The 1,137,766-nt window shown below is 52.7% G+C and overlaps 5 protein-coding genes and 1 long non-coding RNA gene across 25 annotated transcripts; 3 read left to right on the top strand and 3 right to left on the bottom strand.

Moving 5' to 3' along the window:
• The first annotated feature begins 32,802 nt into the window (after positions 1-32,802).
• Positions 32,803-102,655, top strand: SH3BP4 (SH3 domain binding protein 4). Of its 4 annotated transcripts, XM_079132272.1 has the most exons (6): positions 32,803-32,977; positions 50,879-51,053; positions 86,441-86,685; positions 91,633-93,992; positions 100,311-100,499; positions 100,835-102,655. In XM_079132272.1, exons 3-6 carry the CDS (start codon positions 86,568-86,570, stop codon positions 101,057-101,059), a joined length of 2,892 nt encoding a protein of 963 aa, XP_078988398.1. In that variant the 5' UTR covers positions 32,803-32,977; positions 50,879-51,053; positions 86,441-86,567; the 3' UTR covers positions 101,060-102,655. The 4 variants fall into 4 exon arrangements, with proteins under 4 accessions (XP_078988398.1, XP_078988396.1, XP_078988397.1 ...); XM_079132270.1 differs by lacking the exon at positions 50,879-51,053; XM_079132271.1 differs by lacking the exons at positions 32,803-32,977; positions 50,879-51,053 and adding an exon at positions 55,490-55,838.
• A 113,913-nt stretch (positions 102,656-216,568) lies between these two features.
• LOC306656740 lies at positions 216,569-221,964 on the top strand. The gene is made up of 3 exons (XR_013762625.1): positions 216,569-216,634; positions 216,704-218,424; positions 221,813-221,964. It is a non-coding gene; the product is annotated as an uncharacterized lncRNA (long non-coding RNA).
• Positions 221,965-416,427: 194,463 nt separating this feature from the next.
• AGAP1 (ArfGAP with GTPase domain, ankyrin repeat and PH domain 1) lies at positions 416,428-895,561 on the top strand. Of its 11 annotated transcripts, none has more exons than XM_079132265.1 (20): positions 416,428-417,207; positions 572,882-572,940; positions 577,750-577,837; positions 578,513-578,524; positions 601,963-602,048; positions 605,749-605,890; positions 611,243-611,377; positions 644,184-644,311; positions 645,676-645,831; positions 652,701-652,793; positions 710,482-710,586; positions 730,552-730,720; positions 751,170-751,328; positions 779,226-779,387; positions 817,533-817,610; positions 831,914-832,068; positions 835,103-835,193; positions 841,806-842,028; positions 892,004-892,259; positions 894,242-895,561. In XM_079132265.1, exons 1-20 carry the CDS (start codon positions 417,045-417,047, stop codon positions 894,443-894,445), a joined length of 2,664 nt encoding a protein of 887 aa, XP_078988391.1. In that variant the 5' UTR covers positions 416,428-417,044; the 3' UTR covers positions 894,446-895,561. The 11 variants fall into 11 exon arrangements, with proteins under 11 accessions (XP_078988391.1, XP_078988392.1, XP_078988385.1 ...); XM_079132258.1 differs by lacking the exon at positions 416,428-417,207 and adding an exon at positions 547,669-549,140; XM_079132266.1 differs by lacking the exon at positions 578,513-578,524 and having other exon boundaries at positions 577,750-577,856; positions 601,970-602,048.
• Positions 895,562-925,624: 30,063 nt separating this feature from the next.
• On the bottom strand, positions 925,625-928,850 carry GBX2 (gastrulation brain homeobox 2). Its single transcript, XM_079130741.1, has 2 exons — positions 927,873-928,850; positions 925,625-926,839 (listed from the first exon to the last, which is right to left on the bottom strand). The coding sequence occupies exons 1-2, from the start codon at positions 928,393-928,395 to the stop codon at positions 926,316-926,318; spliced, it is 1,047 nt and encodes a 348-aa protein (XP_078986867.1). The 5' UTR covers positions 928,396-928,850; the 3' UTR covers positions 925,625-926,315.
• An 11,560-nt stretch (positions 928,851-940,410) lies between these two features.
• ASB18 (ankyrin repeat and SOCS box containing 18) lies at positions 940,411-1,005,861 on the bottom strand. Of its 2 annotated transcripts, XM_079132288.1 has the most exons (6): positions 1,005,586-1,005,861; positions 987,096-987,218; positions 983,242-983,509; positions 961,592-962,096; positions 949,352-949,465; positions 940,411-947,915 (listed from the first exon to the last, which is right to left on the bottom strand). In XM_079132288.1, the coding sequence occupies exons 1-6, from the start codon at positions 1,005,788-1,005,790 to the stop codon at positions 947,730-947,732; spliced, it is 1,401 nt and encodes a 466-aa protein (XP_078988414.1). In that variant the 5' UTR covers positions 1,005,791-1,005,861; the 3' UTR covers positions 940,411-947,729. The 2 variants fall into 2 exon arrangements, with proteins under 2 accessions (XP_078988414.1, XP_078988413.1); XM_079132287.1 differs by lacking the exon at positions 987,096-987,218 and having other exon boundaries at positions 940,414-947,915.
• Positions 1,005,862-1,057,594: 51,733 nt separating this feature from the next.
• LOC306656725 (dynein regulatory complex protein 11-like) lies at positions 1,057,595-1,126,529 on the bottom strand. 6 transcript variants are annotated; one of them, XM_079132281.1, is made up of 13 exons: positions 1,126,022-1,126,514; positions 1,120,673-1,120,789; positions 1,111,572-1,111,647; positions 1,106,088-1,106,194; positions 1,105,838-1,105,933; positions 1,101,207-1,101,274; positions 1,098,043-1,098,125; positions 1,089,867-1,089,974; positions 1,085,729-1,085,928; positions 1,075,251-1,075,337; positions 1,069,595-1,069,772; positions 1,063,715-1,063,953; positions 1,057,595-1,058,121 (listed from the first exon to the last, which is right to left on the bottom strand). In XM_079132281.1, the coding sequence occupies exons 3-13, from the start codon at positions 1,111,624-1,111,626 to the stop codon at positions 1,058,002-1,058,004; spliced, it is 1,341 nt and encodes a 446-aa protein (XP_078988407.1). In that variant the 5' UTR covers positions 1,111,627-1,111,647; positions 1,120,673-1,120,789; positions 1,126,022-1,126,514; the 3' UTR covers positions 1,057,595-1,058,001. The 6 variants fall into 6 exon arrangements, with proteins under 6 accessions (XP_078988407.1, XP_078988408.1, XP_078988410.1 ...); XM_079132282.1 differs by having other exon boundaries at positions 1,111,572-1,111,650; XM_079132284.1 differs by lacking the exon at positions 1,111,572-1,111,647 and having other exon boundaries at positions 1,126,022-1,126,515.
• Positions 1,126,530-1,137,766: the final 11,237 nt, after the last annotated feature.

The raw sequence follows: 1,137,766 nt of genomic DNA on the forward strand, positions 1-1,137,766 counted from the left end.
GTGCCCCTGGGGTACCAGGCACCCTCAGCAGCACCTGTTCCAAACCAGAGTTAAGCCCACCTCGACCAGCACGGAAACCAAGTGACCAGCATTTGCTTCAATGGAGTGAACTCCACATCTAAAATGCCACCTCTTCTTTTATAAAACACATAACTAAAACTTTCCCGTTACCATTATTAACTTCAACTAGCAATAAACATTGAATCGGAGTTTCAGGACAAGCAGACAGTGAGTCTAAATATAACTTGATTGTATTTGCCATTAACACCTTTCTACTTAACAAAAGTCTTTATAAGTCATTATTAAAAGGAAATATTTCAAGAGGCGAGCTTTGGAAACCATCCATACCTTAATGTGAATTTACTGTTACCCTCAGTGTCCTCTGGGGCTTGGTTCCTGGACGCCTCTCAGATACCAAACTCCAGGATGCTCAAGTCCCTCATATAAAAAACAGTTTTCGCACCTGCTGCCAAGAGCTTCCCATCATCTCCAGATTACTTACAACACCTAAGGCAACATAAATGTTGTCTATGTAGTTGTTGTAACAACAGGAGACAATCCTGTATGTGTTCAGCACAGACTTTTTTTCTGAATATTCATGGCTGGTTGAACCTGAGGATAGGAAACCCACAGATATGGTGGACCAACTGCATGTGTTGAATACCAGAAGCTCAGGTCAAAGTCAACCTTTCCTGAGTCACTCTTCTCACATGAGAGAAGACAAGGATGTAGTAAGCGGCCCTCGTTTTATCCTAGATTTAACTAAACAAATAATTACAATGCTTCATTTTGGTTTTTTTTTGTTTTTTTTTTTTTTAAGACCCTTCCCCACTGATCCAGTGGATTGTTGCCTCTGCAACTATCCTGGGCCTCCTACCTGCAAAGAACTCTCAGCAGGTGTGAATATTCTCCCACGGTTGCAGGTGGTCTCTAAAGCAGAATTTCTGAATTATATCTGAAATTATACCTGATTTTGCCAAATAAGCAAATCTATACTCTTCCAGAGTCTGGTAGAGCAGAACCCAGAAGGAGTTCAAAGGTCCCTCACAGAGCAATTGGTTCTGGCCAAGGTCATTTCCTCTGCCATTCTAAGGCATGCAGATTCCAAGGCCTGTTTCACCTCTCCACTGAGCTTCTGGAAGCCTATCTCTAGGTTTCATGACTGCTATTGGTGGTGCCCTATCCTGTTCTGCTCCCGAGACAAAAAGGCTAAAGCGTTTTCATGAAGAGTTGATATGGTATACAAGGCCAGAGCACAAATACACATAAACACATCAATCATTTTACCTTTATAAATGCTACTCAGACACTTTTGTAAAGCACACAAAGATGCTACTTCACTGTGGGTCACACTGTTGGTGTCCATGTGTGGCTGTCCTCATGTGATTCTAAATTCACAACACACCCAAAGCTTCTTGCTCCAACAGTGAAGGTCGCTGATCTGCAGAGAGCAGGTTATTGTAGGTGCTTGTCAGATCTCTGCTTCATGAATCTTGGATTCACCTGGACCACTGGGTTTTTGTGACTGTGCCTGAGGCATAGCACAACACGTTTGTAAGATCTTGAGTTCCTAACAGCTTCTGCATGGTCACGTGATTCACTCCCAGCCACAGCCTCTGGCAGGAGCTGGCTGACCATGCGGGAAGAAGAGTCCTGGGCTTCAGCACTACCTTCTGCTCTGTGGGAACGTCAAGTGATGCTCAGTCCAGTGGACCTACTGTGTTCAAGGGATACAAAGATACCCAGACTCTGCTCAGGAAGCCAAAGGCAGAACTGGAGATAGGGACTTGTTGACATGGTGTGGGAAGTGGTCAGACATCAGAGAAGTCCAAGTTGGCTGCCTGGGATGGAATCACCAGCCCCAGCAAGGCAAGGCTTGGAGTGGGATGCACTCTGGTCCCACTGGAACAAAAACAAGGACCAAGGCTGAAGTCCCGACGGGGTTATGTGGACCTGCAGTGGATAAAAAGACTTGGGGCTCAGATATAAGGCAGGATTCAGAGATGGGCTGGTTGCAAAAAGGAGACACCTGGCTGTCTCTCCGGGTCAGGCTGGACAAGTTTAAATGTCTGCCCAAGAAAGAAAAGGGAAGAAGGAATGTCACTCTGGCCTCTGAGTCTGAGCTGCAGAGAGGAGGGAGCCGACACATAATTACCATTGGTCTGAAGTCATTCCAGCAGCATTGGGAAACTATTGACCCTGACCCAGGAAGATTGGGAAATCGACAGTTGTAAGAACAGTGAGGAAAGGGGGGCTTCAAGTAGCAAACCTGATTGCTTTTTAAATGAGGTTTCTGGTAGACAGGAGAACAGAGCAGTTCCAAGAGAGAATAAGCACAAGGAAACTTTGGTTTTGCAACTTGTTACTTCAGATTCTTACTTAATAAATCACACTTATCAGTTCCTACTACTGTTAGGAAAATTGTGAAAGACTTTGAAATTTAAAAAAAAAAAAAAAAAGATTACTATGTGTCCTTCACGGAATTTCCACTCAAAGGTTTTGAGCCATTTTATAACTCTGCAAGTAGAAAATTGATATTGATATAAATCATTTCTGCCCATAGAAATCTAAGTTATTTGTAGCTACTGCATCCATTATGCAATCATATTTGCTCACCTCTTCTGCCTCTACCTTGTGGCATTTCAAATTCTCCTTTGAACAAATTGTAACATCTTCTCTTATTCCTTAATGACTTTAATAAAATCTTTTTTTTTTTTTTTTTTTGATACTGGGGATTGAACTCAGGGGCACTCGACTGAGCCACATCCCCAGCTCTATTTTGTATTTTATTTAGAGGCAGGGTCTCACTGAGTTGCTTAGCACCTGGCTTTTGCTGAGGCTGGCTTTGAACTCGTGATTCTCCTGCCTCAGCCTCTCGAGCTGCTGGGATTACAGGCGTGCACCACTGCACCCAGCTTTTTAATAAAATCTTTGACATGTGTTCATTTTAAATCAGTATGGGAATCATGATCAAACCCTCTTTTAAAGATTCTTGCATTAGATTTAAAGATTCTTGTAGAAGTGTTGAAAATAGTCAGGATGGAAGGATAGAAGGTTGTACATCTGTGAACTAGAACAAGAAGAAATGAAGTTGAAGGGCAGCATTTGTGACAGAAGAACCATGAACCAGTCATTGGAAGACTGGGCTCCCGTCCAGCTCTGGCATTTCCTGTGTGGCCGTGGACAGATTCATGTCCGTCTCTGGAACTCAGTTCCCACTCCACCCGATCCCCAGCAATGAAGGTGGACTACGACAATTCCAATTCCAAATTCAACTAGATCTGTCTTTGAATATGTGGCTTATAATTAAACATGAATGCAAAATCATTTCCCGTCCTAAAGCATGGAGACACAGGTCAAAAATCGAGTTAAAATACAGTCTCCAAAACAAAATGTAAGCGCCTCATCGCGGGTGCAGGGTGCTCCTGACAGCCAGACCCCAGTCTTGGATTTCTGGGGAAAGAGTTACTACGCAGCTCATGACTGCTGGAAAGACAACAGAACTTTGGCCTCTTGGAGGGGGCCCATGGGCAGGAGGGGTGTGGCTGGCAGCTCGCACTGGCAGCGCCCTCAAGCTTAGGCCTGACTTCAACCACTGGCAGGTACAATGTGGTCCCCAGAGAGGTTTCCATGAAATTATCCTACAGCAGAGGCAACCTCCCAACCCCAGGGGTATAACTCATCAATCAAATATTGTAATTGACAGGTATGACAACCCTTGAAAATTGCAATTTGAAAAGAAATAACTGAATTGACAAACTGAAGTCCATTAGTTTCAAGTATATACATATGTACATGTATATATATATATATATATTCGGAATATATGCATATACGTTTGTGTATACACACATATACGTTCTCTTTTCTCCTGCTGACAGGGAAAATGTTCCAACACTCAGGAACTTTGGAGAAGCTGTCAATGGCAAGCCCCTGCTGAGTATGTGTAGGCCTAGATTTTACTGAGCTATAGGGGGAGTGGGCAAGGGCTTCACTGGCCAGCCACAGCTTCGGCACCATTTGGTTCCTGTGTCACAGGATGGCTTTAGAGAGACTCCTCAAGAGGTCTTCAGTTCCAAACCATCCAGTAGGGAGGGGAGAAGGATGGGTGACCCAGCTGCCAGCCCGAGGCCAACGCTTACGCACCAGAGCCTCCCTGAGCTTTGGGGGTGGGCATGCACAGGCCTGGAGGGCCCACAGGGTCTCTCCTCAGTGACAACAGGGTGTCCAAGGGCAGGAGAGAGACCCGCAGTGGGGGGTGGGGGGGAAGGTGGGAGAGAGGGTGGGCAGGCACTGTAGAGTCCAGCTCACTGAGAGGTCCCTCAGGACGGTCGCATAGCAGCGACCCGGCTCCTCACTGTAAGAGCCACACTGGTCGGAAGGCCAGGCAGGTGCACAGGTGTGAGAGTCAATGCGTCCCAAAGCCACCATGAAGTTCCTTCGACCTTCATGTGCCATTCCACCTTGGCTTCGTGTTCTCGCTTCCTGTTTGTTTCCCATGAGAGGGATGCTGCATCGTTTGCATATTCACAGTTCAAATAAGATGACGAGTTTTGATATTCCTTTCGCTTTGCTTCATGAATCAAGATGAAATACTGCTTGAAATGACTCCTTAAGGAAAGTCACATTCCCGGCATATTCGCTAGCCTGAAAAAATCACATTTTATCTAGGAAAGCTCACTGGCAGAAGTTTAAATTGTCCCCAGAGCCATTAAAATCCTGGTCCTAGAACCTGTCCATATTTCATGCCCGGTTCCTGTTAACCGGCCCTAAATCTTCTGCCGTTCACTGGAGGGAGCTCTCCCAGGCAGGTGGGCCTCGTTTCCGAGCATCGGGGCTCGCACTCGCGCTAGGGCTGCCTTGGGGCGCTCCCTCTTCTGCGTGAGTCTCCAGCGTGTCCAGCGGCAGCCTGCCCTTGGCTTCAGCTACTCTCCTTCAGCAGTGTTTCACTGTTTCTTTTGATTTGTCTCTGATTTTAGGTGTCACCCTTAATAATCATCTTCTGGACTCAAAACATGTTAGAGAGCAAGCGTTAGCGCTCAGGCCGTGCTGGTCCCATCTGGCGGGAGATGGCAGGCAGCAGCACCCCCTCCGCTGCGCACCTACCTGCAGGAAAGGCACCATGCCCGCAGAGGCGTCTGCACGCCTGTGTGTGGCCACAGCCAGACTCTGCTACGCCTTGACACACCAATAATTTTAACTTTGTAAAGTTTACTAAAAAAAAAATCTTAAAGCCCCCAGAGATGCTGCTTCACCTTGGGTCACACTATTGGCATCCACTTGGGTGATTTTAAGTGCACATCTCACCCAAAGCTTCTACGCCCCAAGGGTGAAGGACGCTGAGTGGAAGGTGCTTGTCAAATGTGTCCTTAATGAGGGTTCTTCTCATCTATATAATGGAATACTTACTGTCTCACCTTAAAACAAGTAGCTCCTGCGTACATTACGGACGGAGCAGTAAACCTGATGCCTAAAACATACTTAGAGAGTGACATGGTCGCTATGGCAGGGCAGGTGAATAGCGGGAGGAGCTGGAGAGGTGATGGGTAGAGGGGACTAAGTTGCAGATCCGTGGGACGAACTGGTTCAGGAATCTAAGGTTCAACGTGAGGACAACTGTAACAATATTATTTAGTATTCTGGACGTCATCCAAAGTTTCTACAATACAAACTAGGTCACTATGCAAGGTGATGGATATGTCAATTTGCTGGACTACAGTAACTTTCTCACTATGTGTGACAAACATCATGTTGTACACTTGTATTTACACAACAGAAAATATTAATAGTAAAAAGAAAAGTATTTTGTTACGTTTGAAGGGCTATATAAGGATATGGTCCAGGTAACGCCACTCTGGAAGTCAAATTATGAGCACAATGTGGTCTTTCTAGGTCTCTTTGTTTTGCTTTGACCACCACCTCTCCCAAGCCTTCCTCCCACCCTCCCCAGCCTCCTCACCGCCCTCACCCCCAGGCCTTGCTGAGAATTTCCCAGGGAACCCTGATGGGGAGCCGTTCAGATTCCTGTATCCCATGATAATCCATGACTAAGTGTCCAAACATGGGTGAACGAAGCTCAGATTCCAGATCAGCCTCCTTGTGCCCCTCCCAGGTAAAATTTGGTAGTCCTTGCAAACTTTTACTTTTCTTACGCCCAATCCTTATCTGCATGCAACAAGTGAGAGCAAGCAGTCTTTACGGTGGAGTCTCAGTTGATCTGCTAGCTGCACTGGCTCCTGAACAAGGTTGGGGTGAACGGGTGATTCATTTGAGAAACATCTCAGGAAGTCCTGAGCTCCCTTCAGAAGCATGGCCCACACAGAAGGCTGGATCTTTGTCCTAGGACTCAGCTCCACCCAGTCGTGAAGGACTCAAGCCTTGGAGGGGGTGGCATACCACAGTGGTCAACAGGTCTGAGCCTCCCCAGGAGGACGCTGAGCCTCAGGAGAATGAGGAGGGCCCGCCTAGCCTGTGCCTGCACCTACAGTGACCAACTCGTCCTGATCTGAGATGTGTCCAAGAAGCAATTTAGACACAAAGCAATGAAGACAACACTGTGTGTCCTTCTTCTCCTGCCTTAAAGGTCTCTGGGTTGAGGCAGAAAGCTTTATGACCTTTTCACCCAAAGACATTATTTATTCCCAGGGTAAAATATTTCCTTCTTAGACAAGCCTCACTTCCCCATTCAAAATCCCTATGGGACCAAGGGAGTCACTGAGTGGCAGATGCAGCAGGAGCTTAGCATGCTTAGCAAGGTCCTGGGTTGGATCCTCAGCCCCCCAAAAAGAGGGAAAGTCTGTATGGACACCCATGAGGAAAGGACTCCATTTCTATCCCTCTTATACTGATGGGACTGCTGGCAGTGTCATGAGGTGCTCCACAAGCAAACCATGACTTCCTTGGTCTGAGGCTTGTTGGCTTCAGCCAAGATGATATATGCCCCCCAGAGGGACTCTAATCGAGGCCCATGGGGAAGGCAGATCTTGCCCAAGCATCATAAGAGACCAAATTCAGACACATCTGCTTACTCCGCTTGACTCCGCTTGACTCCGCTTGACTCCGCTTGACGGAACAAGCTCCCGACCAGCCCTGGCACCAACTGTTCAGCAGAAACACTAGAAATAGTTTCTCCCCCGTGGAATCTTGGCAGTGCTTTACATTGTTCATGTCTGCACTTCCTTCTGAGCTCTGAGAGCGTGCCTTCCCTTGGGGGGCTGGGGACAACTGGCATGTCTGGGGTTCGCCTCCATGCTACCCTCCACTGTGCTCTGCCTCTCTGTCCCGAGAGCTGGGTTACTACCTGTCCCTTAACTGTCTGTTTAGCCGCATAGTGCCTCTCCTCCACTGAGCTCTGCTCTGTATTAGAAAGTGACTGCTTGGCTGGTTTTGTGTGTCAGCTTGCCGGAAGTGATGCCCAGGCAGCGGTTAAACCCTGCCTCTGGGTGTGTCTGCGAGGTTGTTTCCAGAAGAGATCAGGGTTGGAACCAGCAGGCCGAGTGAAGACCTGCCCTCACCAGTGTGGGCAGCCCTCACCCAACGCACTGAGGGTCTGACTGAGACCAAAAGGCAGGGGAAGGGCACATTTGCTGCTCTCCATTCTTGAGCTGAGACACCCGCCTTCTGCTCTCTTAGACATGGTGCTCCTGGTTCTTAGGCCTTCCGACTTGGGCTGGGCTTATGCCGGCACCTCCACTCAGTCTCGGGCCTTTGGGTTTGGACTGGAACTTCTTCACTGTATGAATGTGTGCTGGCTGACACTGGGTGGAGGGTTCTCCAGTGTCAATCACATCATGGTGGCTTACAGTGCTGTTCATAGGGAAATTCCAAAGGTTCCAATTGCAAAGCTGCTAGAACTTCCAAGTGAATGAAGCAAGATCATGTGATATATGTTAACCCAAAAGGCTGAGCTGGACACATACTTCACAGATCTTCCCAGCCTTTTATTCAGGAGCAAAGTTTCATGCAGGAATGGGGTGACACACCTCTGAGGAACCCACGTTCCTGGTGGAAAATGAGCCACTGGCCAAAGGGGGAGTTTTCTGTTTATCTAGGTTACGCTGAGAGGTGGTTTAGTGAGCGCGTCCGTTCAGGCATTTGGGAATTGGGGTTTTTGGGTTGAGGGGGTCTGAGGCCAGCACCTGGAGAGGATTTGTCTCAGAAGAGAATAATGTTTCCCAGAGACTCTCATCCTTGGTTTGATGAGACACTTTCTCCCCACCTGTGGCCAGCATCTGCAAAGGATTTATCTTGAAAGAGATGAAAGCGATCAACGTGCAGCTTTCTTTCTCACTTCCTTTTCTCAAGCCACACTCTCTTGGGATCTTTCATTTTCCATATCTAACAATATACAAGCTGATCCTAGGATTCATTTGGGTTCAAAGAGCACACAAACGCCAAGACAGCATTGAAAAGAGAAGCAACTGGGGGCTGGCCCACCTGATTTCAAGATGAGAAGGCGTGTTCATCCGGAATATGGCATTGGCACAAAGGAGACGTCTAGAGAGACGGAAAGGAACAGAGAACCAGACCAGGGGCGTGGCAGACTCACTTTCAACAAAAGCACTGAGGAACTCAGTGGAGAAAAGACAGTCTTTTCAGCAAATGGCACTTCAACAACTAGAGTATCCTCCTGGAAAAATACAGAACCTCAACTCAGGCTACACAAGACTCAGGATTGGGAAACACATATACCAGAAAATAAATATTAATAAACTAGACCTCATCAAAATTAAAATCTGCTCTGAAGATTTAGGAAAAGTAAGGGACAAGTTGCAGACTGAGAGAAAAATACCACAATTCTCTGGTGAAGGATTTGTACCAAGTATATATAAAGAGCTCTTACAACTAAAAAATGAGACCAAACCCATTTTTTAAAAAATGAACACAATATTTGGATAGACTCTTTTTTAAAAATTTATCTTTATTGTAAACAAATGGGATACCTCTTGTTTCTCTGTACATGAAGTAGAGGCATACCATTTGTGTAATCATACACTTACACGGAGTAATGGATGGACTCTTCACAGAAGACACAAGGATGGAAAAAGAAAAGTTTATGAGAAGTTGCTCGTTATCTTTATCCACCAGGGAATGTGAATGAATGGCATCATGAAAGCCACTTCGCACCCACTGAAAGGACTGATATCAAAATGACTGACAGTGCCCATCTTGGGGAGGAGGTAGGTGACTGTGGAGTCAGAAGGAGGCCCCCTCGTTGGCAGACCACTTGGCAGGTTCTGATGGAGTCGAACACAGACCTGCCCTATGCCACCGTTCTGTCCCTGGGCATCTCTCCAAGGTGAGCAGCCTGGGCTCGCTGTCCCGGGACATTCTCGCTCTCCACCTGGGCAGGGTTGCTGACTTCATCGTTATTTATTAAACACGTGTTCATGTTTTGTGCTGTTTTCTGAATGCATGTTATCTTCCAACATTTAAAAGTAGTTCCTAAAATATGATGCAACATTCCAGTTCCTAGACACCTGGCCTCCATTTCCGCATCACAGACACACATGGCTCCTCACCCCGCGACCCGTGCTGCTCTCTCCTACTCTCCTGTACATTTCTCTAAAACGCGCAGATTAGCTCTCTTTTTGTCCTTTTGTACTTTCCATCCAACAACCTTAGGGTTTTAAAAAAAATACTGTGATAAGATAGCTTATCTCTTAAATTTATAATTTCTTATTTATATAGAGGAAGATTTGATAGATAAATTAGATAGATAGATAAACAGATAGATAGATAGATAGATAGATAGATAGATAGATAGATAGATAGATAGATAGATAGATAGATAGATAGATGATATATACAGCTGTTCCTTAAGAACACTGGATTTCCAGGATTCTAGAAGAATAGGATCCTAATTATTCTACTTTCCGAGAGTTAGAAGCTTCCAGTTTCTGTGGTGATGTAAACACCTCCAACCATACCTAACTTACTCTGAGATCCATCCTAATCAGGCTGTGACATTTGATTTCAAATCCCCAATACCCAGCCAAGTGAATGGCCCATCATTTGGACAATGCAGTTTTGCTGTGGAACTGGAAAGCCTGTGCGTTCAGATTGCACATCAATCACATTTGGGGGTTTAGATGTTAGAGAGTGGGAATGCAGGGCCAGCACTCTGCAGAGCTCTCCCAGAGCTGGCCACGGCCGAGAGGGGGCAGGGATGGGCAGCATCCACCTGAGTCCACTTCAGAGGGACGATTCTGGGAGCATCAGAGGACCCTCATTTAAAATTTGCTTCCAAACATAATCTCAGCTCATAAGCCTGTAGCCAGAGCAGCAAGACTGCAATATGCAGAGTTGTATTTTCAGCCTATTTTAAGAAACAGAGAATGAGGAATCACGAGCATTTTGCAATTTGCTCCTGATTCACCTTCCATTTCTCAATAAAAAAATGTGCTCATCTGCATGACTTTTGTCATCAGGGGATTAAAAAGAAGAAAGGGAACTGGCAAAGCCACACAGGTCTCAGGCAACCTCCCAGTTCTCTGGCTAGTGTTCCAGCGCTGAGCTGGGACCACTGGGAATGTGCTCAAGAGCCCCTGCCAGATTTGGGAGATCATTTTGGTGCGAAAAACAGCCCAGTGTTATCTGCTGTTCTCAGGACCCCAGGGGAAGTCCCACGGAGACCCACTCAGCAGAAACCGACTTCTCCAGTGGCATGTGGGGCTGACAGCTGTCCTGTGTGCCTGGCCTGTGCCTCCCAAGTCCTAGAGACTCAGCCCAGTGAACAGCACCTCCTTCCTGTGAGCACTGGGCAAGGGAACTCCACGGCTGCCCAAGTTCAGAGCCCCGCCGACACAGAAGACCCGTGCTGCTGCTGCGCTCGTCCTCTGGAGGGGGATCACGCTCCAGAGCCAAGGGAAGGCGGCAGCTTGACCTGCCAGCCTCCCCATCTCGCATCCAGGCCCTTTGGCAATGCCAGCAGGGTGACGGGCCATAGGACGATGATGACACCACATCACATGTCCATCTGCCAAGCACAGCCCTGCAGCATTCTCCAGCCATGAGATGGAGTTTCCAAAGCCCAGGCCAGGGACCCACCCTGTCTACCCCAGGGGAATAGTGGTGTGATGTGGACCAAACGTTTCCAGCGGGTCGGACGCCAGGCATTCTCCGCACTTGGGATGACATTTATTGCGGGAAAAATTCTTGTCCCCTCAAACTTCCTGACCCCCCCATCCCTCTGAATAGCACTCTGTGCGGAGACAGCAACTTTGGGATCACTATGTTAACATGAGGTCAGCCATGGTCCCAGTACCATCTATTGTCCTCATAACAAGAGGGGATTAAGATAGAGCTACCTGGAGGAGACCAGGTGAAGCCACAGAACAAGAGGCCATCTGTGATGAAGGAGGACAGCTAGAGGAACAACCCTCCCCACCTATCTCACTCTCCCAGGCTCCAGAACCGTGAGCAAATACATGTCTGATATGGAGTCCAGCCAGTCTGTGGTCCTGTGTTACAGCAGCCCAAGCAAACCAACATGATACATAATTACATAACGGACTTATTTAATTATTCAATGGCAAATCCTTGAAACCAGGATTACTATCATTACCTCATTCTCCATAGGAGGTGGTTGATACCTGAGGTTGCATAGGTGGGGCACCAGGTGATGGGGAGCTAAAACTCAGCTTCACACCAGGACTCTCAGGCATTGACCAGTGCTGCATACAATAGGTCAAGATTCTGGGCTAGAAACTGACTGACTGATTTAAGCAGAAAAATCATTTACAGTATAATGTTGAGTGTCATGCAGAAATACTGGATGAGCTGGAAAAGAAGGGGGCAGGAACAGAGCAGGGACTGATGGCCCAAGAAGGACTGGTAGGACAGCCCGCCACCACCACTGAGCCCAGGCACCACCCTCACTGCCTGGGAAGAGCATCCTGCTGGCCCTTCTGTGGCTCTCGACTCAAAGCCCAGACTGGTCCCTGTGGTGGGAGGAGCCTCCATCACTTGCCAGGCAGTCAGAAAGCAAGGGTGGCCCTAGCTGGCTGGGAGCCACCTGTTCTGGACTAAGCTGCTGTAGTGAGGGTGGGCTGTCCTCCCTATTGTGTTCAAAAGATGATTTTTTAGTCAGATACTCAGAGAAGATCCCAGTCCTGGGCAACATGAGGAAAACCTCCAGGGGCCATGGTTAGAGAGAAAATGGACTTGGAATGATTTCAAACAGGGTGGGAAGAAATTGTGGTCTTTGGGAGCTCAGGTCAGAGAGGACTTCACGGAGGAACAAGGGCTCCCCTTGAACCTAAAAAGGGCTTTCATCAGAAGAGGAAGGTGGCAATCATGTGTATGCCCAGGGGCCAGGCACAGCACCAAAACTGGAAGTCTCAGACAGGTGGGTTTCCATTCAGACCTGCCAAAAGCTCTGATGTACCCAGGCCACTAGCAATGAGGAACCTCATGCATCTGTAATGCAGAAACAGGCTGGTCCAGGAGGTAGGAAAAGAGACTCAGCATTGGATAGCATTGACCTTCAAGAGTTTCATGGACAAGTGATCTTAAGATCTATTCTGTGGCTTTTTCTGAGAGAAGAGCAGCAAATTGGACTCTACTCTGCATACTCTGTTCTTGGGGCACCAGAGAGTTCCAGTAGTAAAAGACACAGTCCCTGCTGTAGTTCGGATATATGGTGTCCCACAAAAGATCTTGTGTGGCACAATGCAAGGACATTCAGAGGCGGAATGATTAGATTATGAGAATCGTAACCTAATAGGTGACTTGATCCACCTGAACGGATGACCTGGGTGGTAACTGAGCGAGTAAGGAGTGGCTGGAGGAGGTAGGTCACTGGAGTATGCCTCTGGGGTTTCTATTTTGCTTCTGGTGAGCGAGGCTCTCTTTCCAAGGCCTGGCTGACATGTTCTGAGCTTGCTTCCTCCTCTACTCTTCCACCATGATGTTCTGCCTCACTTCAGGCCCAGAGTTACAGAGTCAGCCTACTAAGGACTGAACCTCTGAAACCATGAATCAAAATAAACTTTTCCCCCTCTATGTTCTTACCAGGTCTTTGGTCACAGCAACAAACAAACAAAAAACTGACTGAAACAGACCCTATAACTGAAAAGATGAGGAAATACATAAGCCAAAATTTGAGCAATTAAATTTTTCGGTAACAGTTAAAGGTAAAAATTTGTGGGTACCAGATGGCAATTGAAGAGTAACTGCTAGGTGAATTTTAGTGGTAAACATTGTTATTCAAAGAATACTTAATTTTAGACAAACTCCCACAGACATCTCGGAACATTTTCCAGCAGGATGAGTAATGAACCAGTTCATTAGGTGGTCAGTTCACAAAACAGTGCGGCCTCTCTCTGTTGGTACCTTGATAAACTCTTGCATTTCTGTTTACTTGGATACGGTGTTGGTTTTGTTTGTTTGCTTGTTTGTTTTTAACCAACACCCAACAAAGGGAATGTAGGTTATCCACTTTGTGTACTTTGTCAAGAAATATTAAATTCCAGGTTTTCTTTTTAGGCATCTGGGAGACGTTTCCTGGGAGGAGCTGGTGCTCACTCAGCACAGATGGAAACCTCCTTGTGGTACTGTCCCAGGAAAATGGAGCTTGGTATGACAAGGGGCTGGAGCCACACAGAGACTCAAAAACTAAAAATAAAGACCATTAGACTTTGTGTCCATTTTGCATTATCTTCTCATTACCTCGTCCATCAGCACAAATAATTTAGTTTTATAAAGTACATGGACCCATTACCAAATATGAATCTTATAATAAGCCACTTCTTGTAGCTCTGCTTACAGGTCTCCATGCCCAACCCAGATGTTGAGCGCCTTTCCCAGAACTGCATCTTTCACCTCACAGAGAAGGGAGAGCTGGAAGCCCTTTTGGAAAACAGGTGACACAATACAGGAGTGACTCCCAGAGTCACATAGGACCAGGTGACTTTCAAGGTGTGGTAGTCCCGTGGGTTTGCCTGGGCACGGGAGCAAGCCCCTGCCCGCTGGGTGTCCCTCCAACCTCCTCCCCACCCAGCAGAGTCAAACAAGGCAGGAGAGGGAGTAGAATGACACTGAGGAGGTGACACGTCTGACTTGATTCAAAGTAGACCGTGTGCCGACTTTGGTACTTTGCATGTTGCCAATGACAAGTTACTCGAGTAAATACCAGCCCCATAGAAGCCCCTACGCACTGCCGCACCTTGACCGAGAAGAGCCGACTAAAGCGTGTAATCAAATGACCCACCTCATTCCAAGTAACACGCTTATCTCCTCCCCAAAAAGGTGGCGTTGATTGTGTACACTAACTGCATTCTCAAAACCCAAGTGTAGACTCTCCTAGGAGACGCGTGTGTGAGCTCGCTCGAGCAAACCCATTCTCTCCTACAAGTCAAGTGCTGATCCAGTTACGTTGGATCACCAGCCAAAGACTGGTCAGAACCAACTGCGTGCAGGCAGAAAGCTGCCTAAATATTTAAATCCAACGTGGCCATCCTGGTACTCAGAGGCTGTGCTGTTCTGCCAAAATGGGGACCCAAGTGGACAACCAGGAAGAGAAAAAGTTGTCAGAAGGAAGCGAGGAACGCAAAGCTTGCCTAACCTGTGAGTGGCACGTGCATGTGTGTGTGCTGGCCCAGGCCCGGAGCCCGGGAGGCCGGCGTTGGGTGGGACAGCAGGGAGAGCCCGACGCCCTCACCAAGGTGTCCTGCCTCACACAAGCTGCTTTCGAGAATCCGAAACCAATGACGGTGGTTCAGGAGCTGTGGCTTCCCCAAGCTTCCCTGCAACCTCAGCCTGTGCTACATACCTGAACTTGACCCACATGTGACTCCCGGGGGAGGTGGTAGCGAGCCCCTCCGCGACCTTCTGCAAGCAGACAAGGTGGACCAGCCCACATGCAGATCGCTGCACCAAGTGCAAACCAGGTGCCAAGAGCAAGGCTCCGATGGTGCAGAAATCCTGATCAGGAGCGGAGCTGACTGTGCGCCTGCTGGAGCCCCTTCACCTGCGTAAGCTTTGCCTGTGGCCCTCAACCAGCAGTCCAGGGCCCCGGTCCGGGCACTGCCTCCACTGTGCCCCAGCAGAGCCCCAGTAAAGCCTCCTGGGAAGCTGTCACTTTGCCTCTTGGCGATCTCTATGGGTGAGCTGTTAACATGGGAGCCAGGACCTGAAACACGAGGAGCTGGGAGCTCCAGAGTGGGCACAGATGTGGACAGGCACCGAGTGGGCCTCCCCACGATGTCCATCCCAGACTGAGAGCCGGGTCGTGTCCGTCAGCCTTCACGGGCAGTGAGCCAAACCAGGGATCCCGCCTCTTTCTCTGCTTTCACGCAACTGTTACCGCCAGATGCCTTCGAGCAGGTATCACATGCACCTACTCTCGGCTGAGCATTGTAAACATTAGAACCACACAGAACATGACAGAACCAGACCCGTCATTTTGCAACACGGCCAATAACCAAACAGCCTCTCGCTGCTGTTGTTAAAATCCCCCCAGCGCCGAGTGATTCTAGTCAAAGTTGCTCACACTCTCCCCTAGCAGTTTTATAAACAGAGCTTTGCAAGAGGACCCCTTTGAAGTAAATATGTAGAAGGCATGTTTGGCAATAAAAATATTTCATTAATAAATATTTAGGGAAGAGAAAGTGTTTCTACAAATGGTTCCATGAGCAGCAATGCCTCGATCAAGAGGGAACACCAGGGCTGGAGTGTGGCTCAGTGGTAGGGCACTTGGAGCCCAGGAATCCATCCCAGCACTGCAAGAAAGAAAGAAAAAAGAAAGAGAAAAGCATCTTTCCTTAGTAATAATGGAGAATCTCTAGGGGATCCAAAGTTATTCAAAGTGGAACAAATGCCAAATTCTTGGGAAACTAAAATGCATTGTAAGAGTTAAACCCTTGTGAATTCAAGTAAATAGAAGGCTGTGGCAGAGTTGTTAGGAGCGGAGGGTTCAAGATTTCCGTAGAGAATGGCCTCACGGAAGGCTGCACACAGGGGTGCTCGCGTGTGCACACACACGAAAATGGATTTTGTTTTGTTTTATAATTAAAAAAAAAATTTCAAGGAGTAAGTTATTTGGAAGCTGTCTTACATGTTCTGGAGAAGGATCTTGACTATAGGGCCAGTGCTCACTTATTCTCTCCTTCCATCCACAGACACAGAGGCAAGCAGACCCTGGCACAGCCTTGGCCCTCCTTGAACTTCCAGGTAAAGGAGACAGAAATGAGCCTGGGATTCCCATCTGTGCATCACAGAGCAAAGCAACAGGTGTCCCTGGGACAGAGGGACTTGCTATGACCAACTATCTTAGTTTTCCTGGGATTGTCCCAGTTGTGTTGAAAACCCCACGTCCCAGGAGAGCCCTCGGTCCTGGGCAAACAGAGCAGCTCGCCACTCTTGCTGGAACTTGCATCTGTTAGGGATGGCCTGGCCTGGTAGGGGTGGCTAACAGACAACTGAAATTGGGGTGTGGAAGTGACAGACTGGATCTGGCCTGAGATGTAAACTGGGGTTCATTAGCATGGAGATGATAATTAACCTGGGAGTGAGATGAGATCCCCCGGGGAGAGCGTTGATTGCCTCTTCTCAATCAGAGCAAGCCGCAGCCACCTTCCCAGGCGGGCTTCACTTTGAACTGAGTGATGCTAAGGCTTCCTCCCTGGCTTCCTCCGTGGTTCTCAGTTGCCTGATGCATACCCGCCTTTTCTGACCCCGGCTTTTGTTTTCATGGTGTAGTCATACTTGTAAGCAGCAGATCCCTGAAATTTATTAGTTCAATTTTCCCCTTTTTCTTAAGAAGAACTGACCCGTGAGTGCACATGATGGCGGTTTGTGTCTGGTCCTGCTCGGTTGCCTGCTTCCTGGATGCTTCCTCTCCATCCCATTTCATCGTACTTGAGAGGTGTGCTCCACCCCTGCCATTTTCCTTTACTGTGTGGACTTCAGTGGAGGTCTGTAAAGCAAGCGTTCTAATAATGACTGCATGACAGATTTAAAAACACATTTCTAGAGTTAATGGAAACTAGCCATCAAAGTTAAGAGAAAATGAGCCGTATTTATCCTTCTATAGGAAAACAGTGGATTTGTTATGAGATTTCTTCCTCCCCACCCCACCAATGATACTTTAATCTGGACCCATAATCACCATCACTGTTCTTGGCCTGTGTAGGGGTTGGCTTTCATCAGGTGACAAAATACCTAAGACGAATCACTGAAAGGAGGGGTTTCAGACCTTGGCCACTTGGCCCTGTTGCTTTGGCGGGAGCACGTGGCAGAGGAGGCCTGTTCACCTCCCAGCATCCCTCCTTCATTTCCCTGGGCTGACATGGACTCCTCTGTGTTCCACACACAACTTGGCAGCAGATGGGAATGTGGGACGGTGGCTCCTGTGCACATCTTGTGCACCATCTTGTCTGGAAGTTCTCAGGAGGAAAGAGATGGGAAGTACCATCTTTTTCTCTCCAACTGATTCTCTAACTTGGGATGACTGCGTTTTCCTGACAGGCAGGCTTTGGGGCAGGAAAACGAAGGGACCTCAGTGGTCTGCATCTGTGACAGACAGCCAGACTCACAAGGGAGGAAAGGCGACACTCAGGTGAACTGGCCAATGTGAGGACTCCAACCTGACAAGTCAGGACTAGAGGCCCCCTCACTCCACCTCAAACTTGGTCGAACCTGCAAATGCGACTTGGAGCACATGAGAACGGATGCGTGTGGAGGCCAGTTTTGTCAGAACAGCACTTAAGGGCTCTCGGGAGCAGCAGAGGGGTGGGGCGGGGAGGAGTCCGACCCAGATCACTCCTCAGACTGGTAAATGGCTGAAAATGAGAGGGGGAGGCAGAGCCTCTGTCCCAGCTGCATGGCCACATCTCAGCGCCCGCCTTTGAAAGGACAGCCTCCCTGCTCCCGTTCGGTCTGCCCCCTCCCATTTCTTCATCTGTTGACCCCTAAACCTGTAAGGGATCCCACAGAAACCACGCCGGACATGGGAAATCACCTAAGGGAGTTTATGAAGCAAGCAGAGTGTCTCCCTGCAGGGTAAGAGAGAAAATGAGAGGAAGAGAAAGGGAACGAGAAAGGGTGTGCGCAGGAGAGCGTGAAAGCCAGGAGGATGGAGGAAGTGAGGAGGAGAGAGAAGGATGAGAAAAGATGGCGGGGAAGCTACAGTAAAGCCGCTGAATCCCGCCGGGCTAACAGGGGACCAATATCGGAGAAGGACACTTGCAAGCTGACTGATGAACCAGCAGCTAGCTAGGATGTTCGCAGACTGACAAGTGGTCGGGAGGCGGAGAAATGGCTGCAACAGAAAGGGCGGGGGAGCAGCTTTGTACCTTACAAAACCAACAAACAACTTGGAAAACAAAATCGAGAAGATTGGTCACCCCTAGCTACTCGAAGCCAGTCTCTTGTCCACTCCTTGCCCCACCCACGGTCCCTCCAACATGGCCCTGCTAACTGGCCCAGGACCTTCCTGCCGCGTGTCCACTAGGTGCTGTGCCACCTTGCCATCGCTGCTCCTCACTGCCCTGATGCAGCCCACACTTCCTCTACTTGAAATCCTTCCTCCACTGGCCCTCAGGGCCTGTCTACTCTGACTTCCTCTGTCTCTCCGACTGCACCTCCTCAGCCGCGTCTCAGTTCCTCTTTGGTTGCTCTTCTGTTCACTGTACAAATGTCTCTGGAGCACCGTCTACTTGCAGGGAGAGTCATGGAGCCTGTGAATGGGACACAGGACAGTAGTTTCCCCATGGACCTTACCTCCTAGTGCAGGGGACAGAGGACCAGGACCAAGCACTAGACAGATTAATGAATGACTGATGCCATGAAGTCACACAATAATAATGGCAGGACTTGATAAAGCAGGCAAAGCCAGTGGGTAACTGTTGGGGAGGCTCCAGTGGAGACAGGTGATCAGAGAGAGATGCTTCCAGAGATGGAAAGAGGTGGGAAACTGACTGTCAAGAAGACCCAGGGAGCCACCTGTCAACTTGTCCATAGATGCCTGGGGCAGGGGGTCCCTGCCAGATGTGCTCAGGGAGGTGGGGGTGGCAGGAGAGGGGAAGCCTAGAGAGAGAGGGAGAGCCAAGGCTTTTGTAGGTAATGACTTTTTTCAAGTCCCTATGAACCCAAATCTACCACTTCAGCCCACACCTCCCAATTAGGAATCAGCCCCCTCCAGATAAAGCACTTCAATGTGGATGTACCATAAATACGTCAGACTCAACGGGTCCAGCCTGACCCCACCATTGCCCCTGGACTACTCCTCCTGTGGGTTCCTTCACCCTATGAGGACCAGGTGGGACCTGATGCATCATGGTGGACCTATCCTTGTTCCCTGTTCCTTCACAGCCACGGCACTGGACAGCTCCCTGCTCCATGGTGTCTAAAACCACCACCTGAGTCCTCTGCTCTATTCCCGGTCATGGTGTTAACAATTCCAGGTTTAGAGGCTCTTTCCATGGAAATTCCATTGTCAGAGAGATGGGTATTGGGGGAAGGAAAGACTTCACTTGGTGGCCAAAGATCAGAGAAGAGGTAACTCTGCTCACAAAGCAGCTCCTCAGCTCCAGGGGTTGAAGGTAACAGAGGGTGGGACTAAGGAGGAGAGGGACAGGCTACTAAGGACAAATACTCATGTTTTTCCTGGGAATAGATGGAGGTCTTTCAGGAAGTTGGGGCCACCTCTTTTCACGCTCTCATGGTCTGGTGTTTCCAGTTATGGTGGGTGGTAGAGAAGGTGGAGGAGAGAGGTCTAGGCAAGTACAGGTCATGTTAACCTTACGTCACAGTGTTGGACAGAACACTTCTCCAGGGTTCAACAGGTCTGAGGAGGGCTGAGTAGAATCTGACCCAAAGGTTAAGGCGGCCAAGGGGACAGACACATGAGGACAGAGGCCACGCCTTTCATCCAGGTCCAGTCCCCCTGAGGCATCCTCAGGCCCAAGTGAAGGGTCAGTGTTTGCAGCGAAAACTGCCTCGGGTCCCTGAAGAGTGACCTAGGCACCGTTATCCAATAACCCACAGTCAGAGGTGCGACCTGCAGCAGAGCAGGAGGGAGACCAGCAATGCCCAGCTGGCTGACCTCCAAAACCAGAGGTTAAGTCAACCAGGAGCAGGTGAGGCGGGAGGGTTCGTGGGGTTTCTCTCATCCCAACGCTCATCACTTCTGGATCTGAAGTCTGAAACAAGCATTTAACTGCCTCCCCGACCTGGGTTTTTTCCCCTTCTGGGCTATCCTACATCCTGGACCCTTCTGAAGGACAGATGTCACCATGTTCCTCCTCGACCTTGAGTCTGGAGCTTTGGGGTAAAAGCTCTTGGAAAAGCAATCCATGCTTCCTTTGACTCTGAGGTCACGATCTTCCCAGCGCACTGACACCCTGCTTCCTGGCCTGAGCTGCCGATTCTTACCTTGCAATGTCCTTGCTTTTCCATACCCCATGCTTCCCCCTCTGTTAGCAATGAACCACAATCAGTTCACACCGTTCTGCTTCAGAGCAACACGTGCCCTGAGGTGTAGCACTGCCCTCTACTTAGGAGAAGGCTGCACACAGTGACCGGTTCTGGACCTTCTCCAGGACGTTCTGTTTATACAAAAAGGAAGGTGCAGAGCAGGCGTATGAATGCCGTCACCCGGGCACAGGGGCCGAATAATAGAAATACACTCACAGAAATTTAAACATTCAGTGGAAGAGGCAGAGCAGCCAGGCACACCAGCACATGCCTATAATCCCAGCTACGAGGGAGACTGAGGCAGCAAGATCCCACGTTCAAAACCAGCCTCAGCAACTTAGCGAGACTCTGTCTCAAAATAAAAAATAAAGAATGCTGGAGGTGTAGCTCAGTGGTAGGGCACCCTGGGTTCAGTTCCCAGGACCTCCCCTGGGAAAAAAAAAAAAAAAAGAATAAAAGGACAAAGAAATAGAAAATAAGTAAGAAAAAATTAAGGAAGATGGGTCTGTGGCCCAGGAGATCAAATATCTAAATACCAGGAAGTCTGGCAAGAGAAAATGAAAAAAATGGAGGCACTCAATTTATTAAAGACAAAATTTCAGGAAAATGTACCATAATTTGAAGACATGCGTTTCAAGACTGAAGGACCGTTAAGTTGACCACCACAAATCATGATAGATGAAAGACAGCACAAGGAAATTCCACTACCCCAGGAACAAAGATATCTAACAAATATCTAAGAACATTAAGAGAGAGAAATGTAGCTCCACAAGCTGGACTCTGCACAGTAGACGTGAGCAAAGCTGGTAGAGTAGGTAATAAAATTATTCAGAACTTATGACATTACCCCTTTTCTTGAGTTACCTAGAAGCTTAGAGTTAAAATCCCTGCTCAGATGCATGTGATCTCAGCCAAACTCTGCTGGGATGAAAATCTTAATTCATATTGCAAGTCTCTTAAACATTCGTTTTCTTTTCAGTGGCTTTACAGTCTTGGCAGTATTTATCATGCACTGTCAGAATCCTCTTGGAGAGACATGACGTGAAAACCAGCAGGAGGAGTCTCCCCTTATTCTGTCACACCTGCCCCCGTCACTGCTATGCATGCCACTCAGGCAGTCGCAGGTCTTGGATGAACAGCCCCCTCCCGGGAAGCAGCCGAAGGCTCCAGAGTTGAAAAGCCCTGTGGTGTGGGGGAGATCCAGGTTAGCATCTCCGAGATACCACCTCCTAGCTATGTGTCTTCTTGGGCAAAAGTATGCCACCTCTGAGAATGATTTCTGGAATGGAAATAACCTGAGACACGTGCCACATAGTGTCTGGCTCAAGAGCACGCGGGAACCATGAGTTAAACTGGACACTCTGCTTTCCTGGGAAGGTGGTGCTGGAGGCACAGGTGAGCCGAAGGTGATGCAGACAGTCTGGACCATGCCCGAGAAGCCAGACCCGAAGCTCGGGGCCAGAGAGTCTCCATGCTCAGGCTGGGTGGTCCATCTGCAAGGGGCCAAGCAGAATGAACATCAGGAAGAGCCTCCCACGAGCACAATGGGTAAAGGTTGGAATTTGAAGATTCTGTGCATTTTTGAGCAAGCTCATAAACAGAGCGCCAATCACCAGGGCCCGGGAGTCTTCATCAGAGAGATGTGGGTCGTGGGGTCCTTGGGCAAATGAAATAAATCAGGTGCATCAAGGGCAGGGAAGAAGACCAGAAACCAGTGTCCCACAGCCTCCACCAGGAGGAACTGCAGATTGAAACCAGACACGGGGGGTGAATTGATATCAGAAATATTCACCTTTCTTAAAAAAAATAAATAAATTTTATTTGTTCTAATTAGTGGAAATATTCACCTTTTAATATGCAATGTATAACTATACATTGATGTGTTACAGTCTTGGTCCATACCTCGAGAACGAGCCCTTTACGGCCGTCTAGAAGATACTCAAGTGTTAACTCCTCCTGTCTAAGTTTAGTGCCGATGTTCAGAAGGCGAACCAGGAAGCCCCATCCCTCTCTTTCAAATCCTAGCTGGTTACTGCCCATGGTGCCCTCTCTGAACATGCCCACTCTGGAGAGGGAGCGGGTTATCTCCTCAGGCCAACTGCCACCTGCCCTCTGCCCTCCCAGAACCTCTGGGGACAGTGGCTGGAGTCTCTCAAGCTGACACGGAAATCCATCACTCATCAGGACCTCTGGAGAGATCTCCACAAAGCCAAGCTCACAGCAGGCCACCTCCTGGCCCGGCCTTCTCTCCTCCAGCTGGCACTCTGCTGGCCAGAGGAGAGGGCTGCCTGACAGTGTCAGGGTTCATCACCAGGACTGGGCTGCCTGTTTCTGACAACAGGGAGGTCTCTTGCCAGCTGGGAAGAAGGAAAGAGGAGGCCAAGACTGAGTGTCCCAGCAAGCGTGCATGGGCTGGAGAGATGGGCTTCCAGGCAAACAAGCGCGTCCCCAGCACCTGCTCTTCCCTCCCTCCCTCCCTCCTTCCTTCCTCTCCTCCCTCCTTCCTTCCTCTCCTCCCTCCTTCCCCCCCTCCTTCCTTCCTCCCTTTCTCCCTCCTTCCCTCCCTCCCTCCTTCTCTCTTTCCCTCCTTCCTCCTTCCTCCCTTCCCTCCTTCCTTCCTTTCTATTGAGCCCGGGCATCCAGCACACTGACCACGTGCTCCACCACCAAGTTACATCCAGTCTTTTCCTCACTGTTCTCAACTTCCTTCCCAACCACACCTGATGCACAGGTGGACACACTGAGTGATCTGTGCTCCTCAGATGCGCTTACCCCTACCTTTTATAACCAGACCTTAGGAAGGTACCCCTACCTTTTATAACCAGAGGCAATGGGCCTCTGATGCCATGCGCTCTGAGCGGCAGCTAGAGGCTTGGGCATGGCAGTGGGCAGGCCCGGGGGCAGCTGTCTCAGCAGGGCTCTAGCAGTGACCGCAGCCTAGTCATACAACTTCCCCAAGCCTCAGTTTCCTGTCTTCAAAGTGGGGGTGATGGGACGGTGGCTATCTAAAGTGGTCACTGTGGGGAGGAGAATCCCCTTCTTCACAAGGTCCCTGCTGGTGATTCGCTGCCATGGTCACCTGCACCTCCTATATTCAGAGCTTCACGTGGTGCTTCCAGAACTTACCTCTTTCCTGCTCAGCCTCCTTCTGACCTTCTGTGGGTTCAGGTACTCGACCCCCAACCCTAATGACAAAAGGCCACGAAGCACCAGCAGCATCTCTCCCAGTTCCCTTCAGAAACACAGTCTCACACTTCTGTCCACTTGTCCCAACTTGGGTAGCTTGGCTGTCCTGCAGGTCTGGAGGCTCTGGCTGACTAGGTCTGCAGCTGGGTGCCCTAAGCCCGCAGAGCGCACAAGACTGTAATTCTCTAATGGAACCGAATGGATCCGGTGGCAGGTGAGGCACCCAGGAGGCCAGAGCCAGGGATGGAAGGTGTCCTGGTCAACTTCCTAGGTGCTAAAAACCGCGTGCTGACCAGAATCACCTCCCCAGGGAGAAGCAGCCTATTTAACACTAATCTCAGGTCTGTTCTCTCCACCCCACGAAAGGGAGATGGAAACAGAAGCTTGGCGAAGGTGGGTGAGAGATGAAGCAAGGAAAGAGGTGAAAGGAAAAGAGGAAGAAAGGAGAGAGGAGAAGGGAAGGAGGAGAGAGGAACAAGGCCCTCCCGACATCTTCTCTGTACAGTCGATGCAGCAGCAAAACAGAAGAAAAACTTTCGGATGTTCTAAGAACCTGTGTCTACACCCTACTGACACACTTGAAAACAAGAATCTATTTTTTTCCATCATACCTAATTATAATTTTATTATAAGTTGAAAACTATAATTACATATACTTATGGGATACAAAGTGATTTATGAATATAATGTGGAATAATTGAATCAAGCTAATTAACATGTCCACCTCAAATACTTGTCCTTCTTGTGGGAAGAACATTTGAAATCTGTTCTAAGTGATTTCAAAATGAACAGCCCACTACCATTTACAATATTTACCATGATGTGCAATGCATCTAAAAACAACAACATCAAAAAGCCCTGCCTCACCCCTCTGGTCGGAGGCTTTGGACCCTCTGCCCACCCCCTCTCACCCTCAGCTCACCTCTGAAGCCACCATTCTCCTCTCTGCTTCCATGAGTCCCATGGTTTCACATTCCACAGATAAGTGAGAACATGTGCTTTGTCTTTCTGTGCCTGGTTCATTTCACTTAGCATAATTGTTCTCCAATTCCATCCGTTTTGTACAAAATGACAGAATGTCCTTCTTTTTTTAAAGACTGAGTAGTAACCCACTGTGGATTTGCCCCGTGTTTTCCTTACCTCTTCCCTTGATGGACGTTTGGATGGATCACAGAACTTAGCTGCAGTGAGCCCCAGAGCACAGGCATCCCTGGACATACTGATTTCAAACCCTTCAGGGAAATGCCCAGGGGTGCGATTGCTGAATCCTATAATAGTTCCATTTTTAGTTTTATGAGGCATCTCCATGCTGTTTTCCATACTGGCTGTACATAGTTCCATTTCCACCAGCAGCGTACAAAGGTTCCATTTTCTCCCCATCCCTGACGCAATTGTTATCGTTCGTTCTATTGGGATAATAATCATTATGATGGGTGTGGTTTGCATTTGCCTAATGTCAAGTGATGTTGATCATTTTTTCATACATCTGTTGACTGTATGTCCTAGTTTAAGAAATATATATTCAGGTCCCCGACACATTTCTTAATTGGATTATTTGCTTTCCTCCTATAGAGTTGTTTGAGTTCCTTATGTATTCTGGATATTAACTCCTGATCACCTCTATGGCCTGCAAGTATTTTCTCCCAATGTATAGGCTGTCTCCTTTGCTTTGCAGGAGCTTTTTAGTTTGACATAACCCCACTGTCTCATTTTGATTTTATTGCCCATGCTTTTGAGTCAAATCTAAAAAATGGTTTCCCAGATTCATGTCATAGAACTTCCCTCAAGGCCCTTGTTCTCCTAGTAGCTTTATAGTTTCGGAGCTTATGTTTAAATCTTTAATCCATTTTAGTTAATTCTTTATATGGTGTGAGATAAGAGTCCAATTTCATTCTTCTGCATGATGGTATCATTTGTCCCAGCACTGTTTATTAAAGACACTGTCCTTTTCTCATTGTGTACTCTTGTCACCAATGTCAAGAATCAATTGCCCATAGGCACATGAGTTCATTTCTGGGTTCTCCTTTCTGTTCCATTGCCCAATGTGTCTGTTGCTATGTGAACACCACACTTTTCTAAATATTATTGCTTTGTAGCATAGTTTGAACTCAGTATGATGCCTCTAGCTTTTCTCTTTTGCTCACAAGTGTCTTTTCTGTTAGGGCTTTTTTGGAGTTTTACATAAATCTTAAGATTATTTTTATCTATTTCTATTAAAAACAACATTGGAATTTTGATAGAGATTGCATAGAATCTGTAGATCACTTTGGGCAGTTTGGACATTTTTAATAATATTAATTCTTCCAATCCATGAACACAGGATGTTTTTTCATGCATTTGTGTTTTCTTCAATTTTTTTTTTCAATTTTTCTTTTAGTTTTCAGTCTTTGGTCTCCTTGGATAGATCTCTTAAGTATTTTATTTTATTGAAGCAATTATAAATGAGATTGTTCTTTTGGCTTCCTTTTCAGAAAGTTTGTTATCAGTGTAGAGAAACACTACTGATGTTTGTGTACTGATTTTGAACCCTGAAACTTTACTATATTCTTTTATTAGTTCCAACAGTTAGGGGATGGAATTTTAGGGGTTTCTATATAAAGATCATGTTGTCAGCAAACAGTGACAATTTCACTTGGTTCATTCCTATTTAGATGACTTTCATTTTTCTCTTGCCTAATTGTTCTGGCAAGGACTGCCAGTACTGCAGTAAGAATGGGCTTCTTTATCTTGTTCTCAATTTTGGAGAAAGCCTTTTAATTTTTCACCACGGAGTATTGTAGGTTTATCACATAAAAGATATTTAGGTTGCAGTAAAAATTGTACCTAATTTTTATCAAATGTATGCTTTTTGATCAAAAAGGATGTTAACTTTTGTCAAAAGTTTTTCTATATTTAATAAACTGGTCATGTGGTTTTTGTCCTTTGTTCTGTTGAGGTGATGGATCACATTGAATGAATCATGTAGAGTGAACCATCCTTGCATTCCAGGAATAAGCCCCACTTGATCATGGCAAATGATCCTTTTCAATGAATTCAGTTTTCCAGTATTTTGTTGAAGATTTTTGCATTGATGCTCATCAAAAGTATTGGCCCATAGTTTCCTTTTCTTGGGACATCCTTTTCTGGCTTTAGTATATGGGTAATGATACTCTCAAAAACTGAGTTTGGAAGTATTCTCTCCTTTTTAGGTTTTTGGAGGAGGATGTGAAAAACCGGTACTAGCTCTTTAAATATTTGATAGACTTCAACAGTGAAGTACCTGTCACCCACCCAATTACTTATTATTCTTTAGGGTAATTGTTGATTCCCACAGATAAGGTATTCCTTAGATAGAAGGATCTAGATACACATATCTCCTTTTCCTAGTACACTGCCTAGCACACAGTAAGCACTTCAGGCACATTTGTTGAATGCGTAAGTGAATAAAAGAGCAAAGTAATGAATGTTTATTTAAAGGTAGTTATGGTTTGGATATAAGGTGTCCCCCCAGAGACCTCCTATGTCAATGCAGGAATGTTCAAAGGTGAAATGCAGGTGGGTCAGTAGAGGCATGTCTGGAAGTGTTTATCTTTCCTGTACCTCCTTCCCCTTTCTCTCTCTGCTTCCTGGATTTTTCTTTTTCTTTTCTTTTCTTTTCTTTTCTTTTCTTTTCTTTTCTTTTCTTTTCTTTTCTGACATTAATGGAGCAGTATTTTTCCACCATGCCCTTTTGCAAGGATGTTCTGCCTTACCTTGGGCAAGAGCAATGAACTTGGCCAACCAAGGGCTGAACTTCCAAAACCACAAGCCAAAATAAAACTATCATCCCCTAAGTTGTTCTTTTCAGGTATTTTGGTCACAACAATGCAATACTGACCAACACAGAGGTATTTCCAGAATTTCTTTAAAGTCAACCGTCTTGTCTCTGGACCCCTCTGTATTCTGCATAGCCCTTCTGAACCATGCAGACAGCACAATCCTCCTGTGATGCCCTAGTTATACCTCTGTGGGTACAAGTTCATGAAGGATGGCCAGCAGGATGGAGGGACACAGCGGTTAGAACTTTGAGGACAGAGGCTTCCCAGAATGGCCAACAGATCACTTAACATTTTCTGGCTAAAATGGAGATTCTCCTATAGCTAGTATCTTTTTAAATTCTTGCAAAGCAGCATTGTGAGCTGCTGCGGAAGTACAGGGGATGTGGCGGTGTCTGAAGCCCGTGACCCTTGGTTCCTACAGTTCCCGTAGGGTCCCTCCGTCTCCATCTCACCCTTTTCTCGGCAACTTCACTGGCAATCACTTCAGGTCCCTAAGAGTGCAACGCTCTTGGGACCTCAGGGTCCACACCCTCGCGTTACCTCTGCCTGACACAAGCCTCCCCGCTGCTTTCCTTCTCCTGGCCTCTTGCCCAGAGCCGGTCTCCCTCCCTTCCCAGCCCCCGTGTTTTCTAGAACCTACCCTTCGCCACCTGCAGGCTTTGTGACTCCTGTCTCCCCACCAGACTCTCAGCAGCTCCAGGGCAGGTCTCCGTGTCTCACTAGGGATCACACTTGCAGAGCCATGCATAGGGGCTGGCAAGGATTAGATGTTGGGATCTTGCCATTCCTTAGGCCTGGGAATTAAGGAAGGAGCGCCTTCTTCCTTGACATAAACCCATGGAGGGTATCTACCTAGCTAGGTGGGTTTGGGTTTTTTTTTTGGGGGGGGGGGAGGGGAGCATATTTTCTTTATACTGCAGTATGTAAAAATTATTTCTCCATATCTGGAATCCAAGGAAAAGCATGAGATATCATGTTTCATTATTTAATAAGAAAGCAACGTACAAATTTTGTGCATCAGTATCTCAATATTTAAGCTTACAGATGCATTTAAAAAGAAAGATTTCTGGGCTGGGGTTGTAGCTCAATGGTAAGGTAATTGCCTAGCATGTGGAGACCCTGAATTTGATTCTCAGCACATGTGCACAGAAATATTTAAAAAGATGTATATGGTTATAGTTGTTTAAAAATAAATAGTAGTCTTTACCACAAACAGCATGTCCTGTGACAATAAAATACATATGATTTTAATTGAATTTTGAATTGAATTCTTGCTTAAAATATTTATAGAATTGTTTTTCAAATCGAGGAAGATAAGGTGTGTGGGGCGGTACTATTTCATTTCCCAGCTCCCGGAATCCAAATTCATGACTTGGATTTGACTTTCATAATTAACGGAAACTGCTAGGATTTTGTTTTTTTAGAATCACAGCTGACTCTTTAATAGCAACTAACAAATGATAAGAGACAACTTCCAATAGGCTCTACAAATGTAACTTTATACTCAAAACATTGTAAGGATCATGTGAATATGTTTTCAGATCAAAACAAACAACCCCCCCGCAAAATGGGTAGATTTTCAGTCCATCCACTCAGTGGGAAATCTCTCCACTGTGCGGCTTAGGCAGGAGCCCCTTGGTCCCAGGCAGAAAACCCAGGATCTCTGGTTTTTAAGCTTCCTGTCCACTCTCTCTGCCTCATGCTGAGGAATGGACCTGTTACATGTAGCAGAGCAGTGGGTTCTGAGCAGGAAGACCAGGTTTCTGACCACAGGTGGTTGCTTCACACTCTGAGTGGGAGACAACAGATTTGAAGTTCCATTTACCCACGCGTAGGATTCCATTTCTGTTACAGATTTTGTTAGAAAAATATCAAACATTGTGTGCCTTAAGCTTTTCTTTGCCCATTAACTGTATTTTGTATATTTTTATCCTATTTCCCCCTGGTCTTGGGTGTTGGGGCCATTGTTGATATCTTTCCACCAAAGGGACATGATTCTTTTGATTTCGTGGCTGAGAAAGCTCTTGTATATAGGGAGATGTTTTTGTGATGGGCTCACATGTGATTCTGAGTTGCTCTCTCCTAGTGCGAACTGTGTCCATTGGACCAGCATGATATGCGGGAGAACATCTAAAGAGCCCAGGGTTGTGTGTGCCGCCTGGGTGCTGTCCTTGTCTGAGCTGATGTTTCTGGGAGCATTTCATCTGTTTTGAGAAGCCCCTCAGATGAATCTCTGATGGCCATAGTTGGAGTGAACAGCCCCATTGTTGGTTGTAAGAGTAGATGTCTGTCTGCCCCATGCGTCAGACTCTCCTAGACACGGGAGACTTCCAGAACGGCACCTTCACTGAGCACACACCCACGTGGAGCTGGTGCCCATGGAAAGATTTGCAGGGTAGCATCCCGTCCTGAAGTCTGAAGTTCACCGTCTTAGACTTACTCTACAACACTTTTCCTGAAAGCAATATGGACACCCTCTTGACAAAGACATTTCTATTTGGAGTTTATTTAAAAGTTAGACTCATTTATTTGGGTTTTATGCGAACAGAAAAAAAAAAAACTTGTCAGTCTAATGTGTGTCTAAGTCATAATAACAACCACTTGTGTTTATAAATGATATACTGTGCGCCCAGCACTAAACTAAGCAATCTCCCGGTGTTACCTTGATTAATCCTTGCAAGCATTGCATGTATTTTAAATTGAAACAGCAGACACAATGTAGCCTTGCCTTGTTACCCACCATTAAGTAGTGGAGCTGGTGTTTGAACCTAGGTAGCCTGATTTCAGAATCCACTACATTGTTTTTCACCATATATATGAGTGTATATACATACACATGTACATCACATGTGTATATATTATGTATGCATGTATGTCCTCATTAATGCATTTGCAAATGCTTAGGAAAAAACCTTCTAGAAGGACATGTCATTCACCTCAGCCAGGGCATCTTGAGAGAGGGTATGAAATTAGATGGATGCTTGCATTCATTCCACACGTCTCTAATCAGTTTAATCCCTGAAACAAACATGCATTTTTCTTATACTTAAAAAAATTACTGATTTTTCTGTTATATTTTCCCACTGGAAATGCTTGCTGAATAACTGAATGTTATGGATGTTAGGAATAGTCCATATCTTTTCTTTTGTCCTAGAGACACTTAGAAGAACAAGTCACAAAAACGGGTACAAAAAGACAGCATCCATTGATTAGGAAGCAGGTCTAGAGACCTCCCTGCCTTCCAGAATCCCAGACAATTTGCACATGACTCAACCTCAACGTGACCTTCCATCCCAGTTTATCCAGAAGCTCGATCCAGTGACTGGGGGGAAAGCGTAGGGCGCTGTTCTGCCATTTCTGTAGCTTCCTTTAAGGATTCTGGCCTCTAAACTCCTCTTCTGGGAGATGATGTGGCACGGCTGTGCCTGTCTCTGCGGGTGCCAGAGCCATGATCTTTGCTCCCCCAGATGAAACGTGCAGACCCTGTCTCCTTCGTTCGTGTGCATCCTGCATCTCCACGGTTCTTTGTTCTTTGTGATGTTTAGTGCATCTTCCTGCTTCACTGCTCAGTGGACTGAGCTTTGCCTGGGCTGGGCTCTGGCTTTCTCCTTTGACTGCTTCTTTGTGTTTCGCCTGAGTTCCCTCATTAGCCTGTCGAAGGAGCTTTTCATGTATTGGGCCATTTGTGGCCTTTCAGGAATTGTCTTTTTAAACCTTTTGATCATTTTCTACTGACTTTTTTTTTTTTTTTTCAATGCTTTATAGGCTTTAAAAAAAAAAAAAAAAAAAAAAACCAGTACAGATGCTAGTCATTTGGGGTAGCAGTACTGATGGTAGCTAAACTTAGTGAGAGCTACAATGTGCCAGACATTCTTCTGAGTATGTGCTGTGTTTAATTTTCATACTCATGTAGGAAACTGAGTCACAGAGAGGCAAAATAACTTGCCAGAGATTCAAGCATGACAGGCAGTTTATTCAGTGACCCACACTATCTGGACTCTCTTACCCTCCATAGGCCAGAATCTCTCCTCCACAGAGGAGGCTCTGCTTCCTTCATCTGCCCTGCAGACCACACCTCCTTCCAAAATCTGCAGCATACATCTTATGGGGAATTGTATCCATTTTCAGGAATCCAGTCTACATGCAGAAGACACCAAGATCATGACAGGCCTTCATCCTTCTTCTAAGCCCTAGGTTTCTGTCTACCTGTCTCTAATTCCAAAAATTCAACATGGACTTCACACCCAGTGTTTAAAAAGTCGGGTTCCTTAGATAAAGGGAGGTCTCCAAGACAGAAGGTGGGGCAAGGGCTTGGGAGACTGAAAAATCCCAGGTTTGAATTCAGACTGGACACGCCCCATGTGATCATGATGTAGACCTTAGTGCACTAACATCTAAAGTCACCTATAAAATGAGAATAATAATATCTGCCGCATGAGGAAATGGGGAGGACAATTCAGTCTGTGTCTTTGAACCTGGAAAAAGTTAGCTTCTTTCTCCTCTAAAGAAGGGCGCTCTGAATTGTACAGGGGCTCCCTTCCTGCAGCGCCGCCCCTGGCAGTGGACACATGGTTCTAGTCCACTTCTGGAGTTGGTTGAAATAAAGCTTCTACTTCTCTACCTGTCGCAAACCAACCTTCCAAGCTTCCAAAACGCGAAATGAACTAGAGGGTAGCCAAGTGTGAGATTTTTTGCCACACGGCTAAGCGATGCGTTCTTTCACGGAACATTTATTGAGCTACATGCCAGGTGGTCGATGCACAGGTCAGAGCAAGTGTAAATAATTCGAAGGAGACGTATTCCGTTTGCATTCCACTTAGCAGGAAGCTTTTCTCCCTAATTGTCTATGCAGTGACTTTCTTTATTTCTACTTTTTAACTTCTGAGCTTGCTCCCACAGCCTGGCACCCTACCTTCTTCCCAGAGCCCTGGATAACGTTGACCCTTCGCGGCCTGGCCAATGCCCTCTCGCGCGTCCGAGGGGTCTTCCCAGGGGTTCCCGGAGAAGGGGTGAAGGTGCGGGGTTGCGGGGGACAAGGAGCGCGGCCAGGTGGTTGCGATCAGAGTCACATTCAGATCCGCTCGCTACCGGGGACCAAGATACGGGTCAGCCACGACCCCGCCACCTTTGCAGGAGGGCGAACGCGAAGGCCGAGGAGCAGAAACAGGAACACAGCAGCCAGCGCAGCAGGCGCGGCGCGGACCCGGCAAGTCCGCCAGGGAGGCCGCGGCCCCGCCCACATCCCGCGCTCGCCCCGCCCCGAGCGCGCAGGCCCCGCCCCGAGCGCGCAGGCCCCGCCCCTCCTCGGCCACACCCCGTGTTCGCCCCACCCCCGCCGGGACCACCCCTCTCCCGCGTCCGCGCGCAGCTCCGCCCCGCCCGCAGCCCCGCCCCGCTCGGGCCACCCCTTCGCCCGCGGGGCGGGGACCGAGCGCTCCGGGCTCTCGCGGCGGTCCGGGCCCCTCGCCGCCTCTCCGCCGCCGCGGTGCTTCCCGGAGCCGCGCGCGCCCCCGGCCGGGTGAGCGGCTGGACGACCAGAGCGCCGCAGGAGCCCGCGGGGACGCCATGCGAGCCAGGTAGGCGCACGGCGGCGGGGCGCTTCGGGGCGGGGACCGGGGGGGCTGCGCGCCGGGTCGCCGGGGGCCTCGCTCCGCCGCGCGGGGCGTCTGGAAGAGATCGTACTGCCCCGCGGGCACCGACCGCTCCCCGCCGCCTGAGTTTGGGGCTCCTGGATTCCGGCGCGGGGCTGTTCCGGGGCGGCCTCGCTCGCCCTGCCGCTGCGGGGCGCAGGCGGGCGGGGCCCGGGACCCCCAGGCGCGCTCGCGTTCCCAGTGCAGCGGCGACCCCCTCCCGGGTGCTGGCGCCTGCAGGACGCGCGGCCCTGGGGCGGCCCCGCGGCGACCGGACGCGTGCTCTGGGCGCGAGTCCAGGGCACGCGCGGCTCGCGGGGGCCGAGGGGCGCCGGGAGGGTACGGAAAGGTCGGAGCGACCCCTTGTTCGACTCTGGGGAGGAGGGAAGAGCGCATGGTTCCGCTTAAACTTGGTGACGATGCACATTTCAACTTCTTCGGAGAGCCTTGTTGAGGATTGAATTGAAAACTCCGGTTTCTGGTTTGGCGGGCGGTGACCCAGCAACCGCGAGGTGACAGCGCTCGAGGCCGGCGGGCTAGACTGGCGTGGATAGAGGCGCGTTGTTCTCCAAGTGGTGTCTGCCGCGAAGCCCGCTCGGCTGCAGCTGGTGTCTGTTGGGGTTCCAGCCTTAAGTGCCGCGAATCCTGGCCCGGGGCAGGCCGAGCATCCCGGGGAGCTGCCGTGCAGACTGGGGCACAGGCCGTGCAGATCGGGGCACAAGCCAAGCAGATCCGTGGTTGGTCGGTCTGCTTGGCCCTTCTCAAGAGTGCGGCGGCTGGAGATGCGGCGCGGGAGGAGTAGCTCTGGTTGGGGAGCCCCAGGAAGCGTTGAGATTTGAAAAGGAGTACTGTGCCGGATTTTATTCGTTCATTCTTTCCAAGTGCAAGTAGATTGGTACCATGTGGTATGTCAGTCATGATAAAGTTCTGGTAACTTTTGTCCTTATTACAAAAGCGGTGTATTCTGGAGCAGAAAATATTGAAATGAACAGAACCATCCTGATCCCACAGCGCCTACCAGCCTTTAATATGTACATTCTTGGGGTCACAGCCTTGTCGATTTAACCAAGTTACAACAGAGGCCTTTCTTGTCTAAAGAAATTCGTTAAGCCCTCCCCTCCTTTCTAAATGTAAGTGTCTCCGAGCTCCAAAGATTGGATTTTTGGCCTAGCACTTCATGCTGGCTGTGAGTCTCCTTCCATTGGGCTGGGATTCTGTGTGAGACCCTAGGCCCAGATGGAAAGAAGGGTATACCTGGTGCCTCCTGGCCCTCCCTGTGGTGGTTTTGGTTCCTTGTCTTGTAAAAATGATGGTAATGATTCTCAATCTGCTTCTCAGGCCACCATAAAAATTAATGGGTGGTTTGCAGAGCGTTTTGACATACTTGGATGGACAGCAGCTGTACTTCAAGGTGCTGGGGAGCATTTTGCTGTTCTATATTGTCATCCAATAAAACACGCTGCCTCCCCCACCTGCACTTCCTGCCCAGGAAACAGACTCCAGGCATGTCCACTGGACCCTGGAGGACATTCCTGGTTCCCTGTTCAGCACAGGCCAAATCCCTCAAAAGTGGGGAGTTTGGAGGGAGCTGGGGCCCTTGACCTCCCTCCCCCACCACAGCCTCTGCACCTGGGTGGATTTCTTGTAGCGGGGGACACTGATATTAAGGGCCCCCGTGGCATGTTCCTGGTGGGCTTTGGCCGTGGAATGCTGCGAGGCTGCTGGTGGGAGAGGGAATGGCCAGTCCTGGGAGGAGCACCAGTGAGCGAACCACCTGGCTCCCCAGGGTTTGTTGAACAGCTCACTTGTTTACTGAATGAACAATGAGCGGCTGGAGCCGCCGCAGGGAAGCCTGAGCCGCTTCTGTGGGCTTTCATTTTCCCCCTCTGGTCCCGAGGTTCAGGCACCATGCTTTAATTTTAATGTCCTTAAAAACAGTCATGCTGTTTGTGCATTCCAAGTGCCAACAGCCCAAGCCCCCAGCCCCGAGCTGCGGGCGGAGGCTCCCGCCTGCCTTTGTCCTCACTTTCTCCCCCCAGGAAGCAGCGGGGAAGGTCCTCCTCCTAGGTCCTCCTGGATAGTTTCATTTTTCATTGTCACTCAACACTTTGATCTGGCCTGGGTGTATTCCAGTTCCCAGCTCACACAGGGGTTTGGAAGGACCCAGAAGGTGGGCTGGGTGTGTTGCTTTAAGGTGTCCCAGCAGGGCCCATTGTCTGTTAATTTTCCCATTGTGCTGTTCATTTTCGGGGGTGGGGAGGGAAGAAGGGGGTGCCTTCCTGGAATTTCTCTTTGCCTTTTAATCGGCAGCCTGGAATTATTTCCCTCTGGTCTGTTTGCATACATTTTCTTTAATGTTGGTTTCTAGTCGGATAATGTCTGCGGTGGTAAATTGGGTTTACTTCCTTGGGTTCTGGGAGGTCCCTGGGTTTGAATCCTCCAATCCCAGAGAGTTGGGAGCCCCTGGGCAGTCTCCTCCTCCTGGGGCACAGGCCAGGTCTTCCCTCAGCAAACGCTCCCCCAGACTAGGTTAGGAGCCACGGAGTTCTGCTTGCTGACCTCACCCCTGGCTTGGCACCCTCTGTGGCGCCCTCTTTGAGGTACTGAGTGGAAGCCACTGTTTGGCTAGCAGCCAGCGCTCTGGGTTTCCTGTCACATAGTGATTTTCAAATTCATCTGCCACCTGAGTTGGACTGTGTTGTGATTTTTCTTCTGAGAATTGCAGGCAAACCCCGGAGACATTTCCCAAGGCCCTGGAGACAGACACCAGGACTTCTTTTCCTGAGGTTGCAGCCGGAAACCAGGGATTGAGAAAGGTTACCCAACAGCCAGACTTCACAGGGACGCGCTGCTCCCTGAGCCCTCCCAGGCAGCCTGGGAGAGCCCAGCTGGGGCTCCTCAGCTTCTGGCACAATGGAAGCCCCACATTCAGCCACCACCCTTTGGTAGGGGTGACCGAAAACAATTAATCAAGCCCCAAGGCACCCAGAGAACAATTCAGCTGCTAATTCAGTGTCCTCCAGGAAGCCTCAGCCAGCCACTCAGTGGGCCCGAGGGCATCCGAGTGTTGTGCAACCCACACTGAGGTAGAGGGACCAGCTCTGCAGGGAAAGGGTGTTGGTAGTCAGCCTCACAGGGCAGGGAGTGCAGGGTGTGTTTCAGCAAGGAAGGGCCGAGATCCCAGCTGCCCTCCAGTCCTGTCTGCCAGATGGAGACACCTTAAGCTGTCAGTAAGCAGCTGGGGCTTCCAGGGAGCGGAGTGGTGCCCCGGTTCCCTAACTCAGGATCGGGGTGTTTTAAGGGTAGAGGCCAGTGTCACTCCTTGGGGACTCCCTGCTCTAGGCCCTGGGTGCGCTCTTCCCCGTTCTCACAGATACCTGGAGGGGTTTCGTTTTATAGGGAAGCTGGGAGAATTTGGGTGACCCTTGCAATTTGATAGTTCAGCGCCTGACTGAACCCAGATCTGCGTGGATCCAGAGCCCTCAGCCACACCTCCTGGGTGCTGAGATACGCAAATGTCCTCAGTCATGCCTGTGGGAGCATTAAGACGGGCATGGAAATGGCCAGGTGGCTCTTCCTGTACGCAGTTAGAGACCAGCTTCTGCTTGAAGGTGAGGCCATCTGTAATGTCCCCGGAACTCCTCAGCTTGTCTGCAGCACCGAGGGAATCGACGCGGAAGATCCTCCTTTGACGTTGGGAAGTTGGGTAACTCAGAATCTGCTAGGCAGCCCTCCTGTACCTTGAGGAGGCGCCCTGGGCAGACCTGGACAGACTGGTCACTAGGAGGAGATTATAGGAAGGCTTTCAAGTAGATGTAAGATAAGGGTTCCACCTCTTCGCAATCAAATAAATGACACACTAATGAGATTATCCTTATCTGCTCAATAGAGGCTTATCTCGGGAGCTCTGCTGATGCCTGTTAGCCAACTCTTCTGCACAGATTGAAAAGAATCCTTTCTTTGAAAGGGACTTATGTCTCCAACTTCTTCTTAAGTCTTCTCTCCCAGCCCACTCTTGGGAACGTGGGAGCCAACTAAAGCCTGCAGGCCTGAATCAAGCTTTTCTAGCTTCCAGTGAAGCGGTCCTGGAGCCAGGTGTGTGCCAGGAACCTGTTCTGGAAGAGACCGAGGGCCTGATGGCACACCTGCTGCTTTCTGGGGTGTAAACACTCCAGCCGAAGCTATTGCAAGCCAGGTGTGGGCTGGTGGCATCTCTAAATATTGAATACCCTGTGGGCCGTGGGGACCGGCCCCAGCTCAGCTCTCCACCAGCCCCCTCCTGTGCCCATGACACAGTGGTCCCCTTGTGCTTGGGCCAGGTCTGCTGAGGAGCTATAAAGGATGTGGGTGTCGCCAAGAACCTATCTGGCATGTTCCCCAGGTGACGCTCTTGAGTTCAGGATGAGAACCAGTGAGGAAGGGGTGAGGTTGTAGGTGAAGGCCGGAGAACAGCCAAGGTCAGAGCCCATGTTTGAGGCAAGGAGTCCAGACTTTGCCTTGAGCAGAAGTTCTGTGTGAGGAGGAGCTGGCTTCCTGGAGGTGCAGGCAGGGCCCTCCGCCCAGCTGCCTGATGCCTGCCTTACTGCAGTGCCCTTGTTTTGCTTGGTTTGCCTCTGCTGGTCCAGAAGAAGAGGGGTGGATGAAGCCTGGAGGAGGAGATCTCAGGGGAGGCTTCCTGGGGCCATCCGCTGGAGAAAGGGGCATTCCCGGCTCGAGGGCCATGGCTGAGAACTTCATAGGTCCTTGAGCTTAGTTGTACACATAAGTGGATTACTTTTTCTCTGTCATAATTAGCAGTAAAATTGTCTTAAAATACGAGTGCTTTCTTGGGAGGCGGTAAGCACAGGGCAGGGAAGTGCCCTTTGACCTCAGGGCCAGTCGTGGTCATCAAGATGGGCCCTAGAAGGGGCCAGCAAGATCCCTGGGTGCAGAATTTAGGGAGGCTCCAGGTCTCGGGGTTGTCGTGTGCAGGGCAGAGAAGGACCCTTGGAGAGAGGACTGGAGCCCCCAGTGGAGGAGCTCAGTGCGGGAGTCTTAGTGGGAAAAGTAGGATCTGGCGCCCACCATGAGGGTGGGCAGGAAGGCTTAGGGGGCGTCACAGTAGATGCAGCTGGGGGACCAGGTGCTTTGTCCCTGAAGCCCACCAGAAGCTAGGGATGAGAGCCCCATGCGAATAGGACAGTTCTGGGTAACGGGGGCCTAGGTTTGGCTTGTAAGAACTGTGTAATTGTGGTAGTGGGGAAGCTTCTAGAAGAAAGAAGGGAAGACACAATGCAGGTCACTCAGAAGATGTTAGTGGTAAAGGAAAGGGGACCATCACTCAAGGTGTGCAGATGGGACAGCAGGAGTGACCAGAGTCTGGGGGCTGACTTGGCATGGGAGGTGGGAGTGAGGGGCCCAAGGGAAGACCCGGCGCGCACCTATTGGTGCTGAGAGGGTCATCAGCCGGCTGGCCGAAAGAACGTCCCCAAAGACCTGTTAAGGTTGCACATCTGCAGCTCGTTTTCACCACCCTTGTCCTGGGGACTCAGTGCAGGGGACCCTTTTGCCTTCCAGGTCCCCCTGAGCCTCTCCCAGGCAGGCAGAGCTCCCTGACGCCCCAGTGCAGGAGCCGCCCCTCCTGCTGGGTTGTGGGTGGCAAAGGCTGCCTTTCACTTCTGAGATCCCCTGTGCACAGTAGGATCTCAGAGGCAGGACCCTGGGCTGGAGGAACTGGCAGAGCTGGAGTCCTGCCAAGAGAAAACAGGGTGGTGACTTCATCAGGCCGTGTAGTGACAACTCCAATATTCTCTTCATAGGCCTCTTGACATTTTAAAACTTACAGTATATGACCAGAGTAATTTCTGACTTTGAGAATTTTGGCTTATGAGCAGTAATCTTGCTTGTAAATGCCAGCAAGGGGCGTCTCCAGAGTTGCAAGCAGTCTAATTTTAAATTCAGGCAGGCAGGCTTATCCTGCCTTTGTTTACCCATTTTACACTTAATGCCCTTTGTAAAAGGATTTGAATTTCTAATAGCTTTCGGATACAAAGAGGTAAATGGAGTAGTCTAAAATGCATTTGCATTTAAGCACTTCAGAATCACCTGAGAATGGTAGCTTTGATAGACAGTGCCATTGAGCATTTGTATGTGTCCTGGGCATAAACGGAACATGCACTTCTAAGTGGAAATACTCGGAGCTGCTGTGGTACACATAAACAATCCACGTGGCGCGCTGGGCCGGGGCTGTGCCCCTGGCGGCGCAGAGGCTGGTGGGGGCACTGGTGACAGGCGCAGCTCTCTTCCTGCTCGGTTCTTGCCCACCTTATCTGCTCTCCTAGGTCCCTTCCCCAGAGTCCTGTTTTCTTTTTTCTTATGTTTTCAGAAATTTGTGTTCAAGGTGTTTCCAAGAAGAACGCTGTACTCCTGTGGGGTCCTGGCAGTTGCTGATGGTTCACCTTCACGATGTGGGGCAGCATTTGAACCTGGACCCCCTTGAGCCCACAGCGCGGCTGTGGCTACAGGTGGCAGAGGGAGACCGGTCACCAGCCCTGGCATCTCTGTGGTTCACCTAGTATGCACTGGCACTCAGGTTCCATTAAGCCTCCTGGTCTCATCAGGGACATGCTGTTTGGGGTTTTTTGTGGCTTCAGAGTCTCCCTGCATCGTTGGGCTTGGACCGCGTCTATAGGTGGCTCTTTGTGCTCAGTCAGCTTTGAGGGGCTGGCGTGCATGAGGGAGAGACCCCAGGAGAGCCTCCCAGAGGATTAGGAGCCTGGCCTCCATCCTTCTGTCCCGCTGGCTGGACAAGCGCCTCTTCCTCGGCCTCTCCAGGGGTCCTTTTCGGGGATGCTGCAGTGACAGAGTGCCAGGTCCCTCACCTGCCTGACTCTTGGCTTCTCGCTTTGACTCTGGGGCTGGGCTTTGGGCCTGCACAGTGGTGATCCTGGTGCTGACCTGCAGATGGGAGAGTCAGGTGGGATCACATGATGTCCCCACATTGTCCCCCATGGAATTGACTATGTCCATGTCCCCCTTTGGGCTCCCACTTATCAGCCGATAGCTCTTTGTGACCTGTGGCATGAGTCTTGTGTATGTCCCATAGTTCATTCCCGAGTATTGAGTAAACAGGTTTTATGGGCAGAATGGTGCCCTGGTCAGTGGGCAGCCTGACTAGAGAGGTCTCAGCATTAGACCTGAACAGCGTTGGGTTTGACATTAGGTGTCCAGTCTGACCTTTAATGGTGACCTTTAATGGTTACTTGGTTACTCAAGTTCCTTGGGGAGACCTGTGAGCGACAGAGCCAGCAGGTGGCTCTCCAGCCCCCAGACCTGGGGCGAGGGTGCTTTGGAGGCAGCAGTGGAAGGACCAGCAGGTCGCTGGGGGCCTCTGAGCCCCGGGAAGAGTCCTTCCTGCCTGGGCATCTGGGGGAGAGCGGGGGACGTGCCTGTGTCCAGTGGGAGTTTGGGGAATAGTTTCTTTTAATTTTTTTTTTCTTTAAAAAAACCCTTTTCGCTTTAGGCTTTTTTCCCTCAAATACTTACACGTTCCTTTTGGAAACATTGGGAACTCTTTTGGAGAAGTTCGCAGGGATGGAAGTCTGCCGCCCAGACAGCAGCGCGGTGGGTGACGTGCCTTCGTTCTCACGTGTGAGCACAGACCCCGCAGACAGGTGGCTGGTGCCGCAGGGACCGACGCAGCCTTCCTGGCGCACAGTGCTTCCCGAGCAAGTGTGGTACTTGTGGAATGAGTCCTGTGCCTTTAAAAACGGCTTTCATCTAAAATGGTTGATGTTTTGGATTAACACGTGGATTTGCACCTTCACGCCCAGCGTCAGAGTGTGTGGGTGTTTCCTCTGCTGGGCACATCCTTGTGAACAGGGCCCCCAGGTTTGTGAGATCAGCGTGGTTGGGGTCCCCCGGCCCGTGCGGAACTTGCCCTGTGTAGTGGGTGGTGGATGGGGACTGTGCAGAGGAGCCCAGAGGCAGGGTGGGTTCCTCATTGGCGTAAACCTGGCCGCCCCAGGAACAGCCCACCCTGCGGGACCCTCTTGGGGGGCTTGTGTCTCTGGATCCAAGGGGCTCTGTGCTGCAGCTGGTTCTGCTGGAGCTCTGCAGGGCCACTCGCTCAGCAAGGGGAGGGTGAGAGTCCCGGCTGTCCATCTGAAGAGCCTGGCCAGAGCCTCTGCAGGGTCTTGCTGGGGGTCAGCAGGGCTTGGAGGGCATGGGGCTTGATTGGCTTGGACACGGCGGGCTGCAGTCCGTCGGCACTGGGGATGGCAGAGGCTTGGTTTCAGACTCGGGGTTCATTAGGAGGAGAGGTTCTTACTGCTTTCTGCTGATGGCGGGCCGTGATTTTGAATTCTGTCTCTGGTCTGGTGTCACAGGCCTTTCTGACAAGAGAGGAAAACTAATTTATGGGTGGAATATTTTTTGGCCTATCTGCTGAGCGTGGCTTTGGCACCCACTGTGTCCATGAGTCATGCACCTATTGGTGACATGAGGCAGCACTTTGGGGCCTCATGAAACCCCAGCAAGGGTAAGGGAGTGCCTGGCATTTCCTTTACCCAGTGGGGCTCATTAATATTGTGGGCTCTGATCCCGGCTGCACCTCACCGGGCTGGGAGGGCTGAGGCCCGGGGCCGACCCCTCGTAACTGGCTGGGGTGCAGTCCTGGCTCTCTGCCCCTTCTTTTAGCTCATGTCTAACTTGAACTCTTTCATTGCTTGGCTCTGGACAGAGTGGTTGGGGACCACCAGACAGCCTCTGCCTTACGGGCACTGGCCACAGCTCGGGAGGGCCTCCGGTACCCAAGGAGGGAAAGATGGAGTTCACAGGGCGGTCCTGGGGTCAGGGCAGGCTCCCCGGAGAACCCCGCTCAGTAAAGGGACGAGAGGCTAAGGAGTGTGAAGCGGGGAGGGTCGCGGGGTGTTGGGAAGGGTGGCTTGGTGAGTCCAAGAAGCCAGAAAACAAACAGTGGTGACAGCTTTCCGAGAGCACCTGGGAGGGACGCCAGAGGCAGGTGGCTGGATCAGACGGGCCCTCTGAGCCTTGATCAGCTTTGAGCTTTTATCTGAGGACACCAGGAAGACTTGATTAGATGTGTGAGCATGACCTGAGCGGCCAGGGGGTGATCTGTCCAGGGAGGCGATTTGCCTGGGAGTGAACTGCCCAGGGGGTGACCCGGCCAGGGGGTGACCCAGCAGACCACTTGTCTCCCCAGGTCCCTTCCTCATAGCCTGGCACCCCCTGCAGCCGAGTTGGCCCTTCCCAGGGCTCCTGTGGTGAGTGACCCACACATGGAACTTGTCCCCCTGGGCCTGTCATGAGATTTCATCAGGTCATCCCAGTTAAATGTCCTCTCTGCACAGTCCTTCAGAGTTCCATTTGTTACCCAAAGCGACACTCGGGAAACGACAAACCTGCAGTCGGATGTTTACAGGAGTCACGGTATTTATATTTTATATCCCGGGCAGAAGGCGGCTTTGGTGACGAATGGGTGGCCTTCTAGCCAAAACCACGCTGGAGAGGCCTGGCTGTCCCCATGGCGGCCTGTGGTCCTGGCGTGACTCGCCTGGGCCCGTGTGAAGTGCCGAGGAGCTGGGGCTTACTGGCCACGAAGAGATTCTGCGTTTAACCCACATTCACCCGGCTAATCCCATCCCTCGTGGGAAGACCTCACAGCCTCCGCTCCGGAGGAAAGGCAGCCATCCTGAGCATGCCCAGCGCAAAGCCATCCAATTTTCCGGGGAAGGAAGAGGTGGCCAGAGCTGGAAAGTGGTGTCATAAACATTGATTTTTGTTTTTGTTTTGTCATTAGTGAAATTTTCTGTAAATTGGCTGCTTGCTAAGTTGGGAGTCTGGTTGTTGTCCTGGAAGAAGAGTTATTTTGCTGAGCAGGAAAGTGGAGAGAGCAACTGTGCCTCGGGGTGAACGCTCCGCAGGGCGTCCGGGCAGCAGGTGAGCAGCCCTCGGAACGTGTTGCTGGGGTGCCGCCCGCCGTGCGTGACTGTCAACGTGGGCTTGTTGTGGGCCTCCTGTGCCTTCGGGCCGTGCTGCCCATGTCCAGCCCCTGCAGCTCTCAGACAGGGCAAGAGTGGACGGAAGAGCAGTTGCTGTGGGCATGCAAGCTGGGCATGGAGAGGGTCCCCTTGGTCCTCTGCCCACCCGCCCCTCCCTCTGTCTCGCAGGAAACGGAGCAAACCGCGACGTTTGGAGTGATCGGCAGGGAGGATGGGGGATGCAGTAGCTAGGAAGGGCTGCAGGCAGTCACTGTGCCAGGGTCTTAGAGCCTGCAGAACGTGGTGGTGGTCACTGTCGCTGAAGCAGAGCTGAAGCCCAGAGGACGGTGAGGGTGCCCGGGGGCCCAGCAGGAGTCCAAAGGGTTGTCATGTGTGGCACGCAGGCCCAGGTGGTAACCGAGGGGGCTGAGGAGAGAGGCACTGGTGTCCGAGTTGTTTCTTGTGACTCTGGCTGTGCATCTGGATGCGTGAGCCCTGGACGCCATTCGGACCCTCTCAGTGCTCTTGAATTACAAGAGTCCTTGGAGACTTTAGAAGTAAGTCCTTTTCATTGATGGCAGATGGCCCTGGTGCCAGGCAGAGGACGTCAAAGCTCCGCTTCATTAAGCTGACCCTGGACTTGGTGGTAGAGGCGTCTCTGTGCCATCCCTGGCTCCCGGGCAGCACGCGCCTCTCAGCTCCTGGCGGCAGTAGCAGTGGGCCCTCTGTGCCTGTGACAGGCCACCCATCTTCAGCATTTTGTCTGGAAACGCCTGGCTTTTACCACGTGCAGGTGGTGGGGGCTGCCACCATCCCGTGGCAGAGGATCGAGGGGTGTCTGGGCTGGGAAGTGGGGGGGCCGGGTTCAGCCCCACACTGGGCGCCTTGTCTCTAGATTTCATGGTGAAGGAGGAGCCACCAAGCCACGTCGTGGTGGATGAAGCCGGGACTGCCCACCCACCGGGGCGCGCTTGCTCCCAGGTTTGGTAGCTCGCCCTCCTGCAGAAGCGGTTTGCCCTGCCCACCCTCTTCTGAGTGCGGGTTCGATTCCTTGTGCACCTCGGTGCTTCTAACACGCCAGCCCGGCACTTGGCCGGACGGTCAAGGCAGAGCTTCCCCACCCTGCGTGGCAGGTGTTTTAGAGGTCACTGCAGCCAGGGCACCTGCCCTGGGACATCTGCATGGTGCTCCGTGACCAGAGCTTCCCAGCCTGGGCCAGTTCCCTTACTCAGGGGAGGGCGGCTGTCTGCTGGGCCACTTGGCTCCCCATGGGTTCACAGCCGATTGAGCAAAGGGGTGGAACCGTGGGCTGTGATCCTCCAGGCTGTGATCCTCCAGGCTGTGGAGTCAGCCCTGTGATTAACGGTGATGACTGATGTATGTTCTAGACGTTTCCTCTCTAGACCTTGGAACTCCGGGGATACTTGGCGGGTCTTGAGAACCGTGAGGCGGGAGGGTCGTGGGTTGATGGTGCTGCAGAGGTGTTCTCCTGGAGGCACCTCCTCCCTGGGAGCTTCTGCTCCTTGTCCTTGTGCCCTCTTCAACTGTCCCTCCTCCCTGGTTCACTTCTAGGACTCTCGCGCTGGGGCCAGGTGGGGTCCTGCCCTGCTTTGGGGTTTTGTGCGTGTGGGCCCCCTGTGGCTGATGGTTCTTGTGTTCTCGGGGCGGGGAGAGGTGCCCTGGCTGGGGTAACGCCTTGAGCTGGGCTTCACCTTGCCTGCCCTGCGTCCTGTCAGCTGTCCCGCGAGGCTGCTGTGAGCCAGCACTGTTTTCCTCTCTTTGGGTTCTTTCCACATGATGTTTGCATATTTTTGTCACTTCACAGTTTTGTCCGTGTAAAAATTCTGTGCATGTGTTTAATGTTTTCAGTCCTGAATTTTACTTTTTTCAGTACCCCTTTAATTGTCCCTGTCCTCAATCAGTTTGATTTAGTTTCATTTCACGTGGACCGGATCTACCAAATAGGTCCAGCCTGGAAAAGAGGGCTCTGACCCCGAGCCGTTGGCTGGTTTGCTTCTATTTATTTATTTACCTTTGCTGCTGAGGATCCAACGCAGGGGAGCTCTGCTGCTGAGCCACACTCCCGCAGTCCTTTTTTATTTCGTGATAGGGTCTCTCTGAGTAGCTGAGGCTGGACTCAACTTGCAACCCTCCTGCGTTAGCCTCCGGAGCCGCTGGGATCACAGGTGTGCACCGTGGTGCCCGGCTCGTCATTGGCTTTATTTAGGAGGACATGCAAGCTCTCTTCCCCGTGACCTCGAGGGGAGCCTTCCTTGAAAAGTTTCCATTTTCTGTTATTGAACATGCTGTCTTGAGAGGTTTTTGCTCAGGATGTCTGATTTGCAGTATTGTGTGGCTGGTTTTGATTTTGTGCATTCAGCCTTGGTCTGTGGACAGCCCTGGGGCGAGAGCCAGCCTCCACCCCCGTGCCTAGAGCACCCCGAGAGCCCTGCCTTTCTGAGCTTGGATTGTTGCTGTCACCACGGGCTCTGGGGCTCAGCAGTCCTGCCGTGACCCCGAGTGTGTGCAGCACCTGAGTCGCGTGGCTTGGAGGCCCCTTTTCTTCACTCACTGGTTCATTGATTCACCTGGCTCGTGTGCAGAGTGCCTGAGTGTGCTGCACAGCCATCTCGGCCTTTGACCTTTGCCCACCACTGGAAACCTGAATCTCTGGGCTGCAGACTTCGGGAGCTTCCTAGTGTCACAGATAAGCCACCTCCTTGGGTGGTGCACAGGTTCTGGCAAGCTAGCCTGACGCATTCTATTTCTAGCCTGCACGCTCGCGCAGCCGCGGGCTGGTCTCTGGGAGCCACCTGAATCCTCTCCATGAACCTCGTGTGTGACCCTGGGCCTTCCTGCCCCTCAGCTTCCCGGCTTACTGTCACTCACACGTACCTGGTCCCACCAGCAGCTCCCTTGTTTCCCAGGTCCCACTGACGTGGTCAGAACACACAGCACTCGCTGGCATTGTTGGCCCTGGCGGCTCCTTCCTTCGCTCTTGAATTTAAGGAGGGCCCAGCCCTTCTGTAAACCTTGGCTGAGCCCAGTCTGTGTCTCAGAATCACCTGGGAGGTTGAAAATATAGCTCAGGCCCCTTTCCAGGGATTCGTGGGCTGGCTGGGGCGCGTCTTTTGCATTTTGAGAGTGTCTTTGGAGGATGCTTGGGCCTCCTCCCACCCCACCTTGTGATATGTCTTGAGCGTATCATTTCTGGGATGATGGTTTCTTAGAACTTTAGTGCACATAAATCCTTTTAGCCAAGGAATGACAAATGCCTTCGTAACATTCCAGATACCACAGGCATGCAGAAAGTGAGGGATGAGCGGCCTCTGCCCTGCTCATCCTGACAGTCAGCATGTCCTGTGGCTTGGGCTCCCTGTCTGTGGGACCCATTTGTGTCTTATTAGCTCTGGGGACTGGGCTCACTTTTGCCCCCTGGAGTGACAGCTTGAAGCTGCTTTTGAGTGGCACGCACATCTCCTCAGGAGCCATGGGAAGAGAACAGGATGGGCTCGCTACGTGGCTTCTGCTTTATTATCAGCCTTTAATTCTTAATTTAGGCAAAAGACAGTGTGTTCTGCTTGTCACCACATTGAGGTGTGCAGTTCAGTAGCTAGAACAACGCTGGAGCTGTGTGGCCCTCTCCGGCCCCCTTTGGCCCCCTTCTGCAGGGACCTCATTGAAGTGGAATCATCTAACGTCCTGTGTGACTGGCTTCCTCACCGAGCCTTGTGTCCTCCAGGGTCACCTGTGTGGTGGCATATGTACCATCTGTGGCTGGTGGTGTTCACGGTGTATTTGTTGACCCATTCATTGTCCCTGGACGCATGGTTCTCTCTTGACTGGGTGGATGCTGCTGTGAACCTGGGTGTGCAGAAATACCCTGGAGGCCCCTCTCTCCATCCCCCTGGGCCTGTGCCCAGAGGTGGATTGCAGATCATGTGCACATCTGTTCCCAGTTTTCCTAGGAGCTTCCAAAGCGTTTTCCAGGGCAGCCCATCATCTCCCATCCCTCCAGTGCACGAGGGCCCGTTTCTCACGCCCTTGCTGCCGTTGGCTATTTATTATGTCTTTATTTTTTATAACAGCCTGCTAATGGGTGTGAGCCGTCCCATTGTGATCTTGAGTTCCTCTGAGATGACGTTGTTCAGCACGTTCTTTGGCCTCCTTTAAAACAGATTTTCGGTGAAGTTTTTTGGGGAGTAGGCCTTTTTCTTTACAGGTACAAGAAAGACTGGCAGAAAAATGAAAACTTAGGTGAATTGTTTCAGATTTTTTCTCCCAGCGCATGTTTTCCCCCAGTGCCTGAGAGCACCGGGGGAGCAGACTTCTGTGCCAGCACATCAGGGGGGCCCTCGTGCAGAGGCGGACACTGGCCTCACCCAGCACTGCTCCTGAGGCCTCCTGCAGCCTCGCAGGTGCTGGAAGGTTGACGTAGCGCATATTAACGGAAAGCCTTCGTGTGCAGCCTGCAGTCTGAGAACACAAGTCTGGTGACCCTGAAGGGTGGCCAGGTGGCCACAGAAGATTCAGGAGGAACAGCCAGTGAAGGGGTCTCACCACACAATTACCTTACTGTGAGATGAATCATGTGGACGCTGTCCTTTAAGCTGGGGTCCTCTGTGCTCAGGTTTGCAACCTTTTGGCCACTGACTGGACACAGGGACAGCATTCACAGGCAGTGCTGAAGTCATCTGCAGGCCACCGGCCATGCGGCCATCCTGAGCAGGAGGTGGATGCCATTGGGGGAACAGTGTTCAGTGCCCCTTGGGGGCCCCACAGTGGCCCTCAGGAGAGCCCCCCAGGTGTGCACCCTGCTGTAACACACATTGGGAACGCGGTGGCCTCCCTCATTGGATCACAGCCTCACTTTGAGAAATGGCTGCAGCGCTCTGCCTTGAAGTCAGGTGCAGAGGAGGGGCTGACCACCTGGCAGGGTAGCGGCACCAGACCTGGATGGACAGGACTCTCGCCCTCCTGGTCAGATGGGACTGGTCCACTGGCCCGGCTGAGCTGTGGCTCCCAGAAGCCCGGCTCTCTTTTGAAGCCTGGGCTGGGGCTGTGAGCCACACTGCCCGGTCAGTGTTCATCAGTCCCCGTGCTCTTGTGGGTCAGCTGGGGCTTCAGCTCAGCAGCTCCTCTGTGACGCTGGGGACGGGGCCGTGTCGAGGGTCATGAAGGCCACTTCCCTGACGCCTTTTTGCACCTGGTGTGTGGACATGCAGCCCTGGGCTCTGTGTCCACCTCTAGCATGCTGGGCCCGCTCAGAAGCCCAGGGAGGCTGTGGAACGTGTGGCCCTTAGATTCACCTTGGGATGGGCTGGCGAGGCCCTTACAGCCCTGCGTTTTCAGGGATAGCTCTGTGCTGCCCGTGCCCAGGGCTTCTTAGCACAAAGCTGGGGAGTCCTTGCTGGCCCAGCCCCTCCTCCCTGGCTGTTCCCTGGCGGACTCTGGGAGGAGGGCAGGAATCTAAGCTGGTCCCGGTGTTTGCGCCGGGTGTTGCTGTTGGATTTCAACCGCAGCCGGCCCTGCCCATCCCTGACGGGTGGCGATTTGTAACGGGGATCATAATAACACACCCCAATTAGAGGCCCCGCGGAGTGCTCCTGGCACACGCAGCTGCCCTGGCTTTGGAGCCCGCCCAGCACGGCCCTGCAAGCAGCTGCCCTTTGTGGGGCTCCCGGGCTAGGACAGGGGACTTTTGGAGTGCGACAAGGGCTTCTGCAACCTTTCCGTGCAGGGGCCCCACCTGCCTGGTGGACCAGCTTGCTGTGGGGATCTCCTGGAGGCTGGTGTTCCGCCGCGGTGACTTTCCTGCCCGAGACATGGGGCGACCTCAGCAGCAGCGCCAGCCCCGAGCAGCACGTGGGAAGCCGGTGTTCCACCTGGCACTGCTGCCCTGCTGTCTCTGCAGGTGGGCATGCCAGTCTCAGGAGGTCCAGGGCCCTGTGCCGAGGTCACAGCAGTGGGACTCAAGCCCGGAAACCTGGCCGCACCTGAGTGTGCTGTCCCTTACCTCCCAGTGCCGCGGCCCCATTGCTCATCCTGGGACCCGTGTAGTCTGGAATTTGACCCGGGAGGCGGGCAGTGTGGCTGCCTTCAACCCTTGTTTGGAGAAGCTGAGGTAGCAAGTCGGTCACTGGAGCTGTGAGGGACAGTCTTGTACAGAGTCGTTGGTCCTCGCTCCATCTTGACTCCCCTTCCCAGCACTTCCCTGCCCGACTGCTTGAAAGAACTCATGTGACTTTGCTGCCTGGTCCGGTTTCCAGGACCCAACAGAAACGGGTCCCCACACGCCAGGCTGTGACTCCAGATGGCGGGCCTTGCCCGAACTGTGTGCCTGGGGTGCTGTGTGTGTGGCTGTGCCTTCCAGGGTCGGGTCCTGGCTTTCATTCAGCAGCCCCTATGAGGGACACCGCAGACTTGGGAACCTCTCTCCAGTAACCTGTTCATCTGAACAGTGATCGCTTCAGGGGCCCAGAGTCACCCTGGTGCCACCACCTCGCCGGGATCATGTACAGGGCCAGCTGGGCAGTGCAGGTGGTGTCTGGGCCCTTGTAAAAAATGCTTCGTTATGAATGCAGACTGAAGTGTCACCTTTATCCAGCCACTCACGTTTGAGGTGGCTCACCGTCCACTGCCAGTTCTGCATAGTGGACTTCAGTGCGGGGGCGGGCGGGACAGGTGTGCAGGAGGCTGCACGATCTCCCACGTTCTCCACAGGGCTGCCTGTGGCCGAGCCGGGCACTGTCCTTGGCCTTGTGCTTCTTGACTCATGAACACAGGAGCTTGTGTTTTCACCCTGTGGCTGGCAGTGGGCACAGGAGGCTCTGAGCAGAGAGGGAGCAGGTGGCCTGGGGAAGGCTGGATGGTGACCACGGTCAACACCGCCAAGCCACACGAGAACAGCACCCGCTTCCTCCCAACACCACGAGCCCTGTCGGATGGCGAGGAGAGCTCAGATGGCTCTCAGATGAGGGACAGCTTCAAGCACCTGACCGGACCCCACCAGGCTGTCACGGTCATCGACACAGGGATGTCTGGGGCAGTGGCCCAGCCAAGAGGGGCCTAAAGGGACGTGACAGTGGAATGTGTGTGGTAGCCTGGGTGGGATCCTGGAACAGAAGAGGCTGGGAGGGGAAGGCCCGTCTGCAGGACCTTGGCCGCCAGCCCGTCCTCTGGAGCAGGCCTCTGCCCGTCTTCCCGTCGGCTTTCTTTGTTCTCGTGGCCCAGTCTTTAGAGGTGAGCGGCTCTCCCGCGGCGGCCAGGGAGCTTCTGAGCTCTGATGTGATTATCTTTTCAGAGTGAACCTGAGGCGGGGAGAGAAGCGGCGGCCACAATGCCTGCCTCACTCAGCTGCTCCGAGACCCAGAGCCCTGGCGCAGGCCTTAGAGCCAGTTATCAGGTGTGGCGGACCCTGCCTGGGGCCGCGTCAAGCTGTTAGCAGATCAGGGTGGACGGCTGGTAAAACTCCAGGGTGACTGACGGCTGCCTTGAGGCACCTGCTCCACGAGGTGCCCTGGTGCTTGTGCGGTGAGCACAGGTGGTACGGGAGGTGGGTGAGCCTGTGCAGTGCTCGTGTGCGTGGGACTTGGCACTTGAGTGCTTGACCTTAAGCCATCACCCACTGCACCCCCTCCTTGCTCAGGTGCATAGGAATCACCTAGAGATCCCACCACCAGGCTGATGCCAGTGCAGTGGGCCTGGGGTGGTGCATGTGTCACCAGCTCCCTGGGGACTGGATGGGACAGCTGCAGGCACTTACATGGCACTGGCTGGGGACCTGACGTGGGCCTTGGTGCCCTGAGGGCACTCACTGTCCTATCCACAGCAGCCTTTTGAGATGAGCCCCATTTTGCCTTTCCAGAGCTGAAGAAGAGGAGCTGGCGGGCAGCTCTGTGGCTTGTGCAGGCTCTGCAGGATGGGGACCTGGGCTCCCGCCCCAGCCAGCCAGAGCCTGCTCTGCCCGCTGCTCCTATGGCCACGGGTGGGACAGGAGGTAGTTCCGGCTGCCTGTTCACCTGAACCTTCCCCTGTGCTGGGTGAGTAGGGATGGCCCATTTGGACCACACAGGGGGTTGGCCAGCTGGCCTGCTTCCCTGAGGACGCTGGGCAGTGACCAGCAGGTGGGCGTTTTAGAGGCCTTCTTCAGAGCCATACGTGCACATTCTGGAGCCTCCTGGTGAGCTCAGAACCACAGGAGCTGTGAAAAGGAAAACCACACAATTGGGACCCTGGTCAGCTGGGAGGGCAGCAGGCCAGTGCCAGGGAGGCCCTCAGGAACACATGGAAGAGCTGCGTTGGAGGGACGCGTCCTTTCCTCGCTCCTCAGCGCTTGTACCGACAGGCCTGGGGGTTGTGGAGGCCTCCTCCAGAGAGGTGCAGGGTGCTGGGCTTCCAGAGCATCTTGACCCCTGCATCCCTCCTCCCTGAACCAGGGCCAGTCAGCTGTTCCTGGTGTCCCTGGGCTTCGCTACTCCTTTGGCTGCCTGTGGTGGCCCCCCTTACTTGGGATATGTTCGTCCCGTCACTTCTCGCCGTCTGGAGAAAGGCTTCTCCTTGGCTTCGCAGGTCTCTGCTGCTGGGTGGGGGGACAGGTAAAAATGTAAGGCCCAGGGGCTGCTCTCCCTGCAGGGCCAGCCTCCGTCCTTGTGCCCACACGGCCGGCCCGGAGCTGGCAGTCCGTCCACATTGTGCTCCCTGGCCGGGGTTCACCCCCCAGCAGGCTCCTTCCTCCTCCAGCCTCACATCCCTGCCTAAGCTGCTCCCAGAGTCCTTTTGTTGCCGTGCAGCATTGGCGTGGTGGATGGATCCAAGCGGGGCCAAACAGGATGTGGTTGTGGGCGACTCCCAGCTCCAGCAACCCATTGTTGTTTCAGTCGCCTCGAGAGGCCCAGGCCCACCCCCAGCAGTGGGTGCTGTGGGTCCTGGAGGGAGCCCAGGCCCAGCGGAGAGAGGTGGGCTCTGTGGCCTTCGTGACCTGAGTGTTGGACTGGAGAACAAGAGCTGGGCAAGCGGGTGTGCTGACCACCGGAGCTCAGTCCCGACCCCAAGCAGCGCTGTGTCCAGGTAGAGCTGGACCCTCTTGGATGTTTTGACGGAGGAAGAGGAGGACTTCTGGGTGGTGGCTGTGCTTTGGGGTTGGAGCTGGCCCTTTCTTTGCTGGGCAAGGTGAACAGGAGGCAGGGATGCTGCCCAGAAGTTGGGCAAGTTTTCTGAGCCCCGCTGGGTGCAGAGCCCCTGTCCTCACCCAGGTGTGAGGGGCCAAGCCACGTGGTTCCTAAATGTTGGAGACACAGATACTCTTTTAAGACACTTGGGATGGTCAGGGAATCCTGGAAACGAGGAATGCTTGCAGCAATTTGTGGCCACTACCCAGGCCAAGAAGTGGCACTTCAGCCTTGCTCTGGCCTGGCTCTCTCAGGTCCCGCCCCTCCCCAGGCCCTGCCCTTCCCCAGGCCCCGCCCCTCTACAGACCCCGCCCCTCCCCTCCCCCACATGTTGTCTAAGGGAGCACCTGTCCTGGCCCTTCTGAGGCCTCCCCCTGCTCGATTCTGTTCTTCTGGGTTCTGTCCCAAGCCCTGTCGCACTGCCCTCCTGTTCTTTCAGTCTGCCGCTCTTCCCCTCCTTTGGGTCTGGGCTGACCTAGCATTCTGCCTCTGACAGAATTCCTCACAGAGGTGATGTCCCTTCCTTGATTAGGTTACTTGAGATGATAGCTTCTTGCTTGGTGACACTGTGGCTTTGGGGACACAGGGACTCAGGTGGCAAGGGCTGAAGGTGGCCTGGACCAGCAACAGCCAGGAGCCCAGGCTGAGGTCCCATACCCACAAGGCACTGTGGCCTGGATGAGCCAGGAGCAGACCCCTCCCCGTCAGCCTTGAGAGACCAGAGAAGAAGGTGTCTGCATTCAGCTCGGCCACACCCTGATTCCTGAGCTAGGGGAGCTGAGGTATGATAAGTACCTGTCCCGTGGCCATTTCTGCAGCCCTGGGTACCTAAGGCCTTATCTTGCAGGAGCTCCTTTTGGCTCGAGGCCATACCTTGTGCTTGAGGCTCTTCTGTGCTGATGTGCGGCTGCAGCTCAGCCTCACTGGCTGGTTTCCCATCACAGGAAGTTGTGAGTGCCCTTGAAGCCTACCTGAAAGGGACCCAGCCTGCAGTTGAGCATGACACTGGCAGTGGGAATCGGCTCCCAGTCCAGGGACTCTTCCCGCAAGCGGGCCTCGGCATTCCTTGCCTGTGTGAATTCCTTGCCTGGTGGGGCCAGCAAGACGGTGTCTGCTTTATTTCAGGTTCTCCTGCTGCTTAGTGAATGCTCATGGGCTCCCCTGTTCTCTTCCTGTAGGAAGAGTCTTTTCATGGCTTGTGCCCATTTTTCTTTGCATTGTGGGAGCTCTTTGAACTTCTGGGAAGATCAGCTTTTCTTATTCTTAAGTGTTGCAAATACTTCCTCTCTGCCCCTGGCCTCCCGTCTCTTTAAAGTGCGTTGAGGCAGTCTGAGTCCCCTCCCAAGAGTGACATGCAGACTTGTTCCAAGGCTTCCCGTGGTGGGCTGGGTGGGCCGTCAGGGTCACTGTGCAGGAGGGCTCCAGCCGTCCTTCTGAGTTGGTGCAGCCCGTGTCCCGTCTGTGGTTGCCCTTGCCTGGGAGGCTTTCCCCTCCCAGTGGCTCGTCGCAGTCCTGGTCACCCTGGAGAGCATCACCATGAGTCAGCCTGGGACTGGGCGGGACCCCTCGCAGCCGGCGTGGGAGGTCTGCGTTCGACTCTCCCTGGACTCTCCCGAGGTGGGGGCTCCACTGGAAGGAATGTGGGCGTGGGTGAGTCTGGGGAGCATTTGCCCATCAAGTTCAGCTCACATGCATTCCTGGAGGAAGTTAAAATTAGAAAAAGCTGCTCCGTTTCCTGCCATTCAGTCACAGTCCCTGGTGTTTGTCTGCACAAGGGTTCTTTGGGTTTCTGGCAGAATGTGGAGTGAAGTCATGATTTTCAGGATGGAGGTGAGCAGTTTCCATGGTGATCTTTGTTGTGGGTGTTGCTGCTTTGTTTCTGAGTCCTTGCAGAATGATACGGGAGTGGAACGTGTTATTGAACAACTCTTTTTGATAGTTAGCAAGATGATTTTCATTTTGTTAATTTTTAGAAAACAGCTCTTTAGTGGGAAGTAAATGTCACGAAGCACTTCTCTTTGGGAGTGTCCCCTGTAGGTTTGGCTGCTGACCCCGCCCCTCACTTCTGCCCACTCTCTGGGGCTAGCTTGTTGTGCATGTGAGGCGGACTTCTTGGGTGCCAAATTAAGTGTAGGATGTCCAAGTGCATTTGGATGTTTGGGTTGTAGTTACGCTAAGAAATTTTTGTTATCCTTAGTTCAGGTTTAACTGGGTGCCCTGGATTTTGCTGGGGACTGTAGTCCCTGGGCTGCAGTTGCTGTTCTGTGGCTTGGTCCTGGGTGGCCAGCCTCTCCTGCTGCTGGCTGGCTGGCTGGGTCGCTCTCTCTCAGATTGGCGTTTCTTGTGCTGGGCCGAGTCCACAGCATGCCACAGCTGAGGGCGGCACTGCCCGTTTGATGGGTGAGGAGTGGAGGGGCAGCAGGGTCCAGCAGCTGGTAAGCCAGGCTCTGGTAACTCTTGGGCCATGAGACTCAAAGCCCAGGAGCTGGAGGGTGTGGGATGGTGAGCCATGGCCTTCCCTGGAACTCTCCCAGGGGAGGAAGTGCCATGCTTGAGTGTAGGCGGCAGGCCCTGTGGGGCGCCGTCCCGCTGGGCCTGGAGGAAGAGGTGCTGTTTGCACTGGTGAGGGGGCAGGACCTGGCTGGAGTGGAGGATCGGCAGACTGCTGTGGGAGATTCACGGAGGCCCCCTAAAGGCCCCACTAAAGCATCACCACACTGGAGACTAAGCTTCCCCCTCAGACAGACCACATCCAAAGCATGGCACCTGGTGGCCTGCATCTGCCCCCAGTGTGATCAGGACCAACTCTGTGGGAAAGAGCAGAGGAAGAGCTGATCGCAGAGCAGGGGCCCAGCGTGCGTGCGTGGTGGAGAAACAGACCAGAGCAGGTGTGCCAGGTGCAGAGGGAGGCCAGGAGTGGGCGTGCCACACCAGAAGCTGGAGGTCAGGAGCCCCTTTCCAGTCCCCTCGGGGCTGCCAGATGGGCCAGCTCTGCCCACACCTTGACTTTAGCCCAGTGAGACCGGCCTCACATTTCCGGCCTCCAGAACTGTAAGGAGTGAACTTGAATTCTAAGCCCCAGTTTGTGATGATGTCTCAGCAGGTAGGGGAAGTAATGGACTGAGGTCCCAGGGGTCTGCAGGGCAGGGCGTGGAGCAGCTGGCGCTCATTCCCGGGAGCTTCCCACTGCCACATGGCTGCCACGGCACCCCACCCCCCCCAACCTGTGGGCGTGACCTCTGCCAGGCCTCAGCCTGGAAGGAGCTGCCGTGGTTCATAGAGATATAATGCTGAAATGGCCCCTGGGGCGTGAATACCCTTTCCTTCCCCCAGATTTAGCTGAGATAAATGTATCTATTAATAGAACCTAATATTTGCTTGGCTTTCCAAATCGGGACTTTCTAACAATAGGAGTAGCCCACTGGCTTTGGCCAGCACTGAGCAGGAGTGAGTGCCCATTTCTGTCGCTCAGTTGTGTGCTTCAGGCTTGGCCCGAAACCTGTGCGACAGGGCCGGCCCTGCGTTTGTCATCTGCTCTGATTTGTGACCTCCAAAACAGCCTGCAATGAGGACTTGGATGCGAGTGTTTGGGAAACTGATTCCACTCCGCAGGAGTGGGGGTACCGAGGGGGCCGGAAAGAGGAGCCGCTGTGAAGGGTGAGTGTTGGGGGTGGACGGCCACCAGGGGCTGCACCATGTGGAACCAGAGACAGCGCCTCAGACTGTCCCTCTAGAGAATGGGAGGTCAGCCGGGCAGCGGGCTGCACCTGTCTGAGGTTTGGAGATTGTCTCCACAGGGTCCCTCCGTCGTGGGTGGCCTTCCACACAAGTCTCCTTGGTGACGGTCCCCCGTGGGTTTGAAGAAGGGCAAGTGTTTTGGCAGCTTCTGACCACCGCTGGGCTCTGCCTTCGTGGCCACGGGGCGTCAGAGTGGTGGAGCTGTTGAGAAAGCGAGGGGGAGGGCGGGGAGCGCAGGGTCCCTGGCCCTGTGCTGCATCCTCCGTTCCGCGGGCATCCACGTCCAGGCTGGGGCCTTGTGCACGACCAGAAGCTTTGCTCCTCGGAGGAGCCGCCCTCTGTCTCCACAGCTGTCCTCCGTTGTGTCCTTCTGTGACTTCCAGCTCCTGGCCTGCAGCATGCTGGCATTTCAGACCTCCCTGAGTGGAGGGGAGGACTCGGCGAGGACGGTGAGGTGGCCCAGCGATGGGTGAACGTTCTTGACCCTCACGTACCGGGCGCCGCTGGGAGGGCAGAGCTGGTGTTCATTCATGTCTGACTTCCAGATTCTTGGGGCAGAGGTCAGAGTGAATAGCCTGGGACAGCCCAGCGTGGAGGGGCCACCCCCACGGCTCCTGAGCTCTGCTGGGGTGAGGGGCAGTGGACAGAGCTACCCTCCTGCTGTGCTGGGTCACTGCCTGGGCCACGTGTGCTGCCCAGGTGCTGCTCCAACCTCTCCACGTGACTCAAGCCAGGGGTTGGGTGGCCAAAGGAAGTGCTCCATGCCTTCTGGCCTGCCTTGTGGTGGTGGGCGTCACCAAACCCCATGTCACCGAGTTGACACTCTCCTCCTGGAATGCACCACGTCCAACAGAGAGTGGACATTCGATTGACTCTTTTCAAATTTGCATTTTTAAAACATACTTTTAAAAAATTTTGTGGTTTTTAAACATGTATTGTTTTAAAGTAAGGTATTTCCTGAGACAGGGACTGCCCTGCATTTCTGGATAACATCGTGGTCATCCCAGCAGGACTCAGGCACTGGGGAGCCATTTGGGGGACATTTTAAAGTGCAGTGTGGTCTTACGACTTCCTCCAGGGTCTGGGCTTCAGCGGGTGCTCTCTCCAGAGACTCCCTTTCTGACTCCTTTCCACATCTGCCTCGAGGGTGTGACCCGCCGTCTGAAGCAGGTGGAATGTGATCTGTCATCCAGGAATGAGTTGCAGACCATAAGTGCTCCTGTAGGGCAGTCCCACCCTGCTCTACTGGACGGGCTTCCCCTGCCCCCAGGGAGGGGCGGCCAACAGCAAGGCCACTCTGCTGCTCCCGGGAAGGAGTTGGCTGGGCGGGGTTCTGGAAGAAAGGCACCAGCCCTCATGAGCACTGGGTTCGGGGACCCCTGTGTGGGTACACAGAGGTGCATCTAGGCCCATCCCACCGCCTCGGGGTAGGTGGGAAGGACCAGCTGTGGGCACAGTGTCCAGTGGCAGAGCCAGGATTGGAGCCACACTCTGACAGCCGGAGTCCTCAGCAAGCTGTCTGAACACTGCCAGCCTCCCCAGCATCTGTCGGAGCAGACACGCATCAGGCCTTGGTGACGCTCCCTTCGTCTGCTTCAGCAGGATGTCTAGTTGAGCCTCCCGCAGCTTCTCCACTGGGGTGCTCCGGGGTCTGTCGGAAGGGGGACAGGAAGGAGTTGCTGAAACCCAGCCTGGCGTTGGGCCCTCGAGCACATGCACAGCCATCTCTGCAGCCTGCTGCCGAGGGCACGGTGCTGGCCTGGCAGCACTTCGGGTCAGGCACGTCCCTGAAGCTGGTGCTGAAGTTGGTTCCTCATCTGCGAGGTAAGCCTGGGGACACATGTCTCTTGCCTCACGTGCTCGTTGAGAAGAGTAGCGAAGTGGAGAAGCACACTGGCCGAGGGGGTCGTCCCTGCAGCACGTGGGTTCTGAGTGTCACCCGGGAGGTCTAAGGAAAGCGTCTTCTGGAGCTGAGCGTGCAGGCGGTTTGACGCGTGCTCCTGTGACAGCCCCTGCCTTCACCGATGGAGGCGGCCGAGCCCTCAGCCTGTTCGCTGTGTTTCTTGCGCTCGGTGCTATTTTATGGTTCCTACAAGGAAAGGGCCAAGTGCCCTCCCTCAGGGCCCCTGGGCTCGTAGCCAAGGGAAAGGAAGAAAACCCACGTCAGGCGCGCGTCCTCGTGACGCAGAGAGCTTCTTGACAGTAGGAAGCCTAGAGCAGGGACGTCCGGTCCTTGCGCGGAGGTCACTAGTCAGGGGGCACTTCTGGCTCTTGGCACTCAGGAGTCCTCCGCTAGCCACTGTGCCCAGCAGGTGCGCAGCCCATGTGCAGGGGGCCTGGTGGGAGAAGGTCCCTGGGCAGTGCCAGAGCGCTGGCCCCTTCTCTCCTGGAGGCACCTGTCCTCTGGCTGTCAGGTGGCCATGCCAAACCCCTCGGCCCTTCCGGCCAGGCTGGAGCTGTGAGCATGCTCCAGCGATTATCCAGCTTTTATCCAGCCTTTCTAGAACTTGAATTGTCGTGCAGGTTACTCTCTCATAACCATTAATGCATGAAGTAATTAAATTTGTATATACTTCCATAACTATGGCCCACCAGTCCCAGCCAGTGGGAGCAGACGCCCGAAAGGAAGGAGGAGAGCCCTTCGGGCTAGGGAAGGGCAGGCCCATCCTACACTAGGAGCGCAGGACGGGGCGCAGACCCACAGCCAACTGTCCGCAGAGAAGGGTCTCACAAAGAGAAGGAGGCTGTGAAGATCAGCCACGCCACCCAGGTGACCCTGCCAGGCTCCAGGTGGGACTTCCTGCAGTCGAATGAGTCGACCCTGATGACTTGGTGGCTGCTTGGTGGCCGTTTCTCCTTTCCAGGCCCGCTTTGTGCCGAATACTCATGTTGGTGCAACGCAGGGCAAAGAAAGGCGGATCTGTTCTCATCATGCTCTCGGTAGCATTTAAAATCGCGTGTGGCAGGGAAGGCCAAGCACTGCGCTCTGCGTGAGGAAGTTTACCGGCCATGCCACTGGGCTCCCGTTTGCCTGCCTCTTGCTTTGCTGTGCTGGGCATGGAACCCAGAGGCTGTTGAACAGCCTCTGGGTGGGCAGGGCCTTGAGAGTTCCTCTCCCATTTTGCAGACAGAGAACATGAGTGTGACACCCTAGCGAGATCGTCACAAAGAACCACAACTGCTGGGCTTGAGCGGCAGACTGTCCTGCCTCCTGGCTCTGCAGCCCGTAGGTCCGCAGCCAAGGCGTGTTCAGGGCTGGCTCCTGAGCTGCGTGGGGAATCTGCCCCAGGCCTCCCAGCGCTTGGTGATCGCTGGTGTTCCCTGGCTTGTGGAAGCCTTGCCACCCTCCCTCTGAATGTTTGCAAGGCCTGGGCTTGCATGGGTGCGCCTGTCTCCAAATTTCCTTTTTTTATCAAGTCACTTAGTCACGTTGGGTCCTGATCTGCTCTTAGCTTCATATCCCTTAAAGATTCTGTCCATGAATATGGTCACATTCATGAGAAGCAGGGGGACTGTCCTGGACCCAGGATTCAGGACAGTGGCCACCTCCACGTGTGTAGCTTCATCCAAGTCAGATAGAATGAGGACCACGAGCCTGCTGTCGTCGTCCCTCCTGACTTCCAGCCCACGGAGGAGGAGAAGCTGCAGTTTGTGTCTCCAAGGCCATAGCTGTGTAGGTCAGCACTGTCAATCAACGGGGTGATGCAAGGCCATCTCACTGAGCTGCCGGAGAAGACACTGGTGTCTTCAGACTCCTGAGGCAGGGCAGTGTGTGGAGAGTCCCCAGGTTCTAGCTAGCAGTGACACTGATGCTTCTTGGAAGAACAAGTCAACAGAACTCCTCATGTGCCAGGCTCGACCGGCTCCATCCACCCACATTAAATTGTGTGGTTTTCTGACTTTTGAGGCCACAAGGACTTAGGAGCCCGACTGTGTGGTGGCTCCTTGGTTGTGCTCAAGGGAGAGGCAGCCCTTGTCCAGAGATCTTGTGCTTCTGCTTCAGGTGGAGCAGGAGTGGGCGAGGGGTGGGCAGGGGAAGCCAGTCCAGTCAACCCGCCGGCCCAGCGGGACCTCCACAGCCAGGAGTCCCGCTTCTCCCTCCCAGCACCAAGCTGCCCCTGTGCTTGCTGAGCCCAGCAGGGATGCCCTGGCCCCACAGGAGGACACACAGTTCAGCTTCAGGAGTTCAGGCCCTTAGGTAAAGGCTGCTGCCTAGAGAGCACTCAGACGTGCAGAGTGGACCCCTGGAAAGCCCAGGGAGCTGGCCAGCCCCATCTGAGCATGCAGTGTAGTCAGAGCATGGAGCAGCAGTGCAGAGGATGTATGAGCCCAGCTGTGGAGGGGAGCGACTTCCCTCTGCACAAAGCAGCCTGGTGCCTCGTTGGAGCCGATGCTGGGTGGCAGTGGGTTGTCCAGCCAACCGTTATTTTGCACCTCAGACGGCAGCTGGGAATGGGTGGGTGAGCCCAGCACAGATGCAGGGACCCTGCAGAGGCCGGCCGTGCGGAAGTTGTTTTGCTGGGGACCTCCAGGCTCATCCGCCCCTGTGACTCCTGGCTTCTTGCCCTGCGTAATGGAGAGTTGGGGGGGGGGTCTCATAAACTAAGGCGTGGTGGTCTCTTGCAGGGACAGGCTCCAGGCATGGACCTGGCATGCACAGCCTGGGACAGCCAGGGGCTTCATTTGAAGGACATGGGTCTCGGGAAGCTCCAGGCACCTGCCAGTGACCCCCGTGGGCTTGTCTGGGAGCTGCCCTGCGTGGAGGAGGGAGGCTGGTTCCAGCCCCAGCTGGTGATTTCTTGAGGTCCCTGTCATGGGTGATATTCATCCCTGTGGGAGCGCATATTCCCTCAGAGGTCCACTCCTGTTCATGGACATGCTGTCCCTGATGTCCTTGTTGGTCCAGTTAAGGTGGCACTTCAGGTAGGACCCGTATGCTCACTTCCTGTGTCCCTCACAAAGGATCTGCAGACTGATGAGTGCAGATGAAGAGTCCTGGTGTGGCACCTCGTCCAAGTGGACCTAGGTCCAAGGGGTTGGGTGTCAGGAAAGGAGGGGCCCCAGGTCCTTAGGTGTGCTGGTCTGGTTGGGTTTTTTGGGGGGAAGCAGACAGAAGCACCCCCAGGCTGTGGATATTTTCACTCCTCAGCCTGCTGCGGTATTTCCTCCTCCTTTCCTTCAGTGCACGAAGCTCTCGGCCCGCCTGCTGGGTGGACAGTACCTGCTGTCTGTGGCGCAGCCCTCCTGCCTCGCCCGGCCTTCCTTGGAGGTGGAAGCCTCCATTGTACTGGGGATGTGTGTCACGCTTGGCCTCCTGGGGTGTCCATCAGCCTGAGTGTGATCACCCGTGCCTTGTGAGCACACGGTGCTGGGCGTCAGGAAGGCCGTCGTCATCGAGATGTACGTCCCTAGTGGACTTCCTGTGTCCTGATGGGCACTCCCTCTGCTCCTTCCACACCTGTGCACACCCAGAATTCATTTTCCCATGGGAGGCGCGTCAGTTAAGTCCTAAAGAGGGACCGTGTCCTAAAACTAAGACACTGCCTGGGTCCCCCAGGGGGAGGGACCCTGCCTCCCCCTGGGCTGTGATGCTCTTCAGTGCGCAGCAGACGTGGGCTGTGTCCGGAATGAAACCTTCCCTCTCTTTCCCAACAGTGAGGTCCCAGCTTCCTCTAAAAGCCCAGAGCCTCTGTTACTCCTTTCTGGAAAGTGGGCCTGAGTGCAGGTGGCTCTGGGTGGCTCATGGTGGCCCCCTTCAATCCCACCGTGCCTTGCCGTTGGGGGTCAGGTGTGCTCTGGCTGGGGTGGGCTCTGCAGGTCTGGCTCCCCCTGCCTGGTCCAGGGAACTGCGCTGCAGCTTTGTCTGCAAACCCATCTGCGGAGGTTGTCAGTGGGCAGGTGTCAGGAGGTCAGCGAGACAGTGTGGGGGGAAGTAGGCAGAGGAAGCAGTGCCCAAGCCTGCGCTCCCTGGGCGGGGGCTGAAAGTCCTCTGGGGCGGCCGTGGGGGCCAAGGGAGCAGACGCCATGGTGCTGTGGTCTTAGTGAGGGTTCCACAGCAAGGCGACCCACAGCAATTCTGGTGTGGGTGACCCCTGGGAGTCTGCTGAGCAGGGCATGGAGTGGGACAGGCTTTGTGGCCACTGCCTTGGTCACTGGATGCAGGGTAACTGAGATGGAGCCTCTGTGACCTTGGTTGTGGCTCCTTCCAGCGAGGCAGTCCCAGGAGGCTGGTGGCCAAGGTCCCGCTGCCGGCTACACTCCAGGAGCTGGGCACCACATCACAGGCCTGCCTGTCCTTCCCCTCACCTCTGAATGGCTTCTGAACTTGGCCTTCTGAGTTTGCAGCCACCGTCCACAGTGGCTCCCTTCCAGACCTCTTCCTCTGCCATCAAAGCCACTGTCCCCCTACGGGGTGGATTATGCCGATGTGCCCAGGTGAGCTGGTGTCTGGCCTGCTCCCTGGCCGTATCTTTCGTGCCCAAGGTGTGCAGACCTGTGGGGAGACAGGCCTCGTGTGTGGAGCGGCTGCCAGAGGGAGAAGTTCTTCCAGAAGCTTCTGTTGACGTACCTGCCTTCTGCAGCCGCCTGAGGCACCCCCCTCGCAGCTCTCTTCCCACATCCTTGGCAGCCCGCAGTGTCCCCGGCATGGAAAGGTCAGCTGTCTTCCGTGTGGCGGCACCGACGCTGGCACCTGTGCATTCCCAGAATGGCCCTTTGTCTCTGCGCCCGTGAGTTCCTGCTCTCCTGCTGCCGAGAAACCAGACCTGCAGCTTGTCGTCTCCCGGCAGCCAAGGGACAGGGCCCAGGTGGACTGTCCTCTGTGTTTGCACAAAGGGGTCATTATTCTCTTACTGTAAGAGGTTGAGTGTTTCCCGAATGGTGGCACCCAGTGATGCGCGAGCTCCGTGTGCCCCACAGTGACAAGGTCACTCTCGCTGTCCCCGTCCCAAGTGGGGTGCTTCGGGAGAGCATTTGTCCTTGAAACACGTGGCAGGATCTGTTAGGAGGGAGCAGCGCTGGTGTGGAGGAGGAGGAGCTGGGTCACGGGGCTGTTCACCACAGGCTGTTCTGTGTTCTCCTGACCTGGCAGCAGGAGCGCGGTGCCCCCAGGAATCCCTCGGCAGGGTTGTCCTGGTGACGGGAGTAACAGGGAGGCCACTCACCAGGTGGGGGAGGTTGGACTCCACTGGGCGCACCATGTGGGCACTGAGGCCGAGGGCCGGGGAGTTGAGAAGCGACGGGTGGACTGCCGGCTTCCTTTTTGGGCACTTATGGACTTAAAAGTCCTTCCAAATCAAGTGGACAGCTAGATGAATTGTTTTGGGTTTCCCTTTGAATCCTGGGCGTACTGTTAAACCGAGGGAGCCTGGAAGTTTCCAGCTTCTCTCCCCATCTTCTATGTCACGTTCTCAGGGTTCACTTGTTCACGGGTGTGGAAGGATGTTGGGGTGTCCAGGGGTTCCATGCAGGCTTTAGCGGGGAGCTGAGGGATTCAGGGCTCTGAGGCAGGCCCCAGGCTTTGCCCTGCAGGCGGGGCTGTTTGGGTCATGGGAAGCCTCCAGGGAGAACCCTCGTTCCCAGCATTCCTCTGGCCTGGCATTACTGGCCGGAGAGCGGGGTCTCTCCAGTGGGTGCTGAGCTGGCCTCTCTCTGGAGAGCGCAGTGGACCATGCAGTGACCCCCCATCAGCCCCCGTGTGCCTCACCTCTGCACTTGGCACGGGGCGCATCTTGGCCCAGTGGGCCTGCCCCACGCGGTGCAGGAGCGGCTGGCGGAGGGAGGCCCCTCTCTGGCTCCAGCATTCCCTGGGTGGCATTTGTGCGGTTTGCTTTCTCTGGCGTTCTGCCAGCATGGTGTCTGAGAGGAGGAGACTGGAGGAGGGGCCTGAGCTTTGCCACCTTGAAAGTGAGCCAGGGCGGTGCCTGCAGCTCTGTCCTGGGCAGGGGGCTTCCTGAGAGGCTTGCCTTTGCTGGCCCGAGGACAGTGGGTGGACCAAAGGTGGCCTGAGAGAAGTCCAGGAGGTGGGTGCAGGGTATTCACGGGGTCTTAAAAGACCATCCACTGCTGTGACACTTGGGCCTGGTTTTGCACTGCCCCAGCAAAAATCCAGTGTCTGCTTGGTGCTAATTGGCACTCACGCCCTGGTTTGCCTCAAGGTCACTGCTGGCAGCTCCCCAGGTCTGCTCTGGGCCTGCTTCTGCAGCGCCTGGCTGTGGTCGTGCGTCCTCCCTGAGTGAGGGTCCTGGCGCTTCACCAGGTTCTGATCCTGCTGTGCCCACCTAGGTCCTAGGACACCCGAATGTTGCTGCTGAGGTGCTGCCTCTGAGGGAGTGGAGTGCTGCCTGGCAGCTCTGTCCCTGAGGCAGTGAGGGCACAGCCAGTAGGGGACCAGCCACTGGGCAGGGGCAGCAGGCGGGAAGCTGAGGCTCTGGAAGACTGACCTCCCCGATAACCTGGGGACAAACTCGGACCCCCAGCAGCTTCAGTGACCGCCCATTGCTCAGGCCTGGACCACCCTGCATGCCCTACCCATGTTAGAGATAGACAGGAGCCTCTGGTACCTCCTGGCGCCTGCGGCCCACCAAGTTGCCCCCAAGCACCCTGTCTGCTCCCTTAACTGGTGCCCGGGAGGGCACACGAGCTACTCTGTGCCCCAGACTCCCATGCCAGCCAGTGAAAATAGCCACAGACATGGACCACACAGATGAGAGAAAGCAGGTCAAGTGTTTGTTGTTTTTGTTTTTAATGGAACGGTAGATTTATTTGAAAGTCAAATGTACCATTAAGAAGTGAGGTGGGTGGTCTTAAAGGAGCCCATGGCAGCTGGGCTCATCTGTTTTCCCCGGCCAGACACCTCCTGCCTGGACCTTGTGGAGCATCACTGACAAATTCGTAGTCTGCATTGTAGTTTGGATCTTGAATGTCCCCTGCGGGCCCCAGTGCTGAAGGCTTGGTCCCCGGCCCTGGTGCTGTTGAGGTGGGAGGGCCTAGTTAGTGGGAGGCGATTAGATCCCTGGAGACACGCCCTGGAATCAGTACAGGGACCCCAGCCCCTCACTGTCTCCTGCCATGACCTGCTGTACTGCTGCGGGTCCAGAGCAACAGAGCCAGCAAACCGAAGCCTGAGACTGGAAGCCGAAGTAAACCTTTTCCTTATTAATTGATGGTCTTGGGTGTTTTGCCACAGTGCTGGAAGGTGACCACGTGTTCTGGATTAGGGGCCAGTCTTCAGTGGGGGTCTCCACACTTTTCTAGAGCTTGTTTACTGGTTTTGAGCTGCGTTCATATCATCCACTTAACTGTAGAGGGTGCAGATCGGCCATACGTAGAGGTCTCCAGTCCTGTGCCTCCCGCTGGCGTGTCAGAACCTTCGTCACCCTGGAAGAACACTCCTGTCCCCCCCGTCTCCGGCAGGTGACCTGCAGGTGTCTGTTCTGTGCCTGTGGATGCTGCATGGGCTCCTCTGATCAGGCCTGCCCTGCTGGTTACCAGCAGATGACCCAAGAGCAGGGCTGTGCAGCGGCAGTGGCGGAGCCTAAGGTGGGGCCCGGCTCCTTTCAAGACCTCTGCACTGAGATGGCAGCGGACTCTACCCTGGCTCAGCGAGTGAAGGCAGTAGCTGTGGGCGTGAGGTCAGCGGGCAGCCGAGGGACGGAGGCCTGAGCCCGCCACGTATTGGACAAAAACTGGCCTCTGTTCTTCAGAGGTTGCACTTCAGTGCTGCTGCCAGCCGCCTTCTCGCCTCCGAGGGGCATGTGTGAGGACAGACACACGCTCGACGTGCTTAAGGCTTTGGGAATAAAAGTGAGTGGAAGAAGGATCCCCTCTTGCTTATTTCGAGAGCCTTGGGCTGTCTTGCCGTAGCTGCCTGGCCCTCCAAGACCTCTCCTGCCTAATCCAGAAGCTTCCTGCTCCCTGTGGCCCAGAGTCTTCCCGCTGTGCTGGTGCATTGCTTAGGGTGGGCTGAGCAGACCGCCTTTTCAGAAGAGCTCATGGGCACGTGGTGGTTGGAGCCCGGACTCTGCACTTCGGGTCCTGTCTGTGTTGCCTGCAAGACCTGGTGCATATCCGTGCTATGTGATCGGTCATCACTCTGGATTCTTTAGGGAATAATGACCGGGAAAAGGCCCACACATGAACTGGACAGGGCAGGTTTTTTCGAAATATTTTTGAGCTGAGGTTGGTTGAACCCATGGGTATAGAGGGTATTCTTGGGTCAGAAAAGTATCAGTGGAGAGAACTTACAATTTTGGCCATAGTCGCCTTTTGCATCAGTCGGTTTCCTTGGACCTTGGTTTCCCTGTCTGTAAGCATGGAGCTGGTGTCTCTGAACGTTCTCAGATACGGAAAGGGTATCAAATAATGAGCTCCAACTTGCTCGAGAAGAGGGGGTGGGGCACTTATTGGAAAGATTCTGGGCCCAAGCATGGCAGGTCCTGGGAACCAGAGTTTGAGAGATGAAACTGCCTTGCAGGAGCTTCCTGTTCCCTCGCCTGTGCATCCGGGATGGCCGCCAGCCACTGATGCGCAGGCCTTTGCAGGGCTTGCCCGGGAGCTGCTGTGGAGTTTCTAGTTCTCCCGAGGAGCTGGGTTGGTCTACCTGTGTGCGGCACCTGTTGCTACACACAGGAGAGGGACGGGTCCGCAGGGGCCTCCAGACCAGGGTAGGCCTGGAGAGGTGCGTCTGGGTCAGGTGCCCCTTTGGTGCCCCCAGGGAATCAAGAAGGTGGCATGTGTCTGTCCTCACCTGTGCTTGTGTGTGAGCTTCCTGTCCCCTTTCCCTGTTCCCTGCTGTCCTTCAGCTTGCCCCCTTCGCAGTTCCTAGAGGAAGTTCTTTATCCTCTCTGGGCCTCGTGGCACGCCTTCTCTGTGAGCAGGTGCCCATGGGCTGAGGGCATGGGTGGTCCTGGCCCTGACCCCTCGATCCGTGCTTTCCCAGGCCGCTGCCTTTCTGTTCCCGACTGTCGCCAGGGTCAGAAGAGAGATGAACATGGTTCATTGGCCAGAGTCTGTACCTTGGGGCTCCTCTTTCCAAGAGGTACACGGCTGTCCTCTGATTAGCAGGAGCGAGCAAAGGAGGATCGTGGGGTCATGTCGGGATGGTTTTGTCTGAGGCCCTGGCACAGGGCACCTGACTGCAGAGCTCATGCCCCCAGGGTAGAGGCAGGTTCTGGGGCCCCACATTTGGTGTGCCAGAAAGGACTCCAGAGGCCACCAGGCCTGCGTTGGTCAGAGGAAAAGCCAAGACACAAGGCCAGTGGCTCACAGAGGTCTCACTGTGCCTTCCCAGCACTGCCCCTGAGCCAGTCACTTGCTGCCGCCACCCAGCACGGGGTAGTCTGGTTCTTGCACTTGGGTTTATGCCCTGCCACCTTTTGTGGGTAGGGGTCACCTGGTTTTGGCCCCGGGCCCTGTGACACGCTGCTCCTTTCTGTGTGAGCCTCTTGCTGCTCCAGCCGCCAGTGAAATATAAAAAGCACCAGCAGAGGCTCTGGGTTGACCAAGGGTCTTGATGGAGCCCACTGAACCCTGGACCAGGCTTTGGTCATTGACCATCGTTTTTATAAGCAACAGAACAGGTGTGGGTATCCTGGGCTCTTGACCCGCAGCACAGTCCTTCCTGAGGGTCCGTGAAGCCCCTGAAGTTACACATCAACCTTTATGGGTGCTACATTTTCTACACAGCTGGCCAGAGCCTCTGTCAGATCCTTCCAGGATTTGTGCCCTCCAAGTTCATAGCCGCTGCCTTGGAAGAGGGCCCAAGACAAGCCCATCCAACTTGGAGATAAGATAAACTGGGGAGGTCTCCAGGAGGCACGCTGACTCCCCTGGCTGCAGTGCCCAGGAGAGGCCCCAGGGCCCAGGCGAGAGTCCCACTCTCCTGTGTGATTCCATCGCTCTGGCTTCTGTTACCTCCGGGTAGTGTTTGCGTGCTTAGAGAATGGAGAAGAACTGGCTTAGGAAGATTACCTGTGGAGTTGGACTTGGGCTTACTCCGAACAACACCTGGAAGTTGAAGGGGCTTTGCAGATGCTTAATAGAAATCAAGGCAGGTCCAGGTTGCTACAAGGTGGTCAGTGGACAGGTGGCTGGAGAGGGGTGTCCTCTGAGTTGTTTAGGCCTCTGGGTGCTCAGAAGAGGGTGGATTTGAAGAGGAGTTATGTACCAACTCCCAAAGGAAGGGTGGGCTTTACATGATGTGGTTTGGGGGCCGTTGGCAGATCTGGTGCAGTGGAAGCTTGAGAGAGCCTGGTACTGTGGAGTGTTTGAAGAACTCTTCTGCATGCCCATTTTAATTTTAATTCACACTGTGATTAGCAGTTTGCAAAACTCTCCTGGATTATCTGACTAGATCTTCTCAAGGACAGGGGGTGGAGCTAAGTATTCATTAAAGGCCTTGTTTTACAGATGAAGTGTGCCTCCGGGAAGCTGCACAATCCAAGGTGGCATGCTGGCTGGGAATGGCCCAGTTGGAGTCATCTGATTTCAGCATCCAAGTCCCCAGGCTACCCATGGTCTCAGATGATGGAAGGCCAGGGAAGGGTCTGGCACTGCCCAGCAGAGGAAGGAGTAGCCTGGTAGTACAGAATCAGGGAGGGCCTGCAGAGCCTCCCACAGGAATGCTGGACTCCAGATTCCCAGCTGGCTTTGATCTCTTGGTTTCAAAAGACTTAATGTAACTTGAGCTGGGGCATAGATATTTGCCGGTAGGCGTCTGCATGCAAGGTGCTGTAAAATAGTTTGCATAGCAGCTTGGGGTGCCGAGTTTTTGCACAAATTCTTAGATACCTCACACAAATGAGCTTCATACCGAGTGGGCCTAGGCTCCCCGCTAAAGGGCCATTTCCTTGTGTGGTGGGTTTACCCTGCCTTCAGGTCTTCCCTGAAGTTGGTCAAGGATACCCCAGCTGCTAGGTCCAGCCCAGCTGGGGGAACTATCCTCTTGCTGAGCTCTGGCCCTCAAATACCAGATCCCGGGGTGGACTTGTATCCTACACACCTGGGCATTGGAGGCCAGGGACCCGTTTATTAACTGAACAGCATCCTTGGTGGGCAGATGGAGTGGGCAGCATGGGAGCAGAAAGGGTCATCAGCAGGGTGGACAATGCTTGTCCTTGCTGAGCAAAAGAACCCTTTCTTTGGAGACTTCTCTCCTCTTCGCCTGTGCGGTTCTTGGGGGTGAAGCCTGGACTCTGGACTAAGCTGGGTGGGTCTGGGTTTAAATCTTGGTGACAGACTAACTTGAGTTCTGCTTTGCCTTTGTTTGCTCATCTGTAAAATGGGAATGGGAAATGTTATTGTTGGGGTATCCACTTGGGGTCCAGGTCCTTGGTGCCCCAAACAAACAGCTGAGCAGAAGTAACAGTGTGTTGAAGGGGGATGTGAAGGTAGCAGTCCGTAAGGTAGAGCGGAATGGGCCAAGCAAGAGACAGGCTCAGGGCCCTGACGCCTGGAAATCAGTGTTGCCGAGTCCAGAGCCGGTTGGTCTCTTTCCCAGACAGAACGGATTGAAGACCTTACCCGTTTACTCTGATGGTTTGCTAGGGACACCTGATTAGCACGCTGTCTGGTCCCCTCCTGGCTCATTTTAGAGTGCAGAACCTGTGGAAGGGTTGTCACGGGCAGAGTGGCAGTTGTCATGGTAACGGGACTCGACGTCATCGGGGCCGTGATGACTCCTCTGCCTGTCTCATCCTCCAGTGGCATTTCTCCTGTACCCTGCTGTCACCATCTTGGTGTCCCTGAGCTCCTACCTGACAAACACATCTCTGGACTGGAGCCTCCACAGTGGGTTCACGAGGACCCCCGTGGTACTAAACCCGCAGTGACAGTGACAAGCTGCCAGCTGCAGGTGCCGCCTGTCTGCTCCTAGGTGCCTCTGTGGTTTAGGCACCCCAGCCTGGTAAGGGCTTGAGCTGGCGTAAGTCCTGACAGGCCCACGAAGGCTGGGCATCTACCCCTACCTGGGATGCTGGTGCCCGAGGGCCCCCAGCTCTGAGACTCCGTCAACACCTCTGACCCGTGACAGCTTCCTGGTGGTGACGTGAAGTTTGGCTCCAGTCTGGCGGTGGCTGCTCCTCACTGCACAGGGTTCTTTCTGTCCATAGGTGGTTGTTCAGGTGTTCAGCATGTGTGCGGCCTGTTCCACCCCTGGCACCGCAGAAGACAGACTAAAGCAGCAGCGTCAGTGTGGCCAAGAGGCACAGTGCCACCGAGGCTGGGACAGGCAGCGACATGCTACCTTGGGAATGTGCCCGTCAGGAACGTCTGGGGCTAACGCGTGACGTATGTGCAGGGAGGACGGCCAGTCTGGAAAGCAGTGTGCATCAGAGTGGGCCTTGTGACCCAGAGCACAGACTCCCCCTCTCCCCTGCTGTCACTTCTGCAGGGTGTCCTGTACCTACCCGACACCCTTGTAAGTTCTTCCTTTCCCTTTGGGACACTGAGTGACATTGAGCATCCACAGTGAGCCCAGGAACCTGCATTCGAGAGCTGGCTGGCCTGATGCGAGCCCCCTGGTGTCGGGAGCCCCCTGGCTGCCCAGTGCTGTCTCTCTGCCTTTCTGGGATTCGGGCTCGGAGGTGGGCGCATTCCTTACAAAGAGCTGTAAGGCGGGAGGGGCAGAGCATGCTGCTTTGCCTCGGACCCGCCATCAAAGGGCAGCCGGCGCCAGCCCCTGCCGCCAGGCACGGAGCTGCTGTTGAGCTCCCGAAGTTGGAATCCCACTGTCCTGTCACTGTACTGGCGTGAAGGCGTCTTGGTGGCGGCTTAGACCCCTGGGAGGGCCAGGACAGGCTTGTCCCCTGCAGCTGTTGCTCTGCCCTCGGCTCCACCACTAATCCCGGGCCGCAGCCATCTGTCCTGGCCCTGGAGCTGGGCGGGTCAGGACGTGGGGCCACCCGAGAGTGGAGCCACTGAGCACTGGCCGCCAGCCTCCTGTCCATGGTGCCAGGCAGAGGGACAGCAGTGGAGAGGGGAGCCCTGTCCTGTCTGCCTGGCCCAGCAGTTTGTCGCTTTCCCTTTGCTGGGGGATGGCTGTGGCCAGAAAGTCTCAGAGGGCTGCTGGCTGCAGGCAGCCATTCTGGGGTGGTGTGACCGGGCCTTGGGCCTCAAGGAGAATGTCCTGGGAGGGGACAGGCAGGCACAGGCGGGTGCCAGGCTGTGCACACCCCCAACAGGCAGAAGAGAGGAGCTTCCAAGGAAGATGGGGAGGACACACCCCGGTGCTGGGGACACACCTGCGAGATGGCACCCTCAAAGCCAGCTGCAGAGAACGGGGCGAGGACACCTGCATGAGCAGGAGGCTCTGAGCCCGGAGGCTCACCCAGGACAGCACCCTTGGGGCGGGGCACTCTCTGGCCCTCAGCGAGTCCTGAACTGGGCACTGTTCCAGGGCAGGTGGGAGGGAGGACAGCCACCTGCCGCAGCAGGCGTTTACACCCTGGAAGGAAGGCGGCTCCCACCAGCTGGCCCGGCCCCCTGCTGCTGCAGGGACTGTCGGCTTTAAGCACTGGATTCTGCCGGAGGCCTGAGAGAAGATTCCAGGAAGAGGAGGCCAGAGTGTGGTGTGAACCAAGAGGAGGCCGAGTCGGAGCCTGTGCCACCAGAACCCGTGCCTCCCGGCTCCTTTCTCACCTGCTGCATGGAATCGTGGTCCTTAGGTGCTCCGAGGTGGAGACCACGGGGCTCCTCCAGACTGCCCTGGGCTGGCTGTGCCCTCTGGCTCCCGTGGCACAGGGCCTCCCCTCCTGTAAGAACTGTGAGGAAAACCGGCATGGGGTACCCAGCCACAGGTCCCAAGCCCTTCTCCTGGGGAAACCCAGCCAGGTTACCATCTGTCCGTCTCCGCTGCACAGACGTGTCCCAGAGGCCCCGCTGAAAGACCGGTGATCCTCCCGGGGTTTGTGGTGATGCTCGACTCTGAGGTGAAGAGTCGGGCCTGGCTGTCCTGTTCACCCCTGCATGTGCACAGCACCGGACCCCATAGACCCTGCCCAGGCGGCAGGTTGGAGGGATTTGCATGAGGTTTCTCCATACCTGAGGACTCGTCTTTGCGCCTTGGGTAGGGTTTGTAAAATGTAGCCACCTCCTGGCCCTGTGGGGCCTGTTACTAAGGCGAGGACTTCTGTGGGGTGACTGGTCCCAGAGGTCCTGCAGAGGATATCCAGCCCCCACAAGCTCCCACGCCCCTGCTGGATACTCAGAGCCCACTGCCTAAGAGTCTCTCAGCCTCCAGCTAGCAGCCTCCTCACACCCAGCACAGATACCTTCGTAACCCCCTCTCAGGGCCTCTCAGGTAGGTGAGATGTGGGGGTGCAGTCTAAGGTCCAGACAGTAGGCCCTGGAGCAGCCTGGTCCTGCCACACTGTGGCTGGAAGCCCACAGACAAGTGGCTGGCTTCGCCACACCTCAGTGAAGACACTGGAAGGTGGAGGTCACAATCTCCGGAGGAGAGCTGGGGTGTTTGAAGTGAGTCAACACCCGACCACACCCAGTACCCAAAACAGTTTCCTAGGGTTGCTTACCAGAGTTGACTGTGTCAGGCTGACAACCTCGGGATTCATTCGGCCACAGACAATATTAAAAATACCTGTGTGCACTGAACTTCTGCAGACCTTTTTTCTTGGCCATATCTTGAACAGTACAGTGTGACCATGTGCAGCATTTACGTTGTGAGTCACATGGAGTGGGTCGAGGTGCGGGGAAGGTGTGCATAGGTCGCATGCAGGTTCCATCCTCTGTATGACGCAAGGTGATGTACCGTAGGACACCGGGACCCCCGGAACCCCTATCCAGGGACCACTGGGCCACAGAATGGGTGATTCCAGGCGGCAGCCAGGTCTTCTTGTCTGGAGACTCCAGGACTGAAATGGGGATGTCTGCAGGGCCCTGCTCCCTCTAAGGCCTCCGGGACAGGGTGCTTCTCACCCCTTCCTCCCTGCTGAGGTGGGGTGGGTGGCCCTGGCCTTCCTGGACTTCAACTATGTCACAGCAGTTACACCAGTTTTTGTCTCCACGGTCAGTGGCCGTCTTGTCTCTGTATCTAAATTTTCCTCCTAAAAGCACACCAGCGATTGGATTTAGGGCCTGCCCTAATCCATTATTCCTCTTAACATGACCACAGCTGCAGACCATTTCCAGACACCGCCACGTTCACCTCACGTGAGGACTTGGAGGTAGCTTTGGGGAGCACAGTCCTGCCCACGGAGCAGCCATGGTGGCTTGTCACCTGTGTTCCGGTTCCTCTCAGCTCAGGCCTGTGCCTTCAGTGTGTCTGGGAGCTGCTCAGAGCAGCTGTGGTCTGTCTGACCTCTGTTCTGGTGCGTGCTGGGTACCCGTGTCCTGAAACTCAGGGAGCCCCCCGGTAGCCTGTGTTCCCAGCAGCCTGCAGCCCTTTGCACACCAGCTCCTGTGCAGGGAGCACTGGCCACCGTGTCGCAGGCCTGGAGGTGGGGCCAGGGAGCGGGAGGGCCGACTCAGTCCCTGCAGACCCAGAGCTGTGAGTGGCCAGAGAAACCAGTAAATCAGCAGTTACACTGAAGTGATCAGACCTGTTACGTGGGGAGCCCAGGACATCAGAGCTGTGACCGCAGACCTGGTGTTGCCCTGGCAACATCCCTTCTGCAACACGCATGTCTCAGGGCACTGGCCACTGCTCAGAGCACCCCGTGGACGGCCGACTGGGTGGAGATAGGTCCTGGGGTCCCTCCTGCGTTCAGCACAAGTCTGTGATTGACAGCCACGGAGAGGGACCCAGAGTCCTCACCAGACAGCGGGAGCGTGCTGCCTAGGCTCCGTGTAGACAGTGATGGCAGTGACGGCCGGGAGCTTGTTCCTTGAGATTCTTCAGGGGGCTGGGGGAGTCCCTGGGCACGGCGCTCTCCCTCCCTGTTCTGTTCCCACGCCCTTTGCCCTTCTCCTGGAGAACGCGGGGCTGAGCAGGGACTCGCTAGCCAGCTGCGTTGTGGGGAGGCTCTCCCTTTGACTGCCTGTGGCCAGGGGACCCCAGGCCCAGCCCAGCCACTCTCACAGATCCCTGCTGGCCGCGTGACCCACCCTGACCTCCCACCCCTGCCGCTTCCCTGGGCACCTCCTTGTCCCCCTGACTCCTGTGTGCCTTGCCATCTGCCCAGCCAGTCCCCACCACAGTCTGAGAACCAGAAGGACCCTGAGGTCAGGCGGGAGCCAGGGCCCACGCCAGGAGGCCACACAGGACTCGGGCGGCTGGGCCTCGGTGCCGGGCTGTGGGGCCGGAGGCAGGAACGTGGGTAGCCCAGCGCCTTTGTCTGGCTTAGCCCAGGCTGCGGGGTGTCAGCCCACGGGAAAGACAGCGTGCGTCTGCTTATGATAGACGTTCCCAGACAGCTTTCCCCTTCCTTGTCTTTTTCCAGAATTGCTGTCTCTTGACGATTCAGTGAAGATGAGATTCCGTTTGTTCTGGAAGACGGGGTAAGACCCTAGCAGGGCGTGTTGGCCGCTGCAGTCAGGGATGGGGTCTTCCGCCCCCCCGGCCCCTGCGCCTCCCCTTGTGGGTCTGAGTTGGGTAGTAGCGCAGGGACTGGGCGTGCATGTTCGTTGGTACTGCCAGTTATGGTCTCGGTTGGTGCACATGCTGCTGTGGACTGGCCGGCCCACAGCACAACCTTGGTTTTCTGGCAGGATGCTGGAAGAACAGCTTCCCTGCTGTGCCCAGGGTGCCTAAGGGGGCTCTGCCGCCTGGTCTTGTTCCTCGCCTGCCCTGTGGGTTTCTGAAGGTGTGAGCCAGCCCTGGGTGCAGGGGTCTTAGAGACCCTAGTTATGGGCTACCTTTAAGAGATGGCTTTGCGTGGCTCTCAAGGTGGCTTAGCAAGCGTTTTTAACTCGCGCTCTGCGTCCCGAGGAGTAATCACCAGTTGCCTGGCAGTGGACTCACCGGTCAGGAATGCACGGTGAGCAGGACTGGGCCCAGGCCCGCGGCTTCGGGTCTGAGGAGAGTGTTTAGGAAGTGTGGGGCAGGGCCAAGTCTGCTCGGGTTTAGAGTCTCACTTCGTGCACTTCTTAGAGTCTCAGTCCTATTAGATGTGACAAGGAGGGACAGGGAGGTGCGTGCTGGGAGCAGGGGCCACCCAGCCAGGAGCGGGGCTGTGTCCAAACCCAGCATTCGGCAGGGCAAGCTGGCCTCCCGGCTGCCAGTTCCCAGTCTCACCTTGGTCCTTGGTGGTGAGAGCTGAGAGGGTCCTGGGGTGATGGGAGCTCACAGAGCGCACTGACACAGGCCGGGGTGGCCACTGTGTGGCCCGCCAGCCCCTGCTGGCCAAACCCCGTGCAGCCTGTGGTAGCCCCGCAGACTGGGCAGCTCGACCAGCAGGGCTCTGCTGTCCCCCAGCCACGAGGCCTGAGGTCCAAAACCCAGCAGTGTTGACCCGGGAGGCTGGAGGCAGAAGCCTGTCCTCTCCCCAGCTGCCTTCTGACACACGGACAGTGGAGGAGCAGAACGCAAGGCTCTGGTGACCGACTCACAAGATCAATGCCTGGCGGTCAGGCACAGCCCTGGGCTGTCCCGATGGCATTTTATCGCCTGGTGTGCAAAACTCCGACGCCCCCAGGAGTGGAAGTGGGCACCCCTGTTCTGCTTCTGAGTCTGGAAGGCCGGGGACTCCCTCGGGTTGCTCGCACATCGGTTCCGGCTGCTGTGAAGCATCTGCCGTGCTGGGAGGGGCGTTTTGGGATACAAGCAGGGCAGGCCTGGCTGTCCTCCCCACCTTCAGCATCACCGTGGCCAGCACTGAGGGTGCAGGCAGACATCCTCCCCAAACTGACGTGCACCGATCTCAGAAGAGCTGGGGAACACAGGATTCAATGTGACAGGAGAATCACCCGGACACCTGGAGCTCGCCTCCCGTGGCTGTTCGTTCACCCCCTTTTTTTGGGGGGGTGTATATCCTCAAGTAGTTCAAAAGGACAATCCAGTCCTGCTGTGGTCCTGTTGGCTGAAGTGCCTTGACTGAATTGTTCACCCTCTCGTGTTCCTGAACACCTCTGTTGGCCTTCGGTGGCCTCTCATCCTCGTGGGGTCTCTCAAACCTCATGAGATCATCCTCTTGGGGTGTCCACGCACCCACTGGACACCATGACCGTCGATGTGCGACCTCTTTCTTAAACTGGGCGGCCAGATAACAGCTGCCTTCTCCATGCGGGTCCAGGGTGCTGGGGTCAGCCCCTCCCCTGCCTTTCCCCAGGTGGACTCTTGTCTGGCCGCGGCACACCCCTGAGAGGTTGGCAGCGGATTGCTTTAGACCATGAGTTTCAGGGGGAGCCATGCCAGGGTGCCCACATTAGGCCAGGTTTTCTGAAATGCAGCAGCGATGCTCCTTGGGGTTCAGAAAGCCCCTGCATGTTGGACCCGCCCACCCACAGAGACACTGTCCTGTGCAGGGGCAGGCCAGAGCCTGCAGGGTCTGGTGTCTGGGGTGGTTACATCATCAGCAGACCCTCGGGATGTGCAAGAGGCTGAATGAGGCTTCCGGTAACTCACCGGCTCTGTCTGCAAGTTCATTCTACAAGAATGGAGCTTTTTGTGAGTAAGGTGCCCTTCTAGGTTTGGGGGTGGGGATGCGGTCCAGTGGGGACAGGACCTTGGCCCCTGTGCTCCTCCTGGGGTGGGTGCTACCGCTGGCTGGGGTCAGATTTAGGAGGTCCCTGCTCACCCCTCCACGATCTCGGCCAAGGTTTGAGCAAAGGAGACGTGGGTGTGAGTGGCGGTGGCTTTGAAGCCTCCCTCAGTGAAGAGCTCCCGGGAGAAAGGGGCAGAGGAGGGGCCGCAGACCCGGCGCGGGGCACGCCCTCAGTTCCCCTGCTTTCTTTAACCCAGTTTCTTGGTGACGGGAGTGCTGCACCGTGTGGAGTCACACCCAGCTGGGACAGGAAGAATTTGCTCATGAGTTCACCCTCCAGAGGAGCCAGAAAACAGACAAGACCAAAAGATGGCCGTGGGGCCTGGCTGACTGGTGGTCACGTGGACCCCCTGGGCTGAGGCAGTGAGGTCGGGGCCACTTGCCTGCCAGTGGGAACAGCCAGTGCTGTTCCTGGGGCAGAAATGAGTTAAACTGCGTCCATGGGGAGACAAGGTTGAGGCAGGTGGGGTCCAAGTGCAGTGCTGTCTGAGGAGAGTGGCCTGGTTGTGTGGGAGTCGGGGTGTAGACAGGAGTCAGGTGGGAGGCTGCCGTGGTGCCTGGTGGGAGCAGGTAAAGATGAGGCCAGGCTGACCCAGCTGGTGAACTTGGGGCAGGGACAGGGAGCAGTCTGGAGAACTCCCCTGTGTGTGTGGTGGTGTCTGGCAGAAGGATGGACCGACTGTCCCCGCTGTGTCTCTGGTGCTGCTTCCCTCTCAAACCAGAAGCTCTGCTCCGGAGCTTCTCGGGGGTCGTGTTGCTCGCCCCTCATTTTCCATGTGAGGGAACTGCAGTCCAGAGTTCCCAGGCGCTGCTAGAGCTCGAGACTTATTCTGTTAAAGAATGGAAATTTTAAAAGAACAGGAAGTTAAATTTTCTAGTTGGAAAGATTATGTGATATTTTAAATTGATAATTGACCAGAACATGGGAAGGAGATGGAAGGTGCGATCTGTGGCCGCGAGCAGGAAGATGGAGCCGGCCAGAGACAGCGCAGGGCGGGCAGAGGTCTTCCTCGAGGGGCTGGCGCTCCTCGGGGTTTCCTCAGGGCAGGATCGTAGTTGCTGCATTTAAAATGCCAGATAGAGAAGTCAGTGACTTCTTTTTGCAGCAGTGATCCCCTAAGAATACGAAAAAGCGCTGGCACCCTGTGGCAACTACATCAAAACCCGAACCTAGTGTACATGCTCTGGAGATGTTGTCTGTTATTTTTGCCCTGAGTCTCCCAGCCAGGAGCTGGAGGCTGCTGGTGGGTGCCACGCTCTAAGTCCATAAAAGCCACACACATCACACAAGCTCTTAGCCTTGACATCAGGGAGGGGTAGTCTGTGGCCCACCACTTCAGTTTATAAATAAAATTTTATTGAAACATGGTCACAGACATTTGCCTCTTGTTCTTGTTGGACCGCAACAGCAGAACTAAGTCTTTGCTGTGGAGGTTGTTAAAATGGAGACCACCATATTTCTTGAAGAAAAGACGAAATAGCATGAAGATGTTAGAGTTCTTACCAGTGGGATTCCCCCCACCCTCAAAAAATAATTCCAGTAGGATTACTTTAAATGGTGGGAAAACATTCAATGACATTATCCTAAAGTTCATTGGGAAGAAAAAATTCGGCAAAAACAACTGACAGGACTTTGAAGGAGAATGGCCCCTGCAAATAGTTCTCCCACATTGGGTGACCATCGTGACCTGGCAAGAGTGGACGATGCTGTTGGCAGGCAGTGACACAGGGCAGCCCCGCTCATCTGCACGCACCAACACGCGTGCGGTCAGGGACTCTGTGCAGGAGCAATGGCCCAGCTGTTCGCTTATTAGTTTTGTGAAGTCCAGACTGAGAACAGAATGAACTCTGCACACTCACGTCAGCACACAGACCTGTTTTGAGTAAAGGGAGATGCATAGCTGTGAGCGGCAGCGTTGCGCCCAGCGAGCCCTGGTGTCGGGTGGGGGCGATCGACGTCTGCCTCGCCGGCACTTTGTCAGGTGAGCAGGCGGGAGCGCAGGCGGCGCGCGGGGGTTGTGGCCGTGCGGAGAGGAAGTCTAAAACAACAGAGCAGGGGACGCGGCCGCAGTGGACGGCAGGAAGTTAGTGGCAGGCCCACCACCCCAGGGGGCGGGTTCCGAGAAGGGCGTCCTTGGGCGACCTTAGTGTCCTTTGGCAGCACAGCGAGTGCTCACATACCAGGGCGGCAGCCACCGTTGGTGTGCGTGTGCATCCGTGGCGGGATACCGCGTGGCATGGGACTGTGTGAACCGGGTCTGAACGGCAGTCACAGGAAGGTGAGCTGTTCTGTCCCCACTTGGGAGATTGGCAAGGTTTTCTTGAGCCGCGGTTGAGGGTGAGTGGCCACGACCTTCCAGGAGCGTTTGGCAAGGCCTCGGGAAAGTGTCCTGAGAAGGTGACCCAGAGTGCTGCACACCGTCAGGTGTGACGAAGGCCACTGCTGGCCGTTGCAGTCACGGGCACTGCGGAGCTGCCCAGGGGAGCAGGTGGCGAGCTGCAGGGGAGGGTGAGTCTGGGTTGGCCTGGCTGGCTTTGGAGACTTTCCTCTCTCGACGTCAGTGTGTCCCTCCTGGATCTGCCTCCTCTCAGGCAGCCCGCGGCCCCTGGTGGGGGGATCCCAGGGCGCAGAGGAAGAGGCCGAGCAGAAGCAGGGTCCTCGCCCGGGCACGCTGCACTGGGAGGCTCGGGCTCTCGGCGTGAGAGCGGCCCCTGCACCGAGCACGCCTCTGCTCGCGGGGAGCGGCGCCGCTGGGCCAGGTGTGCCGCGCCCGTGAGATTGGGAGCCCTTCTTATAAGGTGCGCTTTTTAATTATGCAAAGGAAGAAAACTTAGGGAGACGAAGGCAAGCCCGCCTGCCTGCCGGCAGTGTGAGTGTGGAGTCGCGCTTCCCAGCAGACGTCTAGTACACTTCTTGAAGCGGCGTAGGTTTCGTCGTAGCATCTGGCTGTTTCCCAGCGGCGGTGTATGGATTTCCCCATTCTATCAAACATTCCAGGATGAGCGCCACCTCGGGAGAGGTGCAGGGCCCCCAGCTGGCCCGCCAGTGCCCCGGGGCAACTGGCCGCCTCCGTGTCTACGTCCCTGAACACTTTACACCCTCACTTTCCTGGGGGCAGTGGGATGGGAGGAGGGACAGGAATTCTGTCCTCCTCCATCCCTGAATGAATCCTGCTGAGGCTGGCTTGTGATTGGTCATTGCTGTAGCTAACCGGTTAGGAGCTCGGGGCCAGCAGCACTTCAGGAGCAAAAGTCCTCCCGAGTGCTTGCTTTGCTGGCTGCTGGACTCTCATAGGCTGGTGAATGGCATTGGAACTGCTCCTTTCCATCTTAGCCTGTCCACCCGGGAGGAGGCCGTGGGACCCTCGTCCCTGCACTGCCATCTCTGCCTGGCAGTGCCCCACAGACTTCATGCAGTCAAGATGTCTGCTCACCTTGAGCCATTTTGCTTGGTGGGGTGGGTTAGTCTCGGCTCGGCTCGGCTCTACTCTGCCCAGGAAAGACCCTCAGGAACCCCCCCCCCTTTCCTTTGTTTACAGTGCTGAGGGTTGAACCCAGTGCCTCGCACGTGCTAGGCAAGTGCGCCACCACTGAGCCACATCCCCGGCCCAGGACGCCCCTTTCAATACAGCTAAGTTCCCGCACCTGGGTGGGAGCGGGGCCTGCCCGATGTGCGCTTCCCAGAGGGGAGTCCAGGATCGGCTTTGAATGTCATCTAAGTGTGTCCTAGGACAGCTGCCAGTCTCTTGGAGGTGGAGGTAGAAAACAGTGGTCAAACGTGCGTGAACTTAAAGCACAGTATTAATTTTTGAGGAACTTGGCACATGAGTGAATAATGCTGGAAACAAGTCCTCCTTGTGCCCCGGTGCAGTCTTGAGCAGCACGTCCCTTGGAGCCAGGAGTCCCAGGCCAGCCCTGGCACGTGAAGGTCCCTCTCGCACAATTTCAGAGATAATTGTGCTTTTTCTTCCTGGTTGGCCGGGGACCAGAGCTGGGAAGAGTTCTGGTCTGGACTGATCATGCGACCCTCCAGCCGGGCTGTGGGCCGTGGGCTGCATCACATGGTGGGTCAGCCTTCATGTGACTCCCTGGGCAGGCCGCAGGCTACCACTGTGGTGAGCAGCCTCTGAATACCACACTTTGACGGGCACTCAGTGGGCCACGTGTGCCTTAGTCCCTGGACTCTGGCTTTCACTCAGAAGAAAGATGATGGGGACAGAAGGGGACAGTGCAGAGTGCCCTCCATGGGACACGTGATGTGACCAGCAGCCGCCGTGGCTGTGGTCTCACGAGTGCCCTGAAGATGCGGTAGAACGCTGCCCTTGCTGCCCGTCCCGTGGGAGCCCCCTTCTCTGCTCTCCCGTGGGTGTCCGACTCTGGTGTGGGCTTCCCAGCTGGTGGTAGTGAGGAAAGGGACAGGGCTGCACTCCCCTGCAGCCTCTGTGGCCCCTAAAGCATGAGAAGGAAGGACACCTTCGTCCATCCACAGAGGGCCCCGGGCAGCACAGTGTGGCGCTGCTCCAGCTGGGAGGGATGGAGAGCAGCCAGGTGACCAGCTTTCACGCCATCAGGGGAGCTGGGAACTACGAGGCGGCAGCAGCAGACCAGCAGCTGTGGTGCCCGGGTGGGGGCAGTTCCCACGTGGAGGCCGCAGTGAACCCAAGGGCACGCAGGTCAGAGGAGGGCTTCCGTTTGCAAGGGCACTGGACAGGGAAGGGGTCGGTGTCAGGCGGGAAGGTCACAGAGCAGCTGAAACCGGGAGCCTACCGTGTCTTCAGAGGGCGAGTGGGGAGACAGGCACAGCTGGAGGCCAGTGCTGAAGACAGCAGTGTGGGCGCTGGGGCACCCCGGGTGTGACGGAGGTGCAGCCGGGGCAGGTTCGCAGCGGTCCCCGAGGGTCCACAAGGGCTTCAAGCACGGTGTGCTGGCAGTCGCAGCCCCTCAGCTGGTGGACGGAAGGGGCCGTGCTGTGGAGGGACAGTGCCCTCCCTCCTCCTCTCCCTGACCCCGTTGGACTTCTTACTGTGCCACCATCCCCGCCCTCCAGCTTCCTCTCTTTCCACGGCAGAGAGAGCGAGTGGGGGCAAGTGCCTGCCCTGCATGTGGGTGGGTCACGGGCGGTCACTGCTGGCCTGGCCGAGCCCACGTTCTCTGTGTTTCTCAGATAAGGGCCCCTCAAAACTAGGTATGCCTGATTCCCACACCTAGCACTGGCTGTGGAGCCTGTTCCTAGAAGTTGGAGCTAAGGGACCTTGAGGTGACCTTGCACTACAGCCAAGGTGGATGTGGCCCCCGGGAGCTGGAGTGCCCGGTTCTGCTGTGAGGCTCACACGTTCACCCAGGGGCAGGGCACAGGGCTGACTCTCGCCAGATGGGCAGTGGTACCCATTCTGTCCCCAGAGCCTGTGGTGCCAGTGGGTCCGGCCTTGCTTCCCAGAAGGCGCAAAGTCCAGTGTGCTGGGTGGGTCCCTCTGCCACAGGAGCCGAGGAGTGCCCTCTCCTGTGGCCTCTCCACTTGAAGCATTGCCCAGGTCGCTTGGGTCCAGACTTGGAGGCCAGTCCATGGCTTCACCGTTGTTGTGAGGGAGGTAGCTGGGGTACTGACCCGTGGTGGTGGCCCCTGTGCTCCTGTAGCATGTGACTTCTGGAAACAGGTGCCCCTGGAACACCTCTTTTGGGCAGTAGGGAGGTGAGCACGTGAGGGTCCTGGGGGCAGAGGCTGGAGCCCTAGGAGCTGGAGAGGCCCAGGCTGTGCTGCTAACCTGGGGGAAGTCTGATCAAATCACATGGCGCCCCCAAGCCGTGGGGACCCGGTCATCCCAGCGCATGGCGGGGTGGGGCCCCTGGAGCAGTGTCCCCACACTCTCCAGCACAGCGGCAGGACACGGGACCTGCCCTGGGCACGCGGAGGCACGCGAGGACTTCGCGGCATGCCCACGTCTGGCGCCTCTTGTGGGCCGGCTTTGCCGAGTGCTTCTCGGGCAGCACCTGTGCAGAAGGGCCAGCTGGGTTCCTCTGTGGGTCTGTGAGTGGGTCTGCTTTCTCAGGCGGGACAGCTGCTCAGAGACCTCCTTCTTAGGGTCTGCCTTTTCTCTGAATGCATAGACCTTGACACAGGAAAAGTCACTGGTGTTAAGCAGGACCCAGGAGGGCCAGCGGCTGCCTGCTGTCCTCCAAGCCTTGAGACTCACGCTGGCGGTGCCGACCAGGGTGGGCTGCGTGATGCCGTCTTCAGAAGTGATCGCCGGGCCTGTTGAGCCACAGCATCCAGGGATGTGAGGGTGCCCACCCAGGAACCCTGTTGGTGTTTTAGAAATCCACACCTGGATTTCAGAACAGGAGCGTTCCTGGGTTCTGTCTGCTGTGTGATCAACTTGCGGCGGCCACTGAGTGCCTGAAGATCGCCCAGACACCCACCCAGAACCTCTGAGCCGCCGATCTCCGGTCATAGAATTCCTTCCTTCGTTCCTGTCTGGGCACCAGCTCACAGCACGCAGGAACCAAGGCACAGGCCTGGGTCTCATAGGCTTATGTTCTTAGGGGAAGTCGGCCACAGACAAGGACCTCCAGGGGTGGTAAGCAGGGACAGAGGGCAGGTGAGGGATGCTCCTGTGCCCCCACATTTCAGGCAGAGACCTGTATGAATAGGTGGTTGTTTGGTGACTGTCTAGGCAGGGCTTCCCAGGTGCAGGAACAGCCTGTGAGAGGCCTGTGGTGGATGGGCTTGGGAGCTGGGACCTTCAGGGAGAGCCCCGAGCCCGCAGGAGCAGCCACACGGGTCTGGAGTCCTGGCCAGCACGCCCGAGGCTCAGGAGTCTTGGGGTGGGGAGGGCCTGGCGGAGACTACTAATTGAAGGGAGCACAGAGCTGGGTGCAGCCCCGGCGGGAAGGAGCTGATGACGGTAATGGAGTCAGCGTGCAGGTGCCCAGCGGGTTCAGACAGAGGTTGTGCTGAAGGTAGGGCTGCCGGGGTGTGTGCGGCCAGGGAGGGGTCTCTGGCTTCTGGGCTGGCTGAAGGAGTTGCCAGTGACAGGTGGCAGGCTGCGGGAGGAGCTTTGGGACCAGTCCCAGGGTTGGGTTTGTGCCCTGGAAACTCAAGACGCCCTTAGTGCTCAAGCAGACCCCTCCCCACAGGCAGGCCGCGGGAGTGTGGGGTTCAACCTGTCGGAGCCCAGCGGGTCTGCCGTGCTTCCAGGGGCCCAGGCTGCCCGGCCTCGGGGCTCACGGCTCCGCGGGGTTGCTGCAGTCACCCCTGCTGGCCCGCGTCTCAGAGGGCAGGTGCTGAGCGTCTCGTGTTACCTTCCTGACTCCTGAAAACGCTGTATTGCACACATCACACCCATGTCCACATGCGGGGGAGGCAGCGTCATGAGCCTTCACGTGTCTAACTGAAGCGGAGTGAGCACGGCAGCCGTCACCCTGCTAGAGCCACAGCGGCTCAGGGCGTGGCGCTTCTCCGCTCCCAGTCTCCAGGGGATCCCGTATGTTGCCTTTGCTCCTGGGCCAGCGCCGTGAGTCACGGGACTCGGGGAGCCGGGAGGAGAGGGAGAGGCAGGCCCAGGGCTTCCTGGGAGCCCAGCAGGGGCTAGGCCAGTCCAGTTGCAGACGCTGCCACGCGGGCCCATCCTGGGAAACGGCAAGGCCATGTGTGGAGGAAGCCAGCGACCAACCTGGAAGGGCAGGTGGGAGCACGCAGGCCCGCAGCAGAGCTTGGCTTTCGTCAGGGCATGAGGAACTGCGGCAGGGTTTTGCGCAGGGGGTGGCCATGACCTCAGAGGACGGCTTGAGCAAACCGGAGGCTAAATCAGAGGTGGGAAGGGTAGGTGAGCCCTGGCTGGGGAGAAGTGGTCAGCAGGCGGGAGCCGAGGAGCCTGAGGAGCAGAGGAGCAGAGGAGGCTCAAGTATCTCACCGCCGGGAGGGCCGGGGCACCTTGGTGGGGCCCTCTCCACCTGCACCGCTTCACCTGCCACCCCACCCTGCCATGTCCGGTTAGGGAAGGCCTCTGGAGGAGGCAGCCATCCAGGCCTGGTCCACACTGGGGCTGGCTGCCTCTTTCTTTGCTGTTAAAAAAAATAGTCCCCCAAGGTCAGGGGTGAGTGTCCCTGTTTGCACTCGCTCTGAAGCATCGATGGTGTCAGGACCCTGTTCCAGGGCTGCCTGTCACCAGCCCTGGAGAAAAAGCTGACATTCTGGGGACTTCTCTGGGCACTGAAGACCACAGGACAAACGTGCCCACAGGGTGGAGAGGGTCTGTGTGAATGAGCACATTGAAGCCAGTGGGAATGTGGCATGGGCAGCCTCCACGTGCATCCTCAGCTATTACGGGAACACAGCCCGCACCACAGCCCAGCAGAGCTGGCTCGCCCCTGGCCACACTCACCCTGCCTGGATAAGTCTGGCCCACCCAGATGTGCCCCACTTCTCCGGGTGAGGCTGCCCCCATCCAGGACCTGGAGGGAAGTGGGGTCACCCAGTAGTTCTCTTGGACCCTCCTTCACTGTGGGTCTCTGAGAGAAAACAGCACATTTCTAACTCAGAGCAAAGTCACCTTTCTAAGCAACACCAGTGATTTCCGAGAGTCCCAGGGGAAGAGCCCAGTGCTCTCAGGCCTGACCCAGCAGATGCCAGCTCTCCATCACGCCCTCTGGGCAGCCCCTGGCCCCACCAGGCAGCTGCCCTTGCGACAGCGCTAAGTGGGGGTCCTCATAGGCTGGGTAGCCTGGAGCTCCAGCAGCGAGCTTGGGAGCTGCGTGCAGTTCACAGCACGGCCCTCTCCCAGAGCCTTTGGTACAGGAGTGGGGCCTTCTGGGTCTTGAGGTGGGAGGGAAGCCTTGCTGGAGCTGCTGCAGGCTGGCCTTCCAGCCTCAGGGCCGGCCGTGGTGGTGGAGGCCACGTTTGGGGAAACGATGCTTTGTGTTCCACGCCCAGCTCAGTGGATTGCCCTGCTCATTCTCCACCCAGACCAAACCAGTCACCTGTCACCCACCAGGTCACAGACAGGGAGCAGAACTTATCAGGGTCCGTGCTGAACACGGGGCGTGCCTGAGCCGCGAGCTGGGGGTGCAAAGCCTCTCTGCCTACTTTAGAGCAGTGGTAGGGCCTCAGGTGCCGCCAGAGCACGCCCGGGTCGTTCAGGGGCTCCTGAGTGGTCACCTTGGCCTAGGGAACCTGGGGTCATGTCCAGATGAGAGTCGCCTGTTCTCAACTCCCAGTGCCGCAAGCCAGCCAGCCACTTGGTTGTCCCAGACCCCTCCCAGCGCGTGATTCTTACGTTCCCGCCTCAGGAGGGCGGATGCCTCCCACAGAGCCCACCTGCCCCTGCCCAGGGCTCAGGAAACGCGCCCTGGTTTCACAGGCAGATGCCATGCTGCGATCCTGATGGCCACTGTGCTTACCACTTTGGTTGGGCCTGGGGCTGGGATGTGGCAGGGAGCACCCCTCCAGGCCTGGAGAGCGGCAGTGCTGCCCACTTGCTGCTGCCCAGGTGCCAGGTCACCCATGCGGCTCCTCCCAGGGGACCAGCTGCTCTCTGGACAGACGAGGCTATTTCTGCTTTCCTGAGCCCTGGGCCTGGCAGCGTGGACTGCGTTGTCCTGTGTCGTCCTCTTTGCAGAATGGGCTGACCAGGTGCTGGGACCCATCTCACAAGCGCCATTGTGCCCTGGGAGGAGTGGCCGCATGCCCAGCAGGCTGGGGAGATGGCACAAAGTGGGTACAGTGCAACCCTCCCTGCCTCTGGGCCAGCGGGAGAGAAACGGGCCTCTCATGGACCGGCCTGGAAGGAGGAGAATGCCCTCCTCCCCTGAAAGGACTCTGGAGGCCACGTTGCACTTGCTCAGGGAACTTTCTTCCTCCTGCTCTTTCAGGAAGAAGCACACTGCCGAGCCGCCGCTGCCGCGCAGCGTGGTTGCTTAAAACAGAAGCATCGCTGCTGCTCCAAGAAGCAGAGGAAGAGACATGCGCCCTTAGTGGCCCCCTGGCCAGGGTTTCCAGATGGCAGCCCAGCGGATCCGAGCGGCCAACTCCAGCGGCCTCCCTCGGTGCAAGTCAGAGGGGACCCTGATCGACCTGAGCGAGGGGTTCTCAGAGACCAGCTTTAATGATGTCAAAGGTGAGCCCCAGCCAGCCACGGAGGGGAGGCCTGGGGCTCCTCGTGCCTCAGCCTCAAGGGGCCCACTCCCCAACAGGCCACTGGCTTCCATTCAGAAAACTGAACTACAGCTCTGTGTCCTGTTACACACTCGGCCCTGGGTCAGCGGCCCCTGGCCTGGGTGTTAGGTGTGTGGGGAGGGGGCTTCGATGGAACCCTCCATCCACACGTCTGTTCTCTCTTGAGGAGATTTGGTGACAGGAAGTAGCTTGGTGGTCCTGGAATCTAGGGAAAGGAGGGTGTCCGCAGTAGACGAGATATCGGGAAACACCCGAGGACAAAGCAGCGGCCTGGGACGGGAGGCGGACCTGTCCCCGCGGGTCTGCTCTTTATTTTATCCTGTTCTGGCCTTGAGATCTCTGTCACGGTTGGTTAGCGCGGCCCTTGTGGCGTGAACGCACAGTGACGTGGTTGTGAGCCAGTACAGGTGTACAAAACCAGCCGGACAGCCACATTGGCCCCTGTGACCCCTGCAGGTCTAGGAGGCGGCCCCAGGGCCTCTTCACCCGGGCTCGCTGGCGGGTGGCCTGGTAGAATTGGGTTGAGGAGGATCATTCAGACACTTCCTCAGCAACCACCTTGCCCTCACCAGCCGCTTCCAGGCTTGTGTTCCCTGGTGCCCTGGGAGCTGCAGCGGGAGCCACATGGTTGGTATCGCGGGCTTTGGCCATCTGAGCAGTTGCTGCAGTTGATCACCCAGGTCCTCCGGGAGCACAGCTGAGCAGGAGGGACTTTCCCATGGTCCTAAGCCCTTGGTACAAACCTGGAACTAAGAAATGTTTTTCCCCAGATGCATGTGTGACCCCCACCCTGTATCCCCAACAGGCTGACTACTTCCTCGTTGATTGGCAGCTCCCTTCCATCTTATCCCTAGCATCTTCCTCCTGCCCCTGGTTTATTTACCCTTGTAGCCCTGAACATCGCTTTTATTAAGACAGGCATGTGGAACCTTGAGGTTTTATAAGATGGCAGCAGGGTTCTTGGGTGTTACTATAAATCTCTTTGCCATTTATTTCTCCTAGTCTGATAATGGGCGTTGCTTTCTCACTTTATAGTCCAGCGGGTCGGGTTTGAAACTAGAGAGTGAGCGCCTAACTTGGGTGGTATGGGCCATGGTCTCAGAGTAAGGGGTGAAGAAAGCTCAGTTTTTAAAAATAATGATAATCTTGAGTATGAGCAGGGCCAGTTCAGTGATGGAGAAGGCAGCAGGTCAGGTTGGACCTCGGGGCCTCTGGAGTCTGTCTGCGAGGGCCAGCCGGCAGCTTCCCAGGACCGTTGGGGTACAGGCTTGCAGGGTACACGCTTCAGCCAGAATTCCTGCTGCGCAGTCTTCTCCCCTGATGGGGTTTCACTGGGCAGAGGATAGAAAATGTGCCGGTCAGTTCACTGAGTTTGCAACACTCAGGGAGCTTTTTGTATTAAAATCAAGGTACCTGTGAATGTGGGCACCACTCCCCAGAATTCAGTAAGATGGGATTCGATAGTGATTTCCTGCACTTGATGAGATGGCAGCCTCCATTCTCTGTCCCAGGTTCTCTGTGGCAGTGACTGATGAAGGCCAGGTACAGAGAGTCACAGCACAGCCCACCTCTGTGCGGTCCCGATGGGAGGCCCCTTCCCCTTGGATGCACCCAATCCTTGGGTAAAATGTATTATTGCTTCTCTTCCAAGGAGAGTGCTTGGAATTTTAAGTGAAGCCATTCTCATTCAGTCTGGTAAAACTAAAATGATAATTTGCATTGAAACATGTTAGGCTATGCTCAAAGCATGCCTAATTGCTATGGGGATTTTTTAAATATTGGAGATATTACTGTAGGGGAATTAATTACTCTGGAGGAGCAATAATAAGGATATAACTTTGGAGGGATTCTAACAGGATTTTAATGGCTGGCAAGCTTTATGCAAGTCTCATTTGATTTTCATTTTTATTTCTAGTAGATGTGTCAAGGAAACCAAATGATCTACGTTGCTAGACCAGGACTAGCCACAGAAAAGAGAGAGGGGGGCTTGTGTGCCACTGGCCTCAGCTTGACCCAATTCCCTTTACCCTCAAAGCCGTTCATGGGGCTCAGGAAATGGTACCTCACAATGAAGGCCTCAGAAGCAGACTCCCTGACCTCCTCCCGCCCTCCCGTCGGGCCCCTCTTCCTCTCAAGGCAAGTGGGAGAAGCTCGGATTCCTCTTCCCTGGGTGGTTGAGGACCTAGAGCCCTCCAGCCAGCCATAGCCTGAAGGCGCCACGCTGACCTTCCTGGGTGGAAGGCATGGGTACCCTCACTCCAGAGGGGTAAGGAAGAGCTACAGCGGGGGCCATGAGGGGCCTGGGGGACAGGGGCATGCCCCGCTGGCCCTCCGTGCTCCCACCAACCCTCACCCTGGTGCAGTTGCTTCGCTGCCCGGCTCTGGCTGTGTGCTCACCCGCTGTTCACCGGGTCTTCAGGCCTTGATCTGAAGACTCGTGGGCCTCGCAGAACCGCACTGTCGTGGGACTCGGTTGTGCTTCTCTGCTGCTCATCTGCTTCAGCAGACTCGGGCAGCAGGCCTTCAGGGACAAAGCCGGAGGGACTTCCCTGCGCCCTCCTCCGCTGTCTTTCCTTCATTCCCAGCCCTTGCCCGGTGCAGGATTTGCTCTGCTGAGATCCTATAGCGGAAGGGCGCAGCCGGGGGCAATGCTGACTTTGCCTTAGGCCAATACCTTGATCCGGGAGCATGGGTTTGGCCCCACCCCAAGCCAGGCCCAGGGACACCCCCCAAACAAACAAAATATGTCAGTGTGGGGGAGGTGTCTTCTTTCTTCCCTTCCCAGCGGGGGCCTCTGTGACAGGAGACAGATCACCGGCACAAAGCATAAGGTGTCTGGTTGACACAGGAGCCATTTCCCTAGAGAAAAAGACCCAAGTGGAAGGGTTTCTGTGAGGGCCTCCCTGGAGTGTGGGGGATGTGATTGGCAGGAAGGTGCAGGCTCAGGGTGGAGAGGCGGCCACCGCAAGGGCCGAGGGAGCAGGAAGGCCCCGCAGGGTGCTCCCGGCCTTGCTGTGGCAGAGGCTCCACGTCCTGCCCCTGCTGCTCCAGGATCCTACAGCTTTATGAACTCCCGGTGCCATGCTTTGGGGAGCTGTGTGCTGAACCCCAGTGGTTACATGGTGCAGTGGTTGGTGAAGGAGGCCAGGACAGGTGCCCAGAGGACTGTAAGCTGAGGGCAGCTCTGAAGCCACAGGCCCTCCTTGGACGCTGCGCCTCATGGCTCCCCTGTCCGCACGGGACAGGCCTTGGCCACACTGTTGTCCTGCTTCAGTCCCACAGGGAACGTGGGCAGCGTTGCCATGCCACGGAGCCCTGCATTGTCCCAGGCCGCTGTCTGTTGCCCAGCCCCGTCGACTTTCCCTAAAAGCCATCTGCTGTTTCCCCTAAACGCCTCCATCCCCCTTTCCGTGCTGCGGAGAAAGGGGTGCAGAGGGTCTGCATGCTCTGGGCGTGGGCTTCTCCCCTGTGCACATTACTTACTTCTCTTACTTACGCTTTCTTCACTCCGTCGAACCTTCTGGTGAGGGGGACTCCCTCTGGCCCTCCAGTAGGTGCTTTAGAGGAAAACAGGATTGGGAAGGAGGGAGAGGGCCCTTTTCCTGGCTACGCACCACTGTGCCAAGCACCTGAATAGATCGGAAGTGTTTCCTTTCCTCTCCTCCTCGCCCTGGCCACCTAGAAAAGAGGCCAGTTAGCCCATCGGGGGAATCCTGGCTCGCAGTCACTGCTCCCAAGGCCTTGATCAAGCCCAGCCAGCAGCCAGCACCCTGATCGGGCTCACACAGCTTCCCTGGAGGATGGGAGGAGAGGCTTCAGAGCCTGCATTGCCAAGGAATTAGAGTGTAATTTTCATTATTCCCTTTCATGGAAAAAGGAAACGGGCACATAATTTTTTCTGGACAGCCAGTTTGGTAGCGTAGGTTGACTGTTGACCTACTAGAACAGATACAGATGTAGTTCAGTTAAAAATCCAGTCCTTTCCATAAGCTACGGAGAAAGTTGCAGGTGTCTGTCACAGGGAGCAGGTATACCTGCAGGGCGGACAGGTCACTCCCTGAGAGTAGCGTAAGGGCCGTTTCCATCAGAGAGAGCTCAGTCCTCTGGAGACTTTCACACTTGGGGAGGGAGAGCAAGCCCACGCACAGGTCTTCAGCCCGTTTATCATTTCTTAAAATGGGCACCTGTGCAGATGACTTTTTTGCCTGCCATGTGCTATGAATGTTGATAACAAAGGTAGTTTAATGTCAAGAACCGTAAAGTAGCTTGGTTCCCTTTTAAAGTGTTGGAATTCTCAGACTCTTAACAGCGGTTCAATGGTGATGTCCACGGCCAGACCCAAGCCTCCAGCTGTCAGGTGTGTGGGCCCGTCCCTTCAACGCGGTAACTTTGAACCCTGTGTGCGTTTGAAAGATACTGGCCTTAAAAACAGTTTTCCACAATCGTATTCGCTTTGAGAAGGAGTGGGTTAAACCAGGCCTGATTTTCAGGGGCCTCTCCATTCATGAGGCCGTCCTGAAGGGGAACAGGAATTTGGCTCGTGTGCCTCCTTAGGGGATCTGAAGTCCCTCGTTCTGAGGCACCAGGCCTGCAGTGGGCCACCTGCCACCCAATGCACCAGGCTTCCTAAGCACCTGCCTTCAGCCTCTTTCCACACGGAGGCAGTTGGATCATGAAAATCTGGGCAAAGTGAGATGTTCAGATCTCCCTTTCTGCATGTGGTCCTGGAACTCTCCAGTCCGGTGGCCAGGTGACGGTCACACTGAGTTTCACTTAGGTTTGTTTCTGTTGGCTGCTTGCTGGGCTGGTGGCCAGTCTCGGTGCCGCCTGTCCTCAGCCCACCTCCCCCTGCACCCTGCTGCCTCACCGTCTCTCTCCTGTCTTCCAGTGCCTTCTCCCAGTGCCTTGCTGGTTGATACCCCCACACCTTTTGGAAACGCAAAGGAAGTGATCGCCATCAGGGACTACTGCCCCACCAACTTCACCACCTTGAAGTTCTCCAAGGGCGACCACCTCTATGTCCTGGACACGTCGGGCGGGGAGTGGTGGTACGCACACAACACCACCGAGATGGGCTACATCCCCTCGTCCTACGTGCAGCCCTTAAACTACCGCAACTCCACCCTGAGCGACAGCGGCATGATCGACAATCTCCCCGACAGCCCAGACGAGGTAGCCAAGGAGCTAGATCTGCTCGGGGGGTGGACGGATGACCAGAAAGGTTCCAGCAAGGCGCACAGTAATAACCCTTTCTGGAGCGGGGTCCAGACAAACCCGTTTCTGAACGGGAACACGCCAGCGATGCCCAGCCTGGATGAGCTGAATCCCAGAAGCACCGTGGACCTGCTGCTTTTTGATACTGGCACGTCCTCGTTCACTGAGTCCAGCTCAGCAACCACAAACAGCACCGGCAACATCTTTGACGAGCTCCCGACGACCAATGGACTCCACGCGGAGCAGCCGGCCAAACGGGACAACCCCTTCTTCAGAAGCAAGCGTTCTTACAGCCTGTCGGAGCTCTCCGTCCTGCAGGCCAAGTCGGACGCGCCCACCACCTCGAGTTTTTTCACAGGTTTGAAATCACCCGCTCCCGAGCAATTTCAGAGCCGGGAAGATTTTCGAACTGCCTGGCTGAACCACCGGAAGCTGGCCCGGTCTTGCCACGACTTGGATCTGCTCGGCCAGAGCCCAGGCTGGGGCCAGACCCAGGCGGTGGAGACGAACATCGTGTGCAAGCTGGATAGTTCCGGGGGTGCCGTGCAGCTCCCAGACACCAGCATCAGCATCCACGTGCCCCAGGGCCACGTCGCCCCCGGGGAGACGCAGCAGATCTCCATGAAAGCCCTGCTGGATCCCCCGCTGGAGCTCAACAGCGACAGGTCCAGCAGCGTCAGCCCCGTGCTGGAGGTCAAGCTCAGCAACCTGGAAGTGAACACCTTCCTCATCCTGGAGATGAAGGTTTCTGCCGAGGTGAAGAACGACATTTTTAGCAAAAGCACGGTGGGCCTCCAGTGTCTGAGGAGCGACTTGAAGGAAGGGCCGTACCTGCCCATCCCACTCACCTACAGCTACGGGGACACCGTCCAGGTGCAGCTAGACAACCTGGAGCCCTGCATGTACCTGGCCATTGTGGCCCACGGCCCGAACATTCTCTACCCTTCCACCGTGTGGGACTTCATCAACAAGAAGGTCACCGTGGGTCTCTACGGTCCCAAACACATCCACCCCTCCTTCAAGACAGTGGTGACCATTTTCGGGCATGACTGCGCTCCCAAGACGCTCCTGGTGAGCGAGGTCACACGACAGGCACCTGGCCCAGCCCCCGTGGCCCTGCACCTGTGGGGGAAGCACCAGTTCCTCCTGTCCAGGCCCCAGGATCTCCAGGTCTGTATGTTTTCCAACATGACCAACTACGAGGTCAAGGCCAGCGAGCAGGCCAGGGTGGTGAGAGGGTTCCAGGTGAAGCTGGGCAAAGTGAGCCGCCTCGTCTTCCCCATCACCTGCCAGAGCCCCAGCGAGCTCTCGGACTTCACTCTGCGGGTGCAGGTGAAGGATGACCAGGAGGCCATCCTGACCCAGTTCTGCATCCAGACGCCGCAGCCGCCCCCCAAGAGTGCCATCAAGCCTTCCGGGCAGAGGAGATTCCTCAAGAAGAACGAGGTTGGGAAGATCATCCTGTCCCCATTTGCCACCACCACCAAGTACCCGACGTTTCAGGACCGGCCGGTGTCCAGCCTCAAGCTCGGCAAGCTACTCAAGACGGTGGTGCGTCAGAACAAGAATCACTACCTGCTGGAGTACAAGAAGGGGGACACGGTGGCTCTGCTGAGCGAGGAGCGCATCCGCCTGAAGGGGCAGCTGTGGACCAAGGAGTGGTACATCGGCTACTACCAGGGCAAGGTGGGCCTGGTGCACGCCAGGAACGTGCTGGTGGTCGGGAGGGCCAGGCCCGGCCTGCTGCCGGGCCCCGAGCTGAGCACCTCAGTGCTGCTGGAGCAGATCCTCCGGCCCTGCAAGTTCCTCACCTACATCTACGCCTCGGTGCGGACGCTGCTCATGGAGAACATCAGCAGCTGGCGCTCCTTCGCGGACGCCCTGGGCTACGGCAGCCTGCCTCTCTCCTCCTTCTGCCGGGCGGAGCTGGACAGCGAGCCCGAGCGCGTGGCTTGTGTGCTGGAAAAGCTGAAGGAGGACTGTAACAACCCTGAGAACAAGGACCGGAAGTCCTTCCAGAAGGAGCTGGTGATGGTGAGTGTGTGGCGGGCGTGGCACCGGGGGCTCCTTTCTGCCCCGCAGCCACCCTAACGGCGTCCGTCCCCGGGACGGAGCTGTGGCTGGGCTGGGGGTATGCCTGCAGCGTCCCTGGGAGGCCAAGGAGGGGGCCCTTGGTCTGTTTCCCCACTGCCTTCGTCAGCTCCTCCGTGGGCTCGAGTGGAGCCTGTTCTCTGTGCCTGGACCTCTGGGGATTCCCTGGGACTGTGACTCAGGGGTGGGAAGGACTCTTCCCGCAGCCCGGCTTGATGCGGGGAGCTCTCGCCCGCTCTCACCTCCAGCCTCCCCCTCTGCTGCTTTCCCTCCTCCCTTTCCTGGGGTGCCTTTGAGTTGGGGTGGGCACAGCCTTTGCTTGGCTAGTACACCTGCGAGCTGGAGTTCTGAAGAGTAAGTGGGGGACAGTGTCACACTACAGGACCTGCACTGACCGCAGGCCAACCGGAAGCATTTCCAAAACCGCCAGTCCTCCAGTGGCCAGGGCTCCCTGCTTCCACTCCCCAGCCCCCACCCATGACTCTGCTAGTCCCCCTTGTCTCCCTGGATGTCCCTGGGGCAGACTTGTCCCCTCAGCACTCTGTGTGGGAGAAGTAGATTCAGCCACCTCCTCCAGACAGGGACCTGTCCTTCCCGTGGGAAGCCTGTGTCACAGGGCAGTCCTGCCTGGTTCCACTGGGCGCCCAGCCTGGCTGCCACCCTCCTGCCCTCTGCCTCCGCCCTGTACCTGCCGTCCTGCAGGAACGCATCCCCACAGAGATAGCCAGGTAGGCACCCGAGGGTGGCGCTCCCCACACACCCAGCTGTCCCTTCGTGGCCAGGGAGGCAGGGGGTGGGTCCACTGCACCCACCTCTGCTTGCAGAGCACGTTCGTGGCAGCCTGGTGGGGCGGCATGTGAAGAGACCATTGATGGTGACCCACGGCACTACGGGGGGGGCCAGAGTGTGGAGACCCACGGAGGCTGCCAGGAGGGAGACAGCAGAAGGGGCGCTAGGGGGCACCCTGGGCACCAGGAGGACCCACAGGAGGAAGCCAAGGCTGGTTAGTGAGTGGGGCAGCAGCGGGACCTCTGTGGGACCCTGCGTGTGGCTCCCACGGGGTGACACAGGTCCCTCTCCTGCAGCCGCCCTGTGCCCTCAGGACTCACCCCCGGACCACACGTAAAGCAGATTCCTGGAGCTGGTGCACACCAGCCAGCCAGGTCTCCACTGCTGGACCTGGCTCCACAGTGCAGACGGGAGGACATGTCCCCCGTGAGAGTCCTTGGGCCATGGTCCCTGCTGCTGCTTGTGGAATTAGGTGCTTTCATGGAACGTAAGCGATATTGATTGTTCCCTTGCCGCAGCTGAGAGGCGTGAGAGGCAGAGGGGAACCAGCGCACAGCTCCTCCCGCAGAGGACAGTGGCGAGGGGTGGCTTTCGTACCCATTCCACTTGTTTAAATGATCAGAGTCATTTTGTTACACCTGGCAACTTTGGAGAGGATTTTTCTGTCTTCTTGGGTCATTCTGGAGGGTTGAGGGACCTCTGTGCCTCTGACCACCCCTCCATCCTCCTCTGCCCAAGGACAAGGAAAGGAACTTGACCTTGTCTGTACCTTCGCCCAAGGCACAGCGAGTCTCCTGCCAGTCAAGTGAAACTGGCTTTGCAGGGTCCTCCCTGCCCCTGCCCAGCCTGGCCTCCGTCCTGGGAGCAGGTGAATCTTGACGGTTGGCCACAAGTCTAGAAGCCACGGCTGGTGTATCTGGGCACTGGCAGCGTGTTTCCTTGCCCTGGCTTCTCACCACTGGACAGTCAGGGTGCCTCCATCCGTAGCCCTGCTCCCGGGGGCTCCAGCCAGACCCCCGCCCATTTCCCATCTTCAAGATGCTTTCTGTGTGGTCGTTGGAGTCCCTCGCTCTGTAGGTGGCGTCTGAGCAACTTAGGAAAGCAGAGGCTGCCCTGTGGGGTGAGAAGGGTCACCAGCTCCTTCCTGCCCCCAGGCCCTGTGAGTCCTGTCCCCCCAGGACCACCAGCCGCACCCAGGGCCATCTCACAGGGAGACTGTTCCTGGGCCAGGGTGGCCGCGCGCCCAGCTCCACACACTTGTCCCCACACGCCTGCCCGCGGAGGACTGTGCTTCTTGTTCCTGTGGTCACCTTCTCAAGCAAGGGCTCCGTGGAGTAAGGACTAGGGAGCAAGGGAGCAAACGGATGAGTCGTGGGGGCTGGCGGGTCCAGGTCAGCCTGGAACCCGAGCCTGTCTGTTCCCGTCCCTCACGCTTGTTCCCTCCCCATCGTTTGGTTTAGTCCTGGGGCAGCTCCTGGAACCCGAGGCCTCTGCCCACTCACCACACTTGTGCCCTCCGAGGACGCGCCTCCATCCTGGCTACCCAGCTGCCCAGCAGGGGCCCTGCTTGTCCAGAATGGCAAAGGATGGGACCCAACCCTGAGGACAGCCCAGACCTTGCTGACTGTGGGAGGGGGACTGATGCTGGGTGGGGTAGCACCAGGGTGGACAGCCCCGGAGCCCGTGGGGCAGAGAGGCCTGAGAGGGCTGCTGGGGCCTCTGCTGAGGGTCTTGGGCTGGGAAGGCGCTGGCGTGGGCACTGTGAGTCTGAAGAGCTGTGCAGGCAGTCTGCTTGAGGCAGGTGGGGCCGCCTGGAGGTGGTGAGGGGTCTTGGCCACAGCTTGACCAGAACCAGGAAGAACAGCCAGGAGGGTGCTGGACTCTGGGCCCAGTAATCACGCTGCCTGCTGCCTGCTGGCTGGGCTGTGGGAGAGCCTGGGCCTTCCGCACAAGAAAAACGGTGGTGTAAACTCCTGCGGGAGCCAGGGACAGGGGAAGGTCCCTGGGAAGGTGAGATGAGAGAGGCCGGTGGGCTGGAGACGGGGTGGCATGGGGAAGGCGGCCAGCTTGCAGGCGCAGCCTTGGTAGAGGCCCGGCAGGTCCAGGGCCGTGGAGCGGGGCTGAGGTCCAGTGGCTTGGCGGGGGGATCTGGGGTCATGGACTCTGGGGCAGTGGGACCGGGTGTGAGTGGTCTCCCTGTCTTCTGTGGGCCTGGGAGGGGTTCTGTGTTGAAGGGAAGCAGTGGGGATCTGATGAGATTTGCTCCAGGTCCCCCGACTTCTGAGTCCAGGAGTGTCCCTGCCCCTTGACCCCTGGCAGACCTGTGCAGGGGTGCCTGTGCCGGTTTTCCTCGACTTCACACCTGGCCTGCCCAGCGCCGCGCCGGGACTGGAAAGCTCTGTCCTGGTGCTGAGCGCGACATTGCTGTCGGCCTTGCGGACTCCGTCTCGGGCCGTCCCGGGCGGGGTGTTTTCCAGAGACAGAGCCGTCCTAGATGCTCTTCCTCTTTGCGAAGGCATCGTGCTTGCTTTTTGGACACTTGGCAATGCTGTCCCCGCGAGCAGAGGGCAGGGTGTCCTCCAGGCCCACAGTGGAGTGCGGGGCCTCTCCCGCGGCTGCTCCTCCCTCTGCTCTCGTGTGGCGTTGGTGTCTGGTCAGAACAGACTTCTGCAAGGTCCTTCCTTGCACTTCTGTCCCCGAAGGCCGCGTTTCCTCTCCAGGGACTTGAGAAGGGGTAGGGTCGGGGCCTCTCCGCCAGCCCCACTCTCACAGGGGCAGCCCCCTCCCCCTTGGGTGGGCCAAAGCCACCACTGCGTACATGGGTAGCAGTGTCACCGGGGAGAGTCCGGCCTCCGAACCAGGAAGCACTTAGCCGTTGTGCGGGGAGGGCCGAAGCGCTGGTGCACACGCGCTCTTCGCCTTGAGGAGCCTCAGGTTTTGACGTCAGGTCTTGGCCTTATTCTACGAAGGGGAAACAAGGCATGTTCTGTTTTTAAGGCGCTGAAATCCGGTGGTGCCTCATCTGATACCCCTTGCGGGTCTTGGAAGGGGAGTCCCGAGCGTTCGAAGGTCCACAGGAAAACAGTAGTGCGTATTTCTTCTCTGGATTTTGGAAACACTGAGTCAGGAGAGGATTTGGCCCGAGCCGTGTGTGCAGCTGTCGGGCTTGGGTGATGGTCCTCTCAGGGAGAGCGTGTGTGTGGAGGGTGCGGGGGAAGAGCAGGCAGGGCAGCCCCGGGGAGCCAGCTCTCTGAGAACCGGAAGTTTTCATTCAGGAGCTTCTGGCGGAGAGCTCCTGGTTCTCACGGTCCCCTCGGGACAGAGCCCAGCCTCTCCTAGTGGCTGGAGGCAAGGCGGGTCAGCTGGAGATGGAGACGAGACGGCAGAAACGATCCACAGTGGCCCCCAAACCCAGTGAGGCGTTTGCTGAAGGGGCCTGAGCCAGGTCCGAGAGCTGGCCCTGGAGGGGCCCAGGAATGGAGGCCAGCGGTGCAGCCCAGGAGCCGCTGGCGGCTGTGCCGAGGCTGACTCAGTCCAGACGTGGTAGATAAGGAAACAGGTGTCATGGACTCCCTGGAGACAGGTCCGTGAGAAGGAAGGGGACACGGTCACCGTGGGTTGCACATCAAGGGAGGCCGTGTTCTCAGGAGTGGAGTGGGGCCTGCGGTGACCCAGAGAGGCCAGAAAGTCAGTGAGAGTGAGGGGCTAGAGGGGGTGGGGGCCTGTGAATTGGGAGAAACCCACCTCATCCTTCAGAGGAGGAGGCTGTTACCCAATGGCTTAGCCAGGGGGCCCTTTCAGGAGGCCCCAGAGTGCACTGCGGACCATGTGGTTAGTCCAGGAGGGCCGGCCCATCAGCCACAGTGGTGGGCGCAGGGGGCCTCTCCCTCCCAGAGCTTGGACTTCTTGAGGACAGAAGCAGGTGGAGCAAATGTACAGCAAACCCAAATGGTACCTTACCGTGTTTCCTAAGGCCTCTTAAAATAGGCTGGTAGCCTAGGCCTGTGGGCCACCTGTTCTTGGGAGTGACTTCCTACCAGAACCCTTTGCCTGCCTGTCATCTAGGGCAGCCTTTAGGCCCTGTCTGCAGAGTAGTTGCAGTGGAGACTGTGTGACCCATAAAGTCACATGGATTTATGATCTGTCCCTTTAGAGGTGAAGTTTGCTCACCCCGACTTAAATCATCGTTTATTCAAACTAACAGAGTTTCAGGTGAAGTCAGCCTGGTGCTCGAGTATCCGTGTCTCTGAAAATGAAGAGGAAGTCGCGGGGCGGGGTCCCGGAGCTGGAGCCTCCTGCAGTAAAGCGCTCCCGTTGCTCAGACATGACGGGCACCTGGCATGTGCCCGTAAGGCAATGCGTGAATGGCCTCCAGTGATGCGGGCAGCCTTGTAACCAGCGAAGCCAGCGCTGCACTAGTGGCCTAAGTGGAGGCCAGGGAGATGGCACCGACCTCCTCACTCATCTGGGACTTGGGCTGCCTCCAGGTGGGGCCAGACGCCCTCCTTTGGAGTGAGGGCCAGAGAGTGGACTGGCTGGGGACACAGCTTAGTGCGCCCGTGCCAGGAGTAGCTGGAGTCGTAAGCAGGTGTCTTTGGAACAGGCAGCTGAGCACAGAGACCCACGTTTGGTGTGGTGGCAGCTGCAAGCAGAGCTGAGTGGGAGCGTCCAGGGACTCGGCGTCACCAGCCATCCTCGGATCCTCTACCCCCACTCACTAAACACGTATACTTAGTTCTTTTCTGAAGCCCAGTAAACATTTTATTTTTAAAAAACAATTTATGTCTAATGTATCAAAGTTCAAATTGAAATCGACTACTTTCTGAAATTCGCTGGTAGCTGAAATGAAGCATGACCCATGCAGACTAGGATTTTACTGGTTCAATTTCTGATGTCACCTAGTGTCACAGAGCTGGAAGGGCCAGAGCCCTGGACCTGCCTCCACCCTGCACCTCCAGCTGTGGGGCCTGGACAAGACATGCGGGGTCAGCAGGCATGTCTTGCTTGTCTGTAAAACAGACCCCAGTGACTGGGCCCACCCCCGGGGTAGCGTGGGACCGGCTGCTGAAGGCCAGTCTGGCTCTGACCTTCCTGCTGTGGAAGCCTCACTCACGTCCCTCCACGTGAGCTGCAAAATGGGGCACCTGCTTCAGAGGGTGCTTCTCTTCTCCTAAGGGCGTAGTTGTTGGTGGCCCCCAGTCCAGTATATGACGTCATCTTAACTGTAAAGTCCTGCTTCCCAGTAAGGTCCCATCCTGAGGTTCGGGGACATGAACCTTGGAGGGAAACGGTCTCTAGCCCTGGCCACCCTGCAGACTGTCTCTTCCCTGCCGTGAGCCCAGCAGTGCTCGTGGGGACCAGGGGACATTCCATGGCCTCAGGCTGCCAGGTGACAGCGCCGTCCCGCGTGGACCGTCCCCCTGAAGCCGGGGCCTGGCTCTGTCCCTCCTCACACTGCTTCTCACTCCTCAGGCCTTACTGAAAATGGACTGCCAGGGCCTGGTGGTCAGGCTCATCCAGGACTTCGTGCTCCTGACCACAGCCGTGGAGGTGGCACAGCGCTGGCGGGAGCTGGCTGAGAAGCTGGCCAAGGTCTCCAGGCAGCAGATGGACGCGTACGAGTCTCCGCACCGCGACAGGAACGGGGTGGTGGACAGCGAGGTGAGCAGGGCCAGCTACTCGGTGACTTAGCTTCTCTGTGTCGTGGCCCAGGGTGCAGTAGTGGCAGGCGTGTGAGGGGAAGGCCCGCCCAGCCCGGTCTGAGCCTGGCGTGCGGCGCCCCCAGCCGGGGGTGGGGCAGGCGCGTGGGTTCCGGGTCGCCTGTGAGGAGGCCTCCAGCAGAGGCGGGCCAGGCGGGTGCTGCCTCCTCGGCGCCGTTTCTGGGTGGGCTCGTCTGGCCCCTGTGGGGGTCTGGTGGCTGAGGCTGCCGCACCACCTCCCACGTCCACCTGACCTCGTTCCCCTTTGCTTTGGTTCTTTGGGGCTCCATCTCCCAGGCCATGTGGAAACCTGCCTACGACTTCTTGCTCACCTGGAGCCACCAGATCGGGGACAGCTACCGGGACGTCATCCAGGAACTGCACATAGGCCTGGACAAGATGAAAAACCCCATCACCAAGCGCTGGAAGCACCTCACAGGGACTCTGATCCTGGTGAACTCACTGGACATCCTGCGGGCAGCCGCCTTCAGCCCCGCCGACCACGACGACCTGGTGATCTGAACAGGTGCTGTGAGCACGATCCCCGTGCTGTCACCAGGACTGCGGGAGATTGGGGAGGCCGCCCCACGAAGGGGTCGCCATCCAGCCGCACGCCGGGGGCCACAGTGTGTGAGGTGGGAACAGCCGGGGGCTGTCTACTGCAGGATGTTGCCAATCAAATAGCTTTCTATTTGTTTAAGTATAAGTTAAATTTAAAATCACTTTTTTAAAAACAGTGTCCCGGGGGAGGCTGGGACATGAGAAAGTTGGTATCTAATTTTTTAATGGACTATAAAGATTTTAAAAATCATAGTAGGGGCAGAGGCCGTTGAGGTTTTTACGTTGTTGAAACACTTTTTAAATTATGTCACAGATGTACATAGTATTTAAAGGCCGTGGGTGCTTCTGCTTCCCAGCCTGCATTTCACACCCAGCAGGGAAGGAAGGCTGTGTCGGGTGTGGCACCTTCTCAGCCCTGCACACAGACGGGCGAATCGGGGGAGGCTGGGTCTCCATCTGTGCCCACCCGCCTGCAGCCACTCCGCCCACCTGCCTCCTGCCTCCTGCCCTCTGCCTTGGCCTCCTGCTGGACTCGGCAACCGTCCACAGAGCACGTGAGTCTTCCGTGAGCTTCCATGGGCACTTCAGCCCCACGGTAGCTGCAGGTGCCTGGCGGTGTGTCTGCCAGAGGTTAGTCTACCTGGAAGGCGGCGTTCCCGTGGCCGCTGCCTGTGTGCAGCTAGTCATGTGAAAGGAAGGTGCCACTCGGGTGAGGAGGTCCTGCAGTTCTTGTCCATCGCCGGGTGTCTCCCTTGGGCACAGGGGTGCTCTGTAGCCCCTGGGTAGAGAGAAAACCTCACCCCCACCGGAGCCGGGAGGCCCCCGACTTCCTGCACCCACTGCAGAGATTTGGGTCACCTCCCAAGCGATGCTGCACCCATGGGTGCAGAGGTGACAGCCGCCAGACTCTGCATTTCATTGTGTCTAAGTCGAACACTTCTCTCCCGCCGGTGCCCCGCCCGGCTGAGGTGAACTGTGTAGGTAAACAGTTGGGCACAAGGTGAAGACCCATCCGAGCAGGCGGAGCGTTTCCCACCTGCAGCCAGGAGCTTGGCTGCCGAGCTCGGGTCGCGCTGGGTTGAATCCCACTGTCGCCCAGTAGCTGCAGCCTCCTGGAAGGGGCGAGAGACGGGACTGCTGCTGGGGGGGTTGTGGAGGGAGGGCCCCAGAGAGGAGCTGTGTCTGCTGCAGGGCGTCGGCATTCGGTGCCGAGCTCCCGGTTTCCTGAAACACGAAAATGACTTAGTTGACCAGCGTGTAGTCCCTGTCCTGCTGGGGCCTCGTCATGCAGCCACCGATCGAGGCACTGAAGACCAACCGACAGAAACAAGCAGGACATCAGCCCCCCATCGCTCACAGTGACCTGACGCTCTGCCTCTCCCTCCTCTCCTTCATGCGCCCAGAGATCACCTCACCTTTTCCCCAAAGAAGAACCAGTTGCACCTTAAACCATGGATGTTTCTCCTCAGGGGCTTGAAATAGTTTCCTATGCAACGTGTCTTGTAGCACAAGTTAAATTCTACAAAAGTTGCAGTAAATTTTATCTGGATATTTTAACCCGTTAGTGTGTGCGTTTTTTCTGTACCCAGTCGAACTTCAAATAAAACAGAAGCAAAACCTAGTGTACGCATGTGTGCACAGACATGGCTCCCTCCCCTGAGCCCCCGTGGCGAGGACTGCGGGGCGGGAGGTCCTCGGGCCCCACTGTTAATTTACTGCTCCTGAAACTGACCACACTGACAGAAGAGAATCGGTGTCACCGGAGGGAGGGAGCCAAGCTGGAGTCTTGCCTTGTTATTGGCTGACTGTTTCCGTGTGTGCCAGGCATCGTCCTGGGGGTGCAGGCTCGGGGCCCCTACCCCAGGAATGCTGTGCTGTGGGGGAGAAGGAGCACTAGCAGGGGCTGCTCCTGGAGGCTGGGGGAGGGTGGCTGAGTGGTGTGGACAGCCTGCTTGAGAGAGACTTCAGCCCAGGGTCCAAAGGCAGGGTGGTGCCAAGACGCAGCCTTGGCAGGGAATGCCTGGGGCAGCAAGAGAGGCCAGAGCGCCCCGTGGCAGGGGTCACCAGAGCAGAAGCCTGTGAGCACAGCTCTCTCCTCTGTGTGTCTGTTCACTTCAGCCGCTGAGGTCTGATCTGCCATGGCCCCCAGGGCCCAGGTGGGAAAGGCTGGGTCCTCCCCCGCGAGGGCAGTACTGGGAGGAGGGAGAGCCTTCACAAGGTGGGGCCCAGCCAGAGGAAGCGGGGTCAGTGGGCGTGCCCTGGAAGGGGATTGCGGACGTGGGTTATACCTGGGCTTTTCATGCCCTGGCCACCAGTGAACGGGCCTCCTTTGCCCTGTGCTCCCTGGCGTGGTGCTGTGCTTCCAGTCATGAACTCAAACTGCCCCAAACGGGGGCAGAATAGACCTTCTCTCTGTAAGTGATCATTTCAGGGTCTTTGTTAGAAACAGGAAGCTCTCACCAGATGCTCAGCCCCTGCAGGTCCTCAAACCCCTTTTGCAGTCAGGACACGTTCATTGTGGTCTCATCACTTGCACGTAGCTAGTGAGAGAGGGAGCTTAGGACCTCCAGAAATACATTCCCACAGCTCTGGAGGCCAGAAGTCCAGAACCCGGCCGTCACGAGCCCATCTGTGTCGGTCCAGCTTTCCTAAGGACACCCTGCTCCAGGACGACTCATCGTCACTCGACCGCACCCCAACAGACCTGGTTCCTGAGTAGAGACAGGTACAGCCGCAGGACTCAGGGTTCGGGCTTCTGTGTCTGGGTCGCAGTTCAGTTCACCACCCCGTCTCCCCGTGGCCCAAGACACTCGGTCACACTCTGCTGTCTGCTGGTGCCCATCTTGACACCAATAATCATAAGTAAGGTGATGGAATTTGTAGGGTTTATTTAGAACCAAATATTCAGGGGAAAAGACTCGGTTGAAAAAATGTGTGTTCTGGTTTCTGGAGGAAAGATTGTGTCCCTAAAAGACTGGCATCCTGTGAAATCAGGTGGAGCGTGTGCAAGTCATTTATTTTGCAGTCTTCTCGCACCCGCTGAGCTTTGTCACCTGCAGTGGCAACGAGGCAGTCCGTTCCTGAGACCCCTCTCCAGGGGCCACCAGGCCCTGCAGCCACTCCTAAGACCTGTCCTTTCTCCCTTTGCCCTCTCCGCTTTTCTTTATCGGCCACACTGTTCCAGCACCCCTCTCCGGTTCCCCAGTCTGTGACCCTCTCCTTCACCTGGCAGCATCACACGTGAGCCCTTTGATGACAGCTCATCTCTGAATTCCGGGAGCACGTGCTGCAGGAGAAAATTGGTCTTCGCTGCAATAGAAATGAGTTTCGAGCGTGAGACGGCTGGGGCCGCGGGCGCAGATAGGATGGGCTTTGCGCTCTGTTTACCACCAGTGGGAAAAGTAAGTGCGGACGTGCCTGCCGGTGACCGAACCAGCCTGGGTTTTAGGGGGTCAGAGGGCCAGTGCAGGACGGAGCGCCGTGAAGTGCACGCACCAGCAATTGCAGCCCTTCGTGGTTCATTTTCTGGCACAAGGGAACGTTTTCAGTTTAGTCCGTGATTTATGGTGCTTTTATTTGGTTTTATGTGAAATAGATTGAAATGAAGCTGCCTGACTCTGAGCCTCGGACCCCTTTGGCAATTTCATGAAGGCTACAACGCCTCAGAATTATGTAGGCGCATAAAATAAAACCTGGGAGAACAAAGGAAAGCTGTCCTACTTGCAGCTGCCAGAGGTTTCTTAAAATCGTGCTGCGGTAACAATGTGTGCTTCCTCGTGCGTCGGCAGCGGGCCAGCCGGGGTCCCGCCTCCCGGGAAGAGCCTCTGCCCGAGTAGAAACGCCCTGGGAGCTGGCGGTGTCCCAGAGCACGGGCCGTAATGTCGTTCCCCGCTCTCGAAGGAAACGGCAGTGTTCAGTTAGAGGCGAAGGAGAATAAAGATGTCACCGTCACCCTGGTTCTCAGGAAAAGAGAGGTCTGGTCCCAGGACACAGCCGCCCAGATTGGCTGTCCTCGTTGTTTTCCCGGAGCTGGGATTCCTACCTTCTGCTCCTCGCAGGTGGTGTTCCTGAAGCTTCCCTTCTCTGCTCTCATTCTCTTCCTAACGGGGGAACCAGGTCACTGGCTGTGGATGGCTTTTTAAGCATCTTAAGCCATTTTGCTTAATTTCCATTCCAGTTTGTTTACTTTCTTCAGAATACCTGTACGGCTCACGGTCGTATATAAATGGCAGGCGTGGACGTATTCTTCGCTTTGAGGGGCAGGGAACACCCGCCCACGTCACACTGCAAGGAGACACGGGCAGTCGCGGGGCCGGGCACTGCTCATCGGCCTGTGTTAACCCATGCCCTCCTGGGCACGTGGGGAGTCCCAGGGGCGTCCAGGGAAGCGAGGGCCAGTTCCTGGGCTGCCAGGAGTTCATGCAGTTGAGAAGGTCAGGCCCGGGTGTGAACAGGGCAGTTCAGATTGACTGCGGTCAGCAGGTGGGCCGAGCTGGGGGAGAGCGCCTGTGGGTGGGCTTCACAGTGTCACGCTGGGCTGGATGATCTGAAAGGGAGGGAGAGGTGCTTGCTGTGTGACAGTGACAGTGTTCATTGAACATTTCTTATTTTCCAGACTCTTCTAGGCCTGGGGACATAGCCCCTGTCCCTGTAGGACTCACATGCCTGAGGGGAAACAGCATTATAAATCAGATCCACAGTAGGTGTCAGATCAGCGAAAGGTGTGTGCTCTGGGGAAAGAGGTGGTTTACAGCGACCCCAGGGCCAGGGGAGCCGGGTAGCCCTGAAGGCCTTTGACCTGCAGGTCCCAAGTCCACAGGTTCAACTAACCACATAATAGAAGTACTTGGAAGGGTTGGGTTGTGGTCAGTGCTGGAGCACTTGACTGGCAAGCTCAGGGTTCAGTACCCAGCACCGAAAAAAACAAAAAACAGTTATATGGAGAAAAAGTCGTGTCTGTTCTGAGGAAGTACACGGTTACTTCTTGTCATTGTTCTCTGTAACAATACAGTATAAAAACTACTTATTTACATGATGCACATCGTATCCTGGGTAATCGAGAGATGGTTCAAGGTGACCCAAGGGAAATCTAGAGATGTGCCTAGGTTATATGCAAACACATGCCATTTTATAGATGGGACTCGAGCACCGAGTCTTGGAATCCTCGGGGGTCCTGGACCCAATCCCCGTGCATATCCCTCCGATCCCTCTACTGAAGAGTATCTGGAAAATCCCCCAGTACTTGGAAATCACACACTTTAAAACACTAGTCTGAAGATCACAAGGGAGGTCAGAAAGGAAAGCCGGATGCTGGGCCGTGCAGGGAGCTGTGGACATGGCGCTTCAGCAGAGCTGTGGTGTGAAGTGGTCTGCGTGCACGCGTACTTGCTAAGAGAGGGGCCCAGCACCAACCCCCCAGGGCAGCTGTTGGAGTTCGAGGTGCTTGAAAAGAGCAAGTGGGGGATGAGGGAGCTGTTGGAGCTTCGTGGCTAGTGCGGTGGTATTAAGAGGTGGTAGGCCATGCGGGGCCCCGGCCCATGAGTGGGACTAAGGGCCTCGCAGGAAGCTTCACATAGCGTTGGCTTCACCCGGCATTCACCCTTCTGGGGTAGACAGCAGCAAGGCACTGTCCTGAGAGCAGAGAGGGGCCCTCACCAGACCCCGAACCCTCTGCTGCCTCAGCTTGAACTTCCCAGCCCCCAGAACATGAGAAGTTTCTGTTCTTAATAAATTTCCCTGTCTCTAGCATTTTGTCATAGCCACCTAAACAGACTGAAGCAGATGGGAAGCTGGGCCGGTGGTGGACAGCCTTCAGTGTCAGACTCAGGTTCCCAGAGTCTGCTCTGAGGGAGGGAGGCTTTGGGGTCTCAGAGGAAGGCCTGAGTTGGTCTGAAGAGGTCCAGGAAGAGAAAGAGAAGGGCAGGAGATGGGAGGAGAGTCAACACTGCATTGGGCAGGAGAGGGGTGGCCAGCTGGGCAGGTAGCTGGTGGCCTCTGAGAACACGGACACTCAGCAAGGGACTTTGCCTGACACTGGGGAGAAGAGGGTTAGCGGCTGTCGATGGCGAGGAGAGCCGAGTAAGATGTGGATATAGGGGAGGGTGGAGGGGCGAATGGTTCTAGGATTCTAAAAAGGACTGCAGGGAGCTGAGATTTCAGACCTGAGGGTAAGGGCCTCAGGGACGGCAGTGAGAGGCGGAGAGCTATGTCTGGAGCCCCTAAGGCACAAACCCAGAGCTTCCCCCAGCTAAGCATGAGTGGGACCAGCCTCCCCCTGGGAGGCAGCAGCCTGCAGGAGGAGGTGAGTTGGCAGAAGCATCCAGCTTGCAGGGCCACAGTGGTCTTGGGGGCAAACTCCTGACCCAGCCATGGTGTCTGTGGGACATGTGGCTGTGGCAGTTTGTCCTCGGGCCACAGAACATTTCTCATAAGGACAATTGGCATAGCACTGGGCGAGGGGCTTGGCAAACTGCCTAGTTAACCTTTCCTAAGCCCCTTTTGTGGAGAATCAGCCCTCGCCAACTGCTGCTGCCTGTAGTAAACACCTTGACCTTGACCATGTTGACCTCTTCAGGATTCAGCTCCGAAAGCCAGGTTCCTCTGGGGATCTCCCCCATCCCGGCTGAAAACCCCATCCTTTGATTTCCCATAACCTTGGCCCTTACCACTTACAGAATCTGGGTCTGTCTGACCACAGTGTGCTTGCTCATGAGACGTGGGCACGGGGCCTCACTGAGTAGATGCAGACCCTCACACAGCCTTTGGGTGGACGCCTGAATCCACAGCAGAGCGCTTTCTTTGGGGGAAATGGAGGCCTGCTGTTAGTATCTACGTGGCTTTTTGTGAACCTGGTGCTACTCTTTATTTTCTTCAACAAATATGAGTTCTGTGTTGAAGACTAGGAAGTTTTCTAGAAAGGTCTGTGTCTGCTGGTTTCGGCTCACTGGTCTTCCCCCATAATATCACACGTTTGGCTCAGCTGAACTCACACTTCAGGATGACAAGTTCTTGCTCTGTTTCTCACACACCCACACTTTTTCTGCACTCCAAGTGCAAAATCAGCTCACACCCAAAGTGTAGATCACCCCACTTAGGTGTGATCAGCAGCCGTGGGTGCACTGTGAACATCCACAGCCTCAAGTGGGCTGTTGTCCAGGTCCTTCCTGGACAGTTGCCCTGACACCTGAGCCCAGCTCAGGGTGGAAGCAGGGGTGGATGGTTGCCTGGCAACTGTGGAGCTCAGGCCCGCCTTCCTGGGAGAGGAAAGACCTAGAGAATTGACTCCCTTTCATTTTTGACTGAGCCTGGTTGGAACCTTTGAGCTCAGAGTTTATAGTAGAATCCACAGTGACATCAGTCTGGCAGCTACAATCCTGAACTACATCAACAGCCCTGTGCTCACGTATGTAGAGGTTGGTGTTTTGGGGGCGTTGGGTCGGTTCTTCACGTGGCCAGCGAGTTCCTCAGAATATGACTGTGCGTGAAAAACCTTCGGAAAGTCAGCCTGTGGCTCTCCGAGGCGTTCTGAACACCGTCTTTATTCCTAATGATTACGTTTTCCACAGGTGATGAGTAAGGAAATCAGGAAAGGTGGTGCCTGCGTGCTGAGAGGCTCCCGCACGTGACCTGGACACGGTCCTCCCAGGCCCTGGCGGTTTGTGTGCGTCCAGGACCCAGAGCTGGCCATCACCTTCCAAGCATTAGGTGTGTGCAGACTACACACTGTGACTGATGCATTGTGCTGTGCACGGGTATCAAGCTGTCCAGACGAGTGCCTGTCTCTGGCTCAAGACTCATACCCATGTTCATGACATGTATGTGACATTCAAAATTCTGCCCAAAAGGTCACTGCAGTCCCTTGGTGTGGTCAGCAGATCTCTCTCCCTCAAAGAAAGGGCTCTGCTCTGGATTGAGCCCACATTTCCCTCCAAAGAAGGCAGTTTGCTGGTGTCGTTTCCTTGGGGCCCAAGTCTGCAGTGCTCCATCTTACGTGGGTGTTTTGCAGTCAGATCTGAACAGCTCTGGCTGAAACAGGGTCGTCATCTTGGGCTTCCGTGGAATTCCACTCGCAGCTCTGGGAGGAGCTGCCCTGGACGCCAGCCCAGGACTCTGAAGGAAACACGGGCTCGCCTGTCTCCGTGCAGTCCCTGGACCACCTGAAGAAGAGGCACCAGGAGGAGCCTCGGATAACAAGGCTCTCCAGCCTGCTGCCGGGGCGCCTCGGCTGGGGAACCTGCCGGTTAGCCAGATGCGGCGGAGCCCAGCGTGTGAGGACACGCTCAGTTGTAGACTTCCACTCCTGCACAGGTGGGCTGTGGGTCTGGAGCGTGGCCCCTGCGTCAGCCGCAGCCACAGCGGACGCTCTCCTCCCGCCTCTCCTCCCGCCTTGCCTTCCGTCTCCTCCTGTTGGCAGTCACTTCCCGCTGAACTTTCTTCAGATCCAGGCCATTGTTTTCAGGGGTTCTTCTTCCATAAGACAGTGTCCCCGGGACTCCTGGGCTGCCCAGCCAGGGGCATAAGTGGGCCCCCAGCACCGAGCAATAGACCTGCCTCCCACCACCCGGCTCTGCTTTGCCAGTCAACCGAGAGACTCCTTGGCTGGAACTCCCAGCGGCACAGCCTGTGCCCAGCCAGGGGGCGCTTTGCTGCTCACCTGGGGTTGTGAATTCAAGGACGCATGCCCACAGCTGTTGGGTGTACGAGGCTGCTGCCTCCGTGGACGGCACGGCCTGGGCAGCGGCCTGGTTCTTTGTGGCTCATGCTGTTCTCCCCCTGGGCTGTGCAGAGGGCTGGCCTGCACAATCGCGCAGGTGCAAAGGCCTCTGAACTCCCAGGGGAGGTGTGTTGCCCTGCGTCTGCACCCTGGGTCAGGGGGGTTCTGGGATAGGCCTGGCTCTTCACCTGGGGCAGCTCCCCACCTGAACTTTATTCCTAGGCACCAGACTAAAAATACTTCCAGATACTTCCTTGGCACTTACTCTGTGCCCAACAGAGTCCTGGCACTTTAGAGATTTTTAACTCATTTGATCCTGACAATGTAGTATGAAGTAGGCACATTTACTGCCCTCATTTTACAGATCAGAAAGGAAGGCACAAAGAGGCTAAGAACTTTCCCAAACTCACACAGCCAGCAAGTGTGAAGCTGAGATCCACACTTGGGCAGCCTGGCTCCCAGGTCCCTGCTGTGCCCCTTTCCTGCCATACCCAGGTGATGCTTTCTGTGAGTCAGAAACCTCAGGATGAGAAGGAAACAGTGACTTGCAGGATTAAAAAGAGTAAATATCAAGAAATGTATTATCTGACTTTGGATGCTTTACATGAAGATAGGTAGAACGGAGTTTACCAAAGTTGTGGTTTTGATTGGCTTTGGTCAAGCAGAGGCCATTGGTTTGCATTCTCTCTGCATGCCCCAGGGCTGGCATGAAGTTGGCATGGAGTTCTGGGGAGCAACAGTGTATTTTAAATTTGCCTGGACATAAACATCTATCAATCACAGGGCGATCACCATGTGCAGGGGTCTCGAAGACAGCAAGGGAAGAGAGCACAGTGAATACGAGAGTGTAGAACCTGTCCTTTCTCTTCAAGACAATGGACCACAAGAGGCACTTGTAGGCTGAGAAGCTTGGTCCCGAGGCCTAGAGATCAGCATTTTGAGGGACTCCGTTTCCGCTGTGCTGTTTAGTATCTTATTCTGAACCAATATTATTTTCATCATTACATATTTTTTGCTACAGATCATAATTTATGAAATGAGAGCAATTTGGAACTGGCTGTAAGTACCCAAGGAACAGAATGAATACCCCAATTTGCAAAATTAAAAATCAAGTACCTAATTCACATGCTGTTAATCAACGAAGTGGGCATATATAGTCAGATAATCAAAATTGATTGTGTCTGTTTAGAGCAAGATTGTTTTTCCAGCCAGGGCCCATGTGGGTTTTAGGGACCTATGAAACCCTCAGAATGGCACACAGATATTTTGTTAATTTTGGTCTGTGTCTTGGAGGAGGCTATTCAAGGCTTTTAGTCAGTTCTCACACAGGTTCATGATGCATAAAAGCTTAACACCTGCCCAGGTGCTGGGGAAATGACCTGGATAGAAAAGACTAGCATTCCAAGCTGCAGTGAGCTCTAGGGGAGCCGGCAGCACCAAGCCCAGTCGGGTGGCAGGCCACTGGTCCCCAGGTCCATGCTGGCCCCATGGCTCATGTGCAGGTCTTATCTGTGACATATCGTTGTCTGCAGGACTCCATTGGCCGGGTGCACCAGGGGCCGCACCAAGAGTGGCTGTGGCAGAAGGGGCTTATTCTTCACACCTGTCCCAGGTGGACGAGTCGTCTGGGTTAGAGAACCAGCTTCCTCTCTCCCCAGACCCAGCCGTAGGGGCTGGCTATGTTCCATAGTTGAGATGGCTACAGCACCTCTGGGCTTTGGGTTCACTTACCAGGTCAGAAGAAAAGCAAAGGTGCCTGACACAGACTTGTAATCCCAGCAGATCAGGAGGCTGAGTCTGGAGGATCATGGGTTCAAAGCCAGCCTAAGCAAGATCGTGTCTCTAAATAAAATATCAAAAAAAAAAAAAAAAAAAAAAAAGAACTGGGGATGTGGCTCAGTGGTTGAGCTCACCTGGGGACCTGCCATCTGAGTCCCTCTTTACAAGGGAAGCAGGAACTTTGCCCAACAGCACTCCCCAGAATCCCATGGCAGGGTCAGGCGGGAGCACAGCACGTGGCTGCCCTGGTTATAGAGAGAGAGCCTGGGCTGGGGTGGGGTTGTCCACTCCTTGGCTGAAATGTTACCGTAAACCACAGGGGCTCCTGTAGTATGGAAGGACCAGGCCCAGTCGGGATGGTGGGCTCCAGGTTGGGTCTGCCGTGCTCAGGCGAATGCGTTCCTGAAGCTCCCTCCCCCCACCCCAGCTGGGGAACGTGGATTAGAGGATCAATTGGGCCTAAAAGCTGGCCTAATACCTGCATTGTGAAAGTGCAGCTGGAGTCACCCCTTCTCCCACCGCACCCATGCGCCTGGAATCCAGAATGAGCGTGATGACTTGATTTTTAGCTCTTCAGGTCTCATTCTGACAAAAGCCAGTGACAGCTGGGACTTCATAAAGGGTTCCTCATGAAAGCAAAATGCACTTTAATAAAACTGAGATGCAAGAAAAGAAGTAAAATAACTGAGTGTGCTCGAATCACTTGTGCACAGCCCGAGTTTCGATTCTGGCACAGACTGTCACAGCCCACCTCCACCACCAAGTCCCCAGCCGGCCCCAAGGCAGACCTCTGCTCACTGTCCTCCAAGAAAACAGGGTGTCTTTTCTCTGAGCCCTTCCGCTGGAGACACCAGGACACCAGAAAAACAGGGATGCATTTCCCTGCTCAGGACCCGGGGCCTGGTGCCATGGCAGGGTAGACGCGGGCTCACCAGCCAGGATATCTGACGGAAGCCGTGCAGGGCAGTCCGGGAGGGTCTGGAGTCAGGCGCCACACAGGCCTGCAAGGTACACGGAGTGCCTCCATCTCAGCAGCAGCCTCCAGTGCACAGAGCTGAAGCCTGACCTCTTATTCCTGCCATGCTGGCAGCCGCCGGGCCCTGGGGTCACCCGCTCCTGTCGCTCCCATGCAAACGGCCCAGAGACTGGGCTGCAGGAACTGGAACCCATGAACCCACAGCCCCGACCGCCTCTCCTGCGGAAGGCCTGGGGCTCTCTTGCTAGGGTATTTGTACAATGTGATGTTTCTCCAAAGACCAAGGACGCGCTCATTCATAGTGATGTCCCAACAGAAACTATCTTGAGTATAAAGGTAAAGGCTCTCTCTCCCTTGAAAATCTTCTGCAATCTTTACGTTAACTCCAGAAATCTTAATTTCAAAACCTTGTATTTTAAAGAGATGCTACCGGAAGGGACAGCCTTCCCACGTCGCCCTCTTCTTTCCACAACAGAATGGCCATCCTGAACGTGGTGGGGATTGTCCAGGCCACGGTGTAGTGCATGAAGAAAGAAGTTATTCACCGTATCCTTCAGAAGTGCCTACAGTCCAAGAAAAGTAAAATTTCCTTAGTTTCCAAAAGGAGAAAGTTCCAAACCTACCACACGCACTCAGCTTCTGTTAGAAATTATTCCAGAATGGTTTTGGATCACGGCCTCTCTTTCATGGTTACACAGATGGCATTTTTTTACATCATCCGAAGTACCTTTGATTTATGTTTTCTATACACCCAAAGGAAACACCATGAGATAATTCGGAAGGTGTAATTTGGGGAATTATAAGTCCTTTCTTTAAAGTTCTGAGGAAAAATTGAAATCCAGGTCTCCTTAAGATAAACATCCTTTGTTATCACAGCTCTGAAATATCTTAAAAGCAGCCTGTTCCATGTAGTTCAAGTCTTCAGACTACACTGAAGCATCCTATGAACAGCCTGTGAATCTTTAAGATGTCCCTGTGGGAGCTGCATCAAATATTAAAGAGATGTCCAATAAAAAAGGTAAGGAGCCCTGAAGTCAGCAGCAGGCCTTTCCTGGAGGGCTGACCCGGCCCCAGCCTCTCCAGAAGAGGAGGCCAGCGTGTTACCAGAATGTCTCAGGAGGACTCAGGACCGTCTGTCAGCCTGGGTCCCAGCAAGGCCTCTGCGAGGCACGATGAATGGAAGGTCACCTCTGAGAGCTGGGACAACACCCTAGGAGCTGCTCTCTGCTCCCTGAGCCCACCCAGAGGTGCAAGGTGGGGGTTCCCCAGGAAATGGCCCTCCCGCGGGCCTCCTCCTCCAGCACCTCCCTCGGGGATGCTCCCCATCCCGGACCTTGGGCAGCTCCATTGGTGGCGCCCTTGCAGGCCCCTGGCTCCTTCCTCCCCAGAACTTACTCACCTAATGTCACCACCTTGGCTACAGCTGCTTCCCTGGTGCCAGCTCCCCTGAGGCTCCGGTAGGGCCCAGTCTGGCTGGCCTACCATGGCATCCCTGGTGGCCAGCAGAGGGTCAGGGGTCCAGGCTAAGCCCAGCGGGAGGAGGGAGGCTCTCGGGGCTGGCCCGTTGCGTCCGCGCCTCTCTGAGAGTGCGGGACCTGGGCCTTGGCCAGAGCACTGTGTGTTTTGTCTTTGTTTTTCTGATTGGATCCAAATGCAAACAGCCAGCCATGGCCAGTGCTGGGCTGAAGGTGTCCTCCTTCAGAGAACTCAGTTGGCTCCTCACTGCCCATTCACCCTTCTTAATGTCCCTCTTAAGTAGCATCCTCACCTGTGCTTAGAGCTGCTTGAAGGAACAAAACTGCCGCCATGTTTTATAAAACCGTTTCATCCCCGAGACCTGAATGCTTGGTGGGGTCCTGAAAATCACCACAGGTGTCTGGCTCTGATGTCGTCACCTGTGGCTTTACGGCCCAATTTGGTCAAAATGAAAGGCTGCCGTGGACAGCAGGGGCTCAGAACAAGTTTCTTTTAGTCTCCCAGGAGAACTTACAGCCTTAACTGCATTTCCTGTGTTGGCTACCGACAAACATGGTCCCCTGCCACTTATTCTTCCTGAGTCATATATACATATCCAGAGTTGGATGAAGAGAGAAGAGACAATATCCAACCTGAGGAGAGGGGCTGAGACTCACACAAGGAGGCCGATCCTCCAAGTTGCCCTGGAGATCAGTGGACGCACTGATCCAGGACGCACCCTGTTCCCACCTGGAAGATGGATGTGGCCCCAGCCAAGCCGGCCACTCCCCCAGCACCCAGGGAAGCTGCTCCGTGCTGGTCCCACGGCTGAGGGAGCAAGCAGGGCAGGCGGTTTCCTTTGGGGGAAACGTCTGGGGACTTGACTGTCCCCTTCTGCCTCCTTGTCCCCTGCCCTTGAACAGGCTCATTTGTTTTGAATTAACACTCTTCATAAAAGTGGTTTATACCAACACCTATCCAGTCAAGTACCTATTCAAAATTCAAAGCTCTCTGCCTGTTAAGGCATCAGTCCCAAATTTCCAAGTAATCCTCCAGGTCCTTTGAAGGTGAAGACAAAAGCTTCATGTTCTGGCCAGGGCCAAGAGCACAGAGAAGCGAGCAGCTCTCTATGCCCTCCACCCTGACTGGGGGTAGCAACCAGCTTATAAGGAATTAAAGCCCCAAAGTGGGGTGGGCAGGAGAGACAGTTATAATCACAAGATACATTTCATAAAGTGGAAAAGTACCAAGTGATATTTTCTCAGAAAAACAGTTTTGCATTAGTCCCACAGAGCAAGGCTATTATGGTCAGGGTCCAAGGAGGCGCGGGTGGAGTTGCTAGCTTCTACGCCAGTGTCACAGGTGAGGTGTCTGAACACAATGGAGTGAGTCTGGGCTGATTTTCAGAGCAGCCCATAGCGCGCACGTCCCAAGGCAGGTCGCATAGATGCGGGTGGACACGCTGTGGGCGGCAGAGCGTGCCTTCTGCCCTGGCTACTCCGCTCCTCCAAGGACCCCTCTGGCAGCCCCCGCGCGTGGCTCTCGCTGGCCCACGTTCCCTCAGCAGTCCTCCAGGCCTGTGTGAGCACAGCCCCCTCCTTGGTTCACTGTAGCTCGGTTTTCTTCTGGTTCTCCTTCCTGCGGAGATGACCAGCACGGTATGACGGGTGGTCGTCATGCCTCCTTAGTGTCCCTCCTGCTGGCTGAAAACACAGATCAGGTTGTCAGGACCTCATTTCTTCTTTGGCTCATTTAGTGGAAGCTTTTGAACTGGCCAGATGTTATCCCCCCACTTCTTTGGGGGAACGTTGGCCTCCTGCTCCCAGCTGCCAGGTGTGGTCAGTGCTGAACTTGCCTGCCTGGCGGAGCAGTGGGAAGCTGGGGAGAGCCTGTGCGACAGCTTTCAGACGCTGGGGCTGCTGGCGAAGGCCTCGAGGGAGGGCAGACCGTGGGGGAGTGAGGGCTGCCCGGCTTCCGCGTGGAGACACGTTCCAAAGCACAGCACAGAGATGGAGTCAGGCGGACCACAGAGACTGGGGTTCCAGGAGCGGAGGAAACTGAAGTTACAGAGCAGAGTTGTCAAGTGGGATGAGCTAGAAGGGAAATTGCTCCTCACAAGGTGCCCTTGAGCCAGACTTGATGGTACACTTCTGTAATTCCACCCAGTCAGGAGGCCGAGGCAGGAGGATTGCAAGTTTGAGGCCAGTCTGGGCAACTCAGCAAGCCTGTCTCAAAATTTAATTTAAAAAGGGCTGGAATGTGGCCCAGTGGTAGAGCACTTGCCTATCCTGTGCAAAGTGCCCTTGAATTTGCTCAAGATTGGGGTCACATTGTGCTATGCAGCCCAGGAGCAGAGAAGAACTGGGGATCTGTCAGCTGGATAATTTCTAGAGCTCACACAGTTCCAACCAGTCAAGTGGAGGGACCTCACTGAGTACATGGGGCATTCAGAAAGGAACTCGGGAAGGTCTTGCCTCAGTCGCAGGACAAGCCAGGCCAACAGCAAGGTCTGCTCTACTCCTGCCCCAGAACCCAGAAACAAGCCTCAACAAGATCAACCTGACTCAAAAATTCTTTAACTGCCTGCCACGGAAAGCTGAATCACTCCCTAAAGGAAGACAGAATCGAGACACTCAGCAATGTGATGATATTCACTATGTCCAACGTCCAATCAAAGTGAACTGGACGCAGGAGGCTGTGAGAAACAGCGACATGGAATCCAGGAAAAAGCAACCAGAAAATCAGACACAGGGATGCAGAAACGATGGACTTACCAAAGACAGGCTTCAGAATTCTTATTATGATGTACTTGGCAGAGACTAAATGTGTATGTCCCCCTCAAACTAACATGTTGAGCCCGGACCCCCCAAAGAGATGGAATCTGTAGACTTGGGAGGTGAACGGTCACGAGGGCAACACTCATGAACAGGCTTGGTTTAGAAGAGGCCAGAGAACCCCCAGCCCCTCTGCCGTGTGAGGTCACGGCAAGAAGACAGCCATCTGTGAGCAGGACCCAGGCCCTCCTGACTCCATCGGCCAGTCCTTGACCCTTGACCCCCCAGAACGGCATGAAGTAAATGTCTGCTGTTTGAAGCCACCAGTGTGTTTGTCATAGCAGCCAAAAAAACTGTGACCATGCTTAAGAATTCCAAGGGAAACAAGAACACGGGGAAAAGAAGAAAGAAACAGAAGGTAGAACTGAAGGGAAGCACTAGAACTGAAAAATCAGTATCTGAAATTTAAAAATTCATGGGATGGGTTTCCAAGCAGTTAGACATTAGGGAAGGAAAGATCAGTGAACCTAAGGATAGAGCAGTAGTAACTTCCCAATTGAGACCAGACAGAAAAAAGACTGGGTACGGGGAGGGGGCAGTTTTAGTGATCTATAGGACAATACCACGTGGTCTAATGTACACGCAGAGTCCTAGCAAAGGTAGGGGAGGTGGGACAGGAAAGTGTTTGAAGAAATAATGGCTGAAATATTCTCAGATTTGCTGAAGCTCTCAGATCCGAGAAACTCAGTGAGTCCCAATCATAAGAAACAATGAAAATCACACCAGGTCCACAGGTCTAAGTCTGCATATCTACATCTGCATCTATATCTGTAACTCTCTCTCTCCCTCTTTTTCTACACATATATAACTATCTGTGGATAGATAGATAGATATCTACAAAATTTCTGAACACTGGTGATAAGAAACTCTAAAAAGCTGTCTGAGAAATTAGCTGCAGTAGAACCAAGGTAAGAAGACCACCAGTCAAGTGAAAATAATTTCAAGAATACAACATTGCTTTAACATTTGGAAATCTCTCAATATAATTCACCTTGTTTACAAAATAAGGAATAATTTTAAAAAATACAAAAAAGTATTTGATAAATTTAATGTTCATTCATGGTAAAAGTCTCAGAAAAGTAGGAATAGTAGGAAGTTCCTCAAGTCAATGCAAAGCATCTGTGAAAGCTCACAACTAACATACTAAGTAATGAAAGACTGAATTGTTCCCTGAAATTGAGAATGAAGCAAGGATGCATGCTTCTGCCTCTTATATTTAACATCCAACTGGAAATTCTAGCCTTTGCAATAAGGCAAGAAAGATAAACAAAATGCATAAAAGTCAGAAAGAAAAAAATGAAACTGCTCCTATTTGCAGATGATATAGTTCTCAACATGGAAAATCCCAGGGAACCTATAAATCAAGTATTAGAACTAATAGTTCGGCTCATCAAGGTCACGAGATACTAGCTTAATTTATAAAATAAGCTAGCATCTTATAAATAGCAGCAAACAATTGAAAAATTAAAAACTAATCCTATTTACAGTAGCACAAAGAACATCAAGTATTCAGGGATAAATCTGATAAAAGAAGTTTATATGTAAAACTAAGTATTTACACATAAGAAATAAAAACACAACTCAATCCAAAGAACTCAAACATATCCTAAGAATTTTTATAGCGTGCGTAATGATTTTGTCATTTCCTCTTTTCTTACTAAATTAACTTCATTGAAGGATAATTTCATGGATCCATTTAAGAATACAGTCTTTTTCAACAAATATGTATGCCATGTAAATTGCCAAATATTCAAGAAACCAAATAGTTTCATTGCTCCCTAAAGGGCTCTCTGGGCCACTTACAATTGATCTTATTCCCCTACTGCAAACCCAGACGCCCATGATCAGCTTCTGGTGATACAGCTTAGTATCAGCTTTCTAAAATTGTGTGTAAAAAGATCATTTTTCCCAGCACCAAGTTTCTGTTTCATCCACATCGTTGTATGAATCGGTACCTTTTCTCTCTGTTCGCCAGTCGAACGCTACAGTGTGCTGGTTGGTTTGTCTGCTTACCGGCTGGTTGGCGTTTGGAGGTCACCGTGCATGGAGCTGTGATAATAGCGCCACTGTGATCACTCAGGCAAAAGTCTTTGTGTGGACAAGTGCTTTCATTCCTCTACAAGGACACCTGGCAATGGGGCTGCTGGCCCAGGTGGCCCCGTCTGTGCCCTTTCGTTCTCGCCCTCTTCTCTTAGGTGTCCCGAATGTGGCTTGTGGACCAAATATCGTCTGCTTGAAATGTCGCCAGCTACGCAATCAGCACCTCGTTGTCAACCGTAAGTCGCTTGGATATGGGGGAAAAAGACAGTTTCTCCTACTATCTCCTCACTAACACAATAAACACAGAATATATTTGTGACCCCCGGGCTCTAAAATGTAGGGACTTCTCCCCACGGCAGCCAGTTCTCTAGTGAGCACCAGCCCAGTGTCCTCAAACGAAACTCAGTTCCACTACTGTCTACCTGGGGTAGAGTCATTCCCCAGAGGCCGAGGCGCCAGTCCCACCTCAGGTGCCATCACGAATGTGGTTTGTGGCCTGTGTTTCTGACCTACTACCTATAAGTTGGGGCTCCCATGACCCTCAGGTTCAATTTATTTTTTAGGGTGACTCTCAGAACTCAGTTTACTTGTTTACATTACAAAGGACGCAGTGGAGAGATGCACGGGACAACACCAGGTAGGAAGAGGCTCAGAGACCCCACGGCTTCTCAGGGCTCACCACCCTCCAGAGCCGCCAGGTGCCAGCCACCCGAGAACGCCACGCGCCCTGTCCTTGGGATCCCAACGTGAGCTTCATTTTGCGGGCATTTTTATTAGATCACTGTCCATTGATGATCACCTCGATCTTCCGTCTTTCTCCCTCCAGGGAGGTTTGGGGTGGGCTGGAAGTCCCAGCTCTCTCATCCCGCCTTGATCTCTCTTGTGGCCGGTTCCCACCTGCACCTACAGAGGGGCCAGCCAGTAGTCAGCCCATCAGTCCGCAAGAGGCACGCCCGCTGCTCCAGAGATCCGAGGGTCTTGGAGCTACAGCAGGAACTGAGGACAAAGACAAAGCATATAATTTACAGTATCCTACTGGGTTTTGAGAGAGGAGCCCATTTAAGTGCTTTGTCAAGAGAAGTTCACCACCAGGCACTATGGCACATGCCTGTAATCCCAGCAACTCAGGAGGCTGAGGCAGGAAGACCACAAGTTCAAGGTCAGCCTCAGCAAGTTAGCAAGGCCCTAAACAACTGAGTCAAACCCTGTCTCAAAATTTAACAATAAAGTAAAAAGGGCTGGGGATGTAACTAAGTAGTAAAGCACCCCTGAGTTCAATCCCTAGCACCAAAAAATAAATAAAACACAGAGAGAGAGAGAGAGGTTTATAATATTCCTGGACAAGGCATCTTATATCTGAATTGCTTTCGTTTGTTGGTTTGTTATTTCCGCAACCTAACAGTGCTGGGGACTCAAACCCGGGTCTCGAGCTTGCGAGGCAGGCACTCTACATGATGGGCTATATCGCCAGCATGGCACCTTATATCTTATGCAGCCTAAATGCAAGTTTACCATCAGGACTCTGGAAAGCCACCAGGAACCAAGGCAGCTGTGACTCCACTGTGGCCCACTGGCCAATTGTATTTGCTGCCCCTTGTTGGTCTTTCCTACTGCAGAACCCACACTGTCCCCTGCTCATGTGCACACCTTCCAGTGGGGGCCCAGCCCCCAAGTCAACAGAATGTTCCTGACCCACCTCAGGTTGATAATTTTAGACTTTGTCGCCACAAATTTTGGGAGAGAGAATCTGATGGTCGCAGCTTCCCTCCGCTATCGTCCGTTAACTCTGTTACCTCGTGTGTGTGCATGCACACGCGTGCACGTGTGTCGGGGAAGAGCAGATGTTTGTGGCACAGAGGGTGGTTTCTCTAAAAGGTGTGGTGGGCAGAATGTGGGAGGGTGGACACTTCTGTTGAACCCTGTGCCTGTAGGTCACCAGTGGCTGGCCACCAGCAGCCCTAACAGCAATTTGAGTCATTAATAATGTAATTGAGGCTGCACATAATGAATTATGGAAACTGTGAGCAATTAACATGTAAGTTCACTAAAATGCATCAGAAAGCATGCACACATTTAGAAAGACTTCTGTCTCCAAAGAGGTAGACAGGCGTGAATAAAGCCTGCATGTCCTGGACTAACATCCGGATCCTGCTCAGTCCAATCCTGAATCTCCGTGACTTCCTGAGAGACTCATGGATGTCTCGGGTATATTAATTTTATGTATTTTAATGGTTTTTTTAGTTCACTTGTTCACCATGGAAAGTGTAAACCCAGTGGGAAAAATTCTCAAATATGTGCAAGTCTCTGAACCATCAATTTTAGAACAACTATATCGACCACACTCTACTATCCCACCCTCTGCTCCACCCTAACCCACCAGAATCCACTTTCCATGTCCCCAGCAACACGCCCTGGACTCCACAAGTCAGCGATTGAAGTCTAAGCTTGCGAATGCCACCGCTTCACCCAGCAATCAGCCGCAGCTCCTTAGAGTTATCTGATGACCGCTCTGTCTTGGTTTTCCCCTGATAGTCTCCACAGAGTCATGGACGGCTCCTTACCTGTCCCCTGCTTTCGGCTCCCTTGTCTCTTGTTCTGTGATCTTCCTTAGAAGTTCGTCCCTCTGGGTTTCGATTTAGAAACAGTGAGGCATTCCCAGTCGTTGGCCTCACGTCTGCATTTGGCGGGTTGAGTGGTCAGGGTCCTGTGAGGTTGCTCTGTCCCTGGTGTTCCCTGGTGGGCAGACAGACCTGGAGTCTATGGACAGCACTGCCCCACAGGGGTGCTGTGAACGTCCCACAGGGGTGACAGGGACATGATTACCTGCCCCTGGCAACCGTGACAGTCACCATGATGGGCCTCTCTAGCTCGTAGATTTAGAGGCTCAGAATCCAAGATTGGACAGCCCATTGGCTGTCCCCAGCTGAGGGCAGCAGATGTCAGCACTACTTGGACCGAGTGGATGGAGAAGCAGTGGTCACATCCCAGCAGGTGCAGAGAAAGGAAAGATGAACAGTCGCACGTGGTCCCTTTATAATGACCCTCATGAGGACCACCCAAGAGGTCACGCTATAAACCCCTCATGCTCCAGTTCACCTGGAAGGCTCAGGCCCCTCCAGCCATGCCGCCCTGGGACCAGGCCACCCTGGGACCAGGTCTTCCACCACAGTAGACTGTCCAGGGACACACCACATTTAAACCACAGCAAGACGTTCAGATGGGGTGGGGGCTGGTGGCCGTCAGCCTGGCCTTCCACCAGGGGTCTTCCAAGGAACCCTCCCTGGGGGTTTAGCTTTCTTAGAATTAGAATTCTAAAACATCTTGGACACCTGGGGGCTGAACAGCAAGACCTAGTTTGGGTTTTTATTTGGTGGGTGGAGGTTTATGGCTGCTGCTGTCCCCGGGGACTTCTCCATGGCTCCCGTCAGGCTCTGGTCTCTGGCCTGCTGCTTGGCTTCTCTTCCCTCCAGCCTTTGTTTGATGTAGAAACCCAGGCGCAGCTCCAGGAATTGTCCCCAGAGGCCGGGCTGTAGGGAGGCACAAGAGGCCTGGCCCTTTCTGGTTCCCTGCTGGGGGATCTGCCACCCAGTTCAACATCTTTGAAGCCACCAGGGCTACAGGAGAGCCACCACGGTCCCCATGAAACCTCCGTGAACCTGCTGCAGGGCCACAGACCGAGCACCCCGCACCGTGGTCAGGGAAGGAGGGCGAGGGCAGGAAGCGGTTCTGACTCACCTGTGGTTCCAGACTCTTCCTGGGACACGGGTATGTTCCCGAGGGCAGGCTGTGGACAGACCCCACCCTGACTCGGGGCAGCCTCCCCTCCAAGCCGCCTCACTCGCCTGGGTCCTCTGCTCCTCTTGCTCTTGGGGTGGGTTATCTCCTAGGAAGCCCCGAAGCCTTGCAGCAAATGTATCCTTGGTGGGGTCCGTGGGTGGGCCGTGTAGACTGTATAGAGACATGTCCCCATCTGTCTGAAGTAGGGTGGACTCAGGGAAGTCCAGCCAGCTATAGCCCTGGCCCTGCCATAAGAGCAGCATAGAGCAATGAGGTTGATACTTTCAGAGAGCGGAAAATGGTGAGCCACCAAAGGGACAGTTTTTCCAACAGACTTGAAAAGAAAAGAATAGGCCACGCATGGTGGCACATACCTCTAATCCCAGCGACTCAGGGGAGGCTGAGGCGGGAGGATCACAAGTTCAAAGCCAGCTCAGCAACTTAGAGAGACCCTAAAGAACTCGGGGAGACCCTGTCTAAAAATAAAATATATAAAAGGTCTGGGAATGTGGCTCAGTGGTTAAGCACCATTGGGTTCAATCTTCAGTACCAGAATAAATAAATAAATGGCATAGTTAAAAAGGAAAGCAATAGGCCTGTGTTCCATCCCCAGCACTGCCAAAGGAAGAAAGGAAGAAAGAAGAAGGGGGGGGGGAAGGGAGGGAGGGAGGGAAGGAGAGAAAGAAAGAAAACATCAAAAGAGTGCTTCAGGAAGCTGCTATCTCTCCTCTGAGGAACTTGGCCCCAGGCACCCTGCAGGAAGGACAGATGGCAGCTCCGCCCCAGGGCTGGGAGGACGCTTGACAGGCAGGTGTCCTGCTCGCCTCCCAGAGACACTCCCTGGAGGCCATGATGGAGGATGGGCTGGAGCTTGGCAAGCCTTTGACGGGCTTTATCGCCTGCTGACTTGAAGAGACTTTCCTCGCTGTCTGGTGCTGGGCGACCCAGGAGGCAGCCTCCCTTGGTCCAGGACCACAGAGGCAGTCGTGTGTGACCTTCCACGCCTGGAACACCAGAAATGACGAAAGACCAGGTGCTGGGAAGGAGCGATGCTGTCCCAGACTCCAGCCTAGGTCCCCAGAGCCTCTCTCAGAAAGACCCCCAAAGGAAGACTACACGCCTTAGAGGCAGGCAAATGAAGAAGGCAGCAAACTGTACTCATTTTTCAGAGGACATTTTAATTTTATTTTCAGTAGTATTGTAGTGGTATATGTGCCTATTTTCACAATTAAGAGACCGCCAACTCCTGCTCTGCTCCTGGCCCCAGCTGCCTCCTCCCTCCCTCCAGCATGCCCCCGCCAGCTCCCCAGGCTGTGTTTAGCCAGAGAGAGGGGCATCTTTGCCAATGATGGTAAAATAGTGTTCGGGTGCTATTTTAACATCACTGGCAAAGATACTTTTCTTCTTATGGGTTCGTACCATCCCAGGGAGGGGTTTCCATGCCCAAGGGACAAAAATTAGTGAGGACATTTGAGAATGAGCCAGGGGTCACTTAACAACTTTGTATCTGGATAATATGCAAGGAGTAGCTCATTTTCTGTTGCTGTAACAAAATACCTGAAACTGGGTACTTTATTTTTAAAAAGGGCTTACTTAGTTCATAAGGTTGAAAGCAGAAGTTCAAGTGGGGATCTGTTTGGCCTCTAATGAGGGCCCCTCCGACTGTGTCACAGCATGGCACAGAAGCAGGAAGAGACATGGCATTCTCGACCTCTGTACACAGCCACGCTGGGGACCAAGCTTCCAGCACACGAGCCTCTGGAGGATTTGAACTTACCCACTCCAGAGCAACACGCTTCTCCACGTGTAGATTAGAGTGCTGGGTCCAGCTGTCCTGTCCTGTGGAACTTGACTACAGGCACCAGATCCTCAGCGTTCTGCAAGGTGGACCACCATGAGCCCCGCCTCCCTTCCACTGCGCTCTCTCCAGACTCCAGAGTCCCTTCCCTTGCAATGTGGACCTTTAAAATTGCCATTATTTGACAATCAGCCTCTCCTCCCGCCCAGGTGTGCGTTCTATGCACCTTCTCCTTGAATCTGGAAGGACTGACAGCTCCACAGTGGAGTCCAGCCAACAGGGTGCTGCTATGTGACTCTGAAGCCAGGACAAGACACCCTGCATTTGTGCCTCGTTCACTGGGACATCGCTCCTGAAGCCCTGACTGCCACATGAGCATCTAGTTCCTCGGAGGCCGCCAGGCTCCCAGGAAGCCCAAGCCATGTGTGGAGGCCACGTGGAGTGCCCCAGTCAGCAGCCCAGCAGATCTCAGCCTTGAGGCAGCCCAGCCCAGGCACTAGACGTGAGAGAAGCTTCCAGAAGTTTCCAGAAGTTTCCATTATTTAATCCTTTTACACTGTGGAACAGACAAGCCACCCCAGGGGTTCCCTGCTCAAACTCCTGGCCCACAAAGCCCGTGACCATAATGAGATGGTCTTGGTTTCGACCTCTGTGTTTTGAGGAAGTCTGCTCTGCAGCAGTAAGTAGCTGGAACACAGCTCTCTCCACAGGGCGAGAGGGGTGTACAGAGCAGGTGGGATCGGCTTTTCCAAGAAGCTGAGCTGGCCAGGGGAGAAGGGAGGGACGCAGCAGCCGGGGAAGTAACCAGGGGCCAAAGGTGTGGTGTTCGGTTCTGTTTTCAGCGTATTCGCTGATGGGAATAGTATAACAGCCACAGAGAACCTGGTGACTCAGAGAGAGTTTCAGGTCTGCTGTGCGGACGCAAGCGGGAACCTGACCTGTGTCCGACCCGCTGCCGCCTTTGGGCACCCCTCTCCGTCCCCCTGCCCGGAGGGAAGCTGTCCACTGAGGGCGCGTATCCCTGCCGGCCCCGCCTCGCAGGGCGTCCCCTCACGTAAGGGAACGTGGGTCCCGGCTGGTGAGGAGACGCCTGCGGCCCCCACGCAGCTCACCTTCCGAACCCCGACCCCGGCACGGAGGCATCTCCGGCTTGAGGGGATCCGGGAAGCCCCAGCCCAGGTCCGCCCCCCGGCCTCCTGCGTTTCTTCAGATTCCTGCTTCGTCCCTTGGCTCCTGGGGGCAGGAAGGACCTTGCTTTTTCCCAGAAGGCACTTGAGCAGCCACGAGCTGCCCCTGGGGTTCTGGGCTCCCCCGCCTGTCAGCAGGGGCGTAGGCGCACCTGGCTGGACCCCGGCAGCTCCCCTCAAACCCTGAGCTGCAGGCCCAGGGCAGTCACCCCTCGCTCGCGGCTCCTGGGGGCAGGGGGGCCGCTCCTCCTTCTCGTTTTAAAAAGCTGTAGATATTATTTCAGGCTTTGTTCAAAGCGCCCCGCTCACCGTGTCCCCATCCCCGCCCACTGCCCGCCCTTCTTGGGGCCCCACCTGCCCTTTCTGAGGGCTCCTCCTGCTGCCCCACCTCTCCGGCCTGGGCTGGCGGCTCCTGTCCACCTCCCGTGCCCACTGGTGCCCAGGCTCCCAGAGGCCTCTTTTGCCCTCCCAGGCAGTGAGGGTCCTGTGCTCCCCCGCCCCTCTGCCACTTGGAGGGAGGCTGGAGGAAGCAGGAAGCAGGCCGACGCCGTCCAACTCGCTCGGCCTGAGCTGGGCCTGCAGTTGACCATCCTCGGAACCTTCGTCCTCTCCTTAAGAAGCGGAGCTTCCACTTGTGCAGAGGAACTCACCCTGGCCTACACACGGAAGCCCCCAGCGCCTTCCAGAACACTCCCAGCCCGTCCCTGGAGCACCCTCCTTGACACCTCCTCTCCCTGGGGCCTCCACCCTGGGGGCTGACTCCTCTAGGCCTCCCTGTGCCCACCCTGCACACACGGCCAGGAGGCCCTACGCGGTTCTTCCCTGCATCCCCACCCCCGCCCAGACCCCGGCCCTGGCCCTGGGACAGCCCTTCAGGTCCTGCCCCCCTGCAGCTCTAGGAGACACCACCTCCAGAGCCGAACCTGCTTCCACCCTGCGGAGGCGGAGAGCAGGCTGGGGGCCTGGGGGGCTGGGGGGCTTCAATCTGGAGGCTCTGTGGAAGCCGCCCTCCCCACTGTGGCAACAAAGGCCCCTTGCCTCCGTTCACGCCCTTCCCCAGCCAGGATGGGGGGCAGGAACACAAGGGGAGGGTAGGACCAGAGCTGCACGCCAGGTTGGCACCAGTTATCTGGATAACAGCAAGACATGGAGGAGAGACAGAGAGGGAGCGAGGGAGACCCGGGGCTGTCCTGCCTGCGGCCCAGCCTTGTCCAGGAGTCTGCATTGCTGGAGGAAGTCGGGGCGCGGGTGCGGGCAGAGCTCTCTGCACTCCGTCCTGAGCAGTGCACAACGGGCGGTGGGCAAGATCCAGCGGAGGAGCAGGGGCAGCGGGCCCTCCTGCCAGGCAGGCTGGGCACACAGCTGGGCGACCTCCTTCCCTCCCTTCCGCAGCCCAGAGAGAGACGGTTTCCTCGGCAACCCTGGAAACATCCCCAGCAATGGCCACATTGTTTTGAAGGGTTTTGAAATCTTATCAATGGTCTCCAGGGAAACACAGGAGGATGAGTAGGTGACGGAAGGCCCGCAGGGAACCTGGTGCCGCTCACAGGCCACCGCGCGGCTGGCCACAGGGGCACAGAGGTCTCTCACTCAGGCGGAGGTCTCTCACTCAGGCGGAGGTCTCTCACTGGCTTAGAGGTCTCTCACTGGCACAGAGGTCTCTCCCTGGCACCTGACGTGCTATTGCCTGCGCAGCTTCATGTGCAGTGACTCCGGGGCTCAGCCTTATTTGAATCACAGTTAAAGAAATTGCACGATGTTAAAAACATGGGATTTGTGAGTCACAGAAGAATCCAAATGCTGACTACCACCAAGTACCGGGGAGTCGAAATTCAAGGCCACAGCTGAGCTGCCAGGCCTGTCGGAGCCCCCGTAAACCAAAGAGCAGCATGTCTCAGGAGAAGTGGTGCAGGGCCAGCTGGGCCCACAGGAGGACAAACCCCGCCGCCCAGCAGGCTGCCCTGGCTGCGGCCTCTTGCCAGTCACTCCTACCTTACCCACCAGTTGGAAAATGCCTGGCAAGTTGGAGTGTCCAGTGGGTACTGGGTGGTCATGATCTGCATGTGGTGGATCCCCCTAAGGCCCGTGCGGTGCGAGCTGGGTCCCTAGCCTGGTGTGCTGAGGTGGTGGGCCTTGAAGAGGTGGGCCTAGTGGTCATGGGGTCTCTACCCTCATGAATGGATGGATTCTGTCTCTGGGGATGGGGTCAGGTCTCCTGGACTGGGTTAGTTTAGAGTCCATCAGATGCTGGCACCATGCTCCTGAGTCTCCTGAACTATAAGCCAAATAAATCTCTTTGTGATATAAAGTATCCAGCTCTGGGTATTTAGTTATAGCAACACAAATTGGACTAAGACAGGAATTTATTTTATTTTAATCTAGTGAGATCACCAGGTGCTTTTGTGTTCATCACGCAAGTTTCCTTTCCCATCCTGGGACTCATCATTGCCTTTATTTATTGTGTGAACATTTGAAGAAGTTTCTTTAGTTTCCTGAAGATTGCTCAAAACAACAGTGACAGAAAATCAAAGTGCTAACATCCTCTAAGTCCATCCAATTTTGTGTCACCTACATCTTGGAGCAAACAGCTCTTTGATTGAAATAAAATTTGCATTTTAATTTTCTAAGTCATATTTCCCATTGTCATGGAGTTCTGCACATGCTTCCTACAGAGCAAACCTTCTATTTATTTTTTTTACCTTTTGACATTTATTTATTTGCTTTATTTTGACTATGAGCAGAAATGGATAATCTAACAATACATCAGATTGACAGCATAACCACACAGAAACATAGCAATTCTAGTACCTTTGGAAAAGTTCACTCTACTGTGATGTGTTTGGGGTTTTTTGTTGTTGTTTGTTTGTTTTTTTGTGGTGCTGGGTTTTAAGACAAAGTCGTGTTGAGATTTACTTAATAGCTTTGTTTCAGTAGTGTAGTAATTATAAAACTACTTTATATCTGTAGTAGAATTGGGCAAATGAATAAATGCATGGACATCAGGAGTGCCAGTTCTGGCCAGGGGAGAATGTAGATGTTCAGAGACGGGGTTCACTGAGGCTGAGGACAAACAACGCCTACCTTGCCTACCTTACCCAGCGCACTTACCCAGGCATCAGAGATCGAGCTCTGAAGGCAGGGATCTAATTTTATTTAGGGTTGCACAGGACATACACAGATACATCATCCAATCAGGTTAACACGCTCCTTAAAGTATAACAGAGTCAGCCTATAGGTGAACTATACATCGAGGGTCCAGGTAGTGTAAACACACCACGCATGCCTAAGCAATTCTGCCCAGCGTCAGGTCTGAGACAAAGGACGGGGCAATGGCAAGCTCCTGCACACAGCATGAGGCAAGGCAGCGGGGCGAGCTCACATCACAGCTTGCTGGGATGCGTGTCAGAACGAGGCCTCCCCTCAATTCAAACTCAGCCTCAACAGCTACAAAGACCTTCATAACATGGCGAGTCTTTACCATGACCTCAGTTTCTCTGTCCAGACTGTTTGGCTTACTTAGACCATGGTGTCAGTGAGTGCTGTCAGATAAGTTGAGGAATGTTCCCTACAGGAGAAGAGAGTGAACCTCTCTGTGGTGTGGGGCTGTGAGAAGAACCTGCTGACGCTGGACTGAGGGTCAAGCCGTCATCATGTAACTTCATGGTGGTTGTTTTTCTCGGTACTGGGACTGATCCCAGGGGCTTGTGCACACTGGCAGGTGCTCCCCCACTGGCCAGCCGAACTCGTGACTTTGTTTCTTTAGTGTGTTGTCTACCTCTGCCTGTTGAAAAGATATGGAAGGAAGGATGCCCCACAGCAATGAGCACACCCGCACCCAGATTTTGGTTTCTAAATACCAATCTCCACCAGAGGGAAAGGATTCCAGGCCCAGCACAGGGGGACGGCAGGATCAGCCTGAAGCACCTCACAGTCTCAGAAAGAAGGACAAGCCAAGGATGTGGAGGCACGAGAGGAAGGCTGCCTCCGAGGAGCCTCCTGCTGGCCATATCTGATGATGTGAGTGTATTCACAGCTCCGAATACCACTGAAAATCTGGTGGGGGTCTTCTTTATAGGACAGTGCCAGCCACGAATAGAGAAGAAACAGAAAGACTGCCGTTTGGGGTCCCCAGTACAATGGTCCATTCAGGTAAGGGCCACAGTGATGCCACAGCATCGGGACGAAGGCCGCAGGAACAGGATGTCCTGCAGCCACAGGACGTCGCCCTGCAGGGAACTTCCTGGGGAATGTGTATTTATAAGAGGTAGCTTAATGCCACCAGCAATGGGGCAAACCCAGGCTGTCTTTGTGCCTCTGGTTGGCATGTGCCGATCCACACGAGGCTCACCACGTGGAACTCCTGCTGGAAACGTCTACCCTCAAGACTGGCTGGAGGAAACAGTGAGACAGCTCCACCAAATCATGGGGCGTGAAGGGCAATCAGAGCCCAGCCTGGACTCCCGGGAAACACCAGCTGTGAAAGGGCAGGAACTGGGAGCAGTGCACACACCTGTGATCCCTGCGGCCCCAGAGGCTGAGGCAGGAGGATCCAGGGTTCAAAGCCAGCCTCGGCAACTTAGTGAGGCCCTGAGCAACTTGGCTCAGTGGTTAAGCACCCCTTAGCCTTAACTGGGTTCAATCCCCCAAAACAAAACACTCACACACACACACAAAAAAAAAAAAAAAAAAAAAAGAAAGAAAGAAAGAAAGAAAGAAGAAAAAGGAAAAAAAAAGAGCAGAGCAAGAGGGCAGCCTCCAATTGGAGAGGGTGACGGAGCCCAGCCACTGACTCGGTTCATGATCCTGGTTGGGTCCTGGAGTTTAAGAACCCATGAGTGATGTGGTGGGCCTTGAACACGGACCAAATACCAAATAATAGTATTACGCTGAAGGTGAATTTCTTGGGTGGACATGATGAGTATATTAAAAATGTTCTCATTTGTGACATTTAAAAGCCATGTTAGGATACCTGCAACTTCCGAATTGTTTCGACATTCACACTGCTCAGGAGAGTGTGCATATACACTCAGGTAAATAAGGCAAAACAAATGCTAGATACATGCATATAGGTAAAGCTCATTATATACACATAATGTACACGTATGCATACAATCCATGTAAGCACACATGTATACATGAATATAATGTGTATTAATTTTATATAATCATGTTATGATGTATTTGTACTTTGTAAATGTGACATGTACTATAAAACATGTAAACATGCGTGCATTCATGCATGTGTACCATATGTGCATGTTATAATAATATGGGGATAGAATAGCCGATATTAACAAAATAGTTCATGTACTAAGTGGACATTGCCTATGCATGCCATGTATCATGAGGGACTTCAGAGGGACAGAGAATGAGGCAGCTTGTGACGAGACCACAGTTGTTGTTTCAACTTTCCTACACATTTCAGAAGTTCAGCGTGGACATTCAGAGCTGTGGAGAACTTGTCCCTCCCTTCCTGACTTGGTCTCCCCGGGGGGCGCCAGGAGCTTCTGTGTACTGGGGTTCTGTCCCACTGCCTCCCTGGGCACTGAGGACAGAAGGTCCAGGCTGGCCTGAGCAGCCCTGGCCCCCTCCCTCCCTCCCCTGGTCCTGTCCTGGGAGCCCAGGGCACATGCTCAGAAGTGCCCTGGCCAAGGAGGCACGTGGGCGAGGGCCAAGACCCAGCGTGCGCTTCTCACTGGCCAGAAAGAACGCTCGGACTTCCAGGGCGTCTCTGAGCCGGGAACTTGGTCTTGCATGTAATGCCTCCAGCTTTTAAGTCTAACTGCCCAACTGTGGAATGGTTTCTTCTCGAAATCCTTTCCTGCCATGGAAGCTGGGCAGCCTGGTGGGTCAGTGACCAGGGCGTTGGGCCGGTGTTAAGTGATGACTTCCAGGGCGTGTGCTGGGGACAGCCGTAGCACTCCCGCCAGGACCCGGAGGGCCTGCAGGCCGCGAATGCCGGCTCCAGGGGCCACCGCCCATTCTCCACGCGGTGGGCGCCGGTGACCCCCAGGTCCTCCGAAGTCCTGGCACCGTTGGTTTTCACTTTCTTAGGACTCCCAGGGGGCACAAGAGGGTCACCTGAGCATGGATCTGCCGCAGGCCCAGCAGACCACAGGTCGGCACGGTCTGCTGTTCAGAGGCCCTGTCCCCAGCCCTGCCTGCTCCCCTCGCGGCCAACAGCAGGGCCTCAAGACACACTCATGGTTTGCACCAAGGTTGCTTCCCTGCCTCAAGGTCAGGGATGGTCGTATGGAGCCGCCCCACCCCAAGGGGGCTGACCCTGGAGTCAGAAGGTCGGCCTGGCTCCAGAGCCACCCTGGCGGCCTTTTCTAAAGCCCCGGTGCCCTGGTGTCTCACCCGGATGGACATGGCTCCCTACACTTTGAGGTGACCATGAGCTCTGAGTGAAGTTCAAGCTTGTAAAAGAGTTGAAGCCGCTTCCTTCTCTAAGGTACCAGGCTGGAGCAGGGCTGCCCTTGGCAGAAAGTGACTGTCATCAAATCTGCATTCTGGCAGCATAAAGCCCTCCAAGATCTGCTGGGATTTGGGGGTGACTGCAGGTCACCTGCCCAACTCCAGCATGCGGGTCTGCTGCCCGACTCCAGCGTGACCTGACATCAGCAAGGAAAGGTCCCCTGAGGGCTGGCCTGCTGCTTTGTCAGGGCCCTGGCCTGGTATCAGCCTAGCTCCTCTTTTTGCTGAGGAGCTCAGGATGAAGTATTGGATGAATCACTTTCATTTTAGCAATAAAAAAACCAAAATACTTTTATTAAAAAGAAATCCACCTTTCTCCCTCCAAAGCCGAGATTTTTCATTTCAGAAAGCCTCTGCCGACATTGACAGGACCCGGTGCCACCGTCCACAGCCAGTCTGCGGGCTGCGCCGACAGGGATCTCCAAGAACCTGGAGGTCGAGGCAGTGAATCCACACCCTGTGCTTCAGCTGCTGAGGCAGCCACCCCGGGGCCCCAAAGACGTGGGGGAAGAGCTCGGGGCCCATCAGATGCCAGCTGGCGGGGGGGAGGGGAGCAGGGTAGAATGGGATCATAAAGCCCTGAGCACAAAGTCAATCGTATCAGGCCAGTGGGGACAGGAAGGATGTGGGCAGGTGTGGAACCTAGGTGTGCAGCTCTGTGGGGTGCAGACGCTTGCCCAAGAGGCTCCCTCAGGCAGGTGCCCAGGCACAGGCCCCAAGCGTGGAGGAGAGTGCTGGCTGGTCCCCGAGCTCAGGGGAGCGCCCAGTCGGCCTTCTGCAATTACAGCTGTTTGGGCATCGGCTGCTCCGGAAGCGTCTTCATAAGGAGAACGTGCCCCAGTCCCTGTCACACCGTCCCGTCCCTTCAGCAATCACATCTCCCATTAAGGAGAACCAAAGCGGCCTCAGGTTCATACCTCGGTCACTATGAAGCTAGTTAACTTGTGTCTGTCCTTAGAAGACAGAACCCCTGTTAGGGTGATAAAAACAGGTCTTTGGAAAGCAGACTTGAGCTGGGAGGATTCACCCAGGTCAGGCCCCAAGGGGCACTTGCTTGCTTGGCGACCCAGCTGCCTCCCTGGAGCTCACCTGAAGCTCGGGGTCTGTGGTCACGAAGCATTACTGATACAGGAATTTTCAAAATTATTGATAAAGACAGATCTCGTTTCCAGTTATTTTTGCTTCTGTTTTATTTTGCTACCAGGGTCTTCTCACTTTTATTTTCACTTTAAATGTAAGTAAAATGTTCCATGAATACTGATTTATTTGACAAATGGATGGCGAACAGCCTCCATGCTTGTTTTATAAAGATGGTAAATTCCTATGCCGGGAAGGCAGGCCGCAAGGCAGACCAAAAGCCCTTCAGGAACCTCGTGCCTCATGGGTGCCGGGACTCGGTAGCCACCCTGCGGGGCCTGCTCCGCTGCTCCCAGGGTGTGGGATGGCTTGTCTCCACAGCCACCCATGCCTCTCAGGGCCCTTCTGGTTACAGAGCAGTTCCTGGGACACGCCTTCACCCTGTCCCACAGCACTGGCCACGGCTGCCCAGCGGTGATGGTGGAATGCTGAGTTGGATATTTGATCCCAGAATGCCTAGGCCCTGATCAGCCCACCCAGCCCACCCCAGGAACAGGACTCCTGGGGAAGCGAAATACAAAATCAAGACCCATCACAGACTGGAATCAATTATTCAGAGTCTGCAGGGAAATTGTGGGCATCCACAGAACAAAAATCCTGACCTTTGACCTAGACCTCACAACACATGCGATTGACTCACCTAGATCGTGGATCCGAGTGTAGGACTGTAAACGTTTAAAGAGGAGAAAACTTAGGGGCCTAGGACTAGTCAGAGGGCTTAGACCTGATGCTCAAAGCAAGATCTGAAAAGGGAAGATTCACCAACCGGATCTCATCAAAAGCAAACACTTTGGCTGGGTGCAGTGGCACATGCCTCTTATCCCAGAGACTCAGGAGGCTGAGGCAGGGGGATGGCAAGTTCAAGGCCAGCCTCTGCATTTAATGAGGTCCTAAGCAACTGAGAGAGACTCTGTCTCAAAAAATAAGACTGGGGATGTGGCTCAGTGGTTAAGTGCCCCTGGGTTCAATCTCTGTACCAAAAAAAAAAAAAAAAAAAGGAAAGAAAAAAGAAAAAATCAAAATTTTCTCTATGAAAGGCTCCATTAGGAGATTGAAAGACACACTGGGAGAGAAGACTTGCAAACCCTGACGAAGGACCTGCCTCTCCAATGTAAGAACTCTCAAAACTTGTTAGTTAAAAAACAAACAATCCAACCTGTAAATGCACAAAAGACGGAAGAGGCATTTCACAGTGGAGAATGTGCAGGTGGGAAAGAAACACATGAAAGACCTAAGAAACCAGAAGCTGCCACGAGAGAGAAGCCACAGCCTGTCAGGGTGCCTGCAATAAGGAGGATGACCAGCCCAAGGGCCACCCCAGGGGACAAGGACCCGAAAGGCTCCTGCACAGCTGGTGGGCTCGAGAAAGGCACAGTCACCTTGGGAAAGCCCAGGGGTCGTTTCTTACAGAACCAAACTTGCTCAGCACAGGACCCAGCAAGGGCCCTCCTGGTCACCTGTGCCAGAAAAATGAAACTTCTTTTCACACAAAAATGTTGCCACAAATGTCCTTTGTAGGTTTATTTGTAGTAGTCAAAAACTGGGGACAACCAGAATACCCTCCCAGCCGAATGGTCAAAACCTGTGAAGCTCCACACTGGGGAAGGAAAACAGCAAGCTGCACATCCACACTTGGATCTCGAGGGATCGAGCTGTGCAGAGAGCCCGCCTCGAAGGCCACCTGCTGTGGTGGCACTCAGGTGGCATTCCTGGGGTGACAGAGAGGAGGTGAGTGGCCGGCAGAACTTGGAAGTGGAGGAAGAGAAGTGGCTGTGGCCCTAGAGGAGGTGCCCGCGATCTTTGTGACAGGTCACACACATCTGCAGTGTGACGAAATCGTACAGGACTAAACACCCAGAGAGTCATTTCACAGATGCTGACAGCATCTGGATAAGGTGAGCCCCATTTCCTGGGACTTCCAAAACCGCTGAGCCACGACCTGGATCGTGTGAAGCAGCAGGAATTTATCCTCAGACAGCCTGGGGCCAGAAGTCGGAAATCAGGTGGCGGCAGGTCCTGCTCCCCGGGAAGCTGTGGCCTTTCCCAGCTCCTCGCGGCTCCTGCTGCCTGGCTTGCGGTGGCCCCGGTCTCTGCCTGGTCTTCACAAGGCTCCCTTCCCATATCAGTGTCAGCGTTTCAAGCTGAAAGGTCGCTTTTTGAAGAATAAGTTGGCATGAGGTGAGGGGGAGGGAGGAGGGACTCACATGTCCTGCCATCCAACCGGTTGCGGGGTAGAGGGACACATTTCATGCCAGGCGCAGAACACTCCAGGACAGGAGAGAGGGAGCGCCTCCGGCCAAGCCAGGGGGCTGCCGGTCAGGTGATGGCCTCCGCCAGGAGGCGTGCATTTCTCTGGCATGCAGGTAGCATCCGGCGGCTGGAGCTAGCGTCCTCAGCAATGGGGAGCCCAGTGAGGCCCCACGGCGACCTGCTGACGTAGTGGCAGAAATGCACCTGGGCCCAGCGGGGCTGGGGCTGGCCGGGCCGTGGGCATCTGAGGCAGCACAGTCCCCATCTTTCACCTTTACTTGGGTCTCGCTCCTGTCCACTAGAATGAAATCAACCCAGTTGAGAACAAAGAACTGTACTGGGGGCTAATTAGGACTGTAATCTGAGAAAATGCAGATTCCAGCAATCTTGAAAATGTGCTCCAAGATTTCCAAAACAACAGCTGTCTCAGGTGGTTCCTTGGAAGAAGAGCTGTCTGTGTGTAGGCGCTGGGTGCTGTCAGTCTCTGGGGAGGGCACAGAAGTTCAACGAGGCTAACGTTCCAGCAGTCAGTTTGCGTCCAGTGGGCCCGGCTGCAGCCCAGCTCAAAGGCTCAGCTGCTGCATGTCCGACGTCTCAGGAATGCTAGGGCCCCTGAACCAGTGCTTCTCCATTTTGATTTCTCTTTCCTCCACACCCCCCAAGACAAGGTCCCTTAGTCCACATGGTGTGTAGAAAGTTCTGCCCCCAGCTCCCAAGTTCAAGTGTTGTCATTCCAGCCACCAGAGAAACTGGCCTTTTACTTTTTGCCCAGGGAAACATCCCCACTTTGGTAGCTCTCATGGGGCCAGGTGTTGTCTCTGCTGCAGACCGAGGACAGGGCAGGTTTACCCAAGTGAGACCGGAACTGCCCCGCATGCAAAAGGCACCTTAAAGAGCTCATTTTGAGCTGGGCAGTCATCCCGAAATGGGTCACCAAGGCCTTGAAGTTCTCACATTCAGTAGGAAAAAACTTCTTCCAGCAGCGGAATTGACCACATTTTCCTTTTTAAAAACAGAATCTCTGTTTTCCAGACATCACATTTTACAATGATCTTCAACAACGGGAGCTGAAATAAACATTTGGATTAACTTTCATGTGCCCAGAAAATTAAATTAACCAAAGCATCAAATCCCTAAGCATGCGGAGAATCGGAGTTTCATTTTATTACAAATCCGGATCTCTGCAAACAAAAAGCGTGCTCTTATGGATTGATTTCAGTTGTTCCCTTCAATCCCTTAAGCTGTCTAAAATCTTTATTTATTAGGCTGATAAAAATATCTGGAGATTGTTCCTGGTAGAATAACAACGCGCGCAGAGCCGTTTCCTCCAGTGGGGAGCTGCCCCTTCTTCCTAGGGACACAAAGGTCGATGCGGACAGCAGATTCAGGTCACAGGTCACCTGAATTCTCTCTGGATACTTCCAGGTCCTCCGCTAAAGGTCGGATGATGGAAACTTAAGCAGCAGAGGAACTAGAGTCAGAATTAAGCCTCAAATTAAAGCCAGGAGCAGGGCAAGGAAAGGGGGCATTCCTTCCCTTCTGTGTGCGACACTCTGGGAGAAGGCTGTCCCCTCTGCAGGAGCCTGTCACAATGCCACTTGTGCTTGTGCTGAGTAAACAAGCGGGCCTGAGCATCTGCTTCCTAGACCTAGAGTTTGTTGACTTAGTCCCACAATTTGGCCTCCTGGTGATGTGTCATTAATTAAGAGCTATAGAAACAAAAGAACTTTATATTCTTTAATCATGGAATTTTCCAAACATCAAAGTGGACAAAGAAACTTCTAGAAACTCTTTGATTCTAAGCCATCCCTCACCTCCCCAGGGCACCCACCACTGAAAGAGGCCAAAGGTCAGTCAGCAGGAGGGGTCTGAGAAGCAAGTGGGTGAATGCTGAACTGACCACATTCCCTGGACTGCAGTACAGGCAAATGTGGTTGGAAGAGGGATTTTGAAAATAACAGATTTGAGCAACCTGGAGTCATATCCCTGGCAGTACTTGGGCAGCTGGAGAGGTGGATGATATAAACTGAATTCACATGCCAAGCATGCCACTCCGGGTGGAGAGTAAATATGTTCAGTAAAGCCAGGTTCAAAGAGGAACCTGCGTCATGCCTGGATGAAATATTGTTAAGTAGCTGTGAAATATCTAAAGGTCAACTTGGAGGCCTTTACGTGTGCAAACATCTTCCCAGAAATCACAGAAGGATTGAGCTAAAAAGAATTCCAATGAAATGCCCCTGAAAATGAATGGAGCCGCAGGAAGAATTCCAAGGTGCCCTGAAGATCCTGCCCCCGGGGGGGACACATGGCATCCAGCCCCCTCCCTGCACATGACCAGGAAGGGAGGAGGCAGTCACACCTGCGACTATGCTATGACACAAGATGCCCAGACCAGCTCACTGGTCTGGAAAATCAACCCAAGGGCTGTCACTGAGCCACAGTATTCTAAGAAGCTGTGTGGGTGGGACGGAAGGTCCTCTAGGTCCTCTAGGAACTGAGAGTGGCCCCAGCGGACAGGCAGAACACAGGAGCTCAGCACAGCCACAGGTGCGGGATTCTGCCTTTGGCCTCGTGAGCTTGGAGGAGAACCTTGACCTGTGGACCTGGTGAGACCCTGAGTAGAGGCCTGCTGGCCTGTCTAGGACTCCTGACTCACAGAACAGGGAGATGATAAATTCATATGAATTTTAGCCACTGAGTTTGTGCTGATTAGTTACACAACCTTAGAAAACAAACATAGATAGCAGAAAAATCAGTATAATTTAGTTCAGTAAGAGCTCTACAAAATTGGATGCATCTTTTGTAGAACAGAACATCACTGCTATTGGATTAAAACTTAAGAAACCCGAGTGAATCGCTTAACAAAAGGAGCACTAGCATCCTCATGCTAGGGGCCTGGGACCAGTTACCTCCCTCTCCTCAGCTCTCTTCCCATCTCTAAAATGCAGGGGATGGTCCTGCCCTGTCTTCCTTATGTGCTTGGAAATGTTCAGTAACATTTCATCTAGGCAGTAGGTGTCAGAACACAGCGAAGAACAAATCACGGGCAAGCCCCCGCCCGCTGAGCCTATATTCTATATAAGGTGGTCCCTAAAGCTCTCTTCCACAGGGTAAATCTGCTACGTGGCCTGCATGAAGTGGTCCTGCAGACCCCAGGGCAAGAGCTACCAGAACAGGAAGTTAAGCGCCAAGGCCTGGTGTGCAAACTGGCTTAGCTCTGGGGACAGCAGCTTAGAGCAGGCAGCCCGAGCCCTGCAGGACAGTGCTTGAGGACAGAAGTCTGTAAGGGACTTACTCTGTCAAGAGATGTTAAACAGTTCCGAATCAGAGGACCAGAGAGTTTTGCCCACTAAAGGATGCAGTTGCACGGAGCTGTGTGTGTCCCTGTAGTCACTCTCTCAGGAGCACATAACCAATGCTGCCTGCTTGCTCTGCAACTCTGAGGAAGTCACTCTCCCGTGTCTGTAGGGAGCAGCTGTATTTATCAGTGATCCCCAGCCCGGTGACTTGCACATCTAGAGGCTCCGTAAAGGAAGCTGTGGGCGCAAAGCTCCTGTCATCAGTGCTGAAAAGAGCCACTGTGTCTCCCAGGTGTGTCCCAGCTCCAGGGAAAGAACAGGCCCTGTGTTCAAAGCTGCCCCAGGCCTGGTGTAGCTGAGAGGTTGAGTGGGAAGGGGCTGTGGTCAGCTGGGCAGGGCACTGACCTCATGCTGCAGACCTGTAGGTCTGACCATGAAGCAAAGAAAGGTAGATGCACACAGTGGTGTAGTGATGCAGCCTGGGAAGAACCTTCCAGACTGTCTCTGAGAGGTGCTGCCCTTCTGCGGAGGGCGTGAGTGCCGTCATGTGTGCACATGCGTGTGAGAACCTGTATGCGACTGTGTTGTGGATGTGTGTGGATCTGTGTGTGTGTTTGTGTAAACATGTGTGTACAAGTGTGATTGTGTGCATGCATGTGTGTGTACCTGTGTGTTGGCAGGTGTGTGGTGAGCACAGATGTGTTCAAGCATGTGCATATGTGCGCGTGTAGTGTATGTGTACAGGTGTGGAGGCGTGTATCTGTGTGTGTTCCTGTAGTCACTCAGGAGCACACAGAAACGAGAGGGTCCCCAGGGTGGTGACCAGGAGTGGCTCTGCCGTGGGAGATCAGCCAGGTGCTCCGTAGGTGCACAGCTCACACTCGGGGAGGCAGGTACTGGGGCCCGCGCTGCTGTGGGAGGGTGCTTTCCTAAAGAAGCCTTTCTGTACCTGGAGAGGGAGCCCAGGCCTCGAGCACGCTGGGCAAGCCTCTGCCGCTACGCCACGGCCCAGCGCAGGGGCCGGCTTAGGAGGAGAAAAGGAGAGCCCATCAACAACTCCACCACGGAGAGACTCGTGTTTCTTTTTTCTTGGTTTGCGGGAAGAGTCATGTTTAGAATCCAGGGCGGAGGGTGTTTCCATACTGAACAGCGTCTCCAAACAGTCAGGCTGGCGCCCAAGTGGAGCCGGCGTCCCCGGTGAGGTGGGCAGGGAGCAGGGGCGCTGCCTTCCGAGCGTCGCTCATGGGGCTCATCCTGCTGAGAGCTGGAGCCCTGTGCTCTTCTCCAGGCCGGGTGGCGTGTCACTCCAGGGGGCTGTCCTGGAGGCCCGGGCAGCAGGCAGGAGTGGCTAGGCCAGTGACAGGGAGGAGAGGACCACAGAGGGCAGAGGAGACCCCGCGGGGCTCGCACACACAGAAGGTGAGGGCCCGGGCAGCGCGGGTCCCACGGGACACGACGAAGATGGCTTTGCCGCTGTGTTCGGCTGGGATCCGTCCACTCCGTCCTGAGGCTGGCTAAGCATGACCTTAGCCTGCAGTCAATCATGGAAACGCAGTTATTGCTCGAGAAGAACGTGCTGCAATGGAGGTTCTTTTTGAATAGGTGGCCGTGGTCACGGATCCCTCCGTGAAGGCAACACGGGGACGACAGGGCTAGTGAGTCCTGAGGCCTCCAGCCCCTGGGGGCTCTCACGGCCCAGGGTCAGGAAAGTGTCTTTCTTTTCCCTCCCCATCTTCCTGAGGCCACGAGGGCACGGCTTTTGCACCAAGGGACTTCATTCAGCACTAGAAACACGTGACTGCTGTGAAGTGTCACCCTCCCGGGAGACCCGGGCAGGAGCCATCTGCGGGTGAGAAATTGCTGTCCGGCCTTTTAAGTCCTGATTTCTGCAGCTCTGGAGGCTGTGAAGGAAAAGGAGAGAAGTTGCTTCTCAGCCTCCCTAGACTGTCTCTCACCTACCTGGAGAGACCGAGGGTCCTCTAAGAAGGGGCCACAGAACGCAGGGTGTTGGAACCCCCCGGGCCAGGTGGGCTGCTCTGTCAGGAGCCAGGGGGAGTCCTCGGGGACGTTGCCACGTGCACTCACACCCTGGAGGGTGCTGAAGGTGGAATCCTCTTTGTGACACGATGCTTCATCCAGAGATTTCCTGGAGCCCTTTCTCTTGAACAGGAAGCTACTGAACCTGAGCCTTTGCCCTGAGCCAGTCTTCTCTGCCCCACCCCCACTATTTTTCTTTCTTTATTTCTTCCTTTTTTACACTGGACTGACAGACAAGAGAACATCTCATCAGGGCATTTTGAGTTGCTCTCAACAGAGCCACATACACATGGGGCCTGGCTTCAGCTGCCTCTTTGGCCCTCGGTGGCAGACAGAGCTGGTGGCGGGGCACGTCACGTGGACCAGTGTTTCTAATTAAGGGTGGGGTGTGGGTGATGCCGGCAACATGAGAAGGGAACGCTGCATACCAGGCAACTCCACTCCGAGGAAGCAGCCTGCGTCCGTGGCCAGCCTGTCCCTCTAGATACAAGTTCAGCCCACCTGCTGGACCTGGGGACTACAGAATATCTACCATGCTTCTGGGGAGTGGCGAGGGTCAGGAGTGGGCAGGGTTAGAAGGGCGGAGGGTGACTCCACCACGCTGGGCCTGCAGAGCAAATGTTATTTCTGGCTGTCCCTAGTTCACACTGGACTTTATTTAAGGAGGGGAGGCCGGGGGGAGAATGGGGCGGTTCTCCCAACACAGCGTTTGCACACACGGGCTGGGCCTCGTCTGTCCCTGCTGGTTTGTGGCCCTTTTCCAGGCTTTCCCACCCAGGTTCAGGAGAATCATTAGGTTGTTAAGAGGATGAGATTTGGGTTTGAGTTCCAATTCTGCCCTGGCCATTTAACCAAATCCTTAAGCCTGAGTGACTCATGTACAATGGGGTGATAATACAGTAGCTCCCCCTCCCCTATCCAAGGTTTTGCTTTCTGAAGGTTTTAATTACCCTTGGAAAACCGAGATCTGAAAATATGAAATTCCAGAAATGAACAATTCATAAGTTTTACCGGTTGCCCACTGTTCTGAACAGTGTTCTGAAATCTTACGCCACATCCTGTCAGAGCTGAGGCTCATCCCTGTGTCCAGTGTGTCCTGCTGCAAACACTACCTGGCTGTTAGCTACCTAGTGCCATCTCAGTCATAAGACCAACTGTCAAGGCACCACGGTGCATAAGCTCGAGTAACTTTTACTTGATAAGGGCCTCAACTATCAAGAGTGAAGTGAGCTTTTCATCACTTGGATGAAATACCTGAGAAAATCATCTGATATGAAAATTTCAGTTCAGGTTTGGGGATTTAGTCTATGATTGGCTGACTCCGTTGCTTTGGGTCTACATCATGGTGGAAGGGCATGAGGTAGCAAAGCTGCTCACCTGCTGGCAGCCAGAAAGCAGAGAGAGCAAGAGACAGGGGCCAGGGACAGGATATAGTTCTAGGGGCGCAACTCCAAAGGCTCTGTGCCTCCAACTAGGTTTGACACTCTACAGCTACCACTCCCTCCCAGTAATCCACTCGGCTATGGATCCTCACATGGATTGCTCCAATGATGAGATTGCTCCCTCACGATCCGATCATTTCCCCAAACCTCACCTGAAGATCAACCTTCAACACACAAGACTTGGGAGGACATCCCAGCTCCAAACCATAACAAGCATCACCACTGCTGGCAGTTTGGACGTAAAGAAGAGGACTCGTGCGGATCATCCTTTCAGAAGAGGCCCCCTTTCTGACCTAGACTTGAAACTCTAAATCTAGCCCAAGTCCTGTAGGCAGCACTGACTTCCAATTAAAATGGAAGTTGTAAGACTTTCTGTCTCTCAAAGGGCCACAGAGGGAAACCCTCCCCCGGGTACTGGGATCACGCTGGGGCTCTCCCACGGGATCCCCATCTCTGAGCAACTCCTCGTAGGCCCCTGGAGTTTGACAGGGCTCTGGTGCCCCCCTCTTGGGATAACTGTTCAGCGTTTCGTGGGGAACTGATGCAGCTTCTCAGAGTCGAGGTCTGTGGGATTCACACGAGTGGATCACGGGCACGGCAGCCCCGCTTCTCCACCCCGAGCCCCCCTCGGATCACTGCCCCAGTCCCCTCATGTCTGGGCCCTCTCAGAAGTTACCAGGGCCTCTGTGGTCAGACAGCCAGCGCCACCTGCTGGCCTAAGGCCCAGTGCCTTGCTGGGTCTCTGTGCGGGGGCAGAAGGCCAACTTCCCACCTCCCAGGTCCCAGGTCGCATTACCACTTGGTTGTCTTTGATGTAGGAACCCGTCCGGGGACCCCGACTCCAGAGGCTTGAAATTATAATAACAGCCCTCCAATAAATACACCCAAGCTCGCGCGGCCCTTCCTGCTTGGCTCTGGCACTGAGCCCGCCCCACACCCAACATCTGCTCCAGTAAACGCAACCATGCCCGTCCGGAGACATGCTTCTCCCAGAGTCTGTGTTCCCGGGGCCTCCGGTGGCATTGTCCCAGAGCCATCTGATGCACCTGTGTCCACTAGAGAAGCCTGCTCTGTGAGCACTTCAAGAAGACGAAAGGATTCCCTCTGGGGTTCCTCCTCGCAGGCCGCGCAGAGGCCATGGGCTCTCACATGGAGTAGTACTGCCCAGGATGGCCCAGCATCCTCTTCCTGCCTGTGTTTCTGGAAACGTTCGCCAATGAACAGAAAGCTCAGAACCCTGGCCTGGGGTCTCCGGAGCATCTCCAGTGTTGGATCTCGTGTGCTGTGTTTACGCGAGAGGATACGACAGCCTAGGAAGGCCACCGTGAGGCGGGAGTCAGTGCTTCATGTGTTTCTATGAATCTTGATATTGCTTGAAGGGATAGTGAAAATCATGTGAGCATTTATAATTTAAATAGTAAAATTAAAATACTTGTATTATTTTATGCTACGTTCAAAATCTCTTTATCGTAGCCCTATTACAATGTTTGAATGAGCTATGCAAATTCCTGGTACATTCCTGCAGTGAAGCGTTCCTCTAACGATTCCAATGGCTATGCTTCGGCAGATGAGTTTTTAATGAAAACAGGCTGAGAACCTCAATGTCTCAAGAAGCTCCTATTTGTCAGTGCTATCAACAGAATGCAAATTTTATAAAAATAAGAATTGTAACACTTAAGTATTTTTTGTTTGTTTATTTTGCTAAAATAAAGAAAAGACTATGGGTAATGTATGACATGAATTGTACTTGTTGTTATTTAATAATTTAGTCAAACAGGATAACTCTCCACAGGGCTCTTGGGCATATACAATAATAGTTAGCTTATGTGTCCACAGCCATCAGTCACCTAAAACAACGGCTCTATGTTTATTGCTCAATTTTTGTTGCTCTGAAGGTGATTTTCAGGATGGAATGATAAAACCTGTTTACCACCTGTTAACTTGATTTATGTCTTTCAGTATACTGCATCTGTGTCACACATGCACATGTGCCATGTGCGTCTCCCTTTGAACCCTGTTCCAAGCCCCTGAGGATTAGGGGGACCTGCTGTCACTGATTTTTTTGATAGTTTACCTTACATAAGGTGACTTTACTAGATGACACTCAGGTTTGTAGAAATGCTGGGTTAAATGTTCCAATTTATTGAAGTGTTAGGTTACAGACTGACTTAGGGACGAAGAGGCCAAGAAAGGCCAGGAAGACACTCCGGACACTGAGATAGAGGGGTCCAGGGCTCGAAGTGTCCTGGAGAGGAGGGTAGCATGAGCTTTTCAGAGGAGAACTCCGCATTCTGGAATTCTGCAGGCAGCGTCTGAGAGGCTCCTCCCCTTCCTTTAGCAGAAACGGGAATCTGTAGTTGATACCCGTGGCATTTCACGTTCCAAGAGATGGGGACCTGGTCCTGCCTCCAAGGACTCAGGGACTAGCCTTGAGGAGGGGCACCCCATCATGAAAAAGTGATAGTTCAGAATCACTTGCTACTAACTGGTAGGGGCTCCTCAAAACCCTGACAATGGAACCCACACAGTGCAGTCACCCCCTTTCAGCCAATACACAAAAGAACCAAAGGGGAGAATCCTGCAGGAGTTTGGACACCCAGGTTCACAGTGGCATCGTTCACAGCAGCCAAAAGACGCCACCCAAGTGGCAGCCCAGGTGATCAGGTAAGCAGGATGTGGTACGCGCACCACGGGACGTTAAGTAGCCTTAGGAAGGAGGGAAACCCCAGCACAGGCCGCCACCCAGATGGACCTGGAACTTAATCACTCGTACCCGTCGTGAAGACTGTGAGTCAAACCTGCTGATGGAAACACCTGATTTTATTTATTGGTATTTTAATTTCACCTTGGCATTTTCTTTAAATGTAAATTTATTTTACACTAAGTAAAATTTGGTGAATTTGCTATTTCATCAGGGCTGTCCCAGGAGCTCAGATCTCTCTGATCTTTACAAAGGGAATGTGCTTCATGACCCCAAACTGTGGGCTAAAAAGTGGTAACTTTTATTTTATGTGCATTTAAGGACAATTTGAATAACGCCGCTAGCCACTAATTCTCACACATTTGCTCTCTTATTTATCAGAAGGTGTTTTTAATGAGGCCCAGCCGTGGCGCGAGGGGCAGGGCGGTGCCGAGAAGAGCGAGGGTCTTGCTTTAGCAAGACAAAACGCTGGGAGGAACAGTGGCCTAGCCAGGAGGGCAGGTCCCAAAGCAGAAGGTCCCCAGTGGAACGACTCTTCTCCAGGAAAAATAACCTCGAGGAAAGCTCGTCCTGAGAGTTTGGGCTGGTTTAATTTAAAATCAGGGGACTGTGGGGTCTGAGGTCCAGCGAGGACAGGGCAGTGTGAGGAAGGCAACCTCCTCCAGCTGTGCACACTGGGACAGCGTCTGTGGCCTGCTCAGGCCCACGTGACAGTGGGACGTTCCTGTGCCACGCAGCTGGTGGCTTTCATGTCCCCCACAGCTTTCCCTACATTGCACTGGACACATTCCAAAGTGGGGAGTAGGCCTCATCCTGGGGACTGTCCCGTGAATCCAGGCCCCAGCAGCAGGAGTAAGACAGAGGCAAAGGATCACCCACAGCCTCAGGCCCACAGCGAGTGCCACCTGCGGAGACTGTGCCCATCTGGGCAGCCTCCGGCCCAGAAAGCGAGTCCGGGGCTTCTCTGTGGAAGCCCCTCAGGGCGAGCCAGCATGCCAGCCAGGCCTCTGGCATGGATTTGTGATCCTAATAAAACCGAGAATGGCTTTTTATTCCCCAGAGGAGGCAGAGATTCTGTGGTGTGCAGGATAAAAATGCAAAAGGATCTTTATCTCTTGAACTAGGAACCTGAGAGCCAGGCTGAGGCTGTGCAGTGAAGAAGCGTGCCCACCGCGCCCAGCCCGCCTGGGCCTCTCAGGCCTTCCTTCCCCCCAGGTCCATGAGTGTGGACCTTCAGGCGGAGGAGGCAGGATGCATTGGATTAAGTCAGCAGACACGGCTCGCTCTGCGTGGGGTGAGCGTCGTGTCAGCTTGGCAGCGTGCCCAGTTGTTCTGTCAAACACCACCTTGACATGCCTCTGAAGGTGATCTTCAGACGTGGCAACGTTGAGATAGTTGACTTTGAGTAGAGCCCATGACCTCCCACGAGCAAGCGGGCCTCGTTCACGCAGTTGGAGTCTTAAGGGCAAGGACCGAGGCCCAGGTGGAGGCAGAATTCTGCCCGCTGCCACACAGCTCTGGCACTACAGCGGTCCACGGAGTCCGCAGGAACTTCCAGAGTGCAGGCCACCCTGCCTATGGTAGACCCCCCAGTGGGAACCAACGCCTCAAAACATACCCTCTCTCTCTATGCAATATGTCTACATTATGTATACAGTTGTCCCTCAGTATTCATGGGAACGGTCTAGGACCCCCATGGGTACAAAAGTCCAGGGATACTGCCATCCGTTGTATAAATTAGAGGTGTTTGTACATAACTGCACATACTGTACACTTTAAATCATCTCTAGATGATTTATAACACCCAGTGCAATGTGAATACTGTGCAAATAGCTGTGTACAGAAGATGGCTGGGTTGCTTAGGGAATAATAACAAGAAAATAAATTCTGACAGCGTTCAGGACAGATGCAATTTTGTTTTCATATATTTTCAGATATAATTAGTAGGCGCTGCAGATGCAGAGGGCCAGCTTTACGTGTGTGTGCACGTTCCATACCCATGAACGTTGTATGACTTTGTGTGGTGTAACATCTCCTCTTGGTTCTGGTTTCTTGGAGAACCTTGACTAACACATTTGGAAATTAATCCATGGTACTGGTGAAAATTATGGGTCTCACTTGTAGACAAAAATGCTTGATTTTGTTTATTGATACTTTGTATTTTGGCAATTTTTGGACTTTTTTTTTTTTTTTGGCAGAACGTGCTTAGCATAAATGTGAATTTGGGCCTTCCTCATGGCCCCCCCAGGACTCTAGGGTCCTAACCCTTCGAGAGCCCTTGGGCGGCCTGCCTGGCTCTGTGGCCCCCAGGGTCCTCCTTCCCGGATTCTGCCCTCCCTCCCTCTCTCTGGCTCCTTCCCAGGGTCCTTTCCCCACCCTTTAGCTCAGTCCTTCTCTCTCTTGAGGGCTCTTTCTCCCCTGTGAAGCAGGCCTTTCAGCCCACACCTGCTCCCTGCCCCTCTGAAGTCTCATCTCGAAGGCCCCTCCCGTGGAGGTGACCTGGCCAGGTGGGCTCTGCTGTTATGGCAAGCGAGGACAGAGGCTCAGGGCTCTCCTGGCGAATTCACGACCCTTGCAATGTGACGGGAGAACAGGGCCCTCGGCTGCCCACAGTGTCTCCCCGTGCCCTGCCCCCGGGCCCCAGGGCCACCTCTGTTTGGTGGCTGTAACTGGTGTGGTAAGTACGAAAGTCAGCCCTTGGTCAGTGACAGCCCCCGGTGAGCCAGGTTCCCACCTGCAGGCTAGGGAGCTGATGGAGGCTGCACCACGGCCGCCCCTCCGCAGGGAGAGGAATGGTGGAGACACACCCAGTGCCGAGGTACAGGGTCGTTGTGGGGACCAGATTCCAGACTTCTGGGGCTGTCTTCAGCACAGCCCCCTGGCTCCCACCTCCTCCATGCCTGACGGGCAAGGCTTCCCCCGCAGCGTCCTCCTACAGGTCCGAATTATGTAAACGCAGAGCAATGAACATCTACTCCAAACGGGAGGGTCCTCTGCAGCCTGAGGACAAGTCCTCCCCAAGAATTGCTTGCTGAGCGGCTTCTCGGTGGTCTTCATGCTACTCTCCGATGGTGGGGACCGCTTGACTCTCACCAGAAATCCCCGTTCATTCCTTTGAAACCTTACTCGAAGCAATGGCTGTTCATGTGCGTCCAAATCCCTGCGAACAAACCCGTGCTGTAATCTGTTGTTATTGCTGTCATCCAAGCCATCAAGAAGTGGTCTTAGCGGGGCCCCAAACCATACGGGACAATCTGTCCTTCAAACAGAAGTCGGTGGGGCGAAGGGCTGTGGAGGCCAGAGCAGCCGCGTCCTCTGCCGGGCCTTGTTTTGGGAGGGGATGGTTCTGAACCCAAGCCGCACTGGGCTGTTAGAGCGGAACGTGAGGCAGGCGCTGGGGAGAGGCCCGGGGGAGGCGTGGGGGCGGAGGCCGCTTGGGGAGGAGGGAGGACAGCTGGGTAGGTCCAGAGGGCCGGGGTCTGCAGAGAGGACCGGGGAGGAGTGGAGGAGAAGCAGGGCTTACAACGGGCCATGCCCAGGTGAACCTGGGAGCTGTCTTCTTCCTTTCTTCCTTCCCCTTGGGGTCTTTTCCTTGTGGCTCAGGACTTGGCGTGTCTGAAATTGTTTGAAAGCTGTGTAAAATCCACGGTCGTTACTCAGTGCTTACACCAGTCAATGGGCCTTGATAAAAGTTTTGGTTGATTTCAGCCAAAAGCAGCCTGTGCCTTTGAACAGGCTATACGGAGGCGGGAATTATCCAATAAGTATTTTATTTTAAAAAATCGTGATATGAATTTTTTTTCTGAAAAAGCAGATAGAGGGTGCTGCACCCCTTATAGGGTGTCTCTTCTCTGTCACGTGGTGCAGGGGTGAGTCAGAGTCTCCATCATTCCTTCCCCACACTCACTCAGCAAAAAGCCGGTTTTGAGGAACAGCCGTGTCCTCGCCCTGCCTATTGAATTGTCTTGCTTTATTTGCAATGCTGTGCTGCTGCAGATACTATTTGCAATACTATACTTCCCCCTGGTGGAAACAGGCAATGACGATCAGAATCCTCCTCTTCCGGAGGGCCCGGCAGCAGACCCTGAGGACAGGAAGGAGAATTTGGCCTGCTTACTCCCAGGCTTCCGCCCAAACTCCCGATTTCCCCTCCATTGGCCCTGTGTCTGAACTGTGTTATCATTCTTTAATGACCTTGAGATTTAAGTCCTTTCATAGTGGTATTTAAATGAAAAGGTACCTGACCTTCTTGGCTTTCATCAATTAATAATGCTCCTGGCTGGCACGGTGGCACACACGGAGCAGAAGCAACTTGGCAATAGAAATACATATATAGTCACGGTCGATGGCCGGGGCTGCTCTGGGGACACTCATCAGGGCACTTACACTGACCTGGATGGTGTGTCTGCTGCCCTGTGCACCACCAGGCCATGCAGTGGGGACCCACTGGTTGCTCCTTGTCCCACATCCCTGCCCAACGTAGATATTGATCTACTTTGTCACAGAGGTGAGAGCCAAATGGCATCTTACTGTGGTTTAATCTTACGTTCTCTAATTAGGGCTGGAGAACAGGCTCAGCGATAGAACATGCTCTTAGCATGCGTGAGACCCAGGGTTCGTTCCTCAGCACAAAACAACGATGATGATGGTGATGGTGATGATGGGGATGATGGTGATGATGATGGCGATGATGATGATGGCGATGATGATGGTGATGGTGATGATGATGATGGTGATGGTGATGATGATGATGATAATGATGATGAATGTAGTAGTAACACAAAGCATGTGGGGGCTGGGGAAGGCTGGGCCGTCTGTCCTGGTCACCTGGACTTATCAGAGTGCACCTCCTGACCTCCCAGAGACCCTGGGGGCAGAGGCCCTGCTGTGGCTTGAAGTGTCCTCCAAACTCCATGTATTGGAGACTTCATGCCCAGAGTCCTATGTTTGTGGTCTGTGGCGGTGACGGCTTTGAGAGGTGAGCATCGTGGGCTTTGTCCTGGTGGATGGTTGGTGTGTGGATTCATGTGTTGGGCGGCGGCGGCTGTGTTTTAAAGCAGTTCTCTGCGGCATGTTCCTGTCTCACCACGCGGTGCCTCTACTGCGTCATGACCCAGATGCGGGCCCGGTGCTGGTGGACTTTGAGCCTCCAGAACTGCAAACTGGATAATCTAGTCTTCACAAATCAGTCAGGCTCGGGTGTTCTGCTGCAGCAGCGGAAAACACACGGCAGCCCTCTGGCTCCTGACGGTTGCGTGTTACAGGGGTGATCGCGGGTCCTTGAGAAAGACAGGCCCGGGTTGCAGAAGATGCATCTCCCAGGGGCAGAGGGAGGGTTTATAATCGTGAGTCTTTACGGAAGTACTGCAAGAAGAGGGAGGTGAGCTGCATTCCAGTTCCACTGGAACGATGCCTTCCTTCGGCAAGGCTGAGCTTCCCCAGGCAGGGACTGAAGGGCTGGAGCTGGCATCCTGGGGGCACCGGATGGAAACCCATGTTTGCCCACGTCCCAGTGAGGAGGTGGGCAAAACCTCTGTGACGGCAGGTTGCGGCTCTTATAGACCAAGGTTGAGGCCTCAGGCAGAGGAGGGCGCAGGGGCCTGACCGGAGTGTGTCCAGGTTGAGTCTTGGTCTGTGGGGTCACGTTGTGCCGCCCACGCAGCCAGGCGCTCTCATGCCACCTGGTTTTATGTTGTCTTATGTGTCAGGACCACCAATATTTGTCCAGACTGTGCACCCTCGCTCTGTCTAGATTTTATATACTTCTTTATTTTTGCTGTCCTGGGGATTGAACCCGGGTGCTCTATTACTGGGCCACATTCCCAGCCCTGTTTTACTTTTATTTAGAGACAGGGCCTCGCTTAGTTGCTTAGGGCCTTGCTAAGTTGCCGAGGCTGGCCTTGAACTTTCAATCCTTCTGCCTCAGCCTCCAGAGTCGCTGGGCTAACAGGTTGGTCTGTATTAGTTAGTGTGTCTAAAATTTTTCTATGAAGTAAGATGTTTCCTACAGGTTGTGGAGTTTATATTTCCCAGTTTATCTAATTTTTATTTTTTGTGCTACCAACTTCTCATATTGTTAATCTCTGTTTGTTGGTTTGTGGCATTATCTTTGCTGTTCCTCTCCTTTTGATTTATGCATATTCATTGCTCTTTTTCTAACTTTCTAGTCACAGAATATTTAACTCATTTGTTTTTGGTTTTTCCTTGTTTCTTAGTGAATATAATTTTACATTTTCCCACAAATACTGATTTCTGGTTTTCCACATGCTGAACCAGTTTTCATTATGATCTAGTGCTAATATTTCATTAAATTAAAGATATTTACCTTTTAAGTCCAATCTTTACCCAGAAATATATTGTTTAGCTTGCAGACATGGGATTTTTTTTTTTTAGGTTTTCTTTTTGTTAGTTCAAAATATATTCCATTTTGAAAATCATTATGATCTTTTGTTTGTTTGTTTGTTTAAAACAAGGCTGCTGTTTTTAATGGATATTTTATGAGTGCTTGAAAATAATGAGCCTTGCTAGTGTTGAGGACAGATTTCAAGCTTGGTGATTGTGTTGTTCAGCTCTTCTAATTACATTTGACTAATGCATTTTATTTGTTCCCAAATCTGTTTTGGTTTGTTGCTCGTGTTATTGTAATCAAGCAATTTACATAGAAAGTACACAAGTGAAATATTAGTATTGAAATAGTTTTCCTGTGAAATCAAAGATGATTCCTTTAGAAAGACAAACAGAAGTGTATGGAATTCAGCAACAAGGGTTAGTACAGTGATTACAAACCTGGAAACCTGTGAAATGTGAACGGATTCTGCACGTGAATTTGTAGGGTCTCCGTAAGGACTGGCTTTGCTTTGCAGACAGCAGAAGGATGCGTCACACAGACTGCATCCTGCGTGTGTTTTACAGTCAACAATGACAGATGCAGTCAGTGGCAAGGTGCTGCATTAAACACTTGTCTATTTTAATTTATTATAGTCTTCAAATTAAAATAAAATATTCAAACTGTGTATCTATGTATTTTTTAATTTCCTGCTTCTGTTTTTGATTAGTTGACCAGTCAGTCATTATAACTGCTCGGACAGGAAGACATCCACCACCTATCTGGGACTATTAGTACATCTACCAGAGAGACAGATGGTAAATATTCTAAAATGTCCACGGCACTCCAGCTCAGGGGTTTACAGATCATTACAATATCTTGGTGCAGCTTTTGTCAATTTGACAAATTTTATGGCAAATGTGTATTATTCTTGTAATCAGAAAGGAATTTTTCTAAATAGAAGAAAATCAGAAATACTGACACCATTGGAGTGGGGACAGGAAGCGCTGGCGAGGACGCGGCTGACACCTGGCGGGACTTCACAGGTCCTGAAGCACCATGGCGCCTCCTCACCTGAGCCGTGGGGGCGGGTCCTGTGGACGGCTCTCTCTCTTTAACAGAAGCAAAAGCAGGACAGAGCACCTGAGGGGTCTCCCCAAGGTCACTACTGAGGTTACCCTTGCTCCATAGGAAGCCACCTCCAAACCTGCAGCTTAAAAACACATTGTATCATTATCATTATTATTGCTCGTGGCTGTGTGATTGGTGGGGCTCACTGGCAGCTGTCATGTGGGGTCTTTTTTTGTTTTTTTTGAAGTGACATCCCTGCAGATGTGGCTTATGATCTTTCCTTCGTCACATATCCAGGATGGTTAGCCCCAGGGAGTGCTCCGTGTCCTTCCGGCACAGGCTCCACAGTGTAGCAGAAGGAACAGCACATTCATCGAGTTGCAAAAAGCACCTGTCCAGTAACTGCCCTTGCTTCCGTGTGCTCCCGGGAAAGCAAAAGAGAAACTGAGGAAGCAACAGAACCTTCTGCAACCAGCTGGTGCCTGTCCTCCCAGGACACTGTCAGAGGGACCGCTGCTGGGCCTGGCCCTGCCCTGCCACCTCAGGAGACAGAGGCCGCCGGCCCGGGGTCATCTGCACTGAGTGGAAGGAGAAACCAAACAGTCTGGTCACGAGTGGCTTCGGGCACATTTTCAGGTGAGGTGTGCAGGGAGGTGATGCCTGAGGCAGAACGGAGGGACTGACCCTCCGGGGAGGAGCTCCCTGTGGAAAGGACAGGAGCCAGGGCGCCTCCGGGAGGTCTTGGTTGGGAAGATGAGGAGACGATCTTCCCAGCGGCACTCGTGGGCTGGACTCCGGGAGGCACCCGAGCCCTGGAGGGCGGAGGATGGAGGGGCCGCCCAGGGAGGTGCTTCAGAGACATGCAGGACGGGCCTCTGGACACTCGCCTCTGGCGGGGTCTGGTGTCCGTCCCTTCAGCCGCTGCCACTCTGAGCTCTGCGCGTCACTGCGCCTGACAAGTTTTGCTGGGGACTTGCCCTTGGTTTCTGTGGGTCTCGCGGTCAGTTCCTCCTCCTCTTCCTTCCTAAGTGGTCCCAGCCTCGTGCAGATGACCTCCGCGTCCCTCCGCTGCTTCTCTTGGTTGCTCTTCTATCAGTTTCTGCTGCTGAGACACCTCGTCAAGGAAGTTGGCCCCACCTCTGTCGCCGCCTCTTACCATGTTTTGAATCTGAACTGCTCCTCAGCCCCTGCTTCCTGTCTTTCTGTTCCTGTAGCCTTTCACATAGAGACTGAGGGCCACAAGTCTCCTCTGGACACCCTTCCGCATCTTCAGGTTCTGGAACTTTCTCCCATTCCTTGCGCCTCCTTTTGCACCTTTCATCTAGTTCCTCCTCAGACACTAACTTCTTCCTAATGACAAGGTTACCATCATTCCTTCGTCCTTAAAGGGACAATCAGTCTGCTCTTGCTTCCAAGAAATTCAGGAGGAGAATCTCAGGTACCCAAGGGGCTTTAGTGATGGAGTCTGGTCTGTCCAGCAGGGAAGTGACAGGCCATCTCATCGAAGGAGTCCAGGTTTCACCGCCTGGCCAGGACCCCAGCTGCACTCATCTGCAGCACGCAGCAGGTTGCGAGACAAGACTCCCTCTCCTCGGTGGCGCCCACCCCAAACTGCCACTTCAAAAAAGTTACTTGCTTTTTTAAAAAAATGAAGAAGAAGAGAAAAAAAGAGAGAGAGAGAAGAAAGAAAGCAGGCTCATGTGGGGTCCTGTGTATGGTTGCAGACAGATGTTGGCTGGGGCCCTGGCCATCTGCAGGCCCCAGGCTGGCCCCCAAGGTGGCGCACTCATGTTCCTGGGAGCTGGTGCTGCCTGTGCCCTGGAGCCCGACGGTAGTGCTCCCAGAGGCCCCTCCCAGCTGCGGGCAGGGTTCTGAGCGGGAAACTGCCAAGGCTGAGCCACCAAGTCCTGAGCAGAAGCTCCGCGCCGTCCAGCAGGGCCCCACACCTCCAGAGTACCTTTCCACCTCATTCTGTTGGCAGAGTGGTCACGAAGACCAGCCTGAATTCCAGGGGAGGGGCTGAGACCCTTCCTCTTGTGGAGCATAGCAACATCACAGCACAGAGGAGTGCGCGGATGAGACCTGGCTGGGGCCATCGTTGGAAAGGAGGGTTTGCCACAGTCACATGGCTGCAGATCACCCAGGACAGGATGACACCAGTGTTTCTTTACTGCAAAACATCATGTCCCAGTGAGATTTGTAGATATTGCATTATAATGTTTGGCAATTTTTCTTCAACAAAAAATATTTGAGAGGAGTTGCATTTTTGAATTTTAGTATCAGGACTGCCATTTAGAAAGTTCTAAAGCCAGCCGGAGTTTCCTGACGCTCTGGTTTGCCTGTAACTTAGCAAAGGGCTGGGAAGGGACTATTAATTCACAGCTCATCTATTTTCTTAGATGAACATTAGCGTGTTTGGGTTGCTGATTGGTTATTGGTGATAAAGCTGTTTTCCTAGGCATAAAAATAAGACTTAGTAACTGCTTTCTAAATTAAAGTCATGAATTGCTCAAAGCACCTTCCTGTCCCCAGGACATCTGAAACAAAGCTTTGAGTGATTTTTACAGCCTCCTTCACTTCTCCCAGAGTCCACATGAATTATTTTCTTTCCCTCTGTCTCTTTTCTTTCTCTAGAACATAATTTCCCATGGAGGGAGGATATAGGGAGCCCAGTTCATTGGAAGATTCTGGAAGGCTGGGAGGAGGGATGGGGAAGCACAATGTCAAAGTCACCACGTTCACCCAGCCAGGCACATGTCTCGGGACTGAGTTTACTTTAAGGAGATATACTCGATTTGGTTCTGTACCCTGGGCCTTAACATGATTGAAGAGCAGGCTTGACAGACAGGGCCAGAATCTTTCTACAGAGTATGCCAATAAGAAATGTCCCCAGCTGTCCGTCACATCCATTAGGTTTCAGGTGGGACTCAGTATTTGCTTCATTCATTAATGTTCCTCATGGCTCCTGGACACCCGCTTGGCTCATTGCTGTCATTAATTGTCATTAGAATTTGGTGGTGGCCTACATTCAAATCAGGCCTGGCAGGTCGCTGGCAGACTTGCATCCCCACCCATGGCTCTGCAGAGCTGCTCTGAAGGGCCTTGGCTGGCCTACCGAGCACGGCCCTGCTCCGCACAAGACCCACGGAGAGCCCAGAGGTGTCCAGGAATGAGCGGGAAGAGCCGGGAAGCAGGGTGCCCTGTCTGCTGGGAGAGAGGGCCTCATGGCTGAGGAAGTTGAGATAAGTAGGTTTCCTTTTTTGGTTGCAGAGGGAGTCAATGCAAAGAGGATCAGAGTCTGAGACCAGCAGGGGCTGTGGGAGCCACAGGGGTCATAGAGCGAGGGAGGGACTGTTGCTGGGACCCGATGACACCACAGCAGACTGGCCTTCCTGGCCAGCACTGTCCTAGCAACTCAGGGACACAGTTAAGCCGGTTGTGGCCTGTGCTCCTTATAGCCATCGACCTCTGCTCCTTCCTGTCCCTGAGCTTCCCCAGCTCACGTTGCCCCCAGGTCTCCTTTACTGTTTTTTTTAATCTCCTACATTTCTGATCTCTCAAAAAACTGCCATCAGAGATGTCTTTCTGCTGACATTTTTCTGGTTGCAGTCTGCATCTAGTGATCGTAAAGGTTTGTAAAAGCCAGCTGCTTACAACATAAGTAGCCCAGTGCCTGGACAGACAGTTTTCTGTAGAAGTGCATCTCAAGTGGCAGCTCAGTCCTGTGTAGATAATGTTATTGGGGTTCCACTGCTTTGGGGCTGGCTTTGTCTTTTGTGACCTGGACTTGACTTTGCTACAGGGAGACAGATGAGGCCACCTTGACATTCATGCCCAATGGCACTTCTGAATGGATCCAAACCTTTATCTATATAAGTGATTGCCCAGTAACCAACTAGTGACTTAATAAAACTTGATCATCTACAGAAGATATAGTTTAGATAACTACTGAACCACACCATTTTGGTAAACTTTATTTTCTTGATTCACTTTAATTTTAAATAATTAAAGACAGGGAAATACGTTTCATCTTCAAGCTCCTGTTCGAATTCAGTCAGCAGGTGGTAAATGAACTGAAATGAGCATTCACTAAGCAAAACTACATCTGGAAGGTGCATTGTGTCGCTGTTATAAATGTTAAACAAACACTGGGCACACAGCTGGAGGGAGGCAGCGCCACCCCAGCCCTGGTCCTTGGTTTTTGTTCTTTCTCTTCCCATGGTTCCTGGCAAATCTCTTCTTCAGGGTTAAAGGAGCTGGAAGCCCGAGCTGCACCCAGTGTCCTCCAGGTAACTGGGCATGCTCCAAATTACCCTCTGTGCACAGCAGGAGCGCAGAAGGGTGAGCAGTGGTCAGTGGCTCATGTGAAGCTCCATAAATATTATTAAAACATAGACCACAACAATTGTTTTCAACTTAGATCAAAACAGTTCCTTTCTCATGCGAAGTATTTTTATCACGGGCATTGTTTGGAATTGCTGGCACGCGGAGAGCATGAAAGCAGCTGAACTTTGAGTTGTTTTCCTTGTTCTTTTGCAACTTCTTTCAGACAATGGCCATTCTGCACCATGGCAGAGCCTCCCAGCCTTGGGCCTTGAGAACGTGCCCCCAGCTTTGTAGAAAGAGCTCCACCAGCATGCATCCTTGCAGGATCTGGCAGGAGGAGGGTCCCTTCCTGAGCCCTGCCTCAAGGAGACCTTCTCTTCTGAACATCAGGTCTGACCACTCCTTCCCAACCTCCCAGGAGTAAGGCTTCGGGCTGCTGGGTCATGGTGGCTTCAGCTCCTGGAACCCGTCCAGGAATGGGGAGCGGAAGGGAACCTTGGGACAAGCCTTCAGAAGGGACTTGGGGACACTGAGGTTGTGAGTTCCCTGCAGAATTTCTGGGGCTGCACTGAAATGCTCCCCCGCCCCCCAGACGACTGTTGTTCACGCTCCCCTCTTTCCAACTCCCCTAAATTCCAAGTGAAAAATAAACCTAATAACCAGTATTTGTAAGAGTTGCATATTGAACTTCTTTGAGAAAAAAGCTAAACCTAAACTAGAATAAATCTTCCTAATTTTCAATAGGGAAAGTTATTGTTTTCCAAAAATAGCATGAAAGTCCTATGGCCAGTGGAATATAGGGTGAAGATACTTAGTCCAACAATCCCAAATCCAAAATGCTCTAGAATCTGAAGTTTTGGGGGCATCGGCATAACACTACAAGTGGAAGATTTCGTGTCACAAAACTTTGTTTTATGCACAAAGTTATTAAAAGTATTGTACAAAGTGACCTTTGGGCTATGCATATAAATTCAGGAAAACCCAGTGTGTGAGAAACAGTCACTAAAGGCAGAAGGCACAGTGAGACCATAGGGAGAGGGCAGGTCTAATGACACAGAGCACGATTATTAGGGACTGTGGACAGAAGTACCCTTAGGCAGCACTTACATACTGAGCTAGACCAACGGGGCCTCAGCCAACTGGGATGTTGAACTTTCTAAAAAATTATTGACAAACAGTCAGTCAAGGCAACATCATCTGGCACAAAGTGCTTGCTAGCTACCTTAACGACTAGGTCCCACAGAGTGTGGAAGGCATGGCAGGGTCACCTGGTAGGCAACATGGTGGGTTTGACCAGGGTGGTTGTAGTCGTGTTAAGCTGGATCCCTACCAAGGAAGATATGAAGCAAATGAAGTTTGTGCTTACACTTGAGTCTCCCCACATGATGTCTATGCAAATATTCTAAAACATGAAGTAGGAGACGCTTCCGGTCCCAAGAGTTTCTGGTCTCAAGTGTTTCAGATAAGAGCTGCTCAGCCTGCAATAGCACCCACCCCGCCGTCTGCCCAAGACGTCCACATCTTAACCCCCAGAACCCGTGAACCTGGCCAAGAGCTGAGCGGCACTCTGCAAGAAGCACCCAACTCCAGGAGCTTACCACCTGTCGGCCACGGATAGGGAGGAAGCTCCTAGGAGTAGGAGGCCCAGCCACAGAAAGGTCTAGACCAAAAGGACCTCAACTGCAGCTCCTCAGGGGCCCGGGGACCCTCCGACATCCCAGTACAGTGAGTGAGCTGGACCCAGGGCCTCAGCTGAAGCCGCTGTGACTGGCTTTGGTGGTGTGGAATGTTCTCCTGGGTTGGCAGTGTGCGTGGTGCCCCAGTGACTGGGTCAGAGAGGACGCCTGATCTACAGGAAGTGCCAGGATCAGTTCAGAGACCATCGCTTTCCTCGGTCAACCTTTCATGCTGACACACGGACTCACACCAATCCACTCTTTCATTTTAAAACAATTAACAACCACAAGAAAATACATTTTGTTTCTGCCATAGCAAACTGCCAGAGGCTTCGAGCACACAAGCCTACCATCCCGGAGGCCTGGAGGGCAAAGTCTGATGTGGATCTTCAAGGCTACATTCCAAGGGTCAGCAGCACTGTGTTTCCTCTGATGGCTCCAGGGGACACTGTTCCTTGCCCTCCCTGGTCCTCTCGGCGGCCTGCCTTCCCTGGTTCACCACTGCCTCCTCCACCTTCCCGCGCCTCCCTCTTCATACGTGGCCTCCTCTGAGGTTGGCCTCCCTCTTCATACGTGGCCTCCTCTGAGGTTGGCCTCCCTCTTATAAAACACGGTGATGCTTCGTGCCTCCCAGGTATCCCAGGTGCTCTCTCCTTCCAACACTCTCAGTCACATCTGCCAAGTTCAAGGTGTAGGTAAAACGGTCAGGGATCAGGACTCTGGGATTGGGATGTGGACATTTGCCGGGAGGGATGCCAATGTCCTGCTGAGAATGGGCTCTTACCCCCACTTTGGGATTGAACCCAGGGGTGTTTTGCCACGGAGCCACGTCCCCAGCTCTTTTTATTTTTTATTCTCAGACAGGGACTCACCAAATTGCTGAGTCTGGCCTTGAACTTTAAACCCTCTTGCCTCCTGACTCACTGGGACAGCAGGTGTGAGACTCAGGGCCTGGCACACTCACCATTTTTGAAAAATATTTTTAAAAGGATATTAAATTTGGATGCTCATTTCTCTGTCCTCTAAATTGGAACAATATGTTTTAGTTCATGTTTAAATTCCCAAAGAAATTCAACATGTAACTAATAATCGCTGGTTATTAGGCTAATTTGTCATTTGGGACCAGGCTGGACTTGTTTATTGCACTGAGTGGGGTGGTGAATTGGTTTCTTATTTTGACTCAGGCCCTGCACAGCCCTTTAAAAATAATTTGAGGTGCTTTACAAACTTAAAATAGAATGAATAGAACCAAAACACAAGTGAGACTCTAGGAGCCGCCCAGATTCTCAAGAGTGGGCTGTGGGCGTGGCTGCGGGCGGCTGTGGGCGTGGCTGCGGGCGGCTGTGGGCGTGGCTGCGGGCGGCTGTGGGCGTGGCTGCGGGCGGCTCGCTTAGCTACTTGATGCAGATGGGGTTCACGCTCTCTGGGCTCTCTGGTCGTGCTGTCCGACCAGCAAGGCGTGCCCAGAGCTGGACGGTCGTGTGCTGGGTTCCAGGAGACCTGCCCCTCCTGGTCCTCTTCCTCCCTACCTGGGCCAGTCTGTGAGAGACCTGCTGCCAGACACCCACCAGGTCTTGTCCCATCTCCCTCCCACTGTTCCCAAGTGGGTCCTCAACTCCTGTTCCCCTCGACTCTCCTCTGATGGGCCCCTAGCTCCCTGCGGAGTGTCCAGCCTCCCTCCACTGACCCTGCAGCCCCAGACCAGCATGACAAAGGCCCAGTGCAAGCATGGTCTCCTTGTCCCCCCGCCTGGACAGACCCTCCCAGGTAGGTGCAGCAGCCCTGCCCTCCCATGTGGAGCTCCGTCCCCCACAGGCCCCTGGAGTTGGAGGTGGCATGGGGAGAGCAGCATCCTCCTGGCTAAGCAGATCCAGACTTGGCCCCTCTGACCCCAGGCAGCTCACCCCAGGGTGAGCCCTGGCCCCTTTCCCTGCCCTGATGCCCCCGCTGACCACACTTGCTCTCAGCCCTGCTCCAGCCCAGCACCCCAGGACCTTGAGCCTTGGCCCTGCTGTGTCCCAGCCAGCTAGGTCTGTCACAGGAGCTCTGGCTTGCCAGCACCGTCTTCAGTTTGCTCAGCCAGCTCATGCCAGCCTCATGCCCTTCCCCATGTTGGCACAAGGTGGGGTGCAGAACCTCACCACGCACAAGTACGCAGGGTCCCCAGCTCCTCCTGACACTTGGGCTTCTCAGCAGTTCACATGCCAGCATCGCCCCCGCACCCTACTCCCCTCGCCTGGGCTCTTCCAAGCCTTTACCCCTCTCCCCAAATCCCACAGGCACAGCTTCCAGAGACCCTGCAGCCAGCTCTGCAAGGCAACCCAGCAGGTGAAGAGCCGCCTTCCTCCCTGGAGACCAGAGCTCAGTTCTGCTCGTCGCCTGGCACTGCGAGAACCGCTTCCTCTGACTGGCTTTCTGCAGGGGTCTGAATGCCCGGGGCAGGCGAGCGCACGCACACGGCGTTCTTACGCTGCACGTCACTCCTCTCTGTTCCCAGAGTGTGCTGTTCACTGGGGACTGAACACATGCTCACCCACCTGCGTCTGGACGTTCCTTTCAGAGGTCGCCTTCCTGGGAAGCAGATGAAGAGAAAGACCCCATACAGTGCTGATTGTGCAGTCATTCAGAAGGCACCTGCTGTCTGTCAGACTGCTCCTAGGCCTGGAGATGCCAAAATGATCAGGATGCCACCAGACTTTGCTGGGGTGTTAGGACAGTGCAGTATCCATGAGCTTAAACCTAACTCTAATAGGAAGTGTTGAGAAACAACGATCAACCTGACGCAAGCTATCCACGAGCTTTAGTGGAAAGTATCTCCTGGATCAAGGGTAGGCCCTGGGGCTCACGGTGAATTCAGAGGAGACCCAGTCTTGAGTCCCTGTAGGAAGTCAGGGCCTTTCCTGGACTCAATTGGGTGTGGCTTCGAAAGGGGCAGGAGACTCGTGGCGGGATGACCCTTCGTTTGACCAGGAACCCCACCTGGACTTGCAGTGAACATTTCCTGAGACACCTGACAGGCCCTGGCAGCTGGTGTGAGTCAGCCACCTCACCCTAGGAACTGGGAGTTTCCTGGGGCGCTGCTCGGAGTGGAGTCTGGGAGCACACACAGGGAGGAGCAAGGCCTCCACTCCGCGGAGACCCTCTCAGCAGCAGAAAGCCAGGCGGGACTAATCAGAGGATTCCTAGCAAGATCCCAGGTCAGCTGCCAGCTCCGATCTTCCGTTCAGCTATTGGGTTATCGCAGTGTCCCGCACTCAGCGTTTGAAAGGTAAGGACTTCTACGAAGCTTATTACAGAGACTGCAATTCCCAGACCCCCTTCCTTCCCAGAAGCAGCCACCTTCACCTCCTCAGCTGGTCTGTGGTGTCCACCTGCACATGAGAAATCACATGGCACCCTGGCTCCATCCATGTGGTCGCCGTCTGTGGCTTTCGGACAGTGACTGAGGGCGTCGCTGGACTTCGTCCACTTCCCTGAGCAGCATGCGTGTGCCACAGCCGCCTGCGCCTCCAGATGAAGAGGTACGGCAGCCTTGGTGAGGCCGAGTGGGTGTTCAGGTCACTCTAAAAGTGCCACTCGCTCCCCAGCTGTGATGGCCAGTTTCCCTAGGCCAGGCAAGAGTACCCTGTTTTTAGTTCAGACCAACCTAGGGGTTGCTGTCGAGTGTTTTGCAGATGTGACTGATGCCCACAGTCACTGGTTTTAGGCGAAGGAGACTGTCCTCAATAACATGGGTGGTCCTCCTCCAATCAGTTCAAAGACGGTAAGTGCAGGACTGAGGTTTCCAGAGGGGCAGAAATTCCTCCTCAAGACCAGCACCCACTCCTGCTCCGGCCTGACTTACAATCATACACACACACACACACACACACACGCACACACAGCCTACAGCGTTCCTTCCAGGTCCCTGGAGAGCCCTGGCTGGCAGCTGGTCTGCGGCACAGAAGCTTCCGTTTTTCTTGGGATTAAAGCGGCCCCAGTTTCTGCTCACCTACCTCTCCACGTGGTTAACCCTGATGGCCCCACCTGCCCCCAGCTACCTGTCTCCCCTCTGGGTGCCCTTTGCCCTTCCAGGACCCTTCTACTCCTTTCTGGAGCCATGGCTGTTGGAGCGAGCAGGGCTCTGCAGGGCTGGCCCCAGGCTCTACCCCCTCAGGTCTGTGCGACACATCTTCACTGGTGTCCCCACCAAGGGTGACTGGAAAGCGATTTTTCTGAGCTCGTCAGCCTCTGAAAGTGCCTTCCTCTCCTCCCAGAAAGTGTGGGGTCCTGGGCTGGAACTGCGCTGGTGTCTGCCAGCCCCCAGGTGGCTCTGGACAAGTCCACAGAGCGGACTGAACCCGGAGCCCTTGGAGAAGGCTGCTCACCCCAGAGCAGAGAGGCGTGGGCGGCTCCTGGTGTTCTGGGCTCTTTTTCGACTTTAGTTTTAGAACATTTATTGTGTTCACTTTCTCCTTTTTTGAAATTCCAAGAAAGTTGTTCTCTTACATTAATTGTGTTTCTACGATTCATCTTAAAGCCTCGTCTTCCTGTGTCGTGGAAGACACAGCTTGCTAATCCTTCTGAATTTTGGTATTTTACTTTATTTGTCTGCCTGCATACACTAAGAAGCCAACCTGCGTGGTTGGGTGGGGAGTTAGGCATGGGCTGTGGGTGACCCGCCCAAGCGGGACTCCTGAGAGTTGCTGTCTGACTGGAGGTCCTGGCAGAAGCAGGTGGTGTCCTCTTATCCTCTGGGTGCCTTCAGGGTGGCGCTCCTGACCCCAGAGGTACCGTTTCCCCCATCCCAAGCCTGTTGGTGTCCTTGCTACCGAGGCCAGCTCTGCTCTGCCAGGACGGAGGCCTGGTCACCCATCAGAGGGGCGTGGGGCCAGAAGATGGTGGTCTCTATACTTCATCCGTCGTCAGCTGCCCTCGCGCCTCCCCAGTGCTGCGTCCTGCCGCTCCCTGAGCCTCCTGCTCTCTGGCCCGGTCCCCTGCGGCCAGTCTAGGCGCCCTGCTCTCCTTTTGGCTGCTTCCCTTGCCGTTGGCTCCTCTGCCCTTCGGCTTGCAGAGCTCTTGCTGCTGCCTCGTCTTCTGCTCCGTTTGCTCTTGGAGGTTTATAACTAAAGAGGAGATGGAAGGAAGACAAAGGCAGGGGCCCTTGGCCGTATCTGGGGTTCCAGGAGGAGCGCGAGGGTGGGAGCCATGACTCTCACAGGCGCCTCTGGCGGCCTCCCTTGCTTCTTGCGCATCCCCTGCTGCCGAGACTCCCGTGGGTGCTGCACCTGGCAGGAGAGGACTCGGGGAAGTGACTCCGGCAGCACGAGGTTCCCCACCTGCTTTTTGATGCCGGTTGCTGGTGCCTGGAGTGAGCCTCTGGCTGTGGTGAGCCATCATCCTGGTGACCCTTCATTATCGTCAGCTCACTGCTGGGAGAGGCTCCTGGGAGCACTTGGTTCCTGGCATCTTTACTGTGAACTTCAGCGCTTTTATTGCCCCTCTGCTGATAACGCAGAATTACAGGCGTGCGCCCTGCACCTGGCTACAGATTGAGTGTTTTTCTGACCATGGCCGATGGGGTTTGTCTCACCCGGCTTCTCCGCGTGCAGTTCTGATTTCCTGGCAGCTGGGCTGTGGCTGAGGACTCTGGACCCTGCGCAGCTGGGGCATTGACTGGGGGAGTGGCTGTTTCCTGGTGTGTCTTTCTCCAGCAGGGAAGGGACATCTCATCAGAAGCGCTTTTTGTTGCCCTGGGCAATGTTGCAGTTTGTGAAAGAAAGTATTTTAACCACTAGTTTGAACAAGGCTGGCAAAACAACACGCCCTCTTGTGGTCTCAGTCATTAATCTTCCTTTATGCAGAGGAGCCAGATGCCTTGGCACTGTCCTGGTGGGACTGGGGAGGAGCCTGGAAGGAAAGGACACATTGTTCCCCACAGGGTGACTGAGGAGGAAGCAGTGCTTGCTCTTTCTATTCCAGGGAGAAGAGGGCACATCTGCAGCCCACCACCAGGAACCATGGCCGGAATCTTAACACGGGAGGAACTGCTGAGCTGCTTTGTGGACAGGATTCCACATTTCCAAAGAGACTCCCCATCTGTCATCTGCTTTCTTTTCATCCCCAAATAAAAAGAGCTCAGTGTTTTAAATGGTGAGCCCAGCGGATGCCCCCCATTTGCTCCATGGCTCTTTCCCTCTTCCCTTTGGTAGGAAAGCCATTTAGAGCAATAAAGCCATAAAGCTATCCCAAGAGGTGGTCAGAACGAGCCAGGGAAGCGTGCGTTGACCCTCTGCACCAGAAGCTGGGTGCATGACGAGCCTGTGACAGGACAGTGGGGTGCTGGAGTCTCCCCAGTGTAAGGGATCCCACGGAACCACGCCAGACACGGGAAATCATATAAGGGAGTTTATTAAGCAAACAGAGTATCTCCCTGCAGAGTAAGAGAGAAAATGAGAGGAAAAGAAAGGGAAAGAGAAAGGGTGTGCGCAGGAGAGCGTGAAAAGCAAGGAGGATGGAGGAAGTGAGGAGGAGAGAGAGGATGAGGAAAGATGGCGGGGAAGCTACAGTAAAGCAGTTGAATCCCGCCAGGCTAACAGGGGACCAATAACGGAGAAGGACACTTGCAAGCTGACTGATGAACCAGCAGCTAGCTAGGATGTTCACAGACTGACAAGTGGTTGGGAGGTGGGGAAATGGCTGCACCGGGATGGGCGGTGGAGCAGCTTTGTACCTTACACCCAGCCTTCTGAGAAAGAGGTCCTTGGGACAGGAGTGAGAAAGAGAAGACAGATTGAGGTAGAAAAAGGGAGGAACCCTGGACCAGGCAGAGAGGGGACTTGGCTCCCATCAAGATTTACTTCTAAGCACCAAAAACTACTTCGATGGCAGAATGGCAGTTTTCAACCAAGTGACCACCGCATTCCCCGTTCCACACACACGCAGGGAGTATGGGCAGCCGAGGGGCACGCAGTCGGCCTTCAGGAGACCAATTGCCACAGTGGACCCAAGTTTCTACCCAATTTGTTGTCAAAAGCTCGGTCCTTGTCCCCGATGCCAATCCAACAACGAGGACGCAGTTTTGAGAAAAAGGAAAAATAAGTTTTATTGCTTTGCTAGTAAAGGAGAAACACAGAGGACTCCTGTCCCGGAGGCTGGGATTCTGCAGGAACAGGGGGCTTTCAAAGAGGTGACTCAAAGGCCCCATTCCACACAGTCTCTGTTGGAGTTGCAATTCACTGGTTCATTTGGGAGACAGGCATTTCTGAGATCTTCTGGTGCCATCCCCAAAGTCTAGAGGGTGGTGTACTCAGGGACAGATGTCTCTGCCTAGGAGGGGGAAGGAAAGGGAATCCTGTTTCCCCTGAGGTTAGGGAGGAGCAGGGAGAGAGGAGGAGAAACAAATGTGTCCATTTTAAAAATCAGCTGCAGAGGCTAAGCAGCAAGGGCTGCATTCAAAGCATAAAGTGGACACGGTTGCACTTTCCTTAGGCCCTTTCACATTGTGACTTTGTACTCTTTGCTCCACGAGTTGGAAGGTATCGCCTCGTCCCCTGGACGCAGACTGTCCTGGGAACTCGCTTTAGCCAGCAGGAGCTGGTTGGGAGCCCCGGCTTCAAGGTGTGTGTGCTTCTGCTCTTGCGCTTGGAGCCTTCTCCACTGTGAGAGCTCCGCCAAGTGGCTCGAGTGGAACAGAGAGAGCTGGGTCTTCTGGGCTGAGAGTGCGGATCGGTCAGGTTCGGCCAGCTTGCCCACGGAACCTGTCTGGGCAAGCTGCAGGCTCAGGAGCATCCGCGAATGATTGTTATTTCATGTCACTAGGTTTGGGGTTGGATTGTTACACAGCAATAACTAACTGATCATTCTTCACAAACATCATTGAGGGTGAAGAGATTTCAGGTGACATAAAAATCATAATAAAAGCAAACTGCAATCAGCACTGGCCTGGGCATGAACCTGGGTTCCCTGAGCAAAGCCTGCCAAGACTTTCTCCCAGGTTCGCTAACTAGAAGTGAAGGTTGATCGTGGCCCCCTCAAAGCTGGAAAAGGAGAGGGCCTTGACCCTGCAATGTGACAGTGACCAAGGGAAACCAAGCTGGCAGGGGACTTTGAAAGGAACACCTTCTCTAGATCCTTGGCTCAACCGATTCCCATCTCAAAAGTCAGCACATGGCACCCAGCACCCAACACCCAGTCCCTTCCAAGTGAGCCACTCCCGGTTCCCTGGTGTCATATAGCCATTAAGAATGCAAACCAGTCATCATCCTGGGCAACTGTTAGTCAGCTCTTTTGCCTCTGTGACCAAAAGGCCTGGTCAAGAATAATTAGAGGAGCAAGTTTATTTGGGGCTCATGGTTTCAGAAGTCTCAGTCCATAGATGACTGACTCCATTACTCATTGTCTAAGGTGAGGCAGAACACCATGGAGAAAGAGCATGGTGGAGGAAAGTGACTCAGAACATGGCACCAGGAGAGAGAGAGAGAGAGAGAGAGAGAGAGAGAGAGAGAGAGAGCTCTCCACACCAGGACAAAATATAGACCCCAAAAGCACACCCCAATGACTCACCTCCTCCAGCCACACCCTGCCTCCTACAGTCAATCCATATCAGTGGATTAATGTGCTGATTAGGTTAAGGTTATCATACGCCAGCCAGTCCACCTCTGAAATTTCTTCCTTTGTCTCATACATGAGCTTTTGGGGGACACTTTATATCTAACCATAACATTCTGCCCCTGGCCCCCAAAAGCTCAGGCCCATCTCACAATACAGAATACATCTAGTCCATTTTTAGAAGTCCCCGTAGCCTTAGTAGTTCAAGATTGCCTAAAAATCCAGTCCAAAGTCTCCCGTGAGAACCAGAGCACTCAGTGTGAGACCCTGTAAAAATCAAAAGCCATTTACATATAGCTAATATAAAAGGCACAGGGTAAACATTTCCAGTCCAACAGGGAGAAATAGGGGCATAGAAAGAAGGAATGGGACCAAGCAAGACCGAAATCCAGCTGGGCAAACAAGTCCTGTGCCGACATCCCGCGCCTGGGCACAAGGCGTGGTGACGTGCTCTCCACAGGACCTGTGTAGATCTGCCCTGTTGCAGTCTGCCTGGCCTCTTCGCTGGCTTGTCTCTACTCAGCTCCTGCCCTTTCCTCAGCCACTGTTCCAGGATCTGGCTTTTCTTGATCTTAGGGGTCTTCACTGCAGCCGCAGCCTCCTCCTCACATCTCCATGCATTGCCGTCTCAGGAGGTGCCCCGGGGGCTCCAACCCTGATGCCCTTTGCCTGGCCTCCCATCTCCATGGGAGCCTCCGTGAGCCCCTAATTCCAGCATTCTGCATTCCTGCAGAACCAGTACCACGTGGGTGCTGCCAAGGTCTGCCACCATCTTGAGCAGTAGCCAAGCCTCCAGGGCCCTGGCTGAGCATGGTGAAACACCCTCCTAGGCCCCTCTGTGTGAGCAGGGCCCCACGGGCCTCTTACCAGAGGCATTTTTGCTTTGTCCCCTGGAGCCTGAGATGGGTGTGGTCTTGCCAATTCCTGAGACACCCTCAAGTCACTTTTCCTCTTGTTTCTGAGTGGTGTTTTTAGCAGTGTCTCTTTAGTGGCTATAATGTCTTCAACAGCCACACCTTCCTTAGCCCCAGTGTTACTTGCAGTTTTCCGGCCAAACTGCAAGTATGTTTTGCTTTCTGCTCCCAATTTGCACAATAAACTTGCCTAAAAGCTGCCAGCATTATTTATGCCACTGCCTGAACACTAGGCTGCCTACAAGGTTCTTTCATCAGATTAAGAAGCGCATCACCTTTAAATTTAACCACCCAGAAAGTCTCGGGACATAGGCAAAATGCAGACAACTTCTTTGCCGGAACACAGCATGAGTGGCCTCAGATACAGCCCTTCTTCTCCTCTGAAACCTCAAGAGCCCTGTCTTTACTGGCCGAGTCCTTTTAGCATTCTGGTCTTCTGAGCTCCCACCAGAATTGCCCATTAAGCTCCACGTACAACAGTCTAGAACTTTTCCAGCGTTGTCTCTACGCCTTTTAAAATCCTCCCACAAATTCCAAAAGGTTCCTCAAGCTTCTGAACCACATGGTCAGGTTAGTCACAGCGATGACCCCACTTCTTGGTACCAATTTCGGTTTTAGTCAGGTTTTTCATTGCTGCAACCAAAGACCTGAGAGGAACAATTAGAGGAGGAAAAGTGTACTTGGGGCTCATGGTTTCAGAAGTCTCAGTTCATAGATGGCTGACTCCATTGCTTGCTGCTCAAAGAGAGGCAGAGCATCGTGGCGGAAGAGGGTGGTGGGGGAAAGTTGCTGGGAGTACGGCACCAGGAAGCAGAGAGAGAAGGAGTTCCCACCAAGAAGAAATATACGCCCCAAAGGCACGGCCCCTGACCACCTCCTCCAGCCCCACCCCACCTGCAGTGAGAAACAAGCCCACCTGTCCAAACCCAAAGAATGGACCGAGAGTCCAAGGCACAGAGAAAGCCAGGCATTCATGTTGGTCCTGCAAGATGGGGTGCCTGGGGATCAGGCACGCTCGGGGTGCCATCAGCAGCGTTGTATCTCCTCCCGCGCCAGGTCCCTCCGCTGGTTCCTTATTGGCTGAGTACTCTGGAGCGCAGTCTTCCTGAATGTCGCCTGGGTTTTACTGCCTTCTACTGGGTCATTTGAAGAAATGCCCCTTTAGCTGTTTCCACCTCCCTTTGTCCCTTTGTGGTGGGAAATTCTTCCATTCGGACGTGCACACAGACAGGTCTTCCTTCTTTGCCTCAGTTACTATCTCTTTCTTTTTTAAAAGTTTATTTTTAGTTATACACGACAGTAGGATGTATTTTGGCAGAATATTCCTCCATAAGTGCAGTTCGTTCTATTTGGCTCCCACTCCTGTGGTCATACCTAATGTGGAGTTACCCTGGTCCGCACGCAAATACAAGGCTGGAAAAGCATGACCAATTAATTCTACTGTCCTTCCTGTTCCTCTCCCTGCCCACTCCATTACCCCCTGTCCAGTCCAATCTATTTCTTTATTCCCCTCCCCAGTCTCCCCTGTTTTGGGTTAGCATTCACAAATCAGAGAGAACATTTGGCCTTTGGTTTTGGGGATTGGCTTATTTCACTTATTTCACAATATTCTCCAGTTCCATATATTTACCACCAAATACCATAATTTCATTCTTCTTTAAGGCTGAGTAATAGTCCATTGTGAATATATACACCACATTTTCTTCATCCATTCATCCTTTGAAGGATACCTGGGATGTTTCCATAGCTTGGCTATTGTGAGTTGAGCTGCTATAAACGTGGATGTGACTGTGTCACTGTAATATGCTGTTTTTAAGTCCTTTCGGTGTAGACCGAGGAGTGGGATAACTCAAATGGTGGTTCCATTCCAAGTTTTCAAGGAATCTCCATACTGCTTTCCATAGTGGTTGCACCAATTTGAAGTCCCACCAACAATGTATGAGAGTACCTTTCTCCCCCCATCCTCGCCAACATTTATTGTTACTTGCATTCTTTATAACTGCCATTCTGACTGGATTAAGTTACTATTTCTTAACAGAGAGTTTTCTGTCTCCAGTATCAGGCCACCCTTACCCCACTTCCTGTGTGTCAAAGGCTTTGGGCACATGGATTTTGCATCTGCTGCATCCCTAATGCAAATCTCTAGAGCTATTGTGTAAATTAACTAAGCAGCTAACTTTCCATTCTGCTCTATTTCCCCTTCAGCTGCCTTTCTAACATCATACTTTTACATTTAAGGCTAATTACTGTATTCTGAAAACGGACCACTGAATTATTTTCCACACCTGCTAGTTAATTCCTATCAGTGGATTCGAGCACTGATTAGGTCAAAGTTCTCATAATAATCAGTTCACTTTTGAAATTTCTTGCATTGTCTCATACATGAGCTTTTGGGGGGATACCTCATATCTAATCATAATAGCAGCTTAGAGTTTTCTGTAAGAACAAAGCCTGCTTACTGAAGCAAAGCAGTTTATCAGATTCCACCACCTAGAGAAAAGAGCTGTTGACATGTTGGTGAACATCTGATACACTCCAATGGTGCTCAAACAGAGCCTTCTCGGGGGAACCTAGGATTCATATTCATGCTTAGTACTTTTATAAAATTACAAAATATCACATGCTCACTGTAGACAATTCAAACAATAGTCTAAAAATAAAAGTCTCCCCTTCCCACTAAGTGTGAATTTCTTCCAGATCATTTATTGCAACATTGTCTCCTTTGTAATTTTGTTTTATGTTCTGTGTTCTAAACTGCTGATTTGTTTTCAGCTACATCGTTTTACCCTCCAGCTCTTCCATGAGTCCTTTTGTATAGATTATCATCACTACTGTTTGTTTTATTGTCTTTAATTTCCAAGAACTGCTTATTATCCTCTCATTGATCATTTTCATAGCAGCCTCTTCTTGTTTAATGAGTGCAGTACTGATTCTTAAAATTCTCTGTGGATATTAATTAGACCTTTGAAAACTGACTTTTTTTCTGGCATTGACCATATCTCCTTGCAAGCTATTTACTAGGCTGCTTGCTGCAGGAAGTTGGTTTTCCTCCAGGGCCTTATGATGTTTTTGAGGGGTGCTGGGATTGAACCCAGGGTCTTGTATATGCCAGGTAAATGCTCCAACACCTAGCTGCATCCCCAGCCTGTCTTGAGATTCTTGTGAAACCAGATCTATTGATGAAGATCTAGATGCAATCAATAATAGTAACCATTGTGAGCATCTTTGAAAATGTGAAGGCCTCTGCTTCCATCCTCCGGTGCAGACCCCTGGGGGGCAAACCTGGCTGGGTGTACTGGGGATTGGCTTGTCCCCAGCTGCAAGGAGGTGAATGTTCACTCACCCGAGGGGACTTCTCTTCAGCTCCTGTGGATGGGGAAGTGGTGTGGGCTGGACAGTGTCTTCAGTGGAGGAAGGGAGATGCAGGGAACCCAGAGGCAGGGGGGTTAGTGAGTGTGGCATCGCTTGGAGGGCGAGCCACACCAGCACCCACCCACCCACCGAGCTTCTCCTTCAGAGGGCCTGATGAGGCCTGTGAGTCTGAGCCACCAGTGCCCTCTGGTCCCCTGCAAGGACCATCCATGGAGAAGTGCAGAATTCGGGACTTTCCCTGCCATGTAGGAATTCACCCTATGGAGCTAGGATTGGTGGCAGGACAGTCCTCGTCCCACCATGGACCGATGCTTTCGTGAGAACCTCAGAGCTGCAGCAGGCCCGCCCGGGGACCTGCTAGAAGCTGGTCTCAGCCCAGGCTGCTCTGCTTTTGAGCTCAGGACGCTCCCAAGGCCGCACCCTGCTGGGCCGAGAATCATCGTGGCCTCCTGACTGCACTCTCTCACCCCGTTCCTCGGCCTCCCATGCTCGTAGATTTTGAAATTCTCCTTGTGTTATTGGTGCCCTGATCTCCAGGATTGCGATCGTCTCCTCCTTTCTCTCCTTTTCTTTCTTGTTAGTTTTTAATACGATCATTTCTAAACATACATGAAAAAAGAGAAAATAACATAACACCACTCTGGGATCCCACCAGTAAATTCGAAGGCTTTGTACTTTAAATATTTCTTCTGTCCTTTAACTAGGATTTGGAGAGTAAGATGGGATATTGAGGGTTCAGCTATGGCAGCCAGATTGTGCTTTCTAGAAGCTACTGCCCAGGAAGCATTCACCCTCATTTGGTGAACCAGCCATAAGCCAGCCAGGTGCACATGACAGTGGAGCCCACAGGCTCGTTGTAGACCCATGAACCTTCAGACCTCGACCCAAGTGAGGCCAGAGTACTCCGTCTCTGAAGGGCAGTCCTTCACTCGGGTGTGGGCGAGTGTCCTCTTGTGTCACACCTGCGTGTTCTTCCACCTGTCTCAAGACAGATCTGCAGAGGTTCGTGTGCGAGAACTCCAGGCACCTGTGACTGACACAGCTGAGAGGGCCTGTGCTGATCCCTGAGGGTGAGAAGTGTCAGCTGGAATCAGAGGAAGGGAACTCGGAACAGAGGTTTCCCACCTCCCCGCAGATGGTCCCGGGCAGATTACCTGAGCTCCCTGTTCTTCGTTCCCTCCTGGTTAAAAGGGAGCTCGTGGGAGGGTCAGTTCTGGTAACCTCACGGGGTGCTGCCTGGCTCAGGGCAGGCACCCCACAAGAGACAAGGAAGACAGCGCCCTGGAACGTGGGACTCACATGCTGGCTGGAGCCCTGGGAGGAGCCGGAATCGTCTCCTCCTCATGAGGCCAACCGAGGACAGGGGACACTTCCCAAGGTGTCCCCTGGGTATGGGGATAGCCAGGACACTTTCCCTGGTAACCAGCAAAGCCCCAGCTTGAAGGGATAAAGCAGAAAAGGGATGGGTCTTGTGACCCAAGGGCCCAGAGGTGTGGCTGGCTCCGGGGCTCTCAGGGAGCCCACTCTGCATCTCTGTTACTCAGCCCTGTGAACCACATCCTGAGGAAGACCCCTGTCCCTCACTCCCTCAGTCCCCTCTATCTGCATAGTCCCCTGTTAGGCACACCAGCTAAATCTCTCTGCCTCCGTCGGTCGGCTTCAAGCGGATCTTACCAAAACCTCCGACTGCGGTCCCACAGCGCCTCCGAGCCCCACAGGGGGTGCGTGTCCTCACCACTTAAGAGATAAGAGCAAGGAATTCTTAAGTCCTTAGGGTACCTAGGTTCCTCGAGGTGTTAAGGATGTTCTTCTTGGATTTTTTTTTCTTCTTTTCTTGAGGCCGAGGTGGGGTGATCCACCACCCTGAAAACTGCATTGGGGACCAGGTCACTGGAACTTCCAATGATTTACAGACAATTTGGGACAGAATTAAAAGTCTGATCCCTCTGGGGACTCGCAGAGTACCCTGGAGGCTGCCTTATGGGACAGACATAAGAGGTGGGATTCTGATGGGGGCATGGAGTGTCCCAAAGATACAATATGGGACAGACTTAAAGTCCAATTCCAGGTGGAGATTAGGAGAGTACCTTTAGGCCTGTTGTTGTTGATGATGTTATTTTCAGAAAATCACTGAAGATTATGGGTAATTCCATGTATATCCCCAAGAATTCACCTCTTTGGTGCATATTCAATAATTGGAATTGTTTTAAGGCAGAACAATTTTAAAAGAAAAAAGGAAATTTATTTTTTTCTGTAACATGGCTTGATCCTAATATAAATTAGAGAATGAAGGCTTTTTCTGTAAATGGGAAAAAATGCACAGAGATCTGACCATCTGGGTTTTTCTCAATCCTGTCTTTAAAAAAAAAAAAAAAAACTCTGATTACTCAAGGGTTTGCTCTCTTAATCAGTTATCCAAGGGCTAACTCTCAAACTCACTTGGGATAAAGGAAAGAGAAAAAGCTCTTCCCCTTCAAAAGGTCCTAAGGAGGAAAATAAACAGTGGTGACACCTGACATGGATCTGCCTCAAGAGTGCACAAGTGGCCGCCTGAACCATCGACGCAGTGGCAGACATAATGGGTGGACCCTGCCCCGCCATCCCAGCTGCACTGGCCTTCCCGGTCTGTGCCCTCTGCTGTGGCCTCTTGCTCCTCACAGCACACTAAGGACATCTGTGGCAGACTGTTTTGGCTTCCAGGATTCTGGATCTGGCCTGCACTCTATTCAGGGAGCAGCAAATCTTAAAAGAGGCTGTTCTTCACTTCTTTTCCTTTGCCTGTCTCAAGAGACACTTTCTTTTCTGCTTCTTGGTTAAAGTGGATACCTGGACCATGGGTAACAGAGAAAAAAATAAATAAAAACACCCTGGCCGATGCTACGCCTAGACGAAAGCTGTAGAACCTTCGTCTGCTTATATTTTTGTTTGTGTACATGTGTGTATTGTGTGGCGTTTGCATGGTACCAAACTGGTTTACGGAAAAATGAGTGCTCGTAAATTTTTTTTTAAAAAGGATTCAAGCGTGTTTTAGTTCACGTGACTTAAATCTTGGACAAATAATTTAAATGCATTGATAAAATAAGAGTAAAGCTGTCTTTAAAACTACTAACCCACATATTTTTCTGGGTTGTCAATCAATCAAAGTTGGCATCTGTAAAATGTTTAAAGTTTAATGTACATTGCTTTAGAATTTTTTCTTGACGAAAAAGATGGGCTTAAGAAGTTAACTAGGCTTATCTTACATTTTGTTTTCCATGGTAGCCTAGAATTAACCATTGAAAATGAGTAAATTAGATTTAACATTAAAGGGATATTTATAAATGTTTTGTTAGAGACGACATCTGATTTGTTTATAAGTCAAAATACTAAAACATCAGTTGCTAAATATACATTCAAATGCTCTTGACTTCTTAAACTATAATTTGGGTCTATTAATAAATGTGTTTGTATAAATTGATGGTGATTGGAAAAACATTTTGCGATTGCTTCACTTCTGGGCTTAAACTAAAAGCAAAGTTGCTAAGAATTAAAAGACTAATTAACAGAAGAGGTCTGCTGTATTCCTGTTCACCCTTGTCGTTTGGCCACCTGGTGGTGAACTTAGCTACGCTGGGTCGATACTTCCTGAGGCCAGAACACTATTGCCAACCTGCTTGGATTTATAATTAAACTTACACATAATTACTAAGCTAGAAATTTGCATTTCTGAGGACCATCAGTCTCTGAACAGGCCCCAAACAGGCACGATTGTGAGATGGTGGTGTCCGTTCATGCCCGGCAGCTTCCCTTTGTTCCCGGCTTCACTGGGTGAACTTGCAGTCATTCTGGTCGAAGCCACTGAGGAGAGTGGACAGGATTGCTAAGCAACAAATCTGGGGTCCTGGTCAAGGAGGCAGTGAGTTAGCCGAGCCTCACTCTCTGACCTCTCTGGGCTGCCCACTGCAGCCAGAGGGTCTCACCAGAGGTGGTGGGCTGGAAAATGACCCCACAGGTGTCCAGGCCCCAATCCTCTGAACCTGTGAATGTGACCTTGGATGGCAATGGGAACTTTGAGGATGTGTGAGACTGAGATGAGAGATGACCTTGGGTAATCACTGGGCCCTGGAAAGAAAGAAGAGGCAGAGAAGCCAAGTACAAGAGGGACTCCGCCTGTCACTGCCAGCTTTGAGGACAGAGGAAGGAGGCCATGAGCCAAGGCCTGTGTGGCTTCGAGGAGAGAGGGTGAGGGCCAGAGGCCAGGGCCTCCAGTGATATGCACAAGCTGGAGACAGCCTCAGCTGACAGACAGACAGCACTTGGAACCTCAGCCCCAACTGCAGGGACCTGGTCCTTCCACAACCTGAAGGAGCCTGGAGGCGGTTCTTCCTGCAGCCTCCAGTGGATATGGCTGGCCAGTACCTTGGCTCTGCCCTGTGAGATTCTAAGCAGAGGCTCAGCCAAATTGGCTAGCCTGCTGACCTGTGGGCATCGTAGGACAATGAATTTGGGTTGGTTTCAGCCTCTACATTTGTGTTAATTTTTACAACAGTGAGAGGAAGCGGTATACCCAGGATTCTACAGGAGGGCTCTCAGGACAGTGGACACCAGTACTGCCCCCAGCCAACTGACATGGCTGAGCAATTCCTACTGGGAGTCAGCTCCTCATAGTCTCCACTTGATGGCTCCAGGCCCCCACTGGGCCTGCTCCAGAACTTTCCAAGCACAGGCAATACCACCCACGGCCACAAACCTGCAGTGACCGAGCAGGATGCACAGATGTCCCTCCAACCACTTCTGGTGGGTTTGTCTCCTCAAGCTAGTAGTTGTACCATGTCCTTTTTAAAAATCTACTTTAAACTTCTTGGGGCTGTAGGTGGAGCAGGCTTTAAAAGACGGAGAAGGTGCCGTGGGGCAGGATGAGTCTCCATCGCATCGTTCATCCTTGGGATCTCCCAGTCAGGGCGGTGACCAGCTCAGAGCCTGGGAGTCTGTACAGAGGAAACAGGAGGGGCAGAGGGCAAGCACCGGCTCCTGACCTGAACACCCTGCACAGGCACCTGGCCTGGGAGAGACTGTGAATGAGTGAATGGACTCAACTGTCATTTTATGCTCCTCGACATTTTTGAAAGCAAAGACCATGATGCACAATACATGAATGTGTCCTTCCCAGTCTTAAATCCCAAAGACAGCTGCGGGTACCAGCTTACAACTGTCCATTCCAGAATCTTCTGTGCATGTAGGCACACCAGCTCTCCAGCTCTCCCTGCCCCTCCTGTGCTCTTGGATTCTGGGAAGAACGTGTCCTGAGCCTTCCTGTGGGGGAAGCTGGGCCCCGATTCTCCTTTGGGCAGATGTGGACATCAGGGCTGTGTCCACATCTCTGGAGCACCTGAGTGGAGAGCTAGTCATGGGTGCTTTTGCAAAAGAAGACTAAGAGCAGGTCTCCCTGATCCAGGAGTGAACAGAAGCCAGGACAAAGTTCCACAGCCAGAGAGGAAGTGGCGAAGATCCTGAAGGGATCTGCGGAGGTTTTATTTTCTTACCTGAACTCTCTATTTTCAACTTTCAATTAAAGAACTAGATGATTAGAAATTCAAATCTGGCCCTTGGGTTAAATTCAATCGACCAACCTAAGTCTCTGAATTAGTGAGATTCGTAAATCATCAACAGCAGCCAAAAGAAGTCCACAGCCGCTCTGCCCTCGCCGGAGCCTCGCGCCCTGCCCGCCTCTGTCTGCTCTGCAGGATGTGGTGCTGGCTCACTGGACCCACTCCGGTCCCCACGCCACCCGTCTCCCCGAGGCTGTCGGGACCCTGTCGGTGCGGCTCTCCCTGGAGCAGCTGTCGTGCAGGGCAGGAAGCAAGCGTGTTGTCCTAGCATTGCTAAAACACAGGCACACGAACACGCCACTACACACACACGCGCACACACACACGCACGCACACACACACCACGCACACACACACGCACGCGCACACACACGCACGCACACACACGCACGCACATACACGCACGCACACACACACGCACACACACACACATGCACACATACAGCTTGGAGTCTTTTTAGGAAAACTTTGGCTCCCGTTTCTCGCCTTTCTCCCCTGCTTTCGTTCCCGTGTGGGCTCAGTCAGGGAGGGTCTCCTAGTCCCGGTGCCCAGATGGTGTCCATCGAGCTAGGGACAGTCACTCCCGCACCACAGGTGGATGCGCTCAGGGAGCTCACCAGAGCCGTCATCAGAGAGCTGCTGCCGCTGCTGTGGACGGGCTCAGAGGCGGCGATGGCCACGCGTCTTCTGGCTCTTGGAGGGATCAGAGTGTGAGGACACGGAGGGTCCCAGGGGGGAGGGAGGCCGGCCAGCTGGCAGAAGGCTGTGTGGCGCTCTGTGGGCAGCCCCGTCGCGCCTGGGTCCTCAGCGCTGTCACCAAATCCACAGCATGCTGGGGTGTTCCTCATCACAGGAAGGAGCAGAGCACAGACGGAGCTTCGGTGGCACACTGACAGGCGGGACAGGAACCTGAGTGCGTGAAACCATGGGGGAGAAGGCGAGGTGACTAGCAGGTGTCCCGGGACACAGGGCGGCCTGGGTTGCACCTGCCTGTTCCACAAGTCCAGGCAGCGTCCGTCAAGTCCATCAGCTTTCACATAAATCCCCTGACGAACCCAGATGCAAGTGACTTGAATTTCATGGATTGGCAATTTTTAAAAAGATGGACATTTTCCAAAGATTTCGAAACTCGCTCTTCCTACAAACGCTCCCTGTTCCAGGAAGGCGGCCTGCCCCGCCCTTTCTCACGTGCCAGCCCATTTACAATCCTCCTTGTGCTTCCTGGAGCTCCCTGTGTTCAGGTGATTTGTGATCTGAGGCGTCAGTCATCAGTCTTGTTATGATCTGACATTTACTGAGCAGCTGCTCTATGGAAGGGGCGTTGCTCGCGTGAACGCAATTAAAACAACAACCCTTCAAAGCCATTTAGACAGATGAGGCCTCAGGCTCAGCCAGACTGACAGGGCCTCTCTGTGCTCCCTCTTGCTGGGAGGTCTGTTCTGAGGGGCCTCAGCAGGAAGTTGGTGCACCTTCAGAGCTGGCCATGGCCCTGGAGGGAAGGGGCTGCTCCTCTCAGCCTCTGGCTGTCCTCTGTTCTACCAGGTTCTGGAGGCGGCCCCTTCCCTCATCTCACAGGCCCTAGGGGTGCTCTGTGGTCCTGGCTCCTCTCAGTTTCGCCATTTCCCTACACTCTGTCCAAACGTTTACGAACGACTCCTCCATTATATTGCTGCTGCATGAGTTACCACAATCTCAGTAGCTTGAGAAAGTCCCAGAAGCCAGTATCCCTGGGCTTATCCCTGGGTGGCAATCAAGGTTCAGCAGGGCCACTGTCTCTCCAGAGGCAGGAGCTCAGACTCCATCCCTTGCCTCCTCCAGCCCCTGAGGCCTCCCCTGGCACAGACACAGACACATCCCTCCAGTCTGTCTCCAGGTCGACCCACCTTCTCTTCTGTCTTGGTCAAAACTCACTACTCCTCTCTCGTAAGGACATTTGTGCTTGGATTTAGGACCCACCAGGGTAATCTAGGACAATGTCCCCACCTCAAGATCTTTAATCACATCTGAAAAGTCTTTGCTGGACAAGGGAACACTTACACCCTCGGACCTGTATCTTTGGGGGCCATTAGTCAGCCTAGCGCTTACATCCCACTCTGAGCATGCAATCTCTTTGCTGCTGGGACCCGGTGAATACCTCCTGGTTCCATCATGAGGAGCGGGCAGTGGAGCCACAATGGAGAACCAGCACATGGCTTTAAATGCATTAGAATGCTAATGACTCACGAATTTATGTCTCCTATCCATGCCTTTCCTCTGAGTTTCAAGATGGCACATCCAGTTGACCACTGGATGTGCCATCTGGAAGTGTCATAGGCACCTCCAGCGAGGCATGGCAGAGCCAATCGTCTCTTTCCTGCTCCCAGCTAGCTCCCTTCCTACCCTTTGCCATCTCAGCAAATTTCACCTTAACTGTCTCCGGTGTGCTGGAGATCAACCCTGCGGCCTCCACACCTCAACAGCCTCCCCACGGCACCCACCAGCATTTTGTGCTCCACCTCTGTTGGTCCCACTCCCGGCGCACTGCCGTCCCTGTGGGAGCTGCCTCTGCAATATATCCGAATCTCCTCTGTTGTCCCCACCCCTGCCCACACCAATCTACTCTGAGGTGCCATCTCACCTGGGTGGTGACCATGACCTCCTGCTCCCTTGCCTCCCCTCTAGTCTTAGGTCACTCTACGGAGTAGCCAGACAGGTACCACAGCCTCCATTTATCTGCAGGGGACACCATCCAAGACCCTCAGTGGATGCCCAAAAGGTGATAGTATTGAACACTAAATGAATTTTTTTTCCTATAATGACAGTCCTATGATAAAGTTTAATTTATAAATTAGACACAGTAAGAAATTCACAATAATAGTAAAATAGAACAATGTTAACAAAATACTATAATAAGAGTTTGCATTTGGAGGGAATTATTAAGTAAGAAAAAAGTTATTTGAACATAAGCAATGTGGCCAAGGTCAATCCACTACTGGAGATGCTAACAGGGGACTAACAGGCAGGTAGTATACACAGTACGGATACGCTGCACAAATGGCGGCCCTGCCCAGGCGGGACCGCATGAGATTCCATCACTCACACAATGGAAACGATTTGTTTCCAGAAATTTTTATTTAATATTGTTGGGCCTCAGGTGACCTCCAGTGACTGAAGCCATGGATAACGGGGCTGCTGTATTTCACACCTCACCCCCCACACACTCAAATCCTCCTGAGCTTCTCAGTTGCCTTCTTGCCTTCACACAAGAGCCAGGAAGCACTGTGGCCACCGGAGAACCTGCCACGGGGTCTATGATGGCGGGAACCAGCTCCCCCGAGCAATGGGCCCCTTTTCCTCCCGGCAGCGTGAGAACCCGAGAGACCAGCCAGCTGCTGACCCGTTGTCTCCCCATCCAGGTCCTCTTGAGAAAGGACGGGGCTGCTCCTCCTGGGCCTGCACTGCCCTGGAGAGTTCTCTCCACGTCATTTCCTGGCTGTCCCCGCCGAGGTCACTGGAGGGGTCTGGTTGACAAAGGCTGGCATTGCAGACATTTTGTTAGAAAGCGTGGCCACTTGTCCCAGTGTCCTTGGTTGGATGTCCAGATGCATCTGAGCATGGTCATCTGCATCTCCTTCGGCAGCGCGTGACAGTGACAGCAGGAAGCAGAGGGACAGATTCCTGCTGGGCGTCCGGACAGGCCAGCCTCTGGCCTGGGATGAGCATGAAGGCTGCCAACTTGGGCAACAGAGGCGTGGGCGCCACACAGATGCTGCTGTGACCGGAGGATGGCCAGGCACAGCTGAGCCTGCTTGTTAGAATGGCTGGGGTGTCCCTGGGGCTGGGGACAGGAATGGTGGCTCCAGCCAGGGCTGCACGCCTTCCTACGCTCAAGGCCAGGCATAAATCATAGGGTTTTCCTGTGGTCGGTCACTAGATGTCACTGCAGGAGAAAATCTGACCAGAAAACAAACACTGAGGGGGAGAGACATTACTGTTTGGGATCCTGAGGAGTGGTTGCCCTGGCAACGGGGCACACGTGAAAGAGCTTCCTCCTTGCAGTCATCTGGCGGCCTAAGCAGTCATAGCGTCTTTTTAAAAGATTTGCATTGGTGCCTCATGATCACGCGTAATAGTGGCTTCACTGTGACACGCCACACGCGTGTGCAGAGCGCGGACCGGTCTATCTCGTTCCTCAGACGGGCGTTTCCCCTTCCCTTCCTCCACTCTCCTGGTCTCTCGAGTCCCCTTCCCCTCTCTAGTTTCTGTAGGTGAGAAAAGACAGTTCGACCTTGACCTTCTGAGTCTGGCTTATCTCACTCAGCATCAAGATCTCTGTCCATTTTCCTACAGATGACATGATTTTGTATTTCTTTATGGCTAAGTCAACTCCAGTGTGTATATACACCACCTCTTCTTTACCCATTCATCTGCCGGTGGCCACCCAGGCTGGTTCCATAGTTGGGCTGCTGTAAACGCGGTGTGCATGTCACTGTACTATGCTGACTTTAATTTTTTCAGATAAATGTCAAGGAGTGGGATAGCTGGTCACATGGAGGTTCCAATCCTGGTCTTTGAGGAGCCTTCATACTGCTCTCCGTGGTGGTGGTACTAATTTGCAATCCCATAACAGTATGAAAATATTCCTGAAGAGCTCAGGGACCTGAACCCAAAACCCCAAATAAACCCATCAATAAATGAACATATGAACTAAACAGCCACTTCTCAAAAGAAGAAATATGACAAATATAGGAAAAAAATGTTCAACATCTTTAGCAACCAGGGAAATGCAAATCAAAACTACCCTGAGATTCCATCTCGCTCCGGTCAGAATGGCAATTAGTGAGAATACAAAAAATAACAAACGCTATGGATCACTTTTCAAGTGACATTCAGGTCAGTGCCCAGAGGAGGAGACGCTGACTGGAACTGCAGCCCAGGAGGGGACAGAAGGAACGGCAGGAGAGAAGGACAGAGAGGGCTTGGGAAGGCAGAGAGGCACAGAGAGAGACAGAAGGCAGAGACACAGAGAGGAAGGGAGGGCGGACAAAGAGACACAGAGGTGGAGACAAAGACAGAGAAAGAGACAGAGAGATGGCAGAGAGATAGAGAGAGACCCACAGAGAAACAGACAGAGGTAGGGACACGCACAGAGAAACAGAGAAAAGAGACAGAAACAGACAGAGGCTGGGACAGAACCGTGGGGCGGGGGGATGGAGAGCCCTGGGCAGCGAGGCCCTGGGAGAGTCGAGTCGGTTCCCAAGGCCACCTGGAGAGACGGTCTCCACTGGCCACTGCAGCCATAGCCTCAGAGACACCAGACACAGGGAGCCTAGATGGGCAGCGTTCACCGGTGCCATGTTCTCCAGAACTGGAGACCCTCAGACACTAAACGGGGAGGGGTGGGAGGCAGGAGCCCTAGTACCGACCTCTCCTGCTTCTTTCTGGGCTTTCCCATTTTCTCTTAAGGAAAGGACACAGTCCTACCTCAGCAACTGGACCTGGGACGGGGAGCTGAGCACTCTGGCACTCAAAGCCACATTTCTGGACTGGCCCTGCCGGTCGGAGGGAAGGCAACCAGCTGAGTCTCACTTCCTGTGGCTGCCACAGCCCTCGTGAGGGGGCAGAGTGGAGGCTGCGTCCTCCCACGCTAAGCTCCAGCTCCTCCTTCCTTCTCTGTGCTCCCAACCTGCCAATGTCCTAGAATTGCCCCCTGTCTTTCCGAGATGTCCCCCCACACGTGCCTCCTTCCCATCAGAGCTGATGCCTGGAGCCGCTGACCTTTGGGCACTGGACAAAATCTCAGGAGGCCAGGGGTGTGCCCCTTCTGGGGACACTGGCCTGTTGGAGGCCAGCCTCCCATCCAGATGCTTCTCCAACTGCGAGAGTGCTTATGACGGAGACCAGAGAGGTATGGGACTGGCTGCCACCCGGGGCCATCGGAACCAGGCCCCACCCGAGACCTCAGGCAGCCCTCGGGGAGGAAGTGCAGCAGGAGGGCTGGAGCAGAGGCTGACCCTGATCCCCAGCCAGCCTCAGGAGGTGAAGGCAGCACAGAGGAAGGCTGGTATTGCTCAGAAGAAACTGTACCCCTGGGAGATCAGGACAAGTCACAAAAAGACAAGTAGAATGTGTCCCAATTCCAATGACCAAGGTCTAAACAAAGCGGGAGTCCAGACGATCCATCATGTGAGTTGCTCATTCTGAGGCCACTCAGTGGTGCACAGTGGTGTCCACAGGGAAGGAGGGGGCGCGGCAGCCATGGGCTCTTCACGGCAACACCAGGTCCCCGGGCAGCACGCCCCAGGGCTTGGGACCTGGGGACGGGTCCGCAGGATGAGCTGCCTGGCTCCTCTTTCTTGCTTATCTGTGTTTTTATTCTTCTTCGGGAAACATTCATTATTACTTTTGAAGTAGAAAAGTGTGATTTGGTCACGTCTGGCACGTAGCAACAAGCTGGTTTCCAGGCATTTCAAGCATTTGCTTGATCTCGTGCCTTAATTATTAGTAAATGGATATTAATTAAATTGAACCAAATTAGACATATTTGCTGTTTCTATTGAGACAAGACATTTAGGTTTTTTCTAGACACACATATGTGCACGCAGATGCAGGGCACACACAGGAGGGGCCTCTGGTGGCCATCAAATCCCGTTTGCCATCTGTCTCTCTCCAGGGCCCTTGGAAGAGTAAGCAAAGGTTAGCCCGTGGCCTTCGGCTTCATGGCCGCCCTTGGCCCCAGCAGGCTCCCTCCATCCCCAAGTCACTGGTTGGGAGCTGCCCTCTCCTGAGGAGAGTGGAGACACGGGCCCTGAGGGTGCATTTTCTTCTGGGTTTGCTATGCAGAGGGGGTGGCTCTTTGGTACTTAGTCCAGTCCCATCCTTGTGACAGTAACACACAGAAATCAGGAAAAGAGCCCCCGTGTGGGTCATCGGCAAACACCAACACATTCGGCCACACCTGCCTGGAAGTGCCACTGTTGTGGCCACTGCCCACCCAGAGCCAGACCCCCTACGGCTCCCACGGTAGGCCCATCTCGTATCTACTCCTTCCGACACGTTGGGCTCTGAATTCCAACCACAGTACAACTCGATGACCCCACAGGCCTACTCAACCACATCTGTGGCACTGTCCACACCACGGCCACTGTGCACACCACAGCCACTGTCCGCAGCACATCCAGCGTGCTCAAGGTGTGGTCTGTGGATTAGCCAACAGGGATACCTGAGAGTGTGAATGTGGATCCCGGGTCTGGACCAGAAGGCCCACACCAGAACGCGCCTCCTGACGGTACAGGTGAGGACAGGTACACCAGCGGGCATCCGACTGTGCCTGTGGGCCCATCTGGTGACCCTATGTCATCCAGTCCATTGCTAAGCATGAATGATCTTGAAAAACTCAGAAGAACAATAACATTTTGTGAAATGTGAGAATCATATACAGTTCCAGTTTCAGTCCATCATATGCTTGCTTGTAATGTGTTCCTTTAGGCCTCCTGAAGCTGTATCTGTGTTGACAGTTCAGTAGGACCTTCCTGGGTCCCTGCTGATAATCCTGATGTATAACAAAATGACTCTGAAATGTGTCATCAAAACAATTCTCTCATGTGATCAAAATGTCTGTCTCTACAGGATCTTTCTGACCTACATGTGCCTCAATTGTTCTTGTGGTTTTGTGGTTCTTCCTTTATAAACTCTGTACTTCCAAATTCAGGTGCTGGGAGTTCTTCGAGGTGTTAGCCTGCTGCCAGCCGCTGCTCACCTGGCACGCACATTAAAGAACACTTTCTCCCTATCAGTTTGGCTCAGTACGCGTGGTGGTTTGCTGGCGCACCGCGTGACAACTAGCTGTAGAGAGGGAAGCCGCGCAGCAGGTAGCCCGGTGTTGGCTCCTTTCTGCTTGTGCAGGGTCTCTCCCCCTCAAGCATCTCAGGGTCCAGCCGAGGTCTTGCTCGCCCTAGGCTGCAAGCAGGGCAGGTGTGAGGTCCTGAACAGCTCCGTGGTCTGCTGTTCCTGGCGCCCAGGCCCCTGCTGAGGCTCAAGCCAGCCTTCGGGACTCCACGAGCGTGAGGCTCTGCTGGGGGCCGCCTGGGCCCAGGGTGCCTGGGCCTGGGGACATAGAGGGGTGTGCAGTAGGGCTTCCTCGCAGCGGTGCCCAAGCAGCTGTGCTGGGTCCCAGTGGGTCCCAGTGTACAGGTTCTGACTGTTGTGGACTGAGTAGTGCTCTTTCCCCAGCCTGCCCCATGTGGCTGCCCCTTGGAAAATGGCAGTGGAGTGGACAAGTCAGACTGAAAGTCACTGATTACAAAGAACGAAGAGCATTCAGGAGCGGATGCACAGGGAGTGCGTGGTACCGAGGAGCAACCTCAGCGGTGACCCTCCGGGAGGAAGGGGTGTGCACAGCGATACGGGAGCAGTGGGGCCCAGGTGCAGGAGGCGGGAGCAGGGGGCAGCGGCTTTAAGGAAGGGGTCGCTGAGCACTAAGGGTGGGGAAGAGGAGGAAGGGTCGCATGGGCCGTGCTAAGGTTAGGGACCCCACCCCATTCTCTGGAAATGAAGACCATGACAGGGCTGAGCCGACGCCTCAGGGTCATGTGTACTTCAGAAGAGCAGCCGGCAGAAGCAGCGGTGATTGAAATCTCGCGGCGTCAGCTCCTGCTCTTGGCCTCGTCCCTCTGCCTGGAATGCGCTCGCCCTCCTGTGCTCGCCTGCTGGAAGTACTTCCTGAGGTTGGGTGAAGAGTCACATGTTGGGACACCCCCCTTGAAGTTCGTATTGAGCAGGGCCCGTGCCTTCACCTCGCTGAGTTTCAGTCCCCCTCCTGTCGAGTGGCCAATTGTCCCTGCTGTGTTGTCTCCAGAGCTGTTATCGGTATGGAATTAGATTAGGATATTGAATGATATTGAATAATATTGAATGTCCCATTCGACATGAAAGTAAGGGATATCAGTAAGGACAGTGACGTTGGTGAAGATGGTGATGATAGTATGATGGTGATGGTTTCAGTAAGAGTGGTGATGAGGGTGAGGATAGTGATGGTGGTAATGGTGATGGTGATGTGGGGGACTGTACTGATGGTGAAGATGGTGACAGTGAGTGATGACGAGGATGGTGGCGAAGACAGTGATGGTGGTGAGGCTGAGATGGTGGTGACGGTGATTAATGATGCTGATGGTGGATGGTGATGATGGCGATGGTGGTGATGATGGCGTTGGTGGTGATGATGGCGATGGTGGTGATGATGGTGACGGTGGTGATGATGGTGACGGTGGTGAGGATGGAGATGGTGATGATGGTGATTAATGATGCTGATGGTGGATGGTGATGATGCTGATGGTGGTGATGGTGATGGTGGTGATGATGGTGATGGTGGTGATGATGGTGATGGTGATGATGGTGATTAATGATGCTGATGGTGGATGGTGATGATGCTGATGGTGGATGGTGATGATGGTGATGGTGGTGGTGATCTTAGAGACGGTGGTGAGGATGGAGTTGGTGGTGATGGTGATGATAATGGTGTTGATGGCGGGGAGTACTTGATGAAGATGGTGGTGGGGTGAGATAACCATGAAGCAGAGGCCCAGTCAGGGAGTGCCTCCTTCCTGCGAGGTGGTTTAAGCTTGTTCCCATTATTTCTTTCTTGCTTCATCTCTTGGGTGACCACATAATTTATCATCCAAACTGGGACACTTGGGGAGTGCCATTTATTTACACTGGGCCAACAGTGCATGAATGGCCCTCAGTGGCATTGTATGCTTCCCGCTAATGAAACAAACTAGAGGAGCAGACTTTCGAAGACTCTGGAGACAGCAAGCACACTCTGTTCTAGTACTCAACATTTCAGCCCGGCTTTAAATTTGGGCGTCAGTACTCAAAAAGGAACTTGGTCAGGAATGCAAAGAGCAGCTTATTTTGCCTTCCAGGCTCTCAGACCCTTTACCACAGCCACGAGGGGACTGGCCAGCAACGCAGAAAGAGCAGCACTGTTCCCTGGATATTTGTGTCCATCAGAGCCCCGAGACCCCACTGCCCACAGACCCTCTGTCTTCCAATTGGGAGCGTGTGCTTCGCACTCAGGAAGAGAGAGTGCTTCTAGGTCACCTTCCACCTGCTAGCCCTTTGAGCTTCTAAAGGAGGTCCTTTACTGGGTGGAACTGGGGACTTCTGTCTTGGTAGACAAGACCAAATTAAGCTGCTTCTTGCAGCCCCAAGCAAGCTTCAGGTATGATCCCCAGGGCGAACTCGACTTTGCCAATGGAATTGGGAACTCTGCTCATTCTTGTGAATATAAAAGGAGACGAGCTGTCCTCTGCCTTGGTCATCTCACTTTACCTCTGTCCTAGAAATCTGAGGCTTGTGACCAGGAAAACGCTGTCACTCAATCTGCAGGGGTTTCTTGAGGAAAATTCTGAAAGCCTCTGGGCATGAATCAGCAACTTTATTTTCACAAGGGCATTCAGTATTTTGAAGGTCATCATTTACAGACGGAATATTATTGTTTTATTGGAACAAAAGGAAACTTCTGGAATATTCCACATAATCTGTTTTCTAGAACAGGTCCAATCCAAGAAGGAGAATTAAACACAAATGCCCAATGGCCCGAGGTGAGCCATTAGTGAGGACAAACAAACATCTCGCAAAGACGGCAGATGGGAAGGGGAGAGCGGATTCCTTCCATCTGTGCTGGTGCTCCTGAACCGTGCAGGGTACTCAACGCAAAAAAATCCCTGCTTGAGACAAGCCCTCGGGCTCCCTGTCAGAAATCCCACTAATCACTTCCCCAGTGCCCCACCCTGTAGCTAAAGCCTGGTGCACAGCGTTTACAGCTAAGGATGTTATTAAAAGTCAAACCGAGCAATCCTTGCCAGCCCCAGGGGACCGTTGCAGGGAATGACTGACCCTGAAGGTCCTGGCGTTGAGAGCCAGGACCCAGCCACAGTGGCCGGGAGCACAGCAGGGGAGTGGGCACGGGACTCGCACCCATGGTGCTGGCTCTCTCCTGGTCAGCCCTTCGGAGGTGCCCAGCCCTAGTCCCCACCCGCAGCCAGCCTGGGGGAGCGGTTTCTCTTCTTTTGATCCCTGGAAGGAACAAGCCCACTCCTTGCCTGCAGTTCCACCAGGAGGCTGCAGCTGTCCCTGCCCGGGGCTGCTCTAAGGCCCCACAGCCCCCCAGGAGGCTGAGGCGGTGAGCAGACTGCAGCAGCTGCGGAAGGTCTGCCTGCGGCGCAGCGGAGCAGAGCCGCAGTGTTATCCACAGTGCCATCCACCTCCGGACTCCAAGGACCAAAATGTACCAAGGAGGTTCCGTCACTGCCCCACCTGCCTCTCACCTTACACCCTCCAGTGGCCGTCAGCCTTCCCAGGGCCGCCATCTTGAGGGTGTCAGCACGTCCTTGTGACATTGATGGCCGCCTACCGGATCTGAACCGCGGTTATCTCTCTGTCAAACGGAAATCACCCTCTTCTGGTTCTAAGAACGGAGACTCACTTAGGTTACGTCAGAAGAGGTAAGAGACCCTTGGAAATGAGGACGGCAAGGACACTGAACACGGGCTTGGTTCCAGCCCAGAGCAGGGCCCGTGGCGAACGGGGATTGAGAATTATTTGCCCTGAGCCTCGGTTCTAGTCCAACGGCCCAGCTGCTGGCTGGCCGAGAGCTCGGGGCGCCGGCAGCACCTGGAGAGCCAGAGACGCCCGCTGCCAGGTCCCCCGGGTCTGGTCTGGTAGACCGGGAGTGGCGCCAGGCCTGCGCTTCCACTCCAGGTGAGCCTGGCTCCCAGCGAGGGCTTGGGTCCCGACACTGATGGTTCCGATCCTCCGCAGAGGCTCGCGCCCTGTGGCGTGTGTAGGGGCGCCGTATTTATGCTCGCTGCGTGCGTTTCCCCTCGGCCTACCTTTCTCCATCAGAGCGCACGGGCGGACCTTGCCTCTCCACAGCTGTGGGCCATGCCGCTTCCAACAACAGGGTACAAGCAACTCTCGTGACCTGGCCTGGGGGGCGGTTTCAGGCCCGAGGCCAAGGAAGACTCCTTCTAGGAGCAGAGTCCGTGGGGAGGCTGGACACGCCGGGAGAGCTCTGTGGGTGAAGGATTGGGAGGAGCAGAGGCAAGCACTAGTGTGAAGTCCCCAAAGGAAGGCGGGCTGTGTCTGAGGACAGGGGAGCCGCTGAGGGGGCGCTGGGGTGGGGGCAGTGCTGTGGCCCCTTCAGGCCCAGCAGAAGGCTTCAGCGCTTGCTGGACCAGACAGGACATATGAAGGGCTCCACACAACGCCTAGTGGTAGGTGCTTAATAATTCTTAGCAATTGCTACTGCCTGCCTATTCCCCTCATCAAACAGAAAATGTCTTGCTAGTTCAGTTTTACTTGTTTTTTGGTAGTGGGGATCAAATCCAGAGGTGCTTAACACCGATCTGTGGCCCCAGGGCGTTTTATTTTTCATTTTAAAACAGGATCTCCCTGAGTTGCCGAGGCTGGCTTCCAACTTGCGATCCTCCTGCCTCAGCCTTCAGAGCCCCTGGGGTTATTGGAGTGCACCATTGCACCTGACTTGACTAGTTTGATTTTACAGGTAATTTAAAGACAGAGTCTCAGAAGAAAAATGTATTTAAAATTCACTTTTCCATGCAGGAGCAGGGAGTTAGAGGCCCCAGAAGTGGCTCTCTAGTCCTTTTGAGGTTGCTGACCCAAGTTTGTTCTGCATCTCAGTGATTTGGCAGCTTGCTGGAATTCTTCAAACTCTTAAGGAATTCTAGGGACCTGGCAACTGTTCCACAGGGCACATTCCGAGGAGATGGGGAGGGAGGGAGGGAGGGAGTATGACATGTGAGGTTTTATTGGACACTTCAGCTTTTACTCGTATCCACAGCCCCACCATAAATAGGTTCAGCTTGGCTCTTAGGCAGAGGTCTTTGAAGGTCTGGGGACTTGAGAATCACGCAGGCAGGTTGGTATCGCGCCCAGCACAGGGACGGCCTTCAGACGCAGGGCTGGCACTCCTGGGAGCAGACAGGGGCCTTTCCATGGGAGAGCACAGTTCTTCCAAGATGAGCCACTCCCTGACCCCTCCGAGGTCTCCACGCAGCCCCCCTGGCCCTGAGACACCCACTTCCGGGGCACTCGTGGGTGCTGGGCCCTTGTGGGGAAAGGACTAGGCTGGCACTGGAAAGATTCTGCTGACTCAGGGAAGAGAGGTGGGGAGGGGTGGGCGCCGGGGGCCGGGCCTTCTTAAGTGTTCTTCAGGGCCAGCCCCGTGTTGAGAAATCGTCCTCCACTAGCTGAGAGCAGGAAGGGCCGTTGTCTCAACTGAGCAGGAACAAGTGCAGGGCTCCTGAGGCTGAGGCAGGAAGACCACCGCCAGCCCTGCTGGAAGCAAGGTGGAGCCACAGGGCACAGGCCAGCCAAAGGTAGGTCCGTGCTCTGTGTGACCAGGGTCATCAACACCCACCAGGTGCTGGGTGCCAGGTGGACTCTGTAGGGTCAGAAAGACAGTGGAACCAGTCTCCTCTCAGCCAGAGACTCTGAAGGGGAGAGAGGCCAGGTGGGCTGTGGCGAGAGGACCCCAAGCACCCCATCAGCCACCTGAGTTTAGGACCCTGGAAGCTTCCACTTAGGAACTTTCTAGAGGGAATCGTACTGCTTAGGAGAGGTGGTTTGGTTTCCCCGCAGAGCAGAGGAAGCGGGTGAGGGAGGGAGGGGGGAGGGGTGGCACAGGCAGAAACAAGCAGACTCGCCCTGATGTCAACCCACTGCTGTGCTAGTGGCTGACTGAAAACACTCGGTGTCTGTGCAACACAACGAAAAGTGTATTTCTGTAAAAAACCAAGTGAAAAAAATTCATATTTACAAAATCATATGCTATATGTTTGTCAACTTTATTAAATTCATTCTAGAATAGTACTAGTTTTAAACAAATTCTCTCATTAAGTTAGTACGGGAAGTGGCGCATAATGGTGTTTCAGTCAATGCTGAACCACACGTAAGACAGCCATCCCTAGAATCACATGCCTTGTGACACGGCGTGTGTCACTCTACAGCTCAGACATGACAAAACTGCCTAAAGACGAATTTTTCAGGATGCACCCATCATGAGGACATGAGCCCATACCTCAGGGAACTTCCGGGACGTTCAGGAAAATACAAAGGAAGCACTGAGTCCACCACCCACTATGTCCACCCTTCACTTTTCATAAAAATATATGTAAGAGAAAATACGATTGGGCCAGAACGTGGATATAACACGATTTTTTGTTATGTTAACACATGAACATTTTTCATGTCCTTAAAAAATTTGAACGTGACTTTAAATGACTATAAGATGCCCCGTCCTACGGCTAAGCTGTGAGTTATTCAACTACTCCTCTGCTGCGGGACTTTTACATAGATTTAAATGTGCTACTACTAGCGTGGTGCTGAAGTGAATGTTCTCGTACACAGCTCCTTCTGCACTGGAGTCACACCACACGCATTACCCTGGTGATGATCCAGCAGGGAATGGGACAAACCCCACACCTTCATGCAGCTGACGCTCCGGCAGGGGGACAGTACAAGTGAACACACTGCTCTCAGACATTATTCCGGCATGTGCCGGTGTGACTGCATGACCCATGTGATCCTACACGTACAATCAGAAAAACGAGAGGTGACTCCACTTACGCAGAGCTATCCAAACGTATAAATGCATTCTACTGCCATGGACAACTAATTAGAACAAACTTCTAAAAATTTTAAAAGATGCCATCTGATCCTAACGTGCTTCACAATGAGGCAGAGGAGTGGGGTGAGGGGCGGCCGTGGGGCAGAGGCTGTTCTCGGCCGTCTGCGTGGGAGGCCTTCATGGAGGCGATGGCCGGCCAGAGACCTGCCCTGGGGTAAGGAGCCAGCCCTGGCAGAGGGAATGGGGAAAAGGAAGCAGCTTGGCAGACGGGAAGGTCTTCAAAGGGCCAGTGCAACTGCAAGAAAGGGAGCGGGACAGGTGGCCCGAGACGAAGCGGAGGGCGGCCAGTGGGGAGCTGGGGAGTCTCACGGTGGGTGCCAGGGCAGCGCCGGGACGGTTCTCATCCAGCGCATTGCTCCAGCTACCGGGTTTAAAGTAGGCTGCGGGAAGCAGGCCCCACTACTGTCTAGAAGGCTGCATGACCCCAACACCAAAACCCAAGGCATCACACGAGAGGAAACCACAGACCATGTCCCTCACAACACGGGTGCCAACTTCCTCAACAGAATGCCACCAAACCAGACCCAGCAGCTCACGGGAGGGCTGTGCCCTGTGACCGAGGGGCGCGTGTCAGGAGCACAGGCTGGCTTACACCCACACACTAAAAGGCTCCACAAGTCCTGGGCAGAGCCACTGTGCTCTGCTAAATAAACCCCAAGACAAGATCAAAGGGTCAGAGCCCCCTGGTGTAGGGGCAAGGCGAGTTGGGAAACCACACCCAGCTGTGGACTCTGTAGGGTCGGGAGAAAACAGTCGAGAGTAATGGGCAAGCTGGCTTGACTGGCCAGAAGTAGGTTTCTTTCGAAACATAACATCAACAAAGACAAGCCAAGCAAAAGCCTCTGCCACCCCTCATCTGCATCTCCCAAGGGACTGTGGCAGGAAGTGCCCTGCTCTCAGGGGGACTGCTATTCTTGGTCTCAAATCTCAAGTCCAAATTGTGAAATGGTCTCTGACATTTGGCCTCCACATTTGGTTTTGAGCCCAATGAGCTGAAAACCATAAGTTAAAAAAAGGATCTGTTAGAACGGACTCAGATTCCATGAGCTCAATTAGCTACTTGAGGTTTCCATTCTGTCCAAGGATTCCAGAACATTCCAAGTGCTACAAAGCAAAGGCCAGCTGTGAAGCTGAGGCAGCCATGGCAGTCCTGGGTCCCCAGATCTTGTGATCATGCTGAAAAGATTTCAGACATGTTGCTCAGAGTAGCAGGCATGAGTTTATTAGGCGAGGTAGGAAAATGGGGAGAGGTGTCTGTCTTAGGGAGAGAGTAGGTTCTCTCAGAGAGGAGAGGGCCAGCATGCCCCTCCTGCCCTCCAGTTTTACTGGGGGTCCCAGGGAAGTTTCCAAAGAGCCCCACCCAGGTCCACCTCTTGACTTTCGACTGACAGCAGGATTGCATCAAACTTCCAAGTCCTCATGGCACATGGTAAACGTTCAGGGCAATTCTAGGTCACTTTGGCCTGTGTTGACCTGTTCTAATTAGAACTCGTTCTTACGGATATTGTGGTCAAGAGGAATTTTCTTTATTTCCCTGAGATCTGGAATTCGGTCTCTGAAAAGGTCACGGCCCCTGCCCTGCCTCTTCAGGGTACCTGTGTTCTCCTTATCACAGGAATGAGCCCTCCGGGCCTGCATTTCCCTGGCAGATAACAGGTCGTCTACGGAGAATTGTAGCATATCCTATTGACTTAATCCAGGCAGGCAGGGCTGTGGGTAAATTGCTTTTTAAAGGAAAGTATGTGGGGGTCAGCACAGTGGGCCCAGTTTACAGAATGACCCCCTGGACCTCCTGTTCCCTCTGCTTGTGTCTCTGTCCTACCAGGAGCTTCCTGAGCTGAATCCGCATTGCACCGTTTCCTGTGTCCACAAGGCGGTGAGGTCACCTCTGTGGACCTCTACCCTTTCCCTGTCCTGGCAAAGAGAGTTGTTCCTCTTTGAAACTCACCTAAGGAAAGAGATCACAAAAGAGGTAGAGCGGGTTCCGGGTGCCACAGTGTCCTTCCTGCAGACATACAAAGTCTTTCACTCTGACTCAGCCTGTCCCCACTTATTCCAGGGCTGGACATATTTTTGTTTCAAACTTTCCTTCCAGAGCAACTTGGCCAAAACATGCTACAACTTTCTAGCAGTATCTGCAGCCACTGCGAACGCTTGCTATAAAGATTTACCTCCCTGGTATGAAGAAGGTCCCCCAGGAGGGACGGCTGTGGGCAGGTGGTTGGACAGGCTTCCTGTGCTGTCTCCCCAGGAGATGGGGACTATGTAAACTTGTATTAACGTCCATTACCTGAGTTCTCTCCAGATCCCCGGGAGAGGATGGAAGCACGGAGGGCAGAGGAATGTCAGGCAGAAATGACTGTAGCTGGAGAGAAGGATGAAGGGTCGGAAGGGGGGGGACAAGGGAAACCAAGCAGAACCTCCACCAAACACAAAAGCAGCTTTGCCCGCATGTGCATGGATGGCGGGGGCTCAGCAATGCCCGGGTCAGCGGCCTTTAGTGGTGAAGGCACCTCTGACAGGCTCACTCGGACCCCTCGCCCATGATATCAGCTTGAGATTCCCCGAATCCTATGGCAGACGCTGCCTTGCAGGAAGGCACGTCCTAAGGTCCAGGTGGTCTGCACGTAGCTTTCGGCCTACTGGTGCAGAGGCAGCCTGGCTTGATGGCCGCAGGTACGCAAGAAGGCACAGCCTGGAAAGCCCCTGGGAAACCGCATGGTGCCGTTCCATGTCAGACGCTGCTGTTTTCAGTCATCACATAAAATCCAATTTGTGTAAAAATATTTATCAAGGTCCAACTTGCATGCCAGGTACTTTAAATTTGTGATCTAATTTAGTCATTCAAGGCAAGTAGTGGTCACATGGATTTGTTTTTTAAAGATGACTTATAGCTGTAGACAGAAGACATGCTGCTAAGTGCTGAGTGCTGGGCGCTGTTTCCATGCATACGAAGTAGCTCTAAATGCAGTTCTGGAACGCCATGAGAAGAACAAGAATTTGGGGTCTGGATCTAGGCCTGGAGTGGGGTGCTGGACACAGAGGCACCTGACCCTGGTGGCAGCAGGGCATGGCTGCTCAGCAGATGCTCACTCCTGAGAAGAAAACCACAGAGAAGTGAGAGGGCACGCTGCTCAGAGTACCTGCTGCCGCTGCACCTTGCTGGTGGGCATTGAGAGGGAATCAGCTCAGCTCGCTGTGGTGCCCTCCACCCCTAGAAGAGCAGCCCGCCGGGGGCAGGGGGCGTGAGAAGGTCTGCACAGAAAAGGGTGTGGGCGGCCCAGGCTCTTCAGAGGAGCCGCAGAGTGCCCTGCTAGCATCGGGGGTTCACAAGCCCTGGGCCCGAGGAGGACACGAGCAGGAGGAGGAAGCCTGCAGAGCTGGAAAGGGCGGAACGCCGTCTCGGGAGGGAGGCCATGGTCTGGACTATGTGTAGACGCACTTTTCCAGAGCGGAGCCTACTTCCTGCGTGGCACTGTGGCCACCGGTGCTGGGCAACATGGCACCCCAGTGAGATCTGCTTTTTGACTGTGGGTTGGGCCAGATTCTACTGTAGGACCCAGGGCTTCCCCACCTTGTCCCTGACCCCGAGTCAGGCAGGAGCAGAGATCATGGCACCCGAAGACAGCACTCCAAGGAGGAGCCGGGCCCTGAGCAGCCTACACAAACCCTGCCGTGGAGCAGCCTCAGCCTCTGGGAGGTGACGGGGGTCCTGCCGCTGCCCTCCAGGAGCCCTCCGGGATCAGCCCACTCCTGGTTTAGAAGCAGAAGGGGGCCAAGAAGCCTCACGATGCACAACATGCGTGTGAAGAGATGCTGGATGTCGGCCACCTCTAGGGAGATGCAAATGGAACCCGCAGTGAGGGCTGGTTGTGGCTCGGTGGCCGAGCGCTCGCCCAGCACGCGTGAGGCACTGGGTTCCGTGCTCAGCACCGTGTGAAAACAAGTGAATCAAATAAGGCACGGTGTCCACCTACAACAAAAAATATTTTTAAAAAACCCACAGTGAGAGGCCACCCTGCACCATTATGACAGCTACTGTCAAAACAAACATAAAATAAAATCAGAGAAGAACCAGCAGGATGGGAACAGGAGAGATTTGGACCTCGGTGCATGGTTGGTGAGAATCCAAAATAGCACAGTGGTTGTGGGAAAGTGCAGCAGCCCCCCAAAAGCTGAAGAGAGAATCGACGTGGATGCGGCCACCAGCCCCCGCGTGTGCATCCGAAGGCCCCAGGTGGGGCCCGGCGGGCTGCTGGGCTCCCTCGTCCACAGCAGCGCTGCTCACGCGCCGTCGGCGGACAGGACGCCAGCAGAGGTGCGTTCAGCACAACAATCTCCACTTCCTGCGAAGGAGCCTGTCACATGCCGCGGCAGGACGAGCCAGGGAACGTGGCGCGGGCAGCCCGAGGACCGCGCTGTGAGTCCATCACGCCAGGGAGGGGCTGGTGAGCGAGTGTCCAGCGGGGACAGAGCTTCGCTTTGGCCGGGTGAAATGAGTTCTGGAGCTGGGTGGTGGTGGCGGTGGCTTTCGATGCCACCGACCCTCCCACTTGCAAATGGCTCCCTGGTAAATTTCACCTTATCACACACACGCGTGTGGGGAGCGGACATGGTTTCTCCCCCACCCCACGCGTGGGTTTGTTTGTCCCCCCCTGACGTCTGGGGACCGACTCTGGGGACTGCTGCCGAGGCAGTCCTCATTTTCCACGGGGAGGAACACGGGACACTCGGCAACTTAGCAGCCTGGTGCCGTCAGCCCAAACCTACCCAGGAGGCAGGTCTGCGCTCCTAGGCCCTCTGGGTGCGGGGCAGCCGCAGTCACTGGGGTGAGGAGAGGTGACCTGTGCTGAGGGATCACACAGCGGGGTCCCCTCCGCCACCCCTGCTCTTTGGCAGCTGGATCACGAGGCTTTCACTACTCAGAGTAGCGGGAGTCCTGTGTCCGCCGCAGCCCTTGCCAGAGCCTCGTGGTGGAGTGCAGCGCCATCAGACACGAAGAAAGGCCACTCAGCTTCTGGGTTAGAGGCGGGCATAAGGATTAGGAATTATTTCTCACACCACAATCACCAGTCTAATCAGGCAGCTGAGCCTACTGAGCAACCGCACACAAAATTCCCAATTCTGCAGAAGAGCCAGGTCCGTGTGGGAATCGGATCCCAGGACCTGGTGCTACTGTGTGCACTTTCCAGAGTGCAGGGGAGACTCAGCCACGGGGACATCCTCGCTCTTGACACTTCATGCCAGCATCCTGTCAAGGACCCCTCTCTGAACACGGCAGCTGCACACCAGCACCATGGTGATACTTATCACTCAGGGTCCTCACACAGGTGTTTGAAAAATCTTTAATGGATATTTCAAATTACTCTTTAAACCAAACTCCCCTCTAATAGCTGAAACGAAGTCACAATGAAATCCATCCTTTCTTAAGGAGGACACGCAGAGGGGGCGGGAGCCTCTCATTTGGAAGAAGCCTGTTTGTAAGGATCCCGTTCTGGCCGAGGTCCCCAGCATTCCGTTTCTCTAGGGGAGGGGCATCTCACGTGGGCTGGACTTGGTCCCAGCACACGAATTTGGCTTGTTATCCATCTGGAACTTTGCACACCCTTATGGAGTTGTCCACTCTCAAAGGAGGATACAATGCTATGTCCCAACACATGGTCTCCACCTGTCTCCAGTCTGTGTTTAGCAGCTGACTGGGATAAAACAGATGCACGCTGCACCTTTGGGTGCAAACACCTTCCCCACTGCACAGCTCTGCAGGTCTGTTTCTCCCAGGTGGCTATCCAGGAGGTATTTCTAGGCAAACAGCACCCTTGAAGTGCTAGTCTGTCCATAGGCACCTGTCCCCAGGAAGAAGATGGGATGCTGATGGGCAGCTGCCAGGTTGCACAGACCACGTTGGCATCTTTGGAGAAAGTAGGCTTGGAGACTTGGGTGTCAGGCAGCCTCTGAGTCCCGTCCAAAGTCTAAACCTGCTGTGGGAGGCCAGCATTGCCTTGGGAAGAGGTGACTTTCAGCATTGATCATAGAGAGTGGCAAGGTACGACTGAGCATTTTCAGGCAGAAAGGCCCTCATTTGGCCTTAGAAAATTCTGAGCACTGTAATAGTATGAACATTATTAAGCAACTGTCTTCTTCTCTACGAGGCAGAGGTCTGTCTCTGGATACAAATTCCTTTCTAGCCCGTTGGCCATCGTAGGTCACTGTGGACGGTACAGACAGAAGCAGTGGCACTAGCATCCCAACCTATGAACTCATCCCCTCTTCTCTTTCCTTCTGTGACATGTGCCCATGCTGCAGAGCTAAACCCTAGACCATAAGCAAACATGGCAGGGAGCAGCTCTAATCTCATCTAACATGCATGCTTCTCCAGGACTAAGATGGAGCTCACCCGTCTTCCCCTTGTCTGGTGGGGATTTGATCTGCCCTGGCCTCAGGGGAGCTGCTTTCCTATTGTGCTGAATGACTTGCAAGATGAATCTTGTGCAAGTGTGACCACACAGGTGCACAAAGCACCAAGGTTAGAAGACCCACACTTGGTGCTAAGTTGTGTGCCGCCATCTTGGAGAAAGCCAAAGTCATCTCAGGATGCTCGTTCCTTGTCTGAAGCGAGGCACACCTCCCCATTTCTGCTCATGTTCCCTTTGCCTCTTTCTCCTCCTCTCCTTTCCTGGAGAATCTGACCTCCCTCCTGGCTGCTTCTCTCCTAGTCTCCCCATCTCCGTCTACCTGATCCAGGCACCCTGATGGCTGGTTGCAGCAATTTTTCCCCTGGGCCTTCCAGTGGGGTCTCCATGAGCTCCACTTGCTGCACAGACCCCTGAGAGTTCTTCCCATCACACACACAACCAGACCAAACTCCCGCTCTGGCCCAGATCCCTTGCACGCTGGCCTCTGCCTGCTCTGGGCCACCTGCAATGGCTTCCCCGCTCTGACTGCGCAGGACCTCTCTGTCCAAGCTCACTCCATCCCCAGCTCCCACGGCCCAGCCGCCACCAGAGACTGTTGCATGGCCCAGCCTCTCCTTTATTGTGCACATGTCACCTTTCCCAGCCACTCTGCAAGCCAGCCTCAGACACGTGCGAGTGAGTATACGTAACCACAAGTTTTTAAAATTAGTAACGTAATATTCCAAAAGCATGGACTCCTCTGTTTCAAACGGGTGAAGTGCGTGGTATGCTAATTATACCTCAATGAAGCTGCTTTAAAAACACCAACAAAGTGAGTACTCTCTTTCCTCTGTGGGCCGCGTCAGCTCCCTGAGAATGTGTGTCCCTGGCTTGTCCTTTTAAGGGGAAAATAGAGAAAAGAAGGGCTCCCTGCATCCGGAGCAGCTGGAGGCAGCGGCCCCTCTGCTGCCAGGGTGGCTCAGCTCTGCCCGACCCAGAGCAAGTGCACTCTCAGATGGGATGCAGCACAGCCCCGCTGGGATACCCATGCACCCACCCAGACTCCCGAGGGACCCGGGCAAGCACCGCCATCGTTCGCTGTGCACTGGGACAGCAGCCTGCACGGGCAGGGCTGTTTTATAAACATGATTTCTTTTCAGCTTTAATCCAGTGGATTAGACGCAGCTGTGTTCGTTCTGTCTGCTTCTTTCATTTCAAAGCTGCTCCATGCACTTTGATCCGCACAAGTCCAGTCTGTTGAGGTGGAAGTTGTTCGTTTTAATTAATGAATTGCTACTTCATTGTGATTTGTTCCAGATTTGTTCACTTTCAAGAAGCCACTTGGGAATTTTCTCTATCTGAAAGAGTGATGAAAGAAAGGCACAGGACCACAGCACAGCTCCCAGGCGTGTGACCGGCGCCTCCCGACATGCACCCTCCGCTTTCCGGGGAGTCAGTGGACACGTGCACATGACAGAAGGGAAGAAGTGGACACAGAGGACACAGAGGGGGCCCTGGGGCCCAGCACCAGTCAAGGCCAGCTTGGTCCCATAGGGAAACCTCACGCTTCCAGCAGGGATGACCCACAGCTCCACTCGCCTGCCCATCCCCTGGAGTCATTAACACAAGCTGAGCCACTGGGATCTGTCCACTTGGGGAGAGATCCGTACCTCTCCCAGGACACACACTCCAGGGAAAAACAGCCACTTGTGGAGAACTTCCATTTCTGGATGACCCAGTACATCCCCAACACAGGAGCCTAAGCACACAAGCGCTGTGTGGGTGTGCACACACACGGACTCTGCTTCCTCTTTAGTGCTTCCAAGACGCTCTGATCCCACAGCCAGACCTCTATCATGAAGCGACCATGGCCCACGGAAGAGTCTCCACCACCCGCTCGGATCTCAAATCCTCACAGCCCACACTGTAAAGCAGTGCATGAGCTTTGAGGTGCATCGACTGTGAGGACGCTGATGCTCAAGAAGGATGAGGAATTTGCTCAAGGCCACCAGGCCATCGGGTGGTGGAGCTCTGGTCCACAAACGAACCCTGAGGCACTTGTCTTTCCTTGAAGACAAAATGCTCTTCCAGGGGCCCAGGGAAGGAGACCATGCAAGCCCTGCCTTCTTGGGTTTCCAACCTTCAGCTCCTCAGAGACACCAAGTCTCTTCTTACACATGCAGAGCAGACACCGGGTCACCTGGAAAGCTTGGCAGCACTTGGGCACAACACCTTTGCCAACATGGACCATGGTCTCATCATGGGAAAGAGACACAAACACAGATGCCAGTCATGGGGAGCAAAGCATCATGCTCTGGGCTCAAGAGACCCTCCTTGGCCACTGACATGCTGTCTGTTGTCACACAGGCTATTATGCAACACTCTGCTCACAAGCGTGTGTGCACATGCTGTGCAGCTACTGATCGTGACACTTCTCTGTCTGATCCCACGTTATCTGCTGGTTCTTTGGCAACCAAGCCCCGCTGCCCCACAATGAGCCGTTTTTGAGGGCATCCCTCATAGCTGTCAGTACTCCCCTACTAGGACATCTTCGTAACGACATGGACAATGCGCAGAATCCACCTCCTCCCAGCCGGCGCGTGCGCACGCAGACCCCCGCCCAGCACTCGGCGCCTGTCCTGGGTTCAGGGTGGAGGACGAGCCACCAGGTGCATCCTGAAACCTCATCCCGGGCAGCCAACACTGAGGTCGGGAAGTGGGGACTCTCAGGAGCTGGTTGGACCTGGAAGAGGTCCTCGTGAGGGCAAAAGGGGAGCCCGGTGGGAGTGCGAGGGAAAGGAAGGGGCAGAGCTGGTGCGGCCGCGTGGCCCTCCGTGCACTGGAGCTTGGGTGGAGCGAGCATGCGCTCCTTAAGGACGCGGATGCGTCGCGAAGGCGTCCTCAGGCAATGCTGTCGTGTGAGCTCTGCAAGGTGCATCGCGTGCGGGGATAGGAAGGCTGTGGCCCACTTTCCCAGCATAGCCTCAGAATCGTAGCCCTTTTAATTATAGCCCTTCCCCTGGCCCGCCCCAATTTTAAAATCAGCCAGTCGCCTAGGTCCTAACCCAAGCTCCTCCAACCCGGGCTGCGCGCGGGGGACACAAGCAGGCGGACTGGCCCTGCCCACCCACTCTCCTGACCGGCTTGACTTCCAGGCACCTGGGCCTTTCCAACACACGCCTGGGGTGGTGTAGCCCACTGCACGCCTTGTGACGTGCGCACAGGTAGCTGCCGTCCTAGCCCACGTCGCTGACCAAGCTGCCGGGGTGCCCTCCTGACTGCGCTGCCCTTTTTCCAACTCCCCCACTCTCTGTGACTGTCCACCAGACACCTGGGGCATCGGGACCTCTTCCTCTCCCTCAAGCTGTACATCCATCTCTCCCGCAGTACAGATTTCACACCCTCCCGGGACCCTCCAGCCTGCGGGACTTCCAGCCCGTCTCCTGGTCTTCTGCCACCCCTGGCCTTCACCTCGCTCCCTCCTCCTGACCCTGTTCAGGCTCCTCCAGTTCTGGGCTCTGTCTCACAGACAGCTCGGCTCTCTCTCCAGCAGCATCCCAGCCTCCCAGGCACCTGCCCCACCTCTGCTGTCCCACCACAGGGCTCTGCACAGCTTGTCCCTCCTGTCCGGGCTCACTTCCCTCCCTCTGCCCTCACGTACATCTTGATCATCCACCAGGCCTCGGATGGCTAAGAAGCCTTCAATGCCCCTCGTGGTGCATGTGACCCTGCGCTCCCAGGAGAAAGGAGACCACGACCACGCACCTCTGCCTATGGGCTCCAGTCAGTTCCTGTCTGCCCACCACCTCCTGCTCCGCCAGGCAGAGGCCACCCACAGCTGCGGCCCCACCTCCACGTCCCGCGCTGGGCAGTGCCTGAGACGCGCTGGCTGAGGGATGCTGTTGACTGGAGGAAGGGAGGTGTGCTGAGTTGTCAGGCCTTAGTGAACTTTGGCTCAGCCCCCCGCCTATTTTTGTAAAGCCCATGAGCTAAGAACTTTTTAAAAATTGTGTTTTAAAAGGATATTTTTAGAAAGATGGAGAATAATGACAGGAACTTCACATGGCTCAGAAAGACCAAGATACTTATGTCCAACCCTTTATAGGAAAGTTTGCAGCCCTGCACTAAATAATCACCGGAATTAGGCAGGTGCAGAGATGATGGCGAAGGTGATGCACCCCAGAAACGGAGGTTGGAAGGGGTCCAGTTCATCTGCAGCCGCTGCTGTCCTCTGCCACTCCTCCTTCTACACCCTCGTCTAGCCTCCCTGAACCTTCACTGGCCATCTGTGAAGTGGGACTAGGCACAGTGCCTGCCTCACAGGACCATGTGGGAATGAAACGAGACAGTCCCAGAAGTGTTCAAGGTAGCGCGTGGCACACAGTAGGCATTCAGTAAATGGCGGTTTGTCACTGTCAGAGGTTTGGGGCTCGGTCTTTTTTTTTTTTTTTTTGCAGTGCTGGGGGTTGAACCCAGGGCCTTGTGCATGCGAGGCGAGCACTCTACCCACTGAACTATCTCCCCAGCCCGTTCTTTTTGTTTTTTAAGGGTTCACAGGTTGCGGTTTTCCTTCCCTGTCACAACAGCTTGACAAACGCCTCACGTTCTGGAAGCATTTCCAGAGAGACCATGCTACGTGGCGTGCTGCTTCGCGGGCCCCTCTCCTCCCTGCGGTCCTTCATTCGCCCCTTGTCCCTTCCACTCCCTCGTCCACCCAACCCTCAGGAGGCAGATGCCCAGGTGGCATTAGGAGCACGGAGAAGGTTGGGAACGATGCCTGTGACCGAGGAGAGGAGTGGCCGCAGACCACGCTGCAGCTCCAACACGGTGGCGGCGACCACCTGGGAGCAGGCTCTGCGTGGGGAACGCCGCCAGGCCCCAGTGCGCTGCTGCTCTGGGTGCCTGTCTGGCCAGGCAGAGTGTGCTCTCTGCCCAGATGCTGCGGAGGAGGCTGGAGGTGCCAACAGCTGGAGGACCAGTGCTCTGCACCCTCGCAGCCCAGCCCAAGGGCAGGTTCCCTCTTGCAGGGAGTCGTGGGCTGAGTCTGGGCTGGTGGCCACAGCCCTGGCTGCTCCTGGGCTTCCTCCAAGGGAGACCTGGATGAGGGCGCTGCCCGCTGCTCGCTCTTCCTCCTGCCTGCTATTCAACAGGAGTCCCCGCCCCTCAGCCTCCACGCGGCCGGGCAGTGACAGACCCTCTTCCTGGGAGGCCAGTCCCACAGGACATCCCTCTTGGGGCTGCAGCTGCTACAGGCTGCCCATAGTCACAGTGGGGCAGAGCTCCCCAGGACATCGCTGTGCTCCACCTGTTACCAAGCCAGGCCCGTTTTGCTGCCACGGAGCGGCATTTGCAGGAGACAGAGTTCATCCATGAGGCAGCCACAGGGAGGAGACGGGGAGGCGTGTCTCCTGTTCGCCTCCCTGGGCTGGCGCAGAGTGCTTAGGGATGAGGAAGCAGGTGGTCTAGGCGTGGGAGGGCGGCGAGGAGGAGGGGAGTGACCCATCCCTGCACAATCCGGCTTAGTGACTTTATAGGACCGTGTTCAGAAAATGGTGCTTTAGTGCTCTGAGGCTGGAGTTTCTGGCCCTCTGATGTCAAAAGGTCAAGGTTGCCCAGTGACATTTGCATAGGCCCAAGTGACAGTTCATAATTTCAACCAGTTTGAGGTCTAAGCCACCTCTAATTCCTGAAAGGCAGTGAGGGCCGCCTTTACCCTGGTGACACACATCAGAGGTGACTTCTAGAGTAAAGGACTCTGCTGGGCTGGGTGACCTCTAACACTGGTGACCAAAGCAGGAACCAAGCCAAGCTAGAGCGAATTCAGGTTTCCCCTGGGCCACACCCTGCCTCTCTGGATGTTGGAGGCTCCCTCTCGCCTGCTGTCCCCTGTAGGAGCAACCCCTGTGCTCTGCAGGTGGCTGAAGCAGAACCCTCCTGTCCCCCCAGCAGCAGAGAGCCCCTGGAGAAATGGAGGTCAAGGGAGGGTGCAGAGGACAGGAGAGTGAAGCAAGTCTTCCTGCTGAGTCCTCGTGGGCCTGGGTCCTGAGAAACAGACCCTGCAGCCAGTTCAGAGTTGCAGGGCTTCAGGAGGAAGGAGGGCCCTGGAGATGTAGCTGCGCCTTTAACCAGTGGGACTGGTGAAGGAAGGACTGGGAAGGAGGTCTCAGACAGCAGCTGAGTTCCAAGAAAGGTCTGGCCACGGAGAGTTCCGGAACAGTTACCCAGGAGAAGTGTCCTCTGGAAGATAAGGGAGGAAGAAGCAGGTTGAGGAGGTAGATTGGTGATCCAACATCCTGGAAGGGCAGGCTGAGCAAGCAGCAGTAGGGGGACATGCTGAGTGGGCCCAGCTGACCTGAGAAGGATTTGGGCAGCCCAAGGAGCCCTGGCAAAGACTGCTGTGGGGCGTTGCTCTGCTCTAGGCCCAAGCCTGGGATGAGCCTGGCCTCTGCTCAAAAAGGGGTTGGCCCCCGATTGCTAGGGGCTGAAAGCTGCCAGCCCCCCAAACCCTTGAGCTGAAAGGCATGTCCCTTCTGGAATGGACCATGGCGGGGTGCCTCCAGAAAGGCCACAGTTAGGATTGCCACAGAACCGGTTTCCATGTCATTGCCAACTTGAAGTTAATGACTGCTTATTTTCCTCGTGACTAATGAAAGAATGCTGGCTATGTGGATGCCCATTATAAGCCTTCAAGTTGCTAGGCGTTTCCTCCAAGTGAAATTCCAGGGTCAAATACCATCATGTTTTAGATTCTTGATATCCAGGGCCAACTTTTCTCCACACCATCTGAACCATTTACCAGGTGATATGGGAGCATCTTCAGCCCCTTGGGAAGGACCAGCTGGGGGTGGTCCAGCCCAAAGGAAGCCAACACCAGCAAACCTTTGTATTTACTCCAACTTGAATGGTGGCTTTCAAAATTGGAAAATTAGACTCTTTACCCCTCAGTGTTGTTAAACCAGTACTAGTTTTATTAAAACTTTGTGAGTCTGCATCACTAGACAGGCAGATGCCAAGATGGGATTAGTCTTGCAAGAGAACCCTGGGGCATGGCCCAGTGAGGGAAGCAGGCCAGGAGAGCTGTCCCAACAGCATGGGAAGCTTGTCCCCAGTGGAGCATGAAGAGGAAGCAGGGTGGGGGACACCCTTGACTACAGCGTGGCCTGGCTGAGTCCAGCAGGCGGGACCAGCGTTGCCCAGCAGAGGAGTTGCACATTCCCCCAGATGGGCCTGCCTGGGTACCCCTGACACCCTGGGTCACTGGCTGGGAGTAGCCTGCTGCAGGCGTGGCCTCACCTCTAGTGAGTGAGAGAGCCTGGTGACAATCTCCCCTGCAAGTGGCCCTCTGCCAGTGATTCTCTCAGAGTAGGGGATCTGAAAGGCACATTTCCACGGTGGCCAGCAAATTCTTCACGTGTTAGTGCCCACGCACACACAGGTGCCTCAATGTTACTTCATTGACTGACGTGAGACGTTCATTTGATGACAGGACATTTGCTTGTCAATGGTGTCTCAAATATTCTCCACGATTTATGGTTATCTTTTTAGTTTTTTAGTACAGATTTTAATGTAGTAAAATTCTTCTGTTTTCCTTCCTGTTTGTTTTTACATTGCAGTGCCAAGAAATAAGTTCACTTGGTCTGGCTTTTTATTTTTATATTTATCTTAAATATTTTTATATTTAACTTTTGAGTCAGTCTAAAATTTATTTTTATTTTAATGTAGAGTTTAAAGTTAGGTACCAATTGTTGGGATTTTCTTTTTTCCTTTTTTTTTTTTTTTTTTTTTTTTCTTTTTCTTCATCTGGTCCAGGGGCCTTGTGCATGCTAGGCAAGTGCTCTGCCACTGAGCCACACCCTGGCCTGAGGTACAAATTATTTGAAATTCTAAGTCACTAGCTAATATAGTTTATTAAATAATTCTGTGCTTCTTTTTCCACTCAAAGCACTGTTTTATCAAATTATATTCTTATTTCCTTATAAATATGTTTTTCTGATATAAATGGTGTGCCCCATGTCTACTATTTTCCTAGCACTCCAGTTAATATCTGATGGCAACTCTGCCACAGCAGTGACATTAACCGCCTGCTTCACAAGTACCCGGCCCTGTACCAAGCTTTATCTGGCACCTCAGTGAACTTATGCCCATCACAGTCCCTTGTCACCTCCATCCCTAGAGGAGGAACCTGGGGCTCACGGGGCAGTGCTGCAATGCATCTAGCCAGCAGGTGCCTGCAACAGAAAGCTGGTCCAGGTGGCTGCACCCTGGTCCAGCCTGGACAACTGCGACTCTTCCATCACATCCCAGCACCTGGACAGGCGCAGGTGTGCTTGTGACCTCTCCATTCTGTGCCGTGGACTACCATCTGCCCCTGCGTGCTTTACCATTCTGCAGACCAGCTTCAGGGCACTTCTGAGTATCTAGCTGGGCAAGTCGCATCTCTCCTGCCCTCCCTCTGCCTCCTGCTCCCCTGGATTTCCCACTGCTGTCCGGAGTGGGCACGACTAAACTCCAGGGAGATGGGTTTAAGCAGCTGAAGTGTCGAGATGTTCCTGAACCAGGTCCGCCCCACAGGACACTAATCACCAAGTGACACGCTTTGCAAGGAGAGTTTGTTTATGGGGTAGTCAAGTGTGGAGACAGGAGGACGAGCTCAATCTGCCTTCCCAAGGATAGCATCCGGGGATGTTTGTGGGCTGAGACTTGGGGACAGGCAACTGGATTAACTGTCACTGTTACCATCATGACCATGTGTCATCTGGCCTCTAAAACTGATGATTTTTAAAATCGACTAAAAGTAAGTAACTAAGGGTGGGTCGAGGGGCCTGGAGGGTCTATTCCGGCTTTCCCTCGGTTTCAGAGGCAGGAGTCTTCGTTCCTGGGCTGCTGTAGCAAGTACCAGAACCTGGTGGCTTCCTTCTCAGAGTCTCCTATGAGGACACCAGGTAGGCCAGCTACTCCAGGGGATGTCCCTGGAACTCATTGCATCATCCATTACCCTGTTCTCAAGGGTCACGGTGTGAGGTCCATGAAGGACAGGATTTGGGGGGGAGAGCCCCACCCAATCCAGTACAGTAGAGAAAGTACATAAACCAAATGGACTTAGGTCAGTGTCTATTCCTCAGTCTCTGCAGTCAGGAGAGAAGCAGCCATGAGAGGCCCTTGGCCATTCTCTGAGCCACACAGACATGTGTAGCTCTTCAGAGTGACATCAGGAGGAGGAGGGAGCCTGCAGGGTGGCTAAGCCTCTTTTGAGCACCCCCTTTCCTTCCTTGTGCCTGTGGTCAAGTCTAGAGTCTTTGGTTATGTCCCTGGGTCCCTCCTTGTGCAGTGTCCTGAGCTCTGATGGAGGCTGAGGGGTTAGGAAGCCAGATTGTGGTCCCCAGTGCCAGCTCAGGGCTCCAGTTCAGCTTTGGCAGTAGAAAAGCTGATTCATTCCATCCATATGTCTGAATCCCGTGTCTGACCTCCACTGGCTTGGGATTCAGGAACAAGATGAGCTGGAGAGGTAGCTGGAAAAGATCCACAGATCATCTAGAATTCACATGTGGAGACAGAAGCCAGTGGTGTGGACAGAGAGTTGCTCTGAGATGGCCCCTGGACCCTGGTTGTGTCAGAAGGACAGCTGGGGCCAGCCAGTGACAAGCAATGACTTAAGTGAGACTCCTCCCCGAGCCTCACCTTGACCTGACTGACCCGGGTCCAACTGAGCCACAGCAGGGGCTGGAGAAGCAAGAGAGTCCCGCGGCCCCACCAAGCAGAGCTCGCACCCGGCTGCTCGGGCAGCAGCTGGCAGGCGGCGATTGTGTTGGTTCTCTGGCTTCACAGCCTGGGAGGTGTTTGCACTGGAGAGACTTTGGTGTTCTCCTCTTGATCTTCTCTGACCTTCATCTGAAGTTGAGGGGGACCAATCCAGCAGTGATATAGTTTCTCCTTCCACTCTGAGATTCAGAAACAAGTTTATTATGATTCTATGTTTTTGAAATCAGAGGGCAGCTTTACCCATGAGACGCAAAGTTTAGTAAGAAACAAATAGAACTGTGTAAAGACTCTTATGGGAGGGAAGCGGGTAGTGAAGTTGAATGACATTAGTATAAACCTCAAGGCTGAAATAATCCCTGCCGGAGACTTAACCTGGAGTGTGGACCAGGGGAAGCAGACCACCTGGGCGCTGGGAGACCTAGGTGGCAGCTAGAGCAGTTTCAGGTTGTGACAGACCACAGAGGAGACAGTTCCAGGCGGCCCTCCTGCATTGACTTCAGGCTCCGCTGAGCAGTTGGCTGGAGCGGGGTCCCCCCAGGCCAGCAGGGCCCTTCAAAACCAGCAGCAGCAGATGCTGCTCAGGAATCTGCTGAGGGTGATCCTCCTGCCAAAATAAGTGCTCAGAAGGAAAAACAACCTAACCTCTAGGAGTCAGCCTTCACTGGCAGGAGCAGCTCCACAGCAGGAGACCATGGTAGGTGCAGCGTGGCCCAAGGCACCACCTACCCCTCCACCTTCAAAGTGACACCCAGGTGCCAGGAGCATGCACCTGGTGGAGGTGGAAATTGAAAGTCTTTATATCCCTAGTGTTTGTGCAAAGACCCCAAATCTAAGACCCAGGGATTGGCACTGTGACTTCCCAAATTTTTTAAGAAAACAGATATATTTCACATGTCATTCCTAGATAGAGGAAAGGTATATTTGACTTCATCTTTTGTATCAGACAGCTATTGCTGTAATAATGCTGCTTAACAAATAAGCCCAGAGCCTTGGTTTTTATTGCCTGCTCACAGATCCATGAGATCTCAGATTGCTGAGTTACTTGGATCAGCTGGGCTTGACTCTAGCTTGTGAGGTGGCTTAGGTCTGCTTGCTGAATCCTCTTGTTTGCCTCAATATAGTGACTGGCAGGGCATGTCATCTTTTGTCAGCCAAGTCACACCATGTAGGCACATGTGAAACCTCTTTAGCACCAACAAAGCAAGTCAGTGACCACACTCTAAATCAACTAAGGTGGATCATCCTCACCTAGCTCACCAGGAAGCACCAGAGAATGCCGTGGGAAAAGGTCCAGACATATAATCTGGTCCAGAGCGGGGGTGGAGAACCAGGGTCCTCAGTCCAATCCACCACTTTGCAGTAGGGTTGTTTCTAAAGAGTATAGGGTTCGAGGCTGTGATGGACACAGGGCACCATGCTCTCATCAAAGGCGAAGCCAACAAAAGCTTTCTGTCAGATCCCATCTGTCCTATCTGCCTTCTTGTAGATCTGTGACTCTCTACAATGGCCATCTGACGTCTCTCAGATAGCTGCTAGCTTTGCATTCCTGGATTATCTTGATGAGGTCCTACTGTAGTCTTCTGATCGCACTGCAGAGCCCCTGGGGACATCAAGCTGGACATAATGTAAGATAGTTCCTGGGACAGAGTGTACTTTCAGCCGAAGGCACAGTATGCCGCGGGCAAATGTGATTAATGGGCTGTTCTGCACCACTTCAAAGCTTTCTTGGGAAGAGGCTACCTTGCTCACCAGCAGTTCCTGGAGGACACACACAGGAGCAGGGGTGCAAATTAGGAAGTGGCTTCCTGAAGTCAGGAGGGCATTGATCAATGGCTCTTCTCTCCTGAAGAGTCCAGCCACACAGCAGTGATGACGTACACTTGGCTGTTAAGCTAGCCATGCTAAGCCCACAGAATGCAACAAGAATATCTATTCTTCACTTCCCACATTTTCACAGAGGGGAGATGTTCTGGTCAGTGTGAGCTGGGTTGTGCTGCAGAAACAAACAAGTACCAAACCTTAGGGCTGTTGAAACAGTGGTTGTGTCCTGCTTTCTCCACCTGCCCATCACAGCTTGAGCAGCTGACCCTTTGCTCAGAGACCAAGGTGAGGCAGAACATCATGGTGGAAGGGCATGGTAAAGAAAAGCTGTTCGGCTCATGGCAGCCAGGGAGAAGAGAGAGAGAGACAGAAAGACAGGGGGGCGGGGGCAGTGGGGAAACACCAGGGACAAAATATAAACCCCCAAAGGCACAACCTCAGTGACCTACTTCTTCCAGTCACAGCCAACCTCCCTACAGTTATCACCCAGCACAGGAGTTCTTTCAAATTATCAACTCAATCAATGGACTCATCCACTGATTAGGTTTCGGCTCTCCTAATCTGGTCATTTCACCAGTGTCTGATGCATGAGCTATTGGGAAGACACCTCCCACACAAAGCGCAACCGCTGGGAGCAGCCCTGCTGACCCGGTGGGAAGGAACTTCCAGTTTTCTCCCTATGAGAGAAGGTCTGGAAGAACCTCCTTTCCAACTCACTCCCATCTGTCAAGGCCTCTCTGACGGCAAGACTGAAAAAGGACCAGGTCACAGTGGTTGGCCTTGGTTCTCCTCTGCTGCAAAGCACACTGGGGCCAGGTGCAGCTCAGGACATCCATCTCCCTGTACCCAGATGGAAGACAATGAGGAGGCAGCTTGTCTTCCTGCTCTGTAGATCCCAATCATCCTCCATGGGAATAGCTGGAGGGACAGAGGCTGGCAAGAGGCCCAGAGGGGCCTACACGGGAGCTGAACTCTGACACGAGGTTACCTCTCAAACAACAACCAGGAGCAAGAGCCCTTGGTGAGCCTGGAACTCGGTCCCAGCGCTCTCGGCCCGCTTATCCGCGTGCGTGTAACTCCCAGGAGATCCGGGGCTCGAGAGTGATGCGCACTCTGAGCAGCAGCAACTCCTCCTCGTTCTGGTTTCGTTTGTAATGAACTTTTCCTGAATGCTTCATCACAGTGCAGCACAGGTGCAGGGAGACGTGGGGAGCCAGCCAACCCAGGCATGAGTTTCCACCAAGCGGTCACACGGCGAGCCGACGCCAGCTCACCAGCTCAGTGACAGACGTCCCTAGGTTGGGAGGCGGGACACTCCCAGCGCCCCGTTACCCGCACGTCCCGCTCCGTTCATCAGCCCTCCTGCCGCCGGTCAGACAACACCAGAGATGAGTCTCGCCTGCTTTTGAAGGTCACCTAAGTGGGTCCCTGGGCTTGCGTCTGGTCTGGGCTTCACATGTATTTTCCTGGTGACGGTGTTCATCTGCCTGTCTCCGTCGCTGTGTGGGGCTCCATGTACTTGTCCTCCGTCCCCTGGGGGGACTTTGGCTCAGTCCAGTTTTTCCCGCGTGTGACAGCCACTGCCCTGCGCGGTCTCTGCGTCTGTCTGGGGAGCTCTCCTGTGCGTGTCTGGTGGCTCCCTTCCAGGACTGCCAGGCAGCAGCTGAGCAGGCTGCCACGGTGGGTTTCCCGAACAGTTTGGCCCGTTCACCCCCGTCGGTCGCACGCAAGCGCTTCACAGCTCCAGAGCCTCACCGTTCTTGGTCCCATCCTCTTTTCTATTTTAGCCGTTCACATTGACATAGGTGTGCTGCAAAATCTCCAGTGGGTTCACGTTGAATTTTCCTGTGAGTAGTGACCCCGAGCACCTTCTCGTGCACAGCTTGGCCATTTGGATGACCTTTTATTTCTTGAGGCTGCACAGTTGCCTCTTGCTGGCCTTCTACCGGGTTTTCTCTTTTCCTTCTTGGTGCGTAGTTCCTTATAGTTCTAACGTGAGTCCTGTGTCAGATGCAGTCCTGAGAAAGCTGCTCTCCTGCCATCCTCTGCTTTCTTGCTCAGCTGATCGTAACTCTGGCAGAGCCACCTCCTTGCTCCTTGGGCACGGCCCAGCCCAGGACTCTGTGCATTGACTGTAATTGGATGCTCTGGTCCTAAGTGTTCAGGCCACCACCCAGGACCCTGCGGAGCAGCTTGTAGCTGGGCAGATCACCCAGGCATTCCTCCTCCACCATAAATTAATGCCCACCATCCTCTCGATGCGTAACTTCTCCAGTGGACCCTACTGGGCAGTATGCTTTTGCCCGAGTATCATCCATGGTTCACAGCAACCTGCCATGACCCAGGACTCTTCAAAGGTGCTTCCACCACAATGGTCCCGTTTCTGTCACAACAGCCTGAGTCAGCCTGGATCAGTGTAAAAAGAGCGAACGTCTTTCCTTCCACTGGAATCTTCTCTGAAAGTCCTCGCTCACAGATGGGACCCCCAAGTAGCTTACATAGAAAAGCAAAAATGGGACAAGTTTTTGCTTATGAGAAAGTGACAAATGAACAAAATCATGTCCCTTTTTAGCAGGAGTCACACAGGCTCTCAGGACACAGGGTGGACACTTGGCCCTGGAGTGTTTCCCACGGAGGGGGACCTGAGGCAGTCTGAGAGCACGGGTGCCTCGTTGGTGAGGAGCCATCCAAGTGGGACGTCAGTCGGGAAGGTGAAACTGGGTCAGTGACACCGGGCACCTGGCGGGCTCATAGGGAGCAGTGGATGAGCACTCGGTGTTCCCCGCTGGGTGGGAGCGCGTTCACGGGGTACCCCAGACCCCCACCCACTCCCGCACCTCCTCCCCAGCCCGGTTTCAGAACCTCCACTCACAGGATCTCAACACATCCATGGAGATTGCTTTCTAACAAGTCCCCATCATCCGAGGATCCCAAAGGAAGGAACGCCAAGCGATGTGCTGCCTTGACCCTGGGATCTTCCAAGGCCCTTGCTTCTCTCCCAGGAAGCCAGGACCCTCAGGGCCCAGACATTCCTGAGGCAGGGTGTGCTTGCCCAGCTGGTCAGGGACAGACTGAAACAGGAGGATGCAGCTGCCGCCACCTCTCGCACTGTCCACTGAACCATGCTTGTAAACCAAGGCGGCCTGAGAGCCCTCAGGTGGCCGGTCTCCAGGCCCACAGGCGACTTCAAGGAGCATGTCTTCTGAGGGCCTCTCAAGGGCTGGGGACACGGGGCCTCCGTGCCCTGCACCCTCTCACCAGCCACAGACGGCCAGGATCCCCAGGAGTCCTCCACGTGACAAGCTCTTCAATGCAGAAGCAGCAGGAGATGGACACAGGACCACTTATATAGAATTCTCAGACCTCCGACTAAGATCCTGTCATGGGGTTACAAATTGACATTTACGAGAGTAAGAAAATAAGGAAATTCGATTGCTTCCATGGCAGGTTCTACGCTTGGTGAGAGCCAAGCGGCAGAGGAAATGCTGCATTCTACCCAAACTAAGGAGCGCCCGCCTTTGGGGACCAGCTCAACTCCTTCCGTCTCAGCTTGACGTCCCCCTCTCCTTCCTCCCCTCCAGAGGACTTGCTCAGTGTGCAGGATGCAGATGACCCTGAGGCTTTGGGCCAAGCGGAGCCCTGATGAGCGTTGTGGGGTGGTCTCTGGTGGGTGGCGGGTCTCTGGCCGGCACAGGTGGATAGTGCTCATCTGGGTGGTGGCTTAATGGCATCTGCTGCCCTGGTGCCATCTCAGCCTTCCTGGTATGCCTCCCCCTGCGAGGGATTCCTGAGGCTCTGGATCTGTATCTCCCTGCAGCATCAGGTCACCCTAACCTGCCCACTACTTTGGGAATCCCCGCTGAATTCCAGCAACCTGAGACCCCCTGCAGCATGAACAAGAGTGTCTAACTGTCTTTCATACCTGGTGGGAGCCCCGGGCATCTTAGAAGTGTTGGTGGAGGGTCTTCCTCTCTGTGACCATTCTCCCCAAGTCCTTAATAGTGAGTGACATGTTCTCCATCTCTCCATTAACACGTATCCCTACACCGGTTGATAAAAAGATTTGGGGAAAAATCAACGAAGTCATTCTGTGGGAACCAATTTGCTATAAGAAACTTATAATAATGAGTATTAAAAATATATTTATTATCATTTGTAAATATTTGCTGTGCATCCTTGGTGTCAGTCAATTTATAATAAAGTTATTTTCAGATGCACATGTTTTTATAAACAACACAGCACACCCCTGCCTATGGCAGGGGCTGTTGCAGGGAGCGAAGCACCAGCGGGCCCTGGGAGCCACTGACTGAGGAGTGTTTTCAGGAGGCTGGTCTGTTAAACGTTCAGAAGAGCCAAGTAAGATGGCTTATTCTAGAAGCACTTAGAAACAAGATCAAGAGTAAAAGGAAGCTACAATTGTGAAGGAGATTTTTTTCAATCCCCTGACCCTCTTTCACCCCTCAGCCTGGGAGACAGAGACCAAAGAGGAACCAGGATCCCTGGAATCGCACCACGTGGTGGTCTAGCTTTCATTTCCCTGATGGCTAATTTAGCCAGGCAGATTTTGTATGCTAAATGGACATTTGCATTTTCTCTTCTGTGAAGTGCCTGTCCAAGGGTTTTGACCATTTTTCCCCTGGGGTGTCTGTCTTTTATTTTCAGCAATCTGACTTGGGAAACATTTTTTTTTTTTTTTTTAATTCTATGCTATCTTTTTGGGAAAAAAAAATTCTAAAACTTAATTTTTTTTCCTTTCTATAGCTTTTCTTGGTGGGTCCTCAATAGGTGTGTCTGTCTCGGAGGATTTATTTCTATTGGTTTTAAGTGTATCCCACAATCCTTCTTAAGCACACATTCTCACTCGGGAATCTCCGTCTGACTTGGTGTCCCTAACTCCAGTTCTGTGCTGCCAGGTGTTCTGTGAAGGCCACTTGTCCGCCCCGCCACTCCGCCGTAGCTCCGTCTTTGCGTCTTGGTGGGATTTTCCTTGCATCTTTGTCCCCCAGGACCCTCCATCATCCTGTCTCCAGAGTTTGGGGAAGTGAACACAGTGTGAGGCAGGTGGCCATCGTTTCTAGTAACCTGCCACTTCTGTGCCAAGAACTCGTTCAGTAAGTGTTCACCATCTCCTTCTCAATCCTCATCTCGATTTTCCTTCCAACCTTGAAATTCAGGCTTACCTCCAGAATGCTGGAGGGGACTGCCTCGAACGTGGCAAACCATCTTCTTTCCCAGTTCGTCAGTTATACCTTTGATGACTAATTCTGGTGCCATGAAAAAAGACAGTACTTCCAGGCCTGTTCATTTCTTTTACATTTTTGTATACTCTTTAACACAGTGACACAAATAACAGATTTATTTGGCTAAAATTCCGATAATCTAGACATATATAAAGTGAACTTTTCCTTCTCCTGTCATGTGTAACGTACTCGTGGTGTTTGATTCCATGACTATAGTCACCAATGCATAGCTGGACGTTTCCCAGTGGATGGACACTTAAGTGGTTATTAGGTACATTTCTCTGCATGTATCATTTACTTCTAGGATATTTTCCTGGAAGTAGAATTATAGGGCCAAAGTGCACGTGTGTTTAATGTGTCATCTGATAATGCTGAATTGCCCTTCAAAATACTACACTGAGGTATAGGCCCCAAACTTATTTCTTACCCTCTGGTGGTCAACACTGTGTAGCACTGTGAAGAAGATGCAATGTGACCTTTTTGCACACCCTGCTTGCTCCTTAATGCGTGTGAAGTGTTTTGATATTTTCCCCCATTCCCATCTTCCATGCTGTGGCCCTAACCTGCTGAGGTGCCGTTTCTCTTTTTGGTTCCCAGCCAGTTGGCGTCTGGTTTACTGTATGCTTCCTCTCGCGTCACCTCAGATCTCTGTTAGGAGATGACACTTCTTTCCTTATCTCTGTAAGAAAAGAAAACCACCCTCTGGAAGACCTGCCTCTGTTCCATGAAGTACCTTATTCCAGGGAGAAGGCTTTCCTGTGGTCGTTACGAGGGTCCAAATTGTCCCCCAGGTCCTCTGCCGCGCTGTTGTTGGCCCTCTGTGCCTGCCTCCTCTTGAAACTTAGGTGTTTTCTGTTGTGGTGTAGAGATGTTGAAGGCCTGCTTGTTATTATTTTGAAAATCGTCAAACATCACCAAGTACCTTTCGATGACCCATGTGCCCACCCCAGACTCTAACGTCACCAGGAAACAACTACTATTCATTCCTGGCCCCTTCTCCCTTTCTCCGATATATTTTCAAGCCAATTCTGGATGACAGATCATTTCTTTCTTACCTCCTTTGATATGCATTTCTTCAGACAATGGACATTTTCTTAAATACAATGCTATTAACACCTCACATAATTAATCATTATTCCTTGATATCATCCAATATCCACTTCATATTCAAATGTCCCTAACTGCTTCAAAAATGACTTTCTTACAGCTGGGTTCAAAGGATTTATTTTATTTTTTTCCACATTTTGATTGGTGCATCACAGTTATGCATCTTGACGGGATTTGCTGCTTCTGTTCACACATGCACACACTGTAACTATATAATTTGGCCAGTGTCACTCCCCAGCTCTGCCTCCTCCCTGGTCCCTCCCTTGGGTTTTCACGAGATCCACCCCACCTTCCTTTTCCTCTTCCCCCTCTAGCTTCTGCCTATGAGAGAAAACATATGGTCCCTGAGCTTCTGAGTTTGACCTATTTCATTTGACATGATGGTCTCTAGTTCCTTCCATTTTCCTGCAAATGCCATAACTGCAGTTTTCCTTATGGTTGAATAAAACTCCGTTGAGTATATATATCAGTTTCTTCACCAAAGGATTTAGTTTGAAGTCTGTTCAGAGTTGCCCATGTGGGTTCCACGTGCTTTGTGCTCTGCTGCCCAGGCCTAGAGAAGAAAATAAGTGGAGGGAGGGACAGACCCTGTCCCCAAGTTCCAGCTAATTCAACTGGCCTATCCCGCTCACAGCTCAGGAGGTCACGGGCTGGTAAGATGAGCACAGAGAGCCTGGGAAGTGCTTCAGGGGGATGTTTGACTTACCAGCTCCGCTTGTCAGGTGGTTCCAGTCCCTTTATCTGTGCAGCTGCCCTAGGAAAGTCCCAGCCACGTGGGGGACCCGCTGCTAAGGGTGGGCCTGAGGAAGGTGACAGGTCTTCCAAGTGTAGATCAGATGCACCTCAGACATTTCTGAAACCTGGGACACTCTTCCATTTTCCAAGAGGTTAAGTGGAGAAAATTTAGGCCTGCTGCCCCTTCTCTACAGAAAATCAACTTCAGGGGCTTCTGCTGTCCGCTCAGCCCTGCATGCGGGCGCATGTGGAGGCCCAGAGCTGAGGGAGACACTCAGCTCTTCAGAAGCATCAGCTTGGTGGAGAACCAAGAGCCGAAACCAACTCCAGCAAACACTCCGCGACTGGATTCCCAGCCGCGCGGGCGCTCAGGGCTGCTTCCAGCCCTGCCCAGTCCTCACACTGGTCGCAGGAGGCGCGGATTCTCCCGGAGTCTCTCACTGTGCCTCCACTTCCCCTCCATGCTTTCCTTGGCCCTTCAGCAGGTGTGATGCCCTCACATCTGCAGAGATGAGGAAGCACCTGGCCACCACAGCACTTAAGGGGAAAGGCGAGACGTGTCAGCCTGACTTGGTGACACGCCTCTGCTTCTGGCAGGCCTGGGGGACAGGCAGGTCACAGGTTCCTGCTCACTCTTCTGAACAACGGTTGGCAGCAGCTGCCTTCCAGACTGAATACGCAGTGAAGCCACAGAGATGCTTGGTGCCTGATCCTCGCAAGCCCGGCCTCCTCATGAGCCCAGCCTCCTCGTGAGCTGGCCTCCTGGCTCCGCGCTCTTACCCTGCAGTGCTCACAGCTGCTCCTCGCTCTGCAAACGACCTCAGGAATCACGGCTTCCCCCGGCAGGTGCCGTAGCTGCCTCTGTGGTCATTTGGCAGGGGAGCTGGGCTTCCTGGGGGTATCATGGAGGGGACCGTCCACACGTCCCTGATCCGCATCACCAGCTTTGCAAAGCCAGGGCCTCTTTCAACATCCGCCTCACCTGAGTTGGGTTTTTAAAGACCTGCTGCCCTGAAGCACCGGGTGCCTTGCCCTGTGCACACGGGAGGCCGGTCCACTGGTAAGAGCTGTCTCCCCCTGGTTCTCTACTCCCAGAGGCTTCAGGTGGTGCAGCTCAGAGCAGCAGCCAGCGTGTCCCAGGCGGAGGAAAGGTTGCTCTGTCAGGGTGCCTGACCTCTTTCCCGCTGGTCTCTGCTTCCCTCAAGTTGAGTGTGGCTCCTCCCCATGGAGTTGGGTGTGGTCACAGGGTCACTGTACTAGTGCTGCCTGGGCAGAGGTGAACGTGTCCCTCTGAGAAGAGGCCTTATGGGGCTGGTGCGCTCTGCTGTCCTTCCTGCACGCTTGTCCCTCGCCAGTCAGCACCCACGGTCCTCGAACTGAAGAGTTTCCTGCCTCTGTTCAGGGGACAGTTGCCACCGACTTGATGCTTTGGCCCAGATTCACAGTGCGAGCGCGGGGCCTTCGTCATGCCCCTTGCTGAGCAGGCCTTCCGGCTACCACTCTGGAGCAGTCCGCTGCCCGGTGCCTCTGGCTGGAGTCAGGTCACCTCCCAAAGCCCCATCCCTTCCCGTCTCACCTCCGAGGCCAAGAGGGAGCTAATCGGGACGAGGCCCCGAGCGGCAGCCCTTCTCAGTCGCCCCTCATTGCACACCCGGCTCTCCTCCCGGCACGCCGCTCCTTCCCGCCCCTCTTCAAACTGCAGACAGGGCAGAGCCCGAGGCAGCTCTGGCAGGCTGAGGCTGTCCCAAAGGCTGGCGAGCAGGGAACGAGACTCTCCGGTCATCTGCGGCCACTTCCCGGGTCTGCACGAATTCCAGGTAAGGCCCCTGCTCTTTCCCACCCACTCTGTCCAGCCCCCCTGGCCACCACCCCACCGCCAGGGGCAGCCCTGACTAACAGCAGAGGCCGAGCGGGGTGAGATCTCCCCAGGGAGGTCTGAGGAGCCCTGCTGTCTCCCCTGCCTACTACTGGGAGCGCTTTAATTATCTCCTGCGTGTAAGTCCTAATTAAGGGAACTTAATTAGGTCAGTGCAGGGGTGAGTGGGCAGGAAAGCGACAGATTATTCAGGCATGAGGAGGAAGGCCTGGGGGGCCTTGAGTAGACAGAGGGGCTGGGGAATGGGAGAAAGGTGGGGAGGGTCCAGGCCACACGCAGCCTTGTGGGAAATGCCAGCAGCAACCAGTGACAGAGGAGTGGAAAGCCCCACGCCCCCATCCCTGTCTTTAGTTTGCACACTGTCGTGAAAATCGCCTGCAAGGAACTCGTATCTCAGTGTCCAGTCCCCAACTGTGAGGGGGACCAAGAGCTACAAAGGGAGGTGCTTCTTCCAGGCTCAGCCATCGTCACCGCAGGGCACGATGAGGCCAAGAATGGTGTCCTCCTGACCAACACCCTACGCCGATGCTGACCAGGCAAGGGCTTTGGGGACTGCTCATGTACGTGAGGCCCAAACTCAAGGACACAGGTGCAGCTTTGCTACCTAAAAGGGCTGGACTGGGTTTGGAGAGATGCTGTGAATCAGGACGTGGGATTTTATGCTCTATTAGGAAGATGAGCCACTGTCCCCCTGGAGGACAGGCGGTGGAGGTCAAAAACACATGCTCCAAGGTCAGACGAGGGGCCGTCTCCTTGCCATGGTTCACCAGTTAATACCGACCTGGGCGAGCAGGGCTTCTGTAACAGCGCTCTAAGGAGGAAGAGACAGGAGAGCTTGCGGACATTTTAAAATGATCTCAGTTAATAATAATACCTTCAACAGAAAGACAAAAGCTGAGAATCACATAAGAATTTAAATATCTGGGGCTGGGGTTGTGGCTCAGTGGTAGAGCGATTGCCTAGCATTTGTGAGGCACTGGGTTCGATTCTCAGCACCACATAAAAATAAATAAAATAAAGGTCCAGCCACAATAAAATGTATGTATATATTCATATATATATATACATTTATATATTTTAAATTTGTGTGTATATATATATATATATATATATACACAAATTTAAAAATCTGAGCAACATGTTAGGAAAAATGTTCAAACATAAAGGAAACCCCAAGCTGAAAGTCAGGTTGATCTGCCAAAGCAGGCACAGGGTCCCTGGATTCTTCTTTCCTCTCCTAAAATGTTTGGGTTGTTTGCATCGCTGCGGCAACAGCACGGGTGTGAACCCAAGGCCACCTTTACTCTGGGCTCCTTGAAGGGAGAGGCCCGCTCTCCAGAGAGGCAGCTGGGCAGAGGCAGGTAGTGTACAGGGTGGGCTCCTGCTGCCACAGCTGCCAGCCAAGTGCCGACCCCTGTGAGCTTGGCTCACTGGTCCCCACGCCAGCACAGGAGCCCGAAGGTGAGCCGGCGGGGCGCTGGCAGAACAGGGCCCCTCACACCTGGTCCTGCTCCTTGACTCTCTGTGTGTTAGGGGAACATGAGACTTAGGGTCTCTGTGGCTGCGGGAAAAACCTAAAATTTTCCCAAGACATGTAGAATTGGAATTGAAAACAGGCCTTCTCCAAATACGTCTATTATTGGTTAAACAGTACAGTTGTGATTTAAGTATAAGAGAAAAAGAAAAAAACATCGGATCTTGATCCTAACTTGTGGTTAATATTTTTCCGTATCCAAGAAATCCTCCTCCCTTTTGATGTTTGTCTTTCAGCATTTGATGCTCATTTTCCATGCCATTGTTTTCTATCCTGTTAAAGAAAATCAATGGGAATTGTTTTTTTCAAAAAACGTAGAAGTCTCTGCCACATGCGTTGCTGCTGCTGTAAACATTGTCTCTGTGGAGTCAGAAATGATCTGTGGCCTTGTCCTCACTTGAAGTCATTAAGGAAATATAAACTGCAAATGTGCCTCTCCCGGATCTTCTGAGCGGGGCTGGGGGACTCCCCACACGTCAGCCCAAGCCTAGGTGCTTACTGATGCTGGCAAGTGGCCCAGTCCATGGAAGAGCCCACGTAGAATGAGTTCACCAGTCCCAGGGACGCGTGGGAGACTCTACCCTCAGGACTTTGGACTGCACCTTTGGCCTCACTTCCCTCCTGTTAAAATACTCAGCCTAGCTTTCCTGAACCTGCATGGGGAGAGGAAGTCCTGGAAACCTTACACGTTGCCTCACAGCAGGGAGAAGGGTGCCCAGTCAGGGAGAGCTTCTGTATTCCAAAGTCACCCTTGCAGATGTCTTGCTTAATTCAGGGTAACCATAGCAACTACCTATGAGGGGAGATCAGTAAGAAGGGATCCCCATGAAAATTCACCTTAGGCCATTCTAGTTGAAATAGACGGAGAAGGGACACGTTAGATGCTCTTAAAAAAGGGAGGGGTGATGGCGGAAGTATGTGTGTGTGTGTGCGTGTGCGCACGTGTGATCTGTATTTCATGGGGCATAAAATTAGGAAGACTCAATATAAAAGAAAAACATTTGATGAAGACACATTTAATAACATGATAACATATTTCAAAACATTATTTAAAGGCAATTAATCTATGTACATTAACTCCAACTATGTTCTCACCTGTTTGGAGAAAAAAGTGAGATTTCCATCACGGCTAAGGATTTGATGGCTGTACAGACACTCCTGGGGGGAGGTCTGATGGGGTCGTGGATGCTTCCGGGTTCCAGGGGGTTCCAAGCCAACACGGCCAACACAGCTGCACAATCCTGGGCAAACTTCCCAACTCTGGGCCTAGGTTCCCTCCTCTGTGAAATGGTACCAACCTCACACGCTGCTGGTGGAATCAAGCAAGCTGATGAATGAAAGTGCTTGGTGCAGGATACTTAGTACTTGTAACACGTACTTGATACCTGCCAGTTATCACTAATGTCACCAGAAGTCTCAGGAATGAGGCAGGGAGATGATGGAGCTCACAAGATCAGAGGTTTGGAGACTTGGTTCAGAAACTCACAGGGAACCCCTGCCCCCTGAGGTACAGTCCCCTCACCTGCAGACGGAAGGTCCAGCAGACGTCATTTAAAATTCCTCCTCTTCCCAACCCTGTGCCTCTGCTTCCACCGTCCATCCAGGGATGCTGCCTGCCGAGGTCTCATTGACTTTTGTACAGAACCCATATTGTGGGGACGAATGAATCTGTTTGTCCCAGGAAAGGACTTAGGGGCTCACGGAGGGTGGTGGAGCTGAGTGTCCCCCGCATTGCACCGCACGCCCCCCTGGTGCCCCTGGAGTTCAGACTTGACCAAGGTGACGCACTTGCCAGCAGGGAAGCCACTCAGGCTGGCATCTGCTCCATGCTCCACCCGAGGGCCCTGCCGGGACCTTCCTCCTGCACTCCAGCATCCTGCCAGCCCTGACCGTGTCAACCAGCGGGAACTGACGGCCTGGACAGCAACGTGAGGCTGGTCCTGTCTTGAGCTGACCGAGACACGCGTGAGAGACTGATTCGCTTCAGGTATTCCAAAGAGAAAACACAGCATGAGAAGCAGCACGCACCCCTGCAACGTGGCACACGTTTACAGGGCCCGTCCCTTGGGGGATGTGTTGGGTCGGCTAAGCGGACGATTCTACTCGGTGGATAATCCTATTAAAAGAAGAGGAAAATCTATTTTGTGAAATTTCTAATTTAAATTCAGCAGTTCTGTGGTTTTTTTCCTGAGAGCTTGGAACCCACAGGGACACAGGCAAATCAAGGCCATCGGTTTCCCACCGGCAGGTAGACGGGCATCCTGTGGCCCTGTCAGGGCCGGCTTCTGTGTGGCCGAGGCAGCCCTGGCAATGGCTAGGGTGACCTCAGGGAAGACTCAGCCAGCACAGCACGTTCCACCTGGAGCAGGAGCAGGGCTTACAGGGTAAGGAAACGAGGTGACCCCTTCTCGGGAGCGACTGTCATGCCAAGGTCAGGTCTTGCTCTGTCGGGCGCGAAGGGTCAGGTTCAGGAGCCGGAGCGCGCCTCGGAGCAGACGCTGAGCCTCAGGGCAGCACAGGCTTGCTGGTGACGCCATCTGTGGTGGGGAGAGAAGAGCCAACCCTGGGTGAGGGTGCGGAGGGGGCCCTGCCCAACAAGGGCGTCCACAGAGCGAGGCCACGTGGGCGGGACCTTGACCCCTGACATGTGGCCATGGTCCAGTCCTCCCTGAGGAGGCCGTCAGCAGGACTCCACAGCCCAGGGGGGCTCTGCAGAGTGAGCTGGTGGAGGCTGCAGGTGCCCCGGAAGGCAGAGCTGAGCAGCAGCCTAGCCACAGCCTGTGCCGGCCACCCCCGAGCAGATGTGGCGGGCAGGAGGCCGAAGCTCGGCCCTTCTTCGATGGATTTGCCAACGTACTGGAAAGACATGAACCACATCGAGATCCCAGAATTTACTAGCTCGAGTTCTGTTCAGAGTGTTATCTTATTTTACTTATTTTAAATGCTGAGTAGGTAATGCAGTCACAAATTTCAAAGAACAGAAAGTACAAGTGTGTACCCTAGAAATATCCCAGCTTCCTCCGCCCCCATCTGATCAGTTCCCACCGTGTGATACGATCAAACGTATTTCCAGAGTCATCAGTTTCTGGTACATTCTTCCAGATTATTTTATTTGCAGGGGAGCAAAGAGAGCAGTGAGCCCATCCTTTTTACACAAATTGAGGCATTCTGTAAATATGGCTGTGAGTTCTTACATCAGTACACAAAGACCTGTCTTATTCTTTTAAGTGGCAGCATAGTATTCCACAGGATGAATAAAACACATTGACCTATCCTACTGATGAATATTTACTTATTTTCCTACAAAGAACACTACTGCTACAAATATGTTCTTTACCTTGAAATTTTTCGTTTATTTTATATCTACAAAGTATCTGCTTTCTAATCCCAAAATACATGTTTTCATTTCTTTCTTTACTCTCTGGTTATACCTCCTAAATATTTTCTATCTTATTAATCTATGGAAAGAGCCAGATCCTGGCTATATTATTTACTTCTACACATTTTATTTCCTCATAATTCATTCCTCTTTCGATTATTTTCATTTTTCTATAATTTCTGAGGTTTACTATTTAGCTGATTCTTAAAAATTTTTCCTCCAATTGTAAAGGTTTTTAAAGCTGCAGGTTTGAACTTGAAACTTCTATTTATATTTTCATTTGTAGGTTTGAGTTGAAGTTTCCTAATTGTTATTATTTTCTAATCATCCATAAATTTACTTTGGCAGTAGACTACTTTTTCACTCAAAACTATCTGAAAGAGTGCTTTCTGAATGCCCCGGTGTTCTTGGGATGTCGGTTTTGTTATTTGTTTCCAGCCTATTTCTAGATTTAATACACTGGTTAAATAGTGCGACCTGTGTTAATTTCTACTTGGAGGTGTGCAATCAAGTTTTCCCTTGGCCTCCATATAACCACATTTTGTAAATAGTCCATGGTTATTGTGAGAGAGAGGAAAAGTCTTGTCTCTATGCAGAATACCAAGGCAGTGTGTCTATCAAACACGTTGATGGCAATGTTGGGACTTCTCCTGACTTTGGCGGCTTCTGAACTGACGCACTGCCATCTCTGGCTGCGGCTGCGTGTGGACATTTGCAGCCGGCCTGAGGATCTGCAGCTCCTCTGCTCCAGCACGAGGCTGACTGTGCAGCAAGAGACTCGTGACTCACTCCAGGTGTTTATGGACTAGAAACCAGGCAGAAGGGCCACCCTCTCATCCTTGTTCCCAGAGCAGGCTGTGGGACATCTTCTCTGGCCAGCGGAACCTCTAGCCACCAAACTGGACCTGCTGCAGGGTGCAGCTGTCAATTCGCTGGGTGGTTTTACCAACGTGCTCACCCACTCCTCGAGGGTCTTTTCTCTAAATGTAACCCAGCCATTTTGTGGCGCTCGGTAGTTCTCCCACAGTGTTCATCTGCAATTTCTTGAAAGACGGGGTCTCCCTAACAGCATGAGCAGGGTCTAATTTGTACCCAGACATGGTTTCTGCACTTGGAAAGATTTGCCTCTTCTCTTGCCCAAAACTTTACTGTAAAAATTAAACACACCGCAGTTGTGCTGGTGTCAAAGGCAGGTCAGGTCAAACCGCAACTCATGTTTTGCCTTGCTAAATAAAGTCACCAGCCAGAATAAAGAGATGTAAATACACTACACAGTCCTGGATTCCTATCTATCCATCTCTGGGGCTTGAGATTTTATAGAGTTTGGAGAGGTAATGAAAAGAACGTTTTTCCCTACTCTCAACATCTCTTTTTAAAAAATCCTTAGATGTACCTTTGTGGCCCTGAGCTACCAGCCCATGACCGTGAAATCCTGGAAATGGAGCTCCCCTGTTAAAGGGTGAGGAGCTTAAGGCTTTGATATATAATTGGAAATTGCTCTTTGGACAGCTCCTCTCAAGCCGCATGTTCAGGTGCAATGGTGTCTGTTTCTCAGGCCTCACCATGCCAGATATTATTCAATAGCTCAGGCTTCTGATCTGGCAGGAATAAATATTTCCTTGCTTTAATGTGCATTTCTTCAATTGCTGGCAACATTTTCCTAAACTTAATAGCTATTTGTCTGTCTTTCCTTCATTGCTTATTCTTAGGTCCAATTTTCTGTCGGGTTATCTGGGGCTCTTCTACAGCGCTGTGTGTAGGGACATTAATCTTTCCCGTGCTTCTAAGTGGGATCTTAAGCACATGCCGCCTTCCACCTTCTCCAGTTGTGCCTGGGGATGTGAAGGCTCTGTAGAGCGGCTTTCTGCTGTCCCTCCCTGCTGGAGGGTGTGACAACGATGCCCACAGAGGCTGAGGGGACACAGACCAACGGGAAGGCCAGGTGCAGCATTGTTGTCCCCTGTCCCTGCAGGTGGGTGGCTCTGCTCTCTGCTGCCCCGCTACCTCTGTAGGACTGCCGCCACCTTCCGATCAACCAGAAACTTACCCATACCTCAAAAGCCTGGCTGACCCTACGCTCCAAGTGCAGGACCCACTTGGTCCAGGTCCTGGCCTCCTCAAACCCACAGTTTTGGTGTTCAGGTACAGCAGTGATGAATCGAGGGGAAATAGAGGGCTGTGCCTTGGTTTGGTCTGTTTGGGAAACCAGAGAGCAGCTCCGTGGGTTGAGTGGAGAGTCAGGGAGCAGCCTCCTGCTGGCCTCCGCTGGAGGCTGTACAGCCTCAGAGGCTTCACTGCGAATTTCGCTCCGGAGACGAGGACGCCCAGAAACACAGGTCCTGCGGTGACACGCTGGGTGGGCTGCCCAGGAACCCGCAGGGCGGAAGCACGAGGTGTCCTGTTCACTGCTGCCTCACAGAACCTGCATCTCTCTTCAGAAGCTACCACGGCCCTTTGGTGGGTGGGACGCAGGACTGGGACTGGGGGCAGCAGCCCAGCCCACCTGCAGAAGCAGTGCCAATAAGCCAGGAAGATCACCGCGTCTGTCCGCGGTGCGGAGACACAGGCCGCGGAGGGGCTGTCCAGGTGCCACGCCTGCTGCACCCGGTCCAGGCTCCACGTGGGTGCTTGGGGCTGTTCACCGTGAGCGATCTCCACCCCGCCCACCAGGTTCTCACTCGCAGCCAGTTGGTGTTATCTGGGGCCATGGGGTCTCCGTGAAGTGGTCAGGGATGGAGGAGGACACATGTAAACTCCAGAGTGGGACTCCCAGCTCCCCTCTGCCCCTCAGTTCCTGGCTGGTAACAGAACCGCCCCAGGGGGTCACTGTGAGGAGGACTCTCTTGCAGAGTTGACCATGGGGCACCTTCCACTCTGCTGGCACAGGTGCCCCCTCTGCTCACCCTGCAGGTCTGGTTTCAGGGGTTTTCAAACCACTGCTGCATTTTGCTTAAAATCCAATTAAAAGCTGTTTGTGGATCTAGATTAAGCAAATGTGAAGTAATGTGCTATTTTTAAAGTAATAGAATTGAGCCATATGCAGAGGTTCGGAAGGCTGCCTGGGTGGCTGACCTTGAGAGCGTGCGCTGGCCATTGCCTCGGGGCCGCACACGGGAGCTGGGGTCAGCCGCCTGGGTTCCTACCTCGGCTTCCCTGGGATTAGTCAATTCTCATCTCTGTGTCCCGTGGCTTCCAGGGCGTGTCCCCTCCACAAAGCCCTCTTCCCAACCTGTCCCGCCTTGGCTACTCTGACGTCACTCCTGCAGCTAGGCTTACTCCAGTTCCACAGGCTTCCACTGAATGACCAGGTTGCCCCAGTTGCCGGGGATGGAGTGAGAAATAAGACGCGCTTGATGGGAAGCTCGTGGTTTGTCGAGGACGGTCTTTCGGTAGGTGCCAAAGCACAGAGAGGAGGGTCGGCAGGAGCCCACGGTGGGTGCACAGAGCCCGGTGGGGCTTCTCGTTCTCTCCACGAGAACCCACGTTGTCCAGGACACAGGCACAGGGGAAGGCGGGAGAGGAGCAGGCTGGGAGGAAAGATTCAAGGCGGGCCTGACCGGAAAGGAAAAAAGAAAAGGCTCCTTTTCCCACACTTACACTCAACACAGAGTGCTCCCCCGCTGGCCACCTAACTGTGTGCAGGGTGTTCCCCACCCCCAGCCGAACTGCAGCAGGCACCAGCTGGCTGTCCGTCCGTTCACCTCGACTCTGACCCTCTGCGCCCAGAGGCATCATGGACCCCCCCAGGTTGAAGGCTCAGTCTCCAAAACAACCTCCCAGCCAGGTAGCAGGTGTCACCTAACTTCCAACAACTGGCAATGATGCGGGTTGCCCGCGGCCCCTCCGTGGGCTCAGTGGCTTTGCGACAGCACCTCACAGGACTGCCACGCTAGCTTCACTTGCCCATTTATTATAAAGGGTGTGACAAAGGACAGAGATGGACAGCCAGGTGGAGGCGACGCAGAGGGCAGGCCTGGGGAGAGGCGCGGCGCCTCTGAGCACTCCCTGGTGCATGGCCCTCCAGGCACCTCTGGGTGTCCCGCCGTCTGGAAGCTCTCTGAACCCAGTCTGTGGCTTTCACGGGGGACCACGGAGTAGACGTGTTTAATTCCATCACTGGCCGCTGGAGGTCAGCTCCGCCTCAGCCCCTCCCCTCTCCGGGTGTGGGGATGGGGCAGTGGCCGTGTCCCTGCAGCCAGTCCTATCCAGAGGCCAGCCGAGCGCCCACCGCAGGCCCCTCGTTAGAATGCAAGGTGCTCCTCTCACGGGAAATGCCAAGAGCCCCCTCATCTGCATGTGGGGTTTCAGGAACGTGTCAGAACTGGGAGGGGACCAGCACCTGCGTTGCTTATTCTGTCACTGCAGGAACGAGGACCTGGACCCCCAGTCCCGGGCCGCGCTCCTGCCTCAGAGCCCGTCCCCTGGCTTCCCTCCGGGCTCACTGTCAAGGGCCCTCTGCCCTGGGTCAGCCAAAGCTGCCACAGGGAGGACTCTCAGGGTCTCCGTCCAAACCTCCCTGACATATCAGCCACTCCCAGGCCTCCCTGGTCCCACTGTGCCCACCCTGTCCTCAGGGCTTTGGCGGACCATGGCCCGTGACCAGCAGGACCGAAGCCACCACCGGAAGGACCCTGAGCTTTGCAGCCAGAGGTTTCTTCTTTTGGGTGCTGGTGAAGGTCCTCGGCTTTCTGCTGTTTGCGAGGAGCTAGCTGGAGTGCCCGTGTGCCACCTCTGGGCCCATCTCCTTCACCTGTGCAGGCAGCGCTGTCCCCCAAAGCCCACGCTGCCCTGCACTCTGCTTTCTGCTTTCTCCCTGTGCACTCAGTGAACCAGGGATGTTTTCCGTTTCACCTTGCAGACACACTGCTTCCTGAGGCCAGGATTTGTCTCTGACCCCTTTGTCTGGTCTTGCCTATTACAGGTAGGGTCTTTCAGAGAAAATAGGCTTGAAAGCACAACGGGCTGCCCCGCCCCTGCCGGAGCAGCTGGGTGCCCGCCCTCCCACCCGGGCCCTGTGCTCCCGTGACCTCTCAACTTGAGTGGGGTCCGGGAGTCACTAGCCCTCCTGAATGTGGCCTTCCTCAGCTGCAAACAGAAGCTGATGCTGAAGACACCAAAGCAAGGTGACATGTAGCCAGCACTGGGCACGGAGGCTATGTGACAGACCCACGCTGAGGATACGTGACGTGTTTGTGACTTTGAAAACACACTGAATGTATTCACGCGCTCTTCCTGTTCAGAAAGCGCAGAGGAGTTTTACCAGCTTTTGAAGAGGTGTTGTACCTGCATCTCTGCGGAGCTCAGTTTCTTCACCACGAGACGCTCACTGTGGCTCGCTGTGGACATTCTTGCTCTTGTGGCATATTTTAAGTGAAAAAGGCTGTAGATGGCTTTTGGTGTTTTTATTCATGGGTCTTGCTAGATGGCCAGGCGTAGGTTTCTAGCCCCAAGTGTTCACTGTGAGCCGCCTGCAGATCCCTGCAGCAGGGTAGAGGCCACTTGTCAAGGTGGAGGCTTTGCCCAGCCTCCCTTCCCCGACACCCACTGCAGGGGACCCTGGGCTCTGTTCTCTGGAAGGCTGGGCTACACGTTCAGAATAGCAAAACAAAAGTCTCCCATTTGTTTTAAGTTATTTTTTCATAAGCAATTTCCCACATCTCTGAAATAGAACCCAATACTTCTCCTTCCCGGTGACCAAAAGGAGGGAGAGGGCCACCAGCTGGGAAGGGAGGACCAGCAAGGCAGCATCTTTGGCACTCAGAGCAGCTCCCAGCCAGGCCCTGCTCCCAAGGGAAGCGGCCCGTGCTCTCCAGCGCTCTGTGCTGAAGGTACTGGGAGGCTGTGGATTCAAGGCTCTTTCCACTTTGACACTTTAGAAAAGATGGAATTATGGGGACATAAGTCGAGGAGTGCCTGTGCGTCTTCACCCAGATCTCGTGGCCTTGTCAGATGTCCCTTGGGTGGTGGGACACATGTGGGTGTGACCACTAGGTCAGGCTGCCCGACTGCATCCACCATGCGAGGAACGAGCAGGCCAAGCACTGCCTTCCGAGAGCACAGAGGGCAGCACCCGACCCCGGGTAAGTGTCTCTCAGAGGAGGCCACCTGGGAGGACCACAGGGCAGACAAGCCAAGTCCCGCCTGGGCACACGAGGAGACGGACGCTTCGGTCACACACAAGTAGACATGCAGTCACCAGTTTTCAGATCTGTGCCAGAGATGGAGACTGAGCCTGCTGAGAGGACTTGGGGAGGAAGGGCCACTTGGTCCGGTGGGGACCAGCCCAGAGGCTGCGTCCCCAGATCTGGAGATCCCCAGGCCTGCAGGACTCGCTCATTTGACTTTCTGTACATGTTTAAAATCATCCCAAATGCCCAAACAAGAACACAAAAATGTTAGCTGTTTGATTTTGGTTTTTTTTTCAATTGATTGATAGATTTTACAGAACTGGAGAAGAATCCAGGGCCTTGCACATACGCGGCAAGCTCTCTGCCACTGAGCTACATCCCCAGTACTGATTGTCATCTAAGTAACTATGATTCCTCTTTGCTTTTCCAGGATGGCCCGCTTTATTTTAAAGCAATGCTGAAACAAAGCCATGGAGTGCCATCGCGACCTCCCGAGGTAGATCTTTCTGACATCCAAATCCTGGGGCAGGGTGCCAGGTGACAGCAGGCAAGTCCTACTCCAGGGATCAGCCTTCTGCCAAATTCTGGGCAGTGATGGCCCAGCATGGCCCTCAGACCTCGCAGCAGAATCCCCTGCATCCTGTCCCGTGGATGCCCAGCCCCAGGTCACTGCTCAGCCTGTGTCCATGCAGGTTTGGGACATGAATCAGGAGCCGCCTTTTGTGTTCTGGGGCAGGACCAGGCCCAGACCCAGGCAGCTGCCAGCATTGCCCAGTGTCATCCCTGCTCCATCAGGGCTGAGGGGGGCAAAGGCAGGAAGAGGAAGACGGATGAAGGAAGAACAGGAGATTGACGGGACACCGGAATGGAAGAAAGGAGGCAAGAGGGCAACCAAGGGACCAAAAGGAGCCTGGCGCTCAGGACCCCATGTCTGGGTCCTCCTGGGACCTCAAGAGCAAAGCTGGTCTGCTCGGCTTTCTTCTTTTCTTTTCCACTTTTTTCTGCTTCCCTCCTTGCTTCTTTCCCTCCTTCCTCCCCTGTCCTCTTCCTCCTTCCTTCTTCCCTGTCTCTCTCTCCTCCAGTCTCAAGGAAGTGTTGGTGATGCTTTATTGTAAGGAATTATGGTCAGGTTTTGAGCTCTTACAATGCACAGTGTTTCGAAAGCGCAATGAATTTATTATCTATTTTCCAAACAGTAATAATTGGATCACTCCAGATAACTAATGCCATGTTTTCAGAAGTCTCGAGCAGATGATAAGCTAATATTTGTACAGTTGACCTTAAGACTGTGACAGCTGAACGGCTCTTGGAGAGGTGCCCAGAAAAGCACCAGTTAGTCAAGGATTTAGCAAAGACACGTGGAACGGAACTTTCAGAATTCCTTTAAAAATACGTTTTCAGCTTTGCAAATCACTATGTGGGAGTAACTGTGGAATTATTCTTTGACAGTGTAATTACATTTTAATTGTGTAGCAATTATGTGTTCAGTAGTAATTACGGGCAAGTTCGGCAGCCAATCGGCTGCTCCAGGGTGAAATGTGCAGCCCGGATCACGGGGGAGACTCCACTTTCCTGGGGCCCTTCAAACCCTGCAGTGGCACCTAAGCCTCTGCAAAGATGGTGGGATGCTCTTGAAGGGACAAACACCCCGAAGAAGCAGCCATTGTCTGTCAGGAACCTAGCTAGAGGCTGTTTTACAAAATGTTCTGAAGACAATTTTAGGAAAATATTTCCTGTTGTGCAATCAGCTCCCATGGGACAATTAGCTCCATAGAGAAAAAAGGAAGCACTTTGTGGGGGGTGGGGTGGGTAAGAGCCGGTCCAAGCTTCTCCTTAGATGGTCCCATTTAGAACATTCCCCCTTTCTTTCTCCACTAAATGTTAAGTGATTCAGGCTAGAAACCACAGTCTAGCCCAAGCGCACAATGACATGGTCCCCATCCCAAAGGACCATTGTCCCCCACCCAGCCCATTTTCCACATTTCACATTCCCTTGACTCAGATCTGGTCTGGGCCCCAAGGACTGTGGAGGCCACCGACTCCTCCACTGGAAACCATTTTCCCCAGCAAAGCCTGTCTATGATTCTGAACATGTCACCTCTGTTGTGACCTTCCACCCCAAAGGATGGCCCAGGCTTGTGTCTTTGGGGAGGTCTCTGGCAGACACAGGTACAGCTGCGGAGAGAGCCCAGGTCCTCTCCTCACCCCGTGGATGAGCTCCTGGCCTGCCCCAGGTGCTGCCCAGGTGCGGGGAGCTGCTGCCAGCCTCCTCGGCAACTCCGTCCCACTAGGAGCAGTGCAGACACTATTGGGAGAGGGGGCTGTTTGTTCCCCCAGGGGACATGGCCATGCCGTCCCTGGGGTCCCCCGTTCCCTAGCCCCTGCAAGCTCTGGGAAGGCCCCACTGTGCCTGGCTTTACCCTGAGCCGTCTAAACTCTATGTGCAGGGAATGACATTTTCCTCCCCTAACACGATGGGGTTGTGCACCCCCCAAAGCCCACTCCTGTTCTCAGGGTGTCTGGACCCCAAGTAAAAGCCCCTCTCTGAGAAGCTGGCCAGACCTGAGCAGGCCGATTGCAGCCTGACATCACCCTCTGTTTGTCCTTCCCCAGAGAGGCCAGCAGCATTCACTGCCTGATTGCTAGAAGATTCTGTGATGAGAGCAGGCGTGGAGGCTTCCACGGGCCAGTGTCCAGTGGCAGAGCCGGAGCTGAACCTGCCTCCTGGCCACCCTGGCCTGAAGTCTGCCGTCTGGTCCAGGGCAGCGGAGGGTGAGTAGGGTCCTTCCTGACTCTGCAGGTCTGACCCTGGCAGGACGGGAGGAGGCGCTTTCTCGCGCACAGAGAGTGAGTAACAAACTGGGAAATGGGTTTTCTAATGGCAGATTTCAGGTAACATGCCCCATCCCTGGGAACGTGCACAACCTTTGTCTAACTGTTCCCAGGAATCTATGGGGCTTCAACAGAGCTACTGGCAAAGATTTAACTTTGAGGCTGTTTATTTCAGCTTTGACAAAGCTTCATAAAACCTGAAATTAAAAACAACCTAGGTAACTTAAAGAATGGAGATGATTGGGAAATTAACCTACTCCTTTATGTGGTCATTGAAATTCACATTTTCAATGACATGCGAAATTTCTCATGAGTAAAGTGAATGAAAAAGTGGACATAAAACTGTATTTAGTGTGTCAATTTTGTGTAAAGCAAGAAGTGTGAAGAATGATTCTCTCCGGCTAGAGAGATCATGGGTGATTTACAGCATTTCTCAACGTATCTGCAGGGTCCCACTGAGATTTTGTGGAGAATCTGAGAAATCCTCTAAGGCACATTTTAAGGTATGAAAGTAAAAACGAATGGGTACAGCCATGAATCTAAATGTCTGGGTGCCCGTATAAAGGAATGTTCTGAAGTAATTAGATCAAAAGCAACACAAAGAAAAAGGAAAAGAAAGACATCTGACAAGACCCAAACGAAATGACCAGAGATGCTGGAGAAGAAGCGGGAAAGCAGAAGACGTCGTCTGATCTGGGTAGGAGACAGGTGAAATCTACTGGTGTCTAAAGAGGGACTTCAGGTCCACAGGAGGGGACGCCTTCTGGTCAACGGAGCAGGGCCTGGACTCGGGTGTGAACTGGGGCTCCAGCCCTGGCCAGACGCAGCCAGAGGACTCAGAGGACCCGGCTATTCCCAGGGCTACTCTCTTCTCCGGAACAACAGGAAATGCCACGGACGCCCTCACAGGGTTGCTGTGGGATCAAAGGAAAGCTCTCGCACCACCATGAGTATAAATAGCGACTGGGTAGAGTTGCTTCTTTCCTGTGCTGACCAGCCTGACAACAAAACACGCAAAAGGAAAGTCACTGGACACACGAGGGACGAGGGGCGGGGGGACAGCCAGTTTTCACTTGCGATTGTGGCTCATGGTGGCCCAGATGCTGACAATGGCAGCCCCTGCAGTTGCTGCGGGGTGGGGGTGGGGGGTCGCCAGAGACATGGAAGGTTCTGGAAACCGCAAGGGGGTTTACAGGACTCAGAGTGATATTTATGGGAAATGATTATGTGTTCCTCAAGTTCACAAAGAAATGCTGAAGTAGAAATATTTCAATCCATGTTTATGACCCCAATATATGTTCTATTATTAGTCATGTTTTTAAAAGAGAAACTCCACTCCTCTCCACACCTGCAAGTACTACCCTGAATGACATTTATAAAACTGATGAAAGAAACACTTTTATAGTAAATTGTTTGGAAAATAAAATGTTATATATTGAAATAAAATTAAAATAATAAATCAGATCTTACCTAAAAAAATAGAATATTGGCATTTAGATGTAAGATTAATTTATGAGCTTTGATGTAATAGGAAAAAAAATCACAAGAGAGACATTCAAAAGATTTGGCAATAAAAATAATGTTTAAAATACATAAGTCAGGATATACTGTGGTAAAATATTCCCAGAAAACATCCAGAGTCCATAAAGAGTTCATAGAAATGGATTAGAAAAAAAAATTGAAGACTCAACAGATAAACGGACAGAGGATTTCAGCCCTCGGGGCTTTCTTCATTATTAACAATGGTAAGCAGGAATAAAATTAAACTATAAAATATAAATAAAACCGTAAAATAAATGTGATACATATATAATATAAACATGTAATATGTGACATATAATACATATTATACATATGTATTACACATGTAATATGTATTTATATTTACAAATCTAAAATCAACATATGGACATTCCCAAATGTACCTGCCCTGCTCTGAGCACCCAGCACCTTGACCAGCTCAGCCCCTTGTGCAGGTGGAGGGCTTCCTGTTCCCGTTGGACAGATGGGGACGAATCACAGACAGGTGCAGCGGCTCAGCCAGGGCTCGAGGTCAGGGTCTTCATCCTCTTGGTCATTTATTACTGGGCCACAGTGGAGGAAGCAGATGTGCCCACGGACCTGCGGATGGAGCCAGCTTTACAGAGGCCAAAACGATCAAAGCGGCCAACAATGTGGGAAGGCTGAAATAAACAAGCCGCACCGCCGCAGAACTTTGACACTGTTAATCTACAACAAAGCCAGGCTTGGGTAACTCCAAGGAGGCCCTGCCAACTGGAAAGGACCAGGGCGCACACAGCGGCTGAGCGATGGGCTCACGCATGCGTACAGACAACAGGGAAGGATGGCGGAGCAACAGCAGCAGACGTGAGGGTAAACGGCACCACAGGATGTACCCGGGTACTCAGGTTAGGAGGAAGGAGATACGGGGTTTGGGTCTGCAGTCACCCCAAGAGCACCTTTTCTCTCTTCGCAGGTTTCTGGGGACTCGGGAGGTCCCTGCCCACCCCACTCTGGAGATGGATTGTTGTTCATGTCACCTCCTTTGGAGGGACTTCCCTGACACCCACCCATGAGGAACCACAATGCACAAGACTGGGGCTGGCTCCTTTCCTTGCCCACAGCCCCCAGTGGCCCCCAGTAGCCCCTGAGAGCGGGGCCTGGCCCCTTCCCCGGCACCACCTCATCTCTTGCCAGATCCTGCCCAGCACGGAGTCCCAGATGCCTCTGTGGGAGAACGCAGACACGTAGGTCCTGCAGAAGAAGTTCAGCCATTATGAATGAGTGCCAGAAAATGCAGTTTCCTTCCCTGAAAGCTGCAAATTTTAACCAGAATTCCTATGTGACAAGCTAAGTACTCCAGGGCATCGTGCATGGGAAGCTTGTTGGCCCAGCTTTTCATGTTGAAAGGGGACGTACAGCAGCACACGCCTGTTAAAATCGAGATATCAGGTCCTTGGCTCACATTCTCAATTCCAAGAGTTCCATTGTAACAAGGTCATTTTAACAATCTGCACATCTTTGTCAGTACCAATTTCAATATGGAACGTTCTGATGGGAAGCTGTCTGCCCTGCGAAACGGCCTCGAAAGTAGCTCTTGCTGATGCTTCTGTCCCGTGAGGGTGTAGGCTGGAACCAGGGCTCACGATGCGGGTGCGCTGGACCACGGAGACCCACCCAGCCCGCAATGCGCCCGGGACTCGCCCACTTCACCTCCACGCATCCCAGGGCTCTTGTAGGTGGTGAAACTTGCCTCAGGTTGCAGCTTAAAAAACACCGCAAAAAAGACACTCGGATGGGGAAGACACTCAGACGCTTGCTGAGCAGGACTCTGAGGTTCACACCAGCCCTTCCGTGCCTGTGAGGAATCAGCGGAGGCTCACGCTCGCTGGCACTTTGCTGTTTTCAAGGCAGTGGCTTGTGTCAGCTGCGCCCTCTGAACTTTCTGGGGTTGGATCTGATCTGCCTTATTGATTGGTGTTGCAGTGAACTGGAGGCTGACAGAGACACCCCAAAATAGCAGATGATCACCCCGTGCCCAGCACAGGCGTCTCCAGGTTCCTGCTCCTGGACTCCCACCTCACACCTGCTCCTTGGTGCCATGCGGGGGATGCCAATTGTGTAGATGCGGTAACTGAAGAGGAGGGGATTTTAGTAAATCCTAAACTCTCACAGCCAGCACTTGGCAAGTGGGGCTTGCGCTCCCCAATTCTGAGTGTGAATCCTCAACCAGCACTCTCCGGCAATGAGGTAGTGATAAACAATGGCTGGTCTCTGGACAATGAGATCGCACCTCAGCTTCTGTATCAGAACTGCTGGAGGTGTGGCCCAGGAACCTGCGTGCCCTGGGGGGATTTTGATGCTCCCACCCATGTATCTTTACCTACACTGACATCTGGGTCTGTGCATCTGCATCTAGGTTCACGCATAATCCATACCAGCATCCTTATCTACCTCCATATGTGGTGGACAGGACAGAAGCCCAGATGTCTTAACTCCTAATTCCACACACTTCAATCCACTGTCTCAGCTGTTCTCAGTCCCTCCTGAACATTGAATAGCTTGGAGAGTTTAAAAACAACTCATCAACAACATAAACAAAGAACACAAAGAGACAAAACACACTGTCCAGGCCCAGCCCAGGACAATTATGCCCAAGTCTCTGGGGTGGTGCCAGGCACTGCCTTTGTTGAAAGCTTCCAGATGCCAAGCAGCTGCCTCCCTGGTGGATCACTGGCAGCAGTTGGTTTTCATCTAGAGCCAGGCCCTGGAAAGCGAACTGAAGCTCTACGCAGCATGTGGGTGGGCTGCGATGGGGAGTCACTGCAGGCCCCAGCCCCAGGTAGGGTGAGGAAGCTCCAGGTGGGCCCCAGGGCTTGAACCAAGGCATGCTCAGGGCTCATCTCTGGCTGGTTGGGCTTCCTAGAGGAGGTTCTCCTGTCCTCTCTCCTGGAGGCAGTGTGGGGGTCAGGAGAGGAGTGGGCCTGGGCCAGGGGTCTGTGCCACCTGGGGCCATCCTGGGCTCCTCTGCTTTCCCTGTGGTGCTTCACCTGCTCCTCTAGTCTCAGGGCTGTTCTTTCTGATTCCTTGTGTTCCTTGAGGGTTTGCCCTGTTTCAGGTTAAACACACACACAGGCACACACATGCACACGCACGCACACACTCATGCACACGCACGCACACACTCTTTACTACTTCAGTGGTTTGCTGCTTCTGGTCTGAAATCTGCACAGAACCTCCCACCAGCTCTGCCAGCACCTCCGCCCCTCCTCCGTTCACGCTCCCTCCCGTCTGCAGGGACGCCCCCTCCTCGACACCCTTCCCTCACAATCCAGCTTTCAGTTTCCACCATCACAGCATCCAGTGTCCCAGACCACAGAGGTATGTGGCCTGCGTTCTGTCCTTTCTCTCAGCCGTTTGTCACACTGGGAATCTCTACTGAAAGGACATGGAGTCCCTGGGTGTTGGGTGAGTTGATGTTTGTGGCAAACTTCTGGAACCTGAAGGAGCCGCAGAAGTCATGGGTGGGAAAAAATGCCACCATTCGTGGTGAGGAGCTCTGGGTGGGTGAGGCCGCCATCTGGAGTGAAGTCCCAGAACATCCAAGGCCCTGCCTGGGGGACAGTGGGCGCAGGTTCTGGCCCGTCTGCTCCCTGAATGGCTCAGCACCTCAGTATGTGGGATGTTGACTGGACACAACCCAGGACGCTTCTCTGCCTCCAGCCTTCCTCCCTCAGCCACCCTGGCCTCGCCCACCCGCCTCCCCTGGTAGGTGTCCTGGATCTAGACCTTTCCCTGCAGAAGCTTCCTGTTATCCTACTGAGCAACTGAAAGTGACCAGACAAGAATCCAGAAAACGGACCTTTTACACTAACGCCGCCAGGACTGGATCAGGCAAGGGGACGTGCGTTAGGTTTTGTTTCCCAATGATGACGCGGGACGAATTCCTTCCAGCTCCAATATTCTGTGTTTCTTTGGGAGTTCTGAACCTCGGTGTTTTTGTTTTTGTTTTTCCACGTCAAATGCCACTGTGCCTTGCTCAGTGACAAGAAGCCTGGGAGGGAGATGGCCAGGAGGGAGGGAGGGGTCTGAGATCCCAGCGATCTCAGAGAGTGACACACTGATAGAAATGGGGGATAGAACCCAACTATTTTAGGGAAGGAGAAAAAGTCTAAATCGTATTCAGAGGGAAACCAACATGTTATAAGGAACATGTTTTAGTTGTCTATTGCCGCATGACAAACTGCCCCCAAATTTAGTGTTTTAAGCCAACATGCTTCTCAGAATTCTGTTGATCAGAAATCGGTGTCATCGGAATCTTCTACTTCAAGACGGCTAGCAAGTTGTTGGTGTCTAGCAAGGAAGGCTGACCGGGAAGCTGGGTTTGGGTAGGCTGCCTGTCTCTGCACTGCCCTGCGCAGGGCCAGGGTCCCACGCACTGCCCACCCTGCCTGCCTCTGCAGTTATGGCCTCAGGACTTTTAGTGGCACGTGTCAGCATCTGTTGCCTGGAGGCCACCGTTGATTGCTGTTGGGCCTCTCCAACACAGCTGCGCATTCATGAAAGCAGGCAAGCCGCGGAGCCAGCTGTGGAGGGAACCAGTGGCTGACCACATGTTCAGGGACACAAAGAAAATCACTTTCATCCAGGTGAGGTGGTGCACACCTGTAATCCCAGTGACTCGGGCGGCTGTGGTGGAGGATCCCAAATTTGAAGCCAGCCTCAGCAACTTAGTGAGAGACACTGTCTCAAAATAAAATTAAAAAAAAAGAACTCAGGATATGGTTTAGCAATAGAGCACCCCAGATTCAATTTGTAGTAAAAAGAAGGAGGAAGAAAGAGAGAGAGGGAGGGAGAGAGAGAGAGAGAGAGAGAGAGAGAGAGAGAGAGAGAGAGAAAGAAAGAGAGAGAGAGAGAGAGAAGAAAGGAAGAGGAAGGAAGGAAGGTAGGAAGGAAGGGAGGGAGGAGGAAGATCACTTTAGCTTCTGAAAGTGACGGCACTGAACCCTCCGGGATGGGAGGTGGCAGGCACCATGGGTCCCCCTCCTTATGTCTCTTCTCATCCAGGCTGGCAGCGCACCCCACTGGCCTGTCCACCAGGCCTCTCAGCCACGGGGATGCTTCGGGTCACCCGGACGTGCTCCCGCTGGACGTCTGGGAAGAAGGGGGCAGTGAGAAGTGAGGCCAGCGGAGCAGGAGCTGCCCGGGTGCCCTGCAGGGTCAGCTGCAGAAGGAGGTTCCAGACACATTCCAGCTTTCACAACACAGGAAAGCTTTCCAAAGGCAGACTTCCCAAACGCCAGTCCATGAAGAGATAATAGAGGGTTTTAGAAAAGAGGAAACCAGTATGGCGGGACATTGCTGCTCTCCTCGAAAAACCACAGAAACCACAGCAGGAACAAATGTGACAAAAGACGGCTCTCTGCCCACCAGGGGAGGGAGGAGCAGACGTCTCTGTACAGCTGAGCAGGGGACCAGGCCAGCAGAAGGGAAGGACGCCTCCCCAGGCCAGGCTGTTCCCACGGTACGAAGCACACTCACCTTCCAGGAGACAGACAGTGACCGTCAGCCTGTGGACGATGGTGTGGTGCAGCTCAGCACGTCTGGGGCTGTGCCACAGAGGGTCATTAAGCAGGAAGCGCAGGTCAGTACACACCTGAGAACAGCACCCAGCCTCCGTGACAGACAAGTGACAACAAGCAGTCCTTTCTACTCACCCAAAAGTTCTCCTCCTCGTCGCTCTGTAGCTTTCATCCTGGGCAGGTGCAAACGACCTCAGGAGCCACAGCTGTACTTCCAGCTCCCGCCAGGTGGGCTCTGGTGGCAGGCAGGCCTCAGGAGAGGAGCGCCACGTTCAGAACTCCTGGCCGGGCGGCCCCAGGTCTCCTTCCTGCAGCTCATGAGCTCAAGGTGGGAGCTGGTGATGGTGGCCAAGGAGACCTGGAGGACCTTGGGAGAAGTGGCTCCGGAAATGTCCCATGTAAACAAGAAATAAGCACAAAGTGTCCAGGACCCACACTCTTTGGAAGCCCTGGGGGGACGAGGGAAGCGGGGCCCACACGTCGGGCGGGCCCTCCTGGTCTCATCCCGCGTCTCCTCCACACCTGTCTTCACACGCACGGGGAGGCTGAGTGCTGGACGCTCTCAGACGAGAGAGAGCGGTACGGCTTTTTAAAAATGGCAATGGTGAGGAGGATTTCAGAGCTTCCCTTCCAGACTGCCGAGCCCGCTGCCGAATGTAAGCTCAGTGTTGCGACCTGGGGGAGAAAGTGGAAGCAGGCCACGCCAGCCGACCCCATCACGCCCAGATCTTCACTAAAGGTGCGTGCTGCTGTGCGCAGCCACGTGACACAGTCCCAGAGGCAGCTGCAGGTGGTACCTCAGACCAGTCATGGAAGGAGCAGACGGAGCGAGAGGAGGAAAGGGAGGAGGAGGAGGAGGAGGAGCGTGGGACTCAGTGGGTAAAGAAAAAGTATTTAGTAATGCTTGATATGTAGTCATGAAAAATTCTCAGCAAACTGAAAGAAGAGAGTTTCTTTAACTTGTTAAAAGATTTATGCCAGACTCTTACATTCCTGATAGAAAAACTGTGAACAGTTTTCTTGTTAAGACAACAAGATAAGAATTCCCATTTTTACTAGTACTAGATAATGTCAGAGGTCCTGGGCAACAGAACATGGAAAGAAAACCAAGAATATAAGAATTAAAGAGGAGGAGATAAAACCATCAGTGAGCGATCCTCTACCTAGAAAACCCAATGGGCATTTAAAAGTATTGCCGCCCAAACCATGTACGTTTGTTACGAGGGTGTCAGTCATCACCAACTACATACACTCAATGCAAAACTTCACTCAGATGTTTTCAGAAGCTCAGTAGCTTCTTTTTAAAATATACGGAGAAATGAAAGTCCGTGAACATTCACGTCAGTCTTGCAAAGAAGAAACAGATGAGTTTCCTTAATAGATATTAAGACATATTTCGAGGTCATGGGAATGTGGCACTGAGTCTGGAATAGACAAATAGATGAGTGGGCAGAACAGAGAGCTCAGGGAAAACATGCATTGTGGGAATTTAATGTATGTTAAGACACTCAGCAGAGGAGAGGATAAATTTAGCAGATGACCTTGGGAAAACTGGCTCACTCCAGGAAAAAAATTAAATTAGATGCCTGTGCCACCCCACGTGTGAGAGCGGACTCTACTCGGATTATTTAAAAATGTGACATAAAATTATAAAGTTAAGAGAGGAAACTAGCAGAATATCGTGTGAGATGGGTGACAAATGTGCCCCTGAGACAAGACTCTAAGGGCAGAAACTAATCCACAAAATTCATCACATTAAAATGAAGGATTTGTATTCAAGGAAGGATAAAAAGAAATGGACCAAATTGTTAGAGACGAAATTGCAGTGGCTGAAACTGTCCAGGGAGGCACACTTAGAATAAGCAAGGAATGCATCTGACTCTACTTGGAAAATGCAACAATACAGGACACAGTAGCAAGGAATGTGAAGGAGCGAACCGAGGAGAAAAACCCTGAAGCTCAGAAGCATGATTGCCTCAATTATTTAGTTTGAATCAGGGAAACAAATGCAAATTCAAACAACAAAAAGAGGAAAGGTGGGTTTGGATGGGGTACCAAAGAGGGAGGACGGAGTGGACCAGCCTCTTCCCGTAATGCAGCCTGACTGGTCAAAATGGCAGTGCTACTCCGGAGGTGGAAGTTCTGCACCTGGGAGGCCAGCCCAGCGACTGAGCTGCATCTGCTCCTCTACAAAAGGCCGAGGCTCTTCTCTCCAGCAAGGCTGAGCGCTGACCATCTAAGAAGAGCTTTTAGGTGTCCCACCTGAACAGGGCACAAAAGTTAGTGCTCGAGACCCAAGGTGGAAGGGGAGCCTGTGAGCACATCAAGTTTTCAGCTGGGGTCCTGGGGACTGCGCCCTGGCAGGAAGGGTGGACGGACCCAGCTGAGGACCCATGTCCATTGATGAACCCTCAACCTGGTGACCAGCACAGGTGAGGAGCTGCCTTCCCAGAGCCACTTAGAAGCATGGCCTTCACACCACAAGTGGTGTTACTAGAGGAAAGTGGGGCTCTTTCACGATGAGGAAAGTTCAGATGGCCAGGAAAACAGAATTCTAAGTTTGACTAGAGTGTGGATTTGAAATATGAAAGCAAAACTCGACAGACTGAGAGGAGCTGTGCCCAGTCAGAGGAGAACACCTTGCTCAGCAGCCAGGAGATGATCGAGCACCACGCTGGGTCAGGAAGAGGATGGACTGGGCGATGCTAACCACGAACTGGGCCTCTGTGCTCCCAGCAACTGCAGAATTCATATTCTTTTCAAGTTCATGTGGAACTCTTCCCCAAACTGGCAATTAGACCACAAAGTAAGGTTCAAATTTTCAAATGCATGAACTCATATAGTATATTTTCTGTCCATGGTGGATTCGGGCTAGAAAATAGTAGTGAAGATTAATCCTCTATTTGAGGTGCAGGTAGCAAAGATTTTCTCCATTCTATAGGCTCTCTTTTCACATTCTTGATTGTTTCCTTTGCTGTGAAGAAGCTTTTTAGTTTGAATTCATCACAATTATTGATTCTTGATTTTACTTTCACACTTTCGGAGTCTTGTTGAAGAATTTGGTTCCTGTGCTGACATGATGAAGATTTGGGCCTACTTATTCTTCCAGTACGGGCAGGTTCTCTGGTCTAATGATGAGGTCCTTGTTCCACTTTGATTTTTGTGCAGGGTGAGAGGTAGGGGTTTAATTTAATTCTGCTGCATATGGATTTCCAGTTTTCCCAGCACCATTTGTTGAAGAGGCTCTCTTGTCTCCAATGTATGCTTATGGCACCTTTGTCTAGTATGAGATATCTGTGTTTATGTGGGTTTGTCTCTGTGTCTTCTACTCCGTGGTCTACGTGTCTGTTTTGGTGCCAGTGCCATGCTGTTTTTATTACTATAGCTCTGTATTATAGTTTGAGGTCTGGTATTATGATGCCTCCTGCTTCACTCTTCTTGCTGAGGATTGCTTTGGCTGTTCTGGATCTCTTATTTTTCTAAGTGAATTTCATGACTGTGTTTTCTATTTCCATGAGGAACATCATTGGAATTTTAAAGGAAGCACAATTAAATAGCACTTTTGATACTATGGCCATTTTGGCAATATTTATTCTGCCTCTCCAAGAACATGGGAGGTCTTTCTATCTTCCAAGGTCTTCTTCAAGTCCTTTCTTTAGTGTTCACCATAGAGGTCTTTCGCCTCCTGTTAGATTGATTCCCAATTTTTTTGAGGCCCTCGTGAATGGGATAGTTTCCCTAATTTCTCTTTCAGTTGATTCATCACTGATATACAGGAACACAATTGATTTATGGGTGTTAATTTTATATCTGCTACTTTGCTGAATTCATTCATGAGTTCTAGAAGTTTCCTGATAAAATTTTTGGGGGTCTTCTAAATATAGAATCATGTTGTCAGCCAATAGGGATAGTTTGAGTTCTTCTTTTCCTATTCACATCCCTTTAATTTCTTTCTTCTATGTAATTGTTCTGACTAGAGTTTCATCTCCAGGATATATAAAGAACTCAAAAAACTTAACACCAAAAAAGAAAAAAAGAACAAATAACCCAATCAATAAATGGGCAAAAGGAACTAAACAGACACTTCACAGAAGAAGAAATACGATTAGTCAACAAACACATGAACAAATGTTCAACATCTCTAACAATTAGAGAAATGCAAATTAAAACCACACTGAGATTTCATCTCACTCTAGTCAGAATGGCAATTATCAAGGACACAAGTAACAATAAATATTGATGAGACTGTGGGGAAAAGGTTTACTCCTACATTGCTGGTGGGACTGCAAATTGGTGAAACTACTCTGGAAAGCAGTGTGGAGATTCCTCAGAAAACTTGAAATGGAACCACCATTTTATCCAGCTATCTCACTCCTCAGTATATACCCAAAGGACTTAAAATCAGCATACTATAGTGACACAGCCATATCAATGTTCATAGCAGCTTAATTCACAACAGCCAAGCTATGGAAACATGCTAGGTGTCCTTCAACAGATGAATGGATAAAGAAAATGTGGTACATATACACAATGGAATATTACTCAGTCATAAAGAAGAATGAAATTATGGTATTTTGTTGTAAATGAATGGAACTGGAGAATATCATGCTGAGTGAAATAAGCCAATCCTCAAAAACTCAAAAGGCTGAATGTTCTCTTTGATATGTGAATGCTAACACATAGTAAGGCAGGGGAGATGGGGGGGAAGAATAGAAGTTCACTGGATTAGACAAAGGTGAATAAAGGGAAGGGGGGATGGTAACAGGAAAGACAGTAGAATGAGTTGGACAGAACTCTCCTATGTTCATATGTGAACACACAACCAGGGTGACTCCACATCACCTACAACCCCAAGAATGGGAATTGATGCTCTAGGTATGTGTGATATGTCAAAATACACTCTATTGTCATATATAACTAAAAAGAAGAAATAAAAAATAAAGTGAAAGGTTAATCCTAAAAAATATGTATATATTGTCAGGTTTGCCTTTGCCTTTGTCTTTTCTATGAAATAGCATTGTGTTACACAAGTTCATTATTAAAACATTATTTCCCCCACCAAAAAAAAAAAAAAAAGAAAAAGAAAACAGTAATGGGAAGATAACCAGACTCCTACACATTTATGACATGAGCAATACACTTCTAAATAATCCATCAGTGAAAAAAGAAGCTATAATCTAAATCAGAAAATGCTTTTAATTGAATAATACTAAAAATAACTGCATGTCAAACTTTATGGGCTATGACTTAAGATGTGTCAGTATGAGAAACTTACAGCCTTAAATGTATGTATTTAAAAAAAGAAATCTTTAAAATAAATGGTAGAGATCCATTTCAAGATGTTCTGAAAAGAATAGCAAACCAAACAAAAAATAAAAGAAGAAAGTAATGAAAAAAAAAAAAGTGCAGGAATTAGCCAAATAAAAATAAATGAAAAGAGAATTGATAAAGACAAAGTTAGTTCTTTGAAAACATCGATGAACATGATAAACCTTGGCCTTACAGCGTTCCAGAAAGAAAAGAGAGGCAAAAAGAAGGATCACATTCACAGCGTGACGTGGAGGGCAGCTCCAAAGTTCCTCTGGACGTGAAGAGCTTCTCGACAGAATGGCATGAACAGCTTTAGCCCGTGGGGTTACAACTTGAGGAAACAGCTGACAAAGTTCCAGGGGAAGAAAACATCCCCAAATCAAAAGAAAGTATTGACAGGGTAAGTATTTTTCTGGTGACTTAAGATATTTAATCCATAATTTTTAAGTTTTCTACAAAAACAAAACAAAAACAAAAAACTCAGCTCCCACATAGGATCACCTAGAAATTCTTCTAAACCTTTCAGGAAAAAAAAAAAAAATTACTGCTCTTCTGCAAATTATACCAGAAAACAGAAAGACGAGAAACACTTTGAACTCCTCTGTGGTCCAGCATAACTTGACGAGGGTGTGAGCACGAAGGAGTCACAAACCGATTCACTCAAGCACAAGCACACAAACGCCTCGTCCACGTTTAGTTGACAGACAGCACCGAGTGTTTTTATCGTGCACAACAAGCTTTGGGTGGCTGGCAGCTTCCTGGAGCGGCGTGGGCCTCACCCTCTCACAGTTCCTGCAGTCGCCTGGCTGGGCTCCGGCCCTCTCCACATCCATTCCTTCTGTCTACCAGCATCCATGGGTCCTCGGCCAGCACCCTCTCATCTCCCCAGACACCCCAGCCCGGCCACCTCCGCTCGGCTCTCGACCTCAAGGACGCCGACGGCCGATGGTTCAGGCCTGGGCGAGATCCGCGCTGTCCTTGTGCCTGGCTAATCTTGCTCAACAGAAGGCCCTCCTGGTCCACCCAGGGTGTCCATGGAAGAACTCCGCACTTTTTAGAGGCTGACCGGTATCCCCCGGTGGAGCAGATCACTTTTTCCCTCCCCAGTCACGAGCCGGTGGACACGTGGACACTTTCCGTTTCCTGGCTGAAGGGACAGGGCTGCGTGACCGGAGGGCCGCATCTCTCCAAGCCCTGATGTTGGTTCCTTTGGACACGCACAGTAGTGGGATCGCTGGGTCCTGTGCAGTTGTACTGAAAAAAAAAAAAAAAAAAAATGAAGTTAATTAAAAGATGAAGCAAGACAAAAATGGACACTCTAATACAAAATGGTCAAGAATCTTGGCAGCTTGACTTTTCCCACTTTAGGTGGATTTTTTACCTAAGGGATTGCTTGAGTTTATAAGCTTCGTCAGAGCTGTGTAATCAAGCAGGGCTGTCTTTCTGGGCCTGGCTTTACTCACTTAGCACGATGTCCTTCAGGTCCACCCACGTTGCCACAAATGACAGGATTTCCTTCTTTTTTTAAGGTTCAAGAATCTGCCGCCTTTTTTGGGCACTCACCCCAATCCAGTCCCAGCTCGTGGAATCACATCTCTTTGCTTCTTCCAGCGAGGGGGCCAGGCAATTGGACCTGGGTGAAGAGATGGCACTGGGTCACTTAGTACTGGACTTAGTACTGGGTCACTTAGTACTGGGTCACTTAGACTGTTTAGTTCCGGAGGTGAACTGCGTTTTCCAGCTCCTATTCTGAATCCAGCTGGGCCACAGCCACTCCCCTGCCTGGACTGAGAGAAGCACTGTCCCCTGAGAGAAGTCTGGGCAACCACGGCATCTCCTGACTGACCAAGCACTGCCCCATTTGCCCCCACAGCAGCATGACAAGAGGGGACAGCAGCCCTGCTTCGCACACGTGGACTGGCCCAGAACGTCAGTGATATGTGGACAGCCACACGGCCAGGGCCTGGAGACCCTGCCTCTGAACTCCAGCTGTCCGACTTCAAAGCTGATGTTCCCCAACCCTAAAGAAAGGCCCAGCTACCTTCCTGTGAGCAAGCTCGGGTTTCAAGTCTGAGGTTGACTTGAAGAGAGAGGTGTGGTCACTGGACGCTCTCAGGGCCCCGGGCCTGAGCTGCCCCCCTGCAGGTCACCTGCTGCCTCCTTCCTTCCCTGGGGGTGGAGTGCCAGCTCCATTCCGGCTCAGCCAAGGTGGACTCCAGTCCCGGATTCGAGCTCGCACTGCCTTGCCTGCTCCCTGTGCCCCTGCTGCAAGTGCCTGTCTGGAGTAGCTGGCCAGAGGACAGGGGGCACGTGGAGTAGAGTCACACTGCCCGCTCTCCCAAACCATGGCCAGCCTGGGTCAGCAGCAGCCAGGACCCCCGGATGCATCTTCAGATCCACCTGGCTGACCCCACTGGACTGGGCACACATGAGAAAAGATAGCTCTGGTCGTGTGTAGAGGTTTGTGAGTTCTTTTGTTACACAGCGTTAACGTGGCAGCTGATAACTGATGCAGGCAGAATTCATTTTCATTTCACATTGCAAGCAAAATAGTCATTTTCTCTGTCTTATTTAATTTTGCCCCGAGATTGGTACTTGAACTGAAATCTAGAGAGAACCAGCCGGGGACGAAGAGCTCCTTGGCCAGTTTGGACAGTAACCTTCAGCCAACAATTCGAGTTCCAAGACCGGCTGCAAAACACTGAGCTTTCTTCTCTCCGCAGTGTCGGCAGCTGAGGTTCTTTAGGGTTCGTTCTCAGAAACTAGCCCTAGGCCAGGTCTGAACACAAGTCAATGATTAACTTTTGCCTGGCAAGCACAAGGCCCTGGGTTCAATCCCCAGCACCGCAAATAATAATAATAATAATAATAATAATAATAAACGTTTGACTTTTATAAGGAAATTAATTACACTGAAATGAAAGACAGTTTGGTTGATGCAGGATTGGTCGTGATGACAAGCAGCAGCCAGGTTACTGGGACCTGCTCGGCTGGTCCCCCTATCAGGGAATCGCTGGGATTCCACAGGGCTGGGAGGGAGGAAGGGGACTCGTTCTTGCTACGGCTTTGGAAAATCCTCCTGCTGGGCAGGCAATCACACTGGACTGATGGGACAGTGGTGGTCAGCAGGAGAAGCTTGGAGTCTCTTCCCTTGCTGAGTCCCCAGGGACAGTACTAAAGCACACAGACAAGGATTCGCTTTGCATCTAGCAAGACCACGCTGCACACGAAACAAGTCAGCAAACTGCTGAATGCAGCGGCAGCTGGGAACGGGCGCATGTTATTATGTCGCTCTCTGTGCGTGTATATAAAAAGTAACTAATTAAAACTGGGCCAGAGCTGTAGGGCTGTGCCCTCAGGGAAGCCGCCGGACTCCACAGGCCAGGCCTGGCCCCATAGTGGAGGCGCATCGCCAGGTGGACGTACTCGTGGGACAGAGGCCTGAGGAACAGTGAGTCAAGAAGGCCTTGGTCAGAGCTCAGGATGTTCCAATTTGTTCTGAGAGACTGCCATCGCCGGCCGAGTCGTCCGGGTCAATGTCCAGGTGGGCGTCACACCTGTCTTCCCAACAGTGCTCCCAACGAAACAAGGCAGGGCTTTGGCAGCCATCCAAGGTGGCCCTGCAGGGGACAGAAAGCCAGCGCCGAGGCAGGGTGGGGCCCAGCAGTGAGCGCAGTAGGACCCTTCTTCTCAGGCTTCAGACAGGTGTCTGGCCAGGAGCCTAAGCCAACGCCCACGAGAGGGACCCGCTGGGGCGCAATCGTGGGAGAGCCCGCCTTGCTGCTGTGCATGCTGGGTTGGGTGTGGTGGGATCGGCCAGGGCAGAAGCAATGGCTCCATCACCTCAGGGCCCGGGGGAGCTCCCTCTCTTGTGTCGTGTGTAACCCACCGCGGGAAGTTCCTAAATGCGGTTCTCCAGCCGAGCGTTCGAGCAGCATGCGCGCCTGCCATCCTCCTCCCCAGTTCACTGGCCAGCTCTCCTTTGAAGTTAGCGCCCACGTTAACCCTGAAACCCTCCTGGACGGCACCTTCCCCCTTTCTCTGAACTTTTCGATGGCGAGCAAGATAGAGAATAAGAGCGTATCCAGCACATTCCCTCACCAGCCTGATTTTCCTGACCCAGTAGAAAGCTTCACGTGCTCACGAGCATCTCCCAAGTCCTGAGGCGCTTCCCCCGGAGCTCATGTGCCTTCTGGGTCTGCCCAACTTTGAGAGTAAGGCTCAGTCTCCGTGTTTAAGGCTGATGTGGACACGTCCAAAGTCCCCAGAGCCATTTGGTTTGACAGGACCAGCGTGTCCGAGATCGTCTGAGCCTGTGGGCTGCCTGCTGCACCTTCACCTCTGCCTGCTCCCCTTCTCCCTGCTTCTTTCTTCTGCCCCTTCAGTCTTTTACACATTTGCTTTGATTCTCTTCCTTATCTCTGTCCCAGATCACATATGGCAGAACAAGAATGGACTCACAGCAGGAGAACCTTGGCTTATCAAGGACCCTCAGGTGACCTAGAGGAGATTGTGGTCAATACTCCTTATTTGGGGTGTTCATGCTCTATGACGTCGTCACGAACACTGAATTAGCGAATACTGAACCAGTGAAACCTGGGTCAGTGAATACTGAACCACTGCTCCCGGGAAAACACGAGACCAGGCACCTCTGAGCCTCGGTACCACATTTTTGTCAACCAATCAACACACGGCCTTGTACTATGCATGTCTCTGTTGAGAGAAGCCTTATTTGACGTGTGTTCTTGAAGCATTAACCTCGCCCCACAGTAGACGGCACCCCGAGTCATGCCTGAACTGGCCTTATCTAACCTGCGAGTTTTCCCATAAGGCATGTCCCAGCCTTCTGGAGCTGGGGACACTAGACAGCCCTTCAACACCTGAACTTTTACCCACTGAAGGCATCAACCGAAGGACAGCAGCATGAAAAAGAGTAGGGCCTAAGGAGACCGTGTGGATGCACTTGTCAGAGTACCAGTGCTGACCCCGCTAGGAAATGTGACGGGCATCTTCGCTGCCGGGTGCGTGGCTGCCAATGGCCGCGGAGGTGCGGGAAGGACTGACTGGGGGTTACAAATACGTTCTAGAGATGGGCGAACTCACAAATGCCGAACCTGTGAATAGTGGCGTCCCCGGCGGTACTCCTGCCTCCTCCTTGACCTCAGGCTCTCCTCTTGGACTGGAGGAGTGGGTGGCAGGGAGGGGGCTGGACAGTTGGTCAACTGTGGGGGGAACAGTTGGAATAAGGGCAGGCCAGAGAGTGCCCCTCGCTCTCTCCTGGCATGGCCTTTTCCCGGGCAGACCCCCTCCACTCTAACCATCTGCTGCTGCTGGGCACAAACCACCGCGAAACCAGCCAGAGGTGGGTGTTTGACCCAGCTGGAGCCTTCTGTCCGCGAGCCGTGAGCCCAGAGGCAGGAACAGGGGAATTGGGGAGTCCTGAGCTCACGGGGCGGGGCAAGGAGGGACGGTCCCTGGTCGTCCGTGCCCAACGCGCGGGCCCAAGCCAGTCTAACTCTGCCATCCGCCTAGAAAGGGTGTCGGCAGAGGTGGGGACCCGGAAAGGAGAGGCAGGGCTGGCACAGGCTGAGGCAGGGCCGGCCTCGGGGGCGCTGGCCCTGAAGACAGCCAACCCCTCAGGCTTCTGTGTGAACACATTTAAAAGAGTATGTTCTTTTTTTTTTATTAACAAGTAGAGGTTTTATTTTGATTTGCTTTACAAACTGATAGTGTACTCTGATCTACACAAGATAAAATCGTGAATATAATTTTATTGCTGCACATGGATCACAGAGTGATGTTTCCTCGTTCGCACATATCACGTGATCTGACGGTCTCCTTCCCTCACCACCCCAGCCTCGCTCCCTGCCTCCCTGCCTCCGCCCCGGGGTCTCCCTTCTCATTTCCCAACATCCCTTTTTTCCTTCTTTCCCCCCTCTGGCTTCCACGTATGACGGAAAGCTCACGCCAGTCATCTTTCTGGGACAGACTGACCTCACGTAACACGACGCTCTCCAAATTCATCCATTTTCCTGCGAATGGCGTGATGTTTTCTTCTCCGTGGTGGAGCAGAGCTCCATCGTGTGTATGTACCGCACTTTCCTCGCCCATTCATCAGGCGACAGGCACCTGGACTGGGTCCATACCCACCTGTGAGCTGTGCGGGGATGGACCTGGCTGTGCTGCTAGCGTCTCTGTGCAGCACGCTGACGTCGCTTCTTCCCTGGTGGCTCTATTTTCGGTTTCTTGAGGAGCCTCTGTCCGGATTCCACCGTGGTTGTGCTAAGGGTGATTCTTCCGTTAGTTGGGCTCCTGTCACTTGGGGAAGAGCAGAACTCCTGGGTGTCACGGGGACGGGGCCACTCCGTGATCCTTGATCCCTTCTCTACATTTCTGCATCTCCCTCTTACCCGGCAGTCTCCCTTCTCCCCTTTACTCGCCCATAACACGAGGCTGCAGGTTTTAGTCCTCTATTTGTCATATTTTTGCAATCAAGTTTCATGCCTGTTTTTCTTATTCCATGAAACCACAGGAAACTGGTTTCTCCCTGTCAGTCATGACTGGTTTGTCTCCCCCATCGGTGACCATCCTGTAATTTCCAAATGGGTGTAAGGCATCTGTCTACCCATGATATCGAAAAGGAGAAGCGACTTGCTGACTCCCAGGGGCGGGTGGACTGGGCCTGGTGAGGGTCCCTCCCGGGCAGGATTCCAGCCCTCCTCGTCTGAGGGGCACAGGTGGCCGCCTGCCCTGGGCACCCTGACTCTTATTTCCTGCACTTGGCTCTCTGCGTCCTCGGGCTCTATCCTGGTGCAGAAGCGTGGATCTGGCCTGTGGAGCTGGCAGCTGCTGCTTCCACTCACTGCCCGGAGCCCTCAGGGACTCACCAGTGACTCATCCGTGGAGACTCATCCTCTGCAGGGCTCCGTCACTCCTGAGCCCAGGACTTCTGCTCCCCCCACCCCTGGGGAGCTGTTTCCTGTCACCTTTAGCCCTGCTAGCCCTGGAGGGTCTGCACTGGTCCTCAGAAGATACAGGAGACTGTTTCTTACCAAAGTAGGACAGTAGCTCCCACCTGCTGGGCTGCTCCTGGTGTGTGGCATGTTGGACACACGATCCCGTCAATCATCATAAGCCCCGCAAAGAGCAGGGATGCTTTTCGTACTTTGTAGACTAAGACCCTGAAACCCGGAGATGTCACGTGCCTTGCCCAGGCTCACCAGCTTAGAAATGACAGAGCCAGGACTGGGTCCAGCCCCGTCTGACTCTAAGGAATGCCAGGCCCCCACTACCCCAACCTGCTCCAGAGCGCAAGGGGAATTATCCCAAGCTTGCTCCATGGAGGACTCCTGTAGGGATGCCGAGAGCTAATTCTCTAATTGTAACTTTCCCCTCCGAGAGGGAGGGAGGGCTCTGGACCCCTCACCCTGTTCTCGCCTCGCTCTGGGCCTGGGCCCCGGTTCCCGGGCAGCCGAGGCTGTGTGCCGGGTCCTCAGCTGGGCTGGCCCGGTCTTCTCCTGTGCAGCAGGCAGGGCAGCGGCCAGAGCCCTGAGTAGCCTGGGCCAAGAGAGGACAGGAAGGCAGGAGCAGAGTCCCTACCTTGCTGGCCCTAGCCACACCACGCTGCTGGGCTCTCGACTGCGGCACACCAAAGGAGAGCCGCGCCGTCAAGGGAGCACACCTCAGGCCTCGAAGACAGCTTGAGGAAGGCCGCAAAACACCGCCAATGGCTTCTTCATATAGCTCTGTGTCGACACGTTGGGTTCACCCAGTCACTAAAATGTACCGTAAAGTTAATGGCACCTGCTTCTTTCTACATGTTTAATGTGACTTTCCCCCAAATCTTAAATTCTGCATGGCCTATGTTGGAGATTTGAAGTTGCATTTCTTTGTTAGGCACTGGGCTAGGTGGATAGAATATGGAAGCAAGTCTCCAGAACCTTCCGGGCTGAGAAGTTCAGAGGGAGAAACCCTCAGGATTTTATGAGATCCTTAAATATCCAGAAGGCGTCAGATTTGTGGTGGTGATGAAGAATCTTAGCCACCTTGAATGAAACACATGGGTAACTTTGGGAGCCACATTAGCTGTGAAGTAGTTGGGGTAGCGTGGCCTCCGCTGTCCATTCCTGGGCCTCACTGAAGCCAGCAGAGTGGGTGTGGCCTCCGTGGGCTGGGGGCGTGGCCAAAGGGAGGCACTGGCAGGACTCCAGAGGGAAGGGAGGCCCCCCTGCTGGGCCATGGGTTGCAAGGCGGGGTTCCCTCCTCAGATGACCCCATAGATAGCCACTCCTTGAGCCCCAGCCAGCCCCAAACTAGCTCCCTCGGCCAGGAGCTCCAGCTGGCCTCGAATCCTGCCCTCCCCTGGCAAGTCCCTCCCGCTCCCCTTACGGATCCCCTGAGTGCACCAACCCACCCACCAGTCCCCACCCCAACGGACTCAGAGCCCAAGACAGAGGGCACTTTTCCTCTTGGAGAGGATTCAATGATGACCCAAAGAGACAGGAGAGAAGCCAGACGAAGGCCAACCAAGAAGCAGCAAGCCACAGAGACCCCGTGTGGGGTCCGTAGTCGGGCAGGGAACGGTGTGGACAGGGAGAGGGGAGGGTGCTTCTGAGCCAGCAGATCAGGCCTCGGGCACCTGCTCCAGCCCCTGTGTGACCGTTGGCATGTTGCCCAACCCTGCTGGGCTCCTCGACCTCCTCTGTAAGAGGGAGAATGTTGTGGTTCAGGTATGTGGTGTCCTCCAAAGCCCAAGTGTGAGAATGCAAGAGGGTTGAGAGCGAGACGATTGGGTCGTGAGAGCCTTAACCAAACAGGGAATCAGTCACCTGATGGGAGTAATTGAGTGGTAATTGGAGGCAGGTGGGGTGCAGCTGGAGGAGGTGTGCAATGGGGGCATGGCTTTGGGTATATATATTGTCCTTGGTGCAGAGAGTCTCTCCTCTCTCCTTCCTGGTGGCCACGTCCTGAGCTGCTTTCCTCCATCATGCCCTTCCACCGTGATGTTCTTCCTCACCTCTGGCCCAGAGCCATGGAATTAGCCACTTATGGACTGAGACCCCGGAAACTGTAGGTACTGAATAAATTCTCCTCCTCTAAAATTGTTCTTGTCTGGTGTTTTGGTCACAGCAGTAAAACAAGAAGGTCTACCTCGCACACTGGGGAGGGTTGGCCTGTCCCCGGAAGACAGACCAACAAAATCCAGCCTGTGCCTTTTTGGTGTTGGTCAGCAGCAAAAATAACCCCAGGAGTACAGCAGCCCAGCACTGGTCACGCCCGGGCCCAGAGGTGAGGAGCAGATGGGACCCGCCTCCCTGGCCAGTCCAGCTCCACTCTGGAGCAGGGGCGTGCCGTTGGGAATCCTACTAGCCCTCCCCACGGGGGCCTGGAGCACCACAGAGTGCATGTCACATGCGCTGGCCACCCGCCCAGGGGGAGGCGGCAGCTGCAGGGACGAGTGCCCAAGGGCAGGGCCTGCCGGGTAACGCTCCCCTCCCACCTGATCTGGTTTTCGGTGCAGCTTCCCACTCACCCCCGCGAGTCTCCCACTTCCTGTCCCCATCAGTCCAGCCACACCCGATCCAGGAGCACTCGGTGATCCCTGCTCCTCACTCTACACCCGTCTTTCACGCCTCCGCCTTCATCCTCGTCCCTGGGGGGCCCTTTTACCTTGGCACAACCCTTCTCTGGGTGCAGAGCCGGCGTCTGTGCCCTTTACCTTGGCACGCCCAGCCACTGTCCCTCCTGCCGCTCCTCCCCTGCTCTTGTCAGGCGGAGGTTGGAAGGGGTGCTGCAGGGAGCGAGCTGACGGCAGAGGCTCCGCAGACCCCTCTGGCCCTTATCCTGACTCTGACCTCCATATGGCTGGTGACGCCTCGTCTCCTTGCCTCACTGGGTCTCTCCTCCAGTCGCCTCACCTCCTACTCCACAGAAGAGAGAAACCAAGAGCCAGAGTTTCTTCTGCTCCCTGCTGCCCGCACGGCCTCCAGTGCTACCCTGCCTCTGCCCCTCCTGCCTTCCCCTTCCAGAGCCACCTCCCCATGTCGGGTCCTGCCCACTGCCCTCTACAGCACACACGGACCCCACTCCTGCTCCAGTCCCACTTCCCTCCCTCCCTGCCTCTCCAGCCAGCCTCTCAGCCTCTGCCCTCACTTCCTCCCCTCTCCTGAGCTCTCTAACCTGGGCTGTTCACCTTTGCTCTGCCCTCTTCCAGAACTGCCCTTCCTGCTGTTCTTCCCAGCTGGTGCCCTTCAGGACCTGTTTTCTGGACATGCCCCTGTCCTCTGTATGAGTCCATCGGAACACACCTGGGCCGGGGGTTCTGCTCAGCTGGCCCAAGTCCTCCAGCCTTCCAGGGCTCATCCGCCCCTTGACGTCCACATGGCTCCAGTCCCAGCCCATGCACAGGAGCCCATGTGGCACAAAGCTGCCCAGGCTTTCTTGGGTCTGGGACACGGGACAGGTGAGGCAACGTGGCACCAGACCCATGGGCAGAGCAAAGTGCCCTGCCGGCCCACCCACCTGTCCCTCTGGAAACAGGGCACAGGCCATGCGCCCACACAGGAAGGCCAATACATTCCCACTCCCACCCAGCGCCCTTTCCCAGGATCCCCACACTGCCTTTCTAGAAACTTCCTGCCTCCCACCAGGCCCCTCCCTCTCACAATCGAATCTGTGCAGTCTCTTCCTCATACCATCTTTGCATGACCAAGTATCAGCTTGACAAAGACGTGTCTGTAGAATCAAATTATTCTGTCGTGGCCAACAAAATTAACTATTAAAATCGCTTCCAACCTTGCCTGAACCTGACCTCAGGGCTGCAGGGTAACCTAACTTGTTTTACACACTGGCACCCTCTGAATTGGTAGCACTTTGTAAGGAGAGGCTGTGGGAAGCTGGGAGTGGATGAGGGTAGAGAAGAGGAGCTGCAGACATGCTTGGCCCCAGGGCAGCCCCTGATCTCTGCACACCTTCTGGTAGTCTCCTGGATCACTGTCTAGTTCTAAAACGGCGAAGCCAGGTTTTCTCTATCAACAGAGACAGAGCATTAAATGAATACCTATTGATACCTTTTTCTTCAGCATTGGATATTGTATGAGTTTGCTTGGGCTGCCATAACAACAAATCCCAGGCCGAGTGGCTTAAACAACAGAAATTTATTTTCTCACAGTTCCATATACAGGAATCCAAGATCAAGGTGTTGGCAGATTCAATTCCCCTGGTGTTATGGTTTGGATGTGAAATGTCCCCCAAAAGCTCACATGTGAAACAATGCAGGAAGGTTCAGAGGAGAAATGATTGGGTTGTAAGAGTCTTAACCCAATCAGTGAATTAAGCCCTAACGGGATTAATTGAAGTGGTACAGTGTGGCTGGAGGAGATTGGAATTGGGCTGTGGTTGTAGGGTACATATTTCATATCTGGAGAGTGGAGACTCTCTTTCTTTCTGCTTCCTGATGATGTGAGCTGCTTCCCTCTGCCACGCTCTTCCACCATGATGTTCTGCATCACCTCGAGCCCCAAGGAATGGAGCCGGCCTTCTATGGACTGAGACCTCTCAAACTGTGAGCCCTCAAATGAACCTTTCCTCCTCTGTGATTGTGCTGGTCAGATACTTTAATCACAACAGAGAAAAAGCTGACTAAAACACCTGGAATCTCCTCAGCTTGCAGGCAGCTGCCTTCTTGCTGTGTGCACACACGGTCCTTCCCTGTGTGTGCTCATGCTGGCTGTCTCCAGGTGGGTCTAAACTCTCTCTTCTCATAAGGACAGCAGTCACAATGGATCAGAGCCTGCCCTACAACCTCACCCTAACTTAGCCACCTTCGTAAAGATCCATCTGCAAATAGGGTCACATTCTGAGGTCCTAGAGGATAGGGTTTCCAGGTTTGAATCTGGGCAGGGCACAGGACAGCCCAGGAAGACCTGGTGCCACTCTCCACCATGGCTTTATACACCGACTGTGCCACTTTCTCCGTGTGAGTCGCGGGGCAAATGACTGACCTGCCTGGACATGGAACCCACGTCTTCCACACAGGGAATTGTCACCATCCCACGGGGCTGGTCAGCAGCATGTCAAGGGAGTGGGCACTACGTGGCAGCAAGGGGTCCCAGGGCCCAGGCCTGCCCGGAATGGGAGGCTCCCAGGAGGTTGCTGCTCTCTAATTTGGTGGGGACCCTGTTTCCACGGTGAGACTAGACAGGAAGACACAGGCGTTATTTTATCTTTTCGTTACAGAAAGCTTGATACCAAAAACTCCTGGCTCCTCTGAAGTCGCTGGAGGGTTACAGATGTCTTCCAGGGGCTTCTCTGCTTCCCATTTCTCAGTTTCTATTTTTGAGGTGATTTTCTAGATTTTCAGTTGTTTTTCTTCTTCTCTTGGCTAAATATGGATCTGCAATTAACATATTATCACTTAGCACTTAACCATCATTATTTATGTCCAACACTATTCTGTTTTTATTAACTGAGAAATGAAATTTTCCAACTGATCAAAATTTCTTTTAAGACTCCATTTCATCCAAAAAAAATTTTTTTTACATTTTTAACCTTGTTTTCTCTAATTATTCCACTTCATTTTAGTTTGCCTTCAGTGAGTAAAGGGCTTTGACAAAATCAGAGTATCATTTTGTAAATAATAACAGTTCCGCTCTACTCTTAACCAGTGATCAGAACTGTGGATTATGGTGGTCTGCTTCTCCAATCTAATTACTCTGTTCTGTCTTTAATCTGATCTCTCCCTCCCACCCTAACTTCATTAGCTCAGCACGTTTCTTTTTAAATGCCTCTCCTGAAAGCCCTGTGACATTCCAGTTCCTGTGTGTATGAGTCACTTTGGGCCATTGCTAAGTAGAGAGTCCTGCTAAACGATCCCTGGTCTTCCCAGCAGCGCCCACCAGGTACTCACCACTGAGCTCCCCGTAAAAGGGAATGTGGACCCAGTACAATGTTGTGCTAAAGCACAATGGAGCCTCTTTTCCGATCGTGGGCTCTAGTCATTGACCAAAGGCCTCACTAACCAGATTAAACTGACTTTTCTTTGCCAGAAAGTCTGCCAATCATCCTTCTACTTCCATGGTCAAATACTGTCAACCTTTTAAGGCATGCAGCCCCTAAGTTTTCCTCCAGAAAAGGTAAGACGATGATATTCAACTAAAAATGGAAAAACTCAGCTGGGAAATAGGAAAAAATCTCTTCCTAGGACTGAGTTAATCTAGCAAGGTAAAGCAGAAAATTTTTAAAAAATACAGGTTATTAGGGTTTTGTTCAGGACGTGAGTAATTCTGCTGAAGTGGAATTAGGGGTGCTGGGTTCTTTGTCTCCATTCAGCAAAGAATTGAAGAACAGGACACAGAGGCTACAAGCAAGCAGCAGGTTTACTGCAAAAGCCACAGGGAGACAGAGATAGGCCTCTCCAAAGAGAGGGGCCCAGAGCTGGGAGTCTGGCAGGGAGTCTGACCTGTTCTTTTTATGGTCTCTGGAATGTCCTCCTCTCCTTATCTCCTCCCGTCCACGCACTCCTCACTGTTATTGATGGTGTCCCTCTCTCCACACGTCTGTTTTAGTTTTTCTATTGGCTCCCCACTTAGGAGCATTAGTACAGAAGCGTCTGTTCCTTTGGGTCCCCACTTGTGTCCCCGAGCACTTTTGTCAAATAGGCTTCACCAGCAGACCCTCTCTGTGCTCCTCTGTTCTGGCCCTGCCCGACTTCTCCTGCCATCTTGCCCTGACTGCCTGGGCCCTTCCATATCTCCTTCAGGAGGACATGTCCAGTGTACTGGCAGCCCACGCCTTGCTCCTGGGCACCGTGGAACATGCCTTCACAGCATCCAGCCTGCTGGACCTCGGTGAGTGCGTGGGTAAGTCTTGAAAACTGGTTTGAAAGTCAACGTTCACGAAGTGTCTCCCTGAGTGGGTGGGCGATGGCACGGGAGGGAAGAATCCACCTCTGCTGCCTGTGGGCCTGCAACTCCGCTCTCCACAGCTTCTTCTCAGCAACCTACTCTCTCCTTTGAGAAGGAGGGCTGTTCTAACCAGACCCTGGCCTTCTCAGTCGCTGTGTTGTTTGGGGAAAAGGATCCCAGGTGCTCGCTATTTCTCCACCTGTGTGACGGATGGAACACCTGCTGTACCAGGTGCCTCACCAACACCGAAGGCCCGTCCGCCAGCCAGACTGCGTGGAGGATTTGAAAAGCGAACCAGTGTTGAAGACCAGACTGACACTATTGTACTAGCAGTTTCTTCTCCTGTGTCAACTTAAAACTATTTAAGGCACTAGTCCTCCCTAATTTGGGTACAATTGAATATTCATTGGGAAACTTCCTCCTGGATCTCTCTGAACTCTCCGCTTCTGGTTAAAACCTTGGCCATATAAAGAATGTGACCAGTGAATATGTTCTTCCATGGGTATTGGGACATAACTTGGAATTGCCAGAGAAATTAAAAACCAAGAATACAGGCGCCCATGACACAGTCACAGCCTCATGGCCTGCAAAGCCGTAACAGGTCTTGGAGGAGGTCAGACACGGGCTGCATGGACGCACACTTGGGATCACACTTGGCTGTGAAGCGAATCATAAAATACATATCAGGAGCGTTCTCTCCAGATACACAGACCTGCGTGAGAAATCAACTAAAACAGAAAGAAAAGTCCAGGGAGGACGGAAGGCGAGTCCAGCTCCAGGGAAGCCTGGAGGCCTCACCCTACAGCCCAGCAACCCACACTCAGCCAGGAGATGCTCCACAATACGGCCAGTGAGCTGAAGGGCACCTGCTCCTGGGCCTTAACGCAGCCCCGTGATGAACCAGGGGCCCAGAGGAGCCACCCCAGGAAGTGGCTGTGAACCAGAGGTGAGATTTTCCCCAACGTGGGATTCTCTCCGCCTGAGGTCCACCGATCTTGAAGTTCATGGGGACAAAGACCATGCTGAGAAAGCCAATGCCAACTGTAAAATGCCTCCGTTAGGGGTTGTCTATGGCCCCTCAGGAGGGTCACAGGTGACAGCCACCCGTGACTCCTCCAGACGTCCACAGCATGAGGTGCCCGCCACCCACAGGGTCCCCCAGAGGTTCACGGGTGACTGCCACCCACCTCTGCTCTGGGTGGGTCTTGCTGGTACATAAGCAACCAAGCCCTCACTCCCAGGCCTGTCCCCTGACAGCCGCTGGGGCAGCCACGTGCGAGCGCACAGTGGAGGCACCCAAAGGAGCCAGAGTTGTTTCTGGGCCTTTTCTGCCCGTGAGAAAAAGACATCGGGGCTCTGCGGCAACTCGGCAGTGAAGAGCACGGTCGATCGGTGGGGTCAGCACTAAGAGGCATCTCTGGGCAGCGGCCCCTCTCCACCTGCAGGGACGGGACGCAGCTTCCCGTGTGCCTGTGTCACGGTCCTCTAGAGCGGAGGCTTCCTGCTTCAAGCTCACCTTTGACACATTTAATCCCGTTATGAAGGAAAACTTTCCAGATGACAGTTCTCATGTCAAAATAGTTATTTTTAGGAATTGGTGTTTAGGTACTTTTTATCTGCGGTATTTCATGAAAATTGTAGTGTTTACTTGGGATAAAACCACTGCGAAGGGTTTTCTGGTCACACACACCTCTCTCCCTGACTTGGATCACGAGGAGTCTGGCCTGTCCTATTTCTCCAGCTCTGCTGACACATCAAGCTCGCTGTCTCTGCACTCACCCAAGGCACGCCAGCCTGTCCTTCTTGGAGGGCCCATTGCTGAGGAGTCTGAACAGGACTTGGCTCGCCCCAGTCCCATCCTGGATTTGCTCCTGGACTCCAGGACATTTGCTGTGCACAGGTGCTCACACAGCCAGCAGCTCACTCTGCTGCACACCGAAGTGCTGCTTAGAATCAGGGCTGGGCCTCCTGCTTTTAAAGACAGAAGGAGCTGATAATCCTCCTCCAATCCGTCCCGGACCACAGGGTCTAAACGCTCATGGCCACAGGTCGACCTGGACCCTCTACTAGTCCTCCATTGCTGTGTAACAAATGGTCACAGATTTAGTAGTTTAAAGCAACATGCATTTATGAGCTCCTGGGGTCAGGAGTCTGGGGACAGCTGCATGCTGGGCTCAGGGTATCACAAGTCTGCAGCCAGGGGCTGACCTGGGCTGGGGCTTCATCAGAAGATGGGATGGTGTAGGACCCATGTTAAGCTGTCATGTTGCTGGCTGGGATTGACTCCTGGCTGATTGGGGGCCGGCCTCCATTTCTTGCTGGTTGTTGGCTGGAAGCTGCTTCAGATCCTGGTCACTTAGCTGCTTCCATATGGCTCTTCCTCAAAGCCAGCAAGGAAGATTTTAAGTGGAGCAAAATTGATAGCAAAACAAAAGTTACAATCGCTACTAACCTAGTTGCCAAAGTGATGTCCGATCACTTTAGCCAGGTTCTACCCAGGGGAACAAGTCTAGCCCATACTTCAGAGGAGGGGATCACATGATGGTGTGAATACCAGGCAGTGGGTCATGCTGGCCCACTTGGAATCTGCCCACTCTGACTTCCAAATGTGTGTGTATATACAGCTTCTCTTTATAAGGAGTCTGCAAGCTTCCAAGATCTTAAAGCCTGCCTGTGGACTGAGATGGCTCTGTCCAGAGTCAGGATGCAAGAAATAGCAAGGAGGTTCGCAGCGGCCACAGGAATGAGCCTTGAGACCTCCTGCTGCGGGAGCACAGCTGGCTTGCGGCACTGGACACCTCCTCTCTGGATCCCCCTGGAATTCTTGAAGAGGCCATGCTACCAGTCAAGGCCTGAGAAGCACTGGCAATACTAATGCAGGCCATTCCCGCAGATCTGCAACTCTTATGACAGGTCACAGATTTGGGCCCAGGGTCCATTGGCACTGGGGCCTGAGACTCCTCCTCCCCTTGCCTCCTTCCTTCCTTCCTTCTCTCCTGCCGTAGGCCAGATCTTCAGGGCTCTCCTTCCCACCTCTTGGCCTGGCCCCTATTCTTCATAGATGTTTCCTCCAGTGAACCTTTTGCATGCTAATGCCACCTTGCACTTGCCTCTTGGAGGTCCAGAACCAACACAGGAATCTGAGAGAGAGAGCAAGATCAGCATTAATACTTAGAGGCTGGGACATTTGGGACTTGATGCAGTGGTATCTGGGTATAATATCAAGGGAAGAGGAATCATCCCACACACCCTGTCCAGAAGAGCCCCGCAAGTTACATGCATCCAGAGACACATTGGCAGCTGTGGACAAGCAGACCTGAGCTCAGGAGGATTGTGTCTCTATTAGCCACAGCAGGGATAGGAGGGCCTTGGCACAGCTTCTAGGGTTTCTCTGTGAGAGTGACTTTGTTTGCACCCCTATGCCGGTGCAAACTGGATGGAATGTTCTCAGCATCATCTGTTGGCCTTGGGCTGACAGATAGAGCTCTAGGCTTAGCAATGGACTTATTCGCTTACTCATATTTATCTCAGATGATGTGCTAGAAGGTTGTACGGCCTATGTTCTTCCCTGTGACCTGCCAGTCACCCTCCAGGAGAGGAACTGTTCAGGCTGGAGCAAAGGTACCTGAGTCATAGACTGCAGCTCAGCCCCCAGCTGCCAGCTGGAACCCAAACCAGGGCTTTTGAACCAAGGGTCAGAGATGCTTCACTTGACCAACTTTCATGATTCGCTATTGGAAGTCATTTTTTCATCCCAGCCCAGAATGGAAATCAACAAAAATTTATAATAAATTTCATGTTTAAGCAACTTGAAAAATAAACGAAACTCATCCATTACAAAACAGAAGAGGAAAGAAAAACCATTCTACAAATCATGAATGAATTATCTGAGATATCAACCCTGTTATTTTGATTTTACTTACAAGGAATATATTACCTTATAAAACATGAGTAATAATCCTCATTAAATTTATTCATTCCTTCAGCAAATGTTCATTAACTCTTATTATGTATCAAGTTCTGTTCTAGGTACTGGGGACACAGTGGTAGACCAGGGAAAATAAATAAACCAAAAACATTGATGAAATCTAAGAATCACAGGAACAAAGACTTGGAGTGGCCCTGAGACAGAGGTGAAGCTATTCTGGGGCATTTGAAAGGACTTGCTAACACATATGAATATTCCCTTAAAAATGCTTTTGGATTGGCAGCGATTACATTTTGCTAAGGCAAGAGGCTTGCAAATATCATGCACAGTAGGAAGGTTTTATTTGCTTGTTCTTATTTCCTGTTAAATTCACTGTGCAAAATTAACCTTCCATCTACCCCTCAGTTGTGCCTGCGAACGGGACAAGGAAGGCACAAAACACCAGGGTGGTGTGACGCCATCTGCTCAACTGGGGCTGACGCCTGGGTCTCGAAGCCTCTGAGTTAGCGCCAGAGCCAACAAGTCCGGGGCTGGCCACACTGCTCCGTTTAGCAGCTGCGCTTCCTGCTGAAAGCTCAGGATGAAATGCTTCTCTTCCAGGCGACATGTTGGCAGAAAGCTCGGCTTGGCAGATCCGACATCTATTTCCTGTTCTCTCTCCCTCCTCAGGCTGTATTGGAGGGAAAGCTGAGCACCCAACACTGTCCAGGCTCAATCGGAAAATTCTCAACGGTGCGTACGGTGCGTTGAAATGGGACCGCGCGCCAGGGCGCAGAGCCCTGCTCACCTGCGTTCCTGCTTGCCCTCATCACCACAGGCACGCCAGCACCTTCCCACCACCTTCTCGCCCCTGCCTCCGCCACCCAGCAACCGCAACCAAGTGCCAAGACACAGGCCTGGCAAGGTTTGGACAGGCACCCCCGTGCAGTCGGGTAGAAGAGCCCAGCATCTGCATCTGCACCGACCCCACGAGCATCCCCAACTGCAAGGCAGCATGGACGACGTTGATTAGAAAATAAAAAACTCCATGGTAGGTGAGAAGGGGACCTTGCTTTTTGAGCAAGAGGTCCTGGGTTTTTCATTTGGCATCAGGTCCTGAAACTTGCACAGCCAGCCCTAGCCAGAAGCACCAAAATTCTGCATGCCATCCTCCCCTGCAAGTGAGAGGCCCCGTGTGAGGTGGAGCTGGCCGTCACAGCCTACTTGCCAAATGGAGTCCCCAAGAGCTGGCGATGTTTATGTCTCACTCCCTGTGAATTTGCCAGTATAGAACCAAGAGCAGGTGCTCAGTAGAATCTGGTAGAATTCATTAACCAAGCCCTGCGCAGCCTGTTTCTGTGTGCTTGCCGACCCTCTGTCGAGTGCTTGCGCCATTTCTTGTGCTGGACCCGGCCAGTGGTGAGAATGAGGGTCAGCGCCCTGCGTGGTGACAAGCTCTCCCGGGGTTCTTTCAGTTCCCACCGTGCTTTCTACATTGGACAGCTCTGTTCAGGATGTGAAGACCCATGCGTACAAGGCTTTTGGATTGTGCCGTCTAATAACATAAAAATACTTCTCTACCCCTTTAGAGGATTTTTGCCTTAAATTCCAAATATAATGCACACACTAATACACACAGGCACTACCAGGTATCTATTTCACTCAGACATCTTTGCCTATTCTTTATGGAAAACTTCTTTTTGCTTTGGATGGGTCTTTAAGAATAGTCTGGACAAATAGCTGAACTTTTATTTTTTGTATCCAAGATGAAAATCTTTTTCTTTCAACCAGACAACTTATCCAATTTGCATTTATTATGGATACATATTTGGGTGCTTCCCATTTGCTGTTTTTTTATCATCATTTTTTTACACTTTCTTGACTTTTAATGAATTATAGGATTTTTTTAATATATAGAGAGCTTTGCTTGTTTTTCCTATGGTTTTATGAAAAAATTCTTTGTTATGGTTAGATCCTTGTTGGACTTTCAATTGGGAATGTCTCTCCGACTCTCGTGAGCTCAGAGCCGGGGCTTTGGGGAAGTGTTTGGATTAGCAGGGCGCTGACCTGCTCAGGGTGGAATCCACTCATGGCTCAGGGGAGAGGGAGAGCTCGGAGGCAGGAGGCGGCACCAGCAGAGGGAGGAGGTCACTGGGACAGGTCCTGCAAGGGTGTAGCTGCCTCTCTCCCCACTCTCTCCCTCTCCCCTCGCTCTCCCCCCTCCCACTCCCCCTCTCCCCCTCCCTCTCCCCTCTCCATCTCTCTCTGCCTCTCCCCCTCTCCCTTCTCCCTCTCCCCCCTTCTCCTCCCCTCCCTCTCTCCCCCTCCTCCTCTCCCCCTTCCCTCTCCCCCTCTCCCCCTTCTTCTCCCCCTCTCCATCTCTCTCTGCTTCTCCCCCTCTCCTTCCTGGCTGCCATGAGCTGAAGCTTTCCTCTACCATGCCCTTCCACCGTGATGTTATGCCTCACCTTAGGCCCAGAACAATGGAGCCAGTCAACCATGGGCTTGACTCTGAAACTGTGATCCAAAATAAAATAAAATAAAAACAAACCTTTCCTTCTCTAGGTTGTTCTTGTCAGGCATTTTGGCCACAGCAATACAAAACTGATTAGCACAAGCCTTCATCTGTTTTTTGCAACTTAATTGTTAATGCATATATACACAGAGCCCATCTTTCTATTTTAGCGTCAAGCATTAAGTGCTGGTAAGCCTTCTCTTTGAAAGACAAGGTCTTTGTCGCTCTCTCACTTCCCCATGCTGCCTTGCGCTCCCAGCCTCTGTGGAGACACCTGAACTTGGCCTCAGGCCTGGCCTTTCTTATCAGGTTCCTTTGAAACTGCATTAGCACCGTCCCTGCATCATCATCGGAGGGTACTTAGCAGCTCACCTGTGCTGACACCATTCCCAGCATGCCCTGGCCCCGCTCTAGTGACACATTTACTGTGGATTGTTTCTCTCTCTGCTTTCCCACTTTCTTGAATAATCTCTTCATAACGAGAGCAACCATGGCATATTTTCTGAGCGCTTAAATGTTTGAAAACTCACTGGGCTTTCCACGTGAACAATAATTACTTAGGAAAAAAATTCCAAGGTCCCCATTTTTTCCTCAGAGCCCGATAAGAATCACGGCCTTCATGTTTGTGTTGTCACTGAGAAGCTTAACAACAAAAGTAATTGTCTGTGTCTTTCATTCTAAAAGCCCCATTTGCTGAAGCCAAGCTGGACTGTTCTGTGTGCTGGAACGGTCGTCACCAGGAGTGTCCCCAGCCCTCACTGGGGGCGTCTCCCCGGCCGGCCACCAGCTCTCCCTGCGCTATCAGTCTTTTCCTCTGTGGTTTTTGTGCTCTTATCTTTCCTATTTTAGGTGTTAGGGGGACCTCCTCTTGCTCTTGGTGTCTGCCTGGCTCTGCACACGGCCCTCCCAGCCGATGGTCGCTGTCCACCGTAGGAAGGGCTTTCTTCCAAGCTGCGGTTACACCAGCCAGCAAGCTGCACTCATCATTTTCCATCTTCCCCAGTGGGGACTGGCTCGGTGACCAGGGACACAATCTGTGGTTGTGCAGGTCAGCGTGCAGTGTGGCTGGCAGCAAGGCAGCTGGCTGCACCATCTCCCGAATGTGCCCAGAGAAAGCGCACCTTTCTCAGCACCAAGTTGGTGGCCTACTCGAGAACGTCAGAACCTGCTGCTACACAGAGGGGGGGCAGTTGGGTAACCGGGCCCCAGCTCAGCTGGACAGCTGCCTGTTGGTCGCCCTCCTTTGTTGGGCCGTGGTGCCTGAGACAGCCACGTGCATGGGAAAATCTCTCGATTCAGAGGTTTCCGCCCAAGGCCACGAGGCACCGTAGCTTTGGGTCTGTGGTGGCACAGAATGTCACTGCGTGATTGCACAGCTTGTTACCTCACGGTGGCCAGAGAGAGAGCAGAGGAAGCAGAAAGAGAGAGAGAGAGAGAGGAAGGGGCCGGAGCTCCAAGTCGCCGTCAGGGGACCGCACCTGGTGACTTGCTCCCCCCCAGCCCCACCTCCTAAAGTTCCCACCATCTGATGCCCGTGGCCTTTGGGCGCACTTGAGATCCAAACCACGGCAGCACACCTGTGTCCGCTAAGAAAATCAGAAAAGCTTCACCAGCAGTTCTTCTGCCCGGACCGTGTGGCTCCAGACTTTCCTAATTCGGGCCATGGTCCCTCCAGCTCCGCTGACGTCAGAGCCGGGTCCTCCTGGGCGGAGTCGTCACCTTGGCTGTGCCTGCTTTCTGAAATCTGGTCCATGGAGCCACCGGCCCCATTCCACACATCTCCGCAGCAGAGTCCCAGGACGGAGCCCTGCTTCCCTTCCTTCACGTGGCGTGAAGCTCCGCATGAAACCAGGATCCATGGGGCCGGGGGCCTGAGGAGCAAGAAGAGGCGCCCAGCGCCGCTGAACTCCCGGCCTCCACCACCCCGCTTGGGAGCAGGCTGGGCGCTCCCGCGCTATAGGCCCGGGGCTGGGCCCTGACCTCTCCGGCCGGTGCTTGCCCTGCCGCAGCTCTCTGGCTCTGCCCATGAAAGACATCACCAAGCAACGGCTGCTTGTTTGGTCCAAGGGCGGCCCTGGCTATATTCATTTTCTATTGCTTTAATCACCCCAAACTTAACTGCTCGACCAGCGTAAATGTATCTGCTTAGAGTTCTGCAGGTCTGAGGTGCAACATGGGCCTCGCTGGGCTGAAATCTAGGCGTCACAGCTTCATTCCTCTGGAGACCCCAGGGGAGTTGCCTCCCTTATTCTGACTGTCAGCAGAACTTGATTTGGTGCCGCTGGGAGACCAAAGTCTCCACTTCCTTGTTGGCTGTCGGTTGAGGACTGCCATCGGCAGCTGGAGGCCTCTCTCAGGCCCCTGCACGAGACCTCCCCCATCTTGGCAGCAGTGCCTAGTGTTCCGCGTGGTGCCCTTCTTCTGACTTCTTCCTTTGCCTCCTCTCCTACTTACAGGGAGTCGTGTGATCAGTTTGGGGCACCTGGATAACCCCTCCATCTCAAAGTCCTTACCCTTAATCTGTTTGCAAAGTCCCTTTTGCCATGTCAGGTCTTACAACCACAAATTCCAGGGGTGGAACTGTGGACATCTTAGGAGCTGTTCTGCTTTCCACACACCAAATCCAAATGCTTTTCAAAGTGCACTCCAGGAGGTCACAGTCAGTCAGAGGAGGCCAGCGCTGGCCATGGACTCCAGTGGATATGCTGGGAATGCATGGGGGTGTGCTCAGCTGATCAGCGCTCTCCAGCTCCAGTGAACTTCCATGTTAGTTTCTTCTGGAACACGTTGCAAGAAAATTGACATGACCAGGAAAGAAGATGTTTTTAGAGGGCCCTTGTGGCCACTGCCCAGTGTCTTTCTGGGTTACATTTGAGTCCCCTTGATTGCTGCAACCCCAGCTGGGAGCCTCTGGTTCCCACAGCACCAGCTGCTGCTGCCAAGCTCCACTGACACCGCTTGACTTCAAGCCGTTAGGGATTCTGAGACCAGAGCTACCTGCCATCAAAATGACCCTCGGGCTCAAAAAATTATAAGATGAACAATTATAAACAAAATAGCAACTGGATTTTTTATTCGTTACTTTATTTTATCCACTGACATTCTAGGAAGAGCACTGGCAAATAAAGGGTATGAGTGAAATAATGAACTTCTGTGCAGAGAACGATTCCATGGAGGAGGGTGACTGACACCTCCGCGGTCTTGGTCTGGCAAGGATGTAATTAGGGAGCCAACTGAGGTGGCCTGACAAATCCCTTCTCGCTGTGGAATACTGATGCGCAGAATGTATTTTATTCTTGGCGTTGAACCCAGCTTCCAAATTAACCGTTTCCTTCCTCTGCCCTTCTGGCAGGTGCTGGGCCTCTCTGAGATTTTCTAGGCATTATTTCCAGCAGTGCTCAGACAGGACTTGGGGGTCAACTTCCGAGCAATGGTTTCTGGACATTACTAACCTGTATAGAGATGGAGGCCTTTATCTGATTTGTCATTAGCAAAATAAATAGTTTGAAACAAATTCAAAAAGTTGTGTGAGAGTAACAAGGAAAGCCACGGACTCTGCCTCCGAGGCTTGGTCCTCCGCTCTGCTCCGGAGCAGCTGTGCATCCCCCTGACGTTTCCCATCCACCTACAAGCGAAACACACACCACACAATCGGTCACAGCTCTGTTCCCAAGCATCTTGCAAAGTCACCCTGATGTCATCTCACAGGTCTTGCCACTGCAGCACGGTCCCACTCACCCTCTCCACCCCACACTCTGCCTCCTCCTTCTACCTCAGCCTCCGCTTCCCAAGGACTCAGCTGACAGTGGGCTCAGCAGGAGCTGAGAAGCAGGCAGAGCTTTGGATAGGATGATTCTAAAAATCTCATTTCCCTTTCCCCAATTAATTTGTAAATTTAACAAAATTCCCACTAAAAAAAACAAAAGTAGTTTCAAGAAGCTAGAAAAGTTGACTGCGGAATTCATATGGGAAGTTGAATATGCTAGAAGAGCCAGGAATACACAGGGGAAAAAGAAAACGCAAGCTGCAATGAGGTCTTGCTCTTTCAGACACATGAGCACTCCCAAGACCTCTTGAGGTGATCATGTAGGGCTGGGGCAGAAACAGGCAGCCGGGCAGGCGGAACAGAATAAGCAACCTGGAAAAGACCCAAGCACAGGAGGAAATGCAGAGTTCAGTGAAGGTAGCATTTCAAATTCCCAGAGCAAAACCGAACTTCTTAATAAATGGTGCTAGGCCACAAGAGAGCCATTTGGAAGAATAGAGAATTAGGTCCACACCTCACACTATAGGCACAGATCAACACCAGATGGATCAGAGATCTGAACATGAAAGTTGAAGCCATGCACATAGCACACCTAAGCACAGGTGAATCCTTTGGCCTTTGTACAAAGAAAGTCTTTCTAACCCTGACTCCCCTGGGAAGAGTGACAGATGTCAAGAGTGATACATTGGAGTCAGTAAGTAAATGTCTTTTGCACAGCAAAGTCATAAACAAAGTCCAAATCAGGAAAATACTCTCACAATATCAGGGACAATAGATAATAGTCCTAATGTAAATAATTCCTTGAAATTGAGAGGAAAATCAATGAAAACTTGATAGAAAAATGAGCCAGAGGCATGAACAATTTATAAAAAGATATAATAATGATCCACAAATATGAGAATATTTTCATTCTCACAGTAAAAAAAATGCAAATTGAACTATACTGAGATGGTATCAAGGGTGCTTTGCACATGTCCAAATTCATTGAAAGGTATACATTCAACATGTACAGTTTTTATATCAATTATACTACAATAAGATTAGAAAAGAAAGCAAAACTTACCTGAAGTTTTAAAAATTATTTAATTAATAGAGAGATGTGTGCTGATCATACATTGGAAGCTCAACATAGAAAGAGTCTTAATTATCTTCAAATTCAGCCATGAAATGTTTAAACCATATAGAAAGGTATTTAGGAAATCATAAATAGACATGATGTTTAAGGGCTTGAAGGTTTTATGTTATATATATGTCCAATATACCTCTGTTGATCTGCAGATTCAATGCAAATACACGTGAAATAAAACAATTTAAAATGTTTGATACTGGACCCAAGCAATGACTTTTCTGGTAAATGTGAAATTCCTCAAGTTGTCTATATGGGTAAAAACACAGAAATTAAATGTTTTGGTAAAACAGTAATATTCAACTATGAAAACTAAGGTTAAATTGGAAAGCAATAAGTAATCAATTAGAGAATTAGGAGTGGTGTCCCGTGAACTTGAGTGTACAACTGAAATGAGTATCTGGGGGAAAAACACTTGATTTGGGAGAAAAACAAGTCGATTACCTGTATGATCAGGCGGGAGGCTAACAGGAGAGCTGTTGACTGCTCTCTCCAAAGCACTTAGCTAAACCCCGGGAAAGCTCCTACACAGGAGAGAAGCGGAGATTCCCAAAACACGAAGAGAAAGGATAAAAGCTCAGCGATAAGGTTCATGAAACGTGCCGAACTTGTCTGTTTCAGACTAAAAAATTTGGCTGTGAGGAAATTACAGGCTTAAATAGATGAGATATATACTTCCAAAACAAGTAAATAAATGAAACCACACTGGGGTCCCATTCCTTGCACATCAGATTGACAAAAGCGAATGATCCCGTCGCTGTCCTAATGTAACTCCCTGGAGCAGGTGCCGCGTGTCAGCTTCCCTGCCTCCGGCACCCTCCTGAGTGACACTGAGGTGAACCAAGACCTCCGACCAGACCTGACTAAACCATCTTAATCGTCTAAATCATGGGCATCCCTGCTGCTGATGCCAGCTCGGGCTCCCCAGTTCTCCAAGTCAGCCGGGTAGGGAATTCAATGAATGATCCACCCTGGCCAAGTAACTGCCTCCATCCTCACAACTGGGAACCGGGTTCGCAGCAGAGAAACAGAAATCGTGTCGAGTCTCATTACCAGGCCGGAGGTTTTGCTTTGGTTTATTTATCAAATTGAAATGTCCATTCTCTTGACAATTTGCTGGGTACCACCTGCTTGGCGATAGGACAATGGAACTCCAACCCTGGGTTTGGTTTGGAGATGCCGGTGTGTCTGCCAGAGTTCTTCTGCTTTGAGAGGCAGGCGAAGCCGATCTGCTGTGCATGTCAGCAGCACTGCTTCTCGAACAGCAGCAAGGAAAGCAATTTGACTAAAATGCCGTCTTAACCTGGATGTGGTTTAGAGGTGCCGAGGACACTCTCTTTTATCTAATGTTCTGCAATCATTTCTCTCTATTTCTGTAAACTGTCAGTTTCATAAGAATCATTTATTTCAAACAAAGCAAAAATAATTTGAGTCTTTTACATTTTTTATTTTCTAAATTCCTGTTTTGATTGCACACATGCTTGAGTAGGACCCCCAGAGAACAGGAAACAAAAACACAAACAGATCGGATCAAAAGAAGAAGCCTCTGCACAGCAAAGGGAGCGATCCACAGAGCAGAGAGACGGCTTGCGAAGGGGAAATCTTGCCAACTCTTCCTCTCTTCATGATGACGACATGTGTTTCTTTTTTTCTTTTTAACTTGTGTATCACTTTAATTCTTGTCAACCTCTTATGTGCATTTGTTCATACTTACATTTATTCCTCAGAGAAAGAAGTTAATGGCTAATATATAGCATAGTTATATTATTTGGTTAGAATAAGCCAAACTGAAAATAAAATCATTTTTTTCCTCCTGTTCCCATCCTCTCCACCCACATTTTCCCTCTTGTGAAAAGGAGTTAAGAGACTGGGGGAAGTGAAATATTAAGATAACAGCAAAGATGGTCTAAGGAAACAAAATTGCTCTCGGGGAAGAGGGCTGGGACTTTGGTGTGCTTTTATTACATAAATCTTGAGGCTGAAGTGGAACAAAGCACCTTAAAGAAACGAGACACTTCTCTAGAGTTGCTATTTATTTCCTGGTGGTAGACTTTGGTTACAGCATTGTCCTGTACTTGATTAAGAAGAATCACAGAAGCCAGGCACTAATCCAAAGTTTCAGAATGCAAAATAACAGTAGTAGTCATCCTGAGTTGAATCCAATATTCTAGTGAGTTGAGTAAGAACAGCCCATCCCCTTTCACCAAGAAACGGAAACCAAGCAGGTTCTCACGTTTGCTACAATCAACACAGGCAAAAAGTAAATTCAGTTTCTCACCTTGCCATTCTCAGGAGGATATTCTTTCAAACCGAGAGCTCCTTGTTACTGTGTGTGTTTCTGGGAGGACTCAGGCAACCACCTGAGAGAAAACCCAGAAAGCAGAAAATACCAGGCCAGCCCACTGTCCCAAAACAAGTGCTCGGTGGTTGCTACATCTGTCTGGTCTGAATCTGTGGTTCACCTTTTGATTTTTGAACTTTTTTAGATTTATGATTTTTATTGTATTTGTTCAGGTATTGCTTTTATGCATAAATTCCTCCTCTATTCCTCCTCTACACAAGTCAATTTTTAAAAAAATTTATATTTGTTCTAATTAGTTATACATAACAATAGAATGTACTTTGATACATAATATATAATCGAGTATAGTTTCTCATTCTTCTGACTATACACCATGTAGAATCCCCTGGCCATATAGTTATATATGGCATTTGCCCATAAATGGATGGAGTTGGAGAATATAATGCCTAATGAATTAAGCCAATCCCCAAAAAACAAAAACCAAATGCTTTCTCTGATATGTGGATGCTAATGCATAAGGGGGCGAAGAATAGAGTTACTTTAGATTAGGTAGAGGGGAGTCGGGGGTATGGGGATAGGAAAGGTAGTAGAATGAATCAGGCATTATTGCACAAGTCAATTTTAATTTCTTATAAACACCTTACATTTTATCTTGTTTCAAGTGTGTTTAATTTTCCATCCTTTAGAAGTTACTTGGGTGAAGGGTGCACTTTTCCCCAAAGAAGTACCAAGAGCTTCCAGGTGAGCCCCAGGGGCACGTGGGCCCTGCCTGCCTGTTGGGCAGCAGCAGCCCTGCCTCAAACCCCAGGCCAGGTACTTCTGCCAGGTGGTGACTCCTCTTGCTGACCCTGGACACAGGAGCCCAAAACACCCAAGCAGAAGGCACGCCTGTGTTGTCCCCTGGCAAGAGCATGTCCCCTCTAGGACCAGAACATCCAGTCCCACAGAGCTCCAGGTGACGGGGATGGGAATCACCTAGTCGCCCGGCAGGGTCAATGGCAGTGGGGTCAGAGAGGCCACTCCTGCTGCACCTGGGTTCCAGGGAGGGCTCCTTGCTGTCAGGGCTCAGGGTCCCCCGCTTCCTGGAGCCAGCACTGCAGGTGCAGCTCTCCTGCACCTTCCTGGGTGGCTTCTGGGCAGGGCGGGCTCACACTCACAGCGCACTCCGGCTTCCCTCGGACTGTCCCAGGCAAGTGCCACACTGCGTGGATTCCATGCTGTGGTCCAGGCACCTCGAGATAGTGGAGGTGGCGGAGGCTCTGCAGCAGGAAAGCCAAATCGCTGGCCCTTCCAGAAAGGAAGGGACCCAGTGTACCCCAACTGCTACCAAGTGGTGGCTGCTGTGCCTGAGGAAGAGGGCCATCGTGAGGGTCCGGTGCCGATCTGCGGTGCCATGGCCACGCAGAGGCAGGAGAGCCACTCCAGAGGGTCTGTGGTGTTGAAGGCTGCCCAGGCTTCCTCTCGGCCCCGTGGCCGCTCAGCTGGACACCCCCCACACGGGGTCGGGCGGTCCACAAGGAAGGCTGGCTAGGCTCACGGATGAGTCCTTTCATCTACTTGGTCACCTCTCCCTCCTTCAGCTGGCTATTCAGGACCCCTGACAGGCTTTAAAAGGAACGCTTTTGTACCCTTGGGGGTGGCCAGAGCTCTGGGCACCTGCTCACAGTTGCCTTCGCCTCTAAGACCTGCTCTTAGGCTCAGTCTTGAGTGGACCCTCATCACCCCCCACTGGACTGCTGCTGGGCCTGCCCAACTGTGTGACCCGTTGGGTCCATCAGAACCAGCGTATGATGGGAGTTTCAGAAGCATGGTCAACTCCGGGGTGACAGCTTGTCCGATGCTCACAGACCTCTTCAGCTTCGGTGCTCCATCCTGAAAACTGGACAGGCGGCTGCCCACAGTCCTCTAGGGTCAAGTGGTCCATCACCTCTGGGCCCACTAGCTGCTCTTCACAGGCATGGAGTCTGCCGCTGCTCCTTGAACCTTGCTCCTGAACCCTGAGGACCTGCTCCATGGTTGTCCCACCAGGACTTGCCACTAGGACACTAGAGCAATGCACTGTCCCATCACTGACCCCTCCAACTCCTCAGGGTCCGTCCGAGCTCTAGCCCAAGTGGCGTGGATGCTGCACCTGCTGGAGATCCTTTCATTACTGCAGTGCAGCCGCCTTCCACGTCGCCCAGCGGGTGCACCGAAGCTGGGTACCTGGCATACAACAGGGCACCTCCAGGACTGAGGTTCACCAGGCAGACGCTTCCTTCTTTGTGATAAAGGATGCAAAATGCGGCAATCTGCCTTCTCCTTTGGAGGAAAACCCTGGTGTGCTCTACATACTGGGCCCCAGCACCCCACTGTCCTCACAGGGGCCTCCAGCACACGGGCCACCTCACTTATCACTACGTGGTGTCCTTTTGTTATACAACGTCCCTCAGGATGTCCGGATGAGTCCAAAGCTCTTTAACCCACATCAGGAGAGAGGTCAGGGTGTTCCCTGGTCCCTTGGAAAGCTTGTGCATGTGCGTTGTTGTCTGTAATAGGTGATGTTGGTGGTTTCTGGGTCTTTTTCTCTGGCTGAGATAGACAAGAACACATAGGTTCTCCTCAGGGATGGCTGCAAGGCCTGTCCTGTGCTGCAGCAGCGTGCTCCAGCAACAAGGCCACATCAGTGCAGCAGCTACAGAGGGGCCGCTGTTGGTGGCAACTGCAGCCTAGAGTCATTGCCCCAGGCCCTCTGGTGGCTCCAGGAGCCAGTCTGGCAAATTAAACAGAATTACAATTGCAGCCACCATCTCTGTGTCACTTAAATCTTGATAATGGCACTCACATCCCTAGACCCCTCCCCCATAGCGTGAGATATTATTTTTATTTGTTATCTGGGGCAGGAGTGATATAGCTCTCACCCTGCAGACCAAGGAACCGGCGTGGAGGCGCTTACCACTGTGAAACGTATCAGCCCCAATTAAATAATGAGGAACTGAGGAAATAGCCACTGGGTGGATTTGCCAAGCCACTTGACACACTCTAGTTGGACTTTGGCCAGCATGTCACTCGGTACCTGGTCCCCACATGTATTAGGGTTCTCCGGTGGATCAGAATCAACAGGAAGCATAATTATAAAAGGGGATTTATTTGATTGGCTTACCTGACCAGAAGTCGGATAGTCCACAATGGCCGTCTGCTGCTGGAGAGATGGAAGAACCAGTAGCTGTGCAGTCCAAGACGCAGAAGCCCCAGAACAAGAAGGATCAACAGTGCTACTCTAGTCTGAGACCAAGGCTTCTGGAAACTCCATGGAGAATCCCTGGCAGAGTCCATTGGAAGACTGAAGAAGCAAGAGTCCAATATCCTCAGATGATAGAAGCAGCGATCAAGAACCGGTTCAAGAAGAGCCGAGCTGCATCTGCATCTGCTTCTTGTTCTTCCAGCTGTTACTCCATCCTATTGGGCGGTGCTGCCCACGCTTAGGGCGGGGATCCACTTCAGTTCTCGATCCCACCTGCCAATCATTCCTAGACACGCCCTCATGGACACACCCAGAGGTCTCTTAATCATTAGCACCTCTTAATCCAATCGCGTTGACAATTCAAATTAACCATTACACCACAGGTTCCCATTCCAACAAGGACCATGAAGACACTTTGGATCTTTGAATGTCAAGGTCAACAAACTCTTACTAATAGTATTCAAAAAGTCTGGGTACTTTCCTTTCCACGGTGAGTAGACACTTGAGTAAAAGGCTGAAAGTTCCCTTGAGGAAAGACTGGGGGAAGGGTTACAGCTTACAGTTGTGATAACATCAAAAGTCCTTACCGTGGGGAACCTGGGACCTCTTCAGTCTGTGGGTACCGACTCAGGCTCAGGAACTGGGCAAGAGACTGCCAACTCCGGGGGTAATGGCCTTCAGCCTTCTGCTTAGCCATTCTTGTTCTCTTTTGACTATGCACGTGCAGCCCAGTCTGGCGGGAGGCCCATTGTTTTCCCAGCATGCTGTGTTCTACTCAGTGTCTTTACTGGGTTGTTTTGCAGGCCATGGCCCCTGGCTGCCTCTCCAACTTTTCTGATTGTTTGATCATTGTGACAACCTGGCTTCGGGTGGTTAGGTGCAGACCCCTGGCCTCTGTTTATTTAGGGGTCCCCATACCCACTTGCTCCCAGGAGACTAGCACTGTACAGCCTCTCCTATGTTCAACCCGTCCTAGGGCAGCTCCAAGGAAAAACCAGGGACCTGATGGAACCAGATGGGAATGCCTGAGTTGGGGGGCAGATGTGAGGGAGGGATTAAAAGGCCCAGGAGAGAGAATGTGCTGCCGAGGGCAAAGCAGGAGGACTCCACCTCGGAACTTCTCTGTAGCACTGGAGACCCTCCCTGCGCCTTCCAAGGGCCTTTGGGAACCGTGTGAACCCAGCCTTTCCACGCAACGTGGAGGGAGACACTCCAGTGAGACCTGGTCTCTGCCGGCCCAACGGAGAACTCCAGAGAGGATTCCCACTCGAAGAGTCCTGAATTGGGAAGAAAAAGTCAGGTCCTGGTACGCACTCATGCGCAGTCATGGGCTGAGGACTGCCTAGGGAGGACCTGGCTCTTCTCCAGTGCACAGGCCGGTCCTGAAGGTGCTGATGCTGGAGTCCCTCGGCTATAGACCTCCATGGCAGGTTCCTCCTGACAGAGTATAAGAGCAGCATACCTCTAGGGTTGCTACGCCGCTGGTGTTAATTATACTTTTTTTCGTGTTTTCTCTAAGAATGTGTATTTCTCTTGTATACACAAAACCTAGAAATGCATTTTATAAAAATAAATTGATGGGTTTGGCACATCTTACACTCTATCTTTGAGAAGGCAAAGTTTTAAGAATTAAGTCAAGTGCTGTGGTGTATCCCTGTAATCCCAGTGGTTCAGGAGGCTGAGGCAGGAGGATCACAGATTCAAAGCCAGCCTCAGTAATTTAGCAAGGTTGTAAGCAGCCTAGTGAGACCCTTTCCCAAAATAGAAAAATTTTAAGAGGGTTGGAGATGTAGCTGGGTTCAATCCCAAAGGGTTGGTTAAGTGTCCCTGGGTTCAATCCCTGGTACAAAAAATAAAATTAAATAAATAAATGCAGATTAAGCATTGGGTATCAATTCCTTGCTCAGTAACATGGCCATAAAATTGTCCTCTCAGAGTCATCTTATGATGGCCATTTGAGATACCCTGCCTACCTTCCAGGGTCCTGACTGATACATGGTGGGTTTGTCGTGTGGGGTTCACTCTTCAAGCATCAGGACAAGTGGGGACTGGGGCACTAGCAAGGAAAATCCAAAAGGGCAGACTCACAAATAGAGCCAAGTTCAGGAGCAATGGAGATTGGCTGGGGGCACCTCAGCAGGGCCTTTGGGAAGATGGAAGCAATTTGAGCTGCTGAGAAGAATCACTATTGCCCGGGACTTCATTCCTCACCTCCTCTCGCCTCCCCAGAGGGCCTGTCTACAAGATGGTGACACTCTTCCATTCTCATCTCCCTGGGAAGAGGCACTCCTCACCACTGACCCAGACACAATCCAGTAAACCAAGGGACATATGGTAAATCAGCTCCTGTTTCTCCTGTGACTACAAGAACACAGTTCCAGTTTGTCCTGGGTCCATCATGGAAAATGAAAGCTCTTTCCTCTTTGCTTTTGCGGCTGGGAGTCTTAATGACAAACTCAACTTACTATAGCTGTAGTAAATGATTCATTCTAGATCCTTCTCCTGTTAGATACCTTTCTGATTTATTTCTAGGTATTTTGCTGTGCTATATGTTTTAACTCTTAAGATGCCTTAAACTGAATGGTAGTAGGAGAAGCAAAATTCTCAAGGGAAACAGCAATCCTGTCCGATAGAGTGAATATGAAAACTAATGAATTGATATTTACATGGAGATTTGAGAACGTGGGTGAGTGGCATTTTTTTTAACATAAAGTCACAGTCAGAAGTGTTATGACATCCTCTTCCACTCTGGGAGCTGGTGTGCTCTTACCTACTCATTAATTCCCAGTTAAGGAAAATACGGTTACAGCAGTCACACTCCACTAAGGCAAATCATGTTTCTTTGGAACCTTCCAGTAGGAGCTTTTAAAAGCACAAGCATGGGAGAAAGAGCATTCTGGGACTTGGTAGATTCCGTCCTCCATCCAGGCTTGGCTATCACCTGCCCACAGAGCCTTCCACAAGCATTCGTTCCCCAGGCCTGTGTCTCTTCCTCTTTCGTGAATGGGCCAGAGAGTGGGTTTTGACCAGTTCAAGGTTGCAAGTCCTGGGACTACCTGATCAAAGTCATGACCTTCTCTCAGGAAAAATATGGCCCACAGTGTTCATGTACCATCAAGGGGTTGGTGGAACGAGGGACCCCATCCCACAGTCCTTGCTAAATCAGCCTCTCCCAGCTTTTAAGTACCAAAATGAAGATGCCTTTTTGGAGAAAGGGAAGAAATGGAGATGCACCAGGCATATGAAGTGCCCTTTCATAATCTCCTGGGTCTCATTCAAGTACAACTTGGTGCAAAAAAGAGCAGGTTCAGTGTGGTGGGGGTGGGGCAGGGGCGTGGTCAGAGGCTGGGCATCCCGACCTTGATCTCCAGGGCACAGACAAGCCCTGTCTACAGCCCGTTCCTCTCTCCTGATGTGCGCGTGGACTCCTCTCTATAAGCCAAGCCCACCTGCTGCTGCATACTCACCCGGATTCCCCGGCAGCTCTGCTGACCTCCTCTGTGTCCGTTCCTGAGTCCTCACTGAACTCCACGACTCCGCAGGGCAGCTGCTGGAGACAAGGCTCAGTCCACTGCTCCACCCCCCTTCGCAGAGCAGGGGAACTCCTGTCAGGACTCACAGGGACCTCCACTCAGGCAGCGTGTGGGACCCAGCACTCTGGTACCACTCACTGCCGAGCTGCGCTCAGGAGGAGGTGCCCTCACTGCAGGATCCTGAGGTACCGTCTCCCCATCGCCCTCGGTGCAAGACGGCCGGCCTCCAGTGCTCCCACCCCACCCTCGGTGACTCATGTGCGCTGACGAGAAGGACTCCTTCTGAGTGGACTGGTCATGCCCGGACACATCTGATCCTGGATCTTTGGGAATTTCAACAGTGCAAACCCTTTGAGTTGCAAGCAGCAGAAGCTCAACTCAAAGAACCTAAGCAAAGAGAGGGATGTATCGAAAGAGTCCTGGGTGTCTCAAGAAGGTGGCAGCAGGAATCCAGCTAGACTTCAAAAGCCAAGTTAACTCTGGAAAACACCCTCTCAGGAGTCACTCTGTCTCTCACTTCCCACATGCCCTCACTTCCTTAGTCCACTGGCAGACACCAGGGCCACGTGTTAAAACGTGGGCATCTAAAGAACGCTGACTTCTTCTCAACCCAAGTCCCAAAGGCCAACAGAGCAGTCTTGTCTACCTTGAGCCAGGTGCCCACTGAAGACCCAGCCCCAGCAGGTGGGGTCACAAGGTACCATCATGGCATCTGGCACGAGGAGGAAGATATGGGACACAGGACAGGTGAACCAGGTTCCCGAACACAGGTGGGGAAGGCAATGGACGAGAAGATCTGCACCCTCCTCCTCTTCCTCATGTTCCGCCATCACCAAATCAGAGTAGCTTGGGAGAGTTTGGTCCCCCGAACTTCCCTAACCAGGACCTCTCTATACAGATAGCACACTAGGCACCAAGAGGAAAATCTGAGTTGATTTGCTTCTTCCAAGCCATGTCCTCATCTGTGACAGCCCCCAAATAGGGCTCTGCCACCTGAGCCCATTCCCATCCCCCAGCTCACTGCTCTCCCCTGGAAGCAGAAGTTTGGCAAATTTTATTGACATGGTAACAAAAGAATTCACAAAGTCAGTGAAGGAAACAAAATCAAAGGGACATTGAGACATTTACAGCCACAGAGCATCCTTAGCACTTCCCCATGCTCAGCAGTTCATGCCATTCATATGATCCAGTTACTGCCCCAATGCGCACGGCCCAAGTCCATCCTGCACCCCCAAACACCATGCACCCTTCTCTCTAAAGACTCGAAAGATAAAAGCATGTTCAAAGCCATGCCAACCTCTGATCTAGAAAATGAGAGAAGCTTATGACAGTCACCATTTCTCTTTGTGATTTCCTGGAGAACGCTGAGCGAAAGAGAGTTCAGTAGGTAGCTTTTCTCCCATCTTGCTGGGAAAGACCTTCTAGGGCAGTAGCTCCTAATTTGGCATCTTTAGCTCCAAGAGGCTCCAAGCCGTGCCCTGGTGAGCCATGACACAGCTGCCATTATGTCTAAAGACCCATGTGTGTTTCTCTAGGACGTTCTGAACTTTCACCGAACTCTCAGAGTGATCCGCAAGAAGAGAAAGATCCAAGTGGCTGATTTCTAGATAGAGCAAAAACATGTCCGCCTTAACTTCCTTCACATTTCATCCCGTCCACAGAGTTTACTTCATTCTACAAGCCAAGGCTAGAGGAGGAGACACACCATGCTTTTTGTCACTGTGAACAAAAGACCTGGCAGGAGCAACTTAGAAGAAGAAAGATGTATTTTAGCTCATGGCTTCAGAGGATTCAGTTCATGGTTGGTTGGCTCAAAGTCATAAATATCATGGTGGAAGGGCATGGCCAAAGAAAGTTGCCAAACTCATGGCAGCCAGGATATCAGACAGTGAGAGAGGCCAGGGACAAGACACAGCCCCCAAGGACACACTCCTGTGGCCTTCTTCCTCCAGTCACATCCTCCCGGCCTGCAGTTTGCATCCGATAGTCCATTACTAATTACAAAGTTACTTTAATTCATCAAACTAAGTTACTATTATCAATTGGATTCACCCACTGATTGTTAGAGGTCTCAAATCCAATTATTTCCTAAAAGCCCCACCTCTGAACCTTGTAGTGAGTTTTCAATGCATGAGCTTTTGAGGGGCATTCGGGATCCCAATCATAGGATGCCAACAACACAAGCTATGGAGGTGGTTCTCTGACAGGAAGTGAGGGCTCAGCTGCCTACATCACATATCAGGGAGGTGAGAAGGGGCACCATGAGACCATGGAACTCTGGAAGCTTCTCCCATCTGTACCCTCTTCTCCTAGCAGTCTCATGGATCCCATGGACTCAGGTGGGTAGACTGGCAGCCTGGACCCCTGTCCGTGCTGGGAGTCCAGGTTTCCTGCACTTCAGGGTGAGGAAGAGCTGGGACATGCCAGCTGTGGGGAGCCAGCCTGTGGGGCGACCCCAGCACTCAGCAACTGCTCAGCTGGCTGCCCACATTGTGCCGAGCCTCGGTTTCCTTCTGCAGCGGCAGGACTGACAGAGACTGCCCAGCTGGCCTGTGTGGGTGTTAAAGTCCAGCCGACACCTTGTTCAAAACCAGGCTCCTCCCTCTGACTCCACCCGTGTCCTCATTTGTAAGTCTCATCTGTCCCCGTTAATCCTTCTAAAAATATGCAGAGTGCCAGCTCTGCCCAGGCCCCAGTGGGCTGTGGATAACGAGCTGACGTGGCAGGCACGCTGTGCTTGGGTTCTAACAGGAGAGGGCCTAGGGGACGCTCTCACAGATGGCGGTCACGGGTAATCCAGGAGCCGAAGTGCTGGCGGAAGCCTGTCTCCAGGGATGACGCTCAGGCAGGGCTCTGGAGGGCAGGAAGGAGGGAGGCAGCACTGGGAGGGCAGAGAGCACCCAGAGGGAGCGGCCTGAACAGTCTGGGTGGGAAGCATAGCAGGCAAAGAACCCAGACGAGGCGAAGGCTGTGAGACGACGGTGGCAGATAGTGGGGACACCACACACAGGCTGTCCCCAAGCAAAGGGAAGGCTCCGAAGGGCACTGACTGGGTAGAGCTGATTTACAGTTCCCACTGGCTGCTGGGTGGAGAGCGGTTGGGACAGGCAGGAGAGGCAGCCAGGCCCAGAGACAGGCATACGCAGTGGCCTCAGCAACAGCAAGGGCGGCTGGCCCCGTCCTGGGCTGAGACGTGGAGAACCCAGCTTCCTCCCCTCCGTGCGCCTCCTTCCTCCTCCCTGACAGCCTTGACTCTTCCCTTAAAACCTGCTTCCCAGGCTGGGGTGCAGCTCAGGGGGTGCCATCCCAGCACCTGAAAAGAAAGAAAGGAAAGAGGAAACCTGTCTCCCAGTGACACCTGCTTCCCGCCCCCGCCCGCTGGAAGACGGAGATAACATTGTGGGGAGCAGAGTCTGCTGTCAAAGAGATCGACTCCACACCACCAGGCTCCGCTCCACAGCTGCCAGCCTGGGCGGCCACCACGGCCACCCCGTTCCCCGAAGAGCACCCCTAGGCTCTCGGAGGCCTCTGCCCGCCTTCGCGACCCACCCTCCCCTCACTTCACTCTGGTCTCTTTGGACAGAAAGCTTTGTTTTAATTGCCTGTGGCAGGTGTCGTTTGTTAGCAATAATGAAAAATTTGATAAGGCAGAATACGTGCGCAAAAGGGACAGTGTCTTCAAAAGACGTTGTACCCATTTGCAACCAAGTTCCAAACACGCCAATTTACACAACCTCCCCCAGGCTGAGTTTACTCGCCAGCCCAGCACCCGGCAACGCAGCTCCTGGGATGCCAGCGGTGGGACTTAGCTCCAGGAAGCTGGTGGGATAGGTGCCAGGAAGTTCTCGCTTACTCTTTGACTGCACATTGTTTTGTTCCAGTCTGTAAGCACGAGACTGCATCGCAGGTGAAAAACCAACAGGGGAAAACCCACTGACAAAATGGCAATCTCTCCACTCTGCAGAGGAGACATCAGGAGGCCGGGGGTGGACTACCACAGCCTCCGTCCTCAGCCTGGAGCTCTGAAGCGTCAGCAGGTTTGGCCTCTCTCCTGAAGTTCCTTTAGCATCCAAAAGAAACCCATGATACTCTAACCTGTCAATGCAAGGAGACAGGTAAACACCTCTTGTACAGAAACATTAGTTACATCCAAAACATGGGTGCATGCTGTATGCATGCGTGGAAATATCCCAGCAATATAAACACTTAACATATGCTAATGGAAAATAAAGTAATGTAATTGCAGGAAAAACCCTAGGGCGCCAATGAATAGCCACATTCTCTAATTATAAAATTTTTCAAGTGACTCTCCAAAATTAATTTTTCAAATTATTCTAAATTTGGGTATTTTTAAAATGTCTTTCAACCTAGATTTTCCTTCCCAATCTACATTTTCCTGGAGTTCCAGTGAAATATCAGTTTAGAAGAATAGTTAACTAGTATAAATATGATGAGTCAACTAGTTTAAGTAGGTTGAGCTTTTCCAGGGTTTGGAATTCCTGTCACCTTGGGCACAAAGGATCAATCCCTTGCAGATGGGCATCTGCCCTCAGCCCCACTGCCGTCCATCCAGTCAGACGAGCTCTGTCCAACGCTCAGAAGTTAGTTTGGCTTCTACTAAAAAGTGAAAGTGATACTGTCTTATTGGTGGTCGGGACCAAGTTCATGCTCCACAGACTCGAAAAATGAACACTGTGAACAGCCAGGCAAGTAAGCATAGCAAGACTTAAGAAAGGGACAGAGGACAGACTCCCCGAAGAGGGACTTTCTGGCCAAAACCCCGTGGGAGGTGCCACTTACCTTTCTATACGTCTTTCCTCTCTTTGCTACATATGTACCTGAGAGCAGGAACCCAGAAGTTTTTTTATTTTTCTTGAAAAATAACCACCAGCAACCTTTTGTTCTTTCTTAGAAAACAGTCGTCACCTTCTAGACCCTCATTATGTTGACTGCCTGACTTCAGAAACAGTCCTTAGCCAACTTCCTGGCTGCCAGACCCTCTCAGGCTTACCTACATGACGGCCTGATCTTTTCTCCTCTCGAAAGGAGATCCATGGAGGCTGGCCGCCTGAGCCCCAGGCTCGGGGGAGCTATGCCAGGGCGGTGGGCTCTGATGACCGGCCCTGGGACGTGTTGCCGGGACAGACAGAGGGACTCCCTGGAGCCCTGAGCTGGTCAGTCACGGCCATCTCTCCAGCTGCCATCCCCCACACCACCTTAGTTTGGAGCTGACGAGTGCCTGTGGAGGGGCAGCACAGGCTGTGGGTGGTGCTGGATCCTGGGCCATGGAGTGCTGGCCGGGGCAGCAGCTTGCTCCTGCAGTTGAAGCAGGACGTGCAGAGGCTTGGCTCTGGACCACGAGGTCCAGGAGAGGAGGGACCCCCGTGGTAGGGGTGCACTGGATGGAGCAGCTTATGCAACTCAGAAGAGCCGGTGATCGACAGATTTTGCAAACTAGAAACCAGCCATGGCGGGAGCATTTCTGCCTCCAAAGCCAGCTAAGAATCCGGGCTTTGGAGTTTAGGGGATTTTATTCATTCATTTGCTCGTTCACTTTTCAGGGAAATCATTATTAAGCCGTTGTTGAACGTTTGCTAGCTCATCCTGGGGCCTGGCCATCTCTTGGTTGCCGGCAGCACCTAACTGCTTTCTCAGGCTGCTGGACAGCCCGAGAAGATGGTGCTGAAGGAGCTCAGGCTCCCAGAGGCAGGGGTCTCAGAGGGAGCTCCTCCGGGTGGCTCTTGGGGACACGAGTCACTTCTGCCTTTCATGGAGTAAGATTGCATAGTGATGTCTGCGAGCACTTGAAAGATTGCATTGCTTCTCTGAGAATCTGTGGGCTGGCCTTGGAGAGAAAGGTGAGGTGGAAGTAAGTGGCTAGCGGGGCCTCTGTGTCCCATGTCCTGGGAACGAGGCACATTTCTGGGTGAGGGCTTAAATGACCACAAGGTCAGCTGCAGAACCAGAGGACGTGGAAACCTGTTATGGTGGGTGCCCCACATGGCTTCCACCTGCCGTTGCAGTAAGTGCCCACCCTACCTCCCACCCCAGCAGCTGCTCCTCTGTGCCTGGGGGTTTTCCAGTAGAAAGTCGGAGCCCTCAGGGAGCTGGAGTTGGCATGTGGTCGGAGCATCTCGGAGGCACACTCCATTCTGCTGCCCCTCAGCCATTGAAAGCACAGCATCCCACATGGTCAGGGGCTGGACTATGTACTCCTCATTGGATTTCCTCCCTCCTCCACTCTGCTAGTGTTTCCTAGGGTTACCCCAATAAATCCTGCACTGGAATCCTTACCCCACCAGAGCCGGCATCCCGAGGCAGTGGACTAAGGCAGTCCTTATTGCCTAGAAATTTGCCCACCCAGTGCCTGATCACTTGTACACCTGACTCATAAAGGCACCTGGCCTGCCCTGGGACACAACTGCATGTTCCAACCAGAGGTGCATGGGAACCTAGAGATGGGTGTTGGTTCTATCTAACGTATTATCGCATTTCTAAACCTGAGGACCGAGTGAGAATGTATGTCCATTGGTCTTTTGAAAAGTCTCGTGGGAATTTCCACATATGCACAAAATTAGAGTGAAAACTGCCATGAATTCTTGGTTTGTCTTCACCCACCTTGAAGAGTAATCAGTATAGAGACAACCCTCTTACCTCTACCTCCCCCTCTTCCTTTTTGATAAAAGTAAAATCATCAAAAGTAAATACAAGTCACACATCATTTCCCCTGTAAATAGTAGCTCTCTCCAAGATAAGTTCTCCTAAAGGTAACCATACCAAAGCATCTGTCAAAACGCACTGCTAAACATCATTCAGAATGCTGAAAGAGAAAAACTTCCCCTTACATCAGGATCAAGACAAGGGTGTCTGCTTCTGACACACCCCAAATTTTACATGTAGTGCTAGAGGATCTGGCCAAAGCAATCAGGCAAGAAAAGGAAACAGAAGTCATCCAGCTTAGACAAAAAAATAAATAAATAAATAAAAAATAAAAAAATTGTAGATGGCATGATCTTTTATATAGAAAATTCTCAGAAATTACTAAAAAATTGGAATTAATAAATGAACTCAACAAGGACATTGTATCCTAAATGATACAAGAGCAATATTAAAAGATCAATATATTTTTCTACATTAGCAATGAACAATCCGTACCTGAAATTATGTAAAACAATGTAAAACCTGGGCTGGAGTGATCCTCCTGCCTCAGCCTCCTGAGCAGCTGGGGCTGTAGACATGGGCCCACATGCCCAGCTCACGTGCACTGCTTTGAGCTGCTCTCTGTGGCAAGCTGTTGAGGAACGTGGAAAATGAACACAACCTACTCTCACACGTATTGTTTTCTCTTTTCCTTCGGTGTAGATAAGAGTTTTCAAGTCGAAGCAGATGGGCTCAAAAAAATGCAGTTCTAAGGGATTATCTAAAACATTTGCCAGTTTGAAAAAGATGTAAAAGGGCACGAGAGAGAAAGTAAGAATTAATTTTAAATGAAAATAAGAAGTTTTAGAGTCGAGAGGTAAATGGCAAGGTAGCAAAATGAGGTTTAAATGTTTAACTAGCCAATATAAAAACAATATATTATAGTATGATAAAAAACCAGTTAGAAAATAGACTAAAGAGCAACATAACAATCTAAAAGGCAATTTCTGAGACTTAAAAGTTACCAAGAATGACAATAGAAAACATAAAAGAAATTCTTGAAGTTTAAATGGAGGACCACTTTAAAAGGAAGAACAGAAACTATTAAAACTTTTTAACCCCCAGCAAAACAAACATTCAGTATAATCAAAGCCATTAAATATCAGTGAAACCATGGAAAACACCCCAGAGGCCATCAACGCTGAGGTGGTCGAAACCTGAGGTGGGAGAGGATGAGGAGGTGGAGGAAGCTGTGGGGCGGGGGAGCCTGGCCGCAGCCTGATCCCCAACCCTCGCTTGCTGACAGATGCAGCTGCAGGACCACCTCCCGGGAGCCTCAAGAGACGAAGCCCCTCCAAAGGCAGCTTTTGTGTGCGGCTGGGCTGGAGCCCAGGGATTCTGCTTCAGCTAGTGGGGAACACAAGGCCACCCCGCACAGCCAAGGGCCAGCAGGTCGCGGCTGCCTGAGGGCAGTCGCCCAGCCCTAGGGAGACCCTGGAGTCCCAGCAGGGGTATGCGTGTGGCTGCCATGCACAGACTTCATCCCGGGCAGGCATCCAGCAGGTGCCATCCCTGGTGCACGCCCTTCCTTGGTGTCAAAATTCTTCTCTAGGACCCAGGACTCCCTCGAGTGCGAGATTCCTATTACTAGACCTAACCCTGACCGCAGGGAGATCTGGACCAGGACTTCCACAGAGAGTGGAGAGAAGGATCCAGCACCCTCCTGTGACCCAGGACCCCCAAGAAGGCAGAACTTGGTCAGTTTCCAGGGTGTGAGACAGAGCAACGCAGTCGCCACACTCTTGGTCCATTGTCTCTGCAGTAGTCACTCCAGCAGGGGCTGAACGGCACAGGACCCGGGTGAAGGTGAGCATGGGCGTCCTCTCCCCATCCGGCCGGCATCCAGAGCGTCTCCAGTGGTGCCTCTGAGGGACCCTCTCTCCCTCACTCGGGTGCAGTCACTGTGGCTCCCACTCCACAGGGTCATCACTGGGAAGTAGAGGAGCCACTCTGCAGGGTCTCCAGGGTCACACTCAGAGAGGGACTGAGCTTCTCCTGCAGACAAGCTGGGCTTCTTGCCCAGAATCTATTAGAAGCAGGATGGATGGTTCAGAGGAAAGAATCTGCCTAGCTTTGCACCTCTCAAATGCCTCTGCTTCTCAGGTCACCCCCTTAGGTCCCACCAAGCCCTGAGTTGGTGGAGTAGAAAACTATGCTCCAGGGCACAGTTGGGATGAAAGAGGTACTCTTCACCGCCGAGGGCTAGGCTTCCGGTGGACACCCAGGCAATGACAGCTGGCCTTCGCTCCTTCTCCCTAGTTCTTCACACAAGTATAGCTCTGGCTCGAGGGCTCTCGGCCGACAGACATCACTGTGCCACTCTAATGTGCAAACACAGAGGGCTCCGTGCTGGCTGAGCAGCCCACCTGAGCCTGGTGTACTGGAGACCCAAGGTGGAGGTGAACGACAGGTCCAAGCATTAGTGGGGTTACCAGGCTCCCCAGTTATGGAAACCCAGGTGGCTGCATCAATCACAGCCCTGTCAGGACACCATCCAACACAGACGGTGCAAAAGCAAAATGAATGAAGTTGATGTTTACAGAGCTGAGGCAGGGTGAGCAGGTGCATGGAAAGATGGGGAGGCACCCAGAGCCCAGCCAGTGGGGAGGAGCTGGGAAGAAATGGCCCAGGCAGCGATGGCCCAGCTGGGCCCAGCTAGCCACAGAGAAGGGGCTGCCAAAGCGAGCCGCGACCTAGCAGGGATACAGATGCCATCCAAATGAGGCAGCCCAGGGGAGGCAGGGAGCAGCAGAGAAACATCCAGACCTCTCCTGCTCAGGGGTCAGATACTGCCTCCCAAACGCCTGAGCCAATGGGAAGGGGCTTTCTTCTTGTTACCGGCCTGCAGGGGAGACAGGATGCAGACCGGAGGACCTCCCAGGCTGCAGAGTAGAGGAGGGTGCAGACGGATGGCAGAGGCAGAGAACAGCCACACCTGGTGCTACCTAATGTTTGGTTACGAGCCAGTGCTGCAGGACCAGCTGCCCAGCCATGGAACCATAGACGCCGGGGCCAGGTGCTTTGTGGTGGGGGCTCTTCCGGCCATCGCAAGATGGTGCGCAGCATCCTGTGGGCTAGATGCTGTAGCAACCATGCCCCCTTACTCCTGTAAGGCACTGAAACTGTATGGCACTGCCAGGTGCCCTGGGGACAAGCCCGTCCCCAGCTGCAAAACAAGGCAACCAGGGCCTCAGAGGCCCAACCCAGAGCAATAAGAAAAGGCGCAGTTGAGTCCACGCCCTTCCTCCGCTACTGCTTCCAGAGGGGTGGAGGAGGAGAGGGCCACAGGCTGATGAGGGCAAGGTGAAACCCAACCTCTAGAAATGCAGGACACAAGCAGAAAACGGGAATGGCTGGCCACTGGCAAGGCCCTGGCCCGGTGGAGTGAGGGATGACCACAGACCCAGCGACAGAGAACACACCTCAGTGAGGCTTCAGGGAGGAGAAATGAGAGCCGAGATCCACACGAGAGGTCAGGCTCCTGATGCAGGGCTGGAAAAGGCGTGGAACCGGCCCCCCAGAAAGGGCTGACACAGGGCCGAGAGAACCTGGGCAGAGACAGACTTCCATCAGGAAGGAGGCTCGGGCCTTGCCTCCGTCTGCTTTGCAGTTAGGTTCCGGTCATGGGAAACTGTGAAGCTAATGGGGAGAACAGCCTGGCAGGCAGACACAGGGAGCAGGCGCTAGGAGAGCTGAACAGAAGCTCCTGGTTGCCAGGGGCTGCGGGTGGATGGAATGGGGAGGCGCTGGGCAAAGGGCACAAACTTCCAGTTTGGGACTCACTGTGCAGCAGGGAGACCATGGTTCCCCGGTGACCTAGTGCGTGCTTGCAGCTGCTGGAAAAGCAGAGCTTACATGGTGCGCGCTGGGGCCCCCAAGGCCGTGGTGTGTGAACCTGCTTGATGTGGGCGTCACTTCAGAGTGACCATCTGCCCAGCCATCAGGTTGTACACCTTAAAAACATACTATTTTCTTTGTTAGTTACACCTAACAAAACCAAAGGGAGGGGGCATTCAATAGGAAAAAACAAAACACCGAAAATGAGTTTGGAATCCAAAAAACATAAAGCAATCTACCGTGATGGATACTCCGTAGATGGAGTTTCAGTCTCTCGCCTCAAATCACAGAGATGATAATCAGCCAGAGAGATGGAAAGCACCGGAAAAGAACAAGACCCTGAAATAAAGAAGCACAGGTCTGAAGAAAGAAACGAACTACCAGGACTTAACCACACTGTTTTCGAAAATCAAACTCCATGAAGTTCAAAAGTTGGTTGGATCCAGCAGAAGAGGGTCACACCAGAGCCAGTTATAGCAGGTCAAAGTTCAGTGGCAACTGACTTTATCACGGAAATGATTTCATAGCACGAGAGTCTGTTGCTGTGGGACCAGTGGGCGACCACCTGGGGAAATAAAGCTGACACACTGGCTGGAGGCCTGGCTCAGGGCAGGTGCCTGGCTGGCTGGAGGTGTGGCTCAGGGCAGGTGCCTGCCTGGCAAGGCCCTAGTTCCATTCCCAGCACAGCAGGGGCGGGGCGAAGCAAGAAAAGAGCTAACACCATGCCTGAGGGACTACATTTCACACCTGCTCTGGGAGGGGCCTTCCTTTCTAGGACTCTGGATCAGTAACACGTGCAACATAGAAACCCATGGCGTGGGGCTTATCTGAGGCCCAGAGGAGGATTCCTCCCCAAGGGAATTGACAGAAATACAATTGGATCATTACCCTATGTGCATGTATGATTACATGAATGGTATGAATCTCTATCGTGCACGACCACAGAATCAAAAAGCTGTGCCCCATTTGTGTAAAATGAATCAAAATGCAGTCTGTAAAAATAAAAATAAAAACTTAAAAAAATACAATCGGATACAGTTGCATGCAACATTCTCGTAAGCTCGGACGGACAGGCTCGGTGGGCTCAAGGGCAAGACCAAATGTGAGCTCGGCTTTCTCGGCCCGCACAGTTAGCAGCCAAATAAAATGGGACAGAAAGTGGCCGAGGCAAGCTTTATTGGAATTTGGCTCTGGGGTGAAATTCTCAGACCCCCCAGGGTATAGGGACCTGGGGAAAAATCGCACATGGCCCTGGCTGCCAGGGTTTTTATAAACTAGGATGGGAGGGGGTCCTGTTGAGTGACAGGTGGGTGTGAAGGGTCAGTGGAACTTTCCATCCACCATGTTGCGAACTTTCTGGTCACCTTTGGCGGGCTGGTCTTTGTTTCAGCCACTCAGCTTTGCCCCCTACAGTAGCCTAATTTCCGACCTAACAATTCTAATGAGGATTCCTCCAAAGGATTGCCTCCTGGTATTCTTGCCTTAGCTCTTTCTGGAATAGGCCACACCTTCATGAAACTCAGACAGGAGGTAAGGGCTCCACTGCCTTTGAATCCATGTCACCCGATGGTTCCTGAGACCACCTGCAGTACCAGTGTACTTACTGAGCAATGCCACCCACTCTTCTGGGTGCTCGGGATTGATCCGTGGGGCGGGGGACCTGGCCTCAGCGCTCCCTTATCAGAAGGCAGTAACAGCAAGCAAATCACATTGCCTGTTGGAAGCAATCGGCGGAGGAGAGAAACAGGCATCTCGCGCTGCTCTGCTTGTGGTGAGACAGCTCCTGCCCAGGCCTTCTGGTGCGAATCTCTGGACACAGGCACATACTCCCTCCTGTTTTCCTTGTGGGGCTTCGGGTCCTCAAAGCTACCTATGAAGTGTTTTCTCATCATGGCGTCAATAATAACCTGGGCATAGGGTGGTCTTTCTTATTGCTGTGGAAATTACACAAGGGTCCTAGGTGGACATACAGCCTCTGACAGCACCAAGGGAGGCCGGAGAGGACCAGTTGCCCCACCGGCCAGGCAGGCTCCAAGCTGGGCACAGCCTGAAAATCGATTGACTGCCCACATGCTGCTCACAGCAAGAGAAGCCTTGGGGCACAGGAAAGTAGAACCACAGAGCTGGCTTCGGAGAAAGTGTCTGGCGATTCAGGAAGACAGGGAGTGGCATAGCAAGCCTTGGGCTGCAGGGCACTAAACAGAGATCACAAGGTTTCTGAGCTCCTCCCTTCCTCCACCCCAGGGAAAGCCTGATTGGGAGAAGTGGGGAAAGGAGGGAGAGCTGGGAGAGCCCTACTGTGTAACATAAGGAAGCCAGAATTGGGGACAGGCAGGTAGTGTAGAAACAGGGGATTGGGTCAAATCGAGGAAATGAGAGCCATCTGCCTCTGGAAGCTGGAGACTGCCCCTGGAAGAATGGAATGTATTGATTAAAAGGCCATTGATTACCAAATTTACCTGCCCTTATCAAGGAGTGCAGGCTGGGAGCTGCTAATTAATGCCCCCTGGGTCTTATCTGCCTGAATAACTGGCCCTCCCCCTGCCCATCCTTCTCACTTTATGCAAAACCGGGCCTAGTCAGTACGCAGGAAGGAGAGATAAGGGGGGAGAGAACGGGAGAACAAAAGAGACCTTAGCCTATAAAAGATGTAGGCGTGCTTGCTTCTTGGGATTCTAGAACATCAGCCATGGCCCCCTTCTCCCTCCCGGGAGAAGTCTGTATTATTACTACTTTTAAATAAAACCTGCTTAATCTGCTTGCCTTGGCTGCTTCTCTAGTGTTCAGACTTCAACATTAGAGGGAGCAGAACTGGTCACCAGTAAACGGTAGTATCACTAATGTCAAGGTGGCAAGAGAAGCAGAAGTGGGGCCCCCGTAGCTAGAAGTGGCCCTGAGGTAAGAAGACTGGCAGCCTGCAGCCACTGGAAAAGGTGAGCAGATCCCACCCTCTGCCTCCAGGAGGAACGGGGCCCTGCTCTTAAGAATTTCCATGGCTGTGACCAAAATACCTGACCAGAACAGCTTAGAGGAGGAAAAGTCCATGTGGACCTCTGGTTTCAGAGACCAGTCCATGTCCGCCCACCGTTGCTCCAGGCCCGGGGCCGGGCAGAACATCGCAGGGGAAGCGCAAGGCAGAGGAAAGCTACTTGGTTCACAGCACTTGGGAAGCAGGGGTGGGGGTTGTAAGGGATCCCACGGAACCACGCCGAACACGGGAAATCACGTAAGGGAGTTTATGAAGCAAACAGAGTGTCTCCCTGCAGAGTAAGAGAAAATGAGAGGAAGAGAAAGGGAACGAGAAAGGGTGTGCGCTAGAGAGAGTGGAAAGCCAGGAGGATAGAGGAAGTGAGGAGGAGAGAGAGAAGGAAGGAAAAAGATGGCAGGGGAAGCTACAGTAAAACAGTTGAATTCCGCGGGCTAACAGGGAACCAATATCGGAGAAGGACACTTGCAAGCTGACTGATGAACCAGCAGCTAGCTAGGATGTTCACAGACTGACAAGTGGTCGGGAGGCGGAGAAATGGCTGCAACAGAAAGGGCAGGGGAGCAGCTTTGTACATTACGGGGTGACAAGATCCAATACTCCAGGGTGCTCCCCCTCCCCCTGCCACACCCCACCTGCCTACAGCGACCACTCAGCACATCGTCCTCGCACATCATTAACCCATCGAGTGGACTGACCACTGATTAGGTCTCAGCTCGCAGAGGCTAACCACTTCACCTCCTGCGTTAACGCAGAAGCTTTGGAGGACACCTCACATCCAAACCATAGCACGGCCTTGACTTCTGATCTCCAGGTCTGTGAAGTGATTGCAGCAATAGGAAACCAACTGTCCCCTCTATGTCACTCCACTGCACAGCAGCTAGCGAGGGCACAGCCATTCTCTCACAGATGTCTATTTAGTGGGAGACACGGTGGGAAGGATGGGCAACCTCCTGCCACCAGGGAGCTTTGCACACGGGCAGCCTGACGGGAACACGAGGGCCTCAGGTTCCCTCCTGCACAGCAAGCCGCGTGCCAGCGCAGGGACCTCCAGGGCTGCTCCAGGAGCAGAGGGCAGATCTGAGTGGGTGGCATTGAGCTGAAGCCAGAAGACGGGAAGAAGCCGCGAATGGAATGACCAGAGGAACAGGTGTCCAGGCAGCATAGGCAGCAAACCAAGGGGCAGGAGGGAGGCGGATGCGGCTACAGGGGAGGCTTCCTAGATGGAGGGCGGCAGCGCGGTTAGTGAGCGGGGTGCACGAAGGCTGGCGTCCACTGGCTGGGTGAGAAGTGGCAGGGACAGACCCAGTGAGAAGCCCCGGCTTCCCTCCCCTCTGGAGTTGGCCTTGAGTAACAGCTCGTCTGGTCCCTGCAGGAGTAAAAGTCGTCACTCGTAAGGCCAATTTAAAATGCCAGGCTGCGGTGGTTGCTGAGTCAGCCACTGGGCCGCAGTTTCAATGCAGAGCCGGGTGGTGGCTGAGTGGAGTCAAGGCCGCGGGGAAGGGAAGGAGGGGGAGCTGGACGGCTCGCTGTCCTCGTCCTCGTCTTCGTGGGGGCTGGTGGGGAGAGCAGCTGGGTGAGCAGAGGAGGAGGAAATCCCGAGGGTGGAGAGGAGCTTTGCTAAGCAGGCGTGCGACAGGGACCAGAGGGACATGCGGGGCCGGTGGGGTCCAGGCAGCCAGGAAGATGATCACCTGGGGCCCGAACCCTGTGATTTAAAGCCCAGGACCTGGATGGAAGGAGTCCTGGTGGAGGGATGAGGAGAGAGCCTGGCAACTCAGGTGTGACCCAGAGACAGAAGGGGACCCTTCTCCAGCAGGTCCTCTGGCGACAGTGGGATATCACTGTCAACACAGCGTGGTTCTGATGAGTCAGTTGATGGTGACGAATGATCTTCCGTAGGCGCGTTGAGGTACCTTCGGAACACAGCACCCACTCCACCAGACCCCTCCTGCTTCATCTGGGCTGCATAAGACAGTAAAGTGCACTCCGAAAATTCCACGCCGGGGAATTCTGAGTGGAAGGCCCAAACATATTCATTATGTCATTTTTATAGTGGTGAAGAAATAGAAACACAAAGTCCATAAATGGGTACAACAATTCATAGAACATCCATACGGAGGACCATTACGCAGCCATTAAAATTTGCATTAAAAGAAAAATTATAATCGTTGAACTTATTGAAGATTGCTCTGCAAAGTCCTCAGAGAAGAACCTGCACACAGTCTGAGCGTGTTTAATCTCCACACACCCCCACGAGGTATGCACTACTACCGGTCTTTTCGGACAAGAGGCTAAGACAGAGAAATGCCAAAGGACAGACCTAAGGACACATTGCTAGTAATTCTGAGAACCGGAACTTAAATCTAGTCAATTTGATTTACCAGCTCATTCTTCCTGAGCCTTGCACTATTCAGCTATTATTCAATAGAGAATTGGAAATGACGCGGGACAATGTTCAGAATTTGTATTACAGTGAGAAAAGCCCGTGATCACGCAGTACGTTCTGCGCGATCCTAGTTGGGTTTCTAAGTATCTGCGTTCTGCAGGATCACGGTGACACATTTGGAGAGAGGCGGTGCCTTGGGCGTAGAGGAGTGGGGTGTGTCTCCCATGCCGACGGAATTCCCTTTGCAAGTCTACAGCAAAAATAAATTGTCTTATACGGTGGGATTTCCTGCACTTCTGAGAACTTAACTTCCTGCTGGTTTCACTGTCCACTCCAGGGTTGGGGCAGGGCTTCCTGTCCTATGTTCTGCGTTCTCCAACACTGTGCTCTCCTACAGAGAAGTTTGATGGACACCAGCCTTTCTTATGTTGATAGTTCACTGTAATGTCCTCATTTGGGCTTTATGTCTTTATTTTTTATTTTTAAGGGGGAAAAACTGAACCCAGCAGTGCTTAACCATTGAGCCACATCTCCGGCCCTTTTTATTTTTTATTTGGAGACAGGGTCTCGCTAAGTTGCTGAGGCTGAGGCTAGCTTTCAACTTGGGATCCTCCTGCCTCAGCCTCCTGTGCGTGGCCATACACCCTCTATTCTTTACTGGCTTTTTTTTTTTTTTTTTTTTTTGCATGAGCATTAGTTACGTGTATTCAGAAAGGTTCCAGAAAGACCGGAAGTGCGCAGCGAACTATGCAGTCATCTGCGTTCCCTCCCTGGCCTGCCTCGAGTCTGACACGGGACTTGTCTACAGTTACAAGGCCCACAGGTAGTTCTGCAAGTCTCCCTGGTGGAGAAGCCCTCTCTTAAACCTTCACCCCGGGATGCTCTTTCCAACAGAGGCTCTGTCTTCCGAAGCCTTGTGTCCTATGTCACAGAGAGAGCAATTCCCCTTGCCCCTTGTGCAGAACGGTGGGTGGGATCTGGCTTGTCTCACTATGGAATGCACCCTCCACTGACGCCCCGGGGGAGGGTGGACAGCCACGCCGGTGCGACCCGGGGTTCTTGCAGTTGTGAGGTTGGCCTGCTATGAGAATGGACGCCTACCTCTCTCCCTCAGGTGGGTGGCAGTGAGGCTGAGTCAGAAGTCCCATGAACAAGCCTCAACACCAGGAGCCACGCTGAAGCCAGAACCCCAGCTCCATCCTGAATGTGGCCAGCGCTGGGCACCACTGGACAGAGGCAGGCAGAGCCACTGCCCTCTGGCTGTCTGGATGGGGGACCGAGCAACAGGGGGGGTCGTCATTTCCACAGAGGGAGGAGGAAGCCAGGCTGCAAGAGAACAGGCCGGGAGGCTCCAGCTTCGATCTGTCCATCATGGGTGCTCCCTGCCCCCTCCCTGAAGCTGGGGGACGCCCCTGCTGTCTAAGTTAAACTGATGAATGGAATGGGGTAAATCAGGACAAGAAATGAGATGATAAAATGCCTTTTGAGGGACAACAGCCTCACTCTGAGCACACTCTGCGGTGATGGCTGCTTTCCTACGTTTTCTGCTGGTTCTTTTACTTGGAGTCACCTTGGATTTAAGCTGCTGGTTTGGAATCCAACCACTCTGCTGCAGGTGAGCTGGAAGTTGAGAGCGCTGAGATTTTGGGTGACTGAGAAAATTCACATCTTTGCTATTGGATCTGTGGCCACATCCTCTGCTCTTTGAAACAGTGTCCTGTCCACTGACAAAATGCAAGCTGAAGAGATTTCATCACCCTCTGTCCGCTGGGAGGAAGCTGTGGCTGGGGACTGCTCTGAGTGCGGGGGTCGAGGGAGGAACCCCGTCACTGGCTGGGAGCTCAGGGTGGGCCCGATTCCCATGGCTGCAAGGGAGGGGCCTCTCGCTCACTGAGCTCCACCTACCCAGCATCACCTGTTACCTTCTACCCTGTGACCTGTGTGCCCTTGCCCTGCTGCCCTCTGGGGACTCTGTTGAGCAGAGTGGGGCTTGTGGCACAGTCCTTGGATAAGGGATGTGGTCTTGGTCTCCACATCATAGAAAGGGTCCAGCCCCGCCTGCATTTGAGGCCCCATCTCCTGCCCCTAGGTGCTCTTGGAGCCTTGTTCTATAAGGTCACCCATTCTCTCACCCTTGCTCCTAGGCACACCCAGTAGGGCTGTCCAGCTGCACTGTTGCATGCCCAGGCCCTGGAGCAGCCTGAAGGCCCCGCTTCTCTGTGAGCCCTTCTCCCCTCCTTTCCTTCCACATTCAGAAAGGACAGCTCTTTCCAGATCCAATGTCACAAACTTCCTGGAGACATTCTTGCTTGCACACAATCTCTGCTTTCCTTTTAGGAGCCCATGGAGTGACTGAATCCCTTCTATTCCCCGGCCCCCGAAATCATGACCACATAGAACCTCAGCGTGGGACCTTACTTGGATACAGGGTCTTGGCAGTTGTAATTAGTTAAGATGAGTTCACACCGTAGAGTGGGGACAAAATCCAATGGCTGGTGTCCTCATAGGAGGAGAAGACTCACAAAGGTACACAAGATACAAAGGCCACCCAAGAACAGAGGCAGAGATTAGAGTGGAGCGTCTACAAGTCAGGGATGCCAAAGGTGGCTGGCAACTGCCAGACCTTGCCAGAGGCATGGAGAGGTTCTCCCTGAGAGCTGCCAGAGGATGTAGCCCTGCCAATACCTTGATTTTGGACTCTCAGCCTCCAGAACAGCATATTTTTCTGTTTGCCTTAAGCCGCTCAGTGCGCTGCACTTTGTTACAGCAGCCCTAGGAAGCTAATTCAGCATGGATCACCTCTGCAAACTGGCTACAGCGCCTGATTTGAGGCCGGCATGAAGGACCCATGGACATTTGTGAAATGATTGAGGTCAATGATTCTTCAGACTGCAGCACCTTACAAAGACCCACAGCGTCAGTGACGGCAGAAGGCGCACTCGGCGCGGCGCAAAGGGAGCTGGTGCTCTGAACCTCGCCAGGCCTCCAGCAGTGCCCTGTGCTATCCCTGTCATTGTCCAATGTCACGGGAGGCTCTGGGGAACTGGAGAGCAAAGAGAGTGTCAAAGGTACATGAGTTTCTAGAAGTTCCAGGGATTTCCTTCACGGCGATAGAATGTGGATCAAGGTCACAGAGCAGCTGCCCTCCTCTGCCCTGACCTGGCCCGGAGGGCTCCTCCTACAAACTCCTAGATGAAGGGTGGACACACGTCAGGAGAACACTGGAAGCACCTTGGAAAAGGAAGTAAGAAAGCAAGAGAAATTAATTAGCCATCTTCCAAACATGGCCCACACTTAAAAATTAACCACACCGAAAGCACCAACAATCCCACCTTCATTGTTACTTCTCATCGTCGTTGGAGAAGAAAAGTGCCCTGCGTCACAGATGCCCGCCCCATCACTCAAGGGAAAGGTGAGTGCCAGCATCTGCAAGATGCCTATGGCACCTCTCTGTGAGTTCACAGTCCCCAGGACAGGTGGCGTGGCTGACAGCACACCTCTTAGCATCAGATTCCAGAGGAGCAGCTCTAGGCAGCCAGAAGAGGAAACTTGCCACCCTTAGTGCAGGCCTCCAAGTCTTGCCCACGGGGACACCTGCAACCTTCTGCCACTGAGTGGGATCACAGGGCTTCCTCCCCGAAGGTATCATCCCAGAAGCTCAGTTCTAGGAAAAGATCTTAGGAGGACCTTGTCCAGCCCCACATCCTGTGGACATCCTAGAACAGTACTCTTCTTCCACCATGGGCTTTGTCTTCCCGGGAAGAGATGTGCCTGGACTCAACGAGTTGTATCTGTCATTTGTCAAGGTAGAAAACAGCGTCCCCCTCATCTGGATGTCTGATGGAGTGAATTTTCTGATGCTTCTCCCATACAGAAAGGGACAAAGTTAGGATCCATGGCTGCTTGACCATCAAATGTAATACAAGGACACTGCCTTGTTTCCAGACTCAGCCCTTCTGAGATTGGAAGTTTCCATTTCCTGCCTCATATAGCATCTTGCCACTGGGTTAAAGCCAGCTGGCTGTGACAAGCCTAAGGTATGTGGAGAGGCCATATATAGACACTCTGGTCAACAGCCCCAGCCGAGCTCCCAGCTGACAACCAGAACCAACTGCTAGCCATGCATGTGCGCCATTTTGGATGTCCAGTATGGTTGAGCTCTAGTCATGAAGGCTGCACCTGCATGAGAGGTCCCAAAGGAGAACCACCCAGCTGAGTTTAGGTCACCTGCAGAACCACAGTAGATAATAGGAAGTTGGTGTTAGGGAGGTTTGTCACACAGCATTAAAGAATAGAGTAAGGGCTGATACCACATCTTCCAGTCAGAGCCTCAGTACTCCAAAAAGTCTTAGCAGTCACATTCTGCATTCAACAACCAGCTATCGATCCCTCACTATGACTTGGAGATGTTTTAGGCACTCAAGATTCAGCAATGAGCAGAACAAATGAGTTCTCTGTTTCCTGGAATTTATACTCCAGCAGGAAGTAGAGGAGAAAGAAACTAAGGATTAAGATGGGGAAAAAAAGATTACCTTGGATTATAATTTTTTTCAGTATCAGCATTGCTACTTTCAAGCTACAGGCTACTAGCTTTCCTTGCATTAATGTTTATCTGCTGTATCTCTTTTTACCTCTTTACCTTCAACCCTGTGTGTCAGCTTGTGTTTTTCTCTTGTGAACATATACTTGGATTATGCATCTTTTAATAGTTGCCTTCACACATTTGTGCTTCTTGTAATTATGGATATACTTTGACCTGTTTCTTCCATGTTTTACTCCATTTCTTTCTTTTGTTATTGTTATTCTCAGTAAGTGAGTCACCTCTACAACGTCTCCAAATTTCTCCCCAAGCCTGATTTCTGTTTAAGCATGTAGGCACCACTTTCCGATGTATCTGTTACGTAATATATGGGCACTTAATCAGGCTCCCCTTAATTTCTACCCACTATTCGTCACGCTGCACCTCCACAGAACGTATCATCTACCTGGAACGTGGCGAAGGTCTGCACGTCCAGCATGCTCTTTCTCTCCTGAGTATCCTCCTGGCAGCACCCTCCGTTCCTCCAGCACTTTTCCCCCAGCACATCTTTCAGGAATCATTGCTCCATTTGCCATCAGCCCTTTAAAGTATGGTGCCCACATTTGAAGACTTAGCTCTGGAGGACACTGATCTGTCCCAAGAAAAATAAGACTCTTTCCTCCCTTGCCTTAGACAAAACCCCATCACTGCAGAGACGAAACTCACACAGGCCCGAGGGAGCCAATACTCATGTGACTCACCCGCAGACTCTCTGTCAACCAGGACTCCCCGCCACATCTCCTGCCTCTTGTGCTTTGCAGCTGACCCGTCTCAAGGCAGGCACCAGGCTGACCAATTAGCTCTGATCAGACTTGGTCTCGTTAGAGTCCAACTGCTGCCCCCAGCTGTCAAGATATTTTTGGATTCCCCCAACACATGTCACCCACGGAAGTAGATGTTTCCCTTGTTCAGATCTTTCTCTGCAATTTCCATGGCTCCAGTTTAGTAATTCTTCAATGCCTCATCTCATTTGCAAGAAGCATGGTCAAATCTGTCCGCAGTTTGTGGAGAGAGGTGGGGAGGACAGGAAGGTACCCCCAAAGAACTCGCACATGCCCCCTCTCTCCGAGCCCCACTAGCCAAATTCTCACATGGGGTGTGATCAGTCATCTGTGAGAACAAACCAAGAGCTTGCTCAAGTGTGGCAGACAAGCGGGGAACTCGGGGTACCAACTGAAACAGCACTGCAATTGGCAGGCAGTAAGCACAGATATGCTCACAGCGCGTTGAAACAAAGAAGCGGCACCGGGAGGAGGGAAAGCCCCGGATATTTTTAGAACAAAGGTGGTTGGTGTCTTGAATTTGATCCAGATGCAAGCTCACTGTGTCTCCCACGAATTCACACTCTAAAGTCCTAAGCCCTGGTGTCTCAGAATGGGACCATGTCAGGGGACAGGGCTTAAGGAGGTAAATTTAAATGAGGTTATTAAGGTGGGCTCTAGTCCAGCACAATGGATCTCCCTTGTAAGAAGGGGGCATTAAGATACAGATACCCAGGGAAACCACGTGGAGGTAGGGGAGGATGGCCACCTCCAAGCCCACGAGGGGCCTCAGAAGGAGCCAGCCCTGCCACCATCTTGATCTTGGACCTCCATTCTCCAGATCTATGAGGAAACTATTTCTGCTCTGAGTGCCCATCTGAGGAACTCACGGCGGCAGCCCGCACTGATGACCCAGACCCTTACAACCTGTCTGGCGAGGCCCCCGAGGTGGTCACGGTGACCTGAGTCACCTTCCTGTGGCCATCCAGCTCTCTGTGCAGAGAGGGCTCCAGGAAAGTCCTGCTGAATGCACTCCTGCAGGGCCCGGGAGGGGATGCCGGGCTGCCTGTGCCCACCTCAGACCCACTTCCCAGCGCTTCCACCAGTGCGTGACCGCGAACGCGCACACACATGCACCTGTGCGCACCTGAGTGCGTCTGCATCCCTGTGACCTCAGTCACCTGGAAGTGCAAGAGGATCTGCCACTAAGGAAGCCCCAACCTTTGTGCACTGATGAAACTGAGTTTCTAAAAAGCAAAGTGAGGATCAGCCTGGTCACTAGTGAAGGAGTCAAGATTCATGTGCCATTCACAGGACCTACCCAGGAGGCCAAGGCGATGCCCAAGTGCTGCCTCATCCATCACCCATGGCAAGGGGTTGCCGCCATACGAGACCAGCCTGGAGGCTTTGCTTGATTTTCAGTCTGAAAATTCAGATGGGCCTAATGGAAAAGAGGGGAGGGCCCTTGATATGTGGACCATGGGTCCATCTTGACACCTGGGCCCAGACTGAGTCCAGCCTGCAACTGGCCCAGCAGGAGCATCTCCTGGTCACATGGTGCTCTTTGCTTTCCCAGGTGGGGTCAGCACTTCCACACTTTCCCCGGCTCCTCTCAGCCTCCGGGTGCTGGCAAGGACACGTGACCAGGAGGCACGCCACCAGCACAGACCTCAATACAAGATGCCATGTAGCCACTAAATGGCAGGGTCCTGCTGGGCACGTCCTCCTGCCGGCCCTTCCTGCCTGGATGCTGGAGGCCTCCCCACAGGTACAAAACCAGTCCCCACAACCCTCTGCCCATGTCCCTGCTAACACACTCCCCAGGACCTTGAGGGTTTTAAATTCCTCACCGTGGCCTCTAGGCCCTTCATGATCTGCCCCGAGGATCCCTCGCCATGGAGCCCCAGGAGACTGTGTGGCCAGGCTCCTCAGGCACCTGCTGGGAAGGCTGATCCTCTCCAGCAGAGCTGCTGCCGGGTCTGCGTTCAAGACTCACCAGCACAGCAGGTATGTGAGTGGCTCCTTTGCTAGACAGTGAGATGGGGACAAAAGCAGAGCAGGCCCTGCAGGGTCGCCCTCCATCAGCACTGGTCAGGGGGACCATGAGGGAGCAGCCCTCAGACTGAGGGCTGGGACAGAGGAGTGAGAAGTAGCCACTTCAAACTTAGCTTAGAATCAGGTTTGCTTTCTTTCTTTAACAGCTGTGGTCAGAAGCATCAAATTACTTTAGTCCTCTGAGTCAGGACATTAGAGTCAGGCATCAGCGACAGCAGCAAGAATCAACGCAAGAGTGTGCGAGCGAGAAAGCAAATACTAAAGCAAGAAAATAAGACAATACAACTCTCCGGATGGCTCCAGACCACCCCTGGGGACCCAGCACAGACCAGGCGCTCAGGACTGCTGGCGGGGGTGGCGTGCGTCTCCACCCGAGCGCTGTGGCTGCTGTGTTTCTTTGCAAGTGCGATTCTTACCGTGTATTCTCACCTTAGAGCGAAGACCGTATCTGACCTGGTTATAACCTTCCAGCCCCCATGGAGAAGATTCCTGCCGCTGGGCTCCTCACCGACTTCGATGCCAGAGAGGCGAAGGGCCGCCTTGGCCTCAGAACCTTGGAGAGGTGCAGGGCCTCAGCTGTGCTCTCACGGGCCCCTCCTGTCCCCGTGCTCTCCGCAGCAGACTCCCCTCTGCCCTGGACCTCCTCCCCAGTCCACCTCCACAGGCCCTCTGGGGTGCGCAGGAGTCCCTGATGAGAACATCCATGCTGCAAGTCCACCCCTCCTGGAGGGCGCCCAGAGCAACCAGCAGCGCTGCAGGCAAGTCCCAGGCCTGAGCTAGAGCTCAGCTCAGCCCTTGACACCAGCTAATTACAGCCAATGTGTCCCGGAAGCTTGTTTTGCCACTTTGCTCTTAGTGTTGGCATTGACCCAGCTGAAGGAGCCTGGTGCAGAAGGGTGATGTAAGACGCTCTGCACAAGCTCTTCGTATTCACCGTGCCCAGCCCTCCGACTGGGTTTTTGTCATTTGCCTGAATAAGCCCTCCTCCCCCTCTTCTTCCTCCTCCCCCTCCTCTTCCTCCTCCTCCTCCTCCTCCTCTTCCTCCTCCTCCTCCTCTTCTTCCTCCTCCTCCTCCTCTTCTTCCTCCTCCTCCTTCTCCTCCTCCTCCTCCTCCTCCTCTTCCTCCTCCTCCTCCTTTTCTACCCTATTTTTTCCCCCTTTTTTCTTTTTTGTAGCAAGGATCAAACCCAGGGGTGCTTAACCACTGAGCCACATCCCCAGCCCTTTTAATGTTTTATTTTGAGACAGGGTCTCGCTAAGTTGCACATGGCCTTGCTAAGTTGCTGAGGCTGACTTTGAGCTTTCGATCCTCCTGCCTCAGCCTCCTGAGCTGCTGGGGTTAGAGATGAAAGCCATCACACCCAGCCTCATTTACCCTCCTTAAACTAAAAGCACCATTGACCAGCCTGAGCTTAGGTGGTTGACACCCAAGTTAATTAACCATAAATTAATTGCTATCCTAAATAGTTCTGGAAATGACTCCAGGGGCCACTAAATCAATTCTTCAGTGAGGCTCATGGAGGATTTGAGTCTGCTACAGCACAGGGACTTGGCTTGGCAGTGCCCCCCCCCCCCCCCACTTAGAGATGCAGTGAAGTGACCTGCCTTTAACAACAGAGTAAACACCACAAACAGAGAATCACGAGGAGAAGCAATTTTCTCTTCAAGAACATGAACCAAAATTTGGGATTCTGCAATAGCCAGGTCAATGAGGCCCCACTGGATTGTGATTTCCAGGTAGTTAATCTTGATCTGTTTCCTAGAATATCAAGAGTTCCAAGAGGACATCTTTATAAAATAAAAGGACTGTTTGGTCTCACATGGGCAGGGCACAGAGGAGGACAACTTCAGATATCTGTTACAGATCTTGCCATGATGAGGCAGTAAAGCAGCTCAAGCCAATAAACAGGGTTTAAAAGAAATCTGGGGCCATTCTAAGGTCCTTCACTACAAGGCCCATTGTGCCATAAATTTAAAAAATCTAAACTCAATCACCAGGGAAGCCACCAAGCCAACTGCATCAGCCCAGCCTTGGAAACAGAAACCACATCCCCTTGCTGAAAATCAAATCAGAATGAAATCAAGAAAGGTCAGGGGTTGTGAAGGACAGGGCGGAGCGCCCCCGTGGTGCAGGCCTGGAGAGAGGGCCCTACCACAGAAGCAGGAAGGACCTGTGGCCTCACCTGGACCCCACTTCACAGGAAGCAAGGCAAGGCCTGTGTCCCATAGAGAACAAGTGACCCGCTTCTTGAAGTTGAAGCCTGGCACCCCCAGGCGGAGGAGGAGAGTAGTGCTAGGCCATGGTCCTACACCAGAGTCCCCAAGACCTCTCACGAAGTCCCACTGAAGGTCCAGGGAGAGTCTGGCCACCATGAGGAGGAGCACCAACATCAATTTTAAAGTCCCAAACTAATGACGTTGGCACATGGGCCTGCCTACACTGAGGCTGGACCAGGACATGGATGCAGCTTGACCCAACTGCAGCCATCTTGAGTATAACTGCCATTGTTGCCCTTAGTGACCTCATCAGCTTCTCCTGAGCAGGCTCCAGCCTGCGACAAGTAGACAAATCCCTCACGGTGTATGTGAAGGTCATGCCCAGACCCCGGCACCAGAATGGACCTGACTCCCCAATATTAATCTGAGACAAACCCAGTACATTCTAACTCTGATGAAGTTGCTTTTGTCTGACTACATCATAAGCCCCCATCTTCTGACCCAAACTGTGGGGATCCATTGCTCTTGTTGTCACCCAGAACCATGCTTCTGTCACAAAGTACCCCATAAATTGCACCCTGTGCAATCCTGGATCTGTCTGCCTCTTTCCCCCCCAGGACTAGGACTGGGTTTTTCCAGAACACCAGTACAACAAAGAACCCAAATGCCCCAATCACCAAGCTACAAGAAGCAAGAGTCTACACTGAGAGGGAAAGAAGAACACTGAAGAAAACCATCCGTGACAGAAACACGCAGGGAGCCTACAGGGAGCCTAAACGTGAAGCAGAGATGTTGAGAAAACCCCTCCAGATGCACACGGTGACGAAAGAGGATTCCGCAAAGGTGGCCCTGCACTGAACACAGACACAGGAACAAGAAAATCCAAACCCAGGCCACCCCCTGACCTGAGCGACTCAACCCCACACCCACAGCACAGGAGGAAGCCTTTGCCCACCCCAGACACAGCTCTGTCAGGCTCCACCTTCTCCACACAATGACCAGCATTAGCACAAAAATTTCCAGACTTGAAAAAGTAAGACAAAGTAATCAATTTCCAAGAGTCAGGAAATCAACAGTATCAGACTCAGAGAAGGCCCGGACACTGTTATTATGAGATGGCAAATTTAAAATACATAGGACAGATAAGTCAGACCTTTAGTGCACGAGAATTTCAATCTAAAGTTGAAAACTATAAAACCCTAAAGAAAACACCAGAAATTAAAGAGTAAATCCATGGTATCAGAAACGAAGAATGCCTTTTCCAGGGTCATCCGTAGATCCGAAACCTCTAAAGAAAGAATCATTGAATTTCAAGATAGATCAACATGAACTGCTCAACTGACACACACGGGGGAAGGGGGAAGAAATCAAAAATAACAGAGGTTCAAAGAATTGTGAAATCACACCCGGGGACTCTCCAGATCGCTACAAACGAGAGAAAAAGAGGCGAAAGAAAGTTTGGAAGGACGTGAAACCCTGACCCAGGAATGTCAGAGGACACCGCTCGCTCCAGCGGCCCCCACACCACGAGCAACTCAGAAAGTCGGGTCTCCCCCTCATTCCCACGCGGTGCTCGAGCTGCTCGGCGCGAGGACAGAAAACAGGCCCCAGCGCAGGCAGCATGGCCGTCCAAACTGTCACTGGAATTGCTGGATGTGAAGCAGGGCCTCTGGTGAAGCGTGAAAACAGCACAAAGGAAAATTCAAGTGTGAAGACACCAGGTCTCGACTGGTGAGGCAGCCTCGCGCCAGGCAAGCTCCCACCTGCGCCACACCAAGGGCTCAGTCGTCCGCTCTTCCTGCGTCAGGTTTCATAAGTTGATTTTTCAATGATTTGTCCATTTCGTCTAAATCTGCCAAATGCAGTATTTATAAAAAACTATTACTATACGGAATCGTGATGGCTTCCCATTGTCGAGACCTGTAGTAACGCCCCTTCCATTCCTAATTCTGGTACTTACGTTGTCTTCCTCTTCATGCTCCGTGTTGCTGGAAGCATGTCCATTTATAGATATTTCCAGTAGATCCAGCCTTCGACTCCACTGTCTTCTCAACTATAAATCTGTCTTCTATTTCACTCATTTCTGCCTTTAGCTTTGTTCCCTTCCTTCACTTTCTTTTAATGTTCTAGTTTCTTGAGAAATGCTTAGAAATTTGATTTTAACTTTCTTATTTACATATATTTGAAGCTATAGACCCCTGTAAGCCCTTCTCCTCTCTCCTCCCCCTCCCCCTCCCTTCTCCTCTCCTTTCCCTTCACTTTCCTCCCTCCTCCCTCATCCTCCTCCTTCCTCCCTCTCCTCCCTCCCTCCCTCTCTTTGCTCTTTCCCCTCCCTCCCCTCTCCCTCCCCCTCCCTCTTTTCCCCCTCCCTCTCCCTCCTCCCTCATCCTCCTCCTTCCTCCCTCTCCTCCCTCCCTCCCTCTCTTTGCTCTTTCCCCTCCCTCCCCTCTCCCTCCCCCTCCCTCTTTTCCCCCTCCCTCTCCCTCCTCCCTCTTACACCTCCTTCCTGCCTCTCCTCCCCCTCCCTCTCCCCCTCTGCCTTCTGTCTCTTTCTTTTCCTTCTCAGCTTTTCCACCGTTCTGGGTACCACCATGCTCTCACAGTCCTGTGAGTGTGGAGAGTAGGTGAGGAGAGTGGTCTGAACCTGGGTCTCCCCCTCATTCCCACGCATGTGGCCACAGGGCCATGCAGATGCCCCTCGCTTCTTCCTGCCTCCACAATTGCCTGCGCTCTTCCCCAGACTTACCAATTTCCCTCAGAGCAGAACAGTATTTGCTGACCTCAATTCCCCTAAGTGATTTGTCTCTGGAATCTTGCTTCTTCAGACTTTGCAGTCTCTTCAGTGATTTTTTAAAAATAGTCTACTTTTAAAAATGCATTTAGTCGTTGCTTGTTTCTGCAGTGCAAGTGAGGGTCTGAGGGTCTACGTCTTAGCCTGAAGAAGAAGCTCCCTTCCACAAATACCTGCTGGTCAGCTGTCACAGCCCAGACCCCGCACCCATTGCTCAGGACGTAGCTGTGGATAAGAGGTGTGCTCACCACTGTAGATGGGGACACCAAGGGTCACAGCAGTGTGTCAGGACAACTGAAGAAGCAGGCAGGAAGTGCAGCTGCCAGATCCTGAGGAGCCCCCCACCTCATTCGTGTTAGAAGTGCACACTCAATGCTGTTTTTATTGTTTCTTTCCTCTTCACCTGTTTTTATGCAAACTTAATTTTCCTGTATCCTCTTTACCTTTAAAAACCCCAACGAAAGCCAACTCACTACCTGACTATTCGTTCATCACACACAGCCAGCCACTGAAAACAACAGATAAAGCACACATGTAATTCCCAACAGTAAAACCTACTTCTAGATAATTTTGCCTCTCTAAATCTATCATTTTCTTGGTTTCACCTTCTTTTGATTCATATTTACATCATATTTATCACAATTTGCAGGACTGCAGAACGCCAGGTGGCTTCCTGTTCCATAAAGCTCCGGGCAAGGCCCACAAGTGCCAGCAACCAGCGGTCAGGTGAGAACTCTAGTCTGTCCACCTGCCGAGCAAACCTGTGCAGAGTTCTGCCTGCCTCTGTGGCACCACACAGTGTCCTGCCCTGGCAGGTCACCCAGGTCCCCTTCAGGGCCACGGCGCCCACTCCACTGTCATAGTTCCCACAGAGCCAGGGCACCAAGCGCTGGATTTGGAATCACCAATTAATTTCCACCTAGGTCTGCTATTAATGAGCCATATGTGTGTCCTCATCTGGTCACTTCCCTGTCCTTGGACTCTGATTCCTCCTCTGTAAAATGAGGAGGTGGGACTAGAGAGGCCTCTGGCCACATCTTAGTTTGTGGTGATTAGCCCGTGCTGTCTTGCAGCTGTGCCTGTTCATTCCAGGTTCCTGCAATGAGGAAAGCTTGTCCCTGGCTCCCCAGCCTCCGTCTATGCTCTGCTGCTGTGTTTTGGTTTGGTTTTCTTTGTTTTTTTTTTTTTTTTTTTGTTACCAGGTATTGAATCCAGGAGCACTTACCACAGAGCCACATCCCTGGCCCTTTTCATTTTTTAATTTAAGATGGTCTCGCTAAGCTGCTGAGGCTGCCCTTGAACTCATGATCCTCCCTCCTTGGGCTCCCGAGCCACTGGGATTATAAGGATGTACCATCATGCCCTCTGGCTTGAAAGGGTTTGTCCCCCCAAAACTCATGCAGAGGCGTAATTGCCCAGCAGAGCAGCATTGCGGTGGTGGAGCCTTTAAGGGAGGTGATTAGGTCCCTGGGCACCACCCTGGGAAGAACAGCTGCCCATCTCAAAATGATGGACACCTCCCAGCACTGCAGGCCTGGCCTGGCCATGCGAGTGGCTTGTAATAAACCGAGTTCAGCTTCCTGAGCTCACTCTCCTGCACCCTCTTGAGCTCTCTTGCATGCCTTCCCGCCTCGTGATGGCATCCTGTGGCACAGCCAGGTTGTCTGCACCAGGTATGTTGCCATGCTGTTTGGGCTCTCCAGCTTGAGGCACACCTGGCCTCAGGTATTACATCAGAGCAACAGAAAGGGGAAGGCATGGGCCACCCCAGTCTGCACCTCGGAACCTCCTTCTCCCCATTCCCACCCGAACCTCTCAGGTCCCTGCATCAAGGGTAGAGCACCAGGAACAATCTAAAGCATCACCCAACCTCGGCTGAGGAGAAGAGAGGAGAGGACACCATGAGCAGTGTCGGGAGTTGGGCTCAGACGCGCCAGGGTCACACCCTGCTCCTTCCAGCCTGGCAAGTCACATAGTGCTGTGTCGACTTAATAAGGACTCCACAAACGCCAGCATTGTTATCTCCTTAGCAGACGATGATCAAAGTTCCAAGACCATGGAACCAAGTCCTATGATGGTCTGAACCTCGTTTGGAAAGTGTTCCGGCTCAGCCCGTCATGCTGCGGACGTGGCAGCTACCCTGCGGCTGAGACCGAACCCAACAGTGTGGCTTCCTTTAGTCAGTGGGTGCTGGGATGCGGGAGAAATGCAGGCAGAGGCTTTGAGGACACCACCATAATTTGGCGTGGTCTCTGGAGGCCTCTGATCCCCACCAGGGGGAGAGCTGAGGTAGCCACTACCCACACGGACCAAGGCCAGCTGCAATCTGAAGCCAAAACCCAGGCTCGCGTGGTGGGGTTGCCGTCCCCATGAGTGGACAGCGGGGCAATGTTTGCTTTAGTGGCTGATCCCGGGGGTGGCTTGTGACACAGCACTGTTGTGGCAGTGTCCACCTGAGAGGCTATTGGGAGTCCAAGTCTACACAGGGCAAAACTTCCGGCATTGGCCACGCATCCCGACTGCCTTATTTCCATGCACCTCCTTCCTCGCCAGCCTTCTGTGCCTGGGTCTGAGCACTCTCGAAAGTCTTCCCTGAGCGTTCCTGTGCCAGGCCCTGGGAATAGCTTGTGAACATGCAACATCTTTGCCCTCTTAATGTCTACTGGGAGCCGTGGATAAACTACAAGAAAAGATAATTCAATGAGTCAGGGACTGTTCTAGAAAAATGGATGCTGTTGATTTCACATAACAAACACACAAAACCACACACACGTGGTCTAGGATACCAAGCAGAAAGGACACCTGACCTGGCTTTGGGGTCAGAGAAGGTGCAAAACATACGCCGGGGCAGAAAGAAGGAGTAGGAATCGGGAGTGGTGTGGGGGAGGCCCTGGCTCTGAGGGCACAGCTGCCCTTGCAGGGCGGAGCTCCTGCCCCGCGTCCCTGTGTGCCTCCTCGTGCGCTGGGCCAACCACAGACCTCAGCATGGATTCGCTTGCCTCCCTCTCCCGAGGGGAGCTGCCAGGAAATAGCCGTGCTGGGACCGCTACGGGGAAGTCCGAGCTGGTGCATCCTGGAAAGGGCTGGCCGGCTGCCCTCCAAGCCAGCAGGCACCTGGGGACAGGCTTGCTGCCTGGGAGTCGTCTCTCTTTTCTCCCGTGCCACCTGCACAGGCAGCTCCCTGCACAACACCGGGCCAACCAGCCAGCTCCAGGGAGAAAGCACTGGGGCCGGGCTTCCCTAGGCTTCTTCACCAGCACCAAGACTCCTGCCCAGGGCAGCGGCAGCGGCCCTCTGCTCTTCCAGGGAGCACTCCCTGCAGAGACACGGGGAAGTTTCTTCACGTGCCCAAGACTGCGGGTGGCAGGGCTTTGTGACTCCCCCCCAACAGCACAGAGGCTGGACGGGGAAGGCAGGGTGTGGGAAGACCGTACGTCTGGAAAGGACATCGCGCTGCTTCTGGGTCTGCAGAGGGACAAGAACCGCAACGCTGGGTCCACCACTCCTGGAAACCAGCTTCTGCCCCTTCATCACAAGGCTGGCCGCACCCAGCTCTGTCCCCATGTCATCACTGTCTGTCCCCATCAGCCTCACATGAGCAGGCCTGGGCACATATGAACGCACTCACACAAGCACACATGCACACACACACGCACACACACAAACATGCACTCACACTCACGAGCACACTCATTCACAAGCACACACAAGCTTGTGGACTCACACTCTTGTGCATGGATTCAGTCACACACATTCACAGGCACACAGTCACACACGCGCGCACACACACACACACACACACACACACACAGGTGTGGGAACCCGAGGGGGTGAAGGTCAGGGCTGCATTGCACACAGCAAAGACGGCCTCTTTCGCTTCCTGTGGTCAGCACACACCGTCCCATCGGGCTGCAGGATGGCCCTCTGTGGCCTCCCCTCTCCAGTGCGGGAGGTCGCTGGCTGTGCGCTAATCTGGCTCCAGTCTGGGTGGAGGACCCAGGTGCAGGACGCTGGGGGTCACATGTGGTGAGCTTCTAAGGTCTGATGTGTAGGAGTGTAGGGGTGTGGGAAGTGGCACGTGTGTGTGGCTTTGTGTGTTTGTTACATGAAATCAGCAGCACCTGGAGCAGCATTCTTCTGAGAGAATTTCTTCCCAAGCTGTTTCTTCCAGGTTTTCCCATTTTTTTCAAATTTTCTGACTCTCAATTTCCCAGCTTGGCCCTAACTCAAAGGTGAGTTTCTTTTCTGGAAATAGAAATTATCTAATCAATACACTTCTGAGCAACATCAGCAAATGTAATTTAAGGGCAGATTAAAGTTCATATCTTCCCATCAACCTGTACAAACACATCAGACTGCGAAATGCAAGAGCAGCTCACACCCCGAGAGAAGCTCCTTCCCTTTGCGGAGGATGAGATTCTAGGCTGGGCCTGTTGAAGAAGGCGGTGGCCGTCGGACGCTGCTTCCTGCAGGCCGGCAGAGCCAGTCCAGAGCTTTCCTCCTCACACCAAGGTCGGCTTTCTTGCCAGGTGTGTCTCTGCAGACCCCGTGCCCACATACCTCTCAAAGGACAGTCAAAAGTGGAGTGGCTACCTTAAGTGTGCTGGCCACCAGGGAGCACCAGGCAGGTCACTGACACTGGGCAGCAGAGCTGCCTGTGCTGGATTTTCTCTCATTCCACACCAGCTCCCTGGGCAGAGTGATGGAAGGACAGGTAAACATCAGGGAGGGCCCCTCTGCAGAGGCAGAAGCCATCCTCAGAGAAGCAGGCTGTCTCCAGGCGAAATGTCCTGGGAGGAGGTACTGGGAGAGGAGGGCCAATGGTGGCTGCACTGAACAGCTCAGCGCATGGTCCCAGGCCTCCTCCCCAGTTGATGCCCAGATTGCTGTTCTGTTCCTGGAGGCTGAGGTGCGGGGATCGCCTTATGGGGGCCTTGGACCCCTGGATTCTGGAAGAGTCAGCCCAGCAGGATCCCAGGCATGGAGGGAAACAGGAAGCAGAGCAGGGTTACCTACTGCATCTGCTTCCTTGGATGGTCCCCCTGCTGGCTGGCCGCCTCCCCTGTCTGCTGACCTGAGTTCAATGGATTGGGTCAGGCTACTGGTAACAAAATATAGGTGACCCTCCACAGCATGGTCCAAAGTATGGTTTTTGACCCCGATGATGTAAAAGCAATCTGCATTCAGACTTTGAACTTGGACCTTTTTCTGGGCTAGTGCTATGCAGTCCGATCCATTCTCTGGATCTGGGACAGCCTTACAGGCACTATATGGCTGAACTAGGTTGTTTGGTTGATTATGTGTATTAAGTACATTTTTTAATTAGAATATTTTCAATTTATTTATTGAAACATAACCTGCCATAAGCCCAGGAGCGTCTGCATCACAGACTGGGAAGTTTATGAAGAATAGACATTTATTTCTCATGTCCTGGAGGCCAGAAAGACACCAAGATGCCAGTGGATTTGGTGTCTATGAGGTGTGTTCCTTATGGGTAGTGAACTCTTGCTGTTCTCATGTGCTGGAAAGACCAGTCAGCTCTCCACAGTCTCCAATCACAAGGGCTCACCTGCCAAGGCCCCACCTCGGGGTAGGACGTCAACACGAGAGTTCAGGACATAAACACGGCAAAGAGCTGGCAGCACTCTGACGCACGCGCCCTGTCCCTGCCTCGGTCTCCCACCTCTGCCAAGGGCCTTCAGCAGACTATCCTCCCGTCCCAGCCGAGCACACGCGCTGCCTCGCCAGGCCCTCGCCAAGGCAGTCGAGTGTTACAAGCACAACCTCTCTCCTCTTCTCCACCTGACATTCCCGTTCTGCCTGAGCCTCGGCGAAGGCCTGCTTATTGAAGGGATTCCTGGGAGCACAGACACAGAGCCCTTCCTTTCCCCTGGGGAACGTGTTCCAGGACTCTCAGTGGATGCCCAAAACCACTGGCAGTGTCAAACCCTGTCTATACTGGCTGTTTCTACAGCATACACACACACACACACACACACACACACACACACACACACACCTGTGGGAAAGTTTAACTTATACCTTAGGCAGTCTGCTCCTCCTCTGGGCCAATGCCACCACCACCCCAGCTGAAGCCAGCCTGGTGCCTCAATTTTCTCATCTTCTTGCCACTGCAGCCTCCTGACATGGCAATCCAGGTGGACCGTGCAGCGATTTTATCCCCTACTGGCCTCACACTATCCAGAACCTCCAATCTTTTGACCCCTTTGCTGATGCAGCTAAGGGTGACGACTTTCTCCCAGCAGGGATTGAGGGTTGCATTCATATAAGAATTCGGCAACGGAGGGCAGGAAGACCCTGACCGCAGTTCAGGGCATGCAGATGGCGATGACGGAGAGCGACCTGCCTGTAACGGTACTGTGGTTGAACATCCTGAACATGGCGAGGTTATTCAACTGCAAGGTGACCAAAGAAAAACCATTTACCAGTTTCTTTCAGAGGTTGCATTGTCAAGAAGGAGCAGCTTAAGGTTCACAGATTCTAAAATGAGCCTAAACACGTGGAGAATTTCTTGAATGACTGTGTTCTCTAAACCCAGGGTGGCTGCCTTTTGAAGTGATTCTCTGCAGTAATGGGCTTTCCATGTATTTAATCATTCAAACTTCCATTCACATCTGCATGATTTCAGAAAATCTGGGCTATGTCGGCTAGTAACACATAAAAACATTGTAGGGAGATGGTAACCGAGCCCCATATTCATCTTAACATGTTTCCAATGGAAAATATTTTGTTTTAAGTGTAAATTTGTTTATTGTTCAGTTTTAACTTGATTAAATATTTTTTGTTGTAATGAACTATGTATGTTGCAGTTTAAGAATTAAAAAATTAGGGGATGGGGGTGTGGCTCAATGGTAGAGCACTTGCCTGGCATGTGTTAGGCACTGGGTTCAACTCTCAGCACCACTTATAAATGTATAAATAAAATAAAGGCCCCTTAACAACAAAAAAAATTTTTAAATCTATGAAAATAAATAAGTAAATTAGGCACAGAAAGATTAACAACAACCTACCATAGATCTATGCCATCTCTGCATGCAATTTTTTCTTCTTATTAAGTAGAGAGCTTTTACCTTTCCACTCAAAGGAAGCACTTTACAGCTCCTCCTAGGTGTCTTGAATCCCCTGTATCACTACCCGTCTACCCTGGGCCATTAAGTGAAATATGGGTAACTTGGTCAGAAGCAGCGCAGTACCACAGCGGTTGACCTGAAGGATAAAACAGCTTCCAAGTGACTGCTGGGCGGTGAGTGTATACAAAGTGGATACGCTGGACAAAGATGATTTACGTTCTGGTGGGGCAGAGGCGACGGCGAAAGATCTGGTCACCCGCTCAGAACCGGGTGTATGATTTAAAACATGGATTCTCGATTTCTGGAATGTTCCACATAGTATTTTTAGACCATGGCTAACTGTGGGTAACTAAAACTGCAGATAAAGAAACTGGGTAAGGGGCAGTGCCACACTCCAATGGAATCATCACTCACAGCATCCCCCACTACCCCTGGCTGTGGTGAAACCGGGTGCCCCACAAGGCCCTGCTGCACTTGCAGCCCCTCCAGGGTGTGGTCTCGTCCCAGAGCTCCGGGGAGAGTGGGAGCAGATCCACTGCAGCTCCCTGACCTCTGCACTTCAGCCCCACCAGCACCCGCCCCGAGCTGCACACCTGAGGCCCAAGTCTGACGTCCCCTCCCGAAGGCCAACCCAGTGCCAGCTGTCCCCCAGCCCATGACATCACCACACTTCAGTCTGTCTAGTTTCTCTTCTTATTTCGTAGAAAACTTGCCCAAGCTGTGTTCTTGACAATACTGAGTCACCATGACCTCAATTGTCACCGGGCTCTGTGGCTCACAGCCCAACAGATAGTCCTAACATGGCCAGCTCCTGCCCTGTTTGAAGTGTCAAGTCAGGAGAAAGTGCTTCACCAGAGGACTCCAGAGGCACGGGGAGGGGATCCTGCTCAATAACGGAAGCAGATCATGCTTTAGGGTTGGGAAAGAGATTGGTCATTTCAGCTCATGGTGTTTTACCAATTCTAGAAGGCCATTATGGAGCTGATTTGAAGCAAATGCCTTTCCTTCTGTGAGAAATGATGTTGCATTCAGGAATATCTGAACATAAGATAAAGAAGCCGAAGTTTCTGGCTTCATTGGTGGGATGAGAGCCTACTGTGATTCATTGTAACACTCCTAATCAGGAATGCTGTAGCAAAGTGAGTTTTTCTCCCCTTCTACAGAAAGTTGTTGTGCAGGAAGGGAGGGCTGCCCTGTGTAAGCAGTGAAGAGGAGCAAGTCTCCAGAGCCAGCCTCAGCACCTGGCCATCTGGAGGAGGTCGCCAGGAACCGATCGGGCTGGCAGGGAGCTCAAGGCCTCATTGCATATGCTACGCAGCTCCAGCCAGAGGGCTCCAAGAGACCTGAGGGCAACCAGCCCCCTGAGCCCCTCCACTCAATTCAGATAGGCCATGGGGCTCAACACGTCAAGTGTTGTGAATTACTCTCCATCCAGGAAAGGCCTGGGAACCCTGGCATGCACACGCAGAGAGATCCTTCTAGTAAGGAACAGGAGCATCTTACTTCCGCTCATGACTATTCTCTGCTCATGACTAGATCTTGTCTCTTTTGGGTTTTCGATAGAAATAAAAGATAGTAATCATGACCATTTATTGGGCACTCACTGTAGGCCAAATCCTGTGTGATGTCCTTCTGTGCCAGCTCATAAAGACCCTATGAAAGAGTTGTTATTTTAAAGGAGCTGAGGCTCAGAGAGATTTAGTAACACTAGCAAGATCACACAGCTGGTACCTTTAGCCAAGTCTGATTAACTGCAAAACACATTTGTCACTGCAGCCCTGAGCTCTCCAAGGGGCCCCACAGCAGTTTTTCAACATCTGTTCATTCAACAGATATTTCAGAGCCCTCCACCGTATAATGCACTATGCATAAAACACAGTGAGTTGGGAAGCAGCATTTGGGCCAAAGAGGCATGAGTGTGAGTCCCTGGCACGAAGGCCGCAGAGGCAAATGTGAGGGTTAGGACTCCCAGGCTTACGGAGAGGCAGCAGAGGACGCTGCTGCTGGGTGATCAGGAAACAGAAATAGGGAGACAGATGGAGATGTGAAGAGTCAGGGGTCAGGTGACCCAGACACCAGCACATCTCACAAAATATGGAAATGTGGTGCAGGATGGAGAAGCCCAGGCGTTCACCTCTGTTCCCGTCACTCAACGTCACAGAAGAAATCCACAAACGCTGCTGGACGTGAGAAGCACCCTGCTACTCTCCCGAAACCCCATGACGTGTGCAGCCAGCAGGGCCCCTGAGAGTGGCGCGCGGAGGGGCAGGGAGGTCCTCACCCGCCCCGGCACAGCACATGTGGGGGCTCTGCAGGAGGAGCTCCTGGGCCATCCCTCTCACCCACACTGATCCTAGGAAGCCCCCCAAATCCTGAGCACCTGCATGAGGGGGATGAAGGCCCAGCAGCCTCAGCCTGCTCCCTGTGGCTCAGGAGATGGGAAGGGAGCAGAGACAAGGTCACACAGTGGGTCTGCGAGGAGTTCCAACTTCCCCTGCCTGGGAGGGCAGGGCCCCAGCACCCAGCTGCCTCCGTGCCCTACAGCTGTGTTCTGCTTTAGAAAAATATGATTTTCCGTTTAAACAATCAAGAAGAAATGCAATCAGTGTGAACACTCCCCACAGCAGTGACTTCGGCAGCTACCGCTCTCAGCCACTAATCCCCAGCAAGTACCAACAGAGAGAACACAACTAGGAACACATTCAAAGCCTGACCGGTTCCAAAGGGAAGGTCAAGTCCACCCGATGCAAGCCCAGGAAGAGCTCCTGAGAGTAGATAAGCACATTTTTAAAAACCTCTTATATTCTCAATATGATCTGAAAAGATTTTACATCCTTAAAATCAAAGCAGACTACTTTAAAGGAAAGAAAGGAGCTACCTCGAGTCAAAAAGAGGTCCACATGAAAAATAACCAGTGGCCACATGCACTTCAGAGCAGCAGTGAGCAGTACACAGCAGACCACAGACAGTGACCCTGAGAGAACAGGAGAGAACACTTCCAGAAGCAGACCAAGAAAGGAAGATGGGTATCAACACTGGAGAAATGAGAGATTCCTTCATGCAAACACACACAGGAAACAAATACTTAACCTGAGTACCTGCTGACTCCAGGCTTGTGGGTGCTGCTGCATCCGTGGACAAATGGAGACAAAGATCCCTGCCTTCCAGGGCTCCCAGTCTACATGGAGCAGACAGACCACCACAAGAGCCACAGTGTGAGATAAGACTCTGCAGCAGAGAGAGTGAAAAGGTAGGGCAGGTAAGGGGATTGAGAGTCCCAGGGTGGAGGAAGGCAGGGGGAGGCTGTCAACAGGAAGGCCAGAGTGGGTTACACTAGTCAGCTTTCCATCACCATAATACATTGCCTGAGATAATTAACTTATGAAGAGCAAAGGTTGATTCAGGTCATAGTTCCAAGGTTCCAACCACCACCAGGTAGCTGCATCACTTTGGTTCTCTGGTGAGAGCACTGGATGGCAAAGGAGGGAGCTCATGGCAGAGCAAACCACCCACCTCATGGCCAGGGAGCTAAGAAGAGGAAGGGGTTAGGGTTCCGCAGTCCTCTCTGAGTCCACATTCCCAGGGACCTAAGGGCCTTGCACTAGGCCCCCCTGCTAAAGGTTCCACTACCTCCACAGTTACACCACCCTGGGGACCAAGGCTTCAACCCAGGGACCTGGGGGGACATTCAACTTTCAAACTGTAGCCAGCCCGTTGAGAAGACGCTCTTTGCGTGGAGACTGGCTTAGCAGGGGGCTCCTGGACAAGCGCGTTCCAGGCAGAGGCCCGCAGACGCAGGGGTCCAGAGCAGGAGCACCCGGCACGATCGCGGAGCGTCAAGGGTCCCAGGGACTGGAAAGGCAGAGGGAGGCAGCGGGCCAGCCCAGGGAGTCACAGGAGGAGGAGAGACGGGGAGACTCGTGCTGGGCCACGGAAAGCCGCTGCTGCGGGTGCTTGAGCAGGGAGTGACCGGACCTGTTGGATTTTGAAAGATCCCTCTGTCTGCTGTGTTGAGGACTGAGGGAGGGGAGGAGACGGTGGGCCGGGAGGGCGGGCGGAGGCCGTCCTGGGATGGTGTAGAAAGTGCCACAGCAGGAAACGGGCCGGCAGCTGAGGAGTGAGGCCATGCGGTCCGTTTCTGGGTCTAATCTGAAGCCAGTTCCCTGCCCATGGGACTTCCTGACCGTTTTGAAGGTGGGGGGCAGAAAGAGACGTTTTTGGCAGGAGCTACCGGAAGCCTTCAGTCGCCATCGGCTGAGTGGGTGGGTGCTGGTGGGGCAGGCCTGGGAATGCAGCGGGAATCAGCGAGACAGGCAGGCTGGTGGACATCCCAGCGGGAGGTCAAGCTGCCGTCAGGGGGAGGTGGAGGGTGCAGATAGATTTGGGCCTCTCAGCCTCTGGACTAACCTCCGCAAACACCCACCTGGCCTAAGTCAAGCACTGTGAGCTGGGTTATGTGACATGCTCTGTTTAATTCCAACACAACATCACAACGCACAGCATGTGGCATTTTTGGACTTTCATCTGCAGTTTCCTTTGACCTGGGTGCTGCTGCCTACCTACAAAGACCAACTATGTGTCGTGCAAAATGTTCCAAATGCCCAGGCGTCACCTCACGGCAAGAGTGGCGGCTGCAATCCACCCTTCTAAACTCGCATCCCCAACGCACGTGCAGAGCAGCGGAACCACTAGAAAAAGCATGGAGTCGGCAACAGCTCTTCCGTCAGCCAGGGAGCCGCTTTCGGAGGCTGCAGAAGAAGCGCATCTGTGGGTTAGGGCGGAGAAGAGCAGCAGAAATAGCCACGTGGGAAAGAAGGCGGTAAAGCGGAACATTCCCATCAGCTGTAGGAAAAGACGCACCACCAGCACGTGGCCTCTGTCCTCAGCGTCGGAAGTGCTCCAGGCCCTTCTGCCGATGAACACAAATGATGCTGCTGTGAGCGGTCAGGGGGACACGGTCACTCTAGGTGATGAGGTGTCTGCACAGGCTCAGAGGATGGACCAGCTTCTGAGCAGCCTCTGTGTGCCAGAAACAGCGGGGGCTGTACAGGCACAAATGCAAACCACGGCTGGCCCACACCAGCCGCCCCGACCTGGCTGCCCTGTGACCGGATGGCAGCCTCTCCGAGGAATCCGATGCACCCTAAGTCACCCTAGGGAAGGTGGGCGGAAGGGGTCTGAGGCCGTCTTCTGTAGCTGATAACAACTCCACAGGTAAGGTGTGAAGCAAGGGGCTTATTTTGGCTCACAGTTCTGGTTCAAAGTCAACAAGGTGCATCTGGTGATGGCCTCCTTGCTGGTGGAGTCCCCAGATGGCACAGGGCCCTGCATGGGGACAGGGAGCCTGTGGGGTGTGTGTGTCTGTGTGTCTGACCTCTCTCTCCTCATGTGGCCCCCAGGATTCACATCATGGCGGGCCCCACCCTGTACCTTATGTAATGCTGATCACCACCCACAGGACTGCAGACTCCACAGTCACTGGGTCTCCACCCTCAGATGCTCCCAGGGGACAGTGCACTACAGCACCGGTTTCAGAGGGGATAAACCACATCCGCGCCAACGCGGGAGGAAAGGAGAGTCACATCCCTGACCGTCTGGGCCCTTCTTTCCCCCACTTCTCCCACCTGATCCTGAACTACAGAGCCAGCGCAGCCCTCCAGGGGAAGCCAGGGGTTCTCCAAGAGCAACGCCTCCACTTCAGCCCTGAGTTCTGAACTCGCACCCCTCCACCCACAGGGACATTGTCTCCAGAGGTCCAGAGACATGGGTGATCTCAACTGGGGCCGTGGGTGGGGGCCAGGGTGCTGCTCAACAGCCTAGTATGGGCAGGAGAGCCCCCAAAACGAAGACCAAGTGCCCATAGGGCCAAGGTGGCGGAGCCTTGGTCCAAAGAAAAAACTGGGTAATATGGCAAGATGGGGACAAATCCTTACTGCCTGGGGACACATTCACATGTATGCTAATTTGCAAACACAGAATGCGCTAATTTACTATTTCAAACAGTACTACGCATTACTAAGGCTCGCCACTCTGGTCAGAGTCCCTTCTGCCGTGACAGCTGGGGAAACAGGTTAGAGTGAAGGAAAGACGTGCAGGTAACCACCGGCGGAGTGAGTTCATCTGCAGCCTCTGGGCCTCCGTCTCCTCTCATCCCACGCGGGGGCCAGGAGTGACTTACTCCCAGAAAACAGATGCTGCCCAGGACGGGACCCTGGGGGGATGTCCAAGAGGAAAAGGGGACAGACGCTGCCGGCAACACCCAAGGGTTAGCAAGCCGGGCTCCTGTCTCGCTCAAAGCGGAGGGAGAAACGGGCTGGAACTGGAAGCAGACGCCACACTTGATTTCTCTCGGTTCTGCAATGAATGGGAGGCTGTGTTAAAAGAGGTGTAGAGTCTGAGGGGGTTTTGCACAAAAACTGCCTTACGTGACCCAGAGCAGTCGTGAATGCCTGGTGAGATGCCCGGCGGCCTCTGCGTGAAGAGCTGGCCTCGCTGCGTCCAGCGGCCTGGCCTGGGGACACCGGGAGGATTCACCACACGCCTGGCAGTGCGAAGATTTTTAGGTGTGTGGGTTGTGTGTGTTGTGCTTTGTCTTTCAGTTTTGGTAGCCACAGAAATAGCGCAAGCACAGGCTTTGCTTCGGTGCCGTTGGTGAAGCGCCCTGTCTCTAGAGCGTTACTTAGTGGGCTTATTTTCCTCGGCATGGGTGTCACCAAAGGGTAGGGTCTCTCACACCAAGAAGCTGTAGAGAGGCCCCACAAGGAGTCCCCTTTAGCCTCCCTCAGGTGTGTGTGACACCAGACAAGGTACAGGTCAGCAAAGAGACGCCCCATTGAGATAGCACTCTCAGCTACCAGAGGCCATGCATGTCACTGGACGTGCCCCTGAGCCGCAAGTGACGGATGCCTCCATGTCACCCCCAACCAGGAGGGTCTGCTGCAGGCCAAGGAAGCCAGCTGGGCGCCCAGAGGCATCACCTGGTTGCTCAGGAGACCAACATTTTGCTGTAGGAAAGGCACAAGGCTGATTTATTTTACGGTTTTTCTGTGGTGTGGCCTGCAGGTCGTGGGTGGGCTGGCGAGGGAGAGGTGGGAGAGACCCAGCACCTCTTCCTTGGCAAGTGGGGAGGAAAGACAAAGAACCTCCATGGGGCCATGGTGCAGACCCGGAGCAGGCTCCTCGCGAACTCTCCTTCCTCCCGACACCCAGCCAGCAGCTCCCATGGGGTGGGAGCTGTCACTGAATCACAACCACGAGGCTCAGAGAGGTTGGGCAGGGTGCTCAAGATGAAACCGGGACCATGGCAGAGAAGAAGGCCGAGCTGAGCTGCCCCATCAAGACCAGAGCTTTCCAGAGACGAGTACCTGTGGGGTGGGAAGGCCCGACGTGCACCGAGCGGCCCATCTCCTGTTGGTAAAGGAGTGTCCCTTCCAGCATGCCCTGGGGTCAGGTGTCGGGTGAGTGAGGGTCACGGTTTGTGCCCTCAGCCGCGGCACAGAAGCAAGAAGAAAGGCATCGTACGGCTCGGCCTGCCAGTGCTGTGAGGGACCTGCAGAACAATGCTGGCAGCAGCCCCGCCTGCAGCACAGCACGTGCCACTGCAGGGCACTGGGGTGGAGGCCACACTGGTCCAGGCCCGGCGGCCATCCTAGGAGTTCCACGTGGCCCATCATTGTCATGGCTTCATCACACATTCAGAGAGCGGCAGGAGGTTCTGCCAGCTTGTAGCCCTGCCGATTCTGGCCATGCATTAGGAAGAAGTGACCCCAGGGTGCATTTGGCACCCCAGCCACACTGGAACTGGCTCAGGTTCGGGGCCGGGCGAGGGGTGTGCTTCCCGGAGGAGCTGCGGGCAGCAGGCAGCCTTCTGCCCCTCCCCACAGCTGGCTGCTCGTTAGCTTCCCGGGGCCGCTGTATCCGATTACCACCAGGCAGGCAGCCGAAAACAGCAGGCGTCTATTCTTTCCCAGTTCTGGACACTTGAAACCCAAACTCCCGCTGCCTGCAGAGCCCGCCCTCTCCATGTCCCTGGGAAGGGTCCCTCCTGCCTCTTCCTCACAGAGGGGTCCTGGCATTGGTGGCCTGCAGCTGCAGCACCCCGCCCTGTCCCTCAGTGACACGGCCTTCTCCCCTTGAGCATCGCCCCCTGAGTCTTTGTGTCAAATCTCCCCTCCTGACAGTCACCAGTCCATGGATAGGACCCAGGGTGACTTAATCTTCACTTGGTTACCTCAGTAAAGACTTTTCAAATCAGGTCACACTCAAAGGTAGCAGGGCGCGGGCCTCTACCTACCGTTTTGGAGGACACGATTCAAGCCACAACTTTTTATCTCAGAATTCGAGCCACAGGTCTGAGTGGCTGGCTGTCCACGTCCCACACCCACGAAAACCGTTTTCTGTCTAATTATCTTGGACTGAGGGTTCCGAATCTGAGGTGCGTAGAACAAGACGTGCTTCTGATCTCTTCAAGTCGTGGAATATTTCAAAAGAAAGGTTAGTGATATACCTTGAGGATGGAGCCCATGTCTGAACTCGAATAGGTGTATTGTTTCAGATACACCTATTCACGAAGCTCAGAGTAACTTCACGCAGTTCTTTTAGTAAATTTGTGCATGGAACAAAGCCTCATGATGCAGAATTTCCCACAGGTGGAAGTGTAATGCAGAAAATTTCAGATCTCTGAGCATTTTGGATTTCAGAGTCTCACACTGGGGATGCTCAACCTGTATCAACCGCATCCCAAGGCCAAGGAGCTCTGCCTACCTGGGGGCCTGGCACCCTCGCTGAGATAATCTGCTCCTATCCCCTCTGGATAAGTGCCCCGACTCCATTCCCACCAGGGAGCCCCTTCTGCAGAGGCCTTGCTTAGTCCACCTAGCCCAGGAGGACGCCCCCACAACGCCTCAGCGGTGCCGGTGGTCCTCGCCTGTGCACTTCCTGTCGACTCAGTGAGGGAAACGTCCTCAGGCCTCTCCGAGCAGACCATACAGGCAAATGCACCCCAACACTCCTCAACGACAGGCCTAGCACCCACCATGTGGGTGGGTTCTGGCACCTTGGTGTCAACAGGGGCTTGAGGAGTGACGCAGGCAGTAGGGTAAGGTCAAGAGAGGAGGAGCTGTCAGGCCCTACTGCCTGCAGCATGAGGCCTAGGACCAGCCATCACCGCAGGTGCTTCTCACCCTTGGCGCTCGTCACAAGCCAGTGCTGGGCACACCAGCCAGAAAGGGGGCAGAAGCATGCGCATCAAGGGCTCCCAGGCTGAGCTGGACACATGTGTCCTGAGGCACTGGCTCCTCCCAACACTCTCTAAAGGGGGCCTTTTTATGGGCGAGGAGAGGAAGGCACAGTGGGGTTAAGTAACTTGTCCACGGTCACAGGCCAGAAGGCAGCTGGGCCAGGATTCAGCCTGGTTCCAGAGGAAGGAGCGAGCCTGTGGGTTCAGCACACTGCTGGGGTGGGCTTGCTTCTGCAGCTCGGACACACGGCCTGTTGGCACCCACTAGCAGAAAAGCAGAGGCGGACCCCAAAAAGCTACCAAACCCGAAGTTGGAACACACTTCTAAGCGCAGCAGCGTGCTGCACTGACACTGGCTTTCCAAGAGTGGAGAGGCCGCAGAGCTTCCTTCTGCCTCCCCAGAAGCAGCGTCTCTTGCACGTGCAGTCTTTCCACAGGCATGGGAGAACTGGCCACCAGAGGTAGCCCCCAAGGTACAGGGAACACTGGATGTGGGAGGTCCAAGCTGACAGCACTTGGCAAGTGGCCTGCATGTCCCAGGTTTTCATTTCCTTGGACATAAAGGGATTAAATAAGAAATGGTCGGAAGAGCCCTCCCATGGTACACTGGGCTGTGGGGACGGAAGTTTCATTTTGAGTTCAGTGGCTAACCCACCGAGCACCCATTCAAGTGTACCTGTGAGACTGGGTGAGACTGACACCTAAATCAGTGGACTTGGAATGCAGCGGGTTGTCCCTAATGTGGGCAGACCTCACCTAACCTCTCGAAGGCCTGAGTAGAACAAAAAGACTCCACCAAGTGAGACCCTCAGTGCCCTCGGCACAAAGGGATTTCGAGGTAAAGGGCCTCTGGACTTGGGCAGCAGCAGCTGCTCTCTGCTGGGGCTCCCGCCCCACTGCCCACCTTGCAGGTTTTGCACTAGCCAGCCTCCAAAATCACATGAGCCAATTCCTTAAAGTAAATCTCTTTACACACACACACACACACACACACACACACACACACACACGTACACACACACTGTTGGTCCCGTTTCTCTGGAGAACCCTGACTAATACATATGGCTTTAGAGAACACAAACACAGGAGACTCTCCAGTACTGCAGGCTTGGCTTAGCTGGGAAGGTCGATGCCATTACCAAGTTCACAAGAGGCAGAGTCTCAGACTTTACAGTGTGTGGTCTTCTGTTCAACTGCTTCACCCCCACTTGTTGTTTTTTCTGAAAATATGTTGCCAACCAGAAGGTTTTTTAAAAAATATATTGCAAATGGGCAGCAATCAAGAGAAAAGCGGGCTGTCCCCTGGCTGGCCTCTTACACATCCACCGAGGACTTCTGGTGGACACAGATGCTCAGCAGTTCACAGAAATGGAAAGCCTGGATTTCTTCCTTCTAAAACTTGAAGGACTTGCTCTTGAAGTCTGTGCGTCTGAAAGAGGGACTTACATAGAGACAGAAAGACCACCTGCATCATCTAGTGCTCTTCCCACACTGGGACCCCATCCATTCCCCATTTCCTAAACCACCCCTGACAATGGCTTCCAGCCTTGCCGGGCAAGTCCTTGGTTAACCTTTCTTCTCATCTAGTTAGCCCACAAAGGCAAGAAAATAAAAACACAGCACAGCACAGAAAAACAGCTCTTCTAACCTTGGAAAAGGACAACCTCTTCCCTGATTCTCACATTCCGACAACCACAGCCCTGCTTCATAGATCACCAGGGCCCTGAGCCCAGCAATGCAGGTGCACAAAACCTTTGCCCTGCGCTCCCAGGGTGCACACAGCCAGCCCGGCCATGCCTTCTCAGTGCAGAGCGGATGCAAGCCAGGCTGAAGTGCCCAGCAAAGGCTCCAGGTCCTTAGCTACCAGAACTTTCCCAGCACTTCTTATCTTACCCTCTACTTTCTTCTGCTCCCTGAGAAACCTGTTTTATAAGACTCCACACAGGGAGATGCGTGGAGCTGATAGAATGGGACTGGGAGGGAGCTTGGGCTGCCCCAAGTACCTTCTTTTTAAGTAGACTCCAAAGGCGTGATCCTGGAGAGAGAGGAGCAATTTGCATGGCAGAAGCATGACATTCGCACTTCCGTACATCCCCCTCTGGATTTGCGAGGTCCTAGGAGCATCTGCCATTGCACCAGCAGTGACAAAAGTGGATTTCTTTCCATCCTCTCTCCTTTCAGCCAAATGCTGCTCGGGTCTCATTCTTTTTAACCACGGTTTTGGGTTTTGTCCTTGCCTTGGTATTTGTTTAGTTCGGGCTTGTTTTATTTAGTTATGCAAGAGTATAATGATTAAAAAAAAAAAAAAAATACCAAAGAGTATAAAACGAAAGGTTTGCGTTCCCAGTCCACCGAGCTGGTCCTCCGCGCTTTCCTGGCCTTGGGCACGTTAACCTCTCCTGGAAATGAATCCCGGTGTGCATGAGGCTCCTCCAAACCTTGAACTTCAGGGTGGCAGTTCTCATACTTCACTGTGCATCTGACTCACCCAGAGCAACCCACTCCTGTGATCTTAAATTTTCTAGCAGTCATGTTTTTAAAAAGTAAAAACAAGCATATGAAGTTAATTTTAATAGTAAGTTTAGTTAACACAATATATTCAAAATATAATATCATTGTCTTAACATGACATCAGCATAAAAACTTAATGTGATACTGAACCCATTTTTCTTCATATTAGGTTGCAAAATTGAGACACGTCTCACCAGCCACATTTGAAGTGCTCAGTGGCCACAGTGACAGCAGCGGCCGCACAGGAAAATGAAGACCCTGAAGGCTTTGTTAAAACACAGGCTACCAGGTCCCACCCCCAGAGTCCCTGGGTCCCCAGGGTCGGAATATATAAGAAGCTCCTAGGCAATGCAGATGTTGCTGGCCCCAGGAAATACTCTGAAAACTGAATGTTTGGGGAAAAGTCAAAAGGAACACATGAGGAAAAGCAGTTATGGGCTCTCCCTTAGGTGTGCTGGGTAAACGCCTGTGTCTGGCACCAGAGTGGAGGACGTCGGCAGCCCCACTCAGTGCCCTTCAGGAGAGGTTCTTGGCCAGCACATGGAGTTAGCTCAGTCACTGTCACGCTACTCCAGTGGCAGATTTCCTCATAGAATGAGACAGATATTTCCATGCATCTTACATCAAGGACACACCAGCCTTTGAGAGCAGAGTCCCTGGTTATCGGAAGCAGAAAACCAGTCCCTACATCAGCTCCACTGCTGGGCACCTACTCCAGAAACACACGCTCGGTCGTCATTGCCGCGCTGCCTCGGACCAGGGGTCCACGAAGTGTTCCCCCTTATCAGTGAGCTTTCTGTCCCCGTGGCAGCTCTGGGTATCATGGCTCCCACGAAGGCTCCAAAGAAATCACAGGCAGGGCAATAGGTCACCAGGTCTGATCTTCCTGTCCTTTGTCTCTCTACAAGTACAGAACTGCCAATCCTACACATAAGAAGAAATGCCGGAGAGTTCTGATGGTGGGCCCAAATACTCAATGGCTTTTCTTTGCCGGGGCCTTACTCTGGCCTGCGTGCCCCAGGAGGCTGACAGGTAAAGGGGGAGAGCTGTCTCCAGCTTGGCACAGAGTCAGTCAACACAGTCGTGTGGCCCTGGGCCATTTCCTTAGCCCTCTCTGGGCCTCCATGACTTTATCCGCAACAGGGATATAACAGTGGAAGGACTAAGTGAAGTAATCCCTACTGGGTGCTCAGCTCACTTGTAAGACCATGAACAGAGACCAGCAGCACCCACAGAGGCCACCTTGGCTCAGTACACACTACAAGTGTCCTAGGGGTAAACATGGTAACCCCAGGGTCTCTGCAACCTGCTCAGAGAGGCCTCTCTGTCACTAGCCACAGTGCACCAGAGCGGACACAGAAGAGGGGAAGACTGTGTTAAGGACAGAGGCGGCACACTCTCAGGATCAGGGAAGCCCGTGAAGCCTGCAGGTGGGAGAAGGGAACAGACTTGGAAGTCTCCTTCCCTTCTCTCACCCCAGACCGCCCTCCAAGGGCAGCCCTGTGGGTTGAGCCTGGGACTCTGCAGAGTGAGCAGGAGCCCAGGCAACAGGGCCTCTGACTTAGAAGTATGGAAAGCCAGCGGGCGGAGGGAAAGCTGCAGCGGGTTGGAGCTAGGCTGGCCCAGGCTCAGGTCCTGATGACAGGGAGCATCTCTGTTGCTCTCTCCTTCTGGCTTGTCTGATACCTTCTCCAGCTAGGACAAGGGATCCGTTTCTGGGTAGAAACCTGCTATAAAACAAGAAAAACATGGTATTTGGTTCCTGTGATCTCGTGGCAGATTTCCCAGGTCTGAGTGGGGCCTCAGGCAGATGGAGGGGGTGTGCCAGAAACCAACAGTGACAGCCATGAGCCCCCATCACTGCCTCTAAAGGGTCTGGCCATGTCTGCATGGCCTCTGGTGGGGTGTCACATGGGGTGGGGCCTGCGCTCAGTCAGGATTAGATAGAACTGCACTGCCCAAGATGGCAGCCAGGAGTCCCCAATGCCTAGTGAATGTGCAGGTGACTCCGTCTGATGACTTCTCAGGAAGAAAATAATGAAAATAAAATCATGCATCGCTTAACAACAGGATACACTCTGAGGCGGGTCAGAAGTCGAGTGTCTCATTGTACCAACACCGTAGTGAGCTTAGGCTAACTGTGGGCCGTCACTGGGCAACATCACCTGATGGGATTGCTGTGCATGTGCAGTCTGTCACTGTGCATGTGCAGTCTGTCGCTGCCCAAAACGTGACCTGTGGCACAAGACCATGTTAATATTTTTATACTGATTACACTTTGATATGGAAATACTTTGGATGTAGTAATATTTGGTACTTATAATATATGCCTGAATATATTATCTAAAAATTAAAATGTATGAGGTAACTTTGTGTTATATGATATATAATAAAATAATTATTAAGGCCTATATCCAATGGACTTAAAGTCAGCATACTACAGTGACACAGCCATATCAATGTTTATAGTAGCTCAATTCACACTAGCTGGATTGTGGAACCAACTCAGATGTTCTTCAATAGATGAATGGATAAAGAAACTGTGGTATATATATACAATGGAATATTACTCAGCCTTAACGAATAAAATTATGGTATTTGAAGATAATGGATGGAGTTGGAGAATATCATGCTAAGTGAGATAAGCCAATCCCAAAAAACCAAAGGCCAAATGTTTTCTCTGATAAGTGGATGCAGATACATAATAGGGGCGGGACAGACAGGGAAGATTGGAGGAACTTTGGATTGGGCAGAGGGGAATAAGGAGAGGGGACGGGGCAGGAGAGTGGGAAAGGCCATGGAATGAGACCGATATCGTTACCCTATGTACATGCTTGATTGCATGAATGGTGTGAATCTACATTGTGTGCAACCAGAGAAATGGAAAGTTGTGCTACATTTGTGTATGAGGAATGGAAACGCATCCTGCTGTCATGTATAACTAAACAGAACAAATACAAAATTATTAAAATTAATCCCGACTGTTTTTATCGTTTTATGTGGCTACTGGAATGTTGATCACAGACGTGACTTGCACGTGTGGCTCACAGCACATTTTTGCAGATGGACCTCCAAGACCCAGTCGTTCCCTTTCTGACAGCATTGTCCACATTCCTAAGATGGCGAATGCCCCGGAGTGTTCTCCACCAGGTTTCCTCAGTCCAGAAGGTTCAGGAAGAGCCAGATCTCCCTCTTAGAAGATGCACACACCTTGGAAGGTACAGACACTTGGTCATACAGTGAGAGACCCCAGTGTCTTGTCACAAAAGCCCTGTTTCACCCAGCTTATCCCAAACAATTGTATTTTCTACCTGACCATGAACGTCCCACAGAGGCATACTTTGAGAAACACTTGGCTCACACGCCATGGGGAACGTGGTCACATAGCAATGAAGATCCTGGTGCAGAGTTGATGTGGCTCTGGGGAAGGGCCCAGGGAACACCCAAGACAGAACTAGTGACAGCAGGATTAATGGACTTGGGTCAGAGGCTCGACCTTGTGTCATCAACTAGCTCACCTCGCTATCTTCAGCAGAACCTGTTTTTCACGGGCTACAAGATTCCTTTGTGACAAGCACAGTAAGCATAAAATACCCTGTGCTGATAGCATGCAGCTCTGTGATCACCTGGTCTCAAACAGTGACTATTCCCTAATTTACCAAAGTTATGTCTGCCTTCTGAGGCCATCAGCTGCTCTACCACAAGCAGAGGGTCTGTGACACCAACGGTTTGTGAAGCCCTCAGTGCTGTCAAATTGACAGTACACACAGGAAAGCCAGCCACAGCCACTTCTGCTGCTGTTTACTTGGTGAGGACCAGCTGCGGGGAGGAACTTCAAAGTGATTGGCAGAGGACTGCCCTTAGTCACCATCTGCTTCCCTGGTCTCGGTGGATGGCAGCCTCTGCAGCCACTCTGTGCCTCGGAAAGAGGGCCATCGATCAGCCAGGGCCTTGGGGGAAGAGGTGGCTGAACTGACAGCAGGGGGAAAGGTCCTGAGACCCGCTTGCTGTCCCTCTTCTCGCTGGCACGTTGAGACGGACTCTGGTCCTGGGGCCCGAGGCACGGCCTCCTGTAGCGGCTTGATTGCTGTGAAGCAGACCTCTCTGAAAGGCCTGGACAGAAACCAGCAGGGGACTTCTCCACCTTCCACTCCCACCACACCGGGCCCGTCTCCTTCACCTCTGCTCCCACTGTTGAAGCACCTTCTTGCTTCCCCAGTCAGGAGAGCTTCCCAAGAGCCCAGCCAGAAACAGAACGGGGACGAGGGCCATTCTGTGGCTGTGGGACCCTCGGCAAGTTAGGAATGGAGGGCTCGGACCTGGCTTGGCAAATGCAGCTCACCCCAACCTGAGACCAGGACCTCTGCCCTTTCTACCTGGGAGAGGCCTTGCTGAGGGTGGGGCACATAAACCGAGTCACTGAGGGGCAGGAATGTGCTGACGAGCTGGCCAGGTGCAGGTGAGCTCTGCTGGGCTTGCAGGGCTGTTATTTAGCCTGGGGGATTGTGTCCGGATGGGTCGTATTGTTGTAATAGGATGTACGAGTGCCTCTTGCCCCAAAATGCAAACTCACGCCTTCCTAGACCATCTCGGGTCACCAGGGGCGATGAGCAGCAAGCCTGCCAGGGAGCGCCCAGACCTCAGAAACTGGCCAAACATGTGTGATGACCTCTCGACCCTGTCTACTCCTGCCGTGTCCTCACCGTTAGGACGAAACTCCTGAGCAGAGTTCTTCACACACATGTCCCACATCCTCACCCTCCGCTGCTTTCCACCCTACTGCGACCAGGTCTTCTCCCCAGCCCTCCAGAATCCAACCTGGTCACGGTCACCAAGACCTCCGTGTTGCCAAGTCCAATCTCGATTGTCCTGAAGGCATTTGGCCTGTCCAGTCTCTCCCTGGGCCTCCTCACACTCAGGCCCAAAGGCCCACTCCCCAGGTCCCCCCAAGGGCCCCTAAGCATCTCGACCTTGCCCTCTCCAAAACGCAGCTCTTATTCTAACTGCACACTGCTCCTACCTCAGCACAGACTCCTGCCTGCACCACCAGAACCAAGGCCTCCTTCTTGCCTCTTCCCTTCCCTCCCTCCCTGGAGCCAGCCCATCAGCAGATGGTGCCAATGCCACCCTTGAAAGAGATCCAGCATCTGATCGCCTCTCATCCACCACACTCCTCCGAAACACCTGGCCTCTCCAGACACCTGCCTGCTCTGCCCCCACAGTCAGTTTTCAACTTAGGTAGATGGTGCACCTTTCAGTGTCAAAAACCATCCGATTTTACTTTCCTCACCCTTTGGTCTATGTCATCTCTAAAATCTCAGAAGCTAGCCACAGCATGCCTCTGCTCTGTCCCTCTGAAAGCACCAGGTGAAGCAGCCAGCAGAGATGAAAGATGGACCAAGTGCCCCAGGTCTCAGGGTACCTGCTAGTGACAAGACTGGTCAGCATGGTGACACATGGGTATTCCTTACTTACAAAGGTCACTGAGGTGACCCTAGGCCCAGGGGAGGCCATCCTTCTATTCTCACATCTGCTGGACAAAGAGAGTGGACGCCTTGGCAACGGCTGGGGTTGTCCACCATGTATGACCGACCAAGTGGTTTGGAATAAGGAAAGCAGATCTCATTGCCTGTCAGGGGAACACCTTGCTGCAAAGAAAGGCATCTGTCAACTTCCACGCTGAACTGAAAACCCCGTTTGAATTTCTACAGCTCTGGATCAGATGCGTTTCCCAGCTCGTCATGGGTTGTAGGCTACAATTGCCACTAGGAAAGAGCCGCCCATGAAACCTGTCAGAATCCACGCAGTTGGCTGACTTAGCAAGGAAGAACACTTCAACGCAGAGCCCCAGGCCCACGGCCGAAGCACACCGCTGCTCAACCTGTGAGCTCACCGCAAAGCAAAGGGCCACACGTTTCTTCAAGAGTCCTCGCGGAGGGCCAGGAGAGGCGTGGAGACCGCAGGATGGCTGGAGCAGGAGGAGAAGCCATTGAGCCTCTCCCCGGGTCTGCAACTAAAGATGGAAAATAAAATCTAGTTGTACAGCTTTCACCCAGGCCATGCCCAGGAGCAGGCAGATGTGGAGACCCTGTCTACGGACGAGGTGAGAGTTTGGACTCTCCCAAACCTCCCTGCAGAGGCCCAGGCCTTTCCTGTCCTCGTCTGCCTTTCCTCTCTGCCTCCTCACTGACGGCAGCTCCTCCCCAGGCCAGGCCCTAGGGGGCACCTCAGAGTCCCTGCCATGCCTCAGGCAGGGTGCACCAGCCACCGTGGAAGTGACAGCAGCCCAGAGGGAAGCAAGGTGAGGTCCCTCCAGGCAGAGATCTTGCGCTAGTCCAGGAACAGTCAGGGACCACCCTGCCCCTCCTGGCAGAGAGGTGGACATGCAGCAGTTAGAACACAGGGCTTGGGAGGAAGGGGAGGTCCCTGTGACAGGGCCCCAGGAAGATAACTTCAAGGGTTGGCATTTGAACCGGGCCTTGGCTCCTGACTGCCAGAGGAGAGGAGGGCTCCCGAGGAGAGGCCAGCAGCTGCGAAGAGGGGTGGGAAACACACCTGGGGGCAGAGCTCTCTGGACGTACTGCTGGGTGTGGAGGAGTGAGCAGAGTAAGGGCTGGGCCAAGCGGAGAAGCCTCCAAGGGCGATGCTGTGGAACTTGACCACAGTGTCAGGAGCCTTACCCTGGAGACCACTCTCTGAGCTTCTCAGAACCCTCCTCCCCAGGAAGGAGACCCCCTCTGGGCTGGGTAGAATCTCCACACTTCCAGGCTCATCCTGGAGCTGTTCTTTTCAAAAAATCAACCTCTCTTCTAAAGACCAAAACCACATCATATCCTGGGAGCTCCCAAATCCTTTGACCTTTTTGTGTCTAAGTATCAGATCATATTGAAAGTCATGGACCCCTCCCCAATAATTGCACATTCACCCAGAGCTGTGGGTCTCTAGCTGTGGGCGCCCCACATCCTCCTAGTTTCCCAGGACAAGGCTGGAATCCACCCCTGGAATGGGGTGGATTCTCTTCCCTTGAATGGGAAGAGAAGCTGGGGTAAGCGATTTCTTTACCTTCCTAACAGCAGACTCGGGAACCTGCGACACTGGACCAGGTAAGTCCAGGGTAGTTGGCAGGTCTCGGGCTGCTGTGCTGCCGTCGTGGGGAATTCTGCAATTGCTGTGCTTGTGGTGGTCACTTACATGAAACCCGAGGGCAGTAGATGCTGTAGGCACCAGCGGTCACCCTGAGGCACGAGTGTGGTCCAGTGCCACCAGGCAGACCTCTTCTGCCACTCCCCCCGCCCCCACCCCACACTGAGTCCTGTTGCTTCCAGACTTCTGCTTCCTCTTGTCTCACTGGATTCCCGCAAGGGAGGCCTCCCTCCCTGGGGCCCTGAGCACAAGGGCAGGGCAGGGCAGAGCAGCCCCGCCAGAGCTCACCAGCTGCCCACCTACACCCCTGCAGCCAGGCACCCACCCCCTGCACACCCACCTCTCTGCCGGGGGGGCACTACCTCTACCCAAGTCTGTCCCAGAGGCAGCGCGTGAGCCTGAACTAGTTTGATAGCATCATTCTCAGGCTGTGGAAGGAGCACAACATGCAGATTTCCAGACGCATGAGTGGTAAGAATTGGATCCTGGGAACGTTTCCTCAAGAGCACCTCAGTTGACCCCATCTGCCCACCCTGCCCACTGGGCTCCTAGGCTCTGTGCCCTCGGGCATGGCCACAAACCTGCACTGACGCTCCATCCTCATTTCCTCAACACACATGGATGGACTGGTGTCTTCCATGGGCTGGGGAGGAGGGCTGGGCGAGGGAGGGGAGGGAATCGATGAGAAATTAGTAGACATTGAAAAAGCTCATTGTCAAAGACGAGGAGCAGAAAAGCAAATCCGTCATCACTGTACCCTGAGAACAGGGCTCCATGAACTTCCTCCCCCACATTCCCTGAGCCCTGCGCAAAGGAAGGGCAGTTGCCTGAAGGTGGGAGGCGGCTGCCCAGACAGCACCTTGAAGGAGAAGCGGCCCAACACACGAGGAGGAGCCCTCGCAGGCCACCCATCGTCTCGGGGCTGTGAGAAAATCAGGTTCCCTGTTGCTGCATACTTAGGTCGCATCTGACAACCTATTTTTCTATTCTAAATCCATCACAGTCTTTTAGAATTAAAAATATGTTGCCTGTACTCTAAGCATACAGCTGCCAGGTCAGAATACTGGATTTTAATATAGGAGCCTGTATCAATTTGAAGGGTGAATTTTTGAATATTACTTCAATTTCTATGTCCAAGAATATTAATAAAGCTATAACTGCAGAAATACTCAGTGGCAGCTTTTACTTCTTCATCTGAGAGTTTTGTTTTTGTTTTTGTTTTATCATTTCTTTGTTGCAATATTTGTCTCTTACCGATTTCAAAGAGTTTTTTAATCTTATAAAGATACTGACTCTTTATTGCACATAGGTGATTCTTTTAACTTTTAGAAATTTGCCATTTACTTTTTGTTTTTGTGTACAATATGTGCTAGAGTCTTTTCTTATGTAGTAAAATCTGCCAGTACTTCGCCTTATGATCTGCCTTGCTCGGCAGCACCTTGCTGCTGGATTACATTTTTAAACTTCTGTGCATTAAACTGCTTCTGCTATTTTGTCCCACACTTCTTCTCCTGTCGCTAACCATTGTAGTTAAATACTGATTAAACTCATCTTCACTGGGTCATTTTTGTGCATCAACTCTTGTCACTGCATGATGTTTTTCCCTGCTTGTGCGAAGGAATCAATTGTCCCCCAAGTGTGGAAACCGTGCTTCCACCTTACGCGTGGGTCTTCCTAATAGCTACGGCGACTGTCATTAAAGAAGAGACGTGTAACCAGTCGGTCTGACAGAAGCCTCCTTGTTCCTTCTGTGAGTGAGTCTTGTGGAGAGTGGTCACTACTTGTTTCAAAGCAGCCAGCAATGGAGGGACTAGAGTGAGTCAGAGTCCGTGCTTCATGCCAAAGACCCCAGCTCTGACTTCAGAGCAGGCCCACCCTCCTTGATTCCTCGCTAAGAACTAGTTCCTTCCTGTTCTCAGTCCCCAACCATTGAAATGGGTTTCTCATGGCCCAGTTCAGTCAGCAGTCTCCGACTCCGTGGCCCTCTCCCGTCGCCTGGATTCCCCTCCCTGGGCTCCTGTGGCCAGCTGTTTCTGGTTACCCAGCTCCTGCCTTGCAACTTCATCCATTTCCCTTTTATCCACAGATTCCAAGCTCAACTTCCTTTGCTCTGCCCCGGTGGTCCTCAAAATGTGGTCCCTGGGCCACCAGCAATAGAAATTTGTGAGAAATGCAAATTCTCAGGCCCCACCCAAAACTACCGAATCCAGCTGAAGCCCCAGCAGGCTCTAGCTTGGAGACCGTTCCTCCTCATTGTCTCATCAAAACCTCCAAGGCTTTTTGAACAACCTCGTGAGCGCAGACCCACACACTGAACTGCCCTCTAGGAAGTTCATTAGGAGATCTCCTTTTGTGACCTGCAGCAGGCCCCCTGCCTCTGTGGAGACGATCCCGTTTTATCCCGTCATTACCTTCTCAGTGAGTAGTACCTCTAGGAGGCTCCCTTCCCCGAGTCCTGCCCCTTCACTCTTTCCAGAACTGCGACCAGCCACCAACCACCCCTCCCCTCGTCCCCTTCGCCCCGGCTCCTGTTCCCCCTGAGGTCCTACCATCTAGGAATTCACCTCTTCTTTCCATCTGCTGTTCCTGGTCTGTCAGAACAGTAGCTCTGCGCTGGGACTTGAATTTGGTTCGTCTTCTCTCGAACTCCTGTTGGGGCTTCATCCCTGTCGTGAGACACTAGAGGACGGAAGCGTCATCCAGCCTGGTGTTTAGCGGGGACGCCTATGGGAGCTGATCCCGACCATGAAGGTCGTGGGTGGGGCCCGTGACTGAACGCTGGTGGCCTCATAAGAACAGGGAAGACCAGTGAAGTGAGCTTCCCGTGTCTCTTCCCATGTGAAGGCCTGCAGTGCCCCAGGACCCCTCCGGAAAGAAAGTTGTCACCAGATGTGACCTGCAGAACCAGGACTGAAATAAACCTCTGATCCTGAGGACTCACCCCCCAGTGGCCTTGAGCCCTTAGCAGCTCACAGTGGACTGAGATCTCTGTGAGGAAGAGATCTCTGAGCGTCTCCCTCACTCAAACACTGTTTTACACCCCAAGCAGCAGTCATCCCTGACGTCCGGGACGCCTCATTAACCACTTCATGAAGGGATGGATCTGATCCAGTCCGCTTCCACCAAGCCTTTATTCTGTGAAGTCAGTTAAGTCAGGCTTAGAAAGATGGCCAAGACGGGCGTTTCACAACACTCTGCAGGTGGAGAGGTGGGTAGCAGCGCTCTGCTCAGCGGGACATGTCATTAGCCTCATGGCACATGGAGGCTACCTGTGCACAGCCATCGGGCATCCTCTGCAAGGAGACCATTGAAACCGAGTTTTCTTAGCTGTCTCTGGGGAGCCCGCTCATGCCTCCACCTCCCGCACAGGCTGCAAACCCCACTGCCCCTGGTCACAAATGGATTCCTGCCTGCCAGACCCAGAGGAAATGTCCCACGGTCACCTCTAGGATCTCAGATGCTGGGTACTGTTTCCGCTTTCTGGAAACCCCTGGTGACCCTCTCTTCGGGGGCATGGTGCTCTTTCTTGATTCTCTCTCATCCTCTCTGGTGTTTTCGGCCCTTCCTTCCTCTTCCCTGCCCTCGCTCACCACCCACCCACCCATGGGTGCCAGCTTGGGTGCTGGTCTTTCCCAAAGCTCCAACCCATGCACACGGCTCCTGCAAAGCCAGGCTCCTCCTGGCTTGACTCCGCCTGTGTGGCCCTCCAGGGCCTCTGGACAGCAGGCTTGCGTGTCTCAATCTGGACATCCCTACCCTCCTCTCAAATCCACAGGCACTCAAGGAGGACATCACTAAGACTAAGGCACCAACTGTTCTGACAATTTGTTCTTCCCAATGACCTTTGTAATCAACTAGTCCAAGTCGGGGCAGGGGGTACTTTCACTGGAATCGTCTTACCTGCACAAATCGACAGGCAGAATTCTCACCTTTAAGCTGTTGGTTTTCCTCTGCAGGCTCCTGCACACCTGCCTGTTTACTGAAGTTCTGCCTCCATGTCTTTTCCAGGAGTGTCTTAGAGCTCTTCTCTCAGGGCCAGCATTGCTTATGTTTATTTCTGGCCGTTTTAATTCTCTCGTTTTCTGTCCTAAACTGGGTCCCTTTGCATTTTCCATCTCATCACGGGTGTGTCATATTTTAAAACCACGCAACCCCACTTCTTTCCCTTGTGTGATGTTCTTGAGGTGCATCTGAGCTGCGGCCTGCTCAGGGCTTCTGAGCTTCCTAATTGCCCCCTTAGTTCTGACCCCACTGCTGTCTGCCCTTGAGGCCTTTATCCTCCTCCCTTGCTGCAGGAGGAGCCCCCAAGTGGTCTCCCTCCTCCAGTCTTCACCTTCCCATGGTCTCTCCACTGCAGTCATCTCCTCCACAGCAGCCAAGCCACCCATGAGCCTCAGGCCTAAGGGCACCTGCATTAAAACTCCTGCCTTTGTTGCTCCTGCTTCTTCAACGTCCTTGGCCACGTCCCTTCTCCCTCTTCCAGCATACGCCATCCTCCTCGGCAGGTCAGTGCAGCTTGCTAACCAAACCCTGGGAAAAAACCAGCACCGGTCCACAGGGCAGAGCTGGAGTAATTACATGACACCCTCGGCATGGAATGCAATGGTCATGCAGTTGTTGGGGAGCACGAGGTTCAGACACTGACGTCAGGAGCCTCCTGGTGCAGGGCCCTGAACAAAACATCACTTACAGCCTTCCTGCCAAAAGCTCCATGTGACTCCAGCACCGTGGAAAAGTTCAGACAAGCTCAAACTCGGAGCATTCTACAGAACCACCAGCCTGAATGCCCCCAAAGACGACAACGTCCTAAATCACAGAGAGATGAGTATCAACAACTCCAGACAAAAGGGTCTACAGACACATGATGATCAGTCCCAATGAGCAACCCTGGACCAGATCCTGACTCAGAAAAATAAATTGCAATTGGGAGATTATTGGGACAATTGATAGGATGTGAATGTGGTTTATGTTAGATGATGATATTATGTGAATCCCTACTCTGCACATGTAAGAGAATGCCCTTGTTCTCTGGAGATACACACTGAAATATTTAATAGTAAGAGAGGAAACCATCGTTGTTTTGATTTGGATATGAAGTGTCCCCTGAAAGTTCCCATGTTAATGCAGGAGGATTCAGAGGTGAGCTGATTGGATTATGAGATCAGTCCATCCCACTTTGAATGGACTGACTGGGGAGTAGCTGTAGGTAAGTGGGGCATGGCTGGAGGAGATTGTCACTGGGGGCCCTGGAAGGGTTCATCTTCCCTATGGCTCTGCCCGTTCTCTCTCCCTGCTCCTGGCTGCCCATGCTCCTCCCCCGCCTTGCCCATCCGCCTTGATGCTCTTCCTCGCTCAGGCCCAGAGCAATGGAGTCAGTCGTCCATGGACTGAGCCTTCAAAACCATGAGCCAAAATGAACTTGGCCTCCTCTAAGTTGTCCGTGTTGGGTATTATGAATACAGCAACAGAAACCTGAGTAGCAGTCTTTAGCTTGCTCCCAAATATGTCTGGAATAGCAACTGCGGTGTGTGCATGAGAGAGCGTGAGTGAAGAGACCAAGATCTCACGGCGAAACCGTGACAAGCGTCAAGCTGGACCCAGGTGAAAGGCTCATGGAAGATCAACGTGTCGTGATTTTTCAATAAGCTGACTATTTTTCAGAATAAAAAGTGAAGAGAAATGAAGCCCATCGTTGCATGCTGACAGGGAACGATGCACCTAAAACACTGCTGTTTCAGAAACGGCTGTGATCTCAACTCGGGTGACGTCCAGGGAGATGCCACAGACCACAGCCACTGCCCCGGGTGCTGCAGCCTGCCACGCTTGCCCTGAATGGCATTGCTCTCCTCTTACAGGTGTCCCCTCGTGATGGCAGATCACACGGTCACAAACTCATATGAGGAGGACAGGGGATTTTATGTTTTACTTCATTTAAATCTGTGGGGTTTTACTTTTGTGAGTGTTCACTATTTTATGTTCAAATAGACTTTCTAAAGTCTAAATGATTCCTGTCACAAATTCCCTTTAGTCTATAATCTATAGTACCTTACTCACCAAAAAGATTATCAAAGCCCATAAAATATGCTCAATCTCCACAATTACCAATAAACCCTGAAAATTCAAACAGCAGCAAAACATCATCTCCATTAATCAGCCCTGCAAGAATGAGGCAAAGCATGCACAGCATTGGCAAAGCCTGCAGGTGGGGAGCAAATGGGCTCAGCATCTCCGAGGGCATGTCTGTACCATTTAGTATCATGGAAAATGCACGTGCTGCACAATGCAGCTGTTAACCTGCAATTCCAAGTCCTAGGGATACTGTGTGAAAGACACTGCAGAGTCGTCTGCAGTGGCTGAGGCTGGAAGCCAACTCCCATCAAAACTGGGGTGGAGAGTTCAATCCTACCTCTGTGCGGGGTGGAGATTGGGAAGGACAAACAAATACAGATCCACAAAGTTCAGGTCAACGGCATGGTGCGTAGCTGGAATGTCGAAGAGTCTTAGCAGAGCAGTACAGAGGACCTGGGAGTCCTGGAAGACCAGCCAGGACACAACCCACATGTGGGGTGACTCACATGTGCTTTTATGCCCACAGCATGTCCAGGAAAGACATCGTGGCAGCCATTCAGACACATCCCTGTAATCACCTTTGTCCTTGAGTTGGGGACGAGCGAGCAGGGAAGGGGAGACAAGTTCTCTTCTCCAACCTGAAGGTGATCTATTCCTTTCAAAATGGGGAGGTGAAGATGGGGAAATCCTTCTGGGCCTGCAGTGCAGCGGCAGCACACTAGGTGGTCTCAGAGCGCACCCACCAGAAGCCCTGGGAACCTGGTGATGAGTGCCAATCCCGGGGCGCCGAGCTGACTCGGGAGAATGGGGTGGGGCTTCACGTCCTGTGTCTTCAGCAAACACCACCCAGAAGAGTCAGGCTTATGTAGTCTGAGGAATGAGTGGAAAGAATGAGAGGGTTATTGATTATTGATTAGGTGATCAGCAACAGCTGCTGATCACTCTGGCAGTGCAGGGACAGCTGGCAGGCTGGGGGTGGGTTGTTGATTGACTAGGGTGTTTGTTTCCTCAAAACCATGACCAGGATTTTTTTCCTCTCTTCCCTCTTTGTCCCTTGTTCAGATGCTGACATAAGCTGGAGTTATCCTTGGTGGCCTCCCCAGCCCACCCCATCTTTCCCGACAGATTCAGTTCTGGCCAGGTTGACACAGGAGGACACCCTTGTGGCCTGACCTTTCCCTCGAGTTCGGCCTCAGATCCCTGTCCTGAGTTACCGGAGGGCAAGTCCTCGGCCCTCGGTTGACATTCCTCAGAATCTGACAGAGGGTGAGAGCGATTGCAGGAAGAACACTCCTCGGGCACAGGTATTGCGATGGCAGTTTTACCTGTCAACTGGAGTAGAATATGGCATGCCAGACATTTGACCAAACATCACCTGGCTGTGTCCGTGAGGGTGTTTCCCAACCAGAGCAGCCCTTGAGTCAGGGGGCTCATTCAGCCAGCCCACAGCCTAATAGACCAAAAGGCTGCCTCTCCCCGCGTGAGGTTGGGGTCCTCTCTCCCACTGCCTGTGGGCTGGGACCCTGGCTTCTCCTGCCTTTCGACTCACGATGAAGCCTCAGCTCCTCCTGGGTCTCAAGCCTACTGGCCTTTGGACTGGAACCACACCCTTCGCCCTCCTGGGGCACCAACTTGCCAGCGGCAGATCCTGGAACTCGTCGGACGCCACGGTGGCATGAGCAAGTTCCTTAAATAATAGTCTGTGCACGCCCTGTTGGTTCTCTCTCTGAAGAACCTCTCGGACACAAGCAGCAGCAGAAAACGAACACGCCCGTTTTACAGAAGAGAGATCTGTGGTCTAGAGAAGGGGGGGCAAAGCTGACGTGGCTCGTGTCGGGAACAGACCTCGGGCACAGCGTGGGCACCTCTGTGCTCTCTCACCAGGCCACGCGGCCGTCAGCCCCTCAATGGCGTGGCTAATGATTGAGTAAGCTGATCACTGGAAGTGACCCACCAAAACCAACAGCAGGCCCAGCTGGAGAATGTAGATTTCTTCAGTGGCAAAAGGTACCCCGCATCTGGACACACCCTGATGCTCCCCAGGTACTGGCAGCTGGCAGGGCCCTCGTCCCCCTGGAGGAGTCAGCCTATGTGTGTGGCTCTGGGCTCCTGGAGATCACATGCGGGTGACCTCCAGCCTCCCGCGTCTTCCTCTGCTGGCAGCCTGTGGGTCTATCGAGAGTCGCTGGCCCAGCGTCCACCAAGCACTGGTCTGCTTAGTTAAAAAGAAAAGGCCCCAAGTCCTGCTGAGGGGCTGGAATTTCTTCCATCACGTGTACCTCTGCAAAATTCAGCACGCTGATGCCCACAGGGAAGGCCAGCCACCCAGGGTGGTAGGGCCGAGCCTTCATCCTGCCACGTGCCAAGAGAAGCCCTGGAGAATCAGACTCCCGGGGTGCCCAGTGGGAAGATGCTGGTATCTGTCCTTCCTCGGAAGCTCCAGCTGCAGGAGTGACCAGGAGCTGGTTGAATTCCATGGCCAGGGCTGGCTGCCTGGCTACACGGCTGGCCAGTGCAGGAGGGTCACCAATGGACTCCCATCAGACCATCAGAGCAGTGTGGGCTATCTCAAAGAGGAGTTGGGAAAAAGGTCACTTTTCTGCCCTGAGGAGATGGGGTGAAGGAGGCCAGGCCAGGCTGGGTGTGGAGCTTGGAATGGGAAACACCTCTATGCCAGGCAGAGGCCCAATTCCCCCAGAAAGGGGCAGAATATTCAACTGGGCAAACTACTGGGACCTAGAGATGATATGGTTGATGCAGGGAAGAAACCAGTGGCCTTGGAGATAAAGGATGTCAATAACTGGGTTGGTGGGCACGTCACCTGACTGCCTGAGTTTCAACATCTTCCCCTGTAAGGTGGGCCCTTGGTGCCTACCTGCCAGTATCAGGTGAAGTAAGAGTGTTCCTTTTGTAAACTATTATTAGATCTTAGCCATTGTATTAAGGTCTAATTGTCTGGGCCAGGCTAGAGTGTTAGGGAAATGTTTGTTAAAGGGTTCCTAACTCTTCTTTTGGCCAGGACTCTATGGATTTGGTGCAACTTGATCTGCCACCCCTGGATGTGGATGTTGTGATCTCCTTTTACAGTTGGGGAGGGTCTCAGAGCGTGGGGAAATCCCAGCCAGGTTGAGGGGCCATCAGCACTGAGGCCGTGCTGGCCTGTGCTCGCCCACCCCGCACCCCTGGCTTCCCCCTCGCTGTGTGCTCAGTCCCTGCCTCTCCTGTGGGGAGGTGTGGAAGGAACCCAGTGCTGGCCACTAGGTTCCCACACAGAGGGTGCTCTGTGGCCAGCCTGGGCTCCACACGAGCGAGGTGGCAAGCGAGGCCTCTCGCCCAGGGCCTTGCTGGATCTCGCCCAGGGCCCTCTGTCTTCACTACTTTCCCAGCATTGTCCCCAGGCTGGCGGAAGAGGGGCTTCCCCAGTGCTGCCCACAGGCAGGGAATCTGTAATGAAGTCACCGGCCTGCAAAAGAAAAGGCCTCTGTCTCCCCGGGTGACAGGGCTCAGTTCCGGGATGTGCATCAGGCAGCTCTGGTCCCCCAAATAAAGTCGCAACTGTGTGGCATGTCATCTGGCCTGGCAGCTCTGAGAGGGAGCATTTCATTCCCACTGCGAGTCCCCTCGTGCCCTCTGAGTGGCTCTGGGACTGGGTGGCCACACAATGACCCGCTCCCTTTCTTCCAGGATGGCGTGAACCACTCAAAAGAAAAGTCCTGATTCGTACTTTCCCCCAAGTCATCGCAAGCCAGGTCATGGCTGGGTGTCCCCGTGGGCAGAGAGGATCCCGGTGGCTGTGTGGGTCCACGGTGGCGCTCGCTCCACACCTCGGGACCCACTCTCCCCTGCAGCGAGCCCCAGCATGCTGCCCTGTCTCGGCTCTCGGTGGCGAGGCTGTGAGCCAGTGATGGGTGCTGGCCACAGGCAGGCCAGGGAGGACAACGGTCAGGGGCTGCTGTGGCTTGACTGTGAACCCCCAGATTCATGTATCAGACTAAGTCCCCAATGTAGCAGCATTGAAAGGGGGGACTTTGAGAGGCGACTGGCTGATTAGGAATGGACACACACTGCTACCGGGAGCCAGCTAGCTGTGTCAGGGACGGGCTCCCTCCTCTCCTGGGCAGGTCCTACCTTCCACCACAGGATGACGCAGCACCAAGATGCTTGCGGATGCTGGAGCCATGCTCTCAGGCTGCCCAGCCTCCAGGCCCATGAGCCAAATAAATTTCTGTCAGCTATGAATCATTCATTTTTCTCAGCTACAGCAGTGGAACATGGGCTGAGACAGGAGCCAATGTCACATCTACCAAGCAGAGTCTGAGTGGGTATCAGGCCAGCTACCCAGTTAGAACAGGGCAGACGGCAGGTCCCCGCGGAGCAAGACAGAACAGACCGCATCCAACGGCGGTGAGGTGGAAAGGAGGGACTCAAGCTCCCTCTGAGCAGCTTCCGGGGGACTAGGACAGAGTGCCAGAGCGAGTCTGCTGGAGCACACAGTCCCGCTTGCCACCCCAGGCCTGTCGAAGCAGAAGCCTTCAAGCTCTGGCCCAAGAACCAGTTGGGAAAGAGCCCTAGGAAGACTGAGCGCATGAAATGCAAGTCTAAACAACGGAGTTGAAAGGTGACAGGGCTTCTCTGTGCCGCGGAGAGACCAAGCATACCGAGCATCTTCACCGCTCCCTCCTCTTTCACTTATTTACCTAGCCCCTTCCTGCGCTCCTGGTCAGCAGGCCGAGGGGCGGGCACGTCCTGCTTTGCTCAGATGCGTCCTTTGTTGATAAGAGCTGTGTGGTGGGGTGCCCCTCTGCTTCCTCCAGCAGGACTCCTCCCAGAGCTGCTGCTTAGTCCTGAGATGGTGCCACGTGTCCGGCCCCCCACCACTTTTAAGCCCGCCCAGTTCTCTGTGGTGCCAGTCTGCCCACCCTGAAGCGCAGATGCTCCCGTTGGGTGCCTCCCCCACCCTCAAGCGCTCACAGCCCTGGACAATGCCTCAGGGCCGGGGAGGAATGCTGGAGGTGGGGTGTGTGCCCCAGTGCTGCTGCACGCTCAGGCTTAAGCTCCACCAGGTTGTCCTCCCTGCAGACGTCTGGTCACACCCAGAGCGCTGCGCACCAGGGTCCTCACGTCCCCATCCCTGACAGCATTCCCATGATCTAGCTCTGTTTTCCTCATTTTTTCCAGTCCGATAGGTTTGAAGCAAGGTCTCATTGCAATTTTAGCTTGGGTTTCTGTTTTCACAAAAGACCTGGAGGATCTCTGATGTGATTGTTATTCTTTGAGTTTTCTTTTCTGCAAATTGAATATTCCTCCCTTTTCCTGGTTGATTTGCAGAGTTTTCTTGCATATTCTAAATATTACTTCCTTCTCAGTTACAGATACACACCTTCTCCCTCCTTGATGTATTTTTCTTTTTACTGTTACTTTTTAAGCAACTTAATTGAGATAAAATTCACGTACTGTACTATTCACATTGAGTGTACAACTCAATGATTCCTGGTATAGTCACAGAGTTGCACAACCATTTCCACAATCGATATTGAAAACATTTCCATCATCCCCCAAAGAAGCCATGTACTCACTAACAGCCACTTCCCATTACCTCTCCTCCCCGAGGACCCCAGTTCGACGTGGGTGCCAGGTGGAGTTGCTCCTTGTGGTCATTTTGAAAACATGGAATCATGCAGCTTGTGGGCCTCCGGGACTGTTTTCTTTCACTTGGCGCCACGCTCTCCAGGTTCACCGCGTCCTAGCAGCTATCGGTGCTTCCTTCTTTATCGCCGAATGATACCCCACTGAGTGGTGTACACCCGTTGATCCACTCATTCCCTGGTGGACATTGGGTCGTTCCTATCTCTTGGCTGTTAAAACTTGCTGCGAACATTCCTTGTGTGGATGGAGGTTTTTTCCTTGAGCCTTGAGTATGCCGAGGACTGGAATTGTGCAGTAGCTCCTTGTCTTCTTCAGGAACTCCCGAACTGTTTCCAAGGTGGCTGCACCCTTGTACAGTCCCACCAGCAACACCCGAGGGCTCCACTTCCTCCGGCTTCTCGCGCTCTTTGCTGCGTCCCTCTGGACCATATGCGGCCACCCAGGTGGGAGTGCAGCGGTGCCTCTCTGAGACCTGACTTCCATTTCCCAGTGGCTACGGAGGTTGAACAGCTTTTTCATGTCCCTGTCATCCATTTGCATCTCTTCCCTATCGGAATGTCTACTCAGGTCCTTTATCCATTTTTAGGTTGGATTATTTATTTTTATTAGAGTCGTAAGAATTTAGTGTTCTTTTTGAACAAAAGATCAAATTCTTAGTGTGATGTAACAGTACCCGTCTCTGCTTAGTTTTGCCTCAGTTGGCGATGCTGGAATTCTGCTTAGGCCTTCCTTTCCCTCCCCAGGTCGCAAGGACAGAGGCACACGGTTTAACTCTATAGTCGGGTGTATAGTCTGCTTTTCACCCTCAGCCTCTGTACAGCATGCTGGATGCCCTCTGGCCTCACTTTTCTGAATATGCACAGCCAGTTTTCTCAGCGCTAGTTACAAACAATCTGCCCTTCCCCGCTGATTTACAAGCCACCTTCACGCTTATCGGGTTTCCATATACATGCTTCGCTTATCTCCCTGGTCCATTCCATCCTTCCGTCTGCTCCTGCACACATCCTGCACTGTCTTGGCCAGTGAGGGGCCTCTCTCAGTCTTAAGGAGCAGTCCCCTGTCCATGGGAGGTTGCCCCCCCGGTCTGTGCCTCTGTAACTATTTGGAGTTCCTGCAGGACCTCAGTCTTTGGTGCTCTTGATCTTCCTGAGTCCCTACGTCTAGGATCAGTCGAAGAGAGGCACTATGAATTTGTGGTTGGTGCTCTTCCTTTAAAAGCCCCTGAGCTGATTACGTTAATAAACCGACCCTGTCTTCAAATAGGCTGCTGCCTGAGTCCTTTCTAAGGCACTTCTGTGAAGCACGGCTTTATAACTGTGCCTTGAGATGACGACTCTCCTACAACCTCCAAACCAGGGAGGGAACTGAGGTCTCTTAGATCAGTTTCCTAAATGGCTCAAAGGCCACCTGCATCAGAATCACTGAATGAGTCAGTGAAATCCCAGAGTTCTCTCCCTGAGGCTGGGCCCTGGGCTCCTGTGTCCCCAGGGGCTGTGTCCTCAGGGTACATGGTGTTTATTGAGATGGGTCCTCAGGAGTGACAGGGCATCTGCTGTCTTTGTAGAGGTCCCAGGGCCCTGAGAAGAACAGAGGGGCATCTCACACCTCCCTGCCTCCTGGACCTCATCGTCTCTCACTTGTGATTAAAGGAGCATTTCTTCTTATTACATGAGGCCCTCAGGACCTGCCAGGAAGCATTCAAGGGCCCACATTGCTATCTCCATTCTAAAGGAGGCAGAACCAAAGTGCAGAGGTGACGTGAGGCTGCCCGTGGCCCCACGGCCATGAGTGACAGGCAGAACTCTCCCCAGCACCCGACCCACAGGATGACTCACTGCGTAGCCCCAGTTACCACAAGAAGACATCACAGAATTTTGTTCCTCACTGATGGGAGGCTGGAGTCCCAGGTCCAAGCCCAGAGGTGCTGGTTCCTCACTTGCAGAGGGTGGCTTTGGTCTTCCCTTTGCATGTGGAGGGTGTCTCTGGGGCCTGTAAGGACACTGATTTCATTGAGTTAGGGCCCCACCCTGCGGCCTCATGGAACCTCAATTACCTCCTAAAGACCCACCTCCAAATGTGCTCAGGCCAAGGGGTAGGACTTTCTCATGTGAATTTGGGGGCAGGGGACACAATTATTCCTTAGTGCTAGTGGGAAAAAATTACCACCAACCTGGTGCATTGAAATGACACGAGGTCACCATTTCCCAGTCCTGGAGGGCCAAAGTCTAACCTCAAGGTGTCCACAGGGCTGGCCTCTCCAGGCTCCCATAGGATCCATTTCCTTGCCTCACCAGCTTCCAGTGCCACCTGCGCTCCCTGGCTCGGGGCCAGCTCCTGGCATCGCTCCAAACTCTCCCCACCACCTCCTGCTGCTCACTCTGACCTCCTGCCTCCCTGGCATGAGGGCCCTGGGGACTGCTCTGGGCCCCTGGCTAGCCCAGGGGCACGTCCACATCAGGAGCTTAGCCTGGTCCCACGCGTGGGCTGTTTTGTCCCATTGGAGGAAGTGTTTGCAGGCCCCGGGAACGAGAGGTGGGCCCCCGTGAGGTCACGACTTGGCTGCCACATGCACTCATCTCCCCTAGACCACAGATCTTCTGCAAGGTGGGGACGTGGGAGAAGATCTCTGAGGCCCTGACCGACTTCCTCTACTGCGGCTTGTGGTTAGCCGAGCTCACAGGGCAATTTCCGATTTCCACGTCACCTGCCGGCTGTGCTTCACAAATGAGCTCTGTTGGGTCGCAGTCTTTCCTGAAGTGTCTTCATACTTTCTTAGGATGCTCTGCATCCTCAACATTATTTCCCACGTTTAGAAAAACTTCAGAGTTGATGCATTTTGCTCAAATTTTAGCCCACACTCCCCACTTGGTGTTTCTAGCCTCCTCCTGCAGCATGGGGTAGAGGGTGGACCCGTCATCAACTCACTCCACAGGGCTTGCCAAGGACTGGCCGGTGTGCCAGGCACTGTGCCGGACATTGATTGCAGAGATGCCCACAAGTCAACAAAAAAATCAGGAAGAACTGAATGAGGGTTCAGGACAGCCAGCGTATCCACTAGGGACCTGGCAGGAGAAAGTTCAAATGAGGATCTCGAGACAGGATTCTGGGCAGAGGTGTGGGCAGGGCCAGAGGATCACACAGGAGACAGTGGAGCACCCAGGAGCTGGCCACCATGACAGCATTTCCATCCCTAAGGATAGGACAAGGCAAGCAGGTGACACAGGAATGCTGGAGGAGGGAGCTGTGGCCAGGAAGTGTCAGGGCTGCTGCCAGAGACAAGGCTGAGGTGCTGGGAAGAAACCCCGTCCTCACTGGCCACCCATTGGCCAAACTCAACCAGACTTCACCCAAAAAGGGAGCCCAAGAGGTGCTATTCTAGGTGTTGTTCTGTGGGTGCAGAGAGGGCAGGAAGCTGGAAGGGGAGGGACTGGCTCCTGCAGGGGAGGACAAGACCAAGAACAAGCTGCCCTCCTGCCCTCCAGCCTGGCTGTCAACTCAGCGTCACCTCTCTGTGACAAAGGAAGCTGTTAACTCTATCCTTCAGGTTTTTATTTTCCTCGCTCAAACTGCACTGTAGAACTGAAACCTATTAGTTAAAGGATGTCTTCCACCATCTATGTCGGCTTCGGTAATCTATGATTTCAGACGCAGACATAAATAGAAATATATCGCTAGAGATATGCAATACATATTCAACACCACCGAGCCATATGTCTGTTTTCCGTAAATATGAAATAGTGTGAAGGGACGGCATCCCCATGCAGAAATACTCCGACTGGGTTTCCCTGGGTACCCATGATTCAAAGCTGACTTCCACCAGGTGAGGAAACGCAGCGAAGGACAGTGCCTGCTGCCTGGGTTCCTCCCAGGGCGGGGGTGGGGTCTCAGTCACATTTCCTGGGGTTTTGCATGGACATCTTTACGTGGACATCTTTATGTGGACAACCATCATAAAAGCTGATGAAGCTCACGAAGCAAATCGCACCCTAGATGACAGGCTTCTCTCCTGAGATGCCGCAGGTTTACCGGTGGGAAAGCCAGACGCACATCTGCAGGAGGAAGAGCTCGGCAAAGAGAGACGGCCGCACCTGCTCCCAGGGAAAGGGGTTGAAGCGAAGCTGCTCGTGTCCCCGATGAAGCAGGGGACTCTGACTGTCCCCTGCACAGCAGCACCATTGTCATCCATGGGATAGTCTGACACCTTTGAACAGAAAGAGCCAGCAGCAGTAAGTAAAGATGTCATGGGCCGCTGTAGAGTGCGTGGAAGTCACTCCTGCTGCTTGGTGGCATTCGTCGTTAACCCTGTGGCCCTGGAGTTTAGAGCTGCTGCCCTTGCCAGGGTCACCTATGGACCCGAGTCACGTGAAGTCTTCTTCCCTGTCCTTGCAGCAGTGGCGTGCCCGGCTCGCCTCCTCCCACTGTGCTGTTGCCACTATGGACACAGAGGTGACCAATCCTCAGAGAGCTTTTCTCTATGAAAACGAGGCCGTCCAGCTGTGGGAGGCCAAGGCATGAATGAGTTCGCGTGGGATCCATGGAACCAAAGTAGAGAAAATCAAAAGGCAATGAATATCCAGAGGAGAGGTGCCAGGCACAGCTCGGGGAACTCGGGGCTCACAGGGGCAGCTGGTGGCCTCCCGTAAGGCCCGTCCTGCTGCCAGTCAGCTGAAAGGACCATGGACAAGGCTGTGGGTGGCATGACCTGGCCAGCGCTTCCCACTTGTGCAAGACTCTGCCGGGGTCCCTCGGGCTGCCAGGCCTTCCCACAGTCCCTCACTTTCTTCCCAGGCTTGGGGAGAGCAGAGGCGGCCCAGCGGAGGCTGCCCTGACCTGGGATTTGGCTATTGCCAGGCACTCTGTCTGCCACTTATGGCTCTGGAGTGCTACCGATGGGGACAGAATTCGTGGGTTTCAAAAGCCAGGGTTGTGGAAATGCTCCCTTCCGACCATTCGGCCTTTGAACAGAAGCCCTGGGTGACCCATGTGCTGAGGTTGCTCTTTGTTCTCTCGCAGCATCCTGACTCCATCCACCTTTCAAGCCCACAGACCCCGGGTCCTGACCTAACTCTGGCATCTGAGCACATCTTCTCTCTGGTTTGAGTTGCTACAGCTTCTTGGAGCACAAATGTAGGTCATGGTCTTCCCCCAATTCCAACATCTGGCCAAGAAAATGTGTTGGATGTGAATGAGAGATGTTAAGTAAGTGGAATGAGGGGAAACTTGGAAAGTTTTTTTTGGAAAAAATTTACATAAACCTGCTGCAAAACCCTCTTTACAGTAATGAAAATGACCAAGACTCAAAACACTGTGGTCTCGTTACTGACAAGTGTATTGTCTCAGCCAGGTGGTCCCACTGACCAATGTGCTTCCTCCAAACGGCTTCAAGGCATGATGTTTCCAGTTTTATCACCTGCTGCCTTCTCCCTCAGCCAAATCCTCACACTCTGTTGCTCTTCCATCCAGAAAACTGCCTCCCCCAAACTCCCCGGCGCATCTTCCCCACCACGGAACAGCACTGTGAAGACGTGAACCTGAATCAGGGAGAGCCCACTCTCGACAGAATCTGTGATCCATTTGGTAACCTTCACAGTCGCTTGTACCCTCTTGGCCAATGGACCCCACGCATCTCACATGAACGCAGAACCTGGAGTAGCTCCCTCCACCCCATTGTACCAGCCCTGCCTCAAGGTGGGGAAGGCACCTGAGTTCGTTCCTTGTTGTCACTTTGCCCCCTGGACTTTTCTTTTAGTCTCTTAACAAGAGCCCTATTTGAGTCCCCACAGGCTCCCTGCACCTGAGGCCCATCTTATACCTCCACTCAAAGAATCATTTACTTCTCTCATTTGGGGACTGTGACTTATCCTTCTCCTCTCCAGCTTCCCAGTTCCACAGATGGCCCCAGAGGCACCACAACTCCTGGGACACACACTCAGCATAGGCCCCAGGCACAGCAGTGTCAGCCGCCAGGACCTTCCGGAGCCCAGGCTGCCTGCCACACCACGCTGCATTTCCCACGTGCTCTTCTTCTCCCTGGCCTGTGCCTCTGTCTAGGTTTGGAATTCCTCGATGGGAATGGAAAGCTGCAGAGCAAGAAGCGGGAGGTAGAAAGCAAGACCCCTGGAGTCTGCTGTGGGCTCTCAGACACATGGTGACCTGTCACTGACAGACTGCAGTCAGGTGCACAGTCTTCACATCAGCTTCAATCAAAGACCCGTGAGGGCAAGAACCTACCTTTCTAGCCTTCACACATCCTGAGCTTTGATTCTCTATGTCCTAGGCTCAGGAATGTCCCAATTTCCGTTGCAGTTTTATCCACTGCCCTTTAGCAGACACGGTTTTTAATTAACAGTGGGTCCCTTTTACCCCTGAGTCTTTATTTCTGTGTGTGGGTGACATTACTGAAGATTCTTGCCCTCATATCTAAGACACCTGGTTGCTTAGGTGGAGGGAGGGTTGGTGGGGAGAAGGCTCTGGTGGTTCACGTGGTCAGAGGCGAGCTGATGAGCCCAAGTCAGAGTGCAGCTGAGACCACCAAGCCCAGGACTCAGAGGGCACACCTCTTCCTCACCCTCCTCTCAAGTCGGCCTCGTCTCTGCTTCCCACTGTTCCCCACAGGCTGGGCTGGCTCTCCCCTCATGGCTGGAAATAGGGAGGCAGTGCCTTGTGTTCCACCTGTCAGGCCTCCCACCACCAAACAGAGACTTCCTCAGGTGTGGGGTGAAGTCCTCAGATGACACACTGAGTGGACTGTGGGCTCAGCTTCTCAGACCAGATCTGTCTCCCTGCATCAGGGCGTGTTAGCCCTCAGCCCTGCCTCTCCCACCACCAGGACACAGGCTGGCACACACACCAGACAGGAAGTGTCATCGCCAGGAGAGCACTGCACGGCAAGTTGGTAGGTCTTGCCTCCACGAGCACACACCATCTGCAATAACAAGAGAGTGCTGGCCGATTCGGGTAACATCAATGGGCTGAGGAGGGCAGATTCCTAGTGCAGACAGCAGGGCCTGGCACTATATTGTCTGCATCAAGAATTATGTACAGAGGATCTTATATAGTAAGACAAGCAGAATTAAAGCCCCCAAAGATGTCTGCGTCCTCATCTCTAGGACCTGGAAGTGTGATCTGTTACATGGCAAGGGGATTAAAGTCACCCATGGCTGACCTTACCCTGCAGAGATCTCCTGGGCTGGTGGTCCAAGGAAACCCCAGGGTCCTTCCATGAGAACAAGAGAGGCAGGAGAGCGGGGGCTGATAAAGCTGCGATGGGACCTGATTGGCTCCGGAGACGGAAGAGGACCCCAAGGCAAGGAATGCATGTGACTTCCAGAAGCTGGAAAAGGCAAAAAAAAAAAAAAAAAAAAAAAAAAATAGAGTCTCCTTAGGACTCCAGCAGCAACACAGTGCTCCCTACAGCTTGGAGTCAGCAAGGGAGACCCACTTTGGAATAATTCTGTATAAATTCCAACCCCTAGGATGGGAAGATAATGAATTCTTGTTGTTTTAAGCGAGTTTGTGTTAATTTGTTATAGCAGCTACAGAAAACAATATAAGCCATTCCACAATGCATACATAATTTTTGTTAATTAAAAATAAATTAAAAAAGACAAACATACACAGCAGTGACTCTATAAAGGGGAAATCCTGACTTGGGTGGAGTCAAAGCAGAGAAGGAGAAGGATGGGCAAGGGGTCCTTGCCACAGCACCTGGCCCTTGAGCTATGTGAGGAACCTGTGTCTAGAGGGTTGGGACTGGCTACTGGCAGAACCACCCTTGTGGAAGAACCCTGGGAGACTCCTGGCCCCACAGAGCAGGGAGGGACCAGGGGCCACAGTGGGTATGGACCTAGGGAAGGCCCTGTTCCCTACTGCTGCTCTCAGCCCAGTTCTACTGCTGGCACCAATGGGCCGTCCACTTTGGAAACATCTGGAGAAAGTGACATTGGCATGGGCAGGTCTCTTTCCATGATGAAAACCATCAGCCAAGGAACTGAGGGACTTAACCGGCAGCAAGAACCACCAGGCAGGGACCAGAGGAGAACATGAGGCAAGTGCATAGACCCAGTGCACTGAAACCATCTCAGAAACCTCCTTTCAGGAGATTCCATGGAGTCTTTCCCTAAAGCCAGTCTGACCTCAGACTAAGAACCGTGAGGGTTCCTGCCCCTTATGTTTTCCCACTAAATCTGTGCAGGTCAATGGGATGCACACATAGCTCAAAAGAAGACTGTGGACTCCCTGGTGGGCATGTCCCTCACCCTGACTTGCTGTGCCTTTCACAACGCCAATCTCAGGCTACGCTCCTGGAGGCCACATCTTGGCACCCCCTCTCAATGTTCGTGTATGGCCTTGATTACCTGGCCACCCCTTATTTGAATCTTGGCTCTCTCCAGTGTGGCTCTACTGGGAATCTCTCCCCTTCCAATGCCATTCCCTGTGCTCAGACTGCACACTGGTGCCCCAGCAGGCAAGTCAGCTCTCCCATCAAATGGGGATTTGGGGAAACTGGCAGGCTTGAACCCAGGTGCTTGCTACTAACTTGACTCCTGATGCCATGCGAAGCAATGGAGAAAAAGTCCCCAAATTCCAAACCGTCCACAACTCTCCTTTTCCAACAAAGACAGACATAATTCAAATGTCCAATCCTACTGTGGTACATTCATAGGTATTTCCTGACTCACGTGACCTATTCCAACCCTATTATGCAGGGACAGATTAAATTCATCTTTGTAATTTACAGCAGTTAATCCCATGTTCCACAGCTAAACCTGGTTTTGCAACATCAGAACAGATTATTGGTGAAAAAAGCAGCGCTTGCTGACTGTGGGACGTCAGTCACCTCTTAGCTGCTGTCTTTGTCGGACATCATCCTCCACTGCTTCCCGTCGTCTTTCAGGGGAGGCCTTTGGGGTCAGATGGACTTGGGTTGAATCGCAGGTCTGCAATTAGGAGCTACTGGGCTTAGGGAAGTACGCTAGCATTTCCCAGCTTCCTTACTGTCCACAGGGACAGGATGACTTCCTTGTCAGGACGGTAGTAAGAGTCCAGCATGTGTGAGGTCCTGCGCTGGCCCAGGCTCTCGCCACAAGTGTTGGCACAGATCATTTCCCACCTCCCTTGGTCCTGATCTGTCTTGCTGTCTTTCCCAAAGACAAAGCAGACCCTGCCATACTCACCCCAAACTGTGCCTGGGTCATTTCCAATCCAAAGAAAGGATGCCCTCCCACCCCCTCGAGGTGCATGGTGCTGTCTTCCACCCACAAGCACCCCCAGGAGACTCCACCAGAAACCTGATGCTCCCTAGCAACGCCCTAGCAACAGAAGACACCTGGAAACATTATAAGGTTCTCCAGATATTGCTTTCTAAAAGATTCGTTCTTTCCCAACATTTTTACCCTAAGGAAATAATTTCTTTTTATTGCTTCTCCTGATCACAAAAGTAATACAAACTTGCTTTAGAAAAGTCAAGCAATAAACAGACACAGAAAGGGAATGTTCCTGGCTGACAGTTCTCTCCCAGAGCACCCACCCCACGCAAAATCTCTCAATAAAACTATTAAACAAGGTGTTTTCTTAAAAAAATAATAAATATTTTTTAGTTGTAGGTGGACACCATATCTTTATTTACTTACTTTTATGTGGTGCTGAGGACAGAACCCAGTGCCTTGCACGTGTGAGACAAGTGCTCTACCACTGAGCCACAACCCCACCCCTAAACAAGGTGTTTTGAGGGAGGAATTGTTTGCTTTTGACTTTTTAAAATAAAGTTCATTACTTTCATGAGTTATACCTACCAAAACTTTTTTAGGTGTCAAATACAGGACCAACAACTAGCCTTTCCTCCCAAGGATTTTTCTACCAGAATGCCTGGATTCTGCTTTGTTTTGTTGTGGTTATTGTTTTCCTCTCTTTCCTAGAAAATAAATGTTTCCTTTATCCTGAATTTCAACTTTCTGCGGGAAATTGTTGTTAGTGAAATAGGTCAGAAGAGACTGAAGGAAGCAGGGTCAACTCCGGAGGAGCCCAGCCTTGGTCGTCCTTCTGGTGAGCGTGCTGGAGTGTAAGGACCGCGGTGAACGCGTGTGAGGGCCAGAGGGGACGCAGAGCCTCAGCGGCCATCGTGCCAGTAAGATGAAAGTATCTGCGCCAGTCTTCCCAAACCTCCCCGCAAGCCTAAATGGGTGCGGTCAACGCTGGAGGGAAAACAAGTCCTCAGGACCCAGCGTCTCCCTGAAGCAGCCCAGCACTGTCCCTTCCTCCCCAGGAAGACTGAGCCGGGCACTTCACAAGTATGGGCACACAGGGATGGCTTCCTGTAGTGGGGTCCAGCCTCTGGGCTCCTAGGAAAGCCGAGCAGCTCTTCATGTCTGAGTGAGTCCACAGTAAGGTCTTCTGCCCAACATGGAAGGAGGCGAGGTAGGGAGCCTGCTGGATTGTCACAGAGTTCACAGAAGAGGCGAAGCTGTGTTCCTACAGCCACCCACGCACTCCACAAACGTTATTAAGAATGAATTCTTGATCAGACCCTTCACCGGACTTTGAAGAATCCAAACTTAATAAGAAGAGACAAATGTCACCAGCAGTGCAGGCTGCTATCAGTGAGCGCTCCCACGGCAGCGAGTGTCCACTAAAGGGACATGCACAGACCCCAAAAGTGTATTGGGTGCATTTCCCATTGGGAACAGCTACAAATTTCTCTCCAAATTATCCACTCATCAGCTTTTTATTTTAAAAAGGGAGAGGGAACTGAATTTGTCTATTTCTTTCTTACAGCTGCTGTAACAAATTACCATAAACAAATTACTTGAAACAAGGGTGATATATTCTCTCAAGGTTGTGAAAGATCAAAGTCCCGAATCAAGATGTGCTCCGGGCCACACTCTCCCTAGAGGCTCTGGGGAAGATTAGCCTTTGCCTCTTCTGGTTTGCGGTGGTTGCCAGCAATCCTGGATGATCCTTGGATAGGAGATTCATCTTCTAGCCTTGGTCCCCAGCTTCGCGTGGCCTCTGTCCTATTTGTCTGTCTCTGTGTCCAAATGTCCCTCTTCTTTAAAGATCAATACTCATATTGGATTTAGTCAGAACTAAACTTGATAACATCTGCAAAGACCCTATTTCTGAGTAAGGTCCCATTCACAGGCCCCAGGGACACAGATCTAGGGATTACACTACTCCCTGCAATGACGTGGACCTGTCCAGAAGGAAGTGTTTCAATGGCCATCTCCATACACAGATGGATGAGGAGATGCCTGTGGGAGCCGGGTAGGGCCGCAGCATGGCTCTCCTGGAAACCGAGCACCCAGAGGCCTGTCCCTACCCACAGACCTACCTAGTCCTACATATGGAACCTTATCATAGCTGAGGTCCCCTTCCTCTGAATCATACAGACAATTGGAGTTTGGAACCCTCCTGGGTGCAGACACCTAGGCAGGAGGCAGCCCTGCAATAGGGAACTGCAGCCTTAGAAAGGACTCTTCAGGGCTCAACTCCCAAAGGTTCTCAGGGAATGTGACAGAGGGACAGAGGGACTGAGACAGAGGTTTGGACAAAGTCTTGTAGTACAGATTCGAAAATACAGAACAGAAAGAGACCTGAAGCAAGTGAGAATTCAGAGTCCCGGGTGTGGAAGAGAATAAACAGGACCTTTGTCTCACATCCTGGTTCTGGCCCTCAATTTGGGGCAAGCCAGTTGCTTCAATCTCTTTGGGCCTCGGTTTCCTCAACTGTAAAATGAGGAAATAATGCGTGAACCCTGCACTCTAGGGGTGGATTTGAAGCGCGTCGAATGCTTGGAATCTTGGAAGCAGGGTTTGATCCTAGTGTACGGTCATGGGCAAGGACAGAGGAAACCTCTTGTGCCTCGAAGTCTGCTACAGCATGGCCAGAATGGGGTGCCAGGTCCCCGCTGCCCACCGGCACCACAGTGGGAAACGGTCAGTTCCTTCCTGGGGTGGAAATAATCCTTCTATTGCCGCCATCCTGTTGAGCTTTCCTCACAGGGTTCATGTGGAAAAAGGAGAGCCCTGCACGTGCCCCTTCTGACTTCCAGTAGGATGGACAGAGGGCAGTTGAAGCTAGGGGCATTTCCCAGTCCCTTGCCCCCGCCCCCAAAATACAATACGGTTTTTCATAACTAGATGCGGCCGCCACTGAAGTCTTCAAGCAACACATGACTTTCTCCCCTGGGGGCTGGGGACTGCTGAAAGGCCATGCTGCCCTCCCTGGTGTGACCACAGAGCTCCAGGTGAGGCCATGTGACCTCTGGTCCCTGCTGCCTCTTCTGCAGGTCCTGACAGCGCAAGATGGGGCAGGTTCCTCGGTGTGGGTGCAGGGGTCATGTGGGGGGTCACAGGCGGGGACTCCACACTCTGAGGGCAGAGCTGGGAGAGTCCTCCTTCTCCCAGTGCCTGCATGCCTGTGCCGAGACCGAGCGGAAACCTACGCTGGGCTTGCCAGCCGGCAGAGGAGCTCCAAGAAGCCTCCAGCCTCCACGCTCATTCGGCCTCCACAAGGAAAAGCAGAATCAGCACCAAGGTGAGACTGAGTCACGGCTCTCCCTGCTGAACCTGCTGACCCTGGGCCACAGGGTGGTGCCAGCACTGTCTGCATTTCTCCCTCCCTCCCTCCTTTTCCTCCTCTCTTCCTTCCTCCTTCCTTCCTCCTTCCTCTTTCCCTTCCTTTCTCCTTTCTCCTGTCCTCCCCTTCTTCCTCCCTCATTTAGGCCAGCAGACACTTCCTGCCAACGAAGTCCCACCTGGGCAGCCCACCCCTTCTCTCCTCCCAGTGCCCCTGTTGGGAAGGTGTCTTTCCCAAGAGCAGAACCCGCGTGGCCCTAACGCTCTGAGTGGAAGTCGTGCCCTGGGAGTTGGCCGGTACCGATGAGAAGGACTGTTTGCCTAGGAAATACTTCCATCTACAAAGTCTGAGGACTTGGGTTTTTTCCAGGGAGCCCGAGACCTGAAGGACCAAATGCTGATGCAGGGAGGACAGAGGGGAAAGAAGAGAAAGGGAACCCTGAGAGAGACAAAGTAGGGCACATCCAAGCTCCTGGGCCCGGCTCTGGGGCCCGTCTGGACTCCTTGGCGGAAGCCCACTCCGTGTGTGCACCGTCAGCCTGTGGTTGGATTTTTGTCTGGGTCTGAATTAACCCTAGTTGCATTTCCAGTTTAAGACGCAACCCGTAGGCTGCAAGTGAGAATTGTGAAGCTCAATGGCTCCGACACCTGGGGGCACAGCTTTCAAAAGACTGAGCTGGAGAAGGGCCTCCAGCTGCGAAGTGGCCCCATAGCCCCCCCCCCCAACCCAGAGGCCAGGGAACAGGAGAATTAGGGTGCCTTTGGGAGACCAAGTCCCTAGGACGCGGCTCTCAAGCACTCTAAGGAAGAAAGGAAGATCGAGGCCAGGTGCTTGGGGAGTGGAACTGTGACGGGGAGACTCAGGGGACCCAAGATCAGAGGAGCACGCTGTCACATGTGTGACGCGAGGAGGTGGCTGGATGTCCTCTCCCAGTCCCCCAGCCAGGAGAGACGCCCTGCAGGAGGCCCAGTTTACAGTCCCTAGAGGGACGCGGTGCCCTTTGGCAGGAAGTCAGCACTCCGAGGACAGCTCCATGTGTGCTGGACGCCTTGAACTTAGTCGGAAACATTCCCCTTTGGTTTGAAAGTGTTTCCCAGGGCTAGGAGCCAAGCCTGTCGTTCTAGAATAAAAGCTCAATGGCGCCTTTCAAAATTCTCCCGATTCGCTTCTGCATATGCTTATCTGAAGAAGGAAAAAAAAATAGAAAAACAAACAATCTCATTAAAACATGGGCCATGAACTTGAATAGACACTTGTGCAAGGAAGATTTGCAAACGGACAGCAAGCGTGCAAAAGGCCCAACGTCACCCATTTCAGGGAAGAGCAAATCAAGACTGTGAGGCACCACCTCACGGCCGGCGGAACAACAGAAGATCACAAGTGTGGACAAAAAGGTGGAGGTATTGGAACCTTGTGCGCTGTCGGTGAGAACAAAACCTGCGCAGCTCCTGTGGAAAATAGTACGCAGCTTCCCCCAAAACTAAGCAGAACCGTCCCGTGATCCGGCAATCCACTTCTGGGTCAATACCCCAAAGAACAGAGAGAAGGATCTCAAAGGGGGAGTTGTACACCCATGTTCACAGCTGCGTTGCTCACAGCAGCCAAAGGTCCAGGCAACCCTAGTGTCCACCAGGAGACAACTATCTAAGCGAAACGTGCCATGGAGGCAGATCCCCGTGCCCAGGGTCTCCAGGAACCTCAGCTCTTCCAAAGGCTGCCTATAAAATATTCTAATTTGCAATGCAGGGATTTATATATTTCTAGGAAACAAAGCATCTTTTCTTTTCTTTTTTTAGTTCTTCTTTTTTTTTTTTTTTTTTTTTTTTGTGGGGGGGGATAGAGTGACAAAGAGGTTGAATAGAATTTGGTGAATGCGAGTAAATGATCATTTACCAATATCGAGCTGTGTGAACGAGCTTAGTGGACTCCCAGGCTGGTCCATGAGGAGGTGGTGAGACCACTGCCAAGGAGGAGCCAAGAGTGCTGTCCCTGGTAGAGGACCCTCCCTTCTGAGGGCCCAGGCCTCCCCTGGTTGGTCCATCTACAAGGCCTACTGTCATACACAACGTCCCTGGGCACCGACCCAACCCAGGCCAAAGATTTTGTGTGTGGGGGGGAGAATCTCAGGACCTGTTGGCATCCTTAATTCCTGGGATCAAGGAGGATTTTTTAATCTAAAACTTGCCAAGTCAAGTCCGCCTGCCTGTGCAGGATGGAGGCGGGCCTGTCTCCGCGTCAGCGTGACTCTGGTCCTGGAAGGAGTCAACGCCGACTTGGGAGCTGTTGGGAGCACCATTTTCAATAGTGGTGACCAAATTGCAGAAGTGGCATTTCCACAGCAGAAAAAGGCTGACACAGACACGGAGGGAAGCCCAAGCCAGTCCCTAGAGGTCTCCCTGCCGTCCCTTGAGGCTCTGGGCCTGGCTCCACTCTACCCTGCAGTCAGTAGCCTCTTCCACCTCCAGTTCAGAGGCTCCCTATGACTTTAAAATGAATTTCTCTCTGGCTTAAGCAGCTTATTTGACTTTCTGTGCTTTGCAGCCCAAATCCCTAATTTGAGGAATTGTGGACCTCCACTGATCAATCAGCAATCAGAATTTTCCATCAATACTCTTGGGAACATTTACGGCCTGTCTAAGCTGTGAACAAAATAAGTTAGTATTCAGGAAGTAAATATTTATCTTCTACATAAGTTTTTATTTTTCTTACCACGCTTCCTGGGAATTGGCAGACAAATTATTAAGTTAACTCAATTTTGCTTTTGTACACAAAGCAAAATACATCATTAGCAAAGGTAAGCTGCTATTTTTAAGGTAATTGCTTTTGACATTTTTTGGCATTCTGAATTTCTAGCAGAAGCTGCCAGTTTTTCTCAGCCCGGGTTAGTGGAGCTTCCCATTTCCTGAGTTTCAAACCCAAGGACCTTTTATCAGCCTGGGAACATGCACACCCAATCACTTGCCTGAAATCCAGCAGAAGGAGGAAGCCCTAAAAGACATTTGATGAGCTCTGAGTGGCCCTTCCCGGGGACGTGTGTCCAGGAACAGTGTTAGCGTGGGTGTGTGTTCTCCACTGCTCACATGGTCCTCGCCCCTGTGTCTGCCAGGCCCTGTGCCAGCTGCCAGGTCCTCAAGATCCTGCCGGAGCCTCCCAGTCATCAGGGAGTTCGATGGGTGGCCAGGAACCTCGACACCATGTGGCAGCCCCAAGGAGCTCAGTCTGTGGGCACACAGGTAAGAGAGTGGGGCAGCCTTCCAGGTGGATCCCCTGGATCCACAAAAACACAGAAGGTCAGAGAAGATGGGCCCTGATGGTGGCCAGGGGCCTGCCAGGCAGACGGAAGTGGACAGATTCTTGAAGTTGAACAGGGTGGACAGAAAGAGAGCAGCGCGTGGACACTAGAGAAGCTGGTAGACCAGTTCCCCAAATGAACTAGATCCCCCTGCCCCATAGGGACAGGAGGTAGAGCCGTCCACCCACCTGCCGGCCTCTCTTCCCCCTCCCTTCCTTCCCTCCCTTCTTTCTTCATTGTTTTGCTTAATAGCAGCTTTGTGGAGACACAATTCACACCCCACAAAATCCCCATTTCAGTGCACAATTCATGAGTTTTCAGTACTTTCACAGTGTAGTGCGAACATCAGCACTAACTGAAAGCCCACCACCCCCAAAAGATCTTCTCCTTCTCCTCAGTCCCTGAAAATCGTTCACCTACTTCCCAAATCTCTACAGACTTGCCTATTTCAGCCATTGCATATGAATGGAATTCTGCACTATGTGGTCTTTGTGATTGGCATCTGTCACTGATGTGAACTTCTCAGAATCCTGCACCCTGTGTCCATAGTGCCACTCCTTGTCAGCTGGTGTCCACGGTGCACACAGAGCACAGCGTGCTTCTCCACTGCCTGCTGATGGAGGCCTCTCCCCCTCCTGGCTGTCATGTCTAAACCTGCCGGGGACCTGGGGACATGGGTGTGTGTGGACATATGGCTTTGTTTCTCTTGGGTACGTTCCTCGCAGTAGAACTGCTTCATCATATAATAACTCTGTATTTAACATCTCTAGAAACAGCCGGACAACTCCCCAAGGGAGTGCACCGTTTTACATTCCCACCAGCAAGGGATGAGAGTTCCGGTCTCTCCGTGTATTTGCTGACGCTTAATATATCCCTAGATGACGATGATGATGATGGTGATGGCGGTTCTCCTCCAGGGCGTGAAGTGACAGCTTATTGTGGTTTTCATTTGCATTTCCCTGATGACTAATAACTTGATGCTTCTTTTCATATGCTCTTTCTTTCTGAAAAGTCCTTCTTCATAGTTCAATAAATGCCTGACTTTTTTTTTCTTTGCAGTACAAGAGATTAAACCCAGAGCCTCACCCAAGCTAGGCAAGTGCTCTACCATTGAGCTACATCCCCAGTCCTTTGTTTCTTTGGTTTTTGATTTTAATTTTGAGACAGGATCTTGCTAAGTTGCCCAGGCTGGCCAAAAACATGCCATCCTCCTGCCTGAGCCTCCTGCCCGAGCCTTCTGAGTGGCTGGGATTATGGGCACGGGCACCCAGTTAATGCCTGACTTCTCAGCTTGAGAAGGAACATGAAGGAGCCAAAGAACATCCCTTGAGGTTGGCTAGATAAGGATTGTCACCTAGACACGACACGTGCATTGGTCACAGGTGTCAGACTACAAAAAGGTACTGCACAGCACAAAGGGGGAGTCCTGAGCACCCTCTCGCGTGTTTAATACCTGGAATTAAGGAAGGCATTTTAACTCTGAATGTACCATGATTAAATACACCTGTACACATGTCATGCCTTGGAGGGCTCTTCAACGCGCCAAGAGAACACAGCCTTCAGATGACAAGCTTGAACATCATGCTGCTTGATGATCACGTGGCTCTGGTTATATGAGATCCAAAGGGCTCAGCTTCCTCATCTGTAGGACAGAGAAAGAAGCACCTAACACACAGGTTTGCTGTGAAAATTAAATTAATGATATACTAAAAGAACCTGGCACTTGGTGGCCACTTAGTAAATTGTGGCCCTTTCTTTGAATATTTGACAGGGGGCAGTTTGTCTGTAGTATGTTGCTATGAATTTTATATTTGTTTCAGGTCTAACAACAAAATGCTCCCTGACCCAGGAAAGAGTCCCCACCGTATTTCCTTGGTAAAGGCTGACCATCTGGGGCCAAAGCCTCCTCTGAGCCTGGATCTCAGCAGCTTGGCAAGTTCTAAGGGGGCTCTGCTTGTGTTCTCTCCTGACCTCAAAAATCTGTGTTAACGACACCAGGAAATGGTGAGATGGTTCACAGGGTGCAGAGGCACATGCTGCCTGCTCAGGGGAGGGATCCCTGGAAGCCAGCTTTCCAGGAAGTGGGTGGAGAAGTTGGTTCCTGGGCCAAGGGCAGAAAGGGAGGAAGCCACAGGAAGAGCTGGGTATCACGTCCCCCAAAGAAAACAAGGTCTGGGCTTGGGGGGTTGGGAGAAGTGAGCAAAGACTTTGGTGGAGCAGAATCTACATAGAACGGAGAGGGCAGTCCAGTGGGGAGAAGCGGCCTCTCAGAATCCCTACCGTCCCACATGGGGCCTTCGTGGATGAAATATGTTCGTTGGAGCTTCCTGAGGGCTGCTATTCAGCTTCTCACTGACCACCTGGTGCCATTTACTCAAGGGCAGATGGAAGAGTGCATCTTGCCAATGCCATCTTCACCTTGCCTGCCCAGGCATGGGGTGAAGCAGAGGCCCCCAAACCTGGCCCTGCGCCCTGTGCCAGTGCAGGGGGGTAGGGAGAAGCTCCCTGCTGATGTCCCCTTATCTCTCCCCTCCTGCGTCCCTTGCACTGGCCTGGCCTTCCTGACTCTGCTGCCTGCTGGCTTTCAGGGCAAGTCTGAAAGATGTATAGCTTTTGTGTTAATATGGAAACATGGATAGTCATACAAAATGTGTTATGATCTGTGGCCTCCCAAAATTCATATGCTGAACCCTAACCTCCAGTGAGTGGTGTCTGGAGGAGATTAGGGATAGATGAGGTCAGGAGGGGGGTCTCATGGTAGGTGTTTGCCCTTATAAAAGGAAGAATCACATGCTGGGTGCACACAGAGAGGTCAGCAGGACCCTGGCTGCCCACGAGCCAAAGAGGGCCCTGCAGTGAAACCTGCCTACCAGCACCTTGTCCTTGGACTTCCCAGCCTCAAGGACTGTCAAAAATGGATTTCTTCCTTAACCACCCTGGCTATGGCACTTCCTAATGGCAGCCCCAGCTAACTGAGATGGTATCAAACGGCCCTCACTTGCCGTGGCTCCACAGGGTTTTTCAACCTGACAGTGGTGTGGAAGTGATGCGTGTTCAGTAGACACTTCTGCAAACTCTGGGTCTGGGTCTCTTCCGAGGCTAACCACAAGTAGGGCGCTCTCATGGTGTTTAGCGGCAGCAGCAGCCGGACACCACGCACAGCCAGCCACGCTGGATCAGGAAAGAGACTCTGTTGGATGGTTTTGCCCCACGGGCGTTGTGAGCACGTCCAGGTGGACGAGGCTGGGGTGGGGACACACTTTCCAGTTAGATATTTTCCAAGTTGAGGGATTTTCAGAACTTGACCCGGCGTAAGTCAAAGAGCGTTTATAGGAGAAGTGCCTGCTTCCTGGCCAACCCTCCAAGGTTTCCGGGGTAGGCGTGCAAAACGGCTCTGTCTCCTTGTAAACAGTGTATCAGCTTTTAAAGTATATTCCATCAATATAGAAACAGGTGTACCCACCACACTACAAAGGGCTTCTCCTGAGACAGAGGCATTGGAGTGTTCATTCTGTCCACCCGCCGTCATTGCACCGCTCGCTCTGGGTCTGTCCCAGGCCTTGTGCGTCCTGAAGGGCACAGACGCCTCACGGCCGCTCCTGCTCAGCTCCCACTCCGTGTGAGGTGCTGTGATCCTGCTCGTCCATGACGACGCTTCAGCGTCTAGTATTTTTCATTGTGTTATTTTTCAACTTTAAACTCAGACCCAAATGCTAATTTTATAATTTGGGGACATGCGTTTTTCCAGGTGACATAAATTTTTGAGTCTCTTGAATGTTCTCCAGGCAAGTCGGCTGCTGCCCAGAAGGTGCAGGAGAGGTTCTTGGCTCTCGACCCTTGTGGGGAACACGTGACTGGGCAGGACCAGAGGGTGGAGGAGCGAAGTGTTCCTCTCTGAAGCCATTTGTGTAAAACCATTTCCTCAGCGCTGCATATTATTTGAATGTGTGATATTTGCCTACATCTGACAAAACTCACTCTTCGGCTCTATTTGATAGCAAGCAAGACACTTTATCCTTCCGTGGGCACCTTGCTTCCCAGGATATACCTTGCTTTCCCAAGGCAGAGCTGCTCCTAGCAGGTGGACTTTGTGGAAAGGTGAGCAGAGCTGAACCTCGACTGCCCGTTGCTTCTGTAGAAAGGAGATCTTCATCAATACCTTCGAAACTGGGAACACTCGGGCTGGGCTTATAGCTCATGGCCAAGCACTTGCCTAGCATGCGCGGGGCACTGGGTTCGATCCCATAAAATAAATTAAATATAGGTATTGTGTCCACCTACAACTAAAAAACTGGAAAAACTACCCCCATTAACCACCGGATGACTTGAGAATTTTCAAGCGTGGGGGCACCAGGCTGCCCTCCATTTGCCCCTTGGCGCTGTGTCAAAGCTGCCTCACTAACGTCCGCCTGCCTGAGCCACATCAGGCTGCACAGCCTGGGCCTCAGCTTCGGAGCTGAATCTTGTCCCCTCCCTGCGCCGCCCTCTCAGCCACTGACTGAAGGGCATCCTGAACTCAGCGGGTCTGGCTGGAAGGAGCCCTGGGCAGGGGAGCGCCAGCGCCAACAGGAGAGGGGTGAACCTGTTAGGGTCAGGCATGATGTGCCCTCCAAAGCTCACCCGGGAGGCATCGCAAGGAAGCTGAGACGCGGGACTGGGAGGTTTCACCTAAGCAGCGCATTGATCCCCTGACAGAGAGGGACTTGGTGGTAATTGTAGGCATCAGGGTGTGGCTGGGGAGGTGGGTCCCTGGGGGTGTGCCTGCGGGGTTACATTGTCCTTGTTGAGCAGAGCTCTCTCTGTGCTTCCTGGTGTGATGTCCTGAGCTGCTTCTCTCTACCACACCCTTCCTCCATGAGGCCCTGCCTCACCTCGAACACACAGGAATGGAGCCAGCTGTCTAGGACTGAGACCTCTGAAACTCTGAGCTCCAAATATACTGTTCCTATTCTGAAATTGTCCTTATCAGGTCTTTTTGTCACAGAGGTGAAAACACTGACTAGAACAAAAGCAGGGTGTTATATTTATGCAGTGGAATACTATATAACAATAAAGAGAACAAACTCTGATATGTACAACACAGATGAATATCGAAAACATTTTCTTAAGCAAAAGAAACCAGATTCAAGAGACTATATTACCTAATTACTCCATATAATGTTCAGTAGTCAAAATTAGCCTGTAATATTTGACTTTAGAATAACAGTAACTAGAATGGGGGTTCTTTCTCCTAAAAAAGAGCACAAAGTCACTTTTTGGGTTTATGCAAATATCTAAATTTCAGTTTTCATGGTGATTACATAGTTGCATACATGTGTAAAAATTCACTAAATTGTACATTTATGATTTTTTACTTTATGTGAATTAAAAATAGAAAAGCAGTTAAAATTGAAATTAAAAAAAAGGGCCTCAGTGATCATCGTCCAAAGCTTAGATGGCAAAGACACTGAACCAAGTAACCTGACAAGGTCCTTCTGTGACTTGGGGCCTGAGACTCGGGGTGTCTCCTGTCTTCAGTCCACTGTCCTCTCCCCTGCCTCGAAGGGGCCTTGTGCCCACCGGCCGCTCCCCCTTCGTGGCCTGGCGCAGGCAGTGCGGCTGTCCTCGCCGGTCCAGGGTTCTGGCTCCTGTCACCTTCCGCAGCAGCTGGCCGGGGCCAGGGCATTCGCCTCATGAAGCTCATTTTGCTAATAACTGTTGCAAGTCACTTACGTGTACAGCTGCCACGCTGGCCCTTCAATTACCGTGACACATCCTGCTCCCGGTGTTTGAAGACCTCCCTCCCCTGCCCCACCCGACACCCACGCCCACCCCTCCAGCCAGGAGCACCTTACAGACTGGAGCTGCCTCCCCGTAAGGCTGCCTATGTCGGAATGAGAGGCGCAGCTACTTAAAACCTGCTTCCACTGCCTCCAAAGAGGCGAGGAGAACCCGGCAGCTCTGCAGTGATTCATGCAGCTGTCCCTGAGGCTCATGAATGAGACTTCAAAGGTGCAAGGAGCCGCCCATTGTGGGAAAGGAAGCCAGGCACTGCGCTCCCCAGTCCAATGCAGCAAATGCTTGATTAGCACCTACTGCGTTCAAGTCCCTGGCCGGGATGGGGACATAAAAGTTGAAGGAAGAAGTATTATCCCTGCCTTCAAAAGACCATGTCGTTTTGAACAGGAAGAAAATGTGTGTGGAAAGCAGGTTGTGCACTGCTGAGTGACTCCATGGTGTGCAGAACAGCAGCTCTCAGGCTGTGCCTGCCCTGGTGACTCCATGGTGTGCAGGACAGCAGCTCTCAGACTGTGTCTGCCCTGAGTGACTCCATGGCACAGATTGATAAATAATGTACATGTGCCAACTTATCAAACTGTATCAAGGAGCACCTGGACACATGGACATTCCAAATCATGTCGGGAACACCAGACATGGGATTTTAATCAACCTCACCAGACACAACCTAAGACCCATAAAGGGAGAGGCCCCCTGAGACTGGATACAACAGCACCCTGACCCCATCACCTGGTCACTCATCCTGAGCCTTCCCCAGGAAATTGCCATAGTGACAAACCTCCAATTTCCTGTCCCTTTGAGCCTCGGCAGAGTGTGACTTCTATGCATAACGACAAAGCATGGCCCACTCCAAGCTGGCACTGCAAGCTGCTACTCTGACTGAAACCGCCACAGTCTGGACCCTCTGCCTTGATAACTCTGCAGAACTCGTTCAATACCCTCATCTGACCACCTGCAGTGGCACCGGCTCTGCCTTCATCTCCTCTCTGCCTGTGCCCTTAGCTCAGTAGCCTGTGACCTTGCAGCCACCTTAAACTTTGCTTAGTCTCTCTGTGGCCTATATATCTCACTGTGTAAAGGGGTGTGTGTGACTTGAGTGCTAGAGATATTAGAAGTTAAGATTGGAATAAAAGAATTTATGATGGCACCACTTCGGATTATCAGGTGACTCATGAATATTCGGTGAGCTGCCACCGATGAAAGTGGTATAGCCTGGGAATTTATTGTTATTCAGTACATTCTGACATTCACAGATTAGTGGCATAGCTTTCTCAGGTATATATCCAAATAAATTGTGTTTAATTAATTGATTAATTAAAGCATGCTAATTATTAGCCTAAACCAAGACATCCTCTCCAGCAAGCCCAATGTGGAGACAATATTTCATCTGCAGGAAGCAGTTCCATCTCTGCACAGAGAAGACTCGTGACCCTCTAGGGCACAAAGGATCCGTGGGACATGCTGAGCCTGGGTGTGCCTCCCCAGCAACGTCACAGCTCCTGGTTTCTTACGTTCACTTCCACCGTGGTTAAGACATCGAGGCGCCAGGACCTGGGAAGCAGCGAATCCTAATTATTCTACTTGTTTGTTTTTCCAAATTGATCATTTGGGGAGAGTATGGGAATACTCTGGGACTTACCTTTGGGGTCAGATTCAGGGACACTGAGCTGTCCAAAACTCCATTTGCATAGGAAGCCCAAAAGTCCATGAAGTGGGTCTTTGAGAAGGATTTGGAGCACAATCTAGATCACCTGCATGTAGGTTGAGACCCCAGTTCTGACAGCAGCAGGAGGAGATGGCACTGCACAGAGAGTCCTGGGCAGGACCCTTGGAGAGGAAAGGGCCTCACCTTGAGCCAAGGAAAGGTCAGGGGAATCTAGCTGTAGGGAGGAAAGAGTCCAGAGGCAGCCCACGCCTGCCAGCCCACTGATCCACCAGACTCCTTCCAGCCACCCCATCTGTCCACAGCACCCTCACCAATCAGGATGGCCATGGAAGTACTACCTGAGCGCCCTGTGTGGTTCTCACCCAGTCTGGCCAGGTCCCAGGTTCAACCCTACAAACACAACCCTGGATGCCGAAGACTTCACATTCCAGTCTTGAGCCAGGCAGACCAGCAGCCACTGGAGTAGCCAGCTGGAACCGAAGGCCAGCCGTGGAGACCACCACGCCAGCCACCACGCAGAAAGAACAGAAGTGGTTGCATTCGTGGGGGCCACAGAGGTCCTGGGAACAGAAGCTGTGGTAATGGGGCATTGGGGTCTGGGTGAGGGGTGCATCCAGGATGCAAGTAATCAGAGCAGGGCAGATGCCGGCAGCCCGTCCTGAGGAGGAGGGCAATCAGGACATCCCAAGATGGGGACTCTTCCTAGGACAGCTGAAGACACCGCCACCACCCATTTCTGCAGTCAGACTGGCCTAAGCTCAAGAGGAAGAGAGCTTTGGGGGCTCTCCAGACGTGTTTCTCAAACACCATTTTTGTCCATGACTCATCATAAAAAATATAATTTACACACAAACACACACACACACACACACACACACACACAAAACCAAAGCTCTTACTTCACACAATATACTCTGATAGCTTCTCTCTTCCATTTTTTAGAATGCACATCATGACCCTCCCAGTTGATTTCATGACCCCCTAAATGTCCTGACTTACAGCACACAAGCACAGGCCGGTATAAGGTGCCTCCTGAAGAAGAAGAACCAACGGTTGACGTCCAACTGGAGGTGAAGGGAGCTGTGGGCCCAAGGCAGCTCAGGTCACACACAGCTTGCACAGTGCACAGGCTCCTGCTGGCTCAGAAAGCGACAACTCTGAAAGCAAGGTGACCGTTCTTCCACTGCCACATTCACCTGTAAGAAAGTAAGAGACAGAAGACCCAGCCGACGTCATTAACCAAGAGAAGGACATGGGCTCCCTCACATGACTTCCATTGTAAGATAATGGCCTGCAAACTAGAAATAACAGAACTTTTAGTGGGCCTACCTTATGTATTTCAAAGTATTAAAATGCCACAAACTCATGAATATTGCAGAGCAGGAATGCTGCTGTCTTGGCAACGGGAGTTGGGACAGTCACATTTACTACAATACATGCATGATCAAAACTACTGGAAAACACATGCTGAAAAGACTGACTGAGAAAGCACATAATGCCCCACAGGAGAAGAACAGCAGCCCGCAATGTCCTGAAGACGTAGGATGAGCTCAGAGTCGTAGTGGGCAGCAGAAAGCACAGGCAGCGGTAACTGTCCTGACGAGAGAGCCGTGGGCTGTGACTGGAGGCGTTTTGCAGGTGTGGTGCTGAGCCAAAGCAGTCAGGTGCTCAGAAAGACGTGCGGGTGGCTCCATGCTCATGAAATCCAGAGTAGCAACACTAACCAGAGGCGACAGAAACCAACTCACGTTATCTGTAGGGTGGGATGTCGCATAGAGGTAACTGCAAAGAAGAAAGTGAACTTTCTGGAGTGATGGGAATATCTGTAGCTCCGTTGGCACTAGAGTTATTGTGTAGGTGACATGCAGGTCAAGGTCATCGGATTATACACCAAATTTGGACACTTTTTATTGTATGTAAATCAAACCGTAATAAAGCGTTTTTTGGTAGCAAACATTTAGGAGCCACAGGGGACTTCGGGAACCTGTAAGGCTCTCGAGTGGCTTTCCCTACGTGGGCAGCCTCCTGGAGGCAGGAACTGAAGAAGCCAGGTGTGAGGGTCTCCAGGTGTGACCACCAGGACGGCTCCCTCTGACCCTAATTCATGCACCAGCCAGGTGTGTCCTCCCTGGGTGTGTGCCCACCTTGCCGTGGCTGCTGCACACTCCCCGAGGGAGGGGACCTCTTCCTGTACTGCTACGTCAATCCCAGAGTGAACTCCAGGGGACACAGAGAGGACAAGCATTCTGAGGCTTGAGGGGCTTGAGTCAATTACGTGCATTCCATTGTTTCTTTAAATATTGGCATGAACTAGGCTCTTTAAAAAAAAAAAAAAAAAAAAAAAAAAAAAAACAGCCCTGAAGGATTTTAGTGGACATTATGACTTCAGGGCTGCTCCAAGTGTTGCTTTGGGAAACAAGGAAAGCTCTCAGTAAATGCAGGGAGGTTGGCCATTCACACGCTGCTGACACAGGGACCCATCTGTCCCTGGTAAGGAAGTAGATCCTGGACAGAAAGAGGGAGCCAGACTAGGCAAGCGTCCAGCTGGACCTCGCCAGAGTGGCTGCCTCATGGCCAAAGAGGAAGCAGCGGGCGGGTGGCTGGCAGTGGGCAGAAGAGATGGCTAGTGTGCAGGAAAATGCTATTGTACAGGAAATGCTGTCAGAAACCTCCAGAGTAGGTCGTGGCACAGGGCGGTACAGGGCCCTCAAGAGGAGAGAAGTGCTGCTGGCCACAGGTGTGACCAGTGAAGACACAGGTGCACCTGGCTCTAGAGGTCTCACCTGCACTCCTGCCATCAGAGGGACAGAGCAGGAAAGGAAGGTTACATGACTCTAAGACCTAACATCATCCCCCTGCTAGGCAAAACCAGGCCTGGACCACATCCCAGTTCCTGTGAAGAGGTGAAAGATGGTAATTCAGATTGCCTCCTGGGTAAGAAATGATCTCATAAGCTCTGGACAGTTACCATGGAAAGGAGAGGATCCGGGTATACAGTCCTCGGCCCAGCAACACCATTTCTAAATAGTGTGCCTAAAGAAATAGCTATTTAAGAAGGGACTTGGGGCTGGGGTTGTAGCTCAGCGGTAGAGAGTCTGCCTGTCATGTGTGAGGCATTGGGTTCAATTCTCAGAACCACATTAAAAGTAAATAAATAAAATAAAGATCCACTAACAACTAAAAGAATACTTTAAAAAAGAGGGACTTGGTTATATGGAGGTGAGAAATGATTTCTTACACAAGATCCTGAATGACCAAACCCTAAAGGTAATATTTATGATTTACTACCAACTGAAAGATAAAGACTACAATTAGATAAGGTCAACAAGCAACTGACCAGAAGATGATCTGCAGCATGTATAACAACCACCAAAAAATTACTTGTAGAATACAGAAGATGTTAGAAAGATATGAAGAGTTTATTCAGAGATGGAGAAAAACAAATAGCTAATGAAAGCATAATGAAATGCCCTCATCAGGAAAAATAAAATCAACAAAAAAGGTCACTTTGCTCTATTAGATTAATCCAAACTTAAAATAAGAGGAAAAAGGAAAATATTGAGAAATGATATTGACCAAATTATATTGTTATATTGGGTGTGTATACAAATATGTAACCATGAATCCCACCATTGTGTATCATTATAATGCACCAGTTAAAACATGGAAAATTTTACAAGATAAAAAAAATCATAAAAATAAATAAAATGAAATAATCTTGGGGGGTGATGCACAAGAAACAAGAATCCTCAGGCCCCATTAGCAGGAATGTAAACTGGTAAAGCTCTTTTGGAGAGTAAGTTGAAAATAGTTCATTAAAATTAATCTGTACAGCTGGGCACAGTACCACACATCTGTAATTTCAGGCACTCTAGAGGCTGAGACTGGAGGATCTAAACTTTGAAGGCAGCCGTGGCAATTTAGCATGACTCTGACTCAAAATAAAAAATAAGAAGGACTGGGGATATAGCTCAGAGGTAGAGTGCCCCTGGGTTTAAACCCTAGTACTGCAAATATCACCACCACCATCATCATCATCTGACCATAAATTGCCCCAGAAACTCCACTGGGGAGAATATACCTCAGAGAGACTCTCATCCTGGGCCCCTGGCTGTGTGAGACTGTGCCTTGCAGCACTACACACAGCAACACAGGATCGAAGTAGCTAAGTCCAGCACCAGGAGCAACAGATGCAGGACACTTAGTACCTGCAGAGGCTGAATACGCCCCAGCAATGTAAAGGGAGGAATGAGCTGCATAAATCACCTTAAGAAACGCTCAGTCCATCATGCCACATGAAAACCAGGACAAATTTAAAAATGCATAAAATAATATGTTTCCTCAAATTACGTATATATGTAAATAAAGATCTCAAAAATAGAACAGAACATGTAAATCACCCAAAAACAGGATCTATGGGGAGAAATTGAGGAAGATTTGGAATGAAGAACAAGAAGAAAATAATAATGATACATTTTTACTGGATTAATGAAGACAGAGTGCCCTGAGCTGGGGATTTTACCCAGGTCAACTCTGTGAACCTCAGATACAAAACAAAAAATGTTCTGAATTTGCATGACTATTGTTGCAGGAATAATTGTGAACAATTAGAAGCAACTAAAATTATCCAAGAATTATGGGATCGGTCAAATAAAGGATGGTGTGTCTGCGTGATGAAATAATATGCAGCGATTAAAATTACACCACAGAAATAAGTTGACAATTTTGAAAGTTATTCGTAATGTATTAAATAAACCAGCAGGTTGTTAACAGCATGTCCGATTCGTCCCTAACACACTGAGCACTCAGAGGAGGGAGACCAAATCCTTAACCCGGGATCAGAGGAGTTTTTCCTGCCTTTCTCCTTCTTTGTCCATGTGAGAGATAGAAAGTCCAGGGGTCCATTTTCAGAATACAGTGTTTACCCTTCAATGTAAAAATGGGGCGAAAGATCCAAATGCAGCCATTTTGAGCTTCCCGGCCTGTACCCAGTCATAGCTTCTCTTTACCCTCCCCAATTTTAAACTTAGCCAGTCGTGTAGATGGTAGCCCCAGGCTCCTCCGGTCAGTGCTGCATTAGGGGTGAAACAGGCAGGTGCCCATCCAGGTGTCCTTGCTTGCCAGACCCGGCCAGACCCTCGGCAGAAGTAAGGCTTGCTTGCCAAGCTGCTTCTGAGCACGTGCGTGAGTCCTCGAGGCACCCCGGTTGTCTTGGGGGCTCATCCAGGACGATGACATCACCCGGAGGATGGTGGAGACCCCCTTCTGAGAGGAGACGGTCCCACGGCCTCATTGTCACGGCCCACAGTGGAGGAGAACCTGCGACTCCCGGGGCTGACCACAGACGCAGAACCAAACCTGATCCGCAAGGCGGAGGAAGGGCCAAGCAAGCCCGCGCAGACCAGGCACTCCTCCCACTGACCGGGCCAGGAAACTCTTCCCGGGCTTCCGTGGTGGTCGGGCATCCCGGAAGTTGGGTGAATATGACTGAGACCAGAGTGCAGCCTCCAGAAAGCGGGGCTGAGCCTCTATTCGAAACACAAAACCACGCCCCGGAGAGCGGGATGCAAGAAACCTCTAGTGTGTGTGGGGTGCACCTCTAAATAAAAAGACTAGTCCAGAGAAGCAGGGTGACGCAGGGGAAAGACACCCAATTCCCCCAAAGAGCTCTCTAAGCCTTCTGTCAAAATGTCGGGAAGATAGTCCTAGGACAAAAGGAAAAATGAAACCAAAGATGATACAACACTAATTTTTATTTGGACTCAGGAAGCTCTCTTAAAACCTTCAGTATTTTGTGGCCAAAGCTTGGGGCAGACGAAGATTGGCTATGTCAATTATTGATAGACTACATAAATGACAAAAGCCCTGGTAGTCAGGAAGAGGTAGATTATGTTCTTCGTTGGAAAGAGGGGCCTGTAGTTCTCTTTCCTCTAAAAATTACTAGAAAAACGAGGATAAAACAGTTAAGACTTAGAAGGAATGGTGAAGTAATATTCTTATGCTGAAGTCCAAGGTGAAAGGGAGGGACAGAGCTCAGGATGGAAACAAGCTGTAGAATGTCTGAGTAAGCTGCAGAAGGCAAATCTCAAAAAGCTCGTATGTGATTAAGTTGGCTACAATCAGCGGTCGGTTGTTATTCAGAGGTTTCTTTCCTGAGGTCAACCTTCAAGGTGCTAATTCTCTACATTTAGAAACAACAGGGCTCCTTAAAACATAGACCTGCTGTTACCTATCAAGGTAATTTCTTGTGTCTGTTAGGTTTTATTACTTAGGAAAACTAGGTCTTAAGGGAATTAGGGTGTGTACCTGTTTTTACAGACTTTTAAATTATTATTTCATAACTGGTTAAATAAACAACTATTATTTTATGTTATTACAATATAGTTGACACCCCAAATATATGTGACCAGAGATATGTATACATCTGAGAACTGTTTGAGCCTTGTCCAAATGTTACATAAAAGCTTATAAAATGAAAATTTGTGTAGTTTTATAGGCAAGGTATATGCTCTCTTTTATACATTGTATCTAACACAGAAAGGCCACGCTGACATTAAAAAAAAAAAAAAAAACTGACATATCTGTTTGCTTTAAGTCTATTTTTGATCATTAACACATTTTCCTAAACGTGTAAGAGGTTCAAGATTTAAGACTAGCTTAAGAGAGCACTTCACCAAGCTAATGTTCTCCAAACTACAATTGTTTGTAGCAGCTGAATTTGTCATTTAATGTTCTGTAACTGGATAAAGGTCACCTGTTATCAATAAGTTAAATATAGAATGTTATGTTACTTTTCACATTGGGATGGAAATTTAAATGTATTTTCCAAAGATGATAAGGGAGCCTGATTTGTTTAAAGGCTGACTCTGTGGAACATGGAAACATTTTGCCACTTTTTCCACAAAAAAAAAAAGAAAGAAAGAAAGAAACAGAAAAGAACGAAGCTCTCTTAGCTTGTTTGGTTCTGTTTCAGATGTGAGGTTGTGCTGTGTTATTTGTCAAGAGCCCCGCCTCACCTGAGATAAGGCTCTGCCTCTCACCCTGCTCCATGTTAGGTTGCCCCACAGTAGGCTGGACTTAAGCTTATTCAAGTTATGTTCTAAGGATAGAGTTTTGTTGTAAAGATCACTGTGATTTCAAAAATAAACAAAGGATATAATACAAAACTAGGTAAGGGTTTGGGTAAATTATAAAAGGTGTTTAAGTTTGTAAAAGTTTTAAAAGAAAATAAAATTTATAAAGGATCTCCTATGTGACTGAGTTGATAATGGGTCTTTGTGGAAGAAAATAGATACAAAAGATGTATAGTGTTATTATAGAAATCATGTTTCTTGGTTCATAGCTAAACTGAATGTTTTTGCTCTTGGTAACTTCATTTTGTATTCTTGTAGAACTTTATATCTCTTGCCTATTAGTGTTTTGTAGACATACTCCTTCTCATAGAACAACCTGAGTTAATTTGAGATAAGCTATCAACTAAAGGACAGACAGGATATAAAGCTAAATTCCAGCACTAATACTGACCCCAATTTAATGGAAGGGGTCACTATAAAATTATAGACATTGAAGTTAAATCCCAGTACTCCTACTTCAAGACTGACCTGCAAGATGTTTAAAACCAAAACTTGGAGACCAAAGTCAAGGACGTAGAAGGTCCAAGAGAAAAGTAGCCAGTATTTTGGCCCTTGCCCTCTAAGGCCAGCCAGGACCCAGAGAACTGCAGGACCCCTTTAAGGTCCCTACAACTCTGGTGAGTCCCGACCAGGGGAATTGAGAGACCCTAGAGAACAGGAAGACAACCAGTTCGTACGCTGCAAAGAGGAGGACCACTGGAGAGGGGATGTCCCTGATGCTGGCTCCAAGGGAAACCACGTGGTCAGCAAGACCTGACCCATCCTGGCAGATGGCACAACTGGTAGAGGAGAGCTAAAGGAGCCAAGAGGCTTCTCAGTGGTCCCGAGAATGATCCAGGACAAATCTCAGCTGACGCTTACAGACAGGAAAAAGGCCCAAGTTGACCAGCGTGGTCTTAAGCAGCTGGCAGAAGAGTGTGACCAAAACACAGCCGTGCTGGATGCCTGGACCATAAGATAATGGTTCTCTCACTCAAGGTGTGCATTTGCGTCCGTCCTCCTGAAAGTGAGTGAAACCGGGCAGGGTTTTTATATAGGAGCACCTGATAAATATCACACAAAGCTCTATCAGAGTCAGGTTTGTTCTGAGTCAGTTTGAAACATACAAACCTTCCTAACCTCCTGCACAGGCAAACTTCACCTGTGTTTTCATTTTGTTTTGATTTTGCTGTTACAATTATTATGAACCACTATCTGGGCTCCCTTACTTGGGGGAAAAAAACTGTAGAATTCCCTACCATGGGAACTAAAGGCCAATTTCTAAGAAAATACATACTGGTCATATCCTCCAGTGTGTCACTCTCAGGCTAAAGAAACTCCCTGCTTGGACCCACCTCTGGAGTTTGCAATTCATCACCTGCAGTGTGGTGACCTGATTTTAAGCAAGGCCTGGAAAGAAGACAAGCTTTAGCCAAGCTGGAAAGAACCATACCAAGTGGTTCCGATCACCAGGATGGCCATTCAAACTGCTAAAATAGGGGCAAACTCACCGCCAAGGGTGATTTCCACCTCAACAAGCTGATATGTCTAGGATGGATGGCAATACCAAAGGACACAAGAAAAATTAAAAACGAGACCAAAAGATATAAAAAGAAAAAGGGGGACCTGTGAGAAATAACAAGTCCGGGAGTTCATTTTCAGAATATTATATTTATCCTTCAATGAAAAACAGGGATGAAAGATCCAATTGTAGCCATGTAAGCTTCCCAAGCTGTATTGTCATGGCCATTCTAACCCCAGGCCTCCTCTCTGCCCTCCCCAGTGCTGCAGACGGTGACCCCGAGCTGCTCCCGTCAGAGCGAGGGGCAGGGCACCAGTAGGGCTAAACGCAGGCGGCCTGCCCCCCAGGGGTGCCTGTTTGCCAGCCTTTGTTCAGTAGCACACTCTTTGCAGAAGTGAAGCTGGCCTCACCCAGTAACTCGAGAGCATGCCTGATTCCTTAAGACACCCCAATATTTCTAACAGCCATATCCTCCGATATTTAGCAGTGAACCGGGATTAATTGTATCATAAAGAGATGCAGCACTTCCCAGTGGGCTCCGACTGGGTAAGATGGTCTAGCTCCTGTGCCAACTCTCAGGCACGACACTGTTCCCCACTAAGGGATTTCAGCGGTTGCAAGTGTCAGAGCCGTTTTGGGTCACCACAGCAGATCTACACTCCCAGATGTGTAGCTTTCTGCAGGAGAAAAGATCAGAGCCGTGTTAGTGACCCACAACTGCTTGCCTCGATGCAGGCAAACCCTGAAGCGAGAACACTCGGCTGTGAAACGAACTCACACTGCTCCACGAGGCAGCCGAGCAGCTTTCCCGCCTGGCAGTTTTTCAAGTCAGGGACGTGTGGACGGGGCTGTGTGGACGGCTGGGTAGTTTTCCACTCTGCCCAGCTTGCCACCCGTTTCTGGGTCATTTGGCACCTGCATGCCCACACTGTCCTGTTGGGAAGGGCCCAAGGGAAAGACCACAGTGGTGAGGGTACAGAAGGTGGCAAGGCCAAGAACAACATTCTGCCACTCTGGCATCACTGGATGGGACTTGACCCAAGGTCACAGGCTTTCAGAGAACAGAACTGAGAAAAGTGCCCACTGAGCCTTTCCTGGGACTTACAAAAATAGCTCCCCTCAAGTTAGAGGAGGAATTACTTCAGATTCACATCCTTCTCCCATCTGAAACTGCAAGCCCAGACTGGGACACCATTCCCAGTGTGACCTTAAGGCTTCCTTGCACATTCATACCTCGGTGCAGGTTTAAATGGTTATAGGGCAAATGATTTTGTAATTACAAAAACAAAAAAGCTTCAGTCATATAATTCAGCCTTAAACATCCCACCATGCTTTAAATAGAAAGAATTCTCTTTTCCAGAGGGAGTTGTGCCAAGCCTGTGTTGAAACTGTGGACTCCATCAAGCAGGACTCACTGCGGGCAGATGGTCAACAAAGAAAGCAGAAGCTCACCAGCAAGGGCAGGAGTCTGATTCCAGGAAGGGACGATGCCTGGGGCAAGCGCCCTGGGGGTGAGCTGGCCTTTCTCTCCACACCTGAATCACCTGGCCTCCTTCATGGCAGTCGCCTTGTCCTCCATGCCGAATCTCAGGTCTGTAATGCCTGTGTCCGCCAGCTGCCTCCTTTGGCTAACGGCAGGACCATCAGTATTTCCCGGGTGGTTTTAAGTTCCCTGCTCTGGAGATGGCCAAGGACGTCAGAAGAAAGCACTGCTGGTATCAGGCTGCCCGAGGGAGAGCTAATGAATGAGAGGAAACGATGGCTTGGTGCTCCTCATGGCCAAGAGGGGACTGCACAATTGTCCCCTGCTCACCTGAGCCGAGGAGTAGAGGCAAGGACCTGTCCCCAGTGAGGCGGGGAGTCCCAGGAGTAGGAGACCAGCCCTGATAAAAGGCTACCTGGCTCTGCACACCACAATCCCTGCACACACACCAACTTCATTGCATATCACCGCCCTGTTTTTTTAAGGTGAGGAGACAGTTCTTGGTCATAGACCCCACACCGTGGCATTATCCCCAGGCTGCTCTTAGAATTGGGACAGGAGATCCCTGAAGGCAATAAGTCGAGTCCTTAGAGCACAGCCGGACGGTCCACTCTGACCCTAGTTGTGGGGTTTTGCATCGATCTCTCTTGGAACTTGTTAGTTTCACTCTTTGTTCTGCTTCATTGCAGTAACTTTGAATCCCCAGCCATTCCACCAACCAATCCTTCTCAGATCTGGGCCCTCAGCAATGTCCAACTATGAGTTTTCAAGTTGTCTCCACAAGTACGAGAGAGATGGACATGACCTGGGGACAGCTCGAGTTGGAGGTGACCACCAGGTCAAGGACAGGGCTGCCACATCCAGATGTCCCGGTTGTGACGACTGGAGCGCCGTGTTCACTTCAAAGCAGGTAGCTGCCTCTGGTGCAGTCAGACCAGGTCCTTTCCCCTGCGCCACTTCAAGGGGACAAGTGTAGAAAGGGACAGTGAAAGCCCAGGAGTGTGTTGGGGATCTGATCTGTGATGGGTGACGTTTCATCAAATGGAAACCAACGGTGGGAACTGGAAAGACACCAGGGAAGGAGGAAGAGCTGAATCCAACCACTGGAAACAAGCGAACCAGCAGGCCCGCCCCTGCCTGCGGCCATGGCCCCCGGCCTTCTGTCCCTGGCACGGCTGTACCCTTGACAGATAACGCCTCCCTCACCTCCTTTACTCCTTTGGCCAAGGCCGCTCCTCAGCCAGGCCTCTTCTGACCGCCCCCTGCTAGCCCAGCCAGCCTCCTCCCTGCTCCAGCTCTTCCCGCACCCGCCGCCCTGCTCCGGCTTTGTGTGGGATTCTGCTTGCGGCCGCCTCTCCTGAACAGATGCCGGTCCCCGGGGGCAGGGCCCTGGCTTCTTCACCGACATTCCCCGGCATCTGCTCCTTGAGTGTGCACCAGAGGCATTCAAGGTGTCAGTATCGAATTGCTAAGAATAATCAATCGGCCAATTTTACTGTCACCCTGTCCTTTGAAGAGCCGCTTGTCTTCTAGACTGTGGCTCCTTGAGGAGCTCTGTGAGGAAGCAAATGGATGGACGAGAGAGGAATGAGCGAGCTCAGGAGCAAACCCTCAGGCGGGCAAGGCACCCAGCACCTTAGGAGAGGGACCCTGGGAAGGCTTCAGATGGAGGCTCAGAGTTTCTTCCCGCAGCAGTGACTCCGACTTCCAGCTCTGCAGCTCATAAGGAGTCGGCTCCGATTGACCTACTTTTACTTATTCATTGCAATTCAGAGTTCTTCAAATCGAACAGCAGTTCTTTCCTAGAGTCAAATAAGTTTAGGGAGCTCCAGGCTTCCTATTGTTAGGTGGACCTGTCTGTGTTGGAGCTTACGGATGCCTTTAAAACCACAGGACTCCCTGGGAATGAACTGTCAATGTTCACAAGCTTTCCTCCTTTCTTTTTTTTCCTTCACCAGAGTGCCCTCCCCCCCACCCCCAGAATAACTGTGACTACCTCCCAGGACTAGTGTTCCACAGAAGAGTGTTCTGGGAAGGTCATTCGGTTTGTAGGTTAGAAATTAGCAATAATAACTGTTTGCCTGTTGACCTTGCTAATGGGAAAACTCCAATTACCTTTTCTGTAAATATTTTTTCATTTGTAGATAGACACAATATATTTATTTTTCGGTGCTGAGGATCGCACCCAATGCCTCACGTGTGTGAGGCAAGTGCTTTACCACTGAGCTATGTCCCCAGCCCTCCAATTACCTTTTCAGTTGCAAAAGAAGTACTGTGTAAAGTAAAGGAGAAGACAGTAAGATCTAGAAGGTACCCATGTAGCTTCTGAGCCTACAAGATGAATGGGAAGGATTCAACCTGAGTTTTAAATAATAATAGCTTTTCAAAAGTTTCAAGGTAAGGAAAAAAATGAAAAGTTTAAAAGTTCAACCCAGTTGTAAATGAGCAGGAGGACAAAGAAATCTTTCTCCTTCCAATGAATCATTTTTTAAAATTTTTTATTTGTTCTAATTAGCTGTACATGAAAGTAGAATGCATTTATACATTTTGATAAATAATACATAAATGGACTATAATCTCTCATTTTTCTGATTGTACGCGTTATAGGGTCACCTCAGTCATGCAGTCACATCTGGGCATCTCCCGGATTCCTCTGAAGAGCATGCCTTTGTTTGCCTAGTGGCTTTGCCTCCGCCAGGGGCTGAGGCTGGTGCCCGCACTCTGCGTCTTCCCAGGAGTCTGAAATATCCAAGTCTGCCACCTCTACTCCTGCTGGGAAACAGAGGCTGGCTGAGCTATTCTACCAAAGCTTTCATGGAAATAGCACATTGAAGTTACGTAAGCATGTATATGTGAGAGAGTTTGGAGAAACGCAAACCCAAGGGCCGATATTTTGGTGGAAAGTCTAAAGCCTTTGCAGAAAGAGGGTCTCCTGAGGCAGAGGCACAGAGGAAAGGCACACAGGAAGCGGTCCCTCCTAATGGTGGCAGAGGTGGGACATGGAAAAGACAGCCTGACTCCAAATGGCGGGCATCAGCTAACAGGCTAAGAGGCTGCATTCTGTTGTTTTGTCCTAACTCCTTTTCATGTTTCCCACGTCTTTGACAATGTATATAGATTGTTTTGTGCATAAGAAAAGAAGTTTTAAAAAATAGGAGTCACAAACCTCTCTTTTATCTCTTTTTTTGTAAGAATAAAGTGAATTCTATTTGATTGATTGATGGCAGGACTGGGGATTCAACCCAGGGCCTCGTCTGCGCTAGGCAACTGAGCCCCATTCCCAGTCCATTAAAATGATATTTTAAAAGTAATATTTGTAAACTATTTACATTCATCAACTGTGTAACAAGCTATGGAGAATTGGTCAACTGACCTAGTTAGAGAGATCAAAAGAAATGCAATTATTACTAGTATTTAATAGATTTCTCCTGTGCACCCCCGGCTCTGACCTCTGGGCTTGCTTGTGGAGACTGACTAAAGTCCACGGTGACACTGGCCTTGTTTTCACCCGGGGAAGAAGAGAGATCTGGTAGGAGTCCACGTGCACGGAGTCTGTGCAAAGACTGGAAACTCCCCTGAGAAGCAGAGGACTGAGAAACTGAATGACATCTGGGCCAAGCGTCTTCCACCTGCAGGGGCCTGAGGAGGAGCCCCAAGAGTGTCCCCATGGAGACTGGAGACTGAGGGTGCCCAAAGAAAGGAAGGCTGACTCCCCATTTGGCCGTCTCTGGATGGAGTACACCAGGGGCCTCGCCTGTGTCTCTTAACCAAGGGAAGGAGGCGGGTGCCAGGGGCAGGATGGTAGCAGCTGTTCTCCCACCCTAGTCCTGCTTGGGACAACTGAGTTTCCTGAGAACCAGGCTGACTATCAGGCACCTTGGTTGGTGGAGAGGAGGCTCTCATAGCAGGAAGCGTGAGGGAAGAATCTGAGCTGCACAAGGGCAAGCGAGAGCCTCCAGGACTGAGCGGTGAAAGACCCCTGCAGCCAACGAGCCCCCCAGGCTCATGTGTGTGGCCCGAGACAGCATGGGCAAGTGGATACACCTGGGGGCCAGCCGCCACCTGTAGCTGCCCAGGCTGTACCACGGAGCACCAGGAGAGTACAGAGACCCAGCCCCTTTCCTCCATCCCTCCATCCCTCTTCCCACCCTCCCAAACTGGAAGACACAGGGGACCTGGGAGAGCAGGCATAGGTGAGAAGGAACTGCCCATTTCAGGTTCCTTAGACGAACTTGTGGTGGGTACTAGGGGCAAGGGGCAGGTGGAAGCTGGGACCACACTGAAGTTTTTCACATCCGAAGGACTGGAACACCTAGGCTCTTCCCAAGAGGCTGCTGAAGAGTAGGAAAGGGCAAATCCCACAGGGATACGGATACTGCAGCTGGAACTCCAACTTACCCTTGAATGACATGACACAACTTCCTGCAGAGCGAGAGCTTACGGCCGCGGAGCCCCAGCCCCTCCAGGCCTTTCCCTGTGCGTTCCACGTGCTGTGCCGCAGAGCGGGCTGCTGTTCTTGTGACCCGTCGGCTATCTTCTAGGATGACTCAGACTGGGAGAGAAAGAGGAGGGCATCTTCACTTCCATGTTTAACATTTCAACCTCCTTTATTGATTCGAGCTTCTCTCTGGTTTCATGGCCCTGCCTGAAATTTTTCTCCTGGTGCAGGCGTCTTATGAGGAATTCTCTTCATTTTTGTCTTTCTTTCCACTTGCTTCTCCCTTACAGTTTCCAGTGCTGTGCTGAAATGCCACACCTGCTTGTGAACTCTGTGAACTTTTATCTATTAACTGTACTATTTTAAGTTCCCTGTCTGAAAGACCCAATTCTGGGGTCGTTCCTAAGTCTGGTTTTACTGATCGTGACTCTCCTGACAGTCAGGTTATTTTCCTTTCCATACTTTGTGTCTTGTGATTGGGGATTGAAAGCCAAATGCCACATGCAGGCTGAAATCTCACCTGCTCCTAAATTGGCCTGATCTTCCTCCCTGCTGGGGTTCAGGTAAGCCAGACTCTTCCACAAGCCTCGGTTTTCATTTGGATTTTGGACTCTTGTTTGCCTTTTGCCCAGTGGCCTGGTGGGCTCAGCTGTGTAGAGTGTGTGGCCATCAGGACAAGAACAGTCCTGGCCCTTTCTACATCCTGAGCGGAACCTGGAAGTCCACTGCCTTTTTCTGAAAAGAACAGAACTGATCAAAAGGATTCGGCATGATCCATTTCCGCGCGTGCTCCTGGGTTATTTTGGTTTGGGTGCATCTCACAGCACTTAGAGCTGCGTGGTTCACTTTCCATGACGCCTCACGCACCTCAAACCCGCCCCAGAGTTCAGGAATAGCTGTATAACATGCCAAGTGCCTCCCTGAGCAGCTTCTCCAGTGGGGCTCACGCACTGGGCTCCAGGACCAAGGCCTGCCAGCAGCAGAGCTTGGCTATTAGCTGCTTGCTGAGGCCAGGCCTGGGATTATTCTCTCACCACGCACTTATCCTGGTGGCTGTCCTGTGAGTTACACAATCAGATGCTGGTTATCTTGTTATTTTGATAGAAAATAAGCATAGGTCTAGAGCAGTCAGGGTACTTGCTCAAGAGAGGAAGCCAGCCCTTCAGTCCAAGGCTGGCTCTTGGACCCCACTCTCTAATCGCTAGTGACGCATTGTGTCCAAGGGGCCAGCATCACTTTAGACTCAGCTTTAACATTCACAGAGGTCCAGCTCCAAGTTAGGGGGAGGGTGGGTTCTTACACTGTCAATCATTCGATTCTGAGAACAGCATAATGAGATGGAAACCGTTACCGTCAGTAAAAACACCTTTTGTTGTTTTTAACGTCTGAAGCAATACATACTCATGGCATTTTCAAAAAATCAAATTATATAATGTATAGATTATATAAGGCTCCCTTCCTCCACTCCCAGCCTCATGTTCCATCGTTAACAACAAGTAGGCTATGCATCCTACGTGGATTCTCTCCACGCCCCCCACCCCACCCAGTACTGGGGATTGAAACCAGGGGCATTCTGCATCTGAACTACATCCCCAGTCTTTTTAAAATTTTTATTTTGAAACAAGGTTGCCCAGGATGGCCTTGAACTTGCAATCTTCCTGCCTCAGCCTCAAGTAGCTGGGATTACAGCTGTGTACCACCACGTCAGACCCGACATGAGTTTCTTACATATTTTTCTAGATAATGTCTGCACAAGCAGATATTTATTTGGATACATTTAGAACATGTTAACATAGCTAAATGGGCTGATACTATTTTTTAATTTTCTTTTAGCTGTAGATGGACACAATACCTCCACTTTAATTTACTTATTTATTTTTTATGTGGTGCTGAGGATCGAACCCAGTGCCTTGCGCATGCTAGGCAGGCATTCAGCCTGGAGCTACAGACCAGCGCCATGGGCTGATACTGCTTTGTGACTGGTTTTTCCTCTGATAACGTATGTCAGACGTCTTTCCTTAGCAGGCAGTCAGCACCCATGCAGGATGTTCTTCCAAGTGGCAGTCCAGTGTCCCCCGGCTTGTCTGTCCTAAACTCTGCCTAGCCGGTTCCCTAACCAACAGCCATCTAAGTTATTTCCAGAGGTTGCAAATGTCGAAGTGCCGTGACAAATCAGCTTCATGACTTGAGGAGCACGGTTCACCCTGCTCTGCCTGGTGCTCTTATCCATGGCTCCCAGTGGACGGTTGTCATCAGGGAATGAGAAACAAGGCTGAGCACCTGTGCCTGGTGCTGAGCACCCGTGCCTGGTGCGTAGATGGCGTGGACTGCGACACTGTGCGGGGTGTCATCCTAGGCCTTTGCGTTCTGTGGCAAGGAACAATGCTTTTCTATAAGTAAAATTCACACATAAAGAAGTGCAGATATTTGGGGGTTTTGGCAAACAGAAAGACTTCCTCACACTTACTCTGAAGATGTTCAGCCTTGCTCGTCAATAAGTGCAAGTCAGAACAGCTGTGCACACGCCACTGCGTTCTGCCAACGTATCATAGAGAGCAACAGCAGTGCAGTGCCATTTACCACCTGCCCAAATGCCAATGATTAAATGGCTGGAAAATGATTGGCATTGGTGAGCACTTGGGAAAAGTCATTCCCATACTAGGCGGCGTCCATTTAAGGTGCTCCGTGGCTGATCTGGTCAGACTGATCTTGACAAAGACGATTGTGCCAAGTCGGGTTTGGCTTCAGTGATCCAGCAGCTCAGGGGGTCATGGGTAGTGTCCCTCTGGTGAGAAGTTTCCCCAAAGCACCGTGACCTGTTCCTGGACCCAGATGCTTCCCAGTAAGACGCTCACGCTGCTCGGGCCTCCTTCAGGTGGGGCTCACGTTCTCATCATGCGTACTCCAGGCGCTGTAACAGGAAGAGGTGGAATAAAGCACAGAGGCAGGGAGTGCAGACCCTGCCTTCATCTAGAGCCTCCAAGGCCGAGGGTTACCGGGGAGGGCACTGACTCCCGCCTCCACCAGCGGCGACTGGGTAAGTTTGAGCAGGTAGAATGAGGACCCTGTCTATCTTCAGGGATGGGATTTGGCCATTGGTACTTGTAGGGCAAGGGCTCTGCTGCCATTTCCTCACCATCAGGTGGCTGAGGGGTTCACACTGGTCCCCAGTGGGCTCCAGGGCCCACATGACCTCCACAGGCAGGGCCACTTTTGATCCATCAAACTGAAGTCCACACCCGGGTGAGAAATTCGAGTTCCACTCTTGCTTGTCCCATGGAGTCACTGGGACCATGCAGTGGGACAGTGAGCATGGGCCACCTGGCGCTGGGACAGGCTAGCCACCGCCGTCATCTCAGTACCTCACCCGCCTGTGTGGAACTCAGACAAGCAATGGTAGAGGGCTCATGCTAGCTTCCCTCTTTCTTCCTGGGTGCAGCGATTCTGGTTCGCCCTGACCAAGAAGGCCAAGAGTCAGGGTGCACCACACAACGGGGCAAGAAAAGAGGGTGTTGGGGACCAGGCAGAAAGCCTTGCTGGCCAGATGTCAGGAGGGTGCTAGACTGGGGGTCGCAACTGAATGCACTAGTGAGCCTTGGCTTCGGGCAGCGTCCGCCTCACTTGGGCAGCGCAAGCCAGAGGCCTGAACTCCTGCGAGGGGCCCAGTGCCATGGCGACATGCTCACACGTGCCCTTGACGTGCTTCAACAGCAGCAGGTCTTGATAGCCTCCCTCGCCCGCCTTCCCAGCTCCTCATGTCCGTGGCCAAGGGCTGAAGCAGCCGCGATCTGACGGAAGGAAGCCGCCTTGGCGATGGAGCTGGCTGGGGCGTGATGGATGTGTTTGTCTGCTTGTGGCTGCTTTTGTACATAGTGATGGTGTCTCCAGCCATCTCAGGGAAGGAGCGGCTTCCAGGTGTGATCCTCCACGCGTTCTGGGACTCACCTGGTGCTCTAAGCAGGTGATCCTGTGTGACCTGGAGGTTCTCTTCAGCCACCAGTTGTGATCACCACTGGTGATCCAGCACCACCAGTCCGCAGGCAGGGAAGTAAGCGTGAGGTTGAAGTCGCTAGTCTGTGGAGGATCCATTCGATACCTATAGCTATGAATCATAGACTGAGGACTGAGAGCTCACGGAGGAGCTAAAGTGGCCCTGGCCTCCCGTAAGGAACGTGCCCCTCACGTTGCACAAGCAGCTGTGTACTGTCTCCCTCTCTTCCCCTCTTTTTCTCCTTATTTAGTAATTGAAACTCTATCTCTCCCTTATTTGTTCGTTTATTTACTTATACCAGTATGAACTGATGATGGCCTTTTGCTTTATTCTTCATACGAGAATTCAATGCAATCATTGTGTGTCTTGTTGCTGAAACAGTAGTGCCTCTGGCTATCTATCCTCCCACTGTCAACTCCTTCTAGTTGATACTTGTAGTGGCTCTGGCTATCTTTGCTCCCACTATCAACTCCCTCCAGTTGGTGCTTGTGTTTTGTTATGTTTTGGGTACTGGGGATTGAACTCAGGGATACTTAACCACTGAGCCACATCCCCAGCCCATTTTATTTTATTTTTATTTAGAGACAGGGTCTGACTAGGTTGCTCATGGCCTTGCTAAGTTGCTGAGGCTAGCTTTGAACTCAAGATCCTCCTGCCTCAGCCTCCCAAGCCACTGGGATTACAGGATGCCTGTGCTCTTTCAGCAAGCTCCCATGTCTTTTTTTTTTTTTTTTTTTTTTTGTTTTTGTTTTTGCTTTTTAGTTGTCAATGGACTTTGTTATTTATTTATTTATATGTGGTGCTGAGAACCAAACCCAGTGCCTCACACACGCTATGCAAGTGCTCCACCACTGAGTTATAACCCAGCCCTCCCCCACGTCCTCTTGAGCAGATCCTTACTTCATGGTGTTGCAGGTCACTCTGAGCTCATCTTGCATTTCTCCTGCCCCAGCATGATGTCCCCTGCTTCCTTGAATGGTGCTTAGAGACCATGATGTGGCGACCAGGTGTGCTCGATGTTACTGGAAGGTCCTTGCTTCTAGGCTCTCTTGGCAGACACAACCAAGAAATAAATGGGCATGCACTTACCAGTAAGAACACACACATCTCTGCTTTCCTACCATTGCTCCATCATGCTCCATGAAATTGCGAGTCTACGCTGATAGCTCTGATCCAACCAACCCCGAGCGTTCACTTTAGCCTTCGCTAGGTGAGCACATGGCGGAGACTCAAGTGTCATGGAGATGCCAGCAGAGGCAAGGCTCCATACCCCACATACCCCACGCCCACCCCGTAGGCCCAGCGGCTCATGGACAGCCCTCAGGGTGCACCTCACTTGAGCTCTGCCTTAACCGACACAGCTACAGGGGCTCAGGCTCCAGCAGAAACAAATGGACCACCTTTGCCCTTCATTTGTATCCTAGAGCCAAGGACACCAACTAGAACCGAAACAATCTCATGACAAGAGCCGATTCGGCAAATATTATGACTGGCAAGGATTCAGAAAAATTAAAGACACCAGTATCATGCTGAAATTTACGTCTAGAGTGAAACTTTCTGTGAACATTGGAATTCTACCAACCTGCAGTTACTAACTGGATTTCAGGTGGAAGAGTCCTGTGTAAATTAAGTTAGCACTTGAAGAGGTGCAGAGGAAACACTAGGTTTCGATTGTTGTGTGATGTCGACCACTCACAAGCTGACACAAGACCTGTCAGTGACAACCCAAAATAGGGCTAAACTCCACAAGGCAGCCAACTCCTCCTTAGTAATATGGAAGCTTCTCCTTGATATGTTGATTTCCATGGAAAGGATTTTCCCTAAACACTCCAGTTCCTTGCTTTTCCTAAGGGAATTGGTGGTCAATGATCTGATTGAAAAGTCAGGGAAAGAGATTAAAAAAATGCTAGGTCCCATGACCCCTCCTGCCAGCAAAGAGCAGATGTCCTGGTCTGCAGCTCCTGGCCCCAAGCATCCTATGAAGCAAACAAGAGCTGCGGGGGCAGCCCTGGGATGCCAGCTGCTACATCTGACCTTGAGCCATGTCACACAGACATCTTGAGATACGCACACCAGTAGTTCAGGTAAGGCTGTGGCTTCTGAACTGTGAGGCAACCTCAGAGAGACAGTTCTAGCTTTGGGGCAAGGGGACCGAGCCTGGGGAGATGGGAAGTAATGGAGAGGTCTCCTATTCTACTTCACATTCCCGAGATCAAAGACAGAGGGACTGCCTGAATACCCCACCGTCTCAAGTCAGGCCTGGATTTGTTCAATGCAAAAACTCTGACCTTGGCTTTAGATATCAGAGATTCAAACTGACCCCATGAGGGAGTAGACTTCTAGTAATAAACACATAAAAGGAAACAGGGATGTCAGTTAGTTTTTTTAAGTGCTTCATTCGGGAGTAAGGTAGAGAAATAATTTGCTACCAACCAAAGCTATGAAGGCCTGAACCCGTTATATGTTGTCTTTAGGAATCATGTTTGATCAGAAATCAAGGAGAAATCAGAGTGACATTAAAGAAAGGCGGCGGGGGGGGGGGGGGGAAGAACTTTAAGCTTAAAGTCAAAACAGCAGCATTGGAAAAAGTAAAAATAAGGCAGACTAGGAGGATCCACCTGGAGAAAGAGAGATGTCACCAAGGAGTGGGAGGAAGGGTGGGTTCTCCACCAACACGCAGAAGAGAATAGAAGGAGGAAATGAGCTCCAGGGGAAGCCCAGGAGAGGGAATCTGAAGAAGAAGGGAGATGCAGGCAGGTCTGCTGCTTACGAGGGGAAGGGGCATGATGTGTTGGCAACAAGACCTTCACTGAAGGAGATCAGAAGCAGGGACCACGTCCCCTGGGCTCCGACCCATCTGCGTTCTCAGGCGGTATCTTGGAGGACCTCCTTTCTCAGGGGATGGGGAACCACTTCTGGCATCGGCGTCCATGGCAAGATCAACAGAAATCTGAGGGATTACAGCACATCTGCATGGATTCAAGAGAAGGCCAAAGATGAACAAGAACCACTCACAGCAGCATGCTCAGGTGACGTCAGGGTGACACGGAGGGCATGGCTGAGCGCCTCCTGTGCCCTGTGGGAACAAGCCAAGGGACAAGGACGCTGAGAGCAGGGACAGCAGTAACAGAGCAAGCCCAGGCCTGCCCCAGATCGTCAAGGGAGAACCTCACCTGGGTGATTGCCCACCTAGGAGGGAGCCTTAAGGAGCCTCGCACCTGTGAACCAACCCAGGTGACTGAAACACACCTGGATCATTTCTATTCCTCCTCCTCGCCAGGGAAGCCTCACAAGAGAGATGATGGAGAAATATGTTAGAGAAACCGAGCCAAGCGGAATAGCAGGAGGAAGGCTCTCAGCCTCGGCCAAGAGGGCCAGCCCAACACGCTGTGTTCAGCAGTCAAGAGGAAGAAGAAAAGAAAACTAAGGAAAAAGAAAAAGAAAGATCACACGCTTAACTGAGAAAGCAGCTGACGTAGGACAGCAGCAGGGAGCCCGCAGCAGCCAGGCACAGCAGGGCAGGGGACACACTCTGCGAGCACGCCCAGGCATGGCTCAAGGGGAGAGGCAAAAGCAGAGGCTCCTTAAGCACACCGGGGAAAGAGCCGTCTCCAGCGAGCCCGGGAATGGGGTGCACCACTGCGACCGGCCGCCCTGCAGAGAGCAGGCGGGTTCTCCCCAGATGGGCAGATGCAGATTCCCACCTGACTTTAACCCCCAGGTGCAGGACTGGAGCCAACTGCCATAGACCAAAGTGCATCCTCAGGTGTGAGAGAAGGACCCCACCATCCCCGCCTCCCACTCACATACCCCTGGGTGGCTGAGGCTGGCACTGGCCTGTCCTCTTACGGTGCTGCTGTGAACTGGATGCTGTTGTCCTTTCAAGTCCTGGACTCTTTAGAAAGAGGCTCACCTGAGGGACTCCCTTGCCTTCCAGAGGCCTAAGCCAGCTTTTCAGTCATGGCTACATGTCAAAATCACCTGGAGAACTCTGGGAAAGTCCTGGTGTCCTGGCTTCACCCTGCAGGTTCTGAACCACCCAGTGTGGTACAAGACCTGAGTCTGGGAGGCATGAACCCTCTCTGAAGGTTGCAGGACAAAATGCCGTGTCTGTCCGGACGGTCAGAGTGTGGCCCTATTTAGATTTATGGTCTTTCCAGATGTACCTAGTTTAGAATCAAGATGAGGGCACATGAATTTGCTTGGGTCCTAAATCCAAAGAAAGTGTCTGAGAAAGGACACAGAGAGACGCAGAGAAGGCCACGTGGAGCTGGAGGTGGAGAGTGGAGTGACGTGTCTGCAAGCCAAGGAGCACCGGCCGTCACCAGCCACCAGCGGAGGCTGCAGAGGCCTCCGGGTCCTGCCTCAGAGCTGCGGGAGCAGCCAGCCCGAGGACAGCGTGGCTTGGAACTTCTAGCCTCCATGGCTAAGAGAGAGCAAAAGGAGCTCGTTGTAACTCTCCTAATTGTGGCACCCCAGGAAGCTAACAGTCACCGCTGCCCTCTGGGGCTGAGGTGAGCAGCCCCTGCCCTTTCCAACAGAGGAGCGCTTTGCTGTAGGAGGAGCCCCCATTCCACCCGCAACTCCCATGAAGAGCACCTGGGGGGCGGCGGTGGGGTACAGCTGCGTGCTAGGGCCCTGGCCTCACCTGTGAGGGGCCTTGGGCTGATGCCCAGCCACACACACACACTCACACTCACACTCACACACACTCACAACACTCAACCACACACACACAACACTCAACTACATACACACACATTCACACTCTCACACATACACACACAAAACACTCAACTACACACACACACAACACTCAACTACACACACACACACTCACACTCACACACACTCACAACACTCAACCACACACACACAACACTCAACTACATACACACACATTCACACTCACACACACACACAACACTCAACTACACACACACTCACACTCACACACACACACAACACTCAACCACACACACACTCACACACACAACACTCAACCACATACACACACATTCACACTCTCACACACACACACACAAAACACTCAACTACACACACACAACACTCAACCACACACTCACACTCACACTCACACTCACACACACAACACTCAACCACACACACACAACACTCAACTACATACACACACATTCACACTCTCACACACACACACAAAACACTCAACTACACACACACACACACACACACACACACACACACACACACACTCAAAGTTTCTGGCTCAAATAGAGATGAACTAGAAGCCGGGGAGCCTGATGCTTGGTCTTTGATTTCTTTGACTTTTAACTCACAAGGGCAAAAATAATTTAATTCCAACTTTGGTTCCCTTGGACATTCACTTCTTTGAGGTTTAACTGTCAAGGGGGCATAATCTTCTGGTTTTATTTTGTACCCAGGAACTTCTTAATGAAGAGAGGGTTTATATTTAACTTTGAGGTGACTTCTTACTGCCCCTTAATTTTTGGAGTATTTTGAGGACAGCATCAATCCCCGGATCCCACAGCAGGAGAGCAAGCTCTCTGCTCAGCTGCAGGAAACTAACCCACAGAAAGCCTCTGCTCACGCATCAGTCTTTCCCCTTCTGCCTCCACGTACACCAGAACAAGGCAGGGCAGGGCACGGTGCATCAACCAGACACACATCCAGCTGCCCCGCTGAGTCCTGTGCCAGGTCTGTGCTGTGGACAGGAGCTAGCGGGCATTGCTTGAAACCAGGATGTCAGCAGCGAAGGTGATCTTGAGTTCTCTGTCCACTGCTTCTTCTGACTTACTATGCCATTGTTCTGAAGTCAGTTGACCCTGAAAGCCAACACTATGATCCCTTGCTGAGAGCTGGATTGGGGCCGGGCTCTGGGCCAGCGAGAGCAAGGCACTATTGTACTGAATCTCCAATCCTATGAGATCACGAGGCATTTCACAGTTGAGCAGGCTGAGGCCCAGAGACTCTAGGTTGACCATGATCAGAAAGAGCTGAGATCTGAACCCAAGTAGTCTGGGTTCAAGTTTAGGTCTTGAACCCAAGCCCTAAAGATAATGCAAGAAAAGTATATTTGGATATCATCAAAGTCAATTCTTGGTCATATATATCATATGACTCATATCTACAATATATATCATATACATGATACGTGTATATATACTCATCTTTTGATACATACGTATGTGTACACGTGTGCATATGCAGGCAGCCTCTGTATGTAGCAGTTTCTCTTACAAGAATTTATTCTAAGAAACAGAAAGCTGTATAAACAAATATGCATAAGTCTGTTCAGTGCAGTTTCATTGTAATGCAGTGAAAATGAACCAGGCTAAATATCCTAAACTGTGGTCAGTTAACTGCACCGTAACAGAGACACACAATGGTAAGGACTTTTGTAAGACACACAAGTAGGAAAAGACAAGACTAAGCAACAGCAACAAGGTTGGGAAGGTGGAGGTCAGCAGGGTTAAGAACCAGCCCAGCTGAGATCCCTCCAGCAAGCAATGAGAAGGCCAAGATCCAGGAACGGAATCCCCAGGAGGGTTAGGGTAGGGAGCCACAGGTACTCCGGAAGTGGGAGCGTGTGGGTCACAGGTACAGAACTAAACCAAGGAGTTCCCAGGAAGCCTCATTCAGCCTTCACTCAGCTGCAAAAACGCCTCTTCTCACTCCTGCAAACCCCTGAGCTGACCCTCTGGAGAGAGCAAAGCCCCTGTCAAGGTACAGCAGGCTCTGTCCAGAGCAAGTGCCCTACTGAGAGCTAGTGTGCTTGTCTCCTGGGTGCTGGGCACCGACTGCAGGACTCACTCCCAGGCAGGCCGCTAGAGGCTTCTCTGGAGAGTACCCAGGTTATCAACTCCAGACTTCCCACCACGCAGCCCTGCTGCTGGAAGAGCTGAGCTGAGGGACTGGCAATGTTGGAAGGTTGGGAATGAGCAATAGGAAAGGGAAGGAGAGATGACCCTGGAGGGAAGGCTACCCCAAGACACTGGCCACTTGGAAGTTCTCAAGCTGAACATGGAGTCAGACAGAGAGATAGGACAGATGGAATGTTCCATGCTCACTGGTGGAAATTACACCCTATCCAGGAACACAGCTCGGAGTCACACTGCCAGGGAGCAAAGATAAGAGCAAAGCCGTTGATCTGTTGGCACAGGAAACAGGATGGGCGTTGATGACAAAGGAATAGAATTAAAGGGACCAGAAGAGAAGGACGCGGCAAGTATGTGCTTTCATGGGAGAGCTCAGAAGCACAGCAGAAGATACAATTGCACCCAAGGTCGGTGGCTAGAATTTGAGATTTGTGGAGAACAGATCTTATAAGTATCTTGCTAGTTCAGTTATGATGTGATGCTGTCCATTCATCTCTCATGCAGCAGCTTGGGTTTTGTGTGGCCACCTGAAGAACCTTCATTACAATCATTGCTCCACCATTGGAATCCCAGGAATGCTTTTTCCAAGCACTGGGGAAGTCAGTGTATGGGCCAGTAGGTATGGAGGATTCCAGAAATTTACCCCCAGTGTGAATATTCAAACAGCAGAAGGTGTTGGGAGTTTAACTGTGTTCACAGGAAAATAGGTGACAGTCCTCCTCCCCACACTCCTGAACGTGGTTTTAAATGGGAACGGGGCCTTGGCAGCTGTCAGGAAGGTGTCAGGCAAGGTGGTGCTGCACCAGGATGGACCCTTAATCCAGTGTGACTGGTGTCCTCTAGGAGAAGGAGGAGACATCGGGGCAGGCACAGGGGCAGAGACTGGAGCCATGTCTCCACAAACCGAGGAACAGCACAGGTTGCAGGCAAAGCTGAGAAAGACACCGGGAACGGATTTGGCCTCCAAGCCCCAGGACGGACCCAGCCCTGCTCAGGCCTTGACATTGAGCTTGTGGCCTCTGTCACCAGAAGAGAACACACTTCTGTTGATTTAGGCCCCCGTCTGTGGCACTCTGTAACAGCAGCCTGAGGAGGCTAATGTGAAGGGCTCGAAGTCGGACTCCACGTGAGAATGAGAACCCCGTTCTCTCCCCTCCTGCCTCCACCCACTCAGGACTGGCGCCCACACTTCTCTGGGGAGGTGGGCCACAAAAAGCTCATGCCCCTCGAGGGAGTGCTGAGGCACCTGGGTTTAGAGAACTGGATACAGATGGAGCCCAGTGCGGGTGGCCCAGCAGACCCAGAGTGCTCTGGCCCCCGTTCCCAGGTTCCATTACCAGGACTTCAGTACAGACCACAAGGCCTCTAGCCCGACTTTCAAAATCCAATATTGGCACCAAGGAAAAGAATCCTTTGGGTTTCGTCCGTGAGGAAAATTTCTCTGCTTGCAAACAATAGAAAAGAAGGAATGTGGAACTGGGTGATACCTGTTTCCCACAGCCAATTCTGACTCCACTGTTTTACAATAAAGGACAATTCGGCCCATTGTGGCCATGCGGTCCCTAAATGGCCACAGGTCTGTGGCAGTTGTAAAAGGAGACTCACTGTGGAGCACAAACTGGGTCTTCTTTAGGTATCTTATTAATTAGATGCCTCTTATCTGAGCAGTGCGATTTCCGCCTGTTCCCAGGAGACCCTGTGGCCGTGCCTGGGGTGTCTCTGGCTGCGCTGCACTGCACGGATTGAGGACTGACGCCGCCCAGCAGCCGGGCCAGGCAGGAGTGCTGCTGTCCTGTGCTCCCTGCTCCCTGGAAGCTGGACCGGCGCCGCCTGCGCTCACCCTGCCGACGCCGTCAAGGGAAAGAAGGAAGCTGGCCCTGGGCCTGGGGTCCGCCGGCCGTTAGTAATTTCTCTCTTTACTTAACTAACGGCTGCCCTAGCATTTTGTTCTAAAATAATCTCAGAAGCTCTGGCGGGAGAACTAGACTGTATTACAAGGGTTATAGGAAGAACGGAAAGGAAACTAGGGAGGTTAAACAGCTTCTCTCTCGGAGTGGAAGGAGGTGCCTTCCATGTGGATCTGCTCTCTGTCGCCTGGGAATTTCAGGGATGGTCCCACTCCCGCCCTTCTCGAGGGAGGGGGTCGCACAAAGCAAGTCTCCCCTGGAGAGAGGGTGCTCAGACGCTAGATTTAGAGAAGCGGATAAACCCAAGACGGTAAGCGACCAGGAGCCCCAGGTTCTGCAGCGCAACCTAACGATGCATCCCGGACTTATTCCAAGTTGGTCAGTAGGTCCTGCAATCCCAAACCCACTACCATGAGCAGGTAGTGGGGATTACTGGAGATGGTTGGTAGAATAAGCAGACTCGTTCAGCTGCAGCTGGTGAGGATTCCAAAATGCTTTCCTGCCTCTTCCACCTCAATGTCCCAAAGCCTGCAGGAGAACCCTCCTGGGAGGGGGTTGGCACCTGTGCCTTCCTCCCACCTGAGCAGGGCCTGAGCCACAGAGACTCAGGACTGAGTAGGAGGGTCTAGAGAGCTGGGGCCTGCTCCCCAGGGACGGTTCTGGGCTGGGGACTGGCTGTGCACCAGAGATGGCAGGACCAGGGCACGGTTAGCTATATAGCCTGATGGAACCCCAACAGCAGGTGTAGTATAAACGCATGAGGTTTTGGAGGGGCCTATGTGGATGCTGAAAACATAGCCTGACTAGAATCACCATTAAGGGGACCCAGGAGAGGGCAGCCCATGAGGATATGGGGACCTCAGCTTTGAGAGACTTGGAGTGGCCCCTGGGGTGGGAATGCTACAATAAGTCAGCAGAGCACAGTCCCTCCCAGGAGCTGATCCCTCAAGCATGACAAAGGACCCACACTGGACACTTGCCATGGCTTAGAGCTTGGAGAGCCACAAGAGAACTATAAAGAACACCCACAAAGTGGCAGGACTTGGCTGTGTTCTGCTAGGACCGTCTTCCCCCGCCTGACCCTGGAAGGTGCTGACAGAAGAGGATGAGAGGAAAGAGTGGGAAGAGCAGACACACCCTCTCCCAGGGCGGCTTTGAACTGGAGGCACAGGCTTTGAGGTGGCAGTGTGGATATTGCACTGACTGGATCCCTTAATCCTGGGAAGGACTCTCCATGAAGTTGTGACGCTGGATGACCAGAAGGCTGTGGCAGTGCCCAGAGGAGTCATCCAGGGTGGCAGGAAAGGGGGCACAGCAGAGCGGGGCTGGAAATGAAAACAGCTTCTGACTGCTCCCTCTGGGGCCCACCCAAGCAACACACTGGTTACAAACATTTAAGAGTCAAGTTGCCTTGGAGACAGAGGCCGGTAGCACCTCAACCATGGCTCTCTTCTCCCATTTCAGGGTGCCAGAAATTCCAAGCAATTGGCCTTTATGGTTGCCATAAAGCCAGAGATCTTCTCTCCTTGAAAATGCAGGTCACTCTGAAGTGCCTCTTGGACTTTCTCGTGAGAAGGGGTAGATCCAGTGCTCTCCTGAAAGTGAGGCGGTGGCGGATGCAGGAGGTTCGGGACAGGGGAGAACGTGCAGCGCACGCAGGAAGGCCAAGAACAGCTGCACCTGTGGGAGCTGACCTCACCCCTTCCATTTGCCAGGGGCTGGCCTCCATGAACCTTTGGAAAGTCTGTGTGGGTCTGTCCAGTTCTTGGAAATCCCACATCACTTCTGTTTTCTATGTTCCCGCCATCACTGCTGGTTTAGGTTAGATACTAAGACCAACACTAGAATGGGAAATAGCGAGGGAAGAACGTCCACCTCCTGCGCTAGGGCTAAGGAGGGGATACTTCCTGAGGAGGCCCGAGGCTCTCGGATGCCGGGCTGGGGAAGCACCCTGAAAACTCTGCAGCTTCCCTGTAATCCATGGAGCCAAGTGGGTGTCCAAAAACAGACTCAAGTACACGTGGCAACGGAGCACGTGGTAAAGCGACATTTCAAGTCTAGGGAAAAGGTAGGTTCCATAGATACTATGAGAACAACTGGTCAGGCACTTGAATGAGACTGCCCTAGATGGTTTAGTGTTTAGATGTAAAATGGGCATGCATTTTAAAGTCTTGGATAGAAAAGTCTAAAAATGCAGGAACCTAGAAACCAGGGAAAATGCATTAAGGAAACATCTAAAATGTTTGCTGTATGAAAAATAAACTAATAAACAAAGTTCCAAATAATGAAAAACCAGGAGAAGATTTATGACCTATTTGAGCTAATCTCCTTAGTAAAATAATAAAGACAAAAACCCTTCATGGGGGCTGGGGTTGGGGCTCAGCGGAAGAGCGCTTGCCTCACATGTGTGAAGCACTGGGTTGGATCCTCAGCACCACATAAAAATAAATAAATAAAATGAAGGTATTGTGTTCATCCACAACTGAAAATAATTCTTAAAAACGCTTCAGGGACCCAAAGATATAAATGGTCAACAAATGTATTAAATGATGTTTAACCTTCCTTGCCATTAAGAAAATACAAATTAAATATGATGGAATCACCATTAAATGATGAATGAGGTCACTTTTCAACTATGAATGGCAAAATTTAAAAGTTTGCATGCATCATCAGCTAGAATCTGGAAAGTCTGGTAGGCCCACACATTGTTGGTAGAAGAATAAACTGGAGCAATCTTTGGGGAGAAGATTTGTCAGCAGAAATCAAAATTTGTAATGCATGTGACTTTTGACCCAGCATTCCATCATTTAAAAGTTACCCTACAAATATGTTTGCAAATATACACAAAAGAGTCACTTGCAGCATCACTCGTTCAGCAAAACAAGCACCAAGGAAAGTCTCTGAAAAGCCTATTAAAGGGATAATTTAAATAAATCATGCTACCGTCATGCCGTAAGATACTACACACCCACTAAAAATGCCTGATCTAATCTGTGAGATCCCCAGGCAGAAAAGTGAAAATTGGAAAGCATAGCATGATCCTAACTTGTTTTTAGATTACAGGTGATTCATATAGATTCTGAATATATGCAAATACGAGGGCTGCAGGGGTCACGAGAGCCTGCTAACAAGTTCTCCCAATGAGTGGCGCTGGTGAGTGGGAGCAAACTTTTGTTTTTCTCTTTAGAGCTTTTTGTGCTTTCTGGGTTGGGTTTCTACTATTTGCATTTATTTGTTTACATTAAAAATAAAATGGTTTCAAGATGAATAAAGATGCTGTGTAAGTAGAAAGCAGTCATCCCTTCCTGCATACGCTTAATTCAAAAAGGACCTTGTGCCCTTGAGGAACGAAGGTAAAGGCGACCCAAGCCCCAGGATCGAGAGGGCGTTCAGGCCAGCACAAGCAGAAGCCCCTGCAGCCTGAGGTCTCACGGTGACAGTGGACAGGCAGGTGGCACCTCTCTCCAGCTCCCACAGGCTTCCTGAGAAAGGATTCAGCTCTGACTCAGAGAAGGACCTGGTTCCTGGGAATTTTATCTTGAAGAGCAAATCATGTGACACCTCAATGAGAGGAACGAGAGGGAAAAACGTTTGAATTCCCCATCATCCCGCCACACCACATTCATTTAATTGCGTTTACATCTTCTCCTCCTGTCTTCCTTTACATGGGTACGGATTTTTCACATTCCTGGTTAAAATATTCCCCAAAGGTAACGTTTTCGCCTTTGTAGGCAACACAACATGAAGTACACTTTGCACATCTCCACACAACGCTCCTATCCCCAGTCTGGCGACACGGTCTTCCACCACGGCAGTACACAGCTTCCTCATGTTGTGACATGCTTCCAACTGCATCAGATGGAGATGTGACTTCAACAAGCATCGCGGCTGCATATGGTTTTTTCCCCCTGCTATTAAATTACTTCCTAAAAATGCTCAGAACTAGAATTACAAGGCCAACGGCATAAACATTTTTACACGCCACACTGCTTTCTAGCCACATGATAACGGTGATTGGTGTCTGTGAGCTGCTGGGAGGAATGGCTGAGGGGAAGAAGCAGGAAGCCAGGGGACTCTGGCAGTCAGCCAGGGCTGCTATGACACAATGCCATAGCCTGGGTGCCTTTACAAGACAGACGTTTACTTCGCTCGGCAGAAGGTTGGAAGTCAGGGTGCCAATGGTGGTCATGTTCTGGGGAGGACTCTTCCTGGTTTGCCGATGGCTGCCTTTTTACTATGTCTCCACGTGGTCTTTCCTGGGTGTATCATGCCAAGAGTGGGATCTCTTATAAAGTCGCCTATCTGATCAGATTAGGACCCTACTTAACTTTATCTACCTCCTTTAATGACCTTATTTAATCTTCATTGCCTCCTAAAAACCCTGTATCTAATTACAGGAACATTGAGGATTTGGGTCACAACATTTGAATTTGGGGAGAGACAAAATTCAGGCCAGGACAGTAACCCTGCTCCTGCAGGAAGGAGAGCCCCACACCAGCCCCTCATGTGCAGAACGGGCGGTGTGTTGTGTCAAGGGAGAACATGAGCTTGGCATGCCAAACAGAGCTGGGGAAGATGAGCCCAGCGGAGGGTGGTCAAGCCTGGGCTTCCACGCTGGGACTGAGACTGAGTGCAGCCTGCTGGGTGTGAAGCCAATGACCACTGGATGTGGGCCAGCTGCAGCACATTGGAAAAGAGGCAGTTACTCCAGACCTAAATATGCCACTCAATGTCACCTGTCAGACTACTGCAGATTCCAATTTGCTTAGATCTTAGGTTGACCCAATACTACCACCAGGACCTTGTCAGCTTCCCTGGATCCTGAGGTAAAGACAGATGTGCTTGCTTTAGAGAATCTCTCAGAGCAGTGTAACTGGCCTCCCGACGTCACCAACCCCTTGGAGACAGGTGATGTAACCGCTGAGGCTGCGCCCAGAGGAGCCAGCTGCCCAAAGTTGCTGGCATTGCATCACCCACCCCAGCTGCCTCCCACCAGTCCCCGCCCCTCCCATCACCATGACCAACCAATCCATCTCCAGAAGGGCATCTTCGAGGAAGGGGGAGTGTGCCTGTAGTCATGTCCCTGACTACACCTTGTCCTCCAAGCCCTGCACATTCCAGGGGCAACCCTGTGGTCACAAAGATTGTTCTAGACAGCCCACACGGAGGCTGCTCCAGCAAGCATGCAAGACTAGGAACACTGTGCCCACCTGGCCTACACACCTGTACCTGTGTTGCTGCTCCTTCCACCCAAAGTGAAAGTGCCATGTCTAGATTCAACACACCGGAGGCGCGTCGATTCCGCTGATCTGGGGAACATAAACAACTGCTTCAAGGATCGCACACGGAAAAGCCGAATGAATTTTGGCCAACAGTCACTTTGGCCTGACCACCCACTGCTGGCCTCTTCTTCTCTGCCTTCTCTTCATACTAAGTGAGAAACCCATCTTTTTCTCATTCAAGGCTTTTCAATTCTATTCTTCTGCAAACATGTATTCTCTGTCTTCCAAACAAACCAGCAATAGAAATAAAACCCCTGTCATCTGCCAAAATTGAACTAATTTCTGGTTCTGGAGCATGTCTCTGGAGCTTCAACTCATCATGCCTATGAAGGTCAAGGTCAAAGGGAAGTTCAAGTGCCACAAAGTAATGAATCCTTCAACCAAGGAAATGGGAAAAGGGAAATCTGGTCTAGACTTCTGGGCTGCAGATACCTAGGCCAGGGTAAAGTGTGAGTTACCTCAGTCCACTGGAAAGCACCTTTGAAGTTAGTTAATTAGTGATGAAAAAGTACTGACCTACTCTCGGTCCTCAGCTCTGAGAAGGAAGTGTTTCCATTTCTTTTACCATACACCCAGAATCTTTGGTGTCCTATCTCATGCAAACCATGTGCTCTGTGCACATCTGTTGACTGGTAGACTGCACCCATTACTTGGCTAACCCCAACCCAGTCTATGAATGTGAATGTCTTGAAAAACAATACAAGATTGCAGAGGAAGCACTTAACCTACATTGACATCGATTACTTTGAATTTGGGGACAGTGCAAGAGGACGTTGTTTAGTTAGCTTTTTCATTCCTGTGACCAAAATACCCAACAGGAATAACTTAGAGGAGGAAAAATTAACTTGGGGCTCATGGTTTCAGAGATCTCAGTCCTCAGATAGCCAACTCCATTGCTCTGGGCCCAAGGTGAAGCTGGACGTCATGGTGAAAAGGTGTGGCAGAGGGAAGTGGCCCGCATCATGGCAGCCAGGAACCAGAGGGTGGGGAACTGGTGGCAGGGGAGATGCAACCAGGCCACACACCCAGCAGCTCACCTTCTCCAGCCACGCCCTACCAGCCTATAGTTACCATGCAGTCAGTCCATTCAAAGTAAAATGGACTGATTAGGTTATGTCCTTCATAATCTAATCATTTCCCCTCTGAATATTCCCACTTTTGGGGGGACACCTCCTATCCAAACCACAACACACATTAAAACATTATGTTTGAATACACATAAATTAGAATTACTAATGTCATTGATTAGATTATGGGTGGGGTCAATTCCTGGAACATAAAAACAATGTTGTAGAAGATAGAGATTTCAGTGGCTCCATTTTACAGATGAGGAAATCATGACGTGAAAAAGAGATTGAATTCACCCCAAGTCATACAGACAATCATGCCAGAGCCAGAATTAGAAACAGGTGGGCTGGTACATGCACAGTTCTGTCTGTGGTTAGATTTAGTAGCTACGTCTCAGCCCTTTTTATTTTATTTTGAGATATGGTCTCACTAAGTTGCCCAGTGTGGTCTAGAACTTGCAACTCTCCCACCTCATCTTCCAGAGTCACTGGGACTATAGATGTGTGCCACTGATTCAGAAGTTCCCTGGAGAAGACCCGGTACTGCCTCCTCCATTGACCTTTGGTGGACTCGAGGCTGGCGACATGCCTGTTTCCCCGCCCATAAATAAGCACCGTCTGGGGTAGCTGTGCACATTCTGCCTGTGCCGGACACCACAAGCAAGATCTGCTGGCTGAACATCACCTGGGGGGAGAGAAGTTGGTGGAGATTGCTGAGGTCCAGGCTGCTGGCAATGTGGAAGGCAGGTGACCTGGCCAGGCAGCATCCCTGCCAGAGGTCAAGAACAAGGTAGAGAACTGGTTAGGACACTTGCCTCATACTAGTGAGGACATTTGATCTTACAAATCTGAGTGTGATTTTTGGCCTCCAATAACCAGTAGACACACTTTGGGGAAATGGCATAGTTGAGACCTTTGGATCCCAGGGAAATGTGTTTTTTTTGTTGTTGTTGTTTTGTTTTTTGTACTAGGAATTGAAGCCAGGGGTGTTTTGACCATTAAGTTACATCTCCAGTGCCTTCTTTTATGAGATAGGGTCTCACTCAATTGCTGAGGCTGTTCTATAACTTTCTATCCTCCTGCCTCAGTCTCCCAAGTTGCTGGGATTACAGGCATGGACCATGTGCCCAGTTCCAGAGAAATGTCTTTTAAGGGAAAGAAACAGGGACTATGTTCATTTCTAAGAAACTTCCAGGAATGGAGTTGGTTTTCGTGACATATAGTGGGCTTCCTCAAACAGGGCTATGATTTAAAGCATTTTAAAGAGGTTGTCTGTTTTGTGTTTTTGATTGTGTGTCACTGGGAATCAAAGACAGGCAATCTCATGCATGCGAGGCAAGCTGCCTAGCAGAGTTATACTCTCAGCTTTAGAGTAAAACTGAATAGCAAGAATTAGGACCCATAGAAGCCTGTCCTGGGCTAGTCATGCCTGTTCTGAGACCCCCACTCCTGAGTCATGCTTCCTGATGGGGGCTTGCATGTGGACGGGTAAGTTGCACCCTGGCTAAGCAAATGCCTCAGACTGTCAACCACCGCCTCACCTACAAGTCCTCTGGTCCAGCTGACACTTTTTAAGTGAGGACAACTGAGGCCCAGGAGAGGAAGTCCTTTACTTTAGGCGAGTGGAAGTTGCTGGGGATAGTGGCAGCTTCACACTCGTCACCTGCTCCCTGTGCTGCCTTCTCCACAGTTAAGAGACTTCTTCCTGTAGCTCCAGAGCTGGAGGGTAGGCCAGATGAGCAGACTCTAGCGCAGAGACTTGCAAGGGTCACACACACGCCTGTTAGCTGGACTTGGGGCATTCTGCACAGGGCCCAGAGGAGAGGCGCTTGGCCTGGCCAGGTGACTGCAGGGCACAAGGAGCCCCTGGTGGAGGTAGGCAGGGAGTCAAATAGAACTGGCTGGAGGAATCAAAAGAGAAGCCTCACCAGTACCTCTCTGTGCATGTCTTCCCTGGTCTCTGTCTCCTTAAATTACTGGTATAGCAAAAATGACCCAAGTGGTTGATGTCCTCTGAGAAGGAGAAGGAACTCTCATGGAGCTAGAAAATATCTAAACACGTTCTCTCTCCATATTCGTGAGTTCTACATCTGGGATTCAACTGGCGAGAAAAATTCCAGAAAGCAAAACTTGAATTTGCTGCACGCTTCGCATGACAGTACATCTGCAGGAATGAAGGCCATGTAGCCTCGTCCAGCCCTCCTTGCTTGAGCGCCGTTCTTCTGCGCATGAACTGAGTGGCAACCTATGATGGTCGTGTCTGTGCTCTTCATGTGAACTTCTCTCACAATTGTCGCCTACACTATACAGCAAAACAATATTTACAGAGCATTTGCTTTGAGTTAGTATCACAAGTAATCTAGAGATGATGTAAGGCATACAGGAGAACGCCCACGGGCCAGACCCAAACACGACGCCATCTGATATGAGGGGCCGAGCGCCAGTGGTTCTGGTATTCTTGGGGTCCGGAACCAATCGACCTTGAGCTCTGTGTGTGCAAAAAGTCAGCCAGAGTGCTTGCTGTATGATGAGTACGGGGTGCTCCAGCGGGGCACATGCTGGTTGGTGCCTGTCCTGCACAGCACAGTCTGCACGGCAGGGATTCTATCGCTAGCATGGAGGTTGAGCTGGGCAGGTCACTGACTCAGTCAAAAGCATTGCCTTGGAGGAGCTCTTACATCCACAGGGACTGCCCAGGGACTGTGCACATAGATCGAAACAAGGCATATAACAGACTCATCATCCATGTCACCAAAAATGTCTCTGGATCATGCCAATGGAATATTCGCCTGTGTTTGTAAGATTAGAGGAGACACTGTGGTCAGGGAAAAGGTACATGTCCTCACACTGGGAAAGCTGGTTTACATTCTGGGCATGTCACCTCCAGCTGTGACCATAGCAAGTCACTACCTCCTGGCCCTGGGGGGTGGTTCGTCTGTCAACAGTAGTCTCAGAATGCTGAATGAGAAAACGAGGAAAGGTGCCAGGTATAGTATTTAGTGGCAGTTCAATAATATTCACTCTAAATCTGTACTTGGAACCTATATTTGGAATCTATATTTTAAAGTGAAAATTGAAAACATACGAGCAATCCTTTTTGGTTGCTGTCAATTTGCACACACTCTATTCAGAGGGCATATGCAAACATTAAAAAGAACAGTTTACCAAACATATTAAACTCTAAAATTTAGCAAGCCCCAAAGATACTGTAGCAGATTCTATAAAAGACAAACAATGACTGAGTTGGAAGATGCTTACAAAAATATATGACAAATGCAATGAGAAAAAATAACATCAATAAACATGACAGAAACCCCCTTTTAGCTGCCTCAATAGATCCATTCTAAATCAGTTTCTTGCTTTTCACACAATCTGAGAAGACGATTATATAATTTCAAAAGTGTCTGTAAACTACTCATTTGCATCTGATTTCTCAATGTCTAATTTGTTCATCAGCCAAGCTATGTGTATAAAACCAGCTTTTTAATCAGCTCACAGAATGGTATAAGCAAATTAATCTTCCATTTTACGAGAAAAGAATTCATGCACTGAGGATTACCATGTATTTGCACTTGATGCACAGAGTAAAGGATCTGCGCCATTGTGTTAGCATGGGTCTCTGTAAATATCCACTTCAAATACTGCCAAAAATCCAAAGTGGGTGTGCACCCACAGGAGTTGGTGCCAACAGGGACCACTGCTTTCGGGACAGAGCCTTGAAGAGCTTGTCGGAAGAATAAGGCATCTTTGCCAGATGCCTCACTTGGGAATACGAAAAACAGCAGCCGGCTCCATGGAAATCCTGCTGGGAGACAGAGCCGAGTGGCCTATGCTTCTATCAGACCAGGAGCAGCATGTCCATCCTGCATAGTTTCTTCACGGCCTCCTCCTCTTCCCAACCCAAGGGGCCAGCTCCGATCTCTGTGGTCCAACACCACAGACTCCGGGTGGCAGCTGATCTCCTGAGCTGGTCCGGGGTGCTGCGGCTTCCCTGCTCAGGTCTGCTCCTGGGTCAGCTTCTCAAGCACAGTGGGAGGTTGGGTGAGTCACTTCACCTATAGGGCCTCGCTGTTCTCATCGGTGTGCGGAAAGGACCCTGTGGTCCCTTTCATGGTGTGGATTCTGTGACACTCTTTAGGTGACACGTCTACCTTTCTTAGGCACAAATCTTAACAACTGTTACCCTGGCCTGCACCTGGTCTGAACTTGGTAAAGCTGAGCTTCACTGTGATATAGCATTAATGACTTAACCACCAGTGTCTCTTCCAGATGCACACCCCAAAGCAGGACCTTGAAGTGGCCGTGACACTTCCCTGTTCCTAAGCCCCGTGTTCACAACAGCCAAATGGTGGAGTCGACCCGAGGTCCTTTGACAGATGACTGAATAAACAAAACATGGCACCTACCTACAATGGAATACCACTCAGCTTTCCAAAGAAAGGAAATTCCGACATGTGCTACAACATGAAGGAGCTGGAGTAAAGTCAGCCGGTCACAGCAAGGCCTGTGGCAGCACATGCGACCACTCACTCTCACACAAGGGGCCTGAAACGGCCTGAGTCACAGAAACAGAGCAGAATGGTGGGCGCTAGAGACTGCAGGGAGCAGGGAATGGCGTTTCGATTAGTGTGGACGGTTTCGGTCTTGTGGGGTGGAAGAGTTCTGGGCTGGATGCGCAGCAGTGCGAATGCGCTCAACACTACAGAACTGAAAACTGGTCAGAAGGCGCACTCAGCACCGTGTGCATTTAATCCCAACTTAAAAAGACCACTTGCCTTGGAGGTCCCTAGCCCCTGCCTCGGCCTGTGCCCTCTTCTCTGCCCTGGCCCCCCAGCCCTAAAGCAGGTGGTCAGTGACCTCAGTAGGGAAAGAACACTGGTTCTGATTTCACCCTCTGACCGAAACGCAGCCACTTCATCGTCAAGAGCACAGTCACGGTCCGGGGTTGTGGCTCAGTGGTGGAGCGCTAGCCGAGCACGTGTGAGGCCCTGGGTTCTTCTCAGCACCACATTAAAAAAAAGTAAAGATCTACAACTAAAAGTTGTCCATCTACAACTGAAAGTTGTTTTTTTTTTTTTTTTTTTTTTTTTTTAAAGTGCAGTCACACAGACAGAGAGCTCTCTGCAACTGTCACCAGAGAAATGGGATTTTCCATTGCATTCAAATATCACAAAAATCTTAATGTATGTTTAAATATCATCTGTAATTTAAAGTTATGGGAGTTATCAGACCTGTTGCTACATCTTGTTAATTAACATGTTAATAAAGAGGCACATATATTCCTGTAAAGTGTTAAATATCTTGATAACTACAATTTCTTAGTTGTAGATGGACATATTTATTTTTATGTGGTGCTGAGGATCGAACACAGGGCCTTACAGATGCTAGGCAAGCTCTCTACCACTGTGCTACAAATGCAGCCCTTGATAACTTCATTTTAATATAACTGTTTTTTCCTAACCCTGCATATTTCATCAAATGAATTCTTAAATGTTAAATTGTCTGCTTTGAAAGAAAATGAGGGTTGCCCATGGTGATGCACACCTGTGATCCCAGCCCCTCCGGAGGCTGAGACAGGAGGATGGCATGTTGGAGGTCAGCCTGTGCAACTAAGTAAGACCCTGTCTCAAAATAAAAAAAAAAGAGCTGGGGATGTCACTGTGGTAGAGCCCACCTGGTTCAATCCCAGCATGCCATGCGTGCGTGCGCACATACACACGCACACTCACATGGGAAAGCCCACGGAGCCCCGTGCTCCACAGACAGGCTGGCTGTTCATGAGCTCATGACTAAATATTTGTTGTTATGTCTATAAAAAAAAAAAAAAAAATCCCACAGCGTAGGTCATGTCTGTTTCCATTGCATTCTCAGCTTGAAGGGAGGCAGAATAAAAACTCCCACAGACGCCCGGGTCCTAATGCCAGCACCTGTGAAAATTCACCACGAGTGACGAAAGGGACCTTGTAGATGTCATTAAATTAAGGGTCTGGAGGGGGAGAGACAGGTTGTCTGAGGGGCTCGATGTAGTCTGCAGATGTGCAAGAGGGAGGCAGATGGGCCAGGGAGAGGTCCCAAGATGCGACGGTGCTTTAAAGATGGAGGAAGGGGCCTTAAGCCAGCACTGCAGGTCTCCAGAAGCTGGGCGAGCCAGCAGGTGCTGCCCGGCCTCCAGACAGGAGGGCAGCCTGCCTGGGTTTGAGCTCAAGGAGACTCACTTTGGACCTCTGCCTTCCAGAGCTGGAAGAGCTTAAGCACCTGCTGTTTTAAGCCACTACTTTGGCGATTTGTACAGCAGCAGCAGGAAGCCACCATGATGGAAATCTGGACTAGCAGTGCTTAGCAATGACACCCACCTGGGAGGCAGGGGGCTTTGCCTGGATGACTGTCCTCTGGGAAGTAGTACCTCTTCCCTGTCTTCGCTCAGCAATGAAAGTCTCACAGAGCACTTTCGGCCTCTGGATCGTACCGACCCTCCTACCTGCAGTGTGCTGACACCTAGCCTATGCCTTCTGTCCCACCCTGTCCCATTCCACGAAGTCATGAAACTGATTTCTCAACCTATTAAAGAATCATGACCATAGACGTCATCTCAAAGTAACCCTCTTTCATCTTAAGAAACCTTTATCAAAGGGGAAAGACTAGTGTCTTTCCACATCCTGGCTTGGGCCAGATTCCTTCTTGGTGAGCAGAGACCTGCCTCTTCACTCCGCTCCTGGAGGAAGGAGCAAAGTGAAGAGGCAGCACCTGGTCCTGAGGCAGCAGCCAGGCCCAAGATGGCCATGACAGGTGGCCAAGACTGAGGATCCTTCGAGAGTTGTGCATAAAGCAAAGTTTCTGGGTGTGAAATTTTCTACTAAGAGTTTTGTACTTTGGAGAATTTGGGTTTCGGTTTTCATGAATTAGGTGTGCTTAAATGTGTGTAGTTCATGAAACTAATTTTAAGCAAATCCAATAAGCATGGGAATCTTTTAAACCGTGACCTCAAGCCAAATAGTACAGCTGCCGGCTTTGCTCATGTCACATTTCAGGAGGATATTCCTTGTAACTCTATAAATAAGCACTGACCTAAATGTACCAAAGCAAAAGAAATAAAGATGCAGAGACTTTAAACACCCAGGATTTCCACCTGCGCTCTGTCTCCCATCACTTAGGGGTGGGACCTTGGGGCCCTGGGGTGAACAAGTTATCGGTAAGTGACCCATAGGGTTACACAAAACTCCTGAGTTGTGAATGGCTATCTGGTGTAGAGAGCTGTGGATGGGTCAAGGCTGCCTGGGGAAGCCCAGAGCTTCATTTGAATATCCTGCTGGTTCAGTATAGACATGGCTTCAAATGCAACCCCAGTTATGATCAACTAATAATTCAGTAGTAAACAGTAATCATATACTGGATAGTGTCAGAACTTTACTAATGTGTCATAGGCAGAATAATGTCCTCTCCACCAAAGATGTCCCTGTTATCATCCTGGAATCTGCAGATATGTTATCGTACATGGCAAGGAGAATCAAGGTTGCAGATGGAGCTGACTGCTAATCAGATGACCTAGAAATGGGGAGATTATCCAGGTGAGCTCCATATCATCCCTAGGGTACTGAAAAGTGGGAAAGGGAGGTCAAGGATGAGAGCAAGGGAACATTAAGGGAAGACGCAACTTCCTTTTGCCAGCTTTGAAAGACGCAGAGGCAAGGCTACAAGCCAAGGCAGGCAGGTGGCTTCTAGAAGCTGAAAGGTGAGGAAACTGATCTCACCAGAGCCGACAGAGGGGATGCAGCACGGCCAACACCCCGAGTTTAGTCTGGAAGCCTGAATCACACTTCTGACCCACAGAACTTGGGATAATGCATGTGGATGACAAAGAAAAGAACAATGCCTTCTTAGAACCATTTAGATGAACCCTATCCGCCAGATAAAGGCTGCCAGGAGAGGCCAAGCAGAGCCAGTGAGGGAGCTGGACAGCCTTGGTAGACCATGGCCCTCCTGCTGGGGCACACATGTGCCTTCACCATGCACTGTGAAGAAAGATGACACTTTTGTGAGCCTTCTCATGTACATACCACAATCCTCATATAATTCACAGGGTGCCAGGTACCTGGGAAGTGTTTAACAAGGTCAAACAAATTACTCCAGCATTTAATGTCTCAAAACAATGATCGTCACTTACGATCTGTCCGAGTCTGTGGGTGGGGGATTCAGACGCGGTGTAGAGGGGACAAGCCCGTCTCACTCCTCCACACATGGGCATAAGCTAGAGGCCTTGCAGCTTGCAAGTGGGGATGTTTGAAGGCTCTTTTGTTCATGGAGGTCCTCTCTATGTGACTTGGGCTTCCTCACAACCTGGCAGCCAAGCTCAAGTGGACAGAGGATGAGAGAGAGAGAGAGGAAGACGGAAAGAGATGGCTATGCCCTACACACTTACCATACACAAATCCTGCATCATTGCTCTTGCTGCAGTCTGTGGCTGGAGATGTTAATGTATAGAAAATACATCACCTCCCTGCTGCTTCCTGTTAAGAAGTGCAGCAGCGGATCTGGATTCAAATCCTGGCTCTGTCACTTATTAGCTGTGTGAGTTGGAAGAGTCGGAGCAGAGCTCTGCCCAGCAGCAGTGACTGACGATCTCAGGTGTTATCATCTGTCCGTTACAGATGAGACAACTGAGCTTCTTGGCTCCAAGGAGAGCTCCAGGGAGTAGAGCTGACTGCCCACAGAGCAGGCCCAGCTCAGCCGACTTCCATCCAGTCCAGAAGGGTGAGAAAACTGTGTTCAAGGTTTTGTGCTGCTGAGACTTGTGGGTGTCTGTTATGTGGCATTTCTGTGGGCAAAGCTAACCAATACAGATGGCCTTTGGTACCAAACACCGTCAGATGCCTGAACCACAAAGCTGTAGACACAGTGAGTGTGCACTGCAGACATTTCTCCAGATGGGCAAAGTGCAGAAGAGGGAAGTTTGTTCAGACATGGTGGTGCATGCCTATAATCCCAGCAACTTGAGAGACCAAGGCAGGAGGATCACAAATTAGAGGCCAGACTGGGCAGCTTAGTGAGACACAAAATAAAAAATAGCACCCCTCTATTCTATCTGCAGGAAGGAGGAGGGGGAGGGGAGGAGGGGGAGGAGGAGGACAAAATTTCCCTGAGCACTTTGTGACCCCTCCTTCCTTGTGCTCCTCTCTCTCTGTCCTCTTGCTGCCATTTGACTCCTCCCACCTTCGCCAGCTGCCTCAGCCTCTCTCAGGCACTTACAATCTTCCCACTGCAGGGCTTCCCCAAGACCTGCTGTTGTCCCCAGTCTATGAAATAACCTCGGTCATGTGACAATCTATGCACAGGGCAAATGAATTCTGCTGGGGTTCTTAAACACGTACGGAAAGGCGTCCCACGAAGCCAGGAGTCCCGTCAAGCTCAGGCAAACAGATGAAGCCTAAAGGCCCGGGGACGCACAGTTCCCTTCGTTTCTAAAGTGCTTCTTGGAGATCATCTAAGTGAACAGCCACCTGCTGCGTGAAGGGCAGCTCTGTGGCGTGAGGCTGGGAGCGTCCTGACGTTTGCAGTCGTGGCTATGAAGTCTTTCCTGTAGAGGATGCAGCTCACACTGCGCAGCTTTAGGTTGACGTGTGGCTCTGACTGGTCGCTAGCAGAACTGTCCTTCATTCACACTTTAAAGCAGACAGAGTTTTTTGTCCAATGCTAGTTGGTCTCTGAGTCCCGAGTTCATGGGGGTGAGAATCTTCTTGGCTATAAAATCACTGGAGACAGGCATCATCTTTTACCTTTGCGTCCTGGATTATAGCGCCCTACCTGGGAGAAAGTGGTAATCAATAAAGATTTGTTAAGTGAATAGATGACAGAGTGACAGACAGAGTGAAGGGGACGGTCATCCAACCTTTGACACCCTGTCTCCTTTCTGGTACTGGGGACTGCACACAGGGCCTCCCTCTTCGGGCTCTTACCACCGAGGGGCGCCCCATCTGACGATGGAAGACAGGCAGCGGCCTGGGCCTCAGCTCCGGAAGTGGGGCTTTCAACTCAGTGAAAGTGACCCCATCGAAGTGGGGCCACGGATTGGATCCGGAATGTCCTCATGTGTGGAGGGCGTGGTCCCCGGGGTGGCGATGCTCTGGGAGAGGTTGGGTCACGGGGGCTCTGACCTTGTCAGTGGACAGACCCATGCTGGGTTCGGAGCTGATGGCCTTACTGGGAGGTGGCAGGCACGTGGTGGGGTGGGGCCTCGTTAGAGGAAGTGAGCCTCTGGGATGTGCCCTGGGAGGGGTTTTCCTGTCCTGGACCCTTTCACTCTCTCACCCTGCTTCCCTGCCGCCCTGTGCTGAGCAGCCTTATTCCGCCACACCTTCTGTCCACGATGCTGTCTCACCAAAGGCCCCAAAGCAAAGGAGCCAGCTGGCCACGAACTGAAAACATGAGCCCCAAGAAGCCTCCCCCCTCTCCATCCATCGGCTCAGGTTCTTTGTCACAGGGGTGAAAAGCTGGCTGGACCATCACTTGAGGAGAGGCCACAATTCCCGACTGTACACATAGATGAACCTTTAGTCACGTCCAGGGGGACACCCCTTGGCCCCGTGCTGTTAGAAAAACCCCCACTGTAGCTCAGCTCACGTGGATGGAGCATTTGCTGTGTGTGGTGCTGAGAGAGGCCCTGCAGCAGGAGGGGTGTGTCCATTCACCCACGTGCATGGGTGAGCCAAGCCCTGCAGGGGACACGTGGCCTGTGTTCATGGCAATGGCATGAAATCCCTGCCTGACAAATGCTTCCTGGGCACCTACCGCGTGCTAAGCACTGTCATGGGGCTGGGGATGGAATGCAGAGCAAAGCGGACAAGCCCTGGCCCTCTTGGAGCTTCTGTTCTAGTAGTGGCCAGGCCAAACCCAAGACAAGGGAGTGGAGCACACGCCGAGTTAGCTGGCAGAGTGCTGGGAAAACCCAACAGGGCATTGGTTTCCTGTCACGCTGCAGAAAGCGGGCACGGCGCAGTGCTTTGAACCATGCAAGCTCATTATCTACCCGTCCTGGAGGTCAGAAGCTGCAAATGGATCCATGGGGCTAGGCTCTCTTTGGGACTTCTGGGAAAGAATTTGTCTTCCTGCCTCTCCTTCCAGAGGGACCTACATTTCTTCCTCCACCTTCAAAGCCTGCAGAGCAGCCTCTTCCAGTCTCTCTCTGCCACCCCCTCCCTGTATATGTCATCCCATCTCCTTTCCCGACTCCCTCTGCAAGGGCCCTTGTGAGGACGTCAAGCCCACCTGGGTAATCCTGGATAATCTCTCCCACTCAAGAGTCTTAGGTCAATCACAGCTGCAGAGTCCCTTTTTTCATTCCAGGTAATACATTTATGGCTTTCAGGGATTAAGTTATGGGACCATTAGGGACCATTATTTCTTCTACCATAGCAGGGAGTCTGTATTAGATAAGGTGTCAGAGAGGGTCTCGCTAGAGGGTGGCTTTGGAGTGAGTACAAGAAGGAAGTGATGGGGCTGTGAAGGCGCTGGGACAGCACTCCTGGCAGTGACGAACCCGAGGTGGAAGTGTGATCCGTGAGCAAGAGGCTCAGTGTGGCTGCAGAGGAGAGGATGGGGTGCAGCTAGAGATGCTCTGGCAATGCAGGCACTGTCACGGGCTGAACTGTGTCCCCTGGAATTCATCTGTTGAAGTCCTGACTGCTGGGAACTAAGAATGTGTCTGTATTTGGAGACAGGCTCTTTAAAGAGGGGATTAAGTTAAAATGAGGTCACTGGTGTAGGCCCCGGTGTTCTTATAAGGAGAGGATGCTGGGACACAGACATGCACAGGGGGAATCCTCTGTGAGGCCTTCGTGAGCAGATGCCGCCTAGCCAGGAGGAGAGTCCTCAGGAGAAGCAGACCCTGCCCACAGCCTGATCTGGAGTCCAGCCTCCTGAACTGTGAGAGACGCACTCCTGTCAGGTGGTGCCACCTGTGGTGCTTTGAAGCAGCCATCTGAGCTGACACACGGGTACCAGGGTGCCGTGGGCCACCATCCTTCATTGGTGTCTTGCACTTCTGCATATCTGTGAGCAGAACCAGTGGCTACTTTTGCTCTGGACTGTCCCCTCAAGGATGCTATAGAGCAGACAGCGTCCCCTGTCATGTCAAGGGCAGACAGGCCTCCTGCCCATCATCATAAAGACAGCATCTCCCTCTGGAGTGAAGGCAGACATGCTGAGCCGCTGTGGACGAGATGTCCTCTCTGAGCTCAGGGTTCCTTTCCTGTAGGGCACTGGCTACAAGCACAGGCTCACAGGGTCCCTTAGTCACCCTGTAAGACCTGAACTCAGCAATCTGGCACTCAAAAATGCAGATACCATGATGGCTGCTACAGTTATGAATACAAAAGTCCTTTGGCTCCAACCTGAGAGTTTTGTGCCTTCTGCCAGCATCTTTGAAATTGTGGCAGGCCACCTCGTTAGCTTAAACGTGGGGGGAAAGCCGAGCCCCTGCCCAGTTCTTATAGGCACTCAAGCCTAGAGGGCTTTGGAGGCCAGACGGACTGGGGATATTTGGAGGGTTTTGAGCAGAGGCATGATGTGCCCCAGCTTGGGTTTTATAAGGTTCACAGAGATACCTTCTTGAGAGCAGATAGGGATAGGGAGGAACAGGGAAAACAATTGCTTGATCAATTATTTAGCAATAACCTAGGTGTTGGACAGACCATGGCCTTAGCATGGTGGTGGGAAGTTGTGGGATTACGGATCTTTCAAAGGTGGAGCTGACAATTTGGGATATGTGTGAACAAGAGGCAAAAAGGATGTCTGCAGATTCTTAGCCTGGCAAATGCAGGCCTGAGCTGCTCATGGCTGTGGTGGAGATTTTCAGGAGGAGCAGGGCAGGGGATGGCAGGAGTTCACCAGGAGACAAGCTGGATGAAATCTGCCAGTTGGGCATTCAAGAGAAGATGAGGAAGTAGGTGGATATGGATTTATTTGGGGGGCCAAGGTCTTAGACTGAGATAAAAATCAGAGGTTCATTAGTAAATAGAACGGAGTCCCAGTGCTCTCCATATTTAGAGGTCAGGGAAGTAAAAATAAACCACAAAAAGGACTGAGAAGTCAGAAATGCAGTAGGAAGCCTGGTGTGAGATTATCCCAGCTACCTGGAGGTGGGAGCCATGGATCACTGCTAACAGTAAAATGAGGCCACCGATCTTCTCTGTTAAGTCAGAGGCATATCACAGATGGAGCCATGGCCTCTGCTGAAGGGCCAGGGGCAAGGAAGGCATGGATGCAGTCCCAGAATGCTAAAGAGTCAGCACACTGTCTGGGACATGATGGAACCCAGGAAGAGTAACCCGAGTCTGCATATCAGGGTGCTCAGGCTACTATCAGCTTGCAGGGGAACCTAGTCAGGCACAGGAGGCTTTACACAGGTTGGGTCGACAAGCTGTTTCAGAAAGACCACTGGAGGGCTGAGGCAGGACTCAGGTGCTGTGCCCAGACGAAGGGCCTGCGGAGTCACCGACCCTTCCTAGTACTTCCACAAATCTGCAACTCCCATTCGCTTTAAGTCTGCGGGACCAACCCTCTGCACGCTGGGGCTGCTACTGCAATGCGGTCCAACTCGGCGGGGTCCCGGGGCTGAGCTTACTTGGAATTGGGGTGGAGTAAACTGGGGAGCCCCTCCGAGTAGGCGGCACGCAGGAGGCTGCCGCTAGAGACCAACAGCTACAATTAAAAGGCTTTTTTAGTGGAAGAAGATGCCTAGGAAGCCTCCGGGGTATTTCGTCGCATCTTGCACGCCTGCCTACACTAAGTTCACTCGTGGAGTGTGGACCTACACGCCGAACGGGCTCAGAAGGTTTTTCGCCTTTGGGAAGAGAATTCGCTTAAGAGGAAGCGCTCCTGACGCGTTCAGAAAAGAAGGCAGAAAGTTGAACAGAGAAGGGGACTGCCAACCAAGGGAGGTCCTGGGACTCGGCGACTCGCAGAGGTTCCTTGGGCCAGTCCCTTGGAAACAAACAAAAGCGCGGGCGGGCTCTCTTACTGCCTCCAGCACCAGCAGCTTCGGCCAGCCGAGAGGGCCGGGACAGCGACTGGCCGCCCTTGTCCAGCAAGCGGGAGGATCCCGCGCCACCGCGCGCCTGCCCGTCCGCGCGCTAAGCCGTGAGCGCGGAGCGCACCCCCTGCGCGCGGTCCCGGGGGAATGGGGCGGGGGGGTGGCCGCCGACGCCGCACGGACTACAAGTCCCAGGAAGCCCAGAGGCAGCGCAGGGCGGGGCCTGGCGCAATTCCCCGGGATCCGGCGCGCTGGGAAGCGCCGCGGAGGACGCAGCGGCGGCGGCCGGAGGGCGGCGAGCGCGCGGGCGGGGCGCGGGCGGGGCGCGGGCGGGGGCGGGGCCGACGTGGGCCGGGGCCCTGCGTGCCAGGGAGGGGGCCGGCCGGGCGGGCGGCGGGCGGCGCTCGGAGCGGGCTCCGCTGCTTGCACGGCGCCTGCGGCTTGGTCCGGCTCGGCGGGCGGCGCACGGCGGGCTCGGCGCGGGGGCCCCGGCGCGCCCGGCAGCGCAGCACGCAGCGCGCGGACCCACGCAGCGGCCGGGCGCCCGGAGCGGCGCGGCCACTGCCCGGGGCCGGCCTTCGGCCCCGGCGCTCGGAGCGCGGCGGCTGCCTGGGTTTTAATGGCTGCTCGGCGGGGCAGCGCCTAGGAGTGGAAGGCGGCTGCGGCGCAGGAAGGCTCCCGAGCGAGCCTCCTCCGGGCCGGCCGCGCCTGCCGCGGCGCGCTCCATGGGGGCGCGCTCCCCCCGGACGGCCCGCTGACCGGGACGCGGGGGCCCGCTTGCTCGCCGGCTGCGCGTCCCGGTCATGAACTGAGCCCACGGGCCGACCCCGCGCCTGCTCCGCCTGCGCCTTTCTTCTCGCGCCTCCTCCGCCCGCCGCCGGCGGGCCGGGCTCCCCCGGGGCTGCGGCGCCCCGGGCTCGGCGGCCCGCGGGCCCCGGGGAGCGGGGCGGCGGCGGCGGGGGGCGCGCGGCTCCGGGCGCGGGCGCCTGCACCATGAACTACCAGCAGCAGCTGGCCAACTCGGCTGCCATCCGGGCCGAGATCCAGCGCTTCGAGTCGGTCCACCCCAACATCTACTCCATCTACGAGCTGCTGGAGCGCGTGGAGGAGCCGGTACTGCAGAATCAGATCCGGGAGCACGTCATCGCCATCGAAGGTGAGGGCCAGGCCCACCGGGGTTCTGGAAAGCACGGGGAAGCGGGCGCCCCGACTCGTCGGGGGTGTGCGCGCGAGTGTGTGCGTGCGTGTGTACACTCGCGCCGGGCTAAGGCACGCGGCTCCCCGGCCAAGGGAGCATTGCGGTGCTTCTTGCCCAGCAAGGCCGGTTGCGCCGTGAGCCTGCCAGGGAAGATGGATAGTCAACTTTAATTTGATAATGGACAATAGAATCTCTCCTGTGAGAAAGTGGCTTGGTGCCGCCGAGTCCTGGGCCGCCTGAGTGTCCCCGACTCAGCAGACGCCTGGGGGCATCTGGAGGGGTTGGCGCCACGCTGCCACAGACAGGTTACCGGGCCAGGCCTGAGCATCCTCCTGGACGTTGAAGATACGCTGCCCAGCGTGCTCCCACGCCCCCGTGTCGTCGCACGGTTTGGGATTAAGGGGAGGCAGGCCCTCAGACTTATCCCGTGCAGAATCCCAGCCCAGGCAGCATCGTGGCCATGTGCAGATCCACCTCACCTGCCCTGTGCAAATGCTGGCTTCCATAGTGTGTTTTGTACCAGAAATCCTGGGTCAAATTATAAGAGCGCTGTAGGAGGCAGGGTACTGAGGGTCTCACTTTGACACTTCTGGCACTGGAAGGGGGGCAAGTAAATGGAGGATGCTGTAGGTTGTAAGCCAGTGGAGAGGGAAGGGTCTGGACAGAATACTCTCGCTCCCCTGCCTGTCAGGCAGGCAGTATTCCTGCAAGTGAGGTCAGCAGCGGGCAGCAGTCTGCTTTTTTTTTCTGGGTTTGTTTTCTCTCTGGACTGCCAGTGGCTCTCATTTCTCTGCTACTGGGCTCCTGGATTGTTTCCTTGCCTTGTTCCTTGGGTCCTGCCAAGACAAACCTGGGGGAGCAGGTGGCATATAGGTAACGGAGCTATGTAGCAGCCACAGTCCATCAGTAGTCTGTCCTCTCACATTGCTGTTGGACACTGATGGTAAGAGGCCTACAGTGTGCTTCTTCAGCACAACAGGATGTCTTGCCCAAAGGCTTTAAGACTTCTGTTGGAGAACATGGAGAGCTTCCTGCTGGTAGGAGTGTCGGGAAGCAGGTGTGACCATTACCCAATTTCCCACCCTTGGGAGTGAGGGGGCATGGCCCTCGGGATGGCTTTGCTTTGGCATTGTGCATTCTGCACTACCAACCCCGGAGTGTTTTGGTTTGGAGCTTGGTTAGGTGGAGAAGGTGGATGTTGTGTGGCTGATCCTCTTGGAATTTGGCAGCCTCACGGACTTGAACCACATCCTGTGCTGGCTGATTTCATAGAAGGGTCCCAGCAGACGCCAGCCTTATGAGGGTCTGCTCAGTGCACCTCCTCACCCTTGGGTGCACTTGGCTGCCCTGTTGGCAACTTAAGGTGCTTCCAGACTCTTCAAGAGGCAGGACCTCCATGTGCCGCTGGGGCTTGTGGTGGGAAGTCCTGGTATCTGCACCCGTCTGCTGAATTGGGAGATGTTACAGATGGGTTCCTGTGAAACTTGAGGTCTGGGTCCATTTGCTTGTTTCAGGTGCATCTTCTCTCTGCATGCATTTGCAGGAGTCTGATGAGACACATGGAAGGCTGGGGTGAGGTATTGAGTGCACCTGGCTGCAGGGAGCAGGAGGAGCTCCAGCTGGGTGTGACTCACCGCACGTCAGTCCTCCACTCCCCAGTCCTGAAACCGCACTCGGGTTCTCAGCGCTTCCAGTGCAGCAGTTGGACTTCCTGGCAGGAGGATGTGGTTGCAGTTTTCTTTTCTCTTCCTGTCGTCCCCTTCTGTGTGATTCTGAAAGGATGGTTTTTTGATAGCTTGTTGCCTACCTTTACAACATGAGATTTAGACTTCTCCTCGACTGGAAATCTTGTCAATTAATAAGGCTCAGACTTAATGGATAGTTTCTGTTTGGGGCTTTGATAATCTTTTATTTTTCTGTTTGAGGTAGGACTGTCCATATTGTGTCATGACTATAGTTAATTTAGTGAGGCTTAAGCCACATTCAGGTGTGCCTCTGCTCTTATCCACAATGATACCACTGTTCATTTGTATAGAACTTAGCACAAATGCTCTGGCATTTGTAATCTCACTGTTGGTGCCAGCCCTGAGGGAGAGGATGGCCAGCTTCCTTATCCAGGCTTTAGAGAGGAGCATGGAGGTTCGGGGAGAGTTGACCCTTGATTGATGGGGGCTGTTCCAAGTCTGGTGTGAACCAAGGGATCATTTGGGGCCCAGGGCTCTGGCTACCCCAGACAGCACTCTTTCGGGACCTCTCCCTGACCCTTCGGATTTAATCCAGGCTTGTTGGTTATAGTGAGATGTTCTTCTCCACGTTGATTTTAGGATGTGGGAGGGACTTAAGCTTCTACTTCACTGATGTTTTGGAAGTTGAGAGGGTTGCTCAATTGTGGCAGGACAGCATTTTTTGGGCGAGAAGAGAAGTATGCAGACGCAGTTTTGTGCAGCTGGGTGCACTGCCAAAATCTGAGGGCACTGCAGTGGGGGATATAGAGGCACATAGCACATCTGCCTCTGCCTGCAGGTGAGCCCTGGAGGTGCGATGGTGCAGTAGCAAAGTGTAAATCTTTCTGAGTTTTAAAGTATAACCATTCCCAATCAGAAAAGTATATGCATACCATAAGAGAAGGTTTAAAAATGACTTGTCCCACAAAAGGAAAACTCTTCATTTTAGAAGAGATCCAGTTAGTCTTTTCTCCTAAGTGTACACAATTGAATTCTACATATAAAGCTTCTTTTTCTTCTGTACTGGGGAGTGAACCCACATCCCAGCCCCCTTTTTTATTTTTTTATTTGAGGTAGGGTCTGGCTAAGTTGCCCAGACTGGCCTTGAACTTGTGGTTCTCCTGCCTTTGCTGTGTGAGTAGCTGGGATTGCAGGTGCGTGCCACTTTACCCAGGTTGTGCGAAGCTTTTTGATTACCATAATGTGAGCCCTTTCTGAGGTTTTGAAAAACACTTGAAGATGTGATTTCTCTTATCAGTCAGCATTTGACTTTGCTGTAATTTGTTTGAATTTTCCCAGCTTTCTGGTGTCTTCAGGAATTTCTGCTGTTGGATTGCAGCACACTTCCCTGTGAAAGCGAAGACTCATTTGGCTAATGCTTGTTTCAAAGACAGTGGAAATGGGTCTGATTGGAAAACCTAACAGTGGACTGAGTTTAATACATTTTAGCAGAAAGAACCCACCAAGATGTCCAGGTAAAATGGGTCAGTGACCCTGTTGGCAGGTGTGGAGTACACGTGCTTTTACCCTCACTCTTGTTTTAAAACATTAACCTGTCAGAAGAGAAGCGTTTTCCTTAACCCTTCCTCCGACCTTGAGAATCCGTCTCCCACAGGCGCCCGGAGTTTAAGGCCACGTTGCCAATCATTTTCACATTCAGTTGATCAGATTTTGGGGTGTTCTACAGGGTGTAGCATGCTGTGAGATGTGACATGCGGCTGTCCTCTTCCAAGCCTCCCAGCCACCTTGCCCAGAAGTGTGCCTGGGGCCGCCTGACCTTGTTTCTGCCACTTGTCTAGGTCTCCCTGTCTGGGGTGGGTGGGTGGATGGGGTTGGGGAAATGAGTCAAGCATCTTTCTTGTTAAGTAAAGTTTGTTGCTGTTTTAAGCCTCTGTTGGCAGTTGCATGTCGGAACGACGGTCCAGTGGCTCATCCAACCAGGGCCCTGCACTTCCCAGGTTACCAGATGCTGCTGGGCAGCTTGGCCGTGCTCTGAAGTTGAGGGCCTGGCCAGCAGCATCGCCTCCATCTTGCCCACGTGGCCCATCAGTGACACCCAAGCACCGGCCTGGCCTGGCCCAGCCTGTGGCAGGAGAACTGCCTTTCGACCCTTGAAGAGCGTTTCACCAGGGTCAGGGCTGCTTGGTAGCGCCTGAGCCCCCACCTGCAGGGGACCTGGGCTGCTGAGGGCATAGGCTCCACCGAAGCCTGTGATGCAGTGTGGGGTCTAGCCTCTGTCCCTGCAGAGTGCTGGGTGTTCAACCTGCACCCCATCAGTCTTCCTGCGGCTGTCCCATAACTTCAGCGCTGGTGTCTGGTGTCTGCTGAGATGGGAACGGAGCGCCTGCTGTTCATAGTTCCCACAGCTGTCTGTGCATACCATCCCAAGCTCGTGTGGCCTTGACCCACGATGAAGGGTTGAGAACACCCCAAATAACCACAAGGATCATGTTCCCTGGAAGTTGCTTGTTGCAGCAAGATTTTTGTGGGAGTTTGTTCTCATATAGAAGTTTATTTGGTCTGGTTGTCGCAAGTGTTATGTTTAGGGAGACACATTTCTTCCTGCCACGGGCAAGTGTTGGTTTTCTTTGTCACTGTCTACCAGGTTGCTAGTATTTCAGGTGGAATCAGAGGCTGCAGGTTTGTACTTCTTTCATAAACATAATGCTCTGCTGGCTGTTGGTTGCTTCTGGGGAACCTCACGACTTGCTCACCACTGTGCCGAGGCCTGAGTGACCCAGGTGTCCTTCTGTGTTCAGTTTCATGCTCTCAGATGTGGCATGGGGACCTGTTCTCTGAGATGCCGCCATCTTCCTACGTGTCCTAGGAGGCCCTGTCCCCCAGCGTCACCCACAGTTGGCTTCACCTTGTTAGGGTTGAGATCCTCTTGCTGTGTGTCCCCAGTCCCCTTTGGCTCACCTCCTTATCCTATAGCTTATAGGACTGGGAGCTCTTTTAATGCAAAAATCAGGTCCTGCTCATTTTTGTGTCCTCATGGTTGAGTTAATCAGTGTTGGCTCTTGAGCAAGACCCAGGGGTTGTTCATTGACCGGCTCACTTATAGTGAGCTACCATTTCTTTGAAATGTGGGTCCTTTTGCTCCTTGGTGGTGGTATAAATAGTGTCTGTGGTCTTGTGGAGGTGAGGGCATTTTGAAGCCCATCCTCAGAACACAGAAGTTAGGGCTGGCTACCTTTTGGGTTTGGTCGGTTGGCTTGGAAGTGAAGTGTCATGTGTTTGAGGTAGAAATGAAATTTTCTTTAGTGTAGGTAGGGGAAGAAAAAGATCTGCTTGCTAAATGTTGGTAACTTTTTCAGATCCACAGTCTGCAAAAGGTTGATGTTTCGTTATGCTGGATACAAGTGGATTTCAGACAAAGAATCAGTATCACTGAGAGGGACAAATGAGTGACAGGCTGCGTTGCTGGACACAATGCAGCACTCAGCATCCTGCAGAGCAGCCGTGTTTCTCAGGAGAAAGCAAACACCATGCCCCTGCCTTCAACTTCTGTTTCTGTAGGTGTGGAGTGGGGCCCGAGAAGGTGCACTTCTCACTAGGGTCTGTGGTCCCATGCTGTGGAGGGGAGAAGTCCCCGCTGGTGGGCACCTTCCCTGGGCCAGCATGCACTTGCGTGGGGCACTCACAGTCAGGGCGAGGGTTCCCTGGCAGTCTTCCCTGTAGTTAGGGTGAAGATATCCAGGGCTCAGGGAGTTCCCTGTCAGAGAGCTGGAGTGGTCGGAGAAGGGATTCAGAGTTTCAGGTCCAGCCTGGTGGTGCTGACAGCAGAGGAGCCGAGCTCCTTGGAAGTTCCTGGGAAGTGGTCAGCTGGAACTCAGACCCTCCGTGGAGGTGGAACCAGCAGGCTTCCGGGGTCCTCGGAGTAGTTCATTGAGTCTTCTTCCTTCCTGCCTCTTGGGGAGTGTGGAGTTTTGCAGCAGTCCTGTGCATGTTTACAGGCAGTTCTTCCAGATTGCGTTATTATGATAATTTTGCAGACGATACATTTTGTTACCGCAGTTTCCAAGTGGAAGGAACCCTTGTCAGAGGGGAGCTGTGTGTTGCTGTCAGTGGAGGAGCTGAGGAGCAGCTTGCGGGAGGTCCTGGTGACTGGGGATGGAGGGGGTGGGGAGCCACTTCAGCAGCCGGGAACCTCCAGAGCAGACCCTGCCCCTGTTGCCACACTTGTTTGTGTCCACCCAGACTTCTTCTCCATTGTGACTGAGCGCCCTTGTTTTTCCTGCTCCTTTTCCCGACACCCTGCAGGTGTTTACAGTTTGTGAGTCTCACTGTGGCTTTTCCCCCCTAACTACTGCTTTGGTTTTGTCTCGTGTTTCTCAACAGTGGAACAAACCTGTGCCCCCATCCCGCTCCCTTCCCAGTGCCCCAGAATCTTTGTGTCCTTAGCTTAAGTGATTGAGTCTGGCAAAGCCGGATGAGGCTTAGTTATTTTTAAAATCCAGGGTTTGGGGTTCTGATCTGGTGCTTAGCTACATAATTCCTTCCCTTTGTTAAGTACCTTTCTCTAAGAAACAAAGTGCGCTCTACAGATGTTAATCTCTAATCTTCGCAGCATCTGTTATTTTTGTCTGGGCAAGGCTTTGTGTGCGTGCGGGGGCCCTGGTCTTCCGGTGCCTCTGAGGGGCTGCGGGGAGTTTTGGTCCTGTTCTGCAACATGGGCAGCTTGCACGTGGGCACGTGCCTTTCCTGCGAGGCAAAGGTGCCTCGTGTGGGGCAGGCTGGCCTCACGTTTTGAGTTTGATCCCTTCATCTTCCAGGGCTCTGTGCTTACAAGTGACCAGTGCCAGAAGGGGTTTCTTGGTCGTGTCTGCAGCCCGGGAGGGAAAGAGAAGAAGTACCACGTGGTGCAGAAGAGGTTGTTAATGGATCCTTTGAATAACCAGCCAAATAGCTTGTTTGTGTGCAAGGTCGGGACATTTTCCATAGAGAGCAGACTAAATATAGGCCCGAGGGTGGGGACCCGGCGAGAGGGGCTGTCGTTGCTCTGGTATTGTTTTTTCCCTTGGTGATCGGCACTCCACCAGTCCTGAACAGGTGGCCACCCTGGGCTCTCTGGGAACAGATTGGTGTTTTTGTTTAACCAGGGCTCATTTGCACATTTCACACTTCTCCCGCTGTTTGATGGGGCTTGTCTTTTTCGGGCTGCAGTGTTGGAGTATTTGTACAGTGTTTCTACACAAGCAACTGTCTCATCCCCAAAACGGTTCATGCCGGCTGGTTGTCATTAGCATCATGGTTAGAAGCTGCTGCTGCTTCTTTCTCTTTCTTTTTTTTTAGAGGGTGGGAAACACTTTTCATGGTTCTGGGAGAAGAATTCCAAATAATTACCGGCCATGTTCACAAACGATTTATGTTTGGTCTTAGAAATGTCAACATTCAACAGCCTCTAGCAAATAGAACTGTGTTCATATCCAGCTTGGGACGCTGGCCTCAGCAAACCTACTGTCACCACATTCTCAGATAATAGACATAAAGGGAGAGCAGCCCTTTAGGAGAATTTAGTTTTACTATTTGGTTTTACGTAATAGAGACATACTAACGGTGTTGATACTTGAAGTTCTTCTTTTTTTTTTTTTTTTTAATGAATACTTGAAACAAATAATAACACCTATTTTAGTTTCATGAGTGTTTTTACTTTCTTTTTTTTAAGTTGGTGCTGGGGATGGAACCCAGGGCCTCCCCTGCCACCCACAGGCTGGGAAAATACTCTGTCACTGAGCTGGGGACAAGGGGGTCGTGGTCTCTGTTGATGACCTTCGGCTCAATTTGGTATTACTGGTAACTACTTGGTACCCTTTATGATGAAAGGAAGCCGATCTGGAAAGAGCCCTGGCCCTGGACTTCCCTGTGGTAGGTGTGTTTAGCCGTGTTCTGGGGAGAAGACTGTTTTCCAGGGAGGACATCTCAGCAGGCTGTCCACCTTGCCTTGCTGAACCTGCCTGCTACTGTTCAGTGCTTGGTCTTAGTGCTCACGAGCCTAGCCTTGGGGGAGCCCTGTGCTGTTTGGAGTTTGGGTTGGGGTTGGTGGGATTGAGACCACATTCCCTCGGTTTAGAGAGCCCTTTCATGATCTGGAGCATGAAGATGTTCAAGGAAAGGATGTTTTGCAAACCCCTACCCACCTGGGTGTCACCAGCATCCAGGTCAGAAGACCAGTGTGGGTGGCACAGCGAGGCTCAGCCAAGGGTTAGAGGTTAGAGGTTGGACAGCCTTCCTTGTGGGTCTGGAGAGGGACATTCAGGCAGTTTCCCTGTTTGGACTGTTACAACCAGTGCTTCCAGGCACACTCCCGGATCTGCCACACAGAGCCCACGTCCTCATTTCTGTCAGGTCCAGTTTGGGTGGCAGCTGCCCAGTCTGGAGGCTTTTTCTCCCCTAGCTGGACCTGGTGCTTAGGATGTGGCCCGCAGGCTCCAGCCCTGTGCGGGGCACCTTCCCCTGGGCACAGGTCGTGATGTGGCTGCAGAGCAGTGGCTTCACCCTGTCTCCGCCTCGAGCTTCCGTCCTTCTGGTCATCTGCCCGCAAACAAAGCTCTAGGCCTGCCTTAGGTCCTGACCTTCAGGATTGTCTGCTGACTCTTTCTTCCTCATTGGATGGATGGCCACAGCTCTGAGTGGCGCTGTGTGAGACCCCTCCCCAGGAAGCCCTGGCCTTTAAATTATCTCCAGCCCCTTGGGCTCTGCCCAGCCCTCTCCGACATGACCAGCGCGATCCTCTGGGATGTGCTTGTCCTCTGCTAAAAGGAAACTGGCTCTGCACCCAGGGGCCCAGCTCTTTGTGGTCTTAATGGTGACACATTAGCACAGCTCAGTTTGTGTTGTTTGTACAATTACAAGAAGACACAAAAGGAGAAAATGAAAGTGTTGCCGGCTCTGATTCCTGGAGTGGTTTTCTTTGTTCGGGTTGTCGGGCTGCGTCTTGGGACCTGCCCGTCGCCCTCCTTCAGGCCAGTGCTGATCGAGGCCAAACCTGGAAGCACTGGCAGGGCCCTGGATCAGGGCTCTGCACGCCTGTGTGAATTTCTCCTGTGACTTTGCAAAGACAAATATTTATTTTGAAGGATGGTGGTAGGCGGGCCACGTTTATACTCACGGTTTGGTATGGGAAGCAGCTACCGTGAGAATCCGTAGATGAGATTTTATCCAGCCCCACAGTGGGCAGGACTCAGTCGCCAGTTGGTGGGGCAGGCGGCTGTGGGGCAGTAGCTCTTCTCTCGGGACACCTCACTGCCAGCCCAGGAGGTGATGGTAGTATGGAGCTGAGCCACCACATGGGCAGTGCAGGACAGTCTTGAGGTGGGGTTAGCCAGATGGGGTGGAGGTCAGGGAGGTCCTAGGAGCCGGGGAGGAGTCAGGCGAGGAAGGGCTTCGAGGACAGCAGGAGTCGAGCCCCCAGAACAGAGTCTCTTCTCCTGAGGAGGATTGGATGGGGCTGTGGGGACAGCCACCTGTGGATGAGCCCCCGCACCCTCTCCCCTGCAGAGGGGCATGCTGCCATGCTCATCCGGGGCTCCGCAGGACGGGAATGGCAGCAGGGGAGTTCAGACCAGAAATGGGGCTTTGTGATGGAGGTGGGAGACTAGACACGGGTGGGAAATAGCCTGGAAGATGGCAGGGAAGTCTGGGACAGTATCACAGCTGCCTCTCTGCAGATGCTTGCTGGGTATTCGTCAGTTTCTTGTGAGTGTGGCTAGTTTGGAACCATCTCCAGGGGCTGAATCAACCAGGGTAGGGGGCTCACATGATTGAGATTCTCCATGCAGACCCTGGATTACGGTGGCCCCTGAGGTCCTACTTACAGAACCGGGTACAGAGTCTCCCGGCCAGGCACACCTCTTGCCAAGCGTGCAGAACATGTGCCGCGTGGTGCTTGATTCACACATCCTTCTATCTGTGTCCTGTCGCTGTGCTTTTTCACATCATGGCTTCGTAGAATTGTAGAACCAGGTGTTTGGACCACAGAGGTGAACAGGCCTTTCGCCATGCAAGCACAGGGCAGGCAATTGCTTCTGACTGGCATGGAGTGGGCTAGGGCAGTGAAGGGTGGGCAGTGGGGAAGCCAGGGGCTCCGGGAGGTGGGGAGGGCTTGGAGGACCCCCAGCAGGCCCCGGGAGGACCTGCGCCTGCCCTGTCAGGGCGGTTTCCACCGCTGCTCAGAGTTTCAGTTCTTACCTGACTGGTCATTTTATGCTGGTGAATGAACTGCGTCTCTTTCTGCTGATAGTCTAAATCTAGAGGGTTCCCCGAACCTCCCAACTCACCCCTGGGATGGGGGATGCCCCTCCGGATAAAAGCTGTATCTGAGTGGGGCTCAGCCTGTGGCCACAGCTGCCCAGCCTCCTGAAATCTGTGTGGGATTGCCCCCAGACCTGGAGCCCGGCTCTTTCTCCAGGGCCTGAACCTCTGCTACTTCCGGTGGAAAGCAGGCTGCAGGGACACACTCAGCTTTTTAAATGTGTAGGTTGCCTGGCTGGAGGAGATCCTGGGTGGGGCACATTTGCTCATCTGGGAAGCTTGGGTACCCCTCCACTCGCTGTAGGATGTTGGGCACTCTGTGCCTTGCGGGGGTTTGCGGAGCGGGCTGCCCTCCTGAGCCAGGCAGGCCTCACCTGCCTGTGGACACCTTTCCCAGCACCCTCCTCGGTCTGCGCAGGGGAGGCATGTCCCACTCCTAAGGCTGGGGATCCGCGTGACCAGAACGGTTTCCCATTAAAAGAGATGGCATTTGCTAGTTAGGCACAAGCCCACCCAGAGGGTCCACCCACCCAGAGGGCCTTTTCCTGAGTGCTGTCTGTGGCACACGAGGTTTCCTAAGATCGACCTGGTTGTGGCCCGACGTTTGACAGGTTCTGGGGCCACTGCAATGGAGGCGGTTGCGTCAGGTTCCAGGAGTGGGGTCCCTCAGGGGCAAGTTGCTGTCCTCAGGTGTGGATGGAGTGAGAGGGTGCCTCACTCTCTAGGGGACTCAGGCTTAACTTGCACTGTGGAAGGACGATTTTTGTCACATCAACCTGTGATGCAGTTTGGAGGGCAGCCAAGGGGGATGTCTGGCTTGATTTTTGATGGCCCTGAGTGTGAGTATCTGGGAGGGCAGACTCTCACTTGGGCCTTAGTGGTTGTGGGGTGGGGTGGGCACAAAGCCCATTTCTTGTTAGTCCTTGACTGATTAATGGAAGCAGAATGACCCCATGTCCCATCCCGGCCTAGGTGGTTCAGTGTGGCTTCTAGGTGACAGAAGGGGCTGGTTGAGGGGGTCCTGGACAGGCTCCTGCCCAACTCTAGTCCCTTGGTAAAAGTGCTTGTCCCTCTGGGCTGCAATTTCAGAGGATGGACTTTGGTCTTAGGAGTCCTGCTGAAGTGACTGTCGCTGTCCCATCCACTGCTCCTTAATTCCTGAACTTGGGCCCAGACTGACCTGGTGTGGTTAAGGGAGGCCCTGTTGCCCCAGTATATTTTATTAAGTTGTTTTACCCAGAATCCTCTTCCCCTAACCAACAGTGGAATCTACTCAACAGAGTCACGTTTCGAAAGAAGGGAGGCCGGTTGTGTGTGTAACGTGCAGAGCATGTAGCTAACATGTTGCTTCTGTGTCTTGCCGTGCTGCCTCCGTGTGTGCGCTGGGTCTGTAGGAGACTCCAGGAGAGTTGCTGGCATCACCAGGAAACGTGGTCTCAGACTTCACTGGGTGGCCACTGTAATGAGCTCCTGGGAGTCCTGCACGTGGAGCCAGTGGATCTGTGTGTGCCTGTGTGATTCACCTCTGAGTCTCTTCTCTGGTTGTGAATTTTAGGGGATCAGCCTCCAAAATTGGGGCTGCCCTCTTGTGTCTCTGCAATGCTAATTATGGTGTTACTAGGGAGCAGCAGGAGACCCAGATTCCTGCTTCCCAGACCCAACCCATGCTGTGCCTGTGTGGGGCCCACTGTGGGCATGTGCTAGAGCTGGTGCTGACCTCCCAGCCGGCCAGGAGTCCTTAGCCTTGCCCCTGCTGTCCCCATCCTGCCTGGGGATTCCTACACCCGCAGCTTCCGGGGAACAGGTGGGCTTCGTTGACTGGCACTATCTGCTGTAGCTGTGCTGCTCTCTGCACATCACAGCAGGCTTCTTGGGGACCTTAGCAACGTGTCCAGGCCATACTGTCCAGTTGGACCCCATGTTTAGATGAGAAGCTGTTTAGCTTGTGGCCCAGCCTTGGTGTGGACACCACGTTTCCATGGTTGAGACTGTGAATGTGCAGTCTCCAGCCGGGGTCCAGCTTCTAATTTGCATTTTGTCACTTTATCTTTTCAGAGTCCAGCGTGGCTTTTCACTGAGGGGCATCTCTGCAAGTTGCACCTTAGCTGTCACCTCTAATCACAGTGGGGGCTTGGGCTCTGCCTGGTGGGTGCCTCGAGGGTCCCCCCACCATGCTCCTCTTGCCTTCTCCTGAGTCCCCTCCCTAGTGGCAGAGCTTAGCTTCTGAACACGTCACCTTGTGCTGCTGGCGGAATCATAGAGGCGGCTCCAGCCTCGCTCCCGCACATGTGGGAGGGTCACAGACAACTCGGGTGCTCGCGTCATCGGATGATTCCAGCAACACACGGCCACGTGCTCCCCACGCTCAGCCCTCCAAGCACGGCAGGGCTGCTCCTCTTCCCCAGACTTGGGCATGGTGACCTCCTCCCGTTCATCCCCATTCCTCTCCCCACCCCTAGGACCTGAGGTGGGGACAGTCACACTGTGCCATCTGTTAGGAAGCCCTTTCCCCTGGGGGCAGGGCATGTCCGTTTGCTCCCGGTGGCCTGCTGGGGTGGCCCTGGTAGGTCCCTGAGGGCGGTGCAGGGATAAAGGCTGCTCGGACCCCCTTGGCTAGGACCCCGCCCTCTGGGGTTAGAGGGCAGTGTCCTCCATCCCGCGGCCACCTTTTGTGGACTCAGCAGCAGCCCTGCCTAGGAGTTCAGTAGGAGGACACCCTGCAAAGCCAGTTGCGTTGAACTTTCTAGAACGAGTGTTGAGAAGGTCCGTCTTCCACAGGCATACTTGCTTGACTCTGGCTACCCATCTGAGGTTAGATTCGGGAACGGGGCTTTATAAAACTTGGGTTACAGTATGTATTTATTTATTTTTTTAAATATCATTTAAGCCACTCGGATATTGTCTTTTAGGGGAGCTTTCTGGACACAGACCCAGGAATTTTCATTAGATACTTCCGTATCTGGCCAGTCTTTCTGGGTCTGACAACATGACGTCACTGGGAACGTTCCTGGTTTGGAGCCACCAGACGCTGCGCCTGCCTGGGCGGCTGCCTAGTCTCTGACCGCAGGACTCATGTTGTGTTCTTCAGCCAGGTTCCTCTATGAACAGCTCATAGTTGTGAGGAGGATTGAGGGCTCAGGTGGGCAAGGGGGACACGGGACAACATGTACCTCAGAGCCCTCAGCCTCTGCTTATTGGGGGTCTGCTGTTCTCTCCGTCCTCGGTGCCTTGATCTCTAATTGCACTTGACCCGTTTCCCTGGGCCTGGGGGAAGCTGGAGCCAGCGGACACTTGCCGGTTGTCCCTCCCTGAAGCCTGTGGGCAGCTGATCTGTCACACAGGACAGACCCGACCTCAGGATGTGGGGGATCGTTTTGCACTCATGAATGGCTGTCTTTCTAGGTGAGCTGCAACACCTGCCATCCATAGGCTGGCAGTTACCAAGTGGTCATGTGGCCAGTGCTGGAGGTGGGCTGTGCCCGCCCTCCCCAGCAGTTCCATTCAGAATTTGGTTCTGCATCCGCGCGTAGGAAGAGAACACAGGAACAGTGAGCAGAGTCAGGGGAGGCCTGGGTGTGGGGACTGGGCCCTTCAGCGAGAGTGGTTTTGTAAATGACACCATTGCCTGCAGGCATCTCCAACAGCTGCTCCTGCTCCGGATTCCAGAAATTTCTACCATAGGCTTCATGGGCCACCCTTTTCTTTCCACGCCTTCCCCTCACTTCTTAAACCCATTGTAGCACCAGCCCTCTGTTGAGTGCTGCCTCCAGGACCCTGTGTCAGGGGTGGACACACTTGGTCACCCCAGGACAGAGGTGGTCAGCAGCCTGCAGCGCAGAGAGGTACAACCTTTTCCCAGTTCACCCCTCCTGAGGCGGCTGAGTAAGGATCTGAACTCAGCACTGGCCCACCCCAGCCACCCACAGTTTTGGTGTTTTAGAACAGCAAATAGGAGCCCGGTCAGCTCAGCCGGAGTCTGCAGGAGGACTTGGGAGTTTGCTGCTGTCCACAGCTCCTGCTGATTTCGATTTGTGATTTGAAACACACGTGCACACTCTGTCCCTGTTTGCGGAGGTTTTAAGGAAACTAGCAGCTGCTTGTTCCCTTTTCTTCCTCCATTGCTGAGGTGTGGCAGCCACCAGAGGCTGACTGCTGGTTTTGGTGGCAGGAGGGGCACAGTGACACGCTGGCTGCCTGAGAACATAGGTTCCACGGTCTGCGGGGAGGGGGGGCTTTCCAAGTCCTGTGCTTCTGAAAACTCGCCCAGATTCAGAAAGCCTGCACCACCTCTAATCCTAGTCGGTAGAAAGACAGTTCTTGAATTTAAGCCACGTGGGTTCTGTGACATTTTAATAATAAAGATGCTAGCAAGCAGTTAATTTTTCATGTGTATAAATAGAGGTTATGTTTCCCCTCAGCTATAATTAGCATAATAGAGAGAAATCGATGCCCTGAGATTCAGAATGATGTGCCTGACATCACACAAAGGAAGGTGGCAGAGCTGGAAGTGGCCAGATGCAGATAGTCCTGATGGCAGAGCTGCCTGTGGGTCCCCATGCTCCTCTGCCTTACGCGGGACTCACCTGGAAGGTGGCATGAGCCTGGGGTGTGGACAGCCGCTGCTCGATGTCTACAGAGCGCTGTGAATTCTACAGCCGCCATGCTCTTTCTGCACTTACTCCATTTGTTTTGTGTAACTTTAGCACTATGATTTACATAAGGTAAACTGCAGCTATTGAAAACCTGCAGTTTGATGAGCCCTGACAGGTATCCGTCCCCATGAAACCGCACGCACAGCACAGAGTGTGCCCATCGCCCCTGTGTCTTCTGCCGCATGCAGCCCATCCTGCCCTGTCTGCTTGCTCGGATCTGCTTTCTGTCACTGTGGATTAGTTTGCATTTTGCAGAATTAAATAAAAGTGAGATCATGCAGTACAGGACCCCTTCTCTGTCTGGCTTCACTCACCGAGCATGGAGATGCTGAGATCTATTTTGTGTATCAGTGCCTTGTTCCTTTTTATTTCCGAGTAGTGCTCCTTTTTGTGGACTCACTGGGGTTCCTTCATGCTCTTGGTGGCCATCCAGTCCTTGTAAGTTGCTGACCTCAAACTTGCAGTCCTCCTGCCTCAGCCTCCCAAGCAGCTGGGATGACAGGCATGTGCCACTGTGCCTGACTTCCTTTGTTTTCCTTTTAAGAAAACTGCTGAGTGGTTTTCTAAAACAGGGTTTGGGTTTTATACCAGCAGTGTGATGGAGTCCCCGGCTTTGGTTTGGGTTCAGCAGGCTCCTGCATTGACTGGGGGAGCCCTTGTCTCTGGGAGAGGATCGCTGGTGGGCCTCCTGGGTCACGAGGTGTCTCGCACTGCTGGGTGGGCGAGGGAGTTGCTGCAGTTTTCTAGGAGGCTTGTGTGCCTGAGGGCCCAGAGGAACTGAGCCTGTCTCTGTGAACACGAATATTTCATCCCCAGGGTCCCATCGGGCGCATGGGAGGGGAGGCCAGGGCAGCTGGAGCTCGGAGGACTCCTGGTTCCCTCTGTTTCCTAGGAAACCTCCGTGGAATGTGACCACCTCTCCTGCCTCCCCCTCCCCCAGTTGCTGGAGTCGGCAGGGTCAACCAGCTGCTCCTGGCTAGCCGTGTGGCACCCCAAGCGCAGGATAGTTCATAACAAACTCTAATTTTCAGTCTTTGCTGGGCTTGGGAATCGCTCACAGGCTCTCTGGCCAAGAGAAGCCTCCTGGGAACTTTTGTGTGTAAACTTCTTGACAGCTATTCAAGAGCATTCTTGGGGCAGTTTTCTTACCTATAGGATGGGGAGAAAATCTGTGTCATTTCCCCAAATTGTGACTTTTGTTTCTCCAAAGCTTTCCTGAGAGGTGCTTGTGTTGGGGTTTGGTGTGCATGTTTGGGAATGGTGGCCATGGTCCCCATCTACCTCGTGGCACTTTGTGGATGACAGTGAGGTGGTGTGGAGAGCTGACTTTGGTCCTGGTTGAGTTCACTGACTTTTTTTTCACTCTGGAGAAAAACCTGAGATGGAAACGCTGCTTTTGTTGACATAGAGCAAGAAAGTCACCCACGCACCTCCTCCCGATTTCTGCCTCCCTTCCCTGTTAGGAGTCGCCATGGTGTTTGCAGCTGCCTTCCGGGTTCACCTGCCTGCCAGCTCCTGCCCAGTGGCCCCCTTGTGCCTCGTAGGCAGGTGACCTTTGCACCAGCCAGAGAACCTGCCCTTTGCCTCCCTCTCCAGGAATTGAAGACACATGACTGAAAGGATCAGTCCTGTGAGCACCTTGGGTGTCGACCGCGCCGGGTTTTGTGAGAGCCAGGGCTCCTGGCCAGCTGGACCCCTCCGCCCACGAGGAGGTGGGTTCCTTGGGTGTCCTGGCCTGGTCAAGGTCATTCCTCAGGTCCTCTCATTTCAGTCCTGGTCAGTTTTCTAGTTTGTAGTTCTGTTGAACCCATTGCTGACTTTTTAGTTCAAATGTGGCTTTTCTAGTCTCTTGATACCAGATGATACCAAAGGTGTAAGACCAGGAAGTTAAAGTATGGATCGTGTTCATTTTCTTACCTCTTCACCATTGGGCTTTGGGGCTGGTGAGAGCTGTGTGTGCTGGTGTGCTGGCCTGTCAGGGCCCCCGTGTCCTGTTCGCACACGCAGTGCACAGCTGACCACCATGCCTGCAGGTTCACATCCAGGCTCAGCCAGCCGCTGAAGGAAAGTGCTCAGGGAAGAAATGGTGGTTGTACTGAACGTGTCCAGATTTGTGTCCCGTCGTTATTCCCTAAAGAATACAGTATGGCAACTCTTCACACAGGGTTTACGCTGTATTTGGTATTGTATAACCTAGAGGTGATTTACAGTACGCAGGAGGATGTGCGGAGGTTTTATGCAAATTCTGCCCATTTTATAGGAGGAACTTGAGCAGTAGCAACCCTGGTCCTGGAACCAGTGCCCGTGGATGTGGAGAGACCACTGCATGCGTTTCCATTCCCCAGCCCGAGCGTCTGACTCAGGAGGTCAGGCGGGGCCCTTGCGCTGGCCTCCGGCTATGTCAGCGGCTACTGCTGGGTTGGGTGTGCTGCTCTGGGAACCGCTGCTCTGGGGTCTCCCAGTGCAGGTGTTGGGGCTTGAGGAGCAGTAGTGAACTGGGTCCTGCGACTGAGGTGGATGCATTTCTGCTCAGTGGACAGCAGACCACAGCCTCGTGCCTGACGCTCTGGAAGGACTGATGCTGGTGTGCTGCGTGGTGACGCCTGGCGTGGGACCCTCCTTTGGCCTGCACTCCCCCTCCTGCATGAGGCGGGCTTTTCCCAGCATGGTGGCTTCGTAGCTTTCGTGGTTTGGCTCGCTGACCCAGGATCTTGTGGGGATGGGCCCCTCAGCCTTCCTAGTGGAGTGTCACAGCTCGTGTTTACAGTCGTGACCAGGCGCAGGTGAGTCGGCCAGCCGCCCCGTGGCGTGTGCCGCGGTGGGCTGCACAGATGCCCTCTCCTTGGAGGTCGAGTTGACAGCTTGCTTCACCCATAAATAGATCCCAGAGCATAAAGCTGGCCAGGCCTTGCTCTGCCCAAGCCTGCAGATGGCTCACCAGGGCTCTCAGAATGAAGTCGACATTCATCGGCCTCACCCTGAAGGTTTTTCAGAACAAGTCATGGGGTAAATAAAGAAAGGAAGATGGAGTTGCCCGGCTCAGCACCCAGGGCTTTGGATTGGGCCTGCCTTCTCTCCAGCCTGGTCTTGCCCGCCGCCTGCGGGCGCCACCGCTGCAGATGGTGTTGGCACCACCTGTTCTGGGCCCTGGCTGGCTCCTGATCTGCCTTGGGCTATGCTCTGAGCTCCATGTGGGGCTGTGGGTCATCTGTACCCTGCGCTTGGCGGGCCCGACAGTCGCTTCCTCAGCTCTGCTCAAGAGTTCCTACTTCTCTGAGGCCGTGCAGAAGGCTCCTGATGGCAGCTCCAGAGCTGGGCCTCCTGCCCCATGTGGCCTGTGCACTTTGCTGTAAGTGGGGGCACACATCTCTACCTAGCATAGGCTCAGGTGCTCAGAGGCTGTGATCATGGCCAAGCCCCAGTGTCCCGTCTGGGACCAGGCATGTCCAGTGTTCTTGGAGCTCAACTGCAGGAGGGTGGAGGGCAGCTCTGGCCTCGGAGTCCTTTTCCTGTGCATGAGTCAGTGTGTAGCAACAAGGAGCACACTGGATGCTCAGTTCAGATGTTCAAGGACTCACATTTTCCAAGAAGAGGCCACAGCCATCATGATCAATGGGTGAGACCTTGTACCCAGGCCATTCAGGTTTCTGGGGCTGCCATTTGAAGAATCTTTGCCACTAGATTTTCAGGTACTAGGAAAAAAAGTTCCTCTAATTTAGATAATCTTTGCCATAGGCATGTGGTCCTTGACTTTTAAAGCTGTCAGAATTCGTTCGCCCCTCAGCTGGGGACTATTTGTGTCCACGAATGGGCTCATTAGTTATCCCGTTCTGGATAACTCAAGCAGACGTGGCATTTATCAGAAGGATGTCAGGGTGGCTTTGAGTACAGGAGGCCCTGGGTGGACAGAACCCTGGGGCCCAGGGGACTCAGGCCCAAGTTGCTTGTGTCTTCATGGCACCCTTTGGATTTCCTGGACAGCGTCCCATTGACTTGGCCTCTGCCACTGCTTGCCTGGAGTGGATTGACAGCTATGTCAGGAAAGCAGTGGAGAGAAGAAGGGGCAGGTCCTCAAGGGAAGACTGAAAGAGAGGCGTGTGGATGCCGAGCAGGCAGGGACAGCACGGGCCCACCCAGTGGCAAGGCTCGAGGCCGTTCTGCCCACAGGGGTGCGCTCCTCGTGAGGCGGAGGTATCATCGTGTGCATCCCCCAGGTCCAGTGTTTCCGTGTATTCCTGCATGAAGACGTCTGGTTATTGCTGAGCCAGACATTCTGCTGTATTTAAAGGAGAAAGGGTGTGGGGGATGATGTGTGCACTGGCGACTTTTGACATAGAGGGTCATCTTTAAGACGTGCCAGTAGATGCAAACGAATAAGACCCTTGTTGAGTTAGCCCCTGTGAGTATGTGGGGTGAGAGTCACTGCACTGAAAGCTGGGCAGGTGCTGGGGCGTGAGGTCGGCTTCGGGGTCCTAATGGAAATGAGGTTCTTTTTCTTTCTTTTCTCATTCAATCCCAAGGGATTGAATGCCAGGGGTGTTGTTCTGCCACTGAGCTGTATCTCCAGCCCTTTTAATTAATTAATTAATTAATTTTTTGGACATGGTCTTAAGTCACCTAGGCTGACCTTGAACTTGGAGTCCTCCTGCTTCAGCCTCCCAAGTGACTGGGATCAGAGGTGTGCGCTGCTGTGCCTGGCATGAGATTATTGTCCCCGGGGGTGTAGCTACGTGACGAGAAGGACTTAAAAGGTCTGCTAGAAGCAGGCGGACTTGCTGGGCTGAGCATGGGGCCCTGAGTGCCCACTCAGGTCGTGGCAGGTGTGAGCCGCCTCTGCTCAGGCGCGGGTGCTTGCTTCTGCCTTTGGACTTGGCTGTCGCTGCCCTGGACATGCTGCTTCTATGGCTCCGCCTTGGCATGCTCCCTTCTTCTCCCAGGCATTTTGGTCACAGCCCGCTCTCCTTCCATCCCTCTGGTATGTGGCACCCTTTTCCCATGCATGCTTGGCAGTAGTCAATGCCCAATAAATGCTTGTGGATCACATGCCTTTCCTGAGCGTCCTGCACGTTCCAACCTCAGGGCTGAGCAAATGAATGCTGCCCTCTTCCCCACCCTCACACCCGGAGCCTTTGACTTGAGACTCCCTGGGTGGTGGGGTTGTGCTCCATTGTGCAGCTGCTGGTTGAGGGCTGTCGTGTCGTTTCTCACAGTGGTCTTGGAATGGAGCTTTTTCCTACCTGTGTGCCTTTGGAGAAGTGGTTCAATGCGGAGCCTCAGTTTCCAACTATCTGAATTCAGAGGAAGTGGGTGTAAGTGATTTGCACCTGTATCCCGGAGCACAGTCAGGCACAGCCTGTTGCAGGTGACGTTCCTCCATCTCGGGCCCAGCAGGGCTGAGTCTGCGTCACCTCTTGTCTTGTGCCCCTGGGCTCACATCACACCTGGGGTTGTGGGAACAGGCGCTTAACAAGTGAACAGATGGGTGGATGTGGATTCATTCAGCTCCCTTAGGAGGCCTCAGATCTTCTGAACGTTCTGGAAATCAGTGGGGTGGCTGCCTGCTGTCAAGGAGAGTATAGGCTCCTCCATCAGCCAGCTCGCTGCAGTGGAACTGAACTTTCCTATTCAGTTACCCCAAAGTGCAGAGGCTGCTGATGGACAGGGCAGGTAGCCATGTTGTTGTCCTGCAAGGTAGAGAGAGCCACATGAAGATTGGCCAGGGATACCGTGGGGTGTTGGAGGAGCTGGGGTCTTCATTAGTGGCTTGGGCTGCTGTAGCAAGGTGCCACACACTGGGAGGCTCAGACCAAAGAAGGTATTTCTCACAGTCTGAAGGCCACATGTTCCAAATCAAGGTGTGGCGGGCTTGGCTTTTCCCGAGGCCTCTCTCCTTGGTTCGAGGGTGGCATCTTCTCACTGTGTCCCCAGGTGACTTTTTCCTGGTGTGCTTTCTGGTCTCCCACAAGGACACCAGTTGCATTGGATCAGGGCCCCTCCCTGTGACCTCATTTAACCTTAGGGCCTCCTGAGGCCCTGCCTCTGACTACAGTCACCGCCAGGTTAGGCTGCATGTGGAATTTGGAAGGAGACACAGCTGGGTCTAGCAGCTCCCTTCCTCCCTGCCTCCCCTCCTCTGCGGTTTCTGAGGTTTAGCCCTGTGGCAGCATCACAGGTTTCGCTGTGACTCAGAGGGGCCTGGCCCCTGGGGCTGTGTCATGGGGCTGTTAGGTGTGGGGGGTGCCGTGCTCACTGACTTCCACAGTGCAGTTCTGAGCCCGAGTGAACTGTTTTCTCCCGAGTGTACTGTGTCCTTGACATTGATTTCTTCATGATATCTTTATTTTTTAAATACCTAAGTGTTATATCTTACATTTTATTAGAATTGAGGTTGCAGAGACTGAATTTTTACTGGGGAAAAGTAATAGATGTGAGCTTACCATTATATTAAAAAACTTAGACGTGTGTGTTTAGATCAGGGTAATACTGTTTTAAAAATATCAAATCGAATATGAAAACAGCATGGAATTTGGTTGGAGAACGGAGGCTCACATCCCAGGGCCTCACTTGGTTCTCTCACTTGGGTTGTAGCCCCAGTTCACAGAAGAGGAAGTGGAAGCTCAGCGGGCCGGGCTGTGGGAGGCATGGAGCAGGGACTCCAGCTGTGAGCTGACCTGGGCATGTCGGAGGAGAAGAGGGACCATCTTCCCTGTGCCCGAAGGTGACTCTTGTGCTGCATTCCTTTGAGTTGGTTCATTTCACTTTGAAACTCCGGTATTTACCAAGTGGACACCATGTGAATGTTCACACCCCTCGGTTGATTGATGGAATAGGATCGAGAGTCTTAGAACCAAGTTCTGGGAATCCCTGTGACTGGCTCCTCTTCACCCTGGTGGTGATCTCTGAAGGCTTTTAAAAAGTTCTTAGATAAAGACTAAGAAAGTGACGTATATAAAATGGTCTGTCCACCAAATCCCAAACCCCCTAAATTACATCTTGCAAGAGCTGTTGTGAATCTGTCTCTGCCACTACTAGCCTTGGCTTTGGGGAATTGGCTTTGATCATCTCTTCCTCTGACCCAAGAGCCTGGATGGCAGTCCCAGGTCAGCTTGTGTCAGCTGTTGTCACAGGCGGCCACAGGTGTGGCGCTGAGCTCTGAGAGGTCCCGCAGCTGGTGTTTTCTGCTGGAGTGCAGGGTGCAAGAGGAGGCTTGCGGCTTCCTGGGAAGACGACCTTCACCTACACCCAGACCAGGAAGAAAGTGCGCTGTTAACATCTGCAGTCCTCAGAGTCACCTTTGCTGTCCATGGCACGGCTGCAGAGAGAGCCGAGGCCCTGGGTAAACCCACCGCCTCCCCGGGAGGAGCCTGCCCTTTTGGGCGGGCTTCCTGACTGCCGGCCCCCCATGGTTCTGGACAGCAAAACAGGCAGAGCCAACTTTGACACACTTGAAACTGGTACTGTTAATGACATCAATTTGCGGGTTATGTGACAAGGATCATGTTAATTAGCTTATTAATTGGTTTAATCCTCACAGCGGTTCAAAGATCTGTTCCTGATTTATAGGTGTCAAAATCTGAGTCGAAGAGTACTGAGATGGTTCCTTCCCGGCCCCTCCGGGCCAGTGCAGCAGAGGAGGAGGGTTGTGTGGAGGCAGATGTTCACGTGTGTGCAGGGCCCTGTGTGTGCAGTGACGAAAGGCAGAGAAGCGTTACACTTGCCTTTTTTGAGCTGATTTCTAAAGCTCAGCAAAACTTCAAACATGAGTGTACGGAGCAGTGGGTGGGCTCCCGAGTGTCCCCCAGCCAGCTTCGGCCGTGCTCAGCCCGTGGCCAGGTCTGTACCTGCTGCACGCCCTCCACCTTCAGTATTATTTTAGAAGCGAGTCTCAGACACTCCACCATCTTGTCCATAAGTACTTCAGTGGCTTTTTCTAAAAGCTGAAAATACTCAAACAGGCACATGACCACGCTCCCGCCATCGCATTTACGCACGCTGGCAGTTCTCCAGCGTCGTCGCATGCAGCCAGGGCCTGCTTGCCACTTGCCTCGTGGACATCGGAACTGTTCTTCAGCTTGTTGTTTGCAGCAGGAACAGGTGAGGTCTGCAGTCCCAGCGGGCTGATCCTTGTCCTGTCTCCTAGCCTGCAGGTGCATAGCCTGCTCCTCCTCTTGGAGTGTGCTGCTCACAGAGCCGGCTTGCTGTCTCTGTTCCCTTGCAGGCTGGGGTTTGCTCTGGACTGGCTCCCTGTGCAGCTGGTCTGCAGGCTCTTTGGTCATCTTTTTTCCTGAGCGTGGTGGTTATTGGGGTTGGGGGAGGTCTCGGTCTGGCTCTGTTGGTTTGGTTTGGTTTGGTTTTCTCCTTGGGTGGGAGGGCTCTTTTGGGAAGAACAGACTTTGTGTTGGTCCCTGTAGAAGCGGTGATCGGGCACCAGTTAACACAACCAGGTGGCAGGATGGCTGTCCTTGTTGTTTAAGATGAGTACTCCTATAAACAGTGCCTGTCAGGGCACACAGGGAAGTCCAGGTAATTCCCTTTATCTGCTGACTTAGATCAGAATCCCACTGAAGGTGACTGAGTAGCTTTGTGCCATTATGAGCTGATGGAATGAAACAAATTCGACGCACCTCTATGAAGTCATTGTCCTCACAGCTGCTTGGAGCGTCCCATCTTCACCTGGGAAGCCCTCTCAAAAGGCTCTGAGGTTCTTTAGAGTGATGTTGGGAGGGCCCTTGCTTTCTGATGGTCCAGCTGATGTGGCCTGCTGGCCTTCTGTCTCCAGAGTCAGGGTGTTCAAGGGCAGGAAGGCTAGTGCTCCCTTGCCTTGGCTCTGCCCACAAGGAGGGTCTCAGAAGAGCGATGCCTGCAGAGCCACCAGCAGAATGACGACTGGGACAGTTAATTTTTTTCTTTTTTTAACATTCCGTTTCCTTTCATCCTTGGGGTGCACCTCACTTTGGGGCCATCAGCCCAGTTCCAGCGTTTGAGCTAACTTGAAATTGGTCCTCTCTGAGGTCTTGCTACCCCTCATTTTCATTTCTTAGTTTATTTTCAGTTTTGAGGACTGTTTTAAAAATAGCTATATAAATAGGTAAAATATTTATATGGATAGTGTCAGATCATCAAAACAAATCCTAAGAATTCTGACTCTGATTTTTCTTTTTCTTGTGCTACTGGGATTTGAACTGAGGTGTGCTCTACCACTCAGCTACAATCTCCAGCCTTTTATTATTTTTAATTTTGAGACAGGGTCTTGTTAAGTTGCCCAGACTGGCCTTGAACTTACTACCTTCCTGCCTTAACCCTGTGAGTAGCTAGAATTACAGGTGTGCACCACCACGCTCAGCCTGACTTCAGTTCTTAAAGATGAATTCAAGCTGGGTGTGGTGGTACGCATCTCTAATCCCCAGCTACTAGGCAGGCTGAAGTAGGAGGATCACAACTTAGCTAGATCCTACCTCAAAATAAAAAGATATAGGACTGGGGCTGTAACTCAGTGGGACCATTATTTTTTAAAAAAGATGAATTCAAGTAATCTTTGTTAGTCACCTTTCCACTTTAATTTTATTCTCTAGTCATTTTCTAATAACTAAATTAGTGTGTGCGTGTGCGTGCGCGCGTGTGTGCATGCATGCTTGGGGTGTGTTGAGAATTGAACCCAGGGCCTCATGCCTGCTAAGCACATGCTCTACCACAGAGCTACACCTTCAACCTAAAATTAAATATTAAAGTATTTTTGTATTTTTCTCAATATAAGCACATATACCTGGCGTGTGCTGTTCAGGTAACCTCTGGGCGAGGGCGCGTGAGCACATACTCTTCTTAGGCAGGTGCAGGTGCCCTTGTCCCATTGGCCTCCTTTACTTCAGACCACATTCTGGGCACTGCTTCTCCTGAGGTTCTAGAACCCGCCTTATGCCAGGCTTAGCCAGGCCCCTGTCGATGGGCATCTATCTTTTTCTTTCTATTTAAAAAATGCTGTAGAGTGTGCATTTATCTTTCTTATTTCTTGCTTTTTTTGGGGGCCAGATGTCTGGGAAGCAGTATTGCCAAGTCAAGAGAGTAACACACTTGTGGTTTGCTGGCCACCTTCCCACCTGTGACAAGCACCGTCCGCTGCTTCCGTGCGGGCCTTCATGCCACCTGCAGGCTGTTGTGGGACTTGTTGGCCTGTCTGAAGGTGTTTGAAAGCCCAGGCTGTGACTGGGGTGTGCCGTCTTTTCCGTTCCTGTGGTAGGCTGAGCTGCCTCTGAAGAAGTAAGGTCTGCATAGGGACGGGTGCTTTGTCACAGCCCTGTCAGCTCCTGCGCCCAACTTGTACTGGTAGGAGCTGGAGCTGGGGCTGTGAAGGTCAGGCTGGGCCAGGGTTTGAAGAGGCTTTGGTGAAAAGGCGGTCCTCTCAAGGGCCTCAACGAGGGCAGACGCCGTGGCTTTGGGGGCAGACACCATGGGTCATGGTGCAGGTTGGAGGAGTGGGACTGGAGTCCAGCCTCCTGGGCTGTGTCTGAGGTGCCCAGCTATGTGTCCTTGCCTTGGCCAGCGCAGCCTCCGTGCTGATAGACCCTTCCTGCCTGTGGCCCAGTGCATCGTGGTTGTGATGGCGGAGGTGGCGAAAGGGCAGGAGGTAGGGGCCACGGGAGCAACCCATGACAGCTGGGGAGGGAGCAGGTAGGCCGGGCTTCCGGCGGGGCTGTGAGCCAGAGGGCGCCTGGTGGACCTGGCCCTGGAGGGAGCGAGGGAGGCTGCCGAGGTGGGGTGGTGGCCGTGCGGTGCCCATGCGTGGGCCTGAGGGAGTGCGAAGGCGGCAGGGCGGGCAGTCAGGTGTGTGCAGGGGGAGGCGAAGGCACGTGTTTGTGCCCCAGCCTGTGTCCTCTGCAGAGCTGGGCCGAGGGTGCAGCCCTGGCTGGAACACCGGACTTCATGGGGATGTCTGCCAGTGCTGCCTCCCTGGCACCTGGCAGTGGGGAAGGGATGGGCATCGCTCCCGCTCTGTGGGATTTGCAAGCGGCTTGGTGGATGTGACGTGGGTGTGTTTGTCTACCTGGGCTGCCATCTAGGATACCAGAGCCTTGGGTGGCTTAACAGACATTTATTTCTCACAGCTCTGGAGGCTGGAAGGCCAAGAGCAGGGCTGGCAGATTGAGTTCCTGGCCGGGCTCTTCTTCTGGTTGCCGATGGCCTCCTGACTGTGTCCTCACAGGCAGGGCAGGGCAGGGAGAAGGAGCACCGGTCCTTCTTATGGGACACAGTCCCCTGGCAGGGCCCCATGACCTTGCCTGAAGCTCCTTCCCCCCAGAGGCCCTGCCTGACATCTTGCCCTGTGGGTTAGGGCTTCAGTGCGTGACCTGGGGGGACGCAGGGTCCAGCCCATGGCAAGGTGAGCTCGAGGTGGCCAATATCTTCTGCCTGTGCCTCGGTAGGCTCTCAGAAGATGCCTCTCTTTCCTGTGTTGTGCGGCTTGGGAACATAGTGACGTCAGGTCGGTGCGTTTCAGGAGAGGGTCGCTTTTCCCAACAGCAGGGTTTGCCAGTGCCCACCAGTGTTGATGGATGGCATCTCGCTGGAGTCTGTCCTTGGCATAGATTCCCATGCCCACTGCTGGGGCAGTTGTCCTGCAGACTCCCTGCCAGCTCCCATAAGCCCGGCGGCAATTTCTTCTTCTACTTACAGGAGTCATGGCGTCCTCCAGTTGCAAAGAAGCACCCCAGGGTTGCACTGTGTGGGTGTGAACTGGGAGGCGGTGGCCAGTGGTCAGGCAACTGGAGTGGCACGACGTACCAGCCACTGTGTGGCCATCAGCTTGTGGGTTGTGCTCTGCTCCACATCTGCGCAGTGGACTGGAGGTGCCCAATGCTGTGTGGTGAGGGCTGAAGGGGGTCGTGCTGTGACCCCTAAGCTGTGTTTCCCCTCAGGACATCACTGCTGTCCTGGTGGAGACCCCTTGTCACACAGCCTCTGCTGAACTTCTGGGTCCCTGTGGTGTATGCAGCAGACCCTGAACCCAGTGACACCCAGGGACTTTGGCTGTGATTGGGAGTCCTGCCCAGAGCCAGCGGGATCACGCTGGGGTGAGACGTGGGACGCACAGGCCCAGCGTCGCACAGATGTAACTCTCAGTGCTGTGCCGCCGTCCCGTCTGGCAGAAGTGCTGGGTGTTCTCGAGTCGCACTCCGTGGGAGTCGGAGTGCATGTTTGTATCAGCACTGCTGCGTGAGGTGGCAGAGTCTGAGCCCCAGAGCTGAGGCTCCGCGGGAACTGTGGACGCAGTGCAGCGCAGTTGTCACGGTCGCTGTAGCAGGCCAGGGCCCTGGGCACCAAGCAGTTCCCAGTGTGGCCACTCACCGTCCTCCCTATGGCCTTCCTCCTGCCCAGTGGGTGGCTCAGCTGCACTGGTCCCTGGCAGTGAGTGTTCTGCTGGCCCCAGTGGGAAGGCCGAGCACTGGCCTTGCAAAGGGAGCCCTGAGCAGTGCTCCCGTGCCCGGAGGGAGGGACCATGTGTTGCAGGCAGAGAACAGCAGGTGATGGGGGCCCCCTGCCTTGGAGGGTGTCCTGTCTTAGACCCAGAATTAACCAATAATCAACTGGAGGGACTCTTCTGTCTTCCTTGTTGTATTCTTGAGTATTATTGGCCAATGAGTTATTAAAACCTAGAGAAACTTGATTCTTTGCACAAATTCTAGTTATACGTCTCTTTTGCAAGATAGGATTTTTCATTAAAAAAAAGGAAGCTTTAAAATGCATCATGTATTCCTCCTTAGTCTGCAGAATGTGAATGCCACCTTAAAATGTCAGGGTTAAATTTCTTATGGCTTGTGTATGGGACAGGCATGAAATTTAGCAAAGAAAATTGAGATTGATTGCTTTCATTTACTTCCCCTTTAGAGGTGGTAACTGTTTCATGTTGCGTTTGTATTTTATGTCAGTGCCTCTTGTGAAAGCAGAGGACTTGATGGATCTCTGCTCTGGAGACAGACTAGCTTATATATCAGGTGGACTGGGAGGCGGTCATAGCTGGATGGCCATTTCAAAGTCAGGGCCTTTTAACTGGATGAGTGCAGAAACCTCCCAGCGTCCCTGGCTTGATGGGCACCTGTTGCGGCCATCCGTGGGGAGGATGCAGGAAGGGCTTAGGTGCCTTCTGACCGTCTGGGCCCATTCTCTGCGGGATGACTTTTGCTTTTGCTCATGACTCATCCTTGCTTACTTAGAGCCTGCAAATTAGATTTTATTTTTGAACAAGAAAATAATTTGAAAATGTGGAATATCCCTTGTACAACCCTATTACATAAAAAGATCTAACAAGCCTCCTGTGAATAACTTAGAATGACAAGGAACGAATTATATGCAGAAGGGAAAAAGAATCCTTAAAAAATTGAAAAAAAAAATTCTTATAAGCATTAGGAGCTCTACAAGATTGCTATTTATAAATTAAGGTCGGGGGACCCAGGCGAGGACTTGAGCTGCAGGGATAGTGGAGCAGGCCATGGCCGTCCTGAGTTCGGAAGCTTTTGTAGCTCCTTTCTGTAGGTGAGAAGACTTATGATTTATCCTAAGCCTAGAGGTCAGGTGCCACGTCCTTCCTCCCGAATTGTGCGTAAATGTGAGTGAGTTGTGTCCAAAAAACACACAGGCCTGCTTCTGTGGCACAGACGCAGCTCTCCTTACAGGAAGCTTTTATCTCAGCTGCTGGGTAGGGCTGCCAGCCTAGTTTTTCTTTCAAATGGAAACCTGTCAAGGTGGCCTCCCCCTCTAAACTGTAGCAAGCGAAATGCAACAGGCTCACTCTACTTCAGGTTGGGGCTTAGTTCTGGACAGCGGTCTTCTGCAGGGATGGGGTATTAGAAAATCCCTTGGCAACCCGGGTGGGGAGAGATGTGTGGGAGGAGGAGGATTCGGAGGGAGGCGGCCACCAGCCGGGCTCTCCATGTGGAGGCGAGGCTGGCTTTACGTTGAGATCGACCTAACTCACGAAATCATCAATCAGTGGGAAATATGCCTGACTGGGAGCCTGAATGACTGTGGCCTGCACGGACCGTCCTGTTATTTTAAACAGACGACTACGTAAGCACCTGGATTTGTGTGAATTGCAGAGACGGGGAGAACGTACGTGGCTGGGGCCTTGCAGTCCAAGGCTCCATGCTTTGGTGTTGGACGTAGTTCAGTGTCCTCTTTGCTTTCCGTCACATCTGTGAGCAGAGGCTGCTCAAGCCTGGCACCCCCTTTTCACACCTAGCAGTGAAAACAGCTGGTGCCCTCACCAGCGTCCGTCCAGCTGAAGGAGGGCAGTGTCATCGTGAACCACCCTCGGTGGATATTCGTCGCTTCTGAAGTTTACTGTTGCTCTGGACAGCACAGGAGAGGACATTGGCATGATGATCTCTCTGAGCAGATCTTTGTGTTGTGCTCCTCAGGGGTAACAGATTGTTCTGTCAAAGAATTTTAAATGTAAAAATAACGCGTCATTGCATTTGCTGCAGAACTTCTGCACCAGATTTCCTTCCATCCAGGAGGCAGACTCCACCCGTGGCAGGAGCATCCCATTCTGAGCAGGAGCGGGCTGAGGGGCCTGGTGTCCACGGCCTCACCAGCCTGTGGGGGCATCTTCGTTCCTTTCCCCATGAGCCCAGCTGGCCCACCTGCCACCGCACGCTCAGGCTCCTCTGCTGCCACCACCCTTTCCTTCTGCTGTTTCCCCCCTTAATATCTTAGGCTTCACATGGGTTTTGATTGTGAACTCCAGTTGATTTCAGGCCTGGAATTAGTGAGATGGAAGGAGGACATCCCAGGAGAGAGTTAAGTGCCCTGCAGGGTTGAGCACTGTGAGATGCCCAAGAGATTGTTGGTGACAGGTGGGCCTCCGTGGCTTCCCTTTGCCCCATGTTTTCGTGCGGTCACACTGGCAGGGCGGGTCTCTCCAGCCTGCTCTGTGGGCCTTGGTGTGTATGATTAAGGTTTTGATCATTGCCTTCGGATATTACTTTTGATCACCCTGTATATTTTCTTCTGTTTTCCATTGTCTGCAGTGGTGCCAGTTGCTTTGGGGGGGGGTCACATGAAACAAGCGATGAAACAGCTGAAAGGGAAATGAGGAAAACAACTCCATTTGCAATAGCCTCAAAAAAAATAAAATACTTGGGTATCAATCTAACCAAAGAGGTAAACGATCTCTACAATGAAAACTACAAAACACTGAAGAAAGAAATTAAGGAAGACCTTAGAAGATGGAAAGATCTCCCATGTTCTTGGATAGGCAGAATTAATATTGTCAAAATGGCCATACTACCAAAAGTGCTATACAGGTTCAATGCAATTCCAATTAAAATCCCAATGACGTACCTCATAGAAATAGAGCAAGCAATCATGAAATTCATCTGGAAGAATAAGAAACCCAGAATAGCTAAAGCAATCCTCAGTAGAAAGAGCGAAGCAGGGGGTATCGCAATACCAGATCTTCAACTCTACTACAAAGCAATAGTAACAAAAACAGCATGATATTGGCACCAAAATAGACAGGTAGATCAATGGTACAGAATAGAGGACACAGACACAAACCCAAATAAATACAATTTTCTAATACTAGACAAAGGTGCCAAAAATATGCAATGGAGAAAAGATAGCCTCTTCAACAAATGGTGCTAGGAAAACTGGAAATCCATATGCAACAGAATGAAACTAAACCCCTCTCACCCTGCACAAAACTCAACTCACAATGGATCAAGGACCTTGAAATCAGACCAGAGACCCTGCATCTTATAGAAGAAAAAGTAGGTCCAAATCTTCACATTGTTGGCTTAGGAGCAGACTTCCTTAACAGGACTCCCATAGCACAAGAAATAAAAGCAAGAATCAATAACTGGGATAGATTCAAACTAAATAGCTTTCTCTCAGCAAAGGAAACTATCAGTAATGTGAAGAGAGAGCCTACAGAGTGGGAGAATATCTTTGCCACTCATACTTCAGATAGAGCACTAATTTCCAGAATATATAAAGAACTCAACTCTACAAATAACCCAATCAACAAATGGGCTAAGGAAATGAACAGACACTTCACAGAAGAAGATGTACAAGCAATCAACAGATATATGAAAAAATGTTCACCATCTTTAGTAATAAGAGAAATGCAAATCAAAACTACACTAAGATTCCATCTCACCCCAATTAGAATGGCGATTATCAAGAATACAAGCAACAATAGGTGTTGGAGAGGATATGGGGAAAAAGGTACACTCATACATTGCTGGTGGGGCTGCAAATTAGTGCAGCCACTCTGGAAAGCAGTGTGGAGATTCCCCAGAAAACTTGGAATGGACCTACCATTTGACCCAGCTATCCCATTCCTTGGCCTATACCCAAAGAACTTAAAATCAGCACACTACAGAGATACAGCCACATCAATGTTCATAGTTGCTCAATTCACAATAGCCAGACTATGGAACCAACCTAGATGCCCTTTAATTGATGAATGGATAAAGAAACTGTGGTATATATATATATATATATATATATATATATATATATATATATATACACACACATATATATATATATATATATACACAATGGAATATTACTCAGCTATAAAGAATAATAAAATTATGGCATTTGCAGGCAAATGGATGAAATTGGAGAATATCATGCTAAGTGAGATAAGCTAATCTCAAAAATCCCGAAGGTGAATGATCTCATTGATAAGCAGACGATGACACATAATGGGGGGTGGGAGGGTGTCGAGAATGGAGGAAGGAGGGACTATATAGAGGGAAAAGAGGGGTGGGTGGGGGGGGAGGAAAAAATAACAGAATGAATCAAATATCATTACCCTATGTAAATGTATGAGTATGCAAATGGTATGCTGTTACTCATGTACAAACAGAAACAACATGTATCCCATTTGTTTACAATAAAAATAAATTAAAAAAAAAGGCCTTGATGTGACTTTTCAACATACATTTCAATGTTACCTTGGACTGAAATTTCACTATGTATTTTAAACCCTAACCACACTGCACTTCTTGCAGTTTTCTGAATAAACTATGCTTCCTTGTAAAAAAAAAAAAAAAAAAAAAAAAGGCCCACCTAGGAATCACCTCCTGCTCGGGGTGCGCTCTGGGCTCTGCCTTCCCTGAGGAGGGATCCCCTTTCTGCAGGGGAGCAGGGCTTCATCTTGTGGCTCATGGGCTGCTGGCCTTGCATAGCCAGCTGCTCCCTGGTTGTCTGCAGGGAGCTGTCTTGCTCTCCTGCAGCTTTCCCAGCAGGCCCTCCCCTTGCTGTGGGAACTCTCTGTCCTTCAGTGCCGCCCAGGGGCTGCTGTTTTCATCTCCTGAACTGACCCTGCCCCACTTCGCCTGTCACTCTGCCTTGAGATCCGGTAGCCATCTGTGCTCGGGTCCTCTTGATGGGAAGGGGTGTCAGGAGGACTCCTGGTTCTCTGTTAGCTTTGTCCCCTGCCCGCATGCAGGAGCCCCAACCCTAGGAGTGATTGTCTCCACCAGGTGGACAGGGCACCTGGCAGGTGCTTGTCCAAGGTTTAGAATCGTAAAAAGAATATAGGAGAAAAGGTAGAGTTGATCACAAGAAGTAGAATTTGTAGGGAATAAATCTCCCTCTTCTTGATTATTAATGAGTGTTTTATACTGATATGGAAAATACAGCTCCCCAAGAAGAAGAGGGGAATGGGCCGACCACCCTCCACCTGGACGCCTTGGCCAGGTGCTCTGTCTTCACCTTTGTGATTTAGGAGCATGGCGACAGGCCCTCTCCTATATGGCGACATGCCCAGGTGTTCCCCCACACAATCTTCGTTCAGTGACATTTTTCTGTGTCTTCACCTTTTCATCAAATCTCCCCCTTTTTTATGGCTATATAACATTTAATCATATGGTTATGTAGGGATTGACCTTCCCAAGCCAATTTAACAAAGACTTTTTGAAGGCTTTAAGTAAATACTGACGAAAGTTAATGTGTTAGAAGTGAGGAAGAGGAAACGAAGACCCCGCCTCAGCTGCCCCTTTCTTCAGTACCGCTGTGCGCAGAGCCGTGAGTCTGTGGCTGATGCTGGCCGCTTCCTCCTGGGCACTGGCCAGTGGTCAGCAAGGTCCTCCGGGTACTGCTTTTGTAAGTCAGCAGGCCCGGGGGTTTGCTTTTCTGAGCATGAGGCTGTTCCTGGTGTTTCATACTCCTTATGCTGTTGTTTGAAGAGATTAAAAAAATTGGTCAATAATTATGAAGAAGTTGCCATTGGTCTTTAGAAAGAGCAAACCCACAAACACGTCTGCCTGTTAGGTTTGGTGGGAGTGAGTTGATGAGACCGAGTCATGGCCACGCGCAGTCAGGAGCATTCAGGATGTATGGAGTTTCAGTCCTGCTGTGAGTGTTTTTAAGAAAAGCCATTTTTCCCCCCAGTCTAGTAATTGTCTGTTAAAACCCAGAAATGGTCAGGTTCACTAAAACCCACAGTCAGCCATGTTCTGATGAAAGAGGGGTTTTGACTTTCCTCTTTTTAAATTTAATGATGATCCAAATGTTTGTGGCAGGCAGGAAATCAAGCATAGTTTAATAGGAAACTGTAAGAAAGCTTAATGACTAATTTTCCTGAAGGAGACAGTAGAGGATGGTTTTAGGGACATGTGTACATCCTTTACTCATTAGTTTTCTATATTATAATTACCATCGTCTGGAAGCATGTCGGGTAATTAGAAACTGGGTGGCATTTTGTGCTAAGGATCAAAACAAAGATTTTGCTAGGAATGTGGGGTGGAATTTCTCTCCGGCTGGCATGAAGCATATGGCAAGCATGCCCCCCAGTTTGGAGAGTCTTGGCTGAGCTTCATTGAATTCCTTTGGTCTTTGCTGTAATGAAAGGGTGTGTCTCGGACATTGGCATCGGGAGCTGGCAGGGGAACTGTGCTGGGGTTTTCTCACGTGTGGAAGCTGTCACTACTCTGTGCCCTGGGGTTACTCCTCAGCCAGCTCTCAGGCCTGGCCCCTCCCTGCCTGTCCCTCTGCTGGAAGCATCCTGTTGGGCTGGGGGCGGGGCTTGGTGATGAGAGGTGGCCCGATTGGGCTGGATGAGGGCTGGTTAACTCAGTCTTAGGCACAGAACCACAGCAGTACCAGCACCTCCTGCAGAGAACTCTGGTGGGGGCGCTGGGGTGTTTGGGAGGAGCCTGACCGGGCAGCGCCTGGCCGGAGCCTGAGGCTTCTAAGAACACCTCCCAGGTGATGCCGTCACCTCCGGTGGCCTGCAGGGTGGCATGCCCTTGGTGTTCTGCCCTCTTCAGAGAAGCAGTGTGGTGTCCAGATCCCACCCTCCTGCTGGCGCCTGGGCGATTTGGGCAGAAGGCTTAGCGGCTGCTCCCTGTTGCTCTTTGCAGAATGGGGCGGGTAACACGCAGGTGCCGGCCAAGCTGAAGACGTGGGAGTGCAGTGTCTGCCATCGTGCTTCTGGTGCTGCTGTGAGGTCGCAGGGTTTCGGCAAGACATGAGTGTGCCTTGGCCAGGTGCTGGCTCGGTGCATACCTGCCCACAGTATGTCCGCCCACAGTGCCCGACCTCACTGGTGACAGTGGTGACAGTCTTAGGAGATGCGTCTGTGCAGGTTCATCGCTGGGCTGATCCAACGCCAGGGCAGCTCCGGGTGGCCTGCCCTCTTTGGAGGATGTGAGGCTTTGGCTGGCTGGAGTCTGCAGAGCACACTGCACGAGGTTGCATGACTTGGTTTGGTAGCTGGATCGTGCGTATGCCCACAGTTCACTGCATCACTGTGCCTGGGATTCACTGTGACTCGGTTTCCCCACGCGGTGGTGCAGGGACAGTGACGGCGCCTCCTCAGAGCAGCACTGTGCAACTCTCGGGCCGAAACCGTGGACATGCTGTGGGAGGAGTGCAGGCTGGCAGTTGGCGTTTTGTCCTAGCCTCACTCCGAGTCTTCAGGACCCTGGACGGGCTGTGGGTGTGGTTCTGACCCCTGCCCCGCACAGTGCGTGGGACTCTGAGGGATGGCAGCCCCAGGAAGCCCGGCACATGCCTCCTGCTGTCCGTCCTCCTAGAGTGCCTCAGAGGGCGGCTGGCAGCACGGCCGGCCGCCCTGCGGGCTCGCCCTCCGCCCTTGGGGGAGCGTGCCGCAGGGCCTGGGCCGGCCGGCTGCGTTTCATCTGCGCCGCTTTTGAACGTGTGCATGTGCGCGCGTGAACTTCCAGGGGACTGAGTAAAGACGGCGGAGTAGTGCGGAGCCGGCGAGCGCATTGAAGAGGGTGTGGAGGTCGCGGGCCTGACCCTCATTATGTCAGTCACACTAAATGAAATTAGAACTCCACTGCCCGCTTCCCCCGCCGGGGCGCAGGAGGAGCTGATCTGGGGCAGCATTTTGGATGTGAAAAACGCATGAAATGAAGTCCCGGCCTCTTTATCCTCCCTCTCTCTGTTCTGCTCGGCAGGCAGTAAGGAGTGGCGTCAAGGCGAAAGGTTCCTCAAAGACCCCGGGGCGGCGGCCGGGCGAGGCGGGGCGCCAGCCGGGCCCTTTCATGCTCTCTGCCGACAGCCGCTCACTTTCATTTCCTAGAGAAAAGCCTTTCTGCCGCCTTGAACAAAACTTGTATTTTCATGCCTAATAAGTGAGAGTGGCACACAATGGACCTGGAGAGTCTGCCTATCCCGGAAATCGCGTCTGCCTTCCAGAACCTTCTGGTCATGGGCGGCACAGGTTTGGAGTGCAGGCCTCTGGCTGAATTGGCCTCGCAGCTTCGCAGAGTGTGGCCGTGGTGGCCTTGCTGCCTCGTCTTGCAGGACACCGGCCTCCGGTTCCGCCTGTTGCTTGCTGGCCCCAGCATGCCTCTCCGGTCTCTGACTGTTGCCCTTGCCCGGACGTTTCTCCCCTCCCAGCATGATCTCTTCTGATAGTCCGGGTCCCAGTGACTGTCCCAGGGCCCATCAGTGGTCAGGTTTTTCCATGGAAATGCCTCCGGTGGTCCCTCGGGGAGGCAGGGCTTGCCGTCCTTGTGGCCGGCTGCTGCTTCCCTGGAGCTCACCTGCCTGCACCCTGGGCTGTGTGGTGGGCTGTGCAGCCCGCGGCCACCAGGCCTGCTGCGCATCCTGCTCCTCCCTCGCTGTGCACTCCTGATGCTGTTGCCTGTGGTGGGCGGGGCTGCAGGGCGGAGCGGGCTCCAGGTGGGAGCAGGGCCTTCTCCTGAGCATCCCATGCAGGCGGCTGCAGACTGGCTGGTTCCAGTGGTTTCAGTGTCCTCTTTCCTGAGCTCCCACCCAGGGGCCGTTTTCCCTCTCATCCCATCTCTTCCCTCTCCCTCCCCCCGCCATCCAGCTCCCGACTCTCTGGCCGGCAGGTGTGGGAGCCTGGGGAGTCCCTCCCTCTGTTACTCCTTCACTGGTGCTGGCTGGGCGGCTGCCGAGTGCTGGGTCCCGGCGGTGCACTGGGGACGCACAGCCTGCCTTCAGGGTCACGTATCTGGGGGTCAGGAGGAGGATACAGGCAACAAAGAAGGCTCAGCAAGCGTGTGCTGCAGTGACCAGTACAGGGGACAGGGAGCCGCCCCAGCGGGGAGGGGTGGGACTGGTCACGCTGCGCTTTGGCTCACAGGCGACGTCCGAGGGAGGCCTGGAGAAGAGGAGGCAGAGGATGGAGCTGCTCCAGGTGGGTGGCTGCAGTTTCCAGGCGGGAGGAAGAGAAGGGCAGAAGCCGGGGTGCCCGGGGAGTGGAGCGGCTCCGAGCCTGGGGCCAGGTGAGCCCCTGGGTGGTGGGGAGTGGGCTCCCTGTGACCGCAGTGCACTTGGGCTCCCCAGCACCCCCATCCCGCCACTTCAGAAGCAGGAGCCTCAGGAACGTGAAGCTCTCCTGTAAAAATCGCCACCATGACTCTCAGTGCTGCTGACACCAGCGTGACGGGCCTGAGCGGCTCTCACGCTCGCTCACGGTGTTGAAGTCCTGCCCCGTAGTCATCTCAGGCACTGAGACGCCCGGCAGTGCCGGGGTGCGTCGGGGCTGAGCGAGCGGTGGTCTGGCTGCGTCTGCCCCTCGGGTTTCTTGCTTTTCTCTTCGGCCTTCGGTTCCTGGCGTCGGGTCGTGGCCGCTCAGCCACATTTGATATTTTGTGCTCCTGTCATTGGGAACTCTGATACGCTTTCCCCTGAAGGGCAGGCTCAGGTCTTTTCTAGTATTTCGTGCCCACCACACTTGACATCATCGCCTTAGCTGTTGGTTCCTATTTTCTGTGTCTGCTGTGATGCCCAGTACAGTTGTAACCGTTGCACACTCAAGGCAAAAGCGATCTCAGTGTGTGACCTGCTGGCCCAGGATGAGTCCAGACTCACTGGCCGTCCGGTCCACGCTGTGCCGTCTGCTGCAGGGAGGCCTTGGAGTGTGTGGCGGTGCACACTGGGTGCTTCTGTCTTCCCGGGCAGTGCCCGACTCTGCAGAGCAGGGCGAGATAGCTTTGGCTGCGGCTTGTTGCATCGGCCGGGCTGTGGAAGGAGCAGGGCATCTCACTTTGTGAGCCGCGCTGCTGGACCCACGTCTTTGGGTTGAACTCCCACCGTGTGGGCGGTGGAGGGAGTGGAGGGGGACCCTCAGCCGCCCTGCTGGAGGGTGTGGCCTCTGGCAGGTCCTGTCCTCGGCAAGGTTCCCTGTTTAGGTTTCCCCGTGTCCTGCTGGGTCCTGGTTGGAGGCGTGGGGTCCTTCCCAGGTGGGAGACCTGCCTCCCCAGAATTGCCTTTCCCTGTCCAGGACCTCTGTGAAGACCGTTGTTCCAGGTCACACCGCGTGGTCTGCACCAGGCCCTGGAATCCAGGAGGGTCAGGTTATCCAAAGGAAAAATGTGAGGAAAGATGCTCTTAAGACATGGTGTTGCTTTATTATAACATTTGAAAACCATTTCTTCAGATAACTGGAGAATATTTTTGACCTATTATTACTACTTATTATTGAATCTGAAAACCTTCCCCCCCCATCCCCCCCCCCCCCCCCCCCCCCGCCCCAGTGGGAAGCAGAGAGAAAACGCTTGGTTGGGTCTCATTTGCTGCTACTTGTCTGTTTATTTTTGGTGCTGGACTTTGGATCGGGTGCTTTACCACTGAACCCTTCCCCAGTCCTTTGCATGTTTCTTTTGAGACTGGGTCTCACTATGTTGCTGAGGCCAGCCTGGACTTGAGATCCTCCTTCCTCAGCCTCCCGAGTTGCTGAGATTACAGGTGCACCCCACTTGCCCAGCTGAGTGGCTGCTCTTCACTGGGGGGTTTGGTGCCCCGTTGCTGGCAGCAGAGCCACGCTGTGTCCCGACCTTCAGCCCTGCAGATGGTCAGGAGGCGCCACCAACCAGCACCTGCCTTTTCCGAACTCCCGTGTCCATCTGTGTAGCAGCAGTTGGTGTGCAGACATCCCCAGGTCTGAGTGACTTCTTTTTGTATGACCGCTGCTGAGAAAATGTGCCCTATGATGGTGGGCTTGGGGCTGAACTGCCAGGGTGCTGGGTTGTCTCTGTGTCCGAGACGCCAGGTGCAGAGAGGTGTGTTGGGATTCTCCGGTGTGCCAGCAGCTGACCTTGCGGGGGCTTTTCTAACTCACTCTTGAGGGACGGGGATGGCCATGCACCCTCTGCCTGCCCAGGGCTGCCCTGCAGGGGCTCCTGGGCCAGCCAAGGGGGACGCCGGTGCCCTGTCTGCCTGCGGGCACGCCGTGCTGCTTGCCTCTGGCTGACTCGTCATTTCTGCATTTTGTCTGCCCTGTGAAACCTCTTCCCAGGTCCCTCCTCTGCTGTGGGAGGGGGAGACTCGGGTCCAGGAGGTGCCCGCTGCCCTGGCGTCGCCTGGTGCTGCCCTGCAGAGAGATGGTTGGCTCATCAGCTTCACGCTGCTTTTCTGCTTGCCTCTGGGGAGAGAGGATTCCATGAAAGGTGTTTCAGGAGGGGCTTCCCGTGGGGCATGTGAGTGCTGCGTGCCGGTGCTGGGGACACAGCAGCGTGAGCAGACACCAGGAGGAACTGGGACGCAGCCTTCCTCCCACTAGGGTTCTGGGCGTGGGGAGTTCAGCCCTTAGTGGCACTGTGTCAGGGCCACCCTGGTCTCAGCGTTGGCCTCAGGCCTGCAGGAGTGTGGCCCGCCATGTCCCCCGGGGAGCCCTACTCCTCCGGGGCTCCTGTGGGGAGCAGGCAGGGATGATGCTCGCAGGCGGGGCACCTCCCTCCTCCAGTCTCTTTGCTCAGTCCCTGCCTTTATTCTTGATGAGGTGTGAACGTCTTTTTTATTTATTGGGACCAGAAGGAGGTGGGCTAGCAGATATGCAGAAGATGGCACGTTTAAAAGGTGCTGGAAAGCTTTGCGCACTCGCTCTTCCCAGGGGAGACTGGAGAAGACCTTTATGGAGTCTTCCTACAGTGCAGGGAGCGGGTGGTGCGAGCGAGTCTCTGTTGAGCGGGGAGGTGGGTGCCCACAGGGGAGTGCCTTAGTCCACGCCACACCGCAGGCAGCACTGAGGAGGGAGGGGCAGGCGCCGTGCACGTCAGGAGTTTTCACATGGGACACGAAAGTCGCGGATTCTGAGGAATGTCTGGGGATTGAACCCAGGGGCCCTCGACCACTGAGCCACATCCCCAGTCCCCTTTTTATATTTCTATTAGACACAGGATCTCGCTGAGTTGCTGAGGCTGGCTTTGAACTCACGATCTTCCTGCCTCAGCTTCCCAAACCACTGGGGTCACAGGCATGGCCACTGTGCCCAGTTTGCAGCCAGTCTTGACGTGGTCAGTCAGCTTTGTGAACAGAGTTGACATAGACTTGCATATAACTTACTCATTTTTAAGTAAAAAGTAATACCGGTTGCTCATAGTGTAAAAAAAAGTGTCCATATCGACAGTAAGAGGTAGGAATTTTCTTTGGCATTTTTCAGAAATTTTCTTCCTTTCTGTTTTCTTGGGTGTATTTTGTGATGTGTTCTTGCTAAGCTGCCCAGGCCACCACACGCTCCTGAGCCTGTGCTGGGTCCCCGACCTGCGGGGACCGTAGGTGTGCGTCAGGTGCCTGGCTCCTGCCTTCTGTTTCTGTATATGTGTGCATCACCTACACTAAAGCACTTACACCTGACGCTTCTTTTTGATAACAGCTGTTGGACACAGTCCTGCATCAGAAAGCACCTGTACGTCCACCTCATGTGGACGGGAACAAGCACACTGAGCAGGTGCAGAATGAGGGCTGGTGACCATCAGCCGCCTCCTGGCACCCAGCTGAGGAGCATTTCAGGAGCCTGTCCAATGTGCCATATGCCCCCCACTCCCCTTTAAAAAATCTTTTTAGTTGTAAATGTGCCTTTATTTTATTCATTTATTTTTATATGGTGCTGAGACTCAAACCCAGTGCCTCACATGTGTGAGGCAAGCGCTCTACCACTGAGCCACAATCCCAGCCAGCCCAACCTGCCCCTTCTCAGTTTTTGTCTCCTCTCCTCCCTGATACACATTCCTAATCTTCTGTTCACTATTTCCTTTCTTAGTGTTGTCTGTTTTGTAAACTTTCCACAAATGTAATTGCCTGTGTGTGATTCTCTTCATTGATCAGCCATGATTTTGGATATTTAATTATGACCACATGTCAGCTATGATACATTTTCACAGCTATATAGTATTCCGTTTTGAATTACACAGTATGTGTGCTCACGGTGTGGTTCCATCTTCTTTCAAATGGCTACGTTGTTGTTACTAGTTTTTTCTTTTAAGGCTGGATAGTATCTGGCACTTCAGATAGAGAGGAACTTATGAATGATCACTTCTTTCCAGGAATGAAGTTGCTATTCTTTGTGCAAACAGAATGATTGCTCTTAAGGGGGGAGAGCTGTTTGTGTGCTTTGTATCTTTCTCTTTCATTTATTGTAGCAAGCTTCAGAGCAGGAGCCATGGAGCAAAATGTCGTCCAGGCAGTGTGTTCTGGTAGGGCCAGTTGTTTGGGAGCCTGGGGCTGGCGTTTGAAGCTAGCAGGCAGAGGCCCGTTCTGTGCTCGAGGGCCAGGGCTGGGGTCTTGACCGTGGCCCTCAGGGAGCCCTTCCTTGTGTGGACCTGCAGAATCGAGTCCTGAGATGAAAGGGAAGCCGCAGGCCAGCTGGCAGCCGCCTGCAGCCTCAGCAGCACCGTGTCCCGCAGATGGGAAGTCTCATCAGGCCCGGGCTGCGCCGCAGAGCCACATACGCCCTTGCTGGAGGATCGTGTTCGGTGTTGAAGAAAACAGCAACAGGACAGGGAAGACCAAACTTGGAGGTCCTCTGAGCTACCCTATATCGGCATGTGCAGATTGAAAAAAAAAATACAAAACTCCATGTAGATTCACACTCGAAGTCACGTGAGGACGTTCTGCTGCAGGTTTCCAGCGTGATCCTAAGGAGAGGGCTGGTCTCTCTGGGACGGTACAGAGCTTGCTGCATTTTCCTTGCCCCTCTGCACACGGGCGTGTTCACTGGTGTGGTCCCAGGTGCAGTGACCAGCAGCCTCAGGCACTGCTGGGCCACTCTCTCCTCCCTGGGCTTTTTACTCCCCCCGTTACCCTAGTAGTGGCCCCAGTGGTTGTGAAAGGACCCCTAACTTGATCTGGATTTCCCCCATGGGACCTGGACCGCCGGAGCAGAGTGTCGGTTTGCAGGGCGGACCCTGTCCTTCATGTTCCGGGTGTGGGGATGTTCCTGTGGAGTCCTCACTGTGCTTGGGGACTTCCTGTTGACCAAGGGCTGGGACCTGCGGGTCCAGTTGAGCTGGGCAGTACCTGGCATGGTCTGGCCCTGCCCGGGGTGCAGCGTTGGGGAGGCCGCTTGTTGTGACAGTGTGGCTCAGTGTCACAGGCAGGCTCTGGGCCGGGGAGCCCTTGCTGGAGCTCGGTGAGGGGCCCGCAGCTCAGCGCGGCTGTTCTTCAGGATGAAGGGCGTTCACCTTTGGTCCTCAAGTTTCTGCTGGCGTGAGCGAGGAACGCGCTGTTTCAGAGGAGTTAGGTCCCTGGTTGGAATTGGGCTGACGTCCTGTCACTGGGTGTGGGAAAATTCCGTGCTTCGAATCTGAGCCAGGAGACGGGGACATGCCGGAGCACCCAGATGAGGAGCGGTGGGGGCCGTTGGTCACATAGGAGGGCCCTGGGCTTGTGGGTGCGTCCTGGGCCTCACCTGGCCTGCACCTGTGCCCCCGGGGCCTGATAACAGAGAAAGCCGCAGAACCAGTGGACGGATCATCTGTGTCGGGGCCTGTGTCCTCGGGGACTTTGGTGTCCTGGAGCCCACCCTGCAGGCTGGAGGCCTGGCTTTGGGTTTGTGAAGCGCTGTGGCGTGGGAGGAAGGCTCCGTGAGCCGGCATAGGCCTCAGCGCACTGGGGAGTCTGGTGATAGATGTGCTGTCCACACGCACAGATTCACAGGGGACTCACAGGACAGTTCTGAGATGGCAGCCGACCACAGGCTTCCACAGATAGGAAGTGACGTGCTGGCTGTCCAGACCACGGCACTCGCGTGCCCATGCTGGGCTGGGCTGGGCCGGGCCTGCTCCTCCAGTGGTGGCTCTGGCAGCTGTGGACGGCTTAGTCATGTTCAGAAGCTGTGAAAGGGTCCTGCCAACACAGGACACCAGACACAGGACCCGCTGGTGCCTGGGATGGGCCACCCTCTCCCTAGTGTGATCTTCACCAGGGCTCGGGAGGGATCCGCTCCGGTCTGGCAGTCCAAGAGCGAGAAGTGGGCCAGCGGCAGGGCAGGATGGGCCAGTGGGCTCCACACGGCCTCGTGCTGTGCAGCTTGCGTGTGTGGAAAGCGCAGCAGCCAGGGAGGCGTGCCGCTGGGCCTGGAGCACAGAGTCCTGACTTCCTGGGCGGCCCTCTTCCCCAGGGGTGCCTGTGTCTGGTGTCCTGTGTTGGCAGAGAGCAAGGGCTGCTTCAGGCCGAACCTGGGCTCCTTCTATCCTAGTGCGGCCGCATCCTCTCTGCGGGCAGCCCCCCTGGCCGACCCTGGAGCCCTTCCTGTTTGTTAGCCCAGGTGCCCAGGTGCTCCCATCTGTGGCCGAGCAGAGGGCTCTGTGTGCCCTGTGCCTGGGGGAGGTGGACAGGCCTGCTGGACACCCCTCTCCTGGAGTGCAGGTGCTTGGAAACCTGACACAGCGCCTTTGTGGAAGGCCCTCCGCGGAATTGTCAAACCTGCATTTCCAGTTGGTCGAGTGGGAAAATCTGCCTTCCTCCTGGAACGTTCTTGGAGGAAACTTTGGCCTCAGATTTCAGAACTGCTTTGTTTCCTCCTGGCGGAGCCTGGTCCGGTGTCACTTTGCAGTCTTCTCAGGGGTCCAGCGCTCACTGAGTGGCAGGCTGAGTGAGGCCACGTCCTAAGGAGGCGGGCCTGCTTCCACACGGGCGTGTGCCTGGTGGTGCAGCTCCGTGTCTTCTGGACCGCACACCCTCACCCATGACTGCCAGGCTGCGGTCAGATGGGACCATCAGGGATGGGCCCGGCATCATGGCTCTGTGTGACAGTGCTCAGGTTCAGGGGCTCCTTCAGGACAGTGCCACTGGTCAACATCCTTCGGCCGTCTCTTCCTTCCCAGGCTGAAGGTGGTGTGAATGAGCAGAGGGCTGTAGGCCCAGTGCCTGCTGGTTCAGCCACACACCTGGGTGTGAGCCTGCACCTGGCTGCCAAGAGGAAGGGATCGTCGCAGGCTGGAGGGTCCCAGAGGATGGCACCTGTCCAGCTGCCACCCTCAGGCTGGGCACGGGAAGCCTCATCTGCAGGCGTCTGGCGGAAACCCCAGCTGGAGCCGGGACCTCCAGGCCCTGCAGGAAGGAAGCAGGGCGTGGTCAGTGGGGTCTGCTTCTCACACAGGGTCCGGTTCAGCCAGCTGTGGTCCCTGGGTCCTGAAGCCGTTGCTCCTTGAGAACACTGGCTGTTTGTCTGTTGAGGTGCATGTCACTGGAGGTTGGGTCCCTGCTGAGCCTGCCCCTGGCGGTTGGCCTGCTTTGGGGGTGCTCGCTGCGCCCCACGCTTGTTCCAGGCCCCAGCCCTCGCTCCCTGTCCCTGCAGGGCCGCGCTGGTCCTGTGGGAAGGGCTTCCTTGCTGATGGAGCTGCGCTGTGGGCTCCTATTTCCTGAGGCTCCAGACCACCTCATTCCGGTCAGGTCACCAAGTGCGGGTTGATGCTTGTACATGCTTGGATGGCTGATGGCCAAGCGTGAAGTGAGGGAGGACAGCAGGCAGGACCCAGAGGGAGACCCCTGGCCGGGAGGGTGGACAGGCCTCGGGAGGTGGGCACCCCCTTGACAAGCAAGCCTGCGTGTGCTGCTTCCAGTGCCTGCATCACCCTTCACAGCAGGCGTTCTTACCTGCGCCCTGTCACCCCAAGGAGGTGACGCTTGATTCTTGGTTGGGGAGGATGAAAATAATCTTAGGGGTATGTTGGTTTGTGGACGCCCTAGGCCCCAGACATGTGCAGGTGTGCCTGGTAACTGTGCTGTGGCAACAGGTCAGGAAGATGTGTGGCATGCCCCTGGGGGGATAGTGAGCAGTATTCAGGCCCTGGTTCATGGCTCCCCCGTCCAGTGGCCATGCTCTGCCCCCACCCAGAGCACTGGGTCAGGCCCTCCTTGCTCTTCAGGGTTCAGCCCAGCCTCACCTTCTGGAGGACATAAGCCAGACCCTGCCTGTGCCCCGCTCTGCCACATGCTGTGCAGGCTGACTGTAACCGCTGTCTGTGATGGAGGGATGTGGGGGCAGCACAGACCAGTCGGGTTGCCCTGGGAGAACTCGGCCGGCTTCTTCTTGCGGAACGACCCACGTCAGTGCCTGCAGGCCTCAGCCACCCTGCCTCATGCCCTTCGTTCTCTCACAAAGAAACAAGGCTTTCCAAGAGGCGGGGGATGAGCAAAGCAGAGCTTGTGGTTCGGCAGTGGCCTTAGACCGCTGGTTTGTTCCTGACGGTCCTGGCATCCTGTCGGAGGGCCTCGTGACCCCAGAGCCGGCCTGGCTCCGCACGTCGGCTCCAGCCCTTCCAAGGTGACGCTCTCCACCTAAGATTCTGGTTCCTTCGCTGAGGCCACGAGCAGGTGTGGTGTTGGTGGGTCCTGGGAGCGGTGATGGCTTGCCTCCCGCCACCACCCCTTGAGTCCAGAACCACGTGAGCAAGTGACGCAGGGCAGGTGGGGACCAGGAAGGAGCTGGCTTGCCACCGCTCAGGGTGCTCTCTCTTGGCTAGCAGGTGGCCTCCTGCGTCCTCAGCTCCTCTGACAAGACAGAAAGATGCTGTCTAGATGCTGCTCTGACTCCTGGAGCAGGTTAAACAGGGGTAAAGAAAACCAAGCCATGTGGGGAGCAGGGACAGTGGCCCTTGTGCAGTCTTCAATTCCATCCACAGGAACTGACTTCACAAAACCACATGGAGGCAAATGACTGAAGAAAGAAAAGATGCTTTGCCTCCAAGATCCTGGAGCCCTTCACTGCAGAGGGCAGCCAGTCACTTAGGGTGGTGGAGTAAGGCCTGCCGCAGAGAGCTGCCTTCTCCTTGGAGGCCCTGCTGGCTTGGCAGGTGGTACCCATTTCTAGAACCTTTTCCTTTTGTGATGTCCAAAGGCTATAAGAAATCTTGCCAGGTGTAGTGGTGCACACCTGGAATCCCAGCAGCTTAGGAGGCCAAGATAGGAGGACTACAAATTTGAGGCCAGCATCAGAAACTTAGGCCCTAATTCAAAATAAAAAGGCCTTGGGGTGTGGCTTGGTGGTAAAAGCACCCCTAGGTTCAACTCCCGGTAATCCCCCACCATCCCCAAATCTTCTTGCATGTCTTTGCCTGACGTATTTTTTTCTCTCAACACCGAAGTAAAAGCTCAGGCAGTGATGTGCTACTCACAGTGACCTTTTCAGTGTTTTTCCAGACTCTGGTATCTGGAGAGGATGTCTCTGCCCTCCCTTCTGACCTCTTGGTCCTGGTTCTCTGGACATATGTGTAAAATAAGAGAAACAGGCGTGCTCCCCTGGCGTTTCCATGCGCCATGCTAGGAGCGTTAAAGCGAGGTGACCGAGAGGGTCAAGTCTGAGCAGATCCCCTCTGCAGCCCAACCTGCAGGTGCTGCGCAGATCTCAGCCCAAGCCCGTGAGCATGCGCAACCGAGCTCCTCCGATTGGCGGAGGCCTAGGCGTCCCCGCCCCCTGCGCGCTCCTCGCCGCCTCTGTGTGAGGTCTGTGCCCGGTTCTCCACCTGTTCCTGTGCCATGCCAAGTGCCTTGGTTCTCCTGGGCTTGTGCCAGGCGATTTCATGGTAAAGGGCGGGTCCTGGATCTGCCGCCGGAAAGTCTTTCCTCCCAGGAGCCGCCTGATCCCCATGGCGCAGACCTTCCTGATCGCTTGGCCTCACCTGGGGCGAGGCCTTTCACCTGTGGGATGGCCTCGTTTCTCCTTGTTCCCATGAGAGGCTGAGTTAGTTGGTGGCCGAGGCAGCAGACAGCTGCTGGGTCTCTATCGAACGGAAGAGAACCAGCGAAACTCCACGGCCTTCCGCCTTGGGTGGCCTGTTCTTGAAGCGCTGGAGGAGGGCGCTTGTTCGGCGGGAGTGGAATGGACAGTATTTGTGTTCCAGGCTTTGGGGAGGTTGGCCTCTGCCTGGCCTTCCCGTCCCGAAGTCATGAGAAGTGGCTAAGCACAGCTCACAGCAAGAAGGCAGCGCGCGTGCTGTACCGTTATGTTGGTCCTGCCGCCCTGGGCGGAGCTCGCCCTCTGCGCCCGACTCGACTGTGAGCTGACCGACACGACGTGGAAAGGCTCTCACGGGTGCTGCCGCCTCCCAGGTGGGCCCCCTCCCCGGGTCTCCAGCGGGGTGCGCACACTGAGGCTCCTTGCACCTCATTTCCCTCAGTTTCCCTCCCCAGCTTGCTTTAAGGAACACGGGGGGTGCAGTCCATAGCCCCTTGCTGGAATCTGGAAACCCCTGTGCTGCTCAGTTTCCTGCAGGTTCTCTGACGACAAGCCTGCTGTGAGTGGCAGGGAGGCCGTCTTTGTGGTCTCACGTCTGTGCAGGTGCGTGGCTTTAGAACAGAAGCATCGGGTGTGATGAGGTGCCCTGGAGCCTGGGCAGCCAGGTGTGGCCCCTGCGGGGCCTCTTGTTACCTGTTGCTGTGGCTGCTGCCTGTTGTGCATGTGGCCCTTTGAAGGAAGAGTGCCTGGTCTCTGCCTGGAGTCCCTGTCCTGCTGGGTGGAGCACTGAGTCCAGGTGGCTCTGGGCTCTGAAGTCTCTGGGGTTTGCCTCTGTAGGGGAGCGGCCTCAGGACCCTGGGAGCTCATGCTAGTGACTGAGTGTTTTCAGGCTTTCCTTGCATTTTATGCTGCAGGTTCTCTGGGAATTGTGGGCTCCATGAATGGGATTTCCTAGCCTTGAAGGTGCATGGCTCGGGAGAGGCTGGCTCCTGTCGATGGTGATGCAGGAGGATGGGGGCCAGGATGCTCCTGGGAAAGCTCAGTGTGCAGCCTGAGTGCCGGGAGGTCCCGCCTGCCTCCCAGAAGACAGCATCTGCACACAGCAGGCACCTCCTGCCCTCGGGCGCCCTCCTGGCCACGTGGAGAGAGCTCTTCGGGTTTAGAGGGAGGCCGGTGCCACACCTCCTCATCCAGGCCCCGTCTTCAGCTCCGCCTGGTTGACCAGGTTTGGAGGCCTCTCACTGGTGGGTCGCGTGGCCGGTTAATCTGCAAACCTTGTGGGGCAGCTCTTGTTCCTTTGGGTTAGAGTGTATGCATGCTTGTGTGTGCACATATGTGTGTGAACCCCGTTGTCGCCATCTAATTTACAACAAGGGGCCTCATGCAGGGCCAGGGGAAACGTCATTGGTACGAGCATTTCCAAGTGCCCGTGAGCCGGGTTGTGAATGCCCTCTGCAGTTCCGTTCTACCAGGGGAACTGTGCAGACCATTCACAGTGTCCTCCTATATATTCTCTTGCTTTCTTATTTGGGAAGTTCTAATCCATATTTGAAGATCGTATTTAGGAGGCACTGTGTGGTTCAGTTCAGCTGGGCTTACCTTGTGTGATGTTCGAATCAGGTAAACGCGATCACTTCTTCACCGTAAAGACTTTCAGAATCCTTTCTTGGCTAATTGGAGAAACCAGGAGGGAATGTGGACAGCACCCTCGGAAGAACCCGCAGGGGCCTTGGCGCCCTGGGAGCACAGCCGAAATGTGGCCTGTGGGGTCTGAGTGACAGTGTGAGCAAGCTCTGATGTGCCGGGTGTGTGTGGTCCTCCCTAGGAGAAGGGACTCAGGGAGGAGGCAGCAGCAGCCCGCTGCTCTCTGTCACCCACAGGTGTGTCCCACCTGAGCCTCAGCCCAGCCCTCCCTGTGGGGCTTCTGGTCTGAGACCAGAGGGAGACCCTGGGCCCAGGTGTGGCGGCCCTCCTCTGTCTCTGCAGGCATTGCTGGCTGCTGTGTCCTCCCCCCTGCAGAGCCACCTGGCCCCAGATGGTCTTCTGACAGCAGGAAGTTTGCCTCTCTCCCAGAGAAAGTCCATGGCAAACCAGGCCTTGTGCTGGGGCCACTCCCCGAAGCGGAGAGTCCTCTGCGTACACGTCTGTCACCTCCACCTGCTGGTAGTGTAATGCTGCTTCTCGCCAAGCAGACTGCTGACACTCATGTGGGCGAGGCGTGCTTGGGTTTTCCTGCCACTGTCAGTGTCCGTAGGCCCCACCCCTATGTTAGCGGAAAGGGTACCAGCGTTGCTGGAGTGCAAGGGAGATTGGCACTGCCCAGGCGCAGGATGGTGAGAGACTGAGGAGGGTCTCAGATGACAGCAGGCAAGAGGTGGCCTCAGTGGTGGAGGATGCCTGGGGCTGCCCTCTGCTAGCCGGCGAAACGACGACTGTCCTTGAGTTGGTTCTTAGGATGGTGCTAAGTGATTTCTTAGTGAGGACTGGTGGGCTGCTCCTTCAGAGCTCTGGTGGCATGTCCTGCTCCAGAGCAGACCCTATGCAGGGTACCCCAGCCTGGCATGGGCACACTTTGCAAATGGAGTGCCCACCAGCCCTCCTGCCGCCCAGGGGCAGGCGCTGAGAATGCCAATGAGTGGTGTTTCTTAAAAGCTGGCCATTTGAGAAGGGGTGTGGCTCTGCTGTGAGGACAGGGAAGGAGCCTCACAGCTCCCGGACCCCTCCCAGGTCTGAACCAGTTACCCGGGATGTCATTGGCGGTGAGACCGCCAGGAAAGGTTGCGCCCTGCCCGTCCTGGGGTCTCACTCCTTCCTGTCTCTGGAGTGGGAAGTCCTGGCAGATGGAGGCCCTTCGTAAGGTGAGTCAAGCTGCTTTCTTTCCAAGGCAGGGCTGGTTGGCCTTGTATTCCCTGGAGGGTGGCGCGGCCTTATGGAGAGCAGGGTGAACCCCGGGGGGCCTTCCAGGTGTCTCTGATTCTTTGAGGAAGGACTCACCTTCACTTTCGCCTGGATTCCTGGGTCTGGGAGGTGAAGAATGGAGCTCTGTAGAACCCACATGGGCATTGCTGAACCTTGGTGCCACTTCAAGGGGCTCAGCATCCGTAAACTGCAAGGAGCAGAGGGGCGCAGGCCAGCCTTCTCTGGGCTTGTCTGACCCTCTTCTGGAGAGACGTGGGAAGTTTGCAGGGGTCCTTGAAGGGAGTCGGGAAGCATGAATTTGAGTGTCCTGTGTCCAGCTGTCCCTGACTCTGGCTGTGTCCTTCTGAATGGGTCTCCCCAGATCCACTAGTAACTGTCCGCATTCCTGGGGCGAGAAGTACAGCTGGTGATGGAAGGAGAGAAATCAGCATGAAAGAGCTCCTTCTCGGGGCATCTCGCAGGTGGAGGTGACTTGGATGCTTCCCCAGCGTTGTGACCAGGCAGGTGCCGTTTCCTCGTGTGCTGAGGCTGAGCATCGTGGGAGGCCAGGAAGACCCCCTGTGCAGAGGGGCGCCATGGGCTGTTGGGTGCAGTGGGCTTCCCAGAAAGGGTGGCTCCTGCCATCGCTCCTTCATTCACAGTCATTTGCTCACCAGAATGTCAGGCAGTGGGGCAGCAGGCTGGGGACAGCAGGGTACTGGGCACACACTTGGTGCTGAAGCAGAGGCACCATCCTGGGAGTGGAGGGGAGTTCAGAGAGGCGGGGAAGACCGAGAGCGGTGGCTGGGTGGGGAGAGTCGATTCAGGAAGGGGCTGCAGACCATGTGTGTGATGGCCTGGACCCTCTCCCCTGAGCTGCGTTCTGTGTCGAGGGTGTCCCTCGCCTGGGTGCACGGCGCTCTGCCTGGTCCTGACGACACACACGATATCGGGTGGCATGTGTGACACAGTGACGGTCATGCAGCAGCCAGGGCTGGTCTCCCTGTCCCATCAGCCCCCTGGCTCTGCAGCTCCTCCAGGCCTCTGTTTATTTTATCTGTGAGAAGCATTAATCCCTGACTTGCAGCCTTGGGCTTAGCTGAGCAGAGATGGCCTGAGGTCGCTAGTGCCTGGTGAGCGCTGCGGGAAACCTCGGTTCTGTTAGAAAGGCAGGTGGAGTCTACCCTGCCTGGTTGTTGACATTCAGGCACAGTGGCATCTCCATGTGAAGTGGAGTCTGGCCATCAGTGGCACTGGCCAGTGGTTTCCATCATCGATCAGCCAGTCTCCTCCAGGACTTTGGAGGCACTAAGGACAAGGCTGTGTGGTGGGCGTGGGCAGCGCTGCGGGCGCCTGGGCACACACTACCCTGCAGGAGGACGGCTCCCGCTGAGCTGTTGAAGTAGTGCTTCCTCTTGGTCATGACTCAGCCCAGGATCTGAGCGCCACCACCGCCTCCTCCATGTCCCATCCTTCCTGGTGGACCAAGGTCAGCCCTCTGGAGCCCCTTGCTGGGCAGACACAACCCCTTCTCTGTCACTTGAATAGAAATTCTGGGGAGCTTATTTGCACCTTGCTGAGTGGCTGCAGGAGAGACCTCAGAGGGGCTCCAGGGAAAACCTTGTGCAGAAATAGAAAAGTCTGTGGAAGGGTGCTCGGAAGAGGAAGGGGCCGGGAAGGGCACTAACGCGCGGAGAACACCTGCGCCCTGTGGGCGTTCCGGGGAGCAGGCCAGTCCTTCCTCAGGCCCTGCTGCTCCTCCCATGTATTTGTTTTTTTTATGCAGAAAGTGCGTGGAACAGGGGGACCCAGCACTTGTTTGGGGGGCCATCCCCCAGGCATGATTCAGCCCCAGGATCTTGATTGTAACCCTGGGGTGGGGCCCAACACCTCTCTAGGGTCTCCTGGGAGCACTTGGAACCTTCTTGGGACGGAAAAAAATATCACAGTTGGCCAGGCCGCATGGAGCAGCCCATTAGCCAGGAGCCCCTCCACACGCAGGCACTGCTTCCCCGCCTCTGGCGAGACCACCAGGGAGCCTGTGGTTGGATGTGCCCCATAAAACCTCGATGCCATGTGGAGCTATTTTCTGAGCGTCGGCCAGACAAAGCCTTTTCTCTTGCTGATAAAGTTGTAGAGTGGTCCTGGAGGGGTGGGCCCCATGATGGGAGCAGTTGCTGCCGTCTCGGTATTGGAAGCCACCAGGTCGGGTGGTGCATAGCCTTGAAAGGGGGACTGTGGGACCCAGGGCTGCAGCTGCCATCTGAGGTGCCCCTGGCAGAGCCACAGGACTCTGAGGTCCTCTTCTGCAGGTGGCGTTTTCTTGCCTGTAGTGCCCTTCTTGCTGTCCCTTTGTCCTCCTGTGGTAGAGAGACCCTGCTGTCCTGCCCCCTGGGCTCCCCTTTCACGCTGTGCACACCATCTCCTCATCTAGTGAGCTCCCAGCTCAGCCTCTGCAGTGGCACATGGACACATGCAGGTGGGTGGGAGGAGCCCAGGGACATCGCACGGGCTGGACTAGAGCCAGAAGGTGTGCTGACGATATGCGAAGGAAGCTTGTGCTGTGTGCCTCCACTCCAGCTGTGCAGAGAGTCCCGTGTGGAGCTGGGCTCTGCGTGGCCCACTGGGTCCTTGTGTCTTTTCATCAGGTTACTTTTGGCAAAGTATGCGAGGTGACCCAAACCAGGATTGTGAATGTCCGTGTTGCCGTTGGCAGCCTCCTTCACTGTTCATCCCATAGCAAAGCCAGGGCTCGGGGCCACCGTGAGTTTCAGAGTCACTGGAGCCCCACAGCCACGGGGCTAGGTGTGCCGCTTGAATGAGGGCCAGCACTGGCGGGATTGGGACGGAGGAGACTGCTCGGCTGCGTGGTTGTGTTACTAAGTATCTGGTTGTGTTACTAAGAATCGGGGGCCCTTCTGCGTCCTGAAAAGCAGAACCTGCTAGACCTGGCTGCTGTGTCCCAGAGTCTCTGGGGGCTGGAGCTGGAGCTGGAGCTGTGCCTCACAGGAACCATGCGGGAGAAGGGCGTGCAACACGAGAGCAGTGGGCGAGAGGCTGCATTCTGGAAGCTTCCAGGAGGAGGTGCAGGTGGATGGAGAGCCAGGGGGTGGGGGTGTGACAGGGAGGCTGCACCTGGGTACCTGCTGCTGAGCAGTTCCTTGGAGCTGCCTCTTAGTGAACTTGTCCGATCACTGGCAACTCCTTTCTGCAGACCACTGATCAGGGCCCGAGTCTGGATCCAAAAACAAGCGTGTGACCCTCTGGGTCCACATTGTGTGTGAACTGCACCTGCCTTCTGCATTTTAGGACTCGGCCACTTTACCAGTGGCCACGGAAGAGAGGAGGGATGCTGGCCCCAAGGCGATCCGTGCTTGTCCTGCTCCCTGGCCCAGCCCTCTCAGGATGGGGTGTGGTAGCCCGTTCCCCTCCCCCAGGTGAGCCTCAGGGAAACTGAGAGGCGCAGACAGAGAAGGAGGGCTTGTGAGGCCAAGCATGCCAGCTCTCTGCCTCCCCTGTTCAGCCTGGGCACCGGTTCGTGGTGGGCACTGCCTCCTGCTGCCCTCAGTGGGAGGTGGTCTTGGTGGCAGCGTTCCTGTGCCTCCCTCTGTGTGTGAGTAATGAACTGCCATATGAAAATCAATGCCAACCAGTTAAAATACAGTTTACCTTAGAGCAGTCAGCCGCATGCAGCATTTCCCTAGCAGACCGCAAAGCTTGAGTCTGGAAGTTGCATCCCACCCTGTGGCTCAGCGGTGGCCCCTCCTGCCCTTTCTGGCGAACGTGCACTCACTTGCCACAGGTGAGTGGGCCCTGGAGGTTGGTTTCAGCTTGACACAGGCTTGTGTGACCCTTGCTCCTTTTTACTGGGAATGCAGCAGTCGGGTTTAAAAAAGAGGGCTGCGTTTTTCTGGGGATCAGGGCTTGATCATTTGCCCAGAATGCTGAACTTCAAGCAGGCACCCTTATTGTTCAGGGTGAAATTGGAGGCGAATGCAGGAGGGTCTGCCTGGTCTCCCGACTAGTGCTTGACCCTGGATCGGTCTGCCTGGATCTTGGAGAGCTAGTCGCCTTGCCTGCCAGGTCTGCTGCTGCCTGCTTTCAGAGTGTAGGCTGGAGGCAGGAAGCCCACCTGTGCCTGTCCTGGAGCTGAGACCCTGCCAGCCCTGGCCCCTCCCTGTGGCCTGATCGCCTGGGCTGATTTCGTTTAGGTCTGGAGCCGCGTCCGGGTGGACTCCAGTGGGGAAGAGCACCTGCGGAGCCCTGGACATTAGGAGTGTCTGAGACGGCGGTGCTGCCCAGAGCTGGGTGGTCCGATCTGGTGGAAGGCGTGGAGGCCGAATTCACTCCAGAGACTCTGGCTTTTGAGAACTTGTTGGAGGTGGAGAGTGGGGATGGAGGAGGTGCCGGGGAGTCTCCCTGACCTGTTCTCCGGGCCAAGCGCTGCGGGCGTTTAACCTGAAGGAACTCCTCCACCCTCCCACAGCTTTCCCTGCTGTCCTGATAAGGAAACTGAGGCCCAGGGGCCCCCAGCTTGCCACGGTCACAGCAGAGGGGGCGGACCCGGGTCCCGCAGACAGCCCACCCTGGGCAAGCACATGGGCTCGGCTCCCTCATCCGTGTGAAACTCGTGATGCCAGTTGGGGTCGGGCCTTCTAAAAAGCACAGGGAGCCACATTTCAAAGCCGGGAAGTAAGGTGCTGTCATGGTGGCTAGCTGTTGGTGCTTCAGTGACACCGGCCTCTCCTCACGTGTCTGACGTGTCATGGTCTGGACAGTGCCTCCAAAGGCTCTGGATAGGTCTGGGCTGACCCCTGGGTCTTTAGAGGCCACATGCCTGGGTCACCTCATTGGTGACCCTGGGCTGGGTGTTCGGCCCGCCTGAGCCTCAGATCTAGGAGGGGAGGAGCAGTGGGCTCCCTGGCGGCGAGGGGTGGCGAGTGCTGGAGGCCTGCCTGAGGAAGGCCTTGCTGGGCCCAGCCTGTGGAGAGTGTGCGTGAGGCACGTGCTGGGCTGTCCCGGTCCTGGGGCCGTGGGCTGGCATCCTCCCACACGCCATGGCACTTGCAGGCTCAGACTGCCTCTTCCCCATTTTGTGACTGCACTGTGTGTCTTCGGGGCACCACTGTCCCCTCCTTAAACAAGAACTCTTCCGTCCCTGCCCCTGAAGGTCCTTTCTGTCTCCTCCGCCTTGCTGCCATCCTCTCTGACAGAGTTTCTGAGCTTTGTGGGTCTGTGTCCTTCTCTTGATCTTGGTCTTTCTCTACCTCCCACGCGTGTGATTGATTCAGAGAGTCAAGCAGGACCAGGGAAACCGCATGTTCTGCCATCTGACCTCCTGAGCCCTTCCTGGGTGTTTTCATGAGACGTCTTCATCCACTTCCTTTCCCTCCCCTCGTAGCCTTCAGGAGAAGTCGGAGGACCCCAGAGAGGCCAGCCCACGTTGCCTCCCATGGAGTTCCAGGAAGCGGGTCTGGCTTTCCCATGGGAGCAGCCTTGGGGTGAGATGGGGCTGCCTTCCCCAGCAAACGCGTGCCTAGCAGACTTCCTAGCAGTCTGGAAGTCAGCTGCATGAAGACCCTGGGGTGGATGTGAACATGCACTGACTTGAGCCAGTGAGGCCATGGCCAGAGCCTCCGACAGGCCCGTTTTTAATAAGGAAAAGAGAAAGTTCAGTGTCCATTTCATGAAAGCTTTTCTTACTAGCCAACGTAGGTGTCATAAGAAAATGACAGTGTGGGTGTCTGGCATCTGGGGAAGCGAGCACTGATGTCAGGTACCTCTGTGTCCTTGTGCCAAGCTACCCTGGCCTTGGTGAGGCCGGTGGGGCCGCTCCTGCCAGGGATTGGTTGCCGCAGAGCAGCATCCCTCTATGGCAAAAGCCTTGTTCGCTCAGGTTTGAGGCCAGCATTTGATCATAAGAGGAATGTGTATCCACTGGAGAAAGGAAGAGCTAGCTGGCAGAGAAGACCACACACAAGGGCACCCCTGGGATCCCTGCTCCAGGCCCCAGGCGCAACCCTGCTCCTGGTTGTGTTTGATCCTTCCAGGAATGCTCTGTGCCCTTTGGTTGGCTTTCTGTCACTGTAACCGGTGCCTGAGATAAGCAGCTTATCCAGAGAGAAGGTTTATCTTGCTGCTGTTGTGGCGGGTTCAGTCGGTGATCAGTTGGCCCCGTAGCTTCGGGTGGTGGTGTGGCAGTGTGTCATGGCAGAAGCATGCTGATGGCAGAACCCTCACCTGTGGCCGGCAGGTGAAAGACGGGGCATGCCCCCGTGACCTGTGACCTCTCTCTGGGCCCCACCTCCTAGGGGTCCCCCGCATCCGCGCCCGGCAACACCTCCTAGGCTCAGCCTTCCGGGACATTCAAGATCCAACTGTAGCACCCATGAAGCCCAGCATATAGATTTTGCTTTTTAAAACTAGCTTTGTTGAAATACAGTTAAGGAACTGTAAAATTCACCCCTTGAAGATGATTTTCAGTATGTCAGCTTGCTCTGTTAATTTTTTTCGTAGTCATATAACCATAATCACTCTTTCATTTTTTCTGTCACCCCCCCAAAGAACCTTGCTCCTCAGCAGGCACTGGGCTTGTCCCTCCTCCAGTCCTTGCAGCCTGAGGCTGTGTGTCTGGACCTGCTGGTCCTGACCTTGCCTGAACTTGGGTCACACTGCGAGTGTAGCATGATGTCCTCACGGTTCCTCTGTGCCTGGCATGTTAGAATCCTCCTCGTAAGTCTGCGTGGAATGTGTTCGGCCCCATGCCTGGTCTCATCCTGCTTGTCCACTCACCCACAGACGGGCACTGGACTGCTCTGTCCTTTGGCTGTTCTGAGTCAGCTCCTGGTGGCAGATTCCGAGGTGCCCGTTTTTCCGTGTCCTTGCCCGTGGTGGTTATATCTGTCTCTTTCCTGTATCGCCATCCAAGTGGGTGTGAAGTGGTATTTCATGTGGTTTTGATTTCTGTTTCCCTGGTGGTTAGTGGAGTTGAATGACTTTTCTTGGGTGCGTTGACCATTTGTGTATCTTCTCAGCAGAGACCCTGTTCATGTTCACCGTTTCTGAATTGAGTTATTTATCTCTCCATGGGGTCGGGAGAGCTCCCTCTGCGGGCTGGCTGTCTGACCCTCATCTGCTGCGTGGTTTGCATCTAGATTCTTCGTTCTTTGGCGTGTCCTTTCACGTTCTTGACGATGTTCTTTGATGTACCCGAGGCTCCGCTGGTAGCAGTCCACGTCATGCTGCTCCTCGGGTGGGCTTCCCTTCCGGGCGCTGCACCTCCTGAGCCAGCCTGTGCCGTGGTCCTTTTCAGTAGGACCCCGGCCTTGCCGCCCTGTGGCTGCACCACTGTAGGCTGACGCAGAGCCCTGCGCAGTGTTCCTTGGTGGTTCCTGCTTTTCTGGCCCTGAGCAGCGCTGCAGCGGTCCTGCCTGGGCAAGGTTGGCTAGCATTTGCAGTCCTGTGGTTGACCAGCTCGCTGTCTTCCCTCCCCTTCCCCTGCTGTGGTGGGCACTGGTGGCCCCCAGGGGTGTCCCCGCCCTTGTCCCCAGAACCTGTGAAATGTCACCTTATGTGGGAGAGGGACTTTGCTGAAGGGATAAGGCTGTGTTACCTTATGTGGGACAGGGACTTTGCTGAAGGGGATAAGGCTAAGAGCTTTGGGGTGGATGACCTCATGGGCCAGTGTAATCACAGGGTACGTGAAGGTAGAAGAGGGACGCAGAAAGGCAGCGGCAGAGCGGGGACTCGACCTGAGGGGTCAGATGGGTGCAGCCCTGCTGGCTTTGCTGATGAAAGGGACCGTGCACCAAATACTGCTTTAGGAAAACAGGGAAGGGCTCTCCCTGGAGACTTCAGAGACACCGTGTCTCGGCAGACATCTCATTTTCCATAGCAGTACCATGTTGGGCTTTGGACCCTACCCCTCACCCGTGGCGGAGTAGATGAATGTTTGCACCAGGGAGTTGTTCAGGTGCCACAGCGAGGGGAAGTGTGAGCCGTGACTGTCTGCACAGATCTTTAGAGCTGTTCCCTGCTGACCAATGATGCTGCAGGAAGTTTCAGGTTTCGTGTGTCCTTTTGAAAAGTAGTAAAAGACATTGACCAGACTATCACACAGACGAGACACGAAAGCATCCTTGAAAGTGTGTCCTGTGGCCCGACGCTGGCTGTTTGGAGAGGGCACGTGGAAGGAAACGGTGGCTCACGGAGGCCAGAGTGTGGCCACTGTCTCCCGGGCGGGTGCTGTGCAGGCTTCTCTGGAGCTCTCGTGTGTGGGCGGGTGGCTTTGCAGTCTCCGTGTGAACAGAGTTTGGCATGGTCGTGGGTGGCTGTGGGCAGCTTTAGCAAATGGACAGGGCAGGGGGCTTGCCGTGTTTCCAGTGTTGTGTCCTTGGGAATGTGTCTCAAAGTCTGAACCACCCCTGGAGGGATGACCTTGAGGATGTCCAGGCTTGTGCAGGTCAGGGCTTGCCCGGGTGTGCGGGAAGGGTGAGGACGGCACGAAGTCCTCTGTAGATGTGGGGGAGGTGCGTGGTGGGCGAGGTTTCCCGTGATAGAGTTGCTCTTATTCCTGCAGTTGGCTGCATGCAAACCTGGTGGCACCCTTTATCTCCTTTTGCTTCCTGTGGCTGCTTGCTGGAGGGGTGCCACCAGGAGGGCAGGGTTGGGCTGGGGTGGCGCACCTGGCTCTCCTGTGATGCTCAGACCTGCCCCACACAGCTGGCCAGGCCAGTGTCCTGGAGGCTCTCAACTGCCTGCCTACCTGAGGCGGTAGAGAGGATTAAATAGCTAATTCAGCATTTGGAAAAAGCATTTGTGAACTTAAATAAAAGGCCCATTAAATACCCTTTTTGGATTAGAACTGTAATTGACTTAATATTTAAGGCAGAAACTAAGGCCTTTGATTTAAAAACTGTTGACAGATTTGAGCCTAAGCCGCTTCTATTTGCAGAGGAAAGCCTCTGGCTTCCAGTCGGGTTGAAATACGACTTCCTCTAGCCCTCCCAAGTTTGACTCTTGTCATATTTCACAAAATGCAAGGCTTTTAATTTTAACTTAACATTTATGGCCCTTCCATGGACCAGTTGGAGGCTTTTCTCTAAAGCAAACTAGTTAAGACCTAGACATTGTAGAAATGAGCAAAAATGCTAATCTCAACAAAAGTCGTGGAACTGAGAGATCGGGGTAAGTACAGTATTAAATATTTGGATGTAAAGGATCATCTTAAGCGTCTTCTTAGAGGAAGTCAGTGTTTAATGAGCTTTTATGGCTGTTCTCCGGATTGAAAGTGATTCCTTTTACTTGTCTGTTACATCTAAGTATAATTGAAACTGTACCTCTATTTTCTCATGCCATAATAAGCAGGCAGTGTCGTCGAATCATAACACATTATGACTGTAATCAAGTGATTATAGTGGTGCCGTGGTGCTTTTTGCTGCCGAGGGGCTGAGGAGCGGGAAGGGCCCTAGGTCTTCTGTGGTGCCACTGACGCTGAGCCTGGGAGGGCTGCTCCCTGTGCGAGTTTTGGAGCAGGGAGCCTGGTTCTGGAGCAGCATAGACTGCAGGCCTGGTTGCCTCCATAGGGCAGAACCAGGGTGCCTGCGGGGCAGGACGTGCTGCCCTCCCCACGCCCCTCGGGTCCCACAGTGCTCTGGCGTGGGCGCTCCTGCCCGTTCTCCCTTGCCCCTGGTGGCAAGCCTCTGGGCTGTCTTTACCCTCCTCCCCAGCCTTCTGCGTGGAGGTGCCCTGGGCTGCAGAGTAAGACCTGCCTTCAGACTGCTTGGGCTCCGTCCTTGCTCTGCTCCTGGCAGCTGGGCAGCCCTTGCCCCCACTGTGGAGCTGGATGATAATGACTTACCTGCTTGCTGTCTCTGGGGTTGTCGTGGGCGCACCTAAATGAATGGTCTGTGCCTGGTACAGGAAGTGCCGTCTCTTCTGGAGGTGGGGTTGGTAGGCCCAGGCGTCTCCTGCCAGCTCCAGGCCTGGGCGTGCTTCCAGGCCCCAGACCTTTCTGCCCTCTCTTCTCGTCCTCTGAAGCTGCCCCTGCCCCTTTCCTGGGACATGGCTTTCTTTACACTCGCTTTGTTGCCTGACCAGTGTACCACAGGGCACCGAGGAAGTTTCTGGGGCCCTCTCAGCAACCCTGATTTCTTCCACACAGGCAGAAGCTAAGGTGCTTTGGATCCTCCTCCAGAGGAAATAAGCACATGGATTAGGTCTGGGGTCTTCAACACACACTTCCGACTCTTAGAACTAGAAGCTGTGGTTTTAGACCTGTCCTCTGTGTGGGCCCTTCCATTGATAATAAAGTGATCATTTTGCTTTTGGATGAGGTATCGGTTTCTAGGACTTTGCCATTCTTGACTTTGCTGTGGCTCTGGAAGGGGTCCTGAAGCGGGAGGCGGAGCCAGCATTTGGGGGCACCTGGCATTTGTGTTGTTGGGTTTAACCCTCGCCAGAACCTCTGTGAAGGGGGCTGCCACCCTCTCACAGATGGGGAGGCGGGGGCTCTGGAGAGCTTAGAGCCGTGCTCCAGGTTGTGTGGCTCTCGATAGGAAGCCAGGTGACGGGATGGGTCTCTGGTCCCCCAGCCCTCGCTCTCGGTGCCCCCTGGGGCCTTCCGTGTGTCAGCCATGGCACTCTCCTGGGGTGCAGGTCTCCTCTGGAGGAGGATGTCTGGACACCCCAGGGCTTCCTCGTGCACATGCCTTTTAGCCCACACAGACTTTTCAAGTCTATTTTCGATCCCTACCCTGGTCTGTATCTGCTGAATCTTAAAATGGTCCAGCTACTAATGACTGAGCTGTGACATCACGTGATGCTTCCTTGGAACTATAAGCCGGATTTAAATGACAGCCCTGAGCTTTGCTTTTGAGTGGCCCACCTCCCCAGGGATGCAGTTACTGTTACTAAGGTTGGTTTCCCACAGAAACGGATTTCACCTGACAGACAGTAGGCCAAGGAGGTGTCCAGGTGCCTCAGTGGGGGAAGACTTTTAGTCTGATTTTTTTGCTCAGGCAGATACCCAAGACCAGTTTCCAAATTCCAAAGACAAGTTTTGCAAATTCTATGCAAGTATTGATACTTCCGGGTATGCTGTCAGTGCTACCTCCTAACTTCAGCTTCGTCCACCTTGTGGTATTTAGCGGTGTCGGTGAGAGGGTGGCCGCCTGGAGCCAGCCGTGGGCCCGGACCACCACTCAGGGCCAGCTGGGAGCGTGGACCACCACCCAGGGGCCAGCACTGGTACCCTGCCATGCTAAGTAGTGTGCCCCTTGTCAGCATCTTAAGCCCAGGTAGAGGGTTCCGACTTAGCTTGTTGGTGTCTGTTTTAAGGAGACGCTTTTAAAAAAAGCTTGTCTTTTAGCACCTTTTTACAGCTTGCGTGGCAGGTCACATTTCATGCCTACCTGGCAGGTATAGAGTGGAGTTTGGATACAGGGTGGCAGGGACCACCTCCCTGTATCCTTTCTTCCTCAGAAGGGATTGTGTTTCCCGTGTGCCCGGCCTGTGGGCAGCCGTGGGCAGAGGGTGTGCACAGAGGTGGGATGTGCAGACAACCTGCTTCCCAGCCCACCTACACTGTGGGACTGTGGGCTTCCAAAGCTTTACCCCATGATCCCGGGCGGGCGGGGAGGGGCGGCGGCAAGGTGGTGGCCCAGAGGAAGGCTGCCCTGCAGGGGTGCAGGGGGGCTGTTTAAGGAGGGGTTGGTTGAGGAAGTCCAGGGGTCTGGGTGTGGAGGGGGTGGGAAGGGGAGAGGAAAGGGAAGGCTGGAGTTGCAGGAGGGAGGTTTCAAGTATGAACCGGAGGGGTGCACGCTCTCTATTCAGAGGGGCCGCTGGGCTAGAACTGAAGAAACTCTGGAATGTAGCTTTGGAGCCTGGTGTTCATGGGTCCAGGTGACGCAGGCCCCCTTTGGAACCTGTTCTGAAAGTGAACTGTGGGTGGATTTTATTTCTCAGCCCCTGCCCCTCCCCCGTCCAGAATTGTTAATCACTCACTGCAAATAGCTGCTGTCATTTATTTCAGATTCATGACCTCCTTACTTCCTTAATAACAAAAAAGCACACCTTTAAAATGTTTATAGAATTGGACTGTAGATCTAAAATCATATCTCAGAAGCCCGTGATTACAAATGTTGGGCAGGCCTGGGGTTGTGGCTCAGAGGTAGAGCACTTGCCTAGCATGTGTGAGGCACTGGGTTTGAGTCTCAGTGCCACATGTAAATAAACGAATAGAATAAAGGTCTGTCGGCATCTAAAAAAGAAGAACAAAACTGTTTGGCAAGTCTGTCTGCATCGTCTTGCCTCTTGAAGCCCCTTTCCCTCCCTTCTCGCTCTTTCCATTTTTGCTTGTTTCCATTTTTGCTCTTTGTAGAGAAGGCCAGTGAGCTGGATTTCATTTGTCCAGGTGTGATTCCATGCTTTCCTCGCATGCAGCCTTAGCTTCTCTTGCTGGACTGAGCCTGATGAGAAGAGATCGACAAGCCAGGGGTGGTGATGCACACCTGTGATGAACCAGCTATTCAGGAGGCTGAGGCAGGAGGCCCACAAGTTTGAGGCCAGCTTCAGTAAGTTAGGCAGACTGTGTCTCAAAATTAAAAGGGCTGAGCATGTAGCTCAGTGGTTGAGCACTTGCCTAGCATGCGTGAGACCCTGGGTTCTATCCTCAACATCACAAAAAGAACCAAGGGGGAAAAAAAAGAAGAACCACTGAAAAACGAAAGAAAATCGTCTTCGTTTGCCTTCATCCTGAGTGACATGGGAGGAGGGCTGCTGCCTCCAACCAGCAGCTGTCACTGCCCTGTGGCGGCATGTGTGCAGGGTGTGGTGGGGAAGGACCTGACCAGCAGCTTCCTCAGGGCTGTCCCCTCTGTGTTCACCCCAGGTCTTCCTCTTCTGTGCCTGAGAAGGAAGGTCCCTTCTTCGAGAGGGGCTAAAATTTACCCACTGACCTTCCTGCCTTGGAGGAGGACGGGGCAGTCTTGCTCACAGTTCTTTTCTTCTAGGAGAGTTTGGGAAGCGCGTGCCGAACTGGCCTCTGGCCACTGCATTAGAAAGGAGGCTTTTCAGTTTTTATTGAAGTGTCCTGCATTTCTTTTAACTGCAAAGATCACTTAGGTTCCAGTCTCACTGAGCCTTGGCTTCTACACCTGCAGGTGGAGGCAGCGGCAAGCCTCAGGTGACGGCCCATTGGGGCCAGGTGTGACCATGTGCACAGGCTGTCGAGGTGGCCTGGAGGCACCCGGGACTCTCAGGTGTCTTATTGTACATAGTAAAACATTTTAAACACAAGTAATTATGTATCTTATAGCTCTGTACCTTGTGGTGTGCTACCCTCTTGCTGCCCCTGGCCATTTACATTTAAATTAAAAATTCAGTTTCTTAGTTGCATTTGCCACATTTTTAGGGTCCAGCAGCCACGTGTTACTGGACTGCCCTTATGTTTCAGTGCAGATTTGGACCATCTCCATCTCTGGAGGACTTTCAGCCAGTGCTGGTCCAGCTGAGACTGAAGAACTAACCACCTGCATGTACCTGGTACCTAGTGCCCCTGCCTTGGCACTTCTCCAGCGCCTGCCATACCTAGACCGTTCCTTGTATTATAAGGACATGGTGAATTTTCATTTTAAAGTCAGCTCTTCTACAAGATAGATTCTCAAAGTAGTAGCACCATGCTCAGCTCTCAAGCTCGGTACCTGGTGCAGACAAGGTGGCTTCCTCCCTGTGGTGAGAGCCTGAGGGTCTGAGTTCTGTGCTGGGCTCCGTTGCTGGCTTAGTGGGGTTTAGCCTTGTTTGGGCCTGAGCTTGGTTGCATTTTGCCCAACAACTACAACAAAGAAGCAAGAACCACACAGCATCCCTGAGAGCCCCTGAGGGTGAGGGGAGCTTGTGCTGTGCCCCCCCACATCAGCTGGCCCTTCCTGACAGCCACCTCTCCCCAGCTGTGCTGCATGACCCAGGGGCTTCTGTGCTGCCTTAATTCCAGGAATGGCATTTGGCCTGTTGGGAGCTCCCGCAGGGACCCCAGCCTGGCAGCCTCCCTGTGTCCTGTGGTGGGGAGTGCTGTCTTCTGCCCCTCCCTTGTCCTGCATCTCCTGCCCTTCACCCCTTGCCCCCCATGCACCTACCACTCCTGCCCATCATCTCTGATGTCCAGCTCCATGCATGCACACAGTCCTTCCCTGGAGACTTCCTGCCCCCCTTGCACCCCACTGAACTCCAGCCTCAGCTATCAGCTAACAGCATGTCAGGATTGAACTGGGGTCTGGAACGTGCTAGGCCAGCAGTGAACTACATTCCCTGTCTTTATAATTTTATTTTAAGATAGGTTCTTGCTAAGATACGAGGCTGGCCTTGAGCTTGTGATCCTCCTGCTTCAGCCTCCTGAGTAGCTGGGATTAAAGTTTGCACCACTGTGCCTGATTCTATCCTGTCTTTAAAGTGTCTTGCCCATGTTTCCTTAAATGTTTATTTTTAAATCAGCTTGTCTTCCTTGAGTCTTTTCAAAACATTCAACTTGACTTTCATAGGTAAAAACCCTCTTATTGAAATTCTTAATCAGTGTATGTAATGTTTCATCAGATGATGTAATTACAGTAACTCTTACTAAAGCTCATTTAATCGATTTGCGTGATGCTTAATTAAATGATGTAATCTACCATTAGAAGCAAGCGGGTAGAAGGAGTTTTGGAAAGGACACGGCTGGCCTTGAGGTCCAAGTGCTGTACTGGTGGGTGTGGATGATTATGGGTGAGCGAGCCTGGGTGGGCTCGGCAGCTGTGTTTTTGGGGGACAGAGCCTCAGTTAATCTGGACTCTCAGCTCAGGGGCGGTTGGCGCCGTGGCCGTTCCTGTCTGGAATACGCATTTAGGAGTCCACGCACTGCCCTTCCCTCTTACTGACTCAGCCTGCTGAGGGGCCGAGTCCCTGCGTGCTCCCAGGGCTGGGGCCTGCTCCAGGTGGGAGCTGGTGGCCCGTTGCCATTCCATTCAGTTTCCCTGCTGCTGGCACAGCCCCCTCCCTGGCCCAACCCTTCCTGTGTTGGCGAGGGGCCCTTTAGCCTCACCAGGAGCTCACTGGGGGCTGCTCACAAGGCCAGGGCCTGGGTATCTTGGGGTTTTGGTATATGAGCTGGGGTTGACCTCTGAAAGAGGTCTGTGGCCTGCAGGGACATGCCTTTTTTTTTTTTTTTTTTGGTACTAAGGATTGAACTCAGGGGCTCTTAACCACTGAGCCATGTCTCAGCATGCCCCTCATGTATATATAAATATAATTTACATATGTATATTATTTTGAGACAAGTTCTCATTGTGTTGCTGAGGGTCTCGCTGAGTTGCTGGGGCTGGCTTTGAACCTGTGATCCTCCTGCCTCAGCCTCCCAAGCCTCTGGGATCACAGGCATGTGCCACCATGCCTGGCCCATTGCCTAACTTTATGAGTTGAACGAGCGCTTGGTTGAGTGTATCATTGACCACAACATTCACCAGTGGTCACACTGTGTGCTTAAGGCCCTTGAACCTCAGAGGCTTTAGAGTACTGCAGGTGATAAGGTGGAAATATAAAGGAGAGGGACACATTGGCCACTGGCCCTCCGAGGGAGGAGTGTCACCCAGCTGCTGGGAGCACCTTTGCCACAGCATCTTCAGGGGGAGATGCTCAGCATGGGGGCACAGCCTTCCAGGCCCTGCTCTAGCAGCTGATCCTGCCAGGGCATGAGGGGCACGAAGGTCGGGCCCTCTGGCCCGCCACGGGGCTGTTCTGTAGGCTGCTCAGGCTCCAGAGCCGCGAGGAGGTGGCGAGGCGCCTGTGCTGCCCGACTGCTCAGTCCTGCTGCCTCCCCTCCGCCCACAGACGTCATCTCCTCCTCATGCCCGAATACCAGACTCCACCTCTGCTTCGTCACCCAGGAATGAATGTATGTTGTCCTCAACTACTGGACTTTCTTCAGGTCCCCCAGCTCTGCTCCTGGGGGAGATGGAATGCAAGCCAGAGGTCGTTCTGCTTTCTACTAGCTTTATTCAAAACAGTGCAACGGGAAAGGAGCGAGATCTGAGGAGCCTTTTGATCCCATGTGGCCCCAGTGCTGTCCTTTGAGTTGCAGTTAACGGACGTGCGCGTGCTCAGGTGCCCAGAGTCCCATTCTTCCTGGACTGTGTGGATTGTGGTGTGTGAGGCGCCCTTGTGGCACATCTCCATTGGAACCAGCCCTGCTCTAAGTGCTCAGGAGCCACGGAGACTGGCAGCCACTGTCCTGGAGAATTTTGATGTAAACCTGGTGCACTGACGTTCTGCCCAGGGCTCTTGCCAGCTGAGATGCTGCCTCTCGCCAGTGCCTGCTGAGAGCAGTCCTGTGTTGGTTTAGTGCTCACCTGGAATTCCCATGTCCCGGAGCTTGCCTGGGCTGATGGTGGCTGAGAGTCCCCTGCAGCCCAGGGCATGGACGTGCAGCTGGTGGGCAGGTGGGCGATCACCGCCCCTTCCTTCCCTGGCCACTTGTGTTCCACTGCCTAACTTGGAGCATTCCGAACATTGAACAAGTGGAGGGTTGTGGCCTCATCCCCACGTGGCTTCTCTAGTTGAGCCACTGAACAAAAAGTGCATTCACTGCGCTGGTCCGTGCCCTCCTCCAGGAAAGAGAGTAGGTTTGCTATTCCTGAAATTCAATCCCTCTTCAGCAGTGCACAAAAGCCCCGTGTCTGCAGGCTGGGGACCTGATAGATTGCCTTTGTGCTGCTGAAGAAACAGAAGCAGCCTGATCTGGACGGGGTTGCTTGCAGAGTTTTCTGGTTGGGGACCACGTTGGCCAGGGCACCTGGGCTGCACCTGAGACCCGCCCAGGTGCTGGCTTCTGTGGGGACACCAGTCAGCACTGGTCTTGTGAGAATCAGGTCTTGGTCTTGACGGGAGGGCCAAGGGCTCAAGCATGACCGGAGCAGAGCAGAGAGCTCCAGAGGAAGCCTCGCTCCGCGACCTGCTCAGCTGCCTGGTCTGTGGAGCTGTAAAGGACAGATTGTCCAGCAAGGACTTTGGATGTCATTGTGGGAGCCGAGGCCCCAGTCACAAAGCTGTCACTTTCAGAGCCTGTGACATGGTGCAGCGCCCATCTCCTGCCATCTCATGCCCCATGCCTTCCTGGACACGGAGGGGACTTCTGCTTCCTGTGCTGTAGCGGGAAACAGTGATGCCTGTCGCCTGCCCTCTCCTGCCTGGGTGTTTGAGGGGAAGCAGAGCGTGATTAAGACCTCGGAATGACAGTGAACACAGCAGTGTTCACTGAGCCCCACGCCGAGCAGTGGTCAGAGTGGTGTGTTTGATTTCACACTTACGGATGTACCACTACTTAAAAACCATAGCAAGCTAGTCAAGTGAATATTCGTGTTGTAGCCCTATAGTTTTTTAGTGCTTATGATCAAAGTTACATATCTGTGACACTTATCTGCACACCTACTTGTCAGTCAGTCCCATGGATGATGGAATGACTGCTGGTTTTCTTCGATAGTCTAAGTCTTAGAGTTCAGGGTTTTTACTACTAGTGGCTAAAGTTGAAAAGGGCCCAGTTTAAGAGCTGGGGATGTAGCTCAGGGGTAGAGCACTTGCCTGGCCTGTGCGAGGCCCTGAATTCCACTCCCAGTACTGAAAAAACAAGCAAGAAGTGCCCGTTGAATCCTGGTACCACTGGTCAGTTGAGGAAGCAGTTCACCATGAAACGTCTTGTCCCAGCTCTGCGTGGTGAAGTGCCGGCTTCCAGGGAGGGCTTCTGAGATGAGCAACAACCTGTCGGTGACCAGCTGGCTCTGGCGAGAGGGCCTGAGGTCTCTCTCTGCTGCTGGGCGAGGCTGCTGTCCCGACAGCCCCCTTGGGGCTTGCAGGGGACCACGTGGTACCAGGCTTGCTGGCTGCTCCTTCCTTGGAAGGTGACTTTCGTTGCCCTTTCTGTGCTGCTGCCACTGACCTCTTTTTGATCTTAAAGATCTTCTTGGGCCTCAGCTGTTCTCATGGACTCAGTACAGATGTGTGTTGGGATCCGGGGTGGGGAAGTGGCCCTTTTGTTGTTGATGTTAAAAAAAAAACCAAATAACACATCAGGTGAAATTCACACAAAACAAAATCAGCATTTTGCTGGCTTTTAGTGCATTCGCAGCGCAGGACCACTCTTCTGTCTGGTGGTAGACGGTGTCATCAGCCCCAGAGGAGGCCTGTGCCCCCAGTCATTCCCTGGCACCCCCAGGCCCTGCACCCAGCTGCTTATGTCTCTGGGCTGGCCTGTTCTGTAGAGGGTGGCCTTCTGACTGGCTTCTGTCACGTGGTGTAATGTGTTGGATGGTGTTCCATCTCGGGCACTTAGGGGCAGGGTCCTGCATCTTGGTGGTTGTCTGTCTGCTGTTTTCCTGTCTACCTGGTCCTGGGTTGATGGGCATGTGGCCGTCTCCGACTTCTGGCCCTGTGCCTTGTGTTGGCTGTGGACCTGGGTGCACGTATTTGCTTGAGTTGACTGTCGTCTTCCAAGTGTGTCCTGAGGACCTGGATTGTGGGGTCATAGCTCTGAGGACCTGGCCAGCTGTTTTCCTCCTTGACTTTTGCCGTGGGAGAACGTAGGGTAGCTGGTGGCTGCCTGTTGCAGGGTTGATCTGCTTTTCTTGTTTTATTCATTTCCTCCGCTGTGGCCACGGCTTCCATGTTGGCGCTGGCTGGTGATGGCAGGTGGGTGGGTGCATGTCCCACTTGGGCCCTCTTAGAGTACCACCTTTTAAAAAGCAGGTACTTGCAAGCCCACGTGTCTAGGCATCCTGGAGGGCAGGAATCGTGTGGCCGAGGTGTTCCTTTGGGACTGCTTTATTTGTGGCCACTGGCCATCCTTCTGTGTGCCTGTCTCTTTGGCTTTGAGTATTTCACGGTGATACTTAGATGACCGTGAGTTGTAACAGGGGTAACACCTCGCCTGTCAGCGTCAACCATGGGAGAGCAGCCGAGACTGACTCCGGTTGAGAGGTGATTGTTCTGAGCTGTGGGCACTTTGCTGGGGACCTTGAGCAGGGCTGTGGCCCGGCTGCCTTCCAGTGGATCACAGCTGCTAGCAGCATGGTGACACCAGGAATTTCCAGTTTTGTACGTTCTGCTGCGTCATCTGATCCTGTGGTCACCCTGTGAGGTGTGGAGAGAGGGTCCTTTTAAGAGTCCATGCCCCCAGTTGGGTGGATGGTGGAGTGGCCTCCATGTGGGGTGCTGGGCCTCAGTCTTGTTCTTTGACCCCAGATGTGTGTTTGATCATGAAGAAGAAGATGGTCTGCATTGTTCTTTTTTTATATATTTTAAAATTTGTTTCCATATTTTTTCTGTTTTTTTTTTTTTTTTTTTTCTTCTGCTTTTAATAAACATAAGGAGATATATTAGTGGGGGCCACATTTAGAAAAAAGCCACAGGTGTCTTGTGGACCTGCTGGACAGCGATTGTGGACAGTGGTGGCCGGCTCCTGGAGAGGCTCACAGGAGAGTCCGTTGATCCTCAGGACTGCGTCGATGTCCTCCGCAGGCTGACTAGGGAAGCAGTCCTCGGGAGCTGTCCCTTCTGTCAAAGAGGATGTGATGGCAGCAGGCAGTCGTGAGGGCCTCTGTGAGGAGCAGAGACCCCTGGCCCTGGAGTGGCACTGGACAGGGGCCACGGTGCTTCTGGTTGTCGGGACCCGTTCTGCCTCGACTTGAGCCCGTCCTTGGCAGGCTGAGGAATGCCCGCCCTTTCCCCTCGGCTGCCCCCAGAGCCAGCCCGACGGTGCCATGTTCTGGCTGTCACTCGCCCTTGGTGCCCTCAGGCCAGGGTTGCTGGACGGGCCTGCCCAGCGTGAAATTGTCTTGCCCCAAAGGCCTCTGTGCCCCGTTGAGAAACCCGTGCCTTCTCCAGCGTCACAGCAGCTTGCTGCACCAACCTGGCCCTCCAAGGTTGGGCCCCGGGTCTGTGGTGCTCGGTCATGTGGCCAGGTTTTGGTGGGCAGCCTTAAGATGAAGGGCGTGCAAAGTAGGAGGGAAGGGCGCTCTGGGGACGACCTGAGAACCGTGTGACTTCCAGCAGGAGCCCAGGGCTGGGTTCTGGCTGTGGATGGGGCTGAGGGCACCCTGCAGGGGGAAAGGAGGCGATGTGCCACCTCGGCCTGCGTCTGCCCCTACTGCCAGTGGGAGTGGCCGCTTCCCGGGGCACAGCATCTGTTCCCATCCCACCTCCTGGACTGGCTTCCTGACCCTCAGTGGCCCTGAGGCAGCTCTGGCAAGGGTTCAGGTCACCTGTGCATGGAGCATTTCTGGAATTTGGGAAGAAACCTTTAAACAGATTTCCATTTGTGCTGAGTCACAGGTAGGATTCAGCCCTGCACCCACTGGGAGCCCTGTGTTTAAAAGTCGTACCGGTTCCCTGGTAAATGGCTGTCTGCACACACATGTGGCATTTCCCAAAATCACGCTCCTTGGTGCTTGATTCACGGAGGTGAAAGGCAAGGCCAGGGCTCTGGGCAGTTCCCAGTGCTCCAGCATGGATTCCAGATGTTGTGCTGAGTCTCACTGTCACGAGACCCTGGCCAGGGCCCCCACACCGGAGGCAAGGTGCAGGCCGGTCACCTGCCAGGAAGCATGAGGGGTGGTGTGGCGCCACCTTCTGGTCTGTGAAGGGCTGAGGTGCACAGCTGTCCCCCGCTCCCCAGGGCCTGGGCTGTGTGGACCCTCAGGACGAGTGTGCTGTGCGCCTTCCTGTCTGCTGCCCTGGCACGAGGCACCATCAGGCTGAGTCGTGCTCCTCGCAAAGGCGGGTTCAGCGCTGGTGCCGGCACCTGTGCACCTGACCTGATTAGGAAACGGACGCTTGACCGTTGTGGTTGAGGCCGTTCTAGATCAGGGTGGGTCTAACCTGGGGATTGGTGTCCCTAGGGATGAGGGATGCACAGGGGTGGCTGTGGGGGGTGAGGTGGAGACTGGACCAAGGACCAGCTGTCCCTGGAGCCAGCAAGAGTCAGGCAGGACGTCCCCGAGCCTTCCTGAGGAGCATGGTGCTGGGTCTGGGCCTTGGGGCCTGCGAGCTGCAGGAATGCATCACTGCTGCTGTCGGGCTCCTGGTTTGTGGCACCGCCCGACAGAAGCCCCCTCACCTGAGTCCGTGTTATCTGCTCTCTCCTCCCGCCCCTCCGACTTGGGCTCTGCTTTCGTGACTTTTCTCAGCGGTGACTCTGAGGTCTTGACTATCTCCTGGTCACCAGAGCCAGGCTGGCGGAGGCACGACTGTTGACTTTTTCTTTCCCTTTTAAATTCCGTGTACGCATCCCTTCCCCCGAAGCCCAGAGCTTCTCTGCCACACTCCTCCAACCCTCTTCCTGGTCCTCTGATGAGCCTTCTGTGGTGTTTTTGGCTCTTTGTTTTCCTTTAGCTCTGGTCTTCCTCTCCTTCAGCTGTGTATGAGTTTCCCATTGATGCTGTGACAAATTGTCACATTCTTAGTGGCTTAAAACAACACACACCTATTATCTTAAAGTCCTAGACGCCCGGAGTCCCAATGGGTCTCTTGGGGCTAAAATCAAAGGCTGCAGCCCGACCGGAGACTCGGGAAGAGCCTGGCACGTGCCTTTCCCAGCTTCCTGGGGCTTCCTGCACTCCCTGGCCAGGGGCCCTGTGGCACCCTGACCCTGCCTCCTCATCCACATGGCCTTCTGTGGACCTCCCTGCCTCCATCCGTCCCCCAGAGTCCACTCTGAAGCCTCCCACAGTCACATGCTCAAGACGCCTTTGCCGCGCGAGGTTGTGGATTCATGGGTTCAGGAATCGGGACGTGAGCGTCTTGGGGGCCCTGGTGCAGCCTACCTGAGCCGTGCGCAGTGGCTAGTGCTACGTGTTTCTTTTTCTTTCCCCAGATGCTTTGATCCTTAGGCCATTACCTTTACCTAGTAGGCAGGTGGTCTTCAACCTGGGGTCTAGAGGAGGAGCTTGACAAGTTTCTGCAGAACTGAGTGCGTTTTTATTGCATATGCTTTTACCTTCCTGGGAGCTGGGAGAGCACAGCAGGTGTGCTCAGGCCGTAGGCGCCGACTTCTAACGCCCGCCACTGCCTGACTTCCTGCTGCTGAGTTGGCTCACGGGTGGACCCCAAATAAGACCGCCTTGTCCTTTCCCTCTAACTGGAGGGTACCTGGAGGTCACAGGCAGGTTGTCAGGAAGCTGCAGGGCTACTGGACGCCAGGTACATTTTTGGGTGCAGGGTGGCAGCTGTCACTCAGGGGTATGTAGACAGGTTCTGAGGACAGATAGGTGTGGGGTACATGCCACAAGGAGGTTTTGGAGCTTCCTTAGTCAGCTTGGCAAGTGCAGGTTGGCTGGGTGGCCGAGGAGGGGCCTCCTGGAGAAAACGGTGCCCATAAGATTTTAGGGGACCTTTGGCTTCATGTGAATCACCTGTGGTGTGCAGGTGGCAGGTCCTCCCATCCTTAATAGGAAGGCAGGAGCAAGTGGCCAGGGATGACCCAAAGATGGCAGTTTTCTTGGGGATACAGATCGCTGGAGCATTGTTTACGTGCAACACGCAGCTCGTCTGTGGACAGCTTGAGTGAACTCCATGGGCAGGAGGCAGAGAGCAGCCAGGTTGCTGGCTTGAGTCCCACGAAGACAGGCATGTTACTCTGTTGAGTCGCGTCCTTAGTTAATCTGCATGCCGTTTAGTGTGGAAATGCTCCCCCAAATCTGTCTTTGGATGGCTGAGTCAGTGTCTTGAATGGACTCTCTCTGAGCTGTTGGTAGGAGGAGGTATTTCCCAAGAGCAAGCAGGGCCAGGGTAGTAGAGCTGCTTCCCTTTGCCTTCTAACGAGCAAGCCCCAGCTGTCTGCTCATTAGGTGCAGAGCGCTGTGAGTGGGAAGTAGTTTCCGGTGGGAGGTCTGGGGAGTCTTACCTTAAGGTGGACCGGGCCCCAGACTGCCAGAGGGGAGGGGGTTAGGAAGGGTGACTGTCCTCGAGCTGTCCTGCTTCTGCTGCGTGGTGACACAGGAGTAGGGCCGAGCTGACCTCTGTGGGGACTTGCCACGTGCTTGGAAATGTGCGATTTCCACCGAGGTCTCACTGGGTCTCGCGGCTCGTGGGTGGCTAGTGAATGAACCTGCCCAGGGCCTCGGGCAGGCGGCGGAGCCGGCCTGGACCAGGGGCCCTGGCATCTGCTCCTCCCGTCCTTATGCCGCCCTTGCGGCTCCCTGAGGCAGACCTCAGAATTCATTTCTCCCTCTGCGTCTCCCTGCCCACCCACGCCCTTTCCCACCCTTGCTGGCTCCTTCCCACTGTGGGTGCTGAGGTGCTGGTGTTTCCCCTGGATGCAGCCTCATCATCGCTGACGTGCGCCTCTGACGGGCCACCTCCGCAGTGGTAAGATCTGGATATGAAGTGTCACTGGCTTTCCCGGAGCGCCTCACAGTTCTCCGTTACCAGGGAGTTGTACGGTATTTGTTTGTGCTCCTACATTCCTGTTGGGGACAGTTTTTGGATTTCCTTAATTTGCAGAGTGATGCAAGTAGGGATTTTTCTGTTCCCTTACAAAGTCTTTTACTTGGAAGGTCGCGGTGTGAATTTCAGGCCAGGATCGCTGTGTCTCTGTCAACTGGGGTCGACAGGGTGGTCTGCACACGCGTCACGCCTCCTTCACAGCGTATGTGGGGTTGTTGTCACCACCGATGAGACTCTTCGAGAGTCTTCCAGCTGAGGAGAGGGGTTCCAAGTGGATTGTTTTCCTGGCTGGTTCCAGAACTTTAACCAGCCCCAGGCTTATCGGCAGTTGGGTTTCCTGCTGTTCTTCGTGCTCTGTGCTCAGTTATTTGTCTTGCTGTTGAAATGCGGCCGTGGCTCCTTGAACACACCCCTCCAGATTCTTGAGAGCTCTTTCTCTGGAGCACCCCCTCAGCCACAGCCTCTGGAGGTGGCTGGGAGTGCTCATCAGCTGGAAGCAGAGTGAATTGAGTCAGAAGATCTGTGACCTTGGTCTTGGGTCTAGAATCCAGCATCCCTTTGCAGGACGTGAAAGAAGCCATGTGGATTTGGGTTTAGAAAGCTAGTTGCTCTTTTTCTTGGTGTAACGTGAGTCCAGAAACGCACACATGCCCAGATGGACTCTGTTGGACCCAGCGGGTGGACTTGGTAGAGGACAGCTATTCAGTCTGCCTGTCATCCGGTGAAACGGCTCTGGTCCAGGGGTCCAGGCTCAGCAGCACAGAGCTGTTGCTGGTGAGGCTGTGGACAGGGAGGGCTAGTGGCAGTCCAGGAGCTGTGCCTAGCACCTGCTCTGGAGCAGAGGGGACCTGTCCTCTGCAGCTGGCCACTGGATATTGCACTGAACATGTATACTATGCCTTAGAGGGAAAAGGAGGAGATTCTAGGACAATCCAGAAGCCCGCACTTGGCTGAGGTTGCTCCAGGACATGATGGCTGGAGAAGCCCATGTTCGCCTGGCTGAAGGTGCTGGGTGGGCTCTGGACCTGGGGAAGAGAAATAGATGAGGTGGGTGTAGACCGGCTCAGCTACCAAGAACATCGCTATCTGTGAGGCATGTTCTGTGCCAAAACCAGGAGAGGCTCTCTGATAGCTCCTGTCGACAACGATCTGACAGACAGACCTGGGGTCTGTGGTGGGAGGGTGGTCTTGGGGCCACTGAGCTTCTAGAATAAGCCTCAGGTGACCCTGTCCTACTGCCAGCTGTTTACCTGACCTGGTGTGAAGTGGCTGGGAAGGAGTAGGGTGTACCTATGGTCCCGCGTTGATTCCAGCCAGCCTCTGCTCGCGGTGGGTGGATGTAGGAATGTCTGAGACTCCCACACTGGCATCTAGATCCACTGCTTTTCCTGAACTCTCCAGGAGACTGTCACCCAGCTGATGGGAATTGACTAGATGGATAGACGTGGGCTTTCCTTGTACACAGATGGCATCCTGCAGAGACAGATTGATGCAACCAATCGCAGCCTGACTTCAAAAGCAGTGGCTTGAAAGTTGTTTTAGAATGATTGGCTTAATGAACTTTTAGGGTGGGGAGGTGTTAATTTCATTGTTTTCGATCCTAGAAATTTTACCTGCTCGATTTCCCTGTTAAATGTTTCTAACAAACTTTGCTTAGGGAAAAAAGTTCAGGAGTTTTGCTTCATTTAAGCAAATGATGTCTGCTGTCTAACATAAATGTATTGCTGTGTATGTGGACATTCACTTAAATGTATAAAATGTACATATGCTGTATATTTTGGCTTTGAGGTTTTCCAAACCGTATTCAGATTATGTTGGAAAAAAGATAATCAAATTCGGAGGGAATTCAAGAGCATACATATGTGTATTAACATTTTTACTCTGCAGTGATCATAGACTCCCATGTAGTAAACAGGAATATTTTTTGGGTGTGAAAGAAGTGGAGCCCAAGGTTTGCCTGGGTCTTGGTCTCCCTGTCCGCACCTGGGCTCTGGCCTTGCGGTGGATTCTCACTTGGTCTTTCAGATGCTGCCCTCTGCTGGTGATGTGCAGAGTTCCACTGCAGAACCCACCATCTGTTCCAGCAGCAAATGGGTATTTGGGCTTTTCATATTTAATTTACTTTTATTTTTAAACCTGAGAAGGAAAACGAGATCAGAGGTGGTCTCTCTTCCTTCAGTCCCCGAGACACAGGGATGATGTTCTGGTTTCTCCACTTTCCTGACTTGTTAAATGGTGATATTTTCCTTTTGGTACATCTTTTCTCTGCTCTTCCTTCAGCTCTTTGGAAACAGGAGCCAGTTTGGGGTTTCTTGAGATTGCTTTTTTGTTTTAAAGAGAATTGATGGTTTTCCAGATTGCTATTTTTTAACATCATAAGAGCACCCCCCCAAAAAAAAACCATATATATATATGTTTTTTTTTTTTTTTTTTTTTTTTTTAAGAAAACTTAATTTCACCTTATCCAGAAGTGGCAGCTAGAGGCAGGACCCCGGGTCAGCACTGACAAGAAGACAGGGAGCCTGCACATCTGGGCCTCCAGGATGTAGTGGTGTGGCCTAGGTCGATGGCACTGCTGGGGAGCTGTCCGTTTCAGGCCTGGAAAGCCTGCTCTGAATCTCCTGGGAGGGGTTGGCAAACCAGGGACTTGTGACGGAGCCAGTGTGGTTCAGCCTCAGAGCTGACCCTAGGAAAGCAGGCTGCTCCAGATCCCCTGCCCCGCCAAGGGCCAGAAATGGTGAAATTACCCGCCGCAGCCCTGGCCAGACTGCGTGGAAATGCACACTTAGAAGAGAAACGTTCCCGGGTCCAGAGGTCACTTTTTCACACTCGGTCCCCTTTCTTGATGTGTCTGCTCGCGTTATTTTGATCTTGGTAGGTGAGTGGGGCACTGTAGATCGTTCTGTTACTGATGACTCGCTGAAGCCATCCCGGTGGGCCTGTCATTGCCAGGTCCGACCCGCAGCCTGGACTTTTTTGGAGGCTCCTTCTCAGGAGCGGCCAGCAGATGGAGGGAGTGAGATGTGTGAACGTCGTGACCCTCCTGCCTGCCTGGTGTTTGTGTAAATGCATCCCACTAATAAATCCCCTGCTGATGCGGCTCAAATATTTATAGCTGGTGATTTATATGAAATTAACGGAACCTAGCAGTTGATGGCAATATGAATTGGCAAACGCTGTTAAAGAAGTCTCATTGGTCCTTGAAAATCAAGGAAAATCTGCGCATTTGCTTTTCCATGAATGGTCTCAGAATAAATCAGCATCCATGGCAGGGGGGGTCTTGGACACACGTCTGGGCACAGGGTTGGCGGTCTCATCTTGGAGGGTGGCAGCTCTGCACAGCTGGCGTGCTGTCCTGTGGAGGCGCACTTCTGGGTTACCCAGGACGTTCTTGGAAGTGGTTGCATGAGACGCGGAAGTGCTGTCATAGCTTAAGTGTCACCTTGGCTTGAGCTTCACCCCAGGCACAGGTGGTACCACCCCCCCTCAGCGCTGTCAGCAAGCCAGCTCTGTCAGGCGGTTCGCCAGGGACCAGGAGACCCAGCCTCAGAGGCTGTCCACTCTTGATTGTCAGATGCTCAAACTCAGGAGCTGGGTCCATGCAGATGCAGGAGGGAGAGCCAGTGTGAGACCCAGGGGAGGGTCTGTGACTCCCACTGGAACCCTGGGCCCTTGGGGGCAGGAGCCCCACGGGCAGCTCATCCATCCAGGCTGCTCCACCTCCAGGCGTGAGTCCGTGGGACCGCGTGACGTCTAGAGTTGGTTTCAGCAGGTCCTGTGGGGCTGAGAACCTGGGCTTCTGGTGGACTCTGGCAGCACCCCTGCAGCTGGTCCCAGGCCAGGGAGACGCAGGTGGGGCTCCTGGCTCCCGGGCTTGTGGTGTCTCTATGTGGCTGTACTGAAGGGGACGGAATATGTGTGTGTTGCCGAGGCGAATTTTAGAGTGATGGAATTTTATACAGAGGAGGAACCTTAGAGATCAGTTAGGGCTGACGCTTCCCTCACTAGTCCTAGGTGAGAAAACCAGTGACGTTTCCTGAGGCCAGTGCTGTGGGCTGCCGTGCCAACCCCAGTGATGTATGGCAGGTGGGCCTTCGGCGTGTGGTGGGTCAGGAGGCTGGAGCAGGCAGCCTGGGGTTAGTGCCCTAGGTTACTGTGCTGGTGTTGTCCTGGTGCACCTGTGGTCCCAGCTACAGGAGGCTGAGCGGGGAGGATCACTCGACCCCCCAGGCTAGCCCAGGCATTGACCCCATCTTAAAAATAAAAAATACATCAGAGAAGACTGCCTTGTGAAGACAGAGCAAGGTGACGGTCCTCGGCAAGCCAGGAGGGGCTGTCACCCAGGGTGCCTCCACTGGCACCTTAACCTTCTGGCTTCCAGAGCAGCGTGTGTGAAGCCGCCTCATCTGTGGCATTTCATTACAGCAGTGCAAGCTGACTCAGACAGCCAGACTGAGGGGCTGGGGGGTGAGAGGGTCCACTCTGTCCTGGACTCCAGGCCGGGAATTCTGCCCAGGGGCTCCACTCAGAAGGACGACTCTCCAGGTCCCAGGGCCAAGGCCTGGGCCTGTTGTCATCTGTCCATCTCTGTAGCTCTGTCACCCTCCTCCAGCACAGGGTTGGGGCTATTGCCTGTGCTCCGGGGCCGTGGAGCAGAGCTGGGAATGAGCAGTGTGCATGGCCCCTCTGCAGATGCAGCTCCAGAGATGAGGAAGGGGCTGCTCATCCTGTGTGGCAGCTGGCCCCTGTGCAGGCCAGTAGGCCTTCAGCCATGTCCCTTGAGCACCCAGCCGGCACCTTGGCTTCCCTGCCTCTTCCTTGTGTTTCTTTCCTCCTGGGAGGAGAGTCCTGTGCCCCAGGATGGTGAAGGTGCAGAGCATGGTCTCCAGCTTCAGACGGTACCCACCACTTGGGGAAGCCACGTCAGGGCACTGTGCCTATGGTCGGCCTCTGCCACTCCGCTGCAGTTCCTGAAGAATGGACTACAGGAAGCTGCTTTAACTTTCTTGCATTCGGTGCTCATGGGTTATCCAGCTACAAATTTCAGATTGTCAAATTAAGTGTGGTGACCTGAAAGAAGTCACTCTATTTTAACTGTGGTGGGTACTGGTGACGGTCCAGGTTCTGGCTGTTGGATGCCTTAGTTCCACACGGTTGGACTCATGGCAAAGCCTTGCTTTTTTTTTTGTTTTTGTTTTGTTATTTTTTAAAGATTGAGTTTTAAAAGATTTTGATTAAAAGAAAAAAACATTGGAAGGCACACATAACCCCGAAGTTGATACCCAGTTTGCTGACCTCTTTGGAAATCTGCTTCAGTTTCAGGGTGGTTCCCTGGGAAGACTGATGAGGCTTCACTTTGTGTGTATCACCCTTGAAGAACAAGGCACCGCATTTAAAAATAAAGTGATAGGAAGCGTGGATTTGGTGGTCAGGGGCCTTGCATTTGAGTAGGAGGAGTCGGATGAAGCTGTTGATCAGAGGTGCCCGGGCTTGCTTCAGTAAGTATACTGCCAGGCCTCGCACAGGAGCGGCCTGGGCGGGCGTCACCCCACAGATCCGACTGGCTGTGCTGGGAGGGTCCAGGGCAGGTAAGGAACCCGGGCTTTCTCCTGGGAGAAGCCAGTGGCCATTCGCCTGCTATCAGGGAGCAGAGTCCCTAGCTGTGTGGTGCTTCAGGCAGGTGAGTCTGGTGGCCCAGGGCAGATGGAAAAGATGCCTCAGAGTCCCTCAGCATCCCCAGAGGGCTGTGTACCCTGCTGAGCCTGTGCTCCCAGGGAGAGGGGCTGCCCTGGTTGTGTCTTGCCTGGGGGCAGGGCCTTCCCCCTTGCTTGCCACACGTGCAGAGTAAAGGCATCCTTTAACAAGCACGTGAACAACTGACTCTTCGTGCCTTGGTCTAAACATTTAGGACTGTGGACAGCTCAGCTGTGGTCGGTGTTTGGCTGGGCAGGTGTGGGAGCTGTGTTCTCTTGCAGGGTATACTGGTGAGCTCCTTGTCCTGGAGCAGGTAAGAACCCTTTCCTGGAATGCCTTTGGATGCTCCAAGAATCAGTTTGAAATGCTCTTTCTGTGTTTGCTCTTACTTGAAGTCATCATGGAAACTTGTGGCTACTGTAAAGGCCATCCCTGCCGTGTGTGTGCAGGGGCCTGGGTGCATGCAGATCTCCAGTCAGGGAGGGCATGTGGCTTGACCAGGCTGGACCATGTGGAGTGGGCTCTCCTTCCTGACCCAGTTCTGCCTGGCAGGAGCGGATGGCAGAGCAGTGGGCCGTGAGGAAGTCGGGGACGCAGCCTCTGCCTTTTGCCCTGGTGCCTGTACAAGGGAGGGACTGGGGATGTGGACACCGTGGGGTGAACTGTAGTGGCCCCAGGAGGGGGCATGTGTCTGAATTGGCCAGATGTGGAGGGCATGACGTGTGATATGGAAAATGACTCCAAAGTCATGCTGCGCTTGACCTCTTGGTTGCAAAAATGAATTCAGAAAAAGTCTCTATTAAATCAGGATTCGCACAAAGTGGGCACTTGGTTTTAGGAAACTGCACATGACTGTGGATCCCTGCCATTGTTCACGTGCCTCTGGAACCTTCTAGGATGGCGCTTAGTGTCTGTTCTCCACCCTTAGAGAAGAACCGGAAGGCCACTGTGACCAGTGCCCCCGGGAGCTCCGTGGTCGAATCTTGCTGGGTTCCTTGTGGTCACTGGCTTGCTGGGCACCTCTGCTCAGAACAGTTCTGGGCACTTTGCACTTAGGCTTGATGGAGTGGAGGCCTCGAGATGAGCAGGGCCCTGAGGCAGGACGTGGGGCTGAGTCAGTCCTGGCAGGCGGCACCTGTACCTGTGGTGTGGGACCAGGGAGGGCTTGGGACTTAATTCCGTGCAGCTCTCCCAGGAATGCCCGTGTGCAGGTGTTATTGGTTGAACACAGGGGCTTCCACCGCGCAGCTTTAAGGACAGGTAGGTGCAGACTGCAACAGCTGTGGCCTCCAGGGAGCCCTTCTGCCCTCTTGCCTTGGTCGTCCAGGTGTCCATTCAGCTAAGTAGTCAAGTCCCCTTTCCAAGATCCGGAGAGCTGTGAGAGTGAGAACATCGGACCCCACAGCGAAGTCAGGACCTGGGCTTCACATCGAGGCGACTTCTGGCCTGTGTCTGCGCCCCTCCTGGAGGTGAATGCCAACACCGCCCTGCAGAGCCGACCATGCCCGTGGTGGGAGGGCCCGTGCCACCTCGCCCCAGGCCCCCTCGGGCTCCCTTGAGGTGTTCAGCGGAAGTCCCGCTGGGTGCCCTCGTCCCGCGGTCAGCGGGCAGTCGTTCTGTCTTTGGAGCGGCAGCTCAGCCCAGACCTCAGGCCCGTCCTCGTCTCCTTTCCCCTCTCCAGCTGGGCAGGGTGCTGGGAGGCTGGGCCTGCCTCTGAGTATTGGAGGCCCCACCAGTGCCGACCACCTCACCCCGCCAGCTCCAGGGGCCCCAGCAGGATGCCATAGATGGACTCGTGAGCTGGAACGTGTCCCCTAGCAGTTCTAGAAGCCAAAGGTCCAGGTCAGGGTGTCATTGCTGGTGAGACCTCCCTTCCTGGCACTCGGACCTCCTCTGTGTCCCTCTGCCTTCTGCTGTTGCGGAGGAAGGTAGGGACAGAGCTGCTGTGTCCTCTTCCCCAGAAGGACCAGGGTCTGCCCTGGTGACTCATCAATTCCTCTCAGCTGCCTCCTTAAAGGACCCAGCGTGCTTCTGCAGCATTGGGTCCCTAATAGCCGCACACCTCCCCGCCATTGCACGGGCCCCTTGGTGATCTCCCTGCTTCACTCTGTCCCCTGGTGAGCTGTTCTCAGAGGAGACTCCAGGGTGACACCAGCCCCATGTCCAGTCCAGTCGCGTTGCTCCAGGCTTTGTGCCTGTGATGGCTCTCACTAGCACCAAGTCCATGGCCTGAGGGTGAAACCTGTCCTCCCCCTGTCTGCATGCGGCTCTCCAGCAAACAACAGGTTCTGTGGTTTTTACATGGTTGGGGGCAGAACACTTTGTGGTACATGAACATTAATTGAAATTCAGATTCCATTGCCCATAAAATCAGTTCAGGTGCCTCATGCGATGCCTCTGTAGACAGCTGCTTTCCTGCTGCCTCGGCAGGGTGGGTAGTTGTGACCGAGACCTACGTGACCCCTTGCTGCTGGGCCACAGACCTGAACCGTGTCCTCCTGGCCTGGACAGCGCCAGCGTGCCAGGCCCTGCTCAGCCTCCTTGCCTACGCCAGCCCTGGCCCTGCCACCTCCCGCCCGCTGCTCCTGCCACACTCCCCTCCCTGCCAACGAGACGGAGGGACTCTGCGTGACTCTGCCTTCCTGGACCAGATCCTCCTCCTGCAGGTCTTGCGAGTCTCTGTTCCAGCTCAGCGGCTCGCTGGGGCCACTGCTAGCCCTTGTCAGCCCTGCCGCTTCTCTTGTTCTGGTTTCCATAGCAGTTCGTGATGCCTAACACGTAGATTTGTTGCTCACCTGTCTCCCGCTGCCGGGCCACGGGATGTGTGATGTGTGTGCCAGAGCCGAGGTCTTTGAGCACAACGCACTTGGGAGTGCTCAGCATGTGTCTGTTGAGAGACTTAATGTGGAATAAGTGCTTGGAGTTGTAGGTCGCTGGGTGAAACTCTTCAAAGTCGTAGCAGACACCGAAGAACACAGTTTTTGTTATGTGCACCTTCTCTCGTGCGCATAAACATGTTGTATGCCGTACGGAACTTTCGGTTCTTTTTTACTTTTTTTTTACTTGTTCTAATTAGTGATTCATGACAGCAGAGTGCACTCTGACACATCATGCATTAGTGGAGTCTGACTTCTCACTCTCGTGGTTGTAGAATCACACTGGTTGTGTAGTCGTATATGCACACAGGGTAATAACGTTGGTTTCATTCTACTCTCCTTCCTACCCCCTGCCCCTGCCCCCTTCACTTCCCTCTGCCTAATCCTCTGTTTTTCCCTATCCCCCCACCCCATTGTGAATTAGCTTCCACAATCAGAGAAAACATTGGCCTTTGTTTTTTTGGGTTTGGCTTATTTTGCTCAGCATGATATTCTCCAGCTCTATCCATTCACTGGCAAATGCCATCATTTCATTCTTTAAGGCTGAGTAATATTCCATAAAAGGTGACAAGGGCTGGGATGTGGCTCGGTGGCAGAGCACCCGGGCTCACTCCCCAGGATGCCTGTCACTTCACCCTCCATCGCCATTTCTCCTGGTAGGGAATGTTCAAGGGCATTAACACGTAGGTGGGGCAGGTGTGCATCCTCTCCACGGTCCAGGTGCTGTGCTGTTTCCTGGCCACCATTGTCACTAAATGCCATCGTTACTGTTCCCACCTTACAGACAAGGAAAGGCAGGCCCGTTGAGTCTGCAGCTGCCCCAGGTCTGCACAGTTGGACCTGCAGAGCTGAGTCTCGGGGCTCGCCGCCCACCCTTCCCGCTTCTGACCGAGCACCAGATCCCTGTGCCAGGGTGCGTTGTCTTCCTGGGAGCCTGTTGCACGTCAGGTCTTCAGGACACTCAAGAGGAAAGCAGCGTTGCAGCTGTGTAGACACACGCAGTCTGTCAAGTTCAGACTGCTCTTCATCCAGAACGGGGCGGTCTGTGAGGGTCCTGCTGATAAGTGGCCAGCTCCGCCGGCTCAGCACATGCTTGTCGTCCAACACTTCTCCTTGGCCGGTGTTAGCAAGAGATCCCAGGAGCAGAGAGGAAATGTGGACATTCCGGTTGCCCGCGTCACCATGGTAACGCAGCATCTTTCTCCTGCAGCTCTGGTTTGGTGATGGTTGACAGCCTGGTTGTTCAGTGCTGTCTGCAGACGCAAGGACCTGAGTCCTGTGGGAGCGGCTGTGGTTTTCTTCCACTTTTGAGGCTTTCCTCGACCTTACTAAGTATGTTGTCGGAAGACAGCAAGGCAAGGCCATGGGTGTCTGCAGGGAGGCTGTGGGTGCTGATGAATGTCCGTTGATTCCCACCATCGGCCACTTCCAGCGCTCGTGGGGGTGACGTGTGTGTGACATGGGGCTTCTGCCGCCTGGTGACTTGCGTGCCATTTACCCTGGTGGCATGGTCCTGTGGACGAGCTTGTGGCTGCCCAGCCAGCTGCCTGTCGTAACAGCAAGTGGATCTGAGTTGGAGGGGGCCGCTCTTTGCCCCAAGAACTGGCCAGGCAGCGGGGAGCTGGCATCGCCTGTTTTTAAGGAAAGCAGGTGTGTGTGGGTGAGGTGGTGCAGTCTACCCTGCAGCCGCCCCCTCCTGCACTCCAGAGGGTGGAGTTTGGGGTGGGCGGCAGGGGTAGCCCTCCTGACCAGCTCTCCACAGTTCATCCACCGAGACGAGCCTCACAGCCAGAGGGCTTCTGCTCTGGTTCCTGCAGTCACAACAAGCTTTTCCCAAAGGCAGTCAGGAAATGCAGAACTCTGTGCTGAGTGGCAGAAGCCACAGCACCCTGGACGTTCAGAGAAGAACCAGCCCCTCCTGCCTTCACTCATTCGTGAGCCCGTTCATCTGGCTGTGAGCCTGGCAGGTGAGAGGGTATTTTTGTTGCCATTCTGTGAACAGAGCAGGGTCACCAGGGTCACACGAGAGAGGACTGTTTCCTGGATCAGTGTGTAGCAGAGTTGGAACCAAAGTGAGTTTTCCTGTCTGAGTTCAGAGTCTTTGCTTCCTGCCTGGACCTGGGACTGTCCCCAATTCCTGCAGGGACAGACGTAGGTGGGAGATGCAGGCTTTGTAGAAAAGGGGTGCCTGCTTTTACTACTCACGCAGTCTGGCCGGAGACGTGGCTGCCGTCAAGGGTGTGCCTCTGGCCCTGTCACATGCTCCAGTAGCTCAGCGAGCACCAGAGTCCAGGGCAAGAGGACACCTGGGACCCCCAGCTGCTCCCAGCAGGGCCCTCTCACAGCCTTTGCTTCACAGTCACCTGGATGTTGGACCCCCCAGTCTTCCGAGGACCCCTTCAGTTGCCAAGCAGGTGAGGACGGTTTGAAGAGTCTGTCCCGATGCCCAGCGTGCATGGGGAGCTGCAGACTGCCCTCAGGGCTGCTTTCTGGAGGGGGGTGGGGATTGCCATGCTGCTGGGAGGCCGGTTCCGAGGTCCCTTGAACCGCACTGGGAACATTCTTCAAGGTTTTATTAGTATTCTAGACTCTCTTTTTTGAAGAATAGATAATATCTAGATGTTGTGTTCCACCAAAACAAATATTTCTCCTTTGAAAACATGTTAGGCAAAAATGCACCTGGAGCCGCTTATTTTGACTTAGAAGCGAGTCGAGTGCTGGCCACACTTTATAGGAGCCCCGTCAGCGCGTGTGCAGGCGGGTCGGGTGTCAGGGTCCTGCAGGACCTCGTGGTTCTGAGCCGTGCTCGCCTTTTGCTTAGGGTGCCACAGGCTGACTTGGCTGAAGGTCCTCTGGGAGCCTCTGTGTGCCTCCACTCCCTGGCACACACCGAGCCCCTTCTTACTTCCAGGGAAGAGTGCTTGCACACAGTGCTGGAGCCCTCGGAGCAGGCTGGTCCAGGCTGCGTTCTGTAAGATTCCATTGTGTCTTTCCCTCCTTGTCATCTGGCACTGGAAAGAGAGCTGCTGATCACAGTTGCCAGCAGGGAGGGCTTGGCAGGAATTCCATGGGTAGGGCCTCAACAAGTGGAGTTGTCCCAGGCTGGGGACCTGGGGAGGGGGCAGCCAGCTCTGGGTCCCACCACGGTGTCAGCGACTTCCCCTGTGCAGTTTGAGCTGGACCTCCTGATGCCTCTGCCCACGTGACCAGCCCTGCCTCTGGAAGGACAGAGCACTTGGAGGAGCTGATGATACTCAGAGAGGCAAGAGCCAGATGATTCATCCAGGATCCCAGACCCAAAAACACTGGAGCCAGGGCTGGAAGGGGGTCTCCTGATTCCTGAGGCCCCACTGCAACTTGACCTTCAACCAAAAAATTGTTCTTATACTTATTTTTTTAGTGGGAGGGAGAAGAGTGATTTTTCCATGACACGTAGCTGGTGGGAGGCCTTGAAGTCAGTCTGTTGAAGGCCCGGAAGAGATGGGCCAAGACAGAACTGAGATGTGAGGACAGGGTGAGCTGGCCTGTCCCACCCTCAGCAGTAAACCTTTCTCCTGTCCTTTCCTGTCCCTCCATCCCGGAATCTCTGGACTGTTTGAGAAATAGCAGTAATGATCCTAGTACAAGAAGTAGTAGCGATAACAACAGTTAAACAGAAGGGCGCATCTCAGAGGCCACAGAGGAGGGTGGCAGAGGTCACGTCCTGCCCAGGAGGAATCTGGCGCCCAGCCGGCCGTTCTGAAGGATGCTGATGGCAGGGGGCTCTTTGGTTTTCTCTCCTCTTTTCCTGGCAGCTTGCTCTCTTGCTGGGCAGGGAGTTTGTGACTGAGGCAGCTCGGAGACTTTCTCGAGATTGCTGACTGCTCGTCAGAGGAACTGTGGGACCCTAGGAGAGGCAAGAAAGCCTGGCGCTCCAGTCGGCAGCACTTGCAAGGAACACCGTGGGAAAAGCCCAGCCTGAAACGCTGGGGGTGATTAGAACTTGGGGGCAGGGGACTGAGGAGGGAGCAGGCGGAAAGGAGAGGACTTAGGGCTTAGAGGGGCTGGCGGTGGAGCAGCGGAACCTGCGGGGTGTGAGGAGGGCCAGGCTGGGCCCTCGTGACGAAATCTGGTTCTGCATGTGCACCTGCCCGGGACAGCCAAGAGCTTCTCGGCATCAGGTGCTTAGGCTGGTGAGTCGCACCGTGTTAAGCGTCCCTGATCCTGTGCTGGAGGGAAGGTCACTCTGGAGGGCTGCCTCTTTGCAGTAAGACGCTCTGCTCAGCAGTTGCACAGGTCACTGCTGCTCATTATCACTGGCCAGGATCGGAGAGTGGCCCTGCATGGCCCCCTGAGGCAGCCAGGAAGCAGCAGGGGGTCTGGAGGTGTGCACAGTGGGATTTAAGTGATCCTGGCTCCGTTCTGAGGCTGGTTAAATAGAAATTTGCTCAATAGGAGGTTAGTCACCTGGCTGGGCATGGGAACGATTGGCCACCTGACCACTTAGCACCTGGGAGCGTGTCCTACCCAGGGCATTTTTGACACTGTTGACAAGGAATTTTTTTTCCCCCCTGCGGAGGGAGTTTCTGAGGATTGAACCCAGGGTGCTTACCCACTGAGCCACAGCCCCAGCCCTGTTTTGTGTTTTATTTAGAGATAGCATCTCACTGAGTTGCTTAGTGCCTCGCTAAGTTACTGAGGCTGGCTTTGAACTCATGATCCTCCTGCCGCAGCCTCCCAAGCCACTGGGATGACAGGTGTGCAAAACTGCACGGTGCTAAGGAACTCTTAACATGGGTTTTCAGAATGCCTGGAGACCCCCTGTGCTTGGCACGTTGCCTCGGGCTCCGGAGCCCGTGCTGCCTGCACCCCAGGCTTTGACGGTGCTGGCTTCGGCAAGGTGGGTGAGTCTCATCTGGAAGCCTCAGGGTCCGTTTCCTGACCAGCGCTTTAAAGGAGGGAGCTTGCCAGGGGAGCAGAACAGACTGGAACTGCTGTGTGTCCCCAGGCAGCAGCTCCTTCGAGGCTCCCTGAACCCGTTGGCTGACAGGTTAGAATGGCTTCGCAGCTGCCGGTGGCCCTCTGGTCACCCGCTCATTCTCCAGCATTCGAGCACCCAGCCATGGTGCTGGACCCTGAGGTGTGATGGCAGCAGGACCCGCCAGCCTTGCTGCTCTCAGAGCTGACAGGCAAGGCTTGTGGACAGCGCAGGCCAGGTGGCAGAGGAGGTATGCAGATGGCGCCGTTCACTGTGACATCTCCGCGTGAGTCAAGGCCACTGCACCCGTTCGTTGGTTCTGCCGCCTTACAGTTCAGAGCCAGAGCGGAGCTCCAGAGTCAGCGGTTCTCATGATGCATTGGGAGGAGGGGAGTCAGGTGTGGAAGGGACCCTGCAGGGCCCCCATGGAAAGTCACTGGTCTGGTTTTATGTTAAACTTTGAGACTGTGCCCTGGGCCCCCCTTGCTGTGTCCTCAGATAGTCGAGTTTGTGTCTTGATCCACTTGAGCTGCTGTAATCGAGTGACATCGTAGACCGGGGACTTAGAAACAACAATTTCCTTCTCATAGTTCTGGAGGCTGCAAGTTTAAGGTCAGGGTGCCAGCAGAGACCATGTCTGGCGAGGGCCACCTTCCTGGCTCACAGGTGGCACCGCCTTGCTGTGCTCACCTGGTGGAAGGGGGTCTCCTGTGAGCACACAGCCCTTGGGCTTCCTTCCACCTCTGCTGTTGGAGGGCTGTGGCAGTGCGGCCCACCTGCCTTCCCACCGTGGGCTGGGTGGCTCTTGGTGCCCCAGCTCACCTCTTGTTACGAGAGGCCATAGTCAAAGTTGAGCTGGGCAAATGCCGCAGCCCTCCGCACAGCTGGGGGGTGATTGAGATGGCAGCCTCGTCTTTGCTGAGTCAGCCTTGCCCTCGTGAGCCTGCGGTCAGAGGGCCGTCAGTCACGGAGAGATGACAGATAGGTAGATGGGGTGCCGAGCTTGTCTCTGCCGTTGGAATAAGCTCTGACCTGGTTCCCGGCTTCTGATCCATGGAGACGAGCTTCCTGATGGAACCATGGTGACGCCACGTGCCCTGCTGGGGTCAGCACCGATTGCCCACCTAAAAGCAGGATCAGCGGTGGGTGGCCCCCACCACCTCCTCGAGCTGCTGTGTCATACCCTGCTCGGCCGCTGAAACAAAGTTCCAGACGGGGGAATCAAAGAGTAGAAACTCACCTTCCCAGTCCTGGGGGCCCAAAGTCCAAGAATGGGATGCCAACCTTGCAGAATCCTGGGGGGTCCAGCTTCCAGGCTGCTGGCCCTCCCGGGTGGTGGGGGAGGGGAGCGGGGCCAGCTAGTCTGTGCACACAGCTCTCTGGTGCGTCACAAGGGCACCATTCCATCATGGGCTCCGTCCCCGTGACCTCATCTAACCCAGTCACATCCTAGAAACCCATCCCGAGGGCTTCCGCGCCTGAGGTCAGGTGGGCTCTGTTCAGTGCACAGCCTGCCCCCGCCCCATGTTCACCCCCAGCCAGTTAACCTCAGGTGCAGCGAGCCCCTGCCCTGGCGCTGGACCTGGCTGGCACAGGCAGGCCCTCTGCAGCTACCTCTGACCCTAACCCTAACCCAGGCCAGTGCTCTCCCTCAGGTTTCCTTCCACCCTGGGGCTCGTTTCTCTTCAGCCATTTCCTGCCCAGGAACTTCCTGCTCACCCCTCAGTGGGGTGGCCCAGGGACTTCAGCAGGGATTCCCCCCAGGGACTGACTCGGGGACCGAGACCCCACATGATGCTCTGCAGCCACCCCATGACAGGTGGTCACCCCACCAGCTTGTGCACTGACCTGTCACCGCCCCCAGGGGAGGACTCCGCCCTCACCTCCACCTCCCTTCTCATGTCACTCTGCCAGCTGCAGTGTCCCAGGCCTGGCTCTGGGTCACCTCTGCTGTGGCGTCTTCTGGAACATCTCAGCAGCCTTGAGTAAGGCGGTCTTGGTTTGGTCGTGCTGGGACCTGCCTGCCACTTTGTCAGGAGTCAGACACTCGGCTGCAAGCCCTCTGCGCTCAGGCTACAGCATTGCATGTCAAGACCGGAGGAAGGGGCTATCTCAGGGTCACGGCCGGCCTCGGTGCAGCCTCAGGAGTTGGTGGTAAGGAATACTGACCTGTAAGGGGCTGAGCATGGGGTGGGGCCGTCAGCATGCCCGCTGTGATCGGCTGGCTCTGTCCTTAGCCGTGTGCCCAGACCTGCAGAGATGGACTCAGGTGTGATTAGAGACTCCTCTTTGTGTGCGTTCTCTAAGCGAGGAGGCAAGGGTGCCTGGGCCTCCGGGTTGCAGATCAAGTCAGGCCGTGTGTACCTAACAGTTAAGAGTACAAAAATACAACCTTGAGTTTCTGCTGACATCTGAGCTTGGTGTAAATGCCTTCATTTCTTTAAAGAGCATGCATGAATTATAAAGACGATTTGAATTTCATAGCCTTGTAGGAGTGCTCACGTGACCACGTTTACTGAAGTATGAGACAAGCCCGCCCCATCCGCCCCAGTTTTAGAACGTGCGGTCGGTGCTCTGTGCTCGGAAGTGTTGCCATCTCATGTGTTTTGGGTACAGCCCAGATGGGGTGATGCCATGTCTCAGGCCACTGGTCGGAAACCAGCTTCCTGAGCTCCCTGGTCGGCAGCACCTCTCCATCAAGTTGATGTGAAAACCGTGTAAAATCACTCCGTTCTCCAGCCCGTGTTCCCTGGAGAGCAGTCCCCTGCGCTTTTGCCTGGTTGTAATGAGTGCAGCTTCAGGACTTGTTTCTCGGGGAGCTCGGGGGTCCACGCCTGCTCTCTTCCCAGGGAGGCAGGTGGCAGGTGGCACCTCAGGGGCGCAGTGCTAGCTTCCCCCAGGCAGCGTCTGAGCAGGTGCTCCTCCATTGATCGCACCCCTCATGGTGCCAAGGCAGTGCCTCTGGGCCCACGTGCCCCTCCGCAGCCTGTACTGCCTGTGCATCATCGGAGGGCCAGGACCACGGCCAATGATTCATGTCAGCCGGGGCTGCTGGCTCTGGTAATGAGATCTCAGGGGCAGCCAGCGCCTTGCGTGCCTGGACCCTTCCAGATGAGGTATGGATTGGTCTTTGCCTGTGTGCTTATTCATCTTGACAAGTACGCACTGAAGAGCTCATTGTGTGCAGGTACCAAGGGAACTCGCAGGATGGTGTGGGTTTCCCTGGGACTCTACGCCCTGCGGACATGCGAGGTTCCTGTGTGGGGAGCAGTGGTCCCGGTGGGTAGGGCTCAGGAGCCAGCCTGTGCAGTCGTGGCCCTTATGAATGGCGTGCCAGACAGCTGGTGCTGGGCGTCCCTCTGGGCTTGTGTGCTGGGACACATGGGCTCTGGGTTGTCCTGCCAGCTGTCACCATGGACCTGTGGACACACAGTCCAAAATCTGGTTCCTGGTGCCCCCACCCAGGACTTTGTACAGATCATCTTTGGGACCTTCCACCTTTCCACCCTGACCTAAGGTGTCTGATTCTGGCTCGGGTGCTGTCGGGTGTGCTGTTTGCTCAGTTTCCCAGGCTGAGATGAGCCAGTAACTGCAGATGGCAATGACAGAGTTTTGCATTTAGTATTGTTCTTGCGAGGACTTGAGACCAGCCACCCTCGGGTATGAGGACCTGGCAGCGTACCTCTCTGGTGGGTCTTGTGTCTACACCACGTGCCTTGGTGCGCCTGTGGAGCCTGTGCCCGGCCTGTGCGCTGCCGTGACGAGAATCACTAGGAATCCAGACAGCCGCGTTCAGAATCCAGGGCATCCCTTTCCCCTCAAGACGTGCAGGTGGAGAATCCCCAGCTCCGTCGTAAGGCACTTTGCTCTGCACCTGCCCTGTTTCTTCATGACTTCCTAAAAATGTGTGAAAAGGGAAAAGGGGAAACGTGTATCGCAGGTAAGTAGAACCACCTGGTTACTCCCCTTCCAGGTGAGCTGATGGACTGAAGGAAGGGCTCAGCTGAGCTGGTGACTCACAGCATTGCTCTCGCGCGCCTGGTGGGCTGGCCTCCCTGCGGGCCCCTGCTTCTCCTGCAGCCGGAAAGAGAGGCTGATGAACAGTGAACTAGCAGACGGCTGGGCTGGGCTCGGCTGGGCTGTGCCCTCCGCAGTTGGCCTTGTCCGCCTGCTGAGCAGGGGGCTTGGGTGACACTTGGCTAGCAGTGGCCTACAAGAAGCCCTTGTTAATTGGGCAGGATCTGGGTGTGCTCTGTTGTGTGTGTGCCCGCGCATCCCCTGGCCAGGTGCTTAGAAGCACCTGCGTCTCCTCCATTGGCTGTTCCTTGATTCACCTGTCAAATGTTTAGTGAACATCTGTGATGTGCTCCTCAGCAGCCCCAGGCAAGGCCTTGAGCCTTGTGGTACTTGGAGTCCAGAAGGGAAGAGGCGTTGACCAGTTTCTGACCCAGGGTGCAGGAGCAGCTGGCCTGGGAGCCACAGGGGTCAGCCAGCCAGAGCTCTTCCTCAGGTCTCCTGGTGGGCCGCAGCTCCTGCAGGAGTTCCTGGAGGGACAGGTCCATGAAGGGTTTCTCACAGGGAATCTTCTGTCTGTTTTACCTGCTTCTGGAGCCCCGAGGGTCCCTGCAGCATGTGGAATGGCCTCTCTCTGGAGGGCTGCCGTGGGCTTTGGGCTTGCCAGGCTGGGGAGACACTGGGGGTCGACTCAGTGTCACCACTGGCTCTCCCGGGCGGGTGGAACGGTACCCCGTGCCCCCTTTTCTGCCTTAGGGAGCTGACTTGTCTCCATGGCCACCGATGGTGAGGGCGGAGGTTTGCTCCTAGAGCACGAGGCTCCTGTGGCACTTCCCCGCATGCGGGACCACTGGGCTTCCACGCCGCCATGCCAGGGTTGACTTCCGGAATGTGACGTCCCTAGCGTCCTGTCCCTTGTGCCCTGCCGTGAGATGGGTCCAGCGGCCAGTCTGCAGGGTGCATGCCACCCCTGCTCGCTCTGATCACCATGAGGACCCATGCAGGGGTGTTGTCACTTCCACTGGCTGCGTCCACGGTCCAGGGATGTCATGGCCTTGGTTGGGTCATCCGAGGTCACACGGCGAGGAGTCGAAAGCCCGACTTGAAAGGGCATCTGACCACAGTGTCCACCCTGTGGCCATGCAGCTGTGTACGGGCTCTTGCCGAGGAGCGTGCCAGCCCTGGTGAAGCGGGAGTGATCCGAGGTGACCCAGGGCTGGAGCGCCCCCATTCTTCACTCACAGCTGGAGATGGTTTTTCCAAGGCATTATCTCGCTAGTGTTTCTGGGCAGAGAATTTATCACATTTTGTCTAAATTTATCTGTAAACGTGGATCAAGTGTCGGTTTGGCACTGTGCTCATCTCTGAGCTGTTGTAGCCTATTTTTTATGTCAAGACAAAGTATTTTCTGGCCGTGGGGGTCACTCGTCTCCTGCTTCCTGACCTCACAGCATAGCTATGTGCCTGTCCTGGAATAGCTGGGTTATTGTGAAACTGGGTCAAATCATTGTTTTTCTCTTTTTCCCTATGGTTGCTCCAAACATAGAATCCTTTCCTCAAAACAAATACCTTGATTGTTCATGTGGTAGACTGTAACAGAGACTTGCTTTGACAATATCTGAACAATCGAACAGTTTGTGAACATCATGGACATTTTAAGCAAAATTAAGGGGCAAGTTGTACTTACAGCATATGATAAAGAATGGTCTTTTATATGTAAACAGTTCTTATGAAGCAATAAGAATAATTTCTCAGCAAAAAGAGAGGTAACAAAATTCATAAAAGAAGAGTTAAAGGAGCAGATAGATTTAACATATATTTGCTTTGTTAATTAAAAAGGAACAGTTAAAATGAAGTAACTTTTTTACCCAGTCTTCCTTAAGTGCAATATTCAAAATCCCTGTGCTATCAAAGAAAGGTACATGGAAATGGTTCCCCTTTTACTTTAAGGGAGGGAATGTAAGCCAGAATTACTGTCTGAAGAAAAATTTGGTAAACTAATAAAAACCTTAAAGATGTATGTGGCCTTTGACCTCACAACTCCATTTACCTACCTACCTTTAACCCTGTATTAATTCAGCCTAATAGAGAAAACACATATGTGGATATATAGAAAACGCCAGAGACTTATGGCTTCTAGTCCTTCTTGCAGTCTCACCCTGAGCAGCTGTGTTCAGCTTGGAGTGACTCAGTGCCTAGCACAGAGTAGGCCATTAATAAACGTTTATGCTTTAAACAGTCTTTTAAAAATTAATAGTAAAAGAATTCTGGGCATGTAATTTTTAAAGCCACTTGTGACTTAACAAAAGCTTGGGAAAGATGCCCTTGTTCTTGCATCATTGAAGTGGTGGGGGGGTGTGCCGCGCAGCTTCCAAATGCCATTTTTTACTTTCCCGGAGATGCTTGTAAAATGAACAAATGAGAATCTTTAATGTTTTTTTTTTTAAACTTCAAATGAATTGAAAAGTCAAAGTCACAGCCACTCTCGGGGGATTGGGCAGGTCTCACACTTCGTGAGTTCGCAGAGAAGGGAAACATTTGCTTTCATTTGGGCATGCCCAAGTGGCCTTACCAGGGAGTGTGATTTTAAGGATTAATGGTAATGTAGGAAAAAAAAAATCTTAGAACAAATAACTTGTGCACAGAGAAGGAACAGCCGTTGGGATAGTAATAATTTTTTAAAACTAGGTTAAAATGTCCAGAGAGTTCCATTCTCCTCCTCCCTAAGCAGAGCCAGTCACTCTCTGCAGGCATTGCTGGACTGGCCTTTTCTGAGCTGGAACCACCAATTCTGTGACCTGCGGAAAGTTTGGGGGCAAGGTGTCTTCAGCAGGGTTCTTGTTGGCTCGCTTTTGTTTCTCAAGCACTCAGAGCAGGTTCTTAGGCAAGTGTAGTAGGGACGTTCCGGGCATGCGTGCACTCACTTTTGAATTTAGACACCAAGCTGGGACTTGGGAATCAGCGTACTGGTGGTGTCCTGGGAGTGACTGACGGTAAATAAGTCTGCCCAGGGTTCCTGGCCGTCAGCGCGGAGCGTGGGACTCCTCTGCTTGAGCAGCGTCAGGCTTCGTCGTGCCCACCCCAGCTGGGCTGTGGGTGCCTGGTCTTGGCAGGGCTCTTGCTCCCTTGACCCTTACTGCAGGTGTGGCTTTTAACCCGCGGTAGCTCCCGCTTACTGTGTGATCTGGGGCTGTGCCTGGTTGGGACACGGAGCTCGCGCACAGGGGGTGCTAACTGTGGGTCTCCTTGTTCCTAGCCCAGGAGCTGGGAAAGCCAGCAGGCTTGTGTGGATGGCGTGGGAGCCTCGCGCCCACAGGCCACTGGGTCCATCCATTTGTCTTGGGGCACGTGGTCTGCTCCTGCAGTGTGGAGCCCAGGTCTGTCCGGTTCACATGGCTTCCTGCTGGCCTTTCCTATTGTCCACCTGTAGTTTCCTATAGACCCATTTTCCGTTCATGCAAAGATTTCAGGCACAAATCAGACATGAACCTTCTGGGGATTAAAAAGGCTTTAATTATTCCATCTTTTCTTTAATGTACTCCATTATGAAGCTTGCATTTAGATAATGGACCATAGAAGCTTCTTGCTTGGAGGCTTCACATTTCAGTGGAGACTCTCAATCATCGGTACTAATAGGCATGGGCAGGAACATCTGAATTGTCCGGAGTGCTCGTGTTGGGGTGTGTGTGACCTCATTTAATCTGCAGAACAGAGACAACCTGGGCAGGAGTTACGGCAGAGCGTGGCGGCCCCCAGCTCTTTCCTCGCCCTGGACCCTGAAGCTGGGAAGGGGTCATGGCACGAGGCAGGGCACTGGGCTGAGCCCCCCTGGAGTCTCCCTGGTGTCCCAGGGAGGCAGTGAGGCCTCCGTCCTGTCAGTCAGAGAAGGATGTGAGGATCCTCTTTGAGGAAGTGGAGGCTGGAGGAGTTGGGGGACAGGCCAAGGAGTGAGGGGTGGAAGGAAGTGGATCCTCCCAGGAGCCCCCCGGGAGCCAAGCCGTGGCACTCGGCCTATAGCCAGATGGAAGGGAGGAACTCGGTGAGGTGTCAGGTCACCAAGTCTGTGGCAGTTTGTTGGAGCAGCAATAGGAAACTACTAGATTAAATACTGGTAGTATCCCTTTCTGTAATAAAAGAAATCAACACTCAGAGAAGTTAAGTGACTTGCCCCATGTCACACAGCTAGTTAAGAACTAGAGCCGACCTGGGGTCTAGAGCTCACTCTTGCCCACCCTCTGCAGTAGGTGTCCTGGACGAGGCCCAGGACTCGGAGCTGGAGTAGTCCTCTCCGGTGCCCACCCTGAGCCAGGGTGTCCCAGCTGGCTGTGCAGGCTATGGATGGGCTGCAGGAGAGCAGCTGCTGGTCCTGGGACGCGGCTCAGGGTCCCCTTGTGCCCAGAGCACGGTGTGCAGATGGTTCTCTGTGCTGCGAGGAGGGCTCCTGTTCTGCCGGCTTTGTGCAGACGCTCGGCCTGAGGCCAGGCCTGGGTTTTCCTGAACCGGGTGGCTGCTGGGCTCCTCGGGCCCTGGCAGCCTCCGTGACGTGTCTCAGGGAGACCCATGGCATACTCTGCCAGGCCACTTGTGCCCCAGGACGTGCCCCTGGGCCTCTGCAGCTCCTGCCCTGTGCCCCTGGAGGGTGCTTGTCACATCGAAGCCCTTGGTGCTGGAGGCGAGTCACGCTCCCGACACGGGTGACGGGATCCCATCCAGGAAGGGGAGTCTGGCCCTGCCTTCCTGGTCTGGTCAGTGCTCGTGTCCACAGGTTCTGTTTTGGATATCGTCATGGTGACAAGCTATGGGGACGCGTCCCGGCCCTCCCTCACGCAGAGGTGGCTGGCCGTGAGTGTGTTCTGGGTTGAGATGGAAGAGGTCAAGCCAGCCTGGCGGCCTTTGCTGGAGAACGGGGGTTGGCGTTTTCCTGGAGCTGCCTGAGTTCTCCGGGCAGCCGAGACCACGAGGCTCGGAGACTCGCGGGCCTGTCCTCCGTGCGCCGTGGCAGGAGGGCTGCCCAGGGTTGGTGGAGCTCAGCAGAGGAGCCTGCAGGCGCCAGCGTGCCAATGCAGACCTGCTCTCCGTGCTGTGCCAGCAATCGCAGGGCGTATTTTGGGATGGAGACTTAGTTAATTTGGAAATGGCGGGTTGTTAGACTCCACTTGTTCTGCAGGCGGGGTGGAGATTGTGCTTCAAGTCTTCTGCTCCAGTGCGTGGTGCCCTTGTCGCCCGCAAGCTCAGCGCCTCCTGGTTCGGTCCCTGTGCTGGCTGGTCCTCCCAGGCTGGTGCGTGGCAGGGTGGGGTGCATCTCTCGACTTTGGGGTCTTGGGTCCTCCTCTTTCTGAGACATTTTCTCAGAGTGAATGACACCTCTCCGCCCATAGCCACTGTGAGTCATTAGTGGCCACGTCAGATTTTTTTTAATGTGTTACGGTGTTTACGGAACACTCAGGATTCGCAGTGGAGCAGAAAGTCATGTTTAATAAGGTATATATAGTGCCTGGTAGGGATGCTCTCTTTCCGTTCTAAGACGCTTCCTGTCTGAGCGTCTCACAGACGTGTTAGATCCCACCGCATGTGTCTGCCAGCAGCCTCGGATCTGTCGCAGCTAATCGCCCACAGAAGAGCACCCAGCGAGACCCCCCTGCTCCCAGGTAGGACCTCGGGGAGCTGGGCCAGGTGTCAGCTCTGCAGCTGCCCCAAGCAGTGGCTTGCCGACCGTCCTGATTGTTGGGCATATGACATGTTCAGACCCTGGCACCAGAGCGGAGGGCAGGGTGGTGTCTCGCACCTCCTGATTCGGCGCCCAGCGCCCTGGCGTTCTACCTGTTGTGTCTGTGTGAGGGAGGAGATGCCTCAGGGCGGGCCGGCCAGGCCCCTGCTCTGCTGAAGCTCTGCTGTTCCCCCACCCGCGTCTGCCTGGAGCGCTGTGGTACCAAGCTGAAGATGTCCTTCTGCAGTTTGGATTGAAAAAAACAGAACAGAAGCTCCTCTGCTGCATGTTGCTGATTCTTTCATTTTTCTGCTCTAGAACGTCCATTGGTAACTCCGGATGTTTACTCTTTATTTTTCTGCAGTGTGTCAGTGAGGGACAGTAGTGACATCTGTGTGTGTAATGGGGAGGATGCAGGAGAGCCAGGTCCTGGGGAGGGACCGTGGTTGCAGCCGGCGTGGTTCACGGGGGAGGACTCCTGACTTGTGCGAGTGCCTGGCTGAGATTCTGGTGCCGCTCTTCCCTCCCCGGCCTCCAAGTCTCTGAGGGTGCGGGCAGCAGTCCACAGACCCAGGCAGGCAGCTCGGCGTCCCCCGGGGTCAGGCCTTGCAGCAGGAGCAAGGTGACCTGAGTTGTGAGCAAGGTGACCTGAGTTGTGCTGTGGCCTGGGAAAGGGTGGATGTGCAGGCCTTGGGCAGGCCCCGGGCAGCCCCCTGTCCCCTGAGGGTGGCGCTGGCCCATGGACTCGGGGAGAGGTGCTGCTCCTGGAGGGAGCGCGGGTCCTGGGATCGGAATGAGAAGGGCACGCTGGGCACAGGCACCACCAGCGACCCCACGCATTGCCGGCTTCCAGATACAAGTCACCAAGTGCTAGATTGTATCAACTTTAACAGGAATTGAAGGTGGCAGCACAAAGGAGGGCAGGTGGGCGTGGAGGTCTTCCCAGGACTTTCCTAACAGAGGTGCGCGTGTAGGTCAGCGTGTGCTTCCAGAGTCACCAGGTGCTTCTTGCTGTGATCGTGGCGTAGTGAGGCTTCTCAGAGAACTTCAAGTCACTTAGCAGGTTGCTGTGTGCTGTGGCCTGTCTATCTGGAAGGCAGCTTGGCCTTCAAAATGTTCATACGTGTGCTGGGTGCAGTGGTGCATACCTGTAATCCCAGTGTCTCAGGAGGCTGAGGCAGGAGGATTGCAAGTTTGAGGCCAGCCTCAGCAGCTTAGGCCCTAAGCAACTTAGTGAGACTCTGTCTCTAAAAATTAAAAATTAAAAAAAAAATGGGGGGGTTGGAGTGTAGCTCAGTGGTTTAGCACTCCTGGGTTTGATCCCTGGTTAAAAAAAAAAAAAAAAGTTCACATGTGCAACCTCGGAGCCCATGCAGAGGAAGGTCTCCATTGTGGGATAGTAGAATCTTGACAGAGCTGTCGGGGACCCCGCAGGTATTGTGGTCGTTGTGCAAGAGTGAGGAATCAGGACAGCGACAGCCTCCCTGTGGGCCTCCTTACCGGGCAGCGGGTGGGATTTCCCAGTGTGGCCAGCACCTACGGCCCATGGCCATTGGGTGGACTGGGGGGAGACCCCGGGGGCCAAGGGGCAGCAGCAGGGTCCTGACACTGGTTAATGCTGATGCTATTTGAAAATGCATGTGTGCAGCCGTCCGGAAGGTGTCCTTGATGGAGAGTGTTGCCTATATAAATAAAGTCACTTAAAAAGAAGGAACTTGGGTGTCATTTACAGTGTCTTTTCTGAGGGGCAGAAGTGGAGTTGAAGAAAAAGATTCTAGTGCAGGACTGTTAGAAAGGCCTGTGAGATCTGAGGCCGCGCGGCGGGTACGACTTCTGGGCTGCACCGCAGCAGGTGTGCGTGGAGGGCTGCATTTAGCTCTCAGCTGTCGGTGGTTGACCTCTGATCCCCTGAGTCCCACTGTGGGCTGTAATATCTGACATTCTGCAGTAATGGGTCAGACCACCGGGTGGGCATATCCCCTGTTTCTTTATTGTTCACATGAAGCAAGTTTCCAAGCAAGCGATCTTTAAGGTAACAGGAAGAAGCCACTGGAGTGTCGTTTCCGTTCCTCACTTACTGGACACATCAGAACAGATCTGAGGCAGGCTGGCCCCACGCATGTGCCGGGCCCCATGCTGGTCACTGACGTGCCGTTCCCGTGGTCCTTCTGAAGGCGAGGGGTGGTTGAGGATGGCAGAGCTGCTGTTGGCGCAGAGGGTGCCATGCCTAATGCTGCCCCGTGGTTAGCCCGTGACTCCTGGGGAGGAGTGCAGAAGTGCCCAGGGACACCCAGTAGGGAGCCCAGACACAGCTGGGGAGGGGATAGGGGCAAAAAGGAGAGCTCTGGTGGCTTCAAGGAAGTGAAGAACAAGCAGGTGTTGGTGCCCAGGGTCCTGAAATTTCAGAGCACGGCAGCATCTTTGAGGGAAGGTGGATGCAGGGCTGGGCGGAACCTTTGCTGCTCCGGCCCATCTTTAAGGGAGAGGCACATGTGATCAGACCTGCAGGAGATGAGGGGGAGAGTGGCTGTTGGAACGCTGTGGCCTCAGCTAGGTGGTCTAGGGCACAGAAGAACAGGGCAGAGAGATACAGGTGAGCAGCTGAGGCTGTTAGCATGAGGACCAAGTGCCCATCCTGGGGACCTAGTGTCTTATCTTGGGGACCAAATATTCAGTGTGAGGACCAAGTTTCCATCCTGGGGATAAGTATTTGGCAGGAGGACCAGGTGCCCAACATAAGCACCAAGTGCCCATCCTGGGGATAAGTATTCGGCATGAGGACCTAGTGCCCAGCATGAGGACCATGTGCCCATCCTAGAGACCACGTATCTATCGTAGGTACCATGCATCCATCGTGGGAGCCAAGTGCCCATCCTGGGGACCAAGCATCTGGCATGGGGACCATGTTGGAATTTTTAAGAGTAAGGAGTGAGCATTGGGTCTGAGTGAGTGGACTCCACGGAGGGCAGGCGATGACTGCTGCTGAGGGGAGAGGGCCCTTGTGCTGCAGTGTCCCCTACAGCAGGTGTCAGCTCCTGCGTCCCTGATAGGCAGTGTCCATGGCCTGTGATTTTCCCCGCAGGATGGCCGTGCGTGACTATGAGACTTCAAAATACAGGTCCATGAGAAGATTTTTTTGCCAAATAAAACACATGTTGAAAAGAAGAGTCATTTTTTTGAGCACTTGGAGGCTCACCACACATCACTGCTGTTGTTTTGGTGGAATTCTCCTCGCGTTCTTTCTGTGCCTGTTTTTAAAGGTGTGACAGAGCTGTAGCCTTGCAGGATGAGCGTTTTCCATGCTGTGTTGCCGCAGATCCGTGCTGGTCGCAGACTGCATCTGGTGGAGGCCGAGGGGAGCGAGCGTGGGGAGGCTCTGTGCTCCTGCTTCACGCCAAGCCGTGGGCTGGTTTTGTTGTTTGTGCTCCTCTAACTGCCTGCGTAGCGCAGGCACATTCGTCCTTGGTGGAATGTGACCACCGTCCCTTGTGCCGCCATGGCAACGCTCAGCCCCGCAGCCTTCTCCTAATTATGTGAACAGAGGTCTGTGTGCTGGCCCTGCCGTTGCGGGTCTGCATAATGTATGAACGCCGAGTGACAGCCAGCCGCAGCCTGGTCAAAACAAAGAGCCTCCTCTGCACGACGGGCAGATTGCGGAAGCGTTTTGTGAACGCGCTCTCTGCTAACTGTGAATCGTGTCGTAAAACGCGCCTTCAGCCTGTCAAAAAATATTTTGACAGGTCCATAGTGGAACTCCTTCATATGCAAATGTCTCGTGATGCCCAGATGCTCCGGCAACAGGCGCAAGGAGAATCCACGGGACCCGGAGACCGACGGTATCAGGGTTTGTTATGCCTGCAAATAAACATGTTGAAAACGCTCCCGGTGTTTTCTTTCCAGTGTGTGAATAAATAGCGAACTCGATGATGATCACGCTGCCAGATCGCAGGGGCACGGCAGGCTGTCCCCTGAGGACTTGGAAGGGCTGCTAATTTAGGAGAGTTAAGCAGAAATTCACACACACAGTATGCCACAAGAAAGGGCGATGCGTTGGCCAGCCATGCATGGCCAGGCTGTGTGAAATCGCCAGGGAGAGGCCAGGTGGCCCGAGCATCCGGGAAGAGGGCGGTCTGGGCTGGCTGGCCTCTGTTGGTGAGCGGTGCCCAAGGCCTGTGGTCCTGGCTGTGCCCACTGTGACTGCTCTGTCTGCTGCAATTCTTGTGCTGAGGCCCCTCTCTGGAGGATGCCATGCCCGTGACATCCTTGCCTCTTCCCAGGACAGGTAGTCATCCCAGGCCCTTCTGCATCTGGCCTCCTGGGCGGGTCCCTTCACCTCTGTGCCGTGGCGTTCTCAGTGGAAGAGGAGGATGGTGACACTTCACGTGGTTGTCGTGAAAGTTCAGTGAGATGAGGCGTGGAAAAGCCTGGAAACAAATGCCTGTGGCCAGTGCTAATGAAATTCAGGTTGTCCCCGTGGTCCCCAGCGGGGTTGCCCAGAATGTGGCCCTTCTCTTGAAAGAATGGGAGGTGGGAGTCGGTGGCCGCTGGAAGGCTTCACGGAGAGAATGCAGTGGGTCTGTCCACAGGCCTCCCTGTGTGCTCTCCCCAGTTACCTGCATGTGTGTGTGAAGATGGTCCCGTCTCAGCCCAGGACAGCGAGGGATGTGGGTTAGTGGAACCGCCAGCCTCCTGGGAGCCCTGCCCCCAGGTTGCATTAGTGAGTGAGAAGTAACCTTCCTTTCTTATTGAAGCCGCTGTTTGGGTGTTCCTTCATGTTGCCACCCCATCCTCGTCAGGACACAGGTGAGAAGGAGGTGACTCGGGGTAATGGTGACTGGGGACTGTGTCCGCCTCCCAGCACCTGAGCAGTGTTCCAGTGCACCCCTTCCCAGCCAGCTGAAGCCAGGGCTGAGCCCAGGGCACTGGGACACAGAGTCTCCTGGGCAGAGCCCTTGGAAACCTGGGGCCTTCGCTCTCTGTGCCGTCCTATGGAGCCCCTCCCGAGCCATCTCCATGAAGTGGCAGAGGTGATCACTGTTGACCTTGGTGCGAAAATGCTCCTGTGCCCGCCTAGTGACCATCTGCTATGGCCAGTGTGATAGGGCTTCTTTTCTGAGCTAAGTGCAGTGGCCACATGCAAGCTGTGGCTATTGCTTCAGCTTTCTGAGGTCCACCTGGCTTCTCTCTGGGACACTGGTCCCTCCTGCTGTTCAGGTGGGCGTGCCTTTCTTGCAGAACAGCACCGCTGCTTTAATCCAGAGGCAGGGCAGCTGGCCTTGCCCTTCACCTGCCCCTTCCTCTGTGCAGTCTGGCGGGTATGGTTTATAAAACCTGCGCAGTTGTCCTGGTTTTCCTGCTCAGATTGACACCATTGTTTCCTAGGAAAGAGCAGGAGCTTCTGGCTGGACAAAAAGAAGCCTCCTCTTTGGGAGGCCACGGCGACCCTGAGTTTGCAAGGAGGGGTCTCAGCGTTCTTGAAACCGAGGCCTGGTGTGCAGCCCTTCAGCCCTCACCTGGTGGCCTTGTGGGCTTCTGAATTCTGCTGTGCTTGGGTCCCTGCCCCGAAAGCTTCGGCCTGGTGCCCAGAGTAGGTGGAGCCACAGGCATAAGATGGGAATGTGCAGCCCTGGCTCTGAGGCCAGCTGTAGGGCTTTTCACTTGATTTTCCCACAGTCGTTCCGTCGTCCGAATTTCTTCTTCGAGTCCCGATAATCCTTCACTCTGCAGATTCCAGAGCACATGCGTGGGTTTGTTGGTGTCTTGGTAGATGAACACCGTGCTTGGGGGAGATCTGTGTTTGGACAAGTTATCTGGGCGGCGTGTCTCATCCACACCCCCTGAGGAGGCTCCAGAGCAGACAGCAGCAGCATCACGGTGGTAATCATCCCTTCCCTGCGCTTCTGTGTCACACGGGGAGGCGGGACCCTGGAGGGTTCGCTCGGCAGCTCCTCTGCGGCTTCTCCCAGGAGCTGGATCCCAAAACTTGATCAGAATGACTTTTTGTGTCAAAACTAAGTCTCAGGCTTTGAAAAAAGCCCACCGCTAATCAATTTAGCCACCTTGGATTATGGACCTTGGAGCTGAGCCCAAGACACCGGGAGTCGGTAGAGGATGGCTGTGCCTCAGGGGCTGGGGACCCCCAAGCTCTTCTTGGCATTCCGCCTCAGAGCCAGCCTGGCTCCTGGGTCTGGTGGCTTTCTGCCGTGCCTTTTCCCCACGTCCCCACTTCAGTTGTCTAGGACAAACTGAGAATGCTGGTTTTTACTTTAGTCAAAATAGAATCATTTCAGTGTTGAAAATTTAGATTTCAGAGAGAATGGCTTATGCACCACGAAGGAGGCTTTGTTTTGTTTGAAGATACGTTTTGGCTGGCTGTCAGAGCTCAGTCGCCTGTGGGATGAACGAGCCAGGGAGCTCACGGCCTCGTGTGCCCTCCCCCGCCTCTGTGGACACTCGCCAGCTGTGCCTCATCAGACCTGTGTGGCGTTTCTGTGGCACTTCCTCAGCGGCGGGACGAGTTTTCCTAAGCTCCGGGGCTCTTCCTCCAGCCAGAGGCTCACAGTCTGCTGCAGAGGAGCAGCCAGTGGCCGGGTGCCCAGGCACACACAGGAGCAGCCTGGACGTGGAGGCCAGGGTCCTGATGTGAATGCCAGACTTGCCTCCCTTCCTTAGGGGGTGGGTGGGTCATCAGAGCGTCCCAAGCCTCACCTCCTGTCTCTAGGTGACGGTGGGATGCCTGCCCCACATGCCTCGGGAAGGAGGTGACAGGTTCATGAGGGCCGTGCATCCTGTCCGACTCCCTGGGAATCCAGCATGCATCTTCCGTTTCTCCTCTGCCTTCTGGGTGGACCTTCATCTTGCCTGGTGACAGGCCCACCTGGAAAACAATTTGCTTGGAGAACTCGTTCGTCTTAAGCTATGCCAGATGGGTGCATCCTCCTTCCGTCTGCCATTCAGATAGTCATGGTGTCCAGGAGCGTGTGGCCTGGCTTGTAGACCATGAGTCTGAGGAACAGGCAGGCAGAGGCAGGCCCTTGGGGGTTATTTTGGGAGCCTACCAGACTGACTTCTAGGGTAGCCTTAGTTACCCTTGGGCTTTCTCTGAGCTTTCCCGCCCCTTCTCCAAAGCTGTGCCTGTGGGGAACCCTGGTGCCTGAGATGTGTGATCGTGCGCGGTGGGGAAGGTCGGAGAGTGTTGGCCTTGAGGGTGACCAGCCGATGGATCTGGGCAGGGCAGGCCGTTTCCTTCCAGTGCGCCTCAGTCTCCTGCCGTGGAGCCCAGGTCTGCAGCGTGAGCGCAGCCCTGAGCTCTGCCTCTTGTCCTCAGCAGGTGTGCTGAGTCTTTCTTCCTGGGGCACCTTTCCAGGAGTCTGTCTGGCCGTGTGCAGAGAGGCAGGGTAGCATACCCACACTGCGATTTTTGGGTTGACTCTACCAAGTAATAGATATGCTCCCTCCCCAAGTTTTTGTGGGCTCACGGGACTCAAGTCATGCCAAGGGGAACGCTCTTCCATTGTGGAAGTGGTCATCTGTGGCCAGGGCAGTTGAGGGCTCTCTGGACAAGTGATGGCAGAGGATTGGGGCAGAAACCAGCCTTGCCCTTTCCAGGGTCCCCAGTGCCCATCCCTAGATGCCTGTCATCCCTGGGATCCTCCACATGGGCTGCTGGAGACATCGGCCAGACTGAGTTTTAGGACTCCCCCAGCTCGGAGGTGGGCCAGCTTGACCCAGTCCTCAGTGTGTCATTGGTAGGGTTGAACTGGCCCCTTCACAGACCACATTTTGTAGGCCTGGCTCTCCCTGCCTTAGAAGGTGACCTTGGAATGCCATTCCCTGGGTGGGAGTAGGGTTGTTGCAGAGGTAATTAGTTAGGACGGGGCTGCGTGAGCAGAGAGTGGGCCCTGTCCAATGTGGTTGGTGTCCTTACCGTGAAAGGGGAAATTTGGGCACAGACACCACCACTGGGAGAAGCCAGGTGGAGATGAAGGCAGAGCTCAGGTGACGCTTTGGCGAGGCACAGCCTCCCAGGGGCTGCCGGCAAGCCCCAGGCACTGGCCGGAGGCCCGAGGCAGCCCTCAGACCTTGGCCATGGACCTCTGGCTTCCAGAACTGTAGGACCCGGTTGTGTTTTTTAAGCCAGTTGCATTGTGGTAGCCAGGAAACACAGGTGCCCTGACTCACAGGTTCCCAGCACGCTACGTAGCGAGTACCCATGCCAGTTCCTTCACCCGTGAAATGAGAAGACCGTCCTCATAGGGTGGCTGCGACGGTTTGCCAGCACTTCATGAGAGCCCAAAATGTAACTACGGGAAACCAGATGGGGCGTTCTGGGGCTGAGGGCACAGGGTCTCACACTGGTCCCGTGGAAGAAGGGGTGCCATGTGGCACAGGAAACCGAACGTCGCTTTAGGGTTCTCCAGAGTCAGAACTTGAAGGCTGCGTGGAGGGGGCTGGAGGAACCCTGTCCAGGGGTTGTGCACGCCGGAGAGCCAAGCAAGCTGGCAGTGTGGTGCCATCTGAGTTTGGAGGCCCAGAAACCCAGAGCAGTGTGATCTAAGGGCAGGAGATGTGTCTTGGCTCCAACCGCCAGGTCACCCTCCTCCCCCTTGTGTGGGGTTAGGAGGTCTCCGTGAACTAGATGACACCCAGCTGTGTGGTTGAGGGTGGCCTTTGGTTCTCCCTGGCCCAGTCGAGTCGACAGGAGGCAGGCAGGAGGTCCAGGTTCTCACTGGTTCTGTCCCCAGGTGGCTGCACGGCCTGGGTCTGTTCCTCCCACCTCCCTGGGCTCCCGTGTCCTAGCTGGAACATGGGAAGTAGGCAGGGGCACCACAGCCATGCTGCGGGTGTGAGGGTGGGTGCCCCTGGAGGTGCCACGCCTTGGTCTCGGCGGGTCCCTGTGCGCAATGGGTGTCCCTGGACCTTGCAGCATGTGCCCAGAGAAGGCTGTGAATAGAGCCCAGCCAGGAGCAAATGTGAAAATGAAACCATTAATTCACCTCATTAAGACTAGTTACCAAATGGTAGGCCGATGTGATCTCAGAACGTATGTAGATGTTCAGAAGAAAAGACAGGAAGGAAAGCTAGCCCAGGGTTAGGGTGGCTACCACATGTCTCTGACTGCTTTCCAGGATTGGGGGGAAAATAACATGGCATCTGGGGGTCAGATGATAGTACTGGCTTCCCAGGAGAGGACAGGTGGGAAGCCGGTGGTGAGGTTGGAGAGGGATGGGCCGTGTTCCCACAGGGCTCTGGCTCTGCACCGTACTGACGTTTTGTTCCTGACAGCTCTTGTTGAGAGGCCGTCCAGCGCTTTACAGGATGTTCAGTGGCCTTCCTGGCCTCTACCAACTCCATGCCAGAAGCACCCCTTCTCATTGTGGTGACCAGATGTCTTCAGCAGGATGGACTTGAGTGTCTCTTGAGGGCCAGATGGTCCTTGGAGCGCCTCTGACCCACGGCGTGGAGCAGGGACGGAGAGCAGGGGACGGAGTCCTACGTTAGTTTTGAGAGGGAACCTCCATAGGGCTTGGTGGTCGATTGGATTGGTTAAGAGACAAAACTGGGGGGCACTTGGGGCTGGGGAACTGGAGGGGCAATGGGGTGCTCAGGTCCAGGAGGGATGAAGGGTTGGTGTGGCCTTGCCATTGTTGAATGTGAGGCTTTTGTGGGGTAGCTGGGTGGCGGTGTGGGAGGCCACGGGTGAGTGGTCCTCAGACTCAAAGGCAAGTGGGGTGTTCCTTTGAAGGTTGTGGGAAGACAGGAAGCAGCCGTGGGGGAGGACGAGCTCGCTTGGGCCCATTGTGTGAGATGCTGCTGGCCTGGGACAGCACTTAGGGAGCCCATGTTTCCAGGGTGGGCAGAGGAAGAGGCAGCTGGGAAGGGAGCATGTATCTCTGGCCAAGCCTGAAGGCGGCTCCTGGGCACTGAGCAGATGTGTCATGGTGGTGACCTCATGCTGGGTGGGGCTTGGTCCCTTCTTCACCCAGAGACCGTCCGCCTAGATTTTTCCGGTGTGTTTCTTGGGGTGCCAGAGGAGCACTTTGTCTGATGAGAACCCAGGGTGCTCTCTCTCTCCTGGAAAGTAGTGGTGCCTGGCTTGCTGCACTGGATTCTGCAAACCCAGGCCAGAGGTTCATCCCATGGGCCAGGCCGTCCCTCCTGTTCATGGAGGTGAGAATGCGTTTAGACAGGTTCAGCTGTTCTACAACTTCAGGGTTGTTGCAGGGAACCCAGGAGTTGATACTGCCATCAGGAGTAGAGACTTTTCCCCTTTGGGAATTCAGCCTCTTGATGATTGTGATTGGTCCACAAAGGGATTCAGAGACCCACAGATGCTTCAAACCCTCTTGCTTCCTGCAGTCTGTGATCTCCACTGGTATTTGGTTTTCCCTCGGAAGATGATTATCACCTCCAGGGCAGCTTAGTGACATTTCTCTTTACAGCACTTAACTTCTACTTCTCTGATGCAGACCACCCTCAGGCACTATGCTACCAGTGTGGCTGTGGAGAGCCAGGGCCCCTGGATTCCCAGGTGTTACACAGACGTGAGGCACCACAGCAGACCCTGCCCTCTGGTTCATAACTGGCTCAGCTCCCTGGGCCCTGGCTGTTCCACCCGCCAGTTAGAAGAGAAATGATTGCTAATGGCCATTATGGCCCCTGGCCAGGAGGGAAGGTGCTGTTCCTCCCCACAGAGTCCAAGGGTCCTGAGAGCCTGGCTCAGTGCATGACAGCGTGGTTGTGTTCCTGAAAAGGAATGAACTGTGCATTACCTCCCAAATCATGAGTCCCCATCTCAGAACTCAGGAACAAGGAAATCCTGAAACTCCAAGTACCATTTTCCCCACCAACAGGCTGGGCTTAATTAGAGAGCAGCGTGGAGCTGCGTTTCCTGGCTGTTTACTGCTGCCCTGTCCATAAACAGCCCAAGTCTGTAATTAAGCTGTCTGATTGGTAGTGACTGCAGGAAGGACTGTGAATGGGACCGGCTGGCTCCTTCTCTTTAACCCATTTGTCTGCTCACTGCTACTTGCTGCCATTTGTGTTCTCCTGTCATCTTTTAAGAATGTCTTTGGGGGGGCGGAGATTCTAAAGAGTAGTGAGTGGTAGGCAAACCCTTTGAACTTCATGTTGGGAAGCCTGCCTGGTAGAGCGAGTCTGGGAGGCAGATGCTTGTTCTTCCCACTTGGAGAGTGCCTGGGGTTTGACGGGTGGGGTGATTGCAGGGAGAAGTCCAGCAGCTCTGGCCTCTGGGGCTCGGTTGAGGCCAGCTACCCAGCTGTGCCGTCCACCTCTGTGTGCTTTCCCTGTGCAGCAGTGGCCGGGCACCACCTTTCCTAAGGCCTCTCCTTGAGCTTTTGCCTGTGGTAGTTCTTTCCTCTGAAAGCGTCATTCATGTTAGGATTGGAGGGTCTTTGGCATAAGTCACCGGAAGCACCTGTCCTGCCCACCACCCAGCGATGGGAATGCAGCTGGGTTTACTGCAGGTCCTCTGAGAGGATGTGTAGTGAAAGTTCAGCTCTTAAGAAGATACCCCATTCAGGCCGACAGAACTGCGCAGAAGTTCCCAACATATAGAATTCTTCTTCCTAATGTGTTTGCATTGTGTTTTAGGGAAGCTTGGGGTTGGACATGTCTCTACCCACCCCACCCCCTTTTTTGGGCCAACTGCCTTCCCTGCATTCCAGGGCATAATTCAAGCGGCACTTTGGTAAATGTCAAGAAGTTGGAGTTTCAGAGTTCTCTGTGCCCTGCCTGCTGTGCCTGCTGTACTTTTCTTCTGCTCTGTGGCAGCTCAGAAGCCTGATTCTCCTGTCTTTGTCCAAAGGCTTTACTTTGTTTTTCAAATACTTTAAGTGACAATGTCAGCACAATTAAATATGTATCTTATTTCATGCTTTTGTTCTCCTTATAGCTCTGTAGGAAAGAAGCATTGAAAAGTAAGTGATTGCCCCAGTCCGATTTCACCTATCTGGCAAATCACCTGTGTTCATTATTCCATGTCTTGCAGATGTATTTTTTGGAGTGCAGAGACAACCTGAATACAGTGCATCTTAGAAAACACCACACACGTGTTCTGTTCTGCTTCCTGGCCTTTGCAGTTGTGTTGTGACTGACTCAAGGTGCCCTGGAGCAGCAGCTTTATCTTTCTTTGAGCCCTTGTGGGGAACGGCAAGGTTGCTTACTCTTGGTGTCCATTTCTTCATGTATCTTCTTACATCTTGCTTTTTTACTCAGCATAAAACCCCCAGGTAGATTCTTGGGTCCAAAGTGATGCACATCAGTTGTCTGTTGGTTGCTTTCCAGAGAGAGGGTGCCCACCCAGGGTGCATGGCTCACCTGCTCCATGTGGCCTGCCTGATGGTAGGGATTCATCCTGTGAGTCTTGCTAGCTTGCACATGTAGGTTATCGAAGTTGGGGGCTTTTCTGGGGAAGGAATTAAAAAGATTGAGACTCAGGGCTTGCTGCACCCACCTCTTAGACCTTCAGGCTATGACCAGCGGCAGAACTGGAGGAGTTTTGCAGCCCAAGTAAGCCTGGGCAGAAGTCCTGGCAAGCCCCTTGTGTTGGTTTGGAGGGACTGTCCTGCAGCTTCAGGAGAGCCTTGCAGCAGCCGCAGGCATCTGGGTGAGGATTCAGGTTTCGCTGAGACTTGCAATGGACGGTGGGTCCCGGGTGGGTCCTCCTGTCTCCATTTGTCCTGAGAGCCCTTGATAGGCATCCACGGGGGACAGCTCTCCAGAGACAGACTTGCCCTGGAGCAGCCAGCCTGTGGAGAACCAGTGGGTACTCTGGCTGTTGCTTCCCCAGGTCCTTTTGCTTCTAGAAGTTACAATAGCAGTAAAGGACCCAGTCCCCGAGAGAAGCAAGGATGTAATTATTCAGAAGTGGGAAAACCCTGGAAGTTCTTAGAGCATTAGTTGCAGCACTGAGAATAAAATCATCTTGCTTTGCAAAGGCCAGGTGACTCCCAGGCTTCTGGGTTTGGTGGCATCTCTCGTGGCCCCAGCCATGGTGTGCACAGGACAAGACGTGGCGGTGGGGACCTGCCGAGGGTGCTGCACGTGAAAGGGAGATTGGGTATCATCCCCAGCTTTGCAGCGGGTTCTCTGGGAGGAGGTGGAGACAGGTGGACCAGACCTGAGAAAGCTGCTTCTTCCTACACAGAGCAGGAAGCAGACCCAGGAGGGCACATGCTGTGAAGGCAAGGGTTCTTTGGAAGTTCAAAGGCCACCACCGATTTCCCCACTGTGTCTTCTTGTTTGGTGCTGGGGGCTGAACACAGGTCCTCCTGCGTGAGAAGTGCATTCTGTACCACTGAGCTACAGCCCAGCCTGTGTCTTCTAAAGTGTTGTTAAGGAGAAGTTATCATAGTAGCTTTGATAAGGTGGAAGAAACTCAAAAACTCCCTTGGTGTGACATAAAGGAATAAGTCTGACTGGTCAGTGCTTCCATGTAAAACCAGGACCATCTCCATTGTGAAAGTCATTTGGAATTTGCTGTTCCATCCTCAGGGATCCCATGGGAAAAGACCATCCCACATATCCATCTAAACATGGCCCTTTCTTTGAATACGAAGCCAAACCAAGCAGCTCACTGTTGAAACTTTGCTTCTCTTTCCCATCTCGCTCTCTCTTAATAGGGTCCTTGCTATCTGAGCGTGCACACACATGGGTTCTTCTCTGTCCTCTGATCTTCCTCTGAGAGAAAACTGATTATCTAATCAAAGGAAGTAGATGACTGAGCCCATGCTGTGTGCTGCCTCGTGTGTGTGTGTGTGTGTGGTTCTGTTGTAGAGTAGGTCTGGAATGAGAGAAAGGTGGCTTCCCTGGCCATAGAGCAGGGCCCTTGCACTTCAGTGTGGCCGTCCCCATTTGGACATAGAGGCCATCTTGAGCCACACAAGGGCAGATGTGCAGAGATCACGGGATGGTTTGAGCTGCTTCCGCTGCAGGTGGTTGGAACAAACTGGACAGGATCCTTGGAGGGCAGGATGGGGGAAGAGAGTCTGGAAGAGCTGTGAGATTTCTTCCTGATTAGATAATACTGAGGCAGAGCGGGAAGGAGGGAAACGACGTTGCCAGCGCAGACTCCTTCCCTCTTCCCTGTCACGTGGCCTGTGCACGGATGCGCGTCTGTCCTTTCCGTGTTTATCCCTTTGCTTTAACACGTGGGAGTCCACACCCTGCGACCTCAGAGGAGCACCCCTGTTTATCCAAGAGCTCATCGTCATTCTGTGTTCTGGAATAAACAGTTCACTTGCAGGCTCCTTATCCTGGAATTGGAGCCTGGCGCTCAGCCATCTTCTGTCTGCTTGGAGGGCTCATTCAAATGTCCACACTGAACAGCCTGAGGAAGTGCTGAGTCCAGCCTGCAGGCCTCTGGGGGAGATCGGGGTCTGCTTGTGCAGCATCCCGGCCCCGAGGTGTGGTCTGCAGGGTGCTGCCACCTGCACTGGGTGCCTGGCCTTCTGTGTGGAGATCTCTTGGCTTTGCTTCTTGCAGAGATGGCTTGCGTACTGGAGAAACCCTGCTCTCAGGCTCACTCCTCCCATAGAGCAAGTGGAGAGGCAAGGTCGAAAGCAACTGTGCTTAAAATAACAGGGGGGCTGACGTGACAGATTCAGAGTCACTCAAGAAGACAGACCGAGCTGGTATGAAGGAGGCTGGGTGGCAGAATTCAGAAGTGAAAACTCCAGCTTCGTTTTTATCAGGGTGCTCTTGTTAGGTAGTAACGGGTAAATGGGAAATCCCAGTGCTTAACCAGATAGGTGATTCATGCCTGTCCCGTGAAGTTCAAGAGAGATGCCCCTGTGCTGCAGAGGCTCCTCCGGTGTTTGGGCTCAGCCCTGCATGGTAGTGGAGAGAGAGCTGCGAGGGCCAAGGAGGTCTGCGCCTCGCAGGGCTTGGGGATGCACCTGTGCCCCAAGGCCAGAACCCGGTCACATGGCCACCCCACTGCAGGGGGCGTTGAGAACGGGCCCGCGTGAGCACACATGGTGTGGAGCAGCTCGCCTTTCTGCTCTATGCTGTTGCTGAGCCACGTTTTGAGCCACACAGGGCAGGCTTGCAGAGGTCATGGGTTGAGCTGAGCCACCTCCTCTGCAGGTGGTTGGAACAAACGGGACAGAATCCGGAATCCGTGGAGGCTGGAGGGAAGGACGGGGGTGTGGTGTGGTATGGTGCTTGGGGTGGTGCTGGGGGCGGAGCCACACTCCTGCCTGAAGGTGACTCACTGGCTTCAAGAACTTTTGTAGTTTTTGAAGGAAGTTCTCATCTGAAAATGACAGCTCAGAAGGACATTAGAGTCTAACCAGTGTCCCTCTGGTTATGCATCCCCTAAAACACAAGTGTTGTTGAGCTTTTGGATGGACATCGGGAAGGGACTGAAGTCCAGCTTCTATTGGACAAACAAAAGGATCCACCATCAGATACTAAAGTTCTATAAGACAATTGTGACTAGACTCCATCAAGACCCAAGAGTAATCTATGATGATAACCAGAAGTTCTCATCGTACCAACTCTGTTAGCAGAACTTGAAACTCAGGTGGGAGAAGTGCACTGGACTCTAAGATGTGCCTTGGGAATAATTCTGTGGACTGCAGCCGACACCAGCTTGCACTCTGTCAGAGCTTGCTCTCCATTTTGGAACGTTGGGCACTTCAGTGAGCCAACTTTTCCTAACTGAACCTTAGCACAGTAGACCTGCTGCTCAGTCTGACCTGAGCAGCAGGGACAGATGTGTTCAGGGTCAGCTAAAACTGTGGACAGACAATTCCCTCACAAACCTGTGGCCCGTTGGGAGGGGCTGGGCTTCAGGGTGGAAGTTCATCACCACGGAAGGTTGGCCATCCTGGTAGTATTACCCAGAGAACACAAGGGCAGCTTTTTAAGGTGCCTATGAAATGTCTAGTCACAACCGCATGTAAATGGGTTTTGTAATTATCATCTGGATAACTGGGCACCGTCTGCCCTGCCATTAAGGCTTTTAAGTGGTCTGCTGAGGCATTCACCTGGCCCCTGAGCGAGTGTGTCTGGTGTCCCACCGAGGCCTTCGGACCTGCTTTGTAGAGATTTCCAGCTCGGGAATCACATTTCGGTAGCCTGATCCTGAGCTTCTAAACTCACTTTGCGGATGTTTATGTCCTGTGTGAACTTCCATGGTGGGTCTAGGTGAATCTCATTGTTATGTTGTTATTTTGTAGTGCTGGCAACAGAACCCAGGGCAGGCACTGGTCACACCCTGACCCAGGCTTGTTGTATCACCCAGACTCACAAATGTCCAGCATGCAGGAACCCAGGGGGGAATCAGGGTCCCTCAAGGTCCACCTTGGTCCTTCCCATAGACAATGACACAGCCCTCACACCCGTTCAGTCTGGATTTCAGAAAAATGTAAACCCTTAACTAATGTACCCCTCTCCCCAAATACAGCCAGAAAAGGAGGTTGGGTCACTGGAATGACTGAGAGAAGGGCACCTGACCTTATCTTGAGGTCACCCCCACCCCCGGTTTTTCTTTGGAAACTCACACAAACTGGGCAACTGTGAGCTAGTATTGAAAATTCTGTGACTTTAAATAACTCTGGTTATTTAAACCAGGGACCACTGCTGGGGCATCTGGGAGTCCATCCACTTGGGCAGTATCATGTCCATCCCTGTCCTGTTTCGGGTGACTTCCAGTTCACCCCCCACCACCTGCTCTCTGCCCCCTCTTAACCCAGAGTGGGAATTGTGAGCTGTTTGTGCCCTGCCGTTGGGTAGAGGCTTCACTCTGTGACAGCACGCCTCACCCCGCAACAGGCTCTGTGTGGGGTGGCCGTGTTCTCACGGTCCCTCCCCCATCAGTGGAGAGGTTGCTGTAAGGTCCCAGGCAGAATAGAGGTGGCAGTTCACTTGCTGAGACCGAGGTGCCTCAGTCGGAGGCCCTGAGAGCAGCAGGTGCGGTTACTCACCCCCCTGTCCTCCTTCCTGAGAGCCGATTCTGCTGTGCCCCCAGCCACAGCCAAAAAGCACATCGTCCTCTTGGGGAGGAGACTGACCAACTGCTCGTTGCAACCTAGGCCCAGGGTGTTGGAAGCAGGGCACTTCTTCTGTGTTCCCTGCCAGAGCTGCCCTGTGACACCTCCTGGTTGGATCCTGAAGGACATAGAGCCGTGGTTACCCTGAGGGTGTGACTGTCTTGAAGGTCCCACGGGAAGGATTCGACGTTCCTAGAAGGCCTGGTTAAAATCCGAGAGGGGGACTTGCATTGGAAGTTGGTCTCGGTGCTCTTCAGACAGGCGGGGGCTCCTGGGGAGCAGGAGGTGCCCTCGTGGAGCAGAGTACTGCCCGCGTGCCCTGAACTCGGGATGAGCCTGGAGAAGAAGGCCCTTTTCACACCAGGTCAGGCCTGGTCTCCTGGCCCTCCTGGCCTGCTGCCTTCTCACCCCGCCAAGCCTCACCTGCTGACAGGTGTGTCCCTTGGGCAGTGCTCTGAATGATGAACTGCTCTCCCGAAGGACAGAGGAGGAGGAAGGGGGCAGTAGAGGACGTTTTAAGACACTTGAGTAAAATGCTTATTCGAAACGTGTCTCCAGCACCTGGAAGTCAGGAGTGCAGGGACCACAGTTGTGCAGAGATGCAGAACAAGCTTCCGGGGCTTGTGAAGGCAGATTCCTGGGCCCTCCAGGAGGCTTGCAGCCATGGGTCTGTCCAGGGCCTGGAACCTGCACTTGTGGTGCTCCTGGCTGGCCCAGGTTGGGGTGTCCTGTGGGGGATGCCCCCCTGTGTGTGGTGCGGTTTCCTCTGTCCCCCAGAATGCACTGCATCAGGCACCACTCAAAGTCTGGGCTGTGTCTGTCTTGAGGTCGGCGAGCGTGAAGTCAGCTAGAAATGCCGCAGCTGTCCATCCTGGCAGTGGCTGGCTTCTCTTTTACCCCAGGCAGTGCCTTTTACATCAGAGTACTTTAATGTCCAGCTTAGGTTAGCCCAGGAATTCCTGAGGCAATAGAATGTAGTAAATCAAACCAGTTGACCATGCTGTGTGAGCCTCCAAATATTTTTCTGATTGGAAGGTGTCTTTGGGTGGAAGAGATTAAAATAAGACTTGATCAGCCCTAGGGGGTGCAGAGTCCCGGGTGCTGCTTGGAGCCAGGTTTGTTCCTGTCTCCCTTTCCTCCATCACACCTCACCCTGTGCATCACGTTAGCTGAACACACGACTACTCTCTTGCTGTGGCAGGCAGCATCTTGAAGTCCTGGGGTTTTGAGCTTGCTGTCCTCCTCACTCCTCTGAAGAATCCTTGACTAATAGGGTGCAGAACATGCAAGATGGAAAAAAAGGTACTGATTTTCAGAGTAGGAAAAAGTGTGGTTTTGCAAACTACAAACCTGCGAGCTTAACTTCCACAATGTGAAAAGTTTAGAAAGACTTAAGAAAGGCAGGTTTCATGGAAAGAGCTTGTGTGCATTGTGTGCAGAGCAGGCAGACCAACCTCTGTGCATTGGCAGGGGCTGCAGGCTGAGGGATCGAGCTGCAGGCTGATGGGACCTGAGCCCGATGGCAGACTGCGGGTCGGTGGGGGAGCTCCAGGGCCCCTGAGAGAGCTGAGCATTGCCTTTCTACTACAGCGGTTCCCTGAACGTGCTTCACTCTTCCCATTCTGCTGGGTCTCAGGGAGACCTCTTTGCAGTGAACAGACAAATGGTTGCTCTGGATGCTTTCAGTTCATTGGAATAGATTTTTAAAACATTAAGATTCCCATAGGCAAATGAACAAAAGCCAATCAATCTGAGATGCCAGCAGAGATTAAGAGCATGACATGGAAATACCCAGGCCTGTAGCCAGGGTGTGCAGGTGCTGGGGTCGTGACCAGGAGCAGCCTGTGTGCTGGAGGGTAGGATGGGGGCAGCTGACGTGGAGCCCCCAGAATGATGGCAGGAAGGCAGAACGTCTACGCTTCCTGAAGGTCAGTTTAGAAATATGAATGTCCAAAAGACTCACGTGTTTGGACCAAGGAACCGTGTTTCTAAGACAGCAGGCTAACAAGATTTTCAGTGATGGGTGTGCTTATCCGTATTTGTACCCTGTCTGGTTGCAGAAGTATTGCCTGGCCACAGAGATGGACACGCGTGTCCAGGCATCACGCCCTCTGCAGAGACCGCATCTCTTGGTGCAGAGTGGACTTACATTACAGCAGGTGTCCTCATGTAATTCTTAGTGTTGGCACGTCCCTTCTGTGTCTGGAACTCTTTTTAATGGTTTTTGATTGGGAGAGAAGCACAAAAGGTCACTCACCACAGGCCATAGTGAAGGAGGTTGGGTTACTTTCATTATAAAAGGTACCTGGACTGGGCAAGGGTCCAGCCGACCAGCTTTCCAAGTGGAGTAGGAAGTACTGGAGGAGCCTCCTGAGTGACAAGCTATAAACGTGGTCACAGGTACAGTGTCTCTCTGGGAACAGCCCACCTGGCACCACCAGGACCCCTGTGGTAGGACCCTGGCTTGTGCATTCATCAGGGGACACCACCCTGGCCATCTGGCCACTCTAGCCTTGTGCCTGTCTAGCCCTAGACCCTCTCTGTCCCTGGTCAGACCTTGAGGAATGCCCTTAACAAATCACCTGGTCACTTGTGCAGTGACAGTGCTGCTTCCCTGTCAAGAGAACAGTGCTCTCCTGGGGGTGGGTAGCCATGTCAGGCCCTCCCAAACATTCCATGGACGTCACGGGGACTTTTTTTCTGAAGAGAGCTTGCAGCTGGAGCAGAGCATAAAGGATCCCAGCAGCCATTCTCTGTGGCACTGGCAAGTGGAGGCAGCAGAGCCCAGGACGGGAGGCCTGGCTCCCATTCCTCATCAGCCCCAGGCAGCCCGGCCCTGGGCAAGTCACCTGACCTCCCCAAAGAGCCCTTTCTTCCCTGCTGTGAGCAGGCCAGCCTTGCTGAGGACGAGTGAGGCACTGTACACAGGTCGCCTGTGTGGCTCCAGCCCTCTGCCTTATCAGAAGGGTTAAGAAATGAAGGGGAAACTTTCCAAGATGGACATTTAAAAATGGCTGGTTAAGCAAACCACAGAGCTAGATGTAAAGATAGGCTTAAACAAAAAGTCATTTATATTTTGTATAAACAAAGACCATAAACAGAGTTGTTAAAAGCCAGCCCGTGTCCAGATTTGAGAATTGAAAATCGTCATTAGTCGAATCTGTATTGTTACAGGACCTGTGGATGAAGAGCCAGAGAACATTCCGAGGGCCACTCAGGGCAGGTTCAGTTCCTTCAGCTTTGTTTACGGCTCATTCCGATTCGGAGTGTGCGAAGGTGGTGGGAGGTGGAATGGTTCTGTTTGCAGCTGTCTGTTGAATGTGACATGGGTGTTTGCTTTTTCCCCTGGCCTGCCTCTAGTATGGGAGATCTTTGACAGAAGCCCCAGTTGGTTCCTCTAAGCTCAGTACTGTGTCACTGCCATGGCATTTCCTGGACAGCTGGGGTCACTTAACTGTGTAACTACAATAGCAAGATGAAGGAAATGTGTTTTCTAATTGGCTATTTTAATAAGGGATGAATTGGAAAAGGGCTCAGTATTCCATGTCATGCTTACCACTGATAATACGACGACAAGAAAAACTAACAGGTGCATTGCTGTCCCCACACAGAGCCCAGGGAAGACTCACCCACGCTGAAGGTCAGCCCCACGTGTCCCTGTGTGGGCTTCCTGGAGATAACGTGATCTAAGACAGTGACACATCCAAAGTGACATGAGCTAGATACAAGCAGTCTTCAGTAGTCACTGGTCCCCCCCGCCTCCCCTGAAGCTGACAGGCTTCAAACATGCCCACAGGGTTCATAAGACTCCTTTCTCTTCCCAAATGGCTGTGCTTGATGGTGATTCCATTGGAAAGGCCTCCATCTTGGGTCTCTGCTCTGTTTTTATGTAGGCAAAGAGTCTCAAGAAAATGAGAATAAAAATACCCAGAACAGTCCATTAGGACCTCGGAACCGCTCTGCCCCCAGGCCTGGACTAAATGAAACGGCTCTGGAGTAGGCAGCATGTTTTCATCCTGCGTTGTTGTCTTTGTGGCCACAATTTGCATTCATGTAGGAAGCCCAGCAAACTTGGGAAGAAATTGACTTTCTGATTGAGTCGTGTCATTTCAAACAAAGCTCTTTCGTGAATAAAGAATATTAATAACCATGTCCAGAGTGAGTCCTCCTGCCCCCCTTTTTGACTTGTGTGTTAATAGGAACATTTGTGCATTTGTTACAAGGTCAGCATAGATTTAAAAGCAGACATAAGCTTTGAAAATTTATCCATGCTGGAGCTGGGAACGTGGCGTTAATTAGTGTACAGAAGCTGGAGATAGACCCCCATCACTGCTTCCATTTTTGTTCTTTCAAGGACTCTTGTTTCTTCAGGAGGTCACGGGTTGGCGTCCTGGTGTACATATTCTTCAAGTTGTGTGTTGATAAACCAGGTAGGTGAAGAAAGATCATGGATTCAAAGCTGGAAGGTAGACGTATCCTCATTTTAAGATGAGGGTGCAGGGATCTGTCTCAAAATCACATTCTTACCGGGGAAACTGTGGCTCGGCCCTTAACTCTACCGTGGTCTCCTCCTCTTCCTTTTGATCCCTTTACTGTGCTTCGCTGCTATTATCTTTCCCAGCCCCAGTTTCCAAAGGGAATGTTGGTGTGTCTACCAGGCCAGGGCTGAGTGCTTTCGTCTGATCAATCAGGAGCAATTAAGGCGCTTCTCTGGCAAGGCTGCTTGTGAGTCAGATCCCACGCTCTGCCTTGGTAGCAAGATTCCTTACTCGGGAGGAAATATCCATCCGGCCTCTGTGCTTTATAAACGCTCTTCAACAAGTGTGATCAGTTCATACCTGGGTCTGTCAAGCAAAGGTTCCCAAGGCGTTCTCTTTTGTTTTAGTGGTGTGCTGTCTCTGATGCCATGGGTCGGGGTTCGGTGTTGGAACGTGATCCTGGTTTTTGATCTGCCGTTTATAGAAAAAGGGACAGGGGCTAGGCAGAGCCTTGGAGGGCAATAACTAAGTAACTAACAGGGCTGCTGAGAATCTACCAAGAAAAGATTCTGTGCAGGGAAGCAGATCATCGCAGGTCTCTCCAGCCAGGGGAGGACCCTGGGCTTGTGCTTCCCGCAGACCACAGCCCCCATTCCTGTTGCCTCCAGGGCAACACTTCTGCTTATCGCTAATGAGCCCAGCTAGGTGGAGAGTATTGCTTTCATCTGTCTCGGTGCCTTATGCCACCGCGGGGCAGTGCCTGGGTTCTGAGGAGGCAGGGCAGGCACTGGGCTTGTTTTCAGAGCCATAGGAAACACCAGGGTTCAAGCCTAAGACACAATCGATTCACGTGACCACACTGCATGAAGGAGAGGCCCCCTTGCAGCTTTGCACTGGGGATCTTCAGTTAAAGTTGCTGACCACAGCCCATGGATTGTGACTTAGTATTTAGGCAAGACGTGTGGTTTTAAGTGAGTCCAGTATCCTATTCCCTGGGAAGGTGGGCGTGAGAGCCCAGATGAGCTGTTCATTTTCCTGCCTGCCCCAACATCATGACAGGGAGATGGAGCTTCTTGGGACTTTGCTTCTTCCAGTTGGAGGAGACTGGGTTAGAGCTCAGAGATGAGAGAGCTGCCTTTCCTGACCCAGGTGGTGCCGGGAAGCCCTCTGCAGGTGCTGGGAGCCCAGGTGCTCATCTCTGTGCTACAGGCTTTGTAAGTGCCATTGTTTTCGTGAGCTTTTACTGAGAAAAGGCCTTTATGAGTCCACATGCGACTGTTGCAGATGGAATGCTTCAGTTATTCTGAGAATATTTGCAGATATCATTAGGTAACTGTGGCAGCAACTGCTGTGGGCTGTTTTGTCACCTAGAGCTCACACAGTGGCATCCTGATATCCTGTTCCTCTGAAGGTGACTGCATTTGGAGATGTCTTTGAAGAGGTAAGGAAGTTGAAATTAGGGAGGGTCCCGATAAGGGTGGCATCTAATTCAGTGGGACCCATGTCCTCAGGAGAGGAGGACATGGACACACACAGGGCTGATCCTGAGAGAGACCTCAGAAGATGCCACCGACAGGCCCAGGAGACAGGCCTCAGGAGAAGCCAGCTGGGTCCACAGCTCATCACAGGCTTCAGCCTCCAGAACCAAGAGCACGCATGTGCATTTGGAGCTGCCAGCCCCAGTACTTGGTATGGTAGCTCTAGCAAGCTAAGGAGGGGTGATTTCAAGTGTTGTTGAGGACATGCGCTGCTTCTCTCCCTGGTTGATGTCATTTAAACCTGGTTAAATATTGGTGGCAGTTTCCCCTTTCCACTTCCCTGCTGCCACCGGGGAGGGTCTGCTTTGGCAGACCTGCGAAAGGCCTGGATCTCTTGAGTCAGCGATTCCTTTTGGGTCCAGGCCTTTGCACAGGTCTAATTATATCTGGAATGCCTCTCTTGAGAAGAATTTATGGCTTTATAAGTGAGTGTTTCCACTCAGCGGAAGTTGACAATTGAAAGACTTTCCTGCCGCCTTCCACACCAGGCCAGGACTCTGGGAGGAGGTGTGTAAGGGGAAAAGCTGGGCGAGGGCCCTGTGTCCTGGGGGCAGCCGGTAGGTGGGTCCAAAGACAGACCTGGTGGCAGGCGTGGCACCCTGGTCACCCCGGGCTGCCCTGGAGTCTCCCAGGTAGAGGATGACCCCAGAGGACCAGGAGCCCAGGAGGGAAAGGGGAGGAGGGGGTGGGACTGGCCCTTGGCCTTTGAGATTCAGATGCAGCGGAGGCCTCTGATCCACTCAGCCTGGGCTCTGGGCTCTCACCCTAGTTCTGTTGAGGAGCCTCTCTTTGTTCTGCCCTTTCTGATCACCCTTGCAGCTCTTTTCCCACATTGTTCTTTTCCTTTCTCTCCCCTCCTCCTCTGCCCTTCTTCCCCTTCCTCCTTCCTCTCCCCCTTCCCTCCTGCACTTGTGGAAGCAGAGCCAGATGAATCACAGCCTGTGCCTGTGGGTCTTGCATCCAAGGATTCCACCAACTGCAGATCAGAGATGTTTGGGAAGAAAATTACATCTGCAGCAAACATGCACAGATCCTTTTTCTTATCCTCATCCCCTGAGCAGCGTACCGACTGTTCGCACAGTGTATTCGTGGCTTTATGTTTCAGAAGTCATCTCGAGAGGACGTGCCGGTGATGTGCAGAGACGATGCTGTTTGAGTGAAGGGCTGGAGCATCTTGGGTTGGGCACGGGGTGAGGTGCCTGTAGGGCCACTTGGAGGGATGACTGTACTTTCTTTTGCAAAATCCCTTCATTGTTCCCTCTCCTAACCCGACCTCCACTCCAGCCTCCCCTTGCAGAGCCCATCACATCCCTGGAGGTAGAGGCTGTACTTTCTCTGGATCTGAGGAAGGACTAGAACTATGGATCCCTGGGCTCCTGTCCAGCCCCACTGTCTGCCGTGAGATCTAGGGCACCGTTGTAACCTGTGACTGCCTTTCTATATTTGTAAAGTAGGGATAATAATAGTATCCACCTTCAGGGCTCTGGGGAATTAAATGGTATCCCTGAATTAATGTCCCTGAAGTGCCTCAGGCTGCACCTGGCCCAGTGTGTCCTCCCTGTGCACTGGACGTGGTCACCTTGGAAAGGGCAGCTGTCATCCCGGGGAGGGGAGCCTGGGCTCCTGAGGAAGGCACCACAGGGCTGACTCCTGAGACCCTGGGCAGAAGTGTGGGCAAGGGGCGGCCGTCCCACTGACCTCTCCGGTGGGCATTGGCCCCATTTCGCTGAGAAGCATTGTTTGTACAAAGCCACTCAGCTTGGCGATTTTGGCCTTGAGAGTCTTTGCTCAGTTGAAAATACCTTTTGATCTTATTCAGAATGGAACAGGGCCACCGAAAGTGTTCTGTGCACCTCTTAAAACAAATGGCCACGTGTGCTGTCGCGGACCAGTCCCTGGCCGGCTGGCGGGAGTGTGGGCCGGGCAGACCAGTGGTGCCAAGTGGGCAGGCCCGTGGCAACCCTCTTGTGTGACATTTGATGACAGCTTGTGGCAGTGGGAATGCCCAGGAGCGCAGGTCTGCGAAGCTCGTGTGCTGTGCCTGGTGGAGCGAGCTGCCCCTCCTGTCCCTGGGAGGCCGCCTGGGGATCGGAGTTCCTGGTGAGGGCTCCTGCTGGGTGCCCTGAGCAGTCTGCTGGGAAAAGCGCCCTTTGCACCAACACCGTTACCCGGTGCCAGCTTTTCACTCCCCGAAACTTCCAATGACAGCGTGCTTCCCTGGGAACCCCCGCCCACTGAGATCCTTGCCTGGGGTGCCTGCGCAGCACCCCACGGCTCCCCGAGTGTGCCCTCCTGAGGTTTCTTCAGTGCTGTTGGGTCGGCGCGCTAACTCGGTGTTCTCAGTTACCAGCCGCCTTTGATCCAGTTCCCCGTCATCCAGGTATTCTATTTCTTGTTTCTTTTTGGTACTGGGCATTGAACCCAGGGGCACTTTGCCACTCAACTACATCCCCAGCCTTTTTGGTCTTTGTTTTTTAAACCTGTGGGACAGGGCCTTGTTATGTGGCCAAGCCTGGCATCACACTTGTAGTCTTCCTGTCTCAGCCTCCCGAGTCGCTGCCCCAGGTGTTCTGTTTCTTGATGCCCCTGAGCCCCTGGATCAAGAGCACACGTGTCCTTACTTCTCAGCCAGCCAGTTCCTCTGCTCATAAACCCTTGCATGGCAAGTCTTGGTGGACCAGCCAGCCACCTCCGATCCTGGGAATGCAGGGGACTCTCCAGTGAGTCAGCACCCCCTCCTCCGCACACTGAGCCTGGCACGGGCCCCGCCAGCAGGGTGAGCAGGGGAGCAGTGGTTCCACTGCGCAGCCCCCACTGGCGGCTTTCCGGAGGCCCTAGGCCCCTTCCCTCTGACCAGCACCCCAGTCCCTGAACTGAAACAAGCCCTGGGCTCTCTGCAGGCAGCCGCGCTCCGGGCGGGGGCCCTCCCCAGCACACAGTAACCGTGTTTTCATGTTTTCCACCGAGGGAGGGACAGGCTTTCTCAGGGCGGCCACCCAAGATCAGCTGCAGCTGAGGATTTTGTGGTCAGGGGAAGAAATGAATCACCCTCTTCTCTGTCTTTCCCTAACCACTGGAGACTTCAGGGATAAACTTGTGGGCGGCGGTGGGGGCACTGCAGAGGAGGGGCATAAACAGAGCCCCCCGGGGGTATCCCATGTCAGCTGGCCTTGTGATCTGTGGCATGACCGAGGTAGGACCACTGCCTTCCAGATCAGTCTTGAAACAACTACCTGGGCTGATGAAGCCACCCACGCGTCCGGTGGCACATATTGAGTAGGCCTGTGATGAGGGCCAGGGTCCAGAGACAGTGTTGCCATCTGCTGCAGGGTTGTACAAGTGGAAGTGTCAGGGCCCGCGACAAGCACAGAGGAGGAGTGCCTAGGTGTGGCCAGATGTGGGGGAGCCGGTGAGGCCAGCTGGGAGAACGTCGGCTGGGGGACTTATGTGCCCGGCTCCAGTGAAGAGTGGCTCCAGTGAAGAGTAGGATTTAGCTCCTCCTCCTGGTCCCAGCAGGAGACGAGGTGAGACTGGGTGGAGGGAGAGCAAGCAGGCCGTGTGTCCAGTGATGACACATTACTGTTGGCGCTGCAGGGAGCGCTTTGCAGGTTGTCAATCTGATGGCACAGCCATCCTGGCGCCGTTGCCCCCTCACTGCAGAGTGAAGACCCGAGCGGGCTCGAGGTCTGTTTCCCCAGGTTACGTGGGGTCTGCATCACTTGGGCTGTGGAGCCTGGGCTCTTAGCCACGGTGGCAGCGGGGTGGCGGGGCGGCAGGCCTGGGGTCGGGAGTGGGTTTCCTTGCTGTTTGTTGCAGTACCCGGGATGGGACCCTTGCCGTGCTGGGCCAGTGCTCCACCTCCAAGCTGCACTTTACCCTGTCCCAGGAGCGGGCATTTTGTTCCTCAGGTGAAAGTTACAGGTGTCTGAGTGGAAATGTGTCCTGATGAGGGTTGAGGACGGTTTTCTGAGCGTGAGCTGATTCTGATGTGGGGCGGGGAATCCAGGAGGAGGATGGGGAGTGGAGAGGCAGCAGCCTGGGCGCTTGGTGGGAGGAGACAGGTAGGGGCTGGAGGGCTTGCGGGTGGAGGAGGGGCTTTTGTTTCTGTCCGTCATTAAATGGGACATGAGGAGGTGATTATGATTGACGGCACAGTCCACCTGCCAGTTCTGAACAGCTGGCCTGAGGTTACCCTAACAAGGGGACAGGACAGCTCGGAATAGCTGGGGTGGGAAGTGGGCAGCCAGGGCTGCAGAGAGGAGCCCCTGGATGCTGGAGCCAGCCTCTGTCCTGTGATCGTCACGTGGGGTTTGGTGACAGACTTGATGCCCCTGCATATGCCGCAGACTCTCTCAGAGATGCAGAGTCCGATGGCTGAGTGCCCAAGAGATGGCCGTGTAGTGGTTCAAGGACCATGTTTGAGGAGCCCTGGTCTAAGGCTGAGGTTCGGATGGACTGTCCCTTGAGCTTGCCCACGTGGGGTCTTAGAGGAACCAGGCAGGGGCATAGTGTCGGAAGCAGACTGTGATGTCACTTGGCCTTTGCTAGACAGAGCAGGAAGAGCCAGGAGGTGGATCTGAAGAGCTGAGGTGGAATGGAGGCTGGGACATGAGCCACCATCGCTGCAGGGGCAGTTTGGGAGAGGCTGGCCAGTGTGGGAGGTTGTAGGCAGAGGACAGGCTGTGAGGCGAAGGGGCAGGGCAGATGTTAGCCTTGGGTCAGTCACTGTGTGGCCATGGGAGATGGCCGGGGAACTCAAGGAACCGACCGGGGCAATGGAGGCACCAGGTGTGACTGGGCTCAGCTGGTTGCCCCCTCGGGGCGGAGGAGCTGTATGGGAGCCCCCAGGAATGAAAGGACCTGGGAGTCCCTTCAGCTGCTTCCTGTAACCCCTCCTTGCCCAGCCAAGCAGCAGCATCCGCGGCTGGGACAGGGCTCCCTGGTTCAGAGTGCCTCTGCCGGCTGCTTCTGACCCTCTGGCAGCACCCGGGGAGCTGAGAAGCGCCTTTTCCAGGTTCTGGAAGTTTTGTCTTGGTTGCAACCAACCAGGTCCCCATCGTCAACAGCACTTTTGGGGATGGGGTGTGGTGCTGGCAGGAAGACGCTGTGAAGATTAGGGGGTGCTGTGAATCGTGTAGACTTCCCTGTTGGGTTTTGCATGCCCCCTCTTGGTCTGGAACCGCTGCTGGTTTTGAGGGGAGGCATCAATCTGGTGAAGTGGCTTAGCGGCCGTGGAGTGGTCCTGTGCTTCTGATGGAGTTCCTGTGTCCCTAACCCCGCAACCCAAACATAGCCCTGTTCTTGCTGGATGCTGGTGGCCAGTGTGCAGCCAGTGGAGGAGAAGACCCACTTTTCTTCCCTGTTAGTGTTTCAGGGGGCCCAGTACTATCCCAAGAGCTCCAGTGCTAGTTGTAAGCACCGTGGGAGGTGGCCACTGCCACCCACAGATACAATTTGTTGTCCTCAGTGGGGACACTGAGCAGAGACCCGGTGACTGATGTAGGTAGGGAATGTCCCTGTGTCCCCCTCTGCCTGGTGCCTGGAGAACGGGGGGGTGTTGGGCTTTGAACAGGCTTCTGAGGTGTTCTGCTTCGGCATTTACAGAAAGAAATAAATTGTATCTTCAAGACCCTTGGGCATGGATAAAAGATTAACAAATGTCTCTACAATCAAACCCCAGCTGGGATGCAGAAATGGTAACCATATCAAAATGGGCTTCTCCAGAAGCTGGGCTTTGGGGACTGATAAAGACCCCAGGGCATCATTTGTGGCCTGGATTTTGATTTTCCTGTAAGTCCCGGATTTTCTAAATCTCTGGGGTCAGCAGATCTAAAAGAAATCTTGGTTCCAGATGTCATGAGATGGATTTAGGTTGTTTTTGGTCTCCGATGGCTCATGGTATTTGTTCTCCTCTGGGAGACTGTTAGGAGAATCCGAATCTGAGGCTTCCCCATGCTTTGCCTTGCTGGGAACATCTTGTGAACACAATCTGTGGATGCTGTGTTAGAAGAGTCCCCTGCAGTGAATCCTACAGAGCAAAATGTGCCAGACAGACCTGGACCCCCTGTGCATGAAGCCAAGGAAGACTGGGTCTTGCATAGGGACTTTGTGGCCTTTCTGTGCCCACTCCAGAGCTGCCTTGCATTTGTCATGGGGGCAGGTGAACAGTGGTGTGTGCACCTGGCCACTTCCTCCACATTCCCCTGCTGCACCTCCGCAGAGCTGAGGTGGAGGCTGGGAGGAAGGGACCCTCGCTCTGATCGCTGCCTATGGCGTGCCTACACCGACCTTGCCTCACGTGGGAGCTGCTGTTTGTTTCCATAAAGTAATGATTAGTAGATTTGACTTTAATGTCTTAAATCCCATGTGCCTGACACTTAGCAAGAGAAAAACACCAGGACATTTCTGACCTTCCCCATATTTGGGAGACTACTCATGATGGACACTTACTAGAATGTTATAAAGCCAGTCTTCTCATTGGCTGATGTTGGTGGATATGGACTCTCATTTGGGCTTAGATACTTGCTTTGGTCTCATTGTCCCAGGCTGTGTGGCAAAAGGACTGGGTCCAAATCCTTCAATGTTCCTTTTGCATGGGGCAGATGACAGTTTCTTCCTCTATCATATGGCAGTTCCCATTTGCAGAGGGTGACATCTGTGTGTGAGGTGTGCAGGGGAGGGGACTGAGAGCAGGCCACCAGGTCCCAGGGCTCCTCCAGGGCCAGTCAGTCCAGCTGTCCTTCCCCACTGTGTCTCAGGGGTCGGACCTTCACACACCTCGCTTAGAATATTTTTAATTAAAACCAGTGCAACATTGCTTAGATGTAGACTTTTTTTTTTTTAAAACCCTTCTGGCATTTTAATCATGTCCATGCTATCTGTGCATTTTAAATGACAAACTGATGACTTGTCTGTCTCAGGGTGAGGGCTGTCAGTGCCTCCTCTACGACCCTTGCCCTTCTTCCCGTTGGGAAACTGGAAATAGTGGATTCTCTCTTTATAGAGACCTTTTGGAGCTTTTCACTAACATATGCAGAGGGGGAAAGAATGGTTGGATTAAAAAAATAGTGAAGTGAAAGGTTGGAAAATGTCACTCATTTCCATGTGAGTGTGTCTGGCTTGTATCTTGGAGCAGAACTCACCTGCTGCCGTTTTGCCCCCGGGGCCATTTGGCAATGTCTGGAGGCATTTTTGACTGGCACAACTGGGGAGGGGCCTCCTGGCATCCAGTGAGTGGAGGCTAGGGCTGCTGCTCCACAGCCTGTGCTACCCAGGATGCCCCACAGCAAAGAATGACCCAGCCCAAACTCAGCAGAGCCCGGGGTGAGACACCCTGTCCTGGCGAAGGCCACAGACCACCTCCCTCTGAAGACATTTTTGATTGTTTAGGTCTCAACAGTTGTTTCCTGCCTCTTTCTTACCACATCTAGCCCTTTCTTCTGCTGTTGGCTTTGGATGGCACTTGTGGGTCCTCAGCCACCACCCTTCTCACCAGCTCTCCTGGTCCCTGCAGAGAGCTCTGGCAGGCCAGTGCTTCCCACCTCCATTCACCTGCCAACAGCTGCAGCTGCAGCTGCAGGGGGGTCTCAAATCCACTGCCTTGGGGGTGGAGGAGCCCGGCTTTGCCTGCAGGTGAAATTCTCTGCAGGTAGAGTGCAGACCCCACCCTCGGCGCCCTGCAGGTGTGTTTGCAGATTGTTAGCTTCCTGTGTGTTCATCTGTCATCCAGGAGTCTGGGAAGGCTGCTCAGAGAAGGCCTGTGTTGGCAGAGTACTGAGCTGGACTCACTGGGGAGGGCCCCCACCCCTGCCCTGCCCTTCCCACCTACAAGGACTCCCAGCGCAGCACCTTGCCCAGATCCACAGAGACCTTCTGACCAGAAGTGGCCTGAGGAAGCCCTTTCTTCTAAGGTCAAGCCAAATTCAGTTTTTTGATAAGTAGCCCCTGGCTGCCTCACTCATTAGTGTCGAAATTGTGGCCATGCTGTCCTTGAGGTGACATTGAGAAGCCTCCAGGTGCCATTGAAAAGATATGGAGGACAGGTGCCACCTGCCAGGTTCCATTCACACACAGCTGACATCTCTCTTGCCCTGCTGGCAGGGACTGCATGTGGGGCTGGTCTTGGGGAGCAGCTGGGGAAGGGGGAGGCAGGGAGGACTCCTGTGGCTTTTTCCTGCTGGGTGAGAAGGCCCCTGCTCGAAGGACAGCGTGCTCGTCCCTCCTGTCCCTCTTTGGTGGGCAGAGCAGAGTCAAGTCCTCATCTCTTTTACAATTCCACTTTTAACCTTCAACTTACAAAATGAGAAAACTGGGGTCCTTGAGGAGTCCACCACACGGGAAGTGTGGCAGAGGGGTCAGTCCCTGGAAGCTGAGACCATAACTCTTCCAGCCTTAATGATGTGACTCACGCCTCATGCTGGAAGGTAAAATATATAAAAGTGCCAGCAAAACGGAAATGTCTCGTTGGCTTCTTCAACTTATCTGTCAGTTATCCGGTTACCAGAAAATAGCCTTTAAGGACCCCTGCAGGAGGCTTTGTTGGCCCTGGAGTGGGCGTGCTGAGGCCTGGGCTCACTTGGTGGTTGGCTGGTTTCAGTTGCCAGCAGCGGAGGTTCTGCTAAGAGACTGTAAACGTGATTACTAGCTGTCAAGTGGTGTTATTTGGAAAGTGAGCTTGTGACGCTCACAGATGGCTCTGCTGCCGACTGCCAGAGGTTCCCTGTAAGGAAGCCTTAGCAGCTCTCCTGATGCTTGTGGGATTCTGCTCTCATCGAGGGGGTTTAATTCATAGGTGGCTAGAAACGGGCCAGGACAGAGTGGTGGAGGGCGGCCAAAGATCTGGTGAACTTGGGACCTGGAGAGGAAGGGGGTTGAAGGGGCCGTCGCCCTCTGTGGTCCTACCCTCTAGGTTGGTGGAGTCCCTGCTGCCTGGCTGCTTTATGGTTTGGGTGTAGCAGTGAGCTCAGCTACAGGACTTTTTTTTTTTTTTTTTTTTTTTAAAGCCAAATGATAGTATGCTGTTTGGCATAGAAAAATCAAGAAATGTTGACCTGGTGGAGTCCAGGAGCTGCAGGAAAATTAAGCCAGATGCCACTTGGACATAGCATGATGATTTTCTTTCTTTTTTAGAGAAGGCAGGTCTGGCTTTGTGAAAGGGGATTTAGATTTCAGAGTGACAGGCTCTGGAGCCCATGTCCTCTATGCATTGGGAGAGCCCATGTCTCCAGGGCGGTGGGGAGAGGCAGTTCTCTGCCACCAAGATTTTCAAGCCAGATGGTCAGACCTGACGTGGACACCTTGAGGCTCGTGGAAAATCAGTGCTTGCTCCTGGGAGTAATGCAGGAGGATAAGGAGCACACTGGCTGAGGAGGAGGCTCCTGCCAGGTTGGTGTTGTCTAAGGTGGCGCCAATGGATTCTTCTACTCTGCAGCCTGCATTCTACTACGGCAGAGCACAAAACCTGGGGTGGATTCCGGACAAAGGCACAGATTGGGTAACACCAACAGTCCAGTATTTGAACTTTAAAAGGAACTTTAAAGGAATGCTGTTTTATTTATTTACTTGTTTATTTTACTTCGGCTCTACTAATACCTCAGATAACAAGCAGAAGGTTAATTGTGGACCAGCTCCTTTCATATTAAAGTTCAGCTCTGTATTTGAAATTTGCCAGAGTCTTGGGTGGTGAGCCAAGGTGGAACTCTGGGTTCTGGTCCCACCATTGTCCCTACCAGTGCTCCCTCCGCAGCTGAAGCGTGGGAGCTTCAGATCCTCAGCTCACAGATCCTGGGACCCTTACGTTCCCTCACCTGCAGCTGTGATGGTTTAGACTTCCGTGTGCTGGGCACTGCAGCCGTCTCTGGGGTCGTCACTCATGTTTGTCTCTCTTTTGGTAAGATCACTGAGCACTAGTATTCTCTTGCAAGTCTATGGAGTCTTGGAGGACGGAGACCCTGCCTTGCCGCCGTGAGGCACTGCAGTAACAGCATACATTCAATGAGTGAGCAAACCCGCAGGGGGAACAGAGTGAGACCCTGGTAGGACCACCTCCTGATGTCTTGTCCAGGCATCATTTGCTGTTCGTCAGTGTCAAGTTTGCCAACACTCATGCACAGGTTTTCTGCTCTTCGTTCTCACCAGAGTAGAATGCTAATGTGTGCTAAGATCAAAGAAATTCCAGTAGCTCAGGAACGGGCACAAGCAGTGCAAACCCAAGATCTTAGGCTCCACCCTCACCGGTGGGCTGTGCACTCTGGGGGATGTACCCTCCCTCTCTGAACCTCTGCATCCCACTAGCCCAGCAGCTCTAGAAATGTTCTGAGAGATGCTTCCTGTTTGGCTACCATTCCAGCAGTTGGTGGTTCTTGGGTCTTATCAAAGGTAAGATGGATTTACTGAGGACCTCACCGTTTAGTGAGGCCATGACAGTACCACTTCCAGAAGCTGAGATCAAGTGTCAGGTGGAGCAAGCAGTGACCCTGTGATGGTGGGAATCATGTGGAGGAAGCCACTGACAGTGCTCAGATGTGGTTTCATTGTCTTCTGCAAGAATAAAGTGAATCGCCTAGCAGTCTGATTTATTTCACCAAATTTGAAAATTTCAGTGAGGCAAAAATCCAGATTTCCTAGACTTTCAAAAAAGGCCTTACCCGACTTATCCTTACGTCACTTTCAGTGTCATGAATGCACTAGATGTCACAAAATGTTACAAGGTTAAAGTAGGGAGGGCCATCTCTCCGCTGTGTCCGTGTGGGGAGCCCTGGGCAGTGCTTGGCCTCCCTGCTCCCACCTTGCCCAGGGCAGTCAGTCTCTCGGGCATTGCCAGCCTGGGGAAAACCAGGTAAGCCTCCGGCTTGATGAGTGTGCATTGCGTTTTCCTTCTGAAACTTTTAAACACAAACTCTGAAATAGTACATCTGTATACACAAAGAACTGACCTGTCCATCAGCTGTGTAAAAACACTGTGCCACAGCGGACAATTCAAGACCATCAGCAGTTGGAGCCAAGTGGGAGAGTTTGATGGGAGGGAGATTCAACTTTAAAGGTTCATGGTGGTTCAGAATGCCTGGGCCCTGGTGTTTAACCAGTTTAGTCCTCCCAAGAGTGCTCAGAGTTTGGGTGCTGTTTTCCTCACCCCCATCTCCGGGTGGAAGAACCGAGAGGCCTGACCTGCTGGCCTGCATCCTCCATCCTGTCGGCAGGGACAGCTCAGGCTTGTCTACAAGGAACCTTCCACCACACACTGGGATTTAAGATGCCCCTAAAAATTACTCAGGAGGCAAATTGTGGTCTTCCTCCCAGAAGCCAGTGGCTCATCACCCAGGGGAGCCGCTGGCCTCCTCTTTGTTCTTGTTGTCCTGGGAATACATCTGTTCCGTGTGGAGGTGGAGGGTCACAGGTATCAAGGATACTCTTTTAAACAAGTCCTCTGAGTTGCGTCCTCTTCAGGGCTGCGTGGTTGAGAGCTGCCTCAGATACATCCGCAGCCGGTGGGAGATGAGCCTTGTTTTGGTGCTGCAGACCAGGCCCTAGAGCACTGTAGGTTTCTTTAGGGTCCAGGCTTTCCTGCTGGCTGTTGCCCTAGAGGATCCGGTCCGCACAGCGTAAATCCACTCCGGCGCTTGGCCTTGGCCACCCGCCGCGCTCGCCGCCGCCGCCGCGCTCCCGGGACTCTGCCGGCTGGGCTGAGCGCGCGGCCCGCGGTCGCTGCACGTCGGCCCCCGCCCGTCCGCCCCGCCCCGGCGCGCATTTCCATTTTAAACCGCCACCCGCCCCTCGACCGCGGCCGGCGCAGCTGCCCGCGTCCTGAGCCCAGCGAGCGGCGGAGGCCGCGGAGTCCCCGAACTGTGCACGGGCGGCCGGGAGATGCGCACGGGTCCCGCGCCGTAGACAATGAAGCCGCGGGCGCCGCCGCCCGCCCTGGGCCCTGCGCGCCGCGACCGCACCTGCCGGCGAGACTGTCCCCGCGCCTGACCGCCCGCCGCTCCGCCTCATCCAGCCCGGGCGGCCCATGGCTCGGCGCTCCGGACCCGGACCCCGGCACTTGGGCCGCGCGGCGCACGGGCTGGCGGGCACCAGGGTCGCCGTCCCCGCGGCCTGAGCGCGGCCCTTGCTGCGAGCGGGGGGCGTGGGCCCCAACCCCGCCCGCCCTCCCCGCCTCACCCGGCAACTGCCTCGACTGCGCGGCCCGGCCGGCGGGCGCGCTGGACGCCGCGGGGTTCCGGAGGGTGGCGCGGCGACAGCGGCCCGGGGAGACATGTACCTGCTGGACGGCAGCGGCGAGCACGCGTCGCCGCCCGCGGACGCGATGCCGCGCGGGACGCCCCCCAGGAAGACCGTCTACCGCATCTCCGTGACCATGGTCAGAAAGGAGCAGCTACCCGAGCCGGGCACCGGTGGCCCCGACCCGCGTCCCGCTCGGCGACCCCGGCCCGCGCCTTCCCCGGACGCACCCGGGCGACTCGTGGAAGAGGCCGAGGAGGCTGCGGGCCCTGAGGACCTGGAGGGTTTTCAGTCGCGCTCCTGGGACTTCCGCACCTTCCGCACCCGGAGCACCGGGCAGCTGGAACTCGGCAGACTCCGGCCTTGCTCACGCGGCCCCGAGTCCGCGGCCCTGGAGGGCAGTCCCCCTGCTGTGGAGGGGTCCGGCTCGCCTGAACCCGGCAGCCCCGACGTGGAGGGGCCCCGGGCCGCGCCCCTGCGGCGGAGTCTCAGCTTCAGGGACTGGAGCGGGTCCGAGGCACCGCGGAGCCCGGCCCTGGGCGGCGGGAGGCGCCACAGCAGCTCTGGAAGCCTGGCATGGCCGCTGGGCGACGAGATCGAGGCCGGCCCGGAGGCCGCCCTGGAATCCGCGACCGCTGCGCAGCCAGCCTCGGAAAAACGCAACACCCTGGATGTCGGCGAGGTGCTTAGCAAGAACGACGCGCTCTCCGACCTGGAGCGCTGGGAACGCAGCAAGAGCAAGAACCGCACGCTGGACAACAGCGACCTGCAGCGGCTGGAGCGCGCGCGGGCCGCGGCTGCGGGCCCGGGAGCAGCCTCGGAGCACCGACTGCTGCGCTTCTTCAGTGGTATCTTCGCGCGTAGAGACGGCGGCCCTGGCAGCGGGCCCTCCCCTCGGAGCGGTGCCTCGCGATCTCGCGGCTACTTCAGCAGCCTGCGGCGGGCCCCAGCGGATGCACACTCGTCCAGCGCAGAGAGCATCGACGGGTCCCCGCGTAGAGGTGGGCAGCCTGGCCGGAGGGCTCCAGGGAAGAGGGGAGTGGTGGGAGCTGGTCGTCCCCCCAGCGTCTTGCTCTGGGGAGCATAGTGGGAGCAGCTTATGAATCCGCTGGCCCAGGTCACACAGACCAGCAAGCGGCTGGACCCCATGTGAACTCTGCTGTTTCCCCAGCAGTACTGCGGCAGTCTAGTTGTTGCGACTGCCCCTACTCCTAGCTCTATGTGGTCCCGCGTTTGAGGTTTATCTCCTTAAACATGGTGAACTTGACCTGGTCTGCCTCTCCTGCAGATGCTGGCTCAGCCCTTAGCAGACTGTGCTACCTGTGGGGCTGCTTCAGGGAGCCAGACTTGGCCTTGGTAACTTCACAGGAGCAACTGCCTGCCAAGAGAATCCAGCCTTCCTCCTGGTGTATTCCACACTGCTCCCTCCCAAGGGCAGTCTGCCTGCTGGGGTGTGGCCTTGACTGATTTGGCTGTCCCTGCTCCAGAACTCTTGGTAAAGATAGAGCTGGGTGGGAGATGGAGAGGCAGGGATTTAGGCCCCTCTCTCCACAGCTTTTCTGCTGAGCGGGTTCTCAATGGGGAAAGCAAGTCTGGAACAGGATTCTGTTTCCTAGTAATGTGTGTGAGGCTACAGGCAGGAAAATCGCAGGTCTTCAGTCAGCTCTGAACCTTCAGCCCTCTGTTCTCTTACACCTGCGGGTAGGGGCCCTGCAGGGATGGTTGGAGGCAGACAGGAGAATATTCCCCTGCAGGAATCAGTTAACCTGCTAGCATTTAGTGGTCAGAAACTGTGCAACACTGACCCCATCTCGGCATCCTCTGAAGGGCAAAGGCTGGGTGCAGGGTGGGGTTAGGATGTTGTCCTACTGGTGTGCAAGAGGAGGTACACCTAAGGTACCGTAGCCACAGGCGTGTGGCCATACATCTGGCTACCAAGAAATCCTTAATCTTTCTGGCACCCTGATGACCAAGCCTGCTGCTGGTCCAGGTGGAGGTAGTTGAAGCAATGAAGGGTGGCCTTTGATTAGCCAATGTCAGCTGCCGCCCAGCCAGCCCTGGAGAGAGGATTTCTCCCAAGTGTGCAGGTGTGCAAGTTGGCCCAGGGTGCATGGTAAAGACGACCAGAGCGCGGGATTCACTGCCCCAGCTGAAGTGTTGAAAGGTAAACTGAAGTCAAAATGGTCCTCAGATGTAGAGAATGCTCGGTCAACACCGAGCAGCTGTGTTGTGTTGTGTTTATATCCCTGGGTTATTGTATTAAAAAGGATATGACAGGAAGTTACCTATTGCCAGACTTGGCTGTTTGGTTTGTCATGTCTCTTAACGTGCCTCGGAGCACTTTAAGGGACACAGTGTTTGACTCCAACCATTAGTCCATTCTCCCTGTGTGCTCTTAAGATATTAGAAAATGGCTTGGTTGTAAGAGACTTGGTTTGCATGAAGTTGCTATTGCCATCTTTTGTGTTCAGAGGAGGTTCGACTCTGAAGGTCCTGTTTCTCCCTCTAATGGCAGGTCTGCTTCTTTGTTCTTGTGGACTTTGTAGAAAATAGTAATTAGCCGCTTGGGTTCCAGACACGTACCCATCTCTGTGTGAGAGGGAGAGAAAGGGAGGGAAAGAGATGTACAGACATGATTTTAGAAGGAACAAGCTTCATCATGGAACCTGTTGATACAAGTTAAAAGCATTTGAGGTTTTGGTGTTTCCTTTCTGGGACAAATGGATTGATAGTAGATTTGCAGTAGTAAAGGTGTGAAGTATATTGGAATTTCTCCCCTAGGGCAGTATAACTTAACAATGGTAATAATTACAGTAATGCTCAGTTGGTCCCTTGTGGTCACTCCTTTTCTGGATAGAATCATTTTGGTCTGAGACATAACAATGGTCTAGCATGGTGGGTTTTGCAGAAAAAATGAAGTTTTAAATGAGCTAGGTGACAATACACACATTAATTCTAGGGCCTCACTTCATTCTGAAGTTCTAGGCAAAAAAAAATTTTTTTTTTTTTTTTTTTTTTTTTTTAAACTGCAACTGGGTAAAATCTTTGCTTTTAGTGACAACATCTGGAGCCTTAGTAGCTTTTTTTTTTTGGTGAGACCACTACTGTGCCTGTTCCAGGTGAACTTTGCAGAACCTAAAGCTTTCAGGATTTCTTGTTTTATTAGACTTCTTCAGTTTTTATGCATTCATTTTCTGTGACATAAATTATTCACAATTTAGGTGGTGGTTAATGAAGTTTGGAACTTAGGAGAAAGTCCCACCCTGAGGTCATGCTCAGATGCTGTGGGGCTGTGCTCACTTTCCCTGTACGTGCCCCCAAGGGCAGACCCATAGAGTCCCGCACAAACTCTCCAGCCAGGTGCAGAACTCAGCAATTTTGGCTGTTAGTAAGGTGAATTGGTGCATGTCCTAGAATGCCACCTGGGAGGTGGGACAGCTCCTTCAAGCCACACACTGGTATTGTGTAGCAAAGCCTGAGGCTGATCACACTTCAGTGGAATAAATAGTGATCAAAAATAGCCTTATGTCAGCTCAAATCTGCTTTGCCACACACAGTTTGCCAAGCATTTATGAGCAAAAGTTCCATTCTTGGTCCTTTTTGGTTTCAAAATTACATCTACTGGTGACCTGAAACATAATGGGTATCATGAGGTACATGCCTTTAACTCTTGGCCATAATGTTAAAATTTGGGGTTCACAAAAATCAAAAGGAAATTAGAGGGGATGTCACCTGGGGTTGGAATCTTTCTAAAAAAAAAAAAAAAAAAAAATATATATATATATATATAAAGCTGGCCATAAGAAAATTAATTTTAACACACTGAGCAATTATTACATTAAGTAACTTACTTGGCTTCTTAAAATTAAACGCTCAGTCTTGGATAAGGTGTCCCTATTAGCACAGCAAGGCAAGATGGTTAGTCTCATTTTAAAGCATGCACTGACTCCTGTGTACACCACCTTTGGTTTTCCCTTCACCGAGGGCATTAGGAGGCAAGGATTGAAACACCTACCATTGTAGGATGATTCTGTGTATTTCTGACCCTGCTGAGGCTCCTCTATGAGGCCATTCCTGTTCTTTCCCCTGACATGTCACAGTGGCCCCGAGATTCCCGGTGCTGGCCCTGGTGCTGGCCCTGGTGCTCTGCAAGGCTCACAGCTACTGGCAAACTAGCAGACATTCCAGAAAGACCTGCATCTCATCGAGGGCAGTTTTGTTACACATGTATCAGAGGGCAGAGTCTGTTGACACAAGTATAATTTAATACAAGGAATGGCCAAATAATAGGTGATTAATGACATTGTAGGCTGTCACTCTGGTACACGTTCCCCGCATCCCAAAGGAAGCTGTTTGAGCTGGCCCACCAATGCTCCCTGAAACCAGCTGCCAGCCCGGAGTAGCCTTTAGGGTGTTCTTGTGTTATCTGGGAGGATTGATTACAGCAATAAAGTGATTTCATTGATAGCTGTGTCTAAGGTTAGCTTTTTAAATTAGTAATTTACAACTGATTTTTGACAGCTTATTTTATCAGTGGCTTCATTAGTTTCTGATTCCCTTGATTTGTGTCACTCAGCCCAGTAAGGTGATAGACATACAAACTCTTTAATGGAGAAAAGGAAGAAGCAACAATTACATCACTGATATAGCTTGACACATTGTTTTAAACCTGATCATATGTGTTTGTAACGAAACAACTCACAAGTTTCTCATTTGAAACCTTTGAACTGATGACATACTCAGCCTTTTATTATTAAAGCTGAGCATGCCTAGATAGAGTTCACTTGCTTTTTTGGTTCAATTGCAGTTGTAGATGGACAAAGTGCCTTTGTTTATTTTTATGTGGTGCTAGGGATTGGATCCAGATCTCACGCATGCTCAGGGAGCACTCTGCCACTGAGCTGAAGCCGTGAAGGCCCCCTGGCAGTATCGGGCCCTGTTGTTTGTGGTAGGGGCTGGGGCTGCTCCTCTGGAGATAGAGGCGGGTGCTACGCAAAGTGCCTGGAAAGTTCTCAGGGAGCCTTTGGGGCAACACTGGGGGCTGAGACTGCTTCCTCAAGTTGGAGCTGAGTGTCCTTCAGCACAGGTCACCTGCAGCCATTTCAGGTGACAACCTGGGCTGATATATCTTCAGAAAGTGCATCTGCTCCAGAGATTCTGCTCTTAACACCTTCCCTTTGCAGCAAGCTGTTGGGCGGTTTGGGTAGCAGACCCCTTTGCCAGGAAGCACTGGTCGTCGTCTTGGGTATATTAGCAGACATTCTTTGAGCTTTTCTGGTGTGCGGCATGTTCTTAGGCAGCAGGCACTAGAGTTGACTGCAGCAGAGCAGAGAAGTCCGTGACATATGGGGGGAGGTGGAGATGTTCCGATAAACCCCGACCCCTTGGGTGCTGAGGGAACTGGGTCTGTGTCTCTGTGCAGGGTGACCTCCTTTCCGTGCCTGCCAGTTCAGCAGACGGACCCTGCTGGGCATGGAGCATGCGTCATTTGTGTCTTGGAGAGTTTGCAGGAGGGATTGATGAGAGAAGACGGGTTGTGTGTAAGGAGTTCGTGCAGGCCTCAGACAGGTCAGACGAGCTGGATCTTGCAGGATCAGTAGGAGTTTGCCAGGTAGAGCAGACTCTTCATAGTGGAGTGGGCTGGGATTGCTGCAGCTGACTCCAGAGCACGCAGTACAACTCTCCCATCTCTGTGACTAATACCAACACTAAGCATACAAAAGGACGTTACTGTTTGTACACTCTTTTTTAAGAAAAACATATTTGTATTTTTGGCATGAGGTTTTCGTTTTCTGGTAGGAATTCTGTAGGCCTCCCCTCCCACCCCCTCAGCGCTGGGATTCTAACCCCAGCTTTGTACTGTTATTTTTTTCTCTGATGATTTGGGATAATGATGTTGATTTAAAATGATGTTACGATGTAAAATAATGAGGGGAAAAAAGCGGGGTGGAGGGGTTTATTAGTTGAAGGCCGTCCCATGATTGGGTAGGTAGGGTGTGTTCTGCTGCGGTGATTTCACCGCGTGGTTTAAAACAGAAGTGGTATTAAGGTCAACAGATTAGCAAAAAGAGGGGAGATTATTGTCTTTTTATTGTTTTGAGAGCAGAGCCATCTGCCCAGTCGCTGTCGCTGTGCTGGTCTTTGTGGGTGATGGCTCCTGACTGCCTGCTGCAGCAGGGACTCCCTGGGTCAGCTCTCTCCTGTTGACCTGGGACTTTACCATAGATACGCCCAGCATTTTAAAAAGACTCGGGTGCATGTCTGTATGCTCATCTGGTTGTAGTTCCAAGGTGGGTCTTGGCCTCTGTTTCCTTGTACTCTCTTCGTGTTTTCATTTTCCCAGCTGTTTTTCGATACCGACATCACTAACAGACCTCAACACTCAGCATGCTCTGCACACAGGCCGCTTCCCCAGCCCAGAAGGCAGGGGCGCCCTGGGCACTCGGGGAAGCCTCGTGGAAAGACCCTCTTAGGTGCATTCTCCTTTCCTAACAGGTGAAGGTAATTTTACTGGAGGGGAAACGGGTTCCTTCCCTGCTCTCCGTCCTTAGCTGGAAATGGTGAGGAGGAGTCGGGTCTGTTACTGTGACTCTGGGGTGCAGGATCTTACATGACGTAGCATGCCGGCTGTCCTGGTCAGCACACGGGAAGACTCCCTCTATTCCGTGGATTGACTGCCAGTGGGGACCAGGGGCTACAAGTGCACTTGTGGAAGTCCATCTGTTTGTGATGGTTGTCAAAGGGGACCTGTGTTCGCTCTTGCCCTCTGTGCCTGTCATTGCAAGGGCTTCTTTGAGCGGGTCTGCTGACTGTCAGACACTTGAGAATGGACTCTGAACAATGCCACCAGCCTCCCTGGTGCAGCCCTGCCCTCCAGCTCTCCCAGAGGAGTCACCCACCACATCTGGACGGTGGTGGCAGGGGCTGATTCATATAGTTTTTGAAAGAGCTTTAAAAAAAAAAAAAAAAAAAAAAAACAACAACAACAAAAACCGGCCGCTTGCTGTCCCGCACGGGATCCTTGCTTCCTTGGGAAGGGCACGGTTGCAGGTGGTTGCTCGCCTGCTCACGGCCCAGGCACTGCTGGCTTTTTTGCCCCAGTGCTGTGCTGCGCAGCTCATCCCTAGCTCCAGGGTGCTTGGACATCTAATTCTTCTGGTTATTTCAGTTCCCAAATCAAGACCCCCAACCTTCAGAGAGAGCCTGCTCTCTCTGTAGTTCCTAGGTTGATGCCTCTTCTGCTCTCCTGATCTGGTTCAGGAAGACTCTGGAAGCCACGTTCGTCAAGGACTCTGGGAATTTGTTATCTGAAGCTGTGAAGTCCCTCCCAGTACTGAGGGCACAGACATAAAAGTCGCAGTAGTTAGCACGCTTCGTGAACCTCGTTGGCTGTCGCAGATGCCGCCTCCCTCCTTGGACCAGGCCATGCACGTAGGTTGTCTCCATCACCGGCAGCTCCACGCACAGTCTCTGCGTCAGGTGTGCTGGGAGGGCTGCTCCTTTTGCTGTCTGGGGTCACAGTCTATGGTCCCAGAACTCTCCCAGGGTCTGGCATTCTGATGGCATTTACACCTGGTCCCCTCTGACGTGGTGGTTTCCTCCCAAACGTGAAGGAAGAGTTAGTGGTCTATTTTCTTTGAATTGTCCTCCTGCCTGTCCTCCTCCCACGCTGCCTTTGGCTGCTGGGTGGTGCTGCTGGCTCGTCTGAGAGGGTTCTGCCTGCCAGCCAGGAGGTGCCGGGCGGGAATGCCTGTACTGCCCTCCTTGCCGGCTCCCCTGCGGCTGCCCACCCCCACCTCCATGCTTCTGGCCGTCCAGGCTCAGGTTTGGCCCCGAGGCCCCTCAGGTCCTGAGCTGTTTGTCCTCTGGCATCCAGGCGGGGGGTGATGGCCCAGCATGCCTTCACCCTGATCTCTCCCAGCATGGCCTCCTGGCTGCCCGCTCTAGTCCCTGGACTTACGGCCGACCTCGGGCTTGAGCAGAGCTGCAGCAGCGCCGGGAAGGAAGCTTTGCTTCTCTCCTGTGGAGGTCGCTGGGGGGTGGGGGGGCTGAGGGTCTGGGGTGGTGGAGCGCTGTGTGGTCTAGACTGCAGGGCCATACTGGCAAGCCCCGTCCCACCCCGAGCCCTCTGCTCCAGCGTTTGGTGGGTCTTGGCTGCTGCACCCAGCAGATGTCATAAAGGCACACAAGTGGAGGTGACAGCGAGTCCGAACTGCAGCCCAGCCGGGTGTCGGTGCTTTATCTACCTGTAATATGTCTTGCAAGGTCTCACGGCAGAAAGAGCTGATTCCTGGGCACACTGGATTTCCCGCTACTGGCGATGTGTGCTGGCCTCCTGTAACTCCAGGTGTGAGCTCACCTTCTCTTGTTTCCACTGCCTTTCCTGGCATCTCTCAGGACCTTTGGGTTAACCACTACTTTTATAATTACTGTCTGTTTTTCCTTAAAGTTACAAGCAGGGAGGACAGAGCCATCTCCCCCCTTGGTTTAGTCCCCCTGTAACTAGAGGAGAACCAGTACTGTGACTTCCAGCAGAAGGATCCACTTCACTCCTGGTACAAGCCACATGTCTGTTGTTGGAGAGCTGCGCCTTCTCGTCACTTTCCCTGGTCCCTGCTGTTCTCTCCTGCAGAGACAGACGGACAGGTGGATGGCGTGCAGAAACTGGTTTCTCTTCAGATTTTATTAATATTTGTTACATTTAATATTTACAAATTATATATTTATCTGTGAAGTGCAGAAATGATAAAATAAATATTTTTTGACATTTAATTTAAAGGAACTTGTTAGAATCTAAATTTTGGGAACGTGCGGATGATTTCTGAGGAAGGCGGAGAAGCCGAGTTGGAAGGTGCACGTGCTCAGGTGCTAGAGCCCACCTGGCTGCTGCTTCCAGAAGACACCTTTCCTCAAGGCGCCAGGGACACTCGAGGCCTCTTGGCCTGGATTCACTCTCAGCTGGATCAAAATGATCACTACCCAGACTCCGCTCCCGCGGGCTTGTCCCCACCCCATGATGCTGGGGACGGAACCCAGGGCCTGGCCAGTGCTGGGCCAGTGCTCCGCACGCTGCACCCCTGCCTGCCTTGGGTTCTTGAAGGTGCCTGGCCCTGGCTCCTCCAGGCTCCCAGGCTCCCTTGGAGAGCCGGGCACCCCCCCGAGGAACCATCTGTTCTGCAGCAGCTTGCGGCTCACTCGTGGGCTCAGCCTCGGAGCCGTGCCTCAGAAACCAGGGCAGTGTGCTGATTTCTGGGAGCGTGAGGCGGGGCACGCGTTTCCTTCTCTGAAGTGTGGAAAGGAAGCTGCTGGCCAAAGAAATGGCTGCCTTTTCCTCTGACAGCAGCTGCCCTCTGCTGCTGGCTTCTGCGGGCTCCTCAGAGCCTGATGATTTTGGGGTCACTTCTCCATGGTGGAGGTGTGTAGAGCTGAATGAGGGGCTGCTGAGGTTTAGATGTGAGGTGCGCCCACACTCGAGTGAGGCAGTTTACAGTGGTTTAGAGGTGCAGTGATCAGCTATGGGACCTTCACCCAATCAGTGCACTGATGCTCTGATAGGGATTAACTGGCGCCTGTGGGCAGGTGGCGTGTGGCAGAGGAGAGGGCCCAGAGGCCTTTGGGTATGTTTTGTTTCTGCTAAGTGGAGCCGGCTCTGCTTCCTGATTGTCCGTCCTGAGCCGCTTTCCTCCTCCTCACCCTGCCCTGATGCTCTGCCTCGCCTCAGGCACAAAGCAGCAGAGTGGGCCATCTGTAGATTGAGACCTCTGCAAACATAAGCCCCAAGCAGAGGTTTTCCCCCTAAAATTGTTCTTGTCAGGTCTTTGATCACAGCAGCAAAAAGGCCGACTAAAATGGACTGTCTACCAGTCATCTAGGCAGTCCCCGGAGTGCTGGGGGTATTTGGATCCTTGGTGGTGTTTGCCCAAGTCATTGGGCCAATCTGATCGGGGTGCCTGGTGAACAGTCACGTGGCCACATGAAGCCATCACCCCTGGCATCCTGCGGCCCTGGCCCGGCTGGTCAGCGCCTGTGGCTGGCACCTCAGGGACCCCAGGGTGTGAAGTCAGGAGCTGTGCAGGTTTCCCGGCTTTGTTGAGGCTGGTGGGCCTGTCGTAGAGTCACAGTGTCCAGATGACCCCCCTTTGCCTCTTGCGGAGGGTCTGGTGCCCTTGGAGGGGGCCTCTCTGTGTTGCCCAGATGAGAAGAGCTTCTAAGAAGGAACCCGAGGTCCTCTCTGATCCACTTCAGCCCTTGCCTGCCTTGTCTTGGGATGTGTCTTGGCTCCTCCGCCCCTCGGTTCACCCCTGTGTTCCTGCAGCAGACGTTCATAGTACTTAGCAGGTGCTCAGTGGGATGGGGTTCTCCTCTCTGGGTCACCCAGCCCTGTGAACTCCTCTCCCAGGTGGCTGTCCGTCGGAAGCCCAAGATGCCTTGCACTGTCTCTCAAGGAGAAGCGCGTGGGGCCCGCGGAGGGGACGGCAGTGCTCCCCTGTAGCTGACCAGGGAGAGGGCGGTGGTGGGAGTGGGGCCTCCCTGCCTCCCCTTTAAACAAGGAGTGTGAGTCTGGACAGCCGGAGGCCACAAGCATTTTGCTTTCATTTTGAAGAAAGCATCACGCCCTGTTGTTAGCACCACTTGGTCTCATTGTGAAAATCATTTAGCTCAGATCTATTTTTAGAAATTTTAAGGATGGATGATCTGGTTTAGCAGAAGCTTCCAAGAGGTAGCTGACAGAGGTAGAGCCCCCTGCGGACTCGGCACCAGGAAGGAGGAGGCAGTGCCCAAGGTGAGCAGAAGGTCAGATGGGCGCTCATGCTCTGCCCTTGTGGCTGAGGTGAAGTGACGGAGTTTGTGCAGGAGTTCGTCTTTGTGTCTGAGGAAGGCACAGCTTGTATATTGCAAATTCTTTGCTTCTCAGAGTCAGATTTGATCATCCCCTGTCATCGTAGTGACTGTGTGGCTTTATTACTTATGAGATTGCTCCTTGGACATGCAGGTTTAAGGTCAGGTGGGAAGGGGCTGACAGCAGGTTCTTGGCCTCATTTTCTCATGTGTCCAGTGAAGAAGGGACAAACCCTGGCTCGAAAAATGAATGTCATACTTGGCAGAAGAACCTGCTACAAATTCATCTTCTTAAGGTAGTTAATTTTCTACAATGCAGGAGATTTTTCTGGCATTTTCTTTTCCTTAAAGACTAAGCCAGAGATCGATCCTTAGGAGAGGATTAAGTTCTTAGGTTGCCAGGTCTGGTGGCTTCAGCCTTTGTGCACTTAGGTGGCCAGTGTTTGCTGGTGCCTTTTGTAGTTAGCAATTTCAGCCCCACAGTCCTTTGAAACTTGACTTTTCATTTATCAGGGACTCCTGTGAGGGTGACATTCCAATTTTGAATATGATGCCTGGGGACCCAGGGAAAGGTCATCTTCCACAGCAGTTTAAAACCTGCCTTAGGTGAGTGTCCAAGCAGACTTATAGATCAGTATTGATTTAATTTGATAAAACACGAAGATAAAAACCTCACATGATAGGAGGTGGCTTTTTTCAGGACTGGCATCTGTGTGATCTGCCAGCTCTCTGTCTCGTCTGTTTCCATAGTAAACGGGAATGCTGTCTTCATTCAGATCATATTTAGCTTTACTCACTGGACATGGGCAGAAGTGCATTTTGAGCTGCTCGAAGATGCCCGGGTGACATACGCTGTTGGGTGACTCGTGAGGGAGAGCTCTCCCAGGGGCTTGTATTCTGTCTGCTGGAAGCATGCTTCCTGCACTTTTCCCGTTGACTTCTTTTCTGACCTTGGTGATCGGGTCAGGCCTTTCTGCCTGCTCCTCCTGGTCAGTAGTCTAACAGAAGTGTCAGTCTTCTAGGCGTGCAACCCTCTTTTTGCTCCTTTTGTGTCTTGGGAGCCTGCGTGTGCGTGTGCACGCCAGAGTGTATAGGAACTGTTCTGTTCCCCTCACTGTTCCTGTTCCAGCATGCACCTTCTTTATCCTCTGGAGATGGCAGGGCCCCAACAGACCACTTGCCTTTCACATTGCCAGCCCTTCTGCTTCCAGAACACTTCTGGAACTTTCTGCCTCTCCCCGAATCCACTGTCCATTTCCTACAGCATAGAGGAGATGAGCTTTGGAGTGTCGAGTGACAGGTCAGGGAGCGGAGGGGTGAAGAGCAGGCCTGGACCCCCTTGTCCTGCCCCCGTCCAGCACTCCTGCCACCAGGCTGTGCTGTTGGAGGAGTTGCACCCCTGGTGCCTGTTTTTAGCCTGGTTTGTTGCTGTGACACAGTAATGCCAGCTGCTAGATCTCTTTTGCAGTGGCCAGGCTGGACCCACTTTGAGGTGTCACTGTGCTGGCTGATCCCACCAGCAGCCTATGCAGGGGACTGCTGTCCCGTAGATCGGTAGGGTTAATTGGTCATCTGTAGAGATCTGTGTCCATGCCCACCTTAAGAAATGAGCCCAGGCTGCCTGCAGGCTGGCCACGTACTGCCTTCAGTTGGTGGCCCCACCCGGTTCACACCTCCCTGCCTGGCACCTGTAGGCTTGGGAGCTCGAGCAGAGAGATGGGAAGGTGAAGTTGCTGCATGCCCATGCCCTTGCACCGGCACCCTGGCCGAGCTCACAGCCCTTCCTGGGCCCTTCCAGCTCCCGGCACAGTGTGGGTGCCTTGGTTAACGAGCAGGAATCCGCAGACTCGGAGTGTTCCCGAGCACCGCGGCACGCAGCGTTTTCAGACTAGAAAGAGGCGAGCAGGATAGCCGAGGTGCGGGAGCAAGCGGAGGGAGGCAGGCAGCTCCTCGGGCTCGGACCACGCTGCCTTGGCGTGGACTGGGCTTTTAGTTATGGCCACAGGCGCGTGGTCGGGCCTTAGCCTCTTGGAGACTTGGAAAGAGGGCTGGGCAGCCTTACCAGGGTCCGCGCTCCAGGCAGGGTGGGCTCCCACAGGCCAGCTTCCAGCAGAGCTGCAGCCAGGGAGCTGTGCTCAGAGTGCCAAGTGCGTTGAGCCAGCTCACCCAGGAGAGCGCCAGCCTCCCAGCCACGGTGGACGCGTGCTTGCTTGGGGTGGGCGTGTTGGTCCTGAAGGCTCATTTCTCTTTCACTATCTTTGGGTGAAGCCTTCAGGTTTCTTCTTTGTGATTTTCCTTTTTTTTCCTGGTTAGTATTGGTTTCGAGAAGTCAAAATCAATGGCTTTATTTTTGGAGTTCTAAATCCAGCCATGTAAACACCCCCGGTCTGGCCCGAGGGTTTGGCAGACTCTGGACTGCTATTTTAGATATTCTAGAAGACGTCTTGCAAGTTGCTCTCCTGCCCTTCTCCAGTTAGGCTGGGAGCTGGGGAGCGGGGCGCAGGAGCCCGCAGCGTTCTCCAGGTGACCTGCCCACCCCAGTTCTGTCCTGGTGGTCGGGCAGGGCCCAGGGGAGATCTATGGCCAGGCGCTGTGGCGCCTTGGCCCCTCTCTGAGGGGGTCGCTTTCCGGGTGCTGGGCCCTTCTCCCGTGGACACCTGTAGGTAGGGCCATGCTCCGCAGCACTGTCACATCCAGGCAGAGGCTGCCCTCTCTGGTTGGTCAGGCTGGGGGAGAGGCCGCGTTCAGGTTCTGCGTGTGCTCCGAGGTGGGCGTTACCGCACATTACAGTGTGCCAAAGCAGGTGTCACACCTCTCCAGGTCTGCCGAGGACCTCACGGGAGGTGATCGTTTGAGATGTGCTCCCAGTCAGACTCCAAGGAGCAGTGGCTGGCCTCCGGTCCCCTCTCCTCCCGCCTCGCCGTAGGCATGCTGGGCCTTGGTGAACAGGTAACCAGGGTCTCGTGTGCAGTGAACACACCTGGGTCACGCGTGGCCAAGGGTGGACAGTGGATGCCGAGGGAGGACTGTGGGTCTCCTGTTGCTGTGGGTTCAGCCACATCTGCAGAGGGCTGCAGGGTCCTCGCGCTCTCCTGTCCCTCCTTCTCTGTCCTGCAGGAGACCTTAATCCTGTGGGCTCCTCCACCCTACTCCACCGGGAAGAAGCACTGGATAGGTGTGAGCTTAGGGACAGTGGCTGGACAGGCAAGGCAGGGAGACGGTCTCCTGGTGGACACGGACTTGCAGTGTGTCCTGGGGCTCTTCACGGCAGCCAGCCCCCCGTGGCAGCTCCTGCTCCCACTGCTGGTTACCTGGGGGGCTTTCAGGGGGTGGGATGGCCAGAAGTCATCAAGCTTAGAAAGGAAGTGAGTCTGGAAACAGAACCAGCTTAGGCTCGAGGGTGCGCATGGAGTTTGGGATTTTGAACGTCCACCGAGAGGCTCTTTGTTTTATGTGTTCAAAGCCCAAACCGAGGGTTCCCTGGCAGACACGCCGAGTGGCGGCCTGTCCCCAGCTGCCCAGGGTCTCCATACAGGCACACCCTCTGGCCTGCCCCTATAGCAGAACACACCCGCCCTGTGCACATGGGTGACTGGCCTCTGCCCCCTTGGTCCTGGCGCAGTTCCGTGGTGCGCCGCCTCCTGTGTCTGTCTGCACCTTCCCACTCTCCTCCTCCCAGCCCTCCGTGACCCAGGTCCGCCTTACAGCCTCTCTTGCTTGGAGAGCAGGGGTTCCTTCCACGCCAGCCAGAAGGTATGACTGTCCCACCTTTCAGAGCCACCAGGCGATCCCCACTGCCCTTCGACTAAAGCCGACTCTTCCAGTCCAGGCCCCCACTTCATCCTGCCCACCCCTCAGCTCCCTCCTGGACGGCCCTTCCCTGCCTCAGCCACCCTCTGCTGCCCGCCCGCGCCTTCCCCAGGTCCAGCTTCTAGCTGTCAGCAGCGCACTGTCCCTTGTTTCCTGCGTGGGGTTCAGTGCGTCTGGGGTCACGTAGCTCTAGCCCAGCACTGCTCAAAGCACAGTGGTTTGGTGCGGGCTTGTGCTGCTCTGGACGTCCCACTAGTGTGGGGTGCGGTGCCAGGCTCCAGAAACACTCAGGGAATGAAGGGCTGGTGGGCTGGAGCCCCAGCTGTGGCTTGGGGCGTCCGTGGAGCAGGCAGGTACTTGGAGTGGCAGAGGCTTTGGGACCTGTGGGCCCTGCATGGTCTGTGGCATGTCAGGCTCAGATGCTGACTGGGTGGGCTGCATGGGTCTCCTGGCCTAGGAGTCTTCCTGGTGGGGACTCTGGAGCACTCTGCAGCCGTTACCTCAGGGAGGGCTGCTGGGGGCTCAGCCCCGCAGGAAGCAGCTGGGAAGGAGGGCAGTGTGCAGGATGCTTCCTGAGGACTGTCCATGACCCCACATGTGGGTTAGGTCACGTAGGTTGGGCGACAGTGCAGTCCTGCAGTCCCCACCCCAGTCGCAACTCTGGGCGAGTGGGAAGGGACCCAGGAACCAGGGTGGCTTGGAGTTGTCAGTTGAGGTGAGGGGCCGAGGCCTTTTACCTGCTCTTAGCCTGCGGTCAGACCTGCTGTGCCCTCCAGGGGTCTTGTTCTCAGGCACCACCAAGTTCTGGCCAAGAGGGGGCTCAGGCTGGAGTGGAACAGCATCACCCCCTCAGACAGGCTCCAGGGGCTTCAGCCCACAGGATGGGCTGGGCCGATGGCCGCCGTGATGGCGTTGACGGAGCGTGGGAAGTTGTGGTGCTTGCCCTTCCAGTGCGAGGTGTAGATGTTAAGGAAGAGTGGACCGTGGATCGACCACCATACACCTTACTCCCTCAGGAAGCGCATTTGCCACCCATGCGCTCGATTCCTCTGGCGTGAATGCAGGTCCTATGAGGTGGCCCTAGTAGCTAGAGGATTTCCCAGTTGGAAAACATGGCAGCTTCAGGGTCCGCTGGTCTCACCAAGCCTGTCATGGATGGTGCATAAAAAGCAGCAGAGATCCCCACCTGATTTTGGAAACTGCAGGGTTAACCGCCACTTGTCCTAGGTTCAGAGAAAGGGGTGGGGCACAAGAGTACAGGAAGGGAGCTCCTCTGGGGCAGCTGCTTCCCGAGGTCACTTGCCCCTCCGTCCTGCTCAGCACCTCCCCGGGGCCTGGGGGACACCACATGCCGCCACTGGCCATCTCACCTTGACTGGGCCTAGACATGGGATGCGCCTCTTCCCCCTGGGAAGTGAGGTGTGAGAAGGGAAGCACGTCTCCTGGGGACATTGCCAGAGGTGAAGTGGACCCAGGGGCGCGGCCCACCTTCTTCTTCCCCTCTGCCCTGAGTGGCAGGAGCAGAAAGGACCTGCTGTGGCTGGCCTGATGGGCCTGGGGCACCCAGGCTGGTGGGGGCGGGGGACGGGGGTGCCTCCATGCTGCTGGGCGCGTCTGTATCGAGGAAATTCTATGTTGGTTATTTTTCAGTGAGAGTGACCTTGTAATTCTGAACAAGGTGAGAATCTTGGGCATTCGTGGTGTGGTAAACGAGGAGAGGCAACGGGGACCTTGCCCTGGCGTTCCCTCCGTAATGGCGCTTTCAGTGTCGGGTGAGGCCGCCCCCGCGGGCCCAGGGGCTTGCAGCCCTGTCACCGGGCAGGCCACCTGGCTGCTCTCCAGCTCTAGGTGCAGAAGGAGGCCGTTTCTGTCTGTGCGGTGCCTTGACTGCCTTTCGTGTTGTGAAAGTGTTAGATGCTCCTGGGTAAAGAATCAAAACAGGGAGGAACATGGTAAAGAGAGCCCCCAGCGCCCCGGCCCTCCGAGACGGCCACTGTGGCCGGTGCTGCCAGCTTCCCTGCCATTGCTTTCTGCCATCTAGTTAGTGAATCAGCACTTGCCCAATGGACAGGAGTGCAGATTCCACGTGGTCTGTGACCCAGTTTTCGTGCTCGGTGTAGTACGCTTAATTTATCAGGGAGCTCCTTCGGCAAGAGCTGGGTTTTGTTCAGGGCGTAGTACTTTGCCGGGGCGAGGTCTACACCCAGGTCGTGATTGTCACGGCAGAGCTCTTCAGGGCCTGGCAGGTGCAGCCAGGATGCCTGGCTGGGTGAGCGAGGCAAGAGGCTGCTTATAAGAGCAGCAGGTGGTACAGAGAATCGGGTGTGCACGTGTGCCTGTGTGTAGGAGCGTTGGAGCAGGGAGCTGAGCATGGTGACAGCGACTCCTCTTCCCACGGGGCAGGCGAGGCGTGTACTGCGGATTGTCAGGGCAGATGGCAGTGGTGTTTGTGATGGTGGTCAGTCCTTCTGCGGCAGAGCTCAAGTTTGATTCCTGTTCTGGTTTGGATCTGGAATGTCCCCGAGCTCACATGTTGGAGGGCTTGACAACAGAGCCGCAGTGTCCAGAGGCAGGACTTCTGGGAAGTGCCTGGATCCTGGAAGCTCTGATCTCATCATGGGCTGATCCATTGATGGATTGATCCATATAATGGATCAATAATTTGAATGGGCTACTGGGAGGCAGTGGGAACTGTCCGCAGGTGGTGCGTGGTTGGGAGAAGTAGGTCATGGGCTGGGGGTGTTGTCCCTGGCCCTCTCCTCTCTGCTTGCCTTGGCCGTGCCCTTCTGCCCGGCCTCAGCTCAGGCCCAGCAGTGGAGCCCACCAGCCATCGACTGAGACCTCTGAGACCCTGAGTCAGAAAGTGAACCTCCTGCTCCAGCTCGTTTGGTCGGGTGTCTGGTCACAGTGACTCAAAGTGGGCACTGAGACCTCTGCACTGAGACCAGTGGAAGGCCAGCGGTCCCTCTGGGCCAGCTGGCTGGGTGTGGGGATGGGCCCTGCCCTCTCAGGAGCCCACACCATGGTTTTGTTCTTGAATTTTCAGTCCATTTCTGTGACATTTAGTTGCTCAGATAATAGTAATGGGGACCCAAGAGCCACAGAGCATGGAGTGCCCTGGGGACCTTCCCCTAGGAAGGTCGCAGGTGGGTCTAGGCTTCTGCACTCACCTGTGCCTCGGGATCTTGACCATGTGGTGCTCAGCAGTTGCTGGGCGGGGCTTCCGCCTGGGAGGACAGCGGCATTTCTACCTGACAGGCAAGATGAAGCCAGTGGCCCTCTCCTGTGCCTGGGCTGCAGACTTACTGTGGGGGAAGGAGTCACTCCTGCTGGCTCTCGGTGAGCCCTTTCCCACTCCATGAAGAGGAGCATCCTGGCTTTGTTTCACTCTGATTTGGGTGACTTTAGCCCAAGGCTGGTATAGGGCACATGGAGCCTGCAGGTTCCCTGAACTCTGCCTTTGGCCAGTGCTGGCCCATAAACTCTGCAAGCTGTGACTGCCCTGCCACCAGCCACTTGGGGTGTGCAAGGAAGTGTACTCTTCACTGAAGAGTAGCTGTAGCCTGGGAGAGCTGGGAGGGACCGGAGGCGGGCCTCTGGGTTTACAAAAGAGCGATGGAGGCCCGGAGACCAACAGTGCTTGGAGTGGCCCCGGACATGTGCGTGGATTTGAGCAAGCCCCAGGAGTGCCGTTTGCCCGTTACCTGTCTCATATTGCCCTCCCCAGGGCTGCAGAAGCAGCTCCCACACTGGAGCACCTGTCCCCCCACCGCCTCCTGATGTGCCAGGTGAACTGATGTTTCCCTGTGTGTGATGGACGGCGGTGGTCACTGTGCCTGCTGCCCTGGTGCCTGACACCAGTGACCATGGGCCCCATCTGCGGTTCTGCCTCCGTCCCTTCGTCCCTGCCAGATTCTCAGTCTCTGTGCTCAATCCTGGGCAGCAGGGAACGCGTTAATTCGGATTGCTCTTTCTGTAGGAATCTTCTGGGTTCATTTTCATCTATTGTCAAGCCATCCCTTATTATTAAACATTAATCGCATCATGAATTAAGAAATCTCACTGTCTTTACGATTCTTCTTGGAACGAAAGCTGACATAGCCGGGCATACCCAGCTCATGACCGGCAGGATTCGGCCTGTGAATCTTTTTCCTCCCGCGTTTATATCGACAAGCGAACTTAACTCGGGGGAAGATACAGGCCCGTGCATCCCACCGGTATCCGGGATGCTGCTAGAAAAGACCTCCTTCCTCTCCCCAGCATTGCTGGGGGTCAAACACAGAGCGAGCTCTCTGCCCTGAGCTACAGCCCAGCCCTGCTGGGGGAAACTGCCTTTGACTTGTTCTGTTGATGTGTCAGTCCAGCACACGGCCATCCACACTGTGTGTGTGTGTGTGGCACTAGGATTGAACCCAGAGGTGCTCCACCACTGAGCTGTACCCCTAGCCTCCCCACCCCCCATTCGTGAGACAGGGTCTCATGAGTTGCTAAGGCTGGCCTTGATCTTGTGATCCTCCTGCCCCAGCCTCCCCGATCCCTGACTCTTCACTGTTCCATCTCAGGAAAACCCCTGTGAATTTAACCCATTGACTTTCTTTTCCCTGGGCCATTTCTGACCCCCAACCTTGAACCAGAGGCCCTCACGTGAACATTGTTTTCAGGACTCGGTAGTTTCACTCTAACGTGTTTTTAAAAATCCTTAAATTCTTTTAAAGTTATAAGTCTTCAAGGATTTAGGAGTCTGGCCTTGCTGTAAGGTGTCGGCGTTCCTGTGCTTGTTACCCATAACTCTCCCCAGCTGTCGCTGCTGACCCTCCAGGGGTGGGCCCTGTGCATGAGTCAGCTGGTTCAGTGGTCTTACAGTGGCTGACGTGCCCCTCAGTGTGAGAACTGTCTGTGCTCTTTCGGGTTGTCCAACTCCGGCCCCGCAAGGCCGCTCCCCAAGCCGCGCTCTCGGAGTGTAGCCTGAGAGGCAGCCCCGTGTCTTACAACCCTGTGAAGTGTTTCCCACAAGCCCCTGGAGGCAGAGGGGTGGAAGGCGAGTCCCCTGTGACTGGCCTGTAGTCCTGCTGGGTCACTGTGGGCTCCAGGAGAGGAACAGGGCAGGTGAGGGGGAGGAAGGACTCCAGCTTGGACGTCTGCCCACCCACTGCTCCTCCATGTGTTCCTGCTTGCCAGGCGTGGGAACGAGGACCTGCTCAGTGGCACCCTTGGGCTGGTGTCCAGGGGACCTCCAGCAGCCCCTCCCCTCTCTTCAAACCCCCGGAGCAGGTCCTGGCCCAGAGTTACTGTTCAGAGCTCTGTAATGCCCACAACAAAGCTATCAGCCCCAGAGGGGTCACCCCTGTTCACAGCAGCAACCGGGAAGCAGCGTCCTGGTGCTTCACCTGCATGGGCGGCACATGCCCTTCCCTTCCCGTGACTGGTTAGGTGTGGTTTGGTGGGGACCGTACACCCGCACCTTGCACTGGTGGTCTGCCTCCCATGCCATGAGGCTTGGGGATCAAGGCTGGAGGTGAGCCCGCGGGCAGTGAGGCAGCAGGAAGGTGTGCTTGGCCCGCGGTGCCCAGGGAGCAGCAGCGGGCGTTCCCGAGGCCTGCCCCACGGTTCTGGGCACCTGCGGTGGGCCACAGCCCCTGGAGTTGCCCGGTTCACCTGCACCCCTGAAGATGCTTGTGCCCTGTCTGCAGCGGTCGGGGCCACAGCACCCTGCTGCAGTCTCCCTGCCTGTGGACCACACCTGCACTGGAAGATGCCCACAGAACCGGTTCTTGCCTGGGTGGTAACAGAGGAGTGATTGGATGGAAGGAGGGTGTGGGCTCCAGGATAGAAGGGGAATCGTTTCTGAGTAGAATATTCTGAAGTGACCTCTGCTCTCAGAGCCCTCATGCTTCTGAAGGAAACGTGGAGTCAAGACAGCCCGGCGCTCCCGGGTGTCCGCGGTCCCTGCTCCCTTCCCTCAGCTGAGGCCTCTGTTCTGACATTTTAGGAAGGTGGGAAATTGCCCTCTTCCCACCCTGGCTCTTGGATCCCCATGTTTCCTGCTTTCCTTCTGCTCAGACTTGAGCCCCTGGGCCATTCTTGCCTCCAGAGGACTGTCGTTCTGCTGCGAGGGGTTTGGGGAAGCAAAGCGTGGGAAGGAGCCAGTGTTCTCTAAGAAGCTGATTCCTGTGTGCCCCAGAGCCCCCGGGCCGCAGCGTTGTGCCTCGCACCGGCAGTGTCGGGAAGGGTCCTGCGTCCCCTCAGGGCTCTGGACAGATGCTTGGGATCACAGCCATGGTGTGGCTGCCTCAGCAGGGGTGGGCACAGTGGCATGTCGGTGGCCTGGCGTTTGTCACCTTGCACTGAGAAGGCCTTGAGATGTGGGGATCGGCAACCAGTTTATTTGTGAATCTGTGGGGACCCTGAAAAGCAACCCGGGTTTCCAGGGAAGTCTGAAGCGCATCCGGTGTGCCAAGGGTCTGTGTCTTCCCCCGTTTATGGAAGACACTGAAGGATTTTCCGATCACATTAAATCATGCCATTGAACCTGTGCCGGCCAGTGTCTGGAGTCTTGCACTTGGACGTCGCCCGTGCTAGGCGCTAACAGCACTGTGAGCGGCCCTTCCCACTGCACCCTGTGGGCCCCTCGTTCTTCATGCACGTCCGTTCCTTCTTGGCACAGCTGTGATGCAGCCGGGAGCCGGCTCTCCCCCGCCTGCCCGGCTCCTGCCTATGTGGTCACGCTTGCTTTCTTCATTGTTTTCTATTTTGGGACTTACGAATGCTTTAAAGTAAAAATAAATGTTCCCTCACTTCCAGGTTACTAAAAAGAACAGGTTTTTTTTTTTTTTTTAAATTCTTGTGAAATTTAAGGTTTTCAAAGAAGAGCCCCAGTCCCCGAGATAATGTGTTCTTCTTAACAATTCACTACGATTCCAGGTCCTCTTCTTGCCGTCGTGTATGATTTCATGAGTTTTGAGTGGAACTTGTATTTGTGGTCCCTGGAGCTACACAGGACAAGTGGGTCTTGGGCTGGGGTGACAAGGCACAAGAGGACATAAAGTTGTTCTGCTGTGGCTGCGCGCTGCTCACGTTCTCGGGGAGAGGAGGGGAGCCAGCTCTGCTGGGGAGTGAGTGCCCTAGCCCAGAATGGCTGGGTAACGTAGCAGAGGCAGCGCTCCAGCCCTGTGCTGACGAGGATGCTGGTCAGCCATGAGCTGGCCCTGAGGAGTGACCCAGTGGAGCTGTGTTAAAATCTAGTCCAGTCCCTGGAACCGCTTCCTTCATGTTGCCCTCCCAGTGGGAGAATTGATGGGACACCAGAATTGGTGGTCTCTTTTGAAAACAGGGCTTCTGTGACTTTGGGGTCTGGCCAACTGGGGACGCACGCGTGGGCAGACAGTGCATGCATGCACAGGCACACCCAGGCGTGTTTCTGAAGGGTGTTTTCTGCGGCTGCTCCTTGGGGTTCAGTGAGGTAGGGCAGCTAGCCTGGTCCTGACCTGCTGCCCATCCCACGCAGTGAGTCTCTGGGTCAGGCTGCGCCTCCTGCGTCCTGGGACCCCAGCCGCAAAGTGTGCCCACAGGAGTAGGGAGAGGAAGTCTCGGTGTGCAGGGCTTCCTCCAGACCTTCTGCTCCTTCTGCTGGGGTGTGATGGAGGCCAGGCAAGTTGTTTAAAATAAGGGCATTTTACTGGAAGGTGAGTGAGGGCTTTGGGGGTGCAGTTAAGCATTCATTTTATTAATCTAGTTGCCACAAAGAAAACACTCCATTCAAGTGGGGATAAATTTGCAAGTAAAAGCTTGCCACACAATGTTCCAATATTTATATAATCACATGTCTTTGTTTAGTGGAGCCCTGCTTCATTTATAATGAATATTTAATGTTTGTTGTGATAAATTTAATCATGTGGTACATGTTTAAAAATCAGCAGTGCACTAATGGAGTGAGCTCTTTAAATTCACACTTTATCCTCTTTGTTCTGTTAAGATTCATATTTAAAATCATATACATTTTTTTCTTTTTGTAGTAGGGATTGAACCCAGGGGTGCTCTACCACTGAACTATGTCCCCAGCCCTTTTCAAAATTTTTAAGTCAGGGTCTTGCTGAGTTGCCCTGGTCAGCCTCAAACTTGAGATCCTCCTGCCTGAGCCTCCTGAGTAGCTGGGATTGCAGGCCACATCGCCTGGCTTTGGTTTAACGTCTTATGCCAAATGGTGTAAAAATCTAGATTACCAAAAGGTGATGGTGAAGGTCGCCTCGTTCCTCTGGTTCCTCAGCCACCAGTTCTCTGACCTAAATCAGCAACTGTTTTTAATCTTACCAGTAGTATTTTCAGCCACATCAGACGCGTATTGTGTGCACACACGCACACACGCATGCAGGTACTTCGTCGCTGATGAGACTGTGTCTCTGGACTGCATCCTACTCTTCCACCTGGTGGAACCTGGAGGTTATGGGGCTGCCCCCCCTCAGTATGCTGCGGCCTCAGGCTTTTTTGTCCTGCGTAGTTAGTGTTCCATCATGAGAATATGTCCAGGCTCACTGACCGTTGTTGAGGTTTTTTAGAAGCATAGCTGCAGGGTGACTCTCTGGACACTTGGTATGTGTGTGCGTTGGGTGAGTCCTTGGCATTTTTCTTCCATCTCCCTGCACCACCAGAACCGCCTTGCAGGTTTTCCGAGGCCATATTCCCGTTTCCCTGAGAGGTGATTGATGGCAGGTAGTAGGTTTTGCGGCCTACTCGGCCATGCCTGGAGTAACAGTGTTGGTCACCATCTCCCCGGGAGGCCAGGCCTGCACTGTCGTGGTCCACACTTGATGTGTCACAGGCGAGCCACCTAATAGGTGGTGGTGGCCGGCCACAGAGTGGGTGTTGGAGACAGAACTGAGCCGGCACCCTCTCCCCGTCAGCCCCCATCTGTCTCCTCCCATGGGGGAGAGTGGACTGGACATCTCGAAGGCAGTGGTGGGACAGGTCCGCCTCCCAGGCACCCCATCTCTCCTGCTTCCTCGCAGGCCTCTGCCCACCCACCACTGCCTGCTGGACAGGAGCTCCATTGCCCACATCCCACGTCTCTGCTGTTGAGCTCAGCCTTGCAGCTCAGTGACCTTGACGGTCATTGGTCTTCCCTGTCAGCCTGGTGTCTTCTCCAGGGTTCCTCCCACGAGCAGGGGTCTCCCTCCAGTGGACATCCCGCCTCCTCAGCACTGGGGGCAGTGGCATCTGGTCTGTGGTGTGGTCACCCTCCTCACTTTGCTGGCCTGCCTGGGCAGGCTGACACTGCCTTTCTCTCTCTGTCATACCTGCAATGGGACCACCAGGCCAGGTGGACCGATTGCCTCCAGCACACCACCCCCTCTGTGCATTGCGCATCTGATTGAAAGGGATGGCTTTTCTTGACCTTGAGGCATTCTGTGAGGGACTTGACTTCTTTTTGGACAGCGCAGGACAAGTCCCAGCATTAGGGAAGGCGTGTGGAGAGTGAGTCCCACTGAAAGATGGATTGTACCCTGCTGCCACCTCCCCACTGCGCATGGCCCAGGGAACCGCAGCGTGGGTGTGACCGTGGGGTCACGTTTACCATGGTACTGGTCAGTAGAGGGTGAGGGTCATCTGTATTGGGCGAGCCAGGTGAGGTTACCCGAGTGAGCTGCCAGGGTAGGGGGCAAGCACCACTGCAAAGAGCCCCCCCGGCCAGGCACCCTCGTCTTCTGACACTTGTGAACTGTCCTGTGCTGGCACAGAGTCTTCTAAGCCCCGGAGTGTCGCCTTTCTGCAGCGTTTAGGCTTTCACACTCTGACCAGCCTCCCTGAAGGGTCCCAGAAAATCGACCGTTTTAGTAGAAAGACTAAAACCCAAGTTGCCTGATGCAGGCCAGTCGCAGACGCCCCACGCTTGAGGCCCTCCGCAGCTGCGGGCTGGTGGGGCGCCCGCTGACGACTGGCCGAGCTGTGTGAGTGTGGGCAGGCCGTGGCTTCCAGGGTGGGAGTATCGTGGAGGGCTGGTCTGCAGCCCCTCACGTCCCGCTGGGGAAGCTGGCGTGCCAGGTCACCCAGGCGCACGGGAGGGAGCTGCAGCCTGACTTTGCTCTGTCCTCTCTTGCAGATGCCTTCGTGAACAGCCAGGAGTGGACACTGAGCCGGTCGGTGCCAGAGCTCAAAGTGGTGAGTGGCCCCTTCTGGCTTCAGTGGTTTATTCCCAGAAGTCCGTGGGTGTGGGAGGGCCCGAGAGGCAGGGCGTGAGCCCACTCAAACCTTGCGCAGGACCGGGACCCCTTGTGTGTTCTAACTGTCCCCAGCACAGCGTTGGTCCTACAGAGGACCTTCCAGAGACGCCTGTCCAGTGAGTGACACAGGGTGGCGATGTTGTCATGAGCAGCTTTTTGAGAAGACGTGCCAGGGCTGGGGTGCACCTCAGTGGTGGAGGGCTCACTCAACGTGCACGAGGCCCTGGCTCCGTCCTGTTTGAGACCAAAACAGGGCCAAAGGGACTGACCAGTTTCAGATCTGCCCTGTTAAAGCAGCCAGAGGTGGTGTGTCGCCGTGACGACACGTTCACTTGGCCCGTTCCCGGTGGTGTACGTGGTTGTTGCTTTCAGTTCCGAGACAACATGGGAGACCCTATTGTTCTCTCTGTCTCGCGTGTGAGGAAACCGAGGCTGGGGGTGAGCAGAGCTGGCCTGGGGGCTGCCCTGCACAAGTGGGGGAGCTGGGGTTCGCTGTGGGGATTGCTGCCTCTGCCTAGCAGTGCCCGGTGGAATCTTCTGTGCCTGCCTGTGGAGGCAGCCTCCACCCCGGGGCCTTTGAGGATGGAAACGTGGTTGAGGAGCTCGTTTAGGCTTGGCTTATTTGGTTGAAGCAGCTGTGTGTCTGTGGAGGTCGTCAGTTGGAAGGGTTTCCTGGCCCTGTCCTGATGGTTAAAGGTGGTGCAGGTTCCCGACATCGGGGATGCTTGCTACCGAAACGCCTGTCTTCTGCTGGTGTCGCCAAAGCCTGTGGTTTTGTGCAGTCCAGTGCTCGGATACAGGAGGCGACTGCACTGAAGGGCATCCAGGGGAGCTCACTCCCCAAAGGAAGTTCAGCAGGCTGGCGTGAGCTCACTGGGGGTCGTCACCATCTCACGATGAGTACAGTTCAGCGGCCTGAGGAGGGGTGCTCGCCCCTGAAGTGTGCATGGATGTGGGGACCCCGGCAGGGTTGCCAGCTCATGGTCGCAGGCCGGGCAGCTCGGCCTCTGAAGCCCCCTTTGTTGTGTGGCCACTCTGTGCCCACAGGCTGCCATTGTTTCCTGCCTGTGTGCAGTGCCCCGGGACAGGTGGCCGTTAGGTCAGTGCCTGAGGAACCCTGCTTCTCAGGCACAGCCGCGAGGTGACGTAATAGCAGGCCTCCCATGGACTATTGACGCCGTGTTTTGCAGCAAGTCTGAGAATCCGCCAGAGAACACGGTTCAGTGTCTGCTGCCTCTTCAGGGTGGTGGTACCACGCCTCAGGCTTTCTGGGGTTGTGTCCTAGTCAAATCATCCATGACTAGTTGCTTCGGGGCGGTGGCTCAGTGCCAGGCGGTGCAGGCCTCATGCCCACTGGGCGGGGCGGGGACGTCTGGCTGCAGAGGGCCTCCATGGGCAGCTTGCCATTCCTGTTTCTATTTTCCTTGAATTCCCAACGGGGACTTTTGCTAAAACTGCTGTTTCCTTTTCAGCAATTCCACGTGTAGCTGGTAAGTGTGGGGCGCTAGGCAAGCAGTTCAGAGACCCCGCGCCTCTCCTTCCTGCTGGTAGGGAGGCTGGAGCAAGACGTGCAGGGTTAGGGTCTCGGCGCTGCTGCATCCCGGGCACAGCGCTGCCATCCACGGGCACCTTGCTGTTCCCCACAAAGCCCCTTCATCCAGATGGGCTTAATCCCTCCTCCCCTTTGACATCCAGGGGCTGGGGCCATGCACCCTGTGTCCCTGACGAACATTCCGTTCACCCAGTGTATCAAATTAAAATAATGCTCACCGCAGTCTGTGAGATGCCCGCAGCCGTGAGAACCGAGGGAGGCACTGTCCCCCACACCCAGGGGTGGTGGGCGTCCCCTTCCCGGGGTGAGCGGGCTGCCCGTGAGCTCTCGGGAGGACGGGATGTTGCTGTGCAGAGAAGGCCCAGCCTGAATGACGCCTGATCTTGGAGTGTTTTCTTCCTCAGGGAAGAGAAACTAATCTTAATTAAAAATTTAATTCTGTGGCATACTGGTTTGGATTTTCTCAGCATGAGGCTGACAAGCAGCAGGTGCCCTTGAGCAAAAGAATAATTAATAGGTAGGTATTCTCAAATTACGGAGGCCCAAGGTAGAAGGGAGGCTCCGGCCAGCTGGAGGGAGGCGGCCCACGTGGGGTCTGCGCACGTGCCCAGCTCTGAGCCCTGGTGTGAAGCCTCTCCTTGGCGTTGGCCACCGTGGGCCAGTGGGCTGGGCACTGTGTTGGGGGTGGGGTGCAGGGTGCTGCCGACAGGCTTCCCTGATGCGCGGCTGGCACTCCCTCTGCTGGGGGAGCCGGAACTGTGGTGTGGACTTGGCCACGGTGTTCCGCACGGGGACCAAGGGAGCACCAGGGACCGGCTGGGGCCTAGTTCCCTCTGCTGCTGGGGCAGAACACCATCAGCTAGTGGTGTTCACACCCCGGAGGAGGAAGTCCAGGACCAAGGGCGGGTGGGTTCATGTTTGTGGGTGAGGTCATCTTGCTGTGTCCTCACATGGTGGAGCAGGCAGGCTCCCTGGGTTCTTTAATGAGGACCCCAGTCTTGTCTGGGAGGCCCAGACCCCGGTGTCTCCCATCAGCCCTGCCTCCCAGTACCAGCACCTGGAGTTCAGGGACCCAGGCTTTCAGACGATGGCAGCTTTCTCGGGGGAGGTGGGGCCCGAGCGGCCTGCCCACCAGTGAGTAGGAGCAGGACCTACCAGGCTAGGTGTGGGTGCCGAGAGGCTAGAGGGCTGTAAGGGTGGGGCAGGGCCAGGCAGGCCATGCGCTCTTGAAAGGCCACCCTGACGCGTGGGCAGAGAGCATGGACACGGGTGTCTGAGAGCTCCTGCAGCCACACATGCCAGCTCCGCTCTTTCGTCCATGTGCTGGTGTCTCTGGCCCTCAGCCAGCCTCCCCTCGGGACTGGAAGGCCGAGGCTCGGGCAGGCAGCACTGCCTGCCGCGTCCATGGTGGGTGCACACGAGGAGCTCCTGGGCTCAGTGGGCCCCCCTCCGGCGGTGGCACCGGGGCAGGAGCTGGTGGAATCGGTGTTGTAGGCAGAAGGCAGCCTGCGGTAGGTGCTGCGGTGGAGCCCTGGAGGGCATCGAATGCGGGGCAGGTGGGTGACGTCACGGTCAGCTTCCCTGTGCCATCGAGTCCATGCCCACGGTGGCTGGATGAAATGAGAAGGTGGAGCCCGACAGGGTGACGGCAGGGACCGCGCCTGGCTGCGGGAGCCCAGTGGGGCCTGTGTCAGGGTGGCGTCTCGAGGGTGTTGTCCTTAAAGAACAGGAGGTTCTTGAGGGGAGCAGGAGATTGGGGTGCAGAAGAACCAGGCTGCTGATGGGCAGCTTCTGAGGGGACAAGGTTCCAGCTCAGGTGGGGGGCAAGAAGGAGGGCTTCCTGCAAGACCCACCGAGCCCAGGCCTGCTGTGCCTACAGGGAGGCCGTTTCTGAAGGGCAGCTGCGGCTGGCCTCCCAGGTGACTGCTGGACAGTGCCCCGTGTCACCTGGCCCCAGGGAGCTCCTAGCTTATCTGGCGCACACAGCTCGCCACCTCTGCCACTGCCAGCTCTGTCCCCTCCCTCGGCGTGTGCTCCTAGAAGCGGCTCCTGCCTTTCTCCTTGGGCCCTACCTCGCCTCCCCAGTCATGCCCCCTGTGGCTCTCTTGCTCTTCATCCCTGTCCCCAAATGGTCCTAAGCTCATTCCTGCAGGATGGAGTGTGCCAGATAGACCCATCCCTGATTCTGCAGGCCACCCTGTCGCCTTTCACCTGGGTTCCCCGTGTGACTCTGCGCAGCACCCTGTCCCCTCACCCGGACCCCCGTGTGACTCTGCGCAGCACCCTGTCCCCTCACCCAGACCCCCGTGTGACTCTGCGCAGCACCCTGTCCCCTCACCTGGACCCCATGTGACCCTGCGCACCACCCTGTCCCCTCACCCGGACCCCCGAGTGACTCTGCGCAGCACCCTGTCCCCTCACCCGGACCCCCGTGTGACTCTGCGCAGCACCCTGTCCCCTCACCCGGACCCCATGTGACTCTGCGCAGCACCCTGTCCCCTCACCCGGACCCCATGTGACTCTGTGCACCACCCTGTCCCCTCACCTGGACCCCCGTGTGACTCTGCGCACCACCCTGTCCCCTCACCTGGACCCCATGTGACCCTGCGCACCACCCTGTCCCCTCACCTGGACCCCCGTGTGACTGCGCAGCACCCTGTCCCCTCACCCGGACCCCCGTGTGACTCTGCGCAGCACCCTGTCCCCTCACCCGGACCCCCGTGTGACTCTGCGCACCACCCTGTCCCCTCACCTGGACCCCATGTGACCCTGCGCAGCACCCTGTCCCCTCACCTGGACCCCATGTGACCCTGCGCACCACCACTTCCCCTCTCCCTGGGCCCCCTGGGTCTCTCCCCTCTGCCTGGGCCTCCTTGGTGTGGTGAGGCCCAGGACCTAGTGGGTGACCGGGTGGGCTGTGTCCATGTTCCTGAGGAAGGCAGCATACTTCCTGGAGGAGCACTAGGCCCAATGTTGTTCCCGCGCTGGGGACACCCGACCCCATGGAGGTGGAGCAGGCCCTGAGCATCCCTAGCAGAGCCCCAACTCCAGCAGGCAGCTGTGCCCACCACTGGCCGTGTAGCCAGCGTTGGTTGTGATTGTGTTGGGTCCCTGTGTGTTTTGACCTGTTCATAGAATGCCAAATAGAGCCGCTTAATTTAATGACCCCTAACGGTTGTCCATGTCTTGCTGCAGGGGATCGTGGGTAACCTGGCCAGCGGCAAGTCGGCCCTCGTGCACCGGTACCTGACCGGCACGTACGTCCAGGAGGAGTCTCCGGAAGGTATGCCGGTGGGCGGGTGGTCAGCTACAGGCCTTAGAGAGGCTAGGTCTTGACGTTTTTCTTTAGCATATTCTAAATCACTGCTTTGATGTCTGGTGTCAGGAAACGTAGCCAGCAGTGCAAGTCCTCCCGCGTGCTCCTCCTCCCTAGGAGTTGTAGTCCCAGTTACATTCCCTCTGGCCTTCAGAGCGGTCCAGTAGAACCACAAAGAGCTGCGGAGCGTACTTCCTGTCTAGTGGTCCTGTCCTTTGAAGCTTTGGTCCAGTGTTCCTCCTCTAAGGCAGTTGGACACTTGTCCGCTCTGGATATCGAATCGAGGCACACTTTGACCGGGATGCTGCTTAGCGCCAATGCCAGCTCTTCTAGCCGGGTTTTCCAGATCGCCCCACTGGCGTTGGAGCCCGTCTCTCCCTTTAGCCACTCAGCGGTCATTCCGCACGTGAGCCAGCTCTTTCTTGCCCTCGGACGTTTTGCTTTTTCAGTCAGCACGTCCGCGTTTTATTTTTGGCTTTAAATGACAGTGGCAGTGCAGGAGCCCGGTAGCGCCTGGCAGGGTGTAGTCTGCAGGCAGTTCCCTAGGTTATGTGTTCTCTCCCTGTAACCTTTTGACTCCAACTCTGAGACACTGAATTTCTGGTTCCTTCTTTTTCTCACTGGCTGTTCCGTTCTTTGCAGATGTGGATGCAGGTAACTGCACGTCTCCTCGCGCAGCTTGTCTTGTGGGGAGCCGGAGAGCCCGACTGTGCTGTAGCGTTCCCTGCCCCTCGTCCTGTGTGCCGTCCTGTTGGTTCCATCTCACCTTCTCTCTAGTTGGCCATTCCACCTGTTGTGTCCCTAGCTGTGTTGCGAGCAGTAGTCGTCAGTAGCGTCACATGTCCCTGTAACGCCTGTGCCAGCGTCAACTCATCCCGGGCTCCCCTGGGGCTTGGCCTGGAGCTCCGCGGCCTTGGGCAGGACTGGCCGTCCTGCTGGGAGCACCTCGTGGTGGGCACTCAGAAAGGCCTCCCTGAACCCTCCCTGCAGAGTGAGGGCCTGGGAAGGTCAGAGGCTGGGAGCGAGGGCTGGTGCGTGGCAGCACGTGAGGAGACACTTGGTAGCCAGGAGAGAGAGCAGGTGCTCGGGAGGCGCAGGCCAGGAGGTGAGAACGGGTGGTGCCCCATCCCGTCCGCTGGTTGCTGGGTGCTCCCGGGGCCCAGGGGTTTTACTTGTTGCTCTGTGTCCAGGGAGAGCTCTGCAGAGCCTTCACCTTGGCTTTCCACTTCTTGGGCCCTCGGTTGGTGCTGAGGGTCTGCAGCTGACCCCCTGGACTTGCAGGGAAGCTGCTGCAGCACCCCTTGCTCTCCAGATTCCAGTCTGGGTGGCTGGAAGTCCAGGGTTCGCCCTGGTCTTGTTGACCTCACCCTGGCCTTGCTCAGATGTCCGCAGTCGCCTGCTCTGGAGAGGGAGAGCCAGGCCATGTTGCCACAGGTGCCTGCCCCTGCCTTGATGTTGGGTCACCGTCCTTGCTCCCACCCCTCTCCTTCAGGGTACTTAGTTTGTGCCAACATACTTGGGTTCAGCTGTGATTTCTTTGCACTGCATAATGAGCCCTTGTGTTTTGAGAAACAGGAGGCATTTCTTTTGAATGTGCATCAGAAGTGAAAACTGTCCCCAGCCCATGGCTTGACGTGGTCACCAACAGCTCCCCGTTTGTTGATTTCCAGGTGGCACCTGTCACACCACTGGAACTCCCCAGTGTCACTTGTGCTTTAGAACATGTTATTTTAAAGGGTAGGAGCATGTGAGGGGATGTCCCCTTCCTCATTGGGGCCCCACACCGAGGGCTCCTGGATCCAGGGAGAGGTCGTCTGTGATCTCTGCTTACGCTCAGGAGCTTACCCTGGCCGTCTGTCCATTTACCTTTTGACCTGGGGTCTGGGGGTGGTTCTGTGGGTGCTGAGAGCAGCACCACACCCAGGTGCACCCCCATATGGAGGCATAGGGCTTCCAGATGCTGAAGGAAGTAGAAATACAGATGCCTAGCAGCCACTTAGCCCTGGTGAGTGCCTGGAGCTGGGCACATGCTCCTGTCTGGAACCAGGCAGGCAGCTACTGTCTTGGCCTCTCCTAGTAGACAGGGACACGACTTCCACTTCCTGTCTATGTGGCCTATGAGTAGTGACAGTGGGGAGCTGGAACTGGCTTTGGGGAAGGAAAAGAGTGAGACAAACTTGATTTCCCCAGTCTTGCCATACCTTCCACATCAGTAAGGAGTCTGTAGCTGGAAAGTGGTTTCAGTTCTTATCCAGGGAGTTAACGTAAGTCGATTGCCTGTGCTGACTGAAAATAAGGAATTGCATAGACAGAATGTTCTGGATTGGGGATTTGATTTGCTGTGTTGTCACCCCTTGGTGTATGGAGCGTCCTAGGGTGCTGGGAATTATCTCTGTGTGTGCAGTAACTAAGTCATCTGTTACTTACCCCAAGGTGGATGCATTATGTACCTGACTGAAGCAGTGGGTTTAGAGCAAACCATGTGACCCTTCCATTTCTTGGTGTTACTTTCTGAGTTTTCCTCTGTGTTGGTCCATTTTCCATTGCTATAACAAAGTACTTGTGGCTGGGTACTTTATAAAGAGGTTTTTTTAGCTCACTGTTAGGGAGCTCAAAGTCTTTGATCAAGTGGCCCCATTTATTTGACCTCATGGTTGGTGGCACCATGGAGGGAGTCTGTAGTGGAGGGATCACTTGGAGACGCAGGAAGATGGAGATGGGAGAGGCCAGTCTTGCTGTTTTCCAACAGCCCTCTCTTGAGTTCCACATTCTTCCCTTTGGAGGGCTGCAGACTGAGCCTCCAGGGCCTGATTACCTGTGCTAGGCCCACCTCTCAGAGGTCCCCTGCCCCCAGCCTCCTACGCGGGAACCCCATGGGGACACACTCAGACCATGTTCAGGCCGCTGAGCTGCTTCGCTCTGTGAGGCTGGAGCAGTCAGTCTGCTCTGGCCAGAGGCGCTGAGTGTTTGGTGTGGCTGGTGGCCTGCCTATCCCCATCACCCCTTGGGTTCTCCCTGCGCCTCCTGCTGGCTCACAGTTGCTCCTCTGAGGTAATGAATGTGTTGCTGTCCTTTGCTGGGATTCTGACCTGCGCCTGGGATGTCCGGGTTGCTGGGAGGGGTGAGTGGGGGACCCGGCTGTCTGGGCAGAATCATGTCCATGTCCGAGAGTGCCTTCCATCCCATCCATCGCCACTAGATCCCAGAGGGTGACATCGTGTGGACTCGCAAGATTTAGTAACTTTAGAGAGACAGTTGAAACGAGAGAAGGTGTTAAATATCACAGTTAGTACCGTTCTAGCTAGTCATGTGACGCAGCAGTGGTGTCTCAGTAGGGAGTCTGTGATTCCAAGGCAGGAGCTCAGAGCGGACAGCTTCTGTGTGGGGACTGTCCTTGGTGTGTCCCAGTGTGTGTAGCTCATGAGTGTGTCTCAGAGTCCTCGGGCCTCTGTAGCAGGCACTCGCTGTGGGGTGAAGAGCCTCTATCAGTTCTCGAGGCCAGAAATCCAGAGTCGGTGTCTTCGGGTCTGGGGATTCAAACCATGGTCCTCGCGCATGCTAGGCGAGCGCTGTCCAATAGGAGCTATCTCTCGAGCTCCCAGAATCGGTGTCTTGACAGATGATTCCTGAGGAGAGCCTGCCCCAGCCTCTCCCAGCTGCCGAAGCCCTGTGCCCCAGGTGCTCCTGGGCTTGTGGCTGCCTCCAGCTGCTGCTGTCCTGTGTCCACATTGCCCTCGTAGGAGGCAGTGGTTGCCCTAGTCCAGTACAATCTCACATCTCGGGCTACAGAGACCGATCCAAGTGCTCCATCGAGGGTTTGAGCGGGTCTCGGGGACAGTCTGTTATGCACACGTGTCAGCTGGGCAGGGACTCCGTTCTTGCTGGCTGCAGAACCTCTGAGGAGGAGGACAGGGTGCGCTTGCCTGTGACCTTCACACCTCGGAGGGGATTTCACCAACACGCTTCCTGGAAAGAGAATGGGATGAGACCTGACCTTGGCCACTGGCACCCCGTCGGTGGCCACTGCTCTGCTTGGTGCCATGGCGGCCATGCCACTCGCGGCCCCGTCCTGTGTGTGTGGCATGTCCTGTGCACTTGCCTTCCCTGGAAGACCCGTGTGACACCGCTCAGCTTTCAACTCTGCCTTCAAAACACACAAGTCCGAAGGAGGAGAAGCAGCTCTCGGGTCAGTGGGAGCTGCCAGGAGCCCGGACCTGCCCTGAGACACGTGGCTCCTTGCTGGCAGAGACAGTCTCTTGCGGAGGGCCTGAGGCCCTTTTCCCCAGGACGGCTCTCCCGGGGTCCCCATCGTCCTGCAGGCCATACAGGGCAGCCCCCGAGGAAGGACCCGGGGCTGCAGAAGCTCCCAGCCTGCAGCTGCCTGGGTGGCGTGGCGTGTGACTCGGAGAAGGCGCCCCAGTGTTCCAAGAGTAGACTGCGCCGCCAGTGGACTGCGTGGGTCAGTGGTGGCCACCTAAGAGAGGCGTAGGCCTTCCTAGAACACGTTGACTGCCTGGCCTAACGCTTCGCCAAACCTCAAGCTGTCAGTGCCAGGCCAGGTTGGAGCGGGGCCGCAGGGCTTCAGCGGTGCTGGTGCTGAGGACGCGAGCGGCTGGCACAGCCCTGCGGGGCTCCCTGCTAGCGGTAGCTCTTGTCAGAAATGCATCCATGAAGACAGGCGGGAGCCCAGCACCTCAGTGAAAAGTCGTCCAGCAAACTCTGGCATAGGAAACGAAAGGTCCCGTGTTTGTGCTGCAGCAGTCTCGGGGCTCAGTGCCAGTTCCGCTGGCACCCAGGTGCCCACGTGGGGCTGGGGAAGAAGTGCCTGGGTGCCCTGGAGTGGGGGACACTCTACTTCACGAAGGAGTCTACGTGCTAGTCCCAGCAACTCAGAGGTGGCAGTGTGGCCCCCAGACTGCCCACGGGTGCTGTGCTCTACTGGACCTCTGTCTGTGCACTTGCCAAGCCTGGGGCACCTTCAAACTGGTGGCTGTGCTGCGAAGTCCTGGTGGGGTCCTCGGGTCAGAGGCTGGAGCCCAGGTAACAGGAGAGGGTGATGGAGTCAGTGCCTCTGAGGAAGAGGTCTTTTGGACGGTGACTGCAGGAGACTGAGTGGCTGCTGGGATGCCCAGCAGACCCGATCTGGGCCTCACTGAAGCCTGTGGAGTCAAAAATCAGAAGAGTCTCCGGACAAAGCTACGCTGCTTGCCAGGCCTTCTTGTCATCCCAAGTCGAGAGTGAACCTCCTCCCGAGGGAAGGTGGCTGAGGGTGGTCAGAGGGGGCGGGGCGCACCTGCCTCAGGGCCAGCTACTGTGGCCGCACACGGGGATTGGCAGAGGGCTGCAGCCAGGCAGGACGTGGGGCAGCTGGCCTCTGCGTGGTCCTCACGAGCTTGTCCATCGAGGACCCATTCCTTCTGAAGCTTTTGTTTCTTGTTAGCTGTTACCCAGCTCAGATTCTGGGTTGTCACGGCCCTGGCACCCCAGAATCTGTGTGGGCCCACAGCCAGCGGGGGCCTGGCAAGAGCCTGTGGGGGAGACCTGCCCCTTCCCTGCAGGCTGGTCTCTGTGCAGTCCTGGTCTCCCGGCAGTGACTGCACAGGGTGACCGCCCCACACACGCAGCAGAGCCTGGATCCTTGGACCTGCTCCTCCCCTGCCCCAGAAGTGGGGAACATCCACGGATCCCTGGGGCTGGCCCTGCATCCAGCATTTTTCCAACAGAATAGACAAGGGAGCCGGAGGACTCCAGGTGACTGAATTCAAGGCAGATCCTCCAGCAGGGAACTCGGAGCTGGAATGAGGACGGCAGGGCCCCCAAGTGGAACCGGGGCCCGGTGTCCCCTGTGTAAAGAGAAGTGTCTGAAGTGACGAGAGGTGGGAGAGCCTGCATGCCTCCGGTTAGGAGAGCCTTAGGAGAAAATGAGAGAGGGTTCCCCCTCGAGGTAAGGACCAGCCTCAGTCTCCTCGGCGCCCACCCGTCCCTCAGGTGACAGATCTGTGGGCGCTCCGGCCCTTCTGGAAGATGCACGGAATCCACACGTGGCCTGCACACATTCCTCTGCGTGCTTTGAATCATCTCTGGGTTTCTCATGGAAACTAAAGCGTAAGTGCAGTGCAGACAGTGGGTGTACCATATTGTTTGTTGAGCAGTGACAAGAAAGAGTCCCCGCGTGTTCAGGACAGATGCAGTTCTCATTTTTGTTTTTTTATATTTTCGATCCCTGGCTGTTGGGGCTGCTGGAGCCGTGGCAGGGGAGGCAGCGTGTGAGGACAGAGATGAGGGAGCCTGTACCTGAGCTGGGCCTGGGCCCTGGGCCACGGGTCATCGGAGGTTCCCGTGGCCGTCTGATCTGTGCCCAGGTATCGGGAAGGTGCTTCTCCGCCTGTTTAGCTGAGACCATCCGGGGTTGGAAAAGCCGGGCTGTTCTCTGCGAGCCTTGCGAGTTCCCATCCCGGGAAGACCTGGGGTGCACAGCGTCCTCCGTACCGCCCCGTGCCAGTGACCCGGGAGGGAGCGGTGTGAAGAGAGAAGCGGGCAGGTGCTGGCCCCGACCCCACGTGCTGCCAAGACCGGGCCCGCCTGTGTGCTCCCCGCGGATTGCGGCCTGGCCGGCTCGGCCTCTTGCTGGCCCGAGTGCCAGCCACCTCCTCTCAGCCTCGGGCTGCTGTAGGGACCGAGCAGGGCAGGGGGGGCAAGGTGGCTGCGGGCTCAGCCAGTGACAGCCTTGAAAGTGCTGTGGCCCGTCACCCGCGGGTGCGCAGAGTCCTGCCTGTGTCTGTCAGGTCCTCTGCTGGCCCCTCTTGCACGGACGCCTGCCCTGCGCTCGCCTCCCTCTGCATTTGGGGGCCTGCTTCTGGGCCTCCGCCCCAGGGCCTCTGTATGCCTGTAGCCCTGCCCCTCAGCAGGGGTCCTCCCCTGCCCCCAGGAGACTTCCCATCCCTGAGCGTGGAGCCCAGGCCAGTCTCCTGTGACCTCCTTGTCCTCCAGCGTGGACAGAGTCTGAAGTGGCCGACACCCTTGGGGCCTCTCCAGACCAGGCTGCGTTCTGGGGTCCTTTGCACACCTGTGGTGTAGAGAGCTGCCGGAGCTCCCCATGCAGGCAGGGCCGGCTTCCCGGGGAAAGTCTCTGGACGCAGGGCTGGTGGGCACAGGGGAGCCAGCATGGCCTGCTCGGCTCCTTGTCAGCGTGGAGAGGCAGCTGTGTTGGTGGAGAGCGACTGTCCTGGGGACTCTGCTGCCATGTGATTCTGGGTGCTTTCTCTCAGCTGCCAGTGCCACATGCCGTAGGAGGAACGTTTTGGAGGTGGCTTGGTCCTGGCTTTGGGGCTGGTGGGCTGCTCTCAAGCCTGTGTCCCCTGTGTCAGCCCCGCCAGTTCCCTCAGGACCCTGGCGGGAATTGTTTCCTCACAGATGTGTCCAGTGTCAGGGCAGTGAACACGTTCTCAGAAGCGCACGGGTCTCAGATGTTTTGTTAATGAATGTTTACTCAGTCTCCTAGAAACAATCCTGCGGTAAACACCAGCCGGCTTTCTGGGACACGGATGCGTTTGAGCTGTCAGCTCCAAAACCCTTTCCAAATCCAATAAACTTGAAAAAAAATGTTGTCAGCTGCCTCTGCTCCACAGATGTTAGGGCTTATTTCTAAAACTGTTCTTGGGTCCTGTTTAATGTTCCAGAGCGTGTGTAGTGGGGGGTGGGTGGGGGCGTCCCATACAACGCTGACTTGTAGTTGTTTTGAAATCTGGCCATTGACATTTTTGAACATGAGTTTTACCACGTTACTTGCACCCAAGTAAGTGATTGTAAGTGCCTGGTGACTTTTTAATGAGAATTATCTGTGAGCCTTCAGATCGCCAGCTGCAGTGGGTGGGGTTGGTAGAGGCAGCGCAAGATAGTTCAGCATCTTGTGCAGTTTCTGCAGGTACGAGCCGCTCATGCCATTTGCCTCCTCATGCCCTCCTCTGCGGAGCAATCTGTAGCTCTGCCTCCCTGGCACGGAAGCCATGCGAGGGCCAGGTGATTGCCCACATCAGGCGACGGGCACTGAAGTTACTACTAGAAAAGTGGTTGAAGAGAAGCCTGTTCTGTTTCATTTTGAATAAGAGGAAAAAGCTCTAAAACCCGGAGAAGGAGGTCGTCATGTTTTTGGCATTGACTCTTCTGGCAGGACAAAGTGTGTTCTTCAGTTGGTTGTTTGGAACTCCACAACATTGTTCCATATTTTTATCATCAATTCAATGAGAAATCAAGGACTTACTGAAGTTGGAGCCCGGGGCCTGCAGTTAGCAAGTACCAGGGAGAAGAGATTTCTGGGTAAATAACCAGTGCAAGGCAGTGATTCACACCTGCTCTAACCAGAGCCCGTGAGCTCTGCAGCGTCTGCTAGGAGGAGTCTGGCTCCTCAAGGCAGCCTCAAGTGCCCTTCACGCCACTGGATGCCCAGAGCCCAGAGAGAGATGACCTGCAGTGGACACACCTGTTGGTTCCCTCGGAATCTCCCCAGCAAAAGTTCTAACAAGACATTGGTCAGCGGGAGAGAGGAGGCGGGTCTGGTTCCACACTTGCAAACACAAGTTCCTTTTCCTGAGCGCTCGCCCCCCAGGCGTTCCAGAGCTGCTCGCGCATCCCCTTGGTTTGCAGGCCAGCAGCACTGGAGTTGCCAACCTGAACTGCCCCCGGGCACTTTCACCTGGGTCAGTTGCTTGTGTCTCCTCCGGCCCTTGGCTTGACAGTGCTGTCAAGCTGGTAGCCCATCTCCAGTCCCAGGGAGCTGGATGGCCGCAGACCAGCCCACCGCTCTCCAGGCAGCAGCCTGCTCTGGTTTGGGAGCCACCCGGGCCAGTTCCCTGTAGTGGTCTGCATGATTGGGTGTAAGGGATAGGTGAACAGCTTATGGTACTGGGGCAGGAAAGGGGCAGAGGTGTGGTGGCAGACTTACCAAATTGCATATGCAGCAGCCAGGTGGTGGACCCTGGATCCAGTTAGGTTCCTGAGGAGCCTCTCTCCATTTCTTGCAACTGTTGGGCTTAATGCCCCTGGTTGGTATCCCAGCTGGTGGCACGCCTCTGTGACCATGTGATCCCTGGTGCTCACACCTGGTGGGGAGGAAGGTTGAATGTTTTTCTGAGTAGCTACTGCAGAAGATCCAGGGTCAGCTGTGATTGGCCTCAGTTGTATCCCATGCTTTTCCCTGGACCAATCAGTGTTGTTGGATCCGAGGAGGCATTCTGATTGGCCATTCCCTTAGGGTCAGTGAGGTCAGCCACCTTGAACTGACAAGTGGGGCAGGGGTATTATAGAAGAGGGTTGGAAGAAGGTGGCCCCTGTGGAAAAAGGTGGGAGGCAGATCCAGATCCTGGGTCCACATGTGGCAAGTCTCCCTTTCAAGCATTAGCTGACAGGTGTCACATGATGCAGCCTTTCCGCCGATGGACAGGTCTCAGTCGTGTTATGCTGGGTTTGCTTGGTCCTTGGACCGTTCCAGGCAGCATTTCCCACTTTGTCCTCAAGGGCAGGAAGCACTGTTGGCGGGCCGTTGGGCAGTGTCTGGATCCTTTGTGGGCCCACAAAGCTTTTCTCCTGCACCAGCCGTACATGGCTTTACCCTCCTCCCGGCCCTGCATGCTTGCTGGCCCAGCAGAGGGGAGACCAGAGGATGCCTCTGCTGATCATAACCTACACATACCCATTCCTTGTCTTGGTCAGTCTGACTCGGGGTGGAGAGGTTTCCCGTGGGAAGTAGTGTGGAGGGAGGAGATGCTGGGCTGGGACCAGCCTCAGGGCAAGCGGAAGGGTAAGAATGGGTGGAGGGCTCCCAAGCTGCAGGGCTGTGGGTCAGGTAGCGAGATTCGCATTTCACATGGGGCTAGGAATTACTTGGACTGTAGGAATGTGCATCCCAGTTCTGACGGTTAGGGGTGGAATTGCCAGGAGTTTCCTGAAGGAAGCGCTGAGTCCTGTGGGAAGCGCCTGCATGAGCAGTGAGAGCCACTTTCATCCCGGCTCAAGAACACTCCAGACAGCAGGACTCAGGGGCAGGGGTGCGAATTAGGACAGGAGCCAGAAAGAACCCCGTGGCAGAATCTGACTGTGGTGATGTGGCCCAAGCTCTCCCCTCCAGTGTGCATCTTCCCAAGGCCTCGGCTGCCCCTGGCCTGAGAGCTGAGGCTTTGATGGATACCTGCCACGGATCTGAGGAGGACTGAGCCATCTGGGTGTGTCTGGGGGCCCGGCGGGGGTGGTGGTGGTGGTTATATCGTAGTACAGATTAAACCACAGGCAGATGCCAGTAGAAGTTGACAGTTTCATATGATCCAAATACTTAAGCGTAATAAATTCATCTGATTGGCGCAGACCAGAAATGGAAAGCAGATTCAACTCAGTCTGTTCGTTTCTGCACCCTTGGCTTCCAGCACCTGCACATTAGGGAGGATGTAGAGGTAGGACGGAGGTTCTGGAGGACCACTCCTGGTGTGTCCTGCGTCTAGGACCCGGTGGTGGTCTGTTCATACAGCCCTGTGGGCAGCACGTGTGGTCAATATTTGCTCTTTTCTGAGCCCCTGTCTTATTGTTCGGATTATGGAGAAACAAAAAAGTGACCATTACCAGCAACAAGACGCAAGAAGTTGTTCCTCGAGCCAGAAGAGGGAGCCAGCTGTGCCGAAGGGGGAGTGTGTCGCATGCCCAGAGGGCCTTGGCGACGAAGCCAACTGTGATGATCTCACTTCCATAGGCCTGGAGGAAGGGGTGGGCCGAGGTGGCTCGAAGAAGTGGACTCGGGCCTGGACAGGACCCGGGATGCAGGAAGAGCGCTCTCGGCCCAGGTGTGGGGCGACTGCGTCCTCTGGAAGTGGAAGAGGCCCCCTGTGCAGGCCTTTACTGCAGCGGTGACGGAGAAGCTGGGAGGGGCAGCCCAGGAGAGGGAGTGGCACGGTAGGCGGGGGCCTGGCTGCCATCTCACTCCTGCTGGCTCTGAGACTTCAGAGGACGAGCAGGAGCAACCTCTAGACGCCCGGCCTCAGAACTGACTCAGAGGATGGTAGGGACACGCTGCTGGTGCCTGGCTCCCAGAATCCTCTGCACCCAACTCTCCTGCTCCATCAGGAGCCATCCAAGATGGTGGCTGGGGGGTGTGTTCTGTCCAGGGCCGTGTATCCTGCAGTGCACTCTGACTCAGGGAGGGGTCTCGGACTCTGGGCATGTCGGCACAGGTGGCAGATGCTGCTTGTTCCAACACATTCCCGGTGCAGGACCCCCGTCCCCGTGCGGCTGTTGCAGGGGTGTCTGGTCGGCACCAGCTCTGAGTGGCAGACCAGATGGGGTCTTGCTGCTCCCCAGCAAACAAGGCCGGTCCTATCAGGGTGTGCCCTGAAGGAAGGACAGAGGCCCCGAGACAAAACCTGTTGGGCTCCTTCTAGTAAAGTGATTACCATCTTGTCAGGATTGTAACACGATTTCCCAGAGAGCGTGGAGAAAATGGAATATGACCATCAGCAAAAGAAGTATCAAGACGAGGGCTGGGGTAGCTCCATGGTTAGGCCCTGACCTCCTTCCCCAGCACCCACAAAAAGAGAAGCCCAAGGACAGAACCCAGGAGGGAACACCTTGACTGGAGTTGTTACTGCCTGAGAGCAAGAAGGGGTTTTATAGGTTTTAAAAAGGGCTCGTAAAAACGGAACTAAAGCAGGATGCAACTTGCAGCACCTGCTGTGTTGGCCCTCTGGCCGCTTCCGGAGGTAGCTTCTAACCCTGCTTCTCAGAACAGTTGTGTGACCCTCAATGACAGACAGGACGGGGTCTGAGGAATGAAATGCCACTATGCAGTGTGTGGCTGTACAGCAACCTAGGGGGACAGTTGCTCCATGTAGCCTGATGCCTTCTTTATATTCAGAGAGTCACATGCGTACGAACTACTGTAAGCTGGTCTTTTACGTGTTCAATTCCAGAGTTGCACATTCAGACATAGGATTGATGTAACATGTTGTCTCTTAACATGAAGTCATTTTTCCATGGCAAGCACTGGCTGAGATCAGTGTGTCCCGAAGGGTAGGACCTATTGGCCCTGTTGTTGGAGCTGGGTAGCGACCCGGGTGTTGCCCCTCTGCGCCGCCCCTGGGGACACACATGCTGGCACTGTGGGACCATAATTCGGGCTTGGCACCCTTACTCAGGGAAGAGGAAGGCTGCTTCTCTGCATCCATTGTGGTCTTGGATTGACTTTCTATTTTAAAATACTTAATTGTGCAAAATAATACAAACGAAGCAACCAACCAGGAGTGCCATTTCTCCTGAAGAACCAGGGAGCAGGGTAGACACACTCAGTTGACCCTGAGAGCCCTTTACGGAGCTGTTGAGGACCCTGAGCATCAGCCTCCCTGGGAAGCGGTGGTGCTGGAAGATTTCCCATGAACAGTTTGCTTCTCCTGTTGTAAGTTAGATCTGACAGGAGGGCTCCGTCATTGATGACTGAAAGCCAGCCCAGGCCCCCTCGGCCTGCATGCCCAAGCCCAGGCTGAGCCTGCTGGCCTCCCTGTCCATCTGCCTGGTCTTCTGACCTCAAGTGTGGCCCTTTTCCTTGTCTCTGCTCCCTTGCCAAGCTGGGCCAGGCCAGAGGGCCTGCTGCAGTCTGCGCTCCCAGCCCTGACCTGGTGTCTGGTACAGTGTGGGGCTTGAGAGTTGCGCTCCAGACGCCAGAACTCCAGTGGCTGCCACAGGTGGAGGGGAGAAGCAGCCATGGACTGAAACAGGGTGGATGGAAGGAGTTGCATGGAGTTCTCTAGCCAGAGACCAGTGAGACCAAAGCGTGCTGTTGGTTGAAGACACAGCAGGTTATTCCCCTTTATCTCTTACTTGCCTGGAAGCTCTGGTCTGAGTTGGAAACATGCTCCCCACTTGGATAAGTACTGAGACTGCTGCTGGAGACTTCTAGAATCTTTTCCCGAAGCCATCTGAGAAGCACTTGTCCAGGACTTGCCAACTTCATAAGCTGTTTTGAGCTGAGGGAGAAGAGGCGTCCTGGATCTCCAGAAGGCGTGCAGTGAACACCAGTCCTGGGAAAAGGCTGGTTCGACCGTGGGAACTGGAGAGCAAAACACCTGTCTTTCATTATCCGCAACAATTCTGCAGTCTCGCTTCTTCCTTTTTGTTTTATGTCCTGGGAAACTGTGTGTGTGTGTGTGTGTGTGTGTGTGTGTGTGCGTGCATGCGTGCGTGCGTGCGTGCGTGCGCGTTTCTCTGTTTGGAAACGACCTTCTCATTGTGAAGTTGCCATGACAGGTTGATTGTCTTGAGCTACTTTTGTAGAGGTCAGGAGCCGCCAGCCCCTGTGTACTCCTCGCCGTGGCTGGACAAGGCAGCGGCTGTTACCACCTGTGCTTTCACCTCAGGAAACCGGATTCCAGAAGCCATGACAGCCACTCAGGGATCTCCCAGCTGCAGGTGTGTTCTGAGACGGACTCTTAGAAGGCAGCTTGAGGTCTGTCCTCTCACCCATTTTGAGGACCAGCAAACGGGCCCAGGGATTCAGCAGGTCCTCAGCTTGCTGTGTATTCTGGGGTGAGCCGGCCACAGCTGAATGCGGGACCCCAGATGCCCTGAGTTTGGGGCAGAAGTGTGCCTTCCGTGGAGCTTTGGGAGTTGGAGTCTCTTCCAGTGGCCGCTTTACAGGAGGGTCCCAGTGTGCAGCAGGGGCAGCTGAGTGGGCCTGGGTACCCTGAGTTAAGGAGGCCTTGCCTTATCCTCCCAGGGACCGGACACAGGCTGGACTCTAATGGGCCATAGCCCAGGTCTCCAGCCCAAGGAGGTGTGTGGTTTTGCACATCTGGGCTTTTCCCTCAGGGGCCGTTCCTCCTGTGGCCAGGGCCTCAGTTTCAAAGTGAAGTCCTGCTTTAGACTGTTGACCACCTTCCTCCCAGGGTCCCTAACGATGCCAGCTCAGTTCTTTCTCCACAGTGTCTTGATATTGTGCAGCAGGGTTGAGAGCTCCTTTTGCTGGGAGGATGTGCTGACAGCACGTTTGGATGGTGTATTTTGCGGGGTCACTGATGAAACTCGGTGCTGCCTCTGTTGACAGTTGGATGCCCTGGATATTGATGGTGGAGACCTGCAAAGATCACCCTAAACCAATTGACCAAAGTCTTCAGATTTTAGTTTTTAAAAGTTGTTATTTGGAGACAAGAGCTCTTAGTGGGTTTTGTGTGTGTTTTTACTAATTGATGTTTTAACCCAGAGCTCTTGGAAACTGAGATGTAAGGAAATTGAATTCAGCTATTGGGTGAGAAACCATCTCTGTGAACATTAGTTTTCCTGCTTCTTTTTGAGCAGCAACATCATATTTTTAAAAGACACTTAAAGTAGCTCTCTAGTACCTAAGAGTTTTCATTAATAAAAATTGAAGATTCATCTGATACATTTTTGACTCCTTGTTACTGAAGACAATACAACTCTTTTCAAGGACACAAAGTAGAACCCGAAACTCTCCACGTTTTGGTTTCCCATCTGCCTCTTTATCCAATTAATTTTAGCTTTGTTTACTTGGTGTCAAGAATTTTGAGTTCCTCAAGCAAGTGGCCCTGTTTTTCTTAAACTTATCAACTACTTGCAACTTCAAAGTACTCTTCAATTAAACAAATCCATAAGTGTTGACATGCTAGGAAGAGTGGGACTTCCAAATACCAAGTTCAATCAGGAGAAGCAACTGAGATGTTGCAGATAGAAGCCTCCCACCTGGAGGTAAGCATTAGAGCCACGCTCAGAACTCTACCTGATTTAGGTCACACCAGACAACTGGTGTGTCCCTCGTGAGAAGGCGGGCTGGCTCCCGCACACGTGCAGAGTTTTCAGGTGCACCCCAGTGAGGACAAGGGTTTTGAAAGTGCACTTTGGAGCTGTAGCTTCTGGGTGTTTGCCGCCAGCCTGTCCACATGCTGTTGACCTCGCACGGAGCGCAGCATACTGGAGAGTGGCTTGGTTGTTCCTGTAGCACAGTTTCAAAAACAATTCTGTGTGAAAACGCTCAATGCAGCCCCTTGCAGACTCCCTGGAGCCTGCCTGGAATAGTGCTCCTGCTTTGTCCATGTGGGTTTTCACTCAGGGTTCAGTTGGCACATCTTTAAAGTTGAGGGCTGGGGTCATGGTTTTCTGGGATTTTCCTGGCCCTTTGGAACTGCACATTCAGACCTTTCTGCATTTCAGGAAAATCCCATTGTCTTTCATCTTTGAAGAGTTTTCTCCTCCTTTTGCTGAGATCTGTTGTCGGAGATGCCCCTTGTCCCTCTGTGGGGTTCCTTTGTGGTCTCCTCTGAACACTTTCTAACCTGGTGGACTAAAGTGTCCGCTCGAGCCCTCCCTCCACGTCCCTCAGCTCCTGGCCTGGCTCTTCTCTCCAGTTTCTCCCATCGCTGCTGCTGCTGCCTGTCCTCCGTCCTCTCTAGACCTGGCTCTTGGTTAAGTCACGCTGGGCTGGCGTGGGAGGTGGTGAGGTTTCCTGCTGCTCTTGGGACTTTGTTGTCTCCTCCAGCGGCTCTGGCTTCTGTCTGCTCCCTCCATGCCCCCCTTTTCCTCCTGTGTGACCTTTGCACAAGGACGATGTTCTGACCTTTCCATTTCTCCTCTGCTTCCCTTGGCGTCTCTGCCCAGACATTCTCTCTGCAATACTGAGGCCGTCTTGACTTCACCAGGCCATCTGTTTTGGTCAGAGCTGCTCACTCGGGCTGGGTCCAGGCAGACCACGGTGACTGACTGCAGGAAGGTGTCCCTCTCCCATGTTCTCAGGCAGACTCGGGATGTTGGGAGCTTCCTCCTTGCTATCCTGTGATGGGAGAAACAGAGGTAGAAGAGACAGCCGTACCTTGAGTGCCCTGGACCAGAAGGGCCAGGCAGTAACCGAGTTCCCCTGTGCCTGCCTCCACCACGGGCTCTACTGTCTGGACCACAGGACCTGGGATGCTTGTCACTGCCCCTGAGGACGGTGGCGTCTCCTAGGTGGGTTGTGTTCTGCCTGCCCCTTTGAATTGCCTTCTCAAGATGGCGGCTCTCTCGGTCCCCTCACCTGTGCCGGGCCGTGGGTGTGTCTCATTCCCTGCTCACCTCCAGGGCTTCGTGAGCCCTGCTCCTCAGTGGGAGTCGGAAGAGGCAAGACCACGCTACCGTTCCTCTCCTCCCCTCCCCGCTTTGGGGTAAAGTGATCCAGGGTGTTGCTGGTTTGGGGTCGGAGTGGGACTAGAAGCCAGGCGCCCCTCCTTAGAGCCCCCTTGCTTGGTGCCCTCCTCTGGTATCTATCACTTTCAGCTGGACCCCTTTTCTCATCCTTCTGGTTTTTATTCCCCTTCCCCATTTTATTAGGAATCATTAGGAAAGGAAATTCAGTTGTGAAGTTCTGACTGCCTTCCTGACCCAGTCCTCCTTCCCTCTCAGTTTCCCTGTTGTCTTACTGGGAACTGAGTTAAACGACGTCCCTGAAGCCTCTCCTCTCAAGTCAGAGCCCCGAGTGCCCCACCCTCAGAGGTGCTCAGCAGGCCTCACCCGCACGTTAGGTCCTCACTCCCGGTGGGTACATCCTTGGACTAGCACCTTTTTATTTCCACATGTTACGTTTAAAAAAAGAAAAAATTGGCAAAGCAAGTAAAATCTGATTCAGTTGAATTTTGTAAGCTAATGTTACCAATAAACCTTTTTTCCCAGTGTAAAAATAATATGTGGTCCAAAATTCCTTTTAAATGTCACAATGCAAAACTTTTCCAAAGCCCCAATGTTAATAAGTTACTGACTGAAGTTTTTTTGTCCCAGTTTAAAAAGCCAGAGGGATGATTTTTTTTTTTTTAATTTGGCAACTGAGTGGCGCACGCCTATAATCCCGGTGATTCTGGAAGCTGAGGCAGGAGAATTGCAGGTTCAAGACCGTGTCTCAAAATAAAGGGCTGAGGCAGTGGTGCACGCCTCTAATCCCAGTGGCTCAGCAGGCTGAGGAAGGAGGATCATGAGTTCAAAGCCAGCCTGAGCAACTTGGCGAGGCCTTAAGCAAATCATTGAGACCCTGTTCCTACATAAAATATAAAAACAACGGGCTGGGGATGCGACTCAGTGCTAGAGTGCCCCTGGGTCAACCCCCAGTTCCCGGAAAGCACAAAGGCAGATTCATGATTAAATTTGTTTTATGTTCCCTTAGGGAGGGACAAGAGAGTTCGTAGTCCTGTTCAGTGTATCCTCTCAACCCCCTTTGCTTAAACATCAGGAAACAACATCTGCAGATATTTTTCCTGTTTTATCACAGCACAGAATAACGAAGGAGAAGGATTTAAGTAGATTTGCAAAACACTTTTGTGGAAGTCGCCGTCAGGCATGGCTGGAGGACCCCCTGGCTGGCTCTTGGGCTGTGCCCCACTCGTCACAGCTGAGAAAGTGCAAGCTCATCTGCAGCCCCCAGAGAGCATCTGCTGCCCAACGACCTCAGGGTCGATGCCCAAGTGCCCCCGCTCTTTCTAAAGGAAGGGGAACTGTGTGCTCTCAAGCGCAGTTTTACACTCGAGAAGAATTTCCATCCTTGGCTTGTTTGTGGAAACGTGAGGCTAGAGGCCAGCGGTGAAGAATGGAGGCTGCGGCGGGTGTCCGTCTTGTCTGTTTCCTAAGCCAGCCATGGTTCCGGAGCTGTGTTGGCTGTGAGAGGGCGAGGGAAGGCATTGGACCCCACGGCCTCAGCTGAGGGCCCTGGGCAGTGCCTGGCGGTTGCCAGGCTCCTCTCCAGATGGGACTGCGCGGTGCAAGGTCCCAGGAGGAGAGAGGGACAAGGAGCAGCTAGGCCTTCTGGGTCCGAGGCTCTCCCCTGCCGCCAGTGGTGGATCATTGGCCTCTGAACTTTCCCTGCTGGATCGGGACGTTGGCGGAGTTGGGGTCACAGGATGTCGTGAGCATTGGAGGCGTCCTGGGGAGAAAGGTGCCCCGCACGGAGTGTTGGAAGCTGGCTGTCATTGCTGTCACTCTGCCGCTTGCAGCACTGCTAATGATACGTTAATAGCTTTGAGTCCAATTAGTGGAAATGATAGAACAGAAATGTCAAACATCTGCGGCGTGTTTACTCCCAACAGAGCGCTTTTTTTTTTTTTTTTTTTTTGGAATAGGAAATTTCTGTTTGCTTCCCTCCCTTAAAGGAGAACTGGCAACACGGATGAGACACTTCCTGTGCCTCTGTGTAGACTGAGCCTGCACTTAAAGGGGACCTCAGCACAGTAGCTCTTGGCTGTGCGATTGAAGAGCCAGAAAGAACCCAGGTCTTCGACCGACTCCACCTTCCCAGGTGGTAAACTGGTTCCCACACCATGAGGCTCAAGATAGTAACCCTGAAACGGGTGGGGCCGGATGCCAAGGGACCCCTTAAGACCTCACAGCGAGACATGTAAAAGCCGGAAGAGCCCAGCTGTGCCCTTCCTTCCTGCTGTCACTCGCCAGCATGCCCGCTTCACAGCTCGGAGGGCCGGCTGTCCCACTGGTCCCTCTCTGCGCCACCGGTTGTAGGGGAAACGCAGACTGTGGCGTGTACAGCTCAGGCCCAAGGGCCACAGCAAAGGAGCGGTGGCCAGCTTCCTGGGAACTCCGGCAGCGTGCCTTTGGGCGAAGCGGAAGCCTAGTAAATCACGCGTGAGGTTGCTTCCCACAAGTAGCTGCCTCGGGGCAGAGAGTGCGGGGGTGCTGCTGGGTTGGGTGGCACTTGGTCCCCACAGCAGTGGTGCTCAGACCTGCCCGCCTGTGTGCTGAGAGCTCAGCGTGCTGTGGCCTCCCGTAGCTGGAAAGGAGCAGGTGTGGGGACCCTCTCTGCCCATCTGTGGCACTGTTGTCACAGGGGTGGGGTCTTGGCTCCACCTTGCAGAGGGACGTGAGTACAGCCTTGCCTGTTCCCCAGCCCAGAAGGCCAACTGTGGGGGCTCTGCAGCTCCAGGCTTGGCCTGCCTCCTCCGTCACCTGACCCCCAGCACCTGCTCTGGGTGTGCTGAGCCAGACTCTTGTCATCATGGTGTCCGTCATGGAAACCAGGTTTGGGGAGACTGAAGCTACTTCTGCAAATTAATTGTCCTTGATGGAATTTAGGGTTACGTAATAATAATGGGCAGGCAGAGAAGATGAAACGTCACCCATGCAGCATCTGCAGCACGGGCCTTGGGCAAGGCTGTGGTGGACAGAGGGAAAGCACAGCTGGGCGAAGCAGACCTGCAGGAGGAGAGCCGCAAGTTCAATACCAGTCAGCATTTAAAAAATCTACATTTAAAGTGAAATTGGATATAGAGTTTGGGTATGTCCTCTAAAATTCAGGTAGGAAAGAAAATATCTAATGACTAGGATGAGAAGGCAGGTTTGAATTTAAAATAGATCAAACATCCCTGATTGAAAGATCTGGAATCCAAAATGCTCCAAAATCCAAAACATTTTGCAAACTAATGTGATGTTCAAATAGTTCCAGGTTTTGGAGCATTTTAGATTTTCAGATTAGAGATGATTCACTGGAGAAGTCTGCGCAAACATTCCAAAATCCGAAAAGACTCTGATGTCTGAAGTAACTGGCTGAGGGTACTCAGCCACACCAGGCAACAGGGCCTGCTGGGACCAGCCTGCCTCCCAGGAGCTCTTGCTCCAGGGGTTAACATGGTTCAGGGAAACTGGGAAGGCAGGTGTCAAAGCGTGATTCTGTCTGCCTGTAGCCTGCCTCTCCAGGTCCCAGCGTGAACTCCAGCTGGGCCTGCTGACCGTTGGGAGCCCCCTCCTGTCACATTCTCAGCTTTCTAGTCTGGGTGCCTGAGCGTCTGCTAGAACGAAATATTAATTATGCTTCGTTTCAGGAGGGGCTCAAGTGACCTCAGGGTAGGAATGGCCTTCCTGGTGGGGGAGAGAGTCCCCTCCTTGTCTGCAGTCGTTCCCCTGGGGTTGCCAGGCCAGAGCTCTGGCAGAGTTCAGGAGGGAGCCCAGCACCTCCCTGGGAGCCTTTGCTGGCTGAGACTTGGCACCTAGCAGTGCTGCTTCTAGACAGGACTGCACAGAAACTTGTTAGAGGACGAGAAGTCGTGGAGGCGCAGAGACGCCCGTGGGAGCAGGTTCATCCTGGCACCCTGCGAGAGCTGGATGCTGGTGCCCAGGGGTCCTGCTCCCCGGGTGGTGGCTGGTGCGCCGAAGGCCTTGGGCAGAAGAGGATGCTGCCGTTGCAGGGGAACTTCAGCGTCCCAGGGACGCTCTGCCCCACCCTCTTGCTTTGGAAGCAATCCAGTGAGATGAGCGTGCGCAGCGCAGGGCAGCTGAGCCTCACGGCGGGTGGACCACGCAAGGGGCCTCTGTGTCCTGGTGCTTGGGGAGCAGCTGGGGCTGCAGCCCCGGGGTGAGGCCTGTGGGGTGGGCTCGGACAGTGCTGTGGTGGGGCCCTGTGGACGTGGGGTGTCTGGGATGGACTGGGCTGGCAGCAGGCAGGCTGAAGCTGAGAAGCTCGGGCGGTTTCTGCAGACGTGAGATGGTGGCAGAGGTTCTGGAGCAGGACAAGCGCCCGGGGCTGAGCAGGGGCGGGGAGGGTTCTGCAGGTCAGCCCTGGCTGACAGAGCCCGCTGTGTCCCCTGCGAGGTTCTGAGTGCGTTTCCTTGTTAGCATGAAGGAAAGCCTAGTTTTCAGAGGACGCGAGGCACACTCGTCAGGTGGCCCTCCAGCTCTCCCATCCACTGAGGGCAGGGCAGGGGTGGGGCTGGGCAGGAGAGTCCATCCCTGACCTCTCTAGCTGCTGGGGCGGTCTGACAGTCCTTGGTGTCCCTAGGCTTAGAGATGTCAGCGTTTGTCTTCCCGGGCACCCACTGTGCACGGACCCCCACGTATCCCCGTTTTGGACTGACCCGCCTTATCTAGTGTGCTCTCCGTCGTTACCTCTCCAAGGACCTCGTGTGCACGAAATGTCACCTGAGGTCAGGGAGTCCCAAACTTCAACGTGAACTTGGAGAGGGTGATGGTGGACGTGGCATGACATCCATGTTGCCCCTTGGGTTGGAGTGGTCAGCCCTTGGTCTTTGGAGTGCCCAGCATAGTCACCCGGGTCTTAAGCCACCTTCTGGAGCACCCAGGACAGGCCTCCCTGAGGCCTTGGGAAGCTCAGCCCTTGCCACCGGGATCCCTGGCATTCCTCAGTGTCCCAGCTGCCAGGAAGTCTGCTGTGGGAAGAATGTAGGCCAAGTGACCCAGGGGGACCCCGCAACCCCAGAGGAGTTCCAAAGTTTCACCTTGAAATCGCTGAAGTGGCTTCAAGCACAGACATCCTCCCGTGATCAGAGGACCTTGAGACTGCGTCGGATCCACCCTGTTATGGGGCGACTGAAGAACAGGCTGCTCACCACTGAGGAGTCCAAATTCCAGAGTTTTTATTAAGCCGCCAGCTCACTGTCTCACACGATGCCCCAAAAAATGGCTGTTGGGAGAACAGCCCTGACCACAGGGTTGTAGGGGTTTTTATACCAAAAATCACATCAATCATAAGTGTCTGTTGCTATGATTCAAAATTACAAACTAACATCATGAGATCACCGACAGAGGGGGAAGTGGGTCAAACTGACCCTTACCTAGGTACAAGCTAAAGAATGGTTACTAACATTCACACAGTCACTGTTCACATGGTACATTGTTTAAGAGCAATAGAGGTCAAAGGAGAGCAATTTTACTACATAGGAGTTGCCATTGTATATTATCAAACATGTCACACCAAGTAACTGAGGATGGGCACAGAGGCGGGGTGTTCCCATGGGAGAAACTTATTTCTTACATAACATGGAATCTCAGAGCAAAATGGAGTCTGTTTAGTCATTTCCCTTATAGTCTGGCCTAGCACATTCTCATGGAGCCAGATCTGTCAGCCTATCACACACCCCTCAGCAGTTGGATTGCCTCTCGGGCAGCCTTACCGTGGCCTCCGCCAGCACTCAGGGACGCAGGCGAGTCGTAGGGAAGGTGCGTGAACACTTGCGCTGACCCTGTTTGCTTCCCCGTGACCCCAGCAAGTGTGACTCACCAGGTCTCTAGAATCTCGTTGTGAAGGAAGAGGTTTTCCCAAGAGACAGACAGATGGCTTTTTCAGAGGTTATTTTTCTTAAAAGCTTGAATTGAGCCCATCTCACCAGGAAGTAGCAGGTTCCCAGGCTCTTTTCTTAAAAGAGTTAAAAATGGGGAAATGGTTTTGATGGCAGTCTGGCCTCTGCTGGAAATCCTCCGGCAAGCAGGTCTACTCATTAGGAGCTGGTTTTTGAAGAGTAAGCGGCGACCTTGGCTGGAATCGTGAATGACACTGGCTCCCCAGGGCTGCTCCTCGGGCTCCAGGGGCTTTAAAGGGGCTTTGTCTCACCGTGCCCCCTGTCTCGCCGTGCCCACCGGGATTTCGTTGTCTCCGCGGTGTCAGCCCCGAGGTGGAGCAAGGCGAAGAGAGGAGAGGAGGAAAGGCCAGGCTGCGCAGCTGGTGGGGGCAGCCCAAGGGTGCGGACAGCGTCCAGCGTTGGAGTCTGTGGGCTGGACGTCAGGTGGCTGTCGCACCTGGGCAATGTCTGCCATGTGTCCGGTGTGACACAGCCCCACCGTGGAAGGGCGTTGTCCTTCTTTTAACCCATGAAGAACCCATAAGTCAGGGATCTTAAGTCACTTGCAGGTTCTCCTGCAGCTGGGAAATGTCAGTGCAGAGTGTGGCCGTCCCCTGGCTGGTACGGTGTCCTCGCTGTTCCTACTATGCCCGCCACCCATGTGTCTCTGCCTCGCCCTCTTCTTGGACCCCACCTCTCTTTGCAGTGACAGGGACAGCAGCATGAGACTTTGTTGCCATACTGGAAGGTTTTCCTTGTGTTTTACTACAGAGCAAACTACACAGCAAGTAGTGTTCCCTGTTGGGTCTGGGTAGGCGTGGGTGCGGGTAATGACACGTGCATGCAGGTACAAGTGATCTTGAAAGCTGGCGTAGGAAGGTCAGCAAGCCCCCCGCCTCGATGGCAGCCCCCCTCTGAAGGGTTTGGGTTGGGATGGGAGCTCTTCAGTGTTCAGCCTGGTGGGTACTGAAGTGGCCCCGACCTGGCATTCTGGGTGGAAGGTCCCTGTTGTCAGGAAGGCACTGGAGGTGACTCTGGGAGGTGCAGGGCCCGCACACAGCCTCTTTGGGTGGGCAGGGAGGCTGGCAGCGTTGTCCTCTAGAGTTATCTGGAGTTCTGTGGGGTTCTGGAAGGCATCTGCACAGAGGAACTGACAGTGAGAGGCAGGAGGGGACGTACTGCTTTCTCAGGCACAAGGCTCTAGAATCCCCGGGAGGGTGACTGAGTGGACTCAGCCCGGAAGCTCGAAAGCCCGTTTGTCTCTGGGGTGGCAGAGGAAGCCAGAAGTGGCCTGCTTCCTGCTGTGGAGGCCTGTGGTCCAGCCCTGGCTGCCTGCTCCTCCCATGCCCCACGCCCGGCAGGGTCTCTGGTGGTCTTGCTAACCCAGTGTGGTCTCTAACCCTCTTGTCAGCCCGCTGCACCCTGTCTGGCTGTACGGAGGTCCCATCGGTAGTTCTGTCTAACCCGTGTGTGCTAGTCCAGCGTCCTTCCCTTGGTGTGACTCTGACCACGGACACCCCACTCGTGACGTTCTGTGTTTCCTCTCGAGCACTGGGTTTCCCTTGAGGAGAATGCAGGTTCTTAGCCCTGAACTTAGCGGTACATTGTGGACTAGGCAGCTGTCGAGCATGAAAAATTTGTCTGTCTTGTGCACCCGATAAGAGAATGACAATTTTAGTGTTCTCTGTTTCCCAGTGAGTGAGAATTACTGAATTTACATACAAAACAAAAACAAAAACAAAAACAAAATCCCATGTTTCTCAGCCAGAGTGCCTGGCCTGGCACAGAGCCTTCAAACCGAAATGTGCTCGAGTTCTTAAAGATACCTTTTAAAATCTGAGTTCGGTTCTAGAGTTCAGTGGTTGTGGGAGACCTCTGAAATCCAGTCCTAGATACTCAGAGCCAGTTGCCCCCAGGCGGCCGCCCAGGGTGTATTTTTCCACAAGCGAAGCCCACGTCCCTCTGCCCTCCTCTGGCCCTGTTTTCCTCTGTAACGTGGTGTTCTGTGTGTGGCAGGTGGCAGGTTCAAGAAAGAGATTGTCGTTGACGGACAGAGCTATCTGCTGCTGATTAGAGATGAAGGGGGCCCCCCGGAGGCGCAGGTGAGTACTGCATGCCGAAACCAGTTCTGCCTTTCTCCAGGTTCCTATTCAGCAGACTTTCAGAAATGAGACATCGAAACCCACAAAAGTCGGTCTGTGGGGCAGTTTTTTTCACATTCTGTCATTTTAGGAAGGAAGGGAAAGCAGAGTCTGCATTGATTTGTCAGTTCACTCAAGAGCAGCTGGAAGTTCCTGTAGTTTTTCTGTTTTGTTTTTTTTCCTGGTAATTGGTCGATCTCCAGGGCAGCGAGGTCGTGCAGGAAGTCATTGGGTAGACTGGGAGCCCGCCCTCTCTCTGCTGCTGGTAAACCACGGGAGTTGGTGTCTCCGGCTCTTGGCCCACACAAGTCTCCACTGAAAACTGGTCTCCAGCATATTGTGATTTCTTAGAAATCCCTAGACAGATGGAAATTCTGGAAGCACAAAAGCAAGAGCATGGAAGACCTCCTCCTCTGGTTTCCTTGTCCAGCTCATTGTTTTGCTTACCTCATACTTCGCTAGTGTTGGGAAATTGCCAAGAGCCAGTGACAGCCAGTGACCACGGTGCCCTCTACAGACTGCTCATTTCCCTGGCATTCTTTCTTGAACTCACCTTGTTGAGAAGCTGAAGCTGAAGCATATAGTTATAAGGATGGTTTTAGTGAGCAATGTTGGACGCGGGATTGTCAAATGTCTAGGACACCACTCAGGGAAGACCAGGAGGATGCTGGGAAAATGTCACGGTCACCCTGTCCCATCAACCCTAGACACCAGCGATTGTGAGCTGCACCTGTGTTTAAAGAGAAACTGCTGCCGATTAAACTATGAAACTGCAGTAACAAGGCACAATCTGACCTCAGACATTGAATGAAAAATTTGCTACCTGAGCCATCAGTGAGTGAGCTCGATGACAGGAAGGAAACATCTGCCGACCTGTCAAGAGGGCAGGCCAGTCACAGCCAGCTTGAGTGCACGTTCAGGAAACATCAGTGGCTCACCATTGAGCAGGGTGAGCTGCGGCTGCTGGCTGGGACCATCCTGAAGGTTCGATAGTCAGCTTAGCACCTGGGACCAGCACTGTGCTGTAGGAGGGGCTCTCCGTTGGAGGCCCCCTCCCAGAAGTTGGTACGTGGGAGAAAATGGCAGTCTCCTGGGTCCCGCTTTTCCCAGACCAGGAATGTCCTCCATTAAAGAACCAAACTTTACAGCATTGAAACTCCAAGGAAAGCGTAGGGAAGTCTGCAGAAGCACTGACTTAGTGGCTTCTGGGTGTGCGGGACTGTCCAGAGCAGTCAGCAGGGCCAGAGTCAGGAGCTCCCTGGCCGAACAGTGGCAGGAGTGGCGGGCTGAGCAGGGGCGCCCTGGCCCAGCGTGGAGCCAGCCACAGCACCCGAGTGTTGCTAGGGCTGCCTTGTTCCCTAAGAAGCTCTTGAGGGGTTGGGGGTGTAGCTCAGTGCAGAGCGTGCGCTTGGTGCTCCCAAGGCCCTGAGTTCAATCCCCACGCCAAAATTCAAAATGAAGAGAGAAGCCTTTTTCTGTGCTCTCATTACGAAGCCCACAGCTAGGGCTTCCGTGTCCCCCCCACACCAGCAGGTGGATCACAACATTTTGTCTCAAGTGGAATTATCCCTCAAGAGAGAACTTTGCCCTAATATCCATGGAAAGTGCACCTTTTATGTCATTTAAAGTGCCTAGGATAACAAAGTGCCGTTTGTTAAAATAACATTTCCTTCCTTTTAGTTGCTGGTCAGATAAGGAATTGCTTTACGGGAAAAGAAGTGGGGACGGTGGCACGAGCCGTTGCCTTGCCGATTTCCTCTTGGGCCTCTGCAGGCTCGCCGTGGCCGAATGCTGCCGGGTGGGCAGCGCCTGGTTTCCTGCACTACGTGTGGCGAGTCCTGCGGAACCCCTGAGGCCAGCGGTGGCACAGCACCCTAGGATCTCACCCCACGGCTGGCGGCCGGAATGTGGGGTTGGGGTGGGTCCCAGGGGCCTCCTGCCGCCTTGCCAAAGCTGTGGGTGGGGCCAGGACCCCCAGGAGGTCTCCGTGGCCTCTGATGTGATAAGGGGTTGACTCAGTTTCCCAAGGACCGACCTCTTACCCTGTGTGTGGGCATTCTGCAGAAGGTCGCAGCCCCGGAGCTTTTCCCGGTGTTAAGTAAAGACTTGCATTTGGGGAGTTTCGAGATGGAGCCTTTTGGACTCGTGAGGATTTCTTCATTGTTATGGGTCACTTCATGTCATCTGCCTGATAACAATGGCCTCTTGAAGGAAGTCGTAGGGCTTCTTATGGCTTCTGTAATCTTATGGCAGCGCAGAAACTCAGCCAGTAAACTGGCATCATCATCATCTTTCAAAATGGCAGTTTCTCATGGGGAAGCCGTTGGAGTGGGTGGTTTCTGTTGGGTACTGGGGCAGCCAGAGCACACCCTCTGGAGAAGGGGGCCGGGTGGCTTGCATTTGCTCTCCATGGAGGCTCAGCGGGGCTCAGCCTCCTGTTAGGGACAGCGAGCCCTCCTCCCATGCTGGTGCCCGGTAGACAGACCTCCAGCTGAGAGAAGGGAAGGGGCTGCCTGTGGGCTCCCTGCAGGAGGCACCCTTTCTTCTCAGCTCTGCCCACGGTGCTTTGCCTCTAGTTCTTATTTAATTTCGAGAACTAATGTTTCTAATGTCCCATTAGAACCTCTGGTTCCTAAAAGTTCTGTCATGGAACTCTTGTTCCACATGTAACTGAATACGTTTTTCAGTTGTAAGGTCAGAGTTGGACCTACAGAAAATCTGCCCACCTGTATTAGAGGCTATAACTTGGCCACAGAATCTTACCAAGGGACTATTGTTCCTCTTAGAAAGGGCAAACAGGATGTCGTAGATTTGTTTCATTTTCCCTCGGAAAGAGGAGGGCCTTTGGTGCCAGGCAGATGGGCTCTGGAAGCCACTGTGCCCTCAGTGGTGAATGTGGGGAGCTGGGGGACCGCCATGCCATGCGCTGCAGCCTCCTGAGGTGGGGGCAGCAGTAGAAGAAGTCGAAGGAGGGGCCGGCAGTGTGGCACGTCCAAGAAAGCACGTGCGTGTCAGGCCCGCTGAACGGAGGAAGAACCGGGATAAAAGGACAGTGGAGAGGTCCCTTCCCCAGCTTTTGTTAGTTCCCTACAGATGGGTAATACTTCCCCGACAGGGTGACTTCCCCGACAGGGTGCTGTCCCAGTTTGGTGGCAGCACAGCCTTTACCACCTGAGGGATGGGTGGCTGGTGGTGGGTAGGGGTGCGGGAGGGTTTCTGAGGGTCGGCTGGAAGAGGAGCTCCCTCTCAGCATGATGGCCTCACCAGGTGCCATAGAGGGACCGAAGGGGAGTCAGTGCAGGGCAGACAACCTGGGGCCACCCTGGGTGCCCATCTCCAGACCGGGAGGTGGTCTGGTCATCCGTTTGCAGGGCTGTGCTGGCTGGGCTAAGCAGAGGGTGAGCGTTCAGGCAGAGACCCTGGGAGGTGGTGCAGTCATGCCACGTGGTCCTGGTGGGAACAGGACGTGGGCCTCACTCCTGAAGGAGCAGGGAGGCTCTGAACCTGAAGGTCCCCGTGTGCCTGGTGGTGAGAGTGGCCACAGGCACCGGACGTCCTGGAGCTCCAGGCCAGCCTCCCGGCTGACCACGGCCAGCGATGTGCACCCCACCCCGCACGAGCCCCACTCTGAGCCCCTGCTCTTGCCCTGCTCTCTCTGCAGTTCGCCATGTGGGTGGACGCCGTCATATTTGTGTTCAGCTTGGAGGACGAGATCAGTTTCCAGACCGTGTACCACTACTACAGCCGGATGGCCAACTACCGGAACACCAGCGAGGTGCCGCTCGTGCTGGTGGGGACCCAGGGTGAGTGCCCCACGTGGCTCGCCAAGGTGCCCCTGGCTCACTGTCTGCATCATGGTGTGAAGGACTCTGAAAGTGGACTGAGGAGAAATGACCCTGGGACTGAGTGCATGCATATCCCATGAGATCACCTGTCACTTCTGACACACAGGCACACAACACACAGCACAGAGGTGCAACACACACACGCAAGACACATCATAGATGTACACACAGCACAGGTACAACACAGACACACAAGACACATCATAGATGTACACAGCACAGAGGTGCAACATACAGACACATAAGAAACATAGATGTACACACAACACAGATGCAACACAGACACAACACACAAGACACATCATAGATGTATACCACACACAGACAACACACATCATAAATGTACACACAGCACAGACACATAATACACATCGTAGATGTACACACAGCACAGATGTACAACACAAAGCCACATAACAGCAGATATACACATAGCACAGATACACAATACACGTTACAGATGTACACAACACAGATATACATACAGCAGATATACAACACACAGACACAAGACATCACAGATGTTCACACAGCACAGATGCAACACAGACACAACTGTCATAGATGTACACACAGACAACACATATCATAGATGTACACACAGCACAGATACAGACAACATGCCCATAATATGAATATGTATGCATATGCACAACACAGATACACAACATACCCACAATATGACTATATATGCAACATGCATATGCACAACATATGTACACATACAACGCAGACACTATACAGACATATATACAACATGCAACATAGACATACACAAAATACACAGCACACCCATGCGACAGACATGCAGCCCAGGCATAACAGTACACATGTACAGCACACACAACACAGGTATGCATACAACACAGACATAAAGCATACAACATTCACGTAGCACAGATACATACAACACACATCAGACACAACAGATACACTACGACACAGGTAAGCACACGTGCCGAGAATAGACATGCACCACAACACAGACACGTACGACACAGATACGCTCACAACACTCAACATACACACACATCCTGAGTGCTTTAGAAAACAGAAAATACATTTTAATTCTGTTGTATAAAATAATTCATCTGCAGATCTAACCTTATAAAAATAAACTTTTAGCTTTCAGTACACCTTTAAAGTGACACATGCCACAGCACATGGAGGTTTGTCCTGTTTGTCAGTGTCTCGGGGTCTACCTCTTGGCTTCCTCATATTGTGGTCCAGAAGCGTGGGGTCGCTGTGGGCCTACCGCTTATTTCCTTGTAGGTCACCAAAACTTAGTCTCTTGGAAGAGTGACTGTCGCGTGGAGCCTGATGCGGCCCTGGCTCCTGATCACAGATGCTCTGTCGTGCTGGGGTCTGCCCCTGGGGTCTAAGTGAGGCGGCACTGGGTTGATTTTGCAAATCAGACGAAGCTGACTCTAAAGCGACTTTGTCAGACGCATAGGTAATTTAAAAATACGCGTGTCAAGAAAGGCCGTGTCCCCTTCCTTTGTGCTGTGTAGCCTGCTGCTGGACTAGCAGGACCGTGCGCCCTTCATACACTGAGGCCGGGGCTGCAGTCGGGAAGCACCTGTGTGGATCGTTCAGGAACTAGGCGTGTGCTTCCTGGGCAAGTTGTGAGCAAGCTCAGCAGTGCCTTGACCTGCTCTGCGCACCAAGTCAGAGTCGTGTGCCCTAAGCCCAGGGTGCTTTTGCGTGCTGGCGAGGAGGGTTGGCACTTGTAGTGGCCAGCACTCTCATTAGTGAGACCTTCAGGGCTGGCCCATTGGACCTGAAACCTGGTAGAAGAGCTTCTTCGTGCCTGTAGCACCCTCTTGTGGTCCCCGGGAGACGAGGACACACCTGTTGGAAGCCTTGGTGAGGGTTGGTGACGGTGTCCTGGGCATCCCGTGGCCTTTTCCTATGTGCATCTAACTCAGTCAGGCCACTCTCACTGCCCAGCACCTCCCCTGCCCACTCCCCCTCCCACCCGGCCCCTTCCTTGGCCCAGTGGCCTCCCTCCTGATGTCTTGGCATCTCTTCCCCTGTGGCTTCTGCAGCTCCGAGTTCTTAGCAGTTGGCCCTCAGCCTCTGGGTTCCAGATCCACAGATTCCACCAACTGTAGATTGAAAGACTGTTTTGAAATTCGTCTTTCCTGAACACCTGCAGACTTTGATCTTGTCCCTGGCCCTGAACACTGAGGTATGGCAGCTATTCATGTGCCATTCATCCTGCCCTGGGCACCCTAAGTGCTCTGGAAGTGACCTGAGTCGTTCTGGAGGACGACCACGCTCTGCGGTGCCCTCCGGGCCTTCGCAGCTGCCGAGACACCATCCAGGGAGATCCTGGGACGCGCCCTCTGGGTACTGAGGGCGACTCTAGCAGTGCTGGGGCCTTCACAGCGGCCCAGACACCGTCCAGGGAGATCCTGGGACGCGCCCTCTGGGTACTGAGGGCGACTCTAACAGTGCTGGGGCCTTCACAGCGGCCCAGACACCGTCCAGGGAGATCCTGGGACGCGCCCTCTGGGTACTGAGGGTGGCTCTAGCAGCGCTGGCATGTTCCAGGCGCCCGTCCTGTTTGAAGTGGGCCTCATCTCAAGCAGGTTCTGCTCGAAGCTGCCCCGGAGGCGGGAGATGAGCTCCTCTCGGAGGCTTGCCAGGGTGTTTCTGAGCAGTCAGCGGAGGCTGCTCGGCTCGGGAGACTCGGGTTTAGGACTTGGGCTGCCTCCTGGCTGTGGACTCGAGGCAGTTAGGTACCGGGTGGTGCGGAAGGGTCAGACTTGACGCCGTGTTCTCTGCCTGCACCCCAGTGTTTCTGCTGGTGGCGTGAAATAGAGCGTAGTGAGACACGGACTGTGAGGGCACACGCTCAGTGTGACCTGCCGTGACCGGGTGGCCTGAGACACAGCTGTTAGGGCTTTGATAGGGCAGCAGGAATTCGGGGAAGGCACTGGGGGTGTCTGACAGTGGCTGCTTTTGTTCCTTACATTTCAGTATATGGCTGGTTTAGTGAGGACCTGCTTGGGCTGGCAGAAGCTCATCCTTCCCTGCCCCGTCCCTAGAGATTAGTCTGTCCCTTTGAGCCACCTGCCCTGGCTGAGAAGGGCACAGCTGTGCCTCCCCAGGTCATCTGGGTCCAGTGAGGCGACTGGGGCAGCCGTCATGAAGTGGGAGTCCTGCACTAACAATTACAGGTTGGAGCCACAGGTGGGCACCCGGCCAGGGAGCCCCGTGGGTGGCAGCCCTCTGGAGGGGCTTGAGCTGCATCCCACTCAAGTACTCAGGAGGCTGCGGTCACACTTCAGCTGCCCTCCTGGCCCAGCCACAGCCCAGGTGTGTAGGAAAGTTAGGGATGTGGCTCACCTGAGACCCTCTGGTCCTTCACCCACCTCACCAATGGCCAGTACCTGGGGCCTGGGTGAAGGAGGCTAGGGCGAGTGTGGGTCCCCAAGGGCATACAGGGGGTTCCCCGTGCTACGCACCCCAGTCTCTGAAGCCTGTGCAGCTGCAGAGCTGTGCGTGGCTGCTGGCACTGGAGACCAGACAGGAAAGGTGGTACGTGAGGGTCCTGCAGTGGCTTTAGAGGTGGGAAGGAACCAAGGAAGGACCCTGCTCATTGGCCCAGGCTGCATGGCCCGGGAGGTCCAGGGCATGAGGCTGGGCACTGAGCACGGGAGGTCAGGAGCTGCGTGGGCCTGACCGCGAGCTGGGGCGAGCCGGGGCTGCCTTATGCCTGCTAAGCAGGATGTGTTCTGTAGACATGCCATTAGATTGATGAGTGGGGGAAGCCAGGTCTGTTCAAAGCCGCAGGGTCGGAGTGGAATGAACAGATGAGCCAGCGTGGGACTGAGCCCGCCCGGGAGTGTGGTCGAGCAGTCACAGGTGGGCACAGTGCACCCACCCATTCAGAAAGCAGAGCTGGCCCTCCACCCAGGACAAGGTGTGACGGAATTGTTGGGCCCCAGCTTGAGATACTGGATAGGTGCCTTGTGACCTCTCTTCAAGTTATGGTTTCTAACTTTTCCACCGTTTTCCTAATATGTTGTGAAGTCCAAGTCTGATTTCCTGATCTACAAAGTCAGGGAGGTAGGTGGAGGTGTCCCACGACTCCACGCCTTACACTTTGGGAACATCATTGAGCGGGTCTCCCTTGAACAGGACTCCTACCTTGATATTTAACTACCAATATCAGTTCAAACTTATTCCACGGGCTAAGAAATAAAACAGGGGCAGAGGAGAGAGAGAGGGAAGGGTACGTGACCTGTCCCTCCACAGGCCTGTTCTTCAAGTGCACTTCCCACCCCAGCAGACAGGACAGCAGAGCGCTGTGGGGCTTGTGCTGCGGCTGCTCTGCCGGTGGAGAACCCCGGTGGCTTAGCTCAAGGGTGGTGCGTTGCTTTCTTTAGCGTAAGAGCATGCAAGCCCCCTGGAACAGTGCAGGTTAGCGAACGGTCTGAAAAGTGGTCACCTCCTGCGTGTGCACAGTGGCCCCTCCACGCTGGCCCTCTGCTGGGTGCCAGGCGTGATGGCAGGGCTGAAGAAAGTAGGTATTTCTTAGGAGAGGGGTGGCTGGGGCATCTGCTGCTAACCCCTCACCCTACGCCCCCCTGTGAGTTGATGCCACAGGTACCCTCCAAGTCTCCTGGGCCCCTGAGTGGCCCCAGTCGAGCCTTGGTGGCTCACACCACCTCACAGTGCCCCGCGGGCCCCCTGCTCTCCCTCCCTCTGCCCGCCTGCCCTCGCCCCTGCACCTCCCAGATGCCTGGGCACAGTGGGCATCTGGCCACCCCTCAGGCGCGCCTTCCCAGCGGCTTCAGTAAAGCCACAGGACCACCTGGACCACCTCATGCCCCACTTGCGGCCATTTACGTTCCTAGTCGTCCCTGTCCCTGGCCATCTAGAATGTCACTGCCGGAGAACAGACTTCTGTGTGTGGGTCGGGGCAACCTTGCGGGGAGAGCAGGACCAGGCGCCTGGCGCGTGCCCGTGGGCTCTGACCCAGTGAGGGCAGTTGCTGCACACAAGGTGACGGGCAGTGGTGGCCTGTGACTTGGCTCCTGGGTTCCCAGTGTTCCTCTGGAGCCGTACTTGCTCCTTGCTGCTGCCTCCCGCCCTTCTGGACCTCGGTTCTGTTTCGGCCTCAGCCGCTCTCCTCTAGCGACAGCCGCCCTGGAGTCTGACACTCGTACCTCGGGCTCAGCGGCTTTCCTAATGCAGATTCTTAAAGGAGCTGTGTCTCCCCCAGGTCAGGCTCTGAGCCTCGCGGGGTCCTGGGGTCACATGGTCACCCTGCTGTTACCCTCTGGTCTTCCATTTCAGATGCCATAAGTTCCACGAACCCACGGGTCATCGACGACGCCAGGGCGCGGAAGCTCTCCAACGACCTCAAGAGGTGCACCTACTACGAGACCTGTGCCACCTACGGGCTCAACGTGGAGCGGGTCTTTCAGGATGGTAAATACCACTGCTGGGATCAGCCGCTCTGCCACCCAGGCGGCACCTCGGGGACAGGTCTGTCGTGGGCTGGGCGGGTCTGCCTGGGCAGGGCTGACTCCCATTCTGTTCCGCTGCCAGGAGAGACAGGAGACCCCTGCCTTAACAGTCCTGGGGTGGACTGCGCATCGCCCTCTGCCCTCCTGGGCGGAGCCAGCGTCCTCCAGCTGTTAGCTGTCTCCAGCCCATCAGCCTGGGATGGCGCCGTTTCCCCTGTGGTTGCTGGTTGTGCGGCCAGTCCTGTCGTTAAGGAAGGGTTTAAATACTTGGTTGGGCTGTGAGGAAGGTGAACTGGGAGAAGGGTCAGGGTAGGGCCAGAGCGCGGCCCAGCCCCTAGAGCTGTGGGGTGCCACATGTTAGTTATTGGGCTCCCACTTGCAGGAGCAGCCCCGAGTCGGACGGGAGTGTCCCGGGGAGCCTCGGGTTCCACCAGGGGTCTCACCGGGATCTGCAGGCGGGTCCCAGGCGTCAGTTACGAGTGGGAGTGTGGTGTGGGGTGGTCTCCAGCGCTGGGTCAGGAAGGTCTGGGGAAGGTTCTCATGGAGTTGCAGTCTCCAGAGGGGTGACCGGGCCAGGGTTCCATTTCTGATGAGTGTCTTGGGAATTCAGTCCTGGGTGCCCCATTCCTGGTTTAAACCCTCAGAGGCAGAAACACATCTGTACCCCCTGGTGTGATGGGATTGTCAAGAGCAGAGCGGGTCAGCCCAGCGTGGACCCTTGAGGGACTCCTGTGCAGAGGTCATCAAGGCCTGCACTGACCCTGCCGGTTCACACGGGTCCCCTGGCCCCCGCGAGGGCCGCCTGAGACCGCTCAGCTCTCCAGCTCAGTCTGCAGGTGAGCCTGAAGGGAGGTGACCGCTGTGGCGAGGTTCTAGGGCTGAGCTGCACGTTCCCGCCCCCGCCTTTGCAGCCAGATCCTCCAGCTCTGCATCTCTCCTCCCTGCCTCAGGCCATTGGTCACCTCCTTTTCAGCACTGGTCCCTTTGGATCCTTCCTTGCTCACGGTTCCTTATCACCTCTCCCAGCAGAAGCTGGACTGCCCTGAGAAGCAGCTCAAAGTCCCTGGGGTCCCACTGCCCACCCCCCATGACCGGCCCTGCCAGGAGTGTGTCCTGTGGGCAGGCATGAGTCACCTAGAGGATTGTGAAGAATCACAAAGGAAGTGCTGGGCTTCCGAGGGGAGGCCACCTCAGGGCTTGGTTCCTGTCCGGGGTTGTGTGGCCCGTGCCCTGGAGCCATCTAGTGAGGCATGTCGAGAGGAAGCGCCCTAGACCAGGGTGCAAGCTGCGCCTGGCTGGCCGAGTGGCTGCAGCAGGCTTTCTGCAGGTTTGGTCCCTGGCACAGTGATCAGAGCTGACTTGTGGATAAGTGTGTTCTCCTCCATGGTGCTTTACTTCTTAAATTTATTGTGGTTATAAATGTGAATTTTCCTTTATTTCCTTAAATATCTTAAAATTAATTCCAGGGAACAGCAAGATTACAGGGCTTTCCTGCCAAACATCACATCACAGTTCATTCTAGCTGCTGTAACAAATTACCCTGGACTGAGGTCTTAAACAACAAAAATGTCCCCCAGGTCTGGAAGCTGGACATCCGAGGTGGAGGTGTGGCTAATCTGGTCCCTGGGGAGGGCTCTTCCTGGCTTGCAGGTGGCCCTCTAGTGTCCTCTCGGAGAGCAGGGAGAAGAGGCGAGCTCCCTGCCGTCCCTGCCTACGAGGGCACTGATCGTGAGGGATCCACTCTCAAGCCCTCATCACCTCGCAGAGGCCCACCTCCTGGTACCCACAAGGGGGCCAAGGTTCCTGCATGGCGGTTTGGGTGGGTGCAGACCTTAAGTCTGTACACCCCCGAATGCTGTAGATGTGCCTGGCAGTCGCCTGTGCTGGAAGCAGTTCACTGGCATCTCCAGGTGGGGTGCTGGTGAGTGGGGAGAGTTGGGTTCCAAAGGCCAGGATGTCAAGATACAAAGGCATCTCTGTCCACCCATCACTCACGGCCACCCTCCAGTCACACTGTGCCTGTGGCCCACACTGTTCTCTAGCCACACCCCCAGCCCTTTTTAATTTTTTGAGACATGATCTCCCTAAGTTGCTGAGGCTTATGATCCTCCTGCCTCAGCCTCCCAAGCTGGGAGTACAGGCGTGCGCCACCGTGCCTGGCAGCAGTGTTGTTTTATGTATGGGTTCTAGCAAGCACGCTGACGTCAGTTGTGTATAGAAGTTAATATTCTTGGATGAACATTCTGAAGATTGTAAACACTTGTTTAATCTCAATTCAGTACGTGTTACTCACACTACGCTAAGACACACTCTGCCTAGAATCTTAGCCATTCACCGTCCTAAGCTCATGTTCATAGGGTGGTGGGAAAACCTAGGTATACTCTTAGGCCAGGTCATGATCCACGTGAAAGGTGCAGGACAGATGGTCATCTGCTGCCTAATGGTCTCTGTGACCAGTCTAGTGATTTTCTACAGGAAGCCCTTCCTCCTGGGGTGCGACAGTTGCTCATGTCAGAAGAGTGTTTGGATCCAGGTCACCAGGGTGAGATGGGCTCTCTGTGCCCGTTACCAGTGCAGCCATGGCCTCCCCACTCACCAGGGCTTCCTCTGATGACGGGCAGATGCACACCTTCTGGTGCATGGCACATACCTGCAAAGGTCTGTGCTGATCTTTACCCCTTCACCCCAGCTGGTGACAATTGTATTGTGATTAACATCCTGAAAAATCACTCTCTCGGCCATTCCACTGGATCTGGTCCTTGCCTGGTGATCCACACACTGGCCAAGAGCCGGAGCTGGAGGGGCTGCAGGACACTCCTGAGACTATGGGACAAGTCGGGAGCTTGGTTTTCTCTCTGTCCTTTGATCCCAGAGGTTGAGACCCTGGTGCACAAAGGGTTCCACTTCACGCTCAACATCTGCGGCCGCTCTGTCCGGATGACAGGAGTGTCCAGCACCAAGGTGGCCGCGTTAACGAGCCTGTTTGTGCAACCTAATTGCATGAGCCAGAGCATCATTAGGGCAGCTGCCTTGGCGGGTTTCTCCTCAGCGATGCACCATCTTGCACGACGCTGATCTGCTGACGCTGCTGTCCTTTGTTTACGCTGCTGAGGGACGTGTCAATTAGGCCTGCTCCGATCTTCTCAGAACCGCCGTTCTGGCTGTGTGGTGGCCCGTTGTATCGTTCGTGTTTATTGCTATTGTTTTTCTCCTTTATTATGTGAAAATTTAAATTAGAATGTATGTGTGTTACGACTTTATTTCAAAAATAAGATTCTCTTCACCTTGGAAAACCTTCCACCCACGTGTGTACATGGCCGTCAGTGTACGGTGGAGGGTGGGCAGTGCATCCTTCATGGGCTGTTGTGTGTGTGTTTCGTCACACATGACTCACGTTGGACTGGCCGCTGATGTAGGAGAGGAGCTCTTTAATCAGGCCTGTTTTGCAGCTGGAAGCCACATTGAGGCATGCACGTCCCAAAGGCACGCGGTGTGGCCCGAGTCCAGGAGTCAGCGCTTCCAGCTTTGCCCACGCTGCTCACTGTCACCTGTGCCCATGACTGGCCATGCCTCACTGCCCAGCACGCTCACTGCGCCCTCTGGTGTTGAACAGTTGTGTCTCTGAGGCTCCCCAGGACAGGTGGGCAGGGGCTTTGCATTAGGACCAGATGATGAAGGTTCGGCGGCTTGAATCGCGCCTTGCCAGAGGCGCCCCCTACCCTCAAACTTCCTAAGAGTAGCGGCGACTGTGTGAGGCTCAGTGGTGCGTGGGTGCGGCGCCACAGCGGGAGGAAAAGGGGTGCGCTGGGTCCCTGAGCTAGCGGGCTGTCTCCCGGGTGGCGACCGTCCCGCTTCGAGGACTACTGCTGCCGTCACCTGTGAGCTGCCACCCGGCTGTCGTTGCCCAGTAGCGCCTCCTCCGATGGTGGACACCAGAGGAAGTCAGGACCTGCAGGTTGGTCCAAGACCACCCTGCCCAGGGCTCGCTGCTCCCCCCTCAGGGGGCCTTGCCTGGCGTTGGGCCTTGTTCTGCTGTAGCCCCTGGTTCCGCGCAGGTGCATAGGGCCCCGGTGACAGGAAGCGTGCTGTCGCCACTGTCCTCCTGTGGGTCTTCAGACGCAGTCGCCCTGAGGACACATTCTCAGGTACCGGGTCCAGTCACAAGCTGCGGAGGTGACGTAGCCACGCGGCTCCCTCTCGTGTGATGAACCGTGCGTTAAGAAGTTTTTCCTGTAGTATTTGAAGAAGTTCGAGCTCAGAACTCGTCCCAGTTGCCTTGCTGAGCAGGCCCTGGCAGGAGCGCAGCAAGTGCTGAACGCACAAGGGTGCAGCCGGCTCCCACGCCGCCCGAGTCTCCCGACTGCGAGTTGGAGGTGATCCTGCGTGAGCAGCTCCAGCGTTGTGAGGCATGTCCTTTGGATGATCTCACGTGGCACGTGTGAGCGCCGCCCTCTCCTTCAGGGTGGCCCCTTTCACCTCCGGTCTGTTGACTGTTCAGTGGACGCAGGCCAGGCTCTTAAGGAGGAGCTCTCTTCTCAGCTTAGAGTTGATTCGCCTAGAACTCCCATCCAAGGGAAGCAGGTCTGGGTGGGGATTTCCCCCTTGGCACTGAGGCCCATGCCCCAGCCTGCAGCTGCTGCCCTGAGAATGGTGGGGGAGCGCCTCCTTCAGGAAAGATGCTTTGACCCCATTGTTGGTCGCAGTGTGCCCCAGGTGTCCAGGGGCAAAGGCACGGCAGACCCTGGATTGTCACTCCCTGAACAAGGTGGCGCCTGGCGGGTCTTCAGGTCGGTGGAGGGGATGCTTGTCCCTCACTCACATTCTGGCCACCAGACAAGCAGCGTCCTCCGCCACCATTCCCACACCACGTGGGACCTCGCCACTTGCCCACAGCAGTGGGGCCCCTGGACTGGGCCTTCCAAGCCATGAGCCAAAATGCACCTTTTCCCTTTATCCATTGATTGCGAGGCATTCGCTGCAGGGACAGAAAGCGGATGGACACCTCCTCTCAGAAACCCTGGGTGACCACCGACACTCTCTTCCAGGTCGAGGCACTCAGCAGAACCTGGAGCGTTGAGCCCAGCACCGTCTCGGGGTGGAGCGGGGCTCTGATCTTCTCTGGTAGTTTCTGGCCCCCGTCTGGGCTTCGTCCTGCCATGCTCTTCTTGCGTGGAAGCACGGAAGGTGCCTCGCCGCTCACGTGTACACAGAAGTGCCCAAATTAACTCTCCTGCTGCCAGAGTTAGGCCATTAAGCACACCGTTAGCGAATGCTCTCTGCTTGGATTTTCTTGTTAAGTCTCCTCTTCGGCTCACAGAATTAATTTTATCAATAGGAAATGGGTATTCTAACACGCGCCCGCAGGCGCACCATGGCTGCGTTGCCCCAGGATTCTCTAATGGCTTCAGCCGGTTTGAATTAGCTTGATGTATCATTAATGCATACAAATGGCTTTTATTTTTGTTCATAATCTGTTCATAATGCCACAGCATTCTCTTTATAATGTTTTTAAAATGATTAAAAGCTGATGTACGTTTTGACCTACTTAGCCCTCCACAGAGTCTCTGATCAAAAGCTTAGCAGAGTGGGGCCTTGTCATTGCCCAGCTGTGTGGAAGTGCCCGGTTGGTAACAGGTTTTCCCGTGGAGGACGGATGTGTCCACCTTTTAGCCATGCACTGAGGAGCTACTGCAAAGGTCAAGGTTGGCAGCCTGAACTGGTCCAGTGCATGAGAGAAGCAAGCAGTCCTCCCGAGAGGTTGCCCTTGTGAGTTGTGACCTTCTCGGGCAGAATGTCTTGCGTGGTGCTCTCAGGGTGAGCCTGGCCAGAGCGCCACCTGGGGTCAGGCTGGGAGGAAGCGGTCGGCGTCCTGAGGCGGGCTCTGGCATCCAGGCCTGCTTTGCACATCCAGTCAGAGCTGCTGGAGGTGCCGCGTAGTTCCCAGCGCCCTTGTTAGCGGTCTCCCTGGTTCAGTCAAAAGCAGGCCCTGAAGAGTGGATCACACCATCAGAAAGAGAAATGCCTGATGAGGACTTGGAGAGGCCGGTCAGGTCTGGAAGCGAGGGGTTTTTAAAGGATATGAAATGGGGAGGAAGAAACCGTTCGTGGCTGCCGCCTGGCAGGGATTCCTGTTGGGGCCTGGCACGCAGGTGCTTGCCACGTGGGGAACGGGCCGCGCCCGCAGCTCCACCGCGCTCCTGCGCTGCGGTTGGTGACCTTTGCACCCGTTCCTTGAGTGGATGGGATGTTTTAGCCCAGGCCCTGTGAGGTATTTGGTTGCCATTTTCCTGATTCAGCTCCTTTGGGACGGGCGCTTCCCCGGCAGCGTCTCCCTCCTGGGCCTGTTCCTTAGGACCCCTCTGAAGTGAGATGGCTCAGGCAGTTGGGGACTTGTGCAGTTTTAAGGCGTTTGATCCGGGGTGTCGAGCAGCCACCAAGGGCTTGTCTCCCGGGCAGGTGCCCTCCCATAGCTGTCCTTCCCTGTCCCTGGCCACACTGGGTATTTTCAGTTTAAAATCTTTATTGGTTTAGAGCTGAAAAAAGTCAGACTCCATTTTACATGGTCTCCTCTTAATGCGAAAGCGAGCTCACCTCCCACAGCCAGTTGCTATGGTGAAAGACAGCAGTCCACGTCTGCAGGGGACTGGCCTGGGCCACCAAGGGGCGCACGAGAGGCCAGGCTGTCCTGCTGTGCCTGCAGAGGGGCCTTGTGGGTGCCACCGGCGGCCTACCAAGGCCAGCACAGCCGGCCCGGGCCCTGGGCTACAGACGGCACTGAGTGCGGCCCAGAGGTCCGTGCGTGGCGGGGAGCATGGGGGAGCTGCGATGCTGAAGTGCTGCCTCCACACTCCAGCTGCGGGGTCCTCGACGTGCTGCCCGCCAAGCTCCAGGTAGATAGATATCTGGGGCGAGGCCGCTCCGGGGCTCTCCCCCAGCGCTGCAGCTGCTAGCTGACGGGCTCGAACCCCCCAGAGGAGGGCCAGGGCCGCCGCGGTCACGGGGCACGTTCTGGTGGCCACAGCCTCAGCAGACTCCTGCTGCTTGTGTTCCTCCTGGTCTGCCACCCCAAACGTCCATCTGGACAGGCTTTGGGTGGGACCTGGCCCACCGGGCTGGTGGTGCCCCACCCCCGAAGCACCCCCATTTGGTGAGCATGACGTCTCACCACATTACTCTGTCTGAAGTGTCAGGACGTGGGGAGCCTCACTGGCGAGCCACTGCCGTGAGGTCTGGTTGGAAACCTGAGCAGGCCTCCCTAGTCTGCCCCGTCCTCCCTTGCCTGCCCAGAGACCCCTCCCAGGATGGGCGTGATCGGGAGCACGTGGGCGCTGCTCGGCTTCCTGGCTCAGCTCCCACAGGGCTGGACCCCTCAGTGGGCACACATGCTCAGACACATTCACAACAGTCTAGAGGAGGAGAACCTAGAACAGCATTCGCCCGGGCCTCTGGGCTTCCCACTGCCAGTCAGCCCCAGTGGGGGCACAGCAGAGCTCCGGTGCCCAGCACTGCCCTCCCAGGCAATGTGACTTCCCCCAAAGCGAGCTTCCCTCATCCATGTCTGCCTCTGCAGGGCCTGCCTGTGCTCCTGAGTATGGCCATGGCTCAAGCTGGATGTTCTGGTGCGTGAATTTCAGAACTTTCGGAAAATCCCTCATATTTAATTTTATAGGTCAACTGTAAGAAAAATGTTGACCACCAGCAGTTACCTGGATGCTAGGGAGTACTTCGTCCCTGCACCAACATTCTGCTGGTAAATGAAAAATTAGGTGGTACCTGTATTTACATTTGTTCCTTGCCTGGCCTGCAGATTGGTAGGATGTTAGAGCTGAAGGGCCTGCAGCCGTGTCTGATTCATCTCCTCTCTTCTCCCATGAGACTGGTCCCACCTGCTGTGTGGTAGCAAAGCAGTGGCCAGAATTTAGGTCTGCCTCCTGGTTGAACCGTTTTGCCTGTTTATAAGTGTTCCATGTAAAAGCCTCAGTGACAGTTTTCTTTCTGCAGTGCTGGGATCGAGCCTAGAGCCTCACGTGCTGGACAAGCTCTCTACCACTGAGTTATGCCCCCCCACCCTTGATGACATTTTAAAATCTGGTGCTGAACCGAACTGCTTTCAGTAAACGTAAGCCTTATAACACCAGCGTTCTTGGGATAAATGCAGCATTTGGCCAACATGTTAGGTTTCCCGGAGGTTCTCTAGTGAAAACTCACCCACGCAGTCACTGTTCACACATAATACTGAAGGTGGGTAGTTGAGCTTTGGGTCTGTGACAAGGTCTCCAAAAATGACAGTGCCTTCAGATGCTCCTGTAATGTGGTGTGCTGCCACTAGGGGGCATCGAAAGCACGCCTGTGGGTTACTCTCCACTGTTCCTTTCTTTTACTGTCACTGTGGAGAATACTGACATAATAAAACTAACGCTGGTTTAAGAGACCATTTAGACCTGTAATAAGATACACTTCATAAAGTGTGTGAAGTTACTGGATCAGCAGCCTACAAATGCAGAAGTAAAAAGTTTCATTCATTGGAATGAGAACAAAATAAAGATGAAATTATATGTTCTATGGTTAAAGGAACAAAATTCCTTGTTCCTTTTGACCTGAGTGCAGCTTTTCAGAAGAATCAAAATTTGGCAGAGGATATTTCTTTCTAGAGTAGAAGAGATGGATTTCTTATTTGGTCTTTTGTTCTCTTTTAATGGAACCCCTGAAGACTTCCACTGGCCGATGTGTCAGCCAGGTGGCTTGAGAAATGCCTGCATCCTTGAGTCTGAGCAGGCAGGTGGGGGAAGCCCCTCCTCCAGCCCCGTCTTCCCGCTCCCAGGGGCTGTGGACTGACTTCCTTGCAGTCTGCTGTGTGGACAGAGAGGAGACGAACAGAGTTGTTTAGTTTTTGTTTTACCCTGTATGTTCTCCCACCGTGGGAAGTCCTGTAGAAGTTCAGAAATCCTAGCACCTCAGGTCAGAAAAAGTTTACCCTTTTTAATTCGTAAAATGGGACTTGCCATGATGTCAGCCCCTCAAATAAGAAATCCATCCAATTAGGAAGTAGCAACTTTCTTTAGTTAGATTCCTTGAATCAGGATACGGACAGATGGAGTGTCTACAGTTTATAAGAAGCAAATCCATTCCTTCACTCATAAAAAGTAGCTTTCAGTCCCTGGAGTAATAGAAGTTTGCCAGAATGTCGTGAGAACACGTGAGTGGGTCATTTCACAGCGTGCAGGGTGACTCCCGCGCAGGAGGGCGGCGCGCTCAGAGTTGTGGTAGGGCCCGGGGAGAGCAGGAGACTTCGGTGCCCTGGGCTGGCAGAGCAGCGGCCCAGGTCGCCGGCATTCCAGTTGCGTTCGGTGAGAGACCACATTCGCCGCCTGAGTCGGTGCGTCCACAGCCTCTGCAGATGGCGAGCACAGCACCCTCCAGGCACAGCACTGCAAGCCTGGCCGGCGCTCCGTCCACCTGGGCTGCCACGTCCTCATCTTCCTGCTCCACGTGTCCTTTCCCCGCCTCCCCCGGGGTTGCGTCACCTCCTCCCTTTGCCTAAGACTAGGCCTGCACGGGAGAGCAGGGCGAGCTCCGCGCTTGCTTTCCGCCCTGCTCCCTCGGCGGGCTGTTTTCCCAGATGGCTCCTCAGAAACAGTGGCTGCTGCGGTTCCCGCTGCTGTGTGGGAATAGGACGGGTAGGAAGCTCTCCAAGAACTCAGGTGACACGGGAAGGCAGCCCGTGCAGCACGCTTCAGCCTGGCCGCTGCAGAGCCTCCCGGTGGGGTGAGACTGCAGGAAGGCACTCGCAGGACAGGTCCTGTGCGCCCTCACTGGGGGTGCAGGTTGAGGCTCGCCCCCACCCCGGTCCCCTGTCCCCCTCGTGTCCCAGACTTGGCTAGTCGGGTGTGCGCCACAGCAGCCGCTGTGTACGTGAGTGAGTTCTGCGCGGGGAGGCAGGGGATGCTGCCTTCAGCTGCCGGCTGGCTCTCGGACCCCGCCCGTGGGCTTCGTGTTTCAGAGTCACAGTTCACACCTAGGTCTTAAAATAGGCCTTACGTACACGTCGGGAATGATCTGTTTACATGTGTTCTTCTGGTTAACGTGTTTGGAGCAATATAGAAGCTAGTGAAAGTGACCTCCGACCCCACGTGGCTAGGGACAACTAACAGTCCCTCGCAAATCCCATTTAGTCGTTTTCAACATTCTAAGAATAGAATTGGGGCCTTGGTCTGTATCCTTTCCAGTACTTTAAAAAGACCTGGGAGTGTTCTCTGTGTTCTGTGATTCCCTCAAAACCCGTGTTTTGTGACCACAGCCTTTTCCCCTCTAGGCTGTCATCTGCCCTGCCGCCGGGCAGCAGGCCCCAGTGCGGGCAGCTGACCCTGAGACCCCTCCCCGGGTTCATTCCACGGTGTTGTGGGAGCCTGCGGTGTGGGAGGGGCCCCTCCTGGCAGCAGCTCCTGGCTTTCCGCTGTGCCCGTCGGAGGGGCCTGCGGTGCCCCCTCCTGTGTGGCCGCCTCTCCTGCATCCCCGGTCACCAGGGAGCTGTGGTTACAAGGTGGCTTCCAGGAAGACTTGACCACAGGAGGAGCCAGCAGCCAAGGACAACAGGGGTCTCGCCCTTGTTCTGTCGTTTTCTCCTTGGAAATAGTGGGATTGATGTCAATGAATGCATACACTTGACAGAATCCCAGAGGACCCGTAGGATCTATGCACAGACCCCTTGTTGCTGCCCAATCACAAAACTCAGCCAGATTTTATAAAGATCCTAAGTTCTTTGTAGATACTTACCCAAGAATAAAGTCAGGTGTTAAAAGATTTTTTTAAAAAAAGAAAAATCGCTTACATTGAAGGACATGACTGAGCACTCCCGGTGAAGGTCTCGCAGGCACCAGTGGGTTTAGAAGAAGCGCTGCCTGAGCACCTGAGCACTGTGCCATAGTGGGCCAGCCTCAGGCCCAGAGCCTCGGGTTACCTGGCCGTGCACAGGGCAGCCCGGTGGGCAGACAGCCCGACGTGATCTGTGTCGTGGTCCTGAGACCCAGGGTGGCACCTGACGTGGCTGAGCAGGGTCTCTGCGGATATACTCGGGAGGGCTCTGGGCTGGGGAGCTTGTCCAGGATCATCCGCATGGTCCTGCGTGCAGCCACGTCTCCTTGCCAGGGCAGAGGAAGCCTTGGCACAGAAGTGACGTCGGGTGAGGGGAGAGATGTGGAGACGCTGGCCCTGAGGCCTGGAGGAGGCGGCCACAGCTAAGCGGTGCTGGGAGAGGCGAGAAGCGGGCTATCCCAACCCCTGGGGCGAGCACAGCCCTGCTGACACCCTGGTTCCAGCCAGGTGGGAGAGATTTGGGGCTCAGGGCTCCAGAACATGGGAGAATAAGTGTCTATTTGTTTGGAGCCACCAGTTCTGTGGGTACCAAGAGCAGCCATGGGAAGCCAAAGAGGCAGGTGGCCAGGTGGCCTTCTGCAGGAAGGCCTGTCCCTGGGCTGCACCCCTGGCACAGCGTGAGGGGGAGACACACCTGAGGAGTCAGGAGACTGCCCTGGGCTCCCTCTGCACACCTGCAAGCTGGGAGCAGGACATACCCCCCTGAGAGCCCAGGGACCTACCTGGAGCCTGGGAGGGACGGAGGAGGTGTGAAGGCCTTTCCAGCCAGCAGTGGCCTGGAGACCAGTGGACCTCTGCCCTGTGATCTGTGTGTGGGAGGGAGGAGGGAAAAGCACACTGTGCTGGTGGGTCTTGTCCTCCTGGGGGGTGACCCCAGCCTGCGGAGGGCTAGTACCTAGGAAGCACAGGCGTGCAAAGCAACTGCGAGACTGCTGGCTTCTGGAGGTTTCCACTGTTGCTGCTGCATGTCAACAGGGCAGTTGACCTCGGCCCTTGTGGCCTCCCAACACTCTCTCTCTCCAGCCTCAGCGATAACCTGTGTCCCAGCTCCGTCCCCCCACCTCTGGCCCCACCACTGTGGTTGGTGCTGTTCCCTTGCCTTACGCCCTTGCCCTCTGGAACTCCGGACCCTCCTGCTCCTGCCTCTGCAGATCCCGGTGCACCGTTCCTCATCCTCTTCCTCTCTCTTCATGATAGAATGTCCTGGGCTGTCCATGCCCCTGTATCTTCTCCCTCAGCCATGGCCTCTGACAACCCAGATCCATTTTGTTGAGTCCATATGTATATTACCTGTGCAGGAAACTGCGTTGGTGCTTCCTCATGCAGCAGGGAGGAATGCAGTGGTCACACCAGCTCCTTGGCCCATGCTGACTAGTGCCCCTTGGGCACCCTGGTGTAGGTCGGTGCCCTCGCTGGGTGCCACCTGAACTTGCCTGCCTATCCAGTGGTGGCAAACAATTTACCCTCGGGTCCTCCTGGCACTGGCTATAAACCTGTTCTCAGTGCCCCCTGAGCAGAGCCCCCCCCATCTTTCCAAAGCAGGAACCGCTGTGGTTAAAACAGCAACTGGGGCTTAGTGATAGGGCACCACCTAGCACTGTGGGGCCTGGGTCCATCCCGGCTCTGCAGAAAAATTAAATAAAAGGCAGTGATTGATTTTGTAGACCCTGTGAAAGCCTGTGACTGTAAGAGCGGGAACGCTTCTTCCGCCAGTCTCACTAGCGTTTATGTTTCTGTCGTTGGGCTTCTCTGTGGTCGTGTGGAGCATAGTGACATCTGGTCAGTGGCAGATGTGTGGACAGTGGTGGCCTCTTGCTGTGAGCTGTATCCGATGCTGTCTTGGTTTGAGTAAGTGCACTCTGAAGTCTGCACAAGGACAAAGTTGGCCACCAGCTGGAGTCTCGTGTCCCCCAGGCAGGCCCTGCAGGACTGCTGCTTCAAACACGCTGTGCAACTTAAAACCGATTCTTCAGAGGGACCGAAAACAGCTCAGGTGGAATTAACAGTCCCGTTTGGAAAACAGTCAAGCAGAGGAAGCTTCCCAAAGCCCAGATGTTCCTACGACTTCCTCAGGTGGGACCCACTGAGAAATCCCCAGTTTCTCTTGGTACATTTTCCCCTTAGTTCTGGGAAGACAGTGTCACCGAGGAGCTGTGGGGAGGCGTGTGACTGCAGGATGCAGTGTCTTCCTGTGTCTACCTCATGTTCAGCTACCCGGGAACCAGCACTTGAGGGTGGTGCCCAGGTGGGTGGCAGGACCCCCTCCTCCATAACTCCACCTTGCCTGGCTTGTCCACCTGGCGGGGCCTGGAGGTGCCTCCTGGGCGTGCGTGTGATGACTGACGTGCGTCTGTCACTGGTTTGGAGGAGTGGTTTGGATGAAGCACCTGCCTGATTGACAGGAAAGCTGGGGAGGCATGGGGGTGGAGGAGCGAGCCAGGAGGCCGTGCCCACAGCAGAGCTCGCCTGCCACCCGCGGTCAGAACAGCAGCCTTGCCGGGATGGGAGCTGGTCCCCTCTGCCCTGGGAGGTCACTGGGACCCCACGGGCCTGTGTTCTTCACGTCCCCAGTCCTGCTGAAGGACTGTATTGGGTGCTGCTCGGACAAGCCCCCGGCCCTACATGTGTGGCCGGGGTCGGTCCCCCATGAATCTGGGCCTTTTAAATCACGACACCAGCTTGTTCATGGGACACCGGCCGTGCCCATCGAGGACCTCGAGTGGCTGACCACGTGCCCCCTGCCCTGTTGTCGATCCTGACTTGGCAGAGCCTGCTCCCTTGGCACACGTGCAGTGAATTCCTAACTGAGTGCCTTTGTCCTTTCTTGTCCCCACATGTGGAAGGAAAAATGAACTCCTGCACGAACATTCTCCCAACACTCACGGAGGTTATGCGTTTTTCTAGCTTGAAGACGACCATCCCTTTTTGTTTCCTGGCCGGTTTTTTCAGGCTTCTTAGCAAAAATAAAGGGGAGTAGTAGAGGGCAGTTGCTGATGACGTTAAGACTGCTGAAGAGATTCAGGTTTCTTATTCTCACTCGTAGCTGGTACACTGTCCTGTAATTAAATACCCAGGTCTGTGGGCAGACTATGTGAATGGAGTCTGGAAAAGAAAATTCAAATATCAGATGCCTGAAAATAGGCCCCTATTGGGGGAAGGAGGCTCCCCTCCTGTCCCATGAGGAACTCCCCAAGCCGAGTGGGTTTGGGCTTGGCAGGCAGGCTGCAGGGAAAATTGGAACCAAGAACCAAAACCTTAGCATGCAGGAGCCTAAAAATTGCTGATAGTAAAGCAATCAAGGAACAAGAAATGTAGCGTTTAAAATGGAAATGAAGCCCAGGCCCAGAAGGAGCTTGGTTCCGTGCAGTAATTAAGATAGTTGTTGGGCTGCTCCCGTTTCCCTGCACCCCAGCAGGCGCCTGGAGCTGCGGCCCTGCCAGGCTGCTGGTGAACTTGGTGTCACTGGTGGTTCTTCATCCTGCAGAAGAGAATCCAGAGAGACTCCAGCAGTGAGAGCGAAGACCCAGGAGACCAGGCGAGGGGTGGGCAGGCGCTCACGTCCTGTGTTGGACTCTGGGCAGCAGGAACGAGGCCGGGCCCCTCGGTGGGTCCGCGATGACGCGCAGGAGCATTCATCCGGGAAGACGGCTTCCCTCAGTTAAATTCATTTCTTCGGGGAAGGGATTCCCTTTTTGTAAATTCTGGGGGGAATTGAGAGAACCTTCAAATCATGATAAAAATAGATGGCCAATATCAGTGCTGGGTGCCACTGGCCACCTGCTGGACCAGCAGCCTGATGGGGACAGCAGTGAAGTGGGCAGGAGGACCAGAGGCCCCAGGTCCTGCCAGTGCCCTGGGATATGCTGGATCTGAGTCTCCTGGCATGTCCCAAACTGTAACTGAACTTTGTTTGGCACAGGATCACTGCAGGGTGGGTCGTCCCTAACAAGGAGAGATTCACACTAATGCAGCCTGTGTTTGATGCCCTGGTGGCTGAAAAAATCGTCACAGCATTTTAAGTCAACAAAAGCAAGACTGTTGTTAAGGGTAGAAGGACAGCTGTTCTCTTGGGTCATGGGCATAGAGACCTTTCCATGGGACTCCATTCCTCTGTAGTCCTTGGCAGCCCGAATCCCTCAGTTGGGAGATAAATACCCCAAGAGTTGGTGGCCACCAAGAAATGTCCTGGCCCTCCCCTGCCCTGGCGAGCTCCTGGTGGCTCTGCGCCTTGCTAACCATAATGCTTGGCTACTCCACGTCTTTGGGGACGTGGGGGATAGAGGAGCCTCCAGTCTGTTCTAAATTCTAAGTATATGCAGTGAATCCAGGCACTGCCTCCTGAGGCATTTCGGAGACTGAGCCGTGTGGGAAGGGAGTTTCAGGAATTCATGGCATGAAGTTTCTGAGGAGGTGCTGTCATGCAGGGTGAGCTGAGGTCTAATTAGGAGCAGTCTGGATTTTCTTCCTTTTTTGTTTGTTTGCAGTGCTGGGTATGGAACCCGGGGCCTCTCGCATGCCAGGCAGGTGCTTGCTCACTGGGCTGCAGCCCCAGCCCTTTTATCTTGTGACAGGGTCTTGCTACCTTGCCCTGCTTGAACTAAACCTGGGCAGCAGGGTTAAGGGGTGCGCTGCTGCACCTGGTTAAGCCTCTAGTTATCACTGTTCCGGGCTCCTGCCTGCATTTTCCTGCAGTTTCCCTGGAGAAGTGTGTTCATCGAGAGGAGCAGACCCGGCCTGCTAGATGTGGGACCCTCCACTAAAGATGGTTTTACTTAATCGGTAGAAGTTGGAAGAGGATCTGTTTGAAAATCTGGGTTACATCGTGTGACATGGTAAATTCTCTGTGAAGCTGGTGTCGTTGGGGACAAAGGAGGAGGTGGGCTACTCTGTCAGTGTCCTGCATGGGGGTCCTGCCTCCTGTCCACCAGCCTCTCCCACCCACACTGCCATTCAGAGGCCAGGCCTCCTGTCTCACCGGGACCTTTTGCTCATCTCTCACCTTCCTTGTCCATGCGGGTGTCCCCACTGCGGCTCCATTGCTCTGCTGGCCCGCAGCAGAGCTCGGCCAAGGTGGTTTCCTGTTCAGGAGCCTTCAGGGGCTCCATGACACCCCCACGGTGGTTTCCAAGCTTGTTTTTGGCCACAAGCCCCTCCTACCCTGGGGTCCCCCGTCGAAGGCCAGTGTCTTAGGTGGCAGTGAGCAGGGCCTGGGTCCCTGACTGAGGTGTCTTCCCCTTCCTAAGCAGCACCAGCCAGGGCCGCCCTGTGCCAGGTGCTGTGCCAGGTGGGAGTGAGCAGCGAACATCAGCGAGCCAACGCCGAGTCCCCCCGCCCCCCCCCGGGCTCTGCTCCTTCCCAGGCACACCTGTCCCTTGGAAGCACGGGCTGCCGTGCCCTTCCCTGGCCTAGAAAGCCCGCTCTGCTGGGCGAGGCCTGTGCACCCTCAGGATCAGCAGGGCTCGGCCCTCTCCCCAGACCTCCGTCCCCTAGTCCTGTCTCCGCTCAGGCATCTCCACTTTCTCCACTGCTGGAAATGGCTTCGGAGGAAAGACTAGGTTGACGCTCATCTCTGCTGCCCTGGGCACAGCCCACAGTCCTCGGCACTTCTTAATTCCATGCGTGCCGGCTCCCCAAGCCCAGGCGAACCTGGCTGAGCTGAGCGAGAAGAGAAAAGAGGTGTAGCCTGAGCTGACGAGGCGGGCCAGCGGATGTGGAGCACACCTGCAGGAGAAGCAGCGGGTGGGGGTCCCCGTGGGTGGCTGGCTTCCTGCCTCCCCCCTCCTTGGCTGTGGGCACCTTGCTGCCCCTTCAGGAGCAGGCGGAGGCAGGAGTTGAGATGAGAAGCCCTCAGCATCCTCGCTAGGCCTCCCCGCTCTGCACCTGCTCCCTCTGCCCTCTCAGACTCTGGCCCTTAGTTCTCCTCACCGTGTCACTGAGCATGCCCAGGCCTCTGCCACCCAAGCACTAACACACCTTCCCTGGGCATGACCAGAGACCTCAGAGCCATGCCAAAAACTTCCTCCTAGAGGTGCACGTCCAAGGCTCTAGAGCTAAACCGAAGTGGAGTCTGCAACTGAATTGGTTCCGTTAGCAAATAGCTAAAAACAGTACAGGAAGGCATTTGGATTTAGGTGCTGGGTTTACCTGGGTTCATTGCATGGGGAGGGGCTTCCTGGGTCCCAGGCTCTGCCCTCTGAGCTGGGCAGGCTGCTCTGCGGGTTTCACCAAGATTCTCGGGTTTCTGCCAGCAGAGGTGCCTGTGCTGAGCTGAGGCTTGGATGTCAGCAGTGTCCTTGACAGCCACACCTGGTGTCTTAAGCGTCCTGTGCACCTGAGCCCCCAAGGGTCCGTAGCTCTGTCCCACACTCAGGCTGGACCAACATGCCACACTGACTCCCTTTCCCTCCCAGGTCCACTTGATCACCAGGTTCTGTTGGGCTGGGTATCTTGTGTGACCCCCCCCACCAGCCCTGACCTGGGGCTCCTTTCTATCCATTCTGCTCTGTGCCCCTCCATTCCTTCTCCCAGCCCAGCCGGGGGCTTTTAAATACGACTGCTGGTGTCCCCTCGGCTTGCAGGTGTGAAGGGTGGAGCCCAGTACCCCAGGTGCCAGACTGCTTTCTGGCCCTGTGTCCACAGCACGACCTCTCTTGGTCTGAGAGGTCTCCTGCTCTGCGTTCCTCCTTTCTCTTCCTCCCAGCGGGTCTGAACTGAGCTCCAGTTTCCCGGGAAAGCATTTCTTCCCTTGGCTCCTGAGCTTCAGCTCTTAGGTGGGAAGCTCTGGCTGGGGCAAAGTTCCAAGCTCCTCATCTTGGGCATGCTGGTTACAGCAGATGCTGGCATGGGTTCATGATGCAGGGACCACACCTGGACTCACATCAGTGACCCCAGCCACATCGTCACCAGCACCAGGGTCAGGTCCTCAGTGCATGAGGCTGGCATTCTCTAAGCTTTGTGTCCATCAGCTGGTATATTCCTCACCTCTACCCCATGAGGCACATACTGCATGGACATTTTTGCAGATAAGGAGAGAGGTATGTAAAGGCCAGGTGACCTGCCAAGGATCCTTTAGCGCTGAGGTGGGGACCCAGGCAGGTAGGCTCTGGCATCCATGCCTTCCCATTGCACTGACCACCTTCCTCAGTGACCTGACAATACCGTATTCATCACAAGCTCTAGAGTCGTTGGCGGAGAACTCTCAGTAACTCCAGGTAGAACTCCAGGGCTTGATGGAGACCTTCACGGTAATCGCAGTAGACTGGAGTGCTTCGCTTTTAACAAATAGGTGTTTTTCTGAGCTGAATTCACATGTTGTCAAGCTTCCCTCACGGAGAGCCTTTGTCTTTGAGGTTTGGTTTTGACTTTACCCTCCGTTTCTCTTGGGTTACTTTGTAACCTGGAAATAAGATGTGATTGATATTGGGTGTATTCATACCATAAGAAGTGACCGTTTCCCGTCACAGCCCGCTCCCTCGAAACGCCGTGTGTTGTGTTTGGCTGTTCTAGGATATGCCGAAGCTTGGCAAACTGGTGAACAGCATCAGGCCCCGGCCCACGGAGCTCCTGGGACAAGCCGGGCAACCCCAGCAGCGGCCACGAGGTGGCAGTGCCGTCCTGGCTAGAGGCACCCTTGGGTTTGGGTCCCAGCGCCATGCCATGGATTCCTTCAGGTGTGATAATCAGTAACCTATAGGCTTTGCAGGCAGAAGGTGGTGGCACGTTAATGTGCTGCATCAATTTTAATTTGAAGGATACAATTAATTAAATTAGGCATAAAGTGGATGTGGTAGAAGCTGGAGCCTCACGGCAGAGGCCTGATGGGCGTCTGTGGCACGGCTGTGAGCTCCCTCTCCTTGCAGTTCTTGGCAACGTGCAGCAGCAACATGCTCGTCAAGCGCATTCTGAATGCGCAGTGTGAAGAGTGCACTTGCAGAAAATGCGGCTGCAGTCTGCGTCTCACTGAGGGAGAGGTCTGCCCAGGCTCCCTAGGAGGAGTCCATACAACCGTTCAGATGAGGCGGAGTGACGGCCTGGCCACAGGGGCCTGAAGGTCGTTTGGAACAGATGGCAACATTCCTTGAGGGCCTTCCCCCCGCCCACCGCCCCCCGTTTCTGCCAGCTCTCCATACTGTTGGGCTCAGTTTTATTTCAAGAAGGTAGTTTGTTGGGTTTCTGGTTTTTTTTTTTTTTTTTTTTTCCCTACAGCTTTAAAAAATAAGTAGAAATTTAGGTTTTAAAAAAATTAATAGCTACAGGTAACTGCAAGAGATATTATTGGCAGATGCAGCAAAAAATATATTTCCACAGAAAATTGGATTTTGCACATAAAACTTAGTAATACTAATAAAGACAGGTCATTACCAGTTTTAAGCCAAATAAACAAACTCAAAGAGATCTGCTGTCACTGTGATTCTCGGTGTTTTTTATTTTTTTTGAGATGTGTAAATCAGCTTTAGTATAGCAAGTGCACCAAGAGTGGCCCCGATCATTCCTGCCGTCCCGGCGCTGGGTGGAGCTGCTGGGGCCCAGTGATTTACAGTCCTGTGGCAAGGTATGTTTATATTTAAGCTGTGCAACGGGGTAGCTAATGAGAAAGATAAGAAATTTATAGTCCTTGGTGATTGATAGGATTACTGCCTAGGCTTTAATTGAAATCTGAGGGATCACAGCTGTGGGCTTAAGTTAGGGGAAAAAATTACTTCAAGTAGAGGCAAACTTTTAGATTTGCTTCTTCATGTTTTAAAGGTAGTTTTCCTGCTGACAGTGTGGTTGGTGGTGAAACGGTTTGATCCTTAGCAGGGGTTACGTAATTACACTGAGATCTTGATGGTATTTGCCCTGTAACTTCCCGTGGTGGGTGGTTTATAAGTGTGGGTGAAAGAAATTAAATACTGTGGGGTTTTAAAATGGCTTTAAAGTTTTACATGTATAATAATAAAATTCTCCACAGCTACTCTTTGCTAAATATTCTCTGGACTATTATTTAAGGCAGTAAAAAAAAAAAAAAAAAAGAAACTCAAACTAATAATGATAGAGGCAAGCCTGTGGTATTAGTCATTGCCTTAAAATGTGCACTGATTGTGTTTAATCTGGGCATGTCTAAAGTGATCTCAGACCTTTCCCTACCTGTCATTTTTTAAATGTACCATTCTTGTGAAAGCTCAGTCTTGTGAAAATGTCTAAATTTTCCCATTAAGTGCTTAAAAAGTAATAAAACTAAAGTCATTAGACTTCACTCATCAGAGCTATATCAGGAGAAATATTCTTCAGTGCAATAAATCTGACCAAGGGTTCGACATTCACATCCCTCCGATTCATTCCCTGGAAATGGACGTTTGAAGGTAAATTGCTTAAGTAGGGCAGTTTAAATTTTTAATACAATCTTATTGTAAGTGTTAGCAAATGATTAAAGTGCAAAGGGGCCTTATATGTTTTGTGAGATTTATCATAAATGCCCTGTGACGCCTTTTCCATGCTGAATTATAGATGTTATGACAGTTAAATGCTTATAAAGGCCAGAAAGGCACAAATGAAGAGTTGGGTCTTTATTGGAGGCTAAATCACCTTCTCTGGTGCAGACAGATTTCACTGGACACCTGTTTCCTGACTCAGTATCTCCCAGGCACAGAGGCCAGTATGTCATTGATCAGACGTGCAGGGTCCTGGAAGGCTGAGCCTGAGCCAGTGGACGACCTTTTGAAAAATACCCAGGTGGCAGATACCTGTCCACTCAGTGAGCGGTTTGCCTGTGCAGGACATAAACTGTCTTCTTACCAGGCGCTTTCTCTCTAATGGGGGCCGTGGGTTCATGAGGAGCCTGGTATTGCTCTCCCAGGAGACTTGAGCAGGTCACTGGTGGTGGCAGCCATGTGCCTTTCACTTTGACCCTGTGAGGCTGGGGAGTCCTTCCAGTGTCCACTGCCAGCCATGTTGATTTTGGCTTAGTGTTCTGGGCCTGTACCCGGACAGAGGGCTCAGCTGTGCACTGGGGTCAGGGCCTGCACCCCCAGGAGAGCAGGACAGGCACCTTCCAAGATGCCACAGGAAGACAGGGAGCACCATCTTCCCTTGTTGGGCCTTGATTGAAAGCACAACTGGATGGATTTTGAATTTATATTCTCTCCCATTTAAAAAAAATAGTTTTTGTCATCAAATAGAAATCTGTTTTAAAGGTACGATATCTTTATTACCTTTCCTCATCTGTTATTATTTTTTTGTGGAAAAATGGAAATATGCAGTGTGCTAAGTTCTGACAGTGCCATTTGCTACACTGAATCTCCTCCCCAACATCCAACCTGCCTTTTCCGCAGGTGTCTCATCCCCAGTGCGTTCTGAGCATCCCCAGCCAGGTGAGAATATGACTTTAAATTGCTTTCTCTAAGTCTGGAGATAAGGACTACTGGTTTGAGTTAGTCACTAGCACAAATTTGACTTCTTTTTATTCACCCACATTGCCTTCTTACCTCAGAGTGGATTTCCAGAAACTTCTCCAGAGAAGCTTGCAGGCCCATGTGTTTTCTGTTGGTGGATAAGTGGTGGTCTGGGGTTGGCACCAGTGGAAGACTTACTCCAAACCCAGGAGAAAACCCCGCTTCAGAAACACTCCCCAAGTCACAGTCAGACCCACCTGCCTTCCCTTTTCAGGCCACCCTGCATGGTGTCCAGGTTGCGGCCTCGGGGGCCTCGCTGCTGTGCTGGACGGAGGGTCAACCTGCAGCCAGGCTCAAGCCCAGGATGCCTTCAGAGGTGGGGTCAGCCCCGCCGAGGGGCAGCTCCGTCCCCGAGTGTAGTGTGTGCTGGGACTTGTTTCTAACTTTAAACCTCCAGGTACAGTTGAGTTTTCTTGGGACCTGCTGAGGTTGTGTGTGTGTGTGCAGCCTTTGATTCTTAAATTTTCAAAACGTTCATCATGGGTTCTTAATAACACTTTTCTCAGTGAGTTTGAACCTGCTATCTCCAAGGATGGTATTCCTCAGTTTGGGGTTAATGAAGGATATCTTCTTAGGGCGGATTAAGGCAAGAGTTTGGTAGAGAAGAAAGGGTTCTTCTTTGAGGGTCTGAAGAGTCCTCATCACCTCTTACCTGCAGCCAGCCATCACGTGCCCTGGTCAAGTCAACTTAGACGGAGGCTTCGCATTCCGGACCCAGGAGTTCCTGTCCTCTCTGGGCAGGACCGGAGAGGTCACTTCCTTTGTGGCAGGAGACCACCACGTTCTCCTGGAATCTTGGGAGGAGGGGTGAAGGGCTGTGTCCACTGGGAAGAGTCTCGGTCACGTCCTTGTCCTCACAGGCTTCTGACATCTTGTGGTCAGGGGTGGAGCTGCAAAACACAGCGAGTAAAAAAGAGAAAGCAGCGGCCTGTTCCAGCCAAGGCAAAAGTCCCAGGAGGTGGGAGCGAGGGCTCGAGGGGCCCTGGTAGAGGGTGGAAGCTCATTATTGGGGTGCCTTAGGCACTGGCGTTTGTAGAGACTCTGGAGTGGCACAACTGAAATTTTAACGTTCAACCTCAAGACACAAAACCAGCCTCGGATAGGTAGTGAACTCCTTGGGAGCTGTTTGGACCGAGTGGGTCCTGTGGGCCCCTGCCACAGCGGGTTGTCCTGCACGCGAACATGCAAGGACGACAGTCACAAGACCTGTGCCTGGCCCAGGTGGGTGTGTGCAGCCAGCCCCTCTCCGCTGGAAAAGTCTGCACTGTGGAGATTGTGTTTGAGGGTCTTGGTAGACATCCCACGTCACAGGGGGTCCGGGTAAACTTACGAGAGGTGCCTTCTCACAGGTGAGGCTGCTCAGTATGATCATGAGCCCTGGTCTTTCTTCTAAAGGAGACTTTCTAGAACTAAAAGGCATACATGATTCTTTGAAGGATTTCAGTAGTTTGTAGAAACTGCTGTATCTCAGGAGATGCTCGGACTTCCTCACTATTGCTAAATCACAGATTACAGATTCAAAATCAATCAGTATTCTCTGCTGAGCTCTAATTAACACTCAAACATTATTAGTCACAAACGCAGATCTTGATCGGAGATGACCTCAGGTATTCTAAATGTAAATAAAATTAGATTTAGATCCCTTTTAATTACCCGAGGTGCTGTGAGTAATTACAGTGGCAATTGATAAACTTAATTTCTTATTAAAGGAGAATAAAAAAGTTGCAGGAAGTTTCTCCCCACTCTGTGCTTAACTCCTCAGTGGCCGTTGTCTATGCAAAAGAATCGCCTGGACTTTGATGCCCATTGTATAGAATATGACATTATCTTAAGAATTGCAGGGCTGGGTTGTGGCTCAGTGGTAGAGCACTTGCCTAGCATGTGTGAGGCACTGGGTTTGATCCTCAGCACCACATATAATAAATAAAACTTCATCATTCATTCTGTAGGATGACACCTAGCGATTGTGAGGGTTAAAAAAAAAAGTATGTGGCCCTCGCCTTCATCATGTGCCTTATGACTTAAAAGGTCAAAGTCACTGAGATCCCACACAGGTACACTTCCCAGAGGCCCCTCTGCGTGGGCAGGTGGGTTCTGTCTGGGTGCTGGGTGGGCAGCAGTAACGGATGGCGTGGAAAGCTCCTCAGTGGCTTCGTGCTCAGAGCCCTTTGAAGACTGAGTGGAAATCTGTTTTGTCATCTCATCCTTCTTCCTAATTACATCACAATACATTGTATAATTCAACCTGTGTGTCACTGTCACTTCTTCCAGAGGCCTCCCGTGAGGGGCCACTGCGGCCGGCTCATTATCAGCAGAGCTGGGGAAGAGAGCAATAATCTCCTCGGGTTCCTACCAAGACGTCTTCTCTCCACTTAAAGAAGAAAATGTCTTTTTTATGGAGATCGTTGTAAGGGTAATTATTGCTGGAAATGGGAAAACAGCTTCAGTTGTGATAGATAAGTCCATTTTTCTTTAAAAGTTAAAAGATCCAAAGGAGAACCTCGTGACGGATGTGGAGGGGAGAAGTTTCCAAGCTGTTTGCTGTGTCTCAGCCTGTCATCTTTCAACAAGAAGCAAATGAGACCTGATAGGTTTGGCTTAAGCCAACAGTAAACAAAGTATATTCTTTTTTCCTTAAAACGCAACTATTTTGCTCAACTCTGTGTGTCACAGGGTCCCTGAGGTCAGCATCCACTCGTAGCCTGTACGTCCTGTGTGTTCTCTTGTTCAGGACCCTGGCCAACTCCCAGTCCTTATTGACCAGGATTTTCTTCTCTATTTTTCTTTAAATTTGGGGGACAGTTTTTTCAGTTTGGATAATTTAGCATCATCAGTTTGGTGCTCAGTCGCTTTCTGTGTGTTTTTCCTTCATATCTGGAAACCCTGAAGCAGCCATGATCTCTGTCATCTTTGGTGTATCGCATTCCTTTGGAAGCACAGCATTTCTTTGCATTTATCTTAGGGCCTTTTCTTTTTCTTTATTTTGCTGATGCACTGTTAGTGTATCTCATAACCCATACTTGGTTTGGCCTTTTAAAAACTAGTGGATTGAAAACGCATGTCCCGTAGTTGCTGCTGCGCAGAGGCATAGAGCAGCCTTGCCCTGTGGCCTGGAGAATGGCGGTGAGCCTGACTCCTGAGTGTTGGAGACATTTCTGCTCCGGAATCGTCAGCTTCCTCTGTGAGACAGTTTGATGGGTTGAGAAGAAGTGACAGGTTCATTTTTCCCCTCTTTGTTTAAGCCATTTATCTTTCAGATCCTTGCCTGCCATCTAAATTGTATTGCCAATTTATCGGGATATTCACTTGCCTCTGCTTGGAAGGTGCTGATTTGCATCCAGCTAGAGAATGAGTGAGAGAGAGAGAGAGAGTTAATCATCTCTGGGCCTTTCAAAAAGGTTTGTGCTGGGTTTAATTGTGGCATTTGAAATGTTGCGTGTTTTCTGCTCAGTGTCCCCGTGCATTCAACTCCCTGTTGACCTGGGTCACGGCCAGAGTAGAATCGTGCCTTGGGTCACAAGGCCTTGCTCTTTGGGAGATCTGTAGTCATGCTCTTTTGCATATCTTTTACATTTCACACCAACCTAAGCTTTGTTATCTGCCTTTAAACTTTGCCTGCTTATTTTAAGATTATTCTTTTAATTAAGCAGAATTATGAATAATGAATGCTAGCTGGACGCTGGGGGGCGGGATGCTCTGCCTTCTAACCTGGTACCAGATAGAAAGGAGAGGTGCCCTCTTACTCCTGAGCAGGTGAGCGGGTAAAGGAGAAGCCCATCTGGCCGTAAGGTCTAGGAGACCCACCAGAGTTCCAGCCCGTAGCAGCAGAGCACGTCCACAGGCTGTGCCTTGGGCCTCTGGCTTCAGTACCAAGCATGCCATTTGTCTTTCCAGTTTGCCCGGACATCTTTTTCCAACATACCTCTGTAGCATCTTTTGAGGACTTGTCACCGTCCCCTCCCTTCAGGGTCTCGGTACCTTTCAGAGGCCCCAGCTTCTGTCACCTTTGTGGTGTGTGGGACTGAGCTGACCTGTGGCACATGGCCCTGGCCCTATGGTCAGTGGTCAGCAGCAGTGGTTTTCTCACTTCTTCCTTTCTCTGATTACTTGTGACTCCTAGTTTAGAAGGGCCCTCAGGCTGCACCTAGGAGCTGCTCTCCCCCGTGTTGCTGTGTCCAGTCCTGCCACACCGTTTTCCGGATGGTTCGAGCCCTCCTTCACCATGAGCTCTTGCTGCTGCTCCGCGGACAGGATGCTTTCCCACATTTCTTCATCCGTCTGAGCACTTGCTACTTGAAGTGGTTCTTGGACCTTTCCCTCTCTCAATTGCTTTTATGTTTCTTGTGCCACCACCTACCGCCCCGACTCCGGAGCTGAGGATCAAAGCCAGGGCCTCATGCATGCTGGAGAGTGCTGTACCGTGGGTTGCTCCCAGCCCTGGTGCCTGTCTTAGGGCACTGTACTCCCACAGGTGTCCTGTACTGACACATTGGTTTGGGAGGGAGCCAAGGCCTGGAACATGGTGCTGAATTCTAAAACCAGGGACGAGAAAGGGGACGGTTTTGGCCCAGATTGCTGAGGATGGCTTCCTGGTGAGGTATATAGCGTCCCCTGCATCGGGCGCCTCCCAGGGCATTCTGCTTGGCCAGTGTGTTCTCAGCGATGTTGCTGATAGATTTGTCTGGGCTCCGTGGTCTCTCCCTGTCTGGCAAGTCTCTGGCACATTTTATTTGCTCAGTGTTGTAAGGAAAGAACCAGTGAACCAGTGACGGATGCCGTTAAGAAAGGGGAGCTCAGACGTGAGGGGCAAGAGCAGCCAGTTCCACGTATGTCAAATACTGGCTGGTGAGCTGCTGGCTTGGTTTCTCTCCGGCCTAACTTCACTTGAGTACAGACCAGCAGTAGGAGCATTCTGGAAACAAGAGCAAGACCAGAAGCTTTCTGAGACCAAGAGCAAGACCAGGAGCGTTCTGGGACCAAGAGCAAGACCAGGAGCATTCTGGGATTTGGAGCATGATCAGGAGCATTCTACAGTGAAGAATGTGACCAGGAGTACTCTGGAACCAGGCATGACCAAGAACACTCTGGGACTGAAAACATGACCAAGGGTATTCTGGGAGCAAGGGCAAGACCAGGAGCATTCTGGAAGCTGAGGAAGGCAGGGTGGCTGGAGGACCGACAACGTCTCCAGTGCACCTCAGTGTCTCCAGAACTGTCCATCTAGTGGGTGGTCCTGTAGGTGCAGGAAACAGCCTGGGGCCTGAGGTGGATCTCGAGGGGACGCTGGAGGCTGCCATTTGGAATGAAGCCCCTTTTCCCTCCAAACAGGAGGGAGAAGTGCTGAGTAGAGCAGGATTGTGCCCGGAAGCCCGGCTTTGGTGTGGCCGTCGAGGAGGCCAGGTGGAGGGAGTCCTGCGACGGCGTGTTGATGCTGAGTTCGCCGAGGAGCGGACGTCGGCAGCCCTTGTGAATCTGGGCCTTGACGGGCCTGTCAGCACTGGGCTTCCTGCTGCCCTGGGCCCAGTGTGTGGGGCAGCCGTGGGAATCACACCTCCTCATCTCTGGCAGCCAAACTTTGGAATTAAATTTCAAGGAACTGTTGTGCTATGGAGGTGTGTGAAAGAGGGAGGGTTGTGCATTTCTCACAGCTGATTTGATGTCACCCTTGCCACGAACAATTAAGTTATGTCAGAATTGGAGGCACATATTTAAAATGTCAAATAGACCATATTTGTTTCAGTGTTACTTTTTTTTAAAAAATATTTTATGTTCTTCGCTGAAATAAAAAGAGAAATCCAGCTGCCTTGGACATAGTAGAAATCGTTCTCATTTTAAAATTCTGAAATCAACGTCAGTGGCCTTGACTTTGCCCCGTCCTGAAGGTAACTGTTTATTACGTCGGCATTTAAATTCCCGATTAATAGGAGCAATTAAACAATAGCTTCATTTCCAGCAAATTAACAACCCTAATAGGTAATTGCGACATAAATGAAGATAAATTTGTTTTAATACAACGAGATAAAAAGAATACAGACAAGAACTGAATCTCAGATTAAGAATCCAGACTTCATCACTTCAGGACAAACTTGAGAGTTTTGCCAGAAGACATTAAAGCTTGCCTTTTTAACCGCAGTGTGTCTTGGAGCAGAGTTTGATTTTAAAAATACTTAACAGAAATACAGTTGGTGCTAGGGGTGTGGAGCGTTTGCCTAGGAGGCACCAAGCCTGGACTCCATCCTCAGCACCACTGGGAAAAGAAGGGCAAGTGTGTAAACACGCACAGATGTCGTGTTCCGTGTTTCCATGCCGGGAAGGCAGGTGGTTAAAGCCATTTTCCAAGTGCGCTGCCTGGGGTGCAGGGACCTGCAGGCTGTTGGTTCTTGCCAGAGCCTCTCGGAAGTTCTCACCGACAGGATCCCACAGAGAGCCCCTTTCTCACTGAGTGGACCGCACGGGCCATCCAGCTGCAGGAGCCTCACCGTTCCTGCGAGTGCTCGCACTGGGAACTTCCTGTGATGGCTTCAGTCTGTTTCGTTGGCACATGGATGTGAAGGCCAGGCCTGTTCTGAGAACAATGCAAGTGTCGTGCGAAGGGTGTTTTGCAGTGGGGCAGGACTAGAGTCAGGGAGAAGAATCCAGACCTGGTTTCAGATGCCTGGGGGAAGCTGGATCTTGGAGAGATCATATTTCCCCTTGGAGGTGCACCATGCCCATGGGAATATCCTAGTAATGTCGGAGAAACTGCCGGGGTTTAGCTAAAACATGACTGAGCTTCTGTCGCCTTCCAAGAACTCCTTTTGATGGCTTTGAACCATCAGATGACAGAGCAGCCAGGGGCTCAGTACCCTGCCAGACATGACTCGCTCCTGAGGGTAGAGTGGCAGCAGTTCTGGAGGTGGGTCCCAAAGAGAAACTCCTGTTGGGCTGGGGTCCAGCCCTGCTGCCCTCGCCCACGCTCCAGGTAGCTGTGGGTGAAGCCTTCCAAAGCACGGGTCTTGTCACTTGTCCTGGGATGGGTTCAGTGGCCCTGCCTTGCCTAAGGACAGTGACAATGCTGTCGCTCTGCTCTGCACACCGGACTTTGCAGGTGGGTTTCTAGTTGCCCTTATGGCGTCCTCAGCCCCTGCTGCCTCACCACCTTTCCACCTCGTCCCCACTCCTGGTTCATCCCCCTCTCGTGTCCTCGGTTGGTGTGTGCCCAGCAGTTCCACAGTAGCTCCAGGGTCCGTGGAATGGGCCCGTTGTCCTGGGTCGGGGCGGCCTGTGTGTTCCACGTGGCCGCACAGCGTGTTGGAATCCCACAGGTGTGTAGGCGCAGGGCCAGGCAGCCCGGCTCACCGACTGATTCCACGGCCGTTGCAGCCTGCCCTCCTGAGGCCTTCGGCAATGCAGCGCTGCCCTCTCTCCCTGTCTCTCCCTGGGTTTACTCTGTGCTCAGAGCTTAGGCCCCATGGAAGCCTGCCCGGAGCAGGTGCCCAGGATGGCACCTCTCACGTCCATCGACTACGAAGTTTTCTTGATGAGCAAAGTTCCACTTCAGATTCCTTCTCACTCCTGAGTCACATGCTCAGAACGACATAATTTGGTAATTAATTTCTTCTTAATTAATAAGCTGGTTTAATGACCACTCTACTGTAATTTAAAAACTGACTGGAGACATTAGGGGCCCTTCTATTTGTTTCTGGGAGGTTTGCAGTCCGCCTTGGTCTCTGTCACCTTTGGGAGCTCTTGGGTGGCCTGTGGCTCCGGGGGCCTTTCAGTGAAAGTGCGATAAATGTTGGGTGGTGGCACCACCGGTAAAGACAACGCGCGCAGTGAGTTCCAGCCTCATAAATTGTGCTCTGAGAGTATTTTTGTGGACTCCGATGTTAGTGTTCAGTCTCATGGCAGTTGTTTTTTATGAGTGAACCTGCTGTAAATACTTAAGGTGTTATTCTATTAGACTTATTTATTAGACTCATTTAATTCCGGCAAATCTGTGCTTGTTCAGAATTGTCCCTCAGCCCCAGGAACAATGGCCTTGCTGTGCTACAGTAGAAGAATCCCGCTCCTCCAATTTGGCTTGCTGGTGGCCATGTGGGTCTTGCCCTGGCCCGTCGGTCAGACCTGTGCTCTCCGTAGATGGGCCTGTAGGCCTTCCTGAGGCACTGCCCCACCTCTCTCCATGCCCAGGGGTCATCTGGTTCTGCACGAAGCTCGTGGCATGTGGGACGTCCCAAGATCTCTGTGTTCTAGAAGAGACAGTGGTGCTTTTGCGTGTGAAGTACCAGGAGTGCAGCATCCGCCCCCCCCAAGGACCCAACAGAGCCAGCTGTGAGGTTTATCTGGCCAGAGCTGCTGAAAAGCAGGTGGAACAATGTCACGAGAGGTGTGCCTTAGGAAAACCACCTGCCGTGCCTGAGGCCTGTGGGCTGCAGCCAGGGCGTCCCTGGTTTCCAGCTCTGGGTGGGCAGAGTCTTGGGTCATGACAGTAGCTTTTGATAGATGCACACATTTTCGTTCGACGTGGCTATATATACACACTCGTGTGCTGACGTAAAATACGTGACATGTCCAACTGTTGAACGGCCAGATTCAGAAACTGGTTCTGAGGGTCGCCCAGCCAGCAGAGCCTGGGGTGGTGGCCTCTTTTAAACCTACCGACTTGTACACATTCTGAATATCCTGAGTACATGGTGATCACCCTTCGTTTTAGTCGACTTTTTCACTGCTGTAACTGAAAGACCTGAAAAGAAGCATTTTAGTGGAGAAAAGTTTATTTGGGGCTCTGGGTTTTAGAGGTCTCGGTCTGTAGGTAGCTGACCCATTCCTCAGAGCCCCAGGTGAGGCAGAGCATCGTGGCCTCAGGGTGTGCCAGAGGAAGACTGGTCAGGACGCACCCAGGACGTGGAGCTGGCTCCACTCACCAGCGCCCCCTCCCCAGCCACCTCCACTGCCTCCAGCGATTGGGTTCCTGCTCATCACCGGTCCCTCCGGCCCCAGGCCGCCTCTGTTGGTTCTCACATGAGCTCCCAGGGACACCTCACCTCTAACCTGGGGCACAGTCGCACAGCAGCGCCTTCCACGCCCTGGCCTTCCTGTCCTGGGGCCGCAGGGCGTCCACATGCCCCACCGCCCTTGCCGTCCAGCTCCTGTGGACCCGCCCAGACTTGGGTCGTGGCGGGAGGCCTGGGCCACGTGTCAGTGGGTGGCAGCTGTCACATTAGCTCTTGTCCAGCCCAGCAAGACCCTTGGGGGCCTCTTTAAGCAGGGCACCCAGACGCGTGGGACACAAAGCAAGTAACAGCGCGGTCGCTGCCGTAGTAGGTTTCCATTCTCCTGATGGAAAGGCACTGAGCCTTTCACAGGGCCTTCACCTCGTCCCTGTCCTCATCCCCATCCTCGTCCTCCTCAGGCAAATCTTACAGTTCTAAAGCAGCCTCTACCTTTTAGAAGAAGGTATTTGTAGATAATTTTCTTCTCTTCATTTACATATAGGGGTAGGAAGGAATTAAAATGGGGAAATAGTCAAAAAAGAATGCTGCCAGTCATTACATGCCGTGACTTCAGAGTGGGTGTGTTTTGTTTTGTTTTGTTTTCAGTTAATGGAGGGCAGTAGTAAAGGGACAGTGGAATTTTAGTCCTCGGGATGTGGTCCATGCTCTGTACGTAGTTGTTGACAGACTTTGTTTTAAAAATGTTCTTTTGAATCATGAACATGCCTTCTTTCTAGCCTGTGAGTAGGAGGATACACACCGCTCATTTATGTTTGGAGTTCCATCAAATCAGGGTTTTAGTGAAATATTGACTTCTCTTGGAAAGTCTCCAACGTCCCCTTGGTGTGAGACGTGTGGAAAGTGTCCCTGAAGCTCTCCAGGCCCATCCTGTCCTGTTGCTGGCCCTGGGCGTCCCCCGTGTTCAGTGACCGGTGTGGTCACAGTTGAACGTAGCAGTGAGGCAGCAGAAACCCAGAAAGCAGTGCAGTTGGTCCTCAGAGCCCTTTTGACTATTTTCGAAAGGAAACGAAATCAGCTCCCACCCAGGTGGCCATGATTTCAGGTAAATTTGCTTTTGTCTTTGGAATTTCAGTGAACCTCTATGACACATGTTTTGCAGCTATTGGAAGCTGATCTCAGATTTTATTTTTCAGTTCATGCAATGATTTTTAAAATATTCTAATATATGTCTTCAAAGACCCCTAATCAATACGCCAATGGTTTTGAAATGACAGAGTGCTGCGATATTCCTCTGTAATTTAAACATGATTAGCTGATGAAGGGTATGTTCGATACACTACAGGAAGATAAATTAATTGATACCATCCTTTCAGGACGATGTGGAGCCTATTGGAGGTGGGACGTAACTAATGGAGCCGCTGCTTCATCTCCTGAACCATTTATTATTCGTTGCACTTTTACTTAATCATATTTATACTATCATTCATTCACACAAAAACCATAGGCTCTGGACAGACCAGTTCCTTATTAAAATCGTGTTCATTTGGAAAAGAAATTATCGGTGAGCATTGTCTGTGGGCAGCATGTAGGCTGCTTCCAGGACGTCACTGCAGGCCGGGAGAGGCAAGGTGTCCCTCCACATGGGCATCTTGGGGACAGAAATGACCCAGATTGAGAGATGGGTTGAGTGTCACAGCACAGTTACAGCCACTCCCCAAGACACACCCCCACTCAGATGAACACTGGGTTTCCTCCCGCAGTGACCCCGTTGGTGCAGGAAGAGCTTCCTGATCCTTGACTTCCTTTCCAGTCAGACTCAGTGTGCTTTATCAGTGAGCCTCTTTGTCAGGAGAGTCATGGCTGGTTGGATCTAGATTTGTATTGATTAAGATGAACTTTCAGTGTGTGGGGTAATATGTTTAAATAAAAAGGTCTTTGATGTGATTTCTTGTGCCTGAGTATCAGTCTCCACCCTAGCTCCTAGAGTCACAGGTGATCCCTTAGGCAATGTTAAAGAAGGATTTTGGCGTTCCCAGGGGTTTAGTTAAATCTCCCTGTTCCATTAGGATTATCAATGCTCCAAGTGACTGGAAGATGTTGTTTTAGGATAAATTTCACAAGGTGAGCTTTTGGTTGCCCAGGTGAGGTCTCTGAGGTGGTCTGCCCAGGGCTAAGGCCCCAGGTGAGTCAGAGCCCAGTGCTTGCTGTGTTCTGCCTCACCAAGGGTGGCTTCTATTTCCAGCACCACCTGATGGCCCAGGAAGGCTGCTGGGGCTACAGACATCTCTGCATTTCAGGCAGATGAGGGAAAAGGACACCAGGGAGCAATGGGCAGGGCGGCTCTCCCTTGAGGAAGGTGGCTTCCTGAGCACATTGCCCAGAACTTGCTTGTTGGGCAATAGGGAAATGGTCGGGTGCCCAGCTGCAAGTTATTGTGAAGGAGGGATTGGCGGGTCCAGGGCTCCCCAGTGCTCTCTGTTGTATTGTAAACCAGCTTCACGTTGATTTCTTTTGTCTCTATGTCCACCAGTTGCCCAGAAGATTGTTGCCACAAGAAAGAAGCAGCAGCTGTCCATAGGCCCCTGCAAGTCCCTGCCCAACTCGCCCAGCCACTCCTCGGTCTGTTCTGCACAGGTGTCCGCCGTGCACATAAGCCAGGTACGTCACGCGGCGTGAGAAGTGGGACTGAGGACCTGGAGCCAAGGAGAACATGAAGATCGATCACTGCCAGTGCAGAAGTCAGCTCTGCTCGTTTCCACTTTATAGATGACAGCAGCGTGTTTGTAATAGACTCCACGTTTCCTTCAGAAACTGCCGAGGCCAGCTGGTGTCCGGGGGTTGTTCCTGAACCTGTTCTGTCTCCTGCTGCTGAGTTATGAGCCTTGCTGGCCAGGACGGTGCCCAGAGTGTCTTTGAAAGCACCCTGCTCTGGTCCTGGTCCTGGTCTGCTTGTGGGTTGACCATTGTCGATGAATCTTAATGGGTCAGCCGCTGTGTGCATAGGCCTGGCAGCAGTGTCTGGTTACAGTCGCCCTCTCCCTGAGGCCCTCTAGAAACTGCTCTTCCCACAGCAGCGTTTTGCTTGATTATTTACTTGAAAACTAATGAACTAATCGCCACATTGAAGAACTCGACCAGAAATCTGCTAAGGACACTGTGGGCTTGGCTTTGCCTGTCCTGGTTTTATGGTCAACAATTCCTGGGTAGTGATCTCTTGGTCCTTGTTTCCAGAGGGTGCAGCGAATGGTTGGTGCCCGGGAAGAGGCTCTGTTCCTCCGTTCTCTGTTGAGGGCCATGAAGACACACTCAGCAATACCCACACTCTGCTGGGGGCATCTTTAAACATTTTCCAGCAGCACCCGATTTCCAAAGTGTCACCTGTAGAATGTTCATTGTGGTTCTGCTGGGCAAACCTGGCCCCTCTGCACCCATTCTAGAGCAGAGAAGGAACCAGGAATCGTTTAGTTAACCAGCCTCTTTGCTTTGCAGAGGAAAAGGAAATGATTACATTTTAGCTGTCAGAAACATTTGAGTTAAATGATAGAGACTTCATTTCCTCAGGCCACTTTCTATTTTTTTTTTTTTTTTTTTTTTTTTATGTACAAGGTTATTTATTGGAACATTGTTTACAATAATAAAATAGTGGAACTACTTTGTGTCGTAGAGGGCTGGTTAAATAACAATGGCCTACCCACACCGTGGAAAATATGATGAAAGTAACGCAGCTCTCCATGTGGATTTGGTACCTGGAATGCCCTATACTGCAATGCACATGGTGCATTCCACGCTACTCCTTAGGTCACTTCCTTAGACGAAACAGCTCTGGCATGATGGGATTTCTAGAAGGAGGCCAGGCGTAATTGCGGCAAACACAGCTGGCAAAGTCAGAAGCCCTCCTTCTGCCCTAGCTCACCCGCTTCTCCCCTTGTGGCCTGAGAACGGGTTGACTGTGACCCCGCTGGGGTGGTGACCCTAGGTCCCAGGCACCTGTCCTTAATAAAGCCTTGTTTTGATCACTGCAGACGAGTAATGGCGGCGGGAGTCTGAGCGACTACTCCTCCTCCGTCCCGTCGACTCCAAGCACCAGCCAGAAGGAGCTGCGGATCGATGTGCCTCCCACCGCCAACACCCCCACGCCTGTGCGGAAGCAGTCCAAGCGCCGGTCCAACCTCTTCACCGTGAGTGTCCGCCCTGGGGAGAAGCCGAGTGACACCAGGAAGCCTGGTCCCGATTAGTGTGGTGGCCATTTGGCTCAGTGGTCTTCACAGAATCCAAGCTAAGTAGTGAGAGTAGTATCGATCTCTGGAAGTCTAAGGAATGAGTGAGCAGCCAAGGTCTGGATGCTGAGCAGAGTGGGCAGTGTGCATGGAGAGCCTGGTATCCAGGTCCGTAACAGGTATTTTCAGTCTCTGGGTAGACACTCACTGCAGTAGACACAAAACAGGGCCGTGTGGGCTTCTCAGGGAGTGCACCCAACCCTTCAGATGGGAGCTGGGAGCTGGCCTGTTCTCTACATGCTGGTGCCTGAGGACTTCGCGGGTGCAGATGGGGGCCGGGGTGGCCTTGGCTCTCAGCACCACGTGCCCTCGGCTTCCAGGAGGCTCACGCACAGAGAGAGAATCAGCCAGGAGTATTTGAAAATTGGAGATGAGTTTATCTAGGCTCAGATTTAGAAACTTAGGGTCTGAATGGGGCCCTGGCCTGTGGGTGGCTCCCTGGACAAACCGAAATGAGGACATTCCTGAAATACAGAAGAGACACAGCGCTGCCACACCCCCGCGCTTCCCTTCCTGCCACACCACAGGCATTGCCAGTCACCCACTGGAGGCCTTGCCATGGAGCCCAGAACACCAGACAGAGCCGCTGTCCTGGACTTGGCAGGCACACTCCCTCCGGACCACTGTGCGTTTCAGACCTTCAAACCAGTGCAACTCGGACTCTGGGCAGCTTCTGAGGTTCAGGGGAGTGGGGTGGATGGGCCAGGTTCCACAGGCACCTGCTGAGGGTGGAGACAAGGTGCTGCTGAACTTCCTGACTCTCGCAGACCAGCCCCACCCACAAATGGTGATCGGCCCTTCCTGCTGGCACCCTGGTTACACCTGCCTCCTTCTGGTTGGTTGCTGTCGACCCAGACACAAAGTAGTTTTGTATTTCCTGTCTTGCACTAAACGAGAACACCGCCACGGGATACTGGAGGGCATTTCTGACCTGCCTCCCTTGTTTGGCCTTGGCCGTCTTGATGCTGTGGGTGCAGGCCGAGTCTGGTACACACCTCTTCCCTCTGCTGCCATCTGTACTGCCAGGGTCTGCTGACAGCACAGTACCACCTGACTGCTCCTGCTCCTTTGCTGATTGCCCTGTACCACACCACTCTGGCAGATGCTGCTGTGCAGACTGATAAGAAAGAGCAGGCCCAGGCCTCCCCCACTGCAGCTGTTTAATCTTAGACAAATTACTTAACTTCTCTGAGCTAGGAAGGGTAGCACTTGTGCAGGTGGGCGGAAGAGCCCTGTGGCATTGCTTTCCCTTCCCATCCTTACCACTGGTATTCCGGAAGGGACCTCTGATGGTGTCTAGCAAAAGTAGCTGCAGGGCAGCCTGGCAGAGGGTGAGCCATTGTGTGATCGTGGTGCAGGGGACATCTGGTGGGCCCGCAGTGCACGTGGCACACACTGAGCAGGGCGGTCGCCCCAGCAGCCCCTCCCAGCTCTCCCCACAGGACAGGCTGCACATCCACATCCCCTCTGGACTCAGCAAGCCGGTTCATGTGACTGACAAGACAGTTTCTGTGTCTGTCCCTGCTACCCGTTAGGAGCTGGGAGAGGGAACACCCAGCCTCCTGTACCGGCCGGGTCACATTAGCTGCTCATTGTCTTGGGTTACTATTCTATGAAAGAAGTAAAAATCCAGGAAATGCCTTCAGAAATAGAGCTGTTTAGCTAGGCATGGTGGTGTCACCTGTAATCCCAGCAATTCAGGAGGCTGAGGCAGGAGGATCACAAGTTCAAGGCCAGCCTCAGCAACTTAATGAGACTGTCAGCAACATAGTGGGACCTATTTCAAAATAAAATAAAATAAAATGGGCTGGGGATATAGCTCAGTGGTAAAGCATCCCTGGGTTAGATCTCCAACACCGAAAAAAAAAACCCAAAAAGGTGACAAGTAGAGCTATTTATAAGATCACTAGCATGTTCTTGTCCCGTCCTCTAAGGGGGCAGCTATGGAGTTGGATTGTGCCAGAAAATAGTATCCGGGGTTGGGTAACCGACAGTCCCTGTGGCCTAGAGGGAGCACTTCAAGGCAAGAAGAATCACAGTCATAACCCAGTTTATGACAGCTGACTCAGCAGAGCCTGGTTCTGCTCAGCCTCCAGGAGGAGTGTGTGTCGCCAGAGGCGGCTGCGTTCAGGAGGCAGTGGTCTGGAGGGCAGTGAGGGGCCCTCGCGCTGAGAGGAGGGGCGGCTGTGAGAGAGGGGCCTGCCGGGTGCTGGTGCGAGACCACCATCCAGCACGTGCGCATAGGGGAGCCAGAGCAGGCTGGGTGGGGCAGGCGGAGCCGGTGAAGACCGCCACCCTGCGCCTTGACTTGAGTCATTGGCCACGGCTCACGACGGCCTGCCCTGGGATCCGTGCAGTGACAGCCAGGGTTCGCTTCCTTTCTAGAAATGCTGGAAGACAACTTGAGGCTAAACCATTTTAGAAACCAGATCCAGCTGCCCAGCTGTTATTAAGAACAGAAATGTGAGGTTGTAAGAGGAGCTGAGGAAAAGTTGGCTGAAATCTCAGGAGGGGCCCACATGTCAGTGACTGGGTTTAATGTTGACAGATTTATGGTGGTGGTGGTGATGATGGCGATGGTGGTGGTGGTGATAGAGGTGGTAGTGTTGATGGTGGTGGTGATGGTGGTGGTGGTGATGGTGGTGATAGAGGTGGTAGTGTTGATGGTGATGGTGGTGGTGATGATGGTGGTGATGGTGGTAATAGAGGTGGTAGTGTTGATGGTGGTGATGGTGGTGTTGGTCGTGATGGTGGTGATAGAGGTGGTAGTGTTGATGGTGGTGGTGATGATGGTGGTGATGGTGGTGGTGGTGATGATGGTGGTAATAGAGGTGGTAGTGTTGATGGTGGTGGTGGTGGTGATGATGGTGGTGATGGTGGTGATGGTGATGATGGTAGTGATGGTGATGGTGGTGATGGTGATGGTGGTGGTGGTGATGGTGGTGATAGAGGTGATAGTGTTGATGGTGATGGTGGTGGTGGTGGTGGTGATGATGGTGGTGATGGTGGTGGTGGTGGTGATAGAGGTGGTAGTGTTGATGGTGGTGGTGGTGGTGGTGGTGGTGGTGGTGGTGGTGATTGCATGAAGTACTGAGTATTTTTAAGAGGAAGATCTTAGATTAACTCCACTAGATGTCAGTGTCATTCAAGGAATGAAAAGAAGGCAAATTACTTTTGAAATCTCAAGAATTAAAAAACGAAATTCTTATTGTTTCCAGTTTATTAATATAATTTGGTAGACTCTTCATCTCTGGTGATCTTTGTCAGTTATTGGCTTTAATTGTCAAAGTGTATATTTATTTAAAAGTATCTAGTAGGAGGACAGATGTGGCACATGGGAACAATCTTAGTGTCATGCATCTGGGATGATAATGTGCAAGTGAAGAGGCACCAGCTACCTTATTTATTAGTGCATCATAAAGAGGCCATAGTTAATTAAGGAGCACACACAACATTTTTCAAATACCATTCTTACATATTTTATAGAGTAGACCTGTGATATACAGGCTGGGCTAACATTTCTACTCCCAGATGTTTTTGTTTGCATATGTACATTTTTTAGAACAAATAATACATACCTTACATGAAATGGAACCAATTTAAACTCTCTGTAAAAGTAGCAAATTACATATTAGCTTTGCTGTAGGAATCATACTTTACTAATCAAAAGTGAAAAAATATATTTTGTTTTGCTCTTTTTGAAAAACCGTTGTTTTGAGAGACCATCCACTAAAAGACTGTTCACCTCTGGTTTAGTAATATGAGTTCTTAGAGTGATTAATTTAGTAACCCCAACATACATGCAGTTGAGGCATTTTATTGGAAAACGTTTCTAAATATACTGGATGAACAAACCTCGCACGCCACCATCCAGTACATCAAATGTGAAGGTTCTGCTGCTGCCCCACTGCTGCTGCTGCTGCCAATAAGCAGATCTCAGGTGAAGGCCGAAGCCCTCCAGGGCACCTCCTACATGCAGGTTCCCTGCCTCCCTTCCAGGGACAGCCCCGCTGAGTCCGTGCATGTTTCCCGGTCCCTGTGCCCTCCTCTGGTGCGTGGTGTTGCTCTGCCTGCTCTCACTCTGTAGCAGTGGTGTTGCGGATGTGCTGTTTCAAAACTTGCTGTGTAGTGTCAGTACCATTAGACAGAGCTAAGCCTGCCCGTATCCCAAGACTGTGCAAAACATTAAACAGCCCACGGAACTCACTGTGAAAACAAGACTGTGCCATTTGTATACAGGTAGAAGTTCTGAGTGGCAGGTTGTGTTTTGGTAGAGAACCTGTGTGCCCGTGACAGGTACTTCCTCAGCCCTTCCTTGCTGGGGAGAAGGGGTGGGACAGGTTTCTGTTTGATAGGAAGGGTTCTTTCAGGAGCGCTCTGTCCAGGTAGGTACACAGGTGTGGATGGCGTGTCTCTCCGGCTTCTTTTGTCACTTGGGAGAAGTTCAAGGTCTTTGTAAGGAAGCGGGTGGTCATCAGATGGCCTGCGTGAGTGCTGTGCAGTGGGCTGGACCCAGCCCCCCTGACGCACTGGTGTACCGAGGGCTGCTGCGCCTGGCGTCTGCGGAGCCATCGCAGCGTCACGGAGCACAGTCTGCAGGAAAACAGGACGGCCTCGCTGGGGATTTGCACAGGCTGCAGCGTTCCTTGGCCAGTGAATTTAGTTTTTTTATTTCAGATGAACTGATGCAGCCTCTTTAGATAGAGTAATTGTTGACCTGAGATACAGTCTGCCTTTCTGCCTACCAGCTTGCCCGGCTCTTTCTTAAAATTTAATGACTCTTTCTACCAAAGTGTTAGTTTTCAGGAAATTTTTGTTTGATTTTTGTGGCGAAGTCTCACCGAGGTTCCAGTTCACATCTGAGTGTGCGATCAGACACTGGATTTAATTCTTCACAGTTTGTATTCTGAGTCCTTCATGGCAGTACACTTGGCCATCTCCTCCCGCTTCCCGTGGTTTTTGAAATTCTGCTCTGAGAACAGAAGTGGCTGTGGGGACAGATGTGCTGCCCTGAGGAAGATATTAATTCTTTTAAATGTTTGTTTTGTTAATTATTCTGGTTAATAGAGAATAATGAAGATGGATTTCCAAATTTAGGATTTAGAATTCAAAAATTCCCCAAGTACTGTTCATGCTGTATGTCAGCTTAAGATCGTTTTACATGTTCTCTCTGCAAGCCTTAAAATTTATTTTACAACCAGAAACCTGAAGTGCCTGTCTTCCTGTGAATTAAAATGTGAAGGAAGAATGCGAGGTCATCGTGTAGCCCTTACTACACCTTATTCATTTAAGGATTAATTGAAAGAAAATCCCCAAACCATAGTGACGCTTCCTGACCAGGGACTGATGAGTGCCTCTCCTTCCCTCCCAGCCCGGAGGGTCAGACCTGTTTTCGTTCTTCTTGTCTTTTCGTTCCAGCTTTCTTCCATCCTAGAGGAAGTAAGGCACATGCTGCCAGGCACACAGTAGGTGTTCGTAGCGGCGAGGCCCTGCGACCAGACAAGAAGCGCGTTCTCTGATGGGCGCCGCGGCTCAGGGGCAACGCCCTTTGAGGAGCTGCGGCTGCCTTGACGTCTCAGGAGCCTCTCTCCCTGTCGTCTGCCTGAAATTCCAGCGGCAGCCTCTCCTGGGTTGTGAGCCCGTCCCATCGGCCTGGCTTTGGCACGTCCTGTGCCACCAGCCCTTGCGACGGGGTTTTAGAACCCTGGCTGCATCTTCCCACCCCTTTGAGACTGGGTTTCCTCAGCCGTTCAGACTGCACCGGACACACCGGGTCTATCCATTTCATATATCATTTCAGATTTGAAAAGCACATGAAAATGTTTCTCCATTTTCAATATTGCGTGAGTAATGTTCCCATTGAAAAGTAATGGAGTGAAGTTGTCACTTGTCAGCACAGTTATTAAGGAGGACGCGTCTCAGATCTTTCTCTCATAATAAAATAAATCTGTCAGAAAATCACGGCGCTCGCCCTTTCTCCTGCCATCAGTGGATGCGGACCTGGACGGTAGCGCTCTTGCGGTCTTGTCCCAGTCAAGGTGCTCCCTGGTCACCACACGTGGCCCCCTCCCCGGCCAGCGGCCCCTGGGTGGTTCTGCGGCATCCGTGGACCTTCTGAGATAATTGGCTCTGGAACGTGGCAGACAAACAGAGCTGCTCGCTGTTCCCGAGGACTGACGTCTCGCAGGGCGAGGGTTTCTGGGATGATCCCCCTTGTCTGTGGCGCGGCGCACTAGCTTAACTTTGAAATCGCTATTTTCCTAACCACGCAGAAGAGGAGAAAGCAGCACCGCTGCACCTTGGTGCGTTGGAGGGTGTTCAGCTGACTAGTTAATAGAATTTTTTAAATCATTCAGACGTTAATTAAATATATACATTTGTGTGGACTGTCTTCCCACGAAGCAGCAAGGAGCCCCTTTTCTCCTTGGCTGTGTTAACTGCAGCTCTGGAATGTGTTTTCTTGTTGGGCGTTACTTTCCTAGATGGTCCATTGGTTTCTAGTAATTGAATTTTGAACTCTTTAAAGAAGAATTAAAAGATAATTTCACAATGAAAAAGTCAGGGGGAAAGTTTAGAAAATTCTCTGGCATGATGAGTCAGTGCAGATGAGCTGCTTGCGGGTCTGCTTCTGGGACGCGCGTGTGTCCGTGTGCACACCCGTGTGCCAGACGTGGCCCCCAGGTCCCTATTGGGGGAAGCGTGCGGGCCGGGGAGGCGCGGGCGTGTGAGCGTGGCCCTCACCCAGATGCCCACTGTCCTTTGCCTTGCAGTCTCGGAAAGGGAGCGACCCAGACAAAGAGAAGAAAGGCCTGGAGAGCCGCGCGGACAGCATCGGGAGCGGCCGAGCCATCCCAATTAAACAGGTATGCGACGTCCCCCTCCCTGCCCGTCGCCGGAGACACACCCAGGTCGGCCGAGAGGACGCTGGCCCGGGGGCCAGGGTTGTTTGAAGTGCCGTGTTGATGAATGTAGAAGTCACTCACTTGACATCAATTAGGAGAGGTTCCTGTGAGTATTAAAATGGGATCATTAGAATGCAAAGAGGAAATGTGACCACAGCTGTAATGAAGTGCCGTGTGCGCCTGCATATGGAGTGGCTGTCCAGGCCGGGCTGGCTTCACAGGCTGTCTTTGTAGCGCGCCTTTGATTGGGCTGCTGGCCGCCAGGCGACACGGGTAAATCAGATCGCTGTACAAGAGCCCCTTGTGATCACAGGAATAGCCCGACGTGGCCCTAATTTGCTCTCGCAGACGGACATCTGAACACTGTTTCAGGCTGGACTGTGACAACGAGGCAATTAGTTGTGATAATCCTCGCCGGCGCGTCAGCTGCGCGGGCTTGTTTGTAATTTGCTAATGAAGGAATTGTAACTTTGATTAGGTTCAGTTTCATTTAGACCTTATTATATAAAGGAACATTTACAGCTGTAATGTGGGGCCTTAATTAAACTTCCTCATTACACAACAGGACTTGAATTCGAGCATTTGTTTTGGCCTATGCTGCTCGCCTGAAATAGGTTTCCATCAGCCCAGAAGCCGGTGCTAAATCACTTTGTCGCAACTAAAAAGCACTGGAATTCACGTGTGACGTGTTTTGCCGTTTTATTTCCAGGGAGAGTAAGACTAGAGTCCAGCCCCACGCGGTGGCTTCCGGAAGTGCCATCTTTTGGTTTGTTAAGGAAAGCCGGGTGATTCAGTGGGTTCTGCCTGAGGGAGAAGAAGAGATCTGTGGGTAGCATGGTAGCTCTGCCTCCAGTGGATGGCTTGTGACCGCTCTGGCCCTCCGGTTGATCCAGCCTGTGCCGCCGCCTCCTCCACGGGGACCCGCACGACTTTACTTCTCCTCTAGGAACAAACGCATCTGGGCACTGGCCACCTTTAAAAAGGGACAGTCTTTCCAAAAATATAGTTGGATCGTTTCAGAAATACAGTTGGACAGTTTGAGCAATGCAGGTTTCACTCATTTGAAGCAAACGGGAGCACAGCCTAGGTGGGGGCTGGGCAGTCCAGGGCGACGGTCCAGGGCATGGGAGAGGAAAGGGCAAGCTGGGCCCGGCATCTGGGATGAGACTGGAGGCCAGAGACCACAGGGCCTCCTAAGAAGCCCAGGACTGTTGCAGAGCCCCTCGCCGGCTGCAGAACAGAGCAGCCCACTGCTTCTTCCTGCACCAGGCTCTGCCCTTGCCTTGCCAGGTGGGGGCAAGGATGGTCTGGGCCTGGTGACCACGGCCATCATGCCTGTATAGAGGACACACAGTCATACATCAGATGACAAGCGTGGGTCACTTGGGGACCTTCACACCTTGCTGTGACCCTTCAGTCCATGCACGTGCCTTATTCCTTCAGCTCATTTATTTATCACCTAGCTCTACATAGTGTAATGTGCGTAGAGGTGTAATGGAATCACCAAGATCAGTGTTCTCTGTAGAACTGGCACGGGGGTACGGGCTGCAGGGAAAGATGGAGAATCTACACTGTTGCCCTGGCCCGTGTGCACTGTCGATTTTGGAGCGGGTGCACTCTAGCTGGGCAGGAGACCGTCTGCAAGCCAGCCTGACCCCCGTGAGCTTGGGCCTCGCTCAGTGTGTCCTTGTCACCTGCGGAGGGGCTCTTGCAGGCCAAGCTGCCCTTACCTGTGCAGGTTGGCCTAAACCGTCCAGCATCAGTCCGTCAAACCTGGTCCTGGGCAGCCTTTCGACTGTGAACATTCAGTCATCTCACTGAAATCTAGTGACAGTCTGGTTTCCTGGTGCCTCTGGGGCACGGGAAATCCTTGTCCCTCGTCAGTGCCCCTGACGTGTAGCCGCAGAGGAGCTGCTTCTCGGCATCCAAGCCTGCCTGGCGCGTGCCCCAGGCTTGGGACTGCTCTGTAGGATGGGAGCAGGAAGCCGTCTGGTCCTCTGGAACACTCAGGCGCGGGGACTCCAGCTCCAGCAGCCCTGGGGTTTTATGTCAGTAGTGTTCCGAGCGCCCTGGGCAGAGGCTCCCGGGCGCGGCAGGCCGTCGATGGTCCTGTGGGCCTCTCTGGCCTGCCTGCGCATGCCCAGGTTTCTGAGGAGCACGGATCACCGAGAGCCTCAGTTCTCGGCCCAGCGTGGTGGCTTCAACGTGGAAGCGAGGGACGGGGCGGCACGTGCCTGGCCTGGAGGAGCGGCTCGGCAGAGTCGCTCTTTGAGCACGTGCACAGTTGAACAGGTGCGTGTGATAGAGCCTCCTACATCCTCCAGTTCAACTCCTGGGAAGCTGGAGGCTGTGGGGAGGCCTTGTCCTGAGCTGACCCCTGAGGGCAAGTGCTCGAGACCAAACAGCTGGGAAGTGTAGGACTGGCCTTCAGACCAGGCCCCTCTGCCTAGGCCTGTGCTCTCTCCACTGCCCAAGCAATGAGGAGCCTGCAGAAAGCTCCGCAAGCAGAGATGTGTGTTAGGAATGAAATATGTGCACCCTGACCTCACACAAGATCTTCAGGGGCTTGCCTGCAGCTACCCACCCCTCTGGGGGACGCAGCCTGCTCCTCTGCTCTCGGTAGGAGGGGCCATTCCCCCAGGACTTGTTTTGTCTGCCACCTTTGCGTCCCTGCCCTTCTCACCATCAGCAGGACACCTTGTCCTCTCGTTCAGCCTGTGGTCAAAACGTGGTCCCTGCTCGCTGGCCGACAGGCCCTCTGCCTCATGGTGCCAGAGTCGCTGCGGAAGCTCAGCAGCCTGGGTGCAGTGGCAGTGGCAGGGGCATCGCCTGGCCTGGCCCTGGTTCCGAGCACTGCAGGCTCGCAGTGGCCTCTCCTCGCGGCTGAACTCGGTGTGTGCAGGGTGCACATATGTGGTGGGTAATCTTGACCCCGTTTCACTTCAGCGTTACAGCTCCTTTGCTGTGGGGCCACGTCTCCTCCCCAGTGTGGGAGCTCACCAGCCTCAGGTCCCAGGGTCGGGATGTCCCCGCCCCCGCGCCAGCTCGAGTTTCCGTCGAGAGTACGCTGGCGGTCTGGAGCTTACCGTCCTTCCCCTGGACCTGAGCCCACCTCTCACGGTTTCGCCTTTCCAGGCCTTGGAGGGGATTGGTGCAGAGAGTTGTGTTTCTTTACTTCTTAACGAGATAAGGTCTATTCGAATAGAAATCAAAAAGCAAAGCAAGAAAAATAAAAGCCAGAGGCCCAGCGCGGCGGCGAGTGGGCTTGTCACGTATTAATTTTTCATTGCTGTGGAGAGTCGTACGTACATAATCACTTGATTGCAGTGGGAGCTGGGGAGCTCCGACGGTGTCATTTGCATAAATCTTGTTAAGTCAATGGCAGTTAATGAAGTACAAATGAGCCCGGAGAAGGTGACATGCAGACCGTGGGTGGCAGATGGGAGGTCTGTTTAGGGGACGGCAGCTGTGTGCTCGCCTTTCTTTCTTTCTCTTTAGCATTTTTTAATCTCTATATTTGGGTACAGACACAGCCGAGGGCCTTGGCCTCTTCCCCCTCTGCGCGCTGCTGGCCAGAGCCCGGCCCTCTCCCACCGCTGCGGTGCACGCTGTGAACAGAGGCCACAGGCCTGCCTCGCGCTCAGTAGCGTGCACACAGCGAACCCGAATGTTGAAAGCTAATCGGTTTATCTTGTCATGCTTGTGCAGTTGGAAGTGTATTTTGGTTGGTGGGGACAAACTAAAAACCTTCTCACCGAGTCTTTCCAGGCGGCATTTGGTCTCGGGAGGTCTCCACGAGCAAAACGCTGCCTGCTCCTGATGCTTCCTGCTGGGGTTTCTGCCCCTCAGACAGGCCAGCTGCATTCGGCCTCTGTTCACACTGGCCATGGGGACCGGCAGCGCCAGGGGGTTAGTTGGCATTAAGAAGTGCAGAGGTGCCGGGAAGTGGGCCGAGCCAGGACCCTGGTCAGCTCGGGCCCCCGGCCTGTCTCGGCTTTGGCTGGCGTCCTGTGGGGGAGGCCCCAAGGCTCAGGTGCGCAGGGCTTCTGGGCGGAACCGCGCATCCTCCCGCCGCTTCTGGAAGTCTCCTGCTTGTTTGAGCTTTTGCCTGGTCTTTCGAGAGGAACCCAAGTCTCTGTCACACTGAGGAAATGTAGGCAAAGAGGGGTGTTCAGGGAGCCAGGAGCCCCAAACAACAGTGCAGGGAACACATCGCTGTTGCCGAGCTCACGAGAGCCGCCTGCACCATGTGGTTCCCGCCTGCCAAGGTGGTTGGTTTCCCAGCTCTGGGGACCACCAGGTCCTGCTGGAGACCTTGGCGCAGGCTTGCTTGCTTTTGCGATGCTCAGTGATAAACCGAAGGAACACGGTGTCTTCGTGAAGTTTCTTGCAAGTCTTGATTTTGACCTTGGACCTAGATGTCATGGCCACCTCTCAAGTGGAGAGTCACAGGTAGGAGCAGTAGTTTTTCACAGTGTGTAAAGCCGTGGGGAAGCCCTGTCCAGGGTGGCAGAGGAAGAACTGCCTGGCTGGGCATTCCTTACGCACCTAGTGCCAGGATGTGACCAGCTTCAAGCTGCACGTGGTTTTGATTCTCAGCTGTGAGTCAGTGGAAGGGGCCTCAGTATTCATCCCTTCGTCCGGCTTGTGCAGGCCACTGACCTGTGTGTATTGTCTGGTGCCTGAGTCAATACGAGGGTGTGTGTTGATAGCATGGGAAGAATATCTACAACCCGGTGACGCCCGAGAACGCCCCTGAGAGTCCAGCAGGCTACGGCATGTGGGCCCCTGGGCCCATGTGCTGCTCTCTCAGAAGAAACAAAACCGGAACTTAATAGCCACCTGAGGGGGAAGCAGGTCGCAGCAGGGCCGCCCTCCTTGCAACTGCTGCAGGGCGTTAGGATGCTGGCTGGTGTGGACGGAGCAGGACGCACCACACAGGAAGTGGGCTCTGCCTGGACGTAGGGGTGATTCACTGACCCGGCCCTGATGCCATGAAAGCTCACTTACCTCACTTGGGTGAACGACTTCCCAAGAGGCTCGCATTCAGCCTGGGTCACAACAGCTTGGACCCAATTAGGATCATTCATTTGTCACATAGACATATCACATGATTTTACTCCCACTCCTCAGATATCCCAGTGCCACTGGCAAGATAGTCCTAAGCATCCAGAGGCCCACCTATGGATCTACAGTCATCCTTCTTGGAAGGAGCAGGACATATCCTCCACCGCCGGTCCCCTGCTGTGTGGACAGTGCAAGCGGGTGGCCACGTGGTTCCTGCAGAATGCTTAACGAGATCACTTTCACCAACGTGAGGAGTCCATCATTTAAACATGAACCTTCGAAGTGAGTTCTAACTGTGCTCCCCTCGGCCACAAGGGCTCCTGAGGGCGACTTGAAGTAGGACACGCTGAGCTGCTTTATCCTCCACAGACTTCGTGCAAATACGAGGTCATCTCCAGGACCCAGAGTGAACCCTAGAGCCCCGCGTGGTCAGCGCGTGCGTGACCCGGGAGCCGGGGTAGTGCCTCGGTGTTATTTTCCTTGAAAGTTCAGTGACGATGATGAAACCGAACTCCTTACGAACTCAGAAATAAGGCAAGAAAGGAAAAAGTCACCTGGAAACCGCGGAACGTCTCTGCAAGTCAAGCTGTGGTGGACACCCGTTACCAGTTTGTTTCCGTACTGATTTATTGATGAGGTCTTCATTTCTGGTGTGATTTTTGTCAGACTCAATCAATTTCCAGCGAGCCTGTGCTCATCCTGGTGCTGATTGCCCTGGATGCTCTGCTGGGGCTGAGGGGACAGAAGATGTTTGTGGCCAGGCTGACTCAGGTGCGCCGTGAAGACCCAGCCCGAGAGCTCTGACCCTAGGGACTGAGTGCCCAAGGAGCTGCGTCTGCAGGATCGGGGGCTAGCAGCCCAGGTGGAGAGAGGGCTGGGCAAACAGGTAGGCTGTCCTGCTGGTCCTGGATGTGAGAGGGTGCGGTGGCAGGGCAGGTGGGGTTCAGGAGAAGGTGTGAGGAGGGACCTGGAAGGCCAGCTGTTGAGGTGCCCAGGGCACTGGCTACCTGCAGAGGTGCTGATTTCCCCACCTTCGTGGTGGGGCATCCTGCAGTTTCCCACAAAGTAGTCATGGGCTATGGGACTGGTGACTGCCCGGAACTCATTCCAGCTCCTGCAGAGAGGGTGCCCGGTCTGGGACCTGAGGGTGGGCCAGCATGCCCTTGCCTCTGAGTGGCCTGTCGCCTGTGCTGCATCCTTGCTGTGCCCACCCAGCATGTACCAGGGATAATTCTCTGTTGGTGAATTCGTAGTACCAGAGTCATTGACCCCATGCAAGTGCCAGACAGGCCGGGCTCCGCACTGTATACCTGTGAGGTGCCACAGTGCCGTGTCACAGATGCGGAGAGTAAGGCTCAGGTGACACTGTGACTTGCAGAGGTTGCCTGGGTTGCTGTCCTAAAATACCACAGACGGTGACCCCACACAACGTCACTTACACAGTCCTGGAGGCTGACAGTCCAGGACCAAGGCACAGGGAGGGTTCATTTCCAGGCAGGCCCCTCTGCATGGCTTGAGATGGCTGCCTCCCTGTGTGTGCGCCCTGGCATCTCTTGCTCTCTGCAAGGACATCATCCTGTTAGACTAGGGCCCCACCCTTGGGGCCTGCATGTCTACACTTACAAGCCTACGTGTCTCCTAAAGACCCTGCCTCCAGATGCCGCCGCCTTGGGGCAGGGGTCTTCATGTGTGAACTCCAGGCCACAATTCAATCCAACACAGCAGAGCTGGGCAGGAGTGCCCTCGGTGTGCCAGGGGGGCCATCTGTGACCTTCTGCCGAGACCTTCCTGTGACTACAAAGGAGGTCACTTCATTCCTGCCAACACTTCTGAGTGTCCAGAGGACCCGCCGTCGGCTGCAGTGTGGGCTGCATAGGGAGCATGTGGGACTCAGACTCTTCGACCTGAGCACTTGCACTGAAACCCTCCTGCTTGTGGCAAACTGCAGTCACACGCCACACGACATCACGGCGGTCGACAGAGTGCGGTGGTGGTCCCAGATTATATTGCCCAGTGATGTGGTTCCCACCCCTGTAAGTACACTCTGTGATGGTCCTAGAACAAAAATCCCCTAGTGCTGTTTCTCAGGACCCATCCCCGTTGTTAAGCAGATGTGTTATGAGACCACTGACAAACTGAATCCTGAGGCATGTAGGTCCTACTGTGCGCGACACTTTCTGTCCCAGTTCTAGCATTCTATCCCTGTTTAGCAGAGACTTTTGTTGTTTTGGATTTGAAAAGAAAAGAAAAGCCCCTTTCCCATGGGGGCTGCTGCTCAGGACCCAGGGCAAATGTCAGTCCTATAGCTGGAGCTATCCAGGAAAACACCTGCTAATGAGTAGGGGCCCACAATTCTAGGGTCTGTCTTAAAGGCAGCTTCCCTTCTGGCCTTCCAGAACAGTCACCTGTGCAGCAGGTTCCTATGACGCTGGCTCTGGCACCATGTTCTTCATTTATCCCAAGTGTAAAGGATGGTGCCCAATACCTACCTCCTGACTGAGGGAAAGGTGTGGCCAGAGCTTAGAGACCCCACGTCAGCCTGGAGGCCTCTCGCCCCAGCTAGAGCCCCACGTGTGACTGGCTGAGCGTGCAGAGGTCCACGGGACTCCTGAGAGGTCTGCAGTCCAGTCTGCCTTCACTCTGAATTTCTTACCATTTGCTGAGTTAGGATTTGGTTTCTCTGTGTTTAAGAATACAAAGCAGAGAGGGCTTCCCAGACTAGGTCTTCTTCTTTGTGAATGGAGTGGGACGCCCGTTAAGCACCTGTCCCAGCAGGAAGAATCACACTGGCCGGAAGTTCACACCATGCTGGAACCCCTTGGACAGCTGGTGTGGCTCTCAGATGGGACACTTTTCACGAAGACTGTTGAGGACCTGGCTGCCCGCCTCCTATGAGGTGATGCGCCCGCCCAGTCGGACCCTGCTGCCCCATCATGTTCTCTTTGTTTTGTTTTTGCTGCACTGGGGATTGAACCCAGGAAACTACCACTGAGCCACACCCCAACCTTTTTTATTTTTATTTGGAGATAGGCTCTCACTACGTTGCTGAGGCTGACCTCAAATTTGTGATCCTCCTGCCTCAGACTCCCGAGTCTCTAGGATTACAGGTGTGTACCACCATGCCTGGCTCAGCTCCCTCTCGATTGGTTTTTCTGTGGCGGGCTCCACAGCCTTCTGCTCCAGGAGTTCCACAGAGGGAGCTTGAGATGAGGTCTTGGGGCTTCAGTTAAGTGTCAGGGTTGAGTCTTGAGAGATTGCATTTCCACACTCCCAGGTATGCCAAAGCCGCTGGGCCACCAGGGCCACACTTTGAGCTCCCGACAAGACAGCTGGGGTCACTGGAGCTTCTGCTCTTGTCTTATGCAAGGGGCTCCTGTCCTCAGGTAGTGCCTCGGATCTGTGCTTGTCCATCTCGGCCTGCCCTTGAGGCCCCCATGGATGGCCTTTTGCTCTGGAAGACGAACCTCACTCACCGTGGCAAGTGGTGTTCTCTCTGCTCCTCCCGAGGCCGTGAGGGTCTGGGGTCTTCCACTTCTTGTTGCCTAGACATTCTTCAGCGACCTCTCCGGGGTGCTTCTTTGCAGGGCCCACTCCGGGCACACTCAGGACGGGGCCAGGGGCTGCAGGGTAGGGGCCGGAGACTGCGGCCATGGAGGTGGCCCTGGTAACCATAGGGAGAGGAGGTTCATGGTGTGAGATCATTTTCCTTCCCCCAAGTAAATTCTGTGCCTGTTTAAAAAAATATGTTGGAGAAGATTCACTTTTTATTGGGTTATACTTTTAGGAAAAAGTACAATTTAAAATTCATTCTTTAAATGTAAGTATCTCATGTGTATAAGATACTGTGTGTTACACACAAGTGTTCACTTTTTAATCTTTGAAGAATAAAACCTTAGCAGTTATCTACAATCATTTCAGAAAGCCCTTTTATTTTCAAACTTATACTTCTCATTATTCATGTGCAAGACATTCCATCTAAGTGAATGTCTTCGTGTTCCAATTTTGTTTAGAGGTTTTTTTTTTGTTTTTTTTTTTTTTTTAACCATTGTATGCACAAATTTTAGTGATGCCAGAGTGCTTTTATAATTGCCAAAGTTTTACCCCATGACTCGGCATGCATCAGACTCAGCCTTTGTGATGGGAACTCATGATAGAAACAGGAGTGTGTTTGTTGTCCAGAAGTTATTCTGTAGAAAAAGTGTTTTATTCTGGGCTGGGGCTGGGGCTTAGTGGTAGAGCACTGGCCTGGTCTGTGTGAGAGACACCCTGGATTCGACCCTTAGTACCACATAAAAATAAATAAGTATCGTGTCCATCTACAACTAAAAAAAAAAAAAATTAAGTGTTTCTATTCTTTTAGATAAACATAAGAGTTTTCATACATATAAATGTGTAAATGTCCTCCCAGCTGCACAGACACTGGTTAAGACGTCCTGTGTAGACCGGGGATGTCGGGCCCTGGGGCTCGTAGCTAATAGAATGGAAATTGAACATTGAGAAATCATTTTATACTGGGGTTTATCATTAACAGAGTGTCCATGGAATAGCAAGCGACGGTAAAGACAACCTGTGCACTGGTAACGGGCAGGACAGGAACATGGAGTGCCCTTGGCCTACAGTTGGATGCACAGGAGCCAAGCAGGGATCGGGGGCAGGTAGAGAACCTGGGGAGTGTCCACCATTGACTTTGAAATCATTTTAAACCCAAAGAAGTTTCAAAACAGTACAGAGTCCCTGTATCCCTTTTACCCAGTTTCCTCTGAAGTGAACCTGTTTACACAACCTCATCCAGTGATCAAAAACAGGAAATTAGCTGGGTGCAGTGGGCACCCCCGTCACCCCACAGCTCAGGAGGCTGAGGCAGGAGGACGGCAGCTTAGCAAGATCCTGTCTCATAATGAAAATAAGACTGAGAACGTAGCTCAGTGGCAAAGGCCCTAGGTTTGAGGGAGACACAGAAGGGCCCAGGCAGGCAGGGCCAGATGGCAGTGAGGAGGCCGGGCGGGGCCAGAACAGAGGAGCTCGGAGAGGTCTGCTGGTGAGGCCAGTTTCCTGCTTGATGAAAGTGCTTGTGGACACGAGTGGACAGATACTTCTGTACTTCTGCTCCTGAGCAGGGGACCCAATAGAAAAACTAAATCAGACATGTGGACAGAGGGAACACCAGTCAGTAACAGTGAGGAGCGCATGGACGGGGAGGAGATAAGGAGAGGAGGAAAGTCCAGAGACCGTAAAAAGAACAGTTCGGACTCCCCACCAGACTCCCAGCTCAGGGCCCTTCTCTTTGGAGAGGCCTGTCTCTGTATCTCTGTGGCTTTTGCAGTAAACCCGCTGCTTGCCGGCTTGCTGCCTCCGTGTCCTGTTCTTCAGTTCTCTGCTGAGTGGGGACAGTGAACCCAGCACCCCTGGATGGTGATGATTTCAGTACCTAGTATCAAAAGAAAAAGAAAGAAAGAAAAAAAGAAAACTGCTGTTGGTGCTGGTCTGGGGCTAGTGACAGATTCGGGGTCTCCTTGTCGCTGAGGAAGGAGCGACAAGACCATGCAAGACTCCAGCTTCCACTTAATTGCTGTGTGCCTCTGGTCACCTGCACTCTTGACAGTCCCTCAGGCTTCCTTCCTCCGTGCCCTGGCACTGTCGGGAGCGTGGCTCCCCGGCTTGGGGATCGCCTGTGCGTGGAGTGGGGGGAGGGCGTTCTGCAGGAGCAGGGGGTGCCTGTCCTCCCCATGCTCTGGCAGCGGTGCTGCCCCCACCCCATCCCGCTCCCTGTGACCAGCACCGTGGGCACGGGGATGAGGCAAGGTCTGCAGGGTTCTTCCTTGGAATGTGGTGTTTCTTCCCTTAGAGGAGGTCATGAGGGTGTCTCTGGGGAGGTACTTGGACACCGTGCTGATGCTCTGTAAGTAATTTTTAATGCTATAAATTGTATTATGTGATAGTTTTTCTAAAAGTGTTTATAAAATGCCCTGGCTGTGCGCACACGTATTGGCTTTGCTGGCAGAGTTTACTTCCCCCTCTTTACACGGGGAACTTCAGGAGTCTTCGGGATATATGAACTAGCCTAGGTATCAATCGGGTGCAAAAGCCCTTTAATACAGTCATGCACGCCACTCAAGCATGCCCTCTGGCCTGACTGCCTGGTGTCCTTCCTTCCGCCTGTCCTTGATTTGTCCACTCACCAGAGGACTTTCAGCTGAGCTCTGGTTGGGCCCTCCTGCAGTGGAGGGAGGCTGGGCCTGAAGGGAAGATCTAGGGAGACCCAGGTGAGGAGCAGCCAGGAGTGCTAGGCAGGAATGAGTGAGTGGTCTTCCAGGTCACACCCCACCAAGGTCGAGCAGGCAGTGCCACTAAGGTGCCCCAGCCAGGCTGGATCTGCCTCATATTGTTGCATTAAAATTGAACATTCTTGGGTCAGGATTTTGCATGTTGTTCTTAGGTGGTTCCTTCGAGGGAATCAGGAGTACACATGTGTGCACGTGTCTGTGTATGCACATTCCTGGGGCTTGTTAACTTCACTAACGCGAGCCGGGAGCATAGCACCTATCTTGCCACATAGATTAGCTGTACATTTCTTCTTTTCGTGGCCTTCCTACTTTCTGGCCAAATAACTAAGTGTTCTCTGCACTGGAATTGCCCTGTCTGACCACAGGAGCAGCTGTTTTTAAAGCTTGAAGGGGTCCTCTCCTTTGCATGTAGGGAACCTGAGTCCCAGAAAGGGCAGATGATTGGCCCAGGTCCTCTTGAGGTGGGGGTTTGCAGCCCACCCTCGCAGAGGTGTATTCCGGATGCCTGTCCCCCACCAGCACCAACATTACAACTTGTCATTTTTCCTCGTGCACTATTTAAAAAAAGAAAAGAAAAAAACAGTATTACTGTTTGAAGCTTGGTATTCTGATTGTAGTGACTGGCTGGTTTTTTCTAACTTGAATCCCCTTGAGCTTCCTAGGTTTGAGGAAGGGAATAAATAAAAAGTGCTGTGTTCTAAATGCGGTGGCCCTTTCTGGTAGGCACAGCCATTGCGTGCACGTGCACGTCTCCCGTGGCTCACAGGTTCCCCGGCAGTACACCATGTGGATGAAGAAGCTGAAGCTCTCCTTACACACATTGTAAAGCCAGTAGGACCCAAACTCGTTGAGTGGCCTCCTCTGCCACTGTAGCTGAATCGGTGACATAAAAAATTCAACATCGGCAATGCCGTGGACAGCTGCAGAATCATTTTCTAGTAGCGCCAGCCTGGAGGGGACTTGAGCTGGTGGCGGCTGTGTTTTGGAGTCCAGCTTGGCCTTCTGTGGAATCTCACTGCCTACCGCAGAAACCCTCTCGGTGGATTCAGTGCCAGTTGTTTGTCATCGGAGGAGCTGGAATTCACTGTGGTTTTAATTAGTTGATTACTAGTTCTTTAAAATGTACTGTACTCACTGTGGGTCTTGCAAATTGGTAACTGGTAGCTACCAGTATAATTAAATATTTCAGAGCACTTGGCTACAGTAGCATTGAACTGTGAAGAAATAATGTTGTATAGCCAATCAAAAAGAGATCCTTGTAAACTCATTTACAGCGTCAGTGTGTGTTAGGACCATCACAGAGATGCTTATTGCGGGAGAAATTAAAGATACAATTTTGTGCTAAGAGGCAATATAGAAATTAGTTCCTGAATTACTGGTTAATTGATTTGGCAAATCCCGCGGGTCTGCACGCTCCTTTTCCACCCTTTTGTTGTTGCGTTCAGTTAACAGTGACTATTCCCAGAGCAATAAAAGTGTTTTTTCCCACTTAGATTAGCTATGCCCTTACTTCAGACTGCCCACATGCATATCTGCAGCCCCCCAAATCCCTGCCCAGGTGCAGCTGTGGTGTTCCCGGCGCATCGTTGCTTTCTGTATTCCCACCAAGGGAGCCAGTACACGCGTGGGATTGCGTCATCTCCGCAGAAGGAGAAGGTGTGTTTGCACCTCCTGTTTACGGTTACTCCCCTGCACAATCCCCCCACTAATGGAAATGCACCTTTTTATCAACAGAGGAGGAGATGTAGTAGACTTGATTTGCGGAAGACTTTTCTTATTGTTTGCAATTCAGCAGGAAGAGCTATACAAAACACCATTTGTAGGAAATTGCAAATTGCTGCTGGAAATGGTGTCCCCGGAAAACAAGACCTGCTTACCCCATTGAAACTGAGCTGCTGCCCAGAGGAGCTGCTGGACCTGGCTTCCTGTCCTGAAAAGCTCTGCTGTCCTCATGGGGACGGGGACGACTGGAGTTCATACACATTGGCATGAAGGGGATAGAGTGATCGGCCTTTCCAACCAGCTGCCCTCGGGACAGCAGCCTAACCTGGTGAACTTGACTTCATTTTGGGGAACTGTTCTTCATATCTTGTTGGCTGTGCCTGTGGCCCAAGAGGCAGCATAAAAGGACTTTTTGAAAAATAGCATTCGCTGATTCTAGGTCAGCCCGTTCATTGCTTTCTCTTGCCCTCTACCATCACTTATATATAAATGTCATTATGCCTTTGCTTAATTAATTAGGCAGTTGGCATGCTCTTACCCGTGTCTGCTTTTTAAAATATATGACAATAGTTTATTTTCAGTTTGAATAAGTAGGAAATGTGTGCATTTAGTACTTTGTTTTAAAAAGTGTAAGGCTTGTGGCAAGAATCAATGCTTTAAAAATTTGACACAATTACATCTTTTCCAAGTAGATATGTTTGCGCATGTATGTATGCACACCCGTAAATATGTATATGTAAATATGTGTAATCATACTGGTCTGATATACAGTAAATACAGTGTCATAAAAGGTAAGCCCGAAAGCCTTTGGGCTGCAGCCGAGCGCAGGCGCAGAAGCAGCGGCAGCTCTTTGCTCCCACCACAGGCCCTGGTTAGAGCTTCCCGCGGAGGCGGGCCATGCTGGAGAAGCAGGAGCCCCTGGTGGAGAGACTGCCCTGTCCTCCTCACAGGGTCCCCATGGTGCGGCCTCCGCCACCCGAGGACGCCATCTGGTGGCAGTGGTGTGAAGACCCTCTCTCCCCCCAAGGCTGCTGGTCCCGAGCAGATTTGGCCAGTCCACTTGGGGTTTTCGGGTGACATGATAGTGACTCCACAGTTGGACAGCTGGAGAATCCAACCCCAGATCCCACCTCAGCTGCTCGTGCAGGGATGAGGGAGCTTCGCGGCCCTGGGCTGCCTGGGGCAGGGCTTGCGCATCTCCTCCAGCTGCAGAGGATGAGAAGCACACCTGCTTTAGGTGAAGCACAGCCATGGACCTTGGGGCTTCCAGGTAGACCTGACTTTTACCTTCTGCTCCATAAACACATGGAATATTGTTTATCGTGAATTTATCATGAATTACTGGTTGTCTTTCTCCCAGGGTTCAGGTGACTTTGGTTCTTCTCCCTCACGTGCTTGTGCTGTGGTTTAGGGGCTTTGACCTGAGAATTGAGACCAGAGGACACTCTGCTGCCCACGGCTGAGGACTTTGGAGCGGGAGGTGAGGGCTGCCAGTGAGCTCCAAGGTGATGAACATTCTTTCCTGATATTCTCATGGTATTTCTGTACTTTAATGACTATTTCTACTAATACTGGTACTAATAATTTTTAATGGTTCACATTGAGTAGGTGACATTTTGATACATTAATGAGCCTTATCAATGACTTTTAAAAGTTCTTTAGTGTGCCAGGACATTTGGTTGCTAGGCCCCCTGAAGGAAGTGGGGAGGGTGTGGCCATGCTCCTCCCCATGTTCCCCCTCAGCACGGCGAGTCACCATGTCATGTGGGAGAGCAGTATCGATCTCAGTCACGTCACAGGGACTGGATCATACTTGGAAGGTTCGTCCTGGGATTCCCCTCAAAGGGTTTGCCTCTGCAAGAAGGTCCGCCAGGTACCTTGCAGACAGGGTGCTTTCCGGGTAGATGGACCCCGCTGGAACACGAAGGGCCAGGGGCCCATGCTGGGACGTGTAGGAGGGGAGGCTGCTGGCTAAACATACTGGCGCTGTGCAGCACGCAGGCTGGCAGCAAGAGCCCCCGGGACCAAGGACTGCCCAGGCCACTGTGGGTCCTGGTACGGGCACACCGATACACATTGCCTCGCGCTGGTGTCTTGAGAGGCATCCCAAAGAAAGATCAGTGTGCACAGCGACCTGCATTCTGTTTTGCTGAGTGTTTTTCGGTTGTCGTCAGGCTTCTGGGAAAGAGTAGCCATTCTCGGGCCCGGGAACCAATGGAAGAGGAAGTACTTTGAGGACAGGAAGGTGCTTACCTGGTTGTGCCACTGTGTAGGCCCGGCTGCCCCTGTGTCAGCCCCTGGGGTGAATGTGTCACGAGGTCAGGGGCTGGTTAATCCTCTCGGTGGGTGACGTACCCCACACCCGTGGAACAGTTTCCAGTAGATACTTACACATGAAGACTCAGTTCTCACCACCGTCTTAGGAGCGGTAATGGTGAACTCTCCGATTGACAGATGAGTGGGTACTGAGAAAGACTGCTCGTTGTCACACGGCCTGGGATGGTGACACTGACGTGCTGTCTGGGGGCTGCCCAGGAGTCGCAGAGTTGGTGAGAAGGTTAAGGGTGGAATTGCTGGGGGCAGTCTGCTGACTGATGGTGGACCTCTGAAGTGGGAAGCTCGCAGACGGTCAGGGTGGAGTAGGCACATGTTGTCCTAGGGCGGCAGATCACACCTGGCTGGCGTGTCACTCGGCTGTCATTGGTATTCCTGGTCTACACAAAGAAAACGGCTGTCTTATAGGACTCATGGATCCCGACTGTGTGAATATTCAGGGGACCTCCCAGAGAGGATAGAGCGTGTGTCCTGCCTTAGACAAATCTCCTGGACACTGTTATCCCAACATTCTGATGCTCAGTTTTGGAGATGAGATGTTGCCTTGAGCTGTGGTTTCACAGCCTGGCAGAGGGGCTGATGCGGGGGCCAGAGCCTGTTGTGTTCCTATGCTTCCCACACTGTGTGCTGGGGAAGGGGGCGGTGCGGGGTGCCATGGCTTTCTCTGTCACCTCAGTCCACAGGCGGGAAGCAGAGCCCAAGCCTTTTCCATGGGACCAGAAGACCTCCATCTGTAGCCCGCCTGCCCAGACTTGTTGGTGATGAGGGTACATTGCATTTTCTGCGGAGAGATCTGGAGTGCCGTGGCCATTGCCAGAATCTGTTTTAGTGACCCAGGATTCCTTTACCTTCTGTCTGCTCCGTGCTGGGCAGCCCTGACTGTTTCCACCTTGCTTTCCGAAGCCAGAGGGTTTTCAGAATAGAGATCCTGTGACATACTAACCAAGTTTCAAGTGATAGGACCCTGTGAGCAGGAAAGGATGCCATGTTTGACATTGGTAGTGATGGTGACCAAAGGACATTTGGTTGCTGGTGCAGGGGTGGGGCGTTCAGTAGCATCTCTGTGAGGCCAGGTTGGTGGTTTCCATGCACCTCAGGGAGATCAGTCACTGACTTCGTTATGTTTCGTGAAAGCCTTTGTTTTAATGATAAGTACTTTTTAGTTCTTTAGGTACCACACACGTATCAGTATCACTCTCTCTGTGGGAATCCTTTGTACTCATGACAGTGTGGTGTCTCAGCATGACGGTGGAGTCTGTCGTCTCTTGGGGCAGTGTGGTGAGTAGAGCAAGTGGACAGCAGGCTCCCTGGGCCCCTGAGGCCTCCGCGGTGCAGTGAGTGTCTAAAGGAGGACCGAGAGAGCCGGAGAGGTGACCTTCCTGCAGGGATCAGAGAGAGCGGCATGAAGATCTTGCCATGGGCACTGCTGGGCGGGGCAGAGGAGCTCCCGGAAGTCAGCAGTTGGGGCAGCGGGTGCGTCTGGACTGCCAGCAGGAGGAAGGTGTGGGCAGAGGTCAGGACAGCGGTGCAGACGGCTCCTTGCCGCAGGTGGTCCCTCTCGTGTGGGCAGGGCGGCACAGCACAGCTTGGCCTAGAGTGCTTCGCGTGCCCAGAAACCCATCCTCTGCGCGAAAAGTATCATAGATCAAAGTCGTGTTAGCCCCAGCCTGTGTCACGTCCTGGCCCAGGCACGCGGCCTGCGGTGGAGCTGGCCTTGCCCTTGTGATCGTGGGACTGACCAGAAGCCGTGTGTTGCCGCTGCAGTGTCCCAGGGAGGGTGGAACCACTCACTGAGCCAGGCAGAGGTCCAAGTTCAAAACTCAAGTGCGGTTTCCACTGATTGCAGATTGCTTTTACACCATCGTGAAGTCAAAAATCCTCTGGAGCCACCGTGGGCTGGGTGAATGGGGCGGCAGCTGCAAAAGGGTCCAGGCAAACTGACGGGGAGGCCCCCAGAAGGCCGGGTGAGGGGGACCTGGCTCTGCGGATGTCTCTGGGAGAGCAGGTGGACTGGACTGGAGCCGTAGCGGGTGGGTCTGCGGGGTCAACTAGCTTTATGTTCACAGGCCAATCAGCTGCTTGCCAGACTTCCTAGAAAGGAGGCATGAAGGGACCCTGCTGCCAGAGGCCAATCGGCATTGCCCTTGGTCCCTCAGAGCCAGCCCATGAGGTTCTGAGTGCAAGTGCTAAATGGTCAGTTTCACTCATTTTTTTTCTTTCAGAACTACTATTCCATTAAACATCGATGGTTCAGAAGGCCAAGGATAAAGTGTCCTTTCCTCAGGAGGAAGCTCTTGTGTGTCGAGAGTGCTTTGTGGGACCCTGGGTCATGGGGGCTCCCTCCTCACTTTGGAGGGAAGTGATGTCAGAGGTTGAGGCAGAGCATCTTGTGTTTCCAGGCAGGTCCAGGAAGGTCACAGACCCCAGTCCTGTGTCAACACAGCACTCCAAGGTGCTGCCAGTCTTACCTTGCAGCTGGTCAGCATAGAGCAGTTGTAGGTGCCCAGGGGAGTTGAGTGGCAGGTACAGCGTCCCCCCTGCAGCTCCCGATGACCTCCACCCGCCACCCTCGTCATCATCACCTGGACTCAGCAGTTTACGTGGTGGTTCACATGGTGTTCTGTGGGTTTGGACAAGTGTGTGCTGACATGCGTGCACTATTGCAGTTGTGTTGCACAGTCGCCGTCCTGCAGGTTGGAGCCCTGTCAGATTGGCAGCTTCCATTTGCTAGGACACTTAAGGTGCTCTATGTCCCTGCCCTGGTCAGGTAGTTCCTTTTCCTGTTTGCTCTGAAAGATACTGTGGTGTAGGATGATCCACACGGCTCCTCCATTCTCCCATGGAGGGACATCTTGGATTCCTCTAGGTTTTGACAGTTATGATTAAAATTGCTATGAACATTTGTGTGTGGATTTTTATGCACACCTAAATTTGTAACTTGCTCCTGTAAACACTAAGGGACACGATCACTAGATTGCATGGTAAGAATGATTTTAGTTCTGTAAGAAACTGCTGGCTGTGGTCCACGGTGGCCATGTCACTCCACCTTCCCACCAGCAACCTGGGAGTTCCCATGGCTCCATGTCCTTGCCAGCATTTGATGATGTCAGCGTTCAACTGTAGCCATTCAGAGGTGCGTAGTGGGATTTCCTTGTTTTAATTTGCAGTTACCTAGTGATGTGCAGTGCTGAGCACCTTTTGGTATGCTGCTTTGCCCATCTGTGTCTTCTTTGGTGTGGTTTTGTTTGGATCTGCTCACTGCATAATTCAGTTTTCTTGTTGGTTTGAAGAGTGCTCTGTTCTAGATGATGTCCTTTGTTTTCTTTTTAACATTCTTTTTTTTTATAACAGACTGCACTTGGATTCATTGTATACAAATGGGGTATAACTTTTCATTTCTTTGGTTGTACACGATGTAGATTCACACCATTTGTGTAATCATACACATACATAGAGTAATGATGTCTGTCTCATTCTACCATCTTTCATAACCCTGCCACCTCCCCTTCTCATTTCCCTCTACATAATTCAAAGTTCCTCCATTCCTCTCTTACCCCCGACCCTCAGTATGTATCTTCATCCCCTTATCAGAGAAAACATTCAGTCTTTGGTTTTTGGGGTTTGGCTTATTTCATTTAGCTTGATATTCTCTGACTCCATCCATTTGCCTGCAAATGCCATAATTTCATTCTTCTTTGAAGCTGAGTAATATTCCATTGTGTATATATACCATAGTTTCTTTATCCATTCATCAGTTGAAGGGCATCTAGGTTGGTTCCACAATCTAACTATTGTGAATTGAGCTGCTGTAAATAGTGATGTGGCTGTTTAACTGTAGTATGTGTCCTTTATCAGACCTGCCTTTTTTCAGTTGTAGATGGATTCCATAGCTTGATTTATTCATATTTTTTTATGTGGTGCTGAGAATCGAACCCAGTGCCTCACACATGCGAGGCAAGCACTCTACCACTGAGCCACAGGCCCAGCCCCTCAGCCGTATCCTTTGCACATCCTTTCTCCCCTTTGTGGCCTGTCTGGTCTTGCGGTCATTCTTCACTTCTGGGGACTTGCCTCCCTCAGCATTCTCCACCATGTTTATTGAGGAGGTTGGTTTTGATCTTGGGTGTGTTTCGTTAGCGTTTTTTCTATAGTTTAGATGGATTCATTTCAGCCATTTCTATTCTTTTTAAAAGCCTTTTTAGTGAAAACATCCCCAATGCTTTTGAAGAACTCGTTGCTCAGGGGCTTAGTGTAGGTGACACATTGTGTAAGTTAAATGCTGTAGACATTTTGAGCTCCAGTCTGATGGACAAGCTTTCAGGATTGTGTGATGTTCCCATGAACAGTCATCTTCTGGCCATAGTGCTCTGCCGTGGGTGCTTCACGGGTCCACCTGCTCTCCCATGGAAGGACATCTTGGGTACGCAGCAAGCTCTGTGATAACGGCTAGGGAGTCGTTCCTGCCTCGCTACCTCTGTTAACTGGGTGGAAAGACACTGTGCAAGCCAGACCTGATGGGCCTTGGGGGAGCCCCCACCCCGTCCTGAGGGCAAGAAGACAGGTGGGCAGAAGGTCTGGATGGGAGGAGAGGCTGGGTTGCCAGAAGACCAGCCCTCCACACTGTCCTGGCCACACAGCGGGACCTGCCCACCCCAAGGCAGCGAGATTTCTTCCAGCGTCAGGACTTGTGCTTCTGAGACCCACCCACCGCACGGGCTCCCTCAACAAAGCCAAGCCTGGAGCGACTGACGGGCCAGGAGGGTGGGGAAAGAGACCAGGACACCAACTGCAGTGGCCTTGGAGGGACTGCTGCCCGGCAGCCCAGGCCGCAGCCGGGGCAGGAGTAGGGCGGAGGCTTACGGAGCTCAGTGTCACACGGGGCCAGGAGGGAGGGGAGGGGGGGCCGAGGAGGATGCCTTTGTAAACTCAGAGCAGGTAGTGCAGGTGCCTTGTACAAAGTTAGAGAACACCGGGCAGCAGGAGAGCTGTGGGTCACCCTGTTGCCATTCCCCACCTGCCTGCCCCCTTTCCGGAGCCAGCGCCCCATCCCGCTCCCCGAGGCCCTCTTGCTCCCACCTTGCTCTGGGGCCTCAGCCATGCTGGGCCTTCCTCAGCACCTCCTGCCCTTGCTTGGTGGGTCCCTTGTGCTCTGGTTTCCATGAGGGAAGGAGTTTGGCTGCAGGAACGTGAGTAATGTTTCTGGAATGAGCGAGCAGAGCAATAGTCCATCTTTAAATACTCGGAAAACAGGACCACCAGGGCAGGCATGCCGATCATGGGCATCTGCACACCTGTGTGCACACGCGTCAGAAGCAAGGGTGCTACAGAGCAGCACCGGGCACTGGGCTGGCCTCCCCCCGGCTATGTGTTACAGGTGCTGGGCAGCCCGTTGCAGGGCTGGTGCCCCCGGCAGGACGCCCGGCATCTGAAGGCCCTGGTGGGGACGTGGCTCTGCGGCTGTGTTTGCATGTTAGCGCTTATCCTGGGGGAGGTGCTGGGGCAATGCAGGGAGCACTCAGGCAGGTCCACTCTGCAGTGACTCCGTCCCCCCGGGTTGGGGAGCACGCCCTGCGCTCTGGGCGGGATCACCCTGTCCCGGGCGCAGAGGCCTGCAGGTTGTCGGCACATTTCTTCCTGTCCTTCCAACTCGGGGGAAGTGTAAGTTCTTACCTCCTGGGGGCCAGCAAGGGTCTGAGGTGATGTGGGGACAGCCTGTCAGCCTTGCAGGCTCAGAGGTGCCCTTGCTTGCCCCCGGGTTGCAGCACGGGTAACCTTGCTGAGCCTGCCCGCTGATATGCGCCGGGAGGGCAGAGTTCCCACGTCCCCTGCAGCCCAGCCTGTGATCACGACCCTCACTCGCGGTTCCAGCCTGCCTTGAGAAAATATTTTATCTGGAATGTCAATTTTTTTGGCACCTTCCTCCAGAGCTTGCATTCATTTCCCCAGTTATTCATTTAGCAGACTATTATGAAGGAGGTCCCTGTGAGAGGATAGGAAAATGCCATTTGAATAAAAGGTCACCCAAGAAGGAGAGGGCCTGAAATCAGACCGGCAGCTGGAGAGGAGGCTGCTGCGAAGGGAGGCGTCGCTTTCCAGGGAGCTGGTGGATCCCCAGGCTCCGCTGCAGGTGCTGAGGCCGCAGCTCCTGGGCGGGGGGAAGGCCCCTCTTACAAGCTGAGCAAGCACGCAGACGGGTTTAGGAAGGCCTCGGGATCATTTACATAATGTCACAGGGCACTCGGTAACTGCCAGCTGGGTTCTGCTGCCCCAAGTCTAGACTCCTCGATGGCTCCCACTGCCTACACCAAAGTGTCCCAAGCCTGTGGTGGCCAAAGGAGCCCTCAACCCCACCTAAACTCGGATAGCCTCCTCTGGTCCCAGCCTCCCCGGGACATTTCCCAGTTTCCAGACACATGGCATGTTGACGCCTTCTGCCAAGAGTGCCCTTGGCTCCTGGGTTCTCCCACCGTCATCTGCCTCTCAGGGTGCTGCTCACAGAGCCCCTCTGCTTCGAGACCTTCCATGTATACCTCAGGCATGCACCTCCTGCCCTCTCTCTCCGTGGTCCTCTGAGCACTTGTCCCTTCTCTGCCAAGTCATGAACTTCTTCCAGGGACTCATGTCTGGCTCCCTCTGTGGACAGCAGCTTTGTGGAGAACCCCGGGTCCTGGACATCCAGCCCTGTGCTGGGCCTGGTGAAATGAGATCACATCTCCATTGCAGAAAGTCTGCATTATGTTAAATGTTGTTAATATGGTTTGCTAATCAGTGTGTGTAGAAGATTAAGGTGGCAAATAATGGCTTTGATGCAGCTTCTCAGTGAAACTAAGGAGGCGGCTGAGAGCAGCCCATGGCTGGAGAGGCTCGGCTGTCACCATGATTATTAATACGTTGTAAAGACATTTTGGGGATTCCGCCATATTTTGTATGGTTGCCAACAAAATGTTGACAGTTGTATTGTGGTTAATAAATTCATTTAGATTTATAAGCATTGTTTACAGAACCTGTTCTCCTGCTGAAGCTCCAGCAGCATCTGTTCCTTCTTACTAATTAACTGCTAATTACGAATGAGCTTTGTGTGTTTGTCAGTATAACTGGCTCATGCATTTTGTAAGGAACATTAACAAATTGATTTACATAGCGGCAAAGCAATCAAAAGAGTAAACTGAACAGCAAGCATCTAAAGCCCTTTAGCCGGGTTTTGAATGAAGCAAACTTTTGGTGCTATAAATATCGTCGTAAATTTTCCATTACCTGAACTCCTCCTTGGTGAAGGTGCGGCGATGAAAAGCTACAGGAGGGGACAGCGGGAGGAGGGCACTGCCCGGGATGGAGGAGACTTGGCCTGTGGACACGCACTGGGTCCCACGTGGAAGTGCTGCTGTCTTTGGGGGAAAAAGCAAACTCATTTCTGAAGGAGATCATCACGGTAGTGACGGGGATGGCGCTAACTGTCGCTGAGATGCTGGGCCACATTTTGACGCCTGCATCAGCCGGTCCGTCAGCATGCTGCAGGGGCATGTGAAATTTGGGCTCGGTCACACTTGTTCCTCCTCTTGGGCTCTTAGATTTCAAACTCTGCTGCTTTGCATCAGGCTTTTAAATATGGGCTTTTAACAGGAACCAGTTGGGCAGTTCCAAAAGTTGGGAGCTCACTCTTCCTACCTTCTCAGGACTCACAGGGAGAGGCCGAGGCAGCTCTTAGCTCCCTGTGACCGGGGCCCATTTGCATCCAGCAGCCCCACAGGTGGAGCCCCAAGGGCGTTTTCTAAAGCTGCCCTGGCTAGAGTGAAGGGACAGAGAATGACACCTGGGACTGGACAGGAAGGGGGGAGCTGCGTGGCACGGTTCCTCGCACGTCTGCAGAGTGCCGCTCACCAAAGATTGGTAGCTCAGGGGCTGAGAATGGCGTGGGCTCGATGTGATTAGCAGTGGTTACATGAAACAAGTACTGCTGTGTTCACTGAGGTGCTTGACCCTCCTTCCAGGGTCAAGTTTACAGCCTTGGCAAGACCACTGGCACCAGCATCTAGGAAGAGCTGCTGGGCACAAAGCCTGAGCTCTGGAACAGGACTCTGTCTCCCAGCTGCAAGCCCCAGCAGGCTCTCAACCTCTCTGGACTTCAGTTAATGCCTCTGTGGGATAAGGATAATCGTGCACCCTGCTCTCCAGGGTCACTAAATAACCCGTAGCAGGTGGCACATAATAGCAGCTCAGTAAACAGCAACGACTGTCAGCCTTATCCCCGTATTCATGTAGAAGCCGCATGTAGAAGTACGTAAACACTGTTTAACTTCATTAGATCATAGCGATTACATATGGGAGACACATCTCCTTTCTCATCAATACATTTATTACTCTTAATTCCAGATAAATGTAAGAAACTAGACACACATAAAAGAGAGAATGCAGGCATAAATAAATGTTCACAGGGAACGTCAGTTGTTTTACAAGCTGTAATGTTTGTTTAACACATTTAATTGGCAGCTGAGCCATCTGAAGAATGTAATTAATTGTACCATTGGTGGATATTTTCATTCAAAAAATTTCATTTGACACCAAGAAAGCATTACTCACTCTAACATTTCCTGTAGTGGGAGAAGAATAGGTGCCACATTTTCTAAAGCAGTCATTCTGCCTTGAAAGATTTCCCAGGAGTAAGTGTTCATAAAATTCAGTGGATTCAAAATAGTTTGCTCCAGAACTTTATGAAATGATGAAACAGACCTTTTAGCCAGCCTTGCTGACCACGCATTGGGGGCCACATCATTAGGGTCCAGAAGAAACTAATCTGAAAGAGGTGCTGTCTGCCTCCCAGGCACTTCAGCCTAGAAAGTCCAGGGCTCTAGTCGGCGACAGGAAGTGCCAGCGGGGCCAGTAGTGGCGCACCCACAGCAGCTCCCACATCAGCCATGCCCAGCAGCTCCACGTTTCCGGTCGGTGGCCTTTCCCGCGAAGCCTCACTGATCAGGACCTCTTTAACGAAGCGTGAGTTAGACATGAGCACAATGTTTTGGACCTTTAGCAACAAGCCTGTTTCTAAGACTCTCTTCTGGTTTAAATTTTGCCACTCAGGAATTTAAGTTTGAAGCCACCTAAGTTGAATGCCGTGCTGTTGGAGCCAGCACGGATGAATGTGGGATGTTTTCAACAGAAAAATTGCAGAAATGGGCCTTCAGCACATTAGCCGTGGTAGATACCAGTGTGAAGAGGTCTGGGTTTCAGAAGACACACCCATGGCACGTCTGCCTCTGGGGACCTAGCCTACAGGTAGTTGGCAGCAATCTTCTATGGAAGAGTTCTCGGTTCAAAATAAGGTCTCTTTTCCATTTAAAGCCTGCACAAGGCGACTTGAAGGCCCTCACACCAGTGGCCAGGCTCCTGTGCGTGTGGGGGGCACATATGGAATCGCACCTCCCTCCACGAGGTCAGATTCATTTGCTCTGGGCGGGTCCAGGTGCCTCTCAGTGTTTCTCAAAAATGTCCACAGAACCACCCAGAGAGCCTAAGACGAGAACAGAACGTGAGACTGGGGAGCCAGACACGGAGCCCTGTGCGGCTCCTGGGGAGGGAAGGTGTCCCGGATCCGCGTTCCCGTGGGGCCCGCCTGCATCTGTCACACCACCTCTAGGCTTCCTCGGGGGCAGCTCTGGCCTCCGCCCCAGCAGGTCGGAGGAACAGAGGAGCATTTGCCTTTTCATACGGGAAATGGTTACTTATTTGCAGATTATTATCATTGAAAGACATTTTCATAGCTTGATTTCCACTCAGAAATAGATGTCACCAACCCAGGATGAGAGAAACTTAGAAAGAATTATGAACTTCTTTTAAAATGAGAAAAGTCAATGAAGGGAGGCAGCATAACCAGAAAAGGGGAAAATTAAAATCTGAAATAATTTATGGGCAAAATAATTTTCCAGCTAAGAGTATATTAGCTGTGTATTCAAAACATTTGAGAGGATGTTTGTAATCAGGTCATGTTGTGATTTGCGGGGGTGCACTGTCTCCCTGCAGCCGAGTGCTCAGTGTTGCCTTCCTGGACTCGGGATCCTGGAAGCACCACGCAGGTTCCTCCCAGCAGGGACACACCCTTGGACAGCCCAATTATCATGGTAACAGGCCACTTTCCAGTGGCAGCCATTCTGATGGCCTCAGCCTTTGCAGTGACCATTTGGGAGAAGAAACCGACACCGAGGTTGGGAGAGAAGGGGGACTGCAGTCCCTCCCCCGTATTTACACTTTGGTCTAGAAGGAGGTGGAATGTCCCCCACCCCGACCCTTCCAGCCTCCTTCTCAGCCTCCTTTTTTGGCTTCTGCAGAGGTCTGAATGTAGCGTAACGGGTCAGAACTCGGCCTCATGGCTCCATGTTCACTAGTGCTTCTGGCTGTGCTGGCCACAGTGGCCAGAGGAGCAGAGGCCCAATTAGGAGCCTGGGTAGAGCAGCAGTCTCTGCTAGAGCATGGCGACTGGGGATTGAGGGAGGAGGACACCACCGGGGGAGCCACAGGAGAGTGGACAGGCCTGGTGAGTGTGGGACATGAGGTTCCTGGCAGACAGAGCCACTCTGTCTTGACCACGTCTTCATCACCTCCGTAGATGTTGGTTCAGTGTTGAGACGAGGAGCAGAGCGGCTGGGCAGGGACCATGGGAGTGGCATGCGAGGTGGTGGGCATCCTCAGTTGGGTGAGCCTGGAAGTCTGGAATGCCCAGGGAAGGCCGGCTGGTGGATGTTTTTATGGATAAGGAAACCTGCTGAAGGTCGGTATTTGGGATCATTAATATAGAAATGGCCGCCAAAGGGCAAGACACTGCCCGAAGGACAAGGAAGAATGTGAACACCTTAGCGGTGGCAGCAGAGAAGCCCCAGGAAATGGAGAGACAGCAGTGGGGAAGCTGGAGGAAATCCGAGCTTCTGCCATCGTAGGAGAGGGGAGAAGAACTTCTCAAAGAGGAAGATAAAATGGGGACACGATGAAAAGCATCCCCTTGTTTGCAGGACAGAGAGGTCACTGGTGTCAGGAGAGGAGGGTAACAGGCTGGGAGTGGTAAGCAGAGGGTGAGGGCGGCAAGCCAGACCCCACCTCTGAGAAGCCCCACGGTGCCGGAAAACGGACGGGAGCCTAGAAGGTGCCGACTGACGGGCAGCGACAGGTCACGCAGTCACGAGCCGTCGAGAGCTCTCGTCGCACGAAAGTTGCCAGCAGTCTTCCCCGGTTAGGAAGCCCCGAGCGGACGTGCATTTATTTTAAAATTAGTAATCTCGCTTATCACTTAGCAATTAATAAAGCGTTGCCAGTATTTTTCGAGGACTTTCTACACATTAGGCGTTGCATTCCGCTTTGTGTTGAGTAGCTTTGATTCTCACCAGGGGCGATTCCCTCCAGGCAGCTCCGAGAGTCTGCCATCTTTGTGAAGGAATGAGCCATGTGCGCCCTTCTAGGCCTGCCTGCCCGTCTCCTCGCCATCTCTGGGTGCTCCCGTGTCCCCGTGCCCACTGCCCAGGGAGTCACCCCTTCCCGCCTGATGGCGTCAGGGAGACTTGAGCACCGGCTGAGGAAAGGTCTGCAGGGAGGCCAGGCCAGCGTGCACACCGTCAGCTGGCCTCAGTGTAGCAACTGCTGAGATCCAGAGCATAGAGCAGACCTCCTCGATAGGGCGACCCTCAGCAGGGGTCTGGCCGTGACCTTAGTGTGGGCTGGGGAGCCCTTCACTCTCCACCAACCTCAGCTGAAGTTCAGTGTTGCCTTCACACACGAGCATGACGGCTGTCACCACAGAAATCACAGCCATGTCCCCATCGTCCCGCCGGCTCAGCCGATCTACCAGGTTGCTTTCTCTCATCTCCGTTGGGCAGTGTGGTAGGTAGTAGATCTGCCCACGGAGCTTGATGTGTTAATGAAGAGGTGCTTTTACTACTCTACCACAGATGATGCTTGTATTTTTAGCATCGTATTTTAGTATCGTTGGCGCTTTTGTAACCCTTTGAATTTAAAGACAGTATGAGAGGGTTCTTTGGAGCAGTGCCAAGGGAGAGGTACCATGGCCAGCCTCCCTGGGGGCCGACTCTCCTCCTGTCATCCTGTCGGCTGCACAGGGTCTCACCTCGTCTATAACACATAAGGATCCAGGTCTTCAAAACGAAATAGGTGCTCACGGTCCTCTTGCCACCCCTCCTGGGTCTTCACCCCAGAGCCCTCCAAGGCCAAGCGTACCTGCACATGCACAGTTGATCCTGGGTTTCCAGAGGCCCCACACTGTTTTGAGAGCAGGCCTGGGAGGACCTGAGCATGGCATGGCTCACCGCTCTGACCTTGCTTCTGACTGGAGTCCCGTGATCTGCTTTTTGTCCCCCACTGCTCCCCATTCTATTCTCGCCGTCCTGCCCTGAGGACAGGAAGCCTTGAACTCTGCACACCTGCACTCCCTCTGCCTCCATGTGCCCTGCCTGGATCAGCAGCTGACCTGCTGGAACTGTGTTTACGGGGGTCAATGAGTGACTCCCCATTTCCAAAACCACGCCGCCTTCCTTGGTCCTCACACTGTGGTCCTTGAGCTCTGCAGCTGGTGCGGCGGGGGTGCTTCTGCAGGCTCACTCTGCCCGGGTGTGCCCTGGGTTTCCTGCGGCTTCCCTTCTGCTCTCCCTGTCTTGGGCCATCTGCACGTGGGCGCCTCTCTGCCCTGGACTTGGAGGCCTCTGTTTTCAGGCCCATGACCTCTTCCTAACCGGTAACCACTTGGGATCTGCTTGGTCACATAAGGACGGTCCCCACGGGGCCTTTCCCTCTGACCCAGACCTCGGTGGCATGGACTTGGGCTGCCAGTGGCTGTCACTGAGGATCCTTGCTGCCGTTCCTCTTTCTAGAACCCTCTTCTGGATATTCCTGAGCTGGTGCTGCTCATGGTGTGGAGCTGGCAGAGGAAAGCTGCCCTGCATTCCAGCAGGAGCTGGCCTTGTGTGGGCCATAAATGTCACTCCCTACCTTGCCCTTCAGCAGCCCTTTCTGAGCTTGAAGCTCCCCTGCCTGGAGTCTGGCAGTGGTCCCCAGGTGGCCACCCAGCCTCGTCTTGGTGCCCGCGAGTCCTTCCTCTGCGTTGCTGCGAGGCTGTCCTGTGCAGACCCTGCTGTGGCCGTCGTCGCAGTCTGCTTGTGGAAGTCCTTGGCCTGCCATGGGACCCTCTGCTCAGCTGGTTTCCTGAGGCCAGCTGCCCTGTGCCTCTCGGTGCCGAGGCCTCCCCTGAACCTTCCCCTCCCCATCCCGTACCCCCAGCCCACCTCGAATGTTCCGAAGAATGAAGACTATGTTAACATTTTAACCCAGCAGTTGCCAATGTAGCTGCATGATGGGACCAAGCAGGGACTTCAACAAGGAGGGTGAGGAGAGGCAATCATGTCCGCCAGCAGGGACACCCCACTGCGGAGGCAGCCTCCTTGTTTCCACACACCCCCTCCTCTAGGAAGGTCCTAGTTTTTAAGAAAAATTGGGAATTCTGAATTTGAAGGTGATGGATCTCATCACCTTCAAATGTTGGCAGTAGATTCTAAAGATGTCCAGCACCTGTAGGACCTGCTGAATATCCCCAGGGGTGGGTCTGTGTCAGACTGGCCTCACCCACCCCACCTCCTGCACTCTGCCCAGGGTGTGAGGCTCAGCGTGACCTGTGCCCACCTCCTTCCAGCCTCTGGCCCTTCCCTGCTTGGCACCCATGTCCCCAGGCACCTGTGCCCTGTCTGCCTTTGCACAGTGCACGCCCCTCGGCCCATGTGGCATCCACACTGCCTGCCTGGGAGCCTCCTTCCCCTCCCCTCCAGGGCCACAGTGCCTCTATTCAGTGCCCACTGCTAATCCCAGGATGGCCTGCTGCAGGCTGCGTGGAGCCCCTGCACCTGGTGATATTGACAGCCGCTTTCCATGCCCTTCACAAGGCTGTGACTTGCAGGAGCAGCAGTTTGTTCTTTGGGCCCTGAGACGAGCCAGGTCCTGGCCTAGCAGCAGGCCTCCCTGAGCTTCGTGGGACTGAGCTGACCATCAGCAAGGCACTGTCCTTGCAGGCAGGAGTCCTGCACTCCACCCAGCAGTTCCCCAACAGGAACAGACACAAACGCATGTCAGGGCTGCTGGAGCCAAAGCTGCCCGCCACCAGGATGGGGGATGCGGGGGGCACCTCCGACCCTGCACGTAGGTCTGAGGTTGCTTCTGCATCAGCCCAGACCACAGTGCTGGAGCACCAGAGCCAAGGCGGACACGCCGCCCAGTGTCTGAGAGCGCAGGTGCTTACAGACCTGTCAACCGGCCACCGCACCGGGCCAGGTGCTCCCTGATAGAACACAGGGCAGTTCAGGCATTGGCGGCCCCCACCTGGGCTTCCTGAGGCTCCTGCCTGCAGCTGTGGAGTTACCACCGCCACCTCCAGCCCAGCCAGCAAACAGTGGGTTTTCTCCCTTTTTCTCCTTTTCTGACACTTCCATCTACTTGTCCTTGCATCTCCATGACATCCACTGATTCACCCAAGTCAGGCGCCTAGAGCCATCCTCGTCACCTGTCACTTTTCCCCACCCGCTCCTGGCAATCACCGTGTCCCACCTCCTTTTCCCCCGGCCCCTGCTCCGTGCTGTACCTTCTCACCTCTCCCTGGTGTGGTGCCAGGGCTTCCACCAGGTGCCCCATCCTTGGCCCATGACCCTCACGTACCGCCTCCTCACTGAGGAGTGGTCCTTCCGCTGTTTACCTACAGTCATGGTGATACCTGCCCCAGCCCCTAGGCCAAAGCCAGAACTCCATGCCTGGCCCCTGCCCTGGTTCTCCCTCCACCTCATGTCCTGGTACTCCTGGGCATGTCCGACGTGCATCACTTGCCTGGCATACTTGCCAGTTCTCCCCCCACTGGAACACCCCTGTCTGCCACCCACCTGCCTTTCTCTTGGCCACCTGTGCAGGAAAATGTTGGCACAGCAGGTCTGAAAGCACCGTCTTTAAAGGGCTCGCCTGCACGGTGACTCCAGGTTGCCTCTTGGGAGCTTGCGTTTGGGCAGAAGGGCTCTTGCCGTTCTCTGAATTGACACACGTATCGCCATGCCCGAACTCTGCAAGCTTTTGGTGAAGGCTGGAGGCTGTCCTTCTGAGAGCCTGCAAACTGGTATGTGCCAGAAGGAGGGGCCCCGCCTGAGCAGCCCCGAGACAACCTGGGCAGCCACGAGCCGCCCTGACAGCATTGCTCACGTGCCCTGCGCTCACACGACTCTTGCTTTCACTTTTGTCCAAAAGAAAAATGGTTCGCAGTGAAAATGATGTTGTTGCACAGTGTATATACTCTATTATTAAATTCATAAGTAATGTGAACCACTTCATAAATTATTTAGCTCCAAGTTCATTTTGTATAGAAAATTACATCTTTGAAAAGATATGACAGGGTTAAAATGAATCAAGTTTATCGTAAAACTGTTCTAGCCATAGTAATTTAATCTGTGTCATTTTATCAAATAAGAAAAATTTTCAATATTTTGAATACTCATCACTCAAGTAGTACAGCGGCTGGTGCTCCTGCAGAGAGCACGCCTGCCCCCTTCGTTTCCGTTGCAGACCCTGAAACGCGTGGCTTCCTGTGGGTGTCGATCAGGACTGACTCTGTGCCTGCGCCTGGCCTGTCACATCCTATGTGAAGGTGTAGCCAGAACCGCAGCTCAGGAAGCTCATCCCCTGCTTCCTCTGCCAGGGTTGGTGGAATGCCCCGATGCAGCCTCACCCCTAGTGTACGCTTCAGCTGGTGGACTTCACCAGGTGGCCTGCAGCATGGCTTCCCATTCCAGAATTACCGTTCTTCTGTCTTTGCAGCCTCGTCAGTGCAGTGGAGAGAGGCAAAGCCTCTGGGATAAAACCATGTCTGGTCCACCCTGCAGGCACCTACCCTTCACACTCCCAGTGACCACTGCCCAGGAGCTCCTTGGTTCTGGGTGGCCTTGTCATTCTGGTATCCTACGGTCAGTTCTACAGCTGAGGCTCACTTTGGCCATGTCAAGGGCCTTGCCCGACTCCTCCCAGTGCCCCTGCACCACCCCGTCCTGGCCTTGCTTCCTCGTTTGCGTGCCTGTGAGTGCCTTCTGCAGCCTCTGTAGGGAGTGGCCGAGTTGGTGATGCCCCCCCTGCCCCACGAAGCACCTGGGGCAGGTCCGTACCTGGCCCACGAGCCAGGAATGCAGGCTGCTTCTTTCTAATGCCGAGAGCTGCTGGGCTGCTGGTCCACATCAGAATGAGATTGAGAAAAAGGCAGATCTTTATCATCCTGACGAGAATTTGGATTTAGCAGGAAGTGAGAAAAAAGTTCACCACGAAACGGATAATCCATGGATGGCGGCGTCTGTGATGGCATCCAGACTCGAGAAGACTGCCGATCACTTGGTTCACTCGGAAGGTACTGCTTCCAGGCGTTTCTCCATCTTCCAAGTCTGGCCACGTGTGGTGGAAATGTAGAGTCGTGTGCAGCGCAGAGACAAGGTGTTCCCCGTCCTCTTGACAGAAAGTCACCAAGGGCGTACTTCCACCTCGATCATGCTCTTGACGCTTTCTCCAGCCTGTGAGCGTCTGGGAGTTTTCTCTCACATGGGGTCTTCCTGCTTTGGGACCACAGGCAGGGTTTAGGAGCCAGATTTGGGGCTGCCTCCCCCTCACCCCGCTGCGTCTCAGTGCTCGGGTGGTCTGTATCCTTGGACTGACTTCCCCTTCACCGTGTGGTCTGGAGGTATCCTGGCCATGTTCCTTAGAGCTCCAAGTAAAAATGACTTTGTTCCGTGGCACTATGTTAAATTGGCTGGTTAATTCTGGTGTTATTTACCCTGTAATTCATTAGTTTCACCCCACCATTGGCAGCTGACAGGCTGTAATTTCACGCCTTGCAATAAAAGATGTCTCATAATCTGCTTCATTTAGCAGCAAGAGAATTTAATGAAATTAACTGCAGTCCTAATTATGCCAGTGAATACTAAAGACCGCCATCAAGTCTTCTCAGGAAAGGACGAGGTCCACCTCGTGAAGGATCTGGAATATAATTTGCTGGGAATAGTTGGAAACGTCTTCCTGCAGTTGACCATCGGGCGGTTGTGGCTGCCTGCGTGACGGTGCTGAACTGGCTTATTCCTGAATGTCTCTCCCAGTGCTCCCCGTTTCCAGTCAAATTGGACTCTTGAGTGATGTTGGTGACGTAAGCGGTTGGACGTGAGGTTTTCAGTGACCGCCTTCCCCGGGCTGGCCCGTGTCGCCCTCGGGTTTTCCATGTGTGGACCTGGAAGGTTTCCTCGAAGGTGGAAACTGGGTCTTGTGCTCATGCCTTCAGAACCCAGCCTCTGTGGCGGGCCCCGTCCTCGTATGTGGGGAGCTGCCTGGCTGCGGGTGGATGCCCCTGGCCTCACCTGACCCTTCCCCCAGCCCTTCTCCATCGTCCCCAGCCACTAGGCCCCACCACCTTCTCAGGACAAACCTCTGCTTCACGTTCTCCACCCCTCCCTGTTCCTGAAGGGGACGGGGACGTGGCCAGAGCACTGCCTTGCCCTCAGGCCCCCGTGTCAGGGTTGCTCTTCCTCTTTCTTCTCAGCTCCAGCCGTTGCTGCTCCTGCCCCTCTCGCTTCCCCACAGTCTCCTTCGATGCCTCTTCCAAGGGCTCGTGCCCCTTGTGAAGGTCCCAGCCAGGGCTCGCAGACAGCACCCACCCGTCCTTCTCCTGCCTACCTAGCCACCCCGGGTGTCCTGGGCCCTGAATGAGCGCCAGCATGTGCCAGCAGGTTGCTACACTCTGGCCTTGGGGGGGGGGACGCCTGCCCCCGCGAGACAGACCACTGGACCCGTCAGTCTGAAAGGTCTGTTTTACATGAGTGACAGAGTCCACAGCCACGAGTTACTAACTGCTCCCTCCCTTCCCACTCTGGCTTTACACGCGTGCCCTCACCTCCTGAGTGTCCTGAAGCAGTCACCTCCCGGGCAGTGGCGACCTGGTTTCCTGAGCCAGGGCCTGTGCGTCACATTCTGGACACAGGACATAAGCTGAAGGTGCTACGCACTTCAGCCTCTGTCACAGTGACCAGGAAGCCATTCCAAGCAACGTGGTTTGAGTCCACATGTGGAACGTGGTGGCATGACATGAGGCTGCTGTGCACAGGACTTTGTGAAGGACACAGGAGGACACTGGGAACAGCAATTGCATTCTCACAAAAGAGCTGCTTCACAAGGCCTGTTCGTGCGCTGGTCACCCTCAGTCATCACGCTGTCCCACCTGATAGGGTGGTGACTCTACAGTCACTTTAAATGCCAAAGGAAGCAGATCGTGCTGTGAAGCTGCAGTCCCAAGACCACCCTCGCCCACTCCCGCTGGTCCATTCCACGGGACTGGTGGGTTTCCAGGTCCAGCTCTATTTGGTGGGCATAACGTGCTGCCATCAGGTGCTGACTGAGCCACACTGGGGGTTAGCAGGGTACTGGCAGTGCCAGGCCTGGCTGGTGGTCTTCCCACTGTACACAGCCTCGCACAACCTGTGGAGCTGCATGTCAGATGTGCTTGCTGGCTTAGTATGCGCAGGCATCTTCCGTGGGAAGAATACTGGCCAGAAAGGAGCAGGAGATCTGGATTCTAGGCAGGTGGGGTCCTCCCAGACAGACAGCGCTGGGCCTGCCAGCCTGGCTCACCAGGCCTCCAAGCTGGTAGCTGGTGGCCCTCGGAAGCTCATGGCTGGGCTGCCATTGCTGACTTTGTGCTATGAACATCTGCCGGGCGCTGCCGCCACCCCTCTGAGCCAGCAGGCACAGTGGCTCCTCTGCAGCTCTTGATGTGGCCTGGGAGGCCATGGAGAGGGGACTTGGGCAAGGCCATACCTTGGGAGTAGCAGTGCAGCTTTTCCCAGCTCCCACGCGCTTCCCTCGGCTTTCCCTCCCCAGCTCACCCTGTGCAGGGCCAGGCCGCGGCCACCTGGCCTCAGGGGTGCTTCTGAGGGGAGGTACATCGCATGCACTTGTGCGGTGACATCGCCGCTGCATTTCTCAGTCTCCCACCTTGGAGCATTTGCAGCCAGAGCCAGGGCGGCTGAGACAGTATGTGTGTGTGGTCTCCACACGTGTGGCCCTCAGCCTGGGATGTCAGCCCTGGTGCCACAGCCCCGAGGACAAGGCCGGGAGATGGCCAGGAAACAGGGGCAAGGAGTCTGTGGACGGAAAGAAGGGGCCAGGGAGCCTTCTCCCGCGTGTTCGCCATAAAAATCACTGCACTGACATTAAATCCGGGGGCCTGGGTGGGCTCCTGCCAGGAGAGAAACAGGCCCGGTGTTTGGAGGCACAACTAGCACATCTCGTCTGCAGTGCGCCAGAGGTAATTTTGGCGACGAGCAGTAAGGAAACCTGAAGTATTTCTCTCCCAGACCCTCCCAGCTTATTAAAAGAACTTATAGACATGAAAATACATTAAAGTGGGCAAAGCGGAGAGAGGGTGAGAGAGATTAACAGCCGCCGCTGAATAGAGCCTATTGATGAAACGGGACTGCGCCGCCGCCGCCTCTGGAACCAGGTGCTGGCAGCCAACGAGGAGGTCAGGCCCGTCCAGCATCGAGGGGAGGGGAAATTTGTATTTTAAAATAATATATGCCAAGTGCTGGATTCCTCCCTCTCCTGCCGGGAAGGGGAGAAGCGCCGTGTAGCTGGGCGCCCCGTTTTAGCACCCACATTAAAAGATCCACTTAAGATGCGCAGAGACGGCTTGAAGGGCACGCGCCTGCATAATGTCTATTGTCTGGCGTCTGCTTTGCTTTTTAATGCCAGGGCCCAGCATGGGAGCGGGGCCTCCCGGTGTGCAGCAGAGGGGGCTCCCGCAGGGAGGGGAGCCCCCAAAACAGGCCGACTCTGACAGGCGCCTGGCAGGTGAGGGTGCTGGGAGGTGTTTTTAAGATCTGGGGTGCTGGTGAGCATAGACGGGAGCCAGCGCGTGGCGTGTGCATGTGTGCACGAGAAAGTTCGCCGTCACTCAAGTTTTATCTCTTAATGAATAGAGACTGCTGAAGTAAGGGTTAGGTAATTGAGTTTATAATTAATTAGCCATAACCCTCATCAGATAAAGCAGTTGTGGAGGATTTTTTTTTATCTCCTCTCTCTCCCCAGGGCCTGCCCTTCTTTGTCCTTGCGCTGACAGCCAGCACTTATCTCGGGCCGCCGGAGCCCGTGCCGCCAGCCCTCCCCCTGGCCCGGCCGAGGGGTGGTCAGCAGAGCTGGCTTTGTGCTGGGAGGCCACAATCAGCCCAGCTGTCCGGCCATGATGAATTAGCCAAGGGGCTTAACTGAGAGGGGACCGCAGATCAGCCGCGATAGTGCCGCTTGTCCTGACTTGAGTGCATCTCTGACGGACCTTTGACACCTTCCAACAAAGAGGTCAAAGGAGGGAGCACCCGAGGAGCGAGCTGAGCTGCAGCAGGAAATCGTATGAGTTACAAAAGGCCTTCATTCCTGGCGGGCCGTCCGCCCAACAAAGGCAGGAACAGGCCAGCACTTGATCCTTCCCGTCCTTCCTGCGGGACCCTGCGTTTCCGCTTTTTTGGATCCCGTTTATTGGAGTTCTGCCTTTTGCAGGGACAAACAGTGGTCAGAGGGAGGCATTAAAATCGAGATCATCAGAGGCCTTGTCCCTGGGTTCTGGCCTGGCCTACCTGCGAGCTTGAGCCCGGGGTGGGCAAGTCAGGTGAGGAGGCCATGGCCCTTGGTGCTCACGGAACCACGTTAGAACCATGCTGTGCTCAGAGCGTCAGCTTCTATGTGACCCGTATCGTGTCCTCTGGATGCACCCCGGCGGGTGCCCAGGATGTGGGAACAGGGCGTGTCAGCAGGTGTGTGTTTAGATCGCTAAGCAACTTTTTCTTTGTTGGCCTGACCAGGTGCCACTTTTCTGACCCTGTGGTGATTAACCAGGGGCTCAAAAGCCAGAGTGTTTTGCCAGACAGTGTGACCCGATAATGGTTCTGAGTGGTAATGAAGGTTTAATCCGACGAATAGCTTCTTCAGCCTCATTTAGTGAGTAAAGTATGACGAGTTTGTTCCCAAGTGCTGGAATTTACAGAGCAATCTCGCTCATTTGTTCAGAGAGTGGGATGAGGAACCAGCAGCCTGGTGTGTGGTGACAGAGGAAAGGACAGTTGTTTGTTTGGGGTGGACAAGAAGGCAGCGTGAGCTCTGCTTGGAATGAATTTGGGAAGTACCGTCGCTAGCAGAAACCTTAGAAATGCAGGCTCTCTTCTTCCGCTTCCAGTCTCCAAATCCCAGATACCGGAACTGAGCCGTCCCTAATGACTCCAGGTTTTTAATGAAGCAAATAACGGGAGATACAGCCAGGCCTCTGCACGTAGAGAGCGCCCCCACACGTGGGCTCGCAGAGCGAGCCAGGCTTCCTCGGGAACCTGGCTGGCGGGAGCTGAGGCCCGTGCCCGCCTCACAGCCTTCTCTGTCCTCCAGGGTTCATGGGGTCGCCTCCAGCAAACCCAATTTGAAAACCAGTGATCAGGCCTTGTCAACTCCTGTCACAGCTAAGAAAATTTAGGCCAGGGCCTTGTTCAAGGTCACAGAAAACATTGCTCAGGGAGACCATGCTCCGCCCCTGCTTCCGAATGAAACCTGCGCAGGTTCCATCACTGACTGCGGAGCCTGGCCTGCCCCCTCTTACTCTCAGGAGGTGTTGCCTGGGGCCACCCACAGGTTCACATCCTAGCTGGCTATTTTGCCCACCTTGGAGTCAGAGGCAGGGCCTCAGCTCTGTGGTAGCCCTCACGGAGGGCCCGCTCCACCTGGGTGGGCCCGCTCCACCCCAGCCAGCTTAGAGGGGCCGTGACTGGGTGCCCGGAGACACAGAAGGACACGGGGGGCTTTGAATCCAGGCGACCTGGGGCTTGGTCTCGCCAGCTCTTTCAGTGAACTCCCTGTGAACTAAGTTTCTTAACCTCTCTGGGCTTCACTTGCTTTATGGGTTGCACCCTGGTTGACTCCCCTGCAGAATTGTTGGAATGATGGCAGTCTCAGGTAAGATCTCAAAAATGGCTGGTTTTCCCCTTGTCTTCCTTTTTTATCTTTTTATTTTTCGGATCAGAGCTAATAGAGCAAGTTATGAGAAGCAAGCTTTCATTCAGCCTTATTTGTGGAGCTACCACTCTGTAAAACATCCTCAGAAGTTTAGCTGACTGCCAGTACCACTGCCCCCGACGCCTGGTCAGCACTTGGGATCTGTTGGAGCAGGTTGTTTGGGATCGCCTGCCATGGGGCCACTGTCTGTACTAGTTTCTTCTGGGATCTCACTGCCTGCCATTTTAAACCAGGAAGGATTGATGCACCCTAAATTTGTGAAAGAAAAGAAAAAGAGACCATGCTTACAGAAAAAAGCTTGGTAGGATTCATTTGTGATTTTCAACAAACCCGTTTTCTCCGGCCCTGTGTGGAAACTTGCCATTGCTGACACTGTGTCACCAGCTGTCCCCGGGAGGTGAGGAAGTGAGTTGAGGCAGGGTCCCCGTGTTAGGCAGCAGAAGTCTGGAAATCAACTGTGTCTGTTCCTCAGATGTATTTCAAAATCAATAGTTAATAGCTCTATTCAAAATTAAAACGTCTACTAAAATTCTCAGTTCTCTTTGTTATACCACATTTAATATCATCACTGTAATATTTTAGACATAGTTACTAACTCAGTTATGGAGTCATCATTTTTCAAACCAAATTCTAGAAATGTTTTACTTCGGGTATATTTTCAGTCGTAGAATATATTAGGTAAAAATGGGGTCACCCCTGGTTGAATGTAGGTATCAGTCCTTTTCTCCCTTTAGACTGTTGCCCTGAGATTTTGGTTTTGTGTTGCATATGCACACCCACTAGTGTCTTCTCCCTCCACAGTGCTGCAAAGACTGGGGGGCCTGAGGAGCTGCCAATCTTCCAGGGCGGCGGAGGCTTTTTTGAATTGGAGACCGGTGTTGGTAAACAGTGATATGGGACCAGGGTGGGAAGGAATCATCCCTGATTTTCAGGCCTTACAGGAAATTTCTTATATACCTTTGAGGTCCCTAGCTAGAAGCTGCCCAGAAGTACCAAGAATATTCTTAAATTTTCCTCTTAATTTACCATCGGTGAGGCTGTAGCTTCTCCCCTTAGGTTGTTCTGATATCCAGTGGTTTGCCCAGAATTATTTGGGTTTTGCCTGCAAGAAACGTGCCTTGCCCTGTGTTGAGTGCTCTGCAGCATTAGGAGGCATCTCCTGCCTCTCTGATCTGCTTGGACAGGGGCCGCTGTCAAGCCCTGCACTTTCTCATGGTGCATGTGCTTAAACATGGACGTTGAAAGTTGGTGTCCTCTCCACCTCTAAGCTCACAGCAGACTCAGACCGAAGCCCTGGGAGTGCTTCCCACTTGTGAGCGGTTCCACGTGGCCCACCTGCCTGTCCAGTCCTTGACCAGTCCCTGGGCCTGGAGACACAGTGGGTCCCTTGGCCCACACACACACTGACCCGAGATGGAAAAGGGCCAGCAGCACCCCATGCAGGCAGAGACCCACCGCTATGAGCACTGGGGGTACCTGCAGGACAGCTGCAGGAGATGTCCCCTGCCCAGTGTTGCCATGACACTTCCCAACTCCTGACCGCCTGCCTTCCGGGTGCTAAACCCTGACCTCCTTCAGCTGGGCTCCTGGGACTGCATCCAGAGCTCAGGTGTTGAAGGACACACTGGGCCCTGTGTTCGGTCTGCTCCGTCATCACTGTGAGGAGAGGGCCTGGAAGGACAGTGCTGTCCCCAGACGTGGCCATCCCACATTCCACGGGGCCACACGTTCCTCGTCAAACACCCAGGTCCTGGGGCAGCATCGCGAGCTCATGGCGTCTCAGAGGTGGTGTGTCTCAGAGAGGTGGCTCGCAGCCACCGCGAGCCTCAGGAGGCCCCCACGCGGGACCCTCGCTTTTGCTGTCCCCGCTGCTCGGGCTGCTTACGGCTCACGCGTCCCGGGGGGCATTCCGCCCTGGTGCAGCTGTTGACTTTCAGAAGAGGAGCTGGAGAAGCCCACATGCACAAGAGGGCTGCCTGCAGTCACACGCGCCGGCAGAGGTGGCTCGGCGGGCTCCTCCCGGGTTGGCCACGCAGCTTCTGGGTAGAAGCAGTTGCAAGGTCAAGTGGTGGTGAGGGAAGACTGGAAGCAGCTGTAGACACGGATCCTCTTTGTGCCCCAGAGTGGCTTCCAAGAATGCAGCACTGCCTGGGAACTGATGGTGTCCAGGAAGCCCCCCGTTAAAAGCACGGGAAGAGGAGCCCAGGCTCCCTGGAATGGGTCTTTTGCTCAGGTTGGGTGTCAGGCGCCTGTGGCGACACTCGGCACTAGTTCGGCAATACTGGCAACTCTTCATTATTGAAGGGAGAGTTCGCAAGACCCCATGACCAAGTAGAGTTTAATCTTGTATTGCTCCTTTGGGAAAATGTGTATCTTAGTAGTTATAACCTTTTACTTTGTATCAGTTAAGATCGAACATGATCCAGGCTGTAGCAGTCTTGAACAAATTCCATCCTCCGCTTCCCTGCAGAGAGGGAAGTTAAGTTGGGCATATCAAATTGTAATTCATTAAATTTTTCTTTAGTTGATAAGCAAATTACTGTTCATTGCCAAGATGCATTTTTTGGTAGCATTAGTTAAAAATGTGAAGATCATATAGAATATGACCACAACCTTGATAGAGGAATATTTCAAACTTTGTAGTCACAGAGTTCGGAAGGGCTTTTTACTGATTAAAAACATTTTTCCTTATAAAGGTTAAGGCTGATCATCTCAGAGAAAGCTTTCAATCTGGCAAGGTGATGCACAGAATGAACGCACACCCACACATACACCCATCCCTCCTGGCATTTGTTTAAATACAGTAGTAAAGGGGGGAGCGTATTTAAAACTACAGACTTTCAATGAGGGTCTTTTAAGTAGTTAATATGACTCATGTGCAGAGATGATTTTTTTTTAAATGACCAGGAATTAGTTTCCAGTGAATTATATTTTGTGTGCAGGGTGGTCTGTAGCCATTGCAGGATGCGTGCTTTCTCCTTGTGGCGAGTCGCAGTGTATCCATCTGCCGTGGAGGGTCCCCGGAACATGAAAGGTGGTTTCCCTCCATGCCTGTGAAATTGATGGGCTGATGAGCGGGGAGAGACCCACTCATATTTTAACGCCAGCAGTACCAGTGCTCACACCCAAGACAGGAGCCTCAGAGTTGGTGGTAGTGAGGAGTATTTGCCGCAGTAATTGACAAATAATACCCCTCATAAATACTGCCAGTCTTTTCAATTAGTTTTCATCTAAAATTCGGGCTACAAAATGACGGCCTGTCAACTGACAATGAATGGCAAAAATTAATAAATTGTCTTCTAAATAGAACGGACACTTAAGAAAAATTGGGCAGCCAATTTAGCACAGCATGAAGCGAGGGGAACCTTTTGTGCTGGTGCCGGGCACTAATGTTGTCTCGATCTTTATTAATGGCGCTCGGCGGCGGCTGACAGTTTTGTTGCTACTGGCAACTTTCTTCATTAAAATTAAAGCCAGCATCAAATTCCATTAGCCCTACTCTGGGCACCTTGCTTTTTTTTTTTTTTTTTTTTTAATACATATTGTTTCTTTTATTAACTCCCTCTCCACCCGTAAAGAGTTTCAAAAGAAGTGAAAAGGCAGGAATTACTTGGGAAGCCCGCGATCCACCTGGGTGGGAAATGGCTGACTGGCCCTGCCAGAGCCCTCATCCTAAAATCTGCGACCTCTCTGTGTTCCCTCCTCTCCCAACCGGTGCTCATCATCTCTAAAACCTGTGTACTATTTTGGGCCTGCCAGCTCTCGGGTAGGAGCAGCTAATTGGCGCCCGGGCCTTCTGCTTTCCTGTTTCCCAGCACTTTCTTTAAGAGTTCGGGCCTCCCGTTCCTGTTATTTCCATAGCGGACTGTCCCTGGCACAATGGCAACTTGATGCTCAGAGACACTCGCGTCTGTCAGGAAGACCTTAGAGTGATTTTCCCAAAGGCATTACTTTTATCTGTAGAACAAATTTCAACCTTTGAAGAAAAAAAAAAAAAAAACAGTCCAGCTTTGCTGGAGAAGTTCTGAACCATTGTGTGCGGCGCTGTGGCCCGCCCTCCGCCGCACTGAAGGCGCGTCAAAAGGAACCCTGGCCAGAGCGTCGCCTCTGTGGGCCGCGACAGGCAGCCACTGGCTCCGCTCCAGCCCGTGCACAGCGCCATCCACCAGTCCCAGAGCTGTGTGGCTGCTGTGGGTGCCCCCCACTCTGGCCTACCCTCCCATCCAGACCTGGCTCTTGTCAGTGCCCAGGTCTTCAGTGACACCAGGTTGAGGGACCTAAGCCTTCATCATCTCTTCCTCCTCCTTCCAGCCTGCATCTTACACTGAAAGAAACCCAATACCCACTAAAGCAATAAAAAGCTTAAGTGTCAAGCAATGAAGGAAAGAGTGGTATACCAAAACACAGGAACATGTACACTCAGAAATTTAATCTCTCTGAGCATCCTGGCAGTCGAGGCAAAAAGGGAAATACACTTGTGAGCCCTGGAGTGGTTCTGAGCAACCCTCTGTTATCTCTAGCTATCCCAAATGACTCGGACCCATGAATTGGAGATTCCTTTCTCTTTTTTGTCTGAAGGAAATAGTTCTTGGACTCACTATAGTTGCCTTTGTCTCATTGCACAAGTTTCTGCTTCCCCTTCTTTTCTCCAAACCTTCACAGAGAAGCCTTTTATTAGTAGTATCCACGAGAATGTTAAAAGGAAATCCAACAAGTGAAATGGCCTCCTTGCCATTGTAGTCTCAATTTGGAAAATATTTAACACAACAGGTGTCAGAGACCCCAAACAGTTCCTACTTAGAATTTTTAGTTTTTTGTGCTGTAAAGGCCTAATGGTAGTATAAATCCTTTTTTTCCGACGAATGTGTCTGATATTTAATAGTGAAGCAGGCTGCCGTCGTCTCCTCAGTGAATCAGACGAGGGCCCACCTCGCGGAGGCTGTGCTGCTTGCCCGTGTCGACCTGAGCCTACTTCGTGTCACGCACAGGCCCGCCTGGAGCACAGCAGCGGCCTCCCTGTGTGTGCAGCCGTGGGGCCTCCGGGGCCCCGCCCTCACCGGGGAGCCTCCGACCCAGGCAGGGAGACATGGTCACTCGGTGGCTGAACCCGCTAATACGTGACAGCAAATGGGGCGTGAAATGCGGTACTTGGTATACAGCATGCACTCGGTGATTCTCACGCCGAGAAAACAGGGCCATTTTTAACTTGCTGACACAATGTTTGCAGTGTTTCATCATGAAATTGTTCTGATTAACAATCAACGTCTAGAGAGGGGCCATCCAAGTCATTTTTTTAAATGTGATGAATCAGAGGGTTTGTTAAAGGCCACTGCATCTTCTTTTGCAAGCAGTCCTCGGCACTTGACCCAAGAGCGCGGCCCCTTACGTGGAGTCCACGTCCAGATGTGCGTCTTTGCTGCGGTTTTTGATTGGGTCTGTTGAACCCGGGAGGTGTCTCAGCCTCTGTGTCAGTTGACCTCATGGTCGGGAGGTGTGTTCTGTGTGGACGGGGGTGGTGCGTGGCTTCTGTCCGTCTCCAGGTCGGAACAGAAGAGGCTTTCGTGGGGGAGTTCGCAGACCCTCGCGTAGCCAGACCCCACCTCTGCCCGCAGGCTGCAGGGTACGTGCCGATGCCATCATCCCTCTCCCTCCTTCCAGGCAGGTGGACGCTTGAGTGGACCACGTGTCTCTGGAAGACCCACCTGTGTCCTGGTGGGAGCTGGGGACCTTGGGCGTACCTGGACTGTGGGAACGGCCCAGCCATGCTTCCTTCCGGAAGTCTGGTGGTTTTCCAGTAACCTGGCATTTCTCACATGGAAATAATGCAGAAGACGCTGGAATCCGGAGGAACAAGCTCCTTGGCGTTGTGAGCTGGTGCACTTTAGAAGCCCCATCTGGAAGGAGGTGCGCCCTGGAGGACCTGCCTCACTGCCCCCCAGCCAGGGCCGCCTACAGCCATTCTCAGGCCATGCGCAGGAGCACCTCCCTGGGCTCCACCCACCCGAGGGCTGGGCGCCCGGCAGGTGCCCGTCTCAGCGACAGTGGTCTGCAGAGCATCAGACGGCTGTCCTGGGCACTCAGCGATCGAGCCCAGGTGCACACGCCCAGGGAGCACAGCCTGACTCGGTCCCCCGCTTTGTGCCCATTTCTGCTCTGTCCTCCGTAGTGTTTAGGTTTCCAGGGAACGGACTCATGGCGGCCACAGCAGAGTGGGTCAGCATGAGCACCAACGTGGCAGGAATACTCGTGCTGCCTTCTAGAGGCCCAGGTGGAACATCCTTGGGCCAGGCGTAGGGTCCACTGTCTATCTGCTCTGGCACGTAGTGGGGCTGCCCAGAGTACTGTGTTGAGCAGGCCCCTGAGACTCAGTCATGGCCAGAGCCACCTGCCACCAGGGATGGGGACCCAGGAGGCACTTGCGGCACCTTCAGCCATCCTGGCTCGTCTGGGTACACAGCTGACCCGTGGCAGTTGGTCTGCCACAGACCTTTCTTCTCTCTTCCCTCCCTGGCCTCTGCAGCCCCTACATAGTCCATGTTCCAGGTGCCTTGGTCCACCTGTGTGCCCCAGACCTCTGGGCGGGCACTTACATGTCCACATAGGACCGCTGGGCAAGGTCTCTGTGCGGCATTTGCAGGCCAACTCCAGGTGGTGCAGTGCTGTGGGGGGTCCAGGGTGGAGCTGGGCCCACAGACAGCAGGGATTCGGCTCACCGGCCTGGTCACCTTGCCCGATCGTTTAACCTCCATTTGTGGTGACGTCCGTACTCATCCAGGTACTGATCATGAGTGCATTTTGAGTGTGTGTGACTTGCCGGGTTGTAAGTGTACAAAGTGAGCAGGATGGTGGGTCCCCACCTCGAGTGAGCTGCTCACCTGGACGTGAAGGTCACTCGGCTGGGCAGGGTGGCCTGCCCTGCAGGGAGAAGCGTGTGGACCACATTGGAAGTTCCATTTTTTGGCAGTTACCTTAGAATAAGTAAAAAGAAACTAGTGAAATTAAGTTTAGTAAGGTGTGTTGAGCCCAGGACATCCATCATTTGTCGCTTCAGCATGCACTCAGTGTGAAGCCACCTCTTTTCCTACCAAGCCTTCAGTAGTTCACATTGCTTACGTCCCAGGACAACCACATGGTATCACACGTGGCTTAGGATGGCCCTGCTGGGCAGTCTGGTCCAGGGGATGGCCTCCTCTTTGAACAGAGGTATATGAACTGAGCAGGTGGGTCAGGCAGGGAGGAGGAGCAGGCGCTGAGACCTTCCAGGAGACGAGCGTGACTTGAACAGGCACCAGCACTGAGCATGGCTGGCCCTGAAGGGCCAGGCAGTGCAGCTTCCAGAAATGAAAAAGAAAAACTGAGGGGAAGCAGGAACAGGGCGTGCACCCAGGACGTATTTGAAAGTGTGTGTTGGAAGCTGAGTGTGGTGGCTTAAGCCTGCAGTCCCACAACTTGGGAGGCTGAGGCAGGAGGATCCTGAGTTCTAGGCCAGCCTGACCAATTTAGTCAGACCCTGTCTCAAAAAAAGAATAAGATGAAAAGACCTGGGGACGTAGCTCAGTGGTAAATGCTCCTGGTTTCAATTCCTAGGGTTGCAAAAATAAATAAATAAGTCAAGGCGTGTGTTGGGACAAAGGACACATCTCCCACGCAGACTGTCCTATGCAGATAGAAAGATCGACACGTCACTTGGTCAACACTGGCTTTTGGCTCGTGATGGAGCCACCTGGGCCTGCTTTCCTATGGGGATCGATCAGAGCTGCGGTGCCTGCGTGAGGCCCGTGGGCGGCCACGTTCAGGGGTCATTGCCTGGAGAGAGAAGCAGCAGGGTTTTGTCTGGCCTGCAGGATCCCACTCTGCCAGTCCACGGCCACTGCGCAGTCATGTTCTCAAGTTGCCTGTGTCACATGAGGGGCCCTGACCCCTCCAGCTAGCTCGCTGTGTCTGGCCTGGCGTGCCTCCTGGGCGGGCAGTCGCCCGTCGGACTTCCTTTACTGAACAGTGAGTGTCCACTGGTGTGCTTGTGGTTCTGGGCCCCGGGGAGTCCAGCCAGGAGGAGAGGCGGGCAGTGAGGGGACCACGGGGCGCTTCCGCCTGCCATGGGGCCACAGAGGGGCGTCCTGCAGGGATGCAGGTTCTGTCATCCCTGGTGCTAAAAATCTTGTGGCAGGGAGAGACAGAGAGGGAGAGGAAAAATCCAATCCAGAGGCAGCGCAGGGGTAAGAGGATCAGGAAGGCGCCTCCAGGCCTGGCGGAAGGAGCGCATCTTCCTCCTCAGCGGGAGAGCGCTTGGTGTCCTTGCTGCACCCCGCGGACAGCAGCGCCCCAGCCTTTTCTCCAGGCGTTAATGTCCCTCGGGTGCCAGGAGTGCTGCGGGGCTTCACGGCACCGGTGGCCCTGGCAGGGAGCAGTCCTCTCCAGCGCTTCTCGCTTCTCGAGGTCCACATGGTTTTTAAAGATGGGGACGGGGACACAGCAAACTTGTCCCCGCCCCGTGCAGGTCTCTGCTCTTGTTACTCAGCCGGCTCAGTGTTCAACGGGATTCTCCGTCCATCATTATTAAAATGTGAAGTGTGTCGGTCACAAAGCATACATTTCGGGGCAGTTAGCTGAATAATTCTTTTCTTTATTATCCCAAATTACTGCTGAGCTCTGGAGAGGGGAGCAGTTTAGCCAATTATTGCCATTTGAGCTGGATTTGTGGGTGATTAGCTCCTGGTCGAATCCAGTCCCGGCCGGTGCTTTGAAGCCCAAGCTGTGTGATTTTCTCAGCGGTGAGGTAGGAATAGACGCGGCTAATGACAGGAAGGTCGCGCGGGTGAGCTGACCTGTGTGTGGCGCAGGTTTGGGTTTCGCAAATAGGGCATCCACAATAACCAGTGTGTCACTAACCCCGCCGTGCATAATCGGGGCTTTATAGGATTGTTGGAGATGCTGACAGCTCAATTAAAGTGTAACCCTTTGTACCCGACAACCTGGCAGAATGACAGAAATATTACTAACCAGGAAGGGGCGGGGTCACCAGGGAGCTGGTTAAAGATCCAGAGCCGGCTCCTCATCCGCACCCCTCCCCCGCTGCCCGCACTGCGAGCAGGCAGGAGAGCAGCTTGTCCCTGCAGTAATAGGCCCTCTGGAGGAGGGGCCTGGCACAGCGACGGGATTCCTGCTGTTTCTATGGAAACACTTTAAACCAGATGAGAAGTCACAATGATTTGGCATTGGGGGAGCCGTGTCCACTGATCAGGTCGGTCCATCTCCTTTCACTAAAACTTGCATCCCAGCACCACGTATGTGAATCGGCGAGAAGTTTCTATCTGAGGAGTTTCAGGGATGCCAGTTACTTGGGATTATTTTCTTGCACACAGCAGATGATTTCTCTGTTATTGATTTTGTCCAGCTAAGAGCACTTCCTGCACCCTGAATGGCACGGTGTGTCTGGGGTGTGGTCGTCCCGTCACGCTCTCCTCTGTTGAGCCCTCGCTGTGTGGGACATGGGCCACCCGTTCAGGTACTGGTGCCTCTGCAGGGGGAGCATGTCGCCCTCCCGCCGTGCTCACTTTGGCTTGAGGTGGCTACTGTGCCTCCTTGATCTGGTGTGGCTGAGCTGCATGGTGGTGGTTTCAGGGCTGACCTCACACAAGCCACCTGTGCAGCACTCAGGAGCCTGAGCCCACAGACCCTCCTGGCCTCAGAGTCCCCACTGCACGAGGGACAATCCAAGCACCTGGGGGGTGTGCTCGGCTCAGGGTTCCTGAGAGGCAGCAGGACCGGGACCAGGACTCAGTGAGTTGACCCGGGAGTGTGTCAGGCAGGGAAGGCAAATCAGCAACGTGCCACCTGCCTTGCCAGGTGCCTGTGTGTGGACAGGACACCCTCCCTGTGCCTGGAGCAGCTCAGCCGCTGGTTCCCCTGAAGTCCCGGTCGTGAAGCGCTGGAGGCTGGAAACGCAGGGCTGCTTTATCTGAGGCTTCTCTCCTTGGCCTGTCTTCTCCTGTGCTTCACCTGGTCTCTCTGTGACCATCTGTGTCTCCGTCTCCTCTCACGGGGACGCCTTCCCTGTTGGGTCAGTGCCCACCCTGAAGCCTTGTCTTCACATGATCACTGTGTAGAGGCCCTGTCTCCAGTGTGTGTGCTACGGGTTGGGTTGTCGGACCTGCACCTCTGGTGGGGCTCTGCTCACCCCTCTGGGGAACGGAGTGGCTGTTTCAGGAGACTATGGGGATGTGGGAGCCAGAGAGCAGGTGTCACAGGCTCACAGGTCGAGTGGTGGCTCCTGACCCTCACCTGCAGGCACTTGGCTGTGCTGTATAAGGCTCTGTTCACAGAGGCAGAAGATCAGAGCCAGCCACGTGGTGCGTGCGAGTGCCCGAGGCGTCGTGAGGTCTGCTGGGATGGGCAGCGTTCAGTCAAGGCTGGCGCTCCCACGGCTGATGCCCAGGGCACAGTGACTGTGGGCCAGGAGCAGAGCCCGTGCCGACCTACCCACCATGGAGGTGGGGGGGCGGGGGGCTTCCAGGCTCTGGGCCGGGTCTGTTCCTGGCAAGGTGAGGTCATTAACCACAAGGGTCATTTGTGCAGTGAGAGGGCAGCAGCTAGGTGGACATGTTCCATTCTGGGGGAGTGGGACCTGAGAGACGGAGGGTGGTACCAGGAGAGAGCACCACCTCCTGGCTTGACCTCTGCCCCCAGGATTCTCATGGTGACATTGCATCCACCCATCATCCACCCTGGGCACCTTTTGGGTTCTTTAGGTCAATTTGGCATAAGTCACCCTTAGTTTTCAGAAGCGTACCCCACAGGCCTGTGGGACTCTCAGGAGGTGGGGCAGGGAGGAGTGAGGTCACGGGAGCATGCCCCTGAAGAGGTGTCGAGACCTCTACCCCCTCCCACCTCACTGTGGCTTCTCCACCACCATGAGCTGAGCGGTCCTCTGCCACAGGCTCCTGCCCGATGTACCGTGCCCCCACTGGCCCAGAGTGACAGAGCCAAGTGGCAGTGGACTGAAACCTGAGATCGTCAGCAAGAATAGACCTTTCCTCTTTTTAAGTTGAGTCTCCTGGGTATTTTTGTCACAATGATGGAAAGCTGGCTAACATCTTAATTAGCATAAAATTATCCAAATCAAATAAGGAATTGAGTGATTGGTGGTCATAGCCTTTGGATCGTAGAGATGCAAGCTTTTCTCTGCAACCTTTTAGAAATTTGTAGATATCTTTGATTCCTATCACGAGAATCTTTTCAGAAGTATTTTGAATGTGAATCATGAAACAGTGAGCCAGTAACAGGTGTTAACTGTAGGACTGTATAAACTCAGAGGCCACTATTTTTGTTTGGTTTTGGACAGGGTCTTGCTGTGTGGCCCAGTTTGGCCCGAAACTCCTGGGCTCCCAACTTGGCCTCCGGAGGAGTTGGCCTCAGGCGTGCACCACCGCCCCAGGCGCAGCTGAGCATCAGGGTTTTGTTGTTTTAAAGTACAAACATCACACATTCCTGAACATGCAGGGTGTTTTTAAGCATGGCCAAACGTCTCTTTAAACCTGGTGACTAGAGCCTGTCGTCCCCTCCAGGCAGGATGGTCTCCGTCACTAAATCCCACTGTGCTGTTGGGGACGTCCGCCAGGGCCCAGCGGCTGATGTGCCTGGTGAGGAATGCTGCCTGGGGTCAGGGCCGGCGTGCCTGTTGATGGTCTGGCCTTACCTGGGGTGGCCCACGCAGCCCCAAGTGCTGCACTGTCACGGAGGAGCTTGGCCACCCTGGTGTGCGGTGATCCTCATATAAGCAGAGGCCTGTGCTCTAGGCTCCTCAGACTCAAAACAAAGACTGATTTGCCTGGGTGAGACCCCCAGCCCCTAATGCAGTCAATAAATCTCTGTTGGTAAATAATTGCTATTGAGCAGAGCTTTAATATAAATTTATGAGTGGTGTTTTATCACAGCTTGGGGCTGCAGCCAACACTGAGCAATGGATTTCAGATAGCACTTACATTCATTATGTTAACTTTGTAAGTTATTTAAAGCTTGTACACTTAACATTGCTTTTGGCTTTCAATGACCTCTTGGGACTAGACAAAGCATCGGCATGAATGAAGAAAGAGACTACAGCCGAGAGCCGATTCTGCACTTTGCACACCATAGAAAAGGGTCCTGGAGCAAAAAGCAAGGAGTGCCTGCCTGGGGTCCTGGTATTTTGGTGGTAGAGCATTAAAATTGTTGTCTTCCGGACTTGTCAGTCAATTAACAAGGTGGCAGAAATTAGATCAACCTGAGCCATTTCCCACTAAGATAAGAGGGATGATTGAGGTGTCATAAGGCCCCTGAATTTCTAACTTGGCAAATAAGTACAGATGTGAAAGTGCTGCTGTTGGTCTGGTGGTGACCAGCCGGGGAGGACCCTGGGCCCTGGGGCAACAAGCACAAGCCCAGGCCTCTTGCTCTGCTGCCTCCACTATTTGGGTCACCCATTGCTCGGTGATGAAATGGAATCTAAAACAGCACCTGCTCATGAGCTATCGTGACTCTGAGCTGAGAATTTGGTCTGGCCCTATGGTCATCTCTGTTCCACAAGAGACATCCAAGAGCATTCCAGAGGATCATAACTGTGACAGGAGGTCAGTGTGTGAAGGTCAGTGGCCGTCATGCACCCAGGACCTCGTTCTCCCCTTGTAGTCCCAGAGTCTTTCCCTCTTCTCTGGTCTCCCCAGCAGAACAGTCTTGGCTTCGCACAAGGCAGCTCAGGGTTCACAGGGCCTGCCAGTCTCCTTCAGGCTGTGGCCGGAACCTTAGAACTGGCTCCACGTCATTCCCGTGACATTCTACTGATGAACCAGGCTCAGGAAAGCCAGTGGGGAGGTGGGGGTGGTCATCTGTGGAGACTAGTGACTTGAGTCTACCCTCCCTTTTGCTAGGCACCCATAGCCCCAGACCCCCAGAGTTCCAAGCCATTGTGGCATCAGGCTCAGCTTGAAGTCCACAGCCTCATCACCTCACCAGGTGCGCGTGTGAATGAGGCTTCTTGGATCTGGTCCTCACCATCTGAAGACCAGGCACTTTTGGTCTGAAGGTGAAGGGAGTGTTTTATTTTCTGTGCACACGTACACACACACACGCGCACACACACATGGGCGCACACATGCACACACACACACACACACATACACACACCGTATGGCAGTCACCCAGGCACAGGAGAACTACAAGGATCCCCTCCTTATTCAACAGAGGTGGAGAGGAACAAGAGACCCGGGAGTCACTGGTCCACAGTAGTTCTGAAATCCAGACAGGCACATGTTACTGGTCCATCCTGCTCTGGGCATGGGAGATGGAAGTCCTCTCCCCAGAGAGCATGACTTGGGCCTGGACTCAGCTCTCTTCTTCTGTAAAAAAATGGCCTGTGTTTGCCTCTTTGTAGCTGTCTTGTCCTGCTTCTGTTGTGCTGAAGTGTCGAGGCCTCGCTCCGCTGTTCAGTTTGAACCTTCTCTGAGTTTTAGTTCATAGTGGTAAAATTCCTTTAAAAACCCTGTGGGTATCCTTTGTATCAACTTATAATCCATTTTATTTGACAAAAAACCAATCCACAGATCTCCATCTCTGATCTCTATCACTCTAATTGAAAGGGTCTTTGAGGCACTGCTGAAAGTTTTTCTGAATTCTCAAGAAGAGGGTCTGACTTCCACACGCTGAGGTCATGTTTACCAGCATGCCCTGCACTTGACCTTGGTTCCAATGCCCATCCTTCCTCCAGGAGTTTCTGCTGGCAGAAGTTGTCAATGAGAAGCCAGGTGGCGTTTGGACCTGGGAGTATCTTCCCTAACTCTGCAGGAGACGCTCCGGAACCCTTCCCTCTCACCTCTGCTTAGCAGAGCCAGGAGCCCTTCAGCGTTCAGCTTGGAGAGCCACGGCCAGGCGCACGGGCTCCTGGGGCTCCCTGGCTGCACGATACCCCCTGGGCAGAGGGTTTGCGGGTTCTGCCAGTGCGCGGCTTGGTCTCCAGCCTCAGGAAGTGTTCGCCTGGCCTTCATGCAGCCTCCTCTGACATCTCTAGGTCCCACCAGCCTCAGCCAGCTGCCTGGGTCCATAGCCAGTGCCACATGGCTTTGACTTTCCTTAAAGCAGCAAGGGAGACCAGTTCTGTTTTTCTCATCAATTGCTACATTAGAATCCACCTGAAACCAAATGATTTGAGAAAACAGTCATTTTATCACTTCCCATAAAATTTTGGTTGAGGACTACAAACCTTTAGGGGCACCAGTTTGCCAGAGCTGTGCCAAGCAGAGGCTGCCAGGCTTTCTTAAGGTTTAAACTAGCACAGATGGCATCCCTCCTGTGGGTTCCAGGGGTAAAAGCCATCCCCAGGCAGCCCAGAGTCAGTGTGGGGTGATTTACTTACACCAGCGGGGGTGTTGTGAAGTGCTGGTCACTGGGAGCCGTTTTTGGAAAATAGTCGCCATGCCAGCTGTGCCGAGTGGACAAGGTACACGACCTCTCTGTGCCTCAGTGTCCTCGTCTGTAAAGTGGGATGATAATGGTCACTGGGGGCAAGCTGTCCAAGGGTTAGTAATGGTACGGCACTGGGAATGCACCTGGCTCGGACGAGCCCAGTGTTGTTCGGAAATAAGAAGTGTTTTAAGATTGAGACCACACGAGAGGCGAATAAAACATTGCCTGTATTTGAGGTCTGTGCCGTGAAGGTTGGCCAGCGACAGTCTTAGGAGTCTCACATGCACGGAAGTGGCATCTGAAAGATGGACAAAGGATGCACTCTGACGGTCCACCATGTGGTTTTGCCCTGGGTTACAGCAACTCAAAGAGACTTAGAATCATAAGGGCCATTTGCACTCACTGATGGGAGCCGCCCGCCTGTGCGTCTCCAGACAGGCAGGAGCCTTCCGGCCTCTGTCATCTTCTGGCCAGCAGGCCTGTGGCTTCGTGTCCTCTAAAAGTTGAAGTGAACTATTTATAGCGCTTTCCACTTTCTCAGCACTTAGAGCTGTGTGAGAATTCAGGGTGGCAGAGCCGTGGAGAGACACAGCTCGGGCTCAGCCTGAAGCAGGAGGCACGTGGGGGCTGCTGGGACGTCAGGGGGGCTCTGGCTGCAGTGGTAAGGCTGGCCCAAGGGCGCGAGGGCTCGCTCTTCCCTCAGTTTCTGCTTAGCTGCTGGCTTTGGGGATCTGTACGTGTTCAGGGGGTTCCATGGTGGCAGAGTGACTGGAACCTTTAGCTTTGGGAGGGTCTGGGGCTAAGAAGGACCCTGGCTTGCAGACCCAGAATTCCCTGTCCTCAGGATGCTCAGTCGTGCAGAACGCCTTCATGCCACACTTAAGGCCGAGTGGTTTGATTTCTGGGGCCCTCTAGGCTCCGACACTCTGAGATTCTCACTTGCTACAAACACTTTTCAAAAATCAGTATTGAAAATTCATCAAAAAAAGGAAGGAAAAGGAAACACATTTTTCATCCCCGGAAGCTGTCCCCAAGTCTTCTCAGGCGTGGCCCAGTTGATCACACACCTCTGCCCGCCCTCTGTCGCCACAGCCACCTGCCCCACATAGCAAAGTGCTTCTTTCTGATCTGCTTTGGGGAGAAGGTCCTTTAAGTCCTTTGCACAGAGACGACGCATAGTTTTGTCCTTTCTCCAGCGTTTTGGCCAGCCTTTCCAAAGACTTACTGCACGTTCAGAAGTGGACTCTGGACATTGAATTCACAGGTGCCAGGGCCGTCCTTGGGTTGGGGTCCTTCAAGGAAGAGGCGGCCTGTGGTTGCCTGTTGCCTGTAGCAAGATGGGGTCCACTCGGCCCTCCAGGGGGAGCCAGTGCCTTGACCTGGCCCTGCTGGCCACAGCATCGGGCTCTTGACGTTGCTGAGAACCACCTGGGGGCCTGGTGGGATGGGAACAAGGTGCTTACCCACGGGCTTCAGCAGCATCCCAGACTCCGCTCGCCCGCCGCGGGAAGCCTTTCACCACTACAGTGGCCTTTCACTCCAGGTGCTTCTCTGACGCAGGGGCTTGTGTGTGCCAGCCAAGGGGGACGGGGGCTCCACACAGCAGGTGGCTTGGCGGGCAGGGTGCGCATCAGGGCCCGTGGCCTTCTCATGCCACCTGCTCCTACCCTGGACGGGATCTCTGTGGGTCTCACACTTCGTCTTAGTCTGCTCCGGAAGTTTCAGTATAGCCTTGGAAGTGTCAGCATGGAGGGGGACTGGAGCGCAGGACTTGTCCCCGAGATGACACCGCTCCCTCGCCGCCCCTGCCTGTCCGTGCCTCTTACCAATGTCCCCATCCGCCCCTGTCCCAGGTCACTCCTGATCACTTCTGTTCTTACCCGCCTCTCCCAAGTACTTGTGGGCCACTTAGAACCCTTTAGGAAACAACCACCTCGCGAGCCTGCCAGCACTGGCTTAGCTGTTTGCCGATAATGACAGACAATCATGTACACACAAAGCTTAATCATAGAACCCCAAATGATCAAGAATAATTGCAACTCACAGTTTTTTTTTAAGAACAAAGTTTAAATTAACAGTGATATTTTATCGTGAGGGATAATGAAGCACAACCACCGCCATGCCGTGAAGGTGGCCCTGGCCACTGTGCAGTGACCGCGTCTCTCACTGCATTCCAGAGCGAAGTCATTTTGTTCTGCTCAGCACGCGGTGTAGCGGCCAGCTCCACAGGCTCGCTCAGGCAGCGGAATTGGCGGCTGTTCTGGAGTCCTTTGCAGATAGCCATGACGATGAGCACTCTGCAGCTGGAGCACCCCTGGAGAAGCTGGGCCTCCTGCTCAGGTGTGAGCCTGTGCTCAGGTCACCTGGGGCCTGTTGAACTTGGGGTGCCCTGCCCTTCTGGGCTCTCAGGTGAGGCTGATCGGCCCACTGAGTGGCCCATGCAGGGTGGGAGAGCTTGACCCTGGCTTCCGTCTGGCCAGCTTAGAATCCGCCCTCGTGGCAGCCGGTAGAGGGGTCTTGGTGCACGTCAGATCAGCTCCACCATCTCCCGCCCTAACCCCACGTCCCCTGCAGCAAGGCCCGGACGCTCAGACACCTACAGGCCGGGCAGAAAGTGTGGGTGAGGAAGCCACTGGCCTCGGGGGAAGGAAGAGCTGTGAATGTGGAAACTGTGGAGACGGGCCTGTGTGCGCGGGGAATCTCTCCAGGGGCCAGGCACTGCCACTGCCGCTGCCGCTGCTCCGGATGACGAGCCCCAGGGGCGGGGCGCCCCACCAACAGCCCTGACTCTCGCCCGGAGGTCTCACGGGAGCCTGTGTACAACCAGTCTGCAGACACGTTTGGCTTAACCTGTTAGGTGCAAAAAATGTGTGATCTGTTAGCGTTTTAACCCAGGAGCCATCGCGTACAGGTCCTGTCACCCTTGCCTTGAGGATGTCGCTGGTGTGCCACCCCCCAGAGTGCAGCTGTAGTGTGCCAGTTAAGGACTCCCCTGTCTGGCAGCTCTGGCCACCCCACTCTTGGAATTTTCTGCAAGGCCAAGGTCTGCTTCCAGCAGCGCTCCTCATGTTCTCTGAGACCCCAGGGCCCTGGAGGCTGGGCTCCCGGGCTGGGCTCCAGTTAGCCCACGCAAGTCCCGCCTCAGAGCCTTGGGCAGTGGAGTGCAGGTATGTGTTTGCTTAGTTGGCACTGGGGATTGAGCCCAGGGCTCTTAACCACTGAGCCACAGCCCCAGCTCTTTTTATTTTTTATCTTGAGACAGATTCTTGCTAATTTGCTGAGGGTCTCACTAAGTTGCCCTGTGGTCCTCCTACCTCGGCCTCCCAAGTCACTGGGACTGCAGGCATGGCCACCACCCCGCGAGCATTTCTGCACTTGTTGCCTTAGAGTGGCACTCCTGTTCTCTCACTCGGGCGTGTGCGGGCCTGCCTACACCTCCCTGTGTAGCGCGCTCCTTCGCCTCAGAAGCCATGAGTTGCGCAGCATTGCCGTCCTGACCTGTCCTCACGAAGGGCGAGGGAGAGGGCGCACGACCATGCTCAGCAAGGCCATGACTGGAGGCAGAAGGAGGGCGGCCGAGGGGCTCAGTCTCTTGAGCATTCTTTGAGACGGGGTCACGTAATAAAGCCATGGAGACCAAGACCTTGGCAGAAGTACGGCTCCGAGCCTTTCTAGAGGCCTGCGACATCTCACCTGCAGCATCCGCGTAGCACACGGGATCGGGCCGTCTCCTCCACGAGAGCCACAGCACTTATCAAGATGGCCGGTGTTTGGGTTTCCTTCACTAAGACAGTGTTTGCTACCGTCGGAGCTAATTAGCCTCGTTCTGTTCTCCAGGAAGCTATGACGTCACCTCTCCATGCCTCCTAATTGGACTCTTCCCTTTTTTTCCTTTATAAATAAGTCTTGTGGCCTTCATTGGTGGAAGGATAATTACAAGTGCAGGCTTTGCCCCCAAGCCAGCCAAGCGAGTCGTGTGAGTCCATCAGCCCCAGGGGTGTGAGCTGTGGCTGCGTTTGTCAGTGGGAAGGGACAAAGCCTTCTGAAGCCCGGAGCAGCTCTAATCTTCCGGTGACACCACAGTGACCCCCAGCCCCTGGTATTGTTGGAATTCCATCTGAAATGGATGATGGAAAAATCTGAGCCCACAGGAGAACTTGGGAGAGGTTTCGTTATGCTAAGCGTAGAGATGGTGGGGTCCCCGGGGAGGGACGCGCAACGGTTTGAAGCCGTCGCTTATGTGTTACTGCATTGCTGGCAGTCACTGTCCCTCTCCCACTAATTGGTACCATGCAATGAAGCTTTTATTGCTTTGGTTTGTAGCTCGGTAACGTTTCCTCTGGGCTGGTTCGTCGGGTTGGTTGGTGCCACGCTTGGTTTGGATTGGTTTACACTCTCAGAAACCAAGGGGCACCATATTTTGCTGCATATTTTCTTGAAATAAGAAGTTACAAAGAAATGATTTTCCAAAGATTCCTTGGTACCTAGTTTCACATTTTGAAATGTTTCCCTCTGGCAACAGTGTTTAATAGTGATCAGAAGCCCAAGCTGGCTCTTCATCCTTTGGACTTGTGGAACTCGTGTTATGATCTGAGTAAATGAAACACTGTTGCTTTAATGCTGGTAGTTAGTTGACACTGGAGCCTAACTATACCCTACAGGAATGCTCACCTGGTTCTGTCTCGTGTGGCCATATTCTCAAGTGAGGCCAGTGAGAGGAGGCTCTCGGGACACCTGCTGTCCCAGGCCTCGGGTGCGACTCAGAACTTGTAACGTGCCTTCTTGCTGGGTCTGGGGGAGTCACCTGGCATTGGCCGCGTGTATTCTTCTGATCATGGTGACCGAGTGGTTTACAAACAGAGGAAGAGCAAGTAGAACCTTCCATCATCCTCAGTGTGCGGGGGCCCCAGTTAGCAGATTGTCACCTGCTCAGAGGGACAGACAGAGTCAGGATGTGAACGCTGGAGTTGAAATGGACTGAGCTAGGCAGGCAAGAAGCCCTGGCTAGAAAGGGAGAGCCCGGGGTCCCCGTGTCGGACCCGACCCTGCTCAGTGTTGGCCTTCAGCTTTCCTAACCCAGGAAAGCCTGTGAGCTGAGGGAGGCGGGAGGCATAGTTAAAACAAGAACATATTCGAGTCAGTCATTCAAGAAAGACTGGGTTAAATGTGGCTTCAAAGATGTGTCGATTTCAAATTCTGAATGGTTTTCCAGAAGCCCTCTTATGATTTCATTAAAGATGAATTTTAAAATTATACATAGTTCCTATATAAAACGGTATTGCTAAAGTCAGCAAATGGAATTTCAGTTTTTATGAGTTAAAATTCTGAAATGAAAGGAACTATGAAATGAAATGTCCTTATTTTTGTTATTTTTTTAAAAAGGAAGTTTAGGTTTCTTTCGTTAAAACATTATTCCTTTAGGTGTTTCCTGTGCGTTTATGACTGAGTTATTTGAAAGGTACAGTGTCGCCCTCCCAGGATGTTTAGTGTTTTATGTTGGGCTGATGATGGGTCTCTTTACACAGACACACAAAGAAATTTGTGAATACTCTATATGTGTTGCACATAATGAGGAAAAAGGCAAATTCAGTCCAAAATTAAGCATAATTTTCTTAAGTTGGCAAAGATTAAAAAGAAAGTTCAGAATGTTTAAAATTACCTTTGCACTGACTTATTCCATTCCCATGAGGCTGACTGGTTGGCTCCTTCTTTCCTTCCAGGGCATGCTCTTGAAGCGAAGTGGCAAGTCATTGAACAAGGAGTGGAAGAAGAAATATGTCACCCTGTGTGACAACGGCGTGCTGACCTATCATCCAAGTCTGCATGTGAGTTCAGCCCTGGGGCAGCTAGCAGGTGCAGGCTGCGGCTGAGCACAGGGTCAGGGCCCTACAGCAGGCAGCAGCTCACCTCTGACGTTTAAGTAGGAACTGGTCTCCTGGGCAGTCATGAGATGAGTAACACTGCCCCTCACACTCTGCTGGACCAGCTCTCTGTCTCTCCACTCCCTAGCCATCAGTCTGCAGTTCTCTAATTCTATAGAGAATGAAGTAAAACTTTGAGATGGAAAGGAGCAAGTAGTGAAAGAGAAGAAGAGGGTCCCTATAGGAAAATCCAGAATGAAGGAAGCAGTCACATTTGAAGCTAGAATTTAGCTCTGAATATCTAGACCAAAAAGAAGAAGTTAAATGCAATTCATGGCTCAATTTTTGTTGTCAAATAAGAACACATACCCATTTTTAAGGCAGGAGAAACTATTCTGTGTGTTAATAAAATGTATTAGATTAAAATAATAATTTATATTAGATTAAAAAACAACTGCTTTTGTCCTTGAGGGGAAATGCAGCCCTACCACCCACAGTTAGCTCTCTCCACAAACTTTGGTGAAACACGGGCTTGGCAGTGTTGATCTTGGTGCTATAACAGCACACTCCAGTTATACCACTGTGTCAAGGGTTAGTGGTTAAACTTGATACTTTTTAAGAATTGCACAGGTGTTGACAGGACATTAGTTGCGCACATGTGGGCCCTGCATCCACACGTGTGTGGGCTGTTCACAGGTAACTCTTCCCGTCCACAAATACGCTTGCACACCACTGTTTTCTGGTTGTGTGGCAGGCCCAGTACAGCTGAACCCTGAGTAATTGAACAGAACCTCAAAGGCAAATAAATGGACTTTGAATTTTTTCACTCTTACAACTCTGATTGGTATCCTCTCTGTGCCCGAGTCCTGGTTCACTCCCCTAGCATTGATTGCTGAAGAGTATGTGTATGATTATGGCTTTTGGTGTGTGTTGCCAAATTCCCGGAAACATTGTATCAGTTTATCCCCTCCAGCAAAGCGCAAGAGGCCCTTTTCCCTGGGCTGCAAGAAGGTTTACCCTAAGTCTTTCCAACATGGGTAACAGATGGTTCCTTGTTGCTTAATTTGCTGCTGGTGTGAGTTGCCCCTTCCCCCGTCTTACAGCTATGGCTTCACCTTCCAGAGCCCTGTCAACACAGCAGGTGTTCCTGAAGGCCCCCTATTGACATTACCTACATTATTAGCTAGTCAGACCCGCCTCTGTGCTTGGCTGGGAGGTAGCCCTGAGGATTAGGCAGGCAGCCTGCGGCAGAGGGTGCTCCCCGCGGGGTCTCCAGCTCAAGGCTGTTGGGAAGGTGTGTCCGTTCCACCATTCTGATCCTCACTTTCAGTTCAGTGGTCAGTAACTTACTGAGATGCTCAGCACTTGATTTTGAAATGGGCTTTCTGTTGGATGATTTTGCCCAACTCTAGGTCAGTGTGAGTGTGCCTTGCACAATTGCTTTGCACAATTAAGGTAGACCAGGCCAACCGAGGTGCTCGGCAGGTGGAGGGATTAAAGGCAGTTCCCCCCACAGAGCCTCAACTCAGCAATGGGCTTCCTGGGACATAACCCACCTAAGTCAAGGAGCATCTAAACACAGATACCAGGAGTACATTAGTGTACAAAAGATACGGATATAATCACATGGGTAGATATGCTCAGTCCGGTGGATTCCTTCGTAGACATAGGCCTCCTTTATCCTAGTGAGGAAATCTCTCTGTGCTCAGTTTACTCCTGGTTTATCTGGAGTAGGCTGGTTCACCAGGTGGCCTCTGAATCGGGCCTCTGGCGTGCTCTTGCTGGAGGCCCACCTGGGATTGGATTCACATCTTTGCCAAGGCAAAGATCGAGACCTTGCCGTCTGCAGCCTGCTGTGCGCCCTGCTCCCTCCATCAGGACGAGGCTGGGCTTGGCCCTCCTGGTGCCTCTTCCCAGAGCTGCCGTCCGCAGGGGAGCTGTGCTGTCAAGGGCTTTGTTCTCCAGAGAGCAGGGTCTGGTCATGGGCCATGGTGCGTTTTATGTGCCCTGCAGAAAGGAGTGTCTTCAACACGTGCTTCTTATAGGACTCCCTGGCCATGACTTGAGATTGACGGAGAATGTGTTTCTAGTCACTGCGCGTCACCTGCCGAGCGCAGGCTTCATCAAAGGGCTGTGTGCATCTTGCCAGGAGACACAGGTGGTGACAGCAGCAGGCTCCAGAAAGTGCCTGTAGGAGGGTGACTTTTCACCCTGACCTCTTGACTCAATGATCAAAATCAGTTCTTCAGAAATTCTCCCTTGGGCTGGGGCTGTGGCTCAGTGGTGGAGCACTTGCCTGGCATGTGCGAGGCACTGGGTTTGGTCCTCAGCACCACATATAAACAAATAGGAATAAAGGTCCATCAACAACTAAAAAAAAAATTTTTTTGGAGGGAAAAAAAAAAAGGACCGAGCTGGACTTAACTTTAAAAAAAAAAGAAAAGAAAAAGAAAGAATTCTCCTGTGCAGCAGACCTTTTCTTGTCCCTCAGTGTTGACCCGTTCCTTCCTCTCTCCCTCGGCATGCGGGAATGTTGCTGGAGGGCAGAGGAGGCACGTGTCGGGCTCTTGCTTTATGATTGGTTGGAGAACAGGTGCCACTGTCATTTGCCAAAGCTGTCGGGCTGGTGCCAGGGGACAGCCCTACATGGGGCAGCACTTACTAGTTAGTTCCCCAAGGTGGTGGCTTCACCCAGGGTGGACTTGCACTCATAGTCCAGTCAGACGGCCCAGCCTACCGCGTGACCCTTCATTGACTCGATGTCCACACTGGGCTTTGGATGAAGGTTTGGAGGGCAGCAGGTTCCAGGTTGTCCTGTTAGGTGCCTGAAATGGACCTGTTCCCTTCTGAGGTGTTGGGAGCTGCAGGCCTGTCACAGCTGAGTACACCTGGCGTTCCTGGTTCAGTGGGAAGAGGGATGGAGGAGACGCCCGGGGCAGCATCCAGACTTCCTGCAATAAGAAATCTGGGAGGGTGCAGATGTGTTTCTGGTTCGGAGGCTGAAGTTCAGTGTCAGCTGTTTCAAAAGTGGCCTGTCAGACACCAGGCACACTGTGACGCCTGTTTCTGAGGCTGTCTCTGAGATGTCAGATGGCAGAAGGGTCATGGAGATGACTGCATGAGTCGTGGGCCCCTGTGATGATGGCTAAGTGGTTGGATATCGGGAGCTCGGCCAGACGCGGTGGCTTCGGGCTTCCAGGCCATTCCTCTTGGTCCCCCTCCTCTCGCGGGCCATGCCGTGGGGTGGGCCCTCTTAGCATTGTCTGACCACTGGAAGCTGCTGCCTTTTTGATTCTCTGGGCTTAAAATCTGTGACCAGCCTCTCTAGGGGGAGAGACAGGATGGCAAGGATAGCAACCAGAACAGGGACAAACTTTCCCTAACAGAATGTGTTCAGCAGCCGTTTAATGATGGACATGGGCTGCCGGAACTGTCCCGAGGTTAGAACGTGTGTGCAGCTTTCAGGTCCGGCGCAGGTCCCTGCCACGGGCACGTAAGCCACATCCGTTCTGTGTGGCACTTCTGAAACTGGCGAGAAGGAGTCTCCTCCAGAAATCTGGAAAAAGAATTTGTTTAGCAGCTAGGAATTTTGAATAATGTATTATCATCTGGGGCACTTCAGACTCTTCGACTGTGTGACTCTGAAATTTTGACCCAAAACGCTTAATAACAGCCAACAGAGTGAGTGGGGAACCTGTTCTGAGACAGAAGTGGCCAGATGGGATCAGCTCCAGGCTGGGGCTAAGACAGGTCCAGAAAACCCTATTCGGTTCTTTTCATCTTTCTTCTCAGGATGCTGTTATTAAATTAAATGAAACCTAGAGCCCCGTTTAGATAACAGATGGCCGCAGCCAGCTAAGATGAGAATGTAGCTGCTCAGCAGGTGCTGGCAGCCCTCGGTTACACAGGACTGAGGGGTCCCAGGCCTAGGACTGCCCTTGTTCAAACTGTGGAAGTCCATGCAGTCTGGGGCTGGTGGTCGCCCCACTCCAGGACTGACCAGCTTAACTTGATCCTGTGTCTGTGCTTGGCATTCACCCATGATCGTAAGCGTCTGAATAAGACTGAAATAGTGAAGGTGGCCGGTGGGCATCTGTGGCTTGCTGCCTTGTGGGCCACATTCAGGTTTCTCTGAAAACAGTGATGGTCTCCAGCTTGTTTAAAAGCCTTATCTGTCCAGCTTTCCTGGGCAGGGACGTGTGAGCATCTCATGGCTCTAAGACCCGTGGCCGGGTCACTGGGGGCCTGTTCTGGGATCCTCAGGTTCCCTCTCTGTAGACTTAAGTGTGAGCCGTAAGGAGCACCATGATGGGAAAATAGAGGGGATAATGAGAAAGAGCTGGGACCTCGGGGCGTCACACTTCAGCACAGCCACCTATTCATCTTCCGTGTCAGGGCAGCGGCCATCGGGTGCACGGCTGAAATTCCTGCCTCAAGAGTCATGTGCGGTGTGATTCCTAAGTGGACCTGTAAGAATGAGCTCAGCAGCCACCGTCGAGCCAAGGACAGGCGGTGCCCTGTCTGAGAAAGCTCCCTTGAGTCTGGCCCTGGCTCTCAGGCCGCCCTCACGAAGACGGGAATGTTTGTGAGCAGCCCCGCCATTCAGCCCACACCTGGCTGGCATGTGTCAGGTGCTGGTTCTTGGAAGCTGCTCCTTAGACGCGTTTTCTGTCCTACCTGTCGCCCAGGTTGGAAACGGCTGTGGCTCGTCCCTTCCTCATGACACACGGGGCTGATCCTTCCCTCTGAGCAGCACGGACCTGCCACGCCGGGTGCTGGGTCCCCTGTGCTGTCGAGCTTTGGTTTTGTTTTGTTCCAGTCGATAGAATCAAACTCCCACTCTAAACCACCATCAGAATGCAGATGTCGCTATGTTCCTGATTTCTGAATCATGCAAAACTTCACTTCTTCACTGATGTAAAAACAACAACGATATCTGAGCTGATTCCTAAGTAGGTGTTCTTGAGACGCTGTTCACGGAGAGGGTGGCGTATGAGCTGCGATTCCTGCTGGGTGCGCCCATGGTGACTCTGTTCGTTTACTTAGTCAGCACTGGGGGTTGAACCCAGGAATGCTCTACTACTGAGCTACATCCCTAGCCCTTTCTAAACAATTTTTGTTTTGTTTTGCGAGAAGGTCTTGAAGTCGCCCAGGCTGGCCTTGAACTTGTGCTCCTCCCTAGGAGCTGGGATCGTGGGCCTGCACCCCCATGCCCAGGAGTCCTTGCCGTTGTAGACACACAGGGCCTTCGCATGAAATAAGGACAGCTGCCTGGAGGATGGGGGTCGCCGGTATCCACCCAGCCTCCCACATCCACCAGGACCCTTAGACTTCTTGAGGTCACGGCCGCTTGGTTCCTCTTGGAAAAGTCCTCCATTGGTCTCCCCAGAACTCAGTGGCTCCTGCCTGAACCTTCAGGTCGCAGACAGGCTGCCCACCCAGGACACACTGCACACGGCTCTGTCGCAGGAATTCCAGCTGCGCCTGTGATGGCTGCTGTCCCCCCAGGAGATGATAGGTGGCCGTGCTGAACTATGACGCCCAGGTCTGAGTCCTCATCATCCTCACCATTTCTCCATCACAGTGGCTTCAGCTCTGGGACCGTGGGACAGCTGAGCACCCCGAGGAGACAGGCCTCCTTGTCCCTAGAAGAGCATAGTGGGATGGGGCATGTGCCGTACAGAGCAGTGTCCGTCCGAGCATAAGTGACTACTTCGCCTTGCCACCGTGCCGGAGGCGGTCCTTCCTGCCCTCCCAGCCCTGCATCTTGCATTTGCACCTGTGCAACAGGTGTGCCTCCACCGCCCCCACTGCACCCGCTGGAGCCCAGGCTGTGCTGTCACCCCACCACCTGCCCTGGCCTGGTCCTTGCTCAGCTCGTAGGCGTTGCTGGGTACTGAAGGGCTCACGTTGCCACGAGCTTGACCACACGGGAGCCTCGTGATTCCACGGGGTCCTTGCCCCAAGATCGCCTGGGCTCAGACCTCACATCAGCAGTCCTGCTTCTGCTTTAAAGAGTGGCGCGATCGACCGTCACATTACTCAACATGCCCCCACCACCCGCCAGGGGCAGATCAAGTTGGAGGTGGGAAGAGAGAAAACACAGAGCATTACACAAACACGACAACGTCTGAGACCACTGAAATCCAAAAACTCGTTTCAAGGTAGATTAGGAAATTATAAAGATATCCAGGAGCACAGATTGGGAGCTCTGGCAACAAGTCACCATTTCCATTCCAGTCTGAACTGCCTGTGTTAGGCCAGTGGGTCCATGAACAATAGGTCGAACCACAGCTGGTATTTCCGCAAGGTCTAAGGGTGGCAGGAGACAGCGCCACAGAAGCAGAAAGAATTTCAAGTTTCTCTGCCATTATTGGTACTGAAGAGAGAAGTCTTGTGGGTTGGGACTCTGCCCAGGTTGCGACGGGAACTCCCACATTTGAGACTGCTCGTGGCCTCCACGCTCCCCTGCCCCCAAACAGTAAAACCGACCACTATCTGAAGTGTCCCGGCAGGTCAGTTTCTCAGGGAGACCTGGCCACTGAGCCAGCGGTACAGTGTCATTTTGAGGACCTTGATATGTAGATGCTATCTGCCTCTTTCTAAGTGCTGCCATTTACATCTTGAATGTCCCCCAAAGACCCATGTGTTAAGAAGCCTGGCCCCTAGGGTAGTGCCCCTGGGCAGTGGTGGAACCTTTAGGAGGTGGGACCTGGTGGGGAAGTTAGATTACTGGGGTGCCCTCAAAGGAGCTAATCCAACCCTGGCCCCTTTCTGTCTCTTGCTTCCCAGCTGCCGTGAGGGGAGCCGTGTCCTCTATTGCCTGTGGCCACCATGGTGTTCTGACTTGCCACAGGCCCAAAGTGGGGCCGAGCTGCCCTAGACTGACATTGCATGCCAAGATAAACCTTTCTACTTCTAGATTGATTGTCTCCGGTATTTGTCACATGATAGAAAGCTAACTCCACCAAGGCAGGATTCTAAGCAACTTCAAATATATCATGCATACACACATAGGGCCCGCTCCCACGCAGGCAGAGCTGTGGGCACGGCTTTGTTTCACTTTGTCTTTTACAGAGGATCAAGGAGAGGTGCACTGCATCCCTGTGGCTTCCAAAGCTCCTTCCCTCCTCCCCCCTGACTCTAGAGGCATTGTCTCGTTCCTCTCTGAGCCAGTACATCTGGTGTGCGGGATGGCGGTATGCTGGGCTGGCACCTCCAGTTGAGGTTCTCTGAGCCGGTACATCTGGTGTGCGGGATGGCAGCATGCTGGGCTGGCACCCCCAGTTGAGGTTCTCCGAGCCGGTACATCTGGTGTGCGGGATGGCGGCATGCTGGGCTGGCACCCCCAGTTGAGGTTTTCAATCCTGCCACTGCTCTGCTGCCTCCATGGTGGCCTCTGAAGCAACATGCGGAGCTGTGGGACTTGGTGCACATGCATGTCACCAAGCCTCTCAAGGCCAATTATGCTGTGATCGATTGCTGGCTCATTTCCCACCATCTAACGTCTTGGCCTTCTCCTTCCTTCCTTCCTGGGAATTCATCCAGGAAGACTGCAGACGTCACACTTACAGAGGTGATTCCCCAAATTGTCTTCCCACCCCTGAGCCGACCTTCCAGCTCAGTTCAGCTGGAGTTGCACCCTGCTGTGAAGTTTTCCCCGTGTAGAGGTCAGCAGTTCCTCCTGTGGCTTCTTAGTTCCTCTGTGGAGTTCTCATCCTGTTTATATTCATTTCCTTCCATTTAATGGTGGAGTAGAAAATGTGCTCACTCCTTGTCGTGCGGTTCCAGCCTGGCCTTCTCCCGTCCCTGCCTACCTCTTAAGGATTGTGTCCCGCCCTTCCTCACATGCTCTTGGATTTCTCTTAGCTCCCAACACTTACCATGCCCTCTGGCCTTCAGGTCTTCACAGTGCAGTTGTCCCTGCTGGGAGTGTTCTTTCCTGCTCTACCTCCTCGACAGACAGGTGCCTGCTCATCTTTCCAATCCATTCTGAAGTGTCCCCTCCCCTGCAAATTGTCCACCACCAGGCCTTTTCATGTGCCTGCTGGCTGTGCCATCACCTTACTCTCTGGGGACATTTCTTTGTGTTCTCTTAGCTTTTCTCAAGGCCTAATTCCATAAGAATGGGAGCCCCTTGAGGGTAGAGACCTTGTAGAGTCTGTCTCCAGTATATCCCTGAGACTGGGTAGATGCATGGATGAAAGATGAGTAGGCAGGCAAATGGAGTGATGATGAGTAGGTGGGTGGGTGGGGGGCTAGGTGGATGGATGGATGAATATGTGGGTGGGCAGAGAGATGGAGGGAGGGATAGAGGGATGAGGAGATGGTTAGAGGGATGGTTGGGCAGATGGAGGGACAGCAGAATGAGTGGATGGATGGATGGAGGGATAGAGGGATGAGGAGATGGTTAGAGGGATGGTTGGGCAGATGGAGGGACAGAGGAATGAATGGATGGATGGAGGGATAGAGGAATGAGTGGATGGAGAGGTAGATGGATAGAGGGATAGGTGGATAGATAGGTAGATGGGTGGAGGGACAGAAGGATAGGTGGATGGATGGAGGGATAGAAGAATGAGTGGATGGAGAGGTAGATGGATAGAGGGATAGGTGGATAGATAGGTAGATGGATGGAGGGACAGAGGGATGGGTGGATGGTTGGAGGAATAGAGGGATGGGTGGATGGATTGATGAGTAAATGGATGCAGTTTACCCACATACTTGGCCCGTTCTCCAATTTTTAGGCCTAGAGCCCCTGAAGCCATGGGAAAAGAATGCAGCCTGTGATTCTTAAAAGTCACAGAAAAACAAAATTTGCCACCTTAATCATTTTTAAACACCCAGTTCAACAGTGTTAAGTGTTCATGTTGTTGTACACCTAATCTCCAGATCTTCTTCATCTTGCAAAACTGAGACTTGGTACCTGGAAGACGCTGATTGCCCACCCCTCCCCTCAGCCCACTCTGCTTTCTGTCTCTCTGCATTTGACTGCCCTTGGGATGTCATATGCAGCTCCTCCTCGTGACTGGCACGGTCACTTGGCATAGTGTCCTCGGAGCCTGTCCACGTCGCGGCGTGTGTCAGAATTTTCTTCTTTTTTCAAGGCCGAATATATTCTGTTGAATGGACAGACCACGTTTTGTGGTCTGTTCATTCATGGGTGGACAGGCCAGATTGCTTCTCCCTCTTGGTTATTGGGAATATGGCTGCAGGGGATGTGTGTACAACCACCTCCTGGAGCTCGAGTCTTAATAAACACACCGTGGGAGAACTGTAGAGGATGGCTGGATTTTAAAGCCACTCAGCTCTACCCAGTGGCTGGTTGAGAGGAACCACTGGGACACTTGCTGGCCCAAGCCATGAATATAGCAAATTGTGGGGTTTAATATGAAGCACTGATCAGGAATCCGTACAGCCTGAAAATAGCCTGCTGACGACCATGTGGCCACATGGGCCTCCCGACCCGGACACTCCCAGTCCGGGCTTTGGCTGACCTGGGGAACATTTTTCTCATTCATATTCATCCAACTTGATTGAGAGAATATACAAATTTTTCTCCCGTGTGTCAGTATTTCCCAGCCTATAGAATGACTGTCCTGATATCAAAAGTATTTTCAGGGAATATATAATTTTTTTTTCTTTTCTTTTTTTTTTCTTCTTCTTCTTCTTGTTTTGGTTAGTTTGTTCATTTGTTCATTTGGCCAGGGATTAAACCCAGGGGCACTTAACCACTGAACCACGTCCCTAGCCCCTTTTTAAATTTTTTTATTTAGAGACAGGGTCTTGCTAAGTTGCTTAGGGCCTCACTAAGTTGCTGAGGCTGGCTTTGAACTAGAAATCCTCCTGCCTCAGCTTTCTGAGCTGCTGGGATTGCAGCCATGTGTAGAAGTTTGTATCCTGAAAAGCTCAATCAACTGTTGCACGGACATACCACAAGTTAGATTCTTTATCAAGTCTTCTATTGCCCACGGAAATCTTTGTTAATTTTATGTAGTCTCCAGAGTTTGGAAAGTGGAATTTTAAGAAATGGCCACAATGCGTCCTCACTGTTTCAGGCTCCCTGATGTTGATAGTGAGTGTAAGTGAGGCAAGACTGGACAGAACACCACACTTGTATCCCTATCACAGTTAAGCCACTGAACACCCAGACCCTGCCTAGGCGGTGTCTTGCGTTGAAAAACTCTGCCTTCCTGTTTTTCTGAGTAACATGAGGAAAGAGGACATACGTGTGGATGAGCACATTTCTATAAATATACTGCAGAGTCTACAGCGTGGCTGGTGGATGGAAGCCACCAACTTCAAGTGGAGTCCCAAGACGGCGTGATGGGTCACATAGAGCTGGCCATCTTTTGTACCCAATTTGTACCATTTTGTCTTCCATTTTCAGCCTTTTTAGTGTTACAAATTATGGCCAGAGATTCTTGCAAAAGGTAAATAAATCAAAACCTTCTGTTTTCCTCTGTGACAGTGAGTCACGACCAAGTTCCCTGCAGGAAAGGATGGCCGTGGGGGGTAGCGAGGAAATGTTTTTTCACTTCTCCTAAGAAATTGAATTTCATTATTGTATTTTATAAATATTTTCTCCTATGGCTCATAACCTGATTGCCGGCTTGTTGCTGGGGTCTCGCGAGGTAGGAGGGGCGGAGCTGGAGAGGCCTGTTTCTTCTCAGGTGTGCCTGTGGCCCCAAATGGAAACCAATCAAGGGGCGATTTATGTTCATTAACTGCTTGTCAAAACTGAAAAATTTTCTAATCAACAGCAATCTAGCTGCAGCCCCCTCGATGGCTGGGAGGGCCGCCTCTGCTTGGGCTATTTGCCTGTTACAACTCTAGGCTAAGAATCCGCTGATGATTACATTAGGCTAAGCTGCGAAGTAAATGAACCATGTCTTATTTAGGTGCCACTAGCTTCTGAGCAGTCCTGCCCCGCAGGGCACTTGATAGCGTTTTATGGCTTTAAAATTAGTGTAGCTTCCCATTTGCTGCAGGGTGCTGCATGTTATGCCTTTGAACTCCATAAGCAAAGGGAAGGGGCCTTTTGTTTCTACCCCTTAGTTTTTTCTCTTGCATTTTAGCAATTTTGTTTTGCATCTTTTCCAGACGGCTTTGTGCAATAAAAACGTCTGACTACTATATACATGCCTCCCCCACCAAAAAAAAAAAAAAGGAAGGGAAGAAAAAGTAGAAAATGTCACGGGTTTGCAGGGGAAGATGTTTTTTTCCCCTGTGCTGCAGAGTGAAGAATCGCTTTGAAAGTCACCCCCACTGGCTTACCAGGTCAGAATTGCTACCTCCAGTTGGGAATCACATCTTTAGCCCAGGAAATAGCCACGCAGAGTCAGGGGAAATATTTCAGTATCCCCATCACATGAGCAGTGAGAGCTAGCTTCAGCGAGGATCCTGGCACTCTTAAACTGTGTATCATCTCACTTAAACTGGCGTAGTCTCTGTTTCTAAAGACTTCGCCTTGGGGAGCCGGAATGGCAGAAGAGCATGCTTCAGGTGAGCCTCTGAGGAGGACCTGGGGCTGGGCCGGCCACCTGGCATCTCAGAGGCGTATGCCCTGACCAACCAAGCCTCTGAAGACCATCTTGGTTTACGAAGTCCAAGGATCATGGTCACCGGCGAGTGGACCACACTGCGTTGGAACTGGATCTGATGTGCGCTGCTGTGAAGTTCCTTGGGGGCCGCGGACGCGGGGAAGCAGTGACTCCCGTGAAAGCCACACAGCTGCACATCCAGGGAGGTGGCCTCGAAATGGAGCTGTGTGGAGATCTGAAAATGAGAAGCACTGAGAATTCACCATGGATGGGAAAAACTGCAGTGGGAGTTCTCAGTGCTGACGCAGGTCGCGTGGTGAGGACGAGCCATGGCGACTGCCCCCCTCCGAGGACAGATGCTTGTGCTCTGCCACCTTTGAAGTCCATGGCTTCTTTTAGTGCTGAATTTCCCAGCAGATTCGTCCCAGGAAACCTGAAGTTTTAAAGGCACACAGCCTGGTTTGGTACCACTGACGGCGAACATTTCCGTATAGCTCAGTTACCACGACCTGCCAAGGGTCCACCCTCCTCAGGCACGTTTGCATACTGAAACCCAGGGCCAGGGAGGAGTGGAAGTTCACTGTGCTGGAATCCACCCATGCCCGCTTCCTGAAGGGCTGGCCTTCCTCACACCCACCATATGCACGGGTCACGACTAGGTGATATTCAGTTCACCCTAGAATGAGAAAGGCCCTTCTCGCAGTGTGAAGCTCACCTTAGCCAGTCAGTCAGTCCAGTACAGTCCAGAGCAGAGGGTCTATCCTTCGTTGGGTCAGATTCTCTCCTATTTTGATTTGTGTTGTAATGACCTGTCTCTGGATGGGTGCTGGACTGGAGCTGGCTGGGTGTCAGCCACAGCAGCCTGGGTGCAGAGGTCTGCCCCAGCCGCGGTGGGGAGCTCACCATTGCACAGGGTGTGTGCGCCACAGGGCCCCTGATGCTTCGCCTGCCTCCCCTCTTACCACGTGACATAATCACTCGACTCAGTGAAGCACTAACAGTCTCCTAACCATTGCCTCTGCCTCGGTTCCGGGCACAGGACACCTGCTCTGCCATGGCCACAGGTAATGCTCACTGGCCCTGACGAGTCCGGGTCTTCACCAGGGCAGTTTGGAAACTGAAGCACTGAAATTCTGTTGGCCGTCTTGGGAAACAAAATTATTTCTCATAGAATTTTGTCACTTTGAAGCCACCTCCTACCTTGCTATTGTGGCCAGGATCCTTTGGAGAGAAGGAGAAATTGTCTTTTTTGAGTTATATGATCTGAAAGGATGTGGCCAGAAGATTCTTCCAGTTTTACAGTATTTTCATGGTATTTTTAGGAGTGTGACTATGTATGAGGCTATTGTTTATTATTCATACATGTGGGACTGAACATTTGCTTGATCTCTTTGAATGGATGGCACTATATATGTCTTTATGGATTAGTTTCCTTTGAAAATAATGTTAAATGGAGTTCGAGAATAGCAGTGCATCTAACAATGGTTTCTCTTACATAGGTTTTTTTTTTTTTTTTTTAGCCCAGAAGTAAGTCTTTAAAAATAGAACTTAATGAACTACTGCTTCCTTTCTGAGCCCGGACATTCATAAAGTGTAGTGAAAACAGGAAGAATTGAGTCGCTTTTCTTCATCCAGGAGAAGACAGACAAATGTGGAGCACATGTCCACCATCTGCAGTGTCCAGCTCCAGTGTTCTTCCCTGGTCACACACAGCCTCCACAGGCTTTCACACATGACCCTAGACCTGAGGTCCTCAAACTGGGCTCAGGACCTGCTCCCCTCCTTTAAAATCACGGAGAGACCCCAAAGAGCTTTGTTCATGTGCATTTTGTCTATTGATAGTTCTCATGGTAGAAATTAAACTGAGAAAATTTCAAAATATTGCATAAATCGCATAATATTATTTATTGCATAAATAAACCACACATTGCATGTTAATGTAAATAATATTCTTATAAAGAATATTTTTATCAAAAAGATCACTTGAACAGTAGTGTTGATATATACTTTTCCAAATCTCTTTGATACCTGGCTTAGGCCGAGAGCCAGATTCTCATACCTGCATCAATCAGTCTCTCTCGATGTGCTGTTCCGGTTCCCTTATGTGAAGGACATCTGTCCTTACACAGATGTGTTGTAGAAGTATTTTAATAGACACTTCAGATGATCTTGGGTACTCCCCTTGCATGCTGCTTCATGGCTCAGCAGGAGTCTTAAAACTTAGTACCACAGTGCAGGATCTGAAACCCTATCAGTAAATTTTTCCTTCTGTGCCGCTTCTTTGTCCTTTAATTTTTTGTGTGTGTTATATCCATGCATGCGACATTCTGCATTGGTCATTTCAAACAAAATTATACTTTAGAAATGAAATGTGCCTCTTTCCAGATGTTGACACTTTTCATCCTCTAATATCCAGACATAACATTCATTAATTTCACCACAAATCCTGTCAGGAAAGTGGGAAGGTGGCAAGCTCATTCTGAGAGATGCACGTTTTAGATCCTCATTTTTGCTGGAGAGTTCAGGCTTCATCACTGGCCACTAGCACTGTCAACTGTTTTCTATGAAGGGCTCACTTGGTTAGTTTTTCTAGAAAATACCTACCAGTTACAAGACTGACAAACTATAATTAGTCTGTATGGGGCAAAAATCATTCTTTCAGGTTAAAATTTTGTTCCACCACAAAAAATGGCTAGTTCAGCTGGCAACTCCAAAGGACTTCAGTGTGCTGCCCGAGAGACACCCGCCGTCTTCAGTCCCCTGGTCTTCACACACACCTCCCATGTCAGCACTCAGAGGACTAAGAACACATGTGCTCCGGGGCTGACATCTGACAAATAAGGAGCTTCTTTTTGTTCACTAGGGACATTTTTAAGTGAGAGTGTTTCTGTTTGTTTCCTTAGCAGGACAGTGAGTAGTACTGTGCCCTCCAGTACAGCGTGGGCCCCTCAATTCACGTGCAGGTACCAGAGCTCTTACACTTCTGCACCATCAGAACAGACTTCTGCACAGTGATTCAAAGGCAATGATGCCTAGGATTGTTTTGAAAATTTTACTGAACTCCCAAGTCCCCTGATAGGCCGTCAAGGGTCACATTTTAAGGATTGCTAAGCTAAGTTACGAAACAGTTCAGTTGGCTATGTTAAAAAAGATGGGTTTTAGCATGTCTGAAGAGTTATCTAACCTAAAGTATCATATGTCACCATAAAATGCTAATTTTAGCTGGATCCAGAGTGCGCACCTGTAATCCCAGCAGCTGGTGAGGCTGAGGAGGGGGAATCACAAGTTCAAGGCAGTTTCAGTAACTTAATGAAACCCCCCTCAGCAATTTAGTGAGACCCTGTCTCAAAATAAAAAATGAGAAGGAGTAAGGGTTAAGTGGTGAGGTGCCCTGGGTTCAATTCCCAGTACCAAAAAAAAAAAAGACTAAATTTATGAATACGTGTATCGTTAGAAACCAGAACATAGTGGGGAAACTTGAACCAAAATTTGCATTATTTTGTCCATCATCTTGTGATGATAAGAGTTTTAATTCTTCTAAAAAGCATACATAAAAATGGTGTATGTGGATTGCCTTGTCTGTGTTTGTAGCAGGTACAATTTAAGCGGTGAGATTTCCAGCGCCTTGTGCATTTTTCTGAAGGTCTAGTTTCAAGATGCCAGTCAGATGGTTTATGCATTTCGGTTTAGCTTCAAGATTTTGCTGACTGCTTTTGGTACCTCTATGAATACATCAGCAAACCATCCTTCTCCAGACAGCCAGAGGTAACCTCCGGATCTGAGGCAGTGAGAATCAATATACTAAGAGTATTTTTAGGGACTGTTGATGGATTGCTGTATTTTGAGCTTAACTCAAGTGCCAGATGCCCCAGAGCTGACGAAGATGAACTCCCCATTTACTGAGAACTGAATAGACCATCATGCTGGCAGGGCTCCGGGACTGCCGGTGGTGGTGGGTAGCTGGGCAGAGTCTCCTGTGTCTCTGGTGGTCTCGTTAACGCATGTCAATGAGGACCGCGCACCGCTCCGCTCGCCGGGGCACCCTGTTACCCAGTGGATAACCTCCCAGTCCTGGGAGCGCGTAACTGTGAATTTTTAGGACAACACTGTACAGCTGCAAGTCAATTAATTCTCTGTATCAGGAGTGATCTGGTACACCGGGGCGCTAATGGCTCCACATCCTTCTCCTACGGCAGCTCCGCAGAAGGCGGGAGCCACGTTAAGCTGTGCTTCTGTCAGCAAGCTGAAAGCTCCGGGTCTCTGACATGGCTCTCAATTGCTAGCAGGTTTCTCTCATTGCACCTCATTTGCATCTGGGACATCAATTAGCATGTTTGTTGAGGCTAATTGAATGAAACTCAATCATAGCTCTTAATTGCTTGACTATGTGAAAAGAAATCACATTAATGCAGCTAATTAAGTGTACGGCAATAGATGCAACATAATTAGGAGCGAAATGTAAAAAACAAGGGATGGCAAAGGTGCGGGGGCAGGGTGCAGGGGACGGCAGGCTCCATCGCGGAGCTGTTGGCACGCGCAGAACGGGTCCCTTTGCTCAGGCGCCTGCTTGGAAAAAATAATCCGCATGATGAGCATGGACAACTTGAGAAGAAAAATGCAAATAGGTTTGCAATTACTACTTTTTCAAGCTGTTGAGGGGCAGGAGATGGCACCTCTGGGGGGCCTGGCTCTTGAGTGGGCCCCAGGGACTTGTTAAGTGCTGTTTAAAAGTACTTGGCTTTGAATTACCCTCATGCCTTGTTAAAGGGATTTTTCCTCTTTTATCTTCGATCAGCATTTTCTACAACGAACAGGGTTAGTTGTACAGGGTAGTATCTATAACATTTGCATATCAAAATCAAGCTTGCTGCCTTTATTTTACCCGGCGAGGTCCCTACCCCAGACCCACGAAGGCTGTGCGCCTCCTGCTTCTGAGGATGCCACATCGTTCAGGGGCCACAGCGCCTGCTCCTCAGGTGCCAGGCTGGGGAAGGATGAAAAGGTCGAGTTCTCTCAAAAGTAGGAAACTCAGTGCAGTTTCTCTTGGGAGACTCTAGATGCCACAGACACCCGTGTCCTTGCATTCCACCTGTTTGTGAAGCACCAGGTCGGGGGATTTTGGGGGAACTGTACTTTGTAAACATCTAGCATTTTTGTAAGTGGCTTGAAATAAAGGAGTTGTCAAATTGATATTCTGAGATTCTAGAGCCAGTCCTTCTGAAGTTTCAGCGCCTAACTCAGGCAAGAAAACAGACCCCAGCCCATGCTGAGCTGAAGATGAATGTCTTCCCTTGCCACGTTCAGATCCAAAGAGCAGACACTCGGTACATTTCTATAATAATTTTAAATAAAATATCCTGGTTATTGTATGTTAAAACATGCCTATTAAAAGGACCCACGCTGAGGCTTAGTCGCTCTCTGATTAGCCTCATTTTAGAGCTCATAAGCAATAAATGCTCAATTACACTCCTGTTATTGTATTTTAATTTGTTAAGAATTGGCATTAAAGGAGAAAGTTATAGCAAGTTGGTGTTTTTAAAGGAGTAACTACGCAAGAAGGAGTTCGTCATTTACAAGCATTAACTTTGGTTTTGAAACTTGGAGTTGCACATTTTGGGCAGATATTAATGGAAGTCAGTTAAGATGCGGGGAACAACCTTTCTTTTAATGACCCACGCCAGCCAAGGCTGGCTCTCCTCCGACCTGGTTTCCTTGGCCGTCCTCCATGCTGAGCTCGGTCACGAGGGCCCTGCCTTTCTCCCAGCCTACCTCAGCTCTCAGTCTGATTGCACAGTAGTAGTTTTTCTTTCTCCCGGTCTTTCCACACCCTTTCCTGACCACATCTTCTTTCATGGTGGGTTGTTTTGGGGAGTCGGGCCTCGTGTCGTTGATGGGGGTTCTTCTCTCGGGGCCCGCACGGGAGTTCCTGGCCTGGAGACAACCTTCTGCTTCCCCTCCCCGCAGCTCACCTCTCCAGGGTGGCAGTGGCTGTCCCCTGCTGACCTGCCCTGAGGACTCAGGTGACTCAGCCAGCACCTCTGGTACTCGCCCCCCCCACCCCGGGCTGGTGTCCGGGGTGCACCCAGCACCTTCTCTCTGGGTGGCTGACCCTCTGCTGAGGAACACCCAACAGCATGGAGGTGGCTTCTGATCCCTCTCCAGTGTCCACAGTCACCGTTCATCCTCCCGTTTCTGACCTCAGTTTCGGAGCTTTTGTCCCATTCCAAGAGTTGGCCATTTGCGGTCTGTCCTTGGGAAGCCACCAGGGCCCTGCAGGTCTTCTCCTGCAGCCGGTGCCTGAGCACCTGCAGGGGTCTGAATCTCCCCTCTGCACATCTCCCCTCGCCTACCCAATTCCCACCCTCCTCCTCAGGGGGAATCCCTGCATTGTTTCCCTGGAGTCCGCTCTGGCCTCCCCAGCCAAGTGCCTGGTTTGTAGAGAGGTCTGCACTGGTGACTCCCCAGCCTCCCCTCCCGCCGTTGGGTGATGAGAGGGCAGCTCTGCTTACCTGCATCCCATGCTCACATGCCTGTCCCCAAACTGGAGTCTTGGCCTCTTGGTCCTGTCACACCATCCCTTCGATTTGCAAATGTCCTGCATGTCGACAAACTAAAGGCTCCCTCCAGCCCTCCACCTACCGATCATCAACGTCGTTCTGCGCCCAGTTAGAAGATCACCGGCCTCCTTCCCAGAAGCCAAGGAGCCTTCTTTGGGTCCCCCAACCTCGCTCTGTCTCTCCTTATTCCCTTTGACTGGCATTGCTCATCCTGCAAGCTGAGGCCTCCTCCCCGGCGCTCTGCTGGTACCTGGTTTTCCTCTGCCTAGGTCAGTCACATGGTGTGCAGTTACAGGCATCAGCTCACTTCCCAACCCGCCTGGTCCCTTGCAGCCAGCAGGCAGGATTGGCTGGCAGTTCTAAAGTCACACTGACCTGACCTCAGTCACAGATAATAAATACAAATCTCTGAGATTTAGAACCTAAAAGGAATCCTCCAAGAACCTGCCAAAGAAAAAGATATGTTTATTCCTACTTCCTGCTTATTCTTAAACACTTGAAATATCATTTATCTGAGGGTGATTTAGGCTATTATCATTTCATAATTCATGATTCAGTTAATGTGTCCAGAGTGCTTAAAATACCCTGTCTACCAAGAGATTCATTCCCATATCAAAAATAATAACAATAGTGCATAAAAGGGTCGGTAACTCCTGGCTCACCAACAGACCTGCACCCTGCCTCTCAATTTCTGTTACAGTTAGCGTTTCCTTACTTTGACAAAATATACCTGAGATGGCCGACTTACAAGAAGTGAAGGTGTATTCTGGCTCATGGCTTCAGAGGCTTGGCCCGTGGTTGCTTAACCTATTGCTTCAGGCCTGTAGCAGCCTAGCACATCATGGCCTGAACGTGTGGCAGAGGAGGCCTGCTCACCTCATGGAAGCACAGAGCAAGACAGGAAGGGTCCCACCATCCCCTCTTGAGGACACACCCCCAGTGACCTAACTGGTTCCCACTAGGCCCTGCCTCCTAAAGGTTCCCCACCTCCCAGTAGCACCACAGGCTGAGGACCAACCTTTTTGACAGGTGGGTCTTGGGGGACAGTTATCCAAACCACAGTGATTGCCTTTTTACCTTCTGCCTCCCCCCCCCCCGTTACCCAGCTCTCCAGTGCTTTGCTACAAGGTGATGTGTTAAGTGACTGTACAGAGAGCTCCCCTGCCTACCTAGGACTCTCACCTCCCCTGTACAGAGAGCAAAAACCTCTTAGAGTATGGCAGGTGAACGTCTTGGAGAAGCACAGTACGCAGGGACCAAGTGATCCACATGCTTGCGAACATCAGATTCCTTCCGCCCGTCCATGACACACCAGTCTCTTTCAACACCATGCCGCCCTCCCTTCAGACATCTCCCCGCCCTCGGCTGAGCCTTCAGCTCTGCACACAGCTTTCCTGGCTTCCCACCACACAGCCAGTCTTACCTAGAAGTTCAATGGTATTCTCAGCTGAGACAAGGATCAGGAAATACAGTCACATGCCACAGAATATTGCCTAGAATTTATAGGGTGATTCCAGGTCCCTAATGTGCCATCTAATAAGAGTTTTAAAATTAGGAGTTTGTGTGTATACTTGACCTCCAACATGAGGGAAGCGTCTCCTAGGTCACTCTGTGTTTCTGGTCCTGGGTGAGCTCAGGACACAGATGCAAACTTGGGTGGAAAGGCCGTAGTGGTGCACCTACTCCAGACAAATGAGAGCCAATGATTTTGAAGGTCTTTCCACAGGGCAAGGGTGGTGGGATTACAGCTGCTGACGTCTGATAGAACCGCGCGTCCTAGATTGTAGAGGTCCTCCTTTTAATCTCTCTTGGGTGTTTAACGTTTTGAACAGGATTACATGCAGAATGTTCACGGTAAAGAGATCGATCTTCTGAGGACCACCGTGAAAGTCCCAGGGAAGAGGCCACCCCGAGCCACGTCGGCCTGCGCACCCATCTCCAGCCCTAAAACCAACGGCCTGTCCAAGGACATGAGCAGTTTACACATCTCACCAAATTCAGGTAAGCTGACCACAGACACCCGGAGGGATCGAGTGTGGCAGCAGTGACAGATGGCGCGACTGGTGGACGGGCTCGGGCTTCCTCGGCCAGTGGAGACGTTCGGTGTGGGTAAAGGTCTGCTCCCTTCCTCTGCGCCTCTGGGCTCTCCGCTGAGCAAACCAGGCTCCCGGACCTGCCCTGGGCTGGAGGTTGAAAGCTGAGTTTTAAACAGGAAATGGCTACTTATGGGCTTTCCTTCAAAGAAACAGAACTGATTGACAAGGTATCAAGAATTAATAAGTCTGGTGACAATATGTACAAAAGTAGAAAAACTTTTTGGAGCAAAGTTGAAAGGAAACACTTGGCCTGTGGAATTCAACACCCCGGGCTTAGTTTTAACTACCATTTGTCGTCCTCTAATGCAACGTTAGTTCCCTATTCTCTTTTAAAAGGGATCATTCCTTGTTCACTCGGGATCACAGAGAGTCAGTGTTCTCTCAGAATTCAGTGTGTTCAGCTGCTCCTGGCCACGGCGAGCAGGTGCAAGCCCCTGTGTCCTCGTCCATTTCACTTAGGAATCTGTGCGAATGATCACAGGGCGGCGGTGACCTCCCATGACTGCTTATCAGAGGAGGGGCAAGGGGACACACTCAGGCTCCGTCAGCATGTGGCGTATTTCACCGTTTCCTCCAGCAAGAGTCCCTTTCTTCCCTCTGCCTTCAGCCAGTCTTCCCCGACACACTCCTCTCCGCAGCAGTTTCTAGCATGTGTTTGGCTCCATGAAGATGCTGCATCTCCCCTTCTTAAAGGCCAGGCACTTTTAGGGAGGATGGTGCTGACCACACAATGGCGCAGACGACCTTGGTGTTGAAAGGGGTGGTCGGCAAGAATCAGGCTTTGCGGGTAGCCTGCACAGTCCCAGGTGGCAATGGGCGGTCACTGAGCGGGTTCTTCACCGCCACCTTAGGCTGCTCTCGCCTGGTCTCCCAGGGGGCAGAGAGCCCTGCCAGGCAGGCAGCACCCATGGAAGGGCGGGGCAAAGGCACAGCGGGTGGATGCTGTTGCTACGCATCAGACTGAGAGCCGTCTTCCTTCCAGAAAGACCAGGAGGTGGTTCCTCGTGGCCTCCTGTGGCCTGCCGACCTTTCTCCTGAAATGTCCTTGAGAGTTCCCTTTTTGGGGTGATGTGTGACTGGGTGGAAAGCATTGTGCTGGGAACTCTGGGCCACGGGGGAATCCTGGCCCCGGTTCGCCTCTCTTCTGACCACGTCACGTCTATTTGTGCATTTATTCAAGTCAACAAATGTCAATCGAGTTTCCTATTAAAAAAAAATTATGGAAAGTTTTCTGACAAAATCCAGAATCACCTGCTAGACAAATGGGGATCTGTAATGTGTTTTGTTTATTCTTAATGAGCAAAACTTGCATGTGTTTGTGACGTGCAGAAGGTGTTTGGAAGTGTGTGTACATCGCAGGTGGCCAAATGGAGCCAGTGTGTCCCTGCCACTGTCCTACGCCCCAGGGACACAGGTCTCACCTTCCTGTGGGGGAGAGAGCCAGGAAGGACAGGGGCAGGCCCATGGGGGGCGCCCAGGGAGTGGAAGGACACCACGGAGGTGGGCTCAGGCCTCCAGCACAGGGACAGCTGTGCTGAGGGGGAAACAGGCAGGAATCTTCTGGTGTACAGGATGAGGGAGCAGCCCTGAGGAGTGGTGTGGAGCGGGTAAGATGGGGACCTCGAGCGTCTGTCTTGAGACTGAAGGTCCCTGGTGCCGAAATCCACTCGTCCTAAGGAAAATTAAGTGTTTTCATTATAAACAAAAATGTGAACGGCCACATACACCATTCCACCTCCATGGCATGGGTTACGTCATGGATTCTTCCTTTACTGGTGGGAGATGTTTCCAGAAGGCATTTCCAAGGCCCAGTCTCACTCTCAGTGAGACCCTTGGTGTCGACAAGTGAGAGGGTTTGGGCAGAGTGAAGGTGGCTTCCCCGTGGCCACACCCTCAGCTTGGGGCAGCATCAGCCCTTGGGGGAGGCAGGGACTCCATTAAAACGTTGAAGGATTTTAATTCATATCAACCTCCTAAACTGAACGTGAATCTGCAAAATGATACCTTCTTTCTTGCTGAAGAAATCAAAGCATTGACAATCTGAGTTTTCATACTTTAAATTGCTCTTGAAAAATGAGTTTCCTGTGTCTAAAATCATTCCTAACATGCTCAGATGGAACCTGGGGTACAGCTCTGCCGTGCTGAGGGGGTGCGGCTCTCCACCGAGCACAGCCTCGCTTCCCCTGGAGCCCTGGGCCACCCTGTCCCTTCGCTCTCCACTCCTGGAATGCTGCTCTTGGCTCCTTGGGAGTTCTGGGTCAGCTGGAGCAGCCGGTCGGCCTTGGTGCTTCCTGCACTTGTGGGATTCACTGTCTGATCTCAGTGTTGCTGGCCTGGGTCAGCGTCCCCTGCCTTCCCTTCTCGGGATGGCTGCCCCCCCAGGGGCCTGACATGTGCCTGGACCTGCATTTTTGTGCCTGCAGCCTGTTATTGCTGGAGAGCAAATCATGAGCCGAGTGCCGGCCAGTGGGCAGCACCGCCCAAGCGTCCACGTCTCCGGAAGGCGTGGGTTTGGGCCTGCCCGTCGTTGGGCCAGCCGATCCTCCCCACCAACTGGGTGGTGCTCCTGTGGCTTCATTCTTACTCTATGCTGATTGATCAGAGTACCTCCTGCTTTGTCTGGATTTCTTCGGTGGGAGTGAGACTGAGCCTCTCGCATGTTCCTTGGCCACCATGTCTCCTGCAGTCATTCAGATGGATCCTTTGCCATTTCTTCACTAGGCACTTGCCTTTTTCTTATTGATATGTAAGGCTTCTTCTTATACTTAGGATATTAATGTTTTATATTATATTTTTCAGAGTTTTCCAGTTTATTATCTGCTTTTTAAATCTTATGGTCTTATTTCTATATAGAAATTTTCCCTTTTTTTCATTATATAGTCAAATCATATGTCTTATACTTCTAGGGTTTCTGTTTTAAACTGTATAGAAAACTTCAGTAAATCTGAAATCATCTGTTTATATATGTGTATAACCACATTTACAGCTTTCTTATTGTTTCTTTTTCCCTTTTTACAAAATATAACTAACCTCCTATCCTCCTTTGACCCGTCTGAATCCATTGTGTGAGACAGGAAGTAGCAGCAGGCTGCCAGTTGCCCCTGCTCTCTCTGCTGAGTGTCGTCCTCCGTGAGGCTGCATGTCCTTATTGTGCAGCTGAGCTTTTCCTCATACCCACTGTTTCTGGCCCCTCAAATCCGTTCCACTGACCCACTGTGGCTGGTCCTCTTGCCTTGGCTAGACTGGCTAAATTGGCCATGTTATCTTGGTTTGGTGGCTCCGTTCCTAGCTGGCAGGGTGACAACTTTTCCTTTACCCCCTAGTTTTTCTTGGCTTCTGTTACCTGTTTGTTTATTTATTTTTTAAATGAACTTCAAAGTAACTTGACACCTCCCTCCCGCCACCACATCACCCATCCCAATCCTAGCTGGCATTGCCATTCAGCTGTCAGTTAGGTGTGAGGGACATCATCTTCACTGTGCTGTTTCTTGTTGTGGAACACAGTTCTTTCCCAGTCCATTCAGGTTTACTTTATACTCCCCAATGAAGTCTGGTGTTTTCCTTCACTTAGATCTGGTCTGGGTCTTGTTAATCCATTCACTTCTGATGCATTGTGAGGGAGGCCCATTATATCATCTAACTGGTCAGATATAAGGGAGCTGCTCGTTTTTGCATTTTGTGAATCTAGGCACTTCATTGAACTCCCATTAGTTGGAATATCTATTTGGATGCTTCTCTTAGTTTTGCAGAATAGTTACATTTCAATGAAGCATCCCCAGTTCAGATGTGACAGTGCCTGACTATATCAGTGTCGACCCCAAGTTCTACCAACCCACTTAATGATCTAGATACCGTTTTGCTTGGCCTCCTGTGCCTTTGATTTTCCATTACTATTGAGTCTGCTGCATGGCCAACCCTCATTAATGCTCTGGACATTGCAGGGAGGGGGCAGGACCAGACTGCCCCTCTGGGAGCCTATCACCCCAGCAGGGGTGGCAGAGTCAGAAGAGAAGCACATGGGTGAGATGGAGAGAGCTGGCAGTGCCGTGGCGGTTAGATAGAATGCTGCTGCCGGGGAGAGTTGTCCATTATTCCTGATACCTTGAGAAGTAGTTGGCTAGCTTTAAAATAGTGACCGCATTTCACACATTGAAATGTGGGAAAAGGGGTGCTCTTCCTTTCGGTTTTTGCCAGGGCTTGGGAAGAAGTGGGAAGAAACTCACTGTCAAAACAGCTAGCTTAGGTGCTAATACCTGAGCCTGGCGCTCTCTTTGTGGCCCAGCTGCAGTGAAGCAGGGAGTCCCTAACGCTGTGTGGCAGGAGTGGAGTACAGGACTGGGCTGTGACCCCAGAGCCTGGAGATGATCTCAGGAAGAGCCAGCCAGTGTCCCTGCCCCAGCCCCACAGAGAGAGCAGCATCTTCACTGAGAATAACCCCTGGGGAGAGTAGCATCTCTGGCCAGGGCTAGTGCTTGAAAAGCGGGGAAACAGACTTCTATACAATGGCCAAGAAAAATAGGTAACTGGCAAGGCAAGGCAGCTCTGCCCAGAGACCACACAGTTGTCTAAGCTGAAACCCACCAGCCCTGTGTGCCACACACCTGCTCGGAGCCCGCAGCCAGCCGTCACCTTCAGGAGCAAGTTGCTCGAGGCTCTAGAGAAATCTGTCGCCTCAGCTGCCTGATTTTATTCATGCATGTGAGTGGGCCATCACAACGTCCCCAGGAGGACAAGAGGAATGTGCAAGACCAAAGGACAGCTGATCCTGGAAGGCAGAAGGCGAGACCTGGGAAGTAAATATAAAAGGAAATCATCATTACTGTCATCAGAAAGATCTAAGCGGTTGGTCACGTACACGTACCCTATGTCACTGCATAATTTGTCGCAGACTTTATACCAGATATTTTTGCAACAAAGTAGGGTGCAACAATTATGTGAAGTTATTTTTTTTAATTGTGCTAGTATTACTTTAAAACCACTTATTACCAAACTGTTTTTAGTGCAAGATTAGGATGAGGCTGGAGGTATAGCTCTGTTGGTAGAGAGCTTGCCTTGCATGCACAAGGCCCTGGGTTCAATCCCAGAACCACCAAAAAAAAAAAAAAAAAAAATTAAGATGCACAGAATATATGTTAAAAATGAATAATCCAAGTCAGTGGCACATCATTTCTTCATGACAGTTTAGCGAACATTTTCCAGCCTGAAAAACCAAGTTAACACCTTGGTTGTCATTGATTTGGTCATTATAGTTGAAATGCAGCCCTTGAGAAAATTGACTGTGGTGTTGTGAAGTATGGATTTACAAAACTGAATCTTCTGGGCCCTAAGATTCTGCACCACTGTCATGGGTTTTGTTATCTGAGGTGCTATCCTGAGCCACCCTTCTCCTGACAGCACTGCAGCCCTCTGAGCAGACCCTTCGAGGTGATTTAGAAATGCAACACAGTGCGCACATGCTGAGAATCCCAGGCCGCAGCTCACAGCGGGCCAGGAGACAGATGCACACCCAGCACCTCTGACGAGCACGGTGCTGCCCTGCTTACCTTTTAAGCAGCACGCTGGGCAGAGTCACACCGTGCGAGATCAACCATGAAAGGTTATAAACCAGTTTGGGGACCGAAAAAACAGGGTGCCACAATTATGCCGTGGAGACAGTGATTCAGGTGAGATAAAGCAAACCAGGAAAGCTCAATGGAGAGACCAGAGGATGAAGAGTTCTCAGAAATTAGAGAAAAAAACAATCACAAAAAAATACTTTAAAAATCGTCCACAGGTTAGATAATATAAAGAATGGGGCTAAAGACAACATTGGCAGTTCAAGATATAGTAGAAGAAAATATGCTGGAGATGAACCAGGACATCTACAGAGACCAACATCAAGTTGGATGGGAGAGGAAGCTCTGTAAAAGTTAGAAGAAAGTCCCGCAGAACATCCAAGAGAGGAGACCAGTGTTGTCTACAAGAGCTGAGCGACTGAGACTTCCCAGAGTAACATGGGATGCTCGGAGATAACGCAGGTATTCCCTTCCAAAGACAGGTGATGCTGAACCTAGAAGTCTCTGCAAGGCCTAATCACTGCCATTCAAATGAAGGTAGAAAAGAGACCTCATTAGACAACATACAGGGGTCCAGGACTTTTTAAAAATGATTTAAGGATCTATTCCAGAACAAAAAAGAAAAAAGGATAATAGTAGAAGAATCCAAAAGATATTTCTTGTTGATGTGAGGCCTGGCTCAACTCCCCCACCGCCTTTCCCTTCCTCCAAGAGCACTCCCTGGTCAGGATGTCCTGGCTGCTCCTTTTCCATGTCTTTGGCATCTGCCCCCTTTGTCTTGGGTTACCATACTAATGGGAACTCACCAGAAGCCACACTTCAGAGAATCTCCCAACTTTTATTTCAGCTGTGCTTGCAGAGAAGGCAGTGAAGTGCCCACAATGTTTTCTGGTCTGTTTCTGACCAGGCTGGTTTGGTGGAACTGTCCACAAGTGACAGAGTACAGAGTGCCCGTAGCTGGCAGTTATGGTGACGCTGGAGTAGAGGGCAGGAAAGCACAGTCAACAAGAGTGGAGGCTTGGCAGTCAGAAGCCATACTGAAGCCAGGTTCCACCTGGGGGCCGCTTCAGGGGTCTCTGAACTGAAGCTTCCTTGTCTTTGAGCTGGGGACATCTAACTGTTCCCCTGGGAGAGCGCATCACATGCCTTCAGTATTTTGGCCCAGGGCGACTTTCCAGAATCCTGTCACTGATTCATCATAGTAGTTATGCTAAGAGGAAAGAAGATCCTTAGATTGCCTTTGAGTAGAGAGCATAGGCACGTGGGTAGGACTGAGTAGACCCTGTTCTCTGCTGGCAGGATCCCTGTGGTGGCAGTGAGGGCAGCCAAGAAACCTCTTTGGGCTTCCCTGGGTCTCAGAGGTGTCTCCACAGTTCTGTGTGATGGCCGCTGTCCTCGGTGGCTCCTGGTGGTGGCTTCCCTGGGTCTCAGGGGTGTCTCCACAGTTCTGTGTCATGGCTGCTGTCCTCAGTGGCTCCTGGTGGTGGCTTCCCTGGGTCTCAGGAGTGCCTCCACAGTTCTGTGTCATGGCCGCTGTCCTCGGTGGCTCCTGGTGGTGGCTTCCCTGGGTCTCAGGAGTGTCTCCACAGTTCTGTGTCATGGCCGCTGTCCTCAGTGGCTCCTGGGGTGGCTTCCCTGGGTCTCAGGAGTGCCTCCACAGTTCTGTGTCATGGCTGCTGTCCTCAGTGGCTCCTGGTGGTGGCTTCCCTGGGTCTCAGGAGTGCCTCCACAGTTCTGTGTCATGGCCGCTGTCCTCGGTGGCTCCTGGTGGTGGCTTCCCTGGGTCTCAGGAGTGTCTCCACAGTTCTGTGTCATGGCCGCTGTCCTCGGTGGCTCCTGGGGTGGCTTCCCTGGGTCTCAGGAGTGCTTCCACAGTTCTGTGTCATGGCTGCTGTCCTCAGTGGCTCCTGGTGGTGGCTTCCCTGGGTCTCAGGGGTGCCTCCACAGTTCTGTGTCATGGCCGCTGTCCTCAGTGGCTCCTGGTGGTGGCTTCCCTGGGTCTCAGGGGTGCCTCCACAGTTCTGTGTCATGGCCGCTGTCCTCAGTGGCTCCTGGTGGTGGCTTCCCTGGGTCTCAGGGGTGTCTCCACAGTTCTGTGTCATGGCCGCTGTCCTCAGTGGCTCCTGGTGGTGGCTTCCCTGGGTCTCAGGGGTATCTCCACAGTTCTGTGTCATGGCCGCTGTCCTCAGTGGCTCCTGGTAGTGGCTTCCCTGGGTCTCAGGGGTGTCTCCACAGTTCTGTGTCATGGCCGCTGTCCTCGGTGGCTCCTGATGGTGGCTTCCCTGGGTCTCAGGAGTGCCTCCACAGTTCTGTGTCATGGCCGCTGTCCTCGGTGGCTCCTGGTGGTGGCTTCCCTGGGTCTCAGGAGTGTCTCCACAGTTCTGTGTCATGGCCGCTGTCCTCGGTGGCTCCTGGGGTGGCTTCCCTGGGTCTCAGGGGTGTCTCCACAGTTCTGTGTCATGGCCGCTGTCCTCGGTGGCTCCTGGGGTGGCTTCCCTGGGTCTCAGGGGTGTCTCCACAGTTCTGTGTCATGGCCGCTGTCCTCGGTGGCTCCTGGGGTGGCTTCCCTGGGTCTCAGGGGTGTCTCCACAGTTCTGTGTCATGGCCGCTGTCCTCAGTGGCTCCTGGGGTGGCTTCCCTGGGTCTCAGGGGTGTCTCCACAGTTCTGTGTCATGGCCGCTGTCCTCAGTGGCTCCTGGTGGTGGCTTCCCTGGGTCTCAGGGGTGTCTCCACAGTTCTGTGTCATGGCCGCTGTCCTCAGTGACTTCAGGTGGTGGCTTCCGTGGGTCTCAAGGGTGTCTCCTTAGTTCTCTCGTGACCGCTGTTCTCCATGACTCCTGGTGGTGACGTTTGTTCTAGGACCACGGCTGTCTTCCTCTCTCCAGTGTGTGTCTTTGTTTGGTCTCTGTAATTATGGATGATCTTATCCTAACCAGATCGGTGCCTAGACCTCTGCAAAAGGAAACCTCGCCCTTTCTCCTCCGCCTCCCCCACTTTGGGCCCCAGTGGTCGGAATGGCCAGCCATCCAGAGGGTTGGCGCTGATTTTCCCGGGGGTGGGGAGGCGGGGATGGCAAATGTGTTTTGGGGATTGGACTGCCGTTGACATCTGAAGTCTCATCGTGCTGTTTTCTCCACACTCCAGCAATCAGGACATCCAGCAAGCCCATAAAAAACCAAACTAATAGCATGAATATTCAGTGACCTAGAATACTAATTATTGTCATGAATATTAATGGGTCGGACTTGCTCTCTCCTCTCCTCTTTCTCTCGTCCTCTTCCTCCCTCTCTCCCTCTCTCTTTTTTTCCACTTAGCCGGCTCTAAAGATGGGTCATAATGAGAGCATTTAAGAGGGAGCGCTCTCCGCCGTGACAGGGACCGGGGCAATAAGGAGAGCTTGATTAACGCCAGCACTTGGGGGGAGATGAGAGGCTTCACGTGGGCCTGCTCGGGGGAGGCGCGGAGCCGCCGCCGCTCTGTTGCTGCTCCCGGAGATTAATGAGGCCTAAGAGTGCATTAGGAACAGTGACAAAGGTTTGATCTAATGGGCTCAGTCATTTTTCCTTTGAGTGACAGACGCACAGAAGTAATTGGCTGTGCAGAATGGCAGCTCATTGGCGGTACTTAAGGATACATTATCCCCGTTGTGTGGCCCGCAGAGGCTGTTTATCAAAACTGCTCACACTGCAGACGCGAGTCGCTAAGCTGCTGTTACAGTGGTAATAGCTATTAAAAAAAAAAATCACGCAGCACCAAAATGAGATCCGCTGTTGTCTCAGAGAAACAAAGTTTTTCTTTGTTTAGTTTCAAACGGTCTAGAAAACATTTTAATAACTCGGGAGTGCGCTCCACGTCGAGGTGCGCCATGCCAGCCCCCGTGTGTCCCGACTGGAGCAGGGCCTTGCTGCTGAGGGGTTCCCCACACCTTGGGACTTGGTCACAGCACCTCCTCTGATGCACACACTGCGTGCTTCCGTTGAACACCCTTCCGGCCAACTGGAAGAGCCCTTGCAGGGGGAAGCCTTGTGGATTGAGAATTATTTTTCCTAAAGAAAAGAATCCAACAGTATCATGTGCCATCTGCCTCCAGAAGCCAGGTTCAATGGGAGTAGGCTCTGACAGCAATTTAATAATTCATTAATTTTACCAAAAAGTAATGTTTTTCGAGGGTTCTGTTGAACTGAAATTTCAGGCTGTTAGCTAAACCTGAATTCAAAAGGCACTAACGCTAATATTTCATTCTTTACAAGAGCCGTGGCGCCTGCAGCTCTGCTGAGTGCCTTCTGCTGCTGGTGGTTCTGCTTCGACGTGGCTGCCACCCAGCCTTGGCGAGTTTGTATTGCATTATGTCCATCATTCAGCTGTGAACTCGGGGAGTCATAGACCATTATTTCTTTCTGACTGTGATCCTCTCTCAGTTTCATCACCTACCAATTATTTTTTCGTTAAGTAAATATTACTGAGTGTCACCCATCATGTGAAATGCAAGAGGTAAATACTGGAGCTAAGTATCATCTGGTTCCTTTCATGTGACATGGCAATCCGTGGCCAAGGCCCTCAGGGTGCAGTTCAAAAAACATGAGCATCATACACCAATTTAAGGAAGTCTTCCTCAATTATTTGAACTATAAATGGAGTGTCCTTCTCTGTAAGAACTGACAAAAGCAACTGGATCCTGGATGATTTCAGTTAAAACCTAAGAGGACTGTTAGAGGCCCGGCTGTACATCACCATGGTAACCAATGGACCTATAAGTAAATAAGAGTTGCTTTAGGAACTTCTGTTCATCTCAAGAGTGTGGCGTTGGTGAGGAATCATGCTTCTGCCATGGAAATGTTGCTTTCAAGACCAGTGGGTGGTCAGCAAGGGAAGAGCAGAGGAAGACAAGGCTCTGGGAAGATCTCAGCTGTCCCTGCGGCCTTCCGGGAAGCTGGTGGCTGGCACTCGGCAGCAGGCAGCACCTTGAGAGGCAGCTAGGCCCCCCCGGGCTCGAGTCGATTCTTGATTTGCCCATTCTGGGTGCTTCTCTTTCCCACGTTGGCCTCGCTAAGCCTTCTGGCCCCATTGTTCTGTGGTCACCAGTCATGTGGAGAAATGTGTCTGGTAAGTGGGAAACCCAGAAGCATCCAAACCACAGACCAGTGGCCTATCCAGCATCCTCATTCTGAATATGATGTTCCCTGGTGCTCCGAGGGCCCTTTATTCTCACTGTGTTCAGTTATGAGAGATGTTCTTCAGGAACTGGTGAACTGGAAGAGAAGTACAGGTGAGTCTCTGAGAGCAGAGCCGTGCGGCTGCCCTGGCCTCATCTCTGGAAGGGACCATAGCCAGAGAAAGCATCCCTCAGCACATGCTGTCTGATCTAGCAGATTTCATGCACAACTCAGCTGGCGTGTTCACCACAGGAAGGAGAAAGACTGCCTTCGGGATAGAGCCCATAGAGCCTGAACTTCCATTTACTGGGAGTTGAACCAAATAAGAGCGTAGAGGACAGATCTGGGTATTTTGGACTTCCTGTTTTATTAAACTGATTATCTGACTGTTCTAACCATATTGTGTGTACACAAAAACCTCGAGTTTTTTCCTCCGTGCTTACAACATTGCCCTGCCTCTTTCAGCGGACTCTATATAAACCTGTTCACACAGCTCATGCCAAGGAGTAGATCGCACTGGGCGGGCACTGCCTTGGTTCCCCGGGACACCAGCACACCTCCACAGCAAGTGTTCCTTGGCAGATGACTGTGGGAAATGAGAAAGGCAGATGCCCTGCGCACTGACCAGTGCTGTCTTTCGAATGCACACTTAGGCTAATCTTTTATACTTAAAAGTATAATCCCTTAAATGAGAACTTACTTTCTGGTATGCTTGTACTTCCTCCCGAATGGTGCCAGATGCCATGTCGTGTCCAACCCCGGGAGAAACGGAAGCAGAGCAATGGCAAAGCCTGCAGCCTTGCTCCCCGTAGCTGGCCCCCCTCCTCAGGTGACACTCTTCATCTTCCCCTCGCTTCCCATCCCAAGCACCCAGTTCCTTTTTCTTCACCCTTAATCAGCTGTGCCTCTGCCATGCGGACATAACTGAGTGTCAGAACGTTAAAATTTTGTAGACCAGAAGTAGCACAAGTGTCCCTGAGTTGTCTTTAGCACTAAGCACCGAGCTGTTGACTGTGGATGTTCCATAAGTGGTCACTGAGTGAACCAGCGAGCCCAGGCAGGGTGTTGCCAGCCAACACTAAAGCAGAGGCAGCAGAGCCATGAGGAAGCTGGCTCCTGGGAGAAATGCAAGGAAGACCTTCAGCCTCTATAATTTAGAGACCAATTTAGCTCTGTCACCATTTTAAGTTTTTGCTAGAAAATAAACTGTAGAGAAAAGGAAAACCCACTGTTGGTGAAATTGATAGCAAATATCTGCAGAGGTTTTGTAGTTTGCTGAGCGCTTTACATAATTCGATCATTATATTAACCACATGGGGCATATTATTATCATCATCATGATTACTATTATTATTATCCATTTTGCAAATTACAGACTGAATTGTTCTAATGATGCCCAGGTTTCATTTTCTTTTAGCCACTGGTCATTAAGAAAATTAATCAGCAACATATATCATGAGTCAGAAAGATACATGCTGTTTGTCTTGGTAATAATTCTTCCAAGTACTTACCCTGAGGAAAACCTAGGCAGGGAAGATGTCCTTCTCAGTATTGTTTACAGTCATAAGAAATTGGAAACGACCAGAACTGTCTGTAAGTAGGAAGGTGGTAGTATGAATATTCCCCATTAAATCATAAGGTGGGGTTGCACATCTAAAATCGTCATGAGGATAGTGTAACAACATGGGACAGCTGTGCTTCTGTGGTATTAAAGAAGTTTGACACAAAATTACATCTTTTCAGTGGTCATAGCTAAAAAAACATACATATGTTCAATACAGAGTTGATCTTTAGAGGGGATTCTGGTGGAGATAATTTATATTATTTATACATCTTAAAAATTTTGCAAAATGAGTTTTAAGAAATCTATGCAACAAAATAGGCTACCATATTTTTTCTTTAGCATTCATAATTAAAAATAGTTAAATCAGCTGTTCTCATATTTTAGGAAATAACTGTGAACCATCTAATTCCAAGATTTGCCATTCTGAACACAGTCATATTGCTGCATTTATCTGGCATTGAATGTGTCACTGCAGCTGGTTCTGGATGCTAGGCATTCTTTTTGCTCTAATAAACATAATATGGAAACTGTAATAACCAGTGGTCTGAGGAACTCCAGATTCGTATCTCAGTAGTCAGTACATCGGACTGCACTGTCTACCAGACAAGAATCATGGAGCAGAGCCCATGCTGCCTGCATCTTTAAGAAAAGATACCAAATGTGTCCTTGGAAAAAAATCCTCTTAGCCTGAAATTCTGGTTGCCAAAAGGAGGGCAGATTTCCAATGCAAATACTGGAGCGAATGGGCCCAGCTCACAGGCACTTAAATCATTTGTATCTCACTTTTTATGGTTGTGTTGTGGATTATATTCTTTTCGGGTTTATAATTAGAGGACGCAGCAGATGGCGAAGGCCTCATTGGAAGAGATGTGACCGTTAGGATAGCCTCCTTGTCCAGCGGTGATTCCAGGAAGCGCGCCTTCCCGCGCCTGCGCACAGTGGGTGTGGTGCAGCGGGGGTTTGCAGGGTAGCTGCACACTTGTGTTTTATGACCCTTGAATCTGCCCGGGATGCAGACAGGACCAGAAGAGCAAGCTCTGGGTGTTTCCAAGCCTGAGGCCTCCAGAAGGGCGGGGAGTTCCTCCAAATTGTCTTCCTGTCATTTGGATTTTCTAAAAAGTTTTCCATTCCACAAGGGGGATAGATGTCTGTTTTCCACGTGGTGCTAGTAGGATCCTTTTGGGTGTCTTCATCCCTCTCTTGGTGTGCGTGGAAGTTCAGTCTCAACTATCTCCTGTTGCTGCTCCTGTTTTCAGGCTTATTTAACCAATAAGTGAGCCTCCTTTTCCTAGACCAGTTGGTAAAGTTGGGTCTGGTTTATGAAGACAGACCAACAGTAGAAGGTGCAGCGAGAGGAGTCTCGCATCCCAGAGGAAAAGATTGTTGATGAATCTTTTATCGACTGCCATGAAAAGCCATCATTTCAGAGGGTATTTTTAAAAATCCAAGCAGGCTATTTTTAATGTAATAAGCCTATAGCTTAAAAGAGGAACTCTGTCTTTGATGTCATTTGGTGGATGAAAACATTCTTGTTCAATAGAAAACCAGCATCTTTTTCATGCTCATTGGAGATCAGGCAACATACTGATATTCATTCAGATATAAATGCCGTATTCACTTTGAAATGCAAATTGTTTAAAGAAAAATAGCATATGGTGGAGGTAAGTACCTTTTCAAATCAACTCTTACACTTTAGGGATGTAAGTACAGCTGAAATTATTCTTTGGAGAGAATCTGGTGCTTTTGACACATGGAAACGTGCACTAATCAAGGCTGCCTGCTAGCACACACACATATCCATATCAAGGAAGTGGCGCTGGGAGGACATGGATTAGCATGGTAATGCCGCCGCCCCCCGCTAATCAGGGGAACCAGCTGATCCAGACACAGGCATGGAGGAGATGGTCTTTCTGCCTCGGAAGGGACCAGGTAGCCAGCCCTGCGTTTCATGGTAATATTGGGGGAGAAACTCCAAGCAAATGCCACCTTCTCGTGGAAGGCAGCGTCTGATGCTGTCCGGGCTGGCCCACCTTCAAGGGCTGTTACTGGTGACGCTGCTGTTTGGCCCAACCCCATTCTCACGACACTTCCCAATCTGACGCTGCATTCGCAAACCATTCAGATGACGTTTTTTTTAACTTTTTCAGTCAGTTTGAAGGTACATAATCCTAGGTTATAGCAAAGTGTGCCCGTGACCAGTGCTCACATCGAGAAGCAGCCAGCAGTCAGTCCCAAGGAAGCCCTGGCCCCTCGGCACACACCTACTACGCACACGCACACGCACGGGCAGTCGCCGTCCTACTCCTCACTCCCCAGATGGCATGTGCCTGTCATCCCTGAGCCTTCGCACAGCAGTGACTGCCAGGTTCTCCTGCTCGCCACCTTCTGCTCCCTGGTCGGGCTGCAGCTCCTCCCGGTGGCCAGCTCCTTTGCACTTGGCAGTGTGTGACGCTCCACATGTGTATGCTGAGTGGACGCTTCGGTCACTTGTGGTGAGGGACTGGGGAGTGATGCTGCCCCCCTGAGACGTGCTCTCGGGGAACATGGCTTCTGATGTGGAAGGACAGAGGAAGAGGAGCGCTTGGGGGGAGAGACGGACTGGATTTGAGACGCCGTGTGACAGCGTTGCACCTGCGGGTGCGTCAGGCTCACCTCGGGTCGTCCTGCAGAGTGGAAGGTGGTGTCTGTCTCCATTCGACCTTGACCTGGGTCCTCCCCAGACCTTCCAGCAGGGGGAGCTCCCTGCCCCCCACTTCATGGCTCCTGGGCCACCTGTGGACTTGCCTGATCCTGTCCATAGACATGGTTGCAGGTTTCCTAAGGGCAAGGACGCTCCTCCTCACATGCCCAGCACAGCAAGGCTCTGCGCAGTGAGACAGGAAGTGCAGGTCAGCCTTAGGGCAGCTGGCAGGGACTGGGAAGCATCTGATCTTGCCCCTTGCCAGCTGAAGGTCAGCCTGCCATAGGGGGTGATGCTGAGACCCGGGAGGAGCTCACCCCGTGGGGGAGAGGGGGTATCCCCTTGGCCAGGGAAGCAGAAGCTTCCTTTAAGTCCCCTTGATAGTGACTTGACTTGGGGTTGGTGAGTCAGAACCAATCATCAGTCCCACCTCCTCCGCCAGGAAAGGGGTTCTGATCAGACTCTTGGACTTGGACTCACTCCTTCTAGGAAACAGACATACTTGCAAAGAAAGCCACTTCCAACCTCTGAGCTGAGGGTCCTCCAGCACGGCTCCAGCTGCACGTCCTTTGCTGCTGGCACACACGAGCCTAGGTAGCCTCATCTGAGGGTGGGAGTGCCAGGCCACAGCTCCGCCGACGCCGCTGATGAGCCAGCAGCTCTGCCCTTGAGGGCCTGGGCCTGGGGCCCAGGGTGCACTCCAGACTGACTTGACCGAGCGGGGCCCCATGGTCACCCCCGTGTCTCGGTTGGTCTTGAGGTCAAGGTCCTTACCTCTCGGGATAGAGTGGTTGGCTTTTCTCACAAACGAGGAATTGCAGCTCTTCAGCCTTAATTAATAACTCCTTAACGTGCAACAAATTACCATTCCGTGAGCCATGTAGCCCTCAAGTGCTTGGAGAGGAGAAGACCCTCTCGAACGGATCATCCCTCGTCACGCTTAAGGTGCTCCTGGAAGCATTGAGGCCTCCGCGCATCTCGCCCAGGCCGACCCAGCTGGGTGCTCACGTGCAGAAACCGCCCAGGCAGCATCGCGTGGCCAATCAATGAATGACTTTCCCTCGAGAACAGAAATGAAGTTCCGTACTTGAGTTTGTTGGTATGTGTGTGTGTAAAAATGAGTATTACAAAATATTAAAATCAGTTTCAAATGCTTAAAATTATTAAAGATATTCAGTGAACATTTGGGGCTGATTTTTTTTGGCAAATGAGTTGGTTGAAAGTGGAGAAGTGCCCCAGAGTGTGACCACACACACCTGGCAAGGTGTGCGGCAGCTGTACTCGCTGGTGTCCTGATGAAGTCTCTGGACCCTGGGCTGCCGCACAGGGAAGCTTCCCTGTGGCGACTCGCTGTCCGTGGGGCCTCACCTTGACGTCGAGGGCAGAGACTGTTTTCTGCATTCATTTTTGTTTGTTTTCAGTTCAGCAGATACATTCTATATCATCACAGAAAACACTTGTTTCTTCAGGTCACAGTTAGTTGGTCCTTTCAGAAAAAGTTTAACCTATATTAAAATAAATGAGTATAAAAAAAATTTACTCCCTTAAAAGAAAACCAGAAATGTTTGATTTCTGAGATGAGACTATTTCTGTGCCTATTTTTGGGTGTGTTGTATGACTCACACCAGAGACCAGGAATCAGGCGGACAGGTTGCATGGGCGGAACCAGTGCACCTGGTGGCAGTGGTGTTGACCTACATCAGATTCAGAGGTGGAGGTGGTCAGCGTGTTGTTCCTGAGCAGCACGTGGCTGCTGGGCCTTCTCACTTCCCAGATGATGCCAGAAGCCACCCATGTTTAGATGGAGCCTCCCAGCATGAGACTACTTGAGAGAAAAAGAAATCATTGTTCACTAAGCAAAATCCATCCATGAGCTCAACCCAGACTCCAGGACACAAGTATACACGTTTAACTTTTAAAAGTAGTACTTTTACTTGGTGCAGTGGTGCAGGTCTGTGGTCCCCAACTTGGGAGGCTGAGGCAGGAGGGTCACAGGTTCGAGACTAGTTGCATCAACTTAGCAAGACCCGGTCTCAAAAAGTAACAAGAGCTTAGACTGTAGCTCAGTGGCAAAGCACCCCTGGATTCAACCCCCAGTCCCCAAAGAAATTTTAAATAATTATACTTTTCTAACTGTGTGTCCATATATACACATTGATTTGGCTAAAATCCAGTCACTGTGTTTCTGTTTAGACCCACAGTTGGGACTTGGTGTGGCTAGGGCAAGGGGCCATTGGCAGGCTGGTGGGTTCTAGAGAACCTGCTCTGAGGGAGCAACCCAGCTGTTCAGACTCGAGTCTGGGTGCCAGGACCACCCCACCCTCCTGCCAGGAGGTCCTTTGCCCCATAGGCCCTGAGGAGGTAGAAGGACAGCTCCCAGCCTCGCCCGCGCATTGATGTATTGGGCTCGTTCTTAAATTTCAATTCATAAACAGAAGTTTGGAAACCAGCAGACCGGCCCAGATGCCTTAGCAACAGCCGCCTGTGGTTCCCAGAGTCTCCCTTGGCCTCCAGCAGTGTGATGGCCCAGGCCCTGAGACGCAGACCAGCCCCTTCTTGGCAGCCCTGCCGCTTCCTGCTTTTCCCATCTTGCGGGCGGTCCCGCCTGCTGGCCTCGTGTGTGCGAGTGCTTCTTTCTGGGAGTTTGCTTCCATAGCCCGTGACGGATGCACTGAAATGACTTCCTCTCCTTTCCAGGAAATGGTCTTGCAAGGCCATCAGCCTGGCTGTCCTGGGAGCAGCCCTCCAGAGAGGGCGAGTGAGCGAGCACTGAGCCGACACAGCCCGGGGGTTGACTGCTGGTGTTTCAGGCGTGTGGCCCTTGTGAACCCAAAGTTGGTATTAGAGGTTCCACACTCAGTGTGACCCTTCCAGTTCCCGTGGGCCCTGCAGAGAGAAGAGGGCCGCCTCCCTGACAGTCGGGCCACGTGGCAGGACAGGCTCAGAGGTGCCTGGAGCGTGGCCAGAGTCACAGCAGAGAGGCGTCTCGCCCTGCTCTGCACAGCTTCTCTCTGTCATTTCCCACCAACGTTCCATCTTTCCCTTGAAACTTCCATAAACATGTCAGCACTGTCCTGCTGGGAAATCATGTGGTAGAGTCAGGGTGGGGTCAGGGAGCTGCTCTGCAGCAGTGCCCTTTGCCCAAGTTCAGCCCTGATGGGTGGACATGTGGGATCGCAGTCCCCCAGGGGAGAGAAGCGCAGGGCCAGTGCAGCACCAGTGTTGGCATGGATGGTCCCAGGCCACCTGTAGGCCCAGAGGGCTAAGGAGAAGGTGGACCACCCGAGCTCTTCTCTAGCAGCTCTGCACAGCAGCCCCAAGCCCTCCCAGGAGGGTAGCCCAGAATACACACTGTCTGGCTCATGTTCCTGCTCTGCTGTCCATTCGTGGAACCCAGCGAGAGGCTAAAAGGCTTGGAAACTTGACGGTGAAGCCCTTACAGGTGTCCCCCAGGAGGAGAGCAGGATTGTGGCCACACGCTGCTGGAGGTGCCCAGTGACTCACCCACTCCACAGGGATGTAGATGCTGAGTTCTGAATGCCCGGGCAGAGCGGGGATCCAACCGAGGCACACCATACCCAGAGGACAGCTCCAGGGTGGCCACAGGAGCAGCTGTGGTGTTTGCCTGGGGAAGGCAGGCCCGTCCTCGGCAGCTGGGAGGAGTGCTACAAGAACAGGGCTGGGGGCTCCCACGACACTGTCATGCACGAAGCAGGATCAAGGTTGCTCTGCGTGTCTAGGGTGCCAGAAGGTCCAAGCCATAGCACCAAACTTTCAGAACCCGAGAACTGGGGCAGCCGGCTGAAGGGCCTCCCCGGGGCAGAGGAGCCGGCCCTGCCCACTTGAGTGCCTTCCTGAGCAGGGTCTGCAGCGAGGCCCTCTGGCTGCAGGCGTTTCATAGTATGAGTTGCTTACTGGTTTGGGGTGTCCTTTTTAATTAACCTGAGCTGTGCAGCAGGTCACGCAGACTTTAATGTGTGCCTGAGTCGCTTGGGCGTCTTGCTACACCTGCCGGTGCTGGGGTAGGCCTGGGACTCTGCATTCCTGGCACATCCCAGGCCATGCTGCTGCTCGGGTCCTTGGTGGCAAGGTCCACAGCTTCCTAGGTGACACTGCTGCTTCCTTCTGGACTCAGGTCAGACCAGCTATGACTGGTTTCCTTCATGATATTCCAATGGTCCCAGTCCAGGCAGCAGCCTAGAATGGGGTCTTGAGGTGGAACTGTGTTTTTTGAAGTGAGACCCTTTGTTCTTCCTTGACCACGTGTTGTAGGGCTCCACCCTGCCCCTCAATAAATGACCCATAACTTTCCAGGCCACATGTGGTTACATGAGGCTGCTTGTTTGGGGAAGAGCCGGGTTCCTGCTCCTGGCCGCTCATCCTAAATCACCAGAGTGCTTTTGAAAATGCATATTCCCCAAGCTTATCTCCAGACCTCTGAATCAAAATCAGAAGCCTGATCTTGAAAACTCTACTTTTAAAAAGCTCCACAGGAAATTCTGGTAATTGGCCAGATTTAGGAACTGCTAATGGGCTGCGCATTTAAAACCCTGTACTGTGAAAACCCTCCACTGAAACAGTTTAGAACTTAATTGGCTCTGAACTAAAACAATTGAAGGAAAGTTTTAAAAAAAAAAAAAACCAACCCCTCTAGATCTAACGGACTGATTCAGGAGCTGCAGGTGTGATTGGCTGAGCTTTAGAGAAAAGCACTTAATTATGTTTTTGAGTCTACAATTGGTGTGACCAGATAATAATTCATTTTGATGTTGAGCAACTGATTGAAATCATTAAGTGTACAATGGAATCATTTTTCATCACAGCCCGCACGCGCTATGAAGTCGCTGAGGTTATTTTTCCTCTGCTTAGTCATTTCAAGGTTAAGAGTAAAGTTATCTGGTCTAGGAGTCTGCGTCTCCTCCATGGTCGCGTCTGGGGACTTTGATTTGTGTTGATCATAAAGTACAGTTGTACCGGGAACATCATCCTCCAGCACCAGACGCGGGACTCCCAGTGGTGAGCACCCGGCTAGTCCATGGATAGGCTCGGTGGCATGCCAGGCTCCGGTAGCCTCTCCTGCCCAGATGGCACTCTCCGGGGCTGACTGGCTCTCGTCCTAGGGCCCGTGGTAGGGCCCGTGTCTTGGGGCTTCTTTGCACGCAGCCGCTGGAGCTTCAGGTCCCTCGGCGTGGCTCCGTCCAGCAGCAGCTCAGCCGCACCGCCCTTCGTTCCTCTCCGCCCTGTGCTGAGTGGCACGTCCAGTAGCCGACATGGGCAGGATGACAGTGGCTCTCGGTGGTCAGGTACACCGAGGGCCAGCAGGAGGCCCCGTAGACGTACCTCGTGCTGCCTTCCGTGGTCTGCGTTCCGCCGTGGTGTTCACCCGACTTGTTTATTCCTAGGGAATGTCAATAGTGCGTCTGGGTCTCAGATGGCAAGCGGCATCAGCCTGGTCTCCTTCAACAGCCGACCCGACGGCATGCACCAGCGCTCCTACTCAGTCTCCAGTGCCGACCAGTGGAGTGAGGCTACGGTCATTGCAAACTCGGCCATCAGCAGTGGTAAGAGGGGGCGCAGCCCCACAGACCGCGGCCACCTCCAGGTCCTCCGTGCACACCGGGGCCAGGCACGACACCCACGCTGTCCCTGCTCCACTGGGCCCATGGCCGCAGTCCTGCCTGGCCTGTCCTCTGGAGCGCTTGCTCTTGATCAGCTCCTGCCTGCATCCTCTGCTCTGCTCCTCTCTGCTTGGGGAGTCGATGTGCACCCCATTGACAGATTGGGAAGCGGAGGTTGCAGACAGGATAAGTGGCTCGCCCCGGGTCACACGACAGGGAGATGCTGGGGTGAGGATCAGCGTTAGCTGTCATGTTGTTGGTGGCACTACCCGACATGGCCTGGCCTGCGTCCACCCTCAGCACCCGTCTTGCCTTATCAGGGTTAATGCAGTCTGCGTGTCGGTTTTCTAGGGTCTCTGGGCCCCTGTAGATTCTGAAGTGTCCCCTCTGTAAATCCTCACTCCTTCTACATTTTAAAATTTTTGACAAGTGTGGCCTGCTTCTTGGGGGACAGATGTGCACACTGGAAACACATTGCAGTTGAAAGCATGACTCATCGCACGGGGCACACGCGCTGGCTGTAGCAGGCTCTGCCTGTGGCATCTTGTCTGCGGCCTGTTCGCTGGTATTTAAGGGAATCCCCACTGTTGTGTACGATCTATCAGAAGGGGCTTTAGAATGATTTTAGCATAATTTGTTCTAATTAAAAGATGCAGCATCAGGCCTTCCCTGCAGACCCACCAGCTGCTGCAGCAGGACCCTGGCTCTGGGTAAACATCATCCTTATTTCTCGCTACTCCACACTCCCCTGGCAGGGGTGGCCACACAGAGGCCTTAAAGGGAAACATCTCCACGCAAGGGAGTTGGTGAGGTGACCAGTGGAGCTCGCTCAGGGTGGGTCTGGGAAAGCTTGCATCTGGGGCACCAAAACAGCACCCGCCCACTTCTGGTCCAGGACTCCCTGCTCCCTCCAGAAGACACCCTTGGGTGTTCTGCCCTTCACCTGCAACCCTGGTGATTCCTGAGACCCCCAGTGAAGCCCTTGGGGTCGATATAAACCAGTCCCTGCCTTCTCTCCTCTCCCCAACCAGACCCGGGTGCCTCGGCCTCCAGCGGGTACCCCTCCTCCGTTCTCTCACCTGTTGGACAAACACGCTGTCCCCTGCACTCTCCCATCCTTGGGCACGAGCCACAGCACACAGCACGTGACTTCTGGCGTCGACTACTGTTCTCGCCATGGTCACCTTCTTCAGGAGCTAGTTCACATACCGACTCGTTTCATTTGCAAGTACTTCAGAACACCTTCCGTGTTCCCATCCAGCAAGGCCCTGAGGAGGTGTGCTCACGCAGAGCGACTGGAGTGGGTGCCAGGAGCACAGCCGAGCCCCCTCGGAGCCTGGTGCTTGCACGTTGTCACCGAGGCCCTGCCTTGTCATCATGCAACAACTCAGGCTGGAGAGCAGCACTGTTGTGTGAGAATCAGTCTGAGCAGAGCTCTGCCAAAGTTCTGCTCCCCACCCACACAGGAGTTGTGTAAGGGGGGCAGGGGGGCAGGTTGAAGAACCAGCTCCTAAAAGATGACAGACGATCACCCCAAGCCTTTGCCTCCCTGTACACGGAATAGTCGTATAGAATATCTGAAGCACCTGATGAAGATGCACAAGATGGCCGTCCTTCCTACTAGCAGCTGCACATGTGGGCATTTCCACGAGGCCAGATCCTGAGGTGTCATTATTTATAGTCCTTGGTTTGGCTGGAAGTCACTTTCCATGGAAGTACAGCAATCTGTACACCTGTGTTTATACCCTGCCTGTCATGCCATGCAAGGCTGCAGTCACCTGCATGTAAGGCTGTTTCCTAAATGGCAGAGTAATTTGTGAGCACTCTGGGGTGTCTGGCAAAGACCCGTGTTCTCCCTGACCTTACAACGCTCGAGCCCCTCACAGAGGACATCAGAAATCCAAGCCTGTTTCCTGGGTGTGGGCCTGCTGAGGGACAGGGAGGCCAGCCAGGGCTAAACCTGTGCGGGTGTCGAGGATTGGCGAGTTCATCAGGGAGGACTTCCCTAGAGAATCACTCTCTGCAGGGCCTGCAGAGCCAACTGGATGTTGTAAGAGCCACAGGAAGTTGTTATAAGAACCAGGGCAATTCAGACAAAGGCAGTGGGGAGGAGAAGGGAAAGTGGAACAGCCCAGGAGCCCCCCAGAAGTGAGGGGTGTGTGTCCAGGGCCACAAAATGAGGAGAGAGGGGAGAGCAGAGTGTTGAGAGGCCAGAGTGGCTGTCAACCAGCTCTGTAGACAGCAAAGACCAGGAAGACAGCAGAGTGGTGCAGAGAAGCATGGTTCCTGCGGCTTCCCAGGGCCTTCCTCCATGCCTGTGTTTCTTGACACAATCGTTTGTCATACCTGGTGTGTTTTTGAGAAGGGAAACGATTGTAAGAGCTGGTATTCATTTAAGGCTTATGTGGTTTATCTCCTCTGTTCTCATGAAGAAGATCCTGTTGTTAGCTCCAATTTACCTATGGGGTCTGGTCCAGATCACGGCTTGTCGAAAATCCCACTCTGCTAAGGGCCAGGATTTGCACCCAGGCCTGATTTCAGGCCTTGGTCTTCATTCTCTGTCAGCTGCCCCTTGGACCTACTTGGAAATGCAGTCAGTCCCCATTCCAGGCCACAGGACCCAGTGACCCATGTGTCAGTGAGCTCTGCAAGGCACAGCGTTGCATGCTGAAGTCTGAATCCTTGCCTCTCCAAGTGTGCTCCCTGGACCCAGTGCCTCTGGCAGCTCCTGGCATCAGCTGGACATGCAGAAGTCCAGACTCCACCCACACCTACTGGACACAGCCCTGTCTGCCATGAGGGCACCATTCTGGCCACCATCTGGCCGGCACCATCCCTGCCTTCAACATATTGATTCATCAGTGGCCGGAGCCCCGCTGTTTTCCATGAGCACCGGGCACAGGGTCTGATGGGGCCCTTCAGGAAGGTGTGTTAATAAGTCAGTTTCAAGACCTTTGGTATAAACCTTCCTCAGGTGCTTGGAAACTAATAAACACAAATAAGGGCTTTCTGTCCTTCTTTGCAGTTAAAGCTGGACACACAACCCCCACCCTCCTGTTTGAAGCTGTTTTCGCCCTCACCCATCTCTGGTTTGGATTCCGGAGTCATTGGACACTGAGCCAGTGCTGGCCCAGGAGGGGTGGCTAAGCAGCCTTGGAGTGCTCCCGCCCATGCACCGGGGAGCGTGCTGCCATGGTCACCAGCATTACCATGAAACGTCACAACAGCAACAGCCTCGGGGTTCAGCTTTCCTCTGCCTGCCCCCCACCCCCACCCATCGCCCACCCGAAATTAAGACTTTGGCTCCAGAGAACTTTTCAATCTTCCCCTTTGACACCCAGTCCCCCCGGGCCTGTGTGCTCCAGCAGCTGTGAGCAACTCCTAATTAGATAGATGGCTTTGTAGTGGGCCAAACTAGGGAACAGGAGGTGCTGGCTAAATTAAGAGGAGAAGCAGAGAAGAATCCATTCTGTGAAATGGAATGCCCCACTGCTTTATGACTATTACTGTTGTAAGCCTTTACATTTAAGTACCTGAGGTTTAAAATTAAACGTCTAATATAATTTGGCATTGCTAACATGAGCCCCGCATCTGCCCTTAGAGAAAACCCAGACAGCTCCGTTCAGGGTTTCAAATTGCTGGCTGGCGAGCAGCTCGGAGGATTGGATCCCTCTTCCAACTAAGTACCACATGCTGCTTGGCGTAATTTTTTAAATGCAGAACGTATTCATCTTGAGCTTCTGCATTGAAAAAGGCTGTTCCAGTAGTACATGAAAAATTAATTTTTTTACATTTTTTCTCACTCTCCTAAGTGTTTGACAGAAGTAATTTTTGCAGCAAGAGAGAATAAAAACTGGTGGCTGTAAATTCCTGTCCTGGAACCTCTTGTGTAGATTCTTTATGGACCCAGAATTGATCTACATGTCAGATCCTGTTGTGGTTTCAACTGTTTATCACCGTAATGGCAGTAGTGAGCCTGTGAACACCAACTTATAACCCTGGGTGAAAGAAATTGGTGTTTGCAGTCAATGAAGGGGCAGCTTAGCTTTATTGATAGATTCAGAACAATTATCTCTGTGGCAACTATTGGCTGAGGGTTTTCTTGAATCTTACTGGAAGCCTGTAATTTTCTTTTTTGTTCATCATTTTCTCTGCAGGTAATTTTCTCTGGAAGTGTCAGGCAGGAGTTGGCATTGCGGTGGGGAGCAGGCACCCTGGGGTCATTTGTAGCATACCTGGTAGTCATAGCTCACTTCAAGACGAGATGTGCATTGAGATGCATCACACCTGTGCCGAGCGCCAGGGCCGTCCCAGCGGCCCCACGCATTTGTCGGCCTTCCTTCCAAGTGCATGGGCACTGCCCCCGCCGCTGTGTCCTGCCAGTGCCAGCCTTGGCAGGGCGCCTCAGCCATTGTGTCTCTGTGGCAGCCACACGCCCGGCCTCCTGACTGTGGGCTGTGCTGATAGCTCCGCCCCAACCCGATTGCTTCAGTCCAACAGTTAATCTTCTGCCCCTCTGGCTGGCATCACTGTTAACGCACATTCCTTCACGTGGTTCTCCAGTGCTGCTTCTCGGCCTTGTCCAGGCTGCCTGCACCAGGCCACCTGCAGCCTGGTCAGCACTAAGCACGGTCATCTTTCCCTTTTCTGCACAGAAACTGTGCCTGCATGTGCTCCTGTGTGAGCTTGTGTGTGCATGCATCTGTCCCTGCTTCCCTCAGACCACTTAATTGTGTCTTCCCCTAAACCCTAAGGTGACTAGGCAGTAAGCATTTCGGTTTTTGCTGACTTTTAAATACTTTTTTCCTGTTATGCTTGCATGTTTTACCCATGGTGATTACAAATAGCACGTCCCAGTCTTAGTAGCTCCTGCACTTCTGTTCTTCTCTGCCCATAGAGCCAACCCAATATGAGTCAGCAACCTGCAGAGTTTCCAGCAAACTTGCTGTACCTGGGTTCAGTGATGTGAAACTGTCCATTCAATGGTTTCAACTTTTGTAGTTTAAGTGTTTTTTCCTTTGGGTGTTGTACTGACAATTCTAGTACCTGACCAGCAGGTGGTGGTAGTGGGGTGCCCCCAGGCCCTCAAGGAGGTTTTGTTTGCAGGACTTCGAGGGGCTGGGGGTGTGTGTATCTTTGCTCTCATTCTCACGAGCATCGAGCATCGCATCTAGTGTTTGTTCCCTGAGAGTCACTGTCCCTGCCTGATAATGACTCAAAAAGACTGAGAAACTAAGATCACACGCTCTTAACGATTAGCCAGAATTCAGCCCTGCTCTTTCTAATTCCAAAGCTTATATTCTCTTCCTCTGCTGTATTTATTAAAGGAGGGATTAATGCTCAGAATCAAAAACATCGTACCATGAAAATCGCTTGTTTTTTTCACAGCACTGCCTTTTACGGAAACGCATTATCATATAGATACACGATTTCCCTTCTCTTGCTGATCTGAACTTCCCTTTATCCGTTCCTTCCCGAGCTTGGCTGGCATTCAGGAGCCATCCCCTGGGGTTCGTCACCAGCCTTCAGTGCAGGCTGGTGTTGGCGCACCCCCAGGCTCCCGCCTCTCGGAGCCGGGCACTGCTCTCCGCCGCGGGAGTCTCCTCGCTCCCCAGCCTCGTCGGCCTAATTAAAAGGATGACCCCGCTCCCTTCTCCTCAGAGCCTGTGTTCCTCTCTCTGCAGGTGGCCGGGGAGCAGCGGAAGCTTCCTAGGGTAACTGGCCACAGGGGGGAAAGGTGGATTTTTTCCCTCCTGATCAGAATGTTGTGACTTTGTACTTTGTCTCCTTAGTTCCTTCCTAGCAGCTATTTACAGCTCAAGCTGCTGACCCGGGAGAAACAGGACAGTCAGAGCTGCCCCGATTCCGGCAGCGGGAGCGGGAGCGCTGGTGTCATTGCCAGGCAGAGACCTGGGAGTGGTTTGAAACGTGGTTTAGGATGCCGGCCGTTACAGACCTGGCCCTCTCGCAGTCTCTTCATCTGGTCCAGTGGTCCTCAACCAGGGGTGTTTCTGACCCCCAGGCGACTCTTGGAGATACCTAGACCTTTTTTCTTGTCACAGTGGAGGACTGGGCCCATGCTCCTGCAGTGGAGCAGGTGGAAGCAGGGATGCTGGTGACTATCCCTGTGCACAGGACGGCCCAAGTTATGACACGGTGTGACATCGAATATGTGCCAGGCACAGGACCTGTGAGAGCAAGACCAGTGCGACCTTATCTGAGGGGGAGATGGGAGAATTGACTTGACGTGGCAGGGTGGTGGCCAGGGGGAGATGGGAGAATTGACTTGACGTGGCAGGGTGGTGGCCAGGCTGGACTTGGAGAGGCTGCGTCTCGGTCGCCACTAGGTTGAAGTGCCTGCGTTGCGATGCAGGGACAAAGAGGGTAAGGTCCTTGGACACAGGGTCGCCACACCCTGAGAGACGACATCTGGAGCCCCGAACACAGAAGCTGCAGAATGCGTCCAAGCTGACAGAGCAGCGGCCCCGGGTGGTGCTGGCGGGGCAGACCTGGGAGCAGCTTGTCTGCAGACCCTGCGAAGCCTGTCTCTGGGCCAGGGGTAGGAGGGCCTCTGGCCACCTCCTGGTGCTTGCTGTGCCCAGGCTGCTCCAGACCTGCTGGGCCCTCCTAGGGTCACGTTTAGATAAAGAGATTGGCAAACAGGGACATATCCAGGGCAGAGGACTGGGGTAGGGAAGGATCTGAAAGCAGCATCCAGAGTAACGGAAAACCAGGGGCGGGAGCCTGTAAGGAAGGGCTGTCAGCCCCTGCACCCTACGCACTCTGCATGGTTTTAAGAATGATGGTCTGGGGACCAGCAGCTAGGGACCTGGGGCCTGAGATGAAGGCCGAGCACTGGACTGTCCTGGACGTTGTCAGCAAGCGCTGGCTGAGAAGCACTCCTGTAGGCGGCACCTGTGATGGGGGGACAGCACTCAGGAACATAAAAGCCTTGCTCCAGGTCCCCTGGGCTGCCAGAGGCTCAAGCCAGGAGCAGCGGGGCAGCAATTGCAGGAAGGATGTTTTTGACACAGAGTGGCCTCCAGTGACGTGATACTTGGTAATACTTCAGAATGACTGGTCCAGCTGTGTCCTCTGGCATCTGTTTTCCCCTTACCTGATCACCCTCTTCATGCCTCATCAGAACCAGGGAAGGTGCCCACTGGTCTGCCCACTTCTACACTCACCCACTTCTGGAGCTCCCATATCTTCTCTTACCCTCATGCAAGGGGCAGGACGTCCCTTCCACCTTGGGCCCATCCTTGTTGACTTCCAAGGAACTCGCTCCTGCAGATGCCCCCGCCCTCTGAGTGTTGGCTCTGCTTGTTGCTGGGTCGCTCCCCTGGCTGGCCATGCTGCTCTGACATCTGTCCTGTGCCCTCCCTGTCTTTCCTTCTCACACTCTCATGGACACATGTCCATGCTGGCTGCCCCCAGCTCCTTGCCCACCTTGCTTGCCCCGCCCCCCCCCCCCCCAATGGCCCTGCACACCCACACTCCACGGCCTCACCCAACCCAGCTCGCCTCCTGGGCTGCTTGGCTCCCTGGCTCGTCTGCTTCTCGGCAGCGGGGAACGCTGGAGACCTGCTCAGCCGGAAGCCCTCCCCTTGGCGCTCTGGAGGTCTTCCCGCGATCCCCCACTTCCTGTCCCTCTGTCTTCTCTGCAGCAGGCCCTTGCTCCATCCTCCCTTGTGTGCTGGTCTCGGGGGAGGCCTAGCTGTCCCTCTTACTGCAGAGATGCTCATGTCCACATCCCCGGCCGTGACCACTCTCCTCCACGGAGCGCATGGGTGCCTCCAGTGACCTGCAGCTCCGGCACAGTAGATTCAGAGCAGAACCCAGACTTTATCTGCAGAGTCTGCTTTTGAGTTCCTTTTCCTGCCTCCTCCCAGTAACTCAAGACACAGTCACAAAGTCACTGAGAAATCTTTCTTGCCCCTCACCTCGCGGAAGCTACCCCACCTGGCCTCCAAGAACGTGCCAGGTCCTGCTGCTCCACCACAGCCCTGCCTCTCAGACCAGGCTCGCCTGCCAGTTTATGTTGTTGTTCCCCAAAGTTCATCCTCGCAGCAGCCAAACTCGTCTTCAAACAGAAGTCATGTGTGAGCCAGCTTGCCCGTCCCCACACAGCACCCTGGTGGCTTCCCCTGCTCATGGAACTCGCTCCTGGTCCTTGATCTCCACCCACCTGTCCCTCTCCAAGCTGCAGCTCTGCCCTGCCAGGCTCATGGCCCTGCTGAGGCGTCAGCTGCCGTGTGTCCTCCTGCCTTGGTCGTCGTCCTCTCCACATGCCTTTCCCTGGGCTCTGGCTTGGGTTTGGTGTGTTTGCTTGCTTGCGACCTGGCTTACCCTCTGCACTTTGTCCTGCCCCGCCCACAGCCGTCACCCCGCCATCTTGCAGTGTGTGGCCCTGTTTTGCTTTCTGTTTTATCTTCTCTAGTAAGCATTAGGCTCCGTGACAAGAGGGCTCCAGAGTGCTATCTCTCCATGTTCTTGAGTCCTGGGCCACACCAGCACGCTGTCACAGTATCCTTGTTCAGTGCTCCTGATGTGTCAGCAGATGAGCACCCCAGGGGTCACCAGAGCATCCCCGGTTAGGGACAGGCTGCAAGCAGTGGCAGGCATTGCTGCCTGGGCCTGCAGGAGCACCAGGGCCTCTGCCACTTAAGTGAGGTGATTCTTACAGTTTTTAAGGTGAAGTATCTTGATCTTCATGCTTTAGAAACGATGTAGTAATAGAGCTGGTGTCCCTCACGCAGTGCAAAGCATGTCGGTCACAGTGTATTCAACTCCTGGCAGAAAACATTCTCAGCAGATAGGTCAGCAACAGCAAGACACATAGAACGAGTAATAGAGTTAAACCTGTTTCCTACCTTCCATTCCTTGACCCGTGCTGCCGAGTCGTGAGTGAACGCAAAGCCACACCAAGCCCGGTCATCTCATCCGGGCGTTTCACAGCAGTCCCAACGTTTATTCCGCAAGTGTTTATTGACCACTTACTTGCCACCCACTCTCCTGGCCCTGGGGTGGAGCAGGAGCTGAACAGAGTGCTGAGTCTCCCCAGGACTGACGGGAGAGAGACAGAAAATCGATGAGCAGCCAGATTGAAATGCACTCTGTCAAGTGGGAGAAGCGGAATGGGACTCTGGTGGCCAGGCCACACGTTAACATCTGACATGGCCGGCATGGGCGCGTGGAGTTCTGCGCCTGCTCTCAGCTGACCCCAGAACAGCAGCTCATTCATCTCCTTGCTCATTCAACAGGTATGGTTGGCTGTCTGTGTTGCTCGGTTTTGCTCCCATGGATTCAAGGAACCACAGATCAAAAAAAATATTTGAGGGAAAATTGGCATCTGTACTGAGCATGTGCAGATTTTTTTTCTCGTGGTTATTCCATAAGCAGTATAGCCTAACAGGTGTGCGTAGCATTTCCTGCAGTAGGTGTCACAAGTAATCCAGCGAGGCCAAAGGAATCTGGGGGAACTGCGGAGCTTAATGCAAGTGCTACCACATTGTGTGGGAAACTCGGGCGTCTGCCGTCTTGGTATCCAAGGGGATTCTGGAAACCTTCAGATGACAAGGTGCAGTTGTATACAGTAAGCGCTTCGTCATGCACAGCAGGGCCTATGGTGGACTGGAAATGGCCCCCAAGAAGGTAGACATGTCTGTTGGCTCAGTACTGCGGGGAGCACAGCATGCCGGAGGCTCCTGGCCCGCACACGGGAGGCGAGCATGCAGCAGCGGGCCCCGCGCAGGGCCCCGTAGGCTGGAGGCGCTCCCAGGGCAGGGGGCTGGAGGGGAAGCACTGGGCCCCGGGGCCACCTGCAGGAGAGCGCCTTCCGCCTTCACAGTGGAGTGGCGTGCTCAGAGCCCATGGGATCTGCAGGAGCAAGCGGGCAGGGAGTGGGGCGTAGCCAGCCCTCCCTCCAGGGATCTGTCCCTCAGCCTCCCTTTGAGCTGCAGGCCCAGCGCTTGGTCACGTCCTTTCTCAGGTCTGACACAGCAACCTGTATTGACTTGAATTGTTCAAACTTCCTAAAATACAGAAATATAAAACTGTACAAAATCACTTGATTTTCTTTGATCCCTACATTTTCAGCCAACAATTTTTCAACTTAACTTTAAAGTGTTTTTTTTCCCCCAAGTTAGAGAAAAAGAGAACGCATTTACTACCCTAGCCTCAAAATACACATAGGTAGAACAGCATAAACATGGTCACATGCACGTGCTGGTTCTCCAGCTGGAAGGAAGACCAGTGAGCATGTGTGCTTGTAGCCTTAGCAGGTGAGACTCTGGTGGTGCGTGTCCTTCAGCAACACAGGACCCTCTTGTGGTTTGATACCACTCAGACCAGGAGATCATTCGCTTGGGATTCCTGTGCCTTGCTCAGACCCTTCGCCGCTAGATCCAGGGATTGGAGAAACTCCAGCCACACCATCTCCCTGGCGACTTTGCCAGCTGCCAGCTTAGCATCGCTTACATCTTCTCGATCCCCTTTTCCCCTTTTGCCTCCGACCGTAGTATTTATAAACATATGCCAAAAGGAAAGGACCCAAAGGACTTTTAAAAAACTAAGGTACCAAGAGGAACGGCCCAGAAGTGAGCCCTGGGAAAGAGTGGCAGGCACGTCCTTGTGAGACAGCTGGGAGGAAAAACAGATCACAGGGGACAGTTTCCTGCGCCTGAGCAGGATCGGCCTCAGACCTGTGGCACATTGTGTATCTTACCATTGTGGCTTTGCATCCTGAAATTTCTTTCAGTGAACATCTTTCGTTACATTTTTGTTTTATTATCTGACAGATACGATTATTAACAGAAAGTGATATTAATATTAATTACACAATGATACTAAAAATTTTATATCACACAGAAGCAGATGGTTATTTAAATGGCTTAAAATTTTACCCTTTTATATGAAGAGGCATTTTAAGCATATTTAGTTATAAATGCTGTTTTAATTGCTACATTATTTCTGCAGTGGGATTTTTAAAATCTTAGTACATTTGCAGGGAAGTGTTTCTGTATATATTTCAGAGTCCCTTAAAATGTGTACTTATTTGCAGAAAAACAATTACACTTAAAGTACAGAATTGGGAGCTTAATATTATCAATAAACACATCATACAATTCTCCTCCGATCTTTTCATCTAGCTACAGTGCAGGAACTCCGCTTCAGTGTGAAAACTGCCATCCCAGGCATTTGTCAAGTTAACAGTCTACCCAGTTATCTTTTTAGGTGGACACTCTATTTTTCATGGTGTTTATAAATAAATAGTCCTCTGGAGTCTGCAGTTATAACTGAGATAACTCTGCAGTTATAACTGGGCTGCTGTAGCACTATTTCTTATATACGACAGAATTAAAAGACAGGATTACTTTATGTGCTTCAGAGTTTTAAGCTTCCTTCTTCAAAACTGGAAGCTCAACTTGAAGTCCGCTGTTGACCCTTTCTTCATTTTATATCAAGCTTTTCATTAATGCAAAAGTGAATAAGCGTCTCCACACCTGCGAAGCCACCACCTGGTGCTGCCTCCTTTAATACCCAGGCATCCGGGAGCAGCCTCCGGGAGCAGCCTCCGGGAGCTCCATTTGCGCATCTCTGTGCAGGCCGCCTTTATGGTGGTGGCACCAGGGGAATTGAAGTCTGGGGGCACATCAGGGCCCCATCAATCAGAAAGCCGTGGTAGCGACGGCGAGAGGCCGTCAGGCCCCCAGATGAGATTTGTAAGGCTGTGGCATCCACTCAGGGCGGACGATCTGGAAAAATTATTGTCACACACTGCCATCGAAAGCAGCCAGAGCTTGGGCTGTCACCGAGGCCAGCGCCCGTTCTCACTGACGCCTTTCTTCTGGCAGCATCCTGGAACCAAATGGTTCCAGTCCACGTTCCTGAGCAGTTGACTTGTTTTAAAAGAAACTCTTTGTCCTTTTAACTAATCTTCCTTAAAATTGTGTGTAGCATGTACATTTTCCATTTTTTAATTCTTCTGTATTTTAGAAGCGTGGGTGATACATCTGCCGGTGTCCCGGTACACCCTGTGCCTGGCGGCTTGGTGTCATTGTGCAGATTCCTATGTGGTGGCAGCCCCTTCCTGCTGGCGAAGGGGTGACTGCTGCTGCCCTTGCTGGTCTTCACACTATCCCTGCATTTCCCCAGTAACGAAACACTGCATTTTAGAAAAATTAAAAATGAAGATAAGCTTTTTGATTAAAAAAAAATGTTGCTGGACACCATGGTGCGCACCTTTCATCTCAGCAACTTGGGAGGCTGAGACAGGAAGATCGCAGGCTCAAGGCCAGCCAGGCACCTTAGCGAGACCTGGTCAAAATTAAAAACTAAAAGGGTGGAGATGTGGCTCAGTGGTAAAGAGTTCTGGGTTGGAAGCCCTCGCTGTTCCTGTGTGTGTGTGTGTGTGTGGTTATTTATTTCCAAAACTAAGACTATATCGTAACGACCTTTTCCCACTTTCGATTAGTCCATGAAGCGTTTCCATGTCATAGAATATCATTCTCGTGTACTTAATGTTATTTCAAAGAAAATAGTGACAAGTCCATTCAGTTCCCACACTGCCTGGGACAGTTGAGAAGTGAAACAGTCTAGGTGACCAGTAGTGGGGATTGGAAGTTCCCTCCAGGGGGACGCTGTGTAGCTGTTACAATGTTGCTCCTTAGTCATACCTTGGAAGGAGGACTGTATCAGGCACTGCACGGGCATGTCCTTTGCACGAGCTTCAGCAGCACTGTCCTGAGATCCTGCACCCCGATGTGCCTGCATATGCCTCTCACCCTAGAGCCTTTTCACAGGCCGTGCTTGGGAACATCTCTATTAGTCTGCTTCCTGTCACTGTGACAAAATATCTGAGAAAACCAACTTGTGAGAAGGAAAGGTTTGTTTTGTCTTGCAGTTCATAGTCTCTTGGCCCTATCACTTGGGGCCTGTGGCAAGGCAGAACATCGTAGCAGAAGAAACTGCTTACCTCATGGCAGCCAGGAAGCAAAAAGAGAGAGGAAGGGACCAGGGACCCAATATCCAGTTCAAGGACATGCCCCCGCCCGGGGCTTACTCTAATCAGGCCCCAGCCCTAGAGGCCTCGGCTCCTCTGGGTGGAGCCGCAGGCCGTGACCCCGCCTCAGCGTGCGATCCAGAGCACAGCACTGCCTTCGCATGGCCTTGCGGCCTTCATGTTCAATCAGACAGGCCTCTCGGTGAAGCCAGGCTCGCCAACCATTTAAGCTTGGCCACAGGGCGGAGGGGGTGGCTCGGCGATGGGGCGCGCCTTGGGCCTGTCTGCCGGGATGATAGCTGAGTGATAAGGAGGGAGGCGTGCCCTCACTGGCTTCCCCGCCGCACTCCCACCACGCCAGCCACCTCTCTGATGCTGTTACCTGTCACATTTCCCCAAAATTTAAGCCTCCCACGGGATGAGGAACCTCCTGTCCGCCACCAGTCCCTGACAGGGCACAGTGCCTGTGTCAGGAGGGGCACAGTCCTATCACCGAGCAGACCTCCTAGATGTCATGAGATGGTGTGAGCGCTGGGCCGCATGCTCCTCCTGTGTCCCTTGCTGGATCTACTTCGGCTCTGAGGAGTGGTACTGCTGGCTTCATTTTTAAGTAAGAAAACAGTCCTAGAGAATTCGAATCTCTCACCAGCATCACGCAGCTGATGAGGATCTGGAAGCCGTGTGCAGACAGGGAGCCCAGCCGTGGGCCAGCCAGGCTTCCGGTGCCCACGGAGGGCACAGGGTTCTCTGGAAGTTAGCAACTGGCCATCTGGCCTGTACTCCCCTCTGTGAGCTCGGCTCTCAGCAGTGAGCACACCTGTATTGAGCAGGTTCGAGTAAGATTATTTTCAAGACTGGAGTGTGCAACTAGGACGCCGACAAGGGCTGGAGGATCTGCGCTTGCACTTCAGCCCCAGAGAGAAAACGTGTCCAACTTTGCTTTCTGAAAGCACACGCATGGTGGGCCCTCCTGCGTGGTGGTGGGCCATGGTCCCTGACTGGCGGTGGCAGACTGGGCAATGGGTGGACGCTTGGCGCTGCTCTGTGGCGCCGTGCCGCGCACAGGGAAGGAGGCGGCCTGCGGCTGAAGCAGGGTTCTCGTGAACACCAAGCCGCGGCAGTGTGGCTCACAACTTGGAGGTGCGTTGGATGGAGCTCATCCTACTCTTTCATAGCCGGCGAACGTTCCCGTCTGCCCAGACAAGAAGCTGGGCCTGAGTCCCGCTGCCCTCTGGCCCCTTGCCGGTGGTGTGCAGACCCAGGCCGGTTTCTCCGAAGCACCAGGTGTGCTCTCAAATGCAGGCAGGCCCCTGCCCGGTAGAGAACGTCACTGACCACTGGCGAGGTGTGCTGGAGAGTCCTCGTGAGAAGTGCGGCCCAGCCCGCCGGGAGAGGGGCCGGCGTCCTGTGCAGCTCCTGGCTCTGCCTCCTCGACGGCTCCTCTGGACCCTCTCCTAGCCTCCTCGTTCCCGCCCTCACGCTGGGCAAATTTCCACTCGGAGCATGCTGGCGGTTCCATTTGTGCCCACACTCTGGTCACTCAGCGCACCTCCTTTTATCCACGTCCCACTGTCCTCAGAAATCAAGAGCAGAAGGCACTTAGCTGCTCCAGCCGCGTTGACCCGGGCGGACCTGAGCGGAGCCCATCTGCCACGTCTCCCTGGCACGCGGGAGGTTCCACTTCTCCCCCGAGCGACCCGACCGTCAGTCCGTACACGACGGAAAGTTCTGCCAGGGAGGATAGAGACCTCTTGGCCTAGGAAGAAGTGTCCTGAGATGCAGAATTAGAAAACGCAGCTTGAATTTTGTGGAGGAAAATACAGCTGTCTTGTTTCTGGAGCCAGGAAAGGGCAGTCGGGGTGGACGTGAAGCACGGCGGGGGGTGAAGGAGCTGGGGAGCGAGGTACTTGCCGGCTCTGTGCTCAGGTTACGTGGAAGGCAGGTGGACAGGAGTGTCTGGCTGGATAAATCTGCAGTAGGAAGCTCCTCCCAGTCCTCGGAAAGCCCGCTCTCCTGACCTTGACTCCAGAGTCCTTCAGTCCAGCCAGGGCTCTGGAGCTGGCAAGAGATACGGCCCAAAGGCAAGCAGGAGGGCCATGCTGGAGGACATGGCAGGGGTACCAGCAGGGACAAGTGACAAGAGCAGCAGAAGAGGAAATCACAGGTGCTCAGAAACCGGCGCAGGCCTGGGCAGAAGGGGGAAGCTGTGCGTGAGGATGGGGCAGCCTTCGCAGGCAGGGAGGAGGTCCCTCGGCTGGGGAGGCTGGTGGGCAGTCGCTGCTTTTAACCTCGCCCCAGGGGATGAAAGGCGGCAGTGGGGAGAGGAATGAGAATGAGCTGCTCTTTGATGGAGAGCAGATCGCAGAGCCCACTTCTGCCGCACCCACTCCTGACCCTTCCGTCAGCCACAGGGGGCTGGGGCTTTTGCTTAAGGAAAAAGAGAAAAATGTCAGTCATTATGTTTTGGAACACAATCTTATCTTTCATTTTATTTTAAAGCAATTTTCCCCAAAGATCAACCGTAGTATCTGACTGAACCGTATTGACAAAATCTTAGCCATGATAAAGAAAATGCTTCAAACTTCAAGCAAATTCCGACCCACGATCTCTGAAAGCTTTTCTTTTTTTCACTTTTAAAATGTATTTTATTTTATTTATTTATTTATTTATTTATTTATTTATTTATTTTGGTCAGGATAAAGCCCAAACTCCAAGATGGTGTTTGAAATAATATAAACTTCAGTGGAACAAATGAAGTCAGTCCTTTTAAAAAAAAAAAAAAAAAAAAAAATCAGTGCTGAATTTTCCACTGTTTTCGGCCAGAAATGAGTTTCTCCCCATTGTTTATTGGCTTATTTATTTTTCAGGGCTGGGGGTGGAACCCAGGACCTCACGCTTACTAGGCAAGTGCTCTACCACTGAGCTGAGCTGCACCCTCAGCCTCAGTCACAGTGAAGAAGCATCATAGTTAATTCAAGACATTATATTCTGATTTCTCACTTTTTTGTGTGAATATCAGCTATTTCTAGCTAATATTATTAAACTATTTTAAAATTTTATGCTTTTAACAGCAGTTCAGAAGTTGAAGTGGCCCATGGCCCTCAGTTTCAGGTGGGGCATGTTCACAATCTCTCCATGGTGGTGTTGGTGGACACAGCCATCCCAAGTCCAGTGCTGGATAGAATTCCAGGCAAGTTAAAATTTTCCAAGCTGTTACAAACTGCCCCAGTGTTTACCAGACCCAGGTAGGTTTCCCAACAGTGCTGTAGATTATCATGAGATTCAGGGACATTCAGATACTAAGGACAGGTTGCAGGGAGCCACTTCCATGTTTTAATAGAACCTCTTACTTACCCAAAGCCGAAACTGATGAAATGAACAGACTTATTTTGAACTTTGCTCTTGTCACATTTGGAAATGATTTCAGGTAGAGTTAAGATTGTAAACCAGGTGTGGTGACGCACGCCTATAATCCCGCTGAGGCAGGAAGATTGAGGCAGGAGTTTGAGGTTGGCTTGGGCAGCTGAGACCCTGTCTTAAAATAAAAATCCAAAAAAGGGGGTTCAGGATGTATTTTAGTGGTAGAGCACCTCTGGGTTCAGTCCCCAGTACCACTAATAAAGTAAAATAAAATAGATTGCAGTGACTACATATTAATCACACGGGGAAGCAGCATCAACTGCATGGTCCCAGGCAGAAATGCAGGTCACCCTAGCGGAAGGCTCACCGAAGCACTCTTGTTTCTCAGGGATACTGTCTCCAAGAGTCACTCATCTTGCGCCAACATCAAAAGCATGTTTCCGCACCTCCTGCGTGATGGGGCTTCAGCCTCCTGTACCCTCGGGGACGAGGCAGTGCTCACACCTGCAGGTCCTGGAGCTTGACAGGTGACATCAGCCACCTTTGCGAGGCCAAGTCTTAGCTACAGGGCAGTGAAAACCAGCAGGCCGCTCCACTCTGCCCACACACTGTCTTGTTTGGGGACCTCCTGTCGTCCTGCCTGCCATATATACACGCAACCTAGTAAATTACCTTAAATATAGTCGCATAGCAGTGCAGTCAATGGGAAGAGGTGTTCACCTCATCCTTCATGAGCACCCTGCCAAGTCAGTCCCAGCCGCCAGGTGCTGCTCTATTTAGTGAAGGTGCCTCAGCAGCCCTCAGCTGCCAGAGTCAGCCCTCAGGGAGTTGATGAAGTCTGGGGTAGGCGGAGGAAGCTTGGTAGCCCCATCTCAGACCCTCGTGAAATGTGTAGCCATCCCGAGTCATTAGCAGCAGGTTAGCAAAATCTGGAACAGAGAGACATTCTCTTTTCAAGAGCCCCCAAAGACGTTATCTCACATTTTTTTAGAAAATTTTATAAAAAAAAAAAAAAAAAGCTCAAATTTGAATGTGGGGGTGTCAAATGTATTTTTAACAAAAATGTTTTTATTCTGAGGAGAATATCATGCTAAATGAAAGAAGCCAATCCCAAACAACCAAAGGTCAAATTTTTTCTCTGAGCGGAGGATGATACATAATGGGGGGTGGGAGGGAGGCAAGAATGGAGGAAGGATGGATTGTATAGAGGGAAATGAAGGCTGGAGAGGGGGTGGGGGAAGGAAAAATAACAATGTGACAAGCATCATTACCCTGTGTACATGTATGACTATGCAAATGGCGCGACTCTATTTCGTGTGCAACCAGAGAAACAACAGTTGTACCCCATTTGTGTACAATGAATCAAAATTTTTAAAAATATTGTTCTTGTTTAAAGTTTATGTATGTTCAAGCCAGGTGCCTTAAGCAGCTCTTGGTGCACATTGAGTCGGATCCGTTTTGAGCCGTCTGGGTCTAGGCCATCTTCTGATCTTCCGTAGTGTCCAGAGTGAGGGTTGGCTCAGTCTGCAGGTTTTGTGCTGTAAAGTGTTTTCCGACCTTTTAACCCTGTCATGCCATTGTCATGCCACCGTGTGTCGCACTACTACTTCCCCAGGGCCCTGAGCAGGGCCTCCACTGAGTAAGGCCAGGTTTCCACACCACACTTCTCCAGTGGGGCCTGGCGGGCGTGGGGGGTCCTCTCCACCTGCCCTTGGCTGCAGCTGGCTTGCTGCTCAGGGTCACGATAGAAGAATTCCCAGTGGAACCCAACCCCTCAAAGGGTCTCCTTGAGCCAGCAGCCTGAGGGCAGGGCAGCCTGCTCTGCAACCTCCATCCCTTTGACTGGGGCGATTGTCAGAGCCCAGGTGTGGCGGAAAGCCTCGGAGCCGCTCTTTCAAGTGGCCGGGCCTTCCGATTGAGGCACCTGACACCACGATACTATCGCTGACCCCTCGTGCTGCATGCCACCCACCCTCAGAAGAGGCTTGGGTCCCTTTTCATGATCAACCCTCCTACCCCCCAAGTCTGGAGAGGGGTGTGGAGCCACGTGGAACAGAAGTTTTTCAAATATCGTTTTAGATGTTTTCGAGTATTATTTCTGTGAGGAAAGGCAAAAAAAAAAACCCAGGGGAATGGACAATGGACTTTGCACGTGAGCATGATTTCATCCCCCCATGAAGTACCCTGGTGTCTTCTACAGTTGGCTTGAAACAGCAAAGGGTTGCACAGGATCCCCAGGGAGAGAAGATGTCATTTATCATCGTCATATGTTGATAATTTATTCTCCAAAGTGCTCAAACTATAAGGAAATGTAGGCAGATTTTCAGTGGGCAGTCTGGCAGCACTTGAAGTCCTAGGTTGAACCCGTAGGGTGAAAGGTGGACTGGACTTCTTTTTTCTCCTGCAAAGACTTGACTGGAATTTAGCCCTTTGGACTGCAGTGGTCTTCGTTGACAGATTTTCTTTTTTTGACTGACTTCTTAACGAGCGTCTGTTCTGTGCTTGGCGCCTTCTGTCCAGTGGGCTCACCTAAAGAAGTTTAAACAGGCCAGGGACGTAGCAAACAGCTGTAGAACCACATCAGCTCACAAAAGGCCAGGAAAGGGGGCACAGTGTCAGGCGGGAGCAGGGCAGGGACTGGGGAGCCCCTGTGCCCTCGTCCCTCCCTGGGTGTGCAGATCCTACCCGGCCAGGAGCTGGGTCGGATGGTTGCTTTTCCTCTCTTGCCCAACCTGACAGGTGAGCCACGGAATCTCTCTGGCTGGCCCACGGCCATCCTGCCGGCAGCACTCTGAGCACAGGGCAGAGGCCCCTGGGGCCCTGCGTCCTTCACTTGGCCGTTGCGCTGACTGAGGAGAGGAGAGCAGGTGCTCAGGCGTCTGTGTTCCGGTCCCACATGTGAAGGAACCAAGGTCAAAAGAGATGAGGGACCACAGCCAGAGGCCAAGCTGGGTGTGGAACTGGCTTCTGATTGTGCTGCGTCGCAGCTGACAGCCCAGGAGCCAGGTGTGTGATGGTCTGAACATCTTTGTGTCTTGGCGGGAGAAGTGAAGAACTTCTGGAAGGAGTTCCGTGACGGGTATCCAGAGCCCCACACATACTGCCCTGAATATTGAAAATGTGCAGAAATGTTGATTTACGGTCACAAAGTTGAAATCTATAGAAGCAGTAGGGAAATAATTATGCAAGCCAAGGCACATTCTACTCTTCATACTGCAAAGAAAGAAAAGAAAGGAAGGAAAGAGGTGACTTGCCATGACATCCAGCCCTGGATGGATGGAGTGAGTGTCTCAGACAGAGCCCCCGCTTGGCAAGTCGGCTGCTGTGTGTCAGGTTTACTTAAAGCTGAGCTCACGTAACTCTGCTTTTTCAAACCACGTAATCCTGCAGATCAAGAGCAGGGTCACCAAGAAGCAGGCGGTTTAGGCGTATTTCCATATTGTGTGCAGAGCGGATGACCCGACGTCTTCAGGACCCTGGCTCAGCCTGTCCATGCACTGGCTAAGGCCAGCCTTGTCGCCCTGGACAGGATGCCTGCTCACGCGGCAGTTGGTACTTTGACTCCATGTGACTTTTCACAAAAACAACCAAGTTTCCTAAGATGGGAAATTTATGTCAATGAGTGGTCATACCGCTAATGGGCTTTTTGATTTAATTGGATTCCCTACTGATTGTGCCCCACCCCTTCCCAGCCCGCTCAGCCCTCCGTGTGGAAAGAGCTCTGCGATTTAGCAGCTGTAAGCACCTAACCTAAGAAGGCTGTGGCTGCTATGCGAAGTGAGATGGGACTGGAGACAATCGGGGGTCTCTTGCCGTGGTTTCATTTCCCCCACAGCCCCGCACAGCCTGCGGACGTTTTTCGGAGGGCACCAGAGAAGCTTCATACAGCTCGCATTCAGCCGAAACTCAGCGGGAGACCCGTTTGGTTTTTGACCCTCGAGTGAGTGTCACGGCCTCGCTGGCGCCCCGAGTGTGTTCCTCCCTGCAGGGCCAGACCGGGCCCCTCAGCCTCTCACCCACACTCCATGTTCCTCCCAGCACCTCCTGGAGTCAGATGTGGTATTCAGTGCTAGCTGGCATTCAGGGCGTGGAGAGCCAAGGGGGCTGAGGGTGCCTCTGCGAAGCCTGGGGTGGTGGGCCCAGAAGCCAGGAGGAGTGTCACTCAGGCAGGACCACCGGGAAGCTCCGGAAGGGTGGGCTGCTCCCTTGGGTGCGTGCTTTGCTCCGCAGGAAGCAGGTGTCCTCCATGCCACTGCCAGAGCATGGGCCTCCTTGGCGTGTAGATCCAGATGCTGACAGGGCTGGGCCAGGCAGCTGCCCCCACCCCAGCTCCATGCCCCATCTCATGGTGGCCTTTGGCTGCAGTTTGAGTTCCAGGCCCCCTTCTGACACCAGCTCCGACCCTTCCCCCGGCTCCTGAGGCTTATTTTGTTGCTTTGTCGCATTTAGCACAAGGACCTTCCCTTTCTTCTCTGTAAAAGCAGCTGTGCTGGACGTAATCCACGCAGCGTGCGCCTCACTTATTTAAAAGGTGCGCGATGGTAGTCGTTAGCATACCCTCTGATCTGCGCAGCCATCGTACCCACGGTCAATTTTAGGATACTCTGTCACCTCTAAAAAAAGAAACCTTCCACCCTAGCTAGGAACCAGAATTTATGCTTTTCAACAAGACTTTATAAGCATTTTTGTGGAACCAAGGTCTTCATCTAAATGAAGACCATCAGATTTCCTGAATTCTAACTTGTTCGGCTTAATTTGTAGAGATCTCTTGGTGTGATTGAAAAATGGCCCAAGGAGGAGATTGTTCTCCTTGCTTTTCCTCGGTGGGGCCCCTCCTGTTGTACGCCTTTCCTCCCCGTTTTTATAACTCCGTCCAACACTCTGTTGTCTTTTCCTTTCCCCCAACACCTGTCATCTTCCTTGGCCCCCCGCCGTGTCCCCGCTGCCCCTTCTGACATTGTGTACCTCTGTGCAAGCGGCAAAGGAAGCTCACAATAATGCCAGTCTCTGAAACATCTTCAGAGATGGGAATGGAGTCGGCCTCCTCCCGCCGCAAGCCCCGTCAGAAGCTCCGTGAGAAGGGCAGGGTTTGAACTTCACTCCACACTCACCTTTCAGCAGGGACCCGGGATGTTGTGATTTCCTTGGATGGCAAAGGTGGCCTGTTCTTTATTTACCCGCCTACACATCTCTCTGAGCTTCAGAGAGAGCAGAGCCCTTATTAAAGATCCAAATTAGCTGCCTGTTATTGGCCTTGGATCAAAGCAAGTGTGCTTTAATTTACTAGTTTCCACAATGACTTCCTCTTGAGTTTACAGAAGGCCTCACCCCTCAGCTCACTCCCCTGCACTGACAAATGGCTCTGTCTTTTGATAATTCAGAATTCTCTTAATATCAAAAAAAAAGAAAGAAAGAAAGACTTTAGTAATGTATTGTCCCTACCACCGCCAAAGAGGTCCATGAAGGAACGTGGAAGCCAGAGAGACCAGGGCGGCGTGTACAAGCCAGCCGTTTCTTCTCCTCTCCTTTTGTCTTTCTTTTCTTCTCTCCTTCTTTTCTGTTCATGTGATGTGTGCCTCCTAGGAACGTGGTTTAAAGCATTTTGTATCTTTAATGGACACATAGAATCAGCAGCCGCCAGCCCTCGGGGAACCATGGGCAGCTCCTCCAGAGGGTGGTGGCTCCTTAGAGCAAGTTCTCAGTGTCCCCTCTCCAGGCCCAGAGGAGCCTGTCACCAGATGGGGCCAGGCATGCCTTCCCTGGGATGATGATAGCAGGGGCAGGAGTGGCTATGGCAGCGATCCATGGGGAGCACAGGGGCTCCCCAACCCTGTGCCTCCCAGCGGACACATCCACAGCCCCCAGGGAGCAGTGGGGACTTGGGAATGAAGCTCAAGCCCGGTGTGTGAATATCACCCCGGATATCAAAAACCTCTCCGCGCACCTGGCAATGGCTCTCACCAAGGCGAGCTTTCCTGTAACAGCTCATCAAAAACGGCCCAGCTAATGATCGGCTGGGCAGATAATCGGAGCGGAGTTAATTGTAAGGTTCGATATGGCATCTTGTCAGCAGAGGTAAGTTGTCACGTTTTCCACTTGAGCTGAAACTAAATGATTGTAAAATAAGTTATGAGTGTCCTTGGGCCTGTCTGCCGGAATGATAGCTGAGAATACATCCCTGGCCCATCAGTCTCAAGCAGGCCGCTTGATATTTATGCGCACGGAATGTTATTTTATTCTCCCTCTAGTCACGCTTGTCAGCTCTCCGAGTGAAAAGTGAAGCTGCTGCTTGACTCATGCTTCACGTCCGGAGCTCAGAGAGGCTGCAGGTTGCGATCATTATCGCTCATGTTATATATTTTTTGGGGTGTGCGTTGAACATTGATGCCCGATTGGGAAGAACTAATGGCCAGTGCTGAATGCACGGGATGGTCCGGCCCAGCACCCCTCTCAGGGCCCCAAGTGCCTGCGCCAAAGCCGGTCTAGATGTGGAGGGACGAGGCTTGCCCTGCTTCTGCCTCTCCCCCCGCTCCCCACATCTAACACTGCCGACTGCGGTCTGTCCTGCTGCCCAGTAGCTGACGCCCAGTGAAGTGCGTTCTCCCAGTGTAGTCAGGAGTGACGGGGGTGGGGCGCGTCCCTGGGCACAGCTGGTGCTCACTGAGTGTCTCAGGTGGGCTGAGAGGCACCTGCGGGGCTGGAGCTGCTGTAGGAGGGACGCATGCCCTGTCCAAGCTGCACACACCGCAGTGGCTTGTAGTCTAGACCCGGGGTGCTGACCGTTCCCAGGGGATCTCGCGATCTAGGAGCCAGGATGTTAACCGTCCTTTTGGCCGAGAGCACAGAGCCCAGGAAAACAGAAACCCGCAGCCGCTGCATGGGGTCTGAGCCCGGCCACACGCCCAGTCCTGCGCCCTGGACCTCCTCATGATCACACTGCCCCCTACCTTCTGCGCACCCCACGTGCAGCTGCCTCTTGCGGCGGGCTTTCCTGGGGCCTCAGCCATGCTTGCCCCGTCCCACGCCACAGCTGCCTGTGCTTGCCCAGCATCCTCTTCTGAGCATCTGTGTGGCATCTGTGGCGTGGACTGTCCAGCCTTCTGAGCCTCACCTGCTGCCTGCCCGCCCCGGCCCCAGCAGAGGGTTTGGTTCCTAGGTGCTTGTGAGCCCCACCCAGCAAGGACCCAGCGAGGATGCTGACCTCAAAGTGGTCACGACACTGGTTGTGCCCTGCCAGCAGGAAAGCTGGGACAGCACCTCCAGAGCCTGGACCCAGTGTCGGGCACTGATTCAGGGGCAGAGGTGGAAAGAGATGGTGCCCAGCCTCTCACAGCTTGTACCTGACCTGGGGCAAGGACAGCCCGCAGACCCACCTGGGGACCTCAGTCCCGGAAGCAGCAGGTCAGAGGGTGGGTTGTCAGTGCTCTGCGGGGCACAGGGACTGATTTTGCTCCTCTGGCCTGATGGTGAGTGGAAGGGGCTTACAAACCACAGTCTTGCTCTCTGGTGGGCGGGCTTGCTCCTCCCCTTGCATGGCAGCCAGGTGTCCGGGCGGCAGTACCCCTCCCCCCCGGTTGGTTAGGACCGGCTGGCGCTCTGCCCCTCTCTCCCCCCAGGTTGCTCCTGGGCATCTCCCCACCTCGCCTCCATTCCCCTGCTGCCCTTGTCTGGGCGCCAGGTACTTCCCCTAGGGACCCTGGACGCCCCAGAGGCCTACTCCTGATCTGCAAGCCAGCAGAGGGTCCTTGCTTGCTTCTTTCTGCAAGGCGTGTGTTTGCCACAGGTGGCATCCTCCAGCTGCCCCCTACTCTGGACCCAGGACAAACAGATTTTCATCAAAGGCATCAAGTAAGAAATGAGATCGGCTTTCTTTTCAGTCCTCGGAAATCGGTTCAGTGGGACAAGGGTTTTGCCTGAGCCCTGTGAGTTGGGGGGTGAGCGCCAGAAGATACTTCCTCACGGTCAGTCGCCTTCGTCCATGGCCTGCCTTTCCAAATGATTGGAAACTCAGGACGGTCGTCTGACGCTAGCGGGAGTTGCTTGTGGTTGGTTTTGAAACCAAGTTGATAATGCTTCGGTTACACACCAAAAGCAGTCGCCGCCCCATGTGGCCGCCCCCACAGAAGCCAGCTCTCCAAAGCCAGCTCAACACGTACCCCTCCCGTCATCCATCCTCAGTGTGACCCTGTTCTCACCCATGACAGGATGCCCGCATCTGACTGTAAGTCTGAGGGCAGAGTGTGAGAGGTGAAGACTGGGAGATGAGTCAGAATCCCGCAGGTTTCTCAGTGACGTTGCAGACCCGATGGTTCTTTGTGTGTGTGGTGGGGAGCACTGTCCTATCCTGTAAGGCATTTTTCATCATCTTGGGGATCAACCACTCGACACCTCTGGCACCTCCAAGCTGCTCAGTTTGATGACCAAATCTTCAGCTGCCAGGCACAGTGATGCAGTAGCCCAAGCATCTCTGAAGGCTGAGGCAGGAGGATGGCAAGTTGGAGGCCAGCCTCAACAACTTAGCAAAACTCAGCATCAGCATTTTTTTAAAGGTCTGGGGTGCAGCTTAAAGATAGAGCACTCCTTGTTCAATCTTAGTACTGTAAAAAGAGGGAGGGAGGGTTTCCATCGTTGCCAGCTGGGAGGGATTCCTAGCTGAGCACCAGTGGGTCTGGGGAACTCAGAGCCACACGGGGACAGATCTCAGGCATCACAGGGTGCCCAGGAAAAACAGGGATCTGAAGGAAGTGCTGGAGCTGGCCCTGGGAAGGGTTGGCATTGTCTCACACGCCGTCTCCTTCCTAGAAGCCACTCGCTGCCTCCCCCAAGTGTGTCTGGAGTTCCTTCCTGGGCTGAGTATCCCAGGACACCGAGAAGATCTGGAGATGCGATGGCCAGGTTCTTGTCAGTTATTTTGGAAAAGACTCTCACATCTCTGTCCCAGCAAGGCGGGCCCCAAGCCGTGCGCCAGCGAGTCAGGTCCACGCGGTGGCACCCTGACGGGGTGCTTTGCATGCATGCAGAGAAGGAAACAGTGGCTTCTCTGAATGGGGACAATTCATCAAAGAAAAAATATCAAACAGATGCCCCTTTATTGTTTTAAATTGTCAAAAATACCTATAAGCCAGGTACCCATCTAACCTTCAACAAATGTGTGTCGGGATTCCTTGGTTTCTTTGTAGGCAAGTCCAAAGGCTGAGCTGGACACAGTGTGCTTCACCTGGCCTCAGCCGTGATTCTGAGAAACTTCTGGGTCCAGCTGTGCCTCGCAGGAGTGAGGATGTCTCCACCCACCACCCTTCCCAGGGTCTTCACCACTTGGATGGAAGCGGGCTCATGCTCAGCATGGCTGAGAACAGCTAAGGCACTTGTGAAGGATGGCAGGCGCAGGCTCGGAAGAGCAGGTGCACACTGAACACAGCTAGCAAAGAGCTGCGGAGTAGAACAGCGAATCCAGGAGTGACCCTCCACGTGTGTGGGGGGTCGTGTGGCCCGACCAGCCGTGTGCGTGTGCCGGTTCTTAGGAAGGATGTCGATATGTTCTAGAAAGACAAACCTCCCCCTCCCCCTGCAGATAGTGGGGAGGGTCTGTCCTGGCGCTCTGCCGCACCCTGCAGGGAAGCCAGCCCTTGAGATAGCCCTGGCAAACAGGCACACTGGCTGCATGGCAGCCAAGTGCAGGAAGTACCAGCAGTGGGCTCAGTGTACAGTTCAGAGATGAGACTGGTGGTTTGGGAGAGCGTTGCCAGTATGTGATGACAAGGACAGCAAGAAGGAGTCGGGAGCAAACTCAGCCTGCTGAGTGGAGGGCGCCTGGCGGACGGGGTGGAACAACAGAATCGGCACCCATGGCTGCCGGGGGGCCAGTGCTGCTCCTCTGCCTCCACGGTCAGCGTGACCCCTCTAGGACATGATAGGCAGGCTGGCCATGTTCTTCAAGTCCTTGCTAGGCCTGGCACAGGGAGGATGGGTCACAGGGTGATGGCATTGAGACCACAGCCGAAAATATTTAAAATGAGCAGAACAATTCATGTGGGACTTGAGCACCGAGTAACACATGGGATCATCACCTCAGGATGAAGTAACGTCCTGAGTCTCCAGACCCAGAGCCACGGCAGCCTCGCAACACTGGGAATTGTGCACAGAAATCACACGGTCCAGCTTTGTTCCCCGTGGACGTCTGCAGCTTTCCTCTGACCCTCAGTGGAATTGAGTGTTTAAATAATTAGGGAAGAACCACCACATCAGAAAGCCTGGCTGGCTCCCACCTGGGGTGCCAGGTGGAGGCCCCTGGAAGTGGCCTTAAGGCAGGACCTGAGCCTAAGGGCCGGACGGCAGGTGTCTGTGGATCACGCAAGAGGCTGTGCACAAGAGCGAGGGTGACTGAGCTGAGGCAGGGGTTGAACCACGTCTTATGTAAAGCTGTACCCATCCCCCCAACCCGACCGTCATAGACAGCAGGATAGGGGACTCGATGCCTGCTGTCCCCTGGTACAGTCCCCCAGGTGTCGGGCAGAGTGGAGGGGGTCGGCCTTGGGCCTGGGCGCACTGGGTGACAGTGGGTGCTCAGCTACTGTGCCAGGCAGGGATCCTGACCCGGCGTACTCAGCAGGGACCCCACACCTCTAGAAAGTGGCTGGCCAGCAGTTGGTGCTCAGAGTGGCAGCTGAGGGAACATGAGGTGGGGCAGAGCCTGCTGCCCCGAGGTTACGAACCTGCTGAATCATGAATGGAGAATTCTCATGACTTGGGGGACCTACCTCCTCCACCACCTGTCCCACATCCAAGTCTGTGTTTGTTCCTGGTGGCTTAGCATCACTTTTGACCTTCTATTTGGTAAACATAAAAATAAGTAATAAACTGAGTTTCGCTTGCAATGAACAATCCTATTTGCACACTGGTTTTCCCAGACCTTCGTAAGCTGCTCCAGTGCACCAAAAGCAGGTGGAGCTACTTGATGGACTTCAAGCGCCATCGCAGGACGTTGGGGGAGGACTGGCTCACCACCGGTCACCAATCACACTGTCACATGTAGTGTTGTGAGAAGAAAGATTCAGGCACCTCGTCCTGCGTGCACAATCAGTCCCATTAAAGATGCACTCTTGTGCATTCCTGTCTTTATTTCATTTCTGGTGTTCGAGGTAATTATGGGAAAAGAAAAACATACAACTGAAAGCCCACTGCTTCCCTTTTGCAAGATCATGTATTCTGCACATGAGTTTCCAGGACTCCTGTCATGCAAAGTAGAGAATGTTAAATTCTCCTAGCATGACGGTGACGAAGAAATCAGTGCCTGTGGGTGGCTGGGGCACTGTGATCTTCTCCGGCTGGAGGCTCTGGGCCTCCAATCTGAAGCTTCACAGCTAGGCATGCTGTGCAGGCCCATGTGGTGCTGGAGGAGCTTTGCGTGAGTGTCTTCCCTGGTCTCCTTTCTCTGTGCTTACCTTTGCATTCTTTTGCCTTTTCTGATCCGGTGGCAGACACGGGACTAGGTGACTCCGTGTGCTCCAGCCCAAGTATCTCCAGCTCCACCAGCCCCAAGCTCGACCCGCCCCCCTCCCCCCACGCCAACAGAAAGAAGCACCGAAGGAAGAAAAGTACCAGCAACTTCAAAGCCGACGGGCTCTCTGGCACTGCTGAAGGTAAGGTGTCCCAGGACCCCCAGAGTGACTGCATTTCTGAAAATTCACTTCTGGTTTTCCAATTTGTGAAGTCAGATCCCCATAGAACCACAGGTGCACAGCCCCTGCGTGTGCTGTCTGTTTGCAAGGTGGCCCAGCAGGGCCTGGAGCCTTCTCACTGGCTGATTCTCTAATGACTCAAGCCACGCTGGGGTCTCAGCAGCTGCTGGTCAGTGGTAACACTGGTCTCCATTGTAGGCCTGGTCAAGTTCTGAAGCCCCTCCCCACCTGGGCCACCGGGGGCACAGCCAGCCACTCCAGGTGGGGTGGGCCGTGCTCTGCTGTCACCACCTCAGTGAGCTCTCTGGTGCTGGCTGGTCTCCGGCACCGCAGGCAGCCGTCTCGCCCCAGCCTGTCCTGACGGTACCTCTTCCTCTTCTGCTCAAGCACCTTGACTCCTTTTGCTCTGTGGGTCCCCTTGGCCCTCCAGGTGCCACGGTTGCTTGGCTCCACCTTTTACTTGCTGAGTCCTCCCATAGAGACCATGATGGCGGGTGTGATCTTTCTGACACAGATCCTTCAGATGAAGCCACGTTTTTTTATTCCACAGACGCAAGTGGAGATGGTGCATGCACGCACCTGTGTACACACACACACACACACACACACACACACACACACACACACCGTGTCACGAGAGGCAAACTAGTCCAATTGCAATAAACAAGTTACAGAAATGCTTCAGAGGAAAATTGAATTCCTAGCGGCATTGCCGTGGCACCCGTGGCTTTGTGGGAACGGCAGGTCTATCTCGGGCAAGCATCCCCCGCCAGGAATTCTTCACTACTTACGTCCTTTCTCCTTCTCCCTGTCTGCGTGCCGTTCCTGGGTACTCCACCGTCTGTGTGTTCAGAGCCACAGCCTGTAGACACTGGCCCTAGTAGGGAAGGCAGCCTGTCCCTCCTGTGCCCCGGGGTTAGTGTGAGCCCAGCACCTAGCAGGGAGGAGCAGGGGTGCTGGCAGTGTGCATGGCGCCCCCCTCAGTTGTGAGTGGGCAGGTGGATGGAGAGCCGGAGAGCTCCAGGCTCCTCATAAGGGGCCGGCCGCCCTTCTCCACGAGCCCCCGTGTGTGTCCCGTCAGCTTTCTGCTGACAAGGTTGGCCAACAAAACCCAGGTTTCTCATTTTGCGGTACACGAGGGTGGTTCCCTCATAGTAGCGATGGTGAAGAGTCATTACACGTCAACGCCCCCACCTAGACACTCGCCCACCGGAAAGAATTTGGTATAAATGCCTGAAGTTGGTGAGTCTCCTTCAACTCGCAACCCTCATGTAGGCTTGGGGTGGCACCTGCCTTGGGCCGGGACAGCAGCAGCGCTGCCACCTCCAGGCCACACCTGAGGGCACAGGGCGGAGTGCCCCTCTCCACAGATGAATGCGTGAGGGGACGTGTGGTATTTCCAGGGGGCCTGTGGCTTTGTTGACAGAGCACGGCCTGGTGAACTGGATCACCATGTCAGCTCATAACTACGGTTAATTGTCCCGGTGATGTGCCACCTGCCATGTGAGCCATGGGGACTAGATAGGGCCTCGCAGCGGTTGGGAGGTGCACTCGGCCAGCAGTGAGCTTGGAGGAGGGTCACTAAGTGACCTGCGCATGTTGGCCCTATGCCCTCTGAGGACGCTTGGCAGAAGGGCCCTGCCTGGCAAGCTGCAGGCCACTGTCGTGGAAGGTCCTGCTGCAGAGGGGGCGGCGTCAACAGAAAGACAGGTACCGTGGAAGTACCCACCCTGCAACCTCAGCAGGGCTCCCACGGGGCCAGCAAGTAGGTGGCATGCAGAGAGAAGCACAGGGCCCAGGGCAGCTGCCCTCACTTTCCAGTGACATCGTTCCAGTAGGAAATCTTTATGAAAAGAGTGACTACCCTTTCCCTGGGGTAAAAATCAGCCTGTGGGACCTCGAGTCACTTTTGTGAGCCCTTCTGAGTTCCATTATTTCTAAGGCAGAGTTTCCCCCACAGGTTAGCATTCCTGAGTCACTGCCATTGAATTCACTGTAGAGTCAGGGATGCGCGCTGTCTCTTTTCATTTATTTTGTGTTTGTGCCGTGCTGAGGCTCGAACTCAGAGCTTGGCGCGTGCTAGACGAGCACTCTACATGGAGCCACTCCCAGCCCCTTTTAGTGGTCTTCACAACTACTAATTCCTTAAAATACATCGTGGAAACCATCCAAATTAGGCATTCTGTTCTTGAAATCAAACCAGCCGTGTGTGTTTTGCCAGCGCTGTAAGTCGCTGCTGGTGGCTCCTGCATGGGCAGGTCCGTTGCCACCACTACGTTGTTGCCCATCCTATGCTGGAGACTAGAGATGGAGACACTCCGTGGAAGGCACCTGGGAGGTCGCTGACTTTAATGGTTCTGACCCACCTGCTGGGACAGATCTCTGCATCCAAACCTCCTAAGAGCATTAAAATAACCCCACAGACAACTGATTCAGTCAGAGCCCTGGAGAAGGTGCGTGGCCTCAAGCTAGTCACTGCAGAGTTACCCTGGGAAGTGTCTGCAGAGGTGTGGGAGGAGCTGGACAAGGAGGGGCGGGTCTCCAGCAGTGAGCTGCGGCCTTCAGCAGAGGGACACAGTCCCACAGGTGACCAGGGCAGCATTTTAGCCCCCTCCCTTCCTCCGTCTGCTCAGCCCTTCCTCACCAAGTCCAACCAGAAGCTGCAGATCCTGAGAGCCGAGGATGCAGACCACATGGGTCTACCTCTTGGGGCCTTTTGCATGTCCCTGGGGAGATCAGGCCAGTGACCACGGCGCAGCTTTCACAAGCACTGTAGATTGGCAGTCTCTCGAGGGAAGGAGTGTGCTGTCCCGTCTCCCTGTCGCCATTGAGGCTTCCCTCATGGACTTCAGTGCCATCCCCAGCTGTGCGGGGCGAGGAGCCTGCCACTCCAGCATCCTAGCCCCTGCAAGAGGGCAAGGCCAGCTGTCTCTTACCTTGTGGTGTGCCCAGTCAGAAAGCAAAGGCTGGGGAGCTTTGTCCCCACTGCTGCGTCCTCCCTGGAGATCCCGTCCACCTGAGGCTATATGGCCAGCAGGAACTGGGCTCCTTCCAGTGAGTGCTCACAGCTCTGGCTCTCACAGAGTCCCCGAGCGTGGATCTTATCTGCTAAAGGGCAGGACTTGAAGTCTACATCGAGTGGCAGATGAGACCTTACTGAACTCCATGTGAAACAGTTATTTCTTACGTTAAGTGGATTTGTTGAGTCTAGAAAACTCCAGGAACAGAGACAATGGCCGAAGGATTCTTCACCTTTGTAAGTACTTGGATGTCAACTTGACCAACTCAGAGCTGATGCTGAGCAGAGCGTGCCTGGTGAGCCCCTTCCCTGGGCTTTTGGGTAACCATGACGTGTAGAGCCGTATAGTGCGGAGGTAACCTGGCCCCGGGGAAGGCTCAGGGGTGAGGCGAAGCCACTTTCTGAACTGGCCACCCCGTGCCCTTTAATACGCAAGCCTCAGGGGCGTCTTGCTCAATGTTCCGCACCAAGTCCTGAGGCCTGGGCAGCGAGGGTGCAGGCACACAGGGACCACTGTGCAGTCCTCCATGGGCATGTGCCCGCCCACCTGCCGGGAGCCTCTGCGGTTTGGTTCTGTTCTTCCGGTCTCTATAAGTCTGAGGGTTTCTCAGATGCTTTCCTCTATCATAATATTGGGCACTTTTGTGATGTTTTTACTCAGGAAAACTAGACTAGAGGCTAACATTCTGTCTGTAGTTCAGCTGCCAAAATCCCAATAAGAAATAAGGTTTGGTGGTCTCACTTTTAGTGAATCTTTCACTCTTTTCCCTTTCAAAGGCAGAGAATTTTTAAATTGTGTTCATTGTGTCGGGGACAGGGCTCTTTCCCACTGATGACAAAGTGGGAAGACCCTTTGGAAGCAGCGTCCTGTGGCCTTACCACTAAACCGTGAGGGAAGAGTGGCCTTCCACTCTGCCGCTGCTCGTACCCTTCGTACGCCCGTCTCACGGGCCACGAAGAACACTGACGTCGGTGCCTCTGAGAGACTTGAAGAGGGACTGGATTTGTTGGGGATTGTTGAGTACAGCAGAGAAAACGTGCGTCCTTCAGGTCTGGTGATGGTGGGCCAGTGAAAGTGAGTTCAGATGAGCCTGGACAGGGTAGTGGTGGGACTGAGGCTGGTCCCGAGGGACCCTGCATGACTTGGAGAAGAGCGTGAGGAAGGACCAGGGACGTGGAGCCTGAGATAGGCGCAGATGACAGAAGGCCTTTCAGGCATGGGAGGTGCTGGCCTGGCTTGTCCTGGGTGGCCCAGCTGACTTGAGCGGGACCCATGGGTGGAAGCCTCAGGGAGATGGATTTGGTTTCAATAGTAAAAGAAAACTCCTGAGAGTCAGGCTGGCCGAGAGCAGCAACCCCAGCCCTGCAGTGGGTACAGCCCCGTCTGCCCACCCTGGAGGGACAGGCGACACAGAGTGCCTGTATCGCGGCACTGGGCCTGGCCAGCGCCAGGCTGAAGGGCGTGTGCTGGGGAAGGTCCTTGGATGTGGGGATTTTCCAGATCTTTAGGGGCTTGTCACCAGGCACTGTGCTTTCTGGGCATCTTCTTATTGCGGGTCCACAATGAGCCTGTCATTGCTGAGATGAAGCCACAGTCTCTGCAGTGGCCTTCTGTGGCCCCGGATCTCATGATTCTGTTAGTTTGGTAACATTCATGCAAGTTTGCATCAAGTGCTAATTTTCCTGTTTCCCCAGTGAAAAGGCTGAAGTAGAGAGAGGTTAAGTGGCTTTCTTGTCCAGGGTCAGGTTGCTGGTAGGTGACAGAACTGTCTCTTGATTCTCTGCCTCAAACTCTTTCTGCCAGGCAAAAAGCAAGTCTTTGAGGTGTGTGGAGCGGCTTTTGAATCTAGGAGTGGAGCAGACTGAATAGCTTCCTTGATATTTCTCCGATTCCATGTAAAGACACTGACTTTTATATGGATTCTAACATCTAGAAGTTGTGTAGCAAAAAGATCTTTCTTTTTAAATGCTGGGCCCATCTGATTTACCCAATCTTACAGACAAGAGGGTTATGCAGAAATCCTGATCCCCACCCCTGGGGTCACCTGGTGCCTGTGCTAAAGGTCTCAGAAGGGAATTTATTTCATCCTTCTCATCTCATTCCTTTGGTCATTTGTTCCAGTCTTTACTGAACCATCGAGTGGTTGATCCCAGATGCATAGTGAAAGATCGTCCTGGACAGGGTAAGCTACAGCAGGCCACCTGCCGTGGGAGGAAAATAATTGCTCACCGCACCTGAACTCCTAAACAGTCAGGGGAGGACCCAAGATGTTCACCAATTGCATCAAATCCAGGGGTACACAGGTCACTTTGGACTTAGTTTTCTTTCGCTATTACACAGGAGACCCTGAAATTGTGGATCATTCTGTTCTCTCATCAAATATTAAGCAACCACCACAGGGGAGTCCCCCAAGGCTCCATAGGACACTGAGAAATAAAACTCAGCCCTCTCTCCCCAGGGAATGGAGAGCCTTCACGTGGAGGTGAGGCATGTGCTAGAAACTATACCCAGGAGGCCAGGCAGAGCATTGAGGAAGGGTGGGGTATTCAGAATGCAAACATGTTGAGTTGTGAGCGTCGGGGGTGGCTTGCCTATCACAGAATCGACTTTGGGTTCTGCAGGTCTGGTGCACATCGGTTCTCCAGTTGATGGAACTCTGCAGAGTCATCAGCTCCTCACCGAGTGCTGGCTGCCTGTGCCCTAAACAGCAGTGGTGGTGGTGGTGGGATGGGTCCTGAGGTGGAGTGCTGGTCTCACTCCAGTCCTAGTTAACAGCTGTTGCTATTCTTGGCCATGTACCTTTACCTTAGGATATTTTTAAATTAATCAGTTGGTGTTTTGAAATGCACTTCGGAGGGAAGTAGAGAATTCAGCATGCGCGGTGTACCTCAAGCAGTAGTAAGCCCAGGGGGCTCGGGCCGTCTCTGACCACTGGGCCATGTCGACTGCTTTGTGCCCTCAGCCCTCATTGGGTAATTTGGGGGTTTTGCACATCACGCTGAGAGGGGCATTTTCTTTTGTTATTTAGAATACACAAGCTCCTAAGTGCCTCCTTGCCACTACATTCTCTTCTTCGCTTTCGGGGTTCAGTCGCCAGCGGGAGGCTGGACGTGATTGGCAGGTCTTCGCCAACATGTTGTCGTTTCCCTGTGTACAAGGTCTTTCTCCGTTAATTCTGTGTTATTTAGAAGTGGCTAGAAGGATGGGGATTTATAGGTGCTAGCCATACAAGTCTTCCTGTCATTTGTCACTCCTGGGTTTCCAGTTTTCATCCAGTACTGCATGTTTCTTCCTGGTCTGAGTTTTGGAAGCTCCCCTGAAAGGAAGACAATTGAGAGTCTCTGTATCAACTCCCTAAAACTCTGGGATCCACAGTGATTTTTCAAAAGGAAACTTCCTTATTATTGACCACTTGTTAGTGCATCTGAGTAGTTGGGTTGAGCAGTTAATTCGGTGCATGTGAAAAGCCAAGAATCAGAGTCTCTTCCCAAAGACAGGCTGTAGGGCATAGGAGGCCGGCCAGGCCTCGCTACCCTGGTGCTGTGGGTCATGGGGGACACATATGTCCTGATGGACTTGCCTGCTCCCCGCAAGCCAGGTCAGTTCCCCAAAGAGATTTCTCAGGTTGAAACTCCAGCTGCCCAGAGAGTGGACTTGCTGAAACTGAGTGGACCTGGGTTTACTCCAGACGTTGACATTGTAGATTGGGCACAGTTGACTCAAAAGCCATCCTGCCGGGTACAGTCTGGCCGCCACAAACACACACAAGCCATAGCGCTCTCAGATGCTTTGTGGAAGTCGGCGGGTCGGAAATAAACAAAGATGAGTCAGTCACAGTGGGGGAGCCAGAACAGAGGATTCCCATCATGACGAGCTAACGGACAAGAGAATTTTTGGATTTTTTTTTTTTTTTTTTAAGTCCACACAAACTAAACAGGTCAGCTTCAGGGCCGTGAAAGCACATTGAGCACCTACTGTGTGCCAAGTGTGCCTGATGCTGCATGTGAAGTGGCTGAGGTGGTCTCTGCCCTCGGCAGGCACATGGCAGTGAGCAAAGCATGTTTGCGGCAGGCCAGCCTGGGGATCGCCATACCCGAACATCTGGGTTGCCAGGAGACCCTCAGGAAGGCTCCACAGGGGGCCGCCATACTGGCATCCCATTCTGTAGACAGTGGGGGACAGTCTGAACATCGAATAGGGACCCATCTCAGGAGCCCTGTGGCGTCCCAGAGTCCTCTGATGCCACAGGAGAGCGCTCAGGCTCCCCGTCCACTGCCATACAGGACAAGAGTCTCACTCTCGCCACATGCAGGTGGCTTATAGGGCCCTCTAACATGCAGGCGTCGGGTGGAGTCCAGCACTTTGTCTTTCACCTGGACGCGGAGGTGCCCTTCTGCCTCTGGGCTGGTCAGCTCCAGGGTCTCCACGGAGAACGGGACCGCATGTTCTCCTCCCAGCACCTGAAGTTGGAACTCGGCACAGCTTGGGGGCCCTGGGTCTGCTGGCTTCCAGGAGAGTCAGTTCCACCTTGAATCCCTTCTCTTGATCCCAGAATGTTCTCACTCTCTGGGTCTGTGGCTGCCACTTAACCTGACAATGGAGCTGTGACCCCTGGACCAGGTCCTGCCGCAGATGAGGCAGAGCTGGTTCTGGCTGGCAGCGCCACCACCCCCAGGCCTTCCTTGCCGTCCAGAACCCTCCTAGACTTTCCATACCCGACCCCGCCCTGCATGTCTCATCGCCAAGGTGCAGGGATTCTGGCTGAAGCATGATGTTCAGAAAGTAGGTGGCGTGGTTGTCTGGATCTCGGGAGGATGCCACCTCAGCTCATGCAGCTGGGCCAGGCTCTGCACCAGGCGTGTGGCAGGCTCCCAGCCATCAGGACACCAGGCATCTGCATCCTCAGCACCTGCTCTCCTCCCAGCCCTGGCAGCAGCGAAACTTAGCAGAGCGCCAACTCAGGTGTGGCAGAGGCTGCCTCCCTTGTGTGGGGTAGAAAGCAGATGAGCTGTTGACCGAGCACCATGCCTGGCATATGAGACAGCTTGGCTGACGGGAAGGACTGAATGAAAGCACGGACACCTTTGGTCTTAGCCCCGACGCCGCGTCAGAACACCAGAGTAGCCTCGGCAGCAGGTAACTCCTCTCACTGTGGCCTGCTATTCAACTCCCATCCCATGGAGGTTTGCTGCCTGACCTGCAGGAGACCACCTCCTCTCCACGTGTCTCTGCATGGCCTCCCAAGGTGTGCACACTTTGGGGGAAGAGGGGACAAGCTCTGCCTTTTTGCATACAGCCTCCAGCCCCATCGTGGGGGCATCTAACCAGCCTAATCACCTCCCACAGACCCAGTCTCCAAGCACACCCATGGCGGGTTGGAGCTCTGACACAGATTTTTGGGAGAGACTCGGAGCCTATGAACCCGTGCAGCTCCCTGTTCCTGCGTCGGGGAGCTGGTGCTCCTGTGTCCGCCTTGCCGTTAAGGGAGCTGCTTGGCGGACTCAGTCTCTAGGGACAGAACCAAGCACAGTTCACGACTGCCCACGTCACTCCTCCTTCCAGGGTCTGGGACCCATCATTAGGATAGGCCATCAAGTGCAAAGGAAGGGAGCCATGGCCGAGCCACGCCTGCCCTTGACAGTGGTCTCGCTGCACAGCTCAGACCCTCCTCTAGTGCGTGGAGGGTCTCTTTTCCCAAATGAGGGAAGAGGCTGAATGAAGGCGAAGGTGAGCCCAAAAGCAGCAGGTAAGTGCTGGGTCTGGGGCCTCCCTCAGCTCTGGGTTCTGCATGCACCTGCACCCCCCGCTGGACACAGGAGGAGCCTGTGCAGGCCAGTGCTCTGGGCCCTGCAGCCCGCTATCTGCCCATCTCTGAGCACCTGCAGCTCTCCAGGGGCGCCCGCTCCCGCCCTCCACTCCCCACCCCAGCCCTGGAGAGAACTAAGCGGCCTCTCTTCAGCTGGTTTTGATCTCTCCTGGTCTCTCCCAGGGGAACTCCTGGCGTGGTGTTGGGGCATCACTTCTTGGCAAACAGCTTTCTTTTTTGCTCACGTGCATGCACACGTGGATACATTCAAACAGAAGTATAGCCACCGCTTCTGCCACTCTGGATCGGATAACATACAGTGTGACAGGGGACATCCCTCTTGAAGCTTTTTTGGATTTGCAGCCATTTAACTTGGAGGCATGAACCAGTTTTTATGTTCCTGCAAAGGAGGATGCGCCTTTCTTTGCTCTCTTTTAGATTAGGAGAGTGAGCATTTGCAGGGCAGTCTGAAGTTGGAGGGAAGAGAGGAGTGATGGGTAAGCCCCCTATTGTTCCTGGGACTCATTGTTGCTGATTTCCGTATTAATGAAGACTTGCTGCCTCTGGCTCCAGGTCCTCTCCTGCTTACTGCCCCCTCTGGTCTTAGTGAGATCTATTAATGCTCAGGAGAAGGCCTGGCTGGGGTGAGCTTGTTTATTTGGTAATCTTTGCTGATTCCCTCCCACCTCTCAACTCTACCCCTTTCCCATCAGATGAGTTCTTGGCTCCAGGTATCAAGGCCTGGGTGGATCACCAGTGGAACAAGTGGGTACGGTGGAAACTTTACCAGGCGTTGCCATGTACACACACAACTTCACTAGGGTTTCTTTTGTATGCGGGACATGGAGAAAATTGGCCATTTGTCTGTGGGGTAATGGGCTTTGCTGCGATATGAAAATCTATCAAACGGTTAGATTCAATGACATTCTATCAGAGTTCATGAAAAGCACCTACTGCACACAGTTTAATTCTATTTAATTTTTTTAAGGGGAAAAAACTGCGAACGGAAAATGTTTTAGTTTCTCTTAAGCTGATTTCTCTCTGCTTTTTCTTAAAAGTGCCTTTCTAGTTGCACACAGTGATGTGATCATTATCTGCCACCTCGTCGCCCTGCTGCCTCTGCATGCAGTAAAATACAAAAAAAAAAAAAAAAAAAAAAAAGAGAGAGAGAGAGAAACCAGGGGAGCTTGTGAAGTATGACTCCCCATCCCAAGACTCATTGCCTGCGATTCGTACCGCTTGACAGTAATGATCTTATTACAGTACTGTGGACCTTGAAGAGATTTCGTGAGGAGAGGGAAAGGACGAACCTCCGTGTAATCAAGTGGTGCTGAATATTCCACGCGTTTTTGATCACACACTGATTGGGCACAGTTTTGGCCCATCTTCTAGTCAATTATGCATGGCCCCTGTGCTCCTCGGATAGTCGGAGCATTGACGGCTGTTGTCTGGGCTTTGGCAGGCAGCCAGGGGTTTGAAGTGGCTTGCACACCGTCACTGGGGTAAGTGCTTTTTAGTTGGAATTGATTACCTTTCTTTGGGTTTTGCTTAATAGCAAAACTGCATCTGGAGAGGTTAGGGTGCGAAATGGACGTATGGGGCGCTTAGAGCGCGCGGACTCCCACTCGGTGTTGGGGCTTCCTTGCTTCCATCCAGTTCCTGTTGGATGACATGACGTCTGATGACGTTTAGGATGTTTCGCCGCACTTGCTGCTGCGCACACACGTTGAGCCCACGTGAAGACAGGTTCCGTTGCGTGGCTGCCACACTCAGGTTCCCGGATTCATCCAGGGAGGCTCCCAGCTTTGAGGAGAGCGGTCAGCGAGTTTCCATCTTGGCAAAAAAACACTAATTGCCTGGAGATGCTTTCATCTGCAGGAAGGTCAGGCACGAGTTCTTCCCGCCGTCGCTCTGCTGGTCTTGAGCGATCGTGGGTTTGGGCGCGTGCTGCTGCCCAACGCCCAAAGGGCCTGACCTCGCAGCTCAGCCCACTGTGTGGTCTCCGAGCCCAAGGTCATCCGGGAGGGGGCTTTTCTCCCACCAGGATGGTACGCGGTGTCATGTGCTATGTAGGTCACGCAGCTGGCCCACAGTGACGTGTGCACAAGAAGACCCGTGTGCACAGGAGCTATGCTTCTCACTTAATTCTGACTCCTGGCTTGTGGATTGTTCTGGAATCACTGGGTAGGAAAATTCCAAAGTTGTTTTTAACATAATTTGTGCAAGACTGCAGAAGAGAACATCCTGGAGTAAGTCATCAGTGCCTAAGGTTTCTGAGAACATCTTGAAATCACCAAGAACATAGTGTCCTGGGGACTGTCCCCGAGCTGAGTCCCAGACTGAGACTCCCGACATTTCTCTGGTGAATGTTCCAACAATTTGATTTGACTCTTTAATGAAATAAGTAGGCAGCTTTGTTCTTTTACTTGATTTTCGTTGGTTCTTCCATACTTCTTCCGAGTAGGAGTAATTTTCCCCTTCAGTTGGCTCCCTGTGGAGGCCGGGAAGCCTCATATCAGAACAGCACTGCCAGAAAGCTCGGGAGCACCGGACTTAATGTCACGCATGCATAGTGTTTTTGTTTTTGTTTTTGTTTTCTATTTCATGAAAATAAAATATCTGTCAACATTTAGATTTGATGATGACTCTTTAAGAGAGGAATCAGTCACCAAAGAGAAAATCTGAGTTGCTCGGCCGTGCGGTTAAACGTGTTGTGGTCCTCTCCTGACCCTCACAGGAGCCCGGGGGCAGGTGCCATTATCCCTGTTTTTATAACGGAGGAAACCGTGGGTCGTAAAGTTTAACTAACTTGCTCAAGGCCACAGCACAGAAAGCTGCGGATCGGCTGGACCCGAGCGGGATGCGCGATGTTCCGCTGCTGCCTCTGCGGTGCCTCTGCGGTGCCTCTGCTGTGACCTTCCCTCCCTGCGGAAGGTTGGGTTTGCCTTCTCTCTCCAGAACTTCCCTTCTCTGGGGCTTTTCCTGTCAATTAAGTTCATATAAATAGAAAGGACCAAAGGATGCTTGTTAATTTTAATAAGTTAATATTCAGTCCATGTAAACTTCTGTCCTTCTGTCTATGTCTGTGTGTCAACACACTGACAAATTGCATTTTTACAACACTTGGAAAATACCAAATGTAAAATTAACAAATGGTCAAAATTTTAAAGGTTGTCACTGTAGAAAGTTGGCATGTATTGTGATGATCTGTTGACAGCCAGGCAGTTTTACCTGAACCAGGTGACCCTTCTAGTAAACTACAAGATATGGTGTCAAAATGAATACAGAGTAACTCTTGTAATTAGCATGCAGTTACCCTGTACTGGCCAGTTCATCCAACAGTTTGAGATCACTGTTTCCTTGACCACGCCCCCATCACCAAACCTTGCTTTATCCCCTACTCATGGGAACATCAGTGGGAAGATCCAGCTAGGAAGTGGGAAGAAGGCAGGTGTGGTGGGTCCCGAGGACCCCTGTTCTAGTGTGCTGCTGGGGACCGTGAGTGCCCTGAACTGTCATTTGCTCAGAGGAAGGCTGGGGATGGGTGATTTCGACCTCCCCTGCTCTCCCGGGCCCAGAGCCGGGCGCACAGAGGATCCTCCTGACTTGTTTTGGAATGGCCCGGAATACCTGGGCCTTGTCCAGTGCCCTCCTAGAGGGAAGGCAGCCACCTACCTCCCATCGCCTCCCCCGCCTCCCTTGGAGTAGCCTCCCCTGCCGGTTTTCTTTGCTTCCTCACCTGGTAAGACCCCCCTGTGCTCCCTCTGATGGCCAGCTCTTGCTTTGCTCACCCAGGAGCGCTCTTTCCCGTTCCTTTTCGCTCACAGAGCTCTCAGACGGGAACTGCAGCCCTGGACCACAGGCCACGTCGAGTTCCTGCTTTCGACTTTCCCCGGCCCTCCCTGCGGTCAAGACCCATGTGGAGTACATGGAGTGGCCTGATCCATGACACTCACCACACGGACAGTCAGGGGAGCTGCGTGACTGAGAGGCAGCCTGCCTGGGGGGCCTGGTCTCCAGGACACTGGTTCTGCAGTGCCCGCCTGCACCCAGAGCAGCAGGTCGAAGCCAGAGGAAGCTCAGTCACAGAAACAGCACCTGCAGGACTCCTGCCCCGCTCCTCCTAGGGCCCAGGCACCTGGCCGTGTCCTCTGCCCACCTGAGTCTGTCCTGCCCTCTCCCCTCCTCTCTCCTCCTTTCCTCTGCCCCTCTCTTCTCACCTGTACCTACTACTTTTTATTCCTCTTTCTTGTCTTCCTTTCCTTTCTTTTTCTTTTGTTCCATTTTTAACTTTTTTACTATGGCAAAGTGTTCAACCTAAAATGTGCCATTTTGTTTTATTTTATATTTTTAGTTGTAGATGGACACAGACCTTTATTTTTGTTTGTTTGTTTTTATGTGTTGCCGAGGATCAAACCCAGTGCCTCACACGTACCAGGCAGGCGCTCTGCCACTGAGCCACAGCCACAGCCCAGAAAAGTGCCATTTTAAGCACACAGTTGTGTCAGGGTCCCTGATTCCACCCGCACATTTCCCGTGCGCCGCAGCTGTCCTCATGTTCCCGAACACCGCGCCGCCCCTCAGAAGCTCTGCGCCTCTGAGCCATGAGCCCCCGGCCCTGGGGCCCCCGACGCTCTCTGCCTCTGGTTTGCCTCATCCTGTACTTTACCTGGAAGGAAGGCAGTGCTTGTCCTGTGGTGTCTGGCTCCTCCCTCTCGGCACCCGCTCCAAGTCCCCGGTCCCTGCGGCGTGGGTGTGCCTGCCCTTCACGCTGAATCGCGTGTCCTCTGTGGGCTTTTGGCACTCGCCGGCTGGTGGAGACTTGGGTGGCTTCGGCCTGGCCATTGCACTGGCCCGCGGCCCCTGAGTGAGCCTGATGAAGGCGTGCAGGGTGACGCCCAGGAGCAGGGTTGCTCTGGCCGCCGGTAGTCCTCATTCGCTTTCTGAAGAACTGCCAGATTCTTTTTCTTGACGTCACTCTCTGGCTTCCTCTCTTCCCTCTCCGTAATATGGAATTGCAGAAGCGCTTTTAACTGAGTGAATCAATTTGTAGGCCCCCTGCTATTGACCAAAACACATGACTCGGACGTGTTACACATTTTTTTTTTTTCAAAATATAATGACAAAAACAAAAATCCTGGTATTAGTAGTTAATGCTGCATCTCCTCAGCTTTTGAGTGACAGCTGATTCCCGTCCCTGCCCTCAGGTACACCGCCTGACAGTCAGGATCCCCCAGGAGTGGCTTCTGAGCCTGGCCAGGTGCTGTGTGGAGCACAGGCTCCTTCCTGGCGTGGGCAGCTGGGGGCGTGCTGCTCTCCCTTCAGTCTGCAGAGATGAGCTTTTCCCGGCGTCTCTGAAACACCTGCATCTTTTTCTGTAACTTTCCAGTAACGAGTGGCCCAGCAGGTAAATGGGATCTTAAAGGTTAGAGGAAGTTATATATATCTTTTTTTTTCTTTTCCTTTTCTGCCAGCTCCACTCTGGCTGAGCCGAGCTTATCCCACTTCATGACAGTGCCTTGGTCCTCATCCCCTGTCCCCACCCTCTTCACTGCGGTCCCTGTGTTTTCGGGAGCAAGTGTCACTGTTGCCATCCAAACTCCCGAGGCCCAGGTGGCTTTCTGTCGGGCGGCCGGTCTCGGGCCCCTGATCCAGGGGCAGCCTCCAGGTCCTATGTGCCTTTTGCCTGCAGGTCCCCTCGGAGCCCCAGCAGTGACCAGGCCTCTGCTGTCCTCTCCCTGGCTAGCAGTCATGCCGCCTTTGCTTTTTCTGTTCTTGGGAGTTTTCCTTCAAGGTATTGAGAACAACCTGGTGACCCAGGCAATGCCAGGTCCTCAGCCTGTCGCCTCCAGGGGTTTGGGGGTTGTTTTTTGGGGGGGGCGGATTCAAGCTCAGAGCAGTGTCTCTTGGCTTCCACCACATGGAGACGCTGCCCTGTGCTGTTAGGGGTGGGTGGCCCCCCAGCTGGAGCCTGCAGTTGGGAGGGGAGCGATGTCACCTGCAGCCCCCAGGCCTTGGCCCTCCCGTCGCTTTGGGAGCTTGCCGTTCCTGATGGAAACTAGTTCCTGAAACCCACCCGGCTGTGGGTGGAAGGAGAGAGGGCGATGAGAACGTCAGGGAGGGTCCACAGCAGGGCAGCGAGGGTCTGTCCCTATGGACTGGGGGCTGCCCAGACAGAAGCGAGGACGGACGGCAGAGCTGCAGGGATGCTGGCGGGGAGGGACCGGCTTCTGGGGGCCTGTGGAAGAGTGGGGGTCAGGGGTCCACGGCCCCAGGACCTGGAGGGGACCTGGTGGTGGAAGGGTGGGGTCAGGGGTCCACGGCCCAGGCCCTGGAGGGGACCTGGTGGTGGAAGGGTGGGGTCAGGGGTCCACGGCCCAGGCCCTGGAGGGGACCTGGTGGTGGAAGAGTGGGGGTCAGGGGTCCACGGCCCCAGGACCTGGAGGGGACCTGGTGGTGGAAGGGTGGGGTCAGGGGTCCACGGCCCAGGCCCTGGAGGGGACCTGGTGGTGGAAGGGTGGGGTCAGGGGTCCACGGCCCCAGGCCCTAGAGGGGGTCTGAAGGTACTGCTGAGGCCAGGGAGTGAAGGGTGAGTCGGCTGCCCACAGGGAGAGGCAGCCAGGGAGGAGGGCTCGTGGAGGAGGGCTGGCTGCTTCCTCTTCCCCGAGGGGAGGGAGGGACTGGCCGGCCAGCCCACCAAGGGATTTCTAAATCACCGATTCCAAGGTGAGATTTGGATTCAGCTGGCCTGGAGGGCCTGGGCACAGGGGGTGAGAACTCGGGCTGGCTGGGTGAAGGCCGGTCCCACCAGGCAGACACAGGAGGACCACACCCAGCAGCCACCCCAGCGCTCCAAGGGCACTGTCCCAGCTCCCCTGCCAATGTCATCTTTATACTCTTCCTGTTTGGTTTAAATGGAATCTCAGGCACACACACAGCTCCCATCTGGTGTCACCCAAAATGCCAAGGCTGCCCATTTGTTATGGCTGCTCCATGTCACATGCCATCTTCCTGGAAGGGCACTCATCCCCTGTTGGAAGGGATACTGGGGCTTTGCTGGCCTTGGGACACGGCACCCTCAGGGGCTTCCTGCAGCCTGCAAGGGTCAGTTGGGAGGACAGGGTCAGTTTGGAAGCCTGTCAGCCTTGTATCTGGAGCCTCGGAGCTTCAGAAGCCAGGAGCTGGCAGGACCTGTGCAGGTGGCCAAGGCCCCTCCCCACGTGGTGACTGGGCCCCAGGGACAGGCGTCAGATGAGAGAAGCGTAAAGTCGCCGAAGCTGCTTCCCTCCATGCCTAGCCTCAGGGGCACGGTGTTGGCTCCACCGTGTCTGTGGCCAGCACAGGCTCAGTCCCCGTTAGGACCCAGGATAGCTGGACAGCTGTGCCCCTTGATGGGTAGTGCACGGTCCCGGAGAAGCATGGATCCGAGGTACTGCTGTGCCCGTTCTGGGAAAGCAGAATTTGCCATGGATAGTAAGTAAACATACCAGAGCATGAGCATCAAGTGGAGCAGAACAAAGCCCAAGAAGATCGGCCCGCAGGGGCGGCTGAGGTCGATAATACAGGGGGTGCCAGGACGCACTCCCCAAGGAGCCCTTGGAGTGGCCCCGTGGAGGGGGCTGCAACCAGGGCCTTCCTGCGGGGGACACGTCCCAGGGTGATGCTGCCACCTCGGGAAGCCAGCGATTGCTCGTAGCTGCTGTGCCGTGTGCAGTGTCGTGTTTAGAGCAAGCCAACTCTTACCTTCTCAGCCTCCTGACTGTCCTCTGTGATAGAACTGGGGACATATTTTTGAAGAACGTTGTACGTGTCCTGCTTCTCCATCCTCTAATTTAGAAGTGCCAGTGAAAATGTTTGCGTGTCCTCCAGCTCTTCTCCACGTGCAGTTACCCACTGCTCTTCGTCAGCTGTGTTACATCCAAGCAGTGATGAATCGGAAAACTGGTTTTAAAATGTGGTCCCAAGAACCATCAGACATAAAGTGATGCTAAAGAAGAATGGATCCGTTTTGGCATGTTATCAATTTAGCAGTTTAAAGCAGGTGAAATCAGAAAAGTCTTTAAGTGATGTATTCCGTATAGGATGACTTCGGGCGGCTGGTGAATGGCATTGGAGTTTTTCTCCAGTTGGGAAGACCTGAGCGGTAGCCCTGGGCCTGCTCCTTGTTGACTCTCAACATGAGTCAGTCACGTGCTGCTCTCTTGTTTTGTGGGTAATTAGGGCATTTCGTTCTGCAGTTCCTTATTCTAATGAAGAAGAAGGGATTTCTCTTCTGCTGAAATATTTCTTTTAGGGGTTTTATTTCTTCTCATTGCTCCACCTTTTTGCCTCTGCCTCCTGTAACGCCTTGGATCAGGAGTAGGGAAGAGAGTAATATAGGTCCTACGGGGACTCAAGCTTTTATGAAGTGCTCAGACTCTTGCCATGTGCTGAAGTGAGCCCAGAGTTCTCTGTTAGGGCTCAGGAGCCACCGGGTGTGCTCAGCAACTGTGTTCTCTCCCCATAGGACACGGCCAGCCCAGACAGGCAGGTGGCCAGGCACAGACGAAGGGCAGTGGCAGCAGTAATGATGCCAGGCAGATGCCCTGGGGCAGGTTAGGCCCCAGACCTGGGTGCCCAGCTCCACTTCTCCCTAGCAGGACGGCCAGGCAGGTCCTTGGCCTTCTCCTGTCTCAGTGCTCCGGCCCGTGAGACGGGTGCTCCTGTCCTCTGCCTCTGAGGTCCTTTGTCAGGACGCCTTGAGTTTCAGGTGCATGGACAGGCACCCAGGGCAGCAGGCCCCCCACATAGGGACAGAGCCACCACCAGTTCCTCTCTTGGGGTTCAATCTACATAGACCAAAATTTTACTCTTAGCACCAAATTGCGTGCAGTGTATTTACAGACTTTATCGACTCACCTAAGGAGGGACACCGCTGTGTTCTGACATAGGACCACCCGTCACGTCGTGCTTTTCACATGGCAGAGATAGTCGTGGGAGATCGTGCACTGGCGCAGCATTGACCCGCGTTTAGGGTGGTTCTTCATGTCACCAGAGCGTTCCAGGCACTGACATCCGCCCACCTGTGGGTGCATCAGCACAAGTGGGCCGCAGCAAGGGTGGGGGCTCCCACCGCGCAGTGGGGCGGGCAAGCCGCTCCCCAAGGCCCACACTGTCCATGGTAGGTCCCCAACCTGGGCCACGCACCGTCTCCCCTTGACCTCCTCTAGAGACTGGCACGCCCACCTGGCTGCAGAGTCATGCTGAAAAGCCTGTGGCCCCGGCAGGCCTGCGTTGACATCAGGCTCACAGGTGAAGCAGCGCAGTTGACACAGGACGAAAAGCTGCCTGGCCGAAGGTGACTTAGCAGAGACTCCACTTTGTTCCTTTCCTTGAGAATGTGTACAGGGTGTAGGGGACACCCCTGCAGGGCGGCTCTGTGACCTCTCGTCTTGGCTGTGCACGTGCCCTGGGCAGCCTGCTGTTGTGTATGTGATAGGCTTATGGAAAGCATCCCCAAAACCAGATGGAAGATCCCAGAAGACGGGAGATTAGTCTCCTCGTTCCCGGAATCCCTAGAATCTTGGCACAGTGTGTGCACATGATGTGGCCTCCTGGACTCCAGCTCTGGAGGCTAAGAAGGAGGCCCTGGAGGCCGCCTGGAGTCTGGATTTCTCGTGTATTCCGCTTCTCCAGCATGGCTTCATGTGCTATCACAAGTGTCTCCCAAAGCTTGCACTGTGGAAATGGAACCCAGCAGGACCCTCTGGAAGATAAGATCTGGAAACTATCATACCGGCTGCTCCCTCTGGGAGTTTAAGATGCACATTGCCCAGTCAAAGCCTACGTGCGGGCCTCCATCCACAAAGTGCACACACACGACCTGCCTCACTTCCTAAGCTCTTTGAGGCCAGCACTCCCCGACCATCCTTCACCTGGCACGCGTGGATCCTCGCAGGCACACTTGGGAAATGTCAGGGCCAACACAGTGCAGAGTGTCTGCTGCTTATCCAGCAGCGTCCTCCCCTCCTCCAATTCAGGGGAGTCAGTAAGCAAGTGGGATTCCAACAACGTGGAAACCCAGAACGTCCCAAGGGGTCCCCAGGTCCCAGGTGTCCTCTGTGCTTTGAAAGTTCTGCAGGCCCTCGAGGCTGTCCGAGGCACTGCTGCAGTGCACGCACCTTCCGCTGAGGCCTGACCAGACGTGCGCCAGCCTCCAGTTCCTCTAAGATGCCAGGCTTGATTTAAGGCCCTCTTTGTATGTTACCCAGAGGCACACGGTTTCCATTTGTTTTCTTTTTAACGACCATGGGGTTTCATTTTTTGATTGGCCAAGACCTTATAATCTTAGAGTCTGAACCCACTTTTGTTCAAAATCTGTCACCTTCAACATGCTGTCCCTGCCGTTGCTGCTCATTCCTGAGAGTGGCTTACGTGTTTTCAGCAGCACGTGCACGGGTCGGTCAAGGTGACACAGGGTGAGGTGCACCTCAGGGCGCCTTTCTTTTCACGTAGGCAGGTCTTCCAACACTCGCGTCAGCCTTGGATTTCCCTGCTGACCAGCAGCCACGTGGACAGAGCTTGTTCTCCCTGCTCTGGAGGGCAAGAAGTGTGTTGCTCATCAGTGTGGTCACCTACCAGACCACATCCCAGATGCGCCCCCTGCCTCTCCTCTATAATGCTGCCTCTGGGTCCTGGGGACCCAGGCCCCAAGCAGCAGGGCCGAGCCCCAAGTGCTACATGGTGTTGGTCCAGATGCTGTGTGAACCTCTCAGGGGAGCATGAACATGTTTGATGTCTTTTTTCACCAAAATTGGAATAACATACAGCATACAGTATGATAAAAATGAATGTGTCATTTGGAGTATTGCTATAAATAAATCTTTAATTTACTTAAAGCCACACTTGCCATCACCCTCCCAGACTAAAAAAAAAGAAGTCTACTCGGCACATGCTTTGTGCGTGGGGACAGAAGGCAGAATCGCCGGCCTCGGCAGCCCCACTCTGGAGAATGACAGGCCGCCTTGACAGTCTGCACAGCGTGGCAGCTCGGATTTTGCCACCCAGAGGTCTGTAAGCCAGACAGAGCTGACCAGTCGTCTGTGCAGACATCCTGCAGGCCGTTCTGTGTCTGCCTCAGATTTCTAACTGGAGCCGTGGCTGGCACGTCTTTGGGGACGTGGCTGTTTTCTTTCTCACCTCTGTCTCTTCTCCCCGGCACTCGCCCTTGCCCAACCCCCAAAGAGATCCTTTGCGCAAATTGATTTGGAGATCAGCCTTGATAAAACACCAGTCTCCTGCCCTCCCAGCCGCAGTGCCGTGTTATTAGCTAGTCCTGATTATTTGGATGTGTGTGCGGCAGCCACGGCAGCAGGCTTGAGGTGCACGGAGATTGACTGGGGGCTCTCCAACCGTTTGTCACACAAATAGCAGTGCCAGTAAACTGAGAAGCGATAGATCATTTTTCTCAAGATTGAAACCTTTTATCGGTTGTGTCAGTTTCATTATTCAATAAACGATCAGTAGCAGTCACGTCATGAAGTCACCCACCGTTAACAACCCCAGCTTCTGCGGCAGCAGGGCCACTTGCCATGGGCACCGGGGCTGGGGACTCTGGGTTGCCACCTCTCCAGCTGCACTCATCACTCAACAGACTAGGGTACCAGATAGGCATCTGATTTTTAAAGTCATGCCCTGACCACAGTTAATTCCTGCTGTAGCTGTGAGCGTAGTAAATGGGGGTCTTTCTCCTTTTACCTCTACTGAGTTTTTTGTTAAAATATTTTTGCATTTTAATTTAAAAGCCTTCAGTAGAAAGGTGTTGCTCTGGCCTGCACCTAAGTACTGGCGTCAGCAGGAGCTTTGGGGAGCCCAGGCCTGCCAGCCCTTCAGCTGCCCATTCGGGGCTTCTGTTCACCACCAAGCCCAGCTTATCTGGAGGAAGGCAGAGGACTCTGCAGTGGCTCCAGCCTGCAGGTAACAGACCTCAAGACACCAAGGGCCTTGAGCCCAAGGGTACATCTGTGCAGATGGAAGTAAGTGTGCAGAGACACTGGTCAATGGGAAATATAACGTCATTTTAGAATGTTGCTGCATTGTATTCTTCAAAGGCACCTGATGTTTCTTAAAAGTTGCAAGCCACTCAGAGATTGATCTTTGCCAACTTCTGCTTTTATAACCAAGTGTAGTTTATCAGAAAAAAATAGTATAACCTCTAGCTAAATGTAGGAAAGGAGAGGACATCACTGAACTTACCTTTGGGGCCTGGTTAGATTACCAGAGTGGGAGAGGTGTGTGTGGTTACACTAGTGGGTGTGTGTCTGCTGTATTGTATGTGCAAATAATAGTCTGGCTTTATCTGCAGTTTTACCCTCTGTTGTTTCAAAAATACTAAATGGAAAATTCCAGAAATGAACAATTCATAAGTTTTGAATTGTGTACCCTTCTGAATGGTGGGATGAAATGTGCCTCCCTCCTTCATCTTGGCATGAATCATCCCTGCGTCCAGCACATCCACACTATACGCTGCCCTCTCGTTAGTCCTTTGCTATCGGAGCAGCAGTTTTGCTGTCACAGTGCTGTGTTCCAGCAGTCCTGATTTTACTTAATAAAAACCTCAAAGGCCAAGAGTAGTGAGTGATACTGGCAATTTTATCACAGAATATTGTTACAATTGTTCTATTTTATTACTAGTCATTGCTGGTAATATCTTACTGTGCCTGATTTGTAAATTAAGCTTTATCATAGGAGAAAACATAGTACCTACTGCATTGGGTGTCATCTGGAGCTTCAGGCATGCCCTGGGGGTCTTGAAATGTGTCCCGTGTAAATAAGGGGACTAGGGTGCTTGCATGTTGCCTTTAATGAAGGCCTTTTTAAATTGAAATCATTTAGAAATCATTCCGAATTGTATTTCTAATGTTTTCAGAAACATTTCTACCCCATCTTTTTTAAATAACTTTTTAAAATATTATTTTAGATGTTGATAGACCTTTATTTTATTCATTTATTTATATGTGGTGCTGAGAATCGAACCCAATGCCTCACGCATGCTAGGCAAGCACTCACCACTAAGCCACAACCCCAGCCCCTTCTGCCCCATCTTAAGACAGTCTTCCGTGATTTCCCAGTGTGGCGGTACCTTGACCTGCGGGCCGTGTCTGTGCTTCACGCCTCCTGTTCCTCCGGCATCTACATCAAGTGCACGTTAACTGGTTTATCAGGCTGCCCCCCTAATGGTGCTTGGTTTATTGTTTAAGAAGAAACCATCTTCAGAGTGTTTAAGCCTCCAGCTTCAGCTCCCCAGTGCTGACAGGGGTCCAGGTTGACTAGGGAAACCTGTGTCTGTACTGACTAAAAATTCCAGGTCCACTCGGACAGAAAGTTCTGCTGCCCTCCAAATTGAGGAAGCCTAATCCCTTCTGTAGGAACTATACTTTTTAAGGGAACGCCCACATGCATTTGTTTATGGACATTCCCTTTAAACTGTGAGCTGCTGGCTTCTACAGGTGTCATTTCAGGGTCTCTGAGGCTGTGCTGTACGTGAGGGGCACAGCAGTTTGAGTGGGTAGTTCACTGTTGCCTGTTCCTTTACCCTGATACTGGACCCCAGATGTTTTTAATTTCAAGGATTAGCACAATCATGTTACTAAATTAGACTAACATAAGATTGGCCAACTTTTCATTTTGCCAAGCAGAAATATTCAAAACAATATCAACCATCTACCATGATGATCCTTTTGTAAGAGGAAGACTGAGCATGGAGAGGAGAGGACCCACACTCGACCTGCACGCAGTCAGTAGGTTTGCACCGCCCTGGCCAGACCCCTCTTTAATTATACTGCACATGCATGGAACTTCCTCTTGGATCAGTGCTTAGGGAGCTCTGAACTGTTGCCTCCGCCTGGAGAAGTCTAAGGGCTGAAGATCCCTCGTAGACATCTCGGGGCCCCAGGGGCAAGAGTGAGAAGGCAGGTATGTGGCAGCAAGCCCACAGACTCAGTCCGCTGTTCACCGTGCCGTCCTTTGATGCCTGTGCTGGAGATGGGAGAGTTCCTCCCTCAGGGGAAGATCCTGGGAATCAAATGGGAGAAAACTGTGCTAAGTTCTCTGCATAGTGCCTGGGTCAGCACAAGCTAGGGGTACTGGTGGTGACAATAGCGACCATACGATGTTGAGGTGGAGATGAGGTTGGCGATGGCATGGTGGTGGGTGCAGTGATGAGGGTGATGGTGATGGTGATCATGGTGTTGAAGTTGATAAGGGTGTGGTGATCACGATGATGAGGTTGATGGTGATTGTGATAAGGGTGGTGATGACGGTGGCGATGAGGCTACGGAAACAGTGGTGGTGATGGTGATGCTGGTTGTGTAATGATCATTCCAATATGGTGGTGCTGTTGGTGATTATGATATTGGTGGGGTGGTGGTAGTGGGCAGCTAAGAAGCATGAGCCCATGGAGAGCCTGCATGTTTATTCTTCCCTGAACGTTGGGGGTAGATCTGAGCTGTGTAAAAGGAGGCAGTGTTATTTCATTCATTTAAACTTGTATGTAATGATTTGAAACCATTTCTGAGTGATCTTGATGCATGTCCAAAGGAAACCTTCTACACCGGGAATTCTGTTTCATAGTCATAAATTAAGAAGTCGTACTGACAGCTGATCCTGCTTCTAATTATCGTCAGGAACAGTCCCTTAGGGCCAATCATCCTAGCCTCACCTTTGCAGATGTGTTAGTCAGGGTTCTGTAGAGGAACAGCATCAACGGGAAATATGATTATAAAAGGGGATTTATTCGATTGGCTTACACACAGAAGCTGGATTGTCCACAGTGGCCGTCTGCAGCTGGAGACCTGGAAGACCAGCAGCTGCACAGTCCAAGACGCAGAAGCCCCAGAACAAGAAGGATCAACAGTGCTACCCTAGTCTGAGAGAATCACTGGTAGAGTCCGTTTTGAAAGAGTGAGGAAGTGAGAGTCCGATATCCTCAGACAATCCAAGCAGCCATCAAGAGCCCGTTGAAGAAGAGTTGAGCTTGCATCTGCATCTGCTTCCTTGTTCTTCCAGCTTTTATTCCTCCAAGCCACCATCCTATTGGGCAGTGCCACCCACAATTAGGAGGGTCTCCAGTTCACGATCCCACATGCCAGGCATTCCTGGACACACCCAGAAGCCCCTTAATCATCAGCCTCTTAATCCAATCACGTTGACAGTTCAGATTGACCATTACAGCAGACTTGCTCCAAGCGTTTGTTAAGATCTGTGGACTTGCTGTGCCCATCAGAAGGAGACACGTCCCTCTAAGCTAGCTTTGTCTCTGTGTCATTGGAGAGCTGCCTGTCGTGTTCTTCATTGGTACAGACCACTTGTGACGGCTCGGCTGTTGTCTGGGGAACATCGTGCTGATGTCCCCGTCTGCCATCCCAAGCCCTGGGTGACAGGCATCGACATCAGGTGCACACTCCTCTGAGCCTTTTCCTAGAAGGTTCACTGAGCAGGGTCCATGTCAGCTCTGGACAGCACCTGTGGTGAGCAGCACAGGCCAGTCCAGCCTTGTCGTGCTCCGTCCCTGCAGGGGAGACAGTGAGGGAAGAGCAAAGGATGGCTTCCAATAGTGGCAAATGCCCGAGGAAATCCACCAGGTGGTATGAGGGAGTGTGGGGCCCTGGGGGTCCTGCTGGAGAAGGTGTTTGGGGAGGCAGCATCTAAATCGAACCCTAAATGGCCCCAAGGAGTCCTGCTGGTGGAAATCAGTAGGAACGGTCCTGCATGCACCCAGGAGGCGTGAGAAGAAAGGCCCTGAGGCGCTCCGCCCAGGGAGCAAAGCAGGCAGGCACAGGTCGCAGGGTCTGTTTGGCCACATATGTCCTGGGCTAAAATATGCCCCCTCCAAGGTGCTGTGTTGAAGGCCGAGCCCTAGAATCCAGAACACCATCTCATTTGGAAGTGGGGTCATTGCAGATGTGATCGGTCGCCCTGGAGGAGAAGGAACTCTTGCAGGAGAGACAGACCCACACGTGGGGTTGCGGGCAGAGGTGGCAGTGAAGCAGCTGCAAAGCAAGGACCCCAAGAACCCCCAGGACTGCAGCTGGGAGCAGGTCTTCCCCTGCAGCCGCCAGTGGCAAGCAGCCCTGGCAGTGATCAGGACCTCGGGCCCCAGAACCTCACAGCAACAACTCATGGTGCCTGGAGCCACTCGGCTTGTGGTGCTCTGTTGTGGCAGCCATGAGACACTGTTGGCCACGTGAGGTCTTCTGAGCCGTTCCCAGCACAGAGGGGAGTGACATGATCCGGCGGACGTTCCGCTACAGAGGGCCTGGTGGGACCAGCACCTGGCACTGGTGGTGGGAGTGCCAGGAGGGGAGTGGCAAGACACTGCCGAGACTCAGAAGCAGAGCGGGCAGGACTTGCTGAGGGGACGGGTGTGGGAAAAAGGAAGGGGCAGGGCAGAAGGCCAGGAGGTGAGGGCACAGAGCTGTCTGCCTGGTGGAAGAGACAGCACTGTCACTTTTTCTGTATAAACTGGGTGGCACTTACACAAAGCATGTTGAAGCTTTACTTTTCTAGTTTAATGTCCCACAGATACCTGTGTCCCCACAGCACTGTCAGCTGCTCCCAGGCTGCCTGGCACTGTGTGGAGGGGTGCTGAGTAGTAGACCGTGAGTCCCCTCTGTTGGGCATTTACTTCCTGCAGAGAGGTCCTCCAGCTCTCCCAGTTACTTCCCCAAGGAGATCCTGGCCTGATCAGAAGCTGCAAATGCACCATTAGACCAGGCTTCAGTGGCTGCTTAGTCCTAGGACTTGTGCAAGGGCTTCATGAGAAAGCCAGGCTTGTGGCCTCTGTGTGCATAGAGCCACAGGAGGGAGCAACAAGTTTCTCTCCGCCCAGGCCACAGGGTCCGTCTGTGACCAGCATGTTCATTCAGCAGACGTGTACAGAGCAGGAGTGACAGGCACAGAGACAGTGACAGCAGAGCATGACTGCCACACCAGTGTGTGAGCAGCAGGCCTGAGATCCTGTCCTGCTGTGGCCAGGTTCCCCACTAGGGCTCAGAAGTCACCAGGAGCCACAAGTGACCTCTGCTCTTGCACCCCGTCTTCCACCCTTGCTGTCCTCCTGCGCACAAGATAAGGAAAGAGGCTGTGTGTTTTCACACTGTCTCAGGCGCCAATAGGTGACAAAACGGACGTGGAAAGAGCGTGTTAGCAGGGAGTCACCCCTTCCCAAGAGGTCTTGGGCTGTCATAAGGTTTCTTGGTTGGAAGTGCACATTTCTCCTCTCTGGGGTCATTGGCCTTGGGGGTGCAATCCCCTGCATCTTCCTGTCCCTCTTAGGTGAATGCAGGACACCCGAGCATGGGATGAAGAGGGGCTAGTGGCCAGAGCTGTGGGTGCTGCCTTGAAGAGCTGGCTTTCCTAAACACCAGACTACCAAAGGCGAGGTCGTAACCCATAATGCCCTTTGGCTTCATCTGTATTATTTCTTGCCTTGCATTCAGCGTGATCTCAAATGAAGTGCATTTTCTAAGATGACTGAGCTTCCTCAGAACAGAATGTGTGCATGAATAGGAGGCGCCCGAGCAGCTGGGTCCAAGGCACAGCCCGGAGGCACCTGCTCCCCTTGCAGCTCTTCTCACTGGCAGCCCAAGCACAGACAGAGCTACTGGGACCACACTTGGGTCCAGCACCCCACCCCCACTCGCATCTTCTGTGCTGTTCAACAGGTTTGCAGGCTTTGTCTCGACCCTTGGATGGGCCCGGCCTCCCACAGTCAAGGCAGGGTGCTGGCTAGGTGCACCAGGACAAGTCAAGTGCCCCTCTCATTGTCATCTCACTGGACAGGGGGTTCTGTGCGCACACATGGGGTCCACAGTACAGAGCCCTGATCACCCACGACCACCTGTGCTGCTCTCCAGGGGACCCAAGGCTCTCCCCAAGCTCCAGCTCTCCCCATCCTACCTGGCACCAGGCGGTGCTGGGCAGAGGGTGCTGTACACCCACGACACTGCACGGATTTTAGCACGTGCCGGTCCTCAAGGCCTCTGGCATGCGTGTGTTGCTGACCTGCTGCTTTCCTGGCAGTGGGCAGGCCCTGCACTCTCTGTAAAATACAACTTCTTCTCAAAGAATTTAAAAAGAAGGAATACAAGCAAACCACCCAGTAGAATATCTGTGGTGTAGATTCATGTGTTGAAACCACCAGGCCGTGTTCTCGTGGTTCTGTGGAATAAGACAGTTTAGCACTTCTTTTTTTTTTTTTTTTTTTTTAGCAATTTGCTTGAGTTTTTGGCTGATGGAGTGAACTTTTTGAAAGTAGTCAATGGCACCTTGTATCTCAAGCCCAAGAAAAGCATTCCTGGTTTTTGTTTTGTTTGGGGGTACTGGAAATTGAACTCAGGGGCACTCAACCACTGAACCACCTCCCCAGCCCTATTTTGTATTTTATTTAAAGACAGGGTCTCACTGAGTTGCTTAGCATCTCACTTTTGCTGAGGCTGGCTTCAAACCCATGGTCCTCCTGCCTCAGCCTCCCGGGCTGCTGGGATTACAGGCGTGCCCACAGCGCCCAGCGACATTCCTGTTTTAGACAGCATTTTCGGCATGCATTAGAACTGGAACACTGCTATTTCTCACCTATGACTTTATCACCTTTGCTGTGTCTAAGGAAGGATGCTCATTGTGTCCCAACTGCAGCCATGGTGCCCTGAGGCTGTTCCCAGGGTCAGACCTTCCCAGAGGAGATGCCTCACTGCAGGTGTGTCCAGTGAACCTCATGCAGCCCACTTAGCGTGACTCGGGTGTTCACTTTTATTAGGCTCTGTCACTGTGACTGAAAAGAGAACTTCACATGCTGATTAAAAGCTGGGATCTGAATTCAGCTTAAGAACAAACACTATTTCGCAGCAGGTCGAAGCTCATTTCTAATCATTAAAAACTAATGCTGCAAGTTAGCTGGAACAGTGCTCCAAGCAGGGTGCACTGTGGTTAGACAAGCATTGTAATCTGTTAAAGGGGCAATAACCACAAGCTCAGCGGCTCCCAGTGAAATGCAAGGAGACAGCAGTGCCCAGGAGACCTTGTGCTGGTAAATCCGTGCCTCCAGAGGACGTCAGTGCCCACTCCAAGGTCCAGCTCACAACCACGAATCAGATAGCCTCTCCTACAGCCACAGGTGTGGTGGGCACAGCTTCCAAGTAGCTCAGTGGCTCAGCAGAACGTGCGGTGTGTGTGCGACAGCAAGGTCTCAGGCTCTCTCTCTCTCACGTTTTTATTTGTCCTTGTGTTATAATTGTGCTGAGATTCCTGCACCATGTGCGTCATGGACACATACCGTGAGTCTCCCATCTCATTCCCTTTCCCTCCCCCCCACCTGTCAGCCTCTCTGCTCTACTGAGGTCCCTTCTGTTGTTATTATCTTAATCAGCACATGTATGTGGGGTTCGTTGTGGTTGGTCTGTATGTGGACATAGCATAATGTGGTGGGCTTTGTTCCCCAGTACTGCTCTCTGCCTGCTGCCTGCTGCTTCTCCCCCTGTCCCCCACCTTCTCTATTCTGTTGGTCTTCCTTCTCCCTCCCTTTCTTTTATTCCTTTCTCTCTCTCTCTCTCTCTCTCTCGCTTTTCACATCGCTTATTTCACTGAGTAAGCTGTTTCCAGTTCCATCCATTTACCTATAAATGACATAATTTCATTCTGTATGACTGAGTAAAACTCGGCTGTGCGGATATGCCACATTTTCTTTATCCATTTGTCTGTCAGCGGGCACCTAGTCTGGTCCATAACTTGGCTGTTGGGAGTTGTGCTGCTATAAACGCTGATGCGCCTGCAGATCTTTTGGATAAATACAAAGGAGAAGGACGGTCGGGGCCTGTGGTGGTTCCATTCCTTGTCTTTTGAAGACTCTCCATACTGCTTTCCAGAGTGGCTGTACTAATGCACAGTCCCATCAGCAACGTGTAAGTGTGCCTCTCCCCCACACCTTGCCACCAGTTGTTTTTAGTGGTATTCTTGATGGCTGCCATGCCAACTAGAGTGAAATAAAAATCTCTGTGTAGTTTTTATTTGCATTTTACCAATTGCTAAGGATACTGAGCATGTGTTTGTTGGCCATTTGTATTTCTTCTTTTGAGAAATAGCTGTTTAGATCTTTTGCCCATTCGTTGAGTCATCTTTCCTTGGTGGGGGTAAGTTTCTTGAGTTCTTTATGTATCCTAGATATTAAGCCCATGTCAGAGCAACTGGCACAGATTTTCTCATTCTGTGGACTCTGGCTTCATGCTTCTGTTTCCTTTGCCGGACAGAAACTTTTTAGTGCAAGGCCATCCAACTTACTGATTCTCGGTTTAGTTTCTTTTTTTTTTTTTTTTTTTTTTCCTGGTGCTGGGGATTGAACCCAGGGCCTTGTGCATGCGAGGCAAGCACTCCATCAACTGAGCTATATCCCCAGCCCTTGGTTTAGTTTCTTGAGTATAGGGGTCTTCATAAGGAAGTTGGTGCTTGAGCCAACAATGTCTTGGAGTGTTGACTGTGTTTTCTCTAGCAGAGGCTGTTTCTGGCTGAATTCCTGGGTTGTGATTCACTTTGAGTTGATTTTTGTGCAGGGCAACCCCAGGACCTGGTTTCCTTCTTCTACATGTGGACATCCAGATTTCTCAGCACCGTTTGTTAAAAAGGCTGTCATTCCTCCCACACGTGTTTTTGGCACCTGTGTTAGGTTGTCAGATTACTGCATCTACATGGATTTGTGTTTTAGTCAGCTTATGGCTGCTGTGACCCAACAAAAGCCATTTTAGAGGAGGAAGAGTTCATTTGGGGCTTGTGGTTCCAGAGGTCTCAGTCCACAGGCAGCCGACCCCTTGGCGCTGTGCGGAAGGTGAGGCAGAACATCCAGGTGTAAGGGTGCGGTGGAGGGGAAACAGCTCATGACATGACACTAAGGAAGCAGAGAGTGTGCTCCGCTTATCAGAGACAAAACACGTACGCCAAAGGCACATCCCAGGAACCCGCCTCCTCCAGCCACATCCCAGTCAGTCCATATCGGTGCATTGATGCGCGGATTAGGTCAAAATCAAGAGAACAGTGTGGACAGCTCCCACGTTCATACACTCTCTCCATACCCCCAGCTCTTTCCCTTTCTGCCCTCCCCCCGTCACAGAGTTTTTAGCTACATCTTTCATGTCCATGGCAGGCTTCTTACAGTTCAGAAACCAGTGTTGGTGTGTTGTGATTGATGAAAGGTCCTTGCTGTAGCTAGGATCTCTTCAGTTTTTATCTAATGCTCTTTTTTTGCTTCACAGAAAGGTATCTATGTAAATCCAGATTCCTTCTTTCCTGTCCCTGAGGCTCCTCTTGGCTGGACATCTTCTCAGTCCTCCTTGTGTTCGTTGGCCTTGACGGCTTGCGGAGGCCAGCTGCTCAGGATCACTGTAATGGACGCCCTCTGTTGGAGTTTTCTCGATGCCTCTCTCAGGATTCGTCTTGGGTTATAAGGCTTTGGGAGGACCCCCACAGAGATGGTGCTCCATTCCCATCACACCCTGTCAGGGGGGCATGCTGTCACTGTGATGTGTGACTCTGGAAGTCCACTCTGCTCATCTGGCTTGCGGTGGTGACGTCAGCTCTCTGCCCGCCCGCATCGCTGTGCACACCCACACCGAAGGAGTGGGCAGTGACACAGTGCACAAGTTACTTAGAAGTCTCCTGCAGGGGAGACTCACCTCTGCTTTATCAGCTTGCTCAATCATTTATATCGGTATGTAAGCAAAGATATGGATCTTACGATTTAGGTTGTGATCCAGCACTACTTTATTTTGTCGCTTGGATCATTCCCGCTGTGACCACCAGGAGCCCTCCCAGTTGGCCCTGGGCCCACTGGCCTGTACCCCATCCGGGTGCGTTTTCTTTGATCCTAGCACGTTCTTACTTCCTGGCTCTACAGGATGCTCCAGGCTCATGTTGTGTCTTCCCTACTTCAATCCTAGATTCAGCCATTTCTCGAAGGAGCTCTGGTTCTTTTTATCTGAAAATGGTGTTAGAAACCAAGGTTTGGGGCTGAGTGTGCTCATTAGTACTGGGGCGTAGTTGCTTCTTGGCTCTCTCAGCAGGCAGAGCCAAGAAGTGTGTGTGTGAGTGACGCTGTGGGCACACGTAATCTACAAGTATCTCAGAGTGTGACCATCTGCGTCTATGTAAAATGATTATACTGTTTTTTTCAGAGTAAAACTGGAGGAAACTAAATGCTGTAACATGGCTGTAATTATGATGTGGTATGCCTCAGTAAAGAGGTAGTTTTCAAAACTACAATAACACATTAAAAAGTAGCACAGGTTCCTATACAGCTGTATGTAGGGTATGATAGATATGTGTGTATGGATAAGAATTTCAAAGGAAAAATGGAAATTATTGATTAGCCATAGCTTATTCTTAACAATAAGCTAATATGTAGTTAACTTTGCTTCTGCACTAATACTCAAGTAGTCTTTCAATGTGATCTTGCTTAAACATGAGGGAAATCAGTGTATTTAACTTTAAATGTATGAGATGAGTTTATTTTTATTATTTTGAGTCTCAGCACTCCAGGACTCTGACAGGTACTCCTGGGATAGTAACGACCTGTTTCATAGTTCACAATAACTGAGGAGCATGCTAACTGGTTGTGAGGTCATGGTCAAAGCCATTTAATGGAAAGCAGTCTGTTAATGTTTGAAGTAGTGCATTCTGGAGAAGGCAAGAACGGAGCAGGCCCTGAGCGCTCTTGCTGTTTGCCCACCCTGCTCTTGTGCTTGACTGACCAGATGCTGCATCTCTGACAGTTTCTGTGATTTCTCAAGCCACAAATCAGGATACTAGTGGGAATTTTTGGGGAAATTTTTAAACAGAAAATGTAAAAATGTTTCTGGTGAATGTTTTCCAATCCTCTTGGGCTCCAACAACCACATAGAGAGGGAGCATGATTGACCGAGCAGCGCCTGGGTGTATGGTTTCAGCCACTGCTGTCTCGGGACATGACCACAAAGATGGCAGATCAAATGCTTCAGGAAGGCGGTTGTTGACTGTGGCGAGCTGGTGGTCCAGTGATCACAGCCCCTCAATTACCGCCCTGCACGAGAGCGTGAGCAGCAGTCATTAAATAATTATGCCTTTGATTAGTTGCTCTAACTGGTCATTGCCTTTGAAATATGATAACACAATTCAGAGTTTTATTAAAAAACAATTTTTTTCTGGAATTGTTGAAAAAGATTTCACTTTTTTTTTTTTTTTTTTTAAAGACTTCTAATATATTCTGTTAGAGGAGATTAAGGGGAAAAAGAAGAATCTCCTGTTGGCAGAGATGGAGGGTGGGGGCAAGGGCTGTTTCCCATTATCACTCACTTCTGTCTCCCGTCCCTGCCTGCTGTCCGCTCCACAGAGCAGCGAGCGGTTGTGGGAGGGGGAGCAGCTGGGATCCTAGGGCAGGGTGCAGGGACCGCTGGCTTCTCCTAGCCCTGCTCCTGCTTCACTGTGTGACCACAAGCTGCACAGAGGTGCATTTCACATCATGCAGCTTGGAAAAACTGTTCAAGGTTGCATGCTGCATATTTAGTCCTTTATGCGAAATGGGCAGAGAACCGACAGCACTGCTTGGCTGGCACGTGCACCTTGCAAAGGTAGAGCGTTCCTCACGGTGCCGGGGCCCAGCATCGGTTTCTGTTCTCACCCCCTTAGCACACCCAAAAGAGAGTGGGGCCAAGAGGCCAAGGAGCCCCAGTTTCAATTTCCTAACAGGCCATCCTCCAAAGAGCTTTTCCTGCTCAGAATGCACAGCCGCCCCAGGGAAATAGGAAGAGGCATTTCTGCCTTTTACTGCTGTGTTTCTAATCTCCATCTGAGAATGTGCCGAACTAAAAACCTACATCATAAACGTATCACAGAGGTATATTCTACTCACTCTCGCGTCTTACTGTAATCCCTGTTCAAAGTCATACTCTTGGTGTTACACTGAGAAAAATGATCGTAGGGACAGTGAACCCTGAATCTGCAACTCAGTATAGTTCCAGGCCAAAGGAAAGCCAGCTCTCCGCCTGATCGGAACTTCGGGCCTCACAGCACACCTGGAGGTTTGCTTCGTTTGTATTTTCCTTTCTTTCCAGGGGTAATATTTTCCATTTGCATCTACATTAGCCCAGTGTGTGGAAGGAATCCTTTGGCCATTTCCAAATAGGAGTTTTGAGAAGCCACCAGTATGGAAATTGTATTTGCTGTAAAGAAAGCCATCCTGAGCTATTAGATAGCAAATTAACATGGTGTATATATTAAGGGTTGAGACTCACTTGTTTTGTGAGTTTTATTTAGTGGGGATTTTATCTTCTCTGCTTTTCCGTGGCTTCAAATTAGGAAGACAAGCAGCCTCACTGGACGCTGGTGACAGCCGAGTTCTTTTGCTTCCTGAACGTGTGTCCTGTGTATTTGCTTGGCCTCAGGTTTTGTTTAATCCTTTCAAAGGCCCTTTTGAGGGACGTTTCAACACGACTCCTTCTCTGCAAGGCAGCCTCCAGGAAGCAGCCGTTATGTCAGCCCTTCACAGCTCAAGTAGGGAGTTCACATCGCGTAAGAATCTTCTGGGTTGCATCTTATGAAAAAAAATCCCCTGCCTTTTTATAAGAGAACAGAACATTTACACAGTCTTGTTGAGCAAATGAACGTTCAAGTGGCCGGCACAAAAGCAATCCCGATCTCTGGCCTCACAATGCAGCCGCCACGGACAAAAGATCACGGGATACCAGGCGCACTCAGCGCACTCAACTGCAAGTGACACAGAACCGCAGCGGCTCCTGGGGATGGACATCATACGGAGGGCCCGGTGCCACGCTCACCTGCAGGGCCCCGGGGAGCAGAGGTGTTCCCCTCTGCACCGCGGCATTTAGACTGGCGGCATCCCCAAACAGATGGACGCAGGCCGATGTGGACGGGGAGCTGCTGCCCACCGCAGCCCTTGGCTTCCCCTAGAGGGGCGAGCTCATGCTCCCGGGGATGGGCAGGCTCTTGGTTCCAGGCAGAGGGCGGCTCTCAGGAGTGAGAGGCACAGCTGTGCGCCAGCACCCCCTCCCCGGAGGTAAGGATGTCCCTTCAGCTCTCATCACTGATCCCAGGGCCGCGGTTGCCTCATCCAGCCAGCCCTGCCCCGCCCGCCCACCGGGGTGCCATGCCTGTGACTCGGCATCCGATGTGGCCGAGCCCTGGACCCGCAGCCCAGTGCTGTGTCGTTTCTTAATCAGCTATCTGAGGGATATTTATCTCATCAACAAAGAGTGCTGTCAAGAGGAGACCGGAGATGACATTAATGAGCCTGTGGTTTCCTGGTGCAATGACGGAGGAAGAGTTTAGGATAAACCCCTGCTTACTGAGCGTGCCACCAGACAGGAATATTTTTATTCCATTTATAAAGAGCTAGTCAAGAGAGTCTCACGGGGACATCTGCTCTCCAATTGGTTTCCAGGCTTTCACGTGCTATCGTAAAATAAAATTCTGTTTTTAGAGAAACCGATTCACAGAAGTTTCCCTTAAAATTAAATTTCAAACCCCTTACGATTACACAAGCCCATGTGATAAGACCGCAGCTTCCAAAACTACAGAGATGTGTGATAATTGGGCCTCATTAACTCTGTGATTCCAGCTACTCCAGCTTTGTAGAAAGACGTGATTTGCACATTCTTTCTTTCTCTGTCTCTCTTTGGAAAGATGGTGGCTCTCTGTTAGTAATTAGGAGGAGCCGAGTGTATTTGGCTGTACCTCTTCAGTCATCCAGACCCTGAATCGGTGCTTTGCGACTGTCGGACACCTCAAAGAAATGTCCTTCGAATTAGTTTACACTGATCTTTCTTGGTGAGATGCATGATGCAGCTCAGCAATATGCACCCCACCTGCCAACCTGGTGACCCAGTCACGTAGAAAACCAGCTGCCAGGCAAGCACGGGAGCCAGCACGCTCGTCCACACTAGTATGTTGGTGCCAAAGGCGCCGTGGTGATTTTTCTGTCATTTGAGGACCACCTTATAAATTCAGCTTATCTACGCTTTCAGTGGGCTAGCTGCAGGGCTGTGTTCTTGTTAAGGAAATTAACTGTGCCACTTTTATATCCATGGAGGTTGACCTTTTTCCTTCTCAGCTTGGGAATGAGTCTGCACTCTCAACCTGAGTTCCTCAAAGTTCTGGACCTTGTAATCATCAGGAAAGACGTTCCAGGCAGCATGATGAGGAGTCTTACCTCTCCTCCACCCTGGACTTGCAGCCTGTGCCGTGCTTGCTTGCTGCCTCTGCTGTGACGCTCACGTAGCGGTCTTGTGTCCAACACCAGTTCACAGTTCGCTTTCAGCACCAGGATGGGGATGCCATCCTGCTGCGTGGCTCCCTTTCCCCCAGACGGTTCTGCCCGCCCAGATGAGAGCTCAGGAAGTCCCGTTCAATTTGCAGCCGACGTGAGCAGAGCGCATGCTCGCGGCCTGGCAGTTCGTTAGCACCAGGTCTGAAGCGATGATGTCATGGGCCTCATGCCCACCCAGATTTGCATTCGTGTTTTCAAACGTGAGCTGGTGCTGAGACATCGTGCCGTTGGCATAACTGCTTGAGACAAAGCGAAGCCCATTTATGGAAGAGGCCCTGACGTGCCCAGTGAGCGGAGTTGCAGGGTGGAAATGCCAGCAGCAGGCTCAGACCCTGTGCCTTTGTGTCCAATAACAGGTGGAATTCAGATGGTAAAATACTGTCATTGTGAGAAATGGCATTGATGACCAAATAAAACTGTTGGTTTCTGTTCAAAAAAACTAACCCTTTAATTCAAATAAAAATTACCCAGACATTTTCATCTTTTGAGCCAGTCCCCATGATGTTTCCAAGAGTTGCCACCTATTGCCAAAGCCAGAGGCCAGCAGCCGCTCCCTGGGCATGTGATGGTCAGTGGCATGTTGCACCAGGCTGGAGAGCCCCAGGGACCTTCTGACACAGTGTCTCTGTTGCCCCTGGAAGTGGAACCAGGCAGCAGCATGGGACATACCCTGAGATGTTATCGATGATGATGTGATTGTGTATTCTTGTGGAGAAGCTTCTATACAAGGCGACTTAGAGCAATCAATGCCCCAAGAGACAGATGCACATATCAGGACCTTGGTATCAGCCAGAAAACGGCCATTTGTTTAAGAGGAAGAAAGAGGCATGACATTTTACACATTAAAATTGATTATTTCATCAATAGGTTAATAGAAAACCAGACTGCAAGTTCACTTCCTGCTTATACATCCCCCCAGTAATGGGATACCAGGCTTGAAAAATGCAAGGCATAAAGAAGCCAGGGGAAAAGGTTTCTGCACTGCAGAGTCCCTCCCTTCCAGAGGGTGCTGCCTTGATTCTGCCTATTTATATGTAAATGTTCTAGAAAGAGGTGAGTTTTCCCAGGAGAAGTGCAGCCTCGTAGTGGCTGCTTCTTTCTAGAACTTGTGAAATATGGGACAAGGCCGCAGAACTTCTGTGTTGACAAATGAAGCACCTACTGAGTTCCACGTGGATAATCACAGTCACAGAACCTGGAGCCTACCTGAACACTTCCAAAGCCAGTGTTGGAAAGCTGGCCAGTTTGGTTCCCCCAGTGCTGATGCACAATATTTATATTAGAGGGAACCTGGGGTGGATTGCCTGGGACAGATACTTAGGTAGAAACTTGCAGAAAGTAGAAATAAGGGAAGCTGCTCACACGTGAGAAATTACATGCAGACCCACATACAGGGGAAGAAGGGTCCCCTCACTGTAGGTGCCTACTGCTGAGAGTGCATTTCTTATTAAATTTTTTGTTGCTCTTCAAACTACAAGGTGATTCCTAGGTGTTCGTTTATAATAAATTGTCATTTTAAATCAAGAGACAGCTAATGTCACAGCTAGCTTTGCTCTTATGATAAATACAGAATCTTCTAGTGCCGTGTTTCAGAACTCTTTGCTTCCTTGAAGGTTTAGCCTTCTCACGTGACTCTAATGTCACTACAAAGAAGTCCCCTGTGCCCAAAAGTGCTTGAACTGCACTTCGGCAGAACTCGTCACGGGGTCCTGGCATCTTCCCGGCTCACTGTCTGGCCTCAGCATGTGGCACACGCACACCTGCAACCGGGGCCCAACCCACGCTGCATGAGGTCGAGAATCCTGGGTCTGAGACTGCAGCGGGCAAGGCCAGTCACCCCATCAGGATCAGAATGCGTGGGGTCGACAGCCGCTCACCCGCCAGGCCTCGCGAGTGGAGAGGCCAGCCGGCTGCCTGCTGCGGGAGCATCCCAGGCCTGTGGAACAGGAAGGCTGCCTGCCCAGGTGAGCACGTCTCACCTCCACAGCCTGGCTTCCTCTTCTGTGGCTGTGCAGCTGGCCCTGTGGTGTCCTCCGGAGTGACCGTCACTGCAGCTGAGCCTGTGTGGCAGGCCCGGCCATCAGCCATGTGATGCGTGGCTGTCTCTCCGGGAGCACCCTTTGAACTCACCTTCACCTTGGTGCAGTGTCTCCTGAAGGGCTGAGAAGAGCCCTCAGCTGCCAGTGTGGCCATCCCTGAGTTGGGGTCAGGCGGGGTGGACAGCATGTCTCTGCCGATCCATGCACTGAGTGCAAGGTGGGCTGCTGTGCCCACACTCAGTTGGCACTGTGTCTTGCGTCTGACCCCAGTGTCCCCCTGTTGTCTCTTACTTGCTTGGAGCTGGGAGAAGCATGGAACTCCCCCCAGAGCCTGCTGCACCCCAAGCAGTAAAAGGATGCACTTGCCCTTCTATGGCTGCAAAACCACCAGGGTTTTGCTGCTGTGGTCACTGCCCAGCTAAAATCCATCTGGGAAAACTACCTCCTCCTTCAACAGCTCAGGGTTTTAAAGACCTTCCTTCTGCCATGCAGACACAAAGTGGATCATCAGGGCCTATTGATTCGATGTTGGCAAATCAAAGAGCTTAATGGCTACTGGATCTCGGCTCCCTCGAGGAGGCAGCAGCTCCCGCGGAGCAGCCAGTGTGCACCCTGCCCTGAGTCGGCACACAGTTTGCAGTGGGGGTGCTCGCACCTCCTTGCCTGGCCATTGCTTTGATCTTGGGCACACCTCCGCCCTCCCGAGCCCCTCTGTGTTGACGGCAGGGAGGGGGGCCAGGCTGGGGAGGCCCAGGGCGCACCCCTGCTTGGAGAGAGCTGACGGCTCGGAGGTGACTTCTCGTGCTACGCTGACATTTCTTTTCCCCCCTTTTCATTTGTTCTCTTTTCCTTTTTGTTTTCTCTCTCTTTCCCCCGTCTCCCCTCTCTGCTCTCGGGATGCAGCCAAACGCAAAGCGTGGAAACTAAACCGTGTTGGTAGCCTGCGAAATATATACAGCAGCAGCAGCGCCAACACCGAAGGTAACGCCTCCCCGCCCGCCCGCCCGCCCGGCGCCGACCGGAGACGCGCCCAGCAGCATGCCGCCTATTGTGTCTGCAGAGTCACTCTTGTGGTCTTCCCATCTTTTTGTTTGTGTGTTTTATTTTACCATTCATGTTCCTTTCAGCTTACTTAAATTTTGACCTTTCCCTTCAGTCGTAGAGTAGTGATGTTTAAATTACTTCAGAAACCTATTTTCTCCTCTTTTTTCTTTTCCTTTATACATGTGGGCACTCAATGTAATATTTCCCAAGTTATTACAGTTTTTAAAAGTGTTAGTATCAGGTGTAATGATCTGTAGCCAAATACAATAGTGTGCCGTGACATTTAAGTAACAGTCTTAATTTGTTTTGTGGAAGCAGTCTCCATAATGCTCTCTGCAGCTCTAATCCAGAGGCAGGCAGGCCCGGGCCATTTGCATGGGCTGCTATTGCTTGTAAATTCAGTATATTGTTGTGTTTCTAAAGGTCGTCCAGTGCCAAAGTTCACAAATTGACTTGCGTTGCTTTTTTCACTGAAGACAGCCGTCATTGCTTTTGTATAATAGCAGATTGAATTTTTCCCCCACCTTCATTTGAACAACACAATTATAAATTGCCTTTTTTTTTTATGATTACAAATGTCAGGGGTCAGGATTATTTTGATGCCAGGCAAGGGGAAACCACACCATCCGTCCAAGTACATGCAAGGGAACTGGTGTGGACTCTCTCTGATGCAAAACAGGTCACAAGCCAGCGAGCTTGGTGTAATAGGGGGGAATTTTTTTTTTCACTTAAGTGTGAGCCAAATGGGTCAAGTAATCGCGAGCTCGTGCCCTACCACTAATTGACTTATTTGGGGATGATTATTACTGTAATATTTTTCTTAATGTCACTGTTTTCTGGGCTGTTGATTTTAGCGATTGCCAAGCAGTGGCATTAAATCTCTGGTAAATTTTAAATTGCACGCTATTTCTGTAAACAAGTCCCTTCTTCACATCCCGGTCATTAACCTTTGCTGATTTATATCACCGTCCTCTTTTTCTTCCTTTCACAATTACGCTTGTCCCCCTGCTGAAAGCTCCGCTCTCCGCCAGGAAAAGAACAAGAGACTCTGGAAACAGAACTGCGCTTGCACGGTGGCGTGTTACAGAGCCAGTTTTTAATTGTTATTTTTTTTTTTCATTGCTCAAGGGGAAATGGTCCACTTGGCCTGTTGGTGTCTTCTTTCCAAGCATTCAGCACAGACAAAATGACAGAGCAGGAAGGAACAGAACTTAGGAAACAGCTGTCCCCAGCATCACTTCTGCCGCCTTTTAAAGGGGACTGACCTCAGTGTTGCCCAGGGTGTGTGCCACTTCTGGTCCCAGGGTCCTTAGCAAGCATCCGTCTTTGGTGTGCCCTGGGTTTTTCACCACGCGCTTGTTTACTGACTTCTAGACTTAAAAACCGTAAGTCGTGAGGTCTGACTTCAAATGCAATTGAATACAAAACTGGGGGGCAGTAAGGAGGCACACCCTGGGCTCCTCTGTGAGTGCAGGCATTGCCACCTGTGACCCGCTGGCACCGGGCACGAGCATGCACCTCGACTGCTCAGGTAACAGCCCCCGCGCCCAGGCAGGGGCGGGGAGGGCCCATGGACGGCGCCGGGGCGGAGGAGGCCAGCTCCTCTGTGTGCACTGGGCACCCGTGCAAACTCCAGGGTCCCTCGGGCAGCTTCCAGTGGCTCTGATAGGCAGTCCCAGGGTCTTGGGAGAAATAATGAGGGTGTAGCCATTTCTCTCTCTCCTGTTCTTCCATTCTCCTCAGTCACAGTGAGTTTCTGTTCAGTGTTCAGCTGCATTTATGAATTTTCAATTTAGCAACATAGTCATTCTCCATTTATTTGGGTTTCTCTTGAGACTAATACCTGTTTGCATACTGTCTTGTTTCACACAGCCCTTAGCAGTATGTTGTGGAATGCGCGTAACTGTAAGTAAACGGTCAGGTGCCCTCCGACTTCTCGCCCTAGGAGTATGGCATCCTTGCATGTTCACTGTGACGTCATCCTGTGTGAAAATCTGTAACCTGAGCAGTCTAACTTTTGTTTTGACCCTCTTGAGGCCTTGTGGGTGACACTAAATGGACCCATCCCAAAGTGGAGGCTTTTTTTAGGTGCACAACTTCAGGATTTATTCAGAAGTACCCCAGAGACCACCAGAATAAGGTTGACTCCAGAGTTAAGTTCCCTGTACAGGTTAGAGTAAGAGGGGAGGAGGGCAGGAGCCAGAGGGTGGCTCACATGCTCTGGGTTCTCCTGGGGACACAGGTTTGTGAGAGACAGACAGGGTCGCAACTTGAACCCCATGATCATTGAAGCCCACTTTGTTGAGCCCCTGGACTACATGATCTCCCTTAATCTTCACAGTACCCTCCAGGTAGGTATTGGGTTATAAACAGGTAGTAGAGGATCCCTGGAGGCAGGACTTGCACACCAGTCTCTCCACTTTGGGGCCCACTCACAGATTCACATGGATGTCAGGAGTGGCTAGAAACAAGTTAAATGCAAGCTTTCTCAGAAGCACAGGTACAGGGTTACAAAACTAGCAAAACCCTGTCTCGTTTATCTGCCCACATTTAATCTCTGAAAGCAAAATGGAAACTTGCTTCGGACATAATTGTACTATCCAATTTCAAAGCTTGGTGATTTTTTGATAATTAACTTATTTCTCAAGACCAGTGAAATTCAGTTGCCTCTGGCAGAAATGTGACTTTAACTTGTGAATCTCAGAAGGGTATCAGTGGAGCAGAAGGTGGATTAGTGATGAGTTTCTCCGATCAGGAGCTGCTTCCAGCCCAAGGAGGAAGAAGACCTACCTGTGAGGTGAACGAGGCTAGCCTTGAGAACATTCAACCCTATAGCACGTTTTCCTAAGACCCAAGAGCCTCGTAGGAGCAGGGAGGACACTGTGCAGAAGAGGTGAGACGGGAGACCTGCTGGGTTGTGTGGGCAGCACCCCTCCAGCTGTGTGGGCCCTGCATCCAGCACTCACCTGCCTCTGAACAACCAGCAATAGGCTGAACGGCCAGCGCGGCACGTCCAGCGAGGAGTGGAGTCACGCAGATGTCTGAGCTCCATTTTGGTGGAAGGAAAGTTCTTCCAGTGCGCGGGTGAAAGGGAGAGGTGCTGGAGCAGTGGGGCATTTCTTGGGTGCCGAGCCCACCACGTCCCCTCTCAGACAGCGGGGTATATACTCTCGGGTGTGTCACACTATGAGTGTCACTCGTTCCAGGGGTCAGCCACACTTACTGTTGACCCCAAACCAGCTTGTTATCCTGCTCCCTCTATAAAGATCCATTTCTTTGGTTCAGAACTTGCCCCAGAGACAGGCCTGGGAAGCCCCCGTGCTGGGCACATCTCCATGGCACACAGGCCTCCTAGTGGAATCAGGATCCCAGTTCCCAGTGGGCACCACCAGGGAGAAGCAGCCAACTCCTGCTGGAGGACATCTCCCTACGGCTCCACCTCAGGCCTGCGTCAGAGCACCACGGCCCCTTCCTCCACCGAACTGCAGAGCAGATCCTGCACTTCTGAGCACACGTGAGCAGGCCTGCACCAGCCAGTCTTCTGGTCATGGTCCCAAGACCCTGTAGAGTTGAGGTCAGCCATGGCAGATACACGGTCAAGTGCTCCCATCTGTGCATGCACTGCCCAGGGCTGCCAGGCAGCCTGCTTTCTACAGCGTGCACTCTGCCAGAATGTGCCATCCCCGGGTAGGGTCCCAGGGCAGGTAGAGGGGTCAGGGTGCCCCCTGGCTGCCCTCAGGCTTGTGTCAGCCAGGCCTGCTGCACAGGTGAGAGTATGGCAGGAAGAGGGAAGATGAGTCTCACCAGCAGCCCTGGGTGCTCTGGGGGCTTTGTGGAGGGTGGAACTCGTCCAAGTTGGGGATTCAGGAGGCTTCATGGCCGTGGAACTTGACACAAGCTGTGACTGACAGCAGCACTTGGCATGGAGTAGTTCCGGACATACTGCTGAGGACCTCCCCAGCAGCCCTTGAGGGAGGTCGCGTCCTTCCTGTTCTGTGAGAAGCTGAGGCTGGGAGAAGGGCGTCCTGGGTCCCAGGAACACCCTGGCACACGGGGGCAGGTCTGGGCTGTGCTCGGTGAAGGTCAAGCAGCGGCACTGGGCTGGAGGAGAGACACGAGTGCCTCTTTGGGGACCGGCAAAGGAGACCCGATGGTCCGCAGGCAGCCATCATCACCGCCAGAGGAAGAAGGCCATCCAGCAAGGCGGCGCTCAAATCTTCCTGTGATGGGTGCTGAGGGGACCCTAGAAGTCGAGGACTGTGTCAAGGCTTTCCGAGGGACTCCCTGCAACCTCAGTGGGCCCCTGGAGAAGTCCACCCTTCAGAACGCGTTCTCGTCTGTGACCGTTTCCCAGGCCCAGAAGAGGCCATTTCCCCCGAGTCCTTGCACACACGTCCGTCAAGCTTCACTGTTCATCTGGGGTTCAGCACGCCTGGTGTCTGTAACAGGGCGGACTCTGGCTCTCACCCAGGGCCATTGATGTGTCCTCGTGTGCCTCGGCTTCCCTGCCTGTGTGCTGGGGTGGTGATCCCTGCTGTTTGGGGTTTGTGGTTTGGATGTCAGTGAGGCAACACAACAGGAGACACACAGTGCCCGGGGAAACTCTCAGTGGCATGTTCACTCCTCCTTGGTCCTGCATGGTGTCGGGAACACTACTACCCAGGACCCACAAACTCTCTGCCCCTCAAAGAAAAGTCAAATGTTCAGACCTCATTTACATAGCAAGAACAGAGATGCAGCAAGAAACGCTGCCGCCGAAGATGCAAGAAGAGATTTGAGATGCAAAGGTAACTCCTTCCCCAACTTGTAAACTGGTTCCACTGACTGCCGTCCCCAGAGAAGCATCAGGTGTAGAAAGTTGGCTAGATGTAGGAGCTATGGAGTCAGACATGCCAGGATCCAGTCTCAGCGTGTGAACCTAGGGGTTCCCTGGATCTGTCTTTCCCCGTGCGCTTCTCTGACAGAAACAAGCCTACAGTTGAAGAAAGAATGAAACAGAGCCCGTGCAGCCTTCCCACTGAGCTGGCCCCAGCAGGCTGACCACAGTGGTGGCTGTTAAATCGTGATGCACACTTGTCTCCTGGAAAAACAACTCGGACGCACAGAGAACACCTGGAGACCATTTCGCAGGCCTGCGTCATGCATCATCAAGACAGGACTTGGCCACAGTGAGCCGCCCAAGCGATGGGTAGTGTAGATGCACAGCAGTCCAGGCCGGGAGGCCTCCCGAGGGAGCCAAGTCAAGACGTGACCTTGTGGGGATGAGAAGCAAGGCAGCTTTCCACCCCTGACTTTTGGGAGGAGGAAGATGTAAAGATCACCTGGGCACCCAGCACACTGGACGGACACAGACACTGCCGGGGCACTGCTGGGGTCCGCTGACACCGCACGGGCCCCACGCCGAGCACACTGCCCTGCCCTGCCTGCCGTGGCAGTGCTCACTGGTTCCTGCGATTTGGAAGCCCTGGGTGCACCCCTTGAAAGTAAGGGCCTTCCACCAAGACAGGTCAGTGCACAGAGCCCTGCCCAGTCACTAGAGAACTTCCTCTCTGAACTGGAAGCCAGCCTAGGCCATTCCCGGGGCATCTGGGGCACCGGCAAGTGCAGGAAGTGTTCCCCAGTGTCTTCTGTATCCCAGGATCTTGCCAGTTTTGTCTCGGGTTTGGTTTTTCCCAGGAGTTTGTTGTAGACACTGCCCTTAGTTGAAGAATGCCCGTTTCCCTGCAGCTCTGAGCCAGAGCTCCCAGAGGGGCTTCCTTCTCCCCTGCCCTCAGGCACTCCCCAGCGCTTCATAACGGGTCTGGAAACCTCCTTGGTGTTCAGAGGACCTCCCTGGCTGAGACTTAGCAGGAACCTCCCTGACTTTGCTTGGCTCAGGGGCCTTGCTTCATCACAATCCATGAGCCTCTTGTCCCAGGTTAAGCACGGCACACTGCCCATCAGACCCTGGGCTAAGCAACATAGGCCCAGTTCGAGGCTCCAGAGGGATTTGCCGAGCACCCCGAACTGCATGCGCGTGTGGTGACCGGGCCAATGTCCTCTTTGAAGTGAAAACTTCTCAAGCGGGGGGCGTTTCGCACGTGTCCCCACCCTGGACCAGGTTCCTGGGCTTTCTTTCATACTGATATTCTCCTAGAAAAAGGAGAAAGTTTGATAAAAGCTGACTCTTATTATGGTGGGTCTGGGCTGACATCTTAAATGTGGTTTTCATCCCGGTGGAGTAAAATATCTAAACCACGTGCCTATTTACTGTGGGCTTTTAAAGCAGAAATATTGGAACATTTTACAAAATGTGTGTCTCAGAAGATCAGCATAAAAGCCCAGGGCTCTGTATGCCTCTGCCTCACAAAATCCCCCAGGGCAAAGGCAGCGGACCCCCAGAGACACCACAGAACAACAAGCTCATCCCATCTCCGTGTCCAACTTGGATGGAGGGTGGTGGCCACCTGGAGGACTGAGTTCCGGATTCTGCAGCTGTGCTTCAGTTTGGAATGTCTTAGCTTACAGAATAAAGAAGAGGGCAGCATGTCAGTGTTGTCCTAGGCCCAGCTGGTGCCTCCCTTGCAGATAAGACTGAGGTCAAAAAGATTGGTGGCCTTGTGTGGGTGCCAGTCAGCAGATGGCAGGGTGGGAAAGAGACCCCCGCCATGGACACCCCCGTCAGGGAGAGGCTGGGGACCCATTGCTAACACTGTTACTGCAGGCATAGCCCAAGGTGGACAGCGTTCACAATTAACCAGGGGCTGCGGTGCTTTCTGGGACAGAGCCCAGCTCCCTCATGACATGACAAGGTGGGCAGGGTGCTTTCCTGTGACCATTGTGTCCAGTCACTTTTCAGGAGTGCTGTCTGGAGGCCTGCAGGTTGGCAGATCCAGGACTTGCCTTGGCCTTGTGTGCAGGGACATGTCCCTCTCCTGCTTGGACATGGTCTCTGTGCAGTTTCAGTGACACAGCTCATTTTTGTTGGGCGTTCATCATTAACTGAGCCAGGGAGATGGAGCACTTTGTGTGTCCTGGCTGCTGGGACCCGGGAGAGTAAACTCTCTCAGGACTCAGGTTCACATCCAGCCAGCAAAGACCTGAGCGTGACCTCCTTACCCCAGGGAGCCTCCCTGGTGCAGAAGAGGAGCAGGTTCGCCCTCTGTGCCCATCAGGCCTGCGCCCACAGGGGCTACAGATGCTCTGCAGTGGCCTTGGCCATGGGGAAAGCACCATGTACTTGTCCTGCTCCCTCGATCCCCACACCCAGACCTGCACGTCGGCTGCCCATCTCCCACCACCTCCCCAAAATTCCTCCTTGTCCGGTGTCCCTGTTAAAACCAACCACAGCATGGACAGCTGTTTTCAGCTGCTTGTAGCCCTTTAACCCTTTGTCTGCTAGGATTCCACGAAAATAATTGATGACTGATTGGCCCATTAACCTTTAAGGAAAAAAAGTTTGACAGCCGGGACTTGTGTAATGAGGAGGGATTCCTTGTGAAGTCGGCCTGACGGCTGAGCCGCCTGTCCCCGAGGAGGCAAAACTAGCCCCCCGGGGCCTCGTCTGCATAGAAACTGGACGCAATTAGTGTAATATCCGGTGTTATTAATGTCGTTGGGAATAATTGGGCAGGTTGGTTTCGACAGGTTCATGGTGCTAAAATACTATTATAGTGGACCTTTCCACAGACGACCGTTCAACACGGGAAACTGTTTAAGTCCCCGGGAGCCCAATCACAAGACTTTATTAAACAGCCGAGCTCTGGAATGTCGCACTGAGAAGGCACGCCAGCTGGCGTTCGGGGCTGGGCGCTGGGCGTGGGGTGTGGTGATGTTTCCATGGTTGGGGACTAACTGCCGCTTTCCACTGCTAGGGTCAGTGCCATCGGGAACACCCACGACCTGAGTTCTCATTTCAGGGAGTGAATGGGACGGAAGCCACGGTGTTTGTCACCGTGTCTGCCCCAGCCAGCAACACCAGCCACGAGACCCGGGGCCACAGGTTCCGCCATGGAAGCACCCGGGCTTCACAGTCGGCGGGGCGGCCGAGCCAGCGAAGCCAGGCTGTCCTTCTGACTGGTGGGCCTCGGGCTGCTGGTCCTCGTTGCTGCGGTTCTTTCCTCGCTGCTGGTATTGGGTATCATCACGGTGACACTGTACGAAGGGCTGTATTTCTTCCCGGCCATCGGTAAGGCGGTCAAGCTCTGTCAGCTGCTGAAACGAGTTCGAACATTAACGTCGACGTTCTGTCTTCTGGAAGAAGGGAAATATTTGGGTCCAAGAACCTGGTGGGGACAGAGTGAGCTTGGAGACGTTGGGGCGCAGACTGGGAAGACGAGCAGGGGCACCTGGGAGGCGCCCCGGCCTGGGTCCGTCTCCACTGGCCAAGTCAGCCTGGGTTTCGACGGGATGGAAAACCATTTAAAGGGTATGGCCACAAAGGGCGAATAAGTGGCCTCCGGGAACTGTGGTGCCAGTGGCAGCAGGGCCACCTGTGCCCAGACCCGGAGACCCCGGGCGTCCCACCCGCACTCTGTGCTTGTCAGCATTCCTGCCTGTCCACAGATTGGGGCCCCGTGCAGGGGACAAAGGCACCTGCACCTGAGAACCAAGTTGCCCCAACGCTGGTAGGAAACCCCAGGTGGCTGGCATCAGTGCCCCCTCTAGAACTGAGCAGAGTGACCCAGTGTATCACGCACTTTGATTGGCCAGCACAGGGAGGACTGTCCATCCTGACCTTGCTGACCAGTGGCCAAGGAGCTAGTCACCCACAAAGGTGGCAATAGGACCATCCCCAGCATGTGACCACTGCACTGTGTGCCATGTCACAGGGGCCAGAATGGCTCTGGGCACACTTCCCTGCGGCCAGTCGCGTGCGCATGCTCCAGCCCGGCCCCGTCAGATCCTCGGGGATCTCTGAGGAAACTGCTTCTAAGAGACCAAACATCTTGCTCTTCCCACGGCAGGAGGAAGAGAAAAATCACATAAAAACCACCAGGAGACCCTTCCCGGCCCCACTGGCACACCAGGGAAGGTCCTTCTGAAGGTCCATTTGATGTCTAGAGGTAGGCAGGGAACACTGCTTACCACTGGGAGGCAGGAAGGCAGCTAGGTGAGCGATGCCTGCAAGGTCCTCGCACCGTTCCCGAAGGCCCCGGGCCGGCGACGCTTCCTCCGTGAAGGTACTCCTCACTGCAGATTCGTCTCAAGGACGCAACTGATCCCCCGTGGAAGGGGTGGGCCGGCTGATGCTCGTTCCGGCTTTCTATCTTGGGAGGCAGAGAAATCACATCACGTGACCAGTATACTTCGGCTCTGAGTCCCAGACACTGGCCGTTCACACCTTACCCTCCCTGAAAATTGAACATGAAGACAGCGTCCTGGGAACCAGGAGGCCTCAGCAGGGGGGTCTGCACAGGGACGCCAGTGGCCTCATGAGGCTCGGTGCACAGGGGTTCAGCCCCTCTCAGGAAGCGGGCGCCCAGCTGGCTCCTTGATGATCTCCCAGGTGCAGGGTCACACCCTGCAGGGCCGGGCAGAGGCTTTGGTCTGCCTGGCTCTGGCTCCCCAGCAGTAGACCTGGGCCCCTGCCCAGTAGCCCAGTGCTTTACACCACAGCTCAGCCTGGGGCACCAACAGCATGGCACTGAGTCACGGGCATTGTGGCCTCTGTTTTCGGAACCTGTTGCTGGTCCCTGCGTGGACTAATCAGACATCTTCTGTCTCTCCAGGGCTAGACCAACCCAGTCGATTGAAACAAACGACATAATCCATCCGTATTTTGCTACATAGTGTGCTGCTACTCAGACTGGAAATTTGGTGGTCAGACCCTCCCGGAGCCCCAGGGGCCTTTGGTGCCTGTGCCATCCACAGCAGAGGACAGATCCCACACAGCCATCACAGTGACCGCTGGCACTCACTGCCACGATCCCTCTGCCCCAGAGGTGTTGGTGCTGTGGGTTGTGGCTGCTCTCTCTGTTTTGTTTCTTGGTCATTTCATAACCTTGTGCTTTTCCAGGTCTGGTTACCCCTCTGGGCTCAGAGGAGTCGGGTCTGGGGCCCTGCACAGTAGGTTCTTCACTGGGCCATGAACTCGGCTGTGCCTTGCAGGGGCGTCTGGGCCTTCTCTTGGGCTGCCTTTGGGAGCTCGCCTTTCCTTGCAAGCCTGCGTCCGTCAGCTGGGACTGTGGGGCATCCTGCGTGCGAGGGCCCTGGGCCTTCCTGGCCCCATCACACAGTTGTGCATCCCTTGTCTGAAGGGCTTGGGGCAGGCTGTTTCAGATCTGCAGGTGTGGGTTGTGGAATGCTTGCACGGCCTTGACTGAGCATCCCGAGGGCTCTGAGATCCAGAACTGTCCCGGCCCAAACCTGCCAGACTTCAGAGCATTTCAAATTAGGGGCACTCAGCCTTTGATGAGCTCAGATTCCCTCTGTGGGTGCTCTCGAGCGGTGTCCGTCACTGCTTCTGTCCTGGGCTCACCCCCGGAGGCAAACCTGGTGCACCCTCCCCTGCAGTGAGTCTGCAGTGAGTGTCCCGGCCTCGCACCTTCCCACTGGTGCTCATGGTCGCCACCAGGATGGCAGCCAGGACCGCACCCCGCGTGGTAGGCAGCTCACCCCTGACCGGCTTGTGCCAGCAGCCTCACACCATAGGTTAATTCACTTGGGGCCTGCTGTCCTCCCTTTCAAATTTGGACAAAATGACTCTGTGTCTTCAGCCACCGTGTTGATCAACTTGTTGGTGGTTGCAAGACAGGTAACAGCCCAGTGGTGGACCTCAGCCAGTCTACCCCACCTCCCTCCTGCCGTGGAATCCTCCAGTCAGTGGCTGAGCCCAGCCCAGCTCACCTGCCTCATCCAGGTGAGCATTCAGGGCCACCCAGCCTCCCAAAAGACCTAGGAGAGTCACCCTGGTGGTTACCACGGGCAATGCCAGACACTGCAGAGACAGGCAAGGAGACCCAGGGCTGCCGTGTGTTGGCCATGCCAGCAGAGGGACTGAGGGCTTGGTGCAGCGCTGCTCTGGTCCTTCAGGGGTGCTGGAAGCATCTCCAGAGGGTGGAGCAAGAGCGAGAAGGGCTGCCTGTAGCCTGGGTGTCCCAGGCAGGGGTCAGGACATCCACAGGAGGCCGTGAGTTGGGAATTAAGCAATATTTGCTGAATCTTGTTCCCCAAGAAGGTCCCAGGGGCTGGGTAAAGAATGCAGACAGGTAGAGCAGAGGAAGAGGACCAGGAACTGAAAGGAGAGGCACAAGTGTTCATGGACATGGAAAATGCTGGAAAGGAAATCGTGACCAGTGTAAGCAGAGGGTGCATGGTAGCGAGTGTTGGTAGGGAGTCAGACACCACCAAAGAGCTGCCACAGGGAGCACGTTTGGAATTTGCAGGAAACAGGTGGAGGTCCTGTGAACATTTCCTTGAGTAGATTTTCATGCTCAGTGAGTTTTTGTTTACATAACAAACGGAGCATAGCCAGTGTACCTTCGCAACTTCCTGTGGAAATTCTGTCTTTGCGTGGAGTACTGAGAGTGCACGTGGGGATGCTCCCGTGGCACTCTGCCACGTCCCCATGTGGTCGTGTCACTTTGTCCATCAACTGTGTATGTGTGCATGCCTGTCCCTTCCCCCCCGGGGGCATTTGCAGAGCAGGACTGCCCCACCCCTGCAGCCCTTGCACCCACTCCAAGCAGCTCTGTGCCTTTGGCTCGCAATCCTAACTGATCCTAAATCTGAACACCGACGCTCTATGGCAGGCCAGCGAAGCAAGAAGTCCTAGCTGGGAAGGATGGTCGTGATTCTTTTCCACTAGGGTGATCCCGTACGTCCCGATGGGGCTTGTGTGTGCATTTGGATCTCACAGTGCGAGCCTTCCGGGAGGTACCTCGGGTCAGCGTTGCCCTTCTGCCCACCAGGTCCCCAGTTTGCTCACGGTCGTTCTGCAGATTCTGCAGTTCCTTCCTGCCATTAGTTCTGTAGCAGTTTGCATAAAATACGTGAATTGGGGCACTGTCTTACAAGAATCTGTCCGGAAAGGTCATGATTCATATATCAGTTCATCAAAGCCCGTGGATCAGGAGGCCAGACCTTTTGAATCCACAGATGCATTGGCTTAGCCCATAATTGCAAGGTGTGATTGCAGGTCAGCCAGGGAGAAGCCTGTTGAGAGTCTTTTTTTTTTTTTTCTTTTTTTTTTTAATGAAAACCTAACAAGTCCCCCAGTGTCCAGGGCCTTCCTGGGCAGGGAGGGGCTACAGATTTCCCCTCCTCCCCTTCCTCCCCTTTCTCCCTTTCCAAGGCAGGTGGACGTTCTGCTTCTGCATAAACACAGGGGTCACTTGTTCTCCAAACCCAAGGGCAGTGGATGGGACTAGAGCTCCTGCTGGGTCTTTTACTTTCAGAGCACTTGTCACTGGCTGTCCCAAATCACTAGGAAAGTCCCCCAGAGAGACTAGGCCAGCAAGGAAACTCGCTGCCTGGAGGCTCCTGCATTTCCTGCTAGGCTCCATCCCCTCCCAGGTGGTGGTCAGCTTTAGCCAACTGGGAAGAGGGCTGACCAGCCAGAGCTCAGGGCTGTGTGTCCCAGCCTGGCCTCCCTCATCACCGTGGTGACCCAAGAACACACCTGCCCCCGTGCGGCGACTCCTGACCGTTAGGGGAATTGCGTGCCTTTTGGGAAGGCATGGGCCCTGCTGACCCAGGTCATTTTCACTCCCTGGGGCTGGGCACTCTTGTAGAAGCCAAAGGGTTTGCAAATGGGTGTGCCCACCAGACCCAGGTGCTGTCGGGTGCAAGGCCTGCAGGTCCAGGTCCAGCCTGGCAGGCAGGTGAATTCTGAGAGCGCCGTGAGGCTCTTGCACACGGGGCACCACACAGTTCTTTACAGAATATATGGAGATTCCACGTGAAAGTGGCACGGCCTGCCTTGTGGTAATGGCGGTGGAGATTTATGGGACAGTGCATTGAGAGCGTCCTCTTCCTGGACACTACCCCTGCCCCACAGAAGTGGGACTTGCCAGCATCAGTGGGATCAGGAGTCTCAGCCATAGCGGGGGACTGCATTTCTCCTGAGACTAAAGGAAACGAGGGAAGGATGGCTAGAGATGGTTACTGTGGCCCTGGCAGAGGCGAGAGGCAGGACATGGGATTAGTGTCCTTGTGTCCAAGGCTGCTGGGTGCGTGGCAAGGAAGGGTCTTGAGAGCCACCGAGGCCCAGAGTGGCAGGAGAGCCTTGGAAACTGGGCTAGAGGAGCCGGGAGCCCAGCGGGTGGGAGCTCTGTGCCCTAGACACGAGCCATCAAGTGGCCAAGTGCAGGTGACTGAGAAAGTGCCTGAACACCGTTGGCAGGTGGATTTCAGCAGTGGTTGCCGGGCGGTCATGATGTGGCTCAGTCACAGGCCACAGCTTGCAAACCGCTCATCCAGGAAGACGTCATACCTCAAGAGCTAGCTTCGTGTTTCCTGCTGGTTGTTTGTCGCTGGCCCTGCTCCTCCAGAGTGGTACCTCCTGGGCTGGCACTGGGTATAAAGGGCCAAGGTCTCTGCACTAGGCCCCGGGAGGGCACGTCAGTGCACCTGGCTTAACTAGGAGAGACGCTCCTGGGCAGCACCACTGCCCACTTCACAGGTGAGGGACGTGCTCTGAGGGTGCAGGGATTGGTCCAGAGGCCCCTCTTCCTGTCCCAGACAGGTGCCCCTCTGCAGCCTGCAAGCCTCAACTCGGCCCTTCCAAGCCACCTGGAATTCTGCCCTCTGGTCTGAGGACAGCAGGAACTAAAGCTTCTTCCATCCTGACAGGTCCTTTGCCGTGGAAGGACAGAGCCTCCCGCGTCCTCTGTGCTGTGGCGTTCCTGCATCTGTGCGCAGGCGCCGTGCAGTAATTAAAACCAGATCCCGAGATTGGCAGCGCTAACTTAATCTTCCTTCCACAGATATGATGGTCAGCAGTAAGTCACAAACTTATTCTCCTAAGTTGCTTGGTCTGTGCCTGACACAGAGACACTGACATCACACGCTGGTTTTCCTTTTTCCCTGCCCCCGAGCATCGATTGAAACCTAGCTAAGCCTGCTGGCTTTAGGAAGCGGTCTTGAGCGTTTGGAGGTGTGTGGATTCAGATCTCCGCTGCCATAGTTGTCCAGGCCTGTGTGTGCCGGCAGCCCCATGCAGGTGCGATTGAACCCAGAGGCACTTTTGTGACAGAGCTCTGGCTCGGGGGCTGCTGTCTCATGAAAGTAAACTCTTCATCCCCACCACTCTGTTTCAGAACAAGAAGAAAACTTTGAGTTTATCATTGTGTCCCTCACTGGCCAGACCTGGCACTTTGAAGCCACCACATATGAAGAACGAGACGCGTGGGTCCAAGCCATCGAGAGCCAGATCCTAGCCAGCCTACAGTCCTGCGAGAGCAGCAAGAATAAGGTAAGCCCTCAGCAGGCTGTCCCCCAAAATCAAGGCCACTGATCATTAAAGAGCAGTAAAGGCCCAGAGTGCTTGCCCAGGAGGACAAAGCATCAGGTGACGTGTGGATGACAAGACCCAGGTACTCTTTGTGAGCAAAGGACTAAATAAGTGAAAAGATGAAAACACTCTGTCCGTCTTTACCGTGCCCTGTCTTGGCGTCCTAGCTTAGCCCTGTTCCTGTGGCAGGGTGTCCAATACTCAATCTTTATTCTGTCAGCTAGCCCCAGGTGGAAGCACTGACGGGCTGTGGTAGGTGCTAGAATCTCCTGGGCTCTTATGACTTATGACTTTGGCGCAGAATAAATGAGAAAAAGAAATACAGACGTAAAAGATGTACCGTTCTGTTCTCATAAATGCCCAAAGTATGCACCCATGCCAGGTTGGGAAGGCAGGGGGTTGGTACCAGGAAAAGTTATGTTTTCTAAACAACTGATAAAGCCTGGTACATGTTTTATTCAATAATCATAGGTTTTTGTTTTGTTTTGTTTTGTTTTACAGTTGTAGAACCAGAAAAAAAAAAAGCGTTTTAACATGCGTTTTTCTCAGCTACTGCTCAGTGATATTCCTTACACTAAAATTATTTTCCCATCAAGAGTTTCTGCAGTTTTTCTATTTAACCCTTGACTGTTTGAAACCTCCTTACTGGGATATTTTAGAGCCTCAGAGTACATTTTATTTTTCCCCAACTGTGCCCCAATAGAAACCGAGGGAAGGGACGTTGCCCACCAACCTGCAAAGTCAAGTGCTTTTAAAGAAAATTCTGCTTGGGATTTGTGGTGAGCTTTGTTGATAAGGGAGTCTGCTTTTCAGAAAGACAGAGTGTCTTCTTTCTTATCCTCTTTGGCCAGGGTGAACGAGCATGGTCACTGTTATTAGTGTCACTTGCTGCCGTCTCTGAAGGTGTCTCACACCCAGGCCAGGAGAAGTATCATCTTTTCCCCTGAGCCCCCGGCCCCTGGGCCACAAGCAGATGCAGCCACGCATGGTGCTCCCTGTCAGTGGGAGCAAGGGCATTGCCTCTGCGATGCACGAGGCTCAGGCTTCAGGGCAGGAGCAGGGCAGCAGCTGCTGAGTGGACAGATGTGTCTCCAGGTTTTAAAGAAAGAATCTGAACCCTTGCACTCCACCTGACTCCAGAAGCTGTGGGCCAGCACTGATGTCTCTCATTTTACCGCCTTACCAGACTTTTCCAGCTGTCCCCCAAGAAATGGAGGGCATGGTGTCCCAGATGGCTCCAGACACCAGCCTGCCAGTGCTGCCCAGTGTGCCCACTGTCCTGCTCAGCAGGGCACCTGCTCAACAGGTGTGAACTGGTAAAGCAGACACACCACGCAGGAGGGGTGCAGGGGAAGGTACAGACAGTGAGAGAGCTGCACAGTGCTCTGGCTGCCGTGGATGATTCAGCACTGACAGACCAGCCCACCAACCAGCCATGGAAATTATACAGATATCTGTGAGCCGAGGGGCACGCCTGTGATTCCAGCGACTTGGGAGGCCGAGGCAGGAGGGTCCCAATTTCTAGGCCAGCCTCAGCAACTTAGGGAGACCATGCCTCAAAATAAAAAGGGTTGGGAATATAGCTCAGTGGTACTGTGCCCCCGGATTCAATCCCCAGTACAAGGTAAAAAGAAAAGTTAAACAGATACAGAAAGAGGCAGACCACCATGTGTGCGCCCATGTGTACATGCACACAAACACTCCCGCATGCAGACACCAATGTGAATTGTTAAATATTCTTTCAATACTTGGATATCTAACTAAGCGGAATTAAAAACCCAATCATACAAGACACTAACTAGACAAAATTAATAAATTACAACTTAATGTTATATAATAAGCAACAAATTATTTTACATCAGACAGTATGGCAGGAGATTAATTCATTCACTTATTTATTTAATTTTGGGGTACCAGGGACTGAACTTAGGGGCACTCCACCACTAAGCCACATCCCAGCCCTATTTTATTTAGAGGCAGGTCTCGCTGAGCTGCTTAGTGCCTCGCCATTGCTGAGGCTGGCTTTGAACTCGCAGTCCTCCTGCCTCAGCCTCCCAAGCCCCTGGGATTACAGGTGTGCACCACCACGCCTGGCCCACTCATCAATTTATAAAGAACTCTTACTCAAAATTCATCCCAAGTGTCCCCTGAAATCGATCAATTCTTATTCTAAACATATCATTCGATTTAAATGCATATTTAATAAAAGACTTTAAACACCACGTGTCCTTTTCCTAGCCACCCGCAGTTGTAGGGTTTCCCTTTTCAGTGGATAATTGTGAACATGTGGGTAGAGTCAGCCTCAAGCATATTCTTCATGGCATTGATCGGCTAAGGCGAAGCTGGAAGCAGCCTGAGCTGCTTGAAAGAACTAGAAAAGTGATTCATCGATAAGCGGAATACCATGCCCAGAACTGAACGTCGGAGCTCGACTCTGGATGGTCTTGTTGCAATTGTAGGTTTTACGTACTTTAGGAATAAGTGCCCCCACCCTCACTCACCTTCCTCTTTGCCCCTTAGTGACAGTTCTGCAGTGATTGAGACACCCTCAAATGCAAAGTGGGCCTCCAGCCGTGACAGGGAGTAGACGGGGTTTCCTGAGCAGCGAGCGTGAGCTAGGTCCACACTGCTGGCCGAGCCCTGAGCCTGGGCTCCTACACGGATGGGCTTCCTCCCTTCTGCGGTCTTCCTGCCAGATCACTGCGAACCCGTGGGGGAGCGCCCGCCTCAGCTCCTCCCAGTGGCTGTGGTGCTCGTGTTCACGGCACGGGGTTAGGACTTTGCTCCCTGCTCGTTTTGGCAGAGTCCGTCTCAACGGGGCCGTCCCGACGTGTGACCTTCCTCCCTGGGTCATGCTCTTTCCTGAGGAGATCGAGAGGCATCCCTGAAAACCGCCCTCGCCCTGTGCGCACCGTCTCTTTGATCTTGTTAGAAGGCGTCGAGTCTCCGCTGGCCTGCTTATGTTTTGCATTTGTCTATCTCCCTCCATGCCCAGTCTCGACTGACCAGCCAGAGTGAGGCCATGGCCCTGCAGTCCATCCGGAACATCCGCGGGAACTCCCACTGTGTGGACTGCAACACCCAGAGTAAGTGTGCCCAGCGGACGGGGTGGACTCCTGGGCGGAGGTTGAGTATGTCCGTTCAGACTTGACCTCAGCACAGTCCCGCTGACGGATGGGAGCCGTTCCCGTGACACCCGGGCACTCAGGGAGCCCTGCCTCGGCCTCCGACATTGCGCCCTGGGTACTAGACTCGGCCCCGGCCCACATCCCACGTGCCTGGGTGGGAAGCAGCCTCTGGCTCCTCAGCGATCACTGGTTTGGTTTCATCTATAAAAATAGAGTGCATTTCTGCCCAGGGATTCTGGGCTTTTTTTTTTTTTTTAATTCTTTCTATTTGTTGGTGGACCTTTATTTACATTGGTGCTGAGACTCGAGCCCAGGGCCTCCACCTGCAGGCGCGGGCTCCAGCACCGAGCCCCAGCCCCAGACCTTCTTTTCCAATTTCAAAATCATATGTGCTGGGTTTTGGCATCATGTTTTTTTTATTTTAAATTCATTACAGACTGCAGCATTTGATTGAACAAATGGAATTTGTAATGACTGCTTCATGCCTCAGAGTGACCCAGTTTTATTTTTTGCTTTCTGTGATCCAGAATGTGATATCCCCTTTGACCGAGGCATTTTGTGCCTGTGTCCTTGTGAGCAGGGACTGACTTTTCGTTCTTTTAGTCTCAGCTTGGAGAAGTTTATATTTGGTAAATTTTTTCCTTTGTTTTTGTCTCGTTTTGCTTTATTTATTTATTTATTTATTTTGTTAAGTAACATTTTGAAGAGTGGGAAACCCAGTTCAAAAGTTTAAACAAGGTCAAAGGCACTGGGACCAGGCCAGGGCTGCCTGGGGCTGTGCTGAGTGCCCTGGAGCCTGCAGTCCAGGGGTGAAGTTCCAGAACCTCAAGAAGGGCCAGCTGCCACAGGCGTTGGTGTTTCAGCAAGCCCTGGGGACAGGTCGGGTTTGTGCAGGTGGAGGTGGCTAAGCCACTGAGCAGGGATCACTGCCAAGCCGAGGGTGACCCTGGCCTCATTTCAGAAAAGAGCAGCCTCTCAGGTGGACCCACATCAAAGCTGGTGGGCTGCCGGGCCAGGGGGAGAGTTTTGTACCTTGCTCTTGAGTCATCGGCCCTGCAGAGCAGGACGAGGTGGGTCCCAAGCCACACTGGGGGAGACGGACCTGTCTACACTCTGGTGGTCCCTTTTCAGATGGCTTGGAGTAGAGGCAGAGCAAGGAGGAGGCGGGCTGGGTGGTCTGCACCGTGGGAAGGAGGTGGTCGCCCTGGTTATTCCAGGAAGGGATGAGCCACCTGAGAGGCCACTCGTCGGCAGACTGTGGAAGGGACGCAGCGAGTCGTGGGAGACGGGCTGCCGCTTTCACGCCCCTTGAGATACTTCTTTAAAGTCTCTTCTTCTGTTTGAATTTTAAGATTTTACTTTCAAAACATGAGGAAAGGTCTGTCCCTGTCCCCACCGTACATCTCGGATTTAGACCGTCCATGAGGAAAGGTCTGTCCCTGTTCCCACCTTACATCTCGGATTCCTTTAAAAGGAACTGGTCCGTGGCTTGTGGGGACCGTGGCCTGTGGCACATTGGAGGTCATGGGTGGGGCGTGGGTGTGCTCAGGGTGAGGATGCGGGAGCCGTGTGGGTGGAAGGACACCTGGGCAGCAGAGCAGGGACAGGGACGAGGCCGAGCTGGCAGCTGGGAAAGGAGGCACTGAACGTCTGTTCGTCAGGCATGCTGTCTCCCACAAGGGCTGTCTTTAATTCTTACCACCCAGAGTTGGCGCCACTGTGGGCCCGTCACAGGGGAGGAAACAAAGACCCAGGGGCTTGAATGATTCTTGCAGGGTCACCGAAATAGCGAATCACGACCCAGCATTCAAGCCCGAGCTCGGGGCTGCCTGCTCTGCTTTCTCCAGGGTCTGAGATCAAGGACACACGTAGACTGCACATTGGTCAGGACCTTTGGAGGTGAAGACATCTCGTTTGGGTGCAGGGCTGGGAAACGCACGTGCCCAGGCTGACGTTCACCACAGGGAGGATGAGCACCCACGGGACCATGGGGGTGTCCAGGAGGGGCCTTGGAGGGTGGGTGCCCTGGTCCCTGCTGTGCCACTCCAAGAGGAAAGCTGATAGAAATGGCAAGCCTGGCTCAGACCAGCTTAGGAGGGGCCCATCAGCACCGCTGCTGGCCCCACGCCAGGGCACCCAGGTGTCTGGAGAACTGAGGGGCAGTCATGGCAGCGTCTGGCCCCAGGAGATACTGCACTCCAGGGGTGGCACGTACTTCTCCCAGTGAGTCTGGCTCTGGACACCAGGAGCCCCCTCTGTCTGCACTGTTGGCACATCCCAGACCACAGCTTCCAGGGTGGGTGCTAGACTCAGCTTTGGGGGTAACCACTGAGAAAGGGAGTCTGTGATCTAATGAATTTAGGAAACTCAACAGCATCCATCATGGCCTTGGCCCATCCCTGCTCTGGGAAGTCCTGCCATAAAGGTCCCTGTTCAGCCTGGTGGAGTCCAGCTCTGCTAGGAGTCTGCCACCCACAGGAGCATGCCCAAGAAAGCCTGCCCTTGGAGCCCATAGGAATCCCAGAACCTGGGGCTCCTGACCTCACCAGCAGCTAGCCATTCAAGGACAAACCCTGAGGGGCAGTCCAGCCTTCTGCTGCCATCGTCCCCTCACCCACAAAGCCATGGCCAGCACTGCTCCACGCTGATCCTGCCACCGTGCTGTCGGAACATTGTGGGTGCTCTTCCCTCCCAGGTGACCCAGCCAAAGTTGCAGGGGGTGCCTCACCAGCTTCTCAGGCCCTCGCTAGCTCACAGGCAGAGCCATCCCTGTCCCCAGTCCTCAGAGCCTTGCTCCCATGTCACTCTCCAGAAGTCCATCCTTGACCACTGGGTGTTTCTGTTTTGTTTTTGCAGTGCTGGGGTTGAGCCCAGGACCGTGTGTGCTAGGCAAGCTCTCTACCACCAAGCCACACCCCAGCCTCTGACCACCGAGTTTAAATTGCACATGTGCATCTGTGTCCTCTTGCTCCTCCAGGGGTGCCTGGTTCTGCCCCCTCTGATGGCTCATTGGTTTTCTTGTATCTTCCCCGTTGGTGCCAGTCCTGCTTCCAGGCCAGCGTGTGCTGATAAGCTGCTCTCTGCTGGAGCAGAGGCGAGGCTGCCTTTCCTCAGGCCTGCTCGCAGGGGCTGAGCACACTCGTCCCTGCAGCCGGGACAATGGCGACTTGAGTCAGCAGGGCTCCCCGTGTGAACACCCTCCTTCAGATCTGGACTGGGGCAGTCTGGGAGCAGGCAGGGTGGCCATGACCCAAGGCCATGATCATTGGTCTGTGTCCGTGAGAACTAGCAGCGGCATGGAGCAGAGAGCGGTGGGCCCCTCCACCAAGTGAGTCTCCTGTGTCATGCAGGTGAGCACCCAGGGACACCGTGTGAATGTCCACCCTAGTTCTCAGTGATGGGCGAGTCACAGGGCACAGGGGAAAGAGAAGGTGATTCAGTGCAGGTGGGGAGCCAGCGAGGAGGGGCGGTGAGGGACACCCTTCGGCAGGACAGATTGGGTGTCCTCTGGGACTGTGTTTGTCAACAGCCTCCCAGGAATTCTTGTGTGTCAATGTCTTATGCCCAGCACAAGCCCCAGCTTGCAGCCTCCTTGGAAGATTCGCTCCCCCAGGGTGGCCCTGAGCCTTCCCAGCAGTCTCCCAGCCATCCCGGTGTGGACACACCATTGTGCATGCCAGTGTTGCCCCGTCAGATCACAGCCCGCTGTCACCTCCCTGTACACCTGGCCCTGCCCCAGCCAGCCTCGCCTCCACCACCCCAGCCCCTCAGGGGGTTCTCTGCTTCAGTCAGCCGCTCTGATTCGCCTGCAAAATGCGGGTCAGGCAGAGCCCCGAGAAGGCGGGACCAATGAAAAGAGTGTCGTGCGTGCCTGCCACCTGCCTCCCCAGCGGCCCAGAGGTTCAGCCTGGGGCAGTGCAGGCTGCCATGAGACCATCTGCCGGGGCGGTCAAGGAGGACGTCCTGGGGTGGAGGACTCCCACTGAGGCCAGAGAACGAGTACTGAACCGGCGGGGAGGGAGCACCCTGCACCACCGGGTCCAGCAGCCGAGGGTCTTGTGTAGTGGGCTCGGTTCTGATCTTGCTGGCAGGGACTGGATCTGACTTGATCCACATGGCAAACAGCAGCCCTGGGTGGTTTTGAGCCCTGCTGTGACATGACCAGATCTGTCACGTTCCACGCATGCAGGTGGGGAGTGGTCTGATGGGCAGAAGGTGAAACCACAGATCAGAGCTGCTGTCCCCACGTCATTCTGGTGGCAAGGACAAGGTTCAAGAAGAGAGAGCTGGATCTGAGAGAGCTTGGGAACTCTGTCGTTAGCTATGAAAATGACAGAAAATCTGAGGTGGGTTGCCAGGGTCCTGCCTAAGTGACAGGGAGGCCAGTGCCATTGGACGAGGTCAGGAGGAGAATATGTCTTCACAGCGAGATGGTGACCAGGAGGTCTCTACGTGACATGGACGGAAGTGGACTATGGCCGTGATGCTTGTGACTCAGGAGTGAGGAAGAGGGGAGGCTGCAGGCAGCAACTGGCACGTGGGCCGTCACTGGAGCGAGGGTCGGGCGGGTTGGGTGAGCATTTCCACCACTATGGCCAACAGATCTTACAAGAACCATTAGAGGAGGAAGTTTATTTGGGGCTCACAGTTTCAGAGGTCTCAGTCCATAGACGGCCAACTCCATTGCTCTGTGCCAAGGTGAGGCAGAACATCGTAGCAGCAGGGCATGGAGGAGGAAGGCAACTCAGGACATGAGGATCAGGAAGCAGAAGGGACCCCCGCTCACCGTGGGCAAAATAGAAACTCCATTACCTGCCTTCCATTACCACCTGTCGGGATTAACGCACTGACGAGGTTAGGGCTCTCGCCACCCGATCATTCCACCCCTAAACCTTCTTGAATTGTCTCACACGTGAGCTTTTGGAGACCCCTCACGTCTAAACTGTAACAGGTTTGCTTGGAAGAGAGTGTGGAATCCAAAGAGACAAGCCCGTGGGAGCCCCGAGGTGAGGGACGGTCCGGGAGACCACGATACAACAACCAGAACGGCAGGAGGAAAATCCAGACAGGTTGCTGACCAAGGTGGCATTAGACGTCAGCATTGCGAGGAGGGAATTGGGAAGTCTGCAGCAAGAGGTCAAGTAAATGATGGCAGCAGGGGTCCTTGGGTGTGGCTTTTGGAGGTGGCTGGCGATGTGAGCTGCCCTGTTCAGGGGACAGTAGAAGGAGAAGTCAGGTTGCAGAGGATGGGGGTGCAGAAGCAGAGGTGGCCAGGCAGAGGTAGGACTTGGAGGGGAAGGGGACAGCAGGGCGAGATGGGGCTCTGAACTCCAGCAAGGCCAGTCAGGCCAGTGTCTGCCCAGCCACCCCGGCTGCTCCTGAGATCCTGTGCCACCTCTGCATGTGTTCATTTGTCTGTGTTCAGCAGCTGTGCCTCCTTGTTCTGTTTTGTTGTTCATTTGGGGCGTGGATTTCCCCTTCCCACCCTGTCTTCTCTCTGGTCCTGGCCTCTCCTCTGGCCTCTCCCCTGGCCTCTCCCCTGGCCTCTCCTCCTGGCATCACTTCCTGAATGTGGACTAGTTGCTAAGTAAATGACTGATGGACACATCGCTTCACAGGCAGCCCTTCCTGCCATTCGCCATTTGTGGGCACCTCCACAGTGAATCATTCACACCCGACATCGGCCACCTGGTGTCCTTGTGGCTCTTCAGGTGTGCCTGGGGAATAGCGACTGTCCTGGATGGGCTGGGCCTCGCCTTCTCTGCCCGTGAAAACACCTTGGCAAATCGGCTGTGGGTTCTAGCCGAGGCCCGCGGGGCCTGAGGGTCTGGCCCCCGGTGATCCCAGCCGGCAACCGTGAGGGATGCAGCGCAGGGGTCCCAGAACCCTTCTCTGAACAGGTCCGTTGTCCTGCAGAACTGGGTCCTTGGCCCGGTATCACAGCCTGAAGCATTTGCCATCCATCCTGCAAGTCAGGGTGATGGGACTGGGTCCTAACCTACCAAGGGCCCCGGCGCCAGCCATGAGGCAGGAGCAGCGCCATTGCTGCTTGGAAGGAACACTGAGCGTGGGTTTTCTTATCCTTCTTTCCTCTCTGAAATCCTCGAACACTTCCATCGTGGGCCCATCAAAACTTTGTGCTGGTTTAGCAGAGATGGTTCTGAGGAGCGCTGTGGCTTTGGGACTGACCCAAGCCCTGTGTCACCAGCAGTCTCAGCTTGCGTCCTCCTGCCCTCCGGGCAGCTATCTGCAGTGGACGCCCAGCCCTCTCGAAGTAAGCACTGCTGAAGTGTCAGAGAGGGCGTCTCGCCAAGGGTTCTGGCCAGACCTGCCCTTGGCATCATGCATCGTGGGGGAAACTGTGGGCTTGTGCTTCAGCCAGACTTTAAACGTGTTGCATCTTTGAAGACGCCTCGAGCAGTATTGGCCAGGGGCAGAAGTCCTGTGACTCTAGGGAGGGTCCTGCCCAGTGTGGCGTTTGACCAGCTGGTCCTGAGACTCGTAAGGACGGTGGGGACAAGTAAGTGATGACGGTCTGATCGTGTCTGGCCCCTGTTCCCCTTCCCGCAGATCCTAACTGGGCCAGTTTGAACCTAGGAGCCCTCATGTGCATCGAGTGCTCAGGGATCCACCGGAATCTGGGCACACACCTCTCCCGGGTCCGATCGCTGGACCTCGACGACTGGCCCCTCGAGCTGATCAGGGTGATGTCATCCATTGGGAACGAGCTGGCCAACAGCGTCTGGGAAGAGAGCAGCCAGGGGCGGACAAAGCCCTCCGTGGACTCCACAAGGTAGGACCGGCAGGGCGGGGCACAGAGGTGGGCGCCACAGCTGGACAGCCGGGCCGGCCTGAGGCACAGCCACTCAGCGTGGCCCCAGCAACCTGCAGGAACACTGGTCAGGCCGCCCAGAAACGTCGTGTTTAAAGTTGTTCTTGAGCAGACTGGGTGATTCAAACTACTTAATTTTTTATGTTTGTTTTTAGGCCTTGGGGATTTCTCTCCCCCTCTTAGAAATGTATTAAACTTCTAACCTTATGAATGTATTACTTTAATTAATACATTTCTAATAGGCATAAAGCTGTGCTAACACTAATTATGAATTTTTGATTCTTTAATTTTGTTTATTATTCTTGGGTCTTTGGTAAGCATCTGCTCTGTTGGTAACCACCCCCGGCCCCTGCCAACAAGTGAGTTTGTGGGGAGAAAATATGTTTTACTTCCTAAAATGTATTTCTAACACATTTAATCAACCAAGTTCAGCATAATGTATGGCGACTCCTCATTAATGTTAATTGTTATCCAGTGTAAAAAACGCATTTATTTTGAGGCCATTTAGTTTCTCATTTGTCATTCACAGCTATTACAAACCGTTTTTGAGAGGACACATACATATTTAATGCCCCTCAGAGGTGGGAAATAGCACGTCTTCAGAGCAGGCGGGTTCACGGCTGCAGGGTGGGTGGCCACGGCTGCGCGTCCTCGGTGCTGCTCCCGGGCCCCAGGCGCGTGGTTTTGCTCCCACCTAGAAAGCAGGGGCTGGAGGCGCTGCCCATGCTCACTCCTCGGGGCTGGGGGAAGCAAAGGCAGGGAGGCGTCTTCGATCCTCAGCCACAGGAGAAGGCTCTGCTCTGTTCTGCTGGTGATCCGATCGAGTCAGAGTCCAGGGCGCTCAGTCCATGGCTCAGCGCAGGCTTTGGTGACCACAGTGACATGAGAGCCGGCAGGCTGCAGAGCGAGAGCGTGGTGCTGGCCTGGGTTCCTCTCCCAGTCCTGCTCTGCCGGGGCTCCTCTGGAGAGGTGCACAGGACCACAGGGCGTGCCAGGCTGACTTGGTGGAAATCCCTGGGTCCAATACGCGGGCTCTGTGTGCGCGGGTTGTATGGTGCGGTGCCGACACAGGTAACTTTGAACAAAGCCAAGGAATCACGCATCTTTTGAAGCCACCCTGATTTGTCGAACACCAAGTTAGAAACAGCTGGTTTTCAACCATAAAACTTTAAACTCTTCAAAGTTTGAATCATATTACATTTAATCATTGAAAGAATTTCAGTCTGAAAATGGAAAATAGATTGAGTTTGATGTTTGAATGAACAAAACATTGAAAAATGTCTGAAAACATTAATCTCATACACCTCATCCTTCAAGTTCCAAAGGAACACACACATTGTTTTTAGTATCATGAGTTAGAAAAGCTTGTTTTTCTGTCTATTAAAATTAGAAACTATTTAAAATGATTAGAAATGAAGTTGTGGGTTTGTTTTTAAGCTGGTAAATTTCACATTAATTTCACCTTCATAAGTGGAAACCGCGGGTATTTTATAGTTCTTCACATCTTTGAATGCAGCTCTTGGCGTTTGTAGCTCCTGATCTGTGGAACCTCAGACCCATCACATCCTTTTAGTTCAGAGACATATTTCGAAGTCTTCCCTCTCACAGACGGAGCAACTGCAGCAGAACCCCACCTTTTCTTGGGCCGCACCGGCTTCCTAAAGAGCAGTGCCGATAGCCAGGCGCGTTGGCACATTCCTATAATCCCAGCAACTCAGGAGGCTGAGGCTGGAGGATGGCAAGTTCAAGGCCAGCCTCAGCAACTTAGGGAGACCCTGTCTCGACAGAAAAAATTAAAAAGGGCTGGGCATGTAGCTCAGTGGTAGAGCACTTACCTAGCATGTGAGCAACCCTGTGTTCCTTCCCAAGTGCCACAGAAAGGGGGGCACAGTGTTAGGGTGCAGCTCCTCTCCAAGGCCATGGAGGTGTTGGTGAGGTTACGTCCACTGCTAAGATCAATGTACACAAGAACTGACTTTAATAGTTCTTTGTGCCTTTAATAATTCTCCCAGGGAATTTTGTTTTTGACTAAATTCAGCAATTGTTCATTGAGCCCTCTCTCATGGAAGAAATGGAGGATGGTGGCTGTGCCCCAGAGGCGGGAGGAGGTCCTCAGGGCCCGCAGAGGCTGCCAGGCCGGCGGGGTTTGGAGAGTGGGGGACGCTCCAGCTGATGCGCCTGGGGAGATGTCCCTGGATGGAGCTGCCCGAGCTTGTGTCCAGGGCCACGTGGGATGCAGAGGTGTGCTTGGGAGGTCAGTGGCCTGCACCAAGGCAGGAGCATGGTGGGAGGGCTCAGCCCGCACACAGGTATGCACATCAGCGCATCTGTCCCCATGGGCTGGACTCTCCTGTGAGGCCACGGCCAAGCAAAAGCCGGTGAGGGCCTTGGAGCCTGGGCAGCTGCAGCAGCAGGACTGGCACGGGCCCTGAGGCACTTTGGTCTGTTTTTGTGTCTGCTCCTCCTGGAGGATGGAAGTCAGCCAGCAGTGCCACTGGAAGGCACAGGGACAAAGCGCAAGGCCACTGGGAAGGCTGGGGTCCTGGCGGAACATAGGAAGCTTTAGATACACAGTCAAAGCAAAACAACACAGTCCGGCAGCACAGCCATGATGCCAACACTTGCCACCACCGCACCGTCCCCAAGCGGAGGTGAAAACCAGAAGGTCTGGGCTAGAGGTCCTGCAGGGCGTTCCGTAGCCTACGAGGGTAGGGGTCTGGTCCAGGTACCCCGCCTCTCCCACCTCTTCCTCCTCTCTGCAGAATCTAGGCTTGTCAGGGGACTTTTTATGTGGCCCAGAGATGATACCAGAAAGTAGGCTGGGGTGCAGCTCAGCGGTGTGTCATTTGCCTGGCAATCACAAGGCCTTGCTTCAATCCCTGGTTCCACAAAATAAATGAGTATACGTATGTACGTGTTAGGGTTCTCTAGAGGAACAGCATCATCAGGAAGTGTGATTGTAAAAGGGGATTTATTAGATTGGCTTACACCACCAGAAGCTCGATAGTCCACAATGGCCGTCTGCAGCTGGAGAGCTGGAAGAACCAGCAGCTGCATAGACCAAGAAGCAGAAGCCCCAGAACAAGAAGGATCAACAGTGCTACCCTAGTCTGAGACCAAGGCTTCTGGAAACTCCCTGGAGAATCACTGGCAGAGTCTGATATCCTCAGATGATCCAAGCAAAGATACAGTACCCGTTCGAGAAGAGCCGAGCTGCATCTGCACCTGCTTCCTTGTTCTTCCAGCTTTTATTCCGTCCTATTGGGCAGCGTTGCCAACTTAGGAGGGTCTGCTCTTAGCTCACTGTCCCACACTCCAGGCATGTCTAGACACACCCTCACGGACACACCCAGAGGCCTCTTTCTCATCGGCATCTCTTAGTCCAATCAAGTTGACCCTTCAGATTAGCCATTACAATGTATGTATCTATATTTTGAATGTGTATATGAGTGTATATTTAAATACATGTTTATCCAAAGAGAGCCAAGTCTGATTGAGTAGGTCCTGAGGCACCCTAGTCTGGGTTCCTCCTGATAGTGGGACGTAACTGGAAAGCCACCCTCCCACCCCAGGCACCCACCCATGTGGGCACAGGCACTCGGAGACTCGGGTCCGGCACGCAAGCAGACCTTTCTCCAGAGCACCCTGGGTCCCCTGAAACACAGGCCACCCAGGAGGACGGGCACTGGGCAGAGAGGCTGGCCTTGGGCCTGCTGTCCCTGTGCCCCTAGGAAAGCAGCTCTGGACTGCTTGTAATTGGTTCCATGAGTCGCAGCCACCTGAGAACTGCCTTTCAAACTTGAGCAGCGTCGTGATCAATGGAAGCTGACTGCGGCTGGAGCAGTATTGACTTCCCGTTCCTAAACAGCACAATCATTAGTCAAGGAAAGCATCTTTTAATTACTCCCAGGAAGGGAAAAAAATCTTTTTGGATGGATTCTGCAACAGCTGCCATTTTGTCCAGTACATTCGATATTAAATTTATTGTCGCAGGAGGGGGAAAGATGCCCTGGTCCCCCTCTGTAATGGGGGTTTAATTTGGAGAAGGAATCGTTTCAGAGGTGAGATCGATGCGACAACAATTAACTACATCTGGGGTAGAATCAGAATTCCCCTCTAATTGCCATTGATACCATTTAAGGACACACTTAAAACATGGGCCTTACGCGGGATGTGGACGTGGTGCTGGGGCAGTACCACGGGCAGAGGGACGGGGCCGTGCATGTTCAGCAGGCGCGCGTGCTGCCTTGGGTGCAAGCTGGGGTGCCAGACCGTGATGAGGACGTCGTGGCAGCTTGAGCAGCTGGGCCTGGGGCCCGGGCAGGCAGGTCCCTGTGTGAGGACACTGGGGACTGCACTGTGGGGAGAAGGGGCCGAGCTCCTCTTCCAAATGCAAGGGTGCCAGCCTAGGGGTAGAGTATCCCAGCTGTCAGGTGACCGCTGCTGGTGCGTGAACGGGTGAACCCAGAGGGCGCAGGAGCTTGCAGGGCAGCAGCGTGGCGGGGTCCCCTCTTGGCTTCCGCCTCGGCAGCACAGGCGCAGCCGTCCCCCGAACCCGCTTGGGGACCTCACGCAGCGATGTAACGGCGTTCTTTATTGTCGTCCCCTCTCACGCAGAAGCTCTGTGGACTGACCGCAGGGATCGAGCGGAGCCCTCTGGGCAGAGGCCGCCCTCCTCTAGGCGCTCTGGCTCTGCCTTCGCCTGCCATCTTTGTCTCTCGGTCTCAGGCATCTGGCCCGCGAGGGTCTGCAGGGACGTTGCTATTTGCATTTCAGCACAGGTAGCCTATTTACCTGTGCTCAGAGCCTGGTGCGTTGGACTCGGAATCAAAAGAACCTGGAAGTGCAGCACTGTGTTTTCAATTCCATGAAAGAGCTCTTGAGAGGAGCTCGGAGCGTGGCTGAAATCCCCCAGCACCTCTTTGATGCTACTTGGAAGGGGACGCGCTGGCTGATTCAGTGCACAGTCTCCTCCCGCCTTTGCTTTCCCTTTTCTCCCTTTTTTTTTTTTTTCATTATTTGTAAGTCACCTCCATGCCTAAACATCCTCCTTGCCTTTGACCTATAAAAAGATGTCGCCGTGGATAGGAAGATCGGTGCCCACGTAAGAAACCCGCGTGGGGGAGCCCGGCCGCGCACTCGCAGACTGAAGCGGTCTGCCCGGCGACGGAGTGCCGTCTGCTTTTGATTCCGCAACGCCACTTTCATCTTATTTATGCACATGGTGATATTGATAAAGGGGAAATGTATCCAAACTGAAAATAATTGGATCCCTGCAGCCAACTCTGAAATATTAAAAGCAGCCCCACTCGGCCATGTCTTTGTCTTGTTAGGTTTGATCATAAGATCACAATATAGTAATCTCGGGCACAGATTCCTGCCCCAAAGATGCGCGGTTCCAAATGTGGCCTCGGGGAGCGTGCCTGCCCACGCAGCCCCGGGGCTGTCTCATCTGATTATTTTTCAACAGTCCTTGGCTGCCGGGGTCAGTGTTTTGTCTCTTTTGAGTGTTCCTCTACGCTTGACACCTTTTCCTATTCTCTTTCTTTAAAAAAAAATGGGGAGGGGAAAAACTAGGAGAAGTAGAAAAAAGGACTTTGCTATGATGACCAGAGTCCATCTGCAGCTGGGTGGCATCTGCTCCCCACATGTCACTTCCCTCATTAACAAGCAATTGAATTAATTAAATGCTACTCAGAACACGCATAACAAGCTACCGGCAGTGTCCAAATTAGCACTGATAATCAAGGATGATTTCCTTTATTATCCTGCTAAGTGGTGTGCAGACTCTGAGCTCCCTGTCTGCCCTCATCTATTTACATACCCCCAGCTTCTGCCTTTGGAAGCGGAGGTTATCTTACCTAGTTAATTTGCCTCGATCACCGAGCATGGCGGATTGATGCCCTGCCCCACCGCCGCCACTGTGCACCGGCCCCCTCCCCGCCTGCCCTCCCCCAGCCCCAGCCTTTGTATCTCAAGCTCCCTGATAAATTAAAGGCCACCCCTGTGGTCTCTCAAGTGAGTAATAGAGGCAGAAATTTCATTTTGCAACTGGCTGATTTAATGATCCAAAGGGTAATTAATGGCCTGATTATCTTAATGTTAAATATGTCCGGCAGCAATTACTGTGACCTCCCGCTTGTCAAGGTCCGGGCTGTGCTCTTCTTTCAATTAAGTTCTCTGGGGCTTAATGGTATGAATAAACTCCTCTGATTCTATCATCCCGGACGCAGAGGGTTCAGGGAACTGGGGGCTCGTTTGGAGTTTTAATCAGCCTGTCTCCTACTCTGGCCATCGGAGTTAACAATTATAACAAGGACAGTTTAACTTTCTTTTCCCCCTCGCGCGCGCACGCTTTCTTGTGTGGTTTCATCTCGGTTATCTTCACGTGTTTGTTTCAGTGCTCTGAGGGAGAATTCTGTTTGTGGAAGAAGCCACTGTGCTCAGGAAGCTCGTCTCTTCCAATATAAATTATCATGTGAACGCTGTGGTTTTTCTGTTTGACAGGCTTAATTAATTGGCAGGAGCCCCCGAAAATGACAGCGCCACTAATTGCAACTCAAAGCGAATTTCTGTCACCACGGCGTGCCTGTCAGTGGGCATGCCCCCAGCCCCAGCCGCAGAGCAGGGACACCCTCCCGGTCCCTGGGTGTCCAGGCAGGGACTGTGCCCTGTGCTAGCCCCAACAGTGGCAGACTCCTCCAAGGAGCCATGGGGGTGCAGGCAGGCCGTCTGCTCGCAGGAGTGACATTTACTGCCAATAAAGTTCATATGTCCGCGGTTCTACAAACCCAACAGCTGCTCAGGGACCTCGGCGGTGACTTAAGATATCCTAGCAAGTTCCCTCAGCAGGCCGAGTCGGAATCGGGTGGAGAGCCGTAACTCACCTAGCGACCCCTCGCGACTGCAGGCGCCTCATTAGCACATCACTAAATATGCTTGCGTTTACTGGAGCTCTGGGCCCCGATCAGAAACACCCTACAATAAATATTAAGCCAATTAGGAGAACTACGGATGAGAAGTCCATTAACACTGCCTTAAAAGTAATGCCTGTGGCTTACAGTGACTGTGGGGATGGTACTCCATCCAGTGAGGTCGGTCGCTGTGGGCGCTCACTCACTGCCAAGCTGGGCCACTGGGCACTCCAGTCTTAAGAAAGGCAATTTTAAAAAGACCCTCTGTAAGGTTGAGTAGAAGGGGACCCACTTTTCCAAGGATGACTCTACTCACACTTCCCTTTGAACCAGATGGACCAGAATGGTACCTTGGGTTTATTAGGTCGCCTGCTATGCACGAACCTCCGTTATTCACTTGACCCTGCAGGAAACCAGGGTGTGCTGGGATCAGCCTTGCTACCAGAGAGCTGTCTGGGGTTGAAAACCTGAGTCGTTTGCTCTCTGAAATGTAGCCCCGGAGACCATCGAGGAGGAGTGTCCGGCTTCTGCAGATTTCCATCCCCCTGGCTGATGGGAGCTCAGGTGACCAGCACACCAGCTGTCCTCCAGGTGCCCAGCCACCTGGAGCTGGGCTCTGCTGGGAGAGTGGATGGGAAGGTGAGCCTCTTCAGGGTGAACTGCACACACGAGTCAATAGGAATAGATACTCGGCGGCAGCCGTCTATCTTCCCATCCCACTGGGGTCCAGCCTTTCCAGAGGGCCACATCTTTGAGTGCTGTTGCCCGGTTTGCATCGGCAGCTGTCTTCTATAGACACACAGTTCTAGGGAGCACTGGCGTTGGCAGTCCCCCGCTCTCTGCCAGCCAGCGCACTGGGGTTCTGCTCCTGGTCTGGGCGTGGGGATTTGAGCAGGCGCACCTGGTGCAGGTGCTGCAGGGTCCTCCCCGTAGGAAACCCAGGAGCCTCCCTCCCAGGAACTGAAAGAAGAGCAGCCAGGCACCGCGTGCTCTAGTGGATTCACCTGCAAACCTAACTGGTCTTCCTTTCCTGCAGTCAGTGCTAATCCTGCAGCCTCTTCAGGAAGGAGTGCTGAGGACTCAGGATCAGCCAACACCCGTGGATGTTCCAGCCATTAACGTGACCACCTCCCATTCCTGGCGGGGCCCCACTTCCTTGTGTCCCCAGCCTCACACTGTCATGGACTTCAACGGTGTTACAATCACCTTTTCTGTCCGCAGATGGAATATGTCACCGAACCAGAGGATTTCTAGTTTCAGTTCCAAGGCCAGAATTTTCTGTGATTTTTTTACTTTTAAAAACAACCGTTTCTTCTCATTTGTAAGTTAAAGGTAGTGCTTATTCCCACCCACTTAACCAGGTCGAGTTAATGCTAAAAGAAATTAATATTTATGAAGTCACTCCTCTCCCTTTGATCTGGAAAATAAAACCAGCTTTGCGCCTGGGTCCTGTGCTGCTGGTGGCCCGTGCCCTCTGGGGCTGGGGAGGGTGTGCCAACCTAGAGGATGTGGTCCATCCCTACTTTGTGTCTATGCAGTGATGTCTCACAGCATCGGTACCCATAAAAATGCACGTTCTCCAGTCTCCACCTGCCCAGTCAGCATCCCTGGGCGGGCCCTGGGGTGCGTTTTAATTCCTAGATGATTCTGATGCACAGTAAAGTTCTGGAAGCTTTGTTCTGCACCAGGCAGTATAAACAAAGGTCCACAACCCTGCCTGCAGACTTGCTGCCCAAACTCACGGCCCTGGACCTCGTTCCTCACCTCTTGAGACCCAAGCCACCTGCCTCTTTCCTTTACGACTCCAGTCCATCCTGGCATGTCCAGAATGCCATCACAGCAGGTGTTACAGGCAGAGAACATTTCAGTGACTCATGTAGGAGGGTTACACATTACGATCTAGTGGCATTTTCGCCAGGAATGCAAGGTTGGTTCAGACACACACCCACCCCTATCATCACTGCGTGCCATGTTCACAGGATCGAGGAAAAACTACACATCCATCTCAAGAGAGGCAGGAAATCCATCTGGCCAAGTCCAGCATGCTCTTGCAAATACTTAGCACACCAGGAATAAAAGGGAAATTTCTGAACCACATAAAGGACATTTGTGAAAACCCACAGCCAACACCATTCTTATTGGTGAAGTACCGCAAGCTCTCCCCCTAGGATCAGGAACAAGACCAGAATGTTGCTACTTTCTTCATCATGGCTGGAGGCTCAAGCCAGGCAGTTACAAAGGGGAGAAAAGAAACAGGCATCCAAAGAAGTAAAACTGACTCTGTGGATGACGTAATCTCATTCATACTAAGTCCTAGGAACCCTCGGGGACTGTTGGGAGTAACAGAGGAGCCCAGCAAGGCCGGAGCACCCAGATGAGACCGCGGAACTCGGGTGTGTTTGTGTGCAGTGCCGGGGCAGGCGAAACAGTCACGGCCACACTCCATTGACCGCAGCAGCATGAAGAATATGCTTGGGAGTAAGGTGAGCCTGTACCCAAAAGGCGTCTTTGAGAGAAATCAAGATCTCGACAGAAAGACACAGCACTTAACCTGGTCGGGACGGCGGCTCTCCCAGCCTTATGTGCAGCTTCAGCAGGTTCCTTTCCAGTCCTAACTAACTTCCGCAGCTAATCCTAAAATTCAGATGGAAATATAAGAGACCTCCATTAGACAAAGCACGCTTAAAAATTAACAAAGTTGGAGGACTCGTACCTCCTGATTTCTAAACTCGGTAGGAGACCATAGTAATCCAGGAGGCTCACAAGTGGAAGGCCAGCCTCAGTGACTCAAAATAACAAATTTGTTTAAAAAGGACTAGGGATGTAGCTCAATGACAAAGCACCCCTGGGGTCATTCCCAGTACTAAAAATAAATAAGTAACTTTATAACTATAGAAAACAGAATATAATTGAGAGTCCCAAAATAAACCCACGTGTCTGTGGTCAGTCGACTTTTCAACAAATAGTGCTGGGACAATTGAATATCCTCATGCAAAAGAATTAGGCCCTATATCATGCTACACACAGATCAACCCCCATGAATCAGAGCCCTAAGTGTAAAGAGTGGGACCATGAAATTACAGAAGAAAACAGGAGTGAATCTTTGTGACTTTGGAGCAAGCAATGTTTTTTTGTTTTGTTTTGTTTGTCGTTTTTGTTTTTTTTGTTTTTTTTTTTTTTTGCTGTATCTAAAACACCAGCAACACAAGGAAAAATAGATAAATTGGATTTCATCAAAATCTAAAAATTAGGGCTGGGGAGATAGCTCAGTTGGTAGAGTGCTTGCCTTGCAAGCACAAGGCCCTGGGTTCAATCCCCAGCACCACAAAAAAAAAAAAAAAAAATCTAAAAATTGTTTTGATAGGCATTATCAACAAAGTGAAAAGAATGGGCAGAGATACCTGAAAATCATTCAGTGGGCAAGGGCCTGGTACCTGTAGTGTACTGCGACTGCTTACACTCAGCAAGAGAAGGCAGATAATCCAGTCTTCAAGCTGGCAGACGTCAATGGACGTTTCTTCACAGAAGGTTGGTAACTCGTGGGTGAGCCCACGGTGGCGCCCGATGTCACTGCTTGGCAGGGAAGGCCGCGGCCACACCTCTTCGCTCCCTGTGGGACGGCTGTGGGCAAAGAGCCAGAGGAACCAAACCCTCAGGCTGCGCAGAGGTGCAGCGGCCCTGGAGCAGCCTGCGCTTCCTCTCCTCGTCCACATCGAAGAAATGCAAACACAGGGCTGGGCAGTGGCGTGGTGGCTCAGTGGCAGAGCACTTGCCTAGCACGTGAGGCACTGGGTTCGATCCTCAGCACCATGTGAAAATAAAGAAAATAAAGGTATTGTATCCATCTGCAACTAAAAATGAATTAAAAAAAAAAAAAAGAAAGCAAGCAAGCACAGGTCCACACAAGATGGGTACGTGCAAGAGCCCTCATGGCAGCACCACTCACGATGGCTAGAAAGTGGAAACGAACCCAGTGGTCATCAGCTGTTGGATGGGTGGAGAAAACGTGGTCCGGCCACACTGTGCAACAGTATTCAGCCCTGAAAAGGTACAGAGGACACGCGGATGCGTTTGTCACAGAGGGGGCAAACCTTGAAAACAGATAAGCAAAAAGCCATCTGCTATGTGTTTCACTTCTGTCCAGTCACCAAAGCAGGCAGACCCACAGACGGAAGGGAGATCCCTGCTTGCAGCAGGTGGGGAGCTGGAGGGTGGGCAGTGGGTGTTGGGAGTGACTCCTGAGTGTGTACAGGTTTCCTGGCTAATGAAAATGACCTGGACATCCTTGGTGGCAATGGTCACACAGCCCTGTAAATACAGTCAAGACCCCTGGATTGTACGCTTTTCAAGGGGCAGATGAGGGGGTTGAGAGCCGGGGGGGGGGGGGGTCCTTGGGTCTGGTGGCCAGGGAGTCTGGGTCAGTGATAAGCGCCACCAGGAAGCAGGGGCCTTGGGGCACCTGTCTCATGGAAGCCACATAGGCTGCCCCTGTTTCCCCTCTGACGGCCTGAGGAAGTGGCCCGAGTCGCTGCACTTTCGGATGCAGGAGCCAGGGTTTGCCGGTCCTGTAGCGCCCTCCAGGACGCCCTGGCTGGAGGGGCCGGGAGGAGAAGGGGAGGCAGACTCCCACCAACGGATTCCAGGCGACTTGGGACTGAGTGAGCTAAGCGGACCACAGGAAGTGGCGAGCATCCCAACGGGGCGCAGCTCCCTGCCCTGCACCTGGGCAGGTGGGAGGCCTTGAACTACAGGCAGAACAAGCAGCTCATTGGGCCCTAAGACCCCGACCACCGGGTCTGTGTGTCTCAGAGGTAGACGCTGTGTGTGCTGCTCAGCACAGCGAGGCAGGCCTCGAGTGTCTAGGCCGGGCCTCGTGGCGAGGGCTCTGGGCTCCAGGGACAGACCTCCACGGCCAGGTGGACAGAGCAGGCCACCCCTAGCTGCAGAGGCTGACTTCGTCTTGAACTTACCTGAGGCCCAGTGGCAGGGGCAGCAGTGGCGGCTCCATCAAAGCTGCTGCTCGGGGCTTCCATGCATCTCAGGTGGGACAAGGACCAGGCCCAAAGGGCACTTCATGGGTCCTGGAGTCCATGCGTGTGAAAACCTCTAAGGCTCGGGACAAGGACAGGTGACCCTCGGGACAAATGTGGACTGTGCTGCCACCTGGGCTCTCCAGGACTCCAGTGGAGCCCGCAGGTGCTTCCACACTGGCCTCCACCACCTTGGTGAAGTCGGGAGGCATCTGCCTGGGATCAGAGAAGACAACACCCCCAGGGAGAACGGCGGCCTGCGAGTTACTCCACGGCTTGGCCCAGGCCCAAGGCAGCACAGACCGTGCCCCAGGGTCCTCAGAGGGAGAAAGACGAAGCATTGTTTTTCAGCATTGCCAAAGTGCACCTTTCTAAACACATTAATTAAAATGAGAATAATCACATTCTGAGACATCCCAGGGAAATCATAGTAGGTGCTCAATCAATATCTGAGAAATTGTTTTAGTTTTGAGGGGGTGCTGGGGACCACACCCAGGGCCTTGTGCGTGCCAGGCAGGTGCTCCACCACTGAGCTAATCCCCGGCCCTTTTTACTTTATTTTGAGACAGGGTCTTGCTGTCTCAAAATAAGGCTGGCCTTGAACTTGCCGTCCTCCTGCTCAGCCTTCTGACTAGCTGAGGTTGCAGGCGTACATTACCATGTTCTGCTGTTAGAACTGTTTTAACTCCCCCCCCCAAACTAAAATTGGGTGATGACCCGTAATTGATGAAAAGAACAAGAAAGTGTGTGGCCCCTCACAGGCTCCACAGGGCATTGGTCCCCTCGAAGGCTTTGTGTCCGAAACACAGCACTCTCCAGGACTCGGAGGATGTGGCGTCACGTGGCCACCACCAGCCCCTCGCTTGTTTCCAAGGCCATAAGGCAGTGGACAGGGCTTCCTGAGACACTGGACAAAAACAGCATCTTCTTCCAGCAGGACTCTGACCTGCAGGACGGCCAAACCTACCTGCTGCAGAAATTGGACCACAGGTGCTCACACAGGGTGGGGTGCCGGGTCCCCAGGTCCCCTCCCAGCGTTGCCGGGGAGAGAGGCAGCAGGGACCATGGGCATTTGTAGGTGCTCAGCGCACAGTAGGCCGCATCAAGGAAAGGACAGTGACTTCCCACCTCGAGTAGCTCGTTGTTTTTAAAACTACTTGTGATTTAAATCTTTTGGTCCTGCCGTCACCCAGCGCCCGCGGGCAGCTTGATTGCGGTTCTGTTTGACTGAGTGTGTCAAGACACGGGTGCTTGGCACTTTGAACCCTCTGAAACCCACCCGGTTTCTAGAGAGCAACAGAAGCGTCCTCTGCACCATGTGGTGAAGGGCAGCTGGGCCGACCTGCCCGCGGTCCTGATGGAGGCAGCACCCTGGCCAGCGCACGAGTGGCCGTCTGGCTGGGAAGAGCTGAGCAGGGCGCCAGGCAGCAGTGGGAGGACTGTCCACAGGGGGGAGGGCCATGGTGTCCTGGAGTGCTGGGGGTCCTGCGTTTGGCAGACAGGAGACCCCAAGGTCTGGCCCATGTGTTTGGTGACGCCACGGGCTGGCAGTGACTGGAAGGCGGCTTTCACCTGACCCTGGACTTGAGAGGACTTTCCTACTAACAGGCCACCTGTGCCTGTAAGAACGTGCCCACCGGCCCCGGTCAGGTGGCCCTGCTGGCTCCGCCCTGCACATCTGCAGCAGCAGCACCTGGCAGCTCTGAATGCCCTCGGGGCCATCACCTCGCGCTGCCTGGGCCCTGGAGCCTGAGTCTCAGGAGAACCCTTTGGAAAGGTGCAGTCGGGTTCCGTGTCACGCTGGGCACTCAGCTGCCAGGCGGTGCTGTGCGGTTTGTCCTCGGGAGCCTGTCCCCACAGCCCGTGCTCCGAACCTCAGGGCCCTCCTGAGGGGTCAGTGATGGGCAAGTTCCCTGGATGACGTGCTGTGAGGGGTCAGCAGCAGGTGGGGCACCAGAAGCAGGCGTCCACGCCTGTGTGTCCTGCATGCCCTCCGGCCACGCCCACGCACACCTGGTGCACTGCCGTGTTCTTTCTGATGCTTGGTGACCAACATGCCTTGTGAGCACTCCAGGAAACCGATGTCCAAAAACGTTTTAGTCAACGTCTTCCATTTATTTGGGGGACTTACCACACACTTGGAAAGGTAACCGGTTTGTCCCCCGCGTCTCTGCCTGCTACCCGAGGTTCTACATGAGGCCTGCCACCTTCCCCCGGCAGCACCCCAAGTGGCCGGCCTTAGAAGCTCTGGGCTTCCTGGGGGAGCCTCGCTGCCGCCCCCGGCCAGGCGAGGCGCCTCTGAGCACGGGCGTGCTGAGAAGGTGGAAGGGGTGCGTTGTAGTTGTCCTAGTTCTGCATAATGGTGGGATGTGGAGTCGTGTATTTGCACATGGGCACAATGTAGTGATTTAATTCGACCGGTATCATTTCCCAGTTTCTGGAAGGGGGCATTTTGTGGCACTTACTGGAAATACCGGCATCAGGGGACCCGCGGCCCAGGCTCTGGTTTTCTTCCTGATTAGAGCTGGTCTTGGTGGCAGGGGAAGCAGAGAGCGAGCTGGCCTGACAAAGCAAGGGGCAGGCAAGTCCCCGGGCAAGAGGCGACACAGCCCCAGTGTCCCTTCAGATGCTGTGACCTAACTGTGAGTTCCTCAAGGCACTTGGCATCAGGAAAGGGGCCTCCTGAATTCTACTTTAGAGCTTAGACCAGGAAAGCGAGCGGAATGGCTCCCTCCTCGTGTGGAAGCTGTGAACAGTGACGCTGAAGAGGACAGAGGCGGCGATACGGGGACACCGCCCTGTCTGGGGCCTCGTGCTGAGTCCTCCTCTGCCCCAATGGCCCAGGCCTCTGTCTTGTCGACTATAAACAGGAGCCCCGGCCACTCGCTGTTATGCCCCTGGAGTGGGCCTGAGGGGCGGTGGGAGGCACCAAAGCTGCCCCTCTTCCTGCAGAAGGTCTCAGAACCAGGGACCAGGCTGCTCGGTCAGGACCAGGGGTCCTAGACCGGAAGTTCTCCCAGGAGGCTGCAGTACTGGAGACGTCTGAGGATGCTTTGGTTGTCATGCCGGCATCCTGTGGGAGGAGGCGGACACTGCAGGACAGGCCCCTTCCCTAGATGTCCTCCAGCTGGGGGCAGGGCGCCACAGTGGGGAAGCCATGCACAGAGCCAGCCAGCTGAGGTTGCTTGAGCTGGGGAGATGGCCCTGGGTGGGTTGGTGCCTACCAGATCTCGGTAGAGCCCCAGCTGCCTCCACCGGGCTGCTTCCTGTCAGTGTGGGCAGGGTCAGAGGGCAGCAAGGTCCAGCATGAGAGGGCACCACGCCACAGTGGCCATGGACCAGGCGACCTTGGGCAGATCTCACCCCCACCCCGCCCCACCCCACCCCGCCCTGTCTCTGCACCACTTCCTGCTTTGGGTGTGGCCTCTTGCAGGGTAGACGTCACTTCCTGCTTTTTTTCCTGGAATTCCTGGCCGGGATGGGACCCCTGAGCCTCTGATGCCCTGGCACTCCTAGGCTGCATACCTGGCATGCTGGGCAGCTTAGAGGCCCCAGATGGCGGCACGAGGGAAAGACCACATGGGCTGGCTCCTGCGAGCCCAGCTTGATGCACTACTTTTAGCTTCCCTGCGGGGCTTGAGAGGTACAGGGGCCTGTGTCAAGAGGTGCCCTGTGTCAGGAGGTGCCCACTCCCTGGTCAGCAGCTGAGCTGGAGAGGACACTGCAGCCTTGGGTGTGGATCAGAGTGTTGTCAGGCAAGGTGAAGGCCTGACAGGTCCTGACGAGGTGCCCTCCTTATAAAGCCCTCCTAGACGCCCAACCACTCTGTGAAATGAGCTATTTGCTGGGGGCCAGGAAGGTCTCCGGTCCAAGGTCCCACTCAGGCAATGGCCTTGATGCCCGTTGAGTTTCTTCAACCCCTTGCCTTTCTCTGCTAGTGCCCCACAAGCTGTGGAGAGCCTTCTGTGTTGCCCATGAGCCGTGAAGAGCCACAGTGGCCCCGGCCAGCAGGTGCCCTCTGCTCCAGTGACTTTGGGCGCCCTCTTCACTTCTCTGGTGTGGTTTGTAGTCGTAGATGGGACAGGTGTGGTCGCATTTTGTCAGCAGGAGGGACCTGACCTCTGGCCTTGTCTGCCCTCGGCTGCCAGTGCTCATTACACCGTCTTCCTGGGGGCCAGTTCCTGAGCCCTGGGCTCCCAGGAGACACTAAAGCCTTTGTTATCACCTGAAACCACTGAGCATGTCAGCCACAGGAAGGAACCACCGAGGAAACCTTCTGCGCTGATCCCAACAGGCTTCAAAGCGACCCAAGAGCCAACATAGGACATAAAGGGGGTGGCAGAGAGAGGTGGGGCTCCCCAGCCCTTCAGGCTGTGGGTGGGCACAGAGGGAAGAGCAGGGAGACGGGCGCAGCCCCAGAGGCCTGCAGGCGGCTGCTGAGACGCTGCCTGGGTTGGGCCACCTGGAAGGGTTCTGTTCCGACGTTTCCAGGAGGCTTTTGGAGTTGCCAGCAGGGAAAGGTGGACAAGTCGCCCTCACGGAAGCACGTCCAGGGCTCTGAGTGAGGGGCGGAGGGCTTCTGGCTTCCTGTGCTCCCGTCCCCTGGTTACTCCACCTTCTCGGGACGCGTTTTGTTTCTGAAATACACTCAGCCGGGCTGGTTCTCATTGGGCTGTGAAGCAGCCATCGAAGGAAACCACCCTAAATGTTCCCAGGCAGCCCAAACCCTCCGCGGACGGGTAGCCAGCGCTGTGCTGGGCGCTCGCGGACCGAGGTGGCAGCAGGGGATCATGGGAGGGGAGGCTCCGGGGCTGGAGAGCATGTGGAACAGGACTTTTAGTGTCACGTGCGTGACAGGATCCTATTTGCCAAGGCCAGGGTGCGGGGTGCACTCGGTGCTGGAATGGCCCTTTCGGACCAGGGCTCTTTTGCTGGTCACCTCCTGCAGCGTGAAAGCTCTGGGCTCCCAGTGGGACTGCAGGTCAGTGAGAGGCCAGGGCCTGTTGTGGCCCGGCCCTCCAAAGCACTCAGCGCTGTCCGTCCAGCGCTGCCTCTGCTGGGAAAGGCCTTGGCCACGGAATAGGAACTTCCAAGTCGCCACGGCCTCTCCCCTCAGCTCCTCTGCTGAGACTCCTTGCAGCGGTTCTCTGGTGGCCAGGGTGGCACTGGGGTCAGCACACAGCCTGTCAAACAAGAGCCACTGCTGGTGGCCCCATGGCATGTCCTCTTGGGGCCTCACATGGCCAGGCGTCCTGAAAAGCCCTTCTCCCTGTAGGCAGATGGGTCACTTCTTGCTCATCCCGGCCGCCCTCCCCACGCTCTACGGGGGAAAAACACGTCACATGTCCACGCACCAGGCCTGTGACCCCAGGCAGCTGCAACTGGCTGGGGTCGGTGAATGTCAAGGTCGTGACAGTGATCTGAACCCTGCATGCCGAATGTCCCCGTGGTGCCATCTTTTTGAGACTGGCGTGCCAAATGGTGAAGTACTGCAATCAGCTTTCCCAGGAGAGGTGTACCTTTTTCAGAGATTTTAAGTATTTTTATATTGAGGTGAAATTTACATGGTGCCTGTGCAGACCCTGAGCATGCAGTCGAGGCAGCTTGGCAACCGTGTAGGCCTCCGCTAGTGGGCGTCACCCCAGAGAGTCCCCTGGTGCCCCTCAGAGCAGCCACGAACCTGACCTCTCTCCGGACAGGTAACTCTCGCCTCTTGTCAAAATTCATACACGTGAAATTGGGTGGTATGTTTTTGGCTTCTGTCACTTGAAAAGTACAGCTGAAGAGCATTACGTGTCTACCAGTGGCAGTTTTCCGCCTGTTTTGTCCTTCCAGGGGAATATCTAGGACAGCCTGTCTCACCAGCCCAGCTTCCCTCCCTCAGACCCAGGAGCCCGCAGTGCAGCAGGTGTGGTCCCTGGGGGTCTAGCGCAGGGGTCATGGTGCAGAATCCCAGCGTGGGTTAGACTGGCAGGTCCCGTCCTGTCCTTCCTGAGCGGGGCTGGCTGCTGGACCTCTACTCCGCACTTCTCCCATCTACAGAGTGGGGGACACGTGCAGCACCTGCCTCGTGACAGCGCCCTTGAGAGCTAAGTGAGCCATGTTTGCACCCAGCCCCGCACTCCTCGCCTTCCAGGTCCAGGTCTCAGTGTACACAGATGACTTTAAAAAAAAGGAAAAGTCGACTTTTCAAGGGGGACGTTTGCTAAGAGTCACACTTTGAGCGAGTCCAGAAACCTCACTTAAAAATTATAATAAAGTGTCTGGGGCTGTCACACAGCAACAGGGAGCAGGCCTAGCCTGCCGGACTCCCTGGGTCCCATCCCCAGCACTGAAAAAAGAAGAAAATCGGAGCCGAAAGCTGTAGGTTGTGCGTGTCCTTTTGGCCAGCGTCTTAAATCAGGTGGCTGGCGTGTATCATCAGTGTGTACAGAAGTGCCGGAACCGAGGCACACCCTTCCGGAAGACGAGCTCTGGGAAACAGTGCGTGGCACTTGTCACCAAGTGACGCGGCCAGGGCTGGGAGTGGCATGCAGCTGAGGGGAGACTGAGATGGCGTCTCCCCTGGTTCTGGGAGGAGACGTCCCTCGAAGCAGTGACCCTGTGTGTCCTGCAGGGCGCGCCGGGCTGAAGCCGGGTGAGAGGGCAGCGTGAGTTCTTTTCACACGTGGAAGCACGGGAGGAATGTCCACGCCCAGGAAGCTGCGCTGTGTCCCAAGTCATGGCCGTGAGACTCTGAAGGCCCACTGGCGGGAAGGCAGGTCGGGTGTGTTCCCGTAACATGGAGTGGCTCTTAGTGAAATCAGATGCTTGGCTCACATCAGTGTGAAGCAGCTAATGGGAAAATTTTTTTGTTTGTTTCTTAAAACTAATAACCCTTCATGTTGGCCAGGGTTGCACGGAAATGCGCCTGTACCCACCCCCACCCCCAACTTGGCCCTCACTCTGCTGGTAAGAGCGAAGCTTAAGACCTTCCTGGAAGGAACTTGGCATTTTGAATCAACAGCCTTTAAAATGACATGGGTTTTGACCCAGCCATTCTCTACTCACATTTATCCTAAAAAATGAAGGATGTGTGCAGAGATTTGTTTGCAAAAGTATGTGACTGCATCATTGCTTATGCGGGTTGAAAGTTTTAAATAAAGCAAAAAAGTCCAAAATAAGTGACTAATCACTTTAGTGTATGAATATTGTATATACTTACATTATGTAAAAATATGTATATGGTCATAATCATATATACATTGTGTAATCATTTTGTGATGTGAATATATACCTTATTTACATATGGTTAGAATACAGAGTATTTAGTGTGACGTTTTAGGCATCGTGTGTGATGCAGCTAAGTGTCATGATAGGAGTGATGGTCACAGTAAAGTCAATTAAAAGTATATCAATTAGAATGCACCCAAAACGGTAAGCTATTTCTAGGGGCTGGAGGTCTGATCTGTTCTTATTGCTTATCTTTATTTTGTAATTTTCTACCATTTTAAATTTTTGGTTAGATTTTTCTTAAAACATCAAGGAGATGGAAACCTGAGGAACGAGGGTGTCACTAGCATGAGTGGCCTGCCTGCTCTCAGTGGCTCTCAGAGCCCTGGCATCAGCTGGCCATGGCCTGTGCTGAGAGCGCAGACCTGAGCCCTTGTGTGTGGGAGCTGCGCGGCCCGGAGCCTGCCTTCCGCAGACCTCCGTTTCCTCATTCCTAAGTCCTGGTCATTCCGAACCCTGGGCTCTGGCTACAAGCAGCTTTCAGAACCCCTCTTTCACCCACCCTTATGGATAACGGGATAATACTGAGAATGAGCCGTGCTTAAATTGTCAGGCTAATTCTGAAGGCCTCTTGACAAGTGAGGAGCGTCTATAAGATTATGAGTACCTCAAAGGGTTAAATGTAACTAGAGCGTTACTATATGACCCAGCAGCTCCACGCCTAGGTGCATACATAAGAGAAATGCAGGAAACATGTCTGCACGGAAACTCGTACCTGAGTGTTCGCAGCATCATTCTTATTAGCTAAGAAAGAAGTGGAAGCAAGCCAACGTGGCCTCAACTGATGAATTCATGAACAGAATGTGGTCTGGCCACACAGTGGAATAGTATCCAACACTGTAAAGGAATGGTGTGCTGGCACACACACAAGAATGAACTTTTGACACATCACTGAGCGGAAGAGGCCAGTCCCTATTGTATGACACTTACAGGAAATGTCCAGAATTGGCAGATCCATAAAGACAAGCGGATGGGTGGTTGCCAGGCGTGAGGGCAGGGGCAGGGAGCAGAGAAGGCGCCAGGGAAACCCAGGGTGACTGCTAATGAGTTTGTGATTGTCGTTGTCAAGATAAAAATGTTCTAAAATTGTCATGATGGTTACATGACTCTGAGAAATACTGAAACCATTGACTGTCACAGTGAGTGGCAGGTTATGTAAATTGATCTCAATAGAGGAAAGAATAAAATAGACCACATATTTTGAGTGATGTGAAAACTCAAAGACCACATGTTCTGAAGTCTTAAATGAAGCTGGAGAAAACTGTGTTTCTGGGACAAATAGGAACTTTTAAAGAAGGCCAAGGCCTCGCCAGAATGGGGGAGAAGGTGGGTTTGGATGGTGGTGCAGGCAGTGGCCTGGTCCCCACAGATCCTTTCTAGAATATCAGAGAATCACTCAAGTCAAACATACAGGGTCTGAAATGTCCAACAGATTGGGTTTGAGACACAGAAAGGCTCGACCATGTGGGACAGTCACCTGAGTCAGAGTCCACCTTGTGGACAGGGGCTTCCTGACAACGCCTGAGAGGTCCTGCCCCTCTGGGAGGGATCAGTCCCAGCAAGGACGGCTGAGGCTGCCCATGGAGTTTGAGGGCCTTGTGGGGGAGCCTGGGGCGGGTCACTTGTTCAGTAGCAGAGCCTAAGTCACAGCAGTACAGGAGAAAGGGGGGCACTGGCAGCCAGGGAGTCTCTGCTACTCAGTCCCAGACGGGGTCTCCAGAGGGTGCACACGTAGGGGCCCTCCAGCTGTGCACAGCTGGCCCACAGCTTCCTCTGTTTCAGAAAACAAGCCAGGTTTTGGACTTGCACGCCATTGTCAGGAACTGAGACTTGTCCAGATTCCAGGTGGTTCTCCTTCAAATGGCGTCACTGGCCGTCTCAGGAGAGCTAGATTCCTTACAAACTCAAGGACTGGGTTGCAGCCCCATGGCAGAGCACTTGCCTGGCACGCCCAAGGCCCTGGGTCCAGCCCCAGCCCTGCCCCGTGGTCGCTGGTCGATCAGAAATGCCTTCTGCTGCAGGACGAGGCCAGAGCCTTAGTTTCCCTCTGGTCCCCCCTGCCCTCTCCGCTGTCTGCAGCAGCGCTACCCTGCCAGGCTGGACTGTGTTATCCTCAGCTCTCTAGTACTCTCCTGTTCCAAAGCCAGAGGGCCTGGTGAAAGTGATTCCAACACTGTAACTGATTAAACCAGTATCGCTAAAATATTATCTCAGCATGGCGATCGGTATACAGAAGCACCAGGGAGAGACCGATATGCTTCTTTCGTACCAAGCTGTGGAAAGCAGATGTCATTCCACGAAGCGCGGTGGTTGGACTTGTAAGCGCAAAGGCCAGGAAGCAGACCTTAGCAGGCTCAGAGAAGCCTTTATTCATTTGCAGACTCAGGTGCTTTTGGGCTCATTCTCCAGGTGTGAAAATGGCCGTCAGTTAGAGGGGATTTGGGTTTTATAGGGTTTGGTGAGGATGAGGTAATGGTGTTCGTGCAGTTTGGACCACCAGAGGCTAGTCAAACAGGTTAAAACTTTTGTACAGTGGTTGTAAAAAGGTTGTCTGGGGAGATGAGAGTCCAGACCCTGAGGGATGAGTACTCAGCTCTTGCCCAATGATTGGTATTTGCTGTGCCTCCATTTAGGACTGATTTGCCATGGGGGAAGATCAAGGTTTAGGGCCCAGCATTTTGTACCCGCCCCTTTCCCCCAGGGCTGCTGGGAGGTTACTCCTTGGCTACTTTTCCCTCCCTCCACCCGAGACGTACCTCTCTCCATTTTTCTTTGGGAGCATCTTGCGGAATATTATTTTCCATAACCCTTCAGGACTAGCCACACTTCATGTGTCCAGTGACCATGCGTGGTGCAGACTGCCATTTGAATGTCGTGGGTCTAGACTGTGTGGGCTCGGTGGTGCTGGTCTGTCATCTTGCACAGAGCTGAGGAGCGGAGTGTCAGGTCAGGACGTCTTGGCTCTGTGTCCTGAGTTAGTCCTTCACAAGGACTTTACTGTGTTGCTCACACGTTAAGTCTCACTGGTAGCCTGGGAGGGGTTCTCACGCAGCCCAGTCTCCGTGCCAATGTCCACCACCGCAGCTTGGTGCACGGCAGCCACCGGATACTCTCTTCATGGCAAATGGAGCAGGCCAGGAGCTGGGCCTCCAGGATGGGTCTCCCTCAGTCACCTGAGGGCCTTTCTGACTAGCTCAGGGCCACTCAGCCCAGCCACACACTGGAGTGCAGGGTCCTCCACCCGGGGCCTGGCCCCTCCCCTCCCCGCAGGCATCTCCACTTTGATAGCACCTCCCACCTGGGGCTGAGCTGCCCTACCCCAGGACATTTGGCAGTGTCTGTAGGCATTCACTTGTCACAACCCTGGGCGGGGAATGGTTACTGACAGAGGCCAGGGATGCTGGTGAAGAGCTTGTAGAGCACACAGGAAAGCTTCCATGGAGCCTAGAATGTCTCCCAGGTTAAGGAACTATCCCCAGCCAGGCGATTCTCAGAATCACCTGGAGGGCTTTTCAAGACCCAAGGCCTGGCCCAGCACCAGAGGCTGTGCTTAGTAGACCTGGGGGAGGGTGGGGAATGTGTGTGTCCCAAGAACTGCCGGGCTCTGGCTGCTCTCTGGAATCCTCTGGGAGCTCCAAACAATGCCCAGCCTCTCCCAGAGCCCCACAGTCCAGAGACTGTGATTGACAGGTGAGGGTGCCTTCCAGTGCCCCAGAAGGTTCCCAGGTGCTGTGGTGAGTCAGCCTGAGATGGCTGAATTAAGGTAGGAAGGAGGTGGGGCAGAGGGTGGGATCCAGAAAGGAGCTACAGGAGCCACACCTGGCTGGGAAGCTGCACAGAAGCACCGGAACCCCTGTGGAGATGGGCCCCTGGGTCCTCAGGAAACTGCCTGCTCTGTGCAGGTGAATCAGCCCCAGTGGCTGGGGTCTTCCATGCCTGTCCCCAGGGGCCTTGCCAGGCTCCCTGCCCACAAGCCTAGACCCCACTGAGGAAGGTTGAGAGGGCTCTAGACCAACGCTCCAGCACCTGACGGCTGTGCCCAGGGAGAGCCACGAGTTACGAGTTATGGAATTGCCTCTGCAGGGCTGAGTCGAGTCAGCTTCCTCACTACTTCACGCAGGGACCTTGGTGTCCTCCGTATGGGGAGAGGAGAACCACAGCCCCCTTTGGCTGCTCTGAGCTCTAGTACTGGCAGGTACTACCCAACTCCAGACCCATGTCTAGGATGTGATGCTGTTGCCTTCCTGTGCCCCAAGTCCACTGGATTTCTACCTCCATAAAATGCCTGAGGTAAAATCCCATCTTCGTTTGCTGCTGCGTGACAAATACCTGAGACCAGGAGTTTTGTAGGAAGGTTTGTGTGGGGCTGCGGCTCAGTGGTGAAGTGCTTGCCTGGTGTGCATGAGGCCCTGGTTCAAATCCCTCAGCACCCCCCAAATGGTTTTTTGGCTCACAGTGCAGGAGGTCTGAGAGCATGGGGCCACCATCTTCTCGGCTTCTGGTGAGGGCTTCGTGCTAGGTTAGCTCTTGGTGGGAAAGAGAAGCCAGCTCCTTCAGGAGAGTAGGTGTAAGAAGGGAAGGATCCTGTTCACTTTGTCACGCCTGCTGTGCAGCAGCCGATCCAGTCCCTCAAGACCTAATTGAGAGAACCTAGTCTGTGCTCTGCAGAGACAATCCCTTCCTGAAGATGTGCCCGTGAGCCCGTGACCTCCCTCTGCCACCACCTCTTCAAGGTCCCACCACAGCTCTCCTGGGCCAGCACGGCCTTCCTCCCTCGGCCCACCGCCCCAGCTGCCCAGCACTTCCACCACATAGCCTCCTGCTCTTCACAGCAGGCCTCTAAGTCAGCCCTGGTCCTGGCAGCCCTGCCCAGACTTCCAGACCCAGCTTGGTCTGTGATGTCCTTCATACGAGAGCATGTGCGTTGACTCACTTCCGGAAGAATCTGAGCTGCCTCTGAGCAGTGTTCCAGCCTCCTGAGGAGCTCCCAGGCTGCCTGTGAGGAGGCTGTCGCCTTCCCGGGGGCAGAGAGCCTGTGCTCTCCCTTGCGGACGGCACCGTGTGGTAGGCAGCCTCCTTCTCCTTAGGGATCTGCAGTGGCAGGTGTCATTAGCGGCTGTCCTGATGCCCTTGAGACTGAGCCCATCCAGGGCGCATGTGTGTGCTGCTGGCCGAACAGAGCGTGGACCCCAGTGAGATAGCCTGATGCTCAGCCATTGAGCCCCAAGTCAGCCACCTGCCTTCTCGTGACTTCAGCATCTCTGCAGCTGAGCAGGGAGACCACTGAGGAGCCCTCTTGAGCTCAGAAGTCTGGATTTCCTCCTCTCTGGCTCCCACACACATCCACACAGGCAACTTGTCTAATCAGACATACAAAGCTTAGAAGTGGGCTTTGGCGTGTTGGCGTATAGACAAAGATGCTGCAGAAAAAATGGCATCTCTGATTCTCCCCGTAAGGACCCTAGCAGCCCCTGCAGAAGCGGCAGCCTGGTCACTGGGCTCAGGTGGACAGAAGCTGAGGTGCTGGTGTCCACTGTGCACGCCTTTCAGGTAGTGGTCATTTTTTATCTGGCCTGGCACAGGCTGTTCCTAATTTTCGTAAGTTTAAACTCAGCAACTTCAAGTCCATCCTGAGCATCAGAAGAGTTCAGTTACTCTTGAAAGTCCACACGAAGCCCAACCTCCATGCAGAAGGCATTTCTGAACCAAACCAGCAGTGTGGGAAACGTACCTCGACCTCCTCACACAGTGACCCAGAGTCCCTGGTGTACAGAGCGCTCTCAGATTGTTCTTGTATTTCAGATTCCTGTTTCCACTTACCTAGTGTGGACCACACATTAAGACTGAGTCCAGACACAAAAGACCTGCGCGTCCTTATGAGTCCCTGTGCATGGAGTGTCCCGAAAAGGCTGGTCTGTGGAGACAAAGCAGCCGGGGGGGGGGGGGGGGGGGGGGGGGGGGGGGGGGGGAGCCGGGAGTTTCCAATGGGCAGGCCAGGCCTTTTGGAATGATAGAAATGGTCTTAAAACCAGACCTACCCACGGCGGCCCAGTTCGGTGGGTTTACTGAATATCTCCCAGAACTGTCTCGCATCTCTAAACAGGAGAATTTTATGGTATGTAAATGACACCACAATAAAGCTGTTAAGGAAGAAAGGACATAGTACTGCCCGCCCCCACCCCAGGGGGGCTCTCCTTTACCAAAAAAGCCCAAGACAAAAGCAGGCAATGTAAGCCACCCAGCTTAGAGACACAGACGCTCCCGCCCACCCTCAGCATGCCCTCAAAATGGCGAGCTGGATTCCAGCAGGGGTGAGGGCAGGAGGAGTCTGGGCCCTGCTCCTTGCAGAGGTTTCAAAGCCTGCAGGTAAATACGAGCTCTACTGGGCTTCTTCACCTTCAGGGTGAGCCCTTAGTGGGAGACCCTGAGTTCAGGGAGGGCCTCCCTGGGAACCTTTCCTGGCTGCCGTGGTGGGCCTGTTCCCTTCAGGCCCTCCCCAGACCTCACAGGCCTCCCCAAGTCCCCAGCACATCCCTGGAGGAGCTGCACAATGCCAGTTAGCTGGTCAACAGTACAGCCATCAGTCCTGGGGTTGAGATCAGTGTCTGAGTAAATGGCTCATAGTCTCATGTTTATTTGGAGAAGAAAAGCATTTGGAGCAAGTCCGTTGTCAGAGCAGCCGGCCCTGGGGAGAGCCAGCGCGCGACAGGGTGGCCCCAGCAGAGTGTGGAGGTCTGCCTCCTACTCCCGGCCTGCTTCCCAACAGGATCTAGAAACTGAAAGCTGGATGCAGTTTGCAATCAGGAGGGGCTCTAAGCCTCCAGAGTGTCAGTTCCCAACTGTTCACCAGCCATCGTCACCTTCCCTGCTTGGGAGCTGGGGAGGCGGGGGAGACAGACGAGGCTCCCACCCAGGGGCAGGAGCTCAGGGACCAGGCGGTGCTTTCCCAGGAGAGACTGTCTCTCTCTAGGTCTGCAGCTGACAGTTTGGGACCTGTGGAAGTCCAGGTCAAGGGAAGTCATCTTATGGCCAAGAGGGGCTCACGCTGCTGGGGCGCGATCCTGGATGCCCAAGGCCAGCCCCTGGAGTCACCCATGGTTCACCGCCCAGCTTTTAGCCTTCTCTTCGTGGCGGTGTGAGCATGAGATCCCGCTAGCTGACCTAGCAAATGACCACACACTCAGTGATTCGAAGTCATACAGATTAATTCTCCCATCTCGGAGGAGAGAAGTCCAAATGCTGCTGCTGGCTGCGTTCCTTCCGGAGCCCAGGAGAGTGGTTTCCCAGTCTTCCCCAACTCCCAAGGCTGCCCGTTCATCTTGGCCCATGTCCTCACCTTACTCTGACTCTGACTTCATCCCCTCATCTCTGACCCGACTGTGAATGCTTGCGATCACCTTGGGCCACCCCATGACCCCGACCACCTTCGCCCTCAAGGCCTTGACTTAAACACATCTGCAGTTACGTTGCTCTGTCCGATCACGTGATAGCGGGTGCTGGGGACCAGTACCCTGCCCACCACAGTACTCTGTCCCCTCCAATGCTGTCGCCCATGTCGTCAACCCCATGGCAGGCACGACTCTGCCTGCTCATTTCTTCCCACTCTGGTCTGAGTTGCTTGTGGGTACATCTCAGTCTAAGGTGCAGATGTAGCTCTGTTGCCAGCAGAACTAGGTAGAATCAGGAGGAGGGTCAGGGCCAACCCGAAGACACTGGGCCAGGACCTGGGCCCTTTCCTGCCATGCCATGGACCACCCAGGGCCTCAGCTTTCTTATTTAATAAACCAGGGAGAGGACCAGGACCCTCCCTGGCTGCCCCTGTGGGGTTGTATCACTCCGTGGAGAGACATCGGAAGCACACCTGAATGACGGTCTTCATGCGACTCTGCAGTGCCTGCAGTGTTTCCTCCACTTGACGAGAGCTCACGTGTCAAGATGGGGGCAATTTGTTACTGACCAGCAGCAGGCAGAAGCCACAGCTCCCGCTCCGGAGCCACCAAGCCATTCCTTTCAGAGTTCCTCTGGTAGGGATGGCAGCCCTTGGCCTTGAAACAACCCGCTAGTGAAAATCTGTGGATGGTAGAAAAGGTAATGTTTCTGTCTGCAGAAAGTTCTGCAGTTTTTTGCAAGGCAATTATCTGTATAAAATACTTTTTCTCTTTAAAGTAGAATCCTATTGCTAATGAAACCACATTTTGGTCATGAAATTGTTACGAAGAAGAAAAAAATGTCATTATCCAGAGGAGCAGCAATAGTGTCCACATTTGATGGTCTAAATAGAACATTCTCCTTCTTCTCGGGGAGATGAAAGCAGTCCCCTCCTATTAGCCTATGGAATTATTTTAGAATTGGGTTTTAATCCCTGGAATGAGAGCGAGGATGGAACCCCAGCATAGGTTCTGAGCTTGGGAAGTCAAATCTGAAACGTGGAGACAGGATGTGCAAGATCGACACCTCACCGCTAATCCAAAAGAAATAGGAAAAAAGAGTTGTTTTAATGTTGGGAAAAGGCAGTATGAAAGGTAAGCTTCCTCCCGCAGCTTCCTCTGGTGCCCTTCTCCCCTGATCCCATTTGCTAGATGTCCATTTCTGTAAGTTTTCCCTCTAGAACAAACCTATCATTTTTCACCACAGGATATTTACAGCTTCAATCAGTGCCAAATTCAATTGGCTTCTGATCTCATTGCTGGAAGTTATAGATGCAGATATTATTTGCACTGCGGTTAATTATGGAGCAATCAAACTTTGGCTTTTCCACTGTAATTTCCTCTGCCAGCTAATTTAATTAATCACCCCCAGCTCGGCTCTTCCAGCTGCGACCAGCAGGGTCATTAATTAGGCATGTGGCGGGAGCTGACGACCAGGTCCTGCCACGCGGCTGCTGCCCACGGGGTTGCAGGAGGCAGAGCTGCTTCTCGGCTTCGATCCCCCCAGAAAGGAAAGCGCCTCCCCGAGGCTGCCAGGGCAGACGGCATGCCTGCGGTGGCCACTGGCGCACAGCTCTCCTGTTTGAGGTAGAGGCCTCGCCCTTCTCTTAGGCGGCTCCCGGACTTGCCCAGGCAGTGGCCGTTCTTGGTCACAGGGGCCTGGCTCTCGGGCTCTCCCGGGTGAGCCTGTGCGTCCCTGGAGCAAGGAGCCTGGTGTGCTAGAACTTGGCATATTCTACAGAAGCACCATCTTCCTTAGGGGCTCTTCGTCAACAGCTGACGGCTGATGCTTCTCTAAGGGAAGATGAAAGGCTGTGGGGCCCTGTGTCATGGGGAAGGGCCTTTTTTGTCTGAACCTGTCAAAATTGGTGCAGAAATGCTGCAAGTGATTCCTCTGTTGTTTTAGAGCCATTTATTTTTTAGATTTTTTTTTAGTTCTCGCTGGACATTATTTATTTATTTATTTACATGCAGCACTGAGAATTGAACCCAGTGCCGCACACATGCTAGGCAAGTGCTCTAACCCAGCCCACAAGAGCCTGTGTATTTTCAGCCACTGACTTTACTTTTCTGGTTGAGAATGCCCATCAGAATTCCACACGAACATGGGTGTGCGCACAGACACATACTGGGAGGCTCGTCAGCCCCCAATCTGGGAAACTTTCTTATGATCATTCTAAAGTGGAGCCTTTATTCTTTTAATAATGCCAGGGAGGTTCTACTTGACATATTACCTAGGAAGATTTTTTGGGGGGGTACCAGGGATTGAGCTCAGGGACACTCATCCACTGAGCCACATCCGCAACCCTTTTTTATATTTTCTTTAGAGACAGGGTCTCACTGAGTTGCCTGGCACCTCACCATTGCTGGGATTGGCTTTGATCCTCCTGCCTCAACCTCCTGAGCTGCTGGGATTACAGGTGTGTGCCGCTTCATCTGGCAGATTTTTTAATGCATTGAAGAAATGATGTTAAGTCTGATTTTTTTTCAAAAGAATAAATTAATGAACAGGTGTTTCCAAGTCATCCCAGAGCAAGGAATGCCTCTGCTGAGATTCTGTCCCGTGCCTCAGAGATAATGTGATGCACGTACACACACACACACCCACATATCCTGGCCGAGAGGGACCAGGGCTGTTCAGCTCAGTAATTAAGGGATGACGTGGGCGCATTGTGCGCCAGGTGGAAGAAGACGTTGAGGAGGACAGAGTGCAGGATCGTGCCTTCGCTCGGTCACAGGAAGCACCCCACCATAAAACCCAGCGGCCTGTAAACACCAGAGTCCCCTTCTCCCTTGGAGTGGGCTGGGGAGGCCCTAAGGGTGGCTCATGGGAGCTGTGCCTTGCTGAAGAGCAGGGGTCTCCATGGCCACCTTAAACTTACACACGTATACTCAGTCTTGATGCTGCCCCGTGACCTGCTGGCATATTAAAATTCACACGCAAGGCACATTCATTCATTTCACGCTTAAGGATCATTCTGGAATGAACTGTAAGTGGCGGGTTTCCCCTAACATTCCTACTCTACTAGAGATGGGGGAGGTTCCTGAGAATTGCAAAAGAGCCACAATATAAAGGGTTTCTGCATATTTCTATTCCCTCAAGAAAATGTAGAGAGAAGAAGAAAAACAAGAGAGGTTCTTTTTCAGCCATTTTAGGAAAACTTCTGTTGAGATTTAAATGACGGAAACACTTCAACAAATCTGTCATTTTGTAACACACATATCCATTGTAAGAATTGTTCATAAATTCCACTATTGACTGAACTGGCCGAGATAAGTAAAGGAAGAAAGAAAAACAAAACCCTGTAACACACATGTGAGAAAGTGCCTCAGTTTCTGCCCTACTCACCCCGCCACCCTCCCCGCTGCACACCCTCGGACTGGCCAGATCTGTTGGGAGAGGACTGCTCTCCAAGGCCAGTTTGGCTCTCACCCAGATGAGCTTGGCCTCTAGTGCTGGGCTTCCTTCCCAGGCCTCAGTTTCCCCACACAAAGGACAGCAGACAGCATCCCAGGTGCTGGGGCCCGCCCTGCCTCCCAAAGGCTCCTGAGCTTTTTGCTCCCCACCCCCATCCATTTCTCTCATTTCCAGACATCCTTTTCTTCAATAAAGAGAAATGCAGCCTCTGAGGGGCATAGGCAGGGTCCCTATGCAGAGGGTGTGATCAGACCCCTATAGTGGCCCATGGGGGCACCCTACTGATCGCTGGCAGCCTCAGCTCAGAGGAGGAGGGATCCTGGTGGAGACAATGGCTGTCTATCAGGGATAACAAATCCCAGCCTCCTGGGCCCCTGTGGGTGGGGTGATGTGATGGCAAAAACCCTGATCAGACTTGTCATTTCTCGGTGCCCTCACAGCCTGGGAGCAGGAGAGGGTCCATTCCATTTACTGCATCTTTAAAGGCTACCCTAATCTCCCCCCGCTTTTTCCTCCTCCTGCCTAGAAACAGGCTCTGACAGTCCGAATGTTGGAAATAATTGGATTCTAAATTCTAATTCATCTGTAAAGTATTCGGTGATTAAATTAGCCTAATAGATATTATTTCTTACATGGCTGCATAATTTTACCCTGATTGGATCTCAGCGGCACTAACGCGCCCCCCAATTTACTATTGACTTGGAATTCTCAGAAGGCGGGCAGGAGCTCGGCTCCTCCAGCCTGTTTTCCCAGGTTAGGAGTTAAACTGATTTATGCTTCAAGGACATCGTCTCCGACTGCTCAGGTGCAGTTGCACAGTGTACATTATTCTGAAAGAAGAGCAGTAGAAGAAAAATATTATTTTATGCAATTTCAGATCCTCTTTTTCAGTTCAGAAACCAAGAGAGATACTGATCTTTCAGACTCTTTGGGCAGTAATTTAATTATAGCTTACATGGGTTTTTAAATAGTTGGAAATTTTATCAGAGCCAGACTTCAATCGTCATCTGCATAGATCTTACAAGTGTAATGAACGTCGCCAACAAATGTTACTGCTCAGAGGAGAAGATTCCAGCAGGGGCATCTGTAGGTGCTCAAGAGGCTGGTTGAGTTGTTGGGGAGTGAGGGGCTGGGGAGGCAGGAGTGGGGCACAGCAGGGACACGAGTTGCAGACCTGGAGGGCACCTTTCGGCACCCACTTTGGGCTGGCTTGCTTGCTTTCTTCCTTTGCATTAATTTCTTCAAGTATGTGCTTTTTCCCCTCCCCCAACCCCTGCCCTGTCTCCCTCCAAAAATCTGCAAATAAAATCGCTGCTCCCTCCCTGGTTCAGTAGCTGGAAACAGCTGGCGGGTTTTGTGTGGCAACTGAACAGTGGAGGGGAAAAGTTTTGGCAAACACTGGGGAAACCCGGGACAGAGGAGGTAGGTAAACTCAGGAAACTGTTTTCATGAGCAAATGAAGGAGACAAAGGCGGCCCAGCAGGGGCAGAAGGGACACACACTCCCTCTGAATAGCTCCCTAAAAACAGAGCTGAAAAGGAAGAAGGCCCATTTGCTTCTGGGAATCCAATAAATTGTTTCAGGAAGTGAAAGTCTGTCCAGGCTAATGGAGCTGTGATTGACAGCACTTCTCATTATGAAGCCCATCAGGGGACAGGGCATTCCAGTGCTGTTTAGGGCGCGAGGTGGGAATGAGAGGAAGCCGAGCCGGTGGGGGTAGGGGTGGGGGCGCGCTGTGTTCCTTGAAAGAGTCTCATCTTTCAGGAGCATGCCCCTCTTGTTCTAGGACCATCCCTCTAGCACACCATCTGCCCAGGAGAGCCCGTCCCTGCCCCACAGTCCTTCCTGAAATGGCAGATAAAGCCTAGGACCTCAGTGGACACTTGCCCGGGAATGGTCACTTTCGCAGCTGGCTCCTAACCTGTGGCTTGGGTGACGTTCTCAACACTGACCCTTCTGTAAGGACCATGACCACCCAGTGCTTCTAGAAACTTTTTTCTGTTCACCTGTAGTGCAGTCTGTTAAGGCGTCATCTGTAGATGACAAGCGAGGTCATTCACCTTCTCTGTCCAAATCAGGGAGGGCTTCAGTCAGCACGAGGTTCTAGAAGGGACTGTGATGGAGGTGCTAGGCCAGAGGTCTTTGGGGTGGGGCCGTTCTGATCATCCTGTGTTTGAGACTTGCCGTCTGCTTGAAGGTGTGGAAAGACCTTGCAGGCTGTCTGTCCTGTTCTCAGGATGGTGGCCACACATAATCCCATTAAACAGTGGCATTCGGCGCACCAGAGGGCAGGGGAGGGGATAGAGAACGCGCCTAGTGTCCAGTCTGGTGACTTGCTTACTGAGCAAGATGCCCCTCTGGGGAAGAAAAATGGTCATTCTAAAAGATGGTCCTTTCCAGAAAAGTCGGGGACTTTCTGGTGCTCCTTTAATTTTGAACCTCACCTAGCTGGACCTCTGGACCCAGGCACGTGTCCTCTCTGGTCCCCCGCCTCAGAGCACCCCCACAAAGCCTGTGTTGTTGACAGTGGGGTCCTTTGGCCTTAGTGGGAGAGCCTGTCAGGACCGCCACTGGCGTTGGTGGCAGCAGAGTGTGCTCCTGCAGCACTCGGCCAGGGCTCCTCGCACACTGGAGGGGCAGCCCTGCCAGGTGGCAGAAAGGCCTGCTGGGGCCGAGGACCTGGCGTCTGCACTGTGGTCTCAGCTCTGCAGCCACCATGGTGGAGAGTAAGGCACCTCCCGTGGGCTCATACGTCGGCTAGCATTCCAGAAAGGTGTCTTCACTGTTGGGTTGCATCATGAGGCTGTCCGCAGATGCACAGAGACCCTGATGCCCACCGATGCCCGTGTTCTCACGTGCGGGAGGCCCTTTGAGTTCTTCAGCTGCGCCTTTATCTCTGTAAGCTAAACCCAGGGCTGTCTGAACAGTAAACCAGAGAACGTGGACTCATGAACCGCAGCGCCTAGACCACGAGCAGGGCCTTCCCGCCATCACCCATTTGTATCGCCTCCTGCCTCCGTGCGCCTGTGTCCCCAAGCCTGACCCAGCCCTTCAGAGGGCAGAGACACCCACAGGGTGTTGCTCACAGGGAGGTGATCGCTAAGGAGCCCAGCGGCAGGTCAGAGAACTCACTCCAGCTAGAGAAGGAGAAAGGGAGGCGCTGGCCTGTGTTGGAAAGCATAGCGGATAGATATCCCCATTCACCACTCGATGGGGCGGAAAGAGAAGGCCCTGAGCGCCCTATTGGGAAGTGTCCTAGGACATCCAAAAAGAAAGGGCTCAAGTCAGACGGCTCACTCAGTGGCAGTGTCCAATCCACTCTGTGCACGTCTACACGGACGGCCGTATTCCTGTGGTTTGTTTTTGCAAAACCAAGTCTTTCCCATGCATTGCTGTAACAGAGGAGCAGACCCAGCTGCTTCCTGGCGGCTGCGTGCGCCTCGTGCTCCAGACGGGCGTGCTTACCTCTGTGCCTCTCTGTCTCCCAGGTGCCACTGTGCTCTGTCTCCGAGCAGAGGTCCTTTGTGTGACTGTGTGGTGGAGACAGGGCGCCCAGGTACTAGAAGAAGACAGTGTCTGCACTGTCAATGAAGACTAAGGTCCCTGGAGGCCTGCACCCATTGGTGACACCCCAAGTCTGGAGCAAAAGTAACTCTGTGTGGATAGCTCAGCCCTCTACCATTGAGAAACAAAGAGAAGGTGACTAGAAGAGAAGGTGGTTTCACCAGAAAGGTCCTCAGCAAATTCCAGATTCCTGTACAGTCAGCATTAATATGCTGCTTTGCAAACATATAAATGAGGGATCAGACCGCCAGGGTGTAGGCAGTAAAGAGTGCGTGTGCAGAATCGTAGCCGGACTGACATCCCTGCCTCTTGAATGGCTGGCGAGGTCTAATTGGCGTATAACGCCCTATAAATTTATTAGCATGCCACACTCCTCATTGGTGGACCTTCTGCTGTTAAGCACAAGGAAATTACCAATTTTCAGGAGTTAGTCACTCAAGTCGCACTATAACTAGGTTTGGAAAAAAATCCACACTGTTCCTATTATAAATCAGACTTCTGCCCGCACGGCAGCTCTCCTGCTGCGGCTAAGTCCCTGGGATAGGAAGGTTTGGGGTGAGCAGAGCCGCACAGAGAAGACGGGGGTACCAGGAGCCCACTGCCCTCACCCTGCCTGCCCCTCTCCAGCCCTGGGGGGAGCCTCAGTGAGCAGCCCGGGGCTGCAGCTGCACCGGAGCTGGGGCTGGTGGCCCTGGCAGTGCGAGTCCAGGGCTTTGATGTCCTTATGGATGCATTCAGCCCTGGGGCACACTGTGTGAAGAGGACAGATCCAACCTCTTATTTTGAGAGCATAATAGAAATATTCAGGAGCCGGCATAATTATTTCAATTACTTCTCTCTGGTTTTTGAGACACACACTCGAGTCACAAATTAGAAAATAATATTCACATGTTTCTTCTAATTGGTAACAGATTAGAGGCATTTTATCTTCTTAAATAATTTCCAAATGTGCCCCAAAGAGACTGTGAGGCGGGGGGAGCCAGGTGTGGAAAGGTGGGAGGTGGCAGAGGTGCCCTGCGCCAGGACCTCGGGCATGACGCGGGCAGTCCCCAGCCCTGTAGTTCAGATCGTTCCTGTTTGCACGACTTCCCCAAAAGCCAGCAGAGAAGGGACTTTGTGATTTTACTCACCAACCTGTGATTCTAATCCTTGTGGACATATCTACGGGCCCATCCGCGTGGTGCCTGCACACCATCTCCTTTGTCACGGGCTTCTTACACATTTGCATGCCTGCACTTGTTTTTATGTCCCATCTACTTCCAAAAACAGATGTGCAGTCATCTCTGCCACTGTCTGGGTCCCCAAGTTCTGGAGGTGTGTGAAGGTGGTGGTTGCCCCACCCGCCAGGTCTCCGGACACAAGGTTCTTCTAAATCCCTGTTTCTTTTCATAATGGGATTTGGGTTTTTTGTGGGTTTTGTGAGTGTGTTTTTTTGTTTGTTTGTTTGTTTGTTTTTATCAGATACTGCTTTTTAAAATTGGTTGCTTCTATTCTGGAAACAAGTTTGGCGATTTTGTATAAAACTAAATGTACTATTCGCACATGACCTAGCAGCTGCACCCTTGGGCATTTTTCATAGAGCAGTAAAAACTTAAGTTTACCCAAAAGCACAGGTACAGACATTTGTAGCAGCTTTATTTGTAACAACCACACTGGAAACAATGCAGCCGACCTTCAGCGGTGACTGGTTAAACACAGTGTGGCGCACCCACATGCGGATCCTGCTTGGCAGGCAGAAGGAATATGCTGTCAGCCCACACAGCAACTCAGATGAGCCTGCAGGGACTTCTGTTGACAGAAAAAAAGTCCGCCTCTAAGGACGATGCACAGATTCCATTATTTTAGCATTCTTTTATATGTGGGCACGTGGCACTGGGACCTGAATCCAAGGGTTCCCTACCGCTGATCACATCCCCGGCTCTTTATGCATTTTATTTTGGGGCAGGGTATCACTCAGTTGCCCAGTCTGGCCTGGAACTTGCCATCCCCCTGCCTCATGGGGCTTATGGTGTGCACCCCCGTGTCTGGCTCTGCAGAGTTTCTTTAAACCACGTGTGAATCTACAGTTATATCAAAAAGTTCACCAAAAAGTTTAATTTTACAACGTTATATTTAAATAAAAGTAGAAAGGTGGCTTCAGTAAGAAGAATCAGAGGTGCCTCGGGCGGCTTATCCCAGATGCGGCCAGAGAAGGAACATACTGGCCCTGGAACATTCTTTTGAGCCAGAAAGAAGCATGGAACTGTCGGAACAAAGGGCTGACATGTCAAATAGAAAGGAGAGTCGCCCAGAGGGGCTCCCCCCAACCAGACCTGGGACAATTTAGGCATCAAAAAGAATGTCGTTGCTAACAGTTCGTGTGGCACATTTTCAAGCATCTGTGGGTCCACAGGGGGACTCCAGGAAGGCAGAGGGAAAGCTCTCCTGTGCAGCAGGAGGGGAGAACTGGGAGGGGCCACCCCGCAGCACGAAGGTAGCACGGTGTCAGGCCAGGGACCAACACTGAGGCTGCTGTTCTCAAGGTACCAGCTGTGGGTCACACACGAGTCACAGAGCACAGAAGGACCCACAGAGTTTAGGTCCCCGGCCAGTGCTTCCGTCGGGAGCTCAGACTCAGCAGTGGGAGACGGAGACTTGTGGCCCCTCCATAGTGGACTCTGACCCAAATGGAGCCAACCAAACACATTTGGGGGACAATCTATGATAGACTTTGAACTCTTCAATGCCAGTGTGACAGAGAGCAAGGAGAGGGGTCGGGTCAGCAAGGGACCCTCAGGTTCAGGGATGTAAGAGACGGAGTTCCCAGCGTAGCACAGCGTGGGTCCTGCAGGAAAGACAGGCTCAGCTCTTGGGTGTATTCTGGAACCATTTTGAGAAAGTGAATACAGATCACATATCATCAACAACATTGTTGAATTTGAATTTTAAGCTTCTTGCCATTGTAATGTGGGCCATCAAAATGTGGCATGCACCTTCAAAGAATCACATGGTAGTATCTGAGTATACGGGAGTATTCGGATTCTGGATTTTGTGAAAAGTCGTAGTAAAATGTGCATAATACAAACTCCCAGCCTTACCTGCTTTTAAGTTTACCATGCTGTGGCGGTAGGTACATTCCCACCGTGCCGCCGTCACCACGTCCCCCTCCAGGACACCCATCATCCAATACTGAAGCTCCAGCTAGTGAACACCAGCCCCGGCCTGCCCTCCACCCAGCCCCCGCAGTCGCCGCCCTACATTCTGTTTCTGGAATTGCACCTCTGTGGGGACTTCGGAATCGTACGGTGCTGGTGCTTTTGAGCCTGGCTTATTTCTCTCAGCATAAGGCCCTCCAGCTTCATCTGAGTCGCAGGCTCTTCATTTCCCTCCTTGTGCACAGGGTGAATGGTGTTCTGCTGTGCGTTCACACCTCGCTTTCTGCATCTGTGCATCTGCCAGTGGGCGCGTGGGTGCTTCCATATTTTAGCTTCTGTGAACATGGGGCCCAAGTATCTATCCAGTTCCCACCTTCGGCTCTGTGGGGCATGGGTGCAGAAGTGGGATGGCTAGGTCATAGGCTAATTCTGTGTGGAACTACTTGAAGAACTACCACATTGTTTCCCTAGATTCTGGATTTTTGACACTTTATTTGTTTTTTAATCAGGGATTGAATCCAGGGTTGCTTAACTCCTCAGCCACATCCCCAGCCCTTTTTATATTTTATTTAGAGATAGGGTCTCACCAAGTTGCTCAGGGCCTCACTAAGTTGCTGAGGCTGGGTTTGAACTTGCGATCCTCCTTCTTCAGCCTCCCAAGTAGCTGGGATTACAGGTGTGTGCCACCGTGCATGGTGATGCATTTAAGTTAATATCACCTCAGTGAAATCCCTTATTCTAGAAGCCTTTCTCAAAGGCTTTCAGACATTCTAGTGCCTAAAGGCACTAGGAAGGAACGTGGGCTCAGGATCCCTCAGCGGTGGGGCATCTTGGGCAGGGAGTCCCTGCAGGGAAAGGGAAGGGAGGTGGGTTATAAATACACTTTGGAAACCTCACTGCGTGGTTTGCTTTCAGCCGTTTCTCAGAAACTGGTGGTGACTTTACCCCAACTGATCCTGGAAAGCAACTGGCCTGTCCAGCACCAGCTTGATAATTTGTGAGCCCCTTGTACAGTAAATAACAAGGAATTTGAAGTGGTGACAGCAGAGAATTAGACCAGGTGGGGTCTGCCCTGAGCGTGGGGCCTCCCTATACCGCTGTAGGGTTGTGCCCCCACAGCATCCCTCAACCAATGGACCCCGAGGGCCTCCTTGGCCAGTCTTGGGATGCCCTCTCCACTGGGAAGCTCAGCAGACAGTAGATTTTGCATTATCAAGGCCAGTGACATTGGGCAAGTTAGCCTTGTGTCAACTGTGGAAAATAAAACATCTGACCCGCTTCTGGCTCCTGGTTCCATTGGTTAGAGGTTTGGTGATTTTAGTGAAAGACTTTTGCTTAGCTTGTTAAATAATAATGCTTCCCTTGCTCTAGAGAATTAATTTCTACTAATTAATTCTCACACAGCCCCACCCCCACAGCCACCCTTAGAAGCAGCAACCTAGGGGATATGTGGATTTGAGCCAAGAGTTTTTCACATTTAATATTAGTTGGAAAAGAAAAGCCAGCCGCTGTTTTAGTTGGGTGTTCTCTGAAAGGTGGCTGGACTTTAACAAGATTCCGGTTGTCATTAAGTAGAATGGAGTCCCTGCTGGCTGGTGGAGAGAGCTGCACCCAGGCCGTCCCCACTGAGGAATGTGCAGGTCAGCTGCAGCCCTGCCGGGACCTTCAGGCCCCAGACCACGTGTCCCGCCGGCCTCCCGCACATTCCATTTCCATATTGTGGGAAAGTTAAGATGAAATTAATATGGAGTGTTTTCCTGTCTGCATGTCCCTGGTAACTTTTTTCTCTTAGCTGTAATCCCAGAAGCTCAAGAGGCTGCGGCTGCAGGATTCTAAGTTCAAGGCCAGGCTGGGCAACTTAGCAAAGCCCCACCTCAGAAGAAAAGGGCCCTGGGTGCGCGGGATGCAGCGGTGTGGCAGCGCTCCTGGTTCCAGTCGCAGTGCCAAGACGAGCAGTTTTTCTTTCCTCATTGCTGTCGTCGCACTTAGCAGTCCTGACCAGCCCCTCCCGCTCCCGGGTTCAGTGGAAAACTGCATTAAGAAGATGCTTTGAGGTCAAGGGTCTTATGTCTTCAGAACACAGTGTAACCAAGGATCGCGGTTTGGAAAGCCAGTTGCCAGGTTTTACCAGAAACCTGCTCAGTTTTCCTTGGCTTTTCTGAACGCCCACTTGGAGAAGTCCCTGGCTGGCTCCCTGCTCTGAGGTCCTTCGGTGGTGTCCCTGCTTTGTGGGGCCGGAGGTGTTTTGGGGCCCTGGGGCACACCCGGGCTCCCATCCATCTTACAGGATCTGGAGGAGGATAGGCCCCTGCTCTCCCCTCCTGTTTATGACGCCCTGTGTTCCAGAGCCGATTCCATCAGCTACTGTTCTGGTGAAATTAATTTCCTGTGGTGGGGGCTTCGCTGCCAGGACAGCCGGGTACGGCCAGTTTCACGTCAACTTGCGCATGGTCTGGAACCACCAGGTCGCCTGGCTCCTGCCTGGCACTGACCTCTCAGGATTCATGCTTTCAAATAGCTCTTCACATTTTTTCCAAGAGTGAAGTAAGGGACAGGTACTTCACATGGGAATGACATGTATTTCAGGGAGGTCCACCACGGCCCTGGGCCTCTGCAGGACAGCTGCACAGGGCTAAGACGTCCCCGGGCGGTGCTCTTGGGCTGGACCTCGCTGCTGCAGCCTCCTCAGCTGGCTCCTCATTGGCAGGCACTGGAGCTGTCTGCCCCTCCAGCCACCTCACTGCACCTTGTCCCCTCTCTGATTCCCTGAGGGACAGGGCTGAGGGTCAGGCCCGCTGTCAGACCCCTGTCCGAAGCCACAGTAGTGGCCATCTAAAAATAGGGCTGGGGTGACAAAGAGTGCTGTGAACGAATGGGGCTACCTGACGGGTGAGAGCCGGGCAGTGGGGGCCGCCCTCACCATACCCCCACACCGGCATCCAGAGGGACAGCTCTGCAGGCTGGTGGGCATGCGTGAAGCTGGCCACCTCCGTGGGGAGACACGGCTCTCCTCCAAGGAGGCCTCAGTGGGGGCTCACCCCACAGCCCAGCAGGAGTGTGCCCTCCGCCAAGGCCACCAACAAGGAAGGCATTAGATCCGACCACAGTGAGTGGTCCGGTGGCCTGAGTGGGGAAGTATAAAACACCCTGCTTTTAAACTTAAGAACAGGGCCCCAGTATTCTTGGATCAACATCCGTTTTACATCATAGCCAGACAGGTGCAAAGTGGGTCAGGAGGGTGGCCCGGGACAGTGTGGAAGGTTCCCTGTGCTCCTCAGTGGCTGTCGCTCCTTGTCCTGGTCTGGCTTCCATAGTGCAGCCCTGGAAGTCGAGGACTGAGGTGCGGCCGGGGCATGTCCTGGTCAGGACCCTCCTCCTGGACCCCGCATGGCTGCCTCCTGCTGCACCTCACCGGGAGCAGAGAGGGGCTCTGTTGTCTCCTCTTTGGAGGGCACCAATCCCTCTCCTGGGGCTCCGCCCTGACCCAGGCCCCCCGGGCCGGCCTCATGACCCCCACCTGGGCTGGGGCTTCCTGTGGAATCCCAGGGCCTGGCCTTCAGCACACGGCACGCCTCGCCTCCGCGCACCATGTCCACCAGCAGAGCCCATTCTCCCCGTCTTTTGGCCTGCTGACTGGCAGCCTTGGGAGCTGGGCAGCAGGTGTCTGCTGCACCTGTTTTCCATTCTCAACGGACACTAGAAGTCACCCTGGCTGGAACCGAAGGAAGGACCTTAGTTCTCACAGTTCACATCAGAACCCGAAGCCTGTGTGCTTGCGGAGCGTGGCCTCAAAGCGGCCTCAATGGTCCTTTGCCAGCATTTGACCTGAAGGGCAGCTGAGCAGCCCCTGGAGTGCACCCGTGAGGTTCGGCAGCCCCTCCAGGCGGGCAGCTCCTGGCCATGCTGTGGCTCCAGGGGCCTGAGAATCCAGGAGCCAGAGCGTTCATCCTGGGACTGCCTGAGCGCAGCCTGGGAAAGCAGCTGGTGCCGTGCACGCAGGCGAGGGCGAGGTCAGAGCCGCCCGCAGGGTCTTCTCCACCTTGGCTTGGCGTGGTGTCGCCAGGAGGGTCCTGCGGGTCTTGCAGAAGCAGGCCGGGAGCCTGGCCCACGTCTGACTTCAAGCCCGGGACCCAGGAGGGGAGCCCAAGAGCCCCTGGCCGCCCCCTGCCCCTGACTGCTCATGGCAGGGTGCACACCGGGCCCCACGCGGGTGGTCATGGGTGGTCACGGACGTCGCGTGGCAGCCCGGCACATGAGACAGGTTGTAGATTTCTTGTCAAAATGGCAAGCGAGGCCAAGGTGTGCCTCTGCACAGGCCCAGTGAGGGCCAGGCCTGTGTGGCCGCCGGCCTGAGGCCCGAGCCTGGCGCTGGCAGGCAGCTCTCCCTCCCCACGAGCAGCAAGACCGTCTGCGCCATCCTACCTCCAAGGCAAGTCTTCCCAGACCTCCCGCTTCAGGCAGCAGGCCCTGGACACATCCATCCTCTTCAGAGGGAAACTGAGGCCCAGGAGAGAGCAGGGCCTGGCCCAGCGCTCCGTGGCTAGCCCTGGCTGCCCACAGGGGCCTGGGTCTCTTCCTCTGTGCTGGGAGCGCCAAGGGCACTGGCACAGGGTAGATCCCAAGAGGTCTTGGGGTCTGTTCACTCGTCAGCCTGGTGTTTCCTCGTGCCGGGGCCATTTGAGGACAGTGGCCTGGCCCGCCTTGGCACCTCCAAGTGAAGGTCCATGGGTTGCCCAGACACGCGAGACGGGGGACCTGGCATTGGCATTACCAGGCGCACCAGGAGTGTTCTTCAGTGGTTCCTGGGTGGAGGGCAGGGCCAGTGACAGCAGGGTGGCAGAGGTTCCTGATCCACACCTGAACCCAGACGAAGGCAGGGGTGAGAGCAGGCTCAACCGCAGGGAGCAACCCTCTTCTTACCTGGGACAGCACAGGCTGCACAGGGCAGCACAGAGTCACAAAGAGCTCTGTGGGTGGGACACCAGAGCACACCACCCTCGCCCTGGGCAACCCGGGCCTGCCCAGTAGTGGAACTCACAGAAGTAATAAGCCTCATATGGGTGACTTTATTTAATTAATAATGATCCTGTTCCGTTCCTCCGTGCTCATAAAACAGCCTGCAGGTTGGCAAGAACACTCTTGGTATCGATCAGAAGTCAGGCGGGATATTTATTTTTGCTTTGCCTGTTAGTGTAAATCCTCATCCTGCCTCCTGCCCTCCGCATGCGGGATTTACAGTGGCCAGTTCCTTAAAAGCTTTCAGTAATTAAGGGATAAATATCCATCGGTCTTTGTTGGCCGTCCTCAGCCCTGCGGCCTGGCCCTAGCAACGGGCCTGGGAGAAGGCATGCGTGAGGAGGGGCTGGGCACAGCCGGGCCGCTTCCCCTGCGGGAGGAAACCCGCCTCTCCAGAGCATTGTTCCGGCCCCCTCTTCCGTGCCTCCCCGCCCCGCTTCTGTTTTGCTGGAGGCAGGAAGCACTTTGGAAATTCCTTACTGCTAGCCGGTTCTTTTCTCTTCTTCCTCCGTCCTTCCTCTGGCGCCTGTCACCTCCTCAGAACCCTGCTCCTCCAGCTCCCTCCTCACCCGGGCATGCCTGCGCGACACTGCGCTCGGCTGCAGAATCTCCCAGAAGATCGCTGTTGAAAAGTCCTCTCACATCCCGTGGGGGAACAGATGCTTCCAAAAGGAGCAGTGTCCTAAGCGACAGGGGCGCACACACCAGAGTCTTGGTCTTCTGCCATCTACGGGGAAGTCACACCCGGGCGTCCTGACGGGGAGGGGCTCTTGCGAGAGGCCCAGGTGCTCCTGGCTTTAGAGAAGCAGGCGAGAAGGCAGGCGGGGACCAAAGCACTGGGCAGCACTTCTCCCGACCCAGCAAGCCTGGCCCGGCCCGAACGGTCCCCAGGGACGCGTCTCCTGGGCGGCCACAAGACAGGTCAGCCATTCGGAAGCTGTGTGATTATCCGTCAAGAACTTTCTTTCTGGGAATCCAGCCATTAACCCTGCGGCCCTTGGCAGCCTGCTGAGCCCTCCCTGCTAGAGCCAGGCACTGACAGCAGTTCCTGGTGACGGTCTTCCCAGCTCTCAGGGGCTGAGGAACAAAGAGAGGCTCCTTGTCCAGAGGGCTCCTTGTCCGGGAAGGTGGGAGAGGCCATCTGACCAGGCATGGCTCCCGCCCGCAGCCCCCAGGATGGGCTGGTCTCTGCTCATCACCAGCAGTGAGCTGCCTGTCTGGTGTGCCTGGCACCAGGCGCCTCGCACCCTGCAGTTTGGTCTGCGATACTGGAGTCTCTGCTTCCTTGACCCTCGCCTCCCCCACGCTTAGATTCCCTTTCCTTTCACCCCATAATCGTTCCGTAGGTGATCGTCACCATTCACCTCTACTCTAAATAATCCTGGTAAGGAAGAAAGTCGGGAGGGGCAAAGGGACAGCCCCGTGGGTCCTGCTCCCCAGGGCAGGCGTGGCCCAGGCCTGCGGCGATGGATGGGGTCCCGATGGGTCCAGCAGGTGCCCTAGGCCAGCAGTGAAGTCAGCATTCTAGGTCAGCCAAGGAGGAAGCATGCTGGACCCGCTCCACCCACAGGTGGCTAGGGAGCGCCAGAAGGCGTGAGCTGGGTCTGAGGGGACTGAGGCTGTTCACTGGAAGTCCAGCACCCACGCGCGTGTTGAATGGCGAGACCCGGGGTTGAGGTGGCCAGCGGCAGAGGACGGTGCTGAGCGCTGCATTCGGGCCTGCGTGTGGCTTCGGCTTTCCCGCCTTGGAGGCAGCAGAACCCCGAGGAAGGGTTCAGGCAGAGCCACAGGCTCGGCCACTCGGCTGTCACAGCTGGAAACTGAGCGGCGCCCTCCACGTCCTCCAAAATGGGGCAGCAGTGGCATCTACTCACCAGGTATTGTCAGACGTGAACCAGACAGCTGTGCAAAAGGCCCAGCCCAGTGAGCGGCGCGTCAACCAGACAGCTGTGCAAAAGGCCCAGCCCAGTAGGGGCGCATCAACCAGACAGCTGTGCAAAAGGCTCAGCCCAGTGAGCGACACGTCAGGGACTTTTTGGTGGGGGAGGGTGGTACTGAGACCTGAACCTAGGGGCACTGTACTACTGAGCCACATCCCCAGTCCTTTTCATTTTTCATTTAGAGACAGTATCTCGCTAAGTTGCCTAGGACCTCACTCAGTTACTGAGGGTCTTGCTAAGTTGGTAAGGCTGGCGTCAAACTTGCAATCCTCCTGCCTCATCCTCCCAAGTATCTGAGATCACAGGTGTGTGCCATGGCACCTGCTCTATCATAGGTACTTAATGAGCCTCAGTGGGGACCTTCCTGAACAGAGTGCAGCTGGTTTCAGTAGGTTACTAGTTACTTCCAGGTAAATTTGGAACTTGCATTCACAGATTCTTCCCCCAAAACCCACCAGCTTAGCTCGCGTAGTGGTGAGAATAGGGTGGAGAGACTGTGCGAATGGGTTGGGGTTGTTACTGCCCTGGTCCTTTGGAGCTGCTGTAACAAAGTGCCTGGGACTGAGTCACGCCTCAGCAATAGGAGTGTTTTGCTCCAGTCCTGAAGCTCAGACGCCAAGCTCGAGGCAGCAACGGGTTTGGTGTCTGGCGAGGGCTGCCTTATTCCCTGGCAAAGGTCAGAGATGGCATCCAGATGCCACCAGCTTGCCTGCTGGAAGGGGCAGGCAGGCTTCTGGGCCTCGTAGGAAACACCAATCTGCTGCCTTGTGAGTTGGCCACTGCCCTGCGGCCCTCCTCTCAGTACCATGCCCTGTGGGCGGCCAGCGTGCAGAGCCTGGCAGCTACCTGCAGCAGTGTTCCCCGTGTCCCCACTCTGTGGGATGGCTCAGCAGCCATTCTGGTGATTCACCTCAGTCACAGTCAGTGATGAAGGACCATTACAGTCAGTCATGCTGTCTCTGTGGCCTTGACAGCGTCACCCCATGGTTGGGCTCACCCTCGTGTCCTCCCCAGCACTGGGCATGGGGTAGCCCATGCCAGGACTGGACTCCATGACCCTGAGGTGGAGCCTGGTCAACCCACGCACAGGTCAGGCCCCATCTCTGTCCTTGCCTCAGAGGCTCCTGCCACACCACCCTGACCTCACATCCGCCCCCAGCCCAGTGCTGACCTCTGCTGGACCCTTGACCCTGACTCACTGCCAAGGTCGCTGCCCTGTATCTGTACAACACCTGGTGTCTGCTCACAGGCGTGCCACCCAGCTGGGAACAGACGTGTCACATCCCTACACACACTGGCCAGCCTCCGCGCTGGTCTCAGGCCTGCACATGGGTCACAAAGCCCTCCTGCTCCCCCACCCCGGCCCTGAGCTGCCCTCCTGGCAGGTTGGAGGGACCCTGGCGTCCATCTTTTTCCAAAGAAGGGAGCATCCGCCCACCTGGGCGCCCAGCCACCCTCATCACACCTGCCGCTAGTCCTTAGGACCAGGCCAGGGCTGCCGTGCGCTCCGTGTAGAACAAGTGCCCAGGGTGCACACGGCTCTCTCCATCCCCAGCACCAAACAAATGAGGTTGGACTGGGAGGCTGGCCTCAGCTGCAAGCCCCATCCCACCTGGGCGGTGTGCATTGCCTGGGCTTCCTTGGTTCAGGAGAAGAGAAGCTGTCAGCTCCAGACCCTCCCCCGGCCCCTCTCTTGAAACTGGGACTCCATTTGATCCATCTCGCTGAAGCCTCTCCTTTTTGCCATGATTTCCCAAAATGGCCACAGCTCATGTGCATGATTTGCATTTGGTACTCGATCTGTTTGTGAAGATGGGTGACATGCTCAGGTCCCTCGAGGAACCCGATGTCATCAGGAGCAACCCGTGAAGCTGGGTGCTGTCTGTCCTTGCCCACTGTTGAAGGTGGCACCTGGTCTTCACGGTGCAGCAGTCAACTTGGCGGCAGGTGGGAGGCGTTCAAGGGAGTCACCTTTGGGATGGACACGGGGGCTTGACCGAGTCACCACTGCTTACGGTCGGGGGTGGCAGAGTCACTGGGCTGTGCCAGAGCGTCCTTGTCCAAGCCCAGTGGATCCCCAGATATCCAGAGGGCCCCTGGCTCTGCAGCCCAGCCCGGCCTCCACCCTCGCCCTCGTTCAGTCCTCTGCTTGTTGCCGTCTGGACCGTGGTCCGCGCACAGGCAGTTCCCGACCACAGCCCGAGGGAGGTGGAGAGGCGCCCTTGAGGCTTCACAGGGGCAGGAAGAGAAGACCTGCCAAGGCACCTCTGAAGGTGTCTCCTGGTCACTTGGGGGATGGGGCGATGTCTCTTCTGATGAGCAGGCGCTCAGACCTCTCCCTGGCGCTTGAGTGGCTGATTTATTTAAAGGTGTGTCAGCACCAGGACCAGATGAGGAGCCAGCCCCTCCTCCCTGCTGACGGCAGCTGTGCCAATAACTCATTTTTTAGCTCATTAGCTAACAGAGGCCATGAGCAGTGGTCCTCCGGGGCACCAGAACGCCGTGAGGTGATGGACTGCCGCTCCTGCTCTTGAACTGGCCTTCCCTGGGGAAAACGGAGGGTGCCGAGAGACAGGATGGGCTCCCAGGAGAGCCGGGCGTCCCAGGGCCCACTGGCATGTCCACCTGGCAGCGTGCTCTCCCAGGGCAACGGCCTAGAGAGATGTCCTCATGCGTGTCAGTACCCACCCCTCTCACCTGTCACCTGCAGAAGCGTGGTGGGGCGTGGAGGCTGTGGCTCGGGCGCCCTGTCCAAATGCCACACACCTGCAGTTTGCCTCTTATAGTTCTGGAGGCTGGAGGTCCAACGTCGGGGGCCAGCAGGGTTGGTTTCTGGCCAAGCTCTTGCAGGTGGTGCCTTCTCTGTCCTTACCTAGCTGTCCATGGAGAGAGACAGCAAGGGAGGCCTGGCACCCCTCAGATGGACACCAGACCCAGGGCCTTAGGTCTCCACCTCACGACCTCATTTAGCCATAACCACTGCCCTAAAGACCTGAGTCCAGCTCCAGTCCTGCTGGGGTTAGGGCTTCAACGTGCACATTTGGAGCAGGGAGCACAGTTCAGTCCATAACATCCAGACACTTTAGGCTTCTCGTCTGTGGGCAAAGGCCAGTCACTCGGCACTGGCAACTCTGACAGGCACAGGGTTGTTTCAGTAACCCAGCGCCCTCTGTACCCTTGGGGCCCACAAGACACCCATGGACTTGTCAAGGCCCCCGGCCAAGAGCAGCTCACCTCACCGTGCTGAGCCGTCGCATCCGGGGCCCTTGTGAGTGTGTCTGCATGTTTGGACCCCTCCAGCAGCAGCGAGGAGCCCCAGCCCTGTGCCACCAGCACCTCGGAGGCAGGCACCACCTCACTGTGAGTGCTCTGTGCTTTAAAGAACACTAGCCACTGTCTTCAGAGGGGCCTCTGTGGCCAGGACATGGTCCAGAGTGTGATCTCAGACCCCAGATCAGCCTGCCTGGGGTAGATATTGCTGGGCCCATTTTACAGATGAGAAAACGAGGGTCCAAGTCTTAGGAAGGTGAGAGCATGCACCACTAAGAAGAAAGCAGGCCCTAGAGCCTGATGTCTCTGTGGCTGGAAACCACAGCAGAGCCCAGCATCCACAGCAGATTCTCTCCCCTCCCTGTGCTCTGGAGAAGGTGCAGTTTCCTTGCCTGGGCCACATTTGTGCTAACCAGGCTTCAACTGCTAACAGAAGTCACGTTGGACAGACAGGAAGCCACCGCCGGCTCCCTTAGCTCCCTGAAAGGCCACCTCCAGCCGTCTGGAAAGATGCTGGGATATCACAGTCCCAAGGGCCTGTGTTTGAAAGAGCCCACGACGTCTCCCGAAGGGCCGTGACCACCTGCCACAATTAGAGCCATGCGCTGAGCAGATCTGGGACGTCCTGGGCAGAGGGGGAGGGCCAGGAGGACTGAGCCCCTCTTTGTATTGAGTTCCAGGTTCAAGCAGCCGTCAGCGACAGCACCTGCTGAGCCGCCAGCCCCCGGGAGCCGGGCTCTCTTACTACGCTGCGGCCTTTCTCTTAAAGAAGGCTCCCGAACCTCGCTTCACTCTGTATCCAGAGGGCTTCGGTTTTAAGGCAGTGACAGCTCATCCCACTGTCCATTCACTGTCCATGAATGCCCTGGAGCTTCCCGTGGTGGCCGCATCGGAGGGCAGGAGGGCGGGTGGCTGCCATCCTCAGAGCATCCAGACCCCAGCAAGGGGGCCAGAGCTGGGGTATTAGAATATTAAAAAGAACATTTAATAACTGCGGTCGGGACTGGAGTTCCCCCGATAAGTTCTCCGCTCACCCTGGATGACTTGGCAATGGCTATTAAAACCAATCGGAGCAGAATAACACGGTCTGGTTTTATGCCTGGCGAAAAGATGAGAGTTAGCAAATTGGAACGTGGAGATCTGGACGTATCCCACGCCATTATCCCTTTCCATTTAACTCACGTTTTGCTCTTTCTCTTTTGTGATTTATGAAATGCATCAACAAATGTTTAACATAAGTGAGGTTTTTAAGATAATTTCAAAACCACTGGGGTTTTTTGTCTCCTCTCCATTACCGGAATTTCCGGACACAGTCTCGCTTTTGTACCTGGGTCTCTGCCCAGGTGGAGCGCAGGTCACCCTACCAGCCAGTGTTTGTCCTGGAAATCTCGGAATGAAAGAGTCAGGGGTCACCCTGGGGTCACCCGCATGTACCAGGAAGTGAAGCGGAACTAATCCAGGTTTACTCCTGGAAGCCTCTGTTTGCCTAAGTACTTACAGGCAGCCAGGGCCAGCCGACCCTCGATCGGGTGCGCAGTGTCAACAGGGCTCAAGGTGTGAGCAGGCCTTTCTTCTGGGCGTCCTGAGTGAGCCTGTGGCGGAAAGAGGGCCGGAGGGCCCTAGCGGTTCCCCATGGCCGGGGGCAGTGTTCCCTGGCGATGCCCGATGGCCGCATCCTGGGGAGCTTCCCTGGCTGTGCTCCAGGCGCTTCCATCTTCATCACCCTCATCAGGAAGCGGTGAGGACCGCGGAGCACCCTCACCGGGGCTGCTTGCAAGATGGCATGCTGCTGCGTTTAGGAGTTTTGTCCTCCCCCTTGTTTCTCACCGAGTTTTCTGTCTCTTACGTCTTTTGTTTGCCTGAGAAACCAACCCCAACCCAGACCCTTCCCTCTGGCCATGCGCTTGCCTGGCTGCCGGGTTCTCCTTGCTCTGGCTTCTCTCCCCACCCTGCCCCCCCCCCCCTTTCCTCAGCCTCCCCAGCCATTTCCCAGGCAGGGTCCCAGGCCCTCTGGACCGTGAACACCCCCTGGAGAGCTCAGTCCCACCAGGCTGCGGGGGAGCCGGGGACCCGCTACACTCCTCGTCCTCTCCCACTCAAGACCTGCCAAGCCTCCCTGGCTTCCCCTGTCTTTGCCCCTGGCTTGGCTCCGGTTGCAGGAAGCCACCTGCCTGCTTCCTAGGCCAGGCCCTGGGATACCTTCCCTCGGAAAACCCAGCTGTTCTTAGTCACATAAGGACTCCTGGACTTCCTGCCTCCTCCACCAAGCCTATCCTGAGTCTGAATGGATCACAGACCTGCACACAAGTCACCAGCTTAGTCTCTGCTTTTAAACCTCCCCATTGGCCTCTGCCCTTATGGGGAGCGGGCCCCAGGTCAGTGGCCCTCACGATGTGCCGTGTAGGAAGAACCAGCCTGCCCAGGATCAGCCCTGAGCGAGAGTGGACTCTCCGGGCCCAGTGCCGCTGTGCACAGTTGAAACTGAGTCGGGCTTGGAGGACACCTGGCCGGAGCCCAGGGAGGGACAGCAGTAGACTGCTCCTCCTGGGGCGCCCATGCTGTGTGGGCGCTCCCCAGGGCCTCTCAACACTGGAGACCCTGCAGGAGACCCATAGAGTAAGGGCACACTGGTACCTTTCAAGGTCACAGCTGCAGCACTAAAATCAAAGCGCTCAAGTGGGCGTATCCAGGCCCGACTCTCACCCCGAGGGCGGCTCAGGCCCTGCAGGCCTAGGGGGCTCAGGTGGAGCCAGGGAACTCGCGCTCCTATTAAGCTGCCAGGTGGTGGACGCACAGGTGTGGGCACCACTTTAGGAACCGTAGATAAACCCGCGCCCGCCGCTGACTGCCCCTGCCACGCTGTGCCTGACCCTTCTGCCTCCCGCCCGGCAGGGCAGGGCTTACAGGTGGTCCTGCCTGGCTGTGAGCACGCCTGTCTGTGGCTGTTGCAGGGAGGAGAAGGAACGGTGGATCCGCGCCAAGTACGAGCAGAAGCTCTTCCTGGCCCCGCTGCCCTGTACTGAGCTGTCACTGGGCCAGCACCTGCTGCGAGCCACAGCTGACGAGGACCTGCGGACAGTCATCCTGCTGCTGGCACACGGCTCCCGGGAGGAGGTGAACGAGACCTGCGGGGAGGGAGACGGCCGCACGGCGCTGCACCTGGCCTGCCGCAAGGGCAACGTGGTCCTGGCACAGCTGCTGATCTGGGTAGGTGGCTGGCACGCCCGCTCCGTGCCAGGCTCTCGGCACCCTGCTCTTCCTCCGGCCTCTGTCCGGTGTGAAAATGGGACTGAATCCTAAGAGGGAACTTGGCTGAAGTGTGGTGGCCCCTGCCCTCTGGACTCACCTGTGTGAGGGTGGGCACCAGGAGGCACCGGGTGCACGGGAGGGAGCAGCTGGCTGGGGTGGGCACATGGCGGGGTGGCGGAGCCCATGGGATACCCTCCACGGGTGACTTGGGGTAGCACCTGCCGGTTTCTGAAGGTTTGTCCCAAGGATGGCCCCTCAGTCAAGCATGGTGGCCATGGCCCCTTTTTCACTTCCATCCTGTTTGGGGACCAGGGAAGCCTACACTCCATGGCTCACGGGCCTTTCCCATTGCCAAACCCCGGGTGTTTTCATTCACAACGCAAGTGGTAGACCCCTAGCCCTGCGGCCGGAGGAGGTGGAGTTCGTCCAAGGGCTTCCTCTGGAATATTCTCTGTGCATTGTACTTGGAAATGTTTCTTCGTTCATGTGGAAGCTCGAGTGCCACGCGTGATCCTGCCCTGCCTGTGGTCCCCGCAGCTGCCAGGGCATCTGGCCGGAGTCCCTGGGGTGGGGGGAGATGGGTATGCCACAGCGGGGACACTGCCCCGAGGAGGGGCACTTGCTGGGGCTCCTCTGCCTCCACCCAGGCGGCCGTGCAGCTCAGTCCCACCGCCGAGGAGCCGGGCAGCTTTCCGCGTGGCTTTAGTTACTTTTTGATGGTCACAATTGGAGAATTAGACCAGACACTCAGATGCTAAATCAAAAATTAGTCAAATATTTAGCCTCACTCTGGCCCAGTAGTAATACCAGTGATTTAATGCAAATTAGAAAGCAATCGTTTTTAGTTTGCTTGGGCTGCAGCAGCAAAATGCCAGGGACCCAGTGGCGGACACGGCCGACACCTTTTCTTGTAGTTCTGGAGGCTGGAAGCCCAGGACCAGGTGTCCCGCAGCCTGCCGCCTAGCTGTGTCCTCACGTGGCCACTCCTCTGGGCAGGCACACCCAGCATGTCGTGCTCTTCCTAGAGGATACCAGTCACACTGGACTGGGGGGTGGGACTCCCACCCAGCAGTGACAGGCACACGCTTCAGCCCCTCCCAGCGCACGCCGCTTTCCCCCTCAAGTTGGCCAGCAGGCCTCCAGTGGCCCTGCTTCTCGCTGTTGTGACCTGGCAGAGGTGGCAGAACACCTTTCTCATGAGCAGCAGGCCTAAGAATGTTGCGTGTGAAGGCGGGACTTCCCTCCTCGCCTTCTCTCTGATGGTCACGGACCCCGTGAAGGTCGCAAAACGTGCATGCACACCACAGTTCCGTTTCCTCCACCAGCGACAGCTTTTGAGCAAAATGTGTACCAGCTATGGAATAGCGAGTGGAGTCCGCGGCACGGCGCCTTATGAGCCTGCCTGGGAGTGCTTCTTAATGATGTAAGAAAGTGAGCACACCCAGTGTCGAGTAAAAAAAGAGAAGTACGGAGTGTTCGTGTAGTCCAACCTCAGTCACGCCTGTGCACCTAGGTTCAAGGAACCCTGGAGTAAGCACACTGAAGTCTCAGCAGAGGTGACTCTGAGTGGCCAGGTCTCAGGAGACGTTTCCCTGTGTTCTTAACATGTCACTCGTGTATTTTCTGCAATGAAAATGAATTGCCTCTGAGATGTTTCTAAAGTGATTTATTTTTTTCATTTATAATTGGAAAGTCAAGGAGAGACAGCAGAATTGAAGTTTGCCCTGGCCCACTAGTGTCGTGGGAAAGGAGGGCTCTGGCTGGGAGAGGTGCTCCTCCTGCGAAGGTGCTGGCTGCAGGCCAGTGGCCGCGGACCCTGGGTCCTGCCGGCTCCCGGCCAGGTCGTCTAGCTGGTTCCCCCGTGCAGGGTTGGGAGAAGGTGTCCCTGCCCCCCCCCTCTGGTCCCGGTGGCACTGATGGGCTCTCTGTTGCCTCTGCAGTACGGGGTGGACGTCCTGGCTCGCGACGCCCACGGGAACACGGCGCTGGCCTACGCCCGGCAGGCGCCCAGCCAGGAGTGCGCGGAGGTTCTGCTGCAGTACGGCTGCCCCGACGAGCGCTGCGTGCTCATGGCCACCCCCAACCTGTCCCGGAAGAACAGCAACCGCAACAACAGCAGCGGGAGGGTGCCCAGCATCATCTGAGGGCCACGCCTGCCCCACTCCGGCCCGCCTCGCCACCCACTCTTGGAAGTCACAGCACCGTGAGTCCCTCACGTCCCCTCCCTCTTCCTGGTCACCTCCCGCCCACGTACCCCCAGCAACCTCCAAACCTGGACGTCCTCGAGGGTGGAAGAAGAGGCCAGGAGGCTGCAGAGGTGGTTCCTTTCCACGCACTCCTGAGGCAGCCCAGGAGAGACCACGGGCCTCGGCTCCCTGATGATAGCACACGGCGCAGGCCCCCTGCCCTGGTGGCCTGTGGACAGAGCGGGGCACGGGGACAAGGGCCAGGAGGGGGTGGGAGGTGAGGAGCGGGGAGAAGGGGCAACTCCCTTAACTGGCAGTTAAGCACATCAGTACATTTCACCTCTACCAAACGGAGCGCTTGGATTTCATCTCTTCTCCGAGGAGCTTGACGGCATAAATCAGGAGCAAGCCCAGAGTTTGTCAGGTCTGAAGCCCCTATGATGGTATGTGTCAAATCAGTTGTAGCTAATCTGTCCAGGGAGAATACTGGCTTCATTACGCTTGTATAGTTGAGTTCTTCCAGCATTACCGCTGTTTAATAGGACATGATTACTCATCACCGAGGAGAGAGCACATTAGCCGAGGAGGTAGGCAGCCGCACGCTCCGGTGATTGCCGCGATGTGATTGCGATACTCCGGGACGCGGCGCATTATCCCGGGCATGTTCTCTGAGTCCTCGGAGCCCTCCTTTCTAAATTCACTGTCATAATTTAGTATCTGTTTAATTTTTCAGTCCAAAGAGAGGAAATCAGTTGCTGAGTATTATTTGACTGCAGTCTCCTTGGTGCAAAAACAAAATGGAAAAAATAAATAAGAATAACTTGGAAATTCAAAAGGAAGCAGCCAGCGCGGCTGAGAGCAGCTTCTTGAGCGTTTGGTAACTAAGCAAATATACAAAAGGCTATTTTTTTTTTTCTGAAAGTGAGAGAGATTTTCTGTCCTTTGGCCAAGGTGGATGCAGTGGGCCTCGGTCACTCCCGGGCCGCGTGGCCTGCCTTACCCAGGCTTCTGTCTTAGGTCCTTAGATAAGATGTGTGAAAATCTATTTGAATAAAAGAAGTTCATAAATATGCATTGATTTTTGTACAGACAAATGGCACCTCTGTTAATTTATAAATTGAACTGGATGTGAACTAATAATGTGCAACTAGTTGAGATAAGAGGGTTACAGATCATTGTACATGGAAAATATTCCCAGCAGTAAACACTTCCATTAAAGTGATATACAGCCTTTAAAAAGGAACATATCAAAATAAGACAGTGGTACAATTTGCTTATTAAAATCGGGAAAGGGAAGAAAAAAAAGACACTGGATCGGATGGTATTAGGAAGGGTGAAGGAGCGTGACTTCTTGGAAGGCCTGACTTAGATCTGAGACCACTTTTGCCAGCCAAGAGCGGGCGAGGGATTTTCTGAACCCAGACCTGGTATGTGGCAAAGGCGCCCAGGTAGCAGCTGCCGTGGTGCCGGCGCAGCCCAGCTCCCGAGAACCGCGGTCAGCGTGGCTCCAGGCCCTCCCGGTACTGCTGGTTTGCCATCACAGGGGTGCGGGTGGCCTCGGACTCCGCCCCTTCAGCGTGGTGGTCAAGGACAGAAAAGCCAATCATGATGCACCTTACGTTACAAGGAAAGGGGCCGCTCTGCCCAGAGCCCTCGGGCCGCATGGCAGGAATCGAGGCCGTCCCGCGGAGAGCCGGGGCTCTGGGCTGACCTAGCACAGGAAGGCAAAGCCACGTTCGCCCAGCAGCCTCTGGAGAAGTTCCTTGCTCTCATATATTAAACCTTATATTTTGTAAAAGTTTTTCCTCTTCTTTCACTTTTTAAAAAAAAAAGAATTAAAGTAGCTGGGGGAGAATAAAGCTTTACACAGAATTTATATGTGGGTAAGTGTTTCACGGAGATTTCTAATGTTAATTAAGCTCAGAGGAACTGACCAGTATCCAGAACTGTCACAGGTGCAGAAAGCCACAGTTCCGAGGACCTCGACCGCTATTCTATAACCCCTCCGTTTGGCTTCTAAGTCTGTGTTTCATCACTGTGTAGTTATTTTAAATGTGAATAGAGAAAAAAATGTCATTGCCTATTTTTGCAGCTACATTAGCATCCAGTCCTGCTCTGCACATCCCCCTTGCAGACTTCTGTAGACACAGATAGGACATGACCGAAACTCCTAGGCCATCTCATTGTAGCTGATTCACTCTAGGAATGCTTTACCATAGTGGAACCTTCTTTTGAAAAAAACGGAAGTCCCCGTAAGGCTTCTCATGGGATGCACACGAGCGTGTACATACTATATGTGTTTATAGTATCATATTCTCCCAAATGACTTCTTGTCTCACTCCGCCTTCCACAGCCCGAGTGCTGGGACCTGCCACTCCCTGACATGTGTGGCTGCGATGCCCTGCTAAGGCTGCCAGCTTTCTGGAGCCCATGTTTTGGCGATAGAAGGAAAAGCCGCAGCGGGGTTTCCAGGATTTCTTTCCCTTTAAGGGGAGTGGTGGCTTCTGTTCAGGTCCCAGCGTCAGGCCCTGGTCCTTTCTTGGTTCCCATTTCAACGCTCACCAACACAGTCTGGATGAAGCAGGGGCAGGGCCAGTGTTAGAAATGAACAGGATGGAAGGGGGCTGGACCTGCATAGTTCATGCCCACCCCTGAAGTGACAGTGACATGAGTGGCCACCACTGCAGAGTCCACATGACCTTTCTGTTCCCAGTGGAACTCCCTGAGCGAGCACCAGCTGGGAGGGCCCAAGGAGCAGGCCACGCGCCTGGGGTCTAGCTGGCAGCACCACAGCGTGGCCTGGTGGTCACTACCGGGGACGTGGGAAGCACAGACCTGGCCGGAGTTCTTCAGTAGCCAGGGGAACCTGCAGGGGAAGGGGCTACAACTGACCAGGGCGAGCAGACCTCAGGTGTCAGGGAGGGGAGGGCACCTAGCACCCCAGTAAGGCCCCAGGACTGAGCAGCTCGGGAGGAAGGGAGGGACAGGTTCATGAGTCTTTGATCCCAAAAATAGGTGCAGTGTCATAGGTGCAGGGCAAATGGTGTTTATGTGGCCCTGAAAGGCAGGAGAGAGCGGGCTCTTACTGAATTTCTTTTTTTTTTTTTTTTTTTTTTGGTGCTGCGGGTGGAAGCCAGGGCCACGCGCATGGTCCACACACTCTGTCACTGAGCTTCACCACCAGCCAGTCACTCTTGCTCTGGGTACCGACATAGGCACATTCTCTGCAGGCCACCGTCCGGGCCGAGCAGCCTCTTCGGCTCAGCACGGGTCCGTGTGTGCGAGCTCCCTCTGCTGCATTCTTCCCAGCCTGATGAGGTCTGTTGGCATCTGTCCTCTGCCGCGGGGCGTGGACGTCCTCTGGCACCTACATGTGTGCACGCGTCCCCCACCTCCACACCCGGGCTGTTACTAACTTCACTGGAAGAATGTGGTCTGCTGAGAAAGAGCCCTGTCACGTCCCCAGAGGACGCGGGCAGCCTTAGGCAGGCGCCCGGCCTCCAGCTCTGTCCTCACCTGCGGAACTTGCAGGGCGTGGGGAGGTTTCCACCCAGCCTGGGAAACACCAGCTCACACTTGGCAGAGGGTGATGCTCAGGAATTGGGAGCCTTTGTCAGGAACAGAAATGAAGTCAGCACACACCTGGACACCTGCCCCCAGCTGGCATCATGTCCTCATGCCAGTGTCCTGGGAAGTGGCCATGGCACAGGGGAGAGGCAAGGTGGCTTGCCTCTGCTGAGCCCAGGTGCTCTCCCGTGGGCCCCTGAGTGTTGACAGAAGTCCCTGGACCCTGCCCACTCCCACCTCCTCACCCCCATTGGTCGGAACGTTGCTCGTTCTCTTGGTGGTGGTCTCTAGAGGAGGGGACGGAGCATCGCCCCATGCCGTCCACACGTGCCTCAGGCAAAGTCACCCTTCTCCCTCCCACGCCCTTCTGGTGGCATTGGCTGGTGCTTGCACGGTGCCCTTTCCTCCTCCCTGCCAGGATCAGTGCTCGCTGGCGGCACCCTGGGCTGGCTGAGTGTGCCCTTAGGCTCCGCCACCCCTGACCCCCAAGGTGGGCTTGTGTAAGTGGAGGGCAGGCGTCCAGCTCACTGACGTGCCCACCTTCCCTGCCAAGGCCCAAGCCAACTTGTGTCTGGACCTGGTGAAAGGGGACTCCGCAGCCCCTGCCCAAGCCGTGTCCTTGGCGCCAGGGTCCCACCCTCCCGTCCTGCAGTTAGGGTGTTCTGGGAACGAGGGGAATCTGCCTCCCTCCCGGGCAGCCCAAGCCTGGCCTCGGTGGAACTTCTCCCCAGCGGAGGTGAGACAGGGCTCGGGTAGAGAGGCTGGGAAGGCCGGGCCCTGGCCCCCCGTGGCTCCCCCACCCCATCTGCTCTGCCCTCTCAAGGTCGTGAGACTTTTCTGGAACTCCCCGAGTTGTATTTATGGCCTTCGAGCAAACAGATTGAAAAGCAGTCAGGAAGGAGTTCGGTAGAAATATGCAGGGACACATCTTTCCTTCAAAGGGAACAGAATTTATCTCCACCGTCCTCTCGGACTCGGGCTTCTCACAACCTGAAGTCACATCCGAGGTGATTCCCACCCTCCGCCCTCACCAGAAAGCTAAGCCAGGGCCTTGGCCTGGGCGTCCTTCGAGCATGTCACCTGCGTCCCTAAGCAGCCCCACAGGGCCTGGCTCACTTGCCCAGGTGTGGTGCTGGCACGCAGCATGGCAAGGGGACCCCTGGGCCCTGCTGCACCTCCAGTTGGCCCCGCTTTTGCTTTGCGCCCTGCCTGGGCGGGTACTTGTCACTCAAGCATCTAAATTAGAACTCGTTCCAGTTCTGCAGGGGCGGGGGCTGGCTACTCCAGGTAGGTGAACTGCCGAGCCGCAGCCCTCGAACTCGCTCCCACCACTGTTGGGAGGTGACCAGCTGGACCCCAGATGTCCCTGACTAGGGAAGCCAGGCATCAGGGCCCACGTCATACTACATGGGGCAAAGATGCCACTTAACAACTTAAACCTTAGTATCTTCCCTTTAGAGAAGCAGCCCTGCCTCAAAATTTTAAAAAATCTTAACAGATTCCCTGTGTAGGTTGTAAGTGCTGCTGTTTGAACGTGGGTTTGCAGCCTGTCAGAGTTGAAGTTAGAGATCATTGTTCTACATGGATTCTTCTGGAAAGGGATTCTGTAAGACAAGTCTTGGTCCGAGGGTTTTAAGAGCCGGTTTAGGAGTCTCATCGCGATGACCTGCCACCTGCCGCAGCACAGCAAAGGGTCGCTTGGCAGCCTGCCCCCCGTGGTCCATCACCAGGTCTGATTTTGGCTTGGGGTTTACCCCTGTCTGGGGACCTCCTCCCACCCAGTCCTGAGGCCTGGGGGTGGGCACCCAGCACTCAGCTGCCAGGGGTCCAAGGCAGGTGCCTCCCAAGTGAGAGCAAGGCTGGCTCGGGGCTGTCTGTCCGGGTACACTGGGGGTGTCAGATGCAGGTGGAAGAAGGGACCAAGAGGCAGAGGGTGAGGGGCAGCTGGAGTCCCTGGGCACACCAGCCGCTGGCAGCAGCACCTGGTCACGTTGCCCTGTCTCCCCAGTGCCGGGTGGCACCCACAGCAGCCCTGAGAGCACTGTCAGGGTTGACTGTGGGTCCCTCGGAGGACTCGCGCCACCACGGGCCACCACTCTGGGGCCTCCACGCGGGAACTCCAGGCCTTCCCGCCCGTGTAGCCCGGACGCGGGGATCTTGGTCGGCCTGGTGCAGACACTGACCAGGCAGCCCGCTGCCCTCCGCTCAGGAGCTGGCCAAAGGGTCTGCCCTGCTGGTGGGTCATCAGGGTGGGAACAGGGGACCAAAGTGCCGTGAGCTGGGTCCAGTTCAGGCGGCCAGTGCTCACGCCCTGCTCACCTCCGCCAGGACGCCAGCAGGATCCAGGCCGCCCGCGATGGGCAGGCAGTGGTTAGAACTGCTCCATAGTGTTGGCGGGAAAGGCCTTGATGTGGGGGAGTCCCAGAGCCGTGTCTCCCTCACTGCAGCCTCAGACCCGGCCTGCAGAGGGGACAGCCCAAAGGTGGCCACGGCCACCCAAGGGGGCGGCTCCTCTGTCCCGCCCGCCTGCCCTGGTCCTCACCTTGCCTGGAGCAGACCCAAGGTGACATGGCGGCTCGTTTCCGGGTGGGAACAGGCCAGGTGGCACCTCGGCCCCCCTTGTCGCTGGCTTCTGGTCTGTAAAGAGCCAAGCATAGCGATGGAAGGGCGGCGGGTCCCCCGAGACGGGTCGTTTGGGTTGTTTTTATATTACCTCATTCGGCAACTTCATGTTTCACAATGGCTCAACGACGCTTTATTTATATTGTTTGTACTGTAATTAAAACCATTGACAGACATTTCACTTTGCTTGTTATTTCATATGATCTCGTTTGGATTAAATATGCCAGTTTGTATTTTCCTGCCTTGGGATTTTTGTGTCAGCTGTACAGTATTCTAAGGGGAAAAGAAAAGGAAAGCTGTGCAGAGTAACGGAGAGGCGGCTGGAGTGTGGAGGCCTCTTTCTAATAAAGAAATGAAAATATGTCTACGCTGCTTCCGTGGAGAGAGAGAGAGAGTGTGTGTGTGTGTGTGTGTGTGTGTGTGTGTGCGCGCGCTTGCTGTTGGGCATTTGTCACAACTAACTGGGTTTCCGCTCCAGGGAAGGTGTGTCACAGGGAGGGCTCGGACCACCTGAGAGGGGACGGTCTGGGCCAGCCACCCCGCCTGAGGGACTTGGCCTGCGGGCTGCAGCGTGGAAGGAGAGGCCTGGTTGGTCATTTCATTCTCAGGGACAGAAGCTCCCTGAAGGCATGGTTTCTCTGGCCAGCACGTCGACTGGACCCGACAGTCCAGGAGCCTCAGCTGTGTCTTTGCACTGTCCCAGACCACCACTCAAAATGGCAGGGATGTAGCAGGCAGCTGGGAAATAGCACCAGGCCAGGCTCGATTCCCGACGCCATGAATAATCACGAGCATCATTGTAATTTCCTCACGTGACTTTAATCATATCTTTATGCCCCCAAAGTCAGAAAGATATAAGGAAGGTATAACCAAAATGCCACCAGCCCAGTGTCACCACAGTTGTGGGGTGGCAGGTGCCTTCAAGGGCTTCTGCAGGCGTCGAGGACATGCTCCCTCCTCAAGAATACTGACCTTCCTGTTAACTTTGCAGCACACAGGGAGCCCCCAGTGCAGAGTGCTCCTGACTGCCCCGGCTAGGAACGTGACCCACGCTCCGGAGAGCATATCGCCAGCATGCATGTCACACCCCAGCAGGCCAGAGTCCCCATGCACAAAGGTGGCCTTCTTCCAGGAAATGAGAAGGTCAGAGGAGGTGCTCTTCCGACGGGTCAGGGCATTCATTGTCCTGCTGGTCATTGTCTCAGGCCAAACGTTTACAAAACAGCTCAAGTAAATTAAAAGGTTACTTTTCCTCACAAAATACGAGGCTGGAGGTGGGCCAGCTGGGGCCGGCTGGACAGCTGCGGAGCACACCAGCACCCACCCCGCCCGGGCCAGCCTCCTGGGGCCATCTGGTCCACCTTGCTCCCTGGTGCTAGTTACTTCAACAGCAGCGCCTGCGTCCGGGTGAGAAGGAGAGACGGGAGGAGAGGTGACCCACTGCGCCCTCGTTACACTACTGGCCAGACCAGCCAGGGGCACTCCGGTTGCAAGGGAGCCTGGGACACATGATGTTGTGGGGTGGGGTCTGGTGACAGTCAGAGCTGGGGGGAGCAGGTGTGGAGCACGCAGCAGGGGCTCTGCCCGTGTGTCCCTTCAGTTGTCACAGCCCTGTGGGACAGAGGCTGGGCAGCCACCACACCTTGCTGCTGCTCAGGTACTCGCTGTCTGACTGCCACCCCTCCTGGCTTTGCCCCTACTCTCACTGTGGCACCGAGTCAGCCTCAGGGTGTGGGCCTCCCTCCTGGCCTCAGCTTCTTCAGGACCCACACCAGGTACATAGTGCTGCGAGAGGTTCTCTAAGGCCAGAAGAGATTCCGTAGCCACGACTTCCAGTGGACAGTGCACGGTGCTGGCCAGGCTCCCCCAGGACAGACAGGAACACGCTGCAGGGGAGGGACGTGTAAAGGCCGGGCATCTTCCTGAAACCCAGGAGTCCAGGCAGCACCTTTGTCCCGGTGGGAGCCCAGCCAGGGAGTAACAGGAACACTCCGCTTCCCATCAGAGATGCCCACATAGGGCATTTACCACAAGATGGGACGGCCAGCTCCCGGCCCAGCTCGGGGCTGCCAACTAGACGTGGCACGTCTGTGAAGGTCATCCACAGTTCCTTCATCCCTGCCAACCGTCCATCACAAGGAAATCACCTAGAATCGAGGATCCGCAAATGCACATGGGACGGATCTCCAGTAAAGATATTCTTAAATCCAGAAGAAGCAAGAGGTTAAGGGGGCCGTCTCTGGGGAACTCGAGTCGTGTTCCTGTGCGTGGTGCGGGGTCAGCTCAGCCCCACACGTGCCAGGCGAGCGCTCTGCCACCGAGCTGCGGGCCGGGGATTTGGATTTTAATTCGCACACTATACTTGTCTGTACTTCACTGTTTTCTCTGCGAGCGTGTCACAGGAGTGTTGGCACTTGTGGCTTGCCCCTGACTTGGGAGGGAGCGCTGGGGGTGTCTGTTACGTCATTCGCTTGTGCTAAAATTGGTGACACGTTGGTTAATTGAGAAACTACTTATGATTAAAAATTAGGAAACAGGTAGGGAGTGAACCTGGCCTTGCTGAACCTGAAGAAGTTCCAGCTGACCCCAGGCAGCCTCAGCACATGCAGCTGGGAACCATCCAGAAGGCCCACTCCTGCCCCTCCACCTCTGGGGCCCAGTGCCCTCCAGTTGCCTTGCCTCCCTCCCAGCCCACCTCTCCCTCCAGGAGAGCTTGGCTGGCTCCAGAAGGTTCTCCCCTTGCCCACACACCCTCCTAGGACCCTCCTCCTAGGGATCTGATCTGACTGACCCTTGCCCGAAACCCCATTCCAGCTCCCCATTATCCTGAGGATTCGGTCCAAAACCCTAGAGGAAGTCCCTCGTCCATGCTGTGCTTCCTCCCTCCCCAGCCTCCTCCTGCCCCGCCCTGGGCTCCGGGGCCCTCCCACACCTGGCCTCTGCTACTCCGACCCTACCTTCACCTTGTCCTCTCCCTGGGAAGGCCGTCTGGGTGGCCAGCTCCTCCTCAGCTTTGAGGTCTCAGATAGTAGCCCATCTCAGGGAGGCCTCCCCGTCCCCAGGTCCCCTTGGCCTCCCTGCACCTGGGCTTGGCCCTTCCTGACCTCCATGGTGTCCTGGAGATGCTCCTGCCTGTGCCATGGGAAGCTGTGCCAAGGCCAGGCTCGGGGGGTCATCAGGGAAGGAGTGAATGACAGGGGGCGTGCCCTGGCCTTCGGGACCATGGCCTTCCCTGGAGCATCTGGATGACGAGCAGCCAGCGGCAGAAACAGTTTTCCTGGGGTGGGTCCACTCTTCAGTGACCAGGCCTCATGTAGCTGATGGGGTGGAGGAGGAAAGGCACCCAGTGACCCAGGGCTCCCCAGTCGCAGCCAGGCCAGGCCTGCCCCCGGGAGGGCCCACTCTCTCCCGGGGCTCTCCGTGGGCCAGGCCCGCCGTGGCTGTGCAGGACTCAGGCCTCCCTGGATATGGATCTCCAGCCCGGGCTCCCCCTGGGTCCCTGCTGCACCCCACCCAGCCTTCACCCTGGTGTGCATGGTGACAACACAGATCCCAGCACAGTTGCCTCGGAGACAAAAGCCCTGCCATCCACGCCAGCAAGGGTGGCAGAGTTACGCTCAGCCCAGTGTCTCCAGCACGTCCAAGAAGCCGCCAAGCTACAATTTATCACCACTAAAGTCCGGTAAGGCGCCTAATTGGCCCATAAATGTGGTCCAATAACTGCAGCTGACACCCAAAGACACTGCAGGCAATTAGCACTTATTTATTTGCATATGGTATTGACCAATCTCTAGCCACTCACTCCCGAGATCTGTTTATTTTTAATGCTGGAGGGGGGAAAACAGAAAAGCCCTAATTTGCTCCACTGCCAGAGGACTACCATCACACACACACGCACACACACACACGCACACGCACACGCACACGGGCACACACACATACACGCACACGCGCGCACACACACGCACGGGCACACACACACGCACGCACACGCACACGCACGCACACACACGCACACGCGCACACACACGCACGCACACGCGCACACACTCACTCACTCACTCTGTCTCTGTCTCTGCCTCTCTTCCTCACAGTTGGACGGATGGTGGGCAGACACTATGCCATCCCATTTGAACATAAATGACAAACATCATGATTTCTCACCCTTAAATAAACCACTAAACACAGGGACTCCGTCCTCCTCCTAAGAGCAGGCGCGCCCAGGGTGACTGCTCCCGCCCACTTGCTCTCCTGTGCAGTTCGTAGTCACATTGCTTCACTGTCCCAATGGTGTTTTCATAGCTGATTCCCCTTTATCCAAGATCCAATCAATACTCACGCAGAGCCCTTGGTTGCCGTGACAACCTACTCCTTTAAACTTAAATGAACATGAACAACTTTTCATGTTAAAGAAAAAAAAATAAAATCTAACTAAACCCTCATCAGCTGGGATGGTGGCTGCCTGGTCCCCAGGACCTCAGTACCATGTGCTAATATTTGTTTTCCAAGTCAAAAGGTAAAAAATGGGCTTTCTTAGTTTATCTGCATGTTTGTCTGTTTGTTTAGGCACTGACGATTGAACCCAACACTTCACCACTGAGCTACACCCCCAGCCCTTTTAATTTTTTTTATTTTGAGCCAGAATTTTGCTTAGTTGCCAGACTGGCCTTCAACTTGGGATCCTCTAACCTCGGCCTCCTACCTCATTGAGATGACAGGTGTGTGCCACCACACCTGGCCTAGTTTACCTGCATTTTGTCATTGAGGTTGAAATTTTCTGTTTTTTAATGGTGAGACGGGTTCTTGCTAAATTGCTTATTGCCTCACTAAGTTGCTGAGTCTGGCCTCCAACTTGTGAATTCTCCTGCCTCAGCCTCCTGAGTCGCTGGGACTACAGGTGTGTGCCCCAACATGGGTGAAAATTTCTGTATTTAATGGTCACTTGTATTTTGTTGCTGATATATAACCTTTACATGTTCTTTTTTCTTTTGTCTAGTACTGGGGGTTGAACCCAGGGGTGCTCTACTACTGAGTCCTTTTTAAATTATTTCATTCTGAGATCCAGTCTCTCTAAGTTGCAGTTATTTATCACATAAAAGGCCAGAATCCTTCCCTACCATTCATGTCTTCTTGGGGACTCAGCCTCCTTGGAGGCTAGCACTAGCCATCACTAGGGTGTGGCCCAAAGCCCCGCAGACTGGAGAAGAGATGAGGGTGAAGCTGCAGATCCTCAGACACTGCCCCCCAGACCTCAGGGCCTTCTGCTGGCCAGTACCCAGTCAGGAGACCACGTCACTGCAGAGGCTGGCTCTGCCATCTCTAAGCAGCCTCCCTCTCAGCAGAACAGTTCTGGAGTTGAAGAGCAGCCATGGGAGACACTTGAGGCCTCAGCCGAGGATGGCTCACCCGTCCCCAGGCTCACGAGGCATCCTCGGCCGCCAGGCCACTCCTCATACCATGCCCCTGTGCCCGGGTCAGTCGGGAATGCTGGTTGGCTCAGTCCTTCATTCACTCAACTGGGAAAGCCAAAACCAAACCCCAAACCCAAACCCAGTGGGCCGCCCTCCCCTTGCTCCACCCGCCCCTTACCCATCTGCCACCCAGTCGTACCTCCCATTTCTCTATGGCAGCCGGGGGCGCAGGGGCCCAAGCTCTGCAGAAGCCTGCCTCGTGCCTCCCACCCGGGGCTCCACCCCACTCAGCATCTCGGGACTGGGGTCCGCAGCATCCTGAGGGGATCTGCTCTTTGGGCTCTGGGGACTGATTCTCTGGGATGCAGGGCCTCCTGGGACATGGCCTTGCTGGCACCGTGGACACCTGGCCTGTCTAGATCACGTTTTCCCTGGGCCTCCTAAGCTACACAGGAGCATGGGTCAGGTTGAAGCAGAGCTGTCCCTGTGGGTGGTGGCAGCACACCAGCTTGGTGGTGGGAAGGGGCCTCTTCCCCGTTCAGCTCACTCCAAATGGAGGGCAGCCTCCACTGAGGGCCACTGCTGGCCACTGCAATGGGCTGGGATGGCTGCCCTGCATGTGCATGGTGTCCCAGTTGAGCTTTACAGCAGTCCATGAGGCTGGCACAAGACTGGTCTGGACACCATGTCTGGGTTGGCTGCTCTGCCAACAGTCAGAATCCAAAGAGGGAGTGGATGTGACAAAGCCCCTGACCGCCTCTGAGGTCCAGTCTTGCTCCAAGATCTGAGTCTGCACCACCTCTGCCCACGCAGGGGGCCAGTGGGCCTGTCTCAGCCTTTGCCCGGGAAGGCGAGGGGCCGGAGCTCAGCAAGGGCAGCCAAGGGCTCCACAAGGCATTAACGACCAGAGAAAGTCTCCGCACAGCCTCTCTGCAGCATCTGCCATGGAAGAGCAGGCCACTGGTCCTCAGAGCCGGCCTTGGAATGTGCGCTGGGGACAGCAAGTTGTCCCCTTCAGCCCTGGCTGGCCCAGGAGAAGCCTGGGGAACACAGGAATACCCAACGGTGGGGACCTGGGCCAACAGAGCACTGTGGACCTAGATGCTGCCACAGCGGGAAAAGTGACCAAGAACTAGCAAGTGAAGATGTGCAGGCGGCCAGCGAAGGCTTCTGGTGGGAAGGCCACACCTGGGCGAACACGGCGTCCTCTCGTTCCTAAGAACGACGCCGCGGAAACACGAGGAAGCGAGCCCCCGGCCCGTGGGGGGCACAGCACGTGTCCTCACCATCCTCTCCTCGGCAGGAGAGGCTCCCTGGACTTCACTACCTGAGCAGTGACGCGCCAGGGCGGCTCTTCCTGCTCCTGAGCATCAGCTGTTCCTGGCGCTGGGTCCACGGATGCCACATGGGTAGCCTGGAATTGGTCAGGGTAGAGTCTTTACACCAAGGTAAATGGCAAACACCACGAATCAGCAGCTCCCACTCTGATTGCTGGTTGTTAAGCACTTCCTGGTAGCAATCGCAAGCCATCGCTGTGCTCTGTGGAAACCTCAGCCTTGAACAGACTTTGTGGTCACACGTGTTTGCAAAATGCTGAATATGGGACCCCACGTCTCTTTGGAGTCTCAGGCTTCAGGTGAAGTCCCCCAGAGGAGGTTGATTAAGAGAACTAGTGACATGGGGTAGCACCTTTGTCTCTGATGTTCCCAGGGACATAAGGAGGAAAACTTCCTGGAGGGAGCAACTTGAATGATCTGTTTGGCCCCGTCGATGTGTCTCGGCCCATTACAGTGACGCAATCACGTCAATGTTCACAGCAGCTCAGTTCACAATAGCTAAGCTATGAGACCAGCCGAGGTGTCCTTCAACAGATGAAAGGGTAAAGAAAACGTGGTCTATCTACACAATGGAAGGTTACTCAGCCTTCAGTAAGAATGAAATCATGGCAGTTGCAGTAAATGGAAGGAGTGGGAGAATATCGTGCTGAGCAAAATAAGCCAATCCCTAAAAACCAAAGGTTGAATATTCTCTGATATGCAGATGCTAATTCACAATGGGGGGCAGCGCCAGGGAAGAATAGAGCTGCTTTAGATTAGGTGGGGAGTGACGGGAGGGGAAGGGACATGGGGTAGGAAGGACAGTAGAGTGAAACAGACATTATTACCTCATGTACATGGACGACTGCATGACCCATGTGATTCTACAACATGTAAAATCAGAAAAAGGAGAAGTCGTACCCCATTGATATGATATATCAAAGTGCATGAATGCATTTTACTGTCATATATAACTAATTAGAACAAATAAAAAATTTTTAAAAACCGTGAACAATGACAGTGTACTCAGCAGCAGTGGGTTTGTCCAGGATTCTTCTGGCAAAAAGTGAAAGCCTTGTTATCAAGCAAGTGACCCGTGGGTCCTGAAGAACCAGACCTGTCCCAGAGCAGTGAGGACATCGTGATTACTGTTGGTGTTTGTAGATGTTCATTTCCCACGCAGGCCTCCTTTCACACAGCCTGTGAGTGCGCCGACTCCTAGGCCACTCACCCCAGGCCAGCGCACCTGTGAGAGGGAAGGGCCCTGGCAGGGGCAAGCATCCTTGCTAGTAGCCCCACAATTGCCCTCCTAGAAAGGCAGACGTCCGTGTCTCCATCTTACAAAAGAGTGGGATGAGCCCTTGAGAGGTGAGGATGGCCAAGGCTGTACAACTTTGTGCAAAGGCAAGCTAAGGTTCAAACCAAGGCCGGCACCTCCTTTGGAATGTTACTAGCTGTACCCCTGGATGAGCGCCCTAAGTCCTGACTTCGAGGCATGCATGTATGTACACATTGCTCACTTAAATCTGCCACAATAATAGATTAAAAGGCAAAGGGAAGCGTTCCTGTTTGTATGAGTCAGTTATCCGTCACTAGAACAAAACACCTGAGGCAAATAACTTACAAAGACACAGGTTATCTCACAGTTTTAGAGGTTTCAGTCCAAGATCAAGTGACCTCATGGCTTTGGGCCTCAAGTGACATAGCACATCATAACGGGAGCATATGGCGGAACAAAACTGTTCCTTATGGCCAGGAAGCAAAGAGGAAGAGGAAGCAGCGAGGGTCCCAGTGCACACCCCAGTGACTCAATGACTTCCCTTTAGGTCCCACCTCTTAGTGGTTCCACCAGCCCCTAGCTGTACCACCCTAGAGACCAAGGTTTTAACTCATGGACCTTTGGGGAACATTCCTCCAGATCACACTACCACTCCCGTCAGGAACGGATTGAAGATGCACATTATCACTACTCTGTCATTATGCTGGAGTGTCCAGCCAATGCAATAAGACAAGAATACAAAAGAGGTCTAAAAGTGGAAAGAAGTGAGACAGAGCCACAAAAACTATATTCTCTTGGCATTACCAGTAAACTGCTAGAAATTTCATAGAAAAATTTCTAATTTGTAATAACTTCTGTTTCTTAAATACCAAGGAACAAGCCTACGAAGCTACAAATGAGGTCTCTACAAAGAAAATTCTTAATCCTTACAGATGTGAAGAGCAGAAGAGGCACCGGGATGGTGTCTGACAAGACTCAGCACATAAAGATGCGGCTTCTCCAAGCAGTGCACAAATCAGTGCAGTCGGAAATCCAAATGGGCTATTCAAAATAACTCAGAGATGGTTCTAAAACTGCTTCGGAAGAGAAAATATGAAAAAATAGTTAAGAAAAATTTGAAAATGAAGAACAATTAGATAGAAGGTATCAGATATTGAAATAACCACAGAGATTAAAGTGATATGATTAGTGTGGGTGCAGAAGTGAAGGACAGATCAGAGTTACAGCCGGGCGTAGGACATGGATGGAGACACGCGAGAACTCAGGGTACTAGAAAGGGCCATTTCTTATCCATGGAAGCTGTTTTTTTCACCCTCCTGCCCCTCTATCTTAACAAATGACAAGGGACAATTGAGTAGCCATTTGGGGACAAGTATAAAACTCCACCCCATCATAGGTAGAAATAAATTCCAGATGGATTAAAGTAAAAAATTGAAAAGTACAAAAATACTAGAAAAATATGGAATATTTTTACAATTCTGGGCAGAAAAAAGGCTTGCCTCCTCAAGATATAAAAATCAAAAGCTTAGAAAAAGGGACAGATTGGATGACATAAAGAGTGTGCCATAAAACACGTCATTTGTCTCTTTTCCCCGGCGTCGCACCCCTCGGCGCTTCTGTCAAGGGGTCAAGCCTGCGGCACAGGAGGAAATGCAGAAGCTGGAGGAGAGGCCAGGCCTGGGCAGGTCTAGTCAGGAGTACCTTCTCCAAGAACCCACAGGGCGGTGGAGGCTTGCCCAGCGTGTGCGAGGTTCTGGGTTCACTCCCGGTCACACACACACGCTCATGCACACACACACACACATGCACACACACAGATAATCAGTGAAACCTTCAGCAAGTCAATGTCGTAAGAAGAGGGACGGACTTATTCTAGAACAAGAGGGACTACAATCCATGATAATCCAATGGGCAATTTATGAACCTTGATCCAATGCTGGTTTTTAAAAAAGCTACAAAATATTTAGCCAGGAGCTGTGTAGCACATCTGTAATCCTAGCTACAGGGGAGGCTGAGGCAGGAGGATGGCAAGTTTCAGGCCAGAATGAGCATCTTAGGGAGACCCTGTCTCAAAGTAAAACAAAAAGGGCTGGGGATTTAGCTAAGTTCCATTCCCAGTACTTAGAAAAACATATCTATATATGTATATGAGGCAAGCGAGGAAATCCAAATGCAGACTGAATATCTGGTGCTATTAGACCGTTCCTGTCAATTGTCTTAGCGGGCGATTGCTGCAGAGTATCAGTCTACTGTCTCCATTCTCAAGAGATGCACAAAGGATCTACAGCAAATACCAGTAAGAGTGTTAGCAAGGGGAAAGGTAGGTGCAGTGTGTTTTAGTGTCGCTTTCTCTCCTTTTAACTTGTTCTATGTGTTTGAAATTTCTCTGAGTAACTTTCGGCTGGCCTGGTGATGCACACACCTCTGCTCCCGGCCACTCAGGAGGCTGAGGCAGAAGCCCGCAAGTCGGAGGCCAGCTTGGGAGTAAGCTGAAAGGGCTGCGAGTAGCTGGGTGGTAGATCGCTTGCCTGTCACTGGGTCCAACCCCCAAATTGCAAGATAGTAATAACAATGACACATTGGGGGACACATTTAATTAGACAAGATGTAACTCTAGCACCACATCTCCGTAAGCTATGAAAGTGCATAACAGAGTAACCCACTCTCCCACTTAACAATAAGGGTAGTTTTGTGTCAATTATTCCCTTGCTTATCAAAAAAGTTTAGTCACATAACATTGGTTTTACTTGTTTCTGAACTTTGTAAAACTAGAATCATCAGTGTGTGTGCCTGAGTGTGTGTGTGTGTGTGTGTGTGTGTGTGTGTGTGTGTTGCTGGGACAGAAACAGGCCTCACGCATGCTGGGTCAGATGTACCCCTGGGCCACATCCACAACCCTGGAGTCAGAGTATTTTCAACTCGATGGGCTTTCCAAGACTTGTCCTCGTGGGTCACTGTCTATTCAGCGTGAGATTCTGGAATGTACCATGACTCACTCATTCTCTTCCCTGTGTTCAGGTCTGCCTCACCTCACCTACCAGGATGCCAGAAGAGCCCCGTACACCCTCCAGGGCACGAGAGACTCCCGAGGCCCATGCCTTCCCACGTTCCCCTCGTGGGACAGGGAAAGATCCCAATCCTCTCGCATACTTTAAAGTCAAAATCTCAGTTCCTAAAATCACAAGTTTAATAGTTGAGAAGGATATGATTTGGGCACATCGTAGATATAGTAATACTAGAAAATAAAGTAATGCTACCATCTCTTGTTTTTTTGAGATAGTCATTTTATTTCATTGTATTCCATTTGTACTAAATATTCTTCCTATTTTATAAGAAATACCAAACGATTTCATCAGACACATAAAGTATAAATAGGCCTAACCCGATGGTTATGGCTAATAAATATACACATATATGTTCAGTGTGGGGGGGGGGCGTGTGTATGTGTGTGCATGTGGGTGTTGGGGGGGAAGTGTGTGTATATGTGTGTGGCGGGTGGGTGTGTGGGTGTGTGTGGGGGGTATGGGTGTGTATATGTGTGGGTGTGTGTGTGTGTGTGTGTATGTGTGTGGGGGGGTGTGGGTATGGGTGTGTGGTACTGGGATGGAACCCAGACCTCCAGCATGCCAGGCAAGTGCACTGTCACCCTGCCCATAAACACGATCCTGCTTGCCACACGTCACAGTTAGCTCTTTCTTCTCCTCCTCCTCTTCTTTTCCTTCTCCTGGTTCTGGGGATTGAAAACAGGGGTGCTCTATCACTAAGCTACATCCCCAGTCTATTTTTATGTTTGTTTTATTTTGAGGCAGGTCTCACTAAGTAGCTGAGGCTGGCCTCAAACTTGGGATCCTCCTGCCTCAGCCTCCTGAGTCACTGGAATTACAGGTGTGCACTATGGCTCCTATTAACTCTCTCAGCTCTTCAGCTTGAACATTTTAAGGTATGCTTGATGAAACCTAAGCACCATGGCAAAGTAGTTCCCATCATGATCTCATTTGAATCCCACGAGCCAGCTCTTCAGCACTGGAATGCCTCCCATTATCCCACTTGTTTTTTAAACTGTTCTTTTGTTCCATTTGCCCCACAACATTTTATCCTGGTATTTGTTCCTTAAGAGTCATTTATTGATCACCTGTTTATACAGGGGAAGATGTACCTACGATGAGTTTTGGGTCTGTTTTAACCTCCCATGGCCTCGATCCTCTAATTTCCAAGCATTGTTGCTAAAGGAGCTGGGCTGCTAACTCCCTCGTCCCTCCTGCAGGGCGCCCCGTGGTGCATGATCTGCCGGTGATGCTCAGGTGGTTGGCTTGTCCACCCTGCTGTTGGCGTGTCTCATCCTACCTGTGTCTGACAGCCAAGAGCTTTCTACAGTCTAGAGCAAAGCACAAAAGAAGAGATTCAGGCGTGGAGAAGGGAAAGTGGGAGAATCACAACTTGTGAGAGGGAAAGTGGGAAGGAAACAGAGAGGAGGATATTTGGAAGTTTGGCCAAATAGATGCCTTGAAAGCCATCAGTTTGTCCTCACTCCTTAGAAAGTCACACGCACACTCCTGTTGGAGACCACTGCTGTAGGATGTGCGTCTAAAGTAGAGTTGCTGTGTGAGGATTTGCACATCAAATGTTGTCTCATTGTCTACCTCCCCACCAACTGCTTGTGAGGGTCCCAGGTGCATCTTTGCTGACACTTGGTATTGTCAGGTTTTCTTAATTTTTTAAAAAAATATTTTTTAGTTGTAGGAGGACACAGTATCTTTATTTTATTTCTTTATTTTCATACGGTGTTGAGACTCAAACTCAGGGCCTCACACGTGCCAGGCAAGTACTTTACCACTGAGCCATAATTCCAGCTGGTTTTCTTAATCTTTACCAACCTGCTAGATGAAAATAATCATCCCATCATGGAACTCAGTTGAATTTTCCTGATTATAAATCAAGTTGAGAATATACTCATACATTTACTTAACCATGCATGCTCCTTCCTCTATGGATGCCTGTTTGTATTCCACCCCCCACAATTTCATACCGATTAATTTGTTCCTCTGTCACTAGTAGCTGCTCTTCTATTGTTCTTAATACCAATTTCTTGCAAAAATTTTCTTCTAGTTTTTTACTTTCTTGTTTTTTGTTTGTTTGTTTTGTTTTTACTGTTTTTAGTCCCTTGCGATGGCTCATATCTGTAATTCCAGTGACTTGGGAGGCTGAGACAGAAGGATCACAAGTTTGAGGTTAGTCTCAGAAACTTAATGAGGCCCAGTTTAAAAAAAAAAAAATTTTTTTTAAAGTAAAAAGGGTTAGTGCCCCGGATTCAATTTCCAGTACTGATTAAAAAAAAAAAAAAAAAAAGCTTTCATTTGATGTATTGTGCTTTTACATCTTGTTCAAGAAATCCTTTTCCTAAGAAAATTATATTCTTTATTTTCTTCTAAAGCTTTAAAAAGTTCACCTTTATATTGATGTCTTTAATCTATTTGTAATTAATTTGTGTGTGATATGTGTGAGTTTCTTCCTTTTTCTCTCTCTCTCTCTTTCTTTCTTCCCTGGAGCAATATCCATTGCCTCAGAAATAATTTCTTTAAAGTTCTGTCATAAGTCAAATACTCACATATACCTGGGATATAAGTCCTGGGCTTTCACTTTCCCTTTGGTTTCATTGTTCAATTTGTCTATTCACATGTCAGTATTTATATCAATTTATTATTATTTTTTTTACTTATTGCATGGTATTTTTTTTCATTGTACTCACCAGAACTTCATAAGTCTTGATGTCTAGTAGAACACTTGGTCCCTTCACATTATCTTCCTCTTCATTTATGTCAAAGCTACTTTGAACCCAAATTTTTCAATTATCCTCATGGCATTTTGATTAGAAGCATTAAATCTTATAAAGCAGTTTGGGAATAATTGAAAGGTTTATGACATTGAATCTTTCTAATAAGTATGGTGTCTCACTCCACTGAATCTGATGTTCTTTAATGTCTCTTAAGGAATTTGTATAATTTTTTCTAGGTACTATATATTTTTGTTTCTAAATGCATCTTTCAAAAAGATGGAGGATATCATGCTAAGTGAGATAAGCCAATCTCAAAAAACTAAAGGACTGATCTCGCTAATAAGCGGATGAGGACATATAATGGGGGGGAGGAGGGGTTAGCGTTAGGGTTAGGGTTAGTTTTAGGGTTAGGGATAAGGAGGGTGGTAAGAATGGAGGAAGGAAGGAAGGGAAAAGAGGGATGGGAGGGGTGGGGGAAGGGAAAAAAATAACAAAATGAATCAAACAACATTGCCCTATGTAAATTTATGATTTTTAATAAAAAAAGATGCTTCCATTTTCCTATTCTCTATCCTATTCTTCTTATTTATTTTTCTTGTTTTATTGCTTTGTCATCGCTTTGTCTAGGACCTTTAATTATAATTCTGAATTAAGAGTAGTAATAGTGGTATTCCTCTTCCTGCTTTTGATTGTAAGGTTTATTGCTGCTGTTTAACAAACAGAAAATAGACTAAGAAAATATTTGCTCTGTATCCTGAATGTGGATTTTTGGTCTCTCTCATTCACTGCTGCCTCCCCAATGTCTCAGAGATGCTCTGGCTCTTGGTGGTTACTCCATGAACATCTATTAAACAGATATACTTCTTCAAGTCACTGTATCATACCGGCGTCTGGTGTTGTAAATGTTTGGTACTTTATTTTCGCTTGTGCCTCTTTGAGTCTGAACAATTTTATGTATATTAGCAAATAAATCATCTGCACTCCTCTGTTTGAACCCTTCCAGTGGCTTCCTATATTGAATGAATGACATCCAAAATTCATCCTAGATGTTCTCAGCATCTCTAAGATCAAGTGCCCAGTAGCCTCTAATCTGTGGACCTACCACTGTCCTTTTGTGCAGTGTATGCACACACTAGTTCAGGCCCAGGGCTCTGTCTGGAATGCTCTTCCCCCAGATCTGTATGTTTGTCACACCCTCACTTCTTCTGGAGGGCTACCCAGTGGGCACCTTCTCAGCAGGTGGTCCCTGGCCACCCCATCTAAAACGGTACCTCCCCTCCTTCCTCTGATTGCTTCACTCTTCTTCCTGTGGCTTCGGCGTCTTCATGACCCTTGGCCTTACTTGACTTGCCATGTGTTGAATTGTCTATGTCACCCTCGCCTCAGAGATCACAAGTTCCAGCCCAAGACTGAACAGTGTTCAGAAAATGCCGAGTGTCCATAAATCTTCACAGACCCGTGGGTTCACTTTTCATGCCCTGTGGCGGGTCCACTCTTCCCTTTTGTCCCAGCTCTTCGTACAGGGGCACATTAATGCACCTCTTGTGTTGCTGACAAGTGTTCTCCCCAGTTGCTCCTGTACATTTTCTTCACTGATGGTCTTGGTAATGAATAGCAGCTTCGTTTCCACGTAGCCAGCTTTGATAGTCTGTCCTCGCGTCCTCCCCACACAGCAGATAATGACTCAGCTAACCCTCCTACCCAGGTTTGAAGGTGTCCTTTAGCATCTTGAATTCTTTAATCCATCGGTAACGGACCTGTGGGAAGCTGGGTGGGGAAGGCCTGTTCCAGCCTTCCCCCAATTAACCAGTTTTCCCAAATGCTTTAAATGCAACTATTCTTACTTTTCCACAAACTATCATGGATTTTCACATGCTTTAGAGTCTGTTCCTGAGTAGATCAAGCTGCACTTACACAAGCACCAGTCCTGCCCTTTAAACTGGCCAACGTTTAAATCCTAGGTCTACTAAGGCCGTGCTCAAGGTCTCTGTGCCTATATTTTCTCACTGTAAAATATGAATGACAAAAAAACAGACTTTCTTAGGATTTAACGCAACACGTCTCTCCTGGGTTGAGTGAGGCTTCCACTAATGAGCATCAAGAGCTGGAAGAGCGGCTGTCGCGCCTGGGCGTCAGGTGTCTGCTGCTGTGGAGGTCACGTTAGGCGTCCCTCGCTCTGCTCAGTTGTGGGCTCTTCTGGATGCGTCTCAGACGGGTGGTGGCCGTTCGGAGGTAACTCCGGGATCCGGACTGGCGCTGCCCTCGCAAATTAACTTGGGAAGCCCCGTCATCCGCAGTCCCGGGCCTCCCACCCAGCACAGCCGACTCGCTGCAGCCTCCGCAGAGTCTCTGCTCCCGACGGTGGGAGCGGACTCGAGGGCGCACAGGTGCAGCCTGATCTGATGGGGGGTGCCGGTGGAGAGGGCCCAGCTTCTACGTCGGGGTGTCAAGACCCAGGCAGCCCAAGAACTCAGTCCAGTGAGAACACAGTCAGGGGTCGCGTGCATCCACGCGGCAGCGGAGCCACAGGGCGCCTGTGTGAGCTGTGCTAAAGCGGCGGGCGTCACGCTGGCCACGGGCCGGCCCGAAGGACTCCAAGCTAAACCAGAGCCCTCCCCTTCCCGGCTGCCAGGCGGCAGGGCGGGTAAGGAGTGGAGGGTTATTATTATTTACTAATGATTGTGATAAGGACCTCCCCTTCCTCCCCTCTCATTGATGCTTCCATCTCAGGGTCTCCCAAGGCCCAAGCGGCTGGGTGGAGAACAGGGCCAGCCAGCCCCTCAGGAGCTCTGGGCAGCTAGGTGGACCACCATGAAGGCCTTCGCCCCCTTGATTTGCCAGAGGGTCCTAACTGCAAGGGCGTGGGACCTGAACCACCTAAGAGCTCTTGCAGCCCTTTGCAGAGGGAGGGCGTCCTGGGTCGGAGAGGGTCCCTGTGGTGGGAGTGGGGCCCAGTCCTGTGGTGCTGCCCTGTGTTCACCTCCACCTCCACCAACTCTGAAGCCCCGGGGTCCAGGGGCTCTCTGAGGTCCCCCCAGCTGCCCAACCCCAGCCAGCTGTGCTCACCAAACTCACGTGGGTGAAATTGCTCCATGGTTCTGAGGTAGGAAGAGGCTGCCAGGGAGGGCATCTGAGGGGGAGATCAGTGGTGCCAGGGTGGAGGCCTGAGGCCAGGCTGAGCCCTAGGCAGCCAGTGAGGATCAGTGTGTTACCTCAGGGGCGCAGGGTCCCAGAGTGGCTTCCACTCAGGTGCTGAGATGTCAGCCCCAAGCTGGGGTTGATGCCTGCTCACCCGGCTCCCCTGCTTGGGCATGCTTCTTGCCCATGCACCTGCTGGGCCTCAGGGTACACTAGTCCCAAGCACTGGAACTCCCTATCACCCCTATCTGAGCGCTGAGAACATGAACTGCGCCCAGGCACCTGTGCGTCCCCTGCCTTGCTCGGTGCCAGCAGACGTGTGCTCAGCGGGGACGGTTCTGCCTCCTCCTCCTCCTCCGAGGTCACACGACTGTGCTGCACCTTCAGCAGGCATGGACAGTCCCATACCCGAGGACTGCTGCCCCTAGAGCCAACAGCCTTGGTGGAGAAGCTCTGTATGTGGTTGCACCGGGGTAACCAAGGAACCCCCTCCAGGGCAGCTGTGTGGCAGCCCCTGCCAGGAACCAAGCGCCCCACCATAGCCCACCCATCTTGCCCGGGGGGCCTCCCCTTGCCCTACAGATGTCTGGTGGGGGAATAGCAGTTAGAGGGAAGGAGGGAAATCTCCTCACTTTACAAATGGGACTTTGCAAAATGAGCCTGGAAGACAAATCTGTCTTCACTCCAATTCATTAAGGAAAGTCCTTTATAAATCCCAAATTAACAATTTCTCATTTAAAGATGGGTGATTATCATTCTTTTTTGGCAATTTATAGCTTTAAATTTCCTGAAATGTGAAAATTACTGGGGAGAAAATCTTAGTGTGATTATGGAAATCCGCTTCAACATTACTGATAAACATATTTAAAATGATCAATAATCTAAAGTTCAAATGTAATAATCATATACATACATATTAAATGGCTGTTTTGGTATCACAGGAAGGTGGGTATTCCAGGTCTAGGTGGCACACCTCCCCATGTTACTGGAAAAGCACACAAATCGGATGGATTTTTTCCCAGCTTGGAGATTCTTTGATAGGGATGGCGCTGAAATTCTCATTTTCATTTTCACACTGCCCTGGTCCCGCCAGCTCTTTAAATCAGACTGCTCAGCAGCAAGACCGGTGAGTCTATGCAAAGGAGGACTTGTGTGAATCCTGGGAATGACGGAGGTCTCTCTCTGAAACGAGACTCCACTGCCTTGTGCATGACCTACACACCACCGTGACCTCCTTTGCAGGACAGAGCACAGGGCCCCCAGCTCTGCATATAAGATATCAAAGCAGGTTGGAGGAGATCGGCGTGTGGGTGGTGGAAGCTGTGTGCTTTCATAGGGAGACCCTGTGCTGAGATGGTCCTGAGGGGTGCAGAGCACAGAGTCATCCTGCTGAGGCATCTCTTGGCACGGTGGTCACTGGCCCACACAGCCACTCCACCTTGACCTCAGGCTGCTTCAGGGCTGAAAGCATCAGGGACCTGAGACCTCTGGGCAAGTGAGTGAAGAGCATGTCACTAGTTGTAGGTCTCCACAAATACTGGCATGGCCTTGAAAGGGAACAAGAAGAGCTTCTGCGTTGAGCAGGTAGAAGGGCTCTCACTGGAGAACTTGAGCCACACCCCGCAGGCTCCAAACAAGAGAAAGAGCACCTGCCTTTGTGAGGTTAAGACAGAAACAGAGGCTAGTGTCAATGGGCAGTCACTCTGTGCCCAGCACCATTTGATCGCATCAGTCCAGTGGGTGCGGATGGAGAGACTAAGGCTCAGTGCCCAAGAATGGGAACGTCAGGGGGTCTAAGACCAAAATTTTGCCCCTTGCCCCCTAGCCTGCTGTTCTGGTGGCTAAGATGTTATCATGTGCTCCCTCTGTATTACACCCCCCCCCCCCCCCCCCAGGAAGCAGGGCTCCTGGAGCCAGGTTGGACCGCTGCGCATGCTGGTCTGGGGATGCTGGGCAGAAGACGCTGAGAAAAAGGAAAGCTGAACCCAGGGCCCCGCACCTCAACCCCTCCACCATCAAGAGAGCTCCAGCTCCCCAGTCCATTCTCACCTCTTCACCCCTCCCCAGTGGCCAACCTTCTGTCCTGGCACTGGACTCCAGGGAAGGAGTTGACCAGCGGCTCGGCCACAGAGCCCACGGCTTGTGGAAGAGGACAAGCAGGCTTTGGGGATATCCAGGCCAGTTCTACTGCAGGTGTGGCCAGCCCACGTCCCCTGCCTCTTCTGACTGCTACATCTGGGGAAGGGAGCCTCATCCTTACCGATTGCTACTGTGACATACGAGCAGGTAGGTAAGGTGCCCCGTCCAGGGACCAGGAAGGTGGAGAGAGAACCCTGGAAGGGCAGAGCCACCAGCGTGGATTCTGACAGCCTGGATTGGGTGGCCTGTGCGGCCTGGAGGTCAGTGCAGGCTGGGGTGGGGTCCGCCCTCCTCTTTTCTCTTCCTTGGCCTGGCGGGTCTTGGCTTTTGTTATTCAGAGCCCTGATTGAGCTCCCTTCCTGGGGTCAGGCGGCCACTTCCAAACCCCCATGGTGTTCGGCTCTCCGCGGGTCGCGGTTCCCGGCCAAGCCAGGTGCACCCGCTGAAGTCGGGTCGGGGGCGGGAAGAGTGGGAAGGGCCAGGGGTGGGGGATCCGAGTTGGTCAGAGCCCGCCCCGGGACGGCCGCTGGCGGGCAGACTTAATAGGATCAGGTCAGTGTGATCCCATTTCAGCCATTGTCATTCAGGCGGCGGGAGCCCGAGCTGGGGGACCGGGCCCTTTAAGACGAGCAGCGGCCACACCAGAGACGCACCGGCCTGACAAAGGCCGCGGGGGATCCAGTGGCGGGAAATAAAGAGATGAAGGCGTCGGGGGTGGGCGCCCGGCGTGCGCTCGCTCCGGCCCGGCCGCCGGCGCCCTGGCCGCGCTCCGGTGGGGGCGCCCTCGCTGCGGGCTCCATGTCGGGCTCAGGTCCCCGACGGCCTCCCTGGCTCTCAGGAGCCCGCGCCCGGCGCCACCTGGCCTCCGGCCTCTCCCTCGGGGGCCCGCGGGTGCTCGACGGTTCCGGCAGAAGCAGGTCCCCTCGCGGTCGCGCCGCCCCTGCCTGAGCCGCTCGGGTCTCGGCTCTCTGAGCCAGCGCGTCGCGCAGCCCCCGGCCGGCACGCTGGAGTTCCTGGTGCCAGTTCAAGACAGAAAGTGCGTCTGACCGCGGCGGGACCCGGTGGACGCGGGGGAGGAAGGGGACCCTAAATCGTGCGTGCGGCGGCTGGGGGCTCGCGACGAAGCGGGGCTGGGCGGTGGACTGGTGGGGCCGCGGCGCTGCCCAGAGGCCAGACCCGGGTGAGCCGAGGCCAGGTTGCCGAGGGGACCAGGGAGGCCAGAGGCCAGAAGGTGCTCCGCGCCGTGGAGGTCGGGGTGCGCGCGGAGAGCTGGCGGCCGCGCGGAGGGGGACACGCGGGCTGCGGAGCGGGGCCTCTGGCAGCGGGAGGGAACCCGCGAGAGCTCAGGGGCGCAGGCCCGGGCAGCGCTTTGTGCGGGGAAGGGACACGCGGGGAGCCAAGTCCAGAGGAGCAGCCCGGCGCACAGTGGCTTCCGCTAAGTGGGCACCTCGGCGAGGCGTTTGGGCTCAGCCAGTGGGATCGGGCTTGGCTCTGGTGGATCCAGAAACGTGGAGAAAGCGGTGGGAGCGAGAAGGGGAGTCGCACAACCACCCTGATACACTCACGTGCTCACACGCCTCGCGCACACTCGCACGAGCGCTTACACTCCCGCCGCACCCGTGGCTCCCACTCCTGGTTGTCACAGAGCCAACGCCGTGGGACGCGAGGCGCTCACGGGGACCTTTGGGTCTGAGCTACGTTTCCGCAGCTTTCGCTGCAGCATCACCCTGCACTGCCGGGAAGGGCGAGATCCAGGACCCGGCTGAGCCACCACCCGCAATCGTCCCAGCGCCCTTGACGCCCCAGTCCAACAGGCGTAGGTTGCAGGTCCTCGTGCAGCCCTCGCGGTTGCGGGCCTGTCCCCACGACTTCCAACCATCAAACGAAGAAGGCAGTGCAGGCTTGGTGCCCCGCAGACACCGCACCAACCAGACAGGACCGCGGCGCTGGCAGGAGACGGGCCCAGGTTCTCCCGGGTGCAGCTTGTTAAGGAGAAAGACTGCCTGACCTTTCCCCCAAAGCCACAGAGGGCGGAAGTCAGCTTAGGTCTCCCACTTCTAAACTGTTCAAATAGGCAATCAATTTTTATGACGTAATTTATAATTTATGCAGTTGTCTTCATACATATGGTGTTGCTTTTGTGTGTTGGGGTTTCAGGTGCTTTATTACTCTGACGGTGTGATTTGCATTCACGTTCAGTTACCAAGATCATATTTCTCCTGTTTACACCATAAGGGCCCTGAAATGAAGATTGATGCTGCCTTCCTTTGTCCAGGCCATCCCTGTAGACCTCAGGGTTCCCCCCAGACCCTAGAGCTGAACTACCCTAGAATCCTTCAAGCTGTGTGGGGAAGGAAGCTGCACCTCTCCAAGCCATTTGGGAAGCTCTGGAGCGTCAGAGGTCAGAGAAGGCCACCTGACTGTGTGCACCTGGGCTTCAGCTGACAGTCTCTGGGTACAGAAGGAGGTGCATGTGTATAAGCCATAGCTGTAGGGGAGCAAGCAGGCTACACTACATCATAACCAAGTCCAGTAGGTGAAAGGAGAGGACAACAAGCCCAAAGCAGCTGCCAGGGCTGCCAAATGTGCAGGCTACAATTACTCAGGACAACCACAGGGATCTAGGAGGGCCCTGGGGCACTCAGGGGTGACAGTCCCCAAGCGGGAAGCCATATATTCCTCCAGATTTTCATGCACCCCCTGACAAGAAGGGCAGCATGCAGCTTTACTCTGACCAGGCCCTGGGCTGGAGGGATCAACTTCAGTGGGTCTGTGCCAGATTTGGCAGAATTAGCTGAAATGATTGGTTCAATTAGGCTGAATCAAGCAGAAACAAGGAAGACAAGCCCTGACCCCCAGAGAAAGGACATCTTGGAAGGCAGTTCATGCAGACAACCAGAGTCAGTATGGTTCTGGGAAACAAACCCCAGCTGGAGATGGCCTGGAAGACCTCCCCCGCCAGCCCCCATTTAGTTAAAAATGTGCCTGTGGAAGAAGCATCCTGGAAACCACAGAGCAGGAGGCACAGGCTGGGCGCACAGTGTGCACCAAGTCTTGGAAATTCCAGTGTAGGCGGGGTTTGGAGAAGGTGGCTTCAGTTGCAGGGTAACCCAGTCTCCGAAGGTAGCTGGAGGAGGCTGCTTTAGGCTCAGGACTGAAAAGATCTGGTTCCAGCTTTTCAAAGTACCCTTAGTTTTCCAGAGGGGTGGAGGTGCCTGGCTCCCTGAGAGCAAGAGCTCCTGGGGAAATGAGGACTGGGGCCAGGGTCAGAGGGCTGTTCAGGTGGCCCCCTTGGGCCTCTGCCTGGGTCAGTGGACCCAGGCTGCAGGCAGCCCCAGGCATCCCACTGCACAGCTGGGGGCGCAGGTCCACCGTGCTCTCAAGCGTAATTATTTGATCTGCAGATGTAAGTGGAATTTATTGTAACAACAAATATAGTGATGTCAAAACCCAACCTTGGATTAAAGCCGGCAGCCAAAGGGGAAGTGTATTAATTTCCAACAGCATCTCAGGCCAGAGCCTATTAGAACAAGCTATTCTTCAGGCCCCCCCATCAGAATTAATCATTGGGAGTTAATTTGAAGCTCAGACAAGTTGCTGTTAATTTAGTGCAGGGAGGACGGGATGGAATAAAAAGCTGAGGTGCTGGCCGAGCCTCGTGGGTCTCATTAATCAGCCAGCTGAGACGGCCTGGCTTGATTACAATTTGCAAAAAAATTCATTAGGGCCCGGGCGATTGACAATTTTTCTCTCTGCCTGTGATGTGACTCATTAGGCAGCCAAATGAAAGCCATGATGACGGCCATGATGACAGCGGCCATCAAGCGCCGCTTGTTTATCTTCCTCCCCTCGGCCTGTCTCCAGGGCCTCTGGCTCGCGCTGGGCTCTCTAGGCCTGTGGTGCGCAGGGGGTGGGAGGGGAGAGGACGGCGTCCTAAAAGGGCAAGAGGGCCTGCGGTGACTCCATGACTGTCCCCTCCTGGTTCTTTGGAAGTGCGAGAAGTGTGGCTGGGGATGTCTGGGAAGCTTGGGTCTCGGAATGGGGCTCCCTGAAGGCCGCCCTACTCCTAGGGAGCTGCGCTTTACCGTGGGGCGCGTAACCAAGGTCGCCGCCTCCCATCTTTGCCGTAGGCTTTTGGAGAAGGCCTGGTAGGGTTTACATGGGTACCGTGGAAGGGCATGTGGGGGCACTCTATGATCTGCAGGAAATGCTGGGCTCTCAATGTCCAGAATCTCTCTCCCAGCACCCGAGTGTCACTGGGATGGGAGTCCACGTGTTCCTCTTGTCCTCGGGCTGCACTCTGCCGTCACTAGCCATAGTCCCTTCAGGGCGCATATGTGGCTCAAGGATAAACTGCCCAAGAAGTCCAGGTGTATGTACATGGGGGGGGGGGGGGAGAGGACGGTGTCTCTGCGCGTCTCAAATGTCGCGGTAGCAGCGGGCGGCCAGTGGAGACCTGCCCTAAGCAGACAGTCCACAGGCCACCAGGGCAGTGGGCGCACGAGCCGCCGGGCCTTGTGGACCAGGCGCCGGGCAGGCGCGCCCGGACGCAGCCCCTCTTCCCGTAGGCGAGGAGCTGCCGCAGTTCACACTTCGAAGAGCCGCCCAGGGCCCTCGGAGGACCGGCCGCTCGGATTTACTGTGGTCAAAACCCACGCCTGGGCCATTTTCCGCCACCGGAAATGTTCGGAAGTCGGCGGGAAACCGTGACCCGGTCGCTCCAGGCTTTCACCCTGAGCCTGAAGTTCGGGCGGAGGTCTCGGTCCCCCGACCGGCGACGGGTTGTGAGCCGTACTAATTAAGTCAATATTAGTATTGACCCATGTCGCCGCGTCAGGCTGAGAAGCAGCAAGTGCCGTGCCGCGCCTCTGCTGTGCAGCCAGCTCCCCGGCTCCCTTGCCTTCACTGGGGAGGCTGGGTCGCCGAAGCCACCGGCTTCTCTCGCTCTGGGGCTGCTGGTTTGGTGGCTGGAAGAGCTCTGGCATCACGGCCAGCCTCACGCGCTCTCCACGTTTCCGGGACACCCGGGGCCTGTCCGTCCCAGCCTCGGGCGGGTCCGGCGGCGCTGGTTCCGCGGAGAGCCTAGAGTGCGGAAGGGGCCGGGAGCGGGCGGGGCTGGGGCGCCGCACCCGGCGGGGAGGAGCGGGTTCGGGGCCGGCCGCCCCACCTAGGCGGGGAGGCGCCCGGCTCTCGGGCCCTGGCGGACGCATCTCCAACTCTCCGCGGTCCTCTCCTCTTCGCCTTTTGTAGTGCCGACGGCCGGCTCGCCCTTAGGGTGGGGCGGTGGTCGAGGCCCGCCCCCTCCGACCCCGCCCGGAGGGGGAGGTTCCCCGCCTGCTGGGGCTCACAGCCCGCCTCGCCTCCGCGCCGAGTGCTGCCGGGAAGCCGGGCTTGGCTTGCTGGGTTCCTGCTCCTGTCGGAAGATAACGCCTGAAGCCTGATTTATGGACCCTCGGCGCTGCTGGCGAGCAAGCACCGCTGCTTTTCGGGACCGGGATGTTTAAGGAAACGCGTTTCTTCCCTGGCTGTAGTCGATTTAGAGCGCCCGGAGTTTGTGCAAAGCCACCATCACCCACACTAGCTTTCCCTCTTCTAGGCACGTTCTCCTCTGGCTGAAGTTTGCCAGCCCCCTAGGTATTGATGAGGCTGTGCAGAAGCGAACATGCTAAATATCTGAGGTGGAATTAGGTTTTCTGAAATTCATACTCCCATTGGAACTCTTGCCCACCAATTCAAGACCTGGTACGGTTCTGCATGAATCATGCCCAGCCGGCCTAAGGACAGCTGGACCTGGGGGGTTTATCCTGTACTGTCCCAGATCAGTTGCCCGGCCACACCCTTGCAGAGAGCCCCTGGAACAAATTCTGGACACATTTATGAGGCCCAGGGATTGATCTTTTTTCCTTGTTCCTTTTTATTATTCACAAGACTGAGATTGTTTAAATGTCATAACTTATAAGAAAATAAACTACATTGAAATAAATTAAACACAATGGAGACGCGCTTCAGACATGGCTCAGATAGGATATGCAACCCCAGGAAAGAAAGCCAGGCAAAGCAAAGCAAAGCAAAGCAAAGCAAAGCAAAGCAAAGCAAAGCAAACTCCAGGCTGCCCAACAATCTGTGCTTTGCGGTCAACTCAAAAAGCCAGGATAGAAACAAAAATAAGTTTAAGCCCCAGTGTTTGTTCTTGTGTTTCATGTTTACCTTTGGAAAAGTATGGAAAGGTGGCTGCTAAGCACGGCAGGTTACAGCAGAGGGTTTGGTTTCTTCTGGAATGTGAATGGAGAATATTACTAGGTGATTTGGTCCTATAACTTTCAAAATACTGCAGCTGAGATCCAGTCTATATAGATATCTATGTACAAAGTAGGATAGTATAATAAATATTTAGTGTATCTTCGGGTGTGGCTGTAGCCCCTTCAAAAGCAGTCCTTCAAGCCTGTTTAATGAATATAATCTCGATTTGCTTGGTATGTCCACGTCTGGGACGATTTTGAGTTTTGCTTCACACATAGTGGAGTCCACCATGGGTTCCCTCCAGCGCTGGGTCTTCTCCAGGCTGCCAGCCCTGGCTGGGCCCTCAGGGTCGGGCCTGCTCCAGCTGCTGATGCTGACTTCTAATGGCGAACCTGCTGACATGGACAGGGATGGGGACGACAATCTTGGGGTTCCTGGAAGGTTCCCCTGTCTTGGAGTTAGCATTGCCCGCCTTCACCCGTTTCCACTTTGCTCGGCGGTTCTGGAACCAGATCTTGACCTGCACCTCGCTGAGTTTGAGGGCGTGGGCGATCTGCGAGCGCTCGGTCAGGGAGAGGTACTTTTTGCAGTGAAACTCCTTCTCCAGCTCCAGCAGCTGCTCGCTGGTGAAGGCAGTCCGCCGCCGCCGGTTCTTGCCGGTAGACGTGGTACTGCCCGCCGCACTGCCGCTCGGCGGGGTCTCCTCCAGCGCGTGGCCTGGGTCTTCCTCCTTGTGAGCCGCCTGGCCAGTCAGATTGTCATCCGAGCTGTAGTCCACATCGCTCTCCAGCGAGAAGCTCTCTTCCTTGCCCTTCGGGTCGTCTTCCACCTTCGACTCGTCTTTCCCTTGCCCTCGGACAGCCCCGACTGAAAGCAAAACCAAACGGCGTTTTATTACATCTCGCACACTGGCCTTCCTTTCCCCTTCCCACCGTCACTGGGGCAGCTCCCCCCCCCCCCCCTTTGCGGATTGTCTTTCTATGACATTAACACATTGTGATTTCCTGGCCTTTGAGGAGTAGGGAAGGAGGGGGGAGCGTGAGAAAGCTCAAAGGAGAGGAGGAGACAGCACAGGCGACGGCCCTTTGCCCAGAACCATCACTCAAGGGGCCGCCAGCCTCCTGCACACTCCCAGCCTCTGTCAGCTTAAGGAGAAGTAGCAGGGCACATGAGGCCCAAGAGAGCGTCCCCTTTGTCCCTGGGGGGTCGGGGATAGGTGAGGACTGGGCGAGGGGGGAGGATCCACAGGCATCCTGCCTCCACCCCCAGCACAGTGAAAATTTAGTGAATCTCAATTTCATCGCAGCTGGAGCTGGGGTGGAGGGATGTGCAAATGCCAGACCTTGTCTTTTTTGAAACAGATAATAACGTTGGTCACAGGGACGTTTGGTACCCTTAGGAGAAGTTCTCACCAGACAGCTCAACACACACACACACACACACACACACACACACACACACACACACACACACACACGGTCTCCCAGGAATTCCGGTCTCGGGGCCTGCAGCAGCCCAGTGAAGGGGTTTGATAAGTCTCGGTGCCCCTGGGCAAATGCTCAGATGAGACGCACTGCCCACTGCCCTCTCCTTAAGGCTTCACCTACCCGGGACCCTAAGTCACCGTGGAGTCGGGGTGGATTGGGCTAAATGCGCAGACGGATATGCAGCCCTGAGCAGCAGCTGCCTTGGGGGAGCCCGCTAAATGCCCCTTCCCCTGAGATCCTGCTTGTTGAATGGTTTTTGCGTGGCCTTACGCGGCAGCCGGGCCGAGTCCGCCCGTTCCTCCCTCAGGGGTCGGGCGGGGCCGCGGCGTAGCCCCCAGGTTCCCCCGGGGGCTGGAGCTGGCCCGCCCCCTCTCCTAGCGCCCCCACGTCCCGGCTGCGCGCGCCTCACTCACCAAGCGACGCCTGCACTGCCTCGGCCGCGGAGAAGGCGAGCAGCGAGCCCTCCTTGGACAGGAAGCCTTTGCCGTCCTCGGTGTCGGCTTGCAGCGCCTCCGCCTTGTCGAAGTTGCCGCCGCCGGGCAGAGGCTGAGGCGCGAACTTGCGGGCGGCCGCCGCCTCCTGATGCTGGGGCGACGCGGAGAAGCCACCGGGCAGCGTGGCCATGAGCGTAGAGGTGAGCGCCATGCCCTGCGCCAGGCTGGAGCAGAAGCCGGTGGGCAGGCTGGGGATCTGGTGGTGAGGGTGCGCCGGCGGCAACGCGGGCTGCAGAGCGGCCTGGGGCAGCGCGGGCGGCGGCGGCGGTGGCGGAGGCAACACCACCGGCCGGTAGGGCATGAACATGGGGTAGCCGGTGTAGACGAAATGGCCGGGGCTGGGCTGCGGCGGGCTGCCGATCAGTGAGTCTATGCTGAAGGCGGTGCTACTCCCCAGCGGGCGCTGCATCATCATCAGCGACGGCGGGAACGCTGCGCTCATAGACGCGCTGGGGAGAGGCCAGGGAGAGGCGAAAAGTCCCCGTGCCGCGCCGCCGCCGGGAAGCCCACCGGACGACGGGAGCACCACCCGGAGCGCCGGGAAGGCGCCGAGCGGGACCGGAGAGTAGATGCCGCAGCCACTCAGTCCTGGGTCCGCTGCATGACCGGCGGGCGAGGGCGCGGGCGGTGCGTGGGGTGAGGCTGTGCGCCCGGAATTGGAGAGGGCGCTCCGGCCCCGCGGGTTCTTTGGAGCCGATGCCCGCTGCTTGTCGGTCGGACCCCGAGCGCGTTGGGTCTGCGGCTCTTTGCCCAGCTAGCAGCCGTCGGTGCGTCCGTTTGTCGGTCCCGCAGTCTGTCGCCTCCCGCGGGCCGCTGGGGAACGCGGGAAGCCGGCGCACTTGTCTCTGGCGGGCGCCGCCAGCACCTTTAAATCGCGCTCCTCTTTCTCATTCACATTTTGCCTGCTGCCCAGCAGATCCCGCCTCACGTGGGGCCAGGCGCCGTCCCTCATTGGCTGCGCAGGGATGGGGCGGGGCGAATCTGACTCCGCCCCTCCACCCAGGCTGGCGGAGAGCTTGCAGCGGGCGCCACCGTCGGAGCGCGCGAGCCAGAGAGCCTGATCCCTAGCGCCGGGACCGCGCAGAGCAAACTTGAGTGGGGCCATTGGTACCCAGGCTCACACCCTAGGGCCCTGCAGCCTCGCTGAGGCCGCTTCAAAAGGCAGCTTCCGTGCTTGCACGCGCCACGGATGGGCTGGGAGCGTTCTATTTCTTTTATATTTGCAATGGAACAAGTCAGCCTGAGGCTCACCTTAACTCTGGTGCTCTGGCTGAACCAGGGGTCCGGACGAGGTTCTTGGAGTTAGGGGGAGGGTCTTGCCCCTGCAGATCCACCCCCAGGCGTGGGCCGGGAGCTGTCAGCCCTGCCTGCAGCTGGGAACCTGCCGGGCTGCTAGCTGCGTCCCCACGCTCCGGCGGGGTAGGGAGGCTCTGGTACCCTATTCGGAGCTGGGTCCTCCCGTGAAAGATCCCTTCTCATTTTTCATGACATTCTTAATCATCGTACCTATTTACCCACTTTGCCAGCGCGTACCAAAATAACAACCACGATAATTATGATAATAAAGCGAGTTCTTTATCTGATCCATCCTCGGGGAGGGAGGAAGGGGGAGTTGCTATGCCCCCGGATTGTATAACGTGAGATTATCCTGATGAAAGCTTTATGATGTTTGCTCAAATAAAAGCTGCGTTTTGTAAATAGGCGCTAATTAAGCACGTTGGGAACGGAGGGAGCGTTCACCCTGGCGCCGCCGCCCGGTTTCCAGTGAGAGGACTCGAGGGCACGCGATTCCCCTTCCGACTGCAGGATGAAGCCGGTTCCCTCAAGATATTTCCCCTGTTTTCCTCGACAATGGTAAAAACCCCGGAATTTGGGAATTGAGGGGGCAGGGAGGACTGGGGATGTTCTTATCTCCCCCATTATGTTAAAACAAACTTTTCAGCTCTCCTGTTCCGTTTTAAAAAGGAATCATTTCGTGGCAAGGGCAGACCGTGCAAAGCGCAGTAGCGCGCGCGGGGCTTCCACGCATCTCCAGGGCCTCCGTTTCAACTTCCTGGGTCTAGACGTCCTACCCGAACTGCCGACAGCACCCGGCCGGGGCGGAGAGGAGGGCATTGTTACATCGGTCATTAAAAACCTGCTCACGCCGATGGAGCTAGTGGTGGGGAGTTGGCCCGTGTTGGACGTGTGTTATGTATCACTTACAAGCACATTTAATTGGGAGATAAAGATAAATCGATCTTTATGAATTTATCGACCCGATTCTTTGAAGCTCTTCTTTCTCGTTCTTGCTCTTTCTCTTGTTCTAACCCCAAGTCCCCCCACCCCTTGGGGACGTCTTAATCCCAGACCATTTCCTCAGCCAGGAGTCTAGCCAGAGAGCCACGGCCCACCCGTCAGGCCCAGGAAGTATAAGACCCGAGGGTGCGGCCTCGGCGCCCCGGGGTGCTGAGAGAACTCGCTGGCCCGGCTGCCAGTCGCCCTCTTCCTAGCCTCCTCCCCCCTCCCCATCGTCACCCGGACAAAGACGTCTCGAGCGCGTTTCCCCACTCCAGGCCGCAGTAATAGATGGCTCCGGCAGCAGGCGGCTCGAGAGGAATTCATTAGGACGCTGCCTGGGCTGCTCTGCTCACTCCTCGCCCAGACCCGTGGTGGCTCAGGCAGTGTGGGGGGAATTAATTCCCACTGGGATCACCGGGAAGAGGTGTCTGTGGGGTCTCTCAGCCCCATCCCTCATTCTCTATTCCCACAAAAGAAGAAAAAGAAAAAAAGATCGCAGCCCAGGGCAAAAGGCTGATTTCTTCATGAGAATAATAAATATTCCCTCTCATTATGAGATAGTTACAGCAACAGTCTCGGGTTCCATTACCTTGTTTTTCGAATTCTAAGAATGAACGTTTCCTTGATTTACTTGCTGCAGCTGGGTCCCATCTCCTTTTCCGCCTGCTACTGCTGTTCCCGTGTAAGCTGTTGGTCATCTGACCTAGGCAGGTTTGCCAGCCACTTGGCTATTTCGGGTAAAAATATTGTTCTAGGGGCTTCCGTCGCCTGATTAGTCCCAGAAAGACAGAGATTCCTCTGATTATTTTGGTGATGATTCCACACTTAAAGTTCAGCAAGAAGATTTAGGTCCGTTGAATTATAGCTACACTTGAAGTAATTTGATGGCATATTATTTGCATCCATAAATTGCCGTGAAGAGTATTGACTGCAGGGGTTATAATACTAATCTTTTATTAGTGAGTTCAGATAATTCTCATCAATATGAATTTTATTTACTAGTGTGCTTTTTCGAGTGCAAGGCAGTAATATTTTCTCATCTAACGCTTAACTGCTTAAAAAACGATTGCTCGCGTCATAAAAGAATCCTTGTGTCTCGGCGTGATTAACAAGATTCATTCAGGGCACCTCAGCTACCTGCAAAGCCTTCAGAGTGTGGGGACTGTGGATAAAAAAGCCTTCAGAGCCCTCTGTGCCTGGGAGAGATTTATGGGCTGGGAGCGACAGGTACATGGCTTATCCCTCCTTGGGATTCCTACCTACTTAGCTTGTAACTACCTCAAACTGAACAGTCCTGCGCTCCTGGGCTCGGCTCAGGCTGCGCGGGAAAACCACCCAGCACAGATCTTTGCAACTTTGCTAGGAGAGCCCCGCCCCCCTTCAATTAGGAGAAAGGCTGGACGCGCCGGGAGAGAGAGCTGGGTCCTCCACTCCAGTTAACTTCTGGGAACTTTTTTCACTGAAACCTCCCTCGCAGATGAAGATAGCCCAGATCCAGGGCACTTTACTTCGCTGGTGTCAAGCTAATATCCGGATCGTATTAAAACGTGGCTTAGACGTTCAGTAGAAATGATGGTAATTAAGTTGGCTCCACGGTTCCCGGCTGCCCCAGTCGGCGTTCCCAAGCAGGTGTATGAAGGCCGAGGGTAAAATACCAAAGGCACAAGTAGATGAATATTCATGCAGCAAACTTGCGTTGGCCTGTCAAGCTCAGGCAGGAGGAGGAGCACCGCTTCCAGCGGCGGGTTTGGGCATCCCCGGTCTCTGTGGACGCGTGGAAACCTGCGGGCCTTGCCGGCTGGTTCTCCCGCCAGCCGCAGACCAAGACCACAGGCTAGTTTCTCGGGCAACCGGGTTGTTTTTATTTATAGGGGATTTTGAGTGGCCTGATCATTCGGTCATTGCCCCAGCTCTTGCTCCTGGCAATAGTTGGGAAATAACTTGGGATGGGTTTTATTTATGGAAGGGCAATTGGGATTCACACCCAGCTAACCCAGAATAGTGCCTCCGAGCCCAAGACGCACTTACAAAGGGGTGCTTGTGTAAAATTCCCCATCAGACACACCAATTTGCAAGTAGCAGAAAGCATTGAAGCCTCATCTTTTTAAACTATTTTATTCAGCTTTTTTTTTTTTTTTAAATCTGAAAGCCCAAAATAGACTCCATGTGGTTCTAAGTGAAGTCAGCCCTTGGCTGGCTTTGAAATAGCTCCTGCAATTATGTAAAAGAGCCATTCACCAACAGGACAGAATTAAAAGGGATCTCGCCCGCTTCCCTTTCATTGCCAACCTCTCATGTTTGGCTTTTCAAAGCACTTCCAACACGATGTCTTTCTCCAGGACAAAAGGCGGAACAAAAAAAGTCCCCAAACTTGTAAATTGAACGTCAAGGGAACTTTAAACAATTTAAAGCCCATAAATAATGATAAAGGGGACTGGCAAAAAAGGCAAGCCCATTCAATTAATAGAGTTTCCCAAGCAAAGATCAAGTGGTGTATAAAATAAAAGTCTTTGGTTTCTTTATTCTGCTCCTTGACCATGCAGAAAGCGGGACAGGGGGTTTTTCTAAAGCGCCCTGAAGAAGAAACACTTTGCGGGGCTGTGTGTGCCTCGACATTCTTATGTAGAAAGTTTGCTTTTTGTCCCCACCCTCAAAGTAGCAGAAACAAAACAACTGCAAACCAGAAACGTGAAGGGGAGGGGCTTTCCCCCCCCCCCCCCAGAGTTTTCTCCGGGGAGTCGGAAAGTGTTCTCCGCCAGCCTGAAGACCGAGAAATGTGACCCTTCACACCTGCGCCGCTCCCCGCACTCCTGCGCGGAGGAACAGCAGAGGCACACACATGTGGCTCGCGGGATGAGCCCTCGTGGGGTCTGGTCTAGGGACGTGCGCCGCTGTGCGATCCTGCACACCGGGAGCCGGCGCCCGGCTGCGCGCCCAGGCGCAAACTGAGCGCTCTTGGCGCCCGGGACGTGCACGCTGGGCTGGGCTCCCAGAGGGAGGGCCAAGGCATTCGAGGGCGCAGTTTGGGGGCTCTAACTCTTTTTCGGAACAGCCCTAATAGTTGGGACTGGGGGTTTGTGGAACCCCGCGGTAGCTGATCGCCCGCCGCCTTCGCCGGGGAGCCTCAGAGCCGGCACTCACCGCTCCAGAAGCACCCTGCGGGCAAAGGGAGAAGCGCAGGCGTCCGCTCGCCACCCGCCCGCTCCCAGCAGGAGGAAAGGGAGAGCCAGGCGAGGCCTAAGGCTGCGCTTCTGTGGGTCGAGGCCTGGGTGGGGGCGGGGAGGGGCAGTTAGGCGCCGGCAAAGGGTGGAAGGTGTCACAGGATTGACGTTCACTCGCGTCCCGCTGGCCCAGGTCCTGGGAGGCCACGTCTCTCTGCGAACCTCAGATTCAGCGCTGGGGAGGGAGGTGCGGGCCGCCGGGAGCTTCTCACCTGGTTTGCTCCTACCATCTGCTCCCTCGAATTCCCGCGGCCCCACCTTTCGGGGACTTCAAACGTGCCCCCGCCACCCGGTCCGGGCTTTCATCTCCCGCACGGCAGGCATTGTTTGCGGGACTTCACAGAGATGCTAATCCGGGGGCCGCGCGAACCGCGGCCTGGGAGGCGCGCAGAGGGCACCGAGGGGTGAGAGGGCGCGCTGGCCTGGGGACCACAGCATGGCAGCTCTCCCGGGGAGCTGGAGTCTGCTGCTGTGCGGGCACCGCATCCTTCCTGCTTTATTCCAGGAGGCGGCGGGCACGTCCTGACCGGCCCGGCCCGGGCCAGCTGAAGGAAGAAGCATCGGCCAGCGAGGGATGGCCAGAGCCCAGCTGCGGGCCCGCCAAGCTTCCAGCTCTCGCCAGGAGACGGTGTGTCTAGGGTGAGACCGGCCAAGGACCGAGAGCAACTCTCCCGGCGGCTTAAGCCTCTCAACCCAGGGCCCAGCTACCCCCGCACTGGTGTTGTCTTTTAGAGGACGCAGTTTTCCAGGAGTACATCCTTTTAACCCTGTGGTGTGGGCAAGAGAGTGTTTGGATCAGTAGCCAGCCACATCAGGGCACTGGTCGGGGCTTTATAACTTCTGCGGAAGGAACAAGAAGCAGTGATTGCTCTTAGAGGGAACTCTGTCTCCTTCCTCGAGAAATGCCTGCAAAGAAAGGTCCCCATTTACCTGGTTATTGCCCTCCTCTCGTGACAAAATGTGACCCAGAAAAGATGTCAAAGACAGGAACAGGGCATCAGGTGTGAATGGGACGGAGAGAAGAAAGTCAAATGGGAAGAGAAGATAGGACCGACCTCCGTCATGCCTAACAAGTGCCCCAGGAGGAATTTCCAAGGAAAGGTCACTGTAAAAGTCGGCTCAAAAACTGGGCTCATCTGGAAATCCAAGGACAGGTGTGTCTATAAAGGACCACCCTAATCCGAGGGAGGTGGCCCCAAGGACAGCTCCTCTGGGTGACCACCCTGAGTGACGGACTTTCCCAGGAAGAGAGGGAGAGTGGAGTGTGTGCTATCAGGGAGGCCCACTCACTAATCACCAGCAAAGCCTCGGGGGTACTAGACGCAGCCCTTTACAGGAACTCTTCACTTAAACAGAGCCCCCAAGGTAGCAGGTCGGGGAAGGAAGAATGCTTACTTTGAAACCACGGAGGTAGGCAGGCTGTGGAGGAGAGTCCCAGGTAGGGTGTTACTCCTGTTGGAGAGGCTTGAAAGCCAGGGAGAACAAGGACCAATGAACCAAAGCAGTGGGCGAAGGCTGGTCCCAGGATGCACCCCAGGCCCTGCAGGCTCTCACCTGGCCTGGGCTCCAGGGGCAGGGTAGTTACCCCCAACAGGGTTAGAGTCAGTGCCCTGCAGTGAGGCTTGAGAAATGAGGCATGGGCTGGGGCAACCTGAATTGTCTTCACAGTTACGTCAGACACATTCTGTCCTTATTCCCTGCCACTGCCTGAGAAGTTGGGGGTGAGGGTACTGGCGGGCGAGACTCCTCATCTGAGGTCTCAGCTTCCTTAAATATGCAGCCCCTTCAGCAAGAAACCAGAGTTTGGCAGAAACCATTGGGACTGGTGACCTCCTTGGTCTTTGAAGCAGAGAGGACCTCTGAGTTTCCTGTTTGTCCTTTGGAAAAATACAGAGGACTCGATTTGCGTAACTTTGCTGCAAACAATACGTCTTCCTTATAGGTGCAGTTTATAGTTCCCAAACTTTAGGGAAAGAAAGAACCTAGAACAAACCCCAAGACCCCAGGGTAAGTCCAGCGGTGATTAACTGCTGGTGTGGACGATGATCAAGTAAGAGACTGGGGGGGAGTTCTCTGAGGCACAGCAGCAGGGATGCAGAAAACTGCAGAAGGTTGTCCTCACATATTCTTGTAGGAAATAGAACACATTTTACTAGGGGGTGTGTTATCCATGCATGTGTGTGTGTGTGTGTGTGTGTGTGTGTGTGTACATGTGTCAAGGGATTAGTATTTTTTCTCTCTCCATATGATACACAGGGTTAAAGGAAGGTATCTTGAGTTTGGTCTCCAGTGTGTTTTCTGCATGGTGACTGTAGAGTGTCCTGCAGGGGGAGTTGCTTGTGTGGACTGCAAAGCTCCTTAGACCCCCACACTGGGGGGGCCACACTTTGGAAATTACAATATATGGGGGACAGAGCCAGTGGCACCAGCAGAGGGGGAGGCTGCTTCTGGGGCTCCCTTGGTGTCATGTGTGATCTCAGCAGGCCCCTACCCAGTGGCAGAGCTGCAGCAGGGCGGGAGCGAAGGCTTTGTAGATGGGCCCCGTCCTGGCTGGCTGCCTGGGGCTCTCCTCCTGGGCATCTGAGAAACACTGGTCTCTCTGGGAAATGGACCAAAGTTAGAAGCAATCCAGCTTGTCCCCACCCAGACACACCTTCTGTTCCCTGAAGAATGTGACAATACCAAAGACGAAGCTCTGGAGGGAGCAGAAATTGATCATGATGGTCAGAAAACGGGGTGACTGACTCTCATGGGACCAAATTAGCGTATTCACTGAGTGCAGGAACTTTCCCTTCCTTCCTACCTCATCTCAGCCCTTCCTCTCTTTTTGAGAGCATAGGTGTTTTGGAGTCTGCTATTGTAATAATCCTGCTCTATTTCTTGGCTATTATGATTTTCGCTATTCTCAAGTCTCTTGCAGATCCACAAACACAACAAAATAAGCAAACCTCAGAAACCTTAGGAGATGAGAGACTTCTTAGTTGGGCCTGATGTTGCATGCCTGTGATCCCAGTAACTCCAGGACTGAGGCAGGAGGATCGATCACAAGTTCCAGGCCAGCCTCAGCAACACAGCGAGGACCTGTCTCAAAATATAAAAAATTAAAAAGGACTGTGGGCATTGCTTAGTGGTAATGTGTCTCTGGGTTTAATCCCCAGTGCAAAAAAAAAATGAGTGACTTCTTAAAGTTCAATTTTATTCTAACTAAAAAAACTTCAAATATAATTCATTCAGTATATTAGGAATTATTTGGAAATTTATCCTTTAGATAGAATGAACTGAATAATGTATTGCTTAAGCCAAATTTTACACACAGAATATATAAGTATAATAGGTGTCGTAGACTTAGTGAATTAATGAGGGGATAGCTGGAAACCGTTTTATTTAAGGTTTCACAATTTCTAAGCATTAGCTTGAGAAGCAGCGTGGGTGTGCACAGCGCCCCCTAGGGACCACGTAAGTAATGGTATCCGCTCCGGAGTTCTGCGGTTCCAGCCCCCATGCCCAGCCGGCCTGACTGCCCTTCTCCAGGAATCAGAGTGCTGAGCGGTCCATCATTGTCATGCCTTCGGGTTGGTCAAGGAAAAAGTTTCCAGATTTCTTAAAAATTTAAACCGCTAAGCCACCATAAACCTCCAGATTCCACAAGGTGTAGGAAATACTATCAGATTCTGGACTTGCTCATAGGAAATCCACTCTGACTCCCTTTAAAATCCGTTTGAGGTTCTCCTGGGACTAACTCGCCCTGAACAAGTCCTGGAAGCGGATAGAAAAGAAACCTTTGACATCTGGGCCTGAAGGTTCTCGCGCGCAGCTAAATCCATCCTGGCCTCTGCTGTTCCATCTACATAATGGGTGGGAATCCCGGCTCTCTTCCACCAGCAGCCAGACTTCGTCCCTAAAAGGTGAATAATTAATATAGTGCATGTGTCACGGTTGTCGCGGAGACTGAACTAGATCGTGCAGTGCTCTCTGACCAGGGGCCTGGCCCAGTGCGAATGCTCGGGAGAGCAGCTCATTGTGAGCACTCAAACCAGTACCTCCCGGGCGTCGCAGAGCGCAGTGCGCGCGCGTGCCAGCCGGGACCAAAGCCGTGTGCTTGGAGTGAGAACGTCATCTTGTGGGCTGCCTCTGCACAGGCCTCTCCAACACTTAGAAACACCACAGGCACCAAACGGAGCAGGATGTAGTAGGGTGTTCAGCAATATACGTCATCTCCCCCGGGAAGACAGAGGTCCCCAGACTCCTTCCCTGGTGGGTACCGGTCACTCACAGCTCCAAGGGAGACCGAGGCAGAGACCATCCCTGGCTCTTGGAGCGTCCTTTTCTGTCTGCTCTCTTCCCCAAGTCTGGCATCGCCAGGGCGCAAGGCACAGCCTTCTCAGGAAGACGGCTTTGATGTCATTTCAGATTTTTTTTCTTAAAAACAATCATAAGGGGCTGAGGTTGTGGCTCAGTGGCAGAGCGCTTGCCTAGCATGTGTGAGGCACTGGGTTCGAATTCGGATCTAAGCACCACATGTAAATAACTGAGGAAAATAAAGGTCTATCAACATCTAAAAAAAGATTAAAAAATAAAAACCTAATTCTTAAAAAAATCATAAACCGTTTATGTGTGAAAACAAACACATTCTTCTTTTGGGTAGGGAGCGGCACCCGCTGCGCTTCGACCTCCCTCCACATTCGATGTCCTCAGCGCCACCCCAACCACCTTCGGAGTTTCGAACACCGCGAGAGAATGGGAGTGGGGTGGGCGCAGCTGCTGGCGGGGACCCAGTTGCCCGCCAGCGACCCAGGGCTGACCCCGCCCACTTCCCGTCCCTCCGCGCTCGCCAGAGGACACTGGATCGAGGGCGCCCCCTTCCGGCTGCGGCGGGGAATCAGTCCCTCTGGGCGAGGGAGCGGGGCCTGCTCAGTCCAGATCAGGGGCCAGCCCATCAAGGATCTGCGGGAGAGACCCCAGCCAAGTCCCCGCTGGGGACCCATCCCACACGCTCCTGGGTCTCGCGTCTCTAGCAGCCCATTTCCTTTCCACGCGCTCTTTTACCGCTTCCCTCCTCCGCAGGCTTTTTTTTTTTTTCCTTGAAAGGAGCAAACATTCCAGTTTTAATGCGGCCCAATTATCTCGTTTATACGACTTAAAATGTTTCCTTTAACTCATTTCAATCTAGTAAATATGCTTCAGCAAGTAGCTAATTTCTCAGGGATGGCTTCGTCTCCCCATTTGCATATAAAGCGCATTGGGGTTGGCCCCATTTCGGGGTGCGCGTGTCGCAGACAGCAGGGCCTCCTCCTCCAGGGAGGGAGCCTAGGTTTGGCCTTGTGCAGGCACAGGCCCGGTTCCGCGACAGTGCCCAGCTCCCAACAGCAGGGGTCGTCGCAGCCAAGCGCCGCCTCCCGCCCTGGCCCGCCCTTCTCCCGGGGAGGGTGCGCCCCTTGGGTGCCACATTGGCGCGTGGGTCGGGGATGCATTTATCCTCAAGTATGTTTATTAAATCGTGTCTGGAGATGGATGGACGTGGATACAGGGGAAGAAATCACAGGGCTCAGTCGAGCAATCTTCTGGCTTTAAATTCCGAATAAAAGTCTCAAATATTCCCGGGTCAGGGGGGCACTGTCTCATTAAAACCACTCTCGTCCCGAAACTGCCATGCAGACATTAAAGTGCAGTATTTTTCAATTAGAGCTGACGAATTCAATCAAAATTCCATAGATTAGGATGAAATGAGGCATGGGTCATTTACAGGGGAATTTAATTGCCGAGCCATTAGACAAATAGTATATTTGCCATTCCCGCGTTATCCATCATTTTCGACATCAATACCGGGGCCGCATCGCCCCGTCCCGCGGCTGCCCGGCGTCGGCTGTAAACACTCCCTTCCCTGTATCTTCTGATTATATCTGATTTCATTTAGGGCCATGGGGGATTATAAATGTTCACGCAATCAAGTTCATTAGGACTTCAAATCGCATTTCTGATTGGGATCGCTCTGCAGCCGTCCTCGGAGCGCCTTTCAAACCCCAGCGCGAGGCTTTCGAAAACATCCTTTTGCATTTAAAGCTTCCCATCCTTTTGTCTTGCGACGCCCCCGCGCGCCACCCTCCCGAGGCCCAGCGCGGCTCTGGCCGTCTTCGCGGGCAAGCAGCCCTGAACCCCAGTCGCCCAGAGAGCGCGGCTCGCCCAGGATGGCTGGCGCCCGCACGCCCCGGCCCGCGCGCGGCTCCGCAGGCTTCGGGAGACCCCTCCCCCAGCCGCGGTCTCGACGCTGGGCCGTGAAGCCCCCGGGCCGCCCGGGGTGCTCAGGACCCGAGGCCCGAGACGCGCGCGTGGGCCGATGGAGTGGGCGCCAGCCCGCGTCTCCGCCCCAGCCGCGTGCCGCAGGGAGCGGATGAGATTCTGGGGCCCCGCAGGCCTGCGGGCAGTCATTGGGCTGGCCCCAAGGACTGACACTGGGTGCCCCTTTCCCGGCTGGTCTCTTCCCCTCCCAGGTCCCCGGGAGGGGCGGTACCCAGCGGAGCAGTTCCGTGTTCCCATTAGCAAATCCAAGAGACAAAGGAGGGGGCTCTTGTGGGGAGAGCGCGACAGGAAAGGCTCAAGACATCCCTTCCAGCACAGTCGAAAAATAATAGCTTAATATTAACTGCTTCTCATAAAAATATACTTCCACAGATACAGTTACAAGAAGAAAACCCTCATTTTATCCTCGTACTTTGTGCTCATCGCTGTTAGCTGCCTCAGTAATTTAATTGGAATAGAACGTGAGAAATGTGTCATTTTTGAAGAATTTATGCATCACTTCCTAGAAATCTCATTGTGTTAACTAGGAGCCTACTGCGTTCTGTTTAGAACCATAATCACATTTTTATGTGTCTGTATTATGCGTTAATGTGACCTCCTGTCTTTGGCAGATAAAAAAAAAAATCTCCTTCCATAACAAACTACCGCTTACATCAAATACGCGAAAACCTGTTTTCCCTCTGTTCTCCAAACTTACCTACTTTCTCCAGATCATGGATAGGAAATGTGAATGGGAAAAGTGCCTACCAAATGAATAATTACACACCAAATTAAAGCCCTGCATTAAACATAGTCGACAGCAAATACTGCATTCTCAATCATGTTTATTGCTTACAAATTGCATTACAAAGAAATCTTCTCTTTTTATTGGAGTGATTAAGCAGAGTGTTAGCACTGCAGAAATGCTGCCCCAGATCAGATGAAGGCTGCAAACCCAGCTAGTTACATTGCAATAGTAAATGTATAATTTTGTTAAAGAACACGTTTAACACACAAACGAGGACTGAGCTGTCATTATGACACCATAAAAGAGTCAACTGAAAATTATATTTATTTATAAACTCATTGCCTATAAAATGCACATATTTAATACAAAGGAAGCAAGCAATTCCATAATCAATATTTTAATTACTGAATTTTTTATCATGGCAGCACAGTTCTATATGATACTTTATGACTCTATGGCTTTCCTGTGCGCTCCTCCTTTTATCATGTGAGCTAAAAGCTTCCTTCCTGTTTTCTTCTTCTGGTCTTTCTGGACTGAGCAGGTGGGAGGGCGAGGCTAAGACCGTTTGCTGATGGCGCCACCTGCAGGACTCTATGAAGAGGAATTTCCAGACCTCTGCGGTCTTCCCTAGGGCTCTGGGTTATTTTAGCGGCTTAATGAAATTGATTTTGTTTTAACATAGAAAGATGTTAACAACTTCAAGATAAATCCTGGAGCCTAAAAAATTATGCTTAAATCCATGAAATAAGATACAGTATTGATCAGAGTTGAACCGTCATGGCGTTTGAATATTCCAATGGCAAATAGAAAATAGGACTAAAGGAATAATTTTTCCTCGAAGGGATGGAGTTAAAGATGCGGAATTCCCAGTTTATCACTTGGTTCTGGGCGCCACCCTGAAGAGGTGAGAGCAATCAGCACCTGAAACGTCTGTGACTGAGCGTCTTCTCAGAGCCCAGGGTTGAGCGGAGGAGGCTGGGTTGCTGGAGCAGACCGGCTCACTCTCCAAGTCTGCATTTCTGCAGAGGGTTAAGTGTTCTCTGCAAAAGTTCAACAGCCTGCCCCGTCATTGTGGGTGTAACAGGTTATTTCAGAGATCGGAAATTTGATGATTATATACAGTTACTGAGATTGTCAAATCCTCTTAGCCCTAGAGAGTCAGTGACTTCGATTTTCTACCAAACATGCTGAATTGATGACTGTTAAGTAACCTAAAACTAAACTATATAAATACATTAAGAGGATAGGCCCAATGCTGCAGTTGAAATTTTAAGCCAAATGTGTCACACAGTGCCCACCCAGCCTGTGTATTAATTGCGTATGGACTGTGGACTGAGTCTGGAGATCCAGCTGTGAACATTTTTTCTGTCCTGGGGCCAGGTTCACCTAGAGAAGCCCACCTCTCTAGGACCACTGTTGGTGGAGAACCTCACTTGTGTAATTTTAAATTCTTGTGGTCAGATGACAGGTAATAATAAAAGACACTTAATAAAAGATACTTCATAGAAGTAGGAGGAAAAGTATTCTTTGGCTATTTTTTTCCCCTTAATAGAAACAGCAGGTAAAGGGACCATTTTCTCTTTTATTAACCTTATCAATTTTGAACCAGGTGAGTATACCATTAAAATCTAAATATGAAATTAAAGAAAACGGTCTAGGCTTCACAGAATCAAATTTATGTTATATATGCAACAAGAAAAAATGATGTTCAATGTGGACTGTATAGGAGAGGAAAAAAAGTTTAGACTTTTTAATAAAAAATAAGTGCCAGAGTAAATTTTGTTTATTGCAAAAAGAAATAAAATGGAAAAAGTTTAGTCTCAAAACAGAATTTCTTTCTGGATGCTCATTTCAGCTAATTTGCCCCCTCCTTGCTCCTCCTTTCTCTCCCTTTGTCTCTGCTTCCCTTCCTTTCTTCTGAGTCTCCTCCACCTCCCTCCTTCTTTCTGTGGATTTATGCAATTCTTGTGATTTTAGAACTTTCCAGCAAATGTAGCATAGAGCATAGCTAGACAGGTCATCAAAACAATTTTTTGTCTACTGTTCTATTTATTTTGCTATAACAAAGTAAGTTGCTAGCAGTAGTTAAATTCTGCAAAACTACCTCATTTGAATTCTGCCTCGTTTGATGATTGAGATAGCCTCAGAGGCACTAACCATGTTTGTCCCACACAGTCGGGGCCATAATTCAGAAACAGCATGCGGTGCATCTGGACGGCCACTAGAACCCAGGCGACTCAGGACCTGCCCCTACCTGGCCATTCTCTTGCAGTGGTGATGCCATGCTCCTGAAGAGGTGGGGGCAGGGCAGAGGACTCCCCTCGTCCCAGGAGAGCTAGTTCATGGCTGTTACTGTCACACATGGGTCCAGGATGACAAAGGGTGCTGGCTGGAGGTAACGGATGCCATATTTCATAGCAGACCTAGAACATGTTGTCCTGCTCACTTGGTCAAGAGCTCAAGAGAAGGCAGGCAGCCACCAAGCCTGTCTTGCTGCTGAAGGGTTCTCAGGCCCTGGCCCTGGACTTCATTTCCAGCCGACTGCTAGGAGGGGCTAGTCAAGGTTAGTCAGATGCATGAACCAATGCCAAAGGAAAATCAAAACAACAAACCAGAAAATAAGAGCTGGTGACGATGTAGAGAGATTAAAACCTTTGGGCGTCATAGGTGGGAGTGTGAAATGGTGTAGCAGCCATGGAGAGCAGTATGGAGTTTCCTCAAACCTAAAACTAGAACTACTGTCTGATTCAACAGTCTCACTTCTGGGTGAATATTCAAAGGAGCTGAAAGCAGGATCTTGAAGAAATATTTGCATACCAATTGTATTAGTCAAATTTTTTTCTTTTTTGGTATAACAAAACACCTGAAGCTGGGTACTTTATAAATAAAGAGGGGTTTGTTTAAGTCATAGATTTGGAAGTTGAAATTCCAAGATTGGGCAGCCCCATCTGCCAGCTTCTCTGAGGTCCCCCTTGGGGTGCAGAAGAGATCATATGGCAAGACAGGGAGACAGAGAGGTCTAGGGACCAGGCTAGTTCTTTTACAACATTTTCACAGGAAGTAAACAAAGTTCAGAGACCTTCCCCAATCCCACCCACGGACAGCCCTCAGTGACCTGGCAGGCCCCCCCAAAGCCCCACCCCTGCTCATGCCAGCCCGGGCACCAGGCTTTCAACGAATGAGCCTTTGGGATAAAGCCCTCCACGCCGCTCCAGACCACAGCCCTCACACTGCAGCTTCCTTCAGGGTGGCCGAGAAGGGGAGCACTGAGCAGGTGTGCGGCCAGAGTGGGTACGCCTGGGACGGAATATCACTTAGAAGAAGATCCTTTCACAGGCTGCGGCCTGGCTGAAGCTGGAGGACATGATTATTATTATTATTATTTTAAATTTTTGTGTCGTTGTTGATGGACAGACTGCCTTTATTTGTGTGCTTTTATGTGGTGCTGAGGATGGAACCCAGTGCCTCACGCATGCTGTGCAAGTGCTCTGCCACTGAGCTGCAGCCCCAGCCCCTCTGGAGGACATTATAGGGAGGAAAACAGCCAGGCCCAGGAGGACAAGACTGCATGTAGATGGACCCTCCAGTCCCACATGCCACGGACACAGAGTAGGAGGACGGCTGCGGGGGCTGCAGGGGGAGAAAAGGCAGTGCTTGAGGGGACAGGGCCTCACCGTGCTGCCCAGGCTGGCCTCACACCCCTGGGCTGCAGAGACGCTCCTGCTTGGCCTCCTGGACAGCCCCAACTCCAGGCCGCCACCCTGTGCCTGTGAGTTCAGGTTTTGAGAAGAAAGGCTCTGGAGAACTATTGCCCAACAATGTGGATGTAGCTGACGGCACCGAACTGTACATTTAAAAACGGTGGGCCTGGGATGTAGCTCAGTGGCAAAGCGTCTGTCTGCCTTGCATTTGCAAAGCCCTGGGTTCGACCCCAGGTTCAAAAAAAAAAAAAAAAATGGTGAGGGGGTTGGGGGGCTGGGGCTCCGTGGTAGAGCACCCGCCTGGCCCGTGTAAGGCACTGGGTTCCATCCTCAGCACCACATAAAAACAAACAAACTACAAACATAAAGGCATTGTGTCCACCTACGACTAAAAAATAATGGTGAGGAAGATGAATTTATATTACATATTTTTTACAATAAGAATAAGACATAAGTGAAACACAAGCATATGGACAGAGGACAGAATGGATGAGTGATGGGTGTCCCCTGAGGAGCTCTTCCTGTGAGCCTTTGAGTTTTAAAGAAAATGGTGGGGGTGAGTCCAATGAAGGAGAAGGAATTCCTTCACAGCGGCACCTCTGTGGCTCATGACCGAGACCCTTGTTGCTGTTCTTAAGTCATAATTTGGAAAAAATATATATATATATAGTTTTAGAAGCCAAACAAGTGGTTATTATTCATTGGGTTTTTGGGACTACAAAGTCAATATGCCTGGAGAGAGCCCTGCTTTCTTCCATCATACCTCAAAAACATATTTAAAATTTAATGCATTTTAGCAATACACCCCAACCTTCTTCTAGAAACATAGCCAAAGCATTTCCTAAGGTGGGTGGGATGAAGAGGTAGCTGCGGGATGCCCTGCAGGGCACAGCAGACTCTCCAAGGCGCTGTGTTCAGAATCCAGGGAGCACCAGCCTCTTCATGGCTACTGGGTTGTGTTTCTTATTGTTCTCAACCTTATTATTTAGTCTTATAAATAACCTTGTTATTCTTTTCCACTTTTTATCATCTTTATTTCAACACTGAGTTTGTTTTCTTCTTCTTCTTCTAATAATAATAATAATAATAAAAGGAATAATAGAAGGAACCCCTTATGGAGTTTCTCCTCCGGTCTGGATTCTGGCCTGTGGCTCTGCAGTCTTTCCGCTCAGTGGGGCCTGTGGACCAGCAGCAGGAGTGACACCCAGTGTCATCACAAGCATCCATGTGTGCAGACCTGCAGAATCCTGGCTCCACCCCAGACTGCCAGTCAGGTTCTGCATTTCAACAAGATCTCCTGGGGCTGGAGAAGACCTGCCTTACGCCATTTCCTCTTGTGGGCTCCTAACCTAGAGAGAGCTGCAGATACTTCTGCCTTCCAGGTGAGCAAATCGCAGCTGATTCCACTTCAGCATCTGCTCTTGCAGCTCAGTGGAGGAGCCCAGCTCTGAATCCATCTCTAGTCTCTTACCACGGGCTACACACTCTCTGGTGTATTGTGTCCCCTTCCAGGACAAAGCAATCTTTCTGGCATCACCTTGTGACCACAATTACCCACTTGCTCTCTGGCTCTTTGTGCCTGTTCACTGAAGCTGAGAAGCCTTGCTCTAGAGGCCCAACCCTCCTGATCTGTCCCCACCATCTCTAGCCCTGCTTCCTTCCAGCTGATAAGGGTGGGGACCCTCTCTTCTGGCTGCCAATCCACCGTACCCTGCACTTTTTTGCACCACTTCCTTAATTCAAGTTCTCCTTTGGGTCCAGTGGTGACATATGGAAGTTTCTTAGAGGGGCTGGGGAGAGTTATCTGCTTGGGTTGGGGCTCTAGGGGTCTTGAAACAGTGTGTATGTAGCCCTGTTGAAAAATAGATCAATTGTCCATCTCAAAGGGTGGGATGGGGATGGGGATGGGTCATCTGGAGGAGCTGGAAGATGCTGTCTTATCACTCCCTTGCAAGGTCCAGTATGTCAAAATGTGACCATCCACCAAGGCTCAGTCTGTCTGCCTCCTTCATGATGGCCAACCTCAATGGGTGGACGCTTCCTGTATGGGGCTTCACTCACTCGTGGTGCACACAGCATCCCATCTTAAAAGGTAGAGTGTCCTGGGGTCTGAACTTGCTTCCAGTGACAGTGGGAGTGTGCACCCTGCCCCTCAGAGGTTCCTCTCATGGCCTCTTGCTCTGGCTCTAACTGGAAAGAAGAGGAGCCACTGCTTATTCTCATATGAAGACCATAAAGAGCTCTGGTTTGAAATACAGTGTGTTGGGCTGGGGTTGTAGCTCAGTGGCAGAGTGCCTGCCCAGCATACGGGAAGCCCTGGCTTCCGCCCTCAGCCACACACACACACACACACACACACACACACACACAGGTGTATTGATAGAAAACTTCAGGTCAAGTAAGGCCAACAGATTGGGGGATGAGTATCTCTCACTGAGCAGTTTATCACTCATTGTTCCTGAGAGCAGAGGGCTCATTGTTCCACAGGGCCATGCAGGGAAGCATGGGCATTGGTCAGGAGGCAGGGGAGGAACAAGGCTTAGGTGTGCTTAGTGTGAATACTTCAGTGGCTCTTGGGCATAGGAGCTGTCCCTTGTTGTCGAGCCCACGGTCCTGTTTGACCTGACACCCCAGGACAGAAGGACACTGGCCCTTGAGAGAGTCAAATACAGAAGGTGGCCGTGGGCCCTGGCTTGACTGGCATGCATGTGAAAAGATACTCTGTGGCCTTTGTCTGTTGTCTCCAGGGACTGACTAGCCCTGGGAGGGGCCATCCCTCATGTCAGCAAGGCCCCAGATGTCAGAGCATCGGAAAAGAGGAAACAGAAGCCAAAATTAACGCTCACTGATATCGAGCAGATCTCCCTTGCTGGGCGGTACTCAGTGAGCTAAGGGCAACCTCTGTCCACCTGTGCATCCCAGGCATCTGGCTTCCGGGACTACTTCCCAGAGTGGGTCAGTTGGGGTTGAGTGAGGGTGTCAGACAGAGGACTCCTATGGGACTAAAAGTCTGACCAGACACCCCTCGAAGGTCCTCCTGGGAGAGTGCTTGCGAGCAGTGACAGGTCCCGGGAAGGTGCCCCGACATGGGAGCAAGAGTGCTCTCAGCAGGCGGGTCCAGCATGCTCTGGGCACAGAACCTCTCTGAGGGCCAGGCTCCAGGAGAGGTAGGAGGCCTTTCCTACGAGGCTGAGGGGCCACAGGTCCTGGGGCAGTGTGCATGCTGCTGAGCCATCAGGGCCCGGGACAAGGCTTGGAAAATACACATGCCTTTCCAGTCCGGCTTTTGTTGAAAGGTACTTTCCAACAGCAAGTGCAACAACAGTCATGGCGTGTGATCCTCCCAAGCAGCCCTGAGATGCAGGAAGATGTTCATGACCAGTTCATGACGTTGAGGCGAAGCTGAGGCTTGGCAGGCTGTGCTTCCGCTGGTCACGTGGGAGCGAGGGCACGGAGGCCCATCCAGATGTGCCCCTCCTCAGCAGAGTGCTCTTCTCCACGTGCCTCCCCGAAGGGCCCAGGTGAGGACCGCAGCCTGGTGGCAATGCTTTCAGTGCAAAACACCCTCTGGCTCCAGAAGTAGGTAATCTCGCAGGGGCCGGGGCAAGGGTAACAGGGGGATGAGTTGGAAGCACCTTTTGCCGAACAGCCTGCGAATGGCACAGCGGCAAAGATGCTGCAGGGAGCGTGGGGTGTGCGCCAAGGCGAAGAGAGACCGGTAGAAAGGCTCGTGCACCTGGAGAGCAGGAAGAGGAGAGTCAGGGGGTGCACGGAGCCCACAGACCTTTCTCCCCGCCAGGCCACCCAAGGAGTCTGCCCCTCTGTGGCTCCCAGGTACCAGGTACGTGCAGGGAGGAGGCCTGTCCCCCCTGAAAGTGCTGCTGTGCTCCTACAGTGCAGTTCCCACCCAGCTGGGGACATGGTCTTGGGTGACCTGTAATACAGGCTCCTTCCAGTCCCCATCTGCCCTGCCCCTTTGCACAGCAGCCCTGCGGCTCCAGGGGTGGCCTCATGTCAAACCAGTCTTGACAAGCCTTCCTTTTGGCCAGCGTGGGCTCCAGAGCCCAGGCCACACAGATCAGCACATGGTATACGCCGGTGTTCATTAGGGTTAGGGCTAGGGTTAGGGTCATGCAGGCCAGCAAAACGGGGGAGGATTATCTAGAAAGACAGGTTCTTGCTCTTTGTGCAATGACAGTCACCTGTGGACTTTGCTGTGTGTGGATGTGATTGAACCCTGGGGCCTCTACCACTGAGTGGATTTCCCCAGCCTTTGACCTTTTTGGAGGCAGACTCTTGCTAAAAGTTGCTTTGGTTGGCCTTAAACTTACAGTCCTCCTGCCTCAGCCTCCTGAGTCAATGGGATTACAGACATGTGCCACCACACCTGGAATGAGTTACATCTTGGGCCATCAGAAGAGAAAGCCCACACTCAGGGCCAGACTGGCATGTTCAGAAAAGGAGCCAGGACCTGCAGACTCAGGCGGCTTCGAAGCCCTTCTCTGGATGCTGCCTCCCTAAGCTCCAGCAGCCTCCAGGCCAGTGTGGGCCTGTGTGTGCTCCCTGCCGCCACAGCACCCTCACCGTCCTCCCTTGGTATCTGTGGGGGATGGGTCCCAGGACCCCTGAGGGTACCCCAAACTGCAAGTGCTCAGGTCCCTTCTGTTCAATGGCACAGTGTCTGCAGGTAGTCCAGGTGCATCCTTGCATCCACTTAAATCACCTCCAGGTGACATAGGCACAGTGTGCTAGGTACAGTTGTCACACTGTATTGTTTAGGAAGTAAGGGCCAGAAGCCAAAGTCTGCACTGTTCAGTGCAGAGGCAGTTACCCCAGCATTTTTCATCCCTGGGTGGTAGAACCCGTGGTGCAGAACCCACAGACAGGGAAGGGGACTGAAAATAACCGGCTCTTGGCTGTGTGATTACTGAGACTCCAGAAGAAAACAGGAATGTGTAAATGTGCCCAGTTTCTCCGTCTCGATTACTTCACTTTTTTTTTTTTCTCTTTTTGGTGCTGGGTATGATACCCAGGGCCAGGCACATGCTAGGCAAGTGCTCTGCCTACCACAGAGCCGCTCGCCAGCCCAGTTCTTCAGAATATCCGCGCAGCGCCACAGGAGTGGGCAGAAAGCAGTCCTGCAGCGGAGCGGGAAGGACAGCAGCCCCTCACCTGGTACACTTCGTCAGGAACCATCTCCTTCCAGGACTCGGACACGTGGAGCTGGGTGTAGGAGTTGAAAAGAACCTCGATGACACCAGGGGCCGGCGCACAGGTCCTCAGCACCTGGAGGGAGGGGGCAGGCACTGTGGGTGACCGGTTGGGGGTCCACGTGCAGAAGGGCGGGAGGCCGGGGGATATGCCTGGGTGCACGCCTGCCCCTCCCTGGCCGTGTGGCCAAGTTCTCTAGTCACCCCCAAGGGCCGCCATAGCACGGCAGGTGGCTGCTGAGGCCGGAGTGACTCACAGGCAAGCGCCAGCTCTGCCGGCAGCCCGCCCATCTCTGGGCGCCGGGACTCAAGCCATCAGTTTCAGGGGGACGATGCTGAGGGCTCGCAGGCCGGACGTGGCCCCAGAAGCCTGGCCCTGAGAGGGTGTCCCCAGCTTCCCGCCTCCTTTCTCTAAAGTCAGGGCAGAGAGAGGGGAGACTTGCTTTGCTGTTGAATTTCCTCCTGGCTCAGCCCGTGCACTTCACTTGCATAATTCCCAGTGGCAAAGATTCCGATTCCTTATTTGCAGATGTGTAGGTCAAGTCTATCGGCCTCTCTGTGGAGACGGGAGCATCTCGCTTTTGAAAACAAATCGTTTATCATGGAGAAGTCTGAACACACCCAAAAGTGGCTCCAATAGAACGCTAATGCCCGAGTGCCCAGCATCAACCCAGGGCCGACCCTGTGGCACCCGTTTCCCCTAATATCATTTCATTATTTATCTGTTGATTTTCGTGGTGCTAAGGATGGAACTCAGGCACACGCGAGGCACGCGCTGTGCCCTGAGCTGCATCCCAGACACTCCTAATATCACTTTAAAGAAATTCCTTGTGTCTAGCATTTCACCTGTAATTATTTCAGTGTGTCCCTGAAAAGACCTTTTAGAAAAGACATAAACATGATTATCATGATAACACCTGAGAAATTAACAATTGTTTTTTTAATTAAAAATTATTTGTTCTTTTTAACAATTGTTTCTTAATATCATCTAATCTTTAGTTAGCATTTCAATTCACAAATTTCTTTTAAATGCATTATGTTAATAAAATCGTTTCCCCTCTGGTATTGGGGATTTACCACTGAGCTACAATCCCAGTCCTTTATTCTAATTTTTTCTTTTTTTGAGATAGGGTCTCACCAAGTTGCCCAGGCTGGCCTTGAACTTGCCATCCTCCTGCCTCTGCCTCCTGAGTCACTTGGATTACAGGTGTGTGACACCACACTCTGTTGATTCGTTTGGTTGATTTTTGTTTAAACTTTCATTTGTTTCATGGGATTTATTTGTTGGAGAAACTGGGTTCTTTTTTTTTATTTCTCATGTATTATTTTTTTTTATTGTAAACAAATGGGATACATGTTGTTTCTCTGTACATGGCGTAAAGGCGTACCATTTGTGTAATCATAAATTTACATATGGTAATGTTGTTTGATTCATTCTGTTATTTTTTCCCTTCCCCCCACCCCTCCCACCCCTCTTTTCCCTCTATACAGTCCTTCCTTCCTCCATTCTTTCCCCCCTCCCTAACTCTAATTCTAACCCAAACACTAACCCCCCCACCCCCCATAATGTGTCATCATCCACTTATCAGCGAGATCATTTGTCCTTTGGTTTTTTTTAGATTGGCTTATCTCACTTAGCATGATATTCTCCAATTTCATCCATTTGCCTGCAAATGCCATAATTTTATCATTCTTTATGGCTCAGTAATATTCCATTGTATATATATACCACAGTTTCTTTATCCACTCATCAATTGAAGGGCATCTAGGTTGGTTCCACAGTCTGGCTATTGTGAATTGAGCAGCTATGAACATTGATATGGCTGTATCTCTGTAGTATGCTGATTTTAAGTCCTTTGGGTATAGGCCAAGGAGTGGGATAGCTGGGTCAAATGGTGGTTCCATTCCATGTTTTCTAAGGAATCTCCACACTGCTTTCCAGAGTGGCTATACTAATTTGCAGCCCCACCAGCAATGTATGAGTGTACCTTTCTCCCCACATCCTCGCCAACACCTATTGTTGCTTGTATTCTTGATAATCGCCATTCTAATTGGGGTGAGATGGAATCTTAGTGTAGTTTTGATTTGCATTTCTCTTATTACTAGAGATGTTGAACATTTTTTCATATGTTTGTTGATTGCTTGTAGATCTTCTTCTGTGAAATGTCTGTTCATTTTCTTAGCCCATTTGTTGATTGGGTTATTTGTATTCTTCGTGTAGAGTTTTTTGAGTTCTTTATATATTCTGGAAATTAGTGCTCTATCTGAAGTATGAGTGGCAAAGATATTCTCCCACTCTGTAGGCTCTCTCTTCGCATTGCTGATAGTTTCCTTTGTTGAGAGAAAGCTTTTTAGTTTGAATCTATCCCAGTTATTGATTCTTGCTTTTATTTCTTGTGCTATGGGAGTCCTATTGAGGAAGTCTCGTCCTAAGCCGACACGTTGAAGATCTGGACCTACTTTTTTTTCTATAATCTGCAGGGTCTCTGGTCTGATTCCGAGGTCCTTAATCCATTTTGAGTTTAGTTTTGTGCAGGGTGAGAGACAGGGGTTTAGTTTCATTCTGTTGCATATGGATTTCCAATGCAACTGGGTTCTTTGTTCTATAGTTTCTCTCTGTGGCATTTTGCTGATTGTATCCCTGTGGGGTTTTGGAATCTGCAGCTCCTCCTCTGTCCTCTGCAAATAGTAGCTGGACATAGCAGCTTAACAGGACTGAGATTAGATTCTGGAAAGGAGCAGGGCAGTTTCACAGCATTCTTTTTGAGGGTGAGCTGTGGTGACAAGCTCACCCTTTCTAGACTTGGTTGAACAAGCTGGAGCCATGTAAGTCTTCTAAGAGCAGACACCATGTACCTGTGCAGACCATGACTGGAACGTGGCAAGCTGGCCTGCACCCGCTCCTGGGCATCTCTGAGCACAGTATCAAACTGAAGAGTGCATTTGAATCATTCGTTACAGCTGCTCCCGTACAACTCACCTCACTTATGAACTGTTTTGGATCTAAGGTTCTTTAAAAATACAGAAAGTCAAAATGTAAAAAAGAATCATAGTTCTTTGTTCAGAGATAACCACTACCAACACTTTGCGTACGCTAATGTTTTATGCTATTTAGACAACACATTTACACACACACACACACACACACACACACACAGTTCTAACTTACAATGGTTCCACTTAAACAACTTTTTGACTTTACAGTGGAGTGCAATTGATATGCATTCAGAAGAAGAAGCTGTATTTTGAATGCTCACCAGAGGAAACGACCAGGGCTTTGCACTGTTCTGTGTGGTTGAGCACTGCAGTTCAGTAGGTCAGGTGTGTTCCATGTGTCTCTTCTGGATGACATCTTTAACTCACAATAACTTTATTGGTATATTATTAACTGAGGTGCATCTGCATAACAGAAACGCTAACTGCTTTGCATATTATTTTGAAACTTGATTTTTTTCTGCTTAAAATAGATTGTGAACTATTCAAAAATTATAAATAAGCATGTAAGGATAATTTTTGTGGCCATGTAATATTTTATTTTTAAATAAATCAGAATATATTCATTGAACTAACAATGTAAGTTGCCTTAATATTTTTGGATAAAACAATATTGTTGGACATGATTCTATCTCTTTTTTCCCCAATGACTCTTATTTAAATACACTGAACTTCTAGAAATGGAATTGCAGGGTTATATATATATATATATATATATTTTTTTTTTTTTAAAGCTTTTAAAACATACTGTCAATTTATAAGAACATAAATTGGTGCAGTCTTTGAAGAAACAAATATGAGTGCCTCCCTCTAACCAAAGCATCTCAATAATTACTTAAATTTGGTAGGTGCAACACAGAATATTTACTTTGGGTTTGGTTAATTATTTATCTTTCTTCTTTTATGATTTGCTAAATTATGTCTTTTGCTCATTTTTCTATTGGTCTGTTCAGTTTTTTTTTCACTGACTTGAAAGTAAACTTTATTTAAGGTTGTTTTTCCAGGTAGATAAGCATTTTTGCAAATAATAATATTCTTCTTTAGTATTAATATTTCCTGTTTGTTTTTCTTTTCTTATCACATTGGCTATCACTTTTAAGTTCAATGCCAAATAACAGCACTGATAGCATAATCATCCTGTTCCTAGCTTTAATAGGAATTAGTAGGATTGTATTTAATATTTCACCATAAACATAATCTTGGATATTAGTTTCATATAAATATCTGCTCTGAGTTCAGGAAATACCTTTCTATTGCTAAGTTATTACAAAGTTTGAGATTTAATTTTATTTTTTCTGTTATCTTAACAAGTTGATGGAGCAGGATTTTCCAATGTAGTCTCATTTCTGCCTTTGTAAAACTAACCCTATTTGGCTATTCTTCTCTACAATCAGTATATTGTGGGCACTTTATATATCATATATGTATCATATGATTAATGTATATAATATAATGCTAGATTTAATTTGCTAAGGTATTTATTTATTTATTTTACTCAGGATTTTATCCAGAGATACTTTACCACTGAGCTACATCTCTAGCCCTTTTTAAAAAATTTTATTTTTAAGACAGGTTCTCACTAAGTTGCTTCGGGCCTTGCTTAGTTACTGAGCCTGGCCTCTAACATGTGATTCCCCCTGCCTCAGCTTCCAGATCTGCTGGGATTACAGGCATGAGCCATAGTGCCCAGCTGGTGTGTCATTTTTGTTTTGTTTTTAGTATTTTTTAAATCAGGTTTGACTATCACTTTATGTTAACTTAGTACAACTATCTTTTTAATATTTTGGAAGATTTTTAAAGTATGCAGCTTTTGGAATTAAGAAAACATGACACAGTTTTAAAAACATTTTGTGGGGCTGGTGATGGAACCCAGGGCCTCATGCATGCTGGGCTGATCCTAGGTTCGATCCCCAGCACCACACACACAGCTAATCAATCAGATTTTTTTGAACAATGCTCTTTTAAAATGCTCTAACCCATTAACATTGGCCTTTTTCATGATTAATTCCTAAGATCATATCATATTCCTAAGATCATGTTATTTTAAATAAATTGGCCACCTTTTACTTTTATTTTCTGGTGTACTGCACTATTCCTATGAACTTCTGCTCAGGGTGGTGGAAGAAGCTGATTTCGTTTGGTTCAAGGTTCAATACGCATTCATCACAATTGTGATTACAGCGCTATATATTTTTCCTCCACTAGATCTGTGGAAGACTGAGATGAGTTCAAGCCACCAAACCCAGCTCTAAGTCTTTCTTTTGCCATTGAAATGAAAGCTATTTGACTGAGCCTAAAAATTCTAGTGTCCGAAGTTTTTCCTTAAAAATCTATATATGATCCCAGAGACTCAGGAGCCTGAGGCAGGAGGATTGTGAGTTCAAAGCCAGTCTCAGCAACTTAGCAAGACCCTGTCTCTAAATAAAATATAAAAGGCGTTGGAGATGTGGCTCAGTGGTTAAGTGTCCCTGGGTTCAATCGCTGGTACAAAAAAAAAAAAAAAAATCTGTAGCTGATATTTCACTCTCTCATTTATTCCTGCAGGAATAACCTGTTTTCAGCAAGGTATTCCTTTTTAGAACATTTTTGCTATTTTGCTAGACTGTACATTGGTATGCTACCTGTCATTTATAGAGCACAACCAACCAACTTCTAACTAAAATTGTAAGTTTTTAGTGCCGACAGGTTTTTTCTATTAAGTCTTTGGTCATGATTTCAAGATACCTGTTCTAGGTCCTCCTCCCTCTATCTTACTGACTCCTCCAGGGCTTGTCTATGAACAAGGCAGACACCTAGTCTAGTTGCTGCTGGCATTCCTGTTCTGACCAAGAGAGGAGCCCTCTGAGCAGCGAGCCGACTCCTGGCACAGTGACGCGGGGAGCTAGAAAGCATGGGTTCCTGGATGACACCGAGACTTGGAGGCAGCCACTCTCAGGGGCTGCGACTTGTGCAGTTCCTGTTATGTGAGATAACAAGATGCATTTCCTTATCCACTTTGTGTTGGGATTCTACTTGTGGCTGAAACCATTTCTATTGATCAGAGTCTCATCAAGCACAGAAACCACACTAGGTATTTCAACCAGAAAGAACTGAACGTGTGGAATTGATCACACAGGACCTGAGCTGCTGCGAAGTCACCCTGGGGAGGTGAGCCAGCCCAGGGATCAGCCAGACAGCAGTGGTTGTGGCCCTTAGTGCTATGGACAGTGGGGTGCCATGATGTTATTAAAGTCCGGGGACAGGCTGGGACCAGTGGAGTCAGGGGCTGGGCCATGGAGGCAGAACTGCCCAGCGGGTGCTGGGGCTTGGAAGAGATGCAGGAGCTACTGGGGGCTGCATAAGGTGGAGGAAGGAGGAGAGGCGGGGCTTCTTTTCTCTCCACCCATCTGCCCCGGCTGAGCCCTCCAGGAGCCAGGCCATAGGGGCCTCTGTGACCTGCCTGCAGGCCAGCCCTGCGTCCCGGCCAGCACCCGTCACGTCACCGATTTGGTTTTCTAAATGAACCAGCTCTGCCTGGTACTCCCGTCGTGTGATCTAATCGTCGACTGCCCCTGCGCTCCTGGTGGCACCTCATGGCCTCCACCCCCTCTCCAGGCCCTTCTGCTGACTTCCTCTTGGCCTCTTCTGGACCACAGCGGCCACTTCTTGTGCTCCCTGGAGGAGGCACACGATTTGAGATTTTCTCCCGGTGAGAGGGAGGGACTTCTCTTAGTTTTTGGAATCTGTCCCTTTTCTCTTCTTTGGCCCCTCCGCGGATTCATTAGCTTTCTCCTTATTCTTTCGCAACCGAGGTGAGAAACAGATGTGGAGGTCATCCGCACGCGGGGCAGCCGCGGTCCCGCTGCCGGAGGGCCGGCCGTGCGCCGCCTGGGAAGGTGGAGGCCCTGGCTGGTGCCGGCGCCCTCCTCTCGCTCCCTCCCGCTCGCCTGTCTTAGATATTTCGGAGAAGACGGAGCTCTGCTCTCTCCCAGCTGCTCATCATGTGACATTGTGGGGATTTTCATCTCTGCCCTCTCCCTCCCACCCCACCCCCCTAATCTATTACTGTCACCAAGTCAGGCTCAAGCAGCAGCGGAGAGGCGGCAGGGCAGCTGCGGAGGGAGCCTGGTAGGGCCCGGTCCGTGTTTCCGGTGTGCACGAGCCTCTAACAGCCTCTCCTGTGCTCGGTGGTCTCCGATTTCAGTCACCCCCCTCCTCTGTCAGGGGAAAAGGTGCCACCAAGAAGGGTTCACACTGGGCACCCCCAGAGCGGCCCGGGCATATGGAGATGGCGTTCTAAGCAAATCCAAGGGCTTCCTTAGCCCTTGCTAACTTCGACCCTCCAGTGACCCCCGACTGGCCCTGTCACTTCTCTGCACAGTGTTAAATGGCTCCTAGGCACTGCATGTAACAGGATGTCCCCCACCTGGGAAGCGCTGCCTGCCCTTAGAGGCACAGCAGCACCCCTCCCCCGCCCCCGGGTCACAGACTGTGACAAAGTCTTATTGCCTGTCTCTGGGAATTCATTTTCTGTCTCTCTTCTGTTCCACCTCTCTGGGGCTCCCCGCCCTCCCCAGACCCTCGGCTTGTGCCCCTCTGTTTGCCAGGCAGCTGGCTGCCTTCATTATTTTTACGCCAACACAGTTTAAAAATCTCGGCTGCCTCCTTGCTGTCTGCGGAGAGGCGGCTGCCACATTACTCTGACACGCTGATGTCATTAGTGTCCACGCATACCCTCTCCAGCTAATGAGGCGGCAGAAAGAAAATTAAGGGGAAAAATCACACAGGCACATTGCTTTATATGTAGATGGAGAAATAAAACAGGGCAGGAAAACAGAGGCGCTCCTCCCTGCGACAGCTCATCCCCCTCCCCGGAGCCAGAGCAGGCCCGCCATGCAGAGGGAAATGGAGCCCTGTGTTTTGACTACTGCTACCCCACCTTCTCCCCTAAAACCCTCTGACACTGGGGCAAGTGGGTGAAGTTGCTTTACCTGATTCTATAATCAGGTCAAGAAGAAAACATGAACACTTGAGGCCCTTATTTTGGTATTGTCAATGTCCAGGGATTCCCAGATGTTTCTAGAATCTGTCATTCTCTGCACCAACCTCCAACCCCCTTGTTCAAGCCAAGTGCACCCCTCATCTGGATTTTCACAATGTCCAGTGGTTTTCCCTCTGCCTCCAGCATGTTCTCTACAATACTGCACAGAAATAATTTTAAAACATGAATTTGATTATGGCACTTGCTCTGCTTAAAATGATGGAATAGGCTCCCATAATTTTTGATTTCTGTTTAGATACTGGGATTGAACCCAGGGGTGCTTTACCACTGAGCTATGTCCTCTGCCCTTTTTATTTTTATATTGAGGCAGGTCCTGCTAGATTGTTGAGGCTGGCTTCAAACTTGAATCCTCAGCCTCTTTTGTGGCTGGGATCACAGGTGTGCACTCCTGCAGACTCTCACAGTGGTAAGGCCGAGGCCCGGGCTCCACACAAGGCCTCTGCCCAGCTGTCCGGTCTTAGTTCTTCTTGGTCTGTGCTGCTCCTTCCGCTTGGAACACGTCCCTTCCCCCAGGCCTCACACAGCTAGGTCTCCAGCCTCTGATCTGGGCGTACTCAACACGTGCTTGGGGGAGCCTCTGATCCCTCCACTAGGCCAGCTCCCATTTGCACTCCCAAGGTGAGGTGGCTCTTGGCTTCGTGGCAACTGTCACCATAGCAATTTCACATTGGCATGTGTGGCTGTCCACCTCATAAGACAGGCAACTCCACCAGGGTGGGGAAAACGTGTGGTCTCTGTGATTCCAGCACAGAAGTTCCCAAGAAATGTTTTCTGAACGCATAAACTGAATGTGCAAAGGATGGCCCGGAAGACAAGATGGGTGCCTCGCAGCCTGCTCGTGACCCCGGGAAATCCTTTCCCTGACTCCTGGTCAGGCGGAGTAGGAATTGTTTATGAGCACCTGCGGGTGCATTTCGGCTGGTTAGGGCTGACCTCTGCTCCACCGGTTACAAAATGCCTTTGGGAAGCAGCCCAACACAGGGGTCAGAGCTGGAGGAGCTGGAAAGCTGGGTCACCAGTTGAATGCAAATGACAAGTTTTTTGGAGGTGGGTGGGTGATACTGGGAGCTAATGAAGCTGGCCACTTGATCCGAGCACCATCCCAGGTGGCTCCCAAGTGAGAAGCAGGGAGGAGGCGGGGAGGGCAGCGCTTTGGGGTGGAGGACTTGGTAGGTCCTGGTGTTCCACACCTCAGCTCTGCGACTATGGGGGTGCCCTATCGGTTTTGGAGGGGGCTGGACTTAAGGGCCGCCCCCTAGACTCTTTGTGGTTCCAACATTCTCCTCTGAGACTGAACCAGATCCGTGCTCTTCAAAGAGGTGGGAGGAGCTCCTCCTCCGAGAAGGGGAAGCTGGGCTTCGTTACCAGCTTCTGAACATACCTTCCAGTTCGGAGAGAGAAACTTGAGCAAAGTCCTTTATTCCAGATCAAGCATCGGGCCACACAGTGGGCTTGTGGCAGGTGCCAAGCACTATTAGGCCTGTCTGTCTCCGCCCTCCTGCCAGCGTTTCCCAGGCCTGGCTCCAACCTGTCCTGACACCTTCCAGAATTCACACTGGGCTGCAGCCGGCCACCTGTGCCTGCTGTGGGCCTGCGTGTCTGCTCTGGTGTGAACTGCAGGTCAGAGGGGCAGAGAGGCCTGGCGTGGTCAACAGGCAGGCTCCCGAGGCCCCGACGCCCTTTGGTTCTCAGCAGAGCACTGGGTGAGGCTTGGGTGGGTGCTGTGTCCGCCTACCTCTGAGGAGGAGCCTCTGTCTGGGTGAGGGGGAACGGTGATTTATGTCACAAGCTCGCTGTGAAATCTTTTGTAATTCTCAGCTCCATGGGTGTCTCTTTACATCTATTTAAAGTACGGCTGCTGCCCACGAGCAGCATGCTCTGTGACACTCCTGGCGGCTGAGTCTGGCCTGCCGAGCATCTTTGTGGCCTGTGTTTTCGGGTGCTAGGTGAGGCTGCTGAGCCCTATCCGGCCTGTCCCTTTGATGTCACGAGTGATTAGACCCCTTCCCCAGGGGAACACTCTTGGGAAGCCCAGCAGGAGGAAGATGCCTCCTCTGAATCACAGCATTTTGTCTGGTTGCCCAGGGGCAAGGCTAGAATGTCACTGGGCACTTCCACCTTTGCTTAGAGGATTCTCAGGGTGGTAAATGCCACTCCATCTGCTGGCTGCTCCGGGCCAAGCGTGGGGGCGCCCCCTGGAGGCGGGAGGATTTTCCGGAGATTAAAGACTCGCACCCGGTAGAGTCGCTGGAACATCTCAATTCCCCAGTTCAACATCACTGATGGAAAGTCTGCATTGTCCAGCCGTGCTGAGCAATGCTGGCAGTGCTTTCTGGTGAAACTTCAAGGTATTAAGATGTCCTCAAAAAAAAAAAGAAAAAGTCCAAATTCTCCCACTTTGGTGTGGAATTGACTGGATAGTCATTATGGCCGGGGCCAAGAGCCTCTCACTGCTTGGTAAACCCAGACTCAACCCAGCCTGGGTGGAGGTTAGCAGCACACTGCCTACATCCCACTCATGTGCGGCTGACATAGTTTTGGGGGTCCCAGAATAGAGCCTTGAAGATGGGCCACAGGGGCTTTTTCCTTCATTTCTAGGTCAAGGTAGGGTACTTCCTGAAGTTTGGAGGCAGAGTTCAGGCGCTAGAGGTCCTGTCTCCAGGGGTGATGGCCATGGGTCAGCCCTCAAAACTTGAGAATGTGGGCAAAGACATATTGACTCCGTATTTTTTCTTTTAAAAATGGCTCCATGTGTTTCCACTTGAGGCCCAGCATGTGAAGTTTCTCTTTTCATTCTCTGCACAGTGCCATACAAGGAGTGTTGATGTGCACATCACGGTTTAATGCAGAAACAGTGTGACTGGCAGGGCAGCCATGCATTTTGCTTCCATGACAAAGCCTGCTAGTAATGGGAAAGGTTCAGAGCTGAACTAGGGGCACAAAGGGTATCAGAATACAAGCATGCCAGCATCCCCTGGCTTTACGAGGCTGCCATGTTGACATCAGTGCTTTGGAGGAACACCATGGGGAGACAATGACAGAAAAGGGCCATGATGTTGGTCACATAAAGAAATGGGGAGCTGTCTCAGTGGATTTCCCACTTTTACCTTTCCTTTGTAGACATACTCACTACCCGGAATGCAGCTGAAATGCAGATTTAGCACGTGAGAGAAATGTGTGAATCACTATTTCAGATGCTGTTCTTTTGGATAACAGCCTTTCTGATATCTGTTAAAAACTTGCCAGACCAAAATCTGTCATTTGCTTATGACTCTCTTTTGGGTGATGAGACTAATTTTTAAGTTATATGCGCAAAAATTTTACATTCAATGGAGTGATTTCCTTCAATGAAGTCTTTGGGAAGGACACTCTCCTACCCCAACCATTATTTTGGGAACTTTTCTTTTGGAAACATTCCCTGCCTTTTAGGTATTTTCTCTGATGAGAAATCTTTGTTCTTCATCATTAATATTTCAGGGTAGATCTGAAAGGTGGAAATAACGATAAGCTGGTCGGAATCAAGTTTACAAGGGCAAGAGCCAGGGAAATGGAGTTGATGTCTCAACACAGCTACGAGCCAGGTCAAGGCACGTCATGGATGGAAACTCAGGTAGATGGAAAACATCGTCCGCCTGGGAAATTTCACACCAGTGCGTCGAGGACTAAAGGAGAGCAATTTGCCGTGGTGTGAAGTCCTATCATTAATAAGGTGGATGATGAGGCTGAGTAATTTCATTTAAGATCAAACTCCAGATGCAACCAGAGGCTGTTTCTCATCCTTCTGAAAATAACACCAAAAGATGAACTGCCAACATAGAGTCGTGATGACGTCATTGAAATAAACACCAGAAGTCCCCACGTGACTATTTTGAAAGGGTACGTTCCGGTGTGCTACTGACAGCCCAGCCTCTTAATTCTCTGGCCACTAGCAAGTTTCTAGGCCTTTGCTTCTCAAAAAGTGGGGTCCTAAGACCAGCAGCCTCGGCCTCACTTGGGAACTTGTCAGAAACTCCGAGCCTCCCATCCCAGCATCTGCCCGGGGTGCCTGGGCCCAGGAAGGTTTGAAAGCGCTGCATGCAAGCCAGTTCCCACGTCCAGCCTCTGCGCGTGGCGAAGCTCCCAGGGGATGCTCTTCGGCCACCGGTGGCGCATGCCAGCCCTGCTTACCTTGGGAAAGGCGTCGGGCCACACCGTGGGGGAGCCGTGGTTGAGCAGCGCCTGCACCGTGAGCTGCGGCGCGGCCTGGGGCGCGCAGGGGGCCGCCTGCAGCACGCGGGCCAGCGGCGAGGCCCCGCCGTAGTCCAGCGCGCCCGCGTCGGCGCCGTGCCGCAGCAGGAGGCACGCCAGGCTGTGGCGCGCGTGGCCGCAGGCCTTGTGCAGCGGGCTGCGCTCGTCCTCGTCGCGCGCGTCCGCCGCCGCGCCGCGCCGCAGTAGCAGCGCGCACAGGCGCAGGCAGCGCGCGAGCTCGTCGGGCTTCCGCGCCGCTCCGCAGGCCAAGCTCAGGGCCGTCTCGCCGCGGCGGTTCCTCGCGTCCACCAGCGCCCCGCGGCCTAGATAGAGGTGCGCGTGCTCGTCCAGGCCGTGCTGTGCTGCCACGTGCAGCGGCGTGTCCCGGCCCGCGCCGCCGGCGAGCTGCACCGAGGCCCCGTGCTCCAGCAGCGCCTGCGCGCACCTGCGGGGAGGCCAAGGCCGTCACCAGGGCAAGGGCGGGGGCGCAACACACGCGCCGCCGCCCTCAGCCTACTACCCAATGGCTGGAGTCACGGGGCGAGTGAGCCCACATGATATCAAGGGCGACCCTGAGAAAAAGCGTGAATTCGCGTCTGTAAAGGGTACAGGAGTTCCAACTGAGCTGGAAACAACAACACAACAACACAACAGAATGAGATTCTGGCAAACACCAGGAGTCTAAGCCTCACAGGGCACCAAGGGCAGAATAGCTTGGGACCTTTCATAAAAACTCAGTTAACACTTAGGACCAAACTGCAACCACTTGGTGGTACTTGGGGAAATAATGTGGTCCAAATGACTGTTCCCCATACGCGGGTCGCCTGGGTTCTTGTCATGCCTGGACATTCAGGGTCTGATGGTCTCAGTTCTAGGGAGGGTTCTTTAGAGGGTCAGGCTTCTTCCAGGACCTGTGCCTGACCTGGAAACAAGATGAGCCCTACCTGTTCCAGGGGGTCAGTTACCTCTCCCTCAGAGCATTGACCCAGCGCCGCCCGGTGTGTCCACACAGTGCTGGAAGCTCAGGTGGAACGGAAACCATGTCCAGCTGTGGGACTGCCTTTGTCCCAAACCCTCTCCTGACTGGACGGTGCATTTTGGCTGTACCCAAGTTCCCCAACAGTTCTTGGAGGTCTGTGGGTCCCCATACGAGGCTGGTGTCTCTCCCAGAGGTGGGTGTCTTCTGCTGGTTCACCTACTGGATCCCAGACTGTCCCTAAGCAGAGGTGCCAAGGCCTCTCCCAGGAGAATAACTTCCTGAGCCCCTTTCCTGACCCCAGAAGGACTCCTGACACCTGGCCCACCACTCGAATGGTGGCCATTTCCAGGCAAGCCCGGGCCGGACCCCATGACCTAGTACCTGCTGGGAAACTCAGTCCGTCCAGGCCAAGAGTGGGCATCTTTGCTCCAATGAGCCTTGAGTCCTTGAACCCTGTCTCTCAGCCCTTCCTGGCTTCCCTTACTTCCCTGGGGTAAGTAACAGGGGTCACTGTTGACCTTTCCCTGGAATTGAGAGGAGGCCTCCGTGCCCTGCATTGGAGGCCACACCTTCAACCTGGAGTCCATTTCTCCTTCTCCACTGGCTAGTGAGCTCTGCTGGGGAAAGCACTTGCTCCAGGGGACTGGCCATGGTCTCAGCCAGCCTCGGGCCTCCAGTGGGTTACTGCTTTTTGGTGCTGAGGCCGAATCCTCTTCCTCGCTTTCTCGAGTGCTGAGCGCCCTCACCGTGCCCCATCCCACTCCTCAGCAGTGTACACGCTCCATTCAGAGTGCTCCCCAAGAACCCCCTCACCTGCTGTCTCCTCCCGGGAGTCTGTCCCAGCAGCGATGGCAAGCTGTTTCTACAACTGCTCTTCTCTCTTCCCTGGTGTAAGGAGGGACGCCCTCCTGCTCCTGCCTCCACGGAGTCCTCCTCAGCACCCTGGGGTCTTACTTTGCAAGTTACTTGCCCTGTGTCTCTCCTCTGCCCTGTCCCTCCCTCACTGCCCACTGCACTGGTAGCTCAGCCAGTTGGTGCCATCTCTTTAATCACTTGAATGGCTTCCTCCCTCCATTCACTGTCACTGTCCTTTGAGAGGCCAAACCTCTTCTTGCTGGAAGGTTCACAAGTCTCCTACTTTGTCCTTTGCTCCAATCTGGGAAGCTCCGTGCCATCCAGAAAGGCTTGCCAGTGTCAACCAGAAGAGCTGCACCTGCTTAAAACTCGGTGGCTGCTCCTGCGGTGGGTGGTAAGGCCCCTGCTCCTTTCTCAGGACACCAGTGGCCTCACCAGCTTCACCCTCTGAGGCTCCCCAGCTGGACTTCAGTCCTACCTCATCAGGTGTGGTTCCGAGAACCCCAGGCCATCTTGTGCTTCCTTCGCGTGTACGCCTGGGACCCTGGCACCATGATGGCCCCCACGTCCTGTCCTTCCTTCCTCTCCAAAGCCTTCCCAGCCACCAGGCAGAGGGCCATATCTCTGCTGGCCTGCACCTTGCCTGTAGGTGCCGAGGCAGGACACTTGTCATACCTTGTCTCCAACGTTTGCTGGCACCTTTGTCTCCTCTCTTAGACTGTTGGCTCCTTGAATCTGGACAGGGGTCCCTTTCCTGTCTCAGTGTCCCTGTGGTGGCTAGCTTAAAAGTACTGGTATTCCCTGAAAGCATGTTGAACAAGTGCTTTTCATGAATAAACATCTCTCAGACTTTTCCCTTGTTTCTGCAGTTCTCCTGTCATTTATCTACCTGGGCTCAGAACCAGAGCACCCGGTGCAGGTTCAAGGCTGACAGTGGCTGCCCTTCAGTTTCTTTATATTTCCTCTTAGGAACCCTCAGTATTTTAAATTCTCCCTTTGTGTTTCTTTAGCCTCAACATCAGCAGTATCTTAAGTTGTGGTCTGTTTGGGCAAAAGATTTTTACAAACAGTACAGTGTGATGTGAAACGTCCCTTGGGACAGTAACCACTAGGAGAGGATGCAGATTTTACAGAGTGCTCCAGTATCTTCCTGCTCGCCTCTGGGAGGAATCCTGAGTCGTGCCGCAGGAGGTTAGAAATCAAGGGTTCTGTGTTATTTTGCCACTGAGACTAGCAAACAAACAATTACAAACCATTTTCTTCTACATTTTTTCTAAAGCAGCTCAGCCTCTGAAAATGTTCATCAGGAAATAGAGCCAGTCCTCTTTACAGGTCTTCAGCTAACTGGTTGATGGCCAGGCTGCCGCCTGCAACCTAGACACCTAGCAGAAGGACAGGGACACTGGCCTGTCCTTCAGAGGGCTGCAGATGCTCTTTTCTGTTTGAATGAAGAGCTTCTAGGGGCTCGACCTTGGCCTTTCTGACAGTGGGCAGTGGCTGGCATTGTAGAATCACAGCAAGAAGCAAGAGCAACAGGACAGTGGGCAGGGGCACGCCTCTGTGGACGCACTCTGGGCAGTCTCGAGATCCCAAGGATAGCACTGAGGGAACTGTGCCTGGACATGTGGACGTCCATGCCCAGCAGCACTGGCCACCCACGTGTGTGTGCTCGGAAGGAAAGCCCAGACAAGGAGGGCATCATGCCTGTGTCTCTGGACGACCAAGGGATGCGGGCTTTGATTTCCTTTTTGTCTGCCTGCATTTTCATATTTTCCACAATAAGGCAGAGTAACGGTCTGATAGAACCACAGCTGGCATTATTAATCACAGACCACCCCAGCAGCCCCTGCACCATTCTGAGAATGCCAGCTTGGCTTCCCAGGTTCCCAAATACTCTCAACTTCTGCATTGATCTGCTCAGGCATAAGCCTCGGCCTGGGAACGGGGTTAGTATGGCCATGCCTCGGGAAGGTGGGTGGAGAGGGCTGGGCGGCTGTGGCACTCCATGATAGTAGAGAAGTGGCAGCAGTCTCTGGGACCTCTCGGACCTGACCCTGGGACTCAGCCCCTTCCTCAAACACTGTTCCCATTTCAGGGCTGTGTAGGTGTCCCTGGTGGAAGAGGAGTGGGCTAGTCAGGGGACTTGTGTGGGGAGCCCAGTGGGCTGGGGCTTTTCCTCGGAGCTGGGACTGTGACAGGTTTCCTGATCTCCTGATGGACAGGCAGAGCCAGGAAGGGCCCAGGGTTAGTGCGGAGCAGTGGGTGGGAGGCAAGGGGCACAGTTCCGCTGGCGCTCAGGATTCCTTTTCTCTTTCTCACAGGGATGGAGGAGACACTGTTGTCTCCACAGCCTGTTGAAGGAAGCAGCTTGGACAGACACGCTCCCCCCTCCATTCCTCATCCTTGTCATGGGTAATGACTGTGCTGGCAGCTGTCACAGGGCCCAAGGTTGACAGTACAAAGAAAAAGTAGCTTGACCCAAAGGCAGGAGTGCATGGAGACAGGGCCGCTGAGGGCTGTTGAGCCAATGTCACTTTAATTCCTGCGAAGGAGGAAGTGAGCTTGGAGTCCACTCTCCCCGCCCCACACACTGTCCACCAGGCAGCATCTGCCAAGCCGCAGCTCTCCTGGTCACCTCCTCTGGCGGAGGGTCCTGCTTCAGCCTGGGTTTTTCCGTTGCTCGCCTCTTCCTCTGCCACCTGCTCCTGCCCGCTGGGCCTCCACCCGGTCTGCCTTAGGCTTCTCTTTTCCGCCTTTTCTCGGTCCCACCTTCTCTGCCTCGCAATCTCTTCACACAGAGCCTCAGTGGTACTCCCCGCCTCCTGGTTATGAGCTGGAAGGGCTTTGGGTTCCCCAATACTTGTCTTTTTTTTTTTTTTTTTTTTTTTTTAAACAAATGTAACCTTTAGTTCTGCGACTATTCAGGATTGCAGGTAGAATTTTCAGATAGGGAAATCAAGGCTTGAAAGAAGACCGGTGGCTTGCATGAGGCTATGCAGCCAGGACACAGCACAGGTGGCCTGATCGGCCGGTCTGGCTCCCAGGTTCTCAGTTACACCATCCAGCTGGTTGCTGGCACCTGGGACAGTCGGGTACCAGCTAGCTCTGTTCCGTCAGTTTCCATTGGCATAAATGATGGTGGCCCCATAGGACTGTAATGGAACTGGAAAATTCCTCACCCCTAGAATTTTTGCTGTACCTTTTTCTCTTTTTTTAGATGTTGATAGAACTTTATTTTCTTCATTTACTTATATGTGGTGCTGGGAATCGAACCCAGTGCCTCACACATGCTAGGCAAGCGCTCCACCACTGAGCCACAACCCCGCCCCTTACGGTGCCCGTTCTAGGTTTAGACGTGTTTACACACTCAGTGCTCAGTACCTTGACACGCTCTCCCGGGCTGCAGCCTGGGAGCACGGGCGCCCCGCCCAGCCCAGGTGTGCAGAGGCCATGCTGTCTAGGTGTGTGGGACTGTGACGTTACGCAGTGGTGAAGCTGCCTAGGGACAGAGCGGTCTAACAACGAGTTTGTCAGGATGATGGGGCCAGTGAGCAAAGTGTGCCTGTGCTAATGGTCTAGCACCTTCCAGGAGCCAGGAGCCACACTGCGCATCTCCCTTGTTACCACTGGGCTCCTCCTTCCTTCGTGCACCATTCAACAGAAGAGGGTGTCCCCATGTCCTTTCAAGGCAGGGAGAAGTGTTTCTTCCTCAACGCCCTGCGGGAGTTCCTGGGCAGGTCTACTGGCAGCCCCTGCAGTTGGTTCTTGGCAGGAGGCAGCCTGCCCCGTGGGCCTCCAGCTGGGTGGTGGGCACCAGCACCTCCTCCCACCCAGAACTCCTGGCAGCGCTGCAGGGAAGGCCTCGCCCTCCCTAGTGCTGGGTGCAGATTCAGTTTCAGAGGCCTGAGAGGGTGGAAGGTGGAGAGCAGGGCACCACAGTTGTCTCACAGCGCCTGGTGCCTGCAATGTGAACTCCAGCCCCATCGGGGAGAGAGGGATTCCACACCCACAGGAAGATGATGCCGAAGGAACAAAGCAAGAAGCACCACCAAGAACTCGTACAAGTGAGGCCCCATTCAAGACGAACACGTCGCTTAATTTTTTTTCTTTTTTTGCAGGGGACAAAAGACGTTGCTCATAAGCTCTTGTTAGAAATATTAAGGAGGCGAAGCTGCTGTCTCCTGGGTAACGGTTTCTCTCGCCGAATTCCCTGGAGCCCTTGGACAATCCTGGCGTGCCCTTTACTTCACATGATTGCTTCCAGAATCCCTTCTGACAGACGGAAGGGCTCAGTGCTAAGCAGTGTGTCTGCGGGGGTGATGGGCACAGGAGCTAGTCTCCTTGGATCCGGCTGCTGCTACTTTTCCTCCTTGGAGTTGACATGGCAGCAGATGGGCTGCAGACACGTCCCAGGGGAAGGGTGCCTGAGGCCGCAGGCTGGGTCCCAGGGTGGGGGCAGAGGAGATTGTGGATGGAGGGGAGAGGACTTGGGGAAGGGGACTTGCGGGAGGTGCAGTATTGTTTTCTAAGGAAGCCATTGGAAGAAGGTTCTCTCTGGTGGATTGATTCCCCAGCTGGCTCTACATGAAGCACGGGGAAGCCACAGCCCTGAGACTTTGATGGAGGAGCGGTTCCACTTTATTTCCTTGGCCTTTCTGCTGAGGCTGTCCCTGGGGACCTGCCATCACCCTGTTTCTGTTCTGTGTTTTCTTCCGGCTCACTTTCTCCTGGGATGCTCAGCCATGAGAATATCAGGCATAAACGTCTAGAGTGGAAATGGCTGATGTGAAGGGACAGGTCCTTCAGGGTGGTGGGCGGTTCGGAGGAAACTAGTTGACCATTTCTAGCATAGTGGTTTCCCTTGGAGCGGTGGCTGCTAGTTTACATTTTTTCTGAAGCCTGGGATGGCTGCAGTAGGTGACATTTTGGGCAAATTGTCCTCAGATCACAAATGGAATCCTGCATCTTAGAGAATGGAGACACGATTTTGTGAACAAGATTCAGAAATCAGCTCCACTGTCTTTCCTCCTGTCCATCAAGGAGCCTCCGACTCTCTGGAAGCTTCCCCAGTGTCTTTCCTGACCCGAGAACAGACCGCACTTCTCCCCCTTTCTCTCCGGCCCCGGTCCCATATACTGGATGGAGAGGGAGACCCAGAAGCATCAGAGTGAGAGGAGGAGAAAAAGGAGGGGTGGGAGTGGGGGGCTTAGAACTTACGAGAGAAAAGTCGCATGAATGTTTTAAGTAGAATCTACATGCCCAGAGATGCATAGGTCTTAAGAGTACGATTGAATGAATTTGCCAAAGGAATAGATCATCGCCACCAACACCCCGTCAAGATGGAGCATAGCTCCACGTTTACAAGGAGGCCTCTTGCATTCACCGCCAGTTGTTTTCATCCCCAGAGGCAGCCACTGTTGCAATTTCTCCCTCCACAGTGCAGTTTTGTTTTTTTTTTCTAGAAGTTTCTACTTGTCTTGTGTCTGCGCTCTGCATGCAACCGTTCATCCTCATTGCTGCATGCACAGAGTGGGTCATTCTTGTCTTTATTGCTGGGTCACCTTCAATTGCATAGATATACCATGATTTTTAATCCATTCTCCTATTGATATTGATAGATGTTTAGATGTTCCCACTTGTCACTACTATGAATGGAGCTGCTATGAACATTTTTGTATACATCTTCCTGTAGACATATATTCTCACTTTTCTTAGGTAAATACCTACAAGTGGAATTGCAGGTAGTTATGCATTTAACTTTGAGCTGCCAGTGTTCCAAAGAGATCTTACCATTTTACACACCCAGCAACGACGTGTGAGAGTTCTAGTGGCTCCACACTCTGGTCAACGTTTGGTGTCGTCAGGTTTTTATTTATTTTGAGCTATTGTTTTGAGCCATGAGTGTGACATGGTGAATATCTTTGTGGTTTTAATTCACATTCTTCTGAGGACAGATGACGCTGAGTGTCTTTTGATGTGCTCACTGGCATTTGTCTATCTTTCATGCAGTGTTTGATCAAGGCTTTTGCCCAGAGGGAGGCAAAAGCTGAGGAAATCTGCCTAGAATGGCACCGGAAGGCTGGGAAGGTACATAAGCTTGAAATAGAATATGTTTGAAAGTTAATGGTTACAGATGAGTGGAGCTTCTTCCAGATGTTTGGAAAAAAACATCACTCAAGAAGGGTCAGGCGATCTTCCAACATGGTTTGCGTAATGCTTGGTTTTGGGCCCAGGCCTGCCAATGTTCACTGTGTGCAGTCCCGCTGACAAAGCAGTGGTCCTTTCTGAGCCTCAGTTTCTTATCTGCGGATGGGGGATGACCAAATCCTGTAGACCTGGGAGGATCATAGGAAACAAGAGCCCTGCAAACACTCAGGAATGCGCTGAGCTACAGACAGTAAATCCTCCCACGGGGTCACCCCTCTCTGATACCTCTTTCTTCAATCTTCCTCAAATGCACTGAAACTCCTGTTGAACAGGATCACGTCTTCTTTCTTCCTATTGGAAGAGTGAACTGAGCACTCATCTGAGCTGCAGGAAGAGTGGGTTTTTTCTGGATGATGTATCTGCACCTGTGAGCCTTGCTTCTCATGCAGATAAAACCCTTGTGAGCAGCGGGAGGCTGCTGGGGCTGGAGAAGGAGCCTGAGCAGTAGTCCCTGCTCAGATGCTGACCAGACAGTGACTGTGTTTGCCTCAGAGAATGAAGTCTGCCCTCCATGTCCATGGGCTCTGCATTTGCACAGTCAGCCAACCGGGATTGAAGCTTTTCGACCAATTGCATCTGCCCTGTCTGAACACATGCAGACTTTTACGGTCGTCATTACCCCCGACAACGCACAATACATTTTGTTTACATTGCGTTAGGTGTTTTAGGTCATCCAGACGTGATCTAAAGTCCATGGGACAATGGACTTGAAAGGCGAAACCTGTGCCACTTCATAGAATGGACTTGGGCATTGTGAGTCTTGGTGTCCTCAGGTTCCTGGAACCAGGGTTCTGCAGATCACAAGGGACAACTGTACCGTTCATGTCTCCCCAGATTTCGACCTGCTAGGTCAGAACTAGAGAAGACGCACATGATGGTCTTCCTTGATGATGTCTGTTTCCCCTTAAGATTATTAGCTGCTTTCACTTGTCTGACTCTGGTTTATGAATTATTTTTCATTTCGTTTAACTGACACAAATTGGCACAAAAAAGCAAAGCCGTGTGCTTTTCATTAATAAGTTCCACGAGGAAGCAAGTCGTCCTAGCTTTCATTTAGATCTAGACAGCCAGAGACAAGAAAAAGGATCTGGGCTCAACAAATTCTTTTCCCATTTTAATTATCTCAGAGTAAGAAAGGAAGGGTCGAGGGGAGGAATCTGGTAATAAATAGGGCGAGGCTGGCGTGCCGGCTGCCAGTGTGCACAGGTAACTTTACTGGAACTTTTCTTTTTGGGAAAACCTCTTCAAAAGCTTCCAGATGAAAGGGCTGATATCCCTTTCTGTGTGTTGGATTCTGAATTCTGAAGCTTGCTGGTTGGAAGGAAGCACACATATTTTTTTTTTTTTTTTTTTTTTTTTTTTTTTTTTAAATCTCAGGAACTCAGAGACTCAAAGGTTTTAAAGTCCTGTGCCCATGGAGAATTGCCAACTAAAAGGGGCAGAGCAGAGCTGGGTCCCTAGGTGTGGAGACCATTGTCATAAGAGTAAGAAAATGAAATAGCTCTGTATGTAGGTCAACGACCCCCTCTCTACTGGGAGGTAAAAAAAATTAAGGATGACCTAAAATCTACTATGTATAAAAAGATTCCCGAGAAAGTAGCTCTTTCTTGTCAAAGTGATAATGTTTATACTCCCCAAAGCCAGACCTCCTCGGAGTCTTACTTTAGGGGGACTCTTTAAAGCTGAAAAGCCTGGTCGGACCCTCAAGTCCTTTCTGACATCTATTAACTTTTCATCCTTCAAGGTAGTTGGCTACGTTATTGTAGAGGTGTTCAATGGAACCTGCCAGCATTTTCCGTTGTGATCATCGGTGTGGAGGGTTCTAAGTCAGCTGCTTCACAGCGCTGGTGAACTTCTGGCTTCTCTGTCACTTAACTTTTCCCCAATAGCCAAGATTTAAATGAGTCAAGACTCCCAAATTAAACTGTCAAAGGGAAGGATTTACAGAGATAAGCATAGATGAGAAAATGGGACAGAAAAGAAGAGGAGGAACAAGAGGAAGAAAGAAGGAGATTTAAAAAACCCACCTTAATACAAAGACATTTCAAAGGGCTTATTAAACAATGTCCCAGACCTGTATGATTTTTTGAAAAGCCAACTGAAGCCAGAAAATTAGTTTTCATTGCACGGTTATCGGATGAGTAGCTCTAAAGATCTGAACTTGGTCGCAGCTCCTCATGACATCCAAGTGTACGACTCTTGGTTTATCCTGAGGGCTGCTGTCAGGATTCACAGTGTTTTGTGCTCTATGGAGGTACTGCATTATCATTTCTTAGCAAAAAGTGATTATTTTTCTAATAAAGATAAAATAAAACTCCTTCTTATTTAAAAATTGTTCCAGATTTCCAGAAGAATTGTGAAGATAGAACAGAGTTCCTGAGTGTCCTTCACCCAGCTTCCTCTCAAGTTAACTTGTTATATTATATGGCACATTTAATTTGTCAAAATTAAGAAGTTGGCGCTGGTATGGTATAGTGAACTGAACAGACCCCAGGGGCCCTGGGCTCCCAGGCTGGGCCGTGTGATAGGGCCCCAGGCAGAAGCTGGAGAGCTCTCTGAGTTGAGGCGATGGAGCTGCACTCCTAAGGAGCAGAGGTAGCTGGAATGTGTAGGGCAGAGTACTGGAGGAGAGAGAGTGCAGAGAGAAAGAGCTTGCAGAGGGTCCCCTTGAGTACCGATTACTGTGTGTGTATAAGGACCCACCAGAAAGGGTGGTGGGAAGAGTGCCTGTAAGGTGCACAGGCCCAGGATACTGCCTGTTTCCACAACCAGAGCATAAAACCTAATAAATTAATGAAGCACGCATTGGAGCATGAAGAAAAGTGCTCTCCAGGAGTGGAAGAAACGATCCACCTGTGTCAAATAATGCTCTCATCCTGCCTAACGAAGATTAAAGCAAGATCCTAAAGGATCAAATTATTTCCAAGAAACTTTACATCCCAAGCTGTATTGGGAGTATTGATAGAAATACAAAAATATCCAGTACCCAGTGAAACAGAGAGAAAATCAACCAAAGTGACCCTGAAGTGGCCCATGTGATAGCATTAGTGGACAGGGACACTGAAGCATTGCTACCACCGCATTCGTGTGTGTGGGAGGTAGAGGAAAGGCTGAAGCACACAGGAGGGATAGAAGACTAAGACTGGACTTCTAAAATCGAAGCTACAGTGTCTAAGATGAAAAGTACATTGGACAGGGTTACTGGTACATTAGGTGTTTTAGAAAGAAAGATAAATCAACCACAGAGGGATGAAAAGACTGAATAAGATGAACATAGCATCCATAAACTGTGGAACAGCTTCAAGAGGCACGGTGTGCACACCATGGTTAATGCACCAAAGTCCCTGGGGGAGAGAAGGAGGGGGTCCAAAAATGGGAAGAAATAATTGCCAACAGTTTTCTAAGTTTGATGAAAAGTATAAATCTACAGATGAAAGAAAACCACATCAAGGCACATCCTTATCAAATGCTTAAAATCACTGAAAGGTAGAAAATCTTAAAGCCAGGAAAAGGATACATTAGGTACAAAGGACACAGATAAGGAGGACAGCAGATTTTTCATTGAAAAAAAAAAAAGCAAGTTAGAAGACAGTGGAGTCTGTTCTTCTACAGCACAGAAAGAAGAAGGAGAAGAGGGGGTAGAGGGAGAGGGAGAGGGAGGGGGAAGAGAAGAAAACACAAACCGTCATTCCAGAATTCTCTAGCTAGCAAAACACCTTTCAAACATTCAGGTGAAACAGTCTTTTTCAAATATGCAGATCTGAAAGCATTGCCACCAGCAGAATTTCAGTGCAAGAAACTTTAAAGAAAGTCCTTCAAGCAGAAGGACAACTACTCCAGGTGAGACGCTGGATCCACCCAAAGCAATGAAGGAGCTGAAATGCTAACTACATGGCAAGATATAAAAACCTTTTTATTATTATTTCAATATATTTCAAGGATATATATTTTAAACAAAATAATAACAACACGTTGTGGACTTAAATGTGGAAGTGAAATGTATAATACCAATAGCACAAAGGTCAGGAGGAGAGATGTGGACGTGCACTGTCATATGACTTTTTACACTATACATGAATATCACCTGAGGGTGGGTCGTGATAGGGAAAGGCATGTATTGTAAACCCTAAAGAAATCACTACAACAACACAACAAAAAGTCATATTTAATAAGCAAAAAGAAGATAAAATGGAATCATAAAAAATAGTTCTAAGTTTAGAAAGCAGAAAAAGAAGATGAGAACAAAGAATAGATGAGACAAATAGAAAAACAAGGGGCAGGAGGTTCACTTTGAACCTAACAAATCAAAATCACATTAAATATAAATGATATAAACATGAAATTAAAAGGCAAAGACCGTCAGATGATACATAAAAAGGCAAGATCCAATGATGATCTGCCCACAAGAAACTGACTTCAAAAATAAAGACACGCATCGGTTTGAAGTGAAAGGCTGGTGTGGTTGGCAGGTTCTGGCGTGGTCTCCCAGGGATTATGCCACAAAGACCTTCTAGTGTTCATGTCTCTATTCTCTCTCTGTGAATGTGAGTGGGACCTTTGACTTGCTTCTAACTAACAGAAAACAGCAAAAGAGATAGGGGTTCATTCTGTGAGTAGATTACAGAAGATATAACTCCCACCTTGCTAGTGAAATCTCTCTCTTGTCTTCTCAGCTCACACTTTCAAATTAATTGTTCTAATTAGTTATATATGACAGCAGAATACATTTTGATTCATTGTATACAAATGGAGTACAACCTTTCATTTCTCTGGTTGTACATGATGTACAGTCACACCATTTGTGCAATCCATGTATATAGGGTAATGATGTTTGTCTCATTCCATCCTCTTCCCCACCCTCTGCCCCCTCCCCTCCCCTCATTTCCCTCTACACAATCCAAAGTTCCTCCATTTTTCCTTTCCCCCCCCCCCCCCACCATTATGTATCAGTATCCACTTATCAGAAAAAACATTTGGCCTTTGGTTTTCTAGGATTGGCTTATCTTACTTAGCATGATATTCTCCAACTCCATCCATTTACCTGTATGCCATAATTTTATTCTTTAAGGCTGAGTAATATTCCACTGCATATATATACCACAGTTTCTTTATCCATTCATCTATTGAAGGGCATCTAGGTTGGTTCCACAATTTAGCTATTGTGAATTGAGCTGCTATAAACATTGATGTGGCTGTGTGACTGTAGTATGCTGATTATAACTCCTTTGGGTATAGGCCAAGGAGTAGGATAGCTGGGTCAAATGGTGGTTCCATTCCAAGTTTTCTAAGGACTCTCCATACTGCTTTCCAAAGTGGTTGCACCAATTTGCAATCCCACCAGCAATGCATGAGTGTACCTTTCCTCCACATCCTCGCCAATATTATTGTTACTTGTATTCTTGATAATTGCCATTGTAATTGGAGCGAGATGAAATCTTAGAGTAGGTTTGATTTGCATTTCTCTAATTACTAGAGATGTTGAACATTTTTTCATATACTTGTTGACCAATTTTATATCTTCTTCTGTGAAGCATCTGCTCAATTCCTTGGCCCATTATTAATTGGGTTCTTTGTATTTTTGGTGTTAAGTTCTTTGAGCTCTTTACAAATTCTGGAGATTAGTGCTCTATCTGAAGTGCATGTGGAAAAGATTTTCTCCCACTCTGTAGGCTCTCTTTTCACATTATTGATTGTATCCTTTGCTGAGAAACACCTTTTCAGTTTGACTCCAGCCCATTTATTAATTGTTTCTTTGATTTCTTGTGGTGTCTTCTTAAGGAAGTCTGATCCTAAACCTACATGATGAAGATTTGGGCCTACTTTTTCTTCTATTTGGTGCAGGGTAACTGGTCTAATTCCTAGGTTCTTGATCCATTTCGAGTTGAGTTTTGTGCATGGTAAGAGATAGGGGTTTAATTTCATTTTGCTGTATATGGATTTTAGTTTTCCCAGCACCCATTTGTTGAAGAGGCTATCTTTTCTGCATTGTATGTTTTTGGCTCCTTTTTCTAGTATGAGGTAACTGTATTTATGTGGGTTTGTCTCTGCGTCTTCTGTACCATTGGTCTGCCTATTTTGGTGCCAATACCATGCTGTTTTTGTTACTATTGCTCTATAGTATAGTTAAGGTCTGGTAGTGTGATGCTTCCTGCTTCACTCTTCCTGCTAAGGATTGCTTTGACTATTCTGGGTCTCTTATTTTTCCAAATGAATTTCATGATTGCTTTCTCTATTTCTATGAGGAACATCATTGGGATTTTAATTAGAATTGCATTGAATCTGTATAGCACTTTTGGTAGTATGGCCATTTTGACAATATTAATTCTGCCTATTCAAGAACATGGGAGATCTTTCCATCTTCTAAGGTTTCCTTTAATTTCTTTTATTTAGTGTTCTGTAGTTTTTACTGTAGAGGTCTTTCACCTCTTTGGTGAGATTGATTCTCAAGGTTTTTTTTTTTTTTTTTTTTTTTTTTTTAGGCTATTGTGAATGGGTTAGTTTTCCCGATTTCCCTTTCAGAGGAGTCATCACTTATGAGCAGAAATGCATTGGAGTGATGACTATTGATCTATATCCTGCCACTCACACACTTTGATGAAGCACATCGATATCACAGAGGGCCACGTGGCAAGCGCTATGGTTTCCAGGTTTATGCCTCCGAATTTACATGGGCAGCTGATACTCGTGGGTCCCAGGAAGTGATTGGGCCAGGAGGGTTCTGTCCTCATAGATGGAATCAGCATCCTTATAAAAAGGTTTGAGGGAGCAAGTCCGTCCCTCCCATCTCTTCAACTCTTTCTGCCATGTGACGATAAAGCAAGAAGGCCCCATCTTAGAGGCAGTGAGCAGCCTTCTTCAGATACTGAATCTGCTGGCACCTTGAAAAATTTTGGATTTTTCAGCCTCCGATAGTGTGAGCTATAAATTACTATTATTTATAAATTACTTAGCTTAAGGTATTTTGTTATAACAGCAGGAATGGCCTACGACAATGTTATGGTTTCAATACTAGGTGTCCCCCCAAAAAAACTCACGTGTGAGACAATGCAAAAGGAGTCAGAAGTGAAATCAGAGGGTTTTGAGAGCCTTAACCAATCAATTAAGTCAGTGTGCTAATGCACGTCAACGGATTAAATGGGTGGTGGTCGCTGTAGGCAGTGGGGGTGTGGCTGGAGGAGGCATGTCGTTGGAAGCATGCCTTTGGTGTGTATACTTCGTCTGTGGTGAGAGCCTGTCTCGCTCTGCCTTCTGAAGCCATGTCCTGAGCTGCGTTCCTCCACCACACTCTTCTACCATGATGCTCTGCCTTGCCTGCTGTCCACAGCCAAGGAGCTGGCTGTTTATGGACTGAGAATTCTGAAACTGTGAGTCCCCAAATAAACGTTTCCTCCTCTAGAATTGTTCTTGTCAGGTCTTTTGGTCACAGCATCAAAAAAAGCTGATGAAAACAGACAGAAAGGAACTGAAGACAGTTTTCAACTGATAGTCAGTCAGGAACTGAGCCCTTCAGTCCTACAGTCCTCAAGAAAATGAATTCTGCCAGTAACCATATGAGTTTGGTAGCAATTCTTCCCAGTTTGTCATTCAGATGAGACTATAGGCCTTGTTATCGCCAAGAAGGCAGTCTTGTGAGAGACCCAGAAGCAGAACACCTAGTTAAGTCATGGCCAAATGCCTGACCCATAGAAACAGTGAGGTGGTAAGTGCGTGTTAAGTCTTTACATTAGTGCTGATTTATGACATAGCAATAGATTACTGATGTAGAGGGGAAAAGGTATACCATGCTAACAATAATCTAAAGAAAGCTATATTAATACCAGGCTATCTCTTTAAATATCAAAGTGATTTTAGACTGAAGTATAAAACTAGAGATTAAGAATACCATTTCATAATGATAAAAATGTTTGTTCTTGCCAGGCACAGTGGTGCACGCCTGTAATCCCAGCACTTGGGAGGCTGAAGCAGGAGGATCACAAGTTCAAAGCCAGCCTCAGCAATTCGGCAAGGTCCTAAGCAACTTAGCAAGACCACGTCTCAAAATAAAACATAAAATGGCTGGGGATGTGTCTCAGTGCTTAAGCACCCCTGGGTTCAATCCCTGGTACCAAAAAAAAAAAAAAAAAAAAGATGTCCAATCTTCAAGAGGACATAACAATGCTAAACACTTATGTACCTAATAATAAAAGTTCAAAATACAAAATACTTGAAGCAAAAACTGATTGACGAGGAAAAAGAGATCAATCAACAATTAGAGTCTGAGAATTTAACACCCTTTTTCTAATAACTTGTAAAACAAATATGAAGAATGCCAGCAAATGTTCAGTCAGGTTTTGTACTGCTGTGACCCAAATACCCGAAAAGAACAACTCAGAGCAGGAAGAGTTTATTTTGGCTTATGGTTTCCGAGGTCTCAGTCCATAGGTGGCTGACTCTCTTGCTCTGGGACTGAGGTGAGGCACAGTCACACAGCGAAAGGTGAGGCCGGGGGAAGAGACACCTTTCATGGCAGCCAGAAGCGGCTCACCCAGCAGCTACAGAAGGCACACACATTCTTTCTAGTGTACACAGAACACTGAGCACAATACAACATGTTTTAGAATGTAAATAAGTCCCAGTAAATTTATAAGGAGTACAGTCACACAAAGTATGTACTATGAACACAATGATTAAATTAGAAATAAGAAGAGATATCTGGAAAGATATCAGAAAGATATATGGAAAATTCCCAAATATTTGTAAACTAAAAGCAAACTTTAATCCAGGATTCAAATTAAAAAATCAAAAGGAAATTTAGAAAGTATTTTAAACTGAAACTAAAAGCACAGCATATGAAAATGTGTGAGCTTCAGAAAAGAGTATGTAAGGGACATATGTGCTACTAAAAGCCTACATCTAAAAATAAGAAAATTCTCAAATCAACGACATTAGCATCATCCTTAAGAAATCAGAAAAAAGATGAACAAAGGAAAGTTGATGTGAAAAAAGTCAGGGAAATAAAAGGGAGGCAGTGGAAACCAGTGAAACACCATGGAAGACTAACAGGAAATCAATGAAACCAAAGTCAGGACTGGGGCAGGTCAAACTCCAGCATCATGAATTAGAGAGGTGGTACTGCTGGAGATTCTCCAGTTGTTAAAAGAACAGCAAGGGTCAACTCTCTGCCAATAGATTCAAAACTTAGTTGAAAGATAAATCTCTTACAAGAGTCTGACTGAATGCTCTCTAAAAAAGAAAGGAAGAACCTGTGCAACTCTCCACCTAGTAAAGAAGTTGAATCTATGGTTAGAAACTTGTCACAAAGAAAATTCCTACCCAGATGGTTTCACTGATGAACTGTACTAAAAACATTTAGGAACAACTTAAGGTCTTCCAGAAAATTGGAGGGAACACTTCCGAGGCCAGTGTACTCTGATGCCAAGATCAGAAAGGCATTATGAGAAAACCATGGACCAATATCTTTCATGAAAATAAATACACACATGAAAAATTACAACAAAACTACTCCCCAAAAATATATAAAAAGATAATACTTTGTGACCAAGTATGGTTTATCCCAGGAATGCAAGGTTGGTTTAATATTTGGAAATCAATCTGTGTAAATCATTATAATTAACAGACAAAAAATTTTACCACATTATGTCAGTGTATGTGAGAAAATCATTTAAGAAAACTTGATGTCCATTTATAATACAAACTCTCAGCAAAGAAGGAATAGAAAGGAGTGCTCTGTCTTTGGAAAGGGGAATCTATGAGGCCTTTACATCTAATATCATACACAATGGTAGAGACATTTGCATGCTTCCTCTGAGGTCAGAACAAGGAGAACTGTCTGTCTTCCCCTACTCAGCCTGCCACTGGAGGGTCTAGAGAGTGCAAGAAAGCAAGGAAAGTGGAAAAGGACGTCCGGGTGGCAAAAAAGGAAAAGCGCTTATTTGCAGATGACATATTTCCTACATAAAAATCCTGTGGAATTTATAAAATGCTAGCAGAACAATAAGTGAGTTTATCAAGATTGCGAGATACAAGGTTAATACACACAAATAAGTTATTTTGGTTTCATGTAATGGCTATATACAATTCAAAATTGAAATAAAAGTATTATGAACAATGACTCCAATATAAAAATAATTAGGGAACACAAATCTTACAAAGTATTTGCCAGCCTTGTGCCCTGAAAACTAAAACAGACGAGAGAAGTTACAGGACCTAAACACATGGAGGGGTGTGTCATACCCATGGGTTGCAAGTCTCAATATTTTTACGATGTCAATACTCCCCGAGATGATTTTCTAGATTTATAGCAATCTCAGTGAAAACCCAGCAGGTTATTTTGTAGAAATTGATCAAATGAATCTAATACTCATATGAACATGCAAATGAGCTGGACTAGCCGAACAGCTGAGAAAGAAGAGCAGCATCAGCAACTACACTGCCTGAGTGCCAGGCTTCAAGACAACGCGGGACTGGTGTCAAAATACACAGATAGATCGGCGAACTAGAGGAGAGGTGGGAGATGACCCTTCCATGGCCCACCGGCCCCCTTGCACACGTCCACAGAGGTCACACAAGCAGAAGTTTGAGTGACCGCAGCATCTGAGTCTGGCAGAACTCCCTGCTACCCTCCTGGACGGGGCTTGGAAGGACCTACTACAAGGCCATTGCCTTCTGACCTCCCTACCTGGAGCCTACCTGGGAGGCTGTCAGGAGACGGTTTCCTATTGTCTCCTGGGTTCCGATGAGCTGTGGGGCTTCCTGCCTCACCCGCTCAGAATAGAACTGCAGACCATAAACCGTGCAGCCCAGGTCTGAACTGGATCTCAGCACTGGGCACCTTCCACTCACAGTGCCACCACCTGGCTCCTTTTGTTTGGATGTCGTCATTTTTGGTGGGAGGAATGGGGCAAGGACCACGAGGAGCTGGCACCTCTGGCTATTCTTCCTTTCGCTATTTGTCGAAGAAAGTGATTCCCTGTGTCTTGTATGTACTGGAGACAGTCCAGAATTAAACCCACACATATATGGTCACCTGATTTTTGACAAAAGTAAAAAGGGAACAGAGTGAAGAAAGTAAAGGGATTTTGACAAACACTCAAACACTGGACGCTCAGCTGCATAGCCAGCTTTGGGCCAGCTGGATATCCATAACCCAAACAAGCAAAACAAACGCCTCAATTCGTACCTCAGTCTATATGGAGTCAGAAATTAATTCCAAGTGGAGCACTGACTTTGTTCGGTAACAGCCCAGTCTGCAGTATGAGGACCAGCCCCAAGCAGTTGTTGAGGCTGAAGGAAAAAAGGCAGACAGATCCACGATTGTGTAGAGCGCAATTTATTGGGCACTGGCTTAACAGAAGTGCGGATGGTCTGGGGGCAGCACAACCAGTTGGATTTCTGCAATTTCTGCAAGAGGGGCATATTTATGGGTTACAACAAAAGTGACTTTATCCTTGCTCCTGGTTTAGCTTAGCCTAATATCAAAGAGCCAGGCACATCCCTGAAGCCAGGGTCTGGTTATAAAGTTCCACTTAAAACTCTAGTGGTTTTGTCTATTTATAGTTGCCTGGGAACTATGCAGGAAAAAGAGGCTACCTTGGGCCATCACAGCAGAAGTGACACAATATGACTGCTGCCACGTTGAGCTGAATCCATATAGACTTAAATCTAAAAATGTAAAATTATAAAATTTATAGAAGAAAATAGGAGCAATTCTTTAGGAGCTTGGGTTATGCAAAGAGTTTTAGATATAACTCCTAAAATAAACAAACAAAAATGGATATATTGGACTCAAAATGAAGAACTTCTGTTCTTTGAAAGACACTATTCAGAGAAGAAAATAAAAACCAGAAACTAGGAGATATTTGTTCATTACATGTGTAACAAGGGACTTGTACCTAGAATACATAAAGAAATCTGAAAATTTAATAAAAACCACAATCCAACTTTAAAAATGGGCAAAAGATTCGAACAGATACTTCACCCAATAAGATATATGGATGGTAAATAAACTGAAAGACACTGAATCTCACTAGTCATCAGGGAACACCAACCAAAACCACAAAGAGTTACTTCTCTACACCTGTTAGAATGTCTGCAATTAACCACTGACAATGCTCAGTTCCGGTGAGGATGTGGGACCCCGGGACATCGGTGGTGGAATGTGAAGAGGCACCGTGGAAATCAATGTGGCAGGTGCTTAAAAAGAATCTTCTTAGTCCTATCATATGATCTACCCATTCCAATCCTGGGTATTTATCCAAAACAAATAAAAATTCATGCCTATACAGAGTGTTAGCAGCCGTTTTATTTGTAAGAGGTGGAAACTGGAAATGATCACATGTATTTCAGCTGTAAATGGATAAACACAGTGGTACAGCCACACCATGGAACAGTACCCGAAGATGAAACGGAAGGAACTACGGGCACACGCCACGATACTGATGAGTCTCAGAATAATTAGGTCGAAAGAAGTCAGACAGAAAAAAAGGATATCCCATTAACATGAAATTCTAGAAATTGCTAAAAAAAAAAATATTGCTGAAAATCCCAGAAAGCAGCTCAGTGCATGGAGGGGAGAGAGAACACGGCACAGGAGCTTTTGGTAAGGGTGGCGACGTTTCGTGTATGCTTGTGTCCACATTTACCAAAGCCAGAACCCCGTTTCCTTCGCTCACTCTCCAGATTGGTGGGGATCTGGTGCCCGAGTCCCCATCTGAACCCGGGGGACCCTTCTTTGGGGGCGCCCCTACCTCGATGCCCAGGAGCAGCCCTCTTGCGGGCTGCCCGCGCCCTCCGGGTGCAGGAGACCTGGGTTACTTCGGGGGCTGCGGGGGAACGGCAGGGCGCCACCGAACGCTCTGCCTGGGTGACTTCACTGGATCCTCACACCAAGGGGAAGGCCACGCACAACCCAAGGGCCGGGGCTGGGACCCCTGAGTAAAGGCGCGGGCCAGGGACGGGAACGCAGTCCTGTGCAGCCGCCCGTGGCGCCGCGCTTCTCCCCGACGCTGCGGTCCCGGGCGGAGACGCGGTCGGGGGACCGCGTGTGGGCGCGCAGCCTGGGTGGGGGCGAGGCCGCACGGCTCCGCTTCCCGCGGGCCTCGGAAGCCCCCGCCCGAGGAGCTAACCATTTATGTCACACTGTGACAATTATTCTGCATAAAATTATCATTAAAAACCCTAATTTTTCAGCCTCCAACCCCGCCAGCGGCCTTTTAGCATTCTCCAGCGCGCGTCTGCGGGCGTGATCAGTGCGCTCATTACCGCGGCGTGGCGCCTCCCCGCTCGCAATCAAGCGCTAATTAAGCCGCCCGGGGGCCGGCGGCGGGGCGGGGCCTGGGGGCGGGGCCAGCGCGCGCCGGGGCGGCTCTGGGGTTCAGGGTCAGGGGTCCTGGACCTGGGATGGGAGGCAGGGGCTGGGGAAGGGGCCGGCGGATCTGGGTCCGGTCCAGGGTGAAGAGTCCGGGATCGGGGTCCCCAGGCCGGGTCCTAGGTGTGGGCGGGGCCAGGGGACGCGGCCGTCCCCAGCTCAGCCGAGGCCGGGCGCTCTTACCCGAGCGAGGCGGTCGTGCGGCACAGGTGCAGGGGCGCCAGGCCCTCGGCGCTGGGCAGGTCGGGGTCGGCACCGTGCTGCAGTAGCAGCAGGGCACAGGCCGTGTGGTCCCCGAGGCAGGCCTCGTGCAGGGCGCTGCGGCCTCCGGGGCTGGCGTCGGGCTGAGCGCCGCGGGCGAGCAGGTGTCGCACGCAGGCGGTGTGGCCATGGGCCGCAGCGATGCACAAGGGCGTGGTGAGCTCCCGCTTGTACTCCAAGGTCCAGAGGCCTGGAAGGAGGGGGGTAAGGTGTAAGTGGATGGGGTGTGTGGGGAACCCGTGGGGCTGCGCTGCACTAAGGCGGAAGGAGCGGGGAAGCCGTTGCTTAGCTGTAGGTACCAGGTGGGCATGCGGGGGACACACCCGAGAGTGTAGAAGCAGAGACAAACGCACGGGACAGAAAGCTGTGAGACACACTGAGCCAGACAGGTGGAGATGGAGGAGAGAGAGAGGGGAAGAGAGAGAGAGGAAGAGAGGGGGGAAGAGAGAGAGAGGAAGAGAGGGGGGAAGAGAGAGGAGAAGAGAGAGAGAGAGAGAGAGAGAGAGAGAGAGAGAGAGAAGAAGAGATAGAAAGAGAGAGGGGGAAGGGGGGGAAGAAAGGGGAAGAGAGAGAGGGGAAGAGAGAGGAGAAGAGAGAGAGAGAGAGAGTAAGAGAGAGAAAGAGAAAAGGTACCGCTAAAACAGAGAGGGTAGTGGGGTACTGGGAAGGAAGAGGGTTTTTCCAGATGTCAGGGCGATTGGGAAAACTGGTAAGGGTCAAGTAGTTAAAAGCCCACCCCTCCAACACACAGGGGGAATCTAAGGGCAGAATTCACATTTTCCAGGCTCTGAATTAGGGATGACCTGAGAGAGAGGGTGGTCTGTGGAATTTTCCAGAATTTAGCTCTGTCTAGGCTGAGTGCCAAACTTAACCTCTTTATCATTAAAAGGAGACCAACAGACAAAACAAACTGACCCGCTTCACCCAGGTTGCCCAAGAAAAGAACTGGGAGAAAGTTTAGCCCCCTTGGGAGTGGCTGAGTTTTAGAAGGCCTCTTTGATGTGGCCGTCCACATTCAGCACAATTCTGGTTTGTTTCTTTGCGCTTTTTAGGGGTGTGTGTGTATATATAGGGTTGCTCTTTCTTGAGGGATGAATGGAGCAGGTGCTATACATTTCACTTCTCTGAAAACTTTGGTGCTTTCAAAAGGCCCGTGGAAGGTTGTTAGCAGCCAGGAGCACTCGTGGAAATGGGGGGAGCTGGTCCCTTGTGAATACACATCAAGGATTTCTCATGGCAGGAAGGCCTTCTGATAATGATGGGAGAATCGATACTGTGGCCGTAATGAGCTGCAGAGGAGGCCCTTTCTGCTGGCCACCGCCTTCCCAAGACCCATGCTGAGCAGCTTTGAAAGACCATTCATTAATTACCTACCTGCGTGTGGTGCACGATTCCTGCCTGCCCCTTGGCCCAAAGGCCCAGCCTGGAGCTTGTGCCCACTCAGTGGGGGGAGGCAGGGGCCTGTTGTGGAGTGATGGTGGCCACAGGCCCTGGGGACAGGGTCTCGCATGGGATTGGGCTGCCTTTCCCACTGGTGTCTGAATCAGACTTGAAGAGGGGAGGATGGGTGTAATCCTTAACGACAGCAGTACCCTACATTCCTGCAGGGCCTGTTCTTGGTTCTTTGGTCCTATTTGTTTTCCTGGGATAAGAAGTCTACTTACTGACGTTTGCAGGGCATGCTAAGTCCTCCCCATCCGCTCTGTTGGCCTAGCCTTGATTCCTGAATTCGTCCATAGACTGATGGGAAAGACCGTGGGTGGGTATCTGACTCAGTTGGAGGTAGAGCAGCACCTTCCCCAGGTCCTGGAAGAGCATGAGGAGTTCTCACCTGGCCAAGAGAGCCTGGATTCTAAGGCGGCCCTCTCAGAAAAAAAGTCTGAGTCAGCTTCCCATAATTCCCTGGCCCTGGATGGTCTTCCATCAGGAGGAACAAGGATTGAAGATTCTCAGTGTGCACTCCTCATGCCAAACCCTCCTGGGACCGTGGGCTGCAGGGGTCAGCCACTGTGAACCCACAAGCTATATCCAGAGCACACCTTTCCCCAGGGCTGCCATCAGGGGGCTGGAACTGGCCACCAGGAAGTCTTTGTGCAGAGAGTGCAGAGCAGGTGCACCGTTCCATTCGGACAGGGCTGTTCCTGCTGCAGGAAACTCAGGGAGCTGTGTGGAGAGCTTGGGATCCAGGCTGCCCCATCTTCCCTCCCCAGTGTGCACAGGCCTCAGGTCAGCGCTAAGCCTCTGGCTGCATTTCCCGGTGCCTCCTCTGTTGGTGGGCTCTGCCTTCTGTCATGCATGTGTGCCACAGAAAGCAGCAGAGCTTAGCAATGGGAAGATTACTGAGGAAAACAGAGCCCAGACTGGATTCAGACGTGTAAGAGATGGGTTAAAATCAGCATCTGTTTGAGATTCGAGGCTTGACCATATGTGTGTGTGGGCAGGGCTGGCAAGCATGTGACTAAAAAAATAAAGGTGGCATCCAGGTATGGTGGTGCTCACCCGAAATCCCATTTATTTGGGAGGCTGAGGCAGGAGGATCAAGTTCAGGGCCAACCTGGGGAACTCAGGGAGACCCTACCTCAAAATAAAAAATAAAAAGAGCTGTGGGTGTAGCTCAGTGGTGGAGAGCTTGCCTAGCATGTTCAAGGCCTTGGGTTCAGTCCTCAGCCTGCAGAACAACACAGACATGGCTCAACCATTGAAGCAGATGTCATTCTTGGTTTGCGGCAGGGGCAGGTGAAGGAGAGGAGGCCCAGGAAGGCTCAGCTGGGAGGCAGTGAGCTCAATGGCAACTGACACCTGCCTTCCCTGCAGCCCTGTCACCTCAGTGTGGGTGAGGGACTGCATAGTCCTTCCATGGTGTTCCCCTCCCGCTGTGTGAGGTATAAACCAAACCATGCTGGATCTTTGGACATGGGCTCTCTACATTCCTTGCCTGCCAGAGCTCACAGGTCAGGGACATGGGACACTGGCCTCTGGCCCACTGGCAGCAGATTCTGATTCCCATGGTCTGGCAGAGTTGTGGTGGATTCTACCACATGAGCCCCGGGTAGGTGGGGTCCCAGTGCACCTGCCAGCCAAAAGAAGCCTGGATGCAGCCAGGTGGTCAGCAAGTATCTGCACATCCAGGGAGAGGTGGGGGAGGCATGTCTTCCCTTGGGGGCTTGCTTGCCTGCCTGACCCAGGTGACCATATCCTGGCAGCAAGGGTGTACTCAGACAGATATGATACAAGAACCTCAGGTTCCTTTCCCGTTTCTTCCCATTTTCTGGCTTTCCTAGCTGCTAGGAGGAAGGTCTGCTATGGGCCTCTGGTCCTGTGTGCCTGGATGCCAGCTGTGTCCCAGCCTCTCCTCTGTGGCTGTGGTAACCATGGATTCATAGAAGGACCTTGCACAGGGCTGCGTGCCAGGGGCTTGACTTTCCTCCTCCAGCTCTGGTCTCCCTAGCTGCCAAGTGTAGGTGCTGGCAGGTCGGCACCTAAACCAGGCCCCCTTTTCTAGGCAAGAGGCAGGTTGAGCGCCATCAGACAGGCATTTCTCACCAGCCGTTTTGCTTTTCTAATTGCCTCTCTCACATCCCATCACCAAAACCCCACATCTGAAAACCCAGGAAGACCAAATATCCTTTACAGACGTCCTTTGCTTAGAGACTCTCCTTAAACACAGTGTCTGTCCACTTGCCCAACGAACACACGTGCCCCGAACGTTCCGAGAGTGTTAGTAGCTTCTTAGAAATACGCAGCTGAGCTTTAAAGGCATGGCAGCCCAAATGTACCTGACAGCCCAAACGTCGCTGGGGATTTCACCTGCCACTCCATCTCATCTTTACTGATCTCAAACATCACGTTGGCATCCTGGAAGAACTGGTCTGTGAGAGACTGAAGATGGTCCAGGTCTCCTGCCACCAGCGCGGCGTGGTACTCCAGTTCCGGGGACCCTGCTCTAACCTGAGGCTCTTTTTCCATCTTCTGAAAGATCTGAAGCTTTCTTCTGGCTGGCTCTGGCCGTCTGTCCATTGCAGAGCAGTTGATTTCAGAACAGTTCTTCAGGAGGGGAAGGATGGTCTTCTGGAGCAGGAGCTTTTTCTATTGTCGTTACTCAATTGTCCTCTGGTTGGGGCCCGATGGTGGTGTATTTATAACTCCTGTGGACTCTGATGTGATAATGGTTACTTGATATGACCAGGGTCATGTGACCACTGAGATGCCACAGTGCTCAGCCACCCCTGTGACTGTATAGATGCTGACTTCAGAGAAAGACACATCTGTCTGTCTCCAAACTGCTCTCCACGTGTCTAGGGGAGACGCCCGGTGCACACATTTAGCCGTGATGGACCCTCCTCCTTCACCTGCTCTTTGGGTACATGACTCCCCAGATGCCTCTCTGCTGACTGGAGTGTAGTTACTCTCGTAGTGCCCACTGTCAGGAGGATAGAGCCCAAGGGCCTGCCCTGGTTGGTGCCCTCCATGCTCAGTTTTCATGTGGCTTAGGAACTAAGAATGGCTTCTAATTTATAAATGCTTGGGCAAAAAAAAAAAAAAAAAAAAAAAAAAAAAAAAAAAAAAAAATCAAAAGAGGAATATTTCCTGACATGAAAATTACAGGAATTCAAACTTCAGTGTCCTTAAATAAAGTTTGCTGGATCCCTCCATTTCATTCATTTACATGTTGTCTACTGCTGCCTTCAAACGTGGTGTGGCAGGATTGAGTGGTTTTGGCAGTGACTGGTGGCCCACAGAGCCAGAAATGTTTTATTCTCCAGCTCTTTGCAGGAAGAAGTCGCCCTGGTCTTGAAGTTAAGAGAGTTGGCCAACCCCTTGCAAATGCCCATTCATAATTCTTACTAATAAACCGTTGCCACGTAAAGTGGGCGAGGCCTCTCCTCGCTTCTGTTCCATTCTCTTTCTCTGTTGCTGTGGCCTCCAGTGATGACATTTGACCTGAAGCTGCAGCAGCCCCAAAGAGGCAGGCCCAGTTGGAGGCCCAGCTGGCTGCCAATGACCGGGCTCTGCATGAGTGTCCCTTGGTGGGGAGCTCATAGGTCAGGACTTCATCTGAGGTGGTGGCCTGGGAGTTACTTCCAGTGTGCATCCCTTTTCAAGATAAGAAGTCCCACAATTAAAAAAAAAGATTAATAATTTTTTTAAAAAATTAATAACTAACCACAGGCTGAACATCCCTAATCTGAAAATCTGAAATGCTCCAAAATCTGAACCTTTTTGAGGGTTGCATGAAATTTTGGATTTTGGAGTATTTTGGATTTCAAATTTTCAGATTTGGGTGCTCAACTGGTAAAGTCTATGTAAATGTTCCAAAATCCAAACAACTCTAACCCTTATGGTCGCAAGCATTTTAGTTCAGAGCTTTAAATAAAGCTCTTTTCCCACCTTAGATTGTAAATAATAAACTATTATACACACACACTCTCTCTCTCTCTCTCTCTCTTTCTCACATACTCACATACTTTATAGCTCTTGCTCATTCCCCCCAGGAAGTTGGTCAAGTACCAGTCCTCAGGTCTGTCCACATGCATCATGATAAAAGCAGGAAGAGAGTCAGGAGGGCTGTGCCTGACAGTGCAGCCAGCCAGGAGAGCTGGACACACACATTTGCCCAGGGAGGTGTGATACAGCTGCCATCCACATGCTGCCAGAGGAGACACCGGACCCAGGCATCTTGTGCCTGTGTGGTGTTGCAGTCAAGCAGACAAGTCAGAAGCAACAGAGTTCATCCAGGCAGTCCAGATTCTTAAGCCCCCTTTGCCCACGTTCCTGCCTCTGGGTTCTGCACACGAAGGCTGCCCGTGACTCCCTCCTCTCTCTCAGCTCCGCCAGAGCTGTGAGCCCCAGAGTGGACAGGCTTGCTATTTCTGAGAATAACCTGGTCTCTGGGCTGCCCACTTCCCAGGCATTCCCAACCAAGGGAGTTCACTCAGGAAGGCATGTTTACCCTGTTGCAGACTGAGTTCCAGCACCATTGTGTGCCCAGGCTGAACTGAGGCCCAGCGGTTCCCCACAAATGGTCAAACCCACACCTGCTCCACAGAGGATGTGGTGGGTGAGGTACCCTGTCTGTCTGCCTGGGTTGTCCTCACACAGGCAGATTCAGGGTACTGATTGTGCCATAAAAGCAGAGGGCTCACGTTGGTGAGGACAGCTATGTCTGGAGTCGGGGCGATGTGGACATGAGCTGCAGTTGCTGTTTTTCAACGCCAATATTAAGCTCATTGGATATTTCATTTCTTTATGCATAGCCATTGGGACATCTTTTCTACAGCAGATTGTTTGTTACTAGATACATTTCTGAAAGACTTATTCAAGCACAACATTACTGTTAGTAGTAGCAGTAGTACCAGGGATTGAACCAAGGGACACTTAACCACTGAGGCTCATCCCCAGTCTTTTTTTATATTTTATTTAGTGACAGGATGTCACTGAGTTGCTTAGAGCCTCACTAAGTTACTGAGGCTGACTTTGAATTCATGATCCTCCTGCCTTAGCCTCCCAAGCTGCTGGGATTATAGGCTGGCTCAAGCTCCACTTTAATATGACCCTGTTTGAGTTTTCATTTCACTTTAAACTGGAGGATTTTTTTTTTGTACCTGATCTAATTCGTCATGGGGTATTTTTAAAAGGGGTGGGGCTCTGAGGTGAGTCCAGGGGAAAGCCATTCTGCGCTGCCTCCTATGCTAAATTTAGCTCCCATGTGTTTTTGTCAACAACTCCCTAAATATCCAAGCTTGATTTCAGTAGGTAGGGAGTAGTGGTCAAGAACAGACTTGGTGCTTTGTGAGAGTTTTAAAAATAGCCCACGGTAGACAGCACTGCTTCGTAAGTGGGGCATGGGGGTGACTTCACAGGCCTGGCACGGAGCTATCTTTTTTTTTAAAGACAGGAATAGATACATTGTTGACTATTACATTAGACAAACAAACCTGAAAACCAACCCTTCATTCATGTATTCATTCAATAAACATTCATGTAATCTTTATGTTTTAGGGGTCTCAGGGTATGAGGTTTTGGAGATTCAGAAGTATAAATGATAGTACCCCGGCCAGCAAGGACCACACCGGCAAAAGCAATGGCCAGGGAACCCCAGTAGACAAGCGTCCGTTACCGTTCGTTCTCACTAGCTGGGTGACATCCTTTAGGGATTCAAGTGTCACCGTTTCCTGACCCAGTGCTCCTGGCTGGGCTCCCCTTGCCTGCTGCACCCAGTTCTGCCCGTCCAGACCTTGTTGGTTCAAGCCATTTTCGTGTCATTTTTATCACCTTTGTCCCTGGCAGCTTGGTCAAACCCAAGGCATAGCCTCAACTCGATTCTTCTCTTCTCTGCTAATGTAAGTCCATATGAAAACTCAGTTTCTTTCAAGAGTAAATTTGCTGAGAAGTTGCCCCAAATTTTGAGGAAATTTGGATAGAACCGAAGGACCTGAAGACTGGAGTTTCAGTTGTCGAATGGAAAAGAATTTGGATTCCTCAGGTTCACAAACTTCACATGAGCCCTGGGAAAGAGCCCTCGGGCATTATGAAAAAGATGGCTTGGGAATATCTAGAAAAGGACTGGGATCACGTGGAGCTCCGGGGGTCCCTAAGAACACGGCAAGGGGACCAGAAGGATCGTCTCTTGTGTCTGGGTCATTCGCTGCTGAGGAGGGGATATAGCAGCAAGCGTGTGTATGTCCATCTTCGATGCAAAGTGGTATGAAAACTTTTTGGAGTGGAAAAACTATGTGTCTTTCTGCTATGAACCAGCTATGGCTGAGCCTTCTGTCCTGCAATTACGCATGAAGACTGAGCCTTAACACTGACGTCTGTCTGATGGGGGGCGGGGAGACTGCCAGGCAGCAGCCTGCCTTGTTCTTGCGCAGTACAGCTTTTATAGGGCAGCGTGAGGTTAGGCCTTCACGATGGCACAGCATGTTGGAAACAACTAACTTGTTTGCTAGTACGAAGAAAACATTTGACCCAGCGACAGAACAGGATGTTCTCATGATGTGCCAGGAAACATACACCTGGGGACGCAGCAGGTAGTGCAGTTGGGGCCTTATTTTTCTCCTTAAACAGGGTCATTGTGCCCCACAAGCATGAGCCCCCATGAGGAGTTCTTGCCGCCCGGCCGCGGGCAGCGCTCCAGCCTCCTTGGCTTTGGCTAATAAACAGGAGCTCCGCACGCGGATTCTTCAGGGTGCACTTTGCATGACCTCAGGAGACAGGACCCCAACCTCTTTCTTTAGGAAGACCTGGTTGAAAAACTCAACCTGGAGAAATAATACACACGACGCCTACCAAAGAGAGGCCCACACCTCGGCTGTGAGACGGAGCACCTGTGAGCTTGACGATGGCTGCTGCCCGGCTCCACGGCTGAGGCTCTGGTGTGTGTCGGGCTCAGCATGGGCTCAGGGCTGCTGGGAACTTTCCAGGTGCTGCTAACAGGCAGCAGGGCTGAGAACCACTGCCCAGAAAGGAAGCTGCGGAGCCCGCTTCAGCCCCACCCTGAGCACGTGCAGAGTTGGGCCTGGAGCAGGCCGGGGCAGGGCTCTGAAGGAGGAAACAGGCCAGAGCAGAGATGCCCCCATCTGATGTCCTAACTCCGGCACGCAGGATCCTGTTTCCTTGTGAATCTTGGGGCACAAGCTGCCACTCATTGCTGTGGCTCTCCTCTTGCTCTTCCTAGATGTTGCTCTTTCTTCTTTGCAAAGCTCAGAAGTGTTTGGGGCCGTGGGTGAGCTGATGTTTGTAACCACGTTTTTAGAGTGCATAAATGCAGCAAGTCACTGAAGCTGTTTCACAACATGCCAAGCGTGTCTGTGCAGCCAGAGAAACCGTCAGCCAGGTGTGCGCTCGGGGACACCGTCACTGAGGCCCTGGCGGGAAGACTGGAGAGCCCCAGCTTGGCCTCCTGGCCTTTCCTTCCACCTCTGTCCCTTCTGCTCAGCCCCCGTGCTGGTTGGTGCACACATCAGCTCCTTTGATCTTCCTTGCTGGGTGTGTTTTTACACTAACCCACTACCAGCACGAAAGAGCATGGCTGGGCTGGGGGCGAGTGGGCTGATCGCAGTTTGCACAGCCTCATCCTGCCTTCTCCAGCCTGGCTCTGCTTCCTCGCGCTCTGGTGCCACCATTAAAATCCTCCCTCTTTGGTTTGCAGTGTGGTTCCATGCTTTCTCAGTCCCTGCAGGGTTTCAGCTTCTACGCCAGGGAGCCGGGTAGAGAAATTGCTCCTGAACAAATCCAGTGCCCTCCTCGAGAGAACGGGATTCTGGCGAATTACAGATTTCTCTAAATCAGTAAGTACACTTAGCCCTTGAGTTCTTCAAATGAACCACCGAGTGGTACCTCTTTGACGGAGGAACCTCATTTGTGTGGGTAGACCATGGCAGGGTAGCAAACGCAGGTAGTTTCTGCAGCCTTTTATTACAGAGTGTGGAAAGAATTTTGGGGAAAAGGAAGGCAAAATCCAAGCAGAACAGGATGCTCAGCTTTCGTCTGGATGACCAGTGAATAGACTAAGTTTCTTCAAAATTTAGCCACATAGTACCTGGATTTCAGTTGTAATTCTGCAAAGAATATTCTTAGGACTTAAATAATAAGCATAATGTTTTATCTACAGGACCATAAAAACTAGTTTTTCATAACCGAGTCTTGTCATGTAGACAAGAGGGATTTTTCGTTCTGGATCAAATGAGATGAAAAAGGTAAAATCTATCTTGAAATTCTAATGGGATCCGGGAATGATAGTGTTTGAGAGTAATGATTTTCTCAGCAACATTGGGACGATGGCCTCCTGTCTTTGAGGTGACAAGTGTTCTCTTCCCCCAGCAGCTCTGGGTCAGCTTTTCTGGTGCTCTGTGGAACAGTCCAGCTAGATCTGGACATGGGCTGGCTGGCTGCTGGATGGCAGCCAGCTGCTTTCTCAGGCAGCAACTCTCCGTGAAGGGAGGAGGGTTTCGGAGGCAGCCGCTGCCCCTGCCACTTTCTCATGTTCATGGGTTCTTGGGTTGGGCCAAGGTTCTGACTCTTTCCTGGGTCATTGGAAAATATCTGACTTCCTCCTGGAGTCAAGGTCCATGTAACTGGATAGAGGAGGGCAGGAAGCCAGAGCCCGTGGACACGCGAGATTCCATCCTCACTTTCTCACCTGCACCCATGGATACTGCTGGTGGGGTCAACCTGCCCTCCCTGGATGACCGTGTCTGCAGATGGTGGTGTTCTAAACCCCACGGGGCCCTGGGATGACATTACTCCCAACAACATGGTGGCCACAGACCTGATGGTGGCTTCACTCTCACCCCCTCTCCCTGGTCTTAATCTCACTGCAAAATTTCTAAAGTCCACTCTTCCTTCACCTCTCCTCCCTGAGGGCTTTTTTTTTTTTTTTTAAATTTTTTAAAAATAAGAAGCTGGGCAGGTGTGTAGGGCTGTATTTTTATGACTTCTAAGACACATCCACCAAAGTCAGTCACATAGACATTAATATCAAAAATGTTAAATATCTTAACCTCCTGTCTGAATAACAATGTTAGCACATCACACCTCATTTAACAAAACATTATAACATTTTACTTCCTCAGATCAAGTGTATCTATTAATAATGACTTAAATTGTCTGTACTGATTTCACATTATTAAGAAATCTCATTCCCATCATGTGGAAGAAAACAATATGGGGGGAACAAACCACCCCCATAACTTATTTTCCAATGTTGCTACCGAGCAGAGCCCAGCGCAGAGAATGCAAAACAACAAAGTCGCTTCTCATTATTAATGTGATCTTATCCAAAGGTCAAGTGCTGCTTTCATTGACAGCCCAGGAAGGCTTTTTTTGGAAGCTTAGAAACAAAGGTGCCCTTGAACACTGAGCATCCACTGTGGCTTAGTGCAAAATGGAGCTGCCAGATCCTCAGCCTGCAGAACCTGGGGCAAATAGCCCTGGAAGGACATTTATAGACTCTGGGGACATTGCTGGAAAGCATATCATGGACGCTTTCCCTGATAAAGGTGACGGAGTTTCTTTACAACTGTCATGGGGATTTAATTACATGATGAAATTGCAGCTTCTGCCTCTTGAGACAAATTGCATGTTCAGACTGATTGTTTTTTATGAATCTCACACAGGGAGCAAAATACTTCTCTCTTGAAGTTGGTTTGCCTGATTGTTATGCTGATCATTGTCAGTGCCCCTTTTAGAAGTTTCCTGAGCCTGCTGCTGGGCAGGGGCGGGGGTTTCCCTGGGGTCTCTTTTGGTCCCTTTGCAACTCTGCAAAGGGCCACTCAAGGCCAGTTTTGTCTGATGGACTGAGAGTTTGTTGGAATTATTTTTTTTATTGGCAAAAAATTAGAACTTTAAAACTCCAACAGAAAAACAGGAAAAATTATTAAAATTATGAAAGTATTAAACATACAAAATGCCAAATTTTTCTAATTTAAAATGTAAGTTAAACTTTTTTTTGCCTACCAAATTATGAAAGATTTTTTAGAATTCGAGTTTTGGGAGAGTTTATTGATGCTGATGCTTCCATAATTTGCAAGTGGGAGGGTAAATTTCTATACAGTTTGGAAATTCATGTTGAATTTACATATTCTGAGTATTTTTCAGGTACTAGAAGCACAAAGAGAGAGAGAGTAGAGATCCTAGCCATTGAGGAGTGGCAGGTTGGCAGGAGAGGCGTGGCCACCGTCCGCTGGCAAACGCAGTGGAATGGCCACAGCACAGAGTGCAGGAACACAGGGTGCTCCAGGTGAGGCAGGGAGGAGGGCACCCGGGAGGCCTGGGGAAACGGGGCGAGGATGGTGTGTTCTTCTGGGGCGTGTTTCCTGCTGTCTGGGAGCTGAAGGCTGTCACTCTGGGCAGAGAGAGAGGCAGGCATCGCTGACAAGGGGGCCAGCTGGAAGCTAGATGGAGGGGTCAGGAGCAGACCTGGGTAGGAAGTAAACCAGCGAGGCAGTGGGCCTGAGGTTCAGAGCGGGGGCGAGGCAGGGCCTGGACACTGTGTAGACGCCCCGCTGGGGAGACGTGTTACTGCGCCTGTTGGCGCCTTAAGGTTGGAAGGAGAGGCAGAGAGCCGCCTCGCCCGAGCACCCTGCCCAATGGGGTCAAATCCACTGGCGGGTCCCGGTGCAGGCAGAGAGGTCCTGCCATTTTGACCCAATGTGGGAAACTATGACAAGCCAGTGAGCTCCAAAGCTGTCACTGCAGCGAGCCAAGGCACGGCCAGGTGGGTCACGAGAGCACCTTCTCCTGCTGCCAACCAGGCTTCCTAGGTGTTGATCCTAGAAAACACCCAGCATCCAACTGTGAGGCCCGAGGCCCCTGAGCCACCTGGAAGGATGGGTGGCCAACAGGCTCCAGGACAGGAGGCAGCAGAGGAGACTGCAGGCGCAGGCAGAAGAGGGGCCAGAAACAAGGGCCTTGGCACCACAAGTTAGTCCTTCTCTCGACCACCGGGGCGAAGGACCAGGGAGTTTCTGGTCTTTTTTTTTTTTTAAATCCCAATTTGCTACAACTGATTCTCTTTCAAAACCCAATGAAAATTAATCACTAAAAAGAAAAAAAAAAAAGGAAAAAAAGACACACAATCGCACGTCCACAGACATGAAAGTCAAGTTACTGTGTCCCCTCCTGACAGACGTTTCTCAGGGCTGTCTCCTCAGTGCCCAGCAGCCCCAGGCTACACCTGCCTCCCAGCGGGCTCAGAGCAGCACTGCGACCTGCCAGGCTTGGGAGCCCATGATAAGTTAGTTCCTCCAATTCCTGCCAGAAAATGGAAACGGTCTGCTGCTGGACAGGGGTCACCAAACTTTTCCTGTGAAGTACCAGAGATAAATGTTCTGTGTTCTATGTTTTATGGGCTGTGTGGTCTCTGTGGTGACGAATCAGCAGGAGGGCAGCCAGAGACGCTGTGGGAACGCAGGGGGTGGTCGCGCTCCCACAAAACTTTATTCACAAAACCAGGCAGCTGGTCCTGGCAAGGCTGGTGGGGCAGGAGCGAGCCCTTGCAGGTGGCGGTGGAAGGCCACGCGCCTCCAGACAGCAAGCTCTCGTTCCAGCCTTCTCCGCACGCGTCGCCCTCCTCCACTCCAGTGAAACCTGCTCCTTGGTTTTAGGAGACTGGAGACCCAGGATGTCATTGAGCCTCCGTCTGCTCAACTTGACTTTGTAAACTTACGTCTTCCACCCCCAAATTTGTGGAACAGCTTGGTAGCTATTCTGTGAGCGTTTTTCCTGTCCATTCTCTCCCCCTCTTTCTACCGCTGCAGTTGAACACATTAGAGCTTTTATATGATCCCACAGTCCTGGGTCATTTTTTATTTTCTGCCAGACTGGGAACTTTCTATTGATATGTTTTCAAATTTGCTGGTTATTTTTTTTCTTCTGTCATCCTTGATGTTCTGTTAACCCATTGATGACAAGAATAAGACCAACCCCAGCTTCAAGGGAAGTGGAGACCAGTATTTTCTTCTGGGTGAGTATTTTGTGTTTCCAGGGGGAGTCTCATAGCAAGGGAGGGAGGGGGCTTGGGAGGGCGAGCGTGGACAGCTGGCCTGTGTCCTGGCTCACTCCTCCACTCTGTCCTTCCTACCTAGGTCAAAGAGTCGCACGGTTTTCTTTCTTCTTTTCCAAGTTATATGGTCTCATTGCTCTGCTGAATGGCTCCTCACTGCCTTTGCAAACATGCGTAGCTGCGAAGTCTAGAGTTCATGTCCTCACAAGCTACAGTTCCACGAGGCAGACACACACCCCAGTTCCAGCTGGGTCCCACGGCCCTGTTTTTCTCCCTGCCACGCCTCTCCGGCGACCCCGCTTCCTCTCTTTGGCTTATTTCTGTCCGTTGCATCCTCTCTGAGCAAGCTCATCTTTGCCAGGCCAATCTGGGAGATTGCTATTCCTAATAGCTGTGCTGCTTGACCCATAAATATTTATTTTAGACCTACTACGTGCCCAGATATGGTGAATAAGACCTGGTCTTATTCAACATCTGGGTGCGGAAGTTGGTAGAGGCGGTAACAGGAAAACAGAGCGGGAAGGTGGGAGCCGGGCGCGTGCTTGCCACTTGCAGCGGTTTCGCGGGAGTGCCTCTCTGAAGCAGAGCCTCCATTGCAGGCAGCCGCCTTCATCTCGGAAGGCACAACATCCTCTTCCCTATTATCCTCATTTCTTTTTGTTCTTTCGAAACTCTCCAGTGTGCTCGGGAGTGATGCTAATAGAAGGATGTCATCAGCATACATTATTTCTTTATTAGCCTGTTTCTCAATTTTGATTCTGAAAATATCCTGATTTAGTCTAATTGCAATTTCACCGCGTTCCAGAGGCAGTGACGGTTGGTCCTGGGGGGAGCGGAGACGCGACCCTGTAGGGTTTTCCTTCCTGCCCATATGCCTTTGAAGCTGGACCATTAGCTCTAAGGCGTGCATCTCATCTCATCACAGTGTGATCCAACCTGCTTCTGGGAAAAATAAGCACCCGGGTTGGGGGGCTGTCTCGTAGAAAGCAAAGAAATATTCTAATTTTAGGTGGGGAGAGAGATTTTTCTGTATCTAAAGTAGGGGCTGCTGCAGCAGCCATTTTATTCCTAAATAATTTAACTATATTCAAAGATAATCTGATGTTATTGTAGGAAAGTGTATTTCTAATAAATTCCACTTGATCTGGGTGAATCAATTCAGGCAGCACATAATTGAGTCTGTTAGCAAGGACTTTAGCAAGAATTTTGCAATCAGCGTTAATTAAGAAGATGGGACAATAATTTGTGCATAATTCCGGATCTTTTCCTGGCTTGTGAATCAAAGTAATAAGAGCAATGCTCAGGCTGGTGGTGGGATAGTGTCATTAGGTGCTGATTTATAAGTGCTTAGAAAGGTTTAATTTCATTTTGCTTCGAGCAGGGTCTCCCTGCCCCCACGTTCTCTGGCCGGGTGAGCAGCTGAGTTGGCGGATGCTTCTCTTTCCTTCCTTGTCGTGGTGACCTCCTGCTTCCAGTTTCTACTTTTATTCTCTAGAGGAGCACCTTGCCCATCCATCCATGGTTTTTTTTTTTTTCCCTGAATACTTTTGCTGAATTACTGGAGCCCAGGGACTCCAGGCTATTGATGTTGTGTGTGCATGTGTGTTTATGCTCACGCACATGAATGTGTGTGTGTGTGCATGTGTGAGCTGCTCTCAAGTCAAGGGAGCTTCACAGGGGCGTTTCTCTCATGCATCCCTGCACAGTGCCTCTGGCTAGGCAGGCAGCAGGAGGCTTGGAATACAAGATGGGAGACACCTGGGCTATACTCTGCTCCTCACTGGCCACTCACCAGTGAACTCAGCCAGCCTGAGGGTCCACCCTGCAAATGCAGCCGTAGGTGAAGCTAGGCCCCACAGGACACTGGGAGTGCACTGGGTTGGTCGGCCCATTGGCTCTGGGGCCTTGCGTGTGGAGCTCAACTTCTCTGAGCCTTGTTTTCCTCTGCTGGAAAATACTGGCTCTGAGTTGTCAGTTCTTCTGCCTGCAGGTAAGGCGGGTTCCTGGTCTAACTGAGATATGGTTGCTTGGTCGGTAGGTACAGCTGGGAAGCCGGTCTTCCACCAGCCTCCCCTCTGATAGCCTCACTGCCCAGCTGACCTGAAACTGGCCTTTGACTTTTCTGGTGAAGGCAGGGGAAGGTCTACACAGGCCCCTTTAGGCTGAGCCACTCCTGGGAAGGCACCTGGGGGGAAGGAGTGCTGTTAGCCTCCCTGACACGTTAGTGCAGTTTGTATAGACCCTTGGAGTTGATGCAGAATGATCTCATTTTTTTTTCTAAATGAGGAAATCAAGGTTTGGACAGCTGGGCCTACTCATTCAAGATCACCTGGGTAGTGGCAGAGCCCCGGTGGGACCCTAGCTCACCTCACCGTGGCCTTTCGCCCCTCTCATTACACCACTGTCCATTGGCATGTGCACCTCCTAGCGCAGGAAGAGGAGGCAGGAGCTGCACTGGCTTAGCTGACGTCCAGCTGTTTGTCCTGGCACTGTCCCTCCCCGTGCACAGGGAAGCACGGCCTAGCGTCCAGCTGTGGACTAGAAGTGTAATTCAAAAGCCTGACCAGCTCACGTGTGTGCACGTATCCATTGCGCATTTACCCGGCTCGTTCTCTACCTATACAGATCTCTTAATAAAGACCCAATTAGTATTTCTTTAACTTTCCTCTGGATGCTTAAATACCATTACCCCAAACACAACAGAATGCCTCTATTTTTCTATTTCAATCAGGAATTCAAGTAGCATCTTGACTTGTATATAATATATCAGCAGCAAAATCATAGGATGCTGACATCCTTAATAATAGCAATTAGTAATCAGTTGTTCCTTAAGTAGTTTGATTACACCAGTTACCAAATTGTGCAGTTGATGCATATGGGGGCCTCGCCACCCTCCCCCTCTGTCCTTTCTCCCTCTCTGTTCTTGGAGCCGAGTGGGCCAATTGGTAATGAAGGTACAGGGACCATTAATGCAGTAATGCAGTGCTCACCAATATTAGATGGTAAAGGCTTGGCTTTGGCAGAAAGTAGAATTAAATATTTCTTTGCAGGAAAATGAATTCCAGGTGTGTGTGTGGAAATGCAGTGTGTCCACCTGGCGGAGTACCCGCTGAGGAGTTTGGCTGGCCCTGGCCGTCCCGTACCCTGAGTCCGAAGCCTTTGTAAGGCTCCGGATCTGGTATCCAGGCGAGGTGTTAGGTGAGGTCCTGCCCTGGAGGAGGTGCACCGGAGTCTGGAACATCGGGGGTGGGGGGAGGAAGCAGAAGCCAGGGCCGTGGTTGGGCATGGCCTCATGTCACCTCCAAAGGCTCATTGCTGGAAGCTTGGTCCCACGCTTCCCAAGAGGAGCATGATGCTGGGGAACTGGCGGAGCCTTTGGGAAGTGCAGCCCAGTGGGAGGAGGCTACGTCGCGGAGGGCTGGCTCTCAGAGGGGTGGGCACAGACCTCCTGGGACCCGAGTCAGAAACAGAAAGCCTGTGATGAAGTGAGCAGGCCAAGGTGGCCCCGGGGCCCTGGGCCTCCTCTCTCACCGTGTCGTCTCTGATAAAGGGCTGCCTGTCTTGGAGGTTCAGCTGCCAAAACTGTGAATTAAATAAACCTCTCTTTTCCTTTTCCTTTTTTTTTTTTTTTTTACAGGACAGGGTTTAAACCCAGGGCCTTGCGCATGTTAGGTAAATGCTCTCACCGAGCTATGTCCCCTCCCTTTTTAAAAAAATGTATTTTATTTTGGTCTCACCTAAGTTGCCCAGGCTGGCCTCAACATGCGTCCTCCCAGGTAGCTAGGATTACAGGCGTGTACCGCCACTATGAGTACCTCTTCCCTTTATAAAGTACCCAACTTCAGGTATTTTGTTATAGCATCAGAAAATAGACTCAGTCAGCCATGCATTTCCATAAAAATGCAGACTAAGGGTACTACACTCTGGCAGGAGGTGAATGGGAGGACCTCTCCCGAATAGGGTCTGGAAGGACAGGATGGCAAAGGTGAGCAGGGGAGGTGTTGTCTGACGGGAGTTTCCTGAGGGGATGGGGAAGCTGACTGTGGGTGAGCTGTGACCTCAGCTCTGCTCGGGTCTCTCTCACGTACACGGCCATTGCTGGACTCCATCCATGGGTCAAGGGTCTCCGTGGCAGGAGTGCAGAGCTGGCAACACAGGACTCCTCATAGCAAGAGTGAGGGGGGACAGTCCAGAGCATGGGGGGCCACAGCAGCTCCTCCTGGAGCAGGCTGAGTGCACCCCAGAGGTTTCTGTGCCCTTGGGACATCTTGCTGGGCATCCCGAGCGCATCCTTGCTGGAGAGCTGGCGTCTTTGCCAGGGCACAGGTGAAGCGGATCCCGACCGGTGACCTTTCTCCTGCCTCCAGCCTGCCTCAGGCACACATGCACCTGCAAGCCTCCAGGAAAAGCCCTTTCCTCTGTCATCTTGGACAGGACACAGCAAAACAAATGATTTTTTTTTTCTTCTTCTGTTCAATTTAGTGGAATAAAAAATTCACAGGACAATTACAGTGGTTTAGAAGGATCCCTGTGTGACTGCCAACCAGCAGAGAACCCTTACTTTTTCCTATTTTTGCAACACTGTCTCCTTTTGAATGATCCCTAGAATTCTGTCAACTCAGGTTGTCCTGGGAAGGAAATCTCCTCTCTTCCCTCAAATACTCTGGCCACCTTGACCCTTGGCAGGTGCCTTCTCCCCTGCTGGGCGTCCCTGGCTCCGCCCCCTCCTGACCCAGCCCTCTTCCTGCTGCTGCTAACCTTCACCTTCACATTCCTCCTCCCAAGGAATCTTCAGTTCTTTCCAGTGCCCGTTCCCATACGGTTGCATTCAAGGCTACTGCCACGAATTCCAGAAATTCTCAGCCCCTACACATCCTTCGGAATGCGGTGGATCTCATTCCTTCGGGGATGTTCTGCAAGGACTCAGGCATTCCTTGAGAGCAGAGGAGCACCCTCCTGAGTCCTTGGGATGCTGGCCTCAGGCAGGGAGAAGGAAGAGGCCCATTCTGCAACCCCGGGCCAGCACGTCCCAGGGAGGGTCTGCCAGCACCCGTTCCACGTTCCACGGTCATCGGCAAGTGAAAGCAACATTGACGTCAGATGAGAAACCACAGCGAGTGTGATTGCATTCCCAAAGTCCCTTGTCGGTAGACCACTGAGCCCTTGCCCTGCCAGTGCCAATCTCTGGGGGCAGGATGAGCAAGGAGCCCTTCGCAGCTCAATCCGTCCTGGAACTTTTCTCAGAAGCTCCAGGACCTCTGGGGAGCACACTCGAACCTCCTGTCTTCGTTAAAAAAAGGAGATGCTGGCTCCGAGAGGGGAAGTCTTTCTTGAGGTCACACAGTTCACTGGTGGCAGAACTGGGCTGGACTCTGAGAGCCTGACTCTAAGGCAGCTGCTTCTCCTGGTCCTCGTGAGCTGCTGGTGATGACGCCTCTGGGTCACAGGCTCCCGCGAGGGAGCTTCCCGTGCTCACCGAGTTCCTTCTCCACTCTCCACCCGTCACACACAGAGCAGACTTCACACGTGACAGACCCACAGATCCCTCTGCCTCCTGCCCCTCACACAAGTCCTTCCCACTGAGCAACCCTGCTCTTCCCGTCTTTGTCCCTTTATCTTTGCTTATCCCACTGCCTGAGCCCAGACCCTTGCTGTCCCCTCCCGACTGGACCCACCTCCTCCCCTTCTTTGTCTCCTTCAGCCCTACTTTCCCAATTCAGCCAGAGTGGCACGCCACACGTGCAAGTCCGACCTCAGCAGCCTGCTCTCTCTGCGACGAAATCACTGAGACACCCCCACCACACCCCTGCTCACACATACCATCACCCTGCAGTGAAGTGACCCGAGCAGACTGAGCGCCTAACGTATGTCCTCAGCCTCTCATTGGCCCTGTGCTCTGGACCCTGCCGTTTGGCCGGGAATGGTCTGTATGTACGGCGGTGTCCATGAGCTGGTGGATTCACTGGGAAGAGCACGAGGCTTCCCCACACAAATCTCACTGGTGTAAGCATGTAGCAAAGGAGGGGCAGCCAAGGTTCAGCAGGACGAACGGCAACGTGGGAAGCAATGAGGGAGGATCCCAGACGCACCGACTTTCCACCGGCCAGGACGGGTTTGCAGAGGAGGGTGTGTGGAGAGCAGTGGCCTGACCATAGGGCACAGGAGAGGAGGCCAAGCAGGGTGGCAGGAGCCATGGGGGGAGTCTCCATTCCTGCACCTGAAGGGCCAGTAAGGAGGAAGGTGCTGCCAGCCAGGAGCGGGGTCCACAGCAGGAGGGTGTCGCCAAACTGCAGCTGCTGTCTGGCAGGGAAGGGCCCAGGGAGCAAATGACCTCCCCCTACCCCTCCTTCCAGCACCTTCCATAAGCTGCGCCCGACAGGAGCCAGAGGGCAGAGGTGGATTGATGCAGTTCATAAAGATCAGCCTCAAGGGCGGGCACGGGCGTTAGCAAGGTGGGTTTGCAGGGCAAGTCCAGAGGACAGAGCTGAGCACTCCTAGTCAAACTGCCTCTTGTGATCAGAAAGGCCGCCTTCAGCCCCAGGGCCACCTCCTGGAGACATGCATCGAGTCTGGGATCATGGCTCCTGGGACCATGGACCCCAGCTGTTAGCAAGATCAAGGTAGAGAAGAAATGGGTAGTTTCTCCCTAAAGCCTAACACAGCTTTTTAAACCCCCAATGAGAGGCAGCCCAGGAAGAACGCAGCCTCGGGGGTGGGAGTGGGGGACGGGGCCCTCGAGACACCCAGCCTGGACTGCTCTCTGCATCTCGTTGAAAGCCCTGTTTCCTGGCTCATGTCCTGAGCGTGTTCCATGCTGGGGCTGCTCCTCCTGCATGGGTGCACCTGGGAGTCACACACACGCATGTGTACGTGTGCACATGCGTGCCGTGCATGAGCATTCATGCACACGCCCTGGAGCTCTGACTATTGAGCAGAGAGGAGCCTTCAACATCCCCAGGCCCAGACTGGCATCACAGGGACACTGGACCAGCTAGAAAACAGCAGAATATGATTAAAAGTGATTCGGACCAGGGAGAACATCTTCAGCAAACACGACCAGGGTTATACCTGTTATGTGCGGAAGTCCTACTAAATGACAGAAAGCACCCAAAGAGATAGAGTCACATCTCACGTCAAGAGGCCTCTAAAGAAAGGTGAAGTCCTTTGTCCTGGCCAGTAAAGAATGGATGGACGAGCAGGCAGCAAAGAATTGCACACATGCAATGATTAAGTTGGCGATTCAGACGTGAGGATTCATTACTGCCGTGCTCATGGTTGGGGGGTCCTGGCAAACGGCTCGCTGTCAGAGGGAAGAGAAGTCCTTATGGAAAACTTGAAACACACTCAAGGAAATTTTAGATTCTCATTCCGGTAATGGGCTCCTAGCAATGCATCCTAAGGACAAATCCCAAATAAGAGAAGTCATGTCAATTCTGATGAAGACGCTAATGACAGCATTATTTATAGGAACCGATACCCTCCTCCTGTAGACATTTGGCTTAAGTGTCTTGTGATCAGTCACCTCCGCAGGTGCCATGGTTTGGACATGAGGTGTTCCACAATCAAGATTTAGTCATGAGAACCACAACCTGACCCGTGAATTAATCCACTCCACGGATTCAAAATTTGAAAGAGCCAGGACTGTTGGGCAGGTGGAGTGTGATGGGGCAGTGGGCTGCAGAGGGCGGGCCTGTGCCGTCTACGTTCCGTCCCTGCACCTGCTCTCTCTCTGCTCACTGGCTGTGGGGAGCCCGGCTGCCTTGCCCCTCCACACCCTCTGTCCTGATAGTCTGCCTCAGCTGGGCCAGAGCAGTGGTGTCAGCTGCTCATGGACCGAACCTCTGAAAGGGTGAGCCACAACAAACCTTTCCTCCCCAAGTCGTTCTCGTCAGGTGTTTTGGTGACAGAAACAAAAAGCCAACTAACACAATACGCAACTGAAATCTGGAAGCGTAGGTGGCAGTGTGGAAAATAGGTTCTTAGGTCTCAAGAAAGAGCCCCAAACGCTGCCTGTGATACGGCCATAAGGCGGCAGGGTCCACCCTGCACAAGGACCCGCGTGGGAGAACAGAGACCTAAGCACAGCCACTTGCCTGGACGGGGCACCCAGGATGATTCCTCCTTTCTAATTATTTTGCGGGGTGCTGTGCTGTGCTCATGTAGCGCGCCTACCCAGGCTGCGTGCAGTGTGCACCTGTGTCTGTGAGAGTTGTCAGAACCAAGGTGAAGTCACTGTGTCAAGTCTGACAAGCAGTGATGCCAGGAGGGTGTGAAGGAGGGAGCCCCACACGTGCGCCCAGAAACAAAGACTTCACCCAAGTCTCCGCCAGAGCCACAGCCTTGCAGAGGCCACCGTGACCTTGCACAGAAAATGCTTCTGCAGGGCCATCTGCCCAGCCACTGCCCGTTCAACCTCGTCCAGACGCCATGCTGGCTATTGATCCTTGCAGTCAAGGATCAGTGTGTGAACATGTGGGACCCTTCCCACTTGCCTTCAACTCCGCCCTGGCCTCTGCCGCCTCGTTTGCACACGGTTCACTATGGCCCGTGTGCTCCCATTACAACGCCCATCCAGAATCAATCCATTCTCTTTGGAGACTCTGGCTCCGTTAGTTATTTAGGTCGGTATTTATACACGGAGGCATCTGACACCCAAGCACACGTCTTCTGCCCTTTCCCGCCCTCGGCCCCTCTGCTCCACGCATGGCCCACCCTACCGGGGAGAGAGCCATTTCCTCCCCCACTGGCCTCATTCTGGTTACCGAGCAGCGCGCCTGGGGGCAGCTGAGCCACGGGGTCTTTCATCCAGTCGTCGTTGGCCAGCTCGATCACCGCGTCCACCGGCTCCACCTCTGTGCAGATCAGCTCCCTCAGCGCCCCCTCATCCTTGGCGTCCAGGGCAGTCTTTAATCTCCTCACCAAGTCTGAATCCACAGGGTAATCGGGCGGGTCACCCGAGCAGGACATAGCGATGTTTGTGTGCGGACCAGTCCTTCTCTTCCTCTAATCTCGGGCCAAAGTCAGCAGCTGCCTGGGGAGTGAGTGGCGCGGGCTATAAATAGCAGGGCTCCTGTGGCTCCCTCCCAGGCAGCTGTGAGGCCACCTTCCCAGCACAGGGAGGAGCCATTCTAAACGCAGGTGGTGGACGTATTAGTGGGTGCTGGGCGAGGAAGGGGCAGCGCTTGAAAAGAAAGCTCTTGGGAGCGCGGTTGAACAATGTCTCCTTTTGTCAAAATGAGGTTCTATCCTGAAAGTTTGGAACCTCTCCCCACACGGGGCTGGGCCCCTCTGCTCTGTAGAAAGGAACGTTTTTTGTTATTCTGTTCCACACCCTCTACTTCATCTGAAAGGACAGTGTGGGTACCGTGAAGTGGACGTGCCTGAAACTCAACAGAATGCAAGGCACTCTTGGGTTTCTGAACTCAGAGATGGACTGGCTGGTCTCCGGGGGACAGAAGCACAGACGAGGGGCCTGGGAAGGGACCTGACGTTAGCTGCACCCCCTCCCCAGGGCTGATGAGCTTGGCTCAGCGTGACAGTGCCCCGCCCCTGCAGGGGCCACGCCCTGCCTTGATTCACCTGCACTCCTGGGGAGGGGTGGGCTATGTTCTCATGGTGACCCGTCTCCAGTACTGCTGGCTGTCCCTGTGTCCACCTGTGCACAGACATAGCTGTTCCGGTAGTGTCCCTGCCAACGCCAGTGTGCTGTGGCCTCCGAGGGGCCACCTTGGGTCCTGACCTTGCCACCTTTCCCTTCCTTGCCTTCTCTCTTCTCTCCTTGGGCTTAATTTTATATGTCACCTTGACTGAGCCACAGTGTGCAGATCTTGGTCATGCCTTATTCTGGATGTTTCTGAGAAGAGGTTTTTTGGATGAGATTGATTTTTAAGTCAGTGGACTTTGAGTAAAGTGTAGAGTGGATGGGCCTCCTGCAACCAGCGGAAGGTCCAAATCGGACAGACTGACCTCTGCCGAGGGAGTCCTGCCGGCACGCAGCCTCGGACCCCGACTGCAGCTCCTCCCTGGGTCCCGCGGGCTGCCCACCCTGTGGATTTCAGACCTGCCAGGTCTCCACAGTTGGATGAACCGATCCCTTAAGTTCTCTCTCCTCCTGCTGGTTCTGCTTCTCTAGAAAACTCTACCACACCTGCTCTTCCCCCAGCTCCCACGGGTGACCTTGTGGAATGTGCCCAGCCCCTGGGGGTGACTCATGGTGATTTAAGTCCCCTTCACACTGCTGGCTCCTTGATGTCCCAGTCTCCCTCCAACGCAGTTCTGGACAGCAATCGCAGATGTGGTCCACTCTGGGGTGTCCGGGAAGTCCTTTGCTTTCCTGATTGAGAGGGACAATGCTCATTTTCTCTCTTTCCTTGGACGGGGACAGTAGGCTGGAGCTGTAGCAGTCCCACCTCAGCCCTGAGGCGAGGCGGAGAGCGCAGCAGGGGAAGGAAAGGCCGGGTCCTGATAGCTCTCAGCCGCTGTCCCAGCACTGGCTGCTCTTAGTCCTTAAGCCTGTCCGGCTGTCCGTGTGCTCTGTTTCCTGGAGGTGAACATTCCTGGGGTAGACTGCACTCACTCTGCCTTTAAATCTCGGACAGGTCTCCGTTTCCATCTAAAGAGACTGTGACCATGCAGGCAGAGACGAGGAACGGGCAGGTCTCCCAGCCCCCATTCTTGGCTGCTGGCAACTTCCTGTCTCAGGGCAAAGCCACAGAGAGTTTGCAGCAAGCAGCCAACCCCAGGCCCCAAGACGGGGAGCAAGGGCCTCCCGGCCAGGTTCCTGGCCAGGCGAGCAAAGCCAGGGTCACTCGGTGACTGCCTTCACATCACACGTGCTGCAGACTGGCCCCTGCGGGCATGCTGGGATCGCTGGAATCACAGGTGATGGATGCCACCCAGAAAAGAGACCCGGACTCTTCCTTAGCCGAAGTCTGGCCACATGCACAGCCACTGGCCTCCGGTTCTTTCTTTGTCCAAAGAGTTAAGGGTTTTGTTTGCTTTTTGTTTTTGGTGCTGGGGGTGAAATGGAACCAGGGTCTCACACTCAGTGCTCCGCCACTGAGCTGCGTACCTCCAGCCCAAAGAAGTAGCGATGTGAAAGAGCCGTGGGCTTGGATTTCCAAGAGTGAATGCTTTGCAAATGCTTCGTTTCAGAAGGAACTTAGCACATGGTGTCCGCACAGAGGGAGGGCAGTGACCACAGGAAAAGAAACCTGAATCCGCGAGGTGATCTAAAGAAATCAAATGAGCATGATTAGAGCCTGATATCAAACTTCAAATCAGAAGGGAGGTAAAGACGAGGCACTTGTTAGGCAGATAATAAGAAGACAAAGGCTCAGACTCGGCCCGCTCCCGTCTTAATTACCGCGCTATCCGCTGGGTGTTTAATCAGTGGCACATGCACTATGCTAATTATTCCGGCTAATTTTGTTATAATGTAATTCTTTATCAACCCTGCTATGTATAAATTAGGAATTGAAATGTAACTAACACAAATTATATTTAAGGCAACATGAATTTCTTTATTTCAGTATGAAATCTTCTAATCTCTATTTCTTCCTCTTTCTTTTCTTTTCTTTTCTTTTTTTGATTAGCTCGTGGGACCGCTGCTCCCCGACCCAACCCCTCTTAGCCTGGACTGTTGCCCGAGGAGAAAGGGACCCTGTAGCAAGACTTTCCCCTTTGCTTCTTGGAGATCATATATTTGATTTTCTCCTTCAGCAATTGTCCTTGAAAGGTGCAAAATATATTTAAGCAATCAATGGCAGACACATCCTGGCTTTCTCTGAATTAGATAAAGGTCGCTTCATTGTTCTATTTTAATTTTTAAACAGTCATTATCAGGTGCCATAAGTCATGTATTTTCAGTGACACGCTGTGTTGACTCACGTCTTTATGTTTACCAATGTCTTGGAGGAGGACCAGAGCGCAGACCCTCTTGGAGCAGCATGCGGGTCCCGGGGTTTTCAAGGTCCCACGGGCTTGTGCAGTGAGGGCAGCCTGGCGTGGAGTTCGGGCACTCTTCAGAGCCCCACGGTGCCTTCTGCAGCTGCTGGACCTGCAGCTTCTTCTGCATCAATTCTTTTGGTTTTGAGCGATTTTGCAGCAAACTGACAGAGCTTGGGAGAGTGAGTGGGTGCGGTTGGGGTCCAGTTACGGGTCCCCCCCATGTGAGCACTGACCATCAGTGAGAGTCAGTTGCCAAAGGAGTCCTGCCCTGGGAGAGATGGAGAGTCTCCAATATGCAGACGCACTGTGACCTCAGTAAGGCACAGATTCGGTCCACGTACAAATCTGCTCAAGGGACCCAGGCGGGGTTCTGAGCCCACTTCTTCTCTGAGTGCAGTGTTCCCACTCGCCATGGAGAGTCTGGGGGCCGGTCCTTCTGCCCGCTGGCTCCCCTACAGACTCCCGTGAGTGCTGTTGGGTCACTCTCCGCTCCCAGGTCGAGGGTAAACTGGGGCTCTGTTCTCGGGCACGGCGTTTCCTTCTGTCCGTCATCTTTCTCTCCTCTCCCCTGCTCTGTGGTTGTGTGTTTTGCTGTGGTTTGTCTCCTGTCACTCATGATGACATTTAGCCCTCAGGTTGAGGTACTAGAAGGGTGGAGACATATCTCACTAGGTGTCTGGAGGTGGGGCTTTTGGGAAATGGTTTGGGTTCAAGTTATTAGGTTCACCCTCCATGATAGAATCCTGGTGACCTTATAAAAAGAGGGAGGGAGACCAGACACACAGGTGTGCTCCTGTCTTTTGCCATGTGATGCAAACTGTGCCACTTTGGGGCTCTGCCAGCAGGAAGGCCATCACCAGGTGACATCTTTCAACATTTCCTCTCTAGAACCACGAGCCAAAATAAACTTTTTTTGTTTACAAAGTAGCATGCCTCAGGTATTTTGTTATAGCATCAAAAATGGACTAATACAACAATTCTCTAACTCCCTGCTGGAGTGATATAGATACTTCTCCCTATGGTCAATGTTTTCAATTTGGCTGAAGATTCCTCTGAATTTTTTTCAACAAGCCTCTCAGAACATTTCAGTCACGTCAATTACAACCAAGATATTCATGTCAATGAATTTACTGTTCTGTGGTGGAATGGGCTTGCTCATTAACCTACCACACCTCTTTGCACAGTGGCTTTGGTGTGGGGTCTTCACAGCAGCTCTCTGCGCAAGGAGATAGCAGATTCCAATTCCACTTTCTCTGTGTTTATGAAGGTTGGGAACAATGTAGGGGGCAGATACTAGACACGAGGAAACTCACTGATGATTCTTGCAAGATGCTTTTGCTCTCTTGGGGCAGGATTTGTGAAGTCACAAGGATAGACTGGTTCAGTGGGAGGTCCATCTACTTTCCATTAATACAAACATCCAAACAAATTATTGTTATGTTTCATGCAACAAACACTTTGTAACCCAGCTGAAGCTAGGTGCTTCTGGGTGGCTGACAATGTGGTGCTATGTGCCATATGCCAATGACAGTTGGTGACACCTGCCAGGTGCCCTTCTCAGGTGCTGCAGACCTTGGTGCTTTCCCCCTCTTGACAACCTTGCCAGGCAGGAGCTGTTGCTGCCTGCACTTGGCAGGTGAGGGAGCTGGGGAGGGAAACGTTTTGCCTGAGGTCACACTACAGGCAAGGGTGGAGCTGACCGTGGGCAGCAGGACTGTGCCCACTGCTGTGTGGTCCTGCTTCCTGGCTGTCCATCGACCCCTTTTGGTCCAGGCCTGCCTCTTGGGTCAGCTTCTCCCTCTTCTTCCTCTCTGTTCTTTTGGTGTCTGTGAGAGACGCAGGACTGTGAGAAAAGAGGAGGAAGGAGTGGTAGGGAAGAGAAGGGGCAGCCAGCAGGGTCTGGGCATCCCTGGGCAGCTGTCTCCTATGGCCAGGGGACAAAGAAAGAAGGGCAGTTAGTCCCCTGTGAGCTCTGGGTGGCGGATGGAGTTTTCCCAGCCACGCTGCTGCTTGGAGTCTGGACCTCGAAGGCTCCTGCTTAAAAGTCACATGGCTGATCACGGTGTCACTGTCAGCTCCAGGCATGTGACCTCTGGGGACGAGTCTGCCTCTGAGCACTGAAGGTAAAGTCACCGGCTGGATGGAAGCAGAGCTGTGTGAACTCACTGGAAGGACGTCGCAGCGGAGTCTGGGACCTTGCTCGTCTCCCCTCCATCTCAAATGATCTTCAGAATCAACGAAAGGGGAAAACTGGGGACAGCCTGTCCCTGACTGAATTCAGGAGGAGCGCAACACCACGGAGAGAAAGTCGTGAGGACTCCGTGCTAACAACGGGGCAGGTAGGCGGGAGGGCTGAGCAGTCACCGGGTGCGAGGAGAGGAAGTGCAGAGCGCCCAGGGGGAGCTGAGGGCAGTTCCTGCCTCCCGCAGGCTCGGTGCGGCCAAGCTCCCTGTCCCTGGCGCTAACTCTTCAACTTCTACACCCTTGCAGAAAAGTGAAACGTCTCAAGGTTCCGCCGCCCTCTACTGCGTCTGCGGCTGAGAACAGTGACAGAGACTATCCGTGCGGTCGCGGTCCCTGGTGGGCAGCTTTGCTGCGGCTCCCCACCCGCCCGCTGACAGCGCCCTGGTAACTCCCGGCTCTGGGATGCGCGGGCCTCTGGGATGCGCTTCCAACAGCTGCTGCTGCTGCGGCGGCTGCTGGAGGTTCGGTCATAAAAGGTCCGGCTCTGTCCCGCTGCTCTCTAGCTCTCTTTGGCCTTGTTCACCCTTGGAGAAGCCAGCTGCTGAGTATGACCAGCCTTGCCGAAGGACCCTGGTGAGTGGACATGAGAGTGGACAGTGGGTGGCTGCCCACAGGGGGTGTGGCCATGCAGAGGCGTGACCCTGGAGCTTGCAGCCCCTGTCCTCTCTTGAGGTGACTGCAGGAGAGGCTCTGAGCTGGAACCCGGCTCCTAAGCCAAAAAGTGTGAAATCATACACGTTTGTTGTCTTAAGCATTAGGTTTTGGGGTCATTTGTTATGAACCATTTAAAGGCAGCCAGAGATCCTGCCCTTCCCTTTCTCTCTCTTTTTCCCCATCAAAGCTAAGCAGTGTGAGCTCTGGACTCACCGCGGAAGGCGGGTCACCTTGAGTCACCAGAGCACCATCTTTTTATGAAACAGAATGGCTGCAAGACACAAGAACTGGGGACATTCCTACTTGACCTTGCCGCTGAGAAGGTGGATGAACACCCATCTGTGAAGAGAGAGGAGCGCAGGGAAGGCCCCGGCCGGGCTTCACCATGGACCCACATGGCAGTGGGGGCTGTGGGCCACCGAATCGGGAGGACCAGACCTGGGGTTCTCTCCAGCTGAGCCTATGGGAGAGAGAACGTGGTTTATGTAAGGAGAGTACGTGGAAGACAGAGTCAGGGCATTCGTGAACATAAGGTACACACAAACTTCTTGAATCTGTTTTAGTTAGCTGTTGTGTTGCTGTGACCAAAATACCTAAAGAGAACAACCTAGAGGAGAAAAAGCTTATTTGGGGTCGAGATTTCAAAAGATACTCCTATCCATACTATAACATCTTAGGAGAAAAGGAATAGAGATAATGTAGTGTTTTAGTCACCCTTTTTTGCTGCAGTGACCAAAAGGCCTGATAAGAACAATTTTAGGGGATGATAAGTTTATTTGGGGCTCACAACTTCAGAGGTCTCAGTCCATAGAGGGCTGGTTCCATTCCTCAGGGTTCCAGGTGAGACAGAACATCACAGTGGAAGAGTGTGGCAGAGGGAAGCAGGTCAGGACATGGCCTCAGGAAGGAGGGAAGGAGGGAGAGAGAGAGAGAGCTAGCTCTGCTGAACAAAGAGGAAATATATACCCCAAAGGCACACCCCACAGGGACCCACTTCCTATAGCCACACCCTACCTCCCTACAGTTATGACCCATTTAATCCCTATCGGGGGATTAATTCACTGAATGAGTTAAGGCTCTCATAACCCAGTAATTTCACCCCTAAACCTTCTTGCATTGTCTCAGACATGAGCTTTTGGGGGATTCGCATATCTGAACCATAACATATAGTAGGTAAACAAAGAAGTAATCCAGGATGATGTTGCTGTGGGCTGATTTGTGCCCGTCTCCAGTTCCACCACATCTGTATGTTGAAGCCCTAACCCCTATGTGATTGTGGTGGGCACAGGGCCTTAAGGAGGCAATTGCCCTTCATGAGGCCACAGGGCCGAGGCTGAGCCTGAGAACTGGTGTCCTCACAAAAGAGGAAGAGACACCACAGATCCTTCTCTTGGGCATGAAGGAGGAGTCATGTGAGCACACAGGGAGATGGTGCCTACGGGAGCGAGGGAAGAGGCCTCAGAGTGGGCCCGCTTGATCCTGGGCCTGCAGACCTGCGAGCCCCACATCAGGGCTGCCACAGCCCCTCAGCTCTGGTAGCTGTGGTGTTTGCTATGGCTGCCCAAGCAGATAAGACAAGCGCCCTGGGAGGATGTCTTTTCTCTAAATCAGAACTCCTCCCAAGGACGTTCAGAAATGAAGAGCTGTCTTTAAATTGAAAGTTTTCTTCAAAATAGACTTCAAAAAAGTGGAAAGGTACCTGAACACATTCTGATGACATTTTGGTATTTCAAGGAGAAAGGAACAACTCCTACCTTACAGAAGAAAAAACAGATTACTTAGTGGGGAGCGGGTTTCTTCCTATCACAAAGTGGGTCAGAGCAACAGAGAAATGCTCACAAAGTTTGAAGGGCAAAATGTTATCACCCAAGATCTCTTTTTACAACTAATCAAATTTTCACATGTTGGCACACCAGAAAGAGATTCTCAGACATGTAAGGACTCAGAAAACATTTCAAACACCTTATCTCCTGAAAAGTACTTTTTTCTTTTATTTTTATTGTAAACAAATGGGATACCTGTTGTTTCTGTTTGTACATGGAGTAACAGCATACCATTTGCATAATCATACATTTACATAGGGTAATGATGTTTGATTCATTCTATTATTTTTTCCTTACCCCCCACCCCTCCCACCCCTCTTTTCCCTCTATACAGTCCCTCCTTCCTCCATTCTTGCCCCCCTCCCACTCCCCATTATGTGTTATCATCCACTTATCAGTGAGATCATTTGCCTTTTGGATTTTTGAGATTGGTTTATCTCACTTAGCATGATAGTCTCCAATTTCATCTATTTGCCTGCAAATGCCATCATTTTATTATTCTTTATAGTTGAGTAATATTCCATTGTGTGTGTGTATATATATATATATATATATCTCACAGTTTCTTTATCCATTCATCAATTGAAGGACATCTAGGTTGGTTCCACAGTCTGGCTATTGTGAATGGAGCAGCTATGAACATTGATGTGGTGTATCTCTGTAGTATGTTGATTTTAAGTCCTTTGGGTATAGGCCAAGGAGTGGGATAGCTTGGTCAAATGGTGGTTCCATTCCATGTTTTCTAAGGAATCTCCACACTGCTTTCCAGGGTGGCCCCCGCCAGCAATGTATGAGTGCACCTTTTTCCCCACATCCTCTCCAACACCTATTGTTGCTTGTATTCTTGATAATCGCCATTCTAATTGGGGTGAGATGGAATCTTAGAGTAGTTTTGATTTGCATTTCTCTTATTACTAAAGATGGTGAACATTTTTTCATATGTTTGTTGATTGCTTGTAGAATCTTCTTCTGTGAAGTGTCTGTTCATATCCTTAGCCCATTTGTTGATTGGGTTATTTGTATTATTCGTGTCGAGTTTTTTGAGTTCTTTATATATTCTGGAAATTAGTGCTCTATCTGAAGTATGAGTGGCAAAGATATTCTCCCACTCTGTAGGCTCTCTCTTCGCATTGCTGTTAGTGTCCTTTGCTGAGAGAAAACTATTTAGTTTGAATCTATCCCAGTTATTGATTCTTGCTTTTATTTCTTGTGCTATGGGAGTCCTGTTAAGGAAGTCTGATCCCAAGCCAACACGTTGAACATTTGGACCTACTTTTTCCTCTATAAGATGCAGGGTCTCTGGTCTGATTTCGAGGTCCTTGATTCATTGTGTGTTGATTTTTGTGCAGGGTGAGAGATAGGGATTTAGTTTCATTCTGTTGCATATGGATTTTCAGTTTTCCCAGCACCATTTGTTGAAGAGGCTATCTTTTCTCCATTGCATATTTTTGGCACCTTTGTCTAGTATTAGAAAATTGTATTTATTTGGGTTTGTGTCCGTGTCCTCTATTCTGTACCATTGATCTACCTGTCTATTTTGGTGCCAATACCATGCTGTTTTTGTTACTATTGCTTTGTAGTATAGTTGAAGTTCTGGTATTGTGATACTCCCTGCATCATTCTTTCTGATAAGGATTGTTTTAGCTATTCTGGGTTTCTTATTCTTCCAGGTGAATTTCATGATTAGTTGCTCTATTTCTGTAAGGTACATCATTGGGATTTTAACTGGAATTGCATTGAATCTTTATAGCACTTTTGGTAGAATGGCCATTTTGACAATATTAATTCTGCCTATCCAAGAACATGGGAGATCTTTCCATCTTCTAAGGTCTTCCTCAATTTCTTTCTTCAATGTTTTGTAGTTTTCATTGTAGAGATCTTTTACCTCTTTGGTTAGATTGATGCCCAAGTATTTTATTTTTTTGAGGCTATTGCAAATGGAGTTGTTCTCCTCATTTCCCTTTCAGCTGTTTCGTCGCTTGCGTATAAAAATGCTGTAGATTTATGCATGTTGATTTTATAGCCTGCTATTTTGCTGAATTCATTGATGAGGTCTAGAAGTTTTCTGGAGGAGTTTTTTTGATCCTCTAAATATAGAATTAAGTCATCAGCAAATAGTGACAGCTTAAGTTCCTCTTTTCCTATTTGTGTCCCTTTAATTTCTTTAGTCTGCCTAATTGCTCTGGCTAGAGTTTTGAGGACAATGTTGAATAGAAGTGGTGAAAGAGGACATCATTGTCTTGTTCCCATTTTATAGGGAATGGTTTCAGTTTTTCTCCATTAAGAATGATGTTGGCCATGGGCTTAGCATAAATAACCTTTACAATGTTCAGGTATGTTCCTACTATCTCTATTTTTTCTAGTGTTTTGAGCATTAAGGGGTGTTGTATTTTGTCGAACGCTTTTTCTGCTTCAATTGAAATAACCATATGATTCTTATCCTTAAGTCTATTGACATGATGGATTACGTTTATTGATTTACGAATGTTAAACCATCCTTGCATTCCAGGGATGAACCCCACTTGATCGTGGTGCACGATTTCTTAATATGCTTTTGGATACCGTTTGCCAATATTTTGTTAAGAATCTTTGCATCTATATTCATCAAGGATATTGGTCTAAATTTTCCTTCCTTGATGTGTCTTTGCCTGGTTTGGGTATGAGGGTGATATTAGCTTCATAGAATGAGTTTGGTAGGGTTCCCTCCTTTTCTATTTCCTGGAATACTTTGAGAAGTATTGGAATGAGTTCTTCTTTGAAGGTCTTGTAGAACTCGGCTGAGAATCCGTCTGGTCCTGGGCTTTTCTTGGATGGTAGGTTTTTAATGGCTTCTCCTATTTAATTGCTTGATATTGATACTTTTAAATTGTGTATGTCCTCCTGGTTCAGTTTGGGAGGAGCATATGTCTCTAGAAATTTGTCAATGTCTTCGGTAGTTTCTATTTTGTTGGAATACAGATTTTCAAAGTAGCTTCTAATTATGTTACGTATCTCAGTGGTGTCTGTCGTGATATTTCCTTTTTCATCACAAATTTTAGTAATTTGAGTCTTCTCTCTCCTTCTCTTTGTTAGTGTGGCTAAGGGTTTGTCTATTTTGTTTACTTTCTCAAAGAACCAACTTTTAGTTTTGTCAATTTTTTGAATTGTTTCTTTTGTTTCAATTTCATTGATTTCAGCTCTGATTTTAATTATTTCCTGTCTTCTACTACTTTTGCTGTTATTCTGTTCTTCTTTTACTAGGGCTTTGAGCTGTAATGTTAGGTCATTTAGTTGTTGGCTTTTCATTCTTTTCTGGAATGCGCTCCATGCAATGAATTTTCCTCTTAGTACCACTTTCATAGTGTCCCAGAGATTTTGATATGTTGTATCATCGTTCTCATTGACCTCTAAGAATTTTTTTTATTTCCTCCCTGATGTTTTCTGTCATCCATGTTTCATTCAATAGCATATTATTTAGTCTCCAGGTGTTGGAGTAATTTCTGGTTTTTATTTTGTCATTGATTTCTACTCTCAGTCCATTATGATCCGATAGAACACAAGGCAGTATCTCTATTTTTTTGCATTTCCTAAGGGCTGCTTTGTGGCATAACATATCGTCTATTTCTGAGAAAGTTCCATGTGCTGCTGAGAAGAAAGTGAATCCGCTCGTTGATGGATGGAATATTCTATATATGTCTATTAAGTCTAGGTTATTGATTGTGTTGTTGAGTTCTATGGTTTCTTTGTTCGGTTTTTGTTTGGAAGATCTATCTAGTGGTGACAGCGGTGTGTTAAAGTCACCCAGAATTATTGTGTTGTGGTCTATGTGATTCCTGAAATTGAGAAAGATTTGTTTGATGTACAGGGATGCACCATTGTTTGGGGCATAAATATTTACTAACGTTATGTCTTCCTGATTTATGGTTCTCTTAAGCAGTATGAAATGTCCTTCTTTATCCCTTCTGACTAACTTTGGCTTGAAGTCCACTTTATCTGATATAAGGATGGAAACCTCCGCTTTTTTATTGAGTCCATGTGCGTGGTAGGTTTTTCCCATCCTTTCACCTTTAGTCTGTGGATGTCTTTTTCTATGAGATGAGTCTCTTGCAGGCAGCATATTGTTAGGTCTTTCTTTTTAATCCATTCTGCCAGTCTATGTCTTTTTTTTGATGAGTTTAGGCCATTAACGTTCAGGGTTATTATTGAGATATGATTTGTATTCCCAGTCATTTGGCTTATTTTTGGTTTTTAAGTAGGCTTGGTTTCTCCTTTGAGTGTTTTTTGTCTAAGGTAGTGCTTCTCTTTGCTGACCTCCATTGTTGTTTTTCATTTCCTCCTCATGGAATATTTTGTTGAGAACATTCTGTAGCTCAGGCTTTCTATTTGTAAATTCTTTTAACTTTTGTTTATCATGAAAGGATTTTATTTCATCTTCAAATCTGAAGGTTAGTTTTGCTGGGTATAGGATTCTTGGTTGGCAACCATGTTCTTTCAGAGCTTGAAATATGTTGGTCCAGGCCGTTCTAGCTTTTAGAGTCTGGGTTGAGAAGTTGGCTGCTATCCATATTGGTCTCCCCCTATATGTAATCTGATGCTTTTCTCTCGTGGCCTTCAAAATCCATTCTTTATTTTGAATATTATGCATTTTCATTATAATGTGCCTTGGTGTGGATCTGTTGTGATTCTGTGCATTTGGTGTTCTGTAAGCCTCTTGTATTTGATTTTCCATTTCATTTTTCAGGTTTGGGAAATTTTCTGATATTATTTCATTGAATAGGTTGTTCATTCCTGTGGTTTGTATCTCTGTGCCTTCCTCAATCCCAATAATTCTTAAATTTGGTCTTTTCATGATATCCCATAGTTTTTGGAGATTCTGTTCATGATTTCTTACCATCTTCTCTGGGCAACTTTTTTCTCAAGATTAAATATTTTGTCTTCATTGTCTGAGGTTCTGTCTTCCAAGTGGTCTAGTCTGTTGGTGATGCTTTCCATTGAGTTTTTTATTTGGTTTATTGTCTCCTTCATTTCAAGGATTTCCTTTTGGTTTTTTTGAGAATCTCTATCTCTTTGTTGAAATGATCTTTTGCTTCCTGCAGGTGCTCTTTCAGCTTATTGGTATTATCATTCATTGCCTGCATTTGCTCTCTTATCTCATCCTTTGCTTCGCGAATCATCTTAATCATGTGTAATCTGAAGTCCTTTTCTGACATTTCTTCTAACATACTGTCATTGGATTCTATTGCTATAGAATCTGGATTTGTTTGGATCATTTTCTTCCCTTGTTTTTTCATGTTGTTCATGTATCTTCCCCTCTAACACTGCAGATCTGGGGTATTGCAGATTTCCCCCTATAGGCTTATAGTGGCCCTATAGGTGTCCAATACCCTTTCTTTAAGGGGAGATCAATATTAGCAGTGCCCAATTCAGACACTATGTAATCCTAGACCAAATAGCCCCTGTGAGGACAATAACAAAATTGTCATAATAAACAGAATGAGTTAAAATATTATCTTCAATAAAACAAACAGATTTGCATTAAGGTCTGCAGTTTCTAATGAAGGACAAAGAGGATGCAGAGGGATGTAGAATGTGGCTGTTAATAGGATAAGAAAAGAATATACAGAAGTTCTAGAAAATAGAAAGGGTGAGAGTGTAATCAAAAGAAATTGGATGTTAGCATGCAAAAAAGGGAGAAAGAGACTCTGAGGGAACAGGTAAACAAAAGGAAAAGAGAGCAAGAAAAGTAAAGAAATAAAAACAAAATTTTCTATAAGGAGAAAAAGAAAATCTACAGTATAACAGTCATATAGTAATGAAACCTCCCAGTGTTCAGTAGCCTGATGCATGAGAGGTACCTGACAATGAACTTCAAGCCTCCAGCAGGCGTCTCGGAATGGGACTTGCCCCACCCAAAGATCGGAGCCAGGGCTTCCAGGATTATCCAAGATTGCCGCTCTGGCTTCGAAATGTGTTGGCAAATGGGGAGCTGCAGCTCAGGGGTGGACGTGGTTAGCTGGAGGTCCTGGAGGTGGGATGCGGTTGGTCAGGCAGGGGTCCTGGTGTGTTTGGTGTGGTTGTGGGATCCTGGAGGCTGGGTACAATCAGTCGGTCTTGGGTCCCGGTGATAGAGCGCAGTCAGTTGGTCTGGGGGTCCTGGTGGCAGGGAGCAGTCAGTCGATGTGAGGGCCCCAGAGGCAGGGAGTGATCGGTCGAGCTGAGGGATCCTGGAGACGGGGCTCAGTCAGTGTGGCCAGGGGTCCTACAGGGCCTGGCTGTTGTCTCAATATGGCGGCAGCCACGTGTAATCAAACCTGCAGGTACTGTAACAGTGAACTTCCAGGCAACAGCAGGCAGCTGGCGCTCCACTGGCAATCGGCGATCAGTTTGCTGGCTGTTGTCGGACGATCGGGTGGTGAACCTCGTGCGTTGGGTGATGGATAGGCATAAGGTAGGCGATGGACAGGCGAGAGGCAGGCAAATGGCGGATGATAGGCGCCTGACAGTGAGCAATCTGCACTCCCAAAAGGCGTTGATATGCTGGCAGACTACAGGTCATCACAGCAGACAAATGGGGTAAACACCAGGGAATTGATAAGCGGCAAAAACTGCCTCACCAAGAAACAGATATCCTCTGCTTGAAACTGGAGTTACGGAGAGACAAGGAATGAAGCCTCCCTGTAGTCTGCCATCTTGGATCCCTCCCTGAAAAATATTTTTAATAATTACTTTAGTTGTTTGAAATTTAAAAATTCAAGAATTGAGATAGAGTTTAAAGAAGAGTCAATGCTGTGGACTGAATGTGTTCCCTAAAATTCATATGTTGAAATTTAGTTTTTTGGATGAAGATTTTAAATCATGGAGGCAAAGCCCTCAGGAATGGGATTAGGGACCTTATAAAAGGACTGGAGGGACTTGTGAGGCCTTTTGCATTTTCACTTTCCACCATGTGAGGACCCCGCAAGGTACCATCTTGGAAGCAGAGAGCAGCCTCACCAGACACCAATTCTGCTAGCACCTTGATCTTGGACACCCCAGTCTTAAGAACTGTGAGGAAATAAAGTCCTGTTTTAAGGTTACTTGGTCTGTTGTATTTTGTCATAGCACACATGTGAACTACGTTTGAGGAACAATAAAGAGTACAACAAAAAAGGAAGTGATCTGAGTATATTGGAAGCCCCAGCTGAGAACAAGGACCAAGCATCCTCTAAGCTCAGAGAGCTGCCAGAGGTGGGAGTCAGCCTCTTTCTGAGAGGGAGGACCGAGAGCCCATACCCCTGCCTCTGAGACCCTGTTCCTGAGGAGGAGAGAGGAAGCTGGCTTTTTCTGGAGTTGAAGTTCAAGGAGAGGGTTGTCTCTGTCTCTCCCCACAGAGAAGGGGAGTAAATAGTGTCCCAGAGCCAGGGAGGGCTTCTAAGAGACTCACTCACAGAGAATGGGAGCTTGCAGAAGGGCTGACATTTGTTCCCTAGGTAGATTTCTGTTTTTCCAGATACTTCCTGTCCTTGGAGCAACTGAGAAGTGAGGGAAGTGCAGAGAGAGATGGTGGAGTCAAGGGAAGCAGCAACTGGCAGAGGACATGAGGTCCTCCAAGTGAGGTCAATGAACAGGCAGGACAGAAAAGGGCTGCGCTGGAGCCAGCACCCCCACACCTGCCTGCACAGAGTAGTCACAGATGTTTCATGAAGATAAATCTGGATAATATATGTATATTCATGTGTATAATTTAGTATAAGTATGTGTAATATAGTTACACATTCCCCAACTCTACCCAAATTGATGTATAGACTTCATATATCCCCATCCAAACCCAAATGAGGTTTTTTAAAAACATGTAACCTGATAAGCTGATTCTAAAATTTAAACAGAATAAGAATTATAAGAACGAGATAAAGAATAAAAAGAGCAAAGTCATATGTGCTGACAAAACAAGCTGAGATGATTTACTGTAATGGAAATTTAGACTTACTACTAAGCCATTGTCATTAGGACCATGTGGTATGGGCACAGGAACAGACAAGCTGAGTGATAAATAGACGAGAGGACCCAAACCAGACAGAAGGCTGAATCCTGTGGTGCACTACAGCCTCAGAGGGCCAGCGTTCTCAGGAGTCTGCAGCAATGTGCACTCCATGTCCTGCTAGAGTGTGAACCTGCACAACCACCTGGGAAAAGTGGGGTCACATACTCAGGTGGAGGACATTATATACAGTTATTCCTAAATTATACTCCAGGAAACTGCCCAAGAGAAATAAGCTCACCCCTCCAGGGCCTGCGGGGCCTCACAGCAGCACTGTTCTAACAGCCCCAAGCCCCAAGCAACCCCGCCGTCTCCCGCCAGTAGGAAGGTAGAGAAGCCGTGGTCTGCTCTCAGCAGGACATGCGCAGCAGGGGAGACCAACGTCCCAGATACTTGCAGCAGGTGGGCGCTCTCACAGACTCCTGAGTATGATAGCATTTATATTAAGGCTAAAAACGGGCAAAACTGAGCCCCAGAGATGGCAGTCGGACCGTGACTGCCTTTGCAGGAGAGACGGTACAGCAGTGGGGACAGAAGTCAGAGCAGGTCCCGATGGCCCCAGGGTGTTTGTGAGGGTTCACCGGCCGTCATTCAGTGTGGGTGGGTATTCGTGGTAATTCAGCAACAGTCATTTTTAAAATGTTCTTATCGTGCCTTGCTGCTCTCTATAATGGGCTCATGTTGGCGCGACCACACGCGCAGGCAATCATTTGCTCTGCTCGGTCCCTAGTGACTCTTCTTTCCATCACCTCCGCCCTCCCTCTGTCCCCTTCCTCTGCTTCCTTCGGCTGTTTTAAATTGGTGCTTTCTAGATAGACATAAAGTGGACGTGGCCCTGGTGTCCACATACGTACATGGCATCACCTGTCACTTCCTTCTGCAGCTCCGCCCTTTTCAGTCCCTCTGCTCCTTCCTCTCCTTCACTGATCTCCCTTCTATTTTCGTGGGATATCCCCTCTCCGTTTTCCCGCCTTATTTTCGCCTAGCTTCAGCACGTAAGATAAAGTGTTCGGCCCTTGTCTTTCTGGGTTTGACTCATTTCACTCGGCAAGATGTTCTCCAGTTCCATCCATTTACCGGCAAATTCCATAATTTCCTTCTAATGGTGGCTGAGGAAAATTTCATGGTGTATCTAGGCCACATTTTCTTTATGCATTCATCTGTCGACAGGCACCTGGGCTTATTCCATAATTCGGTTATTGTGAATTGAGCTACTGTAAACATTGATGTGTGTGCATCACTAAAGTGTGCTAAGTTTAGTTCTTTTGGCTACACACCAAGGAGTCAGGTATCTGGGTCATATAGGGTTCCATTCCTAGTCTTTTAAGGAATCTCCATACTGCTCTCTAAAGTGGTTTAATTTGAAGCCCCACCAACAATATATGAGTCTACATTTTGCTGCACATCCTCACTGGCTTTTATTATTATTTGTATTCTTGACAGTTACCATTCTAACTGGAGTGAGATGAAACCTCAATATAATTTTGATTTGCCTTTGCCTGATTGCTAGGGATGTTGAACCTTTTAAAAAATGTAGTTGTTGGTCATTTGTATTTCTTCTTTTGAGAAATGTCTCCAGTTTTTTTCCCCCATTTATTGATTTTTTTTGTTTTGTGTTTTTTTATATGTTATGAATATTAATCCTCTGTCAGAGCCACAGCTGCCAAAGATTCTCTTTAATTCCATAAACTCTCTCTTCACACTCTTGATTGTTTCCTTTGCTGCGTAGACTCTTTCCCTTTGTACTGGGGATTGTTAAACCCAGGGGGACTTTACCATCAAACTATAACCCTAAACTCTTTACTTTTTTTGTTTTTTTTTTAATTTGAAACAGGGTTTCACTAAGATGCTCAGGGCCTTGCAAAATTGCTGTGGCTGGTCTCAAACTTGTGATGCTCCTGCCTCAGACTCCTGAGTTGCTGGAATTATAAGTGTGAGCCACCACACCCAGTTTTGCAGAAGTTTTTAATTCAATGCTGTCCTACTTATTGATCCTTAGTTTATTTCTTGAGTTTTAGGGGTCTTGTTAAGGAAAGTGGTACTTGCACCTCTATGTTGTAGTGTTGAACCCTGTTTTCTTCTAGTAGTTACAAAGTTTCTGGCCTAATTCCTAGGTCTTGGGTTCACTCTGAGTTGAATTTTGTGCAGGATGACAAAAGGACCTACTTTCACTCTTCTACATGTGGATGTCCAGTTTTCCCAGCACCATTTGTTAAAAAGTCTATCTTTTCTCCAACATATTTTTGGTGCCTTTGTGGGATTCAGTACCTATGTGGGCTTATGTTTTATTCAGCTTTTTGCTGTTGTGACTGAAAGATCTGACAAGAACAGTTTTAGGGGAGGATAAGTTTATTTGGGGCTCATGATTTCAGGGGTCTCAGTCCATAGACGGCCAACTCCTTTGCTCTGCGCTGAAGGTGAGGTAGAACACTAAGGTGGAAGGTGTGGCAGAGGAAAGCAGCTTAGGACATGACAGTAAGGAAGCAGAAAGAGCTTCCCTTACCAGGAACAAAATCTGTTCCCCAAGCGCACGCCCCCAGGGACTTACCTCCGCCAGCCACATCCTATCTGCATGCAGTTACCACCCAGTTAATCCCTATCAGTGGATTAATGCGCGGATAAGGTTAAGGTTCTCATAACCCAACCGTTTCACCTCAACTTCCTTGCATTGTCTCACACGTGAGCTTTTGGGGGACACTGACTATCTAAGCCACAGTAGTTTATCTTTTTGTCTTCTATTCTATCCCACTGGTTTTCATGTCTGTTTAGATGCCAGTACCACGCTGTTTTTATTACTACAGATCTGTAGTATAATTGGAGACCAGATATTGTGATGCCTCCAGCAATACTCTTCTGATTCAGTATTGCTTTGGCTATTCTAGGTCTTTTCTTCTTCCAGATGAGTTTTAGGACTGGTTTTTCTAGTTCTATGAAGATGTCATTGGTATTTTGATGGAGATTGCATTGCATCTATATACACTTCCGGTAGTATAGCCATTTTGACAATATTAATTCTGCCTCTCCATAAACATGGGAAGTCTTTCCATCTTTTAAGGTCTTCAATTTCTTTCTTCAAGTGTTCTATAGTTTTCACTGTTGAGGTCTTTCACCTCTTTGGTTAGATTTACTTCCAACTCTGTAATTCCATTTTTTTTTTTTGAGATTATTGTGATTGTGATTGATTTCTGATTTCTTTCTTAGCAGTTTCATTACTGAAGCTTAGCAAAGCTATTGATTTTTATATGTGGAAATTTGTATCCACCAGTAGTAGTTCAGTGTGGAAGATGCATCATTTTCTAGGAATAAAAGAGAGACTGTCTCAAGAGAAAACACAGTTGAAACAGGCACTAGACTGAAATTCTCTGAGGGTTTTTTGTTGAGAGTTTCTCTACACTTTGAAACCAAAAAAATTGGAGCTGGAGAAGGCTGAGATGTGAGTACTGGTCTCCCCCAGGTAGACTAGGGAGAACAGTATTTTCTGTTGTGAAAATTGGGGACTCAATGGGGATTGACTCAGGACTGTGAAGTCCTTATCTCACCTTCGAGACTTTTGTGTCAAAGGTCAATCTGTGTGTCATTGGGCTTCTGGTTTGGATGATACCTGATGTTCCCAGAACTTCCTGTTCTACCCTATTCCCCCCATTCACTTGTCATTTGTGAGTCACTCACTCTTAGGGCCTTGGTAAAAATTCCACAAAAGAGAGCTCCTACACACCAATTTGAAAAAAGTAGGTAGCCCAGGAGAATAATGAGCAAGAGACTTGTAGTTGGAGAGTAGTGTGAAGAGAAACAATTCTTGACCAGAATAAGATGGGATGAAAGTTAGCAGGAAATTCCACAGTGTGCTGGGCAGTGGTAATAAATTTGGTAATAAAATTCCAAAGAAAATATTTACATTCTTTGACCATGAAAATACAACAATACCCCTAGGGAAAAAAATCATCAAAATACTTAGATATTAAAAGAAACAAAAGGATTTCAAATAAGTAACTAATACTTTGTAGGAGAAATCAAATAAGCGATCAGAAAAAATTTAGTTTCAAATGAATGATAATGAATGTACTATATATCAAAATTTGTAGGAAGTAGCCAAAATTGTCTTTAGAAGAAAATTCATAGGCTTAAATGGCTTTATTGTGAAACAAGAAAGAGGGAGGTAAAGGGACTAAACTTTCACCTCAACAACAAAGAAAAATAAAACCAAGATAAAACAAGAAAACAAGAATATAGAACTGATAAATTTTAAAAAAGAATAGAATAAATAGAAAATTCATCAAGATAATTGAAAAATTCAATATCATTTTGAAAGGGAAATGTGAAAAAAATACAAGGTCAATCAAAACCAGGAGAATGGGCATAAATGGAAAACAGAGGTTATAATTGGGAAGTAAAAATTTAAACCTTCAAGAAAATATATTTTAGTTCATTTAAAAGTCTCAATGAAAAGGGTAATCTTTCAGAAAGACAAATAGACATGAAAGCTAAACAAGAAGTAGAAAACTAAAATACAACAATTTTGTTAAAGACGCTGAAAACGTCTGTCAAAGAAATATCCACAAAAAGTCAAACTAAAACACAGCAAACATAATGTCAATCAGCAATCACAACAAATAAAGCTAGACCAACATCAACTACCAATAGAATTGCAAAAATCCTGCATAAAATATTGAATTATCAAATCTAGTAATATGTTAAAGAATAATACATGTGACCAAACAGAATTTATTGCAGGATTGCAAAATCCTTTAGCTTTAAAAATATTTTAATAGCTTTAAAAAAATCTACTAGTACATCTCATCTCATATATCAAAGGAGAAAACAATCTGATCATCTCAACAGATGCTAAAACGATATTTGACAACATCTGATACTCATATATTATTATGACATCTACTCTGCCAGAATAAAAGCATACTTTCTTGCATGATTAGAGATTATCTTTCCAAAAGTAACAGCTAACATCCAATTTAATGATGCAACAGGGATATTTTTACTATGCTAAGAAGAAAACAAAGCAAGCTTGTCATTACCACTTATTCCTCGTCTCAGTTTGGAATCAATTGAAAGGAGGCCTCAGACACAGAGGGTCAAAATGTCAGCTTCATTAGTGATGAAGCCAACTGCCGAATGTGGCTTTAGAGCTGAAGCCAGAGGAGCTTGCTAACAATCCGTGGATTAGGCAACCTACACAGTCAGTGACTGCTTTGACTCTTCTTCCTCCACCCACTCCCAACTAGGACTGACCCTTCCTGGGAAGAAAGAGACCAGAGATTACCTTGTCTTAGCAACAGATCCAAAGAATCCAGAAGGGGCTAAACCATGCAAGCAAATTATTTCTTCCCAAGGTACCAATAAAACGCTCCCAAGAGGGAATGTATGAGAGGTTAGAAGGAGGTTAGGGGCATCATAAAAATGCAACTTTTTACATATGGAGACATGAGGTCAAAGGTACCCTTGTCAGCATTCTATACTCCTTGAGAAGTTTTAGCCATTGTAATAGGATAGGAAAAAGGAACAATGACAACAGATATTTAAAAAAAATCAAAATTATCGATTGTTATCTGTAGATGATACAACTATTGATTTAGAAAATTCATGCAAATCCATTCAAAAATATTAATTAGAACTTGTAAAAATATTCAGTGAGCTAACGTATTACCACCCCAAATGACAAGATTAATAGCTTTCTATAGTCCTGTAACATTAGAATTGGGTAAAGGGTGGAGGAGGGAATCTTGAAAGAAGAGTCACACCAATGTTCAGGAAATGTAATAAAAGAAGAATGTTGGAAGAAATCTGCTTTGCTAAATGGCAAAATATGTTATGGAGCTACTATAATAATTCTTTAAGTGTAAAAATGATAAGAAAAAACTCTGGGCAAAAGAGGCCAAGGATATTTATAGTCCACACAATAAATCTTCTTGAAGTTAAAATGCCAGTAAATCTTCCTGAAGTAGTGTTGAATATCACTGATATTTATAAAAATGCAAATTAAAAGAGAATATTAAATTGACAAAGGTTTAAAATGTGTTTATATGTTGATTATCCTTCTGGATTCTTTACATATATTTTTGGTGAGTATAAATTTTCTGGAGTGCAGACTGTGTAGCACAATTTTATTTTTGGTAAATATATATGAAATCATGCTTAAAAGAGATGGGAAGGACAGATTCCAAATACTAAAAGTGGTTATTGCTAAATGAGTATCTGTATTTTGTCATTTTTCTATAAGGAAATGATATTAGCTTTGTGATGTGCTATTATTTATTTATTTAATGCTGCTGGAGATGAACCTGGGCCTCACATATAGTAGGCATGTGTTCTACCACTGAGTTTCACTCCTGGACCCGAAAGCTATTTCTTTTTTAAAGAATACATTTATGAGAAAAGTTCAGAAAACTTTGAGAAGTGAGTCAAAGACAGAGGCTCCCTAGGAGCACAAAGTGGCTGTCATTGGAAGTGTGGTGTGGGTGTGGGAATTAATGGGCTAGTGGAGTCCTCAGTGAATATTGCATCTTAAAATTATTGAAGCTGAAACACTGTCATTTGGAGGATTGCAAGTCCTTTTTGTATTGGATTTTTTCTTTGGGAGGAACCATGTGATGAACCCCTGCAAACCTGAAGCAACCTGAGTATCCAAGAAGAGCAAGTTGCTACGTAAATTATGGCACATTGATTCAATGAGGTTCCGTGCAGACAGGAAGGTGCTGTGATGGAAGAATACTTAAGGTCATGGGAATTTGTTCATAGTTTATAGCTAAGGGAAGATCCAGTTTCAGAGCTGAATGTGCCCAAAATTTGTAAAAAGCAAGTTTATTTAGAAAAAAAATTGAAGGATGCATTTTATTTTATTCTGTTAACTTATCTGCATTTTCTATAACGAGCATCTATTTCTTTTATAGAAAAATATACTATAGATGCAATTTATATCTGGTTTACATGAAATGAAAAATAAGAGAGCATGGTTTTTACATCAGTAAGACTTGCCTGAATGAATCAATATATCCAAGAAAGGGTCCATCGGTGAAGGAGGCTCTGCAGCATGAGGCAGAGGGCAATGCTATCTGGGGCCTCCCATTCACAGGACTCAGCCTCTGGACTCCACATAGTGAAGCTCTCCAGGGGGAAACACCTGTTTTGTGAGATGGCAACTTTAGGCCACCCTATCTGGCTGCTGGGAGACATTTGGCCTTTCTGCTTCCTCTCTGTTCCGACTGTTCACATAGTGTTGGCATAGCTTTGGTTGTAGAGGATGGATCAGTGGGTCATTAGTCTCACACTGAAGGGTTTAGCTGAGCTTTTCTGGAGAGAGATGTGCAACAACCAAAGAAATAGAAGTAACAATGGTGCACGGAATTCAGGGGCCATGTGACCTGAGGAGCTTAGGAGAAGAAGGCTGCTGGAAGGAAGGGTGAGCCAAGGGTGAACGCTGGAGTGTGAAGACCCTAGGAACTCATGGATCTAGAGTGGGTGGGTGTGGTCCGTGTTCACGTTGTTGTCGAGGACTCTGGGCTGGAAGAATAAATAGGGTCAGGATGAGGGGATTCTGGAAGAATGCCCAGAACACATAGGATGGGAGAGAGAAGAGTCTAAGGACAGAGTCACAGACACTGTGACACTCAGATGCATGGAGAGGAAAGGAGGTCCACAGAAAGAGGAGTAGGGACCATCTCTGAGCCCAGGGTAGAGGCAATGGTGAGACCAAGGAGTCCTTGGCTATGGCAGATGGTGCACAGCAGTCCAGAGGGTCTACAAATGTAGAAAGGCAATTTTGGTTAAGCCCCAGGGGCAGAAAGCAAGCTGCACTTTGGCGAGGAGTGAATAGGAGACTCTGAGTGGACGTTGTCGTGTGAGACTGGGTTTGGATGGAAAGTGATAGACCAGTAATCATGTGATTCCAGACTTAGGTCTGCTCATATTTTAAGAGGTAAGAGCTTAGAGAGAAGACGTCATCCTGATGAAAGTTCTACAGAGAGAGGAAATCTGCCATGGAGCAGAAGGCTGGTGATCTGAGAGGGTGAGGGGCTCTGGCTTCAGCTAGAGCAGGAGGTACCCCTGACACTGGTGGGAGGAGTCTGTGACATCATATGGCCGTAAATCCAGGTTGGGGAGGTCGAATGGAGTCCTCTCTTCTGGTGAAGTAACAGGCAGAAGGCCTTTTGTGGAGGAGAAGGGAGACATGCTTGGGCAGAGAACTCGAGTTGGAGGCCAAGACTACAAACATCGTTTGTGGTTAGTGGGAGGGGAGTTGATGAGGAACAAAGAGGAAATGGGCAAATGGCCATGAGAGTCTGTGGATTTTAGTGGCATCTCCAATAAGGGAAAGTCCTGTGTCGAGCCCATCACATCATGTCTTCTCTGATCTACCCCAAAAGGAAAAGGAAAGATGTGGCCATCTTTCAATCGTCCTATATCTAAAATAGTCCTCCTGGTGAACCCCTACTATAGACTAAAAAGGCCTAAATAAGTTTCCTGGTCTCCAGGGCCATCTAGTCTGGGGGAGGAGGGAAGATAGAAATCTGTAACAAGGATGTCTGAACAATGCGGGGTGGTGGTGGAGACATGACTTCTTGTTATAGTGATCAAAGAATTGAGGGCAGGTGGCTCTTGACCTGGGTCTTTAAGTGATGCACACAATTCTGGAAGGCAGAAGTGGTTTTGTCCAGATGGAGGGAGCAGAGTGAACAAAGGCATGTGGAGGGAGGACAAGTGTGCAGGCAGGCCATCAGGATTGAAAGGCATGACTGTGACAGTGGTGACCTGGGGAGGGGACATGGGAAGCAGACCAGGTCCCTGAAGCCAGACATTGGCTATCAACTTTGGAAGAAGACTGCGAAATGAACAGAGTGGTGTTATGAAGGTTAATCTGGCATAATTTATGGCAGGAGAGGAAAGGGGAACCTGGAAATAGGGAGCACACTCCAGTGTCACAGACATTTCAGAGCAGCTAATGAGTGGCAAAACAATGAGATTAAACAATCCATTTGATTATGCATGTAAACTTCTAATTTTAAATCCAGCACCCTAATGAAGCATAAATTATTTTGCCAATCAAATGTATTCTGACTTGAAGCTCCTCTGTTAGTGGTGAGTGGAGGGTGCTGGAAAGTAAGCACAAGTCAACGATCAGAATCTCCGGGCAGTCATTCCAGGAATCTTACTTCCAAATGGCACTCATCATTCACTCTAAGAGGTTGCCATTCCTGGAGGAGAATTGTGTTTTTAGGCTGTGATTGGTTCCTAGTTTCCCTTGCATCCTCCCTGAATCTTTAGCTTGCGAAGGACAGCTGGAGTAGTGTATGGGAGTCCAGTTGCTTCCATGTTTAGGATAAAGAGAAGCCAACCATAAACGATAAACGTTTATTGTTTAGGACAAATGAGAAGACTTTCAGACACCAAACAAGGTCACATAGGACACCAAAATTCCCTTTGTGACAATACAGGAGGTGGATGTTCAAGTACAACCTGGCAGGTAAGTGAGCAGCACCATTGATCCTTCATGGTGGTTCAGACTGGAGAGGTAGGCTGGTGGAATTGAAGGAAGGAGCACAGATGGGAGAGGACACTCCTTGCACTTCCCTGCACAACTAGATGTGTCAGACCTGCATGTTTGTTTGAGAACCTGTGTTCTACAGAGCTGCTCCTTCCCTCAGGCAGATGGGCTAAGGGGCTGGTTTGTCATGTCAAGGCCATTCCATTGTCTCACCCATCCTACCAGCTGGACAAGGTTGCTGTGAGGGTGGGTGTTACTTGGTCAGGTGGCTTTGGTTGCAGGGACTTGGTCCCTGTGCTGAGGGTAACTCTTCCTGAGTGGTCCCTAAGTCCTGAGTTCAGGACCTCCCACAAGTATGTATGTTGGAGCAAAATGGAATTATCACATTTAACAATTGTGAGCTCAATGCGTTTTTTGGTTCTGGACACTATAAGAAGGTGGAGAGCAGAGACACTGAAACCACATAATCCCTCCCCGCAGGGCTTTATAATTTGGCCGATGAGATGACTAGACAGTATGTCTACAGAACATCTTTAATGCACTATTGACATGCAAAGATGGAAGAGATGATATGCAAGTGGTGAAGGAATCACACATACTTATTGTGAGTTCGGGTTTATTCTGAAGATTTCTTGGAACAGGAGAGATTGAGACTGGTCGAGAACAGATTTAGAGAGGTGGAAGGAGGCTTGCTGGGTGAGGAGAAATCAGTGAAAGCAGGACAGAGGTGAAGGAGGGGGTCCGGAGCAAAGAGCACACTTTGATGGATTCAGGAACTCAATAACCCTTGTTCAAAGCATCAGGATGCAGTAGTGACAATTCAGAAAAAAATTGGTGACCCAGATGGCATAAGAGGAATTTGGAATTGTGTACATTTTGAAGATAGAGAAGCCAGGATTCCCAGATGGATGGGAAGTGCATGTGAGCAAGGAGAATCAAGGGTGATTCCTAGGGTTGTGTGTTGAGCAGTTGAAGCATGACTGAGCAGAGGATGACTGTGGGATTCTCAGGTCTCAAAGTCCAAGCAAAATCAGGACTTTTGACTTTTTAAGTTTGAGTTGCCCATTGTATGTCCAAGGGAGGCAATGAGCATACAACTGGAAATACATCTACCATCAAGGAAAAAGTCTGGTAGGAGATTAGAACTCGGGAGTCATTAGCATTTAGATAATATTCGAGATCTTTAGATGGGAGGATATGGTATTTTATTTGGGGGAAACTACTGTAAATGTATTTCCCCCCTGATTTCTCAGTAGACTCATCATTGGTGTATATAAAAGCTATTGATTTTTGTCTGTTGATTTTGTATCCTGTTATTTTGCTGAGTTTGTTTATCAGCTCCAGAAGTCTTTTGGTGGAACTTTTGGGATCTTCTAAGTGCAGGGTCATATCATCTGTGAACAGTAATAATTTGATTTTTTTTTCCCTATTCATATCCCCTTTATTTCCTTTTCTTGCCTAATTGCTCTGGATAAAATTTCAAGTTCTATATTGTATAGGTATGGTGATAAAGGGAATCCTTTTCTTGTTGTGGATTTTAGAGGAAATACTTTGGACTTTTCTCCATTCAGTATGATGTTGGATTTGGATGATGTTGGATTTGTCATATAAAGTCTTTACGGATATTAGTCTATCCTTAATTTCTTCAGTTTACAAAAAAATCATGAATGGGTGCTGGATTTTGTCAAGGGCCTTTTCTGCATCTATTGAGATCATGTGATTTTTTTGTCCTTGGTTCTATTTATATGATATATTATATTTATTGGTTTGCATATGTTGAACCATCCTTACATTCCTAGAATGAAACCAACTTAATCACGATATGTACTTTTTATCTTGTGTTTTTAAATTTGATTTGCTTATATTTGTTAAAGAGTTTTGCACTTATGTTCACCAAGGATATTGATCTGTAGTTTTTGTACTTTGGTGTGTCCCTATTTTGTTCTGGTATCAGGGTGATATTAACTTCATAGAGTGAGTTTGGGGATATTCCCTCCTCTTCTGTTTCATGGAATAATTTGAGGAGTATTGGTATGAATTCTTCCTTAAAGTTTTGGTAGAACTCAGTTAAGAATTAATCTGGTCCTGGACTTTTCTTTATTGAAATGCTTTTTATCACTGTTTCAGTCTCACTACTTGTTATTGGTCTGTTAAAGATTTTTTAATTGTTTGTGTTTAGATATTTTTCTGTTTTTTTTTTTCTAGATTTTCCAGTTTATTGGAATATAAGTTATCAAAATAGTCCTTAATGATCCTCTGGATTTCAGTGATGTCTGTTGTGATTTATCCTTTTTCATCTCTAATTTTATTTGTTTGAGTCTTCTCTCTTTTTCTTTTAGTTAGTTTGGCTAAGGGTTTAACAATCTTATTTGTCTTTTCAAAGGATAAACTCTGTATTTAAAAAAATTCTCTAGTTCATTAATTTCAGCCATGATATTTACTATTTTCTTCCTTCTAGTGGTTTGGAATTGACTTGTTCTTATTTTTATAAGTCTTAAAATGCATAATTATGTTATTTATTTGGGATATTTTTGATTTTTTGAAATTCAGGCATTCATAACTATAAACTTCCTTCTTAGGATCACCTTCATAGTGCTCCAGAGATTATGGTATGTTGTATTTATATTTTACTTTGATTTCTAATAATTTTTAAATTTCTCCCCAATATCTTTGATGTCTCACTTATCACTCAAAGTGCATTTTTCAATTTCCATGTATTTATGTAGTCTCTGTAGTTTTATTTTTTTTAACTGTTGATTTCTAATTTTGTTCCATTATGATCTGATATGGTACAAGGTATTGTATTTTCTAAGACCTGATAAATATATATGATATATTTTGGAGGAAGTTCTATGAGCAGCTGAAAAGGAAATGTATTAATCTCTTATTGGATGAAATATTATGTAAATGTCTATTAAGTTTATTTGATTTATAATATGTTCTAGGTCTGAAGTTTCTTTCCTGATTTTATGTCTGGATGATCACTCTATTGATCAGAGAGGTGTACTGAAACCATTCAATATTATGTTATCGGGGTATATCTGAGACTTTATGTCATGTAGCGTTTGTTTTATGTAATTAAGTGCACTGACATTTGGTTGTAAATATTCATTGATATTATATCTTCTTGTTGGAATGTTCCCTTTACCAGTATGTAGTGACCTTCATTGTCTCTTCTGACTCATTTTGGCTTGAAGAACACTTTTCTGCAAATGAGAGTAGCTACTCCTGCTTGCTTTTAGGCTCCATTTACATGGAATATCATTTTCTATCCTTTCATCTTGTGGGTGTCTTTACTTATAAGGTGTGTTTCTTGTAGACAACCTGTAGTTGTGTTTTGTTTTTTAGTCCTATCTGCAAATCATATAGTTTCAGTTTTAACAAATGTATTTAGTCATGGAACTGTCAATTGAGATATGGAACATTTTAATCACCCCGAAAATCATGAATGGAAATAAAAAAAAAGTTCTCTACCAGTTCTGACTCACTGTTGTACTTTATTTGTGTGTGATGTGCTTTCAGTTGCGTGGTGTACCTAAAGGCAGTGAGACTTGACACTAGCTGACTGAAGACTGAGCTTAGCAGTCAGTTAACAAAATTTCTGAATTTAACTCATACCAAAACAAGAGACCTATGATTTCATCATCTAAATTTTAAATGGATTAATTTACTTCTCAAGTATTCTGATTCAGGAAACCTCCTTGATTATAAACATAAAAAAGGTAGAAAATTTTAATGGAAGGACAAGGTTATCCACTGTGGGTTATAGACATTTCAGACCAATTAATTAGGGGAGTATTGACTTGGGTGGGGCCACAGATTACTGGCTGCTCATGTGCTTGGTTCCAGTTTTGGAAAAATCTCAGCTCTGAGTTATGGAAACTGCCTCAGATGAGGGGCGACAGTTCGCGTCCAGGGAGCAGGCCACATAGGGAGGCTGGGTGAGCAGGCCACATAGGGGAGGCTGGGTGAGAGCCACTCTCAGAGTCTCCACCCGTTTCTCATGGTTCACTAACCAGCAGTGCATAGAGGAACTCTCCACCGTAAGTCCTCTTACTGGCCACTCAGAACCAAGCAGGAGGCTGTCTGCAGCAGGAACTCTTTTTTCACTGTAAGCCCTGGGAGATGGTTGCTGGGTTTAGGTGAGGTGAGCCTGAGGCCTTGCACAGGCCAGCCAGCAGAGGGCAGCAGCACCCAGGAGTTGCCCTGCTCACCTGTGAAGGGCCACCCGGCCTTTGCTCACCTCCGTGCTCTGCAGAGACAAAGCTAGGGCCTGGGGAGGAGAGGCTCCTGCCAGTGGGGCCACTATGTTCTGTGTGCCGGTTCTCTGAAGGAGGAGTGGGTTTAGCTAGGACAGTTGGGACCACCGGGAGCTAGGGTTAAGTGCCATCAGCGTGAAGGTCCTTGCTACCTTGGTCTTTGGACTGAGTCTGGGTTAACATCTCAGTAGCCAAGTGCTGTGTGTTGACCGTTTCTTTTCTCTGTGCCTCAGTTGTCTTGTCCATGAGATGGGAGGCACGGGACACTACTGAGTGCATCAGCACCTGAACAGCGCTGGCCCGCAGCAAGGGCTCAGTGGTGCCCCCTGATGAGGACATGAACAGTGCTCAGCGGGCGGGAGTCTGTGCCCATGTGCACCGTGGTGTGGCCTGGACCTGAGACTACGGGCCTGGCCTTGTGAGGGCCCAGCTCTGTTTCTGAATCGGCGCAGCTGGAAGTCTCATGTTGATGACTATCCCTGGGTGGCCCCTGTGAGAAGCTGAGGGTCCGAGTTTCCCTAGGTGCCTGTCCCAAAGCCACTGTCTGCTGCTCCGAGGGCCAGGGAGGCTGCCCGTGCAGACGGGCTGGGCTCAGCTGCTGGCATGCGGGAGAGACTTTGCTTCAGGAGCTGCGGGGACGGTGAGCTCTGCTCTTTGCTGGGTGTTTGGGGAGCCAGAACGAGGATGCTGCAGGGCAGACGGGCGGCAAGCGGGAAGCCCGGCCAGGGTTGGGAAGAAACAGCCTGTATGTGTGATGACACATAAGGTGGCATTTCCCATCCTAGCCATTTCTAAGTGGGCGGGTCAGAGGTCACAGTGGGCACAGCCGGCACCCTCCAGGCTCGGAACCCACTGGGCCCCCCAGGCCCACGCTCCACCTGCTAAGTGGACCATCGGTGCACCGCTCTCCCTGCAGGCCTGGCTGCAGTCTGAACGTGGCTCCTCCGAGCACCTCGCCTCCCTGGCGTCAGCAGCCTCCGTCCTGCGCGATGCCTGCAGGCTCCCTGTGCTGAGCCGTGACGGGATTCCCGTCCTCTAGGGCTGGGGGATGATCCGGTGCAGGGGTGACCAAGCTCGTTTGTGCCTCCTCCACCAGTGGGTACCTGGGTGCTTCCGCCGCTGCTCTGAGCACGTGTGTGTGAGTGTGCAGAACACTCCTTGTCCCTTGCCTTCAGTGTGGACCCTGTGCCTGCCCAGGGGGTCGCAGAGGTTCCCGTCCCCAGAGCTGGTGGGATTCTCCCTTGCAGGGCGACTCTGGTCCTCCAGGACCTCCAGGACACTCAGCCTCCCTGCCAACATGCCCGCCCTCTTCTGTAAGTGCAGCCACCCACCTGTTGAAGAGCATGTGCAGAAACGTTCTGGAGCCGCCGGAGACCCTGGCAGGAGCTCGGGAGGCTGTGGCCTAGGTTGCTTCGATGCTCTTCCTGACAGCGCTCGCTCAGAGCTCACCGATTCTGCTGGCCACCTCTGCAGGTCACCCGTGGACGTCTGGGGACACACGTCTTCCGATTTCTTAGCCAGGAACTCCTGCATTCCTGTTGCTATAAAAGTGGCACAGAGGTTCTTTGTGAATTAAATTTAGTTTAAAAGAGAGGAATCAGGTAAAAGACACCAACAGACATTTCACTGAACGGGATATACAGATGGCAAATATGCCCAAGGAAAAGGTGTTCAATGTCATCAGCCAGTGGGGAAATGCGATGAGATATTACTGCACACAAATCAGAATGGCCAAAATTAAAATTCGTGATAACACCAAATGTTGGCAAGGGTGCAGACAACCTGGACCACCGCCCTTTGCTGGTGAGGATGTAAGATGGCGCATCACGCTGGAGAAACAGTCGGAGATGGCTATGATTCATCACGCACTTTCCTCAGTCCCAGAAATTTCACTCCTTGGCATTTATCCCAGAGAAATGAAAACTTATGTTCACACAAAAACCTGTAAACAGCTGGGCACCATGGCACACACCGTAATCCCAGCAACTTGAGAGACTGAGGCAGGAGGATGGCGAGTTTGAGGCCAGCCTGGGCAACTTAGTGAGACCCTTTCTCAAAATAAAAAGGCCTGGGATGTAGCTGAGCATTCCTGGGCTTGATAGTCAGTACCAAAGCAAGCAAACAAATGTACTCAGATATTCATAGCAACTTTATTATTCGTATTTTTTTTAATAACCTCGACCTTAAAATAACCCAAATATTCCCTACCTGGGATGGTTAAAGCACCGGTGTGCACCCATATATCACGGTGATGTCTCTGCATGGACAGCAAACCCCTGGTAAGTCGATAACAAGGGTGGAGCTCAGGGTCGCACTGCCTGAAAGCAGTCACCTAAAGGTCACAATCGGGTGGTCCCCTTGGTGGAACACCCTGGAAGAGGCAAACGATGGACAGGAAGAACAGAGGGTGGGTGAGGGATGGAGGCGGGCAGGCGGCCTGGGGAGGAGAGGGAGCCTTCTGGAGTCCTGAATGCTGCTGTGGTTGAGGATAGAGCAACCCGCACACAGGCAGCCCCGGGCAGGCTGAGCGGGGTCCCTGGCGTCTTTGTCAACATTCCTGTAATGTCACACTATAGTTTATAAGATGCCCCCACTGGGGAAACCGGGGGCAGCGCTCTCGGGTCTCTCTCGTGTTACTTCTCAAAACTGCATGTGAATCTACAATCATCTCAACATGAAAAGTTCATTAAAAAGGAGAGGGTGGCCGCCAGACTCTTACTTCCTTGAGAGAAGACGCTGGCTCTTGGTCGGCAGCTGCCAACTCAGGACCAGCTTGGTCCACATCAGCTTTGCGTGGGGACACAAGGGGACCTTGGCGAGCAGGTCAGCAGTGGGAGAGCCCGCTGGGGCTGTCCCTTGTCTCTGACCATGTTGCCCGAGGGGAGCCGGTTCCTTGGGGCCCTGGGACACTACCAAATGGGCTGATACACAAATGCCGGAGGAACTCAAGTATCTCCTCCTGGAGGAGAATAATCACACGACGCCCACGCTTTTGTTTTTGCTCTGTCTGCTCAGGTAGTTCAGAGCCAAATCTACAGCCCAACACTGAGGGTGCGTGAGGCCTGGGATCTGCAGAGGGGCATTCGCAGATTCCTCTTTAGCAGTAATCAGTGTTTTTCCTGGTCACAGTGACTTATTTTTTCCTGGATATGTATGCGTTCTTACAATGAATGAGGTTAAATAGAGATGGATTTGAGCAGCAGGTTACGTGATTGTAGGGCATGGCAAACCCCAGCCAGGCAGGGGTGGAGGAAGGTCTGACTCTGGCTTTGGTTACTTCAGGAACCCCGTGTCAAATTGCATGGCAGTTGGTGAGGAAAGAGCATGGAGGATTCTTTGGGCTCTGACTGTGCACAGGGCATAATAGAACATTCTGTCAGCTTCTGACGTGGGGTCTGAACTTTGTTCACAGAGGTGAGTGATATGTGAGTACCTGCCTCTGGCTCCAAACAAGGTTCTCCATGCTTACTGAGCAATGCAACTGGAGTCAGGAGCTCACCTCCACTCTCACTTGGGGACCCAGCCTGGTGTCAGGCGCTCAACTCCACTCTCACCTGGCGACCCAGCCTGGAGGCACTGTTTCACCTCCATTCTTACCTCCAAGCTAGGGGTCACTCTCACCTCCCAGCCTGGGGTCACTCTCACCTCTTCCCAGCCTGGGCTCAGTATCTTAGCCTAAGCGTTGGGGCAGCAGGGGGTATGACTTGAGCAACACTGGCTTATGTTCATGTCCCTACAACTTCTGTGTAGGGATAGAAGGGGGGTGCAGGTCACCATTTCAACAGGATGGACCTGAAGCCTTCAAACAGTGACAGTGACCACACAAGGTGTCAGAGCCCAGTGAAGCTGAGCCTGGGACAGTGCTGAAGGTGCCTCGCACTGTCCACACTGTGTGACCAGTTGCTGACTAGGCAGCACCTTCACTTGGTGCTGCACATGCACACGGTGCCCAGAGGCTCACCCAGGCCTCCTGCCTGAGTAACTGTTCCAGCATAAGGACAATCGCCAGAGTGTGTCGAGGGACTGGTGAAAACAACCCCAGACATGGGACATGCCTCTGACACACTTGGCAGTGGCCAGGGGGACGTGGACACCCGGGCAAGTCCAGGTGTTGGCACATGTGGACAAGACATCCGTGTGTGCACACATGTACACACACAGCATGAATACAACTGGGAAAGAATTAGACCTAAAACGCAGATTCAGGGTCGAGAGTCAGAGCACACACAGACTCAGAACCATGACGCACTCACGACCCCACCGTCCCTCCCGGCCACGGCAGCCCATTCCGCTGTGGTGTGTGCAAGGACGGCGCCCTGGCCCACGTGCTTCGTGACTTCCACCTTCACTGAGCAGTATCAGGGAACTGGAAAAGAGCAGCAGGAAGGAGATAATTTGATAATGTTGGTAATGTTGTCAATGTAACAATGAGAAAAACACCCAGAGAAATGGACAAAGATATTCACAAGTTGTTTCCAGGATATAGGAAAAACATTCACTCTCGATGGTAGTAAAGAGAAGCAATTAAAACGTATTGATTTCTAGTTTTCTCAGGGTCTTCTCAAGTGTGAAACCCAGGGAGGAGTCAGTGAGGGGCAAGCCACTCCAAAGAGAAAAGTCCACATTTTCCTGCGCTGGGGACCGTCGGTTGCCCATATTTTTGTATTTCATTTGTAAAAGTCAGTTTTCAAGCCAGGGGGCTCCTCAGCACTGACGGTGAAGTGAGTGCTACTGGGAAGAGGAGACTTGGTGCCCACCCGGAGGATGCGGGCGTGCTGAGCACGGCCTTCGCAGGCAGTGCTCCCGAGCAGGTCCTGCCCACTGGGAAATGGGTCTTAGGTGGCAGCAGTACTCAGCTGGCAAACCCCCCTCCTCTTAGATGCCACCTCTGCCCCGCCTCCCCTGGGCTCCGGCCACTGTCCCCAGCCTGGCAGACACCTGAGCACCATGGCTTGGCACACTGAGAGAGCTAAGGGTCATTTGGGGCCATTGCCCTGGACTCTCAGGAAGTGACTCCACCAGACAGACAGACGGTCAGGGATTCCCTTTCTGGGGGTTCCACTCACTGCGAAGAGCCCTGTGTTTCCCCTTATCACCATTGGTAACCCTTGAACTTTGGAGGTGACACATTCCAACCATATCAGCTCTCACGCCTCAGCCCCAATGTTCCTCTGGCCATTTGGTGACACCAGTGCCTGCAGCTTTCTTCACTTTGCCCCGCTTCAGTCGGCTTTTTTGCTGCTGTGACTGAAAGGACCGACCAGAACACTGTAGAGGAAAGGGTTATGAGGGCTCATGGTTTCAGAGTCTCAGGTTTTACAAGTCCAGCTCCATTTCTCAGGGCTAAACATCATGGCGGAAGAGTGTGGCCGAGGGACGCAGCTCGGATCAGGAAGCAGAGAGACTCCACGCTCCAGATAAAGATATACACCCAAAGCCATGCCCCAGTTTCTGCTTCCCCCAGCCACACCCACCACTTTAGGGACCACTCGGTTAATCCCTCAGGGGGTTAATTCGCTGACTGGGTGAAGACTCTCACGACCCAGTCATTTCTCCTCTGAACCTTCTTGCACTGTCTCACACATGAGCTTTGGGGGACACCTCACATCCAGACCCTAACACCCCCTTTCTAATGTCTGGTGCCTAGGACCTTGTCTGGAACAGCCGTTTTGAAATGTCACCTCCCTGGAACCACTTGGGGAGGCAAGGAGCAGCAGAAGCCAAGATGCTGCGTTCATCACTACATCTAGGGGGCCGGAAATTCAGGGACACCCAGGAGCTTGCTAACAATGCAGAATCTCAGGCCCCACCCTGACCCACTGAAAAGGACTCTGCTTATTAACAAGACGGACCAGCTACCTTGACGTGAAGAGGTGCGTCTCAGTGCAGCAGTGAGGCCCACATGGGACCCAGAGTCTGAGGTGACTGTGGCACAGGGGACCCACACACTAGGTTCTTCAGGTGCTCAGCAGCATGGGAGGCCTGGGCAGGCTCTTTATGCCCAATCTGCATCCTCCATCCTTTTGACCAGCAGGTGACATGGCTGAGCTACCGCTCCCTCCTCATGGGTGCTTCCCGGGTGGCATTGTGCTGGTCCACTGTGACCCCCGCACAGTGGGTCCCCCCTGCACTGGCCACGTCCTCTCTGCAGGCCTTGGAATTACAGACAGAGCTGGTGTTGTGGTTTGGAGTGAGGCGCCCCAAGGCAGTGTTCATGCAGGACTGGATCAGCTGTGCCCCCCTGCACCTGAGTTGGAATGGAGAGACTGGGCGGGAGCTGTGAGAGGTGGGCCGGCAGGAGCAGGTGGGCCCGGAAGCGTGCACCTTCCTCGGAGCCCCTTCTCCCTTCTCTCTGTGCTTCCCGACTCCTCCCTGAGCTGAGCGCCTTCCCTCCGCTGGTCCCCTCCCCAGGATGTGCTGCCTTACCTCAGGCCCACAGCAAGGGGGTCAGTCGTCTGTGGACTGAGACCGCGATGAGCCGTCCCTGCTCCACGTGGTTCTTAAGTATCTTGGCCACAGTGAGGCCCAGACTGACTGAGACCGGCGGAGCCGGGCAGGGTCTGGGGATGATTCACTGACCTCTGCTGCTGCACGGCCTTCTGGGGGCAGCAGCATGACGTGCATCCCGGGGCAGCTTCCGGCCCGCCTCCTCTCCACGGTGGTCAGGCCAGGGCTCCCAGGGTCAAGTGCAGGGAGAGACACTCCTAGGAGTACTGGCCAAACGGATGATGCCGCAGGAGACCTCACAGGGAAGCAGCGTGATGCCCCAACGGCCTCCAAGGAGCTGGCCTTCGAGAGGTCACACTCGCCCCTCCCCACTGCTGGGTTTCCTGTGGCCACCAAGCCCATCTTCACTCCTGGGGACGTGGTGGGCAACAGAGGGAGGCTTGGGCATCACGTGATTCAAGTGGCCTCTGTTCTTCCCACAGTCAATGCAAGCCATTAGGACTTCACAGTTCCAAATCCCGTACGTTACTCCCCAAAACAGAAACGAGTTTCCTAAGTCACGTGTGTGCATGCCTGGTAAGGTCATGGTGGGGTGTGATGGGTAAGCACTGCCGTCATATTCTGATAACGTTGTCCCAACGAAGAGGTTCCTGATCATCTGCGTTTGTCTCAGCTCTGGGGAAGGCCTGTCCCACCGCCGTTCTGTGAGGAGAAGGGAAGATGTCGGAGCTTCCATTCTTTCGCATTTCCTCCAAATCGGTTTGGCTCTTAAGCCCATCAAGGTACTGCCACGTCCTTGAGCCATCCGTGGCTGCTGGGAGCCTTGCTAAGAGCACCTGTGCATAAATTACCGCTGAAGCTAGAATGGGTCACGCCCCCACCTCACTGCATGACCCCTCCCATCTCCATCACCCTGTGATCCAGCAGGGCAGCACTAGGAGGCACAGGGGTGAGCGTGGGGTGGGGTCTTCTCCTGGGCAGCTCAGGTGTTAGTCCCGGGGCCAGGTCCTGTCCTCTGCTCGCCCTTGAGAGCACTCAGGACTGCCCACGAGGTCGTCCAGGCCTTGGGTGCTCAGGGAGCAGGGAGGAATGTGCAGATGGTCTTGTCTCCCCTGGGTTCTGGCCCCTGTAGTGGGCACTTCTTGACATCTCCTCTCTACCTGAGGATGCTGGGCACAAGGACATGGTGAAGGCCAAGCCTGCCAATGCCACCATCCAGTGGGGCAGAGAGGGAGTGGGGAGGGGAAGGGACACAGTCTGAGGCCAGTTCTTGAAGCTCTCTGCTGCTTGAACCCATCCTTTTTGAGGACCCCCCTTTAGAATGCTGTGCTAGAGCTTATTGCTAAAGCCACAGCGGGAGGCGGAGACGGCGGCCCAGCTCCCTTTCAGTCAGAGGGCTTCCAGGAAGGTCTTCGCGAGGATGCTCGCTTGGCAAGCACTCCTTTCGTGCCGGCCACGCCTCCCTGCCTCGTCTTGCTGTGCCAGCCCACCCCCGATGTCCTACAGTCCCAACGCAGACACCTGCTCTCTTAGAGGATGGACGTGGCTCAACAGCATGTGCAGAATGGAGAAGGCAGGGACAGGAGGGCGCTCCAGCCCCAGACAGACCCGCGGCTGACAGCGTGTGCGTATTTGTCCAACATTTTCTTCTGGGAGATGGCCAGCAGCTTATTTTCCATTAATAAATGAACCAACACAACAATAAAGGACATACTGCCACCTCTTTCCCTAGGGTAAGAGGCCCCGACATAAACTGGCTGCGGCAGAGCCCGTCCCGAGGGGCCCCCATGGAAAGCTGTGCTCACGCATGTCCACTTGAGGGCACTGTGATGCAGGTGCTGGCTTGGTGTCCTCTTCAGCTGGCCCCTGGAAGATGCCTGACCTTCCACCTCATCAGGCTCTCCCTGATGCTCCCTGGGCTCCTAGAGGGGTGAGGCAGGCCTCTATTCCTACCAAGGTACAGGCCTCGGGCTGCGCGACCGCTTGCTCTGCACGGAGACAGCTGGGTGTTCCTGGCCATTGGAGGAACAGTACTGAGAGGAGAGTTGGCACCAGTCTCTGCAGAGACCAGTCCTCTGGTGCTGCCCATGCACTGGCACTAATTGTCGGTTTGATCAGCAGTTGGCAGGGGAGGCCGGGTCCCCCTTCTCATAGCCCAGGGCCGGGGCTGCCTGGGCAGTGGCGAGCTCGAGACTGAGTTTAGGAAGTCAGGTCCTGAAGTGGCAGTGGGGAGCCTCTGCTGTCCGGATGCCGTCTGAGCGTTAGTCAACCTCTGAAAGAGGCCAACCCCTCTCTTCCGTGGGTCTCACCTCACAGGACAGTAGTGCCAGTCCAGATGCCGAGTGTGTGGAGGATGGTCAGGCCCCCGCTGCAGCAGACCGAACCCTGGCAGGCCCTAAGCTCCTCCCTGACTACACTCCACAGACACCACTGTGCTCCGGAACAAATGCAGAAGCTCCACAGTTCTGTCTGTCGCCAGCTCATTACTATAAGCATTATTTAATCCTGGTCGAGCAATAATCCTTTCCCCTGTGCCTGGGTGAGCACGTATTATGCAGAATTCAAAGTCTCTTGATGCCACAAGGAAAGTAAAAAGACTCTGCATAGGGCAGAAATAATTTGCAAGACCAACTTGGGGCAGAGTGTTCTCAAATGAACTCCAGTGGGCCCACAGCTTTCAGAGGGCCAGGCGGGCAGCACCGTCGAAGGGCTGCGTAACAAAAGGCCCTGGCTGGGTGCATTATAATTTGCTGCTGCCAGTTCCAAAGTGCTCATATTTCCAACAATGTGAAGAGAAATACTGATGTCACAGGACGTGGGCATTGTGCTCAAGATAAATACCCACACAAAAGACAAGCGAGCCTGTTCCGGACGTCTTGTTGGGGAGAATGTAATTAAATGTACTTTAGAGGACGCTTTGAAGTCGGGCTCACTGTTTTATGTAACGGTAATGTTCCCATCAGCTGCTCTGCCAGTTGTGGAATGCTAGCCAATCGGGAAAGTTGTGGGGGCAGAACCAGTTGGTTTCCCCTTGGAGCCAAGCTGTCCCCCAGCAGGGAGGGTGACGTCTCTGCCATGGCTGCTTGAGTCAGCACTGGTCCCACCTGTGGGGTGACGGGCTGTGCTCCGTGAGCCTGGGTCTCAGTTCCTGGGCAGAGAGCTGGGCTGGGCCCGTCACCATACGTGTGCCCTGTGGAGACCCTGGGGTCAGGGTGGTGTCCGCCCAGGCCTGGCTCTGCCTCACCACCACACAGGGAGGTCTCCACACCCCCTGAGCCTGTATACCCTGGATCCTGGCCTGTGGTGGGGAAGTGTCACATCTCACTGAGTGAAAGGTTCCGAAAGTGGCCAGCTGGGCGTCATGTCCTAGGTGGAAGTGTTGGGAGCTTTGGGAATGCACTGTACATGAGCGCATCTGCCTGGAGCCGTGGGCCCCCTGCCTCGCCTCCACCAGGTGGCCTCGGAGTGGGCTCTGCACAAGTCCCATTCTCCTGTGCCCCTGATTTCTGGCCCTCACGAACAGTGTGAGCCTTGTGTCTGCATCTGCCCTGTATTGTTCTGGCCATGTTTCTCCAGGCCTGGTCTAAAGGACCCAGCTCTTCATCTAGTGCTCTGGCTCTCCTAGGGTCCTGGGCCACTGTGGCCAGAGAGGGTGGCACCATTAAGCCATAGTATGTCCCGGGCTCAGGGTCAAGACAGCACAGAGAACTAAAGAAGCCAGGTGGCAGGACTCTGGGTGTGGCAGCAGGGTGGGCGTGTGGTTCTGGACCTGGTCTGAGAGATGAATGCACGACAGGACACTGTCATCGGCCTTGACGTGTGACCTGATGCCAGGCAGGGCCACTGAGGATGCAGGCGGGTTTCCTGGGGTAAACTGTGTGGCCCTCTTCTCCACTTCCTGTCTTCTAGTGTTTCTACCCTGTAGATATTTTAAGGTGATCATGTCCCCGTGCTTCCTAGGCCAGTGTCCAGCTAAGTAAAGTCGTGTTCATTTCCTGTGTCTCGTCATCAACTGATTCCTTAAAACCCACACTTTCCAAAGCCTGACTGGTTACCTGGTTTTAAAAACAGAACTTGGGATGGCAGCAGTGCTCTTCAAGGACATAGGGAGATAAGGTTTGGTACAAAAGTTAAGATTCAAATTCAAAACGGGAATGAGGCACTACTAGATTCTCTTTGCTACAGCTGTTAGATTCATGGGACTTTAAAAGACTTTTTTTTTTTTTTGGTTCCACTGTGCTTTCAAAATCACAGTATCATGGTGGCCCACGCCTCTGTTTCTAGTTTGTGATCTCATTCTTTTAATTTGCATGTGTGAAGCACAGTTCTTAAAATGTATATTTTATTCAAATTGTGAATATGGCACACACTAAGTGAACAAAGCCCAACAAAATTCAGAAAGTAATAAAGAAACTAGCATGCTCACAACCTCCCTGTCTAGAGGTCCTGCCGACCTTCACATATGCCCTCCCAACGCCATGCGCACCTGTGCACACCCTGAAATGCTTTCTGTGGGTCCCATTTCACACTGGGAGCTGCTGTTTTCAGTCTTGATGACGATCAAGAAAGAGATTCTCAGAGAACAGTTTATAGTCTTAATGAATGTACTGAAAAGCAGACGAACTAAGCATCAGTGAGTATCTGTTCTCCAGGAATCAGAAAAAGAAGACCAGATTAAATCATAAAAAGTGTAGAAGGCAAGATATAATAAAGAACAGAAGTGAATAAAGTCAAAATATTGCAATGGAGACAGTCATCAAAACCAAAACCTGGCTCTTTGAACATTTTTTTTTTAAAAAGATAAAGCCCTGATGACACCAATCAAGAGAAAAGAGAAAAGGCACAATAACTTCAAGAATTGACAATAGGAACCCTTTCAGGTCTCACAGACAATAAAAATAATGAGGAGACTGCAAATAACTTTCTGCTAAAAATGTGAAAATCTAGATAAACAAGTTCCTTTAAAAAATGCAGTTTACCAAAACTGACACTAGAAGAAATAGAAAATCTGAAACCTTATAATGCATTAAAGAAATTAAATTGGAAATTAGGATCCTTTCTACAAAGAAATATATATTCTGCAAACATATTCACCTGTCCAAGTTACCAACCTCTAAAGGAAATAAAATGTTTATCTTACACAAATCCTTGCAAAAAAAAGAACACTTACAACTGATTGTATGAGATCTAGATATGAAAGTCCAATAAGAGTATTACAAGAGAAGAAAATCATAGAACAGTTTCATGTAAGAATACATGCAATATTCTGCAGAAAGCGGTGACTTGAATCAAGGTCTCTCTGACTGCCTCGTGGCTGTGCTGTCCTGGAACTTCCTGGGCAAAGGTGCAGGTCCAGATGGCCCAGGTGCTACGGTGAGGAGACTGTGCAAAGGTGCAGAGTGGTATTAGTCTGGACCTTGAGGTCAGGCACCAACTCCCAAGGATAGAGAATTATGAGCATAACAAGATAACCCTAAAGTCTTGCCAGTCCTGCATCCTTCAGATTGCCTGCTTTGCTGAAACTTTCCCACAAATAACCTTTGGATGATGAAACCTATATAATAAACGTGCTGTACTAGGTCTGAGTCATCATCCTCCATCAGAGGGCGACGTCCCACCTGGCCTCAGCTTTTTCTCTATGTGTGTCTATTTGTCTTTTCTCAATCCCCCATTGTCCTTCGCTGGTGCTTTCCTGAATTAACAGTAATGGCTGAGAGATGGGGCCACAGCAACATTCTAAGCAAAATGTTACCAAATGAAATAAAATGATGCATAAAAAAGATGACCCATCAAAAGTGCCACTTTGTTGAAAAAGAAGGACTTATTTAGTTCTCAAAAGCCAGTTATTACACCACTATCAGAAGGGCTAAAAAAGGAAATAGCAGCAATTCCACATGTTGAAGAGGATATGGAGAAACTGGATAACCAGTACACTGCTGGTGGAAGTGTAAAATGGTCATGCTCTTCTAGAGAGCAGGGATGGTCTTAAAAAGTTGAACATACATAGACTTGGAGCTTGCACTTTGAGGGCATTTATCTGTTTTTCACTGGAAAACTTATGTTCACACAAAACCCTGTACACAAATTCTTAGAGCAGCTTTATGTGTAATAGCTAACAACTGACACTGTCACGTCTTCATCCGATGTCTGGATGAATCAGCTGCAGTGCATCCACACCGTGGAACACCATTGGGCAATAAAAGGTCATGAACCTCTGATACACAAATAATCTGGGGTAATTTCCATGAGATTTTGTTGAGTGAAGAAAGCCAGTCCCAAAAGTCATCAAACTGTGTTAGTCTGTTCATACAACATTCTGGGTATTATGAAATTTTAGAAATGAAGGACATATTGGTGGTTACCCAGGGTTATATAGAAGGGGTAGCTGGAGGTAAGTGGGTGTGTTCTAAAGGCCCAAGTGAAGGATCCTTGTAGTGTTGGGATTGTACTGTATCTCAACTGTGGTCACAGAGACACAAACATACCCAGGTGACAAAACTGCATAAAATTTAACACTCAAATATGAGTACCAATAAAACTGAGGAAATCTGAGTAAAATCAGTACAATGCATCAATGGGATACTATAGTTATGCAAAGTGACTCCTAGGGGAGATCTCTTTGTATTATTTCTTATGAGTATCTGAATAAATAATTATTTCATTATAAATAATGAAAATTCAATTAGAATTATTTGATTAAATCAGTTTTGATGATGAAGGAACAGGTTGTGTGATCATCTCAATGGGTGTGAAAACACTTGACATGAGTCCATATATCCATGCATGGTAAAAATTCTTAGCACAATAAATCTGATAAAGTATATTTTAGAATGATTAATTATATTTTCAGAAAATCTAGTCAAACTTTGCACTTCATAGTGACATGGTGAATATTTTTCTTGCTGAGATTATAAACAAGAAGACCTTCTATTATTCTTTCTTTCCTTTTTCACAGTACTGGGGAGGGACCCCAGGGCCTCATGTGTGCTGGGCAAGTGCTCTTCCAGTGAGCCACAGCCCTAGCCCTTTGATTTTATTTCTCTTCTTTTTGCAGTGCTGGGGATTGAACCCAGGGCCTTGTGCTTGCAAGGCAAGCGTGCTACCAACTGAGCTATATCTCCAGCCCTGTTTGATTTTATTTCTATTCAATATTGTAACTAAAGGACCAAGTCAGTGAAATAAAGCAAGAAATATTTAGTGCAAATAAATAAACTGTTATTATTCAAAGAGAATATGATTAAGAACATTAAAAAATCCAAATAATCTATAGACAGATAATAAAAATTAGATAGCAAGTTAACATGTCAATGAATATAAAATCTATATAAAAAGTCAACCTTACTTCTACATACCAGTAAAAAAGGCCTAAAGTTTCAAAAGTATAATTTATCATGTAAAATTATCTAAAAACAAAGATATAAATTGAAGGAAAGATGTATCTATACATTAAATCATAAAATTTAAATCATTGAGAAAACTTATAAACGCCATGACAAATGCTGGGAAAGGGTACTTTGAGGGCTGGAGAACTCACCAAGATGCTGGTTCTTCTCAAATTACTCTTGTGGATTCAGGCTTAAAGTGATACACATTAAAATAGATTTTTTTTTTTTTTTTGGTGCAAATGAATAAGCTGATTCTAAATTTGTTTAGAACTGCAAAGGGTCAAACCTATCTAAGACGCTTCAGAGAAAAGATGGGGACATTAGAATAAAGAACCCCTGACAGGCTCCCGTGCTCAAGACAGGGTCGGTCAGCCACAGTGTATCAGAGTACAGGATTCATAAGCAAGACATGGTACACACCAACACTTGCTTCTCTTTTCATCCTTATTTTTGAACAATGTTTAAATGGCACAGGGCTCTGCACAGCAGAGGACAGAGGACAAGCTTTTCAATCAATGGTACTGCGTTGACTCATGGCTAAGAAATGAAGGTTCGGCTATCAGCAAAAATGGATTCCAGGTGAACAGGTAGAAAAATGTGGTAAGTGAAACCACAGACTAGCAACACTGACCTCAGGATGGCGAGGCAGACAAAGACACAAGAAAAAGCCGTACCCCCAAAGGAAGAGCTGATTGCCTAAGTGGCCAATAAAGAGCTTCCACACCTCAAGACTGCGCAAGGAGCGAAAGGATGGGGCGACACAGGGCAACCGAGTGCCTGCAGCCTCTTCTCTCTAGAAATGAATCTGAAATTGGTGAGAAAGAGTCAGGTAGGCCAAGAGGAAAGCTGACCATTGGCTTCACAGGCATTTTGTAAAACCGAGTCCAAAGGCTCACTGGGCAAATGGGCAGGCTGACGGACGAGGCAACCTGGTCCGTCATCAGGGAGAAGGAACTCGGAGTGTGAGCCGCTTCACCCACGCCAGAGTGGGCAGCCACGGAAGGGCCACCAGATCCATGCAGGGAGCTGCCTGTCAGTGAGTCTGCGGCGCTGCCCGCCTGGGCCAAGTGGGACAGCGATGGCAGTGAGCCACGTGGCCCTGCCCACGACCTGTGGGGATCTCCAGGTGGGCCGTGGGCCTCACAGGGGCACCCCTAGCAGCCACGCCTGCGTGTGCACGGACACAGGATGCTCGCAGCAGCGGCACCCAGAGCAGCCCCAAGCCGAGGTCCACCAACTGTAGAATGAAGGGCTCAATGTGACGGCTACACAGGATCCAGGCTGCCCCAGACACCGGGCAGGAAACCACCCTGGGAGCCAGTGGCACCGCCCTCAGTGTCTGTCCTGAAGACCTAAGGTCGTAATGCCCCCATGACACATGCACACCCAAGTTTAGAGCCCCACAGATCACAACTGCCGTGAACAGCTTCAGTGTCCACGCACGGATGAATGGATGGGAAAACATGGCGCGCGCGCGCACACACACACACACACACACACAGTATGTACGCACAGTGGAGTTCTACCAAGCCAAAAAGAAAAATGAAATTATGTCATCTGCCAGAAAATGGATGGCACTAGAGAATAACCTGTTAAATGTAAGGTTACGGTTGTGTTTTCTTTCATATGCTGAAGCTGGAAAGGAAAAGGGGAAAAAAGAGGGGACTCTCATGAAAACAGAAGGGAAATCAGTAGAGTCGATAAGGAGATCAGGGGAGAGAAGAGGGGCGGGAAAGGGAACCATCCTGGGAATGCAACTGACCAAATTGCTGCAAGCTTGTACGAGCAGTCCCGGCGAATCCCGCTCTCACAAATCCCCGTAATGTGCCAATAGAATTTAAAAACTTAAAAATCAGAACGTGCCCACAAACAAATAAATAAAGCAAAACCAAAGAAATCCTGTTCTGAGATGAAAATGAAAGACGCGCTGCTACATACAAGAATGTGGAAGAGACTCACGATTATAATTTTGATTTAAAGAAAACCAGACATAAAAGAACACCTGCTGTTTACTTCCACTGATACAAAGTTCCAAACCAGGTCCAGTTTACCTGGGTGGCTGGAAGTCACCAGGAGGACCAGGCCTCAGGGGAGGGGCTGAGCCCTTCTCTGTACTGTGACTCAGCAGAAGCGCCAATGTTTACATCCCTCTCAGGGATATTTACATTTTTATAAAAGACTATTGGAAACTTTTCTTTCAAAGGCATGAGTCTGTAATAGCCTTTTGGGCTGGAGAGAGAGCAGTATTATGGGACTGTCAGAGGGAATCTGTCTGCCTCTCTCTCTCTCTCTCTATCATTTATGCAGCCATCTAATCTATTATCTAACTATCCTTACTGCCTTGCTTTAGATTTTATTTGGAGACAGGGTCTGGCTGAGTTGCTCAGGCTGGTCTTGAACTTGCGGTCCTCCTGCCTCAGCCCCCTGAGTTCCCTGGATTACAGGCGTGTGACAGCACACCGGCTTGTTTTTTGGTACCTTCGCTTGAAAATGCTGAATTTCCCTGAACTGGTAGGTATACTTGAATCCACAACCTGAACGCTGCAGACAGGTGTTCCTATTTCTATCTGTGGTGGAGGCTGGCATGTGCCTAGGCCTGTTCCTGCCCTTCCCTGCCCTTGGGTGCCGCTGTGCGATGTGTGAGCAAGGTGGTGTAGATGTTGTGCACACATCGTGGGCCTGCCCATCAAACCTTTCCCTGTCTTGTCGGCCTCTCATCCCCAACCTAGAGGCTGGTTTTTGGTGCCCAGGGTGATCTTGGAAGGGGCCAGGCCCAGGGTCCTGAATGAACTCATGGAGAAGACCTCTCTGCTGGGAAGCCTCTGTTGTACTAAGCCCTTAAGATTCCCTGGTAACAGCAGCTGGGTCTCCCTTGCCTTACCTGCTGTCTGTCCAGGGCTGAATGAGCACCTACCATTGCCAGCCTGCTCTACTCTCTGGGGATCCAACAGTAAGCAAAGTAGCTCTGCCAGTGGGGTGACTCACATTCTAGGGCAGCTTGGAGAGAATGGAAAACACGGATACATTCCATCTTGGGTGGAGTGAAGGTCAAGGCAATGTGAGTCAGGGTGAGGCAGATGGTGGCAGGTGGGGGTGGGGGAGCTGCTGCTGGGACAGATCAGCTGCGCCTCTGAGGTCAGCAGGCAGCTGGTTTGGGAGCCGGGAGCCCCCAGGCTCCTGGGTGGGGCAGAAGCAGCCCACCTTCCAGGGGCCAGCATGGCCTGCTGAGGGGAATGGCCAGCTCAGAGGGCTGTGTGGGCAGCCGGCTAAGATCCAAGGCAAGTGTTGTCCCTGTTCTCTGAGACGGTGCCAACCTGTGTCCGGAGAGGTCTCTGGCTCAAACACAAACTCTGCAAGCATGCCAGGTGCGGAAGGTCACTTCGTTCATGGTGAGACCTGCATCTCCCAGGAGGAAGACTTGCTGCCAGCAGATTGGCCACTGGGATGTGCCCCGCCCCTCTCATCACTAGTGGCCAGGGGGCCGCGGGGTCAAGGCTCTGCAGACCCCCTGTATTGGGAAGGCTCTGTCCTGAGCACCCAGGAACTGAGAGGACCTTTATGGAGTTCACCCAGGATTTCATGAATCAGGAAGAAACATGGCTTCCCCTGGTCCCCAGAATGGCTCCCCATCCCAAGGTCAGCTCCTGGCTGCTCTTCCGTCGGGCTCCTGGTCTGGTGGGGGGAGCACATTTGACTTGGAAGCACATTGACCTCTGTGATCACGCCCTGGAGTGACCATGACCCTCTGCTGTCCTGGGCAGCAGCTGTGGGCCTTCTGCCTCTCGGCTCTCAGGTGCAGCTGGGATCTGTGGGTGTCGGCGTCAGCCTTTCCTGCTGCAGCTGGGGTCCCCTGACTCCCACAGGCAGCAGGAAGAGGATGTTTTCCCAAACGGAGCAGAGGAGTAAACAGTCAACACACTCAGAGCACCTGCCCAGGCCCCCTTCCACTGCTGCCAGTCCCTGCCGCAGTTCCGAGGCAACCCGAGGCCATGGCACCTGCAGGAATGGAGGCTCAGGGCTGAGGGTGAGGGGTGTGTGCACACGTGAGTGTGCAGGCGTGAATGTGTGCATGTCCCTGTATGTCTGAGATATGTGTAAGCATGTGTATCTGTATTTTGTGTGTGTGCTCATGTATGTGTGCATTCATGTAGTGAGCGGCGTGGGCTATTTGTATGTGCATGCATGCATATGTATGGGGCATGTATGTGTGTAGTGTGCGTGGTTTGTATGTGTGCATGTGTGTTCACAAATGTCACACATGTTCACGCACGTCATATGCGCGCATGTGTGCATACCGTATGGTCTGTCATGTGTGTGTGCATGTGGCCTACGTGTGGCTGTAGGTGTGCAGCTGGACTGGCTCCAGGTTGCTCAGCTGTTTGGGAAACCACCCAGCCCACTCAGCCCAAGTGCTTCTCGGATTCCATGACCCTCTTCCCCTCTGGGGTGGGGCCTGAGGAAGAGTTGGGGCAAGGCCACTAAGAACCCAGAGCTGGAGCTGGGGTGTCCATGGAGGGGTGTGCAGAGGAGCACTGGACCCCCAAAGTGGCCCCCAACCAGGAAGTAGGTGCAGTGTGCAAGGGTCTCACATGGGAGTGGGGGGACCTGCAAAGGTCCTTCCAGGACCCACTGCCCTGGCCATGAGAAGGCGGGAGCTGCCTGCTGGTCTTTGCACCGCCACAGTGCTGGTGACCATCTCAGGAATGTGGAGCTCTCCCTGTGGCTGCGCAGGGCCTACCGTGGGTGCTCAGAAATGATCCACTGGCTAGTGTTGGTCCCTGAGGGCTGCCTCCTGTGGGCATGGCACCAAGTGCAGGCTCGTGCTAGCTGGAGCCCCCGCACTCCTGCCCCCTAGGGTGAGGCCTGAATGCACACCTATTGGAAACGCTCCGTGCGTGCCCTGGGCTGCTGCTGGGCTGTGGTTCATCAGAGCCCTGGCTCGACAGCTCCAGCATGGCTGCAGACTGTGTCCAGGACGTGTGACCCCTTGGCAGTGAGGTGCTGGGCTTGTTTGTGTGTTGAGGAATTGGGTTCATTGCCTGGAGCAAGGAGACAGGTATCTGAGAGCAAAACCAGCATGCAGAGGAGGATTCTCCACCTCCCCAGGCCCTAGGCACGACCTCCTGAGCCCAGCATGAGAAGTGCCCCCACGGGCCATCAATAAGGCTGTAGACTCTCAGGGCTGCATCCCATGTGCCAGGGACCTTATATAAATGAAGAGCTAAGGATTCACACAGACCCGGCATCCGTCACAAAGTCTCAAATTCTAAACCCCCGGGGGCAGGTCCAGGAATCGCAGGGATCTGGCTTTGCACATTCATTTGAACAACCATTTATTTTATCAGTGTCTCCCCCACCAACAAGGCTGTAGAGCTGCTCACTTTTGCAACCCTGACCCCAGCAGTTGCCTGGCATTGAGAAGGTGCTCACCGAAAGGCCTGCTGGGCTGGACCTAGCGCGTCGGGATCGCCGGGCCTGCAGTGGCAGATGAGAGCACATTTTGGACCAGGTCCCATTGGTTTTCCAAACTGCAGTACTGGGAACAAACAGGTTCTTTAGCACTCAGTGTTTTAAACTTGCTCTGTGTGAACTGAGGTGTTTGTTGACACCCCAAAGGTGTTGGTTCAGGACCTGGGACCTGCTCACTCCTAAGGCCAGGCTGAGAGTGCAGCTGCTGAGGCCATCTTCCACGTCAATCTGATTCCATTCCATAGAACACTCCCTTAATGAGGATTAATGACATTAATTATTGTCCCCTTCACTTAAGAACACACTCAAGAGGAGCTAATTGCCACATAATGGCCCAGGAATAGCTCAGGCCCCAGCAGAACCTCAGAGAAGAGCATGTCCCTTTGTCTGCCACCCCTCTGCCCTTGCACCCAGGCAACTGTCTTGGTCCCTTCTGCATAAGGAGGGCTGTCTGGTCAACCCACTGCACTGTGGTTCAAAACAGGAGTTTCTGTGCACCCCAGCTTGCCCCTCCAGGTAGGGTGGGTCTTAACAGGGATCGCTGGCTGGTTCACCAGCAGGTCCACCTGCTCCATGGAGGACCACAGGACAGGTGCATCCCACAGGACGTGAGCAACACGCCTCTTCTACGCTCACCCCTCTGGAGGACAAGCTTGGACCCAGATGAAAAACACACGAGTGATTTGGCTCAGAAATTTCTCCTTGAGGAGTATATCCTCGGAGATGTTTCTGCGGATACCATGAAGAACGGAGAAGGGCCTTGCGGCACGGACGGAATGGCAAACGGGTGGAAATAATCCGAACGCCTGCTCGAGAGCGGACTGATAGACGAGTCACCGCACAGCCGTGAAGCAGGATGCTAAGCAGGCAGTGAGAGTGAGGCAGGTCTGAATGTGTTGGGATGAAGCAGCATTCAGGGTGAAGTCTCACACAGAGCGAGGAGGTGGAGCAGGACATGCGGCCTGTTGCCTCCGTGTAAAAAGGAGGTGTGTGTGTGTGTGAGTGCAAGTGTGCACGTCCCTTCCCCAGCACCACGCCCAGCAGAAGGCCGTGTGAAACCGGGAAGCCCCTGTGCGGTGATGACAGGGCGCCCATCAGGGTGGTGCCTGGCAGCACACACCTGCAGCTGCCAAGCCCCGCAGGAGAGCCAAGGTCACGGACACTGAGGGGAGCCCTCTGATGCTCTCCAAGGTTCAGACAGGGCTCAGGGCCCCACGTGGGACCCGAGCACAAGCCGCCACTGGGAAGGGCAGGAGGCAAGCGTGGGCATGACTTGCTGGGGCGGGAGTGGGCTCATGGGGAGGCTATCAGGCGGCCTTACCAGCTTCCAAGACTCATGTCACTCACAGCTGCATGTCCAGGTCAGCAGCTCCCTAGCCACACGGGGCTGTATAGTTAAACAACAGCCCTGCAGGTGCACCAGTCACACTTTAAGGGCTCAGCTGCCACCTTTGGCCTCTGACTAGAGGTTCCTGCTAGGAGAGCACAGCACAGAGTGTCCACCACCAGGGCGAGTCCACTGGATGGTGCCCACAAACACGGCCCCCGGTGAATTTCTGTCCTTTGGTTATTATTCATTAAACTTTCACAACACAGATTTGTATGGGTTCTGGAAAAGTGTGTTGCTGAAGTCCAAGTTCAATGGTATTTTAAAAAATCGTTCCCTTTCACCTGTGTAATTCTCATTTCTTTGCAGTGCTCAGCCAATTACTTGTTGAAGAACATCAGACCCCAGAGCCTTAGTTTTTTCCTTTTGGTCACGAGCAAGGGTCTTCGTCCCAGGGTGAGTGGTGGGCATGGGGTGGAGTCACCTGGAGATTGGTTGTCATCTGTGAGGTCACGGGGTGGCCACCCACCTCTCAGGCCTGAAGCTGGCAGGAGGAAATCAGTGTGCAGAAGCTGGGGATGAGTTTGGTAATGGAAGGCAGATTGGGTCCCTACGGCAGCGATTCTCAAGAAGATGGACTCAGGATGTGTGGGAGACCACCTGCATCCACAGGTTGTGTGGGTGGGGATCCCACCAACCACAGACTGAAAATATCTGGAAAAAAACCCGCATCTGAACATCTAAACTTCTCTTTCCTTGTCATTGATCTCCAAACAATACACTGTATCAGCTATTTGCAGAGCACTTACATTGTATTAGGTGTTTTATGTAATTGTGAGATGATTCAAAGTCTTCACGGGGATGTGTGCAGGTTATATGCAAATTCTACCCATTGTATGGAGGGCACTTGCGCATCCTTGGATTTGGGTGGCCTTTGGGGGAGGAGGGTGGGTTCCTGGAACCAGTGCCCGTGGGTACTCAGGGGCAGCTGTACTTTCTGGTGAGCGTGGAATGTGTCCAGGGCGCACAGACCAGTGACGGGCTCTGCGTGTCCTTGCTGGCATTGGCCTGTTGTGCACAGACATGGGCAGAGGACACTCTGGAAATGGTTGGTCTTCGGGGGCCCGTGGACTGAGCTGCTGAGTCCTGGAGAGCCTGGAGGCAGATCCCAGTCTGTGGGGTGGCTCTGTGGCAAGCCCCAAAGTGTCAGCATGCAGGGGAGGGGCTTTACCTCCCCAGGCCCCACGTCCCTTGGCCTCTGGAAGTCCAGGCGAAGTGTCCCCACCAGCCAGCATGCAAAGGAAACCCTCCCGTCTCCATTTAACTCTCCTTCCTCTGAATGTTTCCTCAACAGTTTAGTTGGTTACTTGCTATTTTCTACCAGATAACATTTTCTGTTCTTAGAAAATTTACATTTCCCTGAACCCTTACCTTTTCACCCTTTAATATCTTCTTATCTACCATTTTTAAGTTCTTCATTTAGGCTTTCTGATCTCTGCACTTACCCTCTTTCTGCAGTGTGCTCTCCCTCCTGTGTTGGCCTACTAGCATCTAAGGCTTCCACAGAGCCCCGGCCGGCCCACCCTGGAGGGGAGACCTTGCTCTTCCCTGGCTCATCTTCAGATTAGGAGGTGGAGACGTTTACTAGGGTGGCGTTTAGTGCCAGCAAGCAAAGCACTGATGCTGGGCAAGGAAACAGCTGCATTCCATGACAGAACACATGCCCCGAGCAAAGAATTGATTTATTGAAACAAGTGAAAGACAATGTGCAGTGTACGTGGGCTCGTAAACAAATACCCTCACGGCTTTACTGCCCGTCCCCTGAGGATATTCTCTACTGAACTCGATGCTAGTACTGATAAACATCCAACTGGAACAGTGTGTGCAGAATGAAGTCCATCTAGGGACCAACCTCACGCAGATCAGGAGACAATCACGAGCATGGTGTCGTGTGCCCCGCCAACTGGGGGTTCAGCAGCACCCAGCGAGGCCCGGCAGGGGCATCCGCGTGCGCTCATTTCCAAGGTGCTGCTCCTTGGGGCTTCTTCAGTGGACAGTGGCGAGTCTTCTTCTGGGAGACCTGGGGCTGTCACTGTCCCCAAGAGTCTCAAGGACGGCTCTTCGGAAAGGCATTACTTTTTCTTTCTCCCCCTTTTCCCTTTCTTTTTCCCTTTCTCCATCTCCTTTTCTTTGCCCCCGACTGTCAACGACAAGACTCGCTTTCTACCCAGAGGGGTTTTGGCATACCAATTCTGAAATGAAATCAAAATAAAATAAATACTTAGGAAAAGATCAGAATGACATGAATCCACCAAACACGCGTAAATCCAAAGACGAGAGGGCTAGGATGTCGCAGCAGGTAGCCATTCACTTTGGGCACTTAGTGGATTTGAACACAAACTCCTCTCACTGGGCTTTCTAGTCTGCACCTCTGCCTGATCTGAAGCTTCTACCTGAGGAATGCGCAGTATCAGAGAAGTGCCGGCTGAATGTAACCAACAACACGTTCCAACTAAGGCACATGTTTTCCTGGAATATTATGGTGTCCTGAGATGCGGGTTTCTTGGTAATGGGAATGGACCCTGGTTCCTGAGTGACCCGTAGGAGCCGTCTGCTGGCCGTGTGTGAGCACTCACATGCTCTGAGTGGGACTCTGTGGAAAATGTTGCAGATATAATGGAGTCAAGATACCAACAAAGCACTTGGTGATCGCAACTGGCCTTGGATAGCGTTTCATTTGAAACCTGAGAAACATGTTGGTTTATAAATATTACAATAATATCATTTCATGAATGATTATACCACTTGTTATTTATCAACTCTCCTTTTAGTGGCCATGAAGGCCATTTTTTCTTTTTTGATTTTTAGTCCACAATTCATACACACCCCTTTGTATACCTGTGAGAGAACTTCTGTAGGGCTTATGCATTGGAACTGGATTTCTGGGTTACAGGAGACAAACACCTTTGTTATTGCCAAATTGTTCCCTGAAGTGCTCTGAGCAGGAACTGATCTCTGATATTTGTCTTAAGTTGACTTTGTTCTTTCCTGTCTCTGGGGTGCTAGTTTAGCTGGGTACAATGTTAAGTAGCTTACTAGTCTCATCACTTTGTAGGAGTCATTTCACTGATTTTTTTTTTTTTTTTTTTTTTTTTTGGCATTTATTACTGTCAAAGAGATGTCTGATTGCCCAACTGCTGTTTCTGTGTAGGTAATCTTGTAGCTTTTAAGTGGTTTGTTATCTTGTTCTTAGATTCTCAATCATGCATATTGGCATGGATTTTTCTTTATTACTACTTAGAGTTTATTTTTAATCAGAAAACTCATGTTTTTAATTAAGGGAAATTCTCAGCATGTATTTCTTTAAATGATTATTCTTCTGATATTTCTTGCATTCCTTTCTCCTAGAACTTATATTTGCTGAATGTTGATGTCTTTCAACATGTCTCTGTAGATTTGCTATTCTGGATTTTCATCTTTTTGTTTTCCTGTGCTGTCTTCTGAGGGAACTCCCCAGGACCACCTTCCAGTCCACTATTCTGCTCTTTGGCCATAGCTATTCTAGGGTTTGTGCTGTTCTCGTTTTTGCCATTTAATATTAGCAACTGTACCTTTCCTTTATAAGCTTTCTCTTTGGATTCCCTAAGACATTTAAAATCTTGATCTCAGGATCATTGGGTGGGATGCTTGTTCTGGTCTCTGTCTCTCTTCCCTTGTTCCTGCCTCCCTGGTAGTTGTGTGATTCCTTCTACACCCAGCACAGAACCAGTTCTTGTATTGATATTTTGAAGTTTGCTCTCCTTGGTGCTGCTGGGGAATCAAAAAAACAACAGGCATCCTCATGTCACAGTCTCCTGTGACTCTCAGTCTCTCTATGTTCATCGTCTTTTTTCCTCTGTGCTGCATCCTAGGCAAATTCCTGTAGGGAACATTCCTCAACTTATCTGACAGCAGTCACCGACACCATGGTCTCAGTAAGCCAAACGGTCTGGACAGAGAAACTGAGGTCATGGTAAAGACTCGCCATGGAATGAAGGTCTTTGCAGTTGCTGAGGCTGAGCTAGAGCTGAGGGGAGGCCTCGTTCTGTCAAGCATCCCAGCAAGTTGTGATGTGAGCTCGCCCGCACTGCCTTGCCTCATGCTGTGTGCAGGAGCTTGCCATTCCCCAGTCCTTTGTCTTAGACCTGATGCTGGGCAGAATTACTTAGGCATGCTTGGTTTTTGGCACTACCTCGACCCTCTCTCTCTATAGAACTATAGGCATAGTTCACCTATAGGCTGACTCTGTTATACTTTAACAAGTGTGTTAACTGATTGGATAATGTGCCTATATATGTCCTGTGCACCCCTAAATAAAATTAGATCCGTGCCTTCAGAGCTTGATCTCCAACTCCTGAGTAAGTGCCCTGGGTAAGGTAGACAAGGTAGGTGTCGTTTGTCCTCACCCTTAGCGAACTCCGTCTCTGAACATCTACAAATTTCTTTTGCTCTCCTTTCTAGTTCCTGTATTTTCTCTTTAGCTGTGTTAGATAACCCATTCATTGAGCTTTTATATTTGTTCTCTATCAGACTTCTATTCAGTTCTTTTTCAAGTTTTTCTGTCCTCTTCCCCCATAATATTTCTGGTCTTTAATAATTTAAAAGTACTTGACATATACTCTCTTTAAGAATGTTCTATTATCTTGGGTTCTTGGTAGTGCTAATTCTGTCATTTTTATATGCTAACTCTCCTCACAGTGTGCTACATCCTTGTTTTTTAAAAAAAAATTTCCATAATTTTTAAAATTATAAGATTATTTTTAACAAGGGTAATATTTCCTAAAGAAATAAAATGTTCCTTAACTTGGATAAATTTCCATACAGAATAGTTTTTATATTTGTTTCTGATGTGACTTTGGGGTTTTTAATTATATATCATTTTTTTAACATGTGTTATATTTCAACATGGGATTCTGGCTCCATGGAGATTGTATAAATTTGGAACCTGATGTGCAAGGTACAAGCAGAGTTTGACTTTGTGTGGAATACCTCTGTTCCTCTTGTAGAGCCCTGACAAGGTCACAAGCCCATCATGCTGCCTCTTAAGTGGCCCACCGTTGGGTCTTCCTGCTTTCCCACGAGCTGGGCTAAAGACCATTGCATTTGTACCTTGGGCTCCCCTGGGTCACCAGTGCATTAGCTCACTTGTCTTGTTCTTGTCTTTGAGATTTATCCTTGTTTCTAGGACCTGGGGATTCCCTCCTCCTTCTTTTAGCCTTGGCTCTGTTTTTATTATAAGGTAAGGTGACCAAGCATGTAGAGTGAGGAGCTCTTAATTTATAGACACACAGGATAGAATGCAGTTACTAAAATTGGTTTTGGAGGACGGTATTAATTTTAGCTTTGCCATCCTTGTGCTATGTGACTTATAACAAGTAACTTTGCCTCTTGCATTTTTCTTTTTGTAGACACTGTAGCAAATAATTCAAAATTAGTGGCTTAAAACAACACATTTAGGTTGGAGGTCTGAAAGGGCTCTCACAGGGCTACAACTGAGCTGTGTCCCTTCCTGGGTGAGACTCTGATCGCTTGCTTTCTGCAGCTTCCAGAGACCATCTGTTCTGACCTGTGATCCTGCCTCCATCTGCAGAGAACAACGCTGGGCTACTGGGAGTCTCTCTGGTCTCTTCTGAGTTCTTCTTCCACTTTCCCTCTTACAATGGACTCCCTGGGATAATCACTGCACTCTGTTTATCTTGGGGTCAGCTGAACGGCACACCGACTTCCCCTTTGCCATGTCAAGCAGCACATTTGCTGGCTCAGGGGCTAGGATGCAGCTGTCCCCAAGGCCATTGTTCTGCCTACCACACCTCCCCATGGCTCTGGCTCCTCACTTGCAGAACAGTGTCCGGCCAACAAGAAGCAGTCAGGACGCAATGGGTGACTTTACTGTGACTCTGTAGCATTGCCACTGAATATTTTCCTCATCACGTTCATGGATCAGGGTTGAATGTGACTGGAGAAGCTGCAAGATCTCGGAAGCACGATTAAGTAAACTTGCTCAGGGCCAACGACCGTGGGCAGCCAGAGTGGCAGCCACACGTTAGCCAGGACTGCACAGGTGTCATTCCACCTGTCCTTCTGCTCAACGAACATGTCACTAACAAATGTACTGAGCACTGACTCAGGGCAGGCACTAGCCTGGGGCCACAGTGGAAGGGGGTATTGGTGGGGGATACTGAGTCACGGTGGGAAAATGATTTGGCTCCTTTAAAAAAATGAATAGTGACTGAATCCACCAAAAATGGGCCTGAGTAGCACACGCACTTATCCCAGGTGGTACGATGTAATGCTTCCTGTTCTTGAATAGCATGGTCAGCCTCAAACACCTGTCACAGAAAACCAGCTTTGGGCTTCAACACCCTCAAGCCAACTCCTCAAAATAAGGAGAAATCCATATTTTAGAAAGGAGAGAGAAGTGTAAGAGTTCAGAAAAGAATGTATCATTAGGAGAGGGTGGATATTTGCGATTAATATGAACAAAATTTAAACAGTTCAATTAAACAATGCCGATTTAAGCAGTTAAATAACAGAGTATCAATTCAGATACTTGGCAAACACTCCGATGGAGTTAAAAATCTCTTTTTTAGTTTTGCTAGAGTGGGGTTGGCAAAATCGGGTTTGTTGTCTCTTCTTGCAAATAAAGTTTTATTGGCACCCCGCCAGGTGCATGCACTTACATTCTGTGAAAGGGTGCCTTTGCTCCGTGGTGCAGCGTCGAACGGCTGCAACAGGGGCTGCGTGGCAGAAGTATTCCGTATCTGGACCTTACCAGGGAAGCTCACCAACCCCATGCCACACCATGTGCCAGGGCGTCATTACTGTGGCTGCTTCTCCCTTCCACTTCAGCACTGGGGCAAGCCAGAAAGGAAGTCGCCTTAGACTCGGTGGAAGAGTGATGCACTGTGGAGGGGCCGAGTCTGTCCTCATCATAAGCGAGCTCCCAGGGACCAGAGGCTTGGATGAGGATTTCATTTCTCCCTTTGGTGACGGTGTGGCCGATACTGTGCTGACCTTCGATTGCATGGATTTAATTTTCCTCTTTTGTCCCAGTTGGCTAAGGAAACTACCTCAGATGCAGAGAGGGGACACAACTGTGTTCATTTTGAGGTAGGGGGCAGCCAGCAGCATTGGAGGTGTGGCCCAGGTGGCAGGGACAAGGCCACTTTGTTTGGGCCTTGGACCCACTTCATGAAGGACAAGGAACAAGACTCTCAGAACTTTGTGTCCTCCTGTCAAAGAGGAGTTGGAACAGAGTCTCAAACTTTCCTCCAGACCTAAAGAATTCTCTGAACATGTCAGAATGTGCTCAGAAGTTTGAGTACTAAATTTTGCTGAGTTCCTTGTGATTTCCTATTTCGAGTACACTGAAAACTGAAAACTGAAGTACACCATGGCAAGTCTATGGTCAGATGACTTTAGCTTGAAACATGCTATTTAGGGACAGTTTTCCCCATGCAAAACTTATTCCATAATATGAAGTAAAAGGGGAAAAACAAGATAAGGGCGTGTATATGTGTGAGAGACAGAGAGGTGGGGAGAGAGAGAGAATCCAGTGGTTTTGAAGCTGCTATTCAATTCTGCAATTTGACTGTTAATTTATATGGTCACAGAGCATGTTTTTCCTAAAATTTGGAAATAGATGCTTTATTACTAAGGCTCAAAGGATTCTGTGATCCAAAAATGTCACATTTCCAAATTTCACTATATGTGGCAGAGTTCAAGTTCACGAAACCCGGCACATCGGAGAGAGGGGGTCACTTAAGCAGTGCTTGCCCTGGCCTTGGCCTGAGGTGTTGCATTTACCTTAAAGCACTCTTCTTCCTCTTTGTACACGGGGTTCATGCTGGCTATCAGCGGGATGAACTCCACCGGGGTGAGTGGCTTATGATACTGTTGCCGGATTCTGCGGTCTGTGAGCACACTTTTAACCACTTTGACTATGTGTCCTTGGGTGAAGCCATCGGTGACCTTTGCTAAGCAGCTGATGTTCAAGGCTTTGGTTAGGACTCCACCGTTGCGCTGAATGATTTGTTTCCACAAAACTGTTGCATCCAAGATGGTGGGAAAGACACAGAGAGCAAGAGTTACCACGGAGAAGCAGTGCTGGCCCCACTCTCCCCAAACCTCAGCTCACCAGAAAGGACACGCCAGGAGTCAACCCCCATTTACAAGTCATTCAAACGAGCAGACAACTGAACACTTTCCTCTGGAGACTCTGCCCTTACGGGACCCTGAGGTCTATAGATCGTGTCCATTGCAAATAGACAAGAAAAAATTAAACCAGAATAGTTTTAATGCAACATCTGTACAGATGCTGAAGAGCTTTCAGAACTGGAAATTCACATGGGGTGTATGTGGCATCTCAGTTCATCAGATTAGATATTTTCCAAAGCATTTGGATAAGTAGTTTAACATCTTTTTTTTTTAGTTATAAAGTTCATTTCTTATATTATTTGCACAACTGGATTAGAATTCACATTGTGATCTTCACTAGCTACTGCAAGACTCTGTATAATATTATACATTGGATTAGGTGGATTATTGGATTAGGTGGAGCAGTTTGACCCTATTCTCTCTGACCAACAGCCATAAATATAGGTGGTTGATTGACAGTGCCTGATGGATGGGACCTGGGGTAAGGCAGAGATTTCTCCCAGAGCACAGGAGGTTGTGCAAATGAATTGTGAAATAAGTTTTGATGCTTACTTTGGAGACTGAATGAACTCTCATGCAACATTTAAATGAATATTACATTTGGAGAACAAAGTCCATTCTGTTGAGAGAGCACACGGAAGGGACCGACTGGCCGTCTCCAGACAAGGACAGGAGAAGGCACTCAGGCTGTCTGACTCAGGGTCAGGACAATCTGGTCACACGTTTCTAGAGCATTCTCACTTTCTTTGAGGAATGTGGGAAGCATTCTTTTTAAAAAGTAACCGTTACTGTACAACCTAGCATTGTCAGGTGTGGTCAAGGGGTTAGTTCTGCATTCGTTCAGTGGTGCCGAGTCCAAATCCACTGAGCCGAGATGGCTGATGACAGGAAAAGGGGCACTTACTACTGTAAAGGATTGAGACGGTTTGCAACATGCCCGGAGTCACTTCAGAGAGCACTGCTTTGGGAGCTGAGTTACCCAGCAATTGACCTCCACTGTCCTCTTGGGTGGGGTCCTTGGTTCTGTGGGGGAGCTGATTTGCTGGTAAGGACCAGTGTCCCCAGGGGCCTGCCTGTTTCCCCGAGCTGTGGCAGGTCAGGCATCAGGGTTTGGAGCCCTGCAGTGAGGCCCACAGGGCTCCCGGGGGCCCCCCACGGGTGCTTTCAGTCAAGCCCCCAACGGCACCGCTACTTCTTAGAGTCCATTTGAGCTTGAGCTGGAATGAGTCCCATCTGCAGGAGAGGAGGGGAAGGGCTGCTCCCAGTGCCTCGGGGACGCAGGGCAGCTGTGTGCGGGCACCTGAAGGGCGCCGGCTGCGTGCCAGGGCCTGTTCTCGGCTGTGTGGCCGCCGCTGCTGCAGTCACTACTGGTCATCGTGCCTCTCGCTAGTGCTTCCCAGCCTCATGGAAACATCAGTCATAAACAACAGCCCCAAATGAGCTGCAGAATGCTTCAGAGCAAACTTGTGTAAAGAGGTTGAGCAGGGGAGGGTGATCCCTGTCTAAGGATGATTGCCAGAGAGTTAGAACCAGAAGTACAACCCATGGGAACAATGGCAAACGCCAACAGCAACTGGACGACACCGTGACCTGCAACTGGCGTGTCTTCTGTCCAGACTCTGCAAAGGCACCAGCAAGTCCTATAAGTGACTCTGGAGGGCACATGCTTTATGACAGGTGCAGGTGAAGCTGCTAAAGAAGTTGGCACCTGAGGTGGCAGTCAGGGTGGTTGTAGTCCCGCTGTGCAGTGATGGAATTTCTGCCTGTGCCTTGAAGTGGAACCATCAGGGGGCAAGCAGGGAGGGCCAGGTGACCCCACAGCAGAGGCCCAACTCTGTTCCCTGCTGCCCTGTTGACTGGCAATAGTCACAGCCCTGGAAGTTCCTGCCCAAATCATGCCACCGTCCAACAAAAGCAATCTGTGCACGTGAAGGTCACTAGCAACGGGACCCAGTGTCTGGGGCAGCGTGCATGGTCACTGATGACTCTCCAGAGATCAGGGCTGCTGGAGTGGAGGTGCAGTTACAGCTGGCCATGGGTCCCTAGCTATCTCATGACCTGAGAAGGGGCCAGGTTGGACCTCCTTCTCATGGTGGACAGACTTGATTGTCAGCCTCTTAAAGAACTGCGTCGATGACTTTACAAGGCCACCTTGCCCAGGCTCTTGACAGCAGCAGCTCTGGGGCCTGGTGTGGAGTGAGTCTCGGTGTGGAAGGTGTGGCTGACACAGGAGGCCCAGCACAGAGAGCTGGAGCCAGGGCTACCAGTCTGTCTGGGAGTGCAGGTGGGGACCCACAGCGAGCGTGTGGCCAGACCCGGCAGGGCTGGGCACTGCTGAAGGCAGTGGGGCCTCTGGGCTGAGGGCTGTTCCACTTCCTCTCTCAGAGGCAGAGGACCTCTCGGTTCTTCAGACCAATCTACATTCCCTTTCTCTTCTTCAGACCGAGAAGAACCTGGTCTTTGGCTTCTCTCCATCTGCTTTTGATTCCAATTGATTCCATGCTGACTGGTGCCCAACCCGACAGAATATCTCAAAGTTCACTTAACATAAGATCTCAAGAAAGCGGGAAAAGTGAGCGATATGATTGGGTGAGCCCCTGGCCCTCTGACGCCTCGAATCCTGGAAAACCCTGAAGACACAGGCTGGACTCATCCCATCAGATGCCAGGCCCGGTGGGGCCCGTGATGAATTGGGCGATTAGCCAGACAGGCCCCAGGGAAGAGGCACGGGAGGCAAGCATTAGGAACATGGAGCGGGCAGCCCGAGGATTTCTGAGGACCTGATGAGGCATTAATCAACCCGGGAGGTGGGTTTTCTGTGCAGAGACAGCTTGATCTGGGGGAAGGAGGTGGACGCTGGATCCTATGTGTGAAGCTTAAGGACTGGAGCCTCGGGCTGGCTGGGACCCTGGCACTGTCACTCGCCGCCAACAGCCTGCAGGGATTTGACGAGCGTTTCTATGCGCCTCCAGAGCTCTGCTGCTAGCAGACAGATGGCCCAGCGATGGCCCAGTTATGACCTGCAGTCCATGCTCGATGAGCTGGAAGAGACGCTCTGATCTTTGCTATGGCAGGGACTGGCCTTCTATAAGACAAATGTCCCCACCACTGCGGCTACGGAGGAGATGCTGGACGGTGCTTGCGATGTTGGCAAAAATGGCAGCTTGAACAAATTGCCTACCAGGAAGACATATGTGACAGGCAGTAGCCTAGTGGACAGAGCTCTGAGCCCAGGAAGAGACTCTGCCCGTCCATCACCCGCCTCCAGGAAGGGCCGCCCCCTCCTCCCGCGAGGACGCCACGCGGAGGTTCAGGTGGGAATCTGTAATGCCATCTGCGTCCTTAGAGTCACCCGATGGTTCATGGTAAGGACAGTCGCCTGTGCTCTACATCAATAACTCCATCTTTACAGGGCCCGTAGTTTTGTCAAACAACAGAAACCATTCAGTCCAGTCAAGAGGAATGTTCTGGTTCCTTCAAATGAATAATACCCTACTGTATTTCATCAGAATAGCTTAAAATACGTACACTAGAAACAAAAACAGAGCGCGGGGTGGGCAGGAGCTCTGATGGGGGCAGGAGCTCTGATGGAGGCAGGAGCACAGCCCGCGGCCTGCGGTGGCCAGGCGAGGCCTGCAGCAGGTGGGCCGGGGACTCATCCTGGGCAAGGTGGTATGGTTGGTGCTGGGTCGAGTCCTGAGGGCCTCCTGTGACATCCTCTGAACTGTGTCCCCTCTTTCCTTCTGACACTGGCTGGATGCAAGGGATCCAGTGGAGGCCTGTGTGGCCCTATAAGGCGGAGAAGCCGCTGGTGGCTGGAGAGATGATGGAGCCCAGAGTCGTCCAGTACTCTGGATGACACTGACTGATGAAGCCTCATCTAGAGAGAAATGAGGGCATGCTGCACAGGGAGTGGCCAACAGCTGGCGTGCGGGGCGCGCGGGCCTCTGCTTATGGTCTGGTCAGTGGCGCACACTGGGGTGAAGAGAGGGGTCTCATCGGAGCGGGCTCACGTGCGCACAGCAGGCTTGCTCAGGCTCGCTCCAGTCCCCCCCCCCCACCCTTTTGCTCTGCACTGATGGTCTCCCTTCTACATTCCGATGACTCCCACTTTATTTTCAAGGGGTGTTCTTTTTTTTGTAATTTTTTTGGTACCGGGGATTGAACTCAGGGGCACTTGGCCACTAAGCCACATCCCCAGCCCTATTTTGTATTTTATTTAGAGACAGGGACTCATGGAGTTGCTGAGTGCCTCACTTTTGCTGAGGCTGGCTTTGAAATTGAGATCCTCCTGCCTTAGCCTCCAGAGCCACTGGGACTACAGGCGGCTCAAGGGGTTCTTGAGAAACTCAAGAGCAAGCAGATCAGGACACACGTGTCCCCTTCTGGTGGAGCTACTGTGACTGGCAAGGGTTAGTAAAAGCTGGTCTCACCTAATCGTCTGCATTGCTCCACTCCCAGCCCCGCCAACTTCCCAGCGTCACCCCACTGCCATCGCCCCCCTACCACCACCGCCACTGGACTGCATCGTCTCCACAACCACCGCTCCAACCTCCCCAGCATCACCCCCCGCTGCCGCTGTCACGTCTACCACCTGGGCCAGGGTGGCCGCCATGGGCTCCCTCGGCGGCACGTGGCCTGCCCATCGCCACCGTTCCCAACACTGACACACTGCCTCCATCTCCATACCCATTCCCCAGCCACTCCTCCACGGTGCTGCCCACCTGCCATGTCAGTGACACCTGCAGTCTTACTCTGTTTTCCACTGTCCTTAAATCTGGTGGCCCTGTGACTTCCTGACCCCCAAGTGTGGTAATGGTCATGGTGTGACTTCTGAGGCAGGGTCACAAGAATCCTTCCACTACTGCCTGGAGCGCTTGCAACGTGTGCTCCTGAGCTGCTCCTTCCCAGAGCCGAGCTTGGCTCCCGGATGACCAGCGCCCACTCCAGGCACACGAGGGAACTGCCTCAGACGTCCAGCCTGGTCCAGTCTTCAGATAACCAGAGCCCTCGCTGACATCTGCTCCAGTGGGAACCTGAGGGGGAAGCCCCAGGAGCCCCTTCCACCCCTGGTCCAGGTTTGCTGCTTTAGGCCCGAGGGTAGGTGGTTATGGGGCAGAAAGGACCGCTAGCCACTGCCCCCACCCTCTTGCCACTGACCCACCCGTCGTCCCTCCCTCCTGTGTCTCCACCATTGCCACCAAGGCCTAGGGCCTCCTGGGGGCTGACATGGGCCGGTGTTCTGCCAGCAGTCTACACAAGGGCCAAGAGGTGAGCCTGAGACACGGGCAGTGCGCCGCTGCACGCAGGAGCACAGAGGCTCTGGCGGCCAGCTGCCCTGCGGAGCTCAACAGCTACTCGGGTCAGAGCCAGGATTCTGAGCAGGGCCCCGGGACCTGGTCTGGCTCTTTCCACTTCCGTCGCGCTGCCTCTGGGGCTCCATGGGGCTCACAGTCCCCAGGCGGCCTCCCTGCAAGCCGACCGGACCGCCCACCGGGACGGCGTGGGGAAGGGGCTTGGGATACTTGCCGTATCTGGAGGCGTAGTCCGGTCTGGGAACCAGAATGATTTTTTGGTAGGCTCTGCAGAAAGACTGAATTTCGGCATCGAAGGGACGCTGTGTGGTCCCCACGATCAGGATCCTGTCATCTGGCTTCAGGAGCTTCAGGAGTTTGGGAAGCTGCTTTTTCAGGCGTTTAGGTTCATTCTGGGAGTGAGAGAGGGGAGGAAAAGTACCCCACCTGTAGAAAAAATAACTAAAACTGCAAAGGACATCCTCCTAGAAACAGGAAGCGCGGGGCTTGGCCTGTCAAGGTGATTTCGAGGCTCTGGCCAGCGCGACTCCTGAGACTGTCCCTGGACCCACCCGGGAAGGCACTTCCTGGTCTGGGTGAGTTGTGATTGTTGGCAGTTCCTTCCTCTCTCTGGCATTCAGGGTTGGAAGGTGGGAGGGCAGGAAGGACGCAGCGACTGAATGCGAGCACCTTGGGACTCGTGGTCTGCCCGCGTCCGCGCCCTGTGAGCTGTTCCGAGGGTGGATTCAAGGTTCCCTCACTGATGGGGACACAGGTTCTGAGAGCTGTCTGCCTGCAACAGTGTGCTCCTGTCTCATCCAGGGTCTCCCGGCCCTGATCAACGCAGGAGGAGCGCGGCTTGGGTTCGGGTGCTCGCTCTGCACCCCAGAGCGGGGCTGCTCTGGCCAGGTTGCCACGGGCAACGCCCATGTGAAGCTGACTGGCACAGAGTGAGATCCCCGGCTCCCGTCTGGCCGGTGGCTAACGACACTCTGCACCTTTTCATGCGCACGTTGTCATCCGAATGTCTTTTCTGGAGAAATGTGCACCTAGATCCTCGGCCCACTTGACAAATTGGGTCAGCTGCCTTCCTGTGAAGGAGCTGTAAGGGTCCTCCCATCCTGGAGGCAAGCCCTCTCACACCTGGTGTGCGGCCTTCTCTGTGAGTCGTCTGTCACTGTCTTACTCTGTTTGCTCTAGTTCTGGACTCAGAGTTCTATGGATCTGCTGCCTGTCTCGGGGCCCTTCACGGGTCCTCTGCAGTAGAGAGACAGGAAGGGAAGAGATGCAGAAATAGGGATTCAGGCAGGAGGTCGGCAAAGAGGCTGGACCAATGGTCTCTCGCATACAGATGGTGCTCAATCAGTGTTGATTGAGCAACTGATTCTTCCCCAGCCCTTTGTCTTTGTGACCCCTAATAACGCACGCTTCCTGGGCAAACCCCCAGCCCCCACTCCTCCCCTCCTGCCCTGCGGTACCCGCCAATGCAAACACAGGCTTCGCCTCTAACTCTGGGTCAGGGCTAGGTGGGCGCATCCCCGATCGGCTGTCAGTCTGCACTGGCTCCGCCTCCACGGCAGGGGTCCTAGCTCCAGTGTTGGGCCCACTGGCTTTTGACCTCCCCCATGGCACCCTCTGCAGCAGAGCCATTTCAGATCCGATGAGACACAGTTTAGAATTTCTTCTGGGCTTGTGTTTTTGGTGTCACATCCAGGAAGCCATTGCCTAATCCGAGGTCACAAAGGTGCATGCCTACGTCATCTTCTAAGAGTCTTCAATCTTAGCTCTTACTTGAAGCAGTGGGACACGCAGTGAGCTGAGTTTTGTAGACGGCCGGGGCGGGAGTACGACGTCACTCTTCGGGGGGTGGCCGTTCACTTATGCAGTAGCCTTTGTTGAAAGACCATTCCCGCACTGAGCGGTCTCAGCACCTCTGCAAAAATCAGTCAGCTACAAGGGTGAGCCCCGCTTCCTGACGCACTTCCATTCCACCCATCCACACACCTCTCCCGTGCCCGAACCAAAGCGTTCGGGGGTCCCCAAGTTGCGGTGAGCTGAGGAAAGAAGTCGGGGGCTGGCCCTCCTCGGACGGCTTTCCTTCTGGAGCTTGTTTTGGCCCGGTCCTTTGAATCTCCATATACATTTTAGTATCAGTTTCTCAGTTTCTGAAAATAAACCAGCCAGAATCTTTGTGGGACGACATCAATCTGCAGATGACTGACCTCTTAACAACCCACCAATGTGAACGTCTTTCCACTTATTTACGCCTTCTTTAAAACTTCTCAGCAACGTGTTTTCAGAGAAGTCTCGTGCTTCTTTTGTGTTGAGGACTTCCTGAGCATCATTTCTCGGAGTGGGGAGGGCAGCGGCGGGTGGTGGTGGGCTGGGACGCGATCTGGTGGCGATGGCGGCCGGTCCTGAAAGCAGCTTGCTGTGGAGCACACCTGGAGGGACTGACGGGGACGCACGTTGAGCTGCCAGAGGTGAGTGGATGACGGACTGGTCAGGGCCCGAGGCTGGGGACAGGCTCTATGGGGGCAGAGACACCTGCCTGGTCTGAGCCCATCCCCAGCAGCCTGGTTGCCATGACGATGGCACTGCGCTCTCTGCCTTCTCTGAGGCAGATGATGCTACTTGCTTGTCTTGAAATGGCAGGGCCACCTGAAATTAATTAGCCGAGCTGGATGACAAATGTTGATCCTGGGCCATGTCCAGCGCAACGCCCTGGACATGGCATGGGAATAGGAGGCGTGCTCAGTCAGCAGCCCCCACCTGCACTCAGCCGCTGCTGTTCCAGCTCAGAGCTGTCCATTCTGCAGGAGACCCACATGCTCATCGATCATACTGGAACTGACCGTCCCCACGATCGCCTGGCAACCTCCACCCTGCCGTCTGCCGTGGGGCTGGCCAGCCTCACAACTGTATTATGTGGGCAGTTTCACAGTGGCGGCCAAGCATCTGCACAGCAAGTCCAATCTGCTTTCCTGCCTCTAGCGCCACAAAACCACCATGGCAGCTGCCTGGAGGAGAGGTGGCGTTCCCCCAGGGGACGGGGAGGGGCATGTGCAGGCGTGTGCCGGTGCAGTGGTGGTCACCCAGGGCTGGGCTTGGACGCTTCTGAAATTCCAGAGGTGTCAGAGCTTCTCTGCGGCAGGGGGACCATGTGGGGGAACAGGGAGGGGGCAGGAGGATGGAGGGGTCCAGGGCCGTGCACCTCTGGTTCCAAGACAGGAGGCCCCCACGCAGCCCTCAGGAGGGGAGGAGAGTGGGCCTGAGGTTGGCGAGGTGCTGGGGGACAGGCTGGGGGTAGCTGATTGCTCTCAGAGTCTTCCAGCCTGTGGGTGGCGTCCAGGTGGAGGGCAGGCGTGGTCGCTGCATGCAGATAGCACTGCTTCTGAATCCGACGCAGCCCATAACTAGCTGGGTGACCTCTTCTGCTAAACAGAGGATGATGTGCTCGTTCTCCCAGGGATCTGGGGGTTGCACTGATGTGCACTGTGCCTGGGGAAGAAGAGATGCTCAGTCAACGTCCCTCCTGCCACCAGGCTCCTCCACTTCCTGCCTGAAGCAGTCCTGGACATTGGGGCCTCCCATCCCTGCAAGCCAGGGCTGGCCTTCTGGTGGCAGGTCCTGTGCTCAGAGCTGCCCTGGCTGGCTGGGCCTTCTCCTCTGCTTGCTGGCTTGGCCCTAGGAGGGGCCTTGGCTCTGAGGCAGAGACCTTGGAGGGCAGGTTCAGTCACCGCAGATGAGGCTGTTCTTCAAGAGGCTTCCTGGAATCTCTCGGATCAGCAGTAGCCAGCGGGGCCAGGTGGTCCTTGCTCTGTCTTGGGGGGGTGGCCAGTGGGACTCGGCAGCCCCAGTTTTCTTGGCAGATGGACATGCTTCTCTGGGCCTCAGTTGGGAATGAGGGTAGTCTACAGCACAGTGGTGGGGGCAGGTGGACAGAGGGATGCTGGCTCCCCAGGTGGCAGTGAGGAGCTGGTTAGGATGCACTGGGTTCCTCTTGCCTGCTGGCCTGGCTTTTGGTTCTTACCTTCAGAATATGTGGCCAAGGCTCTGGCTGTCCAGGACCCTGGTGGCTGAGTTGCTGGGGTAAGACTCAGTCTCCAAGGTGGAGAGGCCACCCCTGGGGTGTGGGGCTGACTGAGACCCACGTCCTGAGGGGAGCTGGGCCCACGTCCCCTTTTGCTGGGGGCAGGGCTGTGTGGGCCGCTGTGGGGAGCACTTGCCTCTGCAGCCGTCTAACCTGGGCTGGCCCAGGCAGGACGCTCTCTGCTCGAATCCCCCAGGTGGTTCTGGGACTTGCCCCAGGGCAGGATTCCTGGTCCTTGAGGTGGCCAGTTCTGCTGACAGTCTCTGCATCCTCCAGTGCAAGTGAGCAGAGGAAGGCACTGGGCCTCTCCAAGGCCCTGACCTCCCACAGGAGCGAGCCCAGCCGGCTGTGCAGAGCTGGCCAGCGGGGAGCTGGAGACAGGGTCTGTCTGCATCAATCCCATCCGCTCCCTCCCCCAGCACCTCTGCCCCTTTGTGCTGATTCTCTGAAGTGTTGGGTCCACTGACCCACGTCTTTCTCCCCACCAGCCCTCCCCGGTGCTCCTTGGCTGTCTCGCTAACGAATGCTTCATATTCCTCTGACTCTCCATGGGCCCAGGCTGCAGGTGAGCCCATGGCTATAATTACCCACGGCAACCAAGAGCTCCAGGGGGTCGTGGGAGAGGATCTGAGAGAGGCTTCATGAAGTACCTCAGGGACTGTTCTGGATGGAACCCTTTAATTTGATAGTTAATGAAGCGGAGGCTCAGAGAGGTTAAGTTATTTGCTGAAGGACACACAGAGAGCTAAGATGAGCAGGCCTGGGGGCCCACATCTTTCAAGTTCCACCCAGGCTGAAGTTTTGTGGGGTAGTGAGTAGTCCTGTCCCTTCCTATTAGTGAGCCAAACTCCCGGTGACTTCAGGGGCGTGCACCTTGGAGGAAGCACGGCCTGGCACTGCTCTTTAGATTTGTGATCTGGTTCACAGTCATCTCTGCCATCAACTTTTCCCATGTGTGGACCTTCCCTTCTTCCTCAGTCAGCAATGTGGCCAGCAGAGGGCGCCGACTGCCAGGTTCCCAGATCAGATAATGAATGAGCCCTCCTAAGAGTTTCTGAAACGACAGGGCAATCAGGGCTCATTTGGAGAAGAAAAGATTGAGCTTTCATTCTTTATCCAAATCATCCCTACCTGCTAAAAATGATGTATAATACATAAGGATCCAAAGTGATTAAAATCCTCATGAATTTAATCAGAAATTCACAGTTAACCACTATTTGCTTTGGTGCAAATTGATGTGGAATAACAATCATGTGTTTCTGCAAATTTTTTTTAACTTGTGGGAAATTTGCTGGTGATTTGCGGGGGGAAGCACGGGGGAGGGGGCCATTGAAAGGAGAGAAAAGAAGGAAGGAAGCAATCGAATCGGGGCTCCCTGGAGGCCCGCAGTGCAGGGAGCTTGATGTTGACGGCCTTTGTTCACGACTTTCAGGCCTTTTGTTATTTATTATTATGAACAATAGGAAATCCTAATAATAACTCCTGTGTGTGCCGTTGGCTGCGACTGAGCGGAGCTCTCCAAATTGTTTCTGTCCTCTGAATCCCGTGCTTGAGTCGGAAGTCCCCTTCCGCTCCTTCCACATTTTCTTCTAAATCGAGCCTCATAAGATCAGAGCCCTGGATCCTCTCAGAGGCAGAAAGGACCTAGGCAGAGACAGACCACTGCAGGAGATTTGAAAGCCCACATTCCCTTTTTCCCTGGATGAGGCAAGATTTTCTGGAAAAGTAGAGGTGGACCACTTGCAAGGGGCCCCGGGAGGAAGAGAAGGGCAGAGCAGGGAACGTGAGGGGCTCTCACCCGCTTCTCAGTGTTGGGAACTTTCCTGTAGAAGGTTTTCTCTGTGTCTTGGATCCAAACCACGGAGGGCTGGAGCTGCCTGGCCACCTGCAGAGGAGAGAGAAAAGCCCTTTGAGCAAGGCTTCCCAGCGGCAGGCTTGAGGGCTCCCCGGGGGTCACAGGGCCAGGGTGCCCTGGGCGCCACTCCATTGCACGCACGGTCACTTGCCGTGCTGCTCAGACGGGGTCCACACTGTGGCGGGTGCAGGCCTCCCCGGCACCCGGTGCTGCCCGGATGGATCCGCACTGCCCAGGGCCCTGACCCTCCACTCGGCTGGGTCTGTGATAAATCAGTAACTTCCTGCTGAAACGAACAGGGACAGGCATGAGTTCTGAGGACAGCCACTGGCCGTTCCCGTTTGTATTCAAGCCCGCCCCCAGGAGAAAACCCGCGTCAGTGCCAGGGCCACGCCATGCCCTCTGCTGCCTGCATCCAGCTGCGCCTCTGTGATCCAGGCTCTCCCTGGACAGCAGCTCACGGAGGCAGAGTCCCCAGGCTAACCGCAGTCCAGAGGCCATGGGGTGGTGACGCAGGGAGTGCTGGCGGGGGACGACTGACCAGCTGTGTGCTGGGTATTGGGCACACCGGCTATCCGAGCCCCTGACACGCCTCCTCCCTGGGACTTCAAGGGCAGGTGTCGCCATCACCCTGCTCAGATGGGGACCCTGCAGCTCGAGGACCAAAGCTCGGGCTGCGAAGTGGTGGAGGCAGGACTCAGAGCCAGGCTGGCACCTGAAGCAGAGGCCTGTCCACAGCAATCTCACCCGCACCTCGAGAACATGGGCAGCCCCGGGGACACATGGGCGGCTGGCCCAAAGCCAGGCTCTCCTCCTCCTTTCCACCCCTGCACCTGCTGATTTGGGTGCCTTGCATTTGTGGGTGCTTTTCTTGGCCTGGCCATCGAGAGTTTATTTTTGGCACCAGAGTCTGCACAGATGTCACCTCTCCTGGGCATGTGATGCTAGAGAAGAGGCGACATGAATTCAGTGAGACTGCTGTGGTGACCGGCCGGAACCACCCATGTGCCAGCCCCCCTGGGCACGCTGTGGCTCTTCTCTCCACACTGCAAGTGTGTCGTTGCCGGCACTCCCCGACACTGCCCTCCGACCGGGTGCTGCTCGGCATGGCTGCCTAGCTGGAGATGTGCGGCAGCAGGGTGGGCTCTCAGCTCGCTGCCCCACCAGGCCACCTCGCCTCGGCTCGTCCTTCAGTAAGAGGGATAAAGTGCCCGTGTGGGATGAAGGAACCCCTCCTCCACCCCACTCCCTCGTCTGTGATCTCTTATTTAATAAAATTAGCTCTCCGATGTGTCAAAGCAACTTATTAAGTGATTCTCCAGCTTAAACATTCTGTGATTCTCGAAGGAAGGCTGTGCATGAAATACAGACTAAGAGGCACTTCCGTGACTCGGAGCTGGAAACCCTAAGTCCCGGGCATCATCCAGGCCTGAGGGCAACAGGGGGGACGGCAGAGCTCTGCGGCCTTGGGAGGAGGGCTCCCTCTGAGCTGTCCCTGAGGCCACGTCCAGGCGATGAGCCCTCTGCAGGAGTGGCAGGGACTCAGGCACAGGATGTGGGTGCTGCCCGAGCAGCGTCACCTGAGCAGAGAAGCCATGCGAAAGGACACCCAGTCAGAGGGCCACAGTGCCAGGCGGTACTGGCGGCCATCTGTGGTCGGTACTTGGAGAAAAGCCAGGGCTGTGTGTGGGGGCAGTGGCGGGCTGGGTCCTGGGGGAGGTGGCCTAGGTGGCGCTCATTAGGGTCATGGGGGTCCTCTGGAACACAACATCCTGTCCCAGCCCTGGACATCAGTGGTGTCTAAGTTCCCCAGTGGGTGCTGAGGTACCACCGCGGCCCAGTCCGTGGCCCAGTCCAGACTCCCACTCTGCTCAAATACAGGCGGTTGGCTCTGAAGGCCCTGGTTTCTCCGTGCCCCTCTCACGTGCCCTCAAGGGCTGGCCTTGTCCGCTGCCAGGCTTCCCTCTGGCTTTGATGTGCTGACCATGCCACATTGTCACCTCAAGCTCCAAGCTTCACGTCCCTCCATAGTGCTTTCGTCTGGAAGCTCCTGACTCAACCCAGACCAACGCAGAACTGCCTTCTCTCCATCCCAAAGAGCTGACAGTTCCCCATGTGACCCTGGCCAAGCCACAGAGGTGGACCTAAGCCCGCCTTGGTTCCAGGGTTGGCCCAGCTTCCTCCCAACACAAGCTGCCCGGCAGTCAGCTGGCTGTCAAAGCTCCGAGGGCCGCTGCTCACTGAAGGCCTCCTACCTCGCCCCAGAGTGAACAGGACAATCAGATGCTCCCCGGGAAAGGGTTTATTCAACCTTCTCATTATAACAACAAAGGCAAGATCTTACCTTGTCCTTCTTAAACATCTTAGTACTAAGGGAGACCACCGGAAAACCGTTTTCCATGAACAATGGCCCCTTGGCTTAGGCGGCGCTGTGTACTGGGCACAGCAGTGGGCCCTCCTGTCCCGTGTCCATGTGGAAGCGGAGGATGGTCTCTCCTCCACACCCGCGCCCTGCTCGCTCAGACTGGCTCTTCTTAATGGCTTCACAGCTGTGAGTGCCCTCACTTCACTGTTGCTTTTCTCTTTCTGCTTTCAACAGCGCGGCTGCAGGTGAACCTGAACCACAAGAGGCGTGCGCTTGGCTCTTGCGGTCCCAGTGGGACGCCTTCCCCGGGCCGCTTTCCCACAGTGGGGCACGCAGGGACATCCGAGTGTGTGGTTTTCGAGGGCTCAGTTGCCACCACGGATCGGCTTGGAAGGCAGCCCCAGGGGCGTTCCTTGAAGCTGCTAATCCAGTCAATGTTCATGTGGCGTGTTTCACACCCAGGACACTGCTTCTGACCTCACCGGCCACCTGCCACATGCTGGGCCCAGCTGTCCACGGCGTCTCCCCTAATCCACTTGGGGTCACCGAGGCAGAGCAACGTGAAGGTGGAGTAACAGCCAGGTCCGCACTGGGGGCCGAGGGAGACCTGGTCTGCCTGAGCCCAAGCCCACACTGCTAAGCAGCATCACACTGTGGCGTTGCCATGGAGACAAGATGCTGCTCCCAGAGCATCTGGTCCCTTGACCTGTGTCCTCTGTCATCTTTCACCCCAGCAGGAAGACCACGAAGACCTTCGCCGTCCCGTCCTTGAGAATGTGTCTCTGGTTTTCCTGTCCCCACCCCCGTCCCCGGGGCAGCTGAATGGCGAGTGCATAGGATTCCTGCTGACCGTGCGCAGTTCTGGAGAAGCACAGAAGACTGGGTAGTTGAGGGAGGATCTGTGGACAGAGGCTGCTGACCTTGGAGAATGGAGACTCATGGGTAAGTTGGATATTGTCTAGTGGCTTAAACAGGACTGCTCGGGGGAAGAAAGACTGGCCTCACCACATAAGCCTGGACTGTGGAGTGAAGACCACTCCACATGGGCAGGTGCCAGGTGCTGGGCAAGGGATGAGTGACGGAGGCCCCTGGCTCAAGGCTCATGGCTGCCTGGGAAAACAAGGGTGGAGACGGAGGCCGGGGTGAGGGCACAGGACCGAGACTGCAGCCCAGGTGCCAGCAGACAGACCTCCAAGGCCACCAGGTCCAGTTGGAGGCCGGAAGTGCCTGCTGGGTTTGGCAGGAGCCAGGGCACCTGATGGGGCTCTGGGCTGCTTCTGGAAGAGGAGGCGTGGCCACTGCCGTCTGCTGAATCCGAGACGCGATGGAGAGCCTGGGGAAGACCTTCCTCAGGAATCCCATCCTGTCACAGCAAAGCCCTCCAGGGAGTGTGTGGGGAAGCCAAGGGGGGCCTGGGGCTGAGACCTGGTGCCATGTGTGAACCGTGGGCCTTGAGGGGCGGGTTTGAAGGCGAGGAGGTGACCTGCCAGGCTTCTGAAGGGAGCAGGTGAGAGCCAGACAGGGTGACAGGGAGGCAGGGAGCAGACACCAGGGGTGCTCAGAATCAGCTAGACTCCTGGAGGAGGAGGAGGTAGCGAGCAAAGGAACCAGTTGAGGGAGGAACGAGGAGGTGAGCTTGGGCAGCTGTGGGCCCAGGGTGGCTGGGCAGGTCCAGGAGAGGAGCTGGAAGGCAGTGGAGCCCGGGAGGCAGCAGGCGGAAGGCTCTAGCAGTGGACTGCAAGGGGTCCTGGCAGCCCCCCGGACGCCTCTGACCTAGGAGGAGGGTCTAGGCCAGGACAACAGGCAGAGGAGAGGCAGCAGAGGAGAGGCAGCCGAGGACAGAGTGCAGGGCGGAGGTGCGGTGACAGTGGGCAGTGCCAGCCAGGGCCGTGGGACTGAGATCGTCATGGTGGCCCTGGCGGAGTGGAGGGTACAGAAGCCACATGGCAGGGTGCTGAGGTGCGCATGGGATGGGACTGAGGAGCCGGGGCTGTCCTTCCAGAGAGCAGGCGGACAGCCATCCCAGGGGCCGCGGCCGAGAGGCCTTCCCAGGGAGCCAGGCATGTTCTGCTCCGGCCTCGGCGCAGGCGGGTGTGGCCATGGTGTGACGGGAGGAAGGTGGGAAAGGAAGACCTCGGAGGGAGGGACAGCCGCAGGTCCTCCTGGCACAGCGGCCTGGGAGGAGGGACGCAGGACCCACGGCCAGATGTGTTGGGCAGATGTCTTTTCTTACTGAGAGGCAAAGGCAGCGCTGGCCGGGCCCTCACCCGCCATCGACAGTGCCTTCCTGGTGTCCTGTACTCTTCAAACGCTGCCAATTTGTTAATGAAAAATGGTATCCTTTGCTCTCCTGATTTTCATTTAGCTATGGAAAGTCTTTATCTAAATTACCCATGGATAGTTTGAGGTCATGGACAATTAAATGTAATTAATTCATAATTGAACTTTTCACAAGTTGGGAAAGTTCACTTCAATTGCCAGCAGAGGGCTCTTCAGCCCCATCAAATGCCATCGCGGGCGTTCGGTTCTGCGTCAATGATGGAGTACGTCCTGGGGTTCTCGAGCAGAGGCCAGTGGAGCAGATGGGTGGGTCCCGGAGCTCGAGCGCTTCCCTCTGTGGTTTGCTGGAGTCTCCCGGGCTCCCTCTGACCCTTCTCTGCTTTGACACTCTCTGGGACTGAAGTGTTGGGGACACAGAGGCCTCATCGGCCACTCTGAGGCCTGGACCCCCACTGCCACCGGATTTCAGTGGTACCCATCGTGGGGTGTTAAGGGGGCATGTGCGCATGTGGGGACAGGAATGCATGGAAACCCTGGTTTCAGCTCAATTTTAACATGAATCTAAAACCATTCTAAAAAATAAAGTCTGTGAAAAAACAGACAAAACAAACAAACAAAACAGTGAAAGGTTTGGACACCTACCTGCACCTCCCTCAGTCTGAAACCACCTCCACCACACTGTGGAAGGTGGCTTTGACCTTCTCCCAGCAGGCCACTGAGCTGTCTGTCATAGTCCCCCTCCATTGTCACACTCGAGCATCACCAAACTGCCTTCTCCTCCCGCTCTCGCCCTTGAAGGGCTCTGCTCTGGGGCTGGCGCTGGCCTTGGCATTCTCCTTGCTGAACTTGACCTTGCACAGACCGGTTGCACACACCCACACCACCTGGCTGGGCAGTGCCTCAGCCCTGTTCTCCTGACCCCTGGTCTCATGGTCAGAGGGCCAGGTCAGTGCCCAGGAAGAGGAGGAGAGCCAAGGACCACCGTGGAGGAGAGCACTTCAGTCCCAAAACCCAGAGTGCGTCCCCTGCCTGGCCTCCCTTGACGCTGCTGAGGCCTGAGAGTCAGGCCAGTCTTAGAGAAGAGGGAACACGCAGGAAGCGGGTTAGGCAAGAAGTGGCATCCTGGTGGGCACTCTCGGGCACTCAACAGCTCAATGTTCCCAGGTGACACTTTGGCTCAGGAAGCCCATGAGGGGCAGGGCAGGAGAGTCTACCCTTCCCAGGGAACAGCTGGGACCAGTATGGCGGGGTGGAGTCAGACCTGGGCTTGCGGGCAGATGCCAGTCCTCTGGTTCTTTTGTATTTTGGGTCAAATCTGGTACTCTTGAGTATCGATCTTCTTATCTGTAAAATGGGGACATTGGTCCCTCCCTCATTACGCATTTAGCACAGTTAGAAGGAAAAGCCTGCCTGACAGTCCTTAGCAAATGTCTCCCTCCTGTTAGAGGCCAACGGAGCCCCTTCTGCTCCTGTCCCCCTGGAAACGGGAGGAGGCCGGGCCGGGCGAGTCCTGGGTAATGGCCCTGACTGGCGAGCTTCTTTGTCCAGGAGATACTTTTAAATATTCATCCTATACCAAACACTTCTCAGTTGGCCATTAAGAGACATTCACTGAATATTCTTCTAACGTTCCAAGACCATATCTTCTTCTCTGTGTGGCGCGTGAGCCGGGGTGTGTGCGATGAGCGGTTCATGTGAGTTTCTCGCAGGGCACATTCCCCCGCGTGCAGCCTGAGGCTCCGTGGGAGAGACAAGTCCTCCGAGGACGGCATCGCAAAGGGCTTTGACTTCGCAGCTGTGAGACAAATAAACCAGCCACTTCCCCGTGTGCTCAGGCGGCTGTGGGTGAGGCAGAGCCACCAGCAGATGTGTGGCCATGACGTCCCCTCCAGTGACGTCCCCTCCAGTGGCCCCTTCACTCTCCGGGCTTCACTTCCGTAGCAGGAATTCTTCACAAGAAGAGGCGGGGAGAAATCAGGTCCTGCTGTCCCTTCGCCTCGGCAAGTCCCACAGACCCTCGTCGGGCTATGCTCTGGTCTGGTCTGTGTCCTGGGTTCACACCTCAGTGACGGGTGGGCTTCCTGCCCTGGACTTACCAACACAAGCAGAATATCCCACTTTCCTTTGGTTAATTAAAGTGCGACCTCTTGGAAAGGCAGACAGCTGCTCTGTCAGTCACGCGGGGGCATGGCGGCCTCACGGAGCACATTTTTAACTGGATGACTCCCACTCCCGGGACCTGGGTGCCTTTCATTAATCAGCTATACACACAATGAGGTGGAGTCCAGTGAGATGTGCGTCCGACGCTCTGACACACAGCCCAGGCAGATAAGTGTGTTGCTCCACGTTTTAATAATTTTACATCCGACATTTCGTGGTCCACATGATGTCAGTTTGTGATCATTCTAATAAGTGCAAAGACAGCTTATCTGATATTGAGACAAAGCCTCTCAGCAGCGGGAACAAATGGCCTCCTGGAGTGAGCACGTGCTGATCACGTCATTGGCTGGGCCCGCTGCACACCGGGAGCAGGAGGCTATGCCTGCAGCCCTTCTTCTGGCAGAGGCTGTGACAGCAGTTGTGAAACCCGAGGCTTTGGAGTTGGACCCCGAGGGGTCATACAGCCACACTGCCACCCAGGAGCTACTAAAATGCTTTGTGCCTCAGTTTGCTTATCAGTTAAATGGAACGGCCTGAGCGCCTACCTGCCGGGCTGTTGTGAGAGCTGATGAGTTAAGAGGAAATGATGCGCAGATGCTTGGAAACCGCTCATGCCTTTATGATCGTGCTTCTGACAAGGCCAAACGTCAGCACCACTTGACGTTTGGAACAAACAGGCTGGGGGCTCATTCGGGCAATGGATGGGTTTCTGTTACTTGTCCTTGAAGACCCTGGTGCTTAGCTTGGTGGTTAAGCACACAGAGGGCACAGGTCGGGCTGCCTGGCTTCAGTGGCCAGCTCACCTTCGGTCAGCAGCTGACCTGCAAAGCATGCACACGGAGTGGGAGAGAGCAGGAAGCTCAGTGAAAAACAGCAGCTGGAAAACTGAAATTGCTGAGCCAATGCCACAGCTCTTGCCCAGTCAGGAGCTCGGCGCAGGACTTCTTCCATTGCAGCCGAAGAAAGACCATGTCCCGGGCTGGGGGCTTACCTAGGACGGAGGGTAAACTCAAACAGACCCGCGCTAAGAAAACAGAGAACAAAGCCTCTGCAAGTTCAAGTTCATCAGCCAGTCAGCTAATTGCCTGCCAGAACCACGCTCAGCATGCCAGGGAACTTCTACAACATATCATCCACAATGTCTAGCATACGGTAGAAAGTTATTAATCACACAAAGAAACTGAAAAATGTGACCCACGGTCAAGGAGAACGCAATCAAGCAGAAGCAGACTCTGCACGGTGCTATGTGGGAATGAGCGGGTGAGATCTGCAAGGTAGACTGTGACGTGCAGGGACTTAGAGGAAAAGATGGTCACAGGGAATGAACAGATGGGGACATGCAGCTTAGAAACGAAAATCAACCACGATCAGCAAAGACAAATTCCAGAATTAGAAACAAAGGTATCGAAAATAAAAATAAAAATAAAAATAAATCACGCCACGGGTTTAACAGCAGATTGGAGATGACAGATGAAAGGGTAGGTAACTCAAACACAGCAACGAATTACCTGAGCGGGAACAGGACTTAGGGAGCGATATCAAGCAGCTGAAAATATATCTAACGGAGTTTTAGGAGAGGAGCGAGAAGACGGGTGAAAGATTATTTGAGGAGCTCATGGTGCCGATCCCCCCAATTCGTTTGTAAGTGATGTAGCTACAGATTCATTGTGGACAGTGTCAAGAGCAGGGACGCCAGGCACAGTCCGTCCAACAGGCAGCGACAGGGATAAGGGAGAGTCTTCCAGCCACCCCGAGAGGAGCAGCGCCCCGGGAGGTGTGCGCCCGCTGGGCCTCCACACCCTGCAGGGCCGGGCGGCTGCACGCAGCGTCTTCAAGGTGCTGAGAGAAGAACGTGTGCGCAGGAGCTCCACGTCCAGCCAAAGTGTCCTTGAGAGAGAGGCAGCGTGAAGGGAAGGAAGCGAACGCTAGGACAACCAGTGCCCTGGAAGAAATGCCGAAGGAGCACCCTGGCGCGGGGCGAGGTCAGGCGGGCGTGGATCGCAAGGAACCCGCCGCGGGTTCTTCCCTCGCAGACGTGGTGCTTCTTCTTGAGTTTTAAAGACAAATGGCTGCTTAATGCAAAAACAGCAACACTGGACTGCAGCTTTCCTTTAGATGAAGGCTACCAACTGGCAAGGGTGACGGTGGATTGTGCTGCCACTGTGCATATGGACGGGCACGCTGACTCCGTGTGGGGAGCCCGGTGGGTGCCATGTAGAGCAACCCCTGCGACACGCAGCCAACTGCATCGCTGACGAGACCACGAGGGACTGACACGAACTGCCAGGAAAATACTGAATCAACCCGAAGGAAGGAAGGAAGGAAGGAAGGAGAAGCAGAAAGAGAGAGAGAAGGGCAAAGGAGAATGGAGAGTGAAATGGAGACACAGCAGAATGGACAATGACATCGACATAAGTGGAGCAAATGCACCAACTGGTCGACACACATAGACTGGCCGGTGCCGGGGTGCACGCCTATAATCCCAGCGGCTTGGGAGGCTGAAGCAGGAGGAGCGCGAGTTCAAAGCCAGCCTCAGCAAAAGCGAGGCCCTAAGCAACTCAGTGAGACTGTCTCTAAATAAAATGCAAAACAGGGCTGGGGATTCGGCTCAGTGGTTGAGTGCCCTTGAGTTCAATCCCTGGTTTCCGCCCCCACCAAAAAAAAAAAAGAAAAAGAAAAAGAAAAAAAAAGCAAGTTTGCACTATCCACAAAGCTGCTCTTTAAAGACACGAATATGGTAAAAACAAAAGATCGTGAAATATACGGTAAAAGTAAGCACGAGAAGCTGAGGTGGCTACATGCATTTGAATATTAACATACAGGCAGATTTCAAGACAAGGGTCATTTCCAGGGACACTTCACAATGACAACCAAGCCACCAGGAGACAGAGATGAAGGGGATGCATCTCATGGTGGCGTTTCTGCCTAGGAGAGGCCATGGCTGACAGAACTGAAGGGAGAGGACCAAGTCCATGCAGGCGAAGGCTCTGGCACTGCAGTCCAGCCATCGCTGCTATTTGGAGGACGGTGGCTAAGGGATGAAATCCCAGTCCTGTCACCCACTCAGTTTTGGTGGGCTGTATCAGCAGGATGCCGGGAAGGAGCCAGTGCTGTGGGTTTATCACGTCCACGCACGTCTGATCCATCACCACTCCCGCGCGGAGCCCTAGCGAGCATGCCCTGCGAGACCCCTGCGTTCTTACCTTCCTGCCCAGCTCACATCCTGGGTGACTCTGGGAGCACAGCTGGTGCTCAGGAGGCACAGCAGCTCAGCAGCTCATGCCCCGGGGCGAGAACACCCCAGTGCAGGTATCTGATGCCAACTGTTCCAGGAGGCAGGCTGAGGAGAGGCTGCTGGTTTAATTTTCACTGGGCTGTGCCAGCATTTCAGGGGGAGGCAGGTCTGGATGGCCCAGTAGAGTGTTTACACAGAAAACGAGGCTGCTCCTAATTGCAGGATGCTCAGCCAGGTGCGAAAACCAATTAACCGACAGGAGGAGGCAATGGGGAGGTTCAGGAGAGATGTGCTTACTGGCCTAAAAAAGTTATCTGCAGGACTTGAAAATGTGATCTGCAAGAGGGAGGAGAACCCGGGCCAGAGAAATGTCACTCGTACCTTAAGGACGATGTGCAGCATCATCTGCAGGCCGCTTTTGCCAGGGTACTTCCCGGTGATGTTGGCCGAGGACAGGTTGAAGAGGTTGGCTCCCGTCTCCGTGCAGATGGCGTGGACCAGCATTTTCTTCCCTACCCCAGACGGCCCGGCCAACAGCAGGGATTTCACCAGGGGAGCCTTCTCGTGCACGGCGGCAGACCCTGGAACAGGCGGGGCAGAGGCTCTACAGTCCTGCCTTTTCAGTCAGCTTTGGTGCTGCTGTGACTAAAAGGACCTGACCAGAAAGCTGGAGAGGAGGAAAAGGCTCTTTGGGGGCTCATGCTTCCAGAGGTATCCATCCATAGAAGCCCACTCCATTCCTTGGGGCTCGAGGTGAGCTGAACATCATGGTGGGAGTGTGGCGGAGGGAACCAGCTCCCAGGAAGCAGAGATTCTGCTCTCCAGATACGAATGTACACCCCACAGCCACGCCCCAGTGCCCTAGTGGCTCCTCCAGCCACGCCCCAGGTCCCACCTCCTCAGCCTCGTCCCAGGGCCACCTCCTCCAGCCACGCCCCAGGGCCCACCTCCTCCAGCCACGCCCCAGGGCCACCTCCTCCAGCCACGCCCCAGGGCCCACCTCCTCCAGCCACGCCCCAGGGCCACCTCCTCCAGCCACGTCCCAGGGCCACCTCCTCCAGCCACGCCCCAGGGCCCACCTCCTCCAGCCACGCCCCAGGGCCACCTCCTCCAGCCACGTCCCAGGGCCACCTCCTCCAGCCACGCCCCAGGGCCCACCTCCTCCAGCCACGCCCCAGGGCCCACCTCCTCAGCCACGCCCCAGGGCCCACCTCCTCCAGCCACGCCCCAGGGCCCACCTCCTCAGCCACGTCCCAGGGCCACCTCCTCCAGCCACGCCCCAGGGCCCACCTCCTCAGCCACGTCCCAGGGCCACCTCCTCCAGCCACGCCCCAGGGCCACCTCCTCCAGCCACGCCCCAAGGCCCACCTCCTCCAGCCACGCCCCAGGGCCCACCTCCTCCAGCCACGCCCCAGGGCCCACCTCCTCCAGCCACGCCCCAGGGCCCACCTCCTCCAGCCACGCCCCAGGGCCCACCTCAGCCACGCCCCAGGGCCCACCTCCTCAGCCACGCCCCAGTGTCCAACTCCTCAGCCACGCCCCACCTGCCTTGGTCACCCCCTCAAGTTAATCCCATCGCGACTAAGTCCCTGGTTGGGTTAAGGCTCTCACAACCCAATCGCTTCCTCTCTGAACCCTCCGCCTTGTCTCACACGTGAGCTTTTGGGGGACACTTCACATTCAAACCAAAACACCAGTGGCCCTTCACTGAGGGGTCTTGGGGCTCCCAAGCCACGTGGCCCTGTCTCCGACCGTGATGAGGGTGGCAGTGCTGATCTATGTCAGGGCTTGGTTGGAGCCCCAGGGTCATGGTCGCTCAGTGCCTCCCTCTCCCCCTCTCTCCCACACCTTCCCTCAGTTCCAGTGTAAACTGCACTCCTGTGGTAGCTTTCCTTGTTTATTTTTATTTATTTACATCTTTAGGGGTTCCCCACTTTCCAGCAGCAGCACAAATCCTTGCAGGCTTGGGGGAGACACAGGCCACAAGTGGGCCAAGCAGGGCTTCCCTGGAGCCCTCCTTCCTAGCACTTGGTGACGCTTAGAAGACACAAGGAACGAGGAGGAGCTAGACCCAGGCAGCAAACAGCCTCCGTCAGCTCCTTCTCCCGCCCTGGCCAGCATCCTGCCGGGCAGCAGAATCAGACGGACACTGGGTGATAATGTGATGTGAATTTCTGTCGCTATTCCAAGGTTCTGGCCTGTGTCTTCAACCTCACTGTCCATCTCCTTGGGCGGGGGAGTTGCTACTGCATAGAATGCAAGCAGCATCAGGCACCAGGCACAGCAAGAAAGGAGTTGGGTCCTTGACAGCCTTCCATGCCCAGGTATTGAATGGACAGGGAATGGAGGCAGCTCTCTCCTCCCAGGGGGAAGAGTGTCTCCTTCACCATATGCCGCAACTGCCCCCTCACTAATACAAACAAAGCATGCTTATTCAATTTCATTCTAAAGAGAACTTGTTCAAAACTGTCTTCCAGGTTTATGTGGTGAATGGTGGATAGTTGTAAAAATCACATTTGTATATGTTACATAATTTCCTGTAGCATTTTGGTTGTACAAGAAAAGAAAAAAAGGAAAACATTATTGTGACTATATGAACACATTAACAACTGGTCTGAAAGAGCCAAGAGTCGGCCAAAGCTAACTACCACAGTCATAGATGTTTCCAGTACAGTGCTGACCCCAGGAAGGCCGTGAGAAGGTGCCCAGCGAGGGGGCCACAGGGCCACAGGCCTGTGGTGGGTGATTCCAACTGGCAAGGTGGCTGGGGATGGACAGCTGGGGTGGGAGGAGGGTGGCACCGGTTGTCAGGGTCCCTGAAAGGTGGCTGGCATTGCAGGCTTGCCAAGCGCACTGCTGAGGCCAGGGGCTGGGAGCGGGTCTGGGAAGAGGTGCAGGAGGAAGGAACCATAGGAGGACAGAATCTAGGGCAGGGGCGCAGGAGGTGCCAGAGAAGGTATGTGTGACCTGCTGAAGTCACATTCAAGGAGCGGGTCATGCAGATGGCTGAGGGGAAGCGGGTGGCTGGGGAAGGCCTCTGCGCCTGGGACCAGGTGCCCCAGGGAGGCCAGAGGTGGGTGGGCGGGCCTGGGAGTCAGCAGAGCTCTTGTGCTGCGCATCCGCAGCTCTCCCTGCTGCTGTGGGGTGGCTAGGGTCATGGAGCCCTTCGGGTTTGGCGGAGGATTACAGAGCAGCAGGAGGCTAGTGTTGCGGATCCTGATCGGGTTCGCCTTCCCACCCTCATCATCTTGGAGATGCTTGCTAATCTATGAGGCAGGAGGTGTCCCCCTGCATGGCTCTGCTGAGGAGTGGCCATGGGTGTGAGTCCCCCACTGAGGATACTGCTTCTGCTCAGGAAGTGTCGCCCCGGCCTTTTCTCCCAGATCTTCCTGTGTCTGGTCAGGGAACCAGACACCAGGCTCTCTCTTACTCACCCAGGTGGCTCTGGAGCCTCAAGTCTGGTCTTGGGAGCCCAAGATGGGGCTGTTTCCCAGCCTGGGGTGATGGCCATATGGCTTCTGTGAATGGCTAGGTTTGCTGGTCGGGGCAGTGGCCACCACTGAGCACTGAACAATCACAGCCCCCAAAGCAAGAAACACACATTCTTCTGTAACTGGATACTGTGTTTTCAACACGTGAGCCCCTGCCCTCCCCATTACAGCAAGGTGAGTGGCAGCGGCAGGTGCCAGGTGAAGGGCTGCCAAGGTCTTCCCGGGTGGCTCTGGTCTGCAGGTAATGCATGAGATTTAAATTAAGCACCCGAAGCTTCTTAAACATTCCAGACACTCAGAACAAAACCTCTGTGGGGAGAGCCAAAGTCCCATGGGTTCCGTGCTCAGAAGGGCCGCACAGGACAGCAGGCTCCTGGATGATGGAGGGCTGGGGTGGCACTTCCTGGGCCCCCTTTGCAGAGGCTTTCAGAGCACCCCAGAAGCACCCTGTGTCCACACCCCTGTGTGTCACATTCCCGCCCGCCCTGCAGGCTCCGGTGTGTAAGGTCCAATCTGCTATCTTATTTATCTTGACCCCGTGAATATTACGTGTTGCTGACGCTGAATTATGTTGCCCCCCAGTACATTTACTCACACCATATACAACAGGCTAAGGAAGCACGGTGAACTGCAGCTAGCTGTGAGGGTGGACCTCGGGGAGACCCAGCCTTAGGTGAGCCTGGGGACCCGAGGCTGCCTCTGCTCAGGACCAATGAAGAAGCTCAAGTGCAGAAGGCCTGCGGACACCCTAGCGCTTCCTCTGATTCCGCTCACTTAACTGAGGTTCTTCTTTAGCCATTCTCTATCCAGCTGACTGCCTGGAAGTCCTCAGCCCAGACACAGACGGGCAGAAGTGCCCTCCCGGAGTATTTCTCGTGCTGGGCACCCACTGTCGAAGGGCAGAGAGGCCTGCTCAGAAATCTCGGTAGGAGAGGTGAAGCCGCAAAGCGCTTTCAGTGGCCAACGGGAACTGTGGTCACAGCCTGCACTGGGGCCACCCACGTGTGGAAAGGAACAGTGGTCCTTACCCAGCGGCAGGATCCCGTACAGTGTGATGAGCTGTCTGACGTCCAGGAGGGAAGGCATGGGCTCTATGGACACGTGGCGGAGTGTGGTCCCCAGGTAGCTGTACTCACCTGGGAGGAAGGAAGAGGGGATCAGTAACAGAAGGACAAATGGTCAGAGAACACACATTTAACACCCCAGAGCGACTGTGGGGATACGGAGATGCGTTGTGAAGACCAAGTCTTGTCTCAGAGGAAGGTTTGAAGAGCCACCTGAGACAGCACTGTAGTAACTGGGAAGTAGGCTGGTGACCACCCCAACCCAATAGCTAAACAAACGACATTTGAATACTGGGCTCTGGGATATGAGATAAAGTTTTGGGATGCAAAGAAAGCTAAATTTCAGTGGGTTCTGTTTTATTTATGTTCTAAGAGATTATATATAATGTTTGCACAATAAATTGTTTCAGACCCATGTGGAATCTGCTTTGGAGCAGTGCAAATCTGAAATCTGAAATGCAGTCATTTGAAAGGAAGGGAAGGAGTCTAATTTAGGATAAATAGAAACATCTCCTTTTGAGGGAAAGATTCATTTACATTTTCATCATTTTTAAAGGATTGCCAAAGGAATAATACAGAAATAAATCTCTACAGGTTTAATTAGAAGATATCAAAGGGCTTAATTGTAACCAGCCATAAATCTGAAGTGTTATTTTCTAACTAATTTAGATAAGGTCACCAAGAAAATTAGTTTGGCTGTCTCCATTTGTCATGAGGATGGACCTCCGTATTATCATACGATGTGTTTGATTTGTGTCTGAATCTGGAGTAAAGCTACTCCGTGAAGAACCGCAGCGTCTGGGCTCTCTCCTGCAGCTCCCTCCTCTAGCGAGCACTGACTCAGAGCTTGGGGCTGGGCAGGTTGAAGGGACCCAACAGCACGTTCTTGTGCACATGACTTATGGAAAGTGTGAAAAGTAGATTATGCACACGTGCAAACACTAACAGCAGTAGATGTAAAATTCAGATAATGGTTGCTGCTTCAGTGCGGAGGGCAGGCTTCCAGGCCTCTGAACGAGAGCCTTGACCAGGGTAACGGTGCTGAGTGTGGGAATGAGTGATGACTAAGGCCCCCACCAACGGCCTGGCTGCCCACGCTCTTTAATGAGCAGGTAATAAATGCCAGAGTGGTTACTTTAGACTACACAGGAGAGAGATCCCGCAGCACCCTTCAGCCCAGCCCTTATTAACAGGACACACGACATTGGAGGGGACACGGAAGGGACCGGGATTCTCCTGCTATGTAAGCCCATGTTAATGTCCCCACACACCACATTTCCAGAACCTAATGGACTTTATTTCAGCAAATCATATAAAATGGAATTAGGGAGTGTTGGTTCTGATACTGCAGAAGCGCCAACTCACCGGGGGGGTTTGCCAAGTTACGAGGCCCTGGCTACTCCAAGCATGTTACTGGGTTTGGTGATCGCCCAGGATGGGAGCCATATCTTTCCTCCCATCCACTTCAGAGATCAGAAAGTTCTGGATTCCCTGCATAGGTACCAGACCTCCGTAAGGGAGGGATGAGAAGAACAGCAGAAAAGGTATTTGAGATAGAAGACAAGAGAAAGGGCCAAGACGCCCGAGACAGGGGAGAAACAGGGATGGTGCTGTGGCTGAGCCCTGTCCTGGGCAGTTCCTTATCCCAGAACCTCAGTGTGCGACCTTACTCAGAAACAGGGTCGCGGCAGATGTGTTCAGTGAGGACGAGCTCATCAGGGTGGAGCCCAAACCCCACAGGACTGGTGTCCTCATAAAAAGCTGACTTTGGGCACAGACACAGGCACCAAAAGGGGAACGCCACACCCAGAGGAAGGCAGAGACGGCGATGACCCTTCACACCAGCAAACACCAAAGACTCCCGTGCACCTGCCACTGGCCTCCGGGCCCCCAGGACCCCGAGGCCACCCGCCTGTGCTCCTCAAGCCAGCCACGGTTTGTCAAGGTGATCCTACCACATGGGTACCTGATAAGCAGACAGTCAAAGAGAATCAGCAGAAGAGCCTAGAACTGAGAAATAAAAACATCCACCAAATAAGGACAGAATTAGCCCCTCATGTTCCCACTGTGCCTAACACCGCATTAAGAAAAGAAGGGAAATGGAAACTTCTATTCAAAAATGCTGGCTCCTTAAACAGGTTCCTCAGACGTGGGTGAGAGGGCACAGGAGGCTCCTCGGAAACAGGGTGCTCCTTGGCCATTGGCCTCCAAAAGGCACATGGGGACTTGCTGGATGGTGATCCGCGGCCCCATCCACTGCCTGCACGCCAAGACCTCAGGTGGCTCTGGGGACCAGGCAAAGTGAGGAAAGCCAGGTGCGCTGGCTCCCGCGCAGAGCCCCCTCAGTGGTGAGGACCACATTCACACGTCTCAGCGTCTCAGTGACCCTGTGTCCTTTCTGCTGCAGTGGCTCCGCCAAGACTGTGCATGGGGGCCACGTGGGAGGATCCCAGCACCTGGTCCTTGTGCATAGGACCTGAACCAGAGCCTGGGATGTGCACTCGGGAGCCCGCTGAGCCTCCTCCTCCTCTGGGCAGGGGAAGGACCTCGGGGCAAACACGGGAAACACATGGGACTGGTCAGTTTTCAACTGAGTGCAGCAGTTGCTGTAGCCTGGTGCTGCACATCACCCAGGGCACGCCGATTCGTGCTGTTCTCCCCTCAGGGCAGCGCCTCTCTGTGCCTTATGCTTCTGTGACAAGGACGGGGCGGGAGGCACATGTGGGGCACCACAAAGCCAACAGCCTTCTTCATGGGAATGCCCTGAGTGGACAGAAGACTGGTGGCAGCAGGAAGGGTAGCTGGTGGCTGGCCAGGGGGCTCGGCGGCCGCTTGCTCAGAACCCACAGGGATCTCCCCAGGCAGTGGCAGCCAGGGCCCCACCCTGTAGCAGTGCCACTGGAGGATCAGACACAGCAGGAGTCCTGAGAGGAGGGAGCAGCTGCAGGTGGAGCCTGGGAGAAGCCCAGCCTGGCCAGGGTCCGGCGCATCCTGGTGGCCCAGGGGTCTTCATGGGCACCGGTGTCCAGAATGTCTCCGTAGCACGCTGGTCCCACTTGGGAGCAGGGAAGCTTGCTGGTCTAGGAGTGCGGTGGGGCTCCTGAGCAGGGCTGGGTTTGTGTAACCTTGGCAATCCGGGGGTTGTGCAGCCAAATTAAGAACTTTGAAGAAAACAAGGAAAGGTGGTGTTTCTTGCACACCTCAGAGTAGGGCCTCCTGGGCACGGGCCAGTGCTCGGAGCTGGACGGCGGGACAGGGGTAGAGTGAGGACCGGGAGGGGTGCGGGCTGGTGAGCTGCAGAGGCAAGAGGCCGGGAGGAAGGTCTTAGGTTTGCAGGCAGGCTCGCCAGTCTCTGGTCTGTCCTCTCCTCTTCCACCCCTTGCAGCCCAACCCGCTGTGACAGGGAGGGTGGCAGGGATCTGGGAGGTGCTGGGAGGGGGCAGGACTCAGATCCTGACTCTGAGAGTGACTCCCAGCCCTGGGAAGCGTGGCTGGATGTCTGTCCTGCCTGGAGGAGGAGCCAGGGAAGCACAACCCGCAGGCTGCTCTGTGACCCCACGCAGGAGAAACCAGGCCCTGAGCACTCCGCGCCCAGAGAGCAGGCTGCTCAGGAACCGCCAGGCCCAACCTCTGTGTGACCGTGTTACAGAGAAAACAAAAAATAAATCAAAATCAGGGAATCGGGCTGAGCGGAGGTGCCTGCAGTTGTTTGATTCTGGCTTCCCTAAGGCGGGAAGTCTGTCCAGCCGGGCAGGTGGAGGAAGCTCTAGGCTCTGGCACTCTGTTCCAAAACCAGGAAGGGGTCAGGGAGCCGGGGACCAATGAGCAAAGAAGTGTCCAGACCTCAAGTCCTCCTCCAGCCTGCTTGGGCCAAACCCGAGGGCGGGGCATGAAGGACAGGGAGAGCACCCACCTCCACCCAAGGCACCAAAGCAACGAGACCCCAAGACAATGAAGCTGGGAGGCTTTCCCATCAGGCCCGCCCACACCAGATCGGCAGCTGGGTCTGTGGGCGCCACAGTCGGGGTTCAGCCCCGCTGGTTTCACTGGTGAGCTGGGATGACTTTGAAAAAGACGACGCCCTCCCCCACGGCTGAGGTGCCCGTGGTGTAGGACGCGCAGAGCAGCTGCCTGAGTCCTTATCTGCCAGTCTGTAGGGCAGCAATCGGGCTTCAGTCATACTGCAGATGACCAATTAGTTTTTTAAATGTCATTTTGAACTTTGGAATAAAAATATTTTATGGATTTTGGTGCTGGGATTCTTAGGCCTCCTGAGCTCGGGATATCCCATCCTTGGCCCAAGGACTTCCCTCAACTTGTTCCTTGTTTCCTTCAACTGTTGCCAACGTGTCTCCTTCATAAACACGTTTCTTCAAGCCGTTTTCTGCCGTGAACCTGGTGGTCTTGACCCCTCTCTGAGCCTCCTGTCCTGTCCGGCACTGGCCATTTCTCCAGTGGCACTGGCCTCTTCAGTGGGAGGCAGTGTTTCGAGACCACAACCAGAAGGCCAGGGGCTTTTGTGGCTAGCAGGTTGGTCATTCTTTCCAGGTGTTTCCACTGGACAGAGCTGGGAAGGTCATGGACCCTGGTATGTGTCATGGTTGTCCCACAGAATCTTAAAAAGTAACATCGGCTCCTGCGAGCTGCAGCCGTGCTCTGCGGGAGTGTGTGACAGAAGCACCCTGTGAGGTGAGAGTGGGGTTCCGTTTCCCTCAGCTCCATCCGCATTACACATACGGCCCATTCTCAAGTCTTCAAGGACACGGGGGTGTGGGTGGCAGGCCATGGTAACTTCTCGTCTGCCTTATCCCACACCGTGATGTGGACACATGTTTAAGTGGCTCAAGGATGGCGGCTGGCGTTGGGCCAAGAGGTGGCGCATGATTAGTGTTAACATGGCGTGATCTCTCACGACCTTTCGCCTGATTGGTTGGTGTCTCTTCAGCGCTTGTGGTCAACACATGTTCCTCATTCTTTCTTGATTGGTACCGTGGCGCGTGCTCTAATCGTGCTACTAATCCTAAGCTGATTGGCTGCCTTAGTGCATATAAGACATTCTCCTCACCTGGGAGGAGGGCGAAGAACGCACCTGTAGGAAGCACCTCTGATAAGCAGCACCTCTGATAGGACTAAGACGCACATCTAAGAAGCAGACCTCTCAGAAGTAGCACCTCTGAAAGCGTAGCCTCTCTTCCGCTAAGCAAGCCTCTCTTCCTCTATAAACTAAAGCAGCCCAGAAAAAGATAATAGAAGTAGTTCATTCCCAGTCCGCCTCCAATGAATTCCCGCGGGATTGTTGCTGCGGGCGGCAACACCACACTCCACGCGCAGACATGCTCTCCAGCTAACCAGACCAGACAGCCCAGGATAACTGACAAGGCTAAGTCCTTGTGTGTACTAACTAGTTCTTCCTTCTCAGCTCTTGTGGCCGTCTTAGACCCAGGGTCAGAGCAGACGGCACCCTGCACTCATGCTCTGCCTAGCGGCCCTGTTTGGTCTCTGGATTCAGAAGTGAGTATGCCCTGCATGTTGCCACCAGCCTTGGGGTCAAGATCTCTCTACTCGTTTTCCATTGCATGTAGTCACTGCCAGTAGATTCCTCAGGATGGGTGCACGGGCAAGATATTCTGAGTTCTTGCATCTTTATGAGATTGTGTCCTGTATATGTGAACATGAATTTGGGTGGGTATGAAATCCTTGGATCTTATTTACAGTGCTTGACTGTCTTAAAGATGTGGCTCCACTTACTTCTGATATAGAGTGCTGCTGTTGAAAAGCCTCTGCTGATCTAATGCCCTTTCCTTTACGAGTCACAGATTCCCCAGGGCACTTTTAGAGTATGCCTTGGTGTTGGCAAATCTGAGCGCATGGTCCCGGATACAGTGTGGCCTTTCATGATGTGGTCTCATGCCTTTCTAAAGCAAGCCTCTTGAGTTACGGTTCCTTAGTGTTCTGCTGTTTCACTTGGGCTCTTCTTCAGGGACTTGTCATTCATATGTTGGATCTGCTTTGTCTGTTTTCAATATTTGGTATGTTCTTTTGAATTTTTAAAAATCTCTTCATTTCTAATTTTATTTTAAAAATTTCTTTTACCTTTTATTTCTCCTAAAGCATTGCTTGTTACCTTTAAGAAGTCTTGTATCTAAATAAGTTTTCTTCTAAAACATTTTTTCCTTTATTAATACTCTTTTTTGAGTTTTGTCACCTCATTCCTGAGTTTTTCTAATTCTAGTTAATGCTGTTCTTATAGGTCTTCTATAATTTTAACGTACATTAGCTTGTCCCACATAGATCTGATTTATGGGAATGTCTTTTTGAGATGTTGATTTTTCTCATTTTTCTTAGGATAATTTTATGTGGGCTTTGACCTTGAACTTTTCTGTTGCTAGAAGTTTTGAGTGAGTTAATTGTCTACTTTTTTTAGAAGATGTGGCTCAGAATGGCTTTTCTGATTTCGCACATCTCCCTCTCCTGTTGTTTTCATGAATGAGGAAATACGTGACTTGTTTCTAAGAGATGTTCCAGCTCTGATCCCTTCCCCCAGTGCTATTCTTCTTCTCTGTTCCATATTTTCCCTGTTGTGCTCACTTTGGGTTCTACTCCCAAGAGTTTCCTTGGTTTGGGGGCCTGTCTAGGAAGGGCAAAGAGTTTGCCAGGTGTGGACTGTTTCAACCCCTGGCCCTTTGCATTGATTTTCCCTGGACATGGGCAAAGCCCCTCTCAGCTTCAGCTTTGGTTCTCGCCCAGTCCACTGTATTTTTCAGTGAGTGATGGCTGGTCACTTTGAGGCTCTGTTGTTCTCAGGTCTTTCAGTGTCCCCAAAGGCTTGTACTTTGGGGCTCGAGAGCAAATCCTGTCATTTAGTTTAGGAGTAAGGGAGTCTGTGGGTTTTTTTTCTGTCTAGTTGCTCATTTAGAGTAAATAATACTACATATTATAATACACTGAACAAAAGAGATTTTATGAGATTTTATGTGTCCACACTGATACCACAATTTAAAAAGGTTCCATATGTTCTTACAAAAGAATGGTCTGTATGCTGTGTAGGAGGAGGGGTGGGCTGTGTAGGAGGAGGGGTGGGCAAAGGACCCCATTTTACCACCATCCCAGTGCTGGCTGACGCAGACAAAAGTCACCATGTGTGAGAGAGAGGCTGCGGGGATGGAATCCCCAGAGCCCCCAGCATGACCCCAAGGTCATCCTGTGGTTATAATGAAGAAGATGGGAAAGTCGGGGGACAGCACCTTTGCCACATGATTCCGCTCGATGTCACTAGTGATGGGACAGAGTGGCACCATGTGCCCCGGTGGGAAACACTAAGAGGGACGCTGCATCATCTGAAGTTTTCCAGTGAAAAATGTTCGACCTGAATCAAACGATGAGGAACCCATCAAAGCAATGCAGCCGAGGAATAGTCTGCAAAGCAGCTGAGTCCCTGAACAGCCGAGCTGCACGAGCTTGAACAAGGCCAAGAAACATCCAGGTAAAAGGAGTCCGAGGGCACAGCGAGATTCACGATCACACACATGCCCTGGAGGGGCTTTGAGCGGAGAAAGACAGTGGTGAAGGGCATTACCAGGATGAGGGAAGCTGACTGTCTCCGCAGGAGAACGTCCCTGCTCACCGAAGGGGGTTTCTCCAGGAGAACATAATATCGCCAATAGGGGGTGGAGTTTTGAGGCATCTTCAGCTTTGTGTTTCCAGGTTATAATATTGTTTACAAAAATCAACGGAAAACATTAGTTGAAGGTTGTGAAACACAGGTCCGCACCTCCTTTTCTCTGCCTCCCCTGTCCCTGTCCCCTGTGGAAGCACCTGGGGCACTGTTTCATCATGAAAGCATGAACAGTCCATTTCCTCCTCAGGTTACGCCAGAAAGAATGTGCCAGCAGGTTACAGAATCCTGCTTCTGCCAAGTTTGGGGCAGAACTGGACCCGGGGTCTTAGGAGGACCTATCAGTTCACAGCATCCTCTTAGGCTATTTAGATCAACTCAGTGTGATGAACACTTACCAAAGGCTACCATGGGCTGACCACAGGTTTGGACAAAGACTCAGATGAGACCTATTTCCCACTGTAGGACCACAGGTCCCCAGGGGTGCCATGGGACACACACATGCTTGCTCTTGGTGTACTTTACCAATGTAATCAGAGAGGTTGACTTTCTGAGCCTGGATCAGCAGGCCTTCTTCCACCAGCTCCTTGAATAGAGACTCGATGGTCCTGGGGACAAAGCAGAGCATCTGTACCATCAGCACACGCAGGGGATCAGCAGTATTTCTGTCAATCAACACGTGCAAAGAACTTCAACCTCAGCTATCCAAAGTGTGTTTGCATGTGTGAAAATGAATGGAATTTTTAGGTGTTCCTACAATTTAGGTGATAAATTAGTCTTTTAAAAACAATGCTTCCATTCCTCCAGGTGACTATTGAGTGTTTCCTGTCAATAAGGATTCTGTCCTGGGGTGTCTGAGGCCAGCTGTACCTCCACCACTCTTTATGATCGCACAAATGTGAATTAGAAATTAGCCAGTACAGGGAATGCAATATCCAGCTAGCGTCTGCCAGCAGTGGTAAATCATTAACCCTTTGTGAGATTTATGTTTCCTATTAACCTAAGAGCATCACAGTTTAAAGGAAATAAAGACGAGGATCGAGGCCTGGGCTGGAGGGCACCCTCACGTGGAGGACGTGCAGTGTTCACAGGGGCCAAAATGACTTTCCAGGAGGAGCCTGGCACAGAGCCAGGGCATGGTACTTCATGCCAGTTGAGCAAAAACGGACACAGTGTCCCCCTTAGCGGCTGGAGCCCCAGCGAGGTCAGCTGGGGTTTGGCTTGCCGGAATCCTGGTCGGTCGCCCTCAGATGCTGTTCAGCACGGGCCTTCGAGGTGCTCTGACTTGTCTCTTCCTCCGCCCTGACTGTGTCTTTCTATTGGTTGGGAATTTTAGATAAAGTTATTTTTTAACAGTTCTTCCACTGTTCTGTGATCCAAGTGAGTGATTAAAAGAGACCCAGGAAGGTCCGTACTGTTGGGACTGATGTTAATCAGTGACCTTCAGTCTTCAACAGATTTAAAATAGCATGCCCTCTGGTGAAAATTAAGGAAGGGTTAATGGTAATGGAATGTGGGATAACAGTATCTGATTTATATCAAAGAAATATCAACTACAGTGTTTTAACCTGAATTCTTATTATAAACACATAACATAGGCATTGCTATGGTTTAGATGTGAGGTGTCCCCCAAAAGCTTGTGTGAGACAATATAAGGAAGTTTAGGAGTGAAGTGATTGGGTTAGTGGCACCTTAACCTACTCAGTGCATTAATCCCCTGGTAGGAATCAACTGGTTGGTAGTTGTAGGCAGGTGGGTGTGGCTAGAATATATGGGTCCTTGGAAGTGTGCCTTTGGGGTATATGTTTTGTCCTTTAAGGGAGGAGAAGTCTTTCTCTCTGCTTCCTGGTACTTCCCTCTGCCACACCCTCTGCCATGATGCTCTGCCTCATCTGGGCCCAGAGCAAAGGAGGTGGCTGTCTGGCTGGATTCAGACCTCTGAAACTGTGAGCCCCCAAATACACTCTTCCTCGTCTAAAACTGTTCTTGTCAGGTCTTTTGGTCACAGTAGCAAAAAACTTAACTAGAACAGGCCTAACATATTTATATAAAATTCAAGAAGATTTTGTAAATTTATTGAAACAAAATATATTAGGAAGATCCAAACACAAACCTACATTTGGATTTTTTTTCCAGTGAACTGAAATTTTGTTATGGAATAAAGAATTTTCAAAACTACCTTAAACTATGACAAAAACGCTGGCGTAAGCATTGCTTTGATGGGAGAAACAGAAGTCGCCTTACAGTGTCCGGGCAGAGCTCAGTGCAGAGGCACAGGTCTTGAAAATCAGAGTGCAAAGTCTCTCAGGAAGGAGATGCCAGGCATCTCTATTTCTGAACATAGAATCGAATTAAAAAAACTGGTTTCTGTTACTTCACGGAAATCCTGATGACGGTCCAACCTGGAGGGAGACCAAGCTGCAAGGACATTCTGACCTGGTGACTTGAGCTACACCTGTGTGGTTCATGCTTTTTGGCATCATTTTGCCGAGTAAAGCGATACGATACTATGAGTGCAAGAGAATGTGACCGAACCGTTTAAGTTGGTGGGGGGGTCACCGAGCTGGATTCCATTTTAGCTTCCCCTTCTTCCAGACTAATGCAGGAACAAAGGAGGAAAGTAGCATTTCAAAGCCACCAAAGACACCTGTGGCGCTTCTGTGACCTCCTCAAGGGACCGGATTGTGACCCCCCCATTCCTCCCCAGGAGCTGTCCTAGGAGGTGTCAGCATCCCTGCGTGGACAGAGCGGGTCTCCCCAGGAACCGGGCGCCAGTCAGAGTGAGGCCCAGGTCCCTCAGGCGGATCACTTCCGGGTCTTGACCTTAGCCATTCTCCAAACAATGGGACCTCAAGTGGACCCCAAGGGCACAGCCCCTCCCTCCAGGACGTCCCCTGAGAGCCTTCTCTCTGCAGAGCAAAGCCCACCCCTCTGCTGTTCTCCGGAGGCTGCCTGGGGCTCCACACACATGCACACGCCGGCTCTGGGGCGCAGGGCCTCGCTGCGGGTGGCTCTGAGCTGAGCCTCCTTCCCCCGTGGAGGCTCCCTGTCCCATGCATCTTACTCAGGCAGAGTTCAGAAGAGTAATGCTGGGAACCGACCGATGGAGGGCTGCGGAGCGCCCCCCAGTGGGAACAGCCCACGTCCTCCCGTGAGCAGAACACATGGCGGACAGGGTTGCAATGGTCCTGACAGGACACCCAAACCCCCAGGTGCTCGGCATTTTCAGCTTAAGACATTCAGCATGTGAAGCCGGTCCTTCATTGGTCTTGAAGGTGGAATGGTGAAACTCGAGGAATGGAGAACCGCATTAGCAGACTGGGTCTCCCCTTCATCTCTAGGCAGCAAGGGGGAGGAAGCCCAGCAGGGGCAGCCAGCCCGGAGGCCCAGTCTCTCTCTGGTCCAGAGGGACTCGCGTGACGTGTCCTCCAAAGCTTCCTCAGGGTGCTATTTCCTGAACCCCTCACCCCTGCATGAATCTCAACCTTGAAACGCGACGCTGGCTCCAGGCCATCCTCTTGCTGTGCGCCTTTCCAATCTGGGATTTGCACAGGGCTGCCCGAGAGCGTCCCAGTCTGCTTGCTCCACTCCCACAACTTGGGTGAGGAGGCACGGAGGGGCACTCAGCAGCTGGGGCTCCCGGGCCCCTCTCTGCTGCCCCACGTGTGTGGCAGCAGCCCACTCCTCACCTGTCAGCGGTCAGGTCTTTGTCCTTCTTCCCCTTCTTCCCTCTTCTGCCCTTCCTCCCTTTGGCTTTCTGTAAGAAAACGGAAACAGCCATCAGCCGAGTAGCGATCCGCTGAGCCAACTGTTCTCTGGGGTGGTGGGTGGGGAGGATGCACCGTGCTACACCGATCCCGGGGCTGTGGGGGTCCATGGGGAGAGCGAGAGGCCCAGGGATCCTCGTGGACAGACAGTGGGTCTCACTGTGAAACCTGCACGGGGCCGGATTCCAAACAGGCCCGGTACTCCGCCCTGTTTCCTCAGCTCTGGCACGGACAGGCCGTGGGCACGAGCAGGGAATGAAGAGGTGCTTGTCTTTGGAAGCTCCTGTGGTCTGAAGCTCATCCCCAGCCAGCTGGCCCTGGGTGACAGTACTGCCAGGCGGCCTTGGGGAGCAGTCAGATCAAGAGGGCTCCAACCTCGTGAATGCGGTCAGTGCCTCTAGAAGAGGATGGAGAGAGCCGTCACCTCTTCCACCGTGGGGACACCCAGCTAACTGGGACCATCTAAGAAGCAGAGAGACCCCACCAGGGAGTCTGCAGCCTCCAGAGCTGATGGTGATAAACTTCTCTTGTTTTATCGATCACCCAGCCTGAGGCACTCTGTTATAGAGCCCACGTGGGCTAAGCTGATGCCCCTCCACCTCTCTGTTAGCGTCTGCCCAAACTGGGAGCCCTCAGGGCAATTGTCCGCCTGCTGCTCCCAGGACCTGGCTTTTTGGTACTCGTGACAGCCTGGAGGACAGGCTCCCAGTGTCCTTCAGGAGCACTGGCGCCTTCTCGGTTCTATGTGAAACGGCCCTCGGCAGCTCCCGGGGCCAGTAGTACAAAGCCGAATTTCCAGGCATGGCATGAAGGCATTCCAGCGCCGGGCTTCCTTTCCTGTGGCCTTCTGGTCCAGGTGCCCTCGAGCGAGCGTGTTCCCACCCAGGCAGACGCCAGGCACCTCAACCCTGCACTCTGATATCCCACCCTCCACGTGCGTCCCCTTCCTTCCTTTGGACCACAGTCTGACTTGGGTAAAGCGTGCCTGCTCCTGGCCCATGGCTTTTGCCTTGAGTGTTTACATATAACCTCCGCCCATTTCAAAATACCCAACATTTTCATCACCTCCGCCTTGCTGAGTCACGTGGGCTCCTGGAGGTGGGACTGAACCGCACGCCGGCCTCTTTCAAACTCTACCACGAGGGCGGTGAGCCTCCTGGAGGCAACTGCACACAGCGCGCTGCAGTCACAGCTTTTGGTTTTTCAGATCTTCCTCGGCGGCACCGGCAGAGCCACCTCAGTTGGAAGAAAGAACACCAGGGCTCCCGCGCCTTCCCAGCTTCGGCCGCAGTGGCGTCTGGCAGAACTCCTCACAGGACCGCAGCAGGACGCCAGCACCGCGGTCCAGGACGGAACGTCTTCAGGAGGGCACGGAGGCCACCGTCCCTCAGGGCCTCTGCTGCTCCCTGGCCTTCCAGGACGCCCACTGCTACCCCTGGACCTGCGGCTGCTCCGCTTTGTACCCCCTGCTCTACTGCACTGCTGCCTCCCCCGCAGAGGTCGGTGCTGGCCGCACACTCGGGCGCTCGGCCGCAGGGTGTGTGGTGGCCGCACCTTTCATCACCTGGTGATGACCTCTGGGTCTCCTCTGCCCAAGTGCAGCCTCTTCTCACTTTTGGCGGGGATTTGTATGAGGTCCCGCCCAGCCTTCTGCTCACAGCCACCACGTGTCCGTAAGTCTCAAGGGGGCCACTGGTGGACAGCACGCCGCTGGTTCTTGTTTCCAAACAGACATTCAGCCGCTCTGTCCCTTGTGATTGGCGAGTTTAATCCACATACACTTCGGTTATTGACGGGTAAGGACTTGCGGTTGCCATTTGAACTGTTTTTCGTTTCTTTTGTGGTTCTCTGTTTCCTTCTGGCTGCTCTCCGGGGTGAGCTAGAGATTTTTTGTAGGGACACACTTTGAATCTTTTCTGGGTTGGGTCTGAGGGTGGGTCTGCAGTGCCGGGTGCAGGCACTCAGGCCTGCGGTGAGGTCAGTGTGCCCTTCTCTCCGACCCCACAGGGAGGCCCCCGCAGGCCTTGGTCCTGCGATGCGTGGGCGTGGGGAGGGGTGACCCGGAAGGCCTGCCTTTCCCTCCTGCTCCCTCTAGAGCGTTGTGTGCTGTGGCCTCTCACCGGGTGCTGCGCCCTCTCGTCTGGATTCCAGGCTCCTGGAAGGTCGCCTGCCTGCGGGTGGTTGTTCATCAGTGTTCCTGAGGGGAGGGTGGACGGACTCCTTTTCTGACACTGTGCCCCACTCAGGGACATCGGCATGGACAACAGCACACCCTTGAATATTTGCTGTCCCGCAGGTCAGAATCTGGCTGTGGCCAGCACAGATCCTTGGAGTGCTATCTTCCATATTCCCTGGGCACCTGGCCTTCGGTGCCTCATAGATACGTGCTGACTGAAATAAAAAGGTGTCTGTCCCCATGATGTGATTCTGGATCTCAATTCACAGGAGAAGGTAGGACAGACCATGAGCAAAGCTCACTAACCCGCAATGAGAAAGATGATGACCAAGAGAAGCAGGCTGGGGACCTGCCTTCCCCGAGAGACCTGGCACTGGAATGTGGCCGCGCATCATGAGCTGAGGCTGGAGGAGGAGAGGAGGCTCTGGGTGTTGTGGATTGCACCTGAGGCCGCACTGACATACCAAGACACCCCTCAGTCTACAGGACCAATCTGCACAGGCTCCAGATGTGACAGATTAGGACTCACTCGTGTGGGAAGGGTGACAGTGGAGCAGGAGACAGATATGCAGTCTGCACTTGGGCCCTTCCAGGAGCTAGAGACAGTGGGTGACAAAACAAGACTGGCACTGGACCATTCTGGATACTGGATGGACTCTGGTCAAGCCACCCTCCTGGAAAGCGCTGGATACTACTGACAGGTTCGGTCCCTCTACTCCTCCCGCTTCGTCTTTCCTCTGGCTTGTGGTCTTCCCACGGAGCGGGCAGAGTGCGGGGTGAACTCCAGCTGATGGAATTGAATCCCGCCCCATTCCGCCTCCCGGTTCAGCCCTGGGTGGCCTGGACTGGGGTTTTGGGTGTGGTTGCTCTGCAGTTCCATGGTCACTGTCAGCCTCTTGGAGCACCCGACATCCTCGGCGACAGCACCAGCCCTGGTGTCGTGGTGAGGTCGGTGCCGGACGCAGGAGATGAGAGGGCCACTGGCAGGGAGGGCGAGGCTGGTGAGGCTGGGGAAGCAGGGAAGTTGCTCCGCCGGAGGGTCCAGCTTCACTTCTCGCTCATCTGGCTGGATTTCCATGTCTAGTCATTGAAATGCGGCCGCATCTGCAGATCTGGAAGACGTGCCTGGAGCCAGGGGTGCACCCTCCTGGCCTTCACCAGGGGCGCGGACCTCATGGGGCCGCCGTGTGCAGGAAGCTCAGCTGCCCCCAGAGTTCGCTGTGGAACCAGTACAACACGAGCCAGGAGGGTTGTCCTGGGGCCACGGGCCTGGGGCTGGCAAGAACTGACATGGGTGTGGCTGGCTCTGTGGAGGATGCGAGGAGGGACTGCGTATGTCCCTCAGCCAGTGACCCTGGAGGAGCTGTCAGAGTCCCCGCTGCAGGGCCCCACACCCATGCCCCTGGGGGTGACATCCTGGCTTCTGCCTCAAGTACGCTGGCCCCTGGGGCAGGATGGTCTCTGGGATGAGGGTGAAGCAGGGGACTGTTGGGGGCTATGCCATGCGGACTGCGCCGGGATGGTGCCAGGCAGCCAGCCAGAGGTTGCTTTGATCACATCTGCGGTGAGGAGGTTGATTAACATAAGCTCACCCAGGTGATTTGTCATTGGCCGCATCCAATCAAGTCCACGCACACAACGCGCACAGGTGTTCCCAGTGCTCCTGACTGCCTGCTCGTTCTGACTTTTACCATGATTGGGCAGCTAGCTCCTTGCCTGATCTTTGCATAATTGGCGTCAGCCCTACCCTTCACCTCCTGGAGGGGATATAAGCTGGCTCTCCTCGAGCGCCGGGGTTCGAGGTTGGAGGCCCCAGGTTCGAGGTTCCGGTTCACCGGTTTCCTGAATCTACAATAAATGGTTCCCAATTCAAGGGCCTCGCTACTCTTCTGTCTCCTGCGCCAAATTGACTCCGCTGGACAGCGTCAGGGGACCAAGTGCATGGACTTCCAATACTCTGGCCCAGGAGGCTGCTCCAAACCACCTTGAGACAGGGGGGTTCTGACCTGTTCTGACCCCTCCCGCCAAGCCTGCCCATCGCTACTGGACACCCTCAGAGCCCACCTCCAGGGGGAGGGGACAGGGCATTTGGGGCATGCACTCTGGCTCCTCCGGGAGCTCTTGTCCTGCCCACGGGGCTGGAAGGACCTGACGTGCCCTGGCGAGGGCTGAGGTCAGGTGCAGCCTGGGTGTGAGTCCTGGGGCCAAGGGGCATCCACTGAACTTACCAGAGGAGGGCATGCTGCCTCTCGAGGGGTCTCGGGGACAGCCACCGGCTCTGCAGGCAGCCCACCCGGACGCGCCGCTGCGCAGGCAGGGCCTCCTCCTGTCCCCGACGTGCCACCCCCCGGCCCACGCAGTGACACTCGCCGCACACCTTTTTCCCTTTCTTTCCTGCTTTGATGGGGAGCTCCATTTCTTTGTTCACAGCGAGTTTTAAGTTTTTTAGCTCCTGTCGCATCAGCTCGTCCACCTGTGTGAATTCAGAACACACCACTTTTAAGTGACCTCGCATGTCTGGTGGTTTTCTTTGTGAAATTTAAAAACTGCTTCCCAGCTGTGGGGTGGCCATGGACAGACACCTGGCCAGAAGCAAAGTGACCGCAGCAGATGCGGGGCAGCCGTACCTGCAGCCTTATCTCCGCCTCCACTTCCTTCCGTTTCTCCTTCTTGATCAGCTCTTCGTCATAGTCCTGGGGGAAATTCCGAGATTCGTCTTTGTTCATCCACATGTCTATACTCCAGAAGGGTAAGGAGAAGACAATGAGAAGACTTCAAGGTGACAGGCCCTATTTTTGTAACATGTTGTATCACTTTTATTATCTACCGAAGTGCGAGAGGTTATATTGCCCTTGCTCTTGCCAGTGATGGACCCTCCCCCTGGCTGGCAGACTGGCCCAGTGCAGGAACTGCTTTATCCTGACCCACAATGTTATTTCTTGAATTACTTTTTGGATGTTTTGAAATCACACATATTTAAACTTCCCTCCTGCCTTATCCTGGTGGTTTAGGAGGCTGGATCCTGAGAAAGGTGACCCAAGAGAAAAAAAGGATGACTTGTATCACTTAGGGAAGTTGAAGCAGAACTTGTTTCTCAGGAGGGAATTCCAAACGGAGGTGGAGGAGGAAGAATGGTATAAGCTCCAATAGGGGCTTATTAGGAGGGACCACCTGCTGGAGGTAGCAGTGAGACCTCTCCCTGGGCATCTGGATTCAGATTGTGAAGGAGACTTGCTGGAACTTCCTACCCGGCAGCCGCCACCTGGTTCAGCTACTCCCCAGAAATCAGCTTAAGGCCGACCTACAAATTGAGAAGGCAACTGAGGGCATGGGGGGCGGGGCACAGGAAGAGGCTGCCCAGCCTCCACGAAGGCTGCAGCCTGGGGAACAGCAGTCTGCAGACCTCCATCTGGAGGCAGATGGAGGCTTGCCAGCTCTGGTCTCCCCTCCAGTGGCGCTCACATCCTGCAGCTTGTTGACTGCGAAGGAAGAGGCAGCCCTTGACCCCAGGGTCTAGACAGAAACATGCATCTGGCTGCTGCACAGAACCTGGCTTGTTAGAGGAGAAGACCCAGAGTAGAGGAGGCGCCTCAAGATGGATGGAGGCCAAGCCCAAGAGAAGGGCAAGGTCAGTTCTCTCAACCAATTGGAGGAGCGGGGTTAGCCAAAGGGACAGGCAGTGAAGGCAGAAGGGACAGGACGCTGTGTGACCTAGGGAAGCTGGTTCCCTAGAGAGACAAAAATTCCCTCAGGCATGATAGTCCAGTGCAAGGGGCTACAAGTGCCATGATGTGGTGGATGCCTGGCTTGGGGCCTGGTGGAGACCCCTCCTACCACCTGCTGCTGTTGACAGAGGTGACAAACACATTTCCTTTCCTGAGGGATGGACACGTGCCGCCCTCATAGCACCGGAGCGAGGCTGAGATAGAATGAACCGCGTAAAGTTCCCTGTCAGCCCCACCCGGTCGCTGCCACTGCAGAGAGCACAGCACCTGGCCTAGGTGTGGCTCGCCTGGATGGCCAGCGTCCATGGGGAAAGGCACCACGCAGGATGTGTGCTGGCTGTCAGTGGACCCACTCAGCAGGCAGCTGCAGGAAGAGGGACAGAGGTGCAGCTCCGGTCTTTAATGTGTGGGTGGACCCAGAGGCCAGCAGGAGGATCATGGAGGTGGCACTGGCCATCACCACGCACAGCCGAGGCAGCCCACCTTACTTCCTGGACAGACTCTGGCAGGGTGGGCCAGTAGGTGGTGATGGACCCCAGCCTGTCTGGATCCCTCAGCGCTGTGAGGGTTGCTCGCTGACACCTCTCTGTCACCAAACACGAGACTGAGCCTCCTGGGATCCAAGATGCAGGGGCAGGATTCGAAAATGATGCTGCTGGAAGGACCCAAAGTCCTTCTAGAACAGAATGCCTAGTGTGGACGTGGACGAAACTGACAAAAAATAAACCACCCAAGTGCTAGCACATCACAGGAGTTCCCTGTTGCAGCAGCCACGAGAGGTGGCCGGCGAGCGGAGCGTGCTGGGGGGGGGGGGGGATCCTGCCTCCATGAGTCTGCAGTCCTCTGCGGGCCTGCAGGGGCGAGGCTGAAGTTCAAGAGGGTCATCATCCAGACCAAGGGGGTGACCAGCTTCAACTGAGGTGTGGGATCCAAAGGGGAGAAGAACCGAGCAGGACGGAGGGGGGAGTGTGCCTGCAGATGGCTGGAAGGCCTGGGCTGAGCTTGTGTTCTTGTAAATAATCCTTCCAGGGAGCCAGCTAGGGTCAGGGGCAGAAAAGTCACGTGTAAACTATCCACGACATTCTGTTGATGCAAAAAAATCCTGTTAGTGATATGCAAAAGTTTCTTCTTCAGCCAAAATCCCCACAGAGTGTGCACTTTGGTTAGCTAGCAAGGTCCACCATTGCAGCCCCGGCTGGTGGGGCCCTCGTCTGAAGATAGGTGCTTCCATAAGTAAGTACGTTTCTGAGACATACATTTCTTTAACGTAGCTTAAAATGTGGGACACGTTAGATCGTAGGAATAATGGATGCTTCCTTTATGTTTTTAAAAGCACAAACTTTCCCTTCAAAAACACTACAAAAGGTCTCAATGTGTTAGAATGCCCTATTTTACTAGTAATATGTCTTTTCAAGCAGGTTTTCCCCTGGAGGATTACTGAATCTTCCACAACAGCAAAATCCACCTGTCACGTTAAAGCATTTTAAAGCAAAATGGCTTTGTAATTTACAGGGAGCTACTTTTCTTTTTCACTGGATACACTAAAATCTGGGAACAACTCATTCAATATTAAAAGGAATGCAGAATACTTAACAGAAGGGGAACCACGACATGATTATTTATGTCCAAACAGTGGCAAGTAACACATTCTTGGGCTGGAGTTGCAGATAGGTTTTTAAGATGAAGCACCACATAGAAGCTTTTTCCTATTTCCCCCCAGACGGTCTCAATGGTTGGGTTTTCCACCGAGACTTTGCTTTTCTCATGACACTTTTGCACAGGGCATTTTTCAATCCCTTTAAGAATTTCATGGGCATTTATAATTGCAGGAAGCTAAGCACGACCCTCCAGGGCAGCCACTGGCCCACCGGCTTTTATCCCAAGATGTGAAAAGCAGGCCAGGGCCAGCTCACACTGGGGAGAGTGGCACAGGAGGCCCGGGGTTAATCTGAGTGATTAAAATGCTAATGTCTTACTTGAAAAGGAAAACCTTTGATTTTAAAGAAAAGAATTTAAGATGAAGAGATCTGATTTCTTTAGGTTACCAAAGACCTGGCAGATAACACATCCCGCGGCACCACGTCCAACTGGAGAAGTGGCCCTTCAGGCCCCTTCTGGAGGGACGCGACTTGGTTTCTCAGCCTTCTTGGAAAGAGGCTCGAGAGCCTTCCTGTGTGGCTAGCAGGCTGCAAGTTGGGATTCCCATGGGAATGGCAGAGTTTCCCCAAACTGACTCTTGCTTTTTGTCAGAGTGAAGCGCGCACACTAACACATTCAGAGTAGGAAAGGATGATCCAAGCACTTCCCACCGTCGTCCTGGGATCCGCTGCAGATGACCTTCATTCCCTGTTCACCCTTTCACTCGAGGACAGGTGGGAGGGGCCGTGCGGGGTGCAGCCACGGCCTGGTGCTGCTCTCAGAGCAGGCGGGAAAGTGAGGGTCCTGCGGGGATGTGGCACCTGCTGCAGGAAGCCCCGGGTGGTCCCCGGCACCGATTCCAGAGGCGCTGGGCAAGCCAGGCAGGGTGGGCTCCCCTTTCGCTGGGCCCCAGAGAAGCCCTTCCTGCAGGGATGGGCACTGGGAGCACGGGGGACAGAGTGCACTGCAGTGGGGGAGTGCGGGCCCAGCTTCCGGAGCCCTCTGGCTGGTCCTTGGTTTCTCCGATGTACACACCACGTGCTCCCAGGTTCCTTCCTGACTTGCTAGGAGGTGGTGGCAGAGGCCGCTGGCTGCCCTTTATCCTTGGCCCTTGTTGTCTCCACAGTTGCCTCCGAGAAGGGAGCCGGGCCTTCCAAACCCTGAGTGAGCCCAGCTGCATTCAGACACACAGGGCCCCTGCAGCTTCCCAGGGCCACCTGAGGACTGGTGCCCCCAAAATGAGGGAGTGACAAGAAAGCTGGACAGCAGCAGGATGTCCCCAAGGGCACGGGAAGGCCAAGGCCAAGATTGCACGGCAGCTCCCAGGGGAACCCTCTGGGAGGCAGAGAGATCCTGAGCCAGAGAACGAAGCCCATGGGGCTGGTCAAGGCCCAGACAGCCAGGTGCAAAGCATGTTCTGAGAGCGTCCTTCTGTTGATGACCTACCCGAGGGCCAGGGGAGCCTCCACCAGGCCCCAGGCCTGCAGCGCTCTTGCTGGCCAGATCCACCAGATGTCCCTGCTGTCACCTCCTTCACACTGAATGCCCAGCTCGTGCCACCTCTTGCTTCCCACCCTACTGCAGCATGCAACACTGCAAACAGGCTGTGCAGGGGCACCTTCAGATCTCAGGCTCATTCACCCTGATAGGCTGAAGACCCTTCAGTGCTTGCTGAGAGGCCAAGAGGGAGCAGACGTGGGCCAGCAACTGACTTGCTTGGCACTGTACTGTGCTGAGAGCTGTTGAGGTCTCAGCCCTGGCTGGCCAGGGGCCTCCCAGCCGTCCCCTTGAGGGTACAGCCACGTGTCTGGGCACTCAGTCAATGACAGCTGACCCCCTTTGACCTCCTTCTTCCCTATGAAAGCAGATGTCACGGTGCTGTGGCTTTACCTCAGGTGGCACTGGGTGAAGTGTGGTGTCCTTCTTGGAACTCCTGGTCTATGAGAGACCTCAGGTGACACAGGGACATTTTTATCTCGTGAAACTACCATATGAAACCTAAAACTATATTGCATTGTTACTCAGGAGTAGACATGGTTCACTGAGTTGAAAACCTTGAATCAATTTGAAAAATATACCTATATTTAAAAAAATCTATTTAAAAAATATAGAGATATGTATCAGTGGCAGTACCAGTGCTGTCCAGATGGGACTGGGAAGGGGGACGTGACTAAGGTTTGGAAATAGTCTTATCAGCATTTTTCAGGGATTTCCACCACAGTGCTAACGCCCACGTCAGGCTGACAGGTCATTCTGCATCGGGCCTTATCCTGAGGGTGGAGAGAACTCAAGGAACTGGGTAAGCGTTCCAGCAAATTAGAAAAGAAAGATCTGGAAGAACAACTCAGCTCGGGCAGATTCTGGACATACTAACTATGTTGACCAACCGTGGGGAGAGCTGCGTCAGAATTCAGCCCGTGTCTTGGTCTAATCGCAGCCGACACTCACTGTGCACATGGTATGGATTTCCTCAGCGTAAACGATCTAGGAAATACTTTTCTTCCCTCCACTAAGCAGAAGACCGAGGGGTTCAGGAAACCCGACAGAAGTTCTGAACATGTTCTCACCCTACGTGCATCTCGCTCGAACACCAACGACATGCCTCTAAGCCACCAGAAGGAGCTTGAGACAGACAGGAACCCTGGTGGCCAGCGGCTGGCTGCCTCTGGTGGCTGCGCCCTTGGTCTTGCCAAGTGCTCAGGCAGGCCAGGGTACTAGGTGGCCAGGGTGCTAGGTCTCCAGACTGACCTTTGTATAAGTTATTTCCTTCCTCCATGGAAGGGAGGAAGACACTTGGTGACATTTTCCACTCCTCCTCTTCTTCCTGTTTGGAGCAGAACGATGCGTTTGTTAATTGCAGGCGTAGTTTACCTGTCAAGACCAGACAGTGAAAGGTACAGATGAGGTGGTGCTGGACAGTGGCTTGTCGTGAAGGTCCCTCCTGGTCACCAGGGCAACTCCGCTGTTGGCCACCATGAACAGAGACTGCTGTGTCCACAACAGGGCACAGATGGCCAGGCTCAGAGGGGTGTCCCCTGCCTCTACTGCTGTCCCTCCTCAGGGTCTCCCAGCCCTCCGTGTGGCCCGTCTTGTAAAGACTGGAGCCCTGGGTGGCTGAAGGCTGAATCCTTCCCCATCCCTTTGACAGTCTCCCAGCTGGCTGGGAGCTGTCTCCATCCTGTGATCTACGGTGTCACTTGTCGGTTCGAGGCTTCCACAAGAACAAGAACTGCTCCTTCCTCTTGCTCACTTGAACCCTCGAGCCTGGAAACCAGTCTTCCCCGCTGGGCCCAGCTTCCTTCTGGAGCCCGGTCTCACCAGCCTCTGCGGCCCAGGCCCACCCTGTGCCCGAGCGCCTGGCCCGGCCCTCCGCGGCTCCTGCGCCGACGGTGTGTGGGGACTGGACCCCGCCACCACCTGCACAGGAGCGCGTGGATCCGAGCCCCAGGTTACGGCAGTCTCCACCCCTAGGCCACCAAGTCCCCCTGCTCCCAATTGTGAGGACCGTGGGGCATCGTTTACACCACACCAGGAGTCAGGTCAGGGTGACCAGTGCATGGCCATCGCCAACCTCAGAGGGCAAAAGGACACACTGGTCCCCACTGTGCCTGTGAGGAGCTTCTCACCGCACTCCACGCCTTAGGGGAGCAGACCCTGTGGCAATGTGGGACGGTGCCACCACTGCTGTGGCCTGTGACTCAGCCTTGGCGGCCCTGCCAGCGTCGGGGCCTGGGTGCAGCGGCCACCCACAGCGCACCCACACGCCCTGGGCTGTGCAGCATGTGCCCGGGGCCCACACCTTTCCCCTTCTTCCTCCCATCCCAGATGCTGCCTGTTCTGCCTCCTACACTTTGCTTTCTGGGGACCTCTCCCCTCTGTTTGGGCCCTTTGCTCCCAAATGCCAACTCAGTCCATCTGCCATAAGGGGCTCGGGAGCAGATCCAACCCGGTTTCCTTCCTTCCTTTGAAGCCCCACAAAGAGGTCCATGTGGGAGCCCCTCAGGGCCCTGGTCCCCACAGGACAGGGTCCAAGCCCTGCAGCAGGCCTCGCCAGCCCTCCTGAGATGACACCCAGACCAAGTCCCACCTGCTTCTACCACCTGCACAAGCCACCCCCCACCCTGAGGCAGCTGCAGCCACACCCAGAAGGCCTCCAAGAAGGTGCAACGATGTGCTCTTTTCTGCTTCCTGTCCTTCCTCCTGCTGCCCCTCTGCCTGAAAGGCTGCCCTCCTCTAAGTCTTTTTGACAATTTTGGCCTTGGAGAGGCCTCCTCTCCCCGGAGGAACCTCTCCCATGGCCGCCTGGCCCCAGCCCCCTTCCTTCCTGTGATCATCTTCCATTCCCACTGGATAGAGCGCCTTACAGCCCTGCGGTCTCGCACCTCTGCCTGTGCGCAAGGAATGCCCAGCACCTCGGAACTACTTCCACCTGACTGCAGGTTCCATCACAGGACGTGACAGGCATGGCTAGTAGGAAAGGGTGTTGCGAGAAAACACTTCATACTCATGCGTGCATGAAGAAACTTCTGGAAGATAACGCCAACATGTTAATGATGATTAACCTCAAGTGAGGGGTTCCAAGTGATCTTTAGTTATTATTATTATTTTAACTACTTAAAAACTGAGAGAGTTAACTTTGTCACCTTGACTGAATCACGAGATGCCTAGCTATCTGGCTAGACACTGTTTCTGGGTATGTCATGAGGCTGCTTCTGGAATAGGTTAGCATTTGAACAGTGAACTGAGGGACCTGGACAGTCCTCCCCAGTGAGGGCAGCATGTTCTGATCCCTGGAGCACTGCAGGGAACCCAAAGGTGGAGGAAGGTCCCCTGGAGCCTGGCTGCCTGGGCCGGGACACAGTCTCACCTACCCTCAGTGCCCCTGAGTCTCAGGTCATGGACTACACCACTGGCTTTCGGGCCTCCAGGGTGCAGATGGCAGGTGGTGGGCTCGTGGGCCTCCCTGGTTGCACAGGTTGAGGGCTTTCTCTCTCACACATCCCTCTCCTGGCGGTTCTCTTCCCTGTTTCTCTGGAGAGCAGTGACTAACACAGTAACTCTCCGTTTCAGCGTTGAGTGCGTGTTGCTTGCTGGTCAAAATCATGCATTGCTAATTGGGTGGCGAGGTGAGTCTGGGGCAGGGCCTGGGAAATGGTGCCTCAGGCAGCCCAGGAACACAGGGAGAGTGTCCTTCCTTATTTCTTAGTTATCATGGAAGGGAATCTCTCTCATCTCTCTGGACATTGGCACCTGGGTCAGCAGGGGAAGGTGAGAGCTGCCCACCTGCTACATCTGGGTCTGACCCTGGTGGCATGGCTGTGGGCGGGCATTGGACCACTGAGTCCTGGGCAGCCCCTGCCCTGCGTGTCTTTCCCTCCCTCCCGCTCGCAGGTGCCTGGCCGTTCACAGCCAAGCAGGGCCAGAGCATTGCTCGCCCTCCTTCACCCCTGGTCTTCTCCAGCCCTGCATCCTATGTCTCTGCTTGCTGAGAAAGTGGGGGCCCTTTGGACAGAATGGCTTCCCCTTCTCCACCCCCGGCAGCTCCTCTGCTCCTCCTGCACTGCCATCCAAGGAGAAAGCTGCCCTTCCTTTACGTGGCACCATGTCCCTCCTGCCCTGCTCCCAGGACCTCCTTCCCGCCCTCCCCTCCTCCAGTTCCCGATGTCACTGGTCCCTTTGTGGTTTCTTGGAAGAGCAGCCCCTCCTCTGCCCCTTGGCCCTGCTCCTGCCTGCCTCACCTGCTCTGCGCCTTCCCCCGGCTCCCCACCTCCTCGGGCCTCCAGCACACAGTCACCTGGCTCTGCAGTTCTGACCCTAGAAGGCCTCCCTCCTCACCCAGCCTCCTGGCTTTGCCTCCACCACATCCTCAGCTCCCCCTGCTCACAGGGATGGGCAGGAGGAGAGCCTTCCTGTTCTTGCAGAAATTCACGCACCTGGGCAAGGACACCGGGACTCCAGGGTGCTAAGTGTCATCCTGCTCCCTGGGCTGTTCCTGGCCCCTCGCTGGTAACACCCTGTCTCCTGCCCCAGCACAGAAACGCCGCCCAGATTCTCCACTGAGGCCACAGGGGTTCCCCACGCACACCACCTGGTCCTCCCGAGCCTCCTGGACAGGCACGTGCCGAGCCTACACCACCAGTCTCAATCTCCCTGCTGTGTCCCCAGCTTGTGGCTGGAGCGGACACTTCTAGAGCCAGCTCCGCTGCCCCTCACCTTGCCACGCTCCACTGAAACACCTGGACCCGCCTCAGCACCACGGACTCCCCCAGCACCGTCGTCGGGCAGGGCTCTTCCCGATGCCCCTCAGGTCTTCACCTGGGCTACCCCTTCCTCCGCAGCTATCCAAGCAGAGTTCAGGGCCTCCTGGCTACTGCCTTAGACTGCAGATGGCAGCAGAGGGGCAGGGGCCTTGGCTAAAGGCGTCTACGCTTGTCCCCAAGAGGAAATGGTGCCTCCTGGTCACATGGCGGCCACAGAACTGTGGGCAGGGCAGACTTGGCCTAAGAGCGTGGACCCCCAGAGACCTCCTAACTGACGTCCCATGTCTTCCACAGAGCCTCCAGTGCCTGCAGGCCACCGATCTCTTCTTCACGTGCAGTCTCTTCTTCCTGTGGCCCCTCTGCGTGACCAAGTGCGTCCTTTCTCTCGGCGGCTTGTTACGGGAGAAAGACTCCTTAACAGAGAAAGCTCACACGCCTTTCTCCCAGAGAGTGCAGCACCACATACAAGTTCATGCACCATTCTGGGGGTCCACCCCCTAGGGTCTCTGTTCCCTGGAGAGGACCCCATTTTTTCAATAGCTCAAGTGCTCAGCCTCCACCTTCTCCATACGACCCTGCTACTGCATTGCAGTGGGCACAGAAGACGCCCGATCCGCCTCTGGGGCCAAGGGCCTGGAGGGGAGGCACTGAGGTCAGACAGCCGGGTGGCCCCACAGCTGAATGAGAACTTGCAAAGGTAACTGTGCAGTGCACAGGTCCAAGGATTGTAGCACTAGTTGCATCACTTCTTTGGGCTGCAGTGAATTTTGAGAAGACGCCAGCTCTCATGTGATCAACCGTGTGTTACGTTCCAAGCAATTCCAAATGGTTTAATATGTGACTTGAAAAAAAAAAAGAGAAAACATTTGCAAGAATGGACTTCACAGTGTTCCATTACTGACTGCCAGGCAAATGGAAGGCCTCTGGTACTGAAGGCATGTCTGCAGAGACCTTTAGAGGTCTGCAAAGAACATCCTGGAAGGGACTCTCACAAAGCCCTCCCATCTGCAATCCTTAATAATTTTGAGTTAAAACCAAGGATCCCATGAAAGCTATTTTTTTACCGTCACATTTTGAGAATTCTTTCTCTATGATACATGCTAGTCCTTGGTCACACAGACAGTTTGCAAATGTTTCCTCCCAGTCTGCAGCTTGTCTTTTCACCCTCTTCATTGGGTCATTCACAGAGCAAAAGGTCTGAATTTGATGAGGTCCGATTTGTCAAGTTGTGCTTTCGGGAATCCTACGTTTGGTGTCCTGGGTCCTTGAAGGCGGTTTTCTCTTGTTCCTCTCAAGGCCTCGTGGCTTTACCTTTAAGTCCTTGATACATCCGGAGTTGATACGTGCACGAGATGCGAGGTTTAAGTAAAGGTTCATTTTCTTGCCTTGGGATGAGAGACTAAGTTCTGGAAGCTCTGTGTGAATGTGTTTATTGTGCCTTTGTTTTTCCTGCTCAGGAGCTGAAAGCTGAAGATGAAGATGTGTGGGTGGAGCTCTTTGGTCCCCTCCTTCACCATCTCGGCCTGGAGAGTCTCCAGATCGAGATAAGGAGTTGAAAACTTTTGATTTTAAACATTGAATTGCTTTGCTAAGCTTCTTGATGCGATGATCAAGGGACTGCAAGATTCCTAGTCACAGACACTTTATGTTAAAATGCTGTGTGCAACCGCAGAGATCCCAACATGATGGCCACCCCGCTCGTTCTCACTCCTCCATCCCCACAATACGCTGGACCTTCAGAGGCATGGCTTCGTCCTGAGATTCAGCTGAGTACCCCGACGTACTCACGGCTCTTTTTGCATGTGTAATACACCCCCCAACCCCGCCACCTACCACCATATCAGGCTTATCTATAACCATCTCATGGACTTGTGGAGCTTTTAACTTTCTACTTTTGTCATATTTTGGAAAGATGATCTTTTTTATTCAAATTAGTTAGCTGAAGAGATAATTCTATCAGTCTTTTTACTTGAGCTCTTTCCACACTTTCTGACTGGTGATCAACAATCATCAATTACAAAATCACCTCGAGAACAGTTCCACAGTCGGGCTTCTGTGCCAGGGCAGTGGCAGGTGAGCCAGGGCAGGTGTGCCAGGGCAGGGGCAGGTGAACCAGGGCAGGGGCTGCTGTGCCAGGGCAGTGGCAGGTGAGCCAGGGCAGGTGTGCCAGGGCAGTGGCAGGTGAGCCAGGGCAGGGGCTGCTGTGCCAGGGCAGGGGCAGGTGAGCCAGGGCAGGGGCTGCTGTGCCAGGACAGGGGCAGGTGAGCCAGGGCAGGGGCTGTTGTGCCAGGGCAGGGGCAGGTGAGCCAGGGCAGGGGTTGCTGTGCCAGGGCAGGGGCAGGTGAGCCAGGGCAGGGGCAGGTGAGCCGGCTCTATGCAAGGTCAGCAGAACTCCTGTCTCCTGTGTCTCGCCAGCCGGTTGTGAAGACTAACAGATGTCTTTTTCTACAGGTCAAAATACAAATCCCCACACAAGAATTGGAATAGCTGGTCTCAGAAATGATTCTAGAAACTCTACAAACGATTATAGAATAACTTTAAAGAGTCCACCGAAAATATAATTTGATCTCCAAAAAGTTTGGTAACATGATTTAAATGCTTCATTTTCATTAGAGAGCACCAGTTCTTCTCTTAATAATCACCTGTCCCTTTGTAGATCTGTACTTTCCATGAATATGCTAATTTTAAAGTAATTCTGAAGGATTGCCCCTCCATTTGTGAGTACTTCATAAATGCTGATGCTCTTCAACTTTGCTTTTGTCTTAAACTGTTCATCATTAATTGAGCCTTTAATAGCTAGTTAATAAAATCCCTTCACCCGCCAATGGCCACATTGCATGGCTGATAATCTCAGATTTTTATGGAGCAAGTTTCACTAACAGTGAATTCTTAATCTGCAAGCGTAAAGTCCCTCATGCATATTTAGAGGAAAAGATGCTTACAATAAAATTGAAATTTTTCCAATTTTCCTTATTTGTAGGTGCTTCAAAATCATCTTGCAGCATGAGAAGAGGGTTCTAGAAGTTAACTCTTATTGTCCTTTCCCCTCTGGAGCAAGTGAGAACTCTGGCCCAGGCAGGACAGTAGGGCATGGGTGGTCTCACCCATGGGTGGTTTTCCCTGGAAACCCTTAGAGAATCAGGCCAGTGGCCTAATGGGAACATCCCCTGTAGGGAGCGGTGAGGGAAGCAGCCCTGGGCGGACGGAGAAGCTGAACTCCGTGCAGTTGCGAGACAGCCTCAGATAACCCTCAGTTGTCCAGCTGGCAGGCATGAGACCTGGGTTTTGGTGACGTCACATGCCCGTCCTTGGATGCCGGCCACTGCAGGAGGGGCAAGGCCCATGGGGGAGGAATGGAGCTGGGTGATGTTGGCACTGGCCTTCTGGGAGCCAGGAAGTCTGCGCCGTGGTCCTGAGAGAGCACCAAGGGCATCTGCTACCATGGCGTGGGTTGTGCCCCACATGAGCAGTAAGGGCTGTCTCTTCTTTTGTTCACGCAGTGGAACAGTAATGGGATGTGGCTAAAGAAAGCAGCAGACACAAACGAGGCAGATGCACAAACGAGGGCTTGCTGCTGTCAGTGCAGGGGAGCCCCAAGGGGAGAGGACCATGTCCTCCAGCTGGGCAGCCTCTGTTACGCCACCTGCGATTCCCCTCAGTGCTTGACAAGGATTCCGCTGAGTAATAAATATGTTTGCAAAGTCTCATCTCATTGGGAACTTGGATTGTGGGCTTTCCTTCCTTGCTTGCTTAATATGTGTAGGTTTACTATTAACGTTTTATGTGTTTTCCCTGAAAATAGGGGTCTTAACAGAACCAGGGTTAGAACATAAAAATCAGACTTCTAATGGAACAGTGATTTCACATTTACTCATTTGCTATGAAACTCTGAGTAACCAAGAGTGCTATGAGAAAATACAAAAACAGATTCCAGCTGCCAATCCCCTGTTGACTACTCTCAGATGACCTGAAACACGTAGGCAAATAATTCCAACCATATCAGGAAGGAATAACAGGAACAGAAGAAATAAAGTGTTCCTCAATGTTAATTTCACACAGGATAAGATGATAACATATATGTTAGCTCAAAATGTCTAGCATTGATTAACTACAGCAGTAGTCACATAACTGACGTTTATTCAACCCTACTGAACTTGCTTTAACCTTTATGATCAGTTAAATATTAATATGTCTTATTGTTTAGTTATAGGTTATCACAAGTAAACAATTACTAGAATAATTAGAATACTTCATTGTCTAGTCTGGTAATGATCATACAAAATATTTTTGTTTTTTCTCCTTGTGACTTTTTCCTGTTCTGAAAAAACATGTGTAACTGCCTGTATAAAAAGCTGGCTGGGAAAAATAAAATTTAGAACTTAGCATCCATTCCTTGAGTTTGTGTTCCTTTGTTCACCACCTCGCCGACCCTACTCCATCACCTATGACCACCACGACCCCTGCTAGGGCTGGACCCTGGCAAGCCTCGGTCATGCCAGGGGCTTTGGAATGTGCTGGACCTTGTCCCCACTGTCCAGCTTGGGTCTGTGTACGTGCTGGGCACTGTCAGTTTATGTCCACCTTCTCCTTTCTTCTCCTGCTCACATGTCCTTGGTCCAGGCTTTTCTCCCACTGTTACTTGGCACCAGGGTTCCCAGGCACAGTTGGCCGGCTGCCTAGTTGCTTCTCCCACAGGGAAATCTGAGTGTTGGCTGCTATCACATCTAGGAACATGAGAAGCGAGACCGCGGCTGCTTGAGCCACAGCTGGGCCTCTGCCTCTATGCAGGGTCACCGAGGATCACGACTTTTAGGGATCCAGTGTTCTGGGACCACACCTTTGGGCCCACTCTTGGAGGTGAAGCGGATGACGCTTTTGGTCAGCTGCGAGGCAGCACTAGTGTGCAGTAAACTCTTGCTTGAACACTGGCACATGTAGGACGGTACCATCTTGAAGCGTGAGCTCCATTTCCCCGACGGAGTTCAGGCCCCTCGCCAGCCCGGGAACGCAACGGCCCTCCCACCTGCTCGGAGATGAAGCCCCTCCGACAACCCTGGCAAGGTCGCAGCAGCTGACAGGCCGCACCCTTGCTCCCAGCCCAGCAGGCAGGCCCTGGTGGCACCGTGTGGACTCTGACTTCCTCTGGACCGTAAGAAAGGAACACTTGTGCTAAAGCACATCACAGACGTCACTGCGAGTGACGGATTTCAATGGATGTGCGTGGGTTAGACTAGACACGGTTATTCTGCTTTTCCAGAGGTTGCTTGGTTTGCAAGGCAATTTTCCCTTCTCTCTACTACTCTATCTTTGAGGAAAGACAGAGGGGTAGTTTGTTTTGCGGAATGGAAATTCAAAGCTGTGCGACGTATCTGAGTTGTGAACCCACTATTCATCCTGAGAGGTATTTTGAAGTCATAGGAAAGATGGCAACTGAATGTCCATCAACCAAACACAAAATGGAGCCGGCAGATGGAATGATCTCCCTGGGAAATGAGTGCTGCGGTCTCAAGAGAGTTCACGTTGACCGGAGGCTCCAAGGGGGCACTGAAGGGAAAACCAAACCAAACTTCTGAACCCCCAACTCTTTACCTTGGGTTTCTCCTTGATGATTTTCTTTCCCTTCTCCTTTTTCTTTTTCTTTCCCTTCGTCTTTTTCTTTTTGCTCTTTTCCTCCTCTACTTGGTTTGCAACGATATCCTCGATTACCTGGAAAACAACCCAGAATCATCACAGCGTTCAGGCAGCAGTGGAGAGAGCTGCTCCCCTGCCTGAAGTGACTTTGCTGCAGGACCCTTCTCTGCCTGCTCTGGGCCTGGGATGGCCGTGTGGGTGGGGTGGGGAGGCCCACCCACCGTCTACCTGACCTGGATTTGTTGGAGGGAGGCACAGTGGGGGCCCAGAGGGTAGATGGACAGAGGCTGCACATTCTGAGTCCAGGTCCCTGCCTCCTTCAGGGTTAACCTGGTCCCAGGGGCCCCATAAACACCAGACATCTCGGGTTCCTTGACGTCCAGCATCGGCTGGCCATGCCAGCCCTGCCTGGAGCTGAGGATGCTGCTTCCAGCCTGGACCCTGATGGTGACAGCTGTCTCATAATATCCCCCCCTTTCCATCAATTCTCTGAGTTTTATTCATTCACCCAAGATATACTTCATATTTCCTATAAAATTTAATATTCGTGCTCAAAAGCCCCTCAATCACACGTTATATAGGACTGACACTATTGGAGGATGCGGACAGGTCTGTAAAAGGTCATGCAACTCAGGTGGTATGACACGAGTTCATTGGGCCATCTCTTTGCCATTGGGAGCTGTGAATGCTGGAGACACCAGGGTGACCATGGCAGGAGGCCCCTTGCTTGGCTGCCGGGCTCTGCTCACCACTGGTCCTGACTGAGACCAGCCGGGAGACTTCTCTGAGGTGCTTCCCCAGCTCCAGAGAGAAGCCAACACTCCCATACGAAGCAGTAATGGTATGCCAGGCACAGTTCTGAGGGCCTCACAAAGCTGAGCTCGTTTACTGCGGACACGCCAGGGGTAGTGCTGGTATGGCCAGTTTATAAATAAGGGGGATAGGATGAAAAGAGTCCAGGGACTTGGTCAGTACGTAGCTGAATGGGTGCTAACTTGGATCAATTTCATAATGTAGATGGAAAAGAGACAAGATGCTTCTAGAAGGATTTTATTCTATGGAATGAAATGCATAGTTAATTAAAAGTGTGTGATCTACAGTTTTCAGAAACTTATGTATGTAGTTCAAATATAAAGAACAGCAGGAAATGACCCACTCCAAATTTGGTACAATGGTTACCTCTGAAGAAAGAGGTATGCCACTAAAATAACTGGACTTGAGGAGGTAAGACAAAGATTATTCCAGTTTACCTCCTGTATATTATGCTAAACCATCTTCCTGGGGGTGACCTCTACTTGATTATGCCTTGTCAGTGGCTTCCCAAAGTGCTGAAGGTTATTTTGTAGGATTGTACTGTTGATATTTAACTATATTGTTCTTAGGGGTTTAGTTTTAATGGTTTAAAGTATAAAAAGTAACTTTATCATTGTATTAATCAGCTTTCCATTACTGTAACAAATATCTGGGATGATCAAATTAAAAAGAGGAAAGGTTTATTCTGGCTATCAGCATGATCAGCTGACCCCATTGTTTTGGGGCCTGTGATGAGGCAGTATATCTTTTATTTAGAGACAAGGTCTCTTAGTGCCTTGCTTTTGCTGAGGCTGGCTTTGAACTCACAATCCTCCTGCCTCCCGAGTCACTGGGATTACAGGTGTGCGTCACTGTGCCCGGCTTTTATTTCTTAAAAGTGAAAAGCTAGATCAAGAGCATGTTCCGCTGTGACACTGTCCTGTGTTGGACCAATTTACACTTTCACCAGCGTGAAGGAAGGGGCTCCCCTCCAGGTCCTTGCTGCCTATCACAGTTTGCTTTATGTCAGCCACATGGTGAAAAATGAGCCACCTTATAGTTGTTTCAGATGTTTTTTTGAAGTCAATACTGAGTTGATTTTGCTCATGCTCCTTAATTGTGCAAAACCTTCCAGAATCAGATGTACACTTTCACAGTCATGTGTGTGCACGCATGTGCACAAATACTTGCAATGAGTTCGCAGACAAGAAATTATTTTTCTAATTCATAAAGAACTCCTATAGCTCTACAAATCTGGCCAGTGCCTGTTTTCTTTAAGTGTAATTTTACTGTGGCACATTTTACATATCCTATAGTCACCCATTCCAAGTGTACAGTTCAATAATCTTTCAGCAAGTTTATCAGGTTGTGTAACCATCACCGTAAGTCACTTTTAGAATGTTTCCATCCCCCCAGAAGGATCCCTCCATCTCCCCGGTCCTGACCTCTGCCTGCCCTCTTTCCCAGGCAAGCACTAGCCTGCTTTCTGTCGCTACAGACTTTGCTTTCTCTGAACCTTCTGCACGACGGACGCAGACGATTCAGTCTGCTCTTCCCAGCTCCTTTCTCTCCATGGTGCTTGGGAGGCTCACCTCCTTTGTAGTGGACATCAGCTGTGTGTTCCTCTTTATTACCAAATAATATTCCACTGCGTGTCTGTGCCCGCCTGTCCTATCCATGTACCCCCTGATGGGCACTGAGGCTGCTTCTCCTATAGGAAGGAGCGCACCAATACCAGGGCACGTCAGTAGCCCTCCTCGAGGATGGCCAGGTAACTGGCAAAGGCCTTGATACCCAGGGGCAGCCGACAGCAGTGACTCCTGGGGAAGTGGAGGGGAGCCCTGCTGGCTAAAGAGGGACCTGTGTGTCCACCCGAGGCCCAGCAGGCACGTGGGGACAGGCTGGCTGCAGGGTGGGCAGGGAGCCCTGACCTGCAGCTTGGTTCCACTGCGACACTCTGCTTCAAGCTATTTAATTCCCTGTTCGAGAACATAAGGCGGGTCTCTTCTGTGCCAGTGCCAAAAATGGGGTGCCTGCAATCTCCATGCTGGGGGCCAGCCGATGAGGGCACATGGGCCAGACTGGCCTGCTGCCCACTTTTGAAATGAAGTTTCCCTGGCGCATGGCCATGCCTGTTCATTCACATATCGTCTCGTCTCTGGCTGCCAAGTAGCAATGGCAGAGAATGTTTGTTTCATGGCCTCAAGTATTTAATACCTGACCCTTTATGGAAAAAAATTGGTTGACTTCTGATCTATAGCAATTTGCCTTATTATTTTCTTTAGCATAAATTCCTTGAATAGCATTTATGAGCCAAACAGTATCCACATGAGAAATTTTTGATGTCCCCTTGGTACATGTTCCTTAAAAAGTACCCTGCTGGTTCCTGCATCCACCAGCAGTGTAGGAAAGTGACTCTTCCCACACACACACCAACTTCTTCCTTCTTCACTGCTGTGTTTTTTAATTAGAGAATTATAGCTATTCACAGAAGCTGGGTTCATTCTGGTGACATCAAGCATCTGCAGAATTTGATGAACTCGGTTTCAGTCCCTGTCCCCCCCCACTACCCCTCCTCCATTCTACTGATCTTCCTTTCACTCATTTGTCTCTTTACTTATTTTTGGTGGGTACATTCTACATAAATGTAAGGGTGGAGCTGCCTGTGGCGCACCACATGTGCACACGATCTGGTTCTGTTAGACTCACTCTGCCTCTCCTCCCTCCCCTCCTCCCTCCTCTCAACCTTCGTCTGCTCCACAGACCTTCCTTGTATCTTTATGAGATATGATTCCCCTTATTTCGCCCTAGCTTCTGCAGATGAGAGAAGACACTGGACCCGTCTTTCGAGTCTGGCTCATTTCACTCAGCGTGATGTTCTCCAGTTCCATCCATTTACCAGCAAATGCCACAATTCATTCTTCTCTATGGTTGAGTGAAACTCCATTGTGCACCCATACCACGTTTTCTTAATCTGTTCGACTACTGACAGGCATGTAGGCTGGTCCCATAATTTGGCTGTTGTGAACTGTGCTGCTACAAACACTGATGTGACTGTATCACTATAGTTTGCTGATTTTAGTTCTTTTGGATAAATACCAAGGAGTGGGCTCGCACACTGACTTCTCATCTCCATTTAAATGTTCACCAATTGTGCAGGTAAAGAGATACAGCAAAATTATTTTACATTTAAATGTCTCTGCTAGTGAATTTAAAAATTTTTTAAAAATTCTGTGAATAGTCTCTGACTTCTTTTCTTCTGGAACATTCAGTTTTCTTCTTATTTTCTGATAACCCTTTAAATATGAATGCTGCCCATCATCCCATACAACTCAAGTTCTTTCCTTAGTGATATGACTGGAACTGCATTTAGGATTTGGGCTTTGCCCTTTGAGTTTCACGTAGACAGATGCTCTGGTCTGTTTTTCTGGCTGATTCTCCTGCAGTGACATGCTTCTAGATCATTCCGCTCTCTCTGATTGTTAAATATTCCAACATTTTTCTGTAAATTCAAGGTCTAATATCCCACGTAAATATTAATGCATCTGAAATTTACTGTGTGTGTAAGGGAGGTCAGGACCCACGTGATCGTGCCAAATGGTGAGCCATGGATCCCAGTGTTGTCTGGTGAGAAGTCCTTCCTTCCCTGCTGCTACGTTACGGGGCCCGGTGTCTGTCTGACTCCATATCTGGGACGCAGGATTTGCTGAAGGAGGTGGGCTGCTCTTCTTCTTGTTGCCATCCTCTGTCTGCTCTTTCCCTAGTACTGTGGTACTTGAGTACTTTAGGATTTTTTGATTGATCCCTACAACACACGTTCCTCCCCAACATCCTAGTTAAAAAAAAATTGGGTATTTCCATGCAGTTTTCCAGATAAACGTGAAAATGAATGTGTCAATATAAAAATCACTTTGATTTTGATTGAAGCTGCATCATTCGCATAGAAATGGTGGGAAGGTACTGTGCATTTGTACATCCCGAGCCCTTCTCCGCCGGGTGACCCACCAACCTCTCCATCCCGTCTTCTTTCATGCCTTCAGTCAGCTTGTCAGTTGGTCCTGTACCGCTCTCGTCCAGTTTCTCAGCATGATTCCTTTATTCGTTTGGTATCAAGTCCTGATGGAGGGCCCCAGGGCTGGGGGAGAGCTGGCCACCAGCCAGTGGCCTGAGACGCAAGGGGCACAGCGGGTGGATGGCTGGCAGCGAGGTCTGGGGATGGGCAGGCTGGGAAGGAGCTGTGCCTGAAAGGCAGGCAGGGACCTGCACAGAGGGCACCTGAGCCAGGCTGCTCAGACGTCACCCCAGAAACGGGCTTCACGTCAACACATCTCCTCCAGGATGGGCCGGGAGAAGGATGAATCGCTTCGCAACCACTCTGAAGGGCCAGGCGTTGAGGCCAGCCCGGAGCACATCCGGGTCAGCGCTGGCGGGAAGGGACCCGACCTGAGGGCACCGCCACCCCACTGACCCTAAAGGACTCTGGTCCTGAGAGAGCCACAGCAAGCAAATCCGTACCTGTTCTGGGGTCTTGTCGGAGAAAATCACAGCGGACCCTCCTTCCTCCACGTTGGGGTACTCGGGAAATGAGCCCGTCAAGCTCCTGTGCAGAGAGGGAGGCAGGTTACAGCAGGAACGCGACCCGTTCCCTCGGGGGCACCCGGCCTGCGTAGGTTCACGCGAGCCCTGGTGGGGTCCTGGGACAGAGGGCCGGACAGCGTGTCTCTGAGGGCGGAGGTGGCCTTCAGGGACAGAATCCGCTCCAGCGGACCCATCGGTCCGAGACAAACCTCTCGCTACGAGAGGTGGTGCTTTCCTTCCTGCTCCTTCCCTTTTCTTTTCTTTTTAGTGCTAAGATGCTCTGGGCTGGAGTTAGGATGAGGCGGCCGCAGAAACCGTGGCTTCCTGCTTGCAGTTGAGGACAAGCCCCCAGCCTGAGCCCCGGCAGGGGGAGCCGTGCGGATCACACGCTCCTTGGCGTCAGGACCGCCATGCGCGAGGGCTGGGCAGCCCGAGGCCTGTGCTCCACAGGTTCCATGGGGTACTTTTCTTTATAACCACATAATTTCTACACTTAGAAAGCAGACTTTGAAATTTAAAGTTGAGGATTTCTGAAGGAATATGTGGTTAACATTTCTAAGAGAAATGACTTTGACTGGAGTGTCCCATCCACTCTACACACAGGAAGAGAGGACCTGCCGAGTTAGTTCCATTAATTCACAGATGTGGGAACACTAAGGGTGGGGGACCGAGCTGAGAATCACCTGTGGGGGGCGGGGGGCTCAAACTTCTGGCTGTAAGGAGCGCTTGACTAAGCTTGACTTCTCTTGGGGGGGGTGGTACCGGGGATTGGACTCAGGGTAACTTGACCACTGAGCCACATCCCCAGCCCGACTTTGTATTTCATTTAGAAACAGGGTCTCACTGAGTGGCTTAGTACCTCACCATTGCTGAGGCTGGCTTTGAACTCATGATCCTCCTGCCTCAGCCTCCCAAGCCACTGGGATTACAGGCGTGTGCCATGGCACCGAGCACTAAGCTTAATTTTTGAGCATTGCAAGGAACTCTTGTTCCTCTAAGTTACCGATCTTGATGATACTTGCTGTATCAGGTATTTAAACTTAGAAATTCCCAAAACATATTTTTAATTCACTAAAAAATAATAAGCCCATTGTATGTTGGCACAAATCACACTTTTATAAATAATAAATACATTTACCAAAGCAAAAAATGATTAATGAGGAGAGCTGCACTGTTTGGATCTTTTTGAGTCTAGTTAGCATCTAGGCTTGTTGGAGTCGCTGACGCTCATTCCTCTGTCTTCCAGTCTGCTGCTCCTGCTGGAGCACGGGAGGGAAATCTGGCCCCACGGAGGTAGAAGGAAAAGGCAGGAGGGCCCTAAGCAGCCTGGCGGAGACCTGCACAGCACCTCGACAGCGCTGGGCTCCTCCAGGCTCTGGCCTGGACCAGAGAGCTCACCGAGAACCCGCCCTCCCATGTCCAGGTGGACAGGTTTTCCTGCATGTGGAACAGGCCCACCTGGCACCCAGGTGTACTTCTTTTTTTTTTTTCTTTCTTTCTTTCTTTTTTAAATTTATTTTTATTGTAAACAAATGGGATACATGTTGTTTCTGTTTGTACATGGAGTAACAGCATACCATTTGCATATTCATACATTTACATAGGGTAATGATGTTTGATTCATTCCGTTATCTTTTTCCTTCCCCCCCACCCCTCCCACCTCTCCTTTCCCTCTATGCAGTCCCTCCTTCCTCCATTCTTGCCCCCCTCCCACCCCCCATTACGTGTCATCATCTGCTTATCAATGAAATCATTCCTCTTTTGGATTTTTGAGATTGGCTTATCTCACTTAACATGATATTCTCCAATTTCATCCATTTGCCTGCAAATGCCGTAATTTTATTATTCTTTATAGCTGAGTAATATTCCATTGTATATATATACCACATTCATCAATCGAAGGGCATCTAGGTTGGTTCCATAGTCTGGCTATTGTGAATTGAGCAGCTATGAACATTGATGTGGCTGCATCTCTGAAGTATGCTGATTTTAAGTCCTTTGGGTATAGGCCAAGGAGTGGGATAGCTGGGTCAAATGGTAGGTCCATTCCAAGTTTTCTAAGGAATCTCCACACTGCTTTCCAGAGTGGCTGCACTAATTTGCAACCCCACCAGCAATGTATGAGTGTACCTTTTCCCCCACATCCTCACCAACACCTATTGTTGCTTGTATTCTTGATAATCGCCATTCTAATTGGGGTGAGATGGACTCTTAGTGTAGTTTTGATTGCATTTCTCTTATTACTAAAGATGGTGAACATTTTTTCATATGTTTGTTGATTGCTTGTAGATCTTCTGTGAAGTGTCTGTTCATATCTTTAACCCATTTGTGATTGGGTTATTTGTATTCTTGGTGTAGAGTTTTTTTGAATTCTTTATATATTCTGGAAATTAGTGCTCTATCTGAAGTATGAGAGGCAAAGATATTCTCCCACTCTGTAGGCTCTCTCTTGGCATTGCTGATAGTTTCCTTTGCCGAGAGAAAGCTATTTAGTTTGAATCTCTCCCAGTTATTGATTCTTGCTTTTATTCTTGTGCTATGGGAGTCCTGTTAAGGAAGTCTGATTCTAAGCCAACAAGGTGAAGATTGGACCTACTTTTTCTTCTATAAGATGCAGGGTCTCTGATTCAAGGTCCTTGATCCACTGTGAGTTGAGTTTCTTGCAGGGTGAGAGATACGGGTTTAGTTTTCATTCTGTTGCATATGGATTTCCGTTTTACAAGCACCATTTGTTGAAGAGGCTATCTTTTCTCCATTGCATATTTTTGGCACCTTTCTCTAGTATGAGAAAACTGTATTTATTTGGATTTGTGTCTGTGTCCTCTATTCTGTACCATTGATCTATCTGTCTATTTTGGTGCCAATACCATGCTGTTTTGTTACTATTGCTTTGTAGTAGAGTTGAAGATCTGGTATTGCGATACCCCCTGCTTCACTCTTCCTGCTAAGGATTGCTTAGCTATTCTGGGTTTCTTATTCTTCCAGATGAATTTCATGACTGCTTGCTCTATTTCTGTAAGGTACAACATTGGGATTTTAATTGAATTGCATTGAATCTGTATAGCACTTTTGGTTAGTATGGCCATTTTGACAATATTAATTCTGCCTATCCAAGACACATGAAAGATCTTTCCATCTTCTAAGGTCTTCCTTAATTTCTTTCTTCAATGTTTTGTAGTTTTCATTGTAGAGATCTTTTACCTCTTTGGTTAGACTGATGCCCAAGTATTTTTTTTTTTTTGAGCCTATTGCAAATGGAGTTGTTTTCCTCATTTCCCTTTCAGCTGTTTCATCACTTGCGTATAAAAATGCTTTAGATTTATGCCATGTTGATTTTATAGCCTGCTATTTTTGCTGAATTCATTGATGAGGTCTAGAAGTTTTCTGGAGGAGGTTTTTGGGATCCCTTAAAATAGATCATGTCATCCACAAATAGTGAAGCTTAAGTTCCTCTTTTCCTATTGCGTATCCATTTAATTTCTTAGTCCGCCCTAATTGCTCTGGCTAGAGTTTCGAGGACAATGTTGAATAGAAGTGGTTGAAGAGGACATACTTGTCTTGTTCCTGTTTTTAAAGGGAATGGTTTCAGTTTTTCTCCATTAAGAATGATGTTGGCCATGGGCTTAGCATAAATAGCCTTTACAATGTTCAGGTATGTTCCTACTATCCCTATTTTTTCTAGTGTTTTGAGCATGAAGGGGTGTTGTATTTTTGTCAAACGCTTTTTCTGCATCAATTGAAATACCATATGATTCTTATCCTTAAGTCTATTGACATGATGGATTACGTTTATTGATTTACGAATGTTAAACCATCCTTGCATTCCAGGGATGAACCCCACTTGATGGTGGTGCACAATTTTCTTAATACGTTTTTGGATTTGGTTTGCCAATATTTTGTTAAGGATCTTTGCATCTATATCATCAAGGATATTGGTCTAAAATTTTCTTTCCTTGATGTGTTTTTCCTGGTTTGGGTATGAGGGTGATATTAGCTTCATAGAATGAGTTTGGTAGGGTACCCTCCTTTCTATTTCCTGGAATACTTTGAGAAATATTGGAATGAGTTCTTCTTTGAAAGTCTTGTAGAACTCGGCTGAGAATCCGTTTGGTCCTGGGTTTTTCTTGGATGGTAGGTTTTTAATGGCTTCTTCTATTTCATTGCTTGATATTCATCTGTTTAAATCGTATATGTCCTCCTGGTTCAGTTTGGGAGGAGCATATGTCTCTAGAAATTTGCAATGTCTTCGGTAGATTCTATATTGTTGGAATACAGATTTTCAAAGTAGCTTCTAATTATGTTTCGTATCTCAGTGGTGTCTGTCGTGATATTTCCTTTTGCATCATGTATTTTAGTAATTTGAGTCTTCTCTTTCCTTGTCTATTTTGTTTACTTTCTCAAAGAACCAACTTTTAGTTTTGTCAATTTTTTGAATAGTTTCTTTTGTTTCAATTTCATTGATTTCAGCTCTGATTTTAATTATTTCCTGTCTTCTACTACTTTTGCTGTTATTCTGTTCTTCTTTTTCTAGGGCTTTGAGCTGTAATGTTAGGTCATTTCATTGTTGACTTTTCATTCTTTTCTGGAATGCGCTCCATGCAATGAATTTTCCTCTTAGTACCACTCAGAGTGTCCCAGAGATTTTGATATGTTGTATCATCGTTCTCATTGATCTCTAAGAATTTTTTAATCTCCTCCCTGATGTTTTTTTGTTATCCATGTTTCATTCAATAGCATATTATTTAGTCTTCAAGTGTTGGAGTAATTTCTCTTTTTTATTTTGTCATTGATTTCTAGTCTCAGTCCATTATGATCTGATAGAACACAAGGCAGTATCTCTATTTTTTTTGCATTTCCTAAGGGCTGCTTTGTGGCATAACACATGGTCTATTTTTGAGAAGGTTCCATGTGCTGCTGAGAAGAAAGTGTATCTGCTCATTGATGGATGGAATATTCTATATATGTCTATTAAGTCTAGGTTTCTGATTGTATTATTGAGATCTATGGTTTCTTTGGTTGGATTTTGTTTGGAAGATCTATCTAGTGGTGACAGCGTTGCGTTAAAGTCACCCAGAATTATTGTGTTGTCGTCTATGTGATTCTTGAAATTAAGAAGGATTTGTTTGATGTATAGGGATGCACCATTGTTTGGGGCATACATATTTACTATCGTTATGTCTTCCTGATTTATGGTTCCCTTAAGCAGTATGAAATGTCCTTCTTTATCCCTTCTGACTAACTTTGGCTTAAAGTCCACTTTATCTGATATAAGGATGGAAACCCCCGCTTTTTTACTGAGTCCATATGCATTGTAGGTTTTTTCCCATCCTTTCACCTTTAATCTGGATGTCTTTTTCTGAGATGAGTCTCTTGCAGACAGCATATTGTTGGGTCTTTCTTTTTAATCCATTCTGCCAGTCTATGTCTTTTGATTGATGAATTTAGGCCATTAACGTTCAGGGTTATTATTGAGAAATGATTTGTATTCCCAGTCATTTGGCTTATTTTTGGTTTTTAAGTTGGCTTGGTTTCTCCTTTGAGTGGTTTTTCTTTAAGGTAGTTCCTCCATTTGCTGACCTCCATTATTGTTTTTCATTTCCTCCTCATGGAATATTTTGTTGAGAACATTCTATAGTGCAGGCTTTGTATTTGTAAATTCTTTTAACTTTTGTTTATCATGGAAGGATTTCATTTCATCTTCAAATCTGAAGGTTAGTTTTGCTGGGTATAGGATTCTTGGATAGCAACCATGTTCTTTCAGAGCTTGAAATATGTTGGTCCAGGCCCTCTAGCTCTTAGATTCTGGGTTGAGAAGTCGGCTGCTATCCGTATTGGTCTCCCCCTATATGTAATCTGATGCTTTTCTCTCGTGGCCTTCAAAATCCTATCTTTATTTTGAATATTAGGCATTTTCATTATAATGTGCCTTGGTGTGGATCTGTTGTGATTCTGTGTGTTTGGTGTTCTGTAAGCCTCTTATATTTGATTTTACATTTCATTCTTCAGGTTTGGGAAATTTTCTGATATTATTTCATTGAATAGGTTGTTTATTCCTTTGGTTTGTATCTCTGTGCCTTCCTCAATCCCAATAATTCTTAAATTTGGTCTTTTCATGATATCCCATAGTTCTTGGAGATACTGTTCATGATTTCTTACCATCTTCTCTGTTTGGGCGACTTTATTTTCAAGATTAAATATTTTGTCTTCATTGTCTGAGGTTCTGTGTTCCAAGTGGTCTAGTCTGTTGGTGATGCTTTCCATTGAGTTTTTTATTTGGTTTATTGTCTCCTTCATTTCAAGGATTTCCTTTTGGTTTTTTTGAGAATCTCTATCTCTTTGTTGAAATGATCTTTTGCTTCCTGCAGGTGCTCTTTCAGCTTATTGGTATTATCATTCATTGCCTGCATCTGCTCTCTTATCTCATCCTTTGCTTCGTGAATCATCCTAAACATGTATAATCTGAAGTCCTTTTCTGACATTTCTTCTAACATACTGTCATTGGATTCTATTAATATAGAATCTAGATTTGTTTGGATCATTTTCTTCCCTTGTTTTTTCATGTTGTTCATTTATCTTCCCCTCTAGCAGTGCAGATCTGGGGTATTGCAGATTTCCCCCTATCGGCTTATAGTGGCCCTATAGGTTTCCAAAACCCTTTCTTTAAGGGGAGATCAATATTAGCAGTGCCCAATTCAGACACTATGTAATCCTAGACCAAATAGCTCCTATGGGGACAATAACAAAATTGTCATAATAAACAAAATGAGTTCAAATATTATCTTTGGTATAACAAACAGGTTTGCAATAAGGTCTGCAGTTTCTAATGGAGGACAAAGAGGATGCAGAGGGATGTAGAATGTGGCTGTTAATGGGATAAGAAAAGAATATACAGAAGTTCTAGAAAATAGAAAGGGTGAGAGTGTAATCAAAAGAAATTGGATGTTAGCATGCAAAAAAGGGAGAAAGAGACTCTGAGGGAACAGGTAAACAAAAGGAAAAGAAAGCAAGAAAAGTAAAGAAATAAAAACAAATTTTTTTAAAAAGGTGAAAAAAGAAAATGTACAGTATAACAGTCGTATAGTAATGAAACCTCCCAGCGTTCAGTAGCCTGATGCATGAGAGGTACCTGACAGTGAGCTTCAAGCCTCCAGCAGGCGTCTCAGGATGGGATTTGCCCCACCCAAAGATCAGAGCTACAGCTTCCAGGATTATCCAAGATGGCCGCTCTGGCTTCGAAATGTGTTGGTAAATGGGGAGCTGCAGCTCAGGGGTGGACGTGGTCAGCTGGAGGTCCTGGAGGCAGGATGGGGTTGGTCAGACAGGGGTCCTGGAGGTCCGGTGTGTTTGGTGGGGTGTGGGATCCTGGAGGCTGGGTGCAATCAGTCGGTCTGGGGTCCCAGTGATAGGGCACCGTCAGTTGGTCTGGGGGTCCTGGTGGCAGGGAGGAGTCAGTTGATGTGAGGGCCCCAGAGGCAGGGAGTGATGGGTCGGGCTGAGGGATCCTGGAGACGGGGCTCAGTCAGTCCGGCCAGGGGTCCTTCGGGGCCTGGCTGTTGTCTCAAAATGGCGGCAGCCATGTGTAATCAAACCTGCAGGTACTGTGACAGAGAACTTCCAGGCAGCAGCAGGCAGCTGGTGCTCCACTGGCGGTTGGCGATCAGTTTGCTGACTGTTGTCAGACGATTGGGAGGTGAACCTTGTGCGTTGGGTGATGGTTAGGTGTAAGGCAGGCAATGGACAGGTGAAAGGCAGGCCCCAGGTGTGCTTCTTAAAGTTGGGTCTTTGTCATTTGGAAACGGAAGGGCCACCTAGTCATGTGGCTCATTACTGCTAATAACCACTGACCATGGTGGCAAGCCCAGGTAGTGGGAAGCTCCCATGCTGTCAGGCAAGGTCTCCGAGATGTGACATCTCGGCCCCCGTGGCACCATTGGAGGCCTGGCTCAGACACGAGATGTGAGGGTTGGAGAGATCTGGGCCACCTTCGTAATGCTCGCCTCGGCCTCCCGGGCCTCCACAGCCACCTCCTCACACAGCTCGCTGCACGGCTGGGTTTCACTGTTGAAACCTGAGTATTGCGAAGACCTCAAATAAGTTCAGTGACATCACAAATAGAACAAATTCCCACTCGCCGTTTGGAACATCGGACTCTCATGAAACACATCCACTGTCACCGAGGTTTAATATCAGGACCTTTTGCAAAATAACAGTATTAAACATTTATTTTTAATAGACCAAGGAACATAATGGGTTATTCTCACTCGTGTGAGCTTGTGTAATTGATTATAAGCGGAGCCTGAATTACTCTTTGTCTTGAAGAACTGGAACACAATTTGGGCACAAATCTGAAAGCATATGTAAAATTTTGTGACTATAAAATGACTGTGCCCTCTGGTAATTCTGTGCCACACCCCCCACTCACACGTACACACGTGTGCTCACGGGAACGCAGGCGTGTGCACGGTCCTTCTTTGTGTCCCTCTGCTCCGTCTGCCCCTCCACCAGGGGTGATAGGACACCTCCACCCTCGGTGTTGATGTTCCCGGGTGCTCTGGGTATACTCAGAGCCCCTCCCTGGACCCTTCCCTGTGACTTGGTCACTTCAAACATGATAGAGAAGGTGGGCTTGGGCTCCGCTGACATTTCTGAGATTCCGTTCCATGGTGGCTGGTTGCCTGGTGCCATGGCATCCCAGGACCCTGCCCCACCCACCCGGCAAGCTCCTCAGAACCAAGCTCCGGGGCTCTCCACTCCTGGGTTCATCTGAGGTGGTGGTGTGGCATGGGGTGTCCACGCTTTGGGCTCAGCTCCCACAGGAGGCAGAGCTGCAGGCACAGACTGCCCACAATCACAGATGAGGGAAGAGGAACACATTATTTTGGCCCCTGTGGTGCTTCCAGCACAGCAGCTGGAACCTGATGGACTTGCCTGCCGGTCTCGGCCCACCTGGCCTGCTCAGGAGGAGCCAAGGGCCCCAAATTACATGGTGTCAGGAAGATGGTGCTTTTGATTAAAAGTGGAAACCAAAACATCAGCTTTTAGTGGAACCTGGTCCCTCTCAGGCCCTCTCCCCCTGATGGGCATTCCTCCTCATCTCTGCCTCCCCTCCATCCCAGGATCACTGGCACGGGGGATGGTGAGGCTGCCCTTTTGCAGAGACGCTTGGCCACCCCAGGGGCTCCTGCGCTCAGGACTGACAGGCAGTGTGAGCATCGCTATTATTCAACCAACGGGAACGGCCAAACACAACCGGAGCTGCTCTGGGTCCTGGAAGGCCACCGCCACCACGCACACTTCAGGCTCAGCTCCTGTCTGCCCAGATGGCCCAGGAAGCGGGCAAGGGTCGGCCACCTTCCAGAGACCATGCCTCCCTCAGGCCTGTCTGTGTCCCCTGGTGTCGCGTGTTCTGGGCTCACACCTCCGGGCCCCTTCTGCCTCCCCTTCACAAACGCTCCGTTCCCAGCCCTCTCTGCAGGCCTCTCTCATCTCCGGGCTCCTTCCGCGGCTTCAAGAGTTGCCCACGTTCACACCCCATTACGAGGGTTCTCACAGGTATCATGATGAATTGTGCTCCTGACCCCCAAGGTTCATGTGTCGAAGTCCGAGCCCCCAGCACCTTGGGATACGACCTTGTTTGGAAAGAGGGTTGAGCAGAGGTGCTCCATTACCATCTGGTCACTCTGGAGTAGGACAGGCCCTATCCCAAGATGACTGGTGTCTTTGTGAGGCGGGGAAACTTGGGCACAGAGACCGACGGGCACAGAGGGAGGGAGGAGCGGTAAAGAGACCCGGGAGGGGCTGGTCACGTGCAAGCCAAGGAAGGGACCTGGAAAAGTCCTGCCTCTGACCCTGAGGAGCCTCTGCTGCCACTTGAATTTGGGCTTCTGGCTTCCAGAGCAAGACAACAGTCTCCCATCATTCAGAGCCACTGAAGGCCTCAGTTCCAGCAGCGCCAGCACACGAGTCCACAGCTCAGCAACAAGCGGGGTCTTGCTGCAGGTCAGAGTCCTCTTCCAGAAGGTTCTCCATCCTGGTCAACATACTCAGCACCCCCTGGTTTTGGCCTGCCTCTGACCACCCTGTCTGCCTCAGGCACCCTTCTCTGCCTCACGGAGGGCACTCACCAACCGCACCTGTCAGCAGATCTGAGCTCCCACTGCCCTTGCTGAAAGGGTGGGCTGCTGACCTACCTCCCGGCTCTCCTTCTCCACTGTCCGGCTGGGTCCTCCTTGTCTCCCCCGCTGGAACCCAGAGAACCCAGGGCTTGGCCCAAGGTCTCCTCCCTCTCTCTGTGCCCAAGTTCATGGCTGTGGTCCCACCAGTCTCGTGCCTTTCAGCCCCACCCACGGCTTCAGCCCTGAGAGCCCGGCTCCTGCCTCGCCACCCGGCTCCAGCCCACCTGCCCAGCCAGGTCTGGAAGCTTGTGACTCAACGCGACTCGTTTTCACCAACCCTCTTCCTCCGGCTCTCGCCTTTTCCCAGTCCAGAAGATGGAAACTGTCACTCCAGGGAGGGCACGTGGCGTTCCCCTTGGCTAGCTCTTCTTTCACACCCACGTTTGGTCTGCAAACACACTGGCTCGGCCTTCATCTGAGGCCTCCAGCAAGTCATCCTGGATCACCCATGTGACATGGGCATCACTGCCTGTCCCCTCTCACTCTTGAAAGTGTCCTGGTTTGGACACAAAGTCACCTAGACCTGCTGTCTGATGTCCCCACCTCCCGTGTCCCCCTCCACCTGTCTCCTGCTGTGGCTTGTCCCAGTTGCTCTGCATTCTACTTCTGGTGCCCTGCTCAGAGCCTCAGCCCCTGATTAGAAACACACCACGTGACCGACTCCTGCACTGGACTTAAGGTTGTCCCCCAGTGTCATACTATCAGATAGGTCCACTCTAACCACCTTGCATGAAATCAACCTTCTGACCGATCAAAACTGCCCTCTCGCCTCACTACGTGGACCTTGCTGCAGTGTGCATCTTTGGGGTGGAGATGTGAGGTTGTTTTTGGATGATAATCTCAATGTCTCTTCACAGTCTGGAAAACATGTTAATATATGCAGGGAACTTTTCTACTTAAAACAGATTTTAAGGCAAAATTCTCTGCACAATTATGAAGTGTCAAATATGCTACCTTTCTGCATGATAATTATTTAAATTACAGGTTTCTCTCAACTGTAACTCAAGCCACTTGATTACCTTCAAACTTTCATCATTTTGCTGATTTATAGTGCGTGCTGGAATGCACTTCAGAATTCCTCCTCCCTGACCTTCCTGACCCACTTCCATTTGTCCTCAAAATGCTGCAACAGGCAAGGCCAACAGGCAAGGCCAACAGGCAAGGCCAACAGGCAAGGTCAAAGTGGGCTTTTCACCTAGGTATCCAAACCTTCCCATGGAACAAGCAAGGCAGAAAATGGCACTCGTCACGTGGCTGCATGGGAAACCACCTTGGCCTTCCACCGGGTCCACTCGTTGCGTCTGCCCTACAGAGTGAGGTAGGAACGGAGAGAGGGGGAGGCGAGAGCCACAGAGCAGGCGCCCAGGGCCACGACGGCTAGTGAGGACTGCCATTCAGCAGCCCCTTGGGGACTGTCCAGCAGCATCGTGTCACTGCGAGCAGATGCTGGCATGTTCTATGGGGATGACACTTTTTAAGAGGTTGGTTCCACAATCTGGCCATTGTG

The sequence above is a fragment of the Sciurus vulgaris genome (genome assembly GCF_902686455.1).
Source record: "Sciurus vulgaris genome assembly, chromosome: 3".
NCBI lineage: Eukaryota > Metazoa > Chordata > Mammalia > Rodentia > Sciuridae > Sciurus > Sciurus vulgaris.

Coding starts and splice junctions, on each gene's coding strand:
- SH3BP4 (XM_079132272.1), top strand. CDS start 86,568: ATGGCAGCCCAGCGGATCCGAGCGGCCAACTCCAGCGGCCTCCCTCGG. Junction 86,686..91,632: donor CAGCTTTAATGATGTCAAAG/GTGAGCCCCAGC, acceptor CCTGTCTTCCAG/TGCCTTCTCCCAGTGCCTTG. Junction 93,993..100,310: donor TCCAGAAGGAGCTGGTGATG/GTGAGTGTGTGG, acceptor CTCACTCCTCAG/GCCTTACTGAAAATGGACTG.
- AGAP1 (XM_079132261.1), top strand. CDS start 548,174: ATGTACCTGCTGGACGGCAGCGGCGAGCACGCGTCGCCGCCCGCGGAC. Junction 572,941..577,749: donor CGGTGCCAGAGCTCAAAGTG/GTGAGTGGCCCC, acceptor GTCTTGCTGCAG/GGGATCGTGGGTAACCTGGC. Junction 832,069..835,102: donor GCGAGAGCAGCAAGAATAAG/GTAAGCCCTCAG, acceptor CTCCATGCCCAG/TCTCGACTGACCAGCCAGAG.
- GBX2 (XM_079130741.1), bottom strand. CDS start 928,395: ATGAGCGCAGCGTTCCCGCCGTCGCTGATGATGATGCAGCGCCCGCTG. Junction 926,840..927,872: donor GGCAGTGCAGGCGTCGCTTG/GTGAGTGAGGCG, acceptor TTTTGCTTTCAG/TCGGGGCTGTCCGAGGGCAA.
- ASB18 (XM_079132288.1), bottom strand. CDS start 1,005,790: ATGTCCTGCTCGGGTGACCCGCCCGATTACCCTGTGGATTCAGACTTG. Junction 983,510..987,095: donor AGCGACGTTTGGGCTGTCAG/GTACATTTGGGC, acceptor CCCTCCTTCCAG/GCCTCTGGACCTTGGAGTAC. Junction 949,466..961,591: donor GGCCCGACGCCTTTCCCAAG/GTAAGCAGGGCT, acceptor CCCTCCCTCCAG/GTGCTGAGGACCTGTGCGCC.
- LOC306656725 (XM_079132281.1), bottom strand. CDS start 1,111,626: ATGTCACCAAGTGTCTTCCTCCCTTCCATGGAGGAAGGAAATAACTTA. Junction 1,075,338..1,085,728: donor TGCTGCACATCGTCCTTAAG/GTACGAGTGACA, acceptor TCTCCTCTGCAG/GTGGCCAGGCAGCTCCAGCC. Junction 1,058,122..1,063,714: donor AGGAAGAAGAGTGCTTTAAG/GTAAATGCAACA, acceptor ATTTCATTTCAG/AATTGGTATGCCAAAACCCC.